Source organism: Canis lupus, chromosome 14, assembly GCF_048164855.1.
Source record: "Canis lupus baileyi chromosome 14, mCanLup2.hap1, whole genome shotgun sequence".
NCBI lineage: Eukaryota > Metazoa > Chordata > Mammalia > Carnivora > Canidae > Canis > Canis lupus.
In genome coordinates, this window is record NC_132851.1 from 54,825,498 (window position 1) to 55,978,930 (window position 1,153,433).

Here is a 1,153,433-nt window from a genome sequence, read left to right on the forward strand (position 1 = left end):
ATAGGCAGAAGACATGAATAGACATTTCTCCAAACTTGGACTACAAGTACATGAAAAAACTGCTCCACATCACTTGCCATCAGGGAAATACAAATCAAAACCACCATGAGATACCCCCTCACACCAATCAGAATGGCTAAAATTAACATGACAGGAAACAACAAATGTTGGCCAGCTTTTGGAGAAGTGGAACTCTCTTGCACTGTTGCTGGAAATGACAAATGGTACAGTCACTCTGGAAAACAGTGTGGAGATTCCTCCAGAAGTGCAAAATAGGGCTACCCTATGACCCAGCAATCACACTACTGGGGATTTACCCCAAAGATATTGATGCAGTGAAAACACTGGGACACCTGCACCCCAGTGTTCATAGCAGCAATGTCCACAATAGCCAAACTGTATAGACAATAAAATATTAGCCATCAGAAAGGACAAATACCCACCTTTTGCTTTGACATGGATGGAGCTGAAGGGTATTATGCTGAGTGAAATAAGTCAATTGGAGAAGGACAATCATCATAGGGTTTCACTCATATGTGGAATATAAGAAATAGTGAAAGAGATTATATAAGGGAAAGTGAGTGGGGGAAATGAGAGAGGGAGACAAACCATGAGAGACTCCTAACTCAGGGAAACAAACAAAGGGTTGCAGAAAAGGTTGGTTAAGTATCCAACGCTTAATTTCGGCTCAGGTCATTATCTCATGATCAAGATCAAGTCCAGCTTCAGATCTGCCCTGGGTGTGAAGCCTCCTTAAGATTCTCTCTCTCCCTCACTCTCTGCAGCTCACACTCTCTCTTTCTCTTGCTGCCTTAAGAAGAAAATTTTGATTGGTGTAATACATATACAAAGTTCTTAGAAGAGTGCCTGGCACATGATGAGTACTCAGTAAATGTTATCAATTATCTTAAATATGTATTTATTATCTATTTACTAATCTCATTACTTTTACTAAACCATAAATCTCCTGAGGGCCACAATCATGTCTTACTCATTTAGGACCTTATGTATTCTTTCTATAGTACCTTAGGAATGTTAGGCAATTAAATATTTGTTGAATCAAGCAAATAATATCTTTCTTAGTTTTTAATATAGATTTCATATACACTGTCATTTTCATCTGATTAAAATGATAATATATCAGAATAAAATACCTAAGAATTTTTCATATTCAGTAGCAAAATATTACAATATATTTATAGTTTCCAAATTATTTCACCCAATTTAGTAAAAAAACATCCACCTAAATGTTAGGGTGGTATTTATGATTGAGTTTTACCCTATGTGCCCTTTATATTAATGTAAACTCTTGAACAGTGACCAAAATCATTACAGCTTGATGTCTTTTCAGTAGCCAGAATGAAATGAATTGGTCTCGGTCCAATTCCTAGCAGACAAGTGTCTAAATCAAAAAACGCCACCACAATTAGCATTACTTTAGTTAATAGTTTTAACCACTGAGGTCAAGGATAAAATGAATAATAAAATTTGAACTAATCTTGCAATGTAAGTTGTAACTGCTTCCAAAATAATGGTTAGATAAGTTCAAGCCGTTATCTGTTAACTGGTTAATTCACAGAATACAAGGGAGAAAAGAACTCTGATGAGGCCAACTAGAAAGTTATGTAATTTTATGAAGCTAAGGTTTCTTTAATAGTCATTCCTTTCCATAAACAACTTTAAAATTTTTCACATGAAAAATTAAGCTTCCATCAAAACTAATTAGAATTTTCAAACTACCATTCATTTCGAAAATAAAGTTGAGAATTTAAATATACACATATTTAATTCACTTTCAAGTCACAATGTAGAAGTCTCACTGGTAAATTTCTGAAAACAAGAAACACAAGTATCCCCTAAGTTCTACATAGAAAGGTAGAAGGAACAAAATCTTTGGATCCCAGGAACTTTATCAAAGGATGTCAAAATAGAAAGACGAAATTTGTTTCTAGTAGTGAAAAGATAAAAGCCTTTATGGAATGACAGGATTCTGTATACTTTAAGGGAATTCAGACATTTTATTTTTGCATATGAGATAATTAAGATCATAATAAACTGAGTTGATTTACCCAGAGTTACACAGTGAACCTCACTGTTCAATGGTTCTTCTTCATGTCTACCCTAAGAGATTATGCTTTAATAAAATTTCATATTTATACATGTATGCATCTATGTATGTGTTCAACATTATTCAAAGCAGTGAGAAAAGCATCAATGAACAAAAAAAAAAAAAAAAACTCCGTGCCTTCATGGAATTTACATTTTAGTGATGGGTAAAAGAAAATAAATATGAAATATTTTAAATAATGCAACAGTGCAAGGTCAGGGAGATCGCTTTAACAGGTGATGAATTGGTTTGTTAGCGCTGCCATAACAAAGCACGCCAGACTGGGTGGTCTGAACAACAGAAATGTATATCCTACAGTTCTGGAGGCTGGAAGTCCAAGATGTTAACAAGATTGGTTTCTTCTAACAGCCATGAGGAAGGGTTCTCTTCTAGGCCTCTCTGGTTGGCCCTCCACTCCCTGTGTCCTCACAACATGTCCTCTCTGTGTCCACATCTGTGTCCGAATTTGTTCTTCTTATCTAGTAATACTGAATTAGGGCTCACTCCAATGACCTCATTTTAATTTGGTTAGCTCTTTAAGGATTCTATCTGCAAATACCATCACACTCTAAGGTACCCCTATTTATGACTTCCACATATAAATTTTAGGAGCTCACGACGCAGCTCGAAACAGAAAAGGGAGTGAAATTGGCATTTCCAAGGGAGTCATCACTTTCGGGTTCAATGAAAAGATGGTATTTGGGCAAAGACATGGAGGAGATAATTCATAAAATGGAACACATATTGCGACCTTGTTTGTAGTAAAAGATTGTAATAAAACCCAAATTTGGCCTTAGCTTGGCTTCAGAGAGGCCTGAATATCAGAACCCAGAAAACCTCCAAGAATTTAGGCAGTGCTCTCTGTATTTCTCAAGTCTGCTTCTCTCTATAGTCAGCTATAATAGGAATTACTGCATATAATGAGATATTCACAATCAAAAGAAACACAGTACAAAAGATAGTATGTTGAGGAAGAGACCGCAGAATGGGCTGAAAGGGAACATAATTATGAAACAAAGAAATGGTGAGAAACAAGCGTGGGTTCATTTAGGGATGTATAAAAACCCTAGGTTCAACTACTCGTTATTAGGCCATTTTCATAATGAACCTGTTCCAAAAAAGTCGAAGTGGATATGCACTTGGTGCTAAATGAGTTTAGAAATAAAACAAAGCTGCGAAAGCCTTCTTTTATCCTCCGTCAAATTAGAAAAACCAAGTAGGTCTTTGTTCTTGTAATAGTCTATTTGCTTAAATACATAGACAAGTGGCAGGGGAATCATTTAAATGTTTGCAGGCAGTCAACCGCATTAAAGAATCACAAGAAAACAGGCTGAACTCTGAAGTCAAACTGCCAACTTTATTCTAATTAATAACCCTAAATTGTGTAGCTATTAATGGATCGCTTACATTTGGGAGATATGAATGTTGAGGCGAGAGCCTGAAAATCATCATCATACATGAGATTTTTGGTAACCCATGTAGCAGTAAACGAAGATTGTACCTCTTTTGAGATTGTAAAGATTCTATGTTATGGGTAGTATGTGACAACCAAAATGCTTCTATTTCATAATTATGTTACAGTTGTACCTTTACATTGGTTTCTCCTTCACGAATCTGTCATAGAATCACGCTGTTATCCATCTAGTGTGAAATTTCCCTCCTTAAGAGTTGCTTATAAATGCAAGATATGAGAAAGGGGTGCATGCTCTACAGAAGACACTGATTCATCTTTTAAAAATATGTGAAACCCTGAGCATTTAAGAGAACAAGATTCAGGTCCTGTTCTTCAGGAGCATATAGTCCCTATCTTCACTTTCTATGTTTCATTTTCATGGGAGGACCTTGCTTCAAATTTTGCTGAGATAAGTAAAGGCTATCATAAAGCAGATTAGAAAATTCAACTGTAAATAGTAATAATTTCTGCCTTAGTTCATGTGCGCTGATTTAAAAAATACCGTAATTGGGTGGCTTATAAACAACAAACACTTATTTCTTACAGTTCTGGAGGCTGGGAAGTCCAGGATCATGGTGCCTGCAGTTTGGTGTCTGGTCAGAGCTTGCGTCCTCATTGATGGTGTCCTTTTCATTGTAACCTTACCTGATAGATCAGCGAGGGAGCTTTCTTGGCCTCTTTTATAAGGGTACTAACCACATTCCTGAGGGATTCATGACCTAATCACCAGCCAAAGTCCCCACCTTCTAACATCATCACTTCTGGATTCAACATATGAATTTTGGAGGAGAAAGGGAGACAAACATTCAGTCTACAGCAGTTTCTTTTTTTTTAAAGATTTTATTTATTTATTCATGAGAGACACAGAGAGAGAGAGGAAGAGACATAGGTAGAGAGAGAAGCAGGCTCCACACAGGAAGTTTCATGTGGGACTCAATCCCAGGACTTCAGGGTCATGTCCTGGACCAAAGGCAGATGCTTAACCACTGAGCCACCCAGGTGTCCCAGTCTACAGCAATTTCTAAGTGCAGAAAATATATCAGGTCCCCATCCCTTCTCCCTCCATTGAATATCCTATTTAATCAGAGTGCCTGGACCACACAGTGAAAATTAATAAATATATTTTTAATGAATTTTTAAAAGATTTATTTTAGAAAGAGCACACAGGAGAGAGTGGCAGAGAGATCTCAAGCAAACTCCCCACTGAGTATGGAGACTGTTGCAGGGCTCCATCTCATGACCCTGAGATCAGGACCTGAGCTGAAACTAAGAGTCGTGTGCTTAACCTACTGCACCACCCAGGTGCCTCTACATTTAATGAATTTTGCGTGAGTAGTTGGGGATTTAAATAAGCAATTACACTACACTGAGATAGGAGCTTTAAAGATATGCTTTTTTCTAGATGAGAGGGATAAAATAGTGTGCTCAAGATCACAGGGTTATGAAATACGAAAACTTAAGATTTCACTTAATTTTTATGATTATCTTTCCTGTTCTCTCTCTACCTTTTCACATAAAGTAGAAGTACTCGACACAGAATTGGCAAATTTGGGTGAAAGAAGCATGAGTGTGGAAAAAAAGAGAAGAGCTGAAACAATGAAGTTTCTAGAAAAAGATGTGGTATCTAATAACTGAAGAGAAAAACGTTACTGTCTATCACAAACTATTTTGGAGGCATTTACTTACATTAGGAGTACAAGCTATACCCTCTACTTCATTTCATAGAAAAGGGTTCTGAGCCCAAATAGACTCTCTTTTCTGGAAATTTGGAATTAGCATTTAGGAATAGCTAGTACAGACAACCAACTGAGAACAGGCTATGTATTAACTGCAAACCATGGAGCCTTTACCAACTATTTGGACTATAATTTCTATTATATGACTTCATCAACTGATGTCTAGGTGTCTACTTTTCCTAAATAACCCGTTGACAATTGTAATATAGGTGCTCGTTCAAAATCTTATTACTCATATGAGAGAAATATAAGTAAGTATTCTTTAAATAAATAAGAGTGTTTTGTACATCTGAGGTTGAGCAGTGCCCAAGCCAAAGGCTTGTATGTACTTCGTTTTTTCAGGAATATGACTCCAGGAAGGAGATCTGAGGGGGAGAGACAGAGAAACATGGAAGGAGGGAAAGTAGTGAAAGATTGCAGAATCTCAAAAACTAAAGGTTGGGACAACAGATCTTTTACTTCTATGTAAGTAAATCATTTTTTGTAGTATCCTTCAATTGTCTTGTATGTGCTCCCAAGTGCTGATGTTTGATTTTCAGGAATTTTGCCAGTTGGTTTTCAAAACCATTGGTAGTTTTAAACTGGCCATGGTGGTGATATTTATACCACAAAATTAGTAAACATTCCCCCTCAGGGCATTTATTTTTATCCCCAGAACACCACTCATGCATACTTTATTCTACTGGAGTCCACGGACTAAAGTGACATTTTTGCCAATAAAGTTTTACTGAAACACAGCCACACTTATCCCCTGACTGGTTTTACACTACAAAGTTAGATGTGAGTAGTTGGGACATATACCAAGCCCTAAAATAATAATTATATGGCTCTCTACAGAAAAGTTTGTCAAGCCGTGTGTTGAATTATGCCAAATGAATTTTCTACTTTGGTAAAACAGACCTGTACAGCAAGACAATTCCATTTATTTCTTTGTGTATCAGTGTGATAACTGGCTACCTACACTCTTCGCCAAGTAAGGTTCATCCATATCTGTCCCAGTCCTGATGCTTTGCTCTCCATATGTGGATACATTTCTTGGCTTCCTCAATGTATCTGCTACTTACAGAAATATTTTTATTTAAACAGCAGCAGATTTTAAGGTCCTAGACTCTGGTACAACCCCATAGAAGAAAAATAGCATAACAAAGTTATCTTTTTTGTGGTGGATATAACATCTTTTCTTTCCCCTGCACTATGTATATATCAATTTCTTCTTTGTAGAGCTGCTGGCTTAATTCCCATCTCCATTTTGGCCTTCTGAGTTTCGTATGATCCAAGGTCCTCACTATTCCATCTATTGATTTCAGTATGTTTCTGATCCCAGAGAACTATGGGACAACTCTGACCTTCAAAACGGTGATGGTAAGCCTCTTCCTTATTTGTTTTATAGGACTTGTTCAAATCCATTTTCCCTCTCTTCTTTCTTGTCCCCATCATCCCATCACTAAAATAAAATGTGCATAGCTCATACAAACCTAAAGCAATATATCAAGCTTCTCCCTAATTCTTGGGTCTTTCCTACATTTCATTATTCTCAAGGAATTTTTGGAAATGTTATTTAATTCAATATTTGCATAACTACACTTATTTTTAAGGCACAGCTGTTCTTTTCCATGCTTAACTGTTTCACTTATTAACTTCTAATCCCAACACTAATCATAATGGCTGATCAAAATTTAATAAAATTCAAAAACATGAGGAACCCCTGAAGAATTGGATGCCAAATATAGCTCAATGCTCTGATTAAAATTCATTATATTTTTTCAAATGTATTTTGAAATTCTCTTGTTTCAAGATGCAAACATACAGACCAAAAGCAAAAACATACCTTTTTTAAAAAAATTTCCTTTTCTAAGATTTTAAATGTCAAAAGAATGCCACCTCCTCATTATTACCAGGAAAAGAAAAAGGGATGTTAGCTGTCCTGTTTTCATCATTGAAGCACATTTTAGGTGTTACATTTGTTAAAATCTTGCAATGAATGAACTCCAGCTTAAACTAAATGAACTACCTTAGTTCATGTGCGCTGATTTTAAAAATACCGTAGAGGAGTAGGTAGAGGATTGAAAGCTCAATATACTTGGCTAGATCCAGGATATTTTCTTTTTCTCTCCTCACTCCCCTATCTCTACCTGTTGTCTCTGCTTCCTCTTCTCTTGGCTTTATTCTCAGACCTTCTACACGTAACAAAAATGATGTCCTAGAATGGTTTTAACTTACATATTACATTAGGCACCAAAGAGAACAACAGTCTCTTTACCAGTAGCTCAAGAAAATATGTCCTAAGGGGACTTTGATTGTCCCAGCCAATAGGAGCATATTTGTCTTTTCCTGACCTGATCAATATAGCCAGAGGAAAATGATATACTGTGATTGGCCAGAGCTGGACTACATGCTCTCACCTGTGCTAGCTGAGGGAAAGGCAAAAGTCTCAAATAATAATGAATTTCCTTAAAAAAATATAAATATCAGTAAAGGGAAAAGAGGGTCATTGTGCCTACCAATGTTTTCTCTATGGACTGTAAATAGCTACTCATTCCTGATGTGAAAACTTCCACTATGATGAAGGTGTAAACTGACATGAAATACAACTAAAAATTGAGCAATACTTCTATTCTCCTAGAAGACTTCATCCATTTCAGAGGAAAGAAAGATGAGTAAGTGGATGAATGAGTGAGTTAATATGGACTTATCTTCTCTCTCCTACCTAACCTACATTTGAAAGCCTCAGTGTCAACTGACCACTTGTCAATCCTTAAAACTGGTAGATTAAACTGGGAGTTGAAGTCACCATCTGCCCAGTGTGTATCCACATCCTGAAGCTGGACCAGACCCAGAAGATCCAACAGAAACCTCTTAGGCCTGGAAAATAGTTAGATTTGAACTCAACAGCAAAGTTCTCAAAGACATGAATGTTAAAGGTTTTCTTCAAATATCTCTGTAAAGGCAGGAAGTCGTCATCTGATGGCTTGCTTGAAACTTGTGAATCCTTGGATTTGGTAAACTGTCTCACCTTTCAATGATGTAAAATCCCAATCACAATAGATTTTTAAAATAACAAAATGTATTATTTAATTTGATCAGCATAGAACATTCAATTACTTATCCATTCATTCAGTTTCTTTTTTGCCATGTTACTTTGAACAAGCCACCAGTTACCTTTAAAAAATATATTCTCCATTCTTCCTCCCAACACCTAAATCTTCACCTTCCATTTCCTTTCCTCATCTTCTCCAAATTACATACTAAATACTGGATTGAATGAATCCATTTCATTGGTAAACACAGTACTCAATTTTAGCATTTATTTCATTAACTTGTAATTGTGTCTGTATTTATGTGCATTTCCTCTATTAGAAAGCAAGTAGGTTGATATCATAGACTTACTAAGAATTATATCTCTGCTTCCAGGTCCAGTGGAAGACAAGCAATTATTCAGTAAAATAATTCAGATTATTTCCAAATTTTCAAATAAAAGTATTTGTTTCTGGTGTTTGGTATAAAATTATCTTTAATTTAGAAAGAAGAGGAAGTCTTCTAAGGATTCTGAGATATCTCAGTACTTTTAAGGGCCCTAGAGATTATTTCCTATGATATCAAATTCAAAATGTAAAACTTGGGATCCCTGGGTGGCGCAGCGGTTTGGCGCCTGCCTTTGGCCCAGGGCGCGATCCTGGAGACCCGGGATCGAATCCCACGTTGGGCTTCCGGTGCATGGAGCCTGCTTCTCCCTCTGCCTGTGTCTCTGCCTCTCTCTCTCTCTCTCTCTCTCTCTGTGTGTGACTATCATAAATTAAAAAAAAAAAAGTAAAACTTTCTTTCCTTGATATGTGTAAGAAATCATATTTCTCTCTGTTTAAGATAGAAATAAAAACAGTGAGTTTTAGATAAAGTCAAAAGTGAAGAAAGCATAGAGATGAGGACGAGAGGATTAAATGATCACATGTGCAAATATTTCACATTTGACAGATGTTTACATACCATCATTTTGGAGTAATTTTGGTCCTGTGTGAAATGAAAAGGAAAGATATTGTTATCTTTACTTAACAAATCAGTAACTGGAAAATTAGAAAGTTAAGGAAGTAGGGCAAGGTCATGAATCAAGTTAATACATGAGTTCAGCCTGTGATATGGTGCTGGATTATAATTACAGTGAAGTTTTCCAATCTTCTTCACTTATTATTACATTACATTGGAACAGAAACATCATCCCTTTGAGCACCATTTTTCTTCATTTTGAAGTTGGGATTAAATAGCACCCACCTGATAAAGCCATTGAGTGAAAGGAAAGAAAGCCTAGAACTGCTTAATAGGAAGGATGGTTTTGCAGCCACTTCGGCAGCTCTTTCTGACTTCACCATGCCAATCTGCCTGCTTAAGAAAATGTTTGCCTAGAAGACATCAATCAAAAGTTGGAAAATAACCATATGTTGTACTCGCTAAGATGTAAGAAGAAAGACACCAGAAAAACCTTTGTCTGACAATTCATTCTGCAGACCAACAAGCAGTGTTACTGGCTGAGAATGCATTGATTGCCATGGGATAAAGGGCTGTGGCTCAAGATGGTGAAGTAGCCCCAAGTTAAGACAGGAAGGAAGAGAATATATGAATACTGAATACTATTCACCCATGAGATGTTTGCAGAGAGAATGCCTGAAAAATTACCTAAGACCTATCTTGGACAATACAAGAAAATGTTTGCAACCTCATCATCATTTCAAAATCATCTATATTGAAACGCTAGTTTTAAGGACTGACATCCTAGTTTAAAATACAAATTTTATGGGATAAACTACTGGTGATATAGGGCATTTTTCACATGTAAGTTGCTTGATATTTACAGATCATTAATATTTAACACCACAAAGTTGTTCCAGATATTTATATCAGGTGTGAGAAGAAATTGTTTGTGAGCTAAGTATTGTGAGGTTTGGATTAGCAATTTAGACAATCTGTCAGAGTTCTTCCAGACCCTTCCATACCTTCTATTTCATTTAATATTTGATGAAGATTAACTTTAATTTCATTTGACTTCTCATTAATCAGCCATTCCTCCATTTTAAAAAGAAAATTCAAGTATTTTAAATGTTTCTTAGAGTTTATTCAGATGATGTCCTTGCTCTAACTGGAAAAAGAAAACCTTAATGCAGTAAGTAAAGCAATCATCCTGACATCTGTATTTTTAAAAAAAAAAAGACTTTATTTATTCAGGAGAGACACACAGAGAGAGGCAGAGACATAGGCAGAGGGAAAAGCAGGCCCCTGGAAGCCCGATAGGGGACTCCATCCCAGGACCCCGGGACAACGACCTGAGCTGAAGGCAGGCACTCAACCACTGAGCCACCCAGGTATCCCATAGCGTTTGTATTTTTTTTTTTTTTTTGCGTTTGTATTTTGATAGCAAGTAAACAAGTCATTTACTTGAACAAGAGTACATACATCTGAACTGAGAAGTTAGAAATAATTTCTCAAAATGTTCCTTAAAGTCAAAAATGATCATTTGGAAGAAAATATAATTAAAGAACAGAAACAGATATTTCTGATATTATTTAAAATAAACTATTGGGTTCCCACTTCAGTTCTTGATAATGTAGTAAATTCAAAGATGAATAATGTGCAGATGCTCCTAGAATCTTGTACATATGCAAGTCCTATCCATCACAAATAATGTTCTTTGCTTCTTCAGATTCTCCCTACCAAACATCCCACCTTGTGCAATTCAGTTCTTTGGGGCTACAGAATCTGATATGTGCAGAGAAAGATGTGAGAAATGGAAGAAGAAAAACTTAGCTCAAGAAGCCAAGTAGATCCATGTAATAAACCTGAGGAAAATGAGGCCCTGAGAAGCCACATGGGCTAAAGTAGCATGAAGAAAGAGGGATATATTTTGATGTCTTGGCGGTGAAGGTAACTGAAACACAGGGTAAAAAAGGATTCTGACTACGTCTTGAGTTTTCATTAGACAGGGCTTTATCATTGAAACACTGAAATTCTGTGGACACATAGGTCCAGTATTCAAAAAAGACACATTTAGAGGGTTCATCCAAGATTTCAAAATAAACCTGGGATAAAGATCAGTACTACTAGGGATTCAGAATGATGATACAATCAAGTTTATCTAAATTATAAAGTCAAAGAACCATTATGCAGATGACAATACAATGACTTTAGGGGTGCAACATTGAGAATAATATCTATTTAGAAGTGAGTATATGAGCCACAAATCCAAAGCTAGCCCTACATAGTCCACTACATTGAGAAAACTAAGCCTATTGCCTTAAAAAGTGTTGAAATAGAAGATAATCTCTGTTTACCCATTGACGCACAACCACACATCTCCACAACCAATTTCTTAAGAAATTGGAGTCCTTAGCAGAAGTAAGAAGAGTTCCAAGCTCACCAGCCACGGATAAATGAATGGTGTCTTCCTATCTGTGGATAAGACCAAAATCATGGGGGGGAGGGGGGGAGGTATGCTCACAGTGGGCTTAGAATTAAAAGAAATTTTGAAATTATTGTGCAAGTTAGTTGAATAAATAACTAGGAAAACAAACAAGAAATAATATTTTACAAAGTCAGATGCTGAATCATAACTGGAATTACTACAGACATTGCATAGAAATGTAAAAAATTATAGGCAGAAAAAAGCCACCATTTTAAATTCATTTCCAAGCCTTACAATGGGAATTAAAACTGTACAAAATATATTTCTACAAAGAGACTAAGTGAACTATACTAGAACAAGGGTAGGCAACCATGGCCCAGGGGCCGCACTACATGTTTTTCTTTCCTTTTTTTTTTTTTTTTTTTTTAGTCACACACACGAATGGCTTTTATTTTTTTTAAGTGGCCAGAAAAAATATCAAAAGAAGAATTATATTTGGCGACATGTGAAAATTATATGAAATTCAAATTCCAGTGTCCATAGTAAAGTTTTATTGTGACATAGTCACACTCATTCATGTATGAATTATCTAGGGTTACTTTCATACTACAAGGCCACAGTTGAGAAGCTGGGACCGAGACCAGATGTGGATGCAAAGTCTAAAATATTCACTACCTGGGTTTTTATAGAAAAAGTTTGCCAACTACTTCACTAGCACAAGAATATAACAGAATATAAGACACCTCTGTTCATAAGTGTGCATTAAAACTAAGGGAAAAAATAAAAATAAATAAAAATAAGGGAAATGTATTCTCTCTCATGTACATGTTGTATTAAATTAACTGACAGTTCTACAAGGGACATTGGAACAAGACATGAAGGCTCAGAAATAGGTTAAAATGGAAGTGATATAGAGTAAAGAATTCATAAGCCCTCTAGGAATCCATGGCTCTTTTAAAAATATCCCAGAATTTCACTGTTGGTGAAACAAATCAGAGCTGAAGAGGAAAATGAGGACAAATTAGAAGCTATCAGGAAATTGGATCAACTGAAGAAATTCAAACTGAGATACTGAGATGTATATGATAAACGAAATGGGATATATTTGTTTCTGACATTAAAAGACAAAAGATCCCAGATGGCTGAAATAAACAAGTTTCCTGGCCTAAATCAGTGGACTCCATTAGTTACAGGTTAGGAATGCCCCAAGAAGGATCACCATGCTCACCTGGATATCCATTGAGAACTCAGCTGAGGTAGAACGGGTTACACATTTGCATTGGTTTTGGTACAGAAGATATTTCAGTGATTAACAACTATTAATATTGTTATAAAGTAAACAGAATTTCTTTCTCAAACAACTGTTCAGTGATACCTGAAAAGTGAGGGAAATAAATTATAAGTCCCGTTCCTCCAGCCTAGAGGTAGAGCAGTGGGACTGTGATGAACCCAGCATGGCTCTGCTTGGTAGTTTATCTGGAGTATTTCCAGCTAAATTATACAGCACTCACCAAGCCCTCCTCCTCCACCCCCAGTAAAAGAGTGAAAAGAAAGGGAGTCAGTGCATGACAGATTGTCAATAAAAGGATCATCTGAAAGTCTTATTTAAATATTGGATTTGCCTTTGAAGGCATCTGTGAAGATTGACCAGGATAAATATGCTAAAAGGGTGAAAACATTAACTCATAAATTTCCCAGTCTTTGTACCTCATTAACTGAAGAGAAGCTCTGTTTCTCTATTTAGTTTCTCCCTGCCATCTTCTCTTTTATAAAGTGTGTCTTTGTCAGAATATTATGGTACAGAATTAAATAATAGGCTAAGAGAAAGAAGGAAGACTTCTTAAAATAGGAAAAGACTTTTTATGAGACACTAAGATTACCTGCATAATACATGTAATTAGACACTGGAAAATAAAACAAAAAGACCTGCATTGATTAGGAGATATTGAAAAAGGTTTATTTTTTATTTACATTCAGCTATACCTTGAGGTACTCATTTTAGACAGAGATAGACACTAAAGCAATATAGAGGTTGAGAGAAAAGAGGAGTTTCAGGATTTAAGTATCAGAAACATTACACTTGGGTAGCTAAACACCTATTTGAATATGATCATGAATACGAGGGGACCCAGAGTTCCAGGATTCACAAAGTTTATAATACACTTTTGTCACATAAAACACATAGTCAATAGGTAACTGTTGCATTAGACCCTTTATTTAGAAAAGTACTTCTTTCACAGGAGTAAAAAAGATTCATAGCCTAGGTGACCATCCATAGAATTTCACCTCAACCTGAAGATTTTTGGTTGACCTGCTATGGCATGCCAGTTCAAGCATTCTGTTGCTTTCTGTGTTAGTGTTGACAAATCAAATTATTTTTCTATAACTTTTCCCTCTAATTTGTAAACATATAAGTCCTCATTTCTGAGGTGGTACAATGACTATTCACTTCTCCAGAAAAACAACAGACCCAATTTTCTCTACTCTCAACAAAATCTTAACAGCATTTTGCCTGTTATGTTCTAAAAGGGTGATAAAATATAATCAATGCAGGGGATCCCTGGGTGGCTCAGTGGTTTGGCACCTGCCTTTGGCTCAGGGCGTGATCCTGGGGACCCGGAATCGAGTACCACATCAGGCTTCCTGCATGGAGCCTGCTTCTCCTCTGTCTGTGTCTCTGCCTCTCTGTGTCTCTCATGAATAAATAAATAAAATCTTTTAAAAAATAAATAAATATAATCAATGCACAGTGAAATATTAATGTGCACAATTCCATTTCTAATGTATTATCAAAATATCTGTTAACTGCATTTAAATAAAAATTTAAAATACCATCCTTCCTCAGACAGAGAGCATGCCACAAAATCTTTAGAATGCAAAAGACTAGCACTTTTGTGTAACATTTTAATATGTTGGTGCACCAGTCTGACAAAATCATCTCCAATTAGACATCCTACAAGTGAAGAAATAATTTATACTGAATGATTGAACATTTTTTCAACTTGGAAAATATTATTTTAAAAAGCGTCTTTTAAATGTATCCTGCTACTGAAGAGTAAGGGTTAATATAAGTAAAAAGCAAACGTATCAAAGAGAATGACTTTTGATGAATGGACACTGAAAAGAATTATTATGTCAAAGAATCAGTAGAATAAGGTCCATACACACTCATTCAATTCAAAATTATTTACTGAGTGTCTTCTCTATGAAAGGCAATGAGTAGGTGTTGGGGTGCAAAGATGAGATAATCATAAGCTAATGTGAAATCGGTTTCCCTTCTGTAATATCAAATATGCTATAGAGCTACACTGTTGGTGTAGGGAGAAAAATTATGCTGACTGAGGGAGTAAGGACAACTGCATGCCACATGTGGGTTTAAGGTGGGACTTCAAAGATTGTAATTAGCTGTGATAGGGGGACAATGTAGTGGAAAAAATGAGCAAAAGTAGAAAAGCATACAGGGTATGACATAGGGAGTAGCAATGTAAATAGATTAGAAGAACTAATTCCAAAGACAATCCAGAGATTGATTAATAGAACACGGGGCATTGTAGCATAAGACTTGAGTAAGAAAGTTGAGGTTGGAAAGTTCTGTTTCAAATACATCTTCTTGTAAATTTATGTTCCTAAGTGACACTAAAAATCCAGGATAAAAGGAAGGTTTTCAGGATATGGAAATCAATCCTGTTTTGAATATATTATATTTAGGGTGATCATAGGCCTCCAACTGGAAATATCCAGCAGCTTCATTTTTTTAAATTATTTTTATTATTTTTTTAATTTATTTTTTATTGGTGTTCAATTTACCAACATACAGAATAACCCCCAGTGCCCATCACCCATTCACTCCCACCCCCCGCCCTCCTCCCCTTCCACCACCCCTAGTTCGTTTCCCAGAGTTAGCAGTCTTTACGTTCTGTCTCCCTTTCTGATATTTCCCACACATTTCTTCTCCCTTCCCTTATATTCCCTTTCACTATTATTTATATTCCCCAAATGAATGAGAACATATAATGTTTGTCCTTCTCCGACTGACTTACTTCACTCAGCTATCCAGCAGCATCAAATCCTAGTTTCTAGATGCAAGAAAAACTTCAATCAATTATTTTTTCAATAAATAGGTATGGAGTAGCTACAATGTATCAGGCACTGTATTGGAAACAGTATAAAAAATAATCAACGTGACTTCACTCTTACAGACCTGTAAACACATGATAACTATAAATCAGTGTTGAGACATAGCCTCTTAAAGCAAAAAAAGAGAGAAAGGGGAGACATAGAACTCCATCTGAGAGGAAGGGAAGGTTGGTTTCAGGATCAAGGCAGCTAACTATGAAAAGGTGGACTCTGTCATTTTGTTCTTTTTGGCCAGGACTCCTCTATGGCTCTGGTTACATCCTGCTAAGAACTTCTATAGCGTGCCACTCTAAGACAATGTTTCTGCATTTAAAATGTTTCTACACTCATCTATATCTGAAAATCTGCACCTACCATTTGGGATGAAAGTTTTCTCATAAGACTAAGATAGGTAACAGGATATTAAAAATCTATATTATAACCAATATAGTTTTTTTCCCCCCCTTGGACTCCAAAGTTGTCCATACAACTGTCTTTTTGTTATCGTTAATTGGTTTCAAACTTAAGAGACTCAAAACCAATTTGCTGGTAGACTTCCCTCCCTCTCACCTTGCATAACCAGCTGCTTCTCTCTCAAGCTTCCTCAACTCAGTAAATGGCACCTTTGTTCTTCTGGTTGCTCAGTCAAAAGAATGTTGGAATCTGTTTTTCTTACAACCCCACATCCTTAAATCTTTCTGATTCTGCCCTGATTCTCGGGGCAGCAGTTAGAGTGGGGTTTTTTTAATAGCCATTCTAGTTATTCTTCAGTTTTAGCTTCCTAACCTTCTCAGAGCAAAAGCCAGAATCTTCACAATAATCTGTAAGGCCCAAAAGACCTCTTTGACTTCTCTCTTGAATCACTCCAGCCCATTACTCATGCTTTTCTATAATTTTTCAAATATAACAGTCATATTCCCATCTCAGGGCCTTTGTACTTGCTGTTTCCTTTGTATCAAATGCTCTTTCCCCCACACATCCCTATATATACTCTCTTACCTCATTTAAGACTTCACTAAGTTTGTTTCCAGCAGAACCTACTGTATTTATGCTATCCAGAATTTTAATCTCACCCTTCAACCTACCCTTAAATTCAAACATTATTCACTAGGAGCCTGTGTCCTGATGACTACAAGAAATCTAGTCACTTCCACCAGCACTTATGATATTTATTGCTCATCTTCTTTGACCAGTGGATACCTATCACTGCAAAAAGTTGTGGGTCTCTTTGATCCACTTTCACTACAAAATATAACCTCCCCTTTTATTCTTTAAATTACCACTCATCTGAGACTTTTAAATTGAACATTCTAAGAGCTTAGAGAAAACATACTAATAAAAATAAAAATTCAAAATTAATCCTCAATTCTGAGAGATCTCCCCTTACTGCATGTCCCTAATGGTTGTCCTTCCCCTTTGCCCAGATTTGTCAGCATGGTCCTAGAGCTCAGGTATTAAGCTGAACTTTGCTTCTTCAATTCTCTCTTTCCTAAGTGCCTGGATAACCCCTCCAGTCTGAGACCTCAGATAATGTATTAATTATCTGTACAGAGATATTCTTACCTAAAGCAATTCCATTATGAAACAGTATCCCAGCCTGAAACGTTTTCTTCTGGATTATTCTCAATCTGTACGTCTCTATAGAAAAATGGACTTTATATTTTTAGTATTTACCTTAATATTTATTTATCTGGGATGACTACGAAGATTCTTAAATGTGTTAGCTTCCAGAAACAAGGGAGAGTCCACCACCAAAAATTTACAACTTCTACCCTTATGGCTATTGAGAATTCAGAAATATTGGAATTCCAGAATGTCTCAAAACAATGTATCAAATAAATAGCGTAAGCACAGCAGCGAAAATTGTGGTTACATAAAGTAGCAGTAAGCACTGCAGACCCTACAACTTAGTACCATGGAAAGTGGGACCATTTGCAAATATCCTCAGATGTAACACATCCAGGTTCCTGGAATTATTGCAGCAAGATACCTAAAGCAATTTTTGAAAATAAGTAAACTTTTCTGAGTATTTGTGTTATAATGATATAAACCTTACTGTCCGATGAATGATGATAGTTTTAAATTTGAACTGAAGCTATTTTCCTAAAATTCTCATTTACTGAAACTTTCAGTTAAATTATAATTGCTTTGGGCTATATTTTAAGAATGCATGCTCATACCTTTGGCTAGTCTAGTTGCTTTGTTTAAGTGTGTTGGAATCTTCACAGCCCTCCAAGGTAGGTCCTATCTTTTTAGATAAAGACAAATAAGCAAACAGATTTAATGTCTCTATAGCCATGCTCTCAATCCACTATATTATAGCTCCAAAGAAAGTAAATATAATAAACTTTTGTTCTCTGATCCTTGCAATATTGTAGAATTCCATGAAGTTAAGAACAGCATCAAGGAAAGCATGAAAATAATTATTGCAGTGCAAACACATATTAGTTGTGAATATGATATATTTTTATTTTCATCAATATTTGCCTTATCTTTTTCCTTTTAACCACAACCTATCATCTGAATGATCTCTTGCCAATTCTTTCAAATGTGTTCTTACATTTACAAAACACAAGTATACTTTTTTCTCAAATAAATTTAGAGCATAATCCATATTCATGAGGGTAGTTCTTATTACATTCTTATTAAAAGCAAAGAAAGGCTCTCACTTCTGCAAAGATTTTTTGTGGGGGGTCAGGGGAAAAGTATTGGGTAATTTTAAGATTTTTACATTAAAAGGTCTTCCATGAAACAAAGATCAAGAAGCTCTGTAAAACAAAATTCAAAATGAAATCTTTTTTGAGACTGAAGCTAAGAAAATGTCATTTGTCTTAAAAATGCACTGCCTAAAATACTTAGAGTAGTATGTGCAGGTGGTACTTAATAAATACTATTTTTATACCATGATTTGTAATAAATAGGGAATATGAGAATATGCACATTTTTCACATATACCTACTTTTGGCATTGTCTGTTAAATGCTTTACATTGCAGTTCCTGGCTCAGTCGGTTAAGGGTCTGTCTTCAGGTCCAGATCCTAGGGTCCAGGGATTGAGCTCTGCATCAGGCTCCCTGCTCAGCAGGGAGTCTGCTTCTCCCTCTGCCCCTCCCCCTGCTCGTGCTCTTTCACTCTTGCTCTCTCTCAAGTAAATGGATAAAATATTTTAAATAAATAAATAAATGCTTAACATTAAGATTTATAAAATGTCTTTAAATTTTTTTCATGTGTGTAAGTTGCTTCTCTAGTGTGTTCAAGTACTAACAGGATTAAATAATAATGTACTGATTATTTTTAATTGCCCAGCTGCATGTAAGCATCTGGCATATTTTCTATGAATAGTTAAATGCTATAAAAAAGATCAGAACCTTATATATAATGTACCTAATTCAACTGAGCTAGAAAAGGAATTTAATTTTTTTAATTATTCTTTTTTTCAATTTCTTTTCAGATTAGTGATATGAATTTTGGAGAGCAGTCATGCGTCGATTTGGTTAGGACTAGCTACTTAAAAACTTTAAGCTGCAAGGATTCCACATTTCTAGTTGGGATATGTTACAGGTTTCAGTAGCAACACTAAAATTTCCTCCTTCAAAATCTAGAAGAATGCAAGAATTAATATTTTCTTAGTGCAGAATAACTGCAGAATTTTGCACATGTTTTCTAAAAATACATTAATTATCCTACTGACTGAATTTGTTCAGGGAACTCATTTATCCCAGTGTGTCCTCATCTTTTTTTAGTTTCCTTCTTTCTAAATACTATTAGGAATATTTTTATTATTAAAAGATGCTTCAATTTAATTTGTTAAAACTGAAAAGTTTTCAAAATCCCAGAGTCTCAAAATCCCAACATCATTTGTGTGTATGTATCTAATTATATTTATTAAAAATATTACAAATCTATATAAAAATACATGAATTAAACCCCAACACAACCATATTTAACAAAACCAACATTCTGATACAAAGATTACCCTGGGCACTGCACAAGGATGACACACAAATTCATGAAGTATTCCAAATAGAAAGAAAGAAAGAAAGAAACAAACAAACAAACAAACAAACAGCATTCTGATATGATGTAATACAGAACAAATTACCAAGCCAAGTAATCAAGAGACATCATCTTTGTGAAACTACTTTTTGTTTAGTGAACTGTGGGATTATATAAAGAATTAAATCATGGCTCACTATTATCATTGTAATTAGAAATTTGTAACTCAAGGATTTTAAAGACTTAATAAGGAGGTCTGCTTCCAAGTGGAATGGAGCAGCTTGCAATGCTCCACCCAGAACAACCAGAAAATGTGGATAAAATGGAAAGCTCAGAGAGCTGTTTAGGCAATGAGAATCAGAAGAGCTAAAACTCCAAAGAGAGAAACTTGAAAAGATAACTTTACTACCACAGTCATTTTTACCCTGGAGCATTTGTCAATTATGAATGTGAGAGAGATCTTGAAAGTGACTCCTGTGATTAGGGTATGCTAAATGGCACAGTTGACTTTAGGAAAGGGAGATTATCCTTGATGGTCCTGATGTAATCAGGGGAGCCCTTAAAAGGGACTGGGCGGTTTCTTGCAAGAAATTCCAGATATGAGAGGAAATGAGGAAGACTTTGCTGCATTTGAAAATGGAGGGGGCCACGCAGCAGGGCATAGCAGGCAGTCCCTAAGTGCTTGAGTAATCACTGGCTAGCATATAGCGAAAAGATGGGGACCTCAGTCTTACAAATGCAAGGAACTAGATTCTGCCAATAGCCTGAATGAAAGTTGACCTTAGTCAACTTTCCAGATCAGCATAATACAACCCAGTTGACACTTTGATGTCACCCTGGTAAAAACATGAGCAGAGAACTCCATCATGCCATGCCCAAACATTTGACCTACAGAAATATTATCTAATAAGTGGGTGCTATTTTAAGCTGCTAAATTTGTGGTAATTTGTTGTGCAGAAATTTGAAGCAAAGATGGAAGGCTGGAGTCTGATATTTACACTGATGAAGGACCATTTCAGGAAGAAACCAAAAAGGCTTTTGGTGGAAATTTTTGGAAGCCTCAAATGTGTGGCCAGTCTCTGTGTCAAATAGAAGGCTAAAAACTTAAGTAGAAAACCTCTGAAAAGCTGATCAGATTTTCTGGCAGGTAAGTAAGAAGCAAAGTTCAAGAAAACTAAACTCTCCGTAGAAAATTCTGGAAGGACAGAGGTGGATCAGAAACTCACTGGTGAAGAAGAAGAAAGAAGAAGAAGAAGAAAGAAGAAGAAGAAAGAAGAAGAAGAAGAAGAAGAAGAAGAAGAAGAAGAAGAAGAAGAAAAGAAAGAAGAAAGAAAAGAAAAAGAAAGAAAGAAAGAAAAAGAAAAAGAAAGAAAGAAAGAAAGAAAGAAAGAAAGAAAGAAAGAAAGAAAGAAAGAAAGAAAAGAGGAAAAAAAAGAAGAGTAAAGAAAGGAAAAAAATAGGAAAAGAAATAGGCTCGTCTTAACAGGGCTATGACCCACCTCTAAGCGGTAAAATCTCTGATAGATTAATGAGCCATTGTCTTTAACTAACGGAAAAGGTAGACCCTCTCCAGAGAAAGATAACATAAACTGGAATCTCTATAATATTATTTAATCAAACATACTAGGTCCATGCCAAGTCAGGACCATGTAGTTGAAAACAACAGAAAAACAGTAAACAAACAAACAAAAGATCCTCTAGTGATCCAAGTGTTTGTTACTGAACAGACAGCTTTAAGTTAACTGTTATGAAAATGTTCTTGAAAACGGTATCGAAAAAGATAAAGTGAAGAATTTCATTAGATATATGATAAAATAGGTGATCCCTGGGTGGCTCAGCAGTTTGGTGCCTGTCTTCCACCCAGGGCGTGATCCTGGAGTCCTGGGATCAAGTCCCACATTGGGCTCCCTGCATGGAGCCTGCTTCTCCCTCTGCCTGTGTCTCTGCCTCTCTCTCTCTCTCTCTCTCTCTGTGTGTGTGTGTGTGTCTCATGAATGAATAAATAAAATCATTTAAAAAAAGAGATAGGATAAAATATTAACATATAGAAGTTATAAACTGAAAATATACAATAATTAAAATTAAGTATTATAGTCTTCTTTTATTAATGAGAAAATTCATGTCAGCGTTCTCTGAAATGAAAAAGACCAAATAATCATTACTCAGCTTGACTGTGTCATTTTTTAGCTGAAAAATGTAACATGGTCTTGACAAAATGACACTTAAGAACCAATTTCCAAATTCCTAATGGCAAGAGAATGAACAGTTAATAGTAGGTTTTAGTTATTTAGATGATTTATGTCCAGCTATACACTTGATAAGAGTTTAAATTTTTGTTCTTCAAATCTGGAAAACAAAATAAAAATTCACTAAAAGAATACCCAACCTTTAACACTAAAGTTACTGGAATTCTGGAGGCACAAGAACTCACATATTGGTAAAGTTTTGGAGGAAGTCCCATAAATCAAAAGCTAATTTCTCTGAGTACTTCCAGTTTAAAAAAAAATTCAAAAGTTACTTTGAAAGATACTCCTAATTACTGCATTTCAAATTCATAAGGCCTTGTCACAAGTGTCCTATATGAAATGTCTTTAATGTGATTTCCCTTAGAAATGTGAGAAACGAAAAAGAGTATTGTCACAATCTGGCTATAAGGGAACTCAGAAAATGCTTAACAATAAATAAGCAGCTCGATGAAAATCATATTCTACTTGATCCGAAGAAGTTCCAATATTCCTTTACCTATGAGGTATTGATTCCACTGATATACTAATTGTTTTTGTTTTGTTCTTAAATATAATATTGAAGAATTTTTTTTCTAAATGTGTGAACTAACTAGAATGTTTAAGAATACAAGGACAAGCATACTCTAAACTTTTTTTTTCCATTTCTACTTCAAAAATTTTACTTATCCAAAATGGTATCAACTTTCTTTTTCTTTTTCTTTTTTTTATTTATGAGAGACACAGAGAGAGAGAGGCAGAGACATAGGCAGAGGGAGAAGCAGGCTCCCTGCAGAGAGCTCGATATGGGACTCGATCCCAAGACCCTGGGATCACAACCTGAGCTGAAGGCAGACCCTCAACCACTGAGCCATCCAGGCAACCCTAACTTTTCTTTTGAAAGTTTGGTGTTTATGAGTAAAATCCTACCTGTTGCAGGATTTTTGAGATCTTACACTAACAATGGATATTAGCTAGTATTATTAATACAGATATAAAATTATTTAAGCCCTAATAAAAAGAAAAAATATTAATCAAAATTCCTTATTCTGGTTAAGAAGAAATTAATAACATTTAGTAGTCAGAGGACCATAATTTTATCTTTTTCAAAAAACAAAGTATATTCTGTGATTATAGTTAACTATATCCCACAAGGTTTTGAAACCTCTTTTACATAAAACAAAATAGTAAAAGCTATCACAATAAAAAGTTAAAATCAAATATAAAATCATTTTTGGAAATCATAATAACAAATGTAAGCTGGTAATATGTGGAGTTATATAAATTATTATGAAATAGATTATAGATTTGTTCATATATATGAAGTATAAGCCCTTGCCCTTAAAACAGGCCAATATTTTTCTCATTTTACACCTATTACTGAATATTACAGACAAGTCTCCTGAAATGGGGTAAAATGAACTCTTTCTGCCAGTGCTTCCTTTTTTAGTAGTCATTAAAATGAAACAAACCTGTAAAACATTTAAGATCTGAGCTTTAGACGTCAATGTGAATTACCTTTTCTGAATTTTGGACCCTTTCAATAATTCAACACATGTATTTATTTCAAGGTTGGTCAGTATAAAATTTCACATTGGCATGTGAATGGTTTTTATTTCTGAGCTAGATCTTAAACTCTGTACTACAGGTGTATGCTAAAAATGACTTAGCAAAGCAAATCATATTGAGGTTTCCAGCTTTCCAGATTCTAATTGCTAGACTGAAGAATGACTAATAAACACTAAATAAATGAGAGAATAGCCAAGAAATATATTACTCACATTTATCATGATTAAATATGGTTTATGGTTTATGTAACTCATGTCTGAGATGCCTGGGGCTTGCAGTCTACTTTATTTTGCAGTTGGCAAGGCGAAGAAAGAAATGACATTTTGGTTGGCCTGAGCCCCTGTTCAACAGTTGAGGGGGGAAAAAAGTATTTCCTTGCATTCAGTTTTACACAGAGAATGAGTCTTGGAATTGACAGATCCTTGTTCTAATCCTACTCCTGCCCCTTGTTAGCTTTTGGAAATTAAATGTGACTTATTTATTTTAACCTGAGTTTCTTTATCCATGAAGCGGTTTTCATTTAGGTAGTCCCATACACACACACACACACACACACACACACACACACACACACACACACATTTTTTAAAGCCCTGGGCCCTTCATAAGCATTCGATTGACGACAGATATTCCTGGGTGGCCTGACCCTCCACTGGCAAGTGTTCTATGCAGTGGTTCAAAAGAGTTAATTAACAGAAAATGCTAACAAACAGTAGATCTGAGGTATCTGCAAAATGACTAAAACTAAAATTCAGGTATGCTCTGCCTCTTGGAATCAAATTCCACAAAGAACATTTCTCATCTTGGTAACATACAAGTGTCATGATGAATTTCTCAGCAGTTGCTTTCATGGTGAGACCTGCCAGGTCTTGTCCTGGATACGACTTTAGCTTAGGCACTCAAGACACTTTAACCTGGAACATATTTCAGGCTTAGATGAAGGAAGCCTCTGTATTTTTTCATCAAGTTGGTAGATACCTTCCTGTTGCTCATGAAAATCAGAAAATGCGATGCATGTAGAAGTGTGATTCTCTTTTCTAGCCTCTTTTGTTGCAAGTGCTTCTCTTCCTCTCTTCCTCTTCCCTTGTTTTTTTTTTTTTCATATATTGGGGTGTACATGACTTTAAGATTTCCTGGCCATCTAAAAGTAGAACGTTCCTATGAAACCTTTCATAAACCAAAACGGTGCAAAGCAAAGAAGCAATTACCATTAATTTACACGGAAAATTCTTTGAGTGTTCCTAGAGCCAAAAAATAACCTCTCCTAGGCTTTTCTGATACCTTAAGACCAGATAAACAAAATCAATCAAGATAAAGCACAGATGTTCACAGAAACAGCTCAAAGCTATGGGGCTTGATGCTGAGATGCGGAGAGTAGTTCCCAGGGAAGAAGCTTGGCAGGGCCACTCTTGCTGTTTGGGGTACACGCTGCCTTTATAACAGCTCACTGCAGAACAACACTGAACATTATTTTCCCTTTTTACCTTATTTCATAAAAGTGAAAATTCTCTTCAAACTTCTTTCATTTCATGGAAACAGGTACTAATAATATAGGTCTTTCATACACATAAAGTGATATAGCACGAAATTTCAAAAAGTGGGGTATACCTACAGTTTTCTTTGGGTCTTTTTCTCCTATTTAGAGTTCATTTTCCAGACTTAGGATCCTTTCAAAAGAATTATGGAATTTCTAGGGAACATCATGAATGCATCTATTGAAATAATGTAAGACATGTGTTACTGTGCTAAATCTGGCTCACTGAGATTGAGTTAAAAGGTCAATGCCACCATTAAGTTTCCGGAATCAGCCCAGTTCTTCTCTGAACTCCATCCAATAGCAACTTACAACACTTTCAGATCCTATCACACTTGACTTCATATTATAGTTTTTATGTACACAGCTTCCGTTGTTTGTTTTTTAAAGCATCACAAAACAACATGAGGAAGAAGAAAGAGCATGAACTTTGGATATCACACAAACCCAAGGTGAAATTCCAGCCTCAGAATCACTGGCTGTGTGACCTTAAAATAGCTATCTTAAACTTTGTTCAACTGCTTATTTACTGTATGACACTTGACCTCTATGTGTCCTGGTCTCCTCACCTATAAAATGAAGATAACAATATCTACATATACATTTTAGGATACTAATGTAGTGATGAATAAATGCAACATTTTGTATTGTTAATAGAACTGTTAATGATTATGGTAAATGCATTATTATTAGCTTAATTAGTAATTTTAGTAATAATTATATTATTAAAGTATTTTTATTTTAAAACTTTCTTAAGTTTTGGGGCACCTGGGTGGCTCAGTGGTTGAGTATTTGCCTTTGGCTCAGGTCCTGATCCTGGGGTCCTGGGATTGAGCCCTGCATCAGGCTCCCCACAGTGAACCTGCTTCTCCCTCTGCCTAAACCTGTCTTGCTGTGTGTCTCTCATGAATAAATAAATAAAATATTTTTTAAAAAAACTTTCTTAAGTTTTAAGTTTCACATGCTCTAATTGGTTTATAGATAGATATAAGTGAATATATACATTATTCCTAAAATTCCTAGAATCAAAAGCTCTAACTTCTAATGTTTTAAATGTCCTTGACTTTAAAAACCTCTTACAAAAAGTAACTCAGAAATCTTTTAAGAATCTTTCAGTTCATATACTTAAGATACACTTAAATTATGTGAATTTGGTAAACTTAAGGTAAATCTTTGGGAATCAAGACCATTTTAATAAATTTGGCTTGATAAAAACAAACTATGCCCTTTTTTAAACTTAGTTTTCAAGTTTTCTCTATTTTAAATGTAACAAAAGTATACATTTTATCTATTTGGGCCTGCTTTTCTTTATCAAATTTTACTGTTTTTACTGATGAAGTTAACTTTATTCCTACATAATGTTTAAGATTGTTAAAATATAAATTTGTATTCAATTAAATTGAATCATTATTCAAAACTTTTGATTTCAAAAGTAGTTATATATTGTAGTATGTCAACTTGAAGGTAATTTCCAAAATCTTTTAAGGTACCTTAAAACTTTGAATTAATATTAAATTGAGTTAATTAATGAATAACCATTAGATACCTAATAAATTTGTAAAATAAAATACTGTAACATCAAAACCATTGATTATTACTCAAAACTTTAAGTTTATATGTTTTGTTTTTTCCCTGTACTATACAGAGGCTATATCTTGGGGTGATGCAAATTAATGTTCATTTTTGCCACTTCAAGAAAGTGTAAAAGGGATGTGTGACTATCAAAACTTTATTATGTATTTATTTTCACAAACTTTGCTAATCTGTTAAAACACTTATGTAAGGCAAACAGTACTCAACTATGTACTTTCCAACCCACCTGGTTTTCTCTGAAATAGATGTTACTTTTGTTAAAAGTTATAACTGATAGGAGTAGTTGAGATCACGCAATATAGTGAGAACACAACTTTTTTTATTTTTTTAAGGAAAAAATAATTTGTCCAAATCAGGAGTTCTCAAACTTTCTGTTCCTTCCATGCCTTTATATTCTTAGGAATTATTGAGGATCCCCAAGAACTTATATTTGTGCATAATTACCAATATTTACAATATTAGAAATAAAAACTAGTTACTTATAAAATTTATCTGAAGAGAGTAATGATGAGGGGTACATGAGTGGTGCAGTCAAATGCCATCTGACTCTTGGTTTTTGGCTCAGGTCATGATCTTAGGGTACTGAGATCCAGCCCTGTGGCCGACTCTGTGGTCAGGGTGGTCTCTGCTTAGGACTCTCTCTCCTTCTCCCTCTGCCCTGCCACCCATGTGCTCTCTCCTTCTCTCTAAAATAAAAATAAATTAATTTAAAAAAAGAGAGTGTAATGATGAATACATTGCATGCTACATTAATAATATCTTAAAATAATTATGAAATTAGTTTTTACCTGGTAGATTCCCTAAGTGCTATCCTAAAGTAATGTGTCAGTTCTAAAATCTGAGAAAGTATAATAAAGAACAAAACTTGTATGTGAATTTATTTATATTGGATTATAATAGATTCTGAAGAGAAACTATGAAATACATTAAAATTTTTAGCAATTTGTTCAATCCTGATTGGCTTGTTTCTTCGGTTTACTGATTAATACTTTCACCGACAATGTGAGAGGTCATTCTTCACCTACTGTGTAATCTGTCTACATTGTAAAATTCTGTATTTTGTTAGAAAAATTTTCTGTGCTTTATATTAATTTTATTATAGCCTTGATTATGTAAAGGGGGAAAAAAAACAAATAATTAAAGGGGTACCTGGGTGGCTCAGTGGGTTAAGTGTCCACTCTTGATTTCCACTCAGATCATGAACTCAGGGTGGTGATCTCAGGGTCATGAGATCGAGCTCCCTGTAGGGCTCTGCACTGGGTGTGGAGACTGCTTAAGGTTCTTTCTTTCCCTCTCCCTCTGTCCCCTCCCCCCCAAAATAACAATAATAAATTTTTTAAAGAACAAAAACTAAAGTTATCACTTACAAAAGAACTAAGGTTCTTTTACAATTCTATTATCATCTAATGTTTTTAGTGCTGTATTATCACTTTAATTAAATACTTAGCCTAAGTACTACTTCTCAGGTACCCATGATCCTATCTAAACCAAATGCTCAAATGTCTCCTGAAATTTTTTTTTAATTTCTACCTATCAAAAATCAGATTCTAAATATTAAAAATAAGATTAAAATTTCAGGATATTTTTATATCTAAAACTATCAAACTATATCAGAGGGTACCTGGAAAACCACCAATATTTGTTCCTTCACTTCTTTAAAAAAGATGCTGGAAGTATCTGATTACATTGTTTGATAGTTGCATAGGAAGAATTGCCAAATCAGAAGAGACACTCAGCCTTCCTTGGGTTAAATTGATTGTGGTCAAATATTATTAATGTAAATATTCCAGAGATTTCACACTTGATAAGAAGTCTTTGGGTATTTCTTAATGCATTTTCTTTCAATGATGTTTACACCTTAGGGAAAACCTTGATCAAAACTCTTGTAAAATAGTGTTTTCAAGTTTTCCTGTATTTCTATATATTTTTTTCAGAGTCCTGGTAATACTTTTTCTAATAATATTAGTCAATAACAATAAAACCTTAACACTCATTTCAGTTATTACTTAAAATGTTCATAGGCCACCACCTTACTTCTTTTACTTGAGTATACCATCTTATAGGCCAGTAGTTCTCAAACAGTGATCCCAACAGATGTATAAAAGTGCAGATGTTAAAGGTCCTTTTTTTTTGGTATACTCTTGTTATATATGTTATGGTTCAGTCTCATTATATGTTGGACTTCAAGATTTTTTTCTTCTATAAAAAACAGACCATTTTTCAAGGGAAACAAAAGCAATAACAAACTATTGGGACTTCATCAAGATGAAAAGCTTCTGCACAGCGAAGGAAACAGGCAACAAAACTAAAAGACAACCTACAGAATAGGAGAAGATATTTGCAAATGACCCATCAGATAAAGGGCTAGTATCAAGATCTATAAAGAACCTCTCAAACTCAACACCCAAAAAACAAACAATTCCAATCAAGAAATGTGCAGAAGACATGAAAAGACATTTCTCCAAAGAAGACCTACATATGGCCAACAAACACATGAAAAATTGCTCCATATCACTCGTCATCAGGGAAGTGATGAAATACCAGCTCACACAAGTGAGAATGGCTAAGATTAACAAGACAGGAAACAACAAGTGTTGGAGAGGATGTGAAGAAAGGACAACCCTCTTGTACTGTTGTTGGGAATGCAAGCTGGTACAACCACTCTGGAAAACAGCATGGAGGCGCCTTAAGAAGTTAAAAATAGAGCTACCCTATGACCCAGCAATTGCTCTACTGAGTAGTTACCCCGAAGATACAGATGTAGTGAAATAATGTGACACCTGCACCCTAATATTCATAGCAGCAATGTCCACAATAGCCGAACAGTGGAAGGAGCCATGATGTCCTTCCACAAATGGATGGATAAAGAATATGTGTGTGTGTATATAATATGTGTTTGTGTATATATACACACAATGGAATTTTACTCAGCCATCAGAAAAGATGAATACCCACCATTTGCTTCAATGTGGATAGAACTGGAGGATATTATGCTGAGTGAAGTAAGTCAATCAGAGGAAGACAATTCTCATAGAGTTTCACTCATATGTGGAATATAAGAAATAGTGAAAGGGACCATAAGGGAAGGGGGGTGGGAAACTGAGTGGGAAAAAATGAGAGAGGAAGACAAACCATGAGAGATTCCTAACTCTGGGAAACAAAAGGTTGCAGAAGGGGAGGTGGGTGGGGCTGGGGGTAGATGGGTGACAGGCATTAAGGAGGGCACTTGATGGGATGAACACTGGGTGTTGTAATATATATTGGCAGATTGAATTTAAATAAAAATAATAAAATAGGTCATTTTTTAAACCTGTCAGTGACTTCTTTAAAAACAAAAGAAAGATCAGTCTCCCTCAAAAGAAAAGGACAGTCTCAAAACGTTGTGGAAAAGGACTAAACTAGGTACTTAAAACTATTGACACATCAAAGAAGAGAATGTTGGATCTACACTTTTGACCTGTCATTGTTTAGACCACTGTCAGACTGTACCAGTGGACTAAGTCAGGATTTCTGGGGCTATATGAGTTGATTAGGGGAATTTTTATGTGATTTTAGGTGGAGAATATTGTTGTATTTCATGAATATATGAGAAAGTTATTTTTCTATTTGTTAAGCTATCTGAAACCCAGAACAACTGAGTAAAACTTACTTTTGTAAATTGAAATGAAATATTTCAAATGATACCTAATTCTCATTGATCACCAAATTCAGAAACTCTTATTACTTCTCTTTACTTTTTATGGAGATAGAGTTATTTACATAGGTTTGATCAGAAAGTCTTTCCTTTTACCAGATTTAAAGAACAAAATGATTACATAACTGTGGTCTTATCTTGAGTGGCATATTTGAGAACAATGCTTATTTAATTAGACAGACAAGCTGTCTTTGAGAAACAAAGGCTAGCTTTATTATGAGGACAATCCGTACAAAACCCTTTTTGAGGGATCCCTGGGTGGCGCAGCGGTTTGGCGCCTGCCTTTGGCCCACGCAATCCTGGAGACCCGGGATCGAATCCCATGTCAGGCTCCTGGTGCATGGAGCCTGCTTCTCCCTCTGCCTGTGTCTCTGCCTCTCTCTCTCTGTGTGACTATCATAAAAAAAAAAAAAAAAAAAAAAAAGATACCTGGTTTGCAGGGGCCAGCCTTACTGGTAGTAAGGAAGGCCACTTCCCAGTAGGTCAAGAAAATTAGAAAATCTGGAGCACTCTGAGAAGAGAGAAAAAAATCACCCAGATTTAGAGCTACTTCAGGTAAAATATAGTGGAGGGAATATTTTGGGCTTCATTTCCTCACCTCGGGATAGTAAAATAAAAGCTTTCAAAAGTCAAATCTTAGCTTACTTATGAAAACTTCCAAAACCAAGTTCACTTTGCAGTGTTTGTAATTGTTAAATATTATATGGCTTTTGATTTGCAAAAAGTTTAAGAAGGCCTATATGGTAAAATAATACTTTTTACTGTACATATGTAAATAATAATGTCAAAACTAATGAGACTAGCCTTATTTTGTAATCAAGAAAATCTTTGTGATAATCACAATTTTAAGGTAAGGAAAGACCATCAGGGAAAATTATGAAAGACTTTGAAAAGTACCAAAAAGATTACTAGATGGCATTAATAGAAAACTATGTATTGTGTAGAGCATGTGCTTCTAGGTTATCTGATTCTATGGGGTGTGCAACTTTTCATTGTCTTTGACCTATTTTATAATTTTGTAAATTGTAGAAAATCAAAATACAGTTGACTCCTGAGCAACCTAGGTTTGAACTTCATGGGTCCAATTATACAAAGATTTTTAAAAAATAAATACGGTACAATACTATAAATTTATTTTCTCTTCCTTGTGATTTTTAATAAGATTTTCTTTTTTTTCTAGCTTACTTTATTGTAAACGTGGAGACATGTCTAACATATAAAATATGTGTTTGTTTACTGTTTATGTTCCCAGTAAGGCTTCTGGTCAATAGTGGGCTATTAGTAGTTAAGTTTTGGGGTAGTCAAAAGTTATTTATGGATTTTTGGCTGCATGAAAGGTCAGCATCCTTAACTCCTACATTGTTCAAGAGTCAATTGTAATGTGAATGACACTTGACCACAGAAGCACAAATTGTGTTTAGTGGATTACTGTACTGTAGATATTGATGTGTATTAAGCAAATTTATTTGAACATTCACCATAGATCTATATAGATTGCTGCTCTTTGGATTCTTGTGCAAGCTAGTAGTAACACCTCACTGATTCCCTCATTACTTAGTGATTATATAGATTTTTGGCATGTGCTCGCTTAAAATATAAGAAGTAGGCTATGAGTTGAATACTGGAATAAGTAGAAGGAGGGTAAATATACTTGAATAAGTAGGAGACTAAATATACCTCCACAGGTTCAAGATAAAGCATCTTGAAATAAATTTGAAAGATAAAACTTATAATTAAGTCTTCATTTTGTTCTTATTAATGCTATGAAGACAGAAGCCATTAAAGAAAAAGCTCAGATTATAAAGCTTTATGTCAGCACATTTTATATATCTTTTTTTCTTTTCTATAGCACTGGTTGGCTTACCTCTTAGAAACTATTTTTATGAGCACTGTTCAGTCACATAGTTTCATTGATTTAAATTGGTTAAAAGTAACAACAGTTGCATCTCTCAAGCAGTAAAAAGTTCTGTCACCTAAAAAATGATATCTTTGAAATGAGAAAAACCAAACTCTATACATTGAGTAGTAGTACACTCTTGAAGATAGATTTCTAAAAACTGACAATCTTTATCAGCCCATAAAATTTCATATACCTGCTCTGCTTATCAGTGTCATGACAATAAGGCACTTAACACAGAGGCCATCTTTGGTCTTTTATTATTATTATTATTCATGAGAGACACAGAGAGAGAGAGAGAGAGAGAGAGAGGCAGAGACACAGGCAGAGGGAGAAGCAGGCTCTACACAGGGAGCCTGATGTGGGACTTGATCCTGGGACCCCAGGATCATGCCCTGAGCCAAAGGCAGGTGCTAAACCACTAAGCCACCCAGGGATCCTTCATCTTTTGTCTTAAGGACCCTTATGCTAACATAATATTTATTGAGGTAGTATAAAAAATACTAGTTTTAAGGAATGATGGTATACATTTCATGCAAAAAAGGGTTTGGTGTCAATTAAAATTGACATTGGCAAAGAAAATTTTCCCAATGAAAATTTGTATATTAGAAGTTTTATACACTTACCATTATGTCATACCTGTGAAATTTTATTAAAACAAGATTTTCCAAACCCATGAGAGCATTTTCCCTCTATATATAGGCACCTATTAATAGCACAGGAATAATAATATTCCCCAGAACAATGGTTGAGTATCTGTACTATGTCATGAATAATATTTTAGGTTATCAGTAAACCTTTAATAAATCCTACAAAAAATAAGATATTTTTAATGATAAATACTATGAATGCTTATGAGAAGTATAAATATAGTAAAGAACAAATGGAAACATAAGTCACATGTAATCCCATCATGTAGAAGTCACCACTTTTAAGAATGTGTCATTTTTATATACATTAGTAAGTACTTTCATTTTTATAAAAAAGGAATCATACTGCATGTTATTTTCTACAGCCTTTTTCATTAGACATATTATAAACATATTTCTAGGCCATTAAGTATTCTAAAACACAATTTTTAATGGCTTCATGATATTCTACTTACAAACGTACCATAATTTTACCATTAGGCACTTAAGTTAGTTTCAGTTTTTCACTATCCTCAATTCTGTCATGGATAGCCTCATTGTTATATCTTGGATACATCTATAATTATTTATTTAGGATAAATTTCTAATCCAAACACAGTAGATTAAAGAGTATGCAAAATTCTAGTGCTTTTGATCTCTATGTGTTTGGCTTTCAACCTCATTTGGGTCCTCCAAGCTACAGACCTGTATTATTATTTTTTTTTTTAATTTTTATTTATTTATGATAGTTACAGAGAGAGAGAGAGGCAGAGACACAGGCAGAGGGAGAAGCAGGCTCCATGCACCGGGAGCCCGATGTGGGATTCGATCCTGGGTCTCCGGGATCGCGCCCTGGGCCAAAGGCAGGCGCCAAACCGCTGCGCCACCCAGGGATCCCCAGACCTGTATTATTATGTCTGCATTTTATTAGCAGCTCTCTTTCCAGTTTTTGTTTTGTTTTTTTGTTTTTTGTTTTAGATCTTATTTATTTATTCGAGAGAGAAACAGAGAGAGAGTGGCAGAGACACAGGCAGAAGGAGAAGCAGGCTCCACGCAGAGAGCCCGACATGGGACTCGATCCTGGGTCTCCAGGATCACACTCTGCTGAAGGTGGCACTAAACCGCTGAGCCACCTGAGCTGCCCCCCTCTTTACAGTTTTTGAAGATATTCATAATCATGACTACTCTCTTAAAACCTTCAACTATCTTCATTCTCAGCCCGCTGACTACATTCTTCTTTGGAGAGAAAATGGAACACACCAGCAAAGAATGTTCTTAACTTCCCTACCTAAAATAATTCTACTTACTTACTTGCATCACTTTCAGTTCTTTTTCACTTTCCTCAAATTAAAATATAAATATTTGTCCCACATATTGGATTCCATTCTTTTGGGTTTTTCAGAAGACCCAGATATTTGCTCAATTACCTGTTCTCTATTCTACATTACCAGCCTCTCCTTCCCTACTATTATTCCCCAACATACTCTCCCTGTGCCCCCCCAAAAAAACCAAAATTCAACACCGCAGTCCACCCCAACTACACCTTATACTTCTCTTCCCTCCACAGTCAAGCTTCTTCAAAATGTTATCTCTACTTACAGTCTTCATTTCTTCACCTCCACTTAGAGCTCATTACACCACAAAATGTGATTCACCTCCATTGCTTATACTTCTTTTGCTGAGGTCATGTTTTCACTGATGATTCTAAAGGAATCTTGTCATTTGGTCCTTTTCTTTATTTTCTCTGCAACACTTAACACCCTTGATTACTCCCTCTTTGAAACATTCACTTTTATTTTTTCATGAAAGCATACTCTTCTATTTTTCCTCCTACCTTTCAGACTTGCTGATCAACTTTCACTTGACAGCTTCTTTTACTCTACAAATGCTTTAAAGTTAGCTATTTCTCAAGTACTGCAGCAGGCTCTTTTCTCTTATCTTCTCCTTATTTTTTCGTTTTGTTTTATTTCTCTCCCATATAACAAACTTTTTCTAAACTATATTACTCATATTCACTAGTTTGACTATCATCAATCTCATCTTTATCCCAGGCTACAGTCCTAAATTACTGATTATTTTCAAGTACCAGCTATAACTTTATTTTTTTTATTTTATTTTTTTTTAATTTTTATTTATTTATGATAGTCACAGAGAGAGAAAGAGAGAGAGGCAGAGACATAGGCAGAGGGAGAAGCAGGCTCCATGCACTGGAAGCCCGATGTGGGATTCGATCCCGGGTCTCCAGGATCGCGCCCTGGGCCAAAGGCAGGCGCTAAACCACTGCGCCACCCAGGGATCCCACCAGCTATAACTTTAACAACTTATTTAAGCTCTCTCAACCTTAATTTTCCCATCTGTAAAGTGGGAATAAGAACTGTATATCTGCCATGGGTCACACTCTAAAGCATCAGTCAGATAATTTAAATATTTTAGCACGGTACCTGGCCAAAAGCAAGCGCTTAATAGTACCCTTTATTTCAAATCTCAAGTGTGTTTAAAATCATTTTGGATAGAAACATTGCAAAATTCAGGTAGTTAGCAGAAAGAAAGTCATGGTGAATAACAAAATTAAGACCAAAATAACAGATTGATGTTTACACAAAAGACTATGTTAATTCAGGTGGTACTAGCTGAACCTAAATTTTTTAATGGCTTAACAAAATGGAATTTCATTTTTCATTCACTTAAAATACAATAGGTATGGCAGAGGTTTTGCCCACTCATTCATTTATTCAGGGGCTCTAACTGATGAAGATTTGACATGCACATAGTTTGCCCACCAGGATTTTGCAGCTGGTATTGCCAAATATTTTTTGCCACTGTATATCTTGGGTCTCAATCTTTCTAGCCTCTGATACAAATTTTCTTGCCATCCATTGACTTCTTACTAAGCCAAGATATATGTTTTGTTGTTGTTGTTGCTATTATAGCTCTTACTCACTTTAATGGTAATTTATGTATTAGTTCTAGTAACACAAACTGCCTAAGAGATAAATGCCAAAATTTCAGTGGCTTAACAGTTTCCATATAAAATTAATGTTACTTGTATAGTATCTTTCTCAATTTCTTAATAAACCATAAATCAAGAAACATACATTGGTTCATTGTAGGTAATTAGTAACCAGCAGTAATGACTTAGGTGAAGTTATTTACCTTTCTCTTGTCTGAGATTGTGTATCTTCAAAATAAGGAGCATGGTCACGGAATGAATGCTAAGATCCTTTCATCCAACTCTATACTTTAATTTAACTTCATATCTTGTTAAATGTAACTATCACAGAAACCAACAGAATAAGGAAAATGTATAATGTATAAGGATCAATAAATGTAGCTTAACAAGCATCCTTCAGGCCATCTGTGGTGGGCAGTCTCTAAAATGTCCCCATTGATCTCACTTGTTAGTATTCATATCGTTGTGTAATCCCCTCATATCCTTGTGTGATCCCCACTAAGAAAGACACAGTGACTTTCTCCTAACAAACAATATGGAAAAAATGAAATGAGATCACTTCTGAGATTAGTTTACCAAACGACTAAGACTCCATTTTCTCTCTCTCTCCCTCTTTCCTTCTCTCCTTTGCTTTTTGTGCTTGCCTACGATCCTTTTTTCAAGCGGAGGCAGGGAATGGCCATCCTGTAAGGGTCCTATGGAAAGGCACTAATGGTAAGGAAGCGATATCCTCCAGTCAACATTCAGCAAGGACCTGAGTCCTGCCAATAGTCATTTGAGTAAGGTTGGAGGAAGGTCTACCACGCTCAAGCCTTGGGATGACCTTAAGCTGTGGTTAATACTATTATTGTATCCCAATGACAGAGTGTGAGACAGATGACCTGGAGAGCCTGAGCCCGGATTCCTGACCCACAGGAACTGTGAGATAACAAATATGTGTTGTTTTTAGTCTCTATGTTTTGGGGTAATCTGTTTACAGCAATAGATAAGTAATGAAACAGTAAGGACATCATTCTTTCAAGAACTGGGATTCTGATGTAGACTAACTCACTAGTGGAAAAAGAAGCAGCAAAACAGGTTTACTTGGATTTCTTCTTCCACTTTCCATTTGGCTAGGTTCAGTTCCTGCCCCTCACCTCCAAAAGCACAGAACTACTAAATCAAGGCATTTTCCTTTCTTTTATTTTGCCCTTTTAGTTTATAGAATATTCAAATTGTGCTTTGCTATCCCTTTACCCCTCTCCATGATGATACATCTAATATGTCCTAAAGGATTATTTTTTCCACTAACTTTCAAAACTACTTTTTAATAATATTGCTATTTTATTAGTAAAATTCAGATAGTTCACAGAAAATTTAGAAAATACAGATAGGTAAGAAAGGAATATAAAAATCATCTGTAATCATACAAACCTGAGATCTATCATGAGCATTTTATAATTTCTTAGGTACTCTGGTTATAAACAATTTAGGAATAATAGCAGATAGAGAGAGAGAGTGCTCTTTCTATTGTCAACTATTTTTCTGAGCCCCTCATATATATTAACTTTTTAAATTTTCACAAGGACCTTCTATTATTGCCCCTGTGTTACAGAGAAGCAAACTGAGGCCCAATATACCTACGTTCAGAAACATCCTTTTTTTCACTGAGCAAAACGATCTAAAAGTTACCACTTTGAAACTTCTTAATACACCAGTTTTTGGAAACTTCTTAACACATCATTACGCATATTTCATGTGATTACTTTTTAACAAAAGCCTTCTAATTGCACACTTTGTCACACTCATAGGTTTGGATAAATGATGAAAGAATAGTAGAAAGTCTGACAAATCTTTAATCACTGCTTTTAAAACACATACACATTTCTTTCATCTCTGCATAAAGTTGGTCCAGAGGTCAGCATTTCTTAGAAGTTACCCTGGGTCCAGCTGCTGAAGAAGAGCATAGATCTGTGTTAATGTCCCATGCTGTGTGATCAGGATGAAAGGGCCACTCTGAGGTATATACTAACTCCTTCCTCCAGCACCTTAGGTTACATCTCCTCACGCTTTATGAGATCTGGAAAACACATGGACATAATGTCTTTATTAAGTTCAGAGAATAATAGAGAAGCCAGAAGGTGATTTAAAACCTAGGACATAGCATATTAGGAACTCTGGTATTCATCTCAACTGCCAGATTCAAGAATTAGTGAAATGTCAAATCAAGCAGCATTTTATAATAACTGTGACATCTGTGCGTCGAGTGAAAGTTGCCAAATACATTTACTACACTGTATTCTGTACCTTGAGATAAAACATTAAATACATATGATACATGTAACATTTTGTGATCTTTGCCACCTTGGTTTCTGGGCAATGCAAGAAAAAGTTCACTTTTTATTACCTATAAATATAAATAAATATATAGAATATATTGAATTAAATAATCATTCAAATATGAAATAATACATAAAATATTGCTATACTATACTATATATTATATATTATATATGTAACTCTACATTACTATAGTTTGGCCACTATGGCTGTTTTTTAAAATTTAATCTTCATAAAACAGAAACTTGTCTGTCTTATACACCAATGTATCCCCTAGCTCGGTGTCAGTGAATAAATACATTCATAAATACATTCATTCATTTAATAAGTACATATGACTACATACTATTAACAAGTAAATAAGCTATAGAGAAGCTAAGTAACTTATTCAGGTTCGCATAGCAGCATACATGTGTTTGAATTCAAGATTATTCCTATAATAATCCACTATCACCACCACCACCACCAAGAAGGGGAAAAAAGGTCACAGTGACAGTCTGTGCTCTGAAACTCATACAAGTTCCTGGTCTACCCCAGAAGTGTGCCACTAGGAAACATTTCAGTCACAAAATTTGAATCACTGTCAAGATCCATATCTCTGTCTGCTTATATTACAGTTATTTTTGTCTCCAGCATAGACTATAACTCCATAAAGAATAGACTTCATGTCTTATTCATATCTGTTACTATGTAGCTAGGATAGTGCTTGTTTATAGTAGAGACCCCTAAGGTTCTGATGAATTGAATTGGAGAAGGACAATGTGTTAGTGGCACAGCTAATTTGTAGAGAGGAAATGTCCTTTTTACTGGCTAAGACAGAAAATAAATATATACATACAAACATTTATATATGTACATGCATGCAGGCTGACCTAATCTATCAACAACATAGCATCAAATTCCAAACTGAAATAAAGGGCTGTAAAGCAATGTTTCTTTCTAACTTTTTGGAGAGATAAAAGAATTTAAAATGAAACCAGATTATCCAACAACAAAAGAAATACCTGCTGTGTGTTAAAGCTGGCAGTGATGGGCATGAATCTCAAAGCAGACATAGATTCTATGTTGTAAAAGGCATCTTGAAAGGAAAATAGTAGAGAAAAAGGCACCCAACTAAAATATGGGAAGAGATAACGCCAACAGCCCAGACAAGTGGTTAGCATTAATATAACACACACCAGTGCCTTCTGCTAGACTTCCTTAATACCATTAACATGCATATGTGTGTATATTATACATGTGTACATACAGGTGTGTGTGCATACAGATACATAGCGACAGAGAGGCTAACATTCAGAATCAGGGCTATCTGGCCAAGGGTAACAAGACCCCCTACATAGATCTGGCATTCAAAAGGAGGTGTCCAATCTGGGAAAAAGACAGGCTGTAGAAAAACTTTGTCAAAATAAAGAAGTGCTCCATTCCTAGAGGAAATAAGATATGAACACATGTTGTCAAGCACAAAGGAGTCAATCAGTTGTCCCAGCTACTCCAAGTTGCATACAAAGCAAGACAGGAATTATTAACTGAAACAAGAAAACAAGGCAGAACCAGATCTGATGCAAAACTGATGAAATGTTTAATTTTTTCTTGTTTCTTTCTATCTCTTTCAGTCTCTTTCCCATCTTTTTCTTTTTTTCTCACTTACCTTCAAAAAGAAAGGGAGGTTTCTTACAAATTAAGGTCACACATGACAAAACCGTAACATCATTTAAACAATGACAACAGACAAGTAATGATGGGAACAATAATCATCCCAGACAACGAAGTCTGGGGAAACTACTGCTATTGTGCACAAAACCAAATGCTTATCTTTCAGGCATTCAAAGCAAAAAGGAAATATAATAGGATACATCACTCTCAATAGCTAATAAGGTAGAAAACCAAATTATCAGGAAAGAGATATTTCCCTAGCTCTGAAATCTGAGAAGAAACATTGCGTGGGTCTACATTGGGATGTCTTTGAATCACACAGATAGTATTGTAATAAGTTCTTTCAGGAGGACAAAAAAAGAAGCTATAAAGAAACTTTGGATCAGTAATGAATTCATAGAAATAAGAGAAAAAAAGCAGCAATGCAAGTGAAGATGAGACTTATAAGACTTATAAGGCAGAAATAAATAATCACAAAAGGCAAAGAAGCACAAAGAATATAAAAGTAGTAGAATCATTTTCACAATTGACCTGGACATACATGACAAAACACAGGTGTAAAAGTGATATAAAATTCCATGGACCAATATCTGTCGCTGTAAATGTCTACATTTTCCCTAGCAATGTATTCATTATTTTCATACAGGTCTCCCTGACAGATCATTATGATTCAAAATTCTTATTTAATGTAGTGGCTACTGAATTAAAATTTAAGCTACTTGATAAAAATTCATTATGTTATCTTTCAATATCGTGCCTTAAAAGCTTGCTCCATTCCTAAATATCATATTACTTTGTAGAGTTGATCTTTTGTTCGTGTGAAAAAAAAATATAAGTTTTGGAATTAGGCTTAGGACTGAATTTCACTCTTTTAACTTATTGGCTGTTTGACCTTGAGCCAATTAGTCAGCCATGGCCTTTTTAAATTTATAATATGAAGGAAATAATTCCTATATCTCTAAGTTGTTGTTATTATTAAGATCATGTCCCCAGCAAGTTTCTAGGCAAGTATTAGATGCACAAATAACGGGTCTATCTTCTGCTATGCTTTGAAACAGTTGAGACTCCATATTTTGAACAGGTAAGTGAAATACATAGATGTCAAGTAGTAAAAAAAAAAAAAAAAAAAAAAAAAAAAAGAATTTTCTAAATATTTATATAATGAAAACAACCTTAAGAACATCACCAGGCAGCCCGGGTGGCTTAGGGCAGCCCCGGGTGGCTCAGCAATTTAGCGCCGCCTTCAGCCCAGGGTGTGATCCTGGAGACCTGGGATCGAGTCCCACGTCGGGCTCCCTGCATGGAGCCTGCTTCTCCCCCTGCCTGTGTCTCTGCCTCTCTCTCTCTCTCTCTCTGTCTTTCTCTCTCTGTCTCTCATGAATAAATAAATAAAATCTTTAAAAAAAGAGAATATCACTCTATGTTTACAGTTTTTAAATTATTTCACACTCAACAGTTCATTCATTGAATACCTATTAAGTATGAAAAACACCATGCTGGGTGTATTAGTAAAATAAATTGCATATGCTTCCCTAACACTCTAAAGGAGGACAGACATATATAACTAAATATTGAGTATTAGTCAAGTTCTAAGGCAAACACATGAGACTGCTGAAAGCAGAGCAAATGGGAAATTTCATGGTAGTTCCAGAAATGGTAAGGAAATAACCATGAAAATTCCTCAGTAGCTGTAAATTTAAATATTCTGCATATTAATAAATGTACGCAGCACTGAAATGATTTTTGCCTCCCATGAAATAACATTTCCTTTCAAAACGGTTTTAGTGGTCACAAAGAAATTCATAAGTACCAAGATTCTTCAGTACAAAATAAGCAATATTTATACTCCTGCAAGTTTAACTTCTGTTTTCCCAAATCAAATTGAAGATCTGATCTCTCTTTTTCTAATAAATACAAATCAAATTTAGTCATTCTCTTATCCTTGCTCTACCACCTGAGTCCCACCAGTTTTTATGGAGGGTTTTTTTTTTTTTCTTCATTAAAACAAATCTCTGTAATACGGCAACCAGACTAGTTTAGTTTTATATGATTATTTTAAGCGTCTTCCTGACTTATTTTGTTATTTAGAAGATATTTCAATATTATGGTTTATTTCAAGGTACTAGCAAAATTTTTTCTTATAATTGTTTAAGAAAGGTTTTTTTAAGTTCAAAAAAATGTTTCTCATAATATTTGTAATAACTTCCTGACAGAGCCTAGAACTTTACAGTGCACCAAGAAGGGATACAGAGGAGTGATTTCTGCAGCTCACTTACCATATGCTTTCCATGTTTCCCATGAGTTGTGGAAGGTTGGCATCCTATGGTCAGTTCACAGATTGGTTGGCCTCTTAAAGAATTACTCTTGGAGGTGTAAGTATTGAAGTGGAAATATCAGTATATTCTAGGTTAAGCCACACAAACCTATTTCACTAAGGGAATGGAAAACTAATTCTAATGGAAAATCAAAACGATATTTTTAGCTACTTGTATATTCAGCAAATATTTATTGAGCATTGCTATAGCCAGGCCCTGTTTTATTTGCTGGGGAACTATCAATGACTAAAACAGACAAAAGTCCTCATTATCCGAGAGTCTACATTCTGATGGGGAAACAGTTATAAACCCAGGGCCATGTTATCCATTACAATAGTACTGAAGGCCCACAATCCTTCAAGGGGCCCACAAAAATGTTTTAATTTTAATTTATTTTAAAACCAGAAAAAAGTGACTATTACAATAACGCATCCATCCTGGATTATATTTTTTCTTTATAGCAAAGCAGCCATAAAATATAATTTTAAATATTTTTTTTATGGAGGAAGGGGCCCATTAGGGCAAAAGTGGCTTGAGAACACTGAAGTCATACTGCAGACTGTAATAAACACAATGAATAAGTAAATCACATGGTATATTAGAAGGTGAGAAGTTCTGTAGAGGATAAAAAGGGAAGTGATAGTGTGGGATAAGGCTGTACGTAATCTTAAATCGAGCATTAGAGAAAGCATCAATGAGAAGGAACATTTATGCACAAATTAGAAGTAGGTTAGGTAAAGAGCCATGCAGAGATGTCTAGGTGAAAAACATTCTAGGTGAAAAGCAGATGCAAAGCCCTGAGATGGAGGTGTGTCTGGTAAGTGAGGAAGCAACAAGGAGGCTATTATGGCTGCAGCAAAGTGATCTCTGGGGAGAGAAGTGGAAGATCAGGCTATGCAGGTTTCAGGGACCAGATTGCGTAGTGCTTTAGTAGCCACTTCAGGTTGACTTTGAATGATAGAGTGAGCAAGTGGAGGATTTGAGGCAGGGTCACTGTTAGGAGTTGAATTGTGTACCCTCAACAGTTATGTTGATGTTGTAACCCCAGGTACCAGTGAATATGAGCTTATTTGAAAATAGGGTCTTTGAAGATATGATCATATTAAGATGAGGTCACTAGGGTGGGCCCTAATTCAGTAGGATCGTTATCTTTACAAGAAAAGGAAAATACCATAGGAAGACAGAGACACAGGGAGAATGTCATGTGATGACACAGGCTGAATTTGGAGCAATGAAGCTGCAAACTGAGGAGTGACAAGGATTGACAGCCACCATCCAAAACTAGGAAGAGGCAAGGAAGGATTCGATTCAGAGACTCAGAGGGAACATAGTTCTACTGACATCTTGAGTTCCAACTAACTTCTAGCAGAACCGTAAAGCGACAGATTTCTGTTGTTTTAAGCCACCCATTTTGTGGTACTTTGTTATAGTATCTCTAGGAAACCAATATAATGACTTAGTTCTAGCAGCATCTCTCTGGCTGAGTGTTGAGAATAAACTATAGCAAGGTCAAGGGCAGGAAGAAGGAGCCTATATTAGGTCAAGTGTTCTAAGAAGCAGATTCTAAGACAGGATTACAAACAAGAGATTTATTCAGGAGTGCTCTCAGGAACAATATCGGTGGGCATGGGGAGGTGGGGGGAATGAGAGATTTAGCATTGGACAGAGGGAAAAGTAGAACAGCAGTAGAGCCTTCAGACTACACAGTGGGGGCTCACTGAATTTGGGATGGGCTTTAGGAATCATCAGGAAATGGGCCAGGAAATGGGCCTATTGTAAGTACCCCCCTGAAGGTACTGAATATAGGTTGACCTCTGGGGAGGGAACATAATCTTTTTTTTTCTTTCAACCCCTGAGTCACCCAAGAATCCCGAGGGAACATAATCTTGATTAAAACATCTCCCTTCAGCAGAGAGGGAAATAGTTGAGAGACTCATCTATGAATAGTCTACATTCCTCTAGCTGTGGAAATGAATATTTTGGTCCTAGAGAGTAGGAAAATGCAAGGTGTTTCATAGCATCCCTGAAAGAAGTTATTCCATTTATAGAGGAAAGATTCAAATAGCATGGGAAAACAGGAATTAGAGTATAACACATGGAATTCTGGTTGTGTAAGTAGTGTAGTTGTGTGTGTGTGTCCTAGCAAGGAGTTTCCATTTGAACAGGAATCTAAGTTCATAATACACTTAACTTGTTAGCCACAATAAACTAGTGTAGGAAAGATAGAAATATTAACATGCCAATTTGCTGATAGGGAAAATGAAGCTGAAAAATATCAAATGACTTGTCCAACACAGAGTGAGTCCGTGGTAAGGACAAGATTGAAAATACAGTCTTCTGAATCCATGTTCTGAGCCCTTTGTATCACGTCATATGGCCTAAATATTACTGCAATTATGTAGCAGTGATCGGGCTACATAATTCTGCATGTTCTTTCACAACTTTTTTTCAGAATCATGAAAACAGTATATGGCATGAGGACGCCTGGGTGGCTCGGCGGTTGAGCATCTGCCTTTGGCTCAAGGTGTGATCCTGGGTCCCGGGATTGAGTGCCACATCAGGCTCCCTGTGAGGAGCTTGCTTCTCCCTCAATCTGTGTCTCTGCCTCTCTCTCTCTCTCTCTCTCATGAATAAATAAATAAAATCTTAAAAATAATGAGTATATGGTGCAAACAGCATAGTTGCTTATAAACTTGCATTAATTTCTTCCTGGACCAAAAGCTAGAGCATATTTGCCAACCTCCTTTACGGTTGGGTGCAGCCATATGACTGAGTTCTTGTGAATGGAATCTGAGTGAACATGATATAGATCATGCAGGCCCATAAATAAAATGCTAAGAAGTCACCCCTCTTCTATGTTACCCATGGTCTGCCCAGTACAGCCTCGAAAGCCTTGTGTTGAATGTTTATGTATTATCCCGCCTCTCCACAGACCTGATCCAGAATTATCTTAATCATTAGAGAATCTGAGACACGGTATGCATATCTTACTGTAAGATGTACAGTATAGATTTGGAATTTTATTTCATAACATTTCATATAAGTAAAACTAACAGATCTCATTTAAATCTAATATTAAATAACTTAAGGTAAGACTATACAGGAAGAGCTGGGGCCTGTATGCATTCAATCTCTTCACCATTTGTGAAATAAATTGGAAGAAAATTATTATTCTTTTTTTCTCCTTTTTAAAAAAGATTTTATATATTTATTCATGAGACACAGAGAGAGAGAGAGAGAGGCAGAGACATAGGCAGAGGGAGAAGCAGGCTCCATGCAAGCTGCCCGACGCGGGACTCGATCCCAGACCCTGGGATCGCACCCTGAGCTAAAGGCAGATGCTCAACCACTGAGCCACCCAGGCATTCTGAAAATTATTATTCTAATTTTTCTAATTTTTAAATCCCTGAGAGAGAGCAAGAGAGCTTGGAATACTATAAATAAAAAAGTAAGCAAACAAAAATATAAATAAAAGCAAGCTTCAGATTTATACCATTTCAACTTAAAAACACATCAGCGAAGGAGGAAAAATTCTCTATTCCAGAATTTATATATATATAAAAAAAACACACACACAGGAAAGTACTCTGAATAACCAGGCTTAAGTCATGGAGCCATTTGTAACAAATCACTGGGGGAGAGCCGGTTACAGCATTCGATTTGGCCTGGATCATGTGTTTTTCCTATGTGGGCTGGGTACCGAAATGGGCAGATCATTACCAATATAGAAAGTGAAGAGGAAAAAAAAAAAAAAAGAAAGTGAAGAGGAGGGATCCCTGGGTGGCGCAGTGGTTTGGCGCCTGCCTTTGGCCCAGGGCGCGATCCTGGAGACCCGGGATCGAATCCCACGTCGGGCTCCCGGTGCATGGAGCCTGCTTCTCCCTCTGCCTATGGCTCTGCCTCTCTCTCTCTCTCTCTGTGACTATCATAAATAAATAAATAAATAAATAAATAAATTAAAACCTTAAAAAAAAAAAAAAAAAGTGAAGAGGAGGGCAGCCCGGATGGCTCAGTGGTTTAGCACCTGCCTTCAGCCCAGGGCCTGATCCTGGAGACCTGTGATTGAGTCCCGCATTGGCCCCCTGCATGGAGCCTGCTTCTCCCTTTGCCTGTGTCTGCCTCTCTCTGTGTGTTTCTTGTGAATGAATGAATGAATAAATAAATTAAAATAAAATAAATAAATTTTTTTCGTAAAAAAAAAAAAGGAAAGAGGGAAAGACACCCAAGGAAGAGGTATACTATTTCTAGAAGTGCAAAGTGAGAAATGACCAGACAAAACCCATTGAGAACTAGCACAAAGTTGTGTGGACTTCATCGAAAAGAACAATGTACTATATAACACCACAAGGGCTGTTTACCAATTAAGTACAGAAATGCAGCTGGATATCAGGGGAGAAATAGAACCAGGGTCCAGAAAGCCATCCAAAATCTCTCTCTGCAGTTTATATACACTCCTTTCTGTGCATGTATTTTATGTTCTTTTCTGCAATGTAGTCTTGTCACTTCTGCTGGGTGGCTAAAAACAAGTTTAACTGATAATAGGATAGTCCATGCCTCTCTTCAAGAGTGCATCATCTCTGATTCTTGAATTAATATGGCAGAGAAAAGAGGGCAACACCACAGCTTGGTCACCCACATGGCCTATTCAGAGAAAGAAACAATGACTCGCTCAACCCCGATTCCAATTTCCCTAGGAAGACTTGCTTAGCTTGCTAATCAAGCAACTTAATTCCTCCCCTCCCTATCCAATGAACTGCATTGAAGGAAGAAGGTTCTCTTCATGAAAACTTGCTTTTAGGATCTTTTCTCATGTAGACAGAGAGTAAGATGAACTTGTCTAAATGGTATACCCTACTGAATGTGTAGTCTTGAGAAAGTTATTATACTATATGAATCTTAGTACCATTATTAATAAAGTGGGCGTAATACTCATGTTGCTGGTTTCTTGGGAGGATGAAACCCGGGCCACAGAAGGTGATGATGGTTACTTTAAAGAAGTTACAGTCTAAAATTAATCCACAGAAAAAATTAGTCATACTTTATTTATTCTGAACAAAAAAATATTTTTCCCTGGCTTGATAATTAATTAGATGATTTCCAAGCTCTGTTACAGGTTTTTCATGACAGTGATTTTTTTTTTCATTTGATCTAAATCATTAGCCCAGCAACAACAAAAAAGTCAAATGTATTTTAAAAGCAAGAGATTTGCTAATATCACAAGGCCATTCCAAAGCAAGCTGTAGTATAGAATGATCTCAAAAAAGTTCAATTTGTTTTGAGCAATGGCTGCTTACCCTAGTCAAGGTGACTAATTTGAATTTGATGGCTCTTATTTACATGTATAACTTCTACTAATACATAATCTTAATAGAATGATAGATAATGTTAATTTGACAGTTTAATAGATATACCTTTTGTATGTCACAGTACATATTACATAACACTCTCCTGGAACTATTTCATTCACCAAACATTTATCGAATATCTACTATGGGCCCAAGCATTATATTTCCAAGTAGGCAATAACCGTTATTTTCCCTACCACTTTTCATTTTGCCTTTATAGGAAAAGAGGTGAGGTGTATGATTGAAGCAGATACCAGAAATGAGAAAATCATATAACAGGGAGTACTGCAAAAATAATGTGACCAACATTCCCAGAAGAATAATGCAATATGCCTTCTGTGAGCTCAGCTTTCCGGAAAATCCAGTAGGCAATCTTAAGGGGAACCTAATTTCCTAGGTATCACCATAACACAGATTGCACGTTAGCACTACAACATGTACGTACAGAATTTTCCCCTTGTGTACATCTTATTTGGGAGTGCATAAACAGATGCAAGAGAAAAAAGAACTTCTGATGAAGGCTAAATATTTTAAAAATCGGACTGCATTCTTCAGGAAATTATTGCACTAAGTCAGGGAGGTATATGTAGCACCATATAGTAGAAAATATGCCTATGGATAGCTGTTGAGCTTCCTCCACCATCAGGGATATAGTGACTATTTGCATAGTATAGTCTGAAAAATTCTAGAGAATGATTCTGATTAGCCAAGCTTGGGCCAGGGGATTGGACCAAATAGTATGGAGAAAGCCACCTCACACTTCTGTAGGAACCATTCTGAGAGAAAGAGGAGTAATTGTGAATTAGGTATCTATTCTTGATGTCTCCTATAGTTTTAAAGGAGAGGGCTGATGAGCAGAGCCCAGCAGAGCAGTAAAGTTTTACAAAGGAACAAAAGGTCTATTTCTTTTCTTTTCTTTTTTTTTATTTTTATTTATGATAGTCACACACAGAGAGAGAGGGGCAGAGACACAGGCAGAGGGAGAAGCAGGCTCCATGCACCGGGAGCCCGATGTGGGATTTGATCCCGGGTCTCCAGGATCGCGCCCTGGGCCAAAGGCAGGCGCTAAACCGCTGCGCCACCCAGGGATCCCTATTTCCTTTCTTTTTCAAAATATGACAGTCATTAGTGACTGTCTCTGGTTGACCGCGATATTTTCATTTTTGAAGTACATGCATATTCGTCTTTATAAGAAAACAGTATCGGATTTTTTAATATTCTCAAATATCTAGAATCTAGAAATTAGAATCTAGACATTGATGTAATGCTTTTAAGGCAACTATGTTTGTATGAGTGCTGAATACTTCCTTAAGAGCCAGTGTTCTATCACTAACATTTATAGTAAGTGCCTGAAAGCATTTGGTGTTGAACCTAATTTGTAGTTATGAGGGGTAATTTAATTGTCGTCTGTAAGGCAAGGTAGTGGGGAAAGTTACAGAAAAAAAATCAAAAGAAGGAGAAGCTTGTTCCTTCAGAGTCCTCCAGAACTGGCATGCATGTATGCAAGCATTAGAGAAAGTATGACACAGAATTTTAAGGAGACTTTTCCATTGGGAAGGAAAAAAGTCAGGATGTGGAAAAAGTTAACCACTTAATTAGAAGAAGCTATTTTAAAAAATATCTATATCTAGATTTACCTTATCTATATCTTTAGATCAATTAGATCAATTTAGATCTTTAGATCCAGGTCAATTAGAAATGTAGAAAATAAACAGATTGTCTTTTGGATTGAAAAAGAATAAGGGCAAATTGCTCGAGGCAGGAAAGAATAGATGATACCAAATTAGCAGGACAATATAATCTGGGTAAGATTTTATGATCTTTTAAAATGGTCCTTTGATATATATATTCCAGGGAATGGCGAGCATTACCAGGTACTTCTTAGAATTCCTTTGATATATATTCCAGGGAATGGAGAGCATTACCAGGTACTTCTTAGAATTAAGCTATCCCATAGGGCAATCAACTAGGTTGATAGTCTGTATCATCTAAATTTGAGTTATTATTCTAGTGAATCCAAGACCCCTTAGGATTCTAATCACACCATGGCATATTAGGAATCTGAATACTCTCTCTGATTTGCTACCTGCTTTACAGATGTAATTTAACCCTGATTACCTTGATTTGCCAGTGTATCTAGGTCCAGTAGCATTTAAGATATTAACTGTCTACTGATATTTGATCGGGTATTAGAGAGCATTTTTCTTGATGGCAAAAGCTCAGTAATTTGAAATTTTGTGAAAGTTTACCTCTGGGTTGAATGGAAAGGTCATTTCATGTGACGGTGGCATTGTCTAGTGTTGGCATCGGACCCTCGGCTAGTTACTGAAGACCTAATGCACGCAAAGCTCATTTCAGGCGGTGTACAATGTTAAGTTATAGGCCGAGGAAAAGCGAGATAATGACAGAATCTGATTTTCAGCTGGATGCAGAACTGCGTGGAATAGTCAGTGTTTCCCATTGGCCTTGCAGCTAAGTGTTACCATCTCACCATTTCCGAGGATAAAGTGAAAGGAGAAGGGTGTGTGCAAGTTTAGGAAAGTGTCCTTGGGTGTATGATTTTGCCTTCCTCTTTTTCTTCTTTGCTTCTGCAATGTAGCATGATTGCTAAAACTGAAATTGGGAACAAAGGTCATAGGTTTCCAAGCAAGAAGTTAAAGAAGGTGTCTATTACACCCAGGATGCTTTGGGGGGCCGTAACAGCCCTGATTACCAACTGCTAGACTTTCCACTTGAAAAAGTAATCAACTTCTATCTTGTTTAGGTTGCTCTTATTTTGCGTTTCTGTTGCTTGCAGCAAAAATGAATCCTAACTAAAATAGAATGTATGGGTCATTTTTAAAAGTATTTTTTTTGCTTTAACCAACATTTCCCCCCCTAACTAAGTAAATACCCATCCAATCAGATAAGGGGGCTTTTACTGAGCATGAAGAAACAAGATCACTCTGAATTTATAAATACCTTACATACTCACTCCCCTTACATAACAATTATGACTGAGACGCATACCATTGTAGAAAATCCTTGTCCAGACCTCTGTTTATTTCTGTAGAAGCGATACCTGTAAATAGAAACACTGGATTAATGACAATTTTATAAACCAGTTGACACATATCTTCAACTTTCTTCCCAGAAAAGTGTGTCAATGTTATGTTATTAGCATAAAAGTAAGCCTGTTTCAAGGTACTTTTGCTACAGTTTAGTAGTAGGGCATTGTTACTTTTCAGCTAATTTCCTGGGCAAAACACGAAACAGGATAGATCTTGTAATTGCGTATATTTTCATGCATGGGATTTTTTTTTTCTTTTTTTTTTTTTGTATAGGTAGAGCATCCTTCCCAACATTTATTGGTTATTTATTTGTGTTTACCTATTCTATGAATGTTTTATCCATGTTCATTTTCTAACTGTCATGCTGTTAGGGATCTCAGTGTACTGATTAATTTGAAAGAGTCATTTGGTCAGAGAATTCTACGTCATTAAAATATTTTCATATTGATTATCCTATTTGGATATTCAGCTTTTTACATTTTTTTTGGGGGGGGGTTCATTTCCACATGTTAAATACAGATTTTTTTCAAGTTTTATAGGGCGAAAGCCAATCATGCCATCATTTTCAAAAACCACTCTAGCACACAGCACTACCCTGTATAATAGCATCTTTGCCCAAACATCATCTGTGATGTTATCTTGTCCCTGAGAAGGTTTAATAGTCAAATATAGTCGTATAGCAGAAAAGGTACAGAATTGCTCGATTTTATTTTTCTAGAAGGTTCGTCTTAGAAAAATATTGGCAAGAGTCATGGATTTCCTGGCAATGTAATAGAATGCTTTATATCTTAAATACAGAAGTCTATGCCTATCAGAGTAAAAAAAAATGAAAGCCTGAAGTTTGAACCCAAAATACAGGTTGCTGCTATAAAGCTGCTACATTGATATTTGATTAAACTGTATAAATAATTAACCTATCTCTTCCTTTCCCTGCTTTTCTTAAATAGCTATCAGTTATTTTTTACTCAGTTCTTTCTTCTCATTTTCTGTTTGTAACTTTATTTGTGGTCAGTTCTTTGGTGAGTACTTTCAACTATTTAACTTAATAAGCTTACTTTTTAGTTACTATGTCTCATATTTAATTACTTAATATGCATAGTTTTCAGTTAGTATATTTTATATTTTGATATATTAATTTCCATTTTGAGATTAATTTGAATTCTCTCCCATGTCCTTCCAGACCTGTCAAGATGTGATAAGACTGATTCTAAAAGCTGGTCTATAGGTACTATGTATTTATTTATGTTTCTGCTGCTATGGCTAATGCTAATAACATTTAGTATCTATACAGTATCTTTCATTCCACATTTTATTATTTTATTGCTTTTCCACATATATCCATTTGGGAGATGAACTGGGTAGTTTCCATCTTGCCTCCTTTATAAATAAGAGCCTTTTGTCACAGTCGAATCACAAGTCTGCTATTTTCAAAATTATTTAAGGAACAACTGACTTCAGACGTCAGTTTATATTTTCTTTACATACTCAGGGGACTTTGTGGATGCCTTATATTAGGCAAATTTAAGTAGCCTAATTTAACTGTGTGAACATCTGGTTGGTCAGAATTTAGCAATATCATGAAATCTCCCTCCCATTTAAAAAAATTTTTTTTGTTATTTTATTTTTTAAAGATTTTATTTATTTATTTATTTATTTATTTATTTATTCATTCATTCATTCATTCATTCATTCATTCATGAGAGACAGATTGAGAGAGAGAGAGAGAGAGAGAGAGAGGCAGAGACACAGGCCAAGGGAGAAGCAGGCTCCATGCAGGGAGCCTGATGCAGGACTCGATCCCAGGTCTCCAGGATCATGTCCTGGACGGAAGGCAGGCACTAAAGCGCTTGAGCCCCCCAGACATCCCTCTCTCCCATTTTTTAAAAAAGGAATTGTGCAAAGTTCTGTGGATACATGGTAATCTTATGTTATACAGATGATTAAATTTGGAATTTGCCTTTAAGGAAGTCCTCTAATTTGAGGAGACACATAGATAAGCAACTCATTATTTTAAAAGAACAATAAAAAAGCAGAATGAAGTAGGCGTTATCATAGATATACCATGAAAGCGCTGTGGGAATATAATAAAAGGGGTGACTATTTTGATTGGGGTTGATGACAAAAGGCTTTCTGGAGCATTTGGCACTAGAATTGAGCCTTGAAGAACCAATGAGATTTTGATAGTCACTTGTATTGGGTATGGTCTGTTAATTCCATTTTTTTTTTTTTAAGATTTTATTTGAGAGAGAGTGAGAGAGAGAGAGAGAGAGAGAGAAAGAAAGAAAGAGAGAGAACAAACAGGGGGAGAGGGAGAAGCAGACTCCCAGCCAGTGGGATTCAGGGCTCATCCCAGGACCCTGGGAACATGACCCAGCCAAGGCAGACACTTAACCAACTCAGCTACCCTGGTCTGTTAATTCTAATGAGGTTTTAGGTTCCTCAGATGGAGCAGGGTTCATTCTACCTCCCAAACAGCTCTAGAGGGGCTTTAGATCATCCTGAATATAGACATCCAGATACAATTCGGATAGAATGTGCTTGTTGAATGCATATAATAAATCTTAGTTTCCTTCATAATTGTAACTTGAATTTACTGATACAGAAAATAACACCTCAGTCTTTCCAGATCATGACATTTTAGAAAGGAAAAGACCTTTTGGTTACCTGCTAAACTCTCTCTCATCATCTCTCCCTCCTTTACAAAGAAAGCACAAAGGGGCTCAGTAATTGACCAAGGTCACTCGCTTAACTGGAGCTGACTGTCCCCTCCGGCGGGAGGCTTGGCTTTGGAATCGGCACCACTCTGTATCTTTACTGATTATGAAATAAAACCTTTAAATCCCTACGTCCGAGTATCAGAGAATACTTAAGCCTGCGATGTACTTGCACATTTAGGCAAGTTTGGAGGGACGGAAAGTGGACCCAAGGCAGGAAACGCACTGGGACCCTGAACCTGCATCCTGAAAATCTGGGGAAAGATCTGCACCTAGAAGGAGACCCCGGCAGGACTTTCCATCTGAAATTCACTTACCTGGGGTGGAGTGAAAGAAGAGGAGGAGGGGGGGAGGGAGGGAGAGGGGAAGGGAGGAGACGGGAGCGAGACGGGGAGAGGGGCACTGCGAGGCTGAGGAAGGCGCGTGGCTCTAAGGCAGGAGCAGGGCCCCCTTTGTCTGGCAGACCCTGCGGGGGGAGCCTCCGGGCGCAGCCCTCGTTCCCCGGTCCCCGCGTAGGCGAGCGGCGAGGTGGAGTCCGCGCGGCGGAGCCCGAGCCCCAGCCCGAGCCCGAGCCCGAGCCCGAGCGCGCTCCGGCTCCGGGTTTTCCCCGCCGCCCGGGCCCCCCGCCGGGCCCCCTCCCCGCCCCCGGCGCTCGCGGCGCTCGCCGGCCCCGCGCTCATTCCGGCCTCGGCTCGGGCCCCGGCGGCGTCCTCCGCGCGCAGGCTGCTCGGCCCCCGCGCCCCGCCCGCCCGCCCGCCCGCTCGCCGGGCTCCGCTCGCCCCAGTTCCCGGGAGCGGGGATGCAGCTGCGGCCGCTGGGCCGGGTGGGCGCCGCCGCCGCCGGCTCTTCCCGGACTGCGCGTTGCCTCCGCTCCGACAGCTGCCGCCGCCTGTGACTCGCCCCCTCCCCTTTCTTTCTTCTTTTTTTTTTTTTTTTTTTTTTGCCTCCGTCCTCTTTCTCCGGGTGCGCGCGCGCGGGCTGCACGGTCGGCTTTGGCAGCAGCTCGCTCGTGTGTGCGCGCGTGTGAGTGCGTGTGCGGAGAGCGCAGAGCCCTGCTCGCTCGCGGAGGGTCGCGGAAGAGAAAGCAGCGGAGCGGCGGCGGCGGCGGCGGCGGCGAGGGCGGCGCGGAGCTCGGGGCCGCGCGATGGAGCTCCCACATGCCCGCAGCTGCCCGGCGCGGCCGGCGAGCTAAGCGGCCGGCCCCCGGGCTCCGCGCTCCGGGCTCCGCGACCCCCGCGCCCCCGCCGTGCACCCGGGAGGGAGTCCGCGCGGCCCTCGCCCCGGCCCGCGGCGCAGGTTGCGGGCGCGAGAGGAGACCCTCGGCGGGGACCGGAGCTCGGGCGGCGGCGGCGGCGGCGGCGGCGGAGCGGCCACCCGGGCTCTCGCGGCTCCCCCTGCCCACTCCGCTGCGCGCTCGCCCCGGCGGCCAGGGGAGGACGAGGAAGAAGAAGAAAAAGAAAGCGGAGGGGGCGGGGTGGGAGGGCTGGATATAAGGCTCGGCTGGGGGGATGGTGGAAGATCCTCGGCGCGTTCAGCAGCGTCTCCTCTGCGGCGGCGGCGGCGGCGGGAGGGGCGGCCTCGGCTGTGACCGCCGCGTGTCGGCCGCTGCCGCCGCGCTCCCCGGGCTGCTGCTCCACGCTCCGCCGGACTCCGAACTTGTGCGCCCGCGGACCGGCGGGGACGTCTGAGCCCTCCGCGCTCCCGGCTCCGCTGCTGCCGCGCTGGGGCGCTGGGAGCCAGAAGACGCCGAGGAAGACCACGCATTTGGTGCTGCTGCTGCTGCTGCTGCTGCTGCTGCTGCTGCTTTGCTCCTTTTTCTTTTTCTGAGCTCTCTTCCCCCTTCTCCCTCCTCCGCGGCCGGGTAGTAGAAGAAAGGGAGGAGGAGAGACTTTGTGTTGCTGTTGTTTCCCTGGCCGGGGGTGCGTGCGTGTGGGGGGGTCTCCGCCCTCCCGCCGCCGTCTCCGCGCCCGGGGGTCTGCTCCGGGGCCCGCCGGTCCTTTTGCCCCGGGCTCCATGGCTGGATTGTGGACCCTGCACCCGGCTGCAGCTTGTTGAGCGACTGATGGGACGATCTCAGGGACCGGCGGTCGCAAAAGGTAATTTATTCTTCTCACTCTTGCTAATAGTGGCGGCCCCGGCCCGGCGCAGGCGGCGGCGTCCGCGTCCGCGGGGCGGGCGACCGAGGGGGCGCGGGATTCACGCACCCGCCCCCCCGCCCCCCCGTCCCCCCACTCGCACCCTCGCCTGCACACACTCGGCCGATCGTGATGCGCGGCGGGAAGGGAGCCTCCTGGCTGGTGGGCACTGGGCTTTGGCACGGGGTCGGGGTTTTTCCGGCAATTGGGCGATTTGGCGGCCGAGAGGGATGAAGGCGGCGAGCAGCCCCGGCGCATTCGCGGTCCAGCGCGCCGGGGACAGGACCTGGGGTCTCCACCGCGAGAATTTTCCCTCCTGTCTCACCCCAGTGTCATCCCGTGGCGGGGGCTGCGCGCAGACCAGGGGGCGCCTTCGCCCCACGGCCCGGAGCGGGCTGGAGAGCCACGGGGACCCGGTGAGAGCCGGGCTCGGGGCGCGGGGCGCGGGGCGCGGGGCGCTGGGGGCGGCGAGCCCCCCGCGACCCTCCCCGGACGCCCGTCTGGTCCGTGCGCGGGGCCCGCGTGCGCCCGGGTCGCGCCCCGGACTCGTCGAGCCCCGCTGCCCCTCCGCACCCCGCCCGTTGGGTCCCCTTCGCGGCAGTTCGGCCGGGAGCTGCTCGGCCGGGCTTTGTGAGGCGGTTCTGGCTGCGGGAGGCGGCTGCTGGGGTGGGTGGCCCGGGGCGGGGGGGGGGGCGGGGGACGGGGCTGCCCGCGTCCGGGCCGCGGGGCCGCCGGGCGGGGCGGGGCAGGGAGACCCTGGCGCCCGCGGCCGGCTGGGTTACAGGTAGGAGGGCGGGCGCCCGGGAGCCTCCTGCGGGAGCTGCAGCCGCACGTCGCTGCCCCGCGCCCCCGCGCCCCCGCCACTGGCCCCCTGAGCGTGCCGGGGCCGCCGGCGGTAGGGCGGGGGGTGTGTATGCAGGGCCGGGGGCGACCTCGGCGGCCGGGGTCAGCCGGCAGGGCGGCCCGCGTGTGCGTGGCCGTGTGCGCGCGTCCTGCGCGCTCCGGGCACGGCCGGGAGAGGTCGGGGGGCGGGGGGCGGGGGGCGGGGGGGGGGGATGCTGGAGCTGCCGCCGCTGGAGCCCAGCCCGCTCATCGACGCCGCCTGGGGTCCGCTCCGCTGGAGGATCCGGCCGCTGGAGGCCGAGGGGCCCTCCCCGGGTCCCCCTGCCCCGCGAGGAACCAGCCCTTCCGCGAGCTGGTGCGGCAGCGCCCGACGCGCCCCACATCGGCCCTCCGGGGGCCCGCGGGGGTCCCGCAGAGCGGTCCTGCGCTCCGGGCCGAGCCAGCATCACCCCTGGGCCCTGGGATCCTCAGGTCACTGCCCTCACCCCGACAGAAACGTGCGCCGCTTAATTTGTGGCCGGGGCAGCCGTAGCAGTCGGGCGCAGCGTGGGTGTCCCCTCCCGGGCTGCGAGCCTCCCTGCGGCGGCCGGAGCGCGCCCTGAACAGGGGTGTCCGCAGCCCGGACCCCCTCCCCGTGCAGGCCGACCCCCGCGGGGTCTGCTGTGTGGACTCTCCTGGGTGGATCACTCCCGAGGAACTAGAAGCCTTGTGGCACCTCCGATGCTGCATCCTTCCAGCCAGCTGCTGGGGAAATGAGGAGACGCGTAGACTCTGGCAGGAAGGAAAAAAACCGCCTTCTGTGTTTTGCCCTGAAGTAAATGTGCGGTCTGCTAATTTCGTGTCATCTGGGCTATCAACCCGAGCTGAAGAATGTCGTTGTAAGAATCTGCAGAGAAACAAACACTTCTTGAGTGATTTTTCACTTGGGGCGTGTTTTTCATTTCCCTATGAGATTAAACAGAATTTAGCCAGATTTCCCTGATACGTTTTTTTTTTTTTTTTGTTTTTGTTTTTTTCCCCCAGTCCGTCATGGCACTAAATGACCCTGAGTTCTGGGACCCAGTTTGTCTCTATGTGGATTACAGATAGAATTGTCAGTTCTTTTATGGCATCACCAAGAGGTTCTCAGATAATTTATATAGGAGCCAAAAGGATATTTGCGTTGAAATATCTCTCAGCCTTGTTTCACTCCATTTTTTTTTGGGGGGGGTAATCAATGTACAAAGGGTTAAAAAAATGCACAAAGATAAACAGTTTTTGAAAAGTTAAAAAGCTAAATTGCTTTCCAGTTTCAATGATTAAAAGCTATTAAATTCCTCAGTTGTAGATTAGCTCTGAGTGCTTTGGTGTTTGGTGCAAACGACTCTGTTGTTTTGCTGTTAAAAGTACAGCACCGTAGATGTAAAAGGGTACTATTATTTCTAGATTTCTTTCTTTCTTTCTTTTTTTTTTTTTAAGATGTTGACTTCTTGAAAAAGCTTGGGTTGAAAAAAAAAAGGAATACAGAACCATTGATGCCTGGTTTTGATTAAGTTGTGTTTTTATGCGCTATTGCCAGTGGCTGTCATCTTAATAGAAAACTTAGAGAATTGTGATTTAATGTATGAGAACCCAGCTTCATATATTTGTTTCATTTCTAGAGGGTATGTGTCACAATCTCTACACTTGTAAATATTTCCGAAGATTAAAGAACACTTGTCCTCTCATTTTGGAAGATCTAATCATGATTCCCAGTCCTTACATTAAGAAGATTTGATCAGATCTGTTCTTTGTTTCCTAGCAGCATGTGTTTCCTAGCAGTCCTACATTCCACAGGTCCTGATGTCATTAGAACTGTGTCTGTCAGTGTATTGTGCTGTCTTTAGCTGAAGGTGAATGTGTCAGAGCGCTTGAATGCCATTCCATAGCACTTCTCTATCTCTAAATATTCAGTAACCTGCTCCGTTGGCGTATATGGTTGCCTGGACTATTTCTATAAACTCGGGATGGGAGGAATGATTAGTATAAAGGTTTATGTGAACTATTTAAATATTTTACTTAGACCTCTTAGGCTGAATCGGGCATCCCTGGCCTGAAGAGTGATAAACCAGCATGTGATTTGCCTGATGAGTAAATGCTTTTGATGTCTCATTTTAAGTGGCTTGGTGTGATTATCCTTCAGATTGAGAGCTCTCCTCAAAAATATGAATGGAAGCGTTTCTTAATGATCTTACAGTTTGGAGATTTAAATATTCCTTTCCACGGGGAATAATAGCAAGTATGAACCGTACTGGCTCCAGCTACTGGGCTGGCATTGTTTCTAGTAATTAAGAAAGACACTTTTTTTTTTTTTTTTATGGTCTGGATTTACCTTTGATTCTTCGGTGCGCTGTAGCCTAGGAAATCCTAAATAGGAGATTTAAAAATGCTACAAAAGCAAAAGGAATGAAGTTAGTCAAATAATAGAATGCTAAACTCCATTGTTTTTTCAGATTTCATTTGGGGTACTTTAACCGCTAGTTGAAACTCTCTGAAAAGGGCTGCCAAGTAGGAGTGACAGTTACTATTACAAGTGGGGCATTTTTGCCCAGAAATCAGCAAGGAAAACTGATTGATTTCTGTATTTAAGAACAAAGAGCAATTTTTGAGAAATGAAGTGCAGCCTTAATTTAGCATGGTGTAGATGGCTAGAGCAGTGGGAATTAGAGGGAGGTGATCTTTCCTTAAGTTTTGCAAATGGCTGTTTTCCCTTAGATTTCTTAGATTTGCATTCCATTCAAATGTGAATTTGTTCACGTAGGGAGAAACCCTAAAGAGAGAGGCTATATTGTAATTTAGCCTTTGTTTGCCTTCAAGGACGTATTTACACTTAGGCTGTTATTGCATTTAGGTCTTTGATGCAAATGTATTTCTTTATAGAATATTTTACAATAAAATATAAAGTAAAACATTCAAATGTATGTAAGGTTCTCCTGATATTTTCCCTTTGTTATCTCCATTTGTGTGTGTGTGTATGTGTGTGTGTGTGTGTGTGTATGTGTATGTGCTGTTTATCAATGGGCAGAAAAATCCAGATTTCTCATTCATTATGATTTTGGTGTTGCTGTTTATTGGCCAGCTTGAGAAAGTCTTGTGAGCATACCTCTAGATAGTATTTATGAGTCCTAAGATGTGCATATATCCCCCCAGAACCTTTTCATGTCATTCTGTCTGAGTGTCTATGTGGCCCCATAAAATTAATTCTACTACTGCATAAATAACCAGGTATGACATTTTTCTTAGAACTGTGAAGTGTGCTCATGTACAAACAAATACATTAAAAAATTAGCCATCATACTCCAGAATTAATTGTAATAGGGAACGGGTGAGGAGGGAGAGAGTTCTTATATTTGATCATAACAGATTCTACAGATCTTAATAATTTATGTCTTGCTTATGTCTTATTGACAGTTAAAACAAGAATTTAGTTTAATATTGATCAATTTCTTCATAAGAGTGAATATATATACATGTTTGAAGAAGTTAACATTTGGTCCATATTGTTCAAGAATCTGAATGGAATGATGTTGGTGGTAATTCTGTTTATTGGGAAAATTATTTAAGATAGAAAATTAAATCCCCCAAACTGAATATTTCTTTCCAATGAAACTTGTGGGTCATTTATTTTTATTTTTTATTTATTTTTTAGCACAGGTAGTTCTCTCTTCTAAGTGAATTCAGGGGGAACATGTGGGTCCCTGAAACCCTTTCAGAGAGTATATAAAGGCATTTTTGTCACAATGCTGTGATGTTATCTGCCTTTAATTCTCCTCTGCTTTTATGAGTGTGTACCATGGAGCTTTCCGGAAGGCACATGATCTGTGATGACATCATTGCTGAGATGGCATATGGCATGTGTGTGTATATTCTTGTGTTTTAAAATTTTCCCAGCTTAACTATTAGTTCATGAATATTGATAGCTATCACCAACATAGTCAAAAGTTGCTTTAGGTCATCAATTTTTAAGCATCTGAAAGGGTCCTGGGACCAGGGAGTCTGAGAACTGCTGATATTGACTTCTGCAAGATCTGTCTCCTTGTACTTACAAGTGTCACCCCATCTGACCATATAAGGAGTCATCAGAATAAGAAAATAAGTAGACTGTTGTAGCTTTAAAAAGACACAAGTAGGTTGGATATTTTATTACTTGACATTTTCAGTATTCTCTTTCCAGTGTAGAAAGCTTGTTTTTAGTTTTTTGTTGGTCCCCAGTTACTGAAATAGAAACTTTAAAAATGCAGGTCTCCAGCCTGATTTGCTGACAGTAGCAGAGGAGCTACTGGAAATATTTAAAATCTGGGCTCCAGGTCTTAATATTCTTATATCTGGAGAGACAGAATGGTGTGGTGGTGAAGAGGGAGGACTCTGAGGTATGTTTGCCCAGGTTTAACTTTGGGTAAGATAGTGGGTCTCTCTATGCCTCAGTTTCCTGATATATTTTAATGGGCATACAGTTGTTCCTAATCCATAGATTTTTAGGAAGATTTAAAGGGAAAATACAGGCAAAGTGTTTGAAACAGTTCTAGGCACATAATAATAGAGGTGCAAGTATTTGCTACTGTCAACATTATTTTTACTAAGTCTCAGGAGGGTCCCAGGAAACTTTAGTCAACTTCCCGTGTGATTCAGATATGCAATTATGTTTTACCTCATTGCTTTACAGGATGTTTTAAAATGCTGTTAAATTTGAAAATTTCATATAAAAGATAATCGTGGCTTTATTTTACCCTCCCACTTTAAAACTCATGAAGAGTTATGGGGATTCTTTTTTTTTTTTTTTTTTTTTTTATAGTAAGAACTAATAAAATGCCTTTCTTGGCTTGGCCTAAGTTTGAAGTTGGGTAGAGAATGAATGCCCAATTAAAACTAGATTTCAAAGACCCTAATTGAATATTTATGTATCTTGGGAATTATTAGGGAGGAAATCACTTTTCTGAAGTGATATCAAGACGACTCACTGCACTCTTAGTCTGTTAATCACTATCCAAGTACCACAACAGGCCATTTTCAGTGAAAAGGATCGTTGGGGTAATTACATGGTGTAGTTCAGTTTGTTTGTGAGTGGTAATATGCCTAATGAGTAAGGGAGGCCCCACAAAGAGATTGGTTTTACTGGATGCTAAAGCTTAACTGTGAGAACTGTAATACTTCTGAATGGCACTTTGACATCTGTGTGAAAACTTTAGAGATATATTATTTATAAATTATGTATATTTTGGGGGGGTATATTACATGGCTAGTGTAATTTCTGACCTTGGACTGCCACTATGAAATTTGTATTGCAATACCTCTCTTCTCCACTTTGGTTAATCCTGAGCAAGTATTGTAGAAACTAAATTATACTCCTTAGATGGGCACTGTCCTTAATTATGAACTTCTCAGAAATGGCCTTTGGAACAAGAGGCACTTGAATACAGTCCCAGTTCTCCAACTTTCTAGCTCCATCATTTCTATCTGTAAAATGAAAGTACTAAAAGCTACTTGGCTGGTTTGGGGAGGAAGTAAATAGAAAAATAGCTGATAGAGTGAGCATTTAATGAGTGGCCCCTATTACTACTAGTTACAGTATTATTAGAAATGTCCTGAAGTACCATTAGTAAGAATATTTAGCTAAATCAAATATCATTTTCTTAATTGAAGAGTTCTTGATGAGCGATGAAAATCAATAGCATTTTCTTAAGCAATTGAAATTTCACATGTCTTTTTGTGTTTCCCATGTTCTTTCCCTCTCTCTCTCTCTCTTTTTTTTTTTTTTGATTTCATATATTTATTAATGAGAGACACACAGAGAGAGAGAGGCAGAGACACAGGCAGAGGAAGAAGCAGGCTCGGCTCCATGAAGGAAGCCCGGTGTGGGATTCGATCCTGGAACTCCAGGATCACCCCCTGAGCCACCTAGGAGTCCCTCCCTCTCTTCTTTTTTGACCTTTTGTTAAGCACCTATTTTTGAGTTTTTCTTACTAATCCTAAAATGTTATACTCTGTTACTAATTCCCCACCAAAAATCATATAATCCTGACAGGAAAATATTTTTGACAGCCACCAAGTGCTGTGTCTGAAGATTGACTTTAAATCACGTATAAAATGAAAGTAGCAATTTAACTGAAGACATTTTAAATTAAACTCTTGATCATCTTTTCACATGGCATCAGCAGCTCTTTAAGCTTCAACTGCATCAGAATTTCCTACAATGTTGTAACCAAATCAAGTCGTCATAAACTTCCACGATTTGAGGACTTCCATACTTTTAAAAGATGTATAATCCTCAAGTTCAAGTCATCCTAAGCTTGCGATAAATATAGATGAACTCTTAAAATTCAAATCCCAAGATTGCTTTAAAGACCGCAAGCATTGAAAGGGTCATAAATAAGTCCAAATTTTAGAAATGACATCTGTAGGTCAGTGACGATTGCCAGGAAAAGAAGTTATTAAGATGTGTGCCTTCTACCTATAATTATCCAGCATTTATGTTAAAGCGGAAAGACTATACAACACCATGGTAGGTGGTAAAAATGAATGAAAAAATAAGCTGCGCATTGGACAGCTGAGTTGCTCAATTGTACCAGAATTAAGTGTTTTAAAGTATGACTCAAGAAAATGAAAGCCAAGTAGAAACGACACCCCCTTCTGTTTGATCAGCTTGTGTTGGTGTTTATGTGTCCCGCAGAGGCAGAGTGTGTTACTATTCAAGACAGCCCCAGTGGCTCCACGGTAGCCTGAGCCTGTGAGAATAGGGGAGAGACTCAAGCCCAGTTTTTGATGTTCTGCATGGGTGGGTAACCTGAATACTAAAATGCGTTCCATTGACAGCTGACCCTGTAAGAAGTTTTTCAACAGTCTCCTGTTTTTGTTTTGTTTTGGTTTGGTATTTTTTCCCCCCCTTTTCCTCTGCTCAAAGCTCTTCCAAAATACTTTTGGATAAGAGTAAATGGTCCTGACTGATGGTCATCTATTTTGTATGAGATTTTATTTCTGGCAAGAATGGAAGGCTCAACTGGTTTATATTTATGTCTTCTGTTTTTTTTTTTCCCCCCAAATTTTCAGTGTTCTTGATTCGTCAGTGGCTGATGGTTGTTGTTTGAACCTTGACTCAGAATACTGATCATGACTTCAAGGAGTGGACAAAGAGTCTATTGAGAAATAGTTTTGTGTTAACATGTGCATATCTATAGACTGTCTTCTTTATATTGGCTTTAACTGTTCAGCTGAATTTGTCTATTGAGTTTTAATCATTTTATTAACTGTAGTTGACTTTCAAAGAACAGCTTAGGCAACCGTTTTAGAACAATACATAATCATTTTGTGAGTTATAGGTATTTTTAGTTAAATTTCACTTTAATTTTCAAAAATTTTTATGTGTGACCGTTAAATATTATTTAAATCATCTCAAAATGCTGCATATTTATAACATTTCAGTTATCTTATGGACCTAAATTCAACTTACAAGATTTAGTAAAATGAATGTATTCATTATGTCTGTTAATTGCAAAGACACCTCCAGCTAGCTTTAGGCTGAAATGATTAATTTATTCGAGATTATTGTGTTCCTCACCTAAAGAATCTTAGGGAAGAATGGAGGTTTACCTAGGCATCAGAAAAAAAAAAAATAGCACTTGAATTACCACTAGGATTTATGCTCCAGTTGGATGCCCCTACCCTTTTTTTTTTTTTTAAAGATTTTATTTATTTATTCATGAGAGACACACAGAGGCAGAGACACAGGCAGAGGGAGAAGCAGGCTCCATGCAGGGAGCCTGATGAAGGACTCGATCCCAGATCCCGGAATCACGCCCTGAGCCGAAGGCAGGCGCTCAACCGCTGAGCCACCCAGGCATCCCTAGTTACCACTTCTCCTTGTCTCTGCCTACTGGATCCTTTCCCACTGACCACAGTCTAAATTCTTGGTATCCGGCTTTAGATCAGTCTCCTATTCCAGTTTACTGGAGTCAGGGAGGATGTTGTAGGTCCTCTGTGGACAGAAACATAGTTAGCTTGAAGAAGGAAAGACTCCATTGAAAGAGGGAACCTGTGCACAGAAAAAGGCAGTTAAAACCTGAATGTCCACTGTGGTGATCTTTTGTTAACTGAGACAGATCAGACGTGAGGAGGACTGGCTAGGAAAACCATTAAAAATGGGTTTTATTCTCTGCCTGTATGTGGCCAAGGTCATTTTGGAAAATGCTTCCCTCCTTCCTTGGCCCAACAAACACATGCAGATCAAGGAATTCAAATCTTCAGGTTCAAGAACACCTGTGAAACTGCCTGAGTTTCAAGGCTATGCATATCTGTAAAGCCACCAAGTATTTGAAAGATGTTACTTTAAGCAACTTACGTCATTCTGTCATATGATGGTAGAGTTGCCATTGTATGATTCCAAATAGGGGCACTGGACACAGGTTTGGTGGCACATAGAGTGCTGAATTTTTGCTACATGTGCTTAAAAATGTGTAGGAATACTGATCTTAAATGTAAGTGCAGGTTTAAATGCAGATTATTTAGGCATTGAGCATATCCAGGTGAATAGAGCTCCCAAGATGTGCCATTGGACACAGTAGTTCATGGTTAGATTGACTTAATGTATGAGCTCCACAAGCCGCATTACTAGGGTCTTTACTGAAAGGGAACAAAAGTTCCAAAACCAAAAGTGAAGGTTGTTGTGCAGAGAAGAAATTATCCCAGAAGAAACTGAAGAAACAAGAATTTATGGCATGGGAATAAAGACATCATAAAAGAAATGCAGATAGAAGTAAAAGGATAAAAGATGGGTTTGCAGATATGAATCTATCCATTTGAAACATCAGATTGTTTTATACTTGCTATTATACTCATTACGTCACACTATTGATGGTAATATATGTTTATAAGGTTTATTCAAGTAAACCTTATGTTTAGAAGCAGAATATTCAAAAGCACATCAAGTAGAACATTTCAAATAATTTATTAGCTGTCTAAAGAATCCAATGAAAACATACTTCAATCTATCCAATAATAATGTTAATCAAATGACAGGCATTTTTCAAAATAATGGATCCATTATTACAAAAACTGGGGTTTGGGTAGTGTTTAATGCTGACACTTGACCAGCACAAATGAAATGATGCTTTAGAAGTTTTTTTTTTTTTTTTTTTGTAGAAGTTGGGTAACCTACTTAATTAATTTTCATTAATTCATTCAAAATGGAAAGTTGTATTGACTTTTCATTTTTTAAGTACCAACTCAATATAAATAGCAACATACGAAGATAATTTGGGAGAATTTTTAAAGGTTACTATAAAACTTAATTAGAAGAACTCCCATGTACCTTCCTTATTGTTGCATATCCTTGAAGAAGAAAGAGCACTAAAAATTAGTAGGCTGTCAACATTGTATTTTTCTGATTTGACATTATTAAGCAAACTTTTTCTTTTTTTGGTGCATTTGATTAAATGTGTGATCGTATCTTGGTGAAATACCCTGTTGGGCTGCAGACAGTAGTGTTTAGAGCCTCTGAACAGACATTTTACAATGAATGAGACCTTTTTTTGAGTAATAGATGATAGTAAGTGAGATTGCAGTGGTGTGTATGGGTGTTTTCTTCCTTGAATATAGGTAGTGTTGAGATAATGCAACAATACAAAAGTAGTGAGGTATGAAAGAAAGCATTAGTTTGTAAATGAGAAATTAACAAACTTCATTACAAATGAATGAACTATTTGTATGAGGGACTCTGTTGTACCTTTATCAGAGGATGATATGCTAGTCTATCTGCTTTGGTTGAGGAGCCTCACTGTGTTAACTTCCTTTCCTGCTACTCTCTTTTAGCTTGGTAGATGTTCTTCTGGAATTTTTACTGTTATCCCAGTGTTCATCATGTATGTAATCTCTTCTGATTCTCTTGGGTGCCCGTAATAGCTGAATTTTGATTTTCATTCATTTTTCCCAATGCAGCTCATTCTAAATTCTGAATGAATATATTTTTAAAAGTTTTTTTTTTTTCTTTTCTGATTATAGTACTTGCTCATATTGAATGCTGATGAAATATAGAGATACATAGTCAAAATAGAAATCACCCCATATATCATACTGGTACATCTCAATGTTTACAGACATTATTTCATACATATTTTAGCTTGATTATTCATATAATCTATATATTATCTATATTTTATGTGTATGTTTATTTTAGTAGAACTGAAGTTAAACTATGTATACAGTTTGTGTAATTCTAATTTCCCAATGCCATTCATTTTTTGGAAAGCATCTTTTTTAATATTGTACAATATTTCATAGAATGAAAGAGTATGATTTACTTAAACATTTCCTGATTCATGTGGGTTGTCATATTTTTCTATTTACTATTTCTAGAAACAATTTTGTAAGAATTGTTAACTCTTATTTATGTATAATTAGTCATTACTAACTCTAGGTTATTATATACTTAGTAAAGTTAGTAACTTACTATTTGAGAGTTTTTAGGGATTACTAACTTATGTATACCAATGCATAAAAGCTGAGATCAGTAAAATAGTAATAAAAATGAAATTTATTGGCTGTTAACATTTAAATAGGACTGTGCCCAATGTCTTTGAATTTAACGTAATATTAAAACCACACAATGAAATTGATTTATGAAGAATTAAGAGGTTCACCATCCAGTTTATGTTCCCATAATCTTTCTTAGTTTTGTTCTCTGCTCTAAATAAGTCTCTTCTCTCTTAAGCTCATCTAAAACATCAACCTGGTTTACAAAGCTCTCCTCTACCAAACCCATATGGAACAAGAACATTGGAGGGCTTGGTTTGGGCTTTTTAAAAATCTAAGTATGAAAAGTAGAGATAAATTTTATCAGCAAATATTTAAAGTAAATGAAGTTTGTCTGTAAAAGGATAAAGAGGTCAGGAAAGAAAAGTAAGCAAAACATTGTGGGTCATAATTAGTTTTTTAAAAAAATATTTTATTTATTTATTTGAGAGAGAGAGCAGGAGCAGGAGCAGGAGCAGGGGAAGGGGCAGAGGTAGAGGGAGAAGCAGGCTCCCTGCTCAGCACTCAGTCTAGAGTGAGGCTCAATCCCCAGGCCTCAGGGATCACGACCCAGGCCCAAGGCAGAGACACTCAACTTACTGAGCCACCTGTGAACTCAAGTTTTGCTTGGTGTAAGTTCAATTAAAGATCTGCCCATAAGAATGAGTGAGGTATAAAATATGAGGTGTTCAGTAGCTCTAAGTAGAATGGAAGAGGAAAACAGCAGGTGTGTAATGCACCTTTTTATAATTTTTACAGCGATGGCAATACGTATTGAGTTTGATTTCAGTAGTTCATTCTTTGGTCAAAAGAACTAACAGTTCTACTTTAAATATCATCTTTGTGAGTTCTGCGTCCAGTTGCAAAGATGTAAATGTAAGGTACATTTCTAGCAGTCAGATTGGTGATCAGTTCTTCCCTTACTTTCTACATTTTCTTTAACTCTGCACCAGAACATATTTATAGGGCAGAGTTTGAAGCTTGATTAATAAATGAATATATAACTGCATGAATGTGCTTTATGGACCTAGAAGAAACAATTGAACATGAAAGCAGTTTTTGAAGTTACTGTTGCAAGAGAAGTTCAAGTACCATTGAAAATTGCACTGTACCTGCATATAAAATAGTAAAGGCATAGAAAGAATCTTAAAAGGCATGCTCTAGCACACTTCGTTTCCTCAAAATAAATATTAAATTATTGATTAGCAACTCCCCATTTGCTGATTAGTGGATATAAGATTTTAGTTAATATAAGATGAGGAAGTTCTAGACAGCTGTACAATATTGCTAACCCTAGTGAAAATACTGTTTTGTACATTTAAAAACCTGTTAAGAGGGTAGATCTCATGTGAAATGTTCTTACCACAACAAAGTAAAAATTAAAATAAATTACGTTTTTGAGAATTGAAGTGACGTGTCCAAAGTGACATGGCTGGTTTAAAGCATTTGATGCCTTTTATTAAGGAATTTCTCAGTCTTGCATTTGAGTGTTCTTGTTTCTGATTTTAGGCATGGTGGTGTTACTGTGGCTCGTCACACTGGCCCTATAACTTCTCTAGGTCTGTTTCATTTGTAAATCATGGAGAGTACAGGGGGTTCTTTCTCTCTAAAAGTATCCATGAGGTAAAATAAAATGGTAAAGCTCATTAGTAAAGAATACCTGTACTTGCAAGTTTATATTTCAAGAAAATGTAATAGGTAGTTGTTTTTTTAAGGAATTTTCATGTTATATCCTTCTTAAAGGGCTAAGGCACAAGATTGCATGTGGTAATAGTAGATTTTTTTAAAAAATTTTTTTTTTTATTTTTATTTATTTATGATAGTCACAGAGAGAGAGAGAGAGGCAGAGACATAGGGAGAAGCAGGCTCTACGCACCAGGAGCCCGATGTGGGATTCGATCCCGGGCCTCCAGGATCGCGCCCTGGGCCAAAGGCAGGCGCCAAACCGCTGCGCCACCCAGGGATCCAATAGTAGATTTTAAAACCGTAAAATAGTTTAGACATTCTATTTGTGAAGGCTTAAAAAGAAATGGACATAATGAAGGTATTTTACATTCTTTAAAAATGTTAAAGACTCCAAGAAGTTTCTCTCATTTCTCTATATTAGGGATACTAATTATTAGCCATAAATCATTTTAATATTTAATATATGGGATTAGATAAAATTTCTTGTATCAGCTTTTTTCCCTTTATGTTTACATATCAAATAAATTCCACATCCAGTGCTCTGGGCCCAAGGTACTATTATCTTATACTAAGGGAATTTTAACAGCTCTCCATTTATAAAGCAGTATATACGTTGGATATTGAATAATCAATGTTCCCCTTTTTCTCTTCTTTTTTACATAGCTGTATTTATATAAAATTATTACACATTGTGTTAGGATTTAAGCATTATCGTACATTAAGTTCTATATGAAACAAATGATCTTTACTGAAAGTAATAAATACACATGTAGAGGAGTATAAGATATAGCAATAAAATTAATTAATGAGAAGCAAAGAGAGAATTAGCTTGGGAGTCAGAAATGCATGATTTCTAACCCTCTCTTTAGAACGCTGTAAAAGTTAATTTCTCCGTGCCTTGGTTTCCTCAGGTTTAAAATGGGGATAAAAACATTTACCTTTAAGAATTTTTTTGAAGGGGGATGCCTGGGTGGCTCAGGGGTTCAGCGCCTGCCCTTGGCCCACAGCGTGATCCCAGAATTCTAGGATTGAGTCCCACATCGGGCTCCCTGTGGGGGGCCTGCTCCTCCCTCTGCCTGTGACTCTGCCTCTCTCTCTCTGTGTCTCTCATGAATAAATAAATAAAATCTTAAAAAAAAAAAAGTTCTTGTGAAGGTTAAGTAAGATGATATATGGAAAACAGTCCATGGATGGCTCATATTGTTTGTGCTATTTTTTTCATTTGTTGTTGAGTTTGGTACCTCCTAAGTGGGTCTCTAAATTGTTCTGCTTCTTTCTGCAGTTTTCAGAAGACCAGCTTCATTAAAGCATTAATTTTGTCATTCACTATATATATTTGTTAACACCACATGTCTGCAGGATCCTGGCATATATATGGAGCATAACCTGGCAGAAAGAGCCTCCGACTTCTTACCACTTGCAAAATCATGGAAATAAAGCATTAAGCAGTGGATCTATTATCATTAATTATTTAGTTAAAATTGTGGTAAGTGCTACAAAGGTCCAGTCCAGGAGGTTAAGAGAGTTACAGCAACAAGATGGGGTGAGTGGGATCTGGAAAGACTACCCAGAGCAATTGACATTTGAACTGAGATACAAAGGTTGACTAGGCACCCAGGAGAATATGCTGGTTCACTGGTATGTTCACATTCTGTCATCGGAAGAGTGTATCACAAACCCAAGCATGTTCCAGTGGAGGAGGTTAATAGAGCTGAATAAAGGAAAGAAAACTGTACATCATTGCCTTGATTTGGCAATAGGGACAACACACCTGAATTTTTCACTTTACAGAGAATGTAAGTTATCATAGAGAATGTTTTAATATCAGTTGACTGCGGGGATCCCTGGATGGCTCTCGGTTTAGTGCCTGCCTTAGGCCCAGGGCGTGGTCCTGGAGTCCCAGGATCGAGTCCCACGTCAGGCTTCCTGCATGGAGCCTGCTTCTGCCTCTGCCTGTGTCTGCCCCCCCCCCCCCATGTGACTCAGGAATAAATAAATAAAATCTTAAAAAATTCAGTTGACTGCCTGTAATAATAAATTTCAGGATGATAAAATATCCGTTGACCATAAAGAGTGGTCAGGCACTGTAGATTTGAGATGAGAATACTTAATTAAGAACTGTACGGATATGGAAACCAAGACTTTTTAGTTTAGTTTTGGAGATAAGTAATGTATATCTGTGTTTTGTGACTGTGAGGTTGTTTTATTCTGAAAGGTTGGTTTCTGTTCATCTTTATCCAGTTTTTCCCCATCCCCACTGGCTTATGAAGTGTCCAGTAACTTTTGTTCCTGAGAGGAACTGCAGAAGTGGAGGAACTAGCTTTAGGAATACCAGTACTAAAGTTTGGCAGTGTTGGGGTTATCACTATTTCCTTGTCCAAGAATAGCATTAAAATTTCAATCTGACAAACAGTTGTTAAGGGAAATGGGGTATTAGCATTTAGTAAAGACAGTAGACTTTGTGTATCATTCCTTCACTTCTAGAATTTTTATTTTAGAAATTTAGTACCAGAGATTATTTTTTAAAGATTTTATTTATTTATTCATCACACACACACACACACACACACACACACACACAGAGGCAGAGACATAGGCAGAGGGAGAAGCAGGCTCCCTGTGGGGAACCTGATGTGGGACTTGATCCTGGAACTCTTAAGATCATGCCCTGAGCTGAAGGCAGATGTTCAACCGCTGAGCCGCCCAGACGTCCCTCACTTCTAGAATTTAACTTCCTATTTAAATTTTGGGGGCTTCCCACAATGAGGAGAAAGCAAATTTTCTTGTTATTTAGAACAAATCACTTGATATTAGTAAAATAATGGTAAAGCATGTTTTAAAAAATAGATACTAGTTTGAGTCTGAGCAAAATGATAAGTGTAGTTTAAGAAAATTATTAGATGAATACAATTTTTTTGAAGATTTTATTTATTTATTCATGAGAGACAGAGAGAGAGAGAGAGAGAGAGAGAAAGGCAGAGACATAAGCAGAGGGAGAAGCAGGCTCCATGCAGGGAGCCCGATGTGGGATTCGATCCCGGGTCTCCAGGATCACGCCCTGGGCCGAAGGCGGTGTTAAACCGCTGAGCCACCCAGGCTGCCCAAATGAATAAAACTTTTAATAGAGGAAAAATACCATAGAAAGAAGTACATTTGGAGTCATTAATCTTTTTCTTTCATTTATCAGTTTGTTGAGTGTTTCCTATGGGATAAAATTAAATACGATTATGATTGAGAATGAAAAAGTGAAAATACTGAATTTTATGAAAATATTAGGCTCTGGGATCTTAGGCACCCTAGATGAGAGATTTTCTTATTCTGCCCACTCCTGGAGAATATGTAGGAATTGCCCAAGCAAATAGCTTTCTGGAAGAAGAGAACCCCCTGTTTCAATTCCTAGAATAAGGAGGAGGTTGGTTCATGGGAGGAACTCAGAGGGTCTAGTAGCAGGAGCATAAAGATTGAGAGAGGAAGTGGCATGAAATCTGGCTAGTAAGTAGGAGCCCTGCATTTGTATTTTATTTTTTAAGGTTAAGTATTTGGACTTTATCTTAGGATAAAGAACATTAAAAATTTTAAGCAGGGCAATAACAATATTGGGTTTTCATTTTACAAAGATAATGTTGGCTCCTCCACGTAGACGTAATTGGAGGAGGCATCAAGGAAAGGTTGTGGAGAGACTGGTTATGTGAGAGTCCACGCTTCTCACGTGCAGCTGGTAGGTGAAGGACAGAGCCTGCCTCTTCCTGGTGTCAGTCATATAGAGAGGAGGGGTTTGCATTAAATAATATCCCTTTTGACTCTAATATTCTGTACTCTAATTTGGTTGTGAGGACACAGGTAATCTAACTGATGGTGATCATTGGTTAAATGACCTTATCGGAATTTGTTACTCATTTTTACAGATCTACCTGTTGATATACTGTGATCTGGTTCTAATAGTCTATCCAGTTGTTTAGTCAGATGTATTTTACCTGAATATTAAAATTTCTTTTTTAGATATCTATGACATAATTAGAATTTTTGTATGTTTGTATTTTAAATGCTATGTAAAAGTCCTATTTCAACTACATTTGATTTAGTTAAGAGGGCTTAAACCACAATTTTCTTGCATTTTGGTCAAAGCAATATGTTTATAAATCCTCATTATGGAAGTCGTTCAAAGAAACTCCTGTTTTAATGTTTGTGAAAAGATAGTACGTGTTTCTTGCAATACTACAGTGGTGTGATAATCTGAGTGACAAATGCAAAAACGTTAATAGTATATTATTTAATAACTTCTAAGACACTTTAGCTTTTATGTATTTAATTAATAATTTAAATACTTTATTTTTCCCTGTATCCTGTCTTCTGATTCTCTGTAGGCCCTTGTTATATCTCTTCTTATGGCATTTATGACATTGTGTCATGACTTTTGATTATTCTGCTTCTTGCTTTTTTACCTCTGTGGAAATATAAATTCACTGGAGGCGAGGCTGCTTTTAGTTGTTCATAATCTGGAGTACCTGAATATGTAAATGAAGTTTGTGTTTTGTGTTGATGGGTTGATTTTTTTAAAGGTGGTCGTGTAGTGTGTTGGATAGAGCATCATATATGAAATTGCACCTTGTATAATTAAAAAAAAATAATAGTACAGACTCTAAAAAACTTGGCAGTGCCTATGAGGCTTAGTGATTTAGAACATGGGCTTTAGAGGCAGATGAACTTCAGCCTAAACCTTGGAACTACTATATAACAGCAGTGTCACTTTGGGTCTTTTTCTGTGCCTTGATTTCCTCTCTGATTCATTGGGCTAATAAAACCTATTTCATAGTGGGACTGTGAGAATTCAGTTAGTTCATATAATTGATTATTGTAACGTTTGATTATTATATATGAGAATCAGATGGGAAACATAGGTGCTGTCATCACCCTTGCTTCATAAAGCAAGAGGAGTGGAGCACAGGGATTCAAGCCACCTCTTTTTTTCCTTTGCTTGGAAACTTTGTAAGATTGACATCGTGTTTCTTATCTGTTGACTGCAATTTTCATAGCCTTCAATTTGGAATCATTTTGTCACGTTGCTTTGTGTATACCATACTATCTTTTTTTTATCTCTGAGTTATTCTGAAAGGAATGATTATATAGCAATTTATGAGATACAAATGGAAGCCTGAACGCTTGTAGGGACTGTCAGGTAAGAAAGCCAGAAATGCCTTCATCACTTATTTCCATACATTCTGTTGGCATATATACCTAATATGGAGAGACTCTACAATGCAGTTTGTCTACGTAGTGTACACACTCTCCCCTTTCCCCACTGTACATTTCTTCTTAAATCAGCTATTTTTAGGATTTGAAAGAAATTGCTCATTTTAAAAGCGATAGTCTAAGGAAATCGTAATACTGTCACAAAGAAAACTATTTTAGAGGATAGGGTATGCGCGCAGCATCGTTTATGTTGAACAAATTTCTGTCCTATTGAATGGAATACAGTTTTATAAGCATACAAAACAATGAGGGATTATAATTAAATGATACTCAGCATATTTGTTGGCATCGTGAGAAAAAATACACAATTGGCATACATAATTAAAATAGTATAGTTTTCAAAAATATTTTGAAGGCAGGTATTCTGAAAGCATTTATAAATGTGTATGAAGTATGAGTTGGTCCCCTTCATTCTTGGCCTGTGAGAACTTGCTCTTCACAGGTAGGCTGGTAATGGGATGTCAGTATTTGTGTCTTCTTGAAGAACTGCTACTTCAGTAGAAGATATTCTCTATACTCTAATTGTAGTATGTAGAGAAGATACAATTTTAAACCTCTGTTGACAGCTGAAAGAACTTTTTGAAATAACATAAAAACCCTTAAGTTCTTGTTCTGGGTAATCAAATCTCTGATTTTACTTATAATCCTAATTGCTCTAAAAGTGAATTTGTAATTTTTCTGAGTTTTTGACTTAATACTTTCTTCCGTAATTAAATTGTTTTATTTTTTTTCTGAATGTTGTATTAAAAAGCACTGTTAAACACAGTGTGACATAGTTAAACGTATTTAAAAAAACTTATTTTGAATAATATAGGGCAATTGTAGCAAACCAGATGTTGCTAAGTTCTTATTTAATCAGAGATAAAAAATACTCACAATATAGTTTTGTCTAGCTGTCAGCTTAGATAAATGAATCCATTTCAATCAGCATGCTCCTAGCGAGAAAAGGAGGCGATATAATAACATTTTTCTAGCTACATTTGTTGAATATAAATATTAATCTTCTATGTGGTTAAAACCATGCTGTGCCAATTCCATCATAACCATAATTGCAGAGAAGCCTTTTAGATTTTTTATTTTTATGAATTTTACTTTTTATCCTTCTGGAGCCGTTGAGTTAGATTCTACTTTTCATTTAGATTATATGCCCATGTAGGTTTTTGTTAATGTTCTATCATCTTGAGGCTACTTGTTAAGACACTATGATGTAATTTATTCCCCAAACATAATACTGTCACGTTGTCAAGGTTTTTTTTTAGCTCCCAAACCTATACCTCTGTCTTTACCTTTTTTTTTAAGGATTTTATTTATTTGTTCATGAGACACACACACACACACACACACACACACACACACACACACACAGAGGCAGAAACACTGGCAGAGGGAGAAGCAGGCTCCATGCAGGGAGCCCGAAGTGGTGGGACTCGATCCCGGGACTCCAGGATCACACCCCCTGCTGACAGTGGCACTAAACTGCTAAGCCACCGGGGCTGCCCTGTCTTTACTTTTTAAAAAAGTCTGTTGTAATTCATTAGAGAAGTTTAAATATTAATATTTTATATATTTCCTCTTTTGTTCTGTAGCATTAGTTAAGATAGGCTGCTTCCAGAGCTGTGCTGACTTCTCAGAAAATGGTGCATGAAGTAAAACACTTAAAACCTAGACTAACAAAACAAAATAAAATAAGGCATAAATTAAAAAAAAAAAAAAAGTTCAAGCTTCATTAGAAATGCCAGTGAGAAGAATGGCAGGATAACATGATAGGTACAGGGACCAATGTGGTAAGAAATAAGTTTACATATTCTAGTCTTCTTGTTGAGTAGTCAAGAAAGGTGGAAAGGGAAACAGACCAGAAAGTGAATAATTTCCTCCTAAGACCATATTAACAACATCACTTTTCCATACTAATAAAAATTTTAAATTTAAATTTGTATTGTCTTAAGGGCTTGTATGCAAGGGTCTCTAGTAAGCTGTTTGATAACTGTTGATATTTGTCATATGTATGGAAAGCTTGTAGAGAAAATTGCTGGCATAGTAGAAAACCACCATGAGCTGTAATAATTACCGGAGCCAATTGATTGTTTCAGTTTATGTGGATGTTTATCTAGGCCATTAATTGAGGAAACACAGAAAATGAAGATTGAGGTTGCAATTTTATTTCCACCTCTAAGAATAATTCTTAAGGATGGGTCTCAGACTCTCTCATCTCACTTTTATTCATGTCTTCTTCAGAAAGCAAGTTTGAAAGCATTCTTCTCCATTGGTACATAGAAAGTTGGTTGGAGGCATTTCACAAAATTGCCTCTAGAGAGAAATTAGAATACTAGAGAAGGAGGGGGAAGTCGTAGTTATAGTTTTATTTCCTTTCGGTTTTATTACAGAATTTTGAGAAAAGTGTAGAAAGCATATTTCATATAAGCAGTGAAAAGACAGTGATGCAAAATTGTCCTTTTATGGATTTCTCATTGGCCTTCTTGCTTCAGTGACTTGAAGAATAAAACAATACTCTTCTCCTGGAACAGGGTGTTTTTGAATGTAGGTGTAGAACCAGATTGGTGAGTGATGGTGCCAGTCAAATGCCTACTGTGTTTAAGATTTATGTGTCAACACTGTGGGTGTTTTTCCCACACACTATGGGGTAACAACCCATATTTGATTTTATTTTTTTCCTATGGTGTTGAGGGTGTGTGTCTGAGTGTTTGTGACTTAGTGATTGTCTGGGCAAAAGAGGTAGTTCATTTGGAGTTACTTGTCATTCTTATGTTGGCTGGTTTCTGTCTGCCCTATGCCTTGTGAAGCACAATAGAAGCAATGATTTGGAAAGCAAGTAATCAGCTTCCAAAGGCAAAATGCTAGTAGATTCCAGACTTTAAATGTATGATTTTTGGGGGTTGCCAAATATTAATATTAAAAAATCCAAGTTCACAAAGTATTAGGTGAGTATCTTTATATTTGTTAACCTCTCACTTTAATTTCTTGATGTATTGCTTAAGTAGTCAATACTCGTTGTACTCATAAAATTTTATATTGGTAAATGGGAACTCATTTTGGGGATAATTTTTAAAAATTATACTTTAATTTTTATTTCTACAAACAATCTTTTGTGTATACCTGAGTCGGGGTCTCAGTCAGAGTTGATGAGAATTTCATACTAATCACTTCCTTTATTATTCCTCTTTCTACCAGCTTTCAGAAAAGTTTAATAAATTTATTTTCCATAGCTATAGTTTTTTGAGTGGACTTTCAGATAGCTAAGATGTGTTTATATGACTTTATTTGGATCTTTATTGACATTCAAATATATGTTCTATGAATGTAGGAACCACTTTTTTTATTCTTTTAAAGCCTATTATGATTTTGATATAGTAGTGGTCAGAAACTTAAAATATGTGGGTTGACTTTGGTCCACAAATTGAAAGTTTCCACATCATAGATTTATTGTTTCTTTAAAATATTATGCATTCAAACTTTTTTTAGCTGAAGGAGAAATAAATGGAATGGGTCTTCCAGATTTTCTCTGGATGGAATAAAGAAAAGTTGTGTGATAACCCTTACTTTTTTTTTTGAAGCAAGCTTTATGCCCAATGTGGGGCTTGAACTCATGACCCAAGATCAGGAGTTGCATGCTCCGGCAGCCCCGGTGGTGCAGAGGTTTAGCACCGCCTTCAGCCCACAGCCTGATCCTGGAGACCTGGGATCGAGTCCCACATTGGGCTCCCTTCGTGGAGCCTGCTTCTCCCTCTGCCTGTGTCTCTGCCTTTCTATCTGTGTGTCTCTCATGAATAAATAAATAAAATCTTAAAAAAAAAAAAAAAAAGAGTTGCATGCTCTACTGACTGAGCCAGCCAGGTGCCCCAAACTTTACTTTTTTTTTTTTTAAGGCTAGGAAAAAAGTATACGCCTAGGGAGTGCTGGTGTTTAAGATGCATGAGTAGAGGTTAATAATTTATAGTGGTCACTTAGAGGTGTAGAGATGAACACGCAGCTACTCACTTGAGGGAATCTCCTTGAGTCCTCTGCAGACCTGGTTCAGGATTAGCAGCCTGGCTAATTTCTGGGCTGTCCTACACTCATAATCATTTAGAAATCCTTTGCAGGACACCTAATTGGGGAATGGTGGGCCCCGGGGGCCTCAGAGCACCATCTCACTGCCTTCTCCCATTAGATAGTGTGACACAGAGATTTCTCCTGCCTTCTGTGAGGCTGTTGGAGCTTCAAAGCATCTGTGTACAACAGGGGAGGGTCCTCCTCTTGTTCATTAAACTTCATCTTCTGAATGTAACACCAGCCACCCTTTCCTGTGTGATCCACCAAACATTCTGGAGAACAGAGGGATCAGTGCCTCCCTTCCATGTTCTTCAGTCCTGCCACTTCTCAGCCGGAATCTGCTTTGTATTTTATTGGCGAAGGAGGGGAAAAAAATACATTTTATCATTTCACCCCAAGGTTGGAACTCCTCTGTGGAATTTAACAATTTGCGCCCTAGCGCTTTTAGTTGCAGCTGCCTGGTGGAGTGGGAGGCCAAACCAGTGATCTCAGGGAGTGGGACTAGCCATGTTCCTTTGGTATGGTGTTGTGGCCTGTGCCCTTCCCTGGATGGTACTGTGGACTAGTTAGTTTGCAACCAAACCCACCTTCCTGGAGTTTATGGTCCCACAGTTAAGAGGCTATGTAAGACTGAGAATTTTAGAAATATGTCCGGTTTATGTAGCTATAAGGTCAGTTAATGACCTTTCCATCTCTCCCCTTCGTATCTCTATACTGACAGGGACATTATCCTTTCTTCCTCATCCTCTTCAACCTCAGTGCTGTCCTGGAGGCATTAACTTCATGTCATTTCACTATCGGGTAATATGATTCACTTAGTAAGACATGTGAAAATCAGTCACACTATCATAGTAAAGATTTGTCTGTAATTACAAACATCACCTTGTTATTTAGTCTAGTAAGGTATAGATTATTCTATTTTGACAGCCATCAGTTCAGTAGGCATCTCTGTTTTTACTTCCTTCTGCTCTTTTAGTGATAATCCAGTTTAATTCCGGAGCTAAGCTTACTTCATTCTTAGAGAGGCAGTGTTCTTTCTTCTGAGCCTTATCAACAGCCAAACTGATCTATCAGTGACAAACCTAGCTCATCAAGTTCTTTGGGTTGGGTTTTTATATCTGTTTTCCCTCTGGCCCATGGTCACAGAGAATATTCCAGTGGATATTTTCCTAGGCTTCAGTATTTTTTCTGTCACTGCTTTCTACCTTCTTGTTCTCTGAATTCTTTTTATATAAACTCTCATGTTCTTCTTTTTCTGGGATAACCACTGAGAGTGCTCTCCACCCCTAATCCTTGTCTCGCCAAGAATTACCATTTAGAATTTATGATGTCTCATCTTGCCATTACAGGTTAGTCACTTTTGCCAAGCTTAGATTTAGTTCTCTATTGTTCCTTTTCAGCTCAAATATTACCATAAGCATTAACATTTCTAAACCCAATTACAATTATCATGCTTCCCATCAGACATTAACACAAGCCTTTCTCCCAGCTTTGTGAGGAATGTCTCCGAGTCTATAGTCATCCAATTGGCCAGATTAATGACTACTTCCTTAAAAGAAAACAACATGAGTTCATTTTAGGTCTAACTAGATGATCTTTAGAATTTGTAATAGCAAATAAATCATTTCATCTTGGAGTGTTGGAGATGAGAAAAATCTTTTTTTGTTGTTGTTGACGTGTCTCATTGCTTTCCACAATATCAGAACTCTCTTGTTTTCCTTGTATGCGTGATTATTTCAACTTTAGGGTCTTTAATAGCAGAACTGAGATTTTGATGTGAAGTGTACAGCAGAACGACGTTCACTTTATGAGACTCTTTTTAGATCCCTGGACCTTAGGAGAAATACAAATACCACTCCTGAGGCGAATAATCTCTCGATTAGAAAGTAGAATACATTTGACCTTTGTGTATTGGCCTTACTTTATGGGAAGATGGAGGAGTGAAAACCCTGTGAGGTTTTATGCTTCTACTTCGGATTGTGAGGCAGACAACTTGAGGGGCAGCTCAGATGGGGATGTGGCATAAAGTTGTATTTTCACTGCACTCTGGAAATGTTTACATGCTAGTTTCGGAAAAAAATAATACAAAAACAGAAACAAATAAGCAAAAAACCTGGTGGAAAATGGATACTCTTTTCTGCTATCCCTAGGGTGAAAAAAGGTATATGAAAGTGGAACCTCATTATCTTCATAAATTGAGATACTTAAACTCTCTGTGAAGGAGAAACAGAGGAGATACCCAACTGGGAAATCATATCTGACCTTTTTTAGATATTTAGAACTAGATATTTTACTAACCTCTGCTTTGGGAGTAAGTTCTATAAAATGATCATAAAAGCTTTTTATTTTAAACTTTATTTTTTGGAGCTTAACATTAATTACAGTACCTAGAATACGTGCTTCATAAGTGCATATTGCATGAGCAAAGGGGTGAAGCTTTGTTTTGCCTTCACAGAGATGTCTGCAAAACATGACTTGAGGAATGTTTGCCACTTCTAGCAGCACATCCTCCCATAAAGTGCTTCTTATCTCTAAGAATTGTATTACAATCATAATGGAAAAGAATGATCCATTTTTTAATTCTTTGCTTAGCTGAGCTTTGGAATTTTATAACTTATGAAATACAATGTTTTTCTTCTAAGTTCAAACGTAGCACTTAGATTTTCATTTTTTATTCATGGATCTATCTTTGTAAAACCATTCTTTTGTCAAAAATCAAAGGTTAATAAGCTCTAATTGTTAAACACAGTTAGTAGAAGCTCTGATATGCTGATGTTCTAAAGCTTTGAATACTTGAAATGGTCATCATTTGATGTTCTGTGACATCTGGACTGCTCAGCAAGCTACTCTAAAATTTTATGTTAAAAGAAATGAGGGCTTTCTTAAACGTTTTATTTTAGATTGATTTGAAACATAGAGAAAAGTTGTAAAAATAGTACAAAGAGTTCCCATATACCCCTTAATCGGTCACCCCTGATATCATCATTTATATAACTGCTCTAGTCTGAATGTGTCTCCTCAAAATTCGTATGTTGAAATCCTAATGTCCAAAGTGATGGTCTTAGGAAGTAGGGTCTTTGGGAGGTGGTTAGGTTGTAAAGGTGGAGCCCTCATGAATGGGTTTAGTGTTCTTATCAAAGAGACTCCACAGGGGTTCCTAGTTCCTTCTGCGATGTGAGGACACAGTGAAAAGATGGTCATCTATGAACCAGGAAGGCTGACCAAACACCTAACCTGCAGTGCCAGGATCTTAGTGCCAGGATCTTAGACTTTCAGCTTCCAGAACTGTGAGAAATAAATGTCTATTGGTTATCGGTTACCCAGTCTTTGGTGTTTTGTTATAACATCCCAAACAGACCAAGAAATCAGCATCAGTACAATGCCACTAGCTAAATTCTAAGATGCAGATTTTGTTAAAATTTCACCATTTTTTTCCACTAATGTACTAGGGATGCATTTAAATGTGGGGTCACTTATAGTTGGAGCTATGTATGATTGACAGTTTTTTTCAGAGACTTTGACCAGTCTCTTAATCTGTGATGCTATTGGAATGGCGTTCCTTTTTTCTTACCCTAAAGTACATATTTGGATGCTAGCATATGAAAACAGGAACACCGTACTAATGGAGGTCTTCCCTAAAAGCAAAGTGGCATAACGTGAACTTTCTGATAGCAGGGAAACCTATGTCATTACTATTTTAGGAAATTCTTAAATATTAATGATGTTAGTATTTGTATCCCTAGTTAGATGATCTTTTGCAAAGTATGATAAATTCTGTATTTCCAAAAGTAGTTGTGGAAATGGGATCACAGTAAATATTCTAGTTTGACGTTTAGAGCTAGAATACTATAAAAGGCATTTACTTCATTAGTTCCATCAGTTGTAATAACCACTGTGCTTATGGTAGAAGACAATAAGTGGTAAAATGTAAATGTTTCAGACTAAAACAGGACTTGAGGGAGATTGTGAATAAAAGGAAAAGCAAGGGATTTAGAAGCTTGCCCTGTTATCTCCTAGCCTGTAGGCCTTGGCCCCAGCCATTACATTCCTCTACCCTCTACGTCCTGACTGGTACATTCCTCACTCTCACCCTGTCATATTATACTCCCAGCTGTTTGCCCAGTATGCTCAGCATTTCATGTCCTTGTGTCTGTTTTTGTACTTATTGAAGCCTTGTTTATCTGTATGAATAATGCATAGTTATAAAATGGCCTGTGCCACATGACTGGTATAAATGGTGAATTTTTGAAGTAAATCTTTCAACTGATAAGGCAATGAAAATAATCTTTTGGTAGCCCTATCTAGGCATTATTGGCTTCATAATATTGTTTCAAGAAAACTTCAAATTTTGGCTTGCAGTGATTTGTGCAATTCATATTTTGATATGTACTTCTTGGTCTTCAGATTAACACTGAATGTATTACATCTTTTAAATAACATTTTTCTTTCAACCATAAAGGTAGTGATTTTAATTTTGTAAATGCATGGGGACACCTGGGTGGCTCAGCGGTTGGGCCACTGCCTTGGGCTCAGGTTGTGATCCTGGGATCCAGGATCAAGTTGATGCTTCTCAGAAGCATCGGGCTTCTGAGAAGAGCCTGCTCCTCCCTCTGCCTGTGTCTCTGCCTCTCTCTCTCTCTCTCTCTCTCTCTGTGTGTGTGTCTCTCATGGACAACTAAATAAAATATTTAAAAAAAAATAAAACGTACAGCAGAATGTTTGGTCCATGAAAGGATTTGATATTTGTTATTATAATTTTTAAGGAAGGTATCATTTTAAGATTTAAATTCCACTGTACTATATGATAATATTTTGAGTATTAAGGATAAATTAGTGGAAGTATCATTACTGTATAATTAGAAGTTATATTATTAAAACATCATTTAATTTTGGTATATATTTGTTATTTTCATTTTGTATAAAGAAAAGATTAGTTTACTTTTAAGTGAAAATTTAGAGATTATCATATATGTAAATGTCTTATCAAAACATGGACAAGAATAGGAGATAATCATGCAACCATATGAATAAAGTAGAAAGATGAGAGTACATTAGGGGTGGTATGACAATGAGAAAAGAGGGAAGCTATACAATGTTGAGTTTCCCCCCTACTGCTGTAGTAGTAAAAGTACTACCACAGAAGCATTTTTATTTTACTAGGCTCCTGGAATAAGAATATTGCTAAATCCCGCAAAGGAAAAAACCGACCTGAAATAATACATGTAAATATGCCTAAAGAAATTTAACCAAGTAGGGCCTTATTTATTTTTTTCATGCAATCATAAATCCAGAGGTGAGCAGTCTAAAACTAGTGTAGCAGGTTCACGATGATAGTAAGACCCGAAACTCCTGTTTCCTTCTGGTCCATTAACCTCATAATGTCGTTCTTGTATCATATATGTCCTTGTGGTCCCACCTTGGATACTTCAGTTTCAGCTCCTCAACATTCCAGGCGTTCCTATCAGCCTTGTGAAGGAGGACAAAACATGGTTGGCATGGTTTGGAACCAGTATGGGAGAGGAACATTTTCCTAGAAAGTATTCAGCTTATCTACCTCTCATCAGTGGTGTGTCAAGGGCCACCTCACCTGCAAGAATGTCTGGGGAGGCAAGTGATCTTTAAACAAGCACTTTCCTACCTTGAACGAAATTAAGATTCTGCTACTTGGGGAAAACGAGGATGGATGGTGAGCAACCTGTCCTGTCTCTAGAAGGCCTTCATAGTTCTTGGCACACAGTGAGTTTTCCACGTCTGGTAGCCATTCTACTACTGTTATCATTATTGCTGCATTGGATTTGAGTTATTTTAGATCATTAAGATCAGTCTCAATTTGATTACACTGAAACAGCACTTAGTAGAAGTCTCAAATATTGTTAATATATGTTGCAGCCTTTCCCTATCATTTCTGAATTTGCAATGTGGGATTTATTGCCTAAATTATTATTTTTTTTTTTTTATTGCCTAAATTATTATTTTTTTAAGATTTAATTTATTTATTCATGAGAGACCGAGAGGCAGAGACATAGGCAGAGAGAGAAGCAGACTCCACACAGGGAGCCCGATGTGGGACTCGACTCCGGGACTCCAGTATCACGCCCTGAGCCGAAGGAAGGTGCTCAACCGCTGAGCCACCCAGGTGTCCCAGTTGCCTAAATTATTAAAAAACTGTAATGAGAGATATTTTCCTTTCCATCCCATTTAAACCTTTTCATCCACAGCCTGTTTCATTTACTTGGATGTGATGTTTACAAAAAACGTATATTACTGCTGATCCCAACCACCTGCCACATGTGAGTAGTACAGATTTACTTATCCATTCAAAATATTTCCTGAGTACTCATTACAAGATCGTATCTTGATATGCCTAATAATATATGGAGACTTATCAAGCTTGACGATCAGTCTGAAATATTTTAGTCTTAGCTAAAAGAGTACAGATAGCCTCCTGGGGAGAAGTGCTGATAAGAACAGTGCGGTTTGGGCCCAGTCAGGTAGGCTTTTGTCCCATGCAGCTGACATCCAGGCTGTTCAGGTGTTATTGTGCTAGACAAGGAAACTGAGGCAAAAAGCCCAGCTGTGTGGAGTGGCCCGACACAGTGAAGTTTGTTAGAAAGACACCTGGGAGGAGATGGTCATAGCAGTGTAGAGTGCTGGACATGCCACATAAGCAGTTTGTGGCAATAAAACTGAATCTGCGTGACTCCAGTGGGTGGATTTAAGCTGTTGGTTGTTCTACTTGCCATTTGGTCTGGTAATAGGGTGGGGCAGAAACTACAGTTGGAAGACATCCTATGATTCCAGGTGAGAGGGTTTGGAGAAGGAAGAGGCCAACAGCTGACTTGTGAATCACACAGGGAAATAATTTGTGGAGGTTGTTGGGAGGGGGTTGAAACAAAAAACCAAATAAACAACCAGTCTCACAATGTGTGAGGCCTTTATCCTTTTTTTTCTTCAGGAACACTCTACTTTGCATCCATCTCCCCATCCTTCCCTCTTCTCCCTCCACTTCCCTCATTGCAGTCTTCTCATTTACTGTTCAGATTAGACACTGCCTCCCCGAATCTGAATAAAGTTGCCCTTCCCCACATTTCCTTCACAACTGCACCTCCTTTGCCACAGAAAGTTCTCCCAGCTTTTTTAACAACCTACTTGCTTCCCCCCCCCGCCCCAAACAGTATTTGTGTACTTCATTTCTCCTCTGAATCTTTCTCACTGCCTGCCACATGGTAAATGATAAATATAAATGAATCAAAGGCATCTGTAGCGTGAGACATCTGCATTGTAATTTTTATAATACCTGGCTGGAGTGTATTTGGACATAGAGCCCTGAAGAGGTTCTCAGTGAGGCAGCGAGCTTGGAATAAAGAAATGAAGGAGACATTGTTGGAGTAAAGCATTACTGGACAGATAGACCAGAGGAAAATTGCAAAGATATGACCTTGTTTCAATGCTTTACCCCCAGAGTCCCAGTTTCCTAATCTGAAAGCAGTGGATAGAATGGTGATAGCTTCCACCTGGGATTGTTGTCAGAATTAAACATGGTCATGTGGATGAAGCACCTAGAATCAGGCTTGTAATATAGTAAGTGATCAATTATTTTGTATACATTATTACACTGCGATATGTATTCTTATCTAATTTAAAGAAATAGAACGCTGATTCTATTTGCTTAGGTTTGAATTCAAATTCAGCCAAGTTACCAGCAGTGTCACTTTGGAAAACTGTGTTTATTCTAATCTTTAAATTGTGCTAATGCTAGCACCTGCCTCATGGGGCTGTTACAAGAATTAAATGACTTAAGATACATACAGTGCTTAGAACAGTGCCTGGCACTTAGAAAAATCTGCTTTAAGGTTCTTAGTTATTTATTTATTTTTTTTAATTTTTATTTATTTATGATAGTCACAGAGAGAGAGAGAGAGAGAGAGAGAGAGGCAGAGACACAGGCAGAGGGAGAAGCAGGCTCCATGCACCGGGAGCCTGATGTGGGATTCGATCCCGGGTCTCCAGGATCGCGCCCTGGGCCAAAGGCAGGCGCTAAACCGCTGCGCCACCCAGGGATCCCGGTTCTTAGTTATTTTTATACCTACAAATATAAAATATTATGTTAAGAGATTGGCCCTCAGCTTTCATCAGGGCACTTAGGAGAAAATAGCCAAAACAGGCCGTGCTATCTGGTAGGACTGTCATCAGCACTGTGATTTACTTGTATTCAGTCAAGATGATTTTGTTGCCTCTGTGTCAGCTTGAATGTGAATAGTGACCACTGCCTCAGTAGTTCTCATTGTAGCTCTGTTGTAGAATTATGTGCTCAACTCTTTATTATTACAGAGTTTTAAGACAGATTTACTTATTTTATCATTAGTATTAAAATTATCATTGAAAAGCCATTATTTGGTTTATTTGAATATGTTAATAAAAGATAACATAATCATAATAATACATTATATTGAAGGTATTAAGCTTAGTTTTTAAGTTCTTCAACACATTAAAATGCTTCTATGTAAATGGTTAGGGTATTTTTTAAAGATTTTATTTATTTATTTGAGACAGAGAAAGAGTACACACAGGAGCAGGAGTGGGGGCGTTGCAGAGCAAGAGGGAGAATGCTTAGCAGGGAGCCTAACTCCCAGTTGGGTGCTATCCCAGGACCCTCAGATCATGACCTGAGCCGAAGGCAGACCCTTAGAAAGACTGAGCCACCAGGTACCCTGAACTGGTTAGGTTTTTATTTAAGTGCTCCTTTCTCTTTATACTATATACTACTTTTACATGTTTTTCTTGTTTATGTTTTACTATTTTATCATGCTAAAATAATAGTTTTTGATTAGACAAAATATTACATTTATCATTCAAATACCTCATTTTATAGACCAAGAAGCTGATGTTGTTGAGAGATTTAAATAACAGCTCGCAGAGGGGCAGACTACAATAATAAAGTCAACATGAAAGCCACTGTCTCTGGCTCAGTTGAGTAGCCTCAGTGGCAGTGATCGCTCTGTTATGGCAGAAAGCTATTGAAACTCGAGCTCATGATCCCTGGAGGTTATCGAGGAAAGTTCTGGGGGTAGTCCCAGCAACGAATGAGAAGATATATGAGGTTAGTTTCCATGGTGCTGACCATGGGAATGTTCCAGGGTTACCAGTCTTACTTTCATCATGGACTCCTGTAATGCTTATTAACCAATGAATAGGAGAAAATTAGGTAACTTTAAATTATGTATTCAGCATTTAACAATCATACATTTGAGTACCTATTTAGAACTAGGCATTGGTCTGATTACTTGGAATCATAAATGGACAACAGACAAAGATCTCTGTCCTCATGAAACACTTTTGTAGAGGAGAGAATATTTGTATTTATATAAATAAAATACATAGAATGCATAGTGAACTAAATGAATAAATTATATTGCCCTTGGAACCTAATAGGTGCTATAGAAAAAAGAAGCAGAGCAGGGTAAGGGCATTGGAGTGACAGATTGAGGGGAATGGAAGGCAGGTTGTCCCATTAAATAGAAGGTCACAGTAGTCTTCATTGAGAACATGACATTGGAACAAAGACTTGAAGGTTGTCAAAATATATAAAAGTTTAATCCAGATTTCTTTTATTTTCTTAAAGATTTTATTTATTTATTTCATGATAGAGAGAGAGAGAGAGAGTCAGAGACACAGGCAGAGGGAGAAGTAGGCTCCATGCAGGGAGCCCCACGTGGGATTCAACCCGGGGTCTCCAGGATCAGGCCCTGGACTGAAGGCGTCGCTAAACCGCTGAGCCACCCGGGCTGCCCTAATCCAGATTTCTATATAGCTTGTAGTTTTTAATTGTATAGAAATTAGAAAATGGGAGCTCCTGAGTGGCTTAGAGTTAGGTTAAGCGTTGGACTCTTGATTTTGGCTCAGGTCATGATCTCACAGTTGTGAGATCAAGGCCTGTGCCCTATATTGGGTTCTGTACTGGACTTGGAGCCTGTTTAAGATTCTCTCTCCCTCTCCTTCTGCCCACCCTCACCCCTGCCTTTCTCTTTTTTTCAAAAAAAAAAAAAAGTGAATAAGGAAATGAAAACTTAATCACTCCTAATCTACCCTTTAGGCATTGTGACATGTAATCCATAACTATAGATATGAATTCTGTTCTATAGGTAAATAGGAGAATTTCAAGGACCTTTGTTAAGGAAAACTTAATTTGCTAATAAGGAACATGCAACTTTTACTGATAGAATGAGGAGGATACATATAAATGACCCGCTTAGGTTAAGAATGTTATCATTCCCCTTACGCAATGAGAACAGTCTTCTTGAGAAGAAAAGATTTTTCCATTTGAAAATTAAAGTTTATTTAGTTTTATAGTGTTTATTATACCTTAAAATGTGTTTATACCTTAAAATAGGTACTGAAAATGTTTTGAAATATATTTGTATTACTTTTAGTTTCTAGCTGCATACGAAGAGGAAAGTATTAAATTATCTGAGTGATTGCAAAGGTTTGCCTTCAAAACTCAGCTCCACATTGAAATTTTTTTTTGACACTGGAAGTTAGAGAATGTCAGAACTGTTTGCTAATAACTTTGAGCTTTATAGCTACATATTCAGTATTCCCAGCCTAAGTAACATTACTGGTATGTTGTTAGTGTAGTGATTTATTATAATGGTGAGCCAAAACTCCTAAGTAATTCAGAAGTCCTGGTATGGTGAAGTATGAGCCCTGTTAATAGTGGTGGATGTAGATAGAAAAGCTTCTTAATTTGGGACAGAGAAGACTATTGTAATACACTTTGCTCAAAATTCTTGTTGTGGTGGAAGTTGTGGTTTGGCCCATTCTAAACTGCCAAAGTGAGAATTATCTGTTGACATTTAACTGAGAAGAGAACTCTGTAATATCAGTAATTATACTCTGGTTTTAAAACATAGTGTGAATCAGGACTGTCAACAAAGAAGTTAGCTGAAATTGGTTTCCTAAGACTGCATTAGGTGTTGGATCAATGTAGCACTGACCTGAATATTGTGCTGTATGTTGTGGCAGAAAGTATGAATTTTTGGATAAATTTGGTATGCGTGTGTATTGGTGTGGTTTTTGAGGGGAGTCAGAATAAATTCTGAGGATTTAAAGCTAGAGAGGTAGTAGGTATGAGCCTAATCCTGGGCCTTGACACTGATGAGAAGTTTGGATTTTCCTGTGGTTAGTGGGTATAGAGTATGGATGGAGAGCTGTAGCCCTAGAATGGAGGCCAGCGAGATGCCTCTTGGCAAAATATTAAGGATCTAAGGAAGCACTGTACTCTCAGTACAGTGAGAAGGGTACTGATGTATGAGGACCTAAGGGTACTGATATTTGGAAATCAATGATTAAATTAGAGGCAGGCAGTAAAGCAGAAAACAAAGCTCATTTACATATTGATTCCTTGAAGGATAGAGAGAAAGGTGGTGTCATTTTATGAAAAATTAGTGGGAAAATATTGTGTTCAGTACAGGACATTTCTTTCCCTTACATGTGGGTATGGGCTGGATATCAAGTTCTGAAGCTAAGGTGGAGAATTTGGGCTGAAGATACAGATTTTGGTTGAGATCAAGATTATGGATTAAATTACTGAAAAGAATTGAATGCTTAAAGCGTGGACACAGAATATGGCCAAGGATAAAGCCATGGGGAGTTCTACCCTTGCAGGCTAGAAACTAGGAGAGGGAAACGAGCAGGATTGGTCAAAGTGCTGGGAGGAGAAACACTGCAGTTTAAAAATGGAAACGAAGGGAGAAATGTTTCAGAAGTTCTTGTTCAAATGTATTTAGTGACTTTCCTAGAGCAGTTTCAGTGAAAGGTGGTGGTGCCTGCAAGATGATTGCAGTGGGTTGGTGATTGAATGAAGGGTGAGTAAGAACAGACAGCAAGTTTAAATGATGTCTCCATTTGTTAGGAAAGAAAAGAGAAAATTTTGACAGTGTCCAAAGGAGAATTATAGACATTTGTGTGGGTTGGTTTTTATTTGTTTGCTGTGTTGCTCACTTGTGCCGTGAAGATGTGAGAGGCTAGAATGAGTTCAGAAGTCCGAAGTGAAAACGTGAGCAAAAGGACTAACAACAAAGGGAGGTTCCAGAAGAGATGCTGGGGGAGCAGCGACTTGCTCCTCTGCATGTGGAGGTAACAGTACCTACCTTATGGCTGTAGGGAATAAATGAGAGAAAATATCCTCATTTATCTAGTCAGGTGCCTCTTAGGATTAGGCATGGAATAGGTGATAGATCCATTCAGCCTCCAAATCCTCACTCCAAAAATGTGTCTTCCTGACTTAATGTTTGCACTCAGTAGGTATGTAGTAAATGAAAGTATTCAACTTTTGTTTATGATAGTGAAAAAGTATTGAACTAGTCTGTCTGTCTTTCTTTCTCTTCCTTCCTTCCTTCCTTCCTTTCTTCCTTCCTTCCTTCCTTCCTTCCTTTTCTTTCTTCCTTTCTTTCCTTTTCTTTTTCTTCTTTCTTTCTTTCTTTCTTTCTTCTTCCTTTCTTCCTTTCTTCCTTTCTCTCTTTCTCTCTTTCTCTCTTTCTCTCTTTCTCTCTTTCTCTCTTTCTCTCTTTCTCTCTCTCTCTCTCTCTCTCTCTCTCTCTCTCTCTCTCTCTCTCTCTCTCTCTCTCTCTCTCTCTCTCTCTCTCTCTCTCTTCTCTCTCTTTCTTTCTTTCTTTCTTTCTTTCTTTCTTTCTTTCTTTCTTTCTTTCTTTCTTTCTTTCTTTCTTTCTTTCTTTCTTTCTTATTTATTCATGACAGTCACACGGAGAAGCAGACATAGGCAGAGGGAGAAGCAGCCTCCCTGTGGGGAACCTGATGCGGCACTTGATCCCAGGACCCCAGGATCATGACCTGAGCCAAAGGCAGGTGCTCAAACCACTGAGCCACCCAGGTGCCCCCATCTCCATGTCTTAATTGGCAATCCACGCCTATGATTTGGCTAAAGTTTTTAAATTACCGAATCTTTTCTGGCACTGCCATTGATTGTATGAAGCTTAACAATTACAGTGCTTATAGTTCTGAATGATACTGCAGTGTATTAGGGCTTATGGACCAAGTGTTGCTTACAGAATTGAGAAAGAAGGAAATAAAAATTCCTCAGATAGTACAGAATGGATCAAGTTACAGGTGTGTAAAGCCATCTCAAAGTGACTGAATTGGTCCCTGGCACGAAGCTCTTTGCTAGGACTGGTTTGAAGTTTTACTAGGTCTGATAAAATAATGTGTCACTCAGGAGAATTGTTGGTTAACCATGAAGATGGTTCTGCTCCTACTGGTAAGACTATCACTTTGGTAATATAGAGAATTTGACTATCTATGGAGGTCTTGAAATACTTGAGGCAATTGATTCCTCTTCTTCCGATTCCTTGTTTCTTTGACCTCCCCTGAAGTCTGCCTTTAAGGGAGGGAATGGACTGATGGATGAGACCTCTACTATCCTGATGCCTACAAATGTTATTTTTCCTTGTAAATTAATAAGTTGACCTTCCATCTATGTATGAATCAGTCTCTGTGGGGTTGGATATAGTGATTCTGCTCTTCAGAGATTTTTTTTTTTTTCTGGAAGTGCAGCCTTCAGTGTTTCTATGCATGAGAGTGAATCCTCTCATTCTTCAATGAGGAGACACCCTGAAGCTTTTTCTTTGGTGAACACACCAGCCATTTTTCTACTCTGTGCATCATAGAGATAGAAACACCCTTCAAAGCTGTTCTTTTTTTTTTTTTTTGGTGTTATATGAAAACAGTCTTTCTACATGTGAATGTTACTCCAAAAGATATTTAGGGGTTATGCATGTGAAACAAAATTTTTATCAGCATCTATCGATAGTATGATAGCAAATTATTTTTAGTGATGTTTAGACTTTGTTAGTGGAGGTCAGTGTAAGATAAATAGGTCCATGTTGTCTGTCTTACTAAGTTTAAGAAAAACATGATAAATTCTGGTAATAATTCTTTTGATTTACAATTGTCACATGAAGTTATTAAGGAGAAAGTATTATTTATTTCATAATTCAATAAAGTGAATTAGAGCGGAGTTTCCTTAGCGTGATATATATATATCAAAACTCTTGGTCGGCCTGATGAAATCATTATTGTAAATCTGTCCAGGACTGTGTTCTTCCTATCTTTTTGGATAAACAAGACTATGAATTTGACTTTCCGTTTCAGATATTATGACATTAATGTCTTTTTCTGTACATGTGAATTTACATTATAATTCTTTACTCATTTTTTCAAAATGAAAAAGAAACTGTATTCATTAACTGTTGTATTCCATCTAAGTTTATAGTTTTAAAAAAATATTTCTTTATTCATGAGAGACACAGAGAGAGAGAGGCAGAGACACAGACAGAGAGAGAAGCAGGCTCCACGCAGGGATCCTGATGTGGGACTCGATCCTGGGATTCCAGGATCACGCCCTGGGGTGAAGGCAAATGCTCAACCGTTGAGCCTCCCAGGCGTCCCTAAGTTTATAGTTTTATATATATATATTTTAAAGATTTTTTATTTCTTTATTCATGAGATACAGAGAGAGAGAGAGAGAGGGGCAGAGACACAGGCAGAGGGAGAAGCAGGCTCCATGCCGGAAGCTCGACATGGGACTCGATCCCGGGACTCCAGGATCACGCCCTGGGCTGAAGGCAGGCGCTAAACCGCTGAGCCACCCAGGGATCCCCTTATATTTCTTTTATTGTGTTGCTGGCTTAGCAAGAAAGCACTTAAGTTTATTTTCCTTAAAGTGTTTTCTCTTAATGTATGATCAATAAGATTCTGAAAATATTAGGAATCTTTCCATTTTCCAAGTATATATTCATTTGGGCTGCTGGAACTTGTATGTATATCAGACTTGTCAAATTTAAGAAATTGAAAGCATTACTTAAAATGTCTTGTATATCTTGTCATCTCTTATCTGTACATATATCACAAGTCTTAGTTCTGCAGGATGGGCTATATAAATATTCTGCATTTTGCTTCACTAGAAGGAAGAAAGTTCCCCAGTCGTCTCTGTCCTTTGACACAGGGGAAAATATCTAATGAGATGGAAGAGATCACTACCAACCAAATCCAGAAGTTTTTTTGTTTATGACAACTTCATGAGTGAAGCTGAGAAACATGCTTTTTTTTTTTTTTTTTTAACCTGAGGTATAACCTCAGTTTGCCCTGTAGATGTTCTGAATATTGATAAAGATCATAAAAAAGATCCTTCGGTTAGCTTGACAAAAAAACCAGCTGTAAAATAATTAATGCAGCTGAGCTTTTCTGCAGTTATTAGTATTCTGGAAATATCTCACTAAGTTGCATTAGCTTTTTGAAAGCTCTGCAACATCTATTTTAAAAATCTGGTCAGTAATCACATCTCTGGTGCATTAAATGTACAACAAGATCTCTTTAAGAGCGGGATAATACTGTGATATTGCACTTAATAACAATTATGTAGTGAAATGGTTAGGGTGAAATAAGGAAACACAATGAAATACATTTCTGAGTAACTTTTCTAACGATGTGAATCTGTTGCTGAGGCATATAAATGGACACTCGCTCTTCTGCACTCCTGAGCTTGCGCTGAAGACCTACAACTTTCCCTTTCAGCTGATTGATTTTGAATTTTTCAAACTGATTAATGTTTTCATTTGAATGGTAATGCTGACTTTGCAGAAGATGTGATCTTTTAATTAGCAGATGCTGAGATTAGCATTAGGGCTGAACAGTAATTAGCATTTGTTCTTATAGTACAAGAGTACAAACTCAGTGCTGCAGCAAACGGAGCTCCCATGTTTTCTTTACATTGCCTCTTTAGATTTTTATGAGAGAGGCTACAAATTATTGATATACTCAATCACTGTGTCACCCAAAACATTTCAACAAATTGAAGATTCACTTAAGGGCAGAATATTTCCCATTCCCTTATACTATCTGTGTATACATAGGATTGTTTTCAAGGTTTATTTTTTATTTATTTTTATTTATTTTTTTAAGATTTCATTTATTTATCCATAGAGACACATAGAGAGAGAGAGAGAGGCAGAGACACAGGCAGAGGGAGAAGCAGGCTCCATGCAGAGAGCCCGACGTGGGACTCGATCCAGGCTCCCCAGGATCAAATCCCGGGCTGCAGGCGGCGCTAAACTGCTGCGCCACTGGGGTTGCCCTGTTTTCAAGGTTTATCTAAATATTTTATAACAGAACTTAAACATTAAACATTATTTAGTGAAAGGGCAAATGCTTATTTATATTGTATGTATGTGCATACACACATGTATAGTTATCTGTAAAAGTCAGGAATCTTGGTTTCCAGATTGTGTTTGTTTCAGTAATACCCATTCTATTTTCAAAGCTATTTTGGAGAATCAGCTTAAAATCCATGAGCCCCAAATAGAGACATAGAGTTGAAGGAGTTAAGGATTAGGCTTTGGGTTCAGGCAAACCTAGATTGAAATTCTTTCTTTGCCACTTCCTAGGGCCTGTTATTTAACAGTTCATTTCTCAGTGCCCTTAACTAGGGTATGAAGATTATAACACAATTACTATGAAGATTAATACTAGTATTTTATATAAAGCACATTGGGTATGTTAATAATGAGTAACTATTGCTGTTTTAAAAACTTACTATGTATATTAAGTAATCACTCTCATTATGACCTCAATTTAAAAGTATAGGAAAATGATTTACTTTAGCTTAGTTGAGCTTAGCAAAGAAAATAATTAAAGACCTATAGAGTAACTAAATCCCCTTAAAAGAAATACATCTTCTTATTCCAGACAGGCAGGTTTTTTACATTATCTGTGAGCAGCATGTCTGCCTCTACGTCCTCTCCAGAAAGCCCTGTCCTGTTATCTATATCTATTTTAGCTCTTCTTTATTTAGGAATCCTTACGGACAGATTAAGGTGTCCGTTTTTTACAACTTCTGCCAAGCAATGGCTTTTTGTTGTTGTTGTTGCTCCTGTTTTTTGATACACATGGTTTCCACAACAAATAGTAGGGGGAAAAAGTCAAAGCATGAATGATGAAATATTCATATAAATTCAAGGCAGATTGTCCTCATATACAGTCTTAGGTTGAAGGTAGAGAGTGGGGGTAATATTTTAAAGGGATGAAAACATGTGGTTGACTGCTTTATATATAAAAAACTTCAACGTGATGAGACTTTAGCCAATAGCATTTGAAGAGGAAATTACTGCTGATTCTTAGTGCCCAGAGAAACATGGTCCTATACAGACCTCCCTTTTTTTTTTTTTTTTTAAAAACTAGTGGTGGCATTTAAAAGAGCCCTCCAGTAAGTGCATTTACATTTGTTACTATGGATGTTAGTCTCTCCCAGGAGACATCAAACAAAACCCTTAAACTCTGAGTGAGCAGAATAATTGATGGTCTCTATCTCTCTCCCCACTGTTTGCTGCCTATCCACTTAAATACAAACAGAGAAAGAGTAACAAATAAGTCAAACTAGATTTACAGGAAAAAAAGAAAAAAACAAGCAAAAGAAGAAGCAGCAGCAGCAGGATATAATGCTTTATTTCTTGAGTTTAAGTGGTGCTTGAGGGTAATGAAATTATAACGAAGAAAAAGTAGGATTTTCTTTCAGGGTATTACTTCTATTGAAAGTAGGTAAAACAAAATATGACATTGAAGTAGGAGAGTTGTTACTTTAGAATTAGAAAATAGCGTAAAAATACATTCTTGAGAAAAAACTGGTAGTTTTAAGTGCATAAACTAATGTCTGTTTCCTTTCATATGCATTTAGCTGAGAATCAGAAGACAGTAAGGCCATTGAATATTTGGCAACCACTTTAGTTTTAGTTTTCAGACCTAATTAATTTTGGTGTTTCCCCAATTGATCTTTCAAGATTTCCTTTCTTCTAATCTCCAAGCAGGAGGGCCTTCTGTTCCACTAGTTTAATATAAAGAAAAGTTCATCTTTCAAACAGAGTTTACTTGAACACTTAAAATAGATGTAAAGATCTTTATACATTTTGTTTTTATTCTTTTAGTGCTGGGAAGAAAATTTTGTTGAATAGGTAGCAGTCTTCTGTGTTTATTGCATATCTTAATGGAATAACAAATTTTAGGAAAATTCAATAGATATATGGAGCTGTATACAGATCTTTTGATCAGATATACTCATGAGCTACCACATTTCCATAGATGTTCATTTCTTTTTTTTTTTTTTTTAATTTTTATTTATTTATGATAGTCACAGAGAGAGACAGAGAGGCAGAGACACAGGCAGAGGGAGAAGCAGGCTCCATGCACCGGGAGCCCGATGTGGGATTCGATCCCGGGTCTCCAGGATCGCGCCCTGGGCCAAAGGCAGGCGCCAAACCGCTGCGCCACCCAGGGATCCCAAGATGTTCATTTCTTAATGCATATCAAAAGATGTATTTTTTTGTTCATGCAAGTTCCATGAGAGATCAATCTAATTTAACTTGTTCATTGCAGTTTTATGCATATATTTAGTTGATAAATATTTGTGAACGAATTAGCGAAAGGTTTTGTTGAAACAAATGATAGGTATGATTTTAGTGGATATTATATCTGTGCAGAATGTTTAGTACTTATTGAGCACTTAAATATTTGGTTTTTGTGTTCATAATTTCATTTAAATCATACAAACTATGTTGTGTTATATTTAAATGAAAAAAAAAAACCTGTTTCTTTATATAGACACATTCATACCAAACATATATGGTAAGATGTATAGTGAGAGTATAAATCTTTGATAATTTTAAGGAATAGTCTGATAAATTATTAATGGAGCAAATATAGCTTATGTTGGGCCTTAAAGGATAGAAATAATTTAGGGATGAGATAAAGAGATACACTGGTTCAATAAAGATGACAAACATTTTTGATAGTTTTATAAATGTTGAGGGTAAAGGTTTTGGAAGAGGTTGTGTGATTTAAAATAGATTCCAGAAGATCTTGAATGACAGGCATAGTGTTAGTACTTCATCTGGAAATTGGACATTAGGTAGATTCTTGAATTAGGCATCAATATATTGAAACTACTTTTATCAATACCTAATATCAAGATTAATCTATAAGTGGCTTGGAAATACTTTTGAAGGAGATCACTTTTTTAATTTTTAGGACAGATATTATAAAGAAAAATAGGTTTAATTGTGTTTTCCATATTTGATTTTCATAACATTTGTAAGTTACTCATAATCTTTAGTTTTTTTTTTTCTTAAGATTTTATTTATTCATTCATGAAAGACACAGAGAGAAGGTAGAGACATAGGCAGGCTCCTTGCAGGGATCCTGATGTGGGACTCGATCCCAGAACTCTGGAAAACACCCTGGGTCAAAGATGCTCAACCGCTGAGCCACCATTATGAGCCAGCCCATAATCTTTAGTTTTTAACTGGCAGTGTCTTCCTTTCTATCCCTGTTCATTTTTAACCTGGACCTTTCTGAGATTTCAGCAAGCACTGACATATTTAGTACATGGTTACAGCATAATGTATAGACTTCTTAAAATTGGGAGCACAAAAATATAAGTTAGACATACCATTTACTTTTAGTTTAGTGTGAATTTGTATTTTCTTATTTCGCTTAGCAGTGTACTATTAGAAGTAGGTTTGATAGTTCATAATATATCTAAATATTAAAATTTTCATATTTCCTATGTTATGTGGTATCATTTGGATATCAAAATATATCTGATCATGTAACTCCTTGTTCATCTCTCTCACCTAGCCTCCACTTTTCCTGAACAATATTCAGTCATGATTTTATTTCCTTAATTACACATTTAATATCTAACTCTTTGCACCAATTATAACCTCAGTGAGGATGAGGATTGTGTCTCTTAGGTTGCACTGCTATACCTCCAGTCCCTGTAGAGGACCAGGCATATAGTAGTTGGTGTTCAGTAAATATCTGTTAAATGAAGTGAATGACTATTCTCCAGACTGATGAAGTTTTGCTTCAGTGTTTTTTGAACACATAGGATTGTTAATTGCCACAAGGACGCCTATGCATAGCTATGAGAGTGCTTGCGCAATTTTCCTTTTTTTGTTCTGTTATCTCATGTTGGTTTATATTTGAAACAAAGGCCATTTGCATTATTTTAAACATTAAATCTCTTATCTATATGTCCGCATAAAATTAGGATTAATCTGAAATCCCAAGGAAAACCTAGGGCTTGGGTTTATCAGTGAGGAGCTTTCCAATGAAACGGTTGCATGCATTTTTCATGAACATTAGAACTAGCAGTGCAGAAAATACATAGAAATTCCCAGTGCACACGTTATCATTGCCTGAAGGCTGTTGGCTAACAGTTTCCCCTGAACAGTTTAGGAATGTACTCTTATTTGTTGGGTAAATAGAGTGTATGTGATGATTTCATTTTTGCAGACTGTCATTCTCTTCATACTTCATAAACACATTGTTTAATTTTAATATTTTAACATTAAGGAATATATGACTTCTGGAATTTAATTTAGCAAACAATTATCAAACAGCTCTGTGCAAAGCACTATTTAAAGGGCATACCAATAAAGAATTGTCTTGGGATTTTAAGGAGTTTATTTTAAGCCAGTGAGGAAAGAGGTCAAGTGCTATAACCAAACTACAAGGGGCCTTAAGAACATTGAGGAGAAATGTGTAATTTCAACAAAGGATCAGTTAAATGTTCACTGAAATAGGTGATAAAAGGTATGAACATTTAAAGGTGAGTATTATTTTAGAAAGTGAATTGGTAAGAACACCATTACTCCACTAGTGTGTTTGGTGTAGGAGTTGAATGTCAAACCAAGTGGGAAGTAAACACAAGCATCAGATTCAGATCAAACTATTCACTTTATTATTGGTAAATCTCAATTAGAAAGCAGAATCTGGACATGCACCAAGTGGTTTTCCAAATAGTGTTAAACTTATCCCTACTGAGAGAGAAAAGAGACCCAGATCTTAGACAAATGGTGACTTTTTACACTTCTCTTCCTGAATTGAAGAGTGTAGATGCATTGGACAGACTCTTGGGGTCCTCTTACCATGTAATTTCTGCTTCTTCCAGGGGCAGCAGTGACTAAAGAATGAAGAGATTGTCTAGTTTGCTTTTCTCTTGGGAGTAGAAGTTTCTGCATGAGAGGGCATTGTGGTTCCTCTTAACGGTATATATAAACTGGCTTAAATTTTAAATGATACATACTTATAATATTTAAATAAGGCATTTTTAGTTCTAATATTTGGCTTTTCTTTAAAGGCATCATTTGGTTTTGAAGGAAAAGTATTAATTCCACTTCCTCCTCTTTCAAGGATCTTTAAAGGCAAATCATGTTTGTATTAGCAGAAATCTTTGGCAAATCATATTAAAAGGCTATTATGTCTGATTTGTGAATGAAACCCAAGGTTGATTTTAATACCATCATCATAAAATAAGTTAAAGGACATTATTTCACTGTGCAATCTAATAAAACTAACCACACTATTAAGATTGATTTAAATTCAATTTTACTTTACTACTAAAATATTTTAATGAAATGCTAGCCTTGGACTTTTTTTTTTTTTTTTTCGATAGCAAAGGTGAATTTGTATCGGCAACTTTAAGTACAATTCATTGATAGAATGCAAAGATTAGGATTGTTTGTTGCTCTCCAGATCTACCTAACTTTCCCAATCTGTCATATTTTATAGAGCAAATGTTCGTGGGTTATGGATTTCAGTGTGAGACCTTTTTGCTGTGAAAGTTTATTAGCTGACTCCAGTTACACTGATTTATGCAGTAGTAAATATGATGAAAGGGGAGGGATTCTATGTTACTGATCAGAAAACAGATTGGGAATTAGACTTGTATTTCAGGTCATTCTCTGGGGAATATTTTCTTTATAAATAGTTTTCTTGATATAAATGCTCGTTTGATAGGAGAGAAATAAAAATCCCTTAAATAGTATTATGGAAGAGTTTCAGAATTTTTCTCCGTGAGGCCTAAATAACGACACAGGTAATAAACGTAAAACCGATGTTTCTCTTTCTCTCTTTAAATATATATATGCATATGTAAGTATATTCTCTTATATTATGTGAGTTTAAATCTCTTAACAGTGAGAAAATAAAACTAGCATTTAATCTTTCAGGATTATTGTTTGGTAATAAAATAAACTCGTAAAGTAGAGCCAAATAAAACCTATTCTTGGTTTCCTTTCTATGGAATGGATGTATCCTGAGTCGATAGTTGGAAACCCGCAGATGGAATCAGCCTCCATAAAAACACAGTCTGGAACTAGGTAGACTATGGACTGTAGTGGACATAGAATGATACTAGAAATATTTATTGTGTAGTGGCTGGAGAAGTAGACAACCAGATTAATCTTCAGTGAAATGTTTGAACCTGACACTGTGACATGGCTTCATTGGATGACTCTTTCATTTCCACCACTCATCTTTGCTTATTATGCCATATATTCTGTGTTTTGTTATTGTTTTTTTTTTTTTTTTTTTGACAAAAGATCTGTGTAGAGAGAAGTGAAGGGTTTAGTAAAAGTGGGCACTTTCCACATAATCCTCTCCTCCCCCCCCGGCTCTTTCCACAGATACTGATGTGAATTGGGCTGCAGACCAGTGAGTAGGTTAGGGCAGAGACAGCATCCTGGACATTCTTTCTTTCTTCTCATCCTCTTCTCTCTGAAGCACATTCAGTTTTGCTGTCCTTACTTCTGCTTTCCATGCCAGACTGTCAAGGACAGCTGAAGAAAAGTCAAATAGACTTGTGGATCAGTGCTATTACACATGTAAGGTTTTTAGCTTCAGCAGAAGCTTGAATACTGCTCAGCAAATCCTTTCACTGTCTCCCAGTCAGCTCCCTTTCTCATCTATCATGCTCTTGTATTTGCATGTGCTGTTCTTTTTTTTTTTTTTTTTTTTTTTATTTATTTATGATAGTCACACACACAGAGAGAGAGAGAGAGGCAGAGACACAGGCAGAGGGAGAAGCAGGCTCCATGCACCGGGAGCCTGACGTGGGATTTGATCCCGGGTCTCCAGAATCGCGCCCTGGGCCAAAGGCAGGCGCCAAACCGCTGCGCCACCCAGGGATCCCCTGCATGTGCTGTTCTTTTCAGAAATACCTTTGTAAAAAATCCCTTTATAGATAAACACGAGTCCTCTTTCAAGACCAGCTGGAATGTTGGCTCAATTTATGACACCCATCTTCCTCCTGCTTCTTCTCCCTGCCCATCTTTCCCATGTCTTGTTGCCAGCAGAGCAAGTTTCTTTCTTTTGCTCACTTTTTAGCTTATCACAAGTTAGTATTGTTGTTAGTGTTTATCCATCTCTCTCCCACATGCACTTAATAGAGGCCAAGTCCATGACTCATTAATTGTTGTCAACCACATACCACGTAGGCATCAGTGTAGGTTTGCTAGGTAAATAAATGCCTGAGAACATGTGATCAGTCTCAAAATGAGTTGGCTGGAGAAGCCAGAGTTATTATGTGAACATTTGTCACAACTATCTTCCTGTCGATAAATATCATACTTTATTTTATTTATTATTTATGGATTTTATTTATTTTAGTGAGTGTGTGCGTGAGCAAGGGGAGGGACAGAGGGACGAGAGAGAGAATCTCAAGCAGACTCCACTCTGTGCAAGGAACCCCAGGGGGCTAATCCCATGACCTGGAGGTTGCAGCCTAGAGATTACAACCCTAGCCGAAATCTGGTGGGGTGCTCCAACTGAGCCACCCACGTGGTTTAATATATTTAATATAGTAACTGTATTAAATATATTTAATATAATAACTATATTTTAATATATTTAAAATAGAAATTTAAATTTATAGTTAGAATGAGTCATACTTTATTTTAAATGCATCACTACAATTGGGTGATAGGCATTAAGGAGGGCAGGTGCTGTAATGAGCCCTGGGTGTTATATGCAACTGATGAATTACTGAACTGTACAACTAATGAGGTACTATATGTTGGCTAAGTGAATTTAAATAAAAAAAATTTAAATGCATTGCTATAGAGTAATAGCATTAAATGGTAAACGGGTGGAGGGGTAGGGAAATAGTTCAAAACATAATCTAGTTTTCCCACTTTCAGATAGCACAATAAAATACCTTCAGGCAGATGCCTGTCTTATTTATTTATTTATTTATTTATTTATTTATTTATTTATTTATTTATTTAAGAATTGGCATGCACCATCATGTGTGAATGGGGGAGGGAGACGGGGAGCCCGAAGTGGGGCTGGATCTCTCTCCATCCAGAGATCACCACCTGAACCAAAACACGCTTAACAGACCGAGACACTCATGAGCCCTCCCCACCATTTTTTTGGTAAGTGGTTTCTCAGGTTCTAGGCTCTCATAATTTCAGTCGGTGGTTCCTGCCATGGTTTGTTAGCATAGATATGCTACCACATGTATTAGTTTACTCTGATTCTTTTATTTTTAGATTTTTATTTAGTTAACATACATCTCTAATTCTTCTCCACCCCCATCAGTTCTTCTCTTTGCTACTCTATTGCCTCCTAACTGTGGCTCTTTTTTCGTCAACTCTTTTCAGATCTCATTTCCCTCAGCCACCTGCCAGCTGTTGAAGCAACAGCTGATTTCTGTTATATAGTGAAAGGGCGGGGCCACTGGTTCACAGCTGCCAAGCTTCTGGTTCTTTTCCCTCACCACCTTGAAAACCCAAGTCCCTTATTACATAAAATAGCCCAGCTGCTATCTATCTTGTAACAGGTGATCGGGGAAGAGTTTTCTGTAAGATGATTAATAGCAGAACTAGTTTGAGGGAAGCTAGATGGTGCCTGATGGAACTTCTGTCAAGCATCAGGGGTGAGTTTGGTCACTGCTGTATTGCTGCACATTTGGGACTCTTAAAAGCTACTATTTTATGAAAAAGTCTGTGACTTTCAGAACCTGATTATTTGTATATGCCCAGAATTGTTTAGTTTTGCCATACACTTCAGTACATATTTAGGTTGGAACTTAACGGTATTGGCTTTGAAGATGTCCTACTCTGATACAGATTTCACGAATTCTCATGTATATAAATAAGATTTTTTTCATGTTATTATTTTCATTCTGTTTTGTCCAGAACAAATGAAGATTCACTACACTCAAAATAATAGATTTATGCTAATAACCCTTTTTCTGTATAGAATTTTAACCAAATGAGTTTTTAATTATTTTTAAATCTTAAATTTGTTATTCATTTACTTATTTTTGTTAATAGATCAGAATTGGGATAAGGCTTTTGACCAGGATTACCTATGGTGTGGTGTCAAATTTTATCATGCACTTATAGGAAACACATTCAATTTAAAATATATAAGATAAGACAAGTTGAACGCTACTACTAAATAGATTATCTTTCACGCAAATACCATATATAATAATGTAACAATGTGAGATTGAGATTTTTAAAAAAATAAATAATTTTCTGCTGTATGTTTTAGTTTTAGGCATCTTTTTTGAGTATGTTGCCTTTCAGAGCATGATGAAAAGTTATCACTTTGAGTTTCACCTAAATTTATTTAGCTGATAATTTAATATATATTTATTGTGTTCCAGACACTGAGCTACATCTTAGGGATAGAGAGGTGAATACAACACACAAGGAGCCTTCATTTTATTCTATTTCAATTCAGGGGTACTTGTATAAGTAGAAATCTTGCCTATATACTCTTTCCTATAGACAGACCAAAATGTATATGGCAATTTGTGTGCTGTAAACTCTATAAAATGTTTAGCTCTTTTCTGAAAGTTCATTGGGGCATTCACTTTTTTATAATACAAGTTGTAAAACTTGGGTAAGTTTTAAATACCTATCTGCAGTTTGTGATGGGAATTAAAAAAATATCTCAAAGGGCTTATTTTCCACCATAGTTCCAACTATTGCCGTAATTCACAGTCGTCTGTTTCCTTGTCTCAGAATGGTTTATACTATTGACTCTTTTCTGGCAAGTTTCAGTAGTTGTAGGTGCCTCTAGTTGAATAACAGAATAGTAATTGTGCTATCATTTACATTCTGTAGAATTTTACATTTTAATGTAAAGTTATATTAAAATGTAATCACATTTAATCACATTTAAAATCTGATTGTAGGGGCAGCCTGGGTGGCTCAGTGGTTTAGCGCCGCCTTTGGCCCAGGGTGTGGTCCTGGAGACCCAGGATTGAGTCTCACGTCGGGGTCCCTGAATGGAGCCTGCTTCTCCCTCTGCCTGTGTCTCTGCCTCTCTCTCTCTCTCTCTCTTTTTCTCATGAATAAATAAATAAAATCTTAAACAAAATAAAAAAAAAATCTGATTGCAATCCTCCCAACTTGCCTGCAATTTCTTACGTAAGAAAATGATACTCAAAGATGTCGATGATGATGATGATGATGATGATGATGATAGCTGTCATTTAAAAATCAGGAACAAATGTCAGGATCAAAACCAGGAACTGTGCATTATAGTAGCCCTGGAACTTATACATTATTAATTTACTTTTACAGTTAAGAAAATTGAAGTTTAGGCATGAAAAACACCTTCCCGATAGATATTGCCTGGCTATGCAAGATCTTGAACCCAGATCTGCCTGTAAAACTTCCTTGGCATGTGTTTTTGCCATACCATTATGTCCCTCTTGAATGAATTAACCAGTGTCATTCAGCCAGTTATTACCAGTGCTGGAATATCCAGATTTCGTGGAACATAAACCAGTGACTCATGATTCATTTGAAAATTATGTATTATGTGCTGACCCTGTTCCCATGATTATGTTTCCTTACTTCCACAGTTAATAGCAAAGAAACTGATTTGAATTTTGTTTATTAGTAATACTTAAAAAAAACATGAAACCATTCATATCAAAGTTAGGGTGATTTATATTTTTAGAACTATTCTATTTATTCCAGACATCCCCCCACTGCAAGGTGAGGTAGTAACTTAGTTAGAATGCCATTTAAAGTTTTAGAGGGGGAAACTGCTATATGTGTGAAATGCAGTGTTGACTCACTGAATCGAAACATTCTCATTTACTTGTCTTTGCTTCTTTAGCAGTTAGAGTAAGTGCTACTGTAGAATAAATTTTTTTGTCATTCTTATAGATTCTCAGATTATCTTCTAAAGCACACCCTTGGTGAGTTGTTGAAATGCTTCATTTCAGAAAGTTACATATGACTAGCCTTGCTCTAAATTGAAAAGTTAAATTAAATTACTCTTCATGTAACATTTCTTTCCAAGTATTGAGTTTGATTTCCATTACTTACTAAGCAGCTCATCAGTGATTTTATTTCTAGTGTCGTAGTCCATTTATTGTTTATTTAAAGTCCTTTAAAAAATACATTTCACTGCTATTTTATAATCAGTTTACTACACAGCAGATATTTGGTTAATATTGAAATTGTGATTGTCTTATCTTTGATATAATTTGATTTGCAATAAAACCTAATCTGACATGATTTGTTTGTGGATTGAAGATAGATGTGCTGAAATGGTTAATAGCTAGAGCATCTAAAATTAGCTATATCTTATATTTGTCTAAAATACTCTCTTTTCTTTGAGACACCAACAATTTTTCTTTTACCCGCACATCTAATCAATTTTAAAGTGAGGAAAAATAAAGCCTGAGCCAGTTTTGAAAATTATTCCTCCTTGAAACGTTCTGAGTGCTGGAATTTATTTTACAGTTCCAGCTAAGCAGGCTTCTAGACTGAAAAGAAGGGAATGAATAGTGTCTAAATCTGCTTTAGGAGAGAGCTTGTTTATCGAGCTACACCTCATTTTCCTTTATCTGTCACTGTGTAAATAATAGGTAGAATTTCTTGGTTGGTTGTATTCTACGTGCACAGCATAAAGCTTAGAGTTGACTAACTGTAGCATTTCTGATTCTTCCTTAAGCTATCTTTTTCTTGCTAAGCTTCTTTCCCCATCCCACCTCCCTGCCTGCAATATGATCCAAACAGAATTATGCAGTTTAGACAATTACGATCTTTAGTGTCTCTTTATATTTGTATATTTGGCCTTGAAGTATAAGTCCTTTGTGAGGTGAAATAGAAATTACAATAAAGTAGACTATTATGTTTATACTGATTGTTTTTTTTTAAAGTTTTCTGCATTTTGTTTGGCAACATTTTTCTGTAAAGGTAATATATTATTAGTAAGGATTAGCTGGGACTCACAGCATTTATCAAACTATCCAGCACATTTGGAAGTTTATTTCTCTGTATTGAAAGTTTATCAGTAGGCAACGCGTGGATCTATGTTGTCTTCATGATCTTTGGAGACCACGACTCCCGCCTCTTTCCACATTTTGGCTCTGGCTTTCATTCTCAGGATCACTACACGTCACAGGATGGCTTCTGGAGCTCTAGCTATCTCATCTACATTCCATGTTTCAGGAAGGAAGGAAGCCAAGCAGGGAGGACAAAAGGAATGCATTTTCCAGCTGAATCTGCAGCCTTCTAAGGAATTCCATACAACACGTACATATATCATTAGCTTGAACTTACTGACATGGCCACACCTAGCTGAAAGAGTAGTTGGGAAATCGAGTCTTTAACTGGGTGCATTGCTCTATTAAATAAAAAAGAAAAAAGAAGAAAATGTGAAGCTAGCAATTAGGCACAGCTAGTCATGGTCCATGTATGTAATGGTTACCTCTCCAATTTCAGTTTCCTCATCTGTAAAATGGGGAAAAAATGACTTCTCCATGGTATTTTTATGAAAGTTAAAGGGGGATATTGTAGAAATGATATTTTGTCCTGGAACACAGTAAATATCACCATGGTTGCTTTTCTAATTCTCATTTCCCTTATCATTATTGTAACATTAAAACAGTAGGAAGTCTCAAGGCTTTATGGACACTTATGATAGGATGATCTATATTAACTTGTGAATTACTGCACTTTTGAGACTAATACGTATTTTGTTTGCAATTGGTGTCTCCTTGTGTTGGCTTTATTCTATAATGCCTTACACAACATGGGTACTTCTGTCTTCATGCTTTGTATATAAGAACTGGGGATTAGTCACTCTTTGAAGTGGAAAAGGATTAGCCATAGCAGTGATGATTCTGAAATTTTGGGAACTACTGAGTTCATGGAAACAATTAGTCTACCTGAGAAGAACAGAAGCCCTTTAGTAAAGGGCTCTATATGGGGGTCAGAAGTCACATGGGTGTCCTTTTCAAAGGAAGGATTGGATTGGCTGATCTTTGAGGATCTCCTTACTTTTTAAATAATATGACTGTGGGCATCTCATTCTTTTTTAGATCTTTAAAGGTCAGTTAGGTTCTTGTAGTGTTTGCTACCTTTTATATGAAGATGGATAGTGAGGGCCTCAGCTGGTGGGCCTTAAGGAGCCCTTACAGTTTTACACTGATGACTTTTGTAGCCTGAGATGATAACTTCCTTGTTTTTTCTCTCTTGAATTCTAAGAATTGCAGATTATTCAGATTTGAGCTGCTCCAAGTAAATACCCTGAGAATCAAATAGTTAGGTGGTACTTACATTAATACTTTTTTGGTTGCTGTTGTGAATGACTATGAGATTATACATTATTGTCCTTTACATTAATTCATGTTTGATATGCACTTTTATGAAGGGAACTATCATTTTATTTTTTTCTCTCAGATGAACAGTGCTTTACTAATAGCTGAGCTCTCTCAAATAACTCCAGATAAATATTTTTTCTGGTATTTGTTAGTCCTGGGTCTTTTGGGGGGAGATTACTTAATATCTAAAAGACTTAGTTTCCTCATCTGTAGACATGGGAACATTTATTATACTTGCATTATAGGTCTGTGAGGGAGGGTTAAATAAAATCATGAATATGCAGTGTTAACAGTATATCTGGAGCAAGAGATTATTACAATTATTATTTTTGGTACTACTACTTTTACTCTTCTGGACATAGCCTTAGATAGTTAGCTAATTTAACTACGGTAATGGTCCGTTTATCTAATGCAATGTAACAAACTATCCGAAATCTAAATGTCACAAAACAACAACCATTTTATTAGGATCACAGATCTTGTGGTCAGAATTCTGACAGGGCATAAAGGTGACAGCGTTATCTCTGCTTCACAGTAATTAAGGCCTCTGTGGGGAGGATTCTGAGCCTGTGGGTGTCTCAGGTCTGAGGCCTGGATCATCTGGAGGCTCGTTCACTCACAAGTCTGGTTTCTGGGCTGTGGTGACTAGAAGGCTGTGTCCAGCTGGAATGTTGACTAGAGAACCTACACATGGCCTCTCCATGTGGCTTGGACTTCTCCCAGCATGACAGCTGTGTTTGGAGGGGGAACATTTAGAGATGGAGTGTTCCAAGCAACCAGAGGGAAGCTGCATAGCATTTTATGACCTCCCTTCAGAAGGCACGTAGTGTCACTCCTGCCACATTCTATTAGTTGAAGCATTCACAAGCCCTCCCAGATTCAAGGGGAGGGGACTTAAACCAAATGTCATTGGAAGGAATGTCAAAGAACTTGGGGCCATCCAGAGCCTTACTGCTCCTTGTAGAAGAAATGAAAGGTGACAAGGAATAAACATGATTTTGTTTGAAAGTAGTTTTTCTGTAAATTATTCTCAAAAGTAATGTAACTCTAATTTATCACCCTCTAATAAGCACTTTAATGTCTCATAAAGGCCTAAAATCACTGTAAATGTAATCTTAGCTTTTGATCCTGCTAATCTTGGACCTTTACACTCTCAACACAAGGATAAATAAAAAGTTTAAAAGTCGGGTGCCTGGGTGGCTTAGTTGGTTAAGCTACTGCCTTCGGCTCAGGTCATGATTCCAGGGTCTTAGGATCGAGTCCCACATCAGGCTCCCTGCTTAGGTTGAGCCTGCTTCTTCCTCCCTACTGCTTGTGTGTGTACTCTCTCTCTCTCTCAAATAAATACAGAATTTTTTTTTTTTAAAGTTAAAAAGTCATTCATTGTGGTTCTCCGGCAGACACAGAAGTTTAGACACACAAGTTTTTCTAAGGTTTTTATGAAAATTATATTGCCTAATTGTAAAACACTTAGAACCAGTACCAAATATACCTTAAATCCAATATAAATGTTCTTTAAATCAGAAAAAAAAAGCTTGTGAACCTCTTTTAAAACACCATAGGAATAGTAGGAAGTAAATAATTCTTATGTCAATATAATGTTTACCAATATAGTACCATTAAGCTTATTACTATAATATGTGTCAAAAGATCTGAAAAACAAAAGTAACCCAGGAATATGTTTCAAAGATCAAAGCCATTATCAACAAACCAGTGACTCAGATTTTTTTTTTAAAGGTTTATTTATTCATGAGAGACACAGAGAGAGAGGCAGAGACACAGGCAAAGGGAGAAGCAGGGTCCCCACTAGGAGCCCAACATGGGACTGGATCCCAGGATCACACCCTGAGCCAAAGGCAGATGCTCAACCATTGAGCCACCCAGGTGCCCTGTGATTTAGATTTTTTAATGGCAGTGAATGAACATTCTTTTTCCTAAGGTCTGTACTTAACATTTATAGTTCAGATGTGAATATCTCATTAATTTTCCAAACTGACCTGTTACCTATTTGGAAGCACCAGCGTTTTATTTTAAAACTTAGTTCTGGTAGCTCACTTGTTCAAACTGTTGTATTTTGGATCATTTCTTATTTATATATCGGTTGTTTCAAATTAAATGGGGCCCTGAAAGCTTATTTTAAAACCTGGGATTAGGAGTCCCTGGGTGGCACAGCGGTTTGGCGCCTGCCTTTGGCCCAGGGCGCGATCCTGGAGACCCGGGATCGAATCCCACGTCGGGCTCCCGGTGCATGGAGCCTGCTTCTCCCTCTGCCTGTGTCTCTGCCTCTCTCTCTCTCTCTCTCTGTGACTATCATAAAAAAACAAAACAAAACAACAACAACAACAAAAAAAACATAAAACCTGGGATTATAGCACCTAGTGATTAATGATACTATTGTAAACTTATTAAAGCAAAATGGAAACATATTAATGCCCATATTCTCTTCTGCTTACTATCAAGCCCGCTTTCATTTTTACATATAGTGACCTCCTATTAGGAGCATCTTGCATTAGTAGGAGTCTAAAAATTACCTGACCAGCCAGGGTAAATATGCCTTTTCTTGATTTTTTTCTCCTCTGAATGAAGTGAGGACACAGAGTTTAAAGGGTGTCCTGCTTATTTTTTAGTTATTTATTCTTAGTCTAAGCCAGTTATGTGAGCAGCCCTGACAGTTAACTTTGTAAATCATTCAGGAATCTGACTGCTTTCTCAAAACATACCTGGGCTTTTAGGCATGAGTCTACAGGTGATTGCTCCTGGATGTTTGCCTGAAGATGATTTAGAAAATTGGTTGGAAGCTTTGCTGTTCCCCAGCTATCAAAAATTAACCTGCCAGAAATTTGCAGACACGGCAACATTATGTTAATGATTCTGACTCATGCACAAGACTTTTTTTTTTTTTTTTTTAAGCTGGCTATTCCAAATTTCAGAGATTCAGCATTTATTATTTGGTAATTTACTTTTGTATTTGCACTATGAATAGGACATTCATTACCAGCCTCCTTGATTGTCTCTAGGGTGTTGGCTTAGTGTAATTATTGGAAGCAGGTAACCAGCGTTCTCTTACTCCAGTGGTGAACATAGTTCTCATTTGCTGGGGAAAAAAAAAGAGAGGAAAATCTCAGAACCAAAGACTGAACTCCAAGAGGGACTATTGTCTGATTTCCAAACAGGCCAGGGAATATATTGTGCTGTGGCCCCTCTTGGGTATTCATTAAAGCATCCTGACTGGGTCACAGGGGTGAGAGCTAAGGGAGCTGAGAGGAGCCCAGTTTGTGATTTGTACACAGCTTTGTTTATATGTTCAGTTTCACTCATATGTATATATGCATGACTTAGAATACAGTCACAGCTTTCTGTAAATTTCTAAATTACAAAGTTCATTGCTAGAATTATTATGTACTTTATAATTAAAGTTTAAGTTTCTAATGCTTTGAAATTTTATGCAGAAATTAGTTCATTCTTAAATTGAACCAGATGATCTCTAAAGGCTTCTTAGCTCTTAAGCCCTATGGTTCTGTGGTCCTGATTATTTTTCTAAAGTAAAGTCTCCAATTTTACTTTTTACCTTTGCTTAATTCTAAGTATAAACATTAACCTGATCAAAGTGCTGCACAATCAAGTAGCATTATCAGTATTAATGGTTGAGAAGAGGAAGGCTTTCTACTGTTAGCTTTTCCTATTTTAACCACTTCTGAACTTCATTGTGCCTTTTTTCTGCCCAGTTATACTTAGGTTTACATTCAGAATCTTTGGGTTTAGTCCCGAGTATATAAGAAGGGTTCACTAATCTGTTATCCATTCCCTCTCATCATGTAGAAGTGTGGTCCACTTCTTGGGAATTGGAAATCTGGGATTCTACATTCAGAAGGTTCAAAGGGCCAAGCAGAAATCTCTTATTAAGGTATATATTGTGTAAGTGTTGCCAGATTCTCAGATTATTTTTCAAGAAGCCAGAAACCCAGGTTTTTTTTTTTTTTCTAAATACTCCATTTTCTTAATACTATTTAAAATTATTTTAAAACTCTAAGGGAACCTGGATAGTTCAGTCTGTTAAAGCGGCTGCTTTCAGCTCAGGTCATGATCTCAGATCTTGGGATCCGGCTCCCTGACCAGGGAGCCTGCTTCTCCCTCTCTCTCTGCTGCTCCCTGTGCTTATGCGCTCTCTCTCTGGCTCTCTTTCTCTCTGTCAAATAAGTAAATAAAATAGGTTTATTTATTTATATATCTTAAAAAATAAATACAATTATTTTAAAACTTGTAAGAGGAAGAAAAAGAAAGAAGTAAAAGTGACATGACTCTGTAAGACCAAGTCTACTAGTTCTTACAACCATCATTTTAAAGCATTTATGCTGATAGCTATTCTGTTGTGGATCACTCTTCAAATAGACTCTTCCCCTTGGGGGATCTCCACTCCACATTGCTATGTTGTACAAGTGTGAACCTGCCTGTAACTATAATTATCCCTGGATATCGACAAAAGTTCCTTAGAGGTAGTTACCATGCTTATTAAATTTCAGAATGACATTTCTGTCTCATGAAGTAGCATCAGGTTCAACTTCAGGTTCAGGCATTCAAGATAGATGCTGACCCTCTGGTTATCCACATACTCAAAACTCTTTCTTTTTGCCTGTCACTTTTCTTTCTCATGGATCAGCCCAGTGTGTTTTACCTGTTTTCTGGTTTATTCTTTATCTTTCAGAGTCATCACTGTGCTGGATGCAGTGCACATCTCAGCACTAGTAGTTCCCTTTTAAAAAATATTTTTAAGTATTTCATTTATTTATTCATGAGAGATACAGAGAGGAAGGCAGACACATCAGCAGAGGGAGAAGCAGGCTCCCTATGGGGAGCCTGATGCAGAACTCCATCCTAGGACCTTGGGATCATGCCCTGAGCCACAGGCAGATGATGCTCAACAACTGAGCCACCCAGGTGCCCCTAGTAGTTCCTTTATTATCTTTCCATTACTGTCATAATATGCCCCTTCTTTTCACTTTTAACACTCACACTATTTATATAAATGTAAAGAATGGGGATGGTTAATGTACACAAAGTAATTAAAAGTGCCCACACATGAGGTTAAAGAACAGTGCTGTATGCTGGTATTAGAATGACATTACCTGACTGCTGAATCCATTTGTTGTTGGCAGTCAGGGTGGATAGCCTGTGGTTCTTGAACACAGACTTGCTCACTTCTGTAAAATTTTAAAGTGGAAAATTCTCAAGAAAAGAGCTTCTGTTCTGAAGTGTCTCTTATGGCACAGAAGTTATAGTCTACATAGACTGGTGCTCTAGAGGCCTTGAAAAGATTCAGCTGGTCCTTTTATGAAATGGTTTTCGGTTCTTCTTTCAGACATCAGTTTGATTTTGTCTGTTCTCCAATGTATGGTTAAGACTGTCAGGAGTGATCTTGCTTGTCCCCTTGTTGAAACCAGTTAAACTCTGTCTTCTGCATTTCCCTGCTATCCATGTTTGATGGGTTCTGAAAGGGTGACATTAGAGTTGGAGATGCCATTTTTGATTATTTACTCTGAGGGAGATGTGCATTATTGTCTTATGTTGTCCTGGGGATCTATTAAATGCATTTATTTTTTTCACAACGATGTTGTGAAGAGGGTCTGTTATTACTGTTTTGCAGAGGGCAAGCCAGGATCCAGGGAGTGGAAATTACTTGCCCAGATCACATGGATGGCAAATTAGTCCTGGGAGGTTGAACACAAAGCTCTCACTTTGAACCACTTCACTCTGCTTTCGGCTTCTCATTACTTCATTTCAGAGAGCCCATGGTTAGTGTAGCCACAGTAGCCCCTGATAAACAATAATCCTTTCCTCGCATCACACAAATCAATTCCTAATAAGTTGTTATGGCAGCTTTTTACAGACTAATGTAAAACTCTTTAGCCGATATTTTGAAGAATTTACTGTTCTCTTTTGCAAACTGAAAATGCATTTGTCTGTCTGCTTGCAGTTTCTGGCCCTGCTCCAATCTTTTAAGTTCCTTCAAAGATGATTGCAATTGTTGGATCTATTTTGCAAGTTCTGTCTCTCTCTCTCTCAAAAAAGAAAAAAAAAAAAATCTGGTCCTTAGGTGGTCCAGGAAATTGGAATATTTTTCCAGCAAGTGAGTGTTTCTCAACATTTTCTGCAGCTTCACTTTTCCTTCTAACCAGTTTTTTTCATCTGCTCTGCTCTTTGACAAAATGAACATTAGCTGTTTGGTTATCTTTTAATCGTCCTTTTAATTATCCTTTACTTTTTATACCATTGATCTCAAAATGTATGCCTTTCCTTACCTTGTTTGTGATTATGTGCATATTGCTTTACATTATTGCGCATTTTCTTGGTAGTTAGCTGGGAGAGAATTTAAAAGTAAATCAGAAGTGTTCTTTTCTGCAAAGCTGAGTAGATTTTACAAAAACGCGCCAAGTTTTCTCTGAGCTGTACCAATAATTACCAACATTTTTTCTTTTTTCTTTAGGCATGAGCCTGGTAAAAGGATTTGACATTTTCAGGAACATCATTTGTATCTCTTAAGATAAATCTCCAAAGGTTAGCTTCCTTTGTTTATTTGTTTGGGGTAAGAAGTATTGTGAGTTAATGAAAACCAAATCAAACACCGGAAGCACTATTTTGCTTTACCAGCGATTCACTTTATGTTCATTTTTACCTTCAAGCACCTATAATCTGGGAATAAGCTGAGTTTATAACCTCTAAGGATGACTGCGGACATTCAGGATAGAATCACATTTTTGAAATGCAAAATTTAAAATGTAAAGTTTGCAGTGCATTTGCCTATCAGTAGTCTTATTCTGTCATTTGTGTTTATGGCAAAAGAATCTGTGCCTTTGAAAAACTACATTCTATATTTTTGCTATTAAAAATCTTAACATTCCTGGGATAAACTTTACTTTTTATGCCTGAGGTCTTTTATACACACATACACATTCATATAAAACCAACTTTTAGCAAGAATTCAAATGTGAAAATTTTAAAACAGTATTTCTCAGCTGAGCACAAAAGCATACTGAAAAATTCTTAATGTACATCCCATGAACCTGTGACAAATCTTGCCCATAGCTTTTAGAGTCAGTTTCATTGTTAAATGTATTCAATGCTTTTACTTCACTTTCCAGTATCTTGAATTTCTCAGAATGAAATGCAGTATTTCTATTAAATCCATATTCCCAAGTCTATTCCTGACACATTTGCCCTCCTATGAATAATATCATTGTAGTCTGATAGATCACAATGTCAAGAAACTGATCTTGGTCCAATTTTTAACTCTGTTGGAAGAAATAAAAGAATTCCATCTGTTTCCAAATTTTAAAATGAAAAAGAGTTATTCAGTACATAGTTTTCATATTCATGGTTTCTAATTAGTACTGTTCATTATTGTTATTTTAAAAGCCATTATAATCCTTTGGTAAGAAGTTTATGTTATGTAGGTCAGTGAACCTATTTGATTAAATTTATAGATGAGGTATGCATTAAAAAAGACCAGGGTTCTTAGACACATTAAATAAGGTAGTTCAGGAATACTTTAAATGTATATTGTGGATTTCATTGTTAAAAAATGGAGATAAGTATTAAAAGTCAACTAAAAAAACACACTATTGATAATATTTTGGTACGTATAACATAGTTAATAGTCTTGAACCAAAAATCAATACGTTGCAATGTTATTACCACTTTTTAAAAATATTTTATTTATTTATTCATGAGAGATGCAGAGAAAGAGAGAGAGAGAGAGAAAGAGAGAGGCAGAGAGAGAAGCAGGTTCAATGCAAGGAGCCCAATGTGGGACTCCATTCTGGATCCCGGAATCATGCCCTGAGCCAAAGGCAGATGCTCAACCGCTGAGCCACCCAGGCATCCCTATCGCTTTTTTCTGTAGTTAGTTTATTTTATCTTATTTTATTTTTTTTTAAGATTTTATTTATTTATTCATGAGAGTCAGAGAGAGAGAGAGAGAGAGAGAGAGAGAGAGAGAGAAGCAGAGCGAGAAGCAGGCTCCATGCACCGGGAGCCTGACGTGGGATTCGATCCCGGGTCTCCAGGATCGCGCCCTGGGCCAAAGGCAGGCGCCAAACCACTGCGTCACCCAGGGATCCCCATCTGTAGTTAGTTTATATGGCCTTATGCAAGATTATTTTACTTGATACTATTTTGGGATCTGTTTTGCTTAATTAAGGTAGAGAGAGAGAGAGAGAGTGTGTGTGTGTGTGTGTGTGTGTGTGTGTACACATGCACTTTTGGGCTGAAGTCACAGCAATTTGTGGGGAAAATGTGCATGTGGCCCCAGCTGCTTGTTTTTTCTCTGAGAGTAAGAAGAGATGTGTGAGTAGGAGCAGGTGAGGACTCCCCTAAAGTCTTTATTTTAGCTACCAACTCCCAGATTCCCCAGGATTAAGATATTTTTATAAATTTCAGCCTAACATTTCTACCTCATCAAGATTAAATACTAGTAATCCCAGGGGAATCTTCTTCTTGAGTGGACTCATGGACCAGGTCCCTTGATGAATTTCACTGGATATCAGTGAAAAAGACCTCCTCATTACAACATCAGAGAATCCCCAAATGAAGACATACTGTGCTCCACAAGACACTATGGTTTTGGTACTGATAATTACTTTTCCATCTATATCAGAATCCTGTCTACATGTAGTTCTTGCAGTATTGAGGACCTCTTAGGACCTTCTGTGTTGTGTAAGCATGTGCCATATGTCACATCATAAAGTGGTTTATGGGGCTTTCGGGTTAGGTTTTTGATCTACTTCTCTAGCATCTGTGACTTTGAGGATATTACTTTATCTCCCTCATCTCCATCCTTGTATGAGGGCCATGCAAATAGTACCTGCCTTCTGATTATGTTATATTAAATAACATCATGCACATAAAGTGCTTACATCTGAATTGGGCACACAGTAAGTGCTCAATTTATTGAAAGCAATGAATTGTTATTGAGACTCCTGAGAAGTTGTCTAACTAATGGAAGAGTAAACCTAGACTACTACTATTCATACTCATCTCTTGAAGCCCCCATGACTATAAACAACAGATAAGTTAACTACCTTAGGGGTACTCATATGTATTACATATATGCCAATAAAATAAGGTGAGTTTTAGGAAATATAATCAGATACCTTTGAATATTGAAAGTGTAATAAAAATAGTCCTTTTATACTTTGCTTCCTTAAATCCCATATCCAAGATAAGAAGGTACTGATTTGATTTTATTTGTATGTCTTTCCAAGATTTTAAAGTATTCTCATATTTGTTTCATTATCTCTTCTCAAAACTAATTCATGATGTATTACAATAAAATCTTTGACCAGTATCTTCTCATTGTCATTTAATTTTTTTTTTTTTTTTTTTTAAGATTTATCTATTTGAGAGAGAGAGAGAAGCAGACTCTCTGTTAAGTACAGAGCCTGAACCAGGGCTCAGTACCACAACCCTGAGATCATGACCAGAGGTGAAATTAAGAGTCAGATGCTTAACCTACTGAGCCACCCAAGGGCCCCATATTCAATTATTTTTAAATCAAGACAGATAGCATGATGATTTAATAGAAGACCGTCACTACTCAGAATTGATCAGGCTCCTCCCTAAATCTAAGCAACCAAGCAAAACAATTTCCTTCACAGCCTAGGGTCTTTATAGTTTTATCCTTGTGGTGTTTGTATTGCAAATCTCAACTGAGCTGCAAGCTAGTCCTTGTCTCTCACTGACATGCTGAGAGAAGAGAGTTGGAAAACGGCAGTGTTGGCTTTTTAGAATCTAACTCTTGTACTTTTTTTTTTCCTTGAACGTGTTTATATTCTAAAATTCTCACTTTCATTGGAAATCTATGTGATTCTATTATAAAGTGATGCTAATCAATGCAGACTCAAATAGGTTACCAAGATATATGCCAGTGACATATTAGATTCTCTCTTTTCTACAATTTCAAAAATCATTACTTTATGATTCAATTTAGGAAATATTTGAATAAGTACTTGGTATCTCACACTGTGCTAGAGGCTTCAGGGATTCCTAAAGAGTAAAAAATGGGTCTTATAATTAAGGAACTTTGAATTTCATTGGTGTTTATGAGATGTGTATGATTAAATGTCAAAACACATGATGAACATACTAGATATTAATGCCATGTGAAGTCAGAGTCAAAAGAGATGAGAATGATTTAAATATTTGAAGATGGTTTCATTGAATATTAAACTTGTAAAGATGTGAAACATTTGAATAGTATTTGGAACCTAGTAATAGTTTGGTTGTTTTTTAACTTATGGATGAGAGATAGACGAAGGCCCAAATGAACTATATAAATTTTGATATCTCCTACCAAAGCATTTAGCCAACAGCTAGGTGTTTACAGGAAGAACCACAAGTGTACATTTCTGTTTTTTTCCCTGGGCATTGCTTGATCTTCTTGTTAATAAATAATGAAATGACTAGAGATAGTATAGTGTAGTACAATTTATGTCAGAAGTAGAGTGTAATGGTAAGAACAAAGGCTTTGGTGTAGACATTGTAGGTTTGACTCTTATTTTTGATATTTGATACCTTTCTGATTTTGGAATTATTTAGCATCACCTAGTCTCATTTTTTTCATCCACAGTATATCCCTGTATATTTCAGGATAGCTGTGAGAATTAAATAAGGTAAATGGAGAGTGCCTAGTAGTTTCTGTCATAGATTATACCTTGCCATACAAAGATTGAACTATAGCTTGATTTGAGAGACATGTTTACAGCCTTTGTCATTGTATGCAACCAAATCTAGTTTCTTCATCAATATTAAGAGAAAAATATTAATTTGCCAAGGTGTTTCTAAGAATGGAGATGATTGGTATTTTGAAGTCAGCCACTGTGTTGGTGGGGAGCTACAAATCTTTGGGAGGATCTTTGATTTGATTTTTCAAGAGATGGTTTAAAGCACAGTGCTGAATGAGAGACCTTTGATTGTGATTAAAGGATCACTAAAATATTATACACAGCATAATACAGTGTTTCAATGTCATATTTGCAAGGACTTTGGAATCAGCCAGGGAGGTCAAAGAGAGCATCTCCTTTGAAAAGAAGGAACTTCTATATTGAGTTCTGAAAGGCTCTGGGATTTACCATGCAAATGTGAGGAGGAAAGTCTTCAAGGCAAAAGGAAACAACATATATGAGGGCCCAAAGCTAAGAGAGGATTGTTCTTTTTTCATTAAATATTTTATTTATTTATTCATGAGAGACAGAGAGAGAGAGAGGCAGAGACAGAGGCAGAGGGAGAAGCGGCTCCCTGCAAGGAGCCTGATGCAGGACTCGATCCCTGGACCCTGGGATCATGACCTGAGCCGAAGGCAGATGCTCAAGGACTGAGCTACTTAGGTACCCCGATAATTGTTCTTTTAAGTGGCTCAGTTCTTTGGGGCTAGATGTTAGACTTTGAAGGGTGATAGAGAAGGAAAGCAGAGATTGAAGAGGAAAAGCAGATGGGGGAAGGGCGCAGTAATCCTGGTTACAAGTTTTTGCTTTCACATTATTGCATGTTACAGTAATCAAGAACTCTGTAAAGGCTCATTTTTAATATATGTTACCAAAGTTGCTTTATTTTTTAGCAATACCATAGATTCTGGGAAATCTATGGTCATTTCATAATCACCTATGTTGTATGGTCATTTAGCTATGACTACATAATTACACGTTTTTCGTCTTATTTTTTAATAAAAACATTTATGAAATTCCATATGCTGAGTATCTGAAATCTGCCTGATAACAGTAACTCTTTCAAAATTAGAAAATAGATTCAGTTTGGGGTCACCTTCTCAGGAATCACTCCTTCCCTCTGTTAAGTGCTAATTCTATTTTATAGATGTTTCAGTTTTACCAGGAAGAAATGTTAACCTCATGATGATGTTACTTCTAGACTCCACTCTCTTGAAAAAACTTTGAGCAACTTTTGCTTTTACGTTCTCTTAAGAGTGTATTAGCAATCACCGCTGTCCGATCTTTCACTAACCTGGGCTGCCTGTTGCCTGGGCCGGCATCCTGAACTTATTTAAAAATCTCTTCCTTGGTTTCTTCCCATGACCTTTATTTAGGGCCTTAGTTTCCTCCTAATCATATTTGTTCTATCGTAGTCAGTATTAAGAGCATTTACCTTGATTGAGAAAAGAGAAGGATAATGGGAGTTGAGACTTCTGTTTCCCTAAATTTGTCCTCCTTTATACAATGCCATCTGTTCCCAGGAATCATAGACACTTTACTTTCTTTATTTTGAATAATGAGGAACTAGTTCATTATTTTTGTCCTGCGATGGCACTGCCACTACTCTCAAAAACTGCTATAACTGATGCACAAAAGGATGTCTTTTAAAATATTTCAGGACAATAATACCAATACCTCCCATCTCAATGACAGTACCGGAGAAGATTTACAAAATAGTGCCAAGGTGTATTAGGAACTGTATGGCTTTAGATGATTTTCGACTCAATACAAAGGAGAAAATTTTCATAAGTTGAGATTTCTGAAAATTTTTGAATGTAATCTTGATATATTTAGTCATTAGGAAGATAATTAATAACTAAATTAAAATGGCAAATGTAAAATCATTACAAAAACAGTTCATTCTCAATTTGCTTTATGCTTTATTTCCTAAATATAAAACGTACTGTTTTGTTAACATTATTAAATGTAATAATTGGAATGAGATTTACAATATGTAAAATACTATCTCATAGAAATTGAACTTAATAGTAAGGATACTCCCAATTTTCCTAGAAAGAAGGAGTTTAAAATAATGTATTAATTCACTTTGGCATTTCAAAGAAAAATTCGGCTATTCCTAAGAATAGAGAACTAGTGATTGAGGCTTAATTCTTTTAATATTAGCAGTAACTGAATATAAGTGATAAGCTGTTGTCCTTATATTTGGTACATTTAAAAAAGATCATGGAAATGTCTGATCTCTATGTATTTTTAATTCTATCCCTTCATTTTGCAAGAAGAATAAATACTTCTAAATTTCTCCCATTTGGATGGAGTGTCTGTCTATTGTGAGGTGCCAGAAAAAGCCTTACATGATAGGTAATGTGCTACTCGTCATCTAATGAGGCATTCAGCGCAACGTGACTATGACTATGTTACTTGGTCATTTCAGGTTCTGTCCATCAAAATTGTGGCCACCCTGTTCTCAAATGAGAAAATATCCCAGGATCAGAAAATATCCTAGGATCAGGGAGACATAAGTATTGAAATAGTGAGGAACAGACGTGCCATCACGTAGAAGTGATTGGCTAACAGCAAACGTATTAAAGAGAGCTTCATAGTTGTAGGTAAAATAGGCTATGTTTATTTATTTAAGTATTTAGTGTAAATTTTTCTCATTTGATCCAGGTTGATTTTGACTTTCTTTGAAATACATGAAGATTATTTTGAGATAGACTTGTTGGTTGGTATCTTTGATTATCTATGTGGTTGTCTGCATTAAAGGATAAACAAGTAGGTTTCAGGAAGTTTCCATAATAGTTACAGAAGCAATCAAAGTGGCCAATATTGAGAATTACTGCTCCATAAATAATTGTGGTTGGTTTCTAACTTTGATTTTATTCAGTCTAATAACAAGTATTGCTCTATAGATAATTGTTGATGGTTGCAGACACTGATTTCATTCAATTAAGCTGGTAACCTTTTTAAGAAACTGCCTGGGAGAAAGCCAAGAATTCCAGTCAACTGATTTCGAGGAGAACTGAATTGAAATTGTCTTAGCCTAGAAAATGTTCCATGTAGGCCACAGCTGCGTTAATTAACCTTTTCCTTAAACTACCCTCTACACACAGAACTCCAAATGGGTAAATGTAGCAAAGGACCATGTTATCTGGATTCAGATTTTGCTCAGAGTGATTATAAACTTGGAAAGACCTTATAAAATATGTTTGAGACATATGAGTATGAAGAATGCTCTGTCTTTCTAAATCACTTCAAAATTCTGATTCTTTCTTTCTAAAAAGTCACCGATGTGTACATTCAACAAAAGCAAAACCAGTGTAAATTACACAAAGATTTGCTTTCTTTATTTCAAATTATAAATCCTTAGTGATAAATATTGTGCTTGGAAGACAATGATAATTTGGTTAAATATACATTTGACTAGAACTGTCAGTACTGAAATTTTGTTATTTTTTGTGTTCTCCAGAATGGGAGAGGAAAAAAAAAATACATTGTACTGGAAGTATCTAATATGTTTGGGGAAAAAAAACAACAAAAAAAAGTTACTTTGAAAAAAAGAACAGAGCCTTTGAGTAAGTACCAATACATATTAGGAAGGCCAAGGTCATAGGTCCCAGTAACCATGTCAAAAAAGGGCATCTTACGGTTTATGGCTATAGCCAAGTCATCTGCAAATTTGTATTGTCGATAATGCTAGTAAGAGGCAGAAAAGCGTTAGTGGAATTTCACAACCATCTCCCTCTACCTAAGAAAGGTGGGAAGAAAAATGATAACTTCTTCAAAACATGCTCATTTGAATGATCAGTAGTAGGTATTATCTTTATGTAAGAATATATGAATTAATTTTTATTAATTGTATCAACTTGAGTAATGTTTCTGCATTTCTGGGAACTTACATTCTACTAAAGAAAAACTTGGTAAAAACTATGACATTGCTACAGATACTATGTTTTTTTAAAGATCTATTTATTTATATATTTAGTTCAAGTGGTAGGAGAGGCGGAGGGAGGGGGAGAGAGAATCTTCAGCAGACTCAGCGCTGAGCGTGGAGCCCTACATGGAGCTGGATCTCATGACCCTGAGACCATGACCTGAGCCAAAATCAAAAGTCAGATGCTTAACCGACTGAGCCATCCAGGCGCCCCCAGATACTGGGTTTTAATAAGTGAAGCTTCATCATCTGCTGATGATCTTTTTTCATCATGTTCACAATTCAAAAGGCTATTTCCCAGGTGGTTTTCACTGACTGGCTTTTCCCTGGTTCCAGGGCAGGGCTGGCATGTACCTGACCATTCTAGTCTGCATCTTGTAGGTTTTGTGTCTACCCCATGATAGCACTGGTTGTTCCCTATCTTCCCTCCGAGGCTAAACAAAAGGAGAAGAACAGTTAATGTGGCTTTGAATAACGGCAGAAGAATGTAGCAGATATACCTTGTGTTGTAAACAACCTCTAATCTCTGTGGGCAAAAGCTGTAAGTAATATAAGATAAAAAGTGTAACATAAGGAGTTTTGTTAGGGGAGGAAAAAGTGAGATAATTGGCTAAAATGGACAGGTTTTGAAATTTACTAGCCTTGAACATGATGAAAAGTGCTGAATCAAACTGGCTTTTGGATAAAAGCAATATAACATACTGTGGAGGTCAGTCAGTTCCAGTAAGTGGGAGGTCCTGGCACACACAGTAAGATAATGTGAAAAATTAGCTTCAATCTAAGATTTTTGACCTTCCATACAATTTCATTCAAAGTTCAGAGATTAACTTAAAAAATAATGATTCTCAGAGTTTGCTTTTTGGAATTCATCTTTTCTTTAGTCCTTACAAAAAGCACATATATCAATGCACATGAATATTTTGGGAAGATTATCCACAGTGGTATAAAATTAATAAGGAATTCTAACACATTCACGTTTGCATTTTACATCTTTAAGTCTTGATATATTTATAGAATTTTATGCAGGCAGTTGTAGTTTGATAACAAACTCAACAGTAACTTGTATCAGTTCAGGTTAGATTTTAATTTTTATTTTGTAGTGGCTCTAACAGTGATTTTATTTTCAGAGAGGTGCTCTGGGCCATCTCCTTCATGCCTCCTCTAGCCACCCTGCACAACTATATCTGAAGGGTCTTTTAGACCCTGGACTTGGTTCTCCATTTCATAGTCTTTCAGGTTTGGGACTACTTAAGACAGAGCTCCCTTTTCTAGGCTTTTTCCATGCTTCACTACGTTACCTTTTCGAATGCATTTAGGGATACTTTAGAAAGATTAAATTGTACTCATACATATTCATAAGGTAGAATGAAGAGCTGACTCTCTTATTTGGGAAGACTTTCAGAGAGTAGGAATTCTAGATTCTTAAACATACCATTCAATTTTAACATTATTTCTATTGGAAAAAGAGATTTGTTACATACTGGTTTAATTCACTAAGCACTTACTCCATGTTTTTCGATAGAATTTGTGGATGAGGAATGTTCTGCTTTGGATCCCATATTGAGATTTGTGGTACATACATACATTTTTTTACAGACTACTATAAAAATATAGGGATAAGAATTTTCAGGAGGTGCTTTTTCTAATCTAGTTACTTAGAGTTTAATGCATATCCTTATTGAATGAAAAAAAATTTTTTTTTTATATATATAAGGAAATCTAATCATTCCAAAAAATGTTAGCCTGGCTCAAAACTTACTTGGATCCAAATTGTAGTAGTCCGGTAAGTTAAGTAAACCATGAATTAATATTAATCTCTTTGTTCTTTAACAGTAAATTCACAAAAACTTGATGGTAAAGCAATGGAGAGTTAGTGTTTAGCATTGTTTTGGTACTGGAAATGTGCAGGATTATTGCTAAGAAATGGGTTTTAATTTAGTTTTTATAATATTAGAAGTAGTATTTAGTCTATAGTATTAGTATTTTAGCAGTTAGTATTTCAGTATTAGTAGTGGTATTTAGTATTTAGTAGTTTGAAGATATTCTAATTTTGATGTATTATATTTTCTGTATTATAATACTGAGCCTAATAATAATTTGGTGGATTAAATGTTATATTTTAAAATATGTTTAAAAGATTTAAGCAGACATACATAAATTGAATAAATGAAAGCAGCTGTAGTTCTAGTTATAAAATTAAGCTTTCAGCTCTGTTGGAATATTTTTATAATAACCTTTGTTGTAAAAGCAAAATAAATATCTCATATAATAAGTTACTGGCATGTGATATTTATGAGGCGTCATTCAGCATTTTCTTGTTTTCCTCAAGAGTCACAGCTGCAACTTAGAATGTGTAAAAGTCTCTGTCCCCTCCCCCGACCGCCCCCGAAAATGATTTATATGTTTTAAAGTAAGAGTTACACAGAGAGAGTACTTGTGACACCACTATAACATCAGTGATTTCAGGGATTGGCCAACTTTTAGGTACCCTCCTACTCCTTTTTCCACTGCCACATTAGACCTGGAGAGTTGAGGAAGCTCAGATTTGATTTGTTTTCACCCAGAGTGTCCATTTCCTTATCCTTCTTTTGGTTTCAGCTTGTTTTAAAGCTACCCTCCACATTTCAGCACAGACTAGAAAGATCAAAGTGAGTTATTGTTGTTAGCTTGGTAAATAAAGATGCTATCCCCTTCTTAATATCATGGTTCTGAAAGAAGAAAAATAGTGTACCTGAAACTAACATTGTGTGTCAACTATACTTCAATAAAGAAAGAAGGAAAAACAAAAGTACCTCCTGTTTTCTGTCTGTCTCTCTCGTGTACTGGCACACCAAAACAGTGAGCTATTCAATTAAAAGGTGGGCTGTCCATGGACTGAATCTCTGTATCTATTTCAGAGAAGCTATTATCTGTCTCAAGTTGGAATAGGGTGTGGGATACTTTAGTTATTTTAATTTTTCTATTTTTGCAATTTGATTAAAGTATTGTAATTATGAAATAAGTAGTTTACATGTACCTTCAAAGGGATGGGGGAAATGATTTAAAGATATAAAATCCTAATCAAGTACTTTTTGTGGAAGTATATGAATATGATCTTAATCCAAAATCTTGGCAAGGATCTATATACATATACATATATATGTATTATATATATATATGGCACCTGGGTGGCTCAGTGGGTTAAGCATCTGCTTTCAGCTCTGGTCATGATCCCAAGGTCTTGGAATTGAGACCCACACTGGGAATCTGCTCCTGCCTTTCCCTCTGCATCCCCCTCATGCTATCTTTTGTTGCATAAATAAATAAATAAATAAATAAATAAATAAATAATAACGTTTATATACAAAATATTTCATCCACATTGTTTCTAGGTTGGAGCCCAACCTCCTTGCTCAGGGTGGAGTCTGTTCCTCCCCCTTCCTCTACCTGCAGCTCCCCCGGCTTGTGCTCTCTTGCTTGCTCTTTCTCAAATAAATAAATAGAATTTAGAAAAATTTATAAATATATATGTATCAATTGACCAGCATGCCACTTTTTAAGATCCTATGTAAATATATGATTGATTTTCTAAAATATAGATTCACTTTTCAGATAGTCCATAAAATTTATTTTCCTTTTGTTAAGAATCCCAATTTCTGACTGGTCAAAATGTAAAAAAGTTTAGGTAGTTTAGGGAAAAAAGCATAGCTTAATTAATATTGTTTCAGTTCTTTTGAAAGTTATTTGTATTTTGAGTGGGCAAGGTCAACTTCTTAATGTAAAAGATACAGGCCTGATATACTAATTTGAAGTAATTACAGCTTTTCTCTCATGTATTCATTTTTTTCCCTTCAATGCTGATAGAGAATATAGAACTTCATTTCTTTTTTTTTTAAGATTTTATTTATTTATTCATGAGAGACACAGAGAGAGAGGGGCACAGACATAGGCAGAGGGAGAAGCAGGCTCCATGCAGGGAGCCCGATGTGGGACTTGATCCAGGGTCCAGGATCACGCCCCGGGCCAAACCGCTGAGCCACTGAGGCGTCCCTATTGATACTGATTTCTGAGTTTTCTGTATCTTGGAGTAGAGTATCTTGCTTCTGCAACAGACTGTTGTTTTTATTTTGAGAAAGACCGAGGAGGTGAAAAAGAGTGGAACCTGGAGTTCACTGATGTTTTCTTTCCCTGTCTCTTCAGTTGAAGAGCTCAAAGTATTGTAGTATTTCTTTTTTCACTTTCATTTTTAATACCTGTCCAAGCATCCTAGCTGTTTTTATTATCCTCTGTATCAGTAAAGATTATGCCCCCTGTAATATTTACTAATTTTTTCTTTATTCTTTCTTTAGAGAGCACTAGAAGATGACCTTCAGATGCTCTTTATCTCCTTGTTAGGATTACTTTTACACAAAAGCAATTTTCAAAAGATATTGTCTCACTATTCCTAGAACTTCATTTCAAAAATAGTTATCCCTTTTGCTTGCTGATTAATCTTACTAAATCTACATCTTCTTACTATCAGTTATGTTTTATTCTGGAGTCTAGTAAAAGTATCTTAATTTTTTGGACTCAGCCATATTTTGAGGTAGATTTGGGGAAAATACTCATGTATCTTAATTTCCTATGGAAGTGCCCTATGGAAAATTTAACATTGAGTTGCTAGCATAACATTTTAGTGCTAATAATCTACTCTTAACAGGAAGAAATGTCCTTCCTTTTCATTTTATTCCAGTTGTGCGTGACATATTTAAATGTGACATAGATTTGGCAAAAGACCTTATGTAAAATTGGATGTTAAGCCTCTAATATATCATTTATTAATTGGGCAAGATAATTTTTGAGAAACACTGCTACTACACTATAGAAAATATATGATAGAATTTTTCGAATGGCAAAACCTGTATTCTTTAAGTCTAAGGACATTTGCTTGGAGATTGGAGAGCACTCTTGGGAAAACAATAATTTTGTCAACTCATTAATTATTTGCCCTTTATAGTTAGAGCTTTAAGAAGTGAATGGTAAGTGATAGTATATCCACTGTTTCCTGGGCATTCAAAGAGTAACTTGTTCAATTAAAAATTCTTGTTAGGTCAGACATAATGGATTTCTGTTGTTACTTTAGTATTTATTCAATGAAAAGGATCAATATTTGTGGCCCCAAGGGAGCGACACTGATAAGAGACTGCAGTAAGTCTCTCTCTTCATTATAAACTTTTGGCTGGTAGGTGCAGTGTCTGCTGTATGACTAATATTAATTAGAACATCAAGGTGGAATGAGAATTCAGACATTCTTTTTCTCCCTTTTTAATGGCACATATGCTTTATTAGTACATTTTACATTATCCTCCCTGTTCTCTTGTGTGTGCTCTTTTTAGAAGAGATTTCTAAGAGAAGTTGAGAACAATAGGTCTGATTTTGAGAAATTTAACTACATGTACTTGAACTCTGTACAGAGCCCATTTGTTTCCAGCTTGAATAGATTAAATCTTATCATGGTAGTGTACAGACTGGTTGTACCAGATAGGTAGAGAAATAATCATTCTTCATTTTCATAGTCACCTTTGCCAAGTTTTAAATGTATCTGTGTTTAAATTTAATGAAACTGATTTGTGATTTTTCTGAAGTATGGCATTAAATAAAGCCATAATAAAATCTATTTTGCTTTGCTACTTCAAGCACTTTCCAAATATGGCCTAATGCTCTATTCAAGTAATAATGTCATTTGCAGAACAAGCTGTCAGATTTGACCAGCTCTAAATTTGGCTGGGGCCATTCTTTTAAAAATTAAACCTAAAGGCAGGTCTTTGCCATGCTCCGGCAAAGCCTTACTCAGACCATCACATTTAATATAATAGATGATTTATTAACTTGCCATTTAATTCATCTGAGTAAAAGATTTAAATGAGATCATCGATTTGAGAGCTGGCAAGAACTTTTACAAATCGTTTATTCTCCCTTGCTTTACAGATGGAGAAACTGAGACCAAAAGAAATTAGAGTAGCATGCCCAAGTTACATATCAGATTGTTGCCAGAAAAACCAGTTTCTCCAACTTGCAGATTTCTTTTTAAAATATCATGTGAAAGAGATTGGTTACTGTTTACAAGACGCAAGAATTGTTTAAAATTTGTTTATATAAAGCAATTTGTTTTCAGATCCCAATTTGCTTAGTACAAATAATTCAGACCTGGGGAGCTTGCAACAACAATCAACATTTAAAGGTCAGAATATGTAAAGGTGAAATGCTAGAGGCCCAGAAATAAGAGTTGCTGCTTCTAAGCCTAAACTTAAAAGTGTAGGCTTCTGAGTGCAGGAGCCTGCTTTACTTCTGTGTTTTCATGAAGGAAAACCTTAAAGGTTAAAGTGCCCACAGAATGTTGTTGCATGACTAATTCAGTTCTGTAGAGGATGAGAACTTGAGAGAACTTTACATGTCCAACACCAATTTTTCCCACACTGGAATCATACTATTTGTATTACTTTTCAGCTAATGTTTTTAATAAGGAAAAATTTGTTTGTCTGAGATTAGATATGCCAGGAAGCGTATTATCTGTCTAATCATGAAGGTCTCAAGTAAGCATTTTAGTGGAGTGGCAATTAGAGTGGGTTAGACATTGCATGTAACACTCCATCAGAGGAAAGGAGCACATATGCAAAGGGAGTTGGAGAGGTTGTCAGGAAATTAATACTGTCAGAAGCATGTTTTTATTATTGCTGCCAATAAGTAGATGAAATGTAAGCATGGCCAAGAAATGCAGAATGTCCTAAACACCTGCCTTTTATAGTGGCTGATATGGTAGGAAAGTGTTTCCTTAAATACAGAGTCCTTGCTGTGTCAGAAACACCTGATTTTCATTTTATGACTTTCCTGATCGGTTCCTTCATTGACCATAGTTATGTCAACACTTAATTTTGGAAGACCTGATGCTTGTGGTTTCCAAATTCTTTTCATAGTATGAATATGGGAAATGATAATATTTGTCTGGCACATTCATTCCTAGAAAACTCTGTTTCATAATAAACTGAGGAAGGCTGTGGCTAAAGGAAATGATAGGAAAGCTGTAATTGAATATCTCTTCTAGGAGAGGGATGTAAGAAACCTTCTCTTAGAAAATGCTGAAGATAGATACTAGTGCTTTTTTCTCTAAAATTAGTGCTCACTAAGAACTAAGTGAAACCAGTAGAACCAGAATTCAAATCCAGGTCTAAGTTAGGACTATAAACTCAAATGCTCGTAAGAGTCAAGAAGGTAAAATGAAATTGTGAAATTTGTATTTGTTGTAAATCTTTGCTCTTCATGATTGTATCGCATTGAATGTCCTTGCCCTTTAAGATTTGCCAGAATTGAATGCTACCCAGTTTTTCAAATATCGAATCTCACATGAATTTGTCCTGTGACATTAGGAAGTATAATTACCCTAGAGCTTTTGGTGGATCAGAAGAGGAGTAGTGGTGGTTTCTTTCTTTCTTTTTTTTTTTTTTAATTTCAGATCTTAAAATAAATGGGAAGAATTTTCAAAATGAAATCTATGTTAGGTACATAGAACTTTTATGTACACATCAGTGTGAAATTGGTCTTCATAAGATTGATTTTGTGGCATTTAAGGAAAAAAAAAATCCTGAAGGCTGAAATGGGTAAGGAAACAGAGAAGGCTACTTTTCTGATCTCGCTGAAGGCAGCTGCGTCCCAGAACTCATTTACGGAAGAGTATTCACTGCTTTTGCACTTCAGATTATTCAGAAGCGGCATTCATGGCCAGCCCAGAGTTAATGTGTAAGTGACCTTTCTCAGAACTGGGACAGAGGGAAACGTCACTTATCATTGGAAGAGGTAGATTTTTAGATGTCATGAACCTCTCCTGTTTATGCTAAATGGTAGAAGGGTTTCCTTTTCATAGACGTTCAGTCTCATTAGAGAATGAATGGATGATATATAGTTCTATCTAATTCTAGATTCTTGCTGTTCATTTGTGTGATGTTTAATGCAAACCAAGAGGGAAGAAAATGATGTGTCCGTTTAACAAAGGGCCCTTCAGTATGTATTAAATTTACCGTTAGAGGTGGAAATACATTTTTTTTTTAAAAGTGCCTTGATCTTTGTGAGGTATTCAGATAACAGAATGAATTCATAGTCAATTCCGTATAATTTGGATATTTGGGAATTGTTTAGAACGTCTGATTTCTCTCTAAGTAATGGTATGTCATAGAACACTAAAACATTTTACTTTCTCATTAATTTGTGCTTTGCTAAAGCACAGCTTTTTTTTTCTTTTGTCCTTTCATTTTTTTATTGGAGTTCAATTTGCCAACTTATAGCATAACACCCAGTGCTCATCCCACCGAGTGCCCCCCTCAGTGCCCATCACCCAGTCACCCCAACCCCCTGCCCACCTCCCTTTCCACTACCCCTTGTTCATTTCCCAGAGTTAGGAGTCTCTCATGTTCTGTCTCCCTCACTGATATTTTCACTCCTTTCCTTTTATTCCCTTTCACTAATTTTTATATTCCCCAAATGAATGAGACCATAAAATGTCCTTTTCCGATTGATTTATTTCACTCAGCATAATAACCTCCAGGTCCCTCCACCTTAAAACAAAAGGTGGGTATTTGTCATTTCTAATGGCTGAGGAATATCCCATTGTATACATAGACCACAGCTTCTTTATCCACTCATCTTTCGATGGACACCGAGGCTCCTTCCACAGTTTGGCTATTGTGGACATTGCTGCTAGAAACATCGGGGTGCAGGTGTCCCGGCGTTTCACTTCATCTGTATCTTTGGGGTAAATTGCTGGGTTGTAGGGCAGTTCTATTTTTAACTCTTTGAGGAACCTCCACACAGTTTTCCAGAGTGGCTGTACCAGTTCACATAAAGCACAGCTTTTATAGGGTTTTGAAACAAGCTGTGTTTTGAGATACAAATTTAAAATTTTTGTGTATCTATGTTTTGGATTTTAGTGACAAAGTTAAAATTTTGATGAAAACAATTTGCGTTTAGAAATATGAAGTGTGTTCAGAAACTATGTGTTTTAAAAAGAATCATAGGAAGTGAATCTAAAAAGGCAGGCATAGGGTAAAATCTTAAATTTTTCAAATGAAATTAAAGGTAATTTATTAGGAAGGTTAATATTGCATTCACATAAATCAAGTATCTGTGCATGCCCTGCATTTTATATAATGAAGACTGTAGGATAGATTTTATGTTTCGAGCATCCTCTTTAAAGGAAAAAAAAAGTGCAGTCATGATTTTCATTAAGTGGAAGTGCACTCTTCTAATATTTCCCCAGACAGATTGGGACACACTGCTACTAAGAATACTGCCATGGCCTCGGCACAGATTCCATGATACGATGCCAACTAAAACTAGCACTAATTCTGCTGTTTAATTGGCGTTTGAAATATTTAGGAAGAAAAGTAAGTCTTGAATGATTTTGTCAATAATGTTGAATTTCTTTTGATATTTATGAAAAAGAATCTTCATTTAAAGTAAGAGTTATCAAGGTCCTGCGTAGTTGAATGCCCACTGAAAAGCATTCAGATTGGCATTTAAAGCATATTCTACATAGATAGAAAGTTGAGGATAAATAAAAATCTCCTTTAAATTATCACATGGTATTCTGGAGTGTTGTCCATTATACTATGACTTCTAATGTCAGACAACCTGGATTGGCTTCCTTGTTCTACTCACTAGCTGTATGACTTTGGGTAAATTACTTACATTCTTTTAAGTCTTGATCCTCTCCTCAGTAAAGAGAGAATAATGATTACACCTACTTTTAGGTGGTGTTTTGTTTTGGGATAGAATGAGATGGTGCATGTGAATGCTTAATACAATTTCTGGCATGAATGTTAGCTTATTACTTTTGTTGTTGTTTTGAAGAGAATAAAGGCACATATTGACTCACTCAGGACCAGATTTTCATTTACTGTGTTGAATTTCTTTGATTTGGAAAGGAAATAAATATTTAAGATGATTATCATGCATCTGAAGCTCTTTTTCTCTGAATATATGGTATTTGAAGGAAAATGTGCAGTATATTGCCTTTTTGCAGTTGGCGGAGGTACATCACTGCTAAAATGCCCTGTCCTAAATATGGAGCAAGGTAGCCTGATGCCTTGGACTCCATGTGAGTGTCGCATAGTTGCCACTCTTGCCCTGAATATACCCATCCACTGAGCCATTTCTGCAGTTATACAGTAATCCTGTGCTTGCTGAAAGATAGGCTTGTGTGGAAAGGCCTTGTGATATATTTTGTGGCATTGAATTGCTTCCATCTGTTCTTTAGCCAGTGTTAAAGGATGAAGACAAAAAGAGAATTGCACTAGAGAATGGAAGTGTAGTTTTATAAAAGCGGTGGTAAAATTTTTGCTTATGACCCATCGTCCTCCCTTTAGCATGTGGCATATAAAAAGAGAATGGCTTCCACACTAGTTCAGATTTACTATTTTATGTATTATAAGAACATTTAGAGGTGTTAAGGCATATTTTCTACAACTAACATCTGTCCCCCCAAATGGAATGTGTGGTTCGAGCCTTAGTGGCAGTTTGTTATTTACTTAATAAACATTTTAATAGGCATTTAAATCTATTTATTCCCACAAAGATATCTGTTCGTAGGCATAGGAAATGCCATTTTAAAAGAAATTGATAAATATGAATGGTTAGAAAAATTGAAAATTCTGACTTTTTCAATAGATAATCTATCATCTTCTGCAACCTTGGTTATAATAAAGGGAGCTAAAATGACCTTCATCTTGCAGGTGCATCTACATGCCACATAATAAATGAGCAAAGACTCAAGGAATCTTAAGTGCAAATGTAGCAGTATTAGAGGAAGAAATGGCTGTGATTTGAAAAGCTTTGGCAAGAAAAAGTTAGCTAAAGTGTGGGAAGTCTGAGAAATATTTGATGACAAAGTCCTGGCATGAGTCGTTTTTTCCTACCTTTCAGCATGAAGAATCCCTAACACTTTAATGAGCAAATATAAAAATGATAAATGTTAACAGTATTATATAAACCACAGGAGAGACTGCCATCTCCAGCATGAAACTGAGGAGTTCCAAATTGTATCCCATTAGTGGAAGACAAGAAAAGAAGAATATGTTATGAACTTGAAACTATGTTGGCCTCATGTTGCCAACATCTAATTCCCCAGGACACTGGATTTCCCTGAGGACGGGGCAGTTTTAAATGCTGTGTTTAACAATTATGCCCCCCCCGCCCCCTGCACCCCCTCCCCACCTCATGGAATATAGCCTAGACTCCTCAGTAAATGCCCTGAGTAAAGATTTAAAAAAAGACACATTTAGGATATAGAATGTATCTTCCATGTATGTTTCTTTGACTTTCAGAATTAGAGTGCTAGGTCAGTCAAGAACAGCTTAGAAATCTGTTCCTGGTTTTGCACTCACTAGTTTTGAGAGCTTGGTCAGGTCACTTTCTTCTTCTAGGCTTTACTCTCTTTTCTAGAGAACAGTGGTCTAGAATTGCAACTGAGGGCAGTTACAGCCTTTAGACTTTATAAAGAGGGAAGAATTAACATTTCTGTGCTGTTCCCAGATGGTAAAAGATTGTATCGCTGGGACTGAGTGGTTGGTTATTCTTTGCTGTCACTGTTCTTCACTCCTTTGTGTTATCAGATAACTGCCTCTGCCATTAGGCTCTACCTTTATCTGAGGGTAGGAACCTTACCTTTATCAACTTGGAGTGGTGCCTATCATGTGCATTTTTATACCTCCCCTAATGCCTTCTTCAGTAACAACAGGAAAGTATCTTTTAGTAATGACTGTGCCTCCAAGAGCATCTAGCTAGTGTGGTAGCTGAAGGGTATTTGCTTCTGCTTTAATAGGATGTGCTTATGGGATTTCATGTTGATAAGATAGATATGTCCCTTCACTGTTATCCTAAGGAGAGCAGTGGGTGTCTGGTTCTTCTCTTTTTCTTCTGGGAATTTCAGAATGTCCTGCACCATCTAACATCTAACCAGTCTGCAAAGTTTGTCTCTCAATGTGTGTTTTTTTTTTTTTTTTTTTACACAAACTTGGAAGTTGATTGTTTTAGGAGCCTGCATTACCGGAGTGCTCACTACTTTGCATGGTTTCTGCCCAGCCCACCTGACTCATTTACATAACCTGCCTGGTTCCTGCAGGCCCTTGAGTGTTAACCATGTCTAGATAGATCAGACTGGGCATTTGGTTACTTACATATCTAAAATAAAAGTGATGTCTGTTGGCCTCAGGGGAGACCCTGCTGAGTCAATTTATTCCTTTAAAAATAGAAGTAGAACAGTAAATAAAGATTAAAGAAGTGGGCATTTTGACTCTTTGTTTTTTAAAGCACTAGGTCTGAGATTGCTTCACAAGTCAAAGACCGATGTTAGGGAAAAGACAATAAGCTGGCATCAGAGTTCATGATAATAAGAGTGTGGGCTAAAAGCAGAAAGATGGGAGAATTATCCTGGCAAAATGAGCAGTAGTTACCTGGGGGCAAAGACTGTTGAACAAAAGAAGTTGATTATCTTATTCAGGAAAGCAATCCATTTAAATAAAGGTCATGCTGCTGGGCAGAAAGGAATATATATATATATATATTTTTTTTTTTTTTTCTCAACATCTTCAAAATGTTGTCCACAACTGAGACGGCCCTTTCCCTACCATAGCTCTAGAGCTTAACCCTGACTTACCCCCAATAAAGGCATGTTAACCATGTTCTTAAGCCATTTATGTCTTTGTTCTGTACAACTCTTGGATTCATGCATTTAATGCTTGTAGTATAGAGAATATATCTTTTTCAATTGCTATGCATTTACTTCTTTCTAACTTAAAAGAATAGCACTCAATTCTGCTGTATATGGATTTAGTGAATGCTTATTCCCAGTAGTCATGATTTTATTACAGATTTTGATCGTATTTATTCTGTGTTTCTAGTTTTCTGGGCTATAAAGTATTTTGTTCTCCAGTGGGGTTTACACAGATTTGTTTAAAGAATCATTTTGTATTACAGATTTTGGAATCCTGCTGTTCATTTCTAATTCATTTCAGTCTTCTTAGTAATATATTTATTTATACAGTCTCCCCCTGCCCCCCCCTTTTTTTTGCAAGCTGGTACATTAGCAAGAACATAGCTAAAATTTAAGGAAAAAAAGATTTTAATGCTTTTTTCTGAAAGATTTTAACTGAAATCTTAGGCCTATTATTGAACTTTCTTCAATTATTATGAACTTCATCTATAAAATTGAGAAAATACCCAGTATACATAATGAATATTTTTGTGAGAATCGGGTAATTAATGATTGTGAAAGAAACTGGAAATTGATGTACTGAACAAGTGTAAATTTTTATTTCTTACTGTAAAGTTATTAGAAAAAACCTTTAGGTTTTACACATTGACTTTTAGAAATAATGACTGGACTTTCAGCAAGAGTTTTTGGATGGCTTATTGTTACCTATGGGTGGAATTTATACTATATTCGTTATATTCCCTTAAATATTATGAGGGCCAGTGACTTGATTTCAATTCCTGATACTTAGGAAAATAAGTCATTTGCCCTCTTGAGCCTCAAGTTCCACATTTTGTGGAACTGACCCACTTATATACACTAGAGTCACATATATGAATATTAGAATAGCATGTGGATTAAAGTACTTTAGTAAGTGATTGATATTGCTTATTTTGATGAATGCAGGTAACATAAAAAGTAGCCAGCATAGGGCTCGATGCAGGTAACCAAACACCAATGTTAGCTCTATTTCCCCCTTCTCATTAAATTATGACACATTTAGTTACTTTAAATACAATTTTTTGGTCAAAGTTTCAGCTATTTAGATAGAGTCAACATCCAGAGTCTACACTAACATAGAATTGACTAGAATCCAGAATCTAAAATCACAAAGATTTAGTGGAAAGAATGTTTGAATAGAAGTCTCAAGATCTTAATTCCAGTCCCAGAGCCACACCTTGACAGCTGTGTTGTTCAGAACTATTTACCTCACCTTTGTGAAATCCGCCTCTCTCATTTATAAAAATGGGATAATAATATCCATCCTGTGTATCAACAAAGTCTGTTGTGAGGATCAAATAAATTTATACATGTCAAGGTGTATTATAAGTTTTTTTGCACTATAAAAATAAGTGATGCTATTGTTCATATTAGGCCAAGCAATGCAGATATTAGAGGAGACACTTTAGCAGAAGAAAGATAGATCCTCATACCTGTAGAAGAAGCACTAAAGGCCTAATCCCCTGAGGGAAGGCAGCCAAGTATTTATACCTGCTGGGTAAATTCTCAGTTGCAAGGCTTTGTGACTGTGAGCAGTCAACAATTTCCAAAGGGCTGGTCAGGAAATTAAGAGAATGGATTAATGTAAAATTGGGTAATGTTTCCCCTGGATCTTTATACTTGAAATTGTTCCATTGAGACACAGCTGATCCTTTCACTTAAAAAAAAAAAGAAAAAAAAAAAAACTTTTGTAGCTAGGTTTAGCTGCTTATGGTTATGGCATGAATCATGTTTATATTCTGAAAAAACAGTCTCTTTCATCTGCCCTTTCTCTTGCCCTCCACATGGAGCTAAAATTCAAAGTTTTTTTTTTCCCCCCAAAGGGAATTTTTCCTTAGATCAGAACTCTGGAGTTCTAAGCAAAGATAATTAATGAGCTAGTAACAAATGGAATTTTAGCTTTTCTAAAACTGTTGAAACATAATGGTATTTCTGGTAGTTTTAAGAGTTGAAAAGGAAAAGATGATGCCAATTGCAAAATATTTTAGGATACATTGCAGTGATATTCCAAAGGGAAAAAGATAATGTTTTATTAGTAGGGAATGTTTTTGAGCACGTATACAAAAGGAGGCAAATAAGAGCACAGTGCAGTATCAAAGCCAGGTTTATTCCACTGGTATTGTATGTTTTGCATACAGACATGCCGACTTTTAATTCGCATTGAACAAAACTCCTTTAATAATAAAGTTCTTATGTGGCTACAATTTAGTGCCTTAAACATGTTATTGCTCCAAGTCTGTTCATGATCATAAAAGAAAAATATTTCAGACTCCAGCAGATTGTGTCTGTCTAGACTGGTTTCAAGAAGGATATTGCATTATTTGATAATGGAAGTTCAAATATATCAGCTTAGGGGGAGCTCCTTTTAAAATAGAGATTTATTTTGATTGGGTCTTGAAGTCAGAATGGTTTCAGTTCTGAAACAGTTTATTTGTATGTATATCAAACACTGCATTTTCACTGACATTTCTGAATGGTATTTTGTTTTGTGTTTGTTAGGTGAAAAGGTTTGTTTCCCTGAACAAGAGTCATTTTCTCATAGCAGACACCTGTCTTCACATTCATCCATTCATAATATATTTGTTGAGCATCCACTACAAAAAAATTAACAGGAGAGGATGTTGAGTGTGCTATCAAGGAAGGCATCTTTAAGTAGAAGATATTTAAGTTCAGGAGTAAGACTTGAGAGGTAGTCTCTCATCTGTATAAGGCTGGATTTTATGATACCTAAGGTCACATCTATGATTCTATGTGTGCATGAATAATACTCTCCTGTGTTTGGCTCGACCATGTTTCTGGACTGATTTTTCCGTTTGAGGACTTACAGCTTTCTGCTGCTGGTTTTCCCCCCTCCTTTTCCATCTGTCTTTTTATTTTACTGTTCTCACTACTATGCCCCATCCTTGCTCCATGACAAAAGCAGTTGGATTTGGGAGATTGATGTCAAATTGTTGTTCTTAACATTGGTTCTTAATAAATGTGTGATTATAGCCCAGTGACTTCACCTCTTTCAGCCAAAGTTTCCTTATTTGGAAAATGAGGATAATTATGTAATGTAACCACTAGAAGGTGATTAACATTTCAACATTAAATATGGTAATACATGTAAAGGACCTCTGAGAAGTATTAAAATATGTTGGAAACCACCCCAGGAGAGGCTGACACTATTAAAAGAGATATAAACCCAATTGATTTATTGCTCTCTAAAATCAGTTTAAATTTTTTTTTTTTTAAGGAAAAGGATAAATTAATGGAAGTAAAAGAGGTTTTTGTATAAGGTGTTGTTTCCTGTCCCTAATATGCTTAATATCCTGTGTGGCCCTGAAATATACCATGTCACTTTTGGAGAGACATTAATAGGGATTAAATATGGGATAATGTTAAATGAAAATCCCCGTCTAAGTTATAGTTTGTTTTAATCTGAGATTATTTTTCTTGAGAAAATAACTTCAGAGTAGATTGGCTTTCTATTTTTTTTTTAATTTTTATTTATTTATGATAGTCACAGAGAGAGAAAGAGAGAGGCAGAGACATAGGCAGAGGGAGAAGCATACTTCCTGCCAAGGAGCCCAGTATGGGACTCGATCCCGGAGGTGTGAGCCGAAGGTGGACGCTCAACCGCTAAGCCACCCAGGCGTTCCAAGATGTATATATTTTAATAGCAAGATATCAGAATCAGTTTATATATTTCAGAAAAAGAGCGTAATTAAGTATATTGTGATATATCCACATAGTGGAATGTTTTTGCAACATTTGAAATGATGCAAATTTTATCTTACTGACCTGGAAAATAGTTGTAATATTTTACTGAATAAGAAATATAAGTAACATGATATGACCTACTTTTATAATAAATCAGACTGATACAATGTAGAAAGCTCTAGAAAACTGTATATAAAATTTTATGTTAAGTCTTCTAGTAATTTCTGATATTTTTCATTTTTATATATGCTTTATGTCTAGAATTTTAAAAATTAGCAAATACTTTATTATCTGACACAACAAAAAGCTATTTTCAATTTCTTAAAAATTCAGAAAGGATTATTTGAATTGCCAAATGGGGTTACTATTCCAAAGACCAGTGGTTTAGAAAAGAAGGCAGAATTTGGACTTTATTTATTTTTACAGATTTTATTTATTTAATCATGAGAGACAGAGAGAGAGAGAGAGAGAGAGAGAGAGAGAGAGGCAGAGACACAAGCAGAGGGAGAAGCAGACTCCATGTAGGGAGCTGATGTGGGACTTGATCCCAGGTCTCCAGTATCACATCCCGGGCTGAAGGCAGTGCCAAACCGCTGGGTCACCGGGGCTGCCCAGAATTTGGACTTTAAAGTCTTTAGACTGAAGTGCCCCTTCCCGTTGATTCTTTCTAAAATGTCTTAAGGCCCAGGAAGCAAAGACAACAGGGAATGGGGCAAAGTAATTTCATTTTTAGATTTGGGCATGTTGGCTGACCTTGACTGAACATTTGGTTAGTTTTGTTGTACAACATTCCATTTATTTTATTTATTATTTAATTAAAAATAATTATTTACTTTAGAGAGAGAGAAAGAGTGAGAGCACGAGTGGGGTGGAGGGGTAGAGGGAGAGGGAGAAGCAGACTGCCCATTCAGGGCTCGATCTCAGTACCCTGAGATCATGACTGAAGCTGAGGGCAGAGACTTCACCCACTGAGCCACCCATGCACGCCCATTCCATTTCTTTTAAATGACAAAACCATAACTTTGATTTTGGGGGAAAAATTTAAAGGAAGTATTAGATTAGAAAAGCATGTTTTTTTTGAAGGCTTAGAAAATCTGTTTAGTGTTAATATCATCTCTCTAGAGTAACTAAGGTGACTGGGTCTTCCAGGCTGTCCATTTTGTTTGTCTGTGCTGGAAAGGCACTTGCTCTTCCAACTTTGGGAACCACATTCAGTGAAAAATAGAAACTTTTCATTTTGCTATCTGGACTTCACGGTGGGCAGCTGCTGGTTTTGTGTAGCTTCAATTATAGAACTTTATAAAAAAATAGTCTCCCCTAATCATTCATTTAAGATGAAGCTTGGGAATAATTTGCGTATCTTAAAGTTATAAGTAGCAGGCTTCATGAGTAGTCTGTAAAGAATGCCATTTATATGCCTTCATTATGTCTCAAGTACTGGCAGCTGATAATAGAATTTTTCAGTTAAAGAGGATTAAAAAAGGTGAGTCTCATAATTTTAAACACTGTTTAATGGCTACTTTCACAAGATTGAAATCTGGACTGTATAAATGAGGTTTTATCACATTTAAAATCCACATTTGGTTATTAAATTGATTGGTAATCATTTTAATATTCATGTAAGATAGTCTTTTGCACATGTGATAGTACAATGTAGTAGAAAGTTGGCTTTGGGAGTCAGGAAGTTAGATTCATAATGCTTTTGAATTCCTAACACTTTGAGTTTTTTGAATAATTTTTTGATGGTTTGTGGCCGCATTACAGTGATTCCAACACTTTTTATATTTAACATAGTAAATTCTTTTTTAGTTCCTGTATGTATAATCTTTTTATCTAACTTACATTGCCCAGAACTGCTTATTATGGGTGAATATTGGCAACAGGTTTAGAATGAATAGCATTGATACAAATAAAGCCCTGAAATTCAAAAGTAATTGAGATTTGATGTTGATCGTTTAACAATAGGTGAAACGTGTTGCCCAGAGCTGACAACTAGTAGTTATTTCATTTGTTCATTGTTACTTGGCAGACGTAGAGTTTTTGCTATTCATTGAAAAATGTAAAATATGAAGAATTTCCTCTTACTACAAAACATAAATTTTCGTACTTGAGATCAAGTCTTTTTTAATCGTGGTCCAGCTACTTTTAAAAATTTACAGTTTTTCCTTAGTAACATGTTATATCAAAGAGAAAAAATATTAAGGAATCACAGGAGAAGATTATTTAGCTCAGTAGCTAATCACACTTTGGAAGGGTCTTCAATTAACAAAGAATTATTTACCACCAATAATTGTATCACACAATGCCTAATACATTTTATTTATTTTTTTGCCTAATACCTTTTGGATAAATAAAAGTATTCTTCTCAGTTACCTTTGGTTCATGTTTTCTTTGCAAGTTAAGAGACGAACATATTCCTTGAATGTATTGGAGTTGATCAGCTTTTGCACCTTTGTTAACTAGAGCTCCCCTTAGCTTAATAGCTAAAACTTAGCTTCCACGGAATTTGCCTATAAGAACTGAAAAAGTTTCAGGGAAGCGGTCTTCATTGTACTCATGGATAGGCCCTTGAGGATCTTCAATTCCAGTTTTTTTCTTTATTTACCCTTTCTTTTAATTTCTTTTTTTCTTTTTTCCTTTTTGCATCAGTTGTCCTAGGCACTGATAACTTTGGTGAGATTTGCCCTTGCCTGTACCCTCAGCTCTGCTGATCACAAGTACTATCCCCTCTGTGGCCTAGGGAAGGAGACATGCTGCTCTCTCCAACTTATGTTCAGTTCTCCAAAGTACAATAGAGATCAGACCCTAATGGTTCAGATTTGATTGTAAAGTTCAAGGAAAACAAAACAAAACAAAACAAAAAAACAGCTGGTAATTTACAAATGTTGAAGAAATCTCAGACCTAAAGGCTTGCATTTGTCTTCAGGTCTTCTAGTTTCTTATCTGTTTTCAGACACTTGAGACCCCTCCCCTTACTCTCTACCAAGTGGAGTACTTTTAGCACCTCACTGCCTCTAAATCTGGTCTGCTTTTAGAAGGACATGCCCAAAGTCCTGAATGTTACCTGATGTTGAAATGATTCACAGTGTTCAGGTCTGTACTCTAGGGCTTCCCCCTCCCTTTAGTCTCACGGCTTTATAACCATACCTGTTTGCATCCACAATCACAAGGCGGTGGAATTGTCCCCAGTATTTAATTGAACCCAATACATTCCGGATTGTTCATCCTTGATAAAATAACCTGCCTATTTCAGTGTCTTTCTGTGGCCTCTCAATTAGTGTGAGGTGATGCTTATGGTCTTCAACTCCACATCTCCTGCAAGCAGCTGCTGGAACAGGCAATATTTTTCTGTCACAGAGGGTTCTCCAGAAGTATCATCTCACTATAACATTATATATAACACATGTGTGGAGTATTAACTCGTTTAAAACTTCCTTAATCACTGAGACTGGTCACTTTCCTTCTGATATATCTGTATCAGGTTATTACACTGCTTTTAAGTCTTCTATAAGAAAGAATGGACAGCTGTTTGCTTTATACTAACCTAATAGGCCCCAAATCTGCACCCACATGCACAAAAAATTGTATGGCTAATTTATTTTTTTTTTCTTTTTAAGATATTATCTATTTATTCATGAGAGACACAGAGAGAGAGGGGCAGAGACATAGGCAGAGGGAGAAGCAGGGAGCCCAATGAGGGACTCCATCTCCACGCCCTGAGCCAAACGCAGAGGCTCAACCGCCGAGCCACCCAGGTGTCCCTGTATGGCTAATTTAAATGAAAAGTTTAGCACTTGCTTTCCCAAGGCATCTCACCCCATGTCACTTTGAGCTACATGGGGATGATGAATCCAGAGATAATATTTTTTTCCGTCAAAATATATGCAGTTTCAAGATTTTTTTTAATCAGTTGGGACTCCTGGGTCCCTCAGTGGTTGAGCCTCTGCCATTGGCTCAGGGTGTGATCCTGGGGTCTGGGATTAAGTCCCACATTAGGCTCCCTGCAGGGAGCCTGCTTCTCTCTCTGCCTATGTCTCTGGCTCTCTCTGTCTCTCATGAATAAATAAATAAAATTTTTAAAAATATATTTTTAATCAGTTTTTGACTTCTAAAGAAATTGGAAATTTATATTTTAAAAAATATTTTGTTTTATTTACTATGGAAATTTTAGAAATCCATTCCTGATTGCTCTTAACTTCGTCTAGCTGTCTAAATAACTGGGGAAATGTATCTAAAATTTTAGAGTTGGTGCGTTCATTATCGTATTGTGCAATGAAAGTCTTCTCCTTAAAAGAATTGTGTTTTCCTTAAAACACAGAAACAGATGATGAAATTGCATCACATTGGAGTGGGGTGGCAGGATATTAAGTTGGAAAAAGTATCAGTGTATGTGAGTTAGCAATGATATTGTTCACGCTTGCTTTCCGTCCTTTTCTCTTACTCTTTTTTTCATCTCATTTAAACTATTCCTTTCCCTCTTTATTTTTTCATGTATTTTACCCTTTGTTTAGTCTTTCTATAATAACTTAATGATCTTAATGTCTAAAGTATGTATTTGGGACATGTTTGGCTTCAGGTATTTGGGTATTGTTTCCGGCAATGAAAGAAGACTTACTCCATCTTGTAGAGAAAGAAAGAAATGTGGCCCTGGCTTTATTTGATAAATGCTTTATCCAACTGGGATGCCACCTATAAAAAGACCACATCTCTAGATGTTAATTTTAACAAGGTTTTAGCACTTGCAGTGATTAAATCAACCTGTTTTTTTTTTAAAAAAAGTTGTTGAATTATCTTACCAAGTAAAAATATAGAATATCTGTCAACAAATGAGAGAGCAGAACTATATGGTCTTAGTTCTCATTTCTGGGATCTGCTAAGGGACAGACTAAGGGGTAGATGGGTCTTATAATTTGTTTGTTGTTGGCTAGAAAATTATTTTCCCAGTTTAAGAAAATATATTTTCTATGATATAGAATGTTTACCTGTACTTCCCCCCCCTGTTTTCTTGACTATGCACTTAGGTTTCTGATGAATCCATTGACTCAAATCTTGTGTATTTATTTTTTCACTGAGCAGCATTGTTCCACAGGCACACTTCGCAAATTCCAATATTAGTGTCTTGCTTGGTGCTGGTGTGTGCTGCTTGGTAAGTTGTGCTCCAGAGGTGGTGAAGCAGGACAGTCATTCATTATTGTGAACAAAGGAAAATGCATTTTCTAATCTCACTTTTAACCTATTCTTGCTTTAGTTAGGGGTTTAAAGGCACCCAGTTGGGAACCTGGCATTATACTAGAAATTGTTGTAGATTTTGTGAAATGCTTTGTTCTTTTGGTGCTCTCCCTGCATTCCAGTGAACTTGAATTCATTTAATATGGTACTGAAGAAGAATAGAGAGGAGGCTAGTCCCTCTTAGAAAATTTTTAAAAAATTCACTTGCTTTTACTTGACAGCTTTGACTTAGGTTTCTGCTTTCCTTTGTCCTATTTCATTTTTCTCCAACTCATGCATAGGAGAACTGCAGATGAGTGTTTAATCCTTTAAAATAAAACTAGATCTTAAATATATTAGATTTTAAATATATTAGAATACTTTGATTTATTCTGCTGTAAAATTAATCCTCTTTGTGGTCAACTATTTCACAGTTTCTTGGCATGGGGATGTATAGTGTATTTTTAAAAATACCATTATTTGAAACTTGATTTATCTTTTTGGCACAGATATTTGAACCCATAGAATATTTCACATGGATTGTAATGCCAAATTCATGTCATCGTCAGAAAACAATGAAGTTTGTTTTTTGATTAGAGTATGGAGTCACTTTTTTAGTAGTTTGCTTTTTTTCCCCCAACAATTAAGATTTTCACTTTGTCATGAAAGCTAGTTGGCATTGGCAATGAAATTTTTAAAGAATGTTTGATTGTGACAGTCTTTCTTTTGGAAGTAAAATTTAAAAGTTTTTTCCTAGAATATCTTAGAGCATTTGGTTGGTGACAGAAGTCATTAAATGAGAAAAAAATAAATGCAGTCTGATACTTCAAGATGGTATCCATGTAATTAAGGCAAATTGGTGAACTATATATGATCACCCAATGAATTGGGAAACTATGCAAGTAGTTAAACATTATAATTCAGTCTGACTTGAATTTTTCCTTCTTTTGTGTATCCAGATAAGTTTTGTGGATAGTTGTAAATTCTTATGTAAATTCATCATATGCTTTTTCTTTAAAATTCTGATAGGAAAGAGAAAAGTTGGCTTTCTATATTGTTTTATGAATATCTCAGGATTAATGCTTTTTGCTCAGACTGGCTTGATTTGGAGAGTATACCTATCCTAATCCATCTGTATGGTGGTGAAGGTGGCATGTATTAATTGGCTGATGTCTAGATAGGTGTGAGACTAATTTCCCACTGTTAGGAAATTTGGGGTACTATTTAGAAATGATAATGGATGCAGGGGTGGCCGCTAGCACATGTTCATTGTGATACTAAATATTTCATCTTTTGGAGCTTATGCACTTTAAGACTACTGATAGGTTGAGAGCGCTTAGCATAAATTTTTATATTTTTGGACACTGACATTCACACTCTTCTACTCATTTTTTGGATTTTTCCCATTCATATTATTTCCCATCCAGTTTATTGGGAAAAGTAAATGGAACACTATAACTCGAGCAGAATGTAATGTAATGTAATTCTTTTAGACCTCCTCCTAGCATAGGGCTGTTTTGGAGAAGATCATTTTCTCGGTTTTATGCCGTCAGTAGTGTGAGTGGGTTTTGCTGGAAGAAAACCTTGCTCTGTGCTTTCTAGCTGCATGTCTCTCCCTTCACCAAAGGACATTTTTAAAAATCTGATCCCTAAGATATATTTATTTCACCAAATAAGTACTTCCCTTTGATGGAATATTTAGGAGCTTTTGGCTCTAACACACCAGAAGACCAAGATAGCAGTGGACATAATAAAAGAACACTTGCTTACTGAATAAGAATTCCAAGATAAGGAGTACCTTTGATGGTTTAGCCTTGCAACTGATCATCAAGGATCCATTCTCTTCTCAGCATCTTTGATGTGTAGTTTTAACTCTAGGTAGTAAGATGGTTTCTGAATTACTTGTTATCAGGTCGTGACATAACCACGTTCAAAGAAGTAGGATGGGTTGAACAGACATTTTTCTGAATTCATCCAGTAAATTCCCTCTCTATATCATTAGCTAGAAGTAGGATATGTAATGGTTCCCATCTGTAGGACAGACAAGTAAATAATGATCAGGGTTTCCAATACCGATAGTAGGGACTGAGAATGGTTGGGTGGCCAGTCTCTCCAACTACAGCTGAAAGAAAGCAAGGGACAGCTTCTTTTGTTTTGTGTGAAGGCATGGAAGTAAGAGGCCAGCCCCATACTAAAGACTTAGTATTGAGAGCCACCTTTTCTAGTTTAGTACTTGTGCTTTTTCAGTGGTTCTGGATTTTTAGGATAGTGCCATTTTAATAAAATGTTTTATGTAATAAAAACTGATTATGTTAAACTTGTTATCCTTGTATGCTTCTTCATGCAAGGCACTAATAGTGAAAACAGATTGGGTCGGAATTAATGAATGATGCAAAAAGTTAAAGTAAAATTATACATATGTGCATATTGTCATGTATTATGGAAATACATGCTTTTATGATGTAGCCCAACTAAGGAATTCTAGTAATTTAAAATGATCTCATGATATTTTTCTTTGATTTCGTACTTTTCAAACTTTTTTCATGGCTTGAATGGGCACCCCCCCCCGTCTTTATTCAAATATGATTAGTGTAGTCTATTAGCAAGAAATACTGTAGGTATTTTTCACCCATAGAAAATATTAGCCTCTTCTCAGAGAAATGTTTACTTATATTTTGCTCCATGTTTCTTTTTCTCACTTTGTGTCTATTAAGATACTTATCATTGTACCAGATTTAAGTAATTATGACAGATAATTTTGTTTCATTGGTCACTTCCAACATTAGAAGACTGTTCACATGCCAAGTAGTAAATTATAGGGATATACATTATGGATAATTATCTTTATGGCATGACCATAATTTATATTACAGTAAGATATCCATTTAGAGATAAGTTCTAATGTAATAGTTTTTTTCTCATGCTATTAGAATCAGAACTTCTAAGTCAGTTTTTTTCAACAAAGTAAATATTTGGATGTTCATTACCAAAGATACTCTCTATGAGCGTTGTTTTTGTTCAGGTTAGATGAATTAAAAAAATGAATAAAAGCAAATTTCATAATCCCAATATAATGTTAGGAGATAGTAATCGGCTACTGAAGACAGATTGTTTGGGCTAATAGCTCACCACTTATAAGCTCAGTGACCCTGTGTCACTTACTTTAGCTCTTTGTTCCGTTGGTTACTTTTCTGTAAAATGCTGTTATGATTAAATGAGGGATGCCTGGGTGGCTCAGCGGTTGAACGTCTGCCTTTGGCTCAGGGCATGATCTTGGGGTCCTGGGATCGAGTCCCGTATCAGGCTCTCCACAGGAAACCTGTCTTTTCCTCTGCCTGTGTCTCTGCCTCTCTCTCTCTGTGTCTCTCATGAATAAATAAATAAAATCTTGAAGATTAAATGAAATTATCCATGTAAGCACTTAGCATAGTGCTTAAAATATGGTAAGCAGTTAGTAACTGTTACCTCCTGTCATTATAACTTAATTTGTAAAACTTGTAGAAATGATACTTAAAAGTATATTTTGGTAAATGGAAAACAAACAAAATATACCTCCCTTCCAGTTACCAAAATAATGTGTGTTTTTACTTTTCCTTAAATATTAGATCTACTTAGGGGCACCTGGGTAGCTCAATGGTTGATTGTCTGCCTTTGGCTCAGGTCACATTCCCTCGGTCCTGGGATCCAATCCATATCAGGCTCCCCACAGGAAGCCTGCTTCTCTCTCTACCTAGGTCTCTGCCTCTCTCTCTGTATCTCTCATGAATAAATAAATAAAATCTTTAAATAATACATGGATAAATAAATATTAGATTACTTAAAACATTTGAACACTCATTAGGCTCCATTGTTATGTTTGGTCATCAAATTATATTTGTCATTATCACATTTTTTAAAGACTTATTATTTGAGCAAAAGAGTGTGGGGAAGGGCAGAAGGAGAGGGAGAAAAAGAATTTCAAGCAGACTCCCCACTGAGTATAGAAGCTGAAGTGGGGCTTGATCCCATGAGCCTGAGATCATGACCTGTGCCGAAATCAAGTCAGATACTTAACCGACTGAGCCACCCCGGCGCCCCTGTTTATCACATTTCTTAAATGTACCCATCCAGCCACAACTTTTGTAATTTTTACAAAGTGTATCTGAGGTTAATTTAGCATAAGTGACCTCTTAGAGTTGTCATCTATTTATTATCAGAACACCCAGTTAGTTTGGCTAATAGATATTTAAATAGTTAATTAGGAAATTCAGTATTCTAGTTATAGGGCATTGTAATATAAATTAAAAGTTTAATTGGACACATCATAATAGTCCATCAGTTAATGACATTTATTGAGATATTTTGTCTCTCCCTATTTATATCTTTATCTGTTTACATACATACACACACACAATGTTAAGGAATATAGGACTATATTTAAGTTATATTTATCCTTGTATGTGATTTTTTTTTTATTGGTGTTCAATTTGCCAACATAGTATAACACCCAGTGCTCATCCCGTCAAGTGCCCCCGTCAGTGCCCATCACCCAGTCCCCCCCCGTCCACCGCCCACCTCCCCTTCCACTACCCCTTGTTTGTTTCCCAGAGTTAGGAGTCTCCTGTTTTGTCACCCTCTCTGATTTTTCCCACTCATTTCTCTCCTTTCCCCTATAATCCCTTTCACTATTTTTATGTTCCCCACATGAGTGAAACCGTATAATGATTGTCCTCCGATGGATTCACTTCACTCAGCATAATACCCTCCAATTCCATCCCTTGTATGTGATTTCATTTGCAGTGAACTGGGCCTTGACCTAGTTGACCACTGATTAATTTCATGTTTCCCTAGTTCTAAATCTGTACCACATTATTATTGTTTTACTCAAAAAGTTATATTTCTATATATAAATAATAAAATATAGGTGCAACACATTATAAATGAAAAGTTTAGTAAATGCATGAACTTCAAAAAATGTGAATGCTTGATTTCTTAAGAATAGACTGGTACTTTTTCTTTAAGTCACTTCAGGTTTGGGGCACCTTGGGTGGCTCAGTCAGTTAAGCGTCTGTCTTCAGCTCAGGTCGTGATCCCGGGGTCCTGCTCAAGGCTCCCTGCTCATTGGGCAGCCTGCTTCTCCCTTTTCTGCTCCTTCTATGTGCTCTCTCTCTCTCTCTCTCTCTCTCTCTCTGTCAAGTAAATAAGTAAAATCTTGGAAAAAAGTCGCTTAGGGTCACTAGTGAAAAAACTGAACGTAACGAAGTTAGAAATTGGTGAAATAAAGATAGGTGCCATTATATTTCTTTGTAAATAGAAACTATGCTCTAAAATTGAAAGGCCTAGAATTTCATCTCAATTAATAAATATGTGTATATGTTTGTGTATTTGAGTAAATGAATGAATGGTTTAATACAGAAGCCAAACAATAACTTCTCATGGGATATGCTTATGTATTCTTATATCATTTTCAGTATATTAAATAAATGATCACTGTTGGGACAGGAATTAAAGAAGGAGACATAATGAGAATAATATAATTAGCATTTTCAAATTATTGAGTTAAAGATTTTGCTTCCTTTGTATCTAATCTTCATTTTTTAGGGTAGGTCTTTATGTTTTACAGTATGATCATTTTTTGCTCATTGAAAATATACTGGGGCACCTGGGTGGCTCTTTCAGTTAGGCGGCCAACTCTTGATTTCAGTTGAGGTCATGATCTCAGGGTCCTGAGATTGACTCCTTTGAGCTCTAGGCTCAGTCTACCTGTTCTCCTCCTTCCCTCTACCTATCCCTCTTTTAAATACATAAAATATTTTTAAAAAAGTAAATAGACGGCTTTTCTCTCATCAGTTTGAAGCTCTGATGTGAAAAAAGAGGCAGCTTTAATTACGATTAATTTTTAAATCCTACAACTCAAAGGAGAGGAGCAAATATTGCACCCATCAGAGTAGATGAGATGGGAATGGTTTTCGTTTTGGTATAAAGTTTGTAAGGTAAAAAGTATAGAGCCACAATTAATACTGAAGTTAGCAGGAACTCAGTAAATAAACAGGTTATAGGGAGGCCAGAATCTCTTCATAATTAAAACACCTTAAGGCTTACTGAAATATACTCATTTTTCATTATGGCTGAAGTATACAATATCATTCTGGGAAAGAAAGTAAATTTAATCTGGTTTGTTTATTTCAGTGAGAAGGTCTTCTAAATTTGATGACAAAGAATATAATAACATAAAACAGTCTCTGGGAGTTTGGGGCTATAGTTTTAAGACTAGTAACATTTACTGTGGCTTATCTGGAAGGTACCGCTAATATTTGGGAATCAGATTATTGTTTAACCTGATAGCAAGCATGCACATGTTTGCAATTATCTTTTGTTTATATAAAAACATGCCTGCCTTGTGTATGTGTAACTGTGTCTCCATAATTTTAACATTAAAAAATAAAAACTGAGTTTCAAGATTGCCTGCAACAGAGTCCATTCAGGACTGTGCTATTTACATAGTGATGGTGGAGTGAGTAACACAAATGACAGAGGGTCCGCCTGGGGGCTTTTCTTTGTTAACACCCAAAGAGAAAGTCCTGAAAGTCAGGAGGTAGCTGAAAGGCAGGAAATCATCCAGTTTACAAAGGTGGAGAGTTTGAGACGCTTTTAAAATATTCTCTTTAATGCCTGTTCTCAAAATGTTCCCCCGTATTTAGATTGCACCCCTGGGAAGGCAAATAGAACCTTCTTGACCAACAAACCAAAAATCATTTTCACAGAATGTGTACAATGTCCTGACTGTGTCTTCTGACCTGTAATTTCCTAAGATTACCTGTCCAGTTTGAGCCTTCCATGGAACAGTCGAGAGGGGACTTCACAGGCTCTTGAGGTGAACCACTTGCTTGGCCTCATCTGTTTCAGTCCCATCTACTGCTAGTTATCAGATGCCAAACACTTGCCTCAGCAGAGCAGCCATGAACAGGAAACAGAGCTGGTGAACTGCTGACTGTGTAGCAGCTTGGGGTTTTGAAGTAGAAGACACCAGAGTCGAGCCCAAGTGCTGGTTATACTGAGGGGAAAAGAACCATGCAGCTGACTCATGAGAAGGAAGAGTGTGGATAGCTGGAGTGGAGAGCACAGTTGTGTTGGTTTTACTCTTTTGTCCTTTAAACCATTATTTCCATAGCACTTTGAAAGGGGTCTGCAGAAAACATAATTTTTGCTAGGTTTGTATTAGATATGTTGAATAAAGCCTTCTTGATTTCACTTGCAAACCATATGATTCAAAGCAGTTGCTTGTACATTTCTAATATGGACTTATTTCCGTTTCTTCACAGCAGTGTTAAAGCTCTACTTTTTCCTGTAAATGGAAGTATATAAAGAGCTGAGGTATGCAGAATTCAGACTTACTGACTTACTATAGGATATACACAGTTGTGCTGAATATGATATTGTATATTATTAATATACTGATTTATATTACATATTAATATATTAATATACTAACTCATTTTACATATTAACATAATTATTAGATTCCAATAATGTTCTGGTTAATGCTATATTGATCGATAATCATTGAAGAAAGTTACTGAATAGAGAGACATTCTGTTGATCACAAATATTTACCAACTTCTTTTTTTTTTTACCAACTTCTTTTTTTAGCAGAATCTTTTTTGTTTACTAACTTTTTAATACGTGAATCTAATTTCAAGTCTGTTAATAATTTAGATCTAACAAGCCGTAAGCATTGGGGAGAGAGAGGCCAACCAATGTAGAATTAATTTTTTTTTTTAAGATTTTGTTTATTTATTCATGAGAGACCGAGAGAGAGAGAGAGAGAGAGAGAGAGAGGCAGAGACACAGGCAGAGGGAGAAGCAGGCTCCATGCAGGGAGCCTGACATGGGACTCGATCCCAGGTCTCCAGGATCATGCCCTGGGCCGAAGGCAGGCACCAAACCTCTGAGCCACCCGGGCTGCCCTGAAATTAATTTTAATTCCTAGCGCTGACCCTTCTAGTTGTGTTACTAGAGCAAGTATCTAAACCTTTTTCCACCAGTTTCTCTACTTTGTAGCTATGAAGAGCTCTCTTACAGTTTATAAGAATAAGATAGGTAAATGAACTTAAGAGTTTTGCACAGTGACTGGAACATACTGTAATTTATCCATTTCAAGACCTACATTGTATTTATCTTTTAGCTTATCTGAAATTGGACACATCATAATAGTCTATCAGTTTATGGCAATATTTTTTTCCTTAATGATACATAAAAGTGATACAGATATCTAACAATCAGGCATCTTATATTTGTTGAGATAATGGTTCATAAAATGGCATATAAAATAGTATTGTGCCTTTTAATGAGAGGTGTCTTAATATCTTATGACAGTGGGACTGTGTGTCCCATAACTCTGTTAGTCATCTTTCCCTGTCTGTAGAGCTAGTACTTGGTGTTATCAATGTCTAGTATTATTGCTACTTAAACCTCAATCCAGGTTTTCAATTAAATGAATAAATAAACAATAAACATGCATGTGACTGTGTGTGTGTATGCGCACACTTTATTTTTGATTAATAAAATATAGACCTCATAAATATATAGCCAATAGTAAAAGTGTTGAAATTATTAACATCAAGTTAATAATTGCTATTATTCTGCTAAATCTACCTCAGCAAGCTTCCTATTAAGTGTTTGATCTCCATATAGGGGATTAAAAAAATAAGATCTTAGTATGACATTGACAGTGTGTCCTATGTTTTTAAGTAGACATTTCTATGGTTTCTCATCTAATGTAAATGGATTTCTATGGCCCTGTAGTGTGAATGTGTGTTATTTATATGCGTAGTTCAAAAATGATATTGTGGATAGAGACTATTTAATTTTTTAAATAATTATTTCATTTATTTTATTTGAGAAAGAGAGTGAGTGACTGAGAGAACATGTGCACAGGTTGGGGTGGGGAGAGGCAGAGGGAGAAGCAGACTCCTCTCTGACTCCTGGATCATGACTTGAGCTGAAGGCAGATGCTTAACCGACTAAGCCACCAGGTGCCCCGAGACTATTTAATTTTAATAATAAGAAACAACAGCAAAGCTTGTTCAATAATTTTTTTTGTTACTTCTACAAATTATGATGAGGTACACTTGTGTCAGAGTACAGCAATGGAAAAATCAGAACCAGAACATGACAGGTTGAGAGTCACAGGAAATGAAACAGAAGGTAAAGTGACTCTTTACTTCCTTTACAAATCTCTCAGGTTAACTGAAAGTCTAGGGCTGGGAACAAAGACAAAGTCAACTGCTCTTTCCTGGTGAATGCCTGCAAACCTGGCCATGAGGGAACTTTTGAAGCCCTGGTGTGCCTTTCAGCAAATTTGTAAGTTCAGCAGATACATGAAATAAAAATCAGCAATTGGAAGTTAGTGCCCTGCTTTATATTCTGATAGATAAATTGCTTAAGGATTTAAAAACCATCCATGGTAAAGGTAATACATACTGGATTAGAATTAAGGGATTTATTTGTTCTTTTAACAGAAAATGAAGATTACTTCATATCAAAACAGTGCCTTGAGAAAGTGTAAACAGCAAAAGTCTTTATTTTGAAACTTCATTTGGAAATGAAGACTCTCTTATTTCCAAAATATCATTGTAAGATGTGATTTTGTGTACCTTTATTTTTGAAAGTATGTAGCTTGCTTTTCACAAAGCAAAACTTGTTGAATTATGTTTATAAAATATTACTTTGCGAAAGTAGCCGTGCTCAAATATAAAATTTATATGTCCATTCTTTGACTCCATACTTTAAAGTTACTTTAATTATATATATGCAATTACAAATACATTATTATGATATGTATACTCATACTATTTGAAGACTATTACCAAGATATTTCAAAGAAGTAGTATCACTTTTATAGCAGTTGGCATTCTCCCTACATTTTCTTAAGAAACTATAAGCAGCATCAAAACAATAGATCAGTGTGTGGCACTGTAATTGAGAAATGCACCATTATTCAAATTATCCTTATTCATTATTATTGAGCCTGATGTTATCTGTTGTATTTTGAATTGCAATAGCTAACAGTTTATTTTTTTTAAAAAGCTATTCTGTTTTATTTCCTAGATAAAATGGATAATTTTGATCTCTGAGTAGCCACATTGAAAACCATTACTGAAGATATCCCGGAGATGTTTTTGGAAAAGGGAGTCCTTTTTTGGGTGTTCCTTTAATTGAATTGAATTTACTGTCACCTAATCAATATATAAGTTTGGCCCTGTGCCTTATATAATATGTGTTCAATTTCACATTTTAAGGCTTTTTCACTGGAAATGTAATGTTCACATATACTTTGAAAAACTTTGGGAAAAGCAGAAATACTTAGGTTAATTTTTAATTTATAGTGATGATAAAAAATTTGTCACATTTTTTCCCTACTGTTTTTCACTTCTGTCGTATCTTTTTAATTGAAGACACAGAGTATCCTCAGGAAAAGGTAGGATTTTGAATGTCACAGAACTCACTAATTTCCTATGTCGTCGTCATCATCATCATCATCATCATCATCATTATTATCATTATTATTATTTTACCTTGAATTACCCCATTGTCTCATTTTTGATGTGGAATACAATATAATCTCCCATTTATACATGGGAGATCCCCAGGGAAAATGCGTAACTGCCTGAGGGGGCTAATTCAGTCTTCAGAACTATCTGAATAGAAGTTGGAGGGATGTAGGCCTCTTGAGGGTGTAGGGATCTGGGACAGACTGCCCCAAGATGGGCCACATTGACAGAAAGCTTATTTTGAGTTAAAAGTAATCAAAATCCAGCAGCTGCTGGAGAAGCTCTCTGCCTCTCCACCAACTGCTTAAATTTACATTGGAAAGGAGAGCCCCTACCAGGAAGGGAGCCATTTACAGACTCCCCTTTACCTAGGAACTATCTGCATAATAGGGCAACCTTGTTTTTCCAAATATCTCTTTTCACCTTCTAGCCCAGTGTTCTCTCTCCCTTTGTATCCTCAGACCCTGCCCCTCTCCTTAGCTCATATAAGCTTCACGTTGGCTCATTGGCTTTGGAATTTCATCTGTGTGAATTTCCTGTACATATACCTATTACATTTGATTTTCTCCCATTTATCTGTCTCCTGTCATTTTGATTCTAAATCCAGCTAGAAGCACCATAGGGCAGAGGAAAGTCTTCCCGATAGAGGAAAGTTAATGATTTTTAGGACAGATGAATGGGCCCTTAGAAGAACAGAGGGAGGTTAGAAGAGTAGGTGGGAGCTGTGACAGTTTGTGACAAAGTTTGTCTGGGTGTGGTGTCCACTTAGAGTTTTCTCTCTTGATAATGGTCAGTCTTCCCTGGTTGATGCAATTCTCTGAGGAGGGGACAATAAGTTCCTTCTAGAGAATCTGCCTATAAGTTAGGTAACTGGAGTTTAGAGAATGCCTCTTCCTGCATTTGCTGTTTTTCCTGTGCCTTCAGCTCCAAATCATCAGTATTCCAAAGCAGTGTTAATTTGGAGTGAGATGTCCTAAACTTCTGCAGTCATATTTTAGGGTGCTATATTCTGCTACCCTTTAAGGGTTTGTTTTTATCATCTCAGGAGGTTCTTATGGGGGTTAAGTAAGATACCCTCTTGCATGGCACGTTTGCCACTAGTACCTCTACCACCAGAAACCAATATTAATACCCTACGATTTGCCAGGCTTTCTCTTTTGTGTTTTACTTGGAGAATCTCGTATAATTCTCCAAATGGTCATTTTACATGTATGGAAACTGACGTCTAAGAAGAATTAGTGCCTCAAGATTACGTAGTCAAGAATTTCAGTTCTTTTTAAAAAAAATCTTTTCAACAATTTATGACACTTTTGTTACAAACTAATTCAAGTGTATGTTTTAATTATTGAATATTCTTGAATTAATCATTAACCTGTCCATGCAAAAGTTATTTAATGGTTCCTATTTCTATGTGCTCTTTTTTTTTTTTTTTCCTTGCAAAAAGCATGAAGATATTAAGAAAGCTGTCAGACTACCATAATAATATTAAGGGGGAATAGAATCAGATTAATCCCATTTATATCATGTTAACCAGCCTACATTTGTGATCCATCTACTTGGGCACACAAGCTGCTTGCTGAATTGTGCTGGTACAGATAACCCTTAATTCCAGTGTATCCTGTTTTTGAATCATTTCATTAAACAAAAGCCTTTGAGTCTTCTTTTGTTGCCAAGAACAAATGGTTAGATTTTAGGAACTGTAGCTACTTTTGTTATTCACAAATTCCAGAGCCTTTCAAAATTTATCATTCACATTCTCAGCTCTGCACACAATCAGTCATTATGTCAGCAGCTGCCCAGGGAGCCTCACTTCAATTCATTCAGCCAAATAATAACCATCAGGACATTGCTACATTAAAAATAATAATAAAATTAAATCCTTAAATAGCAGAGTTCTTTACTTTTGTAGTTAAAAATTAATTACTTATATTTAGTAGAAATTCCATTGTACATTTTGACAAGGAGGAGAAAAGCAGTATCTGTGTTGAAAATTAAATTGATTAGATTGATATATTTTAAAAATGGGAAGGGTTATACAGGATTCCATTTCCAAATAAATGACTTCAAATGATTTATTGCAGGCTACCATAGCTTAATCAGACGTCAGCTTTTGTTTTTGTAGTTCAATGAGTGAGCAATCAAAAATCTGTGATGATACGAGTAATTATAAATCTTGAAATAATTTTAATGCACAGAAATAGCATGAGTCTACTTTTCCGCATTAGAAACAATAAGCACATTACCATATAGAACATGTAGCCTGCTTTGAATATGTAATACAATTGTGATTAAATTAGAAAATGGTATTTCCAATTACAACTTGAGTGTTCCCCCTCCATCCATCTCCCACATCATTCACCTGCCCTTTCTTTTCTCTCTTTTTTCATGATGTTCCATGGCACATTTACGATTCAGAACATTGGAATAACACTCTATGTATTGCAATCAAAACATAAATATAAATATTACCTTGTACAGTGTCTTCGTGAGGCTGTGTTGGGGACACTTTCATAGAACTCATTTGTGGTGTGTCAGGTTCTCATTATTTTAAATGTCCTTGATCATGTTCTTTTCTACTGATGTCCTAAATGAAAGACCGTGTTTTTGTTTGCATCTTCACTTAATTTCCTTCTCATTCTAAAAATGAAGGAAATGAGATGAAATGCTGACTCAGGTTGTCAGTTTGCTGGCAATTTGCTTTTAAGTCACATATGGAATTAGAGGCATCAATCTATGCACAATGATGCCACCTTCTGCTGAACACTTTACATCTTTGGAAAGATCTGCTTTACTTTTGGAGTATGGACTTGAACAAGTGAGCTTTATGTGAATTTAAATTCAGTTTGGTTACAGGTAAAAAGGTGTATATATGAGGTGACCCGACGATCACTTTCCTTTTCTTTGAAGAACATTAAAGGCTATTGTTAAGGATCTTAACTCTCCTTAAAGGTTTATGTTTTATATTTTCTCAATTATTGGCAAAAGCTTGATAATTAACAGGTCACACTGGTCATTAGCAAATCCAAAATAATAGAGGTGATATCTTAAACAGTTACCAATAATACTATGTTTATAGTAGAAAATTTATGTAGTATCCTTTATTGTTATTATTAACGTTCGAGTTTTCAGTTGTCTTATTTACCATCAGATACTGTGATGCAGGTTTCTTTTTTCAGACAAATGTAGCAGAATGCTGAAAAGTGGATTGTTTTGAATAGATTTAAGAGTATATTAGGTTGCATTTATTAATAATGAATAGTTCTTACAATGTTTATGTTAATGAAAGAAAAAACGTAGTTGAAATTTATCAATTTCTTAAAGGTCATGTTCACTGAGTTATTCATTTTCATATACAATGCCAGTATTTTATCTTTATGTAATCCCATCTTGCTGGTGTCATGGCCTTCATTCAGTGTTTTAGTGCAAATGTTTCTAAAGGGTTACTGTGATTTTACATATACTTTAAAATCTGCCAGAATGACTATACATGCTCTAAATGCATAAAACTTCCAAACATATCTGATACAGGATTAATATGAAACTGGAATGGGCCAGCTTAATGAATGCCAAGCTTAATGTACAATCTATTTTTTGAATAAATCATACAGGAAAATTGCAGAGTGTGTAAATTACACAGCCATCATAAATCAATATCCTTAGATTGCCCTGCCTTAGATAAGGGGTAGCACTGCAAGGCCATGGCATACTTGAAAGTGCATGAGAGGAAAGCAGTTAAAGTGAGAGAGGAACACCCATTAAGGGGAGGAAATGCTCAGAAAATTATTATAAAAGTTGAGTACACAAATTACACATCCCTGGGCACTGGTTATTTTATGCAGAGTACATGGATGTATGAGAGGACTCGTGCTGGTTTTTACTGTGTGACTGTGGCAGAACTAGGTTGTTTGAACTGTTCTTGCCTTAATGCCTAAGAACGAGTTCTCTAAATCATAGCATTGTTAGAGTAGCGTCTTAATAAAAATTTTGAACTCCATGAAGCTGCACATCCCTGGTCTCTGTTCTCATCTCAACTTGGTACAAGAAAATTAACTTCCATGGAGGATATTGGTAATCTCTTAAAGATTTCACTATGGATCACCTAATCATTTTATTATAAACACAGGTGTTGCCATCCATTTTACATGTATTGGCTAAAGGAAAAATATTAGGTGGCAATAAAAAGATTATGATTTTAAAATACGGCTTTTTAAAATATCGTCTACACTGGCAAAACAAGTTTTGTGACGAGATGTGAACACTTTTTTTTTTTTTTTTTTTTACAAAAAGCCTTTCACAGGATCATATTAACTGCCAAGAAGTTTTGCCAAACAGATTTTAAGGGGAAAATCAGGCTATCCTAACTGTCCAAATGTTTTCTCACGTTTCAAACAAGCAGCTGCTGGGAGTTCCTGCCAGTAGTAAACCTTTCAGGCAGAATGTGAGCAGCTGCCAATCTTGTGTCAATATTTTAAATTCACTTACAACCATCTTAACTGGTGTAAAAATTTCTCTTTTCCCCCCAAAAGGGCCAACAGATAACTCTCTTTGTTGTTTTGCCTTATTTTCCTCCCCTAGTGGTGAAATATCCAAATAAGCAATTCTGGTAGATAAAGAGAGATTTCTTTGAATATGAGGAGTAAGAATAAATCTCAGTGTGTCTGTTGATGAGAAATCTGAAATAATAAAAATACCAACAATAAGAAAAGTGTAAAAGTTGTTATCTACAATATCAGATCAGTGGATACTTAGGTAATGAATTTATTTGGTGCTTATTGCTTGAGTTTGGGTGAGTGTTTGTGGGTGTGCGTGTTTAAAAGAAAGAAAGTCCAGAATTTTATCTTCAGAAATAAACAGATCAAGATTGGCAAAGATAAATAAATGTCTAGAGGTTAGTTTGAAGGTATTTATTAAATACTGGAGAATAATTGGCCTAAAGGAATTGTCTTTGAGATACTTGAGAATCAGCTGTGCATGGTATCACCGCAGACCTAGATTGAGAGGAAGATTGTGCCTGAGACCACACTGGATGAACCTTTGTTTCCTAGAATAAGAGGATTTTATTACAAGGGTGATGATAGGTAATTGTGAGGAGACAGTGATGAGGGGGAGCAATGAAGGTTCAGTAAGATGAGAGGGATGTGTAAGAGCCACTCATTTGTTGGGAGAGTGAGAATTTGCCCAGTGCTAAAGATAATAAAGATAATAAAGTGAAGCCTAGTTGCTGGTGGACACTTGGAAGCAGATGTTTTAGAATCTGTCTTGTCCGTGTGTTTTTTTTTTAATTTAAATTAAAAATTTTTTTTCTGTGTGTGTTTTATCTAACAAATAGTATTGGGAATTTTTATTAAAATTGAACAGTTTGTGGGACTGAGTATTGTTTGCTTCTTTTTGAACAACCTTTCACTTTCTCTATTTTTCTTCTTTACTAAAATTTTTGTTTAGTGCTGAAAAAAATTCCTTCAGTCATGGATTTCACCTCTGAAGTTTTGTGAATTTTTTATTACTCAGGTTTTGTTATTCCATTTTTTATTGTTCATATATATCATCTTGCATATTCAAGTTCTTTAAACACCATAATACAAAATCCTAATTCATTATTTATTTTAGATTAGGAGATATAACTACAAGGTAATGAGATTTTAAAAACCAAACTTCCAGAATTAGTGTAATGAATGCAAGTAAGGCTATCTTTTAAAGTAGTCCTTTTGGAAGACTATACATATTCTAGTGGTGAGGTTATTGCTGAATCGTTTTTGAAACTTCTAACTGGAATTGTCTTTATAATAAGTAATGGACAGGGTTATAAATACTACTGTTTTGCCAAAAACTTATATAAACTATTTTTTCCTATCACTTTGCTCACTTGGTTTGGCTCAAAATATATTCTGAGTTTTCAAAAAAAAAAAAAAATGAAATCCACTCCAGAAAAATAGCAACATACCATTATATATACTATGGATCTCATTGGTACCCCCAAATCATTAGTGATTAATGAATATGAAAATTCTAATGGAGGTGCTAAATTCAAAGAATGGTTCCAGTATATCTTTAAAAATTTTTTTAAAGGTATTGTCTATTTATTCGTGAGAGACCCAGAGAGAGGCAGAAACATAGGCAGAGGGAGAGGCAGGCTCCCTGCAAGGAGCCCGATGTGGGACTCGATCCTGGATCCCGGGATCACTCCCTGAGCCAAAGGCAGCTGCTCAACCGCTGAGCCACCCAGGCGTCCCTCTCTTTTTAAATTAATGGAAACTTTACTGTGTTACTTAAATGTTTTAAAGGCGACTAATAAAAGGAATCGCATTCCGTAGTCTGTATAAATTCGAATAAACTTTTAAAAATAAATTAGATTATTTTATGATATCAAGTCATGTTACTATTCCAAATTTCTAATTTTTTGTGGTGGAGTTAACACACCAAACATTTGCTTCTTGAGAGAGTAGCTTAGATACTAATTGTGTAGTAGAGCCTGGGAGAGAGAATGCCTTCTCTGAAAGCCCAGCTTTGACCTTTATTTACTAGCTGTGTGGTTTTAGGGGCAAAAATCCCCTCATCTTCCTGTTACTCAGTTTCCTCATCTGTAAATTGGGAATAATAATAGTGTCTCCCTTATAAGTCGTTTTATAGATTAATAATCTAGTGCATGCAAAGTGCTTTTAGAAGGATTCCATGCACCTCGAAGCCGTGACCTAAATGTTGACAGTTAAGAAGGTGATTCTGATACATTTGAATTTACCCAGTCTTTTTTGCCTCACTAGCAAATTTAATAATAAACGGCCCTGTGATTTTCACCTGAGAGTAGTTGTGACAGAAAATGTTTCTGGTAAAGTACTGTTCTAGGACTAAGTCTGTCATTTTCTTTGATTGATTCCTTGGAGTGTTATCATTTTATAGTAAAGACCAATTAATTAGATGTATATTCATTTTACCTTTCAGGTGACAGCAGTAGGTGTCTGAAATGTGGGCCTTTTAATGTTAGCACAGCTTCCTTTCTCAGGGGGTTAAAATACGTGATTCTGTGTTCTTAAACGTAGAGGTGAATTTTATCAACAGTTCCACGGAGTACCTCATATAGTTTGATTTCCTCATTTAATTAAATAAATGCTGCAGAATGCACACCAAGTTCGGATGGTTACATAAAATATGCACGTGACAAAAAATAAAGATCTCTTAAACCTTGCAGAAATCACAACTAAGAAATACATCCAAACACAACACAGAACCTTCGCTCTATTCACAAGTCATCGTGTTCAGTATTAGTAGATGATAATAGATAGGTTGTTTTTTCAAGGGTGTGAACACCGTTCCTTCTCTGCCTTGGGTAGCAGCTGTGGCTGCTGTGCACAGATGTGACAGTCCTTCCAGGTAAATGAGAGCTACAATGGTATTTGTGTAGCCACTGCTGACAGTTGTAGAATGTTTGTGCAGTGTCCCTCCTACCTTGCTCTTCTGCTGCACTCATAGTGGTAAAGGTTTCACTGTGTGATTGGGTTTGCCCTCAGGTAATTGATTCAATCCTTCTTATTTTGTAGGGAAATGGAACTGATGTGAATCCAGTAGTTGTGCAGCTCTCAAGGGAATACCCACTGTACTATGGAGACGAAATTTTCTCTGTTCACTTCAGGTCACGAGGTTTCCAGCTTGTTTGTTTGTCTTACTGGATAAAGTGATTGAATACTGCCCTCCGCCTTTGGGTGATGCCATTGAAAAACCAACTCTTGAATGGCAATGAGAAGCGAGGAGGCCTTAAAAATTTTTTTTTCTTTTTAAGCTGTATTTATACTTGAGTTTTTTTTTTTTTTTTACTTGAGATTTTTTTATTTTTTATTTATTTTTTTATTTTTTTACTTTGTGTATTCTCACTCTTGTTTTCCAGTGGATGAATATTTTTTTTAGCATCTGTATGCTTATTGTTCCTTTATTATTTTACTTGTTTTAGTTTTCAGGCTTTATTTTAGGAGAAGTTAATTGTGTGTGTTGTGTGTGTGTCATGTGTGTATGTGTGGCTTTCTTGTAACCACATGCTTCTGTGGTTCTGATTGTGTCTGTTTGAACTAACTCCAAAGGGCGTTGGTATAATTTCTCCTGGGTGTCTCCTCATTGATTTAAATCTCATAAATGAGTATTACTAATACAGTGAGTACTTACTGAAATCCCAGGGCATTACGGACCTTTGACAGGAAGGTTTTTCTTTTTTCTTTTTTTTTTTTTTTAATTTTTATTTATGATAGTCACACACACACACACACACAGAGAGGCAGAGACATAGGCAGAGGGAGAAGCAGGCTCCATGCACCGGGAGCCCGACGTGGGATTCGATCCCGGGTCTCCAGGATCGCGCCCTGGGCCAAAGGCAGGCGCCAAACCGCTGCGCCACCCAGGGATCCCAGGAAGGTTTTTCTTAAGATAAGAATCATCATGGGGCATGTGGGTGGCTCAGTGGTTGACTTTGGCTCAGGTCATGTACCTGGCGTCCTGGTTTGAGTCCTGCATCACATCACGCTCCTGCAGGGAGTGTGCGTCTACCTATGTCTCTGCCTCTGTCTCTGTGTCTCTCATGAATAAATAAAATCTTAAGAAAAATAAAAGGATAAGAATCACCTCAAGAGATTCTACGAGTCCTAGAAGTGAATCACTTTTGACAGTGCTGCACATTGGTGTTACCTGCCTTAGAATCATCAGTCTTTGGATATTATTGTTCAAGTTTAGACAAGGAAATAATTCTGGGTCATATTTATAACTCCTTAAATTATGAGACAAGATTGAATTATTAAATTATGGAGATAAGATTGTTAAAAAAACTAGTGTTCTTATCAATTTAAAGCCATATGCCTTGCATAAACCATTTGCGGGAATAATTTAAAGTTCTTCCTTCTTTGAAACAACAGATTTTGCAAATGATTTTTTCAACTACTTTAAGTCTATAATAAATAAGATACGGTTTTGTTATAATACTACAATTGTGAATATCTTCCTTGGAAGAATGTTTTAGTCTACATTTGGGCTTTTAGCAGTAAAAGATATATACTAGAATTTCTGCATTATCCTATTATTACAGAACTTATGTAGTGACTTGCACCTCTTCTAAGGAGAGTTTCAGTTTGAAGTACCAAAAACTACATTACATATGTATTGTTAAATGGAGTACAGTATGAACGAGGCTTCTGTTTTCATAAATATAGGTAGTCGATGTAGGAAACACTAGAGTTGGTATGCTCTGGGGCAAACTCTTTCTAAATTATTAGCTTGTATTTACTTTTAGTGACTCTTGAGGAAATGTGGATTCATTCTTACTAGGTTTTCTAATTTTTAAAGAGCAGTAGGGCATCTAGGTTTCCATGTGGTCTTCACTAGTTTTTAAATGTTGCCTATATTTCAAACTTTTTTCCCCTATTATTATCTAATAATAATGATTCATAGAAAGAAGAGATAGGCGGTATCTTTCCATAAAGCCTTTTGTTTTTCTAGCTCTCAGATTAGCCTGGGTATAAAAACATTGAGACTTGATTACTGTAAAATAATATGTACACCTCTTAAGTGTTCTCTTCAATCATTTTTTATAGTTATGTACAACTGTGTAGCCACCACCTAAAACAACATTTAGAATATTCTTATCACTCCAGAAAGTTCCCTAAGTGCTCCTTCCCAGTCAATTCTCCATACTGCCCTTGTGCAACCATTTTCTAGAGCTATTTGAAAGGGCAAAGAAATTCTGGTTTTACAGCAGATGAAGCCCAAAGGCTACAACAACCATTGGCAATCTCTATTAAAGAAGATAAAATGAACTCCTTCTTCTAGTCGAGTGAAGGAGGAAAGGAAATGCTTACTCTGTGCTCATAACCACTACATATCCAGTATTGAATCCCTTTGTACTAAAAATCTGCAGTTTCTCAAACATCATTTTCTAGATGCAGGGACTGAGACTCATCGTGAAAAGGCAACTTGCAACAATGTCAAATAGTGGGGAAGGTGAGAATGAAAAACCAGAATCATGGAATTAAAGATTATTTTACTACTGCAATAAGCCTGGAAATATACTTTTTGAAAATTAATATAATGATGAAAAATGATTATATATTATAAGATTACCATGTGATGATGACAACATCTAAGCTGTCTTGATCATTTATTAATTGGCTAACATCATTCTGAGATATTGTTTCCAACCTACATTCAAACATATGAGGTAATACTGTCATTTATATTTCACAGAGCAGGAAACTAGAGATTAGAGGTATTAAGTAACTTGCACAAATTCATGTATCAGATGAATTTTGTAACTGGAATTTAAACAAGGGTCTTTAACTTAAACGACTGTGTTTTTAGGAGCACCTGGGTGACTCATTCGGTTGAACATCCCATTCTTGGTTTCAGCTCAGGTCATGAATTTGGAGGCCTGGGATCAGGCCCGCATCCGGCTCCATGCTTGGCATAGAGTTTGAGAGTCTTTCTCCCTCCCTTGACCTCGCCCTCTGCTCCTCCACCAACCATGCACGCATGGTATTTCTCTCTCTCCCTCTCTCGAATAAATAAGTAAAATTAAAAAAAAAAAGCCTATGCTTTTTATAAAACTATTTTACTTGTTTTGTGTTTTAATGTTACTGATTTTTATCTTGACAAAACTATTCTCGATAAGTTATACTGTGACAAATAAGTTCATGAATTCTAGATATTCGTGATATGGACTATGAAAGAATGCAAACAATATTGGTGTTTCCAAAAGGATAGAAACAATGTGGATGAAATATTTGTAATAAACATAATATTTTAAAAAATTACTTATTTTTTTTTTACTTAAGAGAGCAATGAAAGAAAACGGGGATACAGAGGGAGAGGCAGTAGCAGACTTGCTACTGAGAAGGGAGCCCGATGTGGGTCTCAATCCCAAGACCCTGGGATCATGACCAGAGCTGAAGGCAGATGCTTAATCAACTGAGCCATCCAAGTACCCCTACATATAATATTTTTTTAAAAATTTAGACTACAATTAAGGTATATAACATGTTGTACTGAAAAGCGAATTCTATTGTCCAGACACTGGATGATTAGCAATTTAATATTTTGTCCCATTGGTTGGGACAAATTAATCACTCTTCTGTTTCATTCACGGATCAATTGGGAATTAAGGTCAAACTGTAACTTTTAGAATCATCAAGTCTAATCTAAAGAATGTAGCTTCGATGGAAAAGCAAGATTTCTGACTCCATCCCCTGAAATAGCCTCACCTACCTATTTGTGGAGAGAGAAGCTGGAGAATCTAGATCTCCTTGAAGAAAGCAAGCATAAGACTTGTTCTAATGAATTTGTAGTGAGAAGAAAAAGATACTTATGGGCATGCAGATCTGTGAAAAAAAACAAAAACAAAAACAAAACAGGAAAGGGCCCAGAGAAAGGGAAAAGACTCTGGCATTATGAACTCAGCTCTGATTGACTCTGATTCACTGAATACTAGCCTTGTGCCAATTTTTCTACTCCTTTGAGGGGGGAACAAATACGAGATTGAAGGAACAGGGTCTCCTGCTCTCCTGACACTGCTCCTAAGTGTGAAAGATTGTGATAGAACAACAGCACTGCCCAGGAAGGTGTTGTGAGTGGAAGCAGAGAGAAGGGGGCACATCTGTGTTCATTGCTGCTCATGGCTTTCATATACCTTGACGTATCATTATGAGTGACCTTCAGGTGTTTGTGTATTTATATTCTAGAGTTCTTAAGACTTCCATAGGGGACACTTAACTATGCTTAACTTATTTATTCACTTAAGACTGCTGCTAGTGTGTTAATTTACCCTTGCAGCATAACTGCATTTGAGATTCACAATAAAATAAAAACCATTAGTGAAGGTATCAGTCAGTAATAAAAATAAGGTCTGCAAAACTTGTACTTTAATTAAAAATGGAGGCTATTGAAAATGAGAGATTAATGGAGTCATAAAGTAGAAAAATTAAAATGCATATGTAAAACCAAATGGAATAATAGTTCTGAAGGTTTGCCGTGTCTTAAAAGGGTCTCTGAAACCTTCCTCTCCTCATTAAATTACAATTCTGAAGGTCATGAAGCCAAGGAGGAGAAATTTGCCCAATCAACATTATCGAGTTGATGATAAGAGTATTACAGTTTACTGTCTTATTTAAAAAGATAATATAATGGAAAACAATACTATTTTGACTTTCTATTTTATGTTTCTTTTCTTTATAATAAAGTAAAATATTCTTCATTTATACTTTGCTGCATATGTTGACAAAAGCATACTCCTTTAAGTTATGTGGCTCCAAAGTAAATTTTATTTATTATTATTATTATTTTTTTTGCCAAAGTAAATTTTAAAAGATCAGGAATTTATTTTGAGTCATGAAAATGTAAAGCTTTAAATGTTGCTCATTTTTAAAAAAAATATTTTATTTATTTGACAGAGAGAGAGAGAGAGAGCGAGCGCACTCACCCAAGTGCATGAGCAGGGGGAAGGGGCAGAGGGTGAGGGAGAAGCAGGTTCCTCACTGAGCAAGGAGCCCAGTGTGGGATCCCAGGACCCTGGGATCATGACCTGAGCTGAAAGCAGACACTTCACCCACTGAGCCACCCAGGCTCCCCCTGTAATGTTGCTCATTTCTAATTCATTTTCCAGAGAGGAGAAAATGTGGAGGAAGAACGAACGCATATCTGTCCATTACTTTTCTGGAAACCTATTTGAATTCAGTAAATTAAGAGACAGTGTGATCTACTATGTGGTTGAGTATCTTAGGTCACATCTCATACCCTAATTTGGCTCTGCCACAGTTTCATAGTGAGGACTTTTTGTATCTACAGATTAAAATACATAAGAATCCCCACTGGGGTTTGTTACTATCATCTTATGTACTCATTGTCTATATGTGAAAATTAGCAAGACACTTGCTTCCACCATAATACTTCCATATTGCTATGTAGCAAGGACCATTTCTCATACTTAAAAATCTCGTCCTTATGTGCACAACTTTCTTAATAAATCATGTGTACATAGCAGTGTCTTTAGATAAAAATAACAACCTCATGCCTTTTTAGAGAGGTTAGAAGGAAAAGGAGGTAGATTGCTGGTAAATTCATTAGTTCATAGTATTGCTTTTTAGGTATTTTTGCCAATGGGCTTATAATAAATAGATGGCCATTCTCCACAGAAATTTCTCTACCACAGTCTTCCACCTCCCAAAATGAAAGATACGACTTGGTTGTCCCATAAATCATCTTTCCAAGAAAGCAAGCTGTTCTTGCAATATGATGGCAGATGGAGCAGCTTTTTACCAGTGGGGGGTTTTGTTCTCTCCTGCCAAGGATATTGAAGAAAGAAGGAATTATGCTAATTTATCTGTTTTTCTCCTTTGCAAGCAATTTTACATATATCAAGAACTCATTTTGGGATCTGAGTTATTATTTTTTGGCACTTGGCACAAATTGTCTGCTGAATGTATATATACTGTTTAACCTTTAAACATTAGATATGAATGCAATATACTTTTAAAGGGTCTTCTGCTTGTCAAATTTCAATAAGTCATGGGAAGGTTAAGATCTAGAAAACATTCCAGGTAGTCTCACTGCCCAGTTTCTAAGATCATGTGCAGATTATGAGAGCTCTTAGAAAAATAGAGACTTTCCTTCTCCTGGATAAAACCTAATAAATGGAAATATATAAAATGGACCAGCTCTTATTCTAATTAAACATTCAAAGATTATTTATTAAATGACCAGGTTTATAGAAGAATAGAGTGCTTAGGCTCTTGGCAAACTATACCTACAGTATTGGCTTCTGATATATGAACAAATAGTTTTGCTGTCTCTCCTGACTTTATACAATGGCTGGTTAAATGAAGAATCTGCTTTCCCCTGTGAAGAATACCGATTTTCCATTCTTTGCCAAGGGCATGGGTTATTCCAGGGTGTAGTCAAGTGACCAATCCATTGGGACATATAATTATATCCTCCACTTTGGTGCCTTCAAAGAGAATATCTTGTGAGAATTATTAGTTTTCTCAAGCCGTCGCACATGTATTGAAATTGCAAGATCAAATCCAAAATCCTTTGAGCTTTTTTGGAATGAAGATAGCATGTGAAAATGATGAGCATCCTCATTACAATTACTACTTTCTAAGAAACCCTTTTTCCATGCCCTCTAAGATCAGCTTATTTTTTTTTTTTTAGAGTTCCTTTGTTCCCTTTTCTTTCATCTGCTGCTTTTTACTTGTCCCACTTCAGGGGAAGATAATTGAATCACCTCAGGCTGAGTGCTTGTGGACCCTACAAATTTAATGCCTCTAAATAAATTATGCATGTTCTACAGGAGTTAGAAAGAGTGGAATGGGTATATTCTGGTCTAGGTTGTGACTTCAGATGAATAGTTAATGTCTTAGATGTCTTGTATTATTCTGATAGAGAAGGGAAAAAGGATATCCGGATCTTAAGCAAGGACATTCTACTTGTGCCAAATTTCGACTTTAGGTATCTCTTCTGATTTGTGAGCTTCTTATTCTGACTGCGGAATGATGCTGACAAAAAACAAAAACAAACTCATAAAGCAACCTACAATTTGTAGGGTGTAATTCTGGATAATATGAGCTATTTGCAGTTATGAGTGAAAGTTTGAACCCAATAAAGATTTGTTTCTTGCTTGTATCCAGTGCATGTCAGGTGATTTGCTTGGGCACTTCTCTAAATCATGATTTGTAGACCCAGGTTGTTTCCATTTTGTTATTATTCTTTCCAGAATATATGGCTTTTAATGTGGTGGTAGTTCAAAAAGAGCTAGAAGACCAGAGCTATATTTTGAGGGCCTGCCCACATTTATTAGTGTGTTGAATGAAGTCCATTACCTCTGCCCATAGTTAGTGCTCCTATTAACTCATTTAACAATATCTATGCTTTTGCCTTCAGAACAACTTTCAAATCATGTCATACACACCTAGATACTTTAGATGTCTTAGTGTTCATAAAACATTATTAAAATTTTAGAAAGAGAAGAAGTAAGTAGAAGGAATGACACTATCAGACTTCAAGATTTACTATAAAGATACAGTAATTAAGACGGTATGGTATTGGTGAAAGAATAGACAATTTTTTTGTTAAAAGAAAATGGAAGAGGAAAGAGTCCAGAAGTAGACCCTCACAAATATAATCAACTCATAGTCCACAGAGGAGCCAAAGCAATTTAGTGAAGAAAAGAGTCTTTTCAACAAATGGTATTGCAACAACTGGATATCCATGTGTAAAACATATGAAGCTAGAAACACTAAATCTTTCACAAAAAATTAACTCAATAAATAGATAAAAGACATAATGTATAGCTCAAAACTATAAAACTCCTAGAAGACAACATTGGATAAAGTTTAGGTGAACTTGAGTTTTAGTGAAGACTTTTTTTGCAACAGGTGAGACACAGTCTATGAAAGAAAATAAATGGGACTTCATTAAAATTAAACATTTTTGCTCTGTGAAAGGCATTGTTAAGGAAAATGAAAAGTCATAACACCTATCTGATAAAAGACGGATATTTAGTGTATACGAAGGATTCATAAAAAGAACAACAATGCCCTTAAAAAGTGGGCAAAGGATCTGAATGGATAACTTACTAAGGAAGGAATGCAAATGTCAAAGAAGCATATGAAAATATGCACAGCACTATTGGTAACTAGAAAAGAGTAAATTAAAACAACGAGATACCACTGCACACTTACCTGAATGACTAAAACTTAAAACACAGACACCAGCCAATGTTGCCAAGTATATGGAGCAATAGACACTCTCATTGCTGATGAGAATGCATGATGATGCAACTACTTTGGAAGACACGTGAGGCACTTTTTGTTTCTGTTTTTAAGGTGTTTGTTCTTTTAAAAGTTTTATTTATTTATTTTTAATAATCTCTACACCCAACCTGGCGCTCAAACTCATGATCTGAAGATCAAGAATTGTATGCTCTTCCAACTAAGCCAGTCAGGTACCCCAGGATGGCAGTTTTTTTTTTTTTTAAATAATAATCTTACATATGATTTAGCAATCATGCTCTTTGGTATTTATCCAAATGTTGAAAACATATGCAATCTGCACATGAAGGTTTATAGAAGCTTCATTCATAATTGCCAGATCTTGGAAGATGTCCTTCAATAGGTACATGGATAAACAAACTGTGGTATGTCCAGACAAAGGCATATTATTTACAGATAAAAACAAAGGAACTATTGGTATTAAAAGACCTGGAGGAGTGTTACATGCATATTCTTTTTTTTTTTTAACATGCATATTCCTGGTGAAGAAGCTAGTCTGATTCCATACTATAATTCCAACTATGTGACCTTCCTTCCTTCCTTCCTTCCTTCCTTCCTTCCTTCCTTCCTTCCTTCCTTCCTTCCTTCCTTCCTTCCTCCCTCCCTCCCTCCCTCCCTCCCTCCCTCCCTCCCTCCCTCCCTCCCTCCCTTCCTGGTGGTTGACATCTTTATTGCCTTGGAGGTGGGGGCAGGTGTTCAGAAGCTCTTGGTGTGGCAGGAGCTTCTTCCTTTTCACCATCACAGGCTTCTGGCTCCTCAGAATGGCACTGGCTCTGCAAATGGCAGCCATGCATAGATCTGGATGGTACTTGTTCTTGCAGACCATGTGTCTGATTCTGTGAAGGCTAGCCCAGAAATTCTTGTTAATGGTGGTCCACTCATAGGGGGTGGCAGGTTTTCACTGGCCAGATCTTCTCATGCCTACCACTGTACCTTTGCTTTCTGGCCTGAAGCTCCGCACCATAGTCTTGCAGCGAATTAGCCCATCGTAGGGAAGGAATTATGAGCCTTCAGGTTCCTGGGTTTGGTGCTGTATGTCTGCTTGTTCATCTTGATCAGGAAGCTGGAGCAGTTGCACAAGACCATCCATTGTAGGTGGGTGAACATGGCAGCAGCTCTTCTCACTACAGTGGCTGGAGAAAGAAAGAGTCCAAATATGTGGAAATTTTGGAAAGGGAAAGCTTGAGAGATAGGAAGAAGATGAGTGGTTGCCAGGGACTTATGAGAATGAGAGAAAGATGGACAGTTGGAATACCAGACAGATTTTAGAGCAGTGAAACTATCTGGTAGTACACTAATATTGAGGTATGTCCCCATAAACTTGTTAAAAACTGTAGAATGAACAGTATGCAGAATGAACCCTAATGTGAACTATGGCCTCTAGTTAATAATTAACATTTGCTCATTAACTATAACAAATATATCCCACTAATACAAGATGTACTAATAGGGGAAACTGCCTGTGTTTGGGGGGATGGGGTGAAATAGTTATAAGGGAACTCTGTACTTTCTGCTCAAAATTTTTTATAACCCTGAAACTTTCCTATAAATAAGTGAATTATTTAAACAATTTAAACACATCAGTTATTTCTCCTTATTGTAGCAGATGAACCTGTCTTTTTCTTTATTGAGTAAGAACGCACCTAGCACATTTCTGAGTGTGTCCATCTTTTGCCTTGTAGTAATCTTTTGGGCACTTTACCTTCCCCACTTGCTGGAGGTGAGGACTTTCTCAGTGGAAATTTAGCTCCTTGGAAAATATTAATTTTGCAGCAGATTCCAGCAGTTTATTCAAGCCCAGTGGTTCTCAACGGGGCGGGGCAGGGCGGGGGGTAGTTTTGCTTTCCAGAACACATTTGACAATGTCTGGAAACATTCTTTGTTGTTATCATTGAGGTGAGAGATAGGCAATGTGTACTCTTGGAACCTATGAGAAGAGGTCAAGGATGATGCTAAACATTTTGTAATGCATAGGAGAGCCTCCCGCAGCAAAGAAATATCCATTCCCAAATGTCAATAGTACGATAGTTAAATTCTGCTTAGCCTCCCCGTTTTTCACGCTTTGTTGGAAATGGAATGTATTATCTAATCATCTTCATCACTCATTAATTCAGTCATTGGATACTTATGAGGTAACTGCTGCAATAAGAACTTGTAATAAATGTTTTTAAGTGCAAATACATACATGGGAGCTTGATCCAACCTGGGGTATCAGGAAACTCTACCTAAGGAAGAGATCTTTAAGCTGAGATTTGAAGGGTAAGGGATAGTGAAAGTTATTAGGCCTGGGGAAGGGAGTGGAGGGAAGAGTGTGCAAAGCAGAGCTAACACTTTCTGAGACTGGTAAGGATCAAGTCTGTCTTCTCAAGAGGAGGAACTGCTCAGTTATTACCTGAGATAATTCACAGGTGCCTTGTCCCACATCCTTACTTCTGATTTGATATCTGGTCCATGGTTGACTATGGGTAGTATTTGATTCCTTACCCCAATTCCAAGATGCAGAATTAATAACTGTGCTTTATAGGTCACCCCATACCATCCACAGGAGTTGGGTGAAAGGTCTGATGTACAACCTAAACTAGCCACAAATTCCCTTGTGGGGAACCTTGCGATATTAGGCAAGGGCTCTGTATAAAGCCCTCTTCCATGACATTAGGGACTATGCCTCCAAAGACAGTGTGCAAAGTGTAGTTCAATCATGATAACTACTGAGTAATGTGTGTCATTGTTCAATCACTACATTGTAAACTTGAAACTAATATAATACTGTATATTAGCTGTAATGGAATTAAAATTAAATAAAGATTAATAAATGAAAAGTAATTCAATATATGCCTTAAAAAAAGGTATTATTCAAGTAATCCCAAAGGAGGTGCTACAGAAGCAAGGAACCAAGATGGGCTTGGTCTTAAGTCTTGGCTTTCTCTTTCTTTCTCTTACCGGCAACTTCTGGATATCATGAAAGAAGACTAGGAACCAAGAGACATAGCAGGAGCCATACTTGATTGGCTTGTATGGGGCTTTGACGGCTGTTTTGTCAAGTGGCCATAGTACCATTTTCAGATCATGACTGCTGTTTTGTCAAATGCCATAGAACCATTTTCGGATCCTTCTCAGTCTTAGTAATGAGTTCTCAAGATGGCATCACTTGTAAGTTAAATGTTAAATGAACTTAGAGAATAAGTTTGTCTCATTTCTCCCCATTTTGCAGATGTGTATCACGTATAAAAATACAGCTCTGAAGTCTCGTACTTTAGTCTCTCATTTGTAGGTCTTTATTGAGAGCATCTACTGTGTGCCAGAACTGATGTGCTGGGACGTAACTGTAAATGAAAATTTATCTCTGCTCTCGTGAAATTTAATTCTATTTGGTTGGGGGGATAGACTATGAAAGAATTATAAATAACTTATAGAATAGAACAATTTCCGATAGTGCTAAGTACAATTTAGGTGGTACAAGTAAAGAAATACAAAGCAATCAGGGAATGCTCACTGAGGCTCCATTAAGGGGTAAGATTTGGGATGAGACCCAAATGACAAGAAAGAGGAAGCCTCTTGAAGAACTGGGGGAATAGCAGATGCAAGAGCCTTCAAACAAATCTGCCTTATTTCAAAGGCAGAAAAGGCCAATTCAGTTGGCATTTAGTATGGCAGGCCAAGTGGGATAAAATGTAAATTTAGAAGATATGGTAGGTCTGAATTATGTAGGGTCTTAAAATGCCACAGTAAGAAATTTAGATTTTTCTTCTACTTGTAAATCAGTTTAGATAGTTATAAGAAGGAAGAATGATAGATCTCATTTACCTTGTAAAAGATCATTCTGGTTACTAGACAAATAATGAACTGGGGGTGAGTTGGGAATACAGGTAAAAAGGCAGGAGACCAGTTACAATGCTTTTGTACTTTTCCAGGTGAAAGATAATGATAAGTTTCTAGAATTGTAGTAGTGAACTATAACAAAAGTGGTTTGATTTAGGAAATAATTTTGAATTGTTCCATTCAGTTCTGTGTTATTTTCATATCTTTAGGACTGTTTGCCTTGGGATTTAAAATATTTGAGTACATTTTTTGGGGAAAACATATCAAGTGTCTGGTAAATAATGTGGTGCCCCCACCTTGCCCCTTCCCCTCCATCCTTTTGAAATATGAAAAGGGAAGTAGACAGTTTTAGGCCACTTTTCTAATGCCTCTTACTCAAGATGAATTTTGTTAAAGATAATTAATAGCTAAATTCCTGATAATACAAAAAAATTGTAAATTGATTTGTTTTTACATTTTTTTAAAGATTTTATTTATTTATTCATGAGAGAGAGAGAGAGAGAGAGAGAGAGGCAGAGATACAGGCAGAGGAGAAGCAGACTCCATGCAGGGAGCCCGACGTGGGACTCGATCCCGGGTCCCCAGGATCGCAACCTGGGCCTAAGGCAGCGCTAAACCAACCGCTAAGCTACCTGGGCTGCCCCTTTAAATTTTTTTTCTTAAGGCTTTGAACTTTTAAGCTTCCACTCAGATTTGACTTTTGGGGGTATTTTATTACCTGAAAAGGTATAAAAGTAAACCCTGAAACTTAGAGAAATGATAGCACTGTTGACTTCTAAATTCCCGACAGCTCTGAAAACTATGGTCACTTCGGTAATGTGATGGTTTTGTTATCAACTGTGAGGCTGGAACTGCAACGTATGTTTTTTACTACTATCTCAGCTGCTGGTACCGCTAAAGAAGTAGCAATTATTTTAACTTTTTAAAATATATAGCAGATTTGTAGTGGAACCATTTGCAACTACCCTAGTAGATTGGAGGCACTTTTGACCCAAAGATTAATAGGAACCTTGCAAAGGCTTTTGCCATGTCATTATTCAAAGAGCGGTTAGAGTACATTCATTATGTACTGCCAGGATCCTTAAGGGGTTTATAGGAGGGCTGGAAATGGATCTCTCTACATCAAAAGCTATTAACTTGTTTTTTTTTTTTCTTCTTGCATAAGGGAGACATTAGTAGGCTTTTCTTTATGCACTGGGTTTGGTGCTTTTTTCAAGGGCATAGTAAGTATGAATTGTGAAATGTGAATGCATATATGGGGAGAGCAAAGTAGCTTGTTTCCCAGTTATATTTTTTGATTGGAGAAAGAAAGTCAAAGTGAAGATTGCAGCTTCTCTCTTTGTAGATAGAGCATCCAGGGGCTGTATCAGCCTTCCAGCCTGTCACACTAACAGTTTTAATAGCAAAATATCTTCTGAAAATCTTTTTTACTCTTCTCCACTCTGATGTAAAAACTCAGAGAGCTATTATTTTTGTGCATTATGAAAGATAATAAATAGGATATTATTGAAAATAAAGGTTTTTTTTTTTTTAATTCAATCTACTTAGCTTTTTTCAAATTCATTCTACTTAGCTTAGAAGATTGTTACAAGCAACATGAGACAATGAGACTCAAGGCACAGATTTTAGCTCTGGTTTTGCTAATGGACCAAACTTAGGGTTTGAGAACTGCAATTACCAGCAGTCAAAGAGCCATAGTATTTGCATTGCCTCTATGTCAAGATTGTTTAGAGGGTCAAAGGAGGTAATGCTTGGAGAAGTTTGTGACTCATGAAGTAGTGTCACATCATTACAGTTCTCATGATTTGAGTCATCACTATTTTTCAGAAGAATTCACTACACACACACCGCTGTAGCCTTGTCACTGTTCTGTGGAGTTAGCTCATGCTAGTTCACAGAATGACAAAGACGCTCTGAATAGTCTTCAGGTAAGTGTCATCAGGGACCGTCATCAGGATAATAGCTTCTTACCACCCAAAACACTACATCTACAATTGCAGTGTACACCATACTTTTGCCCAGTTACAACAGTTCTAAGATTTTGCAAATATGAAAACTTAACCTCAGTTAAATTTTCTATGTTTTTTTTTCCTTGGCAAATTTAATATCCAGAGAATTTAAAATATTTTAAATAGGATTATTATGTCAACAGTCACAATGCTAGTGAAATCTCATATTTATTTAGCAATTATTAGTTATCAGATATTTTGTAAGTTCTGTAAATGAATTCTCTAATTCTTATAGCACTCTTGCATATTATGCCCATTTTAGTTAAAAGAAAATGAAAACTTGAGGGATATTGAATAACTTGTCCAGGTGACAACTGATAACTGGTGTAATTAAAAACCTGGCTGCCTGATTTTAAAATAAGCCCCGAAATACTACCCTATACTTCCTTTCCAGGGCTATTTTTTGGTGAACAATGTAAACAAAATTTTAATTGAAATATGGCATTTTTGGAAACTCAAAAAACACCAGTCAAGGAACATACAATCTTTCACTTTTGTTTCATTATGGGGAAAGAAAATTTTGGTTTTCTACAACCACTTGGAAAAAAAATCACTGAGTAATTTGAGAAAAATCTGCACATCAGTAGTACTTTCTGTGTATATGTCTGAGATATTTAAATTTTTTCTTTACCTTTTATTCTATTCAGAATCTTGGGTATATTTACATGTTTATACTTAGAGAGCTGAGAAAAGTATCTGAACATCTGACTAATTCTTGAAAATTGACTAAGTGCTAAAATACGTCTATGTGCTTTGGAGAATTGTTTCTCCTTTACTATATATACACTGAATCTGGTCACTCTCCTCTTCAGTTCATGTGTTAAAACCCTAATCTCAATGTGATTGCTTTTGGAGGCAGGATCTGTGAAGAAGTAATAAAGGTTAATGAGGTCATAAGTGTGGGGCCCTAGTCCAGTAGGGCATCTCTCCATAGGAAGTGAGAGAGAGGAACTCCTGGGTGACTCAGTGGTTGAGCAACTGCCTTTGGCTCAGGGCATGATCCCAGGATCCGGGATCGAGTCCCACATCAGGCTCTCTGCATGGAGCCTGCTTCTCCCTCTGCCTATATCTCTGCTTCTCTCTCTGCATCTCTCTCTGAATAAATAATAAAATCTAAAAAAAAAAAAAAAAAAAAAGAAGTGAGAGAGACATCAGAGCTGTCTTCTCCATGTGAAGATACAGTGAGAAGGCAGCTGTTTGTAAGCCAGGAACTAAATTCCAGGCTCTGGAATTTTGAAAAATAGATTTCTGTTTAAGCCACTGTGTGTGGTATTTTATGGCAGCCCAAGACGCATTTTTTGATATACTAATATAACTAAGGATAGTAGGAACAAATAGAACTAGTAGTAAGTTACTAGTAATAGTTTTACACGCACACGCGCACACACACACCTAGAGAAAGGGAGATTGATATGAAGGAAGAGGCTCAAAAGCTGGAGGGTCAGGTAAGAGTTGATGCTGCAGTCTTGAGACTGAAGGATGTTTACTCAGGTAGAATTTCAGTGTTGCAGCCTTGAGGTCGAATTCTTGATTCCTTATGAAACCTTGGTCTTTGCTCTATGGGCCTTCAATTTATTGGATGAAGCTCTCTCATATTTGTGAGGGGTAACCTGCTTTAATAAAGTCAACAGATTGTAAACGTTAATCACGTCTAAAAAAAAAACCCAACACATCTTTAGAGTACATTTGGAATAGTGTTTGGCCAAGCAGTTGATCATTATAGTATTATAGTGCACCAAGATAACATAAAATTAACCATTATGCTGCTGTAACAAATTACTACAAAGTTAATGGCTTAAAATAATGCAAACTTACTACCTTATATTCTGGAGATCAGAAGTCTAAAATGGTTCTTGCTGGCCTCAAGCCAAGATACTGTCAGGACTGAGCTCCTTTTGGAGGTTCTATGAGAAAAATCCATTTCCTGTGTTTTTCTTTTTTTTTTTTTAAGATTTTATTTATGAGAGAGAGAGAGAGAGAGAGAGAGGCAGAGGGAGAAGCAGGCCCCATGCAGGGAGCCTGATGTGGGACTCGATCCCCAGTCCCCAGGATCACACCCCAGGCTGAAGGCGACGCTAAACTGCTGAGCCACCCGAGCTGCCCTCTTTTTCAGTTTCTAGAGTCTGTCTACATGCCTTGGCTCATGGTTTGATTCCCCTGTCTTCAAAACTAAGTTCTTCTTTTACCACCTTTTCCTAGTTCCCTCTTCTTCCCTCTTCTTCCTTTTATAAGGGCTCTTGTGATTGCACTAGTCCACTTTAGATGATCCTGCTAAACTCCTCATGTAAAGATCTGCAGATTAGCATCCTTAAATCCATTGGCAACCTTAATTTCCCTTTGCCATGTAACATAAGATACTCACAAGTTCTGGGGTTTAGAATGTGGACATCTTGGACGGGGGACAGATTCTTCTGCCTACCTCATTAACGGATCTTTGTGGTCAAAGAAGCATATGGTAATTGTTGTGATGAGACCTGTAAGTGAAACCCCTTGAGTTGGCAGCCCAGCTACTTCCTATTAACCAAGCTCCTGCGATAAGTGACTTCATTTTGCCCAGGTTCTCCTCTGTAGTTTGAACTAATGGTTTTGAGAAGATTGAGTTGGTACTTGTAAAGCACCTAGAAGAGTGGCTAGCACGTATCAAGGAATCTGCTCATTTGCCTGTTACTTTTTGATTACAAATTTCAATTGCAGTTGTTTAAGAGAATTAAAAGTAATGTAAATTAGTTAGAGGGAAGAAGATAGATCTAATAACGATCAGTTAGTTCCACAGCTTTTCTTTAAGATTTTGTGCAACCTGGGATAACTCACTTTGTCTATTTTGTGTAATCTTGGAGTTTGCAAACACTGTGACATATTCTATATATACACACATGTACCTACTAAATAAGAGATACTTCAGGCCTGGAAAGGGCATGAAAGCATCGCCAGAAAGGTTAATGAATTTATTAAAATAATAGTGTTTGAAGGAGGGGTTGATTGTATCCCAACTTTCTCCTGATTTGAAGGAGGAGGTTGGAGTTTTAGAAAAAGACATAGTAAGGTAGGCTTATTATTTTTAAGAATATTTAGCCCTATAATTAAACCTTAAATTGTCTCAGTAGAAAATCAGAAGCAAAACCAGGTTAGTTATAAAATCAGCCTCTGACATAGATTTGTGTTTGTATTTTTATTGTTGGAAATGAGAAGTAATCGGCCAAATATTTCACGTGTTAAGACCTGGCAGTTCAACAGGCAAATATAATATAGAAGCAGCATAGATCATCTATATTCTTTATATTGAATTTGGAAATATTTATAGGACACTTTGGTGTGCATTTTTTAGATTGAAGATTTTTGATAGCAATGGCCACATATTAAACATCTTTGCATTTTTATGTCTTAGCTCTCACAATTCCTGTTTGTGACAAATACTGTGAATTTAGTACTTACATTGTCATGCTAGGGAGAAGCTAAGTTTTAACCAAGCACCTGGGTAATGTAATCCATTAAATCATACATGAAATAGAATGTTAAGCTTCAAAAAATAACCTTATTATCATAATTATAGTAGAGTTTTTATTGTGAGGTTTTCTGACTTTACAGATGATTTTACTGAATGCATTCCTTAAAAATAGTGTATACTAAATTTGTAACAGATTTTGTAGTGTTATTTTTATTTATGTTGTAGTGCAATATTTGGATGTTAACATATGCTCCTATACTAAGGCAGAAATACTATTGAAATGTGAGCAGAATAAACTTTTTAGTAGCTCAATAGAAAATATCACTTTGAAAGTTGAATGTGAATTCTCATATTCTTTACTGGCTTTTCTCCTTTTCACTTTTTTTTTTTTTTTTAACAGATACTTTAGCATGTTCCAATCTAATTCTAGGTGTGAAGGATAAGTTAAAACGAAAAAGATTCTGCCCATATGTATCTTATATTATCGCCTTTTTCTCTTTTTGCCAACATAGTTCTTTGTCTTACCTGGTAATTTTAGGTAGTATTCTTTTGCTAATAGATATGTGAAATGAATTAGAGAAGTAAAACTATATTTAATAAATTACTTATGTAAAAAGTTAATTTTGAACTGCTTCAAAGGAAGAGAAGGGGACAGAAAGTGGAAAAAATGTATTGATTGCTTACTTATTGCAGAGAATTTTGTCCCTTTAGGAATGTTAGAACCTATTACATTAAAAAGTGTATTTTCCTTATAGGAAATTAAGAAAAAGTGTAACTTCCATATAGGAATAAGAACTGTGACCTAGAAAGTTAAATAGTTTGCTTATTGTACAAGTGAGGAGAAAGCGGGTTTATTACAAGTGTTTTATTCCAATATAAATACTCTTAACCCAAATGAAACCTGACATCCTCGTTTGTAGGTTATTCTCTTGAGTGAGATGTTTTTGGTGTTTCTATGCTGTTAGTATGTACTGTTGTAAGAGGAATTTGAAGACTCTTTGGCCACATTGTATGCATTATCACACAGAAGGTGTCCTGTAATATCATAACCATTATAACCTATTGGAATCCACACAGAAGTAATAAAACAGACTCATTTATCTGCATCTCAGTGAGAATTGTAGGAAGTCTATAATTTGTATATAGGTTTCTTTAATTGATTAATTAATTAATTCATTTATTCATGAGAGATACTGAGAGAGGCAGAGACACAGCAGAGGGAGGGAGAAGCAGGCTCCATGCAGGGAACCCAGTGTGGTACTTGATCCTGGGACTCGGGGATCACACTCTAAGCTGAAGGCAGACGCTCAACCGCTGAGCCACCCAGGTGTCCCTGTATATAGGTTTCAAATGAGTACTTAAATATTTGAGAATAGTATAGGAAAATAAATACTTATTACTTGTTTGTTACAGAAAAATAGATCCTCCGTAAACTGTTTCTTTTCAAGAAATTTAATTTTTAATCTCTATAAACATGAAATCATTTTATGTAGTTACAATTTACTTGTGACCTTTTTCCTTAATTATCGTGGAGGAAAATTTTCCTAAATTTACATGGAAATTTTTTGTCATCGTTAGAAAACGTATATTTTGTTAATCTAAAAATGGTACACATGTAATAAGATCTTAAATAAGCATTCTTTTTTTTTTTTGAGTAGTAACCATTTGCTATGCCTTGGGTTTAAGAGTATGAATTTGCCCATCTTTTTTAGTAAGGAGCTAAATTTTTGGTGATACATTCACTTTGTTTAAATGTTGTCTGAGACACACAAGGAGATATCTGGCCATCTGCTATGTTTTGTTAGATATTTTCAAGAAAGTATTTATAATAATAACTGTTTAACATATTATAAAATTATTATAAAAGAAATCAAGAACAACTTAGGTAGCAAAATAATGTTACTTCTAGTAGTAGCTAAAATTACTTACGTGGCAAAATCCATGAACTTTTTCCACTAGATTTTATTTAGAAGAATTTAAATTTAATTAAGAATTGTTTTGGCAGTGTTATTGATATCCAGCTAGCCAACTATTCCGGCTTAAAAGTGTAATTAAAAAAAAAAAAAGGAATTCCAAAGTTGCTATTAGAATATATCTACCCAGAGAATTGTGTGAGTATTGTTATTGTCCAATGATGGCATTTTTTGCCAAACTCCTTTCATATTTTATACAGTAAGATCTAAATTTAAACATGAATTTAAATTTATATGAGTCCAAACTTTGGAAAATACATAAAACAGGAAGTTGAAGCAATAAGATGAAAAAGCATGTAATGCTTTCTTTGCACTAATGGTTATCCACACTAAACAGAAAGCTATATAGGTAAAGTAGCATATTTTGGTAAGCACAAGACTAGTAAGCCATCTAACAGCAAAATTTTGCAATGAAATCTAATATAATTTGAAGGGTTTTGCTTTCTTTATGAGGTTAATGGGGGACAGAACTGTCAGTATCAAAATTTGCCACTGAACAATTTCATTTTTGCTTTGAAGATAAAGAGAGTAGTATTAAGAGAAAGAATACCAGTTTATATTATGAGTTTAAGGATGGTGAACAGGTAATTATACTGAAAAAACTAGAGTTGAGTTTGAAATTTTTAAATTTCCTTTCTTTTGGGGAGCTTGTGCCCTAATGCTTTGGGGTAAATTTTTAACACAGTGTGTGTTAAGATTGAACCATGTAAGTCTCATTGATGTTAATGGGAATCTCTGGACCAAATCTGCTCATGCTGTGCTGAAAATGCACCCCCTAACGTTTGAGTAGTTTTTGGCTTTCATAGATGCTAAAATAAAGTTATTATTGTCCACAGTATATATATATGTTTAGATAGTTGTAAGCATATTTATTTGATACAGGGTTATGTGAATTGTTACATAGAGCACAAATCTAATACACTACTTCTTAATATTGAAAATAGTGGTGTTCGGTGAACTAAACTATTATGTTTTACTTCAAACAAGACAGAGATGCTGTGCTTTATTTTGACTTCCATTTTACTCCTTGCTATGATTCTGAAAAGAAGTCACTGCGGCACAAAGTGAGAGCACCCAATGGATTTGTTAATGTAATGCCATATGTTATGAATATTCTTAGAGCTTCCCTGTTTTTCTCCATTGTCCTTATTTTTAAACTAAGTACATCCAACTCTTCAAAAACATTCTCTCTAGCATAAGCTACACATTGAGTTTTACTAATCTTTTTTCTTCATTTTGCTGGTGGAGGCAAAGAACACAAATACATCTTGCGAAGCGTGCTCCTCGCTTATTTTCTTTTTCTGTTTTAATGCAAGTACATGTTTTCTCATTCAAGGGCTTTTTTATTGTGTCTTTTTAAATGTTGGATTTAGAGAAGTTCAAACTTACTGTAAAGCTATTTTGTCAGATATTGGCTGCATTATATATTGTTTTTGGATAGTATTATTGAGTTTTAGACCCTGATGACTATATAAACAGCCAATCAAAAACATTTTTTTGATCATTTAAGAATGATGATAGAACATTTCTTGTTTCGTGCTTTCCAATTAGCAAGACCCTTACTTCTGATTAGTAAGAAACATACTAAATTTTGCTGTATTTATTAGTGCTTTTGGCCTCTCTTTTTACTACGGGGGTCTCCTTTGGTTTGGTCTATTACACTGTTGAAATCTGCTGGTTCTCTTCCTGCCTTATTGTGTACTGTTCATAGTCCTTCAAGCTGAAAATTGATCTCCAGTCAACAGGGTGAAGTGATTCGACCTGCTTCCTGATCAGTCCCGCTCTGATGATATGAATGAAATTCATAGTGGGGGACTTGATTACTATCTCTGTTAGGACTGATCTGGTTGAAAGGGCTGTCAAGCTGCCTGAAATTTGGGTGCTTTGGATGTTTGCCATAGAGAATTATTTGCTCACCAAAAGAGTTAAATAGAGCAGAGACGAAGGACTGGTGTGTATGGATTTATCTTTCCCCGCCTTGCTTCTAAACAACTAGAGGACAGGATACAAATTTAAAAGCTATACCCCTTAGCATTTATGTAAAGTAGCTCCTTTTGCTCGTCTTCCTGTTGTGGTTTCAAATAACTTTATAAAATAAAGCAAGTTATGTTCTTGAAAAGAAGACACCTGTTGAGCTGGCTAATGGAAACTCAACTCTTCAACTGTATGGTATCATTGCTTGTACCTAGTCTTGAAAGCTGATAGTAATGCCAGAGTGTTCCTTCCTGTAGGGATCAAACCATCCTTTGTTTGAAATGAAAAGTCAGTCTTTTCATGTTTCACTGAGCCTTTACTTTTTCTTTTCTTTCTTTCTCTTTCTCTTCTGATTTGTTTTAAATGTAGACATTTGATTTTTTTCCCTGATTTCTATAAAAGAGGATATATGTTCAATGAAAAGCCAATACAGAAAGTTCTAGAAAAGAATAAAATCACTTGATATATCTACAAAAATGAGTTTTGTTAAAATGTAGGTCACTATTCTTCCAGATATCACTGTGCACATATATTGAATTGATGGTGTTCTGTAAATTGCTTTTCTTTTCTCAGCAGTATGTCATAACCATTTTCTAAGACACTATACATGGGTCTGTGTTCCCTTTTTATGGCTGTGCAAGATTCAGATATTTAACCGATTTTCTAATGGTAAGCACACAGAGGTGTTTACAGTTTTCTATTATCATAAACAAGGTAGAAGAATACTTATGTCTTATTCATTGTTTTACATCAGGTGATAGCTGTTGAAGCTATCTGTGCACATAGGGATGTCTTGTCAGGTTAGAGATGCATTTAAGAAATATTCAGTAGAGATGAGCCTCCTTTTAGGGCATGGAATCAACAAGATATAAATTGGGGTCACTTTTGGCACATTTCATGTCTTAGCTTCTCTTTGGCACCTGTTGGCAGTCTTTCATCAGTGTTATTTAGTGGAAACTGACTATTTCACTACTACATGTTCTCACAATTTGAGGTTGATTAAAGTTTTCACTTTTATTTCTAAATTCCAAGGAGATAAACAGTATGTGGTTGGCATGGGTCAAGGGTTCCTAATTTTCTAATCAGTTAGGTTCAAGGAGGACTATCGCCTGAGCACTTGGCAAGAACAATGGTGATAGTATGTGTGTGGGCTTTCTAAAGAGAGGGAGTGATGATGGAGAGAATACTTCTGCATATATTTTTGTGCTTGTCTGATTATAATTTTGCAATAAATACCTATAAGTAAAATTTCAATATAAAAAGTGCAGATTGTAAATTTTAACATATCCCGCCAATATGGTTATTGGAAAAGTTATTCCAGTAGACACACTCCTTCTAGCCTGAAATGATTATCCCAACAGTAAGTGGTGGTCAGTCTTTAAACTTTGAACCTGTATCATAACCAGAAAAATGTTTCCATAAAATTTATTTAAAAGGGAAGTTAGAAATGTTTTATGGATACTTCCCAGGGTTTTTTCTTCCTATTTGTTTTAAATTTATATATATGTTTATGTTTGAGAGAGAGAGAGAGAGAGAACAAGCAGAGGGAGAGGGAGAAGCAGGCTCCCCACGGAGCAGGTACCCTGGTGTGGGGATCAGTCCCAGGACCCTAGTATCATGACCTGAGCTGAAGGCAGACGCTTAACTGACTGAACCACCCAAGAACCCCTTGTTTAAGTTTTTGTTAGTTCCTTGTTAAAAAATAAGTTCTAGGCCTATCATGGGGCTTGAACTCAAGAGGCCAAGATCAAGAGTTCCGTGCTCTACCAACTGAGCCAGCCAGCTTCCTCTATTTAAATTTTCATAGATTAATTTTTCTCTAGTCACTTTGGCTCAATTTATAAGAATTTCTTCTCAATATTTGGATTATTAACACTTTGTCTATCATTGATTATAAACTATTGCCACTTAGACCTTCTCTCTTGCTTATGATGGTTCTCCTATACAGACATTACAATTTTTTATGTAACTCATTATTAAAGATTGTGAAATTTTAGGTTTGAGGGCTATGCATTCTAATAGGCCAACTTGACTGTAAAGAAGTACTTAATATTGCTAGCTATAAACTGCAAGTAAATATACAAAAATGTATATAAATTGCTCACAGAGTTTAGTCATTTTTCTAACTTGAAAGCACATAATTCCAAATCAGTCTTTTCTAATTTGGAGAACAGAAACATGAGCTTTAAGTTTCTTTCATGACACTGTTAATAAAAAGGTGGGCATGTTCACTCTTCTATGGGAGTGGGGCAGCGCTCTTAGAAAATATAGTTTTGTTTCATCTACTGTAAAAGAAGGCAGTTGGAACTGTAATTTCTACAACTGCATATTGAACATCTATAATTTATCAGGCTATTGACATGTGCTTTTTATTTATTTATCCTTTCAGCCATATGAGGTATGTATTGTCTGTTTCTTATGTATGGAGAACCTGAGGTTCAGAGAAATTACTAAACTTTCTTACCATTATGCTGTTAGCATGTGATAGAACTGAAATGTGAATTTAGTTCTGTCAAAATTGAAAATCTGTCATTTCCCTGATTATATCATATATTTATATTAAAGTGATATAGACCCAGTGCTCTGTAAACTTGGTTTTTAATTGGGAAGAGGATGTATTTAATGGGTATTTGCCATCCAGGCCAGTGATTCTTAAACAGAATGGTATCACCCCTGGAGCATTTGAAAACATGCAAGAACATTTTCATTTGTCACATTGACTGGAAGTTGCCCCTGGCATTTAGTGATCAGGACACGGGAATGTTAAAATATTTTGCAATGCCTACTTTGAGGCTCCTGGAACAAATAATTTTCTCCCATATTTGCCATTGGTGCCCCTAATGAGAGACACTGTTTTTCCTTGTGATGTATATGAGGGTAGAGGACATTTCTTCTTACTACTGCTTAGTAAAATGTATAATACCTTTAGTTTTTAGTCTCTCATTTCATGTACTGAAAACTTTCTAGAATCATAGCCACAAATAGGAGTGGACATACTAATTGGGGCAGTAGCTTTTATCACCATTTACCATCTAACCAAGAGTTTCAATACTAGGCATATTTGTTTACTAAGAGACTGTCCAAAGCTTTCATGGTGTTACAGATTGTACATCATAATCTTCTCCTATGATCTGATTTTTTTTTCTGTCAGAATATTTCTCAGATTGCTTTCTTCCTCTCACTTATATTCTGCTAACAAGTGAACTACCGAAAGAACCCTGTTTTATGCTCTTTTCTGAGGATAGGGCTACTCTCTCAGGGCTTATTCCTTTCTCCCATTTTTTTAAATCTCTGTAGTTCTAACCTACTTTTTATTATTCAGTTCAGGTATATTCTCCTCCTGGAAGCCTTCCCTGTAGCCAGAGGTGTAGGGGTAAGTGTTCTTCCTCTGCAATTTCAGAACACCCAGTTCATTTTGCTTTTAAGGCATTTATCAGTGTATTATATTTCAGTTTTCTGTTCTTGTTTCCCTTCTAGTCTGTAAGCTTCCTAAAGTTAAGGGACTGTGTTTATTTCAGTGGATAAAAAATTATAGAGTCCTTTCCTTATAATTGGAATCTAATGAATGTTTGGACCATTCTTGATGAATATATCACAAGGTAAAAGCAATTTTGGAGCAAGCTGTCCTTGTACCAGTTCTAACTATCCAAACATTGGATTGGATCTTGGCATTCTGTTCACTGGAATGAACTGTGGAAAATAGCAGTATATATCTTACATATTTATATAGCTTTAAATCCACTATGGATTTCTAAATCTGTCATCAAGTTTGGCAGTGGACATATTTTTTTGGCTTAATAAGGCTACATTTTTGGTAAAATTTACTCTCTACAAAGGCTTCATTCTCTCCCCCAAAATCATTTGCTTTGAATAAGCAATTTAATCAAAGTAGAAGATAATCAAATATACTTTGCAAGTAAAGTAGGAATAGGAATTAACACCCATGAATAGGAGTGAACACTTGGATATTTAGTAGTGACTTCTATTTCTGTTTTGTACTATCATCATAATTGACTTAACAACAAACAGAACCAGGTGTTGTATATAAGTGATGAATCACAAAATTCTACACCTGAAACTACTATTACACTGTATATTAATTACCTGGAATTTAAATAAAAACTTAGAAGGAAGAAAAGAGAAAACAAACTATATATTGATTAAACCTCAAAAAGAAAAGCTTTAGTGGGCCTGTGCCACATTACGAATGCAAATAGTTAAAATTCAAAAGTATAAGAAATCCCTGACAAATGGAATTTTTGGTTAATTAAGTATTCTGATTAAAGGAGCTTTAAATTTATGGAGTGTGAACTAGTTACCTCAATTTTTCATTTGTATTACAAATATTTCTAAAATGCTTTAGCACATTAATTTTTAAATAGGGCATTATAGAAATCATATATCCTCCTTGATATGAGATCTTATACTGCCTCAGGATCATTTTTTGAACTATGGAGTTCTAATTATAATTGTGGGTTATGAATGAAATTATGTGACATATCTCCTGAGTCCAGGACCTACTCTGGGTAACAGTATTTTAAGAATAATAATTTAAAATGTGTTTTCTTGTGATTTCTCTCTTTAAAAAGAGTATACAATAAAAATAGGGTTTAAATTCTTTGGGGTTTGTTGATAATTAAGGTTTTAATATGTCTGTGAAATATAAGCTCTTTTGCTGATCAATGCTAATGACCAAAATGAACTACGGAACATTAGTTGAAAGAAGTAAATGGTTAGAGATTGATAGAAGAACTGAAAATATCACTTAAATTAGTGAAGTGCTCTTTGCTGTTATGATATATTCTGAGCTTGCTTTTAGCTTGTTTTATAAATAAACATATACACTCCTATGATAGTAAGGAAAATTGAATTATTCCACAATTTTATTAAAATATTCTACTTTTTATATCATTAATTTTAATTGAAAAATGACTAAATCTCCATAAACTAAGCCTCCATGAAAATAAAGCTGTCACCTTACATTTTGTGGATTTTTTCCCTTGAAAAACCCCCACAATTATATGTTAGATCAAGGTTAAAGAATTTATTGTCTTTGATGGCTCTGACAATTAGGTTGCTGGCACGGTGAAAATCTGTATTCCATTAATGGCGAACTTCTCACCTATGTGATAAATGGTATACTCTACAAAGAAGTAAAATGATGAGATTTATTTCCTCTGTTGTGGGGAGATGAGGCAAGGTGCATATGGCTGTCTTGACTTAAAAAGCTGTCTCCTTACCATAAACTGCTGATAGAAATGGCTTATTTGAGTTGAAGTCCTAAGCACATGAAAAATATTTATTGAAACTGTTTTATTTCCTTTGGACTTTTTGGAAATGAAAAAGAATACATTGGGAAATTTTATTTTTTAATTTATTTTTAAAAATTTTATTTATTTATTCATGAGAGACACAGAGCGAGAGAGAGAGAGAGAAAGAGAGAGAGAGGCAGAGACACAGGCAGAGGGAGAAGCAGGCTCCATGCAAGGATCCCGATGTGGGACTTGATCCCAGGACTCCGGGATCATGCCCTGAACCGAAGACAGATGCTCAACCGCTGAGTCACCCAGGCATCCCACTTTGAGAAATTTTAACTTTGGTGTAAACATACTGATATTGCTGACAGAACTCCTTCTTTGTGATAAATTAGCTGTGTTATATAAAGCTTTACCACATAGCACTGTAATGACTCAGGAGACAAGATTTGAACTCTGGAACTTTTCAATCCTTATAATTATGAATTAATGGGATTCTACTTTTTCAGTGTTCTGTTGTTCAAGGTACAGGTAAAACATCACAAAATATATAGTATGATCTCCTGGAAAAATACTAAATTAGAAGCTACCTCAATTTTGTTCACTTATATGGTGTTTATTTTGGTTATGTTCTTATTTAAACTTTCAGTTTTATTGATTGAACTTCTTGATCTTAGCATTGTCCAAAATTATTCAGTATAAAATTCTGTTTGCAGAAAATACCCAAGAAATATTTTCCATTGTATGCAGATAATTTAAATCTATTTCTTTATCTGAGGATTAGAACAAGTTTTCAGTGACATTTGGATGGAGGGAGAGAAGGTCTATCCTTGGAACTTTTTGTAAATTGCTCTCCTCTCTTTGGTGTATAATCAGTAAAGATACTCTGAGAAAAATAGTCTGTGTTAGAGAGATATTAATTATGTGTGTCAAAGTTTAAAAGGGTACATTTTAGCATAAAATGAAAGTAAAAGGAAGCATTTTAAAACTAAATAAGCAATGCTTTCATAGGATAAAAACAGTGGTCACTATCACTAAATATCCTTTGGGCCAATCTTCCGTTCCTCAAACAAGTCTAGAAAATGTATCTTAGAAGCAGGGTTTCTCTTGGCGCATTTTAGGACTCTGGGAAACCTTCCGCAGATGTGTCTAGTTGGGCTTGACCATGTTAATCTTTTTTTTTTTTATCTTGGCTAGAAACAGCAAACATGAATACAATTTTATACACTACTTATTTTAAAAACTCCTTGACAAGACCATAAAGTAGGTCTTTTTGAATTCAGTTAGTTAGATTTGTGACACAGCTTTTGTAGGATTTTTGTATTCATCAAATTGGATTTAGAAAGAGATTTGTCATCCTAATAGGTTAAATGGGGACAGAATCTAGTCTTAAGTGGTATTCTATCATGATGTTGAATAAAATTTCCTAAATTTATGTAGAAGGCATCATATTTGCTTTGTCATTAAACACAAAAGAATGACTGTAATCCATTTAAACTTAATAAGTCTTCCTTTTAAAAACACATTTGTAAGCTTTTTCTGAAAAATAGAATTATTTCTTTTTCCTTGTAAAAGCTTGCTTAAAGTAGAACCAGTTTGTTAAAAATTAATAAAATGTTGAGTTAATAACCACTTATTTAATTTTTTGTTTGAAGAAAATACCTTTCAGCAGACTTCATGGAGAATTTTATATCCAGGTTATGAGGATGGGCTTGTCTCATGTAAATGGGGGATACCTAGATAAGCAGTACTTAATGCATTGAGACCTTTTCATTTTGTTTTATTCTTAAAATTATTCTACTCTTAAAGAAATAACATTACTGTTTAAGATTATCCTTTAATGAGAAATCACAGCATGAATCTTGAAAGTTTCAACTTCATCTTTGCTCATTCATCTCCTAGTGCAAATTATAAATGCATGAGTGCAATGTATGGCTATTCAGGTCAAATTCTCTTTCAGGACTGATGTTCCTGTTATATAGTTTATCCATCTATTAACATCCCGAAATGTCAGAAGCTTCATTTTTTAAGAGGGGAATGTCAGTTTCTTTTTTACTTATAGCAATTTACTCAACAAAAAAGCAAGAGATTTGACAGTTGCAGCCATTGGGGCAAAGACAGGCTGATAGGAGTAAATGTTCAAATATGTATCAGAGTTTCTACAGTTTATGTATGTCTAGGACAATGCATGAGGCAAAATGGAAGCACAAATAAAAAAGATCCATTCATGTGTATAAAACTACAGAAGATTCCCAGATTTCAGGTTTTGAGAAATATTTCTTCATTCCTGTAAACTCTATTTCAAACTCTCAAGCGAGTTTTGTATTGCAACTGGTATATCATTGTGATTGTGTGAAAATACAGAAGTTTTCAGTGAACTTTTGCTTACATCTAAGTAACTAATGTAAATTGTGATTAACTGCTTTTCACTGATAATTAGAATTTTATTTATTGTAAGATTATTAATAAGGAAACCAAGGATATTATAGATATGTGGAAAATGTGTTGGATAGAGAACAAAGATTATATGTATTAATAATAATAGAGTATATAAGATAGTCATAGAAAATTAATTGTAATATATAAAATGCATAATATATACAACATTGAACTTGCTTTTAAAATACTGCAAATGAATATGTTAGTTAATTGTGGTCATCATTTCACAATGTATACATCACATTGTATACCTTAAAAATAAAAATACTATAAATAGTATTTAGATCAGTGCAAGACTACGCGGGCCGCAGTTTTCATATTGGCAGTCAAATCCAAACAATAAGCTCTCCCTCAAATCTTTCTGAAAATTCTCCTTTTGTGAGCAAATGGATTGCGATGGCTGCTTTCCTTTTCCATTTCAAAAATGAGTTGGACCTGAGAAATGATTTGTTTGTTATCCAAACTCCATATGGATTGAAAATACCTTCCCACATGCCCCTGTTGTGGGGTCCAAAGGGGCTGTGCAGTCCTGTAAGTTCTGTGAAGCCGAGCCTCTACTCTTTTATTTTCGTTCTCTGGTCAGGTCTTTGCTGCTGGAGAAGGTCTATCTGCAGTTTTCCCCTCGAAAAGCAATGCAAGGAGTATGGAGGGTAGCAGCTTATTTTGGTGGCTTGTTTTCCTCAGAGTAAGCGTGTGTGTGTGTGTGTGTGTGTGTGTGTGTGTGTGTGTGTATTAGGGTGGAAGTCGGGCTCATTATGTCTTTCAGTTTATTCGTTTGTTGGTCCCCTGTCAACCTGCCAGCCCTCTCTGTGGGATAACTGCCCTTTGTATAATAATCTGCCAACATTCATGGTGGTTGCATTCACTGTACCCATTCTACTGTGGAACTCCATTACGATTGGGTTTTCAATGCAAAGCTTCATGATATCTGGGTATAAACAGTGTGCTGAGCCACAAAAGCATCCTTTGTATTTCTTAGTCTTCTCATAATCCCTTAAAAAAAAAAAAAACCAACCAACTAGCTTTGAAGACGGGATTTTCTGGAAATGGGGAGGCAGATACATGCAGTTACCACTCTGTTCCATACTTACATAATGTGGTGTGTTTGAGGAGGAGGCAAGTTTCTAGTTTTAAAATCTGAATCATTTCTCAGGCTCAAGTGGGCTACATTTTAGGCTAATTTTCTACCTGTGGAGGTGTGGGTGAATTGGCCTTTGTTTTCTCTCAGTTACCTTACCTGGCAGGCGGCCACATTGATTATTCTTGGCTTGTGCTTTAGAAGTGCTTCTCTGATCCTGGTAAAGCTCCTACTTTGTCCACAGCCATCCTCTAGAATTCTTAGCCCGGAACTGTCTTCTCAAAGGACAGCTTGAGAAGACCTCTTTATAGTCACCTCCTTTGAGTCTCTGGTTTTGTTCTCTCTTGTCTGTGGGTGTCTAAGGTGCTTTTGAGAACAAAAAGTGACAAAATCTTCAGCAGAGGAGTGATAACCGCAGATCAAACAGGAGTTTGTTTTCCTTCCCTCCACACCCTTGCCCATTAGTGTAGGAACTAAAGCCCCAAGTCATGAAGAAAAGCAATATGATTGGGGGAATACAGCAAACTAAGGAAATGCTGTGCCTCTGCCTTTTGTCATTCCCAGCCCTTCCCAGGGAATTTGGGGAGGCTTTGTGAACGTCTTGGTGCTCTCTTCCCTCTTTTCCTCCTTTCTTTTCAGTTTTGTTGAGATTTTTGACTTAGATGGAAATGACGCATTCATTCTTTTTGTGAAAAATCAGTACAAACTGATATTTCATTATCACATTAAAATACTGAGCACTTGCCTACTACTTCGCTTCACCTGTGTTTTCTTGTTTAACTGATGAACTTAACGTGTGACCGTGAAAGTCAGTGCTTCCTTGGAGATTCTTTGGCTTTTTAAGACACATAAGTTTATTCATATTATTGTACCTTGGCGGTTTATGCAGAGCCCTGGCCTGTATATACTCTTATATAACACACACACACACACACACACACACACACACACACACACACGATAGTAGTTATTTGCTGATACTTTCATAAATGTAAGTGGATCCAAGGCAGGTCCTAGGTCTTTTAGCTACTGTAATTAAAATAAATAAAAAAAAAAACAAACTTACTATATCATGATCTCTCTAACACTGAGTTTTTTTGAAAGCTCTGCGCCCAACATGGGGCTTGAACTCACAACCCAGAGGTCAAGAGTTGCATACTCCACTGACTGAGAGCCAGCCAGGTATCTCTTAACATTGAGTTTTAATACATCTTTTGAGCATTTTCAAGGACTTCTATGATAATGCAGAATAGAAGAAACCTTTCTTTTCCTTATGTTTGTAGATGGTTCTCAAAATTTAGTGTGCCTATGATTCACTGGTATTTTGTGTGTCTGCGTGTGTGTGTGTGTGTGAGACAGAGACACAAGAGATTGATTGAATTTATCAGGTACTTCTGTGGCACAGAGATTTGTATATTAAGTAGACATTCTGATTTTCATACGAGACATTCAGAAACCATAGTGAGTATCATGGAGAGAGATGACCATGTATGGCATCTAATGTTATAAATGTATCATTCTATGTATGGTCCTGCTCATCAACTGAGCTGATTTAATCATGCATTTCTAAAATTTGATCACCAGAAGAAGGCTTTTTATATATTCAATTTTTGTACATATTTTAAATATTGTGCACATAGCACCATGTATTTTCCATTTATCATAAAAATTCAATAACTACTAACTGAAAGTCAATGTATAAATTATAAATGAATATTTTATATGAATGTACATTATTGTAGTTTTAGAAATTTTAGGTTAACCAAAAGAATGTAACAGTATTATGAAAGTATATTTTGGGACGCCTGGGTGGCTCAGCGGTTGAGCGTGATCCTGGGACCGGGATTGAGTCCCACATCCGGCTCCTTGCAGGGAGGCTGCTTCTCCCTCTGCCTGTGTTTCTGCCTCTCTCTCTCTCTCTCTCCCTCTGTGTCTCTCGTGAATAAATAAATAAAATGTTAAAAAAAAAGGGAAAGTGTATTTTATGTTAGGTCTTATCAAGTAACACTTTCCACATGCCAGCAAACTTTATTCGAGATCACTCCATGTTTCATATATGTGCAGTAATTCCTAATCCAGACATTCCTCTCATTAATGAATAGTGATGGTAGGTAGTATTGAGATTTTAAAATTCTCTTCATAGGCACACCAATATAGTATTTAAGTGCTTTCCCATGAGAATGTCTCTAAGAGTGATTGATCCAAAATCACTGTTCTTTGCTCAGGATACTTTACTTCTCAGCACTTCCTATTAAACATATAAAAATAGTCCTAACTCACAGATATATGAAACTTGCTGAAAACATTTTCACAAGCCTTTACCACAATATTTCATCTATACTAAACTTTCCATAAATGTATAATTAGGTGATCTGGATTGTCCAAGTAACATAGACAGTCTACAGATTTGTTGATTTGGGGATCAGCACAATTCTATTTAGATGTTTATTACACTCAAAAATGCAGTTAGGGGGCAGCCCTGGTAGCTCAGCGGTTTAGCACCTCCTTAGGCCCAGGGCTTGCGTGATCCTGGAGTCCCAGGATTGAGTCCCACGTCAGGCTCCCTACATGGAGCCTGCTTCTCCCTCTGCCTGTGTCTCTGCTCCTCTCTCTCTCTCTCTGTGTCTCTCATGAATAAATAAATAAAATCTTAAAAAAACAACAAAAAAATGCAGTTAGGTTAGTTTCTTTTATACTAAAAGAGATCTGAGAGATTTTTAAGTAAACACCCAGGACACTGTCTTGCATTTCAGCAACTGAGGAACATGTATACAGAATCATGAATGAACTAGCAATGGACTTGGTTTATTTGATCCAGGTATGAACTACATACCTTCTAGCCTCACTTTACTTTTGATAATTAAGTTACGGCGCCTAAACTCAGAGAGGTCGAGTTCATTGTTGTTGAATAGCACCCTTTTGATAATCATTTATGCCATGTCAGATGTTTTGGGTATATTTTAAATATTAGTGGGAACATGACATTTCTTTTATACTACACTTTTTATTTTTTTCTTTTGGATTTGTAATAACATGTAGCTGCACAGATATTTAAATCATCTTATAACTAAGTTGTCTTGCCCTTTGTATGTAAGTATAAGTTGGCAGAGATAGTTCTATAGTTTGGGATTGGTTCTACATGATGTTGGAGCCCAGGGGAACAATCTCAGATTTCTGGGTCCTTGGGTTTGTGAAGCTCAGGTTTTTTTGGAACCAGTCTGCTTGCTCGCTGGCTTATTCTCAAAGGAAGTACTCTGGAAGTAACTCTTCAGGCAAATAGAGAAAATCAGTTTGGTCAAAATAACTGAAAAGCAACATTATTGAAATCTCTGTTTAGGATAATTTCTTTCCGACTGGCCCTGGCTGCCATGTAAAGAGAAGTGTGAGGTTTGGTAGGGTATCTAACTGCTTGTTCTGTACTTTATAAAGTACTCCAATCTGAGGATGCAGTGCTTTATTTTGACACTTGTGATGTGGTGATTAGGCTTGTATTTTAGACAGGACATGCACCAGAGCCATCATCACTCAGATTCAAACTAAATTGGACATTCTGCTCTAGGGAATAGTTCTGCTCTACTCACATCTGACTGCTTGCTTGTTGTTCACCAGAGGGTAGCCCGACTAGCTTTACCAATCCTCATTTGAAAGTCCAGTCCAAGATGAACATCTTCTCAGTGAATCCTTTTGCACCTTCCTCTTTCCTACTGTATTTTCCATGTTTTTCTTTGTTATAGCAATTAATGATTTCTAATCGTTTTGTCTCAGTTTTGGAGGGCAGACAGAGTGAGATGAGCATTTTCATACTCTTTCTGTGCAACTATTTTCTTTTCAAATTCCCAGTGTAGTATCAGCCACATAGAAAATGCTTAATAAAAGTAGAAAGACTGAATGTATCGTTTTGGATACCTCTTTCCTTATTTTTTGAGATTTTATTTATTTATTCATGAGAGACACAGAGAGGGAGAGAGGCAAAGACATAGGCAGAGGGAGAAGCAGGCTCGCTGCAGGGAGCCCGATGTGGGACTCGATTCCAGGATCCGGGGGTCATTACCTGAGCCAAAGGTAGATGCTCAACCACTGAGCCACCCAGGCATTCCAGGATATCTCTTTCTAATGTAGACTTTAATACTGTGTCATTGGTGTTGAGTGAACAACGTCACTCTTGTCCTGTTTGACCAAATGTGATATATACTAGCCCATCTCTCTTGTTATTAAATCCATCTTGGGCTTCAAAGTTACTATGGTTCCTCAAACTAATATAACTGCCACCACCGCGTACCCCACCCTACCCCCCTGTGCACACAGACGTAATTCAAAGGGGGAGGAGAACAAAAAAAGGATAAAGACCAACAAACTTAAGAAAGTCTTTTGACTCCTATCATTATTTATTACTACTGTTGTTGCTAAATACTAGTGAAATACAGCTTTATAAAAATATCTTTAAAGGAGACAGTTGAGCATAATTCTCCAGATTAGTACTAACATTCTGAAGCAAGATAAATGGGCTGGGGATATTTACATTTTTATTAGGGTAAGTTTTATTTTAATATACTGTTACAATAGGAATTTATTAATACTTAGAAAAAAAATCAAGGAGTACAGAGATATGTCAAGTTAAAGTATAATCCTCTAAACCCTCCCATTGCTCATAAGTAAATACGGCAAATGATTTACTTTGAATTTTTCTAGACTCCTCTCTGTGTATAGAGTCATATATAGAATAGTGTACTTGTATATGCAGTATCTCTTTATGCATAAATGTGGTATATACATTTAGCACATAAAATATTCATTTAAAAATTGAAACATAGCTGATCTATAGAATGTACCCTCAGATGTTTTTGTCATTTCAAAAGTTATTTTAGAAATCTTCCTGTTAGTGTATATAGGTTCTCTCTCTCTCTTTCTTTTCTTTTTTTCTTTTCTTTTCTTTTCTTTTCTTTTCTTTTCTTTTCTTTTCTTTTCTTTTCTTTTCTTTCTTTTCTTTTCTTTTTTTCTTTCTTTTCTTTTCTTTTCTTTTCTTTTCTTTTCTTTTCTTTTCTTTTCTTTTTTTTCTTTTCTTTTTTCTCTCTCTTTCTTTCTTTCTTTCTTTCTTTCTTTCTTTCTTTCTTTCTTTCTTTCTTTCTTTCTTTCTTCCTTCCTTCCTTCCTTCCTTCCTTCCTTCCTTCCTTCCTTCCTTCCTTCCTTCCTTCCTTCTTTTTAAGATTTTATTTATTTGTTTATTTATTTGACAGAGAGATAGAATCCATGTTGGCACAAGATTGGCAGGAGGGGGAGTGGGAGAGGGAGAAGCAGACTCCCCACTGAGCAGGGAGTCTGATGCCAGGTGGGGCCTGATCCCAGGACCCTGAGATCATGACCTGAGCTGAAGGCAGATGATTAACTGACTGAGCCACCCAGGTGCCCCTAGATTTACTTCTTTTTATCAATTTTATAGTGGTCTTTTATATACATAGTCCATAATTTAGTTATTCAGTCCTGTATACGTGGACTTTTGGGTTGTTTTTCAGTTTTTTCCTACTTTTAATATAACTGCAGGAGACATCATGGCATACTTAGTGGTATCTTGGTGCAAGTACTTTGGGGGAATATAGTTATAAAAGTTAAAAAAAAGAATTACAGGGGAAATTCTGAAATAGATAATAAATGTTTTGCTAAATATTACAGAAACACTTATACATTGTTATTTTAAAACTAGGATCTTGATATTTTAGGGCAAATACTTTTGTATCTGATTATAAAATAATATAGTCATTGTAGAAATTTTAGAATCATGAAATGTTAAAGAATACAAAACAAAGGGCTTATAATCCTACCATCCAGAAAAGCATTAGTATTATTGTAATCCATTTACTTTCTGTCTTTATTTTCCTCTACATAATTTTTACTCTTTTGATAGCTCACAATTTTATATTTTAATTTCCTATTTGGCATTATAACAGACATTTATAGCTGCATCATTAGAGACATTGAAACACCAATATGCTGATTCCTGTTTATTGTATAACACTACTATAATATCTTAACTGTATGCCTTTATTTTGATACTTAATATGTATCCATTTTTGGCAATCATAAATAATGCAAGAAGTATCTTTCATGTAAAGCTTTCTCCATATTAAGTATTAGTCTCTTAGGGCATATGAGAAGTTATATAAATATTGGGTTAAATAATAGGCATATTAGAATGGATTGATACCGTCTGCCAAATTATATCCCACATAGATTGTACCAATTGCATTCCCTGCTGTAGGATTAAATATGCGTATTATTGCATTCCCAATACTGCTGCTGCTGAAGGGTTTTTATGATGCTTTAAAAGCTACAATCCATTTCACTTCTTGGAGTCTCAGAGTATTCTGTCTTGTTTGTGATAGAAACTTTATAGTTTTGGCTTAAAGTTAAAATTTGGACCAAACCTCGGGAGCCAGTCAGTTGACCATATTTATTAGTTCATCACTATTTACTTATTGCTAGTTTTACTTTCATTGTGAGGATAACCAAGGATAAACTATTGAGTTATATAAGTATTTACCGGTGACAGTGAAAACTTAGGCTCTCTCTGTAGAGAAATGTCATATACACGTATAATTTCCTTTCTAATTTGTTTATTTTCTGGGTGATCCCTGAGGAGAATATGTTGCCTTGCAGAACCATCCCTCACACACCCTTCATAGCTCAGGGTGGGGAAAAAAGGGGTCACTGTCTTCTTTGGATGCCATTTGCTCTTTCATATGTATCTTTTTGTGTGTGACAAGCCATATTCTTTTGAAATTCTTGCTGCTGGACTTTACCACCTTCTTCCTCTCTTATTGCTGACAAGACTGATCTCCTTATCATTTTTCTCATTCAGGGAACATTCAAAGGTCAGTCTCACCAAATCCTTAACCTTGTTTTCAGTGACTTCAAACAGCTGTGGTTTTAACACCTCTCAGTTTTGAGGCTTAACCATTTTTTATTACTTTACCTCTTTGCCGTGATCATCTTGTATCTTATCATCTCCAGGTATTTCAGCTTTCAAAACCACCAAAATCAGACGTGCATTTCTGCCTATAGTCTTCTATTCTTTTAACTTTCTCAGCTACTCTTATAGCATCAGTACCTTAATGCACTGATTTTCTTCTTATCCATGTTAGATCTCAGGTCATCGTTTTCCTTATAGCCTTGCAGATATGCTCAGAAGCCTTGTTCCTTCTCCCTTCATCACACTAGCCTAACAAGATGTCTTACCCTGTGTCAAAAGTGATGTGTTGGAAGGACCCTGGCCAGGACGGGTTCTAGTTCTTGCTCTTGTGCTGACAAGTAATAAAACCTTGGCAAGTAGCTTCACTAATCTAGGCTATATAAATTGTAATGTTTGGACTAGATCATTTTCTAAAATATAATAGATACTAGATCCAGATGTTACATTAAGAAAAAAAAAAAGGAATCCTACAGTCAAATGAGTTTGGCAAAACACAGCATATTATTTCCTCTTACCCATTTACAGTGCATAATAACATTTTAAAGTCTTAGAATTCCATAAGGGAGAAAAAAGAATTTAACTTTGTTTATCCCAGCATTTCTCAACCTCTTTGGCTATGGAGCCTCATACACTTAATTGGTACCTGCAGAACTTTGGTCCAGTTAAACACACTTTGGAAAATGCTGGGCCAGATTATCTTTGGCATTATTTTTGATCTTTAATTTCATGATTTTGTAATTCACTCTATGTGCTTGTTCAGTCACCAAGAATGTCTAGGATAGATACACTTCAGTATCTCCATAATTCAGTGAGATGGATTTATGTTACATATCATCCACAAATAAAATAGTGCCTTGACAGTGGTCCTTCTTTAAGAAGTATTCTTTTGAGATCAGCAGTATTTTATATGCTATATCAGAGAGAGAGAAAACAATTCCTATGATTTATTAACTACAGCATGGCAAGTAATCTCTTATTTCACAGTCATCACTCAGGGAAAATGAAGGTTTCTTTAAGACCTTCCTTCAAAGTCATTTAAATGAAAAAGTAGATACATTTTTTTTTTCTGGAAATGCATGTATATATAAGAATTGCCAATAGTTGCTTTGCATAATTTAGTGATTCTGATAGGTTGCTTGAGTAAGTACAAGTTAAACAGATGCACGCAAGTACAGGACTGTAAAGTTCAAAGGAAATGCAAACTTGATTAACAAAAGTCACTGTCAGAGACTAATTGTAATTCTGCAGCATATGAATCCTTGAATAATGTCCCCTAAAAGGTCAGCCAAAAGTCCTGCTTCTGTCTACTGTTCCCTTGAAGAGAGTTTTCAAATTTAGGTATTTCCTGGCATCGTAAAAGTCAGAGCTATAAAGGATTTTTTTAAAGTTTCTTAAAGCAACATGAAATTGGTGAGAATAATAGTTGAGCCTTTTCTGGTCATTAAGCAGTAAAGAGATTTAACTTTTAATTAAGTTATCTAAGTGTACTACATGTGGATCAGAGCTCTATAAATTGTATATATTCTTTTTTGTTTGCTTGTTGCATTGTCTTAATTTTATTTTTTGAGAAAATATTTATAAATTTGACCTTTTTCATATATTAAGTTAGCATATTAAAGATTCATGCCAATGTTATTAGTTATGCAGTTTAAAATAATTATGTTAGTTTTATTATAAATAGGGGATATAATTTCCCAAGAGCATAGCAGAAATAATGAATTAGTACTTAGACATTTTTCTAGCTCTAATGATTAAATGATTGCTTCAATAGTGTAATTTTTCAACTCTACATAATTAATGACTCTGAATAAGCAATTAAATTATGTTTAATTTTGATAACTGTTATGATTAAATAATTACATATTTTGTTATTTCTAAAAATTAATTGTTTTATTGGCTGTGATGTTGATTGAGTTCTCATTTAATTTATTGATTTTTGTTTTATAGGAAACATTTTCTAAGTCAAACAAAAAGCCTATGTTGGTAGCATGGCAAAATCTGTTTATTGCATGGGCAGGGATAAAAACTGGGGTCTAACTACAAGGGCAATTATGTATATTCACAGATTCAAGAATTCTACCTAGAGGATTGTCATGGATTCTTTCTGACAGGAAGTTTTCTATGGCATATTATACTTTTCTGTCTCCTTTGTCCTCCTATAAAATATCCAACATTTTTTAATGATCTGAAGAACAAAATCAAATGTAATTTCTCCTTATTTGCAGAGGACACTTACTAGGTAGCGAAATATTACATTTTAGAAATAAATTTCAAAATTGTTCTCTTCAGGCTATAAAATTTGCATGAGTTGAAGAAGTTTATGGCATCTGATTTCTTCAAGAAGTGATCTGAGGAATTACTGTATTGGGAAGATTGGGTTAGGAGCTGCATGTCGATAAGCATGTAGATAAGACTGAGGGGGTTTTATTCATTGGGCAAACCTGATTGAGGCCTTGCTACATGGTGAGGTTCAGGTGCGCCTTTGCCAGCAAGGAACTTACTACAGTAACAACTGACATAGATATACACAAATGAGTGAAGTTCAGTTTAGAATACATGCTCTGTCAGAAGTGGCAGGTTTGTATAAGGCAAAAAATCAAAGTCGTTTTAACCATGGACATCCCCTTGTAAGTTTGAAGTTTTAGTTACCTTACCACAGTTTGACATTGTGGTGGTGTCATTAATGAAAATTAATCTTATCCAGAATAAAGCAGTTATGCTTAGTATTGAACCGAAAGAAACGTAAGAACACCTTAAGCCATTCTTAGAGGTTCTAATTGTGAAAAATTATGATGGTGAAGACGTTCCAGACCATCTTGTATAATGAAATATTGAAAGAATCGTTAGCCTAAGAAAGAGAATAAATACTTGGGGGCATGGCAAATTTGTATAGATGTCTGTAGAAGCCATAATCCACGCTCTTAGTATTTTATGTCCTCCTGTAATTGTCCAGGATGTTTGTGAGAGTTAATGCAACTTTCTGAGCATCCAAAATTACATATGTGAGTGTATGAATCAACCAGAAACGTTCAGCTTTTCCATTGATATGTGAAACTTCGCAGATTGGTAATGAGGAAAGTTGTCTCTCAATTCTTTATATGCCTTTCATTACATCAAAAGGTAAACTTCTAGCTTTGTTAGGAAAAAGAATCTCTTTTTTCTTTACTACCAAATATGAAGTTATATTATATTGGATTCCCTCTGATGATTAAGTCACTTCTACAGCTACAGGAAGTGAATTAGCTGTTGCAGGCCAGTAGGTATCACTTAATACATTATCAAAATAGTAGAGCCCATTGTATTATTAATGCACCATTCTGGTTTTCAGTATATAACTCACAACTACTCAGAATGGTGTTTTGAACTGTAAGCCCTATAGTATGGTGTCTGCTTCACCGAAAATAAAGAAAGCCAATGCAAAGTATGCTTATGTTGATTCATACTAGAGTCCTAGTGAAAGTAATGACTCCATTCAAATGAAAGGATCTATTACAGACGCTTTTTAAAAATTTAACTTTTTTTTTTTAAAGTTAGATACTCAAGGATTTTGCGTATTCTGTGAGAAAAAAAATGTTGAAGTTTTGTACTGTGCTCAAAACCAGAATCAAAAGAGAAGGCATTTACCAGTTTGATCAAAGGAATCTTTTTCTTATGAGCCTTTATTTTTTTCATCTATTGTATGGAGAAATTGCACTTATTTTACAGTGGTGAAAAGTCAGCTTCAGGTTCTTGTTAAAAATACTATTAGAAGATTTACATCTGTATTTGGTAGCTGTCAGAACAGGCTATATTCAGATTTTTAATTCTCATTTCTCAAAACAGACTTTGTTAGTGAATTATTCTACCCCAGTGGGTTATTTCTTGTCCATCATTGATTAAAGATAGACAAGCTGACTTGTTAATATTTCCTCATTGTCTAAAACTACCAGAGAAGTGGCGCCTGTGTGACTCAGTTGGTTCAGCTTCTGACTCTTGATTTAAGCTCAGGTCATGATCTTAGGGTCCTGAGATCAAGCCCCGCATGAGACTCCATGCTCAGCAGGGATCTGCTTTAGATTTTCTCTCTCTCCTTCTCTCTGTCCTGCCCCGTACTTTCCCACTCTCTTTCTTTCTTTACTAAAATAAATAAATGAATCTTTAAAAACATAAATAAAACTACTAGAGAACACTTTTAGATAATTTTAGTACTTTTTATAAACATGTAATAAAAGCAAATATTATTTAAAAATAGAAAACATGGTTACCAAAAAGAAGTCCAATCAAATCAAACCTGAAAATCCAGAGATAAGACACTTTTAATTCCTGTATACACATCTGAATGTTTTTCTTTTTTTATTTTTTAAAGATTTTATTTATTTATTTATTTAAGACACACACAGAGAGAGGCAAGAGACATAGGCAGAGGGAGAAGCAGGCTCCACGCAGGGAGCCTGATGTGGGACTCGATCCTGGACCCTGGGATCACGTCCTGAGCTGAAGGCAGATGCTCAACCGCTGAGCCACCCAGGGGCCCACATTTGAATATAATATGGTTACTTTCCTATGTCATCTATTCTTCATTTTGCATGTATTTATGTCATATACATTGAAATTACCCGGAGAGTATTTTTTGAATGTGTATAAAAATACTTGTTAATCTTTTTCCTTTTTATTTAAAAAAGTCACAGCTTGCTCTTTTAACATTTTGTAACTATTCTTCCCTGGGCACTCATAGAGATCATGTAATAAATATTCTTTATTATTACAAAGCAGAGCTGTTGAAAAAAAAATAACATGGCATATTCAAATGAGTGTCCTGATAGTACTGCCAGGATAAATGTATATTCTTCAAATATATTAACAAAACTTATATTCTTTGGAGCATGGACGCATAATTCTCAAATTAAACTTTTACAAGACAGAATTAAGGTTATTTAATGAGTGAAAATAAATTTCTATGATACAGATAGCTTAAATGTGAAAAAGGACTAGTCAAAGGTATAAAATATGGTAGATATAATAATGGACTTTAAAACCTTAGTAAATCATGACTGCCATTTTATTAGACATTGTTTCATAAACTGGAAGACCTGACAATCTGATAAATTTGCCTTTTAATATTCAGTGGTTAATTTTTTAAATAAATTATTCCTTTGTCTCCTACTGCAACAGTTAGCTGAATTTGTCTTAAAGAATGTGGAAATCTGTAGTTATGGCAAAGTAATAATACAAATGAAACTAAAAATTTCTGGACTTAAAAAATAAAAAAATATTATTTAACCAGGTTTTTAGTATAATTTCAGAAGAGAATTTTATTAAGATTTATTTATTCAAGAGAGACACAGAGAGAGGCAGAGATCTAGGCAGAGGGAGAAGCAGGCTCCCTGCAGGGGAGCCCGATGTGGGATTCAATCCCTGGACCTGGGGATCACGCCCTGAGCCAAAGGCAGATGCTCAACTGCTGAACCACCCAGGCGCCCCCAGAAGACAATTTTGAATGGAAAGTCAGGGGTTGGGAGTATGTTTATTTAAGATATATACATTTAACTGCCTTAAAATATTTATCTTATTTCTATAAGTTGAATGATAAGTAAATAAGAATTTTATGATCCTCATCATCTAATTGTGTAAAATGGCAATGCTATTTTTAAATATCACAAGACATTTTGAATCTTATGAAGTAGTAAAACTTGATAAACAAACAAGCTTTTATTTTGGTATTTAGAGTGTGTTCCATCAATATGTGGATTCCTTTCCTGCACAATTTTTTAAAAAGCATTCTCTGAATAACAGAAAACAATAGGAATTTTAAAATGTTCTCATTCTGCTATAACTATTTATGATATGATTTTACTTTAAAGTATTGGTTATTGTTTTTCTTTCAGTGATTATAGAACATGTAATAGTACTAATAGCCCATGGTCATTTTAACCACGAATCTCTTCTTCCTAAAATGATACAACCATAATTCTTTATTTTTCCTCTATCTAAGGCTCATCATACTATAATAAAACACGGATGTACCTTTATCAATTTTGATCAAGCCCAGACTCCTAGCTGGATCACACAGAGGCTTGAACTGCTTACCTCTTTTACCATCTGTTAAATGGCATGATATTAGTACTTGATTTATAGGTTGTAGTGAAGATCAAAGGAAATGATGCTTATCAAATACTAGTACCTTTATATAAAGTAAGCACTCAAAAAATTTTTAGATATCATTATTTTCTATTAAATTCTGGGGTAAGCTGGACTTTGTTTTTTTGTGATATTTCTCCATGGCTCATAAAATTGTGCCTTATCTCTAGTCAATATTTGTTAAATGAATCAGTAAATGAATGAATTGATGTTTCATAGATAGTATTTTCACCCTACACCTTGCTCCTATTTATTTTTGAGTTAGCCATTAAAAATGTAAACATTCACTACTTCATATTTATGGTAAAAATATTTATTGAGTAATCACTCAGAACCAGGACACCTTCTGAGGTTGTCAATAGCCTAGGATATATTTAATTATTTTAAAAGTTTATCCGTTTGACAGATATATATTGAGTGCTTCATATGTATGGGCCAAGTGCCGTAGAGAATGTTTCAGAAGGGGTTCATGTTGGAAGGAGGGAAACAAGTTCAAACACAATGCTGATATCAAGAACGGGAAAATTATTTGAGGTCCTGACATCCGTGGAGCATGAACCTATATGTGTAATATTTTCACTTAACACAATTATCATTGTCCTTTTAGGATTTTGAATTCTACACTAAAAGGTAATTATGTAGTGGAGAGTATAATTTTTATGAAAAGGTATGCTTCTTCCAAAATATTCTGTTGGAGGATTTTCTTTTTGCTTAGGCAAATCTGGGTCTTTTTAATAACCATTCTGTCAAAAGTGTAAAATTAAGAGCAGTGATGTAGTACTCTTTCTGTTATTCCTAATTGCTACTTTTGTACATTTGGGCACCTAATGATTTGAGTGATATGTTATGCATTGAAGAGTTTCAGTGCTCGCTATTCCCTGACTTGCAGCTTAACATGAAAGGGAAGGAACTGAGTCTCTCCATTAATTTGACCTCCAATTCAAAAATCCCAAGAGAGGAATATTTTAGGTTTAGCTGCTATAGCTTGGGGAGACAGGCCCTAACACTTCATGGAAGGAGAAGTTTGCTGCTGTTCTGGGGAGACAAAATGGTCCAGGTGGTTGAAGTTATCATTTAGTTGTGTGCTGTATTGAATAAGGAAGTAAAGTCCCTGTGTGTGTGTGTGTGTGTGTGTGTGTGTATTTGTTTATATATATGTGTATGTATATATATCTATATATATGATAGGTGTTTATGGTTATATACACATACATATAAAATATATCTACTCTGGCATTTTACACCATTTCTATTTTTAATGCATTTTAAGTTTATGAATTGTTTCCATTGGAAAACATGGTAAAAAGCCTATTTAGTTATTTAGATATTTGTATGCGTATGAATAAAATATGTGAAGTAGCCATTAGCATGTTCTCAGTTTTATCCTGAGAACTTAGCTTTTATCTTAATTGGAAGCCTTATCTTTCAAACCATTATCATAGAAATGTCTGTTTTATTTATCTATGCATTTTCTAATCAACTGTGTATAATTTTCTCAATTGTAACTTTGAGGACAAAAGAGAAGCAGCGTATTTTGTTTTCCCATACATCATGTTCATGTTTATATTTAGGATGTGATATCAAACTTGTAGAAAGATAACAGTCAAAGAAGGAGTTTAGTAGGAAACATTACTGGGTATAATTAGTGAGAGTTACACAATTTAAGTTATAGGTAGAAATGTCAAAGTGTTGATACTGATTTGAGATGTTGTAGTTGTATTGAAAGCAATGAAAACTTGGAAAATAATGAAAAGTATTTCTTTTTACTTTTAAATTTTATTTATTCATGAGAGACACACAGAGAGAGAGAGAGAGAGAGAGGCAGAGACACAGGCAGAGGGAGAAGCAGGCTCCACTCAGGGAGCTGGACTGTGGGACTCTATCCTGGGTCTCCAGGATCACCCCTGGGCTGAAGGCGTGGCCAACTGCTGGGCCACCGGGTTCTGATTAGATCCACAAAGAAGACTGAATAAAATGTGTGGTTCAAGAATGCTAATCAGTGGGTGTGACTGTGGTATATTGATAAACCAGCTGAAGCACAGATAAAAGAAGAGAGTAAAAGACAGGAGGTGGTGATGGTTTTGCTTAGTGACAGACATAGGTTACCTCTTAATCCTCTCAAACACTCTGTAATACAGATAATGACACATCCGCTTTTCATTAAGAAACAAACTGAGGTATAGAGAAGTGGCTTCCCTTAGATCTCACAACCAGTGATTGGAGGACCAGAGATGGAAAGCTTGGCAGTCTAGCTGCATTGTTCATGCTCCTAATCACTAAACTATGCTGCCTCTATCAAATAGTTTATTCCAAATACTTGGAAGTCAAGTATATTACATTACAATATAAAATGGACTTACAGGAACAAAATTATTTACAACAAAATTATATTAAGAGCAATACAAATACTTATAGGAGTTTAAGGAAGGGTTTATTTGAGAAGAAATTTTAATGCTTGAGGTTGTTTATTTGGGAAATGGAACACAATGGCATGTATTATATACTTCATATGAACTTTTCTATTACCCAGAGATGATAAGACTTTTTTTTTTATGCCGTAGTGACCCAAATAGAATCCAGACTTTGAACTCTGACTCAATAAGCTATTGTAAAATATATAAAATTTTCAAAATTATTAATCAGGAATGTGAATGATCTGCCCATTACCTCTGGGTTCAGAGAGGCCAGGACAGTGGGTTCTGAAGAAATTAGCATGATTTATTAGTACTTCCAGGTCTTATTCATTTCAATTTATCAGCATGACCTTGCTAAGACTCTTTAAAAAGCTTCTAGTGTTCACCTTGAGTCTCTGTTCTGCCTTGGTTTGAACATTGGTATAGTTTTATGGCTTCTTTTCTCCTTCCAGTTTATACTTACTGGAGCAGGTCAGTCAGTCTCTGGTTTCAGCTTTAACTTCAGTCATAGTCTGAACTGATCAGAAGATTTAAGGTCAGTGGCTCAGCATGATTTCTTCTTGGCCCTTTAATTTAAAAGTAGAAATATAAAGACTAGATTTATTTTATGAAAATAAGAGTAGGAAGGAGAAGTTTGCTGCTGTTCTGGGGAGACAAATATCAATTCTTTAATTGCCTAATGGATGATATTAGTTGAGACACAACTAAGGTTTGACATTCTCATTTTAAAATTTGGCAAAATGGCATCTGTTTACTGCTCAGAAATGTTGTAAGGGTCAAGTAAGATAAAATATTTTCATAGGTATAAACAGACTCCATGGCTGTGTGCATGATGTTATTATTCTTATAATTTTGATTGCTGTTAGCCTCTTCTAAAAACTCTTTCTCTCAGAGACAGGTATTTTACTCTCGAAATGTATATGTATATCCGTAGCCTCTCTTTTTAAATAATTTCTCAATCCTTAAATTATACTAATGCGCTATTCACGCCACAGAAATTGAAGTGGTTCCTGTTATGTGTAAGCACAGATACTGTACTTGGTTTAAAAGCATATCCTAAATTCTCAGGTGTAAGTACATATGAAAATAGGAAAAATTCCATTTCACCCATATTACTAAAATTGGAGATTTGAAAATTAAATTGGATATTTTTAATCTGTGGAGGGTCTGTGATTGAACCTTTTGTGGCCATGTCTGTTTAGACAAAATCTGCCTTGGCAGTCCCAGCAGACATTGACTCCACTCTCTCAACATCCATATGTATATGTAGTATGTAGTCGCTGACCATTTCACTTCCCAGCACAGCTATGCCAGCCTTCCTGTGGGAGTTATATATCAAGCAGAGAAGAAAAGAAATGGCAGTTTTTCAATAAATATTGGTTAGATGTATATACATATAATTAAGTCTATAATAAATGATTCAAGTATAGTCTTTTGGCTGCAGATACAACGCTCATGGTAATATTCAAGTTCCAGGGTGTAATCTTGAATCTATTTATCAATTTGGCTCCTTTTATTAATTTAAAATTTAGTAGCAATAGCAATTTTATTAATTAGTTTATTTGGTTCCTTTTATTAAGTTAAGATTTAGTAATAACAGTTTAACAATTTGTTACTTATTTGATCCATGTAAATGTATATATGTGGATACTATTTCTTTTTTTTTTTTTTTTAAGATGTTATTTATTTATTCATGAGAGACACACACAGAAAGAGAGAGAGAGAGAGAGGCAGAGACACAGGCAGAGGGAGAAGCAGGCTCCATGCAGGGAGCCCGACGTGGGCCTCGATCCCGGGTCTCCAGGATCATGCCCTGGGCTGAAGGCAGCGCTAAACCGCTGAGCCACCTGGGCTGCCCTGGGCTGTGGATGCTATTTCTATAGGAAAACTTAAACACTGGTATCTTACATATAGAATGTGATATTTATGACCAGTATAGGGGAAATTACGTAAATTTGACCACAACTTTGTTCTTTTAGTCATGATAAGTTCCTTTTCTGTTTTCTAAAAATTTAAGAATATAAAAGCTATTGCCCCCTCTCAGATTACTTACCTACTAGGATTCTCATTGGTGTCTAGTTAAGGTTATAGATTTCTGCGTTCCAAAATAATGATGTTAGAAGATGGTGCATTTAAGCCTTAAGAAATACGTTACATAAAATTCTTTTCCGAACACTCCAGCTATTTCAAATGCACCATCGTTTGGTACTTCATTAGTGAAATGGAACATTGTTTCTGTTAATGCAGTAAAAATGATTCCACATATTAAGAGGAAGCATCCAAGATTATTTTTCCTTAAAGAGGAAAAAAATAGTTATGTAACTAATGACCATCTACAATGGCTTTTTTTATTTCCATAATACTGATCATAGTTTTTATTTCATTTTGTAAACATTTTGTAATACTCTAGTGAAGCAAACACAATTCATTCCATGGGAAATTCGACAAGGTCATTATATTAAATAGCTTCTTCAGTTTTTGCTTCTTAATTTTCTCTGCTTGGTCTCATTTTAAATTAAAAACAAACATTAAAATTTTCCCTGCAGTTTCTCTTCATAAACAAAACTTCTTGCAAATACATTTTATTATTTATCATGAGCAGAAAAAGATAAGGGTAAAAAAATAACCAGTTTAAATACCCATGTCTGCCAAGTTCTCCCCAGAAAAGGTTGGTTTTTTTCTGTTTGACCCTACCAGTTGAGACATCAGGTAATTTTTTCCTCAGTGAACACTTTTAGGCTCTCACCTTTACTCCCTGGTATTTGACAATGTAGTGTAGGGAAACAGTTTACTGACAAAATACAGTGTTTCATATTTTTTTTCTAGTAAAATATTGTTCAGATTATATGTGCAAAGATGATTGAATTAGTCAATCAAGTGACATTAATTTTAAATCCTGTCATAAATTCAGTTCATTATCCATTGGCATTAGCAAATTTTTTTTTAAGATTTTATTTATTTATTCATGAGAGACACACACAGAGAGAGGCAGAGACACAGGCAGAGGGAGAAGCAGGTTCCACGCAGGGAGCCTGATATGGGACTCGATCCAGGGACTCCAGGATCATACCCTGGGCGAAAGGCAGGGGCTAAACCGCCAAGCCACCCAGGGATCCCGCATTAGCACATTTTAGTATATGTGCTGCCGAAGCGAGCACCGCATTAGCACATTTTAAAGCTTATTTTATCATATCGATGTGGGAAAAGTAATGATCCATAGCCTTCTTTTATTAAATGATTGCATTTTCTGATTTTACAATAGAAATGTTCTAAATTAAATTGCTTATTAAAGATCACTATGTATATTCGTTTGCATATGAGGTTCATTAAAACATCGTGGAGTAAGACTTTTTTAAGGGTATGAATTGCAGTATAATTAGAATTAAATAATGCAGTAGAATTTTTTGCTATATTGAATGATACCATAATGTGGCATGCTGGTATTTTTCCATTATTGTATAAATATGTATCTATTAAGGAATACAGAAAAGAGGAAAATAAGAACTTTTTACTTAACGTCATCACCAAATTTTTAAAATATTTAACATATTTCATTTTATTTACTCTTTTTATATTATTTAAAAACAATTTATATATATATATCTACTTCAATTCCTTTCTTTTACATTGTGTTATAAGTATTTTTAAGGCTGTTTGACTTTTTATGTTGGGAATGGTTTCTTTTAGACATCAAAAACCACAGTTTTTGGTAGCTATTTAACATTAATATCTAGGGAATCTCTTGATAAAAATATCTAAATATGACAATTTTGAATACATGAAAGTTATCTAAAACAATAAACACCTTGATCCGTTTGGGAAGATAGGCAAATATCAAGAAATCAAGTAGAAAAATATTCGATATATACAAATTAGAGCATTTCTATGAAAAAATACTGCTTTCACATAAGTGGGAAGCAATCATTTATATATGACCTATGAAGGAGAATATAGTATTGCCAGTGGTTAAAGTGCAGACCTTAGAACTGGGGTGATTAATTGTGGGCAATTTTCTCAGCTTCCGAATTCTCATAGAGGGTTATACATAGTATGCGGATGTAGGGTTCTGAGAGAAGTTTCCTCCTTCCCCCTCTTTTAACTATCAGGCTTTAATCCTGACCATCCTACCAAAGTTGTTCCTTCCAGTGGTCATGCTGTGAAATCAAGAGCTCAGTTCCTATTCTTCTCATCTTTACTTGATCTTACAGCAGCCTCTGATATTGAATGTCTCTCTTCCTTAAAGCTTTTTTGTTTTAGCTTTCTTTTGGACACCCCACTTTCCTAGATTTCTGTATTTTTCTGGTATCTCCCTTCATTTTCTTCAGTAGTTTCTATCATCTCCAATCTTGGAGATGCCTGGAACTCCATCTTTGCTGCTTTTCTGTTTTCTACCTATATTCTTTCTTGGTGGTACCTTCTTATTTGGCATTAAATAGTATCTAAATGCTGATTATTCCCAAATTTTCATCTCTAGCCCAAACATTTACATCATCTTCAGGCTCACGTATGTAGCCACTTTCTTGAACATCTCCCCTAGGTTTTTAAATAGGTACCTCCAAACTAATATGGCCAAAGCTAATCTTCTCTCCCCCTCACATTCCTAAAATGTTTCCTGAAGCTTTTACAGCTTCAAAAATGGCAGTACCCTTCGAGTTGCCAGTGTAGAAAACTTTGACTTCTTCCTCTCCCACACCTCCTATACAATTCACAAGCAAATCCTCTTGGTTTTGCCTTACAGACTCTGAAGATTCCACCACTTCTCACTGCTTACTCTGCCACCATCTTGCAACTAAAATGTGTCCTCATTCACCTGGATTATTATCTTGTCTTCCTAACTGGTCCACCTGGCCCCTATAATCTGTTCCTAACCCTGCAACTAGAGTCATCATTTTAGAATATGTCATAAATTTTACTCTGCCCAAGATTCTCCAGTGGCTTTCTATCGCATATAGTAAAAGACAGTATGAATGATAGCCTACAAAATTGTACCAAAATAAGGATTTAGCCCCTTGTTAGCTATCCAATCCCTTCAATCATTTATTTCCTTTCTCTACTGTAGCCTATTAGCCTCCTTGCTGGTGTTTAAAATCCTTTTCACCTCTTACCTGAGGGCCTTGCCCTCTTCTGGAATGTTCTTGCTAGAGATATCCATATAGCTTGCTACCTCAGTTCTTTCAGGTTTTTCAGCTGTCACCTTCCCAGTGAAAGATTCTTTTGTTACACTATCTAAAAACTTTAAATCCTTACACATTTGTTATCACTGCATACTGGGAAACATACTGTATGTTTTACTTAGCATGTTTTGTTATCTAAGCCCCTGAAAGTTAGGAATATTTGTTTTGTTCATTGCTTTATTCCCACTACCTAGCACATAGGAGAAGCTCAATACATTTGTTGAATTAATTAAATATTTATTGAATGAATGAATTTTAAATCACTTAGTGCATATTTGGCTTTTAGTATTCACTATTATACTGTTATTATATAACAGTATAAAATATACTTATCTTTAAAAATAAAGATATCTTTAAAAATCACCTACTTGTACCCTCCTATCAGTGGAGAGAGGCATAAAGGGGAGGATGTTTCTTTCAGTCTTTCCATAAAATGTCTGAGAAGTAGGACACAATAGAGATGCCTGAGAGGGATGCCAGAAAGAAATAGTCTATGCCCAAGGTGGACTTGGGAGCTTGGTAGTTTCATGTTGTGATTTTAAAGATTATAGATACTTCTAAGACAACTTTGAATGTAGTTTATAATACTTAAAAATGCTGTTTATTACAGCTACCTCTGTCTCCCATCTTAAGAGTGATCAGAATTATTAAAAAAGATGATATATGTCAAATTCCTAAAGAGACTGAGATTTGGGGCACCTGGGTGGCTCAGTGGTTGAGTGCTGATCCTGGGGTTCTGGGATCAAGTGCCACAACAGGCTCATTGTATGGAGCCTGCTTCTTCCTCTGCCTGTGTCTCTGCCTCTTTCTGTGTGTCTCTCATGAATAAATAAATAAAATCTTAAAAAAAGCCCTGAGATTAGTCAGCCTGTAGAAAGAAGGGAAAAGGTAAGCTTTAAGTATATGACAGAGGGCTTGGACCAAATAGTTTTTATAGCTACCAAAAACAGAACAAAAGAAATTAAGAAATGGTCCTTGGCCCGAAATGTAAAAGCTTCCTACAAGTTAAGAGTTGTTTTAAAAAAAAAAAGTTGATAAATATGAGAATGTGATATTAATAAAATCATCTTCCCATGGTATTTTTTTTAAAGAAAGCTTTTTTGGGGACGCCTGGGTGGCTCAATGGTTTGGCGCCTGCTTTCGTCCCAGGGTGTGATCCTGGAGATCTGGGATCGAGACCCACGTCGGGCTCCCTGCATGGAGCCTGCTTCTCTCTCTCTGCCTATCTCTCTGCCTGTGTCTCTGCTTCTCTCCCTGTATCTCTCATTAATAAATAAATATAATCTTTAAAAAAAGAAGAAAGCTTTTTTGTTGTGAAGGCTTTATAAACTAAACTCTAAAAGGGATTTGGATATTAGATGCCTAAAATTAGCTACTGGATGCAACGTATTTCAATGTACTTTTCTCTCTTACGGTTACAAATACTTAAGGCTAAAACCCTTCAGACATTTAATGAATATTTTTTGTTGTTGCATACTGAATACTGAGATATGGAACATTTTGGAGTATATGTTGACTTTCCTAGCTTTTCCCTAGAGGATGACAAAGTCATACAATAATAACAATAGTAGCTTCTAAGTTTGATGTTTAGTGAGCATGTGCCTGTATTATTTAGTTCTCCAAACAATACTGTGAGGTGCACACTTTTTATTATTTATGTTACCAGTGAAGAAACTGAGGCGCAGAGGCACTACAACCCACCAAAGGCCACAAAGCTAATCATCTAAGAATTTAATAAGGAGACCCTGGCTATGAGCCCTCTTCTGTTCTTTCCAGTAGGCAGTAAGATATTGTGTGCTGTGCAGGGTATGGAGAGCACAGCTGCTTGGGTTGAAACCACACCAGCCTTATGACTTCCCGTGTCTTTTGAAATGTTTTCATTTCTTACATTTATGGAGTGGAGAAGCTCTATGACCTACATCATTTGTGACATGATTCACATATTGAAACAGTACCTAGCAAACAGCACAATCATTCAGTAAGTGTAAGGGGTCTGAGAAGAAGAGCTACATATTCTGAGAAGAGGGAAGGGAACTTTGTTTTGACTGGTTCCATGATTTTAAAAAGTTTTATTGAAGTATTTGTTTTTGGTTTGAGCCTTGAAATATAAGCAGCATTAAACCAGTTGAAGAAAGTAGAGAGCAACATAAAGTGGTTGAGAGCCTGAGCTTTGGGGTTAAACAGGGTTGATGTCTAGTCCAGGCCAGATCTTGAAATCAGGACAGTCATGATAGCTACTATCATGATGTTGCAAAAATGTGAAGTGTCTTCTGTATGTAGAAGGCTGGGCTTAGCACACAGTAAACCAGATATTTTTATTTTGAACTGACCTTTACTTTAGGACAGACACTTTGGGAGCAATGAACAGTGTGGTTGGCAGAAAGAGAAGACTGGATATATAGCAAACTATGGTAGATTTCTGAAAATTAAAAAGTAGAAAAAAAAGTTATAAATGTAACTGAGAATATCATAGGGTTTTTTGTTGTTGTTAGGGATAAGCATAAATTGTGAAACCTACATCATCCTATAAAATTAAAGAAAGATATCCAGAAACAATCCAAGGAGTTAGGCAGTTAACTGTGTGTGAGCTGAAGTAGAGAACTTCTGTGAATAAGGTTGTATTGTCTATGATGATACAAGTGTATATTTCTTTTTTTTAAAGATTTTATTTATTTATTCATGAAAGACACAGAGAGAGGCAGAGACACAAGCAGAGGGAGAAGCAGGCTCAATGCAGGAAGCCCGATGTGGGACTCAATCCTGGGTCTCCAGGATCATGCCCTAAGCTGATGGCAGCGCTAAACCACTGAGCCACCTGGGCTGCCCACAAGTGTATTATTTCAAAATATATATAATATAGAAGCATGGAAGATAAATCTGCATCTGAAGATTGATCTGATCTGGACTGCCTCTGATAAGGAAGCTTCTCTGTAAATCTATCTGACAGGTATTAACTCTGAGATCACTATACTCTCAAATTATTGAAAGAGTAAAATAGACCTCAGGAGGTTGAAAGACAGTGTTTGATTAGAGCAACAATGTATTATCTTATCTTACAGTTTTGTCACAATCTAGTCCTGGGGATAGAGCCCCAATTGGGCTCCCTGCTCCGTGGGGAGTCTGCTTTTCTTTCTCCCTCTGCCCCTCCCCCACCCTGCTTGCACCTGTCTCTCTCTCTTTTTTAAATTTTTTTTATTTTTTTGTCTCTTTTAAATAAATAAATAAAATCTTTAAAAAAAAAGCTGCGATATTTTTACAACTGAATTTTAAGTAATCTATCTAAATTTTATAACTAAATTTTATATTTACTCCAAAAGACTTGAATATTAAACTTCCTTGAAGTTATTTTAATGATGAGTGTACTACAAAATATCCTTATCAGAAGTGATTACATAATATTCATTTTGGTTTATTAATAAAAATTCACTGATACCTACCCTTAATTTTTTCAGGATTTCTGAGACAAAGGCTTCAATTAAAAAAAAAATGTATTGACTTAGAAACTAATAGTACTTAGCTATTTAGGATTTTTTTTTTTAATATTTGGAAAAAATTCATTCTTTGATTGCCAAGTATTCTGGTAGTGATACTCGTTTATCTCTTGAAGTGGCTAGAATTGTGAGCATATCGGTTATGATGCCCACTATGTGTGTCATTTATTTCTGTCCTTTGTGAATATTGTAGATACGTTTTTTCTTATGACTCTGCCATTCAGTAACTCTCTTGTGTTGAGAATGTCTTACATTTTTTGGGCCACAGATTCATCACTTGTTGAATGGTACTAATGTTATATAATTTATAACTTAAGATTTTCTTTAATTTTTAAAATTTTAAATTTACAACCAATTAATTAGCATAAAATGGATTATTCGTTTCAGAAGTAGAGGTCAGTGATTCATTACATCACATACCCTCCTTAATGTCCACCTTAAAAAAACATATGCATGTAAATTATCAACTGTAACACTAATGGCCTTTATAGGTTAAAAAAATTGTGCCTATTATGTTCTAAAGACAGGTCTTTGGGTTTCACAAGGATGACTTTTTAAAATCTTAATAACACTTTAAAATAGTTAATAGTTTTGATTTTATAAATGAGCAAATTGAGACACAAACACCTCAAGTTCATGCTGTTGTGTCAGAGGTAAAATTTGTAATTAGCATAGCCAGGCTTCATGGGTTATTTATGATTATTACATATCTATTTTATATGTTACTTGGATAATCTGTGATAAATTTAATTGGAGGAGTGCTCAAACCATTCAATAATGGCATATCCTGTCTTCCAAGAGTATTCATATGGTAAATGATGCATAAATGTGAAATAATGATTATGCAAGGCAAGATTATGTTCTGTTTGTTTTGCCGAAGAGCCTGGTGTGCATCTCTCCTGCTATCAGTTCTTTTTTTCTTAATAGTATTTTCTCATTTTTTTAAATATTTATTTACACAATTGTGTTTCCACAGGTCTTAAGTGTCTTAGGAAGCAGGACTTTATTTTTTATATCACACAGAATGTGTCTAGAGCATAGTAGATTTCAAATATATGTTGTAGGAGGAATGAATGAACAAATAAATGAGGCCATTGACATCAGAGAATGATGTTCTGAATTTGAGCGACTGTATCTATAAATAGGTTGGAGTTACAGGTGAGGACAGGGCTTTTTTTTTATTAGTATTTATTCATGATAGTCACACAGAGAGAGAGAGAGAGAGAGAGAGAGAGAGGCAGAGACATAGGCAGAGGGAGAAGCAGGCTCCATGCACCGGGAGCCCGACGTGGGATTCGATCCCGGGTCTCCAGGATCGCGCCCTGGGCCAAAGGCAGGTGCTAAACTGCTGCGCCACCCAGGGATCCCAGGACAGGGCTTTTGAGAGATCGCCAAAATTCAGTTAATGGTAAAGTCAGTGTAATGTGACTTGACTGTTCTTTTCAACAGTAACCGTATCTTAACGTCATCATTAAGTTTTGAATAGGTGTGTTGTGTGTGATATTATAATAGATGTAAAAAAAGAATAATCCTGCTCCTGTGTACTTAAAACTGTTCTAGCAATTACAACAAATCTTACTTTACCCTTAGATTGAATTTCTGGAGGGAACATTAAGCAGTAGGACAATCTCTAAATGACTCCCCTATACCCATGCTTATCTGATAAAGGGATTGGAAGATGAGATGGGTATTTTTGGCTAATATTATTATGCTCAAGCCATGAAACAATGGTTTTGACATTTTGACTGTGATGCAGATGCTACTACTTCCCAGGCATCTTCCTAACCAATGTAGGTTGCTCTGAACAGAAACAAAAACAAAACGGAAGAACAAAAGAGTCAGGTCGTAATACTGAGTTTACTTGACTGTTTGACTTCGGAGATCACAATGCCAAAACAAATCTTTAATACCATCTGCCACTGACCAGTATAACTGACTTTTCTAAACTGTAAAATCTAATTTGCTTTAGCTCTGCAGAGATGCTGAAGGACCATTCCTTTGGGAAATGGACAGGCATACAGGAGACTCTTAGAAAACTCAGGCTACTTGATGTTCAAGATGATCTGAACTAAAATATCTAAAAAATAAAAAAACCCTATCCATATATTGGAGGCAGGGAAAGTGTACCCTCCTTGGTGCCATCGTTGCTGTACATTTTCAGGTGGTCCAGGAGTACTTTAGAGTTGCTGTTGCAGGTCAGGGACTTTTAACTTTTGGATCAACAGAAGTTTTGAGGTGATGCTTCATGGCAGTAAATCGAAAGGTGCTTCTGTTTCAAAACTAAAGGCAGTTCAAAGAACACAAGCTCTGCAGCCCAGTATTTTCCTGCCTAAAATGGATAGAGCTGTGGAACGCAAGTTGGTGTCCTTTGAAGTGGCAAATACTAACCAAAAAACGAATTTTCCTTATCTTCTGTCTTTCTCTCAACTAACAGAAAAAAAAAGAGTATTTCTGTTTTGCATAGTTAGAATTCTATATAATGCTTGCAGCATTTTCACTACACAATGAATGTAGGTTGATGAGAATAACGATGAAAGGAGGAAAGATGTTATTTATAGGGCTTATTAGAACAACAGTCATCTTAATCTTCTTTTGAAACTGATTATAATCTAATTTTCTTTATTTTTTTAAATTTTATTTTAAATTCCAGTATAGTTAACATACAGGGTTATATTAGTTTCAGGTGTATAATATAAGGATTCAGCAATTCCATTCATCACCTCGTGCTCATTAGGACATGTGCGCTCCTTAATCCCCATCACCTGTTCCATTCATCCATTTCAGACTCCCCTCTGGTAACCATCAGTCTGTTCTCAAGAGTCTGTTTCTTGGTTTCTCTCTCTCTCTCTCTCTCTCTCTCCTCTTTGTTCTTAATTCTTTTGTGAAGCTCATTCACTTTCTCAATAAAGTAGACTACTTATTAGATAGATAACTAAGTTGAACTAGGGCTCACAATTAACAATTTGATAATAGCGACTTCATGATATGCTAGCTACCCTGAAAATAAGGTAGTAGTTTGGTGGGAAAATTAAGACATTTTATTTTTTAAGAAGAAACAATGGTGGTTTGGTTGCTTTATTTAAAAACAACTCTTTTTTTTTTTTTTTGTATATGTATAGAGCCAAAGGTTCTAGATTTCTATAAAGCCACAATTTTATGGAACGTTTAAGTGGCAATAATTAGATTTGTTTTACCATGAGTTGCATAAACATCAGTGTCTATTGACACACTGTAACGGCACAAGTGGCATGCAGCCTGACATGCTGCTGTCTGTGCTGAGTTTTAATAGTGCATCTGTATCATTTTTCCCAGTGGAAAATAACAGGATGTTGCCTTGTAATTTTTTTTTACTACCGTATAATAAAATATAGCCATAATAAATAGCATCTAAACAAATAAAGCAGATTTGGACTCAATCCATTTTGCCTTCATCACTTAGTATGGCTCAGGCTTTTAAGTAGTTGGGTATCCTAAATTGGCTTAATTGGATCAAGTTGCATTTTACTTTCTTTGCCTGCAGTGAAGTAGAGAAAGGTTTTATTTTTATTTGCTATTTAATATTTAGGTAATATTTTCAGTATATTTGCCTTTGTACTCCATTGTGCTATTAACACAGTTTGTCCAGATTGTAATCTAAATTGTGCTTTTGATTAAGTTAGTTGACCTCTTAAGCTTACTGCTGTTGTGTTGTTATTGTTGCTATTATTATTCTTATCCTTAATGTTGATAATTAAATATTTTCAAACCAAGAGTGCTGTACATTATTAAGAATTTGCACAATTGCTGTGAGTGTTTTGGGAGCTGGAATAGTGTTTAATTGAGTTTTGTGGTTCTTAGCTAGCCCAGCTCCAGGTATACTGTGGCTTTCTTTGTTGGATTGACTGTTGAATAAAAATGGCTGTTGCAGGTCAGGGACTTTTATTTTTATTATTTTATTTTTATTATTTATTTTATTGTTTATTTATTATTTATTTTATTATTTACTTATTATATTATTTATTATATTATTTATTTTTATTATTATTATATTATTTTATTTTTTATTTTACATGAAATCTAAATATATACAAATGTATTTTTTTCATCCATTCTATCAAATAAAGGTTAAAGGTGAAATGTGGAATTTAAAAACTGTTGTTTATTTGTAGGGAATTTGCCAAGCATTAGAAGAAAAAAATCGATTTTGAGGGCTGGAAAATTATTTCAGCAACGTTTTTAAACCTCTTTTCTGCCACTATCCCAGAAATCTCTTACCCTTCTTTGGTCTTGGTTTTTGACCATGAAAACCATAGCATTCTATTCTTATAATAGGTATATAATCACATAACAGAAGATTAATGTGTGACTGTGTTTTACATAAAACATGGTCAATTAGTTTTAAATACCATTTTACAGGAATAAGAAACAAAGTTTAATTTATAGTGATATATAAAGTTATATTTGTGTATTTTATCCTATACAAATTTGAAATATTCATTTCATTTTTAATAAAGATTTATGTATGTATGTATGTATTTATTTATTCATGAGAGACGCAGAGACATAGGCAGAGGGAGAAGCAGGCTCCTTGCTGGGAGCCTGATGTGGGACTCTATGCTAGGACCCCAGGATCACTCCCTGAGCCAAATGGAAAGCTCAACCACTGAGCCACCCAAGTGTCCCGAGAAATTAACTTTATTTGATAAGTGGAAAAGTAGCAAAATGGAAACATTTTCTATTTTACTATTAATATTTCCTTTATATCTTCTGCATGTGTACTTCAAAGTAAATTGGTTATATTCAGTAACAATGTAAACTGAATTCAGTACCAGATAAATTTAAAAAATCTTAGTATTTTAATTCATTAAAGATTTTATTTATTTTAGAGAGAGAGAGGGAGAGAGTAGTGAGAGTGGGGGAGGGGAGGAGGCAGAGGGAGGGAGGAGAATCCCAGGCTGATTTATGCTGAGTGTGGAGCCTCACCTGGGGCTCCATCCCATGACCCTGATATCATGATTTGATCTAAAACCAAGACTCTGACACTCAGCCAGTTGAGCCACCCAGGTGCCCCAACATTTATTATTTTTAAAAGGCCTATGAAAAAAATGCTCCTCCTACCCCTCCAAAAAAGAGACCACTAATTTAAAAAAATTCTAATGAATAAAGTTTGGAAGGAGTGACATGGATTTCCCCCCTCATGGGTATGTGATCTTCAAATGACTTAAAATAGATATTTATATTCCTATCTTTATATGTATATAGTATATATAAATAAAATAAATATACTTAAAAGTAATGTCATCCAAAGGGGTGGGTAAAATGCACACAAACATGCACATTTCCTTTTTGCTTTATCAAGGCTGTTAACTTTTAATTATCTATAATACCCGTACATTTGACCTTCTTGATCTATGATTTGTTTGAATTGTACCTGAGTAAAAGTTCAGTTATATAGTCTTGCTTGGGTGGCGGGTTCTTTGGGAACAGAAGAATTTCTGAAAAATCGAGGCAAACATCCACCTATTAAAGTGGCAAAACTCCAGATGTTTGACAGTTTGTATAAAAACTCTTTCCGCCGTTCACTCCAAGTAGTTTTCTGTTTTCCTCAGTGCTTTAGGTATTTGTGGTGGTTGTTGGTCTGTCTCTATGATGTGTCTGCTTCTGATTTCTTGCCATCAGAATACGGGAGAGCATAAAACCTAAGTCTTGATTGAAGGCCTCTCTGTGAGTCAAGTTCATTGGGTTTTAATGCAGTGTGAGATTTTTTTTTCTTTTTTCTTTTAAATATATTTCCTGATTTAGGACTGTATGTTAAATTGGTCTGATTTCCAGATGGTGGAGTCTGAGATAAGGTACCTATTACTGTGTAATGTAAAGCATACCATTTTAAAGATTTTGGTATTGAAGATTTTCTGCGTGAAATCATACACAAAGTCGGGAAATAAAGCTTCATGTAATGAACTACAGGCGATGTAAGAATGGGGCAGAAAAAAAGAGGAGAAAGCAGAGTAGCAGTGCAGTGGAAATCTGATATTTGATATGTAAGCTAATCCCTTTTAGTTCTCCAGCTAGATTTTTTTTTTTTCACTCTCTCAGCAGCATTTCTTTACTTCCTTCTTTCTGCTTTTTGATCCCACACTCTGCCCCCTGGACAGTTGGAAAGTCCCCAAAGGACTTTGGCAGGGGTCATTTCTCAGAAGCTTTTTAAACTTTGGTTAGAATACATTTATTGATTTTTTTTTTTTTAAATGACCAGAAGAATAAGGATTTTTGGAAGGAGCTTATCTGAGATTCAGCGTCTGGCTTGGCAATCCAAAACTCTTTTAAGCCTTTGAGAACACTTCAGTAGACATCCCGTTCTCATCCTTCGTAAGATTCAGGATTCTGGCGTACTGGATTTTCCTTGGAATTGATATCAGCCGACAATTTGGCCTCATAGACATGGAGATAAAAATCATTTTTCTAGAACTGACAGTCAGAAATGACATAAATACATAAAAATCCAATCGTGAGTCTGTAGAAAATATTTGGTAGTATCCACTGGCACAATAACTTCTTCTTCGGCTATTTTTAATATATATATAATAGCTTGAGATTAAACTGCTTTATTTGATTAGATTACCAAGAAGGGAAAATACTTCTTTTTTTTTTTAATGTGAACTAAAAACTTGATATTTAAGGAGAGTAATTTATTTATTTATTTATTTATTTATTTATTTATTTATTTATTATAGTCACAGAGAGAGAGAGAGAGAGAGAGAGGCAGAGACATAGGCAGAGGGAGAAGCAGGCTCCATGCACTGGGAGCCCGACGTGGGATTCGATCCCGGGTCTCCAGGATCACGCCCTGGGCCAAAGGCAGGCGCCAAACTGCTGCACCACCCAGGGATCCCGAGAGTAATTTTTTTTTTAAGGAGAGTAATGTTTAAAGGAAAACATCTTTTCAGCTTAACAATAACCCACAACCCTTGGACCAATTAAAATAAGATCTTTTCATATATCAAACTTTCAGGGGATCCTTGGGTGGCTTAGTGGTTTAGTGCCTGGCTTTGGCCCAGCACGTGATCCTGGAGACCTGGGATCGAGTCCTGCATCAGGCTTCTGGCATAGAGCCTGCTTCTCCCTCTGACTGTGCCTCTGCTCCCCCCCCCTCCCCCTTGGCTATCATGAATAAATAAATAAAATCTTAAAAAAGAACATATATCAAACTTCCGTTTCTAGGCATTTTTAAAGTTCGTCATTTAAATTTTGAAAATGAAATAAAACACAACAAGATATAAGTAATGGCATGGATTTCAGTGTGTTCTACTATAAATGATTATTCAAAGGCATAGAATGTAAGCATATTTTATTATAAATGAAAATAGCTTGGTAACTCCCATTATTACATAATTTGGAAACTATAATTAGGATGCAAATATGTTATGTGGAATTAGTTATAAACGGGTACTTTTGAGGGGTAAAATCCCAGATTAAATTGGATGATTGCTTTTTATATTGATATCTTGAAAGCTGTTTCTCAAGCACCAAAAGAAAAGAACTCACATCACTGAGGAAATAATATTCCTGGAAACCCACCATGTCTTCTTAGGGTTCGAGCAGCAGACTTTATAGCCCTTACGCAAGAATAAGCTAGAGCATCAGTTGATTCAGTCCAAGACCCACTTGGAGTCTTGGAGAAAGAGGTGTTTGCGTTAGTTTTGGACACCTGGGAGCGACGATTGTCCTTGCCTTTTAGTACCTTTATTTTATCTTTATTGTCCTTGCTGAAGGAGTACAGCAGAAACAAATCCCTGGAAGAATTATCATTCAAGTGTACTCCCTTAACCAAATACCTGCTGGGATGAGAGTTGGGGGGTGATGTATGCCTTGGGCTTCTGATGAACTGATTGATTAACATTGCCATTTCTGTGAGGGAAGAAACAATCTCTGTATAATTGAACTGCAAATGAAAGAAAATAAGTAAAAGTCCTGTGGAATCTTTTATTTTGATTTTAACAAATAAAAACTCTTCCGTATAAGGTCAGGGTCTTTGTATATACTGCTCTAATGCTTGATGTTACCCAGTGGCTGGGTGTATAGTAGACACTAATTAAGAGCTCTTCTTTTCCCTTCCCTTTGCTTTCCCCATCCTGTCTTACCCACTTAATCCTGTCCTGTCTAATATATTCTCTGCTATCTTTTGTACTCCTCTGTATGCAAACAGGCAGACTGTCACCCTAATAATTTTTCCCTTCTCTTCCATTCATGATTTCTTTTGATCTTCATCTAAATAAAATGTAAAAGGTTCAGTCTTCTATAAGTGAAATTGTTATGTATAATATATTAACTACATTTGTGTTTTGGATTATCTCCAGTCCTTTTTAAAATATATTTTATTTATTTATTCATGAGAGTCACACAGAGAGAAACACACACACACAGGCAGAGGGAGAAGCAGGCTCCATGCAGAGAGCCTGATGTGGGACTTGATTCCGGGTCTCCAGAATCATGCCCTGGACTGAAGGCAGCGCTAAGCCGCTGAGCCACCTGGGCTGCTCTTCAGTCCTTTTCCCCAAGTAATAAACTCTGAGTTACCTATGCAGTGTATATTTTTAATATCACTTATAGATCTGTTGGCTGGTACCAAAAATATCAATTATATTTTTTCAGTGGGAAGGCTGGTTATGAGCAATTTATTCTAATTATCATGTTAAAGATGAAGAGATTAAGGACTAGAAAAGGTAATTGATTTTTAATAACAGAATAAGTAGTGGGGTTTTCATTTTACAGTTGATCTGGTCACACATTCTTTCCTTTCATTCTTTCTTTTTTGTTTAGTTTGCTCTTCTTTTCTTTTTTCTGAGATGTTTAAAGCTATAAATTTACTTTTAAGCACTGCTTTAGCTGCATTCCATTAAATTATGATATGCTCTAGTTTAGTTTTGCTCAGTTGAAAAATATTTTCTAATTTATCTTATGATTTGATACATGAGATATTTATGGGTTTTTTAAAAAAAATTCCAAATATTAAAATAAGACTCCTCACTGAGCAGGGAGCCCAATGTGGGACTTGACTCCAAGACCCTGGGGTCATGACCCAAGCTGAAGGCAGATGCTTAACCAACTGAAACACCTAGGTGCCTGATTCAAACTCTTTTAAATTGGTTAAGATTTATTTTATAACCTAAGAGTCCAGCTGAAGTTTGGGAGGAGAGAGAGTAGAATTTCCGGGCAAAAACACTACAGGATTCCCACTGTGCTTATCAAAAGTAGAGGGGTTTTTCTGGCATAAACACTTATTGCATGACAGTTTCCATAGTCCTGAAACCATTGTTTTTGTCGTTTTTATCCAGTTTTACATTGATATAAAATTGCTTCCAAGATACCATCCTTTATAAAATAGCTTACATTCTTGGGGGCTGAAAATGATCACATATGGACGTTTGTCACATTGAGGACTAAACTTTGTACTCTTGATTTGAAATGCACCAGAAGTTTACAGACCTGTTTGTGCTTAAAGTGTTGAGTTTAATTTCATTAGAGAATGAAACTTTAGCATAATATTAGCATGGTATTCAGATGAGTGTAGAGAACTGCACAGAACAGGTCTTGTTGCATTAACAAGCCACTCTTTTCTGGAATAATCTGTCTGAGGAGCCGATCAGCAGCCCATGCTGGTGGAGTAGTGTCAAAAAGATGTTCGTACTAGAAAATAATGTATTCATCTTATAAAGGGTCTTGAAAAGCCAGACCCTGTGGAAAACAGCAGAGTGTTTGTGGATTAATGAGCAGAAATCATCGTGGGGAAAATGAGGTCTCAGATTATTTTGGCAGGGTAGATATGAGTGGGGATAAAGTGGTACTATAAAGATAATAAGGCACTATTTTTGCACCTTGCAGTTTCCAAATATGGGGGCCAATGGTGACAACCTGTAGTGGGAGGGAACAAAGTAAGTGTAAAATGCCTTGGGATCTTGCCTTAGCACTGTCATCTGATAACCACGAAAATTTTTATTGGTTGTACCTTTCTAACCGGTAAAATTATTGGAAATAGAGATGAAAAACAAATTTAAACAGTTTACTGAGAAAATAATTAGTGGTACATGATAATGGTTATTGATAGGGGATGAAAAGTAGAAGATATCTGGAGATAACTGGTAGATTGAGAAACTGAGACACATTGGAACAACGATTTGAACATCATGATAAAGAGCATCGGATGATCTAGTTGAAGATGTGGAAGTAGAATGTCATAAATTCAGTTAATGTGTCTATTTACTGAGTTTTGACTCATACTTTTTTTCTTTAAAGATTTTATTTCTTTATTCATGAGAGACAGACAGAGAGGGAGAGAGAGAAAGGCAGAGACACAGGCAGAGGGAGAATCAGGCTCCCTGTGGAGAGCCCGATGCGTGACTTGATCCCAGGACCACGGGATCATTCCCTGAGCCAAAGGCAGACGCACAACTGCTGAGCCACCCAGGCATTCCTGACTCATTTTTTTCTTATTTAATTTCCAAATAATTGGAAATGATAGGTAGGAAGGCTATATGCTTCTATTTACAGATAATAAATTTGTGGCACCTAATATTTAACTCTTTAGTTCTAAAAATGATTATTTAAGGACTCTCATAGACAAAAAAAAATTACCTTAAGAATAGTTCTGTAATTCACTGTATTTATAAATAATCTCAGTTCTCTCTGATATTTAAAGAGAAAACATTACTGTCATCTTAGACTGCAAACTATCTTTTAATTTAAATACTTGATGAATGGATGGTGGATGTTGCTATACTTTTTAAACTTTGCTATCTTGGGATTAGAAAATTTGTTTTGAACATATTTTTATTATGTATTCCCCTTTTTTTGTTGAATGAAATCTTTCCATTTTATTTTCCATTTTCGCTGTCTTTTATACATGATTTTTTGCAAGTTTTCTAAAGGATTATTTTTTAAATTTTTAATTAATGCAATCTAGTATTCAAAAATTTCCATCTGATTTGGAAAGCGTAGAGTAAATTGCAATAAGCTCTAGTGAGTTTCTTTTTATGTCACTTTTGAATGGTGCTGAAAGTTTGAAAATATAAATACACCAAGTTTTCTATCTTTTCTGAGTGCTTTCCTTTGAAGTAGTCAAATTGTTCGAATAATTATTCTAGTGGCTCCTTTTAAAAATCCTGTTTAGATCAAGTTTACTAATTGAAAAAGAAATTCAGGCTAACATTTTATGCTGATAAGACAGTATCATTTGATATCATGTCTTTTCCTCTCTTCTGTTTGGTATTCAGTTCTCTTTAGCTATGTACTTCCCCTTTTCGTTTTCTGTGATTTACCTCTGACCTGGTCTACTCCCTATAGGAAGCTGTGACCCTGTGTCAGCTTGTTCTTCTTTCTGATTTGTCTACTAATTTTTAAGTGCCTGAAGCATTGAAACACTCAATAGCCAAACTGTAGATTGGAGATTCTCTGATCTTCTGAACAAAGAAAAAATGGACCTATCAAGATAGCTACACAAACAAACTCAAAGACACATATAATGGTGCATTTTTTTTCTTGGTCTTGATTTTTGTGAGGCCTCAATTTATGTTGTGGATTTTTCTGTCTGTGGTGGAGTTGTTTTGGTCCTCTTCTGGAGAACTTTGTGGAAGAAGTCAGGTTTGGATTTCAGAATTTATTTCCTACATGGGAGAAACAAAATCTAAAGGGTGAGGGTATTTCTATGTGAGCCTGTGCTACCATTACTTGTGATTGTTCAGACGTGTAAACTATTTGTAAGACTGGAGAGGCTTATTCTTCAAAAATCAGGAAATAATACCTTATTTGTATAGCCAAGAAATTGGTTTATACCTTATTTGTATAGCCAAGAAATTGCTCTCAGTTGCCTGTTCAAATAGTCAAGCGTGCCATTTCAAATAAGGAATGGATTGCTCTTGTGATACAAAACCTCACTAATTGGCCAAATATGGGTGGGTACACACTATGAAAAATATACTTTAAAATCCTCAAACCATAATGCTTTATTAGTGAATATTTTTACATTAATTTGTTTTCATATATATCTGATGGTAATCAATATTGCTTCTATAAAGGGGAGCTTAATTTTAATTTTATGCTAATGAGTTTCTGCATATATCTAATTCGTTTGAGACAAGATGATAGAATAGATAATACATTTTGTCATTGTTTTGGCACATACACGATTACTTACCATTTTACCAATAGCGTATTACTATTACTAGCATAATAAATATTAAGTATCATAATGAACTGTTGCAGCTGATGCTCATATAAAGCACTTACATGGACTCACCAGAAAGTTCAAAACTTGATATGACCAGTGCAGAACCATTAGAAAAGTTGAAATCCTAAAGAAAAATCTTTGAAGGACAGTACCTTTTTTTTTTTTTTCCAGTTTTGGTAAAATGTCTGGCATGTTGATATTAAGTATTCTTTTACTTCTGTACTTATTCCTTTCTATTATTTTTAAAATCTGTTTTTGTGTAAATCATTGTAGTTACAATGTAATCACAATCCCAAATCTCTGTATTTGTATATATGATTAAGTGGCAAGATCTATAATAAGGTGTTTTTCATTTTTTTTCCCCCCATAGCAGTTCTAATGGAAAAAGTGATTAAATACATCCCACGACTTATTAGACATGTCTCTTGCAGGAGTGCCTGGTGGCACAGTCAGTTAAGTGTTTGACTCTTGATTTTGGCTCAGGTCATAAGAGCCTGGGACCAGCCCCATATCCAGCTCCTGTCTCAGCAGGGAGTCTGCTTGAGATTTTTCTCCCTCACCTCTGCCCCTCCTCGTGCTAGTGCATATGCTGTCTCTCTCTCCAAAATAAGTATATAAATCTTTAAAAAAATACATATCAAAGAAGATGCAAGTTTTTAAAATAAGTTCTGTGAGTTCTAAGAAATTTTCTAGTTTCTTGGAAAGAACACTTTTTTTTTCGTTTAAAGATTTCTTTATTTATTTGAGAGAGGGAGTGCAGGAGCTGGAAGGGCAGAGCCGAGGGAACAATCTGAAGCACACTCCCCACTGAGCATGGAGCGTGCTCTGGGACTGGATCCCAGGACTCTAAGATCCTGACCTGCGCTGAAATCAAGAGTCAATCCCTTAACCGAATGAGCCATCCAGGTGCTCCTTGCATCTTCTTTTAGTAATTAGGAAAATATTAAAATTCCCATATCTATCAGACTCATTAATTATTCCCAGTGAATGATACAGTAAAATAGATAGTTGGAAGATGTTTCACTGGTAAATTGAAATCAATTTGTTATACCATGGTCATACCCAAAGCACTGTGGGAAGAAATACACTTGATCAGTAATAAGAAATACACAGTATATTCTAATAGTCCTAAAAATATAATCATAAAATAAAATATTATTTTTTCTCATCATCTAATTTTTTTTTTGTTTTTTTTTTTTACAGAAATGTTTAAATGTTCAGTAAATCGGAGAAAAGAACATGGACTCTTAGCAACTGAAGAGCATTAAATTAAGGTAACTATTAGTTAATTTTTCCAGTTTTGTAATTGTTTGCAATTTCAAAGTGTATTTAATGTTTATATTCAAGTTTGTATATGTTTTTATGAGGATCATATTGAAAATTGTTCACTGAGTTCCTTAAATGGATTTTGCATATTTTTGGAAGATAAAATTTGTCCACAAGAAAGGTAAATTTTGTTTTTCAAAAAATATACAAAATTCCACTTAAGGAATTATTCTCCAGCTAGATGAACAAAAAATATGGTATTAAAAAGAATTTATATGTTATATATTAATAACATAAATGATTTACATCTTCTTCAGCAAATCATTTGAAGGCAAGTAGGCCTTTATATTAATCAACCAGCACTAAAATTGGAATTTCCTTTCTTCTTGAAGTTACCAAAGTTGATTTCTGTGGAGTGACAATTATAATTATGCAGCTTAAAAGCAGAAATACCAATTTTCTTTTTAACATTATGTCATGTTCATTTAATTTTGAGTTGTTCATATAATGGTATGTATTATAAATTTTTATAAAACTATTTTCAAAGATTCTCTTCTTTTTACTCTAAGACTATAAAAAGTGATTTAAGACTATAAAAAGATTATAAAAATATTGCACTCACTTTGTAGGCGCTAAAATTTCCAGGATATTTCTTCTAATACATATTTATGCCTTAATTTCTTTGCCACTGCTTTCTTCAGCACATTCATTCACATAGGCAAACATTATTTTCTATTTCCCACAGTAGATATGATTGAATCTTTAAGCTAGTACTTTATTTGTGCTTACTAGCTTATCTGTACATTAACATATAAGTTTTGCAGGCCTTCGTTTAACTATCTTGAATACAAAGTGGATTTTTGGTACTTAGTGATATAAATTAGTTAAACTAACAAAAACACACTGATTCAATCATCTTTTTCAAAAAATTCTACCATGTGAGACTTAGATATGCTTGTTCTGGAGACATTAAATGCTGGTGGGAAAGATATGAAACTTTATAGAAATTACCGTATACATTTTATGAGTCACTGACGCACTGTTAAGGAAACAAAAGTGGGAGCAAGTCACTTTTTCTGGAAGCTCTTCAAATCGTCATAGAAGTTATGAAATTCATTGAGGGGTTGTTGAGGCAGGGAAGGTGAAGTCATGCATTCCAAGCTAACAGAATAGCTTTTTAAAGTGTACTTAAAGGAATAAGGAATGTCCATTGAAAGATTGATATTTCTGATGTTGCTCAAGTATTACTCATGTGGTGGAACAGTTAGGAGATGAGTCTGGAAAAGTAGGTTTGGAGCAGCCCATGCAATAATCATGTTTGCTGGACTAGCACCTAATTTCCCAGCCAAGATGTCTCCAGAGTGCTTAAGTGCATTTATAGGGTTGTGAGAGGAAAATTTCAGAACCTCTCCTTAATACTCATTTTCATTATAAAATATAAGAAAGCATTAAGGCCTTACAATATTTATTGTAATGACTATTACAGGGAACAGAATGAAGTTTCTAGAGGATATGTTTTTTTTAATAGTGTTAAATGATTAACTGTTGTTTTGTCATTTTTTAATTGTGATATAATTTATATACCATTAATTTACTCTTTTAAAAGTATACCATTTAGTATTTTTTAGTATATTCACAGAGTTGTGTAATTATCAACACTGTCTCATCCAAAACATTTTTATCTCTCCTAAAAAACACCTTTTACCCATGAGCAGTTACTCCCTTTGTCCCTTTGTCCTGTTCCCTGGCTAATATACTTTTAGCACCTATATATTTACCATAAAAAATGGAATCATACCATATATGGCCTTTTGCACCTACCTTCTTCACTCAACATAATGTTGTCAAGTTTTACCCTTATTCTGTGAATCAGGACATAATTTCTTTTTATGTCTGAATACTATTCTGTTATATGGATATACCACCTTTTGTTTATATTTATTAGTTGATGGATATTGGGGTTCTTTTTAATAATTTCTGGCTGTTATGAATAAAATGGCTGCTATAAACATTCATATACAAGTTTTCCTGTAGGCATATGTGTTCATCTGTCTTAAATATATAATGGGGATATATATTGGGATCATGAGGTAACTGAATGTTTTACCTTTTGAAAAACTAACAAACTGTTTTCCAAAGGGCTTGCACCATTTTACATTCTCACCAGACATGTATTCTAGTTTCACTCTATTCTTGCCAAAAGTCATTGTTATTTTAATTATAGCCATCCTAATGGAAGTCAGATTGTATCTCATGGGATTATGATGGCAGTGATTGGTTTTCAAAATATTTTAGTGTACTCATATTACATGTGTTTGGATAAGCGAATTAAATGAATTGATGTCAATTTTTACCTAGACCACTCATATTTAGACAATTGATTTTATGAAGTATTAAGAAAAAATTATGAATTGAAGATTATTTGATTACTACATGCCCAAATAAATAACAACAACAATAAGCAAAAACTGGCAGGGCACCTGGGTGGCTCAGTTGCTTAAGCGTCCAACTCGATTTCAGCTCAGGTCACAATCTCGGGGTTATGAGATTGAGCCCCACATCCGGCTCTGTGCTCAGCACAGAGTCAGTTTAAAATCCTCTTCCCTTGCTCCTCCCCCACTTGCATGCTGTCTCTCTCTCTTTTAAAAAAAGATAAATACATTAAAAAAAAACAAAAAATGGTAATGGATAGCTAAAAACTAATTAAGAAGACTATTATAGGGATTTGTCTCATATTATAAGTGATTAAACTTGTCCTAAGAACAAATTTTGTCTTTAGTATAAGTTAAGGGTTCAATTTTTTGAACCTCAGCAACATGCTTATAAGACTTAAAAACCTTTGGAGCACAAATAACGAGATTTTTCAGCAGTGTTTAAAGTCACATTCAATCTAGTCATTTAGAAATTTTCACTGAATTTTAACATGGTTAAAAGTCTTATTTGAGATTTTCTTCAGAGGAGGAATAAAATCATTGGAGAAAGCCTAGAATTTTCTGCTATGGTCAAAATGGCTAAAATCACACATGGAAAATTATGTGGCTACCATAAAAATGTATTACCTTCTCAGTAAATACTGTTGGAAGATGACATTAAAATAATAATACTTTTATCAAAAAAGTATTCAAATAAATTATGTTGTATGAAAGATTTCTTTTATGTATATTTCCATATCAATTTAAGATCATTTTACGTCAATTTATGATATTTGCTACATTATTTTTTAAAATCTGGATTATTGTATAATTCATGTATAATAAAATCACTCTTTTTAATGCACAATTCTGTTTTGACAAACACATAAGGCTCAGTAAGTACCACTAAAACCAAGATAGAGAACATATCTATCATCCCTGGAAGTTCTCCTATGCCCTTCTGTAGTTTCTACCTCCCGCCACATATCAGCCCTGAGAACTTCTAGATTCATTGTATTTTCGTAATGGAGTACAAAACTGATCCTGAAAGAAAGCAGAGCAAAGAGATCACGTTTTGGAGACAGACACTACATACGACCTTGGAGGTGTTACTTACCTCTCTGTACTAAAAATTTCCTTATTTTTAATATGAGGCCAATAAAATTTTGTACTGTATATTACTTAAAATAGAACTATTCATATTCAAGCCCCTACAGACACTAAGTGCTTGTAAAATAAACTATAATTTTTTGAACCTCTAAGGAAGAATGTACTGTAGAAGATAGATTTCCCACTGTAAATGACCTCTCAATGGATTGTTTATTTTTATTTTTTTTCCAATGGATTGTTTAAAGACGTTTTGCTTATTTTATTTTATTTTATTTTATTTTATTTTATTTATTTATTTATTTATTTTTTAAAACACTGGTATTTCTTTTTTTTTTAAGATTTTATTTATTTATTCATGAAAAACAGAAAGAGGCAGAGACACAGGCAGAGGGAGAACCAGGCTCCATGCAGGGAGCCCGACGTGGGACTTGATCCCAGGACTACAGGATCAGGCCCTGGGCTGAAGGCGGTGCTAGGGATCCCTGGGTGGCGCAGTGGTTTGGCGCCTGCCTTTGGCCCAGGGCGCGATCCTGGAGACCCGGGATCGATTCCCGCATCGGGCTCCCGGTGCATGGAGCCTGCTTCTCCCTCTGCCTGTGTCTCTGCCTCTCTCTCTCTCTGTGACTATCATAAATAAATAAATAAAAATTAAAAAAAAAAAAAAAATGAAGGCGGTGCTAAACCGCTGAGCCACCAGGGCTGCCCTGCTTATTTATTTTAGAGAGAAAGAGGAGTCCGTACAAGCTGGGGAAGGGGTAGAGGATGAGGGAGAGAATCTCAAACAGACTCTGTGCTGAGCGCAGAGACTGACCTGGGACTCAGTCATAACCACCCTGAGATCATGATCTGAGGTGAAATCAAGAAACCAACTGAGCCACCCAAGTGCACCTCTTTGAGTGGATTTAACCACAAAATGTCAAATCACAGTTTTCGAATAATAAAACAATTAAAAATAAATAAAATAATAAATAACAATAAGGGCCATTCAGAAAAATCACTCTCTGAAAGCCTTTGCTTAATTATTCTAATTCCTTAGGCATAAATCCTTGGAGTGAATCTTGAATTTTCTTTTGTACACATTGCACATCCATCAGCACATACTGTCTGCCTTCTTCTGAACATCTCCTTAGCTATTACCTTGATCCAGATCACGGTTTCCTGTTCCCTAAAGAATTATGACAGCCTTCTCTTTTCCTTGCCACATCATTTTCACTGTACAGCACTTAGAACCCTGTTCCTTTTTTAGTATCCTCTGCATTGTAGCTATTCTGGCTTCATTGTATTTCCTGAACACACTAGGCCATTCTGCTTGGGAGCCTTAGCGTATTGGTTCCTCAACTAATCACAATTCTTCTCTTGCTTATTTCCTAGGCTATAAATATCCTCATGGCAATCTTCCCTTGACATCATATTTAAAATTGAAATTGCTTGGGAGCACCCTCTGCATTCCTCTCCTTTATTTTTCTCCAGATCCCCTATTAACACATTATACATATTTTTGTTTATTGTCTCTTCCCATTGGTTAAATATTCTAAATATTTTCTCTTTAGAGCATCCTTTTAATTTCTAGTTTTAAATGTCTTTTTATATTGGACAACTGGCTTTGTTTGTGGATATTAGGTTTGGATACTAGAAAGGTAGGGAGACAATGTGGGTGACTGCAGCTATAGGCAGGAGGATTATCTGGGAACTATTTGCAATAACTCAGGTGAGGTATAACAAAGACCTGGTTTAAGGCAGCAACTCTGGGGATTGAATGGTAGTAATTTGTTTGAGACTAGAAGGTAAATTTGACAGGTCTTAGTGACTGAGTACATTGCAGTAGTGAGGGTTTAAGTCTCAGGGCCATGAGTCTCAGGTTTGAAATGGCAACCCAATGGTCGGTGATGCCATTCACTGAGGTTTGCAGAGTAGAGTTGTAACAATAATAATAATAAATGCTTTTTCAGAAATAACATCCAGAGCTAGATGATAATTTAGGTCTCTAGATAGGAGCGATTTCTACTAATGAACACCTTAAGCCAAAGGTCACTGTCTCATTTCTTTTTTTTTTAAACCATTTGTTAATAGAAGTAAAAAAAAAAAAAAAAGTTTTGGTTTGCTATGAAATTACATTTTCTAATTAATTTCAAAACCAGTCAGAAAGTACAGGATGTAAAAACTGGCCATGGGCAGAGTAAAAGCACATTAATTATTCAGACAGTTATCCCTGCTTATTCCATTCTTGGAGATATAGTGGCTGTCAGAATCTGTCAGCTGTAGAGTTAGTGCCCTTCAGAATTTACATGCATAAATGGTGACCTTTGGAAATTTGCATAAAGATAAGTCTGGCATTCAAATGATAGCTGCCAGTCAGTTGAGCAAAGCAAAAGTTGTCAGCCACTACTTAAACCACAGAATGGGCCATGAAGCAGTAAACAGCAAGTGGGGTATACGCAAAACAACAGTAGTTACTTTTTCACCAAAAATGAAACTAAAACCTTTTTAAATAGAGTTTTACAAAGGCTAAGTAAGTTATTACCAATAACTTACTATCTATGGATCAGTATTTTTGGTGCACTTTGCTCTGTTCACCAAACATTTTGTTGAAACTCCTTATATATTAAAAGTACTCAATTTAAATTTTAATCGTTTAAAATGTTAATTAGATTTTATATGTAAAATTGATGCATACTCATTATAGAAAATTTAGAAAATGCTGCAAAGGGAGAATATTAAATTATTCATAGTCCCACACCCAGAGGAATCTATGGTTACCATTATAGTGTATACTCATAGTTATCTTTTAAATAAACAAAGACATATACATGAATATATAAGGAGAAGGTGCTTTTCACTGTTATCTTACTACATTTTACTTATAAGTACTATTGAGATATATATTTATATACAGCATTTTATATATAGGTGATTATTATTACCTCAAATAGATTTTCAGTAGTAGAATTACTAGGTCCCAGGGTATGACTCATTTTTTTTGAAGCTTTTGATATATTTTCTTAAAATTTCTTTTCAACTTTTATAAGCTGTCAAATTGCTTATATTTCATCTTCTTCCTTTAATTATTTTTAAACATATTTTAAATGTCTGATAAAAACTTGCCATTTAGGAAATTAAAACCTATGTAAGGCAGAAAAATAGTTATGAATCAAAATTTCGTTTTTCTTTGATTATTGTTACAAATTTCAATTTCTGTATGAAGTAACATGTCATCACTTACCTGACCCATTATTTTTTTTTAAGATTTTATTTATTTATTCATGAGAGACATAGGAAGAGAGAGAGAGAGAGAGAGAGGCAGAGACACAGGCAGAGGGAGAAGCAGGCTCCACACAGGGAGCCCGACGTGGACTCGATCTCGGGTCTCCAGGATCACGCCCTGGGATGAAGGCAGGTGCCAAACCGCTGAGCCACCCAGGCTGCCCTTACCTGACCCATTAACCTAAAGCTAAAATATTTACACTTCAGAACAGTGCTAATAAATACCTAAAACTACGGCAAAAAATAATAAAAACAAAATTTTAAATATTTGAGCACTCAAAATAATTATAGATAAGTTTTGTGTTAAGAGAGGCTGGAGATCAGAGTAAACAAAGTTCATTCTTCATCTCCTGTCTTTTTTTTTTTTTTTTTTTTTGTAGTCTCTGTCTGTTTTAAACACCATGCCTTTCCTGCTGTGGCAAACAAGGTGTAGTGACCACCATAATTTTTGGAATGCAAACAGGGCTCCTTCAGTTTTTTTCATCTTGAACATGCCTGAACATATTCTTTAACTCAATACTTTAAAGATAAAACAGAAAGACTAGTTGAGAGTAAACAGTATGGATGTATATACAGCCTTTTACTTCCTTAGTTAACCTTGAATATGGGTGATATTTGAAAAGTACTAGTCCAGTCAAATCTGTAAGAGGATTGTGATGTTTTTATTCAATTATTTCATATAGTTTAAAAGGTTTTATTTCTTTATTCGTGAGAAACACAGAGAGGGAGAGGCAGAGACACAGGCAGAGGGAGAAGCAGGCTCCCTTGCAGGCAACCTGATGTGGGACTTGATCCCTGGACTCTAGGGTCACACCCTGAGCCGAAGGCAGATGCTCAACCACTGAGCTACCCAGGCGTCCCTGTTATTTCTTATTTTTTTATGCATAAACCTTGAATTAGGAGTGGCCAGGACAGAATCTTGTGTCCTGATCCTTGTACTTTACCACATCTTCGTCTTAAACTGTTCACTAGTGCCTTTAATACATGATTGTGAAAAAATATTATGATGGCTCCAAAAAGATTGTTCATTTCTGAATGAATCAGGGATGCTATATTGAAAAGAGGAAAGAGCCTGCTTTATGTTATAAATATTTATAGATTGGGATTTTGTGCCAGGGCTAAAAGCTAAAAATCATTTCATTATTGGCTTTTTACTTTTTTCCCCCAGGAGAATGATTTGTTTATGACTTTTTATTTATTTTTTTTATTTTTTATTTTTTTATGACTTTTTAAATTAGGTATATACATTTAAAAAACTTTTTATTGAGTACATGTTTGAAATTAACCATTGTAAATATTTGAGGAATTTTAACAAATGTATATACACATGCAGCCATGTCTGTTATTTGTACATCTATCTATGCTTATACGTTTTTGTTTTGTTTTGTATTCTGTGTGCAATTCTTTGAGATTTAAGGCTTATATGGAATTGTGTTTTCATCACTATAATTGGGTATAAAATAGTTATATAACCTCAAAATTTTCTTGTGCTGTCCCTTAGTAGTCATTCCAGCCTCTGTCTGTAACCCCTAGGAACTGCTAATCTGTTCTTTATTCCATAATACTTGAGTCTATGTTTTTAGCTTTTTCAGAGTGTCATGTAAATGAATTATTACAGTAAGTAGTCTTTTGAGACTGACTTCTATCGCTTTTCATAATGCCCTTGAGATTCATCCTTGTTTTTTGAGTATATCAATAATTCATTTCCTCCTTATGGCTGGGCAATATTCTATTATATGGATGTCTCACAGTTCATTTATCTACCTGTTGAAGAACTTCTAGGTTGTTTCTAGTTTTTGATGAAAATAATGCTACTACAAACATTCGTATGTTGTGTGTGTAGGTGTGTACACAAATTTTTATTTATTTGAGGTAAATATCTAAGAGTTGGACCTTTGGGTCAACCTGATAAGTGCACATACATGATTTTTAAAATATTTCTGAGTTTTATTTTGTCTTACTGGATTTTGTTCTTGTTTCTTTTTTATTTATATTCTTTTTTAAAAAAGATCTTATTTATTTATTCATGATAGACACAGAGAGAGAGGAGGGTGGGCAGAGACACAGGCAGAGGGAGAAGCAGTCTCCATGCAGCAATCCTGACTCAGGACTTGATACTGGGACTCTAGGATCATGCCCTAGGTCAAAGGCGGGAGCTAAACCGCTGAGCCACCCAGGGATCCTCTCTTATTTATATTCCAAGTGACACTGTTATTACTTAAATTAATGTATTGCAGAAACTTGTCTTCTTCAAGTGCTGTTATTTTTTCACACTAGTCTGACTAGTCAGGACCTGGTTTTATTGCTCTCTGAGTTTTGGTAGGAAAAATTATATCATCCAAGTGGAAAAATGCTGACTTTAAGATTTTTCCTTCAACGATATTTATTTATTTATTAATAAAACTTTAATAATTTATTAATAACTTTAATAAATAATAAATACTTTTTTTTTCTTTAAGAATATGTCTTTTTTCTTTAGTAAGTTACCCTAAAACAACTAACCACACAAAACTAAAGGTTAACCCTTTCTGCACTGGGTGCAGCTGTATTCAGTTGTATTGAATTCACGTGTTTTTTTCTAACTAAAGCCCATGTGCTTTTTACATAGAAAAGACCCTTATGAGAAAATAGTTTGTGGTAAGTAATAACAAATTTGGTCATCTGGCATTGAAGAGCCAGCAGAGTTGTGGGACTCTGAGTCTTCAGATCATCACCTCCCACTATGCTGGCTCTGTGGCAGAGTAGTATTACCAAATTATACAAGAATAGATACAGTAAAAACTAACCATGAGTTTTGACTTTGTGTATTAACAATGAGGACTACATAACCACTAAAATTATTAGTAAAAAATTTAGTAACTATAACAGGGTGGATTGTTACATGACAGAACACAGTTTTTATATGTATCTCAGAGCCTTTGCGTTACACACATTTTGCAAATGTGGTTCCTATTAGGAAGAACTCTGGATCAAGTTACCTTTACTCAAGGCCTGGACTTGCCATTAACTTGTAATGACACCCAGGGAACATCATATAATCTCTCTGGATTATAGAATTCTCATTTGTCCAATTAGTGAGAACAGCACTAGATTATCCATAAAGGACCTTCTTGCTTTAAAAAAAAATAAGATGCTGCAATTCTGTGATGATCTTGGATCATTGAGAAGAAAAAGTTAGTGTGTGTGTTTAATATACTTTGTCAGAAGGCATGGATACATAAAATACATTTTTTAAAACTTTGACGAGTACATGCAATTTAAAAAAAAAGTTTTGATGTGTGTAGTTTTTTAAAAGATTTTATTTATTAGAGAGAGAGAGAGCACAAACAGGGAGAAGGGCAGAGAGAGAGGGAGAAACGGACTCCACACTGAGTGGGAGCTTGACGTGGGGTTTGATCCTGGGACTTGAGCCCAAGGCAGATGCTTGACCGCCTGAGCCATCCAGGTCCCCCAGTTTTGGTGTTTTGAAAAACAAATGCACTAAGTATTCCAGAAACCTTGGATATTATAGAATTATTAACTTCCCTATTGTTTTTTAAAACTTTCATAACTTGAAAAATTCTGGATTTTGTTTTATATTAAGTAAATATGAGCAAATATAAATTTATATTCCTATTTTTTAGAATTATATGATTCTATTGAGAATTGTTATATGTGGTTTTCTCTGGAATTTCTAATGGCAACACAAATTTAATTCATATCTCCCCTTAATTATTAAACATAAGCTTCATAACAAATTCTCATTTTTTTGAAGTAAATATGCATTTTCTGAAATAATTTAAAGCTTAAATACTCACAAGAAGGGGAGACTAATTCAAAAATATCAGTTTTGGTTGTATATGCTTAATGCGGAATAACTACTACTTTATGAAGTAACATATTTCAAAGGCTAAGGAATGGCGTAAATCTTGAAGAGGAATGAAGATTAAAACATATTAATTTTAATTTTTTAAAAGTCATTTATTTAGCACATATTATTTTAGTACTGGTGTGTATAAGACCTCTGCTGTCTTCTGGAGTGATTATGCTCTCCTAACCTAAAAAAATTTCAAATCTAGCTGGAGATACAGAAACATGCGCAATTAGCTATATTACAATATGCTAAGTACTATAGTAAAACATGAGAAAAAGGAAGTAATTAATTCTGAATAAAAGGCCTTGGAAAACTTTGCAGAACTGATTGCATATTTACTACCAAGAAAAGAGAATGGGAATTCTAAGAGAATGGTGACGGGGCCAGAGTACTCATTAGAGAATAGGGAATACTCTGTTCTGGAGGATAATTTTTCAGAGTGATAGAGTATTAGGTAAAGATACTTAAGAGGAAATTTAAGGATATATAAAGAGACCTTTTTTATATTGTTCAATATTTAGTAGAGACCTAATTATGAAGAATTATTGTGATACTGTTGTTTTAAAGTGCAATATGTCTTAGAAATGTAAGAGATGGATCAAAGGTGGGGGTAAAACAATCAGATAAAAAAAAAAAACATTGCAGGGAGGATATAACTAGCATCTACAGTATTCCGTATTCTGTTGGCAAATAGAAGTCTCAGCACTGATGAAAGTTCAAATGAACTCTCTTCACTGCACTTTTATATAAACTTTGAAATATATACCTTTAGAATATATTTTGTCCAAGGGGGACAACATTTTCCCTTCTTTAAAACACAAATTTTACACTTAAACAAAACTTTCTTTTATATCTTTCCCATCCATCTAATATGTAGTATATGCATTTTTTCTTGAGTCCTAAAATGTGTTAGTGGAAGAGAATTTAATTGCTTAAGAAAAAAAAAAAGAAATAAATTGGATTTCTTGGTTTGGCTTAGTGCTGCCTTCAATGTTCTGAGGACAATAATGCAATTAGCTAAAATGTTTATCCACAAAATTTAATTCCTGGGGAGTAACTTCTCAAATTGCTTCTTACAAGTGTAATGGAAGCAAGCAGTTGTTTGCTGGCTTTGTTGCTAAAAATTGTGAATGGCTAGATTTTTATAAAACTTGGTGGTGATGCATGTGTAATCATATAAACTCTCTATTGTAAATTTGAAGAAACTGAATTTTGTAGACAAACCCTTTTTGTTATATTGTGTCTCAGAGTTCTCAGCTGTGAGTAGAGGAATCTTCCCGTGTTATTAACTCTCCCATACATACAGGTTTTAATAGATTTCTATTTCATTTCAATTTCATTTCATTCCTGATTAAATGCACTGAATTAGCAATATTTTTGGATTGTCCATTTACGGATAATCTAGTGATAAGTATTTGAAAACGAAAGCTTGACATTTATTCTGGGTATATATAAATACCCAAAGAAAATGAATGCTTCTTATCGCTATACATTTATCAGTAAATATTTTAGCAGTAATTCCCTCTGATACCACCTTTGAAAAGAATCACTAATAGGAAAAGAGCAGAGGAAGTGTATCATAAAACCTTTGCTGAGTATAGAGGTTCTGAAAAATTATCCGTGGGCAAAGGCTATACAGATTATTTCTAATAACTTTGCTTCACTGTACTGTGCTATTTCAGGTGCTTTCTATCTTGACTGGACTATTTCTTAGCCACATGTAAAACATACTAAGAGGCTAATCATACAATAAATAGAAAAAAAATGAGGATTATGGCAGGTTATGAAATCCATTCAGCAAAATACCACAATAAATTAATGGTTTCATTTAAAAAGTAGCCAATTGCAACCTATTTGAAATTAATAAGGAATGGTAGGATAGCAGATGTTTTGACTGGCATGGGCTTTAGTTAGAATGTCAGGCAGTAAATTTAATACTGTAAAAAATTTGGGAAGTATTGATATGGAAGAGATTAACTCAACTGCTTGTTTAGGAAGAGTAACACTAGTAGGTTTTTCATCCATTTTCTGAGAGGGCACATTGTGCTAATGCTATTACACAAACAAGGAATAATGAACTAAAGGAGTCTTCATCAAACTATTCACCATGGATTGAAGACCACATTTGAATTGAGATACACATTTCAAATAATGTTTATTATAGCCTGTTTTGGCCAAAAGGGAAAGGATTTATTTGTGAAGTGCTACCTAGATTGTTCATTTCACCCAAATGCTTGACACATTTCCTGTACCTACATGATACCCAGTAACGAAATTCTTTTAACTTCAGCTGTAGCAGAAAGTGAACTTGTAATTAGGTTTAAACTTCTAAAAATAACATTTTATTTTTCACATTATGTATATTCATGTTTAATATATTTAGACTACAGCCTCAATTATAATATTGGCCTGTTAATGATATTAAAGATTTTAAATTTACTATTGTTGATAATGCCCTATATCAACCAAAACTTGGTTTTCTAAAACTTTTATGGGACTAGTCACATATCATGTTACACTGAACACATTTGTGATGTTATTCTGGAAGGAAAAATTCCTATTCTGACTTACTTTGGAAAATTATCGCCAACTTGATGGATTTGAACTGAGTTTTTGAGTATATTATCATTTGAAGCACTTTGATCTCTGACAACATGTTGTATAGGTAAAAGTTAAGAGTAACCCAGCACACTTGTGGCTTTCCTAGTCACTGTCTTCTCTGCCACATCCAAGTAACTCATCTAAGAAGAAAACCTTTATTGTTGTTAATGTATAATGCACTTAACTATAAGTTTACTATAAATCCATGTATTTTCCCATAAATAGATTAAGGTACAACTTGACCCCCAAAACATATATTTGGATAGTGCTTTCACTGTTTTTTTTTTATCTTGATACTTATCATGTTCAAATTTATATAATTTGGTATCTATTATGTCCTACATATTATGAAACAAATGTTCATGTAATTTATGTAATTGTTTATTAATCTAATAAGGAAGATAATATTACTGTTACTACTGAGAGGAATGGAAATTTGGTTTAGGAGAATAAGGATTTATGTTTCATTATTCCTTTTTAATATAATGTTAAAATTATAAAATAATATACAATAATAATGAAGTTTCTAATTCGTTTTTATATAAAATGTCATCAAATCATTACATCATCATGCAGTAATTATTACAAAATTAGATAAAGTTAGGGCTTTTAAACCCAAGATTTTTCTTTCTTCCATATCAATATAGTCTCTCTTTTTTCCCCCCTGTAACACTTTTGCTTTCTTTTCACAAAACTTTTTGAATTCCAAAAAAATCACAAAATAAATTAAGGAACGGGACAGATGTAACTAATCCAATTACTCTCCATTGCTGTGGGTCTGGCTAATATTAAATACTCATAGTCAAAGATAACAAAAAGGAAAGTGGGGCAAATGTGAAGATATGAAAATGTGAAAGCACATAATCTCTGGAGGTCCTGATTTCTTTCTTTCTTTTTTTTTTTTTAGTTTTGTTTATTCATGAGAGACACTCAGAGAGAGGCAAAAACATAGGCAGAGGGAGAACGCTCCTCGCAGGGAGCCGATGCAGGACTGGATCAGGACCCTGGGATTACGCCCTGAGCCGAAGGCAGACACTCAACCACTGAACCACCCAGGTGTCCAGGTCCTGATTTTTAAAACTGCTTCAGAGACCACCATTAGGATGTTTTTCACAGCATCTTTCTGCCTCTCAATTTCTAGTAAGGTAGTATTTAGGTCCTCATGAACTTTGCCTCCCTCTTTTGCACCACAGAGTTAGAGTTAGTTAGTGTTTCTAATGCTGGTTGAGATTCGTCCTGTTTTGTTTCTTTTATTTTCTTAGTGCCACATGTAGGTACCTATCTTTGAATAGCCACAGGAGTTGCTAATCTCCCATAAAAAAATTTAAAAATAGTAATTGGTCCTTTCAGGCTCCAAAGGTGGTATATTGGATCTCTTTAAGAATCCTTTTTTCTTTTTTTCTGGGGATCCCTCGGTGGTTCAACAGTTTAGCGCTGCCTTCAGCCCAGGGCGTGATCCTGGAGTCCCGAGATCGAGTCCCATGTCGGGTTCCCTGCATGGAGCCTGCTTTTCCCTCTGCCTGTGTCTCTGCCTCTCTCTCTGTCTCTGTGTGTCTCTCATGAATAAATGAATAAAATAAAAGAAATCCTTTTTTTCAAAGAAGGACGTTAAAGATTATATTAAAGATTTTCATTCTCTGGATTTTATTGCAAAGATGGTTTGGGTGTGTAGTTGTAGAAATGGAATATATGATTAATAAATTGGTCAGTGAAGCACCATTAGCACACTGTATTTTAAAAAGGGAAGTAAATCTGGACTTTGTAAGTTGATGCTCTGTTGAAATTTTTGGAGTAAACCATTCACATAATAATTTAGAAGTCCTTGTCACATCCAATAGCCTGCCCTCTGCATGATGAAATAACAGAGTGATATTTGTTTTGATGTATTTGCCTTAAGAAAAAAATCATTGAACAATGTTTTATAGAAAATACAATCCTGAAAATTTGTCAGTGCCCTTTGTTGATATGTCCATAAATTAACATTAAGGAATAGTGAAGCGGATGTGATAAACTAATTTCCTAATGAAGAAACAGCCTTTGAAACTCTAAAGATAGAAATTAGGAGGATTGAGCTTTGAATTTTGGATTTTGATTGATAGAAAATACCAATTTTAGTAGACTTTTTATAGGTATCATGGGTTGAGAATTATTAGCCTGTAAATATGTTGACAGTAAAATGGCATCATAGTTCAACCTAAATAATGTAATATTTTATTGAGATAAGTTAATCTTTTTTCTCATCTTTTAATTCTTAAAATATAGTAAAGAATTTCATATTTAGGGATCTCTGGGTAGCTCAGCAGTTGGGCATCTGCCTTCGGCCCAGGGCGTGATCCTGGAGTCCCGGGATTGAGTCCCACGTCGGGCTCCCTGCATGGAGCCTGCTTCTCCCTCTGCCTGTGTCTCTGCCTCTCTCTCTCCATGTCTCTCATAATAAATAAATAAAATCTTAAAAGAAAAAGAATTTCATATTTAAAATCTTCATCCAGACTTGTTGAGCAAGTTTAATTTGTAATAATCCTGTCTATAAATATTAATCTGATTCACTATTACATAGTAAAATAATATCTTTTTTACGTCTTTCTGGCTGACCACTCTCTCATTTTGGCTTCCTCTGTACACCTTTATTCTCCGGCTCCATTTAGGGGGTCCCTGATGCAGAATGCCTTTTTTTTTTTTTTTAACTTTTACATGTTTGACTTACTTGATATGCTCCTGAAATATGAACTGACTTATTCAAAGGACCTTTCAAATCTAATAGTTATTTAAATAACCATATCAGATTTTGTGTAGAGAACATGTAAATAAAGAAATCCTATCTTTCTTCTCCTCTTCACTTTTGCATGTGCTTTTTTTCCTTCCATAACTGTCTCTCTAACCCCTGTCCCCCTCTGCACATTCCCTACACCAGTCCTTTTTTCTCCTTCATTCTTTTTTGGGGGAAAAGGGAAGAATAACTTATACAAGGGTAACTTGAATTTATTCACATATTCTAATGAGAAATAAAAGTTCTGAATGGACCATTTATAGGAGAGGACAATCCCTTACTTGTACGTAGAAAGTATACGGAAATCAATATTGTCTATAGACAGAGATTACTAAAATTATTATTTATTCAAATGTCAAAATGGAATTTGAAGTAAAAATTGCTTACTTAATAGCCAGATCTTTACTAACAGATAAATAGCATTAAATGAACTATGTGAAACTAATGAATAAGATTGTTTTAAAAATATTTTTCATACTAGGAATTAATATTAATTGATAAAGGGCACTGCTGACTAGTTTAGCACTGACTTTGAAAGTGTATTATATGGCTCATGATGTAATCTTGAAAGCAGATTGTTTCCAGTATAAAATCAAATTTTTAAATGACAAATCATATATTAGGCATTCATGTCTAACAAAATTATTAATTTGTCCCTATTTCATCTTTTGGGTTAATCTTATTAATTTTCAATATCTGTTTTAAAATATTATATATACTTTGTATTTTTAAGGTATTTAGCTTTATAATTAAAAGTAGAAAAAGGTTGTCAATTAATAATAGAAATGTCATTCTTGTGTAGTGAATGAATAAAAATGCTAAATGAGTACCTCAATGAACTAGTACTGGCTCTCTTATGGCATATATTAAGGATATCATTTAACTTCATTGGGCCTCAATTTCTACTTTAAATTTTGAGAGCACTGGACTTAATGACTAAGATATCCTCCTGACTCTAAATGTTTAATATTTAAAATCTTTCTTCTTTCTGTGTAAACTTAATCTTTCCTTTGGGATTTTAGGATTGGGGAAGAATGTCATTCATGTTTGCTCTTATATATGATGAGGTAGACAAGAAACTCAGTCAGAATGACAGAGTATAACTTCCAAATTCAAAATGTTGTGTTGACTAATGCAAAAAATTTATGCTTAGTTATAAGCATTGGCGATAAGAACTGGAGCATATGATCAGTGCAATTGTGCCCCTGAGACAATATAATTTTCTGTAAATCAAAATAATCAGCAAGAGAGCATATATTTCCTTAATGGAGTACTGAGAGTTTATCAGCTGTTATTAGCATACTCATAAAAAAAAGAATGAAAAGGGAAAGTATCCAGTTGGATTTTTAAGTGTTCGTTAAGTAAAAAGGTTTTGTATATGTCATATCTTAAAGATTACTATATCTAGAAGGGTTAATTCCATGTTGAGGAGAGCATTCTAATAATTATAGAAATGAATATAATTATTACAAGTGGACTTGAGGAATTAAAATGTCATATAGTTTTTTATTGTGTTAGTATATTAGACCATTATGAAAAGCTTTTGTTGCAATTGAATAAGCAAGTTAAGTATAAATTTAAAAAAATCTTATCCTATGTAAGGAGAAAATTATATATTTTATTTTTTAGAGAAGAGTAGAAAGTCAACTAGAAATAATTCCTCTGTTTAAATCCGGCATTTTTTGAAAGAGTACCATCACTATATATTGTCCATGAGATTCCCTGTGAATAACTGGCAATGTGAGGCTATAGTAGTCAGAGCTCTTTATTCCCTCCAAACCAGTTATTGTGCTGCTAATTAGAATTGGATATTGGTGGTAGTGGAAATGAGGGAGACTATCAATGTTACTTTGTGTTAAATTTTAATCACACAAGTTAGGACATTCAGAATTATGGTTTCCATGGTAACTGCAACACTGAGCCCTGTGTGAAGGCATTACAGTGGGGGTCTTTGATTAAAAGAAAGTAAACCAGAAGTGAAACAAAATGCTCCATATGTGCAGCTAAAGTTAAAAAAAAAAAAAAAAAAAAGTCCAGCTCCCTTGTCCTTAATTATATTTGCTTAATAGTATGTCACGTGTTTGTGCAGTACACTGAAAGGTCTGTTGTAATTCTCATGTGGCTGCTGTATTTTCATTAGATTTTAAATGATTATTTTTATAGCACCTTTTGCATTTTTTAATGTATTCAATTTTCATTTTAAAAATGAATATTTTTAAATATCTGCAGAATATGATTTGAGGGGACTCATGCTAATACATTGGGGGGAGAGTTTTTTTTTTTTCACTGAAAAACTTTTTAAATACATAGAATTGTAGTACTGTTTTTTTTTATTTTTTTATTTTTTAAATTTTTATGTATTTATGATAGTCACACACACACAGAGAGAGGCAGAGACACAGGCAGAGGGAGAAGCAGGCTCCATGCACCGGGAGCCTGACATGGGATTCGATCCCGGGTCTCCAGGATCGCGCCCTGGGCCAAAGGCAGGCGCTAAACCGCTGTGCCACCCAGGGATCCCTAGTACTGGGTTTTTGTTATAGTCTTTCATTTTGAACATTTGGGTTAAGACAGCTATTTAAAGTTCAATTTTTATTAAGTTCACTTTTATCATCAAAATGAAAAGAATCCCAAGGAAGAAATGAGACTAATCTAGGGCATGTTGTGAATTGGATCATAAGATGATTGTTAACAGTAAAAAGTAGTTGAAGACACTGATCACTAAAGGTAAAATGTTATTTGGAGAAGATTTTTTGAAGAATACACTTTACTCAAGAATTGGGTTAATAATTATTAAGCTGTTGTGTTATTTATATATATGTTATTTATATATATATATCCCTTTTGATAAAAACGTAATATTTAGGGTTTAATAGAGTATATTGGAAAAAATGTTACATACTATTAAAAAGTATATATATACACACACAAACATGAGTGAGAAGTGTGTATGCTGTAAGAACAAAAGAGGCCTGCTCAGATAAGGAGTTTTTCATATATTATAGTAGTGCTTCATTGAGCATCTATTATGGGCTTAGTTATACTAAGTTTGTCATTATGTGAGTTTATATGTTTCAAGGAGCATATGAGCTAGTGACTTTTTTGCTGAAAGTAAGTAAAAGTAAGGACAAAGATTTATCTGCATTTTCATTTCTAAGTATTGAAAGTGCTGATCAGATTAATATTTCTTAGGATATAGTCCAGAAACTTGTAACATATATTCAGATAAGATAACATAGATTAAGTATTTCTCTGTTAATACTTAGACATGGATGAATGCCAGTGGGTCAGACTTTAAAATCAAGCATCATTTTATAGACCATTTGTCTGATGCAGAGGTCAGCAAACTATCTCTATAAAGGGCCAGGTACTAAACATTTTGGGCTTTGCAGGACATGTAGTTTTCCTGCGAACTGCTGAACTCTGCTATTGGAATACAAAGGCAGCTGTAGTCAGTATGGTAAAAAATGAGCTTTGCTGTGTTCCAATAAAAGTTCAAAATACACTGAGGTTTGTGGTTCATATAACTTGCAAATGTCATGAAATATTCTTTTTTTGATTTTTTTTTGACTATTATAAAATCTGAAAAAAACTATTCTAGGCTTGTGGGACACACAAAAACAGTGTGGCCGATCAATCTCTTGAGCTGTCATTTCTTAAACCCTGTTTTTTTTATATTTTGATTTTTGTTTTTGATGGAAAGGTTATTTGTTTATCAACATTCAAAGTGTGTTGCCTACCTGCATGACAAAAATTAGTAAACACTGTGCATTCAGAATTACATTTTAAAATTATATAGTTTCCATTGATCATTTGAATATTTGATGATCCATTCTATTTTGAAATAATTGTAACATCATCTATGTGGATTTCATAGATCCAATTCATAGCATTTTTTTTCCACATGAGTTTTAATCAAATTGACAGGAATTTGAGTAGAAGGAGGTCAAAATGTTAATAAAGTGGTTGGAAAATGTAGCTTACACAGATGGCTGCCTTCGGCTCCCTAATGTTCCATCCCAGAATTAAGCAGTTTCAAGCTCATCAGGATGCATATAGACCTCTCCATGTAGGGTGACGCCACTGTGAAATTTATGGTATGGTGTAAAACATCAGAATCTGTGTTTCATGTGTGTGCCTAGCAGCTCACAGAGAGGACAGGGAAAAGGAAAGAGCTGGCTGTGTCATGTTCTTTTCCTAAACGCATCAGCTAGAGAAGTCCTTCTTTCCCTTTAGCAGAATGAATAAAGGCTGGCAAATGCCAGAAAGTTATATTAAATGCTGTTCTTTGTCATGAAAAGTGAATTAAAGGGAAAGGGTTCCCCCCTCCCTTCTTTTATTCATTCATTCACATCTTTTTGGTTACCTACTGTATTTGGTCAGGCTGCCATAAGAAAAACAGCATAGTCTGGGTGGCTTAAATAACAAAAAAGTATTTTCTCTCAGTCCTGGAAGCTAGAAGTCCCATCTCAGGGTGCCTTTTGGTTGCTGGTGACACCTCTCCTCCTGGCTTGCAAATGACTGCCTTCTTGTGATGTCTTCACATGGCCTTTCCTCCATACATGTGCATGGAGAAAGAAATAGTGGGAGGGAGCTCTCTGATTTCTCTTTTATAGAGACAATAATCCTGTTGGATTGGAGCTTTATCCTTATGACTTTATTTAACCTTATTTACTTCTGTAAATGCCCCATCTCCAAATATAATCGATTTGGGGGTTAGTGCTTCAGTGTGTGAATTTTAGTAGGACACAGTTCAGTCCATAATACCTCTCTACCAAGTTTTGTTCTAGTTGATATATATATTTATCAGAAAGTTTTTGGTATTATGCTGTTTACATGGTATTGGCAGAGATAAATGTTACTCAAGTAATTTCATGAGTTAATGTGTAATTGCAAACTGAAATAAGTTCTTTGAGGTAAGGAACAATATTTTTGAGAACATTATAGTTATAAAGAATATACATGGATTTGGAACAAAAGTACAGTGACATATATTCATTATTATAATACCATACAGATAAAGTTACTATCCTAAATAATTCTCTGTACTTCACTTATTCATCTCTCCCCCTTCCCATGCCTTGAAATCACTGATTTTTTTGTTTCTATGGATTAGAAATATTATTTATTCGTTTAAAAATTTGAGTATAATTGACACATGGGGTTATATTAATTTCAGATAAACATTATAGTGATTCAACAATGCTGTATGTTATCTAGGCTCAACAGCAGTGTAGCTATCCTCTGTTATTATACAACACTATTATAATATCATCGACTCTATTTTCTATGTTTTATCTTTTATCCCTGTGACTTACTCATTTCATAACTGGTAGCCTGTATCTCCCATTCCTCCTGACTCATTTTGCCCATTCACTCTCCCACCTCCATTCATTATTTTGTTCTCCATGTTTATAGGTCTGATTCTACCTTCTTGTTTTTATTATTTAGATTCCACATATTAGTCATATCCTATGGTATATGTCTTTCTGTGTCTTGTTTCACTCAGTATAATACCCTGTAGGTCCATTGATATTGCCACAAATGGCAAGATCTCTCTTTTTTTTTTTTTCTGGCTGACTAATAGTCCATTTACTTACACACACACACACACACACACACCCCACGTCTTCTTTATCTATTTATATATTCATCTGTTGATGGACCACTTCCATATCTTGGCTATTGTAAATAATGCTGCAATAAACGTAAGGGTGCATATATCTTCATTAGTGTTTTCATTTTCTTTGGGTATATACCCAGTAGTAGACCCACTGGATGATGTAAGTGAAAGACCTGTACCCTGAAAACTATAAAACATTGATGAAAGAAATTGAAGATGACACAAACAAACGCGAAGATATTCCATACTCATGGATTGGAAAAATTAATATTGTTAAAATTAAAATGTCCATAGTGCCCAAAGCAACCTGCAGATTCAAAGAAATTCCTATGGAAATACCAAAAGCATTTTTTGGCAGAACTAGAACAAATAATAGTAAAATTTATATGGAATCACAAAAGACCTCAAAAAGCCAAAGCAATCTTGAGAAAGAACAAAGCTAGAGGTATCACAGTTCCAGATTTCAAGATACACTACAAAGGTTATGGACAGCTACATGCAAAAGAATGAAACTTTATAAATTTCTTACACAAAAATTAACTCAAAATGGATTAAATACATAAATGTGAGACCTGAAAGCATTGAACCTCCTATAAGAGAACATAGGAAGTAATTTCATTGACATTGACTGTAACAAAATTTCTCTAGATATGTCTCATAAATCAAGGGAAACAAAACAAAAATAAGCTGTTGGGACTACATCAAAATAAAAAGCTTCTGCACAGTGAAGGAAAACATTAACAAAGTGAACAGGCTGCCTACTGAATGGGAGAAGATATTTCGAAATGATATATCCAATAAGGAGTTAATATCCAAAAAATATAAAGAATTTATACAACCCAACACCCCAAAAAATCCAATAAAAACTCGGCAGAGGATCTAAATAAACATTTTTCCAAGGAACACCTACAAATGGCCAATAAACACATGTAAAAATGCTCAACATCACTCATCATCAAGGAAATGCAAACCAAAACCACAGTGAGCAATCACCTTACACCTGTGAGAATGGTTAGAATCAAAAAGACCAGAAATAGGGGCACCTGGCTGGCTTAGTAGGTAGAGAATGCAACTCTTGGTCTGAGGGTCATGAGTCTGGGTCCCATGTTGTGCGCAGAGATTACTTTAAAAAGAAAAAAAGAAAAAAAAGACAATTAACAAATGTTGGTGAGGAAGTAGAGAAAAAGGAATCATTATGCACTGTTGATGAGAATGTAAATTGGTATAGTTACTGTGTGAAACAGTATGGAGGTTCCTTAAAAAATTTAAAATGGCTTTAGGCATACCTAAATGGCTCAGTTGGTTAGAGCATCTATCTTGGGCTCAGTTTGTGTTTCCCAGGTTCCTGTGATCCAACCCTCCACCGCCAGCCAAAAGGCTGCCTCTCCCTCTCTCTTTACCCCGCTCCACTCCCCCCACCCCGCTCTTTCTCGTGCTCTCTCATATTCTCTCTCAAATTAATAAAATCTCAAAAAATTAAAAATGGCTTTAATATTAATATTGAAGATGCCTCAACTGAGTGTATCTGCTAAGAAGCAGAAACAGTTTTCAATCCATCAATTCTTTATTGCCACCTTGAATGAAAAATAAAAATCTTCGTACTGTATGTTTTTTAGTGCAAATCAATACCATGTTGCTTTGTCCTTTGTAAAAGATATCTGGTTAATATCAAAGGGGAAAATCTATTCATGTTTTTGGGAATCAAGTCAAAATATCAGAATCATGGGTTAAATAAAAGCCTTTTTTATCTTTTTAGAAATCTAATATGTTACTAATGTTCTCATATTCAAAAGAATTTCTAATTATATTTGCAATATTAAGCGAGAATACCATAGAAAATGATGGGATGTATATAGAGATGTAAATAAAGGTGTGGTGAGTATGCTTACCATACACTCCACTTGACCAGAAGTTCTTCATTAAGCTCTTTCCCTGACCTGAATTTGGCTACTTATCTCTTTGAAAAGAAATGGAATTAATTGCAGAGGGAATGTAGATTTTAAGAGTCTTTGGAACACTGCCTCCTGCTCATTTTGGAGAATACAAAAATATTGGCAGATTAAAAAACAATCATGATTTTACAGAGAAATGAATTATTCCATTTGGAAAAGAAACATAAAATTTCATGGGCTTTGACAAATTTTTCCATGTGTGTTAGGAACCCAGTGTTAATTGTACTTGATATTAGAGTAACTATTTACATTTCTTATGTAAAGGGCACAGTTCTATAAGTGGTACCATTTGTAAAGCACTGAATCTAAATTGTATTAGTTAAGATCTACCTAGTTCAGATACATATCTATAGTAATATCCAAAGGGATTTTATAATTTGAGATTTGTTAAGAGTTTCTTCAACAAAAGTTTAAGAAAGACTTTTGTTAAGAGTGATTGAAGCATTCCTATGACACGAGGACATTCTGTAAGCTGAATGGAATAACATACTGTATTCTGGTACACATTTATTTCAGTTGATTCAGATCCCTTTAATCTTGGAATAAAAAATATATACAAAATTTAAAATTATGGGTAAATACTAGTACTATGAGACATATATATATATTTTTAATTTAGGGATGCAAAATAAAGTTTAAGTTTTGACCTAACTTTGCTAAATTCTTATGTTGAGGGGCTTCTTTGTATTAAATGCAAAACATATTTTTTACATTGCAAATGTTAAGCTTTCTAAATAATTAACATTGCTCAGTGTAGTGGTCAACCACAGCAGAAAAAGAATGCATTTTGATCTGTATAATTCAACATCTGGATGTCACTATAATGCTAAGCCTACCAGAAATACTCTTGCCAGATGTGACTTATGGTTACATTATATTTTATTTAGTTCAGCAAAATGTATTTGAGAGGAATTAAGAATATTACCAGGAATAAACAAACCTCAACAGTTTATCCATTTATTCACTGAAATGGTAAAAAACATTCATAACAAAAATAGTTAACATTTATTGAGACAGCCCTGGACACCTGTTATTTACATATATATTACCTTGTTTAATAATCACACCAACTCTGTGAGAACAAATTCTACTTGCTCTTCATGGTATAGGTGAGAGAACTGAGTAGGAATGATTAGTGTATGCACACACACCTACCATGTAGGAAAGCCAAGCTTTGAATCCAAGACTGAGAACAAAACATTGCACAATACAGCCTCCATCTTTGTTGCTGTGGTTTGTGGTGCAATTTTTGACCTTACCTGTAAATGGTACCTACTTGAAAGGCTAAATTTCGAATTTAGGTCAAATGATTTGATAATTGTGATATTAAATAAGGGGGACTACCTGCCGCTCCTATGAATTACTAGTACATTTTAAAGATAATATATTTGGGGCACCTGGGTGGCTCAGTGGTAGAGCATCTGTCTTCGGCTCAGATCATGATCCTGGGGTCCGAGGATCAATTTCCACCATCAGGCTCCCTGAGGGCAGCCTGCCTCTCCTTCTGCCTATCTCTCTGCCTCTTTCTCTCTCTGTCTATCATGAATGAATAAATAAAATCTTAAAAAAGGTGATATATGTTATTAAAGGAAAAAATAAGACAACATTTTATTAAGATGTCATTCTTTGGTGAACATGCAGAATTTTTTTTTTTTTTTAACTGTGCTTTAAATCCTAGTATGTCTGTGTTGATAGATAATGCACTTTACTACAAAAAGTTATTTCCAAAATCTGGAAATAGCTTCCAAATGACTTTGCCATTTTTTCTTTTTCCAAAATGACTTTGCCATTTTTTTCTTTTTCTTATTTAAGTTTTCTTAATTATTAAAATTCAACAGGATAGATAATGTGGCTGTGGTAAATCATTGGAATTATCAAACCTTTCCAATATTACACATTCCTGTTTGGAGAGGCAAGGGTCGTTCATATATTTTAACTATACATAATGTGTTTGTTGAAGAATATATTCTGTGCAACTTATTTGACATGCCAGGTTAGTAAAAATATAAAACACTGTTAGTATTGTTCTTTAATAGGTGAGCTTATCTCCTAGAATGGCTAAATGATGTCATTGGTATTTCCTTGAGCTAATAACAGTATGCTGTATGCCACAAATCATTTCATGGAACCAACTGTCATAAAATAGAGTGCAAGGTTTCATATTACAACTAAGATTTAAAATAAGAAAATAGAATGTTATGGATGTGATTAGTCTGATTTGTATAGGTTTTGTTTATTCCTATGGCATTACGTTGCTAGGCAAGTAATGATATAAGTAATTCAGTAGGACTCTATACTTTGGTTTCAGTGAAAAAATTTATATTAATGCCTAAATCTGATACAATAAAACCTTATAATACTTTGTTGTAATTTTGCAGAATTCATAATAAAGATAATTTGTGGTAATTTTTTTCCAACTGGAAGCCAAAATTAGAGTCACATGGAAAAACTTGCATTGAAAATTATACTAAAATAGTGTCCTTAAAAAATAACTTGCTTGGATATTGCAGAAATAGATATGTCATTAAAAATAGATATGTCATTAGTTTCTCACATATTAATTTTTTCTTTGCTCTGATCCATCATGAGAGAATAATCCCAGCCCTTTAAGATCCAAAGTCTGAAAGTATAATACAATAAATATAATAATCAGTCCTTTTATTTCTTTTTGTATTATGAAGCCCTGAAACTTCCTTTGAGGTTCTCACAATCTTTCTTATTCATAACATCTTGATGATGTCTTAGAGTTGTCCACAAGAAACAAAAGAAAATGGCAGCTGTGTAAACCAATTTTTAGTTTACATTGTGTCTTGTTTTACCTTCCAAACAAAGCTCTATTACAACAGTTTCTCTGTCATCATTATAGAACATCTTGAAGGATTGGGAAAAGGCAATAGAGATTCATATCCCAAGAGATGAAGGAGGCTGGATTAGCTCATATGTCATGTACATATTTTACCATTAATTTCACAAATGCCTGTATTTAAAGCTATAAAAATTCTTTTGGCTCTGGCTTGCATTCTCAAGTATAAATGTGGTGTAGTCTATAACTAAATGAGTGAATTCACTAGAGAATGAGTGAATAAATAAAGGGATTTTTGTTGTTGGTAATCACAGACTCCAAATTATACATTAGTTTTACATAACATACATTTTATAGACTATAAGGAATGTATTGGGAAAATAAGCATGAAATGCACACGATAGTGAGTCTGCATCGTATTGTGAAAAAAATGGTAGGGGACAAAGGGAGAAGGAGAGGAAAATGAGGTATTAACGGGTTTTACAATGAAAGGGCCCAGTAGTATTTGTAAAATAGGTCTTTGATTCTCAGAGACATTTTACAAAATTTAACATCTAGTAAGGGTTTTTTTAAAAGAGCACATTAAATAGACTATTACACTATCCTGTATGCTTTCTTTTTGTGGAGGTTTTCCGTTCTCTTTGCCTTCAATGAATTCCAAATGTGCCAAGCTTATTAGCTTGTCCCTGACTTCTATTATTGGGCCCCAGTTGGCCAATGAGAAGACTGTTTTAAACTACTGACCCTGCACCTGGGCATCCACAGCCCTTGGGGGTATTAGCTGCTGTCCATTTCCCCCCCGCTCTCCTGCTGGTAAAGGCTTGCGTAGTTGCAGATTGTACAGAGATTAATGTGATCATTCCTTGCTTATGAGTAGGTTACCAGAAGTCCCACATCTATTTTCCAGCTCTTACTGGTCTGGAGGACTGACTTTGGACTGAAGCCTGGTTTTCTGTCATTAACCTTATTTACTGATATTTAAGTTGGAAATTAATTTTAACTTAGAGTATTTTATTTATAGAAAGTACAAAAAGGTCAGTAATGATGCATTTTAAAATTCTTTTTTTTTGCATTTTAAAATTCTTAAAACTATTATGTATGGGTTTAGACTGAGGTTCAAATCTAATTTTGTGATAGTGTGATTTTTTTGAAGATTCTGTGAGAAAACACTAAGTTTCTATGATGCCAAGGTGTATTGCCTCTTGCTAAATCTAGCATACTGTTGGGCTTATTTATAAAGTTATGATTATAGATTAAAAGAATCACTTAATAAAAGGTGTGGATCTTTCAGCTTAAATAAATTGACTTAAAATGTAAATAGTGCAATTTCCTATTTTTGTCATCTTAACCCTTAATGTGTCATAAGTAGAATGATTTTAGCTGTGGAATTCTGTTACTGGCATTTTCTGCCCATAGACTAGTTCTGCCTGGTTCATTAATTACTTTTCCTGTTATCTTTTAATAAAAGCAAAGATATGCGGACAGCCCCAGTGGTCCATTGGTTTAGCACCGCCTTCAGCCTGGGGTGTGATCCTGGAGACCCAGGATCGAGTCCCACGTCGGGTTCCCTGCATGGAGCCTGCTTCTCCCTCTGCCTGTGTGTCTCTGCCTCTCTCTCTCTCTCTCTCTCTGTCTCTCATGAAAAAAATAAATAAAATCTTAAAAAAAAAAGCAAAGATATGCTTTGAGATAAAAGAAGTTACTAAAAATTAGCATTTTGTTGAAAACTTTTATAACTGTATCACTTCCCAGGCTCTTCCTTTTCATACTTATCAAGCTGGATACATCTCACTTACTTTCTTTTCAGATATATTTAAATATAAGACATCCTTAGAGGCTTAATTAACTAACAACCCTAAAACTCTAATCCAATGAACCAAAAGAAAGAAAGGCACCATAGATACCAAATTGTGTAGGGGTCTAAATGCCTCAGTTATAGACAAAGTAACTTCATTTTTATTCTTCTCAGCAATATACGGATAGAGGGAATATTACCATAAGTACCTTCGACCAAAATATGAATCAGAAAATCAAAATTATACTTTATTTTATTTATTTATTTATTTATTTATTTATTTATTTATTTATTTATTTTTATACTCTCTTTTAAAAATGATTCATAAATATGGGTGCATATATTTTAACTGGACTCTAAAAACAATTGAATTGAGTTTTATGTTTTTTTATTGTTAAAAAGATAATGATTTGATCTTTAGAAAGTTAATAACAAAGAATGGATTTTGCTGTGTCTTTTTAAAAAGTGTGAACTTTGTTTTTTAGATGAACTATTTAAAATAGTTTAAGTTGAATAATAATAGTTTAAGATGAATTATTTATAAAATTAATTTTTAGTTCAGACCTTCATTTAAGATCACAGAATGGAAGGTTTAGGATAGAGATAGCACATACTTCATTTTTGTACATGAGGATAAATATACCAAATTTTTACAGTAAGTAATACAAGTGTATGTGTTATCATATTTTAATGTCCTTTTTGAAAAATAAAAGTGCATAAATCAGCAACTTGGCAAAAATAAGGGGAGAAAAAATAAAACTCTATAGTTTTTTCTTTCCAGTTATTCATTAGGTTAAAGAATTGGTGTTGGAAATTTTAAAATAACATGTTTTTTTCATAACTTTGTATTTGTACTTCTGTACACATAGGTTATAAAAATGAGTAATATTGAGAGGTGGGCTAGATAGAAAATAATTTTTTCCTTTTTATTGGACATATTGCAAGAATTATACAAATAATTCCTATATATTTTTCAATTACATTCCTCCAGATATTAACATTTTACCTGTTAACCACATTTGCTTAAAAAAGACCACAGTTGTTTGTTTGTTTGTTTTTAGCATAATGGATACACATACTCTGTGGCCACATCATGCATCACATGCAGATCACAAATGCAAAGATAAATTAATTGTTAAGAATTCAAGATGATTACAGAAGAACATTTCACCCCAAATGTTGATTCTTTTGAGGATAAAGCTCATGTAACTGCACTGGTTACATTTCTTTTAAGCTGGTCACGGTTGTAATAAACCTTATTCTGATGTTGTCAGTTGTCCTACTGCTATCCATTAGAACAAAGGGAAATTGCTAATCTTGCATTATATTCAGTAACCATTCCTCTTTTGTTGATTTCTTCCTTAGCCTCTCCTCACATTGAAACCTATAAATGATATTGGACAGTTCTTTTACAGAATGTCCCTCAATTTGAGTTTTCTGTTTTCTCATGATTAGATTTAGGTCATACATTATTTTGGTAAGAATACCACAAAAGAGATGGGGTGGTCTTCTCAGGGCATCCTATCAGGAGACAAGTTACATCAGTAACACAAATTTTCCAGCCCTCCTTCCTATGCAGAGATTATGTTGTAGCAAAATAAGCAGGATTGTCTCTAAACAGCCTGCCAAATTTTTGTTGCCTCTTTATGGATAACTGGCTATTTCAAATGTGATATGATCTGTGTTAATACATAAGAGCCGTGTTTAAATTCCAGGTTTGATTCATTAATGATATCAATGTACTTTTACATACAATTTGGCCAATATTTCCCTCCTTATGTTTTCCTGGAAAAATGATCGAGTCTTTTTACCTTAATTGTTTAATTTTGTTTCCTCCATATATGTCAGGAGTTTCAAGTATATCTTAAACTGATCCACTGGTATGACTGCTTATACTTTACTTACTTACTAGATGTCAGGAAATACTTGGGAGGTTTGAGAGATTTCCCAAACACTTTCAAAATTAGTGTGGATACCAAGAAAGTCAGCTAAAAAATTGTAATGAAATGATAATTCTCTTTTAAGATAAGAGCCAATTTTTAAAAGGACTTAAATATAATGAAGACATCAGACTTTTCTTATTTTTAGATTAAATATTCAGGTTGTGGGCATCCCTGGGTGGCTCTGCAGTTTGGCGCATGCCTTCGGCCCAGGGCGTGATCCTGGAGTCCTGGGACCGAGTTCTGCATTGGGCTCCCCGCATGGAGCCTGCTTCTCCCTCTGCCTATGTCTGCCTCTCTTGCACTCTCTGTGTCTCTCATGAATAAGTAAATAAAATCTTAAAAAAAATATTCAGGATGTGTGAAGCCTTATTCATTTTAATAAATATGAATTGGGTTCTGAGTAATTGTCACCTTTCAAATCTCAAATGTAGACAGATACCGTGTTCTCTTATCTCAAAAAGCTAAGTGATGGTCAAAGACTCAGACAAGTAGTGCAGTCGCTTCAGTTGAGTGGGGTACAGCTCAGGAAAAGAGGTAGGCATGGGGTGTTATAGAAGCACCACTGGAAGCAAGCACTTTTTAAGCTTGCCTACTATTGGATAAACTTTATTTATTAATTTACTTATTTATTCATTTCATAGCATTGGGTAGATGTTACATATATGTATGTGTGTGTGTAGATTAAAAAATATATATATAGGGGATCCCTGGGGGGCTCAGCGGTTTAACGCCTGCCTTTGGCCCAGGGCGCAATCCTGGAGTCCTGGGATCGAGTCCCACATCAGGCTCCTGGCATGGAGCCTGCTTCTCCCTCTGCCTGTGGCACACTCTGCCTCTCTCTCTCTCTCTCTCTCTCTCTCTCTCTCTCATTTTATGTCTATCATAAATAAATAAATAATTCTTTAAAAAAAATATATATATACACACACACACATACTCACCTTTGGATACAATTTAAAAGATGCATCAAGGGGATCCCTGAGTGGCTCAGCGGTTTAGCGCCTGCCTTTGGCCCAGGGCACGATCCTGGAGACCCAGGATCGAATCCCACGTCGGGCTCCCGGTGCATGGAGCCTGCTTCTCCCTCTGCCTGTGTCTCTGCCTCTCTCTCTCTCTCTCTCTCTCTCTCTCTCATGAATAAATAAATAAAATATTAAAAAAAAAATAAAAGATGCATCAAGCCAAGGGACAACATTCTAAATAGAGGGAAAAATTCATTATCTTTATCAACTTGAGGTTTTGTGCTTATATCATCTTGAAGGATTATTTATTTTATAATGCCTTTTTAGTAAATTTGAGGGAGTTTTGTTGATTCTCCAAGAAAGAATCCTCCCTCAAAGTATTCCCCTTACAACTGTGTCAAACAGTTATACAGTGTTAAATGTAGAATGAACTGGGGATGATTTTCAAATCCATTACTTGAAACCAGAATGAATAATTATTTAACTTAATTGAATCTGTAAATAATGTTATGTTGCACATGGGGGTACATATACTTTTTTGAATTGATGTTTTCATTTTCTTAATACCCAGAAGTAGAATTGCTGTATCATATTCTATTTTTAATTTTTAAAAAATTATTTATTGATTCATGAGAGACACACAAAGAGAGGCAGAGGGAGAGGCAGGCTCCATGCAGGGAGCCTGATGCAGGACTCGGTCCCAGGACTCCAGGATCATGCCCTGAGCCAAAGGCAGATGCTCAACCACTGAGCTACTTATGCATCCCACTATTTTTAATTTTTAATAATAGTTCTATTTTTAATTTTTTTGAGGAAACCCCATTGTGTTTTCCACAGTGGCCGGATCAATGGACATTTCCACCAACTGTGCAAGAGAGTTACCTTTTCTCCACATCCTCATCAACACTTGTAATTTCTTGTCTTTTTGTTAATAGTCTTTCTGACTTATGTGAAGTGAGACCTCATTGTTGTTTTGATTTGGATTTCTTTGATGATTAGTGGGATTTTATATTTCTATTTCATTCTAAAAATATTAAGGTGATAGATTTGTTGTTCTTTAAGGTGGTCTATTTATTTGTCAACCTGAAATGAAGTCTTCCAAATTTCTTGAATTTTCAAGGAAAATGATTTGAAAGAATATAAGTGATGTTAATGCAACTAAGCTTTGATAACCAGCTTTGTGAAATTTCAAACCAGTTTTTCTTTAATACCTTGGGGAAAATTATGTATAGAGTTTAAAGGGTACATAAAATGCTTATCAAAATGATTTATTTGAAAAATATTCCATTAATTTATGTTACATATTGCAAACTGATAGGAGTATGGGGTCCGATTATGTTTTATAAAGTAATAAAATGATGAAATATCATGAAATAGTCATAATTAAAATATTCTCATATATTAACTGAAGACATTGGTATATTAACTTCATATTAAGAAATTCAAAATTCTGGGGCACCTCAGTGGCTCAGTTGGTTAAACATCCTCTTGATCTCAGCTCAGGTTTTGATCTCAGGGTCATAAGTTCAAGTCCTGAAAAGGGCTCCACACTGGGCATGGAGCTTACTTAAAAAAAATTATAAATACCCCAAATATAGTCAACATCAATAATCAATATAAACATTAAACATAGAATATGAACATATTATAGACTTCAATATTTTCATAGTATTCAGCATTTGGGATTTAGTATTTACAAAAATACAATTTTTAAATTTAAATATAGCAATTTCATAATTTTCCTAGGATTTTGAATAATATATAAATAGGGAGATACATACGTAGTTCCTGAAGTTATAGTCAGATCCTAAGCCATTATAGCAAGCACTTGTACTTTTGCAATTTACTAGACAGTTAATGGTATGAAATTTGTCCATTTAAAATAGTCTAGAAGTAATAAGTGGCATAATAAATATACAATCACTTTTTTTTACCTGGACTTAATGTCATAGTTAATAAAGTTTTATTTTTTTTATTTTATATTTTAAGTTTTTGTTTAAATCACAGTTAAATTAAATCACAGTATGATATTAGTTTCAGGTGTACAGTTTAGTGATTCAACACTTACATACAATCCCCAGTGTTTACCACAACAAGGACATTCCATAATCCACATCACCCATTTAACCCATTTCCCACCCTCACCACCGCTCTGGCAACCATCAGTTTGTTCTCTAGAGTTAAGAGTCTGTTTCTTGGTTTATTTCTCTTTTTTCCCTTATGATCACTTGTTTTGTTTCTTAAGTTACTCATGAGTAAAATTATATGGTATTTGTTTTTCTCTGATTGATTTATTCCCCTTAGCATAATACTCTCTAGCTCTATCCATGTCCTTGTGGCAAGATCTCATTCTTTTTCATGGCTGTGTAATATAGCACTCTTCTCTCCCTCTCTCTGTCTCTGTCTCTCTGTCTCTGTCTCTGTCTCTCTTTATCCATTCACTAGTTGATGGACACTTGGGCTGATTCTGTAATTTGGCTATTGTAGATAATGCTGCTGTTAACACTGGGGTCCATGTACCCCTTTTAATTACTATTTTTGAACTCTTGGGGTAAACACCTAGTAGTGCAATTGCTGGATCACAGGGTAGTTTTCTTTTTACCTTTTGAGGAACCTCCATACTATTTTCCAGAGTGGCTGTACCAGTTTGCATTCCCACCAGCAGTGAAAGACGGTTCCGCTTTCTCCACATCCTTGCCAACACTTGTTTCTTATGTTGTTGATTTTATCCATTCTGGGAGGTTTGAGGTGATATCTCATTGTAGGTTTGATTTGTATTTCCTTAATGATAGATTCAGTCAAGTTGCAGGAGATAAAATCAATGTAGAAAATTTATTACATTTCTATACACCAATAATGAAGCAGATAAAAAGAAATCAAGGAATTGAGCCCATTTACAATTGCACCAAAAACTGTAACATATCTAGGAATAAAAAATATAACCAAAGAGGTGAAAGATCTGTACTCTGAATACTATAGAACACTTCTGAAAGAAACTGAAGATGACACAAAGAAATAGAAAAACATTCTATGCTTATGGATTGGAAGAACAAATGCTTGTTAAAATATCTAATACTACCCAAAGTAACCTCACGTTAATGGGATCCATATCAAAATGCCTCCAGCATTTTTCACAAAGCTAAAACAAACAACCCTAAATTTGTATGCAATCCCTAAAGACCCCAAATAGCCAAAGCAACCTTGAAAAAGAAAAGTGAAACTGTAGATATCACATTTCTGAGCTTCAAGATATATTACAAGGCTGTGGTGATCAAGACACTATGTGACTGGCACAAATACAGACAGATAGATCAATGAAACAGAATGGAAAACCCAGAAATAAGCCAACACCTTTATGGTCAATTAATCTTCAACAAAGCAGAAAAGAATATCCAAAGGAGAAAAGATAGTCTTTTCAGCAAATGGTGTTGGATAAACTGGACAGCCACTTGGAAAAGAAGAAACTGGACCACTTTCTTAACATGATACACAATAATAGATTCAAAATGTATAAAAGACCTAAATATGAGACAGGTAACCATTAAGATCCTAGAGGACAACACAAGCAGTAACCTTTTTGACATTGGCTGTCGCAACATCTTACTAGATATGTCTCCTGAGGCAAGGGAAACAAAAGCAAACTAAACTACTGGGACTTCATCATAATAAAGAGCTTCTGCACATTGAAGGAAACAACCAGTAAAATTAAAAGACAACTTGCAGAATGGGGAAGATATTTGTAAATGACATGTCTGATAAGAAATTAATAAAATTATAAAGAACTTCTAAAACTCAACCCCAAAACAAATAATCCAATTAAAAAATGGGCATAGGACATGAGTATGGACTTTTTTCTAAGAAGATCTCCAGATGGCCAAAAGACACATGAAAAGATGCTCATCATCACTCTTATTTAGCTTAAATTATAAATTTTAAAATGTTTCTCTTTTAAAATAGTGTGATTTGTACGCATATTGAATCAATGCAATTGAGTATGCAAATGTGGAAATTAATTTACACAATTTTCTTAATATTTACCTTACCAGTCACCTTAGTAAATGTTTGAGTATTATTTTGATCAAATTTTGACTCCTGAAAATTACTCGAACAAACATTATTTTACAATATGAATAATTATGTCTTATTTTTCTATAATTTAATCCCTAATTAAGGTCATATAGTAAAGGTTTTTAAGCAAACATATTTGAAATAAATTTTATTATTTCATTTTTACATTGTTTTGAATTAAAATTAAAATGTTTTATTTGCAAAATTTATAGATATAGGTTGATGTGTAGGAAGTATTACAGTGGGATATCTTTGACTTTTTAAAAAATATGTTATATTTATTTATTCATGAGAGACACACACACAGAGAGATGCAGAGACATTGGAAGAGGGAGAAGCAGGCTCCATGCAAGCAGCCCGATGCAGGACTTGATCCTGGGACTCCAGGATCACTCCCTGGGCTGAAGGCAGGTGCCAAACCACTGAGCCACCCAGGGATCCCCTTATCTTTGACTTTTTACTAAGTTTTCCCCAATGGTAACATATGTTTGGTTTGCCACAGAGCAATATTGTAAGTAGAATATTGATAGTTTTACAGTGAAGATCAGAGTATTGCCATCCTGTCAAGGATTCCCTCTGTTATTACTCTTTTATAGCCAGATCCATTCCTCCATTATCTCTTCTCCTTTTCTATTATTTTGTCATTTCAAAAGCATTAAACAAATGCAATCATACAGTATATAGTTTTGGGAGAATATTTTTCACTCACTTTAATTCTCTGGAGATTTCATCTAGATAGTTACATTGTATCATTGGTTTATTCCTTTTTATTGCTGAGTAGTATCTCGTGATATGGGTGTACCACAATTTGCTTAACTATTCATTTGTTCAAAGATATGACCAGTTTTGGTGATTATGAATAATATTGTTATGAATTCATATACAGGTTTTTGTGTGAATGTAAGTTTTTGTCTCTGGGAAAATAATATACATGAGAACAATTGCTGGGTCATAGAGTAATTGTATATTTGGTTCTTTAAGAAACTGAAGAAATGTTTTCCATGCTGACTGTACCATTTTACAGTCATTTTACATTCCAATAAACAATGTATTAGTGATCCTGTTTTCTTCATTTAGAGGTTTTTCACGAATTTAAATTTTAGCCATTATCACATGGGAGAATTTACATCAAATTGATGCTGCTTTCAGTTGCATTTCCATAGTGGCTAATATGTTGAATATTTTCCCTGTGTTTTTTTTTTACCATCTTTTCATTCTCTTTGGTAAAATATGCGTTCATGTCGTTTGTCAATATTTTACTAAGTATCCATGTGTCTAAATTTTGATCATTCTTTGTATATGCCAGATACTACTCCTTTTCAAATATGTGGTGCAAATATTTTCTCCCTGCCTAAATTTTTAATTTTGATGAAATCTTAATTTCTCAATATTCCTTTGTGAATTGTGCAGTTGAAAACACGTCTAAGAAGTCTTTATCCCTAGAGCCCAAAGATTTTCTCTTCTTATTTTCCTTACAGTTTCTGCTGTTTGTGGTTTATATTTAAGTTTGTGGTACATTTTGAATTAAATTTTTATAAAACGAGCAAGTTATATTGAGGTTCATTTTTTGTTACGTATGTCTAATTGCTTTCATAACATTTGTTGAAAAGGCCATCTTTCGTCAAATCAGTTGCATAAGCACCTTTATCAAGAATAGGTTGGGTATAACTGCACTGGTCTATTTCTGGGTTCTCTCTTCTTTTTCAGTGATCCAGGTGGCTGTCCCTTTCCCTGTAGCACCCAGGCTTTATTACTGTAACAATCCAAGAATAATGAGAGTGGCCATCCATGCTTCATTCTTGATCTTGAGAGGAGATTATTTAGTCTTTCATCACTAAGTGTAATGTCAGTTGTCATTTTTTTATATGCCTCTTATCAAATTGAGGAATATCTCCTAATGCCTATTTTTTTTTTTTTCTGTGAGTTTTAATCAAGAATGGGTGGAGGATTTTGTAAAATCCTTTTTCTGGTTTGATCAACATGATCATGTGATTTTTCTTCTTTAGCCTGCCTTACTTGATTACACTGATTACTTTTGAATATTGAACCAATGTTGCATCAGTGAAAAGAACCCTTCTTGGTACCCCATATACTTCTATCAATCTATTTATTTATCTATCTAGTATTTGGTAATATTTTGTTAAGGATTTTCATGTATATGTTCCTGAATGGCTTTAATGTGTAGTTGATTTTCCTGACAGGGTAGTATTAGCTTTATAAGAATAATTGGGAAGTATTTCCTCTTCTCATATTTTTTTGGAAGACATTGTATTGAATTAATATTAATTCTTTAAGCATTGGTAGAATTCTCCACCAAAACCATTTAGGATTGGAGATTCATTTTTGGTAGCTTTTAACTTAAAAAATTCAATTTATTTAATAGTTATAGAGCTATTAAAATTATTTTGGGTGAATTGTGTTAATTTATGTTTTTTAAAGGATTGGTCTATTTCATCTAAGTTGCTAAAAGTTATTTGTAATGTTTCCTTATTATCCTATTAATGTATACAGAATCTTCAGCATTCCCTGTTTGATTCTTAATATTGGTAATTTGTGCCTTATTTTCCTTTTTCAGTCTTGTTAATGGTTTGTCAATTATTTGGTCATATCAAAGAAGAATCTTTTTCTTTCAATGATTTTTATGTATTTTGTTTGTTTTTAGTTTCATTGGTTGCTGCTCTTATTTATATTATATCTTCCTTTGCTTGTTTTGAGTTCATTTTACTCTTTTTATCCCCTAGGTTCCCGAGGACAGAGCTTAGATTACCTATTTGACATTCTTTCTTTTTTCTACTATGCTCTGAGCACTCAGAATTTCTCTCAGTACTGCTTTAGCGGTGTTGAACAAATTTTAGTATGTTCTATTTTCTTCAATTAAAACTTCCTCTTAAAAAATAAAAATAAAACTTCCTCTTTCCCTTTGGGTTATTTAGAAGTGTGTTGTTTAGTCTCCAAAGTATTCAAAGATTTTCCTGTAAGTGATTCTGTTTTGCCAGAAAGCACAATCTGCATGATTTCAATAGTTTTAGATTTATTGATGTTTATTTTATATTCCAGGATATTATGTATCCTTTTTGTTGTCTATGAGTCCTTAAAAAGTCTGTGTATTCTGCTGTTTTGGAGTGGAGTGTTGTTCTACAATGTCTCTTAAGAGTCTGTTGATTGATGACATTTTTTAGTTTTTCTGTATCCTTGCTTATTTATTTTGTTCATTGGAACATTTTTATGATAGTTGTTTTAAAAAACAGATAATTTCACCATTTCTGTCATTTCAGTATTGACATTATTGAGATCTTTTCATTCAGTTTGAGATCTTACTGGTTATTCAAATGACAAATGATTTTTAATCATTTTAATCATTATGAGGTATGGATTTTATTTAAATCTTTTGTCTGATTTTTTTTTTTTTTTTTTTTTTTGTCCCTGCCCCAACTGGAGAGGTCGAGTCCTGCCTTATCATGGTACTGTAGAAACAGAAGTACAAATTCCCCCATTTAGCCACTTCTAAAACCTGAAAGGGAGCTCTTTGTTACCGCTGGACGTGGCTGGGACTTTTAGTTCTCACTGGTCCTTAACTGATACCTCCCTAGTTGGGAGCGTTTACGGTGCTTTGTTACTACTCATTGTGGCCTCTAGTGACACCACGGGGCAGAGGGTGCTTCCTTACCTTTGGGCAGTGGTAAAGGTCTATCTGTTCTTGGCTTCTGCCTAAACTACCCCATAAGTGGTGCTTCATTACTGTGTTCAGGGTGTATCTGGGTTCTCCACTTAATCCTTACAGAGAACGTCGAGTTGGAGAATCACTGTTACTGCCTAGAGGGGATGAAAGTCCAGATGTCCCACTTGGCCTCCTCTGATGCCTCATTGTTGGCATTGGTGGGTGGGAGACATTGCGGTACCTTGTTATAACCTAGTGAAGGTAGGTCTTTAGGCTTTCCTTGGCTTTTGTGGCAGGGATGTGGGTGAGGCTACAATGTTTTCTGTATTGTTTGCCAGGGGTAAAGTGGTTTTCATGAAAAGTTTTCTGAATTACTGCGCTGCCTCTTTTTCTAGAGCAAGCTTTAGTTGGACTATTTTTTTGTATGTACTTGTTGGTATTTTCAGGTTGTCAGCTTCCTATGTGCCAAGTCTGGGTTTTATAAACCCCCCAAAACCAACAAACAAAATACAGGGAACTCATCACCACATCGTTCCTTGAATCTTGAAGTCTCTAGACTGTCTGCCTTATCCTCTCCACTCTTCTAGTCTTGTGTTTGTTTTGTGTATAATGTCCAGGATTTTTAGTTTTACTTAGCTAGAGTAATAGAAAAAAATACATACGTACCTTCTTTCTTGATCAATATTTTTTTTACCTTGTTTTGAACAGGGGCAGTTCCAGATGACATTATGACTTCCGAAAATATCAATTTGAATATGTATATTAATATATGTAGAATCAGGATAAAGGAGAGTGAATGTATTATTGCTAATTTTCACTATTAATGAAAAATTAATAAAATTGTATGCTCCACTAATAAGAAATATGAATATATGAAGCCAGATTAGTATGAAATTTTATACTTAATAGATGCTTCCATATTACCATCCATAATTTAGCCAGACTAGTTAATTTATTTGACAGATTAACTCTTTAGACCTTCTCTCTATGACAAATGAAAAGGAAACATATTCACTCTTTATTTATTTACAGTTTAATACTGATGAGCATGTTGGAGAGTGAGACATTACTATGGTTTTTCTTTTTTTAATACGAGAATATATATAACTTTCCTTTCCTTATTCTTTCCCTTGTATTGGGTTTTGGTACTTTAGGATAGCAAGCCCAACAAGAGTCAAATGTTGACAGGATATATCTTGGAACTTAACGATTTAGGATGAATTTATTAAAATGATGAACTTTTCAAATGATTTCTACATAATTGGGAGTTGTGTTTGATTTTTCTACATTTATTATGAATATTTATGTCCAGAAGTCCTGTTTTCAATATTAGGTTAAACCATATTGTCGTGATGTGAATCCATCCTCTGTGGGAAACAGGTCAGGAAATTATATCAGAACTCACTATTGAGCTGTCAGAGATCATTCTGAATGGCAGAAAGCATTGCATAGAAATAGAGAGACAGGAGCAACTTACCTGGTAAAAGGGGAATAATAGTTTAACAAAGGCTTCTTCTATCTGCCTCTGGTTGGGCCTAGTTAAAATCTGTAGTTTTGTAAACTCCTTAGTGAAAAAATGCTTCACAAATATAAGATACTTTGTCCCTTGCATGTAATTAAAAAAAAAAAAACTGCCAAAAATACTCTTTCTACTACTCAGTGCGTGTTTATTACTTTGAGCATTGGAGCTGATAATCAATTTTCTTCGTTTTTTTATATTTAAGTTATACCACTCTTATTCCCAGAGAAGAATTTTACTTGCTTCAATCTTTTATTCTTCTCTTCTGGTAAAGAGCTAAGAATTACTTAAAGTAACATCTAAATGAGCATTTCTAACAGTTGTATTAATATACTTTTTATTACGCTTAACTATTAGTAACTGTTTGGTTATTGATTAGCCAGTGTTTTTGCAGTTACATTAAGAGAAAGAGAGAGGGAAGCCTGGGTGGCTTAGTGGTTGAGCATCTGCCTTCGGCTCAGAGCATGATCCCAGGATCCGGGATCGAGTCCCACATCAGGCTCCCTGCAAGGAGCCTGCCTCTCCCTCTGCCTATGTCTCTGCCTCTCTCTCTGTGTCTCTCTGTGTGTCTTTTATGAATAAATGAATAAATATTAAAAAAGAGAGAGAGAGGAGAGGAGACAAATAAGAATATGAGAATGCTTTGTCTTTTCCAATAATATATTAAATGAAAGCATTCTATTTCTGTGGGTTTTTTTCTGTTTTTTTCTCTTTTTATGGAATTGATATTTGTCATATTATAAAAATGAATTTTCACTTAGTTTTTTGTAGAAGATCTAATTTGGTAAAATTTTAATTAAAATTTGATAAAATTTTCCAATTTTTGTCATTAGATTAATGATACTGAAGTTTTTATATTTACATTAAAATCTTAGCTTAAATCCTCCAACTTTTTATGGAGATTCTCAGTAAATACAATACTTTATTAATCTATATCATAGCTTTCTATTTGTTCTAAAAATGAATGAAATGTGCAAACCAATATTTTAAGCGGGCTTCTAAATTATGTCAGAATGGAATATTTAAAATATTTTTATTTTATAGGTATTTTCTCCTTTTTGCTTTGACATTAGAAAATATTTTGTATATTTTATATATTTTTAATAGGAATAGTGTTGAATATAAAGACAAGAAACTGGAGCACCTGGGTGATGCAGTCTTTTAAGCATCTGGCTCTTGGTTTTGGTTCAGGTCTGATCTCAGGGTCCTGGGATTGAGCCCCACTTGGGCTTCCTGCTCTACATGGAGAGCGCTTAATGTTTCTTCCCATCTCCCTGCTCATGAGTGTGCACTCTATCTCAAATAAATAAAGTAAGTCTTTAAAAAAAAAAAGACAAGAAACTTTAAAACTAGGCTGATTAAAATGTATTGCAGGATGCTATTTAAACTTATTGTTGTAATCATTTTACAGTAAATTCATATATCAAAATATTATGTTGTACACTCTAATACAAAATTGTGTCAGTTATTCTCAGTATACCTGGAAAAAATTATTCATTAAAAGTCATATACTGGGATGCCTGGGTGGTTCAGAGGTTGAGTGTCTGCCTTTGACTCAGGTTATAATCCTGGAGTCCCCAGATCGAGTTCTGCATCAGGCTGTCTGCAAGGAGCCTACTTCTCCCTCTGTCTGTGTCTCTGTCTCTGTCTCTCTTTCTCTGTATGTCTCTCATGAATAAATAAGTCTTTAAAAAAAACCTCATATACCAAGAAATTCACAGTAATATTAGCTTGCTTTTCATTTATTGGTAATTCATTACTGAAAAATGTTACTTTAAATGAGTGCTTATTTCCTCGAGACTTTTTTTATTTTAGGAGGATTTTGTTTTCATAACGAACTAAAGAGTTGCTGTAGGAAGACATTTTTGTTCAATGTGTAGCATATCCTAAACAATTTTTGCAGAACATTTAATAGTCATGGAAACTCCAAATTTAGAAATTTATCACATGAAGGTCACAACAATGTTAATGTTGTATCATCTAGCACATCATGGTTTACCTGAGGTTGAAATGATGTTTTTATAAATACAATAATCTTCTAATAAATAACAGTAACACATAAATCTGAACACTGTTAGTCTATCTCATTTTCCTCTATACTTTGTCCCTATTTCCTTTTACTAATAACTTCTTACTCCTCTCCTTTTTCTCCTCTTTATTCTCAAAAAAGAGAAAAAAAAAAAAAAAAACAAACCAGCCACTTTATTTAAACTAAAGTGCCTTGTTTCTTTTGCAATGTAATATATATCTTTAGCTTTCCAGATAATCACTTGATAGTGATTTCAATCAATGGTATGACATTTCCCAAAGTAGAGAATCTAGATGAGGACATGTTTGCCAGGTTCTGACGCCAACACATCATTCTTGCTTTTGAGCTTTTTCCGATAAAACATTGTAGAATTTAGTGATAGTCTTGCCTTTTGAGGTTTGTGTCTTCCTTTCATTTGTTTCTTCTGTGGTTTAAACACTCATCAAAATTCTTCAATGTCCATTGTTAAGAAGTTTAGGTTTACAGAATGTAATTTTGAGATTATACAAAAAAGTACAGTTTTCAGTCATTTTCTCCATGTGCTTATTTTTAGAACGGGTGAAAGTATGTGAAATATTATAACGTGTTAATTTGAGATTACTGTTAGTATTTATTTATATTTATTTATTTATATTTTATTTTTTTTTGTTAGTATATTTTTACAACCATCATAATGAAAGTTTGTATCCATGTTGGTGAAAGCATGTGAGAGGAAATTAAAAAAATGAATACATAGAAATGAGTAGAAAAATTTCTACTATTAGAATATCCAATATCTACTATTTATCCGCCGTTTAGTTTACTCTAACTAAATAACCTTTAATGCCTTTTAAAAGACCACTGGGGGGAAAAAAAAAGACCACTGAACCTCCTTTTTTTACTCCCAAGATTAAGGAGTAAGGACATCAGAAACTTAACCAGATCCCTCAAAATGATGTTATTTATTTATTTAAGATTTTATTTATTTATTCATGACAGACATCGAGATAGGCAGAGACACAGGCAAGGGGAGAAGAAGCCTCCATGCAGAGAGACTGATGTGGGACTCAATCCTGGGCCTCTAGGATCAGGCCCTGGGCTGAAGGCTGCGCTCAACCACTGAGCCACCTAGTTTCCCCAATTGATATTAGTTAATTCAATTCCAACTTGCGTTAAAGAAAAGAGGATGGTTAAATATTAAATTGGGTCAAAGGGTATGCTAATAATTTATAAAAAATACTTTTGCCTACATATTTGAATCCTAATATAAATGACTTAGAAAAGTAGTTACAAAGTCTGGGCTGTGTGTGGATCTATACCGATGTGCTAACTGCTGGTTTTGTGTGTGACAGGGCAAGGGGAACTTTCTTGGGAAGCTTGTATACCAATTGCTATTTGTTTTAATATCCAAACATCTGATCAATGCACTTATTTTGCTGAGAAAGGTATATTTTATGAAATAATTGGTTTATGATAGATTGCATTTAATAATGTCTTTCAGCACAGATAGTCTGTAAAGCACTACCTACTCCATGTGAGGCATATGGATTATGAACTTTGGTGAGGGAGATCATTTTGGGGGAAACTTTTTACTGCTGAAGCAATGGGTCAAAGGGGATCAGATTGGTCATAGGTTGATGGTAGTGCAGTGAAGGCTTTCAAATATGTTTATTATTACTATTTTCAAATGACAGACACATTTTAGGCAAGTGTTTCAGTTAGCAGTGGAGTTTGTTCCAAATTGCGTAAAGATAGGATTTTTATTTCTCCTAAAATCAGTCTTCTGGACACAGGGTATGGAGGCTGATATGGTTTCATAGGACTCAGCTTTTCTTTTGTCCTTATTGTGTGACCTTTATTCTCGTGCTTGCAAATGATCACGGGACTGCCGGTTACTATGTTATGGCTGGAAAAGGAGATGGACAAGAAGCAAAAGACACCTTTCATCTAAGACTGCCATTCATTTTGGAGATTATCTAGGCATTACAGTCACATTTCATTTGATAAAATGATGCTTTGTATGCTTCCCTTTCTGAAATAGTGGAAGTGTAATTTCTTTTTTAAGATGAGAACAGGGCTTCTGCTAAAAGAAATAGAGTTATGTTAGTAAGGAGGAACTGGAGAATGGATATTGGGTAATCACGCGGCAGCCTCTGCCATAGCAATTGTCTGATATTCTGTTTTTGAGCATATTTCAAGCTCTGAACATCTGACCTGCTTTTGTCTTCAAAAACGCAGCAAATTTCGATGAAATTTTGTTTGGAGTTGTCTGCGTGCATTACTTCTGAATCTTGAACATAGTCTAATCCTTATGGTCCTGCAGCACTTTATTCTTCTGACAGTGTTCTTATGGACACTTTTTTTTTTTTTTTTTTTTTGTGGTCTCGGTAAGTGCTTTATTATTTGATAAAATTATACAGATTGAAAAAAAAATCTGTGAAAGAAATACTGAATTAAAACAGACCATCTGAATGGAGAAACAGCATTCTGTTCAGAAAATTAATAAGGCCCAATTTTTGTTTGGTTCATTTTCCAATAAAATGTTCTATTCATTCACATTAATATGTGTTAATGAAAGTAATATGGCTCAGTACTTAATTTATTAACTGTGGTGAATATTCATACTTTTAAGGGGAGTTTAGGCACAGATACTTAATTGGATATATAGGTAACAAAGTAAAATTTAAAGGATCTGTAATATATAGGAGGCACAAAGTATATTAATTTAATTCAGATATTGCTACATTTTAGTGATTATAAATAGAAATCCTAAGTCATACATTTCAATAGTTTCTTTGATTTAAGATGTGGTATTATGGTTTTCCTTGGTTTTATAGTTCTCAAAATTCATTGCTTAGATAATAATTATTGTGTTAAGAATGTAGGTACAATTCATTTATGATACATCCTGGTAGATTTTTAGAATCATTATAACTATGTTAATTTTTCCATTCTTGAAGAAGTAAGAAATATGTAAATATTTCAAACAATACATATTTTTTTTTGTTTTTACATCTCTAATGTTTGATATGTTTGATATGACTACACATTTAAAAATTGTAAAGCTGGGGGGCCTGGGTGGCTCAGCAGTTTAGTGCTGCCTTCAGCCCAGAATGTGATCCTGGAGACCCTGGATCGAGTCCCATGTCAGGCTCCCTGCATGGAACCCGCTTCTCCCTCTGCCTGTGTCTGTGCTTCTCTCTCTGTGTGTCTCTCATGAATAAATAAAATCTTTAAAAAAATTGTAAGGCCCACATTTCTATTCTCTATTTCTTTCTTCCATGATATCTTTTACATTGGGGAATTTCAGTGTGTGAATGTGCATTAGATTTACTAGCTAGTAATCTTAAAACATTTTGGCCTCCTTAAATACACATTGGTTAGTGTTTCTTCACAGATATTTTTCTCATTGCGAATCCTAGAATAATAATAAAATATCCAACTGGACAAAAGTTTAGAGATTAGTTCAAAGTCTCATTTTTATAGGTAAAGAAACAAAAGCGTAAAGGAATTTAGAGTCATATATGAGGTCAAAAAAGCCACATAATTGGTAAGGTGAATTAGAACTTCATTCTTTAGGGATATCTGGGTGGCTCAGTGGTTGAGTGAGTCTGCCTTCTGCTCAGAGCATGATCTCATGGTTCTGGGATCGAGTCCCACATCGGGCTCCCTGCAAGGAGCCTGCTTCTCCCTCTGCTTATGTCTCTGCTTCTCTCTCTCTCTCTCTCTCTCTGTGTGTCTCTTATGAATAAATAAGTCCAATTAAAAAAAAGAACTTCATTCTTTAAATCTTGTTTTTATCGTCTGTGCCAAAGAAATTTTGCACAACAGATAAGAAATCCCACTATAGCGGCCCTTGGGTGGCTCAGTGGTTGTGCTTTTGCCTTCTGCTCAGGTTTTGATTCTGGTGTCCTGGGATCAAGTTCCACATTAGGCTCCCTACAGGGAGCCTTCTCCTCTGCCTACGTCTCTGTCTCTCTGTGAGACTCTCATGAATAAATAAATAAAATCTTTAAAAAAGAAAATCCCACTCTAGTTATTTTAAAATGCTATTAGAAGACCTATATTTAAGTTTTAGCTTTGTCTCTTAAGAACTACATAACGTGGGGCAAAATACTTTCCTGTTACCAGTTTTCCGTAAAACTGGCAAATGCCATCTCACTAACAAATTAACACAATTGCTGTGAAGATAAAATGAAATGCATGTGAAAAACTCTAGAGGTCTAATAATAGTATCAACAAGAAGAATCATTTATATTTCTATGGTACTCTATTATTGCTCTAGTGCCTTATTCATTTGACCTGCTTATTTTTTCCTACAGAAAAAGCATGCAGAGAAATCATGAAAATATTTCTATATACTGTGATGCTGAATACAAGTAGGAAAATTTACCTTATGATTTCAGCATGCTTTAAATTTATGAATGAATGAATTAATTTTTAAAAAAGATTTTATTTATTTATTCATAGAGACAGAGAGAGAGAGAGAGAGAGAGAGAGAGAGGCAGAGACACAGGCAGAGGGAGAAGCAGGCTCCATGCAGGGGATCTGATGTGGAACTCGATCCTGGGTCTCCAGGATCACACCCCGGGCTGCAGGCGGCGCTAAACCGCTGTGCCACCGGGGCTGCCCGAATTTATTAATCTAAAAAATTGTTTAAAATTAGTTTATATAAATATTAGTAAACTCCTCTGATGCTAGATATTTCCATAGGTATGATTGATACTCATGAGTCAGAACCTTGATGGTACTGACTTCAGTATCTATTTTCCAGAAAACAAAAATATGATTTGCTGGTGAGATTAGTAAATATCTCTTGTATATCTGTGACTAAATATCATTCACAATTTTATAATTAGATATGAATTTTTTTAATCATCATTACTTTGTTCCATCATCCTTCTTGGTCTTGAAAATATTTATTTATCCTTCAAGGTCCCAGGGAAGTACTACCACTTTGAGAATCTTTTCCTGCCTTATCTTTTAATCTGTATAACTTTTAAAAAATGTTAATTCCAGTATTGCTAACATACAGTGTCAACATACAATGTTGTCTTAGTTCCAGGTGTAGAATATAGTGATCCAACAGCACCATATATTACTCCCTGCTTATCAAGTTAAATGTACTCTTAACACCCTTCACCTGTTTCATACATCCCTTAATTTATATACCTTTGATAACTTGTACAAGGATATACTAGAAAATTTATTCCAACAAAGGCAAATGTAGTGAATTATTGCTTTATATATTCATGTGTTTCCATACTGGAAAGAAAACAGCCATCAGATTTGTGTGTGTGTGTGTGTGTGTGTGTGTGTGTGTGTGTGTTGGGGGGTGGGGAGTCTTCAGTTTCATTTAATGTAACCATTAGATTCTTAGAGTTAAAATGGATCTATAACCCTTTCATGCAAGTATTCACTTCAGTATCTCTAAAAATATAACCAACTAGAATATCTTTAAAATGTCTTCCTTAAAACATTTTTAGATACTTGGCTTTTTCGAAATAAGAAGTGGTTGTTTTGATTTCTCATCATGTATTTTCAGCTAAGATTGTGACAAACATATGTCATTACTGTTTTTATCAATATATACTGACATATTCACAAACATGTTTATACATAAAAGCAGAGAAGACAAAATGGAAATATTATGGAGCTTCTTATTTTATATTTGGTTATATTATATACTAAGGTTTCCAAGATATTTTCTGTAAACATGAAAAAAGAGAAGTAAAAAATTAGTCCAAATTATTTGTATATAGCATATGCAAATAAATACTTGATGCTAATTTAAATGCTTTAGCATTTCTAATTCATTGATATTGTAAAGTTTAATAAAGTATGGTGGGGATATCACATTGTCTTATAGCAATCTGTCAACATAGTTTTCACCTGTGTAAATTTTTTGGTTTATGATTTTAATTTTTATTAATATATTTAGAAATTTATATATTCTTATATGAATTATGCTTACAAGAATATATATACATTATATATATATACACACACACACACTTAAGAATAGATAGAGATTATGAGTTGCTATCTTCTTTTGGTAGAAAAATGTAGTTAATCAGATAACAGGAAAATAACAATTTTCAGAAATTTTAGGAAAACTACAACTTGAGCAAATTAATTTTTAACTTTACTTAATATTATGAAGAGGTATTTCTGAGGGGACTACATTTTATTAGTTTTGACATTACTTTTAGTGTGAAGAGTTAAGACTTTTTAAAATTCAGAACTGGTTGGAGTTTTGAGGTGAAATCAACTATAGCCTGCCTGAGTTCATTGCTCCCTAATTTTTAAAATTTTATTTATCTGGCTTACATGGTATTTCTGTAGAGTTGAGGATTCTAGGATATGGATGGATGTAGGTGTTAAGAGGCAACTACCCCAATAAAACAACCTGAAAAGGAATGATCATTTCAGTTAAAAATTGTTAAAATTCTGATGGGTAGACAGAGAAGATGTGGAGATGAGACTCAGGGAATTGCATGAGTTAAGTGGGAAGTCATGAACTTTCATGATATTTCAGTGAATGGTATCCAGTGTGGAGAAGATTAGTGAGAGATGATCTGGAAGATAGATTGAAGTTGGGAGTTACTGAATGCTATAGTAACATGAAGTCATCTGAGATTTGATAAAAGCATAGGGAGAGACCATTCCAAATAGGCCTGCCTGGCAGTAGTGTGGAAGTTATGAGTGCCAAATAAGTTCACAAGAACTTTCAACTGTGGAATGATAGAAATAAAAGGAGGGGGATAGTGTTAAGGGGTGTTTTAGAATTGGTTTTAAAGAATTCATATTAGGAGAGGGTAAGAATGTAGAAGACGACGGTCTCCGACATTGTAACAGGATTTGTAATATAGCTGACTGGAATACCAGTGATGCAATTTTAATAGATTGAAATCACAGGGAATATAATAAAAGTTTGAGTTACTATGAAAGGGTAATTAATGGCAGGATGTTTAAATTTTGTGAAACTTGCTAAAAATCTTGGTTTTGATTGTTCATGATATAGTTGGAAAAGCATTGTTTTGGAACTTAGAAACAAGAGATAAGAGTTAGCCACCTGGGTGGCTCAGTGGTTGTTTGTCTGTCTTTGGCTCAGGTTGTGTCTGGGGTCCTTAGACCACTCCTTCATCGATCTCAAGTATCCAAGGAGAGCCTGTTTCTTTTGCCTGTGTCTCTGGTTCTCTCTCCATGTCTCTCATGAATAAATAAAATCTTAAAAAAAAAAAAAAAGAGTTGGGCATAATGTATATATAGCAGCCATAAGCAAAAAAGGATTGTAGAGTAAGAACATGTTTAAAAATAGGACTTTGGTGAACATTTCCATTTAAAGAAGTAATAGAGGATGAGGTGTCCGTGAAAGAAGCTGAGAAAGATTAATATTAAATAGGGACTAGAAGGGGACACAGAAGGGGAGGGCAATGTAATAGAAGATACCACTGAAGAGAATTTTAAGAAAAACAACAGAGGTACCTGGGTGGCTCAGTTAGGCAGCCAACTCTTAATTGTGACTTGGGTCAAGATCTCGGTGTCCTGGGATCAAGCCTTGCATCAGGCTCTGCCCTGAGCCAGGAGTCTGCTTCATTATTATCCCTCTCCTTCTGCCCCATCCCTGCATTTGCTCTCAAATAAATACATAAATCTTCAAGAACAAAAAGGAAAAACAACAATGCCAAAGGTTATAGAAGTTAGGTATGAAAAGGCAGTGCTTTATGAACACATGGTTCCTATTTACATATTGAGAGGTAGTAATATACACCACCCTGGGTAAGAGTTTATTTGAAAGCATAGGAAATAAGGGAATTGGACCTTGATAATTTTAAACTGAGACTTAGCAAAAGAAATTGTGTTGCCCATGATTCTAGAAAGTAACAATGTAAAGAGTCGCATCTTTATGTAAAGAAACAGGGTCTTAGTCTTTATTTTCCATTGTGTCATGTTGTCTCTCTTAAAAAAGGAAGTATGGGTAGAAAGCAAACTTCAAAGTTAAAAGTGAAGAATGAAGCATATGTTAAGTAAACTGGTGGAGAGAGAAGGTACTGCGGATTGTAATATTAATGATTATGTGGATTCATGTATCATAGATCTTGTAGTATATTCCCACGTAATTTTACAATGACTGTAATTGAAATGATTTTTTCCTCACCACTGCTGTTTAAAGGTTGGGAAAAATGATTTTGGAGTTTGGTCAGCTTATTCCTTTTATTTTTGAACATAAGAGTTAGCTCTGTACATTCTCATATACATGTTTGTAAAAGGCCAATAAATGGTGGAAAAGAGTTGCTATTTTGTAGGCAGTATGGTTTAAGAAATTAAGGTAATAGTTTTGCCTCAGTATTGGATATTCAGAGACTCAAGTTATCATAAATTACAGTTCAGAAATATGAATTGGAAGTAGTCATTTTAATTAGGAAGATACACTTGGAAATGAAGTATTTTTTTTAGGGTAATTTCCTTGGTGAGGGTTTTACTGATCACTTGAATTTATTTACCACACAGACGTCACAATAAAATAGGTATTTATGGGGTAGTTTTTAATTAGAAATAATGGCTTGTAGAGTTGAAGTGATGAATCATTTTATCCATATATTGGCTTAAGTGGCTTTAGTGAAAGATGATCCCATCGACAGCTTTGGAGTATCCTAACTGAATGCTTTGTCTTGTGAAACACAACAAAATCTGTCTAACATTTCAGTTTATATTCAAAAGCTCAACGTCAGCAGTGAAGTACAAAGATAATCAAAATATTAACCTATCTCTGGAAAAAAACAGGTAATTTTGCCTTTCATCCTATCTGAAGCACTTTATAAATTAATAGAAAAATAAGTTATATGGATACATATTTCTAAATGTAAATGGGATTGGAAGGGAATCAACCAACCTTTTCAAATTTATGAGCATGAATGCAATAGTCTCATTGATGAGATGGCTTCACAGGTATGAAGGATATGTCATTCAGAAGGACACATTGATTTGGGTTAGTTCTTTTCTGTTTGTTTGCATTTAATTATGTCCTAAAAGGATTGGTATAGAGAATAAAATATACATGAACTAGCACTTCTGATTTATAAAAGTATACCAATGACATTTCAATTTAGAGTACAACCTCTGTAGGGAGAATAAGACTGTGTACATGCAACTTGCATTAACAATATTGAATTCAAATGAAAATTTATTCCTATTTCTCATTCTTTAGCCAAGTTATTTGATTCCTACTGAAATGTGCATTTTAACATTGCTTGTACTTAAAACCCACAATCAATAAAACTGAGATATGCAAATAAATACAACTTGAGAAATTTATATACTTAATTTCATTCTTTGTTCATTCCTTGTAAAGGTGATATTTCTCAATGTCCCTTAGATAATACAGAATTAAGAAACTGGATCTAACACTAACTCCCTATGCATATTAAGATTTTTTCTAGTGAATGCACCCCTTATCTGATACATTCATATCAGAATATATTTCACTGAGTATTTTTATATTAAGGATAGCAGAGGTTTAGTGACAACATTAAAACCCGGAGCCCAGGAAAGCCTTCAGGTGCTTATTAAAATAATAATGAGTCTTAAACAGTTGTTTCATCCTCAGTGTCTTTCATGTTTAAATAATCATTGATTGCTAATATCCATTCATCCATTCTCCTTCTGTAAATCTTGGCCTTTTCCCAAAAGTTTGAGATGCCAGTGTAAGGTAAATTGGCCCTCTATAATTTTCAATAACTTGTCATTGTAATCATTATTATCACTTGTTACCAAAGAAAAGTGGATTGTGATGCAACTGATGCAATTGATAGATTTTCTATCAATTTCGTTTTAAACTGTCTTTGTGAAGAATCAGAGATAAATTGTATGGACCGTGAAATAGGATCTTTAAGGTGCTTTAAACAATCCCTCTATAAGACCGATAGATGTGAGGGCCATCTGGCATCAGCATCTGTCCCCCTGCCCCACATTGGCTGCTCTCAGGGATAGTAGGCTTCCCTTCCTTTGCAGGGGAAGTGGTTGTCTCTTTAGAGGCCAAGCACACCACAGAAGACAGTCTCTTGAGATAGAGGACAACTCTTTTTCATGAGTGCTCAGTCTTGGGTGACTGGACCTGTTTGCTGCTACTTGTGTTAAGTTTCATTGACCTTAAATTTTTGTGTGTTGCACAGAGAGCAAACCTAAATATCAACAAAATGAACTGGAATATGAAAGATTTCTGTTGTAAAATCATTATATCAGAAATGATTGGAATAAAACGAAAGCAAGAAAATCTAAAAAGACAGATTAATATTAAAACTCCCTTAGGCTGGAAGGCATTTGCAGTCATAATATTGATGTCAGTAATACCTTATAATATACTTGTCCACTAGAGTCTTAAAATATTTTAGAAACAACTTAAGCCCTTAATAAAATATAATAATAGCAATAATACTTCCTGTCTAAGTGGCTATGGATAAGTTAATAATTTTTTCTGCTTTAGTTTCTTTGTAAGTAAAATGTAGATAATAGTAGCTACTTCATAGTTTTGTTATGGTGATTGAGTTAATATGTTGAATGTTCAGAAGGGTTCTAGCATAGAGTAAGTCAAATATTTGCTATTATTTTTTAATCATTAATAATAGCAAAGTGAACCTATGGGGCTTTCTTGTAGGCTTTTGCAATCACTTGCTTTGTTTGACATACGTAAACCAATTGATTTTTCCCCTGAAGAATTAGTGCAAGACTAAGATCTTGATATTGGATTATTTCAAGATATAATTGAAATTGTGCCACCATATTTATGATTCTGTGAATGTCATACATTTTTATTTGTCATGATTCTGAAGGTAAAAACATTGACTCTTTTAAGTTAAGTCATTATGTCAGATTAACGTGGTTGTGACTGTTTTGGCATGATACATTTCTTCTATGCTAATCTATATTTATTGCATTTCATATCTATATATGTTGTCCATCATTCTAATAAGAGTATCAGACAGCCTTTAAATTTAAAAGGCAAGAGAAACCTGATAAGTAATAAGTGCATTGGACTCTCCTACTCCTAAATTAGTCTTGCAAGTGTCTCATTAATTATAATGCTTTTCTTATTTATACTTAGTGTTTTGGATGTTTCTGGTGCTTCACTTAGGGATAATGTTACTAATTTCTTAAAGTTCAGCCTAAGGATACACTACAAACCAATAGTCCTTTTAAGTGCTATTTTAACATTTATAAATAGTAGTTCTCCAGAAAACTGTGTAGAACAGAGAAATGAAATAATTATTTTTCTGCATTCTAGTAACTCCTGTATTTCATCTATACTATTTATATCTTGTATGTTCAGTGCATCATGTGTATTTTGTATCATTATGTTCTGGGCTCATTATTTACAAAGACTGCATCACATGTATTATTCCCTTTCCAATTGTCAGCCCACAGTTAGATCACTTATCACTTAGGAGGAATTTAATAAAAGTTTGCTAAATATATTAATACCTACACATTGTAGAAGATATTTAGGTACTGTATTAGGTGGCGAAATGTTTACAAAGGCATGAATTTTGATAATTCGTAGTTTCATGATTGTGAATATATATTTTTTTTAATTACTCAGGCCACCTCTTAACCCCTGTATTGCAAAGTATGATGGGTAATTTCCAGGCTCATCTTCCTTAAGTCTCAGTAGTAGTCAAAGTATTTACTGTCTCACTTTTTCCTGAATCATCCTCCTTTTTATTGATGTGATAACCAGAGTGTATGTTTCTTATATTTCCTTTTCAGTTGGAGGCAATGCCATGTGATTTTCCTCTATTACCTGTTGGTAAATACTGAGTTCACACTTTTGGTTTTCTATTCTACCTGACCTCTTACATTCCTGTTCTGTAAATATTGACTTTATACCACTGACTCACAAATTTATGGATTTTTCTTCATAGCTCCAGACTCCTATTTTCAGCTGCCTACTTGACATCTCAACTTGGATGTCTCATAGGCTTCTCAAAGTTAACATTTTAAGAAAATTTTTAAAAAACTCTCTGCTTTCCAGAATGGTTCTACTTACCAGTCTTTCCTATATCATTAAATAAGACTTTTATCATGCCAAAAAGTTTTGAATTATTCTTGATATCTCTATCTTCCTCCAAAAGCTACTCCTTCATCAGGTCCTATTTAATCAGAATCCCAAAATATGTCTCCATGAATCCAATGTCATTTTATTCCTAGATATCTATCATTGACTTAATACATGCCACCTAGTTTTCTGATTCAATCACCTTTCTGGAACATGAGCTTCTTAAGGTCATGATGATACATTTGAGTTCTTGTCATTTTTCATGTGATAGATCAGTAAATGGCTCACAGTAGGTATGATATTTGTGGAATAAATATGTTGATTGGAGCTTCCTGGAGGAGCCTGTTATATAATCACTGATAAATGATACCTTGATAATGATGTCTGCCACAGCCATGGTGGGAAGATTTGCTGGCAGATCCTGTGCTAATTGACCCTGATATTATTTGAGGTAAATTCAAATGACCTTTTAATGAAATCTTTCTGGAACTTTGACCCTGTAATAAATTTTGGTAAAATGAGTCGTGATTTAGATCAAAGTAGTGTTGAAAATACACCGTGTATATATTTCTTTAATTTGAAATATATGTTATCTAACTATGAAATTCCATGTATTCAAATAGTAATAAAATGAAATGCCAATCGGATTTAAATCCTTTGTTTCTGAAGTCAGAATTGATAATGGACACATGCAACATGGTTTTTTTTTTCTTTAAAGCTAACAATCTGAGCTTAATGATTATCCTGAATCCTGCTATGTTAAAACTGTTCTCAAATTTGGGATGTAATAATTTTGAATCAACAAGAGCACTTTATACTACGGCATTTAATGAATATTTAGCTTCTTACCTATTGAGTCATTTCAAAATTAACTAAAGTTCTTCAGCTATGCCAGTCTTAGAATTTTTGGTGAGAGTTGATTTTAAAACTTACAACATGATTTAACTGTTGTCATTGTAAAATTTGAGATTTGTAAAATTATACCATTTTTTTAAATTTTTTAATTTTTATTTATTTATGATAGTCACAGAGAGAGAGAGAGAGAGAGAGAGAGGCAGAGACATAGGCAGAGGGAGAAGCAGGCATGAGAAGCAGGCTTCATGCACCGGGAGCCCGACATGGGATTTGATCCTGGGTCTCCAGGATCGTGCCCTGGGCCAAAGGCAGGCGCTAAACTGCTGCGCCACCCAGGGGTTCCGAGATTTGTAAAATTAAAGATGCTCGTATCATCCATCACTCTATTTTTTGAAACCAAATAGACTTTGCAAATATTTTCAAATACTAATGAATTATAATTCACTTTTATAAAACTATTTCATACAATAGTATGGCCACTGAGCTTTAGAAATACTAGTAAGTTTCTATGAGATATTTTTCAAACATTTTAGAACATAGCATTCATAATTCCATTTGTTATAGGTGATGTTGAAGCAAAAACAAAGTAAACCACATTTGTATTTTTTAAAATATTTATTTACTTTGCTATATATATATATATATATATATATTTAAAGTTTTTTTTTAAAGATTCATTTATTTATTCATGAGAGACACAAGGAGAGAGAGAAGCAGAGGGAGAAGCAGGCTCCATTCAGGGAGCCCAATGTGAGACTCGATCCCTGGACTCCAGGATCACGCCCTGGGCCAAAGGCAGGCACTTAACCACTGAGCCACCCAGGGATCCCCTTTGCTATATATTTTGAAAATGATTTATCGGTAATGCACATGGTTATATGTGATTATAATATTTTGGTTAATTTTTAGGATTTGATTATTGAAATTTAATATCCTTTGCACAAATGGAACTGTTGTTTTTTTGTGGAGGTTGTAGTCCATAAAATTAATATTGAATCATTGACTTTGCAATTTATTTAGTTTTCTTTCATGATTGAAGTATTTTTCGTTATTTCAAAAGGAGTTCATGCTCACTAATAAGGAAAAATGACAGCAGAGAGTAAAAAGTAGAAGTCCTTTTGTAATCCTCTGCTTAAATTTCAACTCCTACAAGACATTTATGAATTCTTCAAAAATATCTTAAGTTTCCTACATCAATATATTGATGAATATATATGTGCCCTTTTTCAATGTGAAAATAGAAAGGTTGATTCAGGTTTCTATATATAGATGACATGTTATTTTGTCTGTATCCTATTGTCTTTATACTGTCTCATCCTAAAATATGTATTCATTTAATTACTTGCCATCATCTCCTCTGATCAGTGCCTAAACCACATGTTTATCTTTCACCTGGATAGCTGTTTTATCTTCTTGTCCGGTATTCCACTCTCTCTGTTGTCCCCTTGCAGTCCATTCTCCAAAAATAGCTCATGAAATCATCCCAAAAGGTAAAACAAATCATCACTTCTCTGCTTAGAACTTTGAAATTAGAAGCAACTAATTAGGGGGAAAAATAGTCATTTTGGAGAGTCCAAATTAAAGTTATCATTGAAATATTCATCTTAATTGTGTCAGTTTTATTTGTTGGTAGTTACTTTTGTAGTAGTCACCATTATAAAAATCTTAAAGATCTCAAGATAATAATTTTAATATTAGATTACATTAGATATTTCTAGGAATATTTCAGTATTCATATTAAAATCCTTATGAACACTGGACCATTCAATATTCCTTTCCATATTTATGCAACTAAGCATTGCCTGTGTATTACAAATTTCCTTTTGCACTTATTCTTATGTCTAAGTTGTTGTCTTATCTGCATGTCTGTCAGCAGTTTGTATACTGTAAAATGTTAAGAGTCTATTCTTGGGCCATTTAGTTTTAAAGAGGTTGTAAAACGTTGTTTACATAGAATATAGGAAAAATATCTTTGCTAGATCAGAAAAATTCAATCTTAGGCAAGATTAGATGGTAGAAAAGCTCAAGAAGTATTTGAAAATATTCTTATTTACATCTGTGACATTTTCATATGAAAAAAAGTACTTTGTATCAGCTTGCACATGGATATGGACCAGCTTCCGAGTATTCGTTTGTCTTAATGAATGCCTCACTTTTAATAAGGACAAGGAAATTGAGTGTTGTGTACATATGTGTGTCATGTGTTCATTCATGTGATTTTCTGGTAATAATGTGTAAATCTATATTCCAAGGTTTTCCATGTATATTGATGAAGGAGTACACAAATGGTTTTAATTATTGGATGTTGGTGGTAAATCACTTAAGTGAGAGAGTTACAGTTATTATTATTAATTTTGGAACTTACAATAGATGCAGTCTGTCAGATTGAGATAAGAGAATGTGTCTCATTTTAAGAATATTTTCATCCTTTCTAGTCCTTGTGTTTTCTCATCTCTGTTGATTACCTTTCTTCTACTACTCTATTCTTGAGTGATTTTTTTTAATCGTATTTTTCTTAAGATACAAAAAAGCCGGGACACCTGGGTGGCTCAGCGGTTGAGCATCTGCCTTTGGCTCAGGGCGTGATCCTGGAGTCTTGGGATCAAGTCCCACATCAGGCTCCCTGCATGGAGCCTGCTTCTCCCTCTGCCTGTGTCTTTGCCTCTCTCTAATGAATAAATAAATAAAATCTTTAAAAAAAAAAAAAAGATACAAAAAAGCCCAAAAAACTAGACTCTAAATTTTATATAATCTAACATATTTATGTTTTTATAAAATCTAGCATATTTAAAAGTATGTACAAAGAGTTCAAGTAAAAGTAGTTCCTAATACAGAATCTAAATAAATTAAAAAAAGAAAATATGCATACATTTGAACGTTGCATAATAAACACTTTTATAAAATTGAAAGTTATTTTAAAAATTAAATTAGCGTGTAAATGCTTGGAGACCTGGGGTACTCTAAATAACGGCATTAGTATAAAAGGACAAAAAGAATTGATTTCATTTTACATGTAATCAAGAGTAAGAGATGATGGGTACTGAATAAAGTTGATGGTTTCAAAAGTGAGTTGCTCATGTATAATGTAATACTCTATTAATATTGGTTAGTACATCCTCTTTAGCTTTTAGGTCTTAGCAGCTTTAAAATTATTGTTTGTTTTTGAAAGAATTAAAGGTGACAACTCTAATTCATTTTTTACTTCTTTTTACAATATTTCCAAATTTTGATTTATTTACGGATTAAAAGTTTATGGACATGGAATTTGATCAGCACCGTATCCTAAAGAAACCGTGATCAGTGTCCAAGATCTCATTTCTCATATGGATAAGCTCATTCTGATTCTTATGTATTCATATATTTATGCAGTCCATGAACCAGTTATGATGTTACTCTGTTTTCTGTATTCATACTTGCCATGCACCTCTTGGTGGGCAGTTTCTTCTCTCAATGAGCACATACTTTAGTTGATCGTGGTTGATTTAGGAAGAGTGACTTATAAGTAGTTGTAAGAAAATGTTAGAAGTTTCTTAAAACTTCCTAAGTGCATACTTATAAAACATTATGTACAAGGGATATTGCTGAAATATATAGGAGAACAATCAAATCTCCTAGTGTTCACAAAGAAGCAAATTGTAGGGGTTGGTAAGACCTAGTTTTGGTGGCTGTTCATTCCAGGTAGAGAGAATATGTTAAAAGGCACAGTGGTTTGAAACAGTATCATGTTCCCAAAGTTAAAATACAGAAAATCTCCTTGTAACTGCTGAGGTCATTTTTTTTTTTTTTTGAAAACTCTAGTGATTAAATTTATAGATGAGAAAAATTAATACCTCATATGAAATACAGGATGGGATTCACCGATATTGTCCATCTACACAGACTGTTAGGAAAAAATATTTACATATGTAATACATGGAATTGAAGAGAGAAATTGTAGGGTGGAGATAGAAAAAAATATGTGATTGATGAAATTTTCAGAATCCTTGAACTTGACAGATCTCTAGCACTTACCAACTTTGTTTCTCTCTCTCTCTCTCTCTCTCTCTCTCTCTCTCTGTACTGTACATCCCTGGACTTAATTATTTTATAACTGAAGTCTGTACTTGTTAATCCTCTTCACCTATTTCACCCATCTCCTTAAGCCCCCTCCTGTTCTTTTCCTTTTTTTTTTTTTTTAAAGATTTTATTTATTTATTCATGAAATAGAGCGAGAGAGGCAGAGACACAGTCAGAGGGAGAAGCAGGCTCCTTGCAGGGAGGCTGATGCAGAACTCAATCCCTGGACTTGGGGATTACGCCCTGAGCCTAAGGCAGACGCTCAACTGCTGAGCCATCCCAGGCATCCCCTGTTCATTTCTTTTTAACCTGTAAATATCACAATATCACAGTTAATACTGGACAAAATAATTTTGATGGGAACCTAAAAATCAGAATACAGAAGATCGATTTATAAAAATCTTGTTACATATAAATATTGAAATATCATGGAAGACATAAAGGAAGTAATGTCCAGTATACCACTGATCCCAAACTAAAATTTTGTTATGTTATAATTGAAATCTTTTCAAGGATTTGAAAAGGTGAATATACTTTCATATGGAACATATGCAACATATTGAATGTTTTAAAAATGTTTGAGACATGTTAAAAGTGTGAAGACATTCTAAACAATATCCATTGCCTCTTTGTGATTGCTAAATTTATTCAATAGTTAGTCTTTAATATAGCATAATTTTACTGGCAATAAGGCCACAAGTGTTCTCCTGTCACCGATAATAAATTTGCCAACTCCTTCTCCTGTATCCTAGCCTACTCATCTCATCAGATGTGTTGTCTTATCTATTTGTTCTGTAACAGATTTATATGTGTGCTTTCCTGTTCCCACTGCTGTCTGAGCTTACATTAAAGCTGTCACCTTCTAATTGTAAATTTTTTCATCCCCTTTAATCTGCATACTGGTCTCAGAATCTTCTTTGTAAAATATCACTTCCATCATATCATTCTTCTCAGAAATATTGAATTACTTACTTGATACAAGATGAAAATCCATGAAAATGTGCCTCCCAAGCAAACCTCCTTTTGCTACAAGCTTCCCCTCTAGAAGGGACCACCTCAGACAGGCTTTGTTCCAGACTGAGTTCATGCTCCTTTTCCTGCGTGGGACTTTCATCCTCTTCTTCCTCCCTTCCTTGCCAGCACTTGCCCTCGTTCAGGGTCCACCTCATACCCCACTCTTCTCCACTGGATATTAGTAACACTTTTCTTGGTATCCTTGTGACACAGATTTATATATGGAACTTAATTGCTAACATTGCTAATAGATTTCCAAGATTTTCTTAGGCCTCTGTAACTCGTTTTCCCTAGCTACCTGGAAAACTTTACAGAGACTGGTAACATTTTGTATTTCTTGGAATTCCTTATGCTCAACATTGTGTTACCCATTGTCTTTCTGCAAGCAGTTTTTGATAAAATTATAAGGCAAATGTGCTCCCAGTGAGGTGATGAATGTGAATATGACAGAGTGGAAAGAAGTTATGAATATTTTAATATCCCTTTTAGGAATTTGCATGCTAAAATGCATATAAAAATATAAAACTGTCTAGGTATTGGAATCACTGTGTCACTTTCACATTAATCTATTTAATTTCCTTCATAGTATTAAGTATTATCAGAAAGAAATCTATTATCTGTCTATCTCTCTATTATGTTGCATTTTTGTCTATTTGATACATAGGCTAGGCTCCATAGCATACTTGTTTGTCCTCACAGCTGTGTCCTCAGCATCAGCATAGTACCTGGAACTTAATAAATATTAGTTGAATTAATAATTAATCAAAAACATGGAATGTTAATACCCTAAGATGAAACCTACAGGTTATGTTACTCTCATTCACTGGGTTTTAAGTTAAGGGAATGACATTGAGCTAAACATTATATAACAAAATCTAAATACTTGTAAAAATAACAGTATTTTGTAAGATTCTACTCAATTAAAATTTTCTGATCTGGACTGCATCTGATAAGGAAGCTTCTCTGTAAATCTATCTGACATGTATTAACTCTGAGGTCACTATACTTACAAATTATTGAAAGAGTAAAATAGACCGTAGGAGGTTGAAAGACATTGTTTGATAAGAGAAACGATGTATTTTTTAGCTTACACTTCAGTCAAGATTTGGTCTCAAGTAATGTTTGAGGGTGACCCTTATAAATCAGAGGTGCCCTTTTTCTGCTAAGGAAACAGATGTAAATATGTTGGGTGACTTTTTATGTTAATCAGCTCTTTTGTTTATCTTGAGCAAATGACTCTTTGGAGTGTAAATTTCAGAAAAAAATATTCTATCTTTACCATTTCACCTACACTTATCCTACATCTTTGACACCCTTACTTATTTCATCACCTCTGTTACCCTTGCACAACATACATGAATATACTCAACACGTTTAACATGTCTACATGTCATATACATAAAAGTATTGTAATTCCAGCTATTCCCATCAGTGGTGTATCTGTCCTTGACTGTTTTTTATTTAAAGTCTTGAATTTAGATTTTTTTTTCATATTTCATTTGGAACCTGACAAAGTTCAGAAAAAAGGAGTTAGTACTTGTGCTGCTCAAGTCATGTAACAGGTGATTCAAGCCTATTTATAAAACACCATCTGTTGTCTCATAGGACTTCTCAGATTTATCAACTGTGTTCAGTAGATTCCTTATAGCTTGTGAGTAGCTTTTCTTAAGAGAGCATGATGAGAGTGATTTTATAAGAATCTAACACCTGTAGATGGTAGTAGTTGAATTACTATTTGAAGAATTTGAGATCTAAATAGATATAATGTAACGCAGTATGTTGTGACCAATGATGTTGTACTCATTTCTCCTGTCAGGATTTGTATTGTTCTACATTATCATGATTCACATTGTTCCTTGCCTTTTTCTTTTCCTTTTCTTAATATTAGTGAATAAGATGATGAGGAGGAGGATAGCAACAAAAATACCACTGATAACAGGATTACAGTTAACTTACTGAGGTTAATGTATAATAAATCATGTGTGGTTTAATTTAAATATTACATATTTGACCCTCACAACATTTATGACTCAATTCAGGTCTCTGAGTGACTCCCTACATTTATTTTTTTCTGCTATTCCTCTTCTTTTTGTACTTCATCTCTCTTGCCAAATTGATCCATTCTTGATGTACCAATTTTCGTTTCTTTGCAGATAATTTTTTTAAAGATTTATTTATTTATTTGTTTATGATTGAGAGAGAGAGAGAGAGAGAGAGACAGGAGGAGGGAGAAGCAGGCTCCATGCTGGGAGCCCGACCCGGGACTCGATCCCTCGATCCCGGGACTCCAGGATCGTGCCCTGGGCCAAAGGCAGTAAACCGCTGAGCCACCCAGGGATCCCCGATAATTTTCTTTTTTAAAAAATATTTATTTAGGGGAGCCTCGGTGGCTTGGTGGTTGGGCGTCTGCCTTCAGCTAAGGGCATGATCCTAGGGAGCCAGCTTGTCCTTCTGCCTGTGTCTCTGCCTCTCTCTCTGTCTCTCATGAATAAATAAATAAAATATTTAAAAAATGTTTATTTAAATTTAATTGAACATACAATGTATTATTAATCATAGAGGTAGAATTTAGTGATTCATCATTTGCATACGGTGTTCAGTGCTCATAACTTCAAATGCCTTCCTTAATGCCCATCACTCAATTACTCTATGCCCCCCCAACCCCCTTCCACCACCGTTTGTTTCCTAGAGTTGAGTCTCTTATGATTTGCCTCCCTCTGTTTTCATCTTATTTTGTTTTTCCTTCCCCTATGTTCATCTGTTTTGTTTCTTAAACCTCACATATGAGTGCGTGAAATCATGGTATTTGTCTTTCTGTGACTGACTTACTTTGCTATGCATAATATGCTCTAGTTCTATCCACATCATTGCAAATGGTAGGATTTTGGTTTTTTTTGATGGCCGAGTAATTTTCCATTGTATATATATAACACATTTTCCTTATCTGTTCATGTGTTTATGGACATCTGGGATCTTACCATATTTGGGTATTGTGGACCTTATGGCTATAAACATTGGGGTGCACATACCCCTTCCAATCACTATGTTTATATCCTTTGGATAAGTATCTAATGGTGCAATTGCTGGGTCGTAGGGTAGCTCTTTTTTTAGTTTTTTAACTAAAAAACTCCATACTGTTTTTTTTAACTAAAAAACTCCATACTGTTTTCCAGAATGGTTACTCCAGATTGCATTCCCACCAACAGCGTTAAAAGAGTTCCCTTTTCTCTACATCCTCGCCAACAACTGTTGTTTCCCCTTTGAAGATAATTCTTAAATTGATATCTAAAATCCCAGACCTCTCTTTTGACTTCCATTCTGTATTTCCAAATGCCTGATCAGTGCCTCTGCCTGAAAATGCCCTACAGATTTCACTGTCTTCCTACCAATATTTACCTCATATTCTTGGTTAATATTCTCATTATCCTTTTAAGATATCCAGACTTACAACATTCTTATTGTCTCTATTCTTTCACTTGCTTTCTACAAACAGGAGATAAATAATATTGATTTTTTATACTATTTTCCTTTTTATCTATATCTACAGCATCCTTCAGATACATAAAATTCTTTTATATATCATTACTATTCAGCATGTTCTAAAGCCTACAAATAGCCCTACAAATTATTCCTACATGTTACTGCTGAATAATCTTTCTGAAATTATTGTAAAGATTCTTTTTATACTCTAACAATCTTCATTGCCTACACATTTTACAAAAAGAATTAGAAGGCATGCTTGCCATCTTGGCATTCACTGTCACCATAATTGCATGTCAACAAGTATTGGTTACATCTAGAAATCTCCTTCACAAATCATAAACTTAAATCAAGCTAGACAACTTTTCATTACTTTTTAATATGTACAGGTCCTTGCTCATGGCTCTTTTATCTCCCTGGAATATCCTATTCCTCCTTCCAGTCTTATTGACTGCCTTCCTGAATTGAACTTGTCCTTCATTCTGTTTAGATAACTTTTCCCAGTAGAAAATAATCTGTTCCATGAGTGAATGGAACATACTTGATTCAGCCTTTCTTTTCCAATGTAGATATTCAAGAAATGTTTATTGAATTGAACACGCTTCATATAAATTCTAATATTGGCTACTAAGTTATAATTTTATAGCTCTTAGTTCACATGAAGTGCTATATTTGCTGGAATGATATTGATTCTGATTATGAGCATATTGGTTGAATATGCTTTTTCTATCGTTATCACTTTTGGCTAGGTAGTATGGTTCAAGCTGTTGTTCATAATACTCTTGTTTAAAAATTGAGAGGATATTTATGTTGCCCAATGAAGATTATGAATAATAGATTCAACTAAAGGTATAATTTGAATTCCAGGGAACAGATAGTTATCTTCCTTAAAACACAAATAATTTATCCTATTCCTTATCAAATATTACTCAGTTCAGTAAAACCTATTAATTCAATAATTTTGAGTTTGAGAAAACATTTGGAGCACTTAGTGTGTATATTATATTGCGTGTCTGAGAGATAAATAAGACCCCCTGCATGTATTTAAAATAGAACACCAGGAATTAACAAATAAAAATATTTTGATGGTAACTATAATGTTAGTCCAAATTAAATATTTGGGAAATAGCAGAGTTGTTATTTTGCATGAGCAGATTATATCTGAGTTGAATATTGAAGCATAAGTCTGAGTATAGGAAAGATATTACAAGTAAAGGGTAGAGTATTAGACCATTTTTCGAGGAATGATGTTGCATCACCCTTGGGGAAGTGTTTGTGGAGATTGGAATATCAGATACATGGGAGAAAATGATCAGAGGGTACAGCTTAAAAGTAGTCTGGAATAGGTCACAGCGAGCCATTTAAGCAGAGATGACACAATCATATGTATAGCACTGCAAATCTTAGATTAGAGAAGCAGAACTGGCAGGGAGATCATTGAGGAACCATATCCAGTAATCCAGGAGAGAATATTGTGCTTGAAGTGGAGGAGGAAACAATAATGAAAGAAAGCAAGTGTGAGAAGGAAAAGAAAATCATACTTACTTGAATGTGGGTCTAAAGGACAGAGTAACTGAGGTGTTCATCTTGAATGCTGGGTGGCTGATAATGCTACTGATTTAATAAGCAAAGCAGGTGAAGGGGTGCCTGGGTGGTTAAGTGGCCAAGTCTTGATTTCAGCTGAGGCCATGATCTCAGGATCATAAGATGAAACCTGTCTTGGGCTTCATGCTGAACTTAAGTCTCTCTCTCCCTCTGTCTCCCCCCACCTCCTCTGTCAAATACATACATACATACATAAGCAAGCAAGCGAATTTGGGAGAGAGAATAAGCATAATGAATTTGTCTTAAGTTTGTTAAATTCTTAGGCTTATATCTAGGCTCCTTGAAGTCAAAACACAATTATGCAACTTAATAATTTATACCTGAAAAATACAACGTAACCATCTATTACAGATCTTCATTCCTAAGATGGAAGTTTTTTGTTTGTTTTTTTGTAATGACTAGAACAAGGAAGTGTAAAACATTCATGTTCAAGATGCTCATTGCTATGGGGCATTTTCATTTTTTGTCCTAAATTATGTTTAATATAATGTGTCTTGAAAAGATAAAATGGATTGACTATAGCATTTTTTAAAAAGAGGTTAAAAGACTCAAATACAAAACCAATTTTGTTCTAAAACTAGTGTTGTGGTTCTGACCCTTTTCTTGCTAAATTAAGTCCGTTTTATATCAATGAAGTCATATGGCTTGCTCAACTAAAGGCCACTTCGTCTTTGTTTTTTGCAACACAGTCTTTTCACCAGCAAATGAAGTAATTTTCCAAACCCATTGCAGCATACACAGCTACATTCTTTATAAATACTCTTTTTTTAAATGTTAAATGAGGATTTACAGGAACTCATGCTCTAACAATATTTCAGTACTTGTTTTTTAAACTTACTTAAAAAGTAATGGACTTGTTTCTTTCTAAACAATTGGAGCCATGTCATTTTATCATTAACAAAGACATTATTTATTATCACTGCTCATTTTTTAATGTTTATGATCTAAAGAAAGTCTTTAAGATGTCCAAATAAAGTTAACATATAAGATAGCCAACTTTTAACTTCTTTTTATATTTTGTTAAATTTGAAAATATTTACTGATCATATTATGTACACTTGATGTGATCATGGTTTTTCTTTATTCTAGGCCATTGCTGTGGGAGAAATATACAAATTCATAACACATTTCGTTCTCTATACTCTCTCTATTCCTCATTGAAAAATCATATATCAGTTTTTCAAAAGAAGAACAGGATGGAGATTAGTCATATCTAACTTCAAATATCAAAACTTTTTTATTGTGACTCGGTGAGAATTATGGTGGGTACAAGGACAAATTCCACTATAAATTATGTGAGATTTATATAAAAACCTCATTAATTCATTAACACAGGATTTAGATGGTTTCATTTTCAGTGGGTATCACTTTAAATTCACTGCAAATATATTTGATTCTGATGCCTGAATCCGTGTGTGCTCTTAGTTGAAAAATAATGGCTGAATTCCTATTATGTAGTACCGACAGAGAGACTATATTCACTGTAATAAAAAGGCACTCCTTGTTCACAATATCAAATCAGTTCTATATATTTAATATCAAAACATTTAGCATGTGATGCCATTCTATTTGTGAAGGTATATTTGCATTGTTTCTCACTTGATGTGTTAGTTTCATGTGATTAATTCCTTCAGATGAGTGCTTTTAGGAATATTAGGTTTTGTCTATGGCCATCGGCCTTTGATACCATCCTCCCAGCCAGTCAGTTCTTGAATTTCTAGCTTTGTCTCCTTGTCCAGACTCTTGGATTGGCCAGTGGACCTCTCCCAACCTCAACATGCACAGATTGGATGAATAGTATTTGTCTTAATATCTAGACCCAACCTCTGACCTGAGCTCACTTTACTTCAACCTGGATTTTATTCCCTCACTCCAGTTTTTGTAAACCTGGGTCTCTAATGTTTAATCTCTTTGCTAATCTTCTAATAAATTCCAGAGATCTTGTTCTTGGCACTAGATCTTACTTTTTGTGGATTCTTGCATTCTTTTTATCATTTACTTTTGTCATTTGATCTTTTATTATAGATACCCCTTTGTGTCACTATTTCTCAATTCACTCAGGCTGCGCTTTGTTTTGTATAATCCAGTATTGGCTTTCAACCAACCCCAGTGTGACCTGTATTGTCATAGTCTACATGGTAGTTATAAACTAATCATGTACCAGGTTTTATCATTTTCTTTCCCTCTGTAATCCCTGGATTCTTAGAACAAACATTTTTGAATAGGTTTCTTGAACTTGAGAGATAGGATTGATAACTGACAAATTATTAAAACATGATACTTCTATGTGGGATTTCCTTTCGTATTTTAGATTCTGTATCTTGGAAGGAAACCTGGGCCCTGGCCCTTGCTTGATGCTGACAGCATAGCGCTACCTGTAGGAAAAGATGTATTTTGCATGTCCTATCTAGGATAGTTGAGGAAATTTAGATGAGCACATTGAAGTCAGGGAAGATTTATTGCCTATAAAGACAGGGCAATCTTGTTTTTGTTAAATCCCTGGAATTTTGCTCCATGGCATGCATAGAGGTGCATTATGTTTTGTTTGAAATCAGTAATGGTGTGCTGATCAAATCTTCCCCTTCTTCTTTCTCGGTTGTAAACAGCCAGGTGTGTATTTATTTAACTTCATGTAGGCCTACGCTAGAACAAAAAAAAAAAATGTATTTGCTAGTAAATTATTTGTGATTGCAAACCTGAAAGAAATAACTATTAAGGAGAAGTGGACATAGAGACAATAATGAGAGCTAAAATACTTGGCAAAATAATTCCAAATAGGCTACTGGTAACAATGAGCCTGTCTGTGAAATTTGGGGCAAGTTATTTTACCTCTCTTTGCTTCAGTTTCTCTCCTTATTTGTGGAATGAAGACAATAACAGTACTTCAGAGATTCTTGTGAGGCTTAGATGACAAATGTATATAAAGTGCTTGGGGCACTTCTCAGTATATGAATTCTTTGATCTGTGTCGCACATTATATTCTGTGGACTTTAGGTTAAAATTTGATTCAAATATATATCATTTTGTCTTAAAGGACAAAAATGGCAGTTGAGGTTATATATAGGGAAGTTGAAATTGGACAGTGAACCCTTTTGCTAGTTGCTGAGGGTTGTTGGGTTTATGAGCTAACTGATCACATAATAAATTGAAGTGTTCACTTTGTCACTTAGGTTTTTTATTAGAGTTAGGTTTTTAGCTCACCTTTATAAATATGTAGTAAGAAATCTTAATAAATCACTTTTAGAATTTAGAGTGATATTCTTTGAATATTCCAGACCAAAAAATAATATACATATAGGGAAAAATAATCAGCTGATTTTCTAGTCTTTTGGAGTTTTTGGCCACAGGTGTGTATAATCTGTATAGACTTTATTAAGAATAATGGAGTATGGATGGATATGTTGCTCTACTTTGGCTAAAATGAAACAGAAAGAAGAGCTTTGACAGTTTTTAGAATGATACCATTTTTGAGCTTTTCCTTTTCTCTATACTGGTCTTCCATTTGACTTTTCTCATATCAGTACAATTTCAGTGCCGTTAGACAAAATATTTAATCATATGATATATTTGGACATTCATGTGCATTGCTTTCTAATATCTACAAGATTGTCATGTACAGATGTATAGGTTGTTTACTGTACAAATCAGGAGCCAATGAAGCCTGAAACCCAGACTCTGCCTTCACTTCCCAAGATCATGAACTCTAATATGGAGATGAGTGTGCATGGATAGGGAGTCCGTTTTGAACACAGTTGCATAAAGTTGTCATATGGGCTAATAGCAGCCCTAAGTATCTGGATCTGACATTCATCTAATGTCAAAGTGACAATAAGCATTAGATAATATCATTGAATTCTCTATCAGAGATGTGTTATGTCCTAGAGTTATTCAATGGTAGTTATGATTATTCTACAGAGATACTTTTACTGCCCACTCTCCTACTCCTCTCACATTCCTCTTTTAATTATTCAGAACAAACTCTTCCTAGACATTTCATTATTCTCTTTTTATTAAACAAATAAAGGTGGACTGTGCAATTTTAATTAAGACTAGAATTCACTCTTGTAACTTAAACCTAGAGTTGAAGGTTAAGATCACTTTATTTCTCTATATTACTTTAGATTGATAAGGTATTCTTACAAATAATGCTAAGGGTCCTGGTAGAGTGTTAAGAGGAAAAGTCAGATTATAAGGGTTTAATGAGTGATGTATTTGTGAGAAAATGGAAATCATATATGATTACTTTATATATGAGAGTTAAAGGGAATTTAAAATATGAAAAAAAAATGAAGGGATGATTTTGTTTTTAAGTTCAAAGTTTCTGAGAGGCATAGGATCCTATAGCTTCCTTTACCCTTATTGTGAATGTATTGATATTCCATCCTTTTTATATACTACTGCTGGAGTTCTTATTCAGGCTCACCAGTTCGTAGTTGTATATGTACTTTGTGCCTTGGTTTCCCAAAATTAAAACAAAGGTGGTAGGTGTGGGTACTACTTACATTTTTGTGTGGTTTGAATATCATAAAGCACATAAATAAGAACAGTGCTGGTCAAATGTGAATTATTGTTTTTTTAAGATTTTATTTATTTGTTTAAGAGAGAGACAGAGATAACAACAGAGATAGCATGAGCAGAGAGGAGAGGGAGAAGCGGATGATCTGCTGAGGAGGGAGTCCAATGCAGCACTCCATCCCAGGGCCCTGAGATCATGACCTGAGCCGAAGGAGACGCTTAACTGACTGAACCACTCAGGCGCTCCTTATTTTTGTTCTTATAATTATTTATAATAACTTCTTTCATAAGCTATTTAGTCTTTCATCTCTAAATTTAAGTCAGTGCTTATTTTGATATCTTTTCCATTTCCCACAGTAATATGATATGTACATTTTTTTTCCATTTTAGTGTTATATTCAATTTAATATTAATTTGGGAGTTTTGAGAGTTTTAAATAAAAAATGGATTAAGGTAGCAGCCCCTGGGTGGCTTAGCAGTTTAGCACCTGTCTTTGGCCGAGGGTGTGATCCTGGAGTCCCAGGATCGAGTCCTGCATCGGGCTCCCTGCATGGAGGCTGCCTCTCCCTCTGCCTGTGTCTCTGCCTCTCTCTCTCTGTGTCTCTCGTGAATAAATAAATAAAATCTTAAAAAAAAAAAAAGGAAATGGATTAATGTGTGACAAGAAACTGCCCCAAAAATTCATTCCTTCAAAGGAAGATTTTGCATTATCATTACCTGACCTCACCATCACTGGTTAGTAATTCTACCACTGTGGGATTATTTTTTGGTCTTATATTCTTAGATATATTTTGTAAAGCTATATCAAAATTAATATTTTTAAAGATGTGGTGAAATATATGATTTAAATTAATCAATTAAGAAGTTGCCTAAAATTACATTATAACCTATTAAAAACATTAATTATTTCAGATTAGTAGAATATCACATTGCTTTTTCTAACAGACATGTCTAGAAAAACACTATTGTGTTCTTTTCCTTGTAAGACTTTAAATTTCCTATTACAGTTATTAAATATATTGGAGAAAGCTAGATTTTCATGGACTAGTATTAGTTGTATTCAGTGAAGTTGTTGAATATTATCATTTTAGTTTTAGTCGGCTCTTCTAGAGTCCTCATTTAGTCAGCTGAAAATTACGTAATCTCCCCAAAAAATTAAGTAAGGAAATTACATGGTACATAGTCCTGTTCTCTAGATGATGATAATTTGTAATAAAAATTTTACATTTACATTTTTAGTTAAAGTCAAGTTAGAGAATGTTACTAACAACAGAGTGTTATGAAAAACAAACAGAATGCGTAGTCCAGACTGGGTGTCTAAGAAGTTGTGTGATTTGGGGAAAGTCATAATGACTTTATTGGGTCTAGTTATTCTTCGAACAGATGGAATTTCCTAGTTGTTGACATTTACATGTAATGCAATTATGTATATATTTCAGTTTAAGACACTATGTTAATGATTTCTATTTTCCCTTACTGTTTTTTATTCTATCAGCTTGTTTTAAGTGCAGTTGTTTATTATTGAAATCTAGGTTTAATAAAGTGATCTGGTGGGAAAAAATACTGATATCAACTTACATATATGTGCTTGTGGAGTTGCACAATTATAATAGTGTTGAAGTTTGACAAGATTATTAAAAATCTAATCTGGAAGTGTAAATAGTTGAAAAGAAATTTAGTGATCGGTTACTGAGCACTTAATGTTTGCTGCCTTTTGCATTCATTATCTAATTTAATAGTTTAAATCATTTTAAAGGAGTAAGTTTGGTACACGAATAGTCAAAAAATCATTAGAATAGTTTGGATAGGTCAGAAGCAGACCCTAGAAGATTTTTACATGAACTGAATGGATATATGATAAAATAGATGACTGAAATATATAAAAAGGTGATTGAAGTATTTAAGAACTCTTCCTCTCAGGATTTGTTAGATATTTGTGTAAAAATGTATTGACCATCTTTCATGCTATATGACTAACAAAGTATAGGTGGTTTAAATATATACACATAAAGCATATAATATTTTCATTTAAACATGGGCCAAATACTGCTTACTTTTGAATGGTGAAGGATTTTATAAGCTTACACATAATGAAAAATACCCCAAGGATGTACAAGAAGTGTTGAATGTCAATAAATTCAACAATTTCCAGATTGATGATAGACCAGTCCAGGTACTAACAAGGTAAATAAACAATTTTATTTGCCAATAGATTAAAACAAATAATAAAAATAAAAATTCAGAGTAGTCTGCATACATGGTGGAGAGATGAGCAGTATTTTCGAGTATAAATGGACAGTGAAACTTTGAGCTCAAGTTCCTCACCAAAGGATATAGAGGTGCAGAAAACCACATCTGAGTGAGTGAGGCTTACATTGTGTCTTCTGGAAGCCCAAATGTAATCTTCAGACTCTCTTTTTCTGTATGTATACATAATATATGTATTTTGGAGTAGCTCAACACATAGCTTAACCTGGACACATTCTGGACACCACAACAACTAGTTAGTAACCCTCCTTAATTTTTCCTTATCTCAGTGAAACAAGACTAGGGCTCAGTTTCCCAGAAGTCATCAGGAAGTTATGGTAGTAGCAGGCACACCACCTCAAGACCTACAATAAGCTAAGGTTAGTATATACTGAGCTCTGATTTTATATCACTTTATTTTCAAAGGCCTTGCATTCTACCTACACAAAAGAAGTCACTAGTAGTAATGGATGTTCTATACGTTGTCCAGATGTCCCTTTCTAGTACTTGTGACTCCATTTGCCTGGAGTGTGGCTGCTTTAGGCTAATAACTGAATCTCTCTACAGGGATTAATCATATTCTCAATCCCATTATTCAGAAAGTTTATGCTTTATGTCCCTTGGATTGATTCCTGGTGGTAGCTATTGACTTGCATTTTCTCATATTGTTATTTATATAACCTTTAGACAGTTGGATATTAGCCTGTTGAGTCACAGAATTATTATTTTAGTTTGTAATGGATGCCACATTGATGGAAATTTAAAAAAAATTGCTGAAATCCACAGATTAAATATGTTGCTTTCTTCTTATCTACATTGACTCAGAGTTTATCACAGGAGAAAATTAAGTTGATTTTGACGTATTTATACTTTACAAAGCCATGTTGGTTCTACATAGTACCTCATGCTTGTGCAGATAATTGAAAATTGATTTGAACTCACAGGTATACATAAATCTGTAATTTATAATTATTGTCCATTTCTTATTTAAAGACATAGTTTTACGTCTACCATACTGATTGAGGGACTTTTGTTAGCCTCCACTAAATGCTTCATTTTATTTAAAAAACATTATAATAGGTAGTAGCACTAGGAATAATACCTAAAAATTGCATAAGTACCTACACACATAAACTATATACACATGTATGGTATATATACAAGTAAAGATAGATATGGATGTATAGATATCTATACATATATCAAAATATATGTATATCTACATCTGTTTTTTCTATAGTTACTTTCAAATTGCTGTCTTTGTTCATTTTTTTTTTAATTTTTATTTATTTATGATAGTCACAGAGAGAGAGAGAGAGAGAGAGAGAGAGAGAGAGGCAGAGACACAGGCAGAGGGAGAAGCAGGCTCCATGCACCGGGAGCCTGATGTGGGATTCGATCCCGGGTTTCCAGGATCGCGCCCTGGGCCAAAGGCAGGCGCTAAACCGCTGCGCCACCCAGGGATCCCTCTTTGTTCATTTGTTAACTGTAATTGAATTAGCATGGATAATCCAGATAGCCAGTATTTCAAAATTGCACAAATTGTTTGGTATCTGCATTTATATTTTATTCGTTTTAGGCTCTATGAGCTTTCATTTGGTAAGAATGCTTTCTATTTCCCATGTGGTTGATGGAAATAAGTAGTATCACCTTTCAAACTAACAAAAGTGGGCAGCCCGGGTGGCTCAGCGGTTTAGTGTCACCTTCAGCCCAGGGTGTGATCCTGGAGTCCCAGGATCGAGTCCCATGTCAGGCTCCCTGCATAGGCCCTGCTTCTCCCTCGCCTGTGTCTCTGCCTCCCTCTCTCTCTCTCTCTCTCTCTCTCTGTGTGTCTCCCATGAATACATAAAAATCTTAAAGAAAAAAAAAAAAAAAAACTAACAAAAGTGTGATTTCAAACCAGACTTATATCTTCCTTATTCCTAGCTATTTTGCTAAGTTGGAAATAGAGACAAAATTTAAAAACTATGTGATTTATATAAGTGAAGATTATTTTATGTTAACAGAGGTTTAAGGGGTCACTAAAAAGTAAAAACTTGAAGAGTAAGGTTAACAACTAAAAATACTGTCAATTGTATCGCTTTATTTTATTATTTTTAAAGATTTTATTTATTTACTTGAGAGATTGAGAGAGAATGCAAGCATTCGTTTGTCATTATTGTTGGATTTTTTTTGGCTTCTAAGACTAGATAAATACAAAGGCTAATTTCTCTGAATGATCATGTATTCTAATTTCTAGAATGATAATTCTAATAAAATAGCAAAATTTAAAAAGTGCAGTTTTAAATTTGTAATCTAAAACATGAATAAACTGACCTGTTTGAGGGTCATGTTAAGGTAGTTTTATTCCAAGTAGCCTCTCCATGTTTACCCAATTGCTGTTCTGAATGGCAGCCTCTTGTGCCATTCTGTGGGCAGAGAGGCAACTCTTGGTGGCTTTTGCCTTTATAATTGTTTGCTATTGTTCATAGCTTCACCTATAAACAAAAGAATACATTTTATACTGTGTTTTTTTCCTGAACTTTCCATTATCTTTAATTTTATATATATAATACCATGTTAGCCAGTATTTTGATTGGGATTACAAAGTTGTTAATGGTCGCAGTTTTTAGTAGAATATTTTCGTCAACAATTCTGTGATTTGGCATTAATAAAGAATTCTTGAGAAAGTTACTTCTGGGATTTAAAAATGCTCTTAAAATGATAATAGCTTTCTCTTTGCAATTTATAGATCATCTTCAAAAAGCAGCTGATATGTAGACTTTAAAACATTTTGAAGCCTGTAGTAGTGAAAAATCCATTATTGCGATATTTTTTTCTGGCAAAGAAAGTACTTGGGCATGAAAAGACCTCAAAACCCATGTCTAGACATATCAATTTTAAATAGCAATTTGCTGTGAAGAACAATTAAAATAAGGTATTCCTGCAAAAGAGATGAATATGCAAGACAACGTAGTTTAAACTCACATACAATTTGTAAGAAACATTTATAATGGAGAAGTAAAATGTAGTGCTGTAAGAGAGAATGTATGTGCACCAGTCAGATTTCAAATCCTGGTTCTGCCAGCTATTTGCTGAGTGGCCTTGGGCAAGTTACTTATATTCTCTATTCCTCAGTTTACTTATATAGAGATTCGGAATACTATTAGTTCTCACTTTGTAAGGTTGTTGTGAATATTAAATGAGTCAACATATATGTCAAGTGCTCAGCAAGGGCCTGCCAGGAAGGGACATGTCACCTGCCATAGTTGCCTTATCCCTGAATTATAATAGTTCCTGCAGCTCTGAATCACCTGAGGTTTTAATTAAGCAACTGCCATGACTAAGGTTCACCTGTACTTAGCAGCCTTGGATGAGAAGCTAAGACCTGTACTTCTACTTTCTGACTACCGGTTTCACTGAAAGAGAGAGAGAGAGAGAGAGGATACCTTTAGCAAAATAAAGGACAAAATAAGTCCTTTGTCCTTACTTCCTTTTTGCTTGAGTTGTTTTTCATTCCTACCTTTTTTTTTAGTATAATATTCAGATAACTTATAACATGACACAAATACTTTGCATTTTAAATATATTTCAAAATAAAGATTTATTCTTGAAACAATGAGGATGTATGCAAATAGGATGAGTTTTTTTGGCGAAAAGTATGATATATTAATATAGTGTACTGGAGTGTGAAGAGCATGATTTATAACCCTAGCTAGTTAATGTGAATAAATCAAACATTACAACAGTTAGTTTATTCAGAGATTTAGAATACCTTATTTTGCATACAGTCAGAATGAATTTGGCTGAACAAGTAGTAGCTTTTTGCTTCTGTGCAAATTTATGTGTTTGTGTACACATATACATATACATACATGTAAATAGTCTTTAACTTTTGTGTATGTAGACTCATACACTTTTTTTTTATATCACAAACTAGACAATGACACAGGTATATGATAGGACAGAATGGAAAATATTTTTCTCTTACTCTGAAAATGAGAAGAGTATCTGTATTTGGAATTTCTTTTGTTTAGAACTCCCATTACCAGGATGCATGAATGCCTTTCACATTAGAAACTTCACATTATTACCTTTCTTGGTAATAGTTGAATTATAAATTATATTATAAATTAAAGATGAGAAATTTCATTATGTGGCTAATAATATATTTACCAGTTACAGCTAAAGCAAAGAACAATTAAAAATCCCCAAACAACAAAACTCTAAAAAAAAAAAAAACACTTCATAATTTTTTTAAGATTAAATTTTAAGTGATCTCTACATCCAATATGGGGCTTGAACTCACAGCACCAAGATCGAGAGTTATACAGTCTACTGGACTGAGCCTGCCAGGTGCCTGCCAACTTTATAATTTTAAACTGTTTTTAGTGGGTTCTCCTTTTTGTGTACCTACATATAGTAAAGAAATAGTGGTGGCATGAGACAAGACAGTTTTTAGATTTGAAACACTTCAAAGAGATTATTATCTAATTAATGATTTTTCTAAAGCAGAAAGGCTGGAGGAATAGACAAAGCAGTGGGAAAAGCAACTAAGTAGTATTAATACAAGTGAAAAATGGAAATAATAATTTTGGAATATTCCATAATTGAAAATGTTTAATAATGACAAGGGTTATGGATTAGGAAACTTATAACTAGGGGATCCCTGGTGGCTCAGCGGTTTAGCACCTGCCTTTGGCCCGGGGCATGGTCCTGGAGTCCTGGGATCGAGTCCCACATCGGGCTCCCTGCATGGAGCCTGCTTCTCGCTCTGCCTGTGTCTCTGCCTCTCTCTCTCTCTCTCTCTCTGTCTCTCATGAATAAATAAATAAAATCTTAAAAAAAAAATGAAACATAACTAGAAAGAGTTACAATTTGTGAGAGCTTTGCTGTATCTTGAGGCTGGATGCTGAAGGTACAAAATTCTAAATATTTAATCCATTTATTCACCAAATTTTTTGAGCATTGAGCCATGTGCCAGGTCCTGAAATTGTAGATGTGAAAAAAAATAGACAACATTATTCTCTTGGAATTTATATTTGATTGGTCGGATGTGGATAATTAAATATTTATAAGTATAGTAAATCACATCATTATATATTAATAATAGTCTACAGCTATTCTACTCTACTTTGCTCTACCCTATCCATCCCATCCCATCCCATCCCATCCCATCCCATCCCATCCCATCCCATCCCATTCCATCCCTTCCCATCATCCTATCCCATGCCATTTTACTGTATTCTATTCCATTCTACTTCATTTTGTTCTTTACTTGAATATGAATTTTTAAAAAATCCAGATAATACCCTACTCTACTTGAAGAAATACATTCTTTTGTATCATTGAGATATTTGAACTAAAAAAAACCTGTTACTTCAAAATTAGATATAAAGCACTTTTGATCTATAGCAATGTGGAGATAAATGTTGAGTGATTTGTTCCACAACAGTAACAACAAAAAAACATTTTCATAGATGCTAGGATTTATATATTTTATTCACTGATCTCTACCAAATTGTCTATTAATTCTTCATATTATTAATAATAAACCAGATATTTGAATGTAATATTGTAGAACAATCATGAGAGGTATTCAATGACTGAGTTACTTAAACAGGCTTTAGTCCATAATCTACTCTGTCTTGCCTATGTAATTTAGACAGGTCACATGTAAAGTAAAACAAAGCCTCTGGAATTTTGCGAACATGTAAGGACAAACAAAATGATGCGTGGTTCAGATAAAACTATGTAGGGATACCTTTGGTTTTTAGAAGAGTTAAAGTTTTGAAATGAGGTGTATGTGGTAGGTCTGAAAATATGCATAAGAAGTTATCAGAAGAAGATGGAAATGGCTTTCCATTTATTGGTTAAATTTTAGTCAAATTTTATTATATATGGTATAATTTAGGGAGTTCTATAACTCAATTTATCTTCTAAATTTTTATGATGTTTTCCTACCATAAATATCATTTACCATTTTGATATACTTCGTTTTTGCCTTTTGAAAAAATATGTATCTATGATTTTCTTTCTGATTATAGTGTCTATGGACCAGAATACATGTGCAGTTTGTTTCTTTTTTTAAATGAATATATAATGAGATCTTCTTCCTACTCTTAAGTATTTTTAGAATATGATTCAGTGGCTGTTTCCATTGTTTAAAAACAAACAAGCAAAAACAATGCTCTTTTATTAAATCATGGTTTGAAAATATAAAATTTTCCAACTTAATATTTTTTCCAGATATAAAATAGAATTATTTAGCTTAAAAAGTTAATTCATAGAGTTGTATGTAGTTATTCTCAAATATTTAGGGGTTGTCACTTGGTAGTTAGTCTGCTTAAGTTGGAAGATAATGGGAAATTTATTATTAAACATGAAGTAATAAAACTGATTTTTAAAAATCACTTATCATCTCTAACATCAAGAAAAAAGATGAGAAATTTTTAAAATTCAGAAAATGCTATCCATTACTTCTTTTCTGTGAATACTATTTTGATAGCAAAATTTTCAGTTAAAATCATGTAACAGTCATGTTCTGCAGTAGCTTAGTTTGAAAACTGCTGTTAAAATGCAAATTACATACTGTTGAATAATGGGAATTTAATCAAATTAATGGGGTTTTAATTTACATTTTTAATCCCTTCTGACTTGTTTCTTGTTCTTTGTGACTGATCAGATTCAGTATATTATTCTAGAATGAGTCCTGAACTGGCAATTAAGATTCAATGTGTTCCCTTTTAAGGTCTGCTACTATATGCGTGAATTTTAGGAGAGTCATTTAACATTTCTTACTTTACTGACATAAAATGATTATATTGGACAAGGTTGGAGTTTCTTGGCTACTCGTGAAGGTCTTGAGTTTCTGTATGAAATCATGTGTATGTAGGGGTGCCTGGATGGCTCAGTCAGTTAAGCATCTACCTTCAGCTCAGATCATGATCTTGGGGTCCTGGGCTCTGTGCTCAGCAGGGAGTCTGCTTCTCCCTGTCCCTCTGCCTTTCCACCCCACTCGTGCTCTCTCTCCCTCTTTCTCAAACAAATAAATAAATAATATTTAAAAACTCGTGTATATATACACAATGTATATGGGTGTACGTATGTGTGTGTATGTGTGCATGTAGTTTTTTTCCTGGAGTTTCCAATCTTCAAAAATAAATGAACAACCACTGATTTTTAAGGTCTCTTGCAAATATAGAATTGTCTTTTTGAAAGTGTTCAAATATAATGAAGTGCTTTTTTGTCACAAATTTGTCAAGAGGCTTTATCAATGAGTTAATATGTTTGTAGACAGTAATTATCTAAAAATAGAGTGCATGTGATAGTCTTGTTTTTGTCATAATAAGGTACTTTGCACTACAGTTTTGGATCACTTCTGTGTGATTTGCATCTGCTTCTTCGGAAGTGAAAATAACTAGATATGTCCATAGATACATATTTTTAATTCATAAAAATATGATGAAACAATTGCTAAATATCTTTAACTTAATTATAATAATCCAGCTTTTCCTTACTTTTCCTGAGCTAAAAGAATTACTTTACTTGGTAGTCAAGGGGATTTATTGACAGAGTAATAAGTAAAACTTTTATTAATAATTTTTGGTCAGCCTGGGTGACTCACCTGTTGAGTGTCTGCCTTTGGTTCAGGTCCTGATCCCAAGGTCCTGGGATCAAGTCCTGCATCAGGCTTCCTCTTCTCCCTCTGCCTATGTCTCTGCCTCTCTCCGTGTGTCTCTTATGAATAAATAAATAAAATCTTAAAAATAATTTTTAATCAGAAGAATTAATATAATTTTAGGACTAAAAATATCACCTCCAGTGACAATACTTTATATACTAAATATGAACTAAATACATGATTTATGAATCTTTTTCAGATAAGAGCATGATCTAATAATATTCCTGTTGGCTTCCAAATAGTGATTTGTCTTAGAAGAAATGAATTAAGGAATGTAATAGGGATAGAAGTAGGAAAATTCCTGAAATTTAATCTTGGATACCAACTTATTCCAATTTTTAAATAAGACAGTATAATAAATTCAGACTGAATTTGCCTCATCAAATTATCCAGGACAAATTGTTTAGGTTACCTAAGATTACTGACTGAAATTAATTTTAAATTATATTGGAAATATATTTTAAGTTATGAAGGCTTTATTTATTTCCTTTTTAGAACTTTGTTATCTCTAAACATGTGTTAGATACTTGGTTCTTTGACACAGTAAAATTGCAGTGTGATTTGCGTGACTTAGGATCTCATAATTTCAATTCTATTTTTTGAATTCCTATTTATCACATCTCAATTTAAAGGACTTAATAAATTTCAGATATCACCAACAAGGTATTTTTCAAAATCATGGTAATGTTTTATGACATAATTGATGCTAATATAATTTTAGGAGTTCTGCTGAATATTAAAAACAACACCAAAATTTAACACCAGAATTTTAGAGTAGATTATTTTCTTCACATTCTGTTAAATAATATGGAGGAGGAAAAAGAAAAACTATATACACTCACACTTTCAAAATGTATAATCAAAAGAAAATATTCATACAGAGATTGCATTTTAAACTATTCTTGTATTCCCATTTATTATTTAGTTAACAAGTATTTGATGATATCTGCTTACTTTTTTAGGTCCTTGGTTTATGTATGGCAGTGGAAAAAATAAATGTTTTCCTGGAATACATATTTACTTGGAGGGACAGAAATATGTGAAACGTTAGAAATAAAATAATATGTCCTTTATTCCAAAGTGATATGGAGAAAAATAAGATACAGAGCCCTATATATGTAGGTTATTACATGTGTGCATATAATAAACTGAATGCATGAACTTTATATTACAGTCACAAATGCATTTTAATTTACCATATTCAGCTCATGTTCTAGCATATATAAATTTATAAATTTGTATTAAATATTAAGGATTCATTTTATTCTTAAATTTTAAATCCATTCTCATTTACTGAATTTTTAGGCACCTATCTTAAGAACGTAATGGTTTAAAAAGTCATTGGAACCTGAAATATTTCATTTTCCTAAGTTACCAGCACTGATCTTAGTAGCTAGCATATTGAATGGATGTATATAAACACTGTGCTGTAACCAATGAGACCGAGGCTGGATCAATGATAAACCTCAAAATTATAGGCAGTTCTAGTTCTATGCCTTTTCTCTATTGTGAGTTAACTCATAATTGAGTCCTTTATTTTTTATACTCATCTGCTCAGAGAGGCTGCCTTTTCCTAATTTAAACAAACCAAAAAGGTGGGACACCTGGGTGGCTCAGCAGTTGAGTGTCTGTCTTTGGCCCAGGGCATGATCCCAGAGTCCTGGGATCCAGTCCCACATTGAGTTCCCTGGATGGAGCCTGCTTCTCCCTCTGCCTGTGTCCCTGCCTCTCTCTCTCTCTCTCTCTCTCTGTGTGTGTGTGTCTCATGAATAAATAAATAAAATCTTAAAAAAAAAAAAAATCCCAACAAACCAGAAAGGTAACTTTAAAAATCGAACAAACAGAAACATCATAAATGCCTAAGTATGTATTATTAAGTGTTTGAGATGTAATAAAAAGATAGTATTTATATATGTAATTAAATAGCATCTTATAAAACTTATACTTGAACCTTTTGTTTTAATAGCTCTTTTAGGAAGTAGCTTATCTCTGTTGACTACATACTTGGAAATAGGAAGAAATATGCTGTCATCACATGTTTCTCATTTGGGCGGAACTTAAAAATAGGACAGTAAATTATTGTTGATGTATTGTCATTTTAAGGGTGCCAGAAAGCCCTTGGATCCTCTAACCTCTTACTTTTCTAATGAGTGAAGTCTTCAGTAAGATCAGTGCTTAACTTTCTTTACAACACAGATGTTCATGGGAAGGATAACAATGTGAGCCCTACAGTACTTTGTGTTTCATGTAAAGGAGCTTATCACACTGATCCTGAGTAGGGGCGATAAGAAAGAGTAAGACTTTGAATAAAGGCAGCTTCTGAAAGGAAAAGAAGTGTTAGCCTGGAGACAGTAGCTCCAAAATAGAGGAAATTGTGAGAGAACTGGTCTCCTCCATGCTTTGGGCTTGTTTAGCATTTTTCACTGAATCAGTAGAAAAACATTATATATAATTAGCAAGGGATATGATGACTGATATGATGTCCCTTGATAGACTATTCCATAAATGTCACTTAACAGAAAGAAGTAATACAGCTGAGTATCTTAGAGAAAAAACAAAACAGAAGATAATGTCGAGAGTTCGGTTTTAGATCTGGCTGAGTATATGGGGCCAGCCAACCTCGCCAGGTTGCCTCAGTGTTACCCAGAAGAAACGACCATGGTTCAGGGAGTATAATGATTGTAGAGTGCCAGATTCATGTACCAAAGCTGAATAGCACAATCCTACACCAAAGGGATAAAACAATTAATCACTCTTGGGCCTAATCGGATCTGTTTAAATGGCCTACTGCTCAGATGCTTGCCTTTTCCCTCTTCTAGGGTGTCCAGGAGGGAAAATAAACACACACACACACACACACACACACACACACACACACCCCTAAGTTATTTATTGATTTATTTTTAGATTTTAGCTTTTATCTATTTATTTATTTATTTTTATTTTTTTATTTTTTAAAATTTTTTAGCTTTTATTTATTTATTCATGAAAGACACACAGAGAGAGGCAGAGACATAAGCAGGCTCCCTACAGGGAGCCTGGTGCAGGACTCAATCCTAGGACCCCGGGATCACACCCTGAGCCAAAGGCAGATGCTCAACTGAGCCATCCAGGTGCCCGACACCTCAGTTATTACAGAGCTCATAGTCTTACAGAGGTGACACCGTTTAAGAGTAAAGTGAACGTAGAAAGGACATGACAGAGGAGCGTTATTGGCCCTCTTGGTTCCTAGGTATTGTTGAAGGGGAGGAGAAAAGGGAGTGTACAGTTGCCTGGAATACTCAGGACACACTCATACTGAAAAAAATGTATGTTGTTCATCTGAAATTCCCACTTCACTAGCATCCAGCATGTTTTACTTTAATCCAACAAATCCTAATTTAGGAGCACAGCATTCAAAAACTTCACTTAAAAAAAAAAGAAAAAAATATGTAGGAATATACTAAATGTAACACGTACAGTGCTTTACCTTAAGACTTCCAGTTTATTGTGGGAGTAGGTGTCAGCTTGTGAATTATTGTGAGGAAGGAGGGGGTATGAGGGGTATCTAAAATTTGATGGAAAGTTCTAGCACCTGTTGTAGATGGTCATCATTCATACACAGTCAACTGAAGTCACTATTAGACATTGGAAGATGTGTTTGTGCATTTTGTGTATCCCTCTGGAGTTTGGGTCAGTTGAGTACAGTTATTTTCCTAAAGGGCAAAGAGTTTGTCTGTTTTAATTACCTCAAGTTTTGAAGCATGAAGCAGTCTTGGACAATACATAAAAGAAAGGGCATGGCTGTCTTCCAATAAAGCTTTATTTACAAAAACAGGCCACCTGCTGGTTTTGCATAGGTTTACAGACCCATGGCTTAATGTTTCTTGCCTACAAAATCTCATATAAAGAAATGCAGAAGTTGCATCATACTCAGATAGTTTCCCCAAGACATCAATTGTATTGGAACAATTGTATGTCTTCAAAACAAGTTTTATAGTTCATTCTTAAGTTTGGCATGTTAGGATAAGAAGTGAGTGGACATATAGCAGAAGGGCAAAATTGAAATGAATCATTAAGGGCTGTGCTGGGAATATGAGCAAAACTGTTAGTCGGAAGAAGCTCATTCAGATTCACTTTTTCTGCCTAGACATTTTCACATTTTTGTTTCTTAAATTTAACCTTTGCTTTACACTCTTTAGCTATATGATACTTTAAAATATCCATTTATTTCAGGAATCTCTGTAGTGCTTTTTGCATTTAGACTTTTAGAAAACATGTTACCTGAAGTTCTAAATCAGAGCATTTTAAATATATTTCTATTATTTTAATATAATTTCTATTTCTATTTCTATTATTATTCATCTAACTGATAATATAATTCCTAAAGATGTATATTATGTAATACACATTTTAATATTTGAATCAGGAATATGCATTGCATGTAACTGATATGGACGGTATTCTTTTTTGATTAATTGATTTAAAATTGCTTTAATTTTAGATAGGTCATCTATTACTTAAGCATCTTCTAGAAAACTTTAATGTTTGAAGCACATACATACTTTACTACCTTATCTAATGTAGACAACCGGTTTATATTTTTGGCATATATAATTAGTGAATGCTTCAGAAAGTATAGTAGGCATATGAGTCTACAGAGCATGTTGTAACCACTCCTCTGATAGCTTAAGTTGAACCAAAAGGCTCTGGGTGACCTTTAGAAATGCCCTTTATAAATTGTGATCAACTGATTTTGAAAAATACATTGAAATAAATTTTACAATATTTGGATTATTTTAGAAGACACATGTAGATATTACAAAAATTTATTAATGCCACCTTTTAAAGCATTTTTATATCAATGAAATGTCGATTAAAAGTGTATATATTTATAAGCATATACCTATGCAAATATTAAAATACAGGAATTTGCCAAGATTTCAGATATATTTAATTTAATAGTAATATTTGTCCGATTTAAAGTTAGTATATAACTTGTCTAGAGGATTATGGGAAGGATTTTATGAAATAGTTTTGAGTTATTGAGTAGTCTAATTACAGTGTACAAATAGCCATATTTTTGGCATAAATTGATTACTCAGCTCTAACACAATACATAGAGTTAGGGTAAATATAATTGAAATACAATTGCAAAGACATACAGTTGTCCATTTTATAAGTAACCTAGATGAATTTTTATTGTGTTTTATTAAAAGAAAAGCAAATATTATGTTTTCAACCTGTATTTCCTTTGTTTTTCTTTTTCTTTTTAGTAAGCTCTAGGTGCAGTGTGGGGCTTGAACTTATAATTGTAAGAGCTGTATACTCTACCAGCTGAGCCAGCCAGGCATCTTATTTATATTTCTTAAAATTTTTAAATTAAAGTTTCAAAAATCTAATAATTATTTGAATATGAATTATTTCTAAGTGCCAAATAATTTTGTTCCAGATTTGTTTTTTTCTGTCGGTAAGTTTGTCCAACATGATTGTGGAAAATAACTCTGTACCTTGTTTCGGTTTCTTGGGCTGACCCTAGAATGTTAAAATAATAATATATGTGAATTTTACATATGATACATGCTTTTGTTATATAATCAAAGTATAATAAAATATGCAAAGTCATTCTTAATGAGAAAACTTAAAGGATTTTAAAATTGATAGTAACAGGGCAGCCCGGGTGGCTCAGCAGTTTACCGTCACTTTAAGCCCAGGGCCTCATCCTGGAATCCTGGGATCGAGTCCCATGTCGGGCTCCTTGCATGGGGCCTGCTTCTCCCTCTGCCTGTGTCTCTGACTCTCTCTCTCTCTCTCTGTGTCTCTCATGAATAAATAAATAATATCTTTAAAAAATAAAGCCTTTAAAAAAATAAAATAAAATTGATAGTAACATTTAAAATAATTTCTATTAGCTGATTCATTTTAATCTTATGTCTAAAGTATCTCATACGTTAACCAGTACTGGAAAACAAAGCTTTGGGGAAACCTGTCATCTCTGAAATGAATATAAAATGTATCTCAATTTACTGTATTTTTTTATTTGAAAGATAGTTTTTAAAAATCCCTAAACATCTTATATCATTGGTATTTCATATAAGTACCAAGAATAAAAGGTCTATGGATAAATTTACATTGTAGAAGTTATAGTTGGTTTAGTTTGGTGGAAGAGGGGGGATACATAAATCAGATTATGCATGAGTGCATTTTACATTATATTATCCATGTTATTAAATTGCCAAAGAGTGGGCATAGTACTACTTAGAGAATTAAATATCCTCAAGAGACTATAAGTTTCATAAGATTTGTTTTGTTCTTTGCTCTGTCCTAGATTTAGAACGTCTTGTACAAAGTAGACATTGAATAGGTATTTGTTGAAAGAATGAAGCCTTCCTGTGTTTATTAAACCAATAACAGTTTGATTAAACCAATAATAGTTTGGAAAATTTATTATTTAAGCATTAAGAAAATATATTTTAAATCAAAGGATTCCAGCTTGAGTGTCCGCTTTGGTGATTTTAGGCAAGCTCCTTGTGTTTTTTTGATCCTTAGTGTTCACTTTAATAAAATATGGATGCCAACATTTAAATTGCAAAAGTATTGTAATGCCTGAAAAAAATAGTGTTTAAGGAACTTATTAACGCAGTGAATAAAATATAGAAACCACATATTTTTAAAGTAACTTTTAAAATGATGCATACGGATTGATTTATTCAACAACCTTATGATAATTACCTGATCTACCAAGCGTTGGTTTAGGTACTGGGGATGCAGAAATGAATAAGGTACAGTGTGCAGGGGTTCAAAGTCAAGGAGAAGGAAGAGTTCTATAAATGAATAATTGTAATGCTAAATTTTTAATGCATATAATAGAGGTACAAACGTTAATGTAGCCATGCATCTTATCATAGGTATGTTTTGTTTTAATCTCTCCTCTATCAGTGACAAAGCTTCTATAGCTGCCTACGTCCTTGAATATATTACTGTTGGATTTGACTTCCATTTTCTACACTTGAAATTATTTTTATGGTACTGTAGACCATATATTTAACGAATTTCAGGAACACCTGTCTTGGCTCAGTCAGTAGAGTATATGACTTTTGATCTTGGGGTTGTGATTTCAGGTCACATGTTGGGTGTAGAGATTATTTAAAAATAAAATCTTTTTTAAAAATTAAATAAATAGGTCTCCCTGCTCAGCAGAGAGCCTGCTTCTCCGTCTCCTCCCTGCCTCCTCTCTGTCTCTTTCTCTCTCTCTCTCCCTATCTGTTGCTTTGTCTCTCTCAAATGAATAAGTGAAATCTAAAGAAAGAAAGAATGAATGAATTTCACTGCTTAACATACATTTAAAGAAATACAGTGTCTGCTACTCTGTAAATAGCTGTTTAATGAACATGTTAACAAATTATTGACACTTGTTTGATTTCAGGTATGGACATCTAGTTATGTGAAGTAAATGAGGATTGAAGTAGATAGAGTTGGAGAACGGTTCCTTTTAAAAACTGTGTCAATGGGGGCAGCTGGGTGGCTCAGTCAGTTGAGCATCTTCCTTCTGCTCAGATCATGATCCCAAGGTTCTATGATTTGTGCCCCACCTTGGGCTCCCTGCTCAGTGTGGAGTCTGCTCCTCCCTCTGCCCCTTCCACTGGTTGTGTGTGTGCGTGCTCTCTCTCTCTCTCTCTCTCTCTCTCATAAATAAATAAATAAAATCTTAAAAAAAAAAACACTACTTGTCAATGAAAGGAATTCTTATTTAAAGTTAAAACACTCAAAAAAAAATAAAGTTAAAACACTCTGGAGTAGAAGTGATCTCTAATTTCCTTGTCACAGTTTGTGTGAATATAGCTAAATCACCTCCTAATTGTTTGACACCTCATTATTCCATTTGTAAACTTCGCAGATCCTACTTTCCTTCAACAGTTTCCCTTTTTCATTAAAAATATCTTTGATTAATTTTCATTCTCTCATGTATATTTTTAATTTTTGAAACTTTGAAAAAAATATATATATACACACACATACACCAACATATATATTCTTCTCTATTCATAATTATGTCTGCATGTCTCCTTTTCATCACTGAGTTGATATGTACACCAGGGAAGAATATTGTAATCACTGTAGAAAATTCTTCTTGTTACCTAATAGTGTTTTGTCAAGGAAAGGATAGATTAGACCCTGGTTAAAGCAAGTAGACTATGATATCTCAGATAATAGATTAAAAGGGACATAGAGAAGAAGACAGATGTCCAGAGAAGAGAATACGTCTTATTTCGTGTTGTGGGGATAAACTGGAAAGGAGAGGTAGCTATAGATGTGGTTAGTCTATAAACTATTAGTCTATAAACTAGTATGAAGCAAGTGGTAATATTTGGAATAGAGAACTTTGGAATAATCTAACTGATCAAAATCCCTCCTTTATGGGGGGGGGGGGAGCTAGAGCTTAAGAAACAAGGCAACAACAAAGAACTTACAGAGCTATCCAGAGCATGCACAATTGATGTCATTTTGTCTTCTAAACTCTAGCAAGCGATAATTATTTACTTAAATATATTTGCTAAATGTAATTTGGAAAGTGAAGACATTCAGAATTCTTTGATAGAACCAACTGCATAACTTTTGTAATAATCACAATACGGAGTAAAAATATTCCTCAGAAAAGAAACAACACATTCTGGAATATTCATTGTTAATCTACAACTGCTTGTTTTACTTAAACATAAGTTGTCTGAGTATATTTCATTTTGGGAAAAATATTATACCAAACGTTTATATAAGTGTGTTAGTCTCTCTTGTGAAACTGTGAACTACAGAAATATATATTTTATTTATTGATTTATTTTATATGACAGGTGGTACTTTTATCTAGAAGTTGAAATTCTTTATAATTCTCAATCATGAGTTTTAGAGTGGGGGCAAAGGGGTGGACATTCTCAGGGTATTGAGATTATGCATATTTGGGGACCTTGTAACATGTTTAAAACCTTATTAGGGATCCCTGGGTGGCGCAGCGGTTTGGCGCCTGCCTTTGACCCAGGGCGCGATCCTGGAGACCCGGGATCGAATCCCACGTCGGGCTCCCGGTGCATGGAGCCTGCTTCTCCCTCTGCCTATGTCTCTGCCTCTCTCTCTCTCTCTCTCTCTCTCTCTCTCTGACTATCATAAATTAAAAAAAAAAAACAAAAACCTTATTAAAGTTTTCAATCTTAGCTTCTGTTGATCTGATTATGAATCTTTTTAATTCTTGAAATCTCTAAAATCAATCCCCATCGAATATTTATTTCAAGTGACACACTTAGTTATTTCAAAAATTATCACTCAGGAATTTTTTATAGATTTCAAAATATAATTATATGATCTTGTGTCAATTTTTTGTCTGAGAATATTTGCTGGTATCAAGAGTTAAAGTAATATTACTGAAACTATTGCTTTTTTCATTTTCCAGCTTTTTGCAGTATGGTTTAGTGTATACTTAATTTCCAATTCCCTTGACTAGTTTATAAGACTTGATGGTACCATTTGAATAAGAGTAAATTTGTCCTTTTGTTACAGTTCTGAGAACTTGCAAATGTATACTTTGGAAAGATTCATTTCTGAGACATTTGATTTCCTATTTCATGTATTTAGTATTTAAACAATTGAAGAAAAATCAAGTCAAAACCTTTCAACAGTAAGTTGAAGAATAGTAACCTCTTAAGTTTTGATGCTTTTGTTAAATATTAGGTGTGATGGAAAGATTTCTACATACAGTTGACTCCTTAGCAACATCGGGTTAATGGTGCCAATCCGAGTATAACATTTTTTCCCCTTGATATAACTTTTGACTCCCCAAATACTTAATGACAAATAGCCTACTGTTGAACAAAAGGCTTACTGATCATAAGCAGTTGAATAACACATAGTTTGTGTGTTACGTGTATTATAAGTATTTCTGCAATAAAGTAAGCTAGAGAAAAGAAATATTATTAAGACAATCATAAGGAAGAGAAAATACATTTATAGTACCATGCAGTAATTATTGAAAAAACTGCATATAATTGGACCAATGCATTTCAAACCTATGGTTTTCCAAGGGTCAACGGTAATTCCTTATTAGTGCAAACTGATTTAGGAGTTTTAGTGGGACCCAAATTCTTGGCAAAATAATTCAACGATAGTCATATTGATTTTTTTCTCATTAGTGATGTTTTTCATTAATAGTTGATATTTTTCCTTGTAAATATTTTGACAGTTTCATTATAATTATGTATGCCCTTCAAAATATCTTCAGATTTTAATGATGATTGATTTATGTCTTGAGGATACTTTAAAATGGCAGCATTGAATATTGATGCAATAGTTTCAACTATATCAGATCATGCCTTTTTTTTCTTTGAACATCTATTGCCATAATAAAACAGTGCTTTGTAAAAGGCCACATGCAATAGTTCTGTACTGTGTGTGATATACAAGAATTTCAATTTAACTGAGCTCACATACATGAACTTACGTTCTGGCACCTTCATTCACATATTGCTTCCCTTTACTTGTATGCTAGGGAAGCAATAAATAGCCAGGCTCTAACAGGTTTTCCCCTATAGTCTTTATAGTCAGAAAAATCGCTTTAGGCCAACAGCTCTCTAAATCATGGCAGCACATATTGCAACAGGTGCTGCAGAGGAATTAAATGTAAAAGGAAATAAAACAAAGTAAAAATAATTGTTGAAACACAGTTACCACTGGCATAATTTCTTCCATCCCTTCTCTTGAACTCCTACCTGTGTAGCTGCCACTATGCCTTAAGCAAGGGTCAGCTAACTTTTTGTGAGACCATGTCTGGGTTTTATTGCCAGGCATATAAATACCAGGTAGCTCGGTTGTTTTCGTGACTTTTTGACTTTGGTGAATCATTATGAGGTGCAGCTGGAAAGCCAGTGCTGGGTGGCTAGTGAGGGATCGCTTTTCAACAGGTCTGCTTTTGTCAAGTCATCCTGAAAGGAACCCTTTTTCTCTGAGTCTTTTTTCAGAGTGTCCCAAATATTTGGTGATATACAAGATGATTAGTGTTTTAGATAAAATTTTGCTTTATCGAAAAACCTTAACCTCAACCGCATTAAAAATCTCTTCCATTTGTCCAAAATACAGTGTCTTATGAATCTGCATGTTGCAAACAGTGGAGAGAACAGTGAGAAATTTGTAGTAGAGGCTGGAAATAGGACTAGGATAATTATTTGCCATTGTGAGAAGTCATTGTTTCTTGTTTAATGGACTTAGTAATAAAGGCTTTGTTACAGTGCTTGGCATAAAGAGTGAATGTTATTTAGCAGAGCCTGCAGTGCAGACTCAGCCAGAGAAAAAAAGGACAAACTTCCCTACTTCCCTACTTGAGTCATTGACTCTCAACACAACTACCTTTTTGTACTGATATTGCTCCCATTTCTCAAATAACAGGTAAAATGAAAACGGGAAAATAAAAAGTAGGCTACTAATTAAATTCTTTCTACTTTGTATCTCTTGAGCCAGACTCAGAGTTCTGGGCTGTATGCTCTACTGGGCTGGGCTTTGTCATATAACTCTGTCCTAACTCTAGGAAGCATTAGAACATTGGATTTTTTTTTTTCTGTCCTTAATGGGAGGTCTGGCCACCATTACACCTGACCCTACTCCACCTTCAGTATTGCCTTGTGGTTTGGATTTCAGACCTTGGAGTCACCCTGCCTGCCTTGAATCCCTTTTTTTGCACTATGTGACATTATAAGCAGTGATGCCCTCTTTGGAAAGGATTTCATTGTTCCATACTTTAGTTCCTTTCAGCAAGAGAGATGATAATCAGAATTATTATGAGGATTAAATAAGTTAACCTTTGCTCATAGTAGGTGTTCAGTATGGGGAAGATTTTGCTAAGTAATGATCTTTGTTTGTAAACTCTCACAGCCCATAGATTTATCTTTATAACTATTGGTCGGAGTTGCAGTTTTACCTATGTGGTAATGTTTTATCACTTGTAAAATATTCTTAGCGACTCTGGTGAGGTCAACTTGGATAGAAAAAGAGACAAATAGATTTGGCCATGTGAATCTTCTAAGTTCTAAATGTTACTCATTTTCAACCATTTATAGTTTACAGCATGAGAATATAAGGCAAAATTCAAGTGCCAAGAGAATATGTATTACAGAAATTCCTTTAAGGTATAGTTTTGGATAATTTGTTGCAAAATCAAATATAACTCCAAAGCTCCTAACTTTGTATGCCTAGGAAGAAAAGGGAGACAGTATATTTTTATCATGATTGTACCCCTAGTAAGATTTAATTTTATTCTTTTTTTTTTGTTTTGTTTTGTAAAAGCACTAACTAGATAAGGGACATTTAAATTTAGCTTTTCCTTTTTAATCACATTGTTTTTTACATTTTAGAAATATTATCATCGTAAGATTATAGACGAGAGGAAAGTTTTTCATATAATCAGGAGAAAATAAGATTTTTAAAAGGGACTGGGAAGAAAATCTTGATACCAGAGGGCTTCTGAGACAGATTCATTTTCAGAAAGAGAATATGTTGAATTTTGTGATCCTGAATTTGATTATCTTAAAATTATCTGAGATCTCGTGACTTTTAGAGAGTCTTTCTATATTTCTAGCATAGGCACACCTGAGTTGTAAGAGCACTGTATTGAAACATTGAAGGAATAATTGAAAGTAACAGTAGAACCAATAAAATTGGGCAGTTCTTATCTGATTGATGAAAACAGTTTTACAGCAGTGACTTTTGGAATTGCAGAATTAGTCAATATAGGTAGTATTACTGATGGAGTTTTTGCTAATTCTGAGCATTTTGGAAAATTTCACTACGTATTTTAAAGTTTCAAATGTTGTAATGACTAATAACAAAAGGAAACCACTAGATGTATTTGAGAAGCTATTAAGTCCAAGTCCATTAGTACAAAGTAGAAGATTGTGGTTGGTTTTGAGTACTAACTTCAGGATTTTTTTAAAAAAGATTTTATTTATTCATGAGAGACAGAGAGAGAGAGAGAGAAAGGCAGAGACACAGGCAGAGGGAGAAGCAGACCCCATGCAGGGAGCCCGATGTGGGATTTGATCCCAGGTCTCCAGGATCACGCCCTGGGCCGAAGTCAGGCACTAAACCACTGAGCCACCCAGGGATCCCTAACTTCAGGATTTTTAGCATTTTCTTGGACTATATTATGTTCGAGACATTGCTTATGGGATAGTTAATAGTTAATAGAAACAAACAGTCCGTATGATGGTCCGTATGATGGTTAGTAGAAACAGATCCATAAGAAGGATGAAGGAATAGAACGATGCAAAATGCTTTGGGCTGAAGAGGTATTTAAACTATCACCGTAGTCATAGATAAAGATAAGATATTGTGTTAGTTATCTTTGCTACATGAAAACAAATACTCTAAAACTATCATCTTAAAAACAAGTGCCATTTCATAATTTATATGAGGCATGAATCTGAGTGTTAAGTATTAAGTTGAATGCCTTTACTTCTTTGTCTATAATGAAGTTGCAGTCAAGCTGTTGACCAGGTCCAGTCTCATTTGAAGGCTCAGCTAGAGGACAATCCATTTTTAGGTTCACTTATGTGGGCCCCTCTACAGGGCAGCATCATGACCTGGCAACTGAACTCCTCCAAAGTGAGCTTTACAAAGTAGTGTCTAAGTCGGAAGCCACAATCTTTTTGTCATATAATCTTGGAAGTGACATCCTATCATATATTTTTCGTTAGAAATGATTGAATAATCCACTCCAGCCTCAGGGAGACTGCATTACACAAGTTTGTGAACACCTGCAGGCAAGAATCACTGTGGCCCACTTTGCTGACTACAGACATTAAAGCCTGAGATGTAAGATTTGGTAGAAGTAGAAAAAAATTCTATATTAAGGTAAGTAAGTACTGATAGATTTTGGAGAGATCTCTCTAAATTTTAACCATGGCTTACTCAAGATACGACTTATTGAGAGGACTTATTTACCTTCGTTAGGCCATAATTTTCCCATTTGTACATTGAGATACTGGGCTCTGTTATACCTAGTTTTCTTTATTTGTTGATTTTATGTCATTATATTCCTTGCATCCAATTGTATTTTAGGAGCCAAGGAATCTGATTGGGTATAAAGGTCATCAGGGCTACAAAGGACTTAAGTTGATTGAAAACGATTTAGAGGCCATTGGACTTGACAATTACAGTAAGGCCAGTAGGCGATTTTTTAAGACAGTTTTCAGTGAGTGAAGGAGACAGGACCTTGACTGAAATTAATTAGAGATTGAAGTGGCTGTAAGGTAGTGGAGCCAACATTTATTAGTTGCTAAGGTGAGAATTTTGACAGTGAAAGGAAAAAAATACCTATTCATATGTTAGAGGATGTGTGTGTCTTTTTCATTTTTTATTCTTTTATTTTTTTTTTATTTATTTTTTATTTATTTTTTAATTTTTATTTATTTATGATAGTCACACAGAGAGAGAGAGAGAGAGAGGCAGAGACACAGGCAGAGGGAGAAGCAGGCTCCATGCACCGGGAGCCCGACGTGGGATTCGATCCTGAGTCTCCAAGATCGCGCCCTGGGCCAAAGGCAGGCGCTAAACCACTGCGCCACCCAGGGATCCCTCATTTTTTATTCTTTTAAAGCATGACAAACTTTCATATATTTCTGAGAGTGATAGAGACCAGGGATTTTGTTTTTTAAAGGCCTCGGTTTCATTCATCTTTGTAGCCTGAGTGCTTTGTACAGTGCCCAGAGCAAAGTCAACAAGGCAGGGTTCTGGTCACTGAGTGAGCTTTTCCTTCTTTTTTCATGGGAGGCAGAGAGTATACATTCACAGCAGTTTCTAGATTGAGACTGCTGGGACTGAATTCTGGCTCTAAACTTTATCTGTTTGATGACATGTATTTGCATAAGTTTCTGGAAGTTTTTGTGGCTCTGCTTTTCCATTTGTAAAATGGTATAATTCCAGGCTGCACAAAAAATAGATGAAGGAAAACAAGCACAACAAAGACAACCCCAGAACATATATCGTGTTTCCAGCAGGGCGTAAAACACGTTAAGAGCTTATACATATTAACCCTTATTATTAACTAGTTTTATTTAAGAAAAATGATTTTCAGGCATTTTCTCTTTGACCTTAACCAACTCTAATTTCTCTGTTATCTGGAACATTAATCATGAGCTTGTTTTGTTACGATTTAGTGAGGCAGATATTTATTGACCTATTAGATGTGAAGCCTTGTGCTAGTTGATGGGATCATAAAAATGAATAAAACATGACCTTGTCCTTTGGAGCCTTGTTGTCCAGAAGGAGATATACACATGTGAACAAATGAGAGGAATAAAGTATTCCTGACCCCGTGATAGAATTTTGAATAGGCATTTTGAGGAATGAGGAAAGCCTTTGCAGTGAAAAATCCATGCATATTACTGAAGTAGGGTCTATTTTCTGAACGGAAGAGCTTAACAAATGGATGGACAATAGAGATGATCAAGGAGCTCATGTCCAAGTCTCTACTTTTACCATATAGCCATCAGTTAGAATATTTTACAAGAGGAAGTTTTGATATACGATAAGAATGTCGACAATGTGTGTGAAAGAACATAGAAATACTCCAAATGTAATTGTGGCATTTAGGTACGTGTGTGTTGTATGAATGACTTCTAAATGAGGAAAATGAAAGAATGTGAAAAAGGTCCTGTCACCTTTTGTGAATGACAGTGAAAAAAAAATCCAATTTGAATCTTTTTAAAATTTTTATTCCAGTTTGGTTAGCAAACTCAATTTGAGTCTTTTGTGTGGGAGGCTTTCTTCTGCCTCCCTACCAGATGAGGTTCTCAAGTTAAGTATGTGTAGACTAATTTCACCGAGTTTAAGATAAGAACTCTTTTAGGACATTGAGATAATTTCTTTATTTACGTTATTTAATACAAGGATTTTATAGACCGTTAGTAGTTGCAAAATTCATTGAACCAAAGCAACACCATTGTTGCCTTGAAATGTTGATTTTTTTTTTTTTTGAGGGGGAACTATTAAAATATTCATCTGTCTGACAAGAAGGAACAATGAGAACAACTTCAAATAGCAGAGTAAAACCCCCACAATGAGAATGTCCTTGTTGTGTTCCTTTTCATAAATTTTTCCCCCTAAACAAGAATGAATATGTTAATTTCATCAGCACCATGATAAACTTTATTCAAGGAAAAGAACTCCAATCTCAAAGCTTAAGTTCTAAGGAATTACCTTTTTAGTATTGAAAGCATAAATGCATTTCACTTTAGTGCTATTGTATTTCACCTGCTTATCCAAATGTATTGTATCTCTTCCAAAGATAAATCATTTTCTCCTACAAGATTTGTTTGCTGGTTAAATTAATATAAATTACTGTCCAACTCTCATTAAATCACTATTGCCCAATTGCATAAAGTTACGTTTTTAATTTAAAATGATTAATCTCTCACCAAGGAATGTGTTCACCTCTTAACAATCAATTAAACTATTTTAGACTAATCTAGCAAACTATTTTGGAATGTGGAGGGAAAATGCAAAATACATGTCTTCTCACTGTGCTCTAATTGAACATTTTGAACGGAGCTTTCACAAGCTAGGGCATTGTCTGAAGGTCCTTGCGTATCACTATTTGTTCCATAGTATTTATTACATGCCGCATGTCATAGTGTTCCTTAATTCTCTGTGTAAAAAGTAATGGCATTTGTTTCAATCATGAAATCTTACACATATTTTATTAGAACGTGAAGAGGATGAAACAATTTGGAATGCTATTGACAAAATTACCATTACTCTAGCTGAGAAAGATCGAAAATACTTCATTCTGGTTGAATTCAGAGCCTATTTCTGAAAGTGACAAAGATTTATAGTTTCTTTTCTCTCAGTCGTGCTTAGCCCCCGTGGTACTACATCTTTCTTGAAGTATATAAGCAACAGTTAGTGCTAATGGCAAGATATTTTCTCTAAAAGTGTATTTGAAAGGTGGATTTGGGAAATGTTAGCAAAGCCACTCTGATTTTTTGAAACAGTGATGAATTATGACTACCAAGAGTAGGTCTTGATTAATATTCATAAAATATATCTTACATTTTCTTTGTTTTGTCAAAATACCTGCCAAGATCTTGTGTTAAATGCTACGACTGTAGAGATTCCTCAGGAGCTTTGATAATATTTCAAGGATTTAAACTTCAATTCAAGAATATTAAATCCGGGATAAATGCAACTTCTAAATTCTATTGAGGAGATTCATAGACTATGTGCATTTAGTGTTGAAATCTATAGACATCCTTGTATTCATTGTGAAGCAAATCTATAGATCATATGCTGATGAAAAAATAGTGGTGACATTTAATTTCAGGAGCTTCATGCTATGACACAAGCATTTCAGTAAAAAAAAAAAAAAAAAATAGACGTTACTGTTACAAGATAAAGCAGCTTGGGGTACCTGGGTAGCTTAATTGGTTGAGCATCTGACTCTTGACTCTTGGTTTAGGCTCAGGTCATGATACTGGGTCCCGAGTTGTGAGATGAGCAACCACGTGGGGCTCCGTGCTCAGGAAGGAGTCTGCTTGAGATCTTTTCTTTCTCCCTCTGCCCCCCTCTCTCTTCCACACGCTCACTCTCTCTCTTTGCAGTAAATGAATAAATCTTAAAAAACAATCCTACCCTCTTAAAAAAAAGAAGGATAAAGCAGCTTCTCAAAAAATCTGGGTGGATTAGCAGTGTTACAATCAATATTGGCTTTTGGACCCTTTTTTGGGCTGTGCTTAGTTTGGTTCTTAAGATGCCTCATATTTATCATTGTATTTATAAGTCAAATTATCTGTTGCACAGTAGCCATACTATTCTATCTTATGGCTAATTCCTTTCTAAATTAAGTATTCTTTCTATACTTTGTTATCATCGTTGATTATTCAATAGATATTCTTGCATATCAGTAGTTTTTGAGAGTGATTATTATTGGTACGCTCCGCTCCTCTGTCCCACTTAAACAAAGAACTTGAATTTACTTCATGGGAAAACACTTAAGAAATACACAGAAATAAATGAAAAATATACTGCGCCAAATAATACTCTATGTGATTTGAAAAAGCATTTTTTGGACACAAATATGTCTGATACATAATTTTTAAACATCTATATTTTGTACCTTTTCAGTAACTTTTGTTTAGTATGTCTAATTTCAACTATAGTTTGGGCCTCCATACAAATGACATAAAACCACAAAACAAAAAGCATCAAAGAAATTAATGGGATTTCCCATTATTACGTTAGACTATTCACGGCCAGCATTATTTTTAATGATACTTCATTTAAAAAAGGAAAAATTCACATAAAAATTGTAATGCTGTTGGTGTTTCTCGAAGCAACAAATTCTCTGGCCCGAAATGCTGGGTACAACAATGTGTGGAATCAAGAATTTGAACTAAACCCTTCAGTTCCCTGTAAACAGGAAGTTACTTCCCAACTTTACCTTCTTCAGTTTAGGACATTTGACAGTGTATCCCAGTAGGAAGAAATGTCTGTAGGGAAAGGATACAGGGACTTTAAGGAAGTAGGATATATAATATTATCTCCTCCTTTCGTGGCTTGAAGATTTGAGAGGCTGAGTATAATTGAAAATATGTCTTAGAGAATATTTTGGTTTTGGAGTCTGTGAATCCCCCTACCATAGTATTATGATCCTTCCTTATCCTTATTATTTTAAGCAGCTTTAATTACTTTGGCATAAAATATATTTTTACTAGAGATTCATGAAAAAATTAATGAAGTTTTGATGTTTAATGCATGACATTTCTCCTTTAAAAAAGACTTAAAGTGGATGATTTTATCAGTTTTCCTGAAGTTCTAATTACCCAAATATGGACTCTGTACTTTTTATATATATTAAACTATTTTAGTTAATTTCTCCATAAAATACCTCAAGAGTCACATGTTTCATTTTTATTTCCTTATAAATTTGCTTGAAGAATAGAACATAAAATAATAATCACTTCATTTGGAACAGAATCTCCCAAAGCCAATAAAAAGTTGATCTATGTCAGAGTAATTTTTATGCGTATCTAAGATGAACTCTGTGCTACAAGGATTAATTCTGCATTTCTTTTTAGACAATTGTGTATCTTCTGTTTAATTTTAAAATACACAGGCTTGCTTTGAGATATGTGTTTGTGTAAAAGCATCTGCATTGATAACAGGGTGATTCTGGTAATAGTGTTAGTGAACCTTTGATTTCTTGGCTGAACACTGTGAGTCAACAAAGCAAAGAGAAAGAAAAAAAAAGGAAACATAGTGGGGTCATGTCTGAGAGTAGCTAATGGATGTTTTTGGTTTAATGGTGTCTGAAATGTATTTTTTTAATGCTCCTTAGAATTCAAAGAAACTTTTCCATTACATTAACTGTTTTAATCGCTGGCAACACTGATGTTCTCCAGACTGCCAATCACATTTCTTTTTGGCCTCAGCTATATGCTTTCGTATCTGAATTTAAAAATTGGGAATCCAACTGAGCCAGCTAGGTGCCCCATTCCTTTTTTTAAATTGTTACATTCCAAAGATGCAGATTTTTTTTTTTTTATTGAAGTATATTGACATACATTGATGTGTCAGTTTTAGGTGCACAACATAATGATTTGATATTTGCATATATTGTGAAATGATCACCACAGTGAGTCCGGTTAATATTCGTTACCATATATAGTTACAGAATTTTTTTTCTTGTGATGAAATATACAATGTGGTATCATTAATTGGAGTAGCCGTGCTGTATATTACATCCGCAACTTGTTTATTTTAGAACTGAAATTTTTTACGTTTTGATTTGCTTCACTTGTTTTACCTACCTCCTTCCCCCTACTTCTGGCAACAACGGATTTATTTACTGTCTTTGATTTTTTAAAAACTCCATATGTAAGTGAGATCATACAGCATTTGTCTTTCTCTGACTCATTTTACTTAGCATAACACTCTCAAGTTTTATCCATGTTGTTGCAAATAACAACAAATTTATTCTTTTTTATGGCTGAATCATATCCCATTACACACACACACACACACACACGTGTTATATTTTCTTTATCCATTCATCTATCAGTGGATATTTAAGTTTTTTCCATACCTTGAATATTATAAATACTGCAGTGAACGATGGGGTGCATATATATTTTTGAGGTAGTGTTTTAATTCTGAATGAATGCCCAGAAGAGGAATTGATCGTTCATATGGTTGTTCTATTTTTAAATTTTTTAGGAACTTCCATACTGTTTTCCCTAATGGTACCTATTTACTTTCCCACCAGTAGTGCACAAAAATTCCCCTTTTTCCACATCCTCACCAACACTTATTTCTTGTCTTTTTGGTAATCGGCATTCTGACAGGTGTGAGGTGCTATTTCATTCTGGTTTTGCTTTGCATTTCCCTGATGATTATTGATGTCATACATCGTTTCATATACTTGTTGACCAACTGTATGTCTCCTGTAGAAAAAAATGTCTTTTCAGAGTTTCTACCACTTTTTAAATTAGATTATTTGGGTATTTTGCTACTGAGTTGTATGAATCCATCATATTTTGGATACTAACTTCTTATCAGATATATGATCTGTAAATAAGTTCTCCCATTCAGCAGGTTGCCTTTTCATTTCCCTGATAGTTTTTGTTTTGTAGAAGGTTTTTAGTTTGATTCAGTCCTGCTTGTTTATTTTTGCTTTTGGTGTTAAATCTCAAAAAAATCATCGTCATGGAGACTGATGCCACCATTGGTTTTTTTTCAGGATTTTTATGGTTACAGTTTCTGTGTTCAGGTCTCTAAACCATTTTGAGTTAACTTTTGTGTATGTCATGAGATATAGTCCAGTTTCATTCTTTTGCATGTTGAATCTGTTTTCCCAGCACCACTTATTAAAGAGACTGTTCTTTTTCCATTGTGTATTTTTGATTCCTTTGTCAAAAATTAATGGGCTGTATATGCATGGGCTTATTTTTAGGCTGTCTGCACTATTCCTTTGACTGTACTATTTTGAGTATTATAGCTTTGAAATATAGTTTGAAATCAGGGAAGGTGAAGACTTCAGCCTTGGTCTTCTTTCTCAAGATTGCTTAGGCTATTTGGCATCTTTGATGGTTCCATACAAGTTTCAGGATTGTGTGTTCTAGTTCTGTGAAAAAATACCATTGGGGTGTTTCTAGAAATTGCACTGAATCTGTGGATTGCTTTGGGTAGTATGGACATTTTAACAAAATTGATTTTCCCAGTACATGAGCACAAATATCTTTACATTTATCTGTGTCTTCTCCAGTTTCTTTCATCGCTGTCTTCTAGCTTTCAGTGTACAGGTCTTTTACCTCCTTAGTTAAATTTATCCTTAGGTTTTTTTTTTTTTTCCACAACATTGTAAATTAGGTTTCTTTCCTAACTATTTTCTCTTTTTGATAGTTCATAGTTAATGTATAGTAACGCAGTGTATTTTTGCATATCAATTTTGTTTTTTATAATTTTACTGAATACATTTATTTTAACAGTTTTATTGGTGGAGTGTTTAGAGTTTTCTATATGTTGTATCATAGCATTTGCAAATAGTGACAATTTTACTTCTTCCTTTCCAATTCGGATGGCATATATCTGTCTATCTATCTATCTATCTATCTATCTATCTATATCTATATCTATCTATCATCTATCTATATTTTTCTTGCCTAATTGCTCTGGCTACTGCTTCCAATACTATGTTGGATAAAAGTAGTGAGAGTGGAAATATTTGTCTTGTTCCTGATCTTAGGGGAAAAACTTTGAGCCTTTCACCATGGAGTATGATGTTAACTGTAGCCTTGCCATATACAGCCTTTATTATATTGGTATATATTCCCTTTATTCTCACTCTATTGAGAGTTTTCATCATAAATGGATGCTGGTTTTTGTCAAATGCTTTTTCTGTATCTAATGTGATGATCATATGGTTATCATTTTATTAATGTGGTATATCATGTTGATTGATGTGCATGCATTGAGCCATCTTTCATCCCTGTGATAAACCCCACTTGACCATGGCATATGATCCTTTTAACGTATTGTTGAATTCAGTTCCCTGATATTTTGTTGAGAATTTTTGCATCTATGGTTATCAAGGATACTGGCCTGTAGTTTTCCTTTCTTGTGGTGTCTGTCTAGTTTTGGTATCAGGGTGATGTTGGTCTCATAAAATGAGTTTACATGTATTCCCTCTTTGTCTAATTTTTGAAAGATTTTGAAAAGTGTTCGTATCATTCTTTTTTGTGTGGTATAATTGATGAGTGAAACCTGCTTGTGCACTTTGATTTGTAATGAATTTTTTTTAAGATTTTATCTAGAGAGACAGAGAGAGAGACAGAGAGAGAGGCAGAGGGAGAAGCAAGCTCCATGCAGGGAGCCCGATGTGGGACTTGATCCTGGGACTCCAGGATCATGCCCTAGGCGAAAGACAGGCACTAAACCGCTGAACCACCCAGGGATCCCTGTATTGAGTTTTTAAATTATTGATTCTATCTCCTTAGTAGTGATTGGCCTGTTCTAAATTAACTTTTTTTTTCATGATTCAGTGTTGGAATATTGTATATTTTTAGGAATTTATTCATTTCTTCTTAGTTTTCAGATTTGTTTGCATATAATTAACCCCAGGGGTCTCTTATCATCCTTTGTATTTCTGTGGTCTCTGTTATAATGTCTCTGTTTTCATTTTTGATTTTATTTACTTGAGCCTTTTCTTTGTGGTGAGTTTAGTTAAAAGTCTTTTTAAGTCTCTATTTCATTTTTTCTTCTCTGATCTTTGTTATTTCTACCATATATTAACTTTTGGCTTCAAAGTTGTTTTTCTAGTTCCTTGAGGTATACAGAATTCTTAATTTTAAATCATAATGAATTAATCTAAAAGGCACTGCCTTAATTACTGAAGTTTATAATAGTAAATATTGATATTTTTACATAATTATAAAATTAAAATGTGCCTAACACACCTCTAGTATTATATTGGCTGCGGTAATGAACAGTCATTTATTTCAGATACCTAGGGTCTCAAACTATATAGTTGTCAATGATCCAATTAATTAGTAATGATAAGCTCAATGATGTGATTTAAACAAATTAAAGTATTGCATGCTTTTTAAAAATTTTGACTAAATGACCAGTAATAACAAAGTTTTATTTGCACAGTGAATATAAAAAACAATAACAAGAAGGAGGCAAAATAAAGGTATGGAGACGCTCTGTAAATAGTATCATGTACTGATGAATAATGCTGCTCTGTAAGTCTTGGTTTGCTCAGCCACTGTAAATGTAATGAGGGAGGTTAAGGAAGATTGAACTTGGTACTTTAAAACCCTTTAAAAGATCCAACTTTAAAAGACCGAAGAAATCCCACCACAAATGTACATGTTCTTCATGTGAACAAAACTGATACAGTTTGTTGGGATTAAACACACACACTCATGACAAGATAATGAAAGGTTAAATAAAATTAGTTTATGGAAAACTTTGTGTTAGGTATGATTGGGACTTTATATATTAATTACGTACTTTTTTAATTTAAAGATTTTATTTATTCATAAAAGAAAGAGAGGCAGAGACACAGGTAAAGGGAGAAGTAGGCTTCATGCAAGGAGCCAGATGTGAGACTCGATCCCCTGTCTCCAGGATCACGCCCTGAGCCAAAGGCAGACACTCAACTGCTGAACCATCCAGGCATCCCTAATTAGATACTTTAATAAAAGACCATGGACAAGTTTGAGATAAATTGTATTTATCTATGTTTTATTTGAATTTCACATATTAGAAGATACATTTTTTATTAAAGATTGAAAAATATAGAGGAAAGAGAAAGGAGGACACTTATCAGAAGGCCACTATTTTAGTTGATTAGATAATCGTATGTTTTCACATAGAAAAGTAATGGTCTTTCCTTTTTCCAAACATTTTTAGAAAATAACAAGTAAAGGATTTATACTCTGTTTAAACTCTGTCATCCTCATGCGTAGCATTAAAAAAAAAATTGTGGAAATCTTCATCAAAACAAGACTATGTTTTCTTCCTGAATACAATTGTCCTGACGTATTTTTAGGGATCACTTTATTTCTTTAAATCAGTAAAAAATCAATGTCCAAAATGCAAAGTGAAAATAATCTTTAGGTCACTTTTAACTATGTCTCTTTCAGTAATCATAGACATACTAGGAAAAGCAAAACCAGAAGATAGAGAAGTACTGATTCTAAAACAGTTAAAAGATTTTTGATTATACTCACTGACATAATTTTTTAATTCTTTAAAATATGTACAAATACAATTGTTAAATTTAGAAGTGGTTTTAACCGAAAGATGTTTTAACATTTTTCATGATAGGGTGTTATCTACTTTGGCTCTTTATTTACTATCACCAGGAAATAAATTATGAGACTGGTTAAATAAAATATTAGCTAAAAATAACCCAGGTCTCATACATGTAAAATTCTTCCAGCTTGACTGTTTTTGATGGATTTTCCATCAGCCAGTCTTCTTTCCCCTACTTTATTTCTAGCTAGAACCCAGGGTTAAACTTGGCTAGAAAGTTACACTGCTATACAGTTTCTACACAAGCTAGAAACTGACACTATATATCTTTGTGTACAGTTTGCCAGTTTTTGTTACTTTAGAACCTAAGTGCTTCTGATTGTCCTTGGGAAATCACCATTCTGCAGAGAAAGGACTGAACAAAGAAATGATTCATGTACTGGAACATCAATGTAATTTTTAAATTGTATAACTGGAAGATATTTTTACCAAAGAGGAAAAAAGCCTTTTTGTGGGGTTCAAAACAGTGATATCTTTAAGTAAGTAAATGGCCATTCAGCCATTTTCGATGTCTTAATAATTAAGAAAATAAAATTTTGTGGGAAAAAAGGTCTCACAGTCCTTTATCTTAAGCACTGAACTTTATTAAAATTATTTTGCACAGTCACTTTTATACTTCTCTTTTTCAAGTTTTCATTCATTAATGCATTTCACTGTAAAATTTTTATTTAGAGTGGGTTGCTTCGTGGCCTCAATTTATTTAAATATGGCTTGGGAAAAATTATATAACATATCTTATTACCTAATAGGAATTTTTTTTTTATGGGAAATGTAAAGAAAAAAAAGTCGTTCTATAAAATACTATCTTAAGTCAGGGAGATGATTTCATTGAATTTTTTAGTTTTTGAACACTTTGAAAAGTACAGACACCCAGTAATGGGGCATATAGCAGCCAGATGATACAAGGCATGGGGGTGACTGGGCTACAGAGTAGCCCAGAGGATACAGAATAGATGAGTCTAGGTATGCTAAGTAGGCCACTGTTTTTGGTTAGCTCTGTATTTGCTTTTGCATTTCTTAATGAGGCTCTCCTTTTCAGATGTTTTTCTTCCCGTTAACCAAAACTTTTTGTTTGCTTTTTACCAATTTTTTATATATGTACCAATTTTTATATAATTATAAAATTAAAATGTGCCTAACATACCTCTAGGATTATATTGGCTATGATAATGAACAGTCATTTATTTCAGAAACCTAGGATCTCAAATTCTATAATTCTCAATGATCTAATTAATAAGTAATGATAAGCTCAATGATGTGATATAATCAAAATAAAGAATTGCATACATTTTTAAAATTGTGACAAAAATTACCTAGTAATAACAAAGTTTTATTTGCGCAACGATGATAAAAAAGAATAACAAGAGTTGTCTTAATTATGTCACTATTATTTGATCAATTTTATTATTTTACTGCATCAGAAAATATCTTATTTCTTTAGATATCTTTAGGAGAAAAAACAAGATATCTTTAGGAGTCATTCAGTGTAATTTTTTTAAATGAGAAGTGCTTGAATTTGAGGTGCCATTTATTTTTGCCATTGTTAAATATACCAGATACACAGAGGTACACTGCGATACAGTAGTTTACTAATAACAGCTCTTAATATATTCATAGATGTTCTCTTGTACTAGCTTATTAAAATCACAGTAATTTTGAGTTGCAGCATTTATTGGATAAAAATATGAATAAATGGTGTAATAAAAAGTATATGCTATCATGTGTAGTTATCTGTATATTTATGTAATATGTATTTCATATATACGAATGAGTAAATATGTATGTTAATAAATATACATTTGGGGCAGCCCGGGTGGCTCAGCGGTTTGGCGCTGCCTTCAGTCCAGGGCTTGATCCTGAAGACCTGGGATCGAGTTCTGCATCAGGCTCCCTGCATGGAGCCTGCTTCTCCCTCTGCCTGTGTCTCTGCTCTCTCTCTCTCTCTCTCTCTCTCTCTCTGTGTGTCTCTCATGAATACATAAATAAAATCTTTAAAAAATAAATAAATAAGTATACATTTTGTTATAAAATTCTTTAACTGTGGGAATCTAAAAAGGACCCGACTTAGACATCATGCATTCTTTGGCACCTGGGTGGCTCAGTGGTTGAGTGTCTACCTTCGGCTCAAGTTGTGATCCTAGGGTCCTGGGCCCGAGTCCACCATCGGGCTCCCAATAGGGAGGCTGTTTCTCCCTCTGCCTACGTCTCTGCCTCTCTATGTCTCTCATGAATAAATAGAGAGTTCTTTTAGAAAAAAGAAATCACCTGTTCTTTTTTCTTTCTTTTGATTTTTTTCTTTCCACATAAACTTTACTTACTTATCCCCAGACCTAATTTTATCTTTTTTAGTTTTTCCTTATTCTATTACATGTCAGTTTCTACAGTAATAGGGGGAACTGTAGTAAGATGAATGGAACAAAAAGATTGTTTTATTCTGATTCCTTTTTATTCCCTGTCTGCTATTTTGCAAACCAATTAAAGCTCTAGATGTTGAGGAGGTATTCTTGATGGGAAAACAGGCTTTTTTACCCTAAAAGTTGGAATGCCAATGTCTCCATTTTATAGTTGTTTAGCTATTTTATATTATTAGAGTAAAAAGAAATAATTCATGTAGAAATGCTGTCAGTGTGTTAACACTTACTAAGAATCCCTAAAGAATAGTTGTTAGGATGATGATTTCTACTAAATTATATTCATTATATTATAAATATTAAATTTACTTTAGTTTTTTTTTTTTTTTCCTTCCCCACAAAGACTCCATTTTGGGATCCAAGTAGCTATCTTTCAAAAAGACTTCTATAAAAAGACCAGTTTCACAAGTTGGTCACTACCTATATGTGCTAATTATTAAAACCTAACTATAAAAATGCATTGATGTACCCATATATTTAATCTGTGTCTTGGGGTCATGCTAAACCTTACTGTGGTAGCTATTGATTTTAAAACCATAAAGATGTGTTTAAATAAACTTCCAGTCAGGCTAAAGTTACAGCAGAAATATTGCATCATATGCTACAACCTTAGAAACTCTCCTTTGGCAGTAATGGTCCCTGACTCCCTTTGAGTATTTTAGGCACTGATACTCCATAATGGGCCATTAAGGAAGGTGTTTAATTTGAGACCTATCTAGGTGTATCCTACTGAGATGAGATAATTTCAAAACATGTGTTTTTTTTTTTTCCCCTGCCTGGTTGCTCCTGATACACTACTACAAGGAATGAAATATGGAAAAGCTTTATTGGAATACTTTATGAATCACAAAAGACAGTACATTTCTTTCATAATCTCAAGAACGTTATCTAAAATATAGATACCCTTTTTATTTCAGGAAGTTCTAAAGGAATTATTTTTAGACGTTGTCTGATACACATTTTTAAAAAGTTTCCAGTATCGTATTTTTCTCCTTTAATCCTTGTTAAAACTGCTTTTGAAATGGAGACTTATTGAATTTTTTTTTACAATGTGAATATCAGGGGTTTACAGTCAAAATGTTTATATGAAAGAGATGAATGGAACTTACCAGTCATGATAACTAAGCCTCAGTGAAACTGATATAGTCATCTAGCTCATAATGAGATTTAGCTTCCCCCTCCGTTCCTCTTGGTTTTGGAAAGCCTTCAAAGAAAGCATGAATAGATGTATATTTTTCCTTATCTGCCTGAAGGAATTGGAATAGAATGAATTGGACATTACTACCTCATTTCTTGTAACTTCTCTATTCTAAACTTTAAGACAGTTTCTTTGTTACTGGCATTGTTTTCAGAGAAATAGTGTTAAGAAATGAGATATTTTTCTGCTTCAGTCCCCTGAATTCATTAATATGGCTTGATATGATTCTGGTCATCCCATTTGATCTTTAAAGTTCATTGTTCTTATCTATGGAAATAACTTTTTAACTAATCTCAGCTGTAGTGCTATTTGTTTTTATGATATGTTTTAGATTTTTATAGGAGAAAATGTGATTTTGTTTGTTTTAAATCAAACCTTGGAACTTTAATTATAGCACAAACTTACGCTAGAGTATATCATCATGGTTTTCAATCTTGACGTACTTAGGTGATTTCAATTCACAACATTGCCAAAAAGAAAACAGCATAAGGCAGTACTAATCTAGCCCAATCATAAGTCCTCTGTAGATAATAAAAATCCAACAAGTATTAGAAACATTTGAGCTAACTTGACTGTTTATTGGTTGATTCTTAATTTTTAAAATTTATTTATTTATTTGAGGGGATGGGCAGGGGGAGAGGGAGAGAGAATCTCAAACTGAGGAGCACTGGGCATAAAGGCCAACTTGGGCTTGATTCCAGGACCCTGAGATCTTGACCTGAGCCAAAATCAAGAGTCAGAAGCTTAAATAACTGAGCCACCCAGTGCCACTGTCGATTTTTTTATTCTTGACATTAAAATAAGTATGACAAAGTCACAAATGATACTACTTTGGAGATATATCTGTTTTTTCTTTATTAGCATTCAAAGTAATCTCGGTTTCTTTTTGGAAAAAATACTTTAATAGAATTAAATAGCATGCTGATTGGAATGAGATTGATAGATTTTGAAATCTTCAACATTTTATTGGGAGATATCTATCTATTTTTTTTTCCTGATTGTTTTCAGCTTTTTGTATAATTTAAGAAGCATTTACTTGGCATCTAAGAACCTCCCAAGTCACCATTTTTGAATTATTCACCTAATGAAGTCTGTGGTCTTACCCTCACTCACCCAAAACAAGCATGAATAAAATGGATCGCTGGTGTCTATTCAAATGTATCAAAGACGTACATGGTGCTAGGTAGGAATTACTTAAAAGTGAAGATAATGAAGTCTGTTAATTGCATGATTTCTCTCAATCTGAAGTTAGAATATATCAGTGTATGTCTGTATCCTAGACCTCTATTTCATGAATGATATGAATAAAGTGCATGAGATGAATGAAATTAAATATGAACCTTACCTAGCTAAAAGCACCTTATATTTACATAAATGGTTGTTTAAGCACAGGAATCTATAACAAAAATACCATAGAATATGTTTCTAACATACAACAGAAGTTTATTTCTCACAGTTCTAAGAAGTGGAAGTCCAAGATTAGTATGGCGGAATGGTTGAGTTCTAGTCATAGCTCACTTCCAAAGTTATCGATAGCTGTTTTCTCTCTATAACCTCTCATGCTGGAAGGGGCTAGAAACCTCTCTGGGTTATTTATTTATTTATTTGAGAGAGAGAGAGAGAGAGCAAGAGACTGAGAGAGTGAGAGAGAGAGCGCATAAGCATGGGCAATGGCAGAGGGAGAGGGCAAAGCAGACTCCCCACTGAGCAGGGAGCCCAATGTGGGGCTCGATCCCCGGACTCTGGGATCATGACCTGAGCCAAATGTAGATGTTCAACTGACTGAGCTACCCAGGAACCCTGAAGTAGGTACTTCATATATTCTGAATGCTTGCCTTTCCTGATTTCTTTTATATTTCAGATTTTATTTATTTATTTATGTATTTATTTATTTATTTATTTATTTATTTGAGAGAGACAGAGTCAGAGGGAACACACAAGCAGGAGGGAGAGGCAGTGGGAGAAGCAGGCTCCCTGTTGAGCAAGGAGCTGGACCTCCTCCAGATTTGAACTTTTTTCGGAAACATAGAAATCAAATCTTGATTATAATCATAAATTACATATTGTAAACCAGTTGTTGATTTTTTTGAATATCCTTTTAAATGATAGCTATGTTCATTCAAGCTTATTTTTATTTTTTAAATATTTTTTTATAATTTTTTTTTTATAAAAATTTTTATAAATTTTTATAAAAAATTTTTTTATAAATTTATTTTTTATTGGTGTTCAATTTGCCAACATATAGAATAACACCCAGTGCTCATCCCATCAAGTGCCCCCCTCATTGCCTGTCTCCCAGTCACCCCCACCCCCCCGCCCACCTCCCCTTCCACTACCCTTGTTCATTTCCCAGAGTTAGGATTCTCTCATGTTCTGTCTCCCTTTCTGATATTTCCCACTCATTTTTTCTCCTTTCCCCTTTATTCCCTTTCACTATTTTTTATGTTCCTCAAATGAATGACACCATATAATGTTTGTCCTTCTCCGATTGACTTATTTCACTCAGCATAATACCCTCCAGTTCCATCCACGTTGAAGCAAATGGTGGGTATTTATCGTTTCTAATGGCTGGGGAATATTCCATTGTATACATAGACCACATCTTCTTTATCCACTCATCTTCCAATGGACACCGAGGCTCCTTCCACAGTTTGGCTATTGTGGACATTCTGCTATAGACATCGGGGTGCAGGTGTCCCGGCATTTAATTGCATCTGAATCATTGGGGTAAATCCCCAGCAGTGCAATTGCTGGGTCGTAGGGCAGGTCTATTTTTAACTCTTTGTGGAACCTCCACACAGTTTTCCAGAGTGGCTGCACCAGTTCACATTCCCACCAACAGTGTAAGAGGGTTCCCTTTTCTCCACATCCTCTCCAACATTTGTGGTTTCCTGCCTTGTTAATTTTCCCCATTCTCACTGGTGTGAGGTGGTATCTCATTGTGGTTTGGATTTGTATTTCCCTGATGGCAAGTGATGCGGAGCATTTTCTCATGTGCGTGTTGGCCATGTCTATGTCTTCCTCTGTGAGATTTCTCTTCATGTCTTTTGCCCATTTCATGATTGGATTGTTTGTTTCTTTGGTGTTGAGTTTAAGAAGTTCTTTATAGATCTTGGAAACTAGCCCTTTATCTGATACGTCATTTGCAAATATCTTCTCCCATTCTGTAGGTTGTCTTTGAGTTTTGTTGACTGTATCCTTTGCTGTGCAAAAGCTTCTTATCTTGATGAAGTCCCAATAGTTCATTTTTGCTTTTGTTTCTTTTGCCTTCGTGGATGTATCTTGCAAGAAGTTACTGTGGCCGAGTTCAAAAAGGGTGTTGCCTGTGTTCTCCTCTAGGATTTTGATGGAATCTTGTCTCACATTTAGATCTTTCATCCATTTTGAGTTTATCTTTTTGTATGGTGCAAGAGAGTGGTCTAGTTTCATTCTTCTGCACGTGCCTGTACAATTTTCCCAGCACCATTTATTGTAGAGACTGTCCTTTTTCCAGTGGATAGTCTTTCCTGCTTTGTTGAATATTAGTTGACCATAAAGTTGAGGGTCCACTTCTGGATTCTCTATTCTGTTCCATTGATCTATGTGTCTGTTTTTGTGCCAGTACCACACTGTGTTGATGACCACAGCTTTGTAGTACAACCTGAAATCTGGCATTGTGATGCCCCCAGCTATGGTTTTCTTTTTTAAAATTCCCCTGGCTATCCTGGGTCTCAAGCTTATTTTTAACTGCTAACGATAATAACAAGTTGAGATTTTATGAGTATAGGTGACTTTTGGATAACATGGGCTTCAATTGGGTCCACCCATAGAAGGATTTTTTTTCCTAATAAATACAGTATACTACTGTAAATATATTTTCTATTATTATTTTCTTTTTTCTTGCTTTATTGTAAAAATACAGTATATAGCACATATAGTATGCAAAATATGTGTTAATCAGTTATTTATGTTATTGGTAAGGCTATTAGTAGATTAAGTTTTTGTAGAGTCAAAAGTTATACCTGGATTTTTGACTACAGGGAATTGGTGCCCCCAGTCCCTGCATTGTGCAAAGGTCAACTGTATTTTAATTCTTGAAAAGTGAAGTAAAAGGTCTATTTTCTAAATCAGATACATGGAAAGAGTATGAGACCCATTTTTTAGTTTCATCTCATTTAAAACAATTGAATTGTTTTGCAAACTGGTTTCATTAATGTACTTATTTTTATTTAACTTAATGTCAAACTTATTTTATTTCCAATTGCACATATCAGTGGAAACAAATATTTTCTTCTTCAAAGCCTGTTGAAAACAGACTTCAATCAGATGCTTTGTAGGATCTCCGGGAAGAGGTTAACTCAAGGACACTTCTCAAGAAAATGATCCTGTGTAAAACATCAATCTGTTTCATGGTTAAATGATATGCTGCCCTAAAGCCAAAAATAGCCATGTTCATTAAATCCAAATTTGTTCCTAAACATTAATAGACACTTATTAGATTATAACATTATCTGAAAGACAATTACATGGGACTTTTACTCTAGAGAACTTTCTTATTAAAATTACCTTCCTAGATTACTTGTTTTCTAACATTGCTTCAGACTATATTTGAAATATAATTATAAGGAGGGGTAGGTGCTTTACTTAAGCAATGAGAAAAGTCATGTGCTAGTTTTTCAGTTTTGAGATTTAGCATTTCCTTGCTCAAAAAGTGTTGCAAGTAACCTTTAAAAAAATAATTGAATACAAATAGGTCTTTCTTTGCTCTGACCTCTCTGAAACTTGTGGAGGAGATAGGGAAGAAATGAGGGAAGAATGGAGACTTGAGTGAAAGTTGTAGGAAAATCCAGTTTTATTCCTAAACTACACTTCCTACTTTCAATTTGATTTAACTTTTTTCCTCTATCTTCTGTGCCCATCCTCTGTGTTTTCCTTCCATTTCCCATCCTGATTTATTTGTCCTTCACTCACTGACAAACATGTAACTGTGGTATTTCTACAAGTTGAAAAATTGTCTTGACTTATTTCAAATAATCGATATTTTAAATCACAATTTTAGACTTGTAGGTCACTGTGAACACCTACCACTAAATCTGGCAAATATTGTCATTTCCACCGCTAGCCTAAGGTATTTTTTCTTTCTTCCCCATTTTCTTCTATAAACCACTACCAATTTAATCTTCCAAAAGTGGAATGTTTCCAGTGTACCTTCTGATTCTATCTGCTTTCCTGTTTAACCACTCACAAACTCCTATCAAATGTTCTTCTGTACTACTCTCCCCCAAATGTAGTATCATTTATCATTTATAACCCTACTTTTGAATACAAAACCTTTCATTAAATGAAAAGAAAGATTTTTTTTTTCACTTAATAAATGTCTCCTCTTGCCAGGGATCTTTATAGGTACCATATATATGTTACCCGTATTTAAGCCTATAAGCACCTGGTGTAATATAGATTAATTTCAGATGTGAACATTATGCTATAGAGAATTGAAGTAGGCGGCCTATGGTCATACAGGTCACAGTTTGAAGGGAGAAGATTTAACACTTTTTCTCATTCTACATTTCATGTTGTGCCTTCTTGCTGTTTCTGATGACTCTGACTTACGCAATATTGAATACTTGAAGATAGGAGCTAAGTTTTGTTTAATGCAGATATAAAGGATTCAGAACATATAGCTACCTCCAGTTCTAAATCAAGACACATACATACATGGTTTGTTTCTTCCAGGTTGTATTTGACTTGAGTGTTAGGAAATCTACATCTATAAAGTTAAATAGTACAGTTTCAGTTTGTTTTTTGGTAGTAATGCATTGCCAAATGTATAAAAGTACCATTGTATCTAAAAGTGTTGTGATTCTCTGGAATCATATTTGATCTCAAATAGCATTATAGCCACTAAACAGTGTTAGGCAAGTTTGGAATCCTGACAAGTGTCATGTCATGAAAATGTGAAGACTGCATTATCTTTGTGTAGTGTCATGTTAGGTACTATCTAAATACTGGTTAGTTCATTAATTTAACGATTCATGTAATATCTCTATTCCAGTTAGTATATCTATTAACTCAGGCTCTTTATTTCAAACCAGAGATCATTTACACAAATTAAATTCAGAACAAAATGTTGAAGTGTTTCGAAGAAATAGAGGATCATAAAATGTTTTGGAATATATTCACTATAAAGATTTTTTAAAAGATTTTATTTATGTATTCATGATAGAGAGAGAAAGAGAGAGAGAGAGAGAGGCAGAGACACAGGCAGAGGGAGAAGCAGGCTCCATGCCCGGAGCCCAAGGCGGGACTCGATCCCAGGACTCCGGGACCGTGCCCTGGGCCAAAGGCAGGCGCCAAACCGCTGAGCCACCCAGGGATCCCCTATAAAGATTTTTTCATTCTTTAAAGACAGTACCTGCAGTAATTTTTATGTATTTATATAATGTTTAACTTATATATTACAAAGTCCTATTTAAATGTAACAAAATGCTTGGATGAAAACTTACCAAATTGAATTCATCCTTTGTGTAGCTTTCAAATCCTTTCTTCTTCTGCCCAAGTAGATTGTAATTATTTTCTGCAGCTCCTCCTTACTCAGTAGACCTGACAAACCAGATCACTTGTAGTTCTGTAATATGCTCTGTCTTTTACAGTCTTCACCTTTGTTCGTACCAACTCTTAGCCCAGAGTGTTCCTCCTTCAGTCACTATATAGTGAAATCTGACACATTTCAGTCATATCTTCACATTCTAGCATAATTACTATTCTCTTCTTGCAGGTCTTCTAGATCTTCCAAGCTTGATTGTTTCCTCTATTTTTTAAAACTCTCTTCTTTATATTTGGATTTATATTTTATTATTTATATTTCCTGTTATCTCTTCCCATCCTCTATCCTGCTTCTGCATTGTTCTCTTCCTACTCTTCCTTCTCTTCATCTTTCTACAATGCAAGAATTATGCCATATATATGTTACGTGTGTGTGTGTGTGTGTGTGTGTGTATATATATCCTATGACCAAAAATAGTTTATATTGTTTGTATTTTCTGAAGATCTCTTGGTACACTTTGCCTAAGAAACACATGTGGGTAGATCGAATTCAGTATTTCATGAATTTATTAAACAAGATGATTGTGTCTGTCCTCTGAATGTCCAAAGGAATCTAGTACCATTTAAGAAAGTATTTATCACTAAATTATTCGACTCCTCATTGCCACTTGATAAGTACTTTTAAAAAATTGATGTAAATAATTTATTCACACACAATTGTAGGTATGTAGTTGAATATTCACCTTGCTCCAGTTTTTTTATCAGAAAGTCAATTTTTATATGATTCTAAAAATAAATTCATGCATAAGAATTTTATAGTTTTCGTGTCTCCCTTCTTTTCCCTCATCTCTGAAACTGTGTCCCCTGATTCTTTTCTCCAATGAAAAGGAAGAGAACTTTCTCACCACTAGCTAGTATTGATCCCTATATCATTTATCTATAGTATCATAATTTATTGGATACTGTGTACTTGATCCAATGCTAGACAGTAAGAATATAAAGAATTGGGGCAGCCCTGGGTGGATCAGTGGTTTAGCAAAGCCTTCAGCCGGGGGTGTGGTCCTGGAGACCTGGGATCAAGTTACCTGTCAGGCTCCCTGCATGGAGCATGCTTCTCCCTCTGCCTGTGTCTCTGCCTCTCTCTCTGTGACTCTCTTGAATAGATAAATAAAATCTTAAAAAAAAAAGAAAAAGAAGTTGTTTAATTGCAGTTTGAAGAATGAATGAAGTTTTAAGAAAGAGGATGGAGGCTTGAAGATGAGAAAAGACAGCACATTCGAGAGTCTGCAAGTACCCTAGGATGGCTAAGGTGCAGGGTTCTCTGTGAAACATAGTAGGACCAATCAAAAGTTAGTGGAATGTATGTGATTCATCTGTATAGCTAGCACTCTTTCCTTTTTTGTGTTTGTAGGTTTTTTTGTTTGTTTTGGTTTTTTAATCTATGTAAAGTTTTTAATTTTTTTAAGTTTCAAAAATGAAAAGTTTTTAAGATTTATTTGTGGGAGGAGAGAGCTAGAGAGAGAGAGAGAGAGCAAGAGCGTGTACAGGAGGAGGGCAGAGAGAGACAAGCATACTCCCCGCTGAGCAGGGACCCCCCCAATGTAGGGCTGGATCCTGAGATCTTATATGAGCCTAAATCAAGAGTCAGATGCTTAACCAACTGAGCCACCCAGGTGCCTCAAAATTTTTTAAGATTTTATTTTAATTCCAGTTAGTTTACAGTGTTCTATTAGTTTCAGGTATTCAGTGTAGTTAATTTAACACTTTCATATATTACTCCGTGCTCATCACAATCATTTCATTTCTTAATCTCATCACCTATTTATCCCATCCCCCACCTCCCTAGATAAGTACTTTTTAATTGCAATATAGTAGTATAATGGTTTTTGACTCCATAAATAAAGACAGAAGAGACCCTTAAAACTTATTCGAATGCTTTTGTTTGAAGAGTTAAACTATTAAGACAAAATGTTTAATCTTTAAAAATCAGTTTGATCAAAGGACCAAAGCTAATAGTATACTCACATGCACCTTCTTGGTTAAGAAATAATAGACAAGTCTTTTTGCAAGCACCAAGAAAACTTTAAGAGAAACTGAATACTAAGAGGTTTCAGAAACCTTCAATTATAACTGATCTTTAAAATATATATATATTTTAAAATACACATATATATGTATATATACACTCAGTATAAACTGCTGTAATTTTTTTTTTTTTTCCTGCTACCCAGTGATGATCACATCAGACATTTCAATGATTTGTAATTTGGGGAATCCGTCTTATAGTCTGATGTCTTGTTGTGCTGCCCTGCTTCTTTTTTCCTGAGAGTTAACTATTTCATAGAGTTTCCATTCACATCAGGAGTCTTCCATTTAGAACTGCTTTTCGAAAGGCACTTTTGGGAGAAAAGGTCACCTGTCATTTCATAGGACATGGACTATGAAGCATTGCTGTATATGTGCTTATGATTATGTAATACTAGTAAATCATAGAAATCTTATACTCTTAAATTTGAATAATGAGCATTAAAGCCTCTCATCTAAGCATCTATGCATGACTGAGTAGGTGAAATATGTTTTCCAGCCTTATTAAATTAATATTTCTCAAAACACTTTGCTCTTTTTGGTTACAACGGATGGTTCTTATATGTAAATGTAGTGAGCTGTGTGCACATGAATCAGTTCATCTAGATGCTCTGTAGCAGACAGTTACTTGTTAAGGTAGTGACAGATGATAAAATAAAATAGCTAATCTCCTTTATATTACTTTTCATAAGTTTATATATGTCAGTTTGAGGTCACATAAAAGGTAATTTATGGAGAAGAATTGTGATAAAGATTTGTTTTTTAATGTAATTTCTTTTTTTTTTTAATGTAATTTCAAATCACTTAAATTTCCAAATTCATTTACTAACTTTGGAAGAATACTGATAACACCCAAGTGATGTTTATAAACACTTCTAAAGTCAGGTTGTTTGTTTTGTTTTGTTTTCCTTTGAGTAATAACTATAATTTTTCGTTATGGAATGAAAGGTAAAAATCAATGTTAAATGAGAAACTCCTGTATTGTAATTAGCAATGGGGTTGTAGGACCATAAACCAGTTAATTATTAAAATAGCCATATGTGCTGAACTTGTACAAAGAGTAATCTCTCAAACAGTCCTATATGGTAGAAAGAAGCTAATAGGCAAAATAAAATATGGATTAACTGAAATTTATAAAGTTCATGTGGAGTAAGTTTGTAGTTATATATTACTTGGGAAACTGTACAAATATTACAAAAAGGATATAGTATCTTGTATAGATTATTGTGAAGGGAAAAGTATAATAATAAAATGCAATTTTCCTTGGAGAAAGATTGAGAGTGAATTGTCTTACAGAAATGTGATAAGAGTAACTGAAATGAAGGCAATAATTCCAAGATGAATAGCATTCAGATTATAATACTAATATCAATTTGGAGTATAGAAAGGAAGCAAATATACAATAAAAATGAAAGCTTTCAAGTATGATCTAAGAGGGGTATATAAAAAACTTGAATTGGAGAAACAAATTATGACACTTGAATTTAAGGTGAGAATTTCCCCAAAGTAAAATCAATGTTGGTTTAAAAGAACTTTGTGCTTCAGAAATAACAAAAGTTCAAACATCTTCAGAGTTTAAGTGTGTTAAATGGGAGTATAAGTTAGTCTGAATCCAACAAATAAGGGATGCCTTTCTTTGTAGTTTATGAGAAAAGGCTTTAGTTATATAAAACATTTGTAGAATATTTTTCCATGTTGTGATTTTTTTCTAACTTTTAATGAAACTGCAGTCAAATCACACTTTCATAATAATTATAATCTTAAATATTAATGATGTAAATTAGGACACTTTAATCAACCCCACTTTTTAATTTTGAATATTTGAAGAACTATGACGTTTGGCAGTTTTGTTTGAGGACATATAAACTCCCAAGTACTTAATCAAGGACTACACTAGAATATATTCTTTCCCAATTTTGGAGAGGGTAACAGGCAAAACTGTTTGCCATATTGTGGTAATCTTTGATAAAAATTAGAAATGCCATCTTTCAAGAATGATTAAAACATTAGTGTGTTGATTCCTTATTGGAAATTAGTGTCATAAGTAATATATTTGATACAAGAGAAACACTGAAAATTATTCTTTATGAAACCTCACATTGTTTTAGTATGCATTGTTCAGCTATAGAATCTCAAGGAGAGCATGCACACCTCAAACTGTGCTGTTAGTCACCTAACCATATACGTGAGAGGGGTAGAGATTGGGTATCTGATTTATCCCTCAATTTTGAAGAATAAAGGAAACAACAGAAATTAGTAAATGATAGACACACTGACAGGCACGCACAATCCTTGATAGTCTCTGTATCACACAATAATTTATATTATCTCTAAATCTCACAACCAACTTGCAGGGTGAATATTGTTCTTTTATAGTTGAAGAAACAGATGCAGAAAAGTAGGCAAACTTGCCCTAGCACCATAATATTAGGTCAGCATAATTTTTTAAATTGAATTACAGTTGCCTTGCAATGTTACATTAGTTTCATGTGTAAAGTATATTGATTGGATGAGTCTGTGTTATATGATGCTCACCACAAGTGTAGCCATCTGTCAGCATACAATGCTGTTGTTACAATACCATTGACCATATTCCTGTGCTGTACCTTTTATCTCTGTGACTTAATTCATTTCTTCACGAGGCCTGTATCTCCCACTCCCTTTTGCCCATTTTATCCGTTACCACCCCCCATCCCCTCGCTTGTGGCAACCAACAGTTTGTGTCAAGAGTGATTTTAAATCCCTTACATTTACAAAAGAAAATCTGACAGCTTTTCATTTTATTTTCCTAGAACATCTCATGTAACACCTACTACATTTTGCACAGCACTATAATTATTGATGAATATACCTTTTAGCATTTATATTTTACTGCAAGTGGTTTTAAAAGGGCTGTCACATTTTAGACTTGTGGCTACACTCTCCCCACTTGACCCTATAGTATTACAGTGCATGGTACATAGAGAAGGCGAAAGAAATTTTGTTGGAGATGGAAATGTATTTTGAAGTTGATTTGTTAAATGCTTTATTCATTAGTACATCTTTTTTTTTTTTAATGAGTAATTTTCCTGTTATATGTGACTTAATGAGTCCCTAATGTCTTTTCTTGGTTTTTCTTCTCTGTGTTTTTGAAGAGCTTTGTTTCAGAAATATTTTGAGTGGAAATCCCTTTTAGATGAAACTCATTGTTTTGGTAGTTAATAACATTTAAGTTAGAAAAAAAATCATCCCAGAAACTTTTTTGTGTTTTCCTTTTATATTAGTATGCAAACAGTAATGGTAAATCTTTCTATAGGTTATGAATAATCACTTCTCTCAAATTATGTATTAAAATTTATATTGCTTAATTATTGCAATTTGTTAAATGTGCCCCCAAATTAGCACATTATTTTGGGGCTCTGGGTGAATGGTAGGCGGGTGGTGATGCTGGATTGTAACAACATGTTACCCTCTAGTCAAATAATAGCTTCTATTCTTCTCAATTCCTTTCCCTGCCTCTGTTGACACAATAATCATGAAAAAAAATTCCTATGCTCAAATCCAATGTGAAATATTTTATGTCCTGTTGTAATATCTTAAATCATTATAATAAATAATATGCATTTCTTATCCTTTCTATAAAGTCACTTTCTCTCACTGTTTTCATCAATGTGGAAATACATATCAGATGAAATAAAGTATTCTGGTTTTCAGGAAAACCAGACTTCACAATAGCAATAGTCCTATTTCTACATGGAAATAATCCTCCCTGTCCCTCCAAAAGATACAATGTTAGAATTAGGCTAGTTTTCTTTTTAAACATATCTTTTCTCTTTGTCCCTTTGCTCCTACCTACTGTATCCATGCTGTTCCTCCATTCTTCACAATCTAATAACATATTTAAGAAACACCTAAGTGTTTTTTTTTTTTTTTTTTTGGAAACTTGTTACGTTGTTCCCTTTCTTTGCACAATTAATATAACTATCCTCCTATATTTTCTTATTCATTTCTACTATAGAGAGGGCAAAGAATATTGGTTTAGTATTAGACATTTAGTTTGAAATTCTTGCTGCATAACATTTCTGATTTTCCTCCTCAGTAAACATGTGACGGTATTATCTACTTTATAGATTTGTATGGAGAATTAAATCAGATAATTGTATAATATACAGAACATTGCTTGGCATATGATAGGTAATAGAATCATGTTTATTCTTCTCTTCTTTATCTTGTGATTTCACTTCCTATGTTCTGTTTTAACCACTACAGTGTGAGTTGTGAAAAAAATTGTTCTACTTAATCTGCATGCTCGGTATCTACTTTGGTTAATATTTAGTGTATATTTTTTCAATTAATGAATAAAAAATTCACAGTTATTTCCAGTGGCAAAGTATTTCTCTATATATTTATATATGTGTTAGTGTATGTCTATATGCCTACCCACATCTAACGCCAATTTTTGACCTCTTCTCAGTGGAGAAACACAGTAACTGAATGTTGAGAGTAAGGAGACATTGTTTACGTGATGATGTGTCAATCAATTTTAGTGTTCTTTAAATGTCCATTAATTATTACATGAGTTTTAATGAAATTTTAAATTAACAATTTTTTCAAAAGCTAATTTTGGAAAAAGTTATTTATGGCAATTAAGAAGTTGTGAATAATTTCTTGTAAGTCAGAATGTGAATAAGAAAAAAATGAAAATGTTTCACTATTCCTTTTCACTTAGTTTTTTTTATCTCAACCACTTTTTTTCTCATCAATGCTTTTCCTATTTATAAAAGTGAAAATTATGAGATTGTCTATTTTAAGCTTCATTTTCTTACAATGTGTCAGTGATATTAATTTTTTTTAATCTGTTGTATTCAGATTTAGTGTTTTCGGAGCCTGTCTATACAATAATGACTCAATAAATACATTTGAGCTAAATTATTGAATGATCTTGCCTCTTATACATTTTAAAAGGATCAATATGTTAAAATGAAAACTAATGAGATGTATAATAACCATTAAGACATAACACTTAAGCGCTAGACACTATTCAGGGCAGTACTATTTTTCTGTATTTTACATAATTCAAGATTCCAAATTTTAGCTCATTTAATGACATACACACATATCAAATAATATTACTCCATTAGCATAGGGAAATGAGGCACTGAGGGCTTAAATGACTTGTCTAAGGTCACAGTATTGGTAGAGCTAGGAATTGAGGTTGGGTGGCCTTGCTCCAGAATCTGTGTTCTTAATTACCATGCTGTAAATAATAATGCCAGAAATTCACATAAATCTGTGTAATTTTGCCTTATAACTAAGGCAAATATTTAAGAAATTTTTGGAATTTATTTTGTGAGAATGAGGCTTATTAATATAGTCTTCAGTAAACTATCACTGTTTTGTATAAGCTTTTCCAGAAGTTTATAATATCTATACTCAAAATATGAAATTGTTTTAAGTTATATCAATACTAGAAGAGAGAAAGAGAGAGAGATGGACAAGGAAAGAGAGAGACAGAGAGAAGGAGAGGAAAAGGAGAACAACCCAGTTTGTACTGATTGATTGTTTTAAAGGTGCTGACTATGAAAGACATCCTCAAAATTTGGGTCATGCTCCTTCAGTATTTTTGCTTCTTAAGATAAATCTGTGCAGTCTTTAAGAGAAGGCAGCAAAATCAGTTCAGTTCAGTAAATAACTGTCTTACTGCTAAAAGTTTTTTAATGTCTTCCATACATATTTAAAACTTTTAAGCAATATTACTCATCTTAATTGTAAGATCCTATAGAGTAGTTTGCTTGTTTTATTCAATGTTCTATCCCATGTTCCTAGTCCAGTGCTTTATATTTCACTGGGCACTCAATAAACCTCTTTTGAATGAATTACCTCTTTTTGAACATAATTAATTACCATAAATTTAGGATCTTCATAGATCCTTACAAAGATGCTTTGAAAAATAATATAGTTAAAATGTGGAATAATCTTTGAATTGAATTTCAGGCCTGGAATGAAAGTAAGACTCATATTTTTAATTTTTGTTTGTTTGTTTTAAACTTATAGTAATGGTAATGAATGTATTTTTTTCTTTTTACTCTACTAATGTTAGTAAAAATTATATTTGTTGAAAATGTTTGGACAAAGTAAGTCCCAAGTCTATTTATACACATTAACAAAGTATAAAAATTAAATACTAATTTGTTATTATACAAATCGATATTGCATATTTATATTATTTTTTCCAGGGTGGCTGAATTATTTATTTCAGTCCGTTTGGAGATTGGGAAATAAACCCTATGGTGATGCATGCATAAATTCTATCCTCTAGCGTTACTCATTTTTATATATGATGCCTGTGTAAGTTACAGTGAAGAAGGGAGAGAGGTATACAGGTATACTAGTCAGCAAATAAATCTTCAAAGAATTAAGATGAAAAAACGTCTATTTGGTAACCCATTCTTTTCTCCTTGTTTGCAGGATTCAAATTTGGGATACTGGTGTTTCTATTTTTGAGAAATTTTTTGTTTGAGGGATTTTTTTTTTTTTAATCATCGTTCTTGGAGTATAGAAGAGGAACCAGAAAGACACATTTCATTTCACATTGGGAACACTCGCTTTTGAGGCACTCTCACACCCAAGTACACAGCCATGTGGCCATCACAGCTACTAGTCTTCATGATGCTTGTAGCACCAGTCATTCAAGGTAAGACCTTCAATTAGATTTTTGTGTGAAGCTTAATGTTGTCTCTATTTGCTCTAGATTCTTTCTTCTAAATCTTTGCTCAGTGATTTAGCAGCTTTTGCCTATTTTATATTAATAGAAGTTAAATTTTACAGGCCATTATATGTGCCATGAGCTGCAATAAATATAACTTTGAATTTGATTTCTGAAAGTAGCTCTTGAAATATATGTATAACCAAATATTTTTGTTATTTTTAATAACTCTTGCACGTTTTATTATTGACTTTTACCACACATATGGAAAATCAGCTAAATTATTAACTATACCGTTTATTCTGAATTTTTTGGCTTTCATTTTTTTTGTAATTAAAATACTTTTTAATTTAATAAGCATATCTATTTGAAAGACAGAAAAAAACAAAAATCTGCTTCCCCAAACCAAGTTCCTATTTATTTCTCAGTGTTGGCTACTCTTCAATCTTTAATACACAGAATGCAAACTAAACTTCTCATTTAAATGAAAATTATTTTTTTCATATACCTTTTAATGAAAAAAATGCCAATTATATGAACATATGGTGAAATGAAATTTTACTGAAACATGCTAATCAGCTCATAAAAAAATATACTTTGTTCATTTAGACATTTTGGTATTTATAGCACAAGTACAATAGTTAAATGCTATCTCTTTGCAAATTTTATAAAAGATATTTTATAAAAGATATCTTTATAAAAGATATTTATTTAATAAATATTTAATAAATAAATTCTGTACAACTTAGTGTAATATTCACTGAATCTTTCTAAAAATTGGCAAAGTCTACATTTATATTCCTTACTGACTCTTTAAAGTTTTCTACTAACTGTCATTGGTTTTGCATTAATATGAAAATGGTATAATGTAGTAACTACTTCATACATTAATAATATTCTACGCAGCTGTATTTGCCACTGCTCAGAGGTCTCAGAATAGTGTAGTGTAGCAAGTACCTGAAATCATTTTTTAGCCTATATGGCTTACGTTGGTTTTTAATGGACTACAAAAAATATATTGTCATTTTTCAGTGATATAATTCCATATTTGACCCATATGCTTGTTTCAAAATGAATTACATTCTGCTGTCATTGTAAAAACTGGATAAAGTATTTTCCGTGTCTTTTGATGTTTTCTTCTAAATCTTCCCTGATTTAACACTTTTTAAACAATATATGGTAATGCTTTTTTAAAGATATGAAAGTAAAACTTCAAGCATCTAGTTTTAAGTGATGTATATTCGTAAAAAAAAAAATTCAAAATGTTTCCTTAATTTATATAGTGATGGAGCACTCACTTTCACATTCTTAGGCACATATAAAATTTTGTGGTATGAGACAATAAAATAATTACGTCCCTTTAAACAAGTGTTTTTCTAATTATCTGTATATCTAACAATTATTCTAATTAGGTTTTTGACAGTATAAAGATGCCTCACTCATAAGGTTATTTTGAGGATTAAATAAATAGCATACAAAGAGAATCTAGCACAGTGCATGACAAATATTCAGTGTTAGAACATGTTGATTTTCTTAATCATGCTATCTGCCCCTCTAGTTTGTTTTAATAAATATATAACAACCAGAAATTAGCTAACCATGAGAGCTGTTTGATTTGTTGTTAATAATCAGAAAAAAAGAAATGCTTTTTCTGTCTCTACACACATACATACACACAATTCATGCTTAAAAAATCAATCTAAAATTATGCTTGCTGGTGGAACATAGGTTAAAATTGCAAGAACAGATATTGTAAGAGATTCCCTTTTCAGAGGTGAAATTTCTGGTCTCTAAAAACTAACACCTACTGTGTATTTCAGTTGGCCCCAAACATGGCAGAGCCATAGATCATGGGACTTATGTTTGGACCGTATTGAACACCACCCCCCCTCTTTAAGTAATTCTGAGAAGTATTTAAAAATTCCTAATAAAGCAAATAGAAAATTGGCCTTGTATAAAAAAAATATTTTGGGCTAAAGTAATCCTTGCTGTTGTATGTGAGATACTTTATCTTATCTCTACTTTGAACCATATTATGCTACACAATATAGAAGCTTTCTATATATAAACCTTATCCTTATTACTTTGAATTAGGAATTTTAAAACTTCACACCAGAGAAAATGCAAGTCTGTTTTGTCTTCCTTCTATAGAAGGCCTTCTCCACTGCCTTTTTGTCACCACTTTCTGACTTGTAAATAGAGGACTTCATATAAACAGCCTTTTGAGACTCAGCTTGCTCATACATAAAGGAATGTATGTACCTCTGATCAGTGCTGATCTTATTAGAGTCCCTTACAACCTTGTCGTAAAGGAATATCACATAACTTGAAACTTTATAGACAGTTGAATTAAGATGATGTCACAGCTACAGGAGGACGTACTCTTGTTTCTGAAACATCCCCTGGTAACATCTCCTTGCCTACTCTTGTTGAGATGTCCAACTTCATTTGCACTCCTGACCATAGGGAATTAACTTATCTGTCAATGGCTTGCTCTTTTCTCCAGAGCAAATAATAATGATGACTACTGATTTTATAGCCATAGACTTTAGTTGTATCAGTACAATTGGTTCTTATAACATTCTTATGGTTTTAATATTATTTACTATTATTATCATTACCAGTTTTTACAGTAAAAACATTGTGGTGCCGAGTGGTAAAAGATCTTGACTGAAGTTACACAACTAGTATTGAGATCCAGAAGAGATTTAAATGGAGGACCTGGCTTCTTGAGCTCTGGTCTTACTCCCAGTAGGTAATCAATCACTATCAAGGCCATTCTTGCCTGCAGAGAATCCCATCTTAAATCTTCTGGCCATTTGAGAGAAGATGAAACAGAAATGCAGATCACTTGTTTCTTCCATCTTCTGAGCCCAGACAGATGAGGCCTTGAAGTCTTACATTCCAGAGATAAAATTTCAGATCTGCTACCTAACTAGCTCTGTAACCATGTTACTTGGTAATAAACTAGTTAACAAATAACCGCTATCACCCAATGTGAGCCAGAAAACTGTGCTAGATGCTAAAGATATGCTAGTAAATAAAAGACTTTAATTGTTCCTTCAATAAAGCTAAAGTCACTTAAGATTTTGTAAGCCCACTTTTTATCTGCAAGAACGACCATTTATTCCATGCAGAGTTATTTGAAGAGGTAGATAGAATAAAATATATGTGTAGCTTTTATCATGGAGCTTGGCATTTGGTAGATCTTCCTTATATTTGTCTATCCCTAATGACCTTGAAATGGAGCTAACACTCTGAACATTAGATGAGGAAAATACCTAATTATCTGGATTCTTACTGTGAGAATTGAAATAAGTTTTTTTCTACTTGAACTTCAACATTTAAGTTTTTCTAATAAATTCTCGATACTAGTTACTATTCAAAATTATTATCAAGCTGGTATGTATGAAGGCTTAGTACATAATTGTCTATATATAATAATATAGTATATAATTATCAATTAGGCAGATATGTAGTTGTCAGTGGTAGTAGTATATAACTGCTAATATATCATGGTCAGAGATAAATTTTCTTCATGATTTTCACATAGATAAAATTAGAAACTCAGCTAAATAATTAATTCTAAATAATGTTTACATTAGTTGAATAATCTCCATATTGTCCTAGAAAGACTGGTCACTATTTGATATAGGAAAACAAACTTAATCAGTACATCCACACTGTATATGTATATAAACGCAATTCTTGGATTTGAAAATGTCTCTGGTTCTGTGTTTATCTGTCCATATTTTATGTCTCTGTGTACCTCCGTATTTCTCCTTTTTTTGTTTTCCATGACCGTGCCCCCTTCCTGTACAGTCATAAAACCCTTATCTATAATGCAAGGAGAACTGGCAGAAATAAAAAGAAACCACTAAAGCAGATGGCCAGTTTTTTGCTGTTAACTAATGTAGTGTTGCATGAAGATAAAGGATTTTTTTTTTTTGTTCTATTGGTGTGATTGGGAGCAAGAGAAAAGAAGGGAATTGGAGAACAATAATCCAATAATAACCTGGGCACTTGGGCTCATTGTGAATGGTGATAAAGGGATACCAATGTCCGGTGTGATATGTGGTTTAGGAGATCTGGTACTCAAGCCACAATGGACTGGGAGTTGAGAAAGTGGTTGGGGTGCTCAGGTACTTAACTATATCTACTCTTAATTATATTGTGCTTATGAACTATGTTACAATTGAAGAGATAGAAAATAGGATAATTGGAACTTACTGTGGGTAAAGGGGAACAATATATTTTATGGTACTTTTGCATAAAAAAGGGGTTTTAAAAAATTCTTCTATAACCACCATATGCATACTTTTTTTTCTGCATGCCTATTTTTTGAAAGTTGCATGTGTATTTTTATATTTATGGACTTTATAGGATAGCTTGCTTTTTATTATGTTCAAGCATTTAAATAATAATTATAATTAGCAGGGGCCAAACTTTTGATCATATCCATATATATTTAGTCTAATGGTTTTGTATAATTTGCGTTTTACTGTTAAAATCTAATTTAAAAAAAATCTAATTTTTACAATTATAATACCATTTAATGTACCAGTAATTTAAAATAATACACATATTTTTAAGTTCTAATAAAGTGTAAAGCTTGAGAAAATATAAAAATACATTTCACTATATAGCATCTTACGATATAAGTCTCTTTATGAAGTCATATTTTATTGATTGTGAAAAAGTCAGCTTGACTTCTAAGCTCTGCTTAACTTTGTTATTTTTAGAAATTAATCATCCTTGGAATGTTTATAATGTTTGTCATTCCAGATAATTTATCATTCTCCCAGTGATATCACTATGTTTATGGTCAAATATGTTATACAAAAAAATCTTTTTCATGGTCATGATATATTAGGCTACTGCGAACACATCCAGCATCATTTGCATTATCCACTTGGTACTGAATTTCAAAATACATATTTTGTAAGTTAACTCTAGTCTCTAATATCACAATATAAGCCACAAATATGCATGGCTGATAGCTTTCCTTTGTTAGAACATGTTCAGACACCTTCCCTACACACTCAGTACGCAGGTTAGCAATGGAAAAGAACTTTCTTTTGTCTTTGCACTACAAAATGTGTTATAGGTGAATTTCATTGTACTGATACTTTATGAGTAACATGTATGTACTGTGAGAACAAAATAGCATTTTCTTATTTTCAGATTTTACATCTGATTATTTGGGAGTTTTTAGGACCATATCTTATTTTTTATATTTCATGGCCTTGGAATGGACTAGGGCTGCAGTAGGATAGTTATACACTTGAGTGAATTAAAAAACAATTGGACTACATAACACAAATATCTAATAATTTATTTTCCTCTTCTTTGCATTTTTATTTACTTTTATTCTTTTTTTTTACTTTTATTCTCAATGTAAGAATAAGTGTTCTTATTCACACATATAATGTCATATAAGCAGCTAAAGTCATAATACATTTTTCATAGTTACTCTCTCCATTCTGATTACTAAATGGTTCTTTAATGAGCACTCAAAATATTGAAATGCAGTAGTTGAAATAGTCTCATTGATTTGTTATATAAATGAGAAACAATATATTGTACTATGATTTTGACAGTTCAGAGTAAGACCCTGTTGAAAAACAGGTTCATTTATTCTTTACTTTTTTTTTTTTTTTAGTTTTTAATTGGTAAAATGAAAACAAATACCTTACATTTTATCAATAATTACATATTTGTTTTATTTCTATATTTCCTTTATATTATCATCATAGCAGAATTAGTTTCTTTAAATATAGAAAATTGTTTTCCTATCAAAAAAGAAAAACAACTGTCTTAAATGATAGATTTGATCAAGTAAGCTAGGCTACTTAGGGATTTGCCAGAAAAATATTCTACTGTATTTACACAAGAACTGGACACAGGTCTTTGTGCAAAATAGGGTCTCACAATGACATTTGATAAGCTTTCTGTGTTTATTTCATCTATTCGTAGTTTGTGGTGATTTGAATGTCCTGAAGTCAAGGTTATGGCTTACTGGTAAAGTACAAGCACACAGTTTCATATATCTTTATTTGTCATTACCATTGTTACCTACTTTATTCTCAAAGTAACTCTTCTCATACAAATTTAAGTCAGAAAGCAAAAATCCAAGATTCCCATGACCCATTTATATAATTAACATCAATGCATATTAGATTTTTCTTGCAGTCATGTATGTGTATATGCTTTTTAAATGGAATAATGTTAGAAATAAAATATGTCCTTCATTTTGACTTAACCTGAAGATGTAGACATTTGGGTACTCTATTTAATTTAAAAAAGTATAGTATTTTATCATATAAAGGAACCATTGTTTACCTAACAATATATTAATAGCTCAACAGAGAAGGTCATTAATATATTGCCATTACCAATAGCACTATAATGTAAATCACCTGTATATAAAAATTGTCTTTATCTTTGTACCCCAGTAGTAAATCGCTTGAGAAATAGAAAGTAAAAAAAAGAAAAGACTTATTTTTAGGTTCGTTAATAACTATCTTAAGTAAATGTTAAACTGTCAGTGCAGACTTGCTTGCTATTAATACAGTTGTTTAAAACAATTCCACAAGTTTTAGCTACTATAATAATGTACAAAGCATAAATAAGGATAAATATTCAAATATTAAGATATTATTTATTAAAGATGAACTTTCAGAATTAATGAAAATATTTTTGAGTTCAGATATATTATTCACACATACATATATGAAATGAGTCAAAGCAGCAATGAAATATATGACTTACCTAGGAAATATCATAGGAGGAAATATATAGAGTTTATGAGAAAAAAAGTCTCAAACATAACTGGGGGTTATAAAAGAAGACGTGCAATATACTGTGCTCCTGGATGAAAAGACTGAGTACAGCAATGTTAACAAATATTTCCAAATTATTTTTATTTTTATTTATTTTTTAAAAAGATTTTATTTATTCATTCATGAGAGACACAGAGAGAGAGAGACAGAGACAGAGACACAGGTAGAGGGTGAGTCAGGCTCCATGCAGGAAGCCCAACGTAGGACTCAGTCCCGGGACTCCAGGATCATGCCCTGGGCTGAAGGTGGGCGCCAAACTGTTGAGCCACCCAGGGATCTCCTTAAATTACTTTTTATAGATTTTTTACACAACTGCGTTCAAAGTACCCATATAAGCTTTTTTACGTAGAAATTCAACAGAATTACTCTAAACATATATATTGAATATTAAATAAGAGAAAAGCTAGTATACTTGAAAGGAGTAATAGGAAAGCACCCAAATGATCATAATATATATATTACACAAATATAATAATTAGAAATAAAATCTCAAAATTAGGCAAATTTATTCCACTATAAAAATGAGATCCATGTAATAGCACTACAATTTATATGTTTGTGTTGCAATTCGATATGAATGACACCTTAGAAAATCAAATGTCTAGCAATAGAAGTTGTCAAGTAGGGGTCAAATCAATTGTGTGTGTGTGTGTGTGTGTGTGTTTCAAATTATGTACTATAAACTTCTAGAGGAAGACCTCTTTGAATTATCTACCTTAATATCCATTTTTGAGCAGTGTATCAGATACTATAAATAGGCTACAGTCACAGTATATTCCTGAATTAAACTGGCTTTCACAGAATGTTTCCTTGTTCACCAAGCATTCCAAGACAGGTAGGTGTTTCTGGTCAGGGTATTTGTATATGGTGGGAAGTAGTGATGGATGTCATTCTTTTGCTCTCACAGTTGTACGTAGAATTAGTCTAATGGGATGAAGCCTTCCAAGTCATTTTGAGGTCGTTGCCATTCAAGTCCTCAGGAAGGGAGAAAATGAGCATTGTGGAGATTGTAATGGAAAAGTTTTATGGATGTGTTTGGGAATAGTTCATATTACTTTGTTGTCATTTCCATTAACTAGAACTCAGCCTCAGAGCTATACCTAAAAAGGAGTCTGAAAGATTTGTCCTCTTGTGATAAAGGAAGATATTTATAAAAGATACCATGTAGTTAAAAAAAAAGAACTGGATTTAAAGCACTAATATATTTGTAGATATATAAATGGAGGGTTTTTTTTACAGTTTTATTAAGATATATTTAACATACCATTAACTCATTTAAAGTATATATATTTCAGGGGATATTAGTGTATGCATAGTTGTGCAACCATCAACACAATTTTAGATCATTATCTATCCTCCAAAAAGAAACCACATACCTTTTAATGGTCACACCTGATTTCCTCTATCTCCAGTTCCTGGAATCCACTGATCTACTTTATATTTCTATGGATTTGCCTATCCTAGACCTTTGTATCAATAGAATCATATACTTTTTGATCTTTTGTGACCTGATTATTTCACTTAACAAAGTATTTTCAAAATCTGTCCTCATCAAAACATGTAATATAGTACTTGATTCTTTTTTATTGCCAGATAATATTCTTTTGTGTGAACATACTACATGCATTTATCAGTTGATAGGAATTTGGATTATTCCTACTTTTGGCTATTCTGCATAATGATGTCATGAAAATTCATGTACAAGTTTTTGTATGGACATGTTTTTACTTCTCTTGGGTATACACATAGAAGTGAAATTGCTGAGTCACATAAAGCTTAGCATTTTGAAGAACTGTTTTCTGGAGTGATTTCACAATTACACATTCCAAACAGCAATGTGAAGCTTCTTATGTCTCCAAATACTCACCCACACTGGTTATTGCCTGTCTTTTTCACTTTACGATCCTAGTGAAGATGAAGTATTGTCTCACTGTGATTTTGATTTGCATTTCTTTAATGAATAATGATGTTGAACTTCTTTTCATGTGCTCCTTGGTCATTTGTACACTTTAAGTGGAGAAATACTCAATCATTTCGTTAGAATTAAAAAATAAATAAATAAATTTCTGAGTGTTCTCTAGAGAAATATTTCTTATTAGAAAAGATTGGAGAGGGGGCGCCTGGGTGGTTCAGTTGGTTAAGCATCTGCCTTTGGCTCAGGTCATGATCCTAGGGTGCTGGGATGGAGCCTATATTAGGCTCCCTGCTCAGTGAAGAGCCTGATTCTCCCTCTCCTTTGCTTCTCCCAACCCCGACTCATGCTCTCTCTCTCTTAAAATAAATAAATAAATCTTTTTAAAAAGAAAAAAGAAAAGACCAGAGAATATTGTTAGAATATATTTAGATTTAAGAGTTCTTTCAGCTGCATATTCTAAGAGAAGCTTAAATCTCATCTGCTTCACATTCACTTTGAAATCATATGCCATTTAACTAGCCTCATGCCTCCTCCCCTTTTACTTACATATTTAATTGCTAGAAGTAGTTCATTAAATCAGGTTTTTTTTATGACAAAAACTAATAATTGACAGTGATTGAGATTTTACTCTGATATGTGAATTGTATGGTAGTGACTTACATACAAAACATCAAGGTAATTAATTGAATTCTTCTGATAGTATTCAATTATTCTTCCCTAAGAACGTGATAAAGAACATTAAACCTAAATCCTCATGGCAAAAAATAATTCTGTTTTGTTTTAGTCTGAATTCTTGTTGTTGCAAATTTTGGAAATCTTCTTATTTATATATATTTTTGTGTCTTCACTCAAATTATTTTTTTTTTATTTTTTTTTTTTTAAATTTTTATTTATTTATGATAGTCACACAGAGAGAGAGAGAGGCAGAGACACAGGCAGAGGGAGAAGCAGGCTCCATGCACCGGGAGCCCGATGTGGGACTCGATCCCGGGTCTCCAGGATCACGCCCTGGGCCAAAGGCAGGCGCCAAACCGCTGCGCCACCCAGGGGTCCCTTTCACTCAAATTATATTGTAAACATTGAGTCATTTTATTTCCATAGATTCTTTTTCTCTAATATGTTCTGCAAGCTACTTAATGCCTCTTTTACTTCATCTCAAAAAAGTTCTATAATACATTATGTCTATCAAATCTACATATTGCATAATAGTGACCTTTGGGCCCACTCATATCACAGCTTAAGTATTTTTTTACAGCTTTATTTTTTTAATGTAGTCTCAACACCCATGTGGGGCTCGAACTCACAACCCCAAAATCAAGAGTCAGTGCTTTACCAACTGAGCCAGCCTGGTAGCCCCTGGACCCACTCATATCATTGCTTTAAACAAAGTAAAAAAACAGCAAAGATGAGTAACAGAAGAAAACATGAGGTTTTACATGGCAATAATGCTAGCAAATTTGCTCTATTTAAGCACACTAGGCTTATCTAAAATATTACTATTTGAGAAGAAAAGATTAGGAGAATGCTAAAGAAAGATAATACATAATTTATAAATGTTGATCCTGAACAACTCCTGCAGCTTTAAGGAACAATGAATGGAAGAAGATGTCATGTCAACATATTAGGAAGTAATATTTATGTAAAGCCCAGAAACTGAAATTTACAATATCGTCCAATGTAAGCTGCTTTTAGAATCCTAATTTGCATGCCCCTATTGAATGAAAAGAAAGATTTCAGACCTTAGAGTCTAATTCCAACTCTGTTACTTCCAAGGTATATGACCTTAACTAATTTGATTCACAGTTTCCTTATTTGTTAAAGGGCTAATTAGGCCTACTTTATTATAGTATGAGGATCAAATAAAATAATGTATAGAAGGGCCCTAATACAAAGCCTCACACATTTAATCCTGAGAGAATGTGGTCATTAAAACATACCGTTTGGAATTAGAACTAAAAAAACAAATGACCTGGATAGTAAGCAAAATTTAAAATACAACACCATCTTGGGGTCACTTACTTTCCATAGTGTTTTTCAAAGACTGCATTGTGTGTTCTTAATCCCCAAATGTGACAGTTTCTCTAATTATGAGCCTACACATTTGTACACACATTCTATCATTATATTCAGGACTCACTCACTGGACTGTAACTAAGTCTTTAATGAGTTACTAATGAACATCTTAAGCTTAGATCAGCATTTAAGAAAATGTTGAAGAGTGCTGAAAAGCTATTCAGAGTGCAAGCCTGTTGCTTTTAATTAGACTATAAACCCAATAAAATTTCCTGTCCTCACTATTCATCCAGGGCTTAAAGATATTGAATAGTCAGTGACAGATATACTCGCACTTTGGTATTATTAGTTTACTTTTTTTTTTCTTTTAGTTTACTATTAAGTTAAAGGAGATAAGTATATTGAGTTAAATAATAGAAATCATTATTTTGATTAAGGATACAAATACTGTGTAAAACCAAAATAGCATTTTACAGTGATTTCATTTTTTTTCTTCCCTGCACTGAGATGACTTTAAAACACTGATTTTATTGTTGCATTAGAGAATAACAGATGACATGAGGAAAAAGATTCAGATATTATCAGATCATGTAGATGACCAAAAGAAACAAAAACAAAAACATAAAAAACCCCACAAAACCAAAAAAAAAACAAAAACAGTCCTCTATATTTATAAAAAGAATGAACAGTTGGCTTTCACACATTGCTGCTTCTCTCCAAGCTGTTGAAGACATGAAAGTAGTAATCATAGACAAGACCTGAATTAGATCAAGACTATACTTTTCTATAGCTCTTGTTACAAATCAACAATGGTGGCTACTATTTAGCAAGGATCCTTTCTTTTCCCTTTTGATAGTGAAGTTGGTGTAACCATTGAAACCTTAAGGGCACATTATTTAATAATGAAGACAGATAATACATAAAATTCAAAGCAACAGGCTAGTATGATGCTGTCCCTCTGGGAAATGCTGCACATTTGCTTAAAAGAAAGCCTTTTAGATTAGTCACAATAGCTCAGGACAGTGGGAATAGCTGTGATAGCCCACATGTTTTATAGGTTACAGGCTATTGTTAGGAGACAGGTTTGATGTCATGCCGTTGCACCCAGATAAAAACCACCATGTCCAGGTGGCATCCAATAATAATGATACTCTATGTATACACAACCAACATAATATAATAGGTCATTTTAACATGTCAGCTTGTTAATGTATCTGCTTTCCTGTTAACCAGCATTTAGTCATTCATTTTGTGTTGAGGAAGCAGTGGTGGAGGTAAAAATCTCTTACTACCAGAATAAACAATTGATTAAAAACTTTTCATTCTTCTCAACTATCTTCAGAGATGCCAGTTATGATTAATTTAAGATAGAACTAACTAACAAGATAGGTTTCTGTTAAAATATATATGGTTTTCACTGTTTTTTTCCCACATACCATGTATAATTGGCACTATGATTAAGGAAAAGTGTCCCATTACTATTGTAATAAAGATTTTTAAAGAAATGATTTACTATACAACATTTTGAAAGCATAGCTTCCATACCATTACAATTTTATTATACTTTAATAGGGAAGTAGAGGGAAGGGAATGAAAAGAAAACCAGTATTTTCCAAATAATAAATTCTAGAGTTTTATTTTTGCTACCATAAATTTAAATCTGTTTACTTTATTACAAAAGCAGATATTTTTGCTTAAAAAAGAAAAAAAAATTATTAGTAATCATTCATCTGATGAATAAGATATATAATACACACTTTATTTATTTTGAATGAATATAATGTCTACTTGTCAGAAGCTAAATTTTTGAAATAAATTTACAACAGCAGAGACTTTACTCTCTGCTTACTCATTTTAACAAATGTTTGAGATATTTACAACACAGTATTAGAATCTAGGCAACTCTTGCTATGAATGAACTACAATTTTTCCCTCTATTTTTAGGATATGAAAGATGCCAGACTTGAAAACCAATTAAAAAGTTTTCTTATATTGTTTAAGATTTTATTTATTTAATTGAGAGAGCATGAAAGTGAGAGAGCACAGGCAGGGAGAGTGGCAGAAGGAGAGGGAAAAGTAGGCTCTCTGTTGACCAGGAAGCCTGATACAGGACTTCATCCCAGCACTCTGAGATCTTGATCTTAGCCGAAGGCAGACTCTTAACCTACTGAGCCACCCAGGTACCTCTAAAAAGTATTCTTTAAGTGTTATTTCTTTTATTTTTTAACAAGTAGGGATTAAGTTTCTCTTTAGTTTCATTCATAACCAAGTGTTTGACGCTTCCACTATTCTCAGAATATCATACAGCTTTTATATCTTGATCATTCAGTCTTCTGATGACAGTTTAGCCATAATATGTTTTATTTTACTGTAACAACCTATGTTGTAGAGAAGAAGAGTAAGGAACCCAGTTTGAAAGGAAATTGTTTACCCACGTAGGGCATACCAATGCTTCATGAAGCAATTCGGTCTAGAGAAGTATATTGAGTTAAATTGAATAATATCCAGGTATGCTATGAAAGTTGCTTCATTATACACAGGTGGGTAATTTATCACTACAAAACCATTTTCTTCTGAGAACTAGAATGAAACAGATTTTTCTCTGTGTAAGAACTTCCATGTTGTAATTTCTACCTGGTGGCTTCCTTGTCGGATGCTTGAATTGAAACTTTTATGACTATTGTTAGAGATTACTACCCAGCCGATAAAGAAATTATGCAGCTGTCACATACACCTTAGGGAGAAATCAGGAAAGAAGTAATCTTCTTATATGAACTAAATGAAGGTGGTGAGGGAAAGGTAGTGCCTTTCAGTATGCATAAGGAAGCAAGATTGGAAAAATGTTTTTATTGACAAGAAAAGCAGAAGCAGTAATCTCTTGTCTGTCTCTCCCTCTCTTTCTCTCTTTCCCTCTCTTTTTTGCTGATTCCTCCCTCCCATATTTCCTTACCCTCCTTCTCTCTCTCTCTTTCTCTCCTTATATATGAATATTACACTGAAGTTGGTTTAGACATTCCTTATCAATCAACCATGTAAGTATTTTAGTATAGTTTCTAGCATTTACATAGCACTTTACAGTTAGCTGAACACCTTTGCACACAATAGCTCAATAAATACTCATATCCAGTGAGTCATAGGTAGTAGTATCAGTAATTTTAAGATGAAAAAAAAATAGATTCAGAGCCATCCATCTAATGATGCAGGGACATTTCAAATAGTTCTTAGAAGAGAAACTCAAGGGTGCCTGGGTAGCTCAGTCAGTTAAGCATCTGCCTTTATTGGGTCATGATCCTAGGGTCCTGGATTCTAGTCCCATGTTGGACTTCCAGCTCAATGGGGAGTCTGCTTCACCCTCTTCCTCTATCCTACTGCCCGCTTATGCTTCCTCTCCCATGTGTGCACTCTTTCTCTCAAATAAATAAGATCTTAAAAAAAAGAAAAAAAGAGAAATTCAAAAATCTTAAACATGTCGTGGAGGCTTCTTCCAAAGGCATTTTAATGACCTATGAGCATTTGCCTTATTTCATAGACCTATGATTTAAATTATAAATAAACCAATCTAAATAACATATAGAAGATTGAGCTACATATTATAAAACAAAACAAGTAAAATTTTTAATATTTCATTTAGGGAAGAAAACAGTATTATGTTTATATAAACCTAGAGATAATAGTGAAAAGTAAAAATGAATAGTTTGTTAGGTCATAGTTGTAATTACTACATTTCAAACTCTAGAAGGCTTATAATAAGCTAATTATTTTAAAAATATGGTAAAATATTACTCCCAAACACAAAAACAAATGACTTGTGAAAAGCATCCTTAGTATATGAAATTTAAATCACTTGTAGTCCTGATAGGTACTCTCTGGTGGTATTTTGTTGTTAGCATTTCTCTCACCTTATAGAGAGCATTACAGCCCATGGTTTTGTCTAGATCCCATGCTCACTATTATGATCGATAGATGCTTGGAGGAAGAAGCTGAATAACTGGCTGAATTACATAGCTGTTCATCAAAGGAGAACAAGAAAACAGAAACCATCAAATTGGTTAGCAATAATGCTTATTTTGTACTTTTATTATTTCTAAATCTTGATCTCAAAGTATATATCATTGAAATATGACTTTTTTATATTTATTTCAATTTTAAACTCCACGGATATGATAAGAACTCTGATATTGCCATCATTTAGACTTTATACCTCACGTGCTCATTATTTTTCCTTTCCTTACTTCTTGCCTTAAGTTCACCTCAAACTATTATTCAGGAACTTTGATGCTTTGATGGCTTTTGATGTTTGGAGACTAACATAAACATGGGGAAATATTTTTGATCATTTCAGTAGATTTTGAAATATTAATTTTCATAGTTTATGTTTGTCCACTAGGAAAGCAGAATCAAAGTGTTTATATAGGGAAAGATCTGAGTATGAAGTGATTATATAGACAATTTGGATATGGCAATGACTCATATTGCTTATGATGAGTATTAAATATTATTTAGGATGAAAGCAATTCAAACTTGTAAATAGTGAATCTCTATTTTAGAAATATGAAGTCTTAATCAGATATGCAATTTTTGAAGAAACTAAGAAACTAACCTTTCTCAAGAAGGTTAGAAAGAGAGAAAAAGAAGATATGCTGGCCTTATTACCTCCTGTCCCCAAAACAAAATTTCCTTTGAGACATCTAAGGGTTCATATAACAGAGCTTGAAAATGTGATCTCAAATGGAGATGGTAGAGGAGTATTATAGGAGGTGTGTGTGTGTGTGTGTGTGTGTGTGTGCACGCTCTTCTAAATCATCTTTCCCATTTTAATCTGGAAAAGAAATTTAGAATGTGTAGACTCTCTTCAAATATACTTGAAGATAAGTACCTTCTGGGAACAGCTTGATGTATTTGCACAGCCCATTTATATAGAATTTACACAAGTGGTTGGAGAATGCCAAGATATAGGTATCACCTTTCTTCATATGAAGAAGAACTTATTGCTTCAGATACAATTGGGTGCCTTGAGGACTGGCTGAGTTTCTGATCACTGCCTCTTCACATGGCACTTTAGTTTCAAAGTTTTTTAGCAGGCATGCTCTAGCGGTTGTTAGCTAGCAAGTGAGTTGAATGATTCTTTCCAGACTTCAGATTCTGTGCTTCTAATGGAATACCAGACTCACAACTACGATGTTTATCTTGAAGACTTATTTTTATAATAGCTTCAGGAAGACAAATTAGATTTATATTTATAACTCCAATAAATATTTCTCCAGGACTCATAGAGCATTTTAAGTGTAGCATATACAATATTTTTAAAGCAAATGTCCGGATTTTGGGTCTGTTCTGAGAGCCCTTGTCCATGTGGGCAGTGTAACAATCACTCCACTTTTGCTGCCACTGGTTAGTGACACTGGATTCCTTTTACAATAGAGATGGTGAGGTTAAAGGAGACTCAGATCTATAGATGTATAAGATACCCCAATTTCTTTTTTTAAAGATTTTATTTATTTATTCATGAGAGACAGAGAGGCTGAGACATAGGCAGAGGGAGAAGCAGGCTCCCTGAAGGGAGCCTGATGCAGGAGGACTCAATCCCAGACCCCAGGACCATGCACTGAGTTGAAGGCAGATGCTCAACCACTAAGCCACCCAGGCATCCCTACCCCAGTTTCATACAACAAATCAGAGACTAATTTCCTTCAACTTAACAAAGTCTACCAAACTTTATGATATTTTGTATTCCTCCGGCTTGCTCCATGAAATAATTTTATTCTCTAATCTGAACCTGTTCCTTCTAACTCTCTAGATATTGTGCTTTCTGGTGCGTTTGAGAATGTTCTTATTTCTTCTTTAAGCATACATATTTTCCTTTAATGTACATAGTATTATATTTTGTAGCTGGTGATGTTTCCACTTTTCACTTTAAATCATTTGTCATTCTCTACTTAGTCTAGAGATTAACCTTTTCCAAAATAATCTCTAGTTTATTAGAGGTCACTATTCCCAAGTCTTTTTCTGTGACCTGCCCTGTTCCTCCTAAACAGTAACTTCTTTTGGTATGAGCTCATGATCTGGCTCTTGCTTATGTCCTTGATCTCAATCCAGACCATTCTTCTCCCAGCCTACTACATATAGGCTCTTTGGCCGTTGTGCTAGTTCTTGAGTAGACCAATGTTGTTCCAACCTGAGGAATTGCAGCAGTCTGGAATGCTCTTTACTCCTGGTTTTATTTGTGACGAACAGATTTCAGTCTCATTGAGATCTCAGTTTAAATTTTACTCCCACAGATTAAGTCTCCCATAAAACGTAAACCAGAGTATCCTTTACTTATTACCGTATTTAAATTTTCTGTAGATTACTTATATTTATAGAGCATTAAAAATTGCTTATCTGTGTATTCTGTCTCTGATTCATTAAAGTAGCTACATGATCTGTTTTGCTCACCAAAATCTCCAGCACCAAGAAAAAGTCCTAGCACATAATATGAACTCAATAATATTTGTTGAACAAACAAGTACGTGCATGCTCCATCACTCCAAATGTCCTTATATGTTAATTTGGCTGAGGGTGAAATCATTTAATCTATTATAATTCAAGCCTATGGGAAAATATAGTTTTTTCATCTTTTGCCAATTTCCTTCCATAGTATAGTTTATAAAGATGTTAGTTAAAACATGCCTGTATATATTCATGTAAAATATAATTAAGAATTAGTCACATTTTGGGCAACGAGGAGAGGGATATTTTAGAAGTCAAAAGTTCAGGGACACCTGGGTGGCTCAGTGGTTGAGTGTCTGCCTTTGGCTCAGGACGTGATCCTTGAGACCCGGATTGATTCCCACGTTGGGCTCCCTGCGTGGAGTCTGCTTCTCCTTCTGCCTATGTCTCTGCGTCTCTCTCTGTGTCTCTCATGAATAAATAAATAAATCTTTAAAAAAAAAAAGAAGTCAAAAGTTCAGAAAAAATATTATTGGAGTTAAACATTAAAGGAGATAATTACTTAGAGATTTTGATTTTCACAACTTTTTTGGTCTTGAAACTTGTTTCCTGAGATGCCTTTTTCATTTATACGGTCTATCAAAATAGCATTAAGATTACCTCTTGCCCAGATATTTTAATATTCACCCATTATAATGAGTATAAATAAAGTTGTTTCAGGGCAGTGCTAAACTTAGTTATGTTTCTAGACTGGCTAGTTATATTTCAAACTTTTTTAAATCAAAGATGGATTGTTTGACAAATTTCTTAATATTTTTGTTTTCTCTAGGGATTAATTTCTTGTAATTTGGGGGAGAACATGTATTTCATTCTTAATTTGCAAATCTTATACGTCAAGAAATTAGAGCGCCACTGCTTACAGTGTTAGAAAGATGATCATAAATTTTCTTGTCTTATTGAATTTCCTAGTTTCTCTCCTGACTGCTGAATGGTAGTCATACAGCATTATTAATGTGTTCTTAAATATGCATGTCATAATATGTTAAAAATAATTGTGTAAAGCAAATCTTTTTTCCTTGTAAAGACTGTTCCTTTCTGTTAGTAAGAACATTTTCATTATCATTCCTGTTTATCACACTAGTTGCAATTAGTGTAGAAAAATGCGTATCTCGTGTATCAATTTACCAGGTAAAAAGTGTACTTAAATAGCTGTTTTTCATAGCATATAATGTATGACTGTTTTGTGAATTATTAAAAAATTCATATATGTACAATTTTATTTTTTCATTATTGTCTTGGTCTTCCATATTTATTCTTTTATGTAATATGTACCATTTGTCAGTAAATCCGCTGTGTATTTAAATGGCAAAAATGTATGTATATCCTTTTCCCCTTAATGTTCCTCACAGATCTTCATACAGTATCTCTCAAAAAATGTTAAATGACTTGAAACATATAAATACAAAACAATCCATATAAGTGTAACAACAGAATAAATAAAACAAAACTAATAAATCAATAAACACCTCTCTGAAACTTTCGGCACTCCTTACCTCATCAAGCTTTTTGTGTATAGATACTTAGTTTAGTAACATCTTTATTTATACGTAGTGATATCAATACCCATAATTTTACAGCCGAATGCTGTGCATGTATAACATATAAAATCTATATTTTTCCAAGTAGCTTTATCTGCTTTCAATAATTATGTCTAATTTTTCCAATTACTGCTAGGGATTAGGATGAGGTGTTCGGCTTCCTTAAGAGAAGTGTCTGGCTAGTGCAGAAATACACAGTCTGTACCACACCAGGGACGGGGGGGCTGTGTTGTCCTCAGCCCCAGGGTTGTCAGAGTGGGGCCTGGGGTGGCTGGAGTCCAGGGGCTATGGCCTGCAGCGGAGAGCAGCCTTGGGAATAGCCTCTAGCTGGGCTCCTCTGCAGCCAGCCTGAGCTGAGCGGAGTCTGATGGTGCGCCCTGCGGTCCCCGCAGGTGGCAAGCACAGTGAGCGACATCCAGGCCTCGCTGCTCCACTGCGACATGCTGAGCGCAGCCCGGGAGGCGCTCTGCCACCCAGACATCTCCTTCAGCAACCAGCAGCAGAGCGAGCCACTGCTCATCGCGGACAAGGGCCCCGTGGAGCTACCAGAGGAGTTCGTGGTCCAGGTGCCCAAGGAGCCCAGAGTGCAGCCCAAGGTGCGGCCAGCGGTGGGGACAGGGGGCTGGGGGGCGGCTGGGCAGGGACTCCTGGAAGGCTCAGCCCCAGGCGGTGCCCCAAAAGTGTCTTCTCATTTATTTACTGTCAGCATCCACTCGATGTTGACATTTAGGGGTCTCCTCGCCAGTTGTTTAACACTGCATGCTTGTTCTGCATTAGAGCCTCATCGTCATGTCAAAATGTTTGACTTTACATTTCTGAATGGGTTGGAAGTATCTTTGCATCACCACAGGAAGTTCAAAATTACTTTTAGTGACCATTTCAACTACTGTAAAATGTGATGGTTGTAAATGACAAGTTTTAACATTTCTGATCATTGGCGTGTTTGGGGAAAAAAAAAGAACTTATCATCAATGGACACTGCCAAGATTTTGAGGAGAGTATGATGAAAACATCTTGGTTGGGAATTGCATATAGTCATTTAAAGCATAAAATCTGATAGAAAAGTGATTATAAAAGCAACCTGATTTTCTTACGAAAATGTTGGGAGTACTTTATAGTATTGTCTTTGCGGCTGGCAAGTGCAGTGAATGACATCCATCTCTTGAAGCTCCAGCAAGATATTTTATGTAATATTTGCACAAAATTCAATACTATTCTTTTCCCCAATACTTTATATTTTATCTTTATGTAATACTTAGGTGATGTCATTTTTCTTTTTTTCATTAAAGAAAAGTGAGGCACTCCTATCTATCTATAAGGCACTCCTATCCCTCTTATTTCCGCCAGGGAATATAATATAATAAATATAATATGTAATATATATTTTATATATTACATATACTTATATACTTATATATTTTATATATGTAATATATATTCATATATGTAATATATATGTTAATCTATTCATTTTTAATGTTTAAACAAATTTATAAGTTTATATGAATGTAATATGGATATATTTCCCTACATACATTTATAAGAATGCAATGTGGATATATATTCCATACATAGTATATACTCTACAGACTAGTATGTGTAGTATGTATGGAATAATTTCCTTCATAGGCTATATGAAAAAGGCTGGGAAACATTTGCCTGGTGGGGGGTCATAAATACCAAGTCTTTTCCTAAAACTGTCATCTCTTCTATCCCATAATTTTTTCAAGGGGATATTCATACAAGAAATACTGGCAAAGAAACATGAAATACCACTGAGCTTATGTTTTTAGCCCCATTACCATATTCTCTGGGAAATAAGTTGGGATACTTTGTTTTCAGGTCAGGGACCAAGGGAAATGTATCATAAATCCATCTGAGATTTAAAAGGCATGTGAGAGTTAAACCTAACTCTCCATTTACTGCTGCCACGTAGAACAAGTAAGTGTGAGAGTGACTTGGCACTCACAGTGGCTCTGTTTACTCAATCACCTCATTTGATCAATAACTTAGAATCGTTCCATTCAGATTAACATTTCCCCCTTGGTCTTGATGCTTAGTGATGGGGGAGTGCATATGCTTCCACAGAAGTGTGCAAAATTGACTCTAGTGCATTCAGCAAATTCAAGGAAAATGTATAGTAAACATTTTTTAAGAACTTTTGTTTTCTGCTTTCTGTTTTATGCTACCATTTCAAAACTGAAGTTGTCTCAATTTGATGCAGTCATATTTTTCACAGAATGTGCTTCAGTAGTCACAAAGTTTTCTTCATGATGTTGGCTTTTGATTTATAGTCACAAAGTTTTCCTCATGATGTTGGCTTTTGATTTATATTGTAAAATGATATTATTAAATTAATATTATTTAATTTACTCCCGTGCATGGACATTCATCACAGGTTCTAGTATTACTGAAGAAGAAATCCAAAAATAAAGTTTAATTTTTGAGTCAATGTTATAAATGTTCAAACCAGAAACTAACATTAACATATATACACACACATGCTGGCAATTCGCTTCTGAGGAAAAAAACAAAAACAAAAACAGAATATTGGTTGGTTAAAACAGTTTTCCTATAGAAATTTTCCTAAGAACTTGGCTGAATTTAAATGTTTCCCAATATTTACTGCTTAATCAGATTTTTCTATGGTACTAGCTTTTACTTTTTGCCATGTATATGGCAGGTGTCAGTGTAGTAATGGGTTTTAAATCATGCTTTTCCCTCAACTTACAAATGGGAAAATTTCATTATATTTTGCTTTAGACAGAAAAGAAAGTATAGGTATAAGACATCCTTCATGTGACCTCATAAATGGAGATGGAGGTAAATGTCCTGTAATTTCAAAAAGGAGCCTACAGAATCATGTTAATCTGTTATAATGAGACAATATATTTTGAAAGCTGCTTTTGTGCAAAAGTAATTTTATCAATGAGATAAAGAGCATCTGAAGGTCATCTTCTAGTGCTCTCTAAAGAAAGAATAAAGAAAAAAACAGTAAATATTACAGGGGCATAAACTTTACTGATATAGAGGATAATAAAAACAGCTAGAATGCTTGGACAGGTATTAAAAATGAAAGTGAAAAAGGAAATACCACATTACTTTGAGCTCTTCAAATTGAAGAGACAGGGAAGAGTGCACACAAGAAAACATCAGTGAACTCTGGCTTCCACTCTTTTTCACCTCCTCTTTCTCAAAATAAAAACAACAGTCTGTTATAGAAGCAAGATACTCTATTCCATGATACAGAAAACTCAGAAATCACTATCAATAGGGACGCCTGGGTGGCTCAGTGGTTTGGCACTTGCCTCTGGCCAGGGGTGTGATCCTGGAGTCCTGGGAGTCCCACATCAACCTCCCTGCAGGGAGCCTGCTTCTCTCTCTGCCTATGTCTGCCTCTCTCTCTGCGTCTCTCTCATGAATAAATAAATAAAATCTTAAAAAAAAGAAATCTATATCAATCATAGAGACTGATATTAATGCAATTTCTATTGAAAAATCAAGTTGATACTCCTTTTAAAAATGTTAACCTCTATATTTGTTCTATAGATAGTAAAACAAGAAAGTAGAAACCCAACAAAAACAAACCTCACAACATTCAAAAAAATCCTTTTATTGGTTTGAAATTAAACTTTGTCCTTTTTAAAATTTTATATTCATTTGACTCAGGATAGCTAATAACAGTCCTTAAGAGCTAATGAGTGTTTGGATTCATAGGAATTAGGACTACACAGTCGAGCAGCAAAGCATAAAGAGTTTAAAAACATTGTTCTCAGAAGACTTGTTTCTCTTTAGCATATTAAGGCAGAAGGAAGTCTGAGGGCAGATTGCCCAGTTAATGACTAGATACCAAGACTTTTCCTTCCAGCCAAAGGAATGTGAATGTGTTTTTTATCAGGATTTTCCTTACTTTAATTGTGATTTTCGTGCAGATACATAAGAAGTTCATTGAGATGGTCTGCAAATAACCGTCCTGCAAACCACACAGACAGTGTTCAGGGTTCATAGGAGTGTTCTCTCAGAATACAGCTGAAGCATTTCAGTCCTGGCTACTCATAAAATCTCTGTCCGTGCTCACTTTAAAGCGAACCTTTTGCTAAGAGCTAAAATGCTTCTACAAGAGCCTTTTGTATTCTATCAGTATTTTGGAGAGTCACATCAAATTCTACCATCACTTTTTTTCCCCCTCATATTCCCCACTCTTAGGTTTTTATGTTTATAAATGGGAATGCCTTTATGATAATAAGTAAGTAGAAAACTTTTGTTACTTTAAACAAAAGCCAGCCTTTAAAATTAACCTGAATTATTAAATACTGGATATTCCATCATTCATTCCTGCCCTTATTTATTTTTCCAATGACATTGGATTGAGTATAAGTGCGTGCTGAGTACTGCACTCAGTGCTAGGAAGACACAGATAGGAAACTCACAAACTTTGATCTCTCAGTGACTCTTGGGACACAGTAAGAGAGTACAGTGTGGCAAATGCTTGCTGGAGAATACTACTCCCCTGTAACTGAAGAGGCCAAGAACCTTGTTTGTAAAATGCTAATAAACACAAGATTTGGCCTGCACATATTCCAGTGGGAGTTCTAAATGTAGGAGCGGAAATTATGTGGAGAAGTGGTTAAAGATCTGATCAGGATGGCATGATAACAACATTATGCAGAGTTGAGAATTTTTCTGACAGTAGTGAGGCAACAATTAAGTTAATCTTACAGGAATAAGCAAAGACTGACCTGTTGCCTGCATTTGAACAATGAACCAGAGGCTTCAAGACTGGAGATAGGAAGGTTATTCTATTGATTCAAGTAAGAAATGATGGTGGCCCTGACTCAAGGACTGAGTGACATTAGTGATGATGAGGATCAAATGATAGGAGTTGGGGATTCATGGAATATGTGATTAGAGAGAAACGCAGAGGACATTCAGGTTTTTGGCTTAAAAGATAGCATGATGAATGAGTGCCTCTTATTGAGATGTGAAAGACAAGATGAAGCAGAGAATGTTGGTAAGGAATGATAGTGTTATTATCCAAACATGTACAAGTCACTCCTTTAACACATTCCTTTGAATAGATACCTAACTTTTGCCCCAAATTTAAGAACTCATAACTTATAATATACTCGTAATAGAATATACAAATCTGAAAAAGAAAGATAATTAAAAATGCTATTTGATGATCATAAGTTATTCTCATTAAAAATACGTTGTTTCCATTCTTTGTGAGGCATTCTGTTTTGGCTTAGGTATGGTAAGATACTCTATAACAAAAGAGCATCTGCTAGGATTTGTATTCAGTCCTTCCTTCTACTTCCCAGTAATACCAAGCAGGGCTATAGTAGAGCCAAGATTAGATCTGATTTTGAGTTCTCCTGTGTTCCCATGAAACAGCTGACGGAATTCTTACTATATATGTGCATTTGCAATACGTACTTCTCAGTACTGTGGCAAGGAAACAGGTCGAACTGTTGGGACACTTGATCTGCAGGTCTGGATGTATTTGACATTCATTCAGTTCTTTTTTTTTAATATTTTATTTATTTATTCATGAGAGAGAGAGAGAGAGGCAGAGACATAGGCAGAGGGAGAAGTAGACTCCATGCAGGGAGCCCAACGTGGGACTCGATCCTGGGACTCCAGGATCACACCCTGGGCTGAAGGCAGGCGTTAAACTGCTGAGCCACCCGGGGCTCCCTCATTCAGTTCTTAGTACAATGTTCCATGTCAACATTTGGAAGAAACAGGAGACTAATCTGCTCATATGTGTACTCATTAACAGTGTAATATGACACACAGTTTAATAAAATACTAACCTAATATAATCTCCATGTGTCTTTTGAGAGTACCTCAAAAGTGAATCTTGATTTATACTCTTGCCTAATTAAAACTGATTATTAGAATAGCATATCCTTTGATGACATTGTAAAATGATGCAAATTCTTGAAGACGTCTAATACCCTCACTGGTCTGGAGCGTAGACAATCAAAGCTGCACTAAAAAAATATAAGCATATTTAACACTATTAATCTAAGACCGTAGTTGAAGAGCTCAATTGTGCATATAACAGTGTTCTAACAAACTGAGAGAGGCAGAGAAAGGGTGGCAAAAACTCATTTGTTGGGTTACTTGTTTAACAACATGTTTTGGGAATCGAGTCAATTCTTTTATAAACTATGAACTCTCCAACATGATAGGGCAAATCAGTGGCCACTGACTAAATGAGGAACAGGGAGAGGTAAATGTGAGAGGTTTTAAAACCTGTGGGCCAGAACACATACACCTAGTAAATAAGATTAGTAGGCAACATATTTTCTCTTATCTCAGACTGCATTTCTACACGTCTTACTCTTCAGCCTTGTAGAATTTCTGTCAGCTTACCGGACAAACCATGCCCCTTTTCTCTATATCTTTGCAAATGATATTATCTTTGCTTGTTGGAATGTCCTGTGCCACCTGAGTCCTCTTCAGCTTAAAACTAAAAATTTGCTGTAGGGTTGAATTGTATTGATTTTCCTTCATATTCACCCATCCCAAACCCTATTCTTGACAGAACAATTCCTATTCTCTTGATTCTCAGCTAGAATGTCCTGAAAGTTAAGCATGGGCCTGGGGTAAACAAGTTCTCTTGACTTCTGACTGGTTTTTATATTTTTATTTGCTATAACTGATGATCATGGGAAAATCTGAGACCATGTTACTCTTACTATGTTTTTATTAGCGTTACTTACATTGACTTTGATAAGTTAAACTTATGGCATGTTTTCATATTCTTACTTCCCCTACTCCCAAGTTTTTGGAAGTTCTAATTTTGTTACTACATTGTAGTTTGACGTATGTAGGTTAAGTCTGGGAACTCTTAGGGAGATATGGGGATGAAGGAACTTGTCAAAGAAGAACAGATGAATATTGCTAGCAATGGAAAACCCTCTGTTTTACAAGCTCAGCCTTTTGGATGTAATTGTTACCACAAGAGAACAGTATAATGTGGCCTTCAAAGTGCTGTGTTAGCTTCTTGTTTTATATAACAATATTATTTCAGATAAAAGAACCTGTTCACTTTTATTTGTCTTTCAGTGAGGTTTGCTACTGTAGACTAAATGTCAGGTCTAATTGATATGCAAAACACATTATATGCTCATCACTCTGTAGAATTCTTATATACATTTAGAGCCATTTTATACTTTTATGTGGGAAGGAGGGTAATAGGCCTCTACAGAAATAGGTAAAGGATAGAAGTTAAAAAATAATAATAAACCTCTCAGCCTTAAACATGATTTAGAAGCATTTCTTTAGGAGTTTGTTTCTTTCCCAAATGGAATAAATACCAGAATGATGCATCCAATTGAGAATAAATATGTTAGTTTGGCCTTTGAGAATTTACAGGAAAATATAATAATATGATAAATTCTTTTGTTTCTATTGTCATAAACTGTAAATTGTTTTCCCTTTTGGTCTGAGAGGTATGTGAGCAGCTTCTCAAAATGGTTATGAAAAAAATATTATTCAATGTTAGATTTTTCTTATTAAAAGTATAAATAATGGGAAATAGAAGATAAACTGACAATTAGGCAAAAATTTTTGTTTAAAATTAAAAAAAAAATTTGTTTTGATCCTTTGATTTAATTAGGAATGTATTGCAGGTTGTTTCATTAACTCATTAATTGAGTATCTGCTGTGTGCTAATAATGATATATATATTCCAAAGGAGCAAATCTGACACTACCAATGGCAGGTACTTCTCAGAATAAATTGTTCAATTACTAGTAAATCCCTTCCTTTTTTCTCTGTTTCCTTCCAACTCAAACAATGTATGTAGTAAAAGAGGTCTGTAGTATATCCCAGATACAGAGAGGAAACTACCATTGTATTTATAGAAGCCTTAACCCTAAATTAAGATGAAAGGGAAGGACAGGGCAGGTGCTGTGCATAAAACATCATACTTTCATAGATTGGCTTATGTCTGTGTTTTTAGATTCTGCATTCTTCATGTATTCCCCAAATTTATAGAAATTTAGCAGATACTCTGTTCTTTCTCTCTTTTTATATGTGGTTAATTAAATTGATGACTTTTCCCTCACCAACATTACTTCCTGAGAAGCAATTTCTTTTTCTTGGTTATTAGACATATCTTTAATTCTTCACCATTTTGCTTTTAATAATACAGAGAGAGTAGTTGTATGGAATTACCATTACTACTCGAGCTTTGGGCTCAGAAAGAGTTGGGCTCATTCCCAGATTTACTTTTTATTAGCAGTCTTAACCAAGTTCAAGGACTTATGTTAAAAAAAAGAAATCTTTGTTATCTATTCTGTGTAGTGTGATAATAAAAGAGCATACATTGTTGTAATGGTTATTATATATAAATACATTAAATATGATTAAGCATATAGTCCTTGAGATCGGTTAGTGTTACCTATCACTATTTACCTCCCTCTTCTTTTTTTTGGCTCTTTGTTTGTAATAATTATACCAGAGATATATAATGGAAGATCCATGAAGAATTTTCAATGAATTTATTTAGTATTTGTTATTATTTCTGTTTAGGTTGAGGAAAAGACAAAGTAATCTTCTAAAATACTGGCTTTATATTTTTGACACATTATGTGTTGATAGCTTGGGTAACTATCTATAAATGTTGAGGAGAGAAAATAACTCAAGTTAATTTAATTCACACACTTTGTGCCTGTAATGTACATAGAACCCTCTGTAAGGCAATCCCTTTTCTCCACAATTTGTAGTCTGTTGCTGGAGACAGAAAAAGCAAACCAGCATGCATTTAACTATGACTTGGTGAAATGTGGTGTCATGTAAGTGCTATAGAATTTTAAAGAAGGAGGAGATGGCACCCCAGGTGTGACATGAAAATAAGAGAGAAGGGACAATGGGTAAAGCATTCTTAGATAATATGGTATTTTAACTAAATCTTGAAAATCTCTAGGATCATTTGCAAGCATAGGTAGGGGGTGCTGGAGGCTGGGAGGGTGCTCCAAAGTATTGAATTATGTGAATAAAATTTTAGTTGGAGAAAATTATGTCATTTTCATCAAAGAGTGAATAGTCTAGTTTAACCAGCAGTATAGACATGAGGAAAGAAGTAGTGGGGCAGGAAGTGTGAAGGGCAGGTTGTAACCATCTTGTAGGGGGTCTTAAATGTCAGGGTGAGACTTTGTACATAATTTTGTCTGCAGTTGAGATTCTTTAGAAGCCCTTGATCAGAGTTGCAGTTTAGAAACCATCAGAATTATGTGGGAAACTTTAGGGTAGAGAGGGACTTGAAAGTGGAAGATCAGTTAGTTTGTTGCCGTAGGGCAGAAGGTAATGAGTGTCTGAACTGGGAATATAGCAATGGGGATGGAAAGAAGAGGAACAATGTGAGAGATGCACAGAGACTGAATCTGCAGTGCTTGGTTACTGGTTAATTGGATGTAGGAAGTGAGGATGAGGGAATCAAAGACTGGGTAGTACCATTCACAGAATAGAATTAGGATGTCAAGAAGAACCTTTGGTTTTCAGGGAAAAAATGTAAAGCTTAGTCTTTGAAATACTGGGTTAGACATACAAAGGTCAGGCAAACTCTGGAATATGAATCTAAATATCAAGAGAAAATGTTTGCTAGTAATAAAGTTAGGAGTTTTCAACATAAAGGTGATAATTAAGGCCATGGAGGCTTATGAGATTAACCAAAGCATAGAAGATAATAGGCAATGAGAGATCTTGGGAATACACCTACATTTAGAGAAGGGAAAAGTATAAGCTATTGAAAGTGATCAGATCATGGGTTGACAAAATTGGTAAATTGAAGGGAAGTCCCAAAATGTTTAATGCTTTCCCTCTCTCTGGCAGCTTCTGCTAATGCTAATGCACAGAAAGTTCATATATATGTAATGATGACAGAGCATGAGCTAAATGGGTGAGAAAATGAAAGTATTTTTGGTTCTCCGTGATAATGATGCTGTGATCCTCCTTAAATGCCCTATGTATAAGTAGAGCAAAAACAAAGGGGCTTTGCTTTAAGAGTATATACAATGGAATTAAGGAAGTATGACTAAGTTTAGTGATTTTTTTTTTTTTTCCTATTTGAGGATTGCATTTCCCTGTTCCTTTTTGATCATTACTTAATTATAATACATCAGGTGGAAGTAGTGCTGGAGAGAATGCATCTTAAAAAGTATGTAGTACAAATCTAAAAATTTTATTTCTGGCAACCCAGGTGGCTTAGCAGTTTAGCGCCGCCTTTAGCCAAGGGCCTGATCCTGGAGTCCCAGGATCGAGTCTCATGTTGGACTCCCTGCATGGAGCCTGCTTCTCCCTCTGTCTGTGTCTCTGCCTCCCTCTTTCTCTCCCTCTCTGTGTCTCTCATGAATAAATAAATAAAATCTTTAAAAAATAAAAAATAAAATAAAAATTTTATTTCTGGAATGTTGTAATACTGCTTAAGATTAATAGAAAGACATATTTTTGGATCAGACTTGTAAATTAATAATTAAACAAAATATTATGTATTGTAATAAGTTTTAACTAAATGAACTTAAACATATTTATATGTAATCTATATCCAAAAAAGAGATGATGATGACTTGTTTAAATAATTAAATCATTTTAGAATTTAAGAATTATACTATGCCAAATATATTTGTCATTAATGACATATTTATCAAAACTAGGTTTAAAAGACAAAAAATAACTATTTACAGTGCATTTTCTTTTTTGTTAAAGATTTTATTTATTTATTCATGAGAGACACACAGGGAGAGAGAGGCAGAGACACAGGAAGAGGGAGGAACAGGCTCTCCATAAGGAGCCTGATGTGGGACTTGATCCCAGGTTCTGGGATCACGCCCTGGCCGAAGGCAGATGCTCAACCACTGAGCCACTCAGGTGTCCCTACAGTGCATTTTCTTAGACACAAAAATACTTATATCTACCTTCATTTCTATGTTAAAAAGTAAATGCCTTAAGACATTTATTTATTTATTTATTTATTTATTTATTTATTTATTTATATTTTATTTATTTATTCATGAGAGATACAGAGAGAGAGAGAGAGAGAGAGAGAGAGACAGGCAGAGACACAGGCAGAGGGAGAAGCAGGCTCCATGCAAGGAGCCCGACGTGGGACTCGATCCCGGGTCTCCAGGATCACATCCTGGGCTGAAGGCAGCGCTAAACCACTGAGCCACCTGGGCTGCCCCAAGACTTTTATTTTTTAATAATTTTACAAATTTGGAAAGATTGACTTCTCAGTTTTCTTTGAAACTGTTGATTTTGTAAAAGTAATTCATTCTCATAGTTTCATATCTGCAACCATTTTGTTCATCAGATATTTATAAATTTGTTTTCACTCATATTAACTAATATATTTATAGCAAGTGAAAAATAATTTGATTATTTATAATGGGAAGATATCTAACAGTTATTTGAAAAGCATATGAAGATATGGGTTTTACTGGTTTATTTCCTATCCATATTTTATTTCTCCTGTTACACAAATTTCTTTACCATCTTTAAATGAACATCTACTGCAATGCAGTATTGTTGAAGAGTTACTTGTGTGATACCTATTTTTGCATTTCTCCCATTTTTAATTGACATTCACGTATACACAAGTGCATATCCATAGGCTTGCATATAATAATTAGATATATGAAATTTAAACAAAGTAGAAATGATTAGGTAACTGATGAATAAAACTCTATTTTAGATTATACTCAGTTAAAATCTTTTTTGTGTTTGGTGTTGTAGCTCAGAAAATCTAAAATTTTTGTAAGATGTCATTAATCTAAAAAAAGTTATTGAAAACCTGACAGCTTATTTTGGCTCTGGTTTTTCATACTGCATAAGGTATTCACTTGTTTTTCTCGTACAAGATTGATGTAGATTTTAAATTATGTGGCCACATGATAAAGGACATGATAGATATTTTGCTAAGAGCTTTATTAATCTCATTTTCTGGGCTTTGTCTAATTCAACAGCTTCTTCATCTCTTGTAGTTGCTCCTCATACCCATGCCATGTCTAACTGTTGCTTTGGGTTCTCTCATTGCCGTGCTCTTCTTTCCCTTTTTGCCTTCCTAACTCCCAGTCACATGTTAGTTCTTGGCATTCAGGGTAAGGGGCAGTGTAATTTAGTGATAAAGAGGATAGTTTCTTGGGCCAGAATGCCTGGTGTTCATTCTGGACTCCATTACTTGCTAGGTGTCTGACCTCTCCAAGTCTCTCTTATTTTTCAAATAGGAATAATAACTGTAATAATTCATAAAGTTGTTGTATTAAATAATCATTTACTTAAAAAAATGTTACAGCATCAGTAAGTAATGTGTCAGTCTATTTTTCTCTTCTTCTCTCTTTTAACCTGTTCTATATTGTCTGGTATTACTTCCTCTGGGAAGTCTTCCTTGATCCCTGGAGGCTAAGGTATGACATTACCATACCTTGTCTATTGACTCATCTGTTTTCTTCCTTGGACTCTGTTTAATAACAGATGCTATGTGTTTTATCTTTATATTCTTAGCACCCAAAATTGAGCAAACTCTGTGAAAGGTATTCAATGTTTGTTGAATGAGTAAATAAATTAATGCGGTTGTGGAGATATGTTCTGTTGTGTGGGAATTTATATCAAAGAATAATAACCTCCATGTAAACTATCAGGGAAGTTATAAGTAAGGTCATGGTACTGAAAGGCTCACAGACCAAGATGACAAGATTTTGGAATCATGTGGTTTACTTATTTTGTAGTGGGAAGCCAAGGACAGAACTATAGGGTGGGTGTACACAGTTAGCCTTGGGTTCCTTGGGGTGGACTGAAGGATCACATATTAGTTCTGTTTTTCACAAGATTGCAATATCCTGATTTACTTTCTGCTTCATCACCTCTGTTTCTCCTGATGGTATCATTACAAAGACCAGATAAGCAAGGAACCTCAATAGTTGGAGGTGCCTGAAGGTGGCAGTGGCTTCCTTTGTTGGAGAGATGCATGTACTTGTATACAGGTAGCTCATTGTTTAATGTATTGTGCTGTTTCTCAAGCAGAGAGTAGATGGGGTCTGCAAGAGGCAACCATCTTCCTCAAGGGAGGAAGATTTAGGGATGAGTAACTGTTAATATAGAGGTGAAATGATCTGGGATTTATGAATATTTAAGGCTTATAATCTTCACTTGCTAGTCTAAGTAACACTCTTATTTGTTCCATTCTCGTTATTGATGTTTAATAGACCATGTTCCATTAATTCTATGTCTGAGTTACTGTCTATTCTTTATTCATTTTATGATTTCTGCCTATGCCTCCCAAATTACTTGCCTATACATTATGTATATGTAACACATTAGTATTATGTATCCCATTTATTTCTTGTCTCAATGGCAGATTGACTGTTCTCAATTAAAATGGCAAATACACATTGCATGTGTTATAGTTAGGCTGACCATATGTTCTGGTTTTCCCAGAGAGACCTGTTGTCCTGCAGGAATCCCTGATAGTGTCCTCTTTCATTCTGAAATGTGTCCTGATTTGGGTGATAATGTATATCGTCACCTTAGTATTAATCTACCATCTGCTACTTGTAGAACTATGTAAATTGAAGTAAATTATATAATATCCCGTCTATAAAATTAGTGGGTTGGCTACTATTTGTAAAGCCCTTGCCAAATCTAAAATTCTTTGACGTTATAGAAAAAAATATAAAGCTTTTTACTTCTTGAGTCTATTCATAGGACTACAACCCTCAAGACAAGTGCATTTTTCCATTTAAAAATAGTTCTAAATGCAAGTTGAATATAAATGCATGCATTAACTACTTTGAAATGTGCAAAATTACGCTTTTAATTTATACTTGGGGCAAAATATTTGAGACATTGTGACCATAGACTTTAAAGTTGAAAAACTAAAAGCATTTTCATTATTTCTCTAAAAATGGAGTATATTAAATAAAAGGCTTTGGAATCATTATATGTGGTTTTAAAAATATTTAATGGCTTTGAGTTCAACCTATGCTTATATTCCTTATTTGTACATTGAATTAAATAGTTGGCAAGGAATACTGGTTTCTGAGGAAGGTAATGATTTTAGTTTTTAATATGATGTATTTATTAGGTGTTCATGAGTCCGTTCTGTAGGAATTTTGAAAATAATGGGAATTAAAGTAGATCAGATCTTTAGCACAGATTTGGGTATCACCTACAGAGAAAAAAATCACATAAAGGTATGAATTGTCCCAGAAGGGTTAGTGTAGACATAGAAGGGAAGTGGAAAGAATTTGGATAACGTTTCTTCCTTCCTCCCTCCCTCCCTTCCTTCCTTCCTTCCTTCCTTCCTTCCTTCCTTCCTTCCTTCCTTCCTTCTTTCTTTTCTTTTCTTTCTTTCTTTCTTTCTTTCTTTCTTTCTTTCTTCTTTCTTTCTTTCTTTCTTTCTTTCTTTCTTTCTTTCTTCTTCTTTTTCTTTCTTTTCTTTCTTCTTTCTTTCTTTCTTTCTTTCTTTCTTTCTTTCTTTCTTTCTTTCTTATAAATTAAATCTTTTTTTTTTTTAAGATTTTATTTATTTATTTATGAGAGACACAGAGGGAGAGAAGCAGAGAGACACAGGCAGAGGGAGAAGCAGGCTCCATGCAGGAAGCCCAGTGCGGGACTCTATCCTGGGATTCTGGGATCATGCCTTGAGCCAAAGGTAGACGCTCAACCACTGAGCCACCCAGGCATCCTTGTATAGTATTTCCGACTGTTTTTGCTGATTAGTTGTTCCCTGGGTCTTTCAAGATTGACAGTAAAAATCTTACCAAATAGTAATTGGGTTTGCTACACCCTCAAGAAAAATCAGTCTTCTCAGATTATATGGATATATAAATTGTTTCATTTTAATGAAACAATTTTCATTAAGAAAATGGCTTAATGGAATTTATGCTTATTTCACTGCTTATTTAGGTTTTTGTCATGGCTAGAAAAATCCATGGCTTAGTGTTGAGTTTGGTGAACACAGACTGTGGAGAGATTGATTTGGCCTTTTGGGATTTTGCACATAGATTCTTATTCTAGTTTGAAGGGAATGGCATTCTCATTCCATTATTCAAATCTCCCTGTACCTCTGCTTAGGTGATGTGACACTACTGAACAAAATGGTACACCAGCCTGCCGTGGTAAGGGGAAAATATTTGATAGATGATTAAATGACTAGTGTTTGGTGAAAACGTCTTCATTTTTGTTGGGGTATGGAGAAGCAGAAATGATGGAAATGTACTCATCTGTGGATTCTTGGCAGGGGTTTCTAGGAACTAGTGTAACTAGATGGCTATGTTTGACACTAAAATGTATTAGGGAACTTATCACACTATTATATTACAGTTATGTGTATATACACCTTTTCCTTTTTGATTATAAAAGTCTTGAGCTATGACACTCTGTTTTATTTGCCATGTATTTGCTAGGGTTCTTAATCTTATCTATGGCTCATAATATTTACTCAATAAATATTTCTTTAATCATTTATTAATTACATTTAAAGTAGTAAAATATTTGCGATCTGTAGACCACCACCTATGAAATCAAGGATAGCTGACAAAATACTGTCATGCTTGTCCGTATGGCATATAACTGAGTCTATTAAGCAAAAAAAAAAAAAAAAAAAAAAAAAGAATAGAAAATGAGGATAGGTGCTTGCACACATGTTCTTTCACAAACCCGAATCTCAGTAAAATAATTAGATCTTTGCTCCCATCTCTACCCTGTAGGAGACAAGTTTTTCTCCTAGTCTAACTTAGGTCTTAACTAACAGGCAGTTCCAAGTTCAGGTGTTTGCTTCAGGCCCTGGTGGAACCTGCTCAGTAATTCCCCTAGGGTTGCTGGGAGGTTGGGGAGAGGTGAGGAGAAAGGTGAGTGCCTTGCATCATTCTGTGACAGCCTCAGGGGTTCATTCAAGAACCTTAGTGGCTTGCTGTGGTGAGAGCAGTGAACAGCCCTTCAGTTGGAAAGACATTATAATTAAAGCATTTCATTTCCTTCATTCAGCAAGCATTTACTGTGAACCTACTGTGTATAAATAAATGACTGTTTAGATAAATAGGAGAAATATGAAGATTTAACCCCTAGTTGGGAAGAAATTCTAAACCAATAGATCAAATGAAGCAAAAAGGAGAGCTAACCTGATTTAAATCGTCCTTAAGGGGTATGGGATTCTTTCTGAAATAGAATTCTCATGCGTCTTTCCTAATTTTTTAATGGTACACCTTGTATTTCCTTATGTCTGCATTACGTTGTCCTTAGTGATTTTTGAGAAAACCAGACAGTACTTTATAATCCTCCAGTATAATGTTTGTTAGCCTGTGGAAGTATTCTTTCCACCTCCCATAATACATCTTAAAAAAAAAAAAAACAACATAATATAGCGTCTGTGTTTCAAACGAAGGTGTTGTGTTTTCTGCCACAAGCATATAAAGTAAAGAAAGGATCGTTTTGGCTCTCTGAGCAAATTACCTATTTGATTTCATTCAGTCTGTTTTATAATACTGAGTAGCTAACAAGCTAAAACAAAATATTTGGCAGAGTTGCTGATCTCTTCCCTTAGGAGAGATCTTGGAATCAGAAGGCGTGCCTCAATTTATCTGAAGGTCACCGGTTTACAGTGTGTGAGGAAGGCAGGCAGTCAAATATGCACAGCTGCATTTAGGCAGGAAAAGTCTTGCATTTATAGCTAGAGCCGCTCTTTGCTTTGTCTTCGAAGTTAGAATGAAAGCTTATATGACTTGGAGTGGGGAAAAAAAGTTTATCAGCAACATCATTAATAACTCGGGACTCAGCTTTTGAAGTTACAATTAGATGCTCAACAGCTGTGACCTTCAAAAACTGCTCATTACCGTTGGTCCTGATTGTTCACTCCCCCTCTAGAGCTCTTTTCAGAACTAGTTTCTCTGACATCATTGACCCCAGGGGTCAAAGTGAGAAATGAGTCTTCAAGCATTCATTTGTAAGTCTTGTTTCTGTAGGATGCTGGGTGTGTGTGCATGTGTGTGTGTGTAAGGAATTCGGCCGATAGGTAATGCTTCACTGTAATCCAACTGTTTGGTCACATCCCAATTAGGATGATGTCTGTTCGATGACGGGGCACTCCTGGGAGTAGCAAGAAGATTTAGTGGCCTCCGAAACAGAGTAAAACTGATGGTAGCACAGGCTCTGTTTTATTTAGATGTTTAAAAAAAAAAAAAAAAGGTCTCAATGCACATGCTTGCCAAACTCTGTCATGCACTGTGTAGCATCTCAACGGATCAGCAGGGATTTTAAACGTGCTGTGTGCTTGCCATACACTGCAACCCAAAGAGAAAGTGGGGATTAGAGAAACTGTAGTGAAGTATGAAATGAAAGCTCAGCTGGAAAAGGAGGACTGGATTATGTTCAGCTTCTTTGCGTCAGTTCCTCTGGATATGAAGAACATGGGGCTCTTAGGAGAATAGGGATTTGCTTTCTCAAGGTGTAGTGCATAATCTCTGTATTCTGAATGGAGTCCTAATTAGGGAAAAGCCATCTGTCATAAAACAAAGAATAAGCAAACCTACAGGAAGGCTGATAGAATTTGTTATTGATAAGGACTTTCTGGCCAATTAAACCTGAGTTCAACTTAGTCGTCTTTGTGGAGTCTGGTCAGTAAAATGCATATACAATGAAGCTTTTGAACATGCAGCCATTATGCTTTCAATCTAAGATCTCAAACATAGGTAGTTATTGCAACGTGGCCAGTGGGGTCTCTCTATAAGACAAAGGTCCCGGTTGTGATTCATTTTCCTCCAAACCATGTGATCTAAAATAGCATCTGCATCTTATGTGTTTCTGAGTTGTCATGATCTGTGAAATAATGGGACTAGGTCAGACCTGGAGGATCTGTAAAATTCTTAGGAAACTACAATTACTGGGATTGTAATGTCTCTAAGAGCTTTTGTATCCTCTAACTTCATTTTATCTGTCTTCACTAGTTTCACTGTTTCTTACTTCAGTGACTACAAGAACTGTTGAATAAAATCTAAATAGATTTTGCAGGGCTCTTCCTTTGTCTCTAGGGTTAGTATCCCTGCCACAACACTATTATTTATTTGTTCACCATGTCTAACGTCAGAGGATTAGATAATCTATTTTCTATATTTTGGAATATCCATATTCATGATTTTTCTAATACTACGATTTCTAAAGCATAGCTCTGCTGCCTTCAAGTGTCTGATAAGGTTCCTGAAAACATAATTTATTAATGATGAATTTAAAACTATTGTTGATACTCTTCGCAAAGAAGAAAAAAATATACAGATGAATAGCAACAACAATAGTAATAGCTTATTAAAAATATACTGCATACCAGGTATTTTGTGAAGCACATACTTGCATTAACATATCTAGTCTTTGTAACCAACCTATAATGTAGACACCACTACGTTGAAATTGAGGCAGAACGAAACTAAATGACTTGTCCAAAGTCATGGCAGAATTAGGATATGAACTAATACTAATGTGCAATGTGCCACAAAGTCTAAAATCTTTACTTCTATACCACATTTTAAAACACCAACACTGAGTGAAATACAGTAGACTTTCTTCAAGGAATCTAAGATTTCCATATGTTTTAGACATTAGAATTACAAAACACATTCCTAAAACTGGATTAAATATAGCAGAATCTCAAGGGAAAAAAATGAGAATACGGTACAGTTGTCAGGTTGAATTCATCGTGTTTGAAGATTAATTAGAACTTAATGGGTTGATATTTTAAAGGAATACTTTAAAAAGAGATGAAATCTGTGCATATCTACCATTGCTTATTCTAACCAATTAGTGACGGTAAGGGACATTCTTAGATATAGATGTAGAAAAGAAGTTAAAATACACTACATTAATTTCACTAGACTTTTTATCAAAGGTTAAATTTGATGTAGGAAATATTTCCCAAAAGAAAACAAACAAACAAAAATTGCCACACACCGTTAGTCATGATGTAATTAGGATCAGTTGGACTGAGCTGGGGAGCTAACGCTCCAGAGGCTTGATAAGCAGAAACCAGGAGGATGTTATTATTGGAGGTAGAGAAAGAGGGGCAGTCTAAAGTTCATAGAAACTGCTGGCAGCCGGGAGAGCCATAGGAAACCAAAGGTCCAGGGCAAGATGGACAGACGGAGTTCATGGCCCCAGAAGCACAAAAAAGACTGAAGTAGCTTGATTGCTCTGTCTTGGCTGTCTTTATTTGTTTCACCCCTGGAAAGAGTTCATCCTGAGAGAACCTGGCCAGCAGGTGAGAATAGCTGAAAACAGCTGGCTGTTAGTGTGGGCAGGGGTAGACCAGATGCTATTTTCTGGTAGATTCTCTCTCTCTCTCTTTTTTTTTTTTTTTCCCTGACAGCTGGTTGAGTCACATGCAGTTTACTCTTTTAGCCAGACTTTGCATTGGTTCTTTCTATAATCCCATGCCCACTGGGCTGCCCTTCAAGGCTGATGTGTCTCGGGAAATATAAATAGAGAAAGGATTGGAAAGAAAGTATCGATATTCTTCAGTTCTTAAAGTTGATTTGCTCCCATCTTACAGCTAAACTCCAAAGTCATCATGACAGGAAAACTGTCAGTGGAAAGCCAAAGTTGTGAAGTGTGAGTGCTATTCAGACTACAGAGCAGTTCTGTACATTTCCAGAGATAGCTCTCTGTTAAAAGGCCTAGATGATGATCGAAAGTTCCCTTGTGGCTGTGAGTGTGGCCTTCCTTTCTCTCTTATCAAAGCAGACAATCTGTAAAGAAAGACAACCAACCAGGCACATGGCTATGTTGAGCCTTCAATGTATATACGCCAGTATTTCAGTAGCAGAGGTGATTGAGTTTCTGAAACCATGTTAAATACTTTAGTTTCTCTGTACCTATGACTGTGTTTGTTGACACGGTCCTATGGGCTTGTGGCAAATTCTTCCACACTTTGACAAACTCTGATAACTAGAAGCAAAGAGGCTGCTTTCTTCTTGATAAGTTTTGATATAAGCAAATCATATGAATTTTTATATAAATGAAGATGAGTACATGAAAATAATATCATTTGAATCTGAATATTCTCATAAATGTTTAAGCTGGAGGGAACCTTTGAGATATCTACTGTCCACTTACTTACCAATAAGGAAACTGTGGCTCAGAAAGTTCAATGAACTTCTCTGTAGTTAACAGGCTGACCTCAGTCGTAAATCCTAATTGCTTTTCCATTACGTTTTAGAGTTTTTTTTTTTTTATTGTGAACACACGTTTTGAGATAAAATATTATATTTTCTTTTTAGTACAAACAAAAACAATTTTGGGGAATCTTAATATATCTAAGAATTTACATTATTTCTGAAAAGTGAAAAAAAGTCATGTTCATAATAGAATATCTGTAAAACAAGAAAAAAATTAAATATATCAGCTGACTAAACACATGTATTTTCTATCCTTTTATCTATGCATCTATTTCTTTTAATGCAATTGTGATTATACTATAATGTTCACCATTTTTTCAACCAAAATTCTGAAAACTTACTCTTTGAAAGTGCTTACAGTAGTTGCATTTCATAATATTCCATTAAAGGATTCAGTAGTTTACTTTCATGTACTTTTTATTTTGTGGCATTTAATTTTTACAAGAAGGAGATATTTCTGTAATAAAACCACATATTATAGAAGTGACATTGTGTTTTCTCATCATTTCCTCATCTCACGTTCTCTCCTCAATCCACTTTAATCCTGCATTCTTTGCTACCACTACACTAAGACTGCTTTTATTAAGTTCACCAAATGTAAAAAGAAAAAGAAAAAAAAGTTCACCAAATGTTTTCCTTTTGCCAGATTCAGTGATGGTTTCCTCTATCCTTATCTTAATTGACTTCTCAGAGTCATTTGACACAGCTGACAACTTCCCATCCCCTCTTCCCCTTTTTCCTATTCTATTTTAGGAACATAAGCACACAGAATTCAGCTTATTTTATTCTTCTTTGGGTGTCATATTTATTCTCCTCACCCTTTTTAACTTGTTCCATCTTTCTTTTTACTTATTTTTATCTTTCCCTGTGATAGGCAGAATAATGGCTAAAGATGTCTGTATTCTAACTCTTGGAACCCATGAATATTTTACCTTACATGGCAAAAACATCTTTGCAGATGTGGTTAAGACTCTAGGGGTAGAAAGTGTATTCTGAATTATACAGGTAGGTTTATTGGAATCACAAGGATCCTTAGAAGTGTAAGTAGGAGGCAAAAAGTCAAAAGAAATGGAAGAAAGGCCAAAGAGATGAAATACTTAAGTTTTTCTAGATATGTCTCCTCCAGCAAGGGAAACAAAAGCAAAAATAAATTATGGGACTACCCCAAAATAAAAAGCTTTTGCACAGTGAAGGAAACCATGAACAAAATAAAAAGACAACCTACTGAATGAGATATTTACAATTTATATATCCAATAAGGAGTTAATATTCAAAATATATAAAGAACTTACACAACTGGGAGCAAAGAAACCCAATAATAATCCAGTTAAAATGTACAGATGACCTGAATCGACATTTCTTCTAAAAAAACCTATAGATGGCCAAGAGACACATGAAACCATACTCAACATCAGTCATCATCAGGGAAATGCAAATGAAAACCACAATTAAATTACCTTACACCTGTCAGGCTAGAATAATAAAGATAAGAAATTACAAGTGTTGGCAAGGATGCAGAGAAATGGGAACCCTCATATGATGTTGATAGAACTGTGAATTGGTGAAGCCACTGTGGAAAACAGTATGAGGTTCCTCAAAAAATTAAAAATTGAACTATCATATGGATCCAATAATTTCACTACTGGATATTTGCCCCCAAAAAACAAAGATACTAATTTGATAAGGTCTATGCATCCCTGTATTTATTGTCATTATTTATGATAGTCAAAATATGGAAGCAACCCAAGTGTCCCTCAGTTGATCTTTGGATAAAGGACTGAGACACACACACACCCCCCACACAAATGGTGGATTTTTACTCAGCTGTTAAAAAAAATGAGATTTTTGCCATTTGCAGCAACATGGATGGATCTAATTGGTACAATGCTAAGTGAAATAAGTCAGACAAAGACAAATATATGATTTCACTTATATGCAGAACCTAAAAAAATACAGAACAAAGATGCAAACAAATAGATTCATACAGAGAACAAACTCATAGTTGCCAGAGGGGAGGTGAGTGGCAGGGATGGGTAAAGTAGATGAAGAGTATTAAGGGTGCAAACTTGCGGTTACAAAATAAGTCACAGAGATGAAAAATACAGCATAGGAAATACAGCTAATAAGATTGTAATTACATTACATGGTGACACAGTGACTACACCTACCGTGATGAGCACTGAGTAATACATAGAACGGTTGAGTCACGTTGTACACTCTAACAGTGTATGTTAATTATATTTCAGCAACAACAACAAAAAAGTATAAATAGGAGGCAAGAGGAGTCAGAGGGATAGGGCAGGAAGCGAGAAGAGGTACAACTTTCGCTGGCTTTGAAGATGAAGGAAGGAAGCTTCTAGAAGCTAGGATTTTCCCCTGGAGACTCCAGAAAGGAGTCCAGTGAGAATCACACCAGACTTCTCACCTACAGAGCTGTAAGATATACAATTTGTGTTGTCAGCCACTTAATAAATGGTAATTTATTACTGTAGCCATAGAAAAATAATACATACTCTTCATCATCCTTCCTCAAGATCTTTTTTCCCCCTCCTCTAGTGAATTTACTGTATATTTTTCCAGTCGTACTTTGAAAGTTTACTTAAATGTATCCTTACAAAAAAAGAAAAGAAAATGTTTTCTAGATAGTATTATGCTATTCATCTTATCTGTTTATTCCACTCAATGCTGTCCTTGAACTCTATTAATATTACTGGTTTTAGGGTTGGAAAAATTTTCCCCTTTTTTCCTTCTAGGTTCTTTGGCTATTCTAATAATTAAATTAATAGAAAGAGTAATGGAGGGGGAACAAATTTGATTTTATAGGTATGGGAGACCTGTAAAAATATGGGACCCAAAGGCATCCAGGCAATTGCGGGTTATATGCCATCTGGAAGTTGGCCTGGGGCTTCAAAGGGGAGGAGGGAAATTCACAAGAAGATAAGAAGAGCAGTTATTTGGTAATCAGATGTTTGCAGTGACAAGCAGATAAGTCTTTCAGATAAAAAAACGTTATCTCTGATAGTATCTCTCTTTCAGGGCCAGACCTATCTAAATTCTTTAAGGCCATTAAAGGAGAGGTACAAGTTTACACTAAGTGACTTCACTAAGCACTGACAGATTGCTTTTTAGGATGGATGCCACAGGTTTCACTGGAACAAACAGGTCAGGAGAGCTTCCCTTTCCTATTCAAAAGCCTGATGGTAGAAACCAGATTTTTGATTTTTGTCTACCTGATATTAAGTAGTATCTCATTGTTTTTGTTCGCATTTCTCTGATCCCTAGTGAGATTGAACAAACTCCTTCAGTATTAATGAAATAGTTCTTCTGTAAAATGTCTCTTAATAGTCATTATCTACTTTTCTCTCGGGTTGTTCTTTCACCCTTAGGTTGTAAGAACTGCTGACAGTAAGCCTTTGCAATTTTCAATTGTACAAATATGGTCTTCCTTTCTCTTACCCCTTCAGATACGTTTGGACAGAAATCTTTCAATGAGGTATAGTCAAAACGTTCCATTGCAGGTGTTTCAGAAACCATTCCTCACCTGGTATCATAGACACTTTACCTTTCACTCTTAGAATTATACTGAGAATTCAAACAAATTAGCTTGAAGTTTTTATATGTTATAAGTTAAAACTACAACACTCTTTAGATGAAGCAAACCATTTTTTGCAATACACATTATCAAATAATGCAAGCTCTCTCTCGAGTGGTTTGTGATGTTACTCCTCTTTGACAAATTCCCATATACTAATAGCCTTTTTGTTCTGTTTCACTGGTTCATTAGCCTGTATCTAATCCAGAATAGCACTATGACTTTGCAATATTGCTTAATACCTGCAGGAACAAGTTCCTTCTTTTTATTCTTATTTTTTAAAATTGGCTTAAACTATTTTAACATAGGGGCCTGTGAGCGGCTCAGTCGGTTAGGCGACTGACTCTTGATTTCGGCTCAGGTCAGATCTCTGGGTTCTGAGATCAAGCCCTGCCTTGGGCTTTGCTCTGGGCTTGGAGCCTGCTTAAGATTCTTTCTCTCCCTCTGCCCCTCCCTACCAACCCATGGACTATCTTTCTCTCTAATAACAACAAAAATAAATCAGATTGTTCAAATTCTTCCCAAAATCTATGATTAGATTTTTAGTGGAAATTTGTTGAATTGAGATAGATTTGTGTGAAGTCCATATGGGAATCATACTAACATTCATTTAAAAATCAAGAAGTCATCTTAGATTTTTCTGTTTCTTGTACTTTTTCTTTTTGCATTGCCTTTCACATTTGTAGGTTCCGTAACAGGAGTTTAATATCATCTGTCATAGTTAAAAGTTATATGTCAGACTATCAGTGTGATTTCTGAAGTCATCATCCTAAAATCTGGAGGCTAAAGAACTTCCACTCCTTGTGGGGCCAATCCTGATAACACCCCGAAAGTGGACATTTTAAAACACAAATTAAGTCATGCATTTATCTTGATTTCAAACTTCCAAAGATTTTTTTTTTTAAACTACTTAAATGATGGGGTGCCTGGGAAGCTCAATCAATTAAGTGTCTCCCTTCAGCTCAGATCATGATCCCAGGATCTTGGGATCCAGCCCCACATTGGGCTCCTTGCTTGGCAGGGAGTCTGCTTCTCTCGCTCTCTGCCTGCCACTCCCCCTGCTTATGCTCTCTCACTCTCTGTCTGTCCAATAACTAAATAAAATCTTTAAAAAAATAAATAAAATAAAAATCTTTCAATGAAATAAAAACTCCCTATATTGATTTATAAAGCTCTTACCAGCTATGTCCCTATTTACATCTGCAGCTTCATTTATGCCACTATACATATCCATGTTGAGCCAGTTTGCTAGAGTCAGCTTGCAATGACCTGTGGAAACCAACTGTTCAATTTTCATATATTTTGCATGCCAGTTGTTAAAACCAACTATTGCAAGTATTATATAATCTTACAATTAAGTAAATTGCATTACAAGCAAATGCAGTAAATTCTCAAAGCTCATTACTTCCTAATCATTTTACTACATTTTACTATTATCTATGCTCTTGGGTTTTTTAAAATTTCTATTGAATGTGTATGCTGGAAATACTGTATAATGATTTGCTCTAGTAAATCTCCCCCCAGCTTCATATACAATGAAATCATATTGATAGCTTGAAATTAACTCTGCAGGGAATATTTATAACATAGACATTGGAAAACAGTATAAATCAGGGATTATTTAATGTTTCAGTGATTGTCCAGACATAAGCCAGTGTTCAAGAAAACTTTATTAATGCAGAGTAAACAGTGTGTTGTGTCTAGCCTGTTGTATTTTGGATAGCATAAAATTTGAGGATATATTCTAGTATATGGAGACCATTGTGCAATACAGCAAAGAAGTTACATAACTGACAAACTAGTGAGGTTTCAACATATGTCTTTGTTGTTTTGCTTTCATCTTTCTTATTAAAATAAATGTCAATCAACGTTTACTTTGGAACTACACCTGTTTATCAGTTACAACTTTGGTTTGGCTACAGATAAAAAAGCTGAGCAGAAGTCAGTGGCATGAGAACCATTTGGCTATGTAGAATTTACATCATAGTGTATTGTCTGTTTCTTATTGTTTACAGATTGTGTGCTAGACATCTTTTTTATTAGGAAAATTTATAATAAGCTTAATGTGTGTTTTTATATACACACATGTATATTACTAGAAAGCAGCTGTTCAACATCGGCACACTGCTGTCCTGGTCTTATCCTTAAGCTCCAGCTGCACTGTTTTTTGTCTTTTGTTTGTTCCTTCTGTTTATAGCAAACTATCCTCACTTTAGGGCCTTTTCATTAGATATGCCCTCTACCTGGATTGTTCTTCTTCATCATTTTTGCATGGGTATTTCCTCTGCAATCCTGAGTTTAATTGTAACTTTTTTAGAGACTTTTTCAGACCAAAAGGTAAACTACTCACTCTATACCATGTTGTTCTATTTCAATTCCCTACAGAAGACTAGTTTCATTAGTACTAGTAGTATAATTTATTGTTGTTATTTGTTATCTGCCTTCCAGGTTTTACCCCTATCCCTCTCAACTGTTGTAAGAGACCATGAGATTTGGGATTCTGTATTGTCTGTCTTAATCACTGCCTCTTTCACAGGAAATTAAACAATATTTGTTAAACACTAGGTAATACTTTTAACTAATTAATATAATTAAAACTAGATAGATCTTGAATCTGATTACTAATAAATAATATGGCCATTTAAGAAGTGACTAAATTTTATTTTCTTCCAGCAATATATTGATACAAACTTGAATTTGGCAATAAATCCTTATATTTAAACGCATTTAACTGTGGGATTTTTTTATCATAAACATTTACATTTAAAGATTGCTGATTAGTTTTTAATTTTGAAAATACTCAAATATGGCAGTCTGTGTCAGAACTAGTATCATTTTGACTTGAGAGTAATGTAGAGTATAATATCATCAAAATAGCATAGGAAGAAATAAAATTATTTATCTTTCTAGCAAAATGTAGAAACACCATGAAATAAGCCACTTGAAGCTTTATTCTGACTTGATATGCAGAAACTATCTAGTATACTTGTTGTAGAAGAAATCAACTGCACTAGAACCTATTACTGGGCTTTAAAAAGTATATGAAATATGTTTGCTTTGTGTTATTAAAATAGTATCTTCATTTTTGCAAACAATGTTTTGTTTGTTTTTTGCAAACAATGTTTTTTGATCAAAGTAATTTTACTTCGGGATTCCGCTGAGGTCCAGAAGATAAATAGTTTCATGGAAATAGATTATTTTCCCTTTTTGTGGTTTCTAGAATGAGCAGACTAACTAGTGGGTTTTAATCAAGACTATTGTTAACAGTGACAGAGTCAGCATGATAAATTAATTTACCTCTCTTAGAAAAGGTAATTTTGAAATTTGTTTACTTTCTTAGGAAGAGGCGTGCCCAACATGTACAGTAATTCAGAGATGTATGATTGCATGTGCATGAGTTCTATTTGGATATGACAATAAAGTATTATGGGAATACAGATTACTTCACTGTCCTTTAATCTTTGTTGATTCATTTTATGGAGCAACAGACAACATTCTTTAGATACTTTGCTATGGTGAGTGGTAAATCAGTGATACTTGCAGTAGTCAAGGGATGACAAAAGAAGGAATATAAATGTGATTCCAGATGTATTCCTACTTGTGAGGCTAATTGAAATTGAGAGGGTGGCTAGAGCTAAGTTTTAGAGCCATGATATATTTATTAATTTATGGGCCATTAATCTAGGGAGCTGGCCAACTAAGTAGTTACCCTGTTAAATAATGATGCTATAAATCCAGGTAATTCCTAAATACTTCACTATTTACATTATAAATTGAGCTAGTCACAGGATTTTCAGTTCTCTTGTCAGCTTGTGTGTGTGTTTGTATGGATGTGAGTGACTAGACACTTGTAAATTTTTACTTTGAAGGAATTAATCACATTGTAGGTATGGTGCTCTTTTCTCTTATGAGCTCAACTGTTAGTAGTTGTAGCTAAACACTTGATCCACTGTGCATAATCCTTTTAGATTAAAGTAAGGATTCTGAGGCTATATTTCTCTAGCACCAGACTTAAGACAAGTGTAACTGTAACTATAAAATAATTCCTCAATATTGGTGTTCATATGGACAGTATTGACATCTTAATATTACATGTTTTATTGGCCATTTTCCTTTTCCTTATTTTGCTTTCATCATATATCAAAATTAATAGTTATAATTCCAATAGTTATAATTCCTTCCACCGAAGGCACTGTGATAACTGAGGGAAGCCATAGCATTGTGTTCATATGAAGTAGTGTTAGCATTTATACAAGATGTGAGTGCATTTATATAAAATGCATTATATAAAGAATTGGATGTGACTCCTTTTGCTAAAATGAACAAGATCTTTTCTCACCCTTTGGGTTGGTCATCTCTAATTTTAGGGGAATATGTACAGATTATGTATTGCATAATTTATACTTTATATTCATCTCCAACAAACTGATGCCTGAATTACTATAAGGAGTCTCTGAGAGGAACAATGATGTAATTATATGAGTAAATGTGTAGGTAAAACTTAAGGATATGTTTTTTTAAAACTTTATGTTGGCCATCACAGAAAGAAAATAGATTGTAATATTCTGAAAATGCTGAATTTATAGAAATACTACGTAGAATTACATATTGTATATGCATTGTATATACACTTTGTGTATACACCAAATAAACGTTTAAATACAATTATACGTACTTATTCACCCACATACTATGCATTATTATGTAACTTTGAGATTAATGTAATTGTACATATAAACTACCAGTAAAAATATAATTTTCCCTACCTTTCTGAGTGATTGGCTGAGACTCCTTGTAATAGAAGACATAATAACACGACGAAGACAAAAAAAAGTGTATTAACATGTTTATCCCATGTACACATGGGAGATACACAGGAAACCATGAGCAACTCTTGTGGTGGCCTATGCCTACCTAAAATACCAATCTCAGCTAAACACAAAATAAAAGTATGAGGGGTTAGTTAAAGGAGTTTCCCAAGAAAAGCAAGATAAACAAAGGTAAAATTTGTTTTGAAGATTTAAGTTAGTGTCTGCACTAAGATCCTCTTGTTATTTAATCATTCATCTAATCCTAGTAAATGAAGATTTTCTTTATAATGGAAATATCCCTTACAAAAGAGGAACTTTTCAAGCTCTTCTCAAGCTCTTTTGAGAGCTTCTTCTGTATTTTCGATTTCTTAAAATAATCTGCCCCAAACAACCATTATGCCAAAGGGCTGTATTTGGGGTACAATATTCACTCCACTAAGGGAGAAATGAAACCACCACTTTTGTTAGATGGTTTAAATTTAACAACATGAATTTTGGAGATAATTATTTTTAACGTTTACAATACATATTGATTATAGGTGTGGAATAAGTGATTGTCTAGGGAATAGACACAATAAATATAGGACAAGCAACTTAGTAACATTAAAAGGCTCATACATATCATGTACTCATTAATCCATCCAGCCAAATTGGTTGAATACCTACTATAGTAACAAGTAAAGATTTATTATAATCTTGTCTCTCAGAGTTTCTTACTAATTGCTTTCTTTACTTTCTAATCTGTAGTTTAGGTAACTAGTTACAGATATTTGATTCAGACTTTTTAATCTAAATGCATTCATTGTTGAAAAAAGAAAACAAAACAAAAACAAGAAAGGAAATCCTTAAAAGATCGCTAAACTTTGCTCACAGGGTAGTAGTATTACCAAATTGAATCGTATTTTCCTTTTTCATCTGTGGAAGGCTTGTGTCACTTGTCTGTTATATCAAGGCCAGAAATATAATATTAGACCTTCTATGCCACCCCCTAGATCACTTCTTTGTCTAGCTTCTTCCCCTGTTTTCTTGTTTGTTCTTCATATTGTGTCCTATCTTCAAACCTTCTCTATTTCCATAAATCTTTATGAGGAGTTTGTATGAGAGGAAAGCATTTTACTCTCCCCTTCTTGTTTTTTTTTTTTTTTTAAGCTGGTTTATTGATTAAATTGACCTAAAACAGATTAACGAGGGAAAATAAATTTAATTACCTATATATAGGCATCCCACAAAGACATGAGAGGCTCTAAGACAGTCAGGCAATTGAGGCTTATATGCCATCTTACACTAAGGAGAAGGGATCAAGAGTCTGGGGTTTCAAAGGAAACAAAGACATTTCACAGGTAAATGGGAAGAGCAAATGTTTGGTTAACAAATGTTTGTCATGTCATGCAGACACAATGGGACATAGAATGGAATTTGAACAAATATGTGTTTCTCAGCATCCTGCAGCTTAACACACCTAACACACACTTTCTGTAGTTATCTCTGATGATAGCTCCCTTTCTGGACCAGGCCCTCTACTTAAATTCTTAAAGACAGTTAAGGGGGAGGTAAAAAGCTCTTTCTGAGTCTTTTGGTCCTAGATTGTTTTCAGCTCAAAATAATCCACATGCCCAATTGGCACATTTTGGGAAAGCTCATTCTGAATTTTCTTCAAGCCTACAGTGTGCCCAAAGCCATGTCAAGCTCTGGGAAACAAAGAGATAGATAGATAGATAGATAGATAGATAGATAGATAGATAGATAGATAGATATGTATGCAGGTCTCTCTCTCTCTCCACCCCCAATCTTTGCCTAGTAGGGAGAAATTAAGCTGTTAGTAATTTTGTAATTAAACTAAGGTGAGTTTACTCCTTGGTGAGTTACAGGTAGAGACTATACTGGATGGAATTGTCACACAAAAGAAACTATTTGCAGCAAATAAGGAGATCATGGGGAATAATTTCCAAAGCCATGACTCTCTGAGAAAAGTGAATTGGAGTCTTTATATGTAGGATTAGGATGAATATTCAGAAGAAGAATTTTGTCTTAGTATGTAGAGGGTAGGCATAAAGTCACTTATGTGTACTCAGGAAACCTATCTATACATGCACAGTATGTTATGTTAATGAGGTTTGTGCTCCTACTTAGGTGGAAATTTTAAACATTATAATGAAGTAGAAATAACTGTGGGACACTCCTTGGTTCATCTATGAGATGTAAGTTGGTGGTCAAGCTAAACCAGTTTAGATCAGTAGATAAGGTTAACATTCCTTTGGGGATGAATTAGGGTTAGTAGGGGTCTTGCTGGTGACAATTTCAATCCATATTTAAGGTCTTTGGTTTTTTGTACTTATGCCATTTAAATGACAAGCTGTGTCCAGTCACTTAGAATTGGGCATAGGCTATCGGTGCATATTTCATAGTTGGATATGTTACTAACCGGCCAGGTTTCTCTTAATCAAAGTTTACATAAATGTGCTGTGACAAAGGTGAAACAGCTGTTGCTCCTGTATTTGCACTCTCCTTTAGTTTGAAATCCCAAAGTCAAAGAAAACAAGTCTATGAACATAATCATTTCTGTATTAAAATCATAACCCAAATCAAAAAGAATAATAAAGATAAGCATAAATAAGTTTTCAGTGAAATAGAAGAAAATGGAAAAACAGATTTTTAGGCAGACGAGAAAAGGAGAGATTTTTTAGCTGGATAAAATAGCACAACTATTAATTATGCTCCCATAAACATACAGTACTTTCCAGAATGCTAAATAAAGCTCAACAGTGTAAACTATTTAGCATTAAAATAGATTCATCCTCTTCAATTTGTTACACAACTGGTTGGTACTGTGATTTTGAACCACTATTTAGCCTTTCTCTTCCCCATGCAGACTTACTGATTATTGGCTGACTTCACAATATAATAAAAAGAATGATTATTTAGGTATAAAGAACAACTGTGGGAGGTGCTGAGTGGCTCGGTTGGTTAAGCATCTGCCTTCAACTCAAGCTTAGGTCATGATTCCAGGGTATTGGGATGGAGCCCCCAATCAGGCTCACTGCTCAGCAGGGAGTCTGCTTCTCCTTCTCCCTCTGCCGCTCTCCCTGTTGTGCTCTCTCTGTCAAATAAATAAATAAAATATTTTTAAAAAAACAATTGTGGACATAAAAGGAAATTGCAGTAATTGTAATTTATTGGGCATTTTTCTTTCAAGTGCTTAGCCCTATTGTTCCAAACATCTCACCAAGGGAAGTTTTTGGTACATCAGTGGCTAGGCAACAGGATGTTTTGTAGACTTGGTGAAAATTTTTCTAAACTTCTCAATTAACTTCTACAATTGACATCTTTGGGATTTCAGATTTTCAAGCTCTAAGTAGAGTTAACAGCCCATTTTTAAATTAGCTTATGCAAATGAAGAGTATTGGAGCTGAAGCAATCAAAATTTGCATATCAATGCTATGTGGAATTTTCTTTAAATCAGTGCTAGGGCAATGCCTCTACTGATGAAGGACTGAAGAGACGGTTTTTGAGTGAAAGCTGTTCAAAGAAAAAAAAAAAGTCGATTTTGTCAATCTTTGTTTTAGAAATTCATTGTAATCCTCATTAATTCATAAGATTATCAAGATATACTTTTAGCCTTCCCCAATTTGGAACGATAGGTCTTTAATAAGAATCTCAAAGTCATATTAGCTATAGATTTTAATTGTAAATTAGACTTGGGCCTTTTTTTACATTTTAAAAGTTTGATCCTATTTGTCTCCATGGGATGGAAAAAAATTTCCCTTCCTCCCTTCTTGGTTCTTTGGCTAGTTGAATTTAAATTCAAGTAAAACAGATTAATAGAAAAATTTGTATATACAAGAACCCTGTAAAAATATGAGACCCAAAATACAGAGTCAAATAATTGAAACTTATATAATATCCTGAGCTAAAAGAAAGGGTAGGTGTCTAGGGATACAAAAGGGAAAAAGGCCATTCACAAGAAGACAGGAGGAGATGTTTGGAAAACAAAGGTTGACATGTTATCTCTGGTAATAGCTCTCTTCCTGGTACAGTCCCCCTTTCTAATATATATTTAGGCAGTTGAGGGGGTGGTAAAGAGCTTTTTTCTGAATCTGTAGTTCCTTAAAAATAATGAGTCTAAAATAATCCTTATGCCAAAGAGACATATATTGGGATGAAAAAATTCACTTCCCTTTGGTCCCACCTTTGAAACTTAAAGTAAAAAGTTTCATAATCCAGAAGCTAAATTGGTAGATTGTTCCATATCCCATTGAACTAATTTTGGTCTTAAGAATAGGTCAGTACAATGAACATTTTGTGCCTCATTTTGGGAGATGGCCTTGCAGATGGGCTTCCAAAATTAGGCTTATATTGTCAAGCAATTAATATAAGAACATTTCTATGGAAACAAAAGCAAAACAAAGGTTTAATGGTGGGAGCAAATTATAAATCCAGTGTCCGAATCCTGAGAGTTGCCAGTCAGGATATGTATAGATGTCAGGCTCAAAGCATCTTCAGATGGAATGAGAGCAGGCAGTGATAATCTGATTGATTTTCCTGGTTTGCAGTTTGAATTCTCCTGGTGATCTTTCTGAGTGGCCGGCTACATAGCAACAGGCACAAAGATTGTCCACATATAAGCTATTGTGGTGATTTTTCTGAAAAGGATATCAAATTACCTAGCCTCAGTATTCAGGGCTTTTGGAAAAAGGAAAGCTTTAGATTCTCAATGATTCCAAATCAAAGGGAGAAAATTGTGAATGTGAGTTTGGATATTTATGGTCAGATGAGGAAACTAGATGAATTCAGTATAGAGTCTAGCTTACAGGTAAATAACAAAACCGCAAAGACAGTTAAGAGAACTAGAATCTGAAGTTGACAAGTGTGTATTTTACTGAAACATAATTTTTGTCTCTATAATCATCCTCATTTCTACCAAAGATAGCCAAATTAAGACTAATTTGTTTGGAAAATAAATTTAGTTTCAGTAACCTTGGCTTGATCATTTATGTAGTGCAGCAAGAGTAGTGACTAATCGTACAGGCTCATTGAACTCTGCTATCCTAGAACTTTTAATCAGGAATCTCACATTGGACTTTTAAAGGCTTTTTGATACCAGGAAGCCAAGCCAAGAAGTTGCAGTCAGTCCTCTCCTGCAATACTAATCGATTTGGACGAATTCCGCTCTTCTTGAGGTCTCCAAAACATTCTGAGATTTCTGCACCTACCAGGAGATGATCTTCACTATTCATCTGGTTAGGGTGTTGGAAATTTTGTAAGAAAGTTATCTGTTTTTTCTGAAGGGCTTTATTGGTTTCATCAAGTCAGTCTAGTTCTTTAAAGCTACCTAGCATATCTGATTCTTTTTTCTTTTTTTTTAAGATTTTATTTATTTATTCATGAGAGACACAGAAAGAGAGACAGAGACACAGACAGAGGGAGAAGCAGACTCCATGCAGGGAGCCCGACGTGGGATTTGATCCCGGAACTCCAGGATCACGCCCTGAACCAAAGGCAGATGTTCAACTGCTGAGCCACCCAGGTGTCCCTGGGTGGGCATATCTGATTCCATGTATATTTTCAAATATGACATTCCAGTCAAAGCCTTGATAATATAACCAGTTTCTATTTCTGTCCTGTTAAAAAAAGGAAAATGGGTTCTTATTGAGCATATGCAAATAAATATATTGTCACAGAAATAAGAATACTCACTCACTACAAGCTTCCAAATTCTGGTGGGATTAGGTAGGGAAAAAAAATTATTTCATTCTTTTTTTATGATTTATTTATTTTTTTCAGAGAGAGAGAGAAAGAGAGCAAGTGGGAAGAGGGACCACATCTTCAAGCAGGCTCACTGCTAAATAAGCCCAAAGCCCAACTTGAGGCTCGATCCCAAAATCCATGAAATCAGGACTTGACTGAAATCAAGAGTTGGACAGTCAACTGACTGAGCCACCCAGGCACCCCAGATTGTTTTATTCTTGTTCACAAATATATATTTGCTTTAAAGCTGTAGGTAGCTTAAGGGGAAAAGTTTCCTTCAATCTGGAAAATAAACATGAAAGAACTAGCAATGTTTCAAACAAAAAGTCATAAAAAATTATAATTATCATTAGTTTATTCAGTCCCATGTAACCAATTCTTGCTGATCTTGATCTGTTGTTAGTAGTTTCATGAAAACAGTTTTTCCCATTAGGAAATTTTTAGATTCCTTCCCAGTTCAATAATTATCAAGAAAACCTTTTCTTGAGAAAAGAACTCAAAGTTCTTTCCATGAATCTCACTAAAGATAAAGAAGTTTTGCAGAAGCATCAGAGTAAGACAACTATAAATGACAAAAGACTTAACAGTGGCCATGGTTAATGATCGAATGAGAGTTCATTTTAATACACTTGACAATGAAATTTGCTTATTTCTGTGACATACAGCATTTTAAGGTAACAATTAGAATTTTGACTGATAACATTATACCAAGACACATCAGATTTCCAAGACTTTCATACAACTTTTAGAACACTTATATTAATAACAAATATTCACATAAATATAACCTAAAAAGGCTCAGCATCACTTATTTGACAATGCCTCCCACATAATTTAACCTATCAGGTAAGCCTAATTAGCATAACATCTCTTTTTATAAAATGAGAGAACAAATCTTTTGAGATATTTCATGGACACTCTGGAAAATCCTAATGTTAGTTTCAGGTCCTAAGGACTTTATTTAGGATTTAATTTGGGGGAAATTACTCAAAAATATCAAAAGGTTGGGACACTTAACTAAATAAAGATCACAGATTATTATGAAATAATACTTAATTATCTAATTAACCCAAATGTGATAAAAGATCTCAGTGGCAGATAAAAAAGGACATGATTGTAAGCAACACTTAGCTCTTTTAATATTGAGAAGACTCAATTTTCTTATAATCAGAGACCTGATTAAGACAATAGGAAATTATTTTTATAGGAAGCAAAAACCTTGCTTTCTAGAAAGATTACTTAAAAAAGGGTTGCTTAAAAAAAACCTCTTACAATATCTTAATATCAAGAGCAGACCAACAGTACAGCAAATCTTCTTGTAACAGATCAAAGAAGGGCAGCCCGGGTGGCTCAGCGGTTTAGCGAGTCCCACGTGGGGCTCCCTGCATGGAGCCTGCTTCTCCCTCTGCCTGTGTCTCTGCCTCTCTCTCTCTCTCTCTCTCTCTGTGTGTCTCATGAATAAATAAAATCTGAAAAGAAAATTGTTTTGGTTTTACATAAATATACTACTAATTTTAATGTTTAATTTTATATAACACTCATAATAAACTCTTTAAATTTTAGCCAACTTGATTATAAGAGTAATATAATAATAATATTATAATATTATAAGAGTTTTATAAGAGTTTCCCTTCCCAACTTTCTATTTAATTTTATCCTTTATTCTTCCCTTTTCCATTTTGAAATAACCAGTTTTACTTTAGGACAAATTTAGTTTCTTTTCCCTTAACAAAAATACATTTCCTTATCCTGTAGCTTTTTTGTTTTTCACCTAAAGACACATCCTAGTTTCCTTGTATACAGAATTTCCCTTATTATTTCTAGTAGTTTTAATTACATAAAAGAATTAGAATCTTAACCCTTAGAAGCTTTGATTTCTAGTAAAACTAAAAAGTAAGCAGTTGTAAACTGTTATACTAGCCTTCTTTTGATTGGCAAATTTATTAATCCATGTCACAATTTCTAGAAACATGTACTTCCTACTAGTATAATCTTTTAATGTGGGACAAGATATGTTTCTAACAGGCCTGAATGTTTTTCATTTCTCTGTGAAAAAAAGCTAAAAAATAAATATATTTATGTTCTGTAGTTAATGTTGCACTATTTTATCTTATTTGCAAATAATCTACATATTTGATAAATTTCTCTCATTTCACTTAGCAAAACTCTTTCAAGTTACCAAAACTATTTTTTAAAAGATTTTATGTATTTATTCATGAGAGACACAGAGAGAGAGAGAGAGGCAGAGACACAGGCAGAGGGAGAAGCAGGCTCCATGCAGGGAGCCCCTTGTGGGACTTGATCCCGGGTCTTCAGGATCACACCCTGGGCTGAAGGCGGTGCTAAACTGCTGAGCCACCCGGACGCCCACCAAAAGTATTTTAGAAGCTATTTTTTGAAGTACACATCCCATAAATCATAATTGTACTAAAATGTTTACGAGACTCTTACCCGAGTTATGTGTACCTAAATCACTTGCTGCCAACAACTATGTTTAGATGACTCACAAAACCTTCATGAGACATTAGATGAAGTCAACTTTCATCCTAGCTATTTTTGTTGACAAATTTTGAAGGATGTAAAACTTGGACTTATTTGACTAGTAAATCCAAGCAGAATAAAAGTTGTATGTGGGCATTATATTCAATGTTAATGATTCTAGAGGCATGTTTTTTTAATGGAGCCAATGACTTTAAGAAGTAACTTAATACTAGACCACGTGAACCTGAAAAACATTTGTGTTAATTTCTGTTATATTTTTGAGAACCCTAAAATAATTAATTTGTAAGTGGTTAGTTTTAAGCCAATTAAATGGAGCTCTTCAGAAATTAATCTTCGTGATACCATCCAGAAGTTAGAAAATATCACCCATCTGTAACATACATATAATATAAAAGACACATAAACTTACAGAGGTACACACAGATCTTGTAGCTTCTGTTGTAAAATTTTAGCCATGAGACAGTTATGATAATGTAGAACTCACTAGTTTTTGAAAGAGGAGTTTGATCCAAACTGTGTTTCTGGCAGATGAAATAAATTAAAGTGGGGCACCTGGGTGGGTCAGTGGTGAGCATCTGCCTTTTGACTCAGGGCATGATCCCAGGGTCCCAGGATTGAATCCTGCATCAGACTCTCTGCAGGGAACCTGCTTCTCCTTGTGCCTGTGTCTCTGCCTCTCTGTGTCTCTCATGAATAAATAAATAAAATCTTTAAAAAAAAAAAATAAAGTTACCTGTTTAGAGAGCTTAAGTTTTTACTAAGATTTGTGGAGAGGATATTAAAGATTTTCTATTAACCCTGTTTTCCATCTGATACTAATTCCTCTGTAAATTTAGTAAGTACTTCTGAATGTTGAGGCTAGAGGGCTGTATAACTTAAAAAAAATTGCTGCTGTCCAGGGGACATGAGTTCTTTGGGTGGGGCATACAGGATCTAAATGTAGTGCCCTGGAAAGTATGAGTTGTGAGAAATAGTAATGTGAACTTTACTGTCTATCCCAAGTATTCCTGTTAAATTCACTTTCTGGTTTTTAACATTTGTAGGAGCAGCCTGTATATCTTGGGCTTAGGTATCAGACTGGACTACTCTTTGTAAATCTTGTAGGAAAAGAGAAGCTAAAACAGCCAGATGGGGCTGGATTTTGAGAAAGATTTATATTGGATATGATCATTAAGTTTTCTTTTAGGTCTAATTTCTGTTCTTTCATCTTGTTAAGGGAGTCCTTAAGACTTGCTGTTCTACTCCTTTGTGTTTTATTTTTAATTTGGTCTTTATGTAGGTACCAATAGAAATTGTTTTCTTTAAAATGTAGTCAATACATAGGACCCATTATCTGGACCTTGATGAGCAGGGTCTTTTGCTAATCCTGGTAGTGACTCATACCAATAAACTTTTTTATGGCTTAATCATGTATGTAAGAGGTTATCTTTAAAGGAGAGTGCAAAAGATGCAGTTGTCCACAAGACCCAGAAGATTCACTTTCAGAATTAGCTTAGGAAAGTAAAGAACTTCATTTAAGAATTGTATTGTGAGGGACTCCTGGGTTGCTCAGTGGTTGACCATCTACCTTTGGCTCAGGGCGTGATCCTGAGGTCCAGGATTGAATCCCAACGTCAGACTCTGCACGGAGCCCACTTCTTCCTCTGCCTTTGTGTCTGCCCCTCTCTCTCTCTCTCTCTCTGCATAGATATTTATAAATAAATAAATAAATAAATAAATAAATAAATAAATAAATAAATAGAGACTTGTATAGTGACAATGAGGCCTCTGGTTTCCCATGAGAGCTTGAGATGCCTCCACAGACCTGCTGATCTGTGACACCAGTCAGGTGCTAGTGTAGTGGGACTTTTCCAGCACTAGCAAGACAGCAAAGGCTGAAATGGCAAAAGGCTCTTATGCAATGGGACCCCGTATGACAAATTCCCCTAAGAGCTGGAACAACTGGATGCAGAGACTTCTACTTGTGACTTCATGTCTCAGGGCCTCAGTCTGTTTAACTGGCCACCAAGATGCATACCGACTGCACACACTTTCTGGCTGGTGGAGACCAGAGAGGATATTCTCACTGCATTCAAAGCCATGCTGTTTCTCTCTACAGAAAAAGATAAAAAGGAAAACCTCATCTATTCTTATTTATTTCTTTTAATATGCACATTAAGAGCTTTCACTAAGATTTGGATCTTTTGGAGCCCAACTAACAGCTGAGAGGAATGGGCTGCTGGGTGGAGGATTGTGAGGTGTTCTATAGAGTACCTCATTGTTTCATGTTTTTATGAGGTTGGTGAATGACCTAGTGTAAATCTAACTCATTTCTTGACCAATTTATCTTAACATAAGACTCTTTGAATTGGGTGGTGAGTGCCCCAATAGCTTGCAAGAGCTCACCCTCAAAATCTACCAGTTTTATGCCTTTGGCTTCCAAGATGTCCCATAGCCACAGCCATTATCTCATTCCCATATTAACCCTCAGCAAATTTTTTTTTTTAAGATTTTATTTATTTATTCATGAGAGACACAGAAAGAGAGGCAGAGACACAGGCAGAGGGAGAAGAGGGCTCCATGCAGGAAGCCCAATGTGGGACTCAATCCGAGGACTCCAGGATCACGCTCTGAGCTGAAGGCAAAGGCTCAACTGCTGAGCCACCCAGGGGTCCCCACAGCAAAGTTTATTGACACTGGTGATGCTCTGGTGAAAACAGCTCTAACACCTATGGTTGAGTTCTCCCCTCTAACTCTCCTTCTTATGAGAAACAAAACAACAGAGGTATAGCAAAACATGACCATCTCGGGGACAACAAAGAGGATCAATAAAAGCAAGAGTACTCAAAACAAATCTTTATCAGAGTTGTTGTACCCAAGAAACTATCTCCACAGATATTTTTTCCTGCTATCCTCAGACAGAAAAGAAAAAATGTGGAGGACTGGGCAGTGTAGAGGACTCTCACTTCCACTGGACCCTGCAGGCAGAGATCCAGGAGATTGCTGTGGTGAGAATGCTTTCCATCTGCCTGCTTTGTGTCTTAAGTCCCAGGATGTCTCAGCTGCAGCAGCCTCAGAGCTAGCAGTGTCTAGTCTATGAAGTAGGTTCCTTCATGGTCACCTACTGTAGGGGCTAAAAAAATGTTCCTTTCTTTTGTTTAAGGGTCATTGGCAGTCTAATTAATTTGACATAAGACATGTTAAGGAGAGAAGAACAAATTTTACATGTGCAGGAGCCCCATACAAATATGAATATGAGACCCGAAGTGTAGCCAGGCAGTTGAAACTTATATGCTGAGCTAAGAAAAGGGTAAGGGCCTAGGGACACTAAGGGGTGGAAGGTCATTAACAGGAAAGGAAACAAGATGTTTGAAAACAAAGGTTACCCTGTTTTGCCTTAAGTCTTAGGTTAGAAGGTATTTCTGGTAATAGCTCTCTGGTGCAGGCCCCCTTTCCAATGTAAATTTAGGCAACTGAGGGGGAGGTAAAGAGCTTTTTCTGAATCTGTAGTTTCTTAAAAATAATGAGCCTAAAATAATCCTTATGCCATAGAAACGTATATTGGGGTGACAAATCTCTGCTCCACTTCAACTTATAAAAATTTCTCTCCTAAATTTAGTTATTTGATTCTCCCGTTTATATCGATATTTTCTACAACCTATTTCCTAACCACTATTTATGTGTGTGTGTGAGAGAGAGAGAGAGAGAGAGAGAGAGAGAGAGAGGTGGGGGAGAGACAAAGAGAGAGAGATGAAAAAAAAAATTTTTTAATCAAAGGTTTAAAAACTTTTAGTGGCCATACTGTGATAAATTTCCCCCAGTGTACCGAAGACAAAACATTCCTCTGCTCACTTAGATTCAGAGGTTGGAGTTTCTGAATTCAACTGACAAAAGACAGATAAGTGGGAGAAAAGGTTTATTTCATATGCATGTGAGTGTGTAACAGAAATGAAGTGAAGCCCTCAAGGAATGAATTAGACCAGCGGCTTATATACCATTTTAACAAAGCATTAAAAAGTATAGAAAAGATCTTAGATAGAAGAAAAGGATATTTGGCTTCTGGGGCAGGGGTAGTTGGGAGAAGTTTCAAGGAACTAGGTAAGGAGGGTCCTTCATGAGGTTTATTAGGCAGACTCCAGTCATCTCAGGTGATATGAGTTCTTCCCAGAGTAGTTCTCTTATTATTCCTGCTATGGGAGAGGAGAATATCTTTACAAATGGAAATTTCCTCTACAGATAAAAATTTCCGTTACAAAAGGGAAATTTATTCCCAGCTTTTATGTAGAAAGTAGGAGTGCACAGAGCCTGTCCTGTGTTTGTTGTATCTTAATTACCTTCAGCTCAAAATAATTCTTATGCCAATGTGGCATATTTTGGGGTGGACATATTCTGATGGCTTTCATGGCTTTCATTTGCTTTAGGATATCATTCGATGTCCAGTAAGAGAAATATCTCCCAATTTGTATAGCCGTGTTTTAATTTTAATAAATTTTATGTCTTTATTTCTCAGCTAAAAGGTAGCAGGCATCTTTTTTTTTTTTTTTTTTTGGTGAATGCAAAACACATATGAAATGATTTTAAAAAATAGGTCAAGATTCTATACATTGACCTTTTTTCAGTGAATATTGAGTACTACTATGTTCCGGGAGTTTAGAGTTCCAGATGCCGAGAACACAAGAGTGGGATAGGGGTGAGCAATAAAATATTCTGCTCTCATAAGAAAGCATTTTAGGGAAATGCCTAACACAAAGAGGAGAAAAAATGGAAAATATGGTCTAAAAATATGGTAATTACATCATCTCCCTAAGTACAATGGAGAAAAACAGGGAAGGGGAGAGGGATGGCTAGAGATGTTACACGTATAAAGCATATAATCAGAGGATATCTTGGTGAAACAGTGACTTCTAAGCAATGAAATATCTTGGGAATGAACATTGTAGGGAAAAGAAACAAGAAATTAATAAAAGGGGATCCCTGGATGGCTCAGCAGGTTAGAGACTGTCTTCGGCCCAGGGCGTGATCCTGGAGTCCAGGGATTGAGTCCCACATCAGGCTCCCTGCATGGAGCCTGCTTCTGCTCTCTCTCTCTCTCTCTGTCTCTCTCTGTCTCTCATGAATAAATAAAGTCTTAAAAAAAAAAGAAATTAATAAAAAGGCTGTGAGATGAGAGTGTATTTGGGCAACAACCTGGTGATTGGTGTGCTAGCTAACACAGACTGAGCAATGAGCTGGGTACTGGAGGATGGGAGTGTTTGGGCAGTAGGCATGGTTGTGTGTTGGGGGGATTAGTTAGGGCACAGTAAGGGCTTTGAGCAGAGCCATAACGTGATTTGACTTTCTTGTGTCTAAGGATCCCCCTTCCTAATGTAGAGAGCATTTATTGCAGTGGGAAATAATTCCTAATTTTGAAATAAAAGGTTTTGCTACACACCTAAAGCTGACCACGACAAACACAGATTCCTACTGAGCCAGGAGATAATGTAAAAGCTAATTATTTTTACCTTCTTTTTATAAACCCATCAATGTGATCCAATCATTATATTTATATGTTTGCTTATAAGGCAAGAGAGACAATTGTCCAATGTTTAAAAGAGTAAAGCTAAGTGTTGAAAGCAGCTGGGTGTTAGGATGATAAAGGGCAATATGTACATAAGCCTCAGTGATAAGGATTCCAGGCAGTGTTGAAGGTTAGGCATGTCAGTTCCAGGGTACACTGTTTGGAAGGGAAGTCATGCTCACCATCAGTTTATTTATTTTTATTTTTTTTTAAGATTTTTTATTTATTTATTCATAGATACAGAGACAGAGAGAGGCAGAGACACAGAGGGAGAAGCAGGCATCATACAGAGAGCCTGACGTGGAACTCGATCCAGGGTCTCCAGGATCACGCCCTGGGCTGCAGGCGGTGCTAAACAGCTGTGCCACCGGGGCTGCCCTCACCATCAGTTTATACAGTGTAGTAATATGGGCCCAAGGATTGCTAGGTCTTTTAAGAGAATCCAAAATAGAAATTTTTTGGTTGAATCCCCTGATTTTTAGAAGTACGTCCACTAACTTGTATTTAAAGCATTCCACAGGGCAGCCTTGGTGGCTCAGCGGTTTAGCGTTGATTTCAGCCCAAGGCGCGATCCTGGAGACCCAGGATCGAGTCCCATGTCGGGCTCCCTGCATGGAGCCTGCTTCTCCCTCTGCCTGTGTCTGTGCTTCTCTCTCTCTCTTTCTGTATCTGTCATGAATAAATAAATAAAATCATTAAAAAAAAATAAAGCATTCCACAGCCCATTACTGTTGGGGTGATGAAAGCATTTCTGAGGGTAGGATTTACGAGAAAGCCTCCAGTTAGCATTTTCTAATCTACAGCAGGATAAAACAGATGATTTCAACACTGGTAAATAAGAAGTGAGATAAAGAGGAGGAGAGAGGGATCAGCCCCTAAATTCAGATCTTTTCTGGTGAAAGGCTTATCAACATTTTGTTCTTAAAAATCTTTAGTCAAAAAAAAAAAAAAAAAATTTTAGTCATAATCCAGTAGTGAGTGTGACCTCAATTAAAGCATGTTTGCCTTAAGGATTTTTAATCTGGTATCAGATTAAAATGTTTCTTAACACAGACACACTTTAGACTATTTCATCCTTAAATCACAGAAACTCTCATACACATATATAATCTAAAACAAATGTCCATTATGTATCCTTAGTGGATGCATGGTACAGTCGTTTTTATTGCAAATATGTCATTGATTCACAGACATCAGGCACCAGGATTGCTGGAGTGTGTAGACTCACTATGTGGTTTGAGTACAAATAAGGCAGTAAAAGTCGATAACCCATTTCTTATCAATGTGTACCCTCCACAGAATTGGGCATTTCAGTGATGGCAATGACTGTTCCAATGGATGGAGCGGCTTTACGGTGGCATTTATAAGTCATTACCAATGTAAAATTCTCCAGCAAGCTGACTACCTGTCTTTCACTCTGTAATACTAAAGTGCTTTAGGTCGCCAGAGTTGGAATTCATAAGAGCACTCAAAATCTAATCTTAGGAATCTTTCAAAGGGTTGATTTGTTTAATAAAAGCATATACTTTGGCCATTTTACCTTAAATCATTGATCAGATTTTCAGTGTTTTTTTTTTTTCAATTTTTAGTGTCTTTTGTTTTTGTTATTATACAGAATTTATTAAGATCTATGATGAATTCCAGGAATTTTTTATGAGGGGCAAATAAGAGTTTCCCTTGATAAGAATATTTACAGAACAGTTCATGTAATATGGATCTTTACCTTAAGACCTTGTGTGGGACTTCTGGGTAAAAACAGCAGTCTTGTTATGATGGCTTGTGAAATAGGATTAAAAAGCATTCCAAGTTTTGGGAGTATCAGAATGTATATCTTGCATTTTCATACTTCTATCGAATTGGTTCAGAATTCTGAGTTATTCATTTGTATTCTGTCCCGTAGCAGTATCTTGAATTTTCTGGCCACAAAATCTGAGAACAGTATAGGTGAATGGATGTTTTGATAGAATTGAAACACTTTTAGTCACTTTTCTTTTATAGTTTTATAGTGTCTGACTTGAACTTTCTGAGTCTTCTTCTTTTCTTGTTGGTAAATGTAAATTATAAATACCCTTTGGGTTATAATAAGAATGAAAGAAGTGCTCTATTTATAAACGATGATTGTATTGAGGATTAAGTAAGAATAGTGCTTAGCACAGGTACTGGTGAAAAATAAGGGCTCAGTTATACTTAGGCATTATTATTATCATCATCACATACTGTGCTATTTAAAGAATAAATGAGGCAGGTTGCACAGTATATTCCATGCTGTGTTTGGCACTGAGTAAGCTCTCTGCAGTGGACACTCAATGATCATCATCATCACCACCATTACCATCTCTAACTGCTGTCACTTTCTTACTACATAAAATTACAAATGTTGTTCTTGAACAATAAGATAATCAGCTTGCAATCAATGAATCCATGGCTATGAACTCTTTGTTAATCCCGTTTAATTTTTGCGTGGTGACTTGAATGTCTTCTGTCAGTTGCTCTCCCTTTGCCAGTATAAGCTGCTTTTGTTTATGGCCTGGCTACATACTTAAATAAAAATTAGGAAATGAAAAAGTTTAAACATAGAAGCTTGGATTGCACCCACCATGGCATTTAGCATGATTAGGCTGGATTTGGCTGTTACTTGTACACTAATAGTCAGTACGTCTGACACATTGGCAGTAGGTTTTTCCAGCACAAATGTTCATGCTTTATAATATTTTGTACTTAGTGTGTGGACATATTTGTTATGTGTTACTTTTTTTTCTGGCAGTACCATAAGGGGATCAAAGTGTGACTAAAAATGTAGGAAACAAGAAAAGCATGAGTAAAATATTTGTGCCTTTCTTCTCAGTTTTCTTATGCCCTCCTCATGTGCATAATTTAGTGACCTAAAGAGGAAATAATAAGGTATTTATGCATAATCACAATTGTGTTATTTTTTTTTAGCCTAGCATTATGCGTGTTTTATAGAACAAAAATTAGTGTTGAAGGAATAGACTATGATCCTCAGTGTACTTACTGCTCCCTGAGCGTGCCATATTCATTCATGCCTATTCACTCAACATGGAATGTTCTTCTTTCTCTTTGATCCTTAACCATTGCCTTCTGATTCACATGGCAAATTTTTAATTATCTTTAAAGATTCAGCTTCAAGACTCATTACTTCCTAAAGGAGCCCTCCTGTGCTCTGACTGTCCCTGGCCAGACAACATTGCTGCTACTACGGCCTACCCTGCACAGTTCTAGTATGGGACTTAGCCTATTATATTGGTATTGATTCTTTGGAAGCAAAATAAAAGTACAAACTGGGAGAAACGGCTGGACTTCTCTTTGTGTTGTTATTTTAAATCTCGGGTACCTAGCTTGGTGACCAGCTTGTCATTTACAATAAACCCTCGTTTGCCTTATGAGATAATGAATATTAACTGTAATGGTATCTTTTATCTATCTAGAAATTACTTGGAATATGAAATCATTCCCCTACATTTCAAAGTAGAAATTGTGAAAACTCATGGTAATCTGACTGTATTTGACCTTTACGTCACCAAGAGAATCAAAATTTCCAAGACTCAAATTATTATATCCCAAAACTGTTGTGATGATAGCGTTTGTCTTTTGGAAAATGCTGGGATAATCTGGGCACCTAAAGAAACTATGATGGGTATCTGCCTTTGGAGGCCACTCAGTGGGTAGGGATAGAGAAACACAGTAGGGCCAAATTTGCTCAGCACTCCCAAATCCATTGAAGTTGTTCATTATTATTATTAATAATAATTATTATACATTTATATATATTTTACCATTTTAAAGATAATCTACTTCTATGAAGAAACCTACAGAAGTTTTTTTATCTCCATTTGGCTGATTCCATATGATCTTCCACACTGTGTAGGGTCTACTATACACGGATCTCCTTATGGTGGGAATAAGACAGTGGGAAAGAGAGAAGTTATAGGTTTGTTTTCATTGTCACTAAAATCAAGATTTTTTTTTAAAGATTTTATTTATTTATTCATGAAAGACACAGAGAGAGAGAGAGAGAGGCAGAGACACAGGCAAAGGGAGAAGCAGGCTCCATGCAGGGAGCCCGATGTGGGACTCGATCCTGGGTCTCCAGGATCAGGCCCTGGACTGAAGGCAGTGCTAAACTGCTGAGCCACCCAGGTTGCCCTAAAATCAAGATTTTATTAGGATTTGTTAAAGGTTGTAGCAATTTTCATTAAGGTAAAATATCATGGTAACTTGGGTTGCCAATAACTTGAGAAAAGTATCTGGACTGTGGTGAAAGATAATACTATCATATAGATAAATAAACGTACTTTTTTTTTTTAACATGGTACTTTTTATTTTAACTTTCCCTGAAGGTGCTTAAGGAGTATGAATGTGCTTTATTAATAATCCTGATCAGTACTTATTGTAAGCTCTCACATCAAATTTTTTCCCATCCAAGGAAAATTAATTCTGCCATTCAAGACTCATTTCCATTAGGATGCATGTCGAAGAACTTATTTGGTAGTAGATAAAAGAGAAACTAATTCTGCTTATCTTTCATTATTTAACAATGCCATTTGAACATAATTTTGAAAGAGCATTTTCCATTTCCAATTGTCTATTTAGGAAAATTGTTGAGAAAGTAATGCATGTTTTGGAAGATGATAAACCTTCTAATTATTGAGATGCAGTTATTTTAACCTGTATCTCATTTGTAATCTCATTTAACTCAGGTACATTAGGTTTCCTAACACCTCTTCTCCGGAAGAAAAATGAGTAATTTACTGCTTTAAAAAAACAAACACACAAACAAACAAACAAACCATGATTCAAGATGCTGGACAAGGAAGAAAGACAAAAATCTCTTCAGGATATTTGACTTAACTCTAGATGAATTTTTGAATACCTGAAATTTCCATAGCCTTAGGCTAAATAAATATTGGTCAAGCTCTTGTAGATAAAGCAAATATTCTGTGCACATATTTTCTCTATTATGAACACACTGTTCAATTTCTATTTTATGGAGACTTATAACCTGTAATTTCATTAAAATTTAATTTCATTAAAAATCCATATATATATGAATTATTATTTTAATTCTCACTTTGGTTGACTTTAGAAATTATTTTTAGCTGGAGGATCTAATTTAGTGATAGATACATATATATGCATATATATAAAGAGTGTTTATTCTTGTCATGCCATCTATCCTATGATTTGCTAATTCTAAACTCAGGCTTGCCTGAGTAAATTTATTACTCATAAGATGGCCTTAGGTCTATATGTAGTGTTTTAAGTAGGATTCAAAATTTATATTTAATTTATATTTAATCACATATTATTTTGGCACTATTGGTGTGATAGAGGATAATAAATCTTGCCCGATTGCCCATAAGTTGGAACTAAAACATAAGGCCAAATCAATGGAACTTTGCTATATCAGTTTCTTCATGTCATCTCTTCAATGTCCTTTGATTGGAGGTCTATTAACTGCTAGAATGAAACTGTTTTTCCCCTAATTTGCTTGATTTTGTATGGAAATACAAGCTATTTTCTTGAGATTTATGATTTCCAATTCATAGTTTTGAGAGAAGTCTAAAAGTGAATTGATTCTAGGAAAGGGAAGATAAGAGGATTTGCTAGCGAACATTAAACTATAGGAAGTTTACGAGTTTGTTAGGGCTGCTGTAACAAAGCACTGCACACTGGTGGCTTAAACCACAGAAATTTATTTTCCCACAGTTCCGGAGGCCACAAGTCTGTGATCAAGGTGTTCACAGGGGTGGTTTCTTTTAAAGTCTTTGATGGAAGGAGCTGTTCTAGTCCTTTCTTCTTGACTTATAGATGACTCTCTTTTCTCTGTTTCTTTATGTACTCTTCCCTCGATGTGTGTCTCTGTGTCCAGATTTCCTCTTATAAAGACATCAGTTGTATTGGATTAGGCCCTATGCTAATAATCTCATTTTAAGTTGATTATCTTTGTAAAGATCTTGTGTCCAAATAAAGTCAAATTCTGAGACCCTGGAGGTTAGGAGTTAAGTGAGGAATTTTGTCAGTAGACATAATTCAACACATAACGGAAGAGAAAAGTTGAATTTCAGGGAAAGAAAATCTGAATTTATTTCTAGTAGGGCTATACTTGCTATTTGAAGGTACTTTAAAAAAATATAAACCTTTTCTCTTGGTATCTGGTATTAGAGGGGTTTTACAAAATATGTTTTGGCATAGGACTCAGTAGTTTTAATGTGTCTGGTGAAGATAAGATAGGTAGGATTAATAAAGAAACTTAAGTATTAAATGTAACATACAATTTTGATAGTTTATGCAAGGAAGTTTCACTTTATTTATTTATTAAAGATTTTATTTATTTACTCATGAGAGACATAGAGAGGGTGGGTATCTGGTGGGTATCTGGGTATGATGGTTATCTGCCTTTGGAGGCTACTCAGTGGGGTAGGGATAGAGAAACACAGTAGGACCAAATTTGCTCAGCACTCCAAATCCATTGGATTTGTTCATTATTATTATTATTATTATACATATATATATATTACCATTTTAAAAAAAATATTTATTTATTCATGAGAGACACACACAGAGAGAGAGGCAGAGACACAGTCAGAAGGAGAAGCAGGCTCCATGCAGGGAGCCCAATGTGGGACCTCATCCCAGGACCCCGGGATCACGCCCTGGGCCGAAGGCAGACTCTCAACCACTGAGCCACCCAGGGATTCCTGGAAGTTTAACTATACTTAAAGAATATTTTTTGATAATTTAGTGTAAAATCTGTACCCTTTTTACTGACATACTAATGCATGTGTACCCATTTTATTACCTTTGTTGTTGCTATTATTTATTATTTTTTAAAGATTTTATTTATTTATTCTTGAGAAAGAGACAGAGAGACAGAGAGACAGAGAGAGAGGCAGAGACACTGGCAGAGAGAGAAGCAGGATCCATGCAGGGAGCTTGGTATGGGACGGGATCCTGGGACATCAGGATCATGCCTTGAGCCAAAGGTAGGCGCTAAACTGCTGAGCCACTCAGGCGTCCCTGTTATTATTTTTAAAAAAGTTTTTTTTTTTCCCCTCTTGTCAAAGCTGATCTACTTGCTCAACAAAAATATAACATCATAATTTATATAACATGGACCTGCCCATATTGTATCATCAATCACCTATTCAACTTGGACTCTAAGCTTAAAGAACATTATTAATCATTTACTTTACTTCCCATGTTTAATGATAAGGAAACAGATGCCTGAAGCAGAGAAGGGACTTGCCAAATGCTGTGCAATTAGTAGAAAATGTAGGGCAAGAACCCAAAAATTGTAGAATAAAAACTCAACTAATTTTACAACTTTAAATGACCTTTGAGTTCATCAACTGTGTAATTTTCCAGATGAGGGAACTAAGGCTCCGAGAAGTTAAATAATTTGTCAAAGTTGTACAGTTAGTTCAGTGGTAGAGTAAATATTAAAATTCAAGTGTAACTGCTCTGCTCATTTCAAAATCAATTCAAGCAAGTTTAGTGTCAAGGGATGTTTTAGGGGCCTTTGGAAGCCTGATCTGCATCACCCCATCCCCCAAATAACTCTAGATATAACTGCTAAATACATTTAAGCAAATGCATACGTAAGTGAGGAAAAGAGGCAGTGTCTGCAATCTTTAGACTGTTGAAGTGGTAGATTAACTTGTAGTATTGTTGGAGTAAGTAGCTAGTTATTAGGAAGAAAAAAATATATTAAAGTTTAAGGATTAGACCCTCTGTCTTTCCATCATCTAAATATCCAGCTAGATCGCTGCTCCTTAGCCCTTTCCTGAGCTTTGTACTGAATACATTGATGTCTTCTGTATACCATTCCTGTTGGGACAGGAAGTCAATTAAGTCTAATTATTAATTTGTTTTGTTGTGGTTTTCCCACACATTATGGCGCCTTATGTTTTTCCTCATTCAATTTTCACTTATCTTTTAATCTACCCAATTATATTATTAGTGTATTATCTGACCAAATTTGAAATCATTCTTCTCTTTCAGGATGTAATCTTATCTCCTTTCATTTTTAATCTTTTGGCGTGGACCCACATCAGATATCTATAAACATTTTTAAGGCTTCTCTAGCAAGACATGCTGAAACAAACAAGTGAATAAATGAAGTAAAATAATATGGTGATAATTTCTAAAAGTATACACCATATACCCTCTAAACTATCCTCTTAAACATTTTCTTCAAGTCATACTGATAGTTTGTAACTAAAAAGCTAAATGAATTCTTTATCTTTAGTGGATCCAAATTCACATTTTCCTTTCTTTCTTCCTATTCTATATAACTGGTTCAGTAGATGAAAAAAGGCATTGTGGGCACCTGGGTGGGTCAGTTGGTTGAGCATCTGCCTTAGGCTCAGGTCATGATCCCCAGGGTCCTGGGATCAAGCCCCAAGTCTGACTCCTGGTGCCAGGAGTCTACTTCTCCCTCCTGCCCCTCCCCTTTGCTAGTGCTCTCTCTCTCTCTCTCTCTCTCAATAAATAAATAAAATCTTTAAAAAAGAAAGACATTGTGAAATAAGTGCTTACTTTCACATCTGAGGCTGTAAGGATTTAAGAAATTATACAATGCTTGTATCCAGAAAAAGTGATGAAGTCAAAATTCTATAACAAAGAATTTCTCCATTGTCTATATCAGTCCCACTATAATGTACTAAAGCAAATGTGTTAACTAAATGTCTTAGACGTATTGGGCTACTATAACGAATATGCTACAGACTGGGTGATATTTAAACAACAGAAATTTATTTCTCAGATGTGGAAGCCGGCAAGTCCAAGATCAAGGTCCTGACAGATTTGTTGTCCGATGATGAGGGCCTGTTTTCTGGTTCATAGACAGCCAACTTTTTACTGTATTCTCACATGGTGAAAAGGGAAGGGATCTTTCTGGGTCTAATCCTCATAAGGGCAGGACCCTCATGACCTAATCACCATCAAGAGGCCCTACCTCCAAATACTATCATATTGGGGATTAAGGTTCAATCTGTGGATTTTGGGGGACACATACAATCTTGAGCACTAAAATTAATGCTCACTTTTAGTCTTCATCATTGAAAATTTTACATTAACTGATACTGATCGCTAGTACCTTCATGATCCTCTTTACTCCATTAGATCTTACGAAGCAGAATCATGGTTCTGTACTTGTTTCTTCCTTTTCTTTATTTTTCACAATTTATTCTTCTATTTTTACCTGTTTCACCAAAATCAGTCTAATCTTTGGGATAATCCTCCTCTCTATTGTCTTGTCCAAAAAATGTTTTTTTTTCTATGGATTATGACTGATGATCAAGTTACAAAATCATTTAATGTATTGAGATGAGAAATATTTTAATGAACTGGAATAGAATATAGCGTACCTCATAAAATGGGTATCGTTTGGAAAGACTTTTGCTTCCCTTATGTGTTTATATGTGTGAGGTTCGTTTTGGGTTAAATGTAAAAATGTATTTATCACTCTAGGATCATGGTCAAAAAAAGCTTCAGAAACACTTCTCTGTTTAGACTTTCTTTTTGTAAATTTAAAGAAAAATAATAGTTTTATTTTGATGTAGTTCACATGCCATAAAATCTAATCCTTATCATGATACAATTCAGTGGTTTTTGATATGTTCACAGAATTGTGAAACCATCATCATAACCTAGAATTTCGAATATTTTCATCATCCCCAAAAGCAAAACTGTGTTTATGAGTATTCACTCACCCGTTTCCTTCAAGTTCCCAAGCCTTAGCCAAGCATTAATCTACTTTTAATATTTATTTATTTATTTATTTATTTATTTATTTATTTATTTATTTATTTATTATAGAATTAGCAGGGTGAGGAGCAGCAGAGGGAGAGGGATAAGCAGATGCCTCGTTGAGGGGGGCTAGATGTAGGGCTTGATTCCCGGACCCTGAGAGATCATGACCTGAACTAAAGGCAGATGCTTAACCAACTGAGGTATTCAGACACCCTAGTCTACTTTCTGTGTCTGTAAATGGGCCTATTGGGATATTTCATATAAATATAATAATATATTATGTTCTAGTCTGTGACTTTTTTTACTTTATATTTTTAAGATTCATTGAAGTTATAGCTTGTGTCAGTACCTCAGGATTTTTCTTGTTTTTTTGCATTTCAGTTTCTCTATCTAGTCACATAGTATAGGTATTTAAAATTATACACTTATATGACATTTAATGTATTGACAGTGAGGTGCAGCAGTCACATCAAGTTTTAAAATATTTTTGTCACCTACTTCATTTCTTTTTATTGCTAAAAGATATTCCAATGTATGAATATATCATATTTTGTTTATCTACCCATCAATTGGTGGGCATTTGGGTGGTTTCCCTTTTTGGCTATTATGAATATTGCTGCTATGAACATTTCTTTTTTTTTTTTTTTTTTTTTTTTGCTATGAACATTTCTATACAAGTTTTTGTTGGCAGTCTTTTTAAACTTATGGACTTTGCGTATCACTCGTAATACCGATGACCATCATTTATATTTCCCTAAGATTGATATTTATATATGTGTTTCAGATTTATGGGCCAAATAGTTTATGAAATCTTTTTGTACGTAAAGGATTATCTTAAACTTACCTTTGTCTCTATCCCCACCAACTTGAATCCCCATAATTTTCCTTTTTTTGCTGCTAATAAAACTGTCCCTATCAACTTTGATAGCATCTTATCCTTTCTTCCCACATTCTGAGAGAGAACCAAATTTAGACTAATTTTCACAAGTCTTTTAGAGATGCATCCTCCTTTTTTTTTTTTTTTTTTTTTACTAACATCATTTTCTTATCTGGGTGATTACAATGATCATCTTACTATTCTTTCTAACATTTTTTTCTCTCTTAATTCTCTCAAGTCCATCTTGCTCTTCTCAGGCAGATTATTCTTCTTAATGTGTAGTTAAAACCAAATCAGAACTCAGAGATATCAATGCTTCCTTTCTGAAGCACTTCCCTACCCCTTATAATGTATGCTCCCTTTGTTCTGAGCCTATTGATTGATGATAGTACCCTCAGCTGGGAAAGGGTAACTCCTTTGCTTACTGAGGCCTGTATTACTTGTAGTAAAACCCCCAGCGACATTTCTGCCATTGGGAGCAATGTAGTGGCTGGGCTGGTCCTTGTGGTCCTGATTATGATTCCAGGACACACCTTAGAAAAAACTGTGAACCTGGAGTAAGTAAGAAGATTTATTGCTTACAGGTCCTAAAGGTACAGACCACACCCAAAAGCCATTCAGCAGGGTTGTAGGATGAAAAAGAGAAGGGACATTGATTGACTTGGGGCTCTGCCTTTATTAGGATCTAAGGGTGGGGTGTGTAAGATTTTTGTTGTTTCACTGTTTATTAGCTAATTTAATGCATAAGCATGGGAATTAGAGTTCTAAAAGGGATAAGGAGGGTCTCCAACTAGTCAGTTATCTTAATTACCCAGGGCCCTCTGCAGAAGGATCTTCTTGACTGTGTGTGGCCTAGTTCCTGATCTCTGTTTTGTTAATAACTGCCATACAGCTGGCAATGTTTATTGAAGATGGATGTCTTTGAAATGGATAGCTCAGCAATCAGAAGTTTAAGGACAGGCACTTGTACTATTTGCAAAAAGCTTAATGTGGGGACCTTACACTGTGGCCTTTTATATTTTTCATGGTAACACATAGGACTAATTGACACAACATGAATTTATGGTTTCTTTTTTTCCTCCTTCATTCAGAAATTAAGCTCCATGAAGGTAGAGATTTTTGTCTGTTTACTGTAATGCTCGAGCTTTTTGAATTACATACAAAAAATCAATAATTATTTTTTGAAATAAGTAAAAACTAAACCTAGTGCTTTCTGTTCAACATAACCTAATATATATTTGTATTGGCAAAATGTATTATTTCTTGTCTTTTACCTGTGCCTATAGCAAAACTAGACTTCTTGTAATTTCTGGGACAAACCTATATTTTCTGTATATTTAAGTTAAATCCAATGGAGAAATGGGTGAGTATGGAAGAGACTGAGTCTGATGATTATAAAGTGGGTTGGTCAAAAAGGTTCTGAAATCAAGGCTATTTCAAAAGACATTTTTAACTAGTGAAGACACAGAAAAGGACACAAGATTTGGTCTGAGAAAAAGTCAGAAAAAGTCAAAAGTCTTAAAATCCAAAGGAGATTTACATCAAACTGGAGAATGCAGACATAAGAAACTACATTTGCAGACATCAAGGCAATTAGAGGGCTCAGACCAGAGGAACATGGATGTTTTGGGGCAGCATGGAGGCAGATATATTTTATTAGATGCCCTTAGGACCCCCAGATGGCTCTCCATGCCTTGACACATTCCATCTACTAGGAGTGATTTTGTATGTATTTTTTATATTCACTTAAAACCTTAAATATCAGTATTGATTTAATTCCTATGATGGAGATTCAAATGATTATCCTCATTTAATACAGGAGAAAACTAGTACTTAAAAAGTTTGAGAAAGTTGCTCATGAATAAATAGCTTTTGGATAAGAACCATAACATTTATATTCATTACATTCATATTCATCTCCCAAAGAATAAAGCTTATTTCTTGGCATATAATAAAACTCAACAGCTGTTTGTTGAATGAATGGTTGAGTAGATAGATAAATAAATTGTATTAACTTACAAATAATAAGAGGTTCACATCAGATGATTTTTCCCAAAATGAAGTGTTTGAGTGTTTTTCAAGATTTTAATAATATTTGTTAGGGAGTTTTCGGAAATTCTGTTGGCTTCTTTTAAATCCTTTTTCTTGGCAAAACTTGCTTTAAGAGATTTAATGTTATGGTAAACAAGACTATAAACCATACAAAACACTATAATCATGCAATTCATCACTTTTTTTAAAAGTGCAAACATTATTCCAGTGGGCTTACAGTTTCCCTACTGAAACTGCTCACAGGACCATAAGTACAGAAGCAACTTTAGTTCTTAGTAAATCCTATCTGTGCAGTAATTTTTCCTCGTGTCACTTTGCTTCACTGAAAACCACAATTTATTCAGCTTCTCATGGCCTTCTGTTTTGTTCTGTGAATCAATTTATAGCTCAGTTTGTCCTTAAACTTAGAAGTTAAAATTCTTAGTTTACCCAGATGTTGTAATGTGAGAAAAGAAACACGATTTTAAATGGGCATATATTTTTTAAAGAGCAATTTATGAGACAGTTTGGATTATTTTAAAGACTATGGATGAACATTTTTTTAACGTAAATTTTGAAAAACACATTATCCAATCTTAGGAAATTTAGCCATGAACCTGGTGGTATTTATGGCAATGTGGCATCTCAAAATACTACAAATTAAATCATATATCAGCAACTTGTGATTAATAAAAACCTTACTTATGTCACATTCTGGTTTCCCCATAAATAGCACTGCATTAATTTATGTCATGTGCAATTACTACAGAGATTTATAATTATTGCAGATGTGAAAGCCCCATGTGTTTTCAAGGTCCTATTCTGTGATATGACTTCATCTTTGAGACCACCCAAATAAAGAAACATATTTGGTCATTTGAATCTCCAAGCACCTTTATGCAAATGATCATCTTTTGCCAAAAGTTCAGATTCTTTTATATGCCAAATTCTTAGTGCATTTCTGAAATAAGACTTATGGATCTTCCGAGCAAAATCATAGGACCAATATGACATTTATTAGTACAGAGCACTACAGATGTAAAGGTATTTATTTATTCAATAAAAATTGAGCACTAGCTACATGCTAAGCATAGCATTAAGTATTGAGGATCCAGCAGGATCTGTTCTGTCATATTTGAAAAATAATCCCACAAAAGAAATGTGATGTATGTATCACTTGCATTGGGCCCTAGTATTTTATAATTTTGAATTTTTTGGAAAGATTCAAATTTGCTCTCACTAGGTTTTTTTCCAAATAAGAACTATTAATTAGTTAAATTGGACTTAATTGTTATTTTAGTACACAGCTTTAAATATATTTGCATTTATCTTGGTCATGGCTCCCTGAAAAGAAAACATTTTAATTTCATTTTCAAACTTTCAAGTGCCTAAATATATTTCATACATGGTAGATAGATATTTAATGCACACAGAGTGAGAGTGAATGAATTAATATATATGTATATATATCTATGATTTCTAGTTCTTCCCATCTTCCCACTCTTCCCTTCAGAAAAAAACCTCTATATTCATAATATGATGTAAGAGGTTTTTAGTTTTTTTCCCCCTCTACCTTGGCATTCGTATCATATTAAATTATTGTCTGTGAAGAGAAGTCCATGATTCTTACTTTCTCATCAGTTTATGAATTAGAATAGAATCTCTTTTTTGGAGAGACTTTGGAAAAAGAGGCTATTCAAATGAAATTGATAAATATTAAAAAAAAATTTAAAAGGACCTCTACTGAAATGCATTTTTCAAGTGTCTATAAAAAGCCTGCTAAATTGCATTCATTATGCTATGGGCTTGGGCAGATATAAAAAATATAAAAAACATGTTAATGTAGAAAATGAAATTTTATTATGGAATAGTAGCTGATTTTTTTTAATAACCACAAATCTATTTTTATTTTAAATTTATGTGGAGAGGGGGGAAAAATATTGGCCAAATGAGTTGACAAAGAAGAAAAATGAAGAACACTGAAAAATACATTTATGGTTATTTTTTAACTTGTCTATTTAAAGTGAAACATATTCATTCTTAAAGCAAGTTGTCTCTGTTGTTCAGCCTAATTCTCTGTTATGTCTAGGACATTCACAGGTAACTGGTGCTCTCAAACACATACTTCAAATCAAAGGGAGAGAAAGAGTGTGACTCCTTCAGTTTTAAACCATTAGCAGCACTAGGAAAGTAACTTAAAAATGAGCATTTTAATAAAGCAACTGTATGTGTGTATGGATGTTTGTGTATGTGATCTATGATTCTTCTATATATTATAAAAACAAGCATACATGGAATAACTATAATATGGTGTATATATGTATATATATAGTTTTCATTCATAAATATTTGTCACTGTCAATTTAGAAAATTAATAATTAAGTTAAAATTTAAGTTTTTAAATATTAAAATTGGCAAAAGTATTCTCAATTCACTTTATCAATTTGATGGACAAATTATATTTTAAGAACAAATGTCAAGAACAAAATCCTGTTTAAAGAATAAGGAAATATATCAGCAATAGTCTACATTAAACAAGGATCTTGGAAATACTAGAGGGAGGATATCCAAGTGATACATGAATATGAAAATAGTTAAAAAAAAAAAAGAAAATAGTTGATCAGCAGGATATAATTAGAGTTCAATTTAGTGAATCCAATATGGTTGACAGGAAGATGTGTCAACTTAAATAATTTTAGATATATGTATTTCTAATGATGGATTTATTTCTTGAAGTTAGGCAAATTTTTCTAAGCATTCAAATTATTCATTCATTAAGAATAACTTTCATTTTATCTTGTAATGCTAAAATAATAATTTGAAGACTTATTAAAATCTATAAGATATTTATCCTCATATAAACTCTTAGAAATAGAGTGGCAAATTTTTATTAGTCTACCTCAGTATGTTATTAATTACTAATATTCAAAGGCTCTGCTATATTAGTTATTAAAGGTTATATACATCTTTTTATAGCTATTTTCTCAAGAATATTTATTACATTCTATGCAAATTAAAGATCTGAAAATCTTCTGGTTACAAATGAGCATATTCTTTTCATCATATTTATTTAAATATTCTTACAAAGTGATGTAGTTTTGGGCAGCCCAGGTGGCTCAGCGGTTTAGCGCCTCCTTCAGCCCAGGGCCTGATCCTGGAGACCTGGGATCGAGTCCCATGTCGGCTCCCTGCATGGAGCCTGCTTCTCCCTCTGCCTGTGCCTGCCTCTCTCTCTCTCTCTGTGTCCCTCATGAATAAATAAATAAAATCTTAAAAAAAAAAGTGATGTAGTTTGAAGTAGGAAAATATATGCAATTTATTTCTTGATTTTTCCTTTTTTTTTTGGTAAAAACTGTAGAAAGCCATTTGTGAATGTAATTATCCTTTCTGTTCTCTCCTTCAACATCTCATTGATTTCAAGTAAATGTCTGTTGGTAATAATACAATTTTAGCTGCTTCTACTAAGTGTTTGAGGAAGCATAATAATATTCACATCATAGAAATCCAGAAGAGAGATATAAAAAGGCAGAATATTTATTTGAAGACATAATAACTGAAAACTTTCCTATCTGGGGAAAGAAACAGAAATCTGCATTCAAGAAGCACGGATATCATCTCAAAAATTCTATCTAAGGAAGTCTACACATGAAGATACATGGTATTCAATTTGCAAAAAGTAGTGATAAAAAAAAATAAAGAACAAGAGTCATACAAGGGAAACCACATAAGGCTATTAGTGGATTTTTCAGCAGAAACTCTGCATGCCAGAAGGCAGTAGTATGATATATTCAAAGTTCTGAAAGAGAAAAAAATAAAATTTGCAGCCAAGAATACTATAACCAGAAAGGATATCATTCAAAATAGGAGATAGTAAGAGTTTCTCAGATGAACAAAAACTAAAGGAGTTGATAATCGCTAAAGCAGCCCTGCAAGAAATATTAAAGGGGACTCATTGAATGGAAAGAAAAGACTCATAAGAGAGAGCATAAAAAGTAAAAAACACAAAAGAAGTAGAAATAAATATTTCTGCAAAAATCAGCTAAGGGATTCATAAAATAAAAGGATGTAAAATGTGACACCATATACCTAAAACATTGCAGAGGAGTGGAGTAAGGAATGGGTTTAAACTTAAGCAACCATCAACTTAACATACATTGCTATATGCAGAAGATATTATATATGAACCTAATGGTAACCACAAATTAAAAGCCAATGATAGATATGCAAAGAATAAAGAGAAAGGAATCCCCAAATATATTACAAATAAAGCCAACAAACTATGAAAGAAAGCAAGAGAAATGAGGATCAGAGAAAATCTATAGAAACAATAATAAATAACAAATGGCAATAAATACACATCTTTTTTAAAAAAGATTTTATTTATTCATGAGAGACACAGCGAGGAGCAGAAACAGACAGAGGGAGAAGCAGGCTCCCTGTGGGGAGCCTGATGCAGGACTCGATCCCAGTATCCCAGGATCATGTCCTGAGCCAAAGGGAAATGCTCAACCACTGAGGCACCCAGGTGCCCCACAATAAATACATATTTGTCAATAAGTACTTTGAATGTAAATGGACTAAATGGGCCAATCAAAAAATATTGGGTGATAAGTGTGGATAAGAAAAAAAGACCCATCTTTGTATATGCTGCTTACAAGAGAATTATTTCAGGGTGCCTGAGTAGATCAGTTGCTTAAGTGTCTGACTCTTGGTTTTGGCTCAGATCATGATCTCAGGGTCCTGAGATCAAGCTGCCTGTCAGGCCCTGTGCTCAGCATGGAGTCAGCTTGAAATTCTCTCTCTCATTCCCTTTCTCTGCCCCTCCCCTCACTAGCACTTGTGTGTGCTCTCTCTCTCTCTCTCTCAAATAAATAAAACCTTTTAAAACAGAGAGACAGATTCATTTCAGACATAAAGATACCTGCAGATTGAAAGTGAGGGCATAGAGATACACTGATCATGAAAAATGGATGTCAAAAGAAAGCTGGGCAGCAATACTTACATTGGATAAAATGGACTTTAAAACAAAGACTGTAAGAAAAATGATTAAAAAGAGACAATGACACTACGTAATAATAAAAGGGATAATCCAACAAGAGTATATAAAATTGTAAATATTTATGCACTCAAAATGGGAGGATCCAAATACATAAAACAATACTAAACATGAAGTTATCGATTATAGTACAATCAGTGGATAGGTCATTCAAACATAAGAGCAACAAGGAAACCATGGCTTTCAGAACATTCCATCCTAAAGCAGCAGAATACACCTTCTTTTCAAGTGCACATGGAAAATTCTCCAGGATATATAAAATATTGGACTACAAATCATTTCTCAAAAACTCAAAAAAAATCCAAGTCATGCCATACATCTTTTCTGACCAAAATGCTATGAAATTATTAATCAACCTTTAGAAAAAAATCTGGAAAGAGCACAAATACATAGATATCAATTAACTTACTACTAAATAATAAATGAATCAACCAAAGGATCAATGAAAAATTAAAAAATTACATGGAAACAAATGAAAATCAAAATACAATGGCTCAGAATGTTGGGATGCTGCAAAGGTGGTGTTTAGAGGGAAGTTTATAGCAATACAGTCCTACCTCAAGAAGCAAGAACAGTCTTAAATAAACAGCTAAACCTTACACTTAAAGGAACTAGGAAAAGAAGATCAAACAAAACCTAAACCCAGCAAAATGAAAGAAATAATAAATATTAAAGCTGAAACAAATGACATAAAAACTAAACAAACCAAAAAAAGCAAAAAAAAAAAATATATATATATATAAACACCTCAAAACAGAACAATGAAAGTAGATACTCTTTCTTTAAAAAGATCAACAAAATTGATAAAACTCTAGAATAGCAGATTAAAAAAGAGAGAGGGGACTCAAATGAGCAAAATATTCAGTGAAAGAGCAGTCATAATAAACAACACTACAGAAATACAAACAATTAGAACAGAATATTATGAAAATATATATGCCGAAATTGGGCAACTTGCAATGGATAAAATCCTAGAAAGATCTAAACTACCAACACTAAAGCAGGAAGATATAGAAAATTTGAATAGACTGATTACCAGCAAGGAGATTGAATCAGTAATCAAAAAATTCCCCAAAAACAAAAGTTCACGACCAGTTTCACAGGCAAATTCTGCCAAACACTGAAATATTTGATACATATTTTTCTCAAAGTATTCCAAAAAATACAAGCGGAAGGAAAACTTTCAAATTCTTCTGTGAGGCTAGTTGTCACCATGTTACCAAAAGCATATAAAGACGCCCCAAATAAAGAGAACTACAGGCCAAAATCTCTCATGAATGCAGGTGCAAAAGTCTTTACCACATATTAGCTAATAGAATCCAACAATATATTTTAAAATATTATGCACCACTATCAAGAGGGATTTATTTCCAGGTTGTAAGAGTGGTTCGATATTCACAAAATCGTCAATGTGATACGTCACATGAATAAGAGAAATAATAAAAACCACAGATCATTTCAATACAAGCAGAAAAGGCATTTGATAAAGTACTGCATCCATTCATGATAAAAAATCTCTGCAAATTAGATCTAGAGGGAACATGCTTCAACATAATAAAGGCTTTATATGAAAAACTCACAGCCAACATTGCATTCAATGATGAAAACCTGAGAGCTTTTCCAGTATGTCAGGAACAAGATAAGGATGTCTACTCTCACATTTATTCACCATAGTACTGGAAGGCCTAGTCACGGCAATTAAACAACATAAAGGGGATCCCTGGGTGGCTCAGCGGTTTAGCGCCTGCCTTTGGCCCAGGACGCGATCCTGGAGTCCCAGGATCGAGTCCCACATCAGGCTCCCAGTGTGGAGCCTGCTTCTCCCTCCTCCTGTGTCTCTGCCTCTCTCTCTCTGTCTATCATAAATAAATAAATCTTAAAAAAAAAAAAAAAGCAACATAAAGAAGTAAAAAGCATTCAAATTGGTAAGGAAGAAGTAAAATTTTCACTATTTGGAGATGACATGATTGTGTACTTAAAAATCCTGAAAAACTCCACCCCAAAACTGCTGGAGCTGTTTAATGAATTCAGTAAAGTTGCAGGATACAAAATCAATGTATGGAAATCTGTTGCATTCCTACACACTAATAATGAAATAGCAGAAAGAGATATTTAGAAAACCATCCCATTTACAGTTGCACCCAAACAATAAAATATCTAGGAATAAAAGTAACCAAAGAGGTGAAAGACCGGTACTCTGAAGACTATAAAACCTTGATGAAAGAAATTCAAGATGACACACAAAAAAATGGAAAGACATTCCATGCTCATAGGTTGGAAAAACAGATATTGTTAAAATGTCTACTACCCAAAGCAATCTATAGATTAAATGCAGTTCCTGTGAAAACACCAACAGCATTTTTCATAGTGCTAGAACAAACAATCCTAAGATTTGTGTGGAACCACAAAAGACCTCGAATAGCCAATGCAGTCTTGTAAAAGAAAAGCAGAAGTATCACAATTCCAGACTTCAAGTTTTATTACAAAGTGGTAGTAATTAAAACAGTATGTTACTGACATAAAAATAGACAGATTAATAAAATAGAAAGAAAAGCCCAAAACTAAATCCACAAATATATATGGTCAATAAATTTTGAACACAGAAGGAATGAACATACAATGGGAAAAAGACAGGATCTTCAACAAATGGTGTTGGGACATGGGGCAGTGACATGCAAAAAAATGAAACTGGACCACTTCACTATACACAGAAGTAGACTCAAAATAGATTAAAGATCTAAAAGTGAGATCTCAAACCATAAAAATCCTTGAAGAGAGCATAGGCAGTAATGTCTCTGACATTGACTGTAGTAACATTTTTCTAGATATGTATCCTGAGGCAAGGGAAATAAAAGCAAAAAACCCCCACAAAAACTATTGGGGCTACACCAAAATGAAAGGTTTCTGCACAGCCAAGTAAACAATCAATAATACTACAAGGGAGAATATGGGATGCCTGTGTGGCTCAGTGGTTGTTCGTCTGCCTTTGGCTTAGGGAGTGGCATGGAATCGGGGGGGTCCTGGGATTGAGTCCCACATCGAGCTCCCCGCAGAGAGCCTGCTTCTCCCTCTGCCTATGTCTCTGCCTCTGTCTCTGTGTCTTTCATGAATAAACAAAATCTTTAAAAATTAAAAATAAAATTAAAAGGAGAATATATTTGCAATGATATATCTGATATAATTATTCAAAATATATAAAAAACTGATACAACCCGATACCCAAAAATCAATCCAATTTAAGAAATGGACAGAAGACATGGAGAGACATTTTCCAAAGAAGACATCCAGTGGCCAATAGACATATCAAAAGATGGTCAACATCACTCATCATCTGGGAAATGCAAATCAACACTACAATGAGATATCACCTCACACTTATTAGAATGGCTGAAATCAAAAACACACCAAGCAGCAAGTATTGGCAGGGATGTGGAGAAAAAATAACCTACATGCACTTTTGGTGAGAATGCAAACTGGTGCAGCCAGTGTGCAAAACAGTATGAGGGTTCACCAAAAAGACAAAACAAACAAAACAAATAAAAGCAGAACTACTCTACAATCCAGATATTGCATCATTGGATATTTACCCCAAAAATACAAAAATGCTAATTCAAATGGATACATACACCCCTATGTTTATTGCAGCATTCTGTACAATAGCCAGACTATGGAAGCAGCCCAAGTGTCCATCAATAGATGAATAGATAAAGAAGATAGATATCGACATAATGGGATATTATTTAGCCATAAAAAAGAATGTAATCTTCTCTTTTGCAGCAGCATGGATAGAGTTAGAGAGTATAATGCTAAGCAAAATGAGAGAAAAACAAATACCATATGATCTCATTTATAAGTGAAAAAAAAAGTGAGCAAAGAAAGGGGGGGTTGGGTGGAGAGAGAGAGAGAGAGAAACCAAAGAACAGGCTCAAGTATAAAGAACAAACTGATGGTTACCAGAGGGCAAGTGGAAGGGGAGATGGGGGAAACAGGGGGTATGGATTAAAGATTACATTTCTCATAATGAAAAAAAAAAAAAACTAGAAAGAAAGAAAGAAAGGAAGGAAGAAGAAAGAAAGAAAAGAGTTTAGGAAGACTTCATTTTCAGTAACCTAGAGTACTAAGAGATTTTAAACTTTTGTTTTAATAATTTTATTTTATTTATTTATTTTTAAACAGATATTTCTTTTTAAGATTTTATTTATGTATTCATAAGAGACGGTGCGGGGGAGGGCAGAGACACAGGCAGAGGGAAAGCAGGCTCCGTGTAGGGAGCCCAATGAGGGACTCATCCCGGGACTCCAGGATCACACCCTGAGCCAAAGGCAGGTGCTAAACCACCTGCCACCCAGGCGTTCCTGGCACTTCAATGTCTATTTGTAAATTTCTATTTGTTGAATGAATAAATGAAGTTAATCATTGATCTGGAGAATTGATATTGATCATGGATGCATGACAGGAGATGTGTTTCTCAACCACCACTTTCAAAATTCTTTTATTTCATGATTTATTTGTTTGATGATTTGAGGAAACATTGGAGTTGATGTTTATAACTTTGATTGTAAACTATTTCAAGAAAATTACCATGTGTCCCTTAAAATGAATTCTATCAATACTTTCTACTATTATTATTTTTTTCTGTAGATGGGAAAATGTGTTTTACAAACCCCAATGGTATATTTTGTGGCTGAGATGAACAAATACACCTGAGTGCTCTATGTACTCTGTGGCATTTCATGACAATTTTCTTACATATACAAATGATCCTTGGTCTAGGTTTTATCACCTATTTCCTGTGTTTTTGTTTAATGTGGTTTGGAAATCAGTTTATAAGGCTTTAGATTCTTAAATGTGTGAGTTGCTTTTCTGCCTTTTAGAATATTTGTATTATTTTTTTTTATTGTTATCAAAAAGAAGATAAAAATCTATATTTTCAGACTTCTTCTGGGGGCTTTGTCTCAAAGCTAGGAATGGAAGGGGAGGGTTCATTTTTGAACTAGCCCAGCAGATTTCACTTTTACTCAAAAGATCTTCTTTAGTGTCCAAGATTATCCAATGTGTGCTGTTTTTTGTTTTGTTTTGCCTAGCATTTATAGTTTCATTCTGGCTGGCCTCTTTCTCATTTTGATTGTTTTTTTCTGCTTTGGATAGGAAATTGTCATTGGCGTTTATGAAAAAGAAAATTCCCTGGTTATTCTTCCTATCCTACATTTTGAGTATTTGGCAAATATCTTGAACTTCATAGGTTGAGCGATTTGGGTAGTTAGTACATTTCCTCAATTATTGATATTACTAAATACTTAGAGATTCTTTAAGTCTTTAAGCCAGGATTTACTTTTAGTATTTAATCTTAACCAAACATTACTAATAACAGTTTTCACCGGGGATAAAATAAAGGATAAGGATTTCATTTTGCAAGCAGTATAGTCAATTTACGATTCCTAACAAATGCATTCCAGTGGAATGAATGCTAACTTTTTAGCTGCTCTAAGCAGAGAGGGAACTTTGGTTAGAAAATATAACAATTTGAAGACAGTGGATTTGGTCAGGCTCTTTATGGCTATGTTTATTGTTCTACTTGCAGGTGGATTATATTGATACTAACAGTTTCACACTGGGTTAGTGTATATATATATACACATATATATGTATATATACACACTGTATACATACACACTAATATATGAAATACACACTAATTTTATATATGCATATATACATATACACTAATATATATGCATATATATATATATATATATATATATATATATATATATATATGCTGTTGTAGAGCTTGTGGATAAAGGATTTATAAACACTGTTGTATGTTTTCTCAGTGTGGAATATTACCAAAGAGGTTATTATAAGGTTTCTTCTACAGAAGATTTATGCTGTTGAGTTGGAAAGAAATGTCTTAGTATTATTTCTCTTTAGGATAAAACAGTACACACAAAAAAAATGATAAGTTATTGAAAGCTCTTTATCCTTTCCAGTGAATATTATGTGTGGTGGGTCGGGGAGGAGGGAAAGAATGAATGTAAGTTGGTGTGTGTGTATTTCTGAATGCTGTGTGTTGTGCAGTAGAACATTTATTCACTGTTTAGCAATTTCTTTCCTTCACAGATTAAGTTCTGGTTAGTTTTATCTGTGACATCACTGTTTATTCAAAACTTATGTTTATATTTCAGTAAATTTCCCATGTGTTTCTTCTGTTAGAATCTGTAGGACTATAGATTTTCTTGGTTGTACCATAAGAATAAGATAAACTTTAAATTTGTTGATTTGAAATAAAGAATGTTATACATTTATACACTGCAATATAAGTAAAATGACTACATTGGAAAATTAATGCCGCATTTTAAAATCGGTGATTTTCCATCTTACCACTGTAGATTTTTACACAAAGAAAATTCTCTTATTAATTTTTGTGATAAAATATCAAAGTGTTAGGAAAGAATATCTTAAAATTGTCAGAATAGTAATAATATGCTCTTATGTTTTTTTGGTATTTAAAAACAAAGCAGTGGCACGTGGGTGGCTTAGTGGTTGAGCATCTGTCTTTGGTTCAGGTCGTGATCTCGGGGTCCTGGGATCGAGTCCCATGTCAGTCTCTGCAAGAAGCCTGCTTCTCCTTCTGCCTCTGTCTCTGCCTCTCTCTCTGTGTCTCCCATGAATAAATAAATAAAATCTTAAAAAAAATAAAAGCAAAACAAAACAACCTTGCTGGGCGTAATAAATGGAATATTTGACTTACATTTCACGTTCAAGAATTAGACTTCATGTCACTAAGGGAATGAGAATCTATAAGGTTGCATTATTGATTGTTAGTGTGATCTTCTCATAATACCTTGTGTATTAACCAAGGAAGCCCCCTTCATTTGTTTTGTCTGTGTGACACACAAGAAGGCTCATGGCATCTCTTACCTAGATGACTTCCTAGTTCATGCCTCCTATTTTGGGCTAAGATGCAGTTTCCTGGTATACTAAATGGGGATGATAATATTGCCAAGCTTTTATTGTTTGGGTTTGAAATAAAATGATACTTTTAAATCACCAGCACATAGAAAGCACTCCATAAATGTTATCAATTATCATCATCATCTCACTCTAAACAGCTTATCACAGTATCTTCTTCATTAATTCCAAACTCTGTTATCTTGCTCTATACTATCTAATATCTTTCACTGTTTGAATAATCTATTGGGTAATGCTTTTGAAGATTAATTTTATTAATATTATTATGTTATTTTATGATACTGTAATCTTACACTGCCCCATATAATTTGGACTGTACTCTGAATCTGATTTTAGTGATCTTTTTGATTTGACTACAGCTTAATTCTGTCTACCATCTGCTCCTGATTCTCTTGTGAATACATCTTTGTTTCTTTCCCCAGCTAAATGATATTTAATTGACATGTAATATTGTGTAAATTTAAGGTGTATTGTGCGTTGATTTGATGCACTTATGTGTTGTAAATGATTACCACAGTAGGGTTATGGTTAGTTAATATCCTCTCCATCTCACATAATTGCCATTTATTTTTGTGGTAAGAACATTTAAGATCCCCTCTCTTAGCACCTTTTAAATATGTAATATAGTATTGTTGAAATAGCCACTCTGTTGTCCACTAGATCTCCAGAAGCTACTCATCTTATAACTGAACGTTTATACTCTTTGCCCAACATCCTACCATATTTTCATCCCCATCTCCTGGCAGCCACTGTTCTCTCTGTTTCCATGAGTTCAGCTTTTTTAGATTCCACATGTAAGTGATATCATACAGTACTTATCTTTTTTTCTGTTTTATTTCACTTAATATAATACATTCAAGATCCGTCCATGTTGTCGTAAAATGGCAGGATTTCCTTCTTTCATGTGACTGAATGATATTTCATTATATATGTATATATGCCACATCTTTTTTTTTTTTTTTCAAAGATTTCATTTATTTTTTCATGAGAGATACACACAGAGAGAGAGGCAGAAACACAGGCAGAGGGAGAAGCAAGCTCCATGCAGGGGGATTCGATCCCGGGTCTCCAGGATCAGACCCTGGGCCGAAGGCCGCTCTAAAGTTGCTGAGTCACCCAGACTATCCTATGTGCCACATCTTAATTATCCACTTATTCATCAATAGATATGTAGATTGTTTCTGTGTTTAGCTATTGAGAATAATGCTGCAATGAACATGGAAATGCAGATATTTCTTTGAGGTCCTCCCTTGGAACTCTGAATATATTTTTTATTGCTCTGAATTTCTGCCTAGAAAATTTTATTATTTTTTCTTCTATATTCACATATTGTTTCATCTTTCATGGCCAGATAAAGTTTGCTACCTTCAAAAAATCTTTTTTAAGCACCCAAGCACATGTTTATCACTCCATATTTTTTTTCACTCCATAATTTTTAATCTGTTCTACATAATTCATTGTGCTTTATAATGTTTTAAGCCTGGCATTGATGCATATTCTCTAAGTATAAGCTTCTGGAGTCCCATGGAGACACTTAGAAAGATTCTCAGCAATTTTGCTCTGAATCATCAGTCCATCTGCCCTATCCTGCTCCAGACTTCACTCCTCTCATCTTGTTAAAAGTATCTTGCAACCCTTTGTTTTTTAGCAGTTATGGATACCATCTCTTGGTGTTTGGAACTTAGCACACTCACATTATTAGTCAGTTTTCTCCAGATTGTTTTTGAGTTATATTGATGAGGGATAAAATTTCTAAAACTATCAAAATTTTTAAAGATTTTTATTTATTTATTTATTCATAAGAGACACACAGAGAGAGGCAGAAACATAGGCAGAGGGAGAAAGAAGTAGGCTCCCCACAAGGAGCCCAATGTGGGACTTGATCCCGACCCTAGGATCATGACCTGAGCCAAGGGCAGACACTCAACCACTGAGCTATCCAGTTGCCCCTAAGACTATTAAATTTTATGTATCACGTTTATCCATATATACAGGACTATATATATGGATCCTTACATCGGGCCATATATTTATTGATATATTATATTTATATATATATGCATATATGTAGGGTTATCTATGTGTAAAGATATTTATATATTAATATAAAGATATTTATTAAGAGGCATGGCTTTTGTAATTATGGAGGCTGAGAAGTCCAATGATTCACTCTTTTGCAAGGTGGAGGCATGGAAAAGCCAGGGACATTATTCTAGTCCAAACTCAAAGGTCTGAGAATCATCTGAAGCAGTGGTATACGTGTCAATCTGAGTTCAGAGACCTGAGATCTGGAGGGCCACTGATGTTATAGCCCATGTCCAAAGGCCTGAGGATCAGAAGCAACAATGTCAGAGGGTTATAGAAGGTGGATGTACCAGTTCAGACAAGCACTGAGGAAATTCATATGTCTTCTGCCTTTTTGTTCTATTTGAGTCCTCAGAAGATTGGATGATACCACCTAAATTGGTGAGGATGATCATCTTTACTAGTGCAGTGAATCAAATGTTTTTTTTTCCAGAGATACCATCACAGACAGACCCAGAAATAATATTTTACCAGTCACCTAGGCATCCCTTAGCCCAGTCAAACTGACACATAAAATTGATCATCACACATATTAATTTTTATTATCTTCTTGATTTTTTATGATAACTCTGAAGCTCCTTTTGCTAGATATTGGAATCCCATTCTGTAAAGAACCATCCCTACATCTGAGATAATGCCCAGTCTGGCGGGAAAATTTAAATATCCATGGATTATGTTCAGTAACTCCCAGCAGCCACAGTGTAGGTGATCAATATGCATTGAGAATTACATTAGCGTATCTTCTTTATTTCTTTATTTCTTTTGAATCGTATAATTTCTTTTAAACTTTTTGTTTATCTTGAAATCATGAATTGTACACTTATTTTGAACAGCCAGTTTTGAGTTATTATGAATTGTACTCTTATTTTGAACAGTTTTGAGTTTTTGACATTTAGAAAAAGATTGGGATTATTGTGATATGTGAAATTTGACACAGTTTTAGAACTTTTATCCCTCATAAATATAATTATAATATAATTATATAATTGGAAGACAGTACGGAATGTAATTTTACTGGATGTTGAAAAGTTGTAACAAACTCATTTAAACACTTGCTACATTTTTTATACAGTTTCTGGGTGCACTGTTTCCCTTGAATGCCACCATTTTTGTATAGATATCTTCAAAAAGGAAGATTAATGTTACCCTCATGGTGAAGCTCCATAGGTAAAAAGGATACCTCAGCATATTCTATTGTATGATATTCTACTTATTTTTGCTTTTTATCCCTGTAACTTCAGGAATTTTAAATTCCATGCCTTTTTGGTTTCTTTTTTTTTTTTTTTCCTTTTTGGTTTCTATTTATTTATGTATGTATATATGTATGTATTTATTTGTTTTGCTTTATTTTATTTTGTTTTGTTTTTCGCCCTCAGAACATAATTGCCTTTGGCAATTCCTTCAGGATAGCAGTTTTATTTGTCCCTGTGTTACACTTAATTAAATACTATATCATTTAAATTATATGTATTTTTTTCTGAAATAGAGATGTTGAAATTCAGTGTATTAGATGCTTCCTGGTAACAGATGTACTTTTAAAGAAAGTAGATGATAGGTTGATATTTCATTGGGTTTTAAATGTTATTTTTGCTGCCAAATATTTTGGATTCAATTTTCAGAGCACAGTTTTTAAAACTTGGATAAGCATGCTGGCATGTAAAATGGCACAGAGAAAATACACATATTTAAGAAAATTATGTCATAGGCTCTGTTGAAACTCAAAATTGAGAGTATATGCTTTTTGGCAGCATTGAAGTAATGAAGTATTTTTTTAAAAGTCATTGGCAGGGATCCCTGGGTGGCGCAGCGGTTTGGCGCCTGCCTTTGGTCCAGGGTGTGATCCCGGAGACCCGGGATCGAATCCCACATCGGGCTCCCGGTGCATGGAGCCTGCTTCTCCCTCTGCCTGTGTCTCTGCCTCCCTCTCTCTCTCTCTGTAACTATCATAAATAAAAAAAAAATAAATAAAATAAAAGTCATTGGCAATAAGTAGAATCTAGCCCACTTCCAGATAGTTGTGTCCCTTTCTATAATTAAGAAATGCCTTTAAAATCATTGGCCTTGATCTACAAATAGTTTTACTTCTTTCTTATAAGAAATCAGATCTCTTTCCTTTTCATTTTTAAGTTTTCAAAAGAGCCTTTTTCCGCCTCTTATGATTATTTGCATACAGGAAGAAAATGTTTTTACCACCTATTAGTAATCATTTTTCAGTGCTGAAAACTGTATGTGTATTTACATATATTTACATATAAATTAAATGATAAGATAAAAATATAATAAAATTATATATATATATATAAATCTGGTGGCTTAGTGACGTGATATTTGAGCGAAGGGGTGGTAATCTTAGACTATCTGTGGTCATTCATTCATAATATTTTTCTTTTATTGATTTGGTAATTCTTTAATAACTGTACAAGTTTCAGTGTCCACCTTTAAAACATTTCTTCAGTGACTTGAAACAATAAAGGTTTATCATCTTCCATGATTTCCTTAGGCTAAGAACCTGGGAGTAGTTTGAGTAGTTGATCCTGGCTCAGGATCTCTCATAGAGTTGTAGTTACTTAAAGGGAGGATTTTTGGTGTTTGGAGGTTTGGCCACCAAGGTTCATTACTTGCCTGCCTTACTTGGTTGTCAGAAGAGGGCTCAATTCTTTACCTGGACCTGCACAGTAAGCCTGTGCAGTGTTCTCTCCTAACTGGCTTTGCACAAAATGAGTGATTGAGAGAGGATGGAAACTGTAATGTTTTGTTAATGAATCATACCCACTCATTTCTACCACACCATGTCAATGAGAAGTAAGCACCTAAGTAAAGCCCATATTCAAGGGGAAAATGAATATAAATGGAGGACTAACAAAGAATTGTGAACATATTTGAAAGAGCCATGTGGAGCTCTTTAATAAAACCTATACTCCCTCCCTAGGTTATCTTATCTACTGCTCTGGTTTTAGGTACTACTTTACCATTCTCAAATTTAGAAAGATCTCTTTTCTGAGTCATTAACCTGCATTCAACTTCCTACCAGATTTTTTTTTTTATGACACTATAATGTAGCCAATTGCTTATGCCAGCAGCACGGTAGTTATTTTTGCTACCCTCCCTTTTACCCTTCATGTTCAGCCAATCACCAAATCATACAATTTTTTTTTGTTCCTAAATATAGATCAAATATGTTCCCTGTCATTATTCATTTAAAGCAATCATCTTGTTCTTACTGCTAAAAAAATGGCCTTCTATTTTGCATTTCCTTATCCATTCTTTAAAAAAAAAAATCTTTAGTGGATTTAATCTTCCTTAAATTCACAAGATTTGGGTTAAAGCATGAGGATAAAGGAATGGAAAATATACATATAAGCTGTTTTGCTAAGTTTGTATTCACAATAAACAGACATATAGAAGAGGGTGAAGATTTCAGTCTCTGCTAAATGGAGATTAGGCTACAGGCTTTAGTTTTTGAGTGGATTTCTGAAAATGTGGAATAATTCATGGAAAGACGAGATTTGGCAGGCCTGGGTGGCTTGGTGGTTGAGTGTCTGCCTTCAGCCCGGGGCGTGATCCCAGAATCCAAGATTGAGTCCTACATCATGCTCCCTGCAAGGAGCCTGCTTCTCCTTCTGCCTGGGTCTTTGCCCCTCTCTTGTGTGTCTCTCATGAATAAATAAATAAAATCTTGGTTTAAAAAAAAAAAAAAAGGAAAGACGAGATTTGGACAGGGCATTTGAAAACTTGGCTGAAGGAGATGGGTGTGCACATACACATGCACGCGCGCGCCCACACAGTTGATTCATCTGTTCTATAACCAAGTTTCCTTACCTCGAAGCAGTGGTAATTGGTAAGCAGGCTAGTCCATTTAATCAGATTCTTCCTTGAATAGATAACAGAGCCCTTCTCTATGTGACTCAGTAGTATGCTCCTCCAACATTTCTTCAGTGGCCACTGATAATCCCAATTTCTGCATCCATTCACTTCTCTATAGGTACTCCCTGCACTATTTTATGTCCTTACTGTGGTTTTAGCCTATATTCTACTCCTGAATCCAACTGAGAGTCGATTTTTTAAAAGCTTTATTTATTTATATGAGAGAGGGTGAGAATGAGAGAAAGGACAGAAGGGGGAGGGGCAGAGGAAGAGGGAGAGAATCTCACCAACTCTAGGCCCGATGTGGAGTTGCACTTGGGGTTCCATCTCACGACCCTGAGATCACAACCTCAGCCCAAACCAAGAGTCCCACACTTAACCAGCTGGGCCACCGGTGCCCTGACAATTGAACTTTTTAAATTTATTTTTATTTTATTTTTTATTTTTTTAACTTTTTAATTTTTTTAATTGAACTTTTTTGAGTGTTACCCTGACTCCTTACAGTCAACATGTTTGAAATGTAATAAATTATACTGTGTTATGCTCTCAACCCACTAACTGTTTGCCTTTATGTCTGTGTTTAGTGTTATTCTTATCAATTGATACCCTTTCTCTTAAAATCCTTTGTCTCAGTTACCACTCCCTTCTTTGATAGCTCCTCTCCAGTGCTCTAGCTTTATCCTAGCAAGTCTCTGAGCCCTGTACTTGAGGTACACAAAGAATCATTTGACTTGTGTTTGGTCACCAGCTTTTGGCCTCTGGCTCCACCCTCACCCCCCCATCCCTAGTCTGGTTTCTTTGTTATTATCATCCACAGTTCACCAAGGACTTCAGGCATTTTGAGTCAAATATCACCAAGCAGGCTTAACAGTAGGAGCACCCAAAGAAGAGGTTTCAACCACAGAGTGGCTGAGGCCTCAGAAAAGAAAACATGAAAGTGACTTGTGCTGAAACAAGTGGGCAAGAACAGGGAGCTTTTTCTCTTGTTATTTAATCCATTGTCAGGAGCACTTTTTGTTAGATGTGTGTTTGCCATGGAACCTGGGTATTTGCTGAGGCTCCTGCCATCTTTAGTAGAGAAGCTTCATTTCATCCGTATTTCCTTGATTTCATGATCAGTGGCTAGTTCCATAGTGCGGCATCCTGCCCGGTTACCAGATTTTACATCTGAAGTTTCCCCAATTTATTTAGCGAATACCCATTATACATCTAATGATGATACTCTGTTCCTTGTTATAACAGATTAACTCATAGACTAAAAGTGAGAAGGAGTTCAAGAGTATGCCTTCTTTGCCCCCAATTTTTTTCCTACAGCTACTTCACAATGCCCGATGCAGTGTTACCTTAGTAAAACATGTAATAGCCAGTTTCACAGACTATCCTGCATTTGAATTGACATTTCCCATGTCTTACTTCTTTTCTCTACTAAGCAAAATCTCTCAATTCGTAGCATAATAAATGAATGGTTAAAAAAAAACAACAACAACAAACAAACTTTTAACTTAAACATTTTTTCCATTGGAATTTGGTTGCTGATTAAAGCATTTTGCAATATAATTAAAAGTAATTTAAATAGCTAATTAGATAATGTTATAGTTTCCAGTAATACATTCCTTTAAACAAAGCATCCATCATTTAGGAGTGCAATTTATCACCAGGTTACTGATACAAATGCAATTATGTGTTAAATGGAAGAAAGCATCCACAAAATCAACTCTGGCTTTCTGTAAAAATTGCCATATACATAACTTTTGTGAAACTCTTACAAGGTCAAAAGAGATACATGGAAAATTTTGGCCTCCATATTTTAGTTGACTTTACAACTGTCTAGTGTCTGGTTCTAAATCATATTTTTGACAGTAGAGAACCAGAATAAAGCTTGCTCTATGTACACATGTTTTGACAAAAATTGACTGATGAGTTTAATTAACCAAATTGTCCACTTAGTCAGACACATGCTTTAACTGTATGATTTGCTTATTTGTTTTGTTTCCTTATTAAATTAACTTGTTTCTCAACTTGATTTAACTGTTTAAGTTAAAATATAGCCAGATCAGTTATTGTTTGGAAGCAGTTTCAATGTTATTTTAAAAATAGTTATACCAAAGTTAAGAAACAAATTTCCTTTTAGCAAATGCTAAAACACTTCCTGGAAAATTCTGATTTCAAAAACTGTTTATTAAAACCAAAAATAAAAACCAGAGAGACAAAAACAACCTCTATGGTTCCATTTCAACTGACCTAAGTTATGAAACTGGATCCCCAGATTGGAATATTTTTATTATTCAATGATTTCATTACTTAAAATACTAAGTGCATTAATGAAAATATCTTTATCCTTGAAAACACAAATCTCACTTTTTTTTTTTAGAAATCTCACTATTAAAAAGGACATCTTGTTTTAAAAACCATCTAATTTCAGAATGATAGATAAACAAGGATATTTTATTTTATTTTAGGAACAATAGACATGCATATCTCAGAAATTCAGTGTCTCTCTATTGTGGGAATACCCTGTCAAAATGTTGACTCAAGAGCAAACTTGAAAATAATGTTACAACTAACCTCTAATTATGTTAACTCTGATGAATGCTTTGGATGTGGTAGATTCTTCTGTTTGTGTATGCATGAGTAAAAGGGAGAGAGAATGAGAGAGGGAGACAGAGGGTGAGCAAGCACAAAGAAGATGTTGAATAACAGCCAGACTGGAATTACCTGTATGTGCTGCTTGAGAACTTTGAGGGACCTGCTCAAATCTTCTGCATGTGGTGTATGGTATAGTTATAGCTTTTCTGAAACAATATAGAAATAAGGTAAAAACTAATGTCATTCTCGTTTTTGAAATAGTAGTTATGGTTTCACAAACTAAACCAATCTTCTCTTTCTTTACCTCCACTCTATTTTCACTTCCTTTTTTCTCTCCTCCCTTCTTTTATTTTCACATTCCATGCTTTTGAAAAAGCCACAAAAAAAGTTGCATATATTTATGTAAGTGCATATTTTTATATATGTACACACTAGGGCATTAAGCAAATATTAATACGTATATATAGCTATCATGTATGTATCTATAATTATTTCTCTTATGTAGGAATAAGATGCCTAGAAATCTACTTATTAGATGATTGGTAAACACTTAATTTACAATTTCAAGTATATGCTTTTAAAAGAAAACTTGAGTTTTTACAATTAAGCATTTGGCTTTATTTATTTATTTATTTTTTTAAGATTTACTTATTTATTTATGATAGACACACAGAGAGAGAGAGAGAGAGGCAGAGACACAGGCAGAGGGAGAAGCAGACTCCATGCAGGGAGCCTGATGCGGGACTCGATCCTAGGTCTCCAGGATCACACCCCCTGGCCAAAGGCGGCGCTAAACTGCTGAGCCACCAGGGCTGCCCAAACATTTGGCTTTATTTTTTTATTTTTTTAAAGATTTTATTATTTATTTATTCATGAGAGACACACAGAAAGAGAAGCAGAGACATAGGCAGAGGGAGAAGCAGGCTCCATGCAGGAAGCCCGATGTGGGACTCCAACCTGGGTCTCCAGGATCACACCCTAGGCTGAAGGCAGAAGCTTAACCACTGAACCACCCAGGCATCCCAACATTTGGCTTTAATAATGTACTGATTATGTTCACAATCTTCGAGTGGGAAACTTAAACTTCACATGAAAATATGGTGATTCCCTGTATATAAATGAAATAAATATGTTCTGCAAACATCTAAAATCAAACAACAGATTTAAAAGAACATATTTGCTGCAAATATAAAGGATTAATTTAAAAAATTTTTCTCATTATATAAATAGCTATTTTACAATAGCAAACCATGTATAAATGTGAGCATGCAATTCATAAATAAAAGGAATGTGACAGGTTGATTAACATGAAAATGTGTACTACTGTGTAAACAGAATATTGTAAAATTTGTAAAAAGGATATTGTATCATTATTTGTCTACTACATTGGTAAAATTTAAAGTAATTCGGAATGTGTTGTTTTGAAATGAAAAGTGCTGCTGATAGAACTATACATCTTTATTAAGTGTTTTGGATATCTAGTTGTTGATTTTTGACAAATTTGAAATACATTTCCCCTTTGATCCATTGATTTCATTTATAAGACTATACCATAACATATATTGGATAATTCTATCTTTTCTAAAATATTATAACTAAGATACACAAATATATTTACTTCTTCACGATATTATGACAAAAACACTTGGGCATTCCCAAATGCCCATAAACATAAGATCAATTATATAATCTTTATAGGTATATATAATGCAATCATTAAAAATGAGGAGTACAATACAGAAATGAAAAGAGATGCCCATTAAAATAATAAATAAAATAAATCAAGGTATCAAACAACATGTGTAGTATGATACTACCTGAATAAAATATAAAGAGTGGTGGGAGGAAACATATAAAATGTATTTGTTTTTCTGTAGAAAATTGTAATAGGAGGGTCGCCACAATGCTGATTGGTTTTCTCTTGACAGTGGGGGAAAGTGTGTGGAGGGAGCTAACGGAAAATTTAGTTTTTTCCATACAAAGCTCTATTTTCTTAAAGAACACTTAGTATAATTAAATTATAAAGTATGCTGATCATGGTATTACTGAAAAATGAAACCATGTTTGAGAATTGAAATGGAATCCTTAAGATTATATAAATTCAACAAAAATGCAATTTCTTGGTAATAGTTTACATAAAACAAAGCAATGCAAAACACACACAGATACCCCTGAGGTTTACCTGAGGAATCTTTCTCTACAAGCTGGCTAATAGTTCTATATGGTCTTTACCTCACGTACCAGCCAAAGTTTTAGAAAATCCAGGTTTTTTTTTTTCCTTTCATTTATAAGAAAACTATTAGATAGGGTTTTATGAAATAGCTGTTATTCTTAGATTTTTAAAAATCCTGTAAAGTTGTTGAAGTGAGAAATATTCTATTTTAATTAAAATTGTTAATTGCAACCGGTTTATTTTTTGGTATTAGTACTTGGTGTTAGTATTTTCCTCAAACACTGGAAAAGCAAACACATGTATTCTTCCTTTGTATGTAATAAAGATGACTTATATTTCTTCCTCCTCCTTCCGGTAGCTTTCAGCCGTGCCCCAATTCCGATGGCTGTGGTTCGCAGAGAGCTCTCCTGTGAGAGCTACCCCATAGAGCTCCGCTGTCCAGGAACAGATGTCATCATGATAGAAAGTGCCAACTATGGGAGGACTGATGACAAAATTTGTGACTCTGACCCTGCTCAGATGGAGAATATACGATGCTATCTGCCAGATGCCTATAAGATTATGTCTCAAAGGTATGATACTTCTAATAATCTTTTCTTTATGCATTTAACATAAACTCTCATAAATGTGTGTGACATTTTGAGCACAGGTAAGAACACAAATAGCATTGTATATTTTAGAATAATATGAATTACTTTTTCAATATCACACTGTTTTCCCGTATCACTAAAGTGCTAGTATTAGAGATTGCAAATGGCATTTGGAAATTATTAAAGTTTATTAGATTAGTTATCAGGTTTAATGGTCTATCCTGACTTTTCTAGAACTAGGCTAAATAGATGAGAAACTAAATTTATATTTCACAGTTTTCAAAAACAGACCTTTCTAATTTTCTCTGGAAATTACAGAAATATTATTTTACTGCTAATAAATATTTTCTCTTAATGTATGAAAATAAAAACTAATAGGCAATCTTTATAACAATTAATCAAAATGTAGTAAAAGGCTATTGATTAATAATTAGTTGGCCTTGGAAAAACAATGAAGAAAGTATTGCTTTGTTATCTAGAATGTAATGTCATTCTTTTAAGCTATTCAAAATATTATCATATTCAAATAATATAAATGAAGGTATCATATAATATCATTGGATAAAGAAAAGACAGTCTTCAATTCTATAGAGATTGGTCAATGGGAATCCATAAGAAGGTTTAAATTATACTAAAATTCCTTGATAAATTAAATATCAGATATCTCTCTTTTTTTAAAATTTATTCATAAGAGACAAACAGAGAAAGAGAGAGAGAGAGAGAGAGAGAGAGAGGCAGAGACCCAAGCAGAGGGAGAAGCAGGCTTCACGCAGGAAGCCCGGCATGGGACTCAATCCCGGGTCTCCAGGATCAGGCCTGGGCTGAAGGCGGCGCTAAAGCGCTGAGCCACCCTGGCTGCCCTCAGATATCTCTTAAATATTTGTTCAGTATTAGCATGACTTCTCAGAAATTAGTGAAGTCATTCATTTAAAATAATCCTTCATACTTTATGACTACATGCTTACAAAGAAATATTAAAATAATCAGTAAATTACTTATTTAGTGAATTATTTTTTTCATTAGGATTTCTACTTAGCCATTTCTTCAATTATTTAAGGAGTTCTTAAAATATGGGAAGTCATAGCATATGTAAAAATAAACTTACAGTTTTAAGTATATAAAAGTAAAAACGATAGTTCTCAAGGATTATCTTTCTTGTGCTTGAGAAAGTGCATTATTTTTAGCCTTTTGTCTTCTCGATGGTTGAAATTCTAATATGTATGTTTGTGTGTGTTTAACATATTGATAGTATCTTTTTAAATAAATTACTTTTCTATAAATTATTAATAGAAATTATAGCATGCCAGGTTTGTGATGACCAAGACATCTGATAATGGCCTCTCAAGGAAAATCTAAGGACTTTTGTTTACCTAGTTCTAAAATGCTAACTCATGCTAAGGTGAATATTAGTGAAAAATAAGATTTCAAAATTAGGGATTTCATTTGATAGAAGTTTGGTTGCATTTCGTTCTTCTCTTATGTCTCTTTTCATTGTTATCTCTCATTGTGTGTCTCTTCTTGTCATACATTTGACGTGCCTCCAACTATGGTTAAATTCTCTGATGTTGTGCCTAAAAGAAGTCTGATTACTTTATTGTGTTAGGTGTTATAATGGTCTGTCCTGTGTTGTTTTCCATGATTAGTGTGAAGGCACTGCAGCTAAATTGTTATTTTATTTTACTTATTTCTATCAGACCAACAAACAAAAATGGATTCTTTGAATCCATTTGAGGTGTGGGTTGAGGAGGAAATTCTGCTTTTCTGTGATTAACTTTTCATTTTAAATGTAGCAGAAGCATTAACTGCACTAGCTCTTTGATCTCTTTGTGATTTTCATTGAAATTGTTTTAATCCTTTTATTGATATTATTAATGGCTCCCAAAATAAGCCCTTAATCTTATAATTATTGCAAAAAATAGTTACAATGGATCCTCTCAAGCTGTTGAATTATATGGGATGTGTCTCTAAAGTGACAAATCGGCAGAGTAAAATTGCTTTAAGCACCCTGAGTGAATCATTTGTGGAAGCCCCCCTGGTGGTTTCTCAAGTAAGAATTGTCAGCTGAAATAACTGTGGTTAATTCTGTATGGAGGCAAGTTCTTGGGTTGCATTTGGACCACTAAATGTACTACAGTTGTCCAAAATAAATGCTTTTGACTCTTAGAGAGAAGAAATCAGGTTCCATCTTGTAAATTCCCAGGAGATGAGATGGCCATGCCTGCTTCAGCTGCTTTATAATTAATGAACTTTCACTGCCACGCTAGTGACAGCATGTTAAATAATGCTAATAACTTCTAATTATGATATGGATGTGTCTTATTAATAATGATATGGACAGTTTAAATAATGCATTTGAATGAAAATTATACTGGAGAAACTTTTTTTCTAAAAGATACTTAGTTAATTATTGTTTTCTTCCATTTAAATTTCTCTAAAGACATTGTGTAAGTGTCTAAGCATTTTTAAGCATGTCTGTAGATCAGAGGTGTAGTATTACAAAATACAAAATGTTTTTGCATATCCTTATATAACCTTGTTAAAAAGAGTTCATAACTTGCTTTAGCCTCATAAATTAGACAGATGTCACAGGCAAGGATGGATGTGAAATAGTATTCAGGTAGATATTTGAAAACACATTGAACAAATATATAGATAAAACTATAATAAAATGTTAGTTTTATGTGAAAAGTTGGGAACTTGGATTAAAAGGATAAGACATTGATTTCCATGTTTTTCCCCAGTAAAACTATGCAATCTGAAATCTGCTCTAAGGAGCCAGATTCCTCAGTGCCTTTCAGATTATACCTTGTGCTCTCGAATCCAACTGTGTTCTTAAGGCATTTTGCCCTCGTCATCTCTGAATGTTCTACGCTTTTCCTCTCCTTTCATTTTCTTACTAGAAGACTTCCTGCAATATCAGAATACATTTCTTTATCTGTTTTGGAACTTTTATTCTCACTCACTTGTTATCATCTACATCTTCTTTATTGCATCTAAACATTAATTAAACCCATATTATCGCACCTTAGACGGTTGCCTTTTCTAAAGTAAATCAATAGGCTTCTAGAGGACAGACTTTCTGTTGATTTTACCTAAAACTAATTTTTTTTCTAAAACTAATTTTTGATGTTTAATGATCTATGAGTGAATAAATAAACATGCTCTCCGATTATATTTTTGGCACTTAAAACCTTTCTTAATTCTATTATCTGAGTGATTTTTGTTTTTTCTTATTTTATATTTACATACTTCAGAGTGTTTAAAAAATGGTACATATAGCTTTATGATCTAAATGTGAAAATGACTGTTGGCAACTGATAACTCCAGAAATTTTACATTTTGAATTCAGCTGAGGTTTCATGTTATCTTCAGCTATTAAGGAAAATATTTCCATTTTTAACTCCACCAACACTTAAGATTCCACAAGATACACCATGACAACTCTAGAGTTGGGTGGATAAATAAGCGAGGCTTGGTTTCTGCCCACAAACCTATAGTTTTTTTGGCAGATAAAGAACCAACAGCTAGATTATTTGCTCAGTCTTTTATTTTTATTTCATTTATGTTTATTGAGGAGTTAAAAAAAAAAGGAGGAAAGCTCTTTTAGCGTTTAATAATATTGAAGAGTTGTTCATGGGAGAGGAAATGTTGAGTTGGTCCTTGAAGGAAGGTTCCGGTAGAACCAGAAGAGATCAAAGTAGTATTAGATATATAAGTAGCTGAGCACCAAAAATAACACGAGGGGACTGTTTCCCTTCAATAAAACCTCGTCCATCCTATTCTGTCTTGGTTTCAAAAGCTTATTGGTGCCTGCTGTGCACTCTTTAGTCCTTCCAAAGCCTCTTCGAAATGCACCACTCCTCGAGGCTAGCTCCCCACCAACCTCCCCATAGATCAGTGTGTTTGCTCTTAAGAAACATTGATAATTTGATGAGAAACTAGCTTGATGCTATCCCCCTTTTCAATTCAAGTCCTATGGGAATTCTTTTTAGTAGCTAGACACAAATTCCATCAAAATGTGGGAAATCTGAATATCATAGGATTCATGCCAGCTTTTTGGACATGCATTTTAAATATGTGGTATGACAGTTTACGTTATGTAGAATTGGCTCTATTGTTTAAATTGAAAAAAAACATTTGTGAACAGGCATATATGTATGTGTATATAGTGGGCATTTGTTGAGGTATAATATACATATGGAAAATTGCACATATCATTAATCTGTACAGCTCAATGAATTTTCACAAACCAAGCTTATGCAACTAATAACCAGATGAAAACATAGAATGTTAACGGCACTTCAGATATACTCTGCACCAGCCATAGTCCATCCCCTCTGCCCCAAGTTTTGCCAATGTTGAGTTTTCTAATACCTTTAATCAGTTTTGCCCATCTTATAATTTAAATAAATGAATTCATATAGCATATGCTTTTTGGTGTCTGGCTTCTCTCATTCATTGCATTCTTTTTTGCATATAACAGTATTGAAGCATTTTATATACCATACAATCCACTCATTTGAAGTGTATCATATTTTACATAAATTTACCAGTTTGCCAAGTGATGCAATATCCCCATAAATGAGTTTTAGAATATATCCATCACCACATTAAGATCCTGATGCCCATTACTGGTAATTCCCATCTCCTTCCCACACCACTCAATGACTAATGTATTTTCTGTCCACATTTCTATTCTTAATGCTTTGTGTTCTAGGCTAAAAAGTGAATATTTAAAATAAAGTTAGATGTAGTGGGCATTTCAGTGGGGACAGTATCAAAGAAATAACAGTTATTTCTGGAAGCATGAATATAAATACGTTGCTTACTTTTTGAATTTTCTTGGAATCAAAGATCATAATCTAGACATTTAACAAATAGCCTCTTTAGAGTTTCCTATCTAGTAGAGATGTCAAATATATAAAGTGGGATGATTTTTTTTCACACTTAAATGAGTCATCTAAGTTTTACTTTTCATCTCCTACCAGCATTTTAGCAAGTTAACATTGTTGCATGTCATAGTCACATGCAGAAAAAGAGTGGGTGAGGCAGTGAGGAAGGGAAGAAGGGAGAAAGTTTCTCACCTTTCTGAAAAAGTTATATTTTAGTTTATATCAGTACCACTGCAGGGGATTTTATAGCTTACAAAAAGATCTTGGCTTTTGTTGTATTCAATCCTGGTGAAGTTCAGAATTCTTACAATAGCAGTCAAAGAAGAAATGTCAGTGGCATTTTTTGTGTGTACAAAACTGAGTAAACCTTCTGCAATATACACGAGTGTTACAATTTGAGTATTCTCCTCTGCTCCTTTGGCAGAATTATTAATTATATCTTATGTTTCTCTTATGAATTATAACAGATCAAAAATAATCCCTTATATTGGAGTTTTCCATTGAATACATGTTCTATGCAGTAAAAACAACAACAAAAACAGATGGTCATAGAAACTATAATATATAACTCGTTGCCTTCAGAATTACCAGTTTTGTGCACATTTATTTTTTTTCTTTTTTTTCTTTTTTTTTTAAATTTTTATATATTTATGATAGTCACACAGAGACAGAGAGAGAGAGAGGCAGAGACACAGGCAGAGGGAGAAGCAGGCTCCATGCACCAGGAGCCCGATGTGGGATTCGATCCCGGGTCTCCAGGATTGCGCCCTGGGCCAAAGGCAGGCGCTAAATCGCTGCGCCACCCAGGGATCCCTTTTGTGCACATTTATTTAAAAAATAAAGAAAAGAAAAGGAATGAAGGAAGGAAGATAATTCCCATTACCAAAGCCAAAATATAGAGAAAATGGAGAAGCTGGGAAGTTCCTGTCTGGAAGACACTTATCTCTTCGTTTAATATTTCAGCCCATTTCTATTCTGAGAATATATTTTGATAATGTCCTACTAAAATGCTTGCTAGTGCTTCTTGCTATTCATTTAAATATGAATGAAATTATGTTATATATGTGTGCTTTGAAATTTAAGAATTTAGTAAGTGATTAAAATAGCTCAGGATGGGTTAGGATAAAAGCTAAAGGGTGTTGTGTTGGTTGTCTCTTCCAGACCTTGGGGAATATTAACCCTTCCTGCAAAGATTCTCAAAGTGTGGTTCATGGAAATTTGGAATTCCTGAGATATTTCCAGGGATTCCACAAGGTCAAAACTATTTTCATAACAATACTGACTCATAATTGCCTTTTTCATTGTATTAAACATAGGCACTGATTGTGCAAAAGCAGTGGTAAGTAAATCTGATGTCATCTTAGCAGGGAGCAAGACAGAAGCAATAATGTACTTTAAAAAATTTCTGTTTAAATTTGTAACGTGGTACATAATATTATATAACCTACATAAACTGAGAGTCTTTGAGAATCTTAATAATATTAAGAGATAAAGAGGTCATGAGATAAAAGGGTAGGGCAATTAATGTTAGAGTAAATTTCTTTTTCATTTCTACTCATGGCTGACATTAGTTATGTATTGTCTTCATGATTTTTACAGTGTATAATACTCATTGTTTGTTTTTCTTCATTGTTTTAAAATCTGGAGTTTTATTTTTATCGAAGTATAGTTGATACACAATATTATATTAGTTTCAGGTGTACCATATAGTGATTCAACAATTATATATGTTATGAAATGCTCACACAGTAAGTGTACTCACCATCTGTCACCATAAAAGTCGTTACAATATTATTGACCTAACATGCACATTTGATTTATAAAATATAAGAATCTTTTTTTTTTTTTTTTAATTTATAGTAAATGATCATGTTAGTTTTTTCCCCACCTCCAGCTTTTTAGATACTTTCACACTTTGTGGTCAGTCTGTAGAACTTGATATCTTCTGGGAAATACTTAGAAAAACCACCATGGAAAGATAAGGTTCTGAAAAGGAGAGGATATAGGATAAAAATACTATAGTAATCATCTTCAGTATAGCTTCAGTTCATATGGGAAAGAATGAAGCAGATTATGAACATAAATTCTGTTACTGATTAATTGGGTTCCCCAGGACTCTTCAGGAAGTAAGTTATAGGGAATCTGGGTGAGTCAGCGTTTGAGCATCAGCCTTCAGCCTAGGGTGTGATCTTGGAATCCAGGATCTTGTCCCACATAGGGTTCCCTGCATGGAGCCTGCCTCTCACTCTGCCTGTGTCTCTGCCTCTCTCTCTCTCTGTGTCTCTCATGAGTAAATAAAAGATCTTAAAAAAAAAAGAAAAATATTTTCCTTTTTTAGTACATCAGAAAAAGCCAGTGAAAGATTAAAATCCATCCATAATTTATAGAATTCAACTAATCTATGGGTTAATGAGGAATAAAGTTTTTTTTTTTTTTTCTTTTGAGGAATAAAGTTTTAATAAGAAACCGATTTTACAAAATTGACCAATATAGTTGATAGTTACATTTTTAGGAAGATATCCTTTCCTTGCCTGCTGATTATTTAGGCATTTTACCTCTAGCTAGAATTTTAATATTTAGGGTATAATATGCTTGTATATACATTTGTTATATTTGAGATATATTCATTTGTTATTGGTAATAATAATAATACTTTTTTGGTAATAATAATACTTATTTACATTTATTGTGTGCTTTTTACTTGCCATCAACTCTGATAAAGAATTCACCTTTATTAGTTCATTAATTCCTCCCCATAACACTAAGCAATACCTACTGTTAACACTCCCATTGTACCAATGAGGTAGTTAACTACCATAGACATTTACTTGCTGAAGAATTTATTTTAAATCAATACAGTGTCTTATTTGAGAGAATTGAGGCTTTGTTCATTATAGCAAGGGTGATAAAATGATAAAATATGACAAACAGTTAAGAACTGTGCTCTTGATCATGATCATAATGGTGAGAAAAGAAACTCATGATTTCTTAGGCAAACATTGAACCAAATAGTGGAGTGGTTTGGCTCAGGTTTTATCCACATCTAATTACAGCCATACACAAATTTTCATTATTGAAGTTTTGGATAGAAATAATTTAATTATTGTGAATCTGAAACTCTCCAGACTCTTGCCTCTTTTTTATTTGAATCAATTGTGTTTATAAAGTGTTTTAGGTAATGTAATGCTTCTTGGAAAAACAAGCACTGATAGAATAGAGCTGATTGTATTCCTCATACTAAAGATTTCAGCTGTAACCATGTATAAGCAAAATTTTTTTTTCAGAACGTCCTGTAAGTCAGAGAATGTTCTAAGTACTTTATATGAATCAACACATTTAATGTTTCCCTTACTCCTGAGAAATGGATACTATTGTCATTTTTCACTGATGTTGCAAGTAAGGGATAGAGAGTTTAATTAACATCCAAAAGTTATATGGTGTTATCTGCAAAGCTGAAATTTTAACCTCAGCAATCCACCTCCAACATCCATGGTAACTGTTGCAGTCCATCCTCTGTCTAAAATGTGCAGTATTTTTAATAAAAGACACTAACCTAGAAAACAAATATGAACCTGTCTCTGTTACTGAAAAAATATACACGTGTGTATATGTTTGTGTGTGTGTCCACCTACCCCCAACGTACACTATTAGTGGTTGCTTATCTTACTAATATACAAATAATGAAAACATGGCATGGAGCTTATTAAATTATGTGGCATTTATTTATTTTCTGCCTTAGGATAAATTTTGGGCAAAAACATTTGAGTACTTGTGATGAAATGTTTAGTTTTAAAAAACCTATGAGATAAGATTTTGTTTTTAACATTTTGGACTTCGTGGTGACAATTATTGACAGCAATACTTCAGTAAAAAACATATTGGTTATAATGGAGAATGAGTTGAAATTTGTATGGTATGTGGAAATAAGAAAACATGGTTGTCATTTAATACGTAAATTATGGAACAGAGAAGGCTCATGAGTTACAAACTAAATATATCACATGAGTACTTTGAAATATTTGTAAATGAGAAAATGTATCATGCCAGCCTTCCCTTAATTAAACTTGAGTATAAGTAACAGAATCCATTAAAATTTCTAATGTTTTATATAATGAGATTTTAGATGGCATAAATGTTCACAAAGCTTTTTCTAATAAGTTATAAAGATGAAAATGGATTTTATTTTTACCACACTATACTTTGTTTTATTATATAATCAGTTTATGCTTCCTTAGTATTTTTGTTTTATTTTTCATATCTTGTGAAAATTTGATTATGTGGGATTCCTGGGTCTCAGCGGTTTGTCGCCTGCCTTCGGCCCAAGGTGTGGTCCTGGTATCCAGGGATCAAGTCCCGCATTGGGCTCCCTGCATGGAGTCTGCTTCTCCCTCTGCCTATGTCTTTGCTTCTCTTTCTCTTTGCGTCTCTCATGAATAAATAAAATCTTTAAAAAAAGATTTGATTATGCTAAAACCATTGCTAAATTTGCCTCCATGAATATTCTGCTAGCCACAAGCTTTAGTTGATTCATTGTTTCTTTATTATTAAAAATGTTATCAAATAAGTCTAAATGTCGGGGGGGGGGTGAGAATATTACCAAGTATAGTTAGTAAATCATTCTGTGCAATACATTTTGAATCTTTCCATTATGTGTTGATGTGAAATGTTATTTCCCAAGTTGTTGGGGGAATAACTATTATCCTACTATTTGTTAATATGAAAAAAATACATTAATTGATACTGGTTTTCCTAGAATTTGACATTTACTTTACAATTGTACATAGGAAGATATGTAAGTCATATTTATTTGTAATTAGGTTTACCAAATGGCAAAAGCAAAATATGTTTTTCATGCATATGGGGCTGATTTCAATAGATAAATATATGTATGTGTGTTTTGGCTTGAAAAGACTTGAAGTCTTTCCAGAATGTTAGTGCCCATAATTGTTGGTATTATCAACCTTATGGAAATAAACATTTGGAGCTGTTTCTTAGACTTATTAGTGTATTCAGAAAGTAAATGCTTGGAAAAGCATAGAAGTCTGCAGGAATATTGTAATATATAAAGAAGAACACATACTTTAGAAGTAGTAAGAAAGGCGAGAATAGATGGGAGTTAAAAAAGGAAGAAACTGGCTGAGTAAAGGTTTGAAAGTGACATGATAATTTAACTGAAGAAAAGGTTTTCAGTTAAAATTTTTTATATGGTTGACATGTTTTCAGAGACACTTTGATGTTACCAAACCTTTACCACTGATCATTTAAACACCTCTAGATATTTTACATTTAATTAAAGTCCTGAAGATATGAATTTTCTTCTCAAATATAGTGTACTCATGCTATGTAAGATATTCATAACAGTCCTCTACAAATATGAACATCTTATTAAAAATAGTATTCTAATATTATTTCCAAATTTAGTAACATTGACTTGTTTGTTGCATGATAATGGGAGTTTTGGGTTTATTTTCAGAATTATACCCATGAAACACACCAAAGCCTGACTATAGGCAACATCCTTGAATGTGATATGTTACCTTTGTGTTTCTGATATATGTCATATCTACATTTTTCACTTATATGCTAAATTTTACTATATTTCTCTAACCAAACCACAAGTATTTTTCTTTTCATTATGGTATAAAAATACCTGTGACCAGTTTCATCATTTACAACCTTCTAGAAGGTGGGAGTTATTTCTCTGTAGGTATTTCAGAAATTAGGGTCAGAAAAATGTACTTCTTTTTTACAAATTAGTCTCTGCAAAATTTGTCATAATAAAAGGCCCTTCACCTTTCCAAGGAATTGAAGTAGATCATCCTTGCCTGAGGAGGTAGGATTCTGAATTACATTCTAACTTCAGTTCTAGAGAAAATGTAGAGTCCTTCAAATGACTTTGCATTTAATTATTCCCTCCAATACCATTTCCCTGCTGTGACATAATAATAAAAAAATACTACAACAACAAACATTATGTGTAGTATAATATTTCAGTGAAAGGCATGGAAGTGGAAAGGAATAAATTAATAAAAGCATGACAGGCCCACATGGATATTGGAATGGGATATGAGCCTGCATCTGCAAACTAACAGACAATGTGTCTCAGTGAAAGTTGTGAGGACAAACACGTATCTCAAGTGTTTTGCATTAGTGCACACAAAGGAAAAGATCATTCTTGAAGTGATGTAGTTGGATGCATATGAGATAGCTGTAATTGCATTATGAAAGCATGTCAGCAGCAAATGATACAAAGAAGCTGAAACATAAATCTTCTCTCCTAGATTCTTTTAGTCAGTTGTATCACAATTTCTTGCACAAAATTATTGAAGCAAATGTTTTGATTGTTATAACATGAACTTACTGTATCCTTAGAGTGGCATCTCTGAAAGTAGTTCAACTGACATACTTGTGTTCACACAGGTACACACACACACACACACACACACACACACAGAAACCTAACTTTTCAGATACAAGTGCATAGGGTATTTATGATGTGCATTTCTAGGATGTAATTTAATTTCAAGAAAAATACCACATATTTCCCCAGGAATCAGATATTATATATTATCTAATGGTTCAAGATTTCAGGTTTATTTTTTGTCTCATTTACTAAGAAAGGGATATGTTTCTTATCCAATTATTTTATCCTTTTATTTAAAAATATTTTTATTTGTGGGGCACTTCGGATCTCAATTAAGCATCTGACTCTTGACTTTGGCTCAGGTCATGATCTCAGGGTCGTGGGTTTAAAGATTCCCTGCCTCAGAAAGAATCTAGCTCCATTATATCTATATCAGCAATATATCAGTTTTATATTATAAAGAAATATGATATATTTACATTTGTAAATACTTTTGTTGCTCTACTTATTTACAATTATTTTATTTTATGAACCTGGATAAAAAGTTCTGGTTCTGGGAAAATCCTTCATGTGCATGAAGTTTACCTTTGAAACTCAGTGTTTTTGGAGGAGACTTCTAGGACTTAGATCTTATTTCTCTAGTATGTATAGTCTCTTTTTTCTACCCCACTCCTTAGGCTTCACAGTCGTAAGTAAGAATGCCATCACTTTCTCACTTTAAAATTATCTTTAAACCTATGAATTATTCCAAACTCAGGCAAAGCACATGCCTACAAATGAAGAAACGTGCTCATCAAAGGTACTTCTGTATGTTCTTGACAAAATGAGAGAAAGAGTTGCTCGGAAGGTAATCAAAACTCTCCATTTGTTCATCCAGTGATAATTCGGCATTTTATGTGAAATATCACAAAAGGGTTTACCCTTTAATAGGAATAATCCAATAAAAAATATACAAAAGAAAACAAAACAAAAAGCCTTGCTGTTCTGGGCAGGTAAAGAAAAAAATGTATGTCAAAATAAAATAGTCAAATAAAAACTTTCATTAAAAAATAAAAGGAATAGCAATGTTAGGCATAATACTGTACCTTACACTTACAACCAGTGGTATTACCATTTCCTCAAAGTGTTTGCTTTCCATTTAGGAGTTCATCTACATAGGAACAAGAGGCTGAATTTTGAGCTATGAAAATGTCACTAGGTTGATAAGAATGTGGCTTGGGAATTTCTCCACAGATCATTCCTTTAGGTTTGGTATGGATTAATCAAATTTGTAGATTTTCTCTATTCTGTTTGAGTAGAATAGGTCAGACGAGAATCTTCCTAGATTTTTAGAGAAAGGGGTATTCTCCTTGTGAATTTTGTCTCACTAGCATCATTTCATTCTGCCTATGTTGTTGACAACATCTTGATAGACCACATAAGGAACAGTCACCCACATACTGTTTACATTAGTAATTAACAGAGAATTTTAAGAGAGATTATAGGCAATGTCACCACTCCAACATTTTCCTCTTAATGAAATAACCGGCACAGTGGGAAAGCAGCTGCATTTTTAAACCCAGCAGGCGAGATTGTGGAATAGAGACTATTAAGCATCAGAGAGAAGGATTTGAATACAAAGTTTGCTACTAGTGAAAATGATAGGAAGTATTCTTACAAGGAAATGCTTCTAGAACAATCCAGTCTTGGAGTTTAGAAAATTTCAGGTTTCCTTGATATGATGAACACTGGGTGTTCTACTATATGTCGGCAAGTTGAATGTAAATAAAATATTAAATAAATAAAATTTCAGGTTTCTATCCAAATATATATTACCATGCATTTTCTACTACTGGGCAATGTGTAGGCTAAGAAGCCACAAAGCCACAAATAGGATCAGAATTCTCCTTGGCTTCTGAAGACCTTCCTCCACAAGACTGAAACAAAAATTATTTAAATAGGTTCTTTTACATATTCTTGTAGATTCTGGAATAATGTACTCATCTTTCAATGTTCAGAATATTTTCAGAAAGAAAAAAAAATAGTAGGAACAGCAGCTCTTTGGAAAACCGAACATACTAACTCCCTTACCTCTTAGTTATTTTTTTGCTTTTTTTCCCCATCTGGCATTCAGTTTAATAGCACCAATGGCTAAGAATGATTCCAATCCCAGGTCAAGCACATTCCTAAAAATGAGAGAAGAATACTTACCAAAAGTGAGTCTGTATATTCTTGTCAGAAAAAGAGATAAACTGATGATGGAGAGATAATGAAAAGTTCCCTACTCTCCAGAGAGGCAAGTCAGTACTTTATGCTGAATATCACAAAATGGTTTACCTTTTACTACAAATAACAATGCCAATCAGAGACTCAGAATGTCAGAATTTTTGAGGTCTCTGTAGAACCAATTCCCTCGACAAAACCCAACGCAAACCAAAGAAGACAAACATTTTTCCCACATGGCAATGCTTCAGTTTTGAAAGAAACAAAACCAGTGCCTCATTTCAATCTTGCCTTAACTAAAACACTGGATGCTGCATGATCTGACAAGAGCTTTTGCATGAAAGAAGAGATGTTTGGCACTAATAAAATTTAAATTCAAATTTTAGTTTTGTTACAAGCTTTGCATGTCTAAGTCTTTTGCAAGTTCTCTCTCTCTTTCCATAACTGGTCTGTGGAAACTCAGCTGCAAGCCTTGGCTGGTGCTCACCCCTGAGTGTGCACAGGCACTTCTGATCCTTGACCTGGACACATCTCTTATGTTGCACCTGCCCTACACTCCAGGTGGTTGAAGTCAAGCTAATGAAAGAAACTGGATGTGGGATCTTGGATCCAGCTTTCTTTATTTTTTTTTTTTAAGATTTTACTTATTTTTTTCATGAGAGACAGAGAGGCGCAGAGACACAGGCAGAGGGAGGAGAAGCAGGCTCCATGCAGGGAGCCCGACGTGGGGCTCGACCCTGGGACTCCAGGATCACGCCCTGGGCCAAAGGCAGGCGCTAAACAGCTGGGCCACCCAGGCCACCCATGAATCCAGCTTTATAACAACCACAACTTTAAAATTTTTTAATCAATGGTATTTTCTCTTTGAATAAAATGTTTAAAAGGGTAAAAAGACAAGTACCATCACAGTTTGTTCATGGAATGAAATACCAATCCTACGCTGAATTTTTTCAGATGTTTGAAATAGTATATTATGTGTTAACACACACCAAAGTCTTAAAGCAATGTAAAATCTCAAATGATCCTTTATTCCCCTTCCTCTAGTTCATATTGCACTTTGAAACTCGATAAAACAATTCCATATGTTCTACTGTAAAAGTAATTGCTGCAATTTTACAGAGTCCTAACATCTTCTGTTTGTTTACACATAGTAAATGAGCCATTGTTAGATATCACACAGTACATGGTATGATTCATTTCTAACAGAAAAAGTATATATATATATATATATAGCTTTTAGCGTAACCACTTTAAAATTATTTTCCATTTCAGTATGAATAAAAAATTAAAGTATATTATAAACACATGAGGTCTATTAATCTACAAAAAATTAGAAAGCTTTCATTGTTGGAAGAAACAACCATGCACTAAAATGGATATTAAAAGTTAATTATTCAATTTTTTGGAAAGCCTTTAAACTTGTCTTACTATGAAAAGACAAGAAAGGAGATAATCAGATAATAGAGGAAAACAAAATAGGTTTCTATCCAAAGCTCTGGTCTTAAAAAATGTTACTGAGTATCTATCTATCTCTACGTTGTCAGCCTTGTTACTTGGTTAAAGTATCCAAGCTAGAAAGGGAGATAGGTAACAGATCTTCTGTATTCTGAGGAAAGGGTAGAAAATAGTGGTGTGTATAGGGTGGGGCCAGATAGGCAATCTTGTTGTACCTGTGCATATACGGCCTGGAACTCGTGTTCACAAGAGCCAGTCTTTTGCTTGTCATCCTTTACCATTTGCCATTTTCCCTATAAGGGACTTTAAATCAGTTGGTGTTAGGCTGAACTAAACAACTTGTAGAGTTTATATGTTGTCAAAAAGGTTAAGTGATATATGCCCAACCAAACTAAAATTACTTGGATTATCTGTTACTTGGGTAATCAGGTGTTCACAGAAGATTGGGAGAAGAAACTGCAGTTTATTGACGTCAATTCAGTTTCTCTTACCACCTGACTAGGATTTTGTCTTGATTTTCCTCTTATTTTTGAGCCTTAACTTTATGGCTCTTGCTTTGGTTCTTTATGGCAATTTGCTTTGTTTGTAAAACATAACAGGGGCACCTGGGTGGCTCAGTGGTTGAGCATCTGCCTTCAGCTTGGGTCTTGATCCCCGGGTCCTGGGATCAAGTCCAACATCAGGCTCTTTGTGGGGAGCCTGCTTCTCCCTCTGCCTATGCCTCTGACTCTCTCTCTGTCTCTCTGTTTCTCTCATGAATAAATAAATAAAATCTTTAAGCAAAAAAAAAAAAACATAATAAGAAACAAAGTATCCACTGAAGTGGAGGGAAAAAGAAAAGACAAGAAAAGAGGAAATACTTTTTTTGCAGAATTTGGATCTTCGAAAAGTAATCTTTTTTCAGTTTTTATATATATGTATTTGAATAAAAAGACTATTGATTATGTTTTGTGAGAAAGAACTTGTTTCATGAGAAATACCAATAGGAAATGAGCATCTCCAACAATACTGAATACTGGATGTGGTGTTAATTCTCAGGAGTACTGCGCAACTCCACTTGAATAGGTCATTATAAATGCAAGATTGGGCACTCTCATTAATAATTTCATATTCTGGGATCCCTGGGTGGCGCAGCGGTTTAGTGCCTGCCTTTGGCCCAAGGCGCGATCCTGGAGATCCGGGATCGAATCCCACATCGGGCTTCTGGTGCATGGAGCCTGCTTCTCCCTCTGCCTGTGTCTCTGCCTCTCTCTCTCTCTGTGTGACTATCATAAATAAATAAAAATTAAAAAAGATAATTTGATATTCTACATAAACATTATGATGTACAAGTAGTTCTACTTAGAGTCTAAATATACAATTAAATTATGAGTAGTTTAAGATCCTTGATTTAAAACTAGAAGTATAAGAAAAACCAAAAGACTTCTGTTTGTTTTGTCAATAAGATCACTTAAGTTCAAGTTTCAACTTTTCGAACATACCCCAAAATATTCAGTTTCTATATTCCAGGAGACTTTTATTAAAAACTTATATGTGTGAAATAAGTATCGAAAGCTGATGCTGAGCAAGTTCAGGTATGATAGCACAAATAGACTCAAATTAACCATAGAGATAAGCTATTACTAAAGATGCTTCCCCATACAGTACTGTGCCAGGAATCATGCTACATGCCAGGAACTTAAATGTGACTAAAAGAGTTCCTCACTACAAGGATGCTTAATTGTGTGAACATTTACATCGACTAAATGTGGTAGATGCAATGAAAATTATATGGATAACAAAAGGCCTAAAAGGCAGAGGTCCTAATGTAGCCTGAGGGGTCCTGAAAAATAGGGGATGGAATCTGAGCTAAGTCTTAAAGTGCATAGGAGAAAGGAATCAGAAAGGCATTGGAGCCTAAGGGCTTAACATGGACGCAGGGAGAAGGATGGGATTGCACACATGCCTGTTTAGGAGACAGTTAAAGATGAGGCATATAGAAGCAAAATAATGGCCTTGACTATCATGTTCAGTGTATTGGATTTTATAATGACTAATCCCCTGCTAGGGCTGCTATAACAAAATACCACTGACTGGGTCGCTTAAGGCACAGAAATCTATTTTCTCATAGTTCTGGAAATAAGAAGTTCAAGATCAAAGTGTTGGGAGGTTTGCTTTCTCCTGAGGCCTCTCCCTTTGGCGTTCAGATGACCTCTGTGTTGTCCTCACACGGCCTTGTCACTGTCCACAAGCATCCTGGGTATCTCTTCCTCTCTCTCTCTCTCTTTTTTTTTTTTTTTTTTTAAGATTTATTTATTTATTTATTTATGATAGACATAGAAAGAGAGACAGAGACACAGGAGGAGGGAGAAGCAGGCTCCATGCCGGGAGGCCGACGTGGGACTGAATCCCGGGACTCCAGAATCGCGCCCTGGGCCAAAGGCAGGCGCCAAACCGCTAAGCCACCCAGGGATCCTGCTCTTCCTCTTCTTATAAGGACATTAGTTCTATTGGATTGGAGCTGTACCCTATGACCTCATTTAATCTTAATTACTTTTTTAAATGCTCTGTTTCCAAATTCAGACACTGTGGAGGTTAGAGTCTCAACATATATGTGGAGGGATACAGACTTTTCCATAACAATAACCATGAAGAGGGCCCACTGAAAGGGTTTTAAGTGAAGAAGTAAAAGAAAATCCTGCATTAGGAAAATTTGTGTCTAGATGTGTAATGAAGACAGATTTGAAGGCGAAAAAGAATGGAGGCCTGAGGACCAGTTATAAACATGTAACAAATTGTCTGGATATGAGATTGATCTGGGGCAGTTGTGGAATGAATGGAGAAAGGGAGATTGAGTTGAGAGAAATCCTTCATTAATTGGAAGCACAAGCTGAGAGAAAGAATAAAGGAAAAGATGAATCCCAAGCTTCTTAGAAGAATAGATGGTGGTACTCCCATAAGAGACTAGGCCTACATGGAAAGGGATTAAAAACCTCTATAGCCTACAGACTGCATCAATCTGCCCCTCTTGTCCACCTCCCACAATGTACATTTGCCTCTTTGATCTCGTCTCTGTTCTCTGAATCATGCTCCTTCTGATCCAGCCATGATGGCGTCCTTGAACATGGCAGACATGAGAGGCACAAACCACCTAATGACGCTATTAATTATTTTCTTGATCAAGTTAACAGCACATTGTTCCCATTAACTTAATGTGAAATGCTGCAGACGATTTCAAAAGTATATGCAGAGAAATAGAAAAACTTGTTAGTACAGCTGGCATTATAAATAAACCGAGAAAGAAAACACTCAGATCCCAAAACAATCAAACAAAAACTGAAGCAAATATTAGAGACGCAGAAGGGGAAAAAATAGCATTTTGCAAACTCATTCAATCAATGTTTGTTTATTTATATATTGAGGTATAAAGATAAATTTCGATAATTTTAAGGGGAGTAATCATAAGAACTGTGTTATACTGAAGATATGTACACTGTCTAGAAAGTTTGCTGTGTTGGAGTGCTAGCCATATGCAGTTACATTTACTTTATTATTAACGAGAAGCCAGAAATTGGATTTTTATGAAAATCTCCTAAATTCCTAAATTTACATCATTTTTTAAGGAGATTTACGTATTTATTTTAGAAAGAGAGCATGAGCGATGTGGGAGGATGGGCAGGAGGAGAGAGAATTTCAAGCCAACTCCCAGCTGAGTGCAGAGCCGAACAAGAGGGGCTCAATATCAGGACCCCTGAGATCATGACCTAAGCCAAAATCAAGAGCAAGAGACTTAATCCACTGTGCCCCCCAAATTCCCCCACCCCAGACCTGTATCATTTAAAAAATACACTGTCGTTCAAACAAATTCTATTTGAAAAAGAGAGTCAGCTCATATTTTACTTCTCTTCACCTGAATCTGGGGATAAAAATATGATATATTAGGAATGATTATCACTTTAAGAAGTCAGTGAATGGAGCTCTACTTACATCTTAAAGTGCAGGTCAGTCGTTCACGGATCTTAATTGGCATAAATGGTCTCTCATGTTCAACAGAGAATATCGGACTTTGTTTCAGTTGAATTTGAAAATCATAGCAGGTGGTTCCGATCCAAGGTCATTTGGGGTCATGGTTATGAAAGAAGGAACGAAGGATTGTTGGAGTATAGCTGGGCAGCGCATGCTGGAGTCGGGTCAAAGCCGGGTTCTCATAATTCCATTTGGTCAGCGCCAGATTGTAAAATAATAATTTATTATAGGCTTATTGGGAATTATTTTCCCGCAGACATGATGTCATTAGAAATGGTATGCCTTCACTTATTTGTAATTTGAGAAGATGTTACCTAAGCAAATCAGATGAAGCCAGACCACGTATCTTTGGTTTTTATAGGTGAGGAATACAGAAATATAAACTGTAAATTTTGAAGTGTAATGAAATTATTCAGGCACCAAACACCTCAGATTTGTCACTTAGTTATTCTTTTCTTTATTTGACTCTTTGCTGGTCCTTTCAATACTTTGCCTCATGTGAGCATGAAGACTATATGAGTGAGAGGTGAAGCTTTCATCCATTAGTCTCTTCTTTGAAACATGTGTCTGTTTTGTCTTGATTGGCGAGTCTTTTATGGAAAGCACCATAAGGTCATAGGTATATGGAATTTATTGTGTTTTTTTTTATACTATTAATTGAGAATGGACTAAATGATTTATATATACAACAGCATAAAGGTTTGACTTAGAATAGCAATACAAGTGACGGTACTGCTAGTGGCATCCAATCAGCTCCATCATGTGACAGTGTTCTTCAAACAAGGTTTCTATCTTTTGGGGAAAATTAATATTTCACTGTCTATCTGTAAACTTATTTGTAATTTCTTGCTTCAGATTAAGGTGAAACAAATAATAGTGCGTGTGTGTGTGTGTTAAAATTGTTTCTTTTGGTTTTTTACAGTTTAGCATTCTGTTCAAATGGATGATAATGCTTACTTGTTTGTGTTTATGTAGATAAGCCTTATCAACTGTGAAGCTATTAACTGCATCAAGGAAGTCACAGCAGGGATAAGGCAGGGAGATCATTGCCAACTTTTTTTTTATTGGTTAGTCCACTTGCCAATTTTACATGGAAAAAGATCTGAGTTCCAAATTGTTTAGTGTTGAGATTAATTAAAATTTACTCATCAGTATTCCCAGAGAAATCTAGATTCACATTTATTCCTCACCTTCTGATATAATTCTATCTCTGCACACATGTGCAAATACATAATTAATAAGCAAGGTACAATATATGCTGTATATACTATTTTGAACTACACCCTAAAGACTATTTTGAAACCTTTATTAGGTTTCATAAAGTCATTTGTGAGTTAGAATGTGCCTGATTAATTTTCATGGCTATTAATATTTAATAGCTGAGCTCTTAAAATTAAATAAGTAAACATGGTTCATGAGCAAAAGACACAAAATATTTGGAATTCATTTTGTAAAGAATCTTTTCATCCTTAACTGATACTATTTAGTTCAGTTTCTCTATAAGTATTTGAATAATTTAGAATCCTTCCTTTTGAATTTCCTTTCCTCTACAGTCCTGATTATGCAACCCAGCTTCACCTAATATTGTTATGTCTTAATCTTTCTTCCCTTGGGCATGCCCCATGTTATTTTCAAATGTGTAACATTGTGATAACAAATTTATCAAATTGGGACCCTCCAGCTTCTGATCTGAATTTTAAAAATGGCCTATGAATAGTTGGTTTTCATAATCAGAATAAAATGGGCATAAATTCCCCATGATTTCTTTTGCTACCTTCAATAACTTCTCCCCAAAACTAAATCAAAATGAAAGAAATATATAATAGTTACCAAAGATGGGTCATATGTAGGATGATAGGTATTTTTGTCTAAACAGAGACACTTTTGAATGTGAAGGTGGGCAGTGTTGACAGTTATGTCAAGATCATAGTGTACCAGGAGAGACCTGGATGATGTGGCACATTGTATGAATTCTAGCTAGTAGAATTCATTACATTTTTAAGAGCATTTCATTTTAAGATAAGGGAATATGCCTCTCCATAAAGGGAAAGTATTTTATTTTTAATGCAATGGAATCTATGATGCAGATATTTAATATATAGATTGATTGACTAATTTAGTGCTTTTCTTTGAGACAGGTGCCACATTCCTAAAAGCCATTCTTAATTCTAATCATATGTGAGTAATGCATTGTTTCTTCATCTCTAATGGGTTCTGTTTCCAAAAATTGCCCAGGGGTAAGTCAGCAAACTACAGTTTGTAATTTCAAATTTAGACATGATAGGTCACCTTCTTAATCAGGACTGATCTTTAAAGGATGTGATGGACTGAGAAAAATTGCTTGCCAGCTCAGGTACATACAGCCTAATCTTTTGGTAGTACAAATGATCTAGCAGATTAAAAGAATAAACATAGTCTAAATATTTGTTAAAGGGAAATCCTTTAGAAATAACTTCACAGAGGTTATAGTGAGATGATCAAGTTACTAGAGCATATCATATTTTTCATCGATCAGAGTAGTACCTCTAGGAAGGTGAGGTGGGCTGCTGAAGGGAAAATACTTCAGTGAATATCTTTTTTACATTTGGAATTAATACCATGTGCATGAAGTAATTGATTAGATGTTATATTTTTAATTTGTATGTGTAAATTTATTGGAAAAGAACCTTGGTAATCAATAATTCATCTTCCCTAGTGTCTTAGTATAAACGTATACATTTCCTATTCACTTAGCATATTACAAAAAGGATATTTGATCATTTAAAGAGAATAAAAATTGAAAACATGAAAAAGGGCTTACTAACTTTTCTGTTGGAAAATATTCATAGTAATTTATAAGCTGGAAGAAAAAATCCCTTTATCCTCTCCAGATTAAAAGGTGGCCATTTTAAGTATATGATGAGTAGTTAGAAACCCTAGAAATGCAAATATAGCATATTAGCATATAGCATATGCAAATATAGCCTATTACTTGACATGATTTTGATATCATTTCGTCTTTTCAGCCATGAGGTTATTGTGAATTTTATCAGATAAAGCATTTAGTGATGAGAATCTTGCTCTCTTCCCCTCTGAAAACTCTCCAAGTGATACAGTCTGCCAGAAGACTCATGAGCAACCAGAAACAAGAGTCAAAGGCACCCCAGACTCTTGTAGTAAAAGGAATGATGGCCATTCCTATGTTTTGTCCTTTAAATATATATACCTTTACTTATTGATGGGATCAACCAAAAATATGAAGTCTTTTAATGAGTTTCTAAAGAGTTCACCTATGACGATGATCTTTTCCTTGTTTTCAGTAATTTTTGGTAGAATTGCAACACACCTTGAGAGACAATTAAAAAAAATAAAAGTACTTTAAAAAGCCCTTAAATGCAAACAGCAGCTTCTTTTCTGTTTTTGGGAAAATGGATTATGTTGCTATCTACAAAAACATTATGGATTTAGGCTTTTGCAACCTAGTATACAAAGTAACAGGCCATTTATAGACTTCTCTGCTCTGAACGCTGCTAAATTATTTATTAGTACACATGGATGTTTGAAATGTGAAATGGTGTGCTCGCCACTTTAGTCTAGTCAGTTGGCACATAAGATCAGTAGCCCCACATTAGGTTTTAGTAGGTGTAAACCCCAGGGCATGACTGGGAGCTGCTGTATACTTCAAGGGAGAAGGGGAAGAAAAAGAAATTCTGAAGCTTCCTTAAATCTTAGGGTGTATTTATTTGCATCTTTTCTTTCTTTTTTCTCAATCATCCTAAATCACTATAGGTCATTGATATGAAATGGTATGAAAAAAATGGTATGATATGATAATCCCTATCATCATAGAGCTGAAGTAACTTAAGAAAAATGTTAAAGGAGCAGATTACCTCTTAAAATTAAATAATCATGTTTTGTGCCTTAGCATAGTGTATAAAACTCCATATGATGTGAACCCCCAACTCCTTTCTGACTTCTTTTCCTACTATGTTCCTCATTTTCACCAAATTCCACCCACATGCTGTTGATAGTTCTGGACATGTTCCTTCATTATTTGTTCTTTATATTGGTTGGAGGAAAGTTTGAAGAAAATATAAATGAGAACATAGTTTTTATTTTTCTTCTCTATGTTTCTTGTTTTGATTGGTTTACCACAAAGAAGGATACATTTAAGGCCTAGGTGTACAATTCTGTGTTCAGAAGTCTTGTATATCTTAAAAATTGGTCAAGAGTGGGTCTTACTTATATTTTGCAGAGGTAGATATAATGGTAATAACAGTACCGTGTTCAATGAAATAGATAAACTGAGATATAAATGTAGGAATACGTCACATATAAAACTGAACAATATGACTGCAGTGCTGCATCTTGCTACTGCTGAGTGCAAGATTCCAACTGTGAAGAAAGAGGCACATGTTAAATACCTAAATGGCATGTATCAAAAGCATCAGTGTGAATTCACTGAAAATGTGTTAGTGAGGATGTTTTGTGGATAATGATTAATTTTTAATAGAGTTGAAAAGAGTATTTTTTATAAAGAAAATAAAATCCCTAGAGCTCAGGAAAATACTGCAAAGTGGGGATCCCTGGGTGGCGCAGCGGTTTGGCGCCTGCCTTTGGCCCAGGGCGCGATCATGGAGACCCGGGATCGAATCCCACGTCGGGCTCCCGGTGCATGGAGCCTGCTTCTCCCTCTGCCTGTGTCTCTGCCTCTCTCTCTCTCTCTCTCTCTCTCTCTGTGACTATCATAAATAAATAAAAATTAAAAAAAAAATACTGCAAAGTGAAAAAGTCCTACTGCTAGCTCTATTTGCAATACTCAGTTACTATCCAGTACATAAGTTGAAAGTTGTCACTAGAAAACTCAAGAGGCCGCCCGCATGCTACTCAAGACACTACACTCACTAATAACATTATGCATGCTTACATTGAGAAACGAGCTTGAAAAAAATTGAATTTATCCCAAGTGGCAAACTTCAGAAGGATCTCTTTCCAAACTTTGTAGCATGCCGTTCAGAAAGTGATTGATCTTATTAAGCAACCGCTGGTGTCTGCTATGAGACAGTGGATGCTTAAGGCCACTACTTACTCCGCGTGCCATTTGTCCCCATTGCGACAACTTGTCCTTTGGGATGTGAACCATCAGTTGGGATCTCAATGACTTAAATATAAAGGCGAGTTTCTAATAGTGTCAACAAGCCACACTGGATCTGAAGCACCTTTTAGCATAGTAATCGCCCTATTGCTGAGTGAGAGAATTAAGGTAAATTTGTCAAGTCTAATAGAGAAAGCAAATGCAGGGTGCTAAGAAAGGACATATTGCACGTGGCATGATGCTCACTTAATTTAGTCTCTGCGTACACTCACCTCATAAAGGAATTCTTCCTTAACTTCTCTGTCAAAAATAGCATTCCCTCCACCCCTAATACAACATCAGACACATTTCTCCTTCTATCTCCTTCTCTCGATTTAATTCATGACTAGTACTCAGGATAATAATCTGTTAATTTTTTTTTTTCAGTAATTTTGTCTTGCTCAACTAGAATATCAACTCTGTGAGGGTCGGGACTTTGTCCTTTTGCTCACCGTGCTATGCCAGTGTTCGAACACTGGAATATAAAAGACATTTAAAAACAATGTTTGAATGATAAGAAGGAAAGTACAGCACTGTTCTTCTTTCTCACTGGAACCAAAGTAAGCAATTTTCTATGAGCAATGTCAGAATATAGAACATATTTTATATCAATATTTTATAATGAAAAGGAAGCGGTTCATTTATGGGACAATGATAAGAAAAAAGTGCAGTTTGAAAGGGAATATAATATGAGGTTTGTGTAAGGATGAAGACTTTAAGAAATCTATGTTCTTTTGAATTATAACTGCTATCAGCTTGTTTGTAATAATTATTAAATTATCTTTAATGTGCCTGACATTGTGCTAGATATTGGGCATAAAAAGAGTAATAGAGCACACATCCTGCCCTTCACGGGTATACAGTCTAGAGAGAGTTGAAAACAACTAAAAAACATTTAAATCAATAATGTGTATAGGAAAGTGAAAGCCAGTACAAGGCTCTGTGGGAACAAAGAGGAAATAGTCTTGGAATGTTAAGGGAAAACTTTGAGCAAGAGGTACTTTTTAAATTTTGAAGTATGAGTAGGATGTATTGGTTGGTTAAACAGAGGGAAAAAAGGAGGAAAGAGTGAGAAAGAATTTGTATATTCTGCTCGGAATTGGAATCATATATGTGTTATGTGATAGAAGAGCAGAAGACTATGATGGAAGAAGAGAAAGGGACCAATATATGGTTTTGAATACCGGATTAGAGAATACATTTTTGTTTTATTCTCTAGGTGATAGTTAGCTGCCAAAGAATTTTAAACAAGGGAATATAACTTGAGCAGTCTTGTTTTTTGTTTTTAATGATTTCTTTGGCCAGAAAATGGAGGGAGACGATGTGTTATGGTAGGAGATTGGTATTTTAGCCCTCCATTGTTTCCCAAAGTTTGTTCAATCAAACACTGGTTTTAGGGGATGTCCATGAAGAGTGTGTGAAAAAAGACTGCATGATCAGCCATGTTTTGGAAGTATTATATTTTGCAAAGATGAGCAGGTTTATTTGCATTATTGTTATTACTATTATAGTAATTATTATCCTAGAACTTCTTAGGAATTTCTATGTGTTCATGTGCTCGTGCATCTGTCAGATGAGGGACAGGTTATATAGTATTTTCCAAACATCATGACCATGGACCATCTACATTCTCTCCTCCTGTCAACTATCACCTGCCAAATTTTATATGACATTCTTTAGAATTTTCAGTAGGGCTAGTGTTTAGTCTTAGTCTCCCAACTGAGCTCTTGTGGGAAAATGAGGCCCTATAGAAAATTGTTTGAGTGTGTCTGGCGATTCTTCCAAGTGTGATCCATAGGTAATACTGTTCTAGATGCATACGAGAGAAGCTAATTGCTTACATATAGTGAATGCCCCGGACATCTGATAAATGATGGGAGATAATAAATTATAAGGACTTGAGCTATGAGAAATGGTAGTATTGATAAAGTGTCTCACACAATTTAGTGACTCATTTTGTTGTTGTTTTGAATGTATGACTTGCTGTTTTCATAGGTTTTCTTTTCTTTTTTTTTTAAGATTTTATTTATTTATTCGAGAGAGAGAAAGAGAGAGAGAGGCAGAGGCAGAGACACGGGCAGAGGGAGAAGCAGGCTCCATACAGGGAGCCTGATGTGGGACTTGATCCTGGGACTCCAGTATCACGCCCTGGGCCAAAGGCAGGCCCTCCCTCGCTCAACTGCTGAGCCACCCAGGGATCCCCCATAGGTTTTCTTCATTGAAAATACATAAATACATTAAAAAGACCCCAAATATGCATATATTTGAATTTATCAGTCTGGTATTTTTTCCTTCATGATTATATGAAATCAAGGCAGAGTGTGTTCAAAAATTTTTAGGGACACCTTTATGTAAGGGATGAACTTGTTCTATAGAAAATAATGGGTAGGGATCCCTGGGTGGCACAGCGGTTTGGCGCCTGCCTTTGGCCCAGGGCGCGATCCTGGAGATCCGGGATCAAATCCCACGTCAGGCTCCCGGTGCATGGAGCCTGCTTCTCCCTCTGCCTGTGTCTCTGCCTCTCTCTCTCTCACTGTCTGCCTATCATGAATAAATAAAAAAAAAAAAATTAAAAAAAAAAAAGAAAAAAGAAAATAATGGGTAGAGTGAAGTTGGCAACTCAGAGAGTCTGAGAATATATGTTTCAATAAAACTGGCTATTTTATTGAAACACAGAAAGGACATTGGAAATATAGTAAAGATCACATTGAAAATTATGAGGGAATTAGATACTGAGAGAAAATGCTCCAACAGATAATTATTTCTAGAGGTTGACGATGTAAGTGGTAGGAAAAGGAAACGTGGACTTGAATAAATTATTTGATCAGAATGATCAATAGTTACATAATAACTGTGACTTAGAGGCACATTGAAAACTAAAACATCATTAGAAATAAAAGTTTTTAAAAGCGGTGTGTTACTGAAAATACAAAAATGTGCATTTTAGATGCCTAAAACTCATACAATTAACATTTAAAGTATAATTTAAGGCCATTTATATTTTTGTTTTGAGAATGAAAGCTATTGAATAGTTCAGTGGGCAAAACAATTTCATCACTACTGGAGATTGATTTTCACTTCAGTAATCAAGAGAAAGGAATTTAAATTTTGCTGTCCTTAAAAGATGTCGTGTAGAATTATAAGCAATACAAAAACCACAAGAGAAGGCTTGTTTTTCAGAAACAGCTTGATTGGTAGAAGATTTCTTTCTTTTTTTAAAAGAGTGCTATTTTACCAGTTGGAAAAATTGTCTCTATCCAGCTATTGACTACAACCTCCCACATTGACAAGGATTTCCTTTATAATTTTGATTGATTCCTGGAATAGGAAAGGCTCGTTTTCTCATACTAGTTTGTGATTTTTCTATTCTATTCTCCATACTATACAATGTGACTTGGGCTCCTGGGTGGCTCAGTAGGTTAGGCATCTGCCTTTGGCTCGGGTCATGATCCCAAGGACCTGGCGTAAGGCTCCCTAATCAGTGGGGCACCTACTTCTTCCTCCCCTTTGGCTCGTGCTCTCTCTACCTATTTCTCTCTCTCAAGAAAATAAAATCTTAAAACAAAAAACAAACCAAAATAGTTGTGACTGAGGTAAATAATAAGATTTTATATTATAAATAAATTATATTCACTTATTTTGGTATCCAAAATTAGAAAAAAATACTAATTTGGATGGATTTTTAATATTTTAAATATGATCTTACAGTTTCTGATTCCTTCCTAAAATAAAATCTTTAAGATATATCAAATATTTCTTATGTTTACTGCATTTCATGAAAATTTAGACTTGCAGAGGCACTTTTATACTCATAGAATTAATTAATTTTGATTCCCAAGGGATTTGACCACAAAATGCAGATGGTCTCTATTTGTTCATTAGGATAGGATTTTAAAAAATATTTTAAATATGTGAAAATATGACTTTACATTTAAACAGTGTAACATTTTGGGGGGCACCTGGATGGCTCAGTCGGTCAAGCAACGGACTCTTGATTTTGGTGCAGGTCATGGTCTCAGGGTCATAAGATCAATCCCCACATGGAGCTCCACACTGGGTGTGGAGCCTGCTTAAGATTCTCTTTCTTTCCCTCTGCCCCCCCCCCCCTGCTCCCATGCCCACATGGTCACTCTCTCTCAAATAAATAAATAAATGAATCTTAAGAAAAAAAAAAAAACAGTATCACATTTTTTTTATTTGATGCTTGTAAGCTTTGATGTATATGTAATTCATGACAAATACTGGCCTTTAGAATTTTTGGTTATTGAATCAATTCATATTTTCATTTTTTCCCCTTTTTTCTTCTTTTTAACCTTTATTTCCGTTGTACCATTTACATTTTCTTAAGCTTCGAAATACAAAGCACTTACCTTCACTAAGCTATTTCATGAGCATTTTCTTTCAAGATGTTTAATTTCTCTCATTATTCTTTTTGGTAATCACTGACTGGTTCTTCAATGTTTTTTGTTTTTGTTTTGTTTTTGTTTTTGTTTTTGTTTTGTTTTGTTTTGTTTGTTTGTTTGTTTTTATTTCTGCTTGTTTGTTCGCAAAATTCCTGTGAGAGCTTCCTGTAAGGCCAGCACTTCTGCTGCTCAGTCAGAAAGAAGTTCTGTGGAGCTGCTGCTCCATGTGTAGAACAGGCAAGGGAAGAGGCAGCAGATACTTTAAACAGCATCTGCCTCAACTCATGTCACGTCAGTATTTCTTTTCTTTTTTTTTTTTTTACGTCAGTATTTCTTAAGAACCGTTGAATATCTGCTTACTTCTGTGACCTGCCTGGGCTCTGCTCTCTCTGATTGCTCTGTATCAGTCAAATCAGAGAACCTGTGCTAATCAATTCAACTCAATAACATAGATTCACTATCTACTATTTAAAAATATTAATGCCAGGCTGCATATTTAAGCTTCAGTGACAATAAGATATAATCTTTGACTTTTAAGAGTCTAAAATCTAGTGAGGGGGAAAAGTCACATTAATAGATAAGGTAAATATTATAAACCCTGGAATTGAGGTATGTTCAGGGTTTTACTGGAATCCAGTAAGAAATTATTGGACCAATCTTGAAAGTAAAGGATATCTTTCTGAGAAAAATTCTATCTTGGCAAAGTAAGAAAAATAGGAAGATATTTTAATAGTAGAGGCCCAGAGATATGAAGAATGGATATGAGAAAAACTGTAAGTTTTACATTTTTTAAATAAAAACTGTTGCATTATTTTTAATACTTGTTTCAAAATACTTTTTATCCTTCTGAGTTTTAATCAAACTAAGATAGTGTATACAATTCCTGTATCAGCTGTTCCTATTTAACGAATCACCCAAAACTCGGGGTCTTAAAACAATAAACATTTATTAAATTCATAGTTCTGTTGGTTTGCTGTGTGGGTCTTCTGATCTGATCTGGACCTGCTAGGCTGGGGCTTGATGGCCTAGGATGGCCTCACTCACATATCTAGTGGTTGGCGGAGTGATTAGTTTGGTTACTGGGGAGATCAAATAGGGTTGCTTGTGTGAGCTTTCCTTAATCTCTTGATTTCCAGGCTCGTTTATACAGTGGTTTTAAAGTTCCAAAGAGCTGCAAGCCAGAGCAAAGCCCACTGTATAAGCACTTTTCAAATCTCTGCCTGAGGTTGCATTTTTTTTTTTTTTTTTTTTTAATGAACCATTAGCCAAAGCAAGACATATTGCCAATTCCAAAGACAATTTATGGAGAACAAAACTCCACCTTTTTAAAGGAATAGTTGCAATTTAATTGGCAAAAAGATCATTTATACAAGGATAGAAATAATCTCTGGCCATCTTTACAATCTACCAGGAACCCTGTAGGCTTTATAAAGTTTTATGATTTCTTCTTTCTTCTTCCTTTACTGTTTTGTTTTCACCTTGAAAAGCACATACCAAATGGCCCTGGAGCCAATTATTCTCTATAAATTACAACAAGAAGGGAGTCTATATTTTTGTTTGTTTTTGTTACTACTGATTGAATACATTAACCTCCTCTCAGATCTCCTTTATTCTTTCCACTTAGGCTTTTTATTATAATCTTCCATAAACCAATTACTCAAAATACTTCTTTTTTCCCTAAAAAAAATCAAAGGCAAGAAAATAATTATTTTCTTTGAGATATTGAAATCATTTTAAAAGATATTTCTATGCTACTCAATATGCATATTTGAAATATTCTGTTTTTGTTTGATAGCTTTATCTCTAGGCTTTTGTAGAATGCGTTGTAGATTTTTTTTTTTTGCCATGCTTTTATATTTGTAGCAACTTTTACAATTTTTTTTAATCTAGTTTTTCCCTAGTGTCTAAGGTATTCCTAGCTAGTAATTGAAACTCAGAAGATTGCTCACTGATGCTTTGGGGCCACCAGGGTGCCATTTGGAGCAGAACCATCATAGCCACTGCAGTTCACATTTAGAAATTCTAGGTGCTGAAATTTAGGTCACATTTTTCTTTCTTTCTTTACTCAGATTATATCAACTGTTTCAACAGAAACACAGCCTACCAAAGGACTTTAAATTTGGGAGAAGGCAAATATAATTTCTGGAAGTAACTGCTGACTAAGCAAAAAAAAAAAAAAAAAAGCCATCACCCAACCTAGTGAGAACAAATAGTTAAAATTTTGTCTGTGTCAAGTTTCTGGTAGAGTTTTTACCAGTAGAAAGAGTAGAGCAGAGTAGAAGTATAAATGAAAAATACTTAAAAACTTTTCTCAAATAATTAAGGTTTTTTTTCATATTTTAAGAAATATATGCTCATATCTATAGAAATATTTATACTTATATATAAACTTAATTTAATAAATAACACATTGAAACATATATAAATAAAATAAGGCTGACTTTAGACTTTTTCCTTAAAGAAAATAGTTGGGAGTTCTTAAACAATACAAAAAAGTATGAACAAGAACACTCCACCGATAAATTCAACATATTTATTAACTCATACAACTAATTTGTCTGCCTTCTAAACCCATCCTAAAATGACAGTAAAGGGCTTTTTAAGACATAAATTCTATCAACAATATATCAACAGTAGGAACAATGATAAAGGAAACAATAACTAGACAATCTGAGAAGCTGGAAAAAAGATGGGTGAGTGGTAACTGAGCATATCTGAGAATTTGAAGTTCTAAAATAACATTATGGAAAACCTAAAACCACCTACTTACAAAGGTCCAAGGGATTGATAGTGCCATGTCCTTCTGGAGGTAAACAATAAAATTAAAGTTATTTAATAAGCCAGACTCTCAGAGAAGCCCAGGTACTTGAATCTACGCAGTGTCTCATATGCCCTTTGTTCTCTTTCTCTCATCTCTTTTGCAATAGGAGACAAAGAGTTTAGCTGAATTATTACCTACTCTTGTGTATAGAGTAATATAGTGTAATGAATACTCTTTATGACTTGACTTAATTTTGATTAATGCTTTTAAAAAATATTTTTCTTACTTTTTTCTAGCTGCTTCTTTACTTATATCCCTTCTTTAATATAGAATTTATTTTAATAACATGGATCGATTGAAGCCCAAAGTTTATAATAAAATTATCACAAGAATAAATTCTTGTCTGAAGTTTAAGCAATAGCAATGACGATAAACACAGAGTAATAACTGATAATTTCTAAGAGAGATGTTGTACTTCCCTGTCTTTTTTCCCTGTGGACTTCAAGATGCAGTAGGCTCTCCAGAGATGTCCATGTTTCTTTTTTTTTTTTTTTTTTTTTTGAGATGTCCATGTTTATTATTTTGAAAGTACTTTTATGATAAACTAGTAAAATCTTAATGGAAAAAAATTACCGATTTTGATTTATTTTACATTATTTTTTTAAATGTTGGGATTTTATCATTTGTGTGACTACTTTGTTCCTCTTCTCTCAACTTTTAAAAAAAAATTACACTCTTAACATTAATAAAAATTTGTGTAAATATATTAGACAAATATAAATATTTGTCTAATATATTTCTAGACAAATATTTCTAGACAAATATTAGACATTCCTAGTATAACCAATACTTTACCCTTTTTACTCAGTGGTGCTTAGTTAATTCTTCCAAACAGCTGATTTTCCTTTACTTATTGTCACCAGGATAGCAGAACTAATTAATCTGAGTACAACAAGGCAGTTTTTAGGATTTTGTTAGTGGTTTTAATTTTTGCTGTGAAATTAAAAATTAAAGAAAAAATAATTATACCTCTCCTTTCCTGCCTTTAAAGGGGAAAGAGCAAATTAATCCCTATATCCAGAATTTATTAAGTAAAAATTAGGGATAGAAGATATTGCAGTTTTCATTTGGTCTATACTTACTTGTAGGGAGCATTTTAGTCAGACAATTAGACCACAGTACTTATTCATCAAGAGGCTCCCTACAATGTCTGTGGCTACTGTTGGTTTATTTATATCAAAATGATGTTGCTTTCTATGTTTTCTGATGGTTTATAGAACCAAGTTTGAGGCATATGTGTAAAGAATGGGACTCTATCTCTTTTAAACATTGCAAAAATTTTTTAAAGGTTATTTATTTGCTAAAGATTTATTTATTTATTTATTTATTTATTTATTTATTTATTTATTTATTTATTCATTCATTCATGAGAGAGAGGCAGAGACACAGGCAGACAGAGAAGCAGGCTCCCTCTGGGGAGCCTGATGCAGGACTTGATCCTAGGGCCCGGGGATCATGACCTGAACCAAAGGGAGACGCTCAACACTGAGCCACCCAGGTGCCCCCAAAAAATGATCTTTTAAAGGAAAATGATCTACAATCATTGACCTGACATTGGTGATTCAAATTTCTTCATTTGAATTTCAAATATTCTATCCATCCTTCTATATTCAGATTGGGGATTTTCTGTTAAAATAAAATAATATTAATCCAAATAAAAATTGGCATTGGTATTATGGCTGTTAGATTAAAAAAAAAAGAAAAGTCCATATAATGTTCTCACATTACAAAGGACTCCTGTCTTAACATTCTTATCATTATCTTCCATTTCCCAGAAGCTTTTCTCACAAATTAAGGCTGATCTGTTAAGATATCATTTTATACGTGTGGTGGGGTAATGATAATGAAAATAACACCAACAATGATAAAATGATGATGATGGTCATGGCAGTGGTGGTGGTGATGATGGAGAAGAAAAGAACAGTTAACGCTCATTACGTTTGCTGTGCATTGTGTGAGCTTTCCATGGGTTGTCTCATTTAATCCTCACAACAATTAGGTAGATAAAATTTCTGCTTCCATTAAAGAACAAACAAAGGAGCAAAAACTGGACCAAAGAGAATTTAAAACATTTCCCAGAGTCACAGAACTAGTAAGCAGCTCCCTGAAATCAGCGCAGTCCTTTACAGGAGCCCCTCTAATTAGCAGTCTACTTCCTCTTCCACGGTGGCAAGTTAATCATATACAGTAACTATGATGATATGATGCTATTCTTCTCAAGAAGACTTATGCAAAATTTGAGAAAACTAGTTGTTAGTGTACAATCATTTTATTTCGGAAAAAACAACAACAACAAAATTGGGGGAAAAAAAAGTTTAGATCTTTCCTTGGTCCTATTTATAGGCCAGTAAACAGGTAAGGATTTTAAAAGCTAGCTTGAAATTGTCTGTTTAATAAAATAATGCTGTTTTACACAGAGTGGCCTCGAGGAGCATCTAGTAGCAATTTGAAGAAATGACCTAGTCCCACCTGCTTCAAACCTTCCTCTGTGATTCCATTTTGTCTCTGCCACATGTCTTCCTCTCCAACCTAAGGGCCTAAGTTGTTCTTCCCTGACTCACTGTATCCATCCATTCACAGGTTCCTCATAAAATTAATCCTTGTGCAGCAATGTCCTGATTTTCCAAGAGACAACTCCAATCAGTGTGCTTTGGCCCTTTCAAAAGTGGACAAGACAAAAAACAACAACAGCAAAAAATTCTTTTTGAAAAAAGAAAAGGGATTGTGTTCAAGCAGATCTATGTGGCCACAACCCCATATTTTAAAAATATTTTAATATAAATGAATTGGCAACACAAAATACTGTATTATCTTTTTTTTAAATGAGATTTGAATTTTAGGGTGTAATCCTTTTAGAAATACGGATTTCTCCAAAGATGATATACATTCACCTTTCAGGAACTAATAGTTTCTTTCATCATTGCCTGTGTTTGCCATTAATATCTATTCATCTTGTCCCTCATCTTCATTCTTTAAGCAAATATTTACTATGTTCCTGATATCTGTTAGGCTCTGTACTAGGTGATAGAGAGATCATAGTCTCTATTGAAGAAGACAAAAAGTCAAATGACAACCCCAACAAGTATATCATTGGTCTGATATAAGCGCTTTGAAGGATAGGAGCACTCTTCTGTGTTTAACAGAGGAATCTAAGCTTGTGTGTGTGTGTGTGTGTGTGTGTGTAGGTCATGTGTGGGAAACCACCCTTAAAGAGACATGAGCTGAAATACAGGAAAAGAATCAGGAGGTGTGTGGTGGTCACATAGGAAGTGTATGAAGAAGAGGAAACAATATGGCCAAAGGCTCTTTTAAGGAATTTAAAGACTCCTTTTACAGTGTGTGTCTGGTGCAGAGTACAAGGTGGTGAATGAGTACACAGTGAGCCTAGAGATACAGGAATGTGTCAGATCATGCGCAGTCTTAGTGGACACTTTATAGCATTTTGGTTCAAACCAAAACCTTAAAGATCTGTTAGATGGATCCAAACAATGCTCAAAATAATCTGTTAGGTTTGCTTTTTTTAAAAGATTTTATTTATTTATTCATGAGAGACAGAGAGGCAAAGACATAGGCAGAGGAGAAGCAGGCACCTTGCAGGGAGGCTGATACGAGACTTGATCCTAGGACCCCGGGATCACATCCTGTGCCAAAGGCAGAAACTCAACCACTGAGCCACCCAGGTGCCCCTAGATTTGCATTTTGGAAAGATCTGGCCTGAGAGTGGAGTTTGATGGAAGGATATCCAGAGTATATCCAGACTGAAGTCAGAAAACAACTCTGAATTATTTATTAGAGTCCAAGGGAAGGGTGATAAGCAGTAGGACAACTGGGGATGAACAGGATATAGAATATGAGGCTGTGAGATATATTCAAGGTAACTCCTTCTTCTGTCGTGGTTGTTTATTTGTTTATTTTGGCTTATATTGCTCAATATATAATAGTAAAGGTAAAAAAAATAGACCAGGTTTGGACAGCAGGTTCATTCAGCAAATATTTATTGAGTGTCTAGTCAAGTTCTTCCACCCTGGGTTCCTTGAAAAAATTAAATCCTAAATGCCACTTAAGGCATTCATTGTGTATAATGAATTGCTATTTTTCTGTGTATCTACAGTGAAACTAATCTTGTAAATTCCTTGGAAGGATTTGAGAAGATAGCCAATCAAGTCATTTTACATAAGGCTTAATTATCTTGCAGAACTCTAGTTGAAAAAGAACTACATAATCCATGCCAGATAGCATTCTATCTGTGCTCTGAATATAATGAATATGAGATGTCTTTAAGCGTTTGACGTGAAGAAAAATCATTATCATGACAAGATTAACTAGAACAACTTAATTTTATCTAATCTTTAAGGTACCGCAAAAGCAGCTTACATATTTTATGATATGTAGTTAAGGAATACATTTTAAAAACTTGTAAGACGTCTTTTAAAAATTACACTATAGTAGTAGATATATGTATCATTAATGTGCCCCTTTTCAGATACTTTAGAGATAAATTTTTGTCTTCTAAAAAATGCAAATGCGAGATATTTGCAATTCTTTTTGAAGTATGCATAGCTTACTATTTTTGAAGTAGAAAACTAGAAATTATTGTGGAGAATTTTGTAGTTGGGGATAAAGATCCCAAGAGAGCCTTAAATGTTGAAAATGAGATGTGGAAAATGAAACAGAGCCACCTGAACTTTGAACTTAGATGTAATTACATTAAGATATAAAGTATTGTTCTTCATCCATCTTTCAATAATTATTTATTTAGTGCATGATATATGCCAAGCAGTGTTCATGGCACTGGATAAATCAGTGAACAAACCAGATGAAATATGTTTTGGGTTGGGCTAGGCCAGGTTGCTATACATATAAGATGTTCAGAAAAGTCCTTGTTAAAAATCATAAGCAAGATTGATAATATTTGTTGCAAAAAGTACAGTGACTTAGTTTATAAACTTCAAGTATTTTTATGCTAATTTTTTGCTCTTTTTGAGCAGTAGACTTAAATGCTGAAATGAAATAAAGTCTCTCTCACTCCATATATATATATAAATTGATTTATGGATTTCTCTGTCAAGTTAAATATTAATTTAAAAGTTTCTTAAAATGCTGTATCTATGTAGATATATATACATATATGTGTGTGTGTGTATATATGTGTGTGTGTGTGTGTATATATATATATATATATATATATATATATACAGCAACCCTAACCTCTATGTTTTCTACTCCTTAATTTGAATATTTTTGAATTAGAATATAGATTAGTTGTTTCCTCGCAGACCTTATAATCTCAATCGGAGTCAGGCAGACTAATAAAGATGCATAATACAAAACTAAGAACTTGGGTGGGATAAACACAGGGTGAGAGGAGATCATGCTGGTAAAGCATGTGGTTTAACATTAAGTATGTTGACGGAGACTTCACAGAGAAGATACAAGCTACTAGTGAAAGCAGAATAAAGCTTAGATAAAGGTATGGCTATAGGCACTCTAGGAATTTCATTAAAACTTTTTCTTTTGGGCAGCCCCCGTGGCGCAGTGGTTTAGCACCGCCTGCAGCCCAGGGCGTGATCCTGGAGACCCTGGATCGAGTCCCACATCAGGCTCTCTGTATGATGCCTGCTTCTCCCTCTGCCTGTGTCTCTGCCTTTCTCTCTCTCTGTCTCTATGAATATATAAATAAAATCTTAAAAAATAAAAATAAAAAAAATAAAATAAAACTTTTTCTTTTTAACAATAATATGTAAAGGAAAGATATTGCATTGACTATTTTCTTTCGCTCTGTATTCTATTATTTTGTTATATACCATCAAACAAGGATCAAGTGTTTCTGAAAATGTGTTAACTATTTATTAAGTAGAAATCTAAGTATTTGTAGTTAAATTCCATTAAATTATATTTTCCCAGCATTTTACAGTTTAGAATATATGTTTGCATGGTCTTTAATTTGGTCTTCATATCTAATGAGAAAACTATGGGTGAAGATATTAATTCCTCACCCGGGAGTCCTTAAGAATCAAAGAACTGATTTATCTTTATATGATTTAATGATTTATTTTATTCAGAAATACAACTTATAGTGATTAAATGAATTTTTAAAAATATTTTGTTTAGTTGTCAGAGCACAAGCAGGTGGAGCATCAGTCAGTAGGAGAAGCAGGCTCCCCACTGAGTAGGTGGGGACTCTATCCCAGGACCCTAGGATCAGGACTTGAGCTGAAGGCAGTTGCTTAACAGATTAAGCCACCCAGGTGCTTTCTAATTCCACTTTCTATCATATCTCTATTATTTTTTTTAAAGATTTTTATTTATTTATTTATGTATTTATTTATTTATGATAGACATAGAGAGAGAGAGAGAGAGAGAGAGAGAGAGGCAGAGACACAGGCAGAGGGAGAAGTAGGCTCCATGCACCGGGAGCCCGATGTGGGACTCGATCCCGGGTCTCCAGGATCGCGCCCCAGGCCAAAGGCAGGCGCTAAACCCCTGCACCACCCAGGGATCCCTCATATCTCTATTAAAGAAAACACTAGAAGTTGTCTGGTCTAAAGAAAAAACACAAGCTTTAAAGTGAATCACAAGCTTTAAAGTTGCATAACAATTTTTCTTTCTCAGTGAAATTACCTTATTTTAATCTTCCTGGTTTTACAGTCTTAATCTCTAAAATGGAAACAATATCAAATGTATATTTTTTATAAAAAATAAATGAAATATCATATACTGGTCACCCTACAATGTATCTGACATAAAGATAATGCACACTTGTATGTCTTCTTGACTTCTTGTCCTTTCTTAAATTAACTGTGTACCATTATATTTGACCTACTAAAATGATAGCATGTTGCATCAGTTCATGATTTTAATCTAGATAGTCCTCTTTCTCAAATAAATTATAGAAACCTACTCTGTTGCTTCTGATTAATGTTCATAATTTTTATTGTCCTTTCCCTCACATGTCAAGAGGCATTTCCATTCTGTTACTCTGCAGAATTTTGCATATTTACTTGGTCTTATGTTCATTTTGCCTTATTTTCTACTTACAGCTTGTGAAAAATAAAACCCCTGTAATCTGAAATGTTCACATATTTTCCTTCTGAACTGGTACATTGATAACTATTCATAACAAATAGTACCTCTCAGTATTGTGGACTACAATAATAGATTACATTTGAATAAGTAGAGTTTAAGTCAGGCTTCAAAGAGGACAGTTTTGGGAAGTCTGGGTCGCTCAGCAGTTAAGCGGTTAAGGGTCTGCCTTCTGCTCAGGTGGTGATCCTGGAGTCCAGGGATTGAGTCCCACGTCGGGCTCCCTGCATGTAGCCTGCTTCTCCCTCTGCCTGTGTCTCTGCCTCTCTCTGTGTCTCTCAAAATAAATTAATAAAATTTTCAAACAGACAAACAAACAAAAAAACAAAGGGGGCAGTTTCTTCTTTAGCCCAGCCTGCTTATAGGGCCTTAATTATCCAATCATTCATACCTTTTTTTGCATTAAAGTTTCTTTTAAAATATGAACACATTACTTTGATGATTATCTTTGCGTCCCTGTTCTTTATTTTGTGATTGGGTTGGATAGGAGTTACAGAGAAGAAAGGAAATATGGAAACAAGGGCATAATGCTGGGAGCGAACCTGAGGAACATTGACTGTTGGAACAAATTGGTGCATATTGTATGGCAACTGTTCTTGGAATTAACTTGATAATATGGTAGGAAGAGGCATACAATATAATAATGGCAATAGGAGCAGCTGCTACCGACATAACATGGCTATTGTGAGGCTTCCTATCAATTTACTTAATTCCATAACAGCCCTTAAATTTGAGTACTCTTACTGTCTCCTATTACATCACAAGAAAACTAGCATGGAGAGGTTAAAAAACTTAGTAATTATAGGACCGTGAAGTGCTGAAATGTGAATACCAATCTAAGCAGGTGTGATCCCACAGTCTCTCTGCTCTTAACTATGACCCTGCACTGCCAATCTGATGAGCCTTCCTGTCTTAACCTACTGCTACTAATGCAGTGACTTAATGATGAGTAGGATGAAAATAATGCATGTTTCAGATTCTTTGACAACACAAAGGAGTTCCTGGGGAGTATTGAGTATTTATAATGTGGTTTACTCACAACTGAGTTCATTAAGCAATTTCATTTAACATTGTACATCTCACTGATGATAACTTTAATTATAAATGAAGGGTAAGAGTTTAAATCACAGTTAGACATCTTAGCCTGCCTAATTGGAAGGTTTGGATATGGCTCCGCAGCCTGAAAGACAGTCGATGCTTTCCTCTCACAGACTATTCTTTCCAGGTTGTTGTTGTTTTTGTTGAAGTTTTGAGGGCAGTGTTTATTTCTCAACGAGATGTTACTAAAAAGCTTGGGATATATTCTGCCTAAACTTAACTTTGACTACTTCAAAATGAAGTTGAGGGACAATCCTGTTTAGGATTCTTAGTATTAAAGAAAAGGAAATCAGTTGTTGCTCTTTTTGATGGTATATGAAACCCCTAGAGAATAAGTGCAGCCAGGACATGGTAGTGATACTTTCTGTTTACATAGCACCTCTTGCTACAAAGCAAATACAACCTTGCCTGCCTGAGAGCCTCTGAGTCTCTGGAATGTGAGATCTTGCTACCTCACTCAACTAACAAATCAATGCTGAGAAGACGAGTGCAACTTTGGTGAGAATGATATGATTTGCAGATCAGCAAGGTGAGAATGAGCACAACTTACCATATGCAGTGGAGACTCTCTTTAGGAACCTTTTTGCCTTAAAATTGCTATGGAGGATAAAGAAGAAAAGATTCATTTTTGTTTTCTGGAGGTACAACTTGTAACATTCACAGACAGTGGATGCTGATACTGATTAGAAACTAGTAGGGATAAAAAATAAAAAAATAAAAAATAAAAAAAAAAAACTAGTAGGGATAAATTTGTGTCCCTGTGCCAATGTAAAGAGATTAGTTATTTCTGCCTCCCTTATTACTCTAAGGACTTATATTTGAATTTTAACACATGTATGTTTCATCTTTATTCAAGGCCATCAATTCTTAGTATCTGAAGTGTTCCTTCATGTTTTTCTTCCATTTTTAAAGAAGTCCCAAATAATTTGTATTTATTAAAAAAAAAATCACAATATAGACTTCCAGGACCAGAGTTATTTGCATGGAACATGTGTCCTAATTGTATCCATGTGTTGGCATGATATTCTGTAGAGACTAATTCTAATCAATTCTGTCTAAACATTCTGGATTTCCCATCAATTACTACGCTAACTTGTTGACAGATTTCCTGCCAGTCTTTGGGCATATGCCTCCCATTATTGCCATCTTAACACCCAGAGTGAGAGCAACATGACAGTTCTCTTCATCTCTGTATTGCGTATACCTACTTTGTTTAAATGTGAAATACTACTCCTTTGAAATCAGTACTTCAAAGGTATTGTACTTTTCATGGTTTTCAGGCTACTATGTAGATTGGACAGTTCTCTGAACTGAATTGGCTATTAAATTCTTATAATCTGTTTATACACATATAATATTTCAGGCATACCTTAGCCATCCTAACATAATGTTGCTTAGAGGTGAAGTGATTTTTTTCATTAATGACATGATTAGAATTTCATATACATACTATTATGCATGATATTCTCTTTTAATCATAGGTGTTTTTAGTACAGATAATAGGATTTCAGTAAAGAACCTATTGATTAATAAAGAAAATTTTTTTTTGGAAATTACTCTGGTTTCAACCAACTTCACATTGTTCTATCACAAAGAATTTTAAAGACATGAGAGACCCAGGAGCTACATATTTTTTCTGTTCCTCCCACTCTCTCTCTTTTTTCCCCCTACTTTCTCTCTCTCTATCTCTTTTTTCCACTCTGTTTTTCTCATTGTTAAATGTTTTTTTACAGCTGATGTGTGTATATGGCTAAAAAGTCCCATAGAAATCATGTCTACATGTCTGCAGTTTAAGAAACCAAACCATTCAAGGCTAACTAGCCAAATAGCTAGGAAAGAACATTTGGATTAGTTTACAAATCTCAGCCACAAAGTAGATCTATGAATACATGCAAAGTGCATATATGTGACTATGGAGCCTTTTTGTGGACACAGAAGTAGACAGTAGTTCTCAAAGATGAGGTAGGCAGACACACCCTGAAAGACGTCTACTTACATCACTGTTTAGAGGAGATTGTAGTTTGGTCATTAAACTGTAGGTTACTAAAAAAGGATAATAGTTTTCCTTCATTATCCCCCTTCCTAGCCTACATAATTCTGACTGCTAAATAAATATTTATTGTATGATGAAATAATTGAAGTAAGAGTATAAAGCATAAAAAAAAGAATATAAAGCATAGCTATCAGAATCTCAATTTATATCAATAATTCCATTTTTTTCCATCTCCCACACTAAGCACTATGAGAGTTTTCTTTGACTAGTCCTTCTTTACCATTTCGCTGCTTTTTTAACAACACTTTCATAGGTTTTCCATGTTCTCGTTTCTTTACTATGCTTAATGAATTTGCATTCTTTTCAATATTTCCAATGGTATCTCTGTAATTCTGATTTCATTTACCTCAGCACCTTCTAAATTTGGTTTTATGGAATTGTAATATCCACCGAGTTATTAATGAGTGGTTTCTGGAAAAAAAAAAAGTTAAAGATTTCTGAGGTCAAATAAATTTGGTAAAGCTGCATACTCTATCACCCCTAGGAGATTCACAGCATACATAAGTGCTTTGAGAAGTTCTACAATAAAGAAACCTGTTTAATGTTGATTATCCCAGCATTTCTTTAAAGCATTTGGCCAATGAATCCTTTGATCGTGGAATATCTATTAGTATCTCATGAGACTCTTGTTCTGTAGATCAATGTTTGGAAAACGCTGAGGTAGACCATTAGAAGGCATTCTTAACTGCTTTCTCTTTGTTTACTGTCTGTCTGAGTCTCTGTATTCTACACATTGCACTGAAATAATAATTATGAAATAGCGCTGTTTAGTAGGCATAAAGATGTGGTTACTAAACCTCTATGTACTAAACTAACTACCTAGAGGAAGAAGAACATGAGTTTAATGAAAACCAAATTATTTGTTAAACTGTAACATTTGCTACTTAGTTAATTTCAAAAAGTAAAAACTATATTATATATACAAATACTATGGAGGTGTCTGTGAGGGAACTGTGAAGCAATATCTAGACAGCTTCTTATAACACATCAATTCAGATATAATAATTGGTAATAGTTAGGATAAATCAAACCATATTAATTTAGAGCATTGCTTCCCTAGTTTTTATTTGCCTATATCTGTATATAATATTTTATTTAAAATTATAATACCAGGAAATGTTTTCCATTTTTAAATTCCTGCCCCCAAAATATTTTTGTGCACTTATTAATCTTAATTTTTACACATTAAATGACATGTCTGCATAAATATTATGAAAGTCACATTAAGAGTAAGAATATGTTATTGAGTCTTTAAATCTCTATGAGTATGAGCTTGTTCTTTTAAGTTAATGAAAGGAAGCAATGTCATCATCAAAGCATATATTGTTTAAAAATCAATGAGAGACTGCCCTCAGTGTTGCTCTCACCACTTTAATTTTTTTTTTTTCTCTCTCTGCCTCGAAGCTTAGAAAGAGTCTTTGTTCAGCCTTTAGATGTACAGTCTGGTGTCATGCCTGTTAAGTCCATGATAAAAATGATCTAGATCCTGGTCCTTGATGTTTTATATCAGGAAGCTAATTATTGTCTCCCTTTTCAGAGCCTCATTACCTCCAAACAACTTCTCTATTTTCATGCTTATTTTATTTCTCTTGCCAAGGATAATTGCACATAGTTCTTATTACTTTCCTTAAAGGTGTAAATATAAATTATCAATACATTGTTATTATTGGCTGAGGTAAGTGACCTTTCTGGTTTTCCAGAATGTTTTTTACCTTAGTCGATCTACCATTTATTGGGTGGCACTGATGTACTATATACAAGTCCATGTTATTGACTATTTAAAAGGCTCGTTACTTTTTTTTTTTTTTTTTTTTTTTTTTTTTTTTTTTTTTTTTTTTTTTTTTTTTTTTTTTTTTTTTTTTTTTTTTTTTTTTTTAGGAAATAACCCTGATAACTTTTAAAGTTTGGAGCTTCCCAGTAATAACAGTGATGTTCACATCTTACATTTGAAAAGTGATTTACAGGTTTTCAGATGTGCCTTCACATGTAGCATTTTACTTGGTCCTTGCAGTAACCCTGTGAAGATTATAGACATTATTATTTCGTATAATGAAGGAACAGATTGCCTATCAGTGAGTCAATTATATTGTGTTATCATACACATGCTAACTTTTGATGCTGGGACTCCAAAGCTAGTTTTCTTATTACTTTATTCCTGAAGTGTAGTAACTTGATACAACCAGATTGATACTGCAGTTTTTGGTTTTATAGGTTGGGTATTATTTGGCATACACACCTAGGCTTAACATCCATTTCATGTACAGTTCTAAGTTTAACTTCTGTGTGTCCTTTTGTAATTGAAATGGAAAAAAATAAAATGAACAGAATCCCAATATTAAGTCTAATTGCAAATCACGTCTGAGTTGCAATATTCTATAAGCATATGATTCCAAGTTTTCTAATGGCACAGAAAAGAAACAAGTACTAGTGTTCTGAGAAGTAAAAAGAGTATACCAGTCAAGAGTTCCTAATAAAGTTGGACCACCTGGGTTTAAATGCACCCCTTCTATACTCTGTAACTTTGCCCAAGTTACTTAAGACTCATTTTTCTTACCTGTAAAGGGGCAGCGGCAGGTACTTTCCCTGTAGATCTGTTTTGAAAATAAAATGGCATAATATGTGTAATGCCCTCAATATGGTGTGTTTACTTAGTGAACACTTGGTCAGTTTAGCTGTGAAAAAAATAATGGGATGAAAACCTCAAACAATATAAAGACCACCAGAACATCAAAACACACAGGCATGAAGAAAAGAGAAAAATGAAAAGGAAGAGACATGGGGAAATGAGAAAGGATAATTAAAAATAAATTTGGTGAGGCTGCTGTTTCTATTTAGGATGTAGAATGTTGCAAGAGAATGCTCTTCCCAACCTAACCATAAAAACAAGCTGAGTAAAAACAAGATCAGTTATTTTAGCCCATCAAAGAGTAAGGCCCAAAGCAGTTGAATAGATTAAAATCCAAGATTTGACAAACTCCTCCTAGGATATACAGTACCCATGGCTGCTTTCGTTTTTGAGATGTAGGAGGAGGAAGTCACTATGGATGCAGTTTAGGGGGAAAAAAAAAAAAAGCACAGCTGAACTTTGAAAATTTTAAATGCCGAATGTGGGCTGGGATAGGAGTTTAGAATTCCTAGGAGTCCAAGATACAAGGAAAATCTTTACTTGCTCCCTCTCTCTTTTCCATCGTTCGTCACTAAGAGCTTATGAGAAAGAGACTGGAGCAAGAGCAAGAAAACTGAGAAGTGCACCCTGGAGGTGTAGGCACAGTAAGTGGCAGGAGTGTGGAGAGTGAGGGCTAAGATAAGGCTCTGTAGTCTGGGCCTTGCATGGAACAGGTGAGAGAGTGCGCCCCTCTGACCTGCAGGTGCACAAAGCTGCACCCCCGCTGTGGAGGGGGTAAGGCCAGAGAGAGTCAGACAAGTCCAAAGATGGAGCAGAAGTAGCTGCCAGTGCACTGAAGGCAGAGGTCAGAACTGAGAGAAACCTCAAAGGCACACTGGGGCCTTGCACCACTACCAGAAGTGGCCCTGCATCCCGAGGGCAGGCCAAGCAGAGCTGAAATATATCTCGGACGCATCTGAAGACAAAGTGCAATGACTAAGAAAAATGGCACTTGGACTCCACGTCCTGCTAAAGAAAACATTCTTATTTTGTTCTTATAATTTAAGCCAGTGGTGAACTGAATTTAATTAAAATGACAACAGAGCCCAAACCCATTGTATTATTTTGAGCTATGCCATAACAGATGACTGGAAAATGAGTGGCTTAAACAACAGAAATTTATTTCTCATGATTTTGGAAGCTATAAGTCCTAGGTCATGGTATCAACAGAGTTGGTTTCTTCTTTTTTAATATTTTATTTATTTATTCGAGAGAGACAGAGAGTGCGCACAAGCAGGGGGAGCGGCAAAGGAAGAGGTTGAAGCAGGCTCCTTGCTCTGGTGAAACTGAATCCCAGGACCCTGGGATCATGACCTGAGCTGAAGGCAGATGCTTAACCAAGTGAGCCACCCAGGGCCTCGGCTTGTAGATGACTGTCTTTACTCCCCGTCTTTACATGGTCTGCCTTTTGTGTATTTATGTGTATAGATTTCTTTTTCCTTATAAGGACACTAGACATAGTGGATTAGGGTCCACACCCTAATGAGCTCATATAACCTTGATTACCTCTTTAAAGACCCTATTTTCAACCACAGTCATACTCTGAGGTACTACAGGTTAGGATTTCAACATAGGCACTTTAAGGTGACACAGATGAGTTCATAACATCTATCTAAGCTATACATTAGGTTAACACAACTAGCTATACTAACTAGTCCAAACAGGACATGTGCCCTTTTCTGTCTAAATATTATTTACCTCAGTCCATATTGTTCTTTGGCACACAATGTTACAAAAGAAAATTACAATACACAAAAAAGCAAGAAAATGTGGTGCATTGCCAACAGAGGAAAGATGCTGTAGAACCAGATCGAGATATGGTCAAGATGTTGCAGTTATTAGATAGTATTTTAAAATACCTGTAATATATTAAGGAATTTATTTAAAAAGATGGTCAATGTATATGAAAAGATGGGGAATTTCAGCAGAGATATAGAAACTGTGAAAAACAATAAAATATAAATGCCAGAAATGAAAAATACTTCGTTGGACATGAATAATTCTTTTCATGGACTTACCGGTAATCCAACACGTGAATGGAAATATTAGTGAACCTGGCCAAACATAAGACAAGTAGAAATTTTCTAACTTGAAACACAGGGAGAAATATAACAGAGCAACTGATTTCTGTGGGACTATCTTTAATCAGATTCCCAAGAGAAGAAGAGATCGAGAATGAAATAAAAATACTTGGATGACTAAACATTTTCCAAAATTCATGGAAAACATTGATCCACAGATCAAAAAGCCAGGGAACTTCAAGCAGTGTAAACAAAGAAAAGCATACAGTGACATGTCTTAATAAAACTCTAAAAATTGAAGATAAAGAAAACTTGGGAATACAACCAGAATGTAACCAAGGACACATTAAATATAAGGCAAGTGATATGAATGATCATCCATCTCTTGTGACATGCAATGGAATTCATGAGAATATAGAATAGATATGCCTGCCAATCTTAGAATTAATATTCCACAGAACATATTTTTCAAAAAAGAAGGTGAAATGAAGACATTTTCCTAAATTTAAAAAAAAAGCCAGTTTTCTGTAAGAGTTCTCCACTACAAGATATGCTTAAAAAAATATATTCTTCAGTATTCAGAGAATGATATTGGATATGTATCTGGTAATCTTTCAAGTGGAGAACACCTCAAAGAATTTTATGTCAATAAGTATAAAGAGGAACTTATTTTTATAGATGGATATCTGTGGAATTATAGAGAGGCCTAAATAGGAACATTTCTATGATATATACATGTATGTGTTTATATAATTAATATACATATTATTAATCTTCTTAAAGACATGCTCTGATTAATGAAAAATAATAGCAACATAATGTATTTATAGTGTCTATAGAAGTAAACCATGATACTGAGAACACAAAGGATGGGAGAGTGATAATTAGAAATACACTGTTGTAAAATTCTTAGGTTTATTATGAACTAATTGAATATTTCTTGAAGGTGGACTGAGGTCAGTTAAGGATCCATATAGTACTTTTTCAAGCAATAACAACAGTCAACAAAGAGAAGCATTGTTCTAAGTTGAACTCTGTCCCTTCCCCCCAGATTCGTATGTTTAAGTCCTAACCCTGGTACCTCAGAAGGTGACTTCTTTGGAAATAGCATCACTGCAGTTGTAATGAGCCACGACTGGGTCATGTTAGAGTACAGTGGGACCCTAGTTCAGTGTGACCAATATGCTATGTGAAGGAGAAATTGGAACACAAACACGGGGAGAATGCCATGTGCAGATGAAGGCAGAGATGTTTCAACAAGTCAGGGAACACCGGTGACTGTCAGCAAATCCCCAGAAGCCAGGGGGAAGGCATAGAACAGATACTCCTGTACAACACCCACAAGAAGCCAATTTTACTGACACCTTCCTCTGGGACTTCTAGCCTCTAGAACCATGAGACAATTCATCCCTGTTGGTTAAGCCACCCGGTTTGCAGTACTTTGTTACAGCAGTCCTAGCAATCGAATCCAGGAGCAAATAAAATGTCAGTAGAGAATATAACAGGGAATGCTAAAAATCCTACATGAACCCATGCTCAAGACAAGGCAGAAAAGGGGAACAGGGAAACAAAATACAGATTGCTTATGAAATGAACTCAAACACCTGGATAGTAGAATTTAATCCAAATATTATGATGAGTGCATAGAAAATATATTAATATGTATGGAATTAAAACTCTGTCCCTTCCCTCCAGATTCGTATGTTTAAGTCCAATTAAAATGCAGAAATTGTCAGACTGGATAACTGTTTGCCATTTTTTCTTTTTTTTTTTTGTTTGCCTTTTTTTTCATACAAATTAACGAACATTGACTTAATGACCCAGTAATTCCAATCCTAAATATTTATCTATGAAAAATGAAAACAGATATACAAAATGTTCACACTAGCTTTACTGATAATAGCCCCAACTAGGAAATAGCCCATTGGAGAATGGACAAACCGTGGCCTGGTGTTACAATATGAGATTACTTATAAATAAGGACCAAACTATTGATACATGCCACAAAATGAATAACTCTCAGAATCATAGTTGAGTGAAGTAAACGAGACACCACAAAGTATATATGCTATGGTTTCTTGGTAATAGAAATCAGATTGCTAGTCGAGTGGGGATTCAGTTGGAAGGCATGTAAGGGAACTGGTATGATGGAAATATCCTATGCCTCACAGTGGTTTGGGTTAGAAGAATCTAGGCATCTGTCAAAACTGATTTAAATATATTTAAGATCTCTTCATTTTATTTATGTAACTTGGAAAAGAAACTGGAATGCAAAATACCCTCTCATTTCCTTATTCTGGCGTACAGTCTTTTTTGTTTTTTGAGTCAATCATTAGTAGCTGATGTGTACTATGTTCTAATCTAGTAGTATCCTCCTACTATAAATAGTACTAATGTTGATACTCGGAGTATGTTAGTTTACAAAGTATTCTACATGTATAGCATTTTATTCAGGCTTCAAAATTACTCTGAGTTACACATGAAAGGCTCAGTGTGATTATCTCTAATTTATAAAGGGAATAATGCCAATCATATGTTTATGTATCCATAATCAGTGAGGTGATCAGTGGCCAAGAAAAACTTAAATAACAGTATTTTGACTAGGACTGACTTCAGTAAATTTCTTCTACTGAATGCTCAGTAGTATGTAAATTTAGTCCCCCTCCCTTCCTCCTCACTTAACTTGTTTGCTCTTATGTCTTATTTATGTAAAGTAGTTCTCTTTAAACCACTAAGGGCAGAAGGTTTGATGAACTGTTGAATTGACCCTTTGCCCTAAGCCAGTCACATTTCACTTACATGCCTCTCTGTGAAACCAGCTTATTGAAAGCAGCCAGGCAGTCCAAAGACAAGACTCCACCTTTTCCCAGTGTATATGCACCGGGTTCAGAAGTAGACAGGATGCCAGCTCAAAATATCTTTATATTTGAAAGAAGAAAACTCATTTTTTAAACTGCATTTTCCTGCCATCCCCCTTGCCCTACCTCCCCAAGGCTATCAGATGTGTTGTGATGATTATTAAGAGATTTTAGGTCTTTACAACATTCTTAAGAGGAGGATAAGACTGGAATGAAGTTGAATGTATTATGTGAATAATTTAATATCCTAATAATAAAATGATCATGCACATTTTTTTTAATTAGAAGAACTGTCTCCAAAAATAGAATTAAACATTACTGCTGTGTTCTGTAATTGGTTATCAAAACTTACATCCTGGTGAGGTTTCAAAAAACGACATTCAAGAGTTAGATTTGCAACTCAACATAGAAAAGGGTGAATGTAAATTAAAATCTCTCTCTGGAAAGTAGGTTTATCATCTAAAATAGGATGGATTCATTAGGGGAATTTATTTTACCCAATTAATAAAATATATTATAATCTCCTACTGAAGCAAGTATAAACTGAAGTAGCAGAGAGGTCATAAAATCTCATTAAAAAGGATTTTAAAATTGTAGTCTCGGTAGTGGGCAAAATTAACGAGAATGAGTCCACACATATTTCTCATTCAGAATTATGTGTTCATATCCCTAATTTTTAAACTTTCGTGATATAGCCCATATTAAATTCTAATTAATATTGACCATCTTTTCAAATAATTTTAGTGCCTATCTAGATTTCTTCTTAGTCCTCCAAGTTACAGATTACGTGGAAAAATAGTCAAGACCATCTGTATCTCACAAAGGCGAAGCAATACTCTCACTCATTAAAGTAGAATGGAAATGTCTGAAGAAATGACTTCTGACTTTCCTGCTGACAGCTGGAATCTCTGGAGCGCTTCCGAGTATAATATCCTTACCTCCCTAAGCAAGAAGTGTTCAGAATAGTTAACACCTCTTTTTACTTTTAGCGAAGTGACTACTCAGAATCATTTAAACTGCTGTGACCAAATAATCAGATTAGATCCTGCTGCTGCCTGCTGAAGCTGTTTGACACCAGAATAGGGCAAGAGGAAATAATTGAATATTACCTTTATTTTGAATAAAACAAAGCAGGAAAAAAAAAAGTAATTAAATGCTAATACCGTGTTTTTCGCAGATGTCATCTTTTGAGAGTGTTATTTAACACATGATTTTGCCACTGACAGTCTCCAGTGGAGGCGACCTTTGCCTCCTCTGGAATGAAGTGAGGTTAATGGGGCCCCACCAGTGAAGATTACGTATACATAGTTAGCCATAGTAGCCTCTTTGGGGCGTTGTGTGGGATTTTTGTGAGCGAACCACTGTTTATTCTCCATGTGACTTTATATTTTGTGACACATTTCCATCATCCTTTTTGATTTGTCCATAAGGGACAATTCTATGGATGTGAAAACTGCATCTATCTATCTGTCTATCTATCTATCTATCTATCTATCTATCTATCTATCTATCTATCTATCGTAGTGATCCCTGGCTTAAGACTTGCCACATATCGCTCCCGTATTTGTGTGTAAAACTTTTTTATTAGGAAAACTCTATTGACTTCTACCACTTACTACTTAGAAAAAGAGACCATTTTTAAACATTCTTTACACATATTGATCAACAGGATAAATTGTTATTTTTGAGTTCTGCTTGGATGGGCTCTTTATTTTTCCCTTAAACAAACAAACAACAAAAGGCTTTGTTTTTCTGTGATAAATTTATTTTCCCTTGTGAATTAAGTAGAATTTGAGAGAACGAGATTCTTTTTTTTTTTTTTTAAGATTTTTTTATTTACTTATTCATAAGAGACACACAGAGAGAGGCAGAGACACAGGCAGAGGGAGAAGCAGGCTCCATGCAGGGAGCCCGACGTGGGACTCGATCCCGGGTCTCCAGGATCACGTCCTGGGCTGAAGGCGGCGCTAAACCACTGAGCCACCCAGGCTATCCCAGAGATTGAGATTCTGTTTAATTTTCTTCACATGCTCAGTGTTTTGAATTAATTAACGCATCTTTCAAAATTTTAGGCTTTATTGATTTAAAAGTTTCAGGTTTAACACATAGATAGCCTTCCTCATTATTCACCAGAATCATATAATTTTTACCAAGGAATTTTGACACCTCACAATCCCCCCAGATTCACAGTGTACTTAAGTGTTCACTTTTGGTGTTATATATTCTATGGATTTGAAGAAAAGCATAGTGAAATATACCCATCATTATAATATTACACAGAAGGGTGCTCGTATTGGCGGCACATACACTCATATTAGAAGATATAAAGAATATTTTACCTCCTTCTAAATCCTGTTCTCTGCCTATTTGCCCTTGCCACCACCCCACATGTCCCCACCTTCACAATTACTGATCTTTTTTTAAAAAATTATTATGTCCATAGTTTTACCTTTCCCAAAATGTTATATAGTTGGAATCATAGGGTACAATCTTTTTAGATTGCCTTCTTCCAAATGTAAAGTTCCTCCATGTCTTCTCATTGCTTGATAGTTTTGTTGTTGTTGTTGTTGTTGTTGTTGTTGTTGTTGTTTTAACAGATAATATCTGTTGTCTGGATGTACATGGGTTACGTAGCCATTCACCTATTGAAGGGCATTTTGGTTGCTTCTAAGCCTTGGCAGTTATGAATAACACTGCTATAAACATGTTTATGGGTTTTCGTGCAGATGTGACTTTTCAGTTCCTTTGGGTAAATACCGGGGAATGAGATTGTTGAATATTATGGTAAAAGGATGTTTAATTTTGTAGGAAGCCACCAAACTATCTTCCAAAGTGGTTGTATCATTTTACATTCCCACTAGCCAATGTATGAGAGTTCCTGTTGCTTCAGATTCTTTGCCTTTAGTGTTGTCAGCGTTCCACATTTTGGACCTTGTAGCTGTGTAATGGTATCTTCTTTTAAGGTATGTTTCCTGGGCAGCCCGGGTGGCTCAGCGGTGTAACGCTGCCTTCAGCCCAGGGCCTGATCCAGGCGATCTGGGATCGAGTCCCATGTCAGGCTCCCTGTATGGAGCCTGCTTCTCCCTCTGCCAGTGTCTCTGCCTCTCTCTCTCTCTCTCTCTCTCTCTCTGTGTGTCTCTCATGAATAAATGAATAAAATCTTAAAAAAAAATAAGATGCATTTCCTTTGCAATATATGATGCAGAACATCTTTTCACATGCTTACTTGTATCTTCTCTGGTGAGGTGTCTGTGAAGATCTCTGACCCTTTTTAAAATCGTATTGTTTTCTTATTATTGCATTTTAATAGTTCTTTGTATATTTTGGCTAACAGTTATCAGATTTGTCTTTTGCGAATGTTCGTTAAGTCTGTAGACTGTCTCCTCATTCTCTTGACATCTTTTGCAGCACAGAAGTTTTAAATCTTTTATATTTAATCTAGGATCTTCACGAGTGTCTTTTAACACTTAAAGAATGAAATCTGCATATATTTTTTCAGTTGAAAACAACCTTTAATGAATACTTTTCTGTTCAGCTCTGTTGAAATCACACACATTCCTTTCCTAAGTCACTAAAGTAATCAAGTTAAGGATTTGACCCCATTGTCATTCTTATCAGTCACAGATAACTTGTTTTGTATTAGAATTTTTTTTGCTTTTTTTGGTATATATATATACATATCCTAATAAATACTATATGTATATTCTTGTGCTGAATAATCTTCTAAGTCTGTGAAGCTAAATGTCTAATAAGCTATGTCTCTATTCTCTAATTAGTGGAGAAAGAACAGTCTACAATACGAAACATTATTGCCTTTCACTAATGAACAAGGGAAGAAAATGAGCAAACTGGCATTAATTGCATAGCTGTTATGTGCCAGACACTGTTAAGCACCTTACATATATCATTTCAATTACTTCTCATCTAATCTAGTCATTTAGATATTGTTCCAATGTTACTGATGAGGAAATTGAGACCTAATGTATCTGGTAATTTTTTAAAATAGTTTTACACCTTAAAAGTACTAGGAACATAATAAGAACAGTTTCCTATGACTTTAATCTTACCTTTCCAATATTCTATATGCTATCTTTCCTTCTTTTAAGTTCTTCTTTAAATTATGGAAATAATGTTCCCCAGCACCAAATCCTAGTCCTTAAAAGTAGCCATTTTGACAGTCATATTTAAGGCTACATGTGTTTCCTATATATAAGCAAAGGGGGTCTTACTGTATCTATTGCTCTGCAATTAGATATTTGCAGTTAAAAACACATTTTGGAAGTGCATGCTAAAAATATAGTTCTATCTTACTCTTTTTAATAGTTAAATGTGGGTATACAATCATTTTTTAATGAAAAAATCAAGTTCATAAATTTTTATAATATGGTAACAGGATATATATCCCTCTAGTATTCAGCATGTCATTAATAAGATGCAAGTCTATAATTAATTCATCCTTAGTAACAGCAACATCTAAATTTGCCAAATAAAAAATTTAAGGATGTAGTTTTCTCTTTATACTCAGAATATGTTTATCTTTTACTTTTATGCCTTCAGTCCTCAGTAAATTTATAGGTTGAACTTTGCTTGCCTTTTTATATTATCCTTTATTTTCCAGAGGTCTTTTATTTCTTTTGCTAGATTTATAGTTTATTTATGTACTTTGTAGAATGGTTTAGCCTTTTGTCATATCTCTTTATTTTAAAGATCTATACTTTTTTTAAAAAAAATATTCTTTTAGCACTTAGGAAAACACAGAACCCCTTCTGGGCTGGTCCTAAGGATTGATTATCCTATCATTTTACATCCTTGGTTGGTTAAGATGAAAGTTTTAGAGAGAGTCCAATTCCCTTTTTATAGATGAGAAAATTTTAATGTATCAATCACACCGTTTTCCAACCCATGAGGACCAGTATTGGGACCAGAATCAAGCACCCATGGTGTAGCTTCCATGTAAATTATTAGCTCTGAAAGATATTGATTGTGTGTGTGTGTGTGTGTGTGTGTGTGTGTATTTATGGATATGAGTTTACATCTCAGTTTGCTTTCCTGTTAGACTGATCCTTCATAGTTTAGGAGGAAATTGCAATTCTTGTTACACTGGAAGTGACAAAAATTTACTGATCTAGTCTTGTCTAGCCTTCACTGTGACCATTTCCAGGATGGACACTTGGAGTTAGAACTATAATCCACAGTCTGATCAGAAAAGTATTGTTACCCAATTCACAGCTGAATATATTATAACCAGCTATCAGTGTGAAAATAGAAAAGCAATTTCGAGATACTGAGTCTAGCAAGAGAAATATAGGCTTTTAATACTTGTCTGGAACAATAGTAAATGTTGTTATACATCTTCTTATATTGTTAGGATGCACAATGAAAATTTGTTAAGCAGGATAAGCAATAAACTAAAATACTATTTATAAAGTATAATCAAAAGTAAACTTTAGGGCAGCCCGGGTGGCTCAGTGGTTTAGCGCACCTTCAGCCCAGGGCCTGATCCAGGCGACCTGGGATCGAGTCCCACATAAGGCTCCCTGCATGGAGCCTGCTTGTCCCTCTACCTGTGTCTCTGCCTCTCTCTCTCTCTCTCTCTCTCTGTCTCTCATGAATAAATAGATAAAATCTTTTTTAAAAAAAGTAAACTTTAAATGATTCTCTCTCAGGACGCCTGGGTTGCTCAGCAGTTGAGCATCTGCCTTTGGCTCAGGGCGTGGTCCCAGGGCCCCCGGATCGAGTCCCACATCGGGCTCCCTGCATGGAGCCTGCTTCTGCCTCTGCCTGTGTCTCTGCCTCTCTCTGTGTGTCTCTCATGAATAAATAAAATCTTTTTTAAAAAATAGTAAATAATTCTCTCTCAAATACTTAATACTTTTTAAAAAGTAGATTGCAATCAATACATATTCAGTAACATTAGAAAAAATGTATTGAATGGAAGCATATATAAGGCTTCTAATGGTTTTACCTGGTTCAATACACAATAATTTTATTAGCACTCATATTGGCTGAAGTTTTCCCATTGTATAATTTTTGTAACTATATATTCCTAAAACTTAAATATTAAATTTCATTTTTAAATATTATTTAATTATTTATTCATGAGGGAGGGAGAGAGAGAGAGAGACGCAGAGACATAGGCAGAGGGAGAAGCAGGCTCTCCTTCAAGGAGCCGTATGCGGGACTCGATGCCGGATCCCAGGATTACGCCTTGAGCCCAAGGCAGACAGTCGCTCAACCACTGAGCCACCCAGGTGTCCCTTAAATTTCAATCTTAATGTTTTTGCCACAATTTTTGTTTACAAAGCTATGAATGCTAGCCTTCATGTTCTGGTTAATTTTTGTGGTTTTAAATATGTTTTTGGGGTTTTATGGTTTTTTTTTTTTTACATATTTTTTAATACCATCACCTGGATCACTATGAATTGAAGGAGAAACTTTGACTCTCTGACCACAAGATCATGAGAGAGATCATCTTTCACCTTACCCATAGTGCATAAAAGAATTAAAATAAAATATCAAAATAATGAAAGTTAATATGATTCCTACATTCATATATGGAAGTCAGAGTGAGCTGATAAAAATCCATGCTTATTTTGAACAAGGAATGATAAATAGTCTCAGAAAAGTTATCTTTTGAATATCTTTTTGATTGCCTGCTTAAGAAAAACAAAAGGGAGTAATAGAAAAATACAGCCAAAGAGCAATGGAAGGACAAAGATATTTAAATAATATGATCAACCCATCATTGTGATTCTTGGACAAAGTGAATTATTTTTTTTTCTAATAATTTGATAGTTAAAATGTTGGGAGGAAAGGTTTTAGCTTATGGAGGCACTTTCCATATGAGAATGAGGTTAGGAATCTTTGCAAATCATTAATGGTCCATTAGAAAGCAGATCTTTTTTGGATCATATTGCAAGGGTAATTGCAATCCCCAAACAAAACAAATGGAGTGATGAAAACTGATAAATGAGCACGATGAATATAAAGCCTTTACACTATTTCCTAAATCACTAAAATATCACTAACTATATTTATACTGTTTTTTACATCAGTAAAAAAAAATCACTAAATTACTTACATTTCTGTGTCTTTAGTTTGCTTTATGAGAGCACTTTTTTATATATAAAAGCCTTTTTTAATCTTTTTTTTTTTTTTTTTTTTTTTTTAGATTTTATTTATTTTTTCATGAGAGACAGAGAGAGAGAGAGGCAGAAACACAGGCAGAGGGAGAAGCAGGCTCCATGCAGGGAGCCGGACATGGGACTCAATCCTGGGATCCCAGGATCACACCCTGGGCTGAAGGTGGCGCTAAACCGCTGAGCCACCCGGGCTGCCCTATATACAAAAGCCTTCCCAACAATGGTGCTTTTGAAAATACATTTCAAGTGATAATGCTTTTAATTTTGGAATGTAAACTCTTTATAGAGAGACTAGTATTTCTTGTGGGGAGTGCTAAAACATTCACTGAGTAATATTTTTAAAGTAAATTACTTTTTAATATAATTTTTTAAGTATTAAAAAATAAATTAAGCCAAAGAAGAGATAATTGGATTATGTATGCATGTATATATTTATTTAACCAACCTTCCTGACAAAGCTTGTATAAGCATATTAAGTAATAAATAATTTTTAATACCCTCTAACAGAAATGGAAAATTAATGATAGAAAACAATGTTTTTTTATGTTTTGCTGAGTATCTGTGGTATAGATTATTTTTCAAGAACATTACAAAATATTAAAATTTTTTTTTGTTTTGTCTTGTTTTTTTTTTCTTTTAGATACCAACATATGTATGGAATTCACAGCTATATACTTAAATTTGGGAAATTTCATTGTTTGTAAATTTAATGATAGAATGCATAAGATTTTAATAATTAAAATTTCACATTATTCATTTTTTTAACCCAGTCTGAAAGTTAAAGATAACTAGTATTGTTGAAATCAAAATAGAAGTTTCTTTGGATTGACTGATTAAAGCAGTTGAGAGCAAGCAAAGGCCCTCATTCCAAATTAGGCCTGTTGAAATTCAACTTATTTATTTGTCTTTAAAGGCTTTCCTTGTGCAGGGATAAAATGTAGTCAGGCCTGAAGGAAACTCAACTATGAAGACTCAATTGCAAGGAGCTCGAGCCTAACTTAAAATGACTTACCAAGAAAACACTCCTTTAACTGAAAAGCCCCTGGTTTAATTGACTTTAGGTCTGTCTTCATCTAGATGCTCTAGTGATGCAGCAGAACTCTAGATTTCTCCACTTCTCTTGTCTTTTCTACTGGGAGTCAACTTAAGGTATTAGCATATTGGCACCCAGCAGCAGCAGGCTTATGTGCTTGACCTTTTAATCTCAGGTTTAGGTTACCAGCAATATTTTTTCCAGTTTTACAGCAAAAATTCCAAGTTTAAATATTATTAACCAGTCACTGTGACCAAGGAAATGAGTTAGGTAGACATGATTGACATTTGCAAATGGGTTGAGAATACTAACAAATGATTCTACAGAGCAAAATCTAGATGCTCTTGTAGGGATAAGTGCTAAATGAGGAAATAGGATGTCAACTACGTTCAGTTAACATGGAAAGTTGTTCTAGGGAAACTTCAATAATGTACTAATTTCACATATGTAGGATTTCTTGGCAGTGGTGATAAAATTTTGAATTTCTCAGATTATGTACATCTTGGAAATTAGTTAATTTAGAAAATTCAAACTTTAAACAAACTTCTGTTCTTTGATATCTTTGGAAATGAAAATTTTTGTAATCAATGTGACTTTTTTTCATTAAAAAATTTGTATTTGAACATTTTCTTAGTAACAAATATTTCTCAAAATCTCTACAATTGTGACATTTTATATGTCTTATTTTATAAGACATTTTGATCCTCTTATTCATTATTATCCAAGAGCTGAGTTTTAAGTATTTCCAGATGAATATATAAAATTATTAATATGCTGTAGGATAAATTAGTGACTTGCAAATTAAATATTAAAATGATTTTAACACCTTTGTACTTCTTAGAACTCTATTCCATGCCATGTTCTATTATTTCCTGAAATAGAAATGATTATAGCATTTGCATTATGTAGAAATAAGACTTGAGTCTACTCTAAAGAAGACTTTATTCTTTAATTGTTGTATAGTAAGTATGTATAGAGAAATGGAAAAGAAACAGTGTTTTAAGGATGTAGTTCTTCAAGAAACATGATCTTTCTAAAACAGCTGGCTTTCACTCTTATTTGTTTAATGGCTCTTGTCATCAGCACCATTGATACCTAAAAGAAAGCATCTTTTTAAAAGTGAGCAGTATTGTACGTGGCTTGCCTCTTTTAATTCACACAAAAACTCTCTGAAATGTGGGTACAATCTCCATTTCATGGATGAAGAGTTTGAGGCTTGGAGACATTAAGTAACTTGCATAAACTATAATAGCTAGTGGGTTCCTGGATTCTTTTTCAGGTTTGCCTAATTCTTAAGCAAATGTTTTTAGCTTATACAAGGAGGCCTTCTTACCTCTGTCATATAATTTTAAAATCAGTATAATAAAAGCAATTGTATATACAGAAAATCTTCATTAGCAAATCCTTTATGATTGCATGTAATAGTAATATGTTTCCTTGTGTTTGCAGTTGAGTCAAGTCAGTATTAACTAAGATAAATAAAATTTAAGAAAATAAGAAATCATCTTTAAAAAATACCTTTACATTAGGAAAAAAATTAACCTAAAATTTGTGTTGCTTTTATGCAAATACTTGTCTTTTCTATTTAGCAGTTTTGGCTCAAGATTAAGGTTGTTGTTAATAGCAACTGAGGCCTACAATTTTCTCCAGATTGATAGATTCATTCAAAAACCTTCTTAATCGATGATTTCTATATGCTGGCAACTAAGGTAAATTGTGGTATGAAATGGAAAATTAGACCTGAGTGAGTCGAGTTCCTAAATAAGATTTATTTTCTACTTTTCTTCTTATGAAATGCTATAAATATGCAATGAGTGCAAATTGGAGGGGCAGAGAGAGAGAGAATCTGAAGCAGACTCTGTGGTGAGCACAGAGCCTGATGGGGGCTCCATCTCACAATCCTGAGATCAAGACTTGAGCTGAGGGGGATCCCTGGGTGGCGCAGCAGTTTAGCGCCTGCCTTTGGCCCAGGGCGCGATCCTGGAGACCCGGGATCAAATCCCACGTCGGGCTCCCGGTGCATGGAGCCTGCTTCTCCCTCTGCCTATGTCTCTGCCTCTCTCTCTCTGTGACTATCATAAAAAAGAAAAAAAAAAAAAAGACTTGAGCTGAAACCAAGAGTTGGCTGCTTTAACTGACAGCACCACCCAGGCACCTCAGTGCATTTTTTTAATCCCATGTTTTTGATGTTGAAATAAAGCATTTTATGTTCACTTTATTGCCATAGGGCATTTGTTATTTTAGTGAAGCATACTTTTCATCTTTCAGCAGACGATGATATAAATTTTTAGTGCCTTCTTTTGGTGCCATCACTTAAAACTGCAAGACGGCATCTTAAAATGTTCTTAAAAGATTAGTATGCATCATTAATTTAGTTTTTCTATATGAAATTAAACTTTGTGACCATTTGCTGACTGGAAAAAAAACTTTCAATAAAGTTACATGAATTGGTTGAAACATACAAAAAATGTACTCATGTACACTTTTTTTTCATTTGCTGCATGCAGTCAACACAAGAAGACCTTGAAGATTAGGATAAATATTCACTGAAACTTATATCCCTTAATTTTGGGATCTAAATTTGTAAACTGCATGTTACAGTTGACTTGTAAATGAGTTCTTCAGCTGCGAGGTAAAACACAAGTCATGAAAAGTTTTTTTTGTGTTTTTGCCTTACCATTGTGGAGATGTGGGCAAATTGAGATGTAGTAGTTGTATACTACTTTCCTAGAGTAGTTCTGTACTGATGTCAAGAAGTCTGTGGACTTTTTAGAGAATTGCAACAATAAATTATCTAGCTTTATCCACCTTCTCACCCAGTGAGCAATGTCACAATGACTAGTTGACTACTTGTTCATGTGCACTGAGACATTTCGGATATGGTTACCATTGCTGCTACTTAATTTTTATCCCCTTCTGTCTCCTGTCTTTGGTAAACTTCCACTGGGTTTCTAAGTTGGCGTGCTATTAATGGCAGTCTTCCAGTATTCTTTTCCCTTTGTAAAAGCAGAAAACAAATCCTTTAGTTTGCATACACTTGCCAAATGTCTATCCTTTTGATACTTTTTATTTGTAAAGTGTGTTTACTTATCTAGTGGATTAACATGCTTGAAATGTGGTAACCAGTAAAGAGCATATGTGTTTGTTTTTTGTTTTTTTGTTTTTTTTCTCCTTTGCTCCTGTCCATTCTTGCACTTTCCTTTTAGGCTTCTCCATTTTCTTTCCATCATTTTTATGTAACTTGCTTCCAGCTAAGAAGCCAAGAGAGTGGCTTTCCCTCAAGCTGACGCAAGTATCGTATGGCTCTATAATTAGACCATAGGGAATGCTGCAGAAAGAAACCGCCACCTTCTTCCCTGCCTTTAGGGACTGTCTATCATCTCTGCAGAGCACTCAAACTTCATAACTCTCAAGAGCTAAAGCTACAGACATGTATATACGCCTTAGGTAAATAAATGTTTGTTCATAATTGCATATGTTCAAAAATATATTGCTAACTTATGGTAACTCAAATCAATATCCTGACAGTAGGGGAATTTTATTCACATAGGCATTGTTCTCTCTAGAGACTCAATTCTTTAAGATGTAGTGTAAAAACTCCCATTTAACACCAAGACTCAACCAGCAAGTTACTCTCTCTCTCTCTCTCTTTCTTTTTAAATTCTGTAGCTGACTACTTAAACCATTTTCTTGTGATTGCTTTTCTGAGAAACTGGAGTCTGGCTAATTTGGAAACGTTTCTTTTCTTTGGAAAAAGCGCAAACAACAAAAAAATCTGATTATAGAAATGTGTGTGTGGTGCATTGGGGATTGCTAAATATTTCAGGCTATCTACCAGAAAACCAAAGGATGCATACCTAAGTTATTTATTATGACATCTGAGATTTAGGTTTATATCTTAATCTCTTTGGGGACAACAATAAACATTAAAGAGCAAGGGACAGGAGTCTGTTTAACAGAGTGCTGCCATCTGCCACTATGTCACATTATAGCACAATAGAGCCAAGGAATAATTCTTGCTGAGGGACACTGGAAGTTTATCAACAGCCGTTTAGAGCTCCTATTGTGTACATATCAACACAGAACCAATATTTCATTTACTTTTCCTAATGTACATCTACTCTACCATCTGCCCCCTTGTGTGTTTGCTTAGTGGGTTGCACCACCAGCGACTCAATTTCCACAGCTTGAGTCTTGATTCCAGCCTCCTTTCAATTCCTGACATTCCTACCAATAATCAAGACCTTCTAATTATATGACCTTAAATATTTCTTTAATTCACCCATTTTCTCTGTCTCTGTTATGAGATCCCTATGCGTGTAGGCCTATACTCCATAGCTTCCATTGATTTTCTATGGAAATAACAGATGAACCTATATCAAAAGCAGTGCAAGCTTATTAATTTCTTGCTTATAACACATTCTTTGATTCCACTTAACCAAATAGATCGTCTAGATTCATTTAATAACCAGCCAGACAACCTTTGCATAAATCACATAACTTCTCAAAGCCTAGGTTTTCTCACTTATATATTTTCTCACATATATATTGTCCTATTGGGGTAATTGCAAAGATTACATGCAGAAATATACATAAAGTACTCTGCACAGAAATATACATGAAGTGCTGAGCACAGAGAATCAATCAGGAGGTGTTAGCCACCATCATTTTTACAAATTATACAAAATATTTGAGCTTCTGGTCACCCTTATAACCTCTCTCTTGTCAGCCTTTGCCTTCTACTCCAAGAGCACCAAATAGCTTCTGGATCTCTACTTTACCATGCCATTCAATTCCCTTTCTCTTTTTAGTTGCCTGAAATACGTTTTTAAAGATTTTGTTTATTTACCTATGAGAGATGCAGAGAGAGAGGCAGAGACACAGGCAGAGGGAGAAGCAGGCTCCTCTCAGGGAGCCTGATGCAGGACTCGATCCCAGGATCCCAGAATCACACCCTAAGCCGAAGGCAGATGCTCAACCGCTGAGCCACCCAGGAGTCCCTGAAATACCTTTTCTGGTCTCATTAATTTCAGCAATGTGACTGTTATTCATCTTTTCTCACTCAATTCTCAGGTCACCTCCTCTAGGAAACCTGTACTAATACCCTTTATTCTATCCAGGTTGGGTATCTGTATTAGTTTTCTAGGGCTGCCGTAACAATGTGGCACAAACCAGGTGATGTACAAAACGTATTGTCTCACAGTTCTGAAAGCCGGAAATATCAGCAGGATATGCTGCCTCTGAGACTCTGGATAGAATCGTTGCTTGTCTCTTCCTGGCTTCTGGTGGTGGCGGTCAGTCTTCAGTTCTCCTCGCAGCTCTAGCAGCCTAGACTCTGCCTTTGTCAGAATTTTGGGTCCTGCTGAGTGTCTCTAGCTGTGTCCTCTTCTTAGAAGGTCACTATCATTTTGGATTAAGGATCTACTCTACTCCAGCCTAGACCCCATCTTCCCTAATTACATCTGCAGCAAGGCTAATTCCAGATTAGGTCACATTGTGAGATTAACTGGGGGGGGGGGGCACGTAAACATATCTTTTGTTCCTGTTTTTGTTTTTGTTTTTTATCAAAGAGAGAGTATGAGTGATGGGGAGGGGCCCAAAGGGAGAGAGAGAAAGGAGAGAATCCTAAGTAGGCTTCACGCCCAGTGTGGAGCCTGACACAGGGCTAGATCTCATGACCTTGAGATCATGACCTGATCTGAAATCAAGAGTTGGATACTTAAATGACTGAATCCCCCAGGCACCCAAAACTATCTTTTTGAGGGACACAATTCAACTCATAACAGTGACTCTGTGTCACCCTATGTCACTGTGGTATACCTGTGCACACATACATCTACCATTGCACTGAATTCATCATATGTTAATAACCTGTTGGGATATGTATCTCTTATAATAAGTTTCAAGCTCTATAGAACATGTGCCATGTTTCATCTGTATTTATTTATTTATTTATTTTTGTCTTTTTTTTTTTAAGATTTTATTTATTTATTCATGAGAGACACAGAGAGAGAGAGCGAGAGGCAGAGACACAGGCAGAGGGAGAAAAGCAGGCTCCATGCAGGGAGCCCAATGCGGGCCTTGATCCCGGGACTCCAGGATTACGCTCTGGGCGGAAGGCAGGGGCTAAACCGCTGAGCCACCCAGGGATCCCCCATCTATCTTTATCTTAAAGCAGAGGACACATAGTAGGCTTTTGCTACAGTCAGTTAAATGAATGGATTATTGCTCACTACTTAAATAAGTCTTGTAATACAAAAGATTACAAGGATTGATAATGTCACATAATGCTTAACAATCTGAGTTTTATATTCCCTTTGCTACAAAGTGAAAAGAAGTAGAAATACCTTGAATCAGGAACAAAGAGAATTTAGCTCTCTTCCCAGGGTCCTTATTGTTAGTGCAGCCTTGGGGAAATTACGTAATTTCTTCTTGCTTATCTATAAAATACAAATGAAAGAAGTTAGAGCTTATAGGTTCACTTTCAGGTATTTATATTTTGCATTTGCCATTCTAGAATCACCAGCGGCTTAATTTAATTAGTAGAGGCTACTTTTTAACCTGGAGGAAATGAATGAAGGGTCATTAAAATCAAGCAAAAATTGTGAGAAAAAATGAACTGCAAAAGCAGTAGTGAAGCTGGTTAGGAGGGGATCCTGGAGTTGATGTGGAGCACACACAGGGCTCAGAGCTGATGGGAAGTTGGGTGGGAGGGAGAAGAAAGAGATTCAGGATGCGTTGAATGAATCTGTCGGACACCTTATCAAATGCCAGGTATTATGCTATAGTTAACTGGAATCTAAAATTTCAGACTTCAGTAGTATGATATTTTTCATAAATACAAGAGGCTTTACCTTTCTTTATCTGTGTAAGTGTGCATCAATGAGACCTCTACTGAAGTTACTATACCTTATAATTATAAAATATTTACATTTCCCTCACTGTTCCCCACTTTAGAGTACCTTCCATGTAGGGAGGTGAAGCCCTGTTACAGCTGTTTCACACGGGAGTAGAGTAAAACTCAGAAGGATAAGTGGTTTGCTTGCATACCTATTACATTAAAAATGGACTTTTGATTCAGAATCTTAAAGTATATATATGTATAATTTTAATCTTACTTTCTCTGACTATACCCACATATAATCCATTCCCTTAAGTACTAAAAGTCAACAGATATTTCTTAATTCTTATGTAGCTTCAGGGATAGACCTACAGCCTTGTAATGTCAAACATACTTTATGTGCCTGGAGATGAACATGATTTTAAAGTGGAGCACAATTCTTCCAAACTAAATGGTTTTCTATTTTCATCTCCGTTAATCAAGAGTATTTTAATGAAGCTGTTCACAAATAAAATGTAATGGCATACTGATATAAAGATCACTATATATTAATAATTTTTGTTAATAGCAATCTGGTGTGAAGGAAGAACTGTTTCTTCAGAACTATGCTGAGGAGCATAGTACTAAGTGGTTTCTTCCTACTGAACTAATAACATTTCTAAGTTGAAACTAGTTGATCAAAAAGTGAAACCATGAAGTTTGAGGTAGAATGCGTCACTTGATTGCCTTGAGGTGGTTTTATTTTACTTGGAGTTCCAAATGAACGACCTGAGACAGACTTTTTTTTTTTTTGGAAACTTATTTTTTAAATGTTTTAATAGTTTAATTCTTACTATTTTTAATTATTGTCATATATCCTCAATTTAATAACCCAGCATTTATTGAGTACCTACACCATCTCAAGTTCTATGTTGTGTTGTCTATGTTATTGCTTTTAAGCCTCAGAATGATCACAGATTATAATTGGAATTATGCAGAAATTGAGGCCCTGAGAGTCTATGTATCTTGTGTTGTTTTTCACAACGTCTGGGTTCAAATGTAGGTTCTGAGTTTAATTCTTGGACACTTTCTTTTTTTTTTTCAATAAAGATTTATTTATTTATTCATGAAAGACACAGAGAGAGAGAGGCAGAGACACAGGCAATGGGATAAGCAGATTCCTTGTGGGGAGCCTGATGTAGGAATCAATCCAGGATCACGGGATCACACTGTGAGCCAAAGGCAGACGCTCAACCACTGAGTCACCCAGGCGTCATTCTTGGACACTTTCTGTATCACTTATGGTATCTCACCTTTTAAAGTATCTTAAAATTATTTCACATTTCAAGCATTGTCAATAACCTAGATACTTGGTATATTTTGCATATTTTCCAAATATGTATGTAATCTATTATGAATAATATAAATCCATTTAGCAATAGTAAGGATAAAACGATCGCTTTCCTTAGACTTTCTCTTTTTTAAAGATTTACTTATTTATATTTAGAGAATGAGAGAGAGTGCATGTGTAGATGGCAGGAGAAGCAGAGATAGAGGAGGAGAATCTCTAGCCGACTCCCTGCTGATTATGAAGACTGACCTGGCTGGATCTCATGACCACCCACCCAACCCACACATGACCTGAGCCTAAACCAAGAGTTGGATGCTCAACTGACTGAACCACTCAGGCTCCCCTAATTACAGACTTTTCCAATTAAAAATAAATAAATAAATGAATGAATGAATGAAAGAAAGAAAGAAAGAAAGAAAGAAAGAAAGAAAGAAAGAAAGAAACTGCAAGTACTATTCTGTTGTAGGATTGAATTTTCCTTAAAATAGGAGGAACTATATTTTCTTTATAAAAGACAAAAGCACTGTGTTCTTGAAAAGATAGCTTTTCCATCAGAGCACTCTCCTAATTTATGTGTTAAAACATAAATGAATAATGAAGACCCTAGTGCATAGTAGGCATGTAGTATTCATAAAAAACTTTTTTATTTTTTTAAGATTTATTTTTTTTTTTTTTAAAGATTTTACTTATTTATTTATTCATGACAGACACACAGAGAGAGAGGCAGGAGAAGCAGCCTCTATGCAGGGAGCCCAATGTGGGACTCAATCCCGGATCTCCAGGATCATACCCGGGGCCGAAGGTGGCACTAAACTGCTGGGCCACTGGGGCTGCTCCAGATTTAGTTATTTTAGAAAGAGAATACAAGCAAGCAGGGGGGTGGAGGCAGAGAGACAGAGACAGAGACAGAGAGAGAGAGAGAGAGAGAGAAAAGGAAAGCAAATCCCAAGCAAACTCCCCACAAAGTACATAGCCAGACTTGGGGTTTATCCGGGCCTCGATACCAGGACCCTGACATCATGACCTGAACTGAAATCAAGAGTCAGATGCTTAACTGGCTGAGCCACCCAGGTACTTCTTTAGTTTTCATTGTGTGTTTGGTAGTTATCAGAAATATTTATGAAACGGTTGTTTCTTTATGGAAACAATCCTTAAAGAACAATGTAATGACTATTGAATAATATTGATATTGATTTCAGCTCTCAAATTTAAGCAGAAAGTAATGATTGTGTGTATTTCATTATAAACTCTTCTAGACTAGTGCATTAGGCATTCCATTGCATATTTTATTTATATTTCATATTTGTGATTCCATAATCATAAAGGAAACAAAATCAAATTAAAATTGTTTTATTTTGTTTGGGTTCAGTAATGCAAGCAAAGCTCTTTCACTTAAAGTTAAATGTAAAAATATTTATTACATGTATATATATATATTCTATTTTTATTTCAAAATACATTGTAAATATCAATGATATAACAAAATAAAATGAATAAATGGCTATACATTACCCATCTTTTTTTTTTTAAGATTTTATTTATTTATTAGAGGCACATAGAGAGAGAAAGGCAGAGACACAGGCAGAGGGTGAAGCAGGCTCCATGCAGGAAGCCCAATATGGGCCTCGATCCTGGGTCTCCAGGATCACACCCTGGGCTGAAGGCAGCACTGAACCACTGAGCCACGTGGGCTGCCCTACATTACCCATCTTAAAAATAAAACATCTGTGGAGTCAAAGGCCCCTGGGTACCCTTGCCCTGGGCTATCCATGGTGTGCTCTTTCTTCTTATTGTCTCCACATGGGGGGATCCCAACCCTTTTTGTCTCCATACCTCTAAGTACTTATACAGATCTGCATTTTTACATTTAATATATATACTTAATCTGCTTCTATATATATTTTATTATTTCTGCTATTAATAATTCCTGAGACAAGTTTATAATATCATCTGTATCTGTTTCAGCTGCCATTTGGCAATCATTGTAGGTGACAACCAAGAAAATAAATACATTATATTTACCTAACTGTTGCTTATTCTCTTTTAAAGTAGTTGTGATATCAGATTTTCTCCCCTTTTCTCTTTCACCACAAACCTTCCATTGTTGGTGACTTTCTCAACCTTGCATAAATCATGGGGCATATCCCCCAGATAATTCATTGTTTGGCTTATTATAACCCTACTTGAGTGTATTTCTTTAAGGTATGGGATAGCTCCACAACTCTGAAGCAGACAAATATGAAACACTCCTGAAGACGTTATCTATCTTCATAATAAAATGTCATAAGTTGTCATCAGTTATTCTTTTTTTTTTTTTTTTTTTGTCATCAGTTATTCTAAGATGAATCAGCTAACACTGTTATTACCTAAGGCCTTTCACAAAGTATTGCAGAGTTTATCCAGTTGTGAAAGATATGTACTAGCTTTCTGGTTATTTGGCAGGGTTGATTTCGATTGTGCCAATATCAATATTCTAAGGTGACTTACACCTGTTCATTTTCTCAAGAAAAAGGCTTTATCTCATCTCAATATCAAAAATACAGTGTTTTGAAACAGAGAGATGTGCAGTAAAAAAACTATTGAGGAAATTTATAAAAGAATAACTTCTATGAGAGCTGCATTGTGTAGATGTTACTATGTAAAATTTTAAAAGGGTTAAAGGCTATCAAAACATGGATAATCCTGAAAGAGTTATCATTCTCTTTAAATGTGCTTTGGAATCATCATGAAGTGACAAATGTTCACTATTTTAAAAAGGAGATGTGGCGCCTGGGTGGCTCAGTGGGTAAAGTGTCTGATCTCAGCTCAGGTCTTGATTTCAGGGTCATAAGTTGGAGCCCATGTTGGTCTCCAAGCAAGGCATGAAGCCTACTTTAAAAATAAATAAATAAAAATAAAAAGGAGGAAAAGTATTCAGGACTGAAAAATCACAGTTATCCTACAATTCAGTGATAATCACTGTTGCTATAAATCCTTCAGAGCTATTCTCTATGCTTATATATGCATACAGCTATAAAACTATTTTTAATGTTTTCATTTTAAATTTTACTATGGAGGTTTCTCTTTTTTTTTTAAGGAGGTTTTTCTCAAACTAATAAAGGAAGAGTTACTTCATCTTTTTAAGTTTTTATTTAAAGTCCAATTAGTTAATATACAGTGTAATACTAGTTTCAGATGTACAATATCATGACTCAACGATGTCATACATCAGCTGGTGCTTATGACAAGTGCCCTCCTTAATTCCCATCACCTGCTTCACCCCCCTCCCACCTTCCCTCTGGTAACCAGCAGTTTGTTCTCTATAGTTAAGAGTCTGTTTCTTGGTTTACGTGTGTGTGTCTCTCTGTCTCTGTTTCTCTCTTTTATTTCCTTTTGCTCATTTGTTTGTTAAGTTCCACATATGAGTGAAATCATATGGTACTTGTCTTTCTCTGACTTATTTCCCTTTAGCATAATACTCTATAGCTTCAATCACACATCACAATGACAAGGTGTCATTCCTTATTTTGGCTAAGTAATATTCCATTGTATATATACCACATCTTCTTTATCCCATCATCAACTGATGGACACTGGGGCTATTTCCATATCTCAGCTATTGTAGATAATGCTACTATAAACATTGGGGTGCATGTATCCCTTTGAATTAGTATTTTTATATTCTTTGTGTAAATACTGAGTAGTGCAATTCCTGGATTGTAGGGTAGTTCTATTTTTAGCTTTGTAAGGAGTCTCCATACTGTATTCTGGAGTGGCTATACCGATTGCATTCTCACTGGCAGTGCAAGAGTGTTTCTTTTTCTCCACATCCTTGCCAAAACCTGTCATTTCTTGTATTGTTTATGTTAGCTATTCTGACAGGTGTGAGTTGATATCTCATTGTGGTTTTGATTTGCATTTCCCTGATGGTGAGTGCTCTTGAGCATATTTTTATGGGTTTGTTGGCTATCTCTGTGTAGTCTTTGGAAAAATGTCTATTCATGTCTTGTGCCCGTTTTTTAATTGGATTATTTGTTTTTTGGGTGTTGAGTTTCATCAGTTCTTTTTATATTTTGGTTACTGATCCCTTATGAGATATGTCATTTGCAATTGTCTTCTCCCATTCCATAGGTTGCCATTTCGTTTTATTGATTGTTTCCTTTGCTGTGAGAAGCTTTTTATTTGATGTAATCCCAACAGTTTATTTTTGCCTTTTTCCTTGCCTCAGAAGACCTATTTAGAAAAATGTTGCTACAGCCAATGTCAAAGAAGTTGCTGCCTGTGCCCTCCTCTAGAATTTTTATGATTTCAGGTCTCCCATTTAAGTTTTTTATCCATTTTTAATTTATTTTTGTCAATGGTGTATAAGTGGTCCAGTTTCATTCTTTTGCATGTTGCTGTCCTGTTTTCCCCAAACCACTTGTTGCAGAGACTGTCTTTTTCCCATTGGATATTCTTTACTACTCTGTCAAAGATTAATTGACCATGTAATTGTGGGCTTATTCTGGGGTTTTCTACTCTGTTTCATTGATCTGTCTTTTTTTCCCATTACCATACTGTTTTGATTATTACAGCTTTGTAATATATCTTGAAGCCCAGAACTGTGATGCTTCCAGATTTGCTTTCCTTTTTCAAGATTGCTTTTGATGTTTGGAGGGTCTTTTATGGGTCCATGCACTTGTTAGTATTGTTTGCTCTAGCTCTGTGAAAAATACTTTTGGTGTTTTGATAGTAGTTGCATTAAACATATTTATTGCTTTGGGTAATATAGACATTTTAATAATATTCGTTCTCCTAATCCACAAGATAGATTGTTTTTCCATTTCTTTGCATCTTCTTCTATTTCTTTCATCAGTATTTTATAATTTTAAGTATTTTATAATTGTCAGAGTAGAGATTTATCACCTCTTTGGTTTCGTTTATTTGTAGGTGTCTTTTTGTTTTTGATGCAATGATAAATGGGATTGATTCCTTAATTTCTCTTTATTCTGCTTTATTATTGGTGTATAGAAATGCAACAGATTACTGTACATTGATTTTATATCCTGCATCTTTACTGAATTCGTTTATCAGTTCTAGCACTTTTTTGGTGGAGTCTTTCAGGTTTCCGATACATAGTATCATCTGCAAATAGTGAAAGTTTTACTTCTTCCTTGCCAATTTTGATTTCTTTTGTTTCTGTTTGTTGTCAAGACTTCCACTATGCTGAATATAAGTGATCAGACATCCCTATCTTGATCCTCACTGAAGAGAGAAAACTCTGAGTTTTTCCCCATTGAGGATAATAGTAGCTGTGGATTTTTCGTATAAGGCTCTTATTATGTTGAGGTATAGTCCCTCTAAACCTATTTTTTGAGGATTTTTATCATGTTTGGAAATTGTACTTTGTCATATGCTTTTTCTGTACTATTGAAATGGTCATATGGTTCTTATCTTTTATTTTATTAATGTGATGTACCACGTTGATCTGCGAATATTGAACCACCTTTGCAACCCAGAAATAAATCCCACTTGATTGTGGTGAGAAATTTTTTTAACGTTTTGTGGGATTTGGTTTGCTAGTAGTTTATTGAGAATTTTTGCATCTATGTTCATCAGAAATACTAGCCTATAGTTCTCTCTTTTTTTTTTTTTTTGAGGTGTCTTTTTTGATTTTGGTATCTAATGCTGGCCTCATCGTTTTTAATTACATCTAGCATCCCATTAGTAGGGATGCATTTTAATGTATTTAACCAGACTGTATGCATTAAAATATTTATACTATATACTTTCAAAGTAAAATACTGTGTTTAATTTGAAAAAAAAAACTTTTTATGTTTCTTTCTCTTTTAGTAACTATACTACAACTTTAAAATGTTCTTAAATATGAGGTTTTTTTCACTAAAGAAGGGAACTTGAGGGAATGATATGAAAGTTATTGTTGCTCACTTACCATAGATCCATATTCTAACCACTCTTCCCCTCTTCCTCACTGCATAATCCTTGTTTGTTCATTTTCCTCTAAGAGTGGGGTACTTCTGAGGAGACTGGGTAACTTATTGTTTCTATCATGGTGAACTTTCACTGGGAAAAATCAGTCACGTGGATGCCATTCCCCTTGCATGATTATTTTCAGCAATGTGACGTAGGCATAAGCATTGGCTCTTTTTGGTCAATGTTCTCTAAGGATTTTGTGCTGAGTGCCTCAGGTGTTGAACCTTCTTCCTATTAAAATGAGATATAAGAAAGGACTTTACCTCTCTGGATTATATTATCTCTGTGTAATACTGAAGATGCAGTGGTTATCTTAGGGCCATATGACAAAAATCCAAGGGAATTTCACAGAATTTAAGCTATGGTCATGGCTTTGTTAAATCTCTGAATGAATCAACTTTAGCAAACCTGTCTTCCAATTTTAAATGTGTGAGATGTTGCAGTCTTTATTTTTAAGTCACTTTTATTTATGTTTGCTGTGTTTTCTTCCAGCTAAAGCATTCTGATACAAAGAAATGTCATAGCATTTCTCTTATATTTATTGCTTTCTGGTGATTCCATAAATCAAAACAGGTAGGATATATGCTTGACACGTGTCTCTATCTGAAGTCATAACTGGAATTAATATAACAGAGTCAGTCTCACAAGCCCTAGTACCAGAAGGGAGAGATGAAACGTGTACGAGGAGAGGAACCTGAGAGGAACCCAGGAGAATTACTGGTCTTCAGTCACTGCCATATGTGTGCTTTATTTCGTAGTTATTGTGTACCAAGTCTGTTACACTATTACTTCCAAATAATGAAGACAACTAAAAGTATTTTTATGTAATAAAAAACCTTTAATACTGCACTATTAAAAAATTTGTGTGTGAGGACAGAGTTAGACAGAAAATGTCATTTCTCCCTGCTGTGTATTCCTGCTTTGGAAGTCTTATTTTTAATCTATAAATGTTGTATATACTGTATGCATGCAGGCATGTGCACATGCACACAGGTTTTCATTTGCTTTTGCTTAGTATTTTATTAAAAGCAAATGTGAGGAGGCCAAAGGCATTTTTCCCAGCTCATCTCATCATTCTTTTCATAGGCTTTCATGTTAACTGACTTAAATATCCAGTATTAGTAAAATTCCTTTTTCTTTGCAATTGTTTTTCTGAAGTTTTAATTTTATTTATTTTTATTTTTTTCACATATAAATAGTTCGATTTGGAAATGCCACATACTGAAAAGGGGGAATAAAGATTGAAGTAAATGGCTCAGTGTAACATTCCTCCTATTAGCCCAGTCATGCAGACAAGACATTTTTGTAGCTCAAAGAAGGAAAGAATGCCTTGCAAAGATTTGAGGAAGAATAATGAAGTAAGTATGTCTCCAACTAACAAAGAAAAAGAGAGTAGAATAACATAGTATCCTGGAGAATAGATACATGGATATACATAGATATAGATACAGATATAGATATAGATACATCCTCACTAGCTCTCAGTAAAGTGGACATTGTCTTTATTTAAGAAAAACATGCATATAATATATATGCATATAAAATATTGCTTCTTTTGGAACACCTAGGTGGCTCAGCGGTTGAGTGTCTGCCTTCCCCTCAGGGTGGGATCCTGGGGTCCGGGGATCGAGTCCTGCATTGGGCTCCCTGCAGGGAGCCTGCTTCTCCCTCCGTGTGTCTCGGCTTCTCTCTGTGTCTGTCATGAATAAATAAATAAAATCTTTAAGAAAATATATTGCTCCTTTTTATTTAGGAGAAAATGAGCAATACCTCTATTTGCTATACTTTCAGATAAGGAATGCAGACACACACTGATTTACTTGGTTAACCATACATTGCAGGTAAAGAATGTTCAGCTCTGAAATGCTGCCATATGTAGGTGGCAATAAACTAATACAGATGCAATTCTAGTTATTTTTAAATGAGAAGTTTCTTTATAATTTTACATTGTTAGAACATTCCCATTGTTAGAGCATTCAACTACTAGAAGATTACAGCTTAGAAATCATTGGTACAGAACTCAGGACTGAAATGTTTTTCCAAGCAATGTTTATGAATATGTTAATTTTAAAAGCACATTCCCATTTATTTTGGACTACGCTTCTATGAATTGTACTTGTGTGTCTGACATAGCTAATCATTTTATTTTTGGAATGGGCTCCATAAATATTCTATGGATGTTGACTGATGATTATGATAATTTGTTCTATCAAATACTACCCAGAGATATGTGGAATATTGGGAAATTGGACTTCCTTGCAATATTACCTCATTTTCAAACATATATCTATATTCTAGAGTATTATTAGGTCAATTTAAAAAATTCAAAGGTTCATACATTTGTAAATTTAAACTGTAGGAAGAAAATGTGAAAAGGTTTCTATTTTTTTTATGTTGCCCTTGGAAAAGTTTAGATCATAAGGAAGTAGTATCTTTTTAGTGCAGTAGAGAATTACTGTTTTATTTACTTTTTTTTTTTTTGAGAATTACTGTTTTAAATTGGGTTTTGTCAAAACAAAATTATTTTATCTCATAAACATGTAATAGTCATTTTTATTTGTTTATTGGTATAATAACTCAGAAACATTGATGTAATTTAATGTGAAACAATGGTTTTCATTAATAATTTCCTAATGTTTGATATTTCATATTTTATAAGATCTTATATAGGTCCTAAGTGAAACTTTATCCCAATTTCTGTAAAATGCTTTAAAAGTTTAATGTTATTTGTAGGTAAATATAGCTCAGTTTCCCGCATCAATTGCAGTAAGATTTATGCATCACCGTGATCAAACAAAGCAAACATATCATATAATGTCTTTTAGCCAAATATACTGAAAACATGTATTTGTACTGGTAGGTAATATATGTAAATGGAGGCCTATGCATTCTTTTAATAAATAGAACTGTACATTATGGAGACTATAAACATCTTAGCCATGCTCTAATGCAATGACGTGCATCTTATTATGTTAGACTTCTTGAAGGTGACCACCTCAGAAGATAGTTTTCAAGTCTTTTTAACTAAGCACTGGCCATAGGCTGAATTATGGTTCCCCAGTGATATCGGCATCCTAATTTTTATAATTTAAGAATGTTACTTTATATGGCTAAAGAAATTTTACATAAATGATGAAATTAAGGCTCTTGAGATAGGCAGATTATCCTGGATTGTGGACGTAGGCCTTACATGAAATCACAGGGGTCCTTATAAGGTAGCAAAAAGATCAAAGAAAAAAGAAGGTGATGTCATGTTAGTGAGAAAAGGTGATGTGATGTGGGACCCAAGCCAAAGAATTAGGGGATAGCTTCTAGAAAGTGGAAAAAATCAAGGAAACAGATTCTCTGGAGACCCTCCACTTGGCACCAACCCTACCAACACCTTGGTTTTAGGCATGTAAAAGACTCATTTTGGATTTCTGATCTCCAGACCTATAAGAGAACAGATCTGCATTAGAAAATATTGTATAAGAGAATAAATTGCATTTTAAGCTTCTAAATTTGTCCCAGAAGCAGCAAGAAAACTAATACAGAATCTTAGTTTTCTGCACTCCTCAGGAATCACTTTGGTCATGTCTTTACTCGCTTGTGTCAAATTACATTTTTTAATATGAAGGAATATTTGTGAAATTACATGTAAAAGAATGTAGAGAAATAAGACGAGGTGGACAGTTACCTGGTGAAACATAGAATGCAGTTTTCATACGTTGTCACGATGTGTTCTATAAGATCTCACATTACTTTTAATTTAGGATTTAGAATACATTTTCTCAAAAATGAAAACACCTCATCACTTTTGTTACTCTTCTTAAATTGCCCCTTAAATTAAAAGTAGGCAACATTGCCTAACTCCTTTGCAAACACTTGGGTGTATAGCTCCAATATAAAAATTAATTTTTTTAGAGGTGGGAGGAATAGAGGGAGACAGAATCTTAAGCAGGTCCATGTCCAGTGAGGAGCCCGTGGTGGGACTCATTCTACAACCCTGAGATCATAACCTGAGCCAACATGAAGAGTTGGGCATTTAACTGACTAAACCACCCAGGCACCACTGAATTTGTTTTGTTCTTAATGATGATGATGATGATTGATTGATTTTTGTTTAACTACTTATCATTTGAGATCTAGATTTCTTATATATATATATATAAATATATATATATTATATAAAATATATATATATGTATATTCCTTCCCAGGCTTATAAGTCCAGAATGAATGTCAGATCAGCAGGTCTCTGATTGACAAGCAGTGAAAAATAAGGAAACTATGAGAATTGTTCTGTTGATTGACACTGAAAAGATTGATTGCCTTTTAAAATCTTTAATTAATTAATTAATTAATAGGAGAGGGAGAGGGACAGGTCAGGGCAGAGGGAGAGGGTATCTAAGCAGACTGTGTGCTGAGTGTGGGGCCTGATGCTGGGCTCAGTTTTATGACCCTGAGATCATGACCTGAGCCGATCGAGAGATTGGGTGCTTAACTGACTAAGCTACTCAGGCGCCCCCAAAATACTGCTTATTTTTAATATTGCTACATTTTATCATGAAAAGTTAAAAACTTCAGATACTCTGATTACCTAAACTGTTTTCAGATTTTAAACATTAAAGTATCATGATGGTGGTGCTTTTTTTTTTTTTTTTCCACAAACAGGTATTTTTCAAACATTTTCCTCTCAGAGAATCGTGTCTTATATGATTCAAAAACTGATTAGTCTTTGATTAGATGCTGTGAGATACTTGGACATATAAGTACATGTGTGTTTCTTCACATACATGCCATTTGCAAACCACTAATGTAGACTCATGTGACTAATTTTGCTAACAGAAAACAGAGCACCTGCTTTATTTTTTTTTTTTTTCCACTCTCATATCTTGTCATTGCAATGATTTTCAGAGGACTTTTATATATTTAGCACTTAACATGGGTGAAGCATCACATGAAGAGTTTCTTAGCATTCCTGGGAATGGCTTGTTCGTATTGGTGATTTTATTTTATTTTATTTTATTTTATTTTATTTTATTTTATTTTATTTTATTTATTTTATTTTATTTTATTTTATTTTATTTTATTTTATTTTATTATTTTATTTTATTTTATTTTTATTTATTTATTTTTTTGTACATGGTGATTTTAGAGTGTAATAAGAATTTGTGGTTGGGACACCTGGGTGGCTCAGAGGTTGAGTGTCTGCATTTGGCTCAGGGCGTGATCCCAGAGTCCCGGGATCAAGTCTCACGTGGGCTCCCCCTGCGAGGAGCCTGCTTCTCCCTCTGCCTATGTCTCTTCCTCACTCTGTGTTTCTCATGAAAAAATAAATAAAATCTCTTTAAAAAAGAATATGTGGTTGAAGGGTTTATTGATGGCAAACCCCTGTGAATTAGACTCTCAGCACATAAACACAACAATATTAAAATTAAATTATTTTAATGGTAACATGTTGAATTACTGGAGTGGGAAAGCAAACTAATACCATCCTTATAAATGTAGTATATGAGAAGTTTTAAAAAATATAGTTAAGGATCATGTTTATATGCCCAACCTATAAATATTTGTAACCAAAGATGAAATAATACCTGCTAATTTTTATCTGGATAATGGCAGTTATTTTTTTTTAATTATTTATTGAGATGCTGTTCTGACCATGCATTTCGTGGTCACTCTGGGAAGCTGATTTAATTCACTCTGATGGGTTCTTAGGGGCACTCTGATGATCTGTTGAGGTAGAGATCAGGTGTAAAATATCTAAGTGTTTCTGTTTTCTGTTAGTGGCAAATAGAGGAAATTTTTTGTTCAAAGATGATTTTTTCGTTATAACACTTAACTAATTTTGTTCCTACGCTGCTCTGAACCATATTGGAATGAATAAATAAGTAGCAAATGATTTTGTATCCTATTACCAATCCTATGATTATGTGTATCTTCCCCGGCAGTCATCATAAGACATTAAAAAATAAACAATATTACTTTAAAATTAGTGCTAAAAATCAATAGGGTTCAACATATTGAATAACCTTTATTAAATAAACCTACAGTAGATGCCAACTGGACGTAAGTTGAAGGCTTATATGTGGGTTGAATTAATAGGATTTTTTTTTTCTTTTGGAAAAGTCTGAATATTCATTCATCTTTCGTTCTTTCAATGCTCAGAGATTGATCTTTCCGATTGCTACATACCAATTTGGATTCAGGGGGCCTGGTTGCATAATGTTAATTTAAATTCAGAATATCCTTGGAATGCCGGATCCACATTATGACTGAGGGAATCCTGGGTCACTTGGATATTTTACATCTGGTCTCTACCTCATCAGATCATCAGAGAACCCCTAAGAACCTATCAGAGTGAATTAAATCAGTTTCCCAGAGTGACCATGAAATGTATGAAGACATTCATACATTTCAGAAGACAGCAGTAAATTGCTTTGCAGGTCACTGTTCTGGAATCCAGTGATTATCATTTGATTTCTGAGAGTCTGAAAGTCATTTAACATCTTCACACCTAGTCCTTCCTCTGAAAATGGAGGTAGTAATATTCATCTCATAAAAGAAGTGACAAGTAGGATATATGTGGATATGCTTTCTAAGTTTGAAGGGTTACACAGATATAGGGCATTGTTACTATAAATTTTGGACTTAAGGTCCCAGGTAAAGTAGTTTGCATACAACTAATGACTTGGTTTACAGTGTTTTGGGTTTTTTAAAATGTGACTTTACTTTCTTATTTCTAGTCTACACTCCAAGAATTTATGTGCTTTTTTTGTGTGTTTCTTTTGTATGGAAAGTTCCTCTCAAAGGCTCAGGCTTTTGAAATGAAATATTAATAACCTATCCTGAAATGAATGGTAATATTGATAATAATGGTAACTATGACAACAAAAAGTGTACCTTGTATGTATATGTGGTATTTTACTTTTTTTTTTCTTAAGGCATTTTCATAAGTACATCAATTTTGTGAAGTAAGAAAATAACTGGCTCCAGTGTTATTTAGATGAAAAGTCAAACACCAAGAGATCTCCGAGTATTCTATTTGGTCTTGGACAGTGCCACCTGCTTTACATTACTATCTACCCTTAGCAACTTTCAAATGTATAATACAGTGTTAACTACAGTCAACCAGGCTGTACATTGCATTCCATAACTTAATTATTTTATAACTAGAAGTGTATAACTTTTGAACCCTTCATCTGTTTCTCCTCAAAACTGTCTATTGTTGGAGTGGACTTTTTTTTTTTTTTTATTGCACAAAGTTTCTAATGAAAAAAATGTTGAAACTTTTATCACCTACATAAACCATAATACTTTTATAAGATTATGATTATGCAGTGGATTAGACTGCATTTGACTCTGTTATTGCAATCTTTTCTCATCCTTTATTTATTTATTTTTATTTTTTTACATTTTATTTATTTATTCATGAGAGACACAGAGAGAGGCAGAGGCACAGGCAGAGGGAGGAGAAGCAGGCTCCATGCAGGGAGCCCGATGTGGGACTGGATCCCTGGTCTCCAGGATCAGGCCCTGGGCTGAAGGTGGCGCTAAACCGCTGAGCCTCCCGGGCTGCCCTATTTTTAGTTTTTAATAAGGATTATTTATTTATTCATGAGAGACACAGAGAGAGGCAGAGACATAGGAAGAGGGAGGAGAAGTAGGCTCCATGCAGGGAGCCCGATGTGGGACTCGATCCTGGGACTCTGGGATCACGCCCTGCGCCAAAGGCAGATGCTCAACTGCTGAGCTACCAAGGCGTCTCTGAAAATCATTTTTAAATTCATGTTTATATTAAAAGTAAATAATGAAAAAAATCTGAGTTTAAAGCACATGAGAAAATTTGATTATTTCACATTTATCATGTATAATATTTTAGAATGAATGTACTTTAACAACTTTGATATAAATCTAAAAGTATATAAAAATACTTGAGTAATTTGTTCATTGTTCAATAAGCTTTCATCAAAAGTATAATTTCATTTTTATTTACAATAACTGAAGTCATTAAACTAGTGAAGACAGAACCATCAGACTTCTGTTATTGGAATGTTGTTAATCCTCAAACAATCAATATTATAATTTATCTGGGACAAGAATAATATTCTCAAGATTAACTTTCTCTTGATTTTTAAGAATCTTAAGTTAAAGAATTTTTAATATGGAATTATTAATAAAATATAGGAATTATATTGCAAAGTTAATGTTATGAAGACTTGTTTGATGCTGAACCATGATGGTAATGACTGCAAATATATTATTGTTAAAGCATTGTTTATATACCTGTTCACCTATACTATGCCATTAATTGGAAGGCTTATTTGACTTATTTTTGGTTAACATTGAGTAAGATACTTGGGATTCACAAAGGTGTCTAATGTTTACTGAAAATAATCACTTAATTTTCTTATATATGAAAAAAATACTATTTTTATAACTTAAAATACATAGTATGCAAACTAGCTGGTGCACATGTCTAGATAGATAAGTGGATAGGTGGATTAGCATAGTTTCTTATTTTATTTTTTAATTCCAGTCTATACAAACATAACCTTTTAAAATTTCTGATTCAAGACCACTTTGTGTGCAACAAACACCTCCATAATTGCAAATTTTAACCTTTATGCCCTACTTGTAAATTAGTAGTAATCTATCTGTTGATATAAAACATTGTTTAAATAATAAAAGATGTATTAGTTGCCCTTCTATATCTGAATATTACAAGAATAGAAACAACTTCCAAATGAATTTTATTATTTGAGCTGTACTAATTAGTAGTAATTAGAATAAAATGTTGATAATATGGTGTAGTAGCAGTAGTAATTAGAATAAAGTGTTGATAATATGGTGTAAAACAGCAGTAGACCAGAAAAGAAAGCATATATATATGCATATAAATATATATATATTTCAAATTTGTCATGACTTAATGACTGCAGATCACACTTTTAGAGAATAGTTACATTTTAACTAAATGTCATGATGTATATTTCATTTATTGCTAATTATTTCTATTTCAAATGTATTCCTGATAATAATTTTCTTTAACAAATTACAGAAATGACTATAAGTTTTATAGTTATTTTGCTCATTTTATAAACACCTGATATAGATTTATGAGGGTTTTTTTAAGACATGGTGTGAAAATCGTATGTCTTGACTGTCAAGAAACATGTATTTTAACTTGTGACATCTCCTTCAAAGGTTTCTTTGTGAAAGGGAAGTGCTGCTATTTTTTGAAAGTCTGAATACACTAAAATGGCAGGGTGCCTACTTGCAGCATATGTGTGAGAACAGCCACATTTACATCAATGTTATTATTCAGTTGTCTAATGATCATCCTCAGACATTAAATTTACAGAAGAGAACTTTAGGGACATGTTGATCCTCAGGATTAACTGTATGCCAGATTGCCTGATAACTATGGAATATTGGCATTTAATAATCTTCGACTCATCACACAGACTATTTTTTTCAGCTTACAGCATTCATTAATGAATCAATTGTAGTTTAGGGACTAAATAAAATCTTCATTAAGGCCACCAAATGATATCCTCCAGTAAACACAAAGCATTTTCACAGTAAATCAAACTGAGCTCTGCCTTCCATGCTCCTTATCCTGCCAGTATCAAGGAAGGATTCAGAAGTATAAGGTCATATCACAGAATGAAGCATCTCTTCAAGAGGAAGGTTTAATGGAAAATTCTAGCCATAAGGTATTGTATTTCTGAGATGAATAAACAAGAACAGAAAAACATTAGAAGATTAAAAAAAAAAAACAGAAGAAGATAACTATAGAGTTTCTCATCCTATATGCTTACTGACAATATTAGAGTTGGAAAAAAACAGTTTTTTTTTAAAGAAGTATCTATGTATCAATAAATTATTGAATCTAGAGGGTTTCTGAGTAAAATTTACCTCAGTAAAGCACCTCTGAACTTGGGTGTCTTTTTCAGAATAAGAATAAATTTCATTATATGTACATTTATCCATGATTAAGTCTAGGTAGTCCAGATTTGTTTACCCCAGTTGCCACAAAAGATGCATAGTTTATTTTTCTATTTCAGTAGTTGTTTTTTATTATTCTCTTTGGAGATTTAAAGTTATTTTAAATTATAGGATATTGGCATTTGTGAACAGCAGTCTGTGAGGGTAGTGTAATTGTTTGGCTGAAAACAAGGAACATGAGAATTGGTTCTTAAAAGTAGGTTTACTTATGGTATAAATAATATATTAATTTATATAAATTAAATTTTAGATATATTTTAATATTCAAGTACGTTTTATTGATTGTTTTTGCATTTGCCTAAGAGCTTTTCCACATCATATTTTTACTGCCTTTAAAGTGGAAGGCGGGATCCCTGGGTGGCGCAGCGGTTTGGCGCCTGCCTTTGGCCCAGGGCGCGATCCTGGAGACCCGGGATCGAATCCCACGTCGGGCTCCCGGTGCATGGAGCCTGCTTCCCCCTCTGCCTGTGTCTCTGCCTCTCTCTCTCTCACTGTGTGCCTATCATAAATAATAAAAAAAAAAAAAAAAAAAAAAAAAAAAATAAAGTGGAAGGCATGATAATCAGTTAATTTATTTTATGACTTTTTTATAAAACTCTGTGTTCTTATTTTGTTTTATTTTTTTAATAATAGTAGTGAGTGATTCCTACCAAATAGTCCTTCTTAACTGGCCCAATATCCTAAGGGCCAATCAGTGTTCCTTAAGCAGTATTTAACTTATAACTCAAAATCGTACTGTTTTCACTGAAATATTAATGTTAGTATGACTAAACCGAACACACTGACTTTTATTTCTAGTTTTTTAAGTGTACTACAGATATTTCCTTCATAAGTCTAAAATTCTAAATTGACCAAAATCTTATGTAAATCTTTATAACAGGAACCAAAATAAAATTAATAATGATGTTAATGATGATTTAACTTCACATAAATTTATTACTTCTTTTCTTTTGACTTCAGGTGCAATAACAGAACGCAGTGTGCAGTGGTGGCAGGTCCTGATGTTTTTCCAGACCCGTGTCCAGGAACCTATAAATACCTTGAAGTGCAGTATGAATGTGTCCCTTACAGTATGTATATTCTTGTACTTATCTTGTGAAAAGATATTAAGCTTTGTTGTGCATGCATTGACAAAGTATTCTCTCTGAAAGCATAAGAATTACCACCTTTTTTTACATAATGTTTTTAAAGACTGATAATTTGAATTTCCGGGATCATGTATCCTTCCACCATTGGAATAATTAGATGTTGCCTGCATGATCCCATAGCATTCATTTTGACTATACATTTCTGCATATCAATACTTATTCTAAAACTTTTCTTAATGCAAGAATATAAAATTCTTAGAAAAAGTTGAAATGAATATTATGCCTGTATTGCATCCCTCTAGGTCCAAGCAAACAGGAAGTTAAAATGAATAATACACTTTTACAGTATTATATTATATAAATATTATATATAATATATCATACATTATATGATTGCATATATGTGCATATGCATATGTACATATACATATGTATATAATATATCTACATTATATAATATTGTAAATCATACTTTTATAGTGGTATAGAAATTGATAAATTTTGAATATGATAGAAGTGATTATATCTAATCTACATGCACTGTCAAGATTTCGTTTATGAGAAATATATTCATCAGGAAGGAACAAAGTGAAATGAATATACAAAAATTACATGAAGTAAAGCACTCTTCAGAATTTATCTCTTACAGCCTCCATAAGTTTGTCTTTGCAACTTTTATGTCAGATATGGTATATGCCAACAACATATTTTTTTCTTCAGGAATAATGAAGAATCAAACAATCAAAACTGGAACAATTGTCTAACTTTTCTACCCAAAGGAAGAATCACCATTTCTTAAAAATATTTGTTGACCTATTAATTATTCATGGGATTCCGTAGTGAAGATTACTCAGGAAATCCTGCATTTCATATTAGATATTCAGTTCATCCCAAAAGTGTAAAACCCCTGGGTCACGAATAAATCCCAGGTTCCAACTTCCTTTGACATCTCTGAAGTGAAGTATCTAGGGATCGGCCAGTTTGCTGTTCTAAGAGATAGTTCTAAGCTTGCCTCACTTCTGCTTATTTAAAGAAGCAGCATGTTACTCATAAGGTGTAAAAGTGCATAATCCAATAATAGTAATTTGGCTAGCAAGAAATGAATTGAAATTTTAAAATAATAATGAAAGCAATCAAGAGAAAATTTTATCTTTGTTTTATTTATAGTGTGATTGATTAGAGAAAGTTTATCTGGTGAAGTTTTAGGAGCTAATTTTCCTTGTTATTAGAAAAAGCGTAATTGTATAGGTTCTATTGAAATCTCAATTGAAGTTATGCTTCCTATACATTGTTATCTCTAGGGACCTTCTATGAAAATATAAAGCTCTTGCTGACCAGTTATTGTTCATTAGTGATATTTTAAAGAAATAACATTTGCCTTTTGGAACTCTGACACTCATATTTGGATTATATAATAAGATCTTTGTGAATTATGTGGGATAGTTGTTTCCAAAGGCATTTTATAAAAAATTTACCAATAAGGAATACCTCATTTTTAAACGGTTTGAGGAAACTTTCAATCATATTTATGAAACATGAAAGCTGAAGAAGAAAATGTCAAGCTAGATTTTTTCACAATTTTTAAATATTAAAGAATTTCACAGCTGTCTCTTCAATTTTCTGTATTTCTTCAGAATTTCTTTGAGGACATCTATTCCAAAATCCTCTGCCCAACTTATTTTGAAAAATGATCTACTGAAATAATTTCAACATAAATAAGAATTTGTGCATAAACTTTTGTATAAAAGGAGTATGGCTTACCACACTTTTCCTTTCTCATAAATTTTCAGAGATGAACAATTTGATTTCTGAATATCCTATATATACAGGTTTCTCATAATCCTTAAAATTTGCGGATTGCCTTCGATGTATGTCCATTATATTAAAATATTTATCTGATTGTTTTATTAAGTAAGAATTATAAACTTAGGTGCAGCCATTTGCCAGTTTTCATTCTGCTTTCTTTTATATGGCATAGCATGATTGAGCTTGTTTAAATGTCTTCAGTATGTTTCAATTAAAGGTGTAATGCATAATTGAGAACTCATTTAGTAAATTTAACATGATTTTAAAGGAAAAAATATACAAAAAAAAAGTATAAACCATGAAATAAAGTATAGTGAATGAGTTATTTGAAAGGTAGATTGGTTTAGTAGAATAAACGACCAGAGATCAGGAAGTCTGGAGTCAGAATACAGTCTGGTTTCTTAACAAAAAGCACAGGGCTTTAAGCTAAGGTAAGCTATTAAAATTTTCTGGATCTCTCCTTCTGAACATTCCCTGATCTGTAGTAAGTTGTAATTTAGATCAACACTAAGTTCTTTTTCTTCTGTCTAGCATAAAATACAGACTTTTCCATTGCTGAAAAAAAAAATCACTTATTTAAAATAGCTATCATTTATTGACATTTACTACATCTCATTTACCACATGGGTTTAATGTTTATGCGCATTATTTTGTTTAATTCTCACCATATCCTTCCTGTTAGGTAGGAGTGTCACTTTTCTGAAGAAGAAACTGAAGCTCAGTAGGATAAGTTAATGTTTCATGTAAAATACAGAGTAGTTGGATAATGACAGAGCCAAGATTTGAGTCTATCACTAATACCTGTTAAGGACTCAGCTATAATTCTCCTCAGAGATTTTCCCCTTTATATTTTCATGAGTTATTCAATCTCATTCAGTATTTAACTCATAACTTTCATCACTATAGTAATGTCCCGTGGTGAAAGCAAATGCTTCACGGGCCTGGACCTTTCTTGTTAGTTCTTTTGCTACTTAACTTTAAGGAGGATTTGATGCCTTTCTTAAAGCAGCTAAATCACTGCAAATTTTTATTTTCCCAAACACCTAACAAAGCATAAGGGCAAAAACTAGTTTATGTTATAAAAATAGCACCCACAATTTGGAATGAGGCTCTTATCTAAACAGTTACTTGAGAAGTTATTTAAATCACCTGTGTTATATGAGGAATCCTTGTATGTGATATACTTATTAAAATAGCCCTAATATATTATTAGAAGGTAAGCTTCAGATTTCGGATTCATTATTAGTATTTAAATTTTTTCTGTTGGCAGCCTGAGTGGCTCAGCGGTTGAGCATCTGCCTTCCGCCCAGGGTGTGATTCTGGAGACCCTGGATCAAGTCCCACCTCGGGCTCCCTGCAGGGAGCCTGCTTCTCCCTCTGCCTGTGTCTATGCCTCTCTCTGTGTGTCTCTCATGAATGAATAAATAACATCTTTTTTAAAAATCATTTTTTTTTCTAAATGAACAATTGAAGAAACAAATTAGTTAGGTTCTATTTGTTATGTTCAAGTAATACCCATTTTTTTTCTAAAAATATATCATTTATTTATTCATGAGAGACACAAGCAGAGGGAGAAGCAGGGTCCATGCAGGGAGCCCGAGGTGGGACTCCATCCCAGAACCTCGGGATCACGACCTGAGCCAAAGGCAAACGTTCAATCACTGAGCCACCAGGGGCATTTATATTATTATTAATATAACATCCATATTATCCATATAAATTAATATTATTTATTAAAAATAATAACCCATTTTTATTTTTAAGACAACAAACTTCATTGTATATAAGTGATGTATTTGTTATTTATAAATGTTTTCTTCTTAATATTGACATGTGGAAAATATTGATATTTTCTTTCTTTATATAAACTCTGTGTGTTCCCCTGGTAATATTGATTTTTAATGTGATACTTTCTCATGGAAAAGTATAGAAAAATTGAAAATCTAGAAATATAGAAAAGTATGTGGGAAAGCATATCGATATTAATGATGTATTAGCATATTAGAGGTGATATACATAAATATTCAACAAAATTATTTGTATCCCATTAGGAATGTGGAGTTAAATATCAAAGATAAGCTTGCAATAATTTTTGCACAGCGTTTCAGGAGTCAGTAAATAGGTACATGGTTAAAAATGACAGTTTTACAAGAACCTTAACCTGAATCAAATGGTATGACTCTTTCTTTTCTTTTCTTTTCTTTTTTTTTTCTTTTCTTTTCTTTTTTTCTTTTCTTCTCTTTTTTTTTTCTTCTTTTTGTGTTTGAGATGCTCATAGGAAAGAAAATAAAATAGTGATCATAAGCAATTTTGTGAAGCTACTTTCTTTGAGTATCTTGTCAACTTTCTTTTTTTTTTTAAGATTTTATTTATTTATTCATGACAGAGAGAGAGAGAGAGAGAGAGAGGCAGAGACCAGGCAGAGGGAGAAGCAGGCTTCATGCAGGGAGCCTGATGTGGGACTCGATCTCAAGACTCTAGGATCACACCCCGGGCCGAAGGCGGTGCTAAACCTCTGAGCCACCAGGACTGCCCTCTTGTCACTTTCTAAATCACTAAAGTTATGCTTAATTTTTTCTAAATCTCAACTTCTCCCTCCTTTCTGTATTTTCTTGTTTGAGTTCAGAGATATACTGTTTGTGACCAAATTTGGTGCAGATAAATCAATATTTTTCTCTGTTCCTGTCACACCTTAGTTCCAAGTGTGACTTTTATAGCCTTTGCCTTTTCATTTCAGTTTGATTTTCCATCTTAGTGATTTTTTTTTTCCTTCCCAGGAGATGACCCAGATATTCCAGAGGTTAAAGTTCAGCATTTACCACTGCCACCCTTTTGCTCTCCACCTTCCTTCTTCTTGCCCCACTTACATTCCTTCTGGCCTGATTGGGGATTGAAATTATGGCATCTTTAAGGAGGGTTTCCCTCATTTAGCTGGTTTACAGGGAAGATTTGTGTTAGGGAGAAAACAATAAAACAACTAACCACCTATGTAGAGTATTTCTGAGCAAAGAATCTTTACTTTGTATCCTGCTGACAGTTTGTCTTTCTTCCAAGGCATACAATTTCATGCACATTATGCTCAGAAGGTGCTTGTCTTCTCTCCCAACCCAGCTTTTTTCTTCAGTTCTTTGTTTCTAACTTTTAGAAACAGAAAACACATATTACTTATTCTAGGAGGCTTTTCTTGCCGTAGCTTTTCTTAAGAAATGGAAGGAAGAAACATACAATGTGTAGAGCTATTAGAAGTGAGTGATTAATCCAATCTTACGCTATCGTAATTACAGACTCTTCACCATTCATTATCAGGCATCTAAAGTTATGTGTGATTGTCTATGGAAAGACTTGCAAAGTGAATATTATTGGAAAATTAACATTTACAAATAATTACATAACCTGTTAGTTTTGTCTTTTTTACTATAAGAAAAATATTGCTCTTCCCTTCAGCATTTAAAACTGACAAATATTTAATTACAAATAACTATATATATAAAAAAACTCAAATAACTATATATATTTTTGCTAGTAATGTTCCAGTGGGTACATATTTTAATATATGCATTCTTTGGTTCCTATTATGTAAAAAATACATTTTTAAAAAATTCATGTGTTGAAATTAACACATATATTTAATTTTTAAGATACTATAGAAATGTTAAGATACAATTTGATTCCCAGAGCCTCAGTACCTTTTTCAGTTTCTGACCCAGTATACATTTAAGAAATATGTATTGGATGGTTGAAGAAAAAATAAAATTTAGTCAAAATGGCTCCTCTAAAAGTATTCTGTTCGCTGCTAGAATGGTATACTCAAGAAACTCTTGTCTACAAACAAGACCTTATTATGTTTTAAGATTTTATTTATTCATGAGAGACACACAGAGAGAGGCAGAGACATAGAGGGAGAAGCAGGCTCCCTCGGGGAGCCCGATGCAGGACTCGGTCCCAGGACCCTGGGATCATGACCTGAGCCAAAGGCAGATGCTCAACCACTGAGCTACCCAGGTGCACCTCAACAAGACCTTAGTAATTCAAAGGGAAGATCTATGGTAAAAATACACAGTGTATGAGTTTTAGTTCTTCCAAATTGTTTGGTGATTGTATTCCTCAAGAATGCTAATAGCAGCCATTTTGTTTTCCATATTATTTTTCCCTGTGTCTCCATGTAACATAGCAAGTGCTGTCCCTGACATATCTGTCCCTCTCCAAGAGCAGAGTCAGGGGTGCCTGGATGGTCAGTGGGTTGGGCATCTGCCTTCGGCTCACGTTATGATCCCAGGGTCCTGGGATGGAGCCCCATGTGAGGCTCCCTGTCCCTCTGCCCCTCTCCCTGCTTGTGCACTCACTCTTTCTCTCTCGTCTCTCTGTCAAATAAATAAATAAAATATTTAAAAAAGCAGAGTCAGTTATCTAAATTGTCTTTTTAGAATATTTAAAGTGAAAACAACCAAATTTGTCCTTTCTTTCCTTTTTCCTTTTTATTTATTTATTTGAGAGAGAGAGAGAGAGAGAAGGAAGGGGCAGAGGGACAGGGAGAGAATCCCCTCCTCCGAGTGTGGAGTCTGACATGGGGCTCAGTCTCACAATCCTGAGATCAAGCCCTGAGCCATGACCGAGATTCAGACCCTACTGAGCCACCCACAAGCTCCTTTCTTTTCTCCTTTTGCTCTCCCACCACCATTTCTTTCTTTGTCATATAATTTTCTCTACTTCACAGAATCTTACATCTGACAGATAATCCACAAATCTTTTGCAAATGAATCAGTGATTATATAATAGTTTAAGTTTGCTTAATCCCTAAAGTATTATATATTTATAAAAATTAGTAGAAAGCAAGAAACATAAATGGACTATACTTTCTTGGAGGTTCAGATCCTAAATGCTCTCATACCTTTGTCTAGCTGCTCATATGTTTATGGAAATTATTCTCAGCTAAATGATGCCATTTGCTTTCAAGACATACCGCTTCTCTGTTATCACTGAACATCTATTATATACCAGGCACTGGTACACAATAGCATAGAAAGCTATGAAAAAATGCTTCTGCTCTCAAAGAATGTAGTCAAGTGGGGCTCAAGGTCCCCGTAGTTTCAGTATTATTAGTTCATCACATTGGCAGTGTACAGAGAATGCACATCCATCCCCTACTGGCTAGTATGGGGTTGGACATGGGTATCTTCAGGGAAGGTTTTCTAGAGGAGATGACTCTTGAGCTGAGTCTTAAAGAATGAGTATAGTCAGTGAGAAGCACAATCATTTGTAACAGATGGGGCAATATAAGATTAAAAACTGGTTGATGAATGTAAGGCCAAAACAGTTTAGTGTTTTCATAAAATACGGAACATAAGACTGACAGGAGATGAACCTGTCAATTGGCGTAGAAATCCTGACCTCCCTGTATGCTGTGATTTCTCTGGGACCTAATACCTATAACAATGTGGAGCACAGAAAAGAAATAAAACCATTTCGGAAGGCAATTAATGGATATATTAATAAGACATGTTTCTTTGCAAATCTGCAAAAAACAATTTTGACTAAGTTAAAAATAATTTGGGGGGGGGGGTGGATACAAAGTACTGGTTCCTGAATTAGGTAAAACCAGGACCCAAAAATATAAGATCTAGTGTTCTACATAACAAGAAGTATGGGAGAGTTTCTTAAGGACTCCATGTTAAGATGAATGAGTTCCAAAAATGTTTCATTTACTGTAATTCCTGTAATGATCTAGTTTAGGACATCAAAAGTACATGACATTCAGTATCCAGGTGTTCTTTACATGTAAAGATAGTGAGGCTGGCGAAGAGCCTATATGTGATCAGGAGGGATCAGATCCCTCGGTGGGTGTGAATGCAAAGACTGCCCTTTAATGGCTCTGGACCAGATTCAACGTGCAGAGCAATTCTGTAAGCCTCACATACACTGGAAAGACAGATTTAACATAAAGTCTGGAGGAATACTGGGCCTGCCTTTCCTTGAGCAATGATAGATTAAAATTACTTGCTCTAAATAAGGTCTGTTCATCTCTGTTTGATATATTATACAACATTTATTGTATTGTTCCTGGTTCACTATAATCATTTAAAATGTCTCCTGGCTTCTGAAGTTACCTAAACTTGCAATTCTTCTTCTAGAGTTTGCATCTAATCAATGCTAATAGAAGTAAAAGCACTCTAAATTGTTACTGTATTTATTAATTTTGAAAAGATAGCAAGTTTGTGTACTAATGATAATTCTACCAGTAGAAGTTTTTTGTTGCTTAATATAAGTCAGTCCCTATGTTAGGTGCTGGAGAAAAAGAGATATGAGCCTTACGAAGCTGGTAGGCTTGGGAGATAAGGCAATATCACATTTATCAATACATATAAACATTAAAGATTGCCATAAAAATGCAAGAAGAAAATAAACACAATTGTAAGATAGAGAACAGCAAAAGGGCCAGCTTGTGTAAGGTGTTCTGAAAGACCTGAAGAATGAGGATAAGACAGTCTGGCAAAGGGCCTGGGAAAGAACTTTCAGTGCAAAGAGAAGAGCAGCAACAAAGACCCTCCGTTGGGGAGAGTTTGGCCTGTTCTCAGACTTGATAGAAAGTCAGTGTGACTATAGTCAAGATGAGGAGAGTGACTTGACAAGAAAACAAGCCAGCAATTAGTACTGTTAATACCACTGCTAATGAAGACTGATTCTACTTGCATCAAATAAGCCAAACATCGAGTAGCATCCATCAGTAGGTAGATAAACTTTGTATAGACTTCTGGTAGATTAATAATATGTAAATGTATGCTTAGATGCTAATTGTAAGGGAACAAGATGAATTGAGAGTGATAAAACATTAATTGGATTGCCAGAATTAGGAAAAGATTTGGTTTAGGAAGTATAGTGTTATTATAGACATAAATAAAATTTGAGAGGTTAGTTTAACTATGTTCATTTGCTTTATTTGAAATAAATAGTAAAACTATAGAGCTTGTGCACTTAAACTTAATTTAAAGAAATTTTTACAAGGTGCTCTAATTGAATAGTATAAATATGTAGGATCACAAAAGACATAGAATATAATGTTTTGTTTTTAAAATAGACTGCATATGGGGGTGGGTGCCTGGATAGCTCAGTTGGTTAAGCTTCTGACTATTTCTGCTCAAGTCAGGATCTCAGGGTCATGAAATTGAGCCCCACATTGGGCCTCACACTCAGAACACAGTCTGCTTAAGATACTCTTTACTCTCCCTCTTCCCCCACCTCCACCCCCACCAGCTCTTTAACAAACAAACATAAAAAAATAAAATATATTGCATATGGGAAGCTAACTAGTGAAAACATGTGAAAGTAAGGTTATTTTCCAAAGTGCTTATTGCTAAAAAGATTTTTTTTTAAAGGTCTTATTTATTAATTCATGAGAGACACAGAGAGAGAGAGACAGAGACACAGGCAGAGGGAGAAGCAGGCTCCATGCAGGGAGACAGACGTGGGACTCGATCCCGGGTCTCCAGGATCACACCCTGGGCCGAAGGCGGCACCAAACCGCTGAGCTACCTGGGCTGCCCCGCTAAAAAGATTTTTATGGCAGACATCATGATGTATAAGAACTATGGAGTTAATTGTCAGATAAAGTTTCCTCAGTAGATGTAAAATCAAAATACTATGAAAGAGCCTTCTTAATTGTTTTGTATTTTAATCTAAAATTTATGAAACTAGAAAAAATGAATTTATTGGCTTAGAAAGTTCTACACTGAAATATTGTAATTCCACATAATATCTCATTTAAATGAGTGATAAAGGGAAAATGTATTTAAATTTTAATATTTTCATTTTATTTTGGAGGCATTTCTCAAATGGTAGGTTATCACAGTTCCTGTGAATGCTGTAAAGTTTTTAATTGGTTAAATTTTTTGCAATACCACTCTATGAAACCCAAGGACTTTTAAACAATTAAATTTTATCTGTCAGACTCAATAATTGATGCCCCTCCCAAAGCTCCATATCCAGAACCTGTAACGTTATCACCTTCAATGACAAAAGGGACTCTGTAGGTGTGATTAAATTAAAGATCTAGACTTGGGGAGATTATACCGGATTATGCAGGTAGATTGAAGGTAATCACAAATTTCCTTATCCGAGCAGGTGATGTTGGCCATAGGATATAGGACAACAGAAGCAGAGGTTGGAGTGAAGCATATGAAGACAGAGGAAGGGGTTTCCAGGCAAGGAATGCAGGGAGACTCTATGAAGCTAGAGAAAACAAGGACAATTTTTTTTTTTTTTTTTCCCCTAGAGCCTCCAGAATGAACACAACTCTTAACTAAAGCCCTTAAGGCCCATTTCAGACCTCTGACATAATGTTGTTTGAACCACTATATTTGTGGTAATTTGTTACAACAGCAATAGAATACCAATAAAGCTTATTATAATATTATATTTTCCCTAAAATTATAAATTTTTTTTCTATAAAAATCACTGCTTAGGACATAGGCTGATAAAGATATAGTTTTGCTTTCTAAATAAAGATATTTTTCTCATAATATTTTAAAAACATCAACATAGAAATCTTTTGCAATAGACTGGCTAGATGTAGGATGTGCAGCTTGTCCTTATAGATAGAAGTCATCATAAAAAAAAAAAAAAGAAAAAAAGGGATCCCTGGGTGGTGCAGCGTTTTGGCGTCTGCCTTTGGCCCAGGGCACGATCCTGGAGACCCGGGATCGAATCCCACGTCAGGCTCCCGGTGCATGGAGCCTGCTTCTCCCTCTGCCTGTGTCTCTGCCTCTCTCTCTCTCTCTGTGTGGCTATCATTAAAAAAAAAAAAAAAAAAAAAAAGAAGTCATGTTAATTCTCTTTATAAATGTATAAAACCCTAGGGAATCCCAAGCCAAGTTAGTATTTAGTAAAATTAATTTTATTGTATTACACTTATCTACTATTTACGTGAGGCAGGAAAGAAAGTGAGCAAATAAGGAGTTGGTTATAAATATATGAGCTACATAAAGAGGATGAATAAATATAGTGAGTTTCCATGTAAATTTTCTTATATCTTTAAACAGTAATTTCTCACAATAACTGCTTTGTAATACTTGAATTAAATCCATATATATGGACTTCCAAATCTGCTCTGTATGTATTGATTTAATTTCGTTTTACCAACATTTAATGAAAACCTAATTATGTTTAAAATACTGCAGTGTTCAGATGCCCCCAATAATACAAATATGACTAGGTCTTAACTTCCAAGAACCCATAATCTCCTCATCATTCTATCATCCTTTAAGTAATCACATCAATGTAGAATCAAAGCCTCGGAAGGAAACTCAGTACCGTTTAGTTTTTATTAATATATTTTCTAAACATATTATATTCTCTCTATGCTAATTGCTTTTCAACTTCAATTAGAACAGAGTAGAAGAGTAAGTGATACGGAGAGAGAAGTGGCTGTTTCTAAGTACATCTCTATGGCAAAGACATATTACCTATGCTCTTTGTCAGTTCCTACCACATTTTCCCTGTCTTCACATTACTAGGTTCTCTCAAGCACTGGAGAATATAACAGTGGTTTAGAGTGAGAGCTTTGGAATTGACATCCTGACTTTGCCAATTATTAGCTATGTTCTTTCTAGAGAAGCTGTTTTACTACTCTGTGAATGAGACTCTTCACATAGAAAATAAGGATCATAATCAACTCACAGACCTTCTGTGTAAATTAAAAAGAAAAAATGCTCAAAGCTTAATACAGTGACGACCACATTAAAAATGCTCAGAATATCATTGCTATTCGACCGAATATGCATGTTGTCTCCATTTTTCATTTCAGATCATGTCTGAAGTTTGAGTCTCTCTCAGATACAGGGCATCTGCCATATGATTTAGCTCCTAAACGAGTTTTCTCTTATGGGGTTACTCTCTTTAATCCCAAAGTGATGACTAAGCCACATCAGACAACTTTTCTGAATCTACACTCAGCCCACTGGGTTTCTGAGTTCTCATATCTAAATTTCAGGCTCTGCACCCTTTTGGACTTCACTGCTTGTACTGACACTTGCATGAATCACACCAAGCCTGCCATGGAGTTTGGGCATTGTACCTTTTATTTTCATACTTATCTCACTGGTGTTAGCTTTTCTACTACCAATTAATTTACCTCCAGTCCTATTCTCATAGATAGCAATAGGTAAGGAGGTATCAATGTGCTCCAATGTCACCAGGTAGACCCTGACCACATTCATTTATTTCATTCAACAAATATTGGTCAAGCCTCTATTATATGAGTCTTCACATACTGTCTCTAGGTAGCAACAGTGTAATTTTTTAATTTTAAAGCAACCTAAATCTACCTTTAATTTTTTACAGGTGAAGAAACTGAGAATAAGTAAAACAGTCAATGATTATGTAGTTATGACTTACTCTTAATTGTCAGTCAAGTTCTCCTTCCATCATGCTAATATCTTTTTTTTTAAATTTCAGAGTAGTCTTTCTATAGCTTAGAGATGGAAGGAGTGATTAAAGCTTACTCTCAAAAATACAAAAGATTTGAATACATCCTCTTTAACTGAAACTTAACATTCTAGCCCAGTTCCTCATTTTAAATCAAATCCTTTCAGAAAAAATTTAGAACTCAAAATGATCCTAATGTGACTGCTTATTTGGTCTTTGTTTGCCTTCAGTATGGTCCATAATTAACACAATTAGTGATGGCATATTGAGATATCAAAAACCCAACTTTGTCCGTATACCGAAATATCAGTCTTTCTGTGCATAGTGCTAGATTTCAAGCTATTATGGCTTTTCTCATAAATTTATTTCAAAATTGCCTCAACCCATAGGTGAACATTTTTAGAGAAGGTGGACTCTGCAATGTGCTCTATGTTCACTATACACTAAATCACCACACACTAACCATTTTCTTTTTGGAATCCTTCAAATAAACATCCACATTTCTTTGACAAATCTTTTCTTGTTTCAGTTTTTAGAACAGCTTGAAATAAGTTCAGTGCTCAATAACATTGAAATTTCACAGATGCCAAAGCTATCTGCAGTTAAATGCATGCATGCACATACACACACAACTAATGGAATTATAGAGAGAATTAATCTCTCCCAAAAAGCAGAACATAAGGTTTTCTTTACTATGGTTTTCCTTGACTTGTTCCCTGTCCTATTTTCCTGACCTCTCAGAGAACTAATTGATGTTAAGTTCGTCAAGATAAGAAGAAAGGCTCAGAAGGAAGATCATATTCAAGTTTGTTGAAAACAAAATGCATTTATCCCCACAACAAAACTCCCCACCCCCTTCTGGATTCATTCTGATTGTTCAGGCACCAGTAGAACTGATAACTGGCTACTTGTGTGTATCAGAATCTAATATAAACTTTTTGTGGCAGTATTTTGATCTAATCCTGATCTGTTTGTGACTTACCAAGAGATAACTAATCAAGTGTAACTTCAAAACAAAAAACAAACACAAAAAGCCTGCCAAGTAAAGGAATCTTATTGGGGATATTAACTAAGAACCCCTTATTCCTACTCTATCGTGCACTCTCTAATGCTCATATTAAATGGGTTCAAATACCAAGCTTGGATCTCCTAAATTATGACTGACTGCCCTGCAACAGATGGTATGTGTTACTCTTTTTAAGGATGAGTGCTAAGTGTAAAGCAAGAAACATATGCTATTCTCTGATTTAGGACTCAGCAATGCTTAGTCATTTATCAATATTTGCCCCTCGATTTGTGATTAGCACGGATTCTAATACAAAATTTAAGAGTATCTGATGAGTGATATTACTTGATTGAATCTTTCCAGCTGCTGCTCCTTGTGAGAATCAGATGACAGTTTCTAAAATGTTGAAATACCTTATTTTTATCCCCAGGCAGTATCTTGAACACCAGTAGGAGCTGTTTACTAAAAATTTTATTTGTCATAGGTTCTAAAAGTGTTGAAGATCCAGAATCAATAAGAACCAATGTAAAGAGGTGCCTGAGTGGCTCAGTCAGTTGTCTGCCTTTAGCTCAGGTCATGATCCCAGGGTCCTGGGATCGATCCCAGTGTGTCTGGCTCCCTGCTCAGTGGGGAGCCTGCTTCTCTCTCTCCCTCTCTGCTCATGCTCTCACTCTCACTATCTCGGTCTCTCTCTCAAATAAATAAATCTTTACCGAAACACACACACACACACACACACACACACACACCCCAACAACGTAGGAAGGCCATGGTTGCCATTTTATTTTACCTATGTAGTGGAAGGCCAGAACCTATTTTTAATTCCATGTTGGGTGTTAGGGATGAAGAATCTTAGTTATTTTTGAGAAATTTCCAAATTAATCTAATGCTTTTAAAATATGGTTTATTTCTTCAATGTAAACACTTTGAGTTATTTTGACTTAAAATAAATGATATACACAACAGAATTAAAAGTTTCTAGCACATAATTAAGGCTTAACAAAAGTTAATTCTTATTTTAAAGTCTTCTGTACCATATGGATAGAGGTTTTGGCTTATTGTTGAAAACACTATGGTACAAAATTCTGAATACCAAGATATAAAAAGTACCATATACTCCCAATTTAAGCTTTTGAGATACTCTATCTGGATGTGTTTTTAAGAGTTAAAATTCTGATATTGGCTAGAATTCATCTATTTTTGAATCCTTTTAGTAGATTGTGGACTTTTACAGAGACTCTAATTTTATATTAGTGGTGGTTGCTAGGTAACTCTGATGCAAATTAATCATTAAACATTTAGCAGCTCATTCTCTGATTGGAGTGGAAACAGGAGTGACTTAGAAGCTGACAGCCCAGGAAACAACTGATTGAAAAAGAATTTCTTGAGGTGTTTAATAAAAATAGACCATAACTCCTCAACTTGATTTTCTCCCTCTTTGTCATAATCAAGAAGGAAAGAAAAATTGCTAGAAAAAAATAAGAGCTTTTTCCTGAGAGTAGATATTGTTCACTGAGCCAAGTACAAAGTGCCAGTACTGCGCTAAATAATTTGTGTGAAATATTATTTTATTCTCACAGCGGTTTATATAGATAATACAATTCCCATTTTAAAACTAAGGAACGTAGGAATATAAATTATGTAGCCACGTTTGTCCAAGTCCCCCATGCCTGATAAGTGAATGGCAGGTGGTCGTAGGAATTTGAAAACAACTGTTTCCCTTTGACTTGGGTGTTTTGGCTGTTCTCATTATGCTAAAGAAGGCAGGTAAAAATACCTTTCTGTCAGAGAATTGACAATACTAAACAGTTCTCTTTTAAAGTATTTTACTACCCTCTGTCCTAGTGCCTAAAATGTAAAGTTTGGTGTGCTGAAGTTAGCTTGACCTCAGGAATTTTCATCAAGAAGTAGGAATGATTGGTAGGAACCTAGCATTAGAACAAGGAGAAAGACAAACTGCAGTGGGTGAGTGGAATGATCATTATCACTTATTCTGTAACTCTTGTTCTGAATTAGTCATAAAATATTCTGTCTCTGTTAATAGTTGACCTTTTACAATTAGTTTTCTACTGCTACTATATGGAATTACCACAAACAGGGTGGCTTAAAACAATACAGTTGTGTTCTCTTATAGATACAGAGGTCGGAAGACTAAAATGAAGATACTGACAGGGCTTCTTTCCTTTTGAAGGTGTTAGAGGAGAATTTGTTGCTTTGTCTTTTCCATCTTCCAAAAACCACTGGCATTCTATGGCATGTGGCCTCTTCCATCTTCAAAGCACATCACTCTACCTCTACTTCTCACATTTCTCTGATATTGACCCTCTTACCTCCCTTTCATAAGGACCCTTGGGATTAGATGGGGTCCATCTGGATGATTCAGGATCATCTCATCTCAAATTCTTAAATTAACCACATTTGCAAAAAAGAAATTTTTTTTTTTTGCCATGAAAGGTAAAATATTCACAGGTTCTGCGATTAGGGCATAGACATCTAGGGGGAGGCCATTATCCAGATTTGTTATAATTAAGTACAGATGTTTGTTTTTAAAAGGTCAAATCAGTACAGAACACATGTGAAACTACTTATTTTTTACATACAGTGTTTTATTAGTTTCAGGTGTTCAATATAGCGATTCAGCAATTCCATACAACCCCTGGTGCTCATCACGACAAGTTCACCCCTTAATCCCCATTTCCTATTTCACCCATTCCACCCCCCTCCCTCCCACCTCCTTTCTGGTGACCATCAGTTTTTTTCTCTTAGTTAAAAGTCTGTTTCTTGGTTTATCTCTTTCTCTCTCTCTTTCTCTCTCTTTTTCCCTTTGCTCAGTTGTCTTTTTTCTTAAATTCCACATGTGAGTGAAGGCATATGGTATTTGTCTTTCTCTGACTGGCTTACCTGACTTAGCATTATACTTTCTAGCTCCATCCATTTCATTGCAAATGGCAAAATTTCATTCTTTTTCTCTTTTGTGCTGAATAATATTCCATGCATATCACTTTTTCTTTATTAACTCATCAATTGATGGACACTTGGGCTATTAAACATATACACATACTGTATATTCTTCACAATTTTCTATATACTGAGGTCCTTTGAAGACTTATACATGAATATTGATTTAAATATGTGTGTGTTTACAAAAACAGGATCATATTATGCATGTCTTGCTTTTCTCATTATACGACTATACTATGTGATGTCTCATAAAGCTTCCCATAAGTCAACTGCCATAATTTTGTTTAATTCTTTTTAAGGGCTTTAAACTAGTTCATGGTTTGATGTAGACACAGTGTGTTAGGTCATTCCCCTACTGGTGGAAGTGATTTTTTTCTTCATTATGCCTTAAGGTGAATGATGGTGAAATCTTAATCTTTACTGGTAAGATTATTGTGCTTCATCTGCTAGAATCATTTGCTTTATCTTACTTTTCAAAGAGCAGTGAGGCATTTGCCACTTGACACAAGAGGACTTTTCTGCTGACCAGAGTTAATGGTATAAGCTATGGAGTAAAGCTGAGAGGGATTGAAACTGTGACCTTTAATTCTCCAGCGAAGCGGCTGACCAAATACCATTGACAATTTTTAGCCTTTGCTGATGTTTGAGGCACATGTTTAATGTATCTGTGCAGTCATTTGATTTGTAGGGTTTTCATTAAGTAAACTTTGGGAGTGTCTTATGACATCTGTCTCAGGTAGTGCAGCTAACTTAATGAAAACACCTATTAGAGGAGAAACAAAGTAACTTTGAACTACTCAAAAATGGAGGGACTGTTAAACCCAGAACTAATTTTTGTAGTGGCAGCTAAGCTGGAAGTTTTGTTTTTATTTTTCACCTCATGATATACTTTAGGTATTTAGTATCCACCTCGCTGCAGACCTTTTCCTCCATGAATTACTGGTAATATTTATCAAAAAAATCATCTGAAACTTTCTTTTCAGTCAAACTTGATTTTCACAGAAGTCATCTTCAATATCCCTGCAGTAGTTGTGACCATTTATCATATCCTCCATTGCTAAACTCTTCTTCTGACTCATGTGAATATATTATCTTCTATATAATATCTCTCTAATTGCATTCTCTCATATTTCTTAATTGTTATTGGCATTTCTTTCTCTCTTTTCTGTACTTTCTTTCATTACCCTCTACTTTTCAAACTCCATATAACAAACTATGCAATCACAGTTCTTGTTGGTGGAATTTTATATACCTTTTACCTGACGATTACCCATTTAATCTTTCTCTCTGACTCTCTCATTGATAATATCAATATGTCTTTGAATTTTGAACAATCTTTCTCTGGTTCAATCCCATATGACAATTAGTGTACTTTGCTGAATTTTTATACTCTGAAGAATTCATTGATTCTACTCCTTCAATAAAATGCAGTGGGTAGCTTCAGTGTGTCCTAAACTAGTCATGGAAAAATGTGAATTTTTATCTTGAAAATTATTATTGTTCCATGCCAATCCCTTTATGTCCCTAAACTATTGTATAATTAGAACTCAGGGGAAAATGCCAAAATCCATGACCAGAAGTACTTAAAGTTAATAACAGTTTTTGTTTCTGTTTTCTTCATAGCTTTGTAGGGCTTAATGATCATCACTTTTGTGAAAAGAAAAGCAATAATTGGAATAAGAATACAAAGCATATCCTTTTGTTTTATACCATTCTATTATCATGCTTTCGCTCACTATTAACACCACGTATTTAAGTTTCCTACCTAAAGTAACCAGATTAAACTTGAAACTATCTTATTCACTCTTCTAAAGCTTCAAAACAGGGCAACCCAGGTGGTTCAGTGGTTTAGCACCACCTTCAGCCCAGGCCCTGTCCCTGGGAACCCGGGATCGAGTCCCACGTTGGGCTTCCTGCATGGAGCCTGCTTCTCCCTCTGTCTGTGTCTCTACCTCTCTCTTTCTGTGTCTCTCATGAATAAATAAATGAAGTCTTTAAAAAAAATAAAGCTGCAAAACAAATGGTTAACTGTAGTCCGGCCAAAACTTGCTCTGTTTTTTTTTTTTATGTGTGTTTTAGAAAAAGCAAAGATTTAGCATGCTAGAATTTTAGCTGGCATGCCTAAAGCTTATAATGTCCAACCCTTAAATTCAGTATTATTAAATCACCTAGAAGTTTCAAAGTGGCAGAATAAAGATTATGTTAAGTCTGAGATTAAGCTGTCACATCAGAGTAATTTGATTTTAAGTCTGGCTCCACCACCTCCATTAGTAATCACATCCCTGACAGAGACAAAGTTCATCCAATATGAGTTCTCATTGCAGATGAGGTATTGATGTTTTCATGTTACTCTGGTCAGTCAATAAGGTTAAAAGGATAAAGTTTATTTAGTTTTCAACATCGCCTTCTTGAAGTCAAATGTCTATTTAATTAAATTTTCCAATATTTGGCAAGAAAAGACTGGTCGTGTCAGCTTTCTTCAGCTTGATATTAAATAGCATCTTGTGAAATTTGGTAAAGACTGCGTACAGTAAAATGGAACAGATACACTGTGAGTCAATTTAGGGGAGCATTAGGAAGTCCAAATTCTTTGTCAAGGTAGTTAATAATTTCTAATAGTCTCCTAATGCTAAAAGTTTGAAATATATCTATAGGTCTTACGTATGACACTCTTTTTCTAACTGGCTTATAAAAATCTGTAGTACTCTGTTTCTTCTAATATTGAGATTATATATATATATATATATATATATATATATATATGGCAAGCAAATGAAAATGGCTTCAAAACAGCGTGTCTTCCACATTCTATTTGTAATGCAGGCATCCTTCATATAATCATCTCATTTTTTTTGCCCTACCTTACTAAAATATTTACACTTGCTTTCTTAATAAGCTGATCACATGTATAAAGAAGAAACAAATAGAACTTATTTTATAAAAAACTTGGCCACATTTGAGGTGGAAATGTTTTGTTTACTCAACAAGTATATACATATTTTTTTTGTTTGTTTACTGAAAAAAATGTGTACAACAGATGAATCTTGTATGCAATTAATATAGGTACCATGCTAAGGAGTCATCATGAAATAATAAATAAGATGGAAGAGATTCTTGCCCTTAAGATGTTTTCTTTCTAATGTAGGAAATAGTCACTAAATGCAGTCATTAACTACATTTAAAATAAGTAACTATTACAAAGGAAACCCCTAGCCAAATGGTTGTCTGGTGACAGATTTTTTAAGGTTGAATTTCTTGATTAAATTTGTTTCTGAATCAACATCTGATTTGAATCCACAAAGTCAGGGGGAATGTCTTATTCCAGAAAGCAGTTTGCTATCTGTGAATTTTACCGATCACTTGCAGATGATACTTTACCTTCAGGGTAATTTTCCTTCCATAAGAAAATAGTAGGTTAACTGTGGTTTTAATTATCTCCTTTATTTCTTTTAACCACTATTACCATGGATTTAAAGTGATGACTTATTAATTTAATTATTTAGGATATTTGTCTAAGTAGGTTTATTTTAATTGTAATTGTAACAGATGCTATATTTTTAAATTCCAACTACCACAGAGGAAAAGTTTTCCTTATATAGTGTTTTAAAATATTTATCAAATGCCTTCTATATGAATGATAACTGAAATATCCCCTAAGTCTCATATGGTCAGGAAGTATATGTTTCTTGTCCATATTCATATCCCGTTATGTATTACGTTGTTCAATCCATAGTAGATACTTAGTACTATTGATTAAATGACCATTTAAAGATCAAATACAAACATAGCTTCAATATCCTTAAAAAGGTTTTCATCAAATAGGTGAGATATACAAATTCACAAATAACTATGATAGTGCTTGATATATGAAATTAAATATATATAATGTACCAGGTTCTGGAGAAAGAAATCTTCAAAACTGAAAATTAGTGAAGATTTCAAGATAGGAATAATACAATGAAGTAGATTAAAAAAAAATCTGCCTTGATGAGGTTTCAAATTAAACATATTTGACATTATTTGAAAACTGATAAAAATAGGAGGAAACATCCAAAAGGTCAGTGAATCCTATAGAAGGGGTGAAGGTGTTTTCAAGAAAACTCTTATCACCTTGCATTTCTGTCCATTTCTAAATTCTCCAGGAACTGGCCTAATAATTGTGGTATGCTTTGGTTATTCTTAGGGAACTTTGTTGGACTAGAGCCAGTTCCCTCTTTGGAAACCCTTAAGATAGGTACAAAGCTTCTACACCAGTTCTTCTTCAGAGGGCCTATGCTATTAGCATGGAACCCCCACTTAACTCTCTGGAAATGAGCTTGTTAAATTTACTACTTCCCCACAGAGACATTTCTGCCACAATGCAGCCCAGGATCTCTCAGATATGGAGGAATGTTGAGAATAAGTAAATGCTGTTCAAGGTGCTTCCTACAATTAAAAACTGAGATTCATAGAAAGCAGTATTATTCACCTTAGTTTTCTCTGTTGGGTTTCTGACTCTTCTTTTGACGCATTAGTACCAAAACTGACTTGCTGTATGTAGTAATAAAGTGTTAATGATTGTGAATGTTATGATTCATTTAAAAAAACATATATTGAGCTCCAGGAGTATATGGTAGGCCTTGGCTGAAAAGCTGAGGCCCAAGGTGAAAGAAATAGTAGATTGCTGACCTTGCAAAGTGGAAGAGAGGTTATACTCATTCAAGTTCTTGTGATGTTCTCAAATACTTATTTTTTAAATTTTAGTCATTATACATTAAATACATCATTTACATAAGTATTAGTAGTATGTGGGTTTATCTTAGGAAAAATGAGTGATTAAGTATGACCGAGAGAAATCATTTCAGTGAGTGAGTCTTCATTCGGTCACGGTGTATTTGGATCTTGATTCCAGCCTCTGCTTATAAACTGAGATAATTGCATATTACATAGACTTCCAGAAAATCCACTTTAAAATTATATCTATGTAAATGGGAGAGTGTTCTTACGCGATGGGTGGCATTATTTAATCCAGTTAAAATTACTTTCTTTTTAACTCTGAAGCTTTGACTTAAATTAGTTTATCTTGAGGCTTCAGCATCTCACTTAAACCATTAGTGTGCTTCTTCCTCCAGGGACTCCCATTTATACTTTCCCAATCACAGTGTAATCCTATCAGAAATGGTAATAATACTTTATACTTGGTAACATCTTTCATCCTAAGAAGTCATGAGCGCTCCCAATATGACCTTGTTAATGTTTGCAACATTATATCCCTGAGATGGAGCCAGAGCTGAGAGGATTCCTTCAGTTTTACAGATGGAAAAATGGGACAAAGGAGAACAACTGAGTTTTCCAAAAATGATTTTAAGAGGGCACTCTGATATGATGGAATGACCATTTAAGTATGAGGGGGAAACTGGAAGGAATAAGCTATCAGATGCACTGCAAAAGAATGCATGATTCTTTTAACTTTTTGTCTAATCAATTCTATTATTTAACTTGCTTTATCATTTTTTAGTTATTATTTATTAACTGGCTACTCTGTGTCCTGTGGTATGTTCTGCTTTGAAAGCAGAAGGAAACAAAATGGAACCAGGTGAGGGTAGAGAGGAAGACACAAGATTGATTTAGACCCTACAGGGCCTGAGCCAGAGAATGGATTTTAGACTTGGTCTAGATTTACTGAAGGGCTTAAAGCAGGTTTGGGTTTTTTGAAAAATCATTCTCAGTAGAATTATGAGATAGAGGATTAAAGAATGGAACAGAGAAAATCCATTAAGTCTTTTATTTCTAACATTGTATATTGGTTGTTTTTGCTTTAATCTCTTAACCACATGCTAAATGGGTCCTAAATAGATAATAATCACTTCTAGAAAGCTATTCAATTATATGGGAATAAGTAATGTGGAATATATTGAATTTTTAAATAAAATATGTGATTTCATTCAGAAGCTACTTGAAAATTGCTTAATTTGAAAGAAAGTATTATGAATAAATAGTGTTTACAAGAAGTTATAATCTAATAGGAAAATGCTCAGATATATGTCATGTGGGCTAGGTATGGTATTGTGGGAGTTCTGAAAAGAAGACCATTACTTGAGGGAGAAGTGGCCATTGAGAAAGAAAGATGTGTTATATGAGTCAGTTCTTGAAATGTATATAAATTCACGAATATTGTGTCAGGTATTTCCCAAACACTATAGAAAGTGACTTAGGAGGAAATGGCAGAGTGCCTGAGTTGCTCAAGTCGGTTAGGCGCCTGACCCTTGAGTTTGGCTCAGGTCACGTTCTCATGGTCATGAAATAAAGCCCTGCGTCAGGATCCGTCCTCAGCAGAGGGTCTGCTTGAGGATTCTCTCTCTCTTTCCCTCTACCTTTGCCACTGCCCCCACTTGCTTTTGCTCTCTCTCTCTCAAGTAAATAAATAAAATCTTTAAGAATAAAAGAGGAAATAGTTGATGCAGATTGAAATACACTTATCATGATGAGCACTGAGTAATATATGGAGCTGTTGAATTACTATATTTCACACTGGAAACTAATATAACACCATTTGTTAACTATGCTGGAACTAAAGGGGGAAAAAGAGGATACAGATGTGGATTAAGACATCGTTTCTATACTCAGAGTGATTGTGTTCTATCGGAAGAAATAAATAATTGCACAAAACACTTGAATACTACACATAATACCATAAGGGCCACCAAATGGGAATACGAAAGAAGAAATTTAATGTGACTAGAGAACCAAAGTAGATTTTACATCAGAGAATAGTTCTAAATAAAATACCAAGCTATGATTGAAGAGAGTACAAATCCTCCCTAAATATCAGTTTATAAGAGACAAAAATATTGCCCGAACAATTTTACAAAATACTATGGGAGTTGCATTCGATGCCTTCGGGTCCGAAAAGGATGTGTAAATAAATGAATTAGGTGAATGCCACAGTCTAGATGTGCTGCAATTCCACCACTGGAACCGAGGTGCCAATACAGTCACAAAAAGGAATGAAATTGGGGTGAGGAAGTAAAAAAACGTTTTTTCAAAATATTTTATTTATCTATTCATGAGCGACAGAGAGAGAAAGAGAGGCTGAAACTTAGGCAGAGGGAGAATCAGACTCCCAATGTGGAGCCTGATGTGGGTGGGACTCGATCCCAGGACTACAGAATCATGCCCTGTGCTGAAGGCAGCCGCTCAACCGCTGAGCCACCCAGGCGTCCCAGTAAAAAACTTTTGAAAGAAAATTAACAGTATTGAATGTGGTAAAAAATCAAGAAGTGAGCTTTGAACTATAGTGAATGTGAAAGTGGTGATACCATTATTTACAATGGGAAAATCAAGAAATGTTGATTTGTAGAGTTCAAGGATTTGAGGTTGAAAGTATGTTTTAGGGCAGCCCGGTGGCTCAGTGGTTGATCACCTGCCTTCAGCCCTGGAGACCCGGGATCGAGTACCACGTCAGGCTCCACGTCAGGCTCCACACCTGGAGCCTGCTTCTCCTTCTGCCTGTGTCTCTGCCTCTCTCTCTCTCTCTCTCTCTCTCTCTCTCTCTCTCTCGTCTCTCATGAATAAATAAATAAAATCTTTTTTAAAAAAAAAGTATGTCTTAAATATATTAAGTTTGAGGTACCAGTGAAGTATGCAGTGCTCAACCGTGATGACAGCCTAAAAGGTCAGAATAAAGCTTCAGTTAGTAAAGAAAAATGCCAGCTAGTAATAAGTATTTGAGACATTTTTACCAAGACTGAATTTAACTCTCAAAACTTGCTGAGCAAATACGACTAAAATCCAAGGTCATTCAGGTAGTAGGTAGACTTAAGATTTGAATTCCTTAGTCAGTACCTTGAACCACACCACTCTGCTGCCCCTCAGGAAGAACTAAACATTCAAGAATCATTGTTATAAAGATACAAGTGAAATTTTGAGAGTGGTGGGAATATCTGAAAATAACCAAAGGAGAAGAAAGATGGACGACAAAATACGGAAAAATTTAAAAGACTGGAGAAGGAAAACAAGCTAGAGATGCATGTGGAGAAGGTATGTCAAAGTTGAAAGCAGTTAATCCAGAATCTAGGAGAGAACCTAATGTCCCAAAAACTAGATGAAAGAAGTTTAAAGAGAAGGAGGCACTTTATCTTATAGAATTGTGTAGAATTTGAGCAACATTTCTCAAAGTACCTTCTAGGAACATTAGCCTTGTAATATATTTGGGGGGGTCAGGGGAAAGATTTTGTCCATCATTAAATCAGTTTGTAAGACACAAAATAATAAGCTGTTACCACCCTCTTTCCCCTCATCCTCTGGAACTACAATACAAATGAGCACATTAAAGGTACAAGGAAATAATTAAAGGAAGTTATTAACTTGGTAGCTTAGATGCATCTTATTTTTTAAAAAAAAATTTAACCTAGAGAATACAGAATTGAACATATTTTTAAGAAAAAGATCATGATGAGTGATTAGAATAAGGATTCTACAAGAGAGAAGCTCTTGAGTTATCGGTATATGAAGAATGTTACAAGGAGGGTCATATGAGATAAAAGAACAGTTAAATCTGGCATGAGAATTAGCGAGAAACAAAAGAAAACTGGTGACACGGGAATTGTAGAATTGGAATAAAAGGGTAAAGTCAATAGTTTATTGACTGTGTGTTAAAATCACTCTGGAGCCGGGTCAGTTCTAAGCCCAGTTACTAGTAGAGGGGGTGGGATGAGTAAAACATGGTAGGACTACCAGGTCCTGACTGATTTTTTGTTTTCCTGCTCATCGCTCCAATTTCTTTTTTTCATTTTTTGTGGACCCCACCTTTTCAGTTTCAATCTTTGGACCAGTCCACCTTGATAGATACTGCTCTCAAAATCTATTGCACAGAATTGAAAACAGTACTTTTCTAGGGCACTGCATGTTTTATCTCTTTGACAACATGATCAGAGGGCTTGTTCCCTTTGAATTTCAGTCAATTGTATTCAATTTATATGAATTTTTTAAATTCGTCTAGTAATTATACAACTTTTAAACATGAATGAAACACCTTTTTAAGGGTATTTTATAACTTTAGAATTTGCATTTACATTTTATTACTATCAGCCCTTTATTCTCTCCTGGCATTTAAAGAACTTTTTTCAAATATTCATTCTGAATTCCTTTATATTAGAGCTCCTAGCTTTGTGTGAGCAGATTTTACTTTATGCCTTTGATTTCATCAACTGAATATTAATATTAAAGTGATCAGTATGAAGGACAGAGGAAAGCCACAAGAAATAATGGTGCAACTCTAACTCACCCAGGATTCTCTTTGGCTGCAGTTGTTGTATCCAGCTCTCTGGGCACAGCTTTGAGTCCTCTTAAATGAGTCACCTCTGTTTGTTTGGTTATTTGTTTGTTTTTATCTCTACCTTCTTTCCACTTAATATATCAGGATGAACTTTGTCTAAACTGTTTGGAGTCCAGTAAAATATTTATTCCTGAGTTTTCTGATTTTTCTACCTATAAAGAAAGTAGTTCTAATCTGATGCAGTTTGTTAAGTGATTCCGTTTGCAATTTTAGGTATGATAGAAGCTATCACTTTGTTCAGGCTAGAATTTTGCTTGTGCCTTAACTTATCATCACTAATATTTTTTCTAAATATGTATTTCCTCCCTTTGTACAAAAGGCATTTATTTGTCGTGCTTCCTACAACTTTATTTTGTGTTTTATTATTTCATGAAATAGTTTTATCATAATGGCTTTAGGTTCTTGAATAATATACTCAAATTCTCTGTGCCTCAGTTTCCTGATCAGTAACTTGGGGATAATGACGGTATCTACGTCGTAAAATTGTTGGGAGCTAGATACATTAAAATGGTTAGAACATACCTTACGCAAAGTAAATGCCTTACAAATATTGGGGTTATTTTTTTGGTACAAGAATCTTGACCAAAAAAAAAAAAAAAAAAAAAAGAATCTTGACCAAGAAACATGATCCATGTACAACCCTTGTGTGAAAATGCTCTGAGGAAACTGTAAATTGTTGAATAAATACAAAAGTTCCTTTCGGTTACTAAGTCTGAGAAGTGAAAGGGGTATGCTGGGAACTTAGTATTTAATTATTTCTAGATACCCGGCATGTGGGAGACAGCTACCCAGTTAAAATATGTAATAGTGGAGGGTTCTCTGTTTATCCATCCAACATCTGAAAACAAAATCTGAATTTGAGGTGGAAATGCCAGGTTTTAGAAAGATAGGGTCTAGTATTAGGAAAAGTGGATCAATTTATAAAAGAGGTAGACATCAAGACTGTTATTTCTATTGTTAGGGAGAGCAAATTAGGACGATCTTGCTGGGCAGTGACTCAGAGAGGCAGGCGACAGAAAATGGGTGCTAAAAAAAGACCAAACTCTGTCACCAGAGAATCTATATCCCCTTCCTCTACCAGACTGTATGACACTCCTTTATGATATATTTCCTCTATTGTTTGCTTTGATGTTTATTTTAACCATGTTCCTTTTTACTAAGAAAGGTTTGTTTGGAAGCCAGGATGGAGCAGAGATGAGGAATAGTATCTGTGCCCGAGGAGGTGGTCAGCGGTCATTGCAGTCCCAGGATGACTTGCTTCAGAAGTGCTGAGTGGGATCCTCTTTCTTTGGGGTAGCACCTACGCTCTGTAGAAGACCTAATGTGTAGCAGTCTTTAAAATCAACTTAACAATGCTTCATGGGGCAAACACTATCACTGGCTGAAGGATTTTAATGGGAACATACGAACTATAATTGCCAAAGAAGGTCAAGTTTGCTCAGGCTCTGTCATTTGATACCACGGAAAATCAAAGATTGATTGAAAAATGGTATCCGTCCCTCTACTTGAGAATCAGTAAACATTTCCACAGGAGGTATCCTTCTGTGAATACTCATACTTGCAAAGAAGGATAAAAAACAGAGTGCGAGTTTTTATTAAAAAAAAATAAATGGCATTTTTCCATTCCTTTTTAATGTATTAATATTCTCTCTTTTCAACTGACTTTAAAGGTATGTGTTGACTTTGATTTTCTGAAGGCTGTGTTGGTTTAAGTTTGTTCAAGCACGTGGACATGTTTAGTTGTCTATCAGATCTTAGAAATTCTTTGCAGCATCATTAAGGGTACTAAGAATATTTTTAAGCAAAGGAAAAATAATCATGGAAAGGAAACGAAAACCCCAGAGTGTCACATGCTTCTCTGTCTTCATATGTATCCCAACATGCACTCCGGGGTATGTAAGATCATCCAGTGTTCGGAGACCCCCTGATGATAGGCCCATATGCGCTCGCATACCTGCTGCAAGCGTACCAGGACCCTGTTACAGCCACCGTGGAGGGCTTAACTCACGGTGTCACTGCTTGTATCACTCAGTGTGGGTCAGTCACCCTGTCTTATGTTTATTCTTTTCCGTCTTTTGTGGCTGTAATGTGTAACTTAAGTTTTCTTCAAAATGCTGTTTCTGCTCACCCAAATTTCAGACACTCCTTTCTGAAATTCAAGTTACACGGGTCATTTGACACAGTTCCTGGCTTCTTTGCAAATTTGCCGTCTCCCTTTTGTTTAGTATTGCTGACATTTTCATGTTTATTCATAAAAAATACCATGTGAATTTACACTGGCACTGGGAGAAAGTGGCTTCTTTGCCAACAATAAGTGTCATTTGAGATGTAGAGGGATTTAGAGCTCTAATAAATTGTCTCATTCTAACTAAAGTAATGTATTGAAGTCATAAATCTTATCTTTCAAATGCTTTTCTTTAATTGCAGTTGCTGGGTGTTTTTGTTTTGTTTTGTGTTTTTTCTATATCACTAGCAAGAGAGTTTTGATGATTCTTAGTATTTTTAAAGATTTAAACAATTTTTACAGACACTTTTTTTTTTTTTTTGCTATGCTACTGGTTGTTTAAACACTTAAGCTCCCAGATTTTTAGTTATAAATGAAAATTGACCAAATTTAAGAGATTACCTATTCCATTTTTAATTCTTAAATGTTCAGTTTCAGCCCTACTTGACCCAGAGGACACTTCAAAAAAGAGTTAGAGTTGATCTTAGTATTACACCCTTCTGACCATTTGTGGCACATTCTTAAATTTAGCCTATTATTTTAGCTCATTTTAGTTCAGTTCATATTTAACATTGTACTTTATTTCATAATTAAATGTTATATAATTGTCCCATGTGTTTAATTTTATACTTATGCAATGAACAGAAATATCTTTATATAAAAGAAACAACAATAGTGAAAATAATACTTACAACTTACTGTTTACTCTGTGTCAGGCCCTATATGTTATGAAAATAACCTAGAGAGGTAAAGACATATATTATACTTTTTTTTTTTACCACAAGGAAACCAAAGCACAGAAACCTTATGTAATTCACCCAATGATATATAACTATGCGGTGGTAGTGCCAGGATTTGAACTCATTTGAAACGATGTGACTCAAACATGTTCTCTCAACCTCTACACTACTCTGCCAAATAAAATATACTGCCCAATGAACTATTTGTTGAATAAATTATTTTTATAGATCAATCTGAATTCTTCCAGTAATGATTAGTATAAGCATTGTTAATTATTGCAAATTACTGGTTTACTCAAGGTGTTAATACTTGGGCATAGAGGGTTACACACGGTAGTATAGACTTTAAGCAGATAAATGCATCTAACTTCCTAGAGTGACATATGAGTCCCAGTGACATTTATGAGTATGTAGGCACACTATCCCCTAAACAATAATTACTCAAAGAAACATAAGATTTTATAGTAGCCAAGTCAGTTTTGCAATGGTTGAAGCTTTGAAGTAATTAACATAAAAAACATACGAATTACTTCTTAAACTGAACTTGGTTAATGGAAGCTACTCTTATAGATGCTTGAAAATGAGATGAGTTCTTCATCTTATTCAAATATCTAAACAATGGCATTAAAAGCAGTGCTGGGGTACCTGGGTGGCTCAGTTGGTTGAGCATCTGACTCTTGATTTCAGCTCAGATCATGATCTCAGGGTCATGGGATTGAGCACACACTGCGAACCATGCATAGAGCCTGTTTGAGATTCTCTCTCTCCCTGTGACCCTCCTGGCTCGCATTCTCTCTCTTTCTCTCTCAATAAAATAAGTAAATAAGTAGCATTTTTTAAGTTAGTGGCTAGGTGGTAGGTTTGCCTCTTGGCTTTGGAGGTAAAGGCTTTGTAAAATTGTGTATTTACAAAAGAACTATTTTTAATGATTTTGTTCAGAAACAGTAGATGATATTTACAGAAAGAAAAGCCAATGGGTCAGTAGTGGGGAATGGCCATTGATCCAATCTTGAACTTTAAAATAGCCTTAAATTTATTGATGAGGAGGCCCTGGCCTTCTGTGTCTTCTCTTCACAAGGTCTCTTGACTTTTCTAGAGACTGTAACCTGTACTATTCCAGGTACCTGCCCATAGGAGCTATTGCCTTTGTCCCGGATAGTTGACTCATTGGTTTGTCTACCCAGATGGCAAGCCAACAGGTCTATTTCCAAAAAAATTATACTGAGTGAGGGTATTATAGATTACACTTAAAATCTACATCAATTGGTGTGAACTTGTGTGTATATATATGTGTGTATTTAAAACACATCCAAATACCAGAATCTTGGTGGTCCTTTAAATGCATTAAATTTCATTCACAAATACAGTACTATATATTCACTTAGTGTGTTGCCCTCTCAACATATTTGCTGACCTACTGCACTTACATAATTGTCAAGCAAGGTTCATATATTTCAAGTAAATATTATTGATTTGGGTTTTTGTTTATTTTATTTTGTTTTGTTTTGGCATTGGCTATACTTTGAATAAGTTGTGCCCCAATGTTACCACATGGCTCCACTCAATTTAAAACTCCATGCAGCAGACATTGTGTTTTGCAGCTGTATTAATGATGAATTCTGCATGTTGATCAAAATTTAACAGCACAATATGTGAAGGAGTTGTGGTATATTATGAATTATATAGACTTTCATAAACTGTCTAGGAAAGTTACCAAATGGTAGACATTATTTCTAGGTATAAAGACCAATCACAATATTTTAATGACCTACTTAGACACATAATTTTCATTTTTTTAAGATTTTATTTATTCATTCATGAGGGACACAGAGAGAGAGAGAGAGAGAGAGGCAGAGACACAGGCAGAGGGAGAAGCAGGCTCCACTCCCTGCAGGGAGCCTGACGTGAGACTCGATCCTGGGTCTCCAGGATCACGCCCTAGGCTGAAGGGGGCGCTAAACCACTGAGCCATCCGGGCTGCCCCATAAATTTCTTAATACAGCCCTCTCTTATATCCCATATTAAATTTTTCATGAAACGCATATTATAGCATGATTGTCAGTATTCAAATTGTGATCAAATATTGCTTGCTGTTATAATTTTATTAGGAGAATGTATTTCACTGCACCCTTTATTGATGATATTTAGTTTGCATCATCGAATTCCTTCTGCATTTAGAGTATGCAATGTTTGTTGGTGTTTCTTTCAGTTCTTTTTGTGTGTAACTAAAGTTAGGATCCATTTGGCAACAGGGCATGCTGCAAACAAACCTAACAGTGCTGCCTCGAAACATATGCTTCAGATATTTGGCTATAATGATGCAATTGTAAAACTAATAGATGCTACTGTTTGAGTAAGTCAATTAGAATACCACTGGCTTTGAACAGTATCAGGGAAAAACATTTTTGACAGTTTTAGGAATCCTTGCAAATAAACTTATATTAAACATTTGCATTTGATTGTATACCGTGCTGTATCCATAAATAACAGCATAACATTTTAGTTAGAATAGATTTTGAAATCTTACAAAACTGGGTTGAAATTCCAAGCTTGTCAATTATGAGCTGTGTATCCTTAGATCATTCTGTTCATGAGCTCAGATCCCTCATCTACTAACATGAAGAAAACTACAAAACGAATAAATGAGAAGTTGTGTATAAAATGTTTAACACAATGCCAAGTATATAGCAATCAATCACTTAATTAAATGGAATTTAAAAACTAAAAGTGTGTAATTCACTACAGTATATCCCAATTTTCACAAGAGTTTACTTGCAGTTATCTAGGGGGAAGAAAAATTCTTTTTTCCTACTACCTTTCTAGTTTTTCTGTCTGAGGGCCTATATGCTGGATTGGTAAAAGACAGATTAAAAAGAGAAAAGCATAGAACTTTAATATAAGTCCTGTATGTGGCCTAAGAATCTTCATAAGGAAATGAAGACCCTATGAAATATTAAACCTGGAAGCCTTTATACTGAGTTTGATAAAGAACAGAAAGTTGTGGGAAAATGGGATGAGATAAAAGGGTATAGGCAAAGGGTAATAAATTGGGGTGTGGTGGATGTAGACCTGTTCTGGATTCTTCTCGGCATCCTTCTGCCTTCAGAGCTAAGGATGTCTCTTTCTTCTGGGTATAGGAAGGTCACCTCTTATGGAAGGGTCCTATGACCTATCTCAGGTACTAAGGGGAAGGTTAAAGATTCCTTGTATCTACTGTTTCTCACAATCCTTCAGCTTAAAATACTTCATATGCCAAGATGCTGTATTTAAGGAGGCACATTCTCATCCCCTTCGTGGTCCGTACTGTTTAAAAGCTGATATCATTATGTGAGCACACTCATCACCAATTTAAATTCAAGGGACAGCTGCCATCTGCATGAAGGCAAATGACGTCTTGTTCTTTTCTGTGTTTTTAGTTCTTTTTGTCTCTTGATATAGCACTCTGTGTGCATGTATGTTCTGCATTTCTGCATTGAAATGCGTGGTTTTAAATTTACAATCGTCCTTTGCGACAGAAATGACTACCATATGCTTTCAAGATTGTCTATCAACTAAACAGAGCTATCTGAGTTCCATAGCACCCAGATACATGGAAAATTATGAGGATTGATAATGCAGCTGTTTCTAAGTACCCTTCTCATTGAGAAGTAATTATACATACATACATAACACTTTATTGTTATTGAAGTATGGAAATATGAATACATATTATCATTTAACTAACTTGATTCTGGAGCCTGCCTTTGCATTCATGTACCTCATGTCATTTTATATTAATTAAGTCAGTAGTTAATAGTTATTTTTTGGTTATTCCCTCCAGTGATGAAACACTTTATTGTTTTGTTTTTTCACTGTAAACAAGACTGTAGAGTTTCTTTCTTTCTTTTTTTTTTTTTTTCTTAAGATACTATTTATTTGAGAGAGATAGCCAGAGAGATCACTGAGGAAGAGGGGCAGACTCCCTCTTGAGCACAGAGCGAGCCCCAAGTGGGTCTCAATCCCAGGACCCCCCAGGTCATGACCTGAGCTGAAGGGAAATACCTAACCTACTAAGCCATCCTCAAGCGCCCTGAGGAAATACTTCAGAGGCAATTATGGTTCTAGGATGAGGACTGAGTGTACTCATTTTTTTTTTTTTTTGGAATGTTCTTCCTGCCATCTAAAGATTAGTTTCTATTAACTCATCATTATGTTCATTATATCAATAAATCATCAGGTACTGTGTACCAAATGTTCACCAAAGCATGCATTCTCTTGCCTTTAAATTACTTATAAATATTTCAGATTGCTTGCTAATTTACTGTGTAGATTAATTGACCTTGGTCTACTTCTAGGTTTACATTATGTTCTTTTGGAATCTTAAAAGTTACAAGAGCTCAGTTTTCCATGCAGAAATGAGTAAATGAAAAACTATGAGTTACAATTGCAAGCATTCATATCTCTTTCATACTCTTTATTCAAGAATTCTGCTAGCGTTGCACGGTATGTTAACTAACTGGTCTCTGCTGTATTTTTAAAGGCCAAGAAGTAAGACCTAGAAAAAGAGCAATGGTTTTTATGTAGGAAGTATTTTAATAATGTCTGCTGATGGAAGTCTATCTAAACACATTTTCTCTTATCAAAATAGGAAGGGCTATCCACGGACTAAATTTAACTGAATGCTATCATTGCATAAATTAGTAGAAAAGAATTACTTCTGCTGAGGCGAGGCCCTACTTGTCAGTGGAACCTTAGCTTCTTGTGAACTCAAAACTTGCGATCTAAGTAATTTATCTTCTTCTGTCTCCATTCCTAAGATTGACATAAGAATAGACAGAATGAGACACAACAAGTTCTATTTATTCTCTTTCTATGCCAACAGCAATAGTTCTGTGGAATGTGTGCATTTTAGACCTTCCTCTACAGTCCTTTTCTGAACTTTATGCTTTCAACAGGAGGGAACTGGAAAGGATGTTACCAAAAAAAAAAAAAAAAAAAAAAGCAAGTAATATTAAGTAGTATTTTTTTTATTGGAGAATAAGTGAAGAAAAACTGCTATGTTAAAAAATGAGGTGAGGGTCGCCTGGGTGGCTCAGTCAATTAAGCATCTGCCTTTGGCTCAGGTCATGATCCCAGGGTCCTGGGATCGAGCCTCCGCATCAGACTCCTTGCTTGGTGGGGAGCCTACTTCTCTCCCTGCTTGCCTTCTCTCTCTGTCTCTCTCTCTCTCTCTCTCTCTCATTCTCTGTAAAATAAATAAAATCTTTTTAAAAATGAAATTAATAATATTTTTGTGGTATCCCAAATCGAAGTGTTGCTGTAAATATAAAACAGCATTATGACAAAATAGAAGTTCAAGATTAAGGCAGGTACTGTTTTGTTTACGTGTGTGTATGCAAGTCCAGATGCACACACACACACACACTCGTACTCACGCACACAATTAGCAGATGCTTCTGGCATACATAGTGTACCCTTGGCTCAAGTCTGGTTCCACCCAGACCCAAAGTGAACTATTTTGTTGGGCTCGGGCCTACCTCCGCTGCCTAATTCTCAACTAAAATGCCTCCTATTTGTCTCTTAGCATTCTACCATAAGACTTCCCCAAGAGAATATAAAAATTAGTGAAAGGGAATAAAGGGAAAGGAGAGAAAATAAGTGAAAATATTAGTAAGGGTGACAAAACATGAGAGACTCCTAACTCTGGGAAACGAACAAGTGGTAGTGGAAGGGGAGGTGGGCGGGGGGTTGGGGTAACTGGGTGACGGGCACTGAGGGGGGCACTTGACGGGGTGAACACTGGGTGTTATGCTATATGTTGGCAAATTGAGCTCCAATAAAAAAAAAAAAAGAGAGAGAAAGACTCCCCCGAGCCTAGTCGTCAGCTCGGTTAGCAACCAGCCATCTGCTTATGTACAGGGGGTTCATGTCCATGAAAATTGTTTTCAACAGTCTTAACTGGGGAAGAAGGGCCTGTGCATCACTATCCCAGCTTTATATTTCCCGGAGATCTTAGCAGGATTTGGTCCTTCTTGCCAACAGTGACAACTTTAATAATAACACGCGTTGTAACTTTTCTTCCTTTTCCATACCCGTCCCCCTGTTCCTTAACACTTGTTTCCTGAGATCATCTCCCACATAAACTACCTGCTTCAAAGTCCTTATCTTAGCCTTTACTTTCTGGGGATCCCAGATTAAAACGCTATACCAGATAGGAACATTTGATTTTGTTATGTTTGATTAACTTGAAACATTTTTAGCCATAGTCAATAAATATTTACCAACCATTTATTTACTGTTATTATGAAAATATCACACAGCCTTTCATAAATCTGATTTGACAAAATGTTAATCATCTTACCAACTCTTTTAACATTTAACATATCTACCTTCTTGGAAAGCAACTATCATGTTGGTATTGGTGAAATAACATTTACATGTTTGAAGCAGGTGGCCAATATCATGAGAATCTGCTCCTTTTTGGCATTTTACTGATTACTGAATTTCTTGTTGGCATGCTAATTAGAGTGATGTCTTACTCCAGATTTCTCAAGGTGATCAATTTCAGCAAAACTTCCTTTGTGAAGCTTATCTTTCGAAAGCAGGCTTTCCTGAAAGCTGTGGTTCACGTAGGAAGTTGTAAAAATGTTCATATAAGAAAAGGGAGTTTACCCAATTTTAGATGAATGTATTGGAGACTGTGAAAGTCAGTACTTTTAAAAGATTTTTTTTTTTTTTTGAGAGAGATAACAAGCAGGGCAGAGAGGAACAGAGGAAGAGGGAGAATCAGGCTCTCCACTGAGTGGGAAGCTCCACGCAGAGCTCAATCCCAGGATCCCGGGATCATGACTTGAGCCAAAGTCAGATGTTTAACTGACTGAGCCGCCCAGTCGCCCTGTGGAAGTCAGCATTACATTAGTGGTATGTGCAAGGGCCCAGACAGAGGAGAATCATTATATTTCATCCAAAGTTGTTGCTTAAGGAGAGAGTGGTCCTATAACCACCTTGCTTTTTCTTGTGTAATAATGAAAGTTTCTGTGCAAAAAAAAAAAAAAAAGTACATAAATATGAAAGCAAGGTATTCATTCACACACAGCTTTTCAGAGGTAAAATAAAATGTCTCAAATAAAAATTCTGGCATCTATTTACTGAGATATTTTGGACTTGTGGTAGGTGTGTAAAACCTATAATATAGCTATTTTACATTTGTGTACATGATCTGACTTACTAAATATTTCCCTCCCATTGTATTGTCATAACCTAGGATAAAAGAGGTTATTACAAAGAACTGGGAGAGAACAGGTTGTATTATCCCATGTATCATTCTGTTGCATGCTCGACTGATTGGTCAGAAGGGCTGTAGAGGATCAGCTACAGAAATCATACGCGTAAACATCTTCTGTGGGAGGTAAGGGCCTGGAAAAACCAAGAGTTTATCCTCAAAGTAAAAAAAAAAAAAAAAAAAAATTTCCTCTGCAATACTGTCAAGAGAAGTACTGACTTCGCAGTATTTTGTTTATTCCTTCATTATCAATTTAAGAATATGAACTAAATTTCCTTTCATTTTTATTTGTCAAAATGCAAAGAAATGAAGTTTGTTAATGACCTATTTTTCTGGTGGTAACTTTATCAAACTAATGTCGTGAAATAAAACCAATTAAGCTATCTTGCTTTCTATAGTGAAGGAGTCATAGTCATATGGCTGTAGAAACGATAGATAAAATCTTTTAATGTCTTAATGTAGCCTTCATTGGCCCTTTTCTAAATATTCCCAAATACATATCAGAAATATAGATCTGATCTTATTAAACTGCCATTTATTACCATTAACAAAGTAGCATTGCTGCCAGGAGGGAAAACAGAAAAACAGTTTATCTCTCTGCCTTCTTGAAGTTTGCAAGATAAATATGTACCAATTTTAAATGAAAGTGGACGTCAGTAAACTAGACAGATTTATTGAGTTCGCTTGTAGCAAAATGAGCTTGCTCATTTTCACATACTTTTTCTGATAGTAAATGTTTTAATCTATTGATGCCATGGAGAAATGCTACATTAGCTATAAAACAGAAAGAGGGCACTGTTCAGTGACAGGACCAATAATATGTATAGTGTAATAAATACTTTGCAAGAACTTAATGGCTGTGAATCCAAGTGGACAACACATAGTTTACTAAGCTGAGGGAGAAGATTCATTAGACTGCTGACTTCTTTAAATGCATAAATTTAACTTAGTCATGATATGAAGACATCAGTTCTTCAGTGGTGGGAAGAAACTACATTTGGGATCCCTGGGTGGCTCGGTGGTTGGGCATCTGCCTTCAGCCCAAGGCGTGATCCTGGAGTCCTGGGATCGAGTCCAGCACTGGGCTCCCTGCATGGAGCCTGCTTCTCCCCCTGCCTGTATCTCTGCCTCTCTCTCTCTCTGTGTGTTTCATGAATAAATAGATGAAATCTTAAAACCAAACAAACAAAAGACCCTACATTGGATTTCAAAAAGAAGGAAAACCCATTCTCATAGGATGCTGCACACCAGGATTTTGTACTGTGTTCATCCTTTGGTAGTATAAGCATTTGATTCCTACTCTTGTTGTGAAAGATTTATAAATTTCCATCACAAATCTTTCCTCTTTAAAGCTGGTAGATGGGCAGTCCCGGTGGCTCAGTGCTTTAGTGCCCCCTTCAACCTGGGGCCTGATCCCGGAGACCTGGGATCGAGTCCCACGTCGGGCTCCCTGCATGGAGCCTGCTTCTCCCTCTGCCTGTGTCTCTTCATCTCTCTCTCTTTCTGTGTCTCTCATGAATAAATAAATAAAATCTTTATTAAAAAAAAAAAGCTGGTAAACATAGACATAGTAGAGCATAGAACCTTACCATGATCTGATGAATCCATGTTACACATGTAACGAGTAAACAGATGTTCAGAGAAGACTTGTCAGTTAAAATGACATTGTTTGTGATTAGAAAATATCAATCTGAGAAATGTAAGACTTACCTCTACAGTCTATTCCCAAATGCATATGTAATTTATTTAAAAGTAGATACCAGCTTCTGAGGTCACATAGTTTTTAGGTAAGTGACTAGACATTTAATGTCTTTGAAACTTTATTGGCATTTGAAATAGTGCATCCCACTGTTGTGTTACTTCATTTTTCTTGATGAGAAAAATTACCGGTAATCTTGGGAGACTATGCAGACCATCCATTGAGCATAAACTTACAGCCAGATTGTCTTTTTTTCAAATCCTCATTCTGTTTCTTACTGGATTGTGACCTTAAGATGTGTGAACCTAATTTTTCTGCTCCAAACTTTCTTCATCTATAAAATATGATAAAATACTTACCTTAAAGAGCTGTTTTGATAATTAAGTAAGTTAATAGTGTTTCCACACAGTAAACAGTCAACAACTATTGGCTATTGTTGCTATAAATGTTTGAAATGATGCATTTATTGAGTTATATTTGAAAAGGCTCAAAACTATACGCTATTTTGTTTTCAGTGTTCATTATTGTAAAATGTAGTGTAGTGGAACAGAGTATAGTAGTTCTGTTTTGTTTTAGTAATTAGATATTAAGCTAAAACTCAAATGGATTTATTAATTAAACCTCATAATTAGAAAATATTTACTCCAGCATAGCAATTATGCCATCCATATCCACTTTTTATTTTTAATTGTGTTTCCTTTTATTTTGCCTTTGGTAATATGAGTAAAGTTATAGTTGTTATTCAAGAGCATCAACGGTAAGAGGCACCTTACAGTTTTATTAAATCAGTAGTGATTTAATAAACTTAAACTATTTAATGAGTAACTTCTATAGTCCAGGTACTATCCTAGATGGTGGAACACACCAATGAATAAAATGGAGAGTCTTTGAATATATATGACTAACTTTCTAATAGATTAACAGAGTGTGTCACAGTGTGAGAGTTCCTGAGGAGATGTAGTTTCTATTTGAAATTTGTTTTTTGTTTTTGTTTTTGAGATTTTATTTATTTATTCATGAGAGATGTAGGCAGAAGGAGAAGCAGACTCCCTGAGAGGAGCCTGATGAAGTAGTTGATCCCAGGACCCCAGGATCACAACCTGAGCCAAAGGCAAGACGCTCAACCACTGAACCACCCAGGCATCCCTGGTGTTTAATGTTAATTTTTAAAAAATTTTTTTATTTATTTCTGATAGTCACAGAGAGAGAGAGAGAGAGAGGCAGAGACATAGGCAGAGGGAGAAGCAGGCTCCATGCACCAGGAGCCCGACGTGGGATTCGATCCCAGGTCTCCAGGATCGCGCCCTGGGCCAAAGGCAGGCGCTAAACCGCTGCGCCACCCAGGGATCCCTGTTGTTTAATTTTTAAAAATAGCCACCTAATGTGGTAGATGTAATAATAATAACTTATATAAAACTTAGTGTCATAAATAACAAATAAAAAGTGCAATAAATACCAACTATATTTTGGTAAATATCATCTTTATTTTATTTTTTTGCCTACACAGAAGTTTATTTCATTAAAAAGTAAAAAAAGAAAAATACACCTAGTAATACTATACCATTGATATTTCCTGCCTCAGTGCTCCAACCAACAAATTCATTTTTATGATCCTTCTACAGATAGCTTTCAAGGGAAAACCAACAGTTGGGGGTTACTTAGATTAAATAGACAGTAAAGTACGTTGCACTAGTCCAATCGAGAAAAGAATAATGTGATCACTTGTATCATTCTCTAAAACTTGCTTTTCTTCTATTTTGACACATTTTACTAAAATAAACAAAAAAGTGCGTTCAGTGAATTACTGAGCAGATGTTGGTTGAGTGTTCTAAAGAATTGGAGGGATAGCATACTTTGCTGTTTGTTTTTATTTAATTTTAGGTTTAATGTCTCAGCTTTGGATGTTGTACCACATTTACATACATTTGAAGGTCTGTCTGCTCATTTCTTTTCACAACTTTGACCTAGCTAATGCACAACTATCACTTAAGGAATATGTATTCTTTCTGTCACTGTCACTTCAAGGAAGAACATAAATCCATCAGGAAAACAGATAATGAAGAATGCCTCCTTTCTTTGAGGCATGCAATTCTTGTGTCAGATATTATAACATTTCAAACCTGGGCCCTATTTTGAATGCCTTCAGCTGCAAGTGGGAAATAAGAAACTGTTCACTATCCGATTAACTGTGTTTGGCTACGTCAGGGGAATCTTGATACCGAATTGTCACAGACGCACTGTGAGCGACCCTAAAGAATGAAAGAAGAAACAGGAAATTCCCAAGAGAAAACTGCTATTTCTGCAGTTCGCTCTAAGCTCCATTATTCATAAAACAAGTTATCTTCCTTCAATTAGGAAAAAAAAAAAGTAGCAAATAGTTTTATGCCATGTTCTTGTTTTTTTGTTGTTGTTGTTTTTTGTGTTTTTTTTTTTTTTGGCTTATTGATTCCTTCTACCCCTGCATTTCTTTCACCTCTGTGAACATGATTGATTTAAGTCAAGGACTGGTTCCTCGCTTTACAGGTGACCAACATGTGCCTGGTGAGTCTGGAATCTGATGCTCCCTTGAAAGATGGCCCAAGAAAGGCTCTGATTTGAAAATTGATCTTAAAGAGATGGGTCTAAGAAAAGGTTCTTTAGCCTAAAATCAGCTAATAAGTTATTTTTTAAATTTTTTAAAAAGGTTCTTTAAATATAAGTTATTAATGCTAACTTTAAGAAAGTTTTTGTCTCTGTTGAAATTACAATCAGATATTGTCGCTGACAGCAGGCAATCAAATCATTTTCTATATCCGTTAAATGTTATTCAGTGGGTAAAGCAAGACTGGCATTTAGAAAGTAATAAAGGTAGCTGAGAACTCTATCCCCTCCTTCAGTCAACGGAAGTATCCAGCGATAATAAATAGTGCAAGTAGCTTGCACGTGAAGGATAGTGGTTTAGCACCTGGGTTGTGATGTCAGAGGCTTGACATTGGATCCTGGTCTGTCACTTACTATTTATTTAACTTATCTGTATCACAGTTTCTTTCTTTCCAATATTAAAATAATAATGCTATCTATGTATAGTGGTAATATAATTGTTAATTGGATAATAATGTAAGTTATTTAAAACCGTAAATTGGTAAATAGTAAAGACTCAATTAATATTAGTTATCTTCATTAGTTTTGTCACCGTCCCTTTTCTTGTTTGCCAGAGAGCAAAGCATAGAGCTAGGACTGTAGCTCAGAAGTTCAAATACTGGCACTACAGATCGCTAATGACCTCTATACTCAGTTTGCTCATCTGTATAATGGTGACAATAATCTCAACAGGGTTGTTGTGAGGATTGAATAAAATGAAATAGATTAAGTGTTTGGCAAATAGACTGTGATGGTATAAATGCTAAGTAAACTGCACTGAAAGGCTGTTTCAATGTTGTTAAGGAGAAATTTCACAGAGATTACAAACTCTCTGTTAGCAATTGATTAGAGAATAAATATTTTGCAGTGTGCAGTTCTATGTAGATAGTAAGAAAGATAATGGACTCCACCAAAGAGATATAAGATGTACTACCTAAGGACAATTTTACATGCCTGCTTAGCAGAAATAAAAGGGATGCTTTGCCGTCTATAAGATTTGCCTTCTTTGTTCATATCATTGAACCATACCAAGTTTATGCTTAGAGCCATTTGCCTGTGATTTTAAAAGCTTGTCAGTGCCAACATTTATTGACCAGAAGTTATAACAAGACATTGAAATAGAACCCAATAATGCCTGGGTGAAGGATATAGGGTTCTCTGCCTTCAAGAACCTCCATGTAATTCCTGAAGAAAGATAGAAAGTAAAAATATCAAGTGCCAAAGAAAATAGTAAGTGAGACAGTATAAGTGAAATGAACTAGAATAGATAATTGGAAATAATGACCATGGGATAAACATACCGCGGGTTGTTTTGCTACTAGCCCGTGAGCCAAGGATATCTTTTACATTTTTTAAGAGATGTTAAAAAATAAAAAAAAAAAGAAGAAGACAGTGATGAAAATAGCTGTGCAATGCAGCCCGTATGTAGCTCCCAAAACTTAACTTACTGTCTGGCTCTTTGTAGAAAAGGTTTGCCAATCCCTAGACTACAGCATTATTGAAAACCTCCCTCCCCCACAAACTAAGTTGAAATTATACGCTTATTCAACATGGGCCTGGTAAATAAAGCAGTATTTATGAAGAAAGAACTTAGAACCCAGAGATAGAGTTTGGCTTAATTAGAAATGGGAGATATGAGGCATTCTTAACAGGGGCAACAGAGTGTGAAAAGTTGAAAAATATAAGTGTAGAGTATATAAAGTATAGGTGTAGAGTATATGAAGTAAAATAAATAAACCATTGTGAACTATTATGATTATCCTATAGGATTAATAAGACATAAAATTGGAATAATATTTTAAGAAACACATTTTGGGACATTTATAGTAATGAATCTGAAGACTTAGAGTTTATTCAGATGAATTGATAATAGCATCTCAATTTTATGAAACACCAAAAAAAAAAAAAAAAACCCCAAATGAGTAACAATCTTAAATCTACTTTACAAGAGATTCAGTTAACATGTATAGGATATATGCGGTGTATATGTTTTTGCTAATGAATTCTGAGATTAATTTCTTTTTGGTTTTTGTTTACAGTTCTAGGAATCTTATCTGAATTATTTCTCTTGTGTCTATTAACCATAATATTATACAATACAAAATATCTCCTGCTTTTTGGCTAGTGAATCCAGCCCCAAATTGGTTAGGGTATTTGGAATACTTCTACAAAGTACCAAAGTATGTAGTAGCTCCTCCGATTCCTAAATTAGTCCTCAGAATGTTTTTTTTGTGTGTGTGTGTATTTTTTTTTTCCTTTACTGAATGACTCTGTGGGTTTTGTTGTCTCATTCTCTTGCACCAGATGATGATAAAAAATTCTATTCAATGATTAATTCGCAAGATTGTAAGAGCCCTTGTAAGACTGAAGGAACAATGAAGCAAAGTAACTTGATTTCTTTGAGCTTCTGATTTTTTTCTCATCAGAAAATTAGAACAGTCATTCCTGCCCTCACAATACACAAAATTGTTAAATGAATAAAAAAAATATTACATCCAAAAATTTTTACAGGATCCCTGGGTGGCTCAGCGGTTTGGTGCCTGCCTTCGGCCCAAGGCGTAATCCTAGAGTCCGGGATCAAGTCCTACATTGGGCTCCCTGCATGGAGCCTGCTTCTCCCTCTGCCTGTGTCTCTGCCTCTCTCTCTCTCTCTCTCTTCTCTCTGTGTCTCTCATAAATAAATAAATAAAATCCTTTAAAAAATTATATCATTTAATCATTTGTCTTTAGTACTACTAAGAGTTAAAAATGAAATAATGATTTGGAGCTAATATCTAATTCTCTGGCTTCATTTTTTTATTTGTAAACTATTGGCTGAGACTATATGACATCTGAAAAAATTTAGCCCCCAAACCACAGTAATTTTAATATATTTACTAAATCTAGGATTAGATTAGATTGATTTTGAATATCTTATTTATTACATATCCAGCAGTGGGTGTATAGAGCCTACTAATAGGAATCATTCAAAAATTAATTTCTCAGGAACAAATAGGTGACATATTCCATAAGAACTTTGATTGTAGTCAAATTACTGTGCCTCGTGTTTTAAATTTTGGCTTTTAGGGATTCTCTCCCTCTGCTATTCACTTCTATTATTGCCTGTTTTTAATCTCTACACAAGTTCCTCTGAAAGCATTTAAAAATAGCTTATTGTTGGTAAATAAAGACACTGAAAAATCACCAATTATTAGACTTTAAGTTTCCTTAAGGCAGAGAGATTAGTTCCTGCTCTGTATCATGTTCATGATAGTACCACCGAAGTCCTAGAGTTTCTTTGAGGGTGAAATGAAATTATCCACATAACTATTCACATAGTACATGATCAGGAATTGTTAGGCATTATGATTATTACTTGCGTCTGTATTCACAGCCGTTAGAGCCTTGCAAATAACAAATGCATTCAGTGGGGCTAATATAAATATACACGCATTTTTATATATATATAGTATAGTCTTGTCACTCTGAAAGGACTCTGCCTTTGTGTTTCATCAGAAGCTTTAAGTGCCTTGTGGTTGTAGTAGTGACAAATCATTATGACAAGGGTATATTGTTGATGAACCAAATGTAAGATTGACTTTGCTACCAATAATACCTTTGAAAAATTGTTATTTTTCTAAAAGTTATTACTGATATATTCCCCAAAGAGTCAACTAATAGCATCATTTTCTTTTAAAAGGTTAAATTAGCAGAAAGATTTTACAGATCCATCAGAAAGATGGAAAGTTACTACAAAACAAAAGGTAGTCTCAGTTTCTGCATCATTTATAGATATTGTATTTTAGTCTTTAAATCAGAATGTGGCTAGTGAAAGCATCTTATGAATTATTGACATTTTCAATCTATACACTCCAGGATGAAATTCATTAGAAGGCAATAATTTTGGAAACACATTATATAAAGCCATTGTAATACAAGGTGCTTGAGCAGCACTTTCATTCAGTGATGCACGGGTATTATTTGAAAAACATAATTTAGAAGCTGAGCTGCGGAGATTACCCCTGTCTTTCATTAAATAAAGGATTAGCACCTTATTTACTGAAAGAGACAGATACCTGTCAGAATTTTTGATACGCAGTATACCAAAAAATTAATGAACTTCACAGATCTTTTTATTTCTATTTACTGAAGTGCTTCTGTATTTTCTTGGTGTATGTGAAATGGAAAAAGAATTTTCTGTTTCAGAATAATGAGAATTAACAGGACATGAGGTATGCAGTACAGGTTTGTTTCTGGTGATAAGAAATACCTTGTTTCTTTGGCCAAGAAATGAGGAGCTATTTTTTTTTTATTATTATTATTTTATCTTCTCTGGAGAGATGCTTTGCATCACTAGCACTGAAGAATACGGCACCCAGTCTCTTTCTCTGAAAATACTATAGTGCAATTCAGCATTGCATGGAGGCATAAGAAATATTAATTGAGATTTTTCTATGCGCTGAGAACTGGAGATACAGTCATGAAACTTGTATTTGAATTCCAGCTCTACCACCCACTACCCAAAGAACAATGCCTTTTTGTACGTGTTTACTCATTTGGAAAGTTCTGATAAGGAGAATATCTAGTTCATAAGGTTGCTGTGAGATGATTATTAGTATTGTGTGCAAAACTTCAGTGCAATGTGTGGCACACAGTACATGCTTAGTGAATGTTAGTTCTTATAGTAGACTGCCTACCCTCTGGAAGATCCCATTTGTGTCCTTTATACCTCTAAAGTGCACTCTTATGTGGATTTGTCAACAGAAGGGAAATGGAGAGCAAGAATGTCAGTTTCACTATGTTCGCATGTGGTAAGAGCTAGTGTATGTTAGATAAATGACAGTCTGTGCCATCTACCAGTCTTGGTCTTGCTCAAATCTTTGAGCCTTTTGAGTTTTGGTTGATGCATCTCTGATATGGTAATAATAAATACCCCATCACCATTTTCTTGGAAGAATTAAATCAAGTGATTTGTATGAAAACTTTTCCTTAAGTTATAAAGTGCTATCCAAGTAAAAGTATCATTGTAAACTTTTGATCATCCACTTTATAGATCGCTTCATTTATGGATGATATACCAGCAAATTTTCATCCAGGACTGATTTTTTTTTTTTTATTACTCACTTAGTTTGCCATATTACTGTCCCCTTCTCTGCCCAGCTGGCCAGTGATAATGGTTCCCAAAGGTACTTGAATAGTCCAAGCCAAATGTAACCAAGAAAATCATACTGTTTAAAATACTACCAAATATCAATGATAAAAATAGGCATTTATACATTATTTAATGTTTTATAACTATCTTATGTTCCCCATCAGTTTTTTATTTATATATTAATAGTAATATAGAGGCATCACTGGATTATATAACATAGATAGAAAAATGTGTGGTATGAGTTACAGTTTAAAAGAAAAGAAAATTTAAGTTACATTAGAATTAGTCACAATTTCATAGTTCTTAGTTATGACAATTTAGTTCTAACAAATTTTAGCACACCACAATTTTATTTCTCTGTAATTTGCAATGCAATTTGAAAAAGCCTGGCAATGCATGCATATGCTCTCTCATCCATACCTTTTCTAATTAAAAATGCAATTCAAAAGTACTGCATATGGTACAGATATGGGTAGAACTAATAAGGTCTTATTTTTCTAAACAATAACATGGCTATTGGCTATATATTATATCTCTTTTATGAACTATTGGGAAATGAAGGGAAAATTTACTGGTCTTTTTTTTTCTTCCGTTTCTGCCTTTTATACAGAATAAAATTACTCTTACTTTGAATTTGTCATTTACTCTAACCACGGGATATAGCTTATGACATTAAGTTTGACAAAGGACAACAATGAAATCACTTTAAGGAAACATATAAACATATTTGCAGAGGCTGAATGGACAATAAAAATAGTTTGGGGATTAAAAGTGAAGAGAGAAAAAGAGAGTAACTAGTTCCAAAGAGGATTGGAAATGAGCAGTGACAGCTATAATGCCAGAATTCAGGATATTGGACCAGACCAAAAGACAGGAGGTACTGAAGGAGGCTGAGCACAGATGTCATCATACAATTCATTTATTTATGATCTCATTATGGAGAGGAGGGAATGGAGTATTTTCAGTCTATGTTTTTAGATCATTGCTGGCTGTTTTTATAGCAACACTTTTTTCTTGCCAATATAATCCTCAAGACTATCCATATAGTTTTTCTTATTTTCCTTTTTTTTCCCCTCTAGTTTTACATTTAATGAGCTGGAGGTACATATTGCTCATAAATTGTACTTTCCTCCACTTCCTTTAAAATATAAAAAGACATTAGACAGATAATACATTGCATGTACGATTGTATATAGCAAATTCAGATTCTCTTCACCACTTCTCATTTTATTACCTGCTTAAAATATTAAGAAGCAAAATTATTTGGATTTGGATTATGTATTAATTCAGTAGCTGTTCACTGAGTGCTTATTATGTTCCAGGCACTGAGATTATGAAGGATATATTGGGAAGGGTGTTAACCTGTATCTATACAATATGTTTGTATGAGTGCTTGTTTTGTTTTTATTTTTGTTTTTCCAGGGGAAAGAAGCCTCTAGAATCAGAATTAGATGATGACACTGCCTGGCTAATCCTCAGTGTTACTAAGCTTTTCAATGACAAATTATGTTTGCTTTGCCAGTTTTTGTTATGGGAATATGATTTGTGTGTGCCTGTTTCAACTTAAATTATAGGACTGTTTTACTTGAGACTTGAAAATAGCAAATAAGTGATAAATGAGCTACAGCCAGTTATGACATAGGCAAGAACATAATACTTTTCACCAAAGTGAAACTGCCTAATAAATCTTAATTTTGAATAACCAGCAAGTAACAGAAGCAAGCTTTACTTATGCTACAGCTTAGGCCAGTTTATCTCAAATTAGACCAAGACCAGAGAATTAAAAGTAAAATTTTACCTAATGACAATTGAGGAAATAGAAATAAAAGTTCTTTGAAAAATAATAATATCCATTAAATTGTAAGATATTGTTTACAGAAAAATAATGCCTTAATCACTACTTTTTATCACATATCCCACCTTCCATATTAAGTATTTGTTGAAGAGAGAAATATTAGTCACCAAGAAGTTAGGATAACTGCTTTAGAATAAGACAGAGCTTTATATGAGATAAAAGTAAAGTTGTGTATGTATACATTTTATGTTTCAGAATATACTATATACTCTGTATACAGTTCTCAAAAGGATATATATTTAGAAGTATTTCAAGAAACAGAATTAGTTTTATCTATATTTGTGTAGTCTGGTTACTGAAAAATGTCAACTTAGTATGACTTCCCACTCCCAACTTTCACTTTCATTGTAATGTGCTTTGAGTCCAAACTTCTGAGACTATTGATTAAATAATTTCTTAGGATACTCTGTTATGCTTCTTTTAGTTGTCAGTCTGAACTCAGATTTGGAGGTTCTAGTCTTAAAATGAAGCATCTCCTAAGTAAAGCATTTAATTGACCTGTAATGAGGCAGATAGTCCAGTGAACACTGCAGTCATTCGATAAAGATTGAGAACGATGATAAATTACACAGTATAAATGTTAAAAGAGTCCTAGAACTACTATAAAAAAAAGATTTGTATATTAATGAGATAAGGAATCTCTCCAAAATAACTCATTTGCAACTTCTTAAACATAACCTTTTTTTCAGATTTATTATTAGTTATTATTGTTAGTTTTAGAGAGAGAGAGCAAGAGCAAGTGAAGGAATGGGTAGAGGGAGAGGGAGAGAATCTCAAGCAGAATTCCCACTGAATTTGGAGCCCAAAAGGGCTCAATATCAGGACCCTGAGATCATGATCCCCAAGCTGAAGTCAAAAGTCAGAGGCTCAAGTGACTGATCCGCCCAGGTGCCCCAAGCATAACGTTTGACATACACTAGTTTTGTCTTCTAACACATGTGACATTGAGCTTTCAAAAAAGTCAGTGGAGAGAAATGAGTATGTTTCTGACAATAGAAGACAGAGGAGCTTAGTTCAAAGCACAAAAGTCTCACCCAAATGTAACTACCCAAAACAATATTTCTCCCTTGTTTGAAACTTCCCTAGAGTTTTATTTATTGTGCAATAATACTTAAGTTCATCCATTTCATTGCATTTTTTAAGATTTATATCAATTGCAATCTGTGATCTTTGAGTCTGTGTTATGAACTCCTCTTTCCCCGACTCTTCCCCCTGTTTTTTTGTTGGTCCTTGTTCTTTTTTTGCGATTTAGGCAAATTGTCTCTGATGAGACAAATGTTTATAAGATAAACACGCGCTACCTGATGAGTTGCATGAATACGTTAACAGTTGATGAGTTACATGAATATGTTACAGTTTCCCAGAATTTTCCCTGACTTGTATTGATCAGTACCTTAAAAATAAAAATGGAATCTAATTTGAAAAATATAGCTATAACATGGCTGAGGATTTCAATTTATGCTTACAAACGTATGTTGGCTTGGTTAAGGATTTCAGAAATTCCAGAACAGGTGGCTCATTATTTATGTCAACCTTCTGCTAACAGATTTTTCTGAAAGACATTTTTCCACAATATCAAATAATGATAAGTGGGAGGGAGAGAAGTTTCTTCAATAAATATTCTGAATCCATTTATTCAGTATGAGAGCATTCCCTGTAAATGTGTAGCCTCAAGAGGTTTATTTCCCATAAGACTAACACAGAAAATCTTAGGCCTTAGGAAATGAGTTGCAGAGTAGTTACTTCCAAAGAGATCAATCCTTGAGATGGGTAAAAAACAAGACTATTATGTTAAATAGTGGTATAAACAATAGTATTTTATAAATGAGACTAGTCAAACTATTTGAAAGCTTTGTGGGTATAATTATCTTTCTGACTTTCAAAGGGGAATATTGGTATTCTTATTATGAATATTGTATTTCCTATGTGTCTATAGTTTGGAATTGTATGTTTTTTGCAATCTTAGCTTGATTAACTTTTGCCTTATGTTTTCTAAGCCTGTACGTATTCTTAAGTTTATTACATGATTGCTTTTCTTAAAAATTATTTTACTAGGGGAATGTTTAAAAAATCCTATGTTCAAAAAGCAAGTATGAGTGAAATAAATTATTTACTTTCAGTTTGGAAGAGGTGAATAAAAAGTGCTTGGCCAATATCGTACCATTAATCTATTCTCTTTTCTCCTTTCTCTCTGTACTTCTCTCTCTCCAATAGAAGTGGAACAAAAAGGTAATTAAATACCTTTCATGAATTATATACTATTTATAGGCTAAGTTATTTAACAGTTTAACATTTAGTTAAAATAATTTTGTATTAATTCTTATCTATTTTATGAAAATTTATTTACTACTTCTGCTGCTCAACTTCACTTTAATCTGTTGTGATGACCAGTGCTGGTTTGCTCCTTTTATCCTAAAACAGTTTCATGTAAAATCTTCAACCGTGCATTTTCTTCCTCTTTATTTTTAAATAAGTAGTTGGAAATGCAGTAGATGGTGATGGATAGTGGTTGCTTTAGATTTGATTTTATTTCTATACTAGATAATTTTCCATAGCTCTGGTGTGGTTTCCCATACCTTTAATTTTTAACTATTGTGGGAAAAGGGGAATTGGTTTTCTGAAATATCTTCTAATAAATTACGTTAGCAATCATGGGCTCACTATTAACCAATCTAAAGCTTATATGTGACTTTGACAACAATGCCTATCCATTCTTTATAATTTAGCCATCATATTAGAATCTGTGAAATTCTTATAATCATCAATTTTATTATTGAGTATAAATTGATGAAGGCCTTCTATCCTTGCTATGGAAGATTTTGATAGTCAACTCTGCCCTTGAACTTTTCATTTCTACAAAAGTAAAACTTTGGACACTTTAATAATGCACTTTCCTTTTTAATAACCTGCACATCCTAGCCAAGTTTTATCTTAGATCATTTTCCATTTGATCTAGCATTATAGTTGCTGTTAAGGAGCTAATCACTAATATCAAGAGCATAATACTTTAATCAATAAAATATGGGTCAACATCCAAATTCCTTATGACTTCTAAGTTTCTCCACCCAGTACCCTTCTAATCATTTCAAACATAACAGTGGACTGCATGATTATTTTAGTGTATTTGCTTTGCAAAAATATTAGAGCAGTGTTTCCCATAGCGGGTTCAACAGAACACTACATTTGAAACAGGCTCTGTAGAAAGGGTTCCATGATCAAATGAGTTTGTTAAATATGTTCATTTTCCTCACTTCAGCCTTGGAGATTCACTGATGTACCAAAGCTATTAGAATCTCTGCCACAATTCTATTTAATATGATATTTCTTAAATATATGGATAAGGATCCCTGTTTTCTTTCTGTATAACATCGGGCTATACCACATGAAACAGGTGCTTCAAGGACCACTCTTTGGGAAACATTGCTTTATAGCCCTTTCATTATGAGCTAGCCAAGGCTTCTTACCACTATGTACACAGTTTGCTACTGAATCATACTAAAAATCAAGTGAATGAGATAATTCCTGCCCATTTTCAATCTGAAGTATGAGCAGCAAAATATTATAGCAAGTAATCTTGTTTTTTTAATGTTCTTCTCATGTAACAGTAAAAGGTACATGTTTTTAAGTTCCAATACTACTGTATTTAACAGGACATTTTTAACTGATTAAAATCTAGATCTTGGGTTCTTCTCTGTAACCTTTCACCTTTTCTTCTTTCCTTATTCCTTCTTTCCTTTCTTTTTCTTCCTTTCTCTTTTCCCTCCCAGTCTCCATCCATCATTCATTTTTAATTGTGTGGGTTGCATGCTCTGTGTGTGCTAAAGCAGCTTTAAGAGTTTTTTGTTTTGTTTTGTTTTGCTAGAAGATTCAGTGGCCTGTATTACAAGGCTTTTCTTTTCCTTTATTATTATACTTAATTACTATTAGATTCCTATTTATTTCTTAATGATAAGTTATTGAATGGCAGATGTCATCAGAGTGAAAACAATATATATATTTAAGTTTAAATAAGACACATAGAAATCTTATCTATAAATATTTATATTTATTATACTCCTATAGAATACATAGACATACATCACACCTGTATCTGTATATACAAAAATATTGTATCACATGTTTACAAAGGTAAAAATCAAAAGAAAACACAACTGCTTAGAAAGTGGCCACATTTTTCAGCAAATGAAAATGAAAATGATTTTGAACAATAGTCAAAAGTAGTGTGTAAAACATTTCGCGTACTCAGAAGAATGCAACAAAATAATTAAGTGGTGGTGGGTATCTCTTGTTAGAGTTACATTCCATTTGGTGAAAAATAAAAATATATGACAAAATATTAAAATTAATATATTTATTATTTTAACTCTTTCCCTCCCAACAGTTTTTCTTTGTCCTGGACTACTAAAAGGAGTGTACCAGAGTGAACACTTGTTTGAATCTGACCACCAATCTGGGGCATGGTGCAAAGACCCTCTACAGGCCTCTGACAAGATTTATTATATGCCCTGGACTCCCTACAGAACTGATACCCTGACGGAGTACTCATCCAAGGATGACTTCATCGCTGGAAGGCCAACTACAACCTACAAGCTCCCTCATAGGGTGGATGGCACAGGATTTGTAGTGTATGATGGAGCTTTGTTTTTCAACAAAGAGCGCACCAGGAACATAGTAAAATTTGATTTGCGGACTAGGATAAAGAGTGGAGAGGCTATCATAGCAAATGCCAATTACCATGATACCTCCCCTTACCGATGGGGAGGCAAGTCTGACATAGACCTCGCAGTGGATGAAAATGGGCTATGGGTAATCTATGCAACAGAACAAAATAATGGTAAAATTGTCATTAGTCAATTGAACCCTTATACCCTACGGATTGAAGGGACATGGGATACTGCATATGATAAAAGATCAGCTTCCAACGCATTTATGATTTGCGGGATTCTGTATGTGGTCAAATCTGTATATGAGGATGATGATAACGAGGCCACAGGGAATAAGATTGACTACATTTACAACACCGACCAAAGTAAGGATAGTTTGGTGGATGTACCCTTTCCCAATTCATACCAATACATAGCAGCTGTGGATTACAACCCCAGGGACAACCTTCTGTACGTATGGAATAACTATCATGTCGTGAAATACTCTTTGGATTTTGGACCTCTGGATAGCAGATCAGGTAAGTTTGACTTTTGATGATACTCAAGGGAGTGTTGGAGGGGTATATTTACAGTTTGTTTTTGGTAAGTTTCTTTTATGTATGATTACTTTTGTTGTCTTCCTTCTGGCCTGTGTACCTGAAAACTGTTCACTGTCTTTTCATCCAAAAACTGTTGCCATTAATTGCATTTGGCTATAAAAAAAAAGTATAAAAACTTTTTTCTCTCTTGTGCAAGCAGTCTCCAATCTTAAGCCCTTCTCTGAAGGGCATTTTTATTATCAGCTGGCTAGTTTATTGTGTAGTGAAGTACACAAAACCTTTACTAAAATAGAATGCCTTCCTCTTTAATTAATTGTGACATGCCCTCAGAAGTGCTCTCCAATAGGAAAAATGATAAGGGCTGTCTTGATACAATGCTTTAGGAGCCCTATGCCAATATATTCACTTTGCAGAGAGTGTCATATATGACCACCCCTATTGGGAACATTGTCAGTTTGAGTGTGCCCACGTCTGAGTATACCTAACTGATATGCACAGAAAAATGTTTATAACTGAGAAATGCAGAAAAAAATAGATGTAAATTTTACAAGAAACAACAATACAAAACACTGCTTTGAGTAAACCAGAGATAATCTTTACAATTACTTTTCAAGATTTTATTTCTTTGAGAGAGAGAGAAAGAGAGTGATTGTGAAAGAGCGAGAGAGAGAGAGAGAGAGGAGCACAAATCAGAGGAGGGGCAGAGGGAGAGGGACAAGCAGACTCCCCGATGAGCAGGAAGCCTGATGTGGGGCTCCATCCCAGGATGCTGGGGTCATGAACCAAGCCAAAGATAGATGTTTAACCCACTGCACCACCCAGGTGCCTCCCCAATTCTTTACAATTGTCGTTTTCCTCTCTGGGACATACCATTTTCTTTTAATGCTGTTAGAAATAGTCATAAGTTGCTTTATTATTTTAAATTTTCATTTACGCAATTAAATAGAATTATCTCTAAGTTTAGAGGTTCAGTTATTTCAACTAGCCATAATGCTGTTCTTCATGATAAAGTATAATGGAAAGCAAAAAACAGGTGTCTGAATTTTGATAGTAATATAGCAATTTAAAGATTATGTTTTGTGTCTTTCAGTACTTACATCTTAATATAACTTGTTTTCTGCACTGCTTTTACTTGCATGCCATTTGCTTCCTTTTTTTTTTATTTTTTATTTTTATTTTATTTTATTTTTTTTTTATTTATTTTTTTAATTTATTTATTTATTTTTTTTTGCCATTTGCTTCCTAACTTAGTTCGTTACACATGTACCTTCTTACACAGCTAGATTCTAAGTTCCTTATGGCCAGTGACCTTACCCAGCCTTTATTTATGTATAAGTTTTTATCTGGCCATTATTTCTGCCTTATCAGACACTAATATATGGCATATATAAAATACAGACTCAGTAACTCTGTTGAATGAATGAGTGAATGGCTTTTCACTTCTTAGCTTGAGAGAATGAGAAATCAGTTGGCATTTTCTCCGATCTCGGAGAGGCCTTAGGCAGAATGTTAACAATTCTTTCCACGGCCAGCAATGCTGATACTATATTGAACTGTCCCTTATGGGAGGAGAAGCCTAAGTATGCAACAGTAACAAAAGCAACTTCTCCTTAATAATTCCTCAAAAAAATCTCCTAGACCAAGTACAGTACCTGGCTCACCACTGTATAGGTAAGCCTTTCAATTTGATACAACCTTCAGTTGAAAACCTAAGCAAGAATCAACCATGGGAGTATTTTTTTCATAGCTCTGATACTCTTAAGTTAAAATTTACATTTTGTTAGTGAAAACTGTTTATGTGTGGTTCTTAGCCTTTTCTGACTTTTATTTTTTTAAAGATTTTATTTATTTATTCATAGAGACAATTGCAACAGGACATAATATCTAATTGCCCCCAGATAACAACTCATCTTTTGTGGTTTATGAGTAAAGAAGAGACAGTAACATATTTCAAGTTTTATTTATTGAAAACATTATGCATTATTCTTATCTCTAATAATAGGTAGATTAAATTTAATCAGCATTCCAGGTTTTGATTTGATGAATTGAAGCAAATTCTTAGCCTAGTTTCCTAAATTATCCTGGAAGAGCAAGATGATACCATAGTCACAAGTATTTAGAGACTTCACACATAGATATTTCCAGCAGACATTTCAAGCAAACTTATGTGTGTATACATTTTATATGATCAATCATTGTGGACATAAGGAAGAGTATACCACTCACTTAATTTTATGTATTTATTTATTTATGGGAGTTAAAATATTAACCATCTTGCCAAAATGTATTAGCATTCATGTTTGTTAAAACAATGCTATTAATGTGGCAAACACTGAGAAATGACAAAGTTTAGCTTTTGAGACAAATTCCTAACTTTTGCCAGGAGATTTAGTTTTCCCTCTTTTTAAACAACAATGAAGACCTTGCCTGTTTTGCAAAGAGTAAGATTCCATCTGTATTAAATTTGTAAATATAATTGCAAGAAAAATTATCAATTTTCATGCATTAATGCTCGTTTAAAAGCTAGTATTTCGGTATAGACTTACTGCAGTTTAGAGGTGGAAAGAATAAGTGTAGAAGTAAATTTTATGCATTGTATGTGTGGATATGAGAATTCAATTAGCATTAATAGAGGCTCTTCATCGTATTCCTCACAAACAGTTTCAGCTGGGTTTTTTTGTTTGTTTTTTGTTTTTTTGGTTTTTTTTTTTAGTAAATTAGGTTGACATTTTTCAAAGAAATTGCCTTAGTGAATTCCTATTATGGATCTTCTCATGTATTTATCTACAGAAACCAACTTACTATAAATACGTTAGGGTCAAAAAGGCTAATTCTGAGTTTGTAGATCTAAAGTGTATTTGCTGTTGCCATCTGTTGGAAGCAAGCTATTTTTGCTCTGATTTTAACTGAGTTCTTCTAATCAATGAAAACTCACACTTCTGAAGCTCTTATGCAGAAGGATATCTATGTTAACTTCTACTGAATATCACCTTTCTGTACCTTAAAAGATCTGGGTGTTGGCAGCTAGGGGGAAAATATGTTTCTCTTGTACATTTAAAAATCCTTTGTGAAGCATACATACAGAGCATGCTGCTCTGAACATGAGCTTAGGAATCTAAACAGCTTGGGTTTGAATTCTGCCTCCAGTGCTTGACTGTGGGCACATTGCTCAGCCTCTTGGTCTTGGTTTTCTCAACTATAAAATGGAGAAAATAACCTGTATCTCCAAAAATGATCATTAGACTTTAATAGGATGATATCTGTAGTAGGTATAACAAACAGCCAAATAGGTACACACCAACCCAGCAGAAATCCTTCGTATCCATATTTTCTTCTTTTTAAGATTTTTTAAAATTTATTTATTCATGAGAGACAGAGAGAGGCAGAGGCATAGGCAGAGGGAGAAGCAGGCTCCATGCAGGGAGCCCGATGTGGGACTCAGTCCCAGGACCATGGGATCATGCCCTGAGCCAGAGGCAGAGGCTCAACCACTGAGCTACCTAGATGTCCCTTATCCACATTTTCTAAGCGAGGAACCTAAGACACAGTAGCTCCTATTACTCAAAAACCCTACAGCTATCGAAGTGCAACTCAACTCCAGATTCACGTTCCCTTTTATGGCACTGATGATGGAAAGTGTGTTTACGGAGGCTGTGTCTCTAGATTCCCATTTGATGGAAGTGATCTCCGCATCCCCATGTGCCAGGCACTCTCTAGATGCAAATCTAATTTGTAGAGTAGATTCTACAACCATGAAATCAATGTACTTTATTTTTTTAAACAACAATCCATTCTAAATTTTGAAATGGTAAACTTTAAGAAGAATAACAAGAGAAACAGTGTCTCAGAAATATCCTGAAAGTTGTTTCAGAATTCATTTAATTTCATCCTTTTACTTTTCCCAGCACCCATTTTCAAACTGCTAATTGTCCTGACTTTTGTTGGGTTGGCTCAGCTACAAGGACTTTGGTTTGTATTCTTTTGCAAAGGAAGCCATTCTGGGAATGGTACAGTCTGTGAAACAGGTTGTTTTCAACAATAGCTGTATAAATCAATTAATATTAATGTGATTTTTTAAAACTTGTTTTCCAAATGTTCATTGTTAATTTTAAGCGAACTTTCTCCTTGAAAAGTGCCTTAATGGGCCTGCTCTTCTGGGCAAAGTTTTTAAAAACTTAAAATTTGTTCTCATTTTTGTCTAAAACATTTTTGGAACTGTCATCATATATTTTGCATTACATTAAGTGCAAGTTTGCCAGTATTTTCTGTAGTCTTCCAGCATGAAAGTAATGGAAAATGAATCTATATTTATGCGATATTGCTATTCACACAATAATTTATATTTGCAAATTTTGTAGAAGCACTTTTTAATGATATAGTTCTACCTCACATGGTAAAGAATATACAAATGCAAAGAATTTCCAATTTATAAAAAGCTTTTACTTTTTGATCACGTTGAAATAATCTTGTTGATACTGTCAGTCATTTCTGTTTACAGGTCCTTTTTTTAAATAAAGTTTTCATTTATTTATGAGAGACACACAGAGGCAGAGACATAGGCAGAGGGAGAAGCAGGCTCTCTGTGGGGAGCCAGATGAGGGACTCAATCCCAGGACCCTGAGATCACACCCTGAGCTGAAGGCAGATGCTCAACCACTGAGCCTCCCAGGCGTCCCTGTTTATAGGTTCTTATGGAACCTATAAATAGTAGGTGCCTGATAAATAGTAGGTGCTCTGTCAAGATTTGCTGAATGATTTAAGAAATCAAAGAATGAATTACCATATATGTTAATATTCAGAATATTATGAGGATAAGATTATCAGTCCCCAAATTTGCTTTATTTAGATTACATGTATGCCTCTCAGGTAGTCACCTTCACTCTTGGCCTCACACTACTATGATCTAGAAGTTTTAAGATGCATCCCAGTTATTCCCCACCCCCACCACCTACACCTAACTTCTTCCCTTCTTCACTCAGAGTGTAATGAGCTTTGGTAACCTAAAGGAAGTTTAGCAGGTGTTAGGGAGAAGTGCCAAAGCACATTAACACCTAATGCGCTTTCTTTCAGAAGTAATTAGAAGAAATTAAAGTCAATGGTCTTACAATAGGGGAGAAAGTGAGCAACTGCTGGGTGAATTTTCTATTCAGAACAGTCTCAAATTTTTCAGTTGAGGAATTCCAGGATTTTCTTCAACTTTGAAAAAATGGAAGGTGTGTTATATTTAGAAATGAATAATAATTGTATCCTGTTGAGAACATATTTTGTCTGCAGAACAGTTGATTCAGTTTGGGACACCTGTATCAAAAATGCTTGTAAGTATTAGCATCTGAGAATAAAGTGAATGTAAAAGTACTTCCTCTCCTTTTTTGAGTAGAAAGGCTTATCTAGAATTATCAGATCTAGGCTTTTTTTCAAATGTACTTTTAACTGAGCCTTTATCTTATAAGGTATATGAACTATATTTTCATTATTGCCTTCAGCTGGCTCTTTTGCAATGTAGACATTAAAACCCTCCAGATAATACTTAGCTTTTGCACAGGTTATTTGAGAGATTCTCAAGTTGACATTGACATTCTAGAACTACTTTATATCCTGATACATATGGTGTGAGGGAATCAGTTGCATCACTTCCCCTTAGCTATTATTAGTTACAGACTGACTTTCACTCTTCAGTTTTGTCCGAAACTGTCTTATGCTGAATCTATTATTCATTAATAAATAGGACTGAAATGTGAGGTATTTTCTTTGACTCTTAGAGTTTGCTTCTTAACTGTCCTTAGAACAATCTAAACCTTCCTTGTCAAATGTACAAGTATTTTCCAGTATTTCCTACTGAAGGAGGAGGAAGTAGATTTAGGTTGATGATAAGATAGTCGGGGAAGCCCACTTCCAAAAATTTCCCAAACTTAGCATGTCTAACACATCTAAAAATCTATTGGTTGACATTTAGTGAAACACATCAAGCAATCAGTACAAACAACAAAACAATAAAGACATGTAGTTACTGCCTTATGACTGTTCTGCTTCCTGAACACCATCCATATTTTCTGGAAAGCCACTTGAGATGATATAAACGTTTCCTTCCTTATATACTGAAGATAACGGAATCTCAAACAACAACAAAAAGCCTACACATAGCAGTTTAACAATGCAGATAAGGTGAACCTTCTGTCCTTATAATATGCTAATTAAGTGCATTTGTGTCTCCAGTAAAAGCCATGGACTACATAGTGATGAATAAGAACTTTAAACACACATGACACCTCGTTAAAATGTAATTTTCACATCATATATCTGAGCCCTTTACTTTGACAGCTGAGTAATGTGAGTGCTGGGCAGAGAATCCTGAACATTTTGAAGCTGTCACGTGTTAATAGGTAGCTGAATCCGCTTCCTGAACCGGTTAGTTAACTGTGGTGCGCCCAAATCACAAAAGAGAGCCTGCAAGGAGTGGGATCCTAAATCAGACTTGTCCAGAGCTGCCAGGCGAGGATGCTCCACTCATGATGCCACATTGTCCCTAAAGTTTAATTTTACATCCATCTCAGTAACTGAGTGAACTTTACAAAAAGAAGAAAACCAGTGAGCTACTTGTTGCTAATTTCATCCCGGTCCTTATTTTTATGCATCAGCTGTTTGCCTGTCTGCAGAGGAGCCCTCCCTCCCTCCTAATGCGGCTTCCCTGCCTGGAGTGCCAGCTGCTGCCTCAAGGGCGTTGCTGCTGGTGATTTTTCGGGAAGCACAGCCCAAACTTGGGGAATTTGCACTAGCTCGGCCACTGCCATTCAGCATCAGCTGAAGGCTCTTCTGTTTGTTTTTGTCTTTCTTGTGTCTTCCCCTCTTTCATAATTGAAGGGTAAACCTTTTCAGAAGGACACCTTCTGCTTTCCAGGCTCTGATTATCAAATCACAGTCCTGTACAAAGCAAAGCTGGACCTGCATTTTACAGCCAAGCCCAGTGTTAGCCTTTAATCTGATATGTAGGAGAAGAGATGCAAAGGATAAAAAGGTTCACAAATGATACTAACTTATTATGTTGTGGTTGGGATTTTTTTTTTTTTTTTTGGCCCTACAGAGTGATGTCCCTGGTAAATGTATAATTATTAGAAATGTAATCACAATCACTTCTACATGCAACACACAGTCATAATAAGATGACTTACTTGTGAATAAGCTTCCCACTCACACCAGCTGTCCCTTCTGTAGCCATTTCACTGCTCATTAGCACGTCCACCAGAGGGCAGGCAGGTGGAACTGAAATAGTTTTGCTGCTCATTATTACCACATCTCCTCAGGGTTGGTTAATAGTGACTAAAATGAGATTTCTGATTATCTAAAGGTTCCACTTCAGAATACCCTGTGTCTGTCCAACATTAGCCCAGATAAATGAACATTGATTTTATTATATAGCAAAGCTTGACATTTGCTTTATTTCTGTGTTTTTTTTTTTCTTCAAGTATTAGATAGTGTTCAAGTACCTTAGACTAGGGTTGACAATCAGAAGTATGAATTTAAGGACAAAGGTATTTCCCTCTTAAGTACGCTTTCATCAGGAAGCTAAATTCTTAAATTATAATGATCAATGACCAAATAATTTAAGATACATAAATGACAGGTAAAATCTATGCTGTACAATTTTTAGGAAGAGACATATAAGATTTCCCTAAAAACAAGTGGAGAGGGGCATCTGGGTGGTTCGGTGGTTGAGCGTCTGCCTTTGGCTCAGGTCATGATCCCAGGGTCCCGGGATAGAATCCCACATCGGGCTCCTCACAGGAACCTGCCTCTCCCTCTGCCTGTGTCTCTGTGCCTCTCTCTCTCTCTCTCTCTCTCTCTTTCTCTCTCTCTGTGTGTCTCATGAATAAATACATCTTTCAAAAAACACAACAAATAGAGAAAATTTCCTTTTTATATGCTTACATAAGAACTCTGCCTGTTTCTCTTTTTGGTCTTCAGTAGTACAATTCATTGTCAAACTTTTTGCATCCACTTACCCTAATTAAGATACAAATTAAAATTATCCAGCCCTTTTCCTCTGAAATGTCTTGTCACTGAAATATTTTAGCTTTCAAATTTGGACTTCAAAAAATAGTGTTAAGAAAAATGATTCTACCAAAAGCATACAAACTTGAGTGCATTGTTAGGTATTTGTTGATTTCATGATTCAGAATGAACTCTTATGCTAATTAAAAAAAAAGAGAAGTGTTTTAGAAGAAACTTTTACTTTTAAGAAAAAAGAAAATAGTACTTTATTTAGAAATATTTTATTCAATAAAAAATATAAAATGGACTGTGATTTTTAAAATAGTAAACTTTCCAAAATCTATGATAATATTACTATATTACATACATGATTTATATATTAAACAAAAAAATTAGACTTTTATATTTTATAGAGAAGCCCAATAAGAGACATAAGTGGTAATGGTTTATGGAGCAGAAGTTTGAAAATGGAATTGGAAATACTAAGAAAAAGCCAAAGGTGAAAAGTGATATTCAGACACAGAATCAAACCTGCTATAGAAAGCAGAAGCAGGAAGTCAAAATTGGGTTTAAGTCAGAAGCCTAATAATTGATTGGTCTTCCCTCCTTCCCTCCCTTCCTCTCTTCCTTCTCTCCTTCCCAGAGTAAACATGTCTTTAAATATAGCTAAGGCCAGGCATTGTGCTTTGTTCTGTGGCTACAACTATGAACGGGGGTGGGGTGAGGTGGGGGTGGGGGAGTGGAGTTGGGTGCGGGGGTGTTGACCCTCTTCCCATGATGCTTACAGAATAATGAAAATGAGAACCTGGGTGACCCAGTTGGTTTAGCACCGACTCTTGGTTTCAGCTCAGGTCATGATCTGAGAGTCATGAGATTGAGCCCCAAACAGGGCTCCACACTCAGAGTGGAGTCTGCTTGAGATTCTCTCCCTCTCCCTCTTCCCTCTCATTCGTGCTTTCTCTCTCTCTCTCAAATAATAAGTCTTAAAAAAAAAAAGATAGGGAAAACAAATAAAAAGAAAAAGAAAGGGAATCATCAAAAAATAGTAGTACCACCTACTATTTACTGAATGTTCTCTTTTTTTTTTTTTTTGCCATTTACATAGATGATCCAATTTAACCCTAATAAAAATCATGCAAAGAAAGCATCATCCTCATTTCCAGATGAAGAAATAGAGGGTCAGAGAAGGTAAATAATGCAAATGGTTCAGAATTGCAGTTAGAAACCTAGCCTCTCTTTCTGCTATGTCCTGTTGCATTTGTCAGTGATTAAAAGGAGTACAGGTACCCCAGCCCAGGAGCAAGGGGGGAAGGCAGGAAGGCAATGTACATGTACTAGGATGTCAGTAAAGCAGCTCAGCTGAAGTAGGAATGAAAGGCAGCAAAGATGCATCAACTTCGAGTTCGAGTAAGGATAAGCAAAGAGCATCTGGTGCTGTAGAGTAACCACTATCTTCTCCCAATGACATGATGTTCATGCACACTTTCACCCTTTCAAAAATGCTGTGAGGTACAGATAAGGAAACTAAGACCGAGAAACCTAGTCACCTGCTCAGAGAAACTTGTAATGTCTGTGTGAGTTTCCAAGAAGCTCAGGTTTATTTGACTGAATCATGAAGCCACAACATTTTATATTTCCAATGGAAAAAATTGTAATGCACACAATATAATGTGATATTATGGTGCATGGATATGGTGTGTGTGTGTGTGTGTGTTCTTGGAAGTGCCTGGAGAAACAGATGTAATTATTAGAGGATTAGAGGAATTAGAAATGTTTGCAGAAATTTTGAGCAATTTGAAAGATCATAGAAATTTGGGGACTGGCTCTTTATTAGATTCAATTCTAGTTAACATATATTATTATTTCCCTTCCTATAATTCAGAAATATTGCTGGCACAGCTTTTATGTTTATTGTCTCTGGTCAAGGAATGGCAAAATGGTGAAAAGGCAAAATGAAGGAAGAAAAGAGTTAGGGAAGAGAGAAATAAAAGGGAAGCAAATATATATTTTTTTGTTTCCTAAAAATAATTGGACGAGAAATGAACGAGTTCTCTTTTTTCAAAGAGAAGGTGGCGAAAGAGCAAGCATTTAAAAATGTCAAAAAGGTATTTTTTGAGATTGATTTAATTACCTTAAGTAAAGATTAAGGACACAGTGTGGAATGCTTATACCTTGATGGTTGGAATGTGAGTTGTCATAACCACCTTGGCAATATCTGTAAAACCCTTACCCGCGTGATAGGCGTGTTTTGTATGCTAGCATATCTAGTTCTAGGTTTCTTCCCTAGAGAAACTTCCATGTTTATATGAAGAGAGACTTGGACAAAAGTGTTATTACATTGTTTATAGAAGAACGTCAAAGTGTAGAGTAACCAAACTGCCCCTCCATTGGTGAAAGGATGGCAGGGTGTGGTAGGAAAGGAAGTCAAAGCAGCTTGTGTGCAGGTAAACAGGTGGATAATCAGCAGCTAGAATAGAAGATATGACTGTGGCAACCAGCTGGCTGGCACTAGAGACTTTAAAAGCCCTGGTCCATGTGGATGGTAGAGGGAAACATTATGTGATCAATTATCCCGTAGAAAGTAATGTACCAAATCAACTATTGGTACTTATGAAATAATAAGTCACAAAAAAATCGTGAAGTGCCATTTCCCCTTCCTAGTAGCCCCATGGGGTTCAATAACTCTACAAAGCCAGGATTACAACTTCCCAGAGCGCCAACAACCTTTACCTCTTGCTATGAAATCATTACATTTTTAGTGAAAGAAGCCCTCTCTTGTCACAAAAGGAAAATTTTGCTCTGGAATTTTAATCGAGTGTGACCCATAGTAACTATCATGTGTTTCAGCTCCTGAACATATTAAAAGAGTCTTGAGAATTTAATTGCTCGAAAATTATTTTTATATCACCTTCACTAAATTTTCTCCTCAATGTGAATGTATTAACTTGCCATGTATCCTGGATTCTTATGGTAGCTTTTAGTATAACCATACTTGTTAAGCGTTCAGGAACATCGCAGAAAACTTTAGTGGAAGAATAGGACTATTGATTTGATTGATCACGTTCCAGAGTTAGAAATTTAAAATTCCACAACACAGATTCAAGTACCCAGTTTTGCCAGCAGGGAAAGCCGTAATTGTGTAAACCTAATGGTGGACAGGGTTTATATATGAATAAGTTGCATAGTTATTTCCGTGTGGATAAATCTCTCCTATGAGAAATCCCCCCCCCCAAAAAAAAGTATATATTCTTTTTTAATATATTGATTTTTCCTTTCCCACTAAACTTGTATATAGTTATCAGGTCATTTATTAAATATCTCAACAGTGCAACTAAAAAAGCATAGGTATAAGGATACTCAGAGATACGAGAAATGTTCATTATGTATTGCTAAAATTTTGTGTTCTTTTTTTAAAGCTGGTTTAAATGAGTTGGAATTTAGATCAGTATACATTTTATCTGCTTTTGCTTATATTTGAAGATTTCTATAAAAAGCTTTAAAAATGATTCATGAGGATAGCATATAATTCAGAGTTTTAATGGTAGTTAAGCTCTAAATTGTTCAGATTTGAGATTTTTTGGGTTTTACCAAATTTCTTCAGTGAATATGTTGTCTTTGAAGTAGTGAAATACATTTCTAAAAACTGAACTAATATTCCACATGAATAGAACACCAATTATCTATAATTCTATGATGAAATATAAGAAGGCCTTCTAATTGTGTCAGGACAGTTACCCAACTAAGTAGTTAGAACCAGGCCCACAGATAAGAAAGTGACAAAATCTTACTGAGAGAATAAAACTATAAGAGAGAAGACTTACTCTACTTTTAGTTTTGGGGGTATTTTTGTTTTTTTCTTCACTATAAAAGAAAAATGTATAGTTCTTAAAAGTATTGGACATTCCTAAAGACTTTACTTCTCCTTGAAAAGTGTGTAACACAGATTGAATCTACTCTTATATAGAAATATGGAATGACAAAGTAGGTTGATCTCTCACTCCAGAAACTGTAGAAATAGTTCCAATGTTTTATTATATTATTTGGTATAGTGATACCCTCTATAGATTTTTTAAAAAGATTTTATTTATTTATTCATGAGAGAGAGAGAGAGACAGAGACAGAGACACAGGCAGAGGGAGAAGCAGGCTCCATGCAGGGAGCCCGACATGGGATTTGACCCCGGGTCTCCAGGATCACGCCCTGGGCTGAAGGCGGCGCTAAACTGCTGGGCCACCCGGGCTACCTCCTCTATAGATTTTGACTTAAACAGATCAAACCATAAGTTTTCACCAGTTACTTATAAGGGTAAATATTGAAAAAGGGAAAAACATAAAAAGCAGGGATGCCTGGGTGACTCAGTGGTTGATTGTCAGCCTTTGGCTCAGGTCATGATCCCGGGGGTCCTGGGATCCAGTCTTGCATCAGGCTCCCCCAACAGGGAGCCTGCTTCTCCCACTGCCCATGTCTCTGCCTCTGTCTGTGTCTCCTATGAATAAATACATAAAATCTTTTTTATTTTTTATTTTTTTAAAGATTTTATTTATGTATATCAGAGAGAGAAAGAGAGGCAGAGACACAGGCAGAGGGAGAAGCAAGCTCCATGCTGGGAACCTGATGTGGGACTCGATCCCGGGACTCCAGGATCATGCCCTGGGCCAAAGGCAGGTGCCAAACCACTGAGTCACCCAAGGGTCCCCTAAAATCTTTTTTAAAAAGAGGGGCATAAAAAGTGAACCATCAGTTTTGCTAAATAACAAAAATTCAATCAAATAAAATTTTAATATCTAATTGTTTTTATTGAACAATTCATGAATCAGGCAGCAAGCCATATAGCAAGTAGAAAGGAGCTCTAAGGAGCTGTACAAAATGGAAGCCTTTAGGGGCATGTAGGTGGCCTAGTCAGTTGAGCTTCCAACTCTTGATTTCATCTCAGGTCGTGATTTCAGGGTTGTGGTAGCTGTGCTCTGCACTCAGTAAGGCATCTGCTTCCTCTCCCTCCTTCCCTACCCTTCCACCTCCTTAGATAAATAAAATCTTAAAAAAAAAAAAAAAAAAGAAGACTTTATAGGCAAGAAGGGGGAGGGTTAAGGCAAAAAAACAATCCTCATTTCCCTTTAGGAGATGGAGAGGTCTCTGAGGCAGATTACCTCATTGGTGTTGACTAGAAAAGTGCAGACTATCTGGTTAATATAACATTCGAACAAAAAGTTGAACCTGGAATTAGGTTAAGTGTTAAACCTTGGTTTGGTGATGTGGATTCAGCACAAGTGACCCTAATTTAAGTCTGTTCTTTCTTCTTAATACTTTACATATGACAGCACTGAATATTAATGAAAAGAGAGTCAACAATTCTAATCAGAAATGAAGCTTTTTTTTCTTTTAGATTTGACAGTAAAACAGGTAAATATGTCCATTTGAAACTGTCAATATTATTCTTTTAATTTATACACATTTCCTTTTTATGTTCATGCTTATATTTCTTAGAAAAGAGTAGTTAAGTATATTCATTGAACATTGACTATTGACCATTAAAACAAGATATCTGATGAATATTTTTTGATGAATATTTTTGATGAGAGAGAAGCACTACTGGTCATTTTCATGGTATAATGATATTAAAAATCATTTATGGAGATACCATTAGCATGTTTTATCACAATTTTGTGTAATTATTTTGGGAGGCAAATACCTTTGTTCTGCTGATCAGGGGGTTTAAATATTTTGGAAGCCTCTTTTTATATTCCTTTGTACAATAAAACTTTAGGGTGTGCAAACCGATTACAAATAACCAATGCCTACGTTATATGAGATAATGGATCTCAAAGTCTGGTCTGAGGAACTTGTTACAAACGTAAATTCTCAGGTTCTATCCTAGATTAAATCAGAAACTCTGGGGATGGATCCCAGTAATCTGTTTTTAATGACCTGCTAAATTTGAGAATTAATGTATAAGCATAATCCTTGCAAGGTTAGTATGTATTATAGAATATAATAAAAATATTAAACTTTGTTTTTAGAATTTCTATGACTGTTTTGTCAATTGCCTTTAAATAAATAAGTGTTTCCCATTTTCTATTTAATTACTACTGCAAAGAGACCAATAACTCACAGCTGAGGGAACATGTGAAAATGCAGATTTCCTGTCTGTTTCCCATCCCTAAGATATTGATTCAGTACATGAAGTGAGGCCTAGTGATAGTATTTTTTAGAGGTGATTCTGGATTTGGAAAATAATCACTACTCTAGATTCTCTAATGTTTAAAGAGAATTTATATCTTGGCACAAATACTCTCTTAATGCGTTAAGAATCTATGGAGCAATGTATACTAACTACCCCCTCTCTGGGCTAAGGCTGCTCTGGAAGTAAAATGTACCACTTTGTTTTATTAAATGACCCTGTTTTGTGTCCTCCTAGAATTACTACCTGTGTGGTTGACAGAAAAGAACAGCAGTCTGATACAGGATGGACACGTCCCCTCTCAAGCTTGTCCTGGCAAAGCAAGGTGCCATTCATCTTCACCTTGAATAGCTGTAATAAATTAACACAGTGAGAAGAGCAGTTAGAGTCTCTAGGCAATCATGCAGTGCTTTGCAACCTCTCATGGTCTGTCCATGTGTTGGGAAAACCAAACAAAACAAAAAAAGGAGGAAAATGAGTAGAAAAATAAATTAGACCTGTCACTGTAGTTGAAGGAACATAGTAACCAGCAGAGTCCTATCCTCCCTATGAGCAGAACCTCAGACTTCTCTATTTTAATTTAAGGCAAAGTTTTTTTTTTTTTTTTCATACCCAAAAGTCGGAGTAGGTGGAATTTTGAATCTTTCATTTATGCTTGTAATTTGCCACATGGACTAACACATGGTCTTGGCACGTGATGGTGTCCCCTTGTCAATTCCCACTGTCTTTCTGAACATGGGCAGATGAAGAGCTGTTTGGAAACTCCGTGCTGCTGTCTTGAGGCTAATCACACTATCTGACCATGGTCATTTGTCCTAACTATGCACGGTGGCCATGAGGGACCCTTCTCTCTGCCAGCTGAGGTCTGGGTGAACGCCGAGAATGTGTAACCTCCGTTTGGTCCAGCCCCCGGCTACTCTTACTTTTCTCCTTTAAGACAGGAACATCTGGTGGCCTTCACCCAATAAGACTGTTAAGATTTAAAAGCACATTTTCCAATGTGAATCCTTTGAATTAAATATTCTGACATGCTTAAAGGAGACTCAAACTTTTTTCTCTTTTTTTTTTTCGTTTTTAAATTAAAATTGTGTGTAGAGGTTCTGTCTCACTTAACGAAGTAACTATTTTTAAGAGAAACTTTCCTTTATTATTTTTCCTTCACCTATGTTTTGTATGTATCATCAGACTTAACCCTAGAAATATTTGGCTTAGTGACTGGGGTGAATAGAAGTTGTTTGTTCTAAAAATCTTTTCTTTAGTTTCCTTTAATTCTATTAATTTTATGCCCAAACTCTCCCCCCCAATTTAGAGCTGAAAATAACAGTCATTCTCATTGCATGAAGTTCAGTTTGTTTAGACTGTATTCTGGGTGGGAGGTAAGGCAATTCTGCTGTTATTCGTGTTTAAAAGAGAATGAAATGAAATACGTTTATTTTATTATCGTATTAAAAGCCTCACACAAATCTTATGAATTTTTTGCATTTCTAAACTATAGGAAAAAGGAAAAATCTGAAAACAATGGATGTTTCTTAGTTTACCAATAACCATCATGATGACTTATTTTAGATTCTAAGTATATTCTCTCTGAGATAATTTGGAGGCCTTTTAGATTTCCTTAATTTACATAATAAAGCTAAAAATTTCACATAATTCTCTGTTAATAAATACTTATCGAATTCTTAATTTTGTGTCTAGCTCGGTACTCAAGATCTTAAATGAATTAGAATGAACATGTGATGGAATTGATCCTTTTAAATTCTGAAGCAATTCTTTTTAGCCTTAAAGTGGGCTGATTATATACTGCTTGAGATGGAATGAGTAGAGCATAGTTATGCTTTGGCAGAGTACCGATGAGTACTATAGACAGAGATGTAATGCTGACTGCATCCTAAATTTGTGAGCTCACTGTTATTTGACATGCATAGCTTAACTAAATTCTTTTCTTTTTCCATTAATGAGAAAGAATAATATTCACTGACTCAGTCTGTAGCACTTGGCTATTATTTGCTGAGCTGTATAAACAATGAGCAGCTGTATCATTGTTTATATTGCATGATTTTGTTTATTCATTTAAAACATTTTATGACAGTAGTGTGGCTTAGCAGCATGCTTATGGTAATGAAGAAGTTAATTAGCAATATTGAGCAAGACTTCAAGAGATGAGTTTTAATAAGTAGTGCTAAAAATATTACAGTAGTCATCCACAGATAAACATAATAAGCCTCAGACAAATGAGAAAAATGGTCAAATTACACAAAAAAATCACGTTCGACTCCTTTGCTTTCAGTTTCAAAAGAATAGTACAGATAAACATGTACTCATTCACATACTGAGGACAGTGACTGTAATTCCCTTTTATTTTATTTTTTCCATAACATAAAGCTACTACACGGATAGAAAATGGAAGATTACTTGAACAAAAAATAAGCAATTATCTTTTAATAACAAATTCAGTCTGATAGAATACTCTGCCAGTAAAGAAGTCAGACAGCTTACCAAAAATACTAGAATTATAAGCTCTCCAGCCCAGAAATATTGATAGACATAGTTTGAGTGTGTTAGTCTGATTCATATTAGAGCCAAAGAAATCTTAATTCAAGCAGCAAGAAATCCATAATTGGAAAGAATCCCATAGTTACTGCTGATATTTTCCTCTAATTATAAGTGACTTTGATGCATCATAAGCCCACTTAAGAACTCTGGATCTTGATAAGAGAAGCATTCCCAGGCTCCATTGACTAGACCTGGTGTTATCAGAAATTCATTTCTGTTGGCCATGCATTTGGGCGTTATGTAGTATTTGATATAATGATATGAAAATACTAATATCGGACTACGTTAATACATCATCAGTTTTGCCTAAGGGCCAAACAGAGGTTAAACTTACATTTCTTGACATTATTAACTTAGAAGATACTATGACTCACTTTGTGAATTCACTATGATTGGGGCAGGTGATGTTGCTTTACTTTATTCATTTTTTATGCCACTGTCAGCAGTGTCTCCTCTCAGGCTAAGCGGAATGGGTGACTAAGTATTTCCATAGACTTAAGAGATTACTTTTAATCAGAAAAAGAAATGTTTTTTCCTTATTTGTAAATGTCATATATATGGGTCTCATATGAGTGACAAGTGCCAGAAGTTCTTAAAGCCAAGACAAGTTTGATTGGTGAGAGGAGATATTTTAAAAATAGATAGTTCCAGGAAATTTTATATAAAGCCTGTCAATGAGGATTCTTTGTTAGATGAGTCATGGCCATACTCAAAATATTTGATTTCATTTGTTCACCATTCAGTAAGAGTCTATTATGCGCAAAATGCTTCCCTGAATGCTGTGGGAGTTAAAGTAAGAGCCCTGTAGGTGAGAGAGTTATCATTTAGTTATGGAGGTAACACACTAGAACAAAGTCCAGTCATGGCAAGTAACCAAATTGTGTAGTATTATTTTTTTATAAAACTGACCAAATTAATATAATAAATCTTTTTGTTTGTTTTTTAAAGATTTTATTTCTTTGACAGAGAGACAGAGCACAAAAGCATGAGCGGGGGGAGCAGGAGAAGAACCAGACTCCCCACTGAGCAGGGAGCCTGACACTGGGCTCGATCCCAGGACCCTGGGATCTGAACAGAAAGCAGACGCTTACCCACCTGAGCCACGCAGGTGCCTCTAATATAATAAATCTTAATAAATAAAAAGACAAATATTGCAAGATCATCAGAGTCAGCCTGAGAAAGTGATCTTCTGGGCATTTTGATAAGCTTTGTCATTCACCCTTTCCTGTTGAACATGTTAAATCAATAACTTTGATAAGATATAGAAGGTGTAAAAAAAAAAAAAAAGATATAGAAGGTGTGAGAATTTGCATTGCTGGATGGCAGATCATATGGAAGTAATATATTAGTAGACCAGAATATAAAATCAAGAATCAAATGGATAGGCCAGGCTTTTCAAGGACCTAAAGTGAAGAAGCTAAAGTATAACACAGATAAATGTAGAATCCTCTGTTTAGGTTTGTTTGCTATATAATTCCAAAATGAGAAGATTCTGCTAGACAGTTGTGCATGGAGGGGGGCAGGGAACTTCAGTCATTTTCAGCCAGCAAAATAGTTGAGTCACTCTTTGCCAGTCATTGCATAATACACTGGGGATGCAATGGGTCAAACATAGTCCACACAGTCAGTCGCAAGCTTACAGGATTTGGGGAGCCACGGATTAAATTTGTATCAATACTTTTGGTTATGAGGTGGGAAATAGGAATGCAGTCACTGTGTTGATGATATGGATGATGATGATGGTGATGATGATATTCATAAAGCACCTAGAAGAAAGGATAAAATTTCATGCTTTTCCCATTTGATCAGACCATTTCTTAAGAATTTGTTTCAGAATATTTGGCACCGGATTTTAAGAGCAACGCCAACACGTAAGAGTTTGTCCAATGGAGGACAGCTCCATTGTTGTATATTCAAGGAACTATGATCCATTTGATGAAAGGTTGAAGGAACAGGATATTTAGCTAAAGTCTATGATATCCGATTACCTGGATTTGAAAATGGCCCCTTCACATACTAATTGTGCGACTTTGGGCAAGTTACTTGGCCTCTCTTGTCTCAGTATCGTCATGTATAAAATGGGAATTGGAATAGTACTTAGATCTCAGGTTTGTTAAGGAGAATTAGTGAGATAATATCTGTAAAATACCTAAAACAATGAATGGAACATAGTAACAAACAAATGTTAACTGCATAAATGGTTAGATACATAATGGAGACTGAGATTATTGATAAAGGGTTTAGGAGGGATCTTTTCTCTTTCTTAAGAGGTGTCTTCAAATATCTGAAGACAAGTCTGTGGAATGAGAAAATATTCAGGGGCGCCTAGGTGGCTCAGCGGTTAAGTGTCTGCCTTCGGCTCAGGGCATGATTCTGGAGTCCTAGGATCAAGTCCCACGTTGGGCTCCCTGTGAGGAGCCTGCTTCTCCCTCGGCCTATGTCTCTGCCTCTCTCTCTGTCTCTCATAAATAAATACATAAAATCTTTAAAAAAACAAAAGAGAGAAAATATTCATACTTCATTCATTCTTCCTACAAGAAGCATTAGCAAGTGGTTAGAAACCGTAGAGTGAGGACAAATCAAAGTCTTTTATAAAATATAATTTAATATTTTAAAAATAATTCATCCAGTTTTCAATCTCTGATGCTCCCCTTTTCCTTAATGTTAATCATTTCCAAAATGATTCAGAATCTGCAAAATTAACCTCAACAGCTCTGAGACTTGACACCTTTCAAATGAAGTCAATGACAATGTTTTTAAGATGTAAACAAATTTCAGAAATATTATCAACTCCTTACTTGGAAACAAAATATATTCTTGATAATGGTTTGAAATTTGAGTCCATGCCATGTTGAGTCATGTCTTCCTATTGACTGATAATATAGCTGACTTATAGCGGTAACCGGAAGAAGTCATGGAATATGTTCCAGGTACTCTTCTGCCAGAGATTTTCAGAATACATTCAAATTATTACCTTGGTTTCTCTTTTTCTTTAACCAAATAAAATCTCACCAATGCCAGTGCTACTACTAACATTATCAGAGATTTCTTACAGTAACTGTCATATTGCAATGACTTCGTCCTTCCCATGGTGCTTGATTATTCTTACTGGTTTTAGTGAAACTTCCCTTGTTAACATTAATTTAATGTAACATTTTCAGAGTAAAACTCTGGTCATGAATAAACAGTGGAGTTTTTGCGATGGTATATTTAAAAATTACTTCCTTAAAAGGGAATTTTTTTTAATACCCCTCCCGTCCCCCTGCCTAGTATGCTAAGCCATTTTGGAGTCATCCATAAATAATCCAGAAAAATAAGACTGTTAGCATATCTACTGACACTGTGGCTCGGTAATATTAGCTGTGTAGTGTTAATGTAATTGGACAATGGAAGTTTTCCCTTATGAACTTGAAGTCTACATACCTAAGATAGTTGAACATATATATGAGCTGGATAATATTTACAGCTTTATCTACAGAATTGTTGGTTTTCTGTCTCTGCTGATTCACACCTGCACTAATGCTAATAGAAGGTCATTCATTGTGGTTTTGGTTGTTGTTTTCAAAAACACCCCTTTCTTCATATTAGAAACATATAAGGTTTGGAATGTGATCAGTAAATAGTTTTTAGCATTCAGGAAATAGTTCTCTTAATTCTTTTTCCTACAGTTGAAACAATCATTCATGGATTCACTCATTTTGTTTTGAGGGAGGTTATTTGGTAGGTGGTGTGTCTGAATTTAACATATATAGAACTGCGATTCTTACCAAAAATGGATGCAGTCCACTTCAGGACACAGACTTTAAATGAATAAACCAAATGGACAAATGGAGAAAGAATTGGAAAAGCCTTCATAAAATGATGAAATAATACTCAAAATGGTATATGGTTGTGAAAGATCAAGGGGAATAAAAAAAGATGGAAGGTATTTGGTAAGGCTCCTTTACTTTAGTTACTATTGCCGTTAACAACAAAATTATTACATTCCCCATAGCTTTTGTTTTTTTACTTTTTAACAAATCACCTACCTGAAAAGGACATCATCATATTGGATAGTTATAAACATTGAATTTTAAAAAACTATAGTTTTTGGTTTCTTTGTTTTCCCATATATGACCTTATAAACTAATAAGGATATATTGTTTACCCTAAATTAGTTTTTGATCAGAAAAAAAAATTTCTAACGTTTGACCATTGTGTTTTTGCATACTTATTGTAATATAATTTCTTGGATTTTGAGAGCCATTCCCCTTTGTGAAAAAATACAATGGTATTCATCATGTGGTACCCAAAAATAATTCTTATATCATGATTGTAATAAGCCATACATCCAAAATAGGCTTATTAATTTATTGACAAAAGCAAATATTTTATATTCAAAAACTCTCATTTTACAGTAACAATAACAGAAATTATATTTTCAGGAAATCGTATCCTGATCACTTAAGAGTTTCTTCATTATTAAAAAGAGAAAATGCTATGCAAAGTGATGCTGATAATACTGATGGCATTCACCAATATAGAAAAGATAAAGAACAATCTGGAACAGAAACTAATTAATTAAAATAAATTTATTAACAGTTCTTAATTTCCTGTCCTAGGTATGCCCTAGGAGGTTGTTAGAGGCAAGGGAAAAAGGCACAGGAGGAGTTGCTGTTATATGCCATAAATGACAAAATTTGTGAATAACTCATTAACATCACAATGGAAAGTATCATTTCTCTTTAATTAATATGTCACATAAGATAAATTATTGTTTTCTGCTAATTACATAGGCTTTTCAGGCATTAATTCACAAACTAGAGTTTTGTAAAAATTTCCAGTTATCCTTATATTATTTTTCAAATATTCTAACATTTAGCAAATATAAAAGTATACTCCTGTGTTAAAAAAGCATAGCATTAAATTTGAATTAAATAATATCTTGCCACATCATATCTAACACTGTATTCTTTAAAAATTTCATCATATGTTCTCTCTAATATTATGGAGTAACACCATAAACAGCATTTGGGGGGGATTTCAGTATTAGTTTATGCCTATAAAAGGAAATAACATTCCAGTAGAACTTCATATCCAAAACAAACCCATTATAAATAATTGTTTGGGGATCCCTGGGTAGCACAGTGGTTTGGCGCCTGCCTTTGGCCCAGGGCGCGATCCTGGAGACCCGGGATCGAATCCCACGTTGGGCTCCCGGTGCATGGAGCCTGCTTCTCCCTCTGCCTGTGTCTCTGCCTCTCTTTCTCTCTCTCTCTCTGTGTGACTATCATAAATAAATTTTAAAAAATTAAAAAAAAATTAAAAAAATAAATAAAAATAAAAATAATTGTTTTTCTTTCAGTTTAAAAGAATTATAAAATATAAATTGCCAGAATTCCTAATGAGATAACTATTTTCTTTATTTTTATTAAGACTGTATCTTATTTCAAAAATATTTTCCTTTGTTTTAAGATAAAGAATATATAGAGTAAAAAAAAAAAAAAAACAACCATTTTAGTGTAGGTTTCTGCCGATTTTGAAAAACGCAGTCATAAATTCACCACCACATCAAGATATAGAATAGTTCCAAAAAAATCCAGAAAAAGATAGGATGGCTTACATTGGTACATAAAACAGAATGAGAGCACATAAATTAAAACTGAAAAAAACTAAGAAAAATACAGAAAATAAAGTGAAGAAAGTAATGAGGCTAAAAATACATACTACATAACCTGATATTTGACCACAATTGTGACAGTATGGATCTGTTTCTATAAATGAATATGATTTTCAAAAATTATATATATATATATTTAAATTTGTAATTTATAAATAAATTTATAAATAAAATTTATATGTATTTATATATGTAATTGGATATTATGTAACTTAGTTATCAAATACTAAAGAATGAGATTATTGTTGAGATTATGAGATTAATAATGAGATTATTGTTATTGTATCCATCTTCTCTCCCTATATTGAAATTCCTGTGTAATTTCTGATATTCTTTGTATCACATGGGTTCCATTTTTGAGATTGGATTCTGCTGTTGAGAATTGATTTCATTGTCCCAGCATAGTAACTTCTTCCCACTTCCCTATGGAGCAGAATGCAGTAAATCAATAATTGAAAAATAATAGCCTATCACAAATTTAAAAATTGCCTCTTTTAGGAAAATAGTCTTCCTCTAAAAATTGCCTCTTTTAGGAAAATAGTCTTCCTCTCCAGTCTGAATACCTTCATATTCAACCATGTATCTTTATGACATGGTTCCCAAGATTTACCTCCCTTTTTTTTTTCCTTTCTATTCTCAAACTAGGCACAACATAGGGATTTAGTGTGATCATTATAGAGGCAGTTTCACTATCATCAATAGTAACCACTAAAATTTACCGAGCCTTTCAATTAACTGTGAAGTCTTATTTTTCTCAATTTACAAATAAAGTGGAGTTTAAAAAGGTTTAACTATATCTCGATCATATAGCTAGTAAGTTTAGGGGTGAAAACTTTTTTTTTAGGATTTTATTTATTTATTCATGAGAGACACACACACAGAGAGGCAGAGACACAGGCAGAGGGAGAAGCAGGCTCCATGCAGGGAGCCCGACGTGGGACTCGATTCCGGGTCTCCAGGATCATGCCCTGAGCCAAGGCAGACACAAAACCATTTGAGCCACCCAGGCGTCCCTAGGTCCAAGATTTTAATCTACATCTGACTTTGTTCAGAATACTAACCCATTTTAAAATAGAAAAAGAGTATATTACAGTTTAAGAATCTGCATCCTTCTGTTGATTCATGACAAGTTTATGGGTAAGAAAACCAACTGAGGCGCCTGAGTGGCTCAGTTGGTTGAGCATCTGACTCTTGATTTCAGCTCAGGTCATGATCTATGGGTCATGGACTCGAGCCCCACACCGGGCTCCAAGCTAAGCATGGCATCTGCTTGAGTTTCTCTCGGTCTCTGCCTCCCTACTTTAAAATAAATAAATATTAAAAAATAGAATTTTCCAAAATAGGACTTCTTTATATGAAATCTCAAACTGTGTTTCCTCTATACATATGTGTGTGTATTCTATATTTTAAAATTTAAATTCATTCGAATTATGGGATCTAACATGAAGTCAGTTCTTCACATTGAAAATTTAAGTAAAGAATGGGAAAGATTTTAATAAAATTTAATATAGGAACTATGATATTAGAAATGCCTACATTTATGGTGTAAACACATATTAAAGCTGTGCTATGTATACTGTTTACTTTTTCACCTATTCTCAGAATATTTTTGTTAAATAAGTATACCGTAAATTTTAGAAGAGATCTATTACTAGAATGAAATATATATATATATATATATATATATATATATATATATATATATATATATTTTCTGAGCACAATTTTCACCAAATGATATAAGTAAAAAATATAGATATGTTGATCTTTATTAACAAAAGAAGAACTTCAGAGCTTAGAAATGTCCTATGTAGGCTTTATATGACAAACTTAAAAACAGACCAATTAATTATCAAATTTTCTGAGGAAAGGAATTGCTTTGTGGTTTGCTAAAGGAAGATCTCAGATTCTTTTCTAAGGTTTATCAAATATGTGGGCAATTATATACAAGAATCTTACTCATTTAAATCTTTATTTCTTCATAATTTAAAATATATTAGTTTGTTTAGTTTTTCTAATTATGCATGAGACAGTATTGCTAAGTAATAGCATGCTAAGTTTCTTTTTAATTGACAAGTTTGAACTTTAAGTATTTAATTGGTACTTCATAATAAAAATGACTGATCGTCCACTTTCAAAGAATTCTCTAAGGAATGAAATAAGTCTTCATTACCAGCAGGATGTAATTAATTTTTAATTATTTTCATTTTTTCCAAAGTATGTTCATACACTAGAACATACATTATGTAACTCAATTGCTGAAGGTTTCAAAAAGGTACTGAAAAAGTGTTCCATAATTAAAACTGGAATGTACGATATAAATTGCAAATGCATGAATGAACCATGCCCTTTTCTCAACACCTATTATTAAAAATAGAATGAAAGTTTTCCTATTTGAATCCCTCAGTAAATGAGTCATCCTGAATAGCTGAATTTTCCATCTAAATGAGAATGTTTAAGCATTAAGACATTTAAGACGCATTTTAATCATTTTGGAAAGATCCTTTCTAAAATTTTTACATGGCACTTTTTTTTCTTTAGCAAAGCTAACTCAATTTAACTTTTAACTTTTTCTTGGTCACTCCAAATCATTATACTTTTAGGTTTTGACCTGGCCTATATATATATTATTTAAATTCCTCATTTCAAAATAAATAGTTTTTTCTTTTCTTTTCTTTTCTTTTCTTTTCTTTTCTTTTCTTTTCTTTTCTTTTCTTTTCTTTCTTTTCTTTTTTTTTTCTTTCTTTCTTTCTTTTTGTTTTTACTATGACATTATGGGAAATTAAGTGCCCATAGCTTAAAACAAATATTCGTCATAAACACTTATAATTTAAATTAAACTTTGGGAATATCACACAGCTCCTATAACAATAGTTGGCTGTTCGTTTATTTATGTAATCATGAATTTGATTACTCTGAAATAAAGCATTTGCCATATTATTTCAAACCATCAAAAACAGAAAGTAGAACAATGTTGACACAGTAAAAACACCTCACTTGAGTCCATTTGTTTCAAATTCTGGTAAACCAGATTTATTTATTTTTAGTCACATAATCTTGGAATCCCCCTTTCTACTCCCATTGGTTCAGCCAACTATTCTCTATCCAGGTAGGGGGATGGGAGAGATTAAAGTATTATAATCTCCTGAATACACATCAAGATTCTGAACATCCTCCAGAGTTTTACCTGTTGAGAATGACTGCTATGTAAGTCGTTGTTTCCAAGAGATGGAAGCATTTTAAGCATTTGGAGACTGAGAAACAGGAGAACTATCTCAAGCTCCCAACATGACTCACCTACCCTCTTGCAACAATTAACTCTCAGTTTCTAATCTCAGATACTCCTCTCCACCTTCCTTTCCTATCTCAGTTTGTCCTGCATACAGCTATCGGATGTTTCCCAAACTCAAAACAATAGTTTAAATCCTACAGTTTATTTTCTTGACTCCCTGTTGTTTTATGATAAACCCTATGGATCTGTCATGAGAAATTTGACCTTAACATTAACACATAGTCTACATCATAAACATGTGCAGTCACAGTTTCACCCAATTTTATACTATAAATGAGAAAGCCTTCTATTTATTTAATGTCTAAATAGAAAAACATTAAGTTTAAATCTAAAAATAGATTTGACTACATTAAAAGGTTTGAGAATGTAGAATAAATTCCTAGTATTTATAATGATCTGCATACTGACTCCTAGGAAATCTCTTTTACAAAAAAAAAAAAAAAAAGTGCTAGGTATCATCTTCATGATGCCATAACTTACTTACAGGTGCAGTCATAATTGATAAGGTTATATTGCCTTAAGAGAACCAACCAGATCATATTAATTTTTGTAGTCAAACTAGTTTGTAACATGTGACCTAGTTTAGTTGACAATAATAACACAAAATATCATTTTGGAAAAATGACCACTGTTACCTGAAGATTAATCAGGGGGTAATTTTGTCCTCCCAAGGTAAAGACGTAACTGGATGAATTATTGCATCATTATGTCCTTAGTACTTTTTCTACTGTAGGAGTTTATACCTTTGAGATGTCCTTTACTAATGTATTCAAAACAGGAAGGGAATTTCTGCTTGTAATACATTCTGAAAAGACCAAATTTGTTGGTTTTTAAACCAATTATTCTAAAAAGAGAACACCTGTCTCTTCTTAAGTAATGACTGTGATGTTTTCCCACGAATTCAGTTTAAGAGATAATACTAATCTGAATAGCCATGATTCATTTCTGGTTGTCTATTTCTCCCAATTTGCAGCAAATAAAAGCTTCCTGTTATTGAGGTTCCTGGAAAGGAAAGAGAAGTGATTGTTCACTTTGCCTGTGAAGATATTCTTAGTGAAGAGGAGCTCAAATATACTTCACGATGATTGATTGACTTAAAGAATAGGGTAGCAGAGTTGTAAGAGGCACTTGCTCATTTGTAAGTCGCAGAGCCCAAATGAGGTAAACGTTAGGTGATGGCTCCTTCAATTTTCTGTCATGTTTGCTTGTGAACTAATGACCATTTTGAGCATAGATCTTAACTGCAAATTATTCTAAGAAAGTCACTGATTGCTGTTGCTTTCACAATTACTTCCACATAAATAACTTCTTATCTCTTAAACTCTTTTCATGTCTAAGCAGCTCAAAAAATTCCCATGCATTTTACACGAATAGCTTTATGTCAGGACAGTGAAGAGAAATTGAAGAGTTATTCATTGGGTTTTTCTGTGTATCAAATAGAAACAATGTTAATGATTTTCTTAAAAAATGAAAATAAAATCAGTTTGAGCTCACCGTAGATTTAAAAAAAAGAACAGATCAAGGATAACTAGAGAATGACTTCTGATCAGAATTCTTGAGTTTAATCCCTTTAGTTCATATGTGACCTTGAGGAAATAATTTGAACTCCTTTATTTTTAACTATGGTTAGAGGGTACATATATTATGCAAATTTTGAAAATAAAATACATAAAATGAGTCACTTGTCCAGTTTATCAGCTACCCTCTTCAAAGGAATACTTTCAACCAGTCATAGGAACTTCCATTGTTTCTTGGAAGTATGTCAGATTCAGAGAGAAACCCAAAGAAACTACTATGTTTTGAAAAAATGATTTTTTTTTCCATTTCACCTCCCGAAACAATTATTCTGCAACCATGTTGGAAAATACAAACATAATCAGATCCTGCTTGCATCTCAAATCTCATATCCCAGTGCTTACTCCTAGCAGTTTGCACCCCAAACTGTTGCACAATGAACTGCTGTGGTCTCTGTGCTGTTTCAACTCAAATGAACACCCCACAGGCTGCTACATTGATGCTGCCTCTCATCACTCTGGAGGCAAACTCCTCTGGCCTTTGAAGGGCCCTTGGGTGGGTCAGTTGGTTAAACATCTGGCCCTGGGTTTTGGTTCAGTTCCTGATCTCAGGGTCCTGGACTCCAGCTCTGTATTGGGCTCTGTGCTGAGTGTGGAGCCTGTTTCAGATTCTCTTTCTCTCTCTCTCCACAACCCCCCCTCCCCCCACCGCCCACACCCCCATCCTCAGGAAGTATGCCTGCATGCTCTCTCTCTCAAAAAAAAAAAAAAAAAAAAAAAAGATTGCAATGATGATTGTACCATTTATCATCCAAGTTGGGACACTTGAGAAGAAAAGGGGGAGCTACCAAGCAGGAAGTCTGAATGAGGTGTCAGGAGGATCATATGGTCACATTACCTCACAGCCATCTGGAGCCTTGTCTCTTCTGTGATGATTTCTCCCAAAACAGAGATGCTTGTTTCCTATTTTTGTTGCTGTTGTACCTCTTATGGCACTTAACACATTGTAAATGTACTCTCTGGATACTTGCCTGTTTCTCCCATTAGAAGGGATCTTTTAAGGCAGATTCTTATGCCATAATCATTCTGAATCCTCATCCCTCATCGTACTTTCTTCACAGTCTTTTCTACCCCAATGTATTTGGACTTCCTCCTCTCATCAGCGTCTGCACCTCATTACCAGAATAATTCTTGGTGTAGGGATGGACAGGCTTTTCTCCCTGGATTGAAGATAAAGAGATCAAAACAGAAACTGAGGTCAGAGTTCTTACGAAATTTGAAAGTGTTCCCGAAGGTGATTCTGAGGAAGATGAAGCTAAATAATCATTGGCTTAGCAAATTATATGCATTTAATAAATATCTGTTGATGAATTCATAAAAGAGATACCTATTCTAATAAAATAAAAAAAATAAAAAAAGAGATACCTATTCTAATAAAATCACTTGTGACCAAAAAAAAACATAAAAAATTAAAAAAATAATCAATTGTGACAAAAAAAAGTTTACTTTTTTTTTTACTTTTACTAATTTCTCTTTCACCTCAGTTTTTTCCCTACTAAATCCAAATGTCTCTTTTTCTTTTGTATTTGTAGTTGTATTTAGTATTGTTGTTAAGTTAGCCGTGTTAGTTTAGTTTCATTGTGGTTTAGTTTTATCATGTTCATTATTTGCCACATATGATTTTAAATTTCTCCTTAGAATAGTTTAAAATTAATGGGTCTCATTCTAACAAATAGTAACAGATTTCTAAAGCAAAACAGAAAAAAAAAAGAGCAGTTTTTGCCCTTTCTACATTTCGGGGTTTATAATTAAAGAATATGATTTTGTGGCAGGGTTGTTTTCTTTTTTTCTTCAGAATTTTTAAAGTTCATTATTTGCAGCTTTGACTTTTGTTTTTTCTTCTCTTAAGCTGGCTTTGCCTTTGCTTCTCAAACACAATACCCCTTTGCTTCTCCAAAGAATTAAAGAGATTTCTCAGAAGCCTTTGCCCTTTTTTTTTTTTTTTTTAACATACCCAATTCAAATGAAATTTGGGGATGCATTTCTTCTTTCAGTTCTCTGATAGCTTTGCATCCACAGAGAAGTTGAGCGATGTAAATTTATAACGTGAGAAAATCAGAGTTTGGGTTAAACCTCTGGTATCTAAGAAGGATATTCAGACTTTATGACACATGGTGACTAATATTTCAAAAAATTATTTTAGATGAATATGGAAATTAAGTAGCCTTCAAAAGGGTATTTCTAAATCAAAGTCCTTAGTATTAAATTGAGGGATTCTACTTTCCATGAGATTGCCACAGATTTGAGGCAGAGTATATGGGGAAAACAAACATAATTTAAACTGAGGCTTCATTTCCTCATTGGTTAAACAGGAATAACAATAGCAACTACCTCAGATTTATTGTGAGGATAAATGAGATTATAAAATACATAATAGAATTTAGCAGAGTTAAATATTCAACAGACACCATCAACATTATCATTGTCTTCATTTTCATATTACCTTAAAACAGTTTATCTTTCCATAAACCAATTGATAAACCAAGAATAAGTTTCCATGTTTAACCAAATGTTCATGCTGGTAAAAAAAAAGAAAACCCGTAAATACATGTTCCTTTTTAGATTAAATTTGACTACTGTGTACATGAATTCTCAATTCTTAACAGATGAATTAATCTTCTTTTTCATGTTCAGCTTGCATGTCAGGAGCTGTATCGTTATTAGTTGAATAATGAATGTGCTGTCATTCTTGTTAGCTATTTTATTTTGATGCCTACCTCTTGTGGACTTCTTTGTGATTTCAGAGAAGTCACTGGATCACCCCTGTAGATTAATATAGGAAAAGGCATAGTCTTCTACTACATTTGGCAAGTGCAAGGGTTAATTAAGATGATCAAACTATGCATAGAATATGTATCTCAATCTTTATTATTCATATTCTGTTTCATTTCCACCTTTGTACCTTATGGATAAAATCTGGAGCATGCATTTTCTGAAGTAGCTAACCCCCACTCTCTCGTCTTGTGTTGTGCTGATTAATAATAAAAGAGCAACAGGGACAGTCAGCAATTACTAAGCTTAAAAATTTCCCAGAGCTAAAATCATACCAAATCACATTGGGAATTTCTGTCATTTCTGAATCCTGTAGTACCTGACTTCCCCTTATGATAACACTGAGGGAACAATAGGTACACACAAAACATCACCTGCAATACTTGATATGTGTGTGTGTGTGTTTATGGAGATCTTTGATGGAGGACTCACTCTCATTAAATGCAGCCACATGAAACAAAATGGTATAAACTATTTTTGCCAAAGAATTCCTGGCAAAGGTAACATTGTACATCTCCTCTGCTTTATTTGGCATATTTCTTTATCCAGAGAAGGGACCCTGTTGAAAGGTTCTTTCTGGAAAGTCTGGATAGCTCAGTGGTTGAGCCTCCAGCTCAGGGCATGATCCCAGGGTCCTGGAAACAAGTCCTGCATCAGGCTCCCCGCAGGGAGCCTGCTTCTCCCTCTGCCCATGTCTCTGCCCCTCCGTCTCTCATGAATAAATAACATCTAAAGAAGAAGAAGAGGAAGAAGAGGAAGAGGAAGAAAGAAGAAGAAGAAGAAGAAGAAGAAGAAGAAGAAGAAGAAGAAGAAGAAGAAGAAGAAGAAAAGAGAAGAAAGAAAGAAAGAAAGAAAGAAAGAAAGAAAGAAAGAAAGAAAGAAAGAAAGAAAGGTTCTTTCTGATGAGTTTAGAAAAATCAGGTATTTCCACATGAGCAGTTAAAGGTGACTTAAGGAGATGTACTTTCTTACTGTCCTGGTGAAGGTTTAGAATGTTAGTAGCAAGACAGTAACTACAATTATGCCAAATCATCTGCTTAGTATATTTCATACATTGGCTCCTTTAGTATTCACAGTAATTCAAAGGCAGGGATTAGCAAACTTTTTCTGTTAAGGCTTAGATAGTAAATATGATAGATTTTGCTGATTATGCCCAATCTCTAGTGCTGCTGCCACTACTGATTAATCTTCCTCCTCCTTCTCCTCTATGTCTTCCTTTTCTCCTCCATCTACTTACTCTTCTTCTTCTAACTTTTTAAAACTTGGAAAACAATTTTAGAACACAGATCATACAAAATCTGGCATGGGGAAAATTTGGCCTATGGACCATAGTTGACTTTACCCTGCTTGGTGACCTATCTTGTCACGATTCCTGTGTTACAGATGGAGAAATGGATTTCCAGGAGGCTAACCAGTCTGCTCAGTGTTCCTCAGTTAAAGACCGTGGTTTTGGGATGCCTGGGTGGCTCAGTGGTTGAGCGTCTGCTCCTGGGTCTGGGAATCGAGTCCCACATCGGGCTCCCTGTGGGAGGCGGCTTCTCCCTCTGTCCTCTCTCTCTCTCTTTCTCTCTCTTTCTCTCTCGTGAATAAATAAATAAATCTTAAAAAAAAAAAAAAAAAGACACTGCTTTGATCCTCAGCTAGGAATATCCTCTCCAAATACCATCTCCTAATCACCAACCTAAAAAGCCCTATGTACAAAGAGATTTGATTGGCTGTGCTGGTATTGTCCTGTTTGTCTCAGAGGAAGAAAGTATGAGATAGTTATGATATAAACAAGGAGAATACAGTTTGACATTTAGGTGCATATGTGGCAGGCAGTCTGATTCATATATATGGCTTTAAAAAAAAAAAAAACTTACTACAATCCTTTGAAATAGGATTGCTATTGCTTGTATTTTACAGTGGAAGAAACTGATGCTAAAAGATTAATATGACTAAGGCTACTGAGTCTGTAAGTGATGTAACTGCAATGAGGACACACAGGTCTTGTGTCTCCAAAACCTGTATTCTTAACCATGACACGACACTCCTTTACCACCAATGCCCGTACTATATGACTTTGATTAGGGTTACTGAAACCTATGTCATCTCAGCCTTGTAAGGTCCGACAAAGACCAACGTTCTTAACCACTTAGTAACAGTGAGCAAAGGAATGAAACAGAAACAGGCTGCGTGTATATGTGTGTGTATAGATACACATATAGATAAATAATATCTTAAAATCAATCAAATTCAATACATAAAATAAATATTTTCACTTCTGACAATTTTTGGTTTTTATAGATAACTGTAATATAAATGCTTAGTACCTCTAATTTTTTTTAAAGATTTTATTTATTATCTATGAGAGACACAGAAAGAGAGAGGCAGAGACACAGGCAGAGAGAGAAGCAGGCTCCATGCAGGGACTCAATCCCAGAACTCCAGGATCACACCCTGGGCCTAAGGGGGTGCTCAACCACTGAGCCATGAAGATGTCCCTAGTACCTCTAAATTATGCTAATAGTGCTTCCAACTCTTTGAGTATAAAGCTAACTTTTTCACATTCCTGTGATTAAGACTGCAAACATAAAAGTAGGATAAATCTGTCAAAAATGAACAATTTTCACAAAGAGTTCAGATTTTTCAGCCTGACAGCATTTTAGCACACAGAGGGGAGTTGTCAAAATTTCACTACAGGCAGTTTCATTCTATACAATGATATATTTTAGAGTTTATGGAAAAGAATTAGGTGGTAAATTTTACTGTCGTCCTCCTAAGAGAATATCCGTATCCTTTTATTTCTCTATGTGCCATTCTGGTCTTATTATGCTTGGGTCACTGTTATCCCATGTTTGTAAGCCTTTCCGTTCAATACTTTTGTGTGCAGTTTTCTGAATTCAAGTATTTTGGGGGCATATTGGTCCCAATCAACTAACTGACCGTGCTAGGGTCCTGCTGAACTATCTTGAGAGATTTTTCTCCCAAATCTCATGGATTGATAAAAAACAAGAAGAGATTTTGACCTAATTGTGGGGAAAACAAGTGTCTCCCTGTCTCTTTTCTTTAAAAAACAGTTAATTTCACAAACCTTATATATATTCTTGTAAAAAAGCTCCTCTGATTCTTCATTATCTTGCCTCATTGTATCATTATGCATGTAAGAAATTTGAGCACTGAATCTATAATGAATATATTTGAATTTTTCTACTCTTCTCCGAAGTAACTTGAGGTACATTTAATTTACTGACCGGTATCCAAAGGTCTCATTCTAATTATTTGTAAATTTGCCTTCTCTAAGTTTTACTGACTTCAGAGCTAAGAAGAAAAGTGCCTGATGGGCATCATTTGAGAGTAACACATGATGAGTAGCTTTTACTCTGAGATCTGTATCATCATACTTCTCCATTTATAACCTGTATTCAGTCAAATCCAGGCTGCTCCTACTTTTCATAATTTGGACTCTCTTGGGAGTAGGAGCTGTAGAGGAGGTGTTACCATTTTGTTGCTAACCATCCATGAACTTTGTCTCAGGTACCCTTAACATGATTTAGCATTCCTCTTTTTGAGTTAGTGTTACTGATGTTTTCTGATCTATCAGCAGGGAGGACAGGAAAATTTAACATTTTATGTTTTTCTTGGCATGCTGGGATAATCTTTGAAGCCGAACTTTAAAAACATAAACACAGCAGGCCAGTTTCCTGGCTCTGTACTCTAGGGAACAAAACTCTTTGTTGTAAATACCCTGGTCTATATTTTTCCTCTTGCTGTTTGCTTCTATGGTTCTAGAAGCAAATTTTCACCTGCTAGTTTTCCTTTGAAGTAATTTTAATATCACTTTTCAGGCACCATAATCCTTTCTCCTGAACCCAGAAAGCAAATCTTCCTTTACTAGCATCAACTATTTTCAATTCTGTTAAATACAGATAAATAATTGAAATGTGGTGTCAGTTTATCCAGGTTTTTCAGTTTATCATAATGACATCATTGTCATATACAAAAAAACTATTTTATTGGGGAAAAATCAATAAAAGTACTTTAGTAGATGTTTGGTAGAATAGATATTAACTCTTTTTTTAAATGCTTGATAATAGAGTATTTCTTAAAATACCTACTGTACATAGATGAACTGAACTATATTTGGGGAATTGTGCCTCCTTTGGTTAAGACCTTTTCAAAAACCCCATGAACGTTTTCTGTTAGAAATGAACAGGCTGAGAGAGTTAACGTAGTTATCAAATTTGTAACATTTCTCAATTAAGCAAAATTAGTTGCACTGTGAATTTTTCTCCAGTTTTGAAAGAAATTTCCCTAGAGCATTACTGTTCGCCTTGCTTTTGATTTAAAGTATAGCAACTTTAATAGTCGTCTTATTTCCTTTCATGTCATGAATGTGACCAGAAATGCACTGGGTTCTTACAATGTCTAAGGCATTTGAGTGAGTCCTAGGATGACTGAGAAGATGTAGTACAATTTGTACTTCAGATGCCTTCAATCTTCATAGAATCTTTTTCTTTTTTTTTTTTTTTAAGAGTTTTTAATCTATTTATTTTTAGAAAGAAACAAAGAGAACATAAGCAGGGAGAAGAGAAGAGGGAGAGAAACAGAGAGAAAATCTCAAGCAGACTCCACACTGAGTGCAGATCCCAACTCAGGGCTGGATCTGAGGACCCTGGTATCATGACCGGAGCCTAAATCGAAAGCTGGTCGGTCACTTGACCAACTGAGCCACCTAGGTGCCATCCCCCTCATAGAGTTTTATATATGAATTGTCCTCTATAAAGTCTTCATTAAATGTGTACATTATGATTACTCTTCCACTTAAGCAAATTAGAAAAGTGAAAGGATGTTTCAGTCCCATTACTTATAAATTTATAGCAAATGTTAAAGCAAGTTTAAGAAACCATAGAATAGGGACACCTGGGTGGCTCCAGTGGTTACACATCTGCCTTTGGGTCAAGGGTGATCCTGGGATTCTGGGATTGAGTCCCGCATCAGGCTCCCCACAGAGAGCCTGCTTCTCCCTCTGCCTGTGTCTCTGCCTCTCTCTCTCTCTCTCTCTCTCTCTCTGTGTCTCATGAATAAATAAATAAAATCTTTAAAATAACCCTAGAATAATTTGATAGTAGCCAAGGTGTTTGTGCATATATGTATGAATAAAATATAAGTGTACACACATACTTGCCATTTACATTTTTCCATGTAGTACACAATTTCTGGAGAACGCACACTTTTAACCATCATATACATTTCATAACAGAGAAAATGTGTCTAAACCCTATTTTACTCTTTCTGTTTCCCTGGAATTTGATACCTAGGCTGCATATTAGAAAAGATTAACTAATTGGTATCTTCTTTTGATATTGTTTTGGTAGGTGAATTGAATTATAAGTAAAAATATAGATTTAAGAAATTCATATGGCCTTTATTTTTTTTTCGTTTAAATGCTGTCAATTTTTAAAAAAATATTTTATTTATTCATTCATGACAGACAAAGAGAGAGAGAGGCAGAGACATAGGCAGAGGGAGAAGCAAGCTCCATGCAGGGAGTCTGATGTGGGACTCGATCCCAGGACTCCAGGATTACGCCCTGGGCTGAAGGCAGGTGCTAAACCACTGAGCCACCCAGGGATCCCCTTCATATGGCCTTTAATGTAATTCTTACCGTAAGTAAAATACCAAAGAAAAGACATCTATTTTTTTTCTCTCTCTTCAAAAGCACTTTGTAATATGGTGAATCATATTTCCAAATATTACAAGAGAATTAGGAGAGTAAACATACCAAATCACTTTAGTCTTACTCATTCCCCACATCCTCCTTGGGCTCATTCCTCTGCCAGCCTTTCCTGAGTCACCGAACAAGATTTTACTTCCCAGTTATCAAGGTTACTTTAGTCTTCCTTATAGACCAAAAATAATAAGTACTTATTGAATATCTATTCTGAGTCACACAGATATTTATCAGGTTCTCATAGTAAATGTATGACCTAGATAATTTCAAAATAGTGGATTGACTCTAAATCTTATTTTAGACAATACTTTATCTTCCTATTTTGCAGCATTCCTAGCCTGATTTTGTTAGCCCAGCAAGGCTCTACACTTTCTATACTTTTTACTGTAAAACTAAAAAGATGAATAAAAGAGGAGGAGGAGGGATGAATGGGTGAAACAGAGCATTTTTAGCACAGTGAAAACACTCCATATGATACCATATTGATGGACATATGTTATTATTCATTTGTTCAAACCCACTGGATGTACACCCTCAAAATGAACTCTAATGTAAGCTATGGACATTGCGTGATTATGACCTGTCGATGTAGGTTCATCAGTATAACAAATGTATCCATCTCTTTTTTTTAAGATTTTATTTATTTATTCATGAGAGACACAGAGAGAGGCAGAGAAATAGGCAGAAGGAGAAGCAGGCTCCCTGCAGGGAGCCCGATGTGGGACTTGATCCCAGAACTCTGAGATCACACTCTGGGCTGAAGGCAGACGCTCAACCACTGAGCCACTCAGGCATCCCCAAATGTATCCATCTTAAGGGGGTTGCTGATGATGGCTCTGTGTACAGGGACCTGGGATATATGCGAAATTACTGTGCCTTCTTCTTAATTTTGCTGTGAATTTTAAACTGCTGTAAAAAAAAAAAAATCTTAATTAAAAAAAAAAAGGAAAAAGAGACAGTGTAGGATAGAGGAAAGAGCAAGAGCCCATGACTAAGACTCGTATGACTATTATCTATGTCTGCCTCTGCCCTTAAACAGAGGGTGACCTTAGGTCTGTCCTCTATCTTATCTGGGCCTCTTTCTTCCTCTGTAAATTACAGCAGTTGGGCTAGATAATTTCTAAAGAAGCCATTCTATCACTTTGATTTTTTGTTTTGTCTGATTAACCATCATCTCATTATATATAGTTGTGTTTTATGCTTATCACTTAGTCACAGTCATCAAGTTACTATATTGCCTTATGAAATGTTCCATTTCTGATTAAAAGAATGTCGTGTCCTCTGTGCCATTGGTGCATTCTTAATAATGCAGTGTAGGAATCTAGATTCATTAGAAAATTGTGGTAAACAATTCAATCTCTAAAATACCTTTTAAAGAAGGCCTTTCAAAATGCAAAATATGAGTGTGCTTTAATAGGGCAGCAATTCAAATAAATAAGTATATATGCAATCATGTGTGTGTGTGTGTGTGTGCGTGTGTGTTATACAAATATAGAACACCTCCAGAAAGATATACAAAGTCCTGGAAAGAGATTTTTGCCTGTGGAAAGTCACCAGGTAGCTTAAATGCTTTCATTTTGTCCCAGTTGAATTTGAATCACGTATATGTAATATCTATTCAAATAATTAGTACATTCAATAATAGGATTATTCTAGAATTAAATACTAGTTCTTAAGTTGTACATTTGGGCAAATTGCCACAAACTTTGAAGCTTAAACATAATGCAGATTTATCAGTCTAGAACAAAAGCTTAACACAGCTCTTGCCAGTTCTTTCTGTAGACTCTGGGAAGGATCCTTGTCTGTTTAAAAGTCCTAGAAGCAACATTTGTTGGACCAAAGCATCCCTTTGTTCTGGTCCACATCCTCTATCTTCTAAACCACCCATGGCTTGACTTGGCTTTCTTGCATTGTATCACTCTTAATCCTCTGCCTTCCTTTTCTACTTTTAAGAACTCACATAGTTAGCTAGGATAATGTCTCATCTCAACCTTAATCATATCTGCAAAATCTTATCTGCCATATAAGATAGCATAGCCATAGATTCTGAGGATTAGGAAGTGGACATCTTTGGGGAACCGTATGTCTACCCAACACAAGCTGTAAGCAACATATCTGAGATGACTTTAATTCAGATACTCAGAATTAAATTAGAATTGTTCTGGCAATGAAACTAGCTTAGGATCAAACAGCCTTTTGTATGTCCTTCATTAATTAACCAACTGGAATTATTGATCCCCGAGTTCATGCTAATATCATGGTTCTGCTGATTTGGTTTGCTTATGTTACTCAAAATCTGACTTTTCCAATCTAGCTTGTCACAGCTCCCCACCCTAAACACTCACACCCTCAATTTCATAGACCTGAATATTAAGTGCTTGGATAATGAAAGAGTTTCTTCTTTCTCTACAATATGCAAACATGAGCTCAGTACACTGGTGATAAAAATAGGAAAGGTGATGTGCGTGTATTTTGGCTGGAAGAGGGTTGAAGTATACTTCGATTTTTTTTTTTTTCCAGCTTTTGGAAATCACAGTGATTCAAAGAGATCTGTATTGTTAAGCCCTAACTGTTTTTTAAGGCATCGATTTAAAAGGGAAAAAAAGTCAGGAGAGGGCTAATAACCTACCCTCCTGTTAAGTAGAATGTTAAGCTTTGCTCATCGTCTGAGGAAAGTAATTTTGTAATCATGATTATTTTGTGAGTTAGTGCTTTAGTAATATAAACACTTAATTTTAGGTAGTCTGAAAATAGGGAACTAAAAATTTCTAATGTTTCAGAAATTATAGTATATTTGCTTTCTTTCTCCACCCCCGTGGGTGTATTTATAGGAGGTGAAGGCAGTGAACTATATAGTAAGAACAAGGTCTCTGGATTTGAAACCTGATTCCCACACACAGTATTGTGTAACCTTTGAAAATGCATTTAATCTTACTGAGCTTTAGATTTCACATTTTTAAAATAGGAAACGATATTTACCTCACATGGTGCTTCTTAGTATTAGGCTCTTAAAAAATCACCATTTTTATTAACAGGCTCTTTGGTTTTTTAATGTATTCATTCCTGCTTATTTTTGGGTGGTTATTAAAAAAAAAAACTAGAAATTCAGGGAAGTTAAATACCCTGATTCCTTTTTCTTTTTCTTTATTTAGTTTATTGTAATGCTTGCTACTATAGGTTTTTGAGACTTCAGGAATAAGTTTTGAAGTAGTGCTTCTAGAACTCAATGTTTGTTATTTAACTACCAAATCATTTTTTCACACTTGTGAAAGTGAGAAATGTATTTGCGTGGTTTTATAAAATACATTCCCCTTTATATCTGTGAGCACCTGAAATTTGTTTTAAGTTTAAAGCATTCCTCCAGTCCAACGTAATTTCAATGCTAGGACCAATGGGAGGCTAATAGGATTGTTTTGCAGGCTAACAGAATTCATTTGTTTCAGACTTGTTGATTTCTTCCAGACAGTTGCTTAACTGAATTTGACATTAAATTGATTTTTCATAACATAGCCTATTTAGGTATCATAACAATATTACACTTAGTTTTTAAAAGCCCTCATTATTTACTGATACATAAATAGTGTACAAGTGAAATTATATTGTGTCCAGGATTTGCTTCAAAACCTTCTGAGGGCAGCCCCGGTGGCTCAGTGGTTTAGCGCCACCTTCAGCCCAGGGTGTGATTCTGAAGACCCAGGATCGAGTCCCACATCAGGCTCCCTGCATGGAGCCTGCTTCTCCCTCTGCCTGTGACTCTGCCTCTCTCTTTCTCTCTCTCTCTCCCTCTCTCTCTCTCTCTCTATCTGCCTCTCATGAATAAATAAATAAATTCTTTTTTTAAAAAAAAGCCTTCTGGGATGAGGAAGAGGAGACTGAAGGAGAGAGATGGGACAATATAGGACAGTGTACGCCGTGCCTTGGTCATTGTTAAAGCTGAGTAATAGGCATATACATTATTTTTTCTTTTCTTTGGGGGTGGTACATCTTTTTTTATTTTTTTATTTTATTTTTTTTTTTAGATTTACCTATTTGAGAGAGAGAGAGAGAGCAAATGAATGGGAGGGGAGGTGGAGAGAGAGAAGGAGAGAGAATCTCCAGCAGACTCCACACTGGGCTCTCAGCCTGACACAGGGATCAATCTCAAAACCCGAAATCGTGACCTGAGCCAAAACCAAGAGTCCACACTTAACCGACTGGGCCACACAGATGCCCCTTGTGGGGTACAGTTCTGAAATTTTTGTTATTTTTTAATCATCTTTTTTTTTTTTTTTTTGCCCTGCCTTCCTTCCTCCTGTGATTCCCTGTCTCCCAGCCCCTCTAAGTTTTATGATCTGTAAGCATCCACTCGTTATGTTCCTTCTGCTTCCCTACACCTACTGTTGGCTTTCACTCGAGTACCACTTGTATTCTCCGGGCAGTGTTCTTCCCTCACTTCATTTACCTCAGTGAGATGCTATTGTCTCATCTCTGTCAAAGTACGTATCATACTACACTATGGTTGTTTAATCCTGCATCTAAACTGCAGTCTCTTTGTGGGGTGAGCATCTTATCTTGTTTATGTGGTATTGTTAAGATTGGCCACTAAAGGGATTGAGTACTGAAAAATTATCCGCTGAATGAAATGCCCACATATACAAACAAGAAAGTTACTTTTGCTTCAAATCACTCCATCTGTTTCCTGTGCGGAAGTAATATCCACTGGGGAGAAGGCCATCAGTGACCTTGGTGCCTCCATCAATGACTTTATATCCTCAATAAGTCAAGCATGTAGTTGCTTCTTTGCTACCTCATATTTTACTAAATTCACTGAAAATAAGTATGAGTAATAAGATGAAGGGGGAAAAGGAAGCCAGAACGAAAAGATAAGTATCAAATTGGCACCTTTACAGCTCTTTTCTTTGATGATTACTTTTGATTGGTGTTTACATCTTTACCTAAAAGCTGATTTTATAAATGCCAGATGGTTATAGTCAGACTGGGACTTGAAGACAAAACAGAAAGCTGTTTAATGCTAGGCACACCCAATTTTCCATCAGCACAAACAACATATTGACCTCTGATATTTTTTTTATCAGTAGCTGAGATTATTTTCAACAAGAAATTAAACTTTATTTTTTGTTCCTTTGAGAAAGGAGGCTTAGCTACTCTCAGAGTATTTGAAAAACTTAGGAAAATTCCATCTGCCATTCTTTTTTTTTTTTTTTTCATCTGCCATTCTTAAATGTAGTTTCATATAGGTTCCCACATTCCACATGAAATCACTATTGTAGTAGGACAGAGAGGTTCAGAGATGCAACTTGCTGTCATCCTAAAGGTTGTAAAAGGAAAATGATAAAACTATTTAGAACCCCAGGAGCAAAATGGTGAGATCTGTTTTATTGTTTTTAAGGAGGAGAAATGTCATACCCCTAGAGGAAATAATCAAGATCAACAGTTGAAAGTTTAAAGCAAACAAACAAAAGAAAGGCATGAAATCTGCCTAGAGGGCCATAAACCATTAAACTTGTTTACAGCACTATATAGAAAATGAGAGAAATTTGAGTTGAAAGATGATGTAACTGGAGAAACCAATGGGGACTTTATGGTAGTAAATGTGTTTTTGCTTTAGGAAGAAAGCTGTATTAGTTTCCCAATTATCTCCATATTTGATTTATGCCTTCTTTTATTCATTGGTCATTGGTGACGGTATTAATATATCTATGAACATGTGTAAAATATGAAATAAATGCATGAGGATAAAGCATCTAATATAGCACATTGTGTTCTTTCATTCTTAATTATTAAAATTAGATTTGGACCCTTATCTGTACTTTCATCTTTTTATAGTTTCCTGTCAAAGTCCGATATTATCTCTTGTCTTTTCTTGAATTCTCCAAATGCTGTTTGTGGAAATTACATTGCTTTCCCTGATCATCTTGTTTAAAATTGTAACCTGCCTCCTCTACTCCAGATCCCCTTTAGAAACCTGTTCTAATTTGTTTCCATTGCCCTTTTCATCTTGTTCATGCAATATTATTGATGTATTGATTTTGTAAATCGCTTACTGTCTGTCTGCCCTTACATTGGGTTGTGCATTATCATTTATTTTGTTGTGTGATATATGCCAAGTATCTAGAAACATATTATGTATTAGGTACTCAACTAATAGTGGTTGATGAATTAATGAATTAAATAATGAACTTGCCATAATAATAACAATAATAGTCAAAAATTATAAATATTTTACTATGTACCAAGTACATAATACTACACATGCATAAGTTTATTTAACCGTCAATAGACCCCTATGAGGTAAGTGTTACTATAATCCCCATTATACAAATGAGGAAATTGAAGCATGTAGAAGTTAAACAACTTGATAGTTGCTGGCTAATTAGTTATATGGCTAATGGTTATAGGGTTATAAAGTGGCAGAGTCCAGATATCAACATAGGTAGTTCTGTTTCTAGGGCATAATCTGATCTTTCCTGTTAGGCCAAACTGCCTTTAGTTTGTAGACCCTATCTTATGGAGGGAAAATATATATATTTCATAAATAAATAGTTCTCAAGCTTTTTACCCTTTCAACACACCTGAAAGATTATGCTCCACGCACTTTGACAACAATGGCCTACAACAGAAGGCTTCAGAAGAGAGAATAGAATGAGAGTGTGTTTATTTTTCTGCAGGCTGGGTGTAAAGCATCTCCTTTCTTACTGTCTTCTGATATCAGACTTGACAACTAGCACCTTGATTTGACTTTTGAAATTCACCGATTTCTCAACATGTACTTCCTCATTCTAAAATGTGGGTTTGGGATGATAAGCTATCACATGCCTTTCTCCCTCCAAAATCTGTGGTTCTAAAAATGTAATTCTGTGAATTCTGTGTTCTCTTGTGCAAGTAAAGGATTGACAATAGAAAGAAAAAAAAAAACATTTTTCTTGTATCTAATGCTAGTCCAGTCTTTCCTATATTTGGCCTTTAACAGAAAATGTGCAGGATTCCTCAATAAAATACAAATTAGATGAAAGTTGAAAAGAGATAGAAGATAAAAGAAAATAATGACTTTTCTAGAATCCATAACAGTCTTTGGGTTTTTGCTGTAGTGCTGGGTTTTGTTGACCACCACCCTTAAAATTTCTATACATCTTTGGCATACCTGGCACTAGATAGGCCACACATTTTCATTTTAGAATGTGAACTTCTCTTTTTTGGGGGGAGGGGAATCATTGTTCTTGCAATGTGGATGAACTATACAACTTCTAGACCCAAATCCTATTTCATCTTTCTATATCCACTTGGAGAAATTGGTCCCTTTCCAGGTTTTAACAATTGTCTTAGTATTTCAATCAGATCTGCCTCAACTACACTACTACCTTTAAAAAAATAAATAAGTAAATAAAATGAAAAAAACCTGAAACACATTTCCATGGTATCGGAAGCCTCATGAACTACAAATGAAAAGTAAAAGGGTATAGCCTTTTTGGAAATCAGGCTTCTAAAATTTACACATAGATTTACTATATGATCCACCAATTCCACTCCTGGGCATATATATTCAAGAAAAATGCAAACATGTCCACACAAAAATTTGTGCCCAGGGGTTCATAACAGCATTATTCATAATAATGGAAAAGTGGGAATGATCCCAAACGTCCATGAACTGATGAATGATTAAATAAAATGTAGTATGTCTCTGCAGTGGAGTATTATTTGACGACAAAAAGAAATGAAGTGCTGATTTATGCTACCACATGGGTGAACCTTGAAAAACTATATTCAATGAACAAAGCTGATCACAAAAGACCACATATTTGAGTAGTTCGTTTATAAGTAATGTCCAGAACAGCCAGATATCTAGAGATAGAGAGTAAAATAAGTGGTTGCCAACGACAGGGATGAGTTGGGAGGAAATGAGTGACTGATAATAGGCTTGAGATTTCTTTTTGTAGCAGTGAACATGGTTTCAACTTGATTGTGGTGGTGGTTGCACAACTCTGTGAATATAAGGAAAACCACTGTATACTTTAAATGGGTGAATTGCTTGGTATGTGAATTATATATCAATATAGATTTGTCGCATAAAGGTACATATATACGCACATATGTGAATACTTATATATGTGCACATACACATATCTGTGACATCTTCATACATTTCTATCATTTCACCTAGACCAGAAATGAATGAAATCTCATAAGCTACTCAGCTGTTTCTCTACTGCTTTTATTTTCCATGACTCCTTAGCAGTAAATCATGAAGCTTTCTCTCTCTCTCTCTCTCTCTCTCTCTCTCTCTCTCTCTCCCTCCCCCCCCTTTTAATTCTTTTATAAAGCCTATCATTCAGTATTGTTTATTCCTTTGGTAAATGCTTTGTAGAAAATTTAGGTAAAATAACCAGTAAATAACATCACCAGGAAACTCTGTCCTTTAAATTGCATGTCCTATAAAATCAGTTTTTTTTTTTTTTACTTTAAATTCTACAGCACAAAATAATTAAATGAAAGACTATAGATGAATCTTAGCCTGGGAATATATTTCCTGTAAGAGATAAAGATCACAGGAAATAACTAAACGTTAGTGTCAGTCAGTGTATCTAGCTCTGAGCTAAGAGAGTCAAAGTCAGTAACTAATAATTCTGACAATAGCCATGAAAAAAGTTCAACGAAAATTATCAAGAAAACTTACAAATTTCATTTAAATGGGGAAAATAGAATACTTAAACAATGAAATATTCTTATAACCAAAATATAAACAATTTCAAAACTTTATTTATTCCAGCTTTATTTAATGGCAAATCAAACTAGTGGATATCCATTTAAAAGAAAATGAAGACAAAATATTTTAAATGTTTATCCTCCAAATTAATTTAAAGAATTAATGCAATTCTAATGAAAATCTCAGTATGATTTTTTGGCTTTAAAATCCAGGGGACAAAAGGAAATGAAATTTGGGAGAAATAAATAAACAAATCTGTATCTTTTTAATTTGAAAAAGTAAAGAAAAATTGGAGCAGCACATTTCACACTTGGATATATAATGCTTCTGCTGTAAGGACCAGGAATGTCTAGTGTAAGATAAATAAAAATACATTCTGTATTTGCCATGCTTTTTATCTTCCTAAGCTCTTTTTGAACTGATCACATTTTTGGTTGAATATTATTATTCACTGTAATGTCTAGGAGGATTTTTAATTCTTAATGGGGTAGGTGGATATTTGATAGTCACTGTTTTTTTGTTTTTTTTTCCCAAACTGTCCATGTTCTATAATGCTCTCCCTGATGAACAACAATTTTCTCCCTGAGATTCACTAACCATAGATTAGAATTAGGCTTTATTACTTCTTTTTTGTGTGTGTGTGTGTGGTCTATGTGTGTGTATCACTGATCATCTAACTGAAGCAGAATTTCTTTTAATGTATTTGATTAATGTGGTTAATCAACAGCAGCCTCCGTGATTTCTAGTTTTTATTCTGTAGAGATCTCAATCACCAAACTGAAATCTATCACTGCATTTCTGCTATTTCTCCAAGACTTAGAGAGACTGTCAGTTCCAGCCACAGTAGCTCTCTCTCCCAGCCACATCTTACCCTCCAGCTTGCTGAAGTTCACATTGGAGACAGAATGGACATTATGGCAAACCGAGTTCAGGACTTGACTGTCAATATCCTCACCCCATCCTGCTGCCTCTTTGATATCTCTGTTCCCCCTTAGGGACATACACACTGTGATCTTGTGCTACCTAAAGTATCCCTGTTGAGCACTCTTGAAGTTATGTGGTTTTCCCAAGAACAGAGGCAAATGTGACATTTAAAAGGTCTTTTTACTTCAAACCGAATGTAGGGGTGACAGTTCCACAAGCAGTTACTTGTCAGAGTTTAATCACTGAAATCTATACAGTTTTTTCCCAGGTTTAGTATACGGAGACCTTGTTTGAGAAAAATACCTGACATACTTGAAAACCCTTCAGATTTAGAGTCAAAATGCCCCTGGCCTTGCTCTTTATGAGCTGCATGTACTTGAGCAAGGTATTCAGTCTCCTCTGCTTGTTTCTCTGATTTAAAAATATGAATATATTGGCATAGTACCTCCTTCTAAATACCCACAGTGACATGGTTGCATACATGGAGATGATGTGCATATGAATGCCTGATAATTATTATATGTGGTAAAAGTCGTGTTCCTGGATTAGACATGAAATCAATATTATTTTATATGCTGAAATTATTCTGAACCAATACAAAGTAAAAGATTTTCATGGTCAAGAAAGTTTCAAACCAATTCATTTGTAATGACAGGACCTTAAAAGTAAAAAAAAAAAAAAAAAAAAAAAAATGATTTTGCAATCGAGTATGCTACATAGGTAAACACTAGGCATTTTCATAATTAAGATAATCTAAAGTTTTTAATAAGCTGTATTACACATGGACTGCTACAAGTGCACAATCATGATCTTACTCCTTTTAGAATAGTGCTTTAGTATTCCATTGAAACATGGCCAGTGAATGCACAATATTCTTAGTTACCATTATGAGGGGCTCTGTATATTACAACGTCTCCACTGTGTCTGCTGTTAGCTAGAAAAATGCTGGGAGCAACAGCAGCTACTATCAACAGGGAGCCATATTAATTATTTGAAATGTGCCTCATAAGAGGAATCAGCAGAGTTTATTACAAGTCGAATATTACTTGAAACGGGAAGGTTACTCTAACTGTTATCATAATCTATGTATCATTAACTTTCCTTGTTTAGGAAAAGAGATTAACAACCCTGTAAATTGCTATAGTAAATGTGTAAAATATAACTGCATATTCCCATCATAGAAAGAAATTGGTGGGTCCTCTGCTTCTACCCAAACCTTTTTTTTTTTTTTTCCAGAAATAGTTCTACAAAGTAGCTTTAGAAATTGAACTGACTGCGATTATGCTTTCTTGCCTCAAAATTCTAATTGCTTACTGGATCATCAGTATACAAAGTATAGCTACTTTGAACATTAGAAATTTTGTTGTTGTTGTTTCTAGGTAGCTATTTTTTCAGTCAGCATCTTGGCCTTCAAATTAGCACCTTCACTGGAAAAACAAAGTATGTTACAAATAGTATGTGAGCCGCAGAATGTTTTGCAAAGAAATAGAAAATGAATTCATCTACCTACTTTTTATATCATGGCTAGTGATTATTTTTTCATAAAATATACTAAGCAGGAAGGAGTAGTATTCTATTCAGATAATAGACAAAAATCATAAAAAAATTAAAAAAAATAATCAGAGTTATAAAGTTATCTAAGTAAGTGCTACCAAGTGTTGTTCGATATGATGCCAGTGTGCAGACTGTATAATACTGGCCTCCAATGAAGTAAGTGCATAAACTGAGAAGATGTGTTTAGAAACATCGCAAATTGATAGAGTACTTGTCTGTTTAATCCACCAATAAAAATGTGGACTTAATATTGTTTATATCTTTTTTCTTTCATTTAATTTTTCTTCTAGATCATTTCATTGTATTTTTAAAAATGTCATTCCACAACAAATGAGTATTTTAATAATAAAAAATAGGTAGTTTCGGGGGGGATCCCTGGGTGGCGCAGCGGTTTGGCGCCTGCCTTTGGCCCAGGGCGTGATCCTGGAGACCTGGGATCGAGTCCCACGTCGGGCTCCCGGTACATGGAGCCTGCTTCTCCCTCTGCCTGTGTCTCTGCCTCTCTCTCTCTCTCTGTGACTATCATAAATTAAAAAAAAAAAAAATAGGTAATTTCAGAGAGACCGATTTAATTGATCGATGTTGGGATGATGCATAATGCTCCTGTGTTTGAATAGGTCTGTCTACATGGTATAATGACAATGAATTCAGTGTGAAGAAAGAGAATAGGAGATCATAAAAAACAAAGAATTGTACAAAGATGTAACTGCAATGTCTGCTTAACATTTGTTTTTGGGTCCACAGGGCAGGCACATCATGGACAGGTGTCTTACATCTCTCCGCCAATTCACCTTGACTCTGAGCTAGAAAGACCTCCTGTTAGAGGTGAGTTGTTTATTATTAATTATTATTATTATTTTTATTAGTATTTAAAGAAAAAAACTCTATTCATTATTTTTCATGAAGACAATTAATTAAATTACAGATAGTTGTAAATATGTATTTTACACTGTAGGGCCTGTTCAAAAAGTGGGGAAGTAGGAAAGGTGTATAAGGAGTCTGATAACAACGCAATCCTCTCGGGTCCCCTCCCTCCTTGGGGGCTTTCTACTATCATGTCACTGTCCCTTGCTTTGCTGCCTACCACTCTATCAAGTCTCCCTCTTTGAAGTGGCATGACCAAGAACCCCGGGCACCAATGAAGAAAAAAATTTTGTAAGACTAACCCTAAATAAAAGGAACCCATTCACCCTTGTTTAGGGGTCACCGCTTTGAAAGCTATTCTCCACGATCTCCTTATTTGCTGCAAATACAGGTTACTTTGTGTGGGGAAAAAAAAAGAAATCTGATAACAGAAAGAGGAAGTCTTATTCATAAACTAAACTATGAAATACTGTTCTGAGAAATATTTGTGAAACAAAATGAGAAATGGGGATACATAGTGATTTAACTTGTGGAAGACTTGTTGAAAACCAACTTAGATTCAGAGATTACCAGATAACCATTACCTTTTTTATTGGAATTTTCTTCTTCTACTTTATTTTTTTAAATAAATTAAGATACTTTAAGCTAAGTCATATTGACAGATTTAGTTCCTTGCAAAGTGATATTTTATATTTTATTTTGTAAAGTCATTTTAGTAGTACTACAACCATTTAGTTTTAAAAATATATAAATTAAAATTATGTATTTTAAATGGATACCATCTGTTTAAAGATTTTTTTAAATAACTCATCATACAAAAAATTAATAGTACTATTTATTTTTCCATAATCTAAATATAGAATTTGTCTTTCTGCTTTTTTGTCTTTCTGCTTTTAAATACTTATTATTTTCCAAATGTATTATAATATTCAAAGCTCATATGATATAGACATTTTTAAAATTTTTATAATTACCAAGTATTCTAAGGTTATTTTTTTTAAGATTTAGATGATGCAGGATATTTTCTTACACCTTCAACAGTATTAATCACTTGATACAATAGAAGTCACTAGATCTGCCCCAAATAAGCATGTTTTCTATATGTGCTGTTTCCTCTGCCAAGAACCTCTTACCTTTTCTACCCAATGAGTTTCTGCCAATGCTAGAAGGTTCAGCTTTATCTTTGGTTCCTCTGTAAAGGCGTCCCTGTCTAGGCACTATGGAGAAGGGAGGTGCATGTGTCTGTTCTCCAAATCCCTTGTGCTTGCCTCAGTTATTACATTTAAGACATCGTATCTTATTTTTCAACATACATATTTCCCTCTCTCCTCCAGCTATTGGTCTATACTTGGCATATAGTAGGAACTCATACAATGATTTCTGTTTAAGTAACAGAAAGTGAAGGGGACAGCCTGTGTTCTGAGGGATGCAGTCTCCTTGTTCAAGAAGACAAGGAAGCAGGGGTGATAATGGAATTCATGAAATGGAAGCAGAATGAACCAAAGCATGGATCTGTAAAAGTTGTGACATTTTTAAGGAAATGTGCTGGGTGCGCGGTAAAATGGGAGCAGTTCTAGAGGAACACACTGAAGAGATGTAATGAGATGGGGAAGGATTCCATTCACATGGAGAGTTTGTATTTTATCCTGGGGGAAAAAGGTCATGAAATATTTTTAATTATTAAAAATTGTTTTTCTAGGGACTCTTGAGTGGCGCAGTTGGTGAAGGGACAAACTCTTGATTTTGGCTCAGGTCCTGATCTCAGGATTATCAAATTGAGCCCCATGTTGCACTCCACACTCGGCACTGAGTCTGATTAAGTTTCTCTCTCCCTCTCCCGCTCCTCGTACCCCCTGCACTCTCTCTCTTAAATAAATAATAATTTTTAAAAAATTGTTTTTCTAAATTAGTGAGGTTTTGTATTATAACATGATATATTATAATATTATAACATTAACATTATAATATAATATTAACATTATAATGTGATTTCTTGATATGGGAAAAAACATCTCTAAAGTTAGTACAGATGAGGAGAGATTAACAGAGGGAAGCTGTTTCAATAGTCCAGATAAAAGGTGACTGGGAAATTAGTTAGAAGCATGTCCACTACAATGACAGGGCTGAGAAATATTTTTGAAACTATTTTGTTTGTTTATTTGTTTGTTTGTTTGTTGATTGGTCGTGTGTGAGCATGGGGGAGGCAGAAGGAGAAGGAGAATCTCAGGCAGATACCACATTGAGCTCATGAGCCCAACCTAGGGCTTGATCACATAACCATGAGCCATCCATGACCTGAGCCAAAATCAAGAGCCAGGCCCTCAACCCACCGAGCCACCTGGGCCTGAGAAATATTTTGAAGAGACATGACATTTGACTGAACAGATACAGGGAGAAATGCTTCTAAGGTTTCTGTATCAATCAACTGCTTGGATGCTTACGACATAATCTCTCATGAGGAATAGAAGATTTTTAAATTAATGCATTATTTTAGACATGTTAATCCTTCGTAGAATATTGTTCCTACCAAAGATGGAGACCTGTTGATGCATGTTGGCAACTTTAATATAATTCATTTCTTCCGACATGATCTCAGTCTGATTTGGGAAGAGTACGGTAGGGACATGGGTAGGGTAGTGTAAAAATATGCTTCAATATTTAGTGCCTTAAACAAGAAACATTATTAATATTAGTTGAGTTGGTGTGTGTGTGTGTGTGTGTGTGTTGACTTGGCTGAAGTTATATGTTTAGTAGGTAGCAAGCTGGTGGGTTCTATAGGAGAGGAAACTCATTCAGGTGCTGGGGAGTCACATTACTGTCATCTGGGATGATGGTCCTATGGCTCTCGTTATCGAGTAGTCTAGCACAGGCTCATTCCCATTGTGGCAGGATTCCTAACAATAGGTTGACAAGTCCCAAACTTCAAATACTTTACAAGACTCTGCTTGTGTCACGTTTGCCAAAGCAAATCACATAGCCAACCCCAACTTAAAAAGGGAGAAAATGACTCTATCTCTTGATTGAGGAGCCACCGTGGATACAGAGAAGAGGGGAATTGGGGTCATTTCAAACTACCATAGCAAGGCAGAAAAGGGTAAAATGAAGTGAGACAAAATTTGACTGATAATATGAAGGGATTTAGAGCCAATTAACTTAAACTTGAGAGTTACAGGCTAGACTTTTTTTTTTTTTTTATCATTAGTTTCCTCAACTACTATGCAGAAGATCAGAAATAAGAACTTCACAAAGTCTTTGTGAAGATTAGGGATAATACATAATAGAATCTGGCATCTGGTAGGCCATAGATAAAAATGCAGCCAGCCCTATACACTTCTAGGTTCGCTTCTGTGACATATGGAAGGAAATTAGATGTTGAAGCCAGGCAGATCTGTACGACCTTAGGCTGCTTCTGTCTGTTATCTGTAAAACAAGGATAATAATGTTACCCCAGCAAGTTTATTAAGATAATTAAATAAAATAGTAAGTGTCAAGTTCCTGGAAAATACTTGACATAAAGTAGATCCTGAAGGGTCAGAAAGTAGGTAGGCATTATTAAAAGCACCACCATATCTAAATAAATAAATAAATAAATAAATAAATAAATAAATAAATAAATAAAATAAAATAAAATAAAATAAAATAAAATAAAATAAAAATAAAAACACCACTATAAAATGGCATCATCTTGGTCAAAATAGTGATGGTATTGACCTGGTAAAGAATGAGTTACTAGTTACTAGAATCCAGCAGCCATCTCTGCTTGACATCCACCTCAAATTGCACTCTCTACCTTAGAATGATTCTCTTGATAACTTCTAGTTCTTATAGCAGTCTTCTACATACATTGACCCAGGGCCCTTTTGCTCTGTGTTGAATGCAATTGTAGTTACAAGTTACTAGCTCATGTACCACAATTCCGCAACATTCAGAGAACACTTACAAAGGTAAATAAAGAGGTTTGTGAAAATCACTATAACGTTGGAAAAAAAATCTTTTACTTTTTTTTCCTTAAAACTCTCTAATATTTTATTTAAAAACAAATGTTGGAAATGCGATAGAATTGGCATAATAATACCATTACTTACATTTTTTATTGCACTTTCTTTTTTTTTGTCCCCTCAAGTTCTGTACTACCTATGAGTTATTTTGATTTTAATCCACATGCCACTATTCTCCCTCCTTTAAATTGTCTTGACTTCTTTCACAACTCTATCATTTTTTTAGGGAAAAAATTATGACATGGATGAATTTGTTTGTCATATGTTTCTTCTTTGGTATTGTGCATTTTAATTCTGACCAACATGATCTTAGTAACCATGTGGAAAATGTAGCAGTTTACCAAATAGCCTTGAATAAAATGTTGTAATCTGTATTTCAAAGTAGCAGCAATTTATAAATTTTATGGAGCTTACCCACTGATGAGTAAATTTGAGAAATTCTGTTCTTTAAATCTAATGTGATCATACATGGCATTTGGTTACATAATTTATGCCTGTGATGGCTTTATATGCATTCTTCAATTTACAGATTTTATTATGGAATAGGGGTGTAAATTCCAGTAGTTTACTAGTGCATTAATGTCACAATACATTACAAGGTAATTAACCAGAGCTGCCACTATAAATAGAAAAATAGTCACAGCCCTCACTATAAACTACTTAATAAAAATAAGATCCTGAATCAGCATTCACCATTATAGTAATTTTTTTGCCATACGTCTCATCAATCAGGACTTTAAAAAAATAGTCTCATCCAGAAGCAACTATTATTTTTAAACCTTTCATTATTAAAACAAGTTTGTTATAATTTCTTAGTTAATTTAATGGGATTGATTATATATTTCTGTATGCAAATATGTTCCACATGCTTTTGAGACATATTTCCCCATTTTTTATATTATAATTGGAAATGAAAAACTACTTTGGTACTTTTAGAGCAGATTTGTAAATAAGCACATTGGATTTCTTAGCAAGACTCATTAAGAGCTGCAGTTCTGAAGGTCATTTGTCCTCACAAACTATACTTTCTCCCTGACCTTTATTATGCCCCCTAACCACTTACATGAAAAACCTCTTACCCCAGAATTATGTCTCTATTACAGGCAGATTGACTCAATGAAGGTGGTTGGGTGGGAATTTGTGTAGGAAGCTGAATCAGAATCCTAAGCAGAGGTATATATTATTAGAGAATCAAATATATCAATTGGGGCATGCCTTTGAATTGAAACTTTATCGTTTTGTTTTTGATGTTGTTTTGCTTCATTGCTTTTCTGTATAATTTTGTGATAGACTTAGCAGTTATGGAACCCAACCTAGGAATTCTTCGTAACATCACTAGCAATGCAAGTTAGATAAATTCCTGTCAATAACCAAGAAAAAACATTCTCTTCTGAAAAATTCCCTCCATTTATATTAACAAGAATGATATTTAGAATGATCTACTGTATAAAAAGTTAGACAGTTACTGATACTATCCACCTTCCAATATAGTAAACCACTAGTAATAATGCTGGCAAAAATGGTTTGTATTTATTTTATATAATCTTTCTTTAGGTAAGGTCTTATATCTAATTAGAAGTCTAATGCTACATACTAAATTATGCATTTGCTAATTTGTTGATGGTTACAATGTATACTTCTAAAAAAAGCTAAAATATTTGGGCACATTTGAAAAATTACATCTATTTTTTTCAGGGTTTTTTATTTTGTTGTTTGCTACAATAAACTGAGTAATATAAATATGGTTCAATTGGCACATAATCAATGAACTAGAATAATGCCAGGCATTAAGTTTCGTGCAAATTGAATTACATTCAGCAAATCCACATTGAAAATATTTTTTAAAGTTTAAAATAAACAGATGGTCCTGCCTGGTACATCTATATTAAAAATAGGCTATAGCCAAAGATTTAGCATCACAAATTAGAGACATTAGCACACGATACTATCTAGTGGAATGTAAAAACATTTGAAATTGATTAAAATAAAATAAGAACAAGACATCTGGCATTCTTATTGAGGAGTCTCCAGGCCTATTTTTTAGTATCTTATGGTGGTATTTTTCTAACTTGTCCTGTTAGCAGACATTTTATGTTAGATTATAACTTCCTAGTTTTATCCACCCTTAACCCAAGGGAATAAAAATGAAACTTGCGTATAACAGATTGCTTTGACCATGTTAAATAATCATGCTTTTCCTATACTTGTAAACAGCAAACATATTTTTACTGTGTTTAAAGTGTGCTGTGAACACCTACAAGATAGAGCTGGTTGATATTAATGATAAATATCATCCCCATTTATTAAGTATGTCTTTTGTGTCAGACACAGGAAAAAAGTATTTTATATGCATTGTCTCATTTAGTTTTACAAGGATCTTATCACTTTTTCGTTTAGACTTACTGGTCATCATCACTGTATTTCCAGCATCAAGCATACTACTATATAGTCATCCTTGAAATTGGGTTGGATTTAATCAGAGTTAAATTATAGACTTAATGGTAAAATACTATTTTTATTCAGTATTGTTAGGAATACATATGAAGGCTTTGTAAATTATAACATACTCTACAAATGTAAGTCATTGTTTAAAAGCCAACATTTATCATTTGAAACAATTTAGCACAATCCTGTAGGCACCTTGTGGTATATGATTCATATATTGAGAATAATTATTCCAGAGTATAGTGTGACTTGGTAGTTTTTTACAGTAGGATCTTGGTCACCTTGTCCTGGTAGTCTCTCAATGAGCCTGAAGGAGATAGAATTTGTTTGAATTCTACTTCCACACTGGCTCATGGATTGATATTTTTAATACGTAGACGACATTAAATAGAGGCTTGATACTGTTGTGACCTGAACCACCCCTTTCAGATTCAGTGTGGCCCATGGTAGATCCAGTGATAACGATCCCGGACTTGAATATGACATTTCCTCCATGGAGCCTGTTGCTTACGGCAAGGGAAAGTCTGAGGAACTAGGATGTGTCTAAGCAGCTATGATCAGGGTTCAGTTATCTGAACTTCACACTTCCCCACCCATCCCCTATCCCCAGCTCCCTCTGCCCTCTCCTAAGATTGCTCCGTTAAGTTCCAGGACTAACTACTCTTTATTTGGCTTTAATTCTCATTTGGGAAGATAGGAATGTTATTGCTTTATCTTAATCAGATAAAAAATATTTAGCATTTTCTGAATGTCACAACTTTTTATAGCAAGCTATTATCAATTAGTAATAATAATAATAATAATAATAATAATAATAATAAAGAAGAAGAAGAAGAAGAATTATAAAACTTAGGAGCGCCTGGGTAGCTCAGTGGTTGAGTGTCTGCCTTTGACTCAGGTCAAGATCCGCAGGTCCTAGGATTGAGTCCACATCAGGCTCCTCACAGGGATCCTGCTTCTCCCTCTGCCTATGTCTCTGCCTCTCTCATGAATAAATAAATAAAATATTTAAAAAGAGAATTATAATACTTAACGCTTATTATACAAATTAGCTTTAAATCATACATTCAAACTGAAAATTTAAAATACCAACATGACCCTCTCTCTCCCAATTACCATAGAAAACCAATCATAATATTCTAGTGAATATTCCAATAGATATATACTGTTTTAGTAGACATGGTATGAACATTTAATATTTACAATTAACATTTGTGCCTGGCTCTATTTGAAGCTATAATATAGATTATTAATTTCATTAATTTCCTGAATCCCATGAAGCAGGTAGTATTATTATTGTAATTTTGTGAATGAAAAAATTGAGCCATAGAGAGATTCTTTAACTACATAAAAGTCAGATTAAGTATTATACATTGGAGCCAGGGTTCAAACCCAGGCCTCTATAAAAATTCTGCTCTGTCAGTTTTTCATTTATACAAAAGGCATTGTGATTTAATTTCCGAAACAACATACTATGGAAAGTAATTGGTAATGAAACATCACCAACAAGGGATATGGAAGAGCTAACGTACCCATACATAGTATAGCATTTTAAAGAAAATTTCCCTGCCTATTAGTCATCTTAAGAACACAGTATAGCACAAATAATGTGAACACAGCAATTTACTACCCAGTGACCAATAAGATTTTTGTGTATCCGCTGTCCTCTTCCATAAAAGAGAATATCTTTGTTGTACTGTTATACTGCTACTTTTTACTCTTTTCAGAAAGTATCTTACTGTTTCTCTTAAAAGAAGTATCAAAAATCATACCATATTAAAAAGAAGTCAGGTGTTGTGATAAAATATCCTATTTTTATGGTTTTCAATATTCTCTCCCACAAATGCTTATTATTTATGTAATCACCAGAAAATAATTTTATACCAGTATACTAAAAATTAATTATCTTATTGCCTGGAGGAGACAGCCAGCTGATAGTTGTGTTGACTGCTACTACCAAAGCCTAGGGTGGGGTGAAGGAGGAGGTTTTGACTTTCAAAACCTTTATCCCCACTTCCTGAGTACTCACAGCTGCACGGTTTCCAACTCTTTGGTGTACTCACACAGAAGCACTCATGCACACCCTCATACCGCTCAGGAGTATCTTCTTTAATGTAATAATTCTTACTTGACAATAGTTAAAAGTTTGCATGATAAAATTTATATAGGGTAAATCCTTAAATTTTAAAATCCCTTTTACTCTTAGAGTCAGTTGCCTAAGATTAGATACAGATCGCCTTTCTCTCGAAACATCTATATACCTGGACAGTAAGAACAGTAAGCATTGGGACTGTTACGGACACAAAATCCACTTACATATCACTACTTGATGAACGAGGATCTTGTTTCCTCAGCTGCTAAAAGGCATATTCTTTATGGGAAGTGTCGACTTTGGCGATTATTCATCCTATAACACCTTGAACATTATTACCTTCCCACTAAGAGGCACTTAGCTCCCTCGATATGTACTAAGAAGCACTTTTCTCTTTGTTAGTTGTATCTCTGGGTCTAGCAATTACTTCTAGTTCTTAAGAGTCCAGAAAAAAAGAAAAACAATTTCCCTCACTGGAGCAGATGCTCCTGTTAAATTTGGCATTACATTCTCCTAGGTGGAGTCACATGGAAGTATGCAGTTTAAATACTGATGCTTGCATTTAATCTGCTAACCCCACCCCAGTGGGCTAACTGTGTGATCATGGAAAAATCTGATCACCACAGCAACAATCTGTTCCCCAAATTTGCTTAGCACCAAATACCAAATACGATGTTATATGTGAAAGTGCTTTATACCTTATAAAATGCTATGTAAATATTGCACTTATAATTTAGCAGCAATCCTTATTGTTCCAGTCTAAGACTCCTGGTAGTTCATACATGGCAAGATCAAGAAAATAAGTCCTCAAGAAAGTTTACAATGTCTTATCCTCCTTAAATCCTACTGGCTTAATTATAATACGCTTTTATATTTAAAAACCAGTTTTTTCCTGTGACTGTCTATGCATTTAATTTCAAACATGTATCAAAGGATAAAACTATAAATCAGCTTTTTTTCCTGTGTTCTTCCAAAAGACTTTCATTTGGTGTTCAACAAGTACTTTCTATCTTGCATCTTAAGCATGGGTTAGATTCTGAAGTTAGCGAGCAAGGTCAAAAAACAAAACATAACAAAAAACAAAACCCACCTTCAGAAACCCTCTAAATTATCCATGAAATACAGCATATCCAACAGTGAGTTTTTCTTCAATATCAGTAAATGTGAATACAGAAATACATAAAACCTCTTTTGGCTGTGGTGATACCTATTTGATGAACAGTGTGGGGAAACATGGAAATGAAGAGACACTGTCCCTACCCTCCTATCACTCAGTGCCATATGGTCATTGATGAAAATGCCACATGGGATTTTTTTCCCAAATTCTTTTTGAATGCATATAGTTGAATTTAAGTCAGATTAATTTTTTTAAGATTTTATTTATTTATTTATTCATGAGAGACACAGAGAGAAGGCAGAGACACAGGCAGAGGGAGAAGCAGGCTCCTCACAGGGAGCCTGATGTGGGACTTGATCCTGGATCTCTGGGATCATGCCCTCAGCCCAAGGCAGATGCTCAACCACTGAGCCACCCAGGCGTCCCTAAGTCCAATTATTTTTGATGTGACAGTACTATACTGAACACCAGCTATTTGCCATGCACTTTACAGGGGACTGACAATGCAGTAATATGCAAGAAAGGAAAGAAGTTTGTCCTCATGGGCTTTCCCTTGTATTGGAGGGAGTCAACAATAAATCAATTATATATTACATAAACAAGATTATGAATGGGTTATGGTTAGAAAAACCACTCTAGGGAGCTGACTATTGAACTGAACTGTGAAGAATAAAGTTCAGTTGCATATTGGGTTGTATCCACTCTTTATATATTTTGGATACTAACCCTTTATCAGATATGTCATTTGAAAATATCTTCTCCCATGCCGTGGGTTGGTTAAGTAGGTTGCCTTTTAGTTTTGTTGATTGTGTCTTTCACTGTACAGAAACTTTTTTATTTTGATGTAGTCTTAATAGTTTGTTGGAGACATATCTAGGAAAACGTTGCTACAGCCTATGTCAAAAAGATTACTGTCTGTGTTCTCTTCAATGATTTTTATGGTTTCAGGTCTCATATTTAGGTCTTTAATCCATTTTGAGTTTATTTTTATGTATGGTGAAAGAAAGTGGTCCAGTTTCATTGTTTTACATGTGGCTGTCCAGTTTTTTCAACATCATTTGTTGAAGAGACTTTTTCCCATTGCACATTCATTCCCTCTTAGTCAAAGATTAATTGACCATATAACCGTAGGTGTATTTCTGGGTTTTCTCTTCTATTCCACTGGCCCATGTGTCTGCTTTTATGCTAGTCAGTACCATATTGTTTTATTTTTTTAAAATTTTTTTCCATATTGTTTTAATTACTACCACTTTGTAATATAACTTAATGTCTGGAATTGTGGTACCTCCAGTTCTGTCTTTCTTTTTCAAGATTACTTTGTCTAGTCAAATTCTTCTGTGGTTCCATACAAATTTCAGGATCATTTATTCCAATTCTGTGAAAAATGCTTTGGTATTATGATAGGGATTGCATTAAATCTGTACATTGCTTTGGGTAGTATGGACATTTTAGCCATATTCGTTCTTCTAGCCCATAAGTATGGAATGCCTGTCCATTTTTTTGCATTGTCTTGAACTTTTTTCATCAGTGTTTTGTAGTTTTCAGAGTATAAGTCCTTTATATCTTTGGTTAAGTTCATTCCTAGATATTGTAGTTTTTGATACAATTATAAATGGGATTTTTTAAGGGTTTATGTATTTATTTTGAGGTGGGGGAGGAGCAGAGAGGGAGGGAGAGAGAATCCCAAGCAGACACCATGCAGAGCATGGATCCTGATGTGGGGCTTGATCTCATGACCCTGAGATTACCACCTCAGCTAGAAGCAAGAGTTGAATGCTTAATCCACTGTGCTACCAGGTGCTCCTGGGATTATTTTCTTAATTTCTGCTGCTTCATTATTAGTGTATAGGAATGCAACAGATTTCTGGAAATAGATTTTATATTTCATGACTTTACTGAATTCATTTATCAGTTCTACTTGAGGATTTTTGCATCTATATTCATGAGAGATCTTGGCCTATAGTTCTCTTTATCTGATGATAAAATGATTAAAAAATAAAAAGAAGAAGAATGTGAGTTGGCCATATCTAGAAAAAGTTGAAGGATAGTGTAATCAAAGGCCCTAAAGTCGAAAAATCATGGTATGTTAATTTATTTGTTCAGTAAGCAAATACCGATTAGGGCCTCGTATGAGCCAGGTTTCAATGGAATTGTGCAGTTTACAAGTCTGTCAAGACTTCTCTTTTTATGAAACATGCTCTAGACAAGGGAGAGAAGCTAGAATGAACAAAAATTAAACAAGTAAACGGACATGATACTCTCTGGAACAAAATGAGATAGGGAACTAGGGATATAGGCAGAGTACTTATATGGGGCTCAGATCAAGCACCCTTTTTTCCCCCAAAGTAAAAACAGAGATGGACAATAGTTAAAGCAGTAAAAGCAGATATTTTAAAGAACTTTGCAATCGGGGAAAAGAGACCTCAGTATAGAATGGGCATCAACTCCAAATATAGCTTGGGCAAGTGGGAATGTGTAGTCAGGGAATGGGGTGGGAAGTCACTGGATGGGTAATTACTAGGAGGAAATGTCAGGCATCAGGGGAATTCTAGAATCAGTTCTGGATAGATTTCTTGCAAAAGACAGGCCCTAGGGATCGGACATCACCATCACCCAGGGAGTAGTAGAAGATGAGAAACCTGATTAGATACAGAGAGCGACCAGATATGGAGGGTGGGGGGCGTTGTGGCTAAAATGACTTAGTGGTAGGGTTCTTGCCATAACTGGATTTCACACAAGTATACAATGGTCCCAAAGGAAAGCTCAGGAGCCTAATTAACGTTTGGTCAAGCAAAGAGTTTTTGCTAGCCTAGCAGGCCCTGAAAGGAGTTGAGATTTTAAGAGCCGTGAGGGTTTAAAAACCCCTGAAGGATTTTTACACCAAATACTACAGAATCTGATTGTGATTTTTAAAAGGATGGCTCCAGGTGGAGAATGGCTTAGAGAGAGGTAACCAATCACATTGGCATTGCCTTTCCTTAAAATTTCACTTACAGAATTCCCTCTTGCCACTTAAATTCTCTGAAGGTTCTCTTCCCTCCATCTCCTCCACTTTCCATATTACTTGCTTCTGGGTAATGTGTGGCTTCTCAACTATGATTCAGAAGTAGCTGAAGGATTTGGAAACAGGCAAATTCAAATCGCCATAGGAACAAGTGCTGAGCCTTTTGGAAGCAGGACCTGAGGGAACACATGCCTGGACTCCAGTAAAGGCCCAGGGGAGGGGTTCTAGTGCCTGCAGAAAGGGAAAGCATTTACTAACACATAACCAATGAAAAGACTGCATTTGCTCAACTCTTAGGCATCAAATTCTCAAGCTACACACAGAATATTGGTTCTGTTAAAACAGGCATCGTTTTAGATTCTTGGCTGGTGATTGTGAGGCTGTTAATCTGTTGGTGAGGTTAGTCTGTAATTGCCTCTGGAACTGGACAAGGCTTCCGTGTCTGTCCACAATTGATATGGTATGAACTGAGAAGAAAGAATCTGGCAAAAGGGCTTTTAGCTTAGATTGTAGTAGACCCCTGTGTGTGAAGCTAGCAATTCTAAGTGTCCTACCTATAGACATTGGGAAACTATAAAGGACTTCAGGCATAGAAGACATGAATAAAACTACTTTGCATTGAAATGTTGATGAAATGCTTAGGATGCATGGGAGCAAAGGAAATCAGTTAAGTTATTTCAAGAAAGATTTCTTGAAAGCGCAAACTAAAAGACAAGTAGCAATGGGAATAAAAGAGTCATGATGGATTCATAGATACTGTAGTTAAAGCATAAGACTCAGTGATTGGATATGAGAGAGAAATAAGAGATAATTATTGGATTTCTAATTTGGATAATTTGTGTGGATATTGATAGTGTTCTGGAAGACAAGGATAGTTCATGTCTAAACTAAAGATCACCCATTATTAATTTTTGGAAAATACGTGTAACATCAAATATGATTGGAAATTGTTTCCTTTCAGTCTATGGGAGATGTAAAAAAATAATAATTTCAAGAGTATCTGAGACCTTTAGCCTTTTACAAGTAATTGAATTGCCCCTTTGGTCACCAGGTGGTTAGTTATCACAAGATGTAATTTATTTAGAAAAGTATGACTAGTGGATTTATGTGACACTGGGTCTGATAAAGTTCTTTCCTGGAACCTGAAAGGCATGCCTGCCAGACTTTATTTAGGTTTTAATGAATGAATAAATGAAGCCAGGGCTGTAGAGTGAAAACCACCTGTGGTTACCAAATGGTCCATGCCTTTCTTTTGTTTCACTATTTTGACCAATTGTACTTCTTCATTTCAAATGTGTGTGTTCATTTGAGAGGGGAGCCTCAGGGCATGCTTGTTTGTTGGTTAGATAAAACTATTCTTGAAGATAGAACACAGAACATACAGGCTGCACAGCAAGCATATAAAACCCAGAATACCAGATGGAAAATATCTTAGCCTTGTACTTGTGACTTTTAAAGTTAAAAAAGAAGAATGGGAGGTAAACATTGAAATTTTACTTGCATATTTTTTTCTGTTATATAAAAATGGGTCCTTGATATCTTAGAGAAAATGGGTTTAGAAGCAAATACTCAGAGTTGTAAAATCGCCTCCTCCCAAGAAAAACTTGTGGTATTATTTTTCTTTATAAAATCTACCTAGCTAAAATATTTCCTGATGAGTTTAAATGCATATGAACTGCTGCTCTGGAGAATTTCTTAATTGAGTACTTCATTTTGCACTTTATTGAAATGTGTACTTTGAAAACATTGGTGAAATTTGCCATTTCCCACCTGGCACCAGCGGCAGCTGGAGCCTGGACCATTTTCAATGGCCTACACTCATGCAGCACTAATCTAAAGCAAATGCCACATTAAAAGCTACCTCCCTGCCCCTCCTTCTGTTAAGCATACCTAAGGTAAAAGGAAGAGCATAGTATTTTATTTAAGCTCCGGCTATTTTCTTTTTTCTCTCCTCTTCCTTTTCCATCCCTACTACTCTTAAAACTATTATGAGTGGTCATGCTCTTAACTTTGAAATATTTATAGGAAAAAGATTTGTTTTAAATGAGCAGATGGGCCAGTTCTAAGACAAGCTGCTATATTAATAAACATGTGTGGTGCTTTATCAGCAAAGGAGCCTATTTTGACATTTCTTCTGGATGATTTGTATAACCTATCAGTATCACACCTGGTGCAGGGACAATAAATGGGCACTTAATAGTCAAGCAGTGTGCGAACACCTTCCATTATAACTTCATTATGTCAGATATAATCATCTATTACTGAATGTCAGGCACTTAATTTATGATCAGTTGCCCTATGGAATTAGTGGCCATACCAATGAATGGTCCATTCATGTCACTTCTACTGTAAATTTCCTTCCTAATACTGGCCCCCTTTTTCAAGTATATTTAAATAATTTGATATCCTATTGGGATTTTTGAATATAAAACATTTTGTACAAAACATTTTGTTTATATTTATCAAATTTGGAAAAGAGACAAATGTGAATCACATATGGTATGAAATTTCACATGTTAATGCACACATCTGCCCAAAATAATAGTGAAGTTTTTTAGCTTCCTTTACTAAGGAGCTTTAGTCTGATTTTGGTAAAGTGATAGTGCTTTGGCGGGGGGTAGGAGGGTGGGAGGACTTCTCCCAAGAGATCTGTTGTACAACAATGGGCTTTCGTTGACAGTGTTGTACTATACATTTAAAATTTGGTTGAGAGTAAAATTCTTTAATTGTGTTCTTCACCACATTTAAAAAGACTTCTCCATGGCACAGCATGAACAAGTGTATATTCAACCGTGGCACTGTCACCAGGGTGCTATGTGCGTGAGAGACAGTGAAAAGAAAAGAGAAGCTGAGGGAAATAAAAAGAGAGCCAGGAAACTATTACTTTGTAGGATTTTAAAACCAGTGTTCTCTACTGTCATCTTCAGAGTCTTCTGGTCCTTTTTTTTTTTTTTTTTTTTTTTTTTTTGAACTTGAGAACATACAGTCAGAACTTCACCATGTCTATTTTCAAGATGACTCTTAGAGCTTCAAAGCTGTTCTTGTGAAGATTCCTGACTGAAATTATTATCTGTGAAAAAAGTTCCCTTTAGAGATGTCTCAACTGCACTCTGATGATATAAGCACTGGGGTGGTGGTAAGACCCACTAATGTCGGGGGGACTCCCAAAAACTCTTAGTCAATAAAACAATTGGACCTGCCAGATTAGAATGAAACTGAATGTTACAGACAGGAGAATATTAATGGACTGTTAACAAAGCTGGATGTATGAAAATGAATCTACATTTACTACTAACACCATAGGAAGATTGCTTTTTTTTACCATTTGAAAGGCCAGAGCTACCAAAAAGAAGGGTCTGCCTGTATCAGAATATTATGGACCTGGTTGTCTTCCACTCAGTTCTGGTGTTCAGTGCGATGAATGGCTGAATGATGCCATTCACACTGGAAACAATGTGGCAGAAAATTAACCTTTTCCTTGGAGTTATAAGCTTAAAGGAATCATGCATTTTTGGGAATGTTTGTCTTACAAACCTGAAAAATGTCATCAAGGAAAAATAAGGGAAAGATGCTAGGTGGGAGATAACATGGGTGTATATCCTAAAGAATTTGAAAGCTCTCCTATTGTGAAAGAATACAACTGGGGAGTCTCACTTCACTAATTCATTTGTAATTGGCATGGGCCTACCTGCCTCTGACTCCTACTCTATAGAGACCAGTGGTCCGTAGACTCATTAGTCTATAGACTATCCCATTGACTTGAATGACTAGAAAGTCCATGGAGATACTCAGGTTGTAGGAGATGATCTTTTAATGACCAACTGGAAAATATTGTTCAGATTTATTTGGTGAAAAGTTCCACTAAGGTGAAGTCAGTGACTCTGCCTGGGACTCTTTGGGGATGCAGCCTCCCTGGGTGAGCTGATGAAGACTGCTTCTTTTTTAGAGATCTGAAACCTTGGGCAAGGGTAACCAGAATCAGAGGGGAACTGGCAGCAAGTCTCCTTTGGCTAGCAAAATATTCCCAAACCTGCAGAGTAAGCTTCATGTAGGAGAGCACAGAGCCAATTCAAGCACGAGACAATGACTAGATCTCAGTGCCTGGTCTAAACTACCAGCCTGGTACTTGGCAGGGATTTCTGGGAATTTATTCTCCTTTGTCCCATTATCTTGTATCTCACAGCTTCATTGGATCTGCTGTGTCAAATGTCTAACTTGATCATCTGGAACCTTATTGGAAAACCTGATTTTATAGTCCCTTGACTGGTCCAGGATCCTTGTTTTTCCTCACCTTTCTGATCATCAGCTTTATGTAGAGCCACATACAGTCTCTGCAGTGTCTGCAGACAAGATCTTGAATGTTTTTGCGTGCAAAATGAAAACCATTAAGGAAAACTATCTAGAAACTAAAAGAAACATATGCATTTATTTGTATACTTATCTACAAATTCATTTTATTTTTACTGGTTATGTCAAGACTGAATTGAGAATAAAAGCATATATCATGTTATTTAAGTGGTAGGAAAAATATGGGCTACACTTGAGATTTTATGGTTAAAAACTAGCATAATTCTTGCAAGGGCACTTGGTTCAAACTAAAAATGTGCAATGGTGAACACTGCCTTTTTTGTTCCACCTATATTTATGGTCTTTAAAAACCATGTTAGTAGTATCAGTTATCATATAAACTGAAATTGGGCTTAACCCTTGCTAAGGGACAAAGCAAATATACTTTTTTTTTTCTGCTTATAGCAGAAACTTTTTTTTTAATTTAAATTCAGTTTGTCCACATATAGTGCAACACCCAGTGCTCATCTCATCAAGCGCCCTCCTTAATGCCAGTCACCCAGTTACCCCATCCCCCCACCTACCTCCCCTTCTACAACCCTTTGTTTCCCAAAGTCAGGAGTCTCTCATGGTTTGTCTTCCTCTCTAATTTTTCTCAAATGAGTTCACCCCCTTCCCTTTTGGTCCCTTTCACTATTTCTTATATTTCACTCAGCATAAGACTCTCCATTTCCATCCACATTAATGTAAATGGTAGGTATTCATCCTTTCTGATAGCTGAGTAACATATACATATATATGATGATAATATATATATATGATAGAATTCTTATCATATATATATATGATGAGATATATATATCTCACATTTTCATTCATCCTTTCTGATAGGTGAGTAACATTCCATCATATATATATATATATATATATATATATATATATATCTCATATTTTCTTTATCCATTAATCTGTCAAGGTATATCATGGCTCCTTCCACAGTTTGGCTATTGTGGACATTGCTGCTATGAACATTGGGGTGCAGGTGTCCTGTCATTTCACTCCATCTGTATCTTTGGGGTAAATACCCAGTAGTACAATTTTGTACGGTAGCGGTATTTTTAACTTATTGAGGAACCTCCACACTCTTTTCCAGAGTGGTTGCACATGACCAACAAGGACATGAAAAAAATGCTCCACATCACTTGTCATCAGAGAAATACAAATCAAAACCACAATGAGATATCACTTTACACCAGTGTGAATGGCTAAAACTAATAAGACAGGAACAGCAAATATACTTTTAAATATTTTAAGTGTTTAATAAGTAAAGAGAAAATATTAATAAAAGTAGAAATCTATAAAAAAAAATGTAATGAAACAGCACAGTGTGGAAAATCCCATAGCACTCATTTGTAGTAGCAACATGGAGGAGACCTATGGTCTAATTATACAGTAGACCCTTGAACAACATGGGGTTTAGGGCCACCAACCCCCTACACAGTTGTGAATCCACATATAACTTTCGACTCCCCCAACACTTAACTCCTAATCACCTACTGTTGACTCAAAACCTTACCAAAAATATAAACAATCAATTAACTCATATATTCTGTGTATTATATACTGTCTTCCTACAATAAAGTAAGCTAGAGAAAAGAAAATGTGAATACATTTACAGTAATATACTGTATCAAAAACAAAAACAAAAACAAAAAAAAACCACCCTGTATAAAAGTAAACCTATGCAGTTCAAAATTGTGTTGTTCAAGGGTCAACTGTAATTTATTTAGGGTGTGTATGGTCACAATGAAAAGACTACAAATAATGATATTTATGTATCTTACCTTGAACACTATTCATCCAATAAAATGCCAGATGATTTTAATAGAAAACTTTGAGAGATAGGATCTATTTTAAGCTATAGGGCAAGTAAATGTAAATTGCTCTTAGTTCAGCCAGAAATGGAATAATTCCAAAATGTAAGCAGCTTTCTTTTCTCTCTTGGGTATAATTAGAGCCATTATTAGATCAGATCCATTAAACTACTGGGAATTGGGGAATAATAGATTTATTTGCAGAAATTGAAGAATATCTGAAGAAAAATGCCATATATTTTGAGAATTTGCAGTGTTACTATTTGTTCCTTTTTTTGTATTTCATAGAGGATAAATGACTTAATCTCTGTTCATTTCCTAGAGTACAAAAACTATTAAAGTTGCAAAATCCTATGATCTCTGGGAAAAATGTTCTATAACAAGGTTGCTATCAAACTACGTAAACTCATATGTTACGTACTCCTCATAATCATATGTACTCCTCAAATCATACCTGCTTCACAAATAATTGAGACTTTGGCATTATTTAAGTCACAGAGCGAAGTGTAAACAATCTAAGTACATTGTTTCCTTCATAAAATCCACTGGAGTTTTTCTTGTTTCTGATGTGATTTAGAGTAGATAGTGTTATATGATTAAATGAAACTTTACATAGTTTTTTGTTCCTTTTACTGAACAGATCCAAACGTGTGATATTCAAGAAATTGTTCATTTCTAAGACTATATGAATCTAAAGTACCCATAATTTCAAGTCAAGAGAAATGTAAAACCCAAATGTCTTCCTTATGCTAATATTTTCCTTGAATAACAATGTTATTCATGAATGCTTATTATAGTACTTATTAACATTTCATTTTTAAATGACTGTATTTATCATGAAACAAATTTACTTTTGTGGAACTTTTTAATATGTTCTTGATTAGGAAAAAAAAATTGAAGTGATTTCCATTTATCCTGTCATGTGAAATCTTTGCCTTTATAAACATGTAATTTAAAATATGACTTTTACTCAGCTCCTATCCAAATGTAACTATAGGAGTAATACTGGATAATAGAAGAAAAATTGAAATCCAAGACTCAGGAAATATCATTAGAAATGTCATTAGCAAATAAAATAAGAACAAGAAAGGTCACCACTGACTGAATGGCAATTTTAAGCCTCATACACTGTTTGGTGCTTCATTTGGTTATTTCTAGTTCTCACGAAAACTTGGGCAGATAGGTATCATTATCCTCATTATAGAAATAAGAAGCTGAGGCTTAGAAAAGAAGAGGTAGCTCATCCAGGGTTAGGCAGCTATTAAGTGCTAGAGCTAGGATTCTGGAAAAGATTCTAAACAGTAATACTGTTTTTATAGTGAGTAAAAGATATAACAAAAGCCGTGAAATACTAGTATCTCTTAGGAAAAACTTAACAAAATAAAAATCAAGATAGGCTTCTAGACAGCAAAGATCACACGCTGTTATCAGAAAATAGGCCTTATTTCCCGGGGGCAGGGTTTTGGTGAGATGGCATTGTATTATTATTTCAAAGTTAAATGAAATGAATTGAATTCCATTTGTCGAGATGCACTTACATGCAGTTAGGAGTAAGCTTTAGAACTGTGCTGTTTGTTGTTGATAAAGTTTGTTTCTCATCAAACCCTTGTGACCATGGGTCACATTACCCAGATCCCAAGCTGAAGCTAAGTGTAAACAACATTGTGATGATATTTAGTAATAATAACACTTTCTGGATCTCATCACAGGAGGAAAGAAGTGTTCATGAACCACTTTGACCATCTGATTATATATAAATAGCAAATTTAAAATCGAGGAACTTCATGAATAGTTTCTGAAAAATGCAGAGCTATTTTAAGAGTGTGTTTACAGTGGTTTAAAATTACTTACCAGAAGCAATATGAACCTAGCTCTATAAAAAAGGAAATAGAAATAAACAGGAAATTTTTATAGACTTTTTCATGACCGTTAAGCATAAGTCTTATTGGGGATTCTGTTTAATGTAAGATTGTCAGGCAAGTAAACTCAAGACCATTCTTCTATTTGTTGAAACTTGAAATTTTGTTTATATGAAGTGAGTTAGAACTACATATGAACATGTAGAATTGAGTTAATTTGGTTAACTCTAGATAAAGATATCGAATTTATAAATACATATTTAACATCTCACAGAAGAAAAATTAAAGAATCATCAGCTCTATTATATTAACAAATGAAATTTTATCCCAGAAAAACTATGACTTCTCTGGTTGGAAGTAAAAAAGTCTGTCCTTTGTCTTTAAGAATAAGTCTGAAGATGCTGATTCATTTAACTTCTTCTCTTTGTTATATTTCATTGTAGAAGAGATAAGAGGGTTGGTTCAATGTAATGAAAAATAAATGGCTCTGTCTATAAATTAACACTCATTCATTTCTATGTCTAAGTGCCTAAAGCACATGAAGCAATCTTTTAAAAAATCTGAGAGAGTTGAATCCTAGTGAGACTAACACAAGGGTAATCTTCATCATCACTTAATATAAAGAGTTGTGTTGAGAGAGTCATTTTCTGTTAAAGAAACTTGGTAGGTAGAGTGTGGTGGGGGAAATGGGGCAGGAAAAGAGTATGTGCTAAAGTATTTAAAATCATCATACTTTTTTGTGGTAGTTTTAAAATGTGTATTGCTATATGTGATATTCTTTGTTTTTATATAACTATAATGTTTGTAGTTATATTGTGATTCTTGAATTAAATAATGAGAAAAACGGGATCCCTGGGTGGTTCAGCAGTTTAGTGCCTGGCCTTCCACCCAGGGTGTGATCCTGGAGATCCAGGATCGAGTCCCACATCGGCTCCCTGTTTCTCCCTCTGCCTGTGTCTCTGCCTCTCTCTCTCTCTCTGTCTCTCATGAATAAATAAATAAAATCTTTAAAATAAATAAATAATGAGAAAAAATATTCTCATGATTTTTTTATTTCCTTTTAATTGTCATAGTTTGTCAGGTTCTTTTGCTTTGGGCTTAGTTATAGGTTCTGGAGATAAAACATATCAAAGATTAGTCTGCAAGAGAATGACAAATCCAGGTTTTCAGGTAATGCAATACAGTTTTCCTTTTTTTATGTAAAAGGATTAACCTTTAACTAGTTAATGTCATTTAATTTTCACAAATACACACCGAATGATATAAAATTCTTTCTACATATATTAAAAGATAAACTGAAGCATTATTAAAATTAAGAGTTTATTCAAGCAACACTCATTTGGAATCCGGCACCATCTAATCTATCTAATCTAACAGGTATAAAGGAGTGCCAAGGGGTAGTCTAAAACGGCAGACTTTTATGAGCAGAAGGGAGAAGGAACAAGGAAGTGAAAAGTACTCCCAGTAGATACCTCAAATGGTGGATGGTACTAAACACTATGTATACTGTATTTCTTCCTATATTTACATACCTGTGATAAAGTTAAATTTATAAAATTAGACACAGTAAGAGATTGATAGCAACTAACAATAAACTAGAACAATTATACTGTAATAAAAGTTATGTAAATGTGGTCTCTCTTTCAAAATATCTTACTGTACTTTACTCACCCTACTTGTGATGATGTGAGATGATAAAATACCTAAATGACAAGGTGAGGTGAGGTGAATGACATAGACATTTGTGACATAGTGTTAGGCTATTATTGACCTTCAGATGATGTGTCAGAAGGAGGATCATCTGCTTCCCACACTTGATAGTGGTATGGGCCGGGGAGGGGTGGGTGGGGGTCGGTAACTGAACCTACAGGAATAGAAGCCACAGATAAGGGGAGGAGCCTACTGTATTTGGCCAAAAAAAGATGTGAGTTGGTTATTGCAAGGTTACTTACCTTACGGGGGATGGCAGGGGTCTGATAGACTGATTACCTAACCAGTGCTGACCAGGCAATTCCTACTTTACTGACTTAAGATTCCATTTCTGGGAGAGCCAAAACTGTAATTAAGTCTTGGTTTGGTGATATAGAGCTTAGCAAAGGCAGTTCTATTTGGGGCCTGCTGCCTTGCTTTTTAACAAATAGAGAAAGTGAAACTCTAAGAGTTCGTGACTGGTAGGGACACATTTCCAGTGTACTCTTTCGGGAGTCTAAGTGTGAGCTCACTCTTCTAAGTCAATCAGCATCTCTATGTATGGCCTTCCTTTAATCTGGCCAAATATGACTGAACTTCTGTATTTTCACTTTTCCCATCTCCAGTGTTAAATCTTACTAGTTACCACCCTAGGGCCCTTGGGAGGTTATAATAAAGATGTTTGCCCTTTTCTGTTTAGTTTTCCTGCTGTCCCCTCCTGAAATGAGGATTTTATCCTAAAGAATGAGTCATTTAATTTGGGAAGCAGTCCATATTCCTGTGTTTGCTTCCGAATTTGAATGGAAGGGGTTAAAAGAATTGCTGCTATTTGTGGTTGATCTATCAAAAAAGATGCTACTTAAGACCGTTTCCCTCTTCAGTGAAAGGACAGGAGATTGTTCGATGTTTGCTTTTTTGGGTTTAGATTTCCTCTTTTAGAATTGCTTCCCTTCCTCTGTCCTTCTCTTTTCCTATTCCACGTCTGGTAAAGATTTCCTCCTTGAACTTCCTCTAATCTCAAGGAAGAGTATTAACTAAATTCCCAGTGTACTCTGTCAATGTAAACCAAAAACTTAACATTGGATGGGTTTTTAAAGTCAAATACCCAAAATTCCTGAAAGGCAAGCCATTAGCCACCCTCCCTACCCCACCCCATGTCTTTCTTCACCTCTTACCTTCCATACTCTAGGCCTTCTCCTTTTTCCTCTCTCCTTTTGCCTAAACGAAAACAACCTTGACAACAATAAAAATCCTAGTTCAGAACTTAAACATTTGAAAATTCAAAGTATGAAAATCCTTAGGCATGACTAAAAACTGTTAGTCTCTACCAGGACTTTCCAATAAGCTGGAGGCTCACTTCTGTATTTGCATATAAATTATGTAGTTTCTTAAATTTCCATATACATCCGTAGGCCTTACAAATATTCTCAGGTGATTTTCAAGTCAAGATCACAGTAGCCTGTTCCATTAAAGAAATTCTTTTTGAAGTGTCTATTTTCCATACCTTTTCAGCTAACTGCTCATTGTAATTGACCCAACACTTGATGTCAGCACCACTTGGTTGCTGGAGATTTTGAGAATAGAAATGAGAAAAATAAGTTAAAGGAGGTATAGCAGCAGAAAATGTGTCCCTGCTTCCCTTCTGCATGTATTGGATGGTCTAATCATTAATTTGACCTAAAACAGATTAACAAGAGAAAAACAAATTTGCTTTTATATTTTTATATAGAGAGAGATACCAAAGGTGTGAAATTCAATGACAAGTCAGTTGGCTGAGGCTTAGATGCCACCCTGAGCTGCAGAATGATAGGGACCTGGGGCTTCAAAGGGCAGGGGGCAACCCACAAGGCGATGAGAAGAAGTTAGCTCTGGTATTAGCCCTGTTTCTGAGCAGACTACCTGTCTAAATCCTTTCAGGGATGCCTGGGTGGTTCACTGGTTGAGAGTCTACCTTGGCTTAGGTCTTTTTTTTTTTTTTTTTTTTTAAGATTTTATTTATTTATTCATGAGAGACACACAGAGAGAGGCAGAGATGAGACAGGCAGAGGGAGAAGAGGCTCCCTGCTAGGAGCTCGTTGTGGGACTGGATCCCAGGACCCCAGGATCATGACCTGAGCCCAAGGCCGACTCTCAGCCACTGAGCCACCCAAGTGCCCTGGCTGAGGTACTGATAGGGTCTTAAACTCCACCCTGTGGCTGGCTTCCTGCTCAGTGGGGAGTTGCTTCTCCCTCTCCCTCTGCCTCTTAGCCCACTCGTTCTCTCTCTCTCTCTCTCTCTCTCAAATAAATAATCTTTATAATCTTAAAAAAATAAATTATTTTAGGTAGTTAAAAGAGAGGCATAAGTTTTTTCTTGATTCTGCTAGGTCTTGAATGACTGCAGCTCACAATAATCCACAGGCCAAAATGGCACATTTGGGGGTAGCATATTTTGCCTCCCTTTAAAGGCAAAACAGATCTGTTTTGAAGAATATGTCATACAAGAAGGACACGGTGTCTTTGAAGAGAAGAAGGAACGTATACATGAAATAATTTAACCCGTGAGATAATTTCGAAATTGTAGAATGCAAGAGCATTTTTTTTTGTTGCACAGAGTAAAATAATCATAAGGAGAAAATTATTTCCATTGCTGAATGCCTATGAATACTGAAATCATGTGTACCTGCCTGATGTTTTCTTGAATGTTTTGAATTCCTTACTGCCTCACCTTTACTCTTATCTTAGCACTCATTGTTACTATGGTTAAGTACTTGTAGAGGGGATGGAGAGGGCATGGGAAGAGGCCAGCATGCATAGAGATAGAGGACTGAAATTTGGCTTTAGTCCCTTGCAGGAGCCAGCAAAGTTGACGCTGTGGGTATTTTGCAATCATTTGTTTAATTAGCTGAAACTCCTAAGGGAAAATTTTATGAAATGGCAAACTCCCAAAGCCAAATTTAAATCTGTTTTTCTATGTATGACAGGATTTCATAATACATAGATGTAAAAAAGGTACTGGTGAATAAAGCACTGTACAGTTGAGACCTTTAAATACCAAAAGCAATATCTTAAAGAGAAATGTGAAAATAAATTATATAGTTTAAAATATTATTCATGTGAGAAAACTGAGGTAAATGTTTGCAGATGGCTAAGAAAATCATATTTTGGCTGAAGGGATTTTTTTTTTTTAATCCCCTCTACCACCACCGTTTTTTGTTGTTGTTTTTTCCTGTGGCTTTTTCTACTTACCTAAGTATATAATCGGGTTTACATTCTGTTCTCGTCTAATGGATTTTTTGATATACAAGATAGCTACTTTCTAGAAAAATAAAAGGATATCTCTAAAGACTATAAACTGTTCATTCTGCTTTGGTTAGAGGTTAGATTTAGGTGACTGGGTGATTGAAAAGGCCAGTAAACCGGGTCTTCTTTTGCACTTGGTTTCAAAGACACAAAGACAGTTGTGCACTGTGAGTCATCATCCCGTAGGAGTAAAAAGCATCTGGCCAAAGAGCCATCTTCTCAGGTGTTCATGGTTTAAAACAAAACAAAACAAAACAAAACAAAAACTACCGTATCATTTAGAAAACCAAAACCTTATTAATGCATTGATTTCAGATGAATAAAATCCATCAATTTTATCATAATCCCGAGGCTAGAGGATGAATCTATATAAACTCTACTTGAAAGCAGCTTGTGTTTTGTATGAGGATGCATCATTTGCTGTTTTCAGTAGCTGATGACTTCGGTATAATTTTCTTGAAAAGATCAGCTAAATGGAGGCTTCTTGTTATGAATGCCTGTAGTCCTCTGCACTGAACATTTAGTTGATACGTTGGAGATTGGAAACAGGTGTTCCAGCTCTGGTTCTGTAAGGACTATTCTACATTGCTTCCAGTGGTAGGCTATGAGGAAATATGTGCAAGAAAGGAAAAAGAGCAACTTATAATTCTTATAATTATTACCTCCTTTATGCAAGTGTTGAGTGATTTAAATGGAGAAGGGGAATAAAGAGAACCAGGGGAGCAAATCTTTCAAAATGGGGGTCTAGGTGGGAGAATGTAATAGGATAGAGACAGAGAAACATTCACTTTTCATGCCATAAAATTGTTTAATTCCCTTCACTTTTAGAAAGTGGGTCATTGGGATGCCTGGGTGGCTCAGCGATGAAGCATCTGCCTTCAGCCCAGGGTGTGATCCAGGGGTCCCAGGATCAAGTCCCACATTGGGCTTCCAGCATGGAGCCTGCTTCTCCCTCTGCCTGTGTCTCTGCCTCTCTATCTCTCTGTGTCTCTCATGAATAAATAAATAAAATCTTAAAAAAAAAAAAAGAAGTGGCTCAAGTCGATGTCATTTCTTAACTTATGGATATAAACTTATAGATATGCAAAATCCGTGTGGCTGAGACAACTAGATGCCCACCAGTATCTTTTTGCCCTCCTTTCTGTGATAATGGAACCTTCATTTTTAGCTGGACTACCGAATACTGGGAATAAAGAGATTTTCTCTTGCAGCTAAGGTATGTCTTAACCAATAATACATAAATGGAGATGATGTGTGCAACTTCCTGGAAGTGTTCTTGAATAAAGGTGACATTCTCCTTCCCTTTTTTATTCTTCCTATGGTCTGGCTGCACTGTGCTAGAGGAGCCATTATAGATCACAAAGTAGACCCTTATGTATTAAGGGAAGCAAAGAAAATGACAGAGGATGCTTGCCTCTATACTAGCCCAGAGACCTGTTTTCAGTTGAGAGAGAAATAAAATGATCCTCTTGAATGAGCCATTTGTTATATTGGATTTTTCTGTCACTAATAGCTAAACTTCATTTTTTTATGCTCTAGCCTAAAAGACAAGAATAGTTTCACTAATAGACTGTGCCTATATCACATTTATGAGGATCTCTGCCTCTCGAAATGCATTAAAAAGTGAGAATTATATATATTTTGTGTTTTCTATTTTGCCTTTGTTTCTTTTATTTTGCTGTGCTAGTTTTACTGATAAGCAATCGCTGTCCATAAAAAGAAAAGAAAAGAAAAGAAAAAGTTCAAGAAAAAAATTTATTTGTTTGTGTATTTGTTTTTCTCTCCATAAATTAGGAAAAGACTGGCTAAAAGTGAATGCTGGCAATAAACTCACTGTTTCATAGTTTGAGCTACTGTTTTAAATATCACCACTGGTGTAGCCTTCGTTCCTATTCTAGCTGTCTTTTTGCAAACCCTCTTCAGCTCTTGTTTGTGTTTTTCCAATAGACTCAAACTACATTCACTGCTCTGGGACTGTTTTCTTTCCGTTCTCTGACCAGCTTCCTCTTTCCCTTGTGCTACCATGTAATTTATCTCTCTCTAACAGTGAACTACACACTGTGTGGTTATAGTTTACAGCTCCGCAAAACAACTGAACTGTTTGTGTCTGCAGGGCATTTCTGTGTCTAGACTAATGGTCATATGGTAGCAACCCATTAGATATTAGGAGAGAAAAAGGAATGATGGAAAGTAGAAAAGAAGGAAGAGATTTTTCTTTAGGCCAGTTTTCCTGTTTATATTCATTTAAAAAAATTTTTTATGTGGACTTGTGCTGTCATCTATTCTAGTATGTATGATAAACATTTTTATTTTAATATTGTGTTTCGATTGTTTGCATTTTAATTTTCTTGAGGCATAATATCTCTTGGAATGCCCCCTTACCTCTTCTTTTTTTTGGACAATCTCTTGTATTGAGAAAGAAAAAGAGATTATTCATGACCATTGGTCAGATCTCTCAATATCTTTTTCTCTTCTCTTTTATTAACAATTATCATGCAATGTGCTTTATCTAGTAACCCTGAATTTGCTCAGTAGTATTGTTAACCCTTAATGACAGAAATCAATAGCTTTTGTGGAAAAAGTGACAATTTGGGGACAATCAGAAGAGATTAGAGGGATCTAGTAACATATGTAAGCTGAAACAATGTCGATGTTTACATGATGGCATGTCAACCAATTCTTGCCAACAGTTATCTCCACCAGCACTATTCTGTTGATGTGTACTGTTCAGTAGACTTTTATAGGATTTAACGATGTAGCATTTGTTTAATCCTTTATTCTTTGATTGTGAAGTTTTATGCTTATATAAAGTCTTAATTTTTCATTAAAAATGTACACATGTAAAGCATATTAAAAAAACAAAAAAGAATAAAATGAAAAATTACTCATATACCCACTTTCCAGAGGTTATTGATATTATCATCTTATTTTATAGCCAACTAGCCCCTCCTGTTCTATTTATACAAGGAAAACTATTGTACATTTTCTTTTGCAACCTATTTTATTAATTTCAAAATAGGTCATGAAAAAACTGTCCACATCAATAAATATTTTTCTATAATATTATATAATGTTGGTGTAATATTTCATTTGTATGGGTATAAGATAATGTATTCAACCAATCTAATATTGGGGGATTCTTAGGTTAATTCCAGTTATTTTATATTTTAAATAGCACTGCTCTGAATATTCCTGGAAAAAACTGCATGGTTATATCTTTGTAAATATCTATGATTGTATCCTTAAACTAAAATTTTAGATAATGAAATTTCTAAATTAAAGGATAGCAAAATACTGTGATATGTTTTAAAATATTCATTAACAATTGTCCTGTAGAGATATTGTACAATGTAATTTATTTTTTTAAACAATGCTTGTTATTATTTTTTTTTAATTTTTATTTATTTATGATAGTCACACACAGAGAGAGAGAGAGAGGCAGAGACATAGGCAGAGGGAGAAGCAGGCTCCATGCACCAGGAGCCTGACGTGGGATTCGATCCCGGGTCTCCAGGATTGTGCCCTGGGCCAAAGGCAGGCGCCAAACCGCTGTACCACCCAGGGATCCCTGTACAATGTGATTTAAGCAGAAGTATATGGGAGAGCAGGACTTTGCCTCAAAATCTTACCAACTCTGTACAGTCCTTTAAGGAAAAAATCTTTGAAAAATGTTTCCCAATTTAATTGGAAGTTTTGTGTGTATGTGTATGTGTCTGTGTGTGTAGGACATGAAAGTAGTTATTGCACTTTTTTTGTGAAGAATCATTTTTATCATCAAATTCTGTTACTTCAAAGTCTCAAGTCAAAGGGCACCTGGCTGGCTCAGTCTGTGAAGCATGATTCTTGATTCCCGGGTTGTGGGTTCAAGTCCCACGCTGAATATGGAGATTGCTTAAAAATAAAATCTTAAAAAAAAAAAAAAAAAGTCCCAGCTGAGAATTTCCATTAAGTGAAAAGGAGATAAATAAATAAATAAATAAATAAATAAATAAATAAATAAATAAATAAATATTATAATATTTATAAAAATAATATATATATATTTAAACAGTCATAGAAGAGAAGCAGAAAGTTTTTATTAAATCATGTACCTAAAATTTTATCTTATAAACCGATCTTATTTTTGGTATTGAGTTATAATGATTCTTACTTCTAATTCTGAAACCATGTGTTTCCTAGGGCTGCTATTCCAAATCAGTGCATATTGTAATGGCTTCAAACAATAGAAATTTATTCTCTCCATATATCTGGAGGCTAGAAGTTCAAAAGCAAGATGTCAGCTGGACCATGATATCTCAGAAGACTTTAGGGAAAGATCCTTCCTTGCTTCTTCCAGTTCCTGATAGCCTCAGGAGTTCCATGACTTGCCTCAGCAAAGTTCCAACCTCTGCCTCTATTTCACATGCTATCTTTCCTTTGTGTGTCTCTGCCTCTGGACTCCAGTTATATTGGATTTAGGACCCACCCTAGTATGACCTTATCTTAACTTGCTTATATCTGACAAGATGCTATTTTCAAGTAAGGCCACCCTCACAGGTACCAGATTTATGACCTTAACCAAGCTTTTTTTGGAAGACATGTTTCAACCCATGACACCATATAAAATTCAACCTAGTAAATTATAATCTAGTTTTGGTAATGAGATAATAGTAGTTCTTATTTCTAGGTTGATAATTTTAATAGTATTACCTCATCCCAGGAGAAATTAATTAAATGACTAAACTTACTAAAAGGCTTAATTTAGCATCCTTTGGCTAATATCTGTTCTAGCAATCCCCCTGTATAGAAATAATAGCAAAATGAAAATACACTGAGGATTTTCTGAGACATGCTACAGATGTCACAGGTATCTAGATCATGGCAGAAGGCAGTGAAGAAAGCACCAGCCTATTTGTTTCTCTGTCCATACCACTACTTAAAGACATGCTTCAAGAAACTAAGGAGTTAACAATTACTGAATCAGCTTGCATAAAGTGGAAGTACAGTATAAGCATTTTAAGAAGTTAAGCTTTTGGCAATAAACAGTGAAGTTAATGATAGTAATAACCAGACTTCTAGTGAAATGTCTTAGCCACTGTTTTAAGAGAATTATTCATTTTAAACTGATCTGGATTTCCTTTTTCTCTACTCTAAGTTCTATTGATTATTTTGTCTTTTTAATTTTTTTTTTTAAAGTCTCACAATAACTTATCATGGGATGTCACTTTCTTTATTAGGGCCCTTACTACAATCTGTAAAAGCCCCAGTCTGTTCATAGGGATGTTCAAATTTCACTTTCATTCCAATGGGCTTTTTGTTTGTTGTTGTTGTTGTTGTTTTAGGAATGCATTACCAATGAAGCATTGCTTTCTTAGGGCACAAACTTCTAAACACTGTCTGTCACTTAGTACTGAAGCTCTCGGTGTCATTAAGATAGATTCCAATGTGTTTAGTACTTTTCTGTGATTACAGTGATGCTTTATATAATTTTTATGGGATAGGGTTCAAAAACTCGATCCCTCTTCATTCATTGGGCACGAGCTAGCATATCAACTGTTATATAACTCCAGTCAACAGTCTCTCTGCAGCACTTTTGGATGGTCTTTTTATCCGTTTTTATATAGAAGTTCTATGTAGCTTTTAGAGATAGTTTTGTATCTTCTGTTTCTTGTCTCTGATTTTAATTCTCCTTAGGTTGAATTTCCGATTCTTGCTTATAGATATTATATTCATTTAATATCTAAATACCAGCTGTGACTTCATTTCTTACAAACAAAGAGAGAATGCAATCAACATAACCAAACACATTTAGTTTATTCCTAATTTGAGAACTGCTTAAAATATTTTCATATTCCAGTAAACATTGCCTCGGGTATTTTAAGTATAAACACATTACATGTAAACAATGCTTTTGTAAAACAGATTGACTTAAAAATATTCACTTGGGTTGTATGGCATAATATAGCATATTCAGGCAGGTTTTTAGCATTATCTTGTTTTCTTACTTTCTCCTATTGTGGACATCAGAATCTGAACTCCTAATAGATGTGTTCTGTGCTCTGATACAGGTCTTGATGAAAATGGTGAGTAGAGGAATTCTTTATCTCAGAGCACTGTAATAGCTCACATTTGCTGATAATTTATTTCAGGACTTGCCATGGGCCATACGCACTCTGCTAGGCACCTTATGTTTGTTACCCTCTTTTATACCCACAATAATTCTGAGTTATTTTTTCTTCCATTTTACATGTATAGACACTGAATCCTAGAAAATTAAATGATCAAGCTTCTTAAAATACTATTATTCCACTTACCATATACTTACCATCAGTGAAATAAAAATACTAGAATGGGTTGATATCAGACTTTAGCTTCTCTTACCATTCTCAGTGAGATGATAAACTTAACTTTAGTAACTAAGAAAATAGTCCTGATCCATTTTAAATCTCTTTGCTGGATTTTGTTCTAGGCCAAAGATTTTCAGACTATGAAGGAAAATTATATTGTTAACAACAGATAAAATGTCAACCTAACGGCACCACTTTTCTAGACACATTTTTTTTCAACATTTTATACTTAAAATGTATAATCTATTTGGACAGGGCTATTACTTCTTTATAGCAGCATTAAATATCTTCTATGTTATAAAGGGTTGTAGTTAAGTGAAAACTTAAATATGGTGCAACAAAGCACAAAAGACAAAAAATAACTTCAGATAAAGCAAAATTATAGATCACTTATTTCACTACTATTGAAAATTCTGTCCTCAAATGGAATCATCTCCCCCAATGGCATTACCTTACTGAAAAAAAAAAAAAAAGATATATACATATATATATAAACATATATATATTTCTTAATAATGAAAGTGAATTAAAAAGTGAGTCAATGACATTTTTAATCACTCAACATAAAAAGGAAATTTGAATCAACTGTTTCATATCTATTCTAAAAGATGTAATTCTATCTTCTTTACTCTTTTTATCACATATATTCCTTTAATATCCAAGTCTTTTATCTGTTTCTTTTTAAATACTGTGACTTATCTAAAAGCCATATTACACAGAGAAATTATGAAAATCTTTAGTAGTAACTTAAGTGAGCAAAGATGTCTAGTTCAGAAAGGGATATATATATTCAAGAGTATTAAGTACCTATAATGTGAATAACAAACTGAGGTTCTTGATTCAGTGCATTTGAGTGTCATTTCGAGGGGAAAGTTATACAGAGTAATTCTGATAGAGATTTTGATAAGAATATCACTCTAGGGGCACCTGAGTGGCTCAGTTGGTTGTTAAGTGCCTGACTGATTTCAGCTCAGGTCATGATCTCAGTGTCATGAGATCAAGCCCCACACAGGGGTCCCTACTCAGTAGGGAGTCACTTCTCTCTCTCCACAGCTCCCCTGTCCCTTCCCCTGCGCTCTCTCTCTCTCTCTAAAATTAATAAAACTTTAGAAAAAAAGTATCACTCTAGACCAGTGTTCCCTGAAATCATATTTCAAAGATTCTTTTTTTGGTTTTTGCTTTGGATATATAGAATAAACCTTTTCAATGACATGTGAAACAATTTATGTATTTTTTGCAGAAAATAATGGATGCGATAGATTTATCTTTTAACTCTTACAACATAGTAAAGACTTGTTTTGCCATACACCTAGAAAAAGATCAGCATAGCTTTTAGTTAGTCCGGAGCCAATTATGTAGTTATGTATGTATTTATGGAGGAAAGAAGGTCATAGCTAAAATATATATTGTTAGTGTTTAAGTTTTTCCAAAGCAATTTAAAGTTTAGATCATAAAGTTTACATATTGGGAGAATTCCAGGATGGAAAATAACAAATTTGAGGGTGGCCGTATTGTTGTTTTCATTTACTTGTTAGAACAGGTTTTTTTTTTTCTTTTTTAAAGATTAAAAAAAATGGAAGTTTGTCTTTCTAAACTCTGCTTCTCTAAACTCTGTCTAAACTCTGCTTAGTTGGCATAGGTATTACATTGATGCATTTTTTAGTATCATTAAAAAAACTGGGTTTTGGCATACAGATGTCATAGTTTATTTAGTCTGTTTAGTGCATTTAGTTAGAATGTTTAGTTAAAATTAAATATGGAAAATCTTTGACTCAAGTATCAAAATGTTTGGAATTACCAGGTAGGTATTTTATTTTCATTAAAGAATCTAGTTATACAACTCAACTTCTCACTTTTTAAAAATACATCTCAATCCCCTCTCTTGACCATCACCAGCTGTTGGCTGTAGGTAAAACTTGTTTTGTGCCCGAGAAGTATGTCCCTGTCAGCACCTTATCCTCTGCACTCCTGTTTTTCATTAGCACAATGTCTATAGTCTGGACTCTCAGGGGCAAAATTTAATAATCTAGTTCTCACTGATTGCCTCAAGCAATTAATTAATTTTTTTTCAAAAAATGTAAACATGTGGAATAAACATAAACCAGCGTCTATTTAAGGACCTAGTGGTTTTCACATTGCAATATTCATAAGAACTACCCAGATCCTAGTGCCCATCTCAGATTCTGACTATTTAGATTTGTGATAGTGAAACAGAATTTGCTTTGTTAACAAACATTTTAGGACGTTTTTATAATCGTAGCTCATGTTTTCTCTGATGCTGACCCTAACGCTACTACTACTATTGCCAACTTGTGCTACTAAATATTTATTAAATATGCATCACGTGCCAGGCAGCACTCTATGCCTTTTTTTTGAAAGTACTTTGTTTTTATATTCTTAAAACAACTTTATCTAGTAGGCACTATTTGTTCCTGTTTTACAGGCAAAGCATAACTGAAACCCAGAGAGGACAAGCATAACTTGTCCCAAATTGCAAAGCTAATAAGTGAATTTATGGAAATCCCTTGCCTGAAGGTTTTTAATATTTATTTAACAAGTATTAATGCCCTCAAGGGGTTTTCATAAAATGAGCGAAGCAAACAAAAGCAATAAGCCTGATTGGACTAACATAGACATAATATGTGTGCAGTCTAATATCTGCTAAACAATGAGTTAATTTCTCTCGTTGGAATGGCAATGATTTTTAATGCAAAAATGAACAGAAATCTTCTTAATCACCCTCACAGCATTTCCATTAGGTCCCTACCCTCACTGAAGTCACAATTGCACTTTCTTGTGGCAGTTACCCGTTCTCCACATTCAGGATGAGCACAGCCATCAACAGTCCTCAATGAGATTTGCCTGTTCTTAACTAACATCAAGAAGTGGGATAAATGCATTGCTTTCAGTGATAAATATTGCCAGATGTTTCATTTATCCAGCTCTGTGCTCCAGCCGTGTTTCTTTATTATCCTTGGCATAACTCACCCAAACTATCCTAACAGTTGCATACCCTAGCATCCCAGAAGGAGACTTCTTGTGCTAGTAAAACTTAACCAAATAAAAACGAATATGTTGGGACACCTGGACGGCTCAGTTGGTTTAGCATCCTGACTCATGACCTAGCATCCTTAGTTCAAGCCCCACTTTGGGCTTCATGCCCCTAGTTTAAAAAAAAAAAAGCCCCAACAACAACAACAAAAAAAATAATGAGAAACACAAGATTGACAACTTTTTACTTTTGCCAAGTAAGGACATTAATTACATATATTATTATCTTATATATATTATATATAAAATCATCCTTGGCATCATTTCATAAGAAGAAAGAATCTCTTAGACCCTATGTTAGACCCTTCCTTCCTCAATAAGGAAAGGGAGAATTAAGGTCATAATCTCAGAGTAAGGATATTGTTGTGAGTTCTGGTAAAAACTGAAATGGATTAATAGGTGTTTCTGGGCTAGCATTTGGGAACCACTATTTTAGGCAGTTACCTATGCTGTCTTTTCAAGGCCTTCCTCATGATTTATTCCCTTTTATATTTATTTTTATATTTATTATGTGATAATAATTTATTATATATGTTTATAAGCATATATTTTATATATAATACATTCTAAAATAAATATAAAACATAAATACAAAATATGTATTTATTTTATTATATTTATTTATAAAACATTCCCCTTCAAATTCTTAGTGTTGAAGAACGCAGTATTTTAACCTGCCACTTATAGTTTAAAATTCTGTTGCATCCTAACTGCACCATCTCCGCTCTAGGTGGCTAGTGATCTGCGTCCCCATGATAGTGTTTTTTTTTTTTTTTTTAATGTCTGTTTAAAAAAAAAAAAAAAAAAAAAAGCATTCCTAGTGTTTCTGTTTGCCTTTTTTTTTTTTTACTGAAAGCATATTTAAGTGCTCCCAGAACCCAATATTATGTTTTAAGAAAAAAAAAAAAAGTTCTCAGTTATAATTTCAAAATTATAGCAATAGTCCTTTTGTTAAAAAAAAATAGTCCTTTTGTTTGTTTTTATTTGTTTTTCCTACCACTTCATGGAAGGCACTAAGAAAAGAAAGTCTGGGATTAAAGAACATTTAGGAACTAAATGTTGTATCTTTAATAGATTTTGTCATTTATTTAAGGTCTGTTTCCATAGTGTTTGTGTGTGGTGTTTTCTGATACCAATTCAATATCCAACAACTCAATTCAATTCTGATACCAATTTCCAGAATAAGAGTAGACCACACAGGCCGAAAAGACTGTCACTGCTTCAAACACCAGGCCAAGTGGGTGTCCACACCACCCCACACTTCCAAAACATCAGTGAGCTTTCACAGGGCTTTCACAAATGCCCCATCATATGCTAATTCTCCTATAGTATGCTACATAATTTCAGTTTTGGCTTCACCATAATGGCTATGAAAACACTTGGAATAATTTTAAAAAATACTGTCTATAAAATATTATTTTTTTAATTATGGTAGAAGACATTTCTCCCCTAGAGACAGTAAAGAAGCATATTTGTGTCCTCTGCCTTTGACCTACCTGCTGAAGTAGTTTCTCTTTACATCATCTGCATTCCTTAAAGTGATGTTTATATACACTTCCTAATATTTAAGATTAATTCTTATTTTCCAGGATCTCAGTTATAGTCCCAAGGGATAGGTTTATTTGTAAAGCTCAATAAGGAAGAGCCAGATGTGGAAAGTATGACCTATAATGAACAAAATTGTTTTTATTTATAGCCTTTTCTGTAGCCTGTACTCAAGGGATCTATTGTTTGGCATCGAAAGTGTATCTAACATTTTGGGTCATTATGAATGTTGATACATTAGTATTAGTATTAGTAGTAGTATTTTTAGATATGATTTGGTTTATTTTCTGAGAAATCTTCTATCTGCATATTTATAAGCCAGCATATCTGACAATTCTATTGCCTCTTCATTTGTAGAAATACATATGCATGTGAATATTGTATTCATATTCATTAGAAAAAATGATGGGATTGTAATGGAGGGCATCCTGAAATTTGACTGTCCAGTACCCTCTTCGCAAAATTAAAGCCAAAATCCAAAATAAAAAGAACCATCCAACACCCAACTCTTGGTTTTTAATAGAATTCTCCGAAAAAAGGAACTAGGCTCTTGGGCAAAATGTGAGTCTGAGGCTACAGCAGGAAATATGAAAATGAGCCTGGAGAATCTTGTAGCACCAAAAAGTAAGAAAGTGCTCAAAAAATAAAGTGATGTGAATATGTCAAAGAGGAAAACAACCAACCAAAAATAGCTCCCATGGCCAAAATGGAAACAATCTGTGCAACAGATTAAATAATGTAGCACTGCATTACATCATAGAGTCTAAAATATCTGTGTCCATACTGATACAGATAAACTGATGATAGATAGATAGATAGATAGATAGATAGATAGATAGATAGATGATAGATAGATAAATAAGTAAGACAAATCTATGGAAAAGAATTCCAAATTGTGTAGATACTTCCTCCTCAATGATATGGAGCTTAATTACCACATTTTTAGTGTGGGTTACACTTAATAACTTGCTACCAAAGAATACAGTATGGGGGGGGACCAAGAAGTTTACAGAGGAGAAACTTGGGAAACACTGCCTCACTCAATGATCAATGTTAACATCATCATTGATAAAACATGTTAATATTATGGACACTTGATATGATATGATTATCAGTGATGATGTTAGCATTGATCGTTGTTAATGTCTTTAAGAATAAGGAAAGGGTAAAAAAGTGTCACAGTCCAGAGGAAGCTAAGGAGGTATGACAAGTAATGTAATGTGATTTCCTGGATGGGATCCTAGAATAGAAGAAAGACATTAGAGGAAAACTAATGAAATTCAAATGAACCAGTGGGGTTTATTTACTAATAATTTATTAATATTGGTGCATGTCTTTTAAGTGTAATTGATGTATAACATTATATCAGTTTCAGATGTACAACATAATGGTGAATACCTGTATACCACTGATACCAGTCTAGTTAACATCTCCAGCATACATGGTTTATTGGTCATGACAAGTGTACGAGATTATGTATAGGATGTTAAAAATAGGGGAAACTGAGTGCTGTGCATAGAGGAATCCAGTTGCAAAGTTATCTTGACAACTTTTATGTAATAAACTGGTACCCAATTATTTTATTGTAAGGTGAAAAGGTAATTAAAAAGAAAAGTATAATTACAAGACCAGTGTCACATTTATGGAACTGACTCAGTTTGTGTATGGAAGAATATTTTCTGGAAGCATTCAAGCCCAGAAAAAAAAAAAAAAAAAAAAAAACTGAAAAGACTATAGTAATTGCTTGCTTTCAACAGGTAAAAGACGATGTTTAGTCAGTGAACTATCAATAAAAAATGTAGAAATATCAATAGGGAATTTGATAAAGATTGTTTTTCACTTTTAAAAATTTCCTAAGATTGCTGAAAATATGACAGATGTAGATATTAACAATTCATTATCAATAGAATTCATGACTAGCCCACTATGGGACTGTAGTAACCCATTTTAAATAATATGAAGTAGTTCTGTGAAGGTTATGGACTATCAGTGAAGTAAAGAATACTTACCGAATTGTTATCTGGAAGATGATAAATGTAATGCCTTTCATTTTCTCCTCCAGCTTTTCTGTAATGCCTACCAATAGATTCTGGGGATACAAACTTAGTCCCTCATGTGAAGGAGGTTATAATCTAGTAAAGGACAATGAGCATATGATCAATAAGAACAATTAAATAAATTATTTGTCTGGGTCCCTTGAAAGCACTGAAGGAGTCATCAGTTCCAGAGGATAGGAACAACTGGAAAAGGCTTTGCAAACAAGTGGTTCCTGTGCTTAGATATAGTTCACCACGCCAAAAGAGTTGGATAGAGAGTCTTGAAGCTGTATGTCAAATTTAGGCAACTGCTAGTGTTCGAGAAGTTTTCAGTCATGCTGAAGTAGAGATTCTATAAGAGAAAAGGTTCTATAAGAGAAAATCCTGGAAATGCATACATACTCCAAGTTAGAGTGGAGATTATAAGCCTGCTTAGAGTTTTAAATAAGATAATATTGTGATCAAGTAATTCTAGCAGCTACTTACCAAGGACAATGAGGGTGGCTTGCCTAACAGAATGTCTTGGGCTATATTTTATCTCCCTACCACACTACTGATGTCCTCCACTCTGATGGAATAATATACCTAAGAGTATCGTTGCAACAGCCCTTCAGTGTGATGGGACAGGAGGATGAGAAAAACTTTAGAAGGGGATAAGATTGTAGACAGCTGAGATAGTGTTAACTGACTGTTCTAATAGTCCACATGAGAGGTTTGAATTAAGGTTTTAGCAAGAACCATAGAGAGGAAGACAAACGTGAGAAAGTTCAATGAGACAATCACTGGGAACTTGATCCATGGTAAGTAGTGAGAGTAAAGATGTGAGAAATGACTTCATTATTGAAAGGCACAGACTTTGGTTTGTGAGGAAAGATAATTAAGTTTCAGCGTATGGAGTTTGAGCTACCTATGGGACGCAGGGGTAACATGCCCAAAGGGCAATAAATAAAATGATCTAGAGCAGCAGTTGGCAAACTTTTACTGTAAAGAAACAGATGGTAAATATTTTAGTCATTGAAGGCTATATAAGGTGTCTGTCACAGCTACTCAGTTCTGTTTTTGTAGCTGGGATGCAGCCATGAAAATATGTAAACATAGGAGTGTGGCCACATTCCACTATAACTTTATGAACACTAGAATTGAATTTTATATCATTTTCACATGTCTTGGAGTATTCTTTTTCCCTCAATTATTAAAAAATGAAAAAAAGAAATTCTGTACTCATGGACTGTACAAAAACAGGCAGTGTGGCAGGTTTGACCCAAAGTCCTTAATTGGCTTACCCTTGATCAACAAAGAAGTATGGCCTAGGGGTGTCTGGGTGGCTCAGTCAGTTGAACATCTGTCTTTGGCTCAGATCATGATGGGAGGTGAGGGTTGCCTGGGTTCAAGCCTTACCCTGGGCTCTCTACTCACAGGGAGCCTGCTTCTCCCTCTCCTCCCCACTCATACTCTCTCTTGCTGTCTCCCACTCTCTAATAAATAAATAAAATCTTAAGAAAAAATGTATGACCTAGAAAAAGGAGTGGTTTTATTATCAGCATGTAAGAATACATCTCAAGTAATGGTTGTGAATACCATCTCACTATGGGTTGATGGGGAAAAGAGTCTGTCTGGGACATGGAACTACCAGAATTTAAGGGGTAAGAATCAATAAAAGATCCGGGAAGTAAAACAAATGGATAATCCCATAATCATTATTTTATAAATACATTAACTATATAAAATGTATGTATACCTACTATACTGTCAGCACTTCTAGGTTAATTCTTTCGTGTATTTTTCAGTGCTTAGTGCACCATCTACAATGGACATTTGAAAGATGTCTAAGGGGAGCACCTGCTCAGTCAGTTTGGCTTCGACCTTCAGCTCAGATTGTGATCCTAGGGTCCTGGGATTGAGCTCCATGTTGGACTCCCTCTGCATGCAGCTTCCCCTGCGTGTACTCTTTCTCTGTGCCAAATAAATGAGTAAAATCTTTTTAAAAAAACAATAAAAATAAAAAGTTGGGGAGGTAGCAGTAAGATCTTCCTGCCTTAAAAAAATATATCTAAGGGATGGATTGTGATGTCTTAGAACTGTTGGATTTAACACTTGAAATTGAAACCAGAAAGAAAACTAGATAAAATCCTTGTAGTCTTTGAAAAAATTTACAGATCAAATCAATGAAAGTGTTAACTGTCTTTGTTTTTCATAGTTTTTCGATGTTTAAAAGTGATTAAGTCCCTAATCATTAAGTTTTAGTAAACAAGACTCTATGTTTTCTCAATACTATTTTTCTCTTTTCAATTTTTAAGTTGTTGAAAGGCATGACATAGAAATACCAGTAACCTAATGCAGTTTTGTAAGACTCAGAAGAAATTCAAAGGTCAAAAGATTTAAAAACACTATTAGAAAATACTTAGAATTTAGTTCCGATTAAATGCTGGGACAGAATTGTTAGTAGGGGATCTGTGATAATCATCTATTTCTGCAGTATGTGGTATGAAAGTGACATTATTTTCAGTAAAGAGGCATCCACCAACAACAACCAGTTCTCTCACCAGTGAAACCAATTTTAAGGGAGGCAAGTTAGTGCCTGATTATTTTTGTTAAAGAAATAAATGACATTACCTTTTTCTGATGCTTGTCTGAGTTAGAGAAATATGGTCTCATTCGCTTTTATGTTAATAACACTATATAAAAGCTAAAGGATATTTTTCAAAGTGGAAATCCTTTAATAATTACCTTAAAAATGGAAATAAAGATGCATATCTATGTCCATGGTTTTGAAATAAAGCTCCTAGCTGCTGAGTGTACTTCAGAATTACTTGCGAAGAGTTTTGAATCAGTAGGATTGGAATGGCAGGGTATTTAACTGTTAAAAGCTGTCCAGGTGCCTTGTAACATGAAGCTCAAAGTTAATAAACACAGTAGTGGGGGCGGGGGGACTAGTGTAGTGGGTGTGGTGTGTGCGTTGTGGTGCGTGGGTACGTGAGATGTGGACTAGTGTGTGTGCATATTTTGGTGTGTGTGTGTGCACTTTTTCTCTGGTTAGGTTAGAACAAGTAACCTGAAGAACAGTCCCATTCTCTTCTTTCTTCTGTCTTTTTCCTTAACAATATGGGAGATAAACTTAAACCCCTTTACTTACTGGCATTGTTCAAAATCAAATTATCAGAGTTGGAATGAAATGTGGAATTATTTGCGTTACTGATCGGAAAATGAACAAATTTGCCCACAAGCAGAGATAGGATAACAGCAGCTGCCAACTAATCCTTTTATCTCTCTGAATCTGGGTGGAGCAGAGACTTTTATGATGCTGGCATGGCTACAGTGTGCTGATGCCAATATCTGGGCCCCTTTGTTAGTGCCAACATCATACAAATCTTCTCATCCACTCTACTCCATCTGCGGTACTTCCCCTGGGGGCTAGGGCTAAGAGTTGCCACTGAAATGCTCCATCCCCGGCGCAGCCATCTCTCAGGGCTCCTTCTTGTTAAGAGCTGCTGGGAGAGTGCATGTCATGTGGCAACTACGCTTTTGGGCACTTCTCATTTAATGATCATCACAATATTACAAGGTAGTTTTTATCACTATCATCGTCATCATCATCATCATCATCGTCGTCGTCATCATCATCATCATCATCCTTCTATTACAAATAAGAAAACTGAGTGTCAGCAAGTGTAAAGTAACTTATCCAGCCATAGAAAGTGATAGAGCCAAGAACTCTGTTTGGTCTAATCGTTAGTTCTTTCTGCTTTCTTCCCTGAGCCAAGCTGCCAAATATTACTGTGTTAAATCACTCATCACATTGTATCCAGTTGGAAAGCTTTTCTACATATGAAATATGAAAATCTATTTGCTAGTGTAGTAAGCATGTAGGGTGCCGCTTTGTGTCTGAAGACACAATTTTGAAATAGGAATTGTAGAAGGCAATGATGTCCTGTTTATTTATTTTTTAAGTTTCTAAAAGATTTTACTAATTTATTTGAGAGACAGAGAGCACAAGCAAGGGGAGTGGCAGGCAGAGGGAGCAGAAGGCTCTGCACTGAGCGGGGAGCCTGATGTGGGGCTCGATTCCAGGACCCTGAGAACATGACCTGAGCTGAAGGCAGACGCTTAACCAACTGAGCCACCCAGGTGCCCATCTATGTCCTCTTGTTTAAAAAAAAAAAAAAAATAGTTCCAGTTAAGAAAACCAGTTCCAGGATTACCAAGGAAGGACCAGGGAAAGGTGATTGTTAAAATGATCATTAAAGGCACAGACTTTGGAATGAGGCACATATTTGAATTCAGAATCCAGTGCCAATAAGATGTCCACTTGGGAGTCTGTGAAATGGGGCTAATAGTATCCCAGATGTTGTGAAGATGACAGCAACTAATCTAGGTTATTGATTTAGAGTAATGCCTAGTAAATAATTAGTGCTTTTAATGTTTAGAAAATAATTCTAAAAGACTAGAGTACTGAATTATAGTAAATCAGCTCGTCAAAGGGATGGACTTTTAAATGCAATGGAGAAGCTACAAGCTTGAGCAACCATCTTCACAGAGCTAAGTCTAAATAGAAACAAGGATGATACCTTTTGGTTCATGTGGGATTGTGGTTACCTACTGGTGCATAATAAACTACCCCAACTATAGTAGCACAAACTATCATTTTCTTCTGCTCAGGAATTCTGAGGTCAGCACTTCACCCAGGGCATAGTAGAATTGGTTTGTATGTGCCTCTACAGTATATCAGCTGAAAAGACTTGAACACTAGAGATGGCTTGAATGACTAGGGTGGAACCATCCGGAAATTTCATTCACATGTCCACTGCTGGGGCTTGGTTACTTGAAGGCCAAACCTGCTGGCAACTGACTGGAGCACCTGTCTCCATGTGGTGTTTCCATGTGGAAATGACCTCTCTCCGCATGGCTTTTGCTTTCTGAAAGAGACTACCCCAATTAAAGCTTCTAGACAACAGGTGTTCCAAGAGAACAATGGAAGCCACATACCCCTTCCTGACCTTGACTTGCTAGTCATGTAACATCACTGCAGGAACATTTGATTGATGCAAGACAGTCACTAAGAACACACAACTAAGGTTTAAGGGGAATGGAATAGACTCTCATTTCTGATGGGGAAATGGCAAGGTAGAGTGGCCAGCCCTCTTGTTTTCCCCAGGACGTAGGGAGTTACCATGATATAACCTTTTCAGTTTTAAAACTGGGCAAGTCCCAGGAAAGCCAGGACAGATTGGCTTCTCTATGGCAAGATCATATTCAAAAGAATACTGGAAAGAAAATGCTGTTGCTCAAAATACAGTCAGCCCCAAAGATGGAAACTATGGAGCAGAACTGCAACTATGTCAGGCCAGAGTCTGGATCAGCCAACCCACAGGCATTTGCATGTTTTAGCTGGCCTGACCCACTTTTTACTAGAGTTGTTTGTTGGCAGTGTCAGATGTGGGTTAACAGAGAAGGAGGCTAGCCTATGAAAGGATATTGAGTAATCCGGCCCTGGATAAAAACAAAGCCTACTGTTGTCCCCTCACATGTGGTCCTTGGTGTTATGTGTAGCACCACTGCCAGCATTGCCTTGGAGAAACCACTGCTCCCAGTCTTTGCGTGTACTAATCGTCTTGGTCTTCACAGCAGTGCAATTCAGTGTGTGATCCCTGGACCAGTAGCAGTAGCCTCTTCTGGGAGCTTGTTAGAATTACTAGTGCTCATATTGTATCCCAGACTGACTAAATCAGAAGCATCGGGAAGTGACCCAGGAAACTATTTAAATAAGCTCTCCAGGCAATTCTGATGTTGGCTAAAGTTTGAGAAACACATCTTGGGGGGTTGGGACGAGGTTTTAAATCAGACTAAATTTGGCTTCCTAGGTTTCATCACCAAAATGACCCTGATTCAGTAGATTGGGAAAACAGTGGCATAAGGCAAAACAAAACAAAACAAAACAAAACAAAACAAAAAACTTGGATTTTGAAAACTGGTATTTTCAATCCAGCTTTGACACGTAAGTACTATGGACTCCTCTCTGAAAAGGGCGAGTTGAACCAGATGAGCAGCCCTGACCAGTCCTTTCCTGTCCTGACATTCTATAATATGCATGATATACCCTGAACCCACTAACACAGACCAGTACATTATAGACAAGGAAACATTCTACTGCATATTGTCTGGATATATCCATTCTCAGCCCTTCCACATCCACATCTTTTAGGGTAGTGTAAGATAAAATAGATATTTGATGTTGGTAGCAGTACACACACAAGCACACACATAAGTACACATAAAATTATTTTATTTTCAAACATCATTTAACACAAGTCTTACAAATATATCCCATTAGTTGTAGGAGGAATTCATATATTTTGCAAATTGAGGGCAGTAATTTATTTGCAACAAAGACACAGAACCTTACTGACAGCATAAGGACACAGCTTGAAACAACTGAAATCACACATGCATCATTTCATAAACATTTAGTTTTGTGGCATCGTTTTAGAAAAGACTGATTTTTACCCCTAAATTATTTTAATTATACTTTAACAGGTGTTTGGAACGAAACAGTATATTGCAGTTAGCCATGTGAAGGTTTGGTCAGCATAGATTTTTCTGAACATCTAGCTCTGCAAGAGAGCAAAAGGAGAGTGTTGGTATATAGACAGATTTGATTATAGAGTTTATATGACTAATAGATTGTCATCAAACCCTTGAAAATAGTTTCAATATATTTGAGTGAAAGATGGTCAACAGTAAACTGTTACTGGAAGGACCTGGATCTACGTATTTTATCCTTGAGAATTCACTTACCGAGTAAAAGTCTTTAGTTTTAGAAACTTAACAATAAGTTTGGTTCTTATTTTCAAGTCAATTCACTCATTGTCATGTGTTCAAACTCATCAGTAAATTGGCAAGAGGTATTAGAAATTGATCTATACGGATAACTTCTCTAAGCCAATGACAATTTCCCCACTAAATTTAAGCTATCAGAGCAAGAAGGCAAACTATTTAGTTTTTTCTTCAATGCAAAAGGACTATCACAAGTCTCAGTAAATATTGGCATGTCCAACTTAAAATCCTGATTCTTTTTTACCTTACATTTGACTTGAACATTTTCAAAGCCCCAGAGTATCAGATACTTATGTTAAACTGAGCTCACTAGAAAGCCAAGATTTTAGGTGTTATTTTGACACTTAATGCCTAAAACACATGCAGAAACTCTAATAATTTTGGCTTTAGAAGGTCAGAATTAAAAAAAAATAAAAAAAAAGAAGGTCAGAATTCTGATCTACTATCCCCTTTTATTAGTGGGTAGAATAACTTTATACTGATGAGACAGCAAATACAGCTGAGGTCACCAGCAGAAACTGAAGCAAAAAGATGAAATCTTTAAGATTCTTTTGAATCTGGTGTGGAAGTGACTGAAAAAGAAATGTTACATTTACAGAGCTGAGAGGGTTCTGTGAAATAGTGTCACAAAGACACATAAAAGGAACAGGTTAGAAAAACATGAACTTGTGAACGTGTTGAAGTAAAATGCAATAATCAGAAGCATAGTATATAATGTTTCATTTAACAATATTTTGTGGTTTTGTTTAGCACATGTTCGTTACTTTGATCCAGAATGGCCCAATATCTAAATAATAATGCAGAAATTAGTGATTCTTATATTGTTAGTATAGAATATAGAAGATATTTAAAAAGAATATAGAAGATTATTTGTATATAAATGTTTGTAATTTGCCGAGTATTTTACCTGTATCTCATGGAATGAGATTGATTTAAACTACACAGACACTATGAAAAAAAATTCATCTTAAGAATTAAGTGAATATTTTAGGTGAGAAAATTGAAAGCATCCAAGGGAAAATGAAAAAAAAACAAAATAGAATTGAATGATTTTTTTTTTTTTCAAGGCCTTAGTGTAACTGTGTTGTACCCTGATATCAATCATCAGATTTCCAGAACATCTAGTTGGGTCTAGCTTGACTCACAGACCATCCCTGGGCCCCGGAAGGGAAGGGCATTTTCAAAGCCATTCTATTAGTTTGTAAGCACATGAGGCTAGATAGATTGTTTCTCAAAGCAAAACTGCAGTGCTTACCCAAGAAGAAGGAAGCAAAGAAAACACATATTCAACACAGAAAGCAAAGTGGGAATTAGGTTTTATTAGTTGCACTAATGTAGGATAATTTTTTTTTACTGATCTGGCATTTTTCCAGTTGAGCTAACAGGTAGACTTGTCAAGTATCCCTGAGAGAAAACACACCCACACATCCACACACCCACACATCCACACCCACCCCCCCACACACACACATTTTATTAGATGGCAAAAAGTAGCCCCAAAAGCTTATGTCCATTTTTTCTTCCCTCTTGCCTGCTTCAGGGTTTTTCAGCTTCAACACTTTGGGCAGGTGCTCACTTGGCATTTTGACATATGAGGCAGGGTAATTCTTTGTTCTAATGGGCTATCTTAAATATTGTGGGGTATCATTGTCCTTTATCCACTGTGTATCATGCCTCCCTCCTAATTCCTACAACCAAAACTATCTCTAAATATTGCCAAATACCCCATAAGAGACACCGTTGTTCCTACTGAGACCCGCTGAACTCCTAGACTATATATGAGGAAAATCTTTTTTTTTTTTCCTAATGAAGATAAATAACAAATTTGCTAATAAATTTTAGCTCTTTAAAGAAATTTAACTTAGAGGAAGATCGATTAAGGCACTAATACTAACATTTCTTTAATGGTGGTTATTTCTTGATGTGATTTTTGTTTTGTTTTGCTTTTTGACATATCACTGATACTATGAATCCTTATTTTAATAGTTCGTTTTCTCCAGACTGGAGTATCTGAGATATGCTGGTTGACTAATAACTCTATCTGTAAGAAGTTAGTAATTGCCTCCCATCCCTACCCTACAACCAAAGATACTTGAAAAACAACAATCCACCTAAATATCAGGCCTCGGTAGCTTCAAAAATCATCAGGCATTCACCTCCTATCAGCTTGGAGCCTGTATTACCTGGGACGGGGTTTTTAAAACACCATGGATGTCTGAAAGGCTGTGGCTCAGAATTTCAATCTACCTGAATAATCAGTTGGACTGTAATCACCATATTAAATAAGGATCCCAAGTCCAGTCGTAAAACACCTTTATTCTAACCCTGCCATATGCTTTCCCTGCCCTGATAGCTCCCTTTGCTTCATGATCATAATTTTTAGTTCCAAGAATAATAGTTTTTAAAATTCAATGTATAGTTCCATAGATAACAAAATTTCTGAACTTCATTTGCAGTAAAATTTCTTCAAAACTTACCTCTCTTCTCAGCGCTGTAGGTGGGCAGATTGCCATGCAAAATTGATGCTTAGAAGCTTTCTCTCCATTTTGTTCACTTAATGCTTCCACTTGTCTCCCATTGGCTCCTAAGTGGTTAAGTGGAGAGACAGCTGAGGCACAGGAAAGGTCTTAATCAAAATAAGTTTCCCTTAGAAAGACTCATAAAGTGAGTCACTGACTTGGGCAGATTTTTGAAAGCCGAATGGTCCCAATGGAAAATATTTGACTATACTTCATGTGAAAATGAATGATGCCTGTTCCAGCTGGATGACCAGGTACATTTCCTCCTTATGCCCCTGGGAATCTAGGTTCTACTTTTCACCTCCAAAAAGTCACTCTGTGCTTCCAGGACAACCCCCTCCCTCCCCTCTTGGTCCCTGAGAAACCCATGGAGTCTTGTTTTCATCTTTAGAGTAGAATTATAGCTAATTCCTGATGCATCTTGGTCTTTCTTTCTCTGCTTTGTCCCCGAACTCTGGAGCACACATATGGAGCTCCCAAGAATCCTTTTTCATTTAGGTTTAAGACAAAGGGGAAACAAATGCCAGAACCCTCTGATAAGCTTTGTCTTGGTGATGGCATATTTCACCCTGCTGGCTGCAGCATGTTCTTCATGTTCACAACATGTGTACAAGCTGCCAGAAGCACAGTGAACTTCCTCAGGATTGCCTGCAGTCTTGAATGACATCAGATCTGTCTGCACAGGAGCTGGGCAGTCTGTCCTGAGTGAGCATGCGTGTACTCCATGCGAGCACAAAGTCAGATGCTATTGGTGTCAGCTCAAAGCTACTCCATTTTCTTCTTATCCATAGTGAGTCAGGAAAACACTCAGATTTCAAAATGCCTCCAAACTTTCAACTGTGTCTTATGAAGCTTTGAAATTAAGGAACTCCCTCTACTCAGTCCTTTCACTGAAGACTCCTTTCACTTTCTGGCATGAACTAAACAGCATCTCTCCCCTGAGCATGCCCTCAAGCCCTCTTTGAGGGAAGATTATTTTATTTTCTCCCTTCTGTTGTAATTCTATTTTAGGGATTAAAGGTAATGTCACATTGGTCGATCCTCCCGAGGACTTGTTAAATAACAAAATTAAACAAAAGAAAACCGCCTCTGCTCTTTGGAACTGAAGGCATTTAGCTGTACTCTGAGAGTTAACTATAGACAGAGATTATGTACAGACTCTATAAGGATCATACTGACTTTGTTGCAAGCTTCTATTTTATTAGAGTTTTATTTTTTTAAGATTTTATTTATTTATTCATTAGAAACACAGAGAGGCAGAGAAACAAGCAGAGTGAGAAGCAGGCTCCCTGCAGGGAGCCAGATGCAGGACTGGATCACAGGAACCCCAGGTTAACAACCTGAGCCAAAGGCAGATGCTCAACCACTGATCCACCCTGGTGCCTCAGTTGCAGGCTTCTTTTGATTACAACATGGAAACGTCTTACGCACTTGGCCTTCAAAATCTGTTTTATTTTTTATTGAAGATTAAAAAATCCAGAAAGGGGATTATGGTATTAGCCCATATCTATTTTCTTTTTTTTTTCATATCTATTTTCTTTAACAGATATGCTAAGGAATATTTTCATTATTACTGGTTAGATTAAACCAAACAGAAACCTACATATGGGGAACACCTCTCTCTGTGTGTCTCTCATGAATAAATAAATAAAGTCTTTTAAAAAAAGAAAGAAAGAAGCCTACATATAAATGGAAATAATTTCTTGAGGTACTCATAATAACACTCAATAGTAAGATAAAGAATTAATCTTAAAAGGGAAGGAGGAAGAAGACTTATGAAGGACAGAGAATCCGGAGATAGAAAAGGTAAGCCTGTGAGAGGGTATTCAGGCAGATAAAATTTAAGCAGGAATTTAGAAAGGTAGTAAGGAATAAAACAAAAGCAAATTCCACCCAGTTAAGTGGAGTAGACCCACCTCTGGAGTCAGATTTTGTTTTGATTCCCTTCAATGTTTCCTTTCTTTTTCAAAAAACATGTTATAGGAAATCCCTGGGTGGCTCAGTGGTTTAGCACCTGCCTTTGGCCCAGGGTGCGATCCTGGAGTCCCAGGATTGAGTCCCGCGTCGGACTCCCTGCATGGAGCCTGCTTCTCCCTCTGCCTGTGTCGCTGCCTCTCTCTCTCTTTCCCTCTATGTCTATCATGAATAAATAAATAAATAAATAAATAAATAAATAAATAAATAAATAAATCTTTAAAAAACATACTATAAAATAGCTTTATTATAAGTATATATTTTTAATTTTTATTTGAATATAGTTGACACAAAATGTTATATTAGTTTCAGGTGTACAGCATAGTGACAACTATATATGTTATGCTGTGCTCGCCACGTCTAACTACTATCTGTCACCATACAGTGTTATTACATTATTATCGACTGTATTCTGTATGCCGTACCTTTTATTGCCTTGATTTACTCATTTCATAACTGGAAGCTGGTATCTCTTTTTCTCCCATTTTGCTCATCCCTTTACCCCCCATCCCCTCTGGCAACCATTGGTTTGTCCTCTATATTTATAGATCTGATTCTGTTTTCCGTTTGTTTACTCATTTTTTGGATTCCACTTATAAGTGATATCATATGGTATTTTGAATACTTGTCTCCACTATTGAGAAATTAAGTATACTTAATGATTGACTGGGATGATCGATATTAAGGATTGTATCACTGACCTATCTTATACCAACCAATCTCACAATTTAGTGAGTCTAATTAAAGAAAAATTATCTGACCATTCACAGTTGAGCTTCACTTGGTTTATTATTCTGAAATGCAAAATTTTAAAATACATTCGTTATTTTTTCCCTGCAATATTTCTAAGTAGTTGTTTTTGATAGTTACTAGCATTACCTTTCTCAAAGGATGCAGTATTTTTCCCAAAAACATTACCAAACCAGTGAATTTAAGTGAAGTTGATTTTTTTTTAATTTTATTTATGTATTCAGGAGAGGCACAGAAAGAGGCAGAGACATAGACAGAGAGAGAAGCAGGCTCCACGCAGGGAGCCTGATGCGGAACTCGATCCCAGGACCCCGGGACACGACCTGAGCCAAAGGCAGACACTCAACCACTGAGCCACCCAGGTGTCCCATGAAGTTGATTTTAAGGAGGAGCTAGTGGAGTCTAAGATCAAGAAGTATATATATTCTTTAAAGTAGATGCTATAAAATGCAGCTTGATTCATGCAGTAATAGTATAGAGTCATTTTTAAAAAATATTTTATTTAGAGAGTGCACAAACACACACACACACACATATATATATAGGTGAGGATGTCAGAGAAAGAGAGAGAGAGACAGAGAGAGAGAGAGAGAGAGAGAGAGAATATCCTGCAGACTCTGCCCTAAACGTGATCTCACGACCCTGAGATCATGACCTGAGCCAAAATAAAGAGTCGGAGGCTTAAAGGACTAAGTCATCCAGGAGCCCCAAGATAGTCTTTTAAGCAGCACATTGAAGTATAAATGTTTATAATAAAAGATTAGAAAAGAGTTTGGGTTTGTTATTTGAAGTTACTGTAGTGAGAAAAAGCAGTATTATTTGTTTATTTTTTTTGAATTTCTTTAAATAACTCTTATCTTAGAGTTTTACTAAATACATTTGGAGTACTTGATAAGAAGTAACAGATTTCCGCTTTCGTGATAAAGGTGAATTTATACCTTTTTCTTGTTTACTGGAAATGTCACTTAATTGAAATGTTGCCATTGTGCATTTTTAACAATTATTTATTCGTATGAATATGCACCCTATTCCAAAAAAAATAGAACGTAGTTGAACTTATTGTATAAGAAGATGCAGCAGAAAACCTTGTAAAATTATTTTTACTTCTGAAGTACCTTTCAGAAAACATTGGTTTACATGAAATGACAGTCCTTTATTTAAGCCAATATAATATGTAAGAGTAAGACTGGCATTGTTGTTGCTACACAGTTTTCTGATTCATTGTATAGAATAATAAGTAACAATATATGTGATATACACAAGTTTCAGTATTGGTATGACAAATGCAATATTCTTGATAACATTGCTATATAGTTATATACATAAATATACTCATGTATTTAGTTCCTGAGTTAAAGAGTTTAGGATAAGATCAAAGAATATAAGATAACCCATATAAAACAATATGAACAGCAGAGTTTTTCGTCTATTGGCTGCTTAAGCATATCATATAATTCAATCCAGAAATGCAAACTATACCTTTTAGCATGTATTTACATATTTACTATAGGCACATATTGTGGGTCTTGTACTTTTTTTTTCTTTTTTCCTCTTAGATTTTGTATAAAGTCTCAGATATATCTGTGTAACTTATATATTTATCACTATATGCTTTGTACTTTTGCAAGTGACAGTAATCAATAGGCCACTTTAGCCATTCTCAAACTGCATATTTGTATCCTTTTCATCTCCCCCCTAATACTTAGCACAGATATACATCACTTTATGTAAATATATGGATATCTTTCATAAAATTCTCTTGCAATATATTCCCTTAAGTGTAACTATGAAAAGAAAGGCTTTATAATGTTCTTTCCCTTCTGTGTATGTTATCATTTATTATATAGCCCTGGTTCCTCTTTGCTTGAAACTTTATAGTATCCTATATTAATTTTATTTACTAAGAGAAAACCCAGCTTAGCTAATGTTTTAGATATGCAAAAGTAACAAAATTTGTGGATTGAAACATATATGGTGGGGTGCCTGGGTGGCTCAGTCTGTTGCGCATCCGACTCTTGGTTTCAGCTCAGGTCATGATCTCAGGATAGAGGGCTTGAGCCCCACATCAGGCTCCATGCTCAGTGCTGAGTCTGCTTGTCGTTCCTCTCCCTCAGCCCCTCAAATCTTAAAAAAAAAAAGAGAGAGAGAGAGAAAGAAATATGTATGTTCTCAGGGACACATGTATATGTTTTATTTTACTTACAAACAGATCAAATATGTCTTTGATTTTTAAATATCCTACTGATATGAAAGTAATTCAGTGATTAAGACTTTCAACAAGATTCTCTAGCTCTTCTCATTTTTTTTCTGGCTTTCTCCCCCCCCCCCCCCTTTACGTCTCAGGAAATCTTAAATTCCAGTTCTGATTTTTTTAAATGCCAAGAAATTTCTATCTCTTTCCCTTCCTCCTTCTCTTCATCTCTCCTCATTAGTTTCATCTGTCCTCACATGCATTACTAGCTTGTTTGAATAGATAATTACCAGATCTCCACATCTCACCCAAACTTATTCTGAGCTCTAGTTGTGAATTTCCAATTCCCCATTTGACATTTCTGTTGAGATAAGAGACTCCTCATAGGAATGCATTTGAGGGGATCCCTGGGTGGCTCAGCGGTTTGGCGCCTGCCTTTGGCCCAGGGCGTTATCCTGGAGTCCTGGGATCGAGTCCCATGTCGGACTCCCAGCGTGGAGCCTGCTTGTGTCTTTGCCCACCCCACCTCCCGCCCGTCTCTCTGTCTATCATGAATAAATAAATATTTTTTTTTTAAAGTAATGCATTTGAAAATGTGTATTACCTTTTCTGTTAGCAGTGCCATTGTGACTCTACTGTTAACATAATCACCTCCATACTCTTCTTTTTTTTTTCTTTTTTTCCCTTATATTCTACATGTTGTAGCCAAATTAATTTTCCTAAAACAGAACTTCATTGTCTGTTCATAAGCCTCTATAGAATCTTTCTAATTTAGTAGGCAATTAAAGTCTTTGAGATACTGGAAAGTATCACTTCAACCCACTTTTGTAACTTTGCACCTAAAATTAAATGCCTTTCATTGGTACCATTAGTCATCAGAATACTACCAATCATTTGAGATCCATCTGAAATATCCTTCTTTAACTTTTCCAGCATTACTAAGAGCCAGTTATGTGGTAGGCACTGAGAGATTCAAAAATGAAAGAAAAACAAACCAAAAATCTCATAGTTTCTGTTCTTGGGAAACTAATTGCACTGATTTGAGATTTAAAATCACATAATTCTACAATCGTTGACATCATGAATGGAACGTGAGTTGCTTTGAATGATGAGTCAGTGTGCATGAGACATAAGAATTTAAGGACAAGGCAATTCAGTAGGAAAAGGATGGTAGTCTTCTCAACCAACTGCGCAAGGACAATATCCATATGCCAATGAGTGGAGTTGGACTCATTCCTTATCATACACAAAAATGAACTCAAAATGGATCTTAAACCTAAACATAAGAGCTAAAACATGTTAAGTGGTATAACAGCTACAGGGAAATGCCAGAAAGGAAGAGAGAGGAGGTGTGTGTGGCAATTATAGATACTGTGCCCAGAAAACCCCTCATTGAGAAGGTGACATTTGACCTGAAAGAGGAATGGGCAGAGGGCAAATTAGAAGCTTCAGTCCAGCTGGTGATGGGAGCAAGCTATTATCTTGCTCTGAAAGGTTCAGAGATATTGTATCTGGTGTGTTGGTGGCACTTGGGCTTTGGTCCTCACCAGTTCAGTCACCTCTGTCTCTTGCCATATCATGCTGTCTTGATGACCAGAACAACTCTGTGTAGCATTCCTGTTTCAAAAGAAAGGATGGATGGATGGATGGATGGATGGATGGATGAAGGAAGGAAGGAAGGAAGGAAGGAAGGAAGGAAGGAAGGACCCACATTTTAATGATACTAGCATCAAGAGGTAGACTATTATTTTCCAGAATGAAATAATAGTAGTAGTTCACATTTACTGAGTGCCTGCTATGTGCAAGGCGGTCACATCAGTTGATATGCTAGATATATATTCTCATATACACAATGACATCGATTCTTCTTAACAATTGATTTTGTTGGGATCCCTGAGTGGCTCAGGGGTTTAGCACCTGCCTTCAGCTCAGGGCGTGATCCTGGAGTCCCGGGATTGAGTCCCACATCGGGCTCCCTGCATGGAGCCTGCTTCTGCCTCTGCCTGTGTCTCTGCCTCTGTCTTTCTGTGTGTCTCTCATGAATAAATAAATAAAATCTTTAAAAAGAAAGAAGCAATTCATTTTGTTGAGAGTATGTGGGAACAACAGTGAAATTCCCTAAAAAACATGTAGGTAAATAAACTAATTTGAATGAAGTAGTAAAATTCATATAATTTTTTTTTTTTATTTATGATAGTCACACAGAGAGAGAGAGAGAGAGGCAGAGACATAGGCAGAGGGAGAAGCAGGCTCCATGCCGGGAGCCTGACGTGGGATTTGATCCCGGGTCTCCAGGATCGCGCCCTGGTCCAAAGGCAGGCGCTAAACCGCTGCGCCACCCAGGGATCCCAAATTCATATAATTTTTAATAATTAACATTCTATGTAAAGAAACTAGGAGGTGGGATCACTCTTAATTCCAACTAAAATAATTCAGGAATAATTTCTGGGACCTACATAAGTGACAGTTTTAATCCAGTAAACATTAACCAAATTATTTGCATTATAACCTGTCTAGATAAAACCTGTAGGACAATGACAAACAGTGAACTTGGAGCAAACTGTATGCAATGCAGAACCAAAATGTAAAGAAAAGAATTTGGCAGAATATTTTTTTTTTAAAAAAAGCTTTCACTGTGAAACTGTTAGAAGAAAACATAAGGATGAATCTTCATAAACTTGTATTAGGCAATGGTTTCTTAGCTACAACAACAAAAGCACAAGCAACACGGAAAAAAAATAGATATATTGGACTTCATCAAAATGAAAAACAATTGTGTTTCAAAGGTACTATCAAGAAAGTGAAAAGATAACCCACGGAATTGGAGAAATTATTTGCAAATTATAAGACTGATTAGATATTTGTATTCAAAATATATAAAGAATTTTATCACTCTAAATAAAAGACCATTAGCCCAGTTAAAAAGTAGATATAGAATCTGAAGAGGCATTCTCGAAAATGATATACAAATGTCCAATAAACGCACAAAGGTGTGCAACATTATTAGCCATTGAGGAAATACAAATCAAGACTGTAATGAGATACTACTTTATAACCATTAGATAGGCTATGTTCAAAACGACCAGATAACTCTAAGTGTTGGCAAGCATATGGAGAAGTTGGAGCAGTCAGGCACTTGCTAGTGGGATTATAAAGTAGCATAGTCACCTTAGAAAACAGTCTGACACTTCCTCAAATGATTGAACATAGAGCTACCATATGACCCAGCAATTTCACTTTAGGTATCTAACCAAGAAAAGTTAGAACATACATCCACAGAAAAAACTGTATGCAAATGTTCATAGCAGCATTTATTCAAAATAGTAAAAACTAGAAACAACCCAAATGTCCATCAACAGATGAACGGATAACTAAATTGTGGTATATATTCACAAACAGAATGTTATTCACCAACCAATAAAACTAATGTAGTGCTGATTTAAGCTACAACATAGATGGACCTTGAAAACATGCTAAATGAAACAGACTTAATACAAAGGGCTGTATATTGTATAATTCCATTTATAAGAAATGCCTGGAACAGGCACATCTATAGAGATAGAATGCAGAAGAGTTATTTCCTAAAGCTATGGTGTAGGGGAATATGGGGAGTAACTTCTAATGGGTATGGGGTTTTTCTTTTTCAAGCAATGAAATTGTTCTAAAATAGATTGTGGTGATAAACACTTCAATGAATATACTAAAAAACATTCTATTGTACACTTTAAATGGCTGAGCTATATATTATATGGGTTATATCTCAATAAAGCTGTTATGTTTTAAAAGTTACAGAAAGAAGGATGCAGAGAAACATGTTTCTTTTATTTGCTATCACCTCTATATAGAATGCTGTGTCCTTATTCTCTGCATAGCTCACTGCCTCATTGCCTTCAAATGTCACCTTTCATTTAGGCCTGCTTTCATCACCAATCTAAATTTCAAAACTTTCTCCTTTGCATGTATTACTGTCTAACATACGGATATTTTACTTATTTATCTTGTTTATTATTTGCTTCCTCATGAAAGGAAGAAGTTTTGCTTGTTGATTTTGTCACTTTATCTCTAGTTTCTAGAAAATGCTTGACACATACTAGATAGTCAGTAAATATTTGTCACATGAAAGAAGTGACAGATACACCGAGATCTCAAACAGCCTGGTTTGTTTGGACACTACAAATAGTTCTTAAATAGTTGGGTCAGAGGATAGCCAATAGGGTGTGGTGATAAATAAGCTTGTAAAGGGAAAGAGAAGCCCTGCTACAGAGCATCTGTTACAGATACAATGAGGAATTTAATCTTATATACTATAAACAGGAGAGAACCATGGAAAGGAGGTGAGAAGGGGAATGTAATTATCATTGTTAGTTATGTTGCCCTCTTGGAGGCAAGCAATTGTGGGCCTTTTTTTTTTTTTTTTTTTTTTTTTTTTGGTGAATTTTAACTAGGTGTGCTATGGTCTGCTTGTTGTTGTGTCTTTTTAAATTTCTCTCTCTCTTTTTCTTTCCCTCAATCCCTATGTTTCTAAGTAAGAGGGAGTCTCTGAAACATCTTTTTTTTTTTTTAATTTTCCCATCCCATCCATAATGATTTATATTATCATATACTTAGAAGCACAGGTAACACTAAAGATATATAATGTGTAGCATGATTTACATTTGCTTATTATTTTAATTTGGACTTTTTCATGGGTTAAATCAGACATTTAATCCATTTGCAAGTCAGTTTCTAGTCTCAATGTTAACTTTATTTAAAAAAAGAATAGAAATTCAGAAAAGATAAAACATTTTGTCTTCTAGAAAAAACAAAAAACAAGAAAAAGCAGTAGTTTTCCTGTTTAACTTTCTTATTACCACAGTCCTTAGATTTTCACATTAAGTTAGGGTAACTTAGCAATGACCCTGAGCAAGGTGAGAAAAGGAATAATTTTTTTTTGTTTAGTTTTGAAATTATTGTTAAGCCGAAAAACATAAAGTGATCAGAGTTTATTTTATGCTCTTAAAGCAAAATCTATTTATCAACCCATAAGGAAATTACAAGCCTTGCTTTCGGTTCTTTGTTTAAAATGCAGTGTAGTGCAGTATGATTTGCATGTTAATGATGTGAATCCAACTGTATAATAAATGGAGAGGGGAAGATATAAACTAGCTTTAGAGAGCAGGTTTGTTTGTTTTTCATGATTTCTTCCTTAAATGTTTAACTTGAGAACACATCTATGAGGTATGCTTATGTGAAAGCTAATAATTTGTGATCATTGAATGGAGTGGCAATGAAGCAAGGAGTCCCATTCTCAGATTTCTCACTCAGAAAGCAACTGGGCACTAGAGGCACTTGAACATCTTTGGAAGGCAGACATCATGTAACAAACAAGAGGCTGTCAGTATCCATTCTGTGTAGTGTCATCTCTGAAATCAGAAAACATGGGGCTGCCATAATTTCTCTTCCTCTCATTAACACCCCCCCATTCTTGACCACATTCAAGCATGCAATTGTGATAATTTGTATTTTGTGCTTTTTCGTTGGCTTCCTGTTATATTGCTATGCATGTTCTCATTAAGTAAAACTGGAAAATAAAATCAGTTTTTAAACATTAATGTGTGATTTGTGGGAGTGTGTCTTAGAAGCACTGAATTGCTAGAAATTGAAAAAACAGAATCTGTGTTTTTGAAAGCCAACCAGTTTCCTTTTATTGACAACCTTTGAGCCATTTCACAAGTTGGAAAGCAACCATGGAGCCATTTTGTGTTTAGATTAATATATATTTAAAATATCCTAAAGCCATTATCAGTATGCAGTAGCCCCCTCATTGAACAAATACAGATAAGAAGTAAATGAAGAATTTCCTCTACATCAGTAGTTCTCAAACAGAGGTGATTTTATCCCAAGAGGGCATTTGGCAATTTCTAGAGATATGTTTGGTTGTCCCAACTGTAGGTAGTGAGCACTACCAGCATTTAGTGCATGAAAGGCCAGGGATGTTGCTAAACAACCTGCAATGTGCAGGACAACAACCCGTATAACCACACAACAAAGAATTGTGTGTCCTAAAATGTCAATAGTATCAAGGTGGGGAATTCCTGCTGTAAATAAAGATATGAAGCCAAATCACATCCTAAATGTTGTGTTCTAATTCATAAACACTGGAAAAAGAGTTAGGGCCTGTATCACCTACTGGTATATAACAATGCTACTACAAACTTAGTGACCTAAAACATGCACATGCATTATCTCATATTCTGTGGTCAGGAATCCAGGCCTCCCCTGAGTGGATCTTCTATAAGACTACAATCAGGGGATCCCTAGGTGGCTCAGTGGTTTAGCGCCTGCCTTTGGCCCAGGGTGTGATCCTGGAGTCCCAGGATCGAGTCATGTATCAGGCTCCCTGCATGGAGCCTGCTTCTCCCTCTGCCTGTCTCTCTGCCTCTGTATGTGTGTGTGTATGTGTCTCTCATGAATAAATAAATAAAATCTTAAAAAAAAAAAAAAAGACTACAATCATCATGTCACCAGGGATGAGTTCTCATTTGAATGCTGGACTGGAGATGAATCCATTTCCAAGCTCATGTGATCATGGGCAGCATTACATTCTTTGAGCCTCAATTTCTTGCTAACTACTACTGTTCTCACCTCCTTGTCCTGTGACCCTCTCTATAAGCAGCTCACAACATGGCAGCTTACTGCTTCTCATAAGACAGACAGAATATGTAATGTAGGTCACACATGTGATCACATATGTTCCACCACTTTTGCCATATTCTGTAGGGTAGAAGCGAGTATAAATCTCACTCATAAAAAAAAATAAAAAAATAAAATAAATCTCACTCATGGTCAATAAGGAATTACACAAAAGTATGAACATCAGTAAGTAGGGGTCATGGGGACCACTGAGGAGTCTGTCTGCCATAAGGAAGTTATCTTCTATTTATTTTTGCTTTTTAAAAATGTTGCTATTCATTAAAAGTTAATTGGCTAAATATAAAATACATAATGGTAAAATATGAATATTTTTCAGAGAAATAGAAGAGAGACCACAGATGACCGCCATGTAGTGACTGTTGCTGCTACTTTTCCATATGTGTAGAATATTTGCAATAACACCAAAGTGCTCTTTCTATAGTCAACTCAGAAATTTACAGCTATGGTTGGGCCCTTCTTTCTGTAGACCTATGATTTGTCACTGTGAGCGTGCCTGTCTCTCTGTTTCATTTTTTTCTCTGTATTAAGAATTTTCACATTATTTGGTGGTTGGCAGTGGGAGCTTGGGAACAGAAAGGCCATCTTGAGTCCATCACTGCTAGTGACAGGTGAAGATTCTTCAGTATTTAAGATACATAACTGTAAATAGGATAAATTAAATAACTAATAACTGAAAGCATCATGAGTTACATAACACAAAAATAGGTACTGAGTCCCTTTCAAATATATTAAATTTATCTTGTTATAATAAATCTTGTTTCACAGATACTTGCTGGGGAACCTTATCTGATTACACTTAAAGTGTATACACTTAAATTTACTGAATCTAAGAATATTTATTTGTTTATTTATTTATTAATTTATTTAACTTAGAGTCAGTAAATACATATTATGTGTAAAGGTGTATATTCAGAATATAAATTTGCTGAATCTATATTCTTTGATACGTAGCTATGCTTCCCTTTGTCTTTAATATAAGCCAGATTAATTTGTACATGGTTGGAAATTAATTTTATCAGTGAGACTGTGATACCACAAGGGTTATAATATTAAAGAGATTCATTATTAAGCAGTGTGGCACAAATGTTAATAAATAAGAGTTTTATGATTACATTGAATCTTTTATCCATTTGTGTCCTCTTAAGATGCACTTAAAATAACGGTAATTCTTTTAAGATACTATTTAATCTATTATAATACTATAAGACCTATTCTGTGGTGTTTAATACATATGTGATGACTGATAAAGTTGCATTATGGTAGATACCAACTGTATTTTTCACTTTAATTGAATTCTGAATTTCTGTTTTATATCATTTGTATTCGTAGTGTATAATTTTAGGAGACATGGAAATTATATAGTCAAATAGATATTTTGTTTCCTTCATATAACTTCCTTGTATGTTGTATCATTTGCATATCTTATATGGAGATTCATGAATATATAAAAATGTATTAAGCACCTATTATGAGCCAGGAACTGTACTGGATGTGAAATATTACATTATAATTTTTAAGTCTACTTTACCCAATTTTTTAAAAGAGAACTAATACTCATCCTGGTTTAGAGATTTGCCTGAAGTTTCACAACTAGAATGTGAAGGAACTGGTACTCATCTGCAGATGGCCTTTCATGTGGCTCTATCTAACTAGTGGTATAATAAATGATCACTCCCAGAAAGAATGGAATCCTAAATTCTTATTCTGAATTCATATCCTAAAAATAATAAGCATATATTGAATACAAGTATGAGTGATCCAAAATAACAACTTTATTAATTATTTCCCATTTCTGCTTACTATCACAATAAATCACAGATATCAAAAAGATTAGTGATTTAACAAAGTACAGAGAGTGGGGCATAGTAGGGAAGAATAGTTGAGATTGAGAACAATATTCCAGAAGGAAAAAGAAAAAATATTCCAGAAGGACACATTCACATCATTGAAAATGAGAAGAGGCCTTTCTGAGGACACAGGAAATAAATCCAGGATGGTTAGGAGACAGCAAAGGCAGGAAGGCTTAAGCACCTACTGGAGAGTTAGGCAGGGTGAGGATTAGTGGGCTTTTTATGTCACGTTTAAGGATTTTGACTTTATAGTAAGATCAGTTAGGAGTTTTTAAAGAGCAACAACATAGATTTGCATTTCTTAAAGATCACTACAGGTACAAGGTGAAAGATAGAATTATAGGTACTTATTTGATGATCCAGGGAGATGACTTGACTACTTATAGCTACAACTACCTGGGTGGCCCTCAAGAGCATTATGCTTAGTGAAAAAAGCCAATCTCAAAAGGTGTGATGCCTACGACTCTATTTATATAACATTCTTGAAAGGATAGAAACTGTAGAGATGGAAAATAGATAAATGGTTGCCAGGAGATAGCCATGGGTGCAGATTTGAATACAAAGAAGTGACACAAGGCAGTTCTTTTGTATATGGAACAGCTCTGCATCTTGAATGTGGCAGTGGTCATACAAATCTATGCCTGAGATAAAATCTCATAGAACATAAGCATGCACACATAAATGAATGCAGGTGAAATGATATAAAGTCTGCAGTCAAACTGGTACAGTCATCTACCAATGCCCGTTTCCTGGCTTTGATATTATACTGTAGCTATATAAGATGGCTCCACTGAGGGAAGCTGAGGGAGGGGCTCTTTTTTACTATTTTTGCAACTTCCTCTGAGTCTATACTTATTTTAAAGCAAAAAGTTAATTTTCTTGAGGCCATTATAATAGAGCAAGCTTTCTAAAGAAGGGGGATGGTGATATTCTCAGGGCATCAGTGATCAAACTCAAGTTCTCTTATGAATATTTTGCAATGAATCAAGGCAGTCGATGTTAGAGTGCATTTATTGAACAGCTACTAATTGAGTCCGTCTTCTGTGTCACATGCTGTTCAAGTCATCCAGGATTGTGGCCAAGCAAAACAGCAGTAGTCTGTCTTCATGGGGCCATGGGCTACAAAAGAGTCTAAACCTTGGCCTGCAGAGAGTGTCACACACATTTTTGACTCCCTCCTACGTAAGGATCAGGCTGTGCTTCTACGAGATCAGGCTACAGGCAGAAATTTTATTACTACATGTGGACTCCTAAATTATGTGGGCCATCTACAATTTTGAATCCACAATAGTTTGATTTTATTCATATTATATATTTCAATATTGATTTAAAATAGTCCTTTTCGGGATCCCTGGGTGGCGCAGCGCTTTGGCGCCTGCCTTTGGCCCAGGGCGCGATCCTGGAGACCCGGGATCGAATCCCATGTCGGGCTCCCGGTGCATGGAGCCTGCTTCTCCCTCTGCCTGTGTCTCTGCCTCTCTCTCTCTCTCTCTTTCTGTGACTATCATAAATAAAAATAAAATAAAATAAAATAAAATAAAATAAAATAAAATAAAATAAAATAAAATAAATAAAATAAAATAAAATAAAATAAAATAGTCCTTTTCTTTTCCATCTCCCCAAGCCCCCTATTTTACTGTCAAAGCTAAATACAGAATTTTTTTTTTTAGAAAAAGTTTTGAAATATCTTGTATGTTCCCAAATCATATCATCTCAAAATTTGAAATAGCACAGAGCAAGCAAATGATTTTGAGGAAATATTTGTTTTCCTTAGTTACATTATTTTTTCTTAAAACCATTATTTCCCAGGGCACCTGGATGGCTCAGTGCTTGAGTGTCTGCTTTTGGCTCAGGTTGTGTTCCCAGGGTTCTGGGATCGAGTCCTGCATTGGGCTCCCGCAGGGAGCCTCCTTCTCCCTCTGCCTGCCTCTCTCTCTTTCTCTCTCTGTGTCTCTTATGAATAAATAAATAAAATCTTTAAAAAAAAAATTCTAAAACATTTCCCACTGGAGTACAACTAACAATATCACTGTCCTCTCCAAAGTGGGTTTGGATAAAGAGGGTGATAAATTACTGCTGGGGCTTTAAATGTCCTTCAGATATTGAAGTGAAAAAAGATAAACTTTATAATTTTATTTCAGCATAGCCTATCTTTGTTCTTGTTATAGAGGTGCAAAAACTACTTTACTTCTGTAAGCTAGATAGCTGTTTATAATTCTCCTGAAGGAAAATTGATGGCATCTTGGAATAACCTGAATTTAATTATAATGTTATATTATTACTGAATGTCTCTTGTATGTTAGTATTATCGAAGTAAATAATAGGAATCCACATTATTAAAGATAAGGAAATTTCGAATTTCTGGAAGATTAATTTGCCCAAAGCCAAATAGCGAGTAGATGATAATCTAATATTTGAACCTAAAATCAATGCTTTTCCCAGGGTACCTCACTGCCTTTTATTTTATTATTAATACAGTGAATGTACTGTCTTACAAAGCTTTTGAGGTTTCTTCATAAGTCTCTGAAAATGAACATAATTCTTTTGAAGTAGAAGGGCCCAATATAATCAGTATCCATTTTATTTATTTATTTATTTTCCCCAGCAGTCTGGAATATATTTGTAATGTGCATGCATTTGTCCATGTGTGTGTTTTTTTTTCTTTTTCTTTTTAGTAAAGAAACCTAAAAATCATTATCCTGTGGGCAGATTCTTACCAAGCAATATTCTTCTCTGACTTACTTATCACTACCTATGGAGTGCATGACTCCATCTTCTTAAAAAATAATAGTGATAAGGGTACCTGGGGGAATGTCTGGGGTGGTTCAGTGGTTGAGAATCTGCCTTTGGCTCAGGGCATGATCCGGAGTTCTGGAATTAAATCCCATATCGGCTTCCCTGCATGGAGCCTGCTTCTCCCTCTGCCTGTGTCTCTGACTGTGTCTCTCTCTGTGTCTCTCATGAATAAATGAATAAAATCTTAAAAAAAAAAAAAAAAGATGCTAGGTGGCTCAGTCGATAAAGTATTTGCCTTCAGCTCAGGTCGTGATAGGGGTCCTGGCATGGAGCCCTGCATGGGGTGAGTGGCCCTGCTCAGTGGGGAATCTGCTTCTCCCTCTCCGTCTGCTCCTAATTGTGCTCTCTCTCCTATTCACTCTCTCTCTCAATTAAATAAATAAAATCTTTTAAAAAAATAATAGTAATTATAGTAATCATTACTATTATAACCAGGAGAAAGCAAAATGGGGAGGTTTTTATATATTACTCCATTAATTTGGAAGGTGGTAGGTAAGGCATGGTGGACATGTAGGTGAAAGAAAATAAGTTGTTTGCATAAAAGAGTGAGAAGAAGTTGCTAAATTCTCAACATGAGGACTAGTTGAAAACATTTACCTTAGGTGCCCTGAATTCTATTCCTGAGTCTGTAACAGAAAATACCTTGGCTTATTCACTCAACCACCTGATCTTCAGTTCAACAGAGACTATTTCTACCCTTCCCTTTGTAAGAAAAGCAAAATTCAACTGAGTTGATTTTGAAGATATAATTGATTTTATTCAGTGATTCATGAGTTGGGCAGCACCCTATCCAGTAAGTAGAAAGGGGCTACAAGGAGCTATACAAAATAGTTTTTTGTAGAAAAAAGGGGGCAGGAAAAGGAAATTTCTAGCAAAGAATAGATTGTTTTTGACAAGATCACCTTCCTAAGGGGAAAGGAACGGGTCTATCTGGCAGATTATTCACTAGTGCTAACCAGATAATTCCATACTGACTCATTAAAGGTTATGTTCCTGGGAGAGGCTGAAACTGCAATTAAGTTAAATATTAAGTCTTGATTTGCTGATGGGGGGCTTAGCACAGATGACTCCATTTTGAATCTGTTGCCTTTTTTTTTTTAACACAATTTTTTTTTTTAAGATTTTATTTATTTATTCATGAGAGACACACACAGAGAAAGAGGCCAAGACACAGGCAGAGGGAGAAGCAGGCTCCATGCAGGGAGCCTGATGTGGGACTCCATTCCCATGTGGGTCTCCAGGATCACTCCCTAGGCCTAAGGCAGGTGCTAAACTGCTGAGCCACACAGGCATCCCTAACATAATTATTTTAAGGGGAAGTAATTATAAATTAATAGCATCTTTTTAAATATTTAAATTTCTTGGGGTGCCTGGGTGGCTCAGTCAATTAAGTGTCTGCCTTTGGCTCAAGTCATGATCCCGGGGTCTTGGGATCCAGCCCTACATTGAGCTCAGCAGGGAGTTCAGTGGGGATCCTCCTTCTTCCTTTCCTTCTCTCCCTGTTTGTGCTCAGTTGCTCTCTCTGTCAAGGAAAAAAATAAAACTTTTAAATAAATAAATATTTAAATGAATAAATATTTAAGTGTCTTGAGAGTCTAAGTCTATAATTTCTGACACTTGTATTTTGGCTTTTGAATATTGTGTAAGTAAAATTTTGAAACCGTTGTATATCAAATTTTACAAACTGTAATCTAGAGTAGTTGATCAAATTATTTAATTCAAAATGTCAATGTAATTGAGATACAGTAGTATATGTAGATACTGAAAATACTTTTCAAAATAAAGCGTATTTATTCTCACTCACCCAACATGCATGATTGAATACTTCATGTATTCCAAGTAGCATATTTGCATGGAAACGGTGTGGAATGTCATTTTTCCCTGTACTTAGGAAGGGTTGTAGAATTGAAATACAATTTGGGCAGATAGACTTAATTTATGTATCAAGTCTGTCATCTCTATGCTGAGTATTTAAGTCCTTTCAAATGCCATACAATATGGTTGTGGTTGCATTTGAAATTAAGAATCATTTATATGCCAGTTTTACAGCTTCCTTCCTTTTTATTATTTAAATTACCTGAATAAATGAAATATTAATTGGACTCACCAGTGGGAGAAAGTTGATGGGCACACTGAAGAGCCACCCTTTTATTTCCTACAACCTATGATAAAATTATACTGACCACCCTATAAACTCCTTGAGGAAAGGGATCATGTTTTATACAACCAGGTATTCCCGTTCTAGCAGCTAGTTGGAGCTCCAATTCATGTCACTCGTAGGATTATTAGCTAAAAAATCAATGCTGGAGTTTTGGGGGGAGGGTTTTAAAGAAATATTTTTGAGGTACTTAAAAAGCAATATAACATCCTTCTTTTTTCCAGACTCTAAACATAAACAACAAAACAAATAACCAAGACCAGTAGCTGTCCTAAAATAAAGCCTTACATTTTATCAGTTTCTTAGAAACTTGTACAGAAACAAGAACAAGCACATATATATTTTCAAGCATCTGCAATAGATCAAAGTTACTCGAATTGCATTTCTTTAAAAAAAAAAATTTGAGCTTAAATGATGAACTCTTCTTCATTCTTCACTGTTCACTTGAGTATTTCATTTCCAAACACAGAGGATAATTTTGTTTTTCTTGAATTTATTTTAACTTTATACTTAAAAATAAATCATGCACAACCCTTCTATTTCGGTATCACTTTATCTTCATAGGTAAACTACAATTCACAAGTTAATAGTAAAACATATGTCACTGCAAATATTAGGCAATAACTCCAGTAACTGGATAACAATGATGTCAGATCTAGGGAAATAAAACACAGTATTGAGACTAGAAGTAAGGAATTATTCTAAATCCTAACACCAATTCAACTACTTCCCCTCCTTGAATGTTTTACTGGATGTCGAGAAATCAGTAAACTCGAATCCACTTGAATTTATTTCCCCAGTTTGTTTGTCTGCATTGTTTCATCACGACCAGAGTTTACTTAATATTCTCATAAATTAAAACTTCTATAAATTGTCCAGGAATGAGCATACCAACATGCTTCTGTTGATTATAATTCAGGAATCCTCAGGATTATTTGCATACAGTTTGAAATTAATACGTTTATGCGGTTGTCTAACATTTAAATAAATAATAATAATTGAATAGAGCTAGAGAATAATTTATATGAGAAGGACTAACTCTCCTTCTGTTTAAGCAAAGGGGCAAACATCAGTTCAAGTCAATTAACAATTACAAAAGGCCAACTGGGTGTCAGTGAGGACCATAGCACCCATACCCAAAGCCATCACCTCCTCTCTCAAACCGCATGCCCTTGTGGGCATATGTGTATCCATCCCATAGCATTCTTGTCATTAGCATCATCACCAGCACCTCAGATGTATGGCCAAGTAGTCACTTGTTCTCTCTACTTCCACCTTCTCCGATTCAGCCACTCTTAACTACAGCAACCCAAGTGAACCTGAATCGGATCATGTCACTCCACTGCTCAGAACCTTCCGGTGGCTTCCCATACTAAAGTTCTCACCATAACTGTAAAGCCCTACGTGCTATAGCCCCTACCCCCTCTCTGATCACAGTTCTTCCCCATTGCTCCAGCCGCACTGGTCACCTCACTGTGCCTCGGGCTCTATGGACACTGACTGTAATATCTGAGAGGCTCACAGCTATTCCCATCTCTCACTCTGCCACTTGTCACCTTAGCAGGCTGTACCTGACACCCTCACCAACACCCAGCACTTTCTATCACTTTGTCCTGCTTTATTTATTCTTTTTATCCTTAGCACATTTTAATATCTAATGTATTTTTTTTATTTTTTGTCCTATTTATTATTTCTCTCTCCTCCTGAAATGTAAGCTTTATGAGAGCAGAAATTTTTAGTTTTTTCATTTTTATATACATTTATATACATTTCTGTATCCCCAATATGAGGAATAGCAATTTGCACATAGTAAGCTGTCAGTAATTTTTGGTTGAAGCAAGGAATAAATACAATATTATCACAGATAATAAAAATATATTATTCTTTTACTTTGCTAAGCACTTTAAATGCATACTGCCATTTTTTTCTCAAATATATATTATTGGTTCTGTGTAGTGAAAAAAACCAAGGCACAGAGATATATTACAATCTGTTCAAAGTTGAATCTTTTTTATTTAATTTATTTAGTTAATTAGTTTATTTTTAGAGGGGAGAAGGAGCAATGGCAGAAAGAGTGAGAAAATCTTAATCAGGCTTCACACACTGGATGGAGCTCAACAAGGGGCTCAGTTTCATGACCCTGAGATCATGACCTGAGCCAAAATCAAGAGTCAGATGCTTATTAACCAACTGAGCCTCAAGGCACCCCATAGTCACATCTCTAATAAATGATTCTTTATCTAATTGTGTTATAAGAAGACATGTCTGCTATTAGAAGGTTTTACCAACTGGAAGATTCTCATTATTTCACCTTTTAACATTTCCTAAGCTGGAAATGCACCTCACAATTGAAGACATGTTGGAGTTTAATTAGCAGAGATTTAACTTTTCTTTGTAAGTGGCTCAAAAAATAACTGATGATATTGTACATTTGAGAAAATTAGGTATATTAAAATCATCTTGAAGGCAGTACTCTCTGCTCACCTCTGAATCCTTGATCCCCAGCACAATGTATAGTATAAAACAAACACCAATAAACATACTGAATGAAAAATAGAGTTAGGATATTTTTCTTCTATTGCCTGTCTTCTTCAGTAGCTTTTTCTATAAAGCTCTTAGAGACGGCTTCATGAGCTCAAGGAACGTGGTAACTATACTCAACATTTTATTCCCAATACAGCTCCTGTTACTTAATAAATATGGAGAGAGGGACACCTGGGTGGCTCAGTGGCTGAGCGTCTGCCTTCGGCTCAGGTTGTGATTCCGGAGTCCTGGGATCAAGTCCCCGCATCAGGCTCCCTGCGGGGAGCCTGCTTCTCCCTCTGCCTATGTCTCTGCCTCTCTCTCTGTGTCTCTCATGAATAAATAAATAAAATCTAAAAAAATTAAAATAAATATCGATAGAATGAATTAATCTTGTAATTTCTAGAGTTGAACTCTCTTATAGGTCAATAATATATGTCATACTTGATACTTAAAAAAAGAAAAAGATTTCAAACTTCTATCAGTTAATATGGATACACATGGGTTTTAGGGTCAAACTACATGTATTTAAATGCCAGCTTCACCACTTACCAACCATGTGAAGCTAGGAAATTCACACAACCTTGCTTATGCAGGTAAAGCCTTAGCATACTGCCAAGTATGTCATTTATGCTCAAAGAAAGTCAACTATTATCTCACATTATTGTTTGTTGCTTGTTTATTGTCTACCTGGATGCTGAACAATGTATTAAGTTTTGTGGATTCTACAGTTCTTAGCTGGTCCCGAATCTTTACTATGAGAATTAGAAATGCCATAAGCAGAAAGAAATTAGCTCAAAGATAATTACTGCCTCCCCTCTTAACAGCAGTGGGCAGGCTGCTCTTTGGAGGATCAAGTTGAGGTTCTCAATGTCCCATCCAGGTTAGTATGCTTAAGAATGAGTCTCTGTAACCATGGCTTGGTTGTTTGTCCATTCTTCTACTTAGGAACTTTTAACCTTTGAAAAATTACTGAGTCTCTTGGTGCTGCAGTTTCACCATCTGTAAAATGAAGGTAATTAATAGTGCCTCCTTACAGATTTTCTGTCAGAATCAAATGGGCCAATTCCTATCCATATTAAGCCTTAAGTAAATACCCAACAGGTCTGAACTATAGCAATACCAATAAAATTACATGTGAGCAGTGTTTAGGAAAAATTAATTTCCGAATTCATTAAGACCTTCTGCATATGTGTTTCTGTCATTAATTCTGTCTAAAGTCTAACACCACACATGGTCCTAATGGAAAGGGGGGGGGGGTGTTTGATGGACTTAGTTTGAAATCCTGGTTCCATCATTTAACAGTTATGTAAGCCTGAGAGAATTACTTATTTTGACTTCTTTCATCTCTGAAGTGGAGGTAAATACATCCACCCAAAGATTATTAGGAGCACTAAATTGGAACACATTTAAAACATACAACACAGTTCCTGGCATGATAGGGCTAAATATGTAGCAGATAATTTTAATAAGATGTCCTCAAATCCCCTATTTAGCTTATTATTTTATATAATAAGGCCATTACAAATTCATGTTTAATTAGTATAGATTATTTCCTCTATTTTGCAATAAGAATGATATGGGAAAATCAGAAAATATAAATGGATTAAATTACAAAAATAAATATGCCTTCCCATGGCTAATAATTTGTGGAATTTCACTATCTTAAAGAGGCCATAAAGCCAAATATTATGAATGAATTCTGAAAGGAATCACATAATTTCCTGATAGGTAAAATTAATGTTTCTTTTTTAAAGGTAAGTATAATCAAATCTGCTGCCACCAGCTTATATCCACAGGGATCAAGCAAAATTTCTCTCTTCTACCAGAGCACTGTGCAAGTACCAAAAGCCACTTGTAGTGTTGCTATGGTTTTAGGTTTCTTATTTCCTCTATCAAGCCCTTGGGAAGATTTCTTCAATAACTGACGTTGGATTTAAATAAATACTTGGAGGGAGGGGAGAAAGAAACATTTCTGTAGTCAGCCTAAATACTATATGTTGGAATGAAGTCAACACAGAAGATTAGTAAAGGGAAAACCATAGGGGAGACGCATATTTTAGAGAAGAAAAAAAAATGAATCAAGAAGAAAGTTCATGCACTTTATGAGTAGAAGGTAAACATTTCTTCTATTGTGAAGTTTTATATTCTTTTTAAAATTTTACAGTTTTTTTTTGGAGGATGCCTGTAATAGTCTGCTAAGGCTGTCATGACAAAATACCACAGGCTAGGTAACTTAAACAACAGAAATCATTTCCTCCCAGTTTTGGCAACTAAAAGTCCACAAGACCAAGGTTCTGGTCAGATTGGTTCCTCTTGAGGTCTCACACCTTGCCTTAGAAATGGCCACCTTCTCATTATGTCCTCATATGGCCTTTATTTTATGAGTATGCATCCCTACTATTTCTTCCTTTTCTTTTCTTTTTTTTTTTTTTTTTTTGTATGTCTTCCTTTTCATTTAAGGATAACAGTTCTATTGGATCAGGGCCCCACCCTTAAAATCTCATTGAACCTTAATTACCTTTTTTAAAATCTCCATTGCCAAGTAGAGTTATAGGTGGGGTAGGGCTTCAACATAAGGCCTTGGGGGAAAACAATTAACAATGTCCATCCCCAAAAATATGTTTTGTGATCAAGAATAGTAATGTCTTATTAGAATCATTGTACTTCACTCCCTTCTTAAAGCATGTGGAAGACGCAGTTGTAGAATGCACGAGATAATTCAGAATGTCATTTTTGATAGCTTATTATAGAAACATGGAATATGGAATTGGGGGACACTGATTTACTTTCTGTAGGTATGATTATGATTCACTTACCATCTGAGCCTATATTTTTTCATTTGTAAAATTAGAAATTTGTAGTTACAATTACTACATGCCGTGAATTCAATGAGATAATAAAGACTTTGAAAAATGTAAAGCACTATACCAATGTTGGTTATTTTCAGTTTTCCATTAGTATACTCCACAGACTATAACCTATAGTAATATTCAAATAATATTTATTCTTTTCAAGGCAGATTGAAGGAAAAATAAATTAAACAAAATAAGCCAAAATATAAAAATGAAATAAGCCATGGGCAATATATTTCAGGGGACAGGAGAATTAAAATTTTATACATAAGGAGTTTGTTTAGTTACTTTTATGAAAATATAAGCACAGTGAGCCCAGTAACAATGACAAAATAGTGAGGAGAATTATATAATTTTGATAAAGTGTTATATGTAAATAGGCACCTCTCTGTAACACAATTCCAAAGAAATAAGTTCTATATTAATCCTTAATATTAATATGTCCATATTAAATTAAGTCCTTGCAGTGTATTACATAACAATTCACACTTTAAAAAGTTCCCTTATCAGTATACTTCATTGCTTCACAAGAGTATATTCAGTTTAAATATGGATATCCTGAAAGAGACATTTGGAGGAAGAGGAGACTGTGTTCTTCCTGCGTCTTTTTGTGTTATCTGGTAGTTTTCTTAATGATAGCGTAAAATGCACTTATAAGGTAATATTTTTAGCCTATCAACTACAAGGACTCTTAACAACTCCATCTGCTATATTTATCATTTTTCCTTTTTTTATGATATTTCACAACTGAACCCTCCCTTGCTTCCTTGACCTACACCTGATGTTCTTCTATCTTGACTGAGAGCTAATTTACTGTAGGTCAGACACAAGGCTAAAAACTGAGGAAATAGTCTTGAACAAAACACATTAGTATGTAACCTCGTCTTGGTAACTTTGAAAAGGTTCCTTGGTGGAGATGGCATCCAAGCAATCCCCAAAGGCTAAACAGAAATTAGCCAGGTGGAAATAGGATCAGGAATGCTGCAGCATGTGCAAAAACCCTGAGGCAGAAAGAACATGGTACAGTTGGGAAATTACTGGTAATTTTTGTATGGCTTAATGGTAGAGCTGAAAGATGAAGAAGCATTACAAATGAGCTAGAGAAATAAACTCATAAAGGGCTTTAGGCACAAAGAAAAGGAGTCCAGTCTTTGTTTAGAGGGCAGACAGAAATGATTTAAGGGATTTTAATCTGGAGAGTAACATATTCCAATTTATACCCTACAAGATGCCTCTGGCAAAAGGTATAGAATTGTTTCAATAGGATAATTTTAGAGAAAAATAATGAGCATTGATTTCCATTATGTGGTGGTATTGTTAAATACATTTTGGTGTGGTACTATATAGTCTTTAAAAATCAGAAATCTGGACTATTATAGAGCACAAAGAAAAATATATTAAATCTGTGCTAAAAGACAAATCTATTCAAAATTGGCAAGGCCAGAGGCACAGCAAACAAGCATCTTGTGATAGTGTATCGTTGTTCCTTGTGTATGATTTGTGTGATTGAGACAATAGACTGGTCAATCTTCTCACTGCATGTGGGATTATGCAGTTTTATCAGAGTAAAAATGTTTGCAAAACAAATCTCTTCCGTCCCAGAGCATTGTATGCTAACTAAAATATCTAAATGAAGGAAAGTGCATTCATTTAGAAAGCATTCTTCAGTATCTATATAATTCTGAAGAAACTACAAATGAGAGATGGCATTATTTAAATTGAAGGAGCCAGAGAAAATGCTTGGAGTTAGTTTTTAACTATTGCCTTACTATTCTATCAAGTGGTATAAAGTGAAGAATATTTCCGCCAGCCAGTAGACTTTGCACAAAAAAGGCGCTTGTATCCCAGCAACGACAACACTGACATTTGTTTTTAAGGCTAATACTTAATATTAATAAGAACAGGAGTATTTGACTTTAATATTAATTTATTTTAATTAATTTAATATTAAATACTATTCAATGTCAAGTTATTAATAGTTCTTTTTTTTAAATATTTTATTTACTTATTTGATAGAGAAACAGTGAATGCACAAGCATGGGGAGCTTTAGAGGGAGAAGCAGGCTACCCAGTGATCAGGGAGCCTGATACGGGGCTTGATCCCAGGACCCTGGGATCATGACCTGAGCCAAAGACAATCACTCAACTGACTGAGCAACCCAGGCACCCCTATTATTAGTTCTTAATTGTATTTTTTTTCTTTTTGAGACATTTCAAGAAATTTAAATGCAACTGATATATGTATTAGAATCATTTCTACTGTTTGTAATTTTAAGAATTGAATTTCACTCATGTTGCTAAATTTTATATTTGTGGTAAACAATTAGTGTCAATTTTAGTTTATCAAAAATCGATAGTAAAATCTCAATATTGCCATTTTGTTCTGGTATTGCTTTCACTGGCAAAAAGCTTAGAAGGTCTGTCGTACTTGTGGCTAGTGATGATTGAGAACAGAGAAAAATAGAGAAATGAAAATCAATGAGACTCAGCAGTTTGGGGGATGAGATATAAATGGAGGAAGGGGAAAAACGATCCTCTTTCTGTTTTCATGAACTTTGCATCAATGATGTTATGAACATCGCATTCCCATAGAGGGAGACTCCAAGAGGAAGGAGAAAAGCTTAGAAGAGAGGAAGAGGAAACAGAACAAGCAAGGAGACAGCTAGAAAAATAGCATCACTCCAGAAAAGGCTACAGTTTCAGTGATTAAATGTTCAGAAAATCCATACTCCCTTCCTACTGCCGTCTCTATCTTGTTATACATACCAAACACCCAGTGATGGATGCGGTACCTCTTCTGGGGCAGCAGAGTCAGGTCGATGACACGTTAAAGAAAGCAGACAGTGAATGACAAACAGCCGGAGGCTCAACACAGGACTCCGAGTTCCATAAACCCAAATCTGGCTAGAATTAGTGCCCCTGGGTTTATTGCCAGTAAATGAGGTTAAGGGTAGTTTCTAACCTTACAATTAGGAATGCAATGTATGTATGTGGAGGCCTTGCATGCTCTTGCCTTCTTAGGATGGAAACATATATTTTCCCAGAAAGATGATCCTCTGCAGTGATTATTTCCATAGTATTAATAGAACATTCCTTTGGAAATGTTCTAGGCTTAATAACCTGTTAATATCTGATCAAGGAACCTCACCAGTTGCATTTGGAATTTGGAATACATTTCCCCATTTCCCCATTTTAAGGAATCCGGTTAGAAAATAATTTATGAGACAACTAATTGGAAACTACTTTTACTTTACATTAGTAAATGTCAAGTCTTGGAGGTTTTAAGATGGGTTAGTTCTCAATCTTCAAGCTACTGTACTCAGAATTGTTCTTTACCTTTTAGCTCGAGAACACTTTAAATTTTGATGCCCTTTTTTTTCCTGATCTGTCTCCCATAATTACTTCATCTTTAGAAACTCATGTTATATTCAATGTGAAAAGACTATCATATATAGCTCTCTCCTATATAAGTTTGAAAATTCTGAGGTGAGGGCTTGAATCCTCTAAATGTTAAAAAGGCCTGAAGGATTAAAAAGCTTACTGAAGAGTTGGGTTGTGCTGCAGTTTTCTTCTCTGTGATTTGAGTTGAGTGAAACCATGGATAAGCCAATGTTTGGCATTGGTCAGACGTCTGTCATGGTCCTGAAGCGGCGCTCAGACACCTCATGGTACTGGCTTATGTATTTTATGTTTAAGGCTCTTTGAATTGTCAGATAGAAATGGTTCCTAAGGTACTAGGACATCTTGAGGTGATGAACAAGCAATGTAGGTGTTTTCTTTTGAATTTTATTTCAGAAATCTCTACCACAGGACCTCTTGGCATGGGAAGCACCACCACCAGTACCACTCTGCGGACCACAACTTGGAGCCCCGGGAGGACCACCACCCCATCCATGTCAGGAAGAAGAAACCGGAGTACCAGCACCCCATCTCCAGCTGTGGAGGTGCTTGATGACATTACCACACACCTGCCATCAGCATCCTCCCAAATCCCAGCTCTGGAAGAGAGCTGTGAAGCTGTGGAAGCCCGAGAAATCATGTGGTTCAAGACCCGTCAAGGACAGATGGCCAAGCAGCCATGCCCTGCAGGAACGATAGGTAAGTCTGCTCTACTGACTAAGTGAAAGATCTTTTGTTACTTTAGCTTGCCTTTTTTTTTTTTTTTTTTTTTTTTTTTGCAATTTTTTCTTTAGTTTTTTGTTTTTCACTACATATTTTTGTAATTTGACTTGACTGAATTCTGGACTCAGCCCAATTACAATTTAAAGCAACTAATTTTCAGAGTTTCTGAAGAAGTCACCAGTGAGGATTTGGTGTGTATATACGTGAGGTCATTGGTTTTTGCCCACAGTGTGAGGGCTGTGAGTGAACTTACCATGAGGCTGTGGATGTCCTGGCTACTCCAGAAGGCCAGCCCTTCTCTGCAGCAGCCCCGAGTGAATCACCGGGTTGTTGGAAACTAGTTCTCATGCTTGTCACCAGCTGTCAAATGTTGCTAGCAGAAAACAAGGTGGAGGACTTCTCCCTTAGAAGTCATCATCTCTTAGAAGATGATCATGGAAACTACTTAAAACTTAACAGAAGAGGAAGTTTGACTATGCTTTTGACAAGTCATTGTAGCTGTCCTTCGATAGCCAAAGGCTCTTCACAAAGGCAGGAGCCAGCCTTCCATTACTGAACATCCAGTAGAGAGCGTGAGATCCATCTTTTTCCCCCAAGAGGTAGTTCAAAGCTGAATAGTTCTTCCGTCTTCCCTGCCCTTTTTTTTTTTTTTTTTTTTTTTTTACTGATGTGATTCAAAATATCCCCAAGTGGTGACCATATTATTATTTACAATTTTTATGCCAGAAATAGCCTGGTTTTCTTGCTTCCTACATTGATCTTCATAAAACTAATATGTGATCTGCTGAATAATATTTGCCTTATTCCATACAATATATAATGTGTAAATAGAGCAAAGGTACAATAGATGTCACGATACAAGCAATAGAGGCTCTGTCTTTGGGTGTTGTCAATTTGGTTACTTTTTTTTTTTTTTTTAATTTTATTTTTAATTTAATTTTTTTTTCGATTTGGTTACTTTAAACAGGTTTGTCAAAAAAAAACAAAAAACAAAAAAAAATAAATAAACAGGTTTGTCTTAGCACAGTTCCAATGTGGATATATCATTCTGAATCCTGTAGTATGTGAAATGGGAGAAGGACCAAAAAGAATATTGGCTTTTATAAAAGTGCACATGTAATTTCTGTTTTCAGCAAAGTCTTTTAAAAAATATTCTGAAATCCTTCTTCCCTTTATGAAAGGGTGCAATGTTTAGTTCTAAAGTTTTCTGTGGTACTGAAGTCAGTTTGATTCCAACAGTTTGAAACCTTGTCTCTAAGCATTTCGTTCTGGGCCTCAGCTCTTCATTTCTAAAAGAAAAATAATAATACCCCCCCATCAGATGTTTGTTGTGAAGGTGAGTGAAATACTTTATTTGAAAGCAGTTTTAGAACTACAGAGCACTACAGAAATATGTCATTATTGTTCTGTGAAAATTGAGAGAGAGCTTCAAAGGAAACCAAACCTTCTAGAGCCCTCCCAGGTGAATGTCCCTGCGCTACAATCTTATTTTTAACCTTTTCTCTGTCCCCTCTGCTGTACTCTGTCCAGACCCACACAGACCCACATTCAAGGCTGTCCCTTGAATTATTGTAATAGCTTCCCCCAAACCTTCACATCTCCCCCTCAGATTCGTCCTCCATGCTGCTGCCACAGTTGTCTTTCTAAAACCTTAATCAGCTCATTTCTCTCCTCTGCTTAATGTTCATTGATTTTCCAGCACCCACAGGTGGCAGACAAGGGAGTTTATGATCTGACTTTGCCTGCCTTTCTGAGTCCATTAAACACAACTCCCCTCTACAGTAGACCTCAATTTAAAACATTTGAAGTTTCCCAAGGACAACTTATTTTTGCTGCACCTGGAATGCCCTTTCCTACCTTGTTTTCCCGAAAAACCTGCACACTGATACCTTGAAGACTCAACTGCTACCTTGCCTCTGAAAAAACTCACACAGTAAGCCCCGTGGGGGCAGGTACCACATTGATCTAATTTAGGAAATTGTTCTCTGAATCTGGTATAGGTGCCAGCAAGTGCTTTCAAAATATTGAATGTTTTTATTTGTTCTGTTGCATTTCTCCAATGTCAGTTATTTGCCAGGCGCTGTGTGTGGTGTTTTAACAAACATTCTCTTAGTTTAATGATGTCAGTTTTGCCTTTGTTCATATTTAAACATAACATGGATATAAAGTCTTTGTAAGCAAGATGGTTTGAATATTTAAAGCAGACTTATTTTTCTCATTGTTTTAGGAGTATCAACTTATCTCTGCCTGGCTCCTGATGGAATCTGGGATCCCCAAGGACCAGATCTTAGCAACTGTTCTTCTCCTTGGGTCAACCATATAACACAAAAGGTAAATCGTATGACTGACAAGGAAGGTTTTCCCAAACCGAGATCCTCTGTTATTGATTATAACTGTTGCAAACAAAGTAGTTAAGATCTTTTAATTAACATGGAAATATTCTCCCTTTTTAACTTCATTTAAGATTTAATGACAACCTTTGATACGCTATGTGCTAATCTAGAATTTTGTTGTTCTTAAAGGACAAATCTGTGAACTTCCTCTAAGCCAGGCAGTATTGCTTATAATAATTTTATTATGAATAAAATTTTTATAATATTGTGAACTACAGATATAAAAGTCCAAGAGGCATTATAAATCAAGGAGGCAAAAGCTTCTAGCATACACGCATATGTATTTTCCCATGGAAATAATGATCACCAAAACGTCTACCTTTGGAATCTTAAGCTATTTGATAAATGTTCTGTAACCTAATCATTTATCAGTGTTAAAAGTATACATATGTGGACAGAATCTTGCAGACTCAAATTTTCAGGGCTTATTTGGTTGCAATATGTTGAACATTTTTATTATTAATGCACTGTGGGGCTTTGAATTGATTTCATTACAAACAGAGACCAGATGTGCATTTATGCCAAAAGGGCTATGGGATGAATCCTTATTATAGCAATTTGTGTGGATTTATGCACTCCTAAAATGAAGAGTCCTTCTATGGCACATTAGCTATGCTGAGGAATTTCTGAAAGAGATTTTTTTCCCGAGAAATATTACAAATGATGGCCTTACTAAAAGCCTGTCTGTGCCATTTGCTCTTTTCTCTATTTGTTTTTAACCAGGCTGATCCTCAATAATATACTGTATAATAATCCATAAATATCTACCCAGTAGATCATTTAGCAGATGAGCCATAACTATCTATTTACCCTAAATCATGGAAGAACAGTGGTTATATTGACTCTAGTTACCCTCTTACATATGCATCTCCATACTTGTTGCTATTCATAATGATGCTTCTCCAATTTCAGCACTGTTCCTGCCACAGTTTTTATGTCCTTTGATTTTATTACAATGTAGCTCAGACCCCAGGGCAAATAACTCTTGCTGGATGTGATCAGATTAAGAGATCAGTAGCATATCTCCTTACATTAGCAACTTTTAAAAAATACTCCCTACATACTTAGCCCAGGGGGTAATATTAATTCAGTAATAATTCACCTAGAAGGCTGACTGTTTTCATGATAATTCCTGAATATAGTTAGACTGTTTCATTGCAGGAATTACTGGGTGACTTTAACTGATAATGAGACTTAATTCTTTTCTTTCCTCTGCAGACCTCCTAATCTTATGACAAAAGAGATAATTCTTTGCAAAGATCAGACAGCTGTTGCCCATTTGATTTATAGATGGGTGGTGATTTTTTTTTAATATAACAAATATGTTCCATTATTCCAGAGCATTTCTGCTTAATCCTGTAGAGTCTGTAAAAATATATAATATTATAATTATATTAAGATTATAGCATTTAAGCAGTTGGAGTTTATAATAATGCCTTAGCTTCATAACTTATAAGTTTATAAAATCTTCAAAAGTTTAACAGGAGGCTTTGGAGCCCTTCGAATCAGATTATATAACTAGGCCAAGGTCAGTGTTGGAGCTAGGATTTTAGGGGGATCTACCTTTATCCAGGCATCATACATAGCCATGACACTGGTTAAACTGTGCCCAGTTTTGACTGCCTTTATATCATACCTACTTCCCTAGGCCCTCTTTACTTTTGTCCTCCCTTTTACCTGGTGTATCCCTCATACCTCCAAATATTTACGCTCTTTTTTCTTTAAGATTTTGTTTATTTATTCACAAAAAGACACAGAGACAAAGACCGAGAGAGGAGCAGGCTCACAGGGAGCCCAATGTGGGACTCGATCCCTGGACTCCAGGATCATGCCCTGGGCCGAAGGGTAGACGCTCAACCGCTGAGCCACCCAGGCGTCCCACATTTATGCTTCATTGAATACAAAGAGTAGTTTATATTCTAGGTTTCTTTACCACAAAGCTCCAAAACTTTTAAATATTAATACTGTCAATACTAATTGATGTTAATTAACATCAATAGATGTTTTGTAACCTAATCATTTATCAATGTGAAAGGTATACATATGTGGACAGAATCTTGCAGACTCAAATTTTCAGGGCTTATTTGGTTGCAATATATTGAGCATGTTTATTACTAATGCAATTATAAAAATGGAGAGAATTTGTATGCAGTATTCACAGAGCGATTTGTCCACATTATCTCCTTGCTCTCCAAAGCCTCCTTCACAGAATCCATACCTTTGCTCATTTCGTCTGTCAGAACCAGAGTCCCAACAACAAACAGGTGGAACATTCGAAAAGGGTTCGCTTACAGTTTCTTGGGGGAGCAAAGGTGAACTGGAGGGATTGAGTAGGAAGCCACAGCTAGTAACAGGTGGAATGGCTCCCAGCCCCAAGCCTGTGGGTTGATGGATCAGAGGAGTGACTAAAAATTGGAAGCGGATGTCTTTGAAAGGAAAGTTGACCCACAGACAAGAGACTCAGCCTAGCATCAGGCAACTTTTCAGAAAGACATCTAGGGGAATAAATACCCTGACCTCACTCCCCCTCCTCCTTCCATTCACTTGCCCACCATCCCATTGGACAAACCAGTGGAAACCAGAGAAGAGGGGCGCTCTGGATAACACCCTGGTAAGTTCTCTGTGTAGGGCAGAGAGCAGGATGGAGGCGGAGGGTAAATGGCCTGGAACCAATAATTGGAAAGTACCCAGCATAGCTCTAAGCTTGCACTCCCCTTCTCTCATCCCTCTGCCTTTTCCCATTCTTTCTCCTCTCCCTGCTCCTCCCCTCCCTGCTTCCGTTCCCACACCCCATTCCTACTGCTCTGCTCTCAACTTCTCCCTTTTTCTAGTGGATTTCTTTTTTGGTCCCATTAAAGATTAAAGAACTGTCTTTCATGATTCATTCCTTCTCTCCTCCCCCTTTGTGAGCTTTGTGTCCTGTGAGCTTCAAACTTGTAAAATAAAGGAACACTTCTTACCCCCTCTGAAAGCAGAGATGAGAAAAGAAAAAGAGGAGATTCTCTGTAAGCAGCATATTCAGTTTCCACTCCTCAAGGGTCATTGAGTGAATGCATCCTGGAATGTGAGGCACCTCCTTTATGACTTTCTGGGGAATTTCTGTGGGCTTTCGAGGAAAGAACACCTCTGGATCACATTCTTGGAAATCAATTAAATGAGATGCAATCCAAACTGGAGGTCCTAAAGACGAGGGATAATGAGGTAGAAGAATGAGTGAGTGACATAGAAGACAAGTTGATGGCAAGGAAGGAAGCTGAGGAAAAAAGAAAAACAATTAAAAGATCATTAGGGAAGGTTAAGGGAAATAAATGACAGCCTCAGAAGGAAAAATCTACGTTTAATTGGGGTTCCCGATGGCGTCGAAAGGACAGAGGTCCAGAAAGTGTATTTGAACAAATCATAGCTGAGAACTTCCCTAACTTAGGAAGGGAAACAGGCATTCAGATCCAGAAGATAGAGAAATCACCACTAAAATCAGTAAAAAACTAAAAAAAAAAAAAAAAAAAACTAAAAAAAAAAAAAATCAGTAAAAACTGTTCAACACCCCGACATTTAAAGTGAAACCTGCAAATTCCAAAGATATTCTCTGCATCTCTGCCATGGGGAGGAGCATTCTTTTCATTATCAATAATACTGTCCACCCACTGTGTGTTTGGCACCACTGCAGACAGCAAGTATACACAAATAAGTGGATTAGGATGCCTATTTTAGTTTGAAACAGCAAACTATATTTCCATGTTTGTTAAGGAACGAATGATTCCCCGTCAACCTCTGTGCCTGCAGTCAGGCCAGAAGAGAGAAGGAAAACAGGCAAAGGATCTTGATGGCTTCTAATGCAGAAATGAATTCAGGCCACTTATATACTGGTGAAATCATAGAATAAATTTTGTGTGGTGATAAAGAGTAGATTACATTTAATTAGAGAATGTAAGCCTCTAAAGTCAGAATTTCATGAAGAAGTTCATTACAAACTAGCTGGAATAGTTTCATGAAGATGAGATTTAATACAAAGCATAACTTGTATAAAAGAGGTAAAAGTTGTGCCCAAAGGGGCCTTTACGCCGGCAACAATAGAGAGGGAGGAGGGGGAGAGAAAAATTGGTAGGTAGTGGCATAGATGGATAGATGGACAAGATGGATAGAAGGAAAGGCAGGTTCAAAGATCAACAGTTGGATGAATAGAAAGATAGGTAGATTGATCTTCAAATTAATTTTTATGAATCTTTTCCAGCTCTTCTTGAAAACCAGCAAATTAGTTCAGAGCTCAGGCACCTCAAACATATCCTATTTTCTCACCTTAATTACTACTTACTGAAATATATAGTCTCTGGCTTTAGCTTGATCTCTAGATTACACTCAGATTTTCAAAAAGGAATTTATATTTTCTATGTTGCATACTTTTAAAGAGCTTATTGTGCTCTCTTCGGCAGCACATATACTAAAGAGCTTATTGCACTTTCCAATCCCTCCAGTCTTTTTCAATTTAAAATTCTTTGAAATTACAGTTTTGAATAGCTTCCATATTTCTCTGTATAGGATGTGAAGTATGCTTCCTACTTCATTACCTGGTTCAACTATTATATGAAAAAGAAATGCCTGAATTGTCGCTGGAAAATAGTCTTTCTATTTCTAGCAAACTGAAGAGTCTTGTGTTTTGTTTGTTCACAAGCTACTGACAGATTTCGAGATAAGTTGAGTTTTTCCTGCATTTTTTTAAAGAAGGATGTGAAGATCCAGAATTGTTGTGATTTTACACTATAAAATAAGCCAGTTATTTGCCTAGGAAGACTGAGTTGAGTCCTATCACCCGGATTTTAGTTTCTCCACTATTTTAATCTCCATAGAGCTAATATGGAATGAAATAAATAGCTTCTTAATTTTTCAGAGATTGGTAGGGTTTCTAGGACTTCAGGCTGATTTAACCTATTTTGGACTGTAAGATAAAAACATTCTATTTTTTATATATCTTTTGGACTCTGACTTATAGCAAAATAGCATAACTAGGTCTTTCAAAAAAAATGATAGCTAAACACTTAAACACTATGAAAAAATCCTTCATGGATTGTTTTGGCACTCGGTTAATGTTTGATGTAATAAATCTCATAAAATGTCAAAACATTGCAAAGAAAATTGTTTTTCCATGTGTCAGAATTTGAAATGTAAATAGAATCCATCTCTGTCATAATTATTATCCTTAACTAAAGCTACAGGGTTTCCCCTCCCCTATTCAAGTTCTAGATATAATCCCACCATTTCAATACAGGCATTAATTTACTAATTGTCACAGAACTCATAAGATTTCTCAGTGTGCATGTGCTTATTTCTAAGAAGTAACTTCAGTAGAATGTAGTGAAAGAAATGGTTGAGACAGACATTTTCATTAGATCTGTAAGCCAGGATACACCAAGTAACATTATTTCAGCCCTTTGCCCAGAAGACTTGAGACACATTCAAGGTATGCATATATCTGTTGTCTAGAAGTAAGATAATTGTGGTCCATGAGTACTGTGATGAGAGAAATAAATAGAGCAATCAGACAATAGAGTAGCCTCTGGATGCCACTGGAAAGAATATGGTTAGGGAGAGCCTGCTGTGGAAAGGCAAACTTTGATCTGAGCCATGAATGTTGAGGTCACAGCGGCTGTTGGAGAATCCAGTTAATGGCACCACCATGGAGTGCCTCTCTTTCCTTCCCCTCCTGCAGCCAATCAGATAGTAGGCCTGTCAGTGTACTTATATTCCTCTCCCAAATCAGGCCACTTTTCACCATCCTCCACTGCCACTACTCTAATCTATAATGTCTTCTGCTCCCAGAGCCTCTTAGCAAATTCCCTTTCAGCCACCCCTGAACCCTCTAATCCATTTTCCTGAGTTGATTTCAAATACATCTCTGATTAGACCACTCCTGTTTAGACACTTTAGTACCTTCCCTTGGGCTGAGCGCACTTCCTAAAATCTTTATCATGACTTCCGAAGGGGACCGCTTCATCTGCCCCTTGCTCACCTCTCCAGTGGCCTGAATCCCAGTTAGAGCCCCCTTGGTGTAGTTCCCCTAGGACCCATGCCTCCCTCCTAAAAGTGTCCTCTCTGCTTAGATGCCAACCCAATTCCTTCTTTCGCATCCCATCTCAGATTCAATATTCTTCCACAGAAAAGCATTTCCTAAGCTCTTCCGTAACTTCAGACACTAGGTTAAGATACCCTTAAACTTGGGTTCCGTTTTCCACTCGAGAAAATTAAAATGAAATAATTCTTCAGTTAATTGATTAAAAACCTTTTCCATTGCTAGTATGTAAGCTCCTTTTTATTGGCTACCATTTTATTCAGCATTGTAGTCCCATGCTGTTAGAAATTCACATGTTAATTAAAGAACAAATGAACATATACACTGAATAAATGTTGAAATTCTAGAAACAGAGACATTCATCCTGTTATTTATTTATTTAATGATTTTATTTAGGGGATGCCTGGGTGGTTGAGCGTCTGCCTTTGGCTCAGGGCATGACCCTGGTGTCCCAGGATTGAGTCCCATATTGGGCTCCAAGAGAGGAGTCTGCTTCTCCCTCTGCCTATGTCTCTGCCTTTCTCTGTGTGTCTCTCATGAATAAATAAATAAAATTTAAAGATTTTATTTAGAGCAGAGAGAGAGTAAAAGCCTGAGGGGGGTGGGGAGGGCACAGAGGGAGAAGCAGATGCTTAACCCATTGAGCCACCCAAGTGCCCCCATCCTGTTTTTTAAAGTAAGATACAATACTATTTTTACCATGTACACATACACAATTTATAGTGGGTAGGTATCAATATTAAATTCTGAAGGTAGAAAAGTGTGTTTTTTTTCTTTCTGTTGCACCTGCAGTATCTCATCTTCTCAAACCATGGTTATTCAGGTGGTTACTTTCTGTTGCCTTCCCACCCTATTTTCCAGCTATTTATTCCCCTCTACTATATTCCCATAATACAACATCATGATACATTTCTGTTATTAAAATTGCACTATTGTGTTACTGTTATCTGCCTTTATGCCCCTACCCTCACCCCAATCCCAAAGGTAGAATGGAAGCTTCATGAGTACAAGAGCTATATAATGTTCTTTTCTATTTCCTTAGGAAGTAACAAGTGTCCAAATGATTGTTGAATGAATGAAAGATTCTTATTATGATTTCTTAAGTTTTTTTTTTTTAATTTTTATTTATTTATGATAGTCACACAGAGAGAGAGAGAGGGGCAGAGACACAGGCAGAGGGAGAAGCAGGCTCCATGCACTGGGAGCCCGACGTGGGATTCGATCCCGGGTCTCCAGGATCGTGCCCTGGGCCAAAGGCAGGCGCCAAACTGCTGCGCCACCCAGGGATCCCGATTTCTTAAGTTTTAAGAGGAAGAGAGGATCAGGATAATAGTTATATCAATTTTTATTTTACTTTAAAAACATACTTCTCACATTTTTATTATAAACCTTTTTATAACTTAATTGCACTTCAGAGTTTTGTTTTTTCTTACCAACTTTCTTTTTGGTGAATATTGAGTTTCAGAGTTCTTTTGAGGACATAATTAAATTTATTCTTCATAAATAAGTGCTTCTTAAATGTTAAAATATAACTACTATTTTAAGATAATCCACCAGTAATTTTCATATTTGACTCAGTCTTATCACACTAGATCATCTGCTATTGATACATATATAGCAAGCACCATTATCCTTTATGTTGAGAACAGTTATATTTTGACTTATAAGTCATTTACATTTTTAACTTTTTGATTACTGTACATAAAGAAAAAGTTTAAATTTTAATATAAGGGAACTACATAGGCCTTCTTTTCCACCTCATCATATGTTCCACCCTAATATTATAATAACAAATTTGAAAACTATGCTTATACAACTACACAGAAAAAAAAAAAAAGAAATGGAATAGCAGTATGAAAATACCAGCACTGTTATTTCTTATTTTTTCTCTGTCTGATAAACAATTTTGATTTTCCTAATATTCCCTGATAGATGTAACCAAAGTCAATACTTGCATCCTTAGTTTCAAAGATACTGTGTCAATAGAGAAAATATATAACTTAGTTTAGTAGGGCTCAAATGTTTTTCAACAAGTAAATCAAAAGACTTCAGAGGTCCTCATCTGCCCTGACATTTCTCACAGAGAAAATAAGATGTGGAAATAAAGAAATAGAAGAAAACAATATAACAGCAACAACAACAAAGGTTATAGAACAATTATATAACACAATGATTAACAAAGTAAAACATGAAATTCTACATATATATTATTATAAGAATATCATAGATGGAAACTATAACAAATGACAGCACACTAAAATCATGCATTGATTGAAAGAACATCCTCTTGGAAAATTTTAGGAATTCTAGCTACTGTAAGAGTAAGTAGCACAGTAAGAGTTTTTCAAAGTTACCAAGCACTTCTATCATGTGTTTAGACTTATTGAATGGAATACTGAATTTGAATGCTTAGCGAATACCAGCATCTCACTAAGTTAATTAATGAATACCAAAATGTATAAATCATTCATTGATTACTAGGTTACCCATAAGCAGCCTTAAATTGTATGTAAAATGAAAATGTATGGATTATAATCACATTTATGTCTGTGACCACTTAAAAGTACTTTCATGACCCATCAGTGGACCATGAATGCTACTTTAATGTACCTTGAATTTGTTTTGTACTTGAACATAAAAGCATTGAACCTTATAATGTATTCCATTTGGTTTTATAGGCATCTTAGCTATGTAGGCCTTGACCATATTTTACAAATTTATTGAAGTTAGTGCGGGTGTTTTCTATTTTAAAGATTTCTAAAAAGTACTCATGTAGTAGATACTTCACTATATTCTTCTTATAGCATTTAAATAGTATAGAAAAAGATATTTCCTTTGATTCCCATCTTTCAGACTTCTGTGTGCTTAAATATATATAAAATAAACATAAAAATATCATGCTGTATGTATTGCATGTTTCATACATAGCACGTTTATATGCTACTAATGTTTTGTATTTTTATTTCACAAATACCGTGCTAATAGATATTAGCATATATTTTAAATATATATATATATAAACTTGCATTTATTTTAACTCAACAGAACTTGTTGAAAATCGATGTTAAAAACATTGATCTCCTTTGTACTTTTAAACTGTTGTACAATATTCCATGATATTTATATATATGAGCATTTTTCTACGGTTGTAATCCATTTGTTTTCTCTTATAAGCAAACCAGAATGAACATGTTTGAACATTTCCTTTTAACATTTTTGGGATTATTTTATTTCTTATGGTTGGAAGTGGGAAGAGAAATAACTCAGTTATATAATCTTCACATTTCAAAATTTAATGGACACTGGTAATTTGTTCTACATGGATGCTATACAAATATATATGCCCAGTGGTAATTTCTGAGGGTGATAGACATTTCCACAAATCCTAGCCAACATTTTGTTACTACATTTTTTTTTTTTGGCTTTTACTTTGGATTTTTCTACATACTTGAGGTATGATAATAATCAATATCATTGATTATTAATGATATAGCTGTTCTAATCACCCTAATTTGTATATATAAATCTTTAAGCATTCAATCCTGCTACTAACATTTATTAAGCATCCCTTAGAAGATATTGATAACCTATGTGAGTAAGAATCTTAGTCATGTTCCTTAGAGCTCTCTGAAGACCTGCGAGGAAGATACCCTTACAGAGAGGAATTTTCTCTGTGAGATCCTGAATTTTATATTGGATTGTGCTTTAAAAAAAAAAAAAAAGGAGAGGGGGAGAGGAGAAAAAAGTTTCCTAAACATTACAGTATTATACATTCAAGTTGTTATAGGGTAAAATATCCCTATCTTCTTTTACCCAAAGCTGACAAATTTATTCACATGAGCATGGGGTATTAGTCTCTATCTCTTTTAACATCTTTGGAGTGTTGACAATTTGATGTATTCTTAGAGAATATACTTGAAAGATAAGCATGTAGCTTCCAAAAAGGAAGATGCTAGAAACAGCAATAATTTGCTACCCAGTGCATTGGGATCAAAATCTCTTACTTAGTTAATAAGAAAATGAAAACCTTTTGAAAAGCAGGGATTGTATTTGGGATAAAATTTTCACAAAGCTTAGCAGCCTGTCAGTGTCCATTGTGTACTAAGTACTAAATTAGACACAATAGAAAATTTGTGCTTGCCTCTGAGAACTTAGAATATGGTTGGGGATTCACAACACAAATTCATCAACACAGGATTTAAAAACTCACAGAGAAAAATCACAGGGCAAACTTTAGAGTTGACCTAAATGGACGATTAAGGTGAGAACAATTTTCCGAAGTAAGATTCTTCAGCCGGGAGCTCCCAAAAGATAGAAACTTCAAGTTAGATATTACAGAAGAAAAATAATGATTAACAGGGAAATGCAGGGAATGTATCCCAGGTAAAGATGGAGTTTAATAATTACTTCTTGGCTTAATGATTATAATTCATATGCAAAAACAATTGTTCACAGAGACACTTTTTTAAGATCTTTCTTTTTATTCATTTTTCAAAATCGCAGTTGAAATCTGGAGAGACAGCTGCCAACATTGCTAGGGAATTGGCCGAACAAACAAGAAACCATTTGAATGCTGGAGATATCACCTACTCAGTCCGTGCCATGGACCAGCTGGTAGGCCTCCTAGATGTACAACTTCGGAACTTGACCCCAGGTGGAAAAGATAGTGCTGCACGAAGTTTGAACAAGGTAAGGACTTTGGTTTTATATATATATGTATATGTAACATATATATATAAAGTTGTGAGACCGCTCTGGTTAATTTTTCTCTTTCTATAAAATCATATCATTCTAAAAAGCATCACTAGTTACATTCAATCTGCTTCAGTATTTTATTGCAATGGTGACCCAGTTTGGCCTCTAATCTACAGATGCAATAAATGATCATCTCTCCTTATACATTTTGAATTTACAATTATATTTTATTTGCTGTTTACTATTTTGAATGCTAAATTCTGGCAAGGCCGATATGAGCAAATGCAATTTATTTTGTTTCTTTTTTTCCTTTTGAACTTTTACATCAAAATAATTATAATAAAATAAATGTCTAATCAATAAGTAGAAGTTTAGAAAATAGCAATGAGATAGGATATTAGCAATTCATTAAAGATGTTTCAAAAAGGAAATAATTTAACCTAATTAATATTACACTTAAAACTCATGGGACAAGTAGTTAGGTTTTAATTTGTATTTCCTTTTGATATTTAAATTACTCAGATTTTACTTCACTGTGTTAACACTTTAGAAGGTTTAATTGTATTTCAGCAAATTTGAATTGTAAATAATGAAAATAATTCCTTTTTTAAATTTCAGAGAAGAGACATTTTATATATTATTTATAAGTATACAATATATATTTGTATATTATATAAACATCTTATGTTTATTGTATATAACTATATATTATATAAGCACTTTGTATAAGCATTTTATTTATATTAATATGTAAAACATATTTTACATATTTATAAGGAATATATAACTTATTCCTTATAACATCCCATGGCAAATTAACTCCATGATGAAAAGATACTAGAATGACTAGCATCAAAAGACATGTGTTCCATGAAAGGTATTTGTGTAGAAGTGATGAGTTATTGAAACTGGATTTTAAGGCCTTGAATGTCCTGACAGTCCAACTCCTTTAAAAAGCAAGAATTCGGCAGTAGCAGACTAAAGTCCTCTACGGAAGTCACCAAATGAACATTCCTCTTTAGAATGAAAAAGACTTTTAGGAGAATGGTCTTTTCGTATGTTAAGTTTTTTTGTGTCTCATTACACTAGAGTCTCACTGATCAAGATGAAAGAAATTTTTCAAATAACGATGGTTTGACACAGGAAAGCCTGACATTTTATCTGGCAAATACAGTTTTTCCTGCAATTTCATCCTCAGAAAACAGATTCAGCTTTATCTAGCAGATATAAATTATTATTAAAGTTTTTTCCATGCTGAGCATAAAGGAGTTATTTTTGTCACTTATGCCCCTGATAGAATCACAACCAAGTCCCTGATAAAATGTAATCCACAGCTGCCTATGTAATCTGGACATGCTGAGATTTTAATGTGTTATTACCCAGGCTGACTGGATGCTATTAACGAATATTGCCGCCAGCTATTGTTATCCTAATGTACTGGAAGTAGTAATTTCTATTAATGTTACATATCCATAACATTACTTGTTATAGCAATACTTTGTATCTTTATTTAAAAACGGTGTTGATGTCTGACAGTATCAGGTAAAGCTGGCAATTAATGTCACATTCTAACTGGCTACAGCTAATCAGCTTGCCTACTCTGAATATCAAATAACTACATAATGGGCAAATTTCCATTTGTGAAGCTTTTTAATGCTTTCTTTTGTTTCCCATTTGGCTCTTTTCAATTGTTTATAGAATGTGGTTTGTCATATGTTAATTTGCATGATGGGGTGAGGAGATGGGAGGGCAAAGGTTACCCACGTGCTCACTGGCTTGCTCTCATTGCCTGTTCCCACTGTTCCCTGAAGCACTTATAACCCATCAGATTTGCAAAGTCAACTTGGTACAAATCAATTGAACTCCACATTGAAATTCTGAAGGGTTTAGAGTCCTGTGAAACCAAGATGCGAGTCAGTGATCCAAATGACAGCGCTGGCAATTTACTTGCACTCATTCCTCACTTTAATTCTTTAGAGGAGTAACTGCTCTATGCTCATTGAAGACTGCATGAATTAAAGTTGGGAGAGTATTAGCCACACAAAAGGCATCAGAGTAACTGTTTCTTTAACCTGGGTAATTTTCTCCTTCCACAAACAAGGCTACTGAAGGCAAAAAAAAAAAAAAAAAAAATAGCGAAGAGGAAGGAAATCACAATTTAATTCATGAAATTTTATGTCACTTATTTAAAGAGGGCAATTAAGCTTATTACTTATTTATTTCATCAGCAGAAAAAAAAAATGTTTGGGATTGAATATGAGTTGTTATTAACCTTTTGCCCAGAAAAACATCACTCTGTTTGCAAGCAAATAAACAAAAACAGGCTTCTTATGCCACAGAAGTTTCTAAAATGTATAAGGTTTTTTTGTTTTGTTTTGTTTGTTTTTGGTGAAAACTGTGGAAAGGAATTATTCAAGACATAATAAAAGCAGTGATAAATCAGAAGATTAATCACATTCTTCCAATTAGAAGTTACTTATCTGTTGGTATTTTCCCCTTGGAACCAAATAATCGTAATGAATGGGCACATCTATATTTCTGATAAACAGAATTTCTTGTGTTTGAACATATGGTTTGTGGTGCATTTTAACCATCTACCTAATCTTTAAACCACAAACAATGCAGCTTCCAAATTTTTGACATAATTTACTTAACTTCATATGTCTTCATTTGTGGCTCATGAATGAACAACTAACCTGATGTAAAATGAATCATTTCAAATGACTGAAGTATAATGATTTTTACTAATTTCTACTAAATTTATTCCAAGATTTCCTGCCATCATTAACATCTTTCTACCATCCAGTTTTTGCTTGGGTTATTCTGAAAAGGTGCTGGCGACTAGTTTTCAAGCCATTGCTTTACATTTTGCTGCTGCTTAGCTTTCATTCTCTTCTAGAAAGTAGTACACAACAAAATAAGGTGTTTTGTGTAGATGTGTTCTTTTATTTTTCTTGTTTTCTTCTGTCACTAACTTGTTTTTTCTATTCTGTGTTTAATCTGCTGTCTTAATGGATTCAGCTTCAGAAAAGAGAGCGCTCTTGCAGAGCCTATGTCCAGGTACTTTCTGCGTTTTTATAAATGTGTTAAGTTGTTGAATTGTCTGTTGGTGGTAGCATTTATGGGCATCTGATAGATAAATGATAATGTACCCTGTTGAGCTAAAGGGATTTCAGGGAGGGCATGAAGTGTGGGAATAGAGGGACTTACGTTGCAAGGGTATGTGCTGAAAAGAAATTTGGCAGTGCCCATGCTCTGTCATACAAGATGGACAGAGACCAACAAGGAGGTATAACTTGGCATGTGACCATTTTGATCATAATTAAAAGGTGAGTTGGGTGTCCTATATAAATCTCTGATTTCTGCATAGAGGTATGTATGAAAACATTTCATGAGTACATTGGGCCAGCTAATATTTGAGTAGCAGATCATTCAGAAATGACATTAAATCCAAGTCCTCTAAGACAAATAATAGTTCAGAATACTTTCAGGCTTCTGTACCAGAATGTTCAACCCATGCTGTGACTGTCTTACTTTCCCACTCACTATAAACAGTTTAGTTCTGATATAAATGTAATTTTTCTCCTGTTAACATGTTGCAATTTGTTCCTAAGCAGGGTAGAAAACATTCCTATGTTTATGGGTTCTGTGTGAAAAGAATCTCAGAAACAATCTTTATAGTTATTTTTACAAGGGAGGAAGGCAAGAAAGCAGCTTAGAGGTGGAAAATTTTTCCTTTTCCCCCTCTAGGTTTTTTGGCTGGTCTAATAATTAAATTGACATAAGACAGATTAACAGTAGAAAAAAAAAAATGATTCCAAATGTATAGGAGCACCCAAAACATGTAAGACTCATATGAAGCTTGTATATCATCCTGAGCTAAGAATGGGATAGGGGCCCGGGACTTCACAAAAGAGGGAGGAAAATAATTTACATCAAACATATTAGATAGATAAGCTTTAATATTCATTTTACTTTGTAAATAAATGAATGTGTATGAGGAACGTTCTGTTGTTTTTGTTTTTTGTTTATTCTCCTAAGGTTTTGGGAAATAGATGATAGATAGATAGATAGACAGATAGATAAAACCTATCCTCTTAATATGTGCACTAGGTAGAGAAGTTGAAGTATTTTGCAGCAATGAAAGCTGAAGATAATTTTTGAGCAATATTAGGATTGTTTTTGATTGCTATCTATGCTATCCCCTTAATGGGGCCTTGGAGATAATTAGCCTTTTGGTATTTAAATCTATGAAATGCATGGTCATTCAAACATGAATCTCTGATGGAAAATTAATAGCACAGTTTATTCAATGGCTGATTTCCTGGTGTTATAATTGACTGGCTGTGAATAAATGTTTCAGCTATTGACTAAACATCTGATAAGACCAAATACAAACAGAATATTTGTGAAGCAGAAATGCTCTGCTCACTAAGACATGGCATTACTTCTATTCGTTTTAATATAGATTATTACTCTGTGAAATTCTAGAGTAAATAATACTTTAAACTTTATTTACTCTATTCAAATTTTAAAGACTTGTCTGATGTTCCGTGTTGTTTCTATGTTTGGAGAACATTCTGAGCTATTCTGCGAAATAGGTATAAAATATACTGGGAGTACTTTATTAATTAAATTTGAAAAAATATAATTGCTTAGGTATCATGAGATTCTTTTAAAATGTGGCTTTTCCATGGGTACAAGCAGTGATTCTTCTAGGTTTGACTTTGGTTTGACTTTGACCACCAAATCCATTTAGCTTTTAATTATTTAGAGGTACGATGTCTAGTCTATGAATATCTGGTTCCATCTTTTACTTCTTCTTCCTTCCTACATTTGTTTATTTCACTGAAAAAGCACAATAAAATATGGACTATCATCTGTCAGCCATGATAACTGATAATGGATCTGTAGGGGAACAATCAAAAGGTGATTGCTTTGATTTTTAAAAATAATATGTGAATCCCCCAATACTCATTATGCTTGCACATCCACAATTTTAACAAAAATCAAACAATTGGGTCCAATATTTGTTTCATTTAATTTAGGTTACACTGAAATCTCTGTTTACTATCAAAAGATAGAGATAAGTCATAGTAAAAAAAAAAATTCATTACCATGTCTTGGGCAAAATAGATACCTTCATTTAAGAAGAGAGTGTTAAGTTTTATACCAGAGAAGACAAGTAAGGCTTGTGTTACATATGTGTATTAAATAACTACTCTGATGTCCCATATTAATAGAAGTTACCTTAAAGATGAAAATGAGTTAGCTGAGATCAGGAGAGAGAGGTCCGACCCAAAGTCACACACTAGCACCCATGGCACTAATGCCTCAAGTGCTTTCTCAACATCAACAATTTATTTTTAAGAATAAATGCAATCATTAGGCACTAATTGTGTAGCCGTCACCGTGTGGCCCAGTTTGCATAAATTCTTATTTAATATCCACACTAATCCTATAATATAATTATTGCTATTTTTAACTTACAGTAGAGAAAATAAGGCCTAGGTGGAATTAAATGACCTTCACAAGATCATATGATAGTAATGGAGGGGGTCCTGAATTCAAAGCTAGGACTTCCTGACTCAGAAGCTCATGCTCCAAATCCCTAGGATACCACTGTTACAGAACTGACTTCAGTTTTGGTGTTAGGAGTCAGGATAAACCTTCTGATTTATGTTTATTGATTTATTTTACTGTATGTCAGGGATAATATAGAGTAAAATAGTTTTATTTTTTCTTTTTGTTTGAGATTGAGTTCAAATGGCTCTATAGCAATCATTTTGTACTGTTGACTAAGTGCAAATGCACACATAATTTACTTCAAGGTCCTTTTGTTTTCAGAGGACACTGTGATAAAAAAAATTATCATATTAAGAGAGGGGAAGAGCAAATAGGAAATACAGTAACTCTGTTAAAGGAGTATCTGTCAAACTGTTCTCCAAAGTGACCACACCCTTTTACATTTCCAACCAGCAATGTAGGAAAGTTTCGTTCCTTCACATCCTCAGCAATGCCTGTTATTTTCTGTCTTTTTTGATTATAGCCATTCTAGTACAGGTGAATTGCTGAAGTCCTTAACTCCAGTCCTGGAACTGGAGAAGAGGGGTGTGGGAGTGTAATCTGTGAAGCAAGCAAATGTCATATGGCTCCAAAAAGAGATGTGTGGTTTTCATGAGACTCTGGGAGGAGATTGTGATCTCAAACCACTTAAGAACAACTGCTTTCATGTTCTTTAAATGTAAGCAGAACTTAAATTTACTTCTTTTTTTTAAATGACTTTATTTATTTATTCATGAGAGACACACAGAGAGAGGCAGAGACATAGGCAGAGGGAGAAGCAGGCTCCTTGCAGGGAGCCTGATGGGGGACTGGATCCCGGGACTCCAGGATCATGCCCTGGGGCCACCCAGGCATCCCTAAATTTACATTTTTTTCTCATTTTTAAAGTAGTAATGTTTGTTAGCATTGTTCTCTTCTTTAACAGGAAATATTAAGAATTACCAGCATTCATTTTTCATAGCTTTCAAAGCAAGACATTTCCCTAGTTAAGATATATATATATATATTTGAATTTTTGTCAGCAATTCCTTTTGCTCTCCAGATCTCAGAGGCAGCACATATTCCTTAAGAGAGTCTGCAGTCGGATGACCTTGCTTAGTGGGAAATATAAGTACATATAATTATTAATATGAATCTATGAGTCATTCTTGGAATCTGCTTTTACCTCCACAGTCAAGTTGAGAACTGATCAGAAAAAATTTCTAGATTGATGCAAATGAATACACACACACACACACACACACACACACACACACACACATATCCCTGGTTTCATTCCTTCCCTCCTTCCTCCTCCTTCCTTCTTTCCTTTCTTTCTCTCCTCCCCCTCTGCTGAAGCTGCCACCGCCACCTTCTTCTTCTTCTTCCTCATAGGTCTGTGTTCTTTAAAGCCTACAAAGTATTTGGGGGCACCTGGGTGACTCAGTTGCTTAAGGGTCTGCCTTTGGCTCAGGTCCTGATCTGAGGATCCTGGGACTGAGTCCAAGTGTTGGGCCCCTTCCTCTGCGGGGAGTCCGCTTCTCCCTCTGCCCTTCCCCACTGCTCATGCTCTCTCTCTCTCTCCCTCTTCTCTCTCTCTCAAATACATAAAAAATCTTTAATTTTTTTAAAAATCCTACAAAGTATTTGAAACAAACCATCTGTTTATTTCAATTCAGAACTATGATTTGCTCATTACTTACTTACTTTGTTTTTGCCTTAATTATCCACTAGATATCTCTATCCTAGGCGCTAGCAGTGCAAAAACAATATCTGTTTTCGACTGTGAAAAAAACCCACATAATAGTTAACAACAAAAACATTCACAAATTAATAGTTGAGCACGGGGCCCAATAACATCATCAGCGCTGAGAATACAGCAATGCAGGTAACAGGCAAAATCCTGCTCTCCCTCCTAGGGTAAGATTTCTAGGGGCAGAATAGAAACAATACAGTATGGATGTGAAAAATCTGGCATATGAGACAATGATAAATACTAAGGAGAAAAAGCAAGAAATGCATCACTGAAGTGACATTGGAACAAAACAGTGAAGGAAGAGGAGGAGTGAGCTATGTAGGTATTCCGGAAAAAACACTGTAGCAGAGTGACAGAGAGTTTCCATAGTAGAAATATGCCCATGGTCCAGACGTCCAGAGCAACTGGTGTGTTGTAGAGGAGAAGATGGTCATGGGGCATGAGTCTGGGGGGTGTTAAGGGCCCAGATCTGCTAGACCATTGTAAGGATGATGGCTTTTATTCAGAGAGACACAGTAAACCACTGTAGGCTTCTGAGCAGAGCGATGACATGAGCTAATGTGTTTTAAGAGTGAAAAAGTAGATTATTGCAGGAAAACTAAGGGCTGAAGCAGGGTGACCAAGGATAATAATGGTCAGATAGAGTATGGGTATGAGATCTTGGGATAACTACTCAGGTTCACGATTTTGTTTGTTTTGTTTTGTTTTGTTTTGTTTGTTTTAAGTATAACAAACAGGACTTGCTAGGAGTTGTATGTGAAACCTCAGAGGAAGAGGAGTCCAAATGACAGTGCTTTATGTGAGCAACTGGAAGGATGAAGGAAGTCACTATTTATTGAGATGGTCTGTCTGTGACCAAGTTGGGACAAGCACAAAAAAGAACTTCAACTTTGGGGCATGTCCACTTTGCGATTCTTATGAGGTGTGCAATGCAGATGTTACATATTCAGTCAGATATACAAGCGTGAAGATCAGCTCAGAGGTCAGGCTAGAAAGAGACATTGGCTGATGTTTCACTTCAAGTGACACTCACAGCCAGTGTGCTGGATGAATTCATCAAGGCAATGAACATAGAGAAGAGAAAAGAATCTAGGAAAAAAAAAAAAAAAAAGAATCTAGGATGAGCCCCAGGACACTGTTATACTCCCAAGATGTCAGGGAGGCCAAAGAACAACTTGAAGGAACAGAAAAGACCTGCAGAGCATGGTGTTCAGAAATCAGCTCGGGTTCTTTTTTACACAGAGGAGGAAGTAATGTCAAGGGCTGCTGAGTCTGCTCAGAAGTGCCAATGCAGCTTCTCAAGGATTAAAAGTAACGTCAGCTTTTGATTAATTAACAAAAAAAAAAAAAAAAAAAATCCCAGAGCCCTTATATCTATGTTATGATATGTACTATCTAAATAAACATTTTTACCTATTCCTTTCATTTTTTTTTCCTCTCTAACGCAGACTTTCTGTGAGCCAAAGTTGCTACTTGCACCTTTGACAAAGTGCAAATTGAATTATGCCCGTTTTACTTGTCTGCCTTTGGTGCATAAGACAAGGAGGATTCTAACCTCCATTTATACTGCTAGGAAGAAATTAATGAGTATTTTCAAGTTCCTTGTTTGGTCACTTAATTGGCTGTGTGACAAAGAGCTCCGCGGTGCATGTCAAACAACTTTCGGAGGCCTCTGATGATTTGTGCTTTGCTTGACTTGTGATACTATTCTGTGTGGCCTGTCAGGCTGGATATCCTTGTTAAAGTGGCTAGAATAAATTGGCTAGTGGTGTGCATACAATGTAGTATATTAACTACAGCAACAGGGAGTACTTTTAGCAGCTCTTTCAAGAGATTTCGATGTTTGCCCATAAGCATCAAAGCCAACCCAAACTTTCATTTAATATAATTAAAAGGACATCTGAAAGTAGTTTGAATCACAGCAGGTTCTTGAGGTTTGGTAACCCTTTGTTAAAACCCTGTGAACTTAATATATTTCACAGCTTGATAAATCTGCACTTGATTTGTGTCAGTAAGAGAGAAAATATAAATCTGCACCCTGCGTCTTTCTGGTGCCCTGAACCTATTGCTGAAAGACACTGAGATCAAAGAAAGTGACTTCCATCTACAAAACCAGAGTAGTTTTCTTTAGATGAAGAAGTCGTAAGGATTCTGTCCTGTAAGGTGTAGTCATTAAATGCTGTCATAAAGCAATCATTGAATCAGAAGACAGTAAAACCATATGTAATGTATGCAGAGTAAATTATACAGGTTATTATTTAATGCGGACAGGTCAGTTCATAAATCTAATAATTAAAAAAGCCTCCATAAGGATGACGGCAGATGTTGATGACGGAGATCCTCCTCTGACGTGCAAAGAACATCATCCTGGGAATCTCTCAAAATTCCTGTGGTGAATGTATCAGGCCAACCAGTGATGGCTGCCTTACTGAGTCATTTCCGACTCTTCCATTTTGCACATTTCCTATAAATAAACAAAATATTCCAGCTGCTCTTTGTATATACTTGGTTTATGAATGTTTCAGGAAGTAATCCTTATGAGGCTTAAAAAAAACCTTCTGTTTTTAAATAAAATATTTTCCTCTAAAACAAAAATATTTTCCCACTTTTCACCAAGATGTAGCCTGTCTTGTAATTTTTTAATCAAAGCCCGGGTCACTACTTAATTGTAAAATTGTTAATTTAAAAAGCCTTTCTAATGCATCACTGCTCTCTGAAATGCTTACCTGAAGAAAAGTTTTCGAATATATAGAAAATAAATAGATATTATTTCTGTGCAAACACAAAAAGAATGAACATCAATTTACTTTGTTAGTGCTTTAATATCTTTATGATCACATAAGCTAACCAGAAGGAAAAAGATATTAAAAATAGCATTACAGATTTAAGATCCTACTTTGTAAAGTTATCATTGCCTTTTCTGGTGCAGGTCAGAAAAGAAATAGAAGTTTTAAGGTGTAATTTGCAGTAAAGTAGTTGCCTGATGACTTGGAACCAAACAAATGATTTTTTAGTACTGCTCCCAACAGAGTTATAATTTTGATATTTTCCCTTATCTAATGTATGAATTTTATACAGCTGGTAGTAACAAAAACTTAGCTGGGTGGCTTAAACAAACCAGGGCTTTATTCATGTGCATAAAAAAGAAATGCAGATGATGTAGTCCAGGATTAGCATGAAAATTTCACATTAGAGATGGAGGCTTCTTCTGTTTTTCTATTCTATTATCTTTAGCACATGGACTTCCATCCTCAAAATGAGCCGATGGCTACTAGGTTCCAATCATCACTTCATGCAAAGCTCTGCACAGGAAGAAGGAGAAGGACAAGTAACTAAACGATTCAGTGTCCAGTGAGTCTATGTCTAAGTCAAAGAATGTTATTGGGCAGCTAGCATTCTTAGAGGCAACCAAAAATACTTTTTTTCCCTCATGTAGTGGTATATGTTGATATCTTCATCCAGTTTTTTTTTTAAGATTTTATTTATTTATACATGAGACACAGAAAGAAGGCAGAGACATAGGCAGAGGGAGCCTTGTGTGGGATCACACCCTGAGCCGAAGGCAGACACTCAACCGCTGAGCCAACCAGGCGTCCCCCAGTCCCCCATTTTTGATATAATAAGCTGCCATAGATTTATGACAATATAGGGTTACTTTTGCACCCTAACTACAGATTAAAATTCTCTTTTGATTATTCTGTTAGTTACAGTCTTGGGCAATCATTTTGTTAAAAAAAGTTATTCCAATCCTTTTCAGATAGCATTTTTCTTCTTTTTAAGTAGTAGTAGTAGTGGTAGTAGTAGTAGTAGTTGTTTTAATAGCTAATAGCTAATATAGGCACATGGTTTATATTTCAAAAAGTAGGAATAATAGAACTATCTTCTCGCCATGGCTTTGGCATTGCTAACTTCAGGGCGTGCCGCTCACCCTGTGATCTAGTTGGAAGGTGCCTCCTGGAGTTGTGTAGTAACAATCCTCCCTTCCCTTCCTCTCCCCAGACATTCAGCTCTCCTTCAAAGCAATCACTATTAGTAGCCTCTTCAATATCCTACCAGAGAAGACTATTTTTATTCTTATCCATGTTTTTATAATATTTTTTTCATAAACCTTATCATACAATCACAAAACAGTATTGTTCTCTCTGCTTACAGTAAGGACTTTGGGAGTAGCATTGCTCCATTGAAAGGACTAAATGTGCAGAGAGAGTCACAAGGTAGCCTTGTATCATGGTTCACATCAAAGAAACAACATCACTCGTCATCAGTAGGAAGTGGGTTGAATAAACTGGTACGCCAAATAGTGGAATACTACTTAAGCCACAGAAGGAATGAGGTAGATGTTGCATTGATCTAGAAAGGTGGGTGTAGTGTATTAGAGGACAAAACCAACAGGCAAGCAAAACCCAACAGATCACAGCATTATTATAGTGATCACATTTGTTGGTATGTACATGTAGATATTTGCAAGTCTGGAGGGACCCACAACAAATTGTCGGAGTGATTTCTACTTTAGGTGAGGTTGGTGGTGGTGTCGCATAAACAGACTTTCAGGTTTTAATTTATATACTTCTGTATTAAACAATACTGTTTTCAGGCATGTACTTTTTGTTTTAAAATAATATGCATTATTTTATGAATTTATATGTCCTACTTCAAAGTAAAAATTCATAAAACTCAATTGATTGTCCCTCAAGAACTGCTTCTCTGTGATTTTTTTCTCTTTATTTCACAAGCATTCTATCAGTTCTCAGGGAAAAAAATATCTAGAGTCATTATTATTTCAAGAAGGGCGTTGGGGGTATTTTTATGGTCGAGTTCATTTTGAAAGCAATGGAAAGTCTCCTCCTTTACCTTCTGTGATACCACACTCTTCTGGCTCTGTCTTCTTCAATCTGTGGTGTTGACTATTTTTTCTATATTTTCTCCTCTATCCTGAGTGTTTCTGGGCCATTGATTCTGCTTCTACCACTCAGTTTATTTGCGTAAAGTCAGACATACCAATGGCTTGCTTCTTTTTTTTAAAGATTTTATTTATTTATTCATGAAAGACACACAGTGAGAGAGAGGCAGAGTCACGGGCAGAGGGAGGAGCAGGCTCCATCTAGGGAGCCTGATGTGGGACTCGATCCTAAGCCCCCAGGATCACGCCCTGAGCCTAAGGCAGATGCTCAATGGCTGAGCCACCCAGGCGTCCCCAATGGCTTGCCTCTTATTTAATTACATGATTCCTAAACCTATGTCAAGAAGAGATGTTGAGGGTTGTCTGGGTGGCTCAGCATTTGAGCATCTGCCTTTGGCTCAGGGTGTGATCCCGGAATCTAGAATCCAGTTCCGCACTGAGCTCCAAGTGGAGAGCCTGCTTCTCCATCTGCCTATGTCTCTGCCTCTCTCTCTGTGAGTCTCTCATAAATAAATAAATAAAACTAAAAAAATAAAAATAAAAATAAAAAACAGATGTTGAGTAGTAAGCTACAGCTAAAATGGTAACAACATGCCCCAAATATGCCACATTGGAATATTGATTCTTTGGGACTGAAAGGAACAAACGCTCTAAATTAACCCTTCTCTTCCATTAGTTTCCCCTATATTTTTTCTAGTTATCTTCCCACAGCATACTCTTTTTGAAAGCTTAAACCCTTTTCCTTTATCTTGTCACTTCTTCACAAATGAAGAAGTATTGTTTGTTTGTTTATTTATTTATTTATTTATTTATTTATAGATTTTATTTATTTACTCATGAGAGACACACAGAGAGAAGCAGAGACACAGGCAGAGGGAGAAGCAGGCTCCATGCAGGGAGCCCAACGTGGGACTCGATCCCGGGTCTCCAGGATCACGCCCTGGACTGAAGGCGGCACTAAACCGCTGAGCCACCCAGGCTGTCCCTTGTCCTTTTATTTTAAAAAATTATATTATTAACATAAAATACTAGATAAAATTTATCTCATGTTTATCTCATGTCAGTTTAATTCTCAGAGCTTGGCATTGAACTGGTATATACTCTAAGAGGGTAGACTAGAGGGAAGGTTTTTCCTCCCTTGCCAGGCTTCCATAGACCTCTTAAATTGATTCCATTCAAGTACTTTGCACTCAGAATGGGTACCCTTTACCTTTTAATGAACAAAAATCGGTTTCTCTTTATTTCCATCTTAAACAAGTGCCACCACATTGCCTACGCTCAGATTCCATGCACTGCACTCCTTTATTTCCCTTACCAACTAACTTTAATTAATCAACCAATTTTGAAAAATACCTGTGGAATCTCTACTTTTCTTTATCCGCAGAGTCAGAATGTATGGATTTGAACCCTAGTTCTGCCCTAGCTTAGTTAATTAACCTTTAGCAAGTTATTTCACTTCTCTGAGTCTCCGCTTTCTCACTGCAAGATGAGGATCATATTTGTTTCTGCCTCATTGGGTTATTGTCAGAATTAAAGGAGTTGATGCATAAAGCATTCAGATGAGAGTTTGGAGCATAATAAATATTTTGTTAAACATTATTTGGAAGAGAAAGAGAGAATGAGCGGGAGGGGCAGAGGGAGAGGAAGAATCTGAAGCAGATTCTATGCTCAGCGCAGAGCCTGCTGTGGGGGGCTTAGTCACACAACCCTGAGATCATGACCTGAGCAGAAACCAAGAGTCAGGTGCTTAACTGACTGCACCACCTCCAATACTCAATAAGTATTAGCCATTATAATTTATATCACTCCTCTACTTTTTCATGGACTTCTTGCTGCTTTTAGGAAGAATTGTACATATCAAACATGTTATGCAAACTTTTTTGAAAACTAGCCTTCACTCACTTTCCTGCCACTGAACCACTGGCACTCTGCTCTGCTATGGGAAATCTTGTCAGTTCCTTGGAGGTGTCTGTTTTGTCTGATTGGTCAATATTGATTTTGAGCTTGAAATTTTACTTCATGGAGCCTATCATAATGTTTGCCATGTTTCTACTTGTTTAATAGTCTGGCATTACCATATTGTCATCACTTTTAAGGACAGGAAAGTATCTGTCTTTCTTGCAGCACCCAGTTGAAAGTACCTAGTTAATATTTGTTGAATAACTGTTGAGTTAGCAAGAAGTTTAAGTCCAGTTTATAGCTCTATTTAATTCCTGTAACTCAACATAGACTTGACAGCATTCAATCATTTAATTCTAATTGAGATTTTTTAAATAGTGCAATAAATTGCAGTTTGCTAAAAACAGTACATTTTTTAAGCAACAAGGGATCTCTTAAAGAGGCAGAGTCTTTTCTATGAAATTTTAGTTTCATCTTGTACTACTGTTCAGGCCTCTTATCACTATATTAAGGTCAGTTGTGTTATATAATCTAATTTTAATTAAGACTTGAAAATGCCAACACTTCACTGTAATATAAAAGGGAGTCCAGAGATTAGTAGTTTTTATATGCTTAATAATATTAAATGACAGTGATTATAAAAAGAACCTTAGGTTATTGACCAGATGTGTAAATATCAGTCACTGAACTTGACTTCTAATAAAAAAAAAACAAACAGTAAGTTCAAAACTGTTTGGAAGACTCCTCTAACATTTGATCTTTAAAATTTTGATTTGAATCTATATATAAATGTATGTTAGAGTACAATGTGCCCTATTCAGTAATAGTTTTAAGCTTTTGTTCTATTTTACTTTATTCTCAACTGATAACCTTCATATCAAGAAATCAAAAAGGAGGAATTAAAGAAAAGTTGTTTTATCTTTTCAAATTATAAATGAATGTCAACTATATTATATATGTAATCATGTATTATATATTACATATGATATACTATAATATTACATATATACATATACATATCTATGGTATATAATGATATATTATATATGATATATACATATATATTTGGGTATATAATAACCCAAACTTCTATCATACTGAAGATCTTCTAAGATCTGACTGCTACTTACTGCTTCTCCCACTACACTCATCTTTTTTTTTTTTTAAGATTTTATTTATTTATTCATGAGAGACAGAGAGAGTGAGAGAGAGAGAAAGAGGTAGAGAGATATAGGCAGAGGGGGAAGCAGGCTCCATGCAGGGAGCTCGATGTGGTACTCAATCCTGATATTCCAGGATCACGCCCTGAGCGGAAGGCAGACACCCAACTGCTGAGCTACCCAAGCATCCCCATACTCTTCTTTTAACACTCTCTTTCCATGCACTACACACTCTCCTCATCCCAAACCCAATACATTCCTTGCCTTAGAACCTGCTTTGTTTTGTGTTAGCCGTTACCTTGCTTATTGTGTCCTTTTGCCTTAAGTATCCTCATCATAATCAAGGAAAGTTTATTCATCTTTTAGTGTCTAACTCAAAATTACACACCTTCTGGGATCTTTTCTTGATCTTTCTCTGTAAGAATTCATTTACTTTTTGTCCCATATGCTGTGAGTTTTTAGCTCTATTTTGTTCTTACCTTCTGCCTTGGAGTGTAGACAAATTGAAGGCTGACTCTGTTTTCCTTCTCTTTCCTCACCTCCTCCAACAGTGACTTCCCTAGTTCTTTGCATATCATACATACTTAATAGGACCTCATTGAATTGCATTGAAAGTGGGCTTTGGTACACTTAAAAACATTTTGGAAAGCTTTTTGTAGAATATATTTTTGTTATGCCTAGTGGTTTGCATTTACTACAATAGCCTGTGGTTCTGCTTTTCTCCTTTTGAACTCTGATTGTCTTCTTAATTCCCTGTAATTCAGCCTGTCTACGTGCCAAACCCTGTGATAACTGAGCACTTTATTCTCTCAGAACACCTCTTGGGAGACATGGAAAAAAGTTATAAAACTAGATGTTTTCATTTTATTACATTACAAATGTTTTTATTTATGTGTTTTATGTATTTATTTTATGTGTTTATTTTATTTATTTATGTGTTTTATTTATTACAGACGTTTTCATTTCTATTACATATAAAGTCATTAATGATTTGATAGTAAAGGTAGGTGATCTTTGCCTAATGAACATTTTTTTGAGTACCTAAACTGTCTCAAGGCAGTAAAATTGACCCTGGGAAAACACCAGTGAACATGGTCTCTCCCCTGAGAACATTGTAATCTAGTGAGAGAGCCAGACCATAAGTGTGGATAGTTCTATTCAAGGTTTTTAAGTATGAAAATAGGAACCTATTATGGCAGTGAATCTCTAAATGATAATGATTCAGATATTGACTAGTTACTAGTTTGTTTTTTTCCATTTGTACTTACATATTCTTTGCTCTTCTAAAACCAATACTTTAAGAGATTTTTTTTTTCCCTACTGTCATGAAAATGGAGATGACTCACTGAAGTATGAATCTTCATTAGATGGCAATCATTCAGCAGAGTCATTGAACACATATATGCCAGGCAGAGTTTTGGGCACGTATAAATGACACAGAGTTGCCCCCTCATGAAACATAAATTTCTTGAGTGTGAGATCTGAGATAGCCATGTAGATAAATACATATTTTAGGTACCTTATATAATGACATGTGATACAAAGGAAACAAAACAGTAAACAGAGTTAAGGGTGGGGGCATTCTTCCTAGCTATGCTGATAGTCTAAGACCTTTTTGTACCTGAGCTAAAACCGGAATGGCTTATGATTAGAAAACCTATCTTCAGAAAAATGCAGTAATGGTAAAGTTGCATACCTTTTCACAAGCATTCATTCTATTTGGGTCTTTAATGGTTTTCAAGTAAGGAAGGAGGAGTAACTAAATTCTCCAGGTGATTTTGCTTAGCTAGTTCTAAGATTTACGGTTCACCTAGGTGACATTAACAGATCTCTCATCTGGGATCCCTCGGTGGCTCAGCGGTTTAGCGGCTGCTTTCAGCCCAGGGCGTGATGCTGGAGATCCGGGACTGAGTCCCTATATCAGGCTCCCTGCATGGAGCCTGCTTCTCCCTCTGCCTGTTTCTCTGCTCCTCTCTCTCTCTCTCTCTCTCTCTCTGTGTGTGTCTCTCATGAATAAAATCTTTTAAAAAATAGATCTCTCACCATTGATCCTAGGTATTTCACAAGCATATCCTCTTGGAATAAAGACAAAGATGGTACTAGAGAAATAAATAGCTGGTGTCCCCCCAAATTTTCACAGTAGTTAGAGCAAAGAAGTAAGTCCTCCCTTTTGAAATAGTATGATTATATACTTTATAACATCTTTTAATAAACATACTATAACTATATGCTACAAGTAAAACTAGTAAAATGAATTTGCCTAAATTTACTAGTCCTACCATCAATGAATTTTATGATAAGAGGTCCAATAAAGTTGTGTAATGCGAATATATGTCCAGAAGGATATGATACGCTCATGATCCTGGTATGAATCCTAGTGACTTTTATACTTTATACATTTGATTTTTAGAAATAGTCAAAAGTCACTTTAGAGTCTAGTGATAAACTATATAAAGAGTTATATCGAATAGCAGAATGCCCCTGACTACCCTCAAATTGAAACATAATGAAATTTATTTTCTTGTATAGTTCCCACTTTGTTGATTGGTTAGAAAACATAAATATGTCCAAAGATGCACTGAAATTTAGTGACAACTAGAATGCAAATTTCCAATGCCATCTCCTATTCAGTTTCTAGTGTTTTGAAAAAGATAATAAAGTGAGTTGACATTTAGTTTCTCACAAGGACATTGGTGATTAAATTCACTTTTTAGAAATATAGATTATTTCAGTCAGTATGCATCCAAACCATTAAGTGATTTTTGTTGTTTTTTTCCTCAGGGATCAAAGGACTTTTTTAATGTAAATACGGGACCAAGTGTATTTTCTTCCAACTTTATCATGTAAATTTTAGATCGGAAAAATATTTATAGCAGAAAAAGAATCAGTGAGAGCTGTTGGACCAACTGCCTCACTTTAGTCCAATTCATTGTATATTCCCTGTTCAACTTTGGTTCTAAGCATAGTTAAGCTCATTTCCTTGTAACCAAATAAAATGAAAATCAACTTGTCTTTAAAGAGATGCTGTTGAACTAAGAAGGGAATGCAAATAACTTGTTTGACAAAAAGAAAAATGAAAACCACACACACATACATAATGACCAGATGTCATCATTTGTGGGTAAAACATACAAATGCAAAAATGTACAAAGAAAACAAAATAGAGATATTCTTTTGTCGTTAGAGAGTCGGACTACTTAATTGACCTGATTCAACTGGTAACAGGGACATGTCAGCAAATTTGGAAAGTTTAAGCAAACCGCATTAATTATAAAGCTATTAGGATTGACTTGGCCATGCTGTCTCAGTAGTAGAAAACCGGTCAGTTTTTTCAAAACTCTAAAACATACATTATGAATTATTTAATATACATGCTCCTGTACTGTCCTAATCCTCAAAGATTCAGGTGATATAGTCTTAGTAGTTAAGTTGTAAGACAGGTTTATTCCTGAACATTACATTGCAGAAGTTAGTCCTTGCGGCTCTCACTTCAGAGCTAATGTTTTGTAATCACCACCAATGATGTGTGTGTGCTTCATTCACTGAAGACCTCTCTTCTTCCCTAGCTGGACTTCGCTATCCAATGCAAATCAACATAAGACTACACCTTAAACACATATTTTGAGGCAGGCAACATAAATGCATTTATATTGCCACGCACTATAAAACGCTTATACCATCGTCTCAGATTTACAGATGAAGTGCAGTTAAGTAACTTGCCCAACATCATACATCTAGAAAGTGGCACAGTCCAGGTCCACACTTAGCAGATGTGGTTCCAAATCCCATACTCTGATTTTAGCACTACAGAATTCTGTCTTCAGCCCTTGTGCTGAAATTCCCTTGCATTTATACTTAAGCCATCACGACAAGTGCTTTTTAAAGAATAAATAAATATTGGATTTCTGCCTTAACCCATCCAGGTTTTAGGACCATGTATTATTATGTCTGTCATTTCTATAATAAACTTGGAAATCATTTGGGCTTTAATAGAAAACTTCTTTAAAGATTATGATTCATTTGGAAAGTGCAATTGTTGTAAATGTGCTTAAAATTTATGACTATGATAAAATATTGCACTACATACATTTTCGGATGCAAAACTAAGATGATTTAAAAAGGGGCGCCTTCAGTTCGTTAGTTACCAATTCAAATGTGTTATTTTACGTAGAACAGTCTGTTGTAAACAGGTGGCTTTTTAGAACCTTCTCAGAGTTGACCATAGTTGTTTATTTTTGTTTTTTCTCTTTCTTCCTTCTTTTGCATTTCTTAAATTAAAAAAAAATTAAAAACAGTAAAGAGCAGAGCAGAATTATTGTATTATCCCCAATAAAATTTTCTCTGAGGTCAGGTTTAAATTCATCGGTTTAAGATTCTTAACTAATAAAAAAAAAAAAAAAAAAAAGATTCTTAACTAATGTTACAACGGCTGTCTCTAAAAAAACAGGCATCATTTCTCTTGCATGTGGGATTTTCAGAGCATTTCTAATGAATTCAGAGGATCATCTACTCGCAGAAAGAATATTTCTTTGCACTTAAAAGGTCGATGTTCTCTGGCTTCTGAAAATACCTAAACTTGTTTTGTTCATTTGTTTCCAGTGTGGCACCTCCTTTTTGGCATATCCTGTTGGCATTATCCCTATAAAGAACTTCCTGGAAAGCAAATCATTTTGTTGTGCTCGGAAATGCTTTTGTCTGGCTTCTGGGTCATGCTTTAAACTCAGAACACATGGCGGAACTAAGCCCACTATGGGAAAACACCCAGTTATTAAACTCCTGAGAGATTTTTTGGTGTTTTTTTTGTTTGCTGTTTGTTTGTGTGTGTGTAAATGATGCAAAGTACTCAAGTTGCAAGTATAGGACTATTTTCCATACAAGTCCATTGATGTTGATTTTTGGCCAGAATTTGGAGTAGCTGGGAAAAATATCAAGAAAAAACAACTCTTATCAAAAGGCAAATTAGTTTTTGAAGCTGGTGTTAATTGGCAGCCAAGGTGTTTCATTATGAAGCTGAATTTTTAACAGTTGTTAGTTGGTTACTATGAAAACACCAGCCAGAAGAAAACACTGCAGTGTAATGGGTATTTCTTCAGTCTCTCTCAATCCTTCTGCCAACGTGTCAATAATATGAGTCTTGTTTTAAAACGCCCATGCACTGCCCAGAAAGTGCCTGTTTCGGCTATTTATTCAAATCTGTTTCTCGATTAGATGCATATTTCATAATCAACGGGTTCAGGGATGATCACTTTGAAAACTGCAGGTGTTGTATTTTTCTATTTTGTAATTCTCTGTTTGAATGAAACCGTAAGGAGACCTTATCGGGAGAACTGGTTTTTTTTTTTCTTTGTAACCTAGAGCATAAAGCTAACCATGGGAAATATATAAATTGTAACTAGGGAGATGATTCTTTTGGATGAAGCCATGAGAACTGTGGATCTTTATCTCTCTATGTACCTACTGCTGATTTTTTAAAGGAAAAACACCTGAGGGCCACAGGTAGCCAAGTTCTGACTGTTTATTGCCCTCCCTAATAGTAAACAGCATGGAGAAGGTTTTTCTCCGCACGTAACATATCCAAAGCCCCTAGGAGTGTGTATGCTTTGATATTTTTCCCATCCTGACATTTTACCAACTGGCTAAGAAAAAAAAAAAATGGTTTGCTCAGTGGGTCCTCAACCTATCTATAGGCAACAAATTCTTGTATCATCCTGTCTGTAGTCACCCCTTTAATCTCTGTTGTATTCAGCATTTAGTTTTATGGTGATACTAGGGAAAAATCATTTTTGTGGGTGATTTGATAAAAGTGTTGGTTTAAATTACTTGCCAACAGTTCCCCAGCCAAATAATTTAATTATGTGATTATAGTCTTATTGAGGCCATTGCTATTGATTCTAAGAAGCAAGCATGGATCTATTTGTTGTCCTTCAAAACAAAAGCTGGTTTTTCTCTTGCCTTGCAGTCTCGGCTAGGGTTTTAACAGAACAAAATAATGAATGCTTCTGCTGCAGCATGTCACAGGGGAGGCTGGGACAATACTGAACTCATGCACACCGCTGATCCTTGCTTGCTGAGCAACATGTACACCTGGATTTCTGACAGCTCTGTGAGTTCACTAGAGACCTCTGTCATTCTGTTCATCCTCTTGTAGGCAATGGTCGAGACAGTTAACAACCTCCTCCAGCCACAAGCCTCAAATGCGTGGAGAGACCTGACTACAAGCGATCAACTACGTGCAGCCACCATGTTGCTTGACACTGTGGAGGAAAGTGCTTTTGTGCTGGCTGATAACCTTTTGAAGACTGACATCGTCAGGGAGAACACAGACAATATTCGTAAGTGGCCTTTGTTATACAGAAGAGCCAGAGACCCTTGTACAGCAGAAGAGAGAAAAGAAAAAAAAATTATGGTAGCACAGATATTATGAGTGATTTTTATTTCAGTGGAGATAAGTGATTTTTTTTCTATAATTATATCACCTGCCACTGGCTTAAGAGGGTCCTCATAATCATGTATGTTATCCTCCATAAGACATTCCAATATTGGATATCTGAGCCTGAAATCACTCACAGTGAGATCCATAAGTTAGTTTTTATGTCTGTATGTATCTATGTATTGCATTGTACTATCTAAATTTTATCTTCCTAACACAGTGCTTACAGGTCACTTCAGTTATAGTAAGAATGTCTGAATTATGTACTATAAAGAAATCAGTCATTTAAGTGAAGGTGATAAAACGATTTTTTTGTAATTGTGTTATTGGCTCATAAGGAGTATAAATCTATTTTTATTGTGCATAAGGATATAGCTGACAGTTTTATTTCAGAAGATTTGATAAAGCTCTTTCAAACTTATTAGATTTAAAGATAGATCAATATTGATATGATAGTGCAGCTCCAGATTATAAAGAGACGTTTACTTAGTTCACGAAGATAATATTTTGAAAATAAATTTAAAGTAAATGACAGAGTATAAGCCTTTGAGTTTGATTTTTTTTTAAATTTTAGGCTTTATAATGGATACATTTGTATTCTTATTTACCTGATTTAAACAATTTTTGCCTTATTTTAAAGAAATACTTTCAAAATAAAGCATTGAACTACTATAAATTTTGACTACTAATAATTAGTATAACAATAATTCCAGTGTTTTGATTTCAGAAATATTTAAATGATTTAGGAACTCATCTTGGGTTGTGTTTCTCAATGAACAGTGATAACTCTTTGCCATTAACAGAATTGGAAGTCGCAAGGCTGAGTACAGAAGGAAACTTAGAAGACCTAAAATTTCCAGAAAACATGGGTCACGGAAGCACCATCCAATTGTCCGCCAATACATTAAAACAGAATGGCCGAAACGGTAGGTTAGAGTTTATTTGCTAAGCATGGTGAGATTGAATTCTCATCAATGACTTGTTTTTTGGCTTGGGATTTTAGACCTGCTATCCAAGAACTCTCCTCTCATTCAACTGTTCTAGCTCTCCTCTTCCTCTTCCTTTTCTTTCCTATCTTCTGTGCCAACAACATCACAATATATTAGGTCTACAAAATTCTCAGGCACATTTGAAAATTGTTCTGTACAATGTCAGAAGCTTAAATCTGAGAGGAATTAATGAACAACAAAATACAGATATCTGACTTTTTTCTTGAAAGGAGTTGACAGATTTAGTTTCAAAAATTTTAATGAGAATTTTACTTCTAATTTTAAGATTTTATTTATTTATTTGAGAGAGAGAGAGAACAGAAGCAGGGAGAACAGAGAGAACAGGCTCCCCATGAGCAGGGAGCCTGATGTGGGGCTCCATCCCAGGACGGTGACATCATGACTTGAGCTGAAGGCAGATGCTCAAATGACTAAGCCACCCAGACACTCCCCTCCGCTTTTTAAGATTTTATTTACTTATTGAGTACTTCTTTTTTTTATTATTTTAAAAGATTTTATTTATTTATTCATTAGAGACACAGAGAGAGAGAGAGAGAGAGAGAGAGAGAGAGACAGGCACAGGGAGAGGGAGAAGCAGGCTCCACGCAGGAGCCCAATGCGGGACTCGATCCCGGGACTCCGGGACCACGCCCTGGGCCAAAGGCAGGCACCAAACCGCAGAGCCACCCAGGGATCCCCTTATTGAGTACTTCTAATTTTAAAATTAAATGATCTATTTTTTTTTCTTATTCACGTTTTTTTGAAGGCGTTTCTATGAGTTTTCTTTGCAAAGCATATGGAAAATTTCAATGTGAGATGATTTAGGGAAAAGGAACTGGTCAGTTCAGGTCAATTGGATACAAGATTAAATTCACTGACTATAATGAGAATTAAATAAACTCACGGAGAAAATGTATCTCCAGTGTGACTAGTACCAAATTTTTAAAAACATACTTTTGCCAACTAAATGAGATCCTTTGACCTGTTAGGTGGTGGGAAGATGCCCTCAGGTTGTAGCAGCCAACTCAAAGGTGGCATATCATAGTGGAGGATGAATAGTTTTAAAGAAAGAAGATCCTGTTGTATGATACCAAGAAAAACAAATTAAGACTGTTGTCAACAGAACAAAATTTTTTTAAGTGTTGGAAATCTTACAAGACTGACCTTATAAGTCATTATATTGCTAATTTGACTATGTGAATTTTTCAGGCAGCAATAAGATTTTCTAAGAAGCAAAATCATATTTCTGCATTAGCTTTCCAACTGATTTCCCTCTGTCCACTCTTTCTGCCTCCCAACAGAATATCCTGTTGACAAAGAGTTCTTCCCGAAATGTCAATCTGACCAGTTTGTGTTCAATTGCACGTAAAATGAAATCAGGTGGTGTCACTGGCCACCATGTGCTTGTTCACTTCTTTCCTGCCTCATGTCTGCCCCATTTCCTGTCCATTGTTAGCATGCCCACAATGATCCCGAAAGTTTAGTCTGGATTCTTTTTCATTTTTATTGAGATATATGGGACATCTAACTTTATATTAGTTTCAGGTATACAATGTAAAGATTCAATATTTGTATGTATTGTAAAATGATCAACACAATAAGTCTAGTTAACATTTATCACCACATAGAGTTATATTTTTTCTTATGCTGAGAACTTTTAAGATTTACTCTCTTAGCAACTTTCAAAATATCCATTACAGCATTATTAACTGTAGTCACTATGCTATATGCTACATCCCATGACATTTATTTTATAACTAGAAGTTTGTACTTTTTGCCTTTTCACCATTTTCACCCATTTTGCCAAAAATTTTGCCATTTTCTCACCGCCCCCTGCCTGTGGCAACCATCAGTTTGTTCTCTATATCTATGAATTTAGTTTGTTTTATTTTTAATTTTTTTGGATTCCACATATAAGTGAGGTCATACAATATTTGTCTTTCCCTGTCTGACATATTTCACTTAGCATAATGCCCTCAAGGTCCATCCATGTTATCATAAATGTCAAGATATCATTCTTCCTTAATGGCTGCATACTATTCCCTTTTCTTTATTTGTCCATTCATCAGTGGACACTTGAGTTGTTTACATGTCTTAGCTCTTGTAAATAATGCTGCAATGAACATAGAGTACAGGGATCTTTTTTGAGTTAATGTTCTTGTTTTCTTCAGATAAAAACTCAGAAGTGGAATTACTGGATCATGTGGTAGTTCTATTTTTAATTTTGGGGGGACCTCCAAAATGTTTTCCACAGTGGCTGCACCAATTTACATTCCCATCAACAGTGCACAAGGATTCTCTCTGGTCTCGTCTTGATTCTGTTCCTTGAATACACCAAGAGTGTTTCTGTATCAGATTTTTGTTTTCTTCATGGAATGCAATTTTTACAGTTCTTTACATAGAAACTTCTCTGTCATTCTCTGTTCAGTATAAATCTTACCTCTTCAGGAAGGGAAGTTTTCATCTGTCTCCCTGAAGGTACATCATTCTTTCCCAAATGCTATTTTCCCACTAGCCAATTTTATGCCAATGATTTTTCATGGCGGTTATTCACTTAACATTATATGAAATACTATAATTATTATTTTTAAGTGGCCTGCTTGTTATCTGACTTTCCTTCTAGGTGGTAAGCTCATGAGAGCAGGGGAATTTTTTCTTACTTGTTTGCTGGTGTAACCCTTGTGCCTGGCATATGCATAAACTTCCTAAGAATTTATCAAATAAATATATGACCTTTCAGGTACACAGCTAATGGCAATTAAAATATGGCTATATTAGTCATACTATGTTTTGTGTTCATTTATTTTATTTATTAAAGTAGTGTGTGTGTTTTAGGTCACATTTAAGCATTACTTTTGCATTGCAGAATATATAACAATTATACGTGACTAAAATGTATTGATAAAACAAGGGGGAATGTCAAGGAGACACTATCCCATAGGTGGAAATTGGTAGGAATTATCAGTCAGTTATCAAACAGTTACAATAAAAGTTGTTACTGTCAACCAGAAAGGGGAAAAAATGTTAAGTTTAGCCTTCCAAAATTTAGTATTTTCATATTAAACCTAGAGAAAAGAACTAAAATGAAATGCTGTGTTGTAACACACAAGAAGTAGTTAGTGAATTACTGTTGTTTGCTCAGTACTGTGTTAACAGATGTGGGTTGGAAGCTTTAGAATGCCCCTTTCCTTTAGGTAGCTCTTATTATAATTATAATCATTCTACTGAATTACTGAAAGGACGATGGATATCTCATAGAATTACTGAGAAGCCTGGAGAATCGGGCTCAGAAAACAAGAGCCAGGAAGCTGACAGCAGCCTTTATCATCACACAGAATCATTGCTGTGAGATGTCACTGCTGCCACAGGTGAAACACAAGTGGAGGCGGCTACTGCTGCACCACCCCCTGCTTCCATGTCACGAGCTTCTGCAATGAACTGAGGTCAGAGTCTAGTGCATCCAATGGGAGGCATCTAGCTGAGGTGCCCAGAGTAACCTCTTTGCAAGACAGGCTGAGGAAGCAAATATATGTCCATTTTGTGTCCATAAATCCCTGATAGTAGTGAATTTTCCAAATATGGGAGCGCAGTTTAGACGTGCTCCTCAAAAGAAATATATTAAAATTTCTCTTTTTTTTTTCCACGTGACTCTGAGATTCAGGGATAAGGACTGAGACTTCCTCATCTTAGTAACCATAGTAGTCAGGACAGTGCTTGTGAGCCGATGTGAATTCATATCAGAAGTAAGACACAGGGGTTGGTGTATTGTAAGAAAGAAAATATGGTTGATAGCATGTTAAAAGAAGGTTAATTGTATAGAAGATTGCACATAAAAGATAATCATAAGAGAAAAAAAGGTGGAAGGATGTATGGAGAAAGTGACTATCAAAGAACATAGTAATTGAGTTTTAAGACAGATAAGGATTTTGAATAATTGTTTTTACTTTTGATTACAATTGAGATATGACTTACATACAATAAAATGCACATAGCTTAATAACGAGCTTGATGAATTTGACAGTTGAACATTCCTCTGTGATATTACATAAAGTAAGACATAAATCTCTTCTATTACCCAGAAATTGTGACCCCTCCCAGTCCTCTCCCTATCTGATGAAATTACTCTCATTACTATCTCTATAGACAAATTTTACATGTTTGTAGACATTATATAACTGGAATCATATAGTATGTACCCTTTTCTGTCTGAATTTTTCCACTGAACATAGTATTTTGGGGATTTGTCATCATGCTATAATAGTTTATTTTTTGCTCTCAGTAGTTCTTTAGTGAGGCATAGTATATTCCATTATATTCACATGCCATACTTTGTCTATTGGTAGATTTTTTAGTTGTTTCCCTTCAAGGAATATTATGAATAAGGACAATATTAACATCCTTATACAAGTTTATTTTGTTTTGTTTTGTTTTGTTTTGTTTTGTTTTGTTTTCCCTTTGCAGATACCCATTTTCACTTATCTAGGAAATATAGATATGCTTAACTTTATAAGAAATCACCATTTTTCCCAATAGTTGAACTATTTTACATTTCCACCAGTGGTGTATAGGAGCTCTAGCTGTTCCACAGCTTTATCAATATTAGTGTGACCAGTCATTTTGATATTATAAATTCTAGTGGGTATGAAATGGTATCTGTGTGATTTTTCATGTTTCTATTAGCCTTTCATATATATTTTTTCTAAAGTATGTGTTTATGTCTTTTGCTATTTTCATGCATTATTTTCTTCTTATTGATTAGCAGAACTGCTATATATAGACGTGTCTCATATATATTATTGTTAATGCTATATTTTGATAGATACATTTTTAATTTTGACAAAGCACAGTTTACCGGGTTTTTTTTTCTTTTATAGTCAATGTCTTTTTGGTCTATCCATGTCATTCTTGCCTACTCCAAGATCATAGAGATTCTATATTTTGATCTAGAAACTTTATGGTTCTGGTTTTTATGTTTAGATCTATGATCTGTCTTTAACTTTTGAGTACAGAGTGAGATAGGGATTGACATTCATTTCTTAAAATATTGATATGTACTTTATTCAGCATCACTTGACATTCCATTTCTCATGAATGAGTTGGCACTTTGGTTAAAATGAATGCTTAATTTTGTTGTGATTATATACTGTATGGATTTGATTAGAACTTAATTAGAACTATCTAAATTAAGTGGAATGTACAGAATAATGAGATTTTCTTCCCAACCTATAATTCATATTTATATTTATTTCAGGAGAGATCAGAGTGGCCTTTGTCCTGTACAATAACTTGGGTCCTTATTTGTCCACGGAGAATGCCAGCATGAAGTTGGGAACAGAAGCTATGTCCACCAATCATTCTGTTATTGTCAATTCCCCTGTTATTACCGCAGCAATAAACAAAGAGTTCAGCAATAAGGTTTATTTAGCTGATCCTGTGGTGTTCACCATTAAACATATTAAGGTAAGAAAATGGCATGTTAAGTTTATTTGTTCACATTATCTATATTTGTTTTACCACAAACAAGAAGTATATTAATTTTCTTGAGTTTTTTCCTATTATTTGACAGATAGCAATTCATTATCTATAGAATGATAGTGGTGATTTTTTTTTTCTAAGATGAGTGAGAATAATTCTTGAATTTATAAATGCTTCTGATACAATATTTGTAGATAGATTTATAAACGTGTCTCCATAATTAAAAGAGTTAGCAACATATTTAGTGAAATTGGACATGGCTTCACATATGATATTACAAGTAATTATGTGTTTGTGCATAGACATATCTTTATGTATGTACAAAGATTGTATCATAAATTGAACAAAGATTTCTAAAGACCATCTTCTCAGAAATTGCTTAATTAAATCCTTTATAATGTACTTTACTTTGAAATTAGTTGAAGTCATTCTGAGATATCGATACTAGTATTCCATTAATATTAAATTTTTAAAAAGTAAATTCATCTGTAATCAGAGGAAATAAACAACATCTATTCAAATTTGCTCAGGCTTAATGAAGCCCACTTAAGATAAAAGCACTGGTATACATCTCCACAAAAGTTGGAATAGAGTATGAAGTTGTGTTAGATGTAAAGAAAATACCTATCTATTTTAGGTGATCATAAAATACTTATTGGCTTTATTGATTTTTTTTTCCCCTTATAGCAGTCTGAGGAGAATTTCAACCCTAACTGTTCATTTTGGAGCTATTCCAAGCGCACAATGACAGGTTATTGGTCAACACAAGGCTGTCGGCTCCTGACAACAAATAAAACACACACTACATGCTCTTGTAACCACCTAACGAATTTTGCAGTACTGATGGCACATGTGGAAGTTAAGGTAAGATATATACCATGTAATAAAAGTATCTAAGCATATGGTCAGGATACCACTGTGAAAAGTCCTAAGTCCACAGTCCAGTCTTGCTTCAAAGGTTTTCCAGCTTCTTAGTAATTCTATTCAGAAACTCTCTGGGGATATGGTTCAACTCATATCCTCCTGGTTGATTCAAAGAAACCTTTTTTTATTCTATTATCAACATAGTTTATAAAATTGAAGTTAGCCTGTAAAGTTAAACTGTGCTTATAAAAATTCCCCTTAGTCTCCCCTGCTCTTATTTCGTATGAATAAATGAGACCTTGTGAACAAAGCCAGGTGGGACCTGAGGACCCAAAGGCCAGTGCAGTGGGGTGAGGAACCAGGGTCTGGTAGGTTGAAGACAAAGGAGCTATGGGTAGAATTAAATACTGCCAAAATGACTCTTGTCAAAGTAGCCATTAGCACAATAAACAACATCTGGTAATGCAAAGGGCTTAGCAAATTCTAATATAATGAAGTGGGTTTTCTCCAGTCAAGAAAACCCTAGTCTAAGGGAAAATCCCGGTGATAGTTTCCAAAGTCAGAAACACAGCTAATTTGGCTCAGTCTCCTCCTGGCATGAGTCTGGCTGCCATGGGTGGGGGAGAGCACGAGGAGGACTTAGATTTCAGATATATTTAGGACATAAAAATACAAAAGGCTTAAGAAACACAAAAGCCTTATTAGCTTGGTTATAGAGATTGATGGGTTAGTAACGAAATTAAATCGTTGTAAATTCTCTTCTTATCTCCCTGATGTCAATAAAAACAGAGGAAGGATTACTCTCCAACATGTTTTCAGAAGTGAAAACTGTGGCAAAGGTTTTATCTACTTGATGTCATTTTTTCTAAATAATTTCATCCAAAATTTTCTTTGACACTCACTGTTGAATTTAGAGATAGCATAGGTAACCCAGAGGGAGGCCAGATCCAAACCCTGTTAGCACCTTAAAAGTAAATTACCTCAGTTGTGTCAGCACAGTTCAAATTTTGATCTTTAAAGGACCACATACCCTATTTTCTCAGAGCATCACAAATTGATGTAGTTTAGCAAGACTAGCTATACTAACAAATGTTAGATTTCAACCAGGAGTGTGTTAGTGTGGCTCTGGGATTCTATTTTTCCATTTAGGGAATAAATGCAAACTTAGAAAAAGGAATCATATTTGAAACAACAAAAAAAAAAGAAAAAAAGAAAGAAACAACAAAATATCTTTTTTTGTTGTTGTTGTTGCTGGCGTGGCATAGTACCCTCTACTCAACCATTATACAAGAATCCTGGCTATGACCATTATTGCATGTCAACGAGAGATAAAATAAATGCAAATCAGTATTTCCCTTTAGCAGTCAGTCACACAGCGTGGATGCCATGGTTTTCTGTACCACAGTCTCTTGCAATTGCCAGTCAGGCGCATTTAGATCTCACAGCATGTTTTCGGCACTTGAAAAACAGGAAACAAGCAGACTGAACAATACTAGAAGTCCAAAAGGAAACACGGTAACTAAACTTATATTAGACTAATTTGTAAAACAGAACACCCATCTATTCAGGCACAGTGAGAAATACAGCAAAGCGTTGGAATAGATATTTATTGTTTGCTAGTTGTCACTTTCTAACCCTGCAGGAAAACGTAAGAAGGACACAGAATTATATTGGCTAGTTTTGCTTGATGAGCTGGAAAGGGGAGCAAGAGGAGTCAGCTGAGTAATCTCCCAGCTGTTGCTGTTCAGCTGTGGTACCCTGATGCATAGGTCTTCCTTCTGGGCTCTTACCTGTGCACTGCGCGTGCCGCCCTTAGCTGCCATCTGTGCTATGTCGGCTGTCCATCGAGCACTTCCTTCCTTCTTTTAACGACATTTTTGAGTATTGTAATTGAGACACACATTGTGATTTTGCAGTGCAGTGGAGGATCATCGAATAAGGCAGGTTTGCTCCGAAAGGGCTTACCAAAAAATAAATGTTCCAATCTGAAGGATGAGTAGGATGTATTTAGTAAGGCAATGTGTGGAGAATTTGCACTGACTACATTCCTGCAACACCTTTTTCACCGTTCCTTGGGTATACCCCTCCCTCTTGTTTCTTTCCTTCCTCTGCAGCTGGTCCTTCTTAGCCTCCTTTGTGGGTTCCTCTCATCACTGTGACCTCTCCTTGCTCTGGCCCAAAGTGTAATTAGATCTAGTATGGGCATTATCTGTTCTTTGTCCCTGGATGATCTCATATGGCCATATGGCTCTAAACATCTCATGCTGCCCAGATTCCTATCTCCATTTTTGAACTCCAGACTCATAGATTCAACTGCTAGCTTGTTGTATCTATCCACTTAGGCTTCTAATAAGTGCCTCAATTCTAGAACCACATTTCCGGTATTCTCTCCCCTGAGTCTTCTTAGTTCATGAAGGGTGCATTGCCCTTCAGGATGCTCAGGCCCTAAGCCCTGCACCATTTTTGATTTGTTTCTTCTTGCTCATGCTGTACATCCAATCCTGTCAGCATATGCTGCAAAATCGAGGATCTGACAAATTCTCAGCATCGTCATCACTACCACCTAGGTCACAGCCACTGTCATTAGTCCTTCATTTTCTAGTTAGAGCTCCTTAGTTGGTCTCTCTGCTTCCCTTCCTGCTTCTCCTAAATCTATTCTCAGTAGAGTTGCCAGAGGGGTACTTGTGAAATGTGAGTCAGACCTCCTCACTAGTCTGATTCATTCTCAGAAATCAGCTCTGCAATCCCTTTCAAATGCAAATCAGGTACTTCATAGCTTTGATCCAATTGGAATGACTTCTTCTCTTAATCAGAGCAAATCCCAAATCTTGGCCTCCTTAACATCTTTGGATCTCCTTTCCTACTCCTCTCCTCTTCCTCTGGCACACTTGACTTCAACCATTACAGCCTATCTTGCCTTTCCACAAACACATTCGGTATTAGACTTGAAAGTCCCCCTCCTCCTACCCCACCAGACAGCCGCCATAGCCAACTTCCTCATCCCCTTTAAGTCTCTGTTTCACTGTCATCTTCTCAAAGTGCTCATTCTGTCCATTCTGTTTAAAATTTCATATTATTCCACCACCACAAAATACTGTGAGGAATAAATAAGGCAAAACAGTTCCCTGACCTCAGGGAATTTATAATTTATCAAGGGAGAGAAGGGCTAAGACTGATTTTTGAAAGGAGTAGTAAGAGAGATTTCTTAATTTTAAAGAAGAAAAATTCAAATGAGTATGTTTGGAGATCTGGTTGGATTTATTAAGGGATTCATGAATCAGGCAGTGTCCCATCTAACAGTAGTTGGGAACTCCAATAATTTATCAAAATGGAAGGTTTTATTGGAGAGGGTAGGATGAGGAAGTTATTAGCAAAATAGAGGAAAGATTATTTCAGGCCAGATCACCTTCCCTGGAGGAAAGGCTGGGGGTCTTTTTAAGTGAAATTACCTCCTCTTTGGGGTAGGACCCCTGTGAGAGATTAGCCCGTTGGTACTTATTAGAATATTCCTGACTGGCTGGTTAAGACTTACATTTCCTGGGAGAGATTGAAACTGCCATTAGATTAGGTATTAAGTCCCCGAACTGGGCTTCGGTGATTTGGCCTGAGTGATGCCATTTTGGCCCTGTCATTTTCTTTTCAACAATAGGTAGGTCAATTTAGACAGGTTAAAGAAGGCAGGGATGTGTCTACACTAAGGTGGCAATTTTGCTGGTTAACTACTTCTGAGTTCACTGTACTTTTATTGTCTAAGGAAGCATTTGACGGTCTTCTCTTTTTGACACAAAAGTAATCATTACAGAGGTGCTGGGAAGGCTCAGTCTGCTACGCATCCGACTCTTGATTTTCTCATGTCATGATATCAGGTTTGTGAGATTGAGCCCCATGTTGGACTCCACGCTTAGCAGAGTGTCTGCTTGAAATCTTGTCTCCTTTTGCCCCTCTCCCTGCTTGAGCGCATATGGGCTCTCTAAATAGATAGATTAGATAGATGATAGATAGATAGATAGATAGATAGATAGATAGATAGATAGATAGATAAATCTATGTAATCATTACAGAAATTAGATAATTTTATACTAAACTGAGATAGTATCCATGGTATTTTAAAACTTTTCCATTATTGTGGATCACCTACAGTTTTATTTATCTGTTGCTCAGCAGAATGTTAAATACATCAAATCCAATGGTCTCTCTTCTCTTACTAGGGATTCTTTTTGTGAACACTCTTTATGGGAGGAGTATTTTAGTTTATGGGAGTGTAAGTTTCAAACTAATTAATATTTCTGCTGTGATTTTGTAAAGCATTGTAACAAATGCTTTAGAAGAGTTGATAATTTATATCACCTATAGCTCTTTCCTCTACTCAAATTGTAATTCTTTGGGAGATAAAAAAAAAAAAAGCAAACCACTTTTTCCTGTCAGTTCAACTTGACACTGATTTTTTTTTTTACAGATTTTTAAAAATATATTTATTTATTTGAGAGAGCATGAGCAGGGGGAGGGGCTGAGGAGGAAGAGTCTACTTACCTGACTGACCCACCCAGGCTTCCCTTTGTTACCTTTTAAAAGACTTCACTTTCCTTATTTTGATGCTCACATCTCTTTCTATTTCTGTGTTTTTGTAGTTTAATATATCCTAATTGCCCCTATCCCACACTTGACTCCAGTCCAGGTATAAGCATTGATTTTGCTGTTTGAAATCATTTTATTTATTTCTTTATTTAGTATTGATTTCAAACAGTGACAATTTAGAAAGTTTTAATGTCATACCATAGATTCTGTGTGTCAGATATTTTATAGCTAAACTTTTCCTATGCTGGAAAAAAAATAGATAGTTTTACAATACAAGATTGTGCAGTTGCTCATGAAGGAAAGTACTTATTTAAAAAAATAATAATTTTAGGAGTGATTGGGTAGCTCAGTTGGTTAAGCATCTGCCTTTGGCTCAAGTCATGATTTCAGGATCCTGGGATCAAGCCCCTTGATCATTAGGGAGCTTTGTTCTTCCTCTGCCTGCTGTTCCCCCTGCTTGTGCATGCACGCTCTATCTTTCTGTCTTTTCTCTCTGTGTCAAATAAATGCATAAAATATTTTTTAAATGAAAAATAATTAAAAATAAAAAAATATTTTTATTCTTTAAATTCTAAAAAGAAAAGCTATTTTGAGTTTAAGTAATGATTTTATTAGTGAAAAATAAAATGTTTAGTGCATCATGCTTAAGGTTGCACACTTACGTTGCCAAATTTTATGCTCATTTTTTTTTTAATTTTGCCATATATAGCATGTGGGATCGAGGGAGAGGTAGAGCTTGAAAATCATAACTGGTATATAGTACTTTAAATTAAGTATTTATTTAAGAAAAGATACTAGAAACTGACAGATTGAATTCTCTCCAAATATGGAATATTCCACAAAAAGAAAATGGTTTCAAAAATGATCAACTATGCAAGATTTTATTACAGTATCTTGAATATTAACTTTATATTAAAAATTAACAACAATTTAGATCTAAGAATTATTCTTGGGAGTTCTCAGTGAACCATTTTATGATAGATTTCCTTCATAGATTTATAAAAATTTGTAATTACTTATTTGCTAGCATGCTACCTCTCTCATTAGACACTAGTGCAGTGTTAAGAGCAGAGAGAGGTGAGAAAGTCAGCCATGCAGATCCTCTGGGGAAAAGACTCTTCCAGGCAGATGCAACAAGAATACCCTGAACCAGGGTGATTCTGATGTGTCTGAGGAACTTTATGAACAGTATATTTGGAGTGGAAAGTGTAAGAGAGAAGGTACATTAGCAGAAAAAGTCAAAGGGTCTAGAATGGAAGGTACTGTAAGGCCATTGGAATGATGTTGGGCACAGGTTTTACTCAAACTGCAATGGAAAAGCACAGCAGAGCTTTGAGCATATGTTACATGTGTAATGTATTAAATGTTTTACATCTACCAGTTTGAAATATATTTATTAAGAGGGAGACTTCAGCGACTTCAGCCATGCCCAGACCCTAAATGATATCTATATATTTCCTTAAAGTGTGGATTCATTTTTGTTCTGAGAAATACATATTTTGCAAGATAGCTTATCTCTGTTTCTTTTAATTTCTTTAAATTTTTAGATTCTTTGAAATCAGTTTACTGTGCTTTTTCCAAAGTCCAACATACTTAGATCTAAGCCTGTAACAATTTGTCATTTTCTAGAGTTGATTACTTTTTGTCCAGCCCACCAAGAAGCAACATATCCCTTTTAGTTAATAAAAGAATGATAGCACTACCTTCCTCACTGACCCACACCCCTCGTTCTGTATCAGACACTTGCAAACACACATCTTTTAATTTCCTACGGCAGAGAGAGTATTTCCAATGTTACTTGTGAGCAGTAAGCTGAGGAGATATTTCAAAATGTGAGCAAGTATGAAGGGAGTATTTTCTTCCCACCACCGTGGTTCCTGGAGCACCACATGACCTCAACTCTAATGCTTCTTTGAATAAACAACAAGAAATGAAAAATGCAGCTTCCATATCACTTCACCCAATCAACACTGGATCACTAATTGCCTACAGTCTTTTTATTTGACTTCTGATACGGTTACTGTACAGAGCGGAAATTATTAGAAGAGGAGGAAAAAAGTTCCGTCTTTCCTCTATCCCTGCATAGGACATGGAGGAAGAGAGGAAAGGTAACCTAACTAGAGATAGCAAGGAAGATACTTTTTTGTGTATGCATTTGAGAAGAATTGGCAACCAGCTGTGGTCAGATTTCTTAAGTTGGTGAAAGGAGGAAATATATCCAAAATTAGCTATTTATAGAGAGAGAATAGCTGAAGTTATGGATTTGAAGAAAAATAAACCATTAAAAAAACATTCTTTTATTTTTTCATCTATTCTTTTTTATATAACTTTTATTAAAAAGTTGAAAAAATGGTATATTCAGAAATATATACCCATTTTTCTGAATTTATATTTGAGTTTTGACACACTTGATTGCCACTTTTCTGTGTATGTATGTGCAGATATATTTATCTTATATTTGATTTTTCAAAAGAAAAGTGCTGACTTTATAATATTTAATTCCTAAATCTTTCCACAAACATGTTTTAAGAACATACTCTCTATTACTAACACACACAGGAAATTTACCATTAAGTATTATCCTATAGCATAGAATCCATACACAATTTTTTCCAATAATTCAAATAATGTCCTTTTATATAGCCTTTGATTTTTTCATGCAAGACCCAGTCAAGAATCACACATTGCCTTTAGCTGCTATATCTCTTTAGCCTTCTTTAAGTAGAAGTTTTCCTACCTGTTTTTGTCTTTCATGGTAGAATCCAGGTCATTTGTCCTATTGGAACATTTCACAATTTCAGTTTTCTGATTATTCTCTTATAATTAGATTCAGGTTAAATGTTTGTGGCAAGAAAACCATGTGGGAGATACTGTATCCTTTCCATTGTATTCAAAGACTCCTTATTGGAACATTGAATAAGACAATGAATTTTTTTGTAGTTAAGAAGAATCTGTGGAAACATATTTGAAAACTTTGTTTAAGTCATCTAATTTTTAAAATTGTGATGTGTTCAGGCTACCCTTTGTTTCTCAAATAGTTGACTGTTTTCTTTGTGATAGGCAAAGCTTGTGGTTTAATTAATAGTACAGATAAGTAATCAGCAAAATCAGTATTTTGTAAAAAACGTCTTATCATTGTGGGAGAGCCTGTGGAATGAGTCTTAATTCGACCTTGATGGCTCAAGGAATATGCTCTGCATGAAGGCACATAACTATTTAAGCAAAATGAGAGTGACAGGATAGAAGTAGCATGAAATAGAGCTGGATTTTTGTAGTTTTAAAGTACATTTTTTTCAGTAAATCTTATATATATATTTTTAAATCTTATATTTTTAGAGTATTTTTTTTTAAGATTTTATTTATTCATTCATTAGAGACACAGAGAGAAGTAGACACAAGCAGAAAGAGAAGCAGGCTCCGTGTGAGGAGCCTGATGTGGGACTCGATCCTGGGAATCCAGGATCACACCCTGAGCAAAGGCAGACGCTCAACTGCTGAGCCACCAAGGCGTCCCTTTTTAGATTATTAATAACAGTCTTTCTGACTGTTTTTATTTTTGGGTGGTAGTGGAATATTTAAGCGGAAAGAAACCTGTAGTTTTCTCACACACAGCTTGGATCCTTACACTTAACAATATTTAGGTTCTTTATCATCTTCAGTAAATAAGCTTGGTTAAAAATAGCATCTGGAGACTCATCTGCAATTCCAGTTTGAAATATTTTATAAAGAGTAAGTAATCAAATTTACTTGATAATAATATTATCTCCAATAAGTGGAGATTGGGTGAGAACTTCACCTCTCAGAAGGGCCTGGCATGTCCTGTAATAATAAGAAAGAATATCATTTCTTTAATGTGTACATACATTATTTCATTTAATCCACAATAGGTATTATTATTATTATTATTATTATTATTATTTATTTCCCCAATTTATAATCTGAGGAGAAATTACAATAAAAATTAAAAATCGGGAGACATAGGGCCCTGATTCTAGTTTCTGGGGAAAGTGTTTCTTGTGCTCAGGCAAATCATCTGAATCCCCTGTTCCTGTTATTAAATCAGTGAAATAAGACAAATGCTTTTTTCTAACATTATCTCAGGATTATTTTAGGGATTGAGTAACAAAATTTGCTAAAATCATGTTCGAAGTTGTAAAATTTTCTGAAAAAATATATTTTTTTCAATTCACAATATGCTTACTTGTCCTCAAAGCCCTTGAGCTCTTGATTCTGGGGGTAGTTAACTGCCAAGGCCCAAATATTTAATTTTGTTTCTAATAAAATGTAATGATTTTATCTACTGCTATACAGCTAAGTTTTCCCTAAAAAAGAGAAGAGTTTAGCCAAGTGCTTTGTCTCACTTTTTGAAGTACCAGATTCTTTTTTCACAATAAAATTGTCAAATAATAGATTTGCAGCAAAATGTTATCATAACTACGTTTAACTCTCCAGGCCTTCCAAATGTTGGTTATATGGACATTAAATTCCTACAATATCAGCACTACCAAATTCAATTTTAGGCACAATCATAAATAAATACTAAAACAATCAATACATAACTTTTTTACTGATAGCATTTCCTCTTCATTAGTGAGATAATTTTTAGCATTGACTAACTGAAGGAATTTTTTAAATTAATTTAAATATAATAGCTCCACTTACCCAATTTATCCATGCTTAAGAAAGTATTTGCAACCAACCAAGCAAAGAAACCAAGCATAAAAGCCTTTCCCATCCTAACGTTCTAAAAATATCCTCAATTGCTTATACTGTTCTTAGTAAGAACTGGTTGATATGTTTACTAACTGTACTCTATTCCAGATCACAAAATTTCACTGTTTTTTTTTTTTAAATAACCATTGAGGCTATTCAATGATTGTTTTGTTGAGGCTTTTTTTCCCTAGCTTATTTCATTCCATTGTATCTAATAAATAAAGTGATAAAGCTAGACTTCGACTGGACTCTAGAGGAATTAGGCTAAATTTTCCAGAACAGTGATTTATGTAGCTTTCTAAGGTCTGTTTGTATAAATACAATTTTAAAAGCATTTGAACAGAAATATGGCTGAACTAAAAACCCTTTTCCGTCTTTCCATTCAAAGGACTACCAATTTACTATGTGTATCTTACAGTGTCAGCATCATTACTTAAAGGTTTTCTTTGGTTGATTGCTTGCTGGTTTAAATAACCAATTCATAGAAATTTTAAGATGTTAATTTTGTAAGATTTAATGTTAGTTCAAGTTATTGTCTCTAGGCATGTCAGGTAATTGTCCCCAGGGTTATATCTGGAAGACCCCTACTCTGTTTAAAATCCAATAAATTTATTCACGAATGGAAAAAAGGAAGCCCAGTAACCATCCCCTTTTTCTTTTTCCTGAAATTGCTTTAGTTAAGAAAATCAAATGAAAATGGAATAATGAAATAAAAATGAGATGTGTGTGTGTGTGTTTATATATACATACTATTTTATTTAGTACCTGAAGCATAGTAGGCCTCCAGTGAATATTCTTAGAATGAATCTACAAGTTTTTCTTAGATACTTTGGCCTAGGTGCAGTTTCTATTTGTATGGTTTTCATAATCTAGTTATGCAAAATTACTTTCTCTTTTAAAACCTAAGTTAATTTGTTTCTATTTTAAAACTTTTCTTTCTTAGTGTGGTAAATTTAATCTTTGCTTATGACAAAGGAAATTACTCTAGGAGAAGAATGGTACGTATATAACAATAAACTTATCTGGGTAATTCAAGTCTGGCAGTTCCATTATTTCCTTTCACTCTACTTCAGCTCTGCTATGCCATTCCGTATCATGAACCCCTTTAAGAACTACTTCCAAAAATATTGCGTATGTGTGTGTTTTAATGGAAACAATCTTAAAAAAAATTAAAATAAAATAAGAAACAATCTTAAAGTTGTTACCCATTTTGTATGGGATTTAGGAAGTTTCCTGAATAACCATCGGCAAACTTTGTTTTAACAAAACTGCTGGATTTAATCATTACACTGAAAGGACATTTTTAAGAAATGTTTACCCATACAAGCCTGGTTCTGTCCATTTCTAAGGAGCTTAGTATAATTGGGTCAGAAAAGGAGATACAGGGAAAAAAAAAAAAATCTGTGATTCTCTCCAGTGTTGGTGAAGTTGTGAAGAGTATGGAGTATTTGGCCAAAAGTTAGGGTGATCAACCTTTTAGAAAGCCCACTGAGAAACAGCACTACCAGATCAAAAATATACTTAATATTTATTAATAAGTTATTATGCACATATGTGTTATTACTGCTTAACTGTGACAATTAGTAGGGTTTAATACTAATTAGTAGCAGGGCTACTAATGTGAAAAACTATAAAAACATTTTCTAAATGTGTCTTTCTGTCGTCTGAGACTGTAAAATTTTTATTGGATATTTAAATTTGAGGACTGCCATTGAATATTTTTAAGATATATAAATGTGAGGCTTCAAAAAGTTAGTTCAATAAACAGATATGACTCCTATTTACTAGAAATAGCTATGACATGTTTCTGTATGTTTGTCTTTTTCTTTTTTTAGAGAATTAAAAGTGAAGATAGTCAAAAGTAAAATCTCTTTGACCTTTAGTTCTGTCTTACCAAGCCCTAGATTCCTAGTGTCAATCCAATGTGAAGATAGCAAACTAAATATCTTCTCAACAAAAATGTTGAGCATAGGGGTGCCTGGCTGGCTGAGTTCATAGAGCATGCAACTCTTGATTTCATGGTTGTGAGTTCAAGCCCCACATTGGACATAGAAATTACTTAAAAATAAAACCTTTTAAAAAATGCTGAGCATAAAATACAAAGGGTTTTACTGAAAGCCATTTACCTAACAGGTTTTTAGACTTGTAGGAGCTAGTTCCCATCTCTCTAAATATGCCCCTCCACTTCGTACCTAAAGGCTTATTTTGGTAGACCAGCTGCTTATCAGTCAGTTCTTTTGCATCTGTGAATTCATCATAAAGGCTATCCATGTCCAAAATACTTAATTATTTTTAAACACTTCCAAGTACACTGGTTACTAACATAAGGTAAGAGACTATCAAGGATAATGGTTTTAAAGCACTGAGGTAATTTTGCTTTATGATTTCAAGATCGGATTCCAAATAAGTTATAGTTTTATTTTATTTTATTTTATTATTATTTTTTTTTATGATAGTCACAGAGAGAGAGAGAGAGAGAGAGAGAGAGAGAGGCAGAGACACAGGCAGAGGGAGAAGCAGGCTCCATGCACCAGGAGCCCGATGTGGGACTCGATCCTGGGTCCCCAGGATTGCGCCCTGGGCCAAAGGCAGGCGCCAAACCGCTGCGCCACCCAGGGATCCCAAGTTATAGTTTTAATAAAGGAATGAGAAAGTCCTGTTTAATTCATTTGTCCTTTGTTAGTGACATTTTCTTTGAAACTAGTCTTAAATTCCCCCCAAATAAGTCATGTTTTCCTCTCTATGAGACTTTGTCGTAACCTACGTAACCTACACAGAACTTGATGCAACTCAGATGAAGTCAGTTCACCTTTTCTAGGTTCCTTATAGCTTTTTCAGAGATCATCAGTTTCAGAGAGAGATCATAAAAATTTGTTTTACTATAAACTTTTTCTTCATTTTCATCTGTCATATATATATATATATATATATATATATATATATATATATGACGATGATTTTGTTTATTCATTCATGAGAGACACAGAGAGAGAGAGGCAGAGACACACACAGGCAGAGGGAGAAGCAGGCTCTATGCAGGAAGCCAGAGGTGGGACTCCATCCTGAGTCTCCAGGATCACGCCCTGGGCTGAAGGTGGCGCTAAACCGCTGAGCCACAGGGGCTGCCCTGTCATATATTTTCAAAATTAGGGAAAGACATTCTTTTTGTCCCACACTTTGAAAATACAATTTTATAAAGACCAATATTTTAACTTATTCTCTATGACCAGAATCAAGGATTTCCATCTTGTAGGACGTGTCTCAGTAGATTATCTCCTTACCTCTCTAGAAATAAATAAAGGGAAAAAAAAAAAACTGCACATTTTTCAGAAACTAAAAAGTGATCCAAAAGTTTCATTATAAACTTCTTATCACAGGTAAGCAAACCACATCTCCTTTTAGCTGCCTTGTGTACCAGGTATACAGGACATTTAGTAAGAACTGTTTATTTTCTTTTCTAAGAAGTTTATAGGCTGAATGGAATTTTCCAGAATTCACACTTGCAGTGTCTGTTGAATATGCACATAGATGAGCAAAGTCTACTTTATGCCTGGACAAGGTGTCAACAAGCTTTTGCTTTATATCTTCTGAAGTTTCATTAAATTTTTGTATGGAAATCGAGAAAAAGATTTCAAACTCCATGTTTCAAATAAAAATACCTAAGAGGCAGGGGAAACATTTTTTTGTTGCCAAGACGCAATACATCACTTGATATACTATACAAAGTATGATTATTAGTAGAATCTGGCAGAATGAGCTCTAACACTATGAAGGGTCAAAACATTGGCTATCAAAATTTTCCCCTTTGTTTATCCACAGCACATTGTACTTGCAAGCTTCAAGTCCAGAAAAATAACTTTCCTTAGATACATAAAGAAATCAAGGAAACAAAGCCACAGTGAATGCTTATTCTTTTTTTTTTTTAAGATGTTATTTATTTATTAACAAAAGACACAGAGACAGAGAGAGGCAGAGACACAGGCAGAGGGAGAAGCAGGCTCTATGCAGGGAGCCCGACATGGGACTCGATCCCGGGACTCCAGGATCACACTCTGGGCTGAAGGTGGCACTAAACCGCTGAGCCACCAGGGCTGCCCGTGAATGTTTATTCTTACGGCATCCTCCAATGTAGTCAGTGAGCTATTAATTTCAACTGAGCATTGGTGTCTTTTCTTGGGGGGGAGGGAGGGAGGAGGTTTAAAAAATAAAAAAAAAAAACTTTTGATCTTGCAAAAACTTGCCTGTCTCTTCCCAGGCTTGTGAAATTCAGCCTCCCTGTGCACATTCACACAACCTTCTCCTTCACGTGTATATGTGGACCCAAATTCATTTCTGCATGGTGCACAGAATCTTCTGCCTTGGTTTCCTCTCCAACCCGGTTTCATGAATTCTTACACGCGTCTTTATAAAGTAGCATAGTTGTTTAGCCTTTTTAAAAAGTATGGTCATATTATTGTATTATGGCCTTTCTCAGTTTCATCAATGAATTGTCAGAAACATGGTCACCATATTGACAACATGAAAAGTTGAAGTAGTGCAATCTGGATACAAAGCACAAAAATTAATCCAAAGTCATAGAGAAGAGATGATCATGAATGTTGAAGCTGTATCATTCCGAGGATGCAGCCCTGGGAAGTGCAGGTCATGGGTGCCAACATCAGGAGTCAGGGTGAGAAACAGCAGGCGTCACTAAAAGAAAGTAGGTGAGCAATGCTTCCTCCATTCGACCCTACAGATAGTATAGTTTCCAGCCTCTGTTTTTTAGGCTATCGTAACGATTTTCTAGTTTTCTTCCAAACTTCTGAAGCAAACTTCTGTGATGGTTGGGATCCTTTTATATCCTAGGGAAGGCTTTCCAAGGATTCAAAAACATCGTACTAAAACTAGGATAGTCCTGAGCCAACCTGGACAGTTAGTTACCCTCCCACATTCCTATCCCTACTGCCTACTAGCTGAGTTATCTGGGATAAATTACCTTCTCTCTGTGCTTCAGTTTCTTCATCTATAAACTAGAGATAATAATATCACATCAAAATGTTTTTTTATGATTAGGTATCCTAATAAAATAAATAAGCACTTCCAACAAAATATGATATTTTTAAGTTATATTTCAGCTATTATTATCATCACCTTACTTTTTTAAAAAGATTTTATTTATTTATTCATGAGAGACAGAGAGAGAGGCAGAGACACAAGCAGAGGGAGAAGCAGGCTCCATGCAGGGAGCCGGATGTGGGACTTGATCCCGGGTCTCCAGGATCAGACCTTGGGCTGGAGGCAGCACTAAACCGCTGAGCCATCTGGGCTGCTCATCATCACCTTACTTAATTCAGAAACACTAAGGTGGAATTAGCTGTCTGCCTAGGTTCATTTCCTGTCCTCACCCTGGATACTCCCAAAGGCTTATTTACTGCTCAGTCATCTCATTTCCTTCAAAAAGTTCTAACTGATCACAACTGATTTTTGGCTTATCAACTTTAATCTACCCTTTTTGACCTTTACTTTGTTTAACTCTTTGTTCCAGTAAGATACTTACCTCCAACATTTTCTAATATTTCCTTTCCTGTTTCCTCCTTTATGATAGTTGTCAGTTTGGCTTACCAAGTATGGTGAGATTTTATTTTTATTTTTTAAATCTTTATTTATTTATTTATTTATTTATTTATTTATAGAAAGGGAGAGAGAAAAGGGGGAGGGACATAGGGAGAGGAAGAAAATCTTAAGCAGGTTCCATGACCAGCAGAGAGCCTGATGGGGGAAGGGAGGGAGCTCAATCTTATAGTCCAGAGATCATGACCTGAGCTGAAATCAAGAGTTAGATGCTTAATTGACTGAGCCACTCAGGCACCCATATTTTATGTTTTTAATTCAAAGCAAGAAAATTTCAAAAACTTCAAGTGTGCTATGCTGTGTTTCTGAAACCAGGGAGATTTGCTGAATAAGTTCTATTGGATCCAAAGGACAATTGGTTATGGGTGTTTTTGTGTGCTCTAACTTGCTAGTGTTTCTCTCTTAGCATAAAGGTAGAAAATATTTAGAGTGATCTTTTTCAATGTAATACAAACTTTAAAATTGTTGCTTAGTTTTTTGGTTAATTTGCTATAAAAATCTTAAGAGATACAGTTAGTGATATTGCTCTACCCACTAGGTTACTCAACTCTGACCTTCATCCACTTCTGTAAAGGAAATTCTAATTTCCTGAGTCCATTGAGCCCTTTATTTTCTCAAGCATTTGCAGAGTGAACTTTGTGTCCTATGACCTGGTTCCCCAGAGTTAGAGCAATCCTAGGAACTGATTTGTGGAGTTTATACAACATTTATCAGAAAATAGTCTTTCGTAACCCTACTGGCTTATGTGATACATTATAGCAAGGCAAGTGCTCATATGTTTGCAAAAAAAGAAAGAAAACTTATTTTAGCTATGTTACACATATTTCAGAACAAGATATGTCTAAGAGGCAATTTAAAGATCATATTAGTATGCTTTAACAAATCTGAACATTTAAATATATACACTATTATGTGGAAAGTAAAACAGATTATTGATAATTACTGGCCCATATTTAATAACTACTGCAGGGTGATTGTTCAAGTAGTATCTGGAAAATGCAAATTTTTAAAATTATGTAAAAAGAAAAACCATCTAGAGGGTTTTGAATTTTGAAATTTCAAAATTTTTATTTTCATATGAAAATATGAAATATTCATATTTCATTAATATGAAATTAATTCATATAGTTTGTGTCCCATCTGGAAACACTTATGCAGTTAAAGTGAAAACCATTTCAAAATCTTTTTCACCATCTTGCTTGTTAACTTAAGCTTTTTGACAATAAAGTTTAAAACATCAATATTTCCCCAAAAGGTCTTAGTGTACTCAGATTGAGTTATTTTAAAAACATAGGACAGAAGTCACATTTCCTTTTTCTATAAATTTGGATTTAATTCCATTATATGTATCTATTTGTATATTTGGGTGTTTCACATTGATAGAGTAGCTTTCACAAAGCATCATTGTTTAAGACATTTTTCTTTCCCAAATGTGACACCCTTTGTGGTATAGGAGCTATTCAGTGAACTATCCATAGTGATAAGACAAAAAGCAAATTCACCGAGACAAACGTAAAAGAGAACATCAGAAACTTTCCATAGGTTACAAAATATTTGGCATTTCAAATATGAATAGAAACTTCTCATTTAAAGATTTTATTTATGTATTCATGAGAAACAGAGAGAGAGGCGGAGACATAGGCAGAGGGAGAAGCAGGCTCCTCACAGGAAGCCTGATGTGGTTCCGATCCCAGGACCCTGGGATGATGCCCTGATCCAGAGGCAGATGCTCAACCTCTGAGCCACCTAGGCGTCCCTATGAATAGAAACTTCATAGAAAGTCTGAAGAACAAGTATTGTTTTAATAAAACTTTCTTTCTAGGAGGTTATAATCATTTCATTTCCCTCAGAATATCATTCTGGGAATCACTCTGTCATTCTGCTTAAAATTTTTCTCTCATAACCTCTCCATCTTCTCATAAGATGTTGATCTCCTTGAAGTGTTTAATTTTTTTGTATTTAAAGAAATAAATTTATGAATCTGCAAGTACTCATTCCAACAAATTATACTAGTCTGTGTACGGTACAGACTCTGGAAGAAAATATTAGGTACATATCTTCCATTGCTACTTTGTCTTTTTTTTTTTTTTAGCAGGGCATTTTAACCAATGAGTATTTATTAAAAACCAGGGGGTGCACCAGGCACAGTTCATGTCCAGCAGGCTAACAAATATAAATGATGTAACCAATTCATTTATTAGCTTATCTGATTAAACAAAGTACATTTCATAGAAATGATTATAAAATGCATTGCCAATAGAAACAGTATCATTTATATTACAGATTTAAGGTATCTAAATAATTAATAAAAACCAGCCAACCGATACGTTAAATACAAACCACCAGTTACTTCTTTAGTCAACAAGAGAGAGAAGCAGGCATTTGTCATGCTAAGAGGCGTTTCAGCATTCCATATGGGCATCCTGTTTTTCAAAACTAAGAGTCCTGTAAACTTAAAAAGTCAGTTTTTCATCCAGTATCAAATCATATTGTACTTTTTGGTTTAAAGAAAGATTAGTTTTGGTTTCAGAGTAAGTTTAATTTAATACTTAAGTTGCATGTGTCACAGATTCTGGATCTGGGGTGGGTGTGATGATCAGTCCAATTTAGTATTAGTTATAGGAACACAACAAAACATAAACAGGGTATTTTTAATCTGCTCTGTGATATTCTTGACCGTACTCATTTGAGAAGATACACAGGGTGATTTAAAGCACAAGAGAACAGCAGAACAGTGTCTTTTTTGTTATAACTTAAAGAAGAGTATAAAGCTGAAATTGAGCCTCTTTGTCTTTTATTATTTAAAAGTCATAAACACATTTGTACAGTAATGAATGCAGAATTCAAATTCTAAAGTTAAAATCTTCCTCATTCAGACAATGTAGGAATTTCGTGACCTTAATTCATCAGTAACACAAATATTATTAACATAAACTGAACTCGCAATGTTATATAGTGAACTTCGGTAATTCATCAGGTGGTTGGAATAACGTTTTGTGCTCTTAGTTAACATTAACATTTATTTTTGTTATAGTTATTATTTTTTCTGATCCATCCCTTATCATTCATATAGACTTTTGATTATTTATATGAAAGTTGCTGCAAACAAGAAAATAATACAGACTGTTTTCAGATTGTATTTATTTATTTGAGACGGAGAGAGAGAGCACAGTGAGGAGAGGGAGAAGCAGACTCCCCACTTAGCAAGGAACCCGGTATAGGGCTCGATCCCAGGACCCTGAAATCATGATCTGAGCCAAAAGCAGACGTTTAACCAACTGAGCCACCCTGGCACCCCTATTTTCAGATTCAAAAGAGAAATAAGAAACATTGACTTTCTCACTTTCATATAATGTGTTTGTGGTTGTTTTTGCTTTTGTATATGTTAATTACTTATCACAAGAATCTGAAGCCTTAGTTATTTTATCTCTATGTGTATAAAGCTTTTGATCCTCAGAATGTTAAGTAGTTTGTTCAGGGTAACAATTATGAAATTGGGCTGACAAGGTTACTCCTAAAGTCTTCTCCCATGCATAGCTTGGTCTCCATTGTCATAATTGTTTAATACCTTGATATTTCAACATATCTTAAGATATTATGGTGTAACAACCTTCTCATTCTCCAGCTCTAATTTTCTTTATCTTTTACATAAGGTTTTAGAGCAGGTGACTTAAGAACCCAAGAGTCCCAAAGATTGTGTAATGGGCAGCATGATACAACTTTTAGTTTAAAATTTAAATCCCTTCTAGAAGGTGGGAATAATTTAAGAGAATTTATTTATAGAGCTCATTAATTGTGTGTCCACTCTATCGTAGACAATTTTGTAGGACCTGTGGATGCATTGGTGATCAGAAGAGATAAAACAACTTGTTCTCTTCGAATGTACTTTCTAGTGGGGGACACAGACAATCAACAAGCAATATTAACAAAATATATAGTGTAGATAAGTGCTGATGAGATAAATAATGCAGGAAAAATAATAGAGAAAAAAAATCAGGAAAAGGTGTTTGCAATTTTAAATGTGGTGACTCGGAAAAACCCTCTATGAGAAGGTGACATTTGAATGAGGAACTGAAGAAGGGTAGCAAGTAAACCATGCAGCTATCTTTTGGAAGAGCATTCCAGGCCACAGGAGCATCAAAGGCAAAGCCTCAGAAACTGGAATGTCTTTGACATACTCAGAGAGTGGAGCATAATCCAACGTGGTGGATGAACTGAATGAAGGGGAGAGTAGGAAATGAAGTCACAGAGATGCAGATGTTGTAGTGCCTTATAGACCCTTGAAAGACTGGTTTTTACTTTCATTGAAATGGAAAACAAACAAAGAAAAGAAATGGAAAACATTGGGTGCCTTTCATCAATGAGTCATATAATCTGAATTGTATTTAAAAATAATTTCTCTGTCCTATTGAGGATAGAGGAAAGGGGGATGAGGGCCAAAGTGAGGAGATCAGTTAGGAGGCTATTAAAAAATGGGTGGCTCCAACCAATTTGGTGTAGTGGAGGTAATGAACAGCTGCCAGATTTAGAAGGCAGGGCCTACAAGATTTCCTGATGGATTAAGAGTGGTAGGTGAAAGAGAGGAATCAATAGGACTCTTAAGTTTTTGACAAGAATAATTCAAAGAATGAAGTTATCATTCACTAAAAGGGGGAAATGGAGGGAAGAGAAGTTTTTTTTTTGGATGGCTGAGGGAGAAACAGGATATGATGAGGGGCTCTGTTTTGAACATTTAATATTTAATACCTTTTTAAACATCCAGTGGAGATTAAATGATGCTAGAGCTATACTGACATAACAAATTCAGTTCTCAGGCATTTTGGTCTAAGCAGAGCAGGATTATTACTACCATTCAAAAACAAATATTTATTAAGCATTTTTCATGTGTCAAGCCTGTACTAGGTGCTAGAATATAACATGAATAAGATATAAAATTAATAAGGTGCATAATTGTATATAGTACATATTAGAGGTGTTTGATATAGTGCTCACAAGTGTGGAACTTGGGAATAAGAATACTTGTGATCCATTATCACATTGTTATAAGCATACCTAAGAGTTTTACTCAACTGGCCATCCTCTTGAAGGTTTTTGTGTTTGTCTGTTTGTTTGTTTGTTTGTTTGTTTGTTTTTCATGGCTTGGCCTCCTGGACGTTCTGTTATGGCGCACTACTATTAAGAGGGCTATTCTCACAGCCCTTGTTGGTATTTAATATCCATTGTTCTTTTCCTTTCATCTGATTTCTAAAATTCGAGTGGTGAGTTGTATTTGAAGGGTGCTGCTAATCACAATATAGTATCTACAAGGTGGCTGGTGTTGATGTTTTCTGAGCTAGACAGTAATACCTGAAAGGTGAATTAATCATTAGACTCTTTTGTTCTGTCTTTGGGTGTAATGTACTTTTTGTACTGATGTTTTGACATCTGGTATTCTCCTCTCAAAAACTCTGCATGGGGTTTTTGAAGGACTTATGAAGGCACTGAGGAAAGTAAATACATCTCTCAATAATGCAACTACCCGGACAAAGGCAGGAGTTTTTTGGTTTCTTCTTTTCTGTCCTTTCTTTTCCTTTTTTTTTTTTTTTTTTTTTTTTTTTTTTTTTTTTTTTTTTTTGTTAGTGTTTTAGGTCTTTAGGATACATTTGAGAATGTATTATACCTGCCATTTTTCCCATTATAGAAGACTGCTGTGCTGAACATTGGTGCTTGATACTCAATCACAGCATCTTTCCTTTGAGTCAAAGAAGAGAGCAAATAGCCCTCTGTTCAGGGAACCAGGTAGCACTAACCACTCTCCACTCTCAAACAGTAGAAGTAATTTAAGCTATCTGAGACCCAACACTACTTTAGTAGTGTCCCCTGGAGAACAAAGCAGTTAGAGCAAAATTTCATGTAGTTTTCTTTCATGGTTTGAGCTCCTTCCGAGAAATATATCTAGAGTTATGCAGGAATATTTCAGAACTGTTTCATTGACAGTATTATGGCAGAGTTCTTTATCAAATAACTGTGGAGTCTTATCTGGTGACCTGAGGAGAGCTATGATTTTGGTTACAGCATAGTGCCTGATTTATAAGAATTTCCATATTCAGAATAATCTTTGTATCAAGTTTGTATAAAACAGAAAATTATGAAGTTTGAATAGAAACAAATAACACTAGAAAACCTGGATATTTGTGTATTTTTCAAGTCAGCTTATCAGGGGAAGGCAACTAAATGTAGTAACTTGTATCCTAAAATAAAAATCAATGTGCATGACCTACACAGTTGAAAAATATGTCAGTGAGGAACACATCTCTTTGTTTTCAACTAAAAAATTTTCCTATGCTTCTTTTAAATTTTTTACTACTTATGCATATATCCATAACAATGTCATTGTTTTTTTTGTCTAATGAAATTTTGTATAAATGGCATTATACTGTTATAGATCCTTTTGCCACTTGCATTTTTAAAAGATCTAATATTAAATTTTTCATGAGTATCCATGTGTGTGACTATAAACTTAGAATACTGATTTTCTATTACTCTTCAGAATATCATTTTTATAAGTCAACCATCACTTATTTGTTCCCCTACTTATAGAAATTAGGTCTTCAGGCCTTTCAAGAAACCTACAAACAAAAGAGGCATCAATAGTCATAGACAATTTCTCAACTCTGCTCCAACATTTTGGCACACTGATATGTTGGGCCACTATTAATTCTAATGTTCCACAGAAGTGTTTCTAGGTGGAGGCAAAATATAGGAAAGGAATAGAGTTTGGAATCTTAGAACGAGGAGAGAAATGAGATAGTACATGGAATAAGGAACATGAAAGGCATGGAACTCACAGGAACAGCCCCCCCCCCCCCCCCAATGCAGTTTTAGTACAGAGGCTTTTATAAGCTTTTTCTTTTTCTTAGCTCTGTTTTATGCTGCTATTGGGTTTGGTAATACTGAATGCTTATTTTCCATCTGTGTATAACAGGCTCTATTCATGCAAAACCCTTCAAGGATCAAACTTCCTGATCTCCTTAAGCCATTCAATATGAATATAAATCCAGTGAATATCCTCATTCTTTTAGATCTTCCACTAAATAAATGGTCCACATATGTGGCTGTTCATCAGCATTAACTGGGAATCTTTATAAAAATGCATACTTTTATGAACTCAACCTGGGAAATTCTGATAAAGAACTTATAGGACAGAGGAAATTTTTTGTTTTAATTAAAAAAACCCTTGGTGATTTAAAAAGCATTTCAATTGAGATACCACTTCCCTAAGCGTTTGGCTTAATTTTTTAAATAGAGTATTCCCTAGTGGGAGTTGTAAAAAAAAGAAAAAGAAAAAAAATAGCCTAAAAAACGTGATATGAGTTGGAAAAAATAAAGCTTTTCCCTGAAATTGTAGGCCAGAATTAAGTTGATTTGCTTTAACTGTTTGTATCCTGAATATACCTACAGCCAAAGAAAGGTGCAAACCCTGTTGACATCCCTGAATATCAAACTGATTTGTACTTCCAGGAGAATATTAAATGCTTTACTTGTGTATTAGAAGACCCAAATAATTAAGTTATCTTGTTCACTGTGTGTGCATAGGGTATGTAGTTACATTATAAAAATCATGCTTCATGAATCCAGGCCTGATCTGACTTTATAATGTGTTATGCATAATTGCAACTTACGGCTTTTCTGTTGTATTTCCAGCACAGTGATGCGGTCCATGACCTTCTTCTGGATGTGATCACATGGGTTGGAATTTTGCTGTCCCTTGTTTGTCTCCTGATTTGCATCTTCACATTTTGCTTTTTCCGCGGGCTCCAGAGTGACCGTAACACCATCCACAAGAACCTCTGCATCAGCCTTTTTGTAGCTGAACTGCTCTTCCTGATTGGGATCAACCGAACTGACCAACCGGTAAGCAGCTTACACTGATATTAGCAAAAACTTCTCCATTTCCAGGTTTCCAGTACTGGAAATGTTCTTGTTCAAAGTATCCTCTCTTCCAGTTGCCTAAGATAGTTATTAAGTTTCAGATATGATATATGACTGAAGTTTTCTTGAGACATTCTGTTCATAACCTTGCCTTTCAAAAGAACAGTGTCTCCTTATTAATTTGCATGTGTGTTTGTTTTTCTTTTGTTTTGATCAGAGCAGAATATGGAGGAAAGTTAAGTAAAAGCATATGGGGAAATGGAAGAGTATCTTTCCCAAAAGATAAAAGTGTTATTTTCAAAGTTTATCACATACTTTTTTTAAAGTTTATTATTATTTTTTTATTAATCTCTGTACCCAGAGTGGGGCTCAAACCCATGACCCTAAGATCAAGAGTTGTGTGCTTTTCCAACTGAGTCAAGCCAACCACCTCTATTGTATACTTCTTTAAAAAATGGTTTATATCATATGAAAAACTTCACATCTGAGCTGAGTTTTTCTAATTGACATATTTGGAAAAGAGTTTAAGCTATAGGTCATTTTTAGAATTTATAAACCCTTCCCAAATTTTGTTTGACACATTGTATTTGCACAAGTTCTGTTTACATCTTTAATGTCCGCTTTGTACTTGACTACAAACTACATTTAGTCATATCAGAAAATAAAAGGAAGGAAGTAGGGAAAGAAAAGGGAGAAGAGGAGCAGCACTAGCCAACTGCTTTTGGTAAAATGAAACAGAAAATATGAATAATAGATAGAATTTTAATTATTCCACAGAATCTATGCCTACTTATACTCTTTTTTTTTTTTTGTGAGGCCTGTTCTGTTTACTAAGGACTCATGCACATAGTGCACATTTGGCCTCATGACTAAAACTGCAACTGAAAAGAAAACTTCCATTTTTTAGAAGATGTGTAGGCATAATAAATAATTCATTCACTTAATGCTGTTTTCTGGTATGTGTCCATAAGTATGGAGTACTTTACAATAAAAATGCAGTTGAATTCATGTTTGTGATTACACATTCATGATTAATGGCTGTAAAGGGTACAATTATGGTGATTATACTTTTAATTGGTTATCATATACAAATGTGACAGCTTTTCCTATAAATGCATATATATGAATAAGCAATCAAAGTGCACATTTTTTCCCCAAAAAGTAAAGCCTTCTGATAACAAAAATTAATAGTTGAAGTTCTAACTCAAAAAAGCAAGAAATGGAAAACTGTGTTAGTTTCCAAGAAGAAATCATTCCATCCTGTTGTTAACCTGCAATTCAATTGATGTGTAATTTCTTTTCATTTAGAAACTTTCATTCTTACTTTTGTTTCCTGAAAATCATATGGTATGATAAGCTTCACCACATGTTGCATACTGCACAAAACTCACTCCTGAAAAGTAAAATAGAGAAGAAAGATGGACATGAAACATTGGAGTAGAGTGCATCTTACCCCAACCTGCTTTCTTCTTGTTGCTGGATAGGTGTCCTCTTCCTGACTCTTATGTGCTCATGAGGCTCTGCTTCCTCTCTAGTCTGACACTGGACGTCCTCATCTCCCTTCGTTGTCATCTCTCTAACTCAGTGAAATTGACCTGCTGCTTGTCTCTTTCCCAAGGATTATACTCATCACTGAACCACAGTAATCTGATAATGTTTATAATTTTGTTGCCCTTTTCTAGTAAGAGATACCGATTTTAGTTAGGATTTCTTTCTCTCTCTTTTTTAAGATTTATTTATTTACTTATTTATTTGGGAGAGAGAGAGGGAGAGAAAGTGTACATGTGGGGGAGTGGAAGGGGCAGACAGAGAGGGAGAGAGAGAATCCCAAGCAGACTCCTCCATGCTGAGAGTGGAACTCCACCAGGCTTGATCCTACAACTCCCAAGACCACAACTTGTGCCAGACCCACCCACAGTCAGACACCAAGCTGATTGCACTACCCAGGCACCGCTAGGATTTCTTAAGTAAAAAATAAAGACCCCAATCTCCCAAAGGAGTAAGAATTTCAGAACTGAGATTAGAAAATTAATATATGGTCAGATGAAACTTGTAGTACCTTAGAGAATATGCCAAAATAAGGACTGGCTATCTTTTTTTTTTTCATTTTTTTTTACCAAGCTTGTATAGCCCAACATTTCATAGAATAACAGAAAAATGAGAGGAAGAAAGAACTCCAGAACCTTTTGTATTATTTTAACCAGACTTGCTTTTATACTTTGCAGCATGAACTTCCCAGTGCTAACTTAGATCTTTTCTGAAACCAGGCAGGGAAGAAATAACCCAGCCCATAATAATAATGAAGAAATGATCCCGTCACAGAATACTGTAATTATTATATATTTTTTTAACTTTCAGAGCTTTTATTCTCCTTGGTTTTAATGTTTCTCTTTCATTTACAATTGAAGAACTTAATGTGTTAGAACACACATGTTTATGGCCAAGAAAAATAATGCATGCGATGTTATTTTTAAAACTGCAGGCTAATCTCAGTAATAATTATCAATAAATAAGCTCTTATTAGAAGTTTTTCATAAATTATTTAATAATGTTTCCTTATTATCATTCTATGCTGTCATCTGTAAGCCCTTCTTAAATAAAATGTCGAGGGTGGTTTTTAATGAGGTTTTATTATTTTTTAAAAGATTTTATTTATTTATTCATGAGAGACAGAGAGAGAGAGAGAGGCAGAGACACAGGCAGAGGGAGAAACAGGCTCCTGGCAAGGAGCCTAATGTGGGACTCGATCCCAGGTCCTGAGAGATGCTCAACCGCTGAGCCACTCAGGCATCCCTATTTAATGAGGTTTTAAAATCTGAATTTTAAAAAATAAAAAAAAATAAAATAAATAAAAATAAAATAAAATCTGAATTTTAGGAATCTCATCTAGATTACTTTTTTGCAGACCTGTTGTGTTACCACAGTCTTGATAACTGTTAATTTTGATTTCATGGTACTTCGTGATACTTCGGTTGGTTGTTACTGGAGTCCTTTGTTGCCTTCCCCAGATTGCCTGTGCCGTTTTCGCTGCGCTCTTACATTTCTTCTTCTTGGCCGCCTTCACCTGGATGTTCCTGGAGGGAGTGCAGCTCTACATCATGCTGGTGGAGGTTTTTGAGAGTGAGCATTCACGAAGGAAATACTTCTACCTGGTGGGCTACGGGATGCCCGCGCTCATTGTGGCTGTGTCAGCTGCGGTAGACTACAGGAGTTATGGAACAGATAAAGTGTGAGTTTATGTTTTCTTACCTTTTTTTTTTCTCTCTTTTGGAATCTAGTTGAAATAAATGCTTTGGCTTTGCTTGGAAGCTAAGGTCTTTCTATTATCTCACAGCAAAAAATGATTGAACTGGAGAAACAAATGGGGATAATTTGATTCACGGGGATACTTTTGTTGTGATATAAAAAAGAGAAAAAAGTCTGAGTCAGTAGGATGCTGTTTAAAACAGCTTAATTTTCCCACAGCTACATCAGAGCCTTGAGTAATTATAAGAAGATGATCGTTTTAATATCTTTCAGAGCATTGAGGCATTTGTCAAATGAAGAACTAGCTATGTCAGAAAGTGTGTATTCAGAGGACAGTGTAGTCTCTGATATTAATGGCTTCTCTTCTTCCTGACCTGTCAGTTCTAGTCACTAGAAAGAAATTTATATCATTAACAGAAAGAGAGACAATAGGAGCAGGGACAGCTTATTATTCTCCCCCACTCCCCACCCCCGTTTTTCTAGGGAGTGTCATGTTATAGTGATGAATTTTATTTTCAGTATACATTCAAATTGGTAAGACATACATGTAGAGATGTCAAGAAAGGAAAGGAATTCAGTGCAAAATATTTTTGTAATCCACATAAATATAATAGTTGGCATTCTGAGAATGAATGAAAGTTTCAATAGAAAAAAGATTCAAAAGAAGACCAAGATAGATCTGTGATGAATACCCACATTTAGGACATAGTTTGAGGCAGGACAATAAAAAATAAAGACAAGAGTTGACTGGAGCCTTAAAAGAATGAGAAGCCTGTTTCAAGATGGTGTTTCAGAACACCATCGGCAGTGTTCTATATCAAAGATAATTCAAGTAGGATCAGCATGAGGAAAAATTATTTGTCCTTTGCAACAATTATTTTGGCAGTGCTGGAAGTGGAAGCCAAATTGGAAGGTTCGAAGAGATAAGTCAATAGCAAGAAAGTAGAGTCTTAAAGTATTATCTACACTGTGAAAAAATTTGATAGAGAAATAGTGAAGAGATTAACTTGTAGTAACAGAAATGAAGAAGAATTTTTAAAAATGAAGTCCAAAGAATGTCTAGGGTGGGAAGAATCGATTTGATGGGAGGAGATTAATAGAGGGGAAAATATCTTAATACCTCTTTGTATTTAATATATAGACAGGCTGAATGAAAGGGAAAGGTCCTAGGGGGATAGAAAGGCATAAGATTATACTTATAATTAAGAAAATCTTGATTTAATAATGGAAGTGGCTTTGGAATTCACCTACTCCACGGCATTAATTTTAAAGATTAAAAAATCAAGGACCAGATAAATTAATTGCCTTGCCCATGGTTATAGAGCTAGATAGTGGCACATTTGTGATAAAATAAGTCAGATTTATTTCCACTAAACTAGTATGTTTTTGGAAAAATAGAATGACCCCTCTCTTCTGAGATGAGTGTGAAGGAAAGAACAAATAAGATGAATTTTGAAAGTGGAAGAACTTTTCCATCAAGTAGAAGAAGCTGACTTTTGCTGAGTGAATAGGTGAGGTCGTGTTGAGAGGATAGGAGATTTGAAAAGCTTTGAAATGAGCACTATGGAAAATGTGTTAAGGAGCCAATTAGACATTAATAAAAAGATTTCCAAGCAGTAGTGAAGGCTCAGATGAGGTTAGATAACATCAATTTGTACAGAAGTTAATAAGCCAAATTTCATGACTTTCCACCAGCAATCAGCAGCCTGAATATGCTGGCAATAAAGCAGCTCACTTCCCAGAAGAGAGGATTCATAAGGAGGAAAGACAAGCAGAAGCATTATTGGGAACATAGTTAAAGTGGAATATGTATGGGTTCAGAGGCATGAATAATACGATTGAAAGAAGACCATCTTACCTTTGCTGAATTTTTTTCTTGAGTATAGGGAAGGCTATAAAAAGCCATTTGTCTAAATTAACAAATAGTAATTATTTTTTAATCTGATTTTTATGAATTGTGCTCCAATCTAGTTCATTTTATGAATACCAGTGACAACTGTGGAGCAATTTAGAATTAGATAAAAATATGAAAAGTGTTTGCTTCTAAAGACCTCTTAGAGGAGGGGAAATTAGGTAGATCAGAAGTTTTTTTTTTTAATAATACTTTTACTGATATAATTTACACACTACAAAATTCACCTCAGTAGAGTGTATTTAGAGTGTACACCTCAGTAGTTATTAGTACATTCACAGTGTTATGCACCCATAACCACCATTTAATTTTAAAACATTTTGATCGCCTTAAAAAGAAACCCAAAGTAATCACTCCCCTTAGGTCATAGGATTTTTACATTTTAATTAATGCATATCCCATCTAAGATACTAAATTAAGCGATACAGTTATTTGTGACCTTATACTATTTAAATATTTTCCTTCAGTAATTCCATTTTGCTGTCTTACAGTTCCTGATTTGCTTTGATTTTATGTTTTTTTTCTTTTTAGATATTTGCAAATTTTGTTACTAAACTGACTGAAACTTGTTTATTTTGTGTTTTAGTCATTTATTTTGAGACAGATGTCATTTTCTGGATAGTAGGAATCTATCTTTCCTTAAAATCAATAATATGTAAGTCTCTTGTGACTGTTCAAGCTTTGGCCATCATTGTTTTAATTTCCTGTACCATAACTGGAAGCTCTCATTTACTGACATTATTACTGTGTGGGAATACAGGCTAATTTACTTCCCAGGCACTGATTTAAAATAAGCCTTCATAATAGTTCGGTTCCACAATTATGATTTTTCCCAACACAAAGAGCAGGAAAGCAGATATAGAGAAAAGGGAGGATAGTTGAAAGAGGAGAGAAAAGAATAAGGAAAATTACTTTAAATTCCATCACAGGCAGACAAAGACTGTTTAGTGTCTCATTTGTACATTTTAAATAAATCGTCCACTGAGAGACCTTCAGAATACTTGGAAAAAATGTTCAACTTCTACCGATTGGGAATGCATCCAATCCAGTGTCTTTTTTGCCCATAGAAGAAGCAGGTGTTAAAAAAGAAACATTATTCAGGCATTTGTATTTACTTGAAAAATCGAAATGAACAGATCATGTTTTCCATTAGGAGTTTAATCGAGATACGTTCTCAAAGAAAAATATAAACAATGAATTTTTACACAACTTGAAGGATTTCTGCGTATAGAATTATATATCTTTGTTCCTTATTATCAAATCTGTCTTTGTTGCTTCACACTCTATTACTATAGTCTATTGCTTTTATTTGACTTTAGATGGCATTCCTGATCCCTGTTCATCTCATGACTCTTTTTCTGATGTAAATCTACTAACCCAAATTGTGCTGTTGTTTTATGCCTGTTTGTTTGCTAGTTTTACCCTCTTATAAGCTACATTAAGTTTTTAATACAAATATATAAAGTATACAGTCTTAAATAAATTGAAATTAGAATTCAGACATGTATTTTCAGCCCTTTTCTGTAAATTCTTATTAAGCTCAATACAATGAATATTTATGTCTTAGAAATCTACTTCACTTATTTTTGGAACTTTGTTATTATTAAATTTTTACTTCAGTTTCAGCAACTTTAGAGTACATCCAGAATAAAACCATTGGATATGTATTATAGTAATCCAAATAATAATGAACATTCTTCCTTTTTCTCTCCTCTTAATGTATTTAATTATATTTTATTATACTGACAATGAGGTTTTATCACTGAAACCTTTAATAGTAGTAATAATAGCTTACATTTCTAAAAACTACAGAATCATGTCAATGGAAAGAGATAAAATTAGAAATAAAATTAGTTTTGTAGGTTAAATAAATGTTACTTTGATACAGATAGTGGTAACTATCATATTCCATCTGGCTGATGGAATATGATGTGTTTTTCCATGAAATGTTAGGTTGTTGAACTGATTATTATGTACAAAACACATACACACAAAGCACACATAATTTGATTTTGAGAAGTTGCTTAGTTTGCAATGCTTGCAAGAGAATTTTATTATTATTTTCTGATGTTGTTTAATCAAATCTTTTTATCTGTACTCACATTATTCTCAAGAATGTACTTAGAATTACATTTAGTCACAATAATTGGACATTTAAAAAATTAGATTAGAAGACCAGGATAATCATTTAAAAGAAAAAAGGAAAAACCTCAGCTAGTGGACCACAGTTCTAAATTGCACTGTTAACAATGGGCATTTATTCAGTTTTATCTCTGTTTTCTTATCTTCCCTTAGTATCTCTTATACTTTTATTCATATGCACATTCAGTGAAGCTATCCAGTAAATGATACTGTCAGAAGATAAAACCTGGCATTGACTTAACAATAATTTAAACATGGCTGATTTACAAATTCTGTGCTAGATACTTTTATTTTATGATCTGAAACTAATTAGTTCATGTAAACTTTAATTACCTTAATATTACCAAAAATAGAAGCTGCTTTAACAGTTAATTTTTATTTAAAGAGCAAATCACATTTTAGTTTATACCACTTTCCTCACAATCAAAGTATACAATGGAAAAAGGAGTGGTTAACAGGATGGGTAAATTGGAAAAGGATTAGGAGTAGGTTCCAGGAGGAAGGAAGGCTCTGGAAAGAAATGAAGTCCAGGGAACAGCCCAAGACTTAAAAATACAGGCTCAAAAATTAGTAAGGGGTTTCCAAAAGATGTCAATTAGGTCATAAACATTTATAATGAATCAGAACATCCTTGAGTACTAGAAGCATAACCAGGGTCTTAAAAATAATTGAAATCCAATTTTATGGTCTGAAAATTATTATAAATCATCTATTAAGTCTTGTATTTGTCTCTCCAGCTCACTAGTTTAAGGACAATTCTAAAAGAGGTAGTGTCTTCTCTGCTTTTAGCATCCCTGCCCTCAGTTTCTTTGTTTTCACTTCATTATTTAACCAGGATAATCATTTGGATAGAAAAGTGATTATTGATTTTTTTTTGAATACCAGATTATAGTATTATTCAAGAAGGAACCTAGCCAAAGAGCATTGACCCGGATGGAGATACCTGTCTGACTCAGTCAGTAGAGCCTGTGACTGTTGATCTTGTGGCCATGAATTCCAGCCCCACTTTGGGGGTAGAGTTTACTTAAGAAAAAAAAAAAAGCAAAAAAACAAAAACAATAACACACATTGGACTTGATAGTATCTATAAGTTTATATGCACAGCAGGTTTATAGAATATATTTCACAATTTCAAAGCACTTCAACCCACTCACAGAAAATTATATATTCATTTGGATTAGCTCTCCAAACATATTATTATATGTTGTAAAATATTCCCACTTGTAACATTTCATTGACATGAAACATCTACCTTATTGAACATATTATTACCTTTTTTTTAAAAAAAAGATTTTATTTATTTATTCATGAGAGACACACAGAGAGAGAGAGAGAGAGAGAGAGGCAGAGACACAGGCAGAGGGAGATGCAGGCTCCATGCAGGGAACCCAACGTGGAACTTAATCCTGGGTCTCCAAGATCATGCCCTGGGCCAAAGGCAGCTCCAAGCCACTGAGCCACCTGGGCTGCCCATATTATTACCTTGATTTTAGGCTTGCCAATGGGAAATAGGGTAAATAACGAAGAAGTATTTTTCATTGACATAGATCAAGATGATTATTCACTATGTGTGTGGGGAGTACTGGGTATGTCTACATGTTATTTTACTAAAGGTCAAAAGTGTGTATGTGTATGTGTATTAGAGATTGATGGCTCTTGTGTCAGCATTTCATCACCTGGGAACCCTATGATTAGGCATAAAATTATAACAATACATAAGAATTGGGGATTGAGCATAATCTTTTCTGTTAAGGAGTTAGATAATAGTTCTGATGTTGATTTTGAGTTCATATTTGAACCAAAGAAGTATAACTAACTGCCACATCTAGACATCACTTTTTATCATAACTCCACTCACTAGAAGGTTACAATAAAAAAAGAAAAAGAAAAGCACATGTTGATGAAGATGTAGACAATTAGAATCCCCACGTACTACCATGGGCAATGTAAAATTGTGTAGTTAGCTACTTTGGAAAACAGATCTTCTGTATGTTGTATGATTCCACATATGTAAAATGTCCAGAACAGGTAAACCTTTAGAGAGAAAAAGGATAGTGGTGGCTAGGACTGGGGAGAGAGTAGGGAAGCCTTTGGGGGTGAATTTGGTAGAGAAAGGGAGGAGTGACTTTAGGTGGGTACAGGGTTTCATTTCTGTGCCATGAAAATATTCTAAAATTCGATAATTTTACAACTTTTAAATAGACGAAAAACATCAAATTGTACATTTAAGTGGATGATTTAAAATTAATATAAATTATATTGCAACAAAGCTGTTTTAAAATACTAATTTTTTTACTAACTTATTGAGATGAATTTATATTTTAAAAGATCTAATATTTCCACTTGAGACATGTTTCAACAACCTATGCTTTATATACAGCATGTAAATTTCTCATCTACTCATTGAGAACTTATAAATGTCAACAAAACTAGAACTTTTATTTATAACTCATATCTTGGTTTTCTTTGATAAACACACAGGGACTTTGGAGTCAGGTAGACTAGGATAAAATTTGGCTTTGCTAATTATTAGTCATGTGGCTATGGGTAAATCAGTTAGTTTTTCTGAGTTTCATTTTCCAATCTCTAATATGGCACCTTGCAAAACTATTACAGTTTGAGAATATGTGTTCTTGTATATATGAGTAAGTACATATGTGTATGTGTCTGTGTGTGCATATATGCATATATATATATTTAAGCAAGCAGGCATGTAAAGTATCTGGCATATATAAATGTTTATTAAATTAAAACTATTATTATTACTGATACTATTATTTGGCTGATCCAAATGAAGGAATACAAACTTTATGATTAGCAACATTGTTATAGTCATAAAATAAATTGTTTTAAAAGCATCCATTTATAGAGAAGTGATGATAATTCTTATGCTGCTGCCTCAATTAATTTAAGCAACATGAGACAGTAGGAATTATTCTAACATTTAGTATTAATAAATTAAAATACATAGTGCTTTTCTAACCTTTGTAGTTCACCATAAAAATGTAGGATGCATTTTGCTGAAGAAAAACATTTTTTTTTTTTTTTACAAAATAACATATTGGGGACATGACGATAACATAACCTGCATTTTATGTATGAGATCTAGTTTTGAATTCTAAGATCTAAAACTGTAGTTGAACCACAAATACTAGTCTTGACTACTACTGATCACGTTCCATTCCTGCATCACTCTGTCAGTATTTTTTCCAGTTCATGTACTTGCTCACAAAATATTTCAAGATTAGATGCATGAGTGTGCTGTGATGAAAATGGCATTAAAGGAAATTAACGTATTACGCAGCAAGCTTAGAACTGGAGTTACTATGCTTGAAGTATATATTTGTCCCTATTCCTCTTCTCTTCCTTTTTTCTTGTCCCAGTACTCTTTATTCCTTCTTTTCTTTCCCAATTTTACCAGATCTATGTTACAGAAATATAAAGAGATCTGCATATGTTACAGAGAAAAAAGATTATGTATTATATAAGCTCTCATAACCTGATATAATTAAGCCTTGTAAATTTTATGGTCTAGTAGTAGCCAAAGATTGTTTACTGGCTATATTTAAACTCACCAAGGATGAGTCAGTCTGAGACTTAGGGTCCTATAGAAAAGGAAGCAAACACCATTTTAACTTCTGTTATTTCAGAAAACTGGCGAATAGTCAGATGTCTGCTTTGATAAGCTTGAGTTAAACAGGCAACAAAAATACAAAGACCCAAAGCATTTTAATGGCAATATATTAAACATGCTAACTTGGAATAAGAGTCTGGTAATTGGCTTTACCATTTTTCTAAGTACAGAACCATATATTTTTAAATCATGAGAAAATAAAGTGGTGAGTATTTTAATAGAAGAGAATAAGCTTTAGAAGTATGGTTTTCAGTTGTCTTGTTTTGAGAAATTAAGTTGTTACATTATCGTATTTTTCTCTTTTCTGAGTAAGCATGAAATTGATACCTGCTGGATTGGTGACATCTTTGAGGAAGACTGATCCAGATATCAACACTTTATTATTTAATTTGCAGTAATGTGTCTTATATTTTAGAAGACAATTCTGGAGGAGAGTAGTAATACGTCCTTTTGGATTAGCACCAGTTCTTTAGAATTTTAAATCAATAAACTTGTATTAATGTAGTAAGACTTCATCAAATATATAACAGTATATGCAGCTTTTACAATTTGAAGAAAAAATGCTACAAAAAGAAATTTTGTGACATCTTTGTATTTAAGCAAGTGGAAAAAAAAAGTCAAGGCTTATGATACATGACAAGTGTTCCTTTGAATTCCAAGATATATGAAGATTTTTCAGTATTACTTCAAATAAGCACTCTAGTGAGGCCAGAATATACTTGTTTTTCAACTGCAAGTCATCTCTTTTATTAAAGTACTGCTATAAACACACTCTATAAATTGTACTCATATAACCAAATTTCATTAAAAAAAGAAATTGATATATCTTAAAAATTAACCAGAATAGTCTATGAGATTATTGATTTCACAAATTAAATGTTACTTTAGTGATAAAGGTAATTTTTAGATAAATTATATCCTCCAATAGCAGGTCTATCTGGCCATTTGCAAGCTGGACTTTATTGCGCTTCATGTAATCAATCATGTGTTCCTCTAGCATTTTCGCTATATCCAAGTGATATTGAATGGCCTAGACTTATGGAACACCATGATGTGGGATATAGGTGCCCATGCAAGGAATAAGCACCCCACATATTACTGTCCTTTACCTTAAAGCCATGGTGCATTCTTTCAACATTGGCACAGGAAACTCAGAGAAGGAATCAGGCAAACTTTTAAGGTAGTTAATGGGAAAGAGAGGAACTGTGGAAAGCTCTGCGAAAGCCAGCATGTGGCCAAAAACAACAGCAGGTGTGGCCATATGGCAATCGAATTAGAAAAGGGATTTTTGCCACACTGCCTTCCAGAAGATAGTCAAACCCAGGCAGCACTTGTGGAGGGATGATTTACTCAGTACATTTTAAGTGTTTCATATTGCCTCTTACACTGTTCAATTCCAAAGGGAACTTAAATCTATTACACCAAATAGATATTGAAGCATTTTCTTAAAAAATAAAAAAATAATAAATTTTAAAGTAATTTCAGTTCTACATTTAATGATCATTATGCCAAAAGCATGTTTATTTCTCACCAAGCATTTGCTGAAACTGTTTTCAAAAAAGAAAAGCTTTTTAAGGCTAAAATTTAATAACGTTTTATTTTAACAACACATTTGGTGAGATTATTTAACATTTTAAAATCCCCTACCTTGTCCAAGACACTCTGTAATAATATACTTTAAATTATTTGTGTAAGAAGCCCTTAACCTATAGAATAACATTTTCCAGAAATTCTTGAAGCACATTTTCCTTTAAAAAGAATTTGCTGAAAATGTGTTTTGCTTCTCAGATTAGCTCTCAAAAACTTGTTTGACCTACTAAAGAACAGGAGCTATACTAGTAAGGTTCATTTTCAATTTTATAATTTTATTATTAGTATTGTATTATAATTTCAGCAGCATTCTTGGAGTGTGTGTGTGTGTGTGTGTGTGTGTGTGTGTGTGTGTTTTAATCTGGGGAAATGTCCATGCTTTGTCTTTTATTGTTCTTACCTTGAGGGAAAATATTGTCTTTGTTGAGAACCAAGAGAGACTTGAACATTTCCCTTGCTCCCCCTCCACACTTAGACACACTTCTATTAGAGTGATAACAAACTAGCCTATGGTCAGCATGAAGATAATAGTTCATATTTCAAACTTAAATTTTCTAGTTTGTTTCTGCTTATTAGCAGCACCACACTTTTACTTTCCATGACCATATTTTCAGAACAACAGACCAATAGGAAGATACCTACTCAAACTAATAGCTAATAGTTTAAGTATTGATTTCTTCCCTATAACAGCATTTTTTCAAATAGTATTATTATGTATATCTTGAATAAACAGAAATCATCTGCCTATGTAAAAAATGTGAACTAGTAATCAGGTTCTTTTTGGAGTACAAATATTATATTTCTATTGAAATTAGTTTACATATATTTAACTTAGTAGACGAAAGTCCTAATTTGTTGTTTTAAAATTGTGTTTTTCAGGGTATATGATTATTTTTGTTTTGCCTAAGAATCTAGGTTTTAACCTTTTTTAAAAAAATTACGTTACAGAAAAGTAAAAAGAAAAACATAATAAATATCACTGCCTCTGTCACTCAAATGTTACACTGCTGTATTTTGGCATGTCACTTCCAGTAAGTATTTAAATAAAACATATGGTTAAGCCCCTTTGGTTGACTTTTTAGTCTTTTCACTCTCATGTGAAAGGCAACCACTAACACGAGTTTGAATTTTTCTCCCTTTCAATTAAAAAAAAATACATATGTGTATCTTTCAAGCATATGAGTATTATTTTTAATATGTAGCTTCAACAGCTATGAGCACTAACCCCATGCAGTTCAAAATCCACATCTAACTTTTGATCCCTTAAAACTTAACTACTTACTTAGTATTGACCAGACAGAAGCCTTCCAATAATATCAATGGTCAATCAGCTTGTATTTTATGTTATATATATATATATATATATATATATATATATATATATATATGTATATTCCATTCTTATAATAAAGTAAGCTAAAGGAAACTACATATTATTAATAAGAAAATCCTAAGGAAGAGAAAATACCCTTACAATACTGTACTGTATTGACTGAGAAAAAACCCACATGTAAGTGGACCCATATAGCTCAAGCTCTAGTGGTTCAGGGGTCAACTGTATGTTCAAAGGTATATGACGTATCATATATGGCATAGATGCTTCATGTTACTTTTTCATTACACTTCGTTATCATGATCTATCTTATTGATATGTAAAGATCCACCTTCTCCCTTTTAACTATTTTACAACATTTCATCAAAGAAATGTTCTCTTCAAAGAGAAGAACGTTTTATTGATCCAGTCATCTACTGATGGACGTTGATAAGTTCCTTTCTTTATAGTATATCTGCTATTCCATTCATTCTGAGGTTTAAGTAACATTTTCATAATAATCAAGAAATATTTATATACTTTGGATTTTCAGTTTTAGACCACCTAGCAGACCACTCTTGAATATTTTCCACTGGAGATGTTTTCTTTTTTAATTGTACATCAAATATAGCAAAATGGCAAATAATTCAAGATATAATTTTTAACATCAAATGTAATTTGTTCAAAATTTACATTAATCTTTCTCATAACTAGTCACTTCCATTTTGTCTTCCTGTCATCCTGAAGAATGAAAATGTAATTTCCCAGAGGCTTTAAGAATTGGGAGAGTATTAAATGTAACTGAAATTAAGTGATTAATAATTTACTTTTGGGTCATGAATCAACTTCACGGGATGCTAAGGATCATTTGCAACCCCAGAAGCACTGGCAGTAACAATGCACTTTTTAAGACTCAAGAACTCTCAAAGGTTGGCTGCCCAACCTAATTAAACTTCAATCTTCTGATACCAAATTTATTTCTTCTTTGTACTGAATTTCCTCAGATCTTCTTGACAGGAAAATGTCACTTTGCCTGACAGCTGATAGACAGGTTATGTAGCACCATAATTGGAGAGAAAAGGATAGCTTAAAGCTACTCGATTTAATGGCTCTGTGTATGGCTTTTTCTCTTTCTTTTCCTTTTTTTTTTTTTTTTTAAGGTTTCTATGACAGACACAAAAGGCCTTAGCAAATAGGCCTACTGCCATTTTTTCCCTGTTTCCTCCAGGAGTAATTATCTTACTCCATCAATAGTGCTGTCAGAAATTGGGCACATAATTCAGCATTTAAATGAACAAGCAATGTAATATTTCCTGTCTCCCAGTGGAATGCTTTGCAGCTCACATTCTTCTCTGTCACTCGCTCACTCTTGATGTATGGCCCATACCCAGTCCTTGAATGCATTCTCTCCCCTGTGTTTCATTGCAGATGTTGGCTCCGACTTGACACCTACTTCATTTGGAGCTTTATAGGACCAGCGACCTTGATAATTATGGTAAGAACTCCTCATTAACTGCGTGTTTCCCAGGTCAAGAAATAAAACTTCCACTCTCCTTGCACTGACTATCTTTGATTTATATAGATTATTTGGAGGAAAGCATCTACTTATATGACCCTATATGACTCAAGCAATTAGACCCCCATTAGATTCTACTTTTATATTGTAAAATACTTAATCAAAAACGTTGGCGAAGAAAACATGCATTTGCAAATGCTTATGTAGGACCATAGCTCCTTAGGAACCCGCCCCACAGAAGCCATTTGGTTTTGTAGGCTTTTGAACAGTGATGACTTCAAGTTTCACAACAATGTGTTTCCTTTCTTTTTCATTTAGATAATTTGAACTATGAGTGGAATCAGATATTGGAAACAAGACACTATATCTTAATATTCCTTCCAGCTTTGTTTTTTGTATAAATCTCAAAAACTTTAAAATTCAAAAGGATTTCACTTGAAAATAGCACAAATAAGTTAAGCAAGCATTCTGGAATCATACTTCCTTTTGTGTTTTTAGATGCATAATGTCTTGATTTCAAATACAAATTTTTTATCCTAATTTAGATTCTGTTTTTGGTATTATTTATGTACTTGTCATTCCATAATACAAAATTGTTCTCCATTTTTTAAAATAAAATGGGCTCTTGATTTGAAATTAGTTACAGGTCTACAATTCACTATCTGAAATCCCTTGAAGCAAGTATATTTTAGAATTCAGAAAGTTTTCAGACTTCAGAAAGATAATGTGGTACACGTAGTGCACAGGATATAATATTCCTAGTAGAGAATAAGCAGTTGCCCCAAATCAAACACATCAACCAATACTCACAGTAGGGACTAGGCAAGACTCTGAAACCAAACACAGTAATAATTCAACAGGAAAAACAAATGGAAAAGTAAGAGTAAGTGGAATAAAGACAAAAGAGCCTTACATCAGTACTAATCAGGTTTTCCCACCAAATGGGTTTAGGTAAGGTTAGGCTTTTTCACCACACAATTAATTTCTTAAAATGTTCACTTTTCAGACTTTTGAGATTTGATAAAGAATTATAGAACTGTATTATTGATAGTCCCCACCAATCCTAAATTTTAGAACATAGAAACAAACCAGGTCACAAAGGGCAATTCAGTGTGTGGTTTACATATATGTGATGTATGAAATTCACACTGGAACTTTTTATCTCGTTTTATTTTAAGTTCTATGCCTTCTCTGCTTCCAATGAAAAGACGGTATTGCTAAGAGTTTCCTGGACTTTAATCCTAGTTTGTTGTAGCATTAGAATTTAACCACCATTTTATAATCCTTTTGATCTAGCTATTCAAAAATATATTGATTTTAGTAATTATAATTTTGTAATATAGCATTTCAAAATATATCCCTAAATAACAAATTTGGGGCCATGTTCAGATGATAAAAATAGTAACACACACATATATATATGTGTTTTATATATATATAAACATCTAATTGGCTTTGAGTTCCTTTACAGTTTCCACAGCATCATTCCAACTGCTGCTATTTTGTATTTGTATGTATTTTCACATAATAGCACTGTGTAACTCATTGGTATCCCAATTCCCTAAAGTGGCTTCTTGCCTTTACTAAAATACCAGGCAATCATCTATGATCAAATTCCTTTATAAGTATAGTGAGAGCTAATTTCCCAGAACAACTCATCTATTATGGAGAATAGATTTACTTTTTTTCTTCTATTCCAGTTACGCTACATAATAGTATTTTTTACATTGCAGCTTAATGTAATCTTCCTTGGGATTGCTCTATATAAAATGTTTCATCATACTGCCATTCTGAAACCTGAATCGGGCTGCCTTGATAATATCAAGTAAGTGATTTTTCTTCTTGTTTTCTTTAGCCAACCTAACTTTGGAACTCTAAATAATCCCAACTTTTAATTCTATTGAAATCTTGTGACAACATGAAGAGGATCAGTGTGTTGTCTTTTGCTCAATAAGATCATTTATTGACTGCTGAGGTAACTTGATCTGCTTGAAAATCAGTAAAATGAAGCTGTGTCTTAAAAAAAAAAAAAAGATTTCCCCTAAATTCTGATTTGCAACACGATAAGATTTTAATATGTGCATTTATTATTTTGTCCTGAAAGCAAATACAAAGTTTCTGTATCTGGGCAGACTGTTGTTTCTTGGACCAATAGCTGTATCAGTTTCCTGACACTCCATTTCCCCTCAGGAGCAATGTGAAGAGAGTCAGATGGTGGCACCTGCAAGTACTTAAAAGGGAGATTTTACACCACAGGAGAGGAACCCCAAGATTATTAATCTGGGCATTTGTGGAGGAGCTCTTATACAGCTGCCCTCCTCTCCCGAGAAAAGAAGACAAAACTCAATTCCCTAATGTAAAATCAGGCCTATGGTGTATAAATATATAGCTCCAGGCTTTCACCCTCTTTGAAATGTTAACATTTTCCTCTTGGGAGGAAAATCACTCCAAAAGTCTCTCACTATCTATTCAGCCATCTTTTAACTTCCAAGGTTTGTCCTTTAACCCAAATTCTATTTTTCTATGCTCAGAAACCCCTTGCTACACAGAGATAGGAAAATATTCACATTCTTTCCACTCTAGTAGTACTTTTATATATACACAAAAGGAAGCGAATTTACATTTTCTGAAATGAAAACTAGTTCCTCAGTATAACCAAAAATTTTATCTCATTCCTTCAGAGGCTGTGACATTTGAGAAAGATAGTAACGCGGAGATGTATGTTAGTCATTAACTAATCCTATATTAAATTGCAATTTGTATGTAATTTGCCTATGCTCTGTATTAACTGAGTTAAATGTCTTTATTTAAATGAATGTGCTTTCAGAAGTTTCATGAGGTCACCTGTGACTTTCGAACATTCTTCTCGAACTACCTCAGATAGCAGCTATGTCACCCATTTTCCATCTTTCTACATTTAGTGCCTGACAGTCTCTTACTCATAGTAGGCCCTTAATGAATGTTTATAGCATTGCATTAAAGACTAGTGACAAAAGTGTATTGACATTAAGTGGTTAATTTTGTTGAAGGAATCATCTAATTTAATTGAAAAGAAGAGCTAAGATATTAGAAAAAATAATGTGATGGAGCAAACTAGGAGTTACCTACTGTGTGTGGTAGACTTTTGTAGTTCTTAATGTTACTTAGTTGAGGTAATAGTCATTATTTTGTTGGATTATGTACAATTAGACTGCCCTTCTAAACTGTAGTATTGGTTCTTTGGACGATCTTTTCCTGATGAAGTTGAATTTGGATAAATAAATAAATAGGCATTTTATACTTTTACTCCCTTTAGTGTAAATTACAATGTCTTTGTATTTGTTATAGTATAAAACAAAAATGCACATAATACTTTGGTACTATTTATGTTGTGTTTTAAAAGTACTATCAGAAGTAAATACTTTTATATTTACATAACAACTTTTATAATGTTAAAAATTAGGGGGAAAAGGTACTGTACATACTACAGTCATCATGTGTTTTAAAAGGTCACTTTGTTCTGTAATTATTCCTATGTATTCTTTAAGTGATATGGGTCAAATCTTTATGATGTATGTTGTTAAAAAAACAAACAAACACATATTAGGCAATAGTTATATGCAATGACATTGATGGCATTAAGCTTTATATTACAAAGCAAGTAAAACCTTTGAGAATATCTTGATTTAAATTCTATCCAAACTGTTTTATAGTTTATATAGCCTTGGAGAAGTTGATTTAAACTTGCTGAGCCATCCTGTCCTCTTTAAAATGGGTACAATAATGGGACACCTGGTTGGCAGGGTCAGCAGAACATGTGACTCTTGATCTCGGAGTTGTGAGTTCAAGCCCCACAATGGGCATAGAGCTTACTTTAAAATAATGGTATTAACTATTTCTTAAACATAAAAATGCAATTAAATGGGCATGATAATGAAATACCCAAACTTCAAACGAGCAGAGGAATATATACAACATTTGATGCTTTTTTTTTAAGAGTCAATAAAGCAAGGAGAGAAACTAAGTAGTTGTTAGAAAGGGTGGTTTTGAAATGGAAGAAGCAGGAATCTGGACAGGCTGATGGGGAAGAACCAGTAATAGAGTGATTAGAAACATAGAAAAAGGAATCATTTTTATAGCTGTGACCTGGGAATTGTAGGATATGAGATCCAGAAGAGCAGTCAACCAATTCCACTCTATTAGATTATGTGAAGGACACTTTGCTACCAAAGTAAGGGAAGCTACTAAGGAGGACTCTTTTCCACTGATACTGGATGACATAAATAATAGGTGTGATGTAGATTATGTTGGAGGAATCAGGGCAGGGCAGTAAATTGAGGAATTCCTGCTCGCCCTCTTCTATGAAGTAAGAAAGGTGGCCATCTGCAGGATATAGGAGCATGTTGAAGAAAGAAAATAAGAAATAAATCTCAAGAAAATATTCCTTAAAACTTCCCAGAATCTAAAGAACATTTCATTTTTTTTTAAATATATTAACTATTTAAGAAGTACATGTGAAGAAATCAACAGGGCATAATTGGAAGAGAAAGAAGAATTTAAGAAAAGTAATAATGATTTTGAACATTAGGAAAACTCACAAAATCTGGCATCCTTTTTATTAAAAAAATGTCTTTGTTATATATGTATTTTTAAGTGTACGAGTGATGTAAGAGTATTTATTTTCAAGCCATAAGCACCATTTATCTGGAAAGTCTTTTTTCAGTACATGGAAAAGGACATAATAAAAAAGTCATGTTTCCTTCTTTTTTTTTTTATTTTTGTAAAATGCTGAATAAGATGGATTGCCTTGCTCAGTTTGAGAAAAAATTTCACCATATAAGGACTTTTGGAAGTCAATGTTTTTCTAAAACGATTCCTTCATTCATTTATTTATTATCCATGTTCTTTCACACATAGATCTCTCCTTTATCTAAAATGTGTTTGCTTCTCCCAGTGTTCACTGCCACCAGTTTTTAAGCCACCATCAACTTCTGCAGAAACACTGCAGTGGTCTTTTAACTTCTTTCCCCGTATTGATTCTTGCCCCTACCTTCATCGTCTAGAGTGATCTCTTGAAAAGCGTGAATCCCATCATCCAACTCCCTTGGGTAAAACTTTAGTGACTTCCTGTTAACTCTCTGCACAGAAGTCCAGACTCCCGTCATGGCCCCACTAAGTCTCCTTTCTTTTTAGCCTGTTGTTAAGCCATTTGCCCCCTGGCCATTCTAGATGGGCTCTCTTTGCCTCATTTTCTCTCACTTTTCTCTACTGACTCCCAATTGACCCTTATATAATTATTATTTTTAAAAGTAATTTAATTATGGTTTAATTCAAAATTTACTTCACGGTCATGAAAATAAACACATTTATCCGTGTATGTGTGTGTATGTGTGTGTGTGTTAGTTTAGAGCTTTCATTATGCTGAATCATTACTCTATTAATGATATACTCCAGAACAAATAATAATAGAGTGAATTAGTATAGGTAATATGATTACCAAGGAAATGGGGTATGCCAATTCTCAGATTTCTATAAAAGTAATAAAAATTTCAAAATACATTTCTATTTGTTGTTTGTTTCCTTGTCTTTGTCTCTTTTTTCTCAAAATAAACAATTATATTTGGAAAAAAAAGTAATTCCACTCATTTGAATTTTCTGGTTGAGTTTCAGACAAGTTGAGATTAGAGCTTACAGTAATCATAGCAAAAATCTTAACTAATTTTGAATATATACATGCATGTATAAATATGAATAAGCAGTTATATTGAATAAGCAGTTATTGAATAAGCAACTAATTATTGCCGAAGTATTAAGACATGTAAAACTAATTCTTGAGAAGCATTTAGAGCACTCTTGACTTTTACCTTCACAATAAAAATGTGTTGCTTACATAGTTATTGACTACTGCTACTGGTTTAATATATCACAGGTACTTTTTTTTTAATATTTTATTTTATTATTATTTTTTTAATTTATTTTTTATTGGTGTTCAATTTACTAACATACGGAATAACCCCCAGTGCCCGTCACCCATTCACTCCCACCCCCCGCCCTTCTCCCCTTCCACCACCCCTAGTTCATTTCCCAGAGTTAGCAGTCTTTACGTTCTGTCTCCCTTTCTGATATTTCCCACATATTTCTTCTCCCTTCCCTTATATTCCCTTTCACTATTATTTATATTCCCCAAATGAATGAGAACATATAATGTTTGTCCTTCACCGACTGACTTACTTCACTCAGCATAATACACTCCAGTTCCATCCACGTTGAAGCAAATGGTGGGTATTTGTCATTTCTAATAGCTGAGTAATATTCCATTGTATACATAAACCACATCTTCTTTATCCATTCATCTTTCGTTGGACACCGAGGCTCCTTCCACAGTTTGGCTATCGTGGCCATTGCTGCTATAAACATCGGGGTGCAGGTGTCCCGGCGTTTCATTGCATCCATCACAGGTACTTTTATTTTTTATTTTATTTTATTTATTTATTTTTTTTTTACATCACAGGTACTTTAAAGAGTAAAAAGTAATGGTAGAGGCTTTTAGGGCTAAGAAAGAAAATCGGTGCCTATGTGGAGGGACAAGGAGTTTACTTAGGCTTCCCTTCCCTGTGTCTGTCCCTAGCTCCTTTCCCATGGACAAACTTCTGCATCTGGATTTCTGATTTTGGCTTAGTCAGGTTTTTTGATTTCTGGTCTCTCTTAGGTTTAGCATGAGTGTTGGGATGGCAAACATATTGTCAGGTGGCTTAAAGAAACAGTTTCACTTTGCTTCCTTCTTCCTAGTGCTCTACTTGCTAAAGGAAGGCATAGTAGTAGAGGGAAATGATGACTTGAATGTCAGACACTTGGGTTTGAATTTCTATTCAATGTAATAATTGTTCTATTAACTTGCAAGTTTCATCATGGTTCTCAGTATCTCCTCTGAATTGGGGATAATTGTATCTACTTTGTAGAGTTTTGAGATGATTAAATATAATTATATGTAATATGCATGCATCACATAATTTGTGCCCCTACAAGATGGTCTGATTATTTTTAACTACTATGTGAAAATATACTGCTGCCTTTAGTTCTTGGTGCTTTCCATGTTGAAATTTGTTCCATCTCATATCAAAATCCGATTAGAATTTGGCCTTACTATGGGGTGTCATTAAGAATATGCAAGAATATGCATTATAGGGGTTCCTTGGTGGCTTATTTGGGCCTTCAGCTCGGGTTATGATCCTGGAGTTCTGGGATCCAGCCCCACATTGGGCTCCGCCCCCAATGAGGAGTCGGCTTCTCCCTCTACCTCTGCCTGCCACTCCCCCTGCTTGTGCTCTCTCTCTGTCAAAATAAATAAATAAAATCTTTAAAAAAAGAATATGTGTTATAAATAAGTATATATATTTTATACATAGTACATATTTTATATTTATAGTTATATATAAATTATATGATACATAATTGTATAACATATAACATCATATATAATACATATTATTATATTAACATATTATATTAATACATATATAAGTGTATAATATACATTTTTAAGCCAAACTTAATTATGAAATAATTGGTTCTAGGAAGGAAATGCACATTTAATTAATAAGTAACAAATTCTATAGTTAGTTCTGAAGAAGAGAGAAAGAAGTATGCTTAGTGAACTTGGACACTGGCCGTACATAAAGAAATCTAAGAAGGCTCTAAATAACTTCAAGGATGAATAGAAAAATGTTATAACTTACTTACCTTACCAGCATCCACAATAACTTACTCTGTTCTTAAAGGTAACTTGCTTTGAGGACTATGTTTCTAGATATTGGTAGAAACAGTTAAGTGAGAATTGCATTCTGTTTGAATGTAATATGTTACCTTATTACATGATTACTAGTATTATATTATTTATGGAGTGGTGGCAATCTAAAAATTAAAGACAGAAGAGCAAATTGATATAATCTTGAAAAATGCAGCAGTATCACAAGAATATTGTAACCCTTTAATTTTTTCTCCTTTTTTATTACTATATTAAGATGACTATATATATAGCTAGAGAGAAGGGCACATACAGGGAAGAAGAAAGCCTCCTTTTCAAATAGTATCATCTTTATGCTGTAGTCAGAGCAGTATCCTAAAAAGAGTTTCAGCCTTTATGAGAATAGCAAATGTAGTCCTGAGTTGTATTTAGTAAAAATATTGATCCACTTCAAAGTTTCTGGATGAGTTTTTAGGAAAATATTTTTAGTTCTTTTTCATTTTTCTCAAAATATTAGCTAGTGATATAAGAATGTTGAAATACCAATTTAAGTTTTTTAAAAGTAAGCTCAGTATAGTCCAATAGTCCATACAGGTTTAAAAAAGAATAGCTTATATCTCCAAGCAATTGATTTTATTCATACTTTACCTTACACCACCGAAACTACTAAATTCAAATAAAAATTCTACAAATTTCTAATTATTTTGAATATTTAGTGATGTGTTTAAAAACTGTTACCTCTCTTGTAAAAAGATTCCTGGGTCAACACACTATACTAAAGATGTATTTTACCAAATCTTTATCAGGTAAATTTCCTAAAGCCCATCCATACCATAAGCACTCTAGTTCTAGAAAATGTAGAACTAGTAATTGCTTAAATAAATAATTCACTGTAATAAGATAAAATAATGTTCAAGAAAATTTTGAAAGGAATATCATCTGTTATTCCATCAGACATTCCTAATGTCTGTTATTTCATTTTTCCCAGTCTTCCTCCATTTCCTTGGTCTGTGGTTGAAGATCACTGGAAATGTACATTAACATTATCATAAGTGATCCAAGTATATCTGAAGAGATTACACTTCTAAACAACACTGTTTGGAGTTCCATGTGTTGTTATAACATCACTAGATTTGCTTCAAACAAGTTAAGGTAGTAGGTAGTAGGTAGTCCTTTACTGATTAACTTAATTCCAACGGTAAAGGCATTCATTGATTTGGCACTTATTTGGAAAATGAATTTTCACCACAGATTCACAAAGATGTGCATTCTGCAAATGTTGTTGCCAATCTCATTGTATCATACATTTTACACTATAGTGTTCGGTTTTTTGAAATGTAGAAGTATTGGACTCTTTCAAGTTTTGTTTTTTTTTTCATTAAAATGCATTTAAATCCCCGTATGATCTTCCTAGGAGCCAAGTGTTTTATGCATCACTGTGTTCAGCATACTTTATACACTGGGAGCTGACATTTGAGGAAAACAGTTTGAAGCATGATTGTCATAGGCACACTGGAACTGTTTTGCATTATACCTTGAGATCAAATAATATTTTCACTTTTCTCCCAAATAGTTTTGAATCAAATTTAGGAAAGTCATTTGCAGTGCAGTCTAAGGATGAGAAAGTCTGAAAGACTACCTAAACGAAAAATAATTCTTCTTTATAATAAAAACATAAAAATTAGCAGCTCCTTTGTTTTCTATATGTGACTTGGACTCAGATTTCCTTTGTATCTTATGTGAAATGTGCCGTTGTACTTGGGGGAAGCTTGGTAAATGGAATTGTTTTTTTACGAAACCAACATTTCTCAAGTCATAAAACTCATTTTTCCCTAAAAGTATATAAGTGCAGATTTTTATAATAGTGGTAGAAATCTGGACATCTGGGTGGCTCAGTGGTTGAGCATCTGTCTTTGGCTCAGGTCATGATCCCGGGGTCCTGGGATCCAGTCCCACTTCAGGCCCCCCACAGGGAGCTTGCTTCTCCCTCTGCCTCTCTCTCTGTGTCTCTCATGAATAAATAAATAAGATTTAAAAAAGAGTGGTGGAAATCTGAGAATAATTGCAAGTAAATATTTGTGTCTGTATTAGTCACATTTATTTAACTTTTAATATGTGAATATGGCTTTGCATTTTATTCTTTATTCATTATTTTTTAATAAATGAGAAGTACTAAAATTTTTAATTTATTTTGAAGATAGAACTTACAGAATTTGCAAATTTATTTTATGTAGTCTCTCAGAGGAAGGAATGGATTGTGATTTCAAAGTTTTTGGCTTGGGATACTGAATGAGTTGTTATTACTAAGATGTTGAAAACTGCAGAAAAAACGCCTTAGGGGTGTCAAAAGATTTTTTTTTTTTTGACAACTAAGTTTGAGAGACTTACATTTTACTGTAGATGTTGAGTAGGCAGAGTGATGAATGCTGGAGATTTAAATTTGGAGTCATCAGTGTACAGGTTTGTTTTATTTTGATTTTGCATGGAGTTTTTTTAATATTTTATTTTTTGAATACTGATTTCATTTTATATATACATAAATATATATTATTACTTTCTATAATGTCAAATAATCCTGTTCTTTATTTGTCACAGTGATTCACTTCCTTTAAATATTAAGCAGAGTGAGATGATGGGGAAAAATGTAATAGTAGTAAAATAGTGAAAGTGATATGGACAGATGGCAAAAAAAATTGAGATAGTGATATTCCAACAAGACTGGTTTCCCTCACTAGTCACTAGATTGTATATTTTTGTTAGGATGACTCCAGATATGAGTATCAAATGCTCACCCAAAATAACAGCCTAAATCATGACAAATGGGACAAAAAAAATCAGATGTAGGAGGTTCCAGAGTTGACTCAATAGTTCACTGATGTCAGTAAGGGTCTAAGCTCCATCTATGTCTCCCATAAACAGGTGCTCCTTGGCCATTCCTTGAACCTTAGAAGTATAGGTACTAGCTGCAATCTTAGGAATATTGATCAAGATTTTATTTTAAATCCATGATATTGGGTAAATAAAGAGATTGAGAGTCAAAACATACAGTAAGAGGACCAGTGACTGTAACCCTGGATCACGCTAACTTTTAGACATATTGGAAATGCAGAACCTACAAAGTAGATTTCAAAAGAGTAGCCAATGGGGTGGGAAGGCTAGAGATCCTAGGAATTAGGTGAATCAAGCCTGTCAGTTAAAATGGGAACTTGGATTTGGCCACTGGACCACATGGAGACCCTTGTGCATTCAGGAGTTGTTTTGGCAAAGTAATTGACAACACCTTAGCGCTCTAAGTGGGTTGAGGGGAGAATAGTAAGAGAGGAGTTAAAAACCACATGTAAAAAAGCCACAGGTATTTTTCTGTAAATAAGAGTGAAGAGGGGATCCCTGGGTGGCTCAGCGGTTTAGCGCCTGCCTTTGGCCCAGGGCACAATCCTGGAGTCCTGGGATCGAGTCCCACGTCAAGCTCCCAGCATGGAGCCTGCTTCTCCCTCCTCCCGTGTCTCTGCCTCTCTCTCTCTCTCTCTCTCTCTCTCTCTATGTCTATCATGAATAAATAAAAAAAATAATAATAAGAGTGAAGAATGGAGGTTAAATGTAGGGTCAAAGGAGTTTGGGTTTTGTTTTATTGATTGGTTAATTTAAGCATTTTGGAAATTATAGCCTCTTCCTTTTAATCTGGTAAGAATGGACAAGTTAGGATGCTTCAGTGGCTCAGTGGTTGAGCATCTGCCTTTGGCTCAGGTCATAATCCCAGAGGTCTGGGATCGAATCCCGCATTAGGCTGTTTCTCCCTCTGCCTATGTCTCTGCCTCTGTGTATGTGTGTGTCTCTCTCTCATGAAGAAATAAATAAAATCTTTAAAAAATAAATAAGTCAAATCTTTATATTTTATACATATTTAGTAAATTTTATGTGTAATTTCATGAATTTAAGAAGCAAAATAAGTTACATAGAGAAGAACTAATCATCAATAAAAATTACCTAAGTGACAAAATTCTTTTTCCTTTAAGTAATAACAAGGTATGCATTTTGATACCCTTAAAAACAATCCTTGGGGCAGCCCGGGTGGCTCAGCAGTTTAGCGCCGCCTTCAGCCCAGGGCGTGATCCTGGAGACCCAGGATCGAGTTCCATGTCGGGTTCCCTGCATGGAACCTGCTTCTCCCCCCTGCCTGTGTCTCTGCCTCTCTCTCTCTGTGTCTCTCATGAATAAATAAATAAAATCTTTTTTTTAAAAAATCCTTTATTTAGCTATCTTCCTGGAAATAAAATACAAAGCTATATATCATGAAATTTTATTAAGCATACTTTATAAGATAGCTGTGTGCTAATATACCTCTTGGAATATAAGATGAACATTCTTATTTCTCAGAAATACCTGATTATATATGCAGAAAAAAAGACTGAATGGAAATATACTATAAAATGAATAATGGTGACCTTTTAGTGGTAAGATTATGTATAATTTAAAATGTTCTTTTTTGTACACTTGTATGTTATTTTCAGACAGCACTTCTGACACCAATTATATGGTGTTTTTTTTTTCTGCCACCCACCCCATTCTCCAATACCAAATAAGTTTCTAACAATTAAATTCAATTTTGACACTAACTCCTGCAGTTAGAATAAACCATACAGGTTGAGGACTCAGTTTCATAACCCTGCCTGCCACTCGGATGCCAGCCACAAGTGGGTTACATAAGCTATCCCCCTTCTGCCTGGTGAACTACAAATTCAGGAGTTCCCACAATCACTCCTCAGATCCAGTGATTCACCAGAACAACTCACAGAACTCAGCAAAGTGCTCTACTTAAAATTGTAGCTCTACTGTAAAGGATACAACTCAGGAAAAACCAAATGGAAGATATGTGGAAGGATGAGGGATTGAGGTGTCAGTTTAATTTCCATGGGTTCTCTGGGATCTACCCTCCAGCCTTTCAAAGTGTTCACCAGCCCAGAAGCTCCTTGAATGGCAGCATCTGTTAAGGGTTTTAGAAGAGGTTTCACTACAACAATGTGACTGGTTAATCTTTGGCCAGTAGTGTAGAGCTCAATCTGTGGGCCCCCACCCCTTACTGGGGCTGCAGTTATAGGTGGGAGTGGGGCTGAAATTTCCAACCCTTTAATCATGACTTTTTCTCTAGACTTGTCCGCTCTACTCACCTCCACCCTTCCTTATTCCCTCTGCCAGCCCCATTATTCATTAACATTCAAAGACACTATATAAGAGATTTCAAGAGTTTTAGAAACTCTGCCTTAGGAACAAAGACCAAATATTTATTCTTTGTTATACCACAGTATTTTTGAGTTTTTGAAGTTAGTATGATGAACACTATAGTACTTCTAAAAAATTTTACTTGAAAATGGCTTGCCCTATGTTATGACCATAAACGTGTTAGTGACATAACAGTCTAAGAATGTCATCTTTGAGCATCATCCTGTATTTCTAAACTCTGAAAAGTTTTAAACACTCAAGTCTAATTTTCTGTTAGTAGTATGCTACTATGTATATAGCTATATAATGAAAATTTAATCAAATCTTATGAAAATGAGAACATTTAATTACTGTAATTCATTTGTCTCCAAATTCTTTGTGAGGAAGAGCTCATTGTGTGTTTTAAATTGCTTTATATATATCATATAAAAATTGATGTGAGAATCTAGTTACTGTTTGGGGATAAAAAGTTTTAAACCTACTCTATTTTTTTATATATTTTGTTCATTTAAAAAATGTAATTGCTATTTATTTTCCTTGAATTTTAAATATTTGAATAAAGATTCAAAAACCAGTACATATAATTAGCAACATCTTGTTTAATTTTATCTTGCAAAATTAACTCTTATGTTCTATGAGTAAAACTCACAAATATGATTTCATTCAGTTTTAATATATTTATTTTAATGTAGTTTCAGCTTATAAACAATTATACAAGGAATGAGTAGATTTGGAATTGTACATTCCAAATGTAAATAAAAGCATTTGAATCACATTTTGATTACTTCCATGCAGATCATTTTTTTCAATACATAAGCCAGTTTTTACCCCGTGATTAAGTCATAGTGCTTGAAAGTATTATATGGAGGATATGACTACTTTCAAAGGCTGAATGAAGCATACAAGAGACATCATTGGTATCATAATCTTTGGGCTTTTAAGAGTTTGCCTTGGTTACTATAATCAGAACCAACTGGAAATCCGTTTTTGTTTTTTTTTTTTCTAATAGGGATTTCTTTAAAATGACACAAAATATTTTAAATTTCAATATTTTTGGTGCAGTGATTATATATGTATATACATTTGTCTGAAACTTAATCAAAACTTACTAATTTTGAAAATTTGTTGTGGGAAACTTTGAATAATAAATATTGTCCTGGAAGACTTATCCTCCAAATCCAATCAACTCAAGTTTCAAATGCTTCTTGGAAATATTTAAAGTAAAATGTTGTGGGCAAAATTAAGTTAAATACTATATTGTATTTTGAGTCACATACTGTAAGTAAAAATTTAGTCATATGTTCTGAAAAAAAAATAAATGCTCCCCGGTTCTCTTAAATCAACTGTAATTGCTATACTTAATCAAATAGCATTTTGAGATGTTGTGTCGAGTCTATTTGTAATGGTGTGCAAAATAATAAGACAAATAGCTAATTTGTTAAAGTTTTACTATGTGCTAGGCACAATTCTAAGTCTGTTCCATGTGTAAATTTAATCATTGCACTAAACCTCCTAAGTTTCTAAGAGGGTAATTGACTCACCTCGAGACCTCACAGCTAGTTAGTGCCAGAACTAGGATTTCAGAGGACTGTCTGACTTGGGGGCCCATTTCCTTAACCATTACCATACACTTGACGTTTCACATTGCACATCTGTAAATAAATTGTGTTTAATTTTAAAAGAGATGATTTTCTTTTCGGTAAACATCATTTTAGATTGATACATGCTTATGAAACTTTAAATATAAATATTGATTGGATTATATGATCGCCACGGGCCCCATCTTTAAAAGCCTGTGATTATTTCAGTATTTTCAGCTATGAACTATAATCATGCTAGCAAAATGCAGTGTCAGAGGTTTTAATGGCACAGCAGTCCTGTCAGGATTAGAGATAGAGATTTCAGACTAACTGGTATTTAAAGTGAATTACTGAATAAAACCACCCAAGGAGAATGTTGTTCTGGTAAAGGTGACTCAGAAAGTACAGTCAACAAGGTAAATGTAATAACATGATTTCATAGAAGCCAAGAATAGAAGGGAGTAGTCAATTGTAGAGTATTTCTGAATGGTCAAGTATGATAAGATAGAAAAAGTTACCAATGGCTTTGTCAATGACAGGGGTACTATGGAGTTGTGGGGAGAGAATTCCTGAATAAAGTAGCTTTTAAGAAAATGAGAAGTAAGCAAGTATGGATTACTAGTATAGAAAATTCTTTTTTTAAAAGATTTTATTTATTTATTCATGAGAGACACACAGAGAGAGGCAGTGACATAGGCAGAGGGAGAAGCAGGCTCCATGCAGGGAGCCCAATGTGGGAATCAATCCCAAGACTCTGGGATCATGCCCTGAGCCAAAGGCAGCCACTCAACCACTGAGCCACCCAGAAGTCCCAGTATAGGAAATTCTTGATAAATTTTTCAGAAAAGATTAACAAATAAGATTCTTGGAAAATCTCTGAGATCTAGGAAGAAGAATTTTTGTTTCTTAAAAGTAAGGAACACTGAAATATGTTTCCTGTTGGGAATGAGCCAATAGAGAAAGAGACAGTGATGAAGCATGAGAGAGAGCAATCATTACAGGAGCACAGTCCTGAGAAATATCAGGATGAGCAGATATGTCGGCTTTATAAGAAGAAAGGCAATTCTTTCATTATAATTGGAGGAAACATAGTGTGTGGAGGTACTGGTGAAGATAGTTGATAGATTTGGTGTTGGAAAGATGAGAACATTTCTGTCAGTATTCTTGGTAGAGTTTTCCTAGAAGTAGCCTCTGAGCCAAGGATTCAGTTCAAACAATTTATGAAGGAAATGCTTTCAGGAGAAATCAGTAAGAAAGTAAGTAAGGGGTAAGGGGAAATAGTATAGTAAGAGGAAGAAACACGCAAGGTTGTCATTTTGGGTGAAGTTTCAGACTGACCCTGATCCCAGAGGGAGCTCTGGACTGTAAATTACACTTTGGAACTTTCCAACCTTGAGGCAAAGGAGCTGGGATTGTAGAACTTCACACCTGTTAGTAATTGACTACAGGCTTGCTGTGGGGTGAGAGTGGAATGTAAACTCTCAGGCATTCCTGGCTATAGGGGCATAATAGCTCTGCGCCCAAGAACAATCATCTGTATGTCACAGGGGGTAAGCCTTTAGCAGCTAAGTATGCAGCAGCTGGGAGGTAAATTCAGGAGCTCTATAAGAGATTATGAGGCCTGTACAGTGCACCAGTGTGTTTGCAATTGTCAGATTGCTTCCCTTTTTTCAAGGAAATAGGTGACAACATTCAGCTGAGAGGTTAGGATGAGAGGAAAGTTTGAGGCTGAAGGAGGATGTGAACTATTCCTTTTGAAGAATGGAAAAGCATATGTGCTAGGGAAGTATATAGTTGGCTTGTCAGACATTGTTAAGTGTCATTAGAAATTTGTTGTTGGGATGACGGGATGGCTCAGTCGGTTAAGCATCTGACTCTTGATTTTGGCTCAGGTCATGATCTCAGAGTGGTGATATCAAGCCCTGAGTAGGCCTCTGTTCTGGATATGGAGCCTGCTTAGGATTCTCTCTCTCCCTCTGCCCCAAACCCCTCCCACCCCACCCTATCCCACCCCATGCTTACTTGCTCTGTTTCTCAAAAAGTAAAAAAAGAAAGAAAGAGAAAGACAGAAAAGGGAAAAGAGAAAGAGTGAGGAAAGAAAGAAAGAAGAAAGAAAGAAAGAAAGAAAGAAAGAAAGAAAGAAAGAAAGAAAGAAAGAAAGAAAGAAAGAGAAAGAAAGAAAAGGAAAGAAAAGAAAAAAAGAAAAGAAAAGAAAAGAAAAGAAAAAAGAAAAGAAAAGAAAGAGACTTATCACGAATTCAGCATGTCTTAAGTAATCATGATTGTGTATTAGGGTTTTGTGTGTTGTTATTTTGTTTGTTTTCCTAGCAATGCCCACCTATCCAGGGTGGGGTTTTTTAGAATCATTAAAGTTGAAAGGTTATGTAAGAAAATAAGTCAAAGGATCTAGGTTGGCCATGGGAAAAGAATGATCACTAATGGAGAGATGTATAGTGAAAACATAAAGAGACAGAAAAAATGGGAGGCCTGGAGTGGTAGTAAACATCTGATGGCAAGAACCTCAAAGGGGCTGGGGGTTTTGATAGGAGAAATCATGGTCTGGCCATGGCACTCCTTCTGCCTGAATGTTGTGAGAGAACCAATATTTGATTTTGTGTGGAAAGTACTGCCTATAGGGGACAATTTCTCCTAAAGCATGAAGGCGATGCCATTTCTGGGTGATAAACCACCCAGAGGTGAAGTTTACTATGGAGGGGAATTTGTTGATATTTGATTGTGAGTTTCAAAGGACAGGATATAGAATTTGGGGGGGGGAGGAAAGGAAATGGTGGAAGTTGGACTGATTAAGAAATATACCAAAAAATGTTAAAATGAATGGAAGGGCTAAGCCTGTAACCATTTTTTGTGGTCCAAAGTCATTACTTACTATCTTTTTTGCTGTCACTTACCATCTTAAGCAAAGGGGTCCCTATCCAGTGGCGATGGAAAAGCCCCCTAGATGGGTGACAACACTGCTTACACACTCTGCCTTAGGTAAATTCATATTCTCCCCAAATTCTAGAAAATACCAAGAAACCTATATCTTAAGAACACAACTCAGGCTACTTAAATATACTCCAATTAATAAAAGGAAACAAAAATGCCCTATGATTAAAGATAATAAACTGATGACCACTGATTGGCAAATTAATCACCACAAGGGTTATAGATTACACAGATGAACTGAAAACCTTAGCATACTCTGGATGCATTTCATTCCCCTAATTCCAGAGCTATACCTCTCACTCAAGTAAAAACAACGAGGGAAGAAGATACACTCTTTCAGACTTCAATTTTTCTCATTTTCCTATTATTCAGGAGGACTTTCTTACAGGAGTGTTGATGTGTTTTAAAGCTATTTTTTTCCCCTTTAGCTCATTTTAGAAAGTGGTGAAAGCATATAAGTCATATAGTAACTTTAAATAAAGGATTATGTATTAAATCATTGAATTTGTAATTAAAATGTGCAGACAGTATAGTAGAATGTTGTGTCTTGAGCTGCTCAGTCCACACATGAAAATTTCCTAATCTAATTTTCTCTTGGCTGAGTCCCAATTGTTTGGATTTTTCCACTACATACAATTATGTATTTTAAATAAAGTCTGTCATCAGAGTCCCTGGAACTTTTATAAATGTGCTATTTATGCACTGAGTATGCATTTTAGAATACTCTGGAATGTTTTCTATGGAAGTTGATATTTTCAATCAGATCTTTCAATGTGCTAATAGAAAAGTCCTCTCAGTTCCAGAACTGAGATTGATAGTCTAAGGTTCTAATTTAAAACTGGTTAATTATGAGACTGACAAAACAAGCCATGAGTGGAGAAGTTCATAAGTTATCAGCAAAAGCATTGACATCATTGGATAGTAACATATTACTTAGATCAAGACGTAGCTCAAAGATGGCGTATTTTCTTTGTAACCATCATTGCCATTGTAGTTGTGATTTTTCTGCCTTCTTTGAACGCACCACATTCTGCTCAGCTAGCTGTACAAAGGTTTCTAAGATTACCAGATCTGCCATTCAGTAACTTTCATTAGTGCAATGTAATGAAACAGCACATGGGCAGCCTCTTCAATAATATTCAGGGGAGCCCTCTTAGTAAAATATTTAAGCCCATTTGTTCCTACTAGATTTTCTTTTTAAAAAAAAAATAAGTTGTGGGCAGCCCCAGAGATTTAGCGCCACCTTCAGCCCAGGTGGTGATCCTGGAGGCGGGGGATCGAGTCCCAGGTCAGGCTCCCTGCATGGAGCCTGCTTCTCCCTCTGCCTGTGTCTCTGCCTCTCTCTCTGTGTCTCTCATGAATAAGTAAATAAAATCTTAAAAAAAAAAATCTTGGCATTTAAAAAAAATAAAATTAAATTAAAATAAAAAAATAAGTTGTAATGTTTTCCTATTTTTCCTGTTAGCTTTCCTGTGCACCTTCTCCTTGACTTGCTGCTACATAGTTTGAACGCTTTTGCCGTTGTGTGTGTCCCTGCCCAGTCTGTCATGTCTCTATTAATTTTGCCGTTGTTACCAAGGAATACGTACACTTAAACCATTAACTTTTTCCTCCACAGTGTGTACTTTGGAGGTCTTTGGAGGACATTTTGAATTCTTTATCTAATGAGCCAAATTTCCAGCATCATTTGCTAAGTAATCCATCTTTTTCCACCAGATGTGTGCTGCCACACTCTCCTATATTGAAATTTTATTTCTATGCTCCCTTCTATTCCATGGACATACACTTTGTTCTGCTACCGGGACCATATTATTGCCAGAACTTTCTTTGTATGTGGGAGAGCGAGGTTTCTGATTTTGATTGTGTCTTTCAAAATTGCCTTACTGACTCAGCTTTTATTATTCTTTTACGTATTTTTTTTTCAGAATTGTTTTTTTTAAATTCTTTTAATGTCTTCCTTTCCATACTGTGGTAAATCTCAATGGATCATGATGTTGATGCACTATTAGATGTTGCTATTTAATAGCTTCTTTAGGATATTTATGGAAGTTCTTAAGTAAAATGTTATTACAATTTGTTTTTTATTCTCTTAAACTCTCCTTACCTGCTAAGTTATAATAGTCTCGAAGTTTTCCTTCTTTTCTGTTTAGACTTAACCTATATGAGAAAAGAATTATTGCTGCTTGAATATTAGACAGAACTTGTTTGTAAAATATTTTGGATGTAGCAACAGATGTATAAATTGGTCATGTGTATGTATGCATACTTTAGTTTTTGATTTCTAACTTAATTTCATTATTATCAGAGAATACATTCTGATTGATGTTGATTCTTGGTGCTTTACTGAAGCTACCCTCTGGCCTAAAATGTAAACGAGTTAAGATTTCTGACTTTGCTATTTGGACATTTTATATATCTGAAAAATTGGATTTATTTATCCTGTTCCTTAACTTTTTTTCTCATTGACTAATTTTAAGATTAGATTCCTGGTAACAAGTTTAATTGGAAACAACAACATCTTATTAAAAGTAAGATGTGGTAGAGATCACAGGTCATTAATTAGACCTACTCACTAACCAAGTAACTAGCTCTCGTGCACCGTCTCTGTGGGGCGACTTCGTCATCTTCTTTACCACAAGACTTTCCCTGTTCCACATGAATGAAAAATTCAAGAATTCAGAGTGCTTTTCAACAATAGATCTTACTAACGGATAACCTAGGAGCCATAGACTAGTATTTTCTTGGTTTCATTTAACTCTGAAAAAGATCCTAGTGAGAGGTTATTTTGCTCATCATGGTGGTGAGTAAACTAAAGCTTATGAAGATTACCTTACTTGTCCACAATTAAATAAAACTTGTCTGCTTTCTATTGCATTTCAGTGCCTCCCTTGGTTCCATTTATTGGAATCTTTAGTAAGTACAGACATGTTTTAAATACTCAGTTGTGCTTTTTTTTTGTTTTGTTTTAGTTGTTCTTACAAGCAGTTTATAAATAGGTGTTTATTCATAGAAGGGATATGATGAATGTTTCTACTACAAGTTGTTAAAACAAGAGGTGATGATATTATATGGTATGAAAAAAAGTATAAGAGCAATTCAACCTGTCAGACACTTTTGGCAAGAATACAGAAAAGTTATTAATTTTCTGAGTTATTTTACTTAAAAAATAGTTTGTGCATCTTCTAAGTTGAAAAAAGAAATCCTGCAAGTATGTAATATACTCTTTAAAGAATTTCATCTCCTTGCATTGCAGTGACCAAATGTGATCAGCCCCATAGTCACAGGTTCTAAAGAGTAAGTTCTAAGACTCTGTGTGAGTCCAAAAAACATTGGCCCTCAGATAGTAAACCAGGAAACCTTGTGGTTTTAATTATAAGTATCAGTAAATAAAAGATTTCAACTTGTTACTAATATTTTATGGATCTTGGGATATTACTGATTTAAGCCACAATTTTCACTGATTACAAGATAAAAATTATTGAAAAAAGATATGGTGCTTTCTCCAGCAGCACATATACTAAAATTGGAAGGATACAGAGAGGATGAGCAGGTCCCTTGTACAAGGATGACATGCATATTTGTGAACGTTTCATATGAAAAAAAAAGGAAGGAAATATAAATTTCTCTTTATATAGATACCATTTATTTTATCTTTCCTATTCAAGGTTTAAAATTTTCAAAGAATCACAAAAATATTAATGAAGTCCAAGTTTAGAACATATACCTCTTAATGAATTTTCATGAACATATCACATATGATTTTACGTGAATCATAATAAATATTCTTTATATTCAAGTGTTTACAGTTAATGAGACTTTGCCTTTCCTTAGTGTACTTTTTGACACCGAGGATCCATATTTATGAATTAAATTCAGCTTTCTTATGTAATTCAGAGAACTCTGGGTTTCTACTTTAATGTCCATTAGGAATTGGATATACCTCATTTCAATGAGAATGTAAAAATTCATAGCATTTACTAAGCCTAAAGAAATCTTTAAATGAAACATTGTTTGAACAGAGGCTTTTTAAAGGTAAAATTAGGGATCATTTCAAAAAGAGTCAGTGACTCCTTCTTCCCTTTTGGATTTCTATTTAATATAAGAATTTCCAAGACACTTAAAAGGAGACCTAACCCCTTTTTTGAGGTCAGAAGGTTGGTATAGAATAGTAATTATAACAGCAAATATTTATATAGTATTTTTGTATATTAAAATTTTGTATATTTGCATTTTTGGTGTGTTAATGAGTGCCAAGACCTTTTATTTAATATACACAACAGCCCTACGAAGGAAAGTTCTGTATTTATCCCTATTTCACAGACGAGGAATGTGAGGATCAGACAGGTTAAAAAGTTAGCTGAAGGTTGCAGTGTTACTATAAGGCTCGGCTGGCATTCACACTCGGGCAAGCTGCTTCATAAGCCCAAGCTTTCAGTTTCTGTGATATACAGATATATCCACTTTTCAAAAGTTTTCATTAAGCCACTTCACTTTTGCGAAAGGCCTACATTGGTAACTGTTTTCGCTAACTGAAAAAAACGTGAAGAGGATATTTACTTTTATGGGGGAAAAAAGGCAAAAAGCGAAAATAGCATTCAGAAGCAGTGTTAGAACTGTTAGAGTAGCAGTGCACATCCTGAATAACAAGAGTGGTGTTGCCAGGCTCCTTCCCTGGGAACTCTACTCAGCATCTCAGCATCAAGTCACCATAGCTTTGCCTTGTATCTGTGAACATCTGTGCTTTATCTCAGTTTATTTTGTGCATCTGTTAGCAAGATGTGTCCCAAGGTATCAGAAAAGCCTAAGAGTGGGATGCCTGGCTGGCTCAGTCAGAAAAAGATGCAACTCTTGATCTCGGGGTTGTGAGTTCAAGTTCCACATTGGGTACAGATTTTTTTTTTTAAATAAGTAAACCCTAAAGAAAAAAGAAAAATAAAAGCCCAAGAGAAATCATTTTGGGGATCTAGGAATGCTCAAAAAATTTTACATATTAATTAATGCAACTACCTCATTGCTTTATGCTATCTGAACTTAAGAAAGGTTTCATAAGAATACTCTTGGATAGTGGGGAAAACCTATACTATCTTTCATATGTTAAAAACAATAAATTATCATAGGGTGATATTATTTGCTTTCAACATAAGATTCCAAAATTTGATATATGTGTGAAACCTACCAAGTCATTTTTATAAATCTAATAGATGGAGACACTAAATTGTAGTAAGACTGTAGCTGTCTATATACAATATAAATAGTTCATTATTCATTCTCACAATTGATATCCTTAAGTTCTTTCATATATAAATGAATTATTTGACCATATTATATTGAGTTATAAAAATTTGCATAACATTGAGTTGTGAAGATAATATAATTAAAGTTTTATCAATCATTTATTTAATATTTATTGATCCTGATTTATTATACTCAATTCTGCTTAATTTCAGACTTACCCAATTCATCAGCAATGTGAAATCTGTGATTAAAAATTTAATGTTGGTATATGCTCTCGAATCTGTAATATTGTTATAGGGACATTGAGGCATAGGAATGAAAATGTTCAGGATATATTCTGAGTTATTTATTTTATTTATTTGGTTCATTTCATTCTCTTAACAAATTTCAAATGAACAACATGATGCAATATAGCTTTTAGTAGTCATACTTTAATAGCAATAAAATCCATAGTTGAAATATAATAATCTTCTCTGCTGTTGATGATTTCTACATTTATGTTATATGACTTTCATATTTTTCTAAGAATTTTTTATATCTTTAATACTTAGTGTCTTAAATGTATGACCATAATGAAACATTATTCATATTTTACTCAGATATATTGAGTTATATGCTAAGTAACTTTTCTTTCATTTTCCTATAGTGGGTATGAGAGGGAATTGGATGTAATTCTAGGGTAGTAGAGTCCCACTAACATAAAATACATTTAAAAGAAATATAAAGCTGTCATGATTTTTATCCTACGTGTTACTAATTGATTAACCATTTTTAACAAAATGAGGTATAAGCATGAAATACTTGCATCTTTCTCTGTTCACTACTCTTTGAGCTATGTTCTTAAATATTCCTTAACCACTGGGTAGAAGATCTCTTAATTTGTCTTAGATGTTGCAACTTGGCCAGGGTATTCTGGTTTTTAGGTGTCTGATCAATTTAAAACTTGAATAACATACCCTTTTTAAAACATTCTTCCCCTGGCTAACATTTGTTGCTAGAAAATTAGTACAAGTGAAGGTGTTACTTTCCTTCCTCTTTCCACTCTTTCATTTGGTCTGTGAACACTGTAGTCCTAACAGGTCTTGTCTTTCCAATTCTGCTTTTAGGACTGGGCCCCCTGGATTGGTAGTTTTGCAAAGTAATGTCTCAAAGACCACTTCTATGTGAAGTCCATTAGTTGGGTTGCTGAAATAGCTCCTTTTAGAACATGGGGAACTGAATCTTCTTCGACCTCAGTTAGGAACTGATTAAAAGGGACAATAGGGAAAGCCTTCTGCAGAAGTATTTATCATTACTTTTTCTTCTATGAAAAATGAAATACATTTTACCTTGAGAAATTTGCTGACATTATCTTTATCATTCTTATGGTAACCCAAACCAAATTCAAAGGGAAATATCTTTATTCCTTTGATATAATTAGTTTTATTCCAGAGAAAGTAAATTTAGCTGCATACTGAACCTGGCAATATTGGGGTACTAATCAGGATATCTATATACACTTTGATAGCTCTTTTTCTCACTATTAAACTTACAGTTCAATTACCAACAACAATTAGCTAACTACCCAACAATTCCAGAGGATCCCAGAATACATTCACATTTAGCATCTAGGAGTGCTCAAAAAATTTTACAGATTAAATAATGCAACTACTTCATTGTTTTACACCTTTTGAGCTTATGAAAGTTTTCATTGGATGAATGGGAATTTTAGATATTTCCTTTCACAATTATTTCCAAACACAATACTCTATTTTGAACTCTTGAAATCGGAGAAAGAATATCCTATAACTAACTTGATTCATTCATGTTGTTTCTATCCATTCATCATCTGTCTACACTGATAAACTATATTATAAACCTTTATATCACAGTATTAGTATGTATAAGTTAATGTTTTGGCTGACACATCTATCCTCCTGAAGATGAATTTTGAGCTAAGTTTCCATTGGGCTAGATTTTAGTAGCCCTCTTGTGTACTTTGCAATTTTACAGAATATATAAATATATGCATAAATATTGTCACTTTATGCAGAGATCCCTAAAAATTCTGATCTTGATTCTAACGATCACTTTTTAAGATAATTTTATGACATTACTATTTAAAGCTTTCAATTTTAGATGTTATTTGAAAAAAAGAAGATAAAATGTTTGACAAAGGAAAATGTTTTTGCTAAAGAAATGAGGCTCTTTTTTCTATTTGTTCCTTGAAAATTGTATGTACAAAGTATTTTACTTCGTTTTCAGAAAGTCACCACTTCACAGGATAACCTGAAAGTTTCTGTTAACATCTGCCAAGAGCATCTTAAACCTTGTGTCCATATTTTTATAAAATCTTAAAATACTTGTAGTGAAATTGTTTTAGTCATACAACCTGGAATGAGATTTTATTTCAATAGACTTTCATTGGTAAGTCAGAATGAAAATTATTCAGCTTTGGGACTAGTTCTGTAGATATATTTTTTAAGTGAATCAATAAGTATATAAGTTTGCCACCATAACTGGTGGCAACATTATTATCAATTTAACTTGAATATAGTGGAGAGACTTTGTAAAACTAGATCCTCTAAGCCAACAAAATATCAGACAAAATGATGGAAGCCACTGACATATTATAGGTAATCTTCAGTGATCTTCAGATTTGGAATTATTGTGTGTTATTTATGATAATCTGGAAACAAAATTAACGAATGGTTCTCTGTCCGTTAGCATGGATTTCTATATTAAATATGAGCTGGTAATTCTTATAGCTAAAAGATACAAATTACATGCTTCATTAATTATTGCACAGGCTAAGCCACTGTAAAAGAAACACCCTAAAATCTAGTAGCTTAAATTTGTGACATAAACGTGGCTTAAATCTAATACAGTGGCTCCACGTCAAAAAACAGCTTCCATTTCTGGGTCTGAGGCTCTTTTGTCATTTTCTGCTAGCAAAGGGGGAGGAAAAAATGGCCAAGGGAAGCCCAATTCCAATCCTTTAATTGGCAAGACCCAGAAATGTCACAGTTTACTTCTGTTCACATCCCAGTGGACACTCCTTGAATGCATGGCTATAGCTAACTGGAAGTGAAGCTGGAATTACAGTCTTTGTTATTGAGTGGAACAACTGGTGCTTTCCCATAATTGCCAACAAAAACTGGTGAATTGTACCCTTTTTTGATATATCACTGTAATGGGAAAACATCTCACTCCAGCGACTACAGTGCAAGTTTTGTATTTTATTTTTGAAACATTTGGCTAGTTCAGTACAATTCTGTATAGCATGTTTGCATATGTTCCTATCTGCTAACCTTTGAAACTTTCTTTACTTGATACCCTACTATACAAATAAAAGTAGAAATAGTTATTCCAGTCAAGAACTTGGAATCACAGATGGAATATACTGATGCAATGGGAATGCATATAATGGAATAAATATCACATGATTATGCTCTATAACTTTTCAATATTGATCCATGTACAAGATTTTGTTTCTAGGAACAGTTCGCAACTGTTAAAGATGATCAATTCTTAGAAATTCTTTTTCTCTGTTTACCTTTCACACATCCATGGCATTATTTAAATATCACTTGGAATTCCATTTTCTGGCTTATGACTCTCTTTGAATGTCCTAGTCCAGCAATGTCCAGTAGAACTTTCTGTGAACCCAGAAATGTTCTAGAACTGCACTGTCCAATATGGCAGCTACTGGAGCTTTTGAGTGCTGGTAATGTGACTAGTGTGACTAGGGAACTGAATTTTAAACTTTATTTCATTTTAAAGAATTTAAATTTAAATAAACCCATGGGCCAGTAGTCACCGTATTAGACAGCACAGTTAGTCATTCTCTGCTCCATTTACAAACCTATTTCTGCCACATTTATTTTGCTGCATAATATTGCTCCTGAAATGTCCTCAAATGAATTTAACTACTCAACATCTATTATTTGGTGTTTTATTCTTTGGGTGAGAGATTCTATATTTTCAATGTGACTTTACTCTAGCTTTAGTCTAATAATAACAATATCATATTTACTGTATATAAAACGTGTCAGGCACTGTTCTGAGCACTTTATGCATAATATATAATTTCATTATCACAAGAAACCTGCATATAATTTTCACCATTTTATAGTGGTATGAACTGACCCAACCATACGTTAATTAATTTTTGCCTTTAGCTAGTTAAGTGGTTGATTTAGGATATGAATTGCAGGCAAACTGGTTTTAAATCCCAGGCTCTCCCTCCATTCTTTACTCTTCCATCATTTTGTAGGATGAAGTCTCCCTTCATAGTTCTCGTTAGGCAAAAATACATCACATTTTGGGTCCAAGAGCCTTATTTGTGTATTTGTAATATTGGAAACTATTGTCCCCAGCAGGAGATAAGAGAAAAAGAACAGTTTCTCTTCTTTTCTGTTCTATCACAAGTCATTGAACAGACTGTTTATAAAAAGATGATCCAAAAGGTTCCCTAAGTTATCTTCACTCATTTGGCACTGCGATCTTATTTTATTGGAATGATACAAAAAAAAAAGTTAATATAAGTGATAATGAACAGGTGCTGTATGTTTGCTTCTATTACTACTAAAGATGATTCAGATTTCTTTCCTAGTACACTAACAGAAAGAATTTTAAAGTAGTCAGGATCGATTATTTTCAAAGGGCTGTAGTGTTCAAATTTAACTCAGGTCAATCATCTGCAAGTTAAAATTACTTAGAAACGTACTGTCCATAATTAAGTAATCTTACCTACTAATATTACCGAATCAGGATACCTTTAGGTGACATGAAATCTGTCATTTTAAGTATACCCCCAAGCCTTTTCCAGATTGCTCATAAGATTTCTCATTCTCTAGAGAAATGCGATCTCTAAGAAATAAATGTCTCTGTCAAGTCACAAGTAATATGAACACATGATGAAAAAATGGAATTTTTTTAGCCTCATAAGGGATATTGCAGTATTGTAAAATTGATTTTATTCCTTGTTATGTAAGTTCTCGTGGTCATTTTAGGATTTACCTTCTGGATATAAAGGGAAGGTTAATGATGCCTTTTAGGGAGGTGGGGTACAGAGGCCTTTGGGGACCAGGAGAATATTTTTCATATGAAATCTTTTGTCATAAAATGCTAATGTTGGTGTTCTTGTCTTTATGTCTATGCATTCTTTAGCTATGAGGATAACAGACCCTTCATCAAGTAAGAATGACCTGAATGGCTGATAAATTCCATTTATCAGTGTGGTCCCATGAACCAGCTGTCAGATCAGTACTGAAAAATCATTAGAGCTTCTGTCATTCACTTTGAGGCAGAAGAGCAAACTGTGCAGGAAAATACTCAGGCATACAACTTGTATGCAGGATAAATATGCTGCAGGTGTATTGCCAAAAACAAATTCTGCTTCACCTCTTTTAATTGGATATCACCTGAAATCAGTGCCACAGTCGTAGCAACTTCATGTGGTACAGACTTGTTTCGCTTTTAATAGCTTTCTCCTTTCATTGTGATGTGTTCCTCTGTGCTGCATATGTCGTCATTTCTGTTGTTTGTTTGGACATCGCTCATCTAAAATTATTTTGTGGTTTAGCCGTGTATCTTCAAAATGATCTTAGAAGTACAAAGCTACCCAATTGCAATGGATATTAATGAATTTCTATTTTAAATATCCAAAAGGGGAAAAAATACCTCCTTCAAAAATTCAATTTTTTGGACCCAAAATTACCTCTTTCAATTTTGACACATATCACCTGTTTATGAGTCTATCTTTTAAATTCCTAAAACAAAGCTACAAGTCTGTACTAATCTCACAAGAATAAACTCAAATGTTGATATTTGGGCTCTTTTCTTTTGTACATTTAAAAATTTTGTGTCCTGCCACAATATACTTAAGATTGGGGCAACCTAATGGGTGACCTTACTATAGACTTTCAGTTTGTTCTTCTGGTGAAGAGTCCTTTGTTTTCACTTTCTCCAGTGACATTTCACTTATTTCTTCATGCTCTTGCTTATTTTTTTTTCTTTACAAATTGGGCTCATTGTAGTTCTATATCGTTAACTCTTGGGCCCATCATGTGTTTTCTAGTAGATACTAGCTGTCTTGAGTATTTTATTGTATCATTTTATTTCTAAATTGAAATAGCAATTTTGCCTTGATTTAATGGTATTCTTTCCATTTTTCCTTTTTCCAACGCCTGTAAGAAGCTGAGAGCTTTACCTTGAGAGTTCCCGTATTTTTCAATTTAATTATAAACTAAAATATTAATATCTAAGATGTTTTCTGATTCATATAAGTAAACATGTCACATACAATGGCAAGTCTCCTTTAGGGATTCTTATTCAATAATGTTAATGTTTTAAATTGAACATGTTAAATTTAGGGGATATTTCCATATAAAATATAGTAGCTGATGGTTGTAGAAGAAAAACAGTAAATAGTCATGATTAATTTTAACAAGACATTAATACTAATTGACTACTTTGGGACCATATCTTTCTTAAGACGTAGTTCTCTCTGAAAACTTTACTCAACCCAGCTTCAGATTTGGTAAATACGTGTGGTGTTTTTTTTTAACCGCTTCTTTTTGCAAAGTTTCAATCCCCATAAATATTGCTTCCTTAGACTATGCAAGTGGAAAAGTATAGTCGCTGAAAAGAAATATTTACTCTGTTCAAGGAAGGTGTGCTGGGAAAGGAGAGGGTGGGTTCATGAGTATATAGAGATCTAGGCTGGTTTGGTCCTATTCTCCTATATACTTCGAGAGGAGTTGAGAAGGATTCCATTTTCACTTACTGGATTCCCATTTATTGGAAAGATTCATTTTATGTTGATAGCAAATATATAACACACAGCCACAAATATATGGACTTCTGTCACCCATTGATATATTATTACTATTGTGAATGGCAGCTGGAAGAAACTAAGGGAATGGAGTGAGAGTGAGAATTGTCTTCCATTCTAGCCTACTTTGTTCATACCACTCCATCCCATTCTCAGCTTCATTTTCTCCTTCGAGTTTACAGACCCTTCAAAGAGATGAAGGTGCCCTGAGCTCTTAAACTTCTTTTCAACAAAGCTGCCAGTTGCCTGATTTTCAAAGTCTCATCCCACTTAACCTAGAAGACAGCAACCCAAAGGCTGAAACAATGAGGATTATGATACAGAGTGGAACAATTTTTCCCACCCACTGTGTCGCACGTGTTTTACATAACTGTAGAATTAGACAAATAGAACTTTTAAAATTCATACATATATTCCATATACTGTTTCCTTCTAATACAAGCTCTGCTTTTGTCAGTAAACACTAAAATTTTTATGGAAAAAGAGGAAATTTGGAAAAATGGGGCAAAAGTGTATCAGGTGAAGCACTAATGGAGAGAGTCCAATCAAACATATTATCATAACAATGAGGCCAGTGGAAACTAACATAGCTGTATAGACTTTTTCCCCCTTGCCATTCACCATAATTACATCTCCATATCATTTGCATATGTGCTGCAAATACATGAATAATTTAATAGTACAAATCTGCTTTTGCTTAAATGAATTTCTGTGTTCATAACATTCTCATTCATGTATATCTCCTCAAGTTTGAAAACTTGTAGTCCCCATTAAAATCTTAAAGTACTTATACCACCTGTCTTACATTTTCTGTCAATAAAACTTACCGTAACATTTTTTTCAGTGTCAGTATTGTTGATATATGACTGTGGTAATTAAAGACCAATCATTTGATAACCCTTCATTTTCTTTTCTCTCTACAGGTCATGGGTAATAGGTGCAATAGCTCTTCTCTGCCTATTAGGATTGACCTGGGCCTTCGGACTCATGTATATTAATGAAAGCACAGTCATCATGGCGTATCTCTTCACCATATTCAATTCTCTACAGGGAATGTTTATATTCATTTTCCATTGTGTCCTACAAAAGAAGGTAAGCAAAAATTCTCTATTTAAGAATAAATGGCATATATCTCATGTTAACAAAGCAACCATAACATAAGTCATTCTTGATGTTTTGGTCTCTGAAATAAATGTGTTACTTCATTAATTTTATTTTTTAATAGTAAAACAAAAGACACAAAACAGAAGCATAATAGTTGGTGAATATGTTTAATAGCAAAAAAAAACAATCAAAATATTTTCTAATTTGGATGGTGAACAAAAATTATACTCTTGTAGGCTTGACCTTATAGTCTTTAATATTTTTATTGGCAGACACATGGAATTTGTGTATCAGAAATAGCTTTTCTAAGATGTTATGGAGCTGTAGGATGGAGATATATATATATACATATATATATATGCCATATATATATGGCATAGGAAATATATATTTTTCTGTTTTTCTTTAAAAACAAGTTTGTATATACTGGAAAATATGAATGTTTATCATTATGAGAACATTTGTGTTTTTTAAATGAACAACAAAGTACTTAGTAATGATCTTTGTACTTCTTTTCTTTAAAAGCATCTTTTATAAAATCTATGAGTTGGATAATTAGAATGCAATATTTAATTTTTCATGCTGCTCTATTTTTGTGATTTTTTTACATTTACAAGGACCTAAAATATTCATTTTCAAAGTTAAATTTAGCCACTAAATACTTCCATTGCATTTTTTTAGAAATCTCAAGATTGATTTTCTCATCTTATACATTTTAATTCTATTAAAAATATGATCATTATGGTTCCAATCACATAGACCCCTGAGCCAAGAAAGTCTGGGTCTAAATCCTAGTTTCTCTACTTAACAGCATATGTGACTTTGGGCAAGTTAATTAACCTGCTCATGCCCCAGTTTCTTCATGTGTAACATGGAGGTAATAAAAATAATTATGAGATACTGAGAAGTGGCTCTGAAAATGAAATGTCAAAATGTGAAAATTTCTTCTAAGAAAGTAACAACACCTGAAATGTTTCTTTGGAAAACAAAGCAAAACATAGAAAGAGTGAAGATATCTATGTCTGTGATTTTTGGTTTGAGAGATTGATGGGACCTAAATCAAAACTTGAGATGGTGTCTACTTGTCAAGATGAGTCTGGTTGTATTCTGTTTCAGTTGTGTGTGGTGGTACATATGAAAAGTGTATCAACATAGTCATAAATAAGGCTAGTTATTTAAATAGTTAATTAAATAGTTATTAGTTAAATTATAGTTAATTAAATAGTTAAATAGTAATGATGACTCAGACGTATAAATGTAGTTTACAGAAAAGTAAAAAGAGTATAAGGGAATGGGTGGATTTTGATCTATTGGATTAGAATTAATTTAGAAAAGAGATTATATTACAATAGATGAACCTTCCCAAATATTTAGTGCACATCCTAAAATTGCAGTTGCAAAAATATTGATTTATTTATTTTTTACTGATTCTGTAGATTGCTCTTTCATTTTGTTGATTATTTATTTTGCTCTGCAGAAGCTTTTTAGTTTGACATAGTTCCACTTACTAATTTTTGCTTCTGTTGCTTTTATTTGTGATGTCATGTCCAAAAACTCATTGCCAAGACCAGTGTCCAGGAAATTTTCCCCTGTATTTCATTTTAGCTAAATTTTTTGAGTAGTGTAAGATGGGATCCAATTTCATTCTTCTGCACGTAGTTATCTAGTTTTTTATATAATATTTTTATAGTATAATAATTTTTAGATTATATAGATTATTTATACTTTAATAGTATTAAAGTATAATAGCTTTTAAACTATTTATTGGAGAGATTGTCCTTTTCCTATCAAGTATTCTTGGCTCCCTTGTGAAATGTTAGTTGACAGTAAATGCCTTCATTTATTTCTGGCCTAATTCTGTTCTCTTCATCTGTGTGTCCATTTTTATACCACCACTATGCTGTTTTGATTATTACACCTTTGTACTATAGTTTTTAAGCAAAAGTATGATGTCCCTAGCTCTGTTTTTTCAGGATTACTTTGGCTATTGTGGAGGGGTGGGGGTGGGAGAGTGGTTCTGTACAAATTTTAGGATTTTTTTTCCATATCTGTGAAAAATTTTATTGGAGTTTTGAGGGACTGCATTGAGTCTATAGATGGCTTTGGGTAATATGCACATTTTAACAATATTAAGTCTCTTAAGAAGTTTCTCTTAAGCCATCTGATTGAATTTCAATAATGTGTCCATGCTGATGTAGTTGCTCAAATGTTTTGATTAAAGAAATATGAAATATTACATTATTGAGATATTTTGCCTTATAAGGGTTATTTGTTGATTGATTCAACTCCTTAACAAAAATGAAACTTTGAGTTATCAGTCCTATTCAAAGTTGCATGATAGGACTCATACCAGTATTTCTACTGGTGATGTTAAAGTTATCACTTTTTCTTTTGTTATGCACTTGATTATAAACCCCACAGGGTATTGAAATTATTTTATTTCTGATCTGAGAGCGTAAAAGAAATATTCCATTGGTAAGGTGTACTTCTTTTCCCATCTTCTATATTCTGGAACAATGTTAAAATAATAAGGTATCATATCTGATAGTGGTAAGATGGAGTATGATGTGAAATAGTGGATTAGACTATGCAAGTGATTGAAAAAATAAATAACTTTTATTGTAACCTAAAGAAAAATATTTCATAGACATAGCCCCTTTTATTTAGCTTTTTTTCTTTTTAAAATACATGCTTAGTGCTTCAAAACTAAACAGAAATAGAAACATAAAGTCAGTAAAGATTCAGTAAGTAATATACCTAAACATGGAACTTAGCATCACTAGATATCTTGGTTTGCCAGTTGTTTATATAACCAGTTCAAAATATTTAGTCTTTGTTGGAAAATGTAAATAGTCCATGATGAATTCCTGTGGCTTATATAATACTGCTGCCTTTGTAATGGGTATGGGAGTGGCTCTTTCTCTTTCTTTCTCTCTCCCTCCCTCCTAAAATATTTGTTTAGGTTTAAATTGCTTAATTAAAAACCACTTTCTTTTCTAAAAAGAAAAATATACTTGTTGAGTACACTAAGAAAAACAAAGTGGGAGGACGTAGGTTACGATCAAAGTTTAGGTTTTTGGAGATACTTCATTAATTCAAGACTAAAATGAAACTGCAATTGATAGTGCTTACCTTTGGGTAGAGATTATTTTAAGCTTTCTCAAATTCTAATTAAAGCATTTGTTCTTATTTTTTCCAGATACAGAGAAAGGGATAATTTAATAGATTACTTTAATAATAATGTTTACATATTAATGTTAGAAATGTGGCCTCTTAGAAGGAGCTTTCTGATCATAGAGTACCTGTGAGAGGTGGATTTTTTCACATAAGGCAGAGAAAGTCCTCAAAGGTTGCCCACACTCTTCACAAATACCTAGGTTGCCTTTGTCCATCTTGTCTGTCCTTTCTTTCAACAACATTCTCTAACCTGACAGATTCCAACCTATCTTTTGAAGATTCTTTCAGAAACCCTCTTCTCTGAGAAGCCTTCCTGGGTCCCCCTACCTAGTGACAGCAAGCCCTCCTTCCTCCATGCTTTGATTCACCTGTATTTATATTGTTGTTCCTATCACAAAATAAACACTTAATAAATGTGAATTCTTCAAACAAACTTGAACGTATTCTATCTTTGATTCTGCTACATCTCTGATAGAAAGAACTTTCTTTTTTTTAAAGATTTTTTTTATTTATTCATAGAGACAGAGAGAGAGAGAGGCAGAGACACAGGCAGAAGGAGAAGCCGGCATCATACAGAGAGCCTGACCTGGGACTCGATCCAGGGTCTCCAGGATCACACCCTGGGCTGCAGGCGGTGCTAAACCGGTGTGCCACCGGGGCTGCCCAGAAAGAACTTTCTAATATTAAGATATAATCACTTAGTTTTGAATGCTAGTATTTATATATCATTGACACTCTTTTTCTTTGCTTTTGATTCTAAATAATGTCCCTCAAAAAAGCACATACTTATAACTTAGCTTTAAATACAATTACATTGGGATATTACACTGTCACAGATTGTGGAAAGAATGAACTCATGTGAATTCAATATGTAAAAAGCTAAGAATAACTATATATACTGTGTTATTTCATAATCATAAATTTGGAATGTATAACCAATAAAATGTCCCAGAATGTGTTTTTAATTGATGAAGACGGAACTGGGGATTATTTTTGTTGTTGTGGATAGCAGAAGTATGATTTAGGGCATTTCCTGTTTATTTTTGTTCCTCTTGTTTGATTAAAGAGGCACTAATAAACATTCTAAACGGGATAAAAGTTTTCCCAGAATTTGTTGATGTGTTTTCCTGATTGAAAACATCAACTAAAAAATGTTTATCTCCTTTTTTCCCTGTGATCTTATTTACAAGCAAGATAAGAATTTAATAAAAGAAAGCAATCTGTGATTATTGAATAGAACTAATTTGAGAAAATAAAAATATTTTGAATTTTATCTTCTAAAGTTACTAATTTGACCTCTTTTAAGAGAAATAAACTTAAAGAAATACAAATTTAAAAGAGATTCTTAGCTCAACACATTCCCTTTTTTCTGTGTTTAAACATTCTTTTTCTCTTTTCTCTTCCTGTCTCTCCCCGTGTCCATCCCCTCATTTCTCTGTAGCTTTCTCACTAGACCTCTGTTCAAAGAACAATTGCACCAATAGGCTACTTCAAATCAAATTTACGAGACTAAACACAGGGTCTCAAGTTTTTATTTTTTGAACTACGAGGTAGTAGCATTTTAGCATGATTAGGCATGTGTGTGTGCGCGTGTGCATATTTTAAAAGGCTCCAGTTATGCAAAATTTCAAGCATGGTGGCTTGAATATCATTTTATATTGTAAAATATATGCTGAGCAGACTTTCTTGTATCTGTAGGGCAAGGAAATAATTATATTAATTATCTAAAAATGAAACTCACATACATTTTATACCATAGTTCTCAGCTGAAATGAATTATGTTCTAACAGAAGTTAATATTTAATTGGCTAGGTACGAAAAGAGTATGGGAAATGCCTGCGAACGCATTGTTGTAGTGGCAAAAGTACAGAGAGTTCCATTGGCTCAGGGAAAACATCTGGTTCTCGAACTCCTGGACGCTACTCCACAGGCTCACAGGTAAATAGTTTTTCATTAAAATGAAATATCTCTTACCTATATTCAGTCGCGAGTTGTTGTCCTTTCTTGACCAGAACTATTTTCTATCCCAAGCATTTAAAACGTCAAATTTGTTGTTGTTGTTTTATTGTTTCAGTGTCTTAAACAGGAATGATGATGACAAAAATTTCAAAAACCACATTGCAATAAAATTATGAAACTTAGGGTCTCAGTTTGCATAGTAATTAATGATTTCAAATTTTTCCTAGTTGAATGGACATAGAAGATGAAGAAAGGGAGTTGGTACTTTACCCACCAATTCTAAGAGAATATTTTATATATATGATTCTTAAGGGAATTTTCTCTTTTAACCAGTGTAGTAACTCTCTTATTGCATACTGAAAATATGTACTTATTAAATGGTATGTTTAGTGAAACAGTCTTTACTCATTATATGCTGATAAGTTGAAGACAGTTCAAGGCAGTGAGGGACACCATAGCAGCATCATTGGCTGCCTCCCACTATCCAGCACTTGATGTATCTGCAACATCGACTGTCACTTGGGAAGCTGTAAACTTTCAAGCAACTTTCAAATAACCTCCCATTTTCCCAACCCATGGTGTTAGCGCAAAGACTATTAGGTAGAAATTTCAGCAACTTGAGGGTGCTGAAATGAGCCAGTCAAATAAAAGACAGGGTTATGCGGGCTATGAGTGAGTCTGAGTTCAAACTAGCCAACTAAAATTTTCAAGAGTTCCTGATACAAGGGGAAAAACAATCATATTATCAGTGTTGTCAATTGATTTCTAAAGAACACTTCAAATTGATAAAGGTGTGAATCAGAAACTTAGTTTTTCTTAACCCTTTTAGTTCGATTTATAAATCTTAATTTTTTGTAAGTTCAGTAAGTTTGTATAAAATAAGAAAGATTACTTCAGATGTTCTTTGTTCAATGCTTGTGTTGTAAACCTAATAGATTAAATGTTCCATTTAAGAACAAGAATTCCATTTATATGCCTAGAAAATTAAATATCCCTGACTTTAAATAATTTACAAACTTAACATACCATTCTCTCAAACACATTCACTTCAGACTGGACAGTCACATGCCCGTAACTAGCACTTGAACGATTCATAAATGAAATATTATGAACATGTTCTCATAAAGAAACACTCTCCTTAAACTGATGGAGTTCCCTTTTATCTTACGACTAAAACCACATCTAATCTTTTCATCTAACATTTCCAACTAAAAATTTAAAACTAATGTGTAACTGTCAAACTTTCCAACTATTAACACTTAAATTAGCAACCACAAATTATCATAATAGACATGAAACTTATACCTACATATAATAAACAATTATTAATAGTTTGAATTGTACTTATTATTTCTTTAACTTACTGATGTTACAAAAAAAAGTTGCATATTAGCTGTTTCAGTTTTGGTGGGCTGAGATTTCTAAGTGTAGGACTGCTAAATTGGCAAATTAGAAATCTGAAGTATCATATAACTGTAGGTAGGGTACACCTGGATGATGCTTCTGACATGAGGCTCTTAGATTCCACACGTTTATTTTCAAACTGATAATCCTTACCTCCCTTTTTGTAATAATCTTTTCCACAACTTCTAAATTGAAATTGCTAAGATCGTGTATGTCGTTATTCCTACATGCTTTTCATATAGCCAAGCTCATCAGCTACCATCCCGTAGTCATTTGTCAAATACCGTTAATGAAACAATCCTATTTGGGAATTTATGTATTATTTTAAAAAAACATTGCTTAATGTTTAGCAGTAATTCTAAGCTAAAAGAGCAATGCAGGTTAATAGAATAATAATAAGCTTGCTGTGTGGATAGCCCTTGGTTTGAATTCTAGCCTTGGCATGTTCCAGCCATGACACAAAACAAGTTACCTAATATCACTGACACTCAGATTTTTCATCCGTAAAATAGTGGTAATAATATTTATTTCTTATGTTGTTAGGAAGTTTGAAATAATATATTCAAAACACTGAAAACAAATTGTAAGTACTTGAGAAATTGGAGCAGCCATCACTTATTAGTGTCATTATTACAGAATATAATTTCAGATATAAATTTTTAAACTCTATCATATTTTTCTTCAGTGTTATAGTTCTTGTATCACAATTCTAGTCCTACAAAAAAAAAAAACCCTTACATTGTTTTCTTACACTTAATATAATACTAATTCTGATCAACTATGACAGTCCAACGCTACATAAAGTAATAGTTACTTAAATCCAGTCTGTTTAGTAAAAATAATGTATTTCATATTATAGTCTAAAATACTGATAGTCTAAAATACTGATATTAAGATAAATTTTGTAACTATGGATGTCTTTTCCATAACAGAGAACTTGTAAAATAACAATCACTATATTTTTAATTTTTTACTAAGAAATTTTGAATATCCCCTATATAACGGCAGACTTCTAAGCTATGGAGGTACACTGATTAAAAGACAACTTCCCCTGTGATCTAGAGTTTTCATCTTAGTTGTGGAAGACAGAAAATTTATTTACAAACCAACAGAAAATACCAAAGTATGAAAGCTGGTAGAGATCCAAATGTAGTGATTTGATACAGAAAGCCCAGGTGGCTACTTGGATTAAGTACTGGAGAAAGATTAATTTGGAAGATGATATTGACACCAAGATTCTGAATGACAGGAAGGAATTCAGGGGAAGAGTTCCAGGTGAGAGAACTCTAATGCAAAGCCCTTAAGTTCGGGGAGGACTTACAAAATCAGGAATGGAAAGAATGTCATTGGCTAAATGGATGAAAGTGAATGGGTGAGGAAGACAAAGGAGAAGGCTAGAGATGGATCAATAATAGTTTGTAAGTGTATGCAAATTTAGATTTTATTTCGATTACTTTAGAAAGCCTATGAGATGATTTAGAAAAGGAAGTGGCCAGGGAGATTATCCACATAATACAGATCATGTGGCTTCCATGTAGAAAATGGAGGAGTGTGATTGGCAAGAATAAAAAGAAAATCCTCTCCACCTGTTGCTCCCCCATACCTACTTCCTGGTGCAAATAATCACTTATAAAAGCTTAGCAACCAGGGATCCCTGGGTGGCGCAGCGGTTTAGCTCCTGCCTTTGGCCCAGGGCATGATCCTGGAGACCTGGGATCAAATCCCACACCGGGCTCCCAGCGCATGGAGCCTGCTTATGTCCCTGTCTCTCTCTCTCTCTCTCTCTCTCTGTGTGACTATCATAAATTAAAAAAAAAAGACTTTAAAAAAGCTTAGTAACCACCATAATCACACAAACACATATTCACAGACATATATATATATAGGATTGGTTTGTGTTTATAAAAACTATGAATTAAAATATTGTCCTTCCCACTGTGACTTTCTTTAATCGGTCTGTCATTTATTTTTTATTTGTTTTATTGACTTTGTAGATGTATTTACATTTATCATATACTATTTGAAACCTAAAACAATGTGTGTAACATCTGTTAAATTATGAAGCATAATAATAAAATGAATACCATTGAACTCAGGAACTGAACATTTTCCATAGATTTTCCCTTCCCTTCCCTGTGCCTGCAACCAAAAAACTTTTGTTCTTCATTTCCTTGACCTATTCTAATAGTTTCTCCATCTCCAAAAAAAATGTTTAATATTGCTTTTTAAAATCCTTTTTTAAAGTGGTATATTATTGTGTATAGTATTCTGTGACTTTTTTCATCCTCATATCATCCTACTTCATTCCATGAACGTTTAAGTGTTGGCTCTGTGCTATATAATGTATACTTTTCCTCTGCCTGCAATATTTTATCTTTTTTCTCCTTTCTCTATTCAACTGTTATTTGATATAGAGTAGTAAGTTGTTAACCTCCTAGATCAGGAACCAGTTGAGTGGATTCAGATGTAGATTTTGTCACTTATTAGATCTGTGACATTGACGTGCTAATTAACTTCTGAACCTTAGTTTTCAGATGAATAAGAGTATTTGCTTCAAGGAGTTCATGTGAAATTTCAGTGAATGAATAAATGAAAGTGCCATAGTGTAAAGCCTAGAATATAGAAAGAATTAATTGAAATATTTAAAGATTTGACATATATAAGATACACATTTTACATATAAAATACATTTTATGTATGCATACATATAATATTTATAATATACCAGGTATTATTTCATGGTGTGATACACCAATAAACAAAAAAGACAAATCTTCTCTTTTTCTAGGGCCTCAAATCTAATGCAGACATTAGACATATTAGACATTATATTTACATATAAGAAATAAATGCATTGTAATTCTAGTTCATGTATAAGGTGATAATGACTACAGGAGAAAATAACACGGTTAGGTGGGGGGAGTAGAAGAACAAGCTAGGTCTCTTTAAGGAGAAAATATTTGAGCAAAAAAATAAAGAGATGGAGTTATTCATACATGTGTCTGGGAGAAGAACGCGTTAGACAGAGGAAACAATTGTACAAGCCTAAGGCAGAAGCGTGCTTGGCTTGTTAAGGAATGGCAAGAGGACCAGTGTGGCTAGCCCAGGTTGGGGAGACTCACAGAAGATGAGGTCATGGGAGAAGCTCATGTAAATGTCACCTAAAAAGGATCAAAATTCCATCAAATCTGTTCAGATGTCACTTCTTCAGGTGGTGCTCACGGATTTCCTAGGCAAGGACATATCTCCTCATTATGTGCCTTAAACTTTTTAAATTATGTAGTGTAACAAAATTAACAAAAGGACATAAAATATAGGTGTATGCATGGTGATTTATTTCCCCTCCATGGGTCAAATATTAGAATGTTGGGAGTACCTCAGAAACTCTTTGAACCTTTCTCCATCATTCACCTCTAACGTAACCCCCATCTTAAGTTTTAACAGTGCATTTTCTTTTGCATGTGTTTGATACTTATTCACATGAAATCCTCTAGTACATATTCTCTTCTACTTTCTTTCTTTATTAAGACATCTGTGTTGTTTCAGGAGGCTATGTTGCTTTTTATTGTTATTGTAGTATACTGTTCTATATATCCATCCTACCATTGACAGTCATTTGGGTTCATAGTTTTCAGCTATAATAATTAATGGTTCTGTGGAGATTTTTGAGCATCTTATTTACATCGGTGCTTATTTTTGTGATAATTTGTTGCGTCTATCACTTAACTAATCTAGTAGCATGCAGTAGAGGGTAATTACTATTTGTAATTAATTAATTAATTAAACAAGTGAGAGAGAATTGTTCCCAGGATTTCAGTTTCAAGTATTGTTTTGTTTTGTTTTTAAAGATTTTATTTATTTATTCATGAGAAACGCACAGAGAGAGAGAGAGAGACAGAGACACAGGCAGAGAGAGAAGCAGGCTCCATGCAGGGATCCTGACGTGGGACTCAATCCCAGGACTCCAGGATCACACCCCGGGCCAAAGGCAGGCACTCAACCACCGCGCCACCCAGGGATCCCCAGTTTCAAGTTTTGAAGTACTTTTCCATAGAAACATTTCTCAAGTGCTCAGGATCTATAATCCTGCACTAGTTTTCTTATTCTTGTTTTTTAATTAAAAAAAAATTTAATCTATTTTATTTTGTGTCTTTTAAATAGGATCCACATCCAATGTGGGGCTTAAACTCATGACCCAGAGATCGAGTCACGTGTTCTCCCCACTAAGCCAGCCAGGCACCCCTCTAATTCTTTAATCTGAGAAGTTTTATTCTTAGATTAGTATGTGTGTGTGGATGTCTCCGTTGCCTATAAAACAGTATAGACAATATTTCTGAAGAATTAACATGTCCTAATATTTATAAAACAAGTTTTCTACTATTTTAAGATTAGGTAAGGAGTTTAAATATATTTGGAGCATTGACCCATTTGTGGGCAGGGTTTTGCCACTAACACTACTAGTAATAATAGTTCTTAAAACTATTTCTTCCTTAGAAAAGCTGAAAATATTTTGTTTCTTCCTCACAGGATTGTGAATACTTTTTTGATCCCTAAAATCAGTAAAATAGCAGAATAATAAACCAGAAAAAATCTCCTCCCCTCAAAATGGAAAAATACTACACCACCTTCTTCAATTATCTAACACTTAGAAAACTGAATTTGAGAATGTAAATCATAATGTAAGAATTTTTGGGTTTAGCACCGCCTTCGGCCCAGGGTGTGATCCTGGAGACCCAGGATCGAGTCCCACATTGGACTCCCTGCATGGAGCCTGCTTCTCTCTCTGCCTCTCCCTGCCTTTCTCTGTCTCTCTCTGTGTCTCTCATGAATAAATAAAATATTTTTTTAAAAAAAGAATTTTTGATTCTCTATAAAACTACCTACTGTGAAGAAATAAATAAGGGTGAATCGACTTCCTTTATCTCCTTCAAACGAAAGAAAAGTCAGAAATCATCTGTAACCTGTAATATTACACTGGTCTTACAAAATATATGGAAAATGTTAAGTTCAATAGCTTTTTAATAATACTCTGTTCTTTTCTTACCAAACTTTTTCTTCCTTGCAAGTTTCTGAATTCTTAGACTAAATCTTTTGTTAATAAAACTGACAATTTAATACATATTTAAATACCCCATTCCAATAAAAGTTACAATGAAAATAATTTGTTTCACTTTGGAAACTAAAATTATTAAATTCTAACTGTCTAGAGTACATGTCTATATATCCTCAACATGGGTAAATTGGTATAGTACGTTACATTTATTGCTTTTTCATAGTTACAATTATTTTTGGTATAAGCATTTAGGAATACACTTAATGAGAACCAATTATTATGGTGAATTTAGTTTCTGTCCTTGTGCTACTGTACTGCAAGAATGTAAAAGTTATATATTTGCCAGATTCCAGAAACCAAGGTCTCATATAACTATGACAGAAAGAAAAAGAATGATTTGTGTGAAAATTCACTGCCTGCTGAGTTCATTTCCTATTTTCCCTTTCCCCCATCCAGAGCCGAATTCGTAGAATGTGGAATGACACGGTCCGAAAGCAGTCAGAGTCTTCCTTCATTACTGGAGATATAAACAGTTCAGCGTCACTCAACAGAGGTAATTAGAAATGATTTTTCATATTTATTACTTTTTGTGATTACTTTAAGGAGTTCTTAAATGCATTGCTTTTTTTTTTTTTTTTTTTTTTTTTTTTTTGCAACTTTGGGACCTTGTTCCATGTGATAGGAATATTGCAAGGATATAAAACGTGCTTGAGTGTAGCAGTGTGTTCCATTATTCATAAACCTCTTTTTTTTTCAATCCTGAGTTTTCAGGAAATCTTTTCTGAAAAGAAGTTAGAAAACGAGAACTTTCTTTTTCTAGTCATCTGCCACTGTAATAAATTGGTGAGCTGTCAGGCCTCATTGGAAGCAGTGAAAATGGGCAATTATGTGGCTATATAGTCTGCTAAGCATCATAGAGTTGCACATTGTCCCAGGCGTAGAGCAATTTCATAGTCTTTGTGGAAGTAAAAATATACTGTCTAATACATACCTGAGGCACCCTGTATATTTGGGGTAAAAATCACATCTAATCTTAGTATCTACAAACTTATCCAGCATATTTAAAGATCTAGGAGGAGAAAAATAAAATATATATAAATATATATATATAATGATATCTGTGTGTATATGTGCTTCTGGTAGTCATGGTCCTAGGGTATCATTTCGATTTTTGAAATGAAGTTCCCTTAATCTACTGTTTTGTTTGTGGTTGCTTTTTTTAATTCTCTGTCTTTCTCCTTCCCTCCCACTTCTTCTCTCCCCCTTTTTTAGTGTATCCTTTAGGAGGGGGGAAGATTAGAATTAAATTGATTGCAGTACAAATGAGTAGATGCTATATTTGTGTAGAGTTAGAGTACACTACAGACATTGCTGGGGGATACTTAGAATATAGTTTTATCTGGAAAGGTGACGTTTGCATGAACTTATTCCAATCACACTGTCCTAAGGAAGATATTTTTAATGCATATATTCAGTAGTTATTTTTATGATCAGCAATGTTTTTTTTTCCTATCCCCAAACTAGTATTACTTTAGTTTAAACCTGTTCCTGTCAGCTTTTTGTTCCACTAAATGCTACTTAGAAAATTTAACAATCGCAACATATGATTCAGAAATATTGAGATGCTGGTGCTCTTAATTACTTTTACTCAAGTAATTTGCATCTTATTTACATAAAATAAATTAGGACAAAGAGTGTCCAAGCTGACTTTGATATAGGGATCCTTGTTACATATAATCTTAATTGACTTTCATATGTTATTTGGGGCAGTGGTATAACAACCATAACCTAGTGATGATATTAATTTTTTTTTAAGATTTTATTTATTTATTCATAGACACACAGAGAGAGAGGCAGAGACACAGGCAGAGGGAGAAGCAGGCTCCATGCAGGGAGCCCGATGTGGACTCGATCCCGAGTCTCCAGGATCACACCCCAGGCCACAGGCGGCGCCAAACCGCTGCGCCACCAGGGCTGCCGGACATTAAATTTTTTATATCAGGTTGCCTAGGTAGGAATGGTGATTGCAAATATTCCCCCAAATCTGGAGAAAATACATCAAAAAACCTATCATCTTTTATTTTGCTTCATTATTAGTCTGTTTTTATTTGCTAGATTTTGATTTACATAATATAAGCCAAATATCCTTCTTTTTTCCAAGTTTAGTTTTAATGGTTAGTCTGTGAAAATTTATTTAAAATATAAACATTTTAACTTTTGACATCCTTTCCAAATCATAGAGAAGAAATTACTTACAAATGCCTCCAAAGTTTAGGAACTTATTTGCTTTCATAGTGATAGATTTTGTTTACTGTCCAATCCCACAGACGGAAAATTTACAATACATTCTTAGATAGGAAACCACCCCATGAACAGGAATTATTATTAGAAGTATCTTGCATCAACTGATCACAACAAATAGAGAACAATTGTTTAAACGAAAAGATGAGATCATGTGATTTATTTGCTAACTGTGGAGATGGTTAAAATAAAATTAGTATTTTTAAAATATGGAAAATTGTCTAGCATTATGATCTAAATTTATATAGTTGTAAGGTGTGTGATTTTACTAAAAATTGCTTTAAATGAACACATTTTTGTGACCTTGATTTTAAGGTCAATCACATATAACGTTGCTGTGCCCTCCTTCTCAAGAGTTTCATCAACTTGGAATATGTGATATATGGAAGACCCGGTCAAGTTGAAATATATTTAAAGAAAATAATATTTTATATTGACTAATCATATGTTTAAATCTGGTTTTAAAGTCTTTAGTTTTAAAAGTATTTCTTAAAGTTACTCTTGTAGAAGGGTATAACTTTCTTGTGACATCCAATAAGTTATTCTAGCGTTGACTTTGCGGGGGGGTTAAATTGAATTTATGATCTGAGGTGTGTCCAGGCAGTGATCTTTTCCTTCAGGATATGTATTCTTCCTTTCAGTCGGTGACTTTATTGGTGGCAGACATCATAATGATCTTCTTGATTTCCCATATTAATTCCCCTATTCCCCCAAGTCAGAAACTCCTCATCTCATTATTTTTTATCTCAGATATGTGGAGTACTTTACATTTTTATTTCTTCATAGTATATCTCTGAAGATAGTCTTTAACCTCCTTCTTTAATCTTGTCTTATTTCCCAGGGTCCTATCTTCCCTGCATTCAGGCGTGTGTATCATATTTAGGTAGGTGAAATCCAAGATTCACCTTTCCAGATAAACACTTCAGTCACCTCAGCAACATACGTATTCACCTTTGTTTACTCAAAAGAATGTACTCTTTATTATTAAAATAAAAATCCTAGGCACTACATCTTCACATCTTCATATATTCTAACTTGCCATTCATTCTCAATATCTCACAGCCAGCAATTTTTTGTTTATTTAAACCCCACTTTCCTTTCTTTCTAAGTTAGATCTATTACATCTCTTATTTTTGTCTTTAGTTCTGGCCCTTAAAAACTCCAAGAAGTTATCTAAAAATTAGCCCTATATCTACTGTATGTTTTCTTTCCTATTCATACCACCGCCCAATTCATCCAAAGAATAATTATTTTACAGTACTGTATGTCTTACCATTTATTCCTTCAAACAAAAATTCATCATAATCATCTTTGGGATCCATTTAGAATAAAGTATCTACCATACAGTACAGAACTCTTTCTCAATGGTTTTTTTTTTTCAAACCTTCTTTAATATTCTGTTCTTAAATGAACTTGTTGCAGCCTATGTAACAGATTTCCTGTCTAGCTTCCCAGTGTGATAAACTGGATTACTACTATTGGGATTTTATTCCTTGGAATTATGCAAAACCTTGGAAGATTTACTGATAATTTTTGATTCGTGTAATCATTCTTATATATTCTCTTTGGGATTTTGTTATTTGGTCACCTCATCTCTTTAAAGCGCCCCATTACATTTGTCCTTTGAATATATTCATGAAGATGTTTTCCTGATGTTACCTGTACATAAGATACTTTTTCCCCTTCTGACTTGTTTGCTACAATGCTACTCACTCACATAAATTAAGAATTCCTTCAGGCCAGTACCCCCAGACTATGATCAAGTTAAATTCCTGGATGCCATTTTCATACACAGTTAGAAGGAGTTTTTCAAGGGCACAAATGTGATAGCTGATTATAGAAAGTTTTAAGGAGGATTAACTCTGATCCAAACTCAAGTTTTTACAAATCCCACAGGAGGGTTTATTTATTTGTTCATTTAAATATTTACTATTTGCACATAACTTGAAGTCAGTCCTCAATCCCACCCCCCAGCTTCTCCCAGGTGTAATAGAAACCTCACCCAAATTTCCAGTAGCTCTAACTTCCCTAGTGGTACAAACAATTTGTAGCGAAGGTCATCTTTCCCACTCATATCTCCAACCCACAGTCTCTGCTAAACCTCATCTTGAACAACTTAGATTAACGATGCCTCTAAAATTGAGCCTGATCCCAAAACAAAGCATTTGCTGAGAAATTTATCTGGTAGTTCAGTTAATGGTTAAATATTTCTATTCTTTTTATAGATCTATATAGAAATTGGAATATTTTCTGACATTGGATTTTGTTAGGCTTTATCTCATCATGAATAATAACATTGCACTTCTCATTTTCTTTTTTATTTAATTACCTGAAATGACCCCAGAAATTTCAGTTTAAAATCAAGTTTTGCTAGATAGCTGCTACCAATTCAATGTATGGATTATGAAAAGTGTTCCACCAACCCCCTCCCCAACTATAAGGTTATTACAAAAACGTGACCCATCTTAGTGGCAAAATTAGCAAAAAGGCTTTTCTTCTTCTGAAATAATACCTTGACTAGCATAGTGGATTTTGATTTCCTCCTATCTCCCATCCTTCATCTCGTCAGAAGTTAATGTGATTTCGAGTTTTATAGATGGAGATCTGACCCGTAAAGCTACATTTATTTAAGCCAAATCTAAGAGTGGTGTGTCTCTTCTGTAGGTATGTCGCACATGTTTATTAAAGTTGATGGATTCTCCTTTCAGGTTTCAGATTTGTGTTAGTCTACACATGCATTCTCAGTAAATGTATGTAATCCATATAATTATGCCAGCCCATAGCAACCTCTTCATAAATTTTAAGGGTAAATCTTGACTCCCAGTAGCACACCTGCCTACTGAAAGGTGGCTTTACTTGTGAGGAACGTTGTTGATACAAAGGGGAAAATCATCATTTAGTAGACTTTGCAAATTGTTGATTTACTCATAGTAGTTTTGAGAATGGAGATTTAACCCAGTAACTTTTGGTAAGTTACTTATATTCTCTGTGACTGTGCAGTAGGGATATAGATAGCACCCACTTCACAGGGACCTTGGTGGACTAAGAGAATTTATGAATGTTAATTCTCTACTACAGTGCCTACAAAATAAGTACTCTTATCCTTTTACTCAGAAGTTCACTTATATCTTCTAACAAATGAAAACTGATCCTTGCCAGTGCTTTCAGATAATTAGATATTAAAATTCATCATTCACTACAGAAGGTTTTCTTTTCTTTTTATTTTCTAGTAATAGGTGGGAGGAATAAAGTGGTTACCTGAATGCCAAGTAAAAGAAATAATAATTTACCTAAAATAACGCCACCCTTGAGGCTAACGAAAAGGAGATAAACTAATAAAACTGAATTGTCTCTTCTGAATTAGAAATTAAATGCACATTATATCTGCCTAGTTGTACTTTCCACTTTTGATTTGTAACCATATTTTAGCATGGAGGAAATAAAGGTATAATATTTCTTCTTCCTACCTTAGGTAGTGATATAAGCAAACACTGCCTTCTCTTTACTCCAAGCCCTATCCTGCCCTTCAGAAGCTCAGAGAACACTAGTTCAATTCAGACAGCCCTGCTAAATCACCAGTTATGTAGCGGAGCAGGGATGTGACTCATTCCCCATTTTAAACTCATGTCTTCTCAGAGGCTGTATTGTCTTTCCCAGGAGATTGGTCACCAAGGCAGAAGAAACTTCACAATAAATCACCTGTCACTTCATTAATATTCAGGCTCTTCAATGTATTTTGCTTTTGTGTTTTTAAAGAAAAATGCAAATGAAAAAGTGTAAGTGGTGTTTCATTGCAATTGATGATTTCTATAAATTAAAACTTAAAAGGGTGAAGCCCTCAAACATATTCACTGTATCTTATTAATCTCAGTAAATATAAATTGGCTTTATGCATAAAATGTCATATTCCTCAAAAGCCTTGCCATTTTGAAGGATTATAAAATTGTTTGTAAACATTAACCAGATCCTATAATCTGACATCTGTTTGTGAAATTTGCAAAAACAGTTAAATGATGTGCCTAAGAGTGCTTGCATGACTAATAAATCGAAGTAGACTTGTATAACAAATTACTTTTTATTATGAACAAGCATTATGATAATATGAGTGTAAGTATTTTAAGTATCACACGGCATGGAAAAAAATTTCATTTAAGATTTACCATTACATTTATATGTAGTATTTTTTGACCTTTATATTCTTGACTTGTAAATGAGGCAGCAGTACTCTCTATGTTAATTCCTTTCCTTTTATACATGTCATCAATAAAGACATAATCAGAAAATATACAATAAGATGAGGAAATCTTTTGTGTTAGGAAAATCAGTTTAATAACACAAAAGCAAAATAGGTACAGATTTTAAAAGTGAAATGCTATGCCAAATAGATAATTAAACAATGCTATTAATGTCTTGATTCCTAACTCAAGGAGTCCAAATAATTTTCAGAATGAATTCTCCATCACAAAATGAAATATATTAAATATTGATTTCTAGGCAATCAGGAGCAAATGTTCTTGCTATAAATTGCTGGCAAGAATTGAAAAATAAAACTTTTAAAATGCTTGCCCAGTGAGTCCTTCTTATGCTTTGCTTTAACTTTGTCTCTTTGATATGAATCCTTTAAATCATCCAACCTCCCATAGCCAACTGCACAATAGTAAAAATGGTTTGTGCTTTACTCTTATTACTATTATTATTATTATAGCTTTTATAGATCCCTTCACAAAGAGGATTCTCTATGTAGATTCCTCATTATTATAGTTTATTATCTTACTCTTATACAGTTAGCAGTATCTCCTATCTCCTTATTATAAATCAAACAAGCTGCAGTGAGATATCCGGAAAATTTCTAAATATAGCACTATAAAACATTCCCATTTATTTTTGAAATATCATGTTGTTTCAGATAGATTCTTGAGGATGTAATTTTTCAAAAAATATCTATTTTTAAGAACTGAATATGCATATTCAACTTCTCTTCAGAAATTGCTGATATTCTTTCTCTAATAGAATACAAAGTGGCTCTTTATAGTTTATGATCACCTTGGGCTTTCTCCTTTAGTGGATAGAGTTACGATTTTACCTATTGTACATTATTCATTATTCATCCATTATTTTTATATCCATGAAGAAGCTGGGTTTTTTCGGTTAGTTTTCCAAGTGAAATGGCTAATAAAGGACAAACTCTAGATTCTAAACAAGATCTTTCTGGCTGCAAAGCCCTACTTATGAGAACAAAAATTTTCACTCTTTTCTCATGATGACAGTTTTTCATGAAGCCTGTGAAGATTAGCATAAAGATATTTTTCTCACTTCACATGGAAATAAGATATTCTTAACACCACAAGTATTAACGTCTCTATTTCTTAATTTCCTTGATGTACTATTCATTTCCTTCTACTTTAATTTGTGCTAGGTATACTTCTTTAGTGTGGATTCATCCTATTCATTTAGGGAATAAAAGCTTTAAAACACTGTGAATATATGGAGAGATGGATTGGCAATGCTTTTCAAAACTATTTTATGTGGAATATGCTGATTTGCTATAAGTGTCCAATTTTAGGATTTAGGTTGCAAGACTTTTATAATCATGCTTCTTTTCTTTCCTGGAAGGCCTCAAGGTACTTTATTGCTAGAATTCTTTATCTTTAATTTCTTATGTTTCAGTAAAAGGATGAGTATTTTGGTCAGCGCAAAGATTGTATTACAAAACCAGCTATAATAATTCAGTATAGCACCAACCAAAGATATAACTTTTCCCAGATATTTGTACTTTTGAATTTGATATTGTCCTCTATCAGGACACGGTAATAATGCCTAGAACAAGTAGAAAATCTCTTTGAGTTAACTTCAAATATTAAACTCACTATTTTTATGTGCTAATTCCAGTTTTAACAAAACCTATGAAATGTCGTATAATTAAAACTTAAAAACAAAGCCTGACTGTACCTCTCATCTGGAAAAATGTTCCTACTGTATTATATACATAAAGGTTGTGAGGAAATAGATGTAGTATACAACATCCAAAGTTAACTAACAAAGTCATTACTCGTCCAAGTTATTTTCTAAGAAATAAACTATTAATTTGTATCTACTTCTTTGAAAGTAAATAGAAATTAATTCAATTACATGAAAATTAAATCATAGAAGGGAGATACATGGTTAGCAAAAAAGAGACTCCATTAGAAAAAAGATACTTAAATTGTCATTACCAATAATTGTGCAGTAACCAATTAAAATATCTATTTAATTGAATTACGTTGCATACAAAAGCATGTACTTTATATAGCTCAACCTTATATACTGCATGCCATTTAAAAGTAGGTTTATGTGATAGGTTCTCCTATGATTTTCATAACAGGCTTTCTTCATAATTTATCATTATAACGAATGCAGGAGCTTCAAAGACTAAGACAAGTTACCCATCACATTCATAGAAGGTAATTTACAACCCCAGAAAATCACTGGAGAATTCAGAAGGATATGAGAGGATACACAGTTTGAAGGAAGATAGTTAATCTTGATGTAGAAAAGTAGAAACAATATGTTTCCTGAAACAACTTGAGTCAGAACAGAACTGATTATGATTGTATGATAAAATAGGTCTTCTCTGAATGTTATCAAGAAACTTTATTCATAGATACCTGTTTTAATTTCTTTTTCTCAGACATATTTTTTAAAACTATCAGTTCCAAATTTAATATTCAGGTTTTAGCTAGGATAGACCTTCTGCATGTAAGCTATGTAATTTGCCAATATAGGGCAGAGCACTATTCATATTTTCTTCACATTGGCAAAGTATTTCATATATTTAAGTAGTTATTATACTTTCCTTACTTTCCTTTTTTCAAATGTATGTTTTATTAAGTGAAAATACACAAGCAATGTGTGACTTACAAATAAATATAGCTGTGGAATTGACTATATACCATTAACTGATATCAAGAGATAATCCAATATAGAGAAAACAAATTAAGTAGCTATAGTGCGAATGGCAAAGATAAATATTATTTTGCTAAATACCGTTGATTTACTGAAAAAAAAAAACTAATTTACTACTATTTTGCCTGTGCTTAAGCAAATTTGGCTGGTTATCTGTAGGCTTAGTATTTTTTTGTTTTTAGTATTATGAAATGCACTAAAAAATGTCCAAATGTATTCAACATGTCCCAAGTTTATTAATAGCACACAGAAATATTGCCTTTGGCCAAGGGATGAGTTTTAGAGATGAATATCTGATTAGTATATGTTCATCATGTCTACTGCAGATTAACCACTTTCACTATTGTGCAGGAAAGATTCACCAAGAATTCTAATTTTGCTGTTGTTGGCTTGAGCAGTCAGAAAACCAAGATATCTCTCTAGGTAGTTTTGCTTTCAGCTAATTATGTAAAATTATTATACATAATTATAATATGTAATGCAATATATAATATAAAATACCTAAAATATGTAATACAAAAATAAAACTGGAACTTTTATATATATGTGTGTGTATATATACACACACAAAAATATATTTTTTTTAGATTTTAGGTAAAAGGAAGAGTTCTTAAAAACAAAGCACAAAGATTATAAATTATAAGAAATAAGTTTCTTGCCTCGAAATGTGAACAGTACTCATAACAGTAAGTTATTGGGAGGTGTAAACAACATAAACAAAATGTTATGCCTGTGTAGTATAAAGAATATCTACAAATTAATATATATAGACAAAAGATAAAAACAGGCAATTCACAAAATTGGAAACCCTTATGGCCAATAAACATGAAATATTTCCCATCTCTTTGATAATCAGGGAAATGCAAAGTATAACAGTAATATGAGATATCATTGTAAACTCTTATCAGATTGACATAAATGTCAAGCTTACAATACCAAGTTCTAGTGGGAATCTCAGAAATTTACTGCTCATGAAATTGTGAATTGTTACAAATATATTTGACAGAACTTTGGCAATATGTTCTAAGTTGAAATGTGGACAATATATGGCCCAGTAATTTAACTTCTATGTAGTTATTGTAGAAAAACTCAAGTGTCTGAGCCAGAAGACATGTATAAAGCCAACCAGTGCAAAATAAGAGGGAATAAGGTAATTTCTAGGGTCCCCATATCTAAAACTCCAAACTTATATTGAAACAGAGGTGGTAACACCTCTACATTCAGAATATTTAACTTCATATTGAACTAATAATAACCCATTCAGTACTTTGGAGAAAACATGTCATTGAGATCCATATTAATAGATTCCTAGTGAATGAATTTGCTATTAAAAGAAGCTGAAGTATCTCTGAACCATTTGAAAGAAATTTAATAGGGCAAGTTGATTAAAATTTAATAGCAAACTTGTTGGCTATTAAAAGTGCACAATGTGATAAATCAAGATGTCAGCTCTTCAATTTATGACTTCAGAAAAAATGATGAAAGGGTTCTTGGCTTTCAGTAAAATATTTCTTCTTTGACACTTAGTAATTTCATTAATTATTTGAATAAAAACAGTACAAAATATAAAATTATGGTTTCTGTGGTTTTAAAAATTATTTTTATTTAGTTTTTAGGGATAGCATGCAGATTCTTTTAGTTTTGTTCATTATTATAAACAACTTGGTCTTGATTAAAATGGCTGTTCCTTCTATAAAGTAGCCCATTAAACATCGAATTTATTATTGTTGTACTCTTTCTGTAGATTGCGTGTGATGTTGATATTGTATTATTACACAGAGAAAGAAAAAAATAGGAAACAAAATACTTAAAATAGATAATCTGTCTTGAATCAATTCTCCATAGTTCTGAAAGTCTCTTTTAATGATTAACTTTCATTTTTGTTTGTTTATGTTATATAAATTAACACATGAATATGAAGATTAAAAATTGAACATTATAGAAAAGAATATCAGAAGTAATGCACTCCTATAAGACTCCTGATAAAATTTTGTTGGGACATATTTTGGGGAGAGAATGCTAAAAAAATGTTTGAAACAGTCACCGATTTCTAATGTGTTTAAATAAAACTACCAGAGTCAAGTGTGACCTTGAATGAATTAAAAATGGTCCAGAGACATGCTGGTAGTAGATTAGACAATGTTAAAATCGTATTCACTTCTAAATTCTGAGTTGAAACTTTTCTCTATTATGTTATACTGCAATCCATCAGATGATAATTATGTCTATAAGATGTATTTAGAGTACTTCTGATTCACTTTTTCCAGTTTTCTTGCTTGTAATATAGTTCACTCACTAAAGAAAAGACTTTTCTTTTCTTCTCTATACCAGTTTTCTTAGCTCTTTGAAAAGGAAATTGAAGTCCCAGGACTCTTTCACAAGAAAGAAATGCAGTCACGTGTAAATGCACACCTGACCTCACAAACAAATATTTTACATAAAATTTTAAGGGCCTCACAACTCAGTAGATACCATTTTCTGGTAAAAGATCCCTTGCTTAACACTGAAGTTAGTATTATAATTCTATGGAAAATGCTTGTATAAAATGAAGTCTTCATTATCAGCCAAAATTAAGTGCTGAAGGCTAAAGCACGGAGGCATCATCCAGTAGTAACTCTGCTTTCTGTAGAACTCTGATTTATATGCATTAGTCAGTATATGTAATGGAAATGACCTCATAAAAGCAAAATATGTCAAATCAAGAGAGAGAACTGTGAGGGAACAGAATGGGGAACAGTATATATTAAAGAAGAAAGAAAGGGATCCCTGGGTGTCTCAGTGGTTTAGCGCCTGCCTTCAGCCAGGGGTGTGATCCTGGAGTCCCAGGATATAGTCCCACATTGGGCTCCCTGCATGGAGCCTGCTTCTCCCTCTGTGCCTCTCTGTGTCTCTTATGAATAAATAAATAAATAAATAAAATCTTAAAAAAAATAAGGAAAGAAGAAAGAATTATCCAGGTAAAACTATTCTATTGACATAAAACAGAATATTTACCATCCAATATGCTTATATATAGCAAGAATTTGCAACTTAGTAATGTTAGTATATGACTCTCAAGAATGGTGTATTCATTTGGGTCATTAGAACACCACAGTCTAGAACTAGACAACTTTGCTTACCCAATAAGAACAAATAAGAATGAAAGTACATTTAAAAAAAAAAAAAAGTGTGAGGGGCAGAGCAGAGTGACAATTCAAGTTATTTTTAAGAGCTTTTCAGTGTGCTTTTGTTAGCCTCCTGTCAAGAAGAAACATTGTTTGAATTAGGTTTCTGAATGATATAATATGGATTCAAGTGGAATTCAACTGTCACCTTTTCTCAGATCTGTTTTTTGACTTCACAAGTGTCAAAGCCTGCCGCTCTACGTTCGATTTTCAGGCCTCAGTTATGTGTATCACACAGAACTGGCCTAGACAGTGCTGTCACTCAAAGTGTCCCCATGTCAAAACACCTATTTTATTCTCATAAGGAAAGAAATACAATGGTTTTTTGGTAAAACTATGCAATGGAAAAGAGTGTACTCATTAGCATTCCATTCAAATTGCACTCATTCTAAAACTTTTATCTATCTATCATCTATCTATCTATCTATCTATCTATCTATCATCTATCATCTATCTGTCTCTCTTGTTTCAGGTAGAAACAAAGTAAAAAGAAAAAGACCCTTCTCAAAATGACTGTGATTTTACATTTAGTATTTTTCAATAGCTTTAGGATCCAATTTTCAAATAATTGTCTGAAAAACTTCCCTAAGTCTTTCAGTTATGGAATACGAAAATCCTTTTTGCTTTGTGTCATGCTTTCACCAGAAAAGATCTCGTGGTCGGCTCTCTGTTGACTGTTTTGTCGATGATTCGCATATATTGAAATTCAGTTTAATTCCTTTTCCATGGTTTTATTAAAGAGCTAACCCTTGTTTGTGATAGCAAAGCAGTAGTTTTGACTAGACTATACCCAGGATTTAGTGAGTCAGATAATTAAAGAGCAGCTATTCTTACACAGCCGCTTGGAGCTTTTTTACTTCGAGCTTTTTATTTTAAGTCACAGCAGGCTGAATCGAGTTATTTTCCCCCTCTTATCATATTATCTGCAGTTAGTATTCAGGTAGCATCTTGTATTTCCAAATAATTATATGAGTGTTTATTTCTGCTTTTTAGTATCATAGGATGTGGCATAGTGTTAGAAGGAAATGAAGAATTCACGTTAGGAATTGGACAATTGACAGTCTTAGGAAATGTGCTCAAACGATAAAACAGCTCGTAGTTGATAAAATGACTTGCTTTAGTTTGATACGTTAAAGATGCCATAGATTTCACATTTTTTTTAAATTAACAAATACTTACCAAGCCCCGGGAACTCTTCTAGAAACTTGGTATAGAGCAATAATAAAACCCAGTGTACTTCTTGCTTTCCTGGGGCTTACATTTCAGTGAAATTTGCACATAAACCTTCTTTTCCCATATGTCGTGCTGTAGCTATCTTCTCCCAACATCAGCCTATTTGGGTCTTCAACTTGACCAACCAGTAAGCTTAACTTTCACTGCAAAAGCAGTGACAGATGGTCTGTAAACACTGATCCTCTTGGAAGTCTGCAGCAATTTCACAGCTATTAGAAGGGAAGTTTACAAATCAGAAGTTAGTCGGAGGGAAGAGGAAGAGACAGGAGGGACAGAACCTTGGAAAATAGTATCAGAATTCAAAGTGACCTGAGTAAATTGGGGAAACAGCCAGAAGCAAACAGAATAGGCTTCAGCAAAGACAAGTGAAATGCAGTGTGGCTATTGAGGAGGACAAAAGTAGCTTTGCACACTAAAGACCCAGGAAGACAGGTTCTAGACAAGTTTTCAGTTAAGAGATCTTAACTGAAGGGATTGGCACAAAGCCAGCATTTTTGACCTGGTAAGGGCCACCTTTCAAAAGTACAATTGAAATTACCAAATGTGAGTGGGGACTGTAGGAACCATGTGATAATACCTTGTTGCACTTGTTTGGAATGGCAAAAGGAAAAATGACCTCTTGCAAGCTTTGAATGTCCATGAAAAGATGGAAAAAGGATTGCCTTCTCACACTAGGGGACTCACGTGACGGCTGTTTGGTTACTCAGACCCATCCCTCATTCTTTCAGACTAGCAAACCCATAGACCTGGTCCAAAACTTTATACTCTACAAAACACTCATGATCAAACCCCATATTCTGTTCCTCAGTTCCTGTTACTGAGCCCTCTCTTGTAACTCAATTTTTAGGACAAAGTTAGTTAACGGTGATGCTAATCACATCAATCTCAAATGGTGCGTGAGGTATAAAAGCAAGTGATCATAAAAAAGCAACTTTAAGCAGTGATTCTCTTTCTATCAGGAAAAAGGCCCTTGATACCAAGGATAAAGAAGAAAGTATATATTGTTGGAAAGTTTTAGGCTATTTTTATAAGTGTTTTTTTTTTTCTTTTTGTAAGTGTTTGGTGTGGTTGTAGATTTAAAGGCGGTGAATCTCTGCTTATGACTGCATGTCAGTCATTAGGCTATATAGATCAGTAACTGATCTGGATTGTGCCCAGATTTGAGGAAGCCACCTACCAAAGCCAAGCGGCTGGGACTGAATACTGTTCCATTTAGTCAACATGGTGTCACAGCATGGTGGTATACCAGTAGCATTTCTGTGATTGTTGCTGGCCTTTCCAGATTAACAAGAATTGATAAGTACAAAAACTCAGTCTTCCTACGTTAGTGGTTTGATTAATAAAGGTGACTCCGAGTAGATTCAAAAGCTAGAAAACACTTAGAAAAACTGTAAAACAACTTTATGCGAGGGAAGCTAAAACCCAGATGGATTTTCTATCACAATTTTGATAGTTTCATTAGAATTCAATTATAGAACTCCTTTTGGGTATGATTAATCTGTTGTCCTTATATTTTTAATTTGTTAGAAATAATGATAAACAGAAAACAAAATATCAAGTCACCTACTTTTTGATTATGTTTGATTCTTCACAACTCAACTGTTTCCTTATGCTAAAGCAGAGAGTATATTCTTTTACATTGGTATAGAAAAATAAAGGAATATTTTCTTTTGTATAATCTATATGAAGTAAGGGGGGAATAACATGCAATCTTTCCAGCTCACTTGTTTTTTATTAGTTCAAATTAAGTTATATATAGTAATGAAGGAAAATGTGTAGAAATACAGGTATAAGCCTCAGCCATAAAGGTCTAACTAACCCTTATTTGATCTGTGAAGAAATGGAATGAATTTGAACAATTTCATATTTTTAAGGTTTTTGCTCTACTACATTTTGAGTTGTTTGCACCTCTCATTTTCTTTTGAAATTCTTTTTTTTTTTTTTTTTTTTTTTTTTAAATATTTTTTTCTTTATTTATTTATGATAGTCACACACAGAGAGAGAGAGAGGCAGAGACATAGGCAGAGGGAGAAGCAGGCTCCATGCACCGGGAGCCCGACGTGGGATTCGATCCCGGGTCTCCAGGATCGCGCCCTGGGCCAAAGGCAGGCGCCAAACCGCTGCGCCACCCAGGGATCCCTCTTTTGAAATTCTTAGAGTAGTTTTCGAAAGTAATTATTTGTATTGGAAGAGAACTTTTTTTTTACTTGAAAGAAGCTAGAATAATAAACATTAGGTAGCAGGTATAATTTACAGGTAATTTGCTTTTTAAAATATTGTGCAGACCCAATCTAGTCTTTAACAATCTAAATTTGTGTAACATCAGTGATACACGTGTTTAAGATTTACAATATTCTATTTCTTATCTGAAAGGCACTGTAGCTTTGTAGTTTTTCCTGTTAGTATTTTATATATTTATCAGTGGAAAGTAACATCCTGACTGACCCATTGTATGATAAATTGAAGATCGGCCATCTGTCTGTGATAAAACCATTTGAATGTATATGTTGTACAATTTCAGCACTCATTGAGCATTTAATAAGTAAAAACTTCTGTGTTAGTCCTGTGCTAGTTCTTGTAGGATGTATGGAATACAAACACGTGGCTTATTTCCTAAAAGAATTGCAACCTTATAGCTCTAAAGATCTGACGAGCTGTATTGTCCTTTAAATCTAGAGATGTTCACTTACTCCCTTTTGAGGTTAAACTGTGTGTTATTTGGGGCGCCTGGCTGGCTCAGTCGGTAGAGCATGCAACTCTTGATCTGGGATTGTCAGATCTAGCCCCATGTTGGGCATAGAGCTTACTTAAAAAAATAAAAAACAAAATAAAATATGTATTATTTGATGATTTATTGTACCCACAAGAGCTGTGATTTCAAAAAAAAAATCACTGTGGCCAAGAGTTTTCTTCTCTTTTTTTTTTTTTTTTTTTTTTTTTTTTTTTTTTTTTGATATTTTTCTACAAGTAGCTAAACGTTTTTGTTTCATTCATTCAAGATAGAGTACTTTTTATTTTGAGATAATCATAGATCCACTTACAGTTATATGAAATAATGAAGAGATTGTGTACTTTGTACCCAGTAATCATAGATCCACTTACAGTTATATGAAATAATGAAGAGATTGTGTACTTTATACCTGGTATTCCTCAATAATTGTTTAAAATTATGCTACAAAATCACTGCCAGGGTATTGACCAATATCTAGCAATCTTGCTCAGATGTCTTCAGTATTACTTGTATTTAATTGTATTTTGTGTTTGTGTGTGTGTTCAATGCAATTCTATTGAAAGAGTAGGTTTGTGTTATAGCACCATAGTCAAGACACAGAGTAGCTCCATAACCACAAGGAAACCTCATATTGCCTGTTATGACCATATCCACTTCCCTCCCACCTTGTATCTTTAACCCTGTCAGCCATTAATCTCTTCTCCATTTCTATAATTTTCTCATTTCAAGAATGTTATCAATATATATACTTATGACTGTATATACTTATATATATTATTTATAGACATATGGAATCATTTAACATATAACCTTATAGATTGTCTTTTTTACTCTCTATTATTATCCAGACATTCATCTAGTTGTTCCTTTTTATTGCTGAATAGTTTTCCATTGTAAGGGTATGCCATAGATTGTTTAACCATTCACCAGTTGGAAGATATCTTGCCTGTTTCCCATTATGGACTATTGTAAATGATGCTACATGAACATCCAAGTGTAGGTTTTTATGTGAACATAAATTTCCATTTCATCTCGAATGAACATCCAAGAGCACAGTTGCTGGGTTAGGTATGATAACTGCATGGTTAGTTTCATAAGTAACTGTCCAACTATTTTCCAGAGTAGCTATACTATTTTTTATTCCCCCAGCAAAGTCATGATCCAGTTTCTCTTCACCTTTCCCAGCGCTTAATATCGTCACCAGTGGAATCTTCACTGTGGAGTGATACCACATTGTTGTTTTAATCTGTATTTCCCTAATAGCTAGTAGCAATTCTTTTCATGGGCTTATTTGCCACCTGTATATCCTCTGCTATAAAATGTCTATTTATCTCTTTGGCCCATTTTTTTATTGGATTGGAGGGGGTGTTTTTTGTTTGTTTTCTGTTTTGAGGTTTCTGTTCTTGTCATTGTTGTTTAACTGTTGACTTTTGAGAGCTCTTTCTATGTTCCAGATACTAGTCTTTTGTTGAATCGCAAGTATTTGTGAATTTGTTTGCAAATATTTTCTCTTGGTCTATAGATTGTATTTTCATTCTCTAATATATATATCGAAGTCACCTGTGTTCAACCTATCTCAATACAATTTGCATTTTCCTTTCATCAGTCACATTTTCTTTATCATGTAACATAAACATTTTTTATACATGGCTTAGTTATATTTAATAAAACTGTTCCTCTGATCTTTTGCTTTTTTAGGTTAAACAGTTTTGGAAGGTGGGAGGTTGCAACTCATACTAATAATATGTTAGGAACTAAGTACATCTATTCACAAAGAGATGAAATAATTTAACTTTGTGACTTTACTGTGCCAAAGTTCAAACAACCAGTTGGAAAATGGAAAATGGAATTATATATGTGCTGGATATTACGAAGTGAATCCATATGATTATTCTATCAGATTTGTAAATTCACCTAATTAGTATGCTTACTATGGTGTACTAATAAGAGTGATTATATTTTATTTTATTTCGACTTAAGGAATTCCTTTTCAGAGAATTTTTAAGAAATGTCAAATTCTTCTGTTGTGTCAACAACTGCTCTCCAAATGAGTGTTTTATCATAAATGTTGCCTTTTATTCTTTTTTTTAATTTTCATTGAAAACAACCCAGTGGTTTCTGTGAATGAGGGAATGTTTTGTTTATTTTGGCTTTTCTTTCTGTGTTTTAAATTTTTTTTCAGCTTTTGTTTTGTTTTGTTTTGTTTGTATGGAAAACTATATTTTGCTTTTTTTTTAATTTTTAAAAATTATTTTTAGCAAGCATGGGAGTATATTCTTGCTTATACTTTGGGAAAGAGAACACCCTAAATGTGGCTTAATCAACATTGTAAACCATTTTCTTTCCCATTGACTCTCGGATATGTGCATTATTGGAAACATGTGTGCTTTAGTGGCATATATTTTTGAGTCTAATTAGCTGCCTGCCTGTAATCAGGACTATATCAACTGTTGTCATTCTAAATGTTTCCTTTCTTTTTTTCAAACACATTTGCCTGATTGACCTTTTTTTTTTTTTTTTTCTCTGTCTTTCTATGGGGCTGCTCCAGGAGCCATGGCTAATCATCTTATAAGCAATGCTCTGCTTCGTCCGCATGGTACTAACAATCCCTATAATACATTGCTTGGGGAACCGGCGGTCTGTAACAACCCTTCTGTCAGCATGTACAACGCACAAGGTGTGCTGGAGTTTATCTTAATTTTTTCAAGTGAGAGTCCCATTTTATGTAGCTTTTATGGCCACATTCTATTTTTCTTTCCTTCTACCCCCTTTTCTTTCTTTTGGAAGCAGACACACAGACTCCTTTCGCTTTCCACCCCTCTTGATGCTTTTATTTTCCATTTTCCTTAGGTTTTCCTTAGTAACAAATGGATTCCTTCCTTCTGATAAACAAATGCTTGATTCATCAATCTGTGTTTGTTTCTCTGTAATGTTATAAAATGTATTGTGATGTGTCAGTGCTTTTCTTGTTGTTGATTGATTTATATATTAAATATTTATGTATTTATTTTGAGAAATGAGATTTTTGCCTAAGGTAAGTAAGATAAAGGAAGACTTGATTCAATAGTCTTAATGTTAAAAGGTCAAGAACAGAATCTTTATCACGGCATGAAGCACACTCTAGGCACAAGGCATCAGTACTGGGGAAAGCAGTTAGGTCAACTCCATGGAAAATCACATTGAACTAAGCTGTGGAGAAAAGAACCATTCAATCTGCCATTGAACTGCACATAGCAAGTCAGGTTTGACACTAGCTTGCCATTGCCAATGTGAGCTGGCTCAGAAGGGTCATGATTTATTTTTTCTACTGTGGCTGTGTGTGAAAAACAAGGCTTTGGGATATGGTTCTTCTGAATATCCTCCAGCTTTCAATGATATAAAAATTTAATTGCATCTCAAACAAGTAAGTGTAGATCTCTTTAAAACCACTTATATTGTAGGTGTTTAGACATGGCTTTACCTTTTCTAAGAATAAAAAATATATATTGGAGCACAAGAAATTAAAAATATTCATATCATTTGGAAGAGACCACAGGAAAAATCTATTTAAATGTTTCCTAAAAGAAAAGTCCTAGTTGGGGATCCACTTGTGTAATATTATATTTGAAAGAAAATTCACTGTAACAAAGAGGCTTAAGTGGTTCTTTGAAGTTGGATGTGATAGATTAGCAGTATTTAACTTTCCCAGGCAATTTTGAATAAAATTTCTATTATTCTCTGTGGGAATCTTTGCGTTTTCTTTTCCTTCTCAGTCAGAGGTAAAATATCAGTGTCGCGAGTGCGTAAAACTTGGTGTGAATGGCCATTCCATAAAAGTACGCTTGTTGCAGCCCTGCCATTGGGTGTCTAAAACCTTCTGAGTTTCCTAGGTGACACCTTGCCAGATCCAAAGGATGATTTCAAATTATTTCAAAAATACTGAAGTCAGTAATAGAGAAGTGACTTCAGGAACATGGTCAAACTGTTTCTCAGTAGGATGAAGTAATTAAGCGAACTTTTGATTTATCAAGTTTCATAAGGCCTGCATGCCTAAGAATCACAGACTTTTAGAATCAAAAGAAAAGATGGAGCTCATGAATCCTCTTCCCCACATTGCTACCATTCTGTCAGCCTGTGCCTGTCTCCTCTAATGGGACCCTTCTCACCTCAGGATTTCGTACATTCAATTGTTGAAATGCTCCATTTGCTACATATATATATTTTTTTCCTTCCACTGAGCTGAAATTTGCCTCTGGCCAGGACGCTTTGATTTGCCCTCTAGAGCCCAGAAGAGCAAAGTATTCTTCTGCTCTCTGTGTCAGTCCTTTTAAATCCTTTTGAAGCAGCTCATCTGGCTTCGTTCAGTCCTCCATTTCCCCAGTAAAACAATCTCAGTGCCATCAATGTGAGATAGTTTCTGGGTCTTTCTTCACAGTTCCCCTTCTAAATTGTCTCTCCTTTGTCAAAATCCCTATTTCCTTGTGGCACTCCATGAAGTGTACATGCATTTCACAACACAACAAATGTGGCTTGACAGAGCAATTTAGCAGACCTTATGAAGGCTTGGGTTTTTGTTTGTTTTGTTTTTTTATTAAGCTAATTGACAGATAATTGTGTCATTATAAATATTTTACAATGTGCTGACATATTAGCAAGTTTTCAGTAATGTTTAGTGAAGATTTACACCATATCCGCAAATTAAACTGTTCTACGTTGTTCACTTTACAGGAAGAATTGTTAGAAAAATAGTAAAAATTGTTTTATTTAATGTTGTTATAAAACAAGTAAAATGTTAGATAACCTCTTGTTCAGCTTTCTTAATTATTCAGTTATAACTTCTAATATCTTATGTAATGAAAAACTAACAATTATTAATCTCTATGTTTGCCCTAATTCAATATCTGCCTTCTTGTCTTATTTTCTTTTTACCAGTATCCTAAATTAGGGGATTTTTCTAAAACGGAACACTATCAAAGTGAAATTCTGTCAATGCAAAATTTAAAATAATACCATATAGGTATAAGGTTTTATTCCTGTGAAATGTATTCCCAGATATTGCTCTTAAGATTATCAATAAATACACAAAGGATTCTTCTGAATGGATTAATTGGGTTTTTTTTCAGTGAATTAAATAAAGTCTACTAAGTTTTCTTAAAAACAAAAGTAAATAATTTTATTAATGTTTTTCAGAGTCAGAAGTGAAATTGCTTAACTGTTTTATGTTTTAATATTTTTTAAGATGTTAAACTATGGTTTATGGTAGTGCTTAAAATAATTATTTTACCACTGACCAAAAATAAATCTTAGTGATTGTCATACTGCTACTAATCTTATGCTTTCAGATGAATGCACTTAATATTCTTACTGGCAAGGGGAAATCTTACATGAAATATAGGTGGCTCGGTATGTACTGGAGTGGTTTATGTTGAATTACCACTTGGTTCTGTTCTGTGGGTTCTCTAATTCAGTTGCACCAATGCCATCCAACCAAAGAAGCATTCAGATTTTAAGTATTCAGATTTAAAGTATCCGTATTTGTTTGCAATGTCTTTATTTAAATATGTAAAGATGTGTTTATAGAGTTACTGAAGCATATAGAGTTAGGAATAAAGATGAGTAACATACTTTTATTATATTGGATTCAGATTCTATCTGTCGACATATTTAAAACTTCATGCATAGTATGGCTGGACCATTATCTTCTTGTCAGTACTGGAGAATTCAATTTTTGTAAGATAAATCTCGCTATAGATTAACCTGTCAACAAGCCATAAAATAGAGAGGAAGTCATGATTTTACAAAATAATTTACATTTTAAAGTAATTTAATCCTCTCCTCAAACTTAAGACATAAGAAAGACATATCCTTAGGACAGGATATAATGAAGAATACATTAGAGTCAGTAAAAATACAAGATTATATTATAAAATATATAAATAGGTATTCTGTTATGGCTTCAAAGCCTAAGGCTGATGTGAAGAGGGCATAGACGGTAGTGCACAGAGGAAATCTATGAGATTTTCTTTCTGATCTCAGTTCTGCCACTATTAGCAGGATGGGGTTAGGTAAGGCTCAGCCAGTCTCGGCTGTAGTTGCTTCATCTCAGAAAAGCAGGGGTTGAACTTCAGTCATCTCTCATGAGCTTTCCAGTTCTAAAATCCTGTCATTTAAGGAAGGAGCCATCCTGAGCTTACCAACGATTTCCTTCTGTTAGTATACTGGTTTGGCTCTTCAATTCAAATTATTTTTTCTAAAGTTATTTGGAAACTTTAAAAGAACTTTCCCTCCATCTTGAAATACTGTCGGTCTTTTCTTAGAAGCAAATCAACTTTTAAGGACAAAAACCATATCTCTAAAGCAACGGTTGACTTATAACCAGTTGGAATCTCCTGAAATGAGCCAGCCCAGTGAGCTTCCTGGTTTTTATTTTTGTGATGATTTAACCGTCCTGTAAACAAAATCAGCAAGAGCCGTCCTTGATGACCTGATTAAAATATAAGTGTTTTTTTTAAAAATAATTTTGCTAGTATTGTTTTTTAAAGGATCGACTCTAAAAGTGTTTGATTGCAAATGGTTGTGCAACAGTCCTGAAGAAAATCCGATATTGATGATGGTATTTTTCTTCCCTTCACGTTGTCTTGATACCGAATAATGGTTGGATTTAACCTTTTTCTTTCTCCATAGTTACTCAACTTTTGAATAAGAGTTCCAGAAATGACAATTCTGATCAGTATTATTCACAAATGATAAGAAGCATTTGTATAGGTACAGTGGGGGAAAGATAACCTTTTTTACATGAAGAGAAAAGATACATAAAGGAAAAAACACACAATTATGGAAACATGAAACTGTGGGTTTTTTCCTCTATATACAAGCTAAAGCTTTTATTTTTAATTTTACTGAAAAAATGTAAAGTTAAATAACATTCCTTAGAAGCAGGTATGTTCAGACATACATACACATAAATATATGCAATATTGAAATTTAGTTGTGGGAATCGCCATGGCTTGCCCTTGAATATTTACTCTCCTTGGTTGGTGTGATAATCTTAACTTTAAGACAAATGTGTTTTTTGTTTGACATGTATAAACTGTACAAACGCTTATTAAAGACTCATTTTATTAGCATGTGTTAAGGGGGGTTTCTTATTTTCTAACTAACATTTCAGTATTTTTAATTATGATAAACCATGTAACACGGACTCATGAATTTTGGGGGCAGTGGAAATTATTTCCTTTGACTCTTTTTTCTGCATATCATCAATTTGCTTTTTACTCATGTTTCTTCTACTGTCGCTGTAAGCTTACTTGTTGTTTTTTCTTTCCTTTTCTTCATGCTGTCGTTTAGAGCCCTACAGAGAGACAAGTATGGGAGTAAAGCTAAACATTGCATATCAAATGTAATTTTTTTTAGTTCACTTTTATTGCATCACATATAGATGATGTAGTTATTAAAAACAGTTCATCTCACAATTTAAAAACTAAAGAGCCTTTGAATCGACTTATATAAATTTATGTTAATAGAGATTAGACGCTTTTGTTGTCTGATTCTTTTATTGTGTCACATGATCAACATAGTTGTTAAGTCTCATGTAATGTTTGTGTGAGTTAAATTGTTTTTAAATTAAGCATTTATTTTTGCTAAGTAATGCATAAGCTTTTAATTTTTATTAGTACATTCCATCATACAAATGTATGTCACATGCAACATGTCCACTTTATTTTACTATGGCTGTTTCCAACCTGTACCTAATGCATTGACAACAGAAATAATACACACGTTTCAATGCATCAGTCACTCAACCATAACCATCCAGCATACCATAGCGGCCTCCACAGCAGCAATCACCCATCACATATGGCCCTTTAAAGAGCATTTACTTTTATTTTTTCTTAACATTGTGGATTTGTCTACAAGATATCTTATAACATGAAAATAAATCGCTTCACCCTATGTCTGTGATGGCTGCTTTTTAATGAATATTTTATGCATTGCTGTTTTTGAAAAGCTATTACTTGAGTACAGCGTATGCATCAGAAGTCCATATAAAATTGATATATTGGGGACACTTTATTTAATCCAGCAACAAACTAATTCAATTTGATAAGCATAACTGCATCACAGATATAGAATGAATGCTATATTTTCACAAGTTAGAAGTGTATTGAGAAGTTTATAGAATTCTTCAATTAATTGTTCTGTAAAGAAATATCCTTTCTTATTTATGAGTATTGGTTAAATGTTGTGTCCTATTTTCTTTTGTGGTTGCATTTGAACTGATTTTGGAACTATAGATTCTTGGATTTCTGTTTATTCAAGAGAATGCAAATACCTTGAAGAAGCATGTGGTTAAATTTTATTTCACTGCAGCTATTTCTTCCCAGAATAAAATGTTTAATCTCCTTTAAACTCAAAGTTTAATATGCACACAAAGTCATCACTCATTATGGCATGGAATCTTTAATACGGACACTATGTTTTTAGGAATCAGATCCCTGTGTCTTTACACATTCTTTTGTAGTATTCCCTCCTGACCCTAAACAATTACTAATGGGTTTATATGTAGAAAAAAAATTTAGAAAGTAAATCCAAATATATTTGTTTTGAAAGTTCCTATGTACAAATTATTTTGATGTGCCATTTACTTGACTAAGCATTATGTCATGACTACATCACTCTGACAAATTTAACATAATCCTTTTGTGGTTTTGTTTGTAGGAATTAATTTGAATCTTACAAAGTTATATATCAAATTGTTAGAAACTGCTTGATTTCTTGTACTTTTGACCAGCATATTCAAAGCACCACACATGAATTATGTTAATATTACACCTAGTCTAAAGCTAAGACATGTAAAATTAAAGGTAATGAATTACTGAATTGACTTTGATGTGTATATGAATGATAACACCAAAATTTTGTGTTATTTTTTTTCTAAGTTATAACCAAATATGCTTCAGATAAAATCAGGCAATGTTTGTGTGTGTGGAAATTGCAAATTTATAGATTTTTTTAAATTATTATTTTCAAGATTTCTTTTAGATACTTTTCCACTTATAGGGTTTCTATCAATTGTCCAAGTGTATATATAGATATGTACATATAGATTTAATAGTATTTTCTGTTTATTTGCAAACATTTTATACTTAATTGAACATGCTAGCAATTTATACATACTTCATAGTCGAATGTTTTTGCTTTTGTGTGTGTGTGTGTGTGTGTGTGTGTGTGTTCTCTGGCCAATTGGATGTAAATGTCATAGTGTTTTGTAATCTTTTTCAGAGGGGCTTCTGAACAATGCCAGGGATACAAGTGTCATGGATACTCTACCACTGAATGGTAACCATGGCAATAGTTACAGCATTGCCAGTGGTGAATACCTGAGCAACTGTGTGCAAATCATAGACCGTGGCTATAACCACAACGAGACCGCCCTAGAGAAAAAGATTCTGAAGGAACTCACTTCCAACTATATCCCGTCTTACCTGAACAACCACGAGCGCTCCAGTGAACAGAACAGGAATCTGATGAACAAGCTGGTGAATAACCTCGGCAGTGGGAGTGAAGACGATGCCATTGTCCTGGATGATGCCACCTCCTTTAACCATGAGGAGAGTTTGGGCCTGGAACTCATTCATGAGGAATCTGATGCTCCTTTGCTTCCCCCAAGAGTTTACTCTGCAGAGAACCACCAGCCACACCATTACACCAGAAGGCGGCTCCCCCAAGACCACAGTGAGAGCTTTTTCCCTTTGCTAACCAACGAGCACACAGAAGATCTCCAGTCACCCCACAGGGACTCTCTGTACACCAGCATGCCGGCACTGGCTGGTGTGCCTGCCGCAGAGAGCGTTACCACCAGCACCCAGACCGAACCCCCACCGGCCAAATGTGGTGATGCCGAAGATGTTTACTACAAAAGCATGCCAAACCTAGGCTCCAGAAACCACGTCCATCAGCTGCACACCTACTACCAGCTGGGTCGCGGTAGCAGTGATGGATTTATAGTTCCTCCAAACAAAGATGGGACCCCTCCAGAGGGCAGTGCAAAAGGACCAGCTCATTTGGTCACTAGTCTATAGAAGATGACACAGAAATTTAAACCAACAAAACTGCTAACACCTGGTTGACTGTTCTGAGTTGCTATAAGCAGTGGTAATAATGTGTGTACTCCTAAATCTTTATGCTGTTCTCGAAAGACAAACTCTGAGACTTTTTTTTTTTTTTTTAAACTGGGATTTTTAGGTCAGCCCAGGGGAGAAAGATAACTGCTGAAATTCCCCTGTGCCCTCTCCTTTCCTGTCTTTCCCCCTCAGATGGAGACTTCATTATGTTAATGAACGAGATATGAAGAAAATGGCGCTCATTGTGGCCTTGTTGAATTCTGTTGTGTTTGTTCTAACATCTCTGATGCTCTGTTACTATCGTTACAAGGACCTGATTTTTAAAAGGCCAGAATGGTTGTTTGAAATTAGTAACAATGCTGCATCTAGATTGGAGTGCTGCACAAACAAACATAAAAACAAAGCAAAACTGTATCACATAGTGGTTTTTCGTCACTCACAACCTGAATTCACCACAGCCGGGATAGCTGTGGAATACAAAATAAAACAACAAAATTAATACTGAAATGGAGGGGAATTCTAGAATTATATGCTAAATGCATATTTTACGATTTGCTGTATTAACTGATGATAAAACTAATGGCAGAAAAAAATTGAACAATTTCTATGTAATGTACAGATACTAGCATTGCACATATAGTCAGCTTTCTGTTCCTCCAGAATTTGAGTCCTGTTAATGTAGTGGAAAAAAAGAGATATTTTCTTTTTCTTTCGTGCTGGTCTTGCAAGTTTGTCTACCAGTAAGAGAGCAAAGTTTCCTTCCTTTCTTCTTTCTTTTCTTCCTTCCTTCATTTTCTTTCCTTTTTTCTCTTTTTTCTTTCTCTTTTTTTCTTTCTTTCTTTCTTTCTTTCTGCTTTTTCTTATTGCTTTTTTCCTTTAAAACGTCACCTGGCAAAAAAATAAATAAATAAATAAATGAAACTATCACTTTATAAGAATCATTTTCTAGTAATACAAACAAATTATTTTTTACAAAAAAAATAAAATAAATAAAATTAGACTTCCTTCCCTCACTATATATCTTTATTCAGTCAGAGTATTTCCAGAAGCATTTTTGCAAATTAGAGCAGGACAAACTTTTATGTTTACAGCGCACATCTGTTGTAATGCAAAGCATATTTGGCAAGCAGTTTATCACCAAGACAGTAGCTATGATTCTAGAAGTCAAGAGGTGTCAATAGAACTAGTGGGGCTTCTGCATGTGGAAAAAAAAAAAAAAAAAAAAAACGATATCCCATAGGCGTTAAAGTGCTGAATGCTCAGTCTGATCCCCAAGTGGGCACCTGCACTACCAATTTTTAAAGGAAATTCACTCCCTTGTAGTAAGAAATGAAAGGTCAAGTTATTTTGAAGTGATTTTTTTTTTAAAAGACTCTTCTGTTTATTAACAGGAAAATTTATTTATTTGACAGGATTTTAAGTAATGTAGGAATACAAGAGGTAAATTAGCAGCACATATAATTTTTTTTTAAATTTATGATCCATTTTGTATGGTCTCAAAGTTGGATGACCTCATTACTAATATTTGTTGTAAAAGTGAAACTTGTTTGCCAACCAATAAACAACTGATTGAGATTTAGAAGATATTGTTTTGATGTATGTACTATATGATTAATTATTCTTTTCATTTTTCTCGTCTTTCTTCTGTTTTCCTTATATATACTTTGCCAATCCTCTATGGCCCAAAGGAGCTATGCGAAAGAAATCAAATCTGCCTAGATGGATAACCTAAGCACAAAATTATACCGTTTTTGCAGAGAGAGTAAACCAGGAAAATAGGATGGACACGTTTATGTTGGAAAAAAAAAGATATATTACTCACTGTTAAGCAGGTTAATATATGTTACTGTGTGCTTATTTTATAAAACAGCTGCAGTCACTATGCCTGCTATAAAAACCAGCTTCAATCAGAGATTTAAGTATTGAATTGGATGAGTGGGTGGGTCACGTATTTTCCTTCCTTGTAAGTTCCATCTTGATGGTAGAAATTTAAAGTCACTCAATTGGCTAAAAACTGCCAGAATAGTGGCAAAAAAGAATATCCATTTTATAAAGATAATAGAAGTTATTTATGCTAATTTTTCTTGTCCTCTATACGGAAAAAAAGCCCTTCCAAAGTAACTTTGCAGATCTCCAATTACTGAAGAAGCTTTACCAAGAGTGTCTGTCTAAGGATGGAATCCCTTCTAGAGCAAAGTCAGAATGAATTTGCCAAATTATAATTTCTCTTATACTATGTGATAGTCCGATGATTTGTTTTTTTCTTTTTTCTCCCAAAATCTAAACACCACCCATCTATAAATTAATTTCCTAAATTAAGATGAGAAGGAGTAGTTTACAGAATAGCCAGTAACCTATATATAGTTTAAAAATATAAGACAAAAAAAGATTTTCTATGCTGGGCCAGAGTACATCAAAACCTTAATATCACCTCAGAATATCTTATGCATCATTCCTTTTTGGTCACTTAAGATAAGTATTTTTTAAGTATCTGGATTTTTTTTTTTTTTAAGTTGCAGGAGACCCTCAAGCTTTACTGGTAATTAGGTTCTCACATACCACACTATGGCAATATTAGCACCTGACAGGTGGTTAGCCTATCTGTTGCATAGAGTACATCTGGCAATGAAAGAACCCTTTTTAGACAAGTTTAAGGTAACTTCAGAAACACAGATGTGATCTGTGGATTATGAGCACTTATGCTTGTTTTGCCAATTCAACAGAAATCTATGTGAAAGCAGCTCTGTCGGTAAGAAGCTAGTTTCACAGAACAATGGGGAAACTACCTCAACTCAGCTTGCTGATGCTGCCAATTCTGATTTTCTGATATTGCTACCTCCCTGCCCGTTATCTCTTACGTTTCATTACGTGGAAATTTGAAACAGGTAGCCTCCCCAGCTTTACATAGACCAAGCTGAGGAAAATCAATTGAACACAAACTGATGCAGAAGGCGATTTAGTACTGTCAGTTACTACCAAGCTCTTGAATCAAGATGAAAGGATGAGATTTTAAAATTTGAGTACATCAGAATTGTGCTTTTAGAAAGACTTAAGATCCCAAAGACTTTTACAGAAAGAGATTGTTCCCCCAAGTTTTATGCCACTATAATACAAACAAAACTGTAGATAAATGAGTTAATTATGTATACATTTCAATAGAAATTTGTGTATATCTAACATGTATTGATTTAGTCCATTCTACACTAGCAAGGGTTGAATTCCTGAGCTTGATTCTTTCCCCATGTATTTCCTTCTGTAGCTATTGAAAAATTAATAATTTTAAATTTTTTCTTGTTTTTTTTACCACCTTTGGTTGACTATGTTTCAGTACCCTGTGCCATTCATGACCTACTTATCTGCATATTTCTGATGTGTTTATCTGATTTTCTAGAGGTAAATTTTCATCAAACAGACGTACTGTACAAACATAGCACATAACTGATAGCTGCGAGTTAAAGTTATGCCAATGAGACAGACTCAATTATTATTTCCTAGTAAAATAATATTTTTATAATATTTTACTCTTAAACTTCTTTTTTTATTTTTGAGGTCTATTTCCATGGTACTTTATCAGGACATTAGCTAACAAACCTCATGTTTAGCTGATTCACAGACTATTGGATTGTTGCACAGCCCATGTTCCTAATTGATATTTATGGAGAAATCTACATTTTGTGAGGGAGAAATAGGTTTAACTTCCATTAAGTTTTTTGAGTATCCCTCTGGTTCCACTCTATCAAAGTTAAAAATACCATAGTTGAATAATAAATTGCTATGCTAGAATAATCATAATGACAAAAAAGCTCTTGTGTGAGAACAATTACTTTGAAATAAAAATAATCAGGAAACTGCATTAATCAAATGATGATGATGGAAATACCCTTAACTTCCTGTCCAACAAATTCACAAAGACTCTAAATTAAAGTGTGGTTTATGATATGTATTTTTAAAATTCCCATTAACCTAAAAGTGTCAACATATTGATAAAAGATCTTTAAAATTTAGTGTTTTAAACTTAGTTGGTATGATGAAACTTTTCATGGTAATGGAGATAAACATATAAGAGAATTGGTAATATTCACATAGAACCTGTAGACTTAGTTTTATGCAATATCTTCAGCTTTTTCCCCACACATGTTCAGATTGATTGACTGGTTTGATTACTTTAAAAAATGACATTAAAAAGGTTAGATTGACTTTCTGCATCATAGAGACCAACAGGGAAAAGAAAAATAGTTTCTGGGTTGTCCAAGATCAACTCCAATCTCATCAATAATCATCTCCTATTAGTGAAAGAATAATCTATCTTTAGTTATTCATTTGTACTGTACCAAAGTGCTACCGCTTGAGATGTTTTTGGAACAAACAAAACACTATAGAACTACTGTGAATGTCAATTCAGATTTAGAGAGAGAGAGAGAGATAAATAAACCCAAACCCTAATTCGATTTTGAGCAATTCTAAAAATATTGACATGAATATATTTTCTTCTCTAACAAAAGTATCTGAGATAAATAACGATTGTACAATCTTCCTAGTATATTGTAGTACCAAGGTATTAAGATTTAATTAGTTCATGATTATAACTTACCGCATAAATACTTGCTATGCATTTCTAAAAATACTTTAAATATTTCTTATGTTAGATTTCTGTGCATTAATAAATTAGGAACATGGAAGCATAAGAGTGAAGCAGAAACATTACAAATATCTTATAGAAGCATTTTTGTGCAAGTGAATTAATTCAACGTGGAGAGATTCTTTGAGATCATAAAATAGATTTGACGGATCCCAACCATAAATTCATTTTTGAAATCACCAAATCCATCATTTTTAAGCCATCTGAAAAATATTGATAAATATCTGAATTTTCACTTCTAATTAAAAAGTGTTGGGAGCTGCTTCTTTCCTGCCTAGGCCAGAAGAGGAATCTTTCCTATTTGTTAAATATCCTATTTACTTCTACTTACCCCTTTGTTTTAAAAGTGAAATAAATCTTTAAATTTCACCTATTCACATACTTACCATACTTTGATTCCTTTTATTTACAGCTGCAGAGGAAATAACTTTGTGACTTTTGCAATGAAACAGGTAGTTTTTATGGTTTTGCCTATTTTCATTCTTAATAAAGTTGTTGCTATACCCTCTTTCAAAAACTGAAAAGTCAGCACGTCTCTAACATTTAGGACCTTTAAGTTATTATTCAGATGTCTTCATTTCAACTATGTTTTGATGTTTCTTTCTCTCTCATAGTAATACGTGACACAAATTTTTCTCATTTACTTTGTGTCCCATTAGAGTATTTCAAAGGTAAATGCAAACTATGATGTTTAAGAAGGCATGTGAAAGGCGAACTTTGACTTTATATGAAGAAGTCAAGGAAGACTATATGAGGAAAAAAAGCTTCCATTTGGATAACCAGATCTTTTCAATCACAATATGAACAGAAGAAGGGCAGAACCAAATTGGCAGACTTCTGGTGAGGTAGCAGGACCTAAATTAGAATTACAAAGAAAAAAATTCCAGGAAAAAATAATGAAATCGTTCAGCGTGATAAAAATCTTAGTGTACCAAATGCTACTGATGTGTTCAAATAAAATTGAAGTATACCATATTATAATTTTATTCTGCTAATTCCACAGGGAACTCTAAACACTTTCCACACCAGATATTTCTTGTCTAGCCACACCTTGTCTCAAGGAAACATGAATATTTTATAAATATTTCTGAAATACAAGTATTTTTGCCTCAAGTCACTTTCACTCTCTAATCTGCTTACTCTATTGTATGCCAACACAGTTAATGCTACTAGTAGCTTTGTACCTTTTAGAGCTTTATTATGGATCTTTCTAATAAACATTAAATTAATATTAAATTGGAATTATGTACATTGTGCAAGATAATTCATAACCAAGCAAGATTCATATTACAGGATAATCTATTATATCTATGAATATTACATTGAGACTGAACAAATAATTACACAGCTAAAAATATTACTCTCAAGTCCTCTCTCTCTTCAATTATTGTAGTCAATTCGTTAAATTCTGCTGACAGTTGTATGACCTGTTATCAAAGTACTCCATAATCCAAATGTGTCTAAAAGTATTCCCAATGCTTCTTTCATTCTAGAATGCTAAAGGAAAGTTTGAAAGAAGAGGAAAGGAAAGCCGACTTCTAAGGATCTAATTTAGATTAACATTGCCATTCAGAATGAATAATTTTGAAATGAGAATGTTCCACTCTGTGAACTAAGGTTATTAAAGATTTACAGTTAGTCCAATATTGGAGGATTTTAAATTTTAAAAGAGTTAAGTTTTTCTCAATGGCCCAAGACTGCAGAATTTCACACTACATTGGCAAGGAAATGTGTTGAAATTCCATACCTTAAGTAACTTTTTAAAGGTTACAAATTCCCTGATTTTTCTGAAGGTAAAACTGGCAAAATGATCCTGGCTTCAAAATGAAATGGCTTGGTTGACTTCGAAAATGTTTGGCAAAAATTATGAATGTCATCAACTCTTTAACAGTAGGTAGAGGTCTTTGTGGGGGAACTCAGGATACAGTGACTAGAACACAGTGTCTTCTTATGCTGACCACTGCCGAGTCTTCTGGAGCATTTTCAATGCCTTGAATTTCAAGTTGTCACAATGTCTTATGTTTTGAATAACATCATGAATCAAGAAAGATGAGGAAAAAACATTTAAAGTTGGTTTTCATGCCTCATTTCAGAATAAAGATTTCCTTTACCATCCTAAGTAATAAAAGATGATATGTCTTGAAACAGCTGTAGACAATCAGAATGTGTTCATTTATAAACAAGTCTTTTTTGTATATTCTAGCACTAATCTTTGCCTATGAACTACAAAATCAATACCCATAGAGTCAGCTTGATTTCCTTTCACTGGGCTTCTGTGAATGCATTTGGAAGTAGAAGGATAATCCGGGAAGTTTTTCCATACTGTTTTCCCACTTGCCAAACATTAAATCTAATTCAAGATAAATCTTTTAAAAAAAAGTTTGTTTTTAAAAATAAGTAAGTGACTTCTCATTGATAGGAACAATTTCTTTTTTTTTTTTTTAGGAACAGGAATATAGCTATCACAGGCTCTGTTCTCTTACCATTCTCATATAGTTACAGGTGGAATTAATCTCATCATATACACCTACCAGATTTATCTATTGGATTTTTTTGCCCTTGTACAATCTTTCCAGACTTTTTTTTTCATAAATGCTCTGTACAATCACATGTAAAATCATGAGCTACAAACCTCAATAAAAAATGTCAGTAAACAATAAGTGATGTAGTCACTGTTATTATATGGGAGTACCAAAACTTTGGTTTTGGGACAGTATTTCAAACTACAGGATAATTGAAACAGACTTCTAATATATTTCCTGGCTATCCCCACACCCTGCATACATTAAAAGCAAAATTCCAGCACGTTTTACCTTTTAATGTTTTCAGAGAACTGCCACCTAAGGTATCTATAAGGTGATTTGCTTGTTCCAGAAGGATAGGAAGTTAAAATAAGAATTTACTGTTTGCCCTTCAAGTTTGCCCATACTGAGATATCATCAAATGTAGTTATATCTGTCGCTTAATCTTATTTCTCCTCATCTCAAACTGGGGGACTGGTGGGTAGAAATTATGATGGTCAGTCATCGGTGAACTTCTGTTTCAAAGGAGACTATGGAGCTCTGTGCTGTGACATGCCTTTCTTCTTTCGGATAAAGAGCACAATCAGTACATGTTGTGGATCACAAAAAGGCAAACATCATAGAATCACCATTTTGTAGTGTCTGGGACTCTGATCATTTAGTTTACTAACTCTTAGCATCAGGAAAATTAACACAAATAGCAGCTGGAAAGATCTAATTCAGGTACTTCTTTATAATATTGAAAATACATTTTCATAGGAATATTTGCAAAGAAAATCAAGAGCAATTATCAGATTCTGAGTGCCCAGGGTGTACCTGGCACTTTGAATTGGCTCATTTAATCTTTCTAATAATATGGTGAAATGGATTTATTTCATGTTCGCTTCACAGAGGAAATTTAAATTCAGATTTGATAGTCATAGAGCTAGTGAATTTTGAACCAAAATCTCACAGTCTAAAGCCCATTTTTATTTTTAACAATGTTATGCTGCCTCAACTAAATGACTAATTGAAAAAAAAATTAACCCACCCCTGTTCATTTAAATAAAGATGCAGGTGGGTAACAGACAGCCAAGAGACTGTTGAAAAAATATGGATCCCACTTTTAAGAAGCTCAAAGTTTATATAAATTCCATTTAACTAGGCAATTGAGGGAAAGATTGAGGGAAAGATTTCACCAATTCTGTATCTGAACAAATTACTTTTCTAAGAATAGGTTTCTCATCTCTAAAGTAAATACAATATTTTGTATGTGTTATATAAGTATAAAAGTGTATTATATATGTTATACATACATATATGTACATATATACATATACACATATGTATATTATATATATACATATATATATTACTTGGCACGCATGAAGCCTTTATTTAGAAAATTCTGAAACAGATTCCAAGTTAGTATGTGTGTGTCTTGTTCGTATTACTACTCCTCCACTCCTACACCAGTACACATAATGGATAGAGAATAATAGTATAATTCTGAGATGCCTGGGTGGCTCAGCGGTTGAGCATCTGCCTTTGGCCCAGGGCGTGATCCCAGGGTCCAGGATCAAGTCCCACATTGGGCTCCTTGCAGGGAACCTGCTTCCCCCTCAGCCTATGTCTCTGCCTTTCTCTCTCTCACTCTCTCTCTCTCTCTCACTGTTGTCTCTCATAAATAAATAAATAAATGAAAATCTTAAAAAAAAAGAATAGCAGTATACTTTTAAATCAAATTCTAGTTAAAGTTCTACTCTGATCTATGGGACTATTTCATCCCATTGTCAAAGCAGCATAAATTTCTAGGTCTTTATATATGCAATCTCTCAATCTTTAGTCTTCACACAACAGTTTTACCAATTGTATATCTAGCGATCAAATACAGCATTTTATAATCTGCATTCAACAGTTCTTATTTGATGGGGGAAAAATTAGTTCTAAGTTTAATTATACCTGAGAGATGCTAGATTAAACAAAGTAACAGATTTTTTTTTTTTTATTGTAGAATTTCAGAGAATACACTGCAAAATTCCAAGGGTTATATTACACTGTTTCTAAAATTACCTGGCCCTGGGGGCCTCCTGGATGGCTCAGTTGGTTGAGTGGCTGACTCTTGGTTTTGGCTTAGGTCATGATCCTAAGGCCATAATCATAATAGATCCATAATCATTAGATCTATTCCTGTGTTGGGGCTCCTCAGCAGGGTGTCTGATTCACTCTCTCTCTCTTCTTTCTTTCTCTCTTTCTCTCCCTATCTCCTCCTGCTTGTGATCAAACACTCGCTCTCAAATAAATAGATAAGTTTTTTTTTTTTAAAAATCATCTGGTCCTGAAATCCTCAAGGAATCTAAGGAGCAATACATTGAGCAGTATTAATCCATGAAACTCAGTTTGTGAAACACTATCCAAAATTTTTTTCTTACAATTGAGTTTTTCACTTTTTTTCTAAGTATTCTATGTCATTGAAATGCTGGAAGTGTGACTGGGATCTCAGTTTCAAACAAGCTCACACATGTCTGTATGGTCATTCCACCCACTACCAAAGCTCTTACATGATCTTTGCCTCTTCTTCAGAAACACATTATGCCTTACTTAGGGTTTTTTGCCCCTAGGTAGTGATTTATGGACACTAGGGAATACATCATAGGAAAGGATTAACAAGAGTTTCTTTTTGTCTCAGGACAATCCAGAAGTCCTCAATTTTACAGAAAAATACATATATAAATATTTTGGGAAGTATATACAAAGTGGATTCTCAAAGTTGGTAATAAACACAGTAGAACTGAAGCTGAAGCATTATTGTTCTACTCCATCATTTTATGTCTAAAATAACATGGTAGAGGGGAGGCTGTGTGTTTCTGTGTTCGTGCCTATATGTAATTGCATGTATATGTAAAACACATGCATATGTCTAGTAATTGCCTATATGAAAGATCTTAGCAAAGTGGAGTTTTCCTCATTAACATTTATATATAACACACTAGGACTATTTATTAGAGAAATTTAAACTAATTTTTTGAGTATGTAAAAGATCTAATTGTTGAAGTGAGAGATACTGCCCGTCTTCTATTTGTATGTAAAATGAGACATAGTCACATAGATATGGCAAAAAAGTGGAAAATTTAAAAATGCCCAGAAAGTTGCATCATTTTGAATTTTGTAGATAAATGCATTTCTAAAAATAACAGTTATAATTAATTGTTTTATTACAATACTAAAAAGTTTACTGACAGTGAAGAATCTTGTCTCAGTATAATATCTAAAGTCAGCTCACTTTTTTCTACTTACCTGGAATGCTTCATACAGGATTTATTCCCAGTCATGGCATCAGAAAATGTTAGCGTCTTATCCAAAAGTATCAAGAATGTTAACAGGCTCCAAAGATTTTAAGTATAAATTGAAATAAAAGATCTTGTCTATATTGCTGATTGTATGTTGTGTGTTAAGGTCAAAACACACCATGGTATTAAACACAAATTCCCACGTACTTAGATAATCCTTACAATGAACATGATCTTTCAGATAATCGCAATTCTCTAATAAAAGGACATATCTGAATCTTCAAAATAAGATATATATATTTTATATTTCCAAATGGTGAAATCATATCCCAAAACTCCACTATATTTTTATTTCAGTGTTCATGCTTTGCTTATATAAAAGAATAATTATTTTATCTTCAGTATATACTGTCAATTCTACCAGTTAAGTCATAGTCCAGAAATTAAGAGTTATTTTTAAATATCGAAGGAAGAAAGGTAGAGTTAATTAAAATATAAGCCTCTTGTCTTGCATTTTATAGGTCTTAAAGCTAAATGATTTCTCACAGTCTTGGAAATTCCTTAGCACAGTGGTAATTGCCACCATTTCATTGTAACTGATGAAAACAGAATTCTATTAATTCTGTTAATGCCGAAGAACACAATAAGAAGAGATAAAAACTGGAAAAAGAATAGAAACTTTCCTTTTAAGCTCAGTCTTTTTTAAATTTTTACTTTTAAGTATAAAATGCTATTTTTCTATAATCTAAAATTTTAATGTAATTGTTTTATAGTTATAACCTAAATACATAGTTTATGTGGTATATAAATTGCCTAAAAGGTTAAAAATAATAACTAATGTTTGGCTTTAAAATTCAAATTGGAGGGCAGTCCAGGTGGCTTAGCGGTTTAGCACCGCCCTCAGCCCTGGGCGTGATCCTGGAGTCCCACATCAGGCTCCCTGCATGGAGCCTGCTTCTCCCTCTGCCTGTGTCTCTGCCTCTTTCTGTGTGTGTGTCTCTCATGACTAAATAAAGTCTTTAAAAAAAAATTCAAATTAGAGTTCAATCTAAGATTGAGAAGTCAAAACTCATCTAAATCCCTGTGTAAAACACACTAATTCAGTGTAACATTTTAGTCATTTATTTTGAAAAGAGAATATTAACTATCTTATTGTTTTTGTGTTATTAAGAGAGTCAATAAAATAGTTCAGTGTTTCCCAGGCTTGGCTTCAATTAGAATCACCTAGAGCATGTTAAAAAAAAATTAAAAAATAAAAATAAAAAAGAAAGCCCATTCCTCACTCAAAAACAGTTAAATCAGGATCTCTGGGGGTGATGCACAGGTATAAGTTAATTTAAAACTCCACAGGTGATTTAATGTGCAGTTTGGGCTAAGAATTGCAGAGTTAACTGTTTAAAAAATATTGGTTAAGTATTTTCATTAATCATGTTTAAATATACAACTTTGTTTTTAATCAGAAGATATATGAGAGAGAATGAAATAGAAAACTTCTTTCCTCAGATGAGCCTAGTTAATCACCTAATTATGGTTTTCCTCCCAATTTTTAAAGATGGATAGTATATTGTTCACACAAAATTCAACTAGATTCTTAACTGTATCTTTCATTGTTTAATTCATGGAACAAAAATTCTTATTCAAAATATGTGATTTCCTATCACCAGTTTGAGTCCATAAATATTGTAGTAAAAAAGAAGTCAGTTATTAATTTTACATCAGGCAAAAATCACAGACACGTATCGGGAATTGTTTATACAGAACAAAAGCTTCTTCAAGTTTTCTCTGGACATTTGACTATTGTCAGACCACATATCTATGTGGTTTTTGGCACAGCGTCATAGCTATCCAAGAGTCTACTGGATAGAAGAGTCACTTTCACTTGTTAAAGTGAATTGCCTGTAATTCAGAGAGTGCAGCTATCAGTTGATGAAAGGTAGTCTTTTAAAAGTATTATTCAAAATGAATAACAAATAATAACTTGAGTTTCTTCAATATGACTCCCAGCTTGTGTTTAGTTTCTATAGGTTACCCAATTCATATTGTTATTTTTACGTTTTAATAAACAACTAATCTTGATTCCTAGGAGTTTCTCTAAACAGGAAGAGCGTTCAGGACCCCATGGAAGGTAAGAGAGAAACCAATAACAATTCATTAGAGAGAAAAACTACCCCTGTCGGGGTGTCGTACCCTCTAGACTTCTTCAGTGGTTAGCAACCATCCACCGAATTAGTTCATCTAAATCACCTGGCTACTTAACCCATAACTTTCATGGATAGAGTGATGGAGTGTCAAATAAGCTTTTACTCTAGTGACAACTGGCCAAATAGTAACACCTGTTTGGAGAACTGTCTCCAATAGGCTTTATCCAAAATTAGTAAGAAGAATTCCATGATCATCTATGTCTGTTACAATCATGGAAAAGGACCACAGAAAGAAACCATTTATCAATTCATGTGGAATTTATATGTTATCCCTGATACAGAAGTAGTAAATACCAAAATCTGATACTCATATTTTAGGAGAATCTAGAGCCTTGGCTCCTTTTTAAAAAGTGTTATTAATTATTGAAATATAGTTGACATACAATATTATATTAGTTTCAGATGTGCAACATAATGATTTGACAATTCAATACATTTCTCAATGATCACCAGAGTAAGTGTAGACACCATACAACATTAGTACAATATTATCGACTATATTCCTTATGCTGTACTTTTCATCCCCATGACTTGTTTTATAACTGAAAGTTCTACCTCTTAATCCCCTTCATCTATTTTCCCCACCTCCCACCAGAAACTTCTTTGATGACAGCTACTTCAGTTATACAATAATAGAAAATAGTTTACATGGGAAGCAGAAATGTTTTTTGTTTTGTTTTGCTTTTAATTTATTTATTCATGACAGACACACAGAGAGAGGCAGAGACATAGGCAGAGGGAGAAAGCAGACTCCCTGCAGGGAGCCCGATGTGGGACTCCATCCTGCAGCCCCATGATCACACCCTGAGTGGAAGGCAGACACTCAACCACCGAGTTACCCAGGTACTCCCACTTTTAAAAAATATTATTTAGATCATTCATTCCATTTCTTTCACATATTTGCTTTGTATAATCTACTGGGCTGTTTAGAATGATTTTTTTTTCCATTATTTTTCACAAAGCTGTATCTAAGCTCTCCTCTGCTCCGAACAGTCATCGCCTTCAGCCAACCAATCCCTGACCAGTCTCCCTCAGATTGGGGCTAAAGTCCATCCAGTCTCATAGAAATATGGAATCTCTTTTCTCTTTTATAATAGCAATCTCATACTCAGTCTTTTCGTATGTTTAATCTTAATCTTACTCTTTCCCCCTGTCATTTCTGTGTTTTGCAAAGGTCACTTACATATGAACTGAGGTTTCTCTGCTCTATAAATCAGCATCTTCTTCCACTCAACCTTGATATTTATTCATCAGGCAGTCCTTTCTTTTGTTTCCCTTCTTTCTAAGCCATTTTTTTTTAAAGATTTTATTTATTTACTCATGAGAGACACACAGAGAGGCAGAGACACACGCAGAGGTAGAAGCAGGCTCCTTGTAGGGAGCCCGATGTGGGTCTTGCTTCCAGTACCTCGGGATCACACCCTGAGCTGACGGCAGACTCTCAACCACTGAGCCACCCATGGGTCCCTTTTCTTCTTTCTTTCTTTCTTTCTTTCTTTCTTTCTTTCTTTCTTTCTTTCTTTCTTTCTTTCTTCCTTCCTTCCTTCCTTCCTTCCTTCCTTCCCTCCTTCCTTTCTTTCTTTGCTTCTTTCTTCTTTCTTTCTTTCTTCTTCTTTCTTCTTTTTTTTTTTAAAGATTTTAAGCCATTTGTTTCTTTCTGTGCAGTATAAATTCACAGAATTGTGGATCTGAAACATCCCTTGAAGTAAATTATTTCAATCCCTTTACTTCACAGGTAAGTAAACTGAGGACCAAAGAGTATATGCGGTTCAATTGTTGAATATCATAGCTCATTCACACTAGAGCTAATTCTTAGATCAGGATAACCTCAGCAGCTCATTTTTACTACCTTTTTTTCATATTTTCCTGGCTTAGTCTTCATATTGCAATATGTCTGCCTCAGATGTGATCTATTTTTTCTCTTACAAGAGTAATTTTTTTTTTAAGATTTATTTGAGAGAGAGAGATGGGGGGAAGACAGCGCAAACAGTGGGAGACACAGAGGGAGAGAGAGAAACTCAAACAGACTTCCCACTGAGTGCAGAGTGTGATTCCACTCTCTCACAGCCCTGAGATCCTGACCTGAGCCAACACCGAGAGTTGGACACTCAACTGACTGTCCCACCGGGTATCCATCTCACTAGAGTATTTTAAATGATTCTTTAATTTTAAGTAAAAAATCATAATTCACATTTACTTAAGCTAAACAAAAGTATAAATACTTTTTTTTTAGAGATTTTATGTATTTATTTGGTAGAAAGAAAGAGCACAAGCAGGGAGAGGGACAGAGGGAGGGGAGAAGCAGGCTCTCTGAAGAGCAGGGACCCTGATGCAGGATTCGATCCCAGGACCCCTGGGATTACAACCTGAGCCAAAGGCAGATGCTTAACCTACTGAGCAACCCAGGCACCCCTGTAAAATACCTTTAATGGGATTTACTGACTTACCTAATCAGCGAGGGAAAAGGTGAGACAAGGGCTATTTGGAAACCAGAACAATGAATACAAAGACTTTCCCTGTTTCTCATTTCTCTGTTTCTCCTTGTTTTCCCCATGTACCAGTTTGATTTTTTTTTTTTCTACTGAGAGTCAGTTTTTATGGCAGTTGAGTCAGACTTTGAATATAGACGGACTGAATTGAAAGCTTCCTTCTCCCATTTTCTAGTCTTGTGATTTGGAGCATGTTCCCTTCTATCTCAATTCCCTCCTCTATAAAATATGGATAATAATAAAATCTACCAAATAAGGCTATTGGAATCATACAGTTAAAATTGTAAGTCACTAGTGTGCTTAGAACAGTGCCCGACATATAATGAATGCTTAAGAATCTTTCCCTATTCTTATTGTAATAACAGGCCAGTCTCTTTTTATTGACAAAGTCACTTTTGATAGCAGCTTTGGACTTTCAATCAAATTGTTCCAAGGAAATATAAAAAGACTGTGGTCAGAAAAATCCAAGAAAGGATTCAGGTTCACCATGATTGGTTCTTACTCCTTACTCTGGACCTGTTTTTGCCAGTTTCCCCAACTAGGGCAGCAAAGTCCTACCAGATGCTGGTGTGACAAATGCACCTGTGTTAGTGTCAGTTCTTACAAGGCTACAGCTAGCCTGGTCCATCTGAAACATGAAGCTTGTAAACTTCACTCTTTCATAGCTAAGCCATGTCTCATATCCAGCTGACCTCTATCTTTACTCAGTTCCATTTCTATCTCACCAGGGTCATGCTCATCAAAAGCAATTATTAATCTCACAATTCAATAACATTTACAAAGCTGCACATTTCTATTGGTTACAATTATTTCTGTCTTCTCCTTACTAAGCTTTAATTGTAAACATTTGAAAAGCAGAATCAAATATTTAGTTTTCCTCTGGACTCTTCTGAGGTCCTGAGTTTTACTCTGTTTTCAAGTTTTACTTGAAAATTCCAAGTAGAGAAATACTACTACTTTTTCTAAACACTTATGTGTCCTTGAAAAGCTAATTAAATTGGTTTTGATGAAAACTCTTCCTGAAAAAAGGGTAGAAATGAAAATGCTATTAGGTTTAATCCAGGATTAGCAAGAGATAGCCAGAAAAGCTGTTATTCTCACCAAGCCTGAAGGCTTAGAGCTGAGGGATACACTTCACCACAATACATACATCTAAATAAAAGAACAGTTTGTTCGAAAGAATGCTGTCACCAGTTAGTCTTTCAGATAAAGTTGTGAGAATTTTTCCAAACATATGCTTGTACCCAAGTGTTTTTTTGAATATGGATTGCTGATCTTATCTTCCAACACACATACACTAGAAGGAAAAAGAAGCAATGTATATATAATATATTCTATTAATAATATTTTATATATATTCTAGAAAACAACTTATATATAAACTATATATAATAAACAATTTATGTATAGATTTATGTATATAAATGTATTTATATTTTATGTATATATTTATATATATATACATATATATGATTTGTGTGTGTGTATATATACATATACATATATATGTGTGTGTGTGTATATGTATATATATATATATATATATATATATATATATATATTCTAGCAAACAAAACAAATCTTGGCATTTCCTCCCCCAAATTTCACAAAAATTTGAGGAGAAATATGTATGCAACATATTCTGGGATCCTCCACATTCTTGAGTTAAGAAGAGTTAAGAAGATCCAACCTCTCATATAATGCCATAGGGTGTCCAGCTCTACCTAAAGAATGTCAGAAGTGAAAAACAATTACAGTTCTGCCTCTTTTGATCAATGAGACATATGTACGTAAAATTGTGTTTTATTTATCAATGTCTTCAGTTTTATTCTAAGTGGAAGTGGTTAAGATTTTTGTGAATAAATGAAGTAGAAAAAGGGTTACTAAATTTTGATTTTTCTTTTGAAGCATTTCCAGCATTTCCATAGACAAAAATAAAAACTAATTGAGTGGTCTCATTAAAAACATAGCTTGAAGTGTTCCAAATCTGAGACGCTGAGACTTGGACATACATCAGAAGAAATTACTTATTATTTCCAGTAGATTTAATTTAAAACAAGCTACAGGGGAGACCATCATAAGGAAATGATACAAATCTTTAATTAGAATAATTAAAGACTAATTGTGATTTAATTACAGATACAATTAAATTTTGCCAAGTTTAAAAACAAAATTCAGTTGAATGGTAATGCCTTGTTGAAGGTTTGCTAGATTTAAAAGCCTAGATTTTGGATTTGTGGAACTCGATTGCTAAAAAAAAGTGCTAATCTTTTGTGTATAGGCTTTATGTTAGAGCAGTTGCATAATTTAAGGACACTAAAGTTTGTAAGGTGAAAGGATGATCAACCATTTCTCATCATCCTACACAGATGCTAACAACATACAAAATCGACATATACTTTCACTCTTCTTAGAGGAATATCAACTTCAAGAACTAACCAAACTACAGAGGATTAAATCACATTTGGGGCTTATATAGTCTCAAGCCCAAAGTGTTTGAAAATGCTTTTAAGAGAAGAGCACGCTTAAAAGGATTATAACTCTCAAAATACTATTGTAACTAAACATGTTGTGCTACAAATAAATCCTGATGTGACTGTTCCAGAAAATAGGTGCTGTAAAGACCATCCTTTAGCGGGAAAGTATAAGCAGTCTATGTGAATAATAAAACCTTTTTGATTAAATGAGCAGAAGCTCTGATGGCTCCAGAGTTTTAGTATGCTATTCAGCAATTATGTCCCTATTGAAATTTAATTATTCCATTAGATATTTATTTACTACTATATATTAAGTTACAGTATACCATTAGAGTCGGTGGGCTAATAACTACTGCTAGATAGAAACAGCTTAGGCAAATAATTATTTCCAATTATTTCACAAACATTTAACATTATGCCCCAAACAATGCCTTGCCCATAGCAGGTATCCAATAAGTGTTTTGTTTTGTTTTGTTTAAATGAGAGGATGGATGATCTGACCTGCATTTAATTTGGCTGCCATTATCTGATCTCCTTGTAATACACTGTTAGCAATCCACTTAGAACTTTAAACTTGAACTCCAAATTATATTAAGCAGGTTTGAGAAAGAAAAGTAACATAGAAAAATGGAAGAATGTGAAGGATTGCTAGCAAGTAACAGATTTTTTTTTAAACACATCCTGCTGAGGTTATTTTCTCTGCCAAAATCTACCATACCTTGGCAAGAGTGTTTACTGTGTTGAAAACTGAGACACAAAGGACTAGAGATAAAGCCTTTGGATAACTATTTCTATTTTGTAGTTCTTCAAAAGAAAAGAAAAAAGAATGATCTACTGATCTCAAAGGTTAGTGGTTCCCTAGTAAATTGATGTTTATATTACACCTCTTATTTAAAGGGTTTAGAAGAAGTTATCGAGCCTTCAAAATGATCTCTATCATGATGACATTTCCACAGCAACGAAGCATAAGGAAGTTACTCGAAGACTTAGGTCAATGTTTCCCCAAGCTACTCTGATAAACTTCTCTTTTGAGACATTGTGTGTGTGTGTGTGTGTGTGTGTGTGTGTGTGGAGGAGATGGTATGTGTGGGTAGGGGGGCTCTCTTTGGGAGAGAAGAATTTGGGAGAGAAGTAAATTCAGGAAGACTAGATTAAACAAACATTTTTCTTAACTGCAAAATTTACAAAAGCTTTAATATATTAACTAACCTTCATTGTGATCTCCTTTGAGAAAGCATAAACTGAATATTTCTTAGGAGGATAAGTGATAGGATATAAAAGAAAGAAATCAAGTTAGAACGAACATTAGATATCCATTACCAAGTCCATGATCCACTAATTTCTAACCTTCATTGTAGATTAGCAGGATTTCAATTATGCTCTATTTTATAAGTCAAAGGTTGGAGACAACACACTCACTTTTTGGTGAATGAACAATTGATGGTACCTACCCAGTCATCATTGTCCTTCTTGGAGAGGCAGATGGATATTTGCAGTGGATACACAGAGTATGGCCTGCAGTTGTTACTGGAACACAGCCTTACCCACTCCTTTTGCAGCATCCATGGCTGGTTTTTGAGTCACAAGGGGGAGTTGAATAGCTGCAGAAAGACCTTAGAGCTGACAAGCCTAGCATATTTAGGATCTGGCCCTTAAAAAAAAAAAAAAAAAAAGTTTGTCAGCCTCTGCATTTGTGGTTGGGGGTATACTCTTCATGAACCAGAAAGTCAAGCTTCAAATCTTGGCTCACATCTGACTGTAGGCAAGTTACTTAATCCTTCAGTGTCTCAGTTTCCACATCTGCCAAACATGAATAATAATTTTATTCTCCTTCATAGGGTTGTTGTGAAAACTAAACAAGTTAATCTATGAAAAGCACTTAGAACTCATGACACACAGTTGTGCTTCACACACATGTAATGCATACAATTAAACTACTATGACTATACTAATAAAACCCTGATATTCTGGTAAAGTTGCAATGTGCCCCAATAAAAGTCTCTATTACTATGCCCCCCCACCCCCCGCTGCCTTCTTATAGCTAGAGGTGATCAATGAGATGTAGGTAGAAATCAGTGATATTGCTTCTAGGAAGTTTCTTTAAAGGGGGCTGCCTCAGCTGGGCAGTCTGTTCTTCACCCTTCTTACCCTACTTCCTCTTTTTGTTGGAATATAACTATAATGGTTAGAACTCTAGTAGACAACTTGGACCATTGGACCATCTTGAAAAAGAAAGCACTGCACTAAGGATGGCAAAGCAGAGGACTGACGGGGCATAGGTCGCTACTTTATGCCACTCCTGTACGACCTCAAATTGCCCACTTTCAGACCTATTTTTTTTTACCCTGAGCAAAAATAACTGACAACCTTGTTTTAGTCCTTGCTATTTAGACTTCCCTGTTGCCTGCAGCTAACCACACTTCCTAACCCAAAGAACAGTAAGTCACTTAAAGTTATTTTCTTTTTTTGAAAATAATTATGGGAAGTAGGAAGAGGTAATAATAATGCCATTTTCAAAAGGTAATAATAACAAGCAGATTAATAAAATTAGCTGAGGTTTTTTGGAATGTTGGTCCTTGCCTGTCCAAGAAATATTTGGAAATAATGTGGGGTGCTTCTGAAGATGATGATGGAGAGGATGGCAGACATCCCAGGCACAAGCCAGTCATTCCTTTTTTTTTTTTTAAGACATAAAAATGACAGGGCTTTATATTTCAACATTAAACTGCAGCTTTGCAATCAAGGTCTCATCATAGACTGCTGAAGACTGGATTATTCCATTTAATGCTAAACTCTTCATGGATTATGTATTATTATGGGGGAAAATCTCAGCTATCATTTCGCTCCAGCACAGCATGATTTCTCATTACTAGCCCACACTTATCAGAAGAGTTTCCTCTCTAGGTTGTAATCATTATGGAAATGGCAAGGAAGTAGTTAGTCAAAAGATACTAAAGTATGCTTCAATTAAAACCTGATAGCAACACAAATCTTTCTTTTCTTTATTGACTCGTGCATAAAAGCTGTCTATACCAACACTTAACTACTGGGTTAGAAACCAGCCCTAGATAAGGCTCAGCAAGGCCATAATGGCAAACACAGCATGAGGAGGCATTTAACAAATGCTGTAATGTCCCATTAAGGGGCAGAAGGCCACATATGCAATTTAACTTTTCTCTTGATGAGACCACGTCATTCTGCTGGAAGGCTTTCGTAAGATTTAACTCTCTGTTCAAGTAACACAGGACACCCATGGCTAGCACCATATATCACTTACAGATGATAAATACTTATTGACAAAATGTTGCTCACAGAGGCATTTTTAGATGTATCTACATTCTCCATTTTTGTCCACATGCACATCTGTCTGTTACTTAGAATTAAAAGGAGCAAACAGGAAACGTATAACTAGATGTGTCTTAGCAGGTGAAACTTGTTTTAGCAAGTAGTTACAAGGAAAAGCTAGTGACGATTATCAGAGGTAAACACATAAGTATTTAAAAATGACTCAAGGTTTCATTTGATGGGTCCTTAACGAGATGACTGCCAACTGGCAAGGCAAGCTAATGCTTTTCTTGTTTGGAAATGGTCAGACTTCCAAATTATATGAAGGCAGCTGCAGATGTCTTTTTATAAATATTTCTGTATGGAAACAATACAAACTTATAAATCACAACAAATAACTACATAAGCAAACTCCCCAAAGCTAGTGCTGCAAAAATACAAAAAAAACAAAAACAAAAACAAAAACAAAAACATCCGATGGCCTGTACCATCACAATCAGCACCCAAAAATAAGTCCTTACTAGGACCTACAAGGCCCCATGTGAAGGACTCCACACAGTTCCCTCTGCATTCAGCTCCTACTACTTTGCCCTCACCCTGTCCTCTCAAACATGTTTCTTTGTGCTAGTCCTGAAAGACAGAAGATGTGCTCCTGCTGGTGGACCTTGCAATTTCTGTTGCCTCCGCTGTGATGCTCCTCCACAGACAAAGCCCCGTAGTTACTTCACACACCCCCCTCAGGGAGTCCTCTGCTAGCCAACCCATTTAAAACTCTCGCAATCTCCTCCTACTACTGTCTTTGTTTATTTTTTCTTATCATGTAATATTTTCACTTATTTGTCTGGCATATTCTCTGTCTCTTCAGGTCCTATTTTCAAGAGGATGGTGACTTATGTCTGGGTTATTCATTTTTCCCAGTACCTGGAGTAGCACGTGACACAGAGCAGGCACAAAAGAACTATGTGTTGAATGAATGAGCGGATGAATGGATAAGCAATAATAGAAATGTTAAAAATAGCATTTTATAAAATTTGTCACTGGTCTCATTTTGGTAGAACTGTTTCTAAAAACTTTCTGGGAATATGCCAACGTGTATATATTCACAGACATGTATGTGTATGTTTTCATGCATACATGCATAAATATCTATTTTTCACTGACCCACATTTTTATATACAGATTTAATATGTTACTTAAGAGAAACGATTTTCTGCGAATAGCTTTTTTTTGACATTTAAGTGGTCCATAGACAGCTTCCTATGCTATATATATATATATTTCATTCTTTATAACAGTAGGCTTTTCAACCGGATTCAACCTCCAATTTAAGTTAATTCCAGCTTTCTGGTATCTTTTCTACCCATATTCTTTATACTTATGTTAGCATATCTATAGATAACCTAGAATTGCCAAGTCAAAAGCATATGCATTTTTAACTGTAATATTATGGAATATTTTTAACATATACTAAAATAGATCAATATAACCCCTCTCCATATACTTACCATCCACCTTCAAACATTACTAAAAATTATCCAGTGTTGTTTCATTTATATAGCTATCCATCTCCTCCCTTCCTATTTCATTTTGAAGGAATTCATCTTTATGATTTGCATCGCTTTTTATGAAACAAATCATGTCATTTCATCCACACATATTTCAATAGGTATTCCTAAGGGATTATAACTATTTTAACTTAAACATAACTGGGATACCATTTGTACTCCTTAAAATTAAAAATAATTCTTTTTAAATTCTAAAATATCTAGTCAGTGTTTACATTTTTTTTTTTTTTTTTTTTTTTTTAGTGTTTACATTTTCAATCGTCAATTGGTTTATAGTTTGGATCAGGAACCAGATACAGTTCACTCACTGAAACTGATTAGATTTCTTAAGCTTTTTTATTTCTTGGCTGTGTGTGTGTGTGTACACACGTGTGTCTCTTAAAGAAACCATGTTGTCTGCTTTGTGGAGTTCACAACAATCTGGATTTTGCTTGATGCACCACTGTGGCTCTTTGCCAAATTCCTCCATTCTCTGCATATTTTCTACAATAATATAGTTGAATCCAGAGGCTTCAGTAGATTCAGGCAAAATGGTTTTGGCAAGATCATCATAGGAAATGTTTTATTCCATCAGGAAGCAAATAATGTCTGGTTATCTCTCTTTATAGGTATTGGTAGCCACTGATAATCACATCAATATTTATATCAATATGTTTCCAGTCACTTTCATTGCCTGAGGCTAATTTCTCAGTGGATCTCTTAGGAATGATTCATTTTATTTATTTATTTATTTATTTATTTATTTATTTATTTATTTATTTTTAAGATTTTATTTATTCATGAGAGACACAGAAAGAGAGAGAGGAACAGAGACAGAGACAGAAGACACAGGCTGAAGGAGAAGCAGGCTCCATGCAGGGAGCCGGACATGGGACTCGATCCCAGGTCTCCAGGATGACACCCTGGGCTGAAGGTGGCGCTAAACCACTGAGCCACCCAGGCTGCCCAGGAATGATTCATTTTAAACAGTATATGTTGAGTTAATGGATATTCAAAAAAGGCTAATTATGAAAAAATTCACAGATACCTAAAAGACAGTTTGGCTGAAAGAAATCATTGACTCATTTTTGCTTTTGAGTGTATAAAATATGATAAATATGTTATTCCTTTGGCATAAAATGGTGCTATTGAAAATCTGACGACGTTTTGATTTTCTTTTCCTCATAAATAACTTGGTATTTTGCCTTAATGTTCACAGAATATTTTTTTTTCTTTTTCTTCAAATATCTGTAACATTATTAAAATATATCTTCCATATTGGCAATTCTGGGTCAGGTTTTCTAGTATGCATACCTTTCTAATATTGTTTTCATTTAATGATGGTTTTCCTGAATTATGATTTTTAATACTTTTCTGTTTCTTGGCATTGACATTCTTGTTTGGGGACATCTATTATACATATGTTGGAGTTAATTTTCCTTCTATTTCATTTTGTTGGTTTCTTCTTCAGGGATTACTATTATAGATTTACTGGAGCTTGTTTTCCTATTTTTAAACCTGTCTTGCCCTCAAAATTTCTTTTTTTTTTTTCCCTCAAAATTTCTTATTGCTTTTCTCACTTTTGTTTGTTTTTACAATTTTCCTTTTTTCTTTGTATTTATTTTAAGATTGTCTGAGTTTAGTAGCTCACCTGGTTTTTATAATTATTTTTTATTACTCAGTTTATTTTTTCTTTTATTTGTATTTTTTTGAGTTCAGTCATCTTGCTTAAACTTTTAAAATTCTCATCTATATTGTTCTTTTATAACTTCTTTTATTTTATTTCCTTAATTCATTTGAAATTTTTAGTTAATAATTTTCCTTTCTTTTGACCATTTCTGGTGTGCTTTCATGTCTGTAGGAGGTTTTCTGCTTCACATTTGTTACTTCCAAAAACCTTATATGGGTTTCAAGTCAATTACTTTCTGTAGCTTCTTTCCTATGTGAAATTTTAGTTTTCCTGAACTGTTAGAAAGGAGAAGTGAATCAGAATATCTTTTCTTTTCTTTTTTCTTTCTTCTTTTAATATTTCTAAAAATATGTATTTTTTTTTTAATTTTAGAGAGAGAGATAGAACAGTGGGAGAGGCAGAGGGAGAGGGAGAGAGAGAATCTTCAAGCAGACTCCCTGCCAAGTGCAGAGCCAGACTTAGGGCTTGATCATAGAACCCTAAGATTATCATCTGAGGCAAAATCAAGAGCTGGCTGCTGAACCAACTGAGCCACACAGGTGGCCTTAGAGCATTTTTTCTAGCTTCAGAGTTCCAGGGCTCCTTCTTGTTTTAGTGAAGTGCTAAAATATATGGTTTTGTACTTCCTGAATTCTCCTGGTCAAGTCCTTTTCTGGACCTTCTTTTTTTACCTAAATTATCTCTATCTTACTCACGTTGGGTCCTATTTCCAACAATTTCCTCTCATTGTGGAACTTTGTCCAAAATGGAAGTTTTCCACTGGTGAGTTTTGAGTATTTACAAAAACTAGACTGTTCCAGCCTATGAGACCTTACCCTGGAACTCATGTACCAGGAATCAGATTGTACAGAAAGCTTCTCTATGTTCAGCTGCTGTGCTTTCTGGTGACACTGTTGGAATTTTGGGCTCCTTCTTTCAGATTATTCAGATTCCCATTTCCTTCATTCTGGTTACTCCTATAGATGCTATATAATCCAATTTTATGGTTGTTGTTGGTTTATCTCCATCCGCCTATATTTGGAGCCCATGGAGATATGTTGTTGCCATTTTTACTATAATTGCCTATAGTAAAAGGTCTTGTGAGCTCTTGGTTTTGCTATCTTACTATTTATGATGGAATTTTGGAAGATCCAACATTATGACACCACAACCATCTTTTTTTAGTATTTTCTAGAATAGCAGGTATGTAGATTTTTAATCTCAATAGACAGTGGCAAATTTCCCTTAATCATGTCTACTTAATCATACTCTTACAGTTAGTTTATGAGAGTTCATCTTCTGACACCATGACTAACATTAGAGATCATCATTAGTTTTGAGCTTTGTCAGCCTAAGAATGAAAAGTTGTACAACACTGCTTTATGTTGCCTGTCATGAATGAACTAAAGAAGGAAGGGGTAATCTGAGCTCTTTTCATGGTTGTACAAAGCAAATCATGTATGTTCTCCTGTGAAATAATGCTTTATATCCTCTGGATATCTTTCTGACAGGTTGTTTGTATTCATTTATTATTTTACCATATTAAGGAATTAGATTACTCTTTTTCTGTTGACTCCCATTTAAAATTATCTTTACAATATATTTTAATATCTATAAGGACTATGTCTCTCTTGACAGATTTTCTTAATTTTTTTTCCTTTTATCAGATTAAATTGAGGTATATTTTTCATTTTCTAAGGAAATAATTGACTTGTCTGAGGTCATATAATGGGGTGCACAGAAGCAGCATTTGGAATAAAATCTGCTAGCTCCAAAATTTATGTTCTATTTACATAGCTCTTTTTAAAAAATCCAGTTGTTTTTAGTCAGCAAGAAAAGCAAATGTGCACCGTGTTCTGTGTGCAGGATTCTGTGGTAAGTGCTATGGCTACAAAGATAAATTACTTTGTTTCTGGACTTGAGAGCTTATTGCCTAATATCCTATGGTTATCCTTTTTTATTACCAATTTTCCTCCAGAAAATCATGTATAAATCTTTATAAAGCCTTTTAAACCCATAGAAGTAGTCATCTTTAATATCATAAATACATCAGTTGGGCACAGAGACAGTTTCTGAAATAATTTTTGTTTGGATTCATTTTTATGGGAGAAGAATACTTAAAAAGGAATAGAAACAAGGCTTATATTTTAAAAAACAGAATAGGTATAATCTCTTTTACAAAACATTTTGTAAACAGTTTGGAGTTTATACATAAAACTCCTAACTCATGTTCCCCAACTCCCTTTTAAAGATTATTTGATTTATTGGAAAACACGGCTCAAGTTTCAAGTCTTTCCTCCTTATATTAGTTATTTATAGCTACATAAAATACTACCCTGAAATTTAGTGGCTTAAAACAACAATATTTATTATTTCTCCTTTTCAATCCAACAGCGATCCAAGTGTGGCAAGGCTAGGTGTTCTGTTTTCAAGTTGCAGTCAATCAAGATGTCAGCCAAGACCATAGTTATCATAAGGTTCAATTGAGTAACGTTCCACTTCCAAGTTTACTCACTAAGTCGTTGCTCAGTTTTTCACTGACTATTGGTCAGAGGTTGCCCTCAATTCCTTGCCACTTAGACCTCTCTCTCTGGTGCAATCCACAACATGGTGGCTTGCTTCATGAGAGCAAACAGGCAAGAAGACAAGTAAAAGGTGTGCTAGCAATGGCAGTCAGATTTTAGTCTGACTAGTCTTGGTACTACCATCCCATCACCTTTCCTGGATTCAGTTCATTAGATGCAGTCACTAGGTTCATCCCATACATAAGTAGAGGGGAACATAAAAGGACATGAATAACAGGAGGCAGGAATCATTAGAGATCATCTGAGAAGTCTGCCAACAACTATCTGTACCGTTCCTACAACCTTGGCTCATCTCTACAATACAGAGTCATAGATGAAAAGAAACATTTGTAAATTGGGGTGCCTGGGTGGTTTAGTCAACTGAGTGTCTACCTTTGGTGCAGGTCATGGTCTTGGGGTCTTGGGATCAAGCCCTATGTTGGGCTCACTGCCTGGCGGGGAGTCTCTGCTCATGCTGTCTCTTTCAAATAAATAAATAAAATCTTTAAAAAAAAAAACACAGCAAAAGCAACATTTGCAAATCATTATCAACAAAATTAAATCTAGACATGCATAGAATAGAGTTCAGTCAACATTTTCTTTTTACTATTTTTAGTAATTTTTTATTATTGATGAGAGAGAACATTTATTAAACACTGTATGGCTCATGCCAGACTAAATGTTGTTCATGTTTTATCTCAGTATTCACATAAGCACAATCTTAAGAATTAGATGATTCCATTTCCCTTTGTGTTATATTTGAGAATCTAAGTAACTTTGCCCCAAGTCATACAATGAGTAAAAACCAGCTGGCCTATCTCCAACTATCTCCAACTCCATGATTGCCATTACAACATTGTAAACAATCATTTTTATTTTTTTTAAGTCTCTGTTACAATATTGTGAACTGGACGCTCTCTATTTCATTGCTAGTGACTAATTTTGAGACCCAAATTATCTTCCAGGTAAGACTTTTTGGTGTCTAAAAGACAAAATAAAACAAAACAGTTACAAGTGAGTTAAAGTCTACATAAACATCATGCAGTGAGGTTTTGCTGCACAGGAATTTTATAAGCTTGCAGCAGCCATTACCCTGAACTGTGAAAAAACCTGAACAGACACAAACCTTTTGCAAATAATTGTACTGACATTCCTACTTCATTACTTTTAATAGAACTGAATTTGTGGAGCTCATGTGAGGGTACATGAGCACCAGCTTCAGGAGGAAGACATGTCAGATGTCCTTATTCTCAGTTGAATGAAATGCTTTTGGCAGGAGGTCACTTTGCAGCATGAAGGACATATTCACTTAACTAAGGGACCAGCCTTAATTAAAATAATTTTTAAATGGTTTCAGATGATCTTGTGCATCCGGCCTAGCTACAGGTAAAAGAGATTAGATGATAGAAAGTAGTTACATAATGGAGCTTTCTGTGCAAATTTGTCATTAATTCCAATTTATTTCAAGCATCTCCTAGATACCTCACTCTTTTAAACTCAGAGGAGGAATAAAACCTGACACAAGGAGATATGTTGTCAAAGGTTAGTTTTGCATTCAATGAGTAATGAGATTAAGAAAATTTAAAAGCATTTTATTGAAAACCAATTTACTTAATAAAACTAAACAGTTTAACGTAGAACTCAGGCTTCTTTGCCTATCCAAGTGAACTTTGTGACCACAAAACCAGTCCATCATCTGTGCCATGACTCTTCATTAGTCAGTCAAGTCACTTTATTAAGTGAGCATCTATTGAAAATAGGTTGTGTGTCACTGCTATGACCTCACTCTTTCACCTACTGATTGTATATGCTCCACCCAATGGATGGCAATGGAATGGCCATGGAATTTGGGGCATTCAGCTGAGGGGGTAAGTACTTTAGGTACAGAAAGATATAGTTACATGATTTATAGTCACTTTCCTGAATACTTAATTCTTGTTTGCCATATTGGTGTAGGAATGCCTTCCAGAAGTCTTCCAACTTTGCATACTGCTGACTCACCTGGCATCAGGGCACAGAATTTCTGACCCTAAAGCTGAACTGCCATGTGAACTTTTCCTACAGTACCTGGCACCAGACATTTTTGTGATGTGGAGGAGAAATGCATTTTGAAGAGTATGAATGCAGGAATCTCTCGGTGGAAAATTCTCCTAATCAACGAGGTTTAAAATTGCCAGCAGAGGATTTGATTCTTGTACTTTGTTGTGGTTATTATTGTTCTTGATGCTTAGTCAGAATAGAAGCTTTCCCCTGTCAGGGGTATATTCAGTAAGTCACATGTACAATTATAAATATACACTTTAAAAAATAGAATTTATTAGACCCCCTGTGTTTCATAGGGCTCATATCTGTAGCATGCCACAAGTAAGCACATCATTGTGCTTGGTCTCATGTTTGGCATTTGTCAGCATTAGGGAGCATGTCTTAGAACATTTGATGTATCTTGCCCTTTGAGTTCCGAGGCATGGTTTATATTTAAAGAAAAAAAAAATACAAAATACTAACATCAATAAATATACCACACAATGACACTAGCAACAATAATTTGGTTAATGAAAACAGAATTCTTTAATATATTTCTTTACACAAGAATATTTTAAAAGCCCTGAAATTTCATAGCTCACATCTGAGGTTTTTCCTAATTTTGAGGATTTCTAAAAATTAGGAAAAGTCAGTGTCCTTACTAAACTGGCACATCACTAAAATTAAGTCATAAAGCTGAAACATTTCCTGCACTCCAGATATTAAAAACAAATTTCAACCATTTTTAAAATATTGGAAATATCTTTCTGTTCTGTTTACTAAAAACGTTCCAAAATCGTTATTATATAAAGAGCTGTAAGAAAGCATGCAGCCTCGAGGTTTAGGGAACTACTATTATGTAGGTATGTCCAAAAGGAAATTTTTAAAAAGAGTTGTTTATTTGTTTCAGCTTCTGGTATTTTTTAGTTTTTGAAAACTTGTAATTTATGATTTATTTTCTCACTCTAAATAAATATTAAATTTTGCACCTAATTTGTTGTATTGCTCTTTATTTCTTTTTCTTAGAGAAATTAAGCAAACATTTGGCCTTTTCCAAGACCTGGATTTGTTTCTATCTCTTCCTCTTGGAATGATCATTCATTTCACTCTCTCTTATTAGGTGTGTATAAAATGATATTTCAGCATAGTCTTATTTTGCATTTCCCTGCTCACTACTGATGTTATTTGGCCATATGAATTCTTCTTGGAAAAATCTCTTTGACCCTTTTGATCGTTTCTTTTATCTTTCAAAAAGTTTTCATATTGATTTGTGGAGGGTTTTTTATGACATCTCAATATTTGGTTGTTTATGTACATTGTAAGTATTTTTCCATCTTACCACATTTTCCACTTGTTTTTATATGTCTTTTGCTTTATTAACAGTTCTCCGTTGTGATCTAGTCAAATTTGTAAGTCTTCTTATTTATGGTCAACTTTTTAAAAAATGTATTTTTAAGAAACTTTTCCATATCCCTAAATTGAAAAAGTTTTCAGATAGGTTTTTCTACTAGACATTTAAAACATTGCATTTTTGACATTTACGTTTTTATTTCTTTGCACTTTCTATATGGGGTGAAGTGGCTTCAATTTAATCTTTTTTCCATATGGATAGCCATATCTTTCCCCCAAACATTCTTCCTTTCCCAACCGATCTGAAATGTCACCTCTGTCATATATCAACATGTGTGGGTATATTTTTGAGTTTTCTATTTCGGTTGTCATTTTCTTTATCCTTGTTCCAGTTTACACTGTAATAATTCCTGGTACTAGGTGGGCAATTTACTTCTCCCTATTCTCTGGCTACTACTGGCCCTTTAATCTTCCATGTAAAATTTTAGAACCGCCTTATGTTGCTTGAAACACTTTGTTACACATTGGAATCATAATGGACATGATCAAAAACAACAACAACAACAAAATAATGGATATGATCATGATCAAGAGACATACTATTTCTAAATATCAGTTTTTCTAGCCCAAGGGCATGGACCATCACTATATATTTAGATGTCTTTTAATATAATATCTGTTAATAAAATGTTAAGAAATTTCCCCTGAGCAGTCTTGAACATTTTTAAAGATTCCTGATAGTCTGATAATATTGTAAACTGTGATATATGCTTAATTGCATTTTAAGGTTGTTACTAGTAATTAGAAATACACTGACACAAATTTGGTATTGGTATTGCTATTTAATTAAATATTAATTTTATATGTCACCAATATACTAAATGACTTGCAGCAATTTATAGACTTTTTGTTTTTCTATATAAATTATGATACTATTTCTACCTTGCACCTTTATATTCAATTTTTTTTGGTCTTGAATGCTTGCTAATTCTGCTAATATAATGTCTAGTACATAAAAGTACTAGATAATAAGATAACTCTTCTAACATTTCCCCTTTCAGGATGGTATTTACCTAAGATTTATCCTCTTTATAAGATTAAAGACATTCTATTCTATTCCTATTTACTAATATGGGTATTGGATTTTATTAAACATTTTTCAACCTTAAGTAAATGATGATTTTTCCCCCCTTTTAATCTGTTAATGTGTTAAATTACATGTATGAATTTGAAGATATTCACCTATTCTCTATAACTGGGATACCATTTTGGCCAAGGTATATTATTCAAAAAATATATTTGGATTCATTGTGCTATTTTCTTTAGGATATTGCATCTATATTGAGTGAAATGCTTCTGTAATTTTACTTTCTTACAACAAATTTTTCAGATTTTAATATCGTATATATCCAGGAATTGTAGAATGAGTTTGGAGGATTTCCTCTTTTCTATTGTCTGTAATATTTGGCATGATTTTTTCTCTGAACATTTGATAGAATTCTATCTTCTGGATTAAATTTTTATTGTTAAAAACTTGACTATCTTTCATTCCTTTGAAAATAGCTTGTCTTTTTCTCTATCTTATTTTAATATTCTGTCTTTTTATTTGATGTTCTGTAATTTCATTAAGATGTTCCCGTGTATGCATTTTAAAAAATTTGTTTGACAAATATGACCTTGGATTTCTTGAATCTTTTGTTTGACATTTTACATTAGTTATAGAGTATTCTCAATCATGTTCTTTTTTCTTAAAGATTTTATTTATTCATCCATGAAAGACACAGAGAGAGAGAGAGGCAGAGACACAGGCAAAGGGAGAAGCAGGGTCCATGCAGGAAGCCTGATGAGGGACTCTATCCCCAGACTCTAGGATCATGTCCTGAGCCAAAGGCAGATGCTCAACCACTGAGCCACCCAGGCGTCCCAATCATGTTCTTTTTACCAATGTATACCCTTCTGTCTAGCTAGATCACCAAATGGAAGTATGTTAGACTTTCTCAGTTAATTTCATCATCTTAACCTTCTTAGTTTCTACATGTTTCCTCTATGCTGCACTATTTATAAACTGCTATCTTTCATTCTACTAACTTTGTCCCTCTGTTGTGTCTAAGCTGGTGTTATAATCATTCACTGAGTTTTAAATTTCAGTTTTCATATATTTTTGAAAATTAAAATATGAATTTTTTTATAGTTTGGTCTTTTTCAAACTGCTTATTTTTTTATTCCCAGTTCCTTGAAGATAGATTCAAACTAGTCTTTTGTTTCTTTAATCCTAGCCAGGATAATTACTTTTTATTCTGATAATGAGAATATATGATGAATTTATGTTCTATTTCTGCTGTCTAGTATATAAATTCACTGTCTGATATCTGCTCTAAAACGCAGTATATATATGTAGAAATATATATATATAGTCCAAGTATATATTTATCTTATGTGTAAGAACACTATAGATATCACTATATACACATATTGTTCTTACATAATGTCTTTTTCAAGTTCTTTTTGATTTATTTTACTTTTGTTAGTGCTGCTTGTGTTTTGAAGGGAATTTATTCATGGGAATTATTTGAGTCCTATGATAAAGCTTTGCTCTTCTAGAGAAGATTTTCATTTGCCTCTTCCAGATCCCTGGATGTCTTAGCAATCTCCACTAAGTTTACTGTAAATTTATGACAAGTTTTTATGCATTAACTGTACAATATGAATTTTGGCTGCAAATTGACCAGAGGACCAGTCTGAGTTACTGCTTCACAAATCCAATTCTATAGATTTGCTCCTGGAATTTAATGTTGGTGATTTATTCAATGTAATTGGTTGTGCTTACGATTAACAACCAGCCTTTGAGCTTACATTGCATTTAATATAAATATTTGAGGAGAAGGAAGTCTGATACTTTCTTTAGATCCTAGTTTCTGTGATGGCTTTATAACACCTGTGCTACTGAAATGATCTGATTGCTATAAATGTGTGGATTCAGTACACGATTTAAGGTTAGATGGGTTTATTAGCTATTCAGTTACAGAATTCTTCATTAAATGCTTACAGGGAGTTGATTTGGCCAAAGCCCCAAAACTGGTGATGTTTTGATAGCATTGCTTATTTGTAAACATTTTGCTTAATCAGGCTAAACTTTTAAGCAGTTAAATATGAATAGATATTGAGAATAATATGTAAGCACTAGAGTAATTTAAAATATCTAAAGGAAAATACCATTCTGGTCCCTTTGTCAGCAATCAACATATGTATTCAATGTAAGATTTTTCATCATTATAATTAAGTACTGAGCTTTTGAAAGGAGAAATGCATACATTTAAAAAGGTAGTTTGTTTAGCTTATGGAATATAATATTCACTCTTATATGTCATTTAATAGATTTTTCTATCATTGCACATCTGTAAGTTTAATGATTGCTATGTTTACTTATTTAGAACAAAATTCTAAAGTGACAGATGTAGTGAAATAAAACATTTGATGCAAAAAATTCATTACAATAATGTCCATGTGTATAATATATATTATATACATACTGTGCCTGCTTAGTGCAGATTCCTAGCACTTCGCATAAATGAGGCTGTGATTATGGATCCCAAGTTCATGTGCTTTTAGATGTATAAAGATAAAGTACATTACACTTTGGTAAAGTTAGCACTCCTTAGGTTGTGTGAAATAGAAACCCACTCAGCTTGAGCAAAAAGGTAATTTATTAGGGCAGCAATATACTTGGGCCTCGGGAATAGAATTTGAATGTGAACACACTAAAAAATCCATTAAATTACTCTCTTGCTGCCTCTCATGTCTATTTCTCTCCGTATATTGTGTTTTATTTTTCTCTTTCATTACAAAACAGTTTTTCTCTTTCCCTGTCCCCTAGGTAGAAAACGGCCACAAACACTTGCTCTGAAATTTATGTAAAGTCACAAGGTTATTGAGAATTACTAAATTGACTCTCTCTGGCTCTCAGGTTTCACTATTTGAAAGCAACTGATTGGTTGAGCTCAGGGCATACCCTCCAGGTGTGAACGACAATCAAATATGATCATGATGACTGCCAGTGTATCACTATTGAGGGAAAGAAAAGGGAATATTCCCAGAAAAGAGATACTGGAAGACAATTTATTAATTGTCTCTTGCATGTGACCAATGGCTACATTCTCTAATCCCTTGCCATTTAAAATGGGGTCAATAAAACAACTACCCTAGTATTACCAGGGAGCTTGTTAGAAATTTAAAATCTCAGACCTGTCCTATCCCCTATGAGTCAGGATTTGCATTTAATAAATCCTCGGGTGATTTGTATGCACATTAAAAATTAAAAACATGTTTCTAGTCTGTTAAAAAGTCAGGACCAGGTACATGAAAATTGGCTTTATTTCAAGGTTAATTTTACTCCTAAACAGACATGATCCTTTAGTTTCTTGAGTTAACCCTTTAAATTTAAGCAGAATCTCAACCAACTTTTTATATAATTTTTATATATTATTTAATTATAATATAAAAGGAATCGAGAATTGTAGATCATTATGAACTCATTTCTACTAGTGGAAAAATCCAACAATTTAAAGTTCAGATCCTAATAATTTGGATCAATAGTTGCAATTTTATGCATGAACAATAGCATCATATATCCATTGAGAATCTATTTCTAAATTTGATTAGTATGACACATTTATATTAATTAACAAAATATAATAGCTGATTGGACAACTCAAATGGAAACAAGTAATCCAGGTAGCTTTGATGAAAGTAGGATAATGGAAAGCCTCAGCTATTAGGTAAAATATACCTAAATTTTTATGTATAAAATATTTTATAAGCATATTTATTTAAGCATATTTTACAGAGTAAAATATTATTAGCCAAGTATTATTAATGCTTTTTATATGCCAGAAACTTCTATAAATAATTTATATAGATTTTCTGATTTGTAATTTGTCATGCTTAGATTGTAATCTATATAACTGAACTTTTGCAAGTATAATTATTTTTAGCTAAGTTTTTCTTTCTTTCCTCCCTCCCTTTTTTCTCTTTCTTTCTTTCTTTCTTTTTCTTTCTTTCTTCTTCCTTTTCTTTCTTTCTTCTTTCTTTCTTCTTTCTTTCTCTTTCTTTCTTCTTTCTTTCTTTCTTTCTTTCTTTCTTTCTTTCTTTCTTTCTTTCTTTCTTTCTTTCTTTTTTTTCTCCTTCTCTCTCTCTCTTTTCCTCTTTCTTCTTTTTTTATTTTATTTTTTTTATCACCATGGTATACATTTTAACTTGAGCTTAGGACATGGACTGGCTTAAATTTGATTTGGGATTCAACATTTTACTAGTTGCATATGTTTGGGCTACTTACATCAATTCCCTAAGCCTCATTTCCCTGTCTGTAAAGTGGACATAATAATTACAATACTTTTACTGAGTTTTGGGGCTTAAAAGAGAAAATGTACATACCCTAGCATAAGGTTAGCATCAGTAAGGATTAGTTATAATTATAATTATTCGCTTATTATATGCTCACCCTTACTCAATTTTATTCAGTTCATGACAGTAAGTTTTCTCATGTCAATTTGGAAATAGTTTTACTCTAACAACTTGCAAAAAGAAGTTTTCTACTTTGGTAAGCCTGTTTTTACTGAGCCAACTATGGCTGTTTTGGGTTAGGAATTTATTGTCATTAGGTCTCTTTCTTGAATGGGAACATCAAAATAAGTTGTTTCTATACGATTATAAATTCCTCTTGGAGTTTTAACTTGATCCTTTGTTTCTTCTGTCTTCATGTAATCTTACACCATCGTATATATACTAGTCAGAAACAGGTAAGCAGAGAAAAGTCAACATGGAAGACATTGTTTGATGATGTTTATGTATTTTTTGCAAAGCTTCGTTCCATAAATAGAACTCTAGCTTCCTGATTTCCTGATTCAATATTAGATTTGCCACAGATAATTCATGCAACATTTTAGAGGTCAGAACTTCCAGGTTAGAAGTTTTGTGGTAAATTTATGCCTTCCTATAATCATAAAGGCAATCCTTGATCTCATAAAAATTGATTTTTAAGAACTTTGCAAATATCCTTTAATATCTCTGTAAGACATGGGGTTAGGTGGAATATTACTCTGATTCAATATTTTGAACTTATTTTTCATATATTTCATAAGATGGAAAATTCAGGTAGAGTGTATCTTACATAAAACACATTGAATTCTTTATTCTTTTCTTAAATTTTACTCTGTTCTGAAGTTTGGAACCAACTGAGAAATAGACTTAGAGGTCAGACAAGGGGGAGAGGTCACATTCATTTCTCTCGTGACTAACTGGAAAATATGAATTTAGATGTAAGTCTAAGTTGGCTTGTTAATAATTAATCTCTTTATTAGACTAACTCATGCATTAATGGGAAAATTGCACAATCCCAGAGTTGACAAAGCAGATCTCTTCTCTAGACTCTTATGAATAAGACAACCAACAGACCAGAATTTTTGCCTCCTACAGACAAAAGAGAAGCACAGATTTGTCAAAAGACATGCTCAGTTTTTTCTTCCAGAATCACCAGCAGGAAAGTCATTTCTCTTTCTAAGATCAAAGTAATTTGGGCTTTGCTATATTTTTCTTCCTCAAGGTAATGCAGTGAGATGCCACAAAACTTTATATGACATCTTCAGCCCTGGTAAATACCGGCATTCTAACAGTTTGGGTAGTTTTCAGAATCAAAGTATATAGATTGTTCATCTGAATTTTAATTGTCATTTTATATACTTATGCAAGATTAAGTAGTGATTTATGACATCCTCAGAGAGATAAAATCTAGCCCAAGCTTTGGAATATGAATTCAAACTTATTTAACTTTGAATGTGTAATTAAAATGCTATTAATGTCCTCTTACTACTTACAATGAAAATGTGCACTTTCTTTACTAAAACTCTTCTAACTTTATCTATTTTCTTCTGATCAACTTCTTTCTAATATTTCAAGTTTCGGGATGGGAGGAAGCTTATTGGGTAGTATCCAGAGCAAACCGTTAATTACAATGCAATTGCATTGATAAAAATCTCAAGTATCGAATTTAGAATTTATTTCACTTTTCTTTCTCATTGGATCAACTCAGTTTATGTTGATTCTTTCAGTTCCAACCTCAATTAGACTTATTCCGTCATCGTAAGAAACTAATCTCTTCCCATGACATTGTGTATATGGAATGCATAAGAAAACCATAGAGACAAGATTTATTTGTCAAATCTCTAGGCTCTAAGATTTCATATGGAAAGAGAAGCTTGACTTCTGCTTCTCCTTTCCCATTTTCCCTTTTTCTTATTTGTTTGCTTATTTGTTTCACTTCCAAACTTCTTTAGCAGTCTCTTTCCTTTTCGTTTTAGATGTGAAAAAATCATAGCTATTTATTTGTAGTATGGTACCAATTTTAATGTTGTTAATTTTATAATATGGTAACAAAATTGCTAGCTGCTATACAGAAATCTCACATCTTAAAGTTTTTAAGATTTTTTTTTTGGGGGGGGTTCTTTAAAAAAAAAATCCTGCAACTTTTATCATTTAGTTTAACAGAATTGTTTGAAACAGATTTGGGACATCAGTTTTTTCAGTATAAATACCCATTTAAAAATACACATGTTGGGTATTAGTGACATTCTTAAAGATTATTAAACTATTCTCTCTGGACAGTTTAACAGCATTCTTACTGCATACACATTCAACCATCTGGTTTACCTAAAGAGAATTTAGAGGATGATGTCACTGCAGTACCTCATCTACATTGAAAACACTTCAGTGCATACACAAGAGTGTTATTAGAAACATATGTTTGGTTTAAAAACAACTGCCATTTCATTCATTGTGAGCTAGATTCTATCAGTGACAAAAATTTGTCAGGAAGTTAGCTGGCACTTGAATTTATTAAATTACTACTAAAAGGCACAACATCTTAAAACTCGTCTCAAGTATCCTGCACCATTTGAAATACTTGATTTACTCTGAGAATATTCTCCTCTTTAAAAAGAACCGTGTATTATACTTGAAAAGGCATAGTGAAGATTTAGAGAGTCTATATACCAGCATTTATACTTTTTTATGTTTAAAGACAGGGAGGTCAACATTTAATCTCACAATGAAATGACTGACCTATGTACACAGAGTTTAAAAAAATTGGAAAAACTGCCTGATTTCAGAGAGGAAATCCAAGAAACATATTATGGACGAGTATTTAAAAGAAATAATCAGACCAAATACTATTTTTGGTGTTTCAGTGACTCACTTTAAAAAGTAAGAGGTGTGGGGTGCTTGTGTGGCTCAGTTGCTTAAGGGTCTGCCTTCAGCTCACGTCATGATCTCAAGGTCCTGGGATCAGGCCACTAATGGCATCAGACTCCCTGCTCAGTGGGGAGTCTGTTTCTCTTTCTCCTTCTGCTGTTCCCCCTGCTTGTGTGTGGAAAAAAAAAATCCTTAAAAAAAGGAAACTGTTTATAATAAACTATCCTTAAAGTACAAGGAAGATGGTAACAAGTCATAAGCAATAGAAAACAAAAGATTAAGCAAAAGATTAAGGACTTTGATGTAATAATGCTTGGAGTTAGAATGAACTAAATACAGGATATTATATGTTTTATCTATCAGTGAATTTTAAGTTTTACTTTAAAATGTTACTTGAGAATTTCCTCCTTCTAATTGTCATATTATTTCTTTTAAAAGATCTTTTTCCTGAAAGACAAAAATCTTTAGCAAAATTCATTTTACTTACTTTTAAAAAACAGTCTATTCCCAGTAGGGAAGGGGGCTGGTGAATGACAAATAAAATCAGATTCCTGAGAGCAAATTGAAGATAGAATGGCTTTCTGGATAGGCAACCAACCACATCTGCTTCTGAGGTCTTATTTGAAATCAATTTTGATGTAGTCGAATTATTCAATGTACTTGAATAAAACATTGCATTGCCACATTAATGTATTAATTGCTTTTTTGCTGGTGAAAACTAAAACTCTCAAAAAACATAACAAAACAAAATTCTATGCTTTCTAATGTAAAATGACAAAATAACAATATACCCTAAAGTCAATGAAACTGATAAAAATGGATATAAAATATAAATGACCTAGAAATAATGTGGTTTTCTAAAATCATATTTGCTTTTGTTTGTATGTTGATGCACCCGAATGCATATACAGAATGGCCTTGATCAAATATCATAAATTTAATGTCATATTAAAATGTGGCTTATACTTAGTATAGGCTGGTGAGTATCTGTAAAGTTCAATCACATCCAAATTTGGATTCTTTTAGGAGATAATATAGTAAAGTGAATGGGGCATAAGTACTTGTAGAGGAGAAGCAGCCTGATTTTTAATCTCAGTATTTTTATATATACTAACTGTGTGGCTTGCAGTGAGTCATATAACCTTTGAGCCAGTTTTCTGTAAAGTGGAAAAATTTTAAGTGACCATGTAAATGACCCATACTTATTCCAGCTACTGGGGCTTCTTAACAAATTATTCCAAAACTTTATGGTGCAAAACAGCCATGTTTGTGGGTTCTGTGTGTCCAGAAGCGCAGTAGGGATGGTTTGTATTTACTCTGCAACGTCGTTGGCCTCAGCTGAAGATAGAAGCTGAAATTATCAAAGAAATTATCAATTTATACATCTAGAGTCGATGCTAGCTGCTATCAGGGGAGCCCAATACCTCTTTATATGAGCTTCTTTCTGTGAGGGCTAGTTTGAGCTTCCTCACAGCATGGTGGCTGGATTGCAAGGACGAGTGTCCTGGGAGGGTGCCAAGTGGCCACTGCATCTGTTATGAAATCTAACTCAGAAGTACCAGAAAATCATCCCACCATACTCTGTTAAAACAGCCACAATTCCCTGCCCAGATACAATTGAACCCCACCTCTTGGTGGGAAGATTTTGAGTCCTTTTGCAAGAACATATGGGACGGGGTACATATATTGCATAACCATCTTTAGAAAATAAAAGCTTCTACAGTGTTCGACATACAGAAGCTATTATTTTTGTATCATGTAATATGGAATTGTGGAAAAGGCAAAGATTTGGGATAATGATATTTGCCACTAATTAACTTAAAAATCCTGGTAAATTATTTATAGATTCATCAACTACTAAATTAGGAGGACACACTTATTTTGAAGGGTTATTGCAAGGATTAAATAGATAATATGCAGAAGTACTTGATAGATGCTAAGCACCCAATGTTCCCCCACCACCTCTACCAAATTTTGGCTATCCAGTATCACTAAAAATGTCTCAGCCTGCAACTAAATCAAAGAGTTCCCAAAGCCGTTGTTAATAGGCCAAAGGATGAATTTCTGTTCAGAATCAAACTATAAGCAGTATGTTCAGGAAAGGCAGAGTACAACTTTTTATATGGAAAAATCCAGTGTCACCAACAAGCTTAAGGATCAAATTGAATCACAGACTCCTAGAATCTTAGAAAAGTGGCTGATAGGGCAAACTCCACATTTTATAGATAAGGGCATTGAGAGAGGTTAAATTGCTTGTTCAATGTTATACTCTAAGGAGCAAATCTACAGCTGAAATTCATGTCTGCTAACTTGTAAGTTCCAGTCTCTAGTACTCAGCTATGCACATCAGGAACTTTTTTATACCTTTTTTTCTTTGAAACAGAATCATGCATTAGTTATAATTCAGTATATTATTTTTGCGAACATAATAATGACGTGATTAGAATCACTAATGAATTAATATGTCAGTCTTAGGATAGTTTGAAAAAACCTTTAATACAATAGAGGGAGCCCTTATTTTATTGTGGGAAACAGTCAGGAATCTGAATCTTAAAAATAGCTGAAAACCATTTCCAAACAAATTTTCCCAAAAGGTACATTTCCATTTTTGTATTCTTATTCTGTTGGTTAATCAAAAACCCACATCATGTGATTGGACTGACCACAAATATATACTCAGTCAGTTTTCCTGCCATTCAATGCAGTGTAGTAGTTGAGGACAAGGATTTGGAATCAGACTGCTTGAGTTGAATTCTGCTTCTGTCAACTTATTTAACTTCCCTGGGCTTCCAATAATAGTTTGAGTGGGTTTGAGAATTAAGTGGTGTATTAGTTTCCTGTTGCTGCTGTAACAATTTACCACAAACTTGGTGACATGAACACGCAAATTTATTCTCCTACAGTTCTAGACTCAGAAGTCCTAAATTAGTTTCACTGAGTTAGAATCCAGGTGTTGGTGAGATGGGTCCCTTCTGGAGGCTCTGAAGGGAGAATGTGTTTCCTGCTTTTTTTTTTTTTTAATATCTAGTGGCTACTGGCATTCCTTGTGATTACATTTAGGACCCACAAGGATAATTCAGGATCATTTTCCCATTTCGAGGTACTTAATTTAATCACACCTTCAAAGTTCCTTTTACTAGATAATGAAATATTCACAGGTCCTGGGGATTTGGATGTAGATAAATTTAGGAGCCATTATTCAGCCTCCCATAATTGCGATGATGCATACAAAGTATTTTACACTTCATCTGGCTCTAAGTAAATGCTTAATAAATGCTAGCAGTTATAGTATTATTTTGAAACATGGCCAGTTTTTAATTATACACAGTTTTTATACTTGCTTCCCTCAAAGCCACACCACTGTATGATATGTTATTCAAAGAACGTGGAGGACAAGGACACTAAAAGTAAAAATTGCCTTTGTCTCTGAGAGTCACAAAGCACATCTAAAATCTCTTCCTTTTCCTTACACAATCCTAAGTAGGCACCTCTTCATTCTATGACACTTCTAAACCTTCTTCTTTTCCACCTCTTCATTGTTCTGATGATTTGGCACCATTTGGGGCTTCTTCTCCCCTAGCTTTCTATTTTTTTCTTTCTTTTTACCAACTTTAATATTGCACACTCCTTTATTAATTGCCATCTACATGTCTCATAGCTTTCCCCCACAAGGCACTCCAAGCAGATCTCCCAAGGCTAAATCCGAGGACATTGGTCCTCTTCCTTGGTGGAAGATGTTCAAGATGACACTTTTGCTTTTGCCAAACGTAGGGTGAGTTCTTTGTTGAGTCAGGACATGAATGATGGTTAAAAATCTAGCTTACATCAGAACTACATTGATGAACACAAAATCTCTGTGCTCTGCCTAGGTAGTTTATGTCTAAGTATGACCCCCCAAAACCAAAACAAAACTGAAAGCAGGTAATTATGAAGTGGTATGCTAAAGAATATTAGATATCCAGGGTACTACAGGCATACATTGGAGAGGCAACTAGCCCTGATTTGGAGTGTCTGAGGAGGATTCCTGAAGAAGATGTTCTGTAGGATAGGACCTAAAGAATCATCTCTCCTTAAACTAACAAAATGCAAGATAAGACATATGGCTGCAAGGAGAGTACAATATTCAAAGAGGAAAGAATACAATATTCAAAAAGGAAAGCCTGGAGCAAGACTTGCAGAATAAGAGTGGACGTACCATCATGAGCCAGCTTCAGTCTGCTGGAAGCCTTGAGCACGTCAGGAGAATGGGAAGAGAGAAAACTGGAGAGGTAAGATCCTGAAGACCTTGAGGGTCATTTTGAGAAGGTTAGACACAATAGAAAGAGCAAAGAGGAGTCCCTGAGGTGCAAAGCTAGTTTAAGACCAGAATTGAGGAAGATCACTCACTCATGTTGCAATGGAAAGAAGGACAATGGCAAGATCGGAGATGGACTGGGTATGCAGTGTGGCTCCTAGGACGTAACGCACCTGAAGCATGCTGGTGGCTTCATTCTAAAATGGCAATTACAATAAAGTGGATAAGTTCAAGTGCTAGTTAAGAGGTAATTCTCATGGTGTTTGAGGATTGTTTGAATGTTGATATCATGGTGAAGTGAGACAAGAAAAAAACTTCCTGGTGCCTCTCAGGTATTGATTTTTGGTTGGTTCTGATGTTAACCATCAGAATTTAGGGTCCTTTCACACCTGTTCTAAGGAGACTTTTCACTTTTACATTAAAATAACTGACAGAGGGGCAACTGGATGGCTCAGTCTATTGAGCCTCTGATTCTTGGTTTTGGCTCGGGTCATGATTTAGGTTGTAGGATTGCCCAGTGTGGGGCTTTGATTCAGATTTTTTTTTTTTTAACTGTTATTTATTTATTCATGAGAGACACAGAGACAGAGGTAGAGACAGAGGCAGAGGGAGAAACAGGCACCCTGCGGGGAGCTTCATGTAGGCCTGGATCCCAGGACCCTGGGATCATGATCTGAGCTGAAGGCAGATGCTAAACCACTGAGCCACCCAGGGGCCCCTGCTCTAGATTCTTTTTTGCTCTCCCTCCCAGTGTGCTTCTCCCCACTTGGGTGTTCTCTCTCTCTCTCTAGAAATGAATAAATAAAATCTTTAAAAAATAGAAGAACTGATTGTATGCATAGTGTATTCACAGATTTGGCCCTTCAATTAGGCTCCTGATGCACATATACTTTTATTATAATCATTCTTGAACCATTGCACTGAATTTGTTTCTCCATCCCTCCCGTAGAATTAGATGGTACTAATTCTCACAGGCCCCACCAATCAAGAAAAAGATAGGAAACATATGGCCACAAATTAGTCAGAAAGTCATGTTATTTAGAAGACTACAGCATTTTAGTGAAGCCCCTGGGAATCTTTTAGCTGAGGGGCTCTTGACAGTTTCCTTCTGCTATTTAAGAGGTATCAGAGGCAGTGGTCTTGTTACAGACAATGAAGCAAAATTTCCCTACTCTGCTCCTGTCTTTGACTATTTTCAGGGATGTTTTCTGGTGTGATTCCAGAATGTTGCAAGGTGCTGAATTACACGTATATCCAAACAAGAAAAAGGCTGAGTAAAAACTTTTGTAACGAGGATATGAGACAAAATCTTTATCCAATGGATTGTTTCCTCTCTCTTCTGAGGAATGACCTTAGACTGTCAAATCATAGCAAACATGACCACAACACACATTATACTGTCATTAGGAATTCATCCCCTGTTACGATGGGAATTGGTAAGATCTGGGGTTGCAAGGCTCTGAAGACAGCTGGTCTTCACAAACAATGTAGAAGAAGCACAATTCTTAAGGATTCTAGAATATGGCAGAATTCTTTAATTTTTTATTAAAGGATAGGAACAGTTTACACAGTTATCTGTATTTTCACAGAAAACCAGGAAGGTCAAATTTCAGGAAGATATGAAGAACTCCTTCAGCATGCCAATGCGATTTTCTTTGTGTGTTATATGGAGGATGATAAATAAGTATGCAATTACTATTCAGAAATATACAACACAAAGCCCAATGCAAAAACAAGACAATAAGCAGTGAGAATTAAAGGTGAATTAAAAAGCGATTTCTAATTAGGCCCCATGCCCAATGTGGCGCATGAACTCACAACACCGAGATGTGGATGCTCTATGGATTGAGCCAGCCAAGTGCTCCAATAGGTGAATTTTTATTACAGAGAAGACTTTAAGAAAAAAAAAAAAGGCACACAAAATGAATGAAAGAAGTCACATATGATGGACAGTTTGGGTCCCTTAGAAAAATTTCTACACACAAAAAAGTATTCAAATTGAATGTTCATGAAAACCTGGTAAGTAATTATACTTAATAAGTATAATAGACAAAACATATTGCTTTAACATCTTATTTAAAAAAAATCCAGAAAGGAAACTCTAAAAACTTTTGGTGAATTTTGGAAATAGCTCATAGATAAAGACGAATAGTTTCGAGTTATAATGTGATGAAGATTTGTTTTTGCCTGAACTTTCCAGCAGTTATTGCCCTCTCTTCTGACCAGGCTCTGAAACTTACTTAGAGACTCTATCCACACCCCAGTGGTGACACATATAATCAAGGCTCAAGCTAATCATTAGTGGCTGAGCATGTGTCTTTGAGGATGCATCCGGATCTTAGGATGTTTCTGGGGTTTACTAGTATAGAGGCTGTCCTACTAAACTTGAAGCTGAGAATATATGAAGTTAGAGCTACTGCAGCCATTTCATCACCGTGTGAAGCCTAAGAATGAAGCTCACATATAGAAAGCATAGCAAGTAAAAAAAAATAGACTAGAAAATGACATTATTTGAGCCTAGAAATGCAAATCCAGCTGTGCCTAGGAAGTAACTGCAACCTTTCTGCAGAACAATATTTTATAATCCATGAATCCCAAAATATATATATTAATACACTAATATGTTAACATATTCATATTGCATATATCCGGCTGATATGATTACTGAGGATTTTAATTTTCTTTTTTGTTCTATTATCTAAGATTTTCTAAAATGACAGGTATCACATTTTGTTTTATATATTTGAAAAGTATGCACTATCAATGTGTTAATATGATCAATTATATAGACAACATGACTTGATTTATGTGAATTCCATTAGACTTAAAAAATATTAATTCTCACAGATGGTATAAAATGCTACCAGAGTTAGCCAGACTATAAGGTTTGAGGACACAGGCCTCCAGACTGCTAACTCTGACCAAGACTTGTGACATCAACAGCAACTTTGGGCAGTAACAAAAACCATTGATTTCAATAATTTGGTAGAAATACAGAACTCACTGAAAGTTAGTATACTCAGAGCTATGAATTATTGTAGGGAAATAATACATTTAAAAAAGCAGCCCAAGGAAGAGATGCATAGGGCAATCTGGGAGGTGTCTAAACATGAAGATTCCCTTGTCTTTTGGATGAGTTACTCCCCTGGCATTGCTATGGTGACAATCCATGCTAAGTATTCACAACCAGGGCAGTTCACCTGTTTCAACGTCCAGGGTTTTTATTGAGGCTTGACTGGTTGGTTGCCATGTGGTCAACTCAGTCTCCAGGTGTATTACTGTGCTTGGACCTTCCTAACAAAATACAATAGACTGTGTGGCTTGAACAACATGCATTTGCTTTTGATTTTTTAAAAATAGTTCTGAAACCTGAAAAACCTAAGAGCAAGGTGTTGGTAAGGTACGTTTGCTGAGGCCCCTTCTCTTGGCTTGTTGGTAGCCACCATCCTGCCGTGTATTCACAGAGAGAGCTCTCTTCTAATAAAGGTACTAATCCCATCAGACCAGGGCTGTACCTGCCTTAACTCATCTAACCCTAATTATCTCCCAAAAGCCCCATCTCCAAATATTATCACATTAAGCATTAGGATTTACCACATGACTTTTGGGGAAAGAGAAATATTCAACCCCTTATACCTGGTCAGCTGATACCATGTGACTTAGACCCCCTTCTCTAAACCACATGGTTGGTCTTTTAGGATGCCCAGTCCCACAGTGAGACCCACTGTGGCCAGCCCCCAACCCTAAATAAAGACATAGATTACAGTCCAGAAGCTGAGAAGCTAGTTTTTAAAAAATGGTCTTAAATTAGTAAAATGCAATAAAAGAAAGCTTTACTCTGTATTCTTTACCTATTACTGTCTTCTTCTATAGGTCTCCTTTCCCCCACGTGATGAAAATATCTCTGGCAAGTCCTGTAGCTGTATACAGTCACCTTCTAATTCCAAAAATAGTCTAGTTTGAGATTAAATAAATTTTAAAGCTTTTTCTCTCCCTCTCTTTACACCAGATCCATAGCCTGGTACCTGCAGTAGGGATGAGACCTATTCTTTGTTTCTCTCTTGTTCCAACTCTTTCCCCATCCTTCTGTTACTACCAAGGTAGGATTTGAATGTAACAGGGAAATAGAGGAAATATTTTATTGGTTGAATACTTGTAATCTATCAACATGGTTTTTCATATCAGGTATATAGGAGTTTATGTGAACTTAGACATAATACGTAATACTTTTTTGGCTGGCCTCTTTTCATACTTTTCTCGATTCTGTGTCCTACTCTACAGCTCCAGATCAAGTGGCCTAAGGAAACTCATGCTTTCTGCATGAACAAGATGCCAGATTTAGCCAATTTTTTTGAGTTGATAGGAGATATTCCATTCAACATCCTAAAATATGACATATCTTACTATGCTCATTTTATTTTTACTTATTTTTATTTTTTAAAGATTTTATTTATTTATTCATGAGACACACACAGAGAGAGAGGCAGAGACATAGACAGAGGGAGGAGCAGGTTCCCCGTGGGGAGCCCGATGTGGAATTCGATCCCAGGGCCAGGATTACACCCTGAACCAAAGGCAGACACACAACTGCTGAGCCACCCAGGCGTCCCAGTATGCTCATTTTAAAACATGACATATCTTACTATGCTCATATGCTGCCTAGAAAAACTAAGGTGCAGGACTGTCTGCTTCCTGTACTGTCTACTTCCTTTACTTGGTCATTAAGGCTGGCAGTCTATTTTCTGAATTTCTCAAGAGAAGTGTGTACCAGTATTTCTTATTACATATATCCCCAAATCCTGGGGACTTATGTCAGTTTTTCCTAAGAATTCTCTGATGTCTTATATCATTAGGAAATGTATAGCTCAGCAAGCCTAAGATCCAGATACTGAGAGAGAGAGGGGTAGTTTTCTTTCTTATGGATAACTCTTATGTCTATGAATGACTCTTTCAGGCACCTCTCCTCTCCTGATGGTGGTAGAATAGTAGAGATGCACACCTTCGTCTCCCCACACAGAAGGTAAACAGAGAAGCCACAGCATGCTTAACTCTTATATATTTCCTCTGAGTAATATCCTCTATGAACCTTCCAGTCACTTTTAACAGAGATGGGAAGTGATCGATAGTAGTGAATAGTCAAGGATGAATTTAATCACGTATTAGTAAATTCTGTGGGAATATGTTTGTAGCTCTGTTTAAATGTGGGAGTAATATATCACTTATTATCTGCAATTTGGTGATTTAGCCAAATTTTGCAAGTTGATAAGAAATGTCCCATTCAATATCCTATAAAATGGCATATATTACTATGTTCATTTGCTACCCAGAAAAACTAACATATACTGAACTAAGATAGGGAAAAATATTATTTCTTTTTAAAATATTACTTCTGATTGCTCTTATTCTAACATTGCATTTCTTTTTTTAAAAAAACAGATTTTGTTGATTTATTTTGAGAGAGAACATGAGCAGAGGCAGAGAGAGAGAGAGAGAGAGAAACTCAAGCTGACTCTATGCTGAGTGCAGAGCTGGAGGTGGGTCCCTACCTCATAACCATGAGATCATGACCTGAGCTGAAATCAAGAGTCAGGCACTTAACTAACTGATCCACCTAGGGGCCCCTCGAACAGAGCAGTTCTTAATGTTGGATTAGAGAAGCACTCCTCCAAAGGAGGAATCCTTAGACTCCCAGCATATTAAAGATTCTGAGAAATCACAAAAATGCTCTGTACCAAATCACTTCAAAATTCAGTAGATTAAAATAACTTTGGTCATCTCTTTGTCATCTGGGACTTGGCTGGTCTAGGCTGGATATGACTAGATGGTAGTCTGTACGTAGTAGTGGCTGGGTTGTGCTTGGTAACATAAGGACTGAAGGAGTGGACAGATCTGTTTCAGTGTCTCATTCTTGAGTCAGAGAGGTAGTTAGAGATGTCCCTTTCTCTCATAACAGTAGCAAAGGCTCAGGATAATAAGCACAAACATGTGTGACCCCCTATGATCTAGCTTAGAACTGGCACACTGTTCATTCTGCTTATATGCCTTTGGTCAAAGGAAGTTATTTCATGAAGCCCGAAGTCAGGAAATGGTAAAACATATCCATAATAGGGCCATGGCAAATATGTGGAAGCAATAAAGGCAAAAGATTCAGAGCCACAATTCAATCTAAAACAGCACTGTTCAATAAAGATTTTGCAACTTTTTTTTTTATAGAGCTCTTTTTGTTTTCATGTAGTACTTAATAGGATCCTAGACACATTGGAAAATGTTATTTGAAACCATTCTCAAAAAGTAGACAATATACTACCTATTAGATCAGAGATATGTTCTAATGGTTTACTTCAACAACCAGCAAACTTATTTCAAACAGGAAATAATGAGGTCATGAGACAGGCTTCAACCTTGGAATCAGAACCTATTTGTGTCACCCTTTACCTGAGTGATCATAGGAGAGACACTTCATTTCTCTCAAGGTTAGCCTCCTCATATTCAAATCTACAAAGAAGATTAATAAATTCCATTTCACTAAAAGTGATGAAACTAGAAGAGATAATTGAATGATTAAATAATCCTCAGTTTTACATATTGTCTTATTTTTTTTACCAGCATCATGTGTATATTAAATTTCATAGCTGACATGTCTTTTCTTAATCTATTCAACAGCCTTTCAGTTTTAGACAGTAGTTGTGAACTTCTCAGTGCTTCATAACCTGTAAACTCAAATTTATTTTCTTCCTTACTATATTCTTCTCATTCTGGTTGTAATTATCTCAAACTTAAACACTTCAACAGCTTTCTAACTGGGCTCCATACGTCTCCTCTTGCCTTACTACCCACCAACTCAGTCTCTACAGTGTACTAATGTGGTACTTTAAATAGAAATCTAATCATATTCATACATATGTAGGGACTCTCCAAGCTGGGGCTCTGTAAATTAGATTGGCCAAAACCAGAGAAAAACAAACAGAAGTTTATTAACATGTATGCTGTGAATGTATACATGGGAACACTGAGTGATGAGCAATCCAAAAGGGTGTTTTGAATTTCGATTTGGGGGTAACGGTAAGAGAAATGGGTGAAGATCATGAAAAGGTACAAACTTCCAGTTATAAAGTAAGTCTCAGGGATGTAATGTATAGCCTGATGACTATAGGTAATAATATATATTTGAAAGTTAGCTAAGAAAGTGAAGCTTAAAGTTCCCACCATAAGAAAAAAAAATTATGCATGGTGACAGATGTTAACTAAACTTACCGTGATCATTTTGCGATATGTACAAATATCAAATTATTATACTGTACACCTGAAACTAATGTAATTAACATATATCCACTTTATTTCAATTAAGAGAAAAGAATTTGGGCTTATATACCATCTTAGGCTAAGACTAAATAAAAGAGGTTTTAGGTTTGTGCGGGAGAAGGAGAAGATGGCCAGAAAAAGTATAGTAAACAAAGTATAGTAAGGTTTGTTATGCAGATTTGCTTTTTTTTTTTTTTTTTTTTAAGAGAAAGAGACTGAGTGGGTCATGAGGGGCATAAATAATTTTTTTTAAATTGAAGATGTATTTATTTATTCATAAGAGACACAAAGAAAATGGCAGAGACATAGGCAAAAGAGGGACTCCATCCCAGGACCCTGGGATCAAGACCTGAGCCAAAGGCAGACATTCAACCGCTGAGCCACCCAGGCACCCCAGGGCAGAAATTAATCTTAAGCAAGCTCCACACCAGGTGTGGTGCTTGACACAGGGCTTGATCTCATGACCCTAAGATCAAGACCCTGGGGTCATGACCTGAGCTGAGATCAAGAGTTGTATACTTAACTGAGTCACTCAGATGCCCCTGCTACGCAGATTTAAGTAGACTAGACTTCTCCATTGATAAGAGCTGTTAAGAGTCCTCTTCAAGGCAAGGGAAGGGATACACCCTTTACAAATGGAAGTTTCTTTTATAAATGTTAATTTCCTTTATGAAAGGAAAACTTGTACCATTTTTAGAGCTTTTCCTGCATCTGCTGGTGGTCCTCAATGGCCTTTGGATCAAAATGATTCATATGTAGAAGACAAAAACAAAAACAGAACAAAACAAAACCCTCAAGTAATCCATATGAAAAAGAGGCATATTTTGGAGTGACATATTCTGGTACCTTTCACATTACTTATTACAATGGCAATGCTATATTTCTTTGTGTGATCATTTGGTTATTGTCCCTTACTAACTCACCTATAAACTCAGGACAGGCCAGGACAGGAAATTGCAAAGCATCTCCCCAAATTCAACAAATAAATATATTGGATTATTTTGACTATTATTTCTTACAGTGTAGGATAAAAGTAGCTTATAATATCTGGGCTTATATTACAATAGCTCAATAAAAAAAAGGAAAGATCTTGTGTAGATATTCATTTCTTGTCATAGAGTTGTTACTGATCTATCACAGCTGCTAACTTGGGAAAATAAATGGTTAAACCCAAGCGTGCTGCCATGGCCAACAGCTCCCTCCCAGGGAATCCTGAAGGGGCTGGACAAATCAAAAAGCATAGCCCTGGCTGGGTTTGCCAAAACTGTTGCTGAACAAAGTCCAAATTAACTCATTGCAAGAGAAACCAAAGACTTAAGAGATCAGGGTTTGGAAAAGAGAAAGGGAGTAATTTATTTTGGGTGCCTGGGAGAGGTGACAAGTTCAAGTCTTTTACAATTGACCTCTCCTCCAGCAAGATGGACACTTGGAGTTTTATATATAGAAAGGCTTAGGGGTTACATGTAGGAGAGCAGGCAAGAAGTGTGTGATCATGGGTGGGGCTCAGTATGTGTTCAGCATGCGATCCTAGGCAGGGAAGGGGACATGTCAGGGGTGTTGGTCTTCTAGGCATTACTTTGCTATCAGGGCTTTTCAAGCCTGGATATTGGAATGTTCTAGTCATTGCAAAATGTCTTCATCAATACCTCAAGAAAGTTCAATAAGGAATAAGCACAATGGGTTTTAGTTAGATCCTGAGTTTAGTGGTCCTATTTCTGGTTTTAACTGTTGGAGTCTATAGTTGAGCAAGAGGGCTCAATGAGAGTGTTTACAAATTTTTTTTTTTTATTAAAGTCTAATTTCTGGTTTTTTTTATATCAAATTTTCTCTTAAATTATGTCTCTCAGTAAAGAGAGTCTACCTTTGTTTATAACCTCTCTTTCTTCCTGCTTTCACATCCTTCTCTGTTCTTGCACCTTCAAAAGATCTCTTTTAATGTTGAATCCTAAGATAACCTGATTATATATCCAGAAAGTCTGAACTTTGGTAAACTCCAAGGGCTTCAAACCAAAGCTAAAGGAAATACTGATTTACATGAATGGATGAAGTCTTTACCATCTCAAATTCCTGTTATAATTAGTTTCAGAAGAACAGATCCATGTTACATCTATTTCTATTCCTTTCCTCATCTGTGACAGGGGAATGAGTCATTAGAATTTTAATGTCGGCATTACATGCCAGCAGTGGTCTGTTGTTATGCTTTAACTGCTTAAATACTCTGAATTCTGAATGGCTAATCCATTCTACCTTTTATTGTAAGAGAACAGGAATGGGCTGCTAATCAAACAAGGGAGCTTGGAAAAGGTCGAATGAGTGCAAAATCATCTGTCTATCATTAAATGGAGACAGAATTAGAAGGCTTGCTTTTGTGACTAAGATTGAAATTGGAACATAAAATGTCACCACATGAATCCTCTAGATTGACAACGAATTTGATTGGAGTCGGGATGGTGAAGAATTAATTTTTTAAAACAATTTTGTTGCATATGAACATTCTAAAAGGACAAGTTCTTTAGCCACAGGCTAGGGTTCTTATAATAATACAATAGTTCAAATAATGTGGGGTGATAGGATGTTTGTTTGTTGTATGGAACTCATCTGAGTGAAAAAGGTTTTTGGCTAAACATTTAAAAAGAAGCCAAATCCTATTCTTAAAGTAATCCATAAATTTCATTCTTAAAGTAATCCATAAATTTCACTACTAAGATACTAAGTATATCCTTTTAATTTCATTTTGTGCTTTTACGTTTAAAATTCTAAAGTCATAGTTTTAAGTTTGTAAATTGAAGGTGCTATATTTAGAAATGAATTTGTCTTTGTTGTGCCCAAGATTGCAAATCCGAGAAACCACCAAGGAGCCAACACCAATGCAAGCGCACGAGGGTTTATTAGCAAGCTTGGGTCCAAGTATACCCGACACAGCGGAGCAGGGACTTGGACCCCGAAGTGGGTTACAGCTGGGTTTTTTATAGGCTGGTCTAGGGGATTTCCAGAAGGGATGGAAGAATTCTAAGATGGGACTTTCTACCACGGGCGTGGGCTCTGTTGTCTTTCTGATATGGGATTACCTGCCCAGGACACTGAGGACATTCTGCAGTTTTTCCCATAAAGTTCAGCTCTTATTCACAGGGGCCTAAGATGGCTGTACTTGTGCTAATGCTAAACTTTAGGTGGGATGGCCTTAATTTTTCTCGGCCTCCACATCTTTATTTCATTGATTGTTTGGCTACATTTTAATCCTTATACTCACTTTCTTTTTCTAAGTAAGTCTTCCAAGTAATATTCCTTCAGATTTCTAATTTAATGTGTATTTAAATAAATTTTCAAATAAATCATTCTACAAGGTGCCATTTCCTTTCTGTGGATTAGCTCAAATCTGCTTTTAATTTCTTTCTCATTACTTAAAAAAATCACAACAATAGGTATCTGCCACCATCTCAGGACTGAAGCTATGTATCCACGATCGAGTTACATTTAAAAAAAAAGACACTCAACTTATTTGTGGACATTCAAAACAGTTGCTTTTCCTTCCTCTGTCTCCTGCAGATTTGCTTCGCCTGCTGCATTTTATTTCAGAAGCCTCAATGTAGAAGGAAAAGAGAAGAGATAAAACTGAGACAGGGAAACTGAAGGGATTCCATGAAAAACTGCTTTTTGCTTCTTTTCCTGCTTCTATCCTAGGTAGGATCTACACCCCTGCCTTGCGCAGGCTTTATAGAACAGATCATGTATGTTTTCCTTGTAAATTCAAGGATTAATGATTTCTTTGGAGTTTTCCAGCACAATAGGTAACATCTAAGGAGGGACCAGGTGACATCATCATGAACGTTTTCCAAGACCACAGACTCATCAAGACCTTTGGCTCAGGACCCAAGTGTCTTATGGAAGACACCTAAACACTCACCGTCGTTCCTGAATTACTGAGAAGACACGTGCATTAGACTACCATCCTCAATAAAAGCCCCAGTCCCCAAGCAAAGATGAGACTGACCCTCCTTACATTTCTGAGTGTCCTGGACACTCTGTCAATATCTACATTCTCTGTATGGCTTTAAAAAATTGTGCTGCAGGGATCCCTGGGTGGCGCAGTGGTTTGGCGCCTGCCTTTGGCCCAGGGCGCGATCCTGGAGACCCGGGATCGAATCCCACATCGGGCTCCTGGTGCATGGAGCCTGCTTCTCCCTCTGCCTGTGTCTCTACCTCTCTCTCTCTCTCTGTGACTATCATTAATAAATAAATAAGTAAAAAAGGAGAATTATTAAAAAAAAAAAATTGTGCTGCAACTTCCTCTCAGCTTGTGCTTGATTTCTATCCTGTGTGGATCCAAGGACTCTCTTGGCTGGTCCTGTAGAATCCCTCTGGTCTTTAGACCCAGCCAACCTGCATCAAAACTGCAAGTGTGGTTCAGTCTAATGACTAAATTAGGTTTGTGGTGTTATCTGTATTGTTCAGTCTCCTCTGCCCCCTTTATCTTCCTAAGTGTGAATCTTTGGCAATTAACTTTACTCATTCCTTTGCCAGGAGTTGAGGCCTCTACAGGGTCATCTTAAGGGTTCTTTGTTTTATATGGATAACAACTCTAAAGCACTCGGCCATTTATCATGAGTAGGATTCTTTAGCCCAGCAATTACTTTGGTAGCTAGCAGGTTCAGAAAAGTTTCTTGATCGCTGGTGTTATAAACATGCATTCTGTAATAGCAATAGGAAGCAGTCGTGGACAGAGTACAAGATAAATTATTGTTACTGTCATGACAAAAGTAAAGAGCTAAATTAGCTGATCCAGAAAAAAAATCAAAACACCATGCTAAAGGATATAACTTTATATTTCATGGAAGGTGAGAGGCAGACAACAAAATCTTATGTGCAAACTAAATAGAAAAATAAAGAAGGCCCAGAGAATAGAAGTCATGATTACAGTATATGATTTATAGATCTGCCAGAGGGGACTCTAAGAATCCTGATTTCAGTGAAATTATTTGAAAAATCTATTCAGAGATGTGCAATGTAGAGGGCAAGGGAAGAGTGGAATAAAATTGATAGAATCCTTCACCTTTGCATGCTCAACACATGACTAAAAGGCTCAGTAAAAGTGCAGTTGACAGTATTTTAAGTCCATAATTTATAAGGAAGCTGTGTCATTGCCATGAATTCCCATTAAATCTGACTAAAATTCACAACTGGATTAGGCAAGTTCAGTTTGTCCAATATTTATGCATATTGATTTTAACCTGTTTTTTTGTCATTGCAGAGGGGAAAAACAAACTTGGAGAATACTCTGGATCTAAGATTTTACATTTATAAATCCAATTTTCTTTTCATTATGCTCTCTCAACACTGTTTTAGTCTTGAACTAAAAAAGGAATGGGTCAAATAAAGGAATGCTTTGTGGGTATGTGGATTGCAAAAAAAAGGAAGAGGATGAAAATAATAATAGGACATGGCAATGTATGTGTTATGGTGATAGAATATGGCTCAAGATGCCTGGGTAGCTTAGTTGATAAGCAGTCAACTCTTGATTTTAGCTCAGGTCATGATCTCAGGGTCCTGGGATTAACCCGGAGTTGGGATCCTCCATCATCTGGGAGTCTGCTTGAAATTATCTTTCTTCCTCTCTCTCTGCCCCTCTCCCTGATCATGCTCTCTCTCTAAAATAAATAAATAAATCTTTGAAAAAAAAAAAAACATGGTCAAGTGTGATAGTATGTCACAAGATCTCTGATTATTGCAACCTGATTTAGTGTGCTATTTTAGCCTTGCTGCATCTGAAACATGAATAAGAGTATCATTCGAGGCTGCCCACAGTTGGAGGAGAGTCCAAGGTCATTTTCTCATTTGTAGCTCTTTTTTTTTTTTTAAGATTGTATTTATTTATTCATGAGAGACAGAGAGAAAGAGAGAGGCAGAGACAGGCAGAGGGAGAAGCAGGCTCCATGCAGGGAGCCCAACGTGGGACTCGGTCCCAGGTCTCCAGGATCACGCCCTGGGCTGAAGGCGGCGCTAAACCACTGAGCCACCCAGGGATCCCCCCATTAGTAGCTCTTTAGTAATATTACATTCATTTGTTCTCTAAGACTGATGTAAGAACAAGAAGTAGTTGCAAAAATGTACTATTTCTATAGTCTTTGAACTTTAAAGAGCACTTAGGGATAGCTGAATAAAATAATCCGTGAAAAGAATTGAGGTCCTTACTGTTTTAGACCCTGCGCTAGGTGAGGAAGTGGACTACAAATAAACCATAAGACCCAGTTCAAACTCTTAAGCAATAGACAATCTTGCTTGAGAAAGAAAATCTGAAGGAACACAGAGGAACAATTCAGGACTGAAGAAATACAGCCTAGTGTACCTAGAATATATTTGATCATGATTAAATGTTGCATAGGATTCATTCATTCATTCATTCATTCATTGGAGAAGTGGGGGCATGACTGAAATGAGGACATTAATTATGTCTCCTTTCTTCAGCCTCTCTTGATATTAGATACCCTATTATATATTAGGACATGGAAGTGAGAATGGGAGAAAGGAGATGTGGCATAGGTGTGATCTTTTGCTAGTTGTTCTTTAATTCAATTGCATTTGGATATATTAATGTAGAAAAACAAATAATACAGATGTAGATCAGGAAAAATAATTTTACCTTTACCCTCCTGCGTTCTTAGCTGAGATCTCTTTAATAAAAGATTAACAAAAGAAAAACAAATTTATTAACATGTATACCTCATGTATACATGGGAGATATCCACAAAAAAAGAATAACTCGGGTGCCTGGGTGGCTCAGTCAGTTAAGTGTCTGCCTTCCACTCCAGTCATGGTTCCAAGGTCCTGAGATTGAGCCCCACATTGGGTCCCCTGCTCAGTAGGGAGTCAGCTTCTCCCTCTTCCTCTACCCCTTCTCCTTGCTCTTGCTCTTTCTCTGTCTCTCAAGTAAACAAACACAAACTTTAAAAAAAAAAAATAATAATTCTGAGGTGGCTTGGAACTCAGGCTTAAATACCATCTTTAGCTAAAGGAAAAAAAAAAAAAACGAAAGATGTTTCTGTGTTGGAGGGAAGCCAATTATGGAGATGTTACCAGGAAAAGCACAGCAAATAAGGATAAAGTTTGTTTTGCAGATTAAAGTGAGGTCTTCTCCAATGATAAGATTCTTTTGTGATTTAAAGTCATCCTTCTCTTCTAGGTTCCTCAAAAAGTTAAAAATAGAGCTACCCTATGACCCAGTAATTACACTACAAGTTATGTACCCAAAAGATACCAAAACACTGATTCAAAGGGACTCATGCAACCTGATGTTTATAGCAGCATTATCTACAGTAGCCAAATTATGGAAACAGCCCACGTGTCCATGGACTGATGAATGGATAAATAAGATGTGGTATATATACACAATGGAATATTACTCAGCCATCAAAAAGAATAGAATCTTGCCATTTGCAATGACTTAGATGGAACTAGAATATATTATGTTAAGTGAAATAACTTAGAGAAAGACAAATGCCATATGATTTTACTCATATGTGGGATTTAAAAAACAAAAAGCATGAACATAGGAAAAGACAGGAAAAAGAGAAAGGGAAACAAACCATAAGAGACTCTTTCCTAAGGAGAACATGAGAGTTGATGGAGGACAGGTGGCAGGGGATGGGCTAAATGGGTGATGGGTATTAAAGAGGGAGCTTGTGTTGAACACTCAGTGTTATATGTAAGTGATGAATCACTGAATTCTGCTCCTGAAACCAATATTACACTATATGCTAATTAACTAGAATTTAAATAAAAATTTGAAAAAAGTCATCCTTGGTACTTAGATGAGGACATCTCTACAAAAGGAGATTTCCTTTATAAATGTAAATTTCCTTTTATTTATTTATTATTTTTTTAAAATTTTTATTTATTTATGATAGTCACACAGAGAGAGAGAGAGAGGCAGAGACACAGGCAGAGGGAGAAGCAGGCTCCATGCACCGGGAGCCCGACGTGGGATTCGATCCCGGGTCTCCAGGATCGCACCCTGGGCCAAAGGCAGGCGCTAAACCGCAGTGCCACACAGGGATCCCGTAAATTTCCTTTTAAAAGGATAACTTCTAAAAAAAAAAAAAAAAAAAAAAAAAAAAAAAAGGATAACTTCTACTTGTTTCCAGAGCTTCTCTTGTGTCTGCCGTTTCTCAACGTGATCAGCTCAAAATCAGACTTATGCCAAGAAGGCATATTTGGGGTTGGTATATTCTGCTATTATTCATAGAATATAAGAATAATTTGATTATACAGGTATGTGGGTGAGGATAATCTTAGAAGAAAATTTAAATTGCATTGTATATCTTAATTTTGTTAATTTTATATATCTTTCAGAATATACAGAAAAGTGTATAAACATGTTAGGCATTTACCTTTTACAAATACTTTTCCCTCCTCAATTTTATTTTTATGCTACAATCAGCTTTTTGAAGCATGTAGGTTTATTTCTCAGAGTCCCCCAAATTATATGTATTTCAGGCCCTATAAAACTTCTATCAACCCCTGATACTTAGCAATAATAATTTTAAAGATATATTTGGTTAAATAAACATGAACTCTTAGTCAATTAACCAGAAATAAGTTACAATTGTATTTTTGGCATAGTTTTCTATCAAGCCTGTGATAATGATCCTGTAAGTATTAATTGGCTCATAAATGACAAAAGAGGTCATCAAAGAAGCAAGAAGGTTAGTTACTAGGAACATGAGATAAATAGGGGAAAAAAGGCATAAATATGGCAGTGTTATGAATATCACATGGGGAATAAGAATGTATATGAAACTTGCTACATATTGTATGAAAAAAAATCTTAGCATAGGAAAAACACATTAATATCTATAACATCATAACTCATACCTCATCTTATTTGAAAAAATTGACTTTCATATGTTTTATAATTGTTCATCAATACTCAAAGCTCAGTTCATCAATATTCAAAGGTCTTTGAAATAACAGATTTGTTAACAGAAATTCTCTCATATTCATAATAGTGTTTCAATAGACTATTTCAATAATAAAAACATTGTAAAATTGGTCAATAATCATTTTTCCCTAGATATAGTATGATAGCATGTACAATTTAATATATTGGTAAACATGTCAGATTCCAAAATGAGACCAATATAATGCCAAGATTTTTTATCTTAATAATTTTTATTTCCAAATACTGTGGTTTTTTATTAACATGATGTCTGGAAAAATGAATCTGCATCTACAGAAATCATTCTCTCACCTGGCAATGCCTCCCTATAATAGGTCCCTTTCCTTCAAATTCCACTTCTTCAAAAAAGGCACCTTTACTGACCCTCTTTAACATTCTTTCCACTAAAATATTGTTTTGCAAATACTCTTTATCAATTATCCATGCTTATATCTAAATTCTTCAGTTTTTTCAGGTCTAATCTCTCCAGTTTGCTTTTAATTTCCATCAAGACAGGAACTGTGTCTTTTGACTTCTTGGTATTGCTCACAGTAATATGTAAGTAATTAAGATTTAATGTAATTGAGTTTAATTTAATTTGATGTAGATTCCAATGGATTTTTTTCCTGATTAGATGGTGTGAAATTTTTATTCATTAAAAATATTGCAATTACTATTAATTTCAGCCCTTTTCACTTATCCAAAGGATGAGCTAAGACTTAAGTTATATTTTTCAATCTTGAGATAAATTTCCTACACTCTTCACCTAATCACTTTTTTATTCACCTTCTATAAATCCCAGCCATAAAATAAAACATGCAATTGTTTCAGCTCAGATTTACTATAAATCCTTGTTCAATAAGGTACCATGTATTTATATATTCATGAAAAATGTAACACTAGACATAGGAGAAGGGGCATATTAATAAATTTTTAACTACATCATTCAAGGAAGAGATGACAATGTATCAGGCCAGATTTTGGTCTTGGATGGGGTGGGGGTGGGGGTTAAATTATGGATTGGGCAGAGTGCTCTGATTCCTAGTGTCCTGCCCCTTCCCCTTTCCTCTCATAATTTGACCACTCTCTTTCAAATTTTAATATATATGTTTAAATTTTATGTGATTGGTCCATTGAGCTGTTTAAATTCAGTAACTTAAAAACATGAAGCAGTTTTATTTTTCTTCTATCATTGCTTTTAACTGTGCTCTCACAAATCTCTACTTCTGGTTCCTTAAGCAATATCGGAGAGAGATTCTCTAATTCCAGTCATCATCCTCACTTATTAAAGCCAGTCTAGTTAGAAAACTGGGCCTTAAACTCATTTATGTATTTATTTATTATTTTATTTATTTGAGAGAGAAAGAGAGAAATCACAAGTGAGGGTAGGGGGAAAGGGCAGAGGGAGAGGGAGAAGTAGATTCTCAGCTGAGCAGAGAGACCAATGCTGGGCTGGATCCCAAGACCCTAAGATCATGACCTTAGTGGAAGGCAGACACTTAACTGGCTGACCCAGCCAGGACCTTCACCTCAAACTCCATTCAAATCTCCCCTTCTCCCTTCTCCTTTTCACTCTTCTCTCTTCTCTCCTTTCATCTCCTCTCCTCTCTTCTCCTCTTCTTTTTTCTCTTCTCCTCTCCTCTTCCCTCCCCTCCCCTCCTCAGAACAGACTAGATTTCTGGTTCTAAGACCTGGTGCCAGCACTGAAAAATGTGGTTTGGCTCCAGGATACATCCTCCACCACTCTCTTCCAGGTCTGGGATATTATTTGTCAGGAATTGGGAGTAAAGCTTAGGGAACAAGACATATCTTATTATCTAAGTGGGAAATGATGAAATCCTCTTCTGTTAAATATAGAGCTTCTCAGGATAGGCAACCTAATAGGTTGAATAGTGGTCTCAAAAAGATATATCCAAGTCCTAACCCCTGATATCTGTGAATGTGATCATATTTGGAAATAAGGTCTTTGCAGATGTAATTAGTTGAAGCATCTCAAGATGAGATTCTCTTGCACTTGTAGCAGTCTTTAGATCCAAGATGAGTGTCCTAATGAAAGAAAGAAAGAAAAAAAAAAAACAGAGAAAACAGAGACATACAGAGAGGAAGGCCACGTGAAGATAGAGACAGAGGTTGGAGTCTCCTATCTGCAAGCCAAGGAACATCAAGAATTGCTGGCGGTCACCAGGAATGATTCCCTCAGATCTTTGAGAAGAAATCAATACTTCAGACACCTTGATTTTGGTTGTTTGGACTCCAGAACCATGTGGTAATAAATTAATGTTGGTTTGAGCCATCTCATTTGTGGCTCTCATTTATTATGACAACTTTAGGAAACAAATACAGACTTATTCTTGATGCCTCTGTGGCAGACATCCAATATTTGCTCTGTTGGGTTGCATATGTGAGTTATTAAGAGAATGCTTGGGAATCTCCCCACTCTAATTTTTCTGATTTGGAATGTGAGCCTTCATTAAGCTCAACTTCCCTTTCTCCTCTTAACTCCTATAGCAAGCAGTCCACCAAAACTCTGTGTTGCTGTCATCCTTTTGCCTTGAGGTTGGTCTTTATATGTGGTATACTGGCAAGGTAGCCGAGACTTTATGTTTCATTTCCCCAAACTCTGAGAAGTCCACATATTCTTAATACACCAAATACTGAAGATAGATCCTCTACTCCTTCTGCTTCCACACTCCTCTAATTTTCTTGTCCTTCTATGAATAGTCTACTGCCTAGCTGATAACTGACTTAGAAAATTCTATGCCAGGATCCTTTTTCTTGCAGAAAAATCACAGAATATCTAAGAATATCACATGGTTATAGATTTTTTGAGTAGCATCACTCCTTTCCCTGTGGGAAGAGAGATTAATAATTTTTCTCAGAGAGCTTACAGTTTCTGCAAGGAACACAACCTAATATCTTTCTTTTTAACTCTATTTCTTTTTTTACTCTTAGATTGAGAAAGATGATAGAATAGTAGCTGGTGGCAAAGTTAAGGCTGCTTCTCCAACACCATCATTTGCTCAGGATTGAAGAAGAGGGCTGTGTCTGCCTTCAGTTGTTGACCAGATCTCCTAAAAATGTTGGGTAGTCAGTGCCTTTTTGTCTTCAACTTTGGACATTGACCACTGATCTGTGGGCCTTTAGAGCATTTCACCTAATGACCAGTTACAGATGTTTTCCATGAAATCCCTCCACTTGTTATTGTCACATTTGTGGGTTTGGAACTTTAAGGTGAAAAAGCAATTAGCAAGATTTGATTTCCTATTTATTTCATGTCCAACTCCCTCTTCAATTTCATTTATTTATTTATTTATTTATTTATTTATTTATTTATTTATTTAGTGTGTGTGTGTGTGTGTGTGTGTGTGTGTGTGTGTGAATGTCCTATGTGTCATTTGGAAATCATGTGGGACAAAGGACAATTGAATATATAACATTTCTGGTCCTTTCTCACTAAAATGACAGGTATTTCTTACTCATATGATTTTAGGAGCTAGAAGGGAAAGTAAATGCATAAAGCAGCCATTGTGGATGGCTAAGGGTTTCAGTACCTACCTGAGGTATTCATATCATTTGTCAAACTGATTTTAGCAAGTCTTCTTGAAGTCACTTGTTAATCTCTTCTAGATGGCCTTTAATGTTCATTCCATATTTAACTTTCCATACATCCATTCTCTATACCATTTAGACAATATTTGAGGCCTTCTTTTCCCCCCATAATGATTGGAAGTGGGTGCTATTTGCCTTTTAGAGAGACAGGACAAGTCCTTTCTTTGTCCTTTGTCCCACATGATTTTCAAATGACACGTAGGGCATTCACACATGAAAAAATACTAAAATCTACTTGAATAGAAATTCAAGTCTGCTTTTATATACCGATATATACATAGATAGTTTTTTGCATAATTTCAAAGAGAATTTTTCCAGAAATACAAATTACTGTATATTGAGGGATTATTGCACTTAATATTTTGTTTAAAATTTTAGCCAGCATTACCTAGTACCAGCCACTGTTCCCAAAAAATCATTTTACTAATAGCAAGTTGTTCATAAAATTTGAGTCCTTAATGCTTTACATGTGAGTCAGACATTTGTAGTTTCATATTTATGTGATTATACAGATAGAGACCAGCACCTATTTCATGAAATCTTCTTGGTTAGTTGTGCTTAAGAATATACATACTGAACTCAGACTTTTTCCTAATAAGTTTATTTATAATTAAATTGCAGATTGGGCAATATATATTTAAACAGCTATGCATAACTAGATTTTCATATCTATGATCTTCATTTCTTGGTGTTAAAACATATAATACAAAACACTTGCTTATAAAAAGGCAATGTTGGTTTGATAGCATTGATTTATGCCCACTTCCAGAGAGTATGAAATCCCAAAGGTCATCTAAATTCCAAAGAACGTAAGTATGTACATATAAGGATCTTTATTTAAATGTATATACCTGGGGATCCCTGGGTGGCTCAGTGGTTAAGCGCCTGCCTTCTGCCCGAGGCGTATCCTGGAGTCCCAGGATCAAGTCCCAGGTCAGGCTCCCTGCATGGAGCCTGCTTCTCCCTGTGCCTGTGTCTCTGCCTCTCTCTCTCTCTCTCAATCTCTCTCTCTCTCTGCCTCCATGTCTCTCATGAATAAATAAATAAAATCTTCTAAAAAATGTATATACCTGTTAATGTCCTTTACCATGCCATTGTCCCTGGACTATGACATTCTGTTTCTGAGCACCAGGGGCCTAAGATAATCTGATCTGACTTGTAGCATAGTCAAAACTTCAACCTGACACCAATGTCAAGAAAACCTATTCATTTGATGGTCTCCAGACTAGATACAGTTTTTCATTCTAGATTTAATGTAGAGAAGTACAACTTCCTAAATATTGTCTGTGGTTATTTTTAGATATATACAAAATTATTTTTTTGCTATAATTAAAGTTTTTATGAGGCTTAGGAGATTTTAAAATTCAAACTAATAAACTGGATAAACTCAGTGTTAAAAGGCAAAGCATTTTCAGCATTATAAAGAATATATATAATTTAATTTTCAAATGTTTTATTTTTCTAATTGAATCTCTAATTAGTGAGCACATGCTGAAAAAGGTGAAAGTATTAATGAGATATTCATAGATGTTTCACAGAATGAGGTCAAATATTATCTGATATATATATGTGTGTGTATATATATATACACACACACACATACACACACTTTTGCATATGTTATAGAGAAAATTCTCATTATGCAAGATAATTAAGTGTCACTTGTCATAAAATTTTCCGAAGAGATTATAGAAGGCATAAAATCACAGGAAGCCAATTATCTGATATTTCCCCTTTTAGTTATTTATCCCTTTTGTCTGTAGATGGGTCTTCCTATTTGCTCATTTCTAAAGGCTTCTTTAATAAAAACTGAAAAATAAGAAAGTAAGACAGCAATTTTTACTAAAAATTTGAACTAAAAGTTTCCTTATTTTACAAATATGTGATGGGCATCAAATATATTCAAGAGGCAGTATAAATGTGACGGAGAAAGAGTGTGGGATAGGATTACACCTGTCTTTTCTCCCCATTATTCTGCAATTAAAGAGATTGTTAATTTATATTTTCTTTAAAAATTTTACATTTTTCACTTAGTTACATTTAGTGAATTGGGCAGCAAAAATAAAGTGATTTTTAGGATAGGTACTTCTGTATCTTCTTTCTCCCTAGTTTGTATTTTCATATTACTTTTGTTTTCTCCATAGAGTTTTACAGTTTTATATATATTATATATATACTTTTAGATATATTGAATAGCTAAATTTGGAGATTGAAATAAAACCTAGGTTGACACTATAGATGGGCAAGAGTACAATCCAGAAGGAATACCTTTATATTGTTGTTCATAAATGTTTCTATTTTGGACTCTAATTATTAAGGGGATCCACTAACAGAAGTTAGTTTGGCAAAGGACATAACCATAGTGTTATATAACACACAAATTGTTCCTCAAGGTAGCAACCTGACTTAAAGGAACAAATAACTGTCATGTCCCTGAGGGGTGCTTAGCCTATAGTTCATGGCTGAAATTGTATGCAATATTTTAAGCCTCTGTGTGTGTGTGTGTGTGTGTGTGTGTATGTGTGAGTGATTTTTTTTGGGGGTGGGGGGTTAGTATATGGCCTATTAGATATCAAATTCTAAAATCTGACAGTCTATAACTCCCAAAACCATTAATTCTCCCGAAATCCCAGCTTTCTGCCTCTATATAATTCCACAGGAAAAGATTTAATTTCCTCTTCATTTTAAATGTTTCACTGAATAAATGAATTATCCTGCCTTTTAACTGATGGAGGCAATACATTACTTTGGTGATTAAAATCCCTTAACACTATTGGCTTTGACAGGCTCTGCTCAAATACAGACTAGTCCCACTTCATTTCCAAGCCATTCAACACCATCCAAGTGACATTCCTGAAAGCTGTACATTTCATTTGTGCATTCTAATGATTTAATTTAGTAAGTTTAATAAGCTTATCTCCAGTCAAAGATAACATGACATTTATATGACTCTAGGGTGTGATAGGATTGGATTCTTCCTGCTTCAGTTTTAAACTAGACTCTATTTTGATAATATCAAATACCAAAGTGAGTATGAGAAATATTTACCCATGGAGGTTTTAAAAGAAACTGAGTAAGAACATACTCTTACTTTTTGAACACCTTCATGTACATAGAAAATATACAATATGATCATGGCTTTAAGAGAGGATTGTATGAAAGGGATTAGTAAAGAGACTTCTTTGGAGAGAGTTGCCTGTTGACTCTTCCATTCTCTTTTGAGGGAGACGAATTCAATCCCTAACTTGAAGAGAGTGAGCTTCTATGCTTGCAGCTGAAGACCTTTAAAATAATCAGGAAATTTTGATTACTAATACCTGACCACAACAAAGGAAGTGAAAGCAGAATGTGTGCTGAGGTCTTTCCTGACCAGAAGATCAAGAGGAAGACAGAAGTTCTGACTAAAAGCTTTGGTGGCTGCATTGGGATCAGCTCACCCTCTTCAGGCTTGACAAGGAAAGGGGGTGTGTGATTTTCTGGGGAACCAGATGTGGGCCATGCTATGAGAGTTATGTTTTGTTTTTGTTGTTTAGTTTTTGTTTTCATTTTTTGGCAGGGGGGCTTATCTATCCGGGAGCTCAGCAGCGGTGAGGGCTGGAAGTGTCCTCATCATGCTCTGGGATGAGGAAAGGGTCACAAGAGTTCACACATAGTAGAGACAGATCAAACCAGGACAAGGGAATTTCAGGCAAGAGGCCCAGCAGAGAACCATCCCAAAGCTCATAAAATCAAGATCACGAGAGTCAGCTTTAATCATCTGCTAGGGGGCACCAATGGTACCTATGTTCACCCATCTACTCTGCCCGGATAGCACAAAGCCTCCCAGGGAAGTAAACCTGGCAAGGAACCAAATAGCAGCTTGCAAATTAAAGGAAGAAAAGAGCCAGCAGTTGATAGCAGAAGCACGAGGCACCACCCCATTCCACCTTCCTTGAACTTCTATCTAGCTGGGGGGAAGGAAGAGATTTAAAGCTACATCAAGATTGAAATGTTTTGAATATCTTACATGGATATTCTAATTACTGAACTGAAATGTTATTTGCAGTTAAAACAATCATATTATGATCTCTTTAAGAACGTGCAAAAAAAAGTCTCAGGGTCTGCCTAAGGTTCCATCCAGGATTGCACAAAGATGGTCTGTATTAAAGAAAGTCTAAAGGGGTGATGGGAGAGTGAAAGAAGCTTGGTTTGTTCATACTTCAAGTCCTGCTTGTTCATCATACAAGTTAGGCTGCTTAAATAGAATCCAAGCAATTGGATTGATATTGATAACTGGCTCATTTTTGTAATGCAACATATTATTTTTTTATAGTGCCATAGATGAATCTAATAGTATTTAGCTGTCAATGGAAACATTTCCATTTCCCTCATTTCCAGTATTAAAAGATTAAATCATACATGCTTAGTATTTCCTGTGTGTGCCATACTAGTTCACGTGATGGTATAGTTCATTTTGAAACTTAGGGATTTTCAGAAGGATTTCGGTCTCCCACTTATGTTCCTTGGGTTCTGTGATCCAGGGTCTATTCACTGCTGCATCCCCCTCATCTCCTATTGGAGATGAGAAATCTGGGTTTTAGAGACAGACTGTCTGGAAGTCACAATGTGAAATTGCCTTCTAAACGAATTCAGCTAAATCACATTTAATATCAAATTTTAGTGACTTTCTCACGACTGTTTATCAGCTCTCTCAACTCCCAAATGACTCTTTAATTAATTGTTCCTCTGTTAGTGGCTCATTTTCTGTCAAGACCCTTTCCTTAGAGCACTGTTTTAACCCATATGGCAGAAAGACTGTCTGAGATTCCACTATTATTAAATGTAGCCTGGTAACATTTAAGTACGTTACCTTGATGATGCTGACATCACTCAGGTACTTGGCCTACAAGGAACTAGCACAATTTCACTTATTTCATTTTAATGGGTCCCCTTGGCTTTGAGGCTATAAACTAAAATACCATTGCAGTCTCCTCTAGCAATCTCAAACTTAATTATTCCACTCCAGGAAGCTGTCTGATGGCCCTATAGAGACCTACTTTTGTACTAAAATGCAATCCCTTATTGTGTGACAAAATTACCTTTGTTTCATGTTCTTTTAAAAATTTATTTACAAACAGCATGGAGAAAGCATTTGTCAGCACAAGTTAATAGGTGATTACCACAAATTTGATTCAACAATTTAGATAGACATTTTTTAGGTTTTCTGTTATTCTTTCCTATGTAATCATGACTTCTTAAATACTATTCCAAGTGCTGGGCATTGTGGGTAATGTGATGTAAATTGCCAGGATAGCTGACTCAAGTCTTTTCTGCTACTAAGTTTTGATAAATTTATTAAATTTCATACCCTAGATGACACATCTTATATGCCCATCTCAACCAATATCTTTTTTGCTGCTTTGAGCAAATTTAGTTTTATAAACTCAAATTTCTAAGTGATTTTGCAGAAAGAAGAGAGAGATACATTGCAAGAGAAAGAGCCAGAGAGATCAGAAATTGACAAGTGTGATCATTTGCAATACAGTAATCTATGAAAATGATCAATGATATATTTGGTGAGCAATTAGAATTTTCTTTTTTAATTTCAGAATATTTTTACAGTTTGGATAATAACTAAGGAAAATTCAATTCTGTTCATAGTCAAAGGAAAGTTGAATTGAGAGCCAGAAATTATATACAAGGGAAGTATTTGGGCTCTATTCATCACTTGGTCTACGGGGATATAGGAGGAAACTTATTTCTTGCTTCCATCTCGTATTCTTTAAAGACAAAGGGACAGCCCATCCATGTGCTGTGTTTCCTATCAATAACATTTTCTTTCTCTTTCTAGTTTTTTGGGCTTTGAAAGAAATGGTGGGGTGAAAGAGAAAGAAGTGAGAGAGACTGGTTCATTATACTTTATGTGTGCGGGTCGTTTTTAATTTGGTTCTTTTCAGCCTAATGCTCTCATCTGTGCAAGAAATTAAATGCATGAGAATTAATATGTTCAAGTCAATAGGTGAAGCAGTAAAATAAAACTGAAGAGAAAAGGCCCCCATCATGCTCACACTTTATAGACATTTAATTCCCTGTGTGGATGGGATGTTTGCTTATCAGAATCAGAGCTTCGCACAAAACAAAAATTAGATTTTCTTCATTTTGAGTTTGCAATCCTACTTCATTTAACAACTGTGGAATCAAGGGGGGAAAAAAACCTCAGATGTGGAAACAGACAATACTTGGAAAAAGAGCCAGAATGAAGCTGAATTCTGTTTGTTTATTTTGGGTTTGGGAGAATGTGAAAAAAAAAGAGATTGAATTTACACACACAAAAACCACAAACACTTTTTTCTAAAACTCATTTTAGTTTATCCTCCCTGAACAAACTGACAATATTTAGTGAAGCTCTGTCTTAGTCCCAGCAACCACTTTTAAATTATAGGACGGTCAGGGGAGGATTGGTGAGCACATCAATGATTGACAAGCCACTGCAGACACAGCAGGCAGATGAAGGTTTCACGTAATCTTTTGTCTCAAAATGAAAGGATCCCCATAAAATGAGTTACTATACTTTACAGACACAGTGACAAACAAATAGGTGTTCTAGATGTTACTTGATTAGTTTTAGAGATAAACAAAAACTAAGATTAAGATCACATAGAGAAATGCCAGTTTAGTCTCCCTAAGATCTAATATCAAAAGTTTTATTATTGATGGCTTAATATACTAAAACATAAAACACTATATATTGTTACTGCATAACTGAAGCATATAATTCCTATTCAAAAAGAACAAATAGGATAAACTGAGACCAACGTCTTAAAATCATTTGAAAGTGTTTAGAAAGTGATATAAAACTACAGCTTTGGTTCTCATTTTGATCATAATAAATTTCATTCTTTTACTTCCCCTTCGAAGAGGTTATTTTGGTTTTTTTGTTTTGTTTGTTTTCTAGATTTTATTTATTGATTTTTTATCTAGATTCCATACATACGTGATATCATACAGTATTTGTTTTCCTTTATCTGACTTACTCCATTTAACATAATACCCTCAAGGTCCACCCATGTTGTTGCAAATGGCAAGATTTCATTATTTCTTGTGGCTGAATAATAGTCTGTTGTATATATGTACCACATTTTAACCCATTCATCCACTGATGGACACTTAGGTAGCTTCGATTTCTTGGCTTTTGTGAATAATGCTGCAATGAACATGAAAATGCCAGTATCTCTTTGAGATCCTTTGGACATGTACTCAGGAGTAGGGTTGCTGGATCATATGGTAGTTCTTTTGTTAAAGAAAGGAAGAACTTCAGTACTATAGTGGCAGAAATCAGACATGCCCACCAGTATACAAGTTTCCCCTTTTCTCCACATTCTTGGCAATGTTTCTTATCCATTATCTTTTTCATAGTAGTCATTTTGACAGGTGTGAAGTGATTTTGTTGTGGTTTTGATTTGCATTTTCCTGATTAGTCCTGTTGAGCATTTTTTCATATATTTGTTGGCCATTTGTATGCCTTCTTTGGAAAAATGTCTATCCAGATCCTCTTTCCATTTTTAAATCATATATATATATATTTTTTTATTATTTTGCTATTGAGTTGTAGGTGTTCTTTATGTATTTTGGATGTTAACTCTTTATCAGATATATGATTTGCAACTGTCTTCTCCATTCCATAGGTTGCCATTTTATTTTGTTAATTGTTTCTTTTGTCAAGCAGAAGTTTTTCAGCTTGATGTAGTCTAACTTTATTTTTGCTTTCATTGCTTGTACTTTTGATGTATTCAAAAATCATTGCCAAAGTAGCTTTTCCTCTGTTTTTCTCTGAGAGTTTTATGGTTTCAGCTCTTATGTGTAAGTCTATTCTGAGTTAATTTTTATGAGCAGTGTATAATAAGCGTCCAATTTCATTCTTCTGCCTGTGATTACCAAGTTTTTTGCAACAATATTTAAGAGACTATCCTTTCCCCATGGATTATTCTTGGCTCCCTTTTCAAATATTAGTTGATTGTAAAGGCAATACTTTATTTCTGGACTCTTTTTCAGGATTGCTTTGGCTGTTTGAGGCCTTTTGTGATTCGTATGGATTTAAGGATTTTTTTTTATTTCCGTAAAAAATGCTTTTGGAATTTTGATAGAGATTGCATTAAATCTATAAATGGCCCTGGGAGGTATGGACATTTTAATTTCAATTAGATGATTGAAAATATTTGGAAAAATAATTCCAATGTCCTATTATATAAATTTGATTTTTGGAATTTGAACATATTTCCAGAAAACAGTATCTAAAAAATTGCAAGCAAGAGGAGCAATTTTCCAGAGGGTGTAGATAATAGGATGCAGAATATTGTCTTGGCCCTGTGGCTTTTCCATCTTCTACAGAGTGGATGAAGAAGAGCCATGTCAATTTGGTTGGTCACTGTGTTATCATTGGTATATTTCCTTTTAAAATTTCACAGGTTTTATTTGAATAGATGACATGCTTGCATATTTCTGCGATGGCCTAGTATGCTCACTTGGTTTACAAATACCCTGGGATGTTGGGCTTGAAGCTGCCAAAATACTCAGCAGCCACAAGACTTTTTTGGGGGTCTGTTTCAGCTGTGTATCTCAGGTGGGGTTGATGAGCATTATTTCTAGAACTGGATACTTTATTACCAATATATGGATAGTATTTCTTACTGCTTTCAGTGATATCCCTTAATCTAGGGATAATAAAACTCTTATTTCTTCCTTCTGAAGCCTTCAACACTTCAATTTGTGTGACCAGGAACCATCTTTTCTTTAAGAAGTGAGAGAAATTGCAAGTATATCTAAACAATTTTTGGGTGATGTAAACTGTGGAAACAGTTTTATTACTCAACACTTCTGAAATATGAAAATGAAATAAATAAAACAAAACAAAAAGGACCATGACATTGAATAGTTTTTAAAATAGAAGAATTAACTAAAGGCTGCAGGCTTTTGGTGGCTTTATATACTTAATATGCAGTTAATGGGAAAGAGAATGTAAGCAAAAGGCTTCATGCTTCATGCCAGGAAAATCACCTTATAAACATTGAATTACCTGTGGCTTGTCAATATACAGAATTTATCGTTACTTAACCTTACATTTGTTAAGAGACATCTATAGAACAGTTGTTTGGCTTTATTAACTTTTAATTTATAGTAAGATTTATTTTTACACACTCTAATGAAACTGAAAAGCAATTCATTATGCTTTATAATTACAAGATATTTTTTGCAGGAGAAAATGTCAAACCCTAAGCTTCAGAAAACTATAGAAAGGTAAAGAATCTTGAAAGATCGTTCTAAAATTAAGTTGATTATCAATGAAATGATTTAACTGATAGATCTAAATTTGAAGTTACTTGGGATACCTGGGTGACTCAGCAGTTGAGTGCCTGCCTTTGGCTCAAGGCGTGATCCTGTAGTCCCAGAATTGAGTCCTGCATCGGGCTCCCTGCATGGAACCTGCTTCTCCCTCTGCCTGTGTCTCTGCACCTCTCATGAATAAATAAATAAAATCTTAAAAAAAAAAATTGAGGTTGCTCTAAGCCTTTAATATAGATTTTAATAGTTTTATTGACCACATATTAATCTTTTAAAATAGCTTAAACACTTTTGAAAAATTCTGGTTCTCTCCACTATAATTTAGATTAAATATTAGATAAAGGGTAGATATAAAATGATAAATCCTTTAAGGGAAATACTCTTACTTCATATATGTTTTATATTTTCTAAAATAATCACAAATTCATATAGATTTTCAATATAATTTGACAATGTTTGGCATAACACTTGTTATATGATAATTATATCAGTCTGGATTCTGGGTTGCAAGCTATAAAAACAAGGTCTGGCTAACTTTTCAGAAAAATAATTTATTGGAAATGTATCAGACCATCACTCACAGACTGGATGGAAGACTGGTGAATCAGGCTCAGAAAATGGACAGGAAACAAGGAAGCATCAATATCATGATTCCTGCCACCGAACACATTGCAAAATTGTCTGGTCTGGTCTCCATGACCGAATACCGTTACTACCGAAAGTTGCCCTCTGAGAATATATTAAAAACCATGCCTTTATCTTTACAACCTAACTCAACATTCAATATTCTAGTTCAATTGACTGAAACTAAGTCAAGTGATTGTAGCCTTATATTCTATACATAGAATCAACTATGTATATAGTTGTAGTAGTTATGTTTTATAAAGTTTCCTTGAACACTGAATTAGTAAATACTAAGCATTGCACCTAGGGAAAAATACAAGACTACGTCCCTGTGATCTTTTGGTCACATTTTCATCAGCCAATCAACATATAACTTCTCTTTTTGTGTTTATCTTTAAAGACATCCTATTTAACATCCACTGTTGGTGCGTTAACATTGAACTTAGGGCCAGCAGTACTATAACTATAACTTATGCCTGAATGAAGCTGGTCTAACACATGTATTTTCTCCCTAAGGCACATTGCAGCCTTCCTGCCCTTAGGAACACTACATAGCACTTTGGCAATGCACTTAAGGGACATTTTTAAAAGCCAAACCACCAACAGAAAGCACAAAAAATGCAAAAAAAAAAAAAAAAAAGTGTGGTGCTGAATAAACTGTAATAAGGACACATTTACAGTATGAGAGCTAAAACAAGGAAGCAGTGTCGCCTCATTTAATTTCTGCTGGAAATGTGAGTGTCCGGCAGCTGAAATTTTTTGCTGCTCTGTGCATGAGTATAATTGCAAATGACAGCAAAAGTACCACGGATATTGATTTGGGGTTGCAAATAAATTTTGGCAAGTAGATAAATTCACAAATATGAAATCTGTGAACAAGGAAGATAGACTGCACAGATATATATATAATGTATATATATATATATATATATATATATATATATATAGAATTGACAAGTACTACTATGATTTGAAAACTGTTAAAGCATACACAGGCATATAAAACCTGAAGTCACAGTAATCTAAGTCAATGATCTAACTTACATAAAAATTCTATATTGGCATGGACACTTGTTAAAAGTGTTTAAATGTTTAAAATCTTTTTTTTTTTTAGGTTTATTTAATTGTTTGAAATAGAGAGCACAAGCAGGGAGGAGGAGCAGAGGAAGAGCGAGAGAGAATCCAGGCTGACTCTCCATTGAGCACAGAGCCTGACATGGGGCTCGATCTCATGGCCTGAGATCAAGAGTTGGTCACTTAACTGACTGAGCCACCCAGGTGCCTCATGTTTAAAATTCTTAATATATTTCTATTATTAGATAATTGTCATAATGTGGACAATTATATTTTTCCTATATTTAATTATCCAGGTTAAGTACTAGACCTTTGGAAACCTTTTTTCATCTATGAATTTGCTTATCATTTGTGGGTTTTAGTTTTGCTTCGGTATGTGAAAATTTCTTAACCATTATTAAAGTATTTAGTACAAAAAGCTAGTGCCCACATCCTGTATAATATTTTCAGTTTCTAAACTGCATTTAAAATTAATTATCTAATTGATTAATTGCTCTTCTTTGTTCAGGAATACTTCAATTTGAAATAAATTTTTTCTTTCGGTTACACATCTGATGAGTTGGATAGATCTCATCAGGTGACTTCCAAGGACTTGGCAAATTAAAGCTATTAAAACACAAATAAGTTAGCCTAACTCCTATCAATGTTCCCACCTGTTGTTTGTGGACACTAGTAGGAAGTTGGTATGGCTAAGTGCTTTCTGTTTTTTAATGTTTAATGTTTAAACCTTTCCAGGCTTCCCTTGGTTCACTGGCTCTTGACTTTTGGTTTATGTCAATGAAGATAATAATATGAAATGTAGCTTATGAAAAAATAGGGAGGAAGAGCCATCTGATTCCAAAACCATATTCCAGATGGAAAACTTTGCCAGCCTTAGGGTTAATGTCAGCATTATTGATACTTCTGGCAGAGGTGGGTAAGAAGGGTAGTGTTAGGACTGATTTGAGGCAAAGGCTTGAATTAAAGATTCATAAGTCTTTTATATCAACATAAGGTTGATAAGGAAGACAAAACCAAACCAACCGCAAGGAGTAGGGGGGATCTGTCAGACACCTCAGTTCTGGACTCCAAAGATACTCAACGGAAATGTTAGAAGGTACAATTCAACATCTAAGTAATAGGAGAATAAAGATGACTGATTCTAGAAATTGAAAGCTTCTTGGCCTCTGCCCCATTTTATACATATCCTAGAGTGGGTGGGCTCAGGTCATGAGATATCATTTTAAACAAAAAGAAGGTTGGAAGTTTGCAGTATAAGCCAGACATGCTAAAATAATATTTTGGAAATATTAGGTCTACAGTAAAGTCAGGTACAAGTATATAAATTTCTGAAGGAAAGAGAATTCAGTTCTTGGAAAACAACAGACAAAAATGGCAAAGACTTTAAGACCTACTATTCATATATTCATTTATTTGAAGTAAAAGCAAATTTCATGTCTAAAGTAAAAATACCAGAATTCATTGATTCTAAGATGCACTTTTTAAAACATTTTAATTTTTTTTAATTTATTTTTAAAGATTTTATTTATTTATTTTTTGAGAGAGAGAGCACAAGAGGAGCAGCAGGCAGAGGGAGAAGGAGAAGCAGGCTCCCAGCTAAGCAGGGAGCCTGATGTGGAGCTTAATCTCAGGACCTCAGTATCATGATGTGAATTGAAGGTAGGCGCTTCCCCGACTGAGCCATCGAGGTGCCCCTAAAATGTTTGTAATATCTCTGAAACCAACCTGGGGATATCTTACCATCAATGGTATCCTACAATTAAAATTGGATGATTTTTTTTTCATGAAACATAAAATAATGAGGTGAGACATGTTACAATTGGAGGTAACTTTGATCTGACTAAATATGGCAATATGTCTTAAATTTAGAAAAAAATATTCATTACTAAAAGTAAGATTGATAAACTATGCAAAATATACATGTAAAATAATTTTAACATAGCACTATATAATTTAAAACTAGAGATCAGTAGACCACTGATCCCTGAGATAGGTCAACTTCCTTTATTTTGTAAAAAATTCTTTTTTTTACGTTTATGTGTATTTTTCTCCCTAAGCAATCTTTAGTTTATATCAAATTCTAAGTTAGTATTCAAGAAGTGAAAAATGTCTTAAATGATTATAGATGACTAATTTTTAATAGTCGCAAATGACGACCCAAAAGATGATTGCATAATAGACACTTTCTAATTATCTCATCAAAAGAATTCATGTAACATTTTTTTTCTGCTTCTTCATGACTATCCTAATAATATCCCATAGCTAAACAAACGTAAGTTCATTTGTTTTTTAGTAGAGTCCTGCGTTTATATCCAGGAAGAAAAAGTAGAATGGACCCTCTACTATTAGAGTTCTTAAATGTATCACTGTATTACATTTTAGTGTCTAGATAGCTGTCGATTTTCATATTGACACTTTAAAAAATTAAGTATATTTCGAACTTTATAATTTTAGAATAATTTCTTTTAATTTCAAAACAATCTGTTCTTTTGGTAAAACACATGCAGTGGTAAGAAGAATGTCAACCAAAATTGAACTATAGTCACATTCTCATTTTAGAAAGAAAAGCAGAATTTTTTAAAAAGATGAATTTTTTAAAAAGGAAACTTAAAATAATAGATTTTGATTTTGAAGGGACAAAAAAGAAATACTTTTCATTTAAAACAAGAGGATAACATTTGAATTGTCCTTTGTCTATTGAAGACTCAGGAGAAAAAAGTGGTTTTCTCCAAAGAGTCAAGGCAAGAAGCAACATGGGAAAAGATGGCTTTAAAAGGGAAACAAGAGTCCCTCTCCTCTCCCCGTGATGGCATGTGCTCGTCCCTTGATATCTGTGTACTCCGAAGAGAGGGAATCATCTGGCAAAAATGTTACCTTGCCTGCTGTGTTTAAGGCTCCCATTTGACAGGATGTCGTGAACTTTGTTCACAGCAACTTGCACAAAAACGACAGCTAGCCATATGCTGTCAGTGAATCAGCAGGTTATCAAACCAGTGCTGAGTCTTGGGGTACAGGCAGAGCCAGGGGTCCAATGCCTAGAGTTCGAGGTGGGGTCCTCACCATTCTGGCCAGGGTGCTCTTGGAAATATGCGTCGTGGAGGCCATTGGCACCGCAGAGTGAACACAACACAAAAGTGATATGCCATCTGCTCTGCCCTGACTGCCTCAGCCTCACCAGCACTGGTCATGTCTAAAGGTCTCCGTGTTGAGAAGTTCCTGAGCTTCCTTTGGTGGTTGAAGATAAAGTTGAAGGCTACAAGAAGACCAAGGAGGAGGTTTTGCTTCTTAAGAAACTTAAAGCCTGGAATGATATCAAAAAGGTCTATGCCTCTCAGAGAATGAGAGCTGGCAAGGGCAAAATGAGAAACCATCATCCTATCCAGCGCAGGGGATCCTGCATCATCTACAATGAAGACAATGGTATCATCAAGGCCTTCAGAGACATCCCTGGAATCACTTTACTTAATGTAAGCAAACTGAACATTCTGAAACTTGCTCCTGGTGGGCATGTGGGACGTTTCTGCATTTGGACTGAAAGTGCTTTCTGCAAGTTAGATAATCTGTATGGCACTTGGCCTAAGGCTGCCTCCCTCAAGAGTAACTACAACCTTCCCATGCATAAGATGCTTAATACAGACCTTAGCAGAATCTTGAAAAGGCCAGGGATCCAAAGAGCCCTCCGAGCACCACGCAAGAGGATTCATCGTAGAGTCCTGAAGAAGAATCCACTGAAGAACCTAAGACTCATGTTGAAACTAAACCCGTAGCAAAGACCATGCGCTGGAACACCATTCTTCACCAGGCCAAGAATCACAAACTCCGGATGGATAAGGCAGCAGCGGCCTTAGAAGCCAAATCAGATGAGAGGGGGTTCCAGGCAAGAAGCCCATGGTAGGGAAGAAAAGAAAGAAGGCTGTTGGTGTGAAAAAGCCGAAGAAACCTTTGGTAGGAAAAAAGGCTGCAGCTACCAAGAAACCAGCAGCTGACAAGAAACCTGCAGAAAAGAAACCCACCACGGAAGAGAAGCAGCCCGCTGCCTAAAAACTTATATTTGTTTATTCCATAAAAGTCAGTCATTTTGGACAGCTAATTTTAAGTAAAGACCTGATCAAAGACAGTGAGAAACAAACAAAAAAATTAAAAAAATAATAAAATAAAAGGGAAACAAGAATGTGAGAAACTGAAGAACAAAGAATAGAAAGTAGAGATTCTTTGTAGCAGAGATGGCTAGGAATTTAGAAACGATAATGGCTGTCATTCAATATTTAATCTTTATTTTTTGTGCTGCAGTAATTATGCCCCAGTGTACCATGGATTTGGTAGATTTGCACAACAGCATTCTGTTAGTTGTACCTTGGGAAATGAAGTAGAAGCAGTCTGTCCTGCATGTGTGAGAATGCAGCCTTTGTAGGCAGACTTACTTCGGTTCAAATCTTGGCTCCAGCAACATAACTTCCTTCGGGCGATAACTACAACATCATTTACTTTAGCACCAAAATGGGGATAAAGTGTACTTTAATCCACAGAGCTGTATTCAGGATTAAATCAATCAGTTAGTCCATATAAAGTTCTTATACCACTGCTAGGTAAAAATTAAACAAATGTTTTGGGATGATATGACATATAGAAAACCCAAGCAACTTGGGGCAGCATTGGGTCTTACTGAATAATCAAAAATTGAGTCAGGATCCGGATTTAAAGTATCTGGGAAAGTCTATATATTCCTTCTTTGTGACTCTTTTGTATGGCATCTCAGGAAGGTTCAGAAATAGTGAGAGGAGGGATGGGACCTCCTCTCAAGTTTCATGGAATGGAAGCTTCAGTTAATTTTGTGAAGATACTAATGAAGGGCAACTCTGGAAGGCTGCAGGACTTGGGGATATTCTGGTTTTATACACAAAAAGAAAGTGAAATGTCCTAGTTATCTGTCTCTGCAAAATTCCCTTTGTTAATAATATGATGTACAGGGATCCCTGGGTGGCGCAGCGGTTTGGCGCCTGCCTTTGGCCCAGGGCGTGATCCTGGAGACCCGGGATCGAATCCCATGTCGGGCTCCCGGTGCATGGAGCCTGCTTCTCCCTCTGCCTGTGTCTCTGCCTCTCTCTCTCTCTCTCTCTGTGACTATCATAAATAAAAAAAATAATAATAATAATATGATGTACAGAATATTTTCTCCATAGTCATAATAACATTATTTTGCTCTTAAATGAAGAAAAATATGTGTTCAATAAACATTTTCATTTCCTTGAATTGACGAGCATGAAGCAATTCATTGTTTCCATTTTCATTGTTCTCAAGGAAAGGAGCTAAGCTGAAAATTGGGAGACACAGGTCTTCCAGCTTTAACTTGTGCTATCCTATGCAAATTACTTTATAGCTCAAGGATTCAATATCATCATATTTTAAATGAAAGTAGTTAGCTAAAATCATCTCCAAAGTGCTTTCCAAATCTAAAATTATATAATTTTAGATGTTCAATAGCAACTTGGTTGATTGAATTAGAACAAGTCACAAACAAGTCGTAATGTTAAAATTGATGATGTCGGTGGAAAACGAAGCAGGCAGATCTATCACATAATCTGGGGGGAAAATGAGAAAAAGGTTGGCCAGAGATTAGTAGACAAGGCATTGATTTCTGGAACTTTTTTTTCTTCCATCTCCTAATGTCTTTGCCTTAGTTATCCTTTCCCGCTTAGTCTGCAGTTGTAATATCTGGAAGTAGATGTTTTCTGAGAACAAGTAGCACCTAAAGAAAGTGAGTGATTTAACTATTGGGATTTAAATTGTCGGGTTTGTTTCTGACATTAAGACTGGAGCCACTTATGGAGTATCGTGGGAAACTAGTGTTGGGAGAGCCTATGGGAAATAACTGAAAAGGAGTTATAGAAACCCTGGTGGGTGGCAGGGTTGGCATGATGAGGACAGTTCACCAATGGAAGAGAAAGCTAAAAGACAAGTCTGAAAACTCTTGAGTTTTAGAATTTCCCTAAAAGCTAGTTCTCAATCAGAGTTCCTAAGGAAACTGAGTTAATTCAAAATGTAGATGCTCTAGCCTGAGATGCTTTGAATTTATTTATTCAGCTCAAGGCATTTGCTCTCTATATATGTTATTTTAGGATTATGATGCCAGATGTTTCTTGTGCAGGATACTGGCAATGAAATTCTTCACATATTTACCTTTCGATTTTTATCTGGGAGGCTTTGACTGAATGTCATATGACTGAAATTAAAATAAATAAGCAATCTAACTTTTCAAAGTTAAAATTGAATAACTCTTCTCACATAGATATACTTATCAAACTTAATATCATTGATAGTAGGCAGTTTTCTCAATTTTTGTTGATTCTATCTTGCCTGCAATCATACCCTGTGAAATAAAATTAAAAATATATAATTACAGTCCTCTTGGTAGCCTGTTGACTATTTTGAGTTAAAAAAGCATTCTGTGCTGGCAGCAGAAACACAGCAACAGCGGTCTAATTTCCTCTAATCCACTAGGTGCCTGCTTAATTACAACCTTCCATTTACTAGCTCTTTGGCTGGATTCCATCTTTGCTTGTATATTTTTTTCATTCAGTTTATCATCCATTTCTATTTCATCGAGTAACATATAATACAGATTGTGCCTGTTTTGCTCCCTGGCTTGGACACATTCAGTGAAGCCATTTCTATATTTTGTTGTAAAATTGATTTTGACTCCGAGAAGAAAGACATTTATAATGAAGCTTAGTCTTTAAAAGTTTTTTTATTTTATTTTAAAAGGATTTTTATTTATTTATTTGAGAAAGAGAGACAGAGATAGCAAGAGAGGGCTAGCAGGAAGGAGAAGGAGAAGCAGGGTCCCTGCTGAGCAGGGAGTCTGACACGGGGCTCAGTCCCAGGACCCCGAGATCATGATCTGAGGCTGAAGGCAGATGCTTAACTGACTGAGCTGCCCAGGCACCCCAAAAGTTTTTTCTTTTATTTTAAATGTCAGAATATTATGGGAAATAACAGAAGAGTTTAAAAATATTTTCACCTGTGAAATTGATGAGGAAGGTGGCAGAATCAGGGAAGAAAATGAACAGATGTCAGTGAAAGAGTTTTGTTGCCATATAATATATTTTGTTAATTATTTCTAATGAAAGAACTCTTAGAACTAGTCTTCAAAATATTTCTATTGTGTATTTATACAGATCATATACTTCTTCAAACCAACCAAATACTGAATGAAGTCAGTAAATGAAAATTCAATAATTCAATATGTAATTATTATTTATAAGTACTTAATGATCATATGGATTTAATTATATGCATATAAAATATACAAAGGTTTTTTTACATATAAAATATTTTTGGTGATAAAATTGTACATGATATACAATAGAATTCAATAGAATAAAGGGTCTAGTTTATAGCGAATTTATTCAACTTACATGTACTATCCATGAAGGCAGGGAAATTGGCTAATCTTGTCAGCACCATATTTTTGACACTGGTACTAAATAAAATGCCTGGCACAAAGTAAATTCTCAATTATATTTGCCATATAGAGATATAAAAATGTAAGTGATTTCTTTCCTACGGCAGGTAAAAAGATACAAACATTTTTAGAATTAACAATATTACACTGAAGACGTACATAATGAAGTTTGGCCAAATGCAGAATGGTTTTAACCTTGTGAAGGCTGTTATCAGCCATTACGAGAAGACAAATTCAGGAAGGTAAAGAGATGCAGAGACAAGGAAAAGTCCATCCAGAAGTTTAGAATACAAATGTTAGTTTTTTATTTTATTTTATTTTTTAGGTTTTTTTCCTAATTAGATTAAGAACGGTTTAAAATATAAATGTTAGGGGTTTTTTAGGTCAAAAATAAAGGATGACTAGGATGCAGGAGGAGGGATGGTGAATGGAAAGGGGAACAAAAGATTACTTTAGGATGATGAATGCATTCTAGATCTTGATGGTGGTAGCGGTTACGTGCCTGTTTACATTTGCCAAAATTCATAGGACTCTGCACTTAAGGAGCATCTGGGTGGCTCAGTCAGTTAAGCGTCTGCCTTTAGCTCAGGTCAAGATCCCAGAGTCCTGGATCAAGCCCTGCCTCTTGCCTCAGGCTTCCTAATTAGCAGAGAGTCTGCTTCTCCCTCTCCCATCTGCCCCTCTCTGCTGCTTCTGCTCTTTCCCTCTCTCTCAAATAAATAAATAATCTCTAAAAAAAAAAAAAAAGAACTATGCACTTAAAATGGGTGCTTTCTGCAGTTTGTCAGTTATGTTCAATATAGTTGATTTTAAAAATGTTCCCAAACAAGCAAATAAAATAAAATAAAATAAAATAAAATAAAATAAAATAAATGATGCCTGATACAGTGCCTTCTAAAAAACTTCAGCCAGAAGAACATTTTACAACCTGACTGAAAGCCTGACCTGGAAATAATTTATCAACTTGGAATTCGTTGACCAAAAAAATCAATGACTCTGTCATTTTCATTATATTCACTCTTTCATCTTTTCTGTCTATTAGCCGCTGCAAATGCAATGCCTAGTAAACATTACAGACCAGAGAGAACCAAGACATCTCCTTAAGTTCTTTAGTTACCATTCGGGAATGAATTAGAAATTAGGGTCACTCAAGTATAGCTCATTGCATTTCTGGACAAACACTTTTTTAATGACACCAAAATGCTCTCCTTCTTTGAATCGAGTTTTTTTTTATCTCTAATTTTACTGTCCCTGCTTACTTCTATTCAGTAAGCAACAGACTTGCCTCCCAACAGACTTGGGACTAGCTTCATATTTGACGATGCTCTGAGGGTCTGTATTATAAAGTTCCGCCTGACTTCAAATTATATGATTCTTCAAGCTTTCTCTCTGGAATGCAAGCAATGTTCTAACTTTAGTGCTTAGCAATGAAGTCATCATGTCATATGCTGTAAATAAATAGCATGGATAAATGAATTATTCTTTCCAGTGGATTTTTTGAACTTCCTTTGAGAGAATAATCTAGATTAGGCTATTTGGGTTTTGGTTTTGTTTTGTTGATCACTATCTTTTACCAAAAAGTATGTAATATGCTCTTATTTGATTCTTTACCTCCAATATCTTCAATTAGGATGCCAATTCTACTTGCATCTAGGACCTATGGATATATTGCAATAATTATTTTTCATGCTTAGTGGGTATCCACCACATTTTGAACACCCATTTCCAAGTGTAGGGGTATTTTCTTCCTTATTAGACCTGTCTTCTCAAGGGAAATACCAGGTATTTACTTTCCCAGCCTCCCTTGCAACTCTGACCATGGAATTAGAGGGCTCTGCCAATTAGAAATTTGATTTAGAAGAGGACCTATCATTGTTTTGGGTGTACCTCAGGTACTAAGTCATAAATTTGCATGTGCAATAACCTTCTATCATGAAGTGAATTCATTCATTCCATTAATTTATACCTGTGAACTCATTAGAATTTCCCAGTGACTGATTAACAGAGAAGGAAAAAATTAAACTTGCTTTGGTTTATAGACCATCCTGCATGGCATATCAGAAATATGGACCTCTGCAATGTTAGAACAGTGCTCAGGGATGTTCCTAAAAGACAATGTAGAAGAGTTAATATCCCAAAGGGAAGAATTTTGAGCAATACTTTTCATTGCCCTTTCATTAGAAGGAAATAAGACCTGACATACCTTCCACATCCATTCATGGACACTGATTAGTAATTCAGCTGGATTGATATGGATTTAAACTTATAAGAAGCAAGAACAAAAGACTGCTGATAAGGCACATTAAAGAGGAGCTATTTAGATGGATAACAAAATGTACTTAAAGTATGAGATTATTTGTTTCCCATGTGAATGATAAACTAAGGGCTTTCACTGTGAAGATTATTAATATTCAGATATAGAAGGTGACCTAGCTAATAAATGTCAGAAATTATGCCGATACTGAATGGACTTATTGTTGTTTTCAGTAAGGAGGATGTGCACCAAATCCACATGTCCTTCCCTTAACACAACCTAACCATTAACTAACTGTGTAAGATTTGCAGTTAGCCGGTGGTAGAAACGTCAGAGGGCAAAACTCTCAAATCCTGATAGAGATAGCCATCCATACTCAGTGGTAGGATATGACAACTTACTTATGAACTGGATAGTGATTTGGCCTCAAAGAAATAAATTAGATATTTGGATTTAAATATTTAATGTTTAAATATAACATTTAAATATTTATTTTAAATATTACATTCTCTCTTTTCTCTTATAATATCTGTGGATTCATTGAATGTCTTGTCTGTTTTTATGATTGCCCATATACAAGTGTTTCTGACCATGGAACTGATTTTACAGGGACAGAATTAAAGCATAGACATATTAGACATACTAGATTTAGAGGAACAACTTTGTACTTTTTTCACTCAAAATCTGCTAGTCTTGATAGATGTGCAAAAAATTATTGAAGACACATTGTGGTACCAATCTTAGGAGGCTAGAATGTCATCTTGAAGAATGTGGCATATGCTGTGTACCACTAAATAGTATTTAGTGCTTTTTCTTCCAAAGATATGGGAATCAGGAGATTGGGAGTCAGAATATCACTTCTCACCTTTACTCCTTATGACCCATTGATAAAAACTACTATCCATGGCTAATGGCTTTGTTGGTTTACAAGTCTTAACACCCAGTTAAGAATACTTCCCCCTGGCACTTACTATATTTTTATGAAAATAGGAACTGACACTGCTTCATGGTCATTACAAGCTTCTTATAAATTGACCAGGAATGGGAGTTAGAATGTTGCTAGGGTGATTGATTTTGATTATCAAAGATATCGGGGAACAACACAATGGGTACAGGAATAAATATTTTAAATATAAGAGTTATTCTGGTCTTTTTAGAGCTATTATAGCTAGTGATTTAGTGAATGGAAGATTACCATAGACCGGAACACACAAGAAGGACTACTGAGGCTTCAACATGTACGAGATAAAATTTGGTATTCCATGACAAATCAGAACCCCAAACAATGAAGGACCTGATTGAAGGAAAAAGAAAACTCAAAGAGAGAAAGTGGTAGAGAAAGAAAATCAAAACTTGACATAAGGATCAATTCCAAAAATGGGGAATATACTATCTGTTCATATTCCCTGCGGTGTCTTACATGTATTTACATACCTTCAAATATTTTTCTTCTCTTCCTTTCTCCTACTATTTGATAATTACATATTTTTAGTTCATAATTTAGTTCGTAAGTTAGAAAAAAATAAAGATGGCATTATGATGGACTTTGAAGAGTTATGACTATCATAATACTAGATATGATCTTAAATTTAGAATTGGATGCAGAAAACTATGAGGCTTTGGATGTGCCACTCTTTCAGTGCGTGGGTGGTTGTATTTTCATATGTACGAATAGTTGCAAAATGCTAGGCTGGGGCGTTTCTTGTTTGAAATTTAAATATGGAAGAAAAATATCTGGTGATGCTGGGAGGTCAAGAAATTGATTGTAGTGGGAATTTGTCATTTATTCTACCTTCCCCAGTTTCTCTTATAGTTAAAATATATGCTACCAGATACACCACTCAAGAATTCCATTTGGAAGACAGTGATGTGAAGAAAGGAGGTGCTTAGAGGATCTTTCTGGCAGTTGTAGAAGAGCCTGTTGAAGAGATTTCAGTTTTTTGGAGCCTAAGTAGCAAAGGCCCTAATGTCTATGTCCATGATCAGGCTTTAATATTTTTCTGGTAAATATCTCTGACTCTGTAGCTTCTGAGCATGATGATGGAGATTCTGGGGACCACCTACTCACTAATAAATTCCTTTTCTACCAAACGTGCTAGAATAGGTTCTATTGTTTGTATCCTGACTGAAATATGCATGTCATGTGCATGTGTGCACATACTTTTAGACAAATACATAATACAAAATTTCTTCCTTTTATGTATATTTATTTATAATATCTTCCCTAAACATAATGGATCTCAAAGGACAAATAATGGGAAGAACAGCTGATTATATATATATATATATATATATATATATATACACACATGTATATGTATATATGCATATATGTATGACATAGAATTAGTTGGATTTGAATATTTCTTTATTTTTAGAACTTTTAGTATGTAAGTTTTCAGACTGTCTTTCATTCTTATACTTACTTGATGAAATAAATTATTCATTTTCCAAGCATCTTTACTGCAGAAAAAATAGATTATGAGAGTCTCAATGTCACCCAGTTGAACCTTTTGAAATAGTGTTATAGGACTTTTTTTTTAATTTCAAGGTATCTCTACTCTTATAAATGTAATAGCTAGAGAAAATGCACAATTTCACTAAATAATATGAAAGACTGTATATAGCACATGTATGATTTTTAGGACATTATTTAATAGTTACTTAAAATAGTGTTTAATAATTTGAGGTTACTATTTTTATTCTTTGCTCAGTGATCTGGAAATTCCTGGCACTTACAAATTGTTTTCTTCTTTGTATTACAGTCATGCATATATATTTTATGAAAGTAAATTTATGTTTTTAAAAAATATACTTTTATAAATGTTTGCTATGATTTCCTCTCATTGTTAATCAGGCCTGTTACTCAGGAACTGAATTGAACACTTTTTTGAGTGAATTTGGCAGCACCTCAGACAATTCGGTTTTAACTATTGAAGCAACTAGATCATGTCAAAGATAATCTTTACATTTGTTCAGATGGCCCAAGTTAACAAACTGGCCATTTTGCAGTGTGGTGCTTGTCTCTGAATGGCCAGGGTTCTCATTCAGGATGTTATCCTTTATCAGGCTCTCACACCTGAGTTAACAATCTGAGGCATAAAGCTTGTGCAAGTTTATAAGCTTAAATTACTATTGTATTTTGCAGTTCAGGGTAGAATCTATTCACAGGTAAAGAGGGAAAAAAATCCAAGACAATAGAGAGGTCTTCCACAATGTCTACCCTTCAGTCCTTTCGCCATTCAAATATTTCTTATGGGCTTTCTGCCTTTATTTCCTCTGCTTTCTAGTACTTTCTTTCATTCAAGTATTTGAAGAGGGAGTACTTAAAATAAATAGACCAAAGGAGTCATGTCCTACGTGGATAGATCCAAGAGCTTACTTCTCATGTCTTCAGGGCACATAGAGCAAAACAACAACTGAGCCTTGAAGACTTTAGGGAGGCATAAGGAGCCTGGAAACAATCCAGCTATTCTCACTAGGCCTTTTGTACATTCATGTCATTAGTAAGGATTACATATGAAAGAAAAGAAATTCTTTGTTCACTGGCTACTCAACAGGTAAAGCACTAAATCTCTCAGTCTCTTATATTTGTGGATTTAAATTGATGGGGCTGGTATACAGATAAAGCCATTTTGGCGCAAATGACATGTGTTGGCATTTGAACAAGAGTGGCAAATTTAATTTTATCTTCATTCCCAATTAGGATGGCAAAAAAAGGAGGAGCAAGATGGCGGAAGAGCAGGGTCTCCAAATCACCTGTCTCCACCAAACTACCTAGAAAACCTTCAAATTATCCTGAAAATCTATGAATTCGGCCTGAGATTTAAAGAGAGACCAGCTGGAATGCTACAGTGAGAAGAGTTCGCGCTTCTATCAAGGTAGGAAGACGGGGAAAAAGACATAAAGGAACAAAGGCCTCCAAGGGGGAGGGGCCCGCGAGGAGCCGGGCTGAGGCCGGGGCGAGTGTCCCCAGGACAGGAGAGCCCCGTCCCGGAGGAGCAGGAGCTGCACCGACCTTCCCGGGGGAAAGGGGCTCGCGGGGAGGTGGAGCAGGACCCAGGAGGGCGGGGATGCCCTCGGGCTCCCGGGGACAGTAACAGCAACTGCGCGCCCAGGAGAGTGCGCCGAGCTCCCTAAGGGCTGCAGCGCGCACGGCGGGACCCGGCGGGACCCGGAGCAGCTCGGGGGGCTCGGGCGGCGGCTCCGCGGAGGGGGCTGCGCGGCCCCGGGAGCAGCTCGGAGGGGCTCGGGCAGAGGAAGAGGCTCCGTGCGGAGGGGCCTGCGCGGTTCCAGGAGCAGGTCGGAGGGGCTCGGGAGGCGGCTCCGCGGAGGGGGCTGCGCGGCCCCGGGAGCAGCTCGGAGGGGCTCGGGCAGAGGAAGAGGCTCCGTGCGGAGGGGGCTGCGCGGTTCCAGGAGCAGCTCGGAGGGGCTCGGGCGGCGGCTCCACGGAGGGGGCTGCGCGGCCCGGGAGCGCGAACCCAACAGCGCAGGCTCCGGAGCACAGGGCGCCGGGACACAGCCCAGGATCCGGCCTCCCCCGGGACAGGCAGAGGCCGGGAGGGCCCAGGACAGCGAGGACGCTCCTGCCCCAGCTGAGCAGATCAGCGGCCCCGCCCGGAGCCTCCAGGCCCTGCAGACGGAGTTCCTGCCGGAGCTGAATCCAGGTTTCCAGAGCTGCCCCGCCACTGGGGCTGTTCCTCCTGCGGCCTCACGGGGTAAACAACCCCCACCGAGCCCTGCACCAGGCAGGGGCACAGCAACTCCCCCAACTGCTAACACCTGAAAATCAGCACAACAGGCCCCTCCCCCAGAACACCAGCTAGACTGACAACTTCCAGGAGAAGCCAAGGGACTTAAAGAACACAGAATCAGAAGATACTCCCCGGTGGTTCTTTTTTTGTTTGTTTGTTTTTGTTTTTGTTTTGTTTTGCTTTTTGATTTGTTTCCTTCCCCCACCCCCTTTTTTTCTCCTTTCTTTTTCTTTCTCTTTTTCTTCTTTTTTTTTTTTTTTCGTTTTTTTTTTCTTTTTCTTCCCCTTTTTTTTTTCTCTTTCTCTTTTCTTTCCTTCTTTCTCTCCTCTCTTTTTCTCTTTTTCCCAATACAACTTGCTTTTGGCCACTCTGCACTGAGCAAAATGACTAGAAGGAAAACCTCACCTCAAAAGAAAGAATCAGAAACAGTCCTCTCTCCCACAGAGTTACAAAATCTGGATTACAATTCAATGTCAGAAAGCCAATTCAGAAGCACTATTATACAGCTACTGGTGGCTCTAGAAAAAAGTATAAAGGACTCAAGAGACTTCATGACTGCAGAATTTAGAGCTAATCAGGCAGAAATTAAAAATCAATTGAATGAGATGCAATCCAAACTAGAAGTCCTAACGACGAGGGTTAACGAGGTGGAAGAACGAGTGAGTGACCTAGAAGACAAGTTGATAGCAAAGAGGGAAACTGAGGAAAAAAGAGACAAACAATTAAAAGACCATGAAGATAGATTAAGGGAAATAAACGACAGCCTGAGGAAGAAAAACCTACGTTTAATTGGGGTTCCCGAGGGCGCCGAAAGGGACAGAGGGCCAGAATATGTATTTGAACAAATTCTAGCTGAAAACTTTCCTAATCTGGGAAGGGAAACAGGCATTCAGATCCAGGAAATAGAGAGATCCCCCCCTAAAATCAATAAAAACCGTTCAACACCTCGACATTTAATTGTGAAGCTTGCAAATTCCAAAGATAAGGAGAAGATCCTTAAAGCAGCAAGAGACAAGAAATCCCTGACTTTTATGGGGAGGAGTATTAGGGTAACAGCAGACCTCTCCACAGAGACCTGGCAGGCCAGAAAGGGCTGGCAGGATATATTCAGGGTCCTAAATGAGAAGAACATGCAACCAAGAATACTTTATCCAGCAAGGCTCTCATTCAAAATGGAAGGGGAGATAAAGAGCTTCCAAGACAGGCAGCAACTAAAAGAATATGTGACCTCCAAACCAGCTCTGCAAGAAATTTTAAGGGGGACTCTTAAAATTCCCCTTTAAGAAGAAGTTCAGTGGAACAGTCCACAAAAACAAAGACTGAATAGATATCATGATGACACTAAACTCATATCTCTCAATAGTAACTCTGAATGTGAACGGGCTTAATGACCCCATCAAAAGGCGCAGGGTTTCAGACTGGATAAAAAAGCAGGACCCATCTATTTGCTGTCTACAAGAGACTCATTTTAGACAGAAGGACACCTACAGCCTGAAAATAAAAGGTTGGAGAACCATTTACCATTCGAATGGTCCTCAAAAGAAAGCAGGGGTAGCCATCCTTATATCAGATAAACTAAAATTTACCCCAAAGACTGTAGTGAGAGATGAAGAGGGACACTATATCATACTTAAAGGATCTATTCAACAAGAGGACTTAACAATCCTCAATATATATGCTCCGAATGTGGGAGCTGCCAAATATATAAATCAATTATTAACCAAAGTGAAGAAATACTTAGATAATAATACACTTATACTTGGTGACTTCAATCTAGCTCTTTCTATACTCGATAGGTCTTCTAAGCAAAACATCTCCAAAGAAACGAGAGCTTTAAATGATACACTGGACCAGATGGATTTCACAGATATCTACAGAACTTTACATCCAAACTCAACTGAATACACATTCTTCTCAAGCGCACACGGAACTTTCTCCAGAATAGACCACATATTGGGTCACAAATCGGGTCTGAACCGATACCAAAAGATTGGGATTGTCCCCTGCATATTCTCGGACCATAATGCCTTGAAATTAGAACTAAATCACAACAAGAAGTTTGGAAGGACCTCAAACACATGGAGGTTAAGGACCATCCTGCTAAAAGATAAAAGGGTCAACCAGGAAATTAAGGAAGAATTAAAAAGATTCATGGAAACTAATGAGAATGAAGATACAACCGTTCAAAATCTTTGGGATGCAGCAAAAGCAGTCCTAAGGGGGAAATACATCGCAATACAAGCATCCATTCAAAAACTGGAAAGAACTCAAATACAAAAGCTAACCTTACACATAAAGGAGCTAGAGAAAAAACAGCAAATAGATCCTACACCCAAGAGAAGAAGGGAGTTAATAAAGATTCGAGCAGAACTCAACGAAATCGAGACCAGAAGAACTGTGGAACAGATCAACAGAACCAGGAGTTGGTTCTTTGAAAGAATTAATAAGATAGATAAACCATTAGCCAGCCTTATTAAAAAGAAGAGAGAGAAGACTCAAATTAATAAAATCATGAATGAGAAAGGAGAGATCACTACCAACACCAAGGAAATACAAACGATTTTAAAAACATATTATGAACAGCTATACGCCAATAAATTAGGCAATCTAGAAGAAATGGACGCATTCCTGGAAAGCCACAAACTACCAAAACTGGAACAGGAAGAAATAGAAAACCTGAACAGGCCAATAACCAGGGAGGAAATTGAAGCAGTCATCAAAAACCTCCCAAGACACAAGAGTCCAGGGCCAGATGGCTTCCCAGGAGAATTTTATCAAACGTTTAAAGAAGAAATCATACCTATTCTCCTAAAGCTGTTTGGAAAGATAGAAAGAGATGGAGTACTTCCAAATTCGTTCTATGAAGCCAGCATCACCTTAATTCCAAAGCCAGACAAAGACCCCGCCAAAAAGGAGAATTACAGACCAATATCCCTGATGAACATGGATGCAAAAATTCTCAACAAGATACTGGCCAATAGGATCCAACAGTACATTAAGAAAATTATTCACCATGACCAAGTAGGATTTATCCCTGGGACACAAGGCTGGTTCAACACCCGTAAAACAATCAATGTGATTCATCATATCAGCAAGAGAAAAACCAAGAACCATATGATCCTCTCATTGGATGCAGAGAAAGCATTTGACAAAATACAGCATCCATTCCTGATTAAAACTCTTCAGAGTGTAGGGATAGAGGGAACATTCCTCGACATCTTAAAAGCCATCTATGAAAAGCCCACAGCAAATATCATTCTCAATGGGGAAGCACTGGGAGCCTTTCCCCTAAGATCAGGAACAAGACAGGGATGTCCACTCTCACCACTGCTATTCAACATAGTACTGGAAGTCCTAGCCTCAGCAATCAGACAACAAAAAGACATTAAAGGCATTCAAATTGGCAAAGAAGAAGTCAAACTCTCTCTCTTCGCCGATGACATGATACTCTACATAGAAAACCCAAAAGTCTCCACCCCAAGATTGCTAGAACTCATACAGCAATTCGGTAGCGTGGCAGGATACAAAATCAATGCCCAGAAGTCAGTGGCATTTCTATACACTAACAATGAGACTGAAGAAAGAGAAATTAAGGAGTCAATCCCATTTACAATTGCACCCAAAAGCATAAGATACCTAGGAATAAACCTCACCAAAGATGTAAAGGATCTATACCCTCAAAACTATAGAACACTTCTGAAAGAAATTGAGGAAGACACAAAGAGATGGAAAAATATTCCATGCTCATGGATTGGCAGAATTAATATTGTGAAAATGTCAATGTTACCCAGGGCAATATACACGTTTAATGCAATCCCTATCAAAATACCATGGACTTTCTTCAGAGAGTTAGAACAAATTATTTTAAGATTTGTGTGGAATCAGAAAAGACCCCGAATAGCCAGGGGAATTTTAAAAAAGAAAACCATATCTGGGGGCATCACAATGCCAGATTTCAGGTTGTACTACAAAGCTGTGGTCATCAAGACAGTGTGGTACTGGCACAAAAACAGACACATAGATCAGTGGAACAGAATAGAGAATCCAGAAGTGGACCCTGAACTTTATGGGCAACTAATATTCGATAAAGGAGGAAAGACTATCCATTGGAAGAAAGACAGTCTCTTCAATAAATGGTGCTGGGAAAATTGGACATCCACATGCAGAAGAATGAAACTAGACCACTCTCTTTCACCATACACAAAGATAAACTCAAAATGGATGAAAGATCTAAATGTGAGACAAGATTCCATCAAAATCCTAGAGAAGAACACAGGCAACACCCTTTTTGAACTCGGCCATAGTAACTTCTTGCAAGATACATCCACAAAGGCAAAAGAAACAAAAGCAAAAATGAACTATTGGGACTTCATCAAGATAAGAAGCTTTTGTACAGCAAAGGATACAGTCAACAAAACTCAAAGACAACCTACAGAATGGGAGAAGATATTTGCAAATGACATATCAGATAAAGGGCTAGTTTCCAAGATCTATAAAGAACTTATTAAACTCAACACCAAAGAAACAAACAATCCAATCATGAAATGGGCAAAAGACATGAACAGAAATCTCACAGAGGAAGACATAGACATGGCCAACATGCATATGAGAAAATGCTCTGCATCACTTGCCATCAGGGAAATACAAATCAAAACTACAATGAGATACCACCTCACACCAGTGAGAATGGGGAAAATTAACAAGGCAGGAAACAACAAATGTTGGAGAGGATGCGGAGAAAAGGGAACCCTCTTGCACTGTTGGTGGGAATGTGAACTGGTGCAGCCACTCTGGAAAACTGTGTGGAGGTTCCTCAAACAGTTAAAAATATACCTGCCCTACGACCCAGCAATTGCACTGTTGGGGATTTACCCCAAAGATACAAATGCAATGAAACGCCGGGACACCTGCACCCCGATGTTTCTAGCAGCAATGGCCACTATAGCCAAACTGTGGAAGGAGCCTCGGTGTCCAACGAAAGATGAATGGATAAAGAAGATGTGGTTTATGTATACAATGGAATATTACTCAGCTATTAGAAATGACAAATACCCACCATTTGCTTCAACGTGGATGGAACTGGAGGGTATTATGCTGAGTGAAGTAAGTCAGTCGGAGAAGGACAAACATTATATGTTCTCATTCATTTGGGGAATATAAATAATAGTGAAAGGGAAAATAAGGGAAGGGAGAAGAAATGTGTGGGAAATATCAGAAAGGGAGACAGAACGTAAAGACTGCTAACTCTGGGAAACGAACTAGGGGTGGTAGAAGGGGAGGAGGGCGGGGGGTGGGAGTGAATGGGTGACGGGCACTGGGTATTATTCTGTATGTTAGTAAATTGAACACCAATAAAAAAAAAAAAAAAAAGAAAAAAAAAAAAAAAAAAAAAAAAAAAAAAAGGATGGCAAAAAAAAAGAAAAATTAAAAAAAAAAGAAAAACCCTGTTGTTTTGTCAAACAAAAAAAAAAATTTAATTCGGTTTCCAGGAATAAAGATAAAAAATAATTAAAACAAAACTTACCTATGTCCTTTTAAAGCAGTTGGTTAATAAGCTCTGGCTTACAATTTCAATCTGGAATTTCCCTAGACTATCCTATTTATGATAGAGGCTGGATTTTACGGTGAGGTTTTATGTGCCTGGTCTACATTTGAAAGCCCAGCCCTGTTGTTTAGGACCAGAAATGGACACAATTTAATTCTGTTTATTATAGAAATCAAGTGCTTTTGGAGAGAGACTTGTGAGCAGCTGTTTAATATTGTCTTTCTGCTAATATAGAGGTTCATTTCTCTTGCCCTCTGAGGAAAAAGCAGTTCATGAGATTTCTGGAGGCTCTTTTCTACAGAAAAGATCTGCTGCCAGGATTTAGCAGCAAAAATGATTTGCCATTAATTGGTGGGGCTGGCTGCCTCTGACAGGTGTCAATTTAAGGCCTATACTCCAGTAGGATTTCTAGGGATTCTGCAATGAAATCTTTAGTAATCAAAATAGAAAATGAAAACTTCATTTTGTTATAAAACTTCCCAACTAATTTTTAAATCTTTTTTAGCTAAATTCAGTGTGAAAAAAGATTTTAGAATGAAGATGGGTAAGGATTATCTGCCTTCCTCAGTCTCTTCAATAGTTAAGGAAATTGAAGAAAAACATTTTTTGAAAACAATATAGTTAAAATATTGAGCAAATTCTAATGTGAGATAATGGTTTTAATAATTGTATTTATGATGATAAATAAATGAAACTCACAGTCTCTTAAAGCAGAGCCTTGAATATAGCATTTGATGTATGCTACAGTGGTGTAGAGGATATTAGACTTCCTGGAAAATCAAAATTGCATTTAGTCTTTAGGTCATTTTTTAAAAAAATTTGGTATTGATATAAGTAAAAACATAACTCTAGGATGAGACAGTCTCGTATTCTCTTAAGGCCCAGTTCTAGCTCTTTATCCAGTATCTCAAATCTCAGGATCCTTTTCTGTTAGTGTTAAGAGAGGGACAGCCAACTGCATCTCAGAAAAAAAAAAAAAAATTGAGAGGAAGGGAGGGGATGTAAGGAGGGGAGAGAGAGAATATTTTTTATTTTTAAAGATTTTATTTATTCATGAGAGACACACAGAGAGAAGCAGAGACATAGGCAGAGAGAGAAGCAGGCTCCCTGCGGGGAGCCCAATGTAGGACTTGATCCCAAGACTCTGGGATCATGACCCCAGCCAAAGGCAGACACTCAACAACTGAGCCACCCAGGTGCCCAGAGACAGAGAACTTCATCAGTCTCCTCCCCGAGAGTGGAGCCCAGTGTGGGACTTGATATTACATCCCTGAGTTCATGACCTGAGCTGAAATCAAGAATCAGATGCTTAAAGGACTGAGGCCCACCGCCCCCCCCCCCCCGGGATGCCCCTCATACCTAAGAATTCGTAAGTGAAATTTATGAATGTAAACTATATATGAACGGCTTAGACAGTTCAAATAACACTGAGAAATTATTAAATGGAATAGGACTTGTACTATAATTGTACATAAATTTGGAGTTAAATGCCCATTTAGAATATGCCTTGAGAACATATCCTGATGGATTTCTAAAAGCATGTGTGTAGTCTTATAGGTAGAGTGAGCTGTCTGCATTAAGACTACTTGGGGTAAGAGGGGCACCCGGCTGTCTCAAACAGGAGAGAATTCGACTCGATCTCTGGGTCATGAGTTTGAGCTCCCCATAGGAAGTAGCAATTACTTAAAATAAGAAATAAAGTAAGATGGTTAAAGTGGCAAAAGTTATGTGTATTCTATCTACCCCAATAAAAATTTAAAGAAAAAGACCACATGGGGTGAGGTTATTTCTCTCTGGGTTCCATGATTATTTTTCTTGTTATTGTTTTACATGATTTTAGAAAATTTACTTTGCATTTCTTCATCCATTATTTTTTTCTTTTGTAAAAAGAAAAGGTACTAATTTTAAAAATTATTGCAAAAAAAAAAAAAAAACACATTTTGGCTGAGTTGTGCAAAATGATTCAGAAACAAATTGTTTCAGAGTCTTTGTCACCTGCCTGCCTAGGAAGCTGAAGTATTAGAGTAGGGATTTCATTTCTTTTGGTTGGTATCACCCTGTGAATCTATGTTCCAAGACGACCTGTTTTTTTTTTTGTTGTTGTTGTTGTTTGTTTGTTTTTTAGTTTCCAACTCAAATAGGGAGTATTGTTGAGTAAGGTGGTAATCAAAATACATAGGATGGCACCTTGAAATATGACTTGTGAAGAAATTCTTTGAAATAAAAGATAATCGTTAAATAAGTATTATATTCTTTTATGGGGGAAAAAAAGGTCTTTAATAAGAAACTTTCATTCCTGAGAATTGTTGGATCCCAAGGAGGCATGCAACCTCAAGATCTCAGAAGCAAGGATTTTAGAAAAAGAAGCAAGAAATCTGGGGACTGAATGACTGTGATGTTGCCATCTCCACTCAGGACTATTTGTTAGAGAGAATTACAGTGTGTGTGTGTGTGTGTGTGTGTGTGTGTGTGACCCTGTAAGCCCTGTTTTTTTCTGTTGTTGCATAAAGGAAAACCTAACACTAACTGATACACTGATCCAAGCAAGTTGGAGTGGGCAAACTGCATAAACCTCTGTCCCTCCCTCCCTCTTCCATTTTCCCTCCCTCTCTCTATCCTAAGGGTTGAGAGGTAGGATGCCATATGCATATATATACCAAAATATACTTTTTAAAAAGGTTTTATTTATTTATTCATGGAGACACAGAAAGATGGGCAGAGACATAGTCAGAGGAAGAAGCAGGCTCCCTGCAGGGAGCCCAACATGGGACTCAATTCCAGAACCCCAGGATCATGCCCCGAGCCAAAGGCAGACAGTCAACCACTGAACCACCCAGGTGTCCCTCAAAATCCACTTTGAATAATAGGGAATAAAATTTGACTTCAAGTTGTAGTCTCTGTATTTATACTAGTTTTCCCTACTGCCCAGATATTTAAATAGTATTTATCATTTATGTGCACAATCCCACAGCACTTTTTTTTCACCCAAGGCTAGACTGATGATGAATGAAATAATATGAGAAGTAAAACTTGACATGGAGTGGCAGTAAAAAAAAAATGTTCTTTCCTCTTTCTCTTCCCTCTAGGAAATGAGGCAATGATAGGGTTTACAGTGTTCACACAAGGATGGGGAACACTTTTTAGGGTTTTTGAGAGTCATGTTATTCTTGAGTGGGTTTTAAAGTGAAATCATTGATAATAACATGTAGTTATGCTGTAGAATACTATTTGGGAAGGTAGAGGAATTAAATTTATATCAGATATTTGCAAGCATGATGTCCTCAGTTGAATAAAGAATCAAATTAGCTGATTTATTTATTTATGTATTTATTTATGTATTTATTTATAGCTGATATATTTAAAAAGACAATACAATTTCTATTTTTAGGAATTTTATAATCATTGACTAAGCAGATCTTTATCAGCCTGTGAGAAGACTGGTATTCCTAACATAAATATCTATATCTGCATCTATGTATCAATATCTACACACACACACACACACACACACACACACACACACATATACACACACAAAATGCTAGAGTAGATGTGTGTATATACATAGACATACATATATATAATATCAGCAAAGGGTATATTTACATATAGATACATATATATATTTGGATTTTAAATGGGGAATGATTTTTTTTTTTTTACTAGATGTAAAGAGATTGGTGGTTTTCTTTACTTGGGATTTAATCTGCTTTCATAATTTAGTTTAGGAGAGAGCCATCACCTGGACCATTCACTTTTCACCCTCTTGAACTGCCACATGGGAATGCATTTAAAACAACTTGAACCTTATACATGAGCATGATCCAACTTTACTCCTGTCCTGTATTTCACAAAAATGTGGGCAATTTTCATCAATTACTTTTACATATGTTTCTAGTCCTCTGTTATGGCTATATAAAGAGGCAAAATTTGTGGAAATAGTACCAGACAGTGATCCTGTTTTAATAAGATTTCCAGTCTAATTATATGTGCTCTAAAGGTTCAAATAACATTTGGATCAACTGCCAAATTTTTGGGGTACTTAACTGAACTGAACTTCTGAACTTCTGAACAGTTCACTTTTTAGGAGTTGAAAGATTCTTCTAGAGAAAGCAAATCCCTTGGTCTGGTCAGAAGTTATTTGTAATTTTTTTTATAGTCTAGCCTGCTACATCTGACCTGTATATACCTTTCCTGCTTCACTTACTAGTAAGGAAGTGAAACCAGTACCTTAAAAAAACAGGGTATTTTTTCTAAAGTGGTGAATATACATTTTGAATTGTGTCCTGTTATGTTCAAATTGGGAAAGAAAAAATGTCCTTTTTTATGTTTGTGATTTACATTAAATTAGGCTTATGGCCAGATGATGTCATTTCTGACTATAAAAGATAATGTTTTCCAATTAATAAGAACTAAGCTTTGTATAGGTTTTATAATGCCCTTCCCTTTTGTTTTAGTACAAATGTGATCCTGACTCCTCCCTCTGAAATTTCTTATTAATCTTATTTTACAGGAAAGAAAAAGTTATTGACTGAACATCTGAGTGAGTTCTTCAACTGTGATCTTCTGACTTTTGGTCCATTATTCATTCTATTATGCCATAGCTACCTCTAACCTCATGTGATTAGCCTTTTCAAGAGACAGAGGAAAACACTGTGAGTAATATGGGAACAGCTAAATTTTATCTGTGAGAGGTCTTAAGTAGAGGTGAAGCCTGAGATACCCAAGCCACAAGTAAGCTGAAGTTAGGGAGCAGAAAGTCATGTTTGAGAAAAGATACAAAGGCGGCATGGATTTCCTATTTTCGAGCTCCAGTCTGTGGCCAACCTGAATCACAAAGTTCCTCTCTCTCTCTGTCTCTCTCTCTCTTGCTCTCTTTTCAATAAATAAAAAGAATAAAGTTACCTGGGTGGCTCAGTGGGTTAGGCATCTGACCCGATTTCCACTCTGATCATGGTCTCAGGTCATGGGATCCAGCCTCCCTTTGGGCTCCTATGCTCAGCAGAGCCTGCTTTTCTCCCTCTTCCTCTGCTCCCCACCCCCCATGGTGCTCCTACACATACTCTTGCTCTCAAATAAATATATAAATCTTAAAAAAAAATAGAGAGAATAAAAACATAATCTGATGTTCTCAAGTAACTTGGTAGATTCAAAAGGCATTTTAATTTTGCTTTAATTCTTAGAAAATGCAAAAATAGCTCTTTCTTTGCACCATCTCCATACCAAAACAAATGAATAAATAAATAAACAAACAAATAAATAAATAAGTAAATTCTAAATTATTTGAATGATTTAAGCCAAATCCAGAAAATCCATTCAAAGTCTATCATAGATCCAATTAATATATTTTTGTGAATTACTGCAATTATTTGAAAAATATCTCTGGCTGAAGTCAACCATTTAAAAGAGTCTCCAAATACTAAGTTCAGGCAACTATTTTCTCTCCCCTGAGGAGTCTATTCTACTGAAATTACAGAAAAATCTTTAAAAGGCAACAAAACAGCAATACTGTCATTAGAAATCAAGAAATATTTCTACCAGAACAACAAATGGTTAAGGAATTCCTAGAGAAGAGATATCAGGTGATAAAACTGAAGGAGTAAGAAAAGAAAACTGTGGTCCTGGGTACTAGGCGTATACATAGATCTTCTCTAAAACTCCAAAATCAGAGTCAACATGTACAAGTGAGAGTGGGCCAGGGAGCCATCAGCACAGTGATTCATTAAAGAATTGCCTTTTTTTTTTTTTCCATGTAAATAATTAGGCTGGCAGCAATGACTTTTACCCTTTGGCTCAAGCCAGGGAACTGGTTTAAGAAAGAGTTTGCAAGTGGTTTCCGGGGTGAATTCATTGAGTTCTGAGAGAGAAGCATGGTGAAACTTGAGGTAAACATAGATTCAAACAGTGGTTGTAGGAAAAAAAGACATTCTTCCCTAAAAAACATATCCCATATACACTTCTGAATTTGTAAATATTGTTTGGGTGGGATTGGGGTGGGGTGGAGGGGAATTTATATACCTTTTTTTTTTTTTTAATTTTTATTTATTTATGATAGTCAGCACACAGAGAGAGAGAGAGGCAGAGACACAGGCAGAGGGAGAAGCAGGCTCCATGCACCGGGAGCCCGACGTGGGATTCGATCCCAGGTCTCCAGGATCGCGCCCTGGGCCAAAGGCAGGCGCTAAACCGCTGCGCCACCCAGGGATCCTGGAATTTATATACCTTAATGGAAAAACTGTCACTTGGCCCTGCCCAATAACCTAAAGCTACCAATTAGTGTCCTCTATTCAAGGAATGTGGTCTATTGATGGGGGGAGAGGGTTCTCGGGTTTTCTGTCTCTATTTTTCTACCTCTCTCTTTGTCCTTTTCTCTCTGGCTCATCTACTATACATAGAGGAAACCAGCTACAAGCCACCTACATTAATTAACCTCGTATAAACTTCCTTCAAAATAGGAACTGACTTCATGTGTAGTGGGTACATTAAATAGGAAAAATTAATAGAGTATAATCATAAATGCAATTTTATTTTTATTTTTCCCTGTTCTTTTTATTCCACTGGTCAAGCAAGATAGACTTTCCTAGTTTTTGGAGAAAATGCTTAAATTTTCAATACCCTCTTCATTGATAGGAGTATTTTGGTTAGTGTCAATAGCAAAACAGATCTGTATTTATGGACTTCAAGTCTCTGATTCACTACGTTGACTGACACTTCAGTATTCATTCAAAGATAAGACCTTTCCCAGATCCCTGACCTTCTGTGGGTCGGCTGCCTGCTTTTGGGGAAAAGGATATTCTGGTTCTTTTCTTGTTCTCTCTCACTTCTTTCCCCACTGACAAGCTTTTCTTTCTGACCTTCAATGGTTTGAGAGAAAAGAGAATGGGAAAATATTACTTATTCCATAGAGCTGTTGTGAGAAATGAAATAATATAACATATTTAATGGAATCTGAGATGCGAATGGCTGTAAACCACACTTATTTGATGTACCACTAAGAAGAGAAAAACAAATATTGCCAATGAAAATGTGATACAATACTACTTTAAATCACGTTACTATTTATTTTTTAATTATTGAAATAACTTTTGCATTTATTTATACATAGTTTTTTCACCATTCTAAGATACAGATAACAAAGGAAGTTATAAGTGAGATCATTTATAAATGTAGTTCTCAAATGTTTTAACATTCAGTCTAACATGTTGGAATCATTTTTTCACTGTCATTAATGTCTGTGTTTTCCTACATGCTTTTCTTCTCTATGCCCTGAACATTATTAGTGATAGGCCATTTCTTAAAAGAATGTTCTATTACTGTGTATGGAATATTTGTACACATGGCTGACATCCTTCTTACAAGTTTTGAGGAGAGTATCTTTAATTTATCAGAAGATATCAAGAAAAGGGTTTTATTTTATTTTATTTTATTTTATTTAAGAAAAGGGTTTTAGACAGCAATTGGGACTTATACTTTGTCTTCAAAAGATCCTCAAGTGGCTTATTGATTAAAATATTTAGAGGAGTAGTTGTCCAGTCATGCCATAGAAGCAACCAAATAAAGGTATGCAGTCAATGACAACTGTGCCATAACTGATTAATAGCTAATCATAAAATTCTACTAATGGTAAAATGTATCTGGATTTCAAAAGTATCATATGAGAGTGTGGGCTTATTGAAATTGATAAAATATGATATGTGCACATGTATATGTGTGAACAGTGTCTGGCAAATATTATATGTATTCATTATAATTACTGTTATTGTTATTCTAACTTGAATGGTATCCTAAAAGAATGGTTTTGTGTGCTATGGGGCTAACGTGTATTTAAAATTAGCTTTTTATCTTGCAGGAAATTTTGTAGATATTTTGAAGGCATCTTTCTTGGAAAAAATTGAATATACATCTATGATATGGTAAATGCATTTTTATCTAGCTGTCAAATGTCCACCTTTTTGTCAGTCTACCCTATAAATATTCTTTCTTGTGGGCTCATAGCACAGAAGGTGGTTCTCTTGGGTAGTATTTAAAAGGTTTCTCTCTTGGGGTGCCTGCCTGGCTCAGTTGGAAGATCCTATGACTGTTGATCTTGATCATGAGTTTGAGCCTACATTGGGTGTAGACATTACTAAAAAAATAAATAAATAATAAAAAACCAAAATACTTCTCTCGTGTGTATAGCACACACCTGATCCATGAGAAATACTCAGGAATCCTGTATCCAATCTAATCGGGAATCAGACTGATCTTACGGCAATAACTACACTCCTCTCCCCCCTTCCAAAGAAGCTGATAAATTTGACCACCTACATCTATATTTTCAAATAATGGTTATACCCACTTTATCACTCTGTTTGTCCCCTAAATCCTCTTCTCTTTCCTCCACTCCTCTCCTTAACAAACATCCTATAGACCAAGCTTGAAAAGCTTAGTTTACATAATGTAATAAAATTTGACAAACCACTAATAGTGATAATGTGTGTGGATTGGAACTCAAGGTTCATGTGGCAAATGTAGGGAGGTTTTTATGTTTCAGTTTTAAACTTTCCTGTACAATTTGGAAAAATAATGCCAAATGAAACAAATGCCTTAAAAGAAAAAGCAGAATTGTGTCTATAGACATAATTCTGTGATTAATCTTTCATTACTACCTTGGTTAAGGATATAATTGCCTAGTTTTATTCTCATCTTTGTTACATAGACATGATCTCCTTGGGTTCATTCTTACCTTAGTGTTTCAGGTTTTCCTCCACATTCACGGCTTCATGCATGCTATTCTTACTGTGTAAAACATAGTCCTTACTTAGGATCCCTATACACATCTACTCCTCTTTCATGACCAAATGGATTTGACCACTTCCTCTAGAAGGTTCTCCTCTCTTTGCCTCTGAGCTTTTCTTTATAATAGCTTGTAACATACTATATTCATCACACATAGAAGAATTATAATATTAATTACACCCATGAAAACATTAAATTGGTTAAAAAAGATTTAGAGTTTTCAGGTGATTCCACTATCACCTCTTAATAGAAGCCTAGTACTGGTTATTATTCATTTTTCCAATTCCAGTACCAAGCACAAGATCTGGCAATAGTAGGTATGTAACACATATTTACTGAAGAAATTTGAATGGGTAAAATCTTGATAAGAATACAGAAACATTTATAAATCATTTTTAACATATGGAAAAGTAAACAGAGATGTCTTCTTTATTATTCATTTGATTAGGCCTGTCTTATAAATTAAACCCTGGAATTATATATGTGCATATTATGTGTGGCTTCTTTTTTTTCTCCAAATTCTCTGAAAGCAACTTATGATTCTTTATAGCAACCTTGTAAAACAAAGCCATATTAAGTTCACTTACATTAACTACAATTTCTTAAATAGAATGCAGAATTAAAGTCCACATATTTAAATAGTTCTCTATAGAATATCATATTTGTGAGTGAAAGCTATTTTTGTTTGTTTTTTATTTTTGTTTTTATTAAGAATCAGATTTCTGAAGGAATCATTTGAATACATATTTTGATAGTGTGAAGACCCTTGAGAATTGTTTATGCAGCAGAAATCTTAACTGGGCAAGTCCCGTCTTTACACGAATTAACCTGCATAACTTTTTCTGATAGGACAATAACTTTCTTGTGAAAACATTATAATTTGTCTTCTATTGGCCTCTACCCCTTGAAGTGGTTTCCTAAAATGTGCTTCCCTCACTTCTTCAGTTGGATAGCCTATGCATCATTTGGTTCCTTGTTAAATGTCACCTTTGCCAGGAAGCCTTCCTCATCTGCAGATGATATAGGCTCCCTATAATTCTTTTCATGGCCTTCTATTTACTCTACTTTTATTTTTCAAATATTTTTCTCATGGTTTTATCAAAGTTAGCATTCATTCATTCACTCACTCATGAACTTATCAGTGCAATTGTATATTTGATCTCTCTCCTCTTCTTTTCTATACCACAAATTCTATTAAGGCAGGAAAATATATAGGTCTTATTCTTCACTGTATCTGCTGATTAGATGGATACCTCATATACTATAGGATCTCAGTAATATAAGTGAATTAATTAAAGGAATCAAGAATATTAGGAAGGAAATTTGCAGATAATAGAACTAAGTTGGAGAGACATGCATGAATAACTTGCTTGTATGGACAAACGTGAATCCTTTAAGCTATAAAAGACCTACTTCCTATTAAAAAAAAACATGTTTTATTAACTTTACACTTTTACTTTAAAAAGATATGCAGAAACTTCTTTGCCACATCAGCAGTCTCAAATAAATGAGCAATTAAAAAGTGCAGTGTATTGCATAAGATTGTCTACAGTGCTCATCTAATTACTTTGGACCTTTCCACCATTAAAATATATCCTGACCCTGCCAGGTTAGTCATGCCCCAAATTTAGAAGGAAGAATTTCTTCTTCTAGAGGAATAGTAGTTGTTTGTGTCTTTTGTTCCACTGTGTGGCAAAACTTTTTTTTTTCTGTTGATATTTAAAAAATATATTTTAATCCATACGACTGATTAGTCAAAAGGGATAAATATTCAGAAATGAAAATACTGTAAATAATTTATACTTAAAATTTTTTTCTTCCTTCCTCCTTCTACATTAGTACAAAGAGTAAGAACCCTCATGCACTACCTTGTGGCTTCTGCAGGTCAACTAGGGGGTTACCTTCAGAAACAAACCAAACTCCAACAGTATAAAATTCTTAGGTTTGTCCTGAAAATGAGTAATAAATCTCCCAGCTTCCTCTTCCAAACAGATTCTTTTAAGGCATTGTTCAATCTAGACAGGGGATAGAGCATGGGGCAAAGTAGACATAGACCTTATATTCTTAAGGGATTTCAGCGTAAGTGGTATTGTTATATGCCATCCTGTGTGACTTGGAAAAGTGATTTTTTCCTTCTAGCTAGCCCAGGGTGCCAGTGAGACCAAGGTGTGGAAAGGTGATATAGTCCTGTTCTTCGGAAAACAGATATTTTGCAAATAAGTTGGCTTTCAAATTAGGGTCACCTCAGGTCACTCTTGGAAGCAGGAGTGGTGAGTGAGCTCGGCACCTGGTAGCTACCACTAATACCACATTTGGGAGATTTTGCTGCGGCAGCTGAATCAACAGCTGGGATTCTAAAATCCTTAACTTGCACATAGGATTTAGCTTTCTCACCCACAAAATTATGGTCCTATATTTACCATCTGTGTGTCACTTTATATTTATGAAATTATAAAAAAAAGAATTTATTGGGGAAGTAAAGAAATGTTTTTGAAAATAATTTAAAACCATGAATCTGTGGTTTAGAAATGCAGTTCTTGCTAAAACATGGTCCATTAGACATAACAAAAGTCATTAACAAAGAATAGCTATTTAGCTAATAACTATTGGAAGGAATCATTATTAATTTAAAAACCCCAAGACCACAAACTATAGAAAAGTCTATCTATCCCCTTTACCAATAATAGGAGAAAACTTTCTAAACTGCTACAGAGTTCATCCAATACTTTATTCTCTTTCATTAGATCAATTTTAATATACAATGGAAAGAAAAATGAAAACTAACCTTGTGGCACCTTTGAATGCCTTTTGTTTTCTGTTTTTTGTTTTGTTTGGTTTTGCCTTATATTCAAGGGCATTTGCTTTTTGCTAGAGGGCTTGATTTGAAAGAATGGCTGCCAAAATGCAGGTCACTTTGTCAGGTATAGGACCTTTTAAGAAACAGAGAAACCTGATTTTACTGGGTTAATGTGCACAGGTGAGATGCAAATTTACCACCAATGGTTCCCATTGGTGTCATTAGCCCTCCTGTCCCATAAATAAATAGTCTCTCTGAGAAAGAGCTTCTAGGCATTGCGCTGCTCCTTCCGAGTGCTAGCCTGCAAACAAGGGAAGAATGATCAAAGAGAATGTGTTCTCCAAACAGGTTATCCTATGGACTGAGGCCTTGTGCTGGTCTGGAAACAAAGGGCATGACTTCTATGTGTCTCTATAGAGTAGTATCTCAGTTTTCATACACAGTCTTTTCTTGATAAGTAGTGAAGTTTTGTTTTTTGTTTTTATGCCTCTGCAGGATGGTTGTCTTAAGCTTACAGTTTATATTATTGCGTAGGTAGAAGGGACCTTAGAGATAAACTGAGGAGAAACATTTTCACATTTGCCTTTTTCTAGAACTGTAGAGTCACACACTTATTTTTCTTATTGCAAATGGCTGAATTCAAGTGGGAGTGGAGGATTTTTTTTAACTCAAATTTGGAAAATTATCAATTCAAATACGCTGCTTAGTTTGGGGAATTAAAAAAAATTCAAATAGAATCCTGCTTGAAATGTTTAGTTACTCTTTCTCCAGATTTTGGATATGACTTAACATTAACTTTTACAAAGACACATTTTTTTCTTTCAAAACAGCTTTAGGTTATTAATCTGATGTTGAAGTTTATAATCTGAGATGATTTGTTTGTTTTTCAGAAAAGATTTCCAGTGTCAGTAATTCCATAACTGTATGGTCCCAATTTAAAATAATTGTTCTAAAGTAAAAATAAGCAACTCTGTCACTGTGGGGCTTTAAAGGAAAGGGCAGTCTTCCAAATGAATTACACACAAATTGACCCTCATAAGATTTTTATTCTTATCTAAAAACCCATTCTTTGCCAGTAAGCCTCATGGTTTTTTGTGGCTAGGAACGCACAGTTCTTAATGGCCCATTATCCTCAGCCTTCCTGATCCAGACAAGTAAATGCAAGCCCATGACTCAGGAAGAATGATTGATTTAGTTACATGGACATAATTGTTCTATTAGGAAGAATCCGTTTGTTAAAGCTTAGGGGAATGAGAAAGTTAGAGGTGAGGCTGGCTAGACTTAACTTGACATGGAGACAATCAAGTGAGGAGAAATCAATTGGCATCTATTTAATACTCTATGATGTGTAAAAACTATTCCAAGAAATCATGGTGCTATTTTCATTTTTTCTCTCAAAAGGGAGAAATCAGTTCTTTTAGTTAAATTAAATTGTAAATTTCACTTATAAATAAAGATGAAATAATTTCAAAGAATATGAAACTTCTTTAGGAACAGAATTTCTTGCTAATATCTATCTTACAAATATTACTAGTCTGGACACTTTGTAGATAAGGCTCAGGCTTACCAAAGGACAGAGGAGCATATTATAGAAAAAAGGTTATATTCTAAGAGTAAGGAAAATATTTTACACATATAAAATTATTTATATAGAATATATTATAAAATATAATTGGGTATATAATTGTGTTATTCTATGGGCAACAGGATATATTGCTGATAGATCCATAGAGCTACAAGACTGTAATAATAATAGTACGTTGGATTTCTTTGACTTTTTGCAATTTTTGCAGGAATTTGGTTTTCAACAGAGACTCATAAATTAGTCACTTCCTTTTATCCCTATCACTCATGTGGAAACTGAATTTCCAAATCATCTTGATTCTGAATACCAGATCTAGACTTGACTCTAGGCCTTTTGGATCTTGAGAATATCTAGGTAATTCCACTTATTTTATATATAATGAAGTTAAAACTTTGAGATTTCAGATTTGCTCAAGACCATGGCTTTGACTCATTAAAATAAAATTTATTGAGTTTTCAAATAATTCATTAGTACATTTTATTGTAAGGCATTTAAACCATATAGATGAAAAAATTAAAATAGGAAATCTTCTTTCTTCCCTATTCTAGCTACAACCTTTGCCAGTTGCTGTGAATCATTTCTATGGATTTAGCAATAAAGGAACATGTATACAGACATACGCATACCTTCTTTCTCACACAAATGGTGTCTAATTTATTTATTTATAAATGAATGATAAAAGTAATAATTTTCAATGTATTTTTTGCCACCTGATTTTAAAACTCAATATAGGAAGAGAAAATTATCTTTCTTTTAAAAGATTTATCTATTTATTACTTTAGAGAGGGAGGAGGGACAGATGAAGAGAGAGAATTTCAAGCAGACTCCCCACTGAGCATAGAGCCACAGTTGGAGCTCCATTTCAGACCCTGAGATCATGACCTGAGCTGAAATAAAGAGCCAGACAGTGCCCTGGAAAAGAAACTCTTGTATTCAGAATAACTATCCTATTTTAAATTGCTACTAGTATTGCTTAATAGAGAAAACTATAACGTAACCATTTTCTTGTTTTGGTGGGCATTTTATTTTCTTTAAACAAATGGGTAGCTTGTAAAAATATTGGAATATTTTAAAAAATAAATTTCTAGAGGTGATAGATACTGAAAATTTCCTTTCATTAAGGTTCTACAAATTTTTAGTCAATAAATGGTTGGAGGAGGTCATCAAGAGGATGTGACCGTTGACCCCAGAACTTGACCCAGGACATCAGAGGCTCCTCACCCCTCCCCTGTCCTTGAAATATACATTCCCTCTGAGCTTCCCCCAGCTGTAGCCCTTTTCAAAGACATAGGCCTGGGAGTAAGGTGCTGCTAGGACCTTCTGGACTGAATAAATGCCTAAACCCAATTAAAGCTTATATATAAGCTTTTAAGATTCTGGAGGAGATCTACTTGTCTTGCAGCTGCCAAGATAAGCCTCGAAAGTAAGTTGCCTTGCTTATTAAACTGCTGCCTACCAACCTGGAGTGCCCCCCTTCTCTGCTTGGTTTCTCTTGGCCCTCCCTGTTCTGAGACCAGTTTAAGATTTCACCCAGAAAGTTAAACTTCCCTCTGGTTCTTTCTTAGGATTCCCATCTCTCTCCTTGCATTGCACATCTCTAATTGCTGCTGTCTACTTTATCCATTATAGCCCTTAACACATTTATCAAAGTTGTCTTAAATGTCCTGGTCTGATAAATCCAACATCCTTGTCATATCTGGTTCTGATGCTTGTCAGGTTCTCTATTTTTTAATTTCAATTTAATTTTATTTTTTTAAAAAGATTTTATTAGTTTATTGAGAGAGAGGTGAGAGAGTCAGGGGAGGAGCAGAGGGAGAGGGAGAAGCAAGCTCCCCGAGGTGGGCTGAATCCCAAGACCCCAGGATCATGACTTGAGCTGAAGGCGGATGCTTAACCAGCTGAGCCACCCAGGCGCCCCTGTTCAGGTTCTTTACACTGAATTTTATCTTTTTGTATGCTTTACAAATTTCTCTTGATAACTAGACATGATGCACGAGCTAAAAGGGCCTGCTGTAAATAGGCCTTTAGTGATGTGGTGCTGAGGTATGCAGGGGAGGGGGAAGTGTTCTGTGTTCTTGTCAAGTTTGTCTTTTGGTGAGCCTATGCCTCTGGGCTGTATGCCTCACCAGAGTTTCTCATCCCCTGCTCCAACTTCCCTTAAGTAGGAAAGATGGCTAGACTGGGCTGGAGTTGGGTGATTTCCCTTCTCTCACATGGAAGGCTAGAGCTGGAATTAGGAATTGACTTCCCCCACGTTAGGTTATGATAATACCCCTGCAGGTTAGGCTCTGGTTAACTAGTTTCACCTGAGGTGGTCAAGAAGGACCAAATGCTATGGTGTAAGTCTAAATGTTCGTTCCCCTCCTCCCTTTGCTATAGGCCTGTGAGAATTTTCCTCTGCCCAGAGTGTCTTAAGTCCCTACTGTCTAGGATCCTAGAAGAGTTGTTGAGTTCTCAGCCTGTTCAACTTTTTACTTACAGTTACAATGGAGTGATAACTTCCAAGCTGACAATATGTTTTCTTTTATATCTGGTTGTTGCTATTTACAGAGAAACTATTGATTTTCACTGATGAGTAGCTTATGACAATCTTGATATTTAGTAAATCTAATAGGGCCTGAATTTATATTCTTATTGCCTAGGTGTAAAATTATGTCATCTACACAAATGATAGTTTTCCTCTTATTTTACTCATACTCATTTGTTATTATTTATTATATTGACTAGAACTTCGTTATTCTGTTCTTGTATTTACCAGAGTCTTATAATATTTGCTCTCTCCATACTTTTTAATGAAAAATAATCCTTTGACTTTATGAATGTGGAATTTGATAATTTTATTTCTATCTTCAAAACCCTTAATGGTAAAATTGTAAAGTCATTTATATATTTTACATTTCCATTTTATTTATAGTTATGTTTGCAGAGATGCCTAACAATACTTTTTATCTTCTTTTTCTCTTGATACCAATTAAAAATACTTATTTTATATTATAATTTTATGAGAACCAATTTGGCTTTATTAATGTATTTTATTGTTTTTTATTTAGTTTGCTTGCCCTTTCTGCTTTCTTGTTTAAGAATTTGTGCTTTAAGGTCTATTAATTCTTTACGTTTCTGAGTTCCTTTGCTTACATACCTGAAAAGTCCCAATGTGGGGTGTTGTTTTGACTGAATTCAAAGGTCAAAATAATGTTCCTTTTGTGGTATTCTGTTCCAAGATTCAATATTCTTGATTAAAAAATATGAGTATAATTTCATTCTTTATAAGACTCCTGTGTTACAAAAAAAGATAGCAAGCACCCAATAAAGGTGAAGTTGTAAAATGCAAATGAAGGAAACCTAGATGACTAATCATTATATTAAAAGATGCTCAAATTTATTTGTAATCAAACTAATTTGTACAAGAAATTAAAATTAAAATGTGATATTATTTTGTACTCATCAGATTGTGAAACAATGATGTATAGTTTTATAACTCCAAGTGCTGGGAGATATTTAGGTAGAAAGGAATCTTGTACACTGATGTTGAAAGTATAGACTGGCTCAACTTCATTGTCCAACATCTTTTACCACTTGGTGAAATTAAGTATACCTGCCAACAACTCAGAAATCAAGCTCCTATGTGTACGTCCCAGAAAAGTTCTACCCAGGGTGTAAGGAGACATGGATGCTGATTTGTAGTAGCAAAGTGTTAGCAGCACTCTACCTATCACTGGGGAAATGGACAAGTGCAATGTGTTATGTTGTACAACATATCCTGTAGCAGCTGAAAATTCTGACTAGAAATACACAGAGAACTTGATAACTTTTAAGAACATAATTATTTGTGAAAAAACAAAACAAAGTAATAGTAAGGTTTCCAGCACAATACTGTTTATATGTTTTAAATACAAAAATGTGCAAAAAAGAACTTTATATGTCCCTATTAACATGGAAGAGTAAAAGGGCCAAGAATAGCAAAGACATTTCTAAAGAATGAAATGAGGAATAGGAGACTAGCCCTTTTAGAGATCAAGATATCTTATAAAGTTGTAAGCATTAAGACAGATACTCCATAAGGACTAGAATAGAATAGGACACAGGGCTTGGAAACAAAAACAGGCATTTATTGAATTTTATTTATGAGGGAAGTGGCATGATCAGTAAGTGAGGAATGGAAGGATGTTTAATCTGTGAAATTGTGCAAATGCTTACTGATATGGAAATATCAAAGTGTGAAATAGGAAGGGTGTATACTATCTACCCACCAAACAAGGAGAAATAGACTGTTCATGAAGAATTTTAATTGCTGCTACAGTTATTTTCTAAATAATCAGACATTTAGGTTCTTAAGTATGTTCTAACCAGAGTGGTTTAAGATAAAGTTTGAAAACTTCCAATTGGTATTTTTGTTTCTTTCTAAGTTCAAAAACTTCTCAGAGTTATTACATAATTAGCTAATGGATCCTGTAGTTTAAAACATGTTTGGCAAATTATTGAAGATTTCATATGATAAATTTTTATAAATGTTTCATAATCTGTTCAAAAGAAAATTTCTACAATCATAGTAGTATGTTCTATATACATTATGTGTCAGACTGCCAATTATATTTTCTGTGTTTTGTTTACAGATTCTGCTGTTTTAGGTTTTTTGATATTTTTTTCTATTTCTGCTATTTTGAAAGGTTTATACTTTTATTTTGGTACTCATTAAAGTTAACTTTATAAACTTATGCAATATACTTAAACATCTTTGTATTGACGCATAGACCCTAGAGGTTTATGGTGGATCAAAAAATAGACATGATGGATTAAAAAATTAGTATATTTATCATTCCTTCCATTTCTCTATATGGCCATTCCAATTTTGTAGTTTTGTTTTCATGCTTAATAAAGCACTACTAAATGAATAAATACACAGCAGATCAATTATGGATCTGTTTTTCTGTTGTATGTGGTGTTCCCTCCTCAGTTCTTTTTTTTCAGATAGAGATGTGGGAAAATAATGATTACAGATTTGACTTCTGTTCTTATTGCTTTGTAAATTTGTTCAAAGTTTGATTTCCAAGTTCAGTTCAAGGATGGAGCCCATGATGTTAAAATATCTTTGTATTTCCTTTCTTTTTTTTTTTTCGTTAAATTCATTAGCTTTTTTGGAGGCATCACTTCTTCCAGACAAAATATGCAAAAGAGCAAAACTTGACTTTGGTCAAGGAGCTCCTAGGGGAGGACACCGGAAATGGAGGGTTTCTCGAAAATTTTCCCTTGGCCATTAACTTCTTAAGAGCTTCTATTCTATTTTCCCTTTTGATTTTGGTTCTGGTTAGACAGATGCTTATTTAATTTAATTTAATTTTTTAAGCATTTCACATCTTTTTATGATGAAAACATTTAAACATATTAAAAAAAAGAGAGATTATGTAATATAATCCCATATACTCATCACCAGCTTCTATAGTTATCAACTTTATGTCCAGTTGGGTCATTTATACTCTCATCTTGTTTCTATTTCTTTCTCTTGGATAGTTTTGGAGATAACATCAGATATATTACATCATTTGTATATATTTTCAATTTATCTCTAAAAGGTGACTCATTTAAAAATATAGCCTTTACTATTATATAAAAACACTAGCAGGGATCTCTTACTATGATTAAACATACAAAAAATGTTTAAATTCCCACAATTAATATCTCACTCTTTCTAAGAATTTTATTCAAGTCAAAATTCAAATAAATTCCATACATAGCACTTGATGGGCATGTCTCTTAAGTCTCTTTCATTCTATAGCTTCTACTTCTGTCTCCCTAGTATTTTTCTTGTGATTTTTTGTTGAAGAAAACTTATAGTTTGTGTAATAGAGTGTCTCACAGTCTGAATTGTGCTGATTGCACCTCGTGATATTTCTACGTGGGTCATCTGTTCTTTTTCCTATACATTGATTGCATTGAGTCTTTATTTTATTTTATTTTCTGGTCAAGCTCCTCGGTAGGGGGTGGTGTATGTCCCTTAGTAGAGTCATAAGATTGACTCGTCTTTCTTTCTGTGAATTTAGCAGCCATTCATGACCACTGCTAGAAAAGGTTGTAAAAGGTAATATTCTAATTAAATCATTCTTTTTCAGTTATTGCTCAAAATACTTAGATAATAAAAATTCTCCATCAACTCTTTGTTTATTTTTTTTTAAGATTTTATTTATTTATTCAGGAGAGACACACAGGCAGAGGGAGAAGCAGGCCCCATGCAAGAAGCCCGATATGGGACTCAATCCCGGGACTCCAGGATCACGCCAGGAAGGAAGGCAGGTGCTAAACCGCTGAGCCACCCAGGGATCTCTCTCCATCAATTCTTTATCTGAGTTCAGAGCATAGTGGATAGAATGCTGGAGAGATGCTTGAGTCATTTCTTTATTATATTTCAAAATAATGAGCTAGTTCCTTAGTATCCTTGCAAAATCTCCAATTAGGTTTTTAAAAATAAATATTATTGAGATCTTATAATTTTAAACATTTGATGAGTGTTTTCAAGCATTTATATAATAATTATTGTTATTCAAGCTGAAATTTCCTCAGTTTTGAATATTGGGAGCTCTTGCCAGTGGACTCCTGGGTCCTTTTGACATGATCCATAATGTTTGCTTTCTTACTGTCTGGTCTGATAACATGTTCTAGGCTCAACCTGTATATTTTCTGCCCCAGCTTGAATTCTAAAAAGGTTCGAGAAACTCTGGTTCCTTTGTGAGAAATGATATTTGGAAGCCAAACTCTGTTTGAGAGGGTTATTTATTGTTCCTGTGTAGGCATTTTTATGAAAAGAAGTAGGGCATATTTAAAAAATATATATATGTATATGTATATTCATGTTTACACTCCAGTTCAAATTTAACAAATTCAGGAATTCAGGGTTTTTATTCAAATTCCTCTAACATATGAGCCTCCTTTACTCATGACCAAAATTGCAGTTTTCAGTGACATCATTATTATTAATTTATTTTATCTGTATAGCACACTCAGGAAAACAATACTAGCACTCAAAAATATAAGTAAATAGCTTGAGAATTTTTTTCTTTCACTTTTTTTCCCTCTTGGTGTATATCCCACTAGGAATGAAATGTTCCCTGTGTTTTAAAAATCACTTAAAACAGGGGTGCCTAGGTGGCTCAGTCAGTTATATGTCTGACTCTTGGTTTCAGCTCAGGTCATGGACTCAGAGTCATGAGCCTGAGCCCCATGTGGAGCTCTGTGCTCAGCAGGGAGTCTGCTTGGGATTCTTTCACTTTCTCCCCTCCACTCCTCCTCCACCCACATGTGCATGTGTGTACTCTCTCTTCCTTGATCTCTCTAAAATAATTTAAAAAACCCCAAAACTTTGAAAAATAAATATCACTTAAAACAAATAATTCCTTTCAATGTAGTTAGTTTTATCAACTCTACACAGCCTATGCTCACTTTTCATTAATCTTCTGTTGGAATTTTAAGACTAAAAATTCTGTTTTGTATTTATGGAAAACATTCATGTTATTTTTTTATTTTTTTAAATATTTTTTTATTTTTATTTTTTTAAGATTTTATTTATTTATTCATAGAGACACACAGAGAGAGAGAGGCAGAGACACAGGCAGAGGGAGAAGCAGGCACCATGCAGAGAGCCTGACGTGGGACTCGATCCAGGATCTCCAGTATCACACCCTGGGCTGCAGGCGGCACTAAACCGCTGCGCCACCAGGCCTGCCCAGCATTTATGTTATTTTATCAACTCTGTTTCCTTTTTTCTCCTACTCAAGTATTAAGCAGGTCCAACCCTACTTAGCTTCTGAGATCAGAAGAGATTAGGTACTTTCAGGATGGTATGGCCGTAGACTTTTTTTTCCCCCTAAAACCTTTTATTTGTTTCTGTTTTCTTTTCTGCACTTTAAAAAATATAAACAGGTATACTCTTTCTTAGATTAATGGTAGGATTTAGAGATACTTTAAAGGTGAATAACATCTGTGTGTGTGTGTTTAAGAGAGAGACATAGAGAGAGGGACAGAGAGACAGAAAGAGAAAGAGTGGGAGAGAGAAACAACACAGGTTTAAGAATGTATGCTAAATTTTGGGTTGGCAAATAAATTTGTTTAGATTTATAGAAACTTGCCAGATGCTTTCAGTGTATGTATTTATAACTAGGAGTCTTTTTTATTGTTAATATGCTAAGGTTTATAATTACATGACTTTTTTTCTGAGATATTCTTTGAGGTAGTTTACTTTTCAAAGAAAAAGTGTACTCCATTGAGTTTATTTGAGTAATTGTGAATATGGTCTTTGTTCACATCTCCAGGTATGAAGGTATCTTTGACAAATACGAGGTTACTTGGATATTTTTTTAAATTAAAACTATTGAAATGTAACAATGAACTGGATGTGACTTGATAATATTCACATTTAATTATGGATGAAATAAGTTTATCAATATTATGTATTAGCATTACTATGTTGATTCTTTAAATTTAATTTAACATAGTTAATTTAACATAAATAATTTTTCTATTTTGCCTATTTTGTTAATTGCCAATGATCTTTGCCTCCTGGTCCTCGGGCCTTTTTGTTTTCTTCTCTCACATCAGACCCAGCTTGATTCAGTAAACTTTTTTCTAGTATTTTTAGTTAATTTGATCACTTCTTATAGTATTTACATATATTGATAACTGTCAAATTATGTCATGTTAAAAAGAAGACTTTATTTACTGGGATTCTAGGAAAAATGCTCATCTCAAGAAATGCAGTTAATGGATGATGGATAATGCTTTCCAAGTGACTAGTCATGGTTGGAAATGTGTCAAGACTTGGAGGAAATGTAGTGAAAGGTGAATAGTGTGACACTGTGGTTGTGCTGGGAAAAGTAGAAAGAAAGAGAGATTTTTAACATTTTGAAAATAAAATGTGGGAACATGAAGGTCTAAATAGATTTCTAAAAAATGCTTACCAGTATGATGTCAGAGCTGTGTGAAATCCTTGGGCCACATTCTCAAGAAAACCTAAAATCAAACTCTTCTGATTAGTCAATGTGGAAAGAGTTAGATTCATATTTCTTTGTGGTGAATCCTGAGCTTTATAGCTAGAGCATGCCTGCCTAGCTTTATAATGATTTTTATTTATTATTTCATCTCTTTTCTTCTCCGGACGCATTGTTCTCATCCTATCCACAGTCCAAATCTGTTCTTCTAACTCTCTGTATCAATACATGGAAATATCATCTAACGTATGACTCAAGGTAGAAATAAGAGGGTCATCCTTAGCATATACCTGTCCCTTAACTTTCATAATCATTCATTGAGTCTTATCAAGATTCTTCACAAAATATCTCTAAAACTGTCCTCTTTGATCACAACCTCACTGACTTTGATTTAAATTAGAAATTCAGTGTGTGTTCTAAACTATTAAAGCTTCCTGACTTCCTGACTCTTATGCCTATCTCCAGAATCTGTCTAGCTCTAAATTATTTTCTCTATTTCCATTAATTTTTGTTACAAAACACAGATATGACAGTGCGGAATTTTATTTATTTATTTTTTAAATATTTTATTTATTTATTCATGAGAGACACAGAGAGAGAGAGAGTCAGAGACACAGGAAGAGGGAGAAGCAGGCCCCATGCAAGGAGCCCGACGTGGGATCCGATCCGGGTCTCCAGGATCACACCCCGGGCTGCAGGAGGCGCTAAACCGCTGTGCCACCGGTGCTGCCCGACAGTGCTGAGTTTTAGGTAGAAACCTTCAATGGTAATGAATGACCAGCTGTTAAAAGTCCAGATATTTTGCAAGGGCACGTCAGGTTCATCACCTTGACTCAATTTGGAGATTTCACTACTATCCAAAAGAATTCCCTTAACTATAGGGAATCCATTACTGAAGCTTTTGATAGCCTTTGGTTGGTTCAGGGATAGGCAACAGACCATACAGAGACATTCAAACCCTTTTTTGGGGGGGAGGGAAAGAGGGTAGTGGAAGAAATTTGGAGTTGGGCTGGAAAAACAGAGAGAAAAATAAAGATTAAAATTTGGTATGAAATTTGGTCTCTTCCATGTGACTAGATTTGTTTCATATGAATTTAAGGGGTTATTAATGGTTGTTTTCATGTAGCTTGAATAGCAGAGAGAGTATGTATGCTGAGAAAAAAAATTTAAACAGATAATCAGAAAGAAGCAGAGATATGAGATAGATCATGCTGCTTGGGTTCCCTGAAACCTTCTAGTTGATGCTTTCTCAAGACTTGGGTGTCTGTTTAAAGAAAACAAACAAAAATCTAAGCCAGTGAATCAAATTGTAATGGGGAAGAAATGGAAGATTCAAGTAATTCTACTAATTACTAAGGGATAAGGGTAATTTTATTAAAAGTTTGTTAGAGCTTTTGAAGTTTGTTATATATCTAAAAAAGCTATTCAAATATCTTTACAATATTGAATTAAAGTTAAATAAATGAACTCTTAACAGGATAGTAACAGAATTAGCCATTTCTCTTTGACTTTGGTTTATCTGACATGTGAATCTCTGCCATTAGTTCAGAAAAGAAAAAAAAAATGCTCTGCAAACAGTATTTAATGTATAATTGAAATGCGATGTATTTTTCTCAGCCAAGTGCGAATTGTTAAAACTATGCCCTTTACCCCACCTCTAGGTCCCCTGTTTATGATGGTAGATTAGTTGGTAAGTAGATTAGATGGTAGTTTAGATGGTAGTTTCTTGTTAAATAACAATGTCAGTGTAGGCTATCTGGAATGTTTCTGTTGCCCCCAAATTGAATATAAGGCTTAAAGCTGAAGATAAATTGGGTCTCAGCACCCTGTCTTTAAAAAGGGCCACTAGCAATTAAGTCTAGTATCATCCAACTCTAATCCCTAGATATTAATCTTGAGGATGTCTCCTATACCGGCTAGACTCTATTAGAGACAGATATAAATATGTAGCTAGTGATTTAGGAAAGGTGGCTTCTGAGATCAGTAAGTGCTCTGAAGGATATAAACACTGTTATGTGATAGAATGTGACTGGGACAGGGACTTTGGATAGGGTGGTCAGCAAAGGACTCTGAAAAAATGACAAAGGGGCTGAGAATTGAATGATAAAAGGGTTGTAGCCACCTGAACATCTACAGGAAAGGCATATCATCCAAAGAAATGGCAAGTGTGAAGATTAGGGAGTGGGAATGTGCCTTAAGCAGTTATAGAACAGAAAGAAGGCTAATGGGCACTTGAGAGGCATACAGCGTAGTAGTTAGTATTATAAATTTTAATATATTTAAAGTCTGACTTTGATAATATAAACAAGTAGACTTTTTTAGTTTTTATATTTAATAACAATGAAATATATCTTTATATTCAGCTTTTTCTTTATTTGAATTATCACAATTAAATAGAAAAATTGCTGGGTGCCAATATTGCTCAGTCTATTGGACGCCTGCCTTTGGCTTGGGTAATGATCCTGGAGTCCCGGGATCAAGTACCCTGTCGGGCTCCCTGCTCAATAGGGAATCTGTTTCTCCCTTTGCTCCTCAACTTTCTTGTGCTCTCTCTTGCGCTCTTTCTCTCTCAAATAAATGAATAAAATCTTTAAAAAACAGAAAAAATGTTGATTCTTTGATACTGCAAGATCAAGTCCTATGTTCTAAATGTAACATAAGGCTTGTTTTCATAAGAAATAACTTTTCATTGTAGACATGAATACCTAGAAATTTTGTATAAAGTCTTATCAGCACCATGAAGAAAGAAATTTTAGTCAATATCATTCAAATACTTGTGTCTGAATATAAAGGGAAATACTATCTACTCTTCATGTTCATTTTCATAAACAGCTTGAACTAGCTTACCTAATGAGGGCCATCATGTAATTTTTTTGTTTTGGTCAAATCATGGGCCTTTTAGCTTTAGAAGAATTTGCAAGTACATACCTTTTGACTTACTGCAAAACTTTCAAAGTCATCACTTCAAGCAGATCTTTACTTCGTAATCGTAAGAAGACTATCAGTAGCTTACAGAGTGGTATGGCAATTTTAATCCATTGATGACTTGTAGGAAGTTATTGTAAGTCAATATACCAGGTTCATCAGTGCAGCGTCTAAAGCAGCAGAAATTGACTTGCAGGCATAGGTGTGCATCAGTACTGTAGTTATTAGCTCCATTTGTCAATATGGAGAAATGAAGCTAAGAAAGATTAATTAGGTTTGCCAGGGTTATAAAACATTGGAATGACAGAACCAGAAAAAGAGCCTATGTTGTCTGACACCCAAATCCCAGCTCAGAGTCCTACATAATATTGCCTCTAGCTAAATGCTACCAGTTTGGTGGATAACAGGCTCAATGTAATGCTTTTTATTGTGACTTTTCGATAATTAATGACTAGGGATGCCTTCCCTGTTCTTTCTAAGATGTTAAACTGTTTCTCAGTGAGTTCTCAGTCATGAATCTTTGTTCTGTACTTGCCTATATTTCTCGCCCCATTGACTTCACAGCGAGATGGAATACGGGAAAGATGTAAAGCCTCTGCCCTTTTTTCCATTAGTGACAATATTTTTCCAGTTCAGTTACAGGTTTAAGCATAGGCTCTTTGTTAGCTAATTCATCTAACACCTCACTCACACAGAGCCCAAAACATACAAATGCTTCCTAAATCTTTATGTTCTTATTCTATTAATTTCAGAGACAAAGCAATGTGATATTTTTCCCATTTTTACTTTATATCTTTTTTTTCATGAAATATATTTGAGTTCTGCAATAACTTACTGATAGGATGGGTTTGCAAGAATTACTGATTAAACCCTACTCATTTGTGAGCAACAACTTTTTAACCCCATTTCTCATGGGCTAGGATTTGTTTCATAAATCAAGATTTGCCTTTGTGATGTGTAGCAATACTCTGAGAAATGTAAATGATGACATTGAAATCTTTCAGTCAATAATCTGATATAATACATTTAATTAATTTTCTTACCATATCCCAAATTGAAAATTGGAGACTTTTCCTCTTCAAAATGTGCTGAGCACACTCGATATGGTATATCTTGATGAAAATGACTATGGCAAGATGCAAAGGAAAGAAAGTACAATAAAATGTCTTATTTCTCAAAAAAAAAAAAAAAGTCTATTTCTCTGGAAGCAAAAGGAATTGGATAATCAGTTGCCAATCAGTTGAGATTTTACCCCAGATAATATAGCAAGACATTAGTAGCACTAAATGTGGAAGGAATATAGGCAAAGCTGTATTCCTAGTGTGTAATCTTTAAAATATTTAAGTGATTTACTTATCACATGCTCTTTTCATCTAAATACATGCATTACAAATTCTGATTACATTTAAAAAATTAGAACAGTCAAGTTTTATTTATTTTCAGATTTTTACCTGTTTTGTCGTTACATTTAACTAACATGATTTAAAATTATAATTAAAATGCTTATTTCCATATAGTTTCATTTTATTACATGCAATTTAATTAACAGTAGTATTTCAACAAAATAAATAAAATTGATGAAGTTTTCCACAATATGCCCTTGTAATTATTATAATTTTTGGGTTTTCTTGTGTGAAGAATAATTGCATAACCATATGCAGCTATTAGAGGAGTTAATATCTAATCTAAAGAATTTTTCCTTCCTTTGATTGATGGACAATTTTTAAAGAATGTAGTTTGTCAGGAAGCCTTTTCCTTTTCCTTCCTGAAATCCCTGTTTCAAACCAGTACTAGCAATTTCCTGTCTGTGATGGCATTCAAGACGTGAGATATCCTTGTCTTTGACAGCAAAGGACATTTGTTTTGTTTGAGCTGTACTCTTATCACTGACAACAATAAAATTGTCAAGTGTGTTATTTGAAACATCAAATTCAATAAGAACCTTTGTGTAAGTAAGGGATGTTGGAAATAATAATGTTTTCTTTCTTAACCAATGGAGTACACAGTTAGAATTTAGAATACGGGTGGATTATATGATAAAATATAATATAAATGCAGAAGAATATAATTATGAAGAACCAAGGAGGATATTTTTTATAAATGATTGTAGAATATGAGCTGTTTGTGAAAGTAGGCATTAAAAATCAAGGGTATTATAACAATTAGTTTTAAAATTTGTTAAGAGCAAATTTTAGTTCTCAACAGAGGTTTGAAGATAAATACCTGAATTTTCACTGAAAAAATGAATGGAGTAAGATAAAAATTAGACTTCTATATCTCTGTTTATGAATTAACCATCAATTAGAAATACTATCCACTCGCTCATTCATTCTGCATGCTGGTTGAATGAAAGTCCTTCTGACCCAACTTAGACCCATATTTTTGAATGGATTCAGTCTTTGTAAATGAAAGCATATTTACCTATTTTATGACTTGCCAAGGCAAAATAAATGGAAAGAAGTTAAATGATTAAATTTAAGGAACACAGCCTTTAAAGTTTTACAAATTATACTACTGCTGGCAAAAATTATAGTTATACTGAATCTTAGAAAGAATTTCAGTTAGAATAAATTCATAGTTCTGTGAACATATACCTATGTTATATTAAGTTAAAATAGTAGGAAATCTGTCACAGTATAAGATCCTACACACAGTGTAAGAACTATAAAATTATTAAAATAGTCATTGGCAATTTTTATTCTTAGCATCTATGAAGCAACTCTAATTTATATTAATAATTATAATTAGGTCATATTTTTATTTTACAAGTATAATAATATCCCAGTCTTTAATTTCTTGGTTTTTTTCCTTTGCAAGATTCCTAAAATATAAATTTTGAAAATGTACCTTGCAACACAAAACTAGTAAACATATATGATAGGGACAAGGCTATAATAAAGTTTTTTTCATTTTAAATGTATTGCATTTTCTTGAAATACTATGTAGCCAAAGGGGAATATATACATGACATTGCAGTCTTCATCAACAAAATTTTAGGTAAGAATTCTCATGCCATTTTTTTCTTAAGTCTAACTATGAAATAGCTTGCAAAGTTATATTTTCTACAAGCCACTTGTGACCAAGAAGAAAAAATTTCCTTTTAAGAGATGGTGGATATAAAATGTACAGTATTTCCTCTGTGCATCCACATCTGAAGGCAGAGAAGAGTCCATTAATATTTAAAATGTGTCTAGAGTTGCACTAGTGTCTAAGATGGAGGAAAGGGGAAGGGAAGACTCTATTCTATTATTATCATTACCTTTCTTTCATTTCATTTTATTTCCTCCTTGCCCTTGACTCCTTCCTTCACTTGCTCATATATGCACATGCCACTTCACATATAACCCAGGAATGATAAATTCATTTCTAGATTTGTTACTGAATTGAATCCATTTCTCCGCCCCTGAGTAGGTAAGCTGCAGGAGACCATTTAGGCATTTGGAAAATAATGATTTTATTTTTAAAGATTTTACTGAGAAAAAGCATTTGCTCTGAATTAGCGATTTTAAAAGTTGAAATGAATAGGTGAATAGAGAATTAAAGTTACTTATGTGAGAGCTATGCATCCTTTAAATTTTTTCATGCCATGGTATATCAAATGATTAAAATGCACCAAAGTGAAAATAAGTCTTGGATTATTCATTCTCTTTAAAAAATGTTAGTATATATTCCTAATATATACAGTTATGTGCAGTTATTACGGATCTCATGATAATGCTAGCCAAATATCCTAGAATTAAGTCGGTAATATGTCACTTGGCCTTTCCCTCTGATGTATAGTATGTAGCTGGAACTCCAACTGACTCTATTACGTCTAGGCTTTTATCAGATTATCCTACTTTAGAACTTCTGGCAATCTCCAGCAAATGCATGTACAGCTGTTCTGGTCACTGCCCCATGGAGGAGCCATCTGGCTCTCGAGTCCTGCTCTGCACCCAGCTCACGGTTTGCCACACGCTCTGTAGCATGTCATCTCACCCTTTGTCTTAAGACTAACTTCTCTCAGGTGGCTGTTGCTGGTCCAAACTGCTTCATTTTCAGTTTGGGCAGAGAGCCGGCTTTTTAGTCCCCCGCTGGAATCACTGAGAACAGGTTGTAATGTTTAACAAGATCTTACTGAAGGCTTGGGAACAATAGAAGAGAAATATAATACAAAGAACTTTATGGAGGATGCTCAATAGATCCACTCTCAGTGCGAGGCAGCAGCAACCCCGTTCCTCCTGCACCTAGCCCAGAGTCCAACACATAAAGGTGCCAGGTATTTTTGTTGTCATTGAATCAATTAATAGAATTAAATATTTGCAGAATCCACAACATTCAAATGTGTTTACAGAGTTTTTGAACTAGAAGAGTCTCAATCTCCAACTGGCCAACTTGCCTTGGGATTTGGTTTACCTTCCCTCAAAAGAGTGTCATTGAGAAGGTCTCAAATCCAGGTCCCTGTCCTTCAAAGTTTGTACAAACTTAACCATTTCTCCTCTTCGTAGTACAAAGATTATTACTGAAGTAGTGATTGTTAACACACTTCCATTATTCTCTCATTTGCTGTACTATGCTACTTTTAAGTGCAAAAAATACCAGTCAGCAACTTAATTCTCCTCTTGAATGTCTTTTTTTTTTTATCCTTTTTTGTTTTTCTGACTCTCTCTCGCCCTTGAAACTTGGTACGCTTACTGCAAGGCCCTCAACCACTCAGTCCCACTCAGTTCCTGTGGGCTCCTTCCCAATCGGTCCATTTCTCCATGACCCCCTCCTGACCCCTACAAACTCTCCAAGTTCATCTTTCATCTGAGGAAAGCGAGAAGCGAGGTCAAAAGGAGGGACACTCTGTAGTCACATGTTCTGTAAAACTGTCCCTAGGAAATTTCCTGAGGGAGAATAAACTTGTCAAGACACTCTGAAGCCTAATGAGCACAACTGTCCAGGCTCTTATTCTGAAGCTGCCTTGGATACCGTAGATTAAAGTCAAAGGGAGCAACTGAGCCCTGAGGCAGCTATCAATTTAAATTAACATGAAAACAATGGATATGCAAGTACAAATGTGCATTAAAATTTTACCCAATGTTTTGCATTAAAGCTAAATTATTTGTTTACATAATTTCTAACATATAGTATACAGTATGATGCTAGCAATTTACCATATTAAGCTATTTCTTTAAGAGGCTTTGAACCTACACAAGATTTTATTTAATAAAGTTTTCATTTTCTATAATCATGTAATATGAAGAAGATTAGGTAATTATAGTATTTATCAATAATACTTCTTGATTTGTTCAGTACTCATTGGAATAACATCACTTATATGTGTGGATTACCAAAGGAGTAATGTTTGGGTCCCTAGGGAGGGTATTTAGGACATTCCCAAAGTGAAGTGGGACACGGTCAAGGTCAGAGGTAGAAGAGAACTTTTGTTAGGGACAGCAAAGTAAAATTGGCCAAAGCAGTGGGTGTTGGAAACTGATGGGAGATATGTTTGGATTGATGAGGAGAATTTCTATTTTTAAAGTCAGCAAGGAGTTTTTGCATTGAGGAAACAGGGTAAAACAGATGAAAAAATGTAGTTTGTTAAAGAAGTCCTAGAGGGACACCTGGGTGGCTCAGCAGTTGAGCCGTCTGCCTTTGGCCCAGGTCCTGATCTCAGAATCCTGGAATTGAGTCCTCCATTGGGATCCCCTCAGGGAGCCTGCTTCTCCCTCTGCCTAAATCTCTGCCTCTCTTTCTGTGTCTCTCATGAATAAATTAAAAAAAAAAAAAAAAGAAGTCCTAGAAATTTTACAGGTTTTTGATTTAGTGTTCATAGGACAGCTGGTCTTATTATCTAATAAAATGGCAACATTGTTTTATAATAATTATAACAAAAGGAATAAAAATACATGCCTTCTGTTTATTCTGGGGTCGAAATTATAGTGGCGCCTATTACATACAATGCAGTAATTCTTTTAACATAAATATGAAAACTTTGGGAAAAAAGTCCCAATTTCTGAAGTAAAACGCAAGGGACAATTATTTAGGAAGCAAACGCCAAGTGCAGAATTTTCTTGTGGAGGAAAACGACTCGAATCATTTTCAAATATTTGGTAGAATTTGTGAATCTCCTTTGTGAACCTTTGAGAAAAAAATCTAATTAGATAGTGAAACAACTAAACTTAGCAACTTAGGAAAACAAAAATATTTCTTCATAGTGTGTACGTATACTGCATCTTGTATTGATTTTGTTACTAATGTAGGAGGTACCATAAACCCAAGCATTACATGTAAGCTAGAAGGATACAAACTGGAAGCATATCGTTATATAAACTTTGTGACAAATATTGTCAGAGGTGCCAAGATAGGTGCAAAATTTTCAAATTATCACCTGGTTTGCTTGCAAGAAGGAAAAGCGTCATGCTGCTTATCAGAAATGTTGTGGCACTGTGATTCTAACACCTACTCTCTGTGCAAGACAAACCCTTAAACTTTTCCATCTGTGATGGTGCCACATTTCATTGAGAAGAAATCTATGCCAGTTGTATAGCTGTATGATGGTAGCCAAAAATAAAGGATTTTATAGTTCAAAGATTACAACCCTATTAACAAAATCTTAATTTTAAAAACTAGTGATGCATTTTGGTTTCTTTAGGTCTGATTTTTGTTGGATTTTAGAAACAAACCCACAACTGAATTAGTGAAGAACTCAGTATTCGGGCCACCTGGGTGGCTTAGTTGGTTACGTGTCTGCCTTCAGCTCAGATTATGATCTTGGGATTCTGGGATCGAGTCCCATGTTAGGCTCCCTGCTCAGTGGGGAGTTTGCTTCTGCCTCTCCATCTGCTTCCTCCTTCCTGCTCATGCTGATGGGCTCTGTCTCAAATAAATAAAATGCATTTTTTAAAAAGCAAACTCAATATCCAAACCTTCAATCTTAAATTGAATAAATATACAAGAGTAAAAAGAGAATGGTATTGCCATGTTAGCTTTTGTTTCACATGAGTACATTCTGCTGACTTATCCTAAATACTCAGGCAATGGTTAATTAACTATGCCTACTATTCCTATTTTAGACCACTAGCTGCTTACATCGAAAGTGTTACTTGTTGCCATTTGCTTGTGTGATACTGCTCTTCTGAGCTGCTAATATTCATAAAAGTCAAGAAATACAGTACATTTAGATGTGAAAAATCTTAGGTATTCTGTAATTTCCTATTGTATCAATGGGAGCAATATTAACAAGAGGCCTAGGTTGTTCCAAGATCAAGCTAGTTTTAGAAGCAAAACTGCAACCTCATTTCGCATCATCAGTTTCAAACTTCTGTGAATTGCTCTAAGAAAGAGTCTGCAGGTTAAAATGATATTAAAAAAATGTCTATCCTGATTGCTGGAGGCAGGAGGAATTTGGTGTTTGAAAGTCCATATAGGGGTGGCTCAGTGGTTGAGCATCTCCCTTTGGCTCATGTCTCCCTCTGCCTATGTCTCTGCCTGTTTCTTTCCATCTCTCATGAATAAATAAATAAACTCTTTAAAAAAAGTCCATATAATCTGGATAGTGGCTACCTGCCCATAAGCATCCTAAATTCTATTACCTTGATTTTGATTTCCATGTCCTGATCTCTGTTAGACTTTTTCACACATTTCTTAATAGTGGCTAGCTCAATGTCAATAGAGCTCCCTTCCTCTCTCATGAAAATCCCTCAAGAGTCTCTGTAGTTTAGATCTGACTAGCCCTCATTTTCCTAATTTTTTGTCCTTCTAGTGCTCCATTTTGTGTAATTCCCACTCTTTGCTCTATTTTATACTTTCTTTTTTCCAACTGAGTATGCAGGTCAAAATAAACTAGACATCTGGAAGTGTTGGTGCCAATATTTGAGTCTGCTCTGTGTCTCAGGATTTAAATTCCATCCACCCAAGTACATAAGTTTCTGGTTTGATTGACATGCTGTTTATATGATGGTTTGCATGTTAAATGTCTATAAGTTCTATATTTTGAAGATGTTGTCATACAACTGTTGCATTAACAGTAAAATGTTTTTTGCATTTTATCTCTTTTGTGGCCCATTTTTATTTCCACTATTATTTTGTACACACACACACACACACACACACACACATGCATGTACACAGAGGCACATACCCCAAAACACTCTCAGTGGATTAGACATGGAGAGATATCCCTTAAGATGCAGTATAGAAGAGAACAGAAATTCTGATCATCATTTAACAGTAGTCTGGAGCTCTGAATTGATTTTCTGTGAGCCTCTTGAACCACTAATTTGGAAAAGGACTAGATTATTTCATACTAACACTTTTACACTATTTTTGCTTTAGAATTGTTGAACACTGCTACATTTTCGGTTGTACTGGTTTTATAAATTGATCCCCATGGAACCATCTTTTCCAAAGGAAGTGTGCCTTCTTTCAGGCCTAGATTAATGCTGCTAAATTTGCCCTTTGATGTTAATAATTAAAAAAGAATAAAAACTCCTTGTGGAATTTTTCTTCAATGTAATTTAAGCTTAGTTTCTTTCTCAGTAATAGCTATTTGATAAGATTTACGTCAATGATGAAGACTAGTTGGAGTGCATCGTTCATTTTTGACCTGACAGGAATAATACTAAGAATGTTCCTGTAGTCTTTGTGGAATCACCAGGCTCTTTCTGGAATATCACTTGATTTTCAGGTATTCAGTTGCATCCAGTCTAGAAGTATATATTGTGAGCCATTGTGAATGACACTATGTACATAGAAATCAAACAGTGTATGATAATTTTCTTAAGTTACTATATTGGAAATATAAGACAATTGCAAACAACTATTAAAATTCAAACATAGAAAATGCTCTAGAGATCGTAAAATGTAAGAGTACAGAGAGGGGAGTTTTTTCATTGTTATTCAACTTACACATGACACAAAGAGCAACCCTAAAATGTTTGAGGTTTTGGTATGAGAATTTGTTTTAAAGACACATTCTTCAAATTTTACACATTCTTCAAATTTTACTAAATAACCACATTTAATTTTTTTATTATTTTTTATTATTTTCTAAATAACCACAGTCTTGTTTTCAAAGTGTTCTTGGAGAAAAGCTATTTGTAAATGTAGTGCTTCTGATCTGATAGTGTTAACAATTGCCACTCTTACTTGATTTTAACAAATAGTGTAAAGGTTGTAGGAAATCCTGGATACAGTATATAACTCTTAAAAAAAATCTAATATGTGAGCTTTATCTCCTCACTAAATTATTGTGAATTTATGAAGGTAGAGATCACTGGCATAAATTATTTCACCCCATTGAAAAATAGTATGACTCATTGATAAAATGCAGGCCCATTTGTGTAATTCCAGAAACCCTACCGTTTTGAGACTGCTACAGCTATCAGGAAACCAAGAAAATGTTAAAAGCCTGCAGGAGATTCATCGGGGTACTAGGAGTTCTGGGAAGCAGAGTCTTAGAGACAGAAATCTGGTTGGAAGAGGGGTTCCAACCGGATTTAATCTGGTATCAGTGTTTATTTAGGACATCTATTATTCTTTCTTATTAGAGGGCTGTCAGAGAGGACTATGTGTGTGTTTCCGGCGGGCATCTTCCTCAAGCCAACCCGTTGCCTGAGATCATTAACTGAATGATTTCAGTGTGTTAACTTAATCTCTTATGATTAGTTTCTTGAGACATTTTCCATTGGCCCGAACAATTCCTGAAATTACTTGCAATGGCATCAACTGAGAAAGAATGTTTGTGTAACATAGCATTTGCTATTCTTCATTAAAACGTGTGTTTTCAAGCACGTATACTATCCTTAGACTTTAACATGGTCTCAGATAAATGTGATACATTTCCTTTATGATTTTGGTGAATTTGCTTTTTAGATGAATTCTGGTTTTGGGATTGTGTTAGCTTCTAGGTCTACTATAACAAAATACCACACTGGGTGGCTTATACAACAGAAATTTATTTTCTCACAGTTGTAGAGGCAGGACATCTAAAATGCAAGATGTCAGAAGCTTTGGTTCCCCCAAGACCTTTTTCCTTGGCTTGGAAATGACCATCTTCTTTTCTCTCTGTGTCCTCATGTGACTTGCTTTCTGGTGTTTTTCTTTGTAGGTTCTAATCTCTCTTATTCTGGTAAGGACACCAGTCACACTGGATTACAGCCCTACCGTATGAGCTCATTTAGCAGTAATTACCTCTTTAAGGGGCCTACCTCCAAATACAGTCACACTGCAGCTACAGCTCTATCAAATAGATTTGAGGGGAACACAGTTTGGTCCATAACAGAGAACTGCAGGGGTTTATATTTGTTGAATAATGAGAAACTCTTAAAAAAAATACCCCGAGTAATTAGGGAAATGAGATATGTTAGGACAAGAGGCTCTGATTGACATGCACATGCGGCTTGTGTCACCTGTCAAGAATGTAGCACCTGCTAGAGTCAAGAATCTGGGAGTCATTCATGACTCTTCACTCTCCTGATATTTAATGAATTACCTGGGAGAATAAAATTTGCTCTCTCTCCTAAATATCTGTGTAACCCATTAACTTTTCTCCAATCTCAGTATGAATATGTTAACTTGTATCTTGGCCAGATTATTATGGAAATTTCCTAATTAGTATTTCTGCCAAGCTCCCAATTTTAACTCTTTCCAGTTCTTTCCTAACTCAACGTACAGTACAGAGTGATCTCTGCGTACACTCCTCGGTGTTTCCCATTGACCACAGGATTGCATGAAATTCCTTGAATGATTTAACACAGCTTCTGTCAGCTTCTCTACCCTTTTCTTGCTCACTTCTTATGCTCTATGCTTCTGCCAAACTATGCTTGCATTTTCTGAAAACGACCACGTTCCTTCTTACCTCTGGTACTTTGTACAAGTTGAAATTTTAGCCTTGAGGCCTTTCTGCTGAGAATCTAATTCATATTTAAGGTCTCAGTTTAGATATCACTTTCTACAGGAAGCCTTTTATTGACCTTCAAATCTGGGTGAGGTGCTCTTTGAAGGTACTACCAAAACCCTTTTTTTTTGTATTTAATTAATCCATACTTCTCCCATGATAACATTTCTCTCATTACATTGGAATTACATTTTTATCAGTATGTATCTCCTAAAATATAAGCTCCTTAAGAAATAGGAATCCTGTCTTGCTCACTGCTCTAATGCTAGCACTAGTGTTAAGCCTGGCACATGGTAGGCATTCAACAGGACTGAAGTTACTGAATGAAATGATATGGAATCTCTTCTAACACACATCGTATTTTACTATTAGGGATTAATGACAGTGTAATTATTCCAAAATTATAAGTTTCCCTCAATTCTATTTCTTTTGCTGTCTTCAGTATTTTCTTCTGTTTCTATCATTTTCTATTCTGGAGATCTCCTTATATTTTTGATACCAAGAATCAGGTCATCGCTTGCATTTTTTTCACCTTGCGTGAAACAAAGAGACACTTGAAAGACGCTGATATATTGTATAAACTGACAACCGGGATGAATTGAAGAACGGGCCAAGTTAACCCAGAGGAAGAGAGTAAAAGGACAGTGTCGGTGACTCAGGGAATGCTTCAGGGCAGCTGAGGTTGCTGCCATCAAGTTTCTGAGTGATAAGAGAGCTGGTAGCTATTATTACGAGATTGCTTGCAAAAGACAGTAGATCTGCAGCAATGTGTACATGTGCATTTTAGGAGAAGAAATGTCCACCCAAACATCACTGTTGTAAATTGCATGTGGCGATGAATTAGAGCTTTATTCTCCAAACAATGAAACTGAAATGTGATTGAAAGTGAGTGAAGCATGAGAAAGGAGCTCACAGACAAAACACCCCCAGAAAAAGAGAATGCTTGTGTAATGACTGTGCTAAAGACGCATAATTTCTAAATATATGCTATCAGTTTCACCAGGAATTGGGCCAAGTTTGTAAACATTTAGTCAAATAATAAATTTCAAAATAAATTTACCCTTTATTTTAGATAGAGGCTTTGACTATATGATTACCATGAGAAATTCTTGTAGGTTCTGTTCCTGACATCTTACACGTGCTTAGTTCTTTAGAAATCTGTATATTATTATTGCATCTCTTTATTTTTTAAAGATTTATTTATTTATTTATTTATTTATTTGCGGGTGGGGGTTGGGAAGAGCAGAGACAGAGGGAGAGAGAGAGAATCCTCAAGCAGATTCTCTGCTGAGTGTGGAGCCTGACATGGAGATGGAAGCAGGGCTCTATCCCATGACTCTGAGATCATGAACTGAGCTGAAATCAAAAGTTGCTCAACCAACTGAGCCACTCAGGTGCCCATTATTGTGTCCCTTTAAGGAAAGTATATATTGAGTAAATCAATTCCTCTGTGGACTATAAGTGAAAGTGTTAGAAAATTATATTTGCAAATGATGCTGCTTCTGTGAGTATAAAGGAACTGCCTGTTGTCCCTGAGAGGATAGTTTATGTTTTGGACTGTGGGGTACAAGGTATGTCCTGTTATGGGCATTGTACTCCTAGAAATGGAAATCTTTGGTAAATGAGTACAAATGACTAGAGAATATATTTATGTAGTTACAGACCAACCATTTAAATCTTTCCTCAAAGAACTAGACCACCAGTAGGAGTAGGCTTAAAGTTGTCTTCTGTAGATTGCTTTCATACCTACTTGAAGTCGGTAATTAAACACACATTTATTGTGTAATTATCATGATGTCTAGGACTGTGCTGGGCAGTGAAGATGCAGTAATAAAGATTCTAGGCATTATGCTTGCCATGAACTTGTTCACTGCTCCTTGGAATGCTCACAATCATTTTTCAGTAATGTGATCTTTATAAATTTTAAATCCCGTCATGATAATTCCTTGCTGAAAGACTTCAATGTTTTGTTTTGTTTTTTGTTTGTTTTGCACCTAGAATAAAAACTGAAACTAGAAACCATGGTCTAAGTTCCCCATCTCCCACCATCTCCGCTTCCCCTGCCTGAGCAGGACACCTTGCAATCTTCATATGGCTCACTCCTGTGTGCACAGCCACTTCTTCAGTGAGGCTTTCTTTGACCATCAGAGTCAAACACATTCCACTCAAACCTCTATCCTCTTACACCACTCAATGTTCTATATAGCACTTATCACTATCTGAAATATTTATTTACATTAAGAAAAAGGAAAACTAAGAATATTATAAAAATCCCAATAGAATTAAGTTTTATGGAGTAAAGGCTATTTCTGTTAAATGTTGTATTCATATCCTATGAAAGTAAATATGTGGCCAGTGGGATGTGTGTGGTGTCATGTGAATGAATGAAGTTCTAGAGAGGCTGTGGCAGTCAGTAAGCCACAGCCCTCCATGTTCTAGTAGTTTCCGCACAACTGGAATGATGGAGAAGGCTCAGGAAGTCAATCAGAATGCTTCTGTGAAATATTTTGTCTGGTCTCTCATTAAATATATGTTTGTAAAATATGATTTGGCATTTAGATGCAGGAAGAGATGCAGAATTTTCCCCCAACTAAGCCCTCAATATTGAAACAATGATCTTATATGCTAACTTTCCCACAAACTTACAAGTCAGACACAGTCCTTAACATTCTTCTCCCGAAAATGAATATATTCCTAAAAACTTGACTATAAAATCAATTTATATTAAAAATTTTGAAAAACACAAAGTGTCATAAATAGGTCTCATATTTACCATTTAAATATTATTTTTATAAAAACATATATATATAGAAAAGTGTGTTTTCCTGTAAGGATTTCTTAAAATAGAATGTATCTATAATAGGTGTATAAATTATAAAATAAAAGTAGCACTTCTGGTTATCTTACAGCATGGCTACATTTCAAGCTTTACAAATGCTTAATACAGTATGCCAAGAAAGACAGCCAACTTCAAAAAATTGGTTTGGACCAAATATACACACACGTTAGATACTGCATCCCACATTGTTCAAGCTGCTTAAGCTGCATCCATCTTATTTTAAAGACTGCACTTGCAAATACTAAGGGTGCATTGGAATGTTTATTATCTACCAATTTCCTTTTTAGCTTGAGAGACAGTACTCAATATGATAAATTACCTTTCTGGTAGAAAATCCATTCCAGAAAAAAGCCCTCTGAAGTGAATACCTGTTAAACTACAAGATCTTTAAAATGAATACATTTTATAATGAGAAAAAGAAATTGAAAAGTGAAGCACTGAAATGAAATGCCTGACGCTTGAAAGAAAAAAAAAAAAAACTAAACCGATAACCTATAACATTTACCTTTTTTTAGCCATGCCTCATTAAAAACCAAACAAAACAAGAAAGCGTAGCAGTAGAGTTAACAGGAAATGGCAAATGTCATGCTCAATTAATGTTTTTGCTGTATGCAATTATGTTATTTTAATTCACATTAAACGATAGCATTGTGGATTGCTTTAACTTAAGAATTCTGATATTGTAGGGACACCTGGGTGGCTCAGGGGTTGAACGTCTGCCTTCGGCTTAGGTCATGATCCTGAGGTCCTGGGATCAAGTCCTCAGCAGGCTCCCCGCAGGGAGTCTGCCTATGTCTCTGCCTCACTCTCTCTCTGTGTCTCTCATGAATAAATAAATAAGATCCTTAAAAGAAAGTAAGAATTCTGATATTGTAAATGTGCTTTATGAGAAGACATGATTCATATGTGAGAAGTCTTTGGTTGCACCACTGGGCCATGTTCAAATAGAACTCTTCCATTTCCCGTCTACCCTTGGGGTTCCTCAGAGCAAATATTGCTGAAGAACATGCCTCAGTAATATTTTCCTTAGAAACACAGACCCTTCTGGGTGAAAAATTACATTCTCCCGATAACACACGAATAAGTTGCCTCTGTGCAAACCTCTCACAAGTCCATTTCTTCCTTCCCTTCTCCCTCCCTGCACCTAGACAGACTTTCTTCCTGGCGAGTTATCTTTAAAGGGGACTCAGTGACCATTTTCTCAGTCTCAAGTCATATGCAATGGGGTTTGTCAGGAGGAAGACGCTCCTGAGCTGCTATAATAAGAGAAGCTCTCCTAAACTGGGAAGTTTGTAACATAAAAGCACTCTAGGAAGAATGAAATGGCAGCTGGGGCCAGCACTTCAGGCCCTGGAAGCAATATAGCAGCTGTGAGTGGCCAGCATTCCTCTTATAGACGTCTGTGTGATTTTCTTAGCCAGGGACACATCTGTGGGGCATTATGAATCTGCCAGAAGATTAAAAAATTCATTTACACTTATCGAAATGTCTGAGGGAACTATTTGAAGTGTGAGAGTCCTTTGTAGCTTTTACGAGGAGGCCTTTTCGAAAGCAAGAAAAGTCATGTGTTGGAAAGGCCAGTTTTAAATTTAAACTGAAAAAAAAAAAAAAAAAAGTTCTTATTTTAGGACCAGAATAGTAGAGTGAATTTTAAAAAGTCGGGGAAAAAAAAAAAAAAAAAAAGAGTAACATTCTTCTGTGAGCTAACAAAATGGTTATTGGTATAAATTTATCCGTAGACCAAATTTTTTTTTCATGTTCCAAATTGTATCACTTATGTATTAATTTCTCCCTCTCTCCATTTACATATATGTATACACAGATATTTTCTAAAATAGCACATATGTGAGACATCTGCTCAAATGAATATAACTATGTAAATGAATTTGTACAGGGCTTTTATGTCTTTCAAAAAATATCTTTAATTTTGAACTTCAAAATGGAAAGATAATATAGGGCAAATATTTTTGTTTTCCTAGTGTACTATGAAAATCTACAGTCTGTGGACTGGGAAGACTGGGGTTGAGAGAATATGCCTCTGGATTTCCAAAATTACCATAGCAATTGATTGTGACACTTCTGGCTCGAAGTCAACACAGTGCCTAGCACAGTGCCTAACACAGGGTGGATGCTTATTGTTATTTTACATTAAAGAATATTATTTTTAATTTTAAAAATTTCAGGTGGTATATTGAATTAAAATTATAACATGAATATCATTTTGCAGCATGAATTATGTAGCACTAGTGAAACAGATTAACAATATTGAAAATAAATTTAGATGGCCTCTGACTTTTGATAAGATATGAAGGGATCTCTCTTGTTCTTGGAGCAAGATAAGTAAGCAGCCAGCAGATTTTTGCTTAGCATATAATTGGAGAATCAGGAATGGAGCAGAAGTGGAGGTCACCTGCCCCCAAGGAAAATCCTGATACCTTGCACAGTTCCTAGACTCGAACCAATTCTAAGACCTAGAAATCATGGACTGAATGAACAGCAGTCCCTACTCCCTCCCAAAAATGACTTATGATTATTTATTTGGGTAACCATACACCCAAAAATGGGAATAGTGGGTGTTTAGAGGACTCCTGGATGCAAGATCCGAGTTGACAATGGTATTTGGAATCCAAAGTGTTTTCATCTCCCCCCTCTGCCCCATTCAGAGGAGGGGATCAGTTAATAAATAGATCTCAGTTCCATCTCACAGAGGGTCCAGTGGACTTACCTTGACCCAGCCTATGCTCATTTTCTGGTACCTAAATGAATATATTTAGCTCTGGTACAATCTTCACACTTCTTCCTTGACCTGTAGAGCAAGAGCTAGAAGGAAAAGTTAGGAGGAATCTCTCAGTACTTACCCTCTGCTCAAGATAGCAAATCAAAAAGTACTGGGAATTCACTAACTGGCAGGAATATGAGGCCAAGTTGGTGGGTCAGTTTATGCCCTGCAGCTTCCCCATGGGATCAGATTGAAGCTAGTCTATAGCTGAGATCACATTCTTAATGTGCTTTTTCTCTTGTGCCCTATCTACTTCAAGTTCTCCCCTTCCTCTGAGAATACTTTGCTGATAAGTCATTTGAACATTAGTCCCTGAAATAGGCTCTTTTTTTAATTTTTTAAGATTTATATATTTATTTTAAACAGAAGAGAGAGAGAAACATGGGGAGGGGCAAAGGGAGAGGGAAAGAGACAAACTTCAGCAGATTGTGCTGAATGTGGAGCCTGACTTGGAGCTTGATCTCCTGACCCTCAGATTATGACCTGAGCCAAAACCAGAGTCCAAAACTTAACTGACTGCGAGCCACCCAGGCACTCCTTGACTTACGCTCTTTTTATGGATCCAGATGAAGACATTTGAATAGCATCCTCTTCTCTCTCCACACCTTTCATTTTTCCCTCTTACTCATTTTATTTTACTTTGTTTACATAGCTCAAAACTGCTTTATATTATATTTCTAACCAATTATTTTTAAATTTATTTAAATGAATTCCCTAATTAGATTCTAAACTACCCTGAGTTCAGATACTTTGTTTTGCTCTCTACTTAGTTGATAGAATAGAACCTAAGCAATAGTAGATACTCAAAAAAAAAAAAAAAGTCAAATAAACAAAAATATGAATAAGTAAATGAATCTGAAATAGTCAATTTTCATTTACTGTGTAACTTCGTTGTTCTTTGGTAGATAGTTTGCTACTTATTCCTAAAGGGAAAATTCAGTTGCTCAATTTTACACGTGCTTTTTTCTATTTTTTTTTTTTTAAGTAGATGCTAATGTGGAGCCCAATATGGGGCTTGAACTCACAATGCTGAGACCAAAACTTGAGCTGAGATCAAGAATTGGACACTCAACCAACTGAGCCACCCAGGCACCGTACTTTTTTAAATTCTTATTGCATATGCACATTCAAATAGGATCAAGAAAATATTATGAAAAAAAAAGAAAATATTATGAATAAAATTTATTAAACTCATAAGTACGAATTTAGGGGTTTATATGAATATAAGTACAACCTAATTTTATACTTATATTATTTTTCCATATTTACAAAATGAGTTATTTCCTTTTTATGTTGATAACCATCTTTGATGTTCTAGCCTTACATGCTATGATTTACCTATACTTTGGAAGAAAGCACATTACTAATTGCTCCCCACTAACAGGTATTTTATAAATAAAACAGTATATCTTTAATTATCCCAAGATACTATTAATCTAAAGAATGTCAATCTTTTGTGCATTTAAGCTTCTGAAACTTAGTGTTAGGTGATGGATGTATTTTACTAAACCCAGTAAGTTTTAAAACCTCTATAATATTAGGAATTGAGCAGATTTTTTAAATCATTGTGGTCTTTATAACAATATTAACTTCTATAACGACTTCCTTTTTTTTGCTTAAATGAATGATTGAATTATTTCACTACATATTTTATAGTAGCCTTAAAATATAGTGAGATAAGTTAAAAATATAACACATTAAATCAAGAAGTTGGCATACTGAGAGAAAGCATATATCAAGTTTCTCTTAATCTATTGTGCATATTATAAAGCCTAGAGATTTAAAACCTTGATACAGTATTATTTGGTAAGGGTTTAGGAATAACAAGAGTAAAAACAAGACAATTCAGTGCTTTTAAAGGTATTGTCAAAGAATTAAGTCCAAATAGAGGAGTCATTAGGAAAATGGATTGTCATCCCAAAATTGCTATTTTCTTACTGTGTGATCAATGTTGAGTGAATGATAGTATAAATTACTACTGTGTTTTTACTTCACTCTTCTCTTTAATCCCATACATGAGCCCATTTGAGTCATGAGAGCATAGTTGCTCACATGGTTACAATTGTAAAACCAGGAAATAGAAGCTGTACATGCTTGGCTTTTAAGTAACAGAACATGGAAAAACTTAAGACATCTGGAAGTGTAGAGGCTGAAAAAAATTAAGGCCATCCCACCTCAAGTTTAGCATTAGCACAAGTACAGCCATCTTAGGCCCCTGTGAATAAGAGCTGAACTTTATGGGAAAAACTGCAGAATGTCCTCAGTGTCCTGGGCAGGTAATCCCATATCAGAAAGACAACAGAGCTCAGAATTGCCCTCAGCAGAGAATCCCATATCAGAAAGACAACAGAGCCCACGCCCATGGTAGAAAGTCTCATAATAGAATGAGAACAGAGCTCAATGCCCTTGAAAGCCCCACATCAGAATGTAAACAGAACTTGGAGAAATTCCTCCACCCCTTCTGAAAATCCCCTAGACCAGCCTATAAAAAACCCAGCTGTAACCCACTTCGAGGTCCAAGTCCCTGCTCCACTGTGTCTGGTATACTTGGACCCAAGCTCGAGCTTGCTAATAAACCCTCGTGCGCTTGCATCGGTGTTGGCTCCTTGGTGGTTTCTCGGATTCGCAATCCTGGGCACAACAGAAGGATACTTCCTAGGTGCTACATACTTGAATGTTTGTGTCTCCCAAAATTTATGTGTTAAATCGTTGTAATGAGATGGTATTTGGAGGTGGAGTCTTGGAGAGGTGATTAAATGATGAGAGTGGAGCCTTCCTGAATGGGATTAGTGCCCTTAAAGGAGACCCCAGAGAGCCCCCTTACCCCTTATTCCAAGTAAAGTTACAGCTAGAAGGGACCATCTATCACCCTGGAAGTGGGCTCTCACCAGGTACTGAATCTGCTTTGACCCTGGACTTCCCAACCCTCAGAACCGTGAGAAATAAACCTCTGTTGTTTGCAAGACAGCAGCCTATGACATTTGTTGCAGCAGCCTGAGCACTTAAGACCCCAAAAGAGTTGCTCCCATATCAGAAGGGATTAACCTTTGGACTGAGTTTTAAACTAGGCAAAGACTGGAAGGGAGTAGCAAAGGAAGAGGCTCTGTGCTTTAACCCCTCAAGTCCTGAATGTTAGCATTCAAGTTTGGGGTAATAAAACTGTCAGCTAACTTCGAGTATCTGAGAGTTTAAAGAAGCTGTGCTCTCCAAATTTGTCTGTCAAAACCTGAAAATCTTCAGCCTTGCAGGCATTTACTGTGCCATTATGGCATGAGAACAAGAGAAGATAGATTGTTATCAGAGTTAGACATAGAATAATTATATAGTTTCGCTCCCAGGGCAGTCCTGATTTACATCTGCTTTTCAATATCATTTGTCTCAGACAACATGTCCCAGTTTCAGATGTTAAATTAGATGATCACTCTAGCTGTAAATGGCAAATAGGGTTTGAAGTAGTCCTACCAAGTTTTCTAAAGCACTAGATTGGGACAAGAATATAGCTTCATTTTACCGTGTCCCAGTCAATTTAAGAAGACATAACAATTGAAAGAGACATTTGTATGTAGACTGAGTTTAAGTTGGAGCACTTAGATGAATGGAGAGGTGCCTATGACTGTATAATAATTTACATTGCAGTGGATCCAAAGAGTGGCCTAGTAAACAATAGTAGCAAACATTATGATCTTCTCCATCAATGTCACTGTGGCACTTTGAAATCCCTGGTTAAAAAGAGTTAGAGAAGGTTCTAAAACTAACTGATTATAACCTGAAATGACTTTATCTGAGATTGAGTAAGATTATGTTTTTGGTAATCACTTGGAATGAAAGTTTGAAACTAGGTTCAAGCTGAGTTCAGGTATAATTTTAAAAACCGCATAATGTAGATTGAGAAATGTGTACTTACTACAAGTGTTTTTCAAACTGTTCTTTGAGAAGTTCTACGGGTCTTCAGAGTGATATCACGGTCAAAAGGGTGTCTTGGGTGAGGGATCTGAGCTCAACACCTTTGCTTCAATCCATTTGACTCTGTTTCCACTGGTTAAAAGTGTTTTAACTGAAGGAAAGATTTTGCTATTAAAATAATGATATCAGAATCACCTTTTTTCTCTCCCCCCCTCCCCCTAATAGCCTATATATGACACATCTGGCTTACTGCTTCTATTTTCAACAGTCTGATCATTTCCTACTATCCCCACTGTTATAAACCATGTTCAAAACCATTCTCGCTTCTCACCTGTGTCATTGCAATAACCTCCCAACTGGTTCCCTTTTGCTACCCTTGTTACCCTACAGTCTATTCTCAACAGAGCAGCTCAAATAATGCTTTTTAAAAGATAAGTAAAATCAGGTCACTTCTGTGCTCATGACTCTTCAATGGTATCCCTATCACTTAGGCCTTACATGACCTACCCCATATGGTACCTCACATCACAAAGCCTTATATGAGCTGTCCGTCTCTACCTACTATCCCTCTGATCTCATCCCTTCCAATCTTCTCTTTCTTTCACTGTTTTGGATGGCTATTGGGCATTTTTGCTCTGTGTACAAATACACTAATTTTGATTCCACTTCGTGGGTTTTTGCATTTCCTGTTCACTATGACAAGCCTATCCTTACCCTTATATAGGCACTAAAAAAAAAAAAAATGATTCTAGACGAAATGATTTCTAAGAGCATTTTTATGATTTTAGTTCTGTAATTATAAGAAATCGGAATATCTGGAATTGAATCAGATGTTCTCTCAAAACATCGTAAAATTGATGAACTCCTGTTTCCGTTGCAGTGCTACTATATCTTTTTCCAAAATGTCTGTTTGTCTTCTGATAGGGGGATTTGGGACCATTGATGTCAATATCAAAAAAAGTTACAAATATCGTATATTTAACTGCTGATATTTGTAGGATAAAGTTACCATTGCTATCTTATACCACGTAGCAAAGAATTTAAAAATTGCAATTGCTAAAACTTGTAAACCTTATAGTTTTCACGATCATAAATTCAAAGAATCCTGTCATGTGTTTATTATACCGAATCATTCCCATACTCTTCATTATTTGGATATTACTTGTAACAATTTTTTAAAAATCGTGCCCCCCAAAAATCACTATTCAACAATGTTAAATAGCCATACATTATTCCTAGAAATAGACACTTGAATGCAAACTAATCAGGAGACCCAGGTTCTAATGACCAAGGCAGTTAACTTTTTGAAGATTCAGTTCATTTCTTATATATGGTAAACAGCCACTATGATAGCTCCAAATGGTCCTTACCACCTGGTACTCACAGCTTTGTGTAATCCTGAACCCTTGATTGTGAGATGGACCTGAATTGACTCTTTTCTGATGAATAAAATATAAGGAGAAATGATGAGTAGTCATTTCTGAGATCAGGTTTTAAAAACCTATGGCTTATGTCTTGGGTGCTCTCCCTCCCTCTACTATATTATTTGTTCTAGAGGAAGTCAGCTTTCATGTCTTGAAGCGGCCTTTTGGAGGATCTCCCATAAATGAGCTTGGAAGCAGATCTTTTGCTTCTGCCAACAGCTATGTGAGTGAATCTGGACATAAATCATCTGAGGACTAAAAGCCATATGAGTGGACTCAGAAATGATCCTCCCCAGTTGACCCTTGAGATGACAGCAGCCCTGGCTGTCACATTGTTTACAGCCTTGTGAGAGATGCCATGGCATAAACACCAAGCTAAACTACTCTTATACCTCTAACCCTTAGAAACTATGAGGTAATAAATGTTTGTTATATCATATCATAGAAATATAATATCTAAGGATATGTTATCTAAGGATAACATTATTATGACTATAAAGTTCTGTCCTCTGTCCCTTAAATCTTTACCTGCTTTCCTTGGTATGATCAGACTAGACTGTAAGAATTGTCATTTTCACCAGAAAATGAAAATAGTGAACCTGAGAAAAAATGTGAATTTGCATTGTGATATATCTGTTAAATGTCCATTTGTGTACATAAAATGTGTTTAATGTACCTTAATTTTGTCCTAAAACTCTAGTGTTTCAAAGGAATTTTCCTAAATCATTTGCCCAACTTTAGTCTAAAGTGATAAAATTAAGGCAACCAAGTCAGAGCGACGGCTCTAGCCCTCTTGCTTAAGAAAGGTCATGTAGAGGAGACTTAATTCTGTTCAGATCTGCGCTGCCTCAAAAGGACAGCAGTAGACAGGGTGGTCAGAAGGCAGCAGCCTTGATCTTCATGACTCCTGTCCTTACATTCCAAGCTTATACCGATGCCCTTTGAAATAGCATATTTTGATCCTTCTGGTCCATGCACATTGCTATGGTTTTAATTGGTCAAAGTCCATGATATCAATCCATCGCTCATGGCCTTGCTGTATTATGGCTCTTGTACCAGGAACCTCTAGCATCACTGATCCTTTTATTTGTATGAAAGGAAAAAATCTTTCAACATTATTTATATAACTAGCACCTCCACAGCTCAAAGCAGTAGCCTGCAGCCTCAGCTTCTTCCAGTCTTTACAGCCTTTACAGGGGCTTCAGTATTTTTATCTCAGCCACTTTCTTGCAGCTAAACTTCAGTGTGCATTTTTATATAAAGAAACATGTAGACAAATATATTTGATTACATACAGTAAATATATTTTTCTTTTTGTCCAGCTAAAAGCAGTGTAATGATTATTACAGTTAATAAAATAGGTGCAAAAATAGTTATAATATTTTTACTGTATAATGGATGCCACCATAGATGAAAATGTATATAAGCAGTACCTTAACCATAGACTAAAATGAATCAATCTGTTTTTCTGTTCCCATTAAAATAGGTAATAGAAAGTTGCCTATTCAAACACACATACACACGTGCATATGCATGCAAGTGTACACATATACACAATTTTCTCCCTAGAGAACATATAGCAACAACATGCTGCTATTTCTTCAGCTATTTTCATAAGCAAATCATCTTTAGAGTTCTCTGATAATTGTCCCCAAGTGCACTTCTTGAATTATTTTTAGTTAGGTGTTGACATATAGACTAATAATTCTCAGGTTGCATATGTTTGGAAAATGCTGGGTTAAACAAAGTGAAATAAATTTTGTTACCTCAGGAAACAGTAGACTTTAATAGGTCTATGTACATTATAGATATGCAGCAGGGGACTGTAGGGTGCAACATTCCTCAAAAGAACTGATGAAGAATATTTTTAGATAATGAAACATATTTGGGGAAAGAAAAAGAAGAAAGGAGAAAGAAACAAAGAGAAAGACAGCCAGGCAGGCAGGAAGGAGAGAAGATGGGAAGAATGGGAGAAAAAGAGGGGAACATATATTTTCTAATGGGTAAAAAAGACAGAAGAAAGAGGGGTGCCTGGGTGGCTCAGTCGGTTGAGCATTTGTCTTAAATTCAGGTCATGATCTCAGGGTCCTGGAATGGAGCCCTGTGTCAGGTTCCCTGCTCAGTGGAGAGTCTGCTTCTCCCTCTCCCTCTGTCCCCCCTCCTTCCTGCCCATTCACTCTCTCTCAAATAAATAAATAAAACCTAAAAAAAGAAAGAAAGAAAGAAAGAAAGAAAGAAAGAAAGAAAGAAAGAAAGAAAGAAAGAAAGAAAGAAAAAAGGGTTAGATAATTCATTGGCTGGAATCCATCTAACATATTATTGTGCTTTTACATGTATTATAACTATTACATTGTAAGTAGCCCTAAAGATAGCTATTAATGAAAAGAGGGAGAGAGGGATTGAGAGAGAGGGTGCAAAAGATTGCCTAGTTGAATCATTTAGGAGAACTAGAAAACCATTAGAGAAGATATTTGGCTTGGTGATAGGCATCTTTTAACCATCCAGAAATAGAGGTAAGACTTGGGTGAGGCATGAATGAGCATCTGTTCATCAGCTGCCCTAGGATGGACGCAAGGTAGTGAAAAACACAACACATTTCTTCTACTGAGTCACTTTACTTAGACTCTTTTAAATAACAGCACATCTTATCTTACAAAAATGAGAACATGACCTATCAGAATATGTCCTTATATTAAAAGTTTTATCACATAAAAAATCCACTTGATGTTGTAAGATTCCTTGATGAATAAGTAGGTGGTTGTGGGTGAATATTGATGGGCACACAAATTGTGATGAATAAATGGTTGTTTAATAATAATGACTGGAATACTGGAAGTGTCCTTATATTTCTTTCTCTGTTGATCTTATCAGGTAAGTATTTCCCCAGTCTTAAACTATTTTCATTGGCTAATCTCATATATTCCTTATTTCCTTCCTTGACTGTTGTTCCTATCACATTTTCCTGCATGCAGCTTTATCCTTCTATATCCTTTTTCTTCTTTATTGCCAGAAGATTTTTTTCCTAAAATAAAATTTGATCATGTTCCAGGGCTTATCTGCAATGACTCTCAGTTATCTACAGGGAAAAATCGTAACTATTGTGTGTATGTGTGTGTGTGTAATTAATATATATATTATATATACCATATATATATATATAAAATTCATGATTTTATGCTTTTGTTCCTGTTCTTCACTCACCTAAAGTGCCTTGTCCAGTTCTATATACTTGACAGGTTCTTGGAACTACTTAAAAAAAAAAAAAAAAAAAAAACCACCCTAAAATTTCTAAAAACATAACGTGGACAAGCTCTTTAAGATGTACATTTTAACCTTTTTTAACAGTGTTGTTTTTAACACGAATCCTTATTTAAATTCTCAAAGACATTTTCATTTCCTTTTTTTGTTATTTGGAAAAACCCTTAAATCATCTCAATAAACTTAAAGTTGAATAGTCCTTCTGCATATAGGAAATAAAAAGAAAATATTATTAACTGATTCTCCTACCTCAGAGACATGGGAAACTTAGGAGAGAGCAAGTACTACAAAGTGTTTAATGAAGATGTGAAATGTGAGATACCTAGTCAATTAGCTCTTAATAATAATTTTGATTAACACAGTATGTTACCACTTGGTATTTTATTGTGCTATAAATCTTGCTTCCTGGTTAAATATTAAAGTGTTCAATTTAAACTATTTGCTGAAAGGGCTTTCCAGATCTGAAGCTATACAAAGCAGTGTGTACCCTCATCAATCAGAAAAAACAAACAATGACGTTCATAGTTGAAGGAACTATGACACCTCACTTTCCTTTTTTTTTTTTTTTTAAAGATTTTATTTATTTATTCATGATAGACATAGAGAGAGAGAGAGAGGCAGAGACACAGGCAGAGGGAGAAGCAGGCTCCATGCTGGTAGCCCGACGTGGGACTCGATCCCAGGACTCCAGGATTGGGCCCTGGGCCAAAGGCAGGCACCAAACTGCTGAGCCACCCAGTGATCCCGACACCTCACTTTCCTACTGAGTTAGCACAGCATAGATTCATTTTTTTCCTGAGCTGATTAAAATATATGTGCACATAGTATTCTTGAATGAATTAAGAAGAGAGGTAACAGCACATGAAGAGAGATTATTTGGTATTGTAAGACTGTCAGCCACCTGGAGGCATTACAAAGACTCTACATAATATTGAGTGGATGATAATCCTTAATTAGTCCAAGATACAATCAAGCCATAGGCAGTGGCTCCCTTTATGATTTATGATTTTCTTATTCAGACAAGAGCACTGGTTTTCATTTTGATATCTTTGGCCTATTTTCTCCTAAATGGATCATCTCTTATAGATACATTTCCATGTACTTCTCCTTAAAATTAGAGTGAAACAATAGGTGCTGTTTTTATGTGTTAAAAGTTTGATTGGGCCTGAGTGGCCTAAAAAAACAACAAAACCAATAAAAACAAAACCCTGTGCTCTTTTCCTTGAGAACTGCCATTTTCCAGTGATTCACCAGGATGATTAACACAAAAGAAAAGAAAAGAAGCACCCATTATATGTACTTTAGTTCTTTTAGAAAATGTGAGAATTGGGCAGCCCCGCCTGCAGCCCAGGGTGTGATCCTGGAGACCAGGATCGAGTCCCACGTCAGTCTCCCTGCATGGAGCCTGCTTGTTCCTCTGCCTCTCTCTCTCTCTCTCAGTCTGTCGCTCATGAATAAATAAATAAAATCTTTTAAAAAACAGACAAACGTAGAGTTGTCTATTTGGCCACATACACATGAATCTACAAGCAAGGTGACACTGCAACTGTTCAAAAAAGAGTGCCCCACAAATGTTACCATGATGAAAATGGAAGAGTCTACCATGTTTTGTAAGCATACTGTTGGCATTGTTGTAAACAAACAAGGGCAAGATTCTTGTCAAGATAGTTAATGTATGTATTGGGCATACACACAGTAAGAGCTGGGATAGCTTCCTGGAAAATGATCAACATAGAAGGAAGCCAAAGAGAAAGGTGCCTAGGTTCACTTGAAGCACCAATGGAAAGGAGCCTGAGCTATGGGAATCTATTCCCTATGAACTCATTGCATAATTCATTGTATAAAACCAAGCAGGGCAGCCCGGGGGGCTCTGTGGTTTAGTGCCTGCCTTCGGCCCAGGGTGTGATCCTGGAGACCCGGTATCGAGTCCCACATCAGGCTCCCTGCATGGAGCCTGCTCCTCCCTCTGCCTGTGTCTCTGCCTCTCTCTCTCTGTCTCTCAAGAATAAATAAATAAAATTTAAAATAAATAAGTAAACAAATAAAACCAAACAAAAAATGAGATTGAAAAGTTAGGCCATTGTTTTTTCTCTTAATTGAATAGAAATGTGGAACCCCCCTCCCCCACAAAATAAGTATTTAAATCAAACTTTAATTGCTTCCTAACTCATTGAATGTCTTTACTGTTAAAATTTCATGTTTTTCTTGCTGAGAAAAAGCAAAAAGTTTGACCAAATCTCTGCTCTACATATGAGACTATGACTCAAATATTCTGCTATATGTCTGCTAAACAAGTCACCATGAAAATAGTGTGTGTTGAATGAGGCAGATATAGCTTTCTTCAAATCATTTTGTTTTTCCATGTTAATAGCCTGCCTTTTTTGGTCAAATCTGTTTATTTCCTTTCCTCACTTCTTTCATTAATTTTTATTAACATCATTTTTACTCGTTAACCTCTCCTTTCCTGATTTTTCTTTAGATTAGCTCAATTCCACTCCTCTATTTATTTACCCACTCCTGGAGGTGAGGAAAAGATAAGCAAACCTAGTTGGAGAGATTAAAAAGATAAACTGTTGGGCTAGGGTCAGGGCTAGAGAGGCAAGAAATATAATGGGGGCTAAATTGCAATGATACATTTAGTTTTTTTTTTTTTTTTCTTTCTGAAGGAGACAAAACCTCAACTCACCAATTAATGACTTATCTTTTTTTCTGCCTGGTACAGTCTTCTAGATCAATGCCTGCTTAGCTCCTTCTCATAAATTAGCACTCAGCTCATGTATCACTTCCTTTGAGAGGATTTTCTGAATCTCCCAATAGAACACACTAGTACCTCATCAATCACATCACATCACCATGTTTTAATTTCTGTTGCATGTCACCTGTAACTATCTGAATATATTTTATTTTATTACATGTCAATAGTCTCCTTCAAATAAAAAAGCAAACTCCTGTGGACAGGGATCTTGTTTTTCTTTAAGTTCTGTATCCCTGGTTTTCAAAGAAAAGACATATTTTTTAAAAATTCTATAAAGGTATCCTTTTCTCTTAGTAGAAATTTATAATTTAATTCAAAGTTGGAATAGCTAGAGACAGACTGAATAGTAAAATGTATCTTGTGAATGGTACATGGGAAAGGTTCAGGTTCAATGATGAGAGAAATCAGTATGGCTAAAAACATGTGGGGAAGGCTCCATAGAGGATGTGAGCTTCAAAATGGCCTCAGCAGAACAGGCCAGGAGAAGAAAGCACATTTCGAGGGAGAACAGCACGCATAGAGATATGGGGGTAAGAATTAGCCTTAAATGCCATTAAATACTTAATTCCACCTTACCTGTTTCTAATTTTTTTTTTTTTTTTTTTTTTTTTTTTTTTTTTTTTTTTTTTGTGAGACTGTCATTTGAAATTACCCTCCTGACATTTTTAAAACATGAGGCCAGATATTTAACACCATGTCTTCCTGAAGGAACTGGATGTAAAGGCATCACTTGTCTTTGTGTTCAAGTGTAGCACTCAATAAGCTTCTGTTCAATGAAGTGCTGTCTTTCTGACAAGACAGATGAGGCAGCGACATTGTGATCAGCAATTGTAGACTGTGCGGGCTGTGGCTTTCACAGCAGGGATTTGTCAGGCTAGTCTGGATTTCATTTGGGAAACCTTAAGCACATTTTCATTAGGATGTCTACATAAGGTTGCCTACGAGTTTCTCACTATTGCCGTAGGCCAGCATGTACATATTGTCTTCTCTCACCTTTTGATTTAGAAACTGTCAATTCATCCTTCTCCATCTGATAAAAACTCTGCCTACAGATCATTTTATTCCACTGGGTATTTAGTTAGTTGAAGGGAGGCAGCTAAATATGAACTTTTTAAAAGTAGGGAAGGAGGTAAGTGACACGGCTGAATTTTTCTTGTGACTACCTTTGATATTTTCTTGTGTGTTGGTGACTTTGTGTGGATGTGGTGTGTGTGTGTGTGTGTGTGTATTTCTTCTCTCTTTGTCTTTTCTTTAATTGCCATATTGACAGGAATCTCTGCCCTTCTGGATTGCACAATGTTGACATAGAGAAGAATCCATGTTGAAATGGTTGTTTTAAAGAAGAATTGACTGGCAGGACTAGCAAGAAAGAAAATGAGAATATAGATAGTAAATAACTAGAGATCTGAGTGCTATGAACATTAAAAATGTTGAGATACATCAACAAGAAGGCTTTTACTTACTGAAAAACAAGGAATTCCTTGAATGGAGGCATCATTTTCTTTTTCAAACTTTCATTAAATTGTAGTTAGTGAACGTATAGTGTGGTATTGGTTTCAGGAGTAGGATTTAGTGATTCATCATTTCCATATAATATCCAGTGTTCAATCACAACAAGTGCCCTCCTTAATACCCACCACCCATTTAGCCCATTCTCTACCCACCTCCCCTCCAGCAACCCTCAGCCTGTTCTCTATAGTTAAGAGTCCCTTATGGTTTGCCTCCCTCTCTGTTTTTCCCCTTCCCATATATTCATCTGTTTCTTAAATTCCACATATGAATGAAATCATATGGTATTTGTCTTTCTCTGGTTGATTTATTTGGCGCTGCACAATATACTCTAGTTCCATCCACATCACTGAGAATGGCAAGATTGCATTCATTTTGATGACTGAGTAATATTCCCTTGTGTATCTATACCACTTCTTTATCCATTCATCAGCCAATAAACATTTGTGCTCTTTCCATAGTTTGGCTATTGTTGATAATACTATAAACATTGGGGGTGCTTGTACCCCTTCAAATTGGTATTTTTGTAACCTATGTGCAAATATCTAGTAGTTTAATTGCTGGCTTGCAGGGTAGTTCTATTTTTAACTATTTGAGGACTATCCATCCTTTTCTAGAATGGCTATACCAGTTTGCTTTTCCAACAACAGTGTAAGAGGGTTCCCCTTTCTCCTCTTCCTTATCAATATCTGTTGTTTACTGTGTTGTTAATTTTAGCCATCCTGACAGGTGTGAAGTGGCATCTCATTGTGGTTTTGATTTGTATTTCCCTGATGATGAGTGATGCTGAGCATTTTTTCATGTGTCTGTTGGCCATCTGGATGTCTTCTTTGGAAAAATGTCTATTCATGTCTCCTGATCATTTCTTAAGTGGATTATTTGTATTTTGAGCATTGAGTTTGATAAGTTCTTTATACATTTTGAATACTAACACTTGAGGCAACTCGGTGGCTCAGTGGCTGAATGTCTGTCTTTGACTCAGGTCATGATCCCAGGGTCCTGGGACAGAGCTCCGTGCATTGGGCTCCCTGCAGGGAGTCTGCTTCTCCCTCTGCCTATGTCTCTGTCTCTCTCTGTGTGTCTCTCATGAATAATAAAATCTTTGAATACTAACCCTTTATCAGATGTGTCATTAGCAAATATATTCTTCTATTCCATAGTCTGCATTTTAGTTTTGTTGATTGTTTTCTTCACTGAGCAGAAATTTTCTAACTTGATGAAGTCCCAATAGTTGATTTTTGCTTTTGTTTCCCTTGTCTCCAGAGACATGTCTAGGAAGAAGCTGGTATGGAGGCATCATTTTCTTGATTTCTAGTAAGGCTGTATCTACAACCAAACACTACAGATGACATATGGAAACTGAGGACACCATTTATATTCAGAATAGATAATCTTACTATTGGAAGTTTCTACAGTCATGAATGATAATTTTTATGAGCATTAGTGGCTTCCATGAAAATTTTGTAAAGCACTGCTATAAAGTATAAGGCTATACTAAATATTAGGCTAATAGTTACTTAAAAGCTTTCCCCAATGTGTATATAATCTTATATATGTGTAAGTAAATGTTATTGTGGCATATTTCTGTAAATGTATCATGGAGGTTCTAAATGCAGCTGTCACCCTTTGTAAGTGGTTACTATCTATGAATAATACTGGAGGACATTAGAAAAAGATAGAAATAATTCTTAGTAATACTTTAAGCTTATTAGAGATATTTCCCTTTATTTTTTAGATATTTCCTTTTAAAAGACATTGTAAAAAAATGTAACTTAAGCAATGGTATTTTGGGTTTGCACAAATGTAAATGATAGAGCAGGACAAACAAAAAAGACCAACCTAATGCTCTTGGTTTAATAAGCTCATAACTTGGAAATGTGTCAATATTGCATTCAAAATATAACCCATTTTAGGTGAATATTTAAAGAAATTATAGAATAGTTAATTATAAAATCTAGAAATTGAACCATGCATAAGTCATATTTACTTTGAAATGTTATACAATTATTTCAAATATATCAGACTTGATAAAATGTAGAAAATAGAAATACTGAAAGGACTTCCAAGATTCAGACACCCGTATCTTCCAAATTGAGACAAAAAATGTATAGGTGAAAGTACAGAACTGTACTTAATTGTCTATTTGTTTATTCATTTATTCAATCCTTCATTCATTTACAATTTCATTATACTTGTTAACAGACCATTTGGCTAGCTGATTGAATTAGTTTATTTGGTCTAAGTCAGGGATTTCCTAATTGCTCCTGGCTGAATTTTGGCTAAAATTTTCCTACTTTATAGAAGAGGTCATATGGAAGAAAATGTATTTCCTGGGTAGAGTTATGTGGTTGTCATTAGTTTGGATTCATACAAATGCTAAGTTGAAAAAAAAAGCACCTACATTTGTCTTTTCTGACTTTAGTTACACTTTCGGAGTGTTTACTCCCTATTCATCCATCTTACTTTCACTTACTGATGTACTTGTGTCCTCAAGCTCATCTTTTTAGCTGTTCTTTTGTCACTTTATGTAAGGCAAGTATTTAACTTAATAACAATACCTGTAATTTTGGAATGCAGTATCTTTTCTTGTTTAAAGAAAGTCAAGTTTTAAGCAGCTAAAGGGTATAGAATTAGGGAGGTAGGGTGTGGCATTTGGGGAGTGTCTATTTCACAGGGGAAAATATAAAAGGAAAAAAAGAAAATTAACATTTCTTAAACTCTGTTATGTGCCAGTTACCCTGCACATACATGTATACATTTTATCTTTTTCAGTGCTCAAAATAACCTCTTGAACTGGGAATTATTATCAGTTATAAGTAATGTATATTTTTGGTAATGAGATTTAAAATTACCCATTTGATATGGTTGTCAAGTATCTGACCACCTATTATAAGAGATTCAGGTTCCATTAACACAGAGTTCCTCTATTGTAATGCAGGCCACTACATGAATAGGTGTCCTACTCTCCCCTTTATGTTACTCTATGTTAACTGGCAATCAGGGAATTGGCACAAGAATGCTGATACCCTGGCTATTGCTATAACCGTGAATAATAAATAAGCTGTCCTTTATCTCTACTTAAGAGTTTTGCGTATCTTCTACCCGCATTTGTGAGACGGTGGAAAGCTCACTTGTTAGGTCTTTTGCCTTAAAATAGGTCTTAAAATAGATTAAAATCTTAGACCCTTTATGTTCTTAATAATGATGTCCAGATTTAATTGGTAATTTTGTTTCTTAATGATACCTGAAATAATGGTATGTGTAAAAATTAATAGCTTCTTAAGATTCAATGGCATGCGGTATCTGAATATATATTCCTACACTTATAAAGTATAGAATCAATAGATTTCTAAGAACCTCATCAAACCCTCAAGTTCTTGTAGCATGGAACTGACCAGAACATGGCAGTATCCCAATATTTTCACCTAAAATTAGAGCTAGAAGGAATCCTTCACTTTTGCTTTACCCGTGACCTCTACTTTACCCTTTTTAGAGCTCTGTTTTGGAAAGCACTGGATACTGGCCCACCTAATCAATGCATTCTCTTATTCTCACTTTCTAGTCTCCTGGAACATTTCCTTAGAGAAAATGTTTGGTAGGACTGGCTTCAGGAATTTGGGGCTAGAATACTATCTTCCTTTTATCTTTAAAAATGAAGTCAGAAAGCCAATTTATTACTTTAGTGTGAGGCATAGTTGTGAAAGGGCCAAGGCACTTCTGTCTTAGAGTTATACATTATCTCCCAGTGGACAGGCAGTATGGGAAGACAAATCACCATTACAAGATTTTGTGGTAGGCACTGATTAGAGTAGATAATATTAATGTAATTCTGTTATTTACTAGCATCTGGTTAAAAAAAAAAAAAAAAAAAAACCTACAAAAACCACTGATATCCCTGCCTGGGACATGGCCCAGTGTATCATTTGCCACATTGGTTGAAGGCTGCCTGGATGGTTTCATTCTTCAGGATAATTGTTTAGCTTCAGACATAAGCAAACACTTTGACTATTGAGTTATGAGAGGAAGTAGACTGAGGATTTCTACCAAAGAGACACACTTTCTGCGAACATCGTTTTGAGTGGGCATTTGAAGATGGCTAGAAACGTAGTTATCTTCAACCATACGTAGAACTAGCCTGTAGACAAGGCCAAAGCACAGAGAGACACCAAGGTGAAGGATTAAATCTCCGAAGTCACCAAACTCCACTCCTGTCATCTGTACTGTACTCAGCAGACAGCTTTTCTGGGCTCACATTGTACATGTCTCTTTTTTGCCCTCCTTCCCTAGCAGGAGTTGGAGGATGGGATGGTGGAGACACGAGCAGAAGACAGCAGTACGTGGGCTCTCACTGACTTCTTATCACAGCCCTTCTCATAATTGTCATCCTACTTGAATTCTTCCCTCACTAAGAGGGAAATCAGCTTTCTAAATTCATGTACAATTAATTGCTGGCCTTTCTCTCTGACACCAGGCATAGAATTCTTTTAATATTGGAGATTACAGTGTTCTTTCTCTCTGATGTCCTTATGTGGGACAGGGAAAGAGTATTCAGAGGATATGAAAATAAGCCAGTCTTTGATATAGCCAGTTCCTAACTGCCTCAGGTGAACACTCCATGCATCACATTTCTATACATGTAATGAGCCAGTATATGTTTTTATTACGTAAAGCCCTTAATCATGACTTCCCTAAACAAAGTCTGGCTTCATACCTTATTTCTGTTAGTTCTTATACATTTTATCATTTTCGTTACTTTTTAATAAAATTATTTTTATATTTGTTTTATGGTAGTTGACTGAGTTTCAGTACATCAGATATTGAAATTCATTTATCAGACTATCACTCATAATGGGGTTATTATCTGATTGAGGTTTTTCTTTCCTGTTTTGCATTTATTGATAATCAGAGAAGCACTTGCATGTAAAAATAATTTTCCCATTTCAGCTATGCTAGGTACATTGTTCTGTAGGACATAATCCTCTTTCATAATCACAAAAGTGCCTCAAAAGATAGTTTTGCACTATTTCTTTTGAAAGGGTCTTTTTGAAACATAATATTTTCATGACCACATATAATTTCCTGAAGCCTTTTCATCAAAGGCTAAATGCTAGCTTTTATCTCACTCACTTGATACAACTTTTCACATTTTATGCCACAGGTTTTAATTTTCTTTCAGCAACTTTATTTTTAAACTTCAAATGATGTAGAATTCAATGTAGCTTCCAAACCACTGATCTGGCTATTATAAGCAACACTTCGTTCTGCATCATGATCCCCTGTGTTACTTTCCTTCACACTCGCCACAGTTACAAATGGGAGAAGGGTTAAGGTGAGATCACTTCAATCACTTTGGGTATGAATGAATTGTGACCTCTGCAAGGTAGAGCCCAAGCTTAGAATTTGAGTATGGCAACAAATGCAGGGCCTTGTTAATTCTAAGGATGTCCACCAGAATATGAGCCAGAATATGTTAAATATTTGGGATCAGTATATAGGCAGGCAGGACTCAAATAGACTTGTCAGGACTCAAATATATTTGAACCAAGTTCCAGATCCAAGACACGGTCACCATTTTTATTTAACATAGTCTGTAACATCATGCCAATGTAATAGGATTGTACACAATAAATGGTCAAAAATTATTTACAAATGATACATCATTATATTTGTTAGAAACTGCATCTCAATTGAGAGCCCTGAAAAAAGAGTGGCTTACACAAAATGAGAATTTATTATTATTATTATTATTGTTGTTGTTGTTGTTGTTGTTGTTATTTCTGTACGTGAAAGACTTCTGGTTATAGGAAGTTCAGTAGTGGTGTGACTTTCTTGATATCATTGGAGAATAAGGCTTCTCCTAGTTTTTGTTCTATCTTCTCTAGAGCATGATTATTCTTCATGTTTTTAAGATAGCTGCCAGAGCTAGTCATCATTATCTACCTTGGCAAGAGAGATCAGGATAAAGGTAAAGAAAAAATAAATCATGGCTTGGTGAGTCTTCCTGCTATTTAAATATTTTTTCTAGAAAGTCCATTTAAGAATTTTCATTTACACAAACTACACCCCATGATCATCTCTACTGTCCAAGTGAGATTGAGAGATGGTTTTAAAATTTGTATCAATACATCAAATAAAAGCAGGGATCTCTTAGTAAGGGAGATGCAGAGGACCATTGGGTAGGACAAAAGTAGTCTCTGACACAATTAAATATTAAAAAATAAAGAGAAGCAACCAAAAATTCCTGTAAACAATGAGAACATTTAATATATTGATTATATTTAAGATAGATATGCACAATCTAAGTGCAATTTTTAAAGATTTATTTATTTTAGAGAGAGAGTATGAGCAGCAGCGGTGGGGAAAGGGAGATTCTCAAGCTGACTCCCTGCTGAGCACAGAGCTGGACAAGGGGCTCAAGCTCACGACCCTGAGATCATGATCTGAGCCGAAACCAAGAGTCAGACACTCAACTGAGCCATGAAGGTGCCCCTAAATGCATTTTTATTGTGCCAGCTATACTCGGAAGTTAAAATGTAAAAACAATACCAAGCACTACCAACAATAAACCATAAACACTTAGAAATCACTCTAAAAAGAAATACATGATACTTATTTGGAGTTTTTCACACAACTTTATTGAGAAATGTAAGGAAAGTTGTAATAAGTAAAACATATGCCATATCCTTAAATAAAATATAAAATTTATTTTAAAAGACCAGTTAACCCCAAAAGTATTGGTTTACTATAAAGCCAATGAAATGCCATTTTTTCCCTCTTCAACTCTATTCTCAAAATTACCAAAACAAATAATAAAGTCAGAATATTAAGATGTTTTTAAATGTTACAGGATAGATTTGCCTTAACCAAGTATAAAGACGTGTTATAAAAACAAAAACAATGCAATTATGAAAATAGCATAAAACTGAGCAAGGATTAGAAGCCAATACAAAAGACCAAACTGCCATAAAACAGAATACAATATATACATATATTATATTTATTATATTCTTAGTGTATAAGAGACTTACACACCACTGGAAAAAAGTAAAAGTTTCTGCAAGTACATAGAAAAGTGGTCTTAAAAATAAATAATCAAGGGTCACCTGACTGGCACAGTCAGTTGAGTATCCAACTCCTGTTTCAGCTCAAGTCGTGATCTCAAGGTCATGACATCGAGCCCACAATGGGATTCCTGCTCAGCACAGAGTCTGCTCAAAATTCTCACTGCTTCTCCCTCTGCCCCTTCCTCCACCCCACGCACCCTCTCTCTTTCTCAAATAAACAAGTAAATCTTTTAAAAATTAATCAACATTAAAGAGGGCATGTGATGTGATGAGCACTGGGTTGTTATATGCAACTTGTGAATTACTGAACTCTACATCTAAAACTAATGATCTGTATGTTGGCTAATTAAATTTAAATTTAAAAAAATAATAATCAACTTTGACCACTGTTATATCCCAAACACCCAAATCCCAGATGAATTAAAGTGTTGAAACTAAAATGCACAAACAACAAATGAATTTAAAAATGTAGAAAATACTAATTAGTTGCTCTCAAATAAAAAAAAAAAGATTTCTGAGCATTCTAGCTGAAAATTATATCATAAGGAAAAGACTGACAAATTTGCCAGATTAAAATTTTAAAACTTTCTTGATATTAAAATACCATAGAAAACACTTGAATACTCAACATATCTAAAATAAAAGTGACAAAGAAGGTGGACATGGAGACAGGACTGAAGTCTAGTCACTGCGTAATGGAGTACATGTTACAGAAATGATTGCCTGGGAAGTACTTTGTTGATAGTGTAGTATAACTAAGCCCTGGGATTTGAAAATTAAAAAAAGCCTTAATTTCAATTTATATAGGACTTAAAATTGGCTGGTTTTTATACCATATTGATAGGTTTTCTCAAGGTATGCATATTTCTAACATGCATAATTTCATCACTAGAAATTATATTAAATCATGACCAATCATAAGTTCCGTTCAGTAGCATATGTCCTGATGTACATATAAAACAAGTTTGTTTATCTACTTTATAACCTCTCAAGTTTTGTTACAATACTGTATTTCAGCTTAATATAATTTATTGCTTTTCTGCCATCCAGGAGATTTCTGTAGTTCTCATGCTTCTATTTATTGTTAAAGTGCCTACGTGAATATATTTTATTTCAACAACTATAAAATGTCTGTTAGCTACTTAGAAATCATTACATTTTGGAAAAGAAAACCACCTTTATATCAAATGAATATGCATGGATCTTTAAAAGGTCTGACCTTACTTAAACAAATGTTACCTTAACAAAGCAATTGATTTCAAGGAGGATCAATTATGATAAAAATCACTAACTCCAAAAGAGAAGACTTGTCTTTGGAAATGAACATGAAATGATTTCTTTGAATTCTAATAATATGTATGCCATTAGAAAAATGAAATGCCTTTACCACAGAGAAGATACAGAAATGTATATGAGAGAATTGATTAGGTAATAATTAGTTTCTTGCTCTTTAACTTCATTATTATTATTCATGGAATGAATAGATCTTATATGTGAGAGCTAGGTCTTTTTCTAAATTTATAAACCATTTTAAAGGAATAACTGCCTTTATTCTTAGGGAGAAAATTTAAAAAGACTTCTTGACTCATAAAATAATTGGTTTATTTTGGTTAATGTTAATTCAAGACCTAAACTTATGACTTTGCTGGATATATCATCTTTGAACATATGAGGGATTGAAATACTTCTTTCGGATAGGGAGCTGCTTGTTGATATAAATTATCTATGATTTATCTTTACTATTATCAAAAGAGTGGCAAAAATTGTGATTTACACGACAGTTTTACTTGTTGAAAATAAAGCTGAGCCACATAAACCGATATTTTTAAATGACAATTAAAAGTTCATCTCAATCAAATATGTAGACAAAACAGTTCTTTACTTAACTCATTGTTCACATATGACACACAATTTAAGCAGCAATGTAAATGTTAAGCCTTCTTTTCCTTCTCCCACATTTCTAGCTTAAGCAGATTTTTACATAAATATTTTAAATTTGATAGATATTTTAATAGATGTTAAATTTATTGTGTCTTTTCAAAAATATTCCTTATTCATAATAAAATGTCTTCCCTTTTCTTTGAAGGAAAATACTGATATGTATAATGGCTCACTGCTGTGCTGTGTAGACTGTCAGAGTTATAAGATAACGAGTTTGAAATGATTAAATAAAAGCCCTTCCTGAGTTGCTATCATGTGAAGACCAGGAGAAAAGACTATTTTAATGGGCTTGCGAAAGAAATATCATCATGTCCCCGATTCTGGCCAATGCAGACGTGTTTTCTGCATGGACCTTGTCTCAGTTTGCTAGAGCTGCCACAACAGAGATTTATTGTCGCAGAGTTTTGGAGGCTGGAAGTCCAAGATCAAGAAGTCAGCTGGGTTGATTTATTCTGAGGCCTTTCTCATTGGCTTCTAGATGCCCATTTCCTCACTGTGTGTTCACATGGTCTTTCCGCTGTGCCTGTCTGTGTCTTAATTTGCTATTCATAGAACGACCCCAGTTACAATGGATTAAGGCCCACCCAATGACCTCATTTAACTTTAATTACCTCTTTAACAGTTTTATCTCCAAATACGGTCACATTCTGAGGTTCTGGAGGTTAGTCCTTCAACATATGAGGTTTTGAGGGACATAATTCAGCTTATAACTTACCTCGGGGAAGCCGTGATTCTCTCTGCCAAAGGAATTCAAACAGTAGACAAAACTGTGATGACAATGAGAATGCTGACTAGGGAAGAAAGAACATGGCTTGTGATCAACACGAACAGAATAAGAAAGCTGAAATTAAAGAGTGGGACAATACCTAGCCATTTCTTTCAACTAAGGAAGCTGGCAGCTACCATTTTGGATAATATACTGGAAGTAAGGAACTGTTATGATTACTCCTACTAACTTAAGGTGTGTTATTATATTCAGTTATTTGTCTATGTACCAGAATTCCCAAATGGTCTCAAGGAAATGAAGAATATTGTGACAAGTAGTCTGGTATTCCAAAGTGAGGCACCACATGCTTACGCTAGACACGTAAATAATGACACCCAAACTCAGCTTTGCAATCCTTGGCTCAATATCTCTACTTCAACCTCAAAGGTTGAGCATGGGAACTAGAGGGAAGATTTCTTGGGAGAAGTTTGTCCTTGTTTAATGAGGGGCAGGGGAGATTGTGCTTTACCTCATTTGAAGCCCAGTGTGAGGATCTTGATTTATGGTGCCTTTACTTTGGGAGCATAGTGGACCCATATTAGATAACTGTCTGAATGCCTTCCCTATTTGCATTCTCCTCTCAAAAAGTTAAGAGGCAAGAGGCTGGCTGAAATGCCCTGGAGCTACAGAATGGGCTGCTGCATCAGGAAAGTAACTACAGTCTTACTCCCAACAAAAAAGGGTCAAGGCTACATGTTTCTTCTTTACTAGATCTGAGTCATATGCAAAAAGGAAAACTGCCCTTGACACTGTCCAAAGGCGTAAGACACCTCGAGTAATGAGAGTCCAGAGAACCGTAACACTAGTCCATGAAAAAAAGAGTTAGCTTCAATTCCCACTGGGTCTGGAATGTACCACCACCCTCATGACAGTACTAGTCATATAAAATCTTCCCACTAGCGTCATGTGCAAGTTAGGGAAGGAGAGAAACTTAGACTTGAAATGTAATTCAGAGTTTTATTTCATGTAATGTACATTTTAATTGTACAAAATGAGGTTAAGCTAAAAGTGAATGGAGAGCTCTTAGTTTCAAGAGTCAGGAGGTAGGTTTGGAGGCCTGATCAAGTGTTCACTCAGGGACAGGAAAACTTAACTTAAATTCTGTTCAAGTCTCTGGAATTTGGGACTATTCTTGCAGGACACTCTTCTTGCCTGATTATTCATGAAACCTGAAGGGCTAATGTATTTCAAAAAGGTGGTCAGTTCACTTCCATATCCTGGTGGATTTGTCTTGTGTGTGTATGTGTTTGAGTTCTGATACGTTTTGTCATGATTTCCACATGTTGCCACAGATGAGCTTTCATCATCTGCTCGAAGTGAGGTGAAGCCAGCATGAGGATGATTTGAAGGTGAAGGATGGCACTCTGTTCCCCTAAAGAACTTTCCAGTCAGGGGGCGCCTGGGTGGCTCAGTCATTTAAGTGGCTACCTTTGGCTCAGGTTGTGAACTTGGAGTCCTGGGATCAAGCCGCATGTCAGGCTCTGTGCTCAGTGGGGAGTCTGCTTCTCCCTCTCCCTCTGCCCCTCCCCCTGCTCTTACTCTGTCTCTCAAAAAAAAAAAAAAGTTTCAGTTAGATTGCAACCTGCGGTGGGTCTTCTGCAATTTTTAGCAACACATGTAGACATCATCTTCATCTGCTCTGCCACCCTTTATATGCTATACCCCAGAATCTACACAGATGCCAATACTGCTGCCATTCATTCCAGTAGATTGGGCAGGTTTCACTTGGCTACCATTCAAGGAAGGCAGTGAACACCCTGATTGCTTTTGGCAGTAGCACAGTCATGCCAGCCTTGCCCTCCCCTTCTCATTCCTGCCCACTGCTAGTAAATATTCATGCCTAAAGGTACAGAAGGAATGACATGCTCTCTCCATTTTCAGGGAGTCACTCTAGTACATCTATTTTTTTTTAAAGATTTTTATTTATGTATTTATGAGAGACACAGAGAGAGGCAGAGACAGAGGCAGAGGGAGAAGCAAGCTCCCCATGAGGAGCCCAATGTGGGACTCAATCCCAGGACCCCAGTATCATGCCCTGAGCCAAACACAGATGCCCAAACACTGAGCCACTCAGGTGCCCCTAGTACATCTACTTTTTAAGAACTGGAACTTGATTTCCATCCTTTCAACAAATAGGTTTACAAATAGCAACAAATTTCCTAAAATAAGAAATGGACATCCTACTGCAAACAGCCTGAGACAAACTATAACCTGTTTGTAACAGGAAGTGATGCCTTGAAACTTTCAGAGAGAAATCTATACTAGGTCATGATAGTGGTAATGATCTTAACACCAGTTTAAGAATCATCACTTTTCTTTCCTGAGAAACTGAAAATGGAATTGGGAATTTTCTAAATACCCACCCTCCCAAACACAGCGGCATATTATTTATAACTGTAGATTTTTCTCATTACAAGGTCATAATCCCTTCAGTTTCAAGAAATCCATGTATCATTTTTATACAGTGATAAGTTAAAAAATCCTTGAGGTAGAATTTCTCTAACTACAAGAATGGAACTTTTGTACTGAAAGTGGGCAGAACCAGGTTAAACAACATGTATTATAGAACAATGTCTTCAAGAGCTTTAATTCCACCTTGGTGTTAACATAATAGACAAATACGTTCCATGGTTATAATTGTATATTTTAAGTTAGAGAGCTTAATTATGACTGGCAGATGAGTTTTCCCCCTGAAGCAAGTATATTTGTAAAAAAAAATTAGTAAAAACGCTAGCCAAGGTAGCTATCTAAATTTGCACGCAATCTGATTAATATTAAATACTTTGGAAAGATGGGATGAATCTGTACTAAGGCCTAATTGATCCCGACTGAACACATGAAAGTCTTCATCATTGATAGAATTGATTTGACGAGTTAGGACCAGAACCAGTACATAAAATACCCTGGTAAGTAATATTCTCTAAGTAACGATTAGTTCTTTTTACTCCCTTTGATATTTGCTGTATTATAAACTCAACATGAGAACTAAAATAAAGGAAACAAGAAATAATTAAACAAAAAGTGTAAACAATTTATAAAGGAATGATTGGGATTGGAGAGTCTGAACTGCATCTCGAATACTGGGTCTCAAATAGGATTTTGTTTTATTTGAGTTTTCATAGCTTTTAAAAACTGAAACAAAATGTTGAAGTTTAGAAATGGAAAAAAACCCAGGACACAGTTTGTGCAGTGTTTCATTCTCCACATTATCAGATACTTTCCAGAAACCAAATGATAACCTAAACAATAAAACGCATTTCCTAAACCTCAACATCCCTCACACAGTAGATGCTGAGGCAGAGGCAGTGATAAACAGGTAAAGTAGAAACATATTAGAAGACAATATCTAAAAAAACAAAACAAACAAACAAAACAATATTCTTGAAATATTGCATGCTGTGTCACATTTTTTTCTTTATTGAAAAATTTTTGTGCCCTGAGAACCTCTTATAAAATTCATCGCATTATTTTTTTGTGATGGCGGCAGCAGAACAGCAATTGTGTGATCACATTTTGACAGACTTCAGTAACACGCAAATAGCATTAACACAAGACCCTTGGTCTAAGGCAGCCGACTATGATGTACCAGACAACACTAATCAATCAGAATTTGAGTTCTCTTTGTTCTGACAAGGCTTCCTAATACAAGCCATCAAAAGTAGTTTAAAACTTGATAGTCCTGCTGCCCTGTTTTTAATAGAACAGGTATATACCTCAGCTGCTGTCTTTTCCTTTATTGAAAAACTGACAAAGCATCACACAATGCATCTGCCTTAAATATCCGAAGCCAACTATAAAATACCAAAATGTGTGGCAAAAAATGCACTAGAGATGATATACTGTGAAAAGAAATATGCATAGAATTGTCAAAAGGAAAAAAAAAAGACACAACACACATACAGATACACACACACAAAACCCAACCAAATTTGAGCAGCAGGATTGAAGTTAAAAAATAATTTTGCTAAGAATGCCGGAAATGTAGTAGAAAGAAGTCTGATTTAGTGTCAGGAGACCTGACTTCTAGTCCTTCCCTGAGAGCTATGACCTAGGTAATGTGAGCAAGTTTCCAAGTTTCCCCAGGTTTCGCTTTACACATTTAGAAGACAAGGAAGTAGCCTGGATGATTTCCAAGGTTTCTTCCAAAGCCAAAATCTGATGATTTCTTGGTGATTTACAATTGTTAGAAAGAAGACAAGTAAATTCAAGTTCTTCCCTAACAATCTTCAGATGAGAATAAAATTATCTTTTTTTTTTTTAACTTACAGAAAATGTAACTGAAATACAAATGGCCACAACTCTCTACATATGTATTTTTTTGCAGCTTCCTTTTCAGGATCCATGGAGCCCTGCTTCAGGCTGCCCACTCCAGTGGGGAGTCCATTTGCCCTTCTGTCCCTTCCTTGTCTCATGCTCTCTCTCTCTCAAATAAATAAAAAATAAAATCTTTTACAAAAAAAGAGGCTCTGTAAATATTTATTGAGCTTCTATGTGCAAGGATCTGTTCCAGATTTTAATAATAAAGTGGTAAACAAGACAAGCAAGATGATTATTTTGATTCTTGTGGCGAATAATCAAGAACAGATCAGTCAATTAATAAACAGATTAAGGAGTAAGAGCATTTCTTATGATGGTAAGTTTTATAAAGAAAGTAAATTGACCTAGATTTATGAAGATGGGAGGATAGTTATTTCTATTCATTTCTAATTTCCTTTATTGTAGGGATATTTTGACTTCAAAACAATTTGAATTATTTTGATAATAATTCAACTTGGCTAACCAGATACCTATTTTCATACCCAACACAGAAACCAATTTAATCCAATGGATGTAACTCCGTGCTGCTCCTTCCTGTCCTCGACTATTTTCCATTTGTACTTAACGCTGGAATTTTAGATATCAAAATGTACCTTTAGGGTAAATTCTGGAGATAAAATTCACCATTTTAATTTATGTACTAGACGATGTGAAATATTTAACATAAATGAGAGACGATGATTAAAATGAAGTTGTTATTTTTTCCCTTTCCCATAAAGACTGGTCATACTGAGATGGGGTGAGTATTGAGGTAATACTACCACTTTTTTATTAAATCTTGTTTTTCTTTATGGGACACTTCTTCATTTGGAAATATATTAACTGATAAGGAGAAAGAGAGAGATTGCAGGTGAAAACAGTGAGAATTATTGAAGTATTAGAAAATACTATATGATCACATGCGGAGGGAGAACTCCAGGTTCAATGTCGTTCCCTGAAGGCCACTGAAGAGTTCTTGTTTCTCTGTAACATTTGGTGAAACAAAAAGCCCTTTAGGCTGATTACAATTCCCTATTTCATTGTGTGGGTATGAATGAGATTTTCCAGGTTATAGGTTCTTGTGAACTCCATCTGTTCTATGTTGGAACTCTGAAATCTCTAACTGTTCTTGGGAAGGAGTGGGCTCAACCCTGGGCATCTGTGCAATTACAGCTTATTTGAGAGCTGCAGGTGCAACTCAAAACTTTGGGCTAGGTACTCTCCTGAGTGTATTTTAGTTTCAAGGGGAATTAGCAACTTCTACAATGGCATTGGGAAGGATAATGATTAGTGGCCAGAGCCTGAAATTGAACCTCAATTCCAAAACTTATGTTAAAAAAATATTGTGTCTTAGGCTTATGTGCAAAATATTTTACATGTCATTTAAAAAAAAAGATTTTAATTATTTATTCATGAGAGACACACAGAGAGAAGTAGAGACATAAGCAGAAGACACAAGCTCCCTGTGTGGAGCCTGATGCAGGACTCGATCCCAGGACCCTGGGATCATGACTGAGCCGAAGGCAGATGCTCAACCACTGAGCCACTCAGGTGCCCCACATGTCATTTCAATTAATATTTATAACAACCCATGCAGGTAGGTATTATTATCATTAGCACAGAAGAATTAAATAATTTGTTCAACTGGATAGTTATCATTTAAATGTAGATTTTTTGACTTCTATTATTTTGTCCTTGGCTACTACCTAGGTCAACAGGTATTTTTTTCAGTAAGAGCACTAGGTTTGTTTCCTCATGTAAAATAGGAATAATAGGGGTGCTTGGGTAGCTCAGTCAATTCAGCATCTTGACTTCCAGGTCAGGTCATGATCTCAGGTTTTCTGAGCGGGGAGTCTGTTTCTTCTTCTCCCTCTGCTCCTCCCCTGGCTCATGTTCTCTCTGTCTTTGTATCTCTCTCAAATAAATGAAGTCTTTAAAAAATAATAATAATAATATTTTCCTCTCCTCATATATATGAATATAACCTATATATTCATCCGAATATATCTCTCTATCTTGGTCTCTGTCTCTATCTATCTCATTATTTAGCACAAAGCCTTACCAATGGTATGTTCTTAAAAACCATAGTTCATCTTTACTTGTGCAAAGGACCTACTATGTTCAACTGAAACGAGAGAGAAGAGCAAGAATTTGGAACCTATTAGTGACAGATACTTTTGGTTTAGTTTAGGTCTGACAAATCCAATGACTTTACTCAAGACAAAGTCAGGTCTAGCTTTTTCTGGTACCTCACACCGTAGATAAACTATAAAAAATATTGTTACCAACCACTTTATGAATTCCTGCATAGTCATAATTTTTTGTTCATATTGATAATAATACAAAACAGGTGTTATCACTTTCTTTTTAAAGGTGAAGAGATTGAGGGTTTAAAGAGGTTAAATATCCTAAATCATACAGATAGGGACAGGAAGGGTATGTTTGTCTAATTGAAAGTCTCATGATATTTTTGTCAATCATATCACCTCTGTGGCAGATGGATCCTAGGGTAACTCTGATGAGTCTTATCCCTTAATGTTCATGTCCCTTGAGTATACGTGGGATCTGTGACTTGGTACTACACAATAGAATATGGCAAAGTTAAGGGATTTTGCAGATATAATTAAAGTCCTCAATCAGTTGATTTTGTATTAATCAAAAGAGAGATTATTTTAGTCAGACCTGATCTAATCCTACAAAAGCCCTACAACAGAGACTGGGCTTTCTCTGAAGTGAATGATTCTCCTTGTGGGCTTGATGAAGTAAACAGCAATGTGAGAGAGGCCTAGATGGCGAGAAACTGTGGAAGGCTTCGAGGACTTGAAAACATCCTTTAACCAACAGAGAAAAAATGAGACCTTGAGTCATACAGCTGCAAGGAAATGAATTCTGTTAACAACTTAAATTAGCTTGCAAGTAGATTCTTCCCAAGGCGAGTCTCCAGATGAGACCAGAGCTTGGCAGGCACATTGATTATAGCTATCTGAGATGCTGAGGAGAGGACCCATCCAAGCTGTACCCAGATTCTTCATCTACAGAAATTGTGAGATAATAATGTGCGTTTTTTTTTAAGTTGCTAAATTCATAGTAATTTATTGTGAAGCAATAGAAAACTGATGCAATACCAGAAGTATCCTTTCAACTAATATTTGTAGAGAATTTTCCATGTGCAAAGTACTATGCTAAGGCCATATTAAATGCAAAAAATAAGTTATTTTCTAGAATCTCTGCTGTCAGAAAAATCATGGCTGCAAATAATAGAATCATGTTGGCACCCTGGCACCCTTTAACTTCTTCTAGGACATCTTATTATCCTTTATTAGGAATCCTTAATAATCAAAACATAACAGGTAGTGGTATGTATTTTCTGAATACTATTTTCTTTTAAGTTCTTATTTTAATGCCAGTTAGTTAACATGCAGTTACATTAGTTTCAAGTGGACAATATAATGATTCAACAATTCTATACGTCACCCAGTGCTCATCACATGTGTACTCTTTAATTCCCATTACCTATTTAATACATTTCCCCCCACCCACCCACATCCCATCTGGTAATCATCAGTTTGTTCTCTACAGTTAAGTGTCTGCTTCTTAATTTCTTAATTTGTCGCTTTCTCTTTTTTCCCTTTGCTCATTTTTTTTTTCTTAAATTCCACACAAGGAGATCATATGGTATTTGTCTTTCCTTGATTGACTTATTTCACTTAGGATTACACTCTCTAGTTCCATCCAGGTATTATGAATGGCAAGATTTCATTCTTTTTTATGCCTGAGTAATATTCCATCATTTATATATACCACATCTTCTATATTCATTTATCAATTGATGGACACTTGAGCTACCTCCATATCTTGGGTATTGTAGGTAATGCTGCTATAAATGTTAGGATGCCTGTATCTCTTTGAATTAGTATTTTTGTATTCTTTGGTTAAATACCCAGTAGTACAATTACTGGATTTTAGGATAGTTCTATTTTAACTTTTTGAGGAACCTCCATACTGTTTTCCACAGTGGATGCACCAGTTTGCATTCCCACCAACAGTGCAAGAGGGCTCCCCTTTCTCCACAACCTCACCAACATTTGTTGTTTCTTGTCTTGTTGTAGGTTATTCTTATGTTGCAGGACATATCAATTTAATCTCCAGATGAACCATTGAATTTTTACATTGGAGTGATTTTAGATTTTGGATTTTTAGATCTTACTCCAAAGAGTAAGAACTGCAGAAAATATTTTCTTATACTTTGTTAACCTCAAAATAAATAGCTATTATAGAAGATGTCTCATGTTTTTGCATCTTTTTTTCTGAAATCCTGGTACCCAGATAATGTTAAACATAAGTATGCCCAGATTGTTTGCTAACATCAAATACAGAAAAAAATGCAAATTATCAGAAGTTATCAATAAGGGGTAAAAGTTCTGAAGTGAAATTATGCAATAGTGGGTATTTAAATATAAGATCTTAAAGTGAGACAGATTATTAAAGAAACACACTAGTGGATTCAAATTTTGCCCCCCTTTAAAACTTAAAGTTATTCCTAATAAAAATAGAATACCAATAAATAACCTTCAGGTAATATCTCATTTTAATGAAAAATATGCTTCATTAATCTTAATCTTGCAGAGAAAATTTTTCCCCTTACTTCTTTACTTGATTTGCACTGAAAATGTATGGCAAACAAGCAAACAAACAAACAACAACAACAAAAAAACACATTTTTTCTCCTCTTAGTAAACCAAGAAAACTGGTAGAAATCTTTGAAATAGCAACATCAAATTTTCTTTGTTTTGTCTAGCCAATCCTAAAACCAAAAAAACCAACCAATCAAACAAACAAATGCCAAAACCCAAAAAAAGAAAAACCAAAAAGAAAAAACAACCCTCAAAAACCAAAAAAACAAAACAAAAAATCTAGTCATCAATACAGCCTACTCTTTTTTTTTTTTTTTCTGAGTCTGTCACTCCTACTGGAAGTAACTGCTAGGCCTGATTTCCTCCATTAATAAGATCTGCTCATGAAGAGTATAATTTTCCCAATAACATTCCTGGAGAGCTTTTTGCCTCAACAAACTCATCTTTCAAAATCTCAGAGTTCCAGTCCTTGTGTACAGCATGTACTATCCCAAAATTTCATTTCCAATCAGCTCTCCCACTATAGTAGTGTCTGTAGTCTCCAATAAGGTGCCAAGTGGAATGAAATAAAGGAAAAAAAGGAAGAAGTGACGTGAGCATTCTTTTCCTTTTGGTTTGTCTACATTTGGAAGATCTCTCTTTCCATGCAAAATACGTGAGAGAAAACATGAGTGTTTGGATGCCTTTCATTGTCTTACGGGGTTTTTGTTTTTTGCTTGCTTTATCTTTCTTTATCATTATGGAAGTTTCTCTGTGGGTCTCTGCGTTACTGTGTTTTGCTAGTTAAATCAATACAACCCTTTATTTGAAAAAAGAATTGCATTATGGTGTTGTCGATAATAAATGTTATTGCAAGAAGGAACTCAGAGAAAATAATTAAGAGGTGGAAATCTCTTAAAGTTTTGCAAACCAATTGTAGATGTAATCTATTTATGTAAATGATAGGCTTACATTGTATAGCAGCCTTCAGCCAAATAGATTACTAGGCACTTGACAGTTGTGACTACTATACTCATGAATGCATATTCTTTCCTTTCTGTGAAGTTGTTTTCATGATGAAATGTTGGATCTGCTTAATCAAGTTTGGTATGGATTATTTCAGCAAGAAATATAAAAAAATGAATGATCCATTTGAAACAGTTAAATTACATCACAGTGGTTCAATGTGCACATCTCCAAAACCGGGATCTGCAAAGGCTATAACTAATTTAGGGAATAAAAATGACTGTTAGAAAAAAATGACCCTTTACACTCTTGTTGTGTCTCCTCTGTTGTAACCATTGCTTGACACTTACCTACCACCACTGCCTTTTCTTTGCCTCATGCAAAATTCCCTTCAATTGAGCTGAAAATGTATGGCAATCAAAAGAATGAGAAGTTCCATTCCATATGATTATTGTAATTTTTTCTTCACCGAACTGCAGTTGTTTCTAGTTATCTGAGTGTCTCTTGTTCTCACATTTTGTAAAATTCAGCTCTCCGAAGATCTGTCTTTTATCCCCCATCCTCCCTAATTAGTAGCATCCTATTCTCTTCACTCATTTCCTATAGCGTGAAGGTGAATTTCTCTACATGTGTCAAATATAGAATCTTACATAGTTTCTTGCATGGACTTGTAATTAAAATCATTTCAAGGTCTGTTGTTGCTACGTGGACATGGATTCATTGCAAGTGGCATTGGGTAAATAAACTGAAAATATCTGAACGATGTGTGTTAATCAGAGCATGATTTATTTAGGACAGTTGAAGAATGCATTAAGTGCTGACTCTCTAAAAAGAATATTAAGACAAGAAAAGTTATTGAAGTGTGCTCTGGAATAACTGGTAAATGAAGTATGGAAACATATTAGATTCTCAAAAATTGACTCCAGCATATTCTGATTCGAGCGTTGTCAGGATGAGAGTGTGCAGTTACATAGAGGCACAGTCACCTAGAGTGACCATGTTGGAGTCAGAGAGAAAAAGGAATAAGGCACAGCCTTTGCTTCAGATTGATTGGCGCATTTGAGTTTCTATGACTAATTGTAATGTCAAAGAAAAAGAAGAAAAGTTCTTTATGGGTTTCAGTCAGACAAAAGAAAAGCCTCTTCCTGAGTATTACATAAAGAGGTAAATAGTATTATTTTTAGTATAGTATTACAAAAAGAGAGGTAAATAGTATTATTTTTTTCTGGCTAATTTACAGTTTGGGACTTCAAATATATTTTGATAGTAAAGCAGGCATAATTTTAATTCTAAACCTGGAAACTTCTATAAGGCAGAGTAATAAAATTCTCTCAGGGCAGGTACATGCCTATTTTATATCTTTCTGACTTTAAAAATTAATTGGCTCTTAAAGCATGACATTGGATATCTCCTTACCAGAGTGGTTGAAAGGGATGATTTACGGATAATTTGAAATTACAGAGGGCTTCCCAAATTAAGTTAATTCTCCCTTGCAATAGCCTTTCTGAGTCAAAAAATATTATCTTCTTATAAATGGCAGTTAAAATTGAGATATAGTTAAAATAAATAAGTTAGCATAGGGAAAAAATCAAGATTAACTATTACATTGGGCTTGTAGACTGATGTTAAAATCTCTTCTTCCCTGTGAAAGGTAACACTCTTCAGGTTTATGGTTTCTTAGGGCACGTACTTTGTATCATCACCATCATCATCACCATTAACAACAGTATCATCAGCATTTTCATTGTTATTACAACACTAGTCACCTTAGCATTCCATATTGAAATATTCTTAGTAACACTCTCCAGGATATGATAGATAGGCTACTTCTAAATAGTTGCAATTTTGGCTTTCTCTTTTCTGGTCTATGCATGAAAATAGTAAAAAGATGTGTGGAAGGCCTTTGAGATGTCTTTCAGAATCTGAGCTAAGGAATCACTAAGTAATATAGCTCCTTGTTGAACTCTGCACTTAATTTTCTTTTTTATTTTTCTGAGCTCTAATTACAGATTTAATATTCTTACAGTGTACTGCATAAGACATTAGGATCTGTCCTGAGTCCCAAGCACCAGGTAATACTTAGCATATAGTTTTTATTTTTTTTATTTTTATTTTTTTAGTTAAAACTAAAGGTAGGAAAGGATGCTTTTTATATTAAAGTCTTATGTAATTTTGTTGTTCTATTCTAGCTTTTTTTTTTTTTCTCTTACGTTTTTTGAACTGTATGGCTCAAGTAATTTGAAAGGGTCCCTTTGGCTTATTCTAATTTTAAGAATTTTGTGTATGCTTATAGGAAGAATTAAGACAAATGATTTCCTTGGGTTAGTTGTTATTGTAGTTTCTAAACAGTCCTAAAAAAAGGATAATATTCATTTTTCAAACAGATCAATAGTGACAGTGTTGAACTTTGAGCATTATGACCACGGAAGAATGAAGGTTAAAGAAATCCTTCAACACTTTTGTGTTCCTGAAAAGGCCTCCCTGCAACGAACCATCCCTCCCCACATGACCTGGATAAGACTGGTTTACCTATGACAGGGCCAGACACAGACCCTCCAAATCTCCCCCCCCCCCTTTTTTTTTTGTCTTCTAAATGCTTGGCTGAACTGTGTGTCCTGCTGATCAAGATGCTTGTTGACGGATCTTTGGTGAAGTTTCTTTCTTTACCCTAAGCTCTTAAACATCAATGTGTCCTTAGCCTGACTCATCTTAAAACCCTACTTAACTCCCTCTCTCAAGCTATTTTTGGGGCTTGAGGGTAAAACATTTTCTGATATTTTACCTACTATCCTTTCACCCCACTTTCCTATGCATTTTAACCTGATGTACTCCTTATAAGAGAAAACTCTTTCCTGCCTGAAATTAGAAACACTTGCTGATCAGTGGTCAGAACTTTTTCCTTCCCATATCACTGTATCTATTGCCTTCTCTTACAATATATTTTTTTCCTACTACTGTTTTCCTCACCAATGTCCAGAGTTGTTTGTGTTTGACATCTGTCTGTTTTTGTCAGTTAAGGATAGCGTTATATTCGGCTGGTGCCTTAAATGTGGTAAATGAAATTAAGGTAACTAGTATATCTATAGTAAGTTATTATCAAAAGCATTAACACATAAATTACTGTGCCAATGATCAGTGTTTTGTCTTTCAACTATCCTTGTTTACCTTGCTTTGTGAAGCCAGAGTTGGGCTCTAGAAAACCCCTTTGCCAGCTGGCCAAATGCTAAGTTTCATCAATAGAGAGCACTAGTATCGTGGTCCAGCAGGTGAGAACTGGAAGCTGATGCTTTCCTTCTAGGTTCAAGTTTCTAGTTGTGTTATTAAGGCTGGGGCTGTAGGAGCCTGTGCAGTCCAGCTCCAGCCATGCTCTCGGGCAGCGCTCTCCCCCCAGCAGCCCTTCTGCAGGCTGCAGGCTGCCCACACCCTGACAGCTGGTTGCTTCTACAGAAGATGGTCAGCTCAAGCCTTCTGACAAGTTTCTCCACCACTCACAGGCTGTGTGTTTTGTAGCAGCCGTGCTCTTTAGAAGTGTGGATCTCAGCCCTGGCTGGGCAATGGTGTCTCCTAGTTCTTAATTATTTCTCCTCCTCAATCCAGAGGAAGTAGCTGCTTTTTTGTATGGGCCTCTAGATCCCTCATAGTCCACTGTGTTACTTTTAGTAGTTAATCAATTGGTACTGGTAAATACTTTTCATATTAAAATGTATCTTTCCTGGGACGCCTGGGTGGCTCAGTGGTTGAGAGCCTGCCTTTAGCTCAGGTCCTGATGCCGGGGTCCTGGGATTGAGCCTCTTATCTGGCTCCCCGCAGGGAGCCTGCTTCTCCCTCTGCTTGTATCTCTGCCTCTCTCTCTGTCTCTTATGATAAATAAATACAATCTTAAAAAAAAAAAGTCTTTCTTAATAATCAGTTTAGTTTCCATCTCCTAGTTGCAGAGTAATGGGTGAGTAATAAAATATTCTATAAGTATTCTTGTCCTCAGTTTTCAATATTCTGGTCTTAACTATTCATCCAATCTTAGCTATCTCAGTAAAACTTACTCACTGTATAAATTATATGCCCAACTGTTTAGTCTAGAAATCTGGGAGTCATCCTGGTACTTCCCTTTCTCTCTCCCTCTAAATGCAGGGAGAATCTTCTGGATTCTATGTCCACATGTATCTCCAATTGCAAACTTTTCCAATTTCTCTCCTCTGCTTCATCATCCTACATTACCAATAGGCTCTTAAATGGTTCCCTTTCTGTATTATTTCTCTATCAGCTTATACAGCACTGACAAACTGATCTTTTAGAATACAATATTTCAATGGTTTACCATTGCACTTATGATAAAGTTAAAATTCACTAATATATGCCCATAGGCTACTACCATGATCTGATTCCTTATTATTTCTTCCCTCGTACTACATTTATACTATCTTGCCCTGTTTTTCTCTCTCTTTTGAATGAAAAAATAGCATTTTTAATTTCAGGGTAAACCATAGTGTTATTTTTTTTTTATTTTATTTTTGAGTCATTTAAAATGTCACTGAAATTCACCAGTGTATTTCCAAAACACACATTATTCAGCCTAAGTGACAACAGTGGACAGCTCTGTCCTATGTTGGCAATGACAACTGCATGATTGTTGCCTGCTATCTGGCTTTCAAAGATTGTAAAACATCATTGGTTATGAGACACAAGAAAATATGAAAAAATGTATGTTTAAAAACTGTTAAGATACTATATATAATTGTGTTATTATTTATTTAATGTCTGTCTCTTGGCTAGAGTGAAAGCCATGTGGTCTTGGTGGACCATTTAATTTTTAATGTACTTTTAGGCATTTAAAATGTGTTCCATAAATATCAGGTAGATAAATAAACATGTTCAACATTTCTAAGTAGTGATAAGATGCAAGGTCATTTTCTTTTTCAAAGGGGGAGAAAATGGTGGCTGTTTTTAGCCAATTAGTATTAGCCACACCTCTGTGGATAACGGAGGTAACTTAAGTAGTTACAACTGATTCAGGTATTAGAAAACCAAAAAAAAAAAAAAAAAAAAAAAAAATTTGGTCTCATTGAAGCTTACCTGAAAGGGAGCAGTATACAGGTGTTGGATGCACTGAATGCTGGGTGACATTTTCCTCCCTTTATTTTCTCAACAAAGCTCACAGGCTGTGACTTTAAACTACAAAGAAAAACTACATGGGCCACAAAACAATATTTAGAGCCTGAAATTTTTGCTTTATGATTTTAGAGTTGAGCATTAAATTGACATATTAAATCCATAGCCAAGATGATTGTTCCACTTCATCTTATTATTAGTTGTATTTAGGACCAAAAAAAAAAAAAACAACCCACTGTAGAGTAGGTATAGTAACTTACTATATTTATGTGATGTGTCCATTAGTCATAGAACCACCCTCATCTCTCTTCTAACACATGGCTTCAAATCACGTCTCATTTATCAATGATGTATGCCTTGACTGCGGATGTTGACTTCAGAGGCTCCTCAGCAAGTTCATTAATAGAGGAGTGGTGAATATTTCTTGATAAAGAGATAAATGAAACAGGGGGCTCTAGTTCAATGGTAATATTGCTTCTTTTTGAAAGGAGTAGAATAAACTTTGGATGAGAGTGCCATATATCCCAAATTCAAGGTTAGAAAAGAAAACTTGTACATGGGTGCTTTATTGTGGAGAAATGGTTGGCACTGAAAGAGTAGAAGAACTTGGGACACCAGAGAAATTTCAAGATGTTAGCAGAATGAAGCTTAGGGAATTATTTTAACTCTGGAAATAGCACCAAGCACACTGGGGAAGTAACAAGGAGTATAAAAGGGACATACTTAAAAGGAGGCAAGGTCATTGGAGCCAAACTAGATCTATATGACAGGCTAAAAATATGGGCTTATTTATTCATTGGAAAAATACTTTTTTAGGCACTTGCAATACTTCACAGTAAAAGAAAAAAATAGAAAAAAAAAGAGAACAAAAATCCCCGCTCTTTATAGAGCTCATATTCTAACAGATATACTCAGAACCTACTCCTTTAAAATGATATGATAAAGACAGCAATATGTGGTTATTACTAAGCTGACTTGGGTCAGAGAAACCTAATAGAAAAGAAAAGGCATGACCTCATGGAGTAAACTAAAGTGATGTTCCAAGAAAGTCTGGATCTAAAGGAGTATTGAGAGGTTTTATCTGTTAAACTTCAGGGATAGAGTCAATAATTACAGCCTAGGCTCATCATTCATTGAGAAATAAGACATATGAACATGGTAAGAAAAAAAAAGGAGCCTGAGAAGATAACTGTGGCATATTTTATCATTTTTAGATTACTTTTAGTATGACACATATCCTTAGCACACCAGGGAAATGAATACAGTTAGGATGCTAAGCAAGGCATAGGGAATATGAAAGATATTAAAGGGAAAAGGCAGGACATTAACAGAATCTAGTCCTTGGTTAGTTGAGCATTTGGAAAGCAAAGATGGAAAAAAAGAAAGTATACTTAGGAGAGAAGAGGGACAACTTGAGAAGATTAAAATATTGAGTCTGTCCAAAAGAAGAAACAACAGAGAAAAACAGAACACTGGGGAATATCCCATTGGAGTAGAAGAAAAGAACTGGCAAAACAAAATGTTTCTGCTACTTTTGAAGTACTAGAAATTATTTGAGGTATGGAAAATGGAAAAGATTTCAAAAGGGAAATATTTGAGGTAGATTTATGGTCTTCTTCAGAATCTTGATACAAGAATCTTGATCTTTGAAAGGATCGGATATACTTTGATTCAAGATTCTGCTGAGGATAATTTTCCAGCTGGGAAAAAGAATAGAGTGAGGAGAAGCTTTTCTTTAGTAGGCTGTGTCGGGAGTAGGCAATTTATGGAGCAAGAAGCAATGCTGAGTGGGTTAAAATGCCAGATGAGGAAGTGGAGGATTTATCATTAAATACCCTGAAGTTGGGACTCATGGGTGGCTCAGTGGTTGAGTGTCTGCCTTTGACTCAAGTTGTGGTCCTGGGGTCCTGGGATCCAGTCCCACACCAGGCTCCCTCCATGGAGCCTGCTTCTCTGCTTCTTCCTCTGCCTGTGTCTCTGCCTTTCTCCCTGCGTCTCTCATGAATAAATAAATAAAATCTCTTAAAAAAAAAAATGACCTTGGGGTTGTGAGCATCACCACTGTAGACTTCCATGTTTTACGTGACAATGAGTCATCCTAAGTGTCACTTTCCGGGAATGGAATACCCACCTTCCTTCTCCACTTCTTGAGATTGTGTAAACATGGTGATATAATTAACCACTTATTCTATCCGTTGATATTAAATTTAGAGGTTGAGAGCTTCATCAATCTCCGCAGACTAATTTATACCCTGTTGAGCTTGTACAAAAAACCAAGAGAATTTTTCCTATATTTTCATGACATCTTTGTGGTGTGAATCTTCCTTTAGATAATAGGAATTTTTAGCGAGATTAGAATAAAGATAATACTAAAAATATAACCTGCTTATGGACACTTGGGAATTTCTTTTGTTCTTTAAATTTTTCAGGTATAGGGCTGGAATTGCAATGATGAGATGTCTGGTAATCGTTAAAGACTCTTTTCAACAATATATAAATATAATAATAATGTTAATTTTATTGATTATCCTTTGTATGTACCAGGCATTGTTATTTTAAAGTTTTTATAATTTAAGACATAAATAGACTTGGGTTCAATGAATTCAACTTTAAATCCTAAAAAAAACTGTTTTTTCATTCCTGGGTAAAACAGTCTAAAGAATAATTACCTAGGATTCACGAGACCTCTCTGGCTGAGAATGATCAGAGTAAGAAATTGAGGATGGTTATTGTGGACTTTATTTCTTGAGCTTTTAGTAATTTTGAAGTGGAATTAAAATTTGGACTTTAATTTCTTCTTGGACTTTGAGAAAGGGGAGAGGAATGAAAATTAATGTTTTTTTTTTAAAGGTATTTCTGCCATCATTGAGCTGATTATCAAATTTCTAATAAGCTATTATCAGTATTTGAGACAAGATATAACATTTAGGATGGGAATTATTCTAGGAAGCAATTTTATTTTATTTTACTTTGCCTATGAGAGCAGTGTGGCCTTGAAATTAATTTTGTGTAATCTTTTGACTTAATAATCTAATATTTTCTTGAGGCAAAAGCTAAAGCACATCCAGTGGTCCCAGGATGATATTCAAAAAAGCTTTCTCTGGTCTAGGACAATTAGGATGTGGGAGTAGGCCTAGCCTGAGAGAATGATGGTCTTCTCCACCCAGGGGTACAGCCACATCCCTGTTTTTAATTATAAAGGGTTAATTGTTAAGACCTGTAGGTTAAGAGAATGCAATCTAGGGAGTGATAGAGTGCAACTTATTTCCCTATAAATCTATTTCCTGGAGAAATCATCTATTCCAGCCCTTGGGAGAGAACAGTATTCTGAAGCTAACTTTTGCTTCTCTTCCAGTCTCCTAACCCTTTCCCTTGCTAATTGCCTAAAGCAATTTAGGAAAAAACAAATTGATCAACATGATAATTATTGTTGAGAACTGTGTCTCAGTTACTAATGTTTTGAATATTGGCAAATTGATGTGTATCGTGTTGTGGTTTTTGTAAATTTTTAGGGATCTCTACTTAGTTTAGCTGTAGATTTCCCCCAATTTTGTACTCTAATCAATTTTAAGTATATGTATATTACTGTTTTTTTTTAAAGATTGTATTTATTTATTCATGAGAGACACACACAGAGAGAGAGAGAGAGGCGGAAACACAGGCAGAAGGAGAAGCAGGCTCCATGCAGGGAGCCTGATGTGGGACTCGATCCCGGGTCTCCAGGATCATGCCCTGGGGTGAAGTTGGCGCTAAACCGCTGAGCCACCTGGGCTGCCCTACTATTTGTAACATAAACTTGAGCCAATGGAAATATCAAACAACAGGATATTAGTTAGAAAAGCCAGAATATCTAACCCTAGTGCACTGGATGGAAAAATGTTGACAGTAGACATCTCAGGGAGAACACTTTGAAGATTCCACAATTGACAGAAGGCTGGCGCAAAATATAATAAATAAATAAATACATACATACATACATACAACTTACTTAAACATAGAGCGGGATTTGGTGACAAATACTATAATAATTATTACTATAATCAATATTATTGGTAACCCTGAGATGTACATTCCTATAATTGAATTATAATAACAAAGAGAAAAAATTATATTCAGTAGAGGTAAGATATAAGCATATATTTTAAGCTATAGTTAAATATATTTAATTCATTTACAAATTTTAGCTTCAATTAAAGAGTTATACATTGCAATTGCCCAGTGAATTAAATGCAAATAATTTGGCACAACTTCAATATCCAATAATATGGGTTTAACTGGGGAGTAAAATTAAATGTCCAACAAGAGGGAATTAATTGGAACAAACTAAATGTTTTTCACACCTAAGTATAAAATTAAAACACAGCCAAACCAGCAGAAGATAAATAATTGGATTATAATGAATTATAATTTTTAAGTGTAAATCACCAGGATTCCTAGGCCCATTTATTTTCCTTTTATAATAAAGTTTACTTTTAGTTTAATTCCTAAGTTTTACTTGTTACAAGTGCAATACTTAGTACAAAATAGTGAAGATAAAAATGTGTGGAAAAAGTTGTAGGAAAATCACATGCAGGTGTGATTAAGTTAAGGGTCTTGGGATGGAGAGATTTCCCAGGTGGCCCCAATGTAGTCATTAGTGTACTACAAGAGGGAGGCAACAGGGTCAGAATCAAAGAAGATGTGAGGGTGGAATTAGAGTCTGGGAGATTTCGCCAACAGCTAAGGAATGCAGGGTCATTTCTAGAAGCTTGAAACAACAAGGAATGTGTTCTCCCCTAAGACCTCCAGAATGAAACCAACCTTTGATTTGCTTCTTAAGACCTATTTCAGACTTCTATTTATTCTAAATAAATTTTGTTGTTTTAAGCCACAAAGTTTGTAGTAATTTATTGTAATTGCAACAGGAAACTGACACAGAATCTGTGTCAGGATGGCTGTATCAAGCCTGTGGTTGAGAACCTTTAAAGATTGTAGGTGTCTGCCCTCAGAAAGTAAGATTTTTCAGATGTGGAAGGGAAATTAGACATTTATTATTATTAATTATTATTATTATTATTATTATTTTGCCCATAATTTAAGATGTCACCTGTATCATAATCAGATTTTCATATGCACTTGAATCTACTTCTGAACATTTTATTCAATTCCACTAGTCTATGTTTCATTTCACTCCAGTACCATACGGTTTTACTTATAGAGGTCTTATAGTATGCTTTAATTTCTAGTAGGACTAGTCATCTCTTTTAGCTGTTCTTTTTTTCTTTTTTTTTTTTAATTTTTATTTATTTATGATAGTCACAGAGAGAGAGAGAGAGAGAGGCAGAGACATAGGCAGAGGGAGAAGCAGGCTCCATGCACCGGGAGCCTGACATGGGATTCGATCCTGGGTCTCCAGGATCGCGCCCTGGGCCAAAGGCAGGCGCCAAACCGCTGCGCCACCCAGGGATCCCTAGCTGTTCTTTTTTTGTATGTTTTCTTGACTATCTTTACATATTTTTCTTCCATGTGAACTTTGGGATTGTTTTTTACTCTATAAGAGTTTCTCAGTTGACTCTGGATACTAGCAAGGTCTAAGAACTTTTGGCTAAGAGCACAGAGGGGATCTAAAGGGTGGGTACATTCTGACTATTTAGAGAAAAGTAGACTGGATTGGTGGCAGTTGCAAATTGAAAATATTGGTAAGTAAATATTTGTAATCCACATTATTATAATTGTTTCTACAATTCTCCATAGGACAGTTGCTTTTGGAAAAACTTTAATATTAACAATCTATACTGAAATCGAGCATCCCTTGGGGGTAGTAATTGACCAACTTGATATGTGGGAAAATAGACAAGTTAACCTTTTTCAATCTACTAAGTGTGATTTTTTTCATACTCAGGAACTGTTTACCATCTCTTCCAGTTTTAAAGGGCTAGTGATTCACAAAGATAAGTTAAAAATATTAGTTTCTTTAACTTGCATGGGTGAGGAAATCATAGCATATGTAAAGTGAATTTTTTTAAAAGTGTGATTTTGGGGGTTAAAAATAATGCAACTGAAGTAACTCCCATGCTCAAAATTCTCCAATGGCTTTCCATCACATTAAAAAATTCCTAAATTTCTCAATATGACCTACATGATCTGGACCCTGGCTACCACTGTGATTGCATCTCCCATAGCTTTCCTGTCTTATACACTTCCCACCAACCACAAAAGCTTCCTTGCCTCCTCAAATGTATGAGTCATGAGATGACATCAATTAACTCATGTTTGCTCATCCTTCTACCTGCTATCCACGTGGTTTACTTTTCTCTTGATTTGTATTCTGCTCAAATATTAATTTCTCAAATAAGCTGTCACTTTTCTTATTGTTGTGTAGCAAATGGATGATAGAAAGCCAAGTGTTGAGGAAGGGAGACCAGTTAGGACACCCATAGGTAATTCGGGCAGGATATTGGGGCAGTTTCATATGGACATGTACATACACTGATGATGAGTGCAAGTTGGCATGACCACTTCAGAAAACTTGGCAGTATTTACTCAAGCTAAATATATGCATGTTGTATAACCCAGCCATTTCACTCCTAATCATTTACCCAAGAGAAAGGCATGTATTTGAACATCAAAGGATAAATTCAGGAATGTTAATAGCAGCTTTATTCATAAGCACTTCCAAATTGGAAACAACCTAACAGTCCATCAACAGCAAAGATAAACTGTATGTTTCCAAAATGGAATTTTAGACTTTAATTTATTTCTTTTTCTTTTTTCCCCCCATTTTGGGCCCTGGTTACCACTTTCAATTCATTTTGGAAAAAGTGAAATACAGTTACACATAACATGAATGAATCTCATAGACTTAGTGTTGAATGAAAGGAGCTAGTTAAAAGTGTCCATGTTGTATCATTTCTGTAATATTAAGAACAAGCAAAACGTTAACTGTGAGCATAGAATGGACATTACATTTGGAGGCAGACTGCTAACTGGGTCGGCCATAAAGAAGTCTGCTAAGGTGCAAGAAATGTTCCATATCTTGTTTTGAATGCTATCTATATAGATTTATACAGAATTTATATAGATTAATATTTTATGTATAATTTATATAGATTTATATATCATTGATACATATATAGAAATTAATCACGCTGTAAACTTAAGATTTGTGTACTTCACCATTTAATATTTATTAACTCATTTAAAAAAGTAAATTTAAAAACATTATTTTTGTCTTGGTTTGGTGTGATTTTTGTTGAAAGATGGTGCAATTCAGGATATGTTTTGGAGATAGGGTTAACAATATTTGCTGAGGGAAGTCTGTAAGAGAAAGAGAGCCATTAAAGAGGATTCCATTGATTTTTGGAATGAGCAAATTCATGAGCTGAGATGGAGATGATTAGAGCAGTAAAGGAGATTCAAGGACTTCATCATCTTTTGCTCGTAATAAATATGCGTATCTGTTAAATGCACATTCACACATATATATGAAAGCAGAATGTATAAATGTTACAGTAACTAATAAAATGCTGTATACATGTTAAAAAGAAAAGGTCCTCACCCAAATGGCTCTTATTCTCGGAGTTATAATCAGGCAGATCAGGTTATTAACAATAAAATAGAGTAAATAAATATTCAGCTGTTAGGCTGAATGAAAGCAGACAAGTCTTGTAGTGCTGTGTTAGTGAGAACTTTCTATAGGAGCAATGTGTAATAGAACCTTCTCTAAAATGAAGGGAATGTTTTATATCTGTAACCATCCAGTATGATTGTCACACCTGTACCTACATGTATCTATACAGCACCTGAAAGGTGGCTAGTGCAACTAGGAAATTTAATTTTAAATGTTATTCAACTTTAATTAAAATTTTTATGTCAATAACCATGCAGGGCTAGTGACTACAGGCCACACTGTCATTGTTATCTGAATAAGCAGCTGACTCAGATTTCTTTGTTAAAAAGTGATAGTGCGGAATCTAAGGTACATGGCATTTCTTTGTCTCTCTAAAGGTAAATACCTACCTCTCTTTGGCCCATCGCTAAGTGAGTACTGTACAAATAGGCTTGTAACCTTTACTTAGCTTTTTATAAGAGCTATTTAATTACTTTCTTAGAATGAGCTGTTTACATACTATTCCTCTTCAGTGATCTAGTTGTACTTCATGATTCACTATAGCAAAATGATTCCTTATCAATGTGGGTCACAGGTGATATATACCAGCCTGTTCTCTAATAACAATGCAAAGATACAACTAAATTCTATACATTTTGATTACTTATTGTTTGAGCTTATGAGGAATTGAAGTCAGTGGCATGCTACAAGCCTTGCTTATTGCTGTTTAGTTATTCTAATACTCTTAAATGCCTTACATGAGAGAATATAAAACAAAATCTTGTGGGCTTTTTGTATGTTTCCTAGGTTCCTAAAGATCCTCAATTTCCAAATGGTTCTTTATGACTTCTATTCTATCACACAATTTCTCTCATCATAAATGTTCCATAAAGACTGAATGCTCCGTGCTGCTTATTCCTCATAGAGTTATTTCATGGGTATGGAACTTTTGATGCTAAACTAAAATATAATAAATACCCCTTAATTACCAACTTTTTGAGATATATGGATATTCTTTAAATAGAACAATAAAAATGTATGAGAGAAACTTTTTGTAGTTGTGTACATAGAAATAAGGTAAATATTTTTATCACAAAACTTTGAAGCACATGTAATATTAAAGATAATAGTAAAAAGAATGTGAAATACTCATCATCCAGTTTTAATAATTAGAGGACACATTCAGTTTTCTTTTATCTATAGTCCCATCCAGTGTCTCTCATGTGATTATTTTAAAGCTAATCACAGGCATTGTATTAGCTTATCTTTGAATATTTTAGTTTGATCTTTAGAATACCTCTTTAAAAATCTTGATGACAAATCAAGTATCACAGCTAAATCATTGAGGATAATTTTTAATGTCCTCAAATACCCAAGCATATTGGTGTTCACATTCTTCATTGTTTCAGAACACATAGTTTCTTTAAATCGGGATCAAAATAAGCTCCATGAACATAGATGAATGGTTGATGTTTCTTGAGTCTTTGAGCAAGTTTCCACATCTATTTTATTTTATTTTCTATTTTATTTTCCATCTCTATTTTAAATTTTTTTCATAGCACTTTTTGCTATGCCAAGATGTTTGTTCTATAAAATTACCTGTACTCTGGATATTGTTTATTTCAAAATGAGCATGAGTTATACTTTGACTATATTTGCTATATTTTATTCAACTTATCTGCTATCAGTAGACTTTTGAGTATCTGTGCTCTTTACTGTTTTGATAGTGCTATAATGAATAGTTTTATGGCTACTCAGTTTGTATTTTTGCCAATATGTATTTTGGATAGATACCTAGACATGAGATTGTAGGGTCAAAGGGATATGCATATGAAATTTTGCTAGATGTTGCCAAATTCTCTGCCATTAATGTTGTTCCATTTTGCATTCCCACCAGCAATGTTTTAGTATGCTTGTTTCCTGATAGCTTTGCCAACAGACTAGATTGTCAAGCTTTTGGATTTTTGCCTAGGAGTTGAGAAATGCCATCTCAGTATAGTTTTTCTTAGCATTTCTTATTTTAAGTTGAACATACACATGAGATGACTTTATGCTGCCTGGACATTAAGCAATGATTTTTTATTTCAGAAAAAGTTTATAGATATGAATAAGCAGTGGTCACCATGGAAAGTTATTTTCTTAGCTGCTGTTTATTAAATGATTTTGATAAATAAAATATTATGGAAATAATAATTTAATGTAAATATTTTAATTTAACCAATTGTAGTATATGTGAATATAATTTATAGAATGATTTTTATCCAATAGCCATAAATAGAAAAAAATTGATAAAAGTTCTCTTATAGTCTGTCAAATATTTTCATAATTTGGAAAAGGTAGAACTAAGACTTTTTTCCTATTCTTGTATCTTAGTATGGCTGGTGGCCTCTTTAATTTATCAAACTTGTTATTTATCTAGCAATAGTGAATCACTTTAAAATATGGAATGTGAGAAAGCAAGGGGAAAGTATTTCCCCCTTTTCTCTCATCTCAAGGATAAAAGGCTAAGTAGGCAAAAAGAAATACTTAATATACACAATGAGCCTGAGATTTAAGAAGGCAGAGGTAGAAAGAAGTGGAGAGGTTAAAAGTTTTCTCTTAAAAAAAAATTGCCTGCTTGGTATTTCTTTGTATGTCTGAAAGACTTTTTTGTTTTTTAACATTACATTGTTTGAATTGAGCTTTCCCTTTTAAAGCCAAGAGGAGACAAGGCAGGGTCTAATGGAAATCAGGTATAGGGTTGGCAGCATAAGAAAATTTTGTTCAAGGATATGACAAGAAATACTATCTTTTATTACTATCAGAGTTAAGAGAACCCAGAGCCTGGGTTTGGCCTAGGAGAAAGGCGCCGAGGCTGTTGTTTGATCTGCTTTAGTTTGGACAAATCAGTGGATCAAAATGAATCTTTGAAAATCAAAATGCTAAGATATTACTTGACACCCTGGGGCCAAAGGACTGTGTGGTATTGATCTTTTGAGCCTCAAAAATGTATGACTGCTGGTTTAGGCTTTGGCTCATCCAACCATTGTTTTTCAATGGAAACAACATTAATGTCTTCCATGTGCCTATCAGACGCAAGGTTAGGAACCAGCTTCGGAGATATCCTAAAACCACAAGGCCTCTGTTCTGAAAGAGGTTGAAACCTACTCAAAGAGGCATTAGAGCACAGGGGTTAAATGTGTGAATTTCTGAGCCAGACCCTTAAGACCCTGGGTGACTTTTGGGCAAGTTATTTAAACTCACTGTAATTTAGTTACTTTATCTGAAAATTGTTAATGTTAATTGACAATATTTATAAAATGCTTAAAACGGCACCTCACACATAATGAATTCTTAATATTAGTCAAGATTATAGTTATTTAAAACAGGACCCATCTTTGATTTGCCCTGTAATAAATGTGTCTACTCTTCATTTTTCTAACATGGCAATTCAATTCCTAAGGCCAGTTGCAGAGAATCATTTCTGATCATCTTGTTGGGGTTCAGGGACCTATATATTCCTGTTTTTCTTGGTGGATGAAGACAGTGTTTAGTGGAATAAGCACTTTTCTGGCTGTGCCATATGTGTGTCATAAATTAGCTGTGCATCAGAATAATGATTTACTATCTGGAGGCCTTAGTTTATTCATTTATACGATGTGGAGGTTTATCTTTAAAGTCCCTCATAACTCTAAAACATCATTATTAATGAATAGCCTTGACATAAGAAATATGTTTTATTTTAAGCAGCTATATAAGAAATTAGAAAAAAATTCCAATGTAACCAAGTATTCTCTACCTACTGAAAATCTTGCAGCCAGCTACTGCTAATTTTTGGGCTTGGAGGAAATTTTAGATCTCAAGTTTATAGTCCACTGAGCTTAAATTTAATCACAGAGTATTTAAAATTAAATGCTATATTTACAGAACTAGCAATTCTCTTTAGAAAATATACCCCAATTGGTATGCCATACATGCCAATCAGTTCCAGCTAATCCAATAATTTTGTCCAGAATGGGAGAGAGAGAACTGTTCAAATCTACTAGATTTGTCTAACACATTTGCATATATAGTGAGACCAACAATATGAAGAGAAAAAAAACACTTGTATATTTTACTTTTATCAACACATTAGAAAATATTCCATCATTGGTGCTATTATATATGTATTATGCATACACATGTACAGATGTATGTGTATACAAATACACATTTGTGTACATATATGTGTGTATACATATGTATAGACTCCCATACATTTGACATACACATGTATATCATACATGGCTGAAATGAGGAATGGATACAATGATGGCAATTGTTGGTATCTGTATATGGGTATATATACATAATCATCCTTAGAACATTGGAAAGATTCAAATCATGTCAGATTTCTGATTTATAGTTACTTATAGACTCTAAGTTATCATTCTGAACCTAAGTGATATTTGAGCCTAATAAAATAAAGATATCAAAGTCTAATATTATCATAGTTACTTATAAAACAAATAACTCAAAATTATATTAAATAGTTTCTAGCATATAATATTGAGGTAAGATATAGAGAGGATTTGATATTGATACTAATAAACTACTACAAAATATTAAATATTCAAAATGTCTGTAGGGATTGGTTCATATCTGTAAAAGGAAAAGTTTCCACTAGAGATTGTGTGGTTTGAGTCATAGTTTGAGGATATGAGCTCCTGAGATGAGCTGCCTGAGCTAAACTGGATTTGCCATTAATAATGTTGTGATCTTGGGCACACTCATTTCCTTATCTGTCAGGTACAGATAAGGGGTGTAGGACAGTGCCTGGCACAGTAAATCTGACCATAATTATAATAAAATAATTGGGATTCCCAGTTATATAAATCTATAGTTATCATTATCTGCTTAAGAGCCAATACTGAGGGCTTCTTTAGCAGTGTGATACTGAAGAATATAAGCTGCCAATGAAACTATCACTTTTATTATTTCTTATATACATTTATAATATGAAAGAATAGTTTATAGAACTTTGATTGGAACTTGCAACAGTTGCAGGTGATTTGAGAAGGGCAATATATTTGTTGGACTTCTTCAGAGAAACACAACCTTGTCTGAGAGGGGAGATGGGGATTTTAAGGAATTGGCTCATCTGATTTTGAATGTTGAGATTTCCCACAATCTATAAACTGAAGACCCAGGAAAGCCAGTAGTGTAATTCAGTCTTGAGTCTGAAGGATTGAAAACCAGGGTAGCTGATGTTTGTAAATCCTCATCCAAGGGCAGGAGAAGATGAGCTAAGCTTTTCATGTTCAAGCAGTGATCTAGGAGAAAGGACAAATTCTTCCTTCCTCCAACTTTTGTTCTATTTAGGCCCCCAGTGGATTGAATGATGCCCATCTACAGTGGTGAGGGCAATCTATTTTGAGTCCACAGATTCCAATGCTAATGTCATTCAGAAACCCTGTCATCAACCTACCCAGAAATAATGTTTAATCTGGGCACCCCATGGCCAGACAAGTTAACACATAAAATTAACTGTCACAGGTAAATATGGTAGTAATTGGAGGAATCTCACTGATGTATTTTTCTAAACCTGACATATAAGGCGAAGGACTCATGTAAATGTCACTCATGTTTTATATACTATTAATGTAGCTTTGTATTGACAAGCCCAAAGAGAGTAAGCAGTTCTCCTTTTGCTGAGTTGCATAGGTATTTATTTAATCCAAACTCTTTTTGAGGAGATTGAGATGAAGGAAACTGAAAAGGATCAGTCCTAAACCTGGGCATCAGTTAAACTATATATTTGGATAATGTATTTGGTGAAGAAGAGAAGGGAATTGCTTAGACTTCTTGCCTCTCTCTTCTCCTCTGTAGACAGTTAGATGGTGTAATTTATAAATTGCTGGAGAAAGGAGCTAAAACTTAATGATCTTAATGGTATTGGCTGTTATTTCCCTAAAGCAATTCAGTTAAAGTTGCTCTATATTGAGCATCAATGAAAAAATTTCTCTGTCATCTTAGGTTCATTCTACATAGAGAATTAATGGGAAAAATTATAAATTATATTTCTGATCATCTTTACAAGACCAAACTTTTCTGGCCAATGTTTGAACATTGCAAAGAATTATGTAAGTAGAGATTATTCATTTAGACAGTGTTCTTATTTCAACAATAGTCCATTTCTAGTATTTAATTACATGATGTCCAAATGATATCATATCATTCCTGTAGAATTCGAAAGCTTTCCCAATCACTATTTTGAATATCTCATCTAATTGGAGAACAGAACTTTTATGTTGTGAATGTAATCTAAAGTTGTAGGATACAATTTCTATCTTATTATTTGGATGAAAAAGATGGGAGAGTGATCAAGACAGGTTTGAATAAACATTTAAAATAAATTCAAGTGCTAAAATGTTGCTCCTTATTAATGGGAAAGAGGTTACATCAGAAAATTACTGTATATTTTGTAATTTTACTAGTCTTAAAGGATTATCTGAATAAAATACTGACAGGATCTGAAAACTATAGACACTGAAAGCTATAACAGAATGACACAACTAGTGTGCAAAGCAATATGACCTCTTCTAGTAATTTTTGTCCAAAAAGTACTTTAGAACCAGAAATAGGCCCACACAAATAGAGATTTTCATTTTTGACAAAGGTGTAAAAGCCATTCAATAGAGAAAGGGTGGTCTTTTCATAAATGGTGCAGAGGTATTAAATATCCATAGACAAATGTAATGAACATGATCCACACCTCAAATCTTGTCCAAAACCTAACTCAAATAAGTAACTGAAAACTACAAGACATTTAGAAAATAAAAGGAGAAAAATTAGGGCTTGGTCAAGTGTTTTTAGATGACAACAAAGCATGATGTATGAAAGTAAAAAACAATAATTAGACTTCTTCAAAATTAAAACCATTTACTCTGAGAAAGACTCTGCCAAGGGAATTAAAAGGCAAGCCACAAACTGAGAAAATAATTGCAAACCATATCTAGAATATACAAAGACCTCTTAAAACTCAACTGTAAACAAATCTGAGACAACCATTCCAATTAGGATGGCAAAATACATGAAGGCAAAAAACATGAAGAAATATTTCAGTGAAAAAGAAATGGGGATGGTGAATAAGTCCCTGAACAAATATTCAATGTCAGTAACTGTAGGAAAATAAGAAATAGAACCTAAAGGACCTAACCTTATGCACCCATTGGAAGACCTAAAGCAAACAAATAAACAAAAAAACAGGGAAAATAAGCAAATGCAGTAAGGATGCAGAGAAACCAGGTCTCTCCTACAGGTTGGGGGACTATAAAATCCTGAGTTGATGTGATATTTTAATTTTATGACACTTGAGGGGTGCCTGCGTGGCTCAGTTGGTTGAGCGCATGACTCATGGTTTTGGCTCAGGTTATGACTTAGCGTCATGAGATTGAGCCCCATGTCAGGCTTTGTGTTCAGTGGGGAGTCTGCTTGAGATTCTCTTTCTCCCTCTGCTTCTCCCCCCAGGAGCTGTTTCTCTCTCTAAAATAAACAAATTTTTTAAATAAAAAAAAAACTCAGTATTGTCTTTCTGATTTTTTTCACCATGTTTCAGCACAATATTTTAGTTAGTACATGCCTTAAGTTTAATTTCTTATGAGTTAAGATTTCAAAAATTTTACATATTACATTTATTGCATTGTATATATTATATATAAAATATGGATTGTATCATCAGTGTTCCCATAAATTGTTTTAATATTACAAAAATTTACAATATTACTGAACTCATAATGATGAATAGATGTTAAAAGCATTTAAGCCTATTAATACAGTGTTCCCAACTATATAGACTTAATGTATTCACTTAATTTTAATTTCTAAGTTGTTACTTAACTTTAATGTCTTAAACTAATACTGTATTTAATCCTTGGATACCTGGACAATTTCTAAGAAGAAAAACATGCAAAGCATCGATCATTGTTTATATCGACTTTTTTGTTTTTATATATTATAGAATGCTGTATAGTAAAAGTATATGCAATTGAATGCTTTTAAAATCCATTTCAAATTTCATTAATCTGATAGATTTCTGCTTATGAAAAAAATTGACTTTCTGCCTTCTTTTTTCTTGAGTTTAGAAAAATAAAATTTGGTTACTTGGATAATACTTGATTCAAGAGTTATATAGAAAACTATAGACATATATTATTGTTAGCTAGCCAGGGCTGCCATAATAAAATACCACAGACTGGCTGGTTTAAGTAACATAATCCTAGTTTCTTACAATTCTAGAGGTTAGAAGTCCAAGATCAAGGTGTCAACAAGGTTGGTTTCTTTGGAGACCTCTCTCTATGATTTATAGATGGCCACCTCCTCCCTGTGCCTTCACAAATCTTCCCTGTGTAGCTGTTTGTATTTGAGTCTCTGCCTATAAGGACATTGATCATATCTGATTAGTGCCCACTCTAATTCATGACCTAACTTTAACCTAATGATCACTTTAAAGCCTCTATCTCCAAAGATAGCTTCATTTTGTGATAACAAGAGTTTGGGACTTTCACAGATACATTTTAGGGAGACACAATTTAGCCTCAAACATTCATATATACATATTTGTGTACACACAGTACACACACACACACACAGAGAATAATAAACATGGCTTGGTTAATGAACCAATGTCTCATTCTATGAGATTTTTAGTTCAGTGAAAGGGTCTGTTCTCTTGGTTTAATTTGGGCACTCTTCTGGACTAGAAGGAAGCTTAAACATCTGATCATGATCTTTTCTTAGTACTTTCTATGTTGCAGTCCTCAAATGTATGCTCTCCAGAGTCTTTTTTTTTTCTCTCCAGAGTCTTAAATGCTATTTATACAGCCACTGTACCCAAACAATCATATGCCAAAAAGGGTAGGAAAGCCTAAACCTCATGGAGATTAAAATGACCACAAGCAGAAACTTGTTATGTGATCATACTCCACAAAGAATGGTCCAGACGTGGACTGATGGTCCCCAGATGATACTGATTTACTGTTCAGCACAGGTATAACAATAATTGTAAGGGAGGATAGAGAACTTGTCGCTACCATGATAATATGATACAATTCTTAGTCTCAGGAGGTTCTTTTCCTGGAATATAAGAGTGTAAACAAATAACAAAAAAAAAAAACAAAAACAAAAAAAACCTGAACTTTACTTAGAAAATTGCTATAAACCAATTTATCTGGGCAAATAGCTTGCTTCTCTGAGCAAACAGCTTTCCTATCAGGGAAACAGAATGATGCCAAGAACTCACACGTTTTACTTATCAAAACCCTCACCTCGCTACATTCACCAATCCTAAACTATTATGTCACAAACCATGCTTGATACCAGTTTCTTGTCTGAACCTTAATCCTGGTCTCCTAACTTCCTAAGTATCCTTCCTTGATCTCCCTCTTTTGAGATGCAACAAGGACTCTTACAGTATAACTAACTAGTAAACTTGGTTTCAATAATAGGGTTTTGATGATCTTTCAGGAGATTTGAAAGCTGATAAATTTTATATCTAAACTATAAATAACATGTTCAAGTTACTAAAAATTGGGGTCCCTGGGTGGTATAGTTGGTTAAGCCTCCAGCTCTTGGTTTCAGCTCAGGTCATGATCTTAGGTTCCTGGGATCCAGCCCGGTATCAGCTCTATGCTTAGCATGGAGTCTGCTTGGGATTCTCTCTCTCTCTTCTCCCTCTACCCCTCTCCTCCTCTAAAATAAATAAATCTTAAAAAAAAATAGAGTTTTTGAAAATAACCCATTCGATGTATTTATATATGATTGAGAATTTTATTTCTCACTCCTCAACACTAAACATTGTCTTCCAAATAAAACAAAAACCCTACAGAATCTATATTTTGATGATCTAACACGTAACACATTAAATTCTTTGGCTGATTACCTTAAAAACCTGATTCAGTGCTGTAATTTGATGTGGCAATGTAGAAGCAGACACTGTGCATTGATGATCTAACCATTTTCTTTCTCATTTTATATTTCTGCCAAAGTTCACCTCTCATTACAAAGGCTTAAAATGTCAGTTTCTCACTTGCCAGCTTCACTTACATCAATACAAAAAAAAAATCATAAAGTGTGTGTGCATGTGCTTGTATATATGTAGTATCTGATACTCTCAATAAAAATGATAGTGCTGTGAGGATAGAACCTTACCTTCATTTCTTATTTGGATGTTGCTTAAGGATGTGATCTAGAGATGCAATACTAATCGTGTAATCACGTTGCCTCAGCCTGAAAACAGAAGCCAGTTTGTTCAACATGATGGAGTGGCAAGTCTCTGGATCTTTGGTGACTCTGAGATATTGAACTAGCCTTAGACGTACTTACCTTCAGATTTTTTGGCTACTCCATGGTTACAACCTGTGGCATCTCTTGAATCATATTTTGGACAATATTTTCGAGCAACAGGTTTTTTTGCTAAAACAATTCCTGCTTAAAAATTTCTATTTATTTTTGGTAGTTATTTAAGTTTTTGCCCATAGTACATTACTTTACATAATAATGTTCATTGTCTCATAATGGCAACATATGAATATTTTGAGGTGAGGTGTTAGACATGAATGGATGTACTATTGATTTTTTTCAGTGTTACCGTAGGTTATGGGGTTTTGTTTTTTGCACTTGATTGACAATTTACATAGGAAACTCAGAGGACATCAGACATTTAAGCTCATTTCAACCTTTTACGAGAAAATCTCCCAGCATTCTTTTTTTTTTTTTTTTTAATTTTATATTTTGGAGTTTTCTTAAGAAAAATGTGGTAAGTTTCAGATAAGTTGGAAGCACTGAAACATTTGTTTCAGTCCTCTGTGAACATATTCTTTTTCTTTTCCATTTTTCCTCTTTTGTGTATTTGAGCAGATTTAGAGAGGTTATCTTTATGAAAGGTAGATAAAATGGTTTTTTGCGCACAATTGTATCCTTCAAATAGAGGAAAGTGTTCTGACACGTCTTTGAAAATGATAGTAATAGCATTCAACCGTAGCTCTGTGACTCCATTAAGGGCAGGTTTGATGGGCCCTATCTCTATTCACTATTAGCAACATTATACACTGAGCGATATTGAATACTTTTCATTAATTTATGGAAAAATATTTGGACAAAATTTCCTTAGGAACTTTGTAAGCTTTGCAACTTATTTTGCAATAGTGTGAAACTTAAACGTGTACATGGATACAAGTGGAAATAACTCAAACTTTGATATATAGTCACAATTTATATTTTATCTTTTTCTTTAAAAGGAAGAAAAATTTTAACTGCATATAATTATTAAGGGTACTTTAACCTTAATAAATAGACATTGTCTAAGAGTAGCCAAAAATAATTTGTCTTTGGGTTTTTCTTAACAATTATCCAACATACTCCTTATCAGAAGTTATCTTTTTATTTGATCTATAAATGCATAAAAATATAGGACTTGGTCTTTTTTTAAAACAATTTATTCTGTGTAGAGACCTTGATTTCTCTGCATGTATAATTTTAGAAGACAAAACTTAGCAGACTTGTAGGATCTTAAGGAAAAAAAAATGTATTCCTAGTGGTTCTCAGAGATGAATCCAGTATAGAAACATTCCAAAACAAATTGTGATCATGATAGTCAAATATAGCACTCAATAGTCATCTTTTAAAAGCAATCAATGAGAGATGAACTCCTGTCAATTAAAGCCAAACCAAAATAATTTCCTCCTGGAAGCTTCTACCGGATGATATTTTTTGCATTTGTTTTCATAATTCAAAATATATGCATAAAAAACAAAATATATGCATAAACCATCATTTCTTTCTTTCAAAAATTTTGCATTTAATCTTTTTATCATATTTCAAGAATATTTCTCCAAGTTTTTTTTTTTTTAATTTATTTATGATAGTCACACAGAGAGAGAGAGAGAGAGGCAGAGACATAGGCAGAGGGAGAAGCAGGCTCCATGCACCGGGAGCCCGACGTGGGATTCGATCCCGTGTCTCCAGGATCGCACCCTGGGCCAAAGGCAGGCGCTAAACTGCTGCGCCACCCAGGGATCCCTATTCCTCCAAGTTTGAGTTGCATATTTCCCTGCCATGTCTCATAAAAATAAAGACATTGTTTAAATCATTTGCCTAAAGTCATAAAAAAAATCTTTTAATTAAAGCTAGGCAATTTTTCCACGCAAGAAAGTGGAAGACTGTATGATAAGAACTAGAACCATATCATCAATTTTTTTCCCTTGAAGGACAATAATGCCATTTGCATTTCATGATGAATCTTATATAAATTTGCAAGTACAGTATATTACCTAATAATGAATTTCTGGAATGAAGGAAAATGTATCTAAAAATAATTGTTTTGCATGAAATTTATTTGAAATTAACTTTGCTTTTGTGGATTAACACAGTGTTGAGTCTTTGGGATTAGATTTTGCAGTGGATTTCAAGAGGGTTTGAAGAGTTGAAGAGCGTGCTCATGTGATTTCTTAATATTTGTTACAATTTTATTTAAGATCTTTAAAAAGTTTTAGACATTAACATCCTAAAATGGGAGATAAAGATTTATTTTTCTTTCACCCCCCTTACCTCATATATACAAATGTGTTTCCTTCTATTGTTCCAATATACTTTACCACAATTTTTGGTTAAATAGTTATTTTTAAAAACTGGATTTTTTTTTAAACAGCTGAGACATACCATTACTATGATTATATTCTCTTTATTTTACATTTCACTTCTTAAATATAACCAATAATATTGTTTGTTTAGCTTTCTGTATACCCTAGTAATTTATCTCTAAATTGTGAGAATGGATATATGTGTATATGTAAATATGAACATATCCTAGATATGTTCAAGCACATCAGACATTCTATATTTATTTTTTCCCAACAGATAGTACACTCAGAACACTTTGTCTTGATCTTTTTTTTTTTAATTTTTTTTTTTTTTTAATTTACTTATGATAGTCACAGAGAGAGAGAGAGAGAGAGAGGCAGAGACACAGGCAGAGGGAGAAGCAGGCTCCATGCACCGGGAGCCTGATGTGGGATTCGATCCCGGGTCTCCAGGATCGCGCCCTGGGCCAAAGGCAGGCGCCAAACCACTGCGCCGCCCAGGGATCCCCACTTTGTCTTGATCTAGTTTGAACTGTGCACTTTTGCTTGTTTTCTACACTGTAATCCTGAAAATCCCTTTCTTTGGCCAGTATTGAATTGTTTTTAATTCCTCTTTCTTCTTTACCAGTTTATGCCATTTTGGTAAAGTACATTCACCATTAGATTTCTGAAGAAAATTGCTGAGTTATGAATTGGTTAGCTAGTTTCACTTTATCTCTTAAGGGTGTGGAGTTTAGTTTCCCTAAGTCACTAAATCATCTTAAGGGTTTAGGCTTTAGTTTTTTCTGTGCTATTAAATCATATACCATTACTCTATTTACTTTCTTTTCTTGTCTGCTGTTGCTTTTTCTATTCCCTTTGTCCTGGTGGCTTAATTCCTGTTTGATCCTTTTATCATCAGTTTACAGTGTTTGGTAGGCAGTTTCTGAAGTGGCTTCTGATGATCCTTCTCCGTGGGCATTGATATTGTTTTGGAGCCTCCTCACCTGGAATTTGGGCTAGACCTAGTGGCTCACTTCTAATTAATAGTACAGGGCAAATGTAATGGGATTTCCATTCTGAGATCAGGTCACAAAGCACCTTGACTTTGGTTTTATTTTCAATCTGTCTTGTTCTCACTTTCTTTCTTGTTTTCTCACTGGTTCTGTGGGAAGCAAGTTTCCATATTGTAAGCTGCCTTATTAAGAGCCTATATGACAAAGAATAAAGGGAAGCCTCTGGTCACTAGTCATCAAATAACATAGGCCCTCTGTCCAGTAGGCTGGGAGGAACTGAATTCTGCCACCATGATGAGCTTAGAGGCCAATCTTCTCCCTGCAGATAAGACTATAGTCCCCCCACTCAGATGTAGCCTTGTAAGAAACCCTGCTGCATAGTTACTTAGATAAACCCAAGTTCATAACTTCTATAGATGGTTTCTGTCCCCCCAAATTCATATGTTGACATCTTAATCCCCAAAGTGATGTTATTAGGTGATGGTGGGACCTTTGGGAGATGATTAGATCATAAGGGTGGAGCCCTCTTGGATGCACTTAGTGCCCTTATGCAGGAGACCCCAGAGAGATCCCCTAACACCTTCCACCATGTGAGAACATAACAAAACAGTGTTTGTGAACCAGGAAGCAGGCTCTTACCAGCCACTGAATCTGCTGGTGTCTTGATATTGGACTTAGCCTCCAGAACAGTGAGAAATAAATTTCTGTAGTCTATAAGCTATCCAGTTTATGGTATTTTGTTATAATAGCCTGAGTGAATTAAGACACTGACCCACAGAAACTGTGAGATAATAAATGTTTGTTGTTTTAAGCTGCAGTTATGCATTTCATAGCCATAGATAATAAGTACAGAGATTTTTTTTGGAAGAAATAGACCTTATCATGTGTCTGATTTGCTATGTTTGAACAGAAACTTGAAGGCTCTTCATAGAAGTTGCAATATAATGTTTTAAAAGAAAGTAAAATGATAATTATTTTAAAGATGGATTTTTGGAAACCATGTGGGGAACATACTGGAGGGAGCAAGACAGGAAGAAAGGAGCCATTGCAATATTTAGATGAGAAACGAGGGCCAGAATTAAGTCAGTGTCAGAGTATATGAAGAAGAGAAGGCAAATTTGAGGGCCGTCATTGATACAGTATGATTGCTGAATAGATATTGCAATGAAATAATGCAATTTCTCCTGGATTTCAGTTTTGAGAGAATGAAGGGATCATGGTTCTGGTAATTAGAATAAAGACTAGAGAGGAAGGGGCAAATATGGTGGAATGAGGATAAGTTGAGTTTTTGAGGACAAGTTGAGTTTTGAACATGGAGTTTGAAATGACCTGGTACATCTGCATGAGAATAATGGTAATGATAAGAAGAAGTAGCATGCAGTAAGTGCTTATCAACAGGCCCTGTTTGATGCATTCTACATGGATTATCTTGTTTTATCCCTGTAACAATAGTATCTAATAATTGTTATCATTATTTCAATTTTTAAATGAATAATCTGAGTAAAAGGTTAAAGAACTTGCCCAAAGGCACAGAGTGATTTGGGGATAATAATTTAAACTGGTTCCAAAGCTCAAATTTTGTATCTTCACCCCATATCATTCTTACAGGACAGTTTCAAAATAAAATAATTGGACATTGTCTTCAGAAATTCTGGAATTCTTTTCTTTGCCCTAACATTTTCGTGACCAGGCAATTCTGGTTCTAATTACATGACTGGGCCTACAGCCTAGAGCATAATTACAGACATTTAAAATTTTCTGGTGAATTATTATATTTTGTGAATCAGTTACATGTAAGATATGTTGTTGACAGATATGGGAAAAGACAGGCCTTGTTTTTAGCGTTAAATTCAATCACTATTGTACAAACCTCCTGGGTGATATAGCTCACATTCATTTAAGTAGATTATAATATTGACCATTTAAATCCAAGATCTCCAGTAATAACAAGTTCCACACGTAAGGGCCACTTTAGCTTAATAATGCTGCTGAAAAATTATGACCCACATAGCATTATGCAAATATCATTGAATTTGGTTTATTTTGATTTTGCTTTACTTTTTAAAAATAACATTCTGCAAACTGCTGCTGCTTGGAATGAGCAGAAAAATTCATTATTTTTGTGAAACAGTCATCAGTTTGGCATAATATGTAAATTGCAAGGTTATACCTAAAAGAAAGATAGATATACTTGGGAAATTCATTATTATTATTCACTATAAGAATATTTTTATTATTCAAATGAATTAGTGAGCTTTCAGGATGATTGCAGATGCCCCAAGGAGAGTTTAGGGAAATATTTATTTATTTATTTATTTATTTATTTATTTATTTATTTTTATTTTATAATTGATATCTGACATTCTGTTAGTTTCAGGTGTACACATAGTTTGATTTGATATTTGTATGTATTGTGAAATGATCACAAGTCATGTAAAATCTGTCACCATACATTGCTTCAATGTTTTTTTCTTGTGATAAAATTTTTAGAATCTTTTTTACCATCTTTCAAATATGCAATACATTATTGTTAATTGTTGCCAACATGCTGTACTTAAATCATCCTTAATTTATTTATTTTATAACTGGAAGTTTGTACCTTCAGACACTCTTCACCCATTTTGTTCACCCGCTAGCTCTGGCAACTCCCAATCTGTACTCTGTAGCTATGAGTTTGGTTACAAGTGTGTGTGTGTGTGTGTTTATATTCAAAGCCATAGAGTTATGGAAGGGAATGGCTAAGTCTAAGGGACTGAGTGAAGAGTTGCATACATGCATTAATTCAAAGCATTTAAATTCATTCAGTGACCTCTTCTTTGAATTGTTTGCATTCTGTCTTCTGTTCTTTTCACATCCAAATCTTGAATTCATCTCAATGCTATCACCTTCTAGTGTGTTTCTTTTCCTTCCAGCTTTTTATTGTAAAATATATTAAAATACGTAACAGAAAATCACATAATAAACACCTGATAACCTTTATCTAGGTTCAACAATTGCTAAAGTTTGTCATATTTGCTTGTGCATATACTTGTGCATGTGTATGTGTGTTCAAATTCATCCTTGAATATTTCAACATGTGTCATTAGGAATAAGGAATCCTGTAATGGATCTTCAGTGTCAATAAGAAGAGAAAGTTTGGTGTAATCATTAAGAGCAAGATCATTGGCTAGGCTTGAATCCTGGACATGCTGCTTTCTAGCTATGCGAATTGCTTTACCTTTGTAACTTTAATGTCATCATATAAAAATGAGGATGAAATGCTTTTCCACCTAGCAGTGTTACTGAAAGATCAAATAAGAGAACATATGCAAAATATTTCAGCCCAAACCTTGTATAAAGTGAGTACTCAGTAGAAGAGTGGCATTGTTATTAGGTACTTGTCTCTGTTCCCATCCTTGCCTTCCTGCCCTTCTGTTACTATTGTGCAAGTATTAACATTCTCACAGCCAATATGAAATCAAATTAAGATGGAATGTGGAAATCTAGAAATCTCAAGAAAAGCTTGGCAAAGGTACAGTTCTGTCAGTTAACATATCTTTACTTAATTTGAAACTACTCTCAAAAGAAAAAGAATAACAGTCTTGCTTGATTTCATTAGTTTTTGCTGAGAATTAAATGATCAGGGTCTCCTTCTCTGCTCAAGCTAATTTTACATTATTTAAGAAGGCTTTCAAAGATGGACTGGGTTTAGGAACTTTTCAACAATCCGATGGTTTTATAGCCGATGATCACTGTTTGTCTTTAGAAAAAAACTTTTATCATTTGGCTATTTTCACAGAATTTGAGAGTAACTGGGAGGCAGCTGGAGTGACAGCTCTTAGAGAAGCAAGTAGGATTTCATTGGGGAAGGATTACTAACACTATATTTAAGAGAAAGAGCACCTACCTTGTGATTGAGTCAGTGATACTGGCTTTGCAATAGTCCAGGATGGAAAGAGAGCTGTTTCTTTGGGAGGAGACTAGTTGAGGTGGCTTCAAGATGAATGCTTCTTGATCCAGAGAAAAAGGGAAAAAAGATGGCACATTTTTGAATACTTTTTTTAGTTGGATGGTGGGTTAATGCACATGACGTTTTAACTGAATCCCCACAATGACCCTAAGTTTGGGGATTGCCATTTTTCAAATATGTAGGCAAGGACACTGAAAATTTGAGACATTGGGTCTTTTGCTCAATCTCACACAGCTAGCAAATAATGTGGTTGCAATTCTAACTCAAGCCTCTGTTTCTAAAATTGGTGTTTCTTCCTCTATAACAGTAGTTCTCAAAGTGTGGTTCCTGGCCCAGCAGCATGGATGTCACCTGTAACAAATGGAAAATTTCAGGCTCCAACCCACATCTACCATAACAGAATCTCTGGGAATGGGGCCTGGCTATCTGTGTCTTAAGAAGTTCTCCAGGTAATATTGATGCACACTGAAGAGTGAGACCCTTTGCACTATATTATCTTTCTATCTCCATTAGATTATTTTAGCACTTGAAATTCTGAGAAGGAAATTGATGTTAAGGGTACATAGTTCCAGCTTGACACTTATTGTCCTGGTGACACTTCTCTGAAGGCATTGTCATCACAGTGTAGTAGAAAAGAAAACTAGGAGCCTTTTCTTGCCGATATCTATGAAATCAGAACAGAGATTGAGAAAATCCACTGAATTAGGACTCCTGGCAGAGGAACATATTTGAAGAATGGAGAGGTGGGTCATGCCTGTGGGGAGATAATGAGATGGTTCAGTAAGAAGACCATTCAGCAGAAGGGTATTGTAGCTGACCCTCTGGGAATAGTTTATTCTAATGCTCTTTAGAAAAAGATTCTTTAGAAATGACTGGAAAATATTTGGCATGTGGGACACTATGGTAGCTGTGACTTACCTGTATAGTATTTATATAGTATTTGTTTCTTTTATTTTATTAACTTTTAATAGAATTTTCTTCTAATTCACTGTGGCCAGCATTTTGCAAGTTGGGCTACGGATGTCACCCTCTACACTATTAATACTGCTTGACAAACACAAAGGTCTACCCAGAGCTATGCAGTGGATAAACAGTATGAATTTTCTAGTTGGATCTCTAAGCCAAAAGAATAAGGACACATACATGAAGAATATCTAAGTTCTTTTTGTGGCCCTGGAATCTCGTATAAAAGCAGAAGAATAAAATTGTTTTCGATTACGCATCCTAACTCCAAACTGTAAGCTAGAGGGTTAGGCATGAAATTGCCATTTATCACAAATCAATTAAAAATAAATATGGTAAGCAGATGTGACATTATAACTAGAGGAAACACAAGCAACAATTAGACAATTTTACTTAAACAAATGAACAGATGCATGGAAGAAAACAAAACCAGCAAAACAAACAAACATTTGGATTAAGAGTTTTTTAATTAAAAAAATAAAAATAAAAAGGAACTATGGTCTTAAAGTGAACTAGCTGGTGTGGTGAAGTGTTGTCCATTCACTTCCTTGGCAAATATTTTTAGGCATCTGTGATCAGTGTGAAGACTACTGGGTTTCCAGCTCTGAGTTTCTCCCAGATTTAGATCTCATTCATGCCTGGATGTGGGAGGAGTATTGCCACCCATCCAAGGTTTCTGGACATTTAATATTCAAGATGTCAAGTAAATGTAGCAAAGCCTGGAATGTGGCCACTGTGGCCATGTTTGTGGTTCCCATACTTGCAGAGTCTTTGGACTGCCAGAATAAATTTGGCAGTAGCAAGATGGGGTCTTGCCAGGACTAGATTTGAGTCTTTTTTGGATCAGTTTTCTGAGTATCTGTTTGATTCAGAATTTCCTCTCTATCACTAGTGTCCTGTATAAGGAACATTCAGAAATAAATTTAAAACAATTTTAAAAAGACTAAAAAGAAAAAGTGTAAAGAAGCTATCTACTAGATTTCTCATGGTGAAGTTGTAGTGTTACATAGTTGAATAAGCTCCTCTTTAACCTCTTCTAACATCTTTGGGCAATTCTTGTGTTTATAAGTCTTCCAGGTAATTGTGATACACAATAAAGTAAGAACCACATGGACAGACCTACCCTATTCAAATATTTTCTTCTGTTATTTCTGCAATGTTGAATTTTCACATCTAGATTATAGCCCTTTAGCAAAGTGAAATTTTTAAAAGATTTTATTTATTTATTCATGAGAGAGAGAGAGAGAGAGGCGGGGGAGGGGGGGAGGCAGAGACACAGGCAGAGGGAGAAGCAGTCTTCATGCAGGGAGCCTGATGTGGGACTCGATCTCAGGTCCCCAGGATCACACCCCAGGCTGAAGGTGGCGCTAAACCGCTAAGCCACTGGGGCTGCCCAAAATGACATTTTTGTTAGAGAAATACTATACATGAATCCTATAAGGTGGTGTAGTGAAGAAAATACTAGGTTTGTGGTCAAAATCCAATTTTGATTCCTGACTGGGTCATTGGCTATCTCTGCTACATTGGAAAAGTTGTTTAATATTTCCCCCACTTAGTTTTCCTGGTTTAAAGTGGTTTTAAATCTGTTTTAACTCAGAGGGTTGTGTTACTAAGGAAAACATTATTAATGTACTTAACTGCTATTTCGTGAGTACCTACTATGTGGTGTTAGCAGCTATAGATAAAATAGCAAATAAGACCATAGCCCTTTTCCTTCAGAAATAATAGGCAATTTTCATTAATGTATAAGCACTTCTGGGGAGTAAGCTGAGGACATAACTTATTCTGTGTATACAGTGGTGGGGAAAAATCAGATGATTTTCTGGAGAGAAATTCTGTTGAGAGCAAGATGCAGTTAAAGTAGGAAGAAAAATTCTATAATGGAAGTGGATGGTGGGTAGGGCATTTTAGGCAGAGGGAAGAAAATGAGAAAACTTGGAGGCAAAAAAGAGCATTGAGCATTAATGGTATTTCATGTAGTTGATGCACTAGTTGAGGCAAAATCGGAGTCCGGAGAGATGAATGAGGATATTTGAACAGCAACCAATTCAGAAAGGGCTTTATACACCATAACCTGTGGAATGAGAACCAGCAGAGAGGGGGTTTTAAAAAGACATTGGCACAATTAGATTCACACTTTGTAAAGTCCATTTGCTGCCTTACATAAGATGGGCAGGGATTTTATTGGTGGGGGGGGGGGGCAGTTGTTGTGATAATCTAGTAAGAGAGAAACTGAGATGATGGCAATGGAGAAGATAAAGAAGTAGAGATTTGAGGTGATAAGGACAGAGCCTAAATGGCATTTGGAAACCAACAGGGTATGACTGGAGAATTCTATTAACACTAGTTCCCCAGCCCTGGCCAGCCTATAGTTACAGTTATTTTCAAAGGCCAGATTGTCAGAGGTTGAGCTCTCACTGATGTATTTGTTAGCAATCCATCCTCCCCAAAATGTCTTTCAGCCCAGAGGACTTTTCAGGGTCTTGCCTCTTGCGTGCTCAATGTCAAATCCTGGAAGTCCTTACACTCTGTCCCTGTATCTTGCAACCCTATGGTTGCCTGTTTCGCAGGTCATTCTACACCCTGTCTTTGGTCACACGGGCCCTCTGCTGGATTTACTTGTTGCTCTCATCTTCCTGGCTATAAAGAGGGCCCTGTGCTCTATCATTCAGACCCCCTGCTGCTGTAACAGATGCACAAGGCAGCATCTGATTTGGGAATGTGAATTTTACAAAGCGCAGCGAAGACTAGACTTTAAGAATATTTTTAAGAAGATTCAGGAAACCAGGTTCCAAAGATACAACACAGAAGTTGATTTACAGTAATATTAGATTGCATCTCATTCTAGATTTCCTTTCCTTCCCTCATTCTAGACTTCCTTCCTTTCCCTCAGTGATCAGGAGTATCTGAATTCCCACCTGGAAATTTTCTAGTATCCATACACTTTGGATTCAGACTACATCTCCCTTTAATTCCAGAAAGGAAGTTTTTCCTTCACTTCCAATTAAGGCTTGCACCCGAGTCCCGATTTCTTTCTGGCGCCTGTATGATAGAGCACAGGACTGTTTACCTTTAGAAAAACCTCCTCTCCATTCAGTTTTAAGATCTGTCCCTATGGTGTCAACAAAAGAATATAACATACTTACTAGTAAGACATTTCTCAGAGTCTAAGTTATTTGGTTTTGAACAGTGTATATAGAACATGAACATTCTCCTGTAAGCTGATGACATAGTTGAGGTGGTTTTGTTTTTTGTTTTTTCGTTTTGTCTCATTTCACCAATACTTTTAATAATCTTGAGGTTAGAACTCATTCATGGTAACCTTGTTACTTAAATATAAAGATTTTGCTAACTGTACTACTCTATACAAATATAAATGCTGCTATTTTTCATGCAAAAAGAGTCTAAATTATTTAGTATGATTCAGTGAGTTCTAAAGAAACAGGTCGCTCCTTACCCAGAGTGTGATGATATAAAACACTATGCTTTATTGAGTTTCATTTTATAAGATACCAAAAATAACAATTTCTGAAACACAATCTGTTTATGACAGCTTGCCTCACTGAGTCACCCAAATCCTAAGCAGACATGATTTTCACTGGAATTTATCTGATAATAAATTTTCAGTAAGGTAAAATTAAAAGGAAATTATATTTTGTGATACCTTTATCAGGCTTATTCATGTTATCCTTCTTTTTAAGAATGAGCATCACTGTTTTCCTGAAAATAAAAAGATTTCTTACCTTGTACACAATTAGATTATTTAAGTGTGCATAGTCTATAATTGAAAATGAATTTTACAGAGGCTCTGGGGTGGGAAGGAAGAAGGTATTCCTTTATTGTGGGTTCAGCAGAGAAAATATTATCCATAGAGTCCACAGAGTTTCAGAGATATGAGAGTTTATAATTTTTATATCATAAAACACTACACACACACCCCTCCCCTGGCCTGTTTCCTCCAGAGAACTTAGGATATGAACACTATCTTCAGGACCTACTTGGCCATACATTCCCTGTAGACAAAAGCCCTTCTTTCTAGATCACTTAATCTTCTCTTTTCCTATTAACCCTCAGCCTACTTAAATTATGTCCTGTCCTATTAAGAGTCTTACTTCTGGCACTCTGTATTCTGCATCTATGATGACCACTTGTGTCCCTCTACTTCCATTGCTATTTGGGAAATGGCAAGTGGGGGTGAGATTGGAAATGGTTCTCTGACCATAGGTTAGACTTAGAGTAGATAAAAGATGATCCAAGCCTTTTCATGGCCCAGAAATCCCTGCTCTCATGTTGCCTCTATTTTGTGAAAATGATGTCCTTCTCCGTTGTCTTATGCCCAAGAAGAAAGCAGAGAGGTGGGCCAAAAGCTTCTCTACCACCTCCTGTTCTGGTAGAAACCTTTCAGTCTTTTCCACACCTTCTCTTCATAGTAGATAAAAAAGAACTCACTCCAGCCACTGCTTGCCACACAGCAGGCAGTTCATAGTTCTCCTGAACACTTAGCTAGCTGGATTTAGGTCAGCTGTATGTGGGAAGCTGTCCTTTCTTGCTTTGATTTATAAACCAGCTACTTTACAAATCTTCCTTTGAATGTACTTATCCTTCTTCAGTGGAGCTAGAGTTTTTTCTTTCTTCTTCTCTGAGATATATATTGATTTCATTCAAAGCCTCCCGACTCCTTGGATATTTTCTACCAAAGAGGGCTTGGCCCTGGCACAGGTTGGGATGCAAGATGTTCCATCTCAATACATGTTTGAAAGTAGCCAATCCCTCCTATGTGTTTCCAGACCCCTCAGCCTCTTCCTTCTCAATAACCACCCTTCCCTGCCCATTGTAATTGATACAGTTATTGCCAAACAGATATGTCTGTACACAGCCTCAGCGTTTCTGGGTATGGCTTCAGACTTTACATACTTTATATGCTAGCAAGATCTCTAATTGGTCAAATATTAAATGTGGATCTTCTTCCAGTTGTTTGCTGAATTTCTGTTGTGAGACTCAGTGTTCTTTTTGCAGTCTTGGGTCTTGCATCTGCATGTCATAGAAATTTTTTTCTGTTACATATATAACCCAAAGCAGATGTATTTGCTGGCACATGTCCAGTACATTTTTAGGTTAAAAGAGTATCTTTCTCTGTGTTAGCCAAGACTCTTAATGTTGTAAATGACAGAATCTCAATCAAAATTGGCTTAAGCAAAATTAAATTTATTGGGATCCATAACTGGAAAAGTCCAATGGCAGGTCTGGCTTCAGGATTCAAACAATGTCACTAGAACTCATTTTACCTTTCGTCATTTCTTGGCTTGCTTTCCCATTTTTGGTTCCAAGTGGTAACAAGATGATTGCAGGATCTCCAGTTCTTACATAATCTCAGGCCTCACAGGAAGGGGCAGGGTTACATTTTCTAGAAATTAGGATGACATCTCCTTCCATCTCACAAGCTCAATTTGGGTTATGTGTCCATTCTTTAACCATTACTATTGCCAGGCAAATGTAATACTCCAGATTTCCACGTGGCAGTCACGCAGTGTCGGGAGATAGGTTCAACTCTAACAGAAGCAAATGAACTGAAAGAAAATTGGGATGTGGTTATCGGAATGTGCTGGGCAGCAAAAACAGCAGATGTTCACTGTAGTCTCCTTAACCTTAGTATGTGGCAGGATCCAGGAATGAAATGGGTTGAAAAATGACTTCAATATAAAAAGTCGGCATCGTAGGGAATGATTAGTCTAGCAAGTATTTGAAAAGAGGATAACTTGGCATAGTATCATCTTGTGGACATTAAGATTTTGAGAAAAACAAAAATGTATAAAGTTATTGTCATACAACACATATAATACATATTTCTTAAAAATTTGGCTATTGTCCTAAGCAAAAAAGATTTCCAGCATTAAGAAGGAAATGTTTGAATGTGATATAACAATTAAAACTATTCTAGTAGTTATCTATCTTTAAATAGTCCAAACATTCTCCTTTGTATTGACACAGGTAACATTTTGAAATGCCATTGCCTATTAAATAAGTCTATGTAGTCATTAAAAAATATCTTTGACATATGCTCTACAGGACTGCTACAAATGCTAGGTGAAAAGAACATATCGTCTACATTTTATTTTATTTAAAACAATATTAAAACAGTTCCAGAGGGAGCAAGTAAAATATCAATAGTAAAAGGTATATTTTATCTACTAATAAAACCTGAATTATATGAAACAGTTTTGACAAAAATCTTCCAGAGCTCAATGATTCAGACAAAGAAGATAGCATTTTTCCTCGGCATGCTCTTTTTAGTACTTCATTTTCTTGCAGGCAATTTTTCAGTCAATGTCTGTGTTTCTGTGAAAGTGTAAGCTGAGAAGAAAATTATGCCACATGGATATCGGTGAAATCCTAGATTAGGGTTACTTTTCTTGATGGGGAGAAAACTAAATCTTCATAATCAAGAGTGTGAAAATTTGAATTCTGGAAAGTGTTATGACCAGGTTTATTATGAGTTGAATTGTGGCCCCTGAAATTGATATTTTCAAGTCCTAACCCCCACTGCCTTAAAATGTAACTGCTCTTGGAAATAAAGTCTTTAAAGAAGTGGTTAAATTAAAATGAGTTCATTAGGGTGGACCTTAATCCAATATGACTGGTGGCCTTATAAGAGGAAGAAATTTGGACACAGTTAGATACCAGAATACCATGTGAAGACACCAGAAGAAGATGGCCTTCAAAAAGTCAAGGAAAGAGGCCTCAGAATAACTAAACCTGCTGTCATCTTGATTCTAGACTTCTACCTTTCAGAATTGTGAGATAGTAAATTTCTCCTTAAGATACCCAAATACCCTGTGGTATTTTGTCATGGCAGCTCTCACAAACTAATACAAGCTTAAAAACATATGAGATCCTGATAGAATAATAAAGTAATTAATTACTAAATATTTCCCGTGTCTAGATAGTTCATCACAATTTACTGAGCACCAATGTGACTGAACCATAAAAGAATGAAAGAAAAATTATAAGGTGGAACTGTAGAGTAAGTAACACATAGAGTATGTAGCACTTTGTTGGCTCATGAACTTGATCCAAAAGGTATTAGAAACTTACTGAAGCAGGAGACAAAATCAGACATACTTTTTGGGAAGTTCAGTCTGATGGTACTAAGGATGGATCAGACTGGATCAATGTGGATTCATAGAAACCAAAAAAGGAATTCATTTTAGTCAAGAATTAAGGCCTTCTCTCCCAAAGAAGTATTTTATGGGAGAAGAAAGAAATGGAGGAATTTATTATTATGTAAGAATTGCATTAATAAGATTTTAATTAGAGGTAATATGAGTGGTAAGTAATATGAGAGAGGGAGGAGTCACGGATGATGTTCAGGTTCTAAGCTGAAGAACTTGGTAGACATAGTAGAACATAGTAGATGTAGCACAGACATATAGTGATATAGGAAAAACTGGAATAGGAGCAAGTTTCAGGGAGATGATCAGACATTCAGTTGAAGAATATTAATTATCATATAAAACAACATTGGTGTGAGGTGGGCAAAGTCAAATAAGATGTGGCCTGAAAGGTGATCATTAGACAGATGGACATGAGGGTCCCAGGAGACATGGAAAAATTTCTGTTGGGGAGAAAAATCCAGATTTTCTTTCCAAATTAGCAAGAATTAAGGAGTAGTAAAAGGATAAGAAATGTAGACAAGAAAGAAGGAAGCTTGGGCAATTGAACCTCTCTTTCCTTGTTTCCTCTTTATTATTTTCTCTGAGAATATGATGGGTCATTATTATGATGGGTTAAAATCCAGAGCATTAATTGAGTGACATTTACTACTCTGTCTTAGGTAGGATCAACCTACGAAGGCAAATCACACTCAGTCTCTATTTGTTCTTTATATTCTGAACATTTGAAAATGGATATAAGAACAGTGCCTGTTCTCTGACCTGTTTTTTGTTTTTGTTTTTTTCTAATCCAGAAAAGAACGTGACTTCCCACAGGACTGTAGAAACAATGCTAATTCCCCAAGCCAATTTGTAGAGTGTTAAGTGAACCAGATGATCAAATTCTTGCCTATTCTTAATAAAGTGATATGTCGATTCTTTGTGCCTTAGTTCCTTATTCTCGGCTTTCTCTGATGAGAGCTTGCTGTAAAGGGTTAATGGACAGATTAGGATTTGGGCAACCCTGTGTTCCCATTATAAATACTGTGTAATTCCAATGAAACCTTTTATCAAAGCATAGAGCATAAAGAAAGAAGTAGCTGGATGAGGAAAAGTGGTCAAAGAATGTTTTAAAATGGAAAAAGAATCAAGGAAATTTAAATTAAAATATAAAGGAGACAGTAGACAGGGAGAGGTTAAGAACAGAAAAGAGAAGATAACTGAATATATTATTTTCCCTAAGGGAATGGCATTTGGGCTCAGCGGGAGGGATTGTGTACTTTATTATAAAAAAGGCAAAGGTAACAAAGAATAGCTGCAAATACAGTTAAGAGGTAAGGATTGTTCTAATCTGGTAACTTCTAGTTTCTCTGTGAAATAGTAGGAGGGGTCATTTACCTAGGATAAAGAAATAAAGAAGGTTTGTCAGAGGGCTGAGAGAGTAGAGAAATTTTGAAATCATTCTTGCAGAGAATTGGAGAATGAAAAGACTAGAAAAAGATTGCTTTGTCAGGGTTATTGAGTGTCCAGCTAAATTTGGGAAACAAGTGCCAATTTTTCCAGGTATACTTTCCCTCCAATGATACTGCAAGGCCTGGAGAGGCAGATAATTAGATGAAATAGGTTTGGTATTTTGAAGGTAAGGTGGGAAAAATGACAATGGTAAGTAAGTGAAGAAAAGAAGACGGATAATATTATAGAAGGCACAGACCAATGAAGTAAGTCCTGAGTTAGTTATATGAGAACAAATCAAGCAGGTTCAAACAATGAATGTGTAGTCAGAAATGGGAAATATGAATTAATGATGGACCCTTTTGAGTTATCTGAATTGGAGGCAAGAGTATTGGGTATTTTCATCAAGAGAGGTTGTCCAAATAATCTAAGCCCCTATTTCTAAAAGCCAGAACCTCTGGTCATTATATCTCTAACTGAATTTTCCTAGAATAGTAAAACAAGAGTCAAGTAATTCCTTTTAAAAGCTGTGACTCAGTATATGCTAGTATGCCCATCCCAGAATTTTTTTTAATTCAATATTTGGAATAGTCTTTGAATTCTTAGATGGTCTTAAATCTTAAATAACTCTCTTTTTATTTTTGATCCATATTTTCCCCAAATGATGTCAGGACTTCTAATATCATATTGCCAGTGTTTTCCAACGTCTAGATTTAACAAAAAGAAGATAACTGAACATCCAAATGGTCCAGTAATGAATAAGAAGGTTCTGTATTTTCTTTTTAAATAAAAGTGTTTCTCTACTAAATTAGGTTCTATGGTATGCTTTGGTGTTGTAATATATCAATGTGGCAAAATATATATTCAGTAACATATAGATATGGCAAAAATAAAATTCATAAATTTTAGTGTACCCATAGGTTATAGAAAATTTAATGTAGGAGGATCTTAGGAATATATTGTATTAATTTTTCTGCTTTAGAAGAAACAAATGATATATTCTTAGGGGTTGGGAGACTGTATTGCATTCTTTTGTAGCAACTATGATATCTACATATGTGTGTATGTATGTATCTATGTGTACATATATGTTAAATTATTCCTGATATATACATATATGCCCACATATAATTTAAATTATAATTTTGAGCTCCATTGCTAACAAGTTGATTAAAAATAAAAAAAAAAAAGGTTTAACTCTGTTCTTCACAAAGTTTGCTTAGCTCTCCCTGGGATGGTATCACAGTTTCAGGAATGATGTTGAATAGGAGTTAAGTGGTTTATGGTCATATTCATATATCTTGGAATTCCAATATTTCCTGTTCCTTTCTTCATGGCTCCTTCCACTCTTTCTGAGTTAGGATTGAAGTGCCTCTTTTTTTGCAGGGCTGCCTCTCTTCCCTGGTGACTTGATGGGGTATGTGGCAATTTCTGTTTGATGTCTTTACTGTACCACTCTTAAAGAGCTGAAGAATGAATAAAAGAAAAAAAGTGGCTACATCATTTTTGAGTCTTGGAGAAGGAGTCAGCCATACCTGAATGTATAATCACTCATTAAGGAAAAGAAATTTCTCAAAATGGAGAAGGCCGTGGAGTGCTAAGTTGGATGGTGCACTAACCACTATGCCTGTGGAAAACCTGGTTGTGACCAGCTTGGAAGGCAGGGGCTGGGAGGGAGTACTTTCTCTTAGTAGAGCTAGTTTCCTCTAAATTTACCACGTGGACAACAAATACTATCAACTGCAACAAGGAGGGATTAGTGAAAAGCTACAACTGACATTTATTTTCTCGGCCATGAAAAGCACAGTTCTGGATCAATGGGAAGGGAAAAACTTACAATGACTTTAGTAAGTGGAGATGGCTAGTGCGTAGATCTTGTTTGTTTTGGCAAAAGAAAATGTCATAGAGCTGCACATTGAGTGCTATGAAGCAATTTAACACATTTATTAAGCTACCTTGTTCTAGGCAACGTTCTAGGTATTATGGATTGAATGTTGAACAAGACAAAGTTGCTTCTCTCATAAAATTTATATTATGAGGAGAGAGCCAGACTGTTTGTTACCAAATAAACAAATGGATGTATAACATGTGAGTTAACAATAGTGGTTATGAAGAAAAAAAAAGTAAGAGTGTATAGTATGTTGAGGGTAATGACAATTTTACATAGGTAAAATAGGCTTTAAAATATGTAAAAAGAAACCCCACTTTTTACTTATTTTACAACCTATTTAAAATACATTTGATATGAGCATACATATATATGTAGTATATTTTACTTGAGGTTAAGTTACAGAGAGTAAAATTTATGTTTTGAGTTTTGCAAATGTTTACCCCTCATACCTAATATCCCAACAAAGATAGTAAGTATTCTAATCACCTCAAAACATTCCCACCTGTGCCTTTGCAGTCATTCTTTATCTGCCAAGGCAAAGATGGTCTGATTTTCATCACTATAGGTTCACTTTTGCCTCTGCTTGGATTTCATATAATTGAAGTCCTACTCTTTTATGTCTGCTTCTCTTGATCCATATAATGTTATTGAGATTTATGCAAATTATAGGTATTTATATTTCATTCTTTTTTTTATCGTTGAATAGTCATCCATTGGTGAATATTTCAAACCATGTTTATCCATTCCTATTTTGATGGGAATTTGGGTTGTTTCCAGTTTGGGCTCTCATGAATTAAACTGTTCTGGCATTTTTATTAATCCTTTTTGCAGAAATATATTTTCCCTTCTTTTGGGTAAATACTTTGAATTGGAATTACTGGTTGTCTTAAGTGTATGTTTAAGTTTATAAAAAAAAGAAACTATCAAACTGTTTCCAAAAGTAGTCATAGCATTTTACACTCCCAGTAACAGTAACGATATGTGAGAGTTCTGGTGTCTCCAAATCCTCCCCAATATTCCTTACTATTCTTTTAAATTTTAACCATTCTAAGGGGTACAGAGTGAAACCTCATCATGACTTCAATTTGTATTTCCCTGAAGACTAATGTTTTGGGGCCCTTTCATATGCTTATTAACACACACACTATTTTCTCTTGTGAAGTACCTGATCAGGTGCTCTGCCAATATTTTTAGCCTTTTAGGGTTGCTTTATTGTTATTATAACGTTACTTCTAAGTGTTCTTTTACACTCTTGGTATAAATTCTTTGCCAGATATATGTATTTTCAGCCATATACATTGATTTATGTATATATCAGATATATGTGCTATCAATAATTTTCCTCATTTTGGGGGATTTCCTTTTTATTTTTTAGTTTTCTCCTTGTTTCTCTATGTCCTTGACTTCTACTCTTATCTTTATTATTCCATGATCCTACTTAGTTTCTATTTAATTTTCTTCTATTATTATGGATTTTTAAGTTGGAAGCTTAGGATATTGACTTTATGCCCTATTTTCCCAGTAGATGCATTTTAAAGCAAATTTCAAGGTAAATTTACCTTTGTACTTCTTTAACTGCATCTTTGAAATGTTGTGTTTTCATTATTCACTTTGAAAAATTTTCCTCATGAATTCCTTGACCCATGGTTCCTTTAGCAATGGGTTCTTTAAATCTCCAAAATATGGAGATTTAAATAATTTATTTGGTTGTATTGATTTTGAATAGATTTTAGTTTTGGTCGCAAAACATATTATGTACATTTTTAGTCTTTTTAAATTATTGAGACCTATTTTATAGCTTAGTATATTTGTCTTGGTAAAGACCAAAAGTGAGTGAATATGTATTTCATAATTACAGGGTATGATAGTCTATAAATATCATGTTGGTTGATAATTCAAATCTTCTATTTTCTTACCGAATTTTGTTTGGTCTGTGGCTGTACCAATAATTAGGAAATCATGTTAATGCCTCCAAATAGGATTTTAGATTTACTTCCCTCTGGTTCTGTCAGCTTACCCTTTAAGTATTTTGAAGTTCTACTGTTTAGGCCCATGCACTAAAAGATTGTTATGGTTTTCTCATAAGTTTCCTTTTATAGTTTGAAAAATACTTATTTATCTCTGGAAATATTCCTTTGTTGTAAAGTATTAACTTAGCTAAAGAAACAAATATCTCTGGAAATATTCCTTTGTTGTAAAGTATTAACTTAGCTAAACAAACCATTTAGATGGTGTTCTTTTCCCATACATTTTCTTTCCACACTTCTTTATTGTTTATTTGAATGTACTTATTGATAACACAATACAGTTGGGTCCTAGTTTTTTTTTTTTTTTCTCTTTTTCTAAATGCAGTTCTTGATATGATTGTGATAAGTCATTTTGGTGTTTATTTTCTATTTGTTCTTAATTAATTTATTTACTTAAAGATTTTAGTCATTTATTTGAGAGAGAGAGAGAGACAGAGAAAGTGCACAAGCACAGGAAGCAGCAGGCAGAGGGAGAGGGAGAAACAGGCTCCCCGAGCAGGGAGCTCAATGCAGGGCTCAGTCCCAGGATCCCAGGATCATGGCCTGAGCCACAGGCAGACACTTCACTGACTGAGCCACCCAAGCTCCCCTGTTCTATCTTTCCAAATTTTTATTTTGTTGTTATTTTTCCTCCCTTCCTTTCTGTGTTTATTATTTTGAGTTAACAACAGAAATTCTTTGGATTACATTTCAACTCTTCTAAAGCCTATATAACTCCAACTCTTCAATTTCTTTTTACTAGTAGTTACTCTAGATATTACACTATGCATTGTTAATATACTACAATCTATTAGAGTTAATATTGTACCATTTCATGTGAAGTGTAGAAGCCCTGTAAAAAGTATAATTCCACTCATGCCTTTTAACCTTTTTGTTATTTATTTTTTTAGATTATTTATTTAATTATTTATGAGACAGAGAGACAGACAGACAGAGACAGAGGGAGAAGCAGGCTCCATGCAGGGAGCCGAATTTGGGACTCAATCCTGGAACTCCAGGATCACACCCTGAGCCAAAGGCAGACGCTCAACTGCTGAGCCACCCACGCATCCCCTTTTTGTTATTTTATCAAAAGTTTTATTTCTATGTGCAGTATAACCCTACAGGATAGCATTATCGTTTTTGTTTTAAATAGTTTCTTAAATAAATTATAAGAAAACTATTTATGTACTTACCCACATATTTATATTCCCTGTGTTTTTTGTTTCATTTGATAAACCTTCATTTAGCATTTATATTCATTAGTTCAGGTCTTTCAGCGATATATTTCTTCAGTCTTTGTTTATCTCAAAATGTTTTAATTTTATTATCATTTGTATTGAATATAGAATCCTATGTTTACACACTTAAAAAAAAGTATTTCCATTATTTCTGAGGAGTCAGTTATATGTTTATGTAATGTGTCTTTCTCCCTTGGCTGCTTTTATTCTCTGGCTGCTTTGTTATAGGTTTTTAGTAACTTGCCTGTGATACACAGAGGTTTGGTTTTCTTTTTTGTTTAGATTTTAGGATCTGGAGTTTAAAATTTTTAAATAAATTTGGAAAAATTTTGACAACCACCTCTTCCAATTGTTGCTCTGCCCAATGTTTTTACTCTTCTCTTTCAGAGGTGCAAATTATATGTATGTTAGATCACTTGAGATTGTCTTATAAGTAACTTATAAGTAACTTAGGACCTGTTTTTTTTTTTTTTTAATTTTGTCTGCTTTACGTAGAATCATTTCTATGGTTCTAGCTTCATGTTAACTGACTATTCATTTTATTGTTTTCAATATGTAGTTAAACCCATCTAATTTTTTTGTTTGTTTTAGATAATGTACTTTTTGTCTTTGAGATTTCCACTAGGTTCATTTTCATATTTTCGATGTTTTTGCTGATATTCCCTATTTATCTGTATGTTCTTATTTTCCTTCAAATTCTTACATACGGTTATAATAGCTCTACAAAGTCCTTGTCTACCAGTTCTAATATCTGTGTGTTCTTCTGTTATATCTTTTGGCTGCTTCATGCCACTTCCCTCTTGATTATCTACCATATTGTCTTTTCTTTTTTTTTTTTAAGATCCTATTTATTTATGAGAGAGAGAGAGGGAGAGAGAGAGGCAGAGACAAAGGCAGAGGGAGAAGCAGGCCCCATGCAGGGAGCCCGATGTGGGACTTGATCCCGGGACACCAGGATCATGCCCTGGGCTGAAGGCAGGTCCAAACCACTGAGCCATCCAGGGATCCCCAATTATCTACCATATTTTCATGCTTCTTTGCTCTTGGGTGAATTTTTACTCCATGCTAGTATTGTCAATGTCATGTTGTAAGGAACTTTGATTATTTTCTCTCTAGGGCACTGAACTGTGTTCTGGTAGGCAATGGAATTAAGGATGATCTTTTGGTATCATCAGACTTGATTTCATTCTTTGTGAATCATAATTTTATTTGTGTCCTAATGTGTGCCAATTAGTGTAGGAAACATTTCTCCTTCCTGCTGTGTGAGTGTCCTGGAGTTTTAACCAACAGGGTGGACACTCAAGGAGTTCTCCACTCTGACTGGGCCACAGCTTCCATACCTCACAGTACAGTGTGGCTTTCAGTATCGCAGATCAGCTCTCAATAAGTCCAGCTGCTCTGACTTAGTCCTCACAGAATTTACCCTGCTGATAAACAGCTAAATTCTTGTCCAAAGAATTGCAGGAAGCCCTACACAGATTTTTGATGTTTTCCTGCGTATTACATTTTAATTGCTGTGTAACCAATTACCAACTAGCTTAAAACAACACTCATTCATTACTTCACAGTTCTGCAGGTCAGAAGACCAGGCACAGAGTGGTGGGATTCTCGCCTCAGAATTTCATAGGCTGAAATCAAGGTTTTGACAGGGCTATGTTCCTTTCTAGAAGTTCTGGGAAAGAAGCCACTTCCAAGCTCACTCAAGTTATTTGAAAAATTCAGTAACTGCTGTCCCTGTTCTTTTGCTCACTGTTAGTCAGGGGCCACCTAGATCCTAGAAGTTGCCTGCATTCCTTACCATGTGGCCACAATAGGCAATTCACAATGTGGCTGTTGCTTTAATTTCTTACTTGAAGGATTATCTCACTGTTTCCTCAGTGACTGGCAGAGAAAACTAAAAAACTCACCTAATCAGGTCAGGTTCATTCCAGATAATCTCTGGGATTATACAAATAAATTTGATACAAAGTCAAATGTATCATATAATATAAACTATTCATGGGAGAAAAATCCATCATATTCACAGTCCTGGTATTTATAAAGGCATATATATCAGGAGACAGGGGTCTTGGGGCCATTTTAGACTTCTATCCACTACACATTTTGTGTATCTACTTTCCTCCAATACCCTACCCTGCAAATCCCAGCTTGTTGTGCTGTCGCAACTTCTTAACTCAGTGAGAATCCCATTCTCTGCTTGGACTCCATCTCTCTGCATTGTGGTGTGGGAAGTGCCCCCAGGCAGAAATCTGATGTGAATGTAGGGCTGACCTCATATGTTTTTCTTCACTTAAAGGTCATAGTAATATATTGTCTTTTACCCAGTGCTTGAAAACAGTTGACTCATGAACTTTGTTCAGCTTTTTAGTTCTTTACCCTGAGAGGGCAGGTCTAATATAACTTTCTTTCATTATAACTGAAGAACAATGGGAAATATTTTTTTAATGAGATGAGCCATGCAAATATCTGAGAAAAAGCATACCCGGGATAGTTAGCACAAGTGCATCCTTGCTGCATGTTATCAAATACATCATCCAAACTGGATTAAACACACAAATGCGCACACACACACACACACACACACAAGCATGCTTATAGAAGATATGACATTCCTTTGGTAATGTAATTTTAGTAAGGAAGTTGAATTGCTTAGAAGTTTATTTTCATATATAATCTTAGTGGGTTTCAACAACAAGAGGTATTTTTGTACCTATAGACTGCCAGATAGAACATAAATACTCCTCTCTTCATTATTTGCATGCAGTGCCAAGGTAATCCATATAGTCTTATGGTTCATATATGTTCAAATAAATATCATGTTCAAATATGTTTCTTCAGCCTTGATTCCCCCCCCTTCTTCCCAACTTTTGGGCCAATATATCTCAATATATTATTCTCGACTAAGAGGCAAATCAAAATTAACACCTGCAAATCAATTGATAAGTTCTTTTTCTGGGTGGGAAATGGAAGATTATTTCCCCTAAGTCAGTCTATTTTAGTAAATGACAATCTGTTCCATTGCTCAGGCTAAAATCATGGAGAAATCCTTGACTTCTTTCTCACACAACCACATCATATGGATAAACAAATCTTATTACCTTTGCTTTCAATCCTGAATTCCATCAAGCTATGAGATTTGATGGCTCTACTTCAAAATATATTCCAAATTTTATCGCTTCTGATTCCCTCCAGTGGTACCACTCTGGAGAGAAATCAACAAAATCTCTTACCTTGATCACAGCAATAAACTCTAAGCAAGTCTACTATTTATATTCCAGTCTCTAGCCCCAGCAGTCTCTCTTCACAACACTTAGTTGGTTCCTTAAAATAGAAATCATAATTCCCCCACTCACAATTCCCTCATATATTTCCCTACCATGCCTAGGAAACCCTCCCACAAATCCTTAGAAAGATTTTCAATAATCCATGTGATTATTTTTTATCTACTCTTCTGGCTATCATCTACCATCTTCCCTCTGTCTTGTTCCCTTATCCACATTGATGTCCTAACTGCTTAATTAACAAATTAAACCTACTTCCATCATAAGGCCTTCATGTTGGCATTCACTTTCTTTGGAAAGTTCTTCCCATAAATTCATATGGTTCTCTCTCTCATATCACTAAGGTTTCTGCTCCACAAATAAGCTTACCAAGACCATCCTATCTAAAGGAGCAGTTGTTTCACTCTGCTTTATTTTTCTCCTAATATTTGTAACCTTTTGGCATCATATTATACCTCAATTGGTTATTGATTGTATTCCTTCCTCACTACCATGTAAGGTCATTAAAGCCAGGCACCTTGTCTGTCTTGCTTGGTGTTACATCCCTAGCAAATATAACTCCGTCTTGTTGATATTAGGCAGTCAATAAATAAATGCAGGAATAACTAAATGTTTTGTTACTATGGAAACCTTATTTTCTCAATTCTGTGACCACTGAAACTCAGATAATTTACTCTCTGATAAATTGAAATTAGTTTGCATATCAAAGAGCAAGTAATCAATACCGTATTTCTTTAAAAAAATCAAGCCTAATTCTTAAATTAAAAAAAAATTACAAAGAATTTGTAGACATTGCATTTTTTCCCCTCCTCATTGCAGATATGAAGGTATCTCTTGGAAAAAAGCACATATAAGTTGTTGTATTTTGTTTAACAAAATAGATACAGACTATTAATGCCATATGTTTCGTGAGACTGGTGGTGCCAGGATTTTTAAGGCCTGTATAAATAATTTTCTATAGCATTTTCCAGCAACTATTCCCTATCAGAGAATGGCTGCAATCCAATATGTTTTATCATTTTTTATTTATTAACAAACTTAGAAAATTATTGTTACCATCAGACACAGATATATACATCTGGAATGTACTTTGAATAACAAAATATTGACTTCCATGATCATGAGATACAAGACAGATTTGGAGTCAGTATATTTTAAATTATGTCTTAGAAGGAGCTTCCTTTCTATAAGTTCAAATCTTAGGTGGTAAGGTGAGTATGATTTAAATTCTTTATTATTCTTTCCTTTTTTGGCATTATTGCATTTTTCTCTTTTCCCAGATGAAACACTTCACTAAGTTTATTGTATTTGCTAATTAGATTAGCAATTACAAATTAGATTAAATTTCAAAGTACCAATCAAATTTTATATATCTTTATTTGTTACATTATCATTAATTAGAATAGCAGTTTTTACTTAATGGATTACATGTGAATTAAAACAATTCAGGCCATTTTTAAAGCCTACATATATTTTATTAATTAGCATAGTAATCATTGGCTTATATTTAATTTAAATGTAAGAGTCATGTGACAATTCAAGTCTGTGAAATGTAGGAAAAAATATTAAACAAGAGTTAATTTAATTAAAAATTATCTAATTTCATCCAACTTTGAAATGAATAATACTTTTAGAGGCATATAAGCATGCTTTTGAAGACAGATAAACTAAGTCTTCTAGTAAGAACAAGCAGAGTTTAAAATATACTGAACATACTTGAAGAACACCTTTTAAGAATGTGGATCTTTCACCCTGTAATTACTGATTGACATATCTTTTGCTATGATAGTAGTTGAGGATTCATTGGCTATGCCAGAGGCATATAAATGAAATTATAATTTTAAAAGTTCTCTTGGGTTTTGACATCTGGACTTTAAAAATTGTTCAAAGGATCTATTTCTTTTATTGACTTTTTGTAATATTTGCAAATATTTCGTAAACAATTCTGTTGCCAGATGTTTTCTTACTATCTTATTAGAGATATATCAAAAGGCCATAAAATCTTAGCACGACAAAACATACTTTGATAATGAAGACAATATCCTATAAAATGACTATCAAATGCTTAAATACATTAACACATTACTGCACTTACCACATTAGCTATAGTAACTAATATTAATATTCTTTGGTCTGACTATACCACTTTGAATGATTATTTTAGTTAGGCATGAGAATCTATATAGTTTATCATAGTACATTGGTCCTGGGCCAAACAGGAACATGAGTCAAAAGAAATATATCTTTAGTCAATTAGTCAATTATAAATGTGTACAAATCCTGAATTTGCACTGTGCTTCATAAGACTATTATGACTTAACACACTCTAGCTCTTCGCTTGCAGTTATGGTCATAATATGGTAAAAGGTTATGCAAACCTATAAATTAGCAAATGTATGTATTTAAGATACTGATAATTAAAAAGGAAGTCTCCAGTCAATTTGGATAACAACGTTTAACACCTTTTCTCTATATTTCAAATTAATCATTGTGTATACCTATTCCGAGTGGTTGATATTTGCATATTTGTCTTTCTGTAAAGGAATCTTTTATGGGATCCATCTAAGGGTCTGGCATGTAAATGGTTATGCAGTAGGTCTCTCCATCTCTCTGTCTCTTTCTCTCAATCTACTCTCTTTTAGGGGGAACTTCCCCTGGGAAAATAAGTTTTTTTTGGTTGGTTTTTGTTCATTTTCTTTTTAATTTGACAGTCTAATCTTTTGAGCACCTTAAGAATAGCAAGCAAATGAATAATACTTATTAGTGGAAGAGTCCATATCTATGGGATGCTCTTAGCAGTTTGGACCATGTTGTCTGTAATAGGTCAGGCTAAAAAAATATAGAACTGTATATTTGTGGGGTAAATGTCTACAAGATGTCCCATAAGCTATGTAACTCACTGAATAGAAGATGCTGATGTTTTATGATCTAGTCTGTGTTAAGTATGAGGTTGCAGACATTGTCTGGATCTCTGTTAGTGGCCTGTGCATTGAGATTATTATAGCATTAAATCTATTTGTAAAGCTATATTATTGGGTCAGAACCCTGAGTCTGTGATTGAGACTTAACAATTTAACCTTTGTGTTAACATGGTACATATACATATATCACATATGTACATAGTACATATACATAGTACAAAAACATATAATATTTTAAATTGACTGCATGACAGACTAAGGATTAAAACAAATTCCATGGTTGGATGAAAAATATAAAGCCATAACCACTAAAACTAGCTATCATTTAAGCATATGGGAAAATAATAAGATCCTGGCCTTGGCCACAAATATTTTTAAAAATTCACCCTATATTTAAGAATCCAATAATTAATGTGATTTAAAGAACCTTTGTCTATTAATCCTAAATATGACTCAATTACAATTTTGGACTATTAAAAAGGTCATTGATCCGCTCTCCCCCCACCCCCCATTTTGTCCAGGACACAGGGTAAAGGAATAGAAAAGGAAAAACTCAAAATACTAGTTTTCACTTATCTATTTCAATACTATTATATCCTCCATTTGCTTTAAGTTTTGATCTTTACTTTTACTTTTATTATTTTATTTCCTTTTAGATGTTTCTCCCACTTTAACGGTAGACCATTTTCTCTTAACCATATTGATCTCCTGCATACTTCTCTCCCTACAAGCAACCTCAGTTACATTTTTGCATATATCTTTCTGGATATGTTCATGGAGAAATAAACCCAACAAGTGCATAAACTTTTGCATTTTCTTTACTATTTTTGATGGCACAGAAATGTGCCATTTTATTAAGTAAATTGTATTTTTTTATGTTTTAACAAATTATATTTACTATCACTAAATACGTGTTTAAAAAAAAAAAGAAAAAGCTTAATATTCAGGGTGATATCCGTTCCACAATTTTAATTATGATTAGAGATATTAGAAATATTTCTCTAAAATCATCTGTTTTACTTTCCAGTCTTTTTCCTTCTGCTTTCCTCCTACCACTGCTCAGTTCTCCTCAAGAAAAGAGCAACAGAGAAAAAAACTCACCAGACTCCCAGGCACCATGAGTTAGCTTTTACTTCTTCAAGCTCTAAATCTTCCCAGGTCATCTGCTAAGCCCTCATGAGGAAGTTTGCTTGAGACCAGTTATCCAATGGTTGACTAATTGTGTCTGTTTACTGCAGGCAAACACTGTTGGATTGCAATATTTCACTCTCAAATTAAGCTATGCCCCCTAACTTACCCTATACTGATGTTAATGATAACATTATTGCACTCAAATATCAGTCTGTTCAGGAATACAGTGAGGAAGAGGGTGGGAAACCTATTAGGTTCCTTTAAAGACCTCAATAAATCATTATTTAGCCTGACAGAGAACAATTATGTTATTTCTAGATTTAGTCATTTACAATAAATTTGTAATAGATGTTATTTGTAGTTATTTTTTCACATCTGTGTTTCTATTTGTAGGCTAAATTTCTAAAATTAAATTGCTCAGCCAAATATTTTTGCACACTTAAAAACTTATAGATATTTCCAAGGTGCTGTCTAGAATTTTCACTAATCTAGACTCACAACAATAATGTAAAAAAAGGTTTTTATTGCTATGACATCTATTCATTTTATTGTCATGGGGCTGAACAAAGTGTCATACATTTACTGTCCTTATCTGTATATTTCATATTTACATCCTACAATGTATTTTTAAATTTTTCCTGTAGAGGCAGCCCTGGTGGCTCAGTGGTTTGGCGCCGCCTTCAGCCAAGGGCCTGGTCCTGGAGACCCGGGATCGAGTCCCACGTCGGGCTCCCTGCATGGAGCCTGCTTCTCCCTCTGCCTGTGTCTCTGCCTCTCTCTCTGTATCTATCATGAATAAATAAATAAAATTAAAAAAAAAAATTTTTTCCTGTAGAAATTTATTTTTAAAGACTTTTTATATAAATAAGTTTATTTTTATATGTATTGCAAATAGTATTTGAGTTGTCATTTACTTTTGACTTATACTCTATATCTTTAGCACATGTTCTTAATTTTTATGCATTTAAATTTCTTACTGTTTTTTATTTATGGTTTCAGGATATCAGGCTTGGAAAGTTTTTTTTTTCCACTTTAAAATTATACAATAGCTATCATTTTCTTAACTTCCACAGTTTTCTCTTCATTAAACAAGAAAGAGAGGATGGTGTAATGAACTTAGTTATTTTCAAATTTTTCTTCCCATAAAAGTTGAATAATGTCTGAGGTTGGATCAGAGATATCAGAGAGTGAAGTAAGTTGAACCATCTTGAATTCCTAAAAGAGACAAAAACAAGTGCAGAAAAAAAAAGAATACATTAATAAGGAATTGTGGAAAACATGGGTTCAGAAGTGTCTGTGATAGAGTTGATAAGTTCCCTCCAAAAAGGATAATTCAAAAGAATGCGTGTTTCCTGCTATGTAATGCAGCTATAGAAAGAAAAGGTTGATAATAGGTGATATTTTCCTTACCCCTGAATGATGGGAAGATTGTATCTATTTTCATTTCAATTTGCTCTGATTTCCAAAACAGCTTTAAACAGAATACTCTACTTTATTTGTAGCTTACTTACCAATAATTAAGACTTTCGCAAGCATAAGGAGTAACTTAACATCTTAAAGGTACTTACTACCTGCTAGTAAGTTATACAATATGTGTTATTTTCAAATATGGAGTATTGATGTCTAATTTGTAATCTACCATTATAACTTTAAGATGGATTTAGCTTTAGAGTCAAAATAGTTTTTAAAAAATTTAAATCATTTTGATACTTTTTTTCTGTTTAATGTCGATAATAAATACAATAGTATTAAAATTTTATAATTTTAAAATCAAGTATTTTGCATTCATTGCATAAAGATTTTTTTTTTGGATAAAGATTTAAATGTAAAATATTAAGCACAAAAAGTATCAGGGAAAAATTTATATAAAATCTTTGGTGAGCAACATGAAGTAATGTGGAAAACCCAGCAATTTAGGGAAAGTAGACACAATGAACTATTTAGGACTAATTTTATTATTTTATTTCATCCTCTTTTGGTATGGGAAACAACTCCCATTAGAGGTTTTATAGCAAGTAATAAAATACATATTTAAAATGTATATAAAAATTAGAATGTTAATATCTCTACTATAGAGAATATCCCAAAGTGATAAGAAAAAGAACAGTTCCTTCCCAAATTGTAAAAATGTATCAGTAATCAATATATATTAAAGGAAAACATAATTTATGTCAGGAATCTAAACCATTTTTGATCAATGTCTGTATCAGTGACTTGTATTTTGCACATCATTTTAAAAAACAAAAAATACATATGCATATATATATATACATATATATCTATCAAAAGATAAATAGGTGTATAGAAATACTACAGCATTGGCTAGTAAAAAGATATTGGTGAAAAAATGTCTATCGGTATTTACTGAGACAAATGTCATTAGTGCCATGTAAAGATATTGCATAATATTTTGAAGCTATTACAAAAAACCAGGTAGCTCTGTATCTATTGGCCTGATACACTGTAAGTAAAAAAAAAAAAAAAAAAAAAATATATATATATATATATATATATATATACACATACGTATGATTTAATCTTGGTAAAACAGCAACAAAATGCCTTAAGTGTGTGTGTGTGTGTGTGTGTGTGTGTGTGTGAGTCCATGCATTAGTATTATGGGAGGAAACCTATCAGTCTGTCAATATTTGTTAGAAGACAAGTGGAGACGGAATTTAGGGTTAGGAATATTATAACACCTATTTATGCATTGTTTAAATGTTTACAGAGCATAGATTTCTACCATTATAAATAGTGAAGAGAAATTTAATATAAAAAATGTGGAGGGGAGTCCGGGTGGCTCCCCGGTTTAGCGCCGCCTTCAGCCCAGGGCATGATCCTGGAGACTCAGGATCGAGTCCCACGTCGGGACTCCCTGCATGGGGCCTGCTTCTCCCTCTGCCTGTGTCTCTGCCTCTCTGTATGTCTCATGAATAAATAAATAAAATCTTAAAAAAAATAAAATAAGAAATGTGGAAATAAAAGACAAAGAGTAAAAGTAAATATTTAAGAAAATTAAACCTGAAAGATCTTTAAAATTATCATTATTATCATAAACAATAGTTTGGGGTCTTTAACCTTTGTTTAAAAAAATTGTACTTTTATTTTTTAAAAAACACCCAGAAAATAAGAAGTGAATAAATAATCCCATCATGAATCGGACCTTTCCACAGAAAAATTTGAATATAAAGATTTAAATGTGTATGCTTCTATTATAAATACATGACAAAAGTACATTTAACCTACATGGAATTTTTCTTATAGTCTGTGCTGGAATGCATTCAACCTTATATTAGTTTTCAAACTGAACTTAAAATGTGTGTGTAATTAAAGGGTTAACAATGTGCTGGTTGCTAAATTTAATTCAGATAAATTAGAGAATAACTGCATATTTGAATAGATTATCATTTTGAGCTATGTTTTCTTCCAATTAGGATGACTTTAAATGAATTTTATAGGGACCGCCTGGGTGGCTCAGCAGTTCTCGAGTCTGCCATTGGCCCAGGGCATGATCCCAGCATCCTGGGATCGAGTCCCACATCTGGCTCCCTGCGTAGAGCCTGCTTTTCCCTCTGCCTGTGTTTCTGCCTCTCTCTCCTTGTGTCTCTCATGAATAAATAAATAAAAACCTTTTAAAAAAATAAATGAATCTTATAATTTTCTAAAATAAAAATTATGTCAACATTACTGATTTTGTAATCAAACAATATTAAAGTATTTTTAAAGCAAATGGAATCCTTTCTTTCCAGTTATTATTAATCATAGTCTTACTTCAGATTGGTCTGAATTGGGTTCAATTCAGAATCCCACCTAGAGATTTTGCAGCTTCCACCACTACCACTGCCTGCCTGCTCCTGTACATTCACTAACATGCTAAATGGGCAGGGGAAGTATAAAAAACACAGATTCATATAAGAAAAGTTTATCCCAGTCACATCCAGTCTGAATGACAGATAAAAGTAGATCTGGTTTGCTGTTCTCCTGAGCACTTTTCCCAGAAATGGCACATATCAACACTTTTAAAAGAAAATATGTTGACAGGAAAGTTATTAAAACTATAAAGGTAGAGAAACTGTGTAAAAGTAAGACCTGGAGGCTGTCAGAGAATTGTGCTGTTTGTTCTCTGCTTCTTCTCAACCAATTCATTGCACAGGCCCTTCTGAGACCAGTTGCTTGGCTTAGTTCCTGTATTGGTGAGACCTGACTATCCTAAATCCACTCACTTCTCCCCAACCCAAATGCCACAAAGGAACCCGAGGCTCCATGGAGCTCAGTTAAAAACTAAGCACAAAAATCAGTTTAATTTTTAGGCACAGCACATAATAGCTTTATTTAATTTTGGGATTGGAGAAATCTGAAATTGTAAATGTTTTACATGAAGTATCCCTCTTTATTGACCGTTTTCCAATTCACATTCCCCATCTTATTAGATGACTAACTTACTGACTTATTCATTTATTAATTCAAAATTTACTGAGTGTATTAGCGTTCTCCAGGGAAACAGAGCCAATAGGATATACACACACACATACAGGGTAGGGAAGTAGGGGAGAGGTTTTAAGAAATTATCTCATGCAATTGGGGGGGCTAGCAAATATGAAATCTTTACAGCATCCTGGCAGGCTGGGGACCTGAAATATCAGTTCAGGTGTGAAGATAATCTGGAGGCAAACTTCCTGTTTAAAGGATCTCAGTTTTTCTTTTAAGGCCTTCAACTGTTTGGATGATGCTCACCCCACATCATCGTAGGTAATCTGCTTTACTCAAACTCTACCGATTTAAATATTAATCACATCAAAACAAATTACCTTCACAGCAACTTTGAAACTGGCATTTGACCAAACATCTGGGCACCGTGGCCCAGCCAAGGTGACACACAAATTTAACCATCACACTGAGTTTCAAATACAAAATACCTTAAAAATATGTTGCGTGTAGAACCTCATCGGTGGAGATCCAAAAGTCACGGAAGGGGAGATGAGGGACAGACACAAGGTCAACTGACTAGATCGCAATAGGAGAAGGAAAGTAACAGATACTTATAAAATGTCAAGGGAGTGGAGTAGGAAGTGAATAATTTCCCCTGAATAAAAAAGAGGTGCACTGATGCTCAAGATGCTTACCTCTTGTCCAGAAATTTGGCCCCGAAGAGCAATTCCTCTAGTCAGAGGGAAACTTAAAGAGATGTGCGAAGCTCCACCTTGGGGCTCATGTGGAACTTGTTCTGGGCTCAGTTCCAAAATTTTTGCAAACTTAAGCTGGGATTCAATTTTATAGTGAAACCTAATATGCATTGGGATCTTTGTTAGTTGGAGGCGTTGTCTTTAAAAATCTCCTTCCCCCAGATAGATGTTATTTTACAGGCATTATATACGACTATCTGTTTGATTAAGTGTGCAGAGTTTGTAGAAGCCTGTTTTTAACTGCTTTAGACTGTGAGCCACGCGGTTCTTCCATCTGAGATTTTCACGGTAGAATATTTGCTTCAGCAAATCGCAAAGTTTTTCGTTGCACATATTTGGCAGCTAAATTCACTCTGAGCACTGTGGGCTGTCTTTCTTCAGCATACTGCATTAAGGGAAATAGTTCTACACCCTGAGGGTTTGGGAGTTTCTTTGTTCCGTAAAGAATTGAATCATATCCCCGAAAGTGGATCTATTTCTTTCAAGGCTTAGTTTAAATGATCATTGACAAATCAAGCTAGACACTAATTAGCTCTCCTATTGAAATTAACGTATTTTATGTGTATTATTGTGAATATCAGAGGAGACACACTGTCAATCTAGATTTCATAAAGGAATGTTTTATCCTTTTCAAATAATTTGTACTGGCAAAAGTTTCTAGAATCCGATCTCGTCCTGAGCTGGTTCCCTCCTTGCTGTGTGTGGTTTAACACTGGTTTCCTAGTTCCTTGATTTCTTCAATACTTTTCCCATATTTAGGCCTCTGTACTTCTGAGTCCATTGGGCCTAGAAAACTATTTTCCTTCTCTCAGGATTTGTATCTCCTCATCTTTAAAGTCTCCTACTTTACCTGCTAAGAGAAGCTGTCTTTGGCCCTCCCATCGCTAGCAGGCTTCCCCACCACCCCTTTCTCATCTGTGGTCCACTGCTCTCTATCACAAGCACATTCTTGACTTCCATCAGGGCCTATACCATCATCTTACATTATTTTAATTGTTTGTTTATTTACTGAAATAAAGTCTGTTTTCCCCAGGAGGAAGTACACTTGATTAGAACAAATAACTTGCCTGTTTTTTTTTTTCAAAGCTGTATTCTTAACACAAAATATGAACAAATTCATGTTTCTTGAGGCGCTAGTGGAAACAAAAGTGTGCTCATGACAATCAAATGTTATTAAGAGTAAGTTTCTTAGAAAAAGTCAGGTATGGGATACAGGTATACTGTCTGCTTTACCTTAAATGGGATGTCAATAATAATAAACATTAGACTCCAAAGTAATGTGAGACAAATGGCCAAGCACAGAATTTACAGAATGAAATGGTCCACATCTTTGGACCTGTCTCAAGGACATAGGATAAGGCCATATCAAGGATAGAATAAAAGGGCTAGGTTGTAGGGAAGCCAAGAAGACTTGGTGAACTTATTTCTTTGGGGAAAGAGGTTGCTTTCCTAGTCCCCTGACCTCCCACCTCATTCACCTAAAACCTATAGAGTGGATACAAGTAAGATCGTTCTGAGACTTGGAGGAAACCTACAACTGGAGCTGACTCAGCCAAGCTATCCAGTCTCCTGGGCAGCAGGATAAAAATGGCAGTTTTGAGAATGATTTACAGCCCCTAAAATATTTGGTGCTGGATATGGGCTTAGAAAAGAATCACATTCATCCAGCATTAGAATAGAGACACCTGCATCCAGGTCAAAGAATTGACAGAAGAGCCAGTAAATTCTCTGAAGGACTTAAGAAATCCTGCGACAGAAGGTATCAGATTTGAACATCCACCAGGCCCGCAGAGCATAAGCCACTCACTCACCCAAGGAAAATGATGAAGATAATGAATTGCCTTTAGCATTCATTACCTTTTCTTAGCATCCACTGCCCCCAAACAGCCTCCCCACCACCTAGCCTTCCATGCTTTCTTTAGCCTTAGCCAAGGTTCATAGAGCAGGGAGAGAATATGTAGATGCTGACCTTACTCCTTTCCCCAAAGGCAAGCCGTATCTATTATAGATCTTAGCTTGGACGGTGTTGAAAAGTTCTGATTTTAAGCAGAGATTAAAGCATTTGAATAATAGCTGCTTCGTATTGCACTGGAGAATGTCTGTTGACCAAGATAAAGCAGAGAATTCATGGGATCTGACTACATTTGCAACTATGGGAGGAAAAGATGATCTCCACTAAGTAAAGGGTCAGAATGAGAAATAAATCTTTGTTTATCATATGAATTAGATATTCTAACATACCGGTTATGGGGAATTTTGTGATCCTAATTATTCTTTTAAAATTTATGGCTGAAATTTGTCTCTCTTTCAATCCATTATATAGCATCCATATTTCAAAATCTCAAATTAGATTATGACCATCTCCTGCTTAAAAACTTCCAATCGCCCTTTAATGCCTTTAGAAAAAAATTTAATCTCCCAACCATAGCACATAAAATCTCTGTGTTTTGGCTCATGGCCAATTTACTGACACTTCTTCTTCTACTCACCTCTCCAATCCCTGTTCTTCAAACACATTGACTTACTTTTCATTGTTAGAACACTCCACGCTCATTCTGGCCTGAAAGTACAGCTATTTCTCCAACCTTATATGTTCTAGCATCGGATGTCACAGCTATTTCCTTAGGCATTCAGGTCTTTTTTTTTTTTTTTTTTTAAGATTTAGTTATTTATTTTAAAGAGAGAGGGAGAGAATGCACGAGAGAGACAGAGGCAAAGGTAGAGAAAATCTCAAGCAGACTCCCCGCTGAGTGTGGAGCCAGTCATGGGACTGATCCCAGGACACTGAGATTATGACCTGAGGCAAAATCACCAGTTACACTTAACCAACTGAACCACCCAGGCACCCAGGTCTTTTGCAAAAGTCTTCCCTCTGCAATTAGAATTCCTCTGACCTCATAACTTATATCAGACTTTATCTTTGTCCCACTGTGGATCCACTCTGATTCTCTACTTCATCAGCTAGTTTAATTTCTTCACATGCTTTATCACTATGTAAAATTATTTGTTTGCTTGTTGTGGTCTATGGCTTGCATCAGATTATAAACTATTTAAGAGTAGTAAATAAATTGGTTTTATTTACCACTAAATCTCCTGGGACATAGTATGTGTTCAATACATTTGATTGGATGAAGAATTGAAACCGAAACACTTCTTTAATTGAAAGTGAAATCATCATATAGTTGAATTTATTTTTTCTTTTAAAATAATATGTGATCTTATAAATAAAATGAATTTTTATATGTGACTTACTCTGTTTTGGATGGCATAATAACTTTAAATTTGTGTCTTTATTTTTTGGTAGTTTAGTCGTGTATAAGCTATGTAAAATATATTAATAAGATAAAAAATCAAATATCACTATTTTTTACACAGTGTCAAGCACTTAAGAATTTTTAAACAGAGTAGACTTATGGTTATCCAAAGCAGCTGGCCAATTGGATAGTCCAACTCATAGGAAACTTTGATTAACTACATATTATCATATCATATAAACTTTGATAACTACATATTCAGAGGCATTGATGAATAACCTCTGAAATCAGATTAAATAAATCAATTTAAAATGGAAGGGAGGTCTTCCTGTTGTTTTAATGACTTCAAATGAACTCTATAAATTTTGGTGAACATCACTGGGAATACCATGGAATCATTGGAATTGGTGCTGGGTAGGCTTTTGCGATCGATCCTCTGCATTTCTGAAGGAACACTTGTTCCTGCTTCTCAACTTAGAATAAGTAAAAGGTTTCCTTGCGAGTGGAGGTGAGGGTATAGCACTGAATTCCATGTTTCAGAGCTTCATATCGAAAGTGCCACATAATCTTAACATTCTAGGAATGGAAAGGTCCTTCATAGACAAATCTTACCTCCTTCTTTTGGTCTCTTGATAGAAACTATTTAATTTTAGTCCTCCCCACTCACCCCATTTCTGTAAACATCTAGAGCTGGATTAGTCTACTGCATTACTGGAAGGATAAAATATGAGGATGCCTAGCGAGCATCTATGCGGAAATGCTACCAGAATTCTAACTTGCTCTTGTCATTAGTTAAATGCTAAGCTCATAAATTGCTGTATATTTATAAATGTCTTCTTAATATCACTCAAATTATGTGGCAGAAAACATAATAAAATGGTACAGTAGCTTTTTATCTACCACTTTATGGTTTTATTATTTAAGTAAAACTTGATCTAATTTCATCATCTGTAAAAAAAGAAAGCAGTGATGTCCACGGTGATTTTTCTGAGGATCAAATGAGATAATGTACAGAACAGTGTTTAGTTCCTGTAAGATGTTATGTTTTCATTTAACAGACTTATATTACATTACATTTCAATTAATGCTTTTATTTCAGTTTCACATGGTGGTTGAGTGCTAGGTTATTAGACGAGGCAAAAGGTTTTATTAATTAATAAAAGGTTTTATTATATTTTGTGTATCTACCTCAGTATTTAACAATGGTCTTGGCTTGATATTTGAGAGGAAAGAGCTGAAAGGGGAATAATAACAGATCCAAAGTAGTTTTAGAGAAAAAAAAAATCTAATTTATGGGCGATAAAATGAGTAATTCAATATTTTGAGAATATTATTTAAAAGTAGTGTTTTATTTACTTTTCTTAGAGAATTGGACAGTGGAAATCAGTTCTACTTATATCAGGATAAATGCCCCCTAGCAGAAGTGTAGGTATGTGCCATCACCAGAAAGGAGAACAAGACTTGGAAGAAATTTTGCCTGGAGGGGGAAATGGAGCAGATCACCAGTACCATTTGACTTTCCTGTGATTGTGGGAAGAATCGGGTACAGACAGAGGAAGTACTCAGTGAAACATTTTTGTCATGATCCTTCTGCTCTGGGCCTAATTTTGCTTGCCATATGGGCTCTGTGAAGAGACCAGTTCTCAGTTTTCCCTGACACAGCCTGGGGCATCTGACATCAGTCACCTAGCCACAGATAGAGTGCTCCCAAGCCTCCCTAGTATTCTACATAGCATGAAGGGACTCAAAGATTCTTCTACTACCCAAGGAGGGATGAGGCAACTGCTGAGTCAGAATGGGTAGAATGCCAAAAGAAGCCACCGAGAGGGGGAGAATTCTGCTATTGATGTCTTTAGTGTAGACCAGTTTTGCTTTGGAGAAAATGAAAAGAGTAGCCATTCGTGTTTAGATTTTTATATTTTTATTTAAAATTTTTTTTGATGTTTGTTATTGACCCACACGTCTTCATTAAAATCACAAAGGAATCAGAGGTTTCCTTTTCATTAGTCTCACAAAACCATTTTAAATGTCATTGAATGTTCATTTATACAAACAAGTGCAAGAGGGTTCCCCTTTGTCCACATCCTTACTTATTTTTAGCCATTCTGACAGATATGAGGTGATACCTCAATGCGGTTTTGATTTGTATTTTCCTGATGATGAGTGATGTCGAGCATCTTTTCACACGTCTTTTAGCCATCTGTATGTCTTTGGAAAAATGTCTATTCATGTTTTCTGCCTATTTCTTAACTGGGTTATTTGTTTTTTGGGTGTTGAGTTTGATAAGTTCTTTATAGATTTTGAATACTAACCATTTACCAAATGGGTCATTTGCAAATATCTTCTCCCATTCTGTAGGTTGCCTTTTGGTTTAGTTCACTGAGAAGATTTTCACCTTAATGAAGTCCTAGCAGTTCATTTTTGCTTTTGTTTCCCTTTCACAGCTATTATTTAAGTTGTCTGTGCCAAGTACTGAATCAAGGGGCTGTGTGTGTGTGTGCGTGTGTGTGTGTGTGTGGCAACTACCACTTGTTCTGAGATACATCTGAGATTCATCTCACTTGTTAACCAGTCTCAGATTTCAGCATCAGATGCCAGCATCACACTCAGTGTCCAGGTGTCAAAAGGCATCATTATGGAAATCAGAGAAGCTGGAAGATGGCACAGAGTCTCATTCCTGCAGATTTGATGCATGTGCTCCCAAAATAGGAAGTTACTTATGGTCCTACTTTCTGTATCTATTGCAGATGTCGTCTGGTTAGAATAAAAAGAACCTCAAAGATTAAACATTTATCAAGGGAAAAAAAAAGACTGAGTTATTTGATACTACATTTACTAGATTGGCATACCTATTTTTTCCCATACAACCCCTTTCCAGTGTCTAATATGGCAGATTGCTATTAATAAGAAAAAATATTTGAAGAAAGATTATCTGTGATCATCTAAATGCTTCCCTGATAAGTGCATTATTGCATTTCAGTAAACAGATTCGCATTAGTGCAGTCTGACAAAACATAAAAAGAAATAGTTCTGTTTCTATTTTTAGCGATTTCATCAGATACTTTAAAGTTAGAATTAGTTTGAAGGGAAAGAGCATTTCAGAAGAAATGGCTTTTGAGATACCTGGGTGGCTCAGCAGTTGAGCATCTGCCTTCGGCCCAGGGCATGATCCTGGAGACCTGGGATCGAGTCCTGCATCAGGCTCTCTGCATGGAGCCTGCTTCTTCTCCCTCTTCCTATGTCTCTGCCTCTCTGTGTCTCTCATGAATACATTTTTTTTTTAAATCTTAAAAAAAAGAAGAAATGGCTTTTAAAGAGACCACTTGAAATTAAACATACTCTGACCACTTACAAAACTTTTCATTATTTCTCTTATTAACTTGTATAAATTTAATTTTATTATTTTTTAAAGATTTTACTTTTTATTCATGAGAGATGCAGAGAGAGAGGCAGAGACATAGGCAGAGGGAGAAGCAGCTCCATGCGGGAAGTCTGATGTGGGACTCAATCCTGGGGCTCTGTGATCATGCCCTGAACCGAAGGAAGATGCTCAACCACTGAGCCACCTAGGTGTCCCTACTTGTATAACTTTTAATATTAGTTTACTTTTTAAAAAAAAGAGTTGCTGCAGAATATAGGAAGTTATATTTGCTGTATACTTTTATCATTGTTTAATGGTAATTACAAATAGAAATTATTTAATCTGCCTATTCATCAATCTACTTGCCTCTATTATAATCAAGAAACATAGAGTTGTTTATTAAAAGAAATTCCCTCTTTGTGGATGTTGAGTGAAGCTGAGTAAGGTGGGTTTATTGGTAAATTCAGCAATTTAACAACTCAGCATTTTGATTTTTCTAAATGCTTGGCAATTCTTCCCACACAACATACTGCAGTATGTGTGAGTCTTTTCTGAGCACTTGAGCAAATCCTGCTATCCTATTAATTTGAATAGCCCCTCACTTCACATCTCATATCAGTTATCTGATATTCTCAATTCAACCTACTATAGAAACTGGGATGATGGTAGGCATATTTGAAATCCACAGATAAATGAATTAATATATTTATTCAACAATTCAGTTTTTGCTAGGCATACTAATAGAGTAACTTTGAAATTTGCCCTAAGCACCTGATGCAGGTACTAATACGTAAGTAAGCAAAAGAGCAGGTCCCAAAGGAAAGCAACTGTGACAGCTCACAGGAAGATGTAGCCCAGCATAATGAAGAGTTGGATGCATCTCATTTTAGCTGTAGGACAGAAAAGCACATTATAGGTCTGTTAAGGATGAGGCAAAGGAAAGGTTAATTCTTATAAGCTCATCTTTCTCTACACTAACATTAATAGTGAAATGCACTAGAATTATTTAACTTACGAGTATATAGAGATTCACTTTTTCATTTCTCCTGTAATTTGAGAATAATCCTATAGATGACACAGGAAGACATAATCTACAGAAAGCTACTTGTTTTAAATTAAGGTATTCAATTTAAATCAATTAGTTCTGTTTAATGATTATTCAACTGTAGATCAGTATTTTACATGCTTGAGAGTAGAGAACAATGGAGAATAAGAAGATGCAGGAGAATGGATAAGGGACTACAGAAAATGATATTGTATGTTTGCTGCAGTGAATTCTTAGTAATTGTTAAAAGCCTGAGCATCAATATAAATTGAACAGAAATCCAGAGATGAATTTGATAGGACTTTCAATTTTGTGGAGATATTAGATTTATCGTTGAAGCAAACATTTATCTAGCACCCACTATGTGTCACACACTATAAAAAGATGTTGGAGACAAAAGGTGAATGAGACAAAGGCATTGCATTCAAGGAGCTACAGCAGACTAGGGGAGAGAAGCCCCTTTCTGGGAATCAGGTACTATTATTCTTAGAGGTTTATGTGAATTAATTCATTTGATTCTCAGCTTTATTCTGTGAGAGAGGTACTTTACACCAATTTTACAGATGAGGAAATGTGACACTGATCGCTGAGGTTAACTTGTTCAAAGTTTGTGTGGTCATTCTATTAGCCAGGAGAGCTGAGGCCTTGTGGTTTTATCTAAGAAATAACAGAATCATAAGGGCATAAAGAATAAAGATCTATCAGGTCTATTTCCTGTGCACGTCCTGCTCTCATACGGTTCAGGAAGTCCTCTTCCAGGTGATGGTTCAGAGACCAGGTTTGCTCTCATATCCCAGCTGCAATAATGCAGCCATAGCATGAGCAATGCCTATTTCTCAATGTCATCATGGAGTCAATCCTCCATTAAGGCGATTAAGGAAATTGCTCAAGGGAATCATAACCAGCCCTGGGATTGGTGAGCATCATTTCCCTCATACCCATTGGACATATCAGTCCCATAATTTCAATTTAGTATAAAGGGATCTGGGAAATGTAGTTGCCTGTGCACTCACAGGAGCAAATGGATTAATGAACATCAGACAGGTCTCTGTCACAGTTAATGAGTAGCACAGTCAAGTTGTCAACCTAGATGGACTACTGGGTCCACCCTCTTTACCACTAATGGTTTGTTATGAAGAAACATTTGTAATGCAATGTGTTAAGTAAAGCTAAGCAGGTACATATAGGTGGGAGAGCAAAAGGAGGGGGCACTTTATAGTTAGCGAGTCCATATCAAACTCCTACCACAATCTCACGTAACATAAAGGTTGGCATTTGTTTCAGGTGCACAGACGATGTCTTAACACTGCACTTTGTTGGTGTGCCTGGGGGGTAGTGGGATGCGGCTATGTCCATTAAGCATCTGCCTTCGGCTCAGGTCGTGATCCCAGGGTCCTGGGTTGCAGCCCCATGTGTGGCTCCCTGCTCAGTGGGGAGCCTGCTTCTCCCTCTCCCTCTCCTGCTCCTTCTGCTTGTGTTCTCTACAGCTCTTGTGCTCTCTCTCTCTCTCTCAAATAAATAAATAATCTTGAAAACAAACACTGTACTTTGTTATAATGAAGTGTTTCTTTATAAAGGGAAAATAATTTTTCCTTATATGTCTCACCCATAAAGGAATAAACTCTTCATGCTTTTAAGTCTTATTGAACTTTTAAACTAAAATAAAATTTACACATGAGAAAAGAAGCATTTCTGAAAACCCCATAAAATTCAAATGCCCATTAATTTAATATGACAAGTAAGATTGTTTTTGCTGAAACTAAATTACAGTCCCCATCGTGACTATGATTTTGATTGGTTTATTGCCATTCCTTTGATTTTTGGCATGACTCAACTGCTGGTTGCCCTCTGTGGCTTCACATTTCCTACCATTTTTTCCTATTTTAATGAGTGGGAAACATTCAGTCAGGTAGCACTTTCCAGTATCATTATGCCCTTCCCTTGGCTTTGTGCAAATATAGTATTTACAGGTAAAGTTGGGCTGTCCTATATTTATTTGCCTGTGGCATCTCAAGTAGAATTGCCTACAGGCAGCTTAATTATAAACATAAATGCAAACATGGGCACTAAAATTGTCTAACAAAATTCATAAACGTGATGAATATCCTTTCAGTTTGGAACTTGGCAGAACTTGGGGACACACAGGGACCTGTGAACAAACTGATAAGTGGTGCCTTAGGGGGTAGCTCTTTAAAACCAGAGAAGTAACTTCGTTTTCTTAAAGAAGAGATGGGTAAGAGTCTCTATAGAAGACATGGAGCAGCTCTAGTTTTTGATCCTTGGAGGAGGCTACACGTGATCTCAGCGAGCCTGGAATTTGATTCTTCAGTTCCAATCCTGGCACTTTCTTGTACTTAGTTTGCGAATTTTGTGTTTATTTGATGTAAACTATTTTCTGAACTACATATAAAGAAGCAAAGAATGGGTGTATTGAGTTGGCATTGTTAAATTTATAAACAATGCTAAAACCTGAAATTCTGGGGGACACCTGAAATATTAGAGATTTTTAGTCTAAGTTCAGGGTCTTTTTAGAGATCTGAATTTCCTGAGAGCAAAATGATATATTATTCAATGAAACAGGAGTTCAAGCCTAAATGAGAATTTAAAACAAATACCTCCATTTTATTCTTTTCTTTCCTCAGTTTCTGTTCTACTTCCTTTTTTTTATCTCTCTCCTCTCTCCTCCCCTCCCTTTCTCTTATTCCTCCTTTCTCTTTCTTCATTTACTTCTTCCATCTGTAAGCAGGAATTATGGAATACATATTATTTGTTAGGCATTATGCTAAGTACAGGTGATTCACAGATGCAAAGGAAGCAGTCTCGAATTTCAAAGAGATTGCAATCTGTTAGGGAAAGTAGATGGAAAAATAATCCTGAGGGTACCAAGGGATGAGCTGAGTGCTGTATTGCCTAAGGGTGGAAAGAGCTAAATTTAAGTAGAGACAGTAAAATGAAAGTCAGGAGGCTAGATGAAGGTCAAAAAGGGCTGCTAAGAGCTGTCTTTCAGTTGAGTCTTCAAGAACCTGTAGGCACTCAGGTGGTTGTGGAGATACTGGGGAGAAGGACACTGCAGCACCCATACAGATTGAAGTGCTATGTGCACTAACGGGGACCAGCTTTTACACAGAGAGCTGCAGTTCTCTTGAACCTGTTATGGTACTTTCGTGTCCATTAAAAACACCAAAAGTAGTTCATAAACAAGGATTTATCTAGATCCTCTCTCGCAAAAAGTCTAATTAGATCTGTATCAGGACTGACGAAGCAGTCCTTTTCTGAAGCAGGTGGACAGGGACTATTTACAAACTCTGCCACTTTTTTTTTTTTTTAACCTCTACCACATTTGGGGTTGTGAATACTTTGGGAGGCCTGCCTTTGTGATTGGGTGTGGGGGCACAGGATAGTTAAATCACTCTTCACAAGAGAAGGAGAGGAGTCCAGTGGGTAGGGGCTACGGGAACACATTTGTGGTTGTATAACTAGGAGAAGAATGGAATCCCTGAGACTATGGGATATGAGAGTGCCTCCTGAGGTGAAATGAAGTGTGAGAATTAAAGTCACAGTAGGGCAAGGCATGAGGAATTTCTAAGAACAGAAGTTTATAATGGTTGACTGGAAGGTTTTTTGTGATTTTAATACAAAACCTCCCTTGCTCTACCAAAGCATTAGTGGAGACCACTGCACATACATAGTTTGTTTTGTGTGAGTGTTTTTTTTTTTTATTTTTTATTATTTTTAGGAAATTGAGAAAGATGCTTTGTAGATGATGTGTTAAAGCTAGCCTGTGCTGACATGGACTACCCAATTTCTAAAATTTAAAGATTTTGTGAGATGACTCTTAAATATAACCATTATTTAAAAATTAACTTGGGACACCTGGGTGGATCAGTGGTTGAACGTCTGCCTTTGGCTGAGGGAGTGATCCTGGGGTTCTGGGATCAAGTCCCACATTGGGCTCCTCCTCAGTGGGGAGCCTGCTTCATCCCTCTGCCTTTGTCTCTGCCTCTCTCTGAGTGTCTCTCATGAATAAATAAATAAAATCTTTTAAAAAGTAAAATAAAAATAAAAAATTAACATATAAACTTATAAGCAAATGAATAACACTAAAAACAAAGTTAATAAGTAATGAACATGTAATCACTTTTCAACTACTCCACTATGTTGTACTGTTATCATTCCTTTCCAGATTATTGATGTCAATTGTATGTATCTGTCAAATGCATGTCTTTTTGCAACTCTGCATTCAGTGATCTGATATCTTAAAATCATGGTAGGAAAATTTGCAGCATGGAAATTGTCAAACACTATGGAGAAGACAGGTTTTTTGCTTTGTTTTGCTGTTCGAGAGTTGGTTTTAAACATTGACCAACACACCACTGTCTCAGTGGATTATATTCTTTCTTCCCTCCCCACCCCTTTGCCTCTTTCCCATTTAATCTTTCCTCCCCTCTCTCCTCCTTCCTTCCTTCCTTCCTTCCCTTCCTTCTTTCCCTCTCTCTGTCCTTTCCTTTTTGTCTATCCAGTATTCACTCTCCTTTCCCATGGCTATAATATGCGTATTTTGCTTCTGGGAATTACCTACTTGTCCTAATGGCCTGTCTACTTTGGGTGACACGATACAGTGGAGAATAGAATTTAGGGTAAACCAAGACACACATTCTATCCTCAGCCACAGATAAATCAAGGAAATGTACTTGACTCGAGTTAGGCTAGTCACAGCTGAAACTTCTGTTTGAAATTCTAGGATTTCTGTCAGTCTCTCCCTCTGAATATAAATCTCTACCGTAATAGCCTAGTGGTTGCTGGAATTAATTTAGTGGCTAAGAGGGAAGATGCCTTGAGAATGAAGCCAAGAGTGCAAAAGAATCTAAGAGCACAGAAAGTAAAGTGGGCCTTGATCATATCATTTGAGCCCTAGATTAGGCTACATCTGGACTATTCACCTCCTTGAGCCAATAAATTGCTTTTTTTTTTTCATTAAGTACATTTGGGAGTGCTCTTTTGCATTAGTTATATAAAACTTTTAACTGAAACAGACTGAGCCTTGTGTTTTGGTCAAAATAGTACAGAACAGAGGTCATTCCTATGGGCGGGTGAGATAATCCACAAACTGGAGAAGGAAGACTACAGACAAGTCTGTGGTGATGGCAAAGATAGATGTGTGAAAAAAACTGAGATTTCAGACTTGACAACTGGTAATGATCACATTACTTACTATGCTTAGCTTTGCTCTCCATTAGTACTTGGCCTTTTAAGAGTAGTTACTTTTTATTTTATTCTTATACAGTTATAGAATCTGTATTTCTTGGTTTATTTTATGTTTTTTTGTCTGAACAGTTAGTTAAAATAGAAATTTCTTGAAGTCAAAATCTGTATTTTATTGTTTAGCCTTTAACTTGACATCACTGAGTGTTCAATAAATGCTGTTGACTGATTCTATGCCTTATAGCATCTTAGAGGTATTTTAATTTCAAAAATTTTTCTGTATTTCCATTATTTATTATATGACTCTTTTGAAAATTGTATATTACCATAAAGTGCTTCAGTGAAAAATGGATAATAAATTGGGCAAATTAGATCTATAACCTCTATCTGTGATAACTTATAAAGAAGAAGGGTAGGGGAAATGATAGAAAATAAATTTTCTTATTAAGAAGTTTGTGCATTAAGTGGGTCTTAAAATAGTTTATTCCTATGGTGACCATACATTCTAGTTTGCCTCTTATGCTAGTGAAATTATTAATAGTGCTCTCTTCTCAACAACGTCCAGTTTGGATGATAAATTACATTGCTTTGTCATTATTTCAATAGTTCCCAAATGTGGATGATGATCTGAATTCTGTGGGGACAGTATTTTTTAATATAGCATATTTTAAATATGTAAAAAAAAATAATGTAAAACACAATAGCAGTAACCCATATACCCACACCAAAATTTCACAAATGTTAACTATTAAAGAGTTAGATTAATTTCCATATAGTTTAGTGCTGTTTATGTACAGGTTACTAAAACAAATAAAACCCACAATATATACTATTATGGGAACATTTTTAAAAATGTGGATTTCTGAACATCTCTCTAGTATATTAACTCAATGTTTTGGGGTTTAGACCAGAAATATATATATTGTCTCTAAAATGATTCTGCTATTCCAACAGCCTTAGAAAATTTGATTACTGCCATATCCCACACTAATTTACAATGTTATTTAGATTTAAAATATCTAGGGGCATCCATGTGGCTCAGTTGGTTGAGCATCCAACTCTTGATTTCTGTTCAGGTTGTGATCTCACAGGTCCTGAGATAGGGCCCTTTGGGGCTCTGTGCTCAGTCAGGATTCTCTCTCTGACCCTCCCTCCACTCATGTGCACATGTGCATTCTCTCTCTCTCTCTCAAATAAATAAATTAGTTAAAAAAATATCTGGTTCGATGGGCTAGAGATTCAGTACTGAATTTGAGCACTAACTAAACATCTCAGGATGAAATTTGACAACCTAAACAGATGATTTTTTTCAGTGATATTTTAAAATATAGCCTGATATATTTTCCCTTTATAATATTAGCATATTAGTTCCTCATTTGTTTCCAAGGGTGAGAAGCCTATGGAATTTATACCTATTATTTCAATCCCTAAATGACAGTGAGCCAATTAAATTGTGTAGTAGTTACCACAAGACACACAATTAGCACAATTCTAACATATTAAACATTAAGTATAAGGAATACTTACATGATTAAGAGACAATGCTGACACATAATTGGGTTTCAGGAAAGGTCCAAAACATCTTGGAAGCCATTAACTGATTCAGAGACTAAGTGTAGATTTTATGCTTTTATCAGAGTAAATAAAGAAAGGATGGTATGCAAAGAGCCAACAGGGGGCTTTTAGAGTAGAAATAATTAAAGTAGAATATAAAACTATAAACCTAGGTAAATTGTAGATTCCTGGTATGCACTGAAAGGTATCTTATTTCAAAGAGTTTACTAAACTTATTGAAATTTTTATAGTATTATATATTCAACTTCCTTAATCATTGACTGTTTGGTCTTTCTTTAACCAAAACCAACTCATCTGGTGTACTATAATTATATGACTGTTTATACAATTGTCCTGAGCCCTAAAGCAAATTGTGGATTCATTTCATACAATGGTACTAATGATAGAAAACGATTTCGAAGATAAACTTTGAACACTGCCAGAAAATTTCAAGTGACATATTTTAAATATTTACATGTGTATTTACATAAGACTTCATTGACAGAGTCTCACCACCATCCTTCATCAATCAGGCATCAATCAAAGTTAATTGGAAAGACAGGGACACATTCCCAAATTTCATCAAAAGATTTAACAATGTCACTCTCTGTTTCTAAAAGTTACAGTGAAGTTGGCACCTCATCTTTTTACTTAGTCTTTTGGAGTCTCAAGATAATAGAAAGGGAATAATGGAATGGATAGGATAATTTGGGAAGAAATTGTGTTTGCAACTGAGCTATCAAATAAATCACCCTCTAAGGGAGACAACAATAGAAGAGATTTTGGCTCTAGCAATTGGATAAAGATAAGCATTCAAAATGAGACAACCAGGGGTAGGGGTAGATAATAGCTTGTCCATCAGGGGCAATGTTGCCAATTAATGCTAATAGCATATAGAATTTCACAATATTGCTGCTGGCCATGCTTAGAATATTGTTAACATCAGTATGCCTATCCTTTATTAAACACTCAGAATGAAAAGGTGGGGAAAAATTGAATCAGAGCTTCTTTATTGAAGGTAAAGGAGATTTTAATGAGAATCACTCTAAAAGAAAGTGTTTTAGAAGAAAAAAGAGTTGGTTTCGCATTTTTAAAAAATTATTATGTAGAGAGTTCTCAATTGTGGACTGATAAAAGTTTTGACCCTATTAATCTACTAATTAAATATTACAAGTACCCGGGTGTGTTGAGCACTGAAAATACAGATGTGTTAAGACAGTTGAAGCCATTGCCAATTATAGTAGCCCATGGTAAGCATACAGGATGCTATGGGAGCATGTAAGAAAGTTATTTAACCCAGGCTTAAGGGTCAGGAAATGCTTTCCAGTGAGAGACACCTAATTGAACTGGAAGAAAGGTTTTGAGTTAAGCTAAAAGAGTGGTGACGGCAGCATTGAAATTCCTGGTAAATTTAACTGCATGCACAAAGATCTGCAATAAGGATAATGTGTTTAGATAACTAAAAGAAATTTGCTTCGATAGAATCCTTTGAGGAGCAGAGATTCAAAGTAGTTAGGAACATAGCCGATAAATCATGCAATGGTAGATATCTGAATTTTATTATAGAAACTGTGAGTAGATATTGAGGACCAGGCATGAGATTTCTTTAGGGAACATAGATTCGATGAAGACACAATTGGAGAGAGGGAGAGATTTCAGTGGTCCAGGTGAGTCTAGACAAGGGGAGGGACAGGTAAGAGTATTGGGCAGATTTGAAGGATTTCAGGGACAGTACTGATAGACCTGGGTGATTAACAGGATGAGGTCAACGATGAGGGAGCAAAAGGGATGAGTAGTAACATCCAAATTGAGTATTTTTGTAGGTAAGTGGGACTATAATATAGAGATGCCCTTCAATGTGGTAGAAATTATCCAAGCAGAAGATTATTTGAGAAGATAAAAATTAAATATAAGGCAAATCTTTATGATAGAAGTTAGATGCATTTAGAACCTGATGTTCATTGGAGTTTCCTGGGCTGGGGTTACATTTCATGAGATTCACTAAAATTTAGATATTAACTAGAATTTTAAGAATGAGGGAGATGTCTCAGTATATAAAAAGAAAAGAGATGAAGGTTCAGTGTAGGTTTTCCCGGAGAAAAACTAATGGAAAAGACTTTCTGACACAGGGAAAGCCCAGAGATTTGGAATGAAGAGTCGATGTTAGAAATGCCAGAAGAATTGGAACATGTAGAATTTGTTTGCTATGGGGTGGGGCTGCCACAGAATGGCATGGGAGGGAAGGGTCAGTTAGATATGGGAGATATTGAGTTGCAACAACTTAATCCGTTTGTATCTATGATAGTTGGATCAGAGCAGGAAGCATATTGAAATTACCTGAACTCATGTTTTGAAAAGGGTGCTTCTAGTGGTCCCTCTGGTAGTTGAGTTTGGTATCCTGGTCTCCCACAGGTGCTCTATTTTCAGAAACTGTAGACCTTTGGCAAATAGAACCAGAATTCTGATATAGCAGAATTAATTTCATATTTCCATTGGTGCGGTTTCTTCAATAGTCACAGTTTAAAGTCACTTTTTTTTTTTTTTAATAGTAGAACAGGTTAGCAAGGCTGGCAGGTACCAGATTTCAGAGATTTAGTCAGTCCGATGAATTTTTAAATATAAGGGGTTGAATGATTTAATCAGAATTTATGACCACCAAGATTTTCATATTTTCCCTCTTTCTGTTTATAATAATACAAAAAAAGGATTGGTATTTTTGCTCTTGGCTCTTAGTATTTGGTTTAAAGATTTATGTATTTATTTTAAAGAGAGAGAAAGAGAGAAAGACAGGAAGTGGCAGATAGAGAGGGAGACTGTTTAAGCAGGCTCCACACTAGCACACGGAGCCTGACTTGTGGCTTGATCTCACGACCCTGAGATCACGACCAGAGCTGAAACCAATAGTCAGACACTTAACCAACTGAGCCACCCAGATGCTCCTACTCTTAGCATTTTTGCCAAAATTTTATAAAATGTATGAATTTTAAAATCACCATTCTTCCGTAAAATCTATTTAAAGATAATAATAACCACCCAAGAGTCATTTTTGTTGTGCTGCTCTTTGAGAATCTGAGTAATAATGATACTGGAAAATATATGGGAACTTAAGTTTTCCAATGAAAGTTTTGGCTCCTAAAATACATTATGCTTGAAGATGAGATCTGCTTCCACATTAAAAAAAAAAAAAAAAAAAAGGAAAGTCTTCTGATTCACTTTTAAATTATAATTCATACTTTGATCTTACATTTCCAGTTTATCTTTTGAAATGTGCATTGTCATTGACAATAGACTGTACTGCCTATCATAGCTTAAATCAAAGGACTTATTATTTCTATTATCTGAGAATTAGGCATGAATTTTTCATTTCTTATAAGTGTATAATAGGGAGATATAGATACTTGTGTTTTCAGGTTAGTTGGTGCGGCAACAAATACTAGAACTGATATGTGAAACTAATGAGATTCTGACAAATATTTTCACTGAAAATTAATATTTTGTTTTGCTCTTTAGAATAGACTATATTTTTATTTCCTTCAGTATATGTAAATTAACTCTTTTGTTCCTTGTCAGAAGCATTAATAGACTATATAAGATTATAGACTAATATTCATATCCAACAAATTTCTTATATTTCTTTTCTTGGTGTATAAATTAGGACAGAAACCCACTGTGGCTACCTAAAGTAAAAATTGAGCTGCAAAAACCCAGTGGCTGGCTTATTTATTTATTTATTTATTATGTAAAGTTAGATGCACAGCAAGCAGGCTTTCTTCATCTTTAGGCTGCAGGTGGAACACAGGCGCCCAGGGATACTGCGCTAAGGAGGAAGAAATAACTCCAACTTACTTACAGAAAGACTGGATAAAGCAGAGAAAAACAATAAATACTTACTGAGCACTAACTGCTTTGGCCACACTGTGGGGTTCATAGAGCTGGAGGATAGTTAAAAAAATCCAGACTCTAGAAAACCTGAAACAAGGGGATTTGGGAAACCAGGGATCTCTGAGGGAGGGACTAAATCCTTGGAGAGCACACAGCTTTCTCCTTTCTGTCTTAACTCTTTCTTGCTTGGATCATTCACTCATGTAATTGTAATTGTTTATAGTTTGTGTTTTTAAATCTATTTATAGGAACTTTTTAGGTATTCTGGGTGTAAATCCTTTTAAAATTATGCGGTGTCTGGGCAGCCCAGGTGGCTCAGCAGTTTAGCATCACCTTCAGCCCAGGGCCTGATCCTGGGGACCCGGGATGGAGTCCCGTGTTGGGCTCCCTGCATGGAGCCTGCTTCTCCCTCTGCCTGTGTCTCTGCCTCTCTCTCTCATTAGTAAATAAATAAATTTTTTAAAACAAATAAAATTATGTGGTGTCTATATACCTTTGCATTCTTTGGCTTGGTATTTTACTATCTTTATTAATAAATTAATTAATTTGATGAACTGATATTCTTAATTTTAAATTAGACCAATTTATCATTTTCCCTTATAGTATTATCTGTAATTATTTTAAAAACTGTTTGTTGCATGAGAATAGGAAGATATTCTTTTGTATTATTTCCCAGAAGATTTTCCTTTTCCTTTTATGTTTATGTCCATGATCTCCATGAAACATTTTTTTTGTAGGCTGTTGAGTATAAGTCCAGTTTTTCTCTTTAGTGCTCAAGAATTTCTAATTTCCCAGCATCATACATTGAAAAAAGTATATTATCTTCAGTGCTGTACAGTGTAGGTTTTAAAAAAACCAAGTGTTCTTTTTTTTTTTTTTAATTTTTTTTATTTATTTATGATAGTCACAGAGAGAGGGAGAGAAAGAGAGACAGGCAGAGGGAGAAGCAGGCTCCATGCACCGGGAGCCCGACGTGGGATTCGATTCCAGATCTCCAGGATCGTGCCCTGGGCCAAAGGCAGGCGCCAAACCGCTGCGCCACCCAGGGATCCCCCAAGTGTTCTTTTAAATATGCACAGGTCTTTTTTTCTGTGCTTTCAGTTCTGTTAATCTATTTTTCCATCTTTATGCCAATACCACATATAGTTTTACAGCTTTGTAAGTCTTAAAGTCTGAGGAGGAAAGTTTTACTAGTTGTTTGTCTTCTTCAGGGGGTTTTTGGCTGTTCTTGGCCCTTAAACTTTTTATTTCAATGTCAGATTCAGCTTGTCCTATCTCTTTCTCATTCTCTCTCTCTCTCTCTCTCTCTCACACACACACACACTATTGAGATTATTGGGAATATATTGAATCAGTGTAACCTAGTTGGGAATAGGCACCTTTAAAAAATTAAATTTATAAATACATGAACATGGTATATTTTATTATTTTATGGTCTTTTATTTCTGTCAATAAAAGTTTACACTTTTTTGAATAGAAGTCTTGCACCTCTTAGGTTACATTTACTCCTAGGTACTTGACTACTAATTTTAAAATGATTTTCTATGATATTCTCTGTAGCATTAAATTTTTAGATACATTCTATCAGATTAAGAAATTTTCCTCCTATTCCAGTTTGCTAAAATTTGGATTTTATTAAGTACTTTTACATGTATTGGTATTATATGATTTTCTCTTTATTAATGAAGAAAAATTCATCTTTGCATCAATCTCATATTCTTGGAATTAAATGAACTTGATTGGAATGTTTTACTATTTTGTACATTGCTGTTTTCAGTTTGCTCATATTTTGTTTAGGAGTTTTGCTTGGGGTTGTGATTGGCCTTTAACTTTTACTGTTTTTACCTTTTTTGAAAACTTGCAGCTGGCCAACCTCGTTAAATGAGTTTTATTCTAATCTTTGAAAAAGAACATGTATTGGTATTATATCTTTCTTAAGTGTTCGGTAACATTTATCAAAGAATCTCTCTTGGCATAGATTTTCTCATTTGGTTTTAAGTTATAGATCCTGTGTCTTCCATAGTTAAATAATAATTCAGATTTTCTATATCTTTTGTGTCATTTTTGATAAGTTATGAAATTACTATGAACTTAATATGTATTCACTTGAAATCAATTTAGGTATAAAATTGCTTATAATTTCCTCATTATCTTCCTAATGACCATAGGATCTGTAGCCAGGACTTTTCTAAGCCTAATATTTAATATTTGTACCTTTTCTCTTTTTCTTGTCCTTCAACTTCACTAGAGGTTTGTGGATTTTACAATAAGTGGTTGGTTTTATTTACTTTTTTTCCAAATAAGCTACTTTTGATTTTGTAGATCCTATAATATATAATATTACATATAATATATATATATATTCCATTTTATTTCTACTCTGTTATTTTTTTTACTTTGTTTCAGTCTATTTTGTTATTCATTTTCCAATTTTGAGATGGATGCTTGACTCACTTTTTCCTCTTCCTTAATATATATACATGTATGCTATGTTTTCAGAAGAAAGACATGTTCAGAAGAACACATTTTAGTTCATCTTCCATTTTTTAATATTTCTGATACTTTCTATTTCTTCAAATGTATTAGTAACTGAAATAAAAAATATAATTGAATTATCATCATCATGGAAATGGCTTTAAGAGGCAACTGGTCAGATGAATAACATTGCTTCCTAATTTCAATCAGTAAATAGTTGCCATTGATAAATAGACAGCTAACAGTCTATCAAGAATGCTCAGGATATGTTATATCATACAACATGATTGTTAACAGGGGGAAACACTAGGAACTAACTTATGTGAACTTTTTATTTCATCATACCAGATAAGCACAAAGTACCACCCAAGTCTCTGAGCATATTGGACCATGCACCTTTGAAAAAAGCTTTAGCTCCTTCATCATGAGCAATTTTCCTCCAGCAGTCAAGAGTGCCTATGTACATGGTGTCAGTTCCTTTGTGTCCTGACTGGATCATCATTTCATAATGAATAACATCAAACATAGAAAGTCAACCCATAACAACTGTGCCATGTGCAATCATTCAGCTGTTAAAGATGTGAATATTCTTGCAACCTGGAAACATTCACTTTTCAGTGTCATAGATACCAATGTAAGCAGCTCGGCAGATGATAATGCCTTGCACAGATACATTAAGGCCTTGGTCCAGGCCTTTAATCCCATAAGATTTGTAGATCTTAACCAGGTAGTTTGGTTAAGCCCTGGTTTTACCCACATCAGCCGCTAGACTGGTATGGGCAAAATTAAAAGGAAACATAAAAACAAGGATGTGGCCCCAGTGGCACCAACTGATGCTAGATCCCCTGTGAAGCAGTGCCAAAACTGGATTCTTTTATCCACACCACCCAGGAAGATCTGTGTGATTTATCTGGAAAGGTGAAGTTGAGAGTTTGGGTGAAAAAATGTCTGATGACATTGGCCAGAGTTATCACCCTAGAAGGGCACGACTCCCTGCTCCTTGGGGATGTGAGCCATACAATCTATAATGTCCTTGTGTTGCTTGTCTGTAGTGATTTGCTTGTGGGCATGCTGCCCCTGTAGCAGCAGCTTGACACATTAGATAGGTGCTACCACCATGGTCTTGGAGATGGCCAGGGCCACTCTACCTGCTAAGGAAGTCCTTAGCAAAGGACACAGCGGCATCTGTCAAGTTGAAAGGAAAGAGGAGGTGGGTAACTGGAAGACTGTGATAGTAACCAGCTGGGACTCTGGGACTCATCTTCTAATTTTGATATCTAGTATTTTCATTTTCATTAATATCAAAACATGTTTAAAACTTTCCATTATGATTTGCAAACATTTAGATATTTTTAGTTACTTTTTGTAATTGATTTCTCGTAAAAGTTTATTATGGGCAGAAAATAAACTCTTCAATTCTTTGAAATATTTTGAGACTTGATTTATAGGCCAGTACCAAGTCAATTTTTCTTTTGTTTTTAAAAATTGTATTTACTTATTTTAGAGAGAATGCATTAACAGGAGGAGGGGCACAGGGAGAGGGAGACTCTCAAGCAGACTTGGGGCAGAGCCTGGGAGCCCAATGCCCTGCCATCCCACAATCCTGAGATCATGACCGCAGCAGAAGCCAAGACCCACTTGTAATTGACTGAGCCACCCAGGCACCGCCACAGTCAATTTTTTTTTTTTCACAGTCAATTTTTTTAAAAGGTTTCATGTGTGCTTACCCAGCAGATATACTTTGTAGTTGTTTCATTATTATGGTTGTTGAAATATTCTGCTTTTCCCCAGTTCTTTCTGTTATGTACCTAGAGAGAAATATTAAAAGCTTCCACTGTCATCATAGATTTCCCATTTATCCTTGTACTTATGTCAATATTTGCTTTTTATTATTCAAGGCCACTTATTAGATTTAAGAAATTAAAATGTTTCTGTGGTCCTGGTGAATTAAACTCTTATCATTATGAAGTGATCCTCTTGATTTCTAATAATGACTTAGCCTTAATTATCATGTCTACTGATATTAATGTATCTATGCCAGCAATCTGTTGCTCTTTGTACAATAACTTTTTTCTAGCATTTAACTTATAAATCTATATCCCTTATGTTTAAATTATTAGTCTTTAAATATTTTTCTATAAACAATAGGGATTTAAAAATATACGTGATAAATTCTTAAAAAAGAATAATAGTTTTTATTTTAAAATAGAATTTTGATACTAGATTTTATAGTTTTTTTATCACAATGTGTTTTCAATTTGTTCTCTTATTTCTCTTCTTCTTCTCTTTTTTTAATCATTGTATTTTTTCCACTGCTCTATTAGTTTAAAGTTATACAATCATTTTCTCTTTAGTTGTTATTACAGATATTACCATATGCTCCCATGACTTATCAAAGCCTTAGGCTGATGAATTGTTTTACTCCTCCCAGATAATATAGAAGAGTTTAACTTCCAGTAAACCCCTCCAGCCATGATTGTACTACATTTACTATATTTCTCACAGATTGTTTTTCTGTCTGAAAAACTTTCTTTGATGTGTTGTGATGTTTGGATCTGCTGGTGGTAAATTCACTGAGTTGTTTTCGTTTTTGTTTTTCAATCTTAAAATGTCTTTGTCTAGCATCATTGTTGAGAAGTATTTTCCCCAGACACTGAACTTTAGGTTGATAAGTTATTTTCTCTCATCCTTGAAGATATCATTTTATTATGTCCAATTTCTATTCTTGCTCTTGACAGTCAGCTAAACATCTAATTGCTCCTTTTCTGGAGGTAATCTTTTTTTCTGTAATTGCTTCTGTCATTTTGTTTTGTCTTATTTTTCCCCTGTAGTTATTTGTATGATGTGATATGTGTAGATTTCTTTTCATTTATCTGCTTGAGATATAATAGTTTTCTCATCCATAATTTCATCAAAAATTGCATGCCGCATCTTATTCTCTGAGATTCTAATTCAATCCTTTTTATAGTTTTTCTCTTTATCCTGTGTATTTCTCTCTCTTTTGTATTTCCTACTCTTTTTGATGCTCTGTGTTTCATTTTAGTTAATTTCTTATTTTTCCCCTTAAATTATTTGTCTTCTCAGTTCTTAGTCTATTGACTGTAGCATTGATTATCATACTATTTTAGAAATTCAACTAGATTTTTTCAGATCCATTCATTTTATGTAATTGCTAATTTCTTGCTTAAATACTCAAACATGACTTTCCTCTTTATTTTTTAAAGATTTATTTATTTATTTATTTGAGAGAGAGAGTGAGTGCATGAGTAGACAGAGGGGCAGAGGGAAAGGGAGACAATCCTCAAGCAGATTCCCTGCTGAGCACAGAGCGTGATGTGGGGCTTGATCCCAGGACCCTGAGATCATGACCTGAGCTGAAGGCAGCCACTTAACATATTGAGCCATCCAGGCTCCCCTCCTCTTTTTTCAACATAGCATGCATATCTGTTTTACCATATAGTTACAGGCAAACCCAGGATGTATAGTTCTGTCTCTGTGTCTTCCTCCACCCCCACAACTTATTTGAAAAAAAATATTTAAAGTAATTTGATAATAATATCTTATTTAAAAAATAAGATTTTTTTTTTCTTAAGAGTTATTCTAAACACAGGAGGTCACTAGTAAGTCAGTTTCTTCTTAATCTGATTTCATATTTAAGCTTTTCTAGTGTATCCAGATGATTGAATGCTAGGTACAGTAGGATGGTTGAATTCCAGTTAATCTTACTTCTAAGGTATAACCATTTCAGTATCTGCTTACAATAACGGGATAATTTAGTAATTCCCCAGCTGGAGACCAAGTAGATCAAGATTTTTGATCTCTTAATCCTGTGAAGCTGTAAAATTTTCAACTCAGCCTCCTGATCTTATCTTCTGGAAAGGAAGATGACCTTAGAGCAAAAGCAGCCTGAGTGTAGGGCTCACTTCACTTCTCTGGATTCCAAAGCATCCAGTATGACTCAGCCTGATGAGTTCTTATGAACTTAATCTAATATAGTAAAACTAAGAATTTTTGTTTTTAATTTGTCTTACTTGTAAAATTGCTTTCAGCAGGAAGGAAGGTTGGCCCAAATAACCTAGATGATCATTATCAAAGCGGAATTACTTTGGAGATTTTAATTTTCTTTTTTGTGAAGTGATCAGGCATTACGGGCCCAATGATATCCGGGGATCTTAGATACGGTTTGTATCCCTATGAGGATGCAGAGCCTTAACTTCTGCTTCCGTATACCAATGAACTCTATCTCAGGAAAACTATCAAATCAAGGTTAGAGATGGTAGCACCTAAGACTATAATGGTACCTCTTAAAAATTTTATCTTTGTTTTAAATTCCTTTTCTATTTATTCATGTGGGGAGTCCCTCCTGCTTTTCCTTTCTCACTCCCTCCTTCTCCCCCTTCCTTTCTTCTTCCTTCTCTCCTTTCTCTCTTCTTCCCCCTCTTTTCTCCTTTAACATAATTCATACTCCAGGGCATACTCCATTCTTCACAGACCAAAATATCTAGACACTCGAGCACTACAACACTTTCAGGAGAAAGATGGCAAATTGTTAGAGTCTTTTATCATGAAAGATGAATTTTTGGAATGGAGTATGGGTGATAGCATTTAATTAGAAGAGTGATCTTTCTTTTAAGTCTTTTCTTTTGTAGTTTAACTTCATTGTTTAGTATCTGTGCCCTGCAATGGAATGCTAGAAAGCAGCAGGTCTAGGAAGGAAGTCATAATCAGTGTGATTAAGGTGAATGGTCACTAAAGATATGACTTAATACCATTATTGCCATCATTTTCATAAAATATATATGAGGATGATACAAATAGTTGCCGTATGGAATATTCATATACCAGGGACTCTGGTAGACAGATGGTACACACTTTTAAACCTTAGATGCCAGTGTTATCTGTTCAAATGGGGATCCTGAGGTTCAGAAGTTGAAGTGACTTGTCCAGGTCCAAATTAAGAATGGAGTTTTTCACTTCTCAACCTGGCCAAACCAGTCCTTGGGTAAACTTCATATTATCCCAAGCTAAAAATTCAGTGTTTGGGTGAGGAGGGAACTATTTTAGTGTTATCTGGCAGTGAGAGGAGATGACAGGAAATGGAGAGGCTTAGACCAAGATGCTAATAAAACAAATGACTAGAAGTGCATATACTTAGGATTGGTCTGTAAATGTATTCTTTATTGCCAAGCCAAATCTTCCATCTCATCTGTGACCGTATGTTCCATCTTTGTACATTTTCTCACTCTTCTAAACTTACCTTCAATACTGTTTTTACCTGCATATATCCCAAACTGAAGTTTTCTTGGCCTTGTATCCAACTAGAGACAAGCAGTCGTTTCTGGTTTGTTTATGCTGTTTAGAACTGTCCTTACTCAGTTTAATGCTTGGGGCTAAACAGTGGTAGTGGATATGAGGAGATGGTAGGAAGAAACAATAGAAAAAAATCAGGGTAGTCCTGGATAATAACTTCCCATCTTTTCCCCCTCTGGCTACTATAAACGATGGTGGACCTTAGGAGTTAGGATGAGTTCTCATCTATCTTAATTCTCTTTGACAGCATAATATGTGTTTCTCTAGGCTTTATAGTACATATATTACTGAAACTTGATTTCATGCCAGGAGGTAAATATAGTCAACAAAAGTAAAGTGTTATTAGTTTCATATATTTTATTTAAAGAAATGTAATTATAATTCTTGGTGCTACCTAAATAAGTTTGCAAAGTTTAGGCTTGCCTGTGTAAACTTAGATCTTTTTTTTTTTTTTAAAGAGTTCTAGATGCAATTGCAATGGTTGTCTCAAGGTTGGAGGGTGTTGTAATAATATACTGGAGTCCACTCTCAGCTGTATGTAATTATTGTGTAAGCTACTATTACAAATTATTGTCAGTAGGCATGATTTTCATGATTTGGCCCTATGAAATTAAACATTTATTTTAAATATTACATCTCAATCACAGTATCATCTATAACAACGTTTATGTGAAAAGAAAACAGTGTAAGGTGAGACAGTGCAGTATTTATCTTAGAAATTCATAAGTTTTACAGAGAAATCTCTGAAGACTACATCCTTGTAACTGTATCCCTGAAACAATCTTACTCTGTCATCCTGCAGGTTTATTTGTTCTGCAACTTCACAATTCAGGGAAGGACAACTTCTTTGGTAAACATCCTCTAGCAGTTGGTGTTTTTGGGGAAAAATAAACCTAAATCTTACATATTGCTTTATTTTAGCTCCAGGAAGATATTAAATATTTTTACAACAGTCTGCCTATCTTTGGCATTAAGTCTTTGCTTATATGATACCTCAACAGTTATATTAATAGCTGCTAAAATGTGATTATATTAAGCTGTTTGTATCAAATTGTGGGGTGCCCTACAGTTTTACTATTATTTCCATTTTTATGCATACAAGGAAGAATAGTCTCAAGAAAACCATGGGCAGATGTTTCTAATTTCATTGCTGGTATTGTTTTCAAATATTCCAAGGAAAATGCTCATACCATCTCAGCCCAAGCTGTGAAACCAATTGATTCATTTCTATTAGCTATAAGACGGTTTGGTTTCATAAATATTGCATCGCAGGAATATAAAAATCTATCACTGAGAATTTGTATTTATATTCCCACTATGGATAGAATTCTCCTCCTTTCCCCATCTCCAAGAGTCATCAGAACCAGTGCTTGAAAAAGACAGCTGAGTAAAGTTGTCTTCATCTTCGCTGACATAAAGAGCTAAATCTCCGAGTATATGCAGTGTATTCAGAGCTCTGAAGAATGACTTTGCTCTGCATAGACTTCTAATTTAAGTGGATGGTAACTACAGGAAAAAAAATGTGGAAGTCTCATCCTCATAATCTTGTTTTAACATCCAGTAACCTCTGGACGTAACTCTAACATTACCGTCAACAGAAAAGAAGAAAGAGAAAGAGAAAGTATGTGTGTATTCTGTATATTACTGTGATTTGTGCTGATTATATGCATATAAATGTAATCAAAATACATGTAAAATATGTGTGAATGTTTGTGTTTTAAGTGAACTAAAGGATGTGTTATTTTGTTTCAGTAAAGAGACTGAATTTGGAAAAAGCAACTGCAAAAGCCTTCTGTACTTCCCTTCGGCCCAAGAGGCAAATTAAATGCAGGACATAATAGGTATTTCCACCTATGCACCTTTCAGGTACAATGTGGGCCCTAATCTTTCCAATTCTCCCAGAAATGAGGTATTGCTTTTGCTTTATTATTTTTGACATAGAAATATGGTTTTAGAAGCTTTCACTTGTACTTTAAAAAATAACCTTTATTTCCTGGGTTTGGGAACCAATGTCATGACATTACCAGTCTTCTAAGATCTCTATGAGAACATCAGGTCAAACTCCATTTATTATTTGACCTTCATAAATTCCCACTTTACTTGCTAGATCGCCATAAAATTCTATGTGGCCAGAAATTAGTTGTTAGCTTAGAGCCTGGTAGTAGACAGAATAATGGTCCCCCAAAGGGAGACAGACCCCTACATCCTACTGTCTGCATCCTTTGGATATGTTATGGAATTAGAGTTGTATATTGAATAAAGATAACTAACTAACTGACCTTGGGATGGGAAGATTATACCAGGTTATTCAGGTCGGCCTAATATACTCACAAGTGTCCTTATGATGGAGTAGATGCACTTGGTTGTGTCAAAGTGATATAGGGTATGAAAGTCCTTGACCAGTAAATGTTGGCTTTGAAGATAGAAGTGGGCCAGGAACCAAGAAATATGGGCAGATTTTAGAAGCTAGAAAAGAAAAAAAAAAAAAAATCAGATTCTCCCCTAGAGCTTCCAGAAAGGAAGGAAGTTTTGGTGATATTTTCATTTTATCCCAGAAACGCCCATTTCAGACTTAGGACTTGCACAACCATAATTTTGTGTGTGTGGGCGTGTACTGTAAATTTGTGTAATTTGTTATAGCAGCAATTGAAAACTAATTCTGAGACTGTGTTAAACAAATCTTAAAAAATCTCAACGTTTCTCCTTCCTTAATGCATAATCACCTTGGTTAATAGCAGCAAGTTCTTGAAGCCATAGGCCTTCAACTTATGAATTTTGGGACATACAAACATTCAACCCGTAATACAGCCTTTCTAGGGACAGGATTATGGGCTGTTTGGGTGTGTTGCTCATAATAAATCTACTCCATCAATTCTGTTTTACTAAATCTTTGGAACTTCCATGAATTTTGGGCACCTCAATTTCATTTATAATAGATTTCGAAAATATCAGCCAATCATTCAAACAAAAGGTAGAATCCTACTTTTTTTTTTTTTTTTTTTTTTTTTTTTTTTTTACCTTGTATACTGAAGTTAGTCTAGTTAAAAGCAGCTACCTCTTCAAAGTTTTTGGGGCAGCGCCGGTGGCCCAGCCTTTGGCCCAGGGTGTGATCCTGGAGACCCGGGATAGAGTCCCACATTGGGTTCCCTGCATGGAGCCTGCTTCTCCCTCTGCCTGTGTCTCTGCCTCTCTCTCTCTCTCTCTGTAATGAATAAATTTTAAAAAAAGTTTTTGAACTCTTCACGTGTCTCTGGTCATCTGTCATAACAGGTCTCTGATCTGCCAAAATTTCCTTCACATTTCTTTTTATGTGCCTGCAGGCTTAGTAAAATTAACTCTTTCTTGCATACCATTGACTAATAGTCCCATTTTCTAAAGTCAGCTGGATCTTAATTACCTTCAAACTCAGAAGAATTAGAAAAATAATCCAAATTTCCTCAACCACTTGGTTCCTAATTGTCGTCTTGGTCAGTGTGTTACCTTGAAGAACACTGAATCCATTGTAGCCAGTTTTGCAGGTAGGGATTTATTGGAAAGCATGAGTTACCTGATAAAAAAAGTTCTAGGCAGATCAGGGAACCAAGTATTCCTGGTGCAGGAACAATGTAGATGTAAGAAAGCATTCAAGTGTCATGTGATTATTCAAACACAAACTTCTGTTGTCATCGCTTGCTTAGAGGGATTCATAAAAAAAAAAGGGAAAATGAAAAGGTTGGAACAGCTTTTCCTGTTTGGCTTTGCTGAGCTTGAATCTGTAACATGATATCTTTCAACAAAATTGGCAAATGTTCTTCTATTTTATCTTAAATTCACACATATGTTTACACTTTTTGATGTTCCACAGTTTGCTGAGGCTCTGTTCATTTTTAAAAATCTTTCTCTCTTCTTAAGATATTGGTGTTGATCTATACTTAAGTTTGCATTCTCTTTGTCATTTCCATTCTGATTGACATCTATCTAATGAACCTAATTACCAACATACTGTATTTTCATTTTTAGAATTTCCCTTTTTTTTGGTTCCAACATCACTGCTAAAATTTGTTACCTTTTTGGTTCATTTCCAGCTTATTTTCCTTTACCTTATTGATTATATTCCTAATAACTTTCTTAAAATCCTGTCTACTGATTCAAATATTTGACTCATCTCATGATTAGCTCCTTTTGTCTTATTTCTTTGACTGGATTGTATTTTTCTGATGCTTCAAATGATGAATACTTTCGTACTGTAATCTGTACCTTGAAATTTTGTTGTGGAGACACTGAGTATTTTTTAGGTTGCTGATGTTCTTTATTTTAGCAAGAGATTAATTAGACTCCAACTATAAACTGTCTACTTGGATGTCACTCAAAACTTAGTTTCTAACTTTTATCTTCAGTTGAGCTGCTTTGAGTTCATCCAGCTCACACATGGATGGTTAAGGGATTGTGCAGAGATTTAGATAAAGTCTGAATGTAGAATTATGCCTTGAGTCTAGCTTTTTCTTTTTTTAGGAGCTCCCCCTTCTCTGGTTCCAATTGTGTATTTGTCCAAAAATCTTGCATTAAAAAAAAAAAAAGTTTTAGCCCAGAAGAACTAAAGTCAGTTAACATATAGTGTAGTATTGGTTTCAAGAATAGAATTCAGTGATTCATCACTTACATATAACACTCAGTACTCATTCCAACAAGTGCCCTCCGTTGTGCCCATCACCCATTTGGCACATCCCCCCTACCTTCTCCCCTCCAGCAATCCTCTATAGTTGAGGGTCTCTTAGATTTGCCTCTAGGTTGTCTATTAGAAATATTATTATCCTGCATGATATTGATCAAAACTTTCCATCACAATAATGCCCTAAAAATGAAAACTTATCTTGTGCCACCTTTTCTTTATCGTGTTGACTAACATCCAAAACTCTAATTTATTCACTGACTAGTATCTTTAAGTGATTGCTACTCCTTGTTTTTTTCTTTGTTGTTTGGTTCTATATATTTCTTTAAAGATTTATTTATCTGTTTTGGATAGAGAGAAGGAGAGAGAGCATGAGGAGAAGGGACAGAAGGAGAGGGAGAGAGAGTCTCAAGCAGACTGCACTGTGGCAGAGCCTGGCAGCGGGCTCCATCCCAGGACCCTAAGATCATGACCTGAGCTGCAACTGAGAGTCCCACAGTTAACTGACTGTGCCACCGAGACACTCTCATCTTATATTTTGACAGGAATTTATAATTGTCATCTTTAGGAATTTCTGTCTAATTGGAGCACTCTTGGTCATAAAAAAAAAATCTAAGGTGCCTTTAAAAAAAAAAAAAAAGTGAATGCAGGCCCATTGACTAATTTGGGAACATAGCCACTTCCATTTGTTTACATATTTACTGGCTGTTTTCCTTCCAGGAGGGCAGTATAGAGTAATTTAGACAAAGCCCATAGGGAATAGTCACAAATTCTAAAATATTTACTATCTGGCTCTTTACAAAAAAAGTTTGCCAACTCTTGTCTTAAACTATTATTCAAACATGTACCTCTTTTGGGGGGATGGGTAAGGGTAGGGATTTTAGCATACTGATTATCTGGTTTCCACACCCATATTAATTAAAAGTTACAAATGTCAGTGTCAGTTAAGTAGAAGTTACAGGTTGCAGGGTTAGGAGACCAAAAGGGTCATTAATATGTATCAAGCACTATAATGATATTGATTGGGTTCTGAGTACACACAGCATTGCTGTATAGCACAACTGAGTTCAGGTAATGGCCATGCCATATCTGAATTTTTTTTAATACAGATATAATTCTAATATATTAAAAAAAACACAAGTTATATTTAACACAGCATTAAAACATCTTCATTAAAAATGGCTAAAAGGAAGGAAGGCTTGCAAAGAAAACTCTAAACTATGTTGGAAAATATTCCAGATGTAATTATGATTAGAAACTCAAGAGGAAGTCAATTTCTTCTTTGAGTTTAATTCCCCACAATTGAGAAAGCAATTGAGATTGAAGTAACAAAGCCAAAGCAAAATTTGGTTTTAAAATGTGCTATGTAACCTAGCTAACTTTTAGTACATAGGTGGGCCCAATGTAGGCAAACTTACATATCAACATTTACATAATTTTTGTAAACTTTGAGATGACAGCATATTTGTAGAGTATAATGTGCTTTGCACATAATAGACACTTAATAATTTTAATAGTAATTTTTAAAAGATACTATTTATTTACTTGGGTGCGGGGTGGTGCAGAAGTAGAGGGAAAGGGAGAGAGAATCCCAAGCAGGCTCCAGGCTCAGTGCAAAACCCAATGCGAGGCTTAATCTCATGACCTGAGATCATGATCTGAGCTGAAATCAAGAGTTAGACACTTAACCCACTGTGCCACCCAGGCATCCATATAGTAGTATTTTTAAATGTAATTATTGTTATTTACTTCCAACATCATGAAGAAATTGCTGCCATTTCCACTACTGCTATGAGATGGTCTTGCTTGTAAGGTAGATTATGTTAGACAGAATCTAAGATTGTCTGTGATATGTATTAGGTATGCTTTCTACCACTCAGGTTTTTGTCCTTCTTGTTCACCCCTGGAAAAAATTGTTTGTGGAACCCTGATTTATTTATCAATTGGCTTGATACTCCGCAATGAACTCTATAAAGAGAATTACACATGTAAATGCATGTGCAACAGACTTCTGGTTCTCAATTAGAAGGGCTTTTAAGGGAATGATAGTAAACACTAACTCTTTGTGAAAGTCGCACAGTCTTGAGAAGACAGGTAGATTTTTTTTTTTTGTGCCACCAAAGAGCTACTGTACATGTCAGTGACATTTTGCAAACAAATGGACAATGCTTCAGAGGCTGCTAAATTTGAAATCAGAGAAGAGATGATAGGTAGCACGCATCATGTAATTAAGTTATGTTTACTAGCTACTGGGTGATAAAATATAGTTTAGGCAACCAATCAATTTTGTAGCATATATTTAATATCTCCAGATATTTATTGGGGTTGATTGCTATTATTTAATTAGGTAACATCATTGCATTATTTTAAGGTTGATGTCCTTAGCCACAGGCACATTTAAAAATATAAGAACTAAATGTTAAAAGGTGACTTTCCATCTTAGAACACAGATAAATGGTAAATGAGCTCTATAACCTCCAACATTGATGTTTCAGGGTAATTTAATAACAAGACCCTTAACTAAAATATCCAGGTGTGATACTATATATCACACTTAGAGGCATTCACAAGCCTATAAGGTAATTAGTTACTGTGACTTTTCCAATCCCACCATATTAAATTCAATTAATCTATCATTGATTGAAAGATAGTTGGTTTTATTAGACATTTTCTAGGCATTTGCAGTCATTAACAACCTTGCATATTCATAGGTGTAGCCTGGAGAGACAGGTCTTTATTCATCTCCAAGATAATAGTTGAGACATTATACTTACTTTTTTTTTTAGAACATTCTTTTTTTTTTCAATTTTTATTTATTTATGATAGTCACAGAGAGAGAGAGAGAGAGAGAGAGGCAGAGACATAGGCAGAGGGAGAAGCAGGCTCCATGCACCGGGAGCCCGATGTGGGATTCGATCCCGGGTCTCCAGGATCGCGCCCTGGGCCAAAGGCAGGCGCCAAACCGCTGCGCCACCCAGGGATCCCTATACTTACTTTTTATGAAGGTTGTGTCTGTTGGTCAGGGTCGTGTGTGTGTGTGTGTGTGAGAGAGAGAGAGAGAGACAGAGACAGAGAGAGACAGAGAGAGAGAGAGAGAGAGGGAATTTTGCTAAGATCCCTTTAGATAGAGAGAGAGAGAGAGGGAATTTTGCTAAGATCCCTTTAGATTTGAAAATATAGCCCTCTTCTGCCCCACCCTACCAGCTTTTCAGGTAGCCTGTTATTTCCAAGAAGGGAGAAACTAGATTTTGGTGTTTACAATATATGTGATACTTTGCACAGCATTATGTTCTCACTGATATTAATTCTGATTCCAAAGGAATGGCAATCGATTATGAAAACAGTTACAAAGTAAAGAAGGGAAATACACAGGACAAAAATTTATCTCAATTACTCTAAATGGCAGTCCTCAAGTGACATTTGGGTAGTGTATCTTAGTCATTAAGAATTACGGCTCTGGAGTCAGAGATACATGAGCATGAGTCCCAGCTATTCTCAGCTTCTTTGAAATGACTGAGATTTGCTGATACTGGGCAAGGTAATTATGTTCTCTTACTCTTGTATTTGTTATTGATTAATGGCAAAAATAAAATACCTATTGCATTGGCTTGTGTGAACTCTTCTTCTTCTATGTATTTGTGTCCTGATGTTGAACAAACAATTTCAGTATTGAAACTGTGTCCTATCTCTAGGATGTTTGAAGAATCTCTGCCACCACGTGGCACAGAGAGAGTGCTAAGGACGTAACACCTGCTGCTGCCAGTTGCCTACCAAGTAGTCATTCTTCCTTCCATTTTTGCAAACAGAATTCTGATTTTATTCACATTTGGAGGAAAAAAGGTACCCCTTACAGGGCATGACTAGTGATCGATCTAGTCAATTATACTAATACTATCCCTTTTTACCCCCGATTTATGATTAATTGTGTGATCCTCTTCTCACTACAAAAACGAAAACAAAACAAAACAAAAAACAAACAGTAATTCTGCTGAGAGACTTTGGGGAAAGTTTTCTCTGTGACTGAAAGGGTGAGGTGCCTAAGGGGTTCACCCCTCCCTTCCCACCTTTGCCTTTGAACATGGTCGTATGCCATGGTAAGGCTTTGCAGCAGTCTCATGGGGTCATGACGGAGTAGTTGGGAGAATCATAAATAACAGAAAAGCCTGATGTGGGTGAGCTGCTGAATTAACCTCTGAATTTCTTGTCATTCAAGATTTATTAATATAACCAGATGTTTAAGCCACTGACGGTAGGTATGCTGTTATTTAAACCAAAAGCATTTTAGGTTTGCTGCTAGAGTTCAAATGTATGATTCTATTAAATTCTTTCTTTGGGAGATCTCAAATGAAGAGAGAAAACAATAATATTCCCAAATGCTTAAATTTAAGAATTGATATATTTCATGTATACATTTATTCAATACATGTTTCTTAAGCTCCAAAAGTGAAACAAAAAAATTCTAAATACTGGGTGGGGGTTATTACATGATGTAGGATAGTTAATGAGCAGCAGCACGTTGTACTGAAATCCCAAGGGCTTAGAAGTACACCAGAAGGGATTTTATTTATTTTTTTAAAGATTTTATTTATTTATTTATTTATTTATTTATTTATTTATTTATTTATTTATTTATGAGAAACACACAGAGAGAGGCAGAGACACAGGCAGAGGGAGAAGCAGGCTCCATGCAGGGAGCCAGATGCAGGACTTGATCCTGGGATCACGCCCTGAGCCAAAGGCAGATGCTCAACCACTGAGTCACCCAGGTGTCCCACCAGAATGGGATTTTAATCTTGGAATTGCAAATAGTAAGCTTTGTGGTCTTCAGGACAATACTTAGTACTTTCTCATAGTCTCTGAAAAGTGAGGTTATAGTGATCCCTACCTCTAGCATTGCTTCAAAGATTGGTGATTAATATTATTTATCACTAAGCACTATCCCTAACTGCAGTAAATCATAGTTAAATGAATGAGAAAATGATATATTTTCTCATTGGTACTAATAATGATATATTTTGCCTAAAGTTTCATTCTCTTAAAAGAGTGGAACGAAATTTGTTGCAGAAAACATCACTTAAAATACCAGTCAATAGAAATTTAAATAAAGTTGGGGCAGCCCGGGTGGCTCAGTGGTTTAGCGCCGCCTGCGGCCCAGGACCTGGTCTTGGAGACCCTGGATCGAGTCCCACGTTGGGCTCCCTGCATGAAGCCTGCTTCTCCTTCTGCCTGTGTCTCTGCCTCTCTCTCTCTTTCTCTCTCTCTGTGTCTCTCATGAATAAATAAACAAAATCTTAAAAAAAAAAGAAATTTAAATAAAGTTGAAATGGTATGCACCTAGGCCCTTCAGAAGATGCATCTATGCTCTGTGTATTGTCTTGTGTATTTTCTCCTCAGCATGATATTATGACCTTAGTTACCTATCTTTTGATTTAACAATCTAGGCCAAAATGAAATTTATGTATATTCACTTCTTTTGTTTGGAGAGAACTGTGTAGAATAATAAAAATGTCCTTATTTTGAAAGAGTTAGGTAAGGATGGTTTCTCATACAAACCATAGTTAATGTACACAGGATATTTGTGTCTGTGTGTACTTGCATGAGGCAGCCTGGGTGGAGCAACAGAGTTGTAGGGCTTATAGGGAAGTGGGGAGACTGCTTTGTCATAGGGGAGAGCAACTACCCACCAACTATCACCACATGAACATATGGAACTGTCTGCCTTCCTCTATCAAGATAACCACGGTCCAGAAATCATCCCTCTCTTGCTTTCCTTTCTGATAGTTTTATCTCATCTATAGTTTTTTTAAAAGGAGTCTGCCGGTTTCACTGACATAAAATTAAATGCATATAATACTGACTATAAAGGAGCATCAGCATATTCTTTCCTAAGCAGAGAACTTGCAGAGGCAGAAAGCTCCTTTCCTAATTTTCTTTCTTTTTTTTTTTTCTTTCTTAATTTTTACCTATATTTTACTGGCATATACATGAAAATCAAAAAGCAAAAAATTATAAACAACTAAAGAATTTGGGAACTTTTTGAATATAGCCTAAAAATAATACATATTCTCAAATCACTTAAACAGTTATTAAGAATAGTAATCAAAGTTCGCATCTATTGAGCACATACTACACGCTTGGCAATGTTCTAAGCCCTTTATGTGTATTAACTCACTTAAGCTCATTATGTTACTGCTATTCCCATTTTATAGAAAAGGAAATTGGGACACAGAGAAGTTTATTAACTTGTTTATGGGTTACTGAGTGGCATATCCGAGATATGATCTGGGATATGATTGAGGCACTCAACTATAGATCCCATCTTCTTAGCTCATATATTACTTGGCGGAGGTGAGATTTACAGGAGTAATGATCATTGGTGAGGGCTAATGGTCAGTTCTTAAACGCTTGAAGATTCTGAGAAATTAAACAATCAATAAGATTTTGAATAAACATTGGTTGTTTGCTTATAGGAAGAAAGATCTTCCTCGGAACCTGAGTACAAGTCATATTTTGGATAGGCAGTGCTTAAATGAGGGCCTGCATTTGGGCAGAACAAAAAGCATGAGCAAAGACACTAGAATAGGAGTGAGCTTGTAATACAGGAGACACTAAGGCCATGGAGGAAATAGTCTCAGGAAAAAAATATTTTTGTATCCCCTTGCTGTCTTTTCCTTCTTTGCTGTCTCCATACTTTTCCATTCCCTTCAGAGCCGCCTCATAAATTGACTGATGTGACAAGCTTAATAATGACTCCCCAGAAATGTCCACACCCTAATTCCCAGAACCTTTGAGTAGCTTGTGCTACATGGTAAAAGGGACTTTGCAGATGTAGTTTAGAATATAAATTTCAAAATAGGTCAATTATCCTGGATTATCTAGGTGGGCCCTGTCTTCTCCTATGAGTCTTTAGGGGCAGAAAATGTTCTCTGGCTGGGATTAGGAAGATGCAGCTGCAGCAGAAGGCAGTTGAAATGCTGCAGAAGGGAAATCAGAGTGACCCCAAGCCTGAGGGGGACTCGTATGCTGTTGCTGGTTCAGAGATGGAAGAGTCCCATGTGAGGACTGGAGAGGGGCTTCTAGAAGTTAAGATGTCCCTGGCTGACAGCAAGGAAAGAAGGGAAACTAATCCTATGACTTTATGAAACTGGATCCACCAACAGTGTGAAAGAGTTTAGGCTGGATTGTTCCTCAGAGCCCGCAGTAGAGCACTCGGCCCTGCTCACACCTTGCTTTTCCTCCACTGAGACTTCCCTCAGGTTTCTGACTTAGACAATGTGAGATAATAATTGTGTGTTGTTATGAGGCGCCAAGAGTTGTTGTAATCTGTTGGAGAACTAATACAGATGATGTACAGAAGATTATGTTTGGACTAGGGGGAGGCAAGGACAAGTAATGTAAAATTTCTATTATTTTGCTTTACTCCTTCAAATCTTGAAAGCAATGAGGATATGCACATGTGTGCGTGCGTGTGTGTGTGTGTGTTTACACACATATACACTCTCCAAACTTTTAGTTCAGATTACTCAACAGCCTGGTATTAAAAATTGTCCATTTCTACTTTTCTTTTTTTCTGTCCAGACTTTTCACTAAAGGGGTCATCATTCCTCAAAGCGCTTTAAAAATGGTAAATTGAATAGATACTCTTCTCAACTTTTCCTCTCTGCACAGCAGGAGCTTTCACCTAACTGGGATATTTTTATCTGTTCAATACTTGAAGGAAAACAGTAGAATAAGGATTTTGTTTATTGACAGTTCTATGAGGTAAGGTCTTTATGGATTTTTACATGGAGGGAAGGGAGAGGAAACAGTTTTGCCTGCTAGTATTTAGAATATAAAAAGAAAAGATTAGTCACGAGAAAGACACTGGTAACTTCGGTTGGTTGTAGTTTCCAAAACCTTTTGCCAAAGGAAAGGATTCCAGAATTGAATATGATTTTCCTCTTGGTGTATCTTTGCATTACTTTTCGTATTCCAGGCTTTACCATGGTCTATTGCCCTCATGTGGATCTGTGTGTGAGGATTAAAAACAACTGCTTAATTAATGATAATACTAATAACTTCACTTTTTTCTTTGAACCATTGATTTGTTTAGTATGGTATTTATGAACATAATGAAAATTTTTGAATAATTATTTTTCAACATCAAAAATGCAAAGTATATCTGAGAGAATTATTCTATCCCAGATAAATTTTCATTAACAATTTAGAAAAATAACCGCCAAACCTCCTGAGTTTAGGGCAAAGGCTTTATTTTCTTTCATTGATTGAACTTAAATTGGATACTTTGTGTTGATTAGCTATTTTGGTGTTGTCCTTCAAATAACTAAAGCTGTATTGAATAGAAAATCTTTTTTTGGTGTGTGACCAAACTTCTAAAATGACTTCACACTAAGAAGAATGTAAAATCTAAAGGGCTACATGCTTAACCTTAAGTCAAAATAGAATACAGAGATTGTTAGGGGCGCCTGGGTGGATCAGTCAGTTAAGCGTGTGCCTTTGGGTCAGATCATGATCTCGGGATCCTGCGATCCAGCTCTGGATTGAGCTCCCTGCTTCTCCCTCTTGCTCTGCCTCACCCCCCTGCTCATATTCTTTCTCTCTTGCAAATAAATAAATAAATAAATAAATAAATAAATAAATAAAGCCTTTAAAAAAAGAATAATAGAGATTGTTAGATTGAGCTGAATTCTAATGACCTGGGTTATGTTTATTTAATGTCTTTTGAGAATGGCACTCATGTTTTAATAAGTGTGCTTTATTTAATGTTGATTCCAGAATCTAGACCATTGATTATCTCAGTGTTTAAAGAAAAAAAAATAGTTTAAATAAGTTTATTATTTTAATTGTTCTATTGTCAAGGAAAATGATTTAATATCTCTCCACGTTAGCTGGAGCTAGCACTTACTCGCTGTGACTCAATGGTTCAGGCAAACAGAAACCAAGCACTTTGCCCCACAGAGATATAATAGTTATCATTTAGATTTTTAGATTTTATAAGGCATATTTTAATATTTTAAGCTGAATATAAGTATAATACATCATCATTCTAAGAAGTTTGTGAAAATTTTATGAAGAAAGTAAAAATCATCTGTGACTACACCATCAAAATAGTGTTAATATTAATTTAGGACTTGTTTTATGTATATGCAATGGGATAACACTTTGAAAGAAAATTAATATGCTTTTTATGCCTTTCTTATCACCAGATATTCCCTTTACTTGACCCAAGGTATTTTTTTTTTTACCCAGAGGACATTGTTGCATAAGATATATAAAAAAGAAAGAATGATAATAAACTTTTGACATTCAAAATAAGATTGTCCAGAGTTTTCAAAGCCAGTCTTCATAAAATAGAATGATTTTTTTCTAAATTTATTTTAGCTTACATTTAACCTATCATAGGGCAGAACAGAGGGTTTTTTTTTTTTTAAGATTTATTTATTTGAAAGAGAGAGAGAACACAAGGGAGTGAGAAGCAGATGGAGAAGGAGAAGCAGACTTGCCACGGAGCAGAGAGCCCAACGCAGGCCTATCCCAGGACCCTGGGATCATGGCATGAGCTGAAGATAGACCGTTAACTGACTGAGCCACCCAGGTACTCCCAGAGTTTTTAATAATTTAAAGGAGATATCTTGTCTTCCTTTGAGACTTAAGATGCTTCCCAATTGGGAAGAAGTTAGAAATGTGACCAAGGAAATGTGGAAACAGGAAGAAAAAAAAAAGAGATTGAGGCAATCAAGATCTAAAGCTAATTGTGTCCCCCTATTTCCCTGTCTCCAATCTAACCCAAAGATCTAACCCAGTTTAAACTCAAAATGGGTGACAGTAGGGAGGGGAGTGAGAGCATTGATTTAAAAATCAGGTTCAGGAAAGCACTGAGGGCAGAAAGGAATTGAACTAAAGTGAAGTGGTCATTCTAGGAGACAGAGCTGTGAGCTTGGGTAGGGAGAAGGGGAGTGTATATGTAGTTGATATGCAAGATTCACTTGGTTGCTATGTGGGGCTGTGTTGAAATGAGTGCCAGCATGCCAACAGGGCCAGGCCATTGCAAAGGCTACAGATGGGTCAGGAAGAAAATGGAAAATACAGTAAAGCTTTAAACATGATTTTAACCAGTGAGGGTTATGCAGAAGTCATGTCAACAGGAAGGGCTACTGAGAAAGGCTGAATAGGTACACAGGGCATGAGTTGTGTCATCTGGTGACCTCAACCTCAAATACTAACATAAGAGTTGGGCAGACAAGGGGTGTTGCTATTGAGCCCACAGCAGCTACTAGGCACTTTGTTAATATAGTGACCTGCTGCTTCCCCTCAACCATGTCACGTGAGCTTTTTTGCCCACATTCATCTGGATATCATCTTTTTTTTTAAGATTTTATTTTATTGATTCATAAGAGACACAGAAAGAGAGAGAGAGAGAGAGGCAGAGACACAGGCAGAGGAAGAAGCAGGTTCAAACAACACAGGTTTGAACTGCATGGGTCCACTTACATGTGGACTTTTTTTCAATAAATATAGTACAGTACTGTGAATATAAAATATTCTTAATAACATTTTCTTTTCTCTAGCTTACTTTATTCTAAGAATATAGTATATAACACTTATATAAATATGTTTAATTTGCTATTCATGTTATCAGAAAGGTTTCTGGACAATAGCGGAAAATTAGTTAAATTTTTAGAAAGTCATATCATACATGGATTTTTAGCGGTGGAGGTAAGAGAGGGTGTTGCTGCCCCTAACCTCTCATTGTTTAAGAGTCATCTATATATATGAATACCCACACAGACACACATGCACACACATATCAAGGAAATCCTGCTAGTCTATGTAATACCATAGGTATTTTCTTCTTTCAAAAATTAAGTTTGAAATCATGTGTTTAAAAGCATTGTTTCTATTGTGAAATATAATTTATAAATAATCATTAAAAATATCTTTATGGAATAAGTTCATACTTCAGAAGCCTACTATGGATTCCTTTCTTAGTCATAATTATTTCCCTACTCCATGAAGTATTCACAAGCATCCCTTTATAAAAATTATTCTCTCATTTTTATGTATACTTTATCACCTATATGTGTTTCTCCAAACATTATCATATATTTTGCCCTCTTTGTTCTTCATTTAATGAAATTATATTGTGTGTAATTACGAATGAAACTTCAGGTACATAGTATATTATCCTATGACTATGTGACAAAGTTTTATTCATCCTATTATGGATAATATGAATTTTCAGTATTTTGCTATCATAAACTAAATATCTCTGATCATTCTTATTCATCTATATCCTATGCAAAACAGTGTGGATTTCTCTAGGGTATATAATATGGGCAAAATTGCTGTAACACAGGGTATGCATATTCTCTACTTTATTAGGAATGACAAACTATTTTTCAAATGGTTTTGACCAACCGCATCATGGTTAGTAGTCCTGAAGCATTTTTACTTGAATAGATACTTTGTGCTTTGTGTTTCTATTTCTTTAGCTGGGAACATGGGTTGTTTTCCTTTATTTATGATACATATTCACAACGAAATTCTTTGCAACTTATACACTGGTCAAAGTTTCTATTTTTCCATCTAATCAATTCTTAGACTTTAAAATTATTTTGATCAAGAGTTTGATCAGTTTTGTGATTCTTAATATAATTTTTATGCTTATATCCACTCTATTTTTGCAACAGTATGCATGTATCTATATTCCTTATCCATCTTATGAAGCCTAGTGCTGTCATTGAAAGTCAATTGTACAATAATGTCAAAAAAGAAATAGATTTGGCAGAATCAAATACATCATGTAGTTTTTTTTTCTTTTGTATATTAGCCATTTCTTATAAATAGAAGTGTTTCTTAGTTTGCCAGAATAGTAGAAATGCTTTTTCTACCCATAAGACACTGAAATTATGTTAGTCTGAAGACGCTTTTTAAGTGTATATAATTATCTTTTATTCAAGAAAAAAAAGGATCATATTAAAACTTCCAAGAATCTGGGGATCCCTGGATGGCTCAGCGGTTTAGCGCCACCTTCAGCCTGGGGTCTCGGGATCAAGTCCCACGTCGGGCTCCCTGCATGGAACCTGCTTCTCCCTCTGCCTGTGTCTCTGCCTCTCTCTCTCTGTGTCTCTCATAAATAAATAAATAAAATCTTAAAAAAAAAAAAAAAAAAAAGCCTTCCAAGAATCCTGTTCTAATGCACCGAAGGGTCAAGTGTTTCTGTTTTGATGACTAGAGTTAAGCAAAGCAATAAAGGTAAAACATGTTTATATAAATAATCACAACATTTCTAGGTAAATTTTAGGGCTGCCAATACTGAGGTGTACCTGGAACAAAAAATGAGAGTTTAAATAATTCCGTAAAAGGTCCTTCAATATATATCAATGCATTGATTATTCTTAAACATATTTTAAATGTTTTATAGCCATATATTTGCTATGAAATTCCCTCAGCTTTTATTTCAAAATATATTTCCTTTGGATGCACAGTTATTTTTAAAGGGTTAACCATGCAGAAAAGTAAGTTGTGAATCAAGCATAACCATTCTGGGAATTAACCTCTAAGGGAAAGATAAATCTACTGAGACTGTACAGGAGGGAACTGAACTAATGCCAGTCCATTTTATTTGGATTGAATTACCTACAACTAGAGCTCAGTTAACCAGAGCCCTCAATTTCTTTCTTTCTTTTTTCTTCCTTTTTTTTCCCTTTCTTTCTTCCTTTAGTAGTGGCCTGACTGATTTGATTTCAAGTTGCCTGGGGTTTTAAGAAACAAAATCCTGCCCCATTAAAACTGCATGGTGTTTATGACCACCACAGGGATGGTTTAAAAAACAATGAAAAAAGTTGACTTATGAAAAATAAAGCTGGCTAATTACAGCAAATGGGCTTAATTTAAAAACCACAGGTGCCTCTTTTATAAGCTTTTGTTGAGCTCTTGCCCATAGCATGTTTATATGACATGGATCAAGCCGAAATCTTTGCTGTGGCCAGTTTTAAATGGGAAACATTTGGTTCACCTCTATTTATAGTTCAGACCACATATGATGTCATAGAAATGATAAAATCTATAAAAGCTTGTTTCTGCCTTGAAGAATATTGCATCTGCTTCATTACTTATGGAATTTAAATAAAATGATATCAATTAATGCCCTGACAAAGAACCTGTTTGCTATATATTTTAATCAAAAAATAAAAAGAGTTTATGCTACAGTTCGTATTATTTTACTTTTAAAAATCTGCAATATGAGAAGTTTTAGGATGTATTTAGTGAAAATATTCTTGCTAAAAAATACTTTGATCACAGTGGATATCTATATGATTATAAGGAAGATGTGTGTGATTTTATATTCTAGGGCCTAAAACGTTTCTTTAGGTATATGTGTACATTTTTCACACTGAACATTTCATTTGCAAGTTTATTTCATTTAACTTGGTCATTTAGTGATATTCATCTTTTCAGTGATATATATCTCTTGCTATAAGGACTCTGTAATCACACACAGAAGGAATGAGAATATGTTTTTTTCTTTGCCTGGCTCCCGACACATATATTTTCTTGATATATTTTTCATGGATGTGATAAGATTTCAAATCTCCTTAGTATAGGTGCTTAGAGTTTAGGTTAGTTCCTTGGGATCCTTGTATTTCTAAATCAAGCAGGCATCTAATCTTCTTCTTGTCCTTGACTTCTAGGCTATAATCAGAGATTTAGAATAGAGTCACTTAAAGAGAAATCAAGGAAGAAGACAACGAGCCCCACAGATTACTCTCTTGAAATTAACCCAAAAGAGTACAGAGCACAGCCAAAACATACATATTAAATGTTGTCAATTACTTCCCAATACACTCTTTCATAAATCACTTAAAATTTACCAAATAGTTCCATTTCTAGTACCATATTAAATCTGTGCGTAGATTAGAACGAGTTATGAAATCTCACATATAATTAGAGGTGTGCATCTATTTGCTCTTTATATTTATCAGGGAAAATACACATAAGCTATTTTGGTTTGATTATCTTTTATATTAGTTTTACAGTTATGTTTGGACAGTATGTATTATATTGCAGAATGAGACCTTCAGGTTCTTTATCTGTTAAATCAAGCTGACACATCCTTTCTTGTAGAGCTCTTGGTGGAATTGTAAGGACTCAGTAAATGGTACAATTATGCTGTTAGTGCATTAATCTTAAATTTACAGCATTTCTTGCCTAAAAAAATCACTCTGCAAAAATATTTTATCAACAATTACTAATTATGTGAGCTTTGGCATTCATGTGCAAGTCAAATGTGTGCATATATATTGATAGCAACTGAGGACAGGTTTTATTATATTTTCAGGAAAACTCCACATAACTTTATTTCTATCAAAAGATATTTCCATCCTCATTATTTTACATTCTAAAATGGACAATCCTGATTATTGAAGAAAGATAAATAGGAGATTTTCCCATTATCGTGATTAATCATTATCTGAATAACAACAAATAGAGTCTATTTAGTACCCACTACGTTGCAAATGTGCTCTTGTATAATAAACACATTATTTCCAACACTTACAACACAAATATTACCCTCATTTTTGATATGATAGAAGTGAGAAGTGAGGACAAATTGCATAATGTCCAAAGGACCAAATTGTGAGCTGAATACAAGTTTGTTCGACTTCTGCTTTCCTAATTTTTCTAGAAATGCTATCATCATCTTTCATCAAGGTTGGCTCAACTAATTGATTGATATGGATAGACTTCTAAGCCTCGGGCTAGTTTACCTGCTTTTGGAAAGTTTAGGAATAACTAAATACTGTTTAATCTGTTCTGTACTACCTTTGCTATAAGAATATTCATTTTACTTAATTTTTCTTTTCTTAGGATATTACGGACAACAGTAAAGCTTAAACGCTTTGCTCAGCAACAACAAATTTTTCCAGCCATGGCTATAAGATACATTGCTATTACTGCATTCGCCTTTAAGGAGTGAATGTAGAAAATTGAACTGTACAAACGCTACAGCATAGCTAAGACTTTATATATAATAGGAATGACATTTGATAGTTCATTTGCTACTGAATTATAGAACTTTAGAAGTCAGAGGGTCATCATAAAGTAGTTCAAACTCAATATTGATACACAGAGGATTTTCAAAGAACTAAAAGAACTACAGTATAGGTCTTAGACACATAAATGGTATCTACCCAGAAGATTGAAATAAATGTCTTAATGCATTAAAACTTAGGCTGAATGCAAGGTTCATTTGTTCTTTCAGGATTCATTAAATGCCTCCATGTCTCAGATGTTCTTTCAGGCCCTGGAAACCAAGCAGGCCTGAAAAGTAGATAAGGTTCCTGCTCTTCTAGAGCTTATTCCTTAGTTAAACAGAAAACAATTCATAAGCCATAGCACAAATAAATGAAAATACACTTCAGATTTTCATAAATGCCATAATGAAAAAAATGCCTGGAGATTGAAGTATGTGTGTGTGTGTGTGTGTAAAACTTTAGGGAAAACCCACTTGGAGGATATGACATGTGAACTGAGACTTCTTTGAAAAGGTGATATTTGAGACTCAAATTATAATAACAAGCGGGCTATGTGAAAAATTGGGCATCAGGGTGTTTCAGAAGATGCATAGGCCCTAAGGGTCTATAAAGGTTTGGAAAGGTTGAGTAAGTAGAATTAAGGCAAATATAGCACAGAGGAAGCTTAAAAATTTCTACCTAGAAGGGGCCTGCGGAATAAATGTGACAGTAGAGTTGGGGGATTATCTTGAGACTTGTAAACACACTATTTTCGGTTTGACTGAAAATTTATTTGGGACAGTTTGGGGAAGGCAGACAAAAATTACAGGGAACTTAAATCCCCCATTTTGACATTCAGAAGCTATCTCATGCTGTCTGCATGGGGGAACTATAGGTAGAGGTCAGATCATGTATGTCTAATTAATGTGGTACATGTTAGGTAGCTTACATTAAGTGTGATAGTAAGTGATAGGATATATTTTACCATTTTTGAGGATTACTATTACTGCCACATAAAAAATGGGAAGGGAAATCTTTCTATTAAGAGATTAATGCTCTATGGATTGTTCAATCATTTATTTAATATCAAGTTCCTATCATGAGTTAAATACTCTTCTAGGCACTGAGGAAATAGTAGTGAATACAGAAAATTAAGTGAAGAAATACAAAAATAAATGACACAAGTATCATATGGCAATAAGTGCTTGATTCCAACCATAAAGCAGGGTAATAGGATAGAAAGTGAAGTGGTACTAGTGTGTTTTGCTAACCTATGCAAGCGTTTGGGGAAGACATTGCTGATTATGTTATTTGAACACAAACTAGAAGGCAATAAAGTAGTAAAAAAGGTGGATATTTATAAGAAGGACATTCCACTGTAAGTACAAAGGCAGTGGTGTAATTTATTTTTTCCATAAATTTTCCTTCATTTTGCCAAAAAAAAGTAAGAGAACTTTGGCCTTGTACACCTGGCATATCTGTTGATTACATATATAAATATAGTTATAATTTAGTATATATTGCAAAATCTTTAGTCACTAGGTATCACAGTATCTAGTAGACTTCAAAAAGGACACTACTATTTAGAAAGTGGAAGAATGAGAGACCTATATTAGGAATTTCCAAATCCTGCTGGATAAATATCGTCTTGTACCTCTGCCCTAGAGATAGGAAATATTCCTTGTTTAGGACACAGTCCTGCTTCTCCTTTAGCTCTTCAATCTATTGTTTTCCACTGTTCTTACTTCTCTTTCTGGGAATTCCTTCCTTTTCCACAATATATCCCTCATGCCCTTATCTAAGGAATTTACTGAGGAATATGCTCTCTTTAAAGTCTGAATAATACCCTGCCCATGAATGTTTGGGGTCTTGAAATTCCTCTTTGAAGATTGAATATTTGTCAATAATTTAGTTTTACCTTACTGGGTATTAACATTCTGGTTTTTATTACTCATGCATCAGTCTGATTAATTTGATATTTCTGTTTTTATTACAGATGAAAATATTTTGTCTACATAAATACTAGGCACAGTGAACACAAAAAATCAGATACATCCCATGTCCCTCCAAAATTCCACTGAGGACATTGATAAGAATATCAAAAGTTATAACATTGCACAAGTGCTGGTTGTGTAATAATGGTTGTATCTGTTGTGCTCAAGCAGCAGGGAAGACTATCAATCTAGCGCTGTAGATAAGAGATATTTTTACATATAGTATTTTTTTCTCCTAAGCTCAAATAATAGAGAATTATTAGCCGGAGGGGGAACAGTGCTCCAACAGAGAATGTGTAAAAGCAGAGCCCCTAAAAATTGACATACATCTGGGATAAGGCAAATGACCTTTCATGGCTGGACTATAACCTAACTACAGGCAAGTGAGAGGAGGAGTTTAGTTGACATGGGTATGTTAAGCAATTTGGGTTTTGTCTTGATAAGAGAGGAGACAATGCTATGTTTTAAAAAGGGATCCATTTGAGGAATAAGTAAAGGATTTGCAGGTACCAAAGAAAGGTAGGAGTGGTGATATTGGAGTCTGAAGGAAAAGGCAAAAATCTAGAAATGTTGATGGATTGAATGTAAGTGGTGACAGTAGGGCAGTGGGGAGAAAGATTGTGAGGGGGGAAAAAGGGAGAGAAAAAGAGGAAAGCAAACCATAAGAGACTCAAACATAGACAGCAAACCAAAAGTTGATGGAGGAAGTGGGTGGGAGGATGGGCTAAATGGATGTGGGCATTAAGGAGGGCACTTGTGATGAGCCCTGGGTGTTATATGTAAGTGATGAATCACTAAATTCTACACCTAAAACCACTTTTGCCATATATATTAACTAAGCAGAGTTTAAATAAAACTTGAAATAAAAATAACAATGAAATAAAAAAGAGAATGTAGAGCTGAGAGAGCTTTTTGGCAGCGTAAGGGAAGGAGGACTGTAGAACAGTTCTCACTTCTTATTTTACAAAGAATATTGAAGAGGTGGAGCTGATTTTGTATCTGCAGTAAGATTATCTGTGCAAAGACAGTGGTCTAGGTTTTATCCAAATGGTTAGTTAACTATAAATATGGATATATTAAAGTGCAAATATGCCTAGGATGCAAATATGTCTGGGACTCAAAAGAAAGAGAACAACCTGTATATAGGTGACTTGAATCCAGGGGGATAGAGGAAAAAGAACTGGTAGAGAAACAGGAAATGGTAAAGAGATAACAAAAGTAAGAAAAGCTTTTTCATGGGAGTGAAGAAAGGAGTTATTATTGACGGAGAAAGCGGTGAATAGCGCTAAGTTTCAAAGAGAAGTCAATGAAGAAAAAGGTTCAATGAACTTGGCCACTAGGAAATAATTGATTATGTTAGGGGGAACAATTCCAGCATAATGTATTTATACAGATTTCTGAGGACAGAGATGGAAACGTAAGGCAAGAAAGTGAGGTGATAGAACTTGGGGCTAATATTTATTATACTTGATCATGAAAGAAAGGCATTAGGGCAACACTGAGATTGTTTATTTTCTTAATGTCTAAAGAGACTAGCATTCTGCTTGGCAAGTGTTGAGAGTGGCAGGGTGGTGGAAAGGAAGATGATAAATTGAGAAGTGACACTCGTCTGAGCAAGTCCCTAAGGGAGTGCCATGGATTGAACAATGGAGAAATTAGAATCAAGTGAAGAAGCGAAAGGTGATTCATCTTTTAAATAGGAAGTAGAAAGATTATTAATGAAAATATACTTAGGGATTGTTTCTAAGACATTAAGTGGTAAAATTAAAGTTTTGTAGCTTTCAATTTATCTAAATATTTTGGGTTTTGTGTGATATGCTAAGATATGCACTGCAGAACTAAACAGCAATATGAATCCTCTAGAAATAAAAAACTCACCATAATCAGAAAGAGCAGAAACCAAGTATTTGTTGGATATATTAAATCAATTTTCCTGTCTCAGAATAGGACTGGAAAATAATTACTCTAAAGAATTCTACTCTGACCTCATAAAGCACAACATGATTGCCACATTTGGCCTGTATTTTATGTATTGTCAGGCTGATCTTCTTGAGGTTATAACTTTTCAGTAGTGATTTATGAAGAATAATAATTTGATCTGTTTTAATAACTTGTCTCTAAGTAGGAAGTGCAAAGTGACACTTCAGCACAAAATAGAAATTTTACTTTTTGCTCCGTATTAAAATATACATCCAACAAATAAGTTGTAATTTGATTTTTTAAATAATTATTATTGGAGGCAGCATTGCTTAGTAGATTACACAGCAATAATGATGCTATTAATAAATATGTATCTAGGTTTGCTACTTCCAAATTTATTCACTCTAACCCTCATAACTAAATAGAAATAGAAAACACAGATATCAATCATATGTTATAAATGGTAACATTTAAAAAATATTACCATATGAACCAAAGAGTTTCATCGGCAAATTTGGGCTTCTTGATACCTAAAGATACATGGGTGAGTGTGGGTTAAGGGGAAAAGAGAGGGAGGCTGGAGGGAAGGCATAGGAGCCAGGGCTGTGCAGTGTAGTCCCTGGATGAGGGAGGGAAAGAATTTGACCACTCTTGATGGCTACTGAGATTTGGACTCTAGATAATGAACCTGCAACATTCCGCAGGGCTGGTCTTTTGTATGGCTATAGATACTAGTTTTAGTCTAAAATGACTAACTGCACAAGTTATGTGGCCTATTCTTCTCTCTGAAGTATGTCCTCTTTCCTTATGATGTCAAAAATTCCTTTAGCAGAAAAAAAGGTTTTTGTTGTAAATGAGAGTTAACAGACTTAAAATGCAAATATGCCCAGGAGAAACAGCCCTTTCAATATGACAGTTTTATTAGAGACAGTAACCACAAGTGCTGATTGGTATTAGCTTTGTATTCTTTCAAAGCTTAAAGTAAATGGGGGTGAGGGGCAGACTTATGCATATTGGGGGGAGGGTAATTGCATTAAGGAAGGGTTGAGACTTAGAAGACACCATTCACACTCAGTTGCACCTGGCTTCCTGTACAAATGCAAGAGAAAGCCAAATTTGAAAATATTTTTCCCTCGTAGGAGCAAAAACAAATAAATCTTTATTAGATGTAACTATTTTTTACTTGTTTTTAACTAATCTCACTTCACATCACGACATTTTGATACCAGTGATTTGTCAGTGTGCAAAAGGATTTGTTGTAAAAATTTCACCCTACAACCATATTTCATTTTGCATACCTAATAAAGTAAATGGTAAATACATTGGAACTTTTGTCCCTCTGTCAGCATAATAGGCCTTTTCATATTTTCTAATCCTTCACACACTGACTGTTAATAATAGCTATTTGTGAATGAAGAACATACTATTTCAAAGACCACACTCTGAAATGCAAATATAATTCCCTACAGTATAGTAGCAGACCCTTTCATGCTAGGGCTGTCTCTGACTTCTGTTTCCTTGTCTTGCTAGTTGTGAGACTTTGGGTAACTTACACCTTCTTAGCCTCAGTTTCCATACATATTTACTAGCCACTTCATGCACTGCATATCAAATGATTAGATGCATATGTAACACCTAGTAAATGCTCAGTAAATGTTAGTGAAGAAGCCTGCAAATGATAAAGCAGCGAATTGCTTGCCTTTTAATAAATAGTATTATTAATAGTATTATATCAGTGTCATTTGCAAATTTTTTTCTTGGATTTAAAATAAGTTTGAAAGAGAAAGTGCAAAGACTGCAATTTTTTTACTCTGTATGTGGATAATATCCATATATGTTTATTGGCAGTAGAGAATTCTATTTTTACTAGTTTCTAGTTTCAAAATCTTGTTTTAACTAAGATAACATCTTTGCCGTAAAACTCTATTTAAAAAAAATATTTTTCGCATGCTATTGTTTATCTAATAGTGTGACAGATGATTGGAAAGAGTCCACATACCCAAGTTACTAGAGATGAGTGGTTGCTGACAAGGGCCTTTGAGAATATTAGGCGTACAGGATTTGGATCAGGCTAACAGGTATTTGGGGAGCCAAGAATAAATGTGCATGACATCCTCTGTGTCTAGGATCAGTCAGCTCTAGGCCCTGGTTTGTATCCAGTAAACTGATAATATGATTTTCTAGGTATAGGAAGTAGAAAGATTTCAAGAGATTTTTGATTCCTGCTTTCATAGAATCTACCTTACTCAGATATGAAAACCAGACCTATGTTATCGTAAAGAAATGAAAACCTATTGTTTTGCTACACCTTTAGAAAATGAGTTCATGAAAAAAAAAACTATTGTAAGAAAAAGTCTTCCTATATAATCAGTGTACTTATAACTACCACTTATGATTGATTTATTATCTACTATGTTCTGTGCTGTCTTATATCAGGATTTCATTAGATATAATACCAATGTAAGAGCAAACTTCTCACTCTTCTTTTAGTGATGAAGACTTTGAGGGTCAGACCTCAGTTTAACAGTTTTGGCTCGGGTTGCACAACTGGTAGGTATTTAATTACACTGCTAATGAGTTACCATGATTTTATGTTGTTCTATTTTCAGCGACAGTAGGTAACTGGTTGTATAGAACTATCTTTTTTTTTTTTATAAATTTTTATTTATTTATGATAGTCACACACAGATAGAGAGAGAGAGGCAGAGACACAGGCAGAGGGAGAAGCAGGCTCCATGCACCGGGAGCCCGATGTGGGATTCGATCCCGGGTCTCCAGGATCGCGCCCTGGGCCAAAGGCAGGCGCCAAACCGCTGCGCCACCCAGGGATCCCTGTATAGAACTATCTAATGAGTCTTCTTATATATACTATATTCCCAGCCATTTGCCTTCTTATAAAGGGAAATGCTTGCAGTGCAAATAAATCAATATGTGTGTAACTCTTTTTTTAATAAAGAAGTTTTTCTATGGACTCATTTTCAGTGGAACATTCAGTTTGAGATTTATTTCCTAATACTGGTAAGACACTTCACTGTTCAGGACCAAAAATACAATAAGTGATCATAATGATGGCTCTGGAATTGAAAAAAAGTGAAATCAAGGACTAGTCATGTCACCTCCTAAGTAAATTACTGGGTAAATTTTGCTAAGTTTCCTAATCAGTATAACCCATACTATTCTTACATGTAAAAGAGGAAGGGTAATAATACCTTGGTTATTATTAAAAGATGCACTGTATTTAAAGAAAAAGGTAAGCATTTATCAAATTATACCATTAGTATTATTTTTACAATTTTCAGAAGTGTGGATTTGGGGTGCCTTCTCCCTCTCCTTCTGCGATCTCTCTCACTCTTGTTCTTTCTCAAATAAGTAAATAAAATCTTTTTTTTTTTTGTAAATAAAATCTTTTAAAAAAAAGTGGATTTAGTCAAAGTCCAAGACACATTTGTTTCTCTTTTATACTTCTCATTTTCCTATAGCAAAATAAAGTGCATTGCATTTTTCCAAACTCATCATCTCTTTCTTCCTTGACTGTCCAAATGCTCGAATCTATTAGCCAGTGAATTTAGGTATTTGTCTAACTGAGAGGTCAGAAAACGTTTTCTGTAAGGTCCAGAGGTAGATATTTTAGACTTTATTGGCTATGTGGTCAGTTGCAACTACTCAGCTTTGCCAGTGTAGCACAAAAGTTGCTATGGACAATATATAGACAGTGTGCCTGGGTTCCAAAGAAACTTTACTTTGAAAAACAGGCTGTGACTGTGGCCGCATTTGGCTTGCGGGTCCTGGTTGGATACCCTTGATATAAATTATTGATAATCATTGACTATTTACTATTACTCAGCATACACCTATATATTATGTTATATAATCACTTATATATTATATAATCATTTGTATTTATGTGTAATTAAACACTTAAAATAGTACACATAGTGATTGTATAAAGAAAATTACCTGCTTTATCAGTTGGCACTGGGGCATATATTAGTATCTCTCTCTCTTTTAATGTAATTAAATTAGGAAAAATTATGAAAAAAGATAATTATCTAGGTTAGGTGGATTTCAAAATTTTTCACTGGACCCACAACAAGAAATGCCTTTTATAGCATGAACCCATGTTCAAATGTGCATGCGTACACACACACACACACACACACACACACACACACACACACCAGTGTTTCATCATCTTTTCTGCACCAAGCTATTCTATGTTATGCTATGCCATTCTTTGCTATACTGTTTTATTATACTGTTTTTTAAGCAAAAATAATGTAAAACTAGACTCACTAAAATGATCTAATAATGATCTACTTATCATTCATGATCTACTAATGAATTATAAACCATGGCTTAGAGATTCAAAAACTAAGGTAGTGACTTCAAGTGGATTCCTATCCCATAAACATCTTCTCTCATAATGTCTAAATACCACCTATCATAAAATTAGGAATGAACTCAGATTAAAGCCACTCACTAAAAATGAAAGTACTATATTCATCTGAAAAAAAAATTAAAAAATTAGATTTTATTGTGAAAATCATTCCTCCAATGCTCTTCTCATTCTCATTTCCGTGTTCCACTTACAGAGGCAATCACTTTGAACTATTTTTGCTTTTGTTTATTGCATCCATATCTCTAAGTTCACGCTGCTGTTTATTTTTGTTTTATTGAGGTATAATCGGCATATAGCATTATATTAGTTTCTGATGTAGAATTTAATGATTTAATACTTAAATATATTGCAAAATATATTGCAAAATGATCACCACAATAAGTCTAGTTAATATTCATCATCATATCCATCACCAGACATAGAAAAATTTATTTTCTTGTGATGAGAACTTTTAAGGCTTATTCTGTTAGGAACTTTAAAGATACAATACAGCATTATTAACTATAGTCACCATGTTACGGCCACTTTAACATTCCGTGAAGAAGTGATATCTCTATATTGTTATTTCTTGATGTGTTGATTTTAGACATTATCTAATTACTTCTTGTATGGAAATTATCATTATTGTCTTCCCTGACTCCCTTTTTTCTATAGCATTAATATGGATGAAGGCAAGAATGGATATTGGGAGACAGGGTTTCTCCCACATGCAGTTTTTGTTTTCTCCTGAGATTTGTAATTGTCTTTTTTTTCTAATAATCTTTACTTCCAGGTGTGTTTAGGACTGTGTGTGTGTGTTTATAAGCATGCACAGTACAAATAACTTTGTACTTCAAATAAGAAGAAAGTATAAATAACATTTTTCTTCTCTCTTTCTCTCTTCATCCTTCTTTTATTCTCCATTTTCTCCTTCCCTTTTCCTTCCTACCTTCCTTCCTTCCTGCCTGCCTTTCCTGCCTTTCTACCTCCCTCTCTTCCTCTCTCTATCTACAGGTAAATTACCTGAAGACTTTCAGTATAACCTATTATTGCTATACTACTCCTAAATAATTACAAGCCAGTTCATTCTCATACATAGCCAGATGCAATGATCAAAATCAAGAAATTACTATCATTTAATCTTTAGATCTCAATTTTCCTCAGACAGGTTTCAGAGATTGTTTCAGTAATTTTCTTTGTAGCAAAAGCATCTAGTACAGAATTTCTTGTTGCTCTTAGCTAGCATTTCTTTGTACTCCTTTTCTCTGAAGGATTCTTCAATCTCTTTTTGACTTTAATGAACTTGACCCTTTGAGGTATCATGACCAGGAATACAGGCCAGTTATTTTATGGAATATCCTACAATTTGAGTTTGTTTAATGTTTTCTCATGTTTATATTTAATTGTGCATCTTTGGCAAAAAAAATCACACATATGATATTGTGTTCTCAGTGCCCTCTATTGGGTGACAAACATTTTGATTTATTCCATTAGTTGTGATGTTAACTTTGGTAACTTGATTGAGGTAGTGTCTGCCAAGCTCCTGTTGTAAGTTAGTCTTTTCTCCTTTGTAATTAAGAAGCATTCTGTTGGGAAGTATTATGATACCTATTTCATTCAATGGATTATAATTTATTACTATCACTATTTAATTAAATACCTAATTGCTCCATATTTGGCTTGCAGAAAGAAGCTCCTTCAATTTGAACTTCTTTACCCTTTCAATGTGTCTTTATTATTCCTTGTGCAATTAGTTACTTTGTGGCCTACGATGTTCCATGATCATCTTGTTTTTTTCTAATCTAGCTCTGAAATCAGTCTTTTATCCAAGAATCTCTGTATCATTTTTGAGGAGAAGACCATTTAGAAATAAAAGTCTGGAAGTTTGCTCATTGATATTGGGGTGCCACTGCTTGCTGGCCATTTCAGTTGTCCAAGTGAAGTAACTTAGAAATATATGTGTGTGTATACATACAACATATTGAGGACTGAGATTATTGCATTAACATGATTTACTTGTTAAAAGAGATTTTTTTTCTAGGAGAGATAATTCTGTAAATCATTAAATAACTTTGTTTTGGAAAATTCCATTGTTTGTTTGAGGAAATTTCTAAAAATTCATCTGAGAATATACCTTGGCAAAGGTCAAATTAAGGAATCAACAGTTTAGCTCATAAAACTTTCTTTAAACCCTTGTTATGTCCTCCTATCCTAAATGAGTTAAACTAAATTATTAAATCCTATTAAAACTATTTCAAACTAAAATCCTAAATTTTTCCCATTTCAACCCAACCCTGCCTTGAAAAGCATTCTTTAAAGCACTGGAGTCCAGGGGCACCTGGATGGCTCAGTTGGTTAAACATCTGCCTCCGGCTCAGGGTCCTGGGATTGAATTCCGCATCAGGATCCCTGCTCACTGGGGAGTCTGCATCTTCCTCTTTTCATTCATGCTCTCTCTCTCTCTCTCTGAAATAAATAAATAAAATCTATTATAAAAAATAAAAAAGCAACTGAGTCCAGGTCACAAAACCCTATAAATAGCCTACCTCTTCTAAGAATCTGTCAGGTGCTATTCTCTTTATATTTTATAAATTAAAATAACCTTAATTTATTAATAAATTGCTGCTATTTTGGTATGTTCACCTGCATACACACACCTATTCACCATACCCATATTTATATCTACATTAATTTATCTATTTATATCTATATCTACATATCTATATCTATATTCACACCTGTATATAAATCTCTGTGTATACATATAGATGTATATGCATATATATGTACATATATGTGTATGTGTGTGTATAATTGTAATAATACATTAGAGGTCCTCAGGAGGTAGAAATAGAAGTATTCTAACAAATGCCTGGGATTGAAGTAACTCCTATATAAGACTTCTACACCTTTATTAAGTACTGGGACAAATGAGGCAGATAAGACCTGTTCCTGCAGGTTCATCCAGTACCAATACACCAGAAGCATTTTGTCAAGCAAAGGAAATCAAGTAATAACATATATTTCACTGTTTTTAATTTTCACTTCAAATTATTAAATGGGTACTTTAAAGAACATATTAACTACATATTTAAAAGTATATATACATTATAAAATATAAATATTATACAGTTACACATTCATTTATTTAATGTGTACCAGTATATTCACTTATTAATTCAATTTTGCTTTTCTTAAGACAAATAATGTCTCTATTCTGCAGATAAGAAATCTAGGCTTTTGGATGCCAGTTGACTTACACCTAGGAAATGATGCAATTGGTAAATTATCTAGATCAAATAAATTCTTTTTAACCAAGGTATACTTTTCTATAATATTGGGCTTTGTACTGGGGCACCTGGGTGGTTCAGTCGGTTAGGAGTCTGACTCTTTTATTTACTCATAAGAGACACAGAGAGAGAGGCAGAGACACAGGCAGAGGGAGAAGCAGGCTCCCTGTGGGGAGCCTGATGTGGGACTAGATCCCAAGACCCTGGAATCATGACTGAGCCGAAAGCAGATACTCAACCACTGAGCCATCCAGGCGTCCTGGTGTTTGATTCTTGATTTTGGCTCCAGTCATAATCTCAAGGTCATGAGATCTAGCTCCATGCTCAGGCTGGAGCCCCCTGAAGTTTTCTGTCTCCCTCTCCCCTCCACCACCCAGCTTGTGCTCGCATATATGCATGGTTCTCTCTCTCTTAAAAAAAAAAATATTGGCCTGCATACTTTATTTTATTATGCTTTTATGCTTGGGTATTGAAAATTCATCCTGTTTGGTTTGGTTTTGTTTGTTTAGATTCTAAGAATTATAAATGACTAATCAAAGTTTAGGAGGATTTAAATCTTAATACATTTTGCTGATGTATTTATACAACAATGATTTTAAACATTTTCTCATAATCTAAGTCATGAATATGCAGAAAATGATGATACCTTCAAGTGCTTCAAAACTAAGTGTTCACTGCATATTTTGTACATGTAAAGTGTTATGGGGTATAAAAATAATAAAATTCAAGAACCCAGTTCTCTAGAAAACTGCATGTGAAATAAAGATTTAATTTTTGCAAACATATTTAATTTCATTTATATTACAGATTAACAAATAATGAGTAAAAATGCTGGAAAAAATTAATTCAAGAGGGTTACTCAGCCAAGAAGTTTTGAAAGAGATGAGTTTTCAGCTGCTTTTAGCAGGAGAGGAGGAATAAGTACTGTTGGAGATCAGTAATATAAAGATATTTTCTTGTTATCTGCCCACTAAGAATACAAAATCCCACCAACTCTTAAGCATACCATCCTTATATACATTTTCTCAACATTTTTGATAAATTTAATTTTCAAAAGTGATTATTTATTACCATGGATCAGTTCCTGCATGATTTTTGAGCAAAGTTTTCATGGATAAATTTAATCATAGTTGCAGTAGTTCTTTGTCCTAGGCTATATTTGGAGCTTCCACTCATTTTAAGCATATAATTTTTTATAAAAGATTGCAGCTCTGAAATACCCTCCTGTTATAAGCAAATCATAATGATGAAAAATATCAGCTCTATTTTGGTACCTGTATGAAATTACCAGCAGTATTTCATGTAGATGAAAAAGTATACATTGACATTTAAATCTATTATATATTATGCCCCTTTCTATATTTTTGATTTAGTGATGTAAATTTTCATAGAACTTTGTTTTTTTACTCTACATATTATAATTATAAAGAATAAATTTCACAGAATATATTGAGCTCTTAGGGAAATTTTATTACTGGAAACATCTTTTTCTGGGGGGAGAATAAAGATTGTTTATTCTCATAACTACATAGAAAGATTCAAGTTTTCAACTGCTCTCAGTTTTTTAATAGGCAAGTCTCTCCAAAAAGTAAATAATAATATTTACCCTTTGGGCCAAATCATCTGTAGTCACAATCCTGCCAAGTCCTGCACTGCCATTCTGTAAGTGTCCAGATGAAAGGACTTTCTGGTTGTCCAGAGTTCTCATGATAAAGAGGTCAACTTCACCTTTACATCTAAACTTCTGTTTAGCAATATGTGTTATATAGGCCTTGGGAATAGAATGGTTTCTGTATAGAACGTTTGGGGTCTGACATTGGATCAAAGAACCAAACCTGATCTTCAGTAGACTTTGTGCTTGTGTGTAGAATAAGGTAGGATTTGGCCCTCTTTGTGGTTTATTTTTTCAAGGTTTTTTAAAAAAAACCTGACTCCTGCTCTGCTTTTTGAAGTAGCCCTGTGAAAATTTAATAAGCAGTTTGTGGAATCCTTAAGGAATGCAAGCCTTTTTGTGTTGCTGTTGAATTATAGAACTGATTCTCACTTGATGTCAGAAGTGCCACCTCTATTAATAAGTTGACAACTGTTCCGAATACATCTTTGAAAAACATTTTTGAATTGGAGAAATAGACCAGAATAGAAATATAAACAAAGCAAAAAGTGGAACATTAGCCATTTTTTAAATTTTTCTACTTTTTGCCTAGTGACAATATAGCACTAGGCAGCAAGTTTGTTTTAAACAACCTTCTCCAAATTCTTTTTTTTTTTCATAAAGTTTATTTCTTGAGGGCAGTTTTGGGTTTATAAGACAAGTGAACACAAAGTACAGAGGTTCTTATATATCCCCTCCTTCCTCCTGCCTATTGTTTGTCCTCAACAGTGTTTTTTATTATTAACATCTTACACCGATGTGATATATTTGTTACAATTGATGAGCTGATATGATACATTATTTTTAACGATAGTTGTAGTTTCCCTTAGGGTTCACTCTTGGTGTTCTAAATTTTAATAGGTTTTTGACAAATATGTAATGTCACATATTCGCCAGTAAAATATCATACAAAATAGCTTACTGTCCTAAATATGGTATGCGCTCTGCCTATACATTCCTTCTTCTCTTTCTTTTCCAGCTCCTGGCAGCTACTATTTTTTTCACTGTCTCTGTAATTTTGTCTTTTTCAATATGTCATAAGGTTAGAATCATACAATATGTAGCTTTTTCAGACATTTCTTTCACTGAGCAATATGCATTAGTTTTCTCCATGTCTTTTTGTGGCTTGATAGGTCATCTACTTTTATCACAGAATAATGTTCTATTGTATGGATGTACCACAGTTTATCCAATTCATCTACTAAAAGACATTTTGCATAAAATTTGCGTACAATTCTGGTTATAATCAGTTATGTACAGGATTTGATGTAGATGTAAGTTTTCAACTTATTTGAGCAAATACCTAGGAGTTTTATTACTGCAATATATGGTAAAACTATGTTTAGCTTTGTAAAAACAAACAAAAAACCACCAAAATGCCTTTGAACCATTTTGCATTACCATCAGCAATGAGCGTTGCTGTCCATATCCTTGCCATCATTTGGTGGCATCAGTGTTTTGGGTTTTAGCCGATCTAACAGGTGTGTGTAGTTCTATCTTCTTTTAATTTGCAATTCCCTAATGATATAGGAGGTCACACATCTTTTCAGATTCTCATTTACCATCTCTATCTACACATCTCAAGATTGTTAACTTACACCTACAAAGTACCTTTTGCCATGTAAGGTAAACATATTTACTGCTTTGGGAGATTAGAAACATCTTTGGAGGTCATTATTCTGTCTCCCATAATAACACCCCTTACTTTTATCTTTGTTACTTAAATTCTTCACATTCCTTTAAATTTGACTGAAATATCACTTCCATGGCGAAATTTTTCCTCAACTATTCAATAAGATTTATTTCCTTTTTCCTTTTCTTTCTTATACACAGTGTATACTTTTTCACCCTGGACTTACTATTTGCTTAGGCTCACTAAAAAGTCTCTTAACTCTTTTTGTTATCTTTAGTATCACCTCCTCTTCATCAGATTTCTTCTTTATCTTTATAATAAGACTTTGGAAATACTTATTCAACAAATATCTATTGAGCTCTTATTAAATGTCAAGTCCTGTGATGGACAAGAGAAATAATAATGGAAGTGAAAGAAACACCTTTCTTAATAAGGCCAAGTCACAAAAATATTTAATTGTAATGAGATAGGTTTAATGGAAATAAAATTATATGAAATTATATAGTGTACTGAACTTGTCTGGTGGAAGCAGGAGTAGTGGTAGTGATGATAATGGTAGAGGTTAAGGAGAGCTTAGACTTTTGCAAGGATATTAAAGTGATACTTGAAGCTTGGGAGGTACTCCAGGCAAAGAGAACAGCATATGTAGAGGCTTTGGGGCAGGAGAAATACTCAAGGAATTGAAAGAAAGTTGGAGTGACCAGCTGTGGAGAAAGAAAAAAGAATGGCATGGAATGGACTTTAAATGTAGGCAAAGACTAGATCTCAAAGGGCCTTTAAAGCCATGTTACCAGGTTGCCTGGGTGGCTCAGCAGTTAAGCATCTGCTTTTGGCTCAGGGCGTGATCCTGGAGTCCCAGAATTGAGTCCCACATCAGGCTCCCTGCATGGAGCCTGCTTCTCCCTCTGCCTCTGCCTCTGTCTCTGTCTCTGTCTCTGTCTCTCTCTCTCTCTCTCGTCTCTCATGAATAAATTAAATAAAATCTTAAAAAAAAAAAAAGCCATGTTACAGTTCTCACTAGCAACTGTGGGTTTTAAGCAGTGAATCACCATGATTATATCTAAGTTCTAAAAGGATCACTGTGATAATTGCATTTATTTAAAAAAAATTTTGATATTTCCTTATAGCCTAATTATATCTTAAAATAATCCTTCATATTACCCTCTATGCATCCCTACTGGTTAAGAAGATTTTGTCAAGATTTTCTCCTTACAGTTTTTAATTTAGGGAATGTAGCATATGTATATTAAATATGATTTTTCATACTTTGAAAATCTCCTAAATCAGGAATATGACTATAACCTCTCCTTCTGTTGTTCCCTATCTCTACCTTCTACATACAGTACACAGAGCCTCAACTTATCTCTCACACGCACATACTTACACACAAGTGAGAGTCACCAAGCTATATACTTAAATCTAAACTTATTTGGATTTCATTTCTGTAGACTTTTCTTTACCACTACCCACTTCACTGCACTATTTGCCATTTTTTTCATACATCATAAACCCCAGAATAAGTATTCATGAGTTTTCAACCACATTATGCCATCAACCTACATTAAAAGTTAAATAACCTCACTAAATTCACTATTGAATAAATACTTCATCCCATGCATATTATATACTCTCTTTATATTGAGAGTATATAACATTTGTCTCACGGTCTTCTGCTAAATTACTAGTTGTCTTTATCTCAGAGACATTCTATATATCATTATAGATTGTACTTTCTTTTTTGATTTTGTCCTTAGGAAGCTTATCTAAAACCCCAATTCAACTATATTGATCCACTAAGGAATATTATTATATGAGCTACTCTTACCACTGGAATTATTTTCCTACCCATTTTATTTTTCTAGCATTAATATGAGCTATCATTTTAATCATCTTATACCTCATATACATATTTATGCTAATTTTATTGCAAAGTATATCATAAAGAGAAGTACATAAAACATCTGTATTAACAAATTATTATTAAAAGAACACCAATATAACCACCTTATGAGAACAAAAATTACAACATAATCAGCCCACCAGCAACCCCTTGCATGATGCTTCTTTTTTTTTTTTTTTTTTTAAGATTTTGTTGTTTATTTATGATAGACAGAGAGAGAGAGAGAGAGAGAGAGAGAGAGGCAGAGACACAGGCAGTGGGAGAAGCAGGCTCCACGCAGGGAGCCCCAATGCGGGATTCGATCCCGAGACTCCAGGATCGCACCCTGGGCTGAAGGCGGCGCTAAACGGCTGAGCCACCCAGGGATCCCCCTGCATGAGGCTTCTTATTGACAACTGCTCCCTGCTACCTAAAGATAATCAATATTCTTACATTTAAGCAACATATGGTAATCATTTCATTACTTTTACTTATATTTTTACCTGTATAAGTAGAATATTTTAGCATGTCATGCTGTGTCTGGCTATTTTGTCTCAAAGCATATTTTGTGATTTATCCATGTTATTGCATTTGCTATTTCTATAATTTCTATAACATTTATATAATAGTTTTCATTGTTAATGTGTTTTCTATTAGTTTTGGCAAACTGTTTCAATTTTATTGCAAAAGTTTCTTATATGTTCTTATCATTTAAATTTCTGTAGAATATATATCGCCATATTAACTTTGATTTATTCATAATGCTGATTTTATTTTTAATTTTCCTCTTTATTTCAATAATCATTGTGCTAGAAATTTATCAATTTCATTTTTCCAAAGCAGTTGGCCTTTCTAATTTTCATTTTTTATCTTTATTTCTTCCATTTTTCTGTTTTATAGTTTTTAATAGTATTTTTATATTAATCCTTAACTTATTATTTTTCTGCCATTTTGATATTTTTATATGTTGTATTTAGTCTCTAAATTTTCATATAAGCACCATTTAATTTCTACTGTAATTTCTTCTTCAACAAATGGATTATTTAGGAGTATTTTTCATAATTTCAAAATATGTAAAGTTTGTTAACTTCTAGCTTCATTGTCCAGTAAACTGTATTGGCTGTATTATTTCAATTTAATAAAACTTTTTTTGACATTAGTACAAGTGTAGTATTTAATTTGCCAATAATCCTTATATGATAGAATACAATGTAAATTCTGCAACACTGGCAATATCCTATATATGTGCATTTGGTCAAGTTTGTTCAATGTTTTACCAACTCTCCTAAATTATTACTTTTTCTGTGGATATCATGTTAATGATCTCTCACTCTATACATTTGTCTATTTCTCATCATAGCTCTGCCAATTCTTGCACTTTGTATTTTGAAGACATGATTAAGTGAAAATTTATTTAATGTTTCTGGTATTTTAAACATTTTAACTCTATGGTAGAGATCCATGAAAAGTCTTGAAATTCTTCTGGTCTTGAAGTGTATTTTCTTTATTATTTTAATTTATTTATATGATTGCCTTTAGTAGTTACATGGTATATCTTCCTGCATCTTTTATTTTCAACTTTTCTATATCATTACTTTTTCAAAGTATATTTTATAAATAGCACACATCTGTTTCATATAGCAAAACAATCATGTCTTTTAATTGAACATGTATTCCATTTAATATAATTAATGGTGTGTTGAATTTCAATCTACTATCTTAATATTTTCTATCTTTGTTCCTTTATCTTTCCATTCTTGCCCTGCTAACAAGTAGTTATTTGTTTTATTTTTTTAATTGTCAATTTGGAAATATTCAGAAGTGGAAGTGCTGGATAATTTATGGTTTTATTTTATATTTGAGTAAACTTCATACTATTTGTCCACAGTGGTTGTACCAGCTTACATTCCCATACACCAATGGTATGCAAGGCTTCCCTTCTCTGCACATCCTCACAAGCATCTGTTATCTTTTATCTGTTTTTTTTTTTGTTTGTTTGTTTGTTTGTTTTAGCCCAAAGTGGGCCCTGAGCTCATCACCCTGAGATCAAGACTTGAGCTGAGATCAAGAGTTGGATACTTAACTGACTGAGGCACTCAAGTGCCACTCTTTTGTCTTTTTGATATTTGCTCTGCTAACAGATATGAAGTGATAGTTGTGGCTTTGATTTGTTTTTCTGGGATGATTGGTGAGGTTGAGTATCTTTTCATGTATTTGTTGGCCATTTGTATGTCTTTTTGGAGAAATATCTGTTCAGTTCTTTTGCTCGTTATCTCTGTCATCTATTTATTTTTGCTATTGAGTTGTATGAGTTATGTAATTATATATTAATAATTTTGGACATTAATCCCTTCTAACAGATAGTAGTTTTCAAAGATTTTTCCCATTCTCTAATCTTTTCATTCTTTTAGTAGTTTCCTTTGTGCAGCAGATTGTTAGTGGATATAGTCCCACTTGTTTACATTGCTTGTGGTGCCTTTGCTTTAATGTCAAATCAAAAAAAAAAAAAAAAAAAAGGTAAGTGCCAAGACTAATGTTCAAGAGGTTTTATGGTTGCAAGTCCTATATTTAATCCCTAATCCATTTTGAGTTGATTTTCTGGTTGGCATGGTATAAAATAGAGGTCCAGTTTCACTTTGCATATGGATATCCAGTTTTCTCAACATCAATTACTGAAGAAACTATCCTTTCCCTGTTGTATATTCTTGAGTTCTTTGTCAAAAATTAATTAGCCATACATATGCATAGATTTAGTCTGGGCTCTCTATTTTGTTCTATTCATTTGTGTCTATTTTTATGCTAATGCCATACTGTTTTGATTACTACAGTTTTATAGTATAGTTTGAAATTAGGAAGTGTGATGTATCCAGCTTTGTGCTTCTTTCCCAAGATTGTTTTGACTGCTTAGAGCTTTTTATAGTTCCATATGAATTTTAGGATTGTTTGTTCTATTTTTATAAGAAATGCCACTGGAATTTTAATAGCGACTGCATCAAATCTATAGGTAATTTTAAGTACTATAGACATTTTAGTATTATTGATTATTCCAATCTATGAACACAGAATTTCTTTCCATATTTTGATCTTTATTTTATAGGACTATGGAATCAAGAAGCTTGTGTTCAAATCCTGTTTCTACCATTCATAGGTGGTGTGACATTGGGCAAATTACTTAAATTTTGGGTGCTTCAGTGTCCTAATATATAAAATAGGGATGATAATAAGTAAATAAACTTTATAGGACATTATAAATTAACACTTATAGAGAATTTAGTGCTTAGTACAAGAGATGAGCCATTTATAATGTGTCAAAGACAAAATACAGCATCCATTCCTGATCACAACTCTTCAGAGTATAGGGATAGAGGGAACATTCCTCAACATCTTAAAAGCCATCTACAAAAAGCCCACAGCAAATATAATTCTCAATGGGGAAGCACTGGGAGCCTTTCCCCTAAGATCAGGAACAAGACAGGGATGTCCACTCTCACCACTGCTATTCAACATAGTACTGGAAGTCCTAGCCTCAGCAATCAGACAACAAAAAGACATTAAAGGCATTCAAATTGGCAAAGAAGAAGTCATACTCTCCCTCTTTGCCGATGACATGATACTCTACATAAAAAACCCAAAAGCCTCCACCCCAAGATTACTAGAACTCATACAGCAATTTGGCAGCATGGCAGGATACAAAATCAATGCCCAGAAATCAGTGGCATTTCTATACACTAACAATGAGACTGAAGAAAGAGAAATTAAGGAGTCAATTCCATTTACAATTGCACCCAAAAGCATAAGATACCTAGGAATAAACCTAACTAAAGAGGTAAAGGATCTATACCCTAAAAACTACAGAACACTTCTGAAAGAAATTGAGGAAGACACAGAGATGGAAAAATATTCCATGCTCGTGGATTGGAAGAATTAATACTGTGAAAATGTCAATGTTACCCAGGGCAATTTACATGTTTAATGCAATCCCTATCAAAATACCATGGACTTTCTTCAGAGAGTTAGAACAAATTATTTTAAGATTTGTGTGGAATCAGAAAAGACCCCAAATAGCCAGGGGAATTTTAAAAAAGAAAACCATATCTGGGGGCATCACAATGCCAGATTTCAGGTTGTACTACAAAGCTGTGGTCATCAAGACAGTGTGGTACTGGCACAAAAACAGACACATAGATCAGTGGAACAGAATAGAGAACCCAGAAGTGGACCCTGAACTTTATGGTCAACTAATATTCGATAAAGGAGGAAAGACTATCCATTGGAAGAAAGACAGTCTCTTCAATAAATGGTGCTGGGAAAATTGGACATCCACATGCAGAAGAATGAAACTAGACCACTCTCTTGCACCATACACAAAGATAAACTCAAAATGGATGAAAGATCTAAATGTGAGACAAGATTCCATCAAAATCCTAGAGAAGAACACAGGCAACACCCTTTTTGAACTCGGCCACAGTAACTTCTTGCAAGATACATCCACGAAGGCAAAAGAAACAAAAGCAAAAATGAACTATTGGGACTTCATCAAGATAAGAAGCTTTTGCACAGCAAAGGATACAGTCAACAAAACTCAAAGACAACCTACAGAATGGGAAAAGATATTTGCAAATGACGTATCAGATAAAGGGCTAGTTTCCAAGATCTACAAAGAACTTATTAAACTCAACACCAAAGAAACAAACAATCCAATCATGAAATGGGCAAAACACATGAACAGAAATCTCACAGAGGAAGACATAGACATGGCCAACAAGCACATGAGAAAATGCTCCGCATCACTTGCCATCAGGGAAATACAAATCAAAACCACAATGAGATACCACGTCACACCAGTGAGAATGGGGAAAATTAACAAGGCAGGAAACCACAAATGTTGGAGAGGATGTGGAGAAAAGGGAACCCTCTTACACTGTTGGTGGGAATGTGAACTGGTGCAGCCACTCTGGAAAACTGCGTGGAGGTTCCACAAAGAGGTAAAAATAGACCTGCCCTACGACCCAACAATTGCACTGTTGGGGATTTACCCCAAAGATACAGATGCGGTGAAAAGCCAAGACACCTGCACTCCGATGTTTCTAGCAGCAATGGCCACAATAGCCAAGCTGTGGAAGGAGCCTCGGTGTCCAACGAAAGATGAGTGGATAAAGAAGATGTGGTCTATGTATACAATGGAATATTCCTCAGCCATTAGAAATGACAAATACCCACCATTTGCTTCAATGTGGATGGAACTGGAAGGTATTATGCTGAGTGAAGTAAGTCAATCAGAGAAGGACAAACATTATATGTTCTCATTCATTTGGGGAATATAAATAATAGTGAAAGGAAATAAAGGGGAAAGGAGGAAGGATAAGTGGGAAATATCAGTGAGGAAGACAGAACCTGAGAGACTCCTGACTCTGGGAAACGAACTAGGGGCTGTGGAGGTGACTGGGTGATGGGCACTGAGGGGGGCACTTGACGGGATGAGCACTGGGTGTTATTCTGTATGTTGGCAAATTGAACACCAATAAAAAATAAATTTATTATTAAAAAAAAAAAAGAATAATGCCCCGGGATCCCTGGGTGGCTCAGCGGTTTAGCACCTGCCTTCCGCCCAGGGCATGATCCTGGAGCCCCCAGATCGAGTCCTGTGTTGGGCTCCCGGCATGGATCCTGCTTTTCCCTCCTCCTGTGTCTCTGTCTCTCTCTCTTTCTATGTCTATCATAAATAAATAAATAAATCTTAAAAAAAAATTAAAAAAAGAAAAAATATAATGTGTCAAAGAAAATCTTAAAAATTTTCAAGTTATTGTGAGTATTTTTTGTGTTAACTAAGTTGAATCATGTTGCTCAGATATTTGGTCAAATATAATTCATTACATTAATTTTTCAAATGTTATCTTGAGTGTTTCTGTGAGGGTGTTTTTGGATAATATTTACTAAAAAAAAAAAAAGTTAAAATAAGATTTCCCTCCAAATCAGTGTACTTTGAGTTAAACAGATTGTTCTCCATAATGCAGATGGGCCTTATCCAATCAGTTGAAGATCTGAATAGAACAAATAGAACAAAAGCTGACCTCCCCCAAGCAAAAAGAAATTCTGATGTGATGCAACTTTAAAACTTCTACTGCAACCTCAGCTCTTCCCTGGATCTGCAGGACTAGCCTATAGATTGAATTTACAGGCTGCAATAATCATGTGATCCAATTCTTTTTTTTTTTTTTTTTTATGTGATCCAATTCTTTAAAAAGTCTCTCTCTCTCTCTCTCTCTCTCTCTCTCTGTATGTATATATATGCATACACACACAGATAAACAGAGACATGTTCTATTATAGTTGGTCCTTGAATAATACAGATTTGAAATGTACAGGTCTACTTATATACAGATTTTTTTTGGATAAATGCAGTACAGTACGGTAAATGTATTTCCTTTCTGTAAAAAAAGATTTTAGTTATTTATTTGAAGAAAGAGTGAGTGAGATAGAGCTCAAGTTTGGGGGGAGAGCTAGAGAGAGAGGGAGAAACAGAGTCCCTGCTGAGCAGAGAGGCTGATATGGGGTTCCATCCTAGGACTCTGGGATCATGACCTGAGCCAAAGGCAGATACTTAATTGACTGAGCCACTCAGGTGCCCCATATTTCCTTTTTCTTGTGATTTTCTTAACATTTTTTCTAGTTTATTATAAGAATATAGTATATAGCTATTTTATTTTAATATTTATTTTATATTATTTATTATTTTATTTTGTTTTATTTGTTATAAAACGTGTTAATCACCTATTTATATTATTGAAAAGGCTTCTGGTCAAAAGTAAGCTATTAGTAGTTAAGTTTTGGGGGAGCCAAAAGTTAAACATAGAATTTTTACTGTGTGGGACTCAGTTTCTCTAATCCCCACATTGTTCAAGGGTCCATTGTAGTTCTCTATCTCCGCAGAACCCTACTATAGATGTCTAATATTTCCACATATTTTCTCATTTTTCTAATAAAAGTGATGTGCTGATGGTATGAAATTCAGCACAATGAAATACAGTACATCTTAATTTTTATTAGTTTGGACAGTGGCCTTGAACTATTTTGATAGGTTTTATCTCATATTTTTCTATTGATGATAACTGTGACATAGTATGCTCTTAAGGTGGCCCTATGATTCCCACCTCTACTCTTCATTCTCTTGTGTAATATACTTTCTTTGAATATGGGTGGGGCCTATGACTTAACTTCTAACCAATTAAGTAGAGAAAAGGTGTTAGGGTGTATGTGTAATGTGCATGCAGTTATGTTACCTAGATTGTAGTGCCTGCCTCCTGTTCTCTTTCTCTTCCTTGCTGACTATGAAGAAGGAAATGCCCATGTTGGGGAATCCCACATGACTAAGAACTGTGGGTGGTTTCTAGCAGATGAGAGCTGTCCCAGTCAACAGCCTGCAAATGAACTGAAAGCTCTCTGTCCTACAATTGTAAACAACTGAATGCTTCTAAAAGCCACGTGGAGGGGAAAACAGATTTTTATGTAGTTAATGCTCCAGATAACATCAGTTCTGGCTGACAATTTACAGCATGATAAATCTAAATCATGCCTAGACAAGAAAAACTGTGAGATAATAAATGTATTGCTTTAAGCTGTAGGTTAATGATAATACAGTTATACAACAATAAGTAACTAATAAAATAACTTGTTTATATCAACATTTATAAGAAAGATTAGGTAAGTTTGGAGTTATGACATATTACTTTGTTTTACATAATTCTAGTTATCTGTATTTCTCTATGTTCTCAGCTTACATTCTTGGAAGCCTTAAATCCTTAATGCCTTTGCTACCCTCTTTCTCTCTTATAACTCCCTCACCACCTGCCAATAATAAGGGAAGCAGAAGGAGAAGAAGAAGGAGAAAAAGAATTAAGAGAAGAAGAAGTAAGAGAAGGAGAGAGAAAGGGGAAGGAAGCAGCGGGGGGAGGATGGTGTTAAATGCTTAGCTTCCTACACAAGCCTCTGGTATATCACTAGTTGCTTTGTCTTGACCTTATTAGTTTCCCAATTTTTCCCAAATAGGCTGCAAGGAGATAAGAAGAGGTGTTTTAGTTGTCAGGAAAATGATAGATATTCAATACATTTAAATTAAATGGAAATATTTAATTAAAAATGTCACATGAAGAGTATTTGCTTACACTTGATGCAAAGGACTGTAAAATTTTACCCAGAGAAATGGAATTTTACCAAAAAAATATTTTGACATTTGTTCTCTTTTTTATTGCCATAGTAACAATGCATTTTCCAGTGTGTCCTTATAATATTCATCAGTTTTCCTCTTTGCGGTCTTTAAAAATAGGAAGAAAACACACTGTCCATCTGGAAAGAAAAGAAAATAATAAATACAGCATTAAATATGATTTAAAATAATATGTGTAATTATTTTTACTGGCTGTCACCATGCCTAAAAATAGGAAAAGATCTATTCTATGGTATAATAATGTTAGTCTGAAAACTCATGGGAAAATTCATGACCTCTCACATGTATCAACCACTCAACAGGATGGTTTTGAGGTTTTCTGACTCATTTTTATAAGAAATGTGCTAACTTAGATATTGAACTTCTTTTAGAATCTCACAAATCTCATGTTACCTGTAGATATTAAGTATCCTCTTATGATATCCTGCCTCACTAAATTTATCAAACCAATACAGCTGTTCTCTTTGGGGCGCTTCCAGCAAAAATTACATCAACTAATGTTTAATATGTTTGTTGAACCTAATTTGCTGCGTGTCTGATTTGCAAGACTACTTCTTATTTAGTAACATATAAAATAAAAAACAAGTGGATTTAGTTTATGTAAGAGATTTTTTTGGCAGTATATTTCACAAAGAGAAAAAAATGCAAGTGTTTACGAGGGTAGTAAAGGAAGGGAATGAACATTTGTTAAGTGTGTGTAAATATGTATATGGGTGTTCAAGCATGTATATATGTTTGTATATACATACATTTGCACCATACACATAC

The 1,153,433-nt window shown here is 35.0% G+C and overlaps 2 protein-coding genes, 1 long non-coding RNA gene, 1 other non-coding gene and 3 pseudogenes across 26 annotated transcripts; 3 read left to right on the plus strand and 4 right to left on the minus strand.

The window, feature by feature from the left end:
• Nucleotides 1-37,694: 37,694 nt before the first annotated feature.
• Nucleotides 37,695-54,434, minus strand: LOC140603556 (uncharacterized). The gene is made up of 5 exons (XM_072773930.1): nt 54,260-54,434; nt 53,593-53,935; nt 50,521-50,572; nt 42,128-42,214; nt 37,695-37,938 (listed from the first exon to the last, which is right to left on the minus strand). Exons 1-5 carry the CDS (start codon nt 54,432-54,434, stop codon nt 37,930-37,932), a joined length of 666 nt encoding a protein of 221 aa, XP_072630031.1. The 3' UTR covers nt 37,695-37,929.
• A 360-nt stretch (nt 54,435-54,794) lies between these two features.
• Nucleotides 54,795-911,001, plus strand: ADGRL3 (adhesion G protein-coupled receptor L3). Of its 23 annotated transcripts, none has more exons than XM_072775204.1 (27): nt 54,795-55,371; nt 229,439-229,509; nt 352,319-352,544; nt 371,746-371,949; nt 449,484-449,697; nt 532,000-532,109; nt 583,543-584,343; nt 632,015-632,095; nt 707,675-707,977; nt 710,229-710,332; nt 720,962-721,147; nt 724,175-724,213; nt 742,561-742,744; nt 743,646-743,768; nt 749,083-749,291; nt 749,994-750,170; nt 772,752-772,961; nt 775,988-776,208; nt 788,244-788,310; nt 790,065-790,156; nt 816,184-816,210; nt 818,773-818,941; nt 823,943-824,068; nt 831,003-831,099; nt 849,466-849,594; nt 854,244-854,295; nt 856,179-856,385. In XM_072775204.1, exons 3-27 carry the CDS (start codon nt 352,490-352,492, stop codon nt 856,237-856,239), a joined length of 4,041 nt encoding a protein of 1,346 aa, XP_072631305.1. In that variant the 5' UTR covers nt 54,795-55,371; nt 229,439-229,509; nt 352,319-352,489; the 3' UTR covers nt 856,240-856,385. The 23 variants fall into 23 exon arrangements, with proteins under 23 accessions (XP_072631305.1, XP_072631308.1, XP_072631313.1 ...); XM_072775190.1 differs by having other exon boundaries at nt 54,802-55,371; nt 707,690-707,977; nt 854,244-854,261; nt 856,179-858,602; XM_072775188.1 differs by having other exon boundaries at nt 54,803-55,371; nt 854,244-854,261; nt 856,179-858,602.
• Nucleotides 168,482-170,988, minus strand: LOC140603557 (large ribosomal subunit protein eL28-like; annotated as a pseudogene).
• LOC140604135 (uncharacterized) lies at nt 596,580-652,598 on the minus strand. Its single transcript, XR_012007163.1, has 4 exons — nt 652,490-652,598; nt 612,578-612,766; nt 598,775-598,879; nt 596,580-597,384 (listed from the first exon to the last, which is right to left on the minus strand). It is a non-coding gene; the product is annotated as an uncharacterized lncRNA (long non-coding RNA).
• Nucleotides 809,291-809,396, plus strand: LOC140604400 (U6 spliceosomal RNA). Its single transcript, XR_012007303.1, has one exon. It is a non-coding gene; the product is annotated as a U6 spliceosomal RNA (small nuclear RNA).
• A 22,250-nt stretch (nt 911,002-933,251) lies between the features above and the next one.
• On the plus strand, nt 933,252-934,511 carry LOC140603497 (large ribosomal subunit protein uL4-like; annotated as a pseudogene).
• Nucleotides 934,512-1,103,011: 168,500 nt separating this feature from the next.
• On the minus strand, nt 1,103,012-1,103,982 carry LOC140603558 (ADP/ATP translocase 2 pseudogene; annotated as a pseudogene).
• Nucleotides 1,103,983-1,153,433: the final 49,451 nt, after the last annotated feature.

Bases quoted from the DNA above. Each gene is read 5' to 3' on its own strand.
- LOC140603556 (XM_072773930.1), bottom strand. From the start codon at position 54,434: ATGTGGGAGCTCCATCGCGCGGCCCCGAGCTCCGCGCCGCCCTCGCCG. The intron at 53,936-54,259 runs GTGCAGCCCGCG...GGGGCCGGCGAG, and splicing joins AGCTGCTGCCAAAGCCGACC to CGCCGCGAGCGCCGGGGGCG. The intron at 50,573-53,592 runs GTAAGTGAATTT...TTCTATTTACAG, and splicing joins CTTCTTTCACTCCACCCCAG to GTATCGCTTCTACAGAAATA.
- ADGRL3 (XM_072775188.1), top strand. From the start codon at position 352,490: ATGTGGCCATCACAGCTACTAGTCTTCATGATGCTTGTAGCACCAGTC. The intron at 371,950-449,483 runs GTGCGGCCAGCG...TCCTTCCGGTAG, and splicing joins AGCCCAGAGTGCAGCCCAAG to CTTTCAGCCGTGCCCCAATT. The intron at 721,148-724,174 runs GTAAGGACTTTG...TAATGGATTCAG, and splicing joins CTGCACGAAGTTTGAACAAG to CTTCAGAAAAGAGAGCGCTC.